Source organism: Tachyglossus aculeatus, chromosome 2, assembly GCF_015852505.1.
Source record: "Tachyglossus aculeatus isolate mTacAcu1 chromosome 2, mTacAcu1.pri, whole genome shotgun sequence".
Classification (NCBI taxonomy): Eukaryota; Metazoa; Chordata; class Mammalia; order Monotremata; family Tachyglossidae; genus Tachyglossus; species Tachyglossus aculeatus.
The window spans coordinates 34,752,623-35,794,072 of record NC_052067.1 but is presented as its reverse complement, the minus strand read 5'-3'; the positions used below and the strand labels follow the sequence as shown (position 1 = coordinate 35,794,072).

General features: G+C 43.6%; 6 protein-coding genes, 2 long non-coding RNA genes and 4 other non-coding genes across 18 annotated transcripts; 6 read left to right on the top strand and 6 right to left on the bottom strand.

Moving 5' to 3' along the window:
* Window positions 1-4,774: 4,774 nt before the first annotated feature.
* DNAJC13 (DnaJ heat shock protein family (Hsp40) member C13) lies at window positions 4,775-107,382 on the bottom strand. The gene is made up of 57 exons (XM_038769647.1): window positions 107,306-107,382; window positions 104,160-104,240; window positions 86,790-86,865; window positions 86,051-86,200; window positions 85,617-85,658; window positions 81,897-82,097; window positions 80,554-80,760; window positions 80,368-80,463; window positions 79,917-80,008; window positions 73,703-73,869; window positions 73,532-73,611; window positions 73,283-73,452; window positions 72,109-72,208; window positions 70,279-70,386; window positions 68,225-68,380; window positions 67,217-67,273; window positions 65,955-66,076; window positions 60,247-60,322; window positions 59,937-60,032; window positions 58,397-58,540; window positions 55,380-55,394; window positions 54,716-54,798; window positions 53,135-53,288; window positions 51,526-51,629; window positions 51,286-51,445; window positions 50,015-50,077; window positions 47,124-47,225; window positions 46,082-46,186; window positions 44,421-44,623; window positions 41,992-42,076; window positions 41,458-41,612; window positions 41,121-41,166; window positions 38,293-38,447; window positions 37,330-37,531; window positions 36,324-36,439; window positions 34,996-35,074; window positions 33,700-33,835; window positions 32,344-32,528; window positions 31,729-31,803; window positions 30,396-30,515; window positions 29,231-29,410; window positions 28,957-29,124; window positions 28,292-28,405; window positions 26,509-26,625; window positions 26,253-26,430; window positions 23,820-23,911; window positions 22,459-22,558; window positions 20,148-20,222; window positions 19,727-19,839; window positions 18,990-19,159; window positions 18,769-18,811; window positions 17,418-17,591; window positions 15,621-15,800; window positions 14,886-15,026; window positions 13,935-14,078; window positions 12,923-13,022; window positions 4,775-5,661 (listed from the first exon to the last, which is right to left on the bottom strand). Exons 1-57 carry the CDS (start codon window positions 107,314-107,316, stop codon window positions 5,564-5,566), a joined length of 6,762 nt encoding a protein of 2,253 aa, XP_038625575.1. The 5' UTR covers window positions 107,317-107,382; the 3' UTR covers window positions 4,775-5,563.
* Window positions 107,383-142,355: 34,973 nt separating this feature from the next.
* Window positions 142,356-197,362, bottom strand: ACP3 (acid phosphatase 3). Its single transcript, XM_038762629.1, has 12 exons — window positions 196,985-197,362; window positions 196,670-196,857; window positions 175,503-175,598; window positions 174,535-174,621; window positions 173,253-173,405; window positions 171,915-172,013; window positions 165,111-165,203; window positions 162,717-162,849; window positions 155,577-155,659; window positions 153,286-153,389; window positions 152,081-152,250; window positions 142,356-143,574 (listed from the first exon to the last, which is right to left on the bottom strand). Exons 2-12 carry the CDS (start codon window positions 196,778-196,780, stop codon window positions 143,504-143,506), a joined length of 1,200 nt encoding a protein of 399 aa, XP_038618557.1. The 5' UTR covers window positions 196,781-196,857; window positions 196,985-197,362; the 3' UTR covers window positions 142,356-143,503.
* On the top strand, window positions 155,213-681,511 carry CPNE4 (copine 4). 3 transcript variants are annotated; one of them, XM_038762604.1, is made up of 18 exons: window positions 155,213-155,286; window positions 223,578-223,709; window positions 270,148-270,245; window positions 442,098-442,278; window positions 576,331-576,510; window positions 586,925-586,996; window positions 588,021-588,095; window positions 592,276-592,359; window positions 594,205-594,294; window positions 639,421-639,519; window positions 650,939-651,025; window positions 653,877-653,936; window positions 659,679-659,812; window positions 671,737-671,791; window positions 673,502-673,553; window positions 674,535-674,668; window positions 677,119-677,355; window positions 680,932-681,511. In XM_038762604.1, exons 3-18 carry the CDS (start codon window positions 270,193-270,195, stop codon window positions 681,064-681,066), a joined length of 1,728 nt encoding a protein of 575 aa, XP_038618532.1. In that variant the 5' UTR covers window positions 155,213-155,286; window positions 223,578-223,709; window positions 270,148-270,192; the 3' UTR covers window positions 681,067-681,511. The 3 variants fall into 3 exon arrangements, with proteins under 3 accessions (XP_038618532.1, XP_038618522.1, XP_038618543.1); XM_038762594.1 differs by having other exon boundaries at window positions 155,254-155,286; window positions 223,587-223,709; XM_038762615.1 differs by lacking the exons at window positions 155,213-155,286; window positions 223,578-223,709; window positions 270,148-270,245 and adding an exon at window positions 342,831-343,018.
* On the bottom strand, window positions 264,399-264,536 carry LOC119924508. The gene has a single exon (XR_005449219.1). It is a non-coding gene; the product is annotated as a small nucleolar RNA SNORA7 (small nucleolar RNA).
* TRNAN-GUU lies at window positions 326,942-327,014 on the bottom strand. The gene has a single exon. It is a non-coding gene; the product is annotated as a tRNA-Asn (tRNA).
* A 6,783-nt stretch (window positions 681,512-688,294) lies between the features above and the next one.
* LOC119922679 lies at window positions 688,295-689,161 on the bottom strand. Its single transcript, XR_005448687.1, has 2 exons — window positions 689,020-689,161; window positions 688,295-688,590 (listed from the first exon to the last, which is right to left on the bottom strand). It is a non-coding gene; the product is annotated as an uncharacterized LOC119922679 (long non-coding RNA).
* On the top strand, window positions 689,102-691,001 carry LOC119922687. The gene is made up of 3 exons (XR_005448691.1): window positions 689,102-689,182; window positions 690,116-690,176; window positions 690,920-691,001. It is a non-coding gene; the product is annotated as an uncharacterized LOC119922687 (long non-coding RNA).
* Window positions 691,002-695,753: 4,752 nt separating this feature from the next.
* On the top strand, window positions 695,754-749,913 carry MRPL3 (mitochondrial ribosomal protein L3). Its single transcript, XM_038741041.1, has 10 exons — window positions 695,754-695,824; window positions 699,883-700,067; window positions 701,021-701,112; window positions 702,333-702,428; window positions 715,423-715,522; window positions 717,713-717,773; window positions 740,231-740,339; window positions 743,199-743,276; window positions 744,009-744,086; window positions 749,376-749,913. The coding sequence occupies exons 1-10, from the start codon at window positions 695,766-695,768 to the stop codon at window positions 749,526-749,528; spliced, it is 1,011 nt and encodes a 336-aa protein (XP_038596969.1). The 5' UTR covers window positions 695,754-695,765; the 3' UTR covers window positions 749,529-749,913.
* A 57,376-nt stretch (window positions 749,914-807,289) lies between these two features.
* Window positions 807,290-807,371, top strand: TRNAS-GCU. The gene has a single exon. It is a non-coding gene; the product is annotated as a tRNA-Ser (tRNA).
* Window positions 807,372-833,557: 26,186 nt separating this feature from the next.
* NEK11 (NIMA related kinase 11) lies at window positions 833,558-1,024,818 on the bottom strand. 5 transcript variants are annotated; one of them, XM_038769668.1, is made up of 16 exons: window positions 1,024,781-1,024,818; window positions 1,018,836-1,019,116; window positions 986,925-987,090; window positions 975,731-975,849; window positions 967,417-967,481; window positions 966,406-966,532; window positions 954,522-954,671; window positions 954,340-954,418; window positions 952,656-952,741; window positions 945,471-945,590; window positions 943,569-943,662; window positions 939,937-940,075; window positions 897,980-898,128; window positions 888,001-888,061; window positions 869,112-869,208; window positions 833,558-833,880 (listed from the first exon to the last, which is right to left on the bottom strand). In XM_038769668.1, the coding sequence occupies exons 2-16, from the start codon at window positions 1,019,003-1,019,005 to the stop codon at window positions 833,664-833,666; spliced, it is 1,839 nt and encodes a 612-aa protein (XP_038625596.1). In that variant the 5' UTR covers window positions 1,019,006-1,019,116; window positions 1,024,781-1,024,818; the 3' UTR covers window positions 833,558-833,663. The 5 variants fall into 5 exon arrangements, with proteins under 5 accessions (XP_038625596.1, XP_038625616.1, XP_038625607.1 ...); XM_038769688.1 differs by having other exon boundaries at window positions 1,018,836-1,018,939; window positions 1,024,781-1,024,789; XM_038769679.1 differs by lacking the exon at window positions 869,112-869,208 and having other exon boundaries at window positions 833,676-833,880.
* Window positions 1,024,819-1,025,098: 280 nt separating this feature from the next.
* On the top strand, window positions 1,025,099-1,039,525 carry ASTE1 (asteroid homolog 1). The gene is made up of 5 exons (XM_038742708.1): window positions 1,025,099-1,025,293; window positions 1,029,452-1,030,757; window positions 1,034,717-1,034,927; window positions 1,037,581-1,037,776; window positions 1,038,860-1,039,525. Exons 2-5 carry the CDS (start codon window positions 1,029,474-1,029,476, stop codon window positions 1,039,158-1,039,160), a joined length of 1,992 nt encoding a protein of 663 aa, XP_038598636.1. The 5' UTR covers window positions 1,025,099-1,025,293; window positions 1,029,452-1,029,473; the 3' UTR covers window positions 1,039,161-1,039,525.
* LOC119924915 lies at window positions 1,030,978-1,031,115 on the top strand. Its single transcript, XR_005449593.1, has one exon. It is a non-coding gene; the product is annotated as a small nucleolar RNA SNORA7 (small nucleolar RNA).
* Window positions 1,039,526-1,041,450: the final 1,925 nt, after the last annotated feature.

Genomic DNA, 1,041,450 nt, shown 5'->3' with positions numbered 1-1,041,450 from the left:
CGCCCAATAAATACGATTGATTGATTGATTGATTGATTGATTGATTCCAGGGGCCCAGCCCGGTGATGTCACCGTCCACGGGCCAACAGCAGCAGCAGCCCCAGCCCTCCAAAGGGCTCCCAGGTGCCCTGCCTCGCCCCGGCTCTCTCCCTGCTGGGCTTTCCGGCATTCCTTCAGCTTCCCGAGGCGGCCAAGGAATGCTTTGAAGCAGCAGCTGGGGAGGACACCTCGCCTCCTAGTTGACCCTGTGGGCGAGCTACCAACTGATGAGATGATGAGCCCCGGGCAGGAACGTGGCCTGGCCCTGACATTCCTCTTCCTTATTCCTTTCCTCGCCTCCCCAGCCTGCGTACTGTTGGGGAAGGACACCGCCTGTCCCCCCCGACAGCCACTACGGACTCTAGGGGGGAGGAGGGGGTGAAGGGGAGAGAGAGGAGAGAGAGGAGAGAGAGGAGAGAGAGAGAGAGAGAGAGAGAGAGAGAGAGAGAGGGAGGGAGAGAGGGAGAGAGAGAGAGGGAGAGAGAGAGAGAGAGAGAGACAGAGAGAGAGAGAGAGGGAGAGGGAGAGGGAGAGGGAGAGGGAGAGGGAGAGAGAGAGAGAGAGAGAGAGAGAGAGAGAGAGCGCGCGCGCCCGGGCTTGGGAGCCGGAGGTCATGGGTTCAAATCCCAGCTCCACCACTCGTCAGCTGTGTGACTTTAGGCAAGTCACTTCACTTCTCTGGGCCTCAGTTACCTCATCTTTAAAATGGGGATTAAGATTGTGAGCCCCATATGGGACAGCCCGATCACCTTGTATCCTCCCCAGCGCTTAGAACAGTGCTTTGCACATAGTTAGTGCTTAACAAATACCAAAATTATTATTATTAGTCTCTGGGCCTCAGTTACCTCATCTGTAAAATGGGGATTAAGATTGTGAGCCCTATATGGGACAACCCGATCACCTTGTATCCCCCGCCAGCGCTTAGAACAGTGCTTTGCACATAGTAAGCACTTAATACCAAAATTATTATTATTATCCTCTGGGCCTCAGTTACCTCATCTGTAAAATGGGGATTAAGATTGTGAGCCCCATATGGGACAACCCGATCACCCTGTATCCCGCCCCCCCCCAGCGCTTAAGAACAGTGCTTTGCACATAGTAAGCACTTAATACCAAAATTATTATTATTAGTCTCTGGGCCTCAGTTACCTCATCTGCAAAATGGGGATGAAGACTGTGAGCCCCACGTGGGACAACCTGATCACCTTGCATCCCCCCCCCCAGCACTTAGAACAGTGCTTTGCACATAGTAATGCCATTATTATTATTATTATTATTATTATTATTATTATTATAAGCCATGGCTGGCAGAGAGGGCTCTGATGCCTCCACACCGGGGCAGTTAACAAGGAAGGCCCGGAGGAATCATCAGTAAACTCAATTTTCTTGTCGGGAACAGTTGGTATTCACGGATTCACCTGACAGAGGTTTTCAATGACCAGTCGCCAAGGAGCCGGCCTACTAAAGAATGAAACCGCTTCATTTACAAAGCGGTCACTCACTTCCCCCCGATCGACCATTGGTTTTACCGCCCGCACTTCCGTTCTGGTTCTCCTCCTTTCTGGCATTTTCTGCCTCAGGGCTGCATTCTGGATCCCATAATAACAAGATAACAATGGCATTTGTTAGGCGCTTACTATGTGCAAAGCACCGTTCTAAGCGCTGGGGAGGATACAAGGTGATGAGGTCATCCCACGTGGGGCTCACAGTCTTAATCCCCATTTTCCAGATGAGGTAACAAGCCCAGAGAAGTGAAGTGACTTGCCCAAAGTCACCCAGCTAACAAGTGGTGGAGCCCGGGGTTTGAACCCACGACCTCTGACTCCAAAGACTGGGCTCTTTCCACTGAGCCACGCTGCTTCCTGCATCCCCTCTGTTGGGTAGGGACCGTCTCTATGTGTTGCCAACTTGTACTTCCCAAGCGCTTAGTACAGTGCTCTGCACACAGTAAGCGCTCAATAAATACGATTGATGATGATGATGATCCCATCCTCCCCATCCTTTTTACCCTCCCTTGAGGAGCTCATCTGCTCCCACTTTGGTGCAGGTGATCCCCAAATCTAACTTGCTAACCCTGGCTTCTCTCCCTCTCTGCAATCTGGCATTCCTTCTTGACTCTGAGATATTTACCCTTTTTTTTTAAAAAAAAAAAAATGGTATTTAAGTGCTCAGTATGTACCAGGCACTCTGCTAAGCACCGGGGAAGACACAAGCTAATCAGATTGGACACAGCCCATGCCCCACATGGGGCTCACAGTCAATCAATCATATTTATTGAGCGCTTACTATGTGCAGAGCACTGGACTAAGCGCTTGGGAAGCACAAGTTGGCAACATAGAGAGACGGTCCCTACCCAACAGTAGGCTCACAGTCTAGAAGGGGGGAGACAGACAACAAGACAAAACATATTACCAAAATAAAATAAATAGAATAGATATGTACAAGTAAAATAGAGTAATAAATCCGTACAAACATATATCCATATATACAGGTGCTGTGGGGAGGGGAAGGAGGTAAGGCGGAGGGGATGGAGAGCGGGAGGAGGTAGAGAGGAAGGAGGGGGCTCAGCCTGGGGAAGGCCTAAATGTATTAACAAAATAAAATAAGTAGAATAAATATGTACAAGTAAAATAAATAGAGTAATAAATCTGTACAAACATATATACAGGTGCTGTGGGGGAGGGAAGGAGGGGGGGTGGAGAGGGGATGGAGGGGGCTGAGTGTGGGAAGGCCTCCTGGAGGAGGTGAGCTCTCCGTAGGGCCTTGAAGGGAGGAAGAGAGCTAGCTTGGCAGATGTGGGGAGGGAGGGAATAATGGTATTTATTAAGCGCTTACTATGTGCAAAGCACTGTTCTAAGCGCTAGGGGGGTTACAAGGTGATCAGGTTGTCCCACGGGGGGCTCACAGTCTTAATCCCCATTTTCCAGATGAGGGAACTGAGGCCCAGAGAAGTGAAGTGACTTGCCAAAAGTCACCCAGCTGACAACTGGCGGAGCGGGGATCCGAACCCACGACCTCTGACTCCAAAGCCCGGGCTCTTTCCACTGAGCCACGAGCTTACTGTCAATCTCCATTTTACAGACGAGGTCACACGGGAGACAAGTGGAGGGGCCAGGATTAGTCCGTCTTATGCTCAGGCCCACGCTCTCACGTGGATGCCCCTCGGCACCTTAAGCTCAGTATATCTCCACCTGAACTTATCTTCATACGATTGATTGATTAATTGATCTCCCCTCCCAAATCCACTCTGCCACCTAACCTTGCCGTCGCCGTTTAACACCACGATCCTCCCCGCCTCCAAAGCCTACAATCTTAGCCTCGCTGTCATTCATTCATTCGATCGTATTTACTGAGCGCTTACTGGGTGCAGAGCACTGGACTAAGCGCTTGGGAAGTCCAAGTTGGCAACATCTAGAGACGGTCCCTACCCAACAGCGGGCACACAGTCTAGAAGGGGGAGGCGGAGAACAAAGCAAAACGTATTAACAAAATAAAATAGAATAAATATGTACAAATAAAATAGAGTGATAAATCCATACAAACATATATCCATCTATACAGGTGCTGTGGGGAGGGGAAGGAGGTTAAGGCAGGGGAGGAGGGGGAGAGGAAGGAGGGGGCTCAGTCTGGGGCTCACTGTCATCTCTCAATCAATCAATCGTATTTATTGAGCGCTTACTGTGTGCACAGCACTGGACTAAGCGCTTGGGAAGTCCAAGTTGGCAACATCTAGAGACGGTCCCCACCCAACAGCGGGCTCACAGGCTAGAAGGGGGAGACAGAGAACAAAACAAAACATATTAACAAAATAAAATCAATAGAATAGATATGGATATAGAGAAGCAGCGTGGCTCAGTGGAAAGAGCCCGGGCTTTGGAGTCAGAGGTCATGGGTTCAAATCCCGGCTCCGCCAACTGTCAGCTGTGTGACTTTGGGCAAGTCATTTCACTTCTCTGTGCCTCAGCTCCCTCATCTGCAAAATGGGGATTAAAACTGTGAGCCCCACTGTGGGACAACCTGATCACCTTGTAACCTCCCCAGCGCTTAGAACAGTGCGCTTTGCACATAGTAAGCGCTTAATAAATGCCATCATTATTATTATTCTGGACTAGTAAAATAAGGGGCTCCTACCCCCCAGCCCTTGCTTGCACCCCATTCCCCTCCCTCTTCAAAGCCCCCTGAAAATCCCACCTCCTCCCGGAGGCATTCCCTGATCATTTTTCCCTAACCCCCCCCATCCACCGAGTCCTAACTTTCCACCCGAGCCCTCAACAACCAGCCGAAGTCCTTCTACAACTGTGGATTTACATGCGCTGTTGAACCCCGTTCACATCCACATACCGATCTTCCCGTTCTTTATCCGTAATTTATCTTGTGCCTCGCCTTCTCCCGCTGGTTTGCGGGCTCCTTAACGGCCGGGGTCACGGCTGCTAAATCCAGCAGCGAACTCGCCCAAGCGCTCAGTTGAGCCCTCTGCACACAGCAGACATTCAAATTCAGGTAATTGATTGAATTTGACTTGCCCCAGCAGTGTTCGGTCTGGTTAACATTAATTAACCTTTAGGGCCCTCTAACACCTCACCTGTCTGCCGATCTATTTCCCCTTGCTTTTGGGATTTCTGGCTCACGCGTCGTCACTAAACTCACGATATCCCAAACCGACCCCTCAGGCCCTTCTCAGCCTCTTCCTCTGCTTTAAGTAGCGGCCACGCTGCCAGAGGGAAAGATGACACCGGAACGCGCCTCTCATTATCAAGGCAGTCGGATTCCCTTTATTTTTTAAAATTTTTATGTACACGTATGAATGATCTGTATAATGTACATTCCATATAGAAAGCTTTATATACCGGATAATGTATAGAACATTTCACAATTACACTAATCTCTTACGTTAACGCGTCGACTTTTTTTTTTTTTTTTTCTTCTTTTTGCAGCAGCGCCTCTCTTATGAATTTGGTAAAGCCAGTTAGACGTACACATGTCTACCGTGACACTTGAGGAAGGTAACGGGAAGGAGGTTAACCGGAGCGGGGACCGAACTTCGTGTTTCGGGGGGCGGGTGGGGGGCAGCGGGGGGGATCGGGCCACACCTGGAGTGGAGCAAGAACGGGCCCTCGACTGATCTTACCCAATCCCACCGGACTGCGGGTCAACTCCACAGTCACGCTCAGTCAAAAAAAAAACCAATATAAAAACCAGGAAAAAAGCTTCGCCTTTGATTCACAGTCTTGTAAACAGATACCAGGGAACAAAATGTGCTTACGTACAGCAAGAAGAAACAAAATATTCTTGCGTACCCACTTGGGCTGATCCGCAGAGCGCTTCCTCAGGTCGCAACCTGACGCAGCTCGAATCACCCGCTTTTTCCCCCCCCAAATAAAAACAGATTCATAGAAAAGGAATAACACTGAAACGAGCAGAAGGACGGGCAGGAAGAGTTGGCGTCAACGTATTAGGTGGAGGAATGTGGGACTCGTCACCGGCCTTCCCGCGCCCCCGTCGCTCCGTTTTAGCTGCGGGCCGGCTAGCCGAGGTCTCCCGCTTCGTGGTCCACCGGAGGAGGCACGCTGGGCAGGAGCGACGAGGAGGTCCCTGCCGTCAGGTAGCCAGCAACTCCGGGGCCTGGATGAAGAAGGGCAAAAAAAACAAAAAACAAAGCCAACACACATTTATTTTCTCCACCGGCCTCTCCCGCCAAAGGGCGATCGCTTCCGGGCGGTTTAAAAAGCTTAGGAACCCGGTCAAGTTTCCCCGTTTACAAAAAGCGGAGGGAATCATTGTGGGTAGCTCCGTTTTCCGCTGCGCCTTAATTCTGATGAGGTTGGGAATGATTTCCGGCCTAAAGGGCACTTAAAAAAAAAAAAAACGCCGAACCACCGCAGTTGAGCCTCCAAAGACCCACGATCTCTTCTGAAAGAGGCTCCTCTCGATTTGGGGGCCGGAGATCCTTTAGAAGAGAACGTCGGTGTTCGTTCCCAAATGCGCCCTGTGGAATAACACTGAGGAGGAAATTTTTCGGAGCGATCCCACCCTCCTCGGGGGCGTCAAGGTGGGGAAGCAGCCCGGCCTAATGGAATGGGGTTGGAACAGAGCCCGGGGACCTGGAGTTTGAATCCCGGTTCCGTCTCGGGTCTGCTGGCTATGTTGCCGACTTGTACTCTCCCAAGCGCTTAGTACAGTGCTCTGCACACAGTAAGCGCTCAATAAATACGATTGAATGAATGAATGAATGACCTCGGGCCTCCTTAAAGATGAGGAAACTGGGGCACGGGGGAGTTAAGTGTGTCCAAACCGATAATGTCGCATCGGCTTCGGTGCCTAGTGCATAAGCAATTAATAATAAACTATCATCATTTAGATTGGCATTGGTAAGAAATTTAGCAGAGAAGAAAAAAACGAGAGACGGGGGGAAAAAAGAACTAGCCTCGGCAATTGTCCTAGTATTTTAGATTCCAACCCCAAGTTCTTGACCGGATTTCTAATTTCTTCAACAATCATAAAGTCAGTGAAATGCTCAAAGGCAGATTCCCAACTAAACGATAATGATGATCTGATTGGAAAAAGGAGAAGGAGGGAGGGAGGACGGGCCACTACCAAAAATATATTCAATTTACTCAAGAGGTTCACATTGTGCTATGGGAACTACGGTTTGGGGGGAGGAACCAATAGGTCTTGAGAATCTCCCAGAATTGAGTACGAGGGTGATCTGTGCCCACATTTCACCTCGTCAAGCTTGTCTGCAAGGAAGACACTGCCGACGTTAGAAGGCAATCCGAAATCCAGCCAAGGGCGGTACAGAAAGACGTTTGCCAATGTTTCCCAACGTCTACTGTGTTTTCATTCCTTCTCATTTAAACTTTACACTTCCATTTAAAATTTACATTTACTTCACATTCCTTCTCATTTACTTTACATTAAAATACATTGATATTTTCAGATCGCCAGCTTTTCATCAGCATGGTAAAAAAAAAAAACACCACTGTAGAACCCATAGAGAGTCCTGCAGAAGATGACTTTTTTTCTTTCCCCCAGCACAATATATTTCAGTGGGAGTCAGAGGGGCCCATAGCAGATAGCTCAGGAGCATCTAAAGGGTCAAGGCTAGAAATGCAGGGGGAAGAAGGGGTGGCACATGCATTTAGCAAAATGGTATCTACCTGCTTTAGAGAGCTACACAGAAGTTAGGAAGCTGCCTGGCAGAACAGATCTAAAGCCCACTTCTGAGGCGAAGGGGGCTGCTGCCAGTTAGGAGGGAAGGAGAGACACCTGAAGGGGAAAAAAGAAATATAAGCAGCAAGGGAAGTGCTAACAGCAGAGCAGTTCAATGAAGCCTAAGGACAAACGAAGAATCAACACTGGACAAAAGGACCGCAGTCAAGCCTGCGCGCTGAGCTCAGGGATACAGCTCTTGGTGTTCAAGAACAGCTACGGGAGAGAGAGCCGGTAGGAGTACAGCGAGGAAGCCAATATTTTAAGTTTCCCTGGCAGGAAAGAGAGCTCTTTGGACGTTTGAGCGGAAATATTTATCCAGTGACACAACACTATGGGGCTTTGGTGAGGACACGATCAGCAGGATGCTGCAACGTACCCAGTGGCCTCATTTTTCCAGCTCCCTAAAGGCACCTGAGTAGAGAGCCCAGGCTTCCCCTTTTCTTCCCCCAGGCCATGAAGTCAATCAATCAATCAATCATATTTATTGAGCGCTTACTGTGTGCAGAGCACCGTACCAAGCGCTTGGGAAGTACAAGCTGAAATGAAAATGAAGCCGAGGCGTCACCTCCATTCATTCCCAACAAATAAACGCCCTGGACCTTTGAGAAAAGACTCCATCTAAATTGAAGATTTTAAAAACTGCCACAAAGTGATTTCTCTTTTGCCAGTCACGCAGTCCCACCCTCCCCAGACAAAAAAAATCCGCAAAAAGCCGAATTTTATGGATAGAAGAGGGGGCCTCGGAGCCAATTCATCCATTCAATCGTATTTACTGAGCGCTTACTGTGTGCAGAGCACTGTACTGAGGGCTTGGGAAGGACAATGAGACCACGCGGATCTGTAACCTCTTAAATGACGGCTTCAGAGGTGTAAGCATTAGGAAGATTATTCACTGCAGTCACAGAATCCCTGCAGGGTTCACGGCGCGGTGGTGGGATAAGTGTGACCGCTGCCACTTTTTGGACCCAGATTCCGGTGCTCTTTCACCAGCCGGGCTGCACTTCATCCTGGCTCAGCCGCTTGCCTGCTGTGTGGCCAAGGGCAAGTCACTTGACTCCTCTGTGCTTCAGTTTCCTCATCTTTACAACAGGGATTCAATACCCGCGCTCCCTCCCGCTCAGCCTGGGAGCTCCACGGAAGACAGGGACCGTGCCCGACCCGATTATCACATCTCTACCCCCATGGCTAGTACAGCGCTTGGCACGGAGTGAGCGCTTAAACCAGTCCCCTAACGATGATAATTATCGTTAACGTTAGTCAACCACCCCAGAATGCGTGGGAGGGGATCCTCGGGGCCGGAAGGTGAAGTGACACGAGGGACTGGAGAGAATAACCTGAGAAGAAGAGCTCCACGGTGCATAAATGCCGTGAGGCTTCGTGTCAGGAGAAAATGTATACGGCAAAAACCCTTTGGCCATTTCAAGTTAGAGTGGGGATCGAGGGACCAGAGGAGTGAATGTTCTCCGGCTAAGAATTCAGAGCCTCGGTTCCTTAGGGGAAGCAGCACGGCTCAGTGGAAAGAGCCCGGGCTTTGGAGTCAGGGGTCATCGGTTCAAATCCCAGCTCCGCCACTTGTCAGCTGGGTGACTTTGGGCATGTCACTTCACTTCTCCGTGCCTCAGTTCCCTCATCTGTAAAATGGGGATGAAGACTGTGAGCCCCCCGTGGGACAACCTGATCACTCTGTAAACTCCCCAGCGCTTAGAACAGTGCTTTGCACATAGTAAGCGCTTAATAAATGCCATTATTATTATTATTATTATTATTATTATTAGGGAGCAAGGCTCCCTCCCTACCATCAGGGAAAGTCACCGCGTGGCTGGGCAGCGGCTTCCCGCTGAGAGAAGGATTCGGAGATATTGGCCTATCCCACCACTGGGCTTCCCTGAGACAGGCTGAGGGGACGGGACCGCAAGAGCATGTGCAGAGAGGATCCTGGGGGTGGGCGACTGAAGGCCAACCTTAGACGAAGGGGAAAAGCAGCTCGGCTCCCTCGTCTTTTATCGGGGTTGCCTAATTCATTCAGATGATTTCCATTTTTCTATTAAAAGTCAGTTAACCCGCCGGAATGGGGAATGGGTGGTCCCTGTCTTCTGCAGAGATTCATTCATTCATTCAATCGTATTTACTGAGCGCTTACTGTGGGCAGAGCACTGTACTAAGCGCTTGGGAAGTACAAGTTGGCAACATATAAGAGAAGCATAAGAGAACACACAGAGAAGCAGCGTGGCTCAGTGGAAAGATCACAGGCTTGGGAGTCACAGGTCATGGGTTCAAACCCCGGCTCCACCAATTATCAGCTGTGTGACTTGCATTTATCACCCTGTAACCTTCCCAGCGCTTAGAACAGTGCTTTGCACATAGTAAGCGCTTAATAAATGCCATCATTATTATTAAATGGGGGCGGTCAGACTCCTGGTTGGTCCTGGTAGCCTTCCTCCACAGGCAGGAGCTAGTTGTTCTGTTGGTGCTCAGGGCTGCCCAACTGAGTGGTGGAGAATTGAGGTTGACTTGACTGAGGGCCCCAATCCTCATCATGGACGGGGTGAGTTGGTGGGCTCTGGAGCCCTGCAGACGGGGTGGGCGGCAGACAGCCCTCCCACAGCACCTCAGGGAGCTAGTTCAGCGGTGGGACAGTGCGGGACGGGGCGGGGTGGGGAGAGGAGGGAGGAGGAGGCGCCAAGAGCCCCTTCTCCTCCCCCCAGCACATTCCGGTGGGCAGCCACCCATTCCTTCCACCTGAAAATTTGGCTTCCACACATTAATCCAATCCCTTATCCTATCAAGCCTTGACCACTGTATCAACCGCCTCGCTGAGCTCCCTTCCTCCTGTCTCTCCCCACTCTAGATCCATACCTCGCTCTGCTGGCCGGTTCACTTTTCTACAAAAACGCCAGGTTTCCCCCCTCCTCAAGAACCTCCAGTGGTTGCTCATCCACCTTCACATCAAACAGAAACTCCTCAGCATTGGCTTTAAAACACTCGAACCACCTTTCTTCCTCCTGCCTCACCATGCTACTCTCCTACAACCCAGCCCACACACTTACCTTCTCACTGTACCTTGCCGCCAATCTCTCGCCTACGTCCTGCCTCTGGCCTGGAATACCCTTCCTCCTCGTTTCTGACAGATAGTTACTCTCCCCGGGATTCAAAGCCTCATCGAAGGCCTTCAAGAGGCCTTCCTTGACTAAACCCTTCTCTTTTCTAACTCCTTTCTGCATTGCCCTGACTTGCTCCCTTTATTCGTTCCCCCTCTCCCAAACCCACAGCACTCTTGTACTGTGTAATGCTTAGGTAATTGACTTAATGATATTAATGTCCATCTCCCCCTCTAGACTGTAACTCACTGTGGACAGGGAATGTGTCTGTTATACTGTTATGCTATACTCTCCCAAGCGCTTAGTACAGTGCTCTGCACACAGTAAGTGCTCAATAGATACAATCGATTGTCACTGCCTCAGCCCCTATTGGTTTCATTTTTCTCCCATCTGCACCACCATCCTCTTTCTCCCCATTTCACCTTCTGTATTCATTTTTACTGTCAGGACATACAGACACTGCAAGTTATTCAGACAGCGCCTTGAGCTCTTTAGAGCGGAAAGCACTAAAGAATCTGTCTGAATAATTCACAAAGGATGCCTGATGACATTAACATCACAGCCAAAGACAGACTGCACTGCTGCCTGGAACTCCACAAAGAAAATGCTAACTGAAACAGTCTTAAGACGGCCCCCTTATGACAGATGGCCAGCTAATGAGGAAGCTCAAACAAAAAGGATAGAAAGAATCTGGCAAGATAGCTTAGCGCTCATAGGAGAACCATTGCAAACTTAAAAAGCTCATTAACTCAGTCAGCAAGACAAAGGCTCCTTAACTCGCAGAGGGGCAAGTTTTTCGAATGAAAAGACTCTCAATATTGCTTCCATTGTCACACCAGTCTCCAGCCCCCAAAGCAGCCAGCTTAAGTCCACCAGGGCACACCTGTGTGCATCCTAAATCCACCATTTCCCAAACTGGAGGCCGCCCTCCCTCCATCCCACCTCTCAGGGAATTGCAGTGGGGATCAGAGATCCAAGCTGCAGAACTCCAGAGGGGTATTCCCAATGCGCGGCCCTCCCAGGTGACCTGCCGCTGGATTTTTCCAGCTGTCGGCTGATGGTAAGTGGGAGCTGGGTGTCATCACACTTCCCCTTTTAGACTGTGAGCCCACTGCTGGGTAGGGACTGTCTCTATATGTTGCCAATTTGTACTTCCCAAGCGCTTAGTACAGTGCTCTGCACACAGTAAGCGCTCAATAAATACGATTGATGATGATGATGATGATCACACACCGGGAAGACACAGCTAACGTCCCTGTCTAAATCAACCTAAAAGGGGAGAAACTGATCCTTTCTCAAAAGTTCGACGGTGTTTTCAGTTAACTGGCATTTCAGTTTTTCACTGAAATTCAGTGCCTGGAGGGAAATCCAAGTAGAACCGATCATTGCTGATTTACTCGACTGACAAAATCGAAGACACAGCGAAAAAAGTAGCAACGTCTCAATGAAGTCAGACGCTTACTTAAGTCTTCCAAAACTCCCTTCAAGCCATAACTTGTGTATTGACTGAGTCGGTTACAGGCTACTATATTTTTATTAATTATTATTTGTAGTATCCAAATAGCAAAGTAGGCTGAGTGTGAGACACCCAGTGGCAAACTTAGTCTAGTCCAGCGCTTAGAACAGTGCTTGGCACATAGTAAGCACATAATGCCATTATTATTATTATTATTATTATTATAGTACATGCACAGTGCTTGGCACATAGTAAGCGCATAATACCATTATTATTATTATTATTATTATAGTACATGCCACAACACGCCGTTTTTCCTCGATCGCTGGCTAACTTGGCTGTGTTAATTGTGGTACAGATGCCTCCTGGTCAAAGTTTTAACTCAGAATTTATCATTTTCCTTGATCCCTGTCTTTGTACAAAAACAGCTTCCAACTCGGTACTCAGATGGAAATAAATTATATTTTATGCTGAGAACTGCTGTATGCCGACCACAGTTCAGAGACAATAAATTTAAGCAACAGAAATAACCCATTCTTGGAAAAAAAAAAAATCAAGAACTTAAATCAAGTAGCCTAAAGATGGCAAGCCAATGCTCTCAGCTACTATAATTAGCACACACTTGGTTATTCCCAGTGTTTTATAAGCATTTTATGGAGATGCTTCAATTGAACAGTGGTGTGACATGTAATTGGAAGCTTTTACTTTTCAGTTAAAAAGCCAACTGAGATCATTCTTTTATGTGTCTAGAACAGTATTTCTTTTTACCAATAAAACAAGCAGTAACTTACTACGAGACATTTTATATGCTCAAAAAAAAAAAAGAAATGATCTACATTCTAGTACCATTTTCTACAACCGGATCTACTATGAACACAAGATAATTAGAAATTCAAATGAGGTTTGATCTTTCTAGACAGACCTTAATTTTCCAGAATTTATCGTTCCCCTCATTAACGATGGACAAAGAAACAAGTCACATTTGCTACGATTCGGAGCTTCCCTAATGCTTATGAAAACTGCGATCTTGAAACCGTGCAACTGACACAGACTTGTAAATTGAGGTTAACTGTTTCCCGAAAAGAAAGAGGAGAAGTGCATTCACAAAGCTGCTGACCTGTGAGGTATCCTGCTGTTTGGGTCTCAGAAATGAACAGGTCATGTTTCTGATCTTTGAAGGCACTCCAGATCGAAGAACGGGACAAGATTTCATTTACCTGTGAAATAAAACCCACTGCTGTCACCACCGCCGACGTGAAACTTCAGTCGGCCGTTCTTCCCAACACTCAATTCATAGTTTAGCCACTTCATATTAACCCCGGGGAAAGACCGGTAAAAGCGCGTTACATCAAAGCCTCTTCATTTGGGAAAAACAAAACCTAAAGGCAATTTTAACAACGAGACTGTCTTTACAGCACCCACTTGAAACAGTACACACAGCTGGAACATCCAAACAAGCATTTCACGTCATAAGGAAACTGGAGAGGGGACCAATTGACCCAGAAGTGCATCCTTGTGGAGGACAAGCACCATTTTGACACCCAGCAGGGAAGTCAAGCTCCAGTTTAGCACCCCCCAGGGCCCTTCCAGATTCAAATTTCATCCACCACCTCTCAAAGTGGGTCCGAGGATGGTTGGATAAATCATTTGGGTGGGTGGGACAAGGCAGTTGCAGGAACTCCCTACGGCCTACTAAATGGACAGAGATTGAAGTGAATCAGAAGCATCTCGTCACCAAGCCAAGCGATCTCGTCACCAAGATCATTGGGCATGGAGGAGTCGGGGAGAGGGCAAAGGGAGGAGGAAGGTAAGTAGATACTGAAGAGTGAGAAAGTGCTGGGGGAGAGGGAGAGAACGAGACAGGGGAAAGAGAAAGTAGAGGGATGCGGGGGGAAGGGACGCTAAGGAGAACAGGAAAGCGGGTCAGAGGGTTGAGAGGAGAAACACTTATTCCCAACTAGTCAGCTGGGAACCCGCCCTCCTACATCAACTGTCGGGGTTTGCACGACGTCCTTAAAGGCACACCGATGGTTATTTAAAAGTACTGACCAAAGGGGAAGGAAGGACTGTCAAAAGACAGGTCTCTCTTTTCATCTGGAGGCCCGGTAGGTTTCAGCACACCCGCTTACCTGCTCGCCGTACTGTAGGCTCCGCGTCATAGACTTCAGCGCTTTCACAATTTGTGCCTTTGTCGCTGCTGGGCTTTCCAGAGACTCTAGACCAATGCCTTCTAGCAGTTTTAAGAGATACGGAACCAAATCTGCTTTCAGAGCCTGAGAGAGAGAAAACGGGTTAGGGATATTAAATGTGCTTGTTCGATAATTACAATTAGACCACCCATGTTCTCACTGCAGGAGAAACTGTGTTTTACTCAATTTTACTTCTGAGAGAGAACAGCAATTATACTAGCTGTGCGTTTTCCCCATTATGAACTATGGTTATCATTTTAATCAATGGTATCTGAGTGCTTACTTCGAACAGAGCTCTGTTTGAAGCACTTGGGAGAGTACAATACAGTCGATAACACCCGATCCAAGCCCTAAGGAGTTTATGGGTCTGAAGCGCATGCGTCTGAAAATAAACCATGTGGAGAAATTATCTCCTTTGGGTGCCAACATTTGTTTTGGGTAAACAAAATACCAAGCTGAGTGTCCCTTCAAATACTGAATACTTACTGATGTATTTGAGCACAACCTTAATACAGGCATTGCTAAAATGAATCAGCTGCATTTTAAAATCAGCCTTAGTCCGCTTGCTGGTATAGTATTACGCACACCATCAGGCCACAAAAAAACCCTGGCAACTTTGAAAAGATATTTAGAAAAGTTGGTACTGAGTGGCAGGTGTAAATTCTTCCAACATAAAAGAAGGACGGCTTTTCAACAAGTGGAAGGCGTTTACAGGATCTGAGACTACTTCGAGACCCTGACAGCAAGGCACATCAGATAGGAATTGCAATTCTGGAGATTGGATGGTTGCTACTCGAAGGACAGGACGACAGACAGCTACTGCTTTCTAACATCAAGCCTAGGTCTGAAGAATCACCACATCATGGATAAATCCCAGAGAAAGCTACTTACCTGGGCTACTAAATCGCTCTGCTCCTTTTGAAACATTCGATTAATCGCTTCACAAGCCAGGCCGACTGTATCCGTTCGTTTTTTCATTCCATTCATCAGCGGGCCAATGGTCTCGAGGGATGCCATGGCTCGCACACACAGCTACACACAAAAAAGTCAGGGTCACAAGTGGGATGGTGGGAGGTGCCAGGGCTGTCAGCGCTTCTGTTGGAAATATTCCAAATCTACAGACTATAATTTCTTCAGGTAGCTGGGAAAATTCCATTTCTTGGACTAGGGACTGAACTGCATTTTTAGACAAACTAAGTGAACCCTTTTCTGGAAATTAAGTCCCAGATTTATCCTCCACATGACCCGATCTTTATCTCTGATGAAAGGATTAAGGCACACGCTCTCCGACGTGGGGAATCGACAGCACCTCTAGCAAGAAGTTAATAATCCTTCTAATCGATCAGTAATTGTCACTGCACGCCTTCATTCATTTAATCGTATTCATTGAGCGCTTACTGTGTGCAGAGCACTGTACTAAGCGCTTGGGAAGTACAAGTTGGCAACATCTAGAGACGGTCCCTACCCAACAACGGGCTCACAGTCTAGAAGGGGGAGATCTGCGTGCAAATCACTGAATACATAAATTCCCAGGCCCAGGGAGAGTTGGTCCCGTTAGGTTGTGACAGGGAAAGGAGCGCGTTGCTGGGACAGAGTTCGCACTTCTGGCAAACGCCGCTACCGTACCTCATTATCAGAGAGCGAGTGTATGACTCGGATGGCACTTTTCGGAATGGCGTTGTTCTTGTGGTTCAGGGCCTGGATAACTTTAGGGAGGTGGCCCAGGGGTGGCACTTGGTCTGCTAGCTGAGGCTGAGCAGTGAAGAGGCAAACCGTGGCCATGGTCAAAGTTTCCAAGGTTTCTCCCTGTGCGGCGAACACAAATGACAAGTTTATCTAGTCATCGGATACATTTCCAGAGTGCTAACAGAAGACCTCCTAAGTTGAAGAATGATGTTGCTATTAAGGGATGTGAAGGTCCACACCAGCTGCATTCTAAAACAAAAGCGGCCATTAAATCTACCACCTCCGCCCGGTTTCCCACCCATTTCTTTTACCATACATCTGAATTCAAAGACACAATTAATGCCCACTTAGCGCTCAGAAGCTCACCGACTGGATTAGATCAGAGGACCGCGTGAATCTGGCAGTTACGCTTTTAACAACTATCTTCAGCCAACAATTTTTAGTAAGCAACACCTGCTAGCAAGGAGCAGGAGACACCACAGCAGTGCTCGAGGGTCGGGGGGGCTGGGGGGCGGCGTGTGTCAGGTTTTCAATTTGTTTAGGCGTGAGGGAATTACATCCCGTGATCCTTCATCTTCATAAACTGCCTATCTGAATTACTGAGAAAGATTTACCGAGAATTACCCATCTGGCAAGTAAACGTTTAAAGATGCTAGCACGGGATACCTGCGGTGTGCGTATTATATTCCTACAATACCACATTTGCATGAAAATGAAAACGAAAAAGGTAATGACAAAGGTTAAAAGCTCCATTTCCCCTTTCTAGTATTTATGGTAGACTTCAGGGGAACTATTTTTTGCACTTTTTATAAAGTATATGCAGGTATGGCTAGCGATTCATAAACCAAGGGAAGGTAGCATTGAGGTGGTGTGCATGGGTGGGGGCGGGAGGGTGGTATAAATCATACAGCCACGTGCCCAGATTTTTCACAATTTTCTTCCAGGCTAAATTTCAGTAGTAAGCACTCCTATAAATCTCATAGCATTCAGGCTGTGTCCAACACGGCACACCTGGGAAAAACTTGTTTCTCGATACCACACTGGGCTGTAACCAGGCAGATGGGCATTGTGAGAAGAAAGTTCTCTAATTCTACAATAGCACTGTAGCCAAAATTTGTAGAGGCAGCATACTATGGCAGACCTATCTGACAAACAAAATGGAGCTATCTGATGCAGGGAAACACTTGCATATTATTTCTGGGCACTGGGTATTGAGAAAAATCAATTACACAGAGTTTAAGATCCAACTTAACCAGGGTCAAACTGAATCCTCTCAGGACAAAGACTGCAAGTGTCATCTCCTCAGTGTTAGGGCCATAAGGGAGGGCCATAGGCTCTAAATCCCCCTCATCCCGCTTCCTGCCTTCTCCCTTGCCCTTTTCCCAAAAGCAACACCACAAATCCCCAGACGGATGCATTTTCTGAAACAATACTGAAAAAGAAAATTGCTTAACCCAACTGAACAGCCAACCTCTGTTCAATGGACTTTTACCAGCCACAGATACAGTTGCGGTAAAAAAAAAAAAAAAAATGAAGACAAATGCTGATTAATGACTACCTTGAAGAGTACCACAGATGGTCATTTCAAATCAGTCATTTTAACTCCTAAAGTGAGTCGTTTTAATATGACACCTGATTATTTGTAGCTTAACAAAATCAATAAGCCACTATAAACTTTTAAAAATCATGGTGTTTTTAGCACCCTTTCTTTCTCTGTCTCAGAAAAGAGACACTCACATGAGGATTATTCTTTTCCAGTAGCTCAGTGAATTTTTCTAATAGTGCAATGAGGAATTCTCTGGGTTTCCGAAGAACCCAGGCTGGCTGGGCAATGAAGATCCTCAGGAAAACTCCTCCTACGGCAAGTTCGCCCTCTGCTTCCCCATATACCACTGTAAAGTCTTCAGGCAGCTGCATAAATTAGAAAAGACATGAAAATGGAAATGAATAAGAGAAATCACCCCTCGCTACTTTAGGATGAAGGAAGTACAAGCTACTGAATAGATTTTCAGGGAATGCAACTGGTCAGTAGATTAAGTTCCCTTCGAGACTGTAAACTCCTTGTGGGCAGTGAACATGGTTACCAACTCTGTTGTACTGTACTCCTACAAGTGATGAGTACACTGCTCTCAACTTGTACTTCCCAAGCGCTTAGTACAGTGCTCTGTACACAGTAAGCGCTCAATAAATACGATTGATTGATTGCTCTGCGCCCAGTAAGCACTCAAATACCACTAACTGATTGATAAGCTCCAAGAAGCCAGGGAACATATCTACCAACTCTGTTTTACTACACTCCCCCAATCACTTTCACCGCTCTGCACACATTAAGCATTCCTTAAGTACCACTGAGTGATGATAAGTTTCTCAAAAGGCCGTGTTTGTGTCTTCCAACTTCAGTGAATTCTCCCACGTAATTAGTACGGTGGTCTGTAGACATGAAGTGCTCAAATGCCATCGACTGAAGCAATACGGACAGTTTACGACAGTTTCAGGGGTCACTTTTCTCCCGTTTCAATAAGGAGGTTTGGACATTTTGCTGGGGAACACAACATGATCCTGCAAGTGGTGGTTTTGCTCAACTGCTTTGGCAAAAGATTCTTAATACGTAACAGCCAATCCCAATACGCGTGGCCTTGTGCAAAGAGCACAGGCTGGGGGTCAGAAGTCCTGGGTCCTAATCTCAGCTTCACCGTTTCCCTGCTGAGTTACTTTGGAAAAGTCTCGACTTCTCTGCAACTCAGTCTCCTCATCTGTAAAATGGAAGTTTAAGTACTGTTCTCCCACCTAGTCTGTGAGCCCCGTGGTGGATAGGGACTATAACTGATCTATCTGCATTATATCTGCCCCAGCGACTAGTGCAATGCTTGTCACATAATAAGCACTTGAATAGAACTATTATTATTACTACTCCGTCTTTCAGGGCCAAGAACCAACTTGACTGGCTCCAGAAAAATGCAAGACACTGACTAAAATTACATATTAACACGTGCTATATAGTTCCAGTCATCCAGCAAGGAGAGAATACAGATCAAGCAGTGAAAAGCAGATGTTTTTCTCCCCGCCACTGATGAGAATGGCTCTTTACCTTCCAGTTTATATCAGGGTTGTCTCTTTGATTTTTAAAATGCCTTAAAAAGAGAGAGAGAGGAAACGAGTCAACTTGAGATTTAATCATAACATGTTAACTTCAACCGACTATTTAAAATTCAAGAAACTGCTGCATTTAATATAGGTGGGAAATATATAGCCCTGTTCCACACTATAAGACTATAAGAATTGTCTCTGTTCTCATAAATCTTTACTCACTCTAACATCATCTCCCGAACTGTGGTTGATACTTTGTCTCTAGAGTTATCATTCCAAATTAACTCTGGATTTTCATGAGTTCCTTCAAAAATATGCACAGCAGCTTCAGGATTGTCTCTCATAGCATCCATGAAAACACCAGGAAGGAACTTCATCAGTGTAATTCTAACCTACAAATGGAGGGACGTAGAAGGAAAAAGGTGTGAGAAAAGAGATAGGGTGAGGAGGGACCCAACTCTCAAACATGAGCCCAGAAATATGCTAGTTTCCTGGAGGGCCATCATTTTGAGCGGCGGCAGGGATGCCTCTTCTCTGCTAGAAGATGTTACCTATGAGAATTTCAGCAATACGTTTGACCCCACTCTCTCCCGTGTCAACTGAATCCCATCTGCTCTTATTCTGTCCTCAGAAATGCAGAATAGCTACAGGGCAGCTTTTCACCTGAAAAAGCCATTCTCTTTTCAGGCTCGCTCGTTCTTAGAAAACTGTCAGTGTGAGATCGATTTGCGTGCAAATTTCCCCAAGATGATTTCACAACAAAGCATCCGGCATAAATGATAGGGACAATTTCAGATGAAAATTTAATAGTCACCTTGCCCACACTAATGGCTCTCTTTTCAATGCCCCCTCCTTCTCCAAAGACTTTGGAACAACTAAATTACCCCAAGTGAATGAAACCACGTTACTGGATGTGGCCTTAGACGTTCAGTTACCGAGAGACTCATTTTCTGGCTCACCTTCGGACCTATTAGCTTGTCTGTAGTCATCTTGGCAAAAAGCTCTGCTGTTTGGGCTCGGACTTGTGGATGAGTTGAATTGCAGAACATATCCAGCAGATAAATTAAAGCACCTGTGGAAGAGCTCAACTGTTAGTTGCTTGAACTGTACTCGGGAAGAACACAAAATGCCAAATAGCAAAATTACATTTTAACTTTAGCTCAAAAGAATAGTTATATTTCAACAGTGAGGTGGTGTCTGCTCTTCATCTATTATACGCCTCAGGAACGTAATGGCTCTTTGTTATATCGGACTCTCCCAAGTGCTTAGTACAGTGCTCTGCTCACAGTAAGCGCTCAATAAATACCACTGAGTGAGTGCGGTCACGCCAACCACCACCTGGAGGTTTAAAGCTTCCACAAAAGCCTGGAGTCCCGATACCTTTCGCCATGGCCTCTTTGATGATTTTTGTACTTGACGTCAAGGCATATAGAGTTTCAAGAACCAGTTGACGGCCTGTCGGTGAAGAGAAATGAGAAACTGCGATTAGCATCATCTCACGTCATCACACTCTAAGTCACAGTGATGTTCGACTGCCCCAGTTGCTGCTTAGGATTTGGTCAGAAGCTCTAGGAGGGGGAAGGAGGGTGATGCAGTAGGGTTCAAAGGAATAATAATAATAATAATGATGATGGCATTTATTAAGCGCTTACTGTATGCAAAGCACTGTTCTAAGCACTGGGGGGATACAAGGTGATCAGGTTGTCCCACGTGGGGCTCCCAGTCTTAGTCCCCATTTTACCGATGAGGTAACTGTGGCACAGAGAAGTGAAGTGACTTGCCCAAAGTCACACAGCTGACAGTTGGCGGAGCCGGGATTTGAACCCATGGCTACTGACTCCAAAGCCCGGGCTCTTTCACGAGAGGGGGAGGAGGTAGGGAGAGCAAGGGTGCTGAGGGGGCTGGACGTGGGGCCTGACCTGAGTTGGGGATCTCCAGCCCAAGCCTAGGGGAAATTTGGGAGTGAGTCTTCCAGAATTCTCTATCTAATCTATCATCCATCTATCTAGCTATCTACCTATCTATTAAGAATAAAATGACACCAACCATTAGGATGGCATGGCTGATTTCTCCCAGAGGCCATGGCCACCTTGAATAGTTGCGGGTGTAGTTGTAAGGTGGCCCAAATTATATTACATCCAGTCCTATGAGCCTTCCACTACTACTTGAGCTTGTTCAAAGCTCTAATGAGAAGCGGCTGGCCACTCATTGTGCCCTTGGTCACATCTTCTGAAAACGGCATGAGGGGGGGCCTCTGGTCCCAACCGCTGACAACGCTATGCGGCACTGTGAAAATATTGCAACGCAACTGCTGCCGACGAGGCAAGACCCAGGCAGAGGGAGGAAGGGAGGGCAGACAGGCCAGGAGCACCGCTGCTACTACTACTGCTAAGTACATAGTATGGGCATCTGGAAGGCTGGAGTGGAGGATGCGCAGCAGCAAGGTGGTGGAGTGACATTTGCCAGAGAGGGTAGCCCTTCAGAAAAAGAAGCTCAACTGCTAACGATCCCAGGGGCACCCTGACCTTCCAGTGGAATGCCAGTCAGCCATACTCTGGCAAAGCTGTAGGAGCAGGAAGGCTGGGAATCTGACAGCCAAGGTGTAGTCTCCATGGGGGCTGCCAGCAAAGATGACTCCCGCCCTGTGGGCTGGCAAAAGACCAGAATGGGCCGGACCACAGCCACCATCCAATCCACAGTACAGGCCAGTTCCACGGGCCTCGAAAGGGGTAAGGCCGATGTCCTGGTTCCCTTTGGTCTTTTCCAGGAATAGACCTGTATATATGCTTGTACATATTTACTACTCTATTTATTTATTTTACTTGTACATATTTATTCTATTTATTTTATTTTGTTAATGTGTTTCGTTTTGTTGTCTGTCTCCCCCTTCTGGACTGTGAGCCCGCTGTTGGGTAGGGACCGTCTCTAGATGTTGCCAACTTGTACTTCCCAATAATAATAATAATAATGATGGCATTTGTTAAGCGCTTACTATGTGCAAAGCACTGTTCTAAGCGCTTGGGGGATACAAGGTGATCAGGTGGTCCCACATGGGGCTCACAGTCTTAATCCCCATTTTACAGATGAGGGAACTGAGGCCCAGAGAAGTTAGGTGGCTTGCCCAAAGTCACACAGCTGACAATTGGCAGAGCCGGGATTTGAACCCATGATGTCTGACTCCAAAGCCCAGGCTCTTTCCACTGAGCCACAAGCGCTTAGTACAGTGCTCTGAATGAATGAATATGTTGCCAACTTGTATTTCCCAAGCGCTTAGTACAGTGCTCTGCACACAGTAAGCGCTCAATAAATACGACTGAATGAATGAATCCCGGGGAGATGTAGATGGAAAGTCACTGCAAGTCTCGTGAACCTACAGGGAGTGGATCTGCAGAGGTAGGTAACAGATTATACAAATCAAGCATCAGGGCCACGGAGTCTTGGATTAATTCTCTGTAACAAAAGGTTTGGGGCAGGACTTCAAAACTGGGCTGTAACTGGCAAACTGCTGTTTATTTTTTTTTTTAATTATACTTTTTATCCACCTTGCAGAACTGCCCTCAACCCTTAGAGGTTACAAAGAATATGGCTTATATCTAGCAAGTCTGAGTCGCACAGAAACCTGCTTTCATTTCTTATTAATGTTCACATGGACATTTTGCAAAGACGTACTCTATCCTACGCTCTTACTTACTGGACGGCAATGAATGCAGAAGGGCCAATAAATTGGACAAAACCATTGACTCCGCAATATTATTGACACATTCTTGATTGGATGTCACTATGTTCACGACCTGAAAAAGAAATCACGAACCAGGCATAAAGAAAATGGCACAGTATTTCCCGGTGGCACCCTGGTTTTGATTCTGGACCTACATGAAATCCGTTCCCAGTGCAGGTTTTACAAAGGGCATACTGAAGTAACTGATCATTACATAAACATTTACACGGCAGTAATGATTTTATTCACTACTGTATTTTAATTTGCTTTGAAGGGAAAAGAAATGAAAGCATTCATTTTAAAAGCCGGACTTGCAAGAGGACAAGGGAAACAAACCCTCTTATTTCCAATTATAAACTAAAATTCCGCAAGCGTACATCTCGTTAACAGCACTGACACCTTCACATTTGTTATGAAACACCGAAAAAAGATCAGGATTGGGAATGAAATATGCTAATTATCAACACAATAGTACTATAGTAAAAGTACCACTGTTCCTTTAAGTCTAACTCACAGTTAACAGTCCTTTATTGGGATTTGGCAAACAGCTCTAACACCCAACGCTAATACTACGTCAGACTGTACCTCTAGACTGTAAACTCCCTGTGGGCACATGTCTACCAACTGTGTTGTAATGAACTCTTCCAGGCGCTCAGTATAGTGCTCTGCACATACTAAGCACTCAGCACCACTGATTGATTAATATGTCAGCAAAAGAATGAGGAAATAGTCTGATGTAAAGGAGCGAGATTTGTCAAGTGGCAGCACTTGCTTTCCGAGGACACCTATTCAATGTCTTGGCTAGCCAAGGCATGTCAAGGTAGGTCAACCCTTTTTTAAGAAAGCCGTTCAATTTAAAAAACCATGAAATGTATTTCCAATCAGGCACCCGAAGGAACTACAGAAACAGAAAACTGGCGTAAGTTTCATTCCACTGTTCTCTGGGGAAGCAAAAATTACCACATTATATTCTGATAAATCTGAATCAATAATAATAATAATAAATACTACTAATAATAGTTATCTGTCACGTGCTTACTTTGTATTAAGCACTGTACTAAGAGCTGGGTTAGATATAAGATAATCTGGTCAGATTCAGTCAGATATGTTCCTAGAGTTGCAGGGATGCAGTCAGACCTTTTTTTTCCTGAGAAACTATTCAGTATCCATTCTTATTTCAAGAGGATCGGTTCAATTTCAAAGCCACGTCCACTGTGGTTTTTAAAAAGGTATATAAAAAGGACAGACCCGAACACTCCATAAGCCCCTCTATTCAGGAGAATCAGATGTTTGACACCATCTACTACAACGCTTTGCTACAAAAAGGTTGTTACCTCTAAAGCCAACTGTTGTACTTGACCAGCTCCATGGACACGGAGAAGAGAGAAGATCAACTTAAAGTGACCGATGCATTCGCTCTCAGACCCTGGGGGAACGAAACAATGCTTAGTTTTCTGGTAGAATTGTTTGCTTTCATTTCTGCAGTTTAAAGCTTCAGAAACGCAAACTCCACTGGGATGATAAGACAAGTAGACCAACACTGAGAAGGTTTTAAATCTGGAGTCAGCAGCCCGGAGGGAAATTTTTTAGTTTTAAAAGTGGAAGACGCAGCAAACTACAAATGTTTGGGGTTTTTTTGTTCATTTCTTCTGCTTATCCACTAACTCCAAGTACACTATTAGATAATGGGGCTTTAGGACTACATAATTAATAAGTATCTTCTGTTAATTCTTTCACCTTGCTACATAATATTTTGCTCCTTCACTAGTTTCGTATAAACGCTGCACTTACTGATTCAAAGTCGAAGTTTGAGTACGCTATTTCTGGGCAGTTAGGTTAGGAATTCTGATACATTTCAATGATGCTTTTAAAGGAAATGCACCGATTTGAAAACAATAAGGCACTTGTGCGAAATGCAAAGGAACCATATTTTAAGGTGCAGCAAGGCCTCTGGGCATACTTTTCAGGGCTTCCATAGATTTAAGCTTGCTAAGTGTCTGCTAAATATCATTTCGGAGACACATCTCTAGGAAAGGCGCCCACACCATGCCAATACCTTTCACCCCACAAAGCTCTGAATTTTGCTTATTGTTCACCAGCTGTAATCAAATGGTGTGGCTCAGTGGAAAGAGCACAGGCTTTGGAGTCAGGTCATGGGTTCAAATCCCGGCTCCGCCGCTTGTCAGCTGTGTGACTTTGGGCAAGTCACAACTTCTCTGTGCCTCGGCTACCTCATCTGTAAAATGGGGATTAAGACCGTGAGCCCCACGAGGGACAACCTGATCACCTTGTAACCTCCCCAGCGCTTAGAACAGTGCTTTGCACATAGTAAGTGCTTAATAAACGCCATTACTACTATTATTACTATAATCAATCACTGGTATTTATGGAGTACAGAGCACTGTATTAGGATCTTAGAGAGTACAAAAGAGCTGGAAGATTTGATCTTTGCCCCCAAGGAGCTTACAGTCTAGTGGGGGAGACACTGAAATAAGCCACAGAAAGGGGAAGGGAGAGAGTATAAGAATCTGTACCGAGATGACGTGGGGCTGGGGTGAGTATCAAAGTGCTTACGGAGGGACCTAAGTAATAACAATAATAATAATAATAATAATGGCATTTATTAAGCGCTTACTATGTGCAAAGCACTGTTCTAAGTACACAGGTGATGCAAAGTGAGGAAGAATAAGGTGGGGAGACAGACTCAAGGTAGGCTTCCTGGAGCAGATATGATTTGAGTAGTGCTTTGAAGATGGAGAGACTGGTGCTCTGTGATAGGTGGAGGAGGGCGTTCTAGGTAAGTGCGAGGACATGAGCAAGGAGTCGATAATAATAATGATGGCATTTGTTAAGCACTTACTATGTGCCAAGCGCTGGGGGGATACAAGGTAATCAGGTTGTCCCACAAGGGACTCAGAGTCTTAATCCCTATTTTACAGATGAGGTAACTGAGGCACAGAGAAGTGAAGTGGCTTGCCCAAGGTCACACAGCAGACAAGCGGCAGAGCCGGGATTAGAAGCCGGTCCTCTGACTCCCAAGCCCGGGCTCTTTCGACTAAACCAGGCTGCTTCTCAGATTCTCCAATCTGCAGGCTAACATTTTGGATGGGTTTTAGAGATGATGCAAAGCTAGAACTGACAGAATCGGGTGACTGAATATGCAGGTTAAAGAAGAGCGGGATCAAGGATAATGCTTGGGATGCACGCTTGTGAGACATGGAGGATGGTGGTATTGTCAATGCTAATGGAAAAAAAATCAAGGGGGAAGGAGAGGGTTTGGGTGGGAAGAGAAGGAATTCTGTTTTGGACACGGTAAATTTGTGGTGTCAGCTAGATATCCAGGTAGAGATAGCCTGGGGGAATAAAGACAACTTGAAATTTGTGGGGGGCGGGGAGTGAAGAAAGAGAAGAGAGGAGAGAAAAGAGAAAGAGAAGAGAAAGGGATAGAGGAATGGTAGTTGAAGCCATGGGAGTGAATGATTTCTCTAAGGGAGTGGGTGTAAAAGCTATAGCTTTTGTTGTTCCTAAGTTCCCTTAAGCACATTCAGTCCTTATTTTCACTCTATCCAAACCACTTGAAGACATATAAACTCTCCCATCCACTTCATAATTCATCTGAACGGAAGTGACTGGACATGAAGAGACTGTAAAAAATAATCTTTAAGGACCAGTTGCTAATATGAATCCTCTTTCCCAGAACACCCGTAACGGACTGTCCCTGTCAAAACTTATTATTTGCTTCACGTGACGAACACAAGCCTACGCACCTGGGTTGTGTTTTATGACATTTCTCAGAGCCTCCAAAGACATTTCAACCCTCGGCAGCCGATCTCCGTGCTGGTCTGACTCCACTTTGGCAGAGTGTGTTATGGCCATGAATGTGTGGAGATACTGCGCTTGGGAGCCTACGTAATCCAAAAGGCTTGCGGCAAATGCTTTGGGAAGCTAAGTCAAAACACAGTTAGACGTTTAACTTGTAAAGATTCACGGTAATAACTCGGACACAGAAACACGGACACTCACCTCTAGCTGGAAGGTGGGCACTTCATTGTACACCCTAACAAAAATCTCTCCGACAATAAGTTCCTTTGCATGGTCGCTGTAGACAAATTCTGATCCGTAACTTTTGTCACAATCACCCTTTGAAAAAGAAAATGTTTATTGGCTATACCTTAAAAATTATTCATCCTGTTTTGGTAAACAGAATCACTGTAACTGTAGTACCATATTTCAAACCCTTGCAGGGTTGGAAGCAGCTCATCAAAATGCATTTTATTCTGTCTATAGAAAAATATTAGGAGAACAAATCATAAAACGTTTGTAGTTGCAAACGATTTAACTCTGGCCAGTCTTAGCTATATATTCCTTTAAGATAAGCTAGAAAAATTGCACCATTTTTAATCCACATTCCCCCTCTCTTATTCTTTAAATTATCTGGGGTTAAAGTGTACTACAAACTAAGTATTAGACGGCAATTGTTCAAGAACAAACTAAAATGCATAATGGCATTACAAGATTCCCCTATTCCATGAATTTAATAACAATAATTATAATGATGGTATTTGTTAAGCCCTTACTTTGTGCCGAGCACTGTTCTAAATGCTGGGGGAGCTACTAGGTTAAGAGGTTGTCCCACGTGGGGCTCAGAGTCTTCATCCCCATTTTACAGATGAGGGAACTGAGGCCCAGAGAAGTGAAGTAACTTGCCCAAAGTCACACAGTTTGACTAGGGCTTTATCAAGGAGATCTGTAATTTAATGTCCATCCAACCCACCAGATCGTTAACTCCTTGAGGGCAGGAATGGTGTCCACCACTGCTGTATTGTACTCTCCCAAGCACTTAGTATAGTGGCCTGCACACAGAAAGCACTCAAATACCATTAACTGATTAAGACTGCTTCATGTTTGGGAAATTACAGAGCTGTATAAGCAAGAACAACTACTCAATAGTTACAAGATTTTGAAGAAGGACTAAGTTATTAGGTTCAATCAGTCTGGAGACCTAAAGACCAAAAGGGAATATGAAGGAATTTGGTACACTTGTTTTCCACCTGCTAGACCGGGAATTCCTTTACCTTGAGAGCAGGGATTTTGTCCACTTACTCTATTGTATGCTCCAAGCACTAGTAAAGTGCTCAATAAATACATTTCTACCTTGGAAAAAGTTGAAGGATGGGACAAGAGAAATGCAATTAAATTGCAGAAAGAGAAATTTAAATGTGACAGTAGGAAGAATATATCCTTTAAATTTGATACTAGGAAGAATATATACATATAAAAGATCAAGCACATCCTTATAAAGAAAACTGCAGTTGACTATTTCCATTATCTTAAATTTTAAGGAGAACAAGGGTTTGCAAGGAGCTTAGGATGATCAGCGCAGTTCAATAATCAAAACTAGATTCTGAGGAAACCACTGTAGACAACAACCCTTTCAATGGTATTACCTAAAATTTCAATAACATAATCAAGCTTAGCTTATTCCACACAATTACCCAGTCAACTTTTGACTAAAACAAAGGGCCTGGATAATAAATCCAATGAACACCTGTACCTCCCTCCTGTGGCCTACCTTTAGAATATTTACAATAATTGCTTACAGTGAAATACACTCATTTCTAAACTCATTTTTAATGTTTTCTAAAACCCATTAAAAATCACTTAAAATCAAAGCTCAAGCAACTGCAACATACCACTAATGATATATCCCATTAACCTAAACAGCATTAACTTTGTTACTATCCTATCTGGTTAGAGACGCTCAACTAACCAAACTTGTCTGTTCATTTAATTTCTAAGGGCTTACTTTTTTAATCATACTTTCTTGTTGCGATTCAAGAAATTCCAGCAGTTCTGCTCTCGTTCCATTATTCCATATCAAATAAGGGGACTCCGTGTTGCTGTTGAGCATCTTCAGAATCTAGGGAAGATCACAACTTAATACAATTTTTGAGATGAGACTTAGAAAGCATTTTAGATCCTAAAATCCAAATCTTATTGGAGCAGTTTCCTCTGAGGTGAAATGTAATGTGCTACATTTGTGTAGTGCTAATGAAGAGGGGAATGGGAAGAAAGCGGGGAACGATGGGAAAGGTTCTCTTTCCAAAGATTTTATATTCATGTCATACAAAGATCACACACCCTTCTGGGTAGGCCATAGATGTGAGGACACACTAAATTGGTGCGCAAAACTGTTAAAGTCTTTGCTTGGAAGAAGTAGGTGGATATCACTAAACACTACAATAGGAAGTATTAGCATTTCCTCTGCTCTCCACCACCATATTATGCTTTACGGGTAAAAATGACAACTACCTTTTCACATTCCCTTAGGTTTACTAAAAATTCAGTGGGAGCGGTCTGATTCCTTCCCCGTGGTATCGTGAATTCTCTTACTCTCCAACAACATCCTAAACTCAGAAGTTATTTTCAAAAATCAAATGAAAAACCTGGATTGACACAATCCGAGCATACCTCAGTAGGGCCAACAACGGCAAGTTTTCTAGCGACATAGGGTGTCAGCATACCAGCCAAACTTTTCCTTATCGTTGGATTTTCCGGAGTAGTTTGATCATCAGGTAAATACCCTCCAAGACGGCTCAGAGCAAGAAGACTCAGTTTGGCAAGACTATTGGCTACTTCCTGTTACGAAAGAGGTATCGCTACTTAAGGGCACATTACGAAGGTGTCACAAAAGAATAGAGCATTCAGTCTGTGGAAACAAAAGGGCATTCCCAATTTAATTTACCTGCTGATTAGTCTCCTTGCTTTTTTGGATGCCACTCTCTTCTAGTGTGTAATCATAGTTAAAAAGGTAACCAAGTAAATGCCATAAAATTCCGGCTTGAAACAAGTGGGTCTGTAGCCAGAAATCCACAGCAAAGGAGCTGACACATTCCACGCCGAGAGAAGCCACCAGTGGGATACTCTGAGAGGTTAAAAACAAGAGGACTAAATTAAATGTACTAAATCAAAGCAGTTGCCACAAGTCAGCAATGCTCTGCGTTTATTCTAGATTAACTAGCCCTTTGCAGAACCAGCCTATAGTTTCTGTTCTCTCTAGCACTTGCGAGCATATTTGTTTTTCTAGAGAAATTCATATTAAAGTCCTACACGTTTGAGAAAAGTCTAACCCTGAATGACAAGTTCACCTATAATTTAAATTCATTCATTCATTCAATCGTATTTATTGAGTGCTTACTGTGTGCACAGCACTGTACTAAGCGCTTGGGAAGTATAAGTTGGCAACATATAGAGATGGTCCCTACCCAACAGTGGGCTCACAGTCTAGAAGGTGGAGACAGAGAACAAAACAAAACATATTAACAAAATAAAATAAATAGGATAAATATGCACAAATAAAACAGGAGCAGCGTGGCTCAATGGAAAGAGCTCGGGCTTGGGAGTCAGAGCTCAGGGGTTCTAATTCCGGCTCTGCCGCTTGTCAGCTGTGTGACTTTGGGCAAGTCACTTCACTTCTCTGCGCCTCAGTTACCTCATCTGTAAAATGGGGATTAAGACTATAAGCCCCATGTGGGACAACCTGATCACCTTGTATCCCCCCGGCACTTAGAACAGTGTTTTGCACATAGTAAGTGCTTAACAAATACCATAATCATTATTATTATTATGTCATGACACAATAATATTAGTAAAACCTGAACAATAAAATAAATTGCAAAACTACTGGCTGCTTTCTATTACGAAAAAGAGGTTTTTTATTCGCCTATTTAAGGGGTCCACTAGACTAGAAGAACTGAGAAATTGTCATATCACTATGCAGAATGTACCTATAGGAGTAAAATAAAAATCCCAAACCCCTTTAAATGCTTTTCCCTCAGAGCATTTCTAGTTCTGGGCACCTGTTCCTTCATAATTGATCCTGCTTGGGTAGCAACTCTGATAGGTCTTACCTTGCCATAATACAACACCCGACAGAGATCTTTGATGATATTAGGCATTTCTGTGATCTTCTCTCTGCATTCCTCAAATTGTGCTGCCACACTATAGCACTTGCTGATATGCCCACACACCTGCAATTAGACCCGATATTTAGACAATATTTAGTCTTGTGCATTTACTTCTGTAGGAGGCACACCAGAGAGCAATACAAATCCATTTTGAAATGTATTGATGAAGAGTACTATAGTAATTTCTTGGGAGGATAGAACAGAGTTTAAGTAGACATAATCCCTTCCCTTGAAGGAGTTTATATTCTAGAGGGGGAGACAGACACTAAAATAATTTACAAAAAGGAAGTAGATGGAATGTGGATGTCAGTGGTATTTAATGAGCATTTATGTTGTGCAGCACCCTAGACTGAGGACTTGGGAAAGTACAATACAGTTGGTAGTCACAACCCCTGCCCTAAAGCAACTTACAGTCTTGTGAGTGAGTGCTTCAACGATACGGTATACTTAAAGTGCTACATTTGATTTTCACTTCATAAGTGCGTGGTTGGCTGAAAGTACTGGGGTGGTAGTTGGAAGGAATAAAACTGGGGAGTGATGAGAAATCTAATCAGGGAAGGCCTCCCCCAAGAGATGAGATCAGAGGAGAGCTTTGAAGATGGGGAGAACGCTTGTCTGAAAGATGAGAAGGAGGGAGTGCTAGGCTGGAGAAAGGGAGAGATGAGAACACGTAAGCTTCAGAGGAACAAAGAGGACAAGCTGGGGTACAGTGGCAGATGAGCATAGTTATGAAGGAGGGAAGTTGATTGAGTGCCTTAAAGTCAATGGTCAGGAATTTCTCTGATGTGGAGAAGAATCGAAGCTTCTGGAGAAGTGTGCAGAATGATGTTTTAGTAGATGCTTGGTTAATGCCTTAAATTCTCGGGTAAAATGTTTAATAACAACCTCATTAGTGCTCCTTATACAGTGAACTGACTCATTTTTAGCTCTTGCTGTCACCATCTTCAATTAGAGTCTGGCTCTGCTCTTTAGCATTCACAAGGTCACCTTAGAGCTTCCAAATACTCTATCTAATTTTATCCAAATTTCATTCGGTGGAAAAGCGCTAAAACTCAAGTATCACTGCTAAAAACATGCCTCACGCCTTTGAGTTTACTAAGAGTTGTTGAAAAAAATTAAACCCCACCAGAAGCAATACCAAAAAGATGTTCCAAAGTTCATTTCTTCTTACTGATTCCAAAGGAAATCATTAAAGAAAAAAATTGAATGAAAAACAAGCAGTAAGTTAAACAGGACACATAAGGAGGGGATGGTCTTTTTTTTTTTTAACCCTTACCTGGACTGACATATCACTTGGCTTACTTGAACGATTCAAGACTGACACACAGCGGCTGAATGCTTCCTGCAGCACCTTTTGAAAAATAAAAGCTCGTGAGTATTTGGCAGCTCTCAGATGAGAGTTTTTCCATCTTCATGTATGAACTCAAGTCCTTTAAATCTTATCACGGCTTCCTAAATACCCTCTAGTTTCCCTGAGTGAACCTCCTTAAATTTTCTCCTCAGGAGTCATCTCCCTGGGTAGCAACAGAAAATGCAGGACGAGGGCACCGGGGGATGGCACAAGGCCCCCGTCGTAGAATGGCTGTGACCAGTGGGACGTTTTCTGGCATCCTTTCTGGCTTGACCACTCTCTGAATTAGCTATCGGAGTACGGCAAGACTTCAAATACATTAAACTTTGGTGCAGATCCAAAGCCTGGCTCTTGGCCACACAAACCCATGGCATTCCTCTCCTCTCCAGATTCTGCTTACCATACACGAGGCCTAAATATGGAGAATGCAGAGGTGCAATAGGGTGCCAACTACTCACACCTCAAGATGAAGTTTCTGACCCCATATTAATTATCCCCATTTGCTTTTCTTCAGCACGTGATCAAGTTGTCCGGGGTTACCTCTATTCCATTCTCCCTCCGAAGTTCTTCGGCATTGAGGGCCGAACAGTTGACAGTATGGAAAGCCAACTCGGCGGCAGCGGGTAACAGAGGCGATTCTTTAGAAAAAAGCAGGTCGTCTGACGTTTCCATGGTGATGGTCCTGATTAGCATGGGGTATCCGGCGTACTTGTACGGTTGTAAGTCTAGGCGACCAGAAGCAACTTTTTAATCTAATGGCTAGAGGGTTTTGGCAAAAACTCAATCGCAGTCAAGTATAGACACTGGCAATAGTTCTCATTCACCTAAATTTCTACAGATTTGTACGGAAATGAAAGAAAACGTTCCTTCAACTCCCCCTCCCCACTCATAACTTTTCTAGAGTATTAATTTTGTTGCCAGAAGCATCTAGCTGCCTTTAAAAATCTAAACCATTTGATAGGGTAGTTTATCAAGTGGTAGGTTTATCAAACGGTTTGGGGCCGTTGATGGGTCTAAGTAATTTGGGACTGGTATATAGGATTATGCACCTAAAGACAATTTTGAGGTCAGAGCAAGGTTGGTTGGTTGTTGGTGAAGAGCGGGATTTTTTTTTCAGCTACACTCACTTCACTGGGTCTCCTGGAGAGAATTTGGTTCTCATTAATTTTCCATTTTAACTGAATTGTGTTTACTTGTTACTCAGAGGCTGCTTCAATTACTTTTAATTATGTTTTTAGCCTGTTCAGTAGCTCTGCTCATTAGTACCGCATTACCTTACCTGCATATGGCATAGGTATAGAATGTGACATTTCCATTTCGGCAGTTTTCCTTAAGTTTAGGTTTAACCATACTCAAAAAAAATAACATCCAACCAAGTAGCAACACAATACAGCTTTGTCTCACTTGACTTGGCAACTGTAGCCCTTTTTGGAAGGAAAGAAGTTGACTTCCCTTGAAAGGCGCATTAGTTGTGAGAATTAAACAACGCAAGTTAGAAAACATGGGAGAGATTGCCAAGGGAAACTGTTTAGAACTTTGGTTCATCTTATTTTTTGACGTTTTATTTGACCCTGAAGTTGCTTCCAAAATCCCATGCGCTAGTAGCTCAAAAATAATGTAAGAATTACCAGACTAGGTGAATCTTCACATCTCATCAGCCCAGTATTCTGTCTGACAGAGGCAGTGAGAAATACTTGGGGAAGAGTGTGATAGTTGCCTTCCTCGACACCCTATTTAGAGATTATTCTTCCACATCTGCAATTTTTCCCTTAACATTCCACCCCACCGTATCACTCTTTATGGGCCACTTGTATCGCACTCTTGACAAAAGAAAGTTGAGCTAATTACTAAGAAAAGGCAGATTTGAAGATAGGAGGGGTGGAAAGGCGTACTTACCTTCTTTATGTCGGTTGAACAGAATGCTTTGTGCTTTCAGGATTAGAATTATATTCTCTGGATCTGGACCATCCACTATTTTTGCTGATTTTGTGCACAAGAATTCATATGCTTTGTTCACTTGCTCAAACATATCCTGCAAGTAACCAAATTATAACTATCAAGTTCATTTGAAGGGCGTTGTGTTCTCCAGAGTCAAACTATTAGCTTCAATATGATCTAGTGATTGAGAGCTTTAGCTATTACTTCATTTAAACTAGTCAATTGGGAATTTAATGCTAAAATGACAAATCACCTTCTGTAAAGTTTTTGGTAAATCTGTTTAAGATTTCCTGGCGGAGGACCTAATTTAACTCGATCCTACTAAAGTGCTATCTTGCACTGTACTAAGCCCTGGGGTAGAGACAAAATAATGGAGTTGGACACAGTCCCTGTGTCAAAGTAGGAAGGAGTAGGATTTAATCCCCATTTTGTCAGGGAGGAAACCGAGTCACAAAGAAGTTAAGTCATTTGCCCAAGGTTGCGCAGCAGACAAATGGTGGAACCGAGATAAGAACCCAGGTCCTCTGTCACCCAGGCCCGTGCTCATTCCTCTTAGATATATTTTCTCTAGAAAACTGAATCTAATTACATTAGCTCTGCTATGGTCATATATGTATGCATGCCAATATAAATGTGCTTATGTATTTCAGTAGTTAGCCTTGTTACAAACTACCATAAAAGGGGACTATTCCCACGGCTATCCATTTTGGGAGTACAAGGATACTTTGCACTGACGTTATTTAGGAAGCTGCTATCCCAAACCCTAAAATACTCATTTCTCTTTCAGTGACTTTAACTCCACCTAGTTGGAGGCTGTCACCGAATTAAAAACTTTACAAAATAAAACCAGCGGGTGGCTTTGAAGATCTGACTGGCGCTGAGCCAACGCGTCTCCCACCTGAATGGTCTCCAACTCCACTACAGTTCAGACTTAGATGTGGATGGGGAAAAAAGAAAGAAATAAAGAGGTGCTGGGCAGAATGAATCTTAGTGGCATGCTCTATGTAAAGCCACACAGGAGCTCAAAGGTGAATTTCACCATCAGTGGTATCTACCTCAAATACAAAAGACAACTATATAGAGAAGCATGAGCAGCTTTTTGCACAAAGTAAGGGAAGAGGGACTTAAAGGGATAAAGGGACAATGGGAAAAGGTTACATTGGGGGTTGGGAAAAGAGAAAGGTTAGCAAGCTTCCTAAATGACGGTGGAGAAAGGTGAACCCACAGAACTTTATTTCCTATCACGGTACATACCCTCCCTTCAGGGTTCTTGTCAGGGTGATACTTCTGTGCCAGTCTGAAGTAGGCTTTTCTGATTTTGCTCTCATCATGCCTGTCAGATATAAGAAATCACATTTCACATTAACAGGAAGCTTTGAGGGGGTAGGGAAGGGTATGACTTTAGGCATTCATCTCCCGAGAAATGGCTTTGTGGAAATCCACTATTATCATCTTTGCATATGATAATCAACAGGGTAGCATATCAAACTAAAAAAAACTCCATGTTCTTTACAATTTTTACCCCCCAATCACAGCATTAAGGAGGCAGATGGTGGTTATGGAGGTGCTCACTGAGGATTAGAAATGATTACTCACGTTGTTTCTCTCCTCCCATCCCCATTACAAAGGCATTTATCAACTCTGAGGATTCTCCAGTTCAGGAGCTGATAAATGAGGGTAAAATGCCAAATGCCGAAACGGCCAGCATTAGTATTTCATTTACCCAAAGCAGTTATAGACTTCATGTCAGTCTTGCAGGAAAGATGATGATGATAATAATAATAATAATAATAACAACAACAACAATAAATCAAATTCTTGCTGTGAGTTTGCTAAGCATCAGGAGGGGTACAAAGTTATGAGACTGGACAGTGTCTCACAATAGGTCAAGCGACGGCACTTATTGAAGACTTTTTCTGTGCGGAGCATTACATTAGGTGCTTCTTACCCCCATTCTACAGATGAGGAAACTGAGTCCCAGAGAGGTTAAGTGATCTGTCCATTTAACGGGTCACAAAACACACCGTCGGCAAGTCAGGGACTAGAACTCGGGTCTTCTGACACCTAGTTTTGTGCTCTTTCTCTAGCTCATGCTGCCTCTCCAAAACACTTCAACATACCAAATGTCTCTCAGTTTCAGATTATTCACCATTTCACTCTTCCTTCCAGGTGTACATTGGCTACACTAGCTTACTACTGTACTAAACCAATATTTAAACAAATCAGCTTTTTTTTTTTCTTATCACCCATCTCACCTACCATAAACTGAATCCACGTACGCAGCCATGGACAAGGCTGCTTTAGATGTAAATTACTCTAAAGATCACGAATTTAGGAGAGAAATTTGAATATAAAAAGTTTTAAGTCACAACTTAAACACAAAAAAATTAACATACATTTTCAGGGGACTGAAGAATTTCTGCTACTAACTATGGTGTGGGAATATGATCAGAATTACCTTGTCATCTTTAGCTTCACGCATACGTGATTATGAAAGAAAATCTGGTATTTATGTTGAGAAATCACCTGGTTCAAATGTTAAGGCCCATTTCCCAAAAACGTGAAATGAGATGAGAACTTACTGTCCCTGTCCTTTAGGGAGGTTAAGCACTTCATAAGCATCATCTATTGACATCGTTGGAGGTTTCTTTTCTACTTCCTTTTTCCAAGCATCCAGGGTGTCTTTCAACAATTTAATCTAAAAAAGGTTCAGTATTTTCAAGTTATTAAAATGCTCAAACGAAGCTAGGTTGAAAATGTCGGTTTTACTTAAGCTTAGTTTTGATTTTAGTACGGGTAACTTTTCAAATATTGTTTAGCAACAATGTCAAGTGGAGAGTTGAGCAACTTAAACACCTGCTGGGAGGCTGCACTCCTTTCCCCTTCCAAAAGTCACCTTACTCAGCGCCTGGATCTACTCGGTGTTTAACGTGTTACTAACAAAATGACACAAAAAAGAACTCACTAGTTACAGCTTTCAAATTTAGTCCCTGCATACTAAGAAAGGTTTCAAAAACGCTGATGAGTATCATGATTTTTAAAAAAGAGGAAAGTGATTTCTACAAGCAGAAATGTTTCTATACCAACAGCATTATACAAGCCCACTTCGCTGAAAACAAGTCAACTAGCAGATGTCTTTTTTCACTTTCTCCCAGTTAAATGGAATGTAGATAAATCAGTGGTCTCTATAGGTTCACAGTTCAATGTGTTAGTGGAAAATGGGGCAATAATTTCATATGTACAGATGTACTGCTAAGATGCCTTCAAAATTTCACATAAAATAATGGCATTTACTGAATGTCTGTGCAGAGCATTTCAAATACTAACATACAACTTCGACAACATACTTTGTATACCCGCTCTATCTGCATAACTTGTGCTTTAGTCTTTCCAGAGTGTGATTTTACAGGATTTCAAGGTTCCTAAAAACGCAATCTCCTTTAGACCTGTAAAATATGCCTATTATCAGTGTACCAAATCCAAAATAATACTCCTGACCTATGTACTCTCCGTTATCCGGAACTATTTCATTAACTGACACGGCCATTTTTCAAGTGATGGTAGGCACAAACTGGTTCGTGAACTTACAGGATCTTTAATTGGCCAGTCTGGAAATCGGAGTGTGTCACAGAGATGTTTGAGATAATAAATGTTACAGAACAGTTCATTCTCCAGTTGTGGATAGTTGATCACTGGGATGGGACAGTACTGATAAAGTGCTCTTGTGTTGCTCTGAAGGCGGGGAGTGAAGTCAGCCAGATGTGCAGCAATCTTCTCTATCATGAGACGTCTACAAATTACAAAAAAAAAACATTCAAGCATTATACAAGAACTATTTGGCTAGATAATGAAAGCAGTTTAAAGTGAAGTGTTTCATTACCACCAAGTCTTTGTATTATATCGGTATATTTTGAATCCCATTACATTGCCAGCTGTATGTACTTTCAAACACTATCAGGTGATCAGCCTCTTTCACCTGAGTTTATTTTGCATCTTGGGCACATTTCACTGACTGCGTACCACTCAACATTTTGTGATGGGGGGTGTGACTACTACGCACTTGAGGGTATTTAATGATAACAACAGCAGATACGGAGTATTTATCACTCAGTGGTATTTTAGCACTGACTGTGTGCTGAGGAGAGTACAATATAACAAAGTTGATAGCCACATTCCTTACCCACAACGAACTCACAGTCTAGAGACGAGCTTATTTATATTTAAATTACCATCCTAACCCCCCTCCCAGGAAAAAAAACAATCCTGGGGAGTTATCAGGTTTAACGGGCTAAAGACTTACCACTTCATTCAAACTAGGAATGCATGGGTGTCTGCTGAAACAAGATAGCATAAAGTTTACACTTTTCCAAGAAATGAGAACGTATGAAAGTGAGTAGGAAAAAAATGTTTGTGGCACTAACCAAAACCCATAATTTGGCTTTCATTTAACAACCTTACTAAGCAAACATAGCCTACTGTTATGTCAAACTAGGTATTGAGTGGATGAGAGAGACAGAGATACACTGCATGGAACATGAGCAGTTAACTTACCTCATCTCACTACTCCAGATTGCTTCTGGAGTGTCAAATTCTCCTAGGAAAATCTCCGAAAATTTATCAGGTTCATAATTTTCCAAATAACAAACCATTGCTTCAGGAAGAATGTGTCCCAGTATACTTCTTTGAAAGATATCTTGCCCTTTTGTCTAAAAGAATATGAACAAATTAGCCATATAAACGAATTGCCCTGCTGGTTCTGTAATTTAAGTTGTCTCAGAAAACGACGATGCTGAGAACTTCCATGAGTTCGGAGAAAATAAGGGGAGACAGGGAATGAAAATGGTTCAGACTTTGAAGTGTCCCCCAATACTGAGCACTGTTATGGTCTAGAGTAAATACTATGGTTCTGCAGGTTCCCTGGGGCTCCCAAGAGTTCATTCTTCTAGACTGTTAGCCCGCTGTTGGGTAGGGACTGTCTCTATGTGTTGCCGACTTGTACTTCCCAAGCGCTTAGTACAGTGCTCTGCACACAGTAAGTGCCCAATAAATACGATTGATAGATTAAGTCCAGGGTGGTTTAGGAAGCCCTGAAATTCTCTGGTGTTCAGTGGGTCACCTCGCCCTGTCAGCTTTCATTCTGGGTCACAGTCCGTGGAACCATTCAGTGCTAAACCAAATGGCAACAGGGCACAATTTCGCCCCTAAATCCTCCAAAAACAGCATCATATAAGGACTGCCCAATCTGGAGGTAGCCTAATGCAGCGTTGCTCAGTGGAAAAGAGCCCGGGCTTTGGAGTCAGAGGTCATGGGTTCAAATCCCGGCTCCGCCATTTGTCAGCTGTGTGACTTTGGGCAAGTCGCTTCACTTCTCTGTGACTCAGTTCCCTCATCTGTAAAATGGGGATGACGACAGTGAGCCCCCAGTGGGACAACCTGATCACCTTGTAACCCCCCCAGCTCTTAGAACAGTGCTTGGCGCATAGTAAGCACTTAATAAATGCCATAATTATTATTATTATTATTATCAGACTGATAAAAGGAAAAAGCCACCAGGAGCACTATTTCTTTCTCTAAGTTTGAAGGGAAATCTTAATAGGTTAAGCACTACTATTTGCCAAGTACTGAACTAAGTGCCGAGGTAGATATAAGAGAAGCAGTCAGATCCGGTCCCTTTCCCGCACTCATTCATTCAGTCATTCAATCATATTTATTAAGCGCTTACTGTGTGCACAGCACTGTACTAAGCGCTTGGGAAGTACAAGTTGGCAACATATAGAGACGGTCCCTACCCAACAGCGGGCTCACAGTCTAGAAGGGGGAGACAGACAACAAAACAAAACATATTAACAAAATAAAATAAATAGAATAAATATGTACAAATAAAATAGAGTAATAAATACATACAAACATATATACAGGTGCTGTGGGGAGGGGAAGGAGGTAAGGCTGGGGGGATGGGGAGGGGGAGGAGGGGTTCACAGTCTGAGAAAGAAAAGGTCCCTCATCGGGCACAGAGTCTAAATAGGAGAGAGAACTGGTAGTGACTCCCCATTTTACAGATGATGAAACTGAGACACGGAGAAGTTAAGTGACTGCCCAAGGTCACACGTCAGGGACGTGGCAGAGTCGGGATTGGAACTCGGGTCCTCAGACTCCTAGGTCTGTGCTCTTTCCCCAAGACCATAACGCTTCTCAAATAGACAAGAAAAGCAGATACAAAGCTACACGAAGCCAAATGAGACATTTCTGTCATTACCGCATCGGAATCAGTAAATCGAGCGTGCTCAACGATCAGATAAAATACTGCTTTGTCAGTTATTATACTGGTGACCGTCAGTTTGGCCAGTTGCTATCAGAGGTTCAGAAAAATGAACTGATAAAGGATTCAGTAAGGCAGTTTTCAGTTAAATGTCCAAAGGACAGCCTTGATGTCAAAAGAAACTATCACCGCTACTAACTGGGGACTGGATCGGCTTTTCAGTTGGGACTGAAGAGAGAAGTTTAAATTTTGATTTTACACTGCTGGGCGTGAACGCTGAGGGTTCTTTTGGATCTGGGCAGTTCAAACACACTCCTCAGATGCTTAGTGATGGAATGCTCCCCCTGAATGGAAAATGTGCCAGCAAAGAGGTGCTACTTTTTCTCCTTATGGGAAGAGTAAAGGAAAGAGTCTGTCAAGGACACATATGATGGACTCAGAATCAAAGGTATTTACGCCGCACTTTCTGTGTGGAGAGCACCGTGCTAATCATTTGGGAGCTGGCGGTCGTGTTCTCTGTCCGCAAGGAACTCACAGTCTAGAAGGGGAGACAGACACTAAAAAAAATAAATTTCAGATATGTATATAAGTGCTGTGGGGCGAATACCGTACATAGGTGACACAGAGCGAGTAGGCGACAAAAGACTGATAAACACAACCAATAGGAAACTATAAAGTAATGGACATCTAACAGTGAGTTTCTTCTTATCTGGGGCTCAAATTTGCAGTTTCAATAATAAGGATGTGTGTTAAGAGCTTACTATGTACCGAGCACTGTACTAACCACTGGGACTGATAAAATATAATCAGGTTGGATACAGTCTCTGTCCCACATGGCGCTCATGGTCTCAGTATAATGAGGAAAAAGAAAAAAGTGTATTTATTCTCCATTTTACTTCTGAAGAAACTGAGGCACAGAGAAATGAAGTGGCTTGCCCAAGGTCAAACTGTAGGCAAGTGGCAATCCGAGATTAGAGCCCAGGTCCTGTGATTCCTGGGCCCGTGCTCTACTAGGCAATACTGTTTATTGAGGTCTAATTTTGTTTGAAGTTCAAAGTTTTCCCAATAAGGTAAAAATCCAAGTTTCAGATTTTGAAACTAACCAAGTATTAATACTCACCTCTTCAGATTTGAAGGCTTGCTTGGTATGTGTGTACTTCAAAAACCTTGAGAAGAATAAAATCGCCAGTCAGTCTTGGGAATTGAGCCATAAATTTTGATAATCTGTTTTTTGAAAACTATTTCCAGTCAACCATTCGAATTTTAGCCCCAATTTACAAAATTCTGGAATTCCTTATGATTTATCTGAAAATCTCCCGTACTGGAATTACCTCAGGAAACACATACAAATACCTTGAAGTTATTTAGTACTTTAGCACAGAAATTTAAAAAGGAAAAATTCCAGATATGCACAGCTCCAGTATTTAGCTCAAGTTATCACACTAAACTGTACTTACCTTGCAATAGGAAGAACGTTGGAACCAGTATACATCATGATAAAAAAGAACACTCCACTCAGATAAAAACGAGGTAATTGTGGATTATCTTGCATGATGTGATAAAGCAAAATGGCAACTTTCTCAACAAGAATAGGGTCAAAGGTCAGCAGCAGCTGAAAAATCATAAATGGCATGTTTTTCTTTGATGTTCAAATATTTAAATAGCAATTTGTCCAACTTAAAAAGTTAAACCGATGTACATGTATATGGGAATCCTTTAAAGAAACGGCAGCAGTGATAGTGAATGAGGGACTCTAAACACTTCTTGGTTAATAAGAAATCTTGGGCAAAGCCAGGCCTTAATCCCGTTTCTTTAATTAGCCCCCTCAGTCATCCTGCAGCATATATTAAAAAAACCCCACACAAAATAATATGATGTACAACCAAACAACTTTGATATGTAGATATCATCAACGTGAATTACAATGGCTAATGACTCAAGCGGTTCAGAGACTTTATAGCAGTTTTAAGGAAAAGCTGAAGCAAACTCACCTGAATGATGTGGGGAAGGCAAGTGCTGTCTGAAAGAAGCCTTTTCACTCTGGGCAGGGGCCTGATTATGGCATTATCTTGGTCCCTGAAAAAAGAGATACATTATATTCAACTTCTTGAATTCCCAAAGAATACTCCCTATACAGTATTATGCATACTAACCTGCCTTTTTTAAAAGAAGACACAGACGTTGTGCAGTTGAAAACAATTAGATGCTTTTGTTTCAATATATTTAGCGGCTTACTATGACGTCACTTCCTTGAAACACTGCTTTTATTAAGTTAGGTGTGGCTAAGATCCCAATTTTATAACACTTTAATGGGGACATTAATATACTTTAGGGCTAAACAGGGTTAAGCCCTAACTCTTCCCATATTTTTTCCAACTGTTCGTTTAGTCACTGTTCCCAAATAATAATTCATCGACGCTGTAGTTTGGGAAAGGTAGTAATGTTCTTGAAGACTGCACGGATTTTCAAGTAAACTGGAGTTTCCACAGTTTTCCCCATTAAACTGAATGAGTTTATTCAGTACACAAATGATTACTTTTCTACCTAATACGAATCAAGTTGTGTATTCTGTATATTTATGAACTATTTAAAGGTTTCTCCTGTCTAGCTCGGCAAGTGTTTTGGGAAATGTTTTGGGTGGAAAATTTCATTTCTGGTCAAAATCTACCTGGGGCAAAGTTAAAGTTAGGGGCCTATTTAATATTAATATTGGTAGGAATTCCAACATACATATAGATGAAGAATAAGCAGAATGAGCAATTAGAGAAGTAGCGTGGCTCAGTAGAAAGAGCCCAGGCTTAGGATTCAGAGGTCACGGATTCCAAGCCCGCCTCCGCTACTTATCAGCTGTGTGACTTTACGCGAGTCACTTGACTTCTCTGTGCCTCAGTTCCCTCATCTGTAAAATGGGGATGAAGACTGTGAGCCCCCCGTGGGACAACCTGATCACCTTGTATCCTCCTCAGCGCTTAGAACAGTGCTTTGCACATAGTAAGCGCTTAACAAATGCCATCATTATCGTTCTCCCCCTTCTAGACTGTGAGCCCACTGTTGGGTAGGGACCGTCTCTATATGTTGCCAACTTGTACTTCCCAAGCGCTTAGTCAGTGCTCTGCACACAGTAAGCGCTCAATAAATATGATTGAATGAATATTATATAGATCCAAGATCCCTGGGGCCCCGCACCCTTAGTCCTATTTCTGTATATATGTACATATGTTTGTACATATTTATTACTCTATTCATTTTACCTATACATATCTATTCTATTTATTTTATTTTGTTAATATGTTTGGTTTTGTTCTCTGTCTCCCCCTTCTAGACTGTGAGCCCACTGTTTGGGTAGGGACCATTTCTATATGTTTTCAACTTGTACTTCCCAAGCACTTAGTACAGTGTTCTGCAAACAGTAAGCGCTCAATAAATATGATTAATTGATAATTTCAGACCCCTTATATAAGCCCAACTACCTCTGAAACGTTGAGATGCTGAACATGAACATTTCCCCTCCAGTACAATCTTGAGGTGCTTAAGGTGGACTAACTGGTGAGGGGAGAAGGGCAGGAAGCTGCCTGAGTAGCTCACAGGATAAGTTGCCTAATAATAAAAATGGCATTTCTTAAGCGCTTACTATGTGCAGAGCACTGTTCTAGTTACCTGGTCTGCTCTACCTCAACTTTTAAGTCTTTCAGTGCTGATGACTGATAACAATAATAATAATTGTGGTATCTGTTACATGCTTACTGTGTGCCAGTGCTAGGGTGGATACAAGTAAATAGGGTTGGACACAGTCCCTGTCCCACGGGGCACTCACAGTCTCAATCCCCATTTTACAGATGAGGTAACTGAGGCACAAAAAAGCAAAGTGATTTGTCCAAAGTCACCCAGCTGTCGAGTGGCGGAGCCAGGATTAGAACCCATGGCCTTCTGACTCCTAGTCTCGTGCTCGATCCACTAAGTCAAGCTGGAGAGTAAAAGTGCTTTCCTAACATTAACTAAAGAGTGGCGGACCATTAAATATGCATATCGATCCCATTAATGTTTCTTCAAACGACTATTTGAGAGTACTATTATTATTAGAGGAGCAGCGTGGCTCAGTGGAAAAGAGCCCGGGCTTTGGAGTCAGAGGTCATGGGTTCAAACCCCGGCTCCGCCACTTGTCAGCTGTGTGACTTTGGGCAAGTCACTTCACTTCTCTGGGCCTCGGTTACCTCATCTGGAAAATAGGGATTAAGACTGTGAGCCCCACATGGGACATCCTGATCACCATGTAACCTCCCCAGCGCTTAGAAAAGCGCTTTGCACACAGTAAGCGCTTAATAAATGCCATCATTGTTATAATTATTATTATCATTATTTAGAAACAACGGCGTTGGTTATATAATTTGAAGAACGTTTCCATTTTTTGCAAACAAAATACCTGCTTGGAAAATATCCACACATTGTGATGAGCATGTTAAGTATGAGTGTAGCTAGATCAGTCTCATTCAGCACAGCTTGTCCAGTGGCTAGCAGACACCATTTAAGCTGGGGGATAACTTGCAGGGGTCGCCACCCATCCATGCCCTGGGCCCAGCATCGCGTTTTGGGAATCAGCACCCCTTTGGTCCACAATTCTTGCATCTGAAAGAAAGAAGCTTTTGGTGACTTCAAGGAGTAGTGGGTTTTTTTTAAAGGTAACATAAAAATTATGAGATGGGTTTTACTCCACATAGTTCGATTTCTACCAACATCTTCCTACCATGGGACATTTCTGAAAAATTAAGAAAACACACACAAAAAAAGAACCAGCAAAAAAGTATTATGGGCAGTTTCTTAAGATATCTACTGTTTATCTAGATGTATAAACACTGGCATGAATTTTTTAATTTTGTGGGGTTGGAACGCAGGGCATTCTTGAAAGATCTAACAAGCCAGAGAGTTATTATTGGGAGTCTTGTCATTTCTGGTTGGAAATTCCCAGGTTTCATCAGAGGCTGGGATACACGAGGCAGAGAATCCAGCTCAAATCTGGGGCTGATCATGCCCAAGAAAATCACCAATGCTTAGGAATATATCTTATTCTTCCAAGATAATGAAATTGATTTAGCCCATTTATGTTAGTATATCCCCTGCTGTCACATTGATTCCAATGACATCCGAAAGGTTTGCTCATTTTATCAGCATATTATTTTCCTGAAGGGACTGTCTTTCTACTCTGAAGCAATTTGGCACCTATTGACATTTTTTACTCATCTCATTTTTTACTCTCTCACTCCAATAAGCAGTCTGCCCCTAAAACTTAAGATCTGGATATTGTTAAATTCTGGACTGACACAAATCCAGTCCCCTAAATTAAACAAGGTCACCTTAGCACTGCTCCGTAAATCTTACTGAGGAAACTTGTGCCATGAATATGTTGCCTAATGTGAAACATTAAAACCCCAAATTCAGAATTTTTAAAGGCCAAATTTTTCATGAATTTAAAAATCCTGATAACACTGAATGCACCTATGTTTGGGGTTAATTTTTAAAACATAACAGATATAGACAGAGATAGATCTACACTACATAAATATATTAGGTTATATATAACCTTTGAAGCTAAAATAGATAATTCCAAAAATATAGCTATATTTTAAGTCTGAAAATTCCATAGCTAACTAAGAAACAGAGTCAAAATTCCACTATCATGGTTCAGGCCAATGGTTCACTCGGTCAAGTATAGAGAAACAACGTGAAAGTACCAATACTGTGGAAAAGCTCAAGCTCTTTTGCTCAGAGCTGCTGATCGCTCATCCTACATGGCAATGTTGAATGCTAACCAGAAGCCGGTCCATTTTTTGTAGCTTTCTGAAGCACACTTGATGGGGCGCAGCTATTTCTATTCCCTCCTTTTCAGCTTGATCTGTGAACCCGTATGATGCTGTGAATGCTGAGGTTCCTCCTAATTCCATGACAGACATTTGCTCTACTGCACAGCAGCTCCGTTTCCCCCAGAAAATGCATTTCTCCACAACAGAGAACAAGCCAGCTGCCCTGAAGACACAAAAATCTCATAATCAAAAACAATTTTAGGACAACGTTAAAAATTTTAGGTACCTCATGAAATCCGTAGGGACCACTTCTTTCTTTGTCCGCGTTGCCGTAGTACCATTCTTTCTCACTTTCCCTCTTCATATCAGGGGCAGCTTCAATCACATTGCTCTAAATTAAGGGAAAGTTTGCACACATTCAAGAGATAAAATCTGGAAGGGGTTCATTGGTTTTATCCTGCTCTGAATGATCAAACAATACTTTTTACCTCAAGATGCCTACATCAATGTTAAGGTTCATTTCACAACCTAATGTTCAGCTAATTCAGGATTTTCTCAGTCCGTTCAGGTCCCTTACATTTTATGTTCTACTTCCCCTCATTTTAAGGCAAGGGCTGCTTTCCTCAAACCTGTGAACTGACACTAGCAACCGATTTCGGTTGCTAATTCCTAAGTTATGTTGACTGGACTAACAGCCTTACAACGGTTAGGTCTCCAAAACAGAACTCAGTTTCTGGAAAGAATAATTCACAAATAATATTAAGCTAAAAGTTCAAAGGGATGGCACCCAGTTGCCCCAACTTCAAGCCTCTTGTGAAATCAGGTGATTTTAACGAACCCCAATAGATAATGACTGCCCTATGACTCCCTAGAAATGGGAGTGAGGAGCTTTACAGCATTCTTTGTCTCTGGCCTTAGCCAAAATAAATTTATTATGATGGAGATTGAAAGAACTGAGGGGCTGACTAATTTCCTGAAAACTCTTCCTTTACTTCTCAGTGACAGAAAACCTTTTTTCCCCTCCCTGGGGCTAACACTCTGTTGAACCAAAACGGACTGCCCTTTGAGAATGTTACTGTCACAACAAGTTAGGTGCACCTTGCAATATTGACATTCACCCTGTATTCGTTCTTTGTATGAGGATTTCACTTTCTACAGCCTTCTTCAACATTTAGCAATTCTGGTTCTGACATCACTATTATTGGAGAAGCAGTTCACTCAGTCATCTTTTTTTCTGTTTTTTTTACATAAAATGGGACACACTTTCCTCCCTCGAATCTCCAAAAATCAAGGGCTCTTAGCAATAACGATACCAGAAGCCCAGGTACCTGCAATGGTACAGTTGCTCTGCTTGTATGTAGATGGGCCAGAGTCAGCAGATCCACGAGGATTTTGACTCCATTTGAATCCATGAGATCTTTGACATTTTTCTGTAAAACAACATTTACGCAAAACAGCTTTAATAATAATAATATTAATTTTGGCATTTGTTAAGCGCTTACTATATGCCAAGCACTATTCTAAGCACTGGGTAGATACAAAGTAATCAGGTGGGGCTCACAGTCTTAATCCCCATTTTCAGATGTGGTAACTGAGGCACAGAGAAGTGAAGTGACTTGCCCAAAGTCACACAGCTGATAAGTGGGATTAGAACCCACGACCTCTGACTCCCAAGCCCGGGCTCTTTCCACTGAGCCACGCTGCTTCTCTAAAGCAGCTTTGAAAGTCCTAAAGCAAACGATACCATGTGACATATCACAAGAGAGCATCGGTGGGACCAACGGTGCAGAACAAGTCCACAGATCCTGGATTGCAACTTGGGATCATCGGCCTGAATTTCTCAAGAGAGAGGGAATTTGAATTTAGAGTAAAACAAGGTTAGTCTGCTGAATTCTTGAAGTTACATTATGAAGAAAACCAAAATTTGCCCAATAATCATCTGTTCGTACAGATAAGAGTAGATTTGGGGGTATTTTAAACCAAGGAAATTGCCATTTCCTCTGATGTTAGGGAGATTAAAAGCATCCAGCAACTCTTATCAACCCAGCACTAATGTGCACGCATTGGGAGAGTTCCATACTGCCAAAGGGCTGTACACAGAATAGGGCTGCAGAAGTTCGGCAGAAGGGATGGCAGAGGCGTGTGTCCCTCCGGACGAAAGACCTGGGAGTGAATCAGAGTTGGTCGTCTCCTCTCTCCAGCCACATTCTGCCAACAACCACCCCTCAAATATTGCTGCCGCTGCCCCCAAAGCTTCTGCCATCACCCCTCCCCATTTCACGGCACCACTTATCTAGGAAACATTTTCCTGGAGATTATTACTAAGATAGTAATAGTATTGATTAAACACTCCCCCATCTTACCTCCTTCCCTTCCCCACAGCACCTGTATATATGTATATATGTTTGTACATATTTATTACTCTATTTATTTATTTTACTTGTACATATCTATTCTATTTATTTTATTTTGTTAGTATGTTTGGTTTTGTTCTCTGTCTCCCCCTTTTAGACTGTGAGCCTACTGTTGGGTAGGGACTGTCCCTATATGTTGCCAACTTGTACTTCCCAAGCGCTTAGTACAGTGCTCTGCACACAGTAAGCGCTCAATACGATTGATTGATTGATTGTGCTAAGCACTGTACTTATTTTACGTAAGGGGAAACGGAGGTTTAGATTTTCTAAACCTCCGTTTCCCCTTACGTAAAATAAGGATTATATGACTCTTCTTCCTCGTACTTAGACTGTGAGTCCCATGTGGGCCAGGGACGGACATGGTTTTCTCGTACCTAATATGTGCTTGGCACAGATTAATAAATATCACAATTATTGTTAAGAGGGAGGGAAAAGAGGCGTTTCACCCCCATTTTACAGAGGAAGAAGTCACGGCACAGAGGTTCAGTGACTTTCCCCAGGTCTCGTAACTGGCAAGTGGTAGAACCAGGACAAGAACCTATGCTCTTTTCCCCCAGACCAAGCTGCCTCCCTAACAAGTCTCTCTCCAAGACCATATTCTCGCCCGTCCCGCCGTCGACCCCCGGCCCACGTCCTCCCCCTGGCCCGGAATGCCCTCCCTCCATCCATCCGCCAAGCTAGCTCTCTTCCTCCCTTCAAAGCCCTACTGAGAGCTCACCTCCTCCAGGAGGCCTTCCCACACTGAGCACCCTCCTTCCTCTCCCCCATCCCCACCGCCCTACCTCCTTCCCCTCCCCACAGCACCTGTACATATTTTTGCACATATTTATTACTCTATGTACATATTTACTATCCTATATATTTTATTTTGTTAATATGTTTTGTTTTGTTGTCTGTCTCCCCCTTCTAGACTGTGAGCCCGCTATTGGGTAGGGACCGCCTCTAGATGTTGCCAACTTGTACTTCCCAAGCGCTTAGTACAGTGCTCTGCACACAGTAAGCGCTCAATAAATACGACTGAATGAAAAGGTAACTGAGGCATAGAGAGGTTAAGTGACTTGCCCAGGGTCACACAGGAGACCAGTGGCCAGGCGGGGATTAGAAGCCAGATCCTTCGGATTCCCACATCCATGCTCTATCCACTAGGCCAGGCTGCTTCTCACGGCACTGCAGCAAGTGGAATAATTTCAGGTTCAGGGGGGAGGTGGTAAAGTGGGGGTTGGGGCTCTGCAATTACATCTCCCTCGGAGTGGGTGCCAAACCATTTGCTAGTTTCAGCAGCAAAATGGACAGCCCTTCCTACCCCCACCAAATCCAGACCTGCTATGGCTAAACCAGGAGGCACAATATGTCTCCATGCGAGTTCACTAGACCTTTGCCTGGGGCCTAAATTGTGTAATCTTCTGGTTCCTCCAAGTTTCAGGGCCATCATAGTCTGGGACACTACACTGGCAAATAGCCCCCAAGAACCTCACCACTTTAAACTTGCATCTCACTTCACTGGATTAACAACATGGGGCAAAGAGACTCCCAGTTTCTTTTCATTTACTCCCAGTCATAGGGGCAGCAACTTCAGAACTCCGTTTCTGCCTTCAGAGACCTAGCATCCCCTAAATGTGAACCAATAATGTATAACTGATTACGTGAGGTTTGAGAAAGGGCACTGAGCTGAAAACAGGGAATTAGGCTGTGTTTTTCCTGGGAGAGAGGGGAAAACTGTCCAGACTGCCTGGACTGGAAAACTCACTGCCTCAACGGTTAGATTACATCTGATGTTATGCGCTCAGGTGACATTTTTGCTGTACCTTATTAAGGATGAGCTTGTTAAGGAAGAGGATCAACCGGTCTCTTTCGAGTCTGTCGGTACACTATTCGCATAAAAGACAATTATAAAGATTTAATACAATATCACACGTTCAAGTAGCAAGGGAGCTTAACAAAATAAGCCTGCCAGTTAACTTGCATTTAAAAAGTATTTCCCTTAAACATCTTGAGAATAAAACGTATACCAACTTTGCTACCACTGCTGAAATATGTATTTTTCATAGATTTTGCTCTAAACGTGAAGATCGATCTTTCATTAACAAAAGAACAATAACTGGCTTTATAGGAATATGATGCATTAGAGAGCTATGTCCAAAAAAACATTTCAAACAAGGACTGGGTGAAAGAAAGTTAACCCAATAGCATGTCTCTCTAAACACCCAGAACTTTGGGGAAAATTGGATTAACAACGATATTGTACGACACTCCTATTTTAGAGGACAAATTTACAGTCACAGAAACATTTACTGTTCCAACATCCCTAGGACATCTGGTACTATGGTACCCATGGTGATATTTATTACTAAACTAAATATACTAATGCGAAGCCACACCCTTTTTTAATGGTATTTGTTAAGGGCTTACTATGTGCCAACCACTGTTTCAGTGATGGGTAGATATAAGTTAATCAGGTTGGACACAGTCCCTTGTCCCACATGAGGCTCACAATCTATGTAGGAGGGAGAATGGGTACTGAATCCCCATTTTGCAGTTGAGGAAACTGAGGCACAGAGACATAAAGTGAGCCAGGTTCTCTCGCTCCCAGGACCATGATTTATCCTCTAGGCCCTACTGCTTCCCTAACAAGCCTTTTCCCTGACACTCAAGTCTTTGCCCCCTTGTCTCGCTAACGCTTTGACATCACAAAACCCTATGCTTTAATTGACCTCCACCAGTCCTGCACTTGGGTTGCTGTGCTTTGTCAGGTAGAAATTAAAACCAGTCTGATCTCGGCTATGTCAAATTTAACTTCTCTTGCGTATATCATGCTGCTCTTTCTTCTGCTCAACAATGCTGTTTATATCCTCCTCACGACACCCATGTCCACGGCCCACGCCACCTATTCCAGATTTTCAACCTTCTCTCGGGGCATTCATCTCCTCCCTCCAATCCCTGAAGCCCTGCCCAACTACTCTGACATCAATAGAAGGGATTTTAACTGTAACTCAATTGCAGATTTTAAAAATGCACATGTAATTGATTACTAGAAGACCCACTGAATGGTTCCGTAGTTGAAGAATGAAATTCTTACCCTTTCTAACATTCCGACAATATATCTAGTGTCCCCAAATGGTCCTATTTCTTCATAACATCTCCCATAAACAATGGCCAGCGCTTGTAAACATAAACACTTCATGTTGATTTTGGGGGTGAGTAGAAAACGATGGTAGAGCTCATTGAAAAATTCATACCTACAACGACAAGTTTCTCCATAAAAACAGGCGCCAAGAGTTGAGTACAAAAGTTATAAAAGCCCAGGGGAGTAGCTTACGATTTTTTGATTCCTCCACTACCTTCGTTTTCATCCTCTTCCAACAGCAGTCTCAGATAATAGTCTCCTATTTTTATTTCTTCCGCTAGGCATTCATACTTCACCTATATGGATAAAGTCAGAGTACATGAATCCGGGTGCAAAAGTGAGCTCATTTTACATTTGAGCTTTTCCCTGTTCCGTATCTGTTTGAGGAGCATTTTCTCTTTGGGAGTTGAAGAATGCCATTCAAAAAAGAGGGAAAGTAAATGAAACAGACAAGCTTAAGCAACTAGAATTCCTAATGCTGTCTTTTTGTCACTGGATGTCACTGGATAAATATGGTTAGTGAACGTACAGTAAGGGGAGGGAAAGGCTATTCCCACAGCTTAAATATAGACTTTAAAATTTAAGATGACTTTTTCATGAGCTCTCCATGCCAGCTTTGTTTTTATTTATTTAGCCAAATCTTATGTAAGAGACCCTTGTTTCAATGCCGAAGTATTCATTCTAAAGGTGGCCAGACTGATATCAGAAACCTGAAGTCCTCAGAAAATGGGACCTTTACAATTGAAGCTCAGTTCTATAGGAAAGGCAAAAAAGAATTTCTGGGTTGGTCATGAAGCTGAGCATTTATTTAGATGAATGCCAGAAAAAAGGCTTTTCACTTACAGGAAACAGTACATGAATACACATAATTATTTGTAGATCTTTTTCCAATAATACTTGGATGAAACACATTTAAAAAGGCAGTATTTTATACGCCACTTGCAGATAGAATTTTTAGTCTTTTAAAAAAATAGTTTCTTTGAAAGAATGAGGCAGATAATAGGAAGTTATCCAAGCCACATATCAGTAAGAATATAGTTTAGAAGTTATTGATTTTTTAAAATCAGAGATATAAAAACACCAAAAAAAAAAGGTAATCGCAACAACTCTCAATTTCCCTAATGAGTCCTGGTAACTATAAGCTAGGCATCCCTCCTCCCCTCAAAGAAATCGATAGGTCCACAAAGGAAAAAAGAGTTTCCCCAACTGTGTTCATGATCACAAATCACACACCCAGGCCAAATACAACCACAATTTATTCATAAATAAGATGGCTAGGAAACTGAAATGTGACATTAGGATGAGAAAGAAAGAAGGTGAGGGGAAGGGGAGAGAAAACATTGAGGGAACAAAAAGGGACAGAGGAGGCATGAAAGAACTGGGGAAAGAAGAAAGAAAAGGAGAGAAAAGGAAGCTGATTTTTAGTGGTGATTCAGGAACGGATGGCTGTAAGCATGGTTCAAAGTTCTCAATTGAGATGGCTGCAAGAATGGTTCTAAGAATACATTATACATTACTGATTAACAGAGCCCTAACTTTCCTACCATATGGGGATTGATTTTTACCAAACTACACGTCAGTGAAAAATGTCAATCATGGTATTCACCCGGAATTCACCTGGGTTTATGTGTTTTAGCCAGACAGACATTTCTCAAAAGAACGTTACTTCTGTTGTCACGTTCTATCCAAATCACCGCAAGTGAAAATGTCTATTCCAGCTAGAACCGAGTACAACATTTTTATCTTAACCGTTGAGAATTCGCTTTGAAGAAGTCACACACACAAAAGAGGGCATATTTACCTCAAACTCATGGTGGTTCCACGAGATCACACTTGCACTGCCAAGTTCTCTGTCAATGTTAAATGCTCTCATTTCAGATTCAAGAGTATCTCGCAGTTCTTCCCGCGTTTTGAAATTCCAAATCAAGTTTGATCGAGCATGATCTTGAAGAAACCTAGACAAAAGCATGATTAGAAAACAGGTGAAACACTAGTAAATATTCTGCATCAAGTAAGCATTCTATATTCTGTTGATGAACTATATTGTAAAAATATTTAAATAAATATTCCTCACTTCATTCATTCAATCGTATTTATTGAGCGCTTACTGTGTGCAGAGCACTGTACTAAGCGCTTGGGAAGTACAAGTTGGCAACATATAGAGACGGTCCCGACCCAACAGCGGGCTCACAGTCTGGAAGAATGGGGATTAAGACTGTGAGCCCCCCGAATTACTACATTACTACATCTTGCAAGAAGGTAAAAAGCAGAAGAGAATATATGTCCTTTGTAATTTGAGTCTCAAATTAAAGAATGTACTAAAGATAATGAGATATTTCTACTCCACCGGTTAGGGAGTAACTACTTTAAAGTGACCACAATAGCATTCAGGAACTGAAATTTCAATCACCAAATTTAAGATTTCAGGTCAAAGATAACACGTTTAAATCAGCTCCTGTGAGGCGGCTGAAATATTACAGAATTTGTCACAATGAAATACACCAAACAGAGGGGCCAATGTCTGGTTTGGGCTTCATGCCCAGAGCCCACAGTGGTGCAGGCCCCTGCTCCAGACTGAGCCTATGCTGTGTGACCTTGGGCAAGTCACAACTTCTCTGGGCCTCTGTTCTCCTACCTGCAAAATGGGGATTAAGACTGTGAGCCTTATTTGGGGCAGGGACCGTGTCCAATCCGAGTATCTTGTAGCTACCCCAGTGCTTAAAGCAGTGCCAGACACAAAGTAAGCACTTAACAAATACCATTATTATTATTATTATTTTTCTGGAAGGCTCCCAAGGTTGGGTAGCCCTAGTAAGGACTCAAGATGCACCTTTGCAGGAAGGTGCCCTCTAAATAATGCCATATCTTGAGTAATGTCTGGTAGCCAGCTTTCGACAGACACCCTTTCAGTTCAGTTTCCACCTTCTCTTTAAAATTGCAGTTCAAATATTTCCCATTACACAGCCTTCCTTTTTTTTCTAAGACAAAAAACCCGTCTGATGAATAGCACCCACCTAATTTGGATCTTGTCCTTTCTCCCACTGTCTGAATATGTGAATTCTGATAATCACTCCATTTGTTCATGAGATGGAGATGCCTCTCACCTCAGAACTATATTGCGAGGGTTAATGAAAGAGAGCTTTGACTACATAATGTCAAACTCCTTTTAGATCATAGCACTATACCTGTATTTTATAAAGGCTCCATTAGGATTTCCAATTTTAATAGGTTTTTAAGTTTGTTTCACACTTACTCTAGAAAAAATACATCTCCACCTCAACGAATGTACTATATGGAAGAGAATGGAAGCTCCAATAAGATGAACCACTAGGCAAAACCACTCATAATAGCTGGGATGAATTTAATAAAACCCAGATTTTACCTGTAATAGAAGAGATCCCAATTTGCTTCTATTTTAATCCGTTGCCTTCTCTTCCTAAGTATGACTGGCTTTTGATTAAGATTCTGAAGAGGGGCAAAGAAAAAAAAAGAACACTGCCAAATCTGGGGTTACCATGAATTTAAAATCTTCCAATATTATTTGACCATATTTACAGAATTCCATTTCCCAAAATCAAGTTCAGTCTGTAAATGATTAGCAAAATTCCAAAGAAATCAATATTTTGATGAAAGGCACACGGGATTAAATAGAGAATTTTATCCAGGATGACCATATTACTAACGTAAGCCATTCAATCTTACCACAGTTAGAAACCAACATTGTATTTTTCAATGAAGAATCAATAAGCTGTAAGTTTGTCTAAGTATTATGAATCAGTTAAAAGAGGTGTGTTATTGCACACATTTACATGCAGTTAATAGGAAACTACGGTCAAATTGAAAAATGCAAAGGTGTCTTAGTTGTCAGCACCAAGAATATCTTAAAGTCTGAAGGAAGCAGGTAATACAAAAACGCACTAACGACTTGGACTGGAAACAACTACAGTCAGACGCTACTACAGTCTTAGCTACTGCTTATCAAACAAGACTTTACATGCCAGACAGTTTAACACAACTGACACACACAGCAAGGACTTTAAACTCACCATATTGTTTCTGTCCTGAATATGATCAATAGAAAGAAAAAAAGGAATATTTTTTAACAAAAAAAAATCACGTAATCTCTGCAAAGTATCACCTTGCATATTATCTTAAGGATGACGTCAATATGACTAGAATAAAGACTTCCACTAGACTGTGAGCCTGCTGTTAGGTACGGACCGTCTCTATATGTTGCCAACTTGTACTTCCCAAGCGCTTAGTACAGTGCTCTGCACATAGTAAGCGCTCAATAAATACGATTGAATGAATGAACGAATGAATTCAGAATAAACCCTTGGGGTATGAGGATTTTTTTTCATGGAACTGGGTAGGCATTTTCAGTACCACTCTGTTGTATGTTTCCAATAATAATAATAATAAGGTAAATGCTTATTACATGCCAGGCACTGTACTAAGCGCTGAGGTGGATACAAGCTAATCAGGTTGGATACAGTCCCTGTCCCATGTGGGGCTCACGATCTCAATCCCCATTTTACAGATGAGGTAACGAGGCACAGAGAAGTTAAGTGACTTGCCCAAGGTCACACAGCAGACAAGCGGCAGAGTCAGAATTAGAACCCATGACCTTCTGATTCCCAGGCCTGTGATCTATCCACTAAGCCACGCTGCTTCTCAACACTAAGGACATTGTCCTGGACCCAAAAGACCCTCAGTCGTGCCGCCAAAGATGATTACGGATTCATATGATAACAGGTGGCAATAACAGGGTAACTAAAACAAAATCCATGGACTTGTTTCAACCAATCATCTTAGTTTTGCCCCCTTACCTTTCAAAACTTTTACTACAGCTACTACTCACAGCCTTTCATTTCTCCTGCTCATCTAAATAATTAAATAGCTAATGAGCCAGAAAATAATCACGCTGGCAAGTGAGAGAAGCAAAGATAACCCAAAGAATGAGTAATAATCGAAAAAGATTAAACTGACTTAAGAGAAGATGTACACTCAGTAGTTTTAAGAGAATGTTTTTTTAAAACATTTCTAGAATTCACTGTTCGCTATATTACGCCATTTTCACATTTACTAGGGTATGTCTATTAACTAAATTTTCCATGGCCTACCTAAATAGTTGGCAACCATCAGGCTAATACTGTCCTGCTTTATTGGACCCTGTATCACTTAAACAATATATATAACTATGCTATATATAACAACAACAATATAACTATGCTATTTCTTCCTTATAAGGCAAAATCTGAAGAGCCCTGCCTAGCCGGCAACGAAAGCAGCAATACATATTTAACAAGGGTTTTCCAGATAGAGAATTTCACATTTGGAAGCTGGCAATGAAAATTTTATCCACACAGAAACCAAAAGTACATTTTGAAATATAACTGACTTTTTTTTTTTTTACAGAAAAAGATTGTTCACGAGAAGGCAGAAATTAAGGACTGCATTAGAGTAGAAAAATCGAAAAAACTACAACCCCCAATTTGGGGAGAAGTTTTAGCAGTAACCTACTGCTTTGATGAAATTTGAATAGCTAGTCCAAATGTTTTTAATGCTTTAAGAATAAATATCACCAAGGCTAACAAGTCAAGGCAAACCTAAAATAAATTAGATCTGCCTAATGAAAAATCAGGCATTGGGGTGAAAATGAATTTCAAACACTTCATTATACAATAATTTGGTTCTCGTCTGAATCTTTTTGTGGAGTAATTACTGAAAAAGAAAAAAAAAATCAAAGTTTTTAATCTCAAACTAGTTGGGGGGGATGCACCTAACCTCCCTTCCTTCAAAGCCTTATTGAAGGCACAGCTCCTCCATGAAGCCTTCCCTGATTAAGTCCTCCTTTCCTTTTTCACCAGTCCCCTCCGCATCGCCAACTTGTTCCCTTTGTTCAGCCCTTCTCCCAGCCCCAAAGCATTTATGTGCGTCTGTAATTTATTTATTTATATTATTGTCTGTCTCGCCTCCTCTAGACTGTAAGTTCATTGTGGGCACGGAATGTGTCTGTTTTTGGTCTGTTTTGCTACATCGTACTCTCCCAAGCATTTAGTACAGTGTTCCGCACCCAATGAGCACTCAATAAATATGACTACATTAATGAATGAATAGAAGTGCAGAAAAGGTGATTTAGTAATTTTGCAATGGACCACTGAAAAAGTATCTGAAGTAAATAAAAGTTTGGTAGTCTTTTAAAAATCACTTCGCCATTTGACAGAAGGCATCAAAGTTGGTGATAATTCAGACTCGACAACATTCTATGATCCGCAATGTTTTCATTTAAATGAATAACCTAATTTGGACTCGAGGCACGAAGAGGAAGAAAAGAGAAGAAAAAGAAGTTGGAATAAAAGTTTCAGTTGGTAAATCCATGTTAAGTTCTGATGTCAGCCTCCTGCCCAAATCAGAAAACCCAATGGGGATGTGGGGAAGGACTTTGGAGAGGAATGGCATCATCGCCTTAACAACAACTGGTTGGGCCACAACAAATCCACAGATGTGAACAAGGAAAGGAGGATACCAGATGGCAAATGGATGACGGGGAGTCTCCGCATTATATCTTTGTCTCCTCACTGAGGAAAACTAAGTGGATTTAAGTCACTAGAACCTTCTATAAAATTACTAGTACAAAAGCTACATGACATTTTTGTAATTTTAGAAATAAGGAGTTGGGGAACAACTTTAGGATTTAACATTTCAGGCAGCTTTTCATTCAGAATGAATCAGGGTAGAGGATTGGGAGAAGGAGGGCATGAACAACCCCAGCCCCACGGGGGACAACCTGATCACCTTGTATCCCCCCAGCGCTTAGAACAGTGCTTTGCACATAGTAAGCGCTTAACAAATACCACCATTATTATTATTCTTATTAATAGTGAATAAAATTATGTTAAAATCTGAGACCCCTGTTAATACGAGCGACCGCACCACCATCTTTACTAACAGCAACCAGTAGGGACACACAGGTAACCTTTCCTAACACCATCCCGCCATAAGGCATGAAATGAAGAAACAATGTGAGCGCGGGAGTTGGGGGAAGAGGGGGGATGCTTACCTCTTTTTGAGCAATACCCATTCTATCCCTCCAGTGCATTAACACGAGATCCACTTTTTCTTTGGCAAACTTTTCGACTTCTTTAGCAGCTTTTCCAGCCAGCCTCTGCCACTCTGGAACTTTATTAAACTTGCCATACTGATCCTGAAAAAGAACAACTTGTGAAACAATGCCGAGGAGTCGTCTTCGGGGGAAGCACGCGGGAGGAAATGCAAAACAGAGCTTTTCAGAGCACGCTGCTTTCAAGTTGCGGTCAAGTTGCGGTGTGTTGGATCTAATAGTTTTACGAATACTAGTCTAGAGGTCCTTCGTACCTCTCCTTAGCATTTGCAATAGTTACTCAATGGTACGTACTGAGCACTTACTGTATACAGAGCACTGTACTAACTGCTTGTGAAAATACAACAGAATTGGTAGACACGATCCCTGTCCACAAGGAGACTGCATCATAAATACTTGTCACTTCTAGACTGTGAGCCCACTCTTCTAGACTGTGAGCCCACTGTTCGGTAGGGACCGTCTCTATATGTTGCTAACTTGTACTTCCCAAGTGCTTCGTACAGTGCTCTGCACACAGTAAGCGCTCAATAAATACGACTGAATGGATGAATGAACTTCATCCACCTGACACTTCAGTCTGCTGCTTATGTTCGCCTAAATTCCAGTTGCTTACATAAAACTTCTGTTTTGAGCCAATAAAAACCATCACCAATCATGATTAATGACCTGTTTCACATGCCTCGTTTCCCAGTTGGCGTCGAGGGCGCCCAATAAGTGTGACAGGAGCAAAGAAATGGACAAAAGGTCCAGATGTACGCTTGTTACGGGCTGGGAGACGTGTCTGCTGATTCTGTTGTGTTCTACTTTCCCAAGTCCTTAGCACAGTACTCTGCATACAGTGAATGCTCAATACTATTGATTGATTGCTTATTCAATGTAGTGAGGGCTCATTTGTGCCTAGTCCCATGCTTTGGGTATGCTTCCTGATGTTTCTCCAAATGGTAGGAACAGAGTGGGATAATTTTCCCCCAGCTCCAGCCCTCCCTTTCCACGCTTTGCGTTGGTTTTGTCCCACACTATTTCCAGGCAAATCTCAGTCCTGGCCATGATCTTGGGGCTCTAACTCTATCTTTCACACCCTAGGGGTAGTCCTCGTCCCCAAAAACGTGCCCTACTACCCCACCACCTCTGCTTTACCTCTCCTCAGCCCCGGCTCTGCTCCCCAATTACTGTCCTCAAAAGGAGGAACCTGGGAAAATATTTTCCTGGAATAAGGAAGCCAAGTCTACCTAATCCGCTCCTGCTCAAATATGAGGCTCAAAGCCCATTTTTGCAGCCAGAGGCAACCTGGTCATGGTTCAACTGCAGTCTATTAGCAGAACAAAGTAGTCTCTAAGGAAGCTATAAATCTAATCTAACCTGAAAGAAGTACTAGTATCTACAGCAGTACCCTGACACTAGTGAACAAGAAAGTCAAGCAAGACCAAGATCAACATTTATTTGGTGGCCTCACGTTTTAAACTATTTTTTTTTTACTCACGGTTGCTATTTTCACATTATCTCGAACGTGCATTCGGTCAGCATCCTTCTCAGGAACCGGGTCAGTGCTGTCCAGGTATGCCAGCAAACCTGGTGGCTAAACCACAAACAAAAGCTGTTGCGTTTCAAAATAAATTGAAAAGTCAAAAGTCAATCAACAGACAGTTAAATTACAAAGAAGAGTTTCAATTTACAAACTAGACACATACTCGAGTGCTTACTTTAGGATTTCTTCCAACACGCTTAACTGCTTACGTGATTTTTTTTTTTTGCATTTTACAGGAATCTTCAATTTTTGGGATGTAACTTACCAAAATACGTTTCAATAAATTTGAAGCAGTTGCATTTTCAGCTGTCCAGAGGCCGACTAAATGTCTACTGAGCTGTCTGAAAAAAGCAGACGTTGAGAAAGGTTTGCTGCTTTATCTCAGCTAGAACAGAAAGGAATTTTTAAAAACAAAATTTCATGTAAGCTTGAAAAAAGATGGGCTATGTTTTTAAATCATTCGTTTGTGGTTAAATACCTACAGCTTGGGTTTTACCTTCCTAAAGGTAAAAAAAAGTTATGTTAAGAGGGCAGCTTGCGTTTTTATGCTAAATGGAAAAAAAAATGCTTCATTAATCCACAACATTCCCACAAAGTGGGAATCGGAATTTACCAAATCGTAAAGCTTTGAAGGAGAGGAAACTGGAGTGCCAGAGAACTAAGCATTGGCTCAACCTGCCAATTGACTCTCAATTGGGAGAAACAGCATTTCACGCCATTTAAAAATAATTTGTACCAAAACTTACAATAGTAAAATATTTCCTGATGGGCAGGGTAGACAGAGGAAGAAAATGAACTCAGCTGGCATTAAAGGCGTGACTGATGTTTGGACGGTGGTCTAGAAACTTTCTTCGCAAGAAACACGGCAGATATGAAGCAGGGTCAGAAACAGAACTCCAATTTCTTGTCTCTCAGTTCTGAATTAGATCATTCATTCAATCGTACTTATTGAGCACTTACTGTGGGCAGAGCACTGTGCTAAGCGCTTAATTGGAAGTGTAATGGTTTCATTGAAAGTCTAGGCCAACGCAAGCCGTCATACTGTAACCATTGAATTTAAGGCTACATGTCCCACAGTTAACTAAAGTCAATGCTGAGAAGACAGCTTCCCAATACTAAATGATCACACAGATATGGGTGCAATTGGCTAATGATCCAAAGAGACAAAAATTAACTTGAAGCATTTGATTGGGGTGTCTTAATGGGGTAAAACATAATCCCAGGATCCAATTCCCTGTTTCTCTCTACTTCATAAGGACGTCCAAAGGATAAAATGAGATCTTTGATGGGAAAGCACTTTAAGCACTAAACAAAACAAGGCATTATTAATACGCTACAAATAAGCGTCTACATTTATGCTTCTAAGGCATTAAATATGACGATGACGAATGGAATCTTCCATTGGGAGTGATGGAGGAGCCTGGGTCCTGAAATCCCAGGATCAAGAGCCTGTGTAGAGAAATCGATTTTAGTGATTTGCACGGCACCATTCACACCTCCTCTCTCCCCCAGGGTCAGTCAAATTCCCACTGGATCACGGAGTGCAGTAAGCGACCAAGCAGGGGGCCAGCAGATTGCAAGATGCATATGAGGGCTTTTTATACCCAGGGACTATTGAGGGCCTAAACAACCCTACCCTCGTAATAAATAAATAATAATAATGACATTTATTAAGCACCTACTATATGCAAAGAACTGTTCTAAGCGCTGGGGAGGTTACAAGGTGATCAGGTTGTCCCACAGCGGGGGGCTCACAGTCTTAATTACCACTTAGATGAGGGAACTGAGGCCCAGAGAAGCGAAGTGACTTGCCCAAAGTCACACGGCTGACAATTGGCGGAGCCGGGATTTGAACCCATGACCTCTGACTCCAAAGCCCAGGCTCTTTCCACTGAGCCACGCTGCTTCATAACCTGACAGACGGCTGCCTTGAGAGCTGTTGAGGTCTTTGTAGCCAGTTATTTCTCAGGATTCCTGCTGGGCTTGTCTGCCTCTCAGCCAGAAACCTTCACCACGGGTGGCCTAGCCCCGGAAGGTGGAAAAAGGATCAGAACCTTGGTCTGACTCCAAAAGTAGCCCTCTTTCCACTGGACCGACAGCAAGGCTAACTCAATAAAAGACCCATCCTTCAGGTGTCTTCTCGTCTTTAAAAATACAGGGGGGTCTTTGTTGAATTTCCAGTGGTGATGGATTTATTTAAATAAGCGGTTCAGCCTTAAATATTACAAGGAGAAATTGGGAAAAGAGTATTAACAAAGGAGTTATTCAGTTGGGACATACGTAGGGCAGTGCATACAGGGAGGCAAAACTAACTACGAAGAGCTGGGGAATGACCAACGAGGAACAAAGCCCAGCAAAAAAACACACAAAAAAACAAAAAAACGGTGGGTGGGGAAACAGGGGAAAACCACACAAGACAGTGAACTAAATGTCAGTCAGCAATGCATGCTGTAGTATTTAAAAAGCCAACCTGTTACTAGGGAGTGTTATATACTACCTGAAGAGAAACATGAAAAGTGTCATCTCCTCACTATAATAGCACTGGCAGTAACCTTATTAAAATACTAAATACAACTGGGGAATTCACATTTAGCCCTTCTAGACTGTGAGGCCACTGTTGGGTAGGGACCGTCTCTATATGTTGCCAACTTGGACTTCCCAAACGCTTAGTACAGTGCTCTGCACGCAGTAAGCGCTCAAATACGACTGAATGAATGAATTTAAAAAGGGACAATAAAAAAACAAAAAAAGGGACTCCAAGAGGAGCGATAGGGGAGCTGGGTTTTTATTATGACAGGAAAAAGTCGAAATCCAGCTAATGTTTTTCTGGGTTACAAAAGGCAATTTTGTATGAAGATGATTAGCCATCACCTTTAACCAATGATAGAATGAAGAAAGCTGGTTTAAATTACCAGGAAGGGGACAATTAGGACATTATCCTGGAATGAGAAGTGGAGAGAGCACTAGCTTGGGAATCAGAGGATATGGGTTCTAATCCCAGCTCTGCCACTTGTCCATTCTGTGACCTCGGACAAGTCACTTAACTTCTCTGTGCCTCAGTTACCTCATCTGTAAAATGGGGATAAAGACTGAAAATGGGACAGAAACTGTATCCAACCTGATTATCTTCTATCTACCTCAGTGCCTAGTACAGGGCGTGGCACAAAGTAAGTACCTAAATACTATCAGGGGAAGAAAAACAGAGTGGGTCCCATAAGAGTCCTGAAGACAGCCGTTCTGTGGTGACAGTGGCCCTTTCAGATGGTGGGGCGGTATTTATTAAGCATTGGCATTTATTAAGCGCTTACTATGTGCAAAGCACGGCTCTAAGCGCTGGGGAGGTTACAAGGTGATCAGGTTGTCCCATGGGGGGGGCTCACAGTCTTAATCCCCATTTTACAGATGAGGGAACTGAGGCACAGAGAAGTTAAGTGACTTGCCCAAAGTCACACAGCTGGCAATTGGTAGTCCCTGTGCCCAGGTGGATCTGACCAAGCTGCACCCCCTGCCCTCCGCGCTCCAACCGACCACCGACCCTCCCGTTTTCCTCTGACCCGAAACCTGGGGTTGTGAGCTCAGGGTGTCTACCGGGCTAGAAAGGGTAGCTTCTACAGGCAGAATCTGTGGGGTCATCCAAGGCTGAATCCTTGCCCACCTCTCCCCTCCCAACCCCACAAAATGCCCCCTTCACCACTGCTGATGATGCCTATAAATTTAATTCGCGTTCATCCTAAACTAGGACTGAGGAACGATAAGAGCTGGGTTGGACAGTACAAGTTGCTGGACAATATAAAGGGTCATCAAAATAATCTGAGGTATCCCGCCTCCACGTAGACATATATGAAAGGAAAATAAATTGTGCTGGATTGTGATAGATTGCAAGCCACAGCTTGCATTTGGCCACGCAAAGAGCTCTCTTCTGGCTCTCTCTCTCTCTCCAGCCATTCTGTCCTTCTTCAAAGGATCTGGGCCCAGGCCCTGTGGTTCCAGTTTCCCACAGCTTCTGGCCTTTGTTCTCCATGTCTCCCTAGCCTCACTTCTTTTGGGGTTTTTATGGGGCTAGTGAAAACAAAACAAAACAGAAAAACACACAAAAACACACACACACACACAAAAAACCCCAAGGGCCAAGTAGTGAGACATTCCAACTAATGGGGATGGTTTAGCACAGATTCGTAAGGATTTCAGCACAGAAGTGCAGAGGGATGGGTGGCGGGAGTAGAATTTAAGAGGAGGCAGGGGGTTCTCTTGAGATACCGCTGGGAAGGTCAAAGAGGGACAGGAGGAGGGTGGGCCAGGAGAAGTGAAGCAGAGAAGCAGCGTGGCTCAGTGGAAAGAGCACGGGCTTTGGAGTCAGAGGTCATGGGTTCAAATCCCAGCTCTGCCAATTGTCAGCTTTGTGACTTTGGGCAAGTCACTTCACTTCTCTGCGCCTCAGTTACCTCATCTGTAAAATGGGGATGAAGACTGTGAGCCCCCCATGGGACAACCTGATGACCTTGTACCTCCCCAGCGCTTAGAACAGTGCTTGGCACATAGTAAGCGCTTAATAAATGCCATTGAAAAAAAAAGTGCAAGGGAGATTAAGGGAATCACTCATTCATTCAATCATATTTACTGAACACTTACTGTGTGCAAAACACTGTACTAAGCACTTGGGAGAGTACAACAACCAACACATTCCCTGCCCACAACAAGCTCACACTCTAGAGAGGGAGAAAGACATTAATGTACATAAATAAATTACAGACGTATGGATTATGTACATATGTGCTCTGGGGAAGGGAGGGAGGATGAAGGAAGGAAGCAAGTCAGGGCGACACAGAAAGGAGTGGGAGAAGAGGGCTTAATCATCATCATCATCAATCGTATTTATTGAGCGCTTACTGTGTGCAGAGCACTGTACTAAGCACTTGGGAAGTACAAGTTGGCAACATATAGAGACAGTCCCTACCCAACAGTGGGCTCACAGTCTAAAAGGGGGAGACAGAGAACAAAACCAAACATAATCAGGGTAGGCATCTTCAAGATGTGCCTTCAACAAGGCTTTGAAGTGGGGGAGAGTAATTATCTGTCTGATATGAGGGGGGGAGGATGATCCAGGCCAGAGGTAGGATGTGGGTGAGAGGTCGGTGGCGAGACAGACAAGATCAAGCTACAGTGAGAAGGTTAGTACTAGGGGAACCAAATGTGTGGGCTGGGTTATATTAGGAGTAGCGAGGTGAGGTAGGAGGGGGCAAGGTGATTAAATGCTTAAAAGCCAGTGTCCAAGAATTTTTGTCTGACACAGAGATGATGTATGATTATGTCTGATTTCAATTTTTCGATAACATAGCTGGCAAGGCCTGGGGAGGGGGAATTAAAAGTCTTAAACAACATGTGCAGGTAAAGGGCATGGGGGTTGACAAAGGGGGAGAAGAATTTTTGCTGGTGGCGCAGATGAGGGTGAGTTGGAGATGGATGAGGTCGGCCTGATATCTGAATTTCTGCCAGCCATGCTCCACAGCACAAACCCAGGAGCGTAAGAATATACTCAGAGCCGTGTAAGACAGCAACCAACTTTAAAAGGGACTTCCCACGCTGCATTAAAAATCTGGAAGCCACCCAGCTCCCAACCTGCACCAGGGATAATGATGTCGGCAGGTCTGCCTAAGCAGGAGTGGGGTGTCAAGCAGGTGGAGAGCTGAGCCAAATCATGTGGCACCTAAAAGACTCCATCCCAGTGGGAAAAAGGTCACGTTTGCACAGGGCTTTTGGATTCCTCTATGCCCAACGCCTATCGAAAAAGACCACTATCCCCTTAATGTGAGCTGGCTAATGAATCACATATTATTAGCATCATTAAATTGTCTAACAACTTTCAAATGCTTTTAGGGCAACCCTATGCTGACACCACGGCAATTCAGTTTTAAACCCGAGCCTTCAACACACCTGCAGGTTTATTCGCCGTCTCATTAATTAAATTCAGCTTACCTATTCGTGAGCATCCGCTGATCCGAGCTTATTGTAAACATCGCCGTATGCAAGTGCCTAGGTAAGGCACCTTCACTTAGGGCAAGCTCTTGCATTTTTGTGGCAATTTCTTTATCACCTTCCTTTGAAAAGATGGCAAAATGACAAGAGTCTCAAAGTATTCTCTCATACAGAAACACTTTTTGCCTACCTATAGTAAATGTGCACTAAACCACAACATGAGAATCCAGTTTAGCCAAATTTTCATTATTACAAGAGCCTTATTTTGAAAATATGGAATGCTTTATTAAACAACAATTTGAATTTTAAGTAAGGTTCTCATCCTAAGTTGACTAATAGCTGACAAAGACATTTTTGGCACACGGCTGCTGCTTTTGTAGCCTTGGCCAGGGAATGCTTTGTGTGGGAACTTTCCCCTCACATTTGGAACACTGCTGGATGTATTTTAGTCTCATACAGCTATTGCTACAAAGTGTGTCTATTTTCCCTTTACTCACAAATGCACAAGATTGCATTTTTGGGAACTAACTTCTGAAGAATCCCATCAAATACACGGCTTGTGGAATAAACTTTCATTAAAAAAAAGTATGGGAATAATTCTGTGCTGGCTTTCAATGTATGCTTAGCTACTAAAAGGTACCAACTATACTTGTTAATAAATACTCCCCCACAAAACAGATTAAAAATCAGTCTTCTTCACTGTAAAGATCAAATGGCAACTCTAACTCCTATGTGCAATTTGAGGATTACAAAGTTATTTAAAAACCCAAGATCATTAATAGATCTTTCTCATCCACATTCAGACTTATTTCGGAGAAGTGTCTGATACTTCCAAGTCAAATCCAAATGTCCTCTTTGAGAAGACAAGAAAAACAATGGCCTGGTAAATGGAGGGGCAGGGCAGATATATTTGTCTTCCTAAAATGCTGCATGATTTCTGCATATAAATTCTACATTTCTCATTACCCTAACTTCTAGATATTCCAAAATGCACACAAAAAGAAATTAAGAAGGAACTATTTGTTACTTCCAGTAACTGAAGAAGCTGGGGGAAGGAGATCAATTCAATCGTGCCACTGACGGACTGCAATATTGTCAAGCTACTAAAAAGTTCACCTAAGTTACAACTATCAACAATTAGAAGGAAATTGGCATTACCTAAGTAAGCAATACATGGAGCCTCTATTAGTCCATCACTTTCAATAACTAAACTCTAGTTAATACATAATAGCTGATTCATGAACAAGTCAAAATATTCTCACCTCTATTATGGCCTTCATAACCAAACCAGCTCCCTTAATAATTGCCATTGAAGGGTGCTTTAAAAATAAGACAAAACACGAGGTAAGCGACAGTGTCAATCACCTCTTTTTCAGAGGAAGTTTCACATTAGAAGTATGGGGTCTATGTAATCGGCCATGAGAATAGGAAGTTTTACAACTGTTACCACTCAACTTTTTATTAAAGTTATACCAGGGTCCAAAATGTGTTGCTATTTTAAGGATATAAATAGCTCAGAAATAAACTTATGTTTTGGGGGCCAATTCAGAATGGAAAGTCACATATTAATGGAAAAACTCTCACCAGCTGTGCAACATTACCGGTGATTTCATACATCCCATCAGTATACTCAATTCTGCCATTAAATAGGCTTTAATTATGCTTTTTTGGCTATCACTCTGCTAGGGAATGGCTTTCTAACACTACAAACCTGTTTGGAAACAACGTGACATGTCAGGAGAAGTGTTGGACGCATATCTGTGCAATGTCTGACATGGGTGAGTATAACATGGTAAGCTTTTCTTAACCTGGGGTAAGAAAATGGAGAACTGGGTGCTAATCGTACAGTGCTCTGCACACAGTAAGCGCTCAATAAATACGATTGAATGAAATACGATTGAATGAATAATCAAACTGAAATCGAAATTTGCTGATAAAATCAACAGGAAATAATTTTGTTGCCTCTAATGCTTCACCTTTAGAATACATGAAATTGTGGGGAGAGACACAACTGAGAACAAAGTGATAATTTGCCTCCATGTAACAGAAAACAATTTCTCAACACCTTCGGGTGGAGTTGAAAGACAGAACAGTGTGTCACAACAGCAGTCATGGCCTAGCATCATGTGAGATAGTGCTTGCTAGCTTTCCTTACATCTTTACGTAGAAAGAATGCAAGGCAGTTGAATTCAGCAAGAATACACTTTTGCACGATGTTGCAAGGGGTTTTTTTAGGGTAAACAAAAAAAAAATTGAGACAAAAATCTCACCTGAAAGAGCTTAAAGAGGGTTCTTCCATTGGAGGCTACCATCTCTAAGAGCATATCAAACTGCTGCCCTTCAGTCGTCTCACTATACGGAGCACAGAGGGCAAAGGTAAGGAAGTCCAAAAGTGAACTAATTACTAGGGCGCCTGTCCCATGATCCTGAAACAAAAGTTAGCACACTACCTTGTGAAGTTTGCAAAGACCAAAAAGTAGTAAAATAATGTCGAGGTGATTTTCGGGAAGTAGAAAAAAAATCTTTTCAACTTCAGGTACACAAGTTTTAAGGTAATGAAAACACAGGACCATCACAGAGCCAAGAGTAAAACTTATCCACATCAATTCTTAAGCATCGCAATCACATAAAAGTCCCCAAGCGTTTTGGTCGCTTGAACCTGGAAAGTGCCTTTTTTCTACCAATAATGGAAAATAGTGAACTACCAACTCAGCTTACTTTTTCTTGTGGACAGAGCTAGTCATTTTTATTTTTGCTAGAATCAATCAATGGCATGGAGTGCTTACTGTGGGCAAAGCATTGTGCTAAGCACTTGGGAGACTATAACATAGTTGGCAGACTTGATGCTTGCCCCCAAGAAGCTTGGAACTAAGATTTAGTAACAAGATTGTGCACCATGAGAATACTGAAAAAAACACTACATTTTAGAAGGGTTAATAGCAGAACTCACTCTAAACGAAATGCCTGACATTACTCAGAAATCTTTTTCATCCCAAACTTGAACTCCTGAAGTCTGCTAATCAATAACAAAGAAATGAATCAGTTTGAAGAGGAAGAGAAGGGAGAAACAGAAAATCTTTCTGCCCTAGTTTGTAAAGATTATTCTATCAACATTTCAGCCAGTCTATTTTAGCGCTTCTGAAGTCAGCGGATAAACCAAAACCAAGTATCTACAAAATACTGATTAACACTATTCAAATGATGTGAGTTGGATTTCCTCCCTCTTCATTTTCCTGCCCTCAACTGTGGAGCTAATGAACAATAAAGTGGCCGAAAGCCATGAAGCAGAAGAAATAGCACAGGGGCTGGGAAACACAAAGCTCGGTTGATTAGCCCGAGATAAGTCAAGTTGATTGTCAACTGAACATAAACAATTTCTACCCAAATCATATTAAAAAGAGATCTTAAGATCCTAAGAAAGTTAGAACAGGACTGATTCTACCACACAGTCCTGCTTCCCTCCAAAAGTGTTCAGTACAGGAACAGACCTTCAAACTCTGACGGCACCAATATCATGCTTTTGATTGATTTCAGTACATTTGGCTATTTTTACAAGTAGTCATTTATGTCAAATGCTTTTGTAAGGTCACTGAACGCGGTCTTGATACTGCATTCTGTACTTTCCCTGCATTTGTCGTTTGACAAAGATCATTCCTGCTGTGGTGCACTTTTGGTCTGAAACTCCTCTATTCAGGTTTAGTATTTTTTTTTTTTTAGTATAGAATCTTGCCCGCAATGGAAAGCAGGGAGATTTCCCTAAGGTTTCCACAGTTAGTGCTGTCCCCTTCCTTAATGAACGGAAGTTATAATGGTGCCTTCAAAGTCCCGAGGCATCCTGTGTTCCGTACTTGGAGGCAAAGCTCATGCTAACATCTGAGAGCTAGTTTCCCTCCATTCCCGTAGAGTTCTGCAGGAATGCTCCCGGATCGAGATGCTTTTCCATATCTCACGGCTGACTGCAAAGATAATGTCCTCAAAATTTGAAGTGAAGAGCACGTCTCCATAGAGACGGTGGAAGACGTATTCAGGAGCTCGTTACCGCATTTTTGTCATCTGTGAAAGGTTTGCCCTTTTTCTATGATAAGATTTGACTGGAACCACCCTCAAGAGTTGCCATAGTGGTGCGTACGTGATCAAAGAGCTTCTTTAGTGACAAATTAAGGTCTGGGGTTTGGGGTCAGCTTGCATATTCCTTGGCTCTCTTCAGATTGGGTGTCCCACCACTAGTCACACAAGCTCACACCAACCACCTGGAGGAGGTTTAACCTCAATTTCCCCCCAAATCAACCCCTTTTCTCAGAAAAAGAGCTGAATTGTGACTTACCACATGGGAATTAAATTTCTCTAATAAGTTTTCCAGAAACTTCTTTGAAGAAAGAAGAGATGCTTTATTCAGCTGTTCTTGCCTCAAGTCATAATCATCATGCATAGGCTGCGTGATAAGGACATTGGGTTAGAGCATTCACAAGTTGGCTTTGGGCCTGCCGTCCAATTAGTGGAAACTCAAAAGTATTTTTGACCTCTGGACTGAGAGGGGGCACAATTCGGGTCCTCAAAACTTAGAATAATGACTCGTAACATCTGAAGGATTGGAAGCACTTCAGTCTATTGATCTGTGTAAGGTACACCTGGGATCGAACTGAATAGCTTCAAACCAAAAAACATAGTATGGCCAAGAACCACAGATTGACAGAATTCCTGTAACTGGACGCCAGGTGTTTTTGGGATGGGTTTGTGGGGGTAGGGAGAAGATGGCAGCAGGGGGTGGGGCTGGGTCTATATGGAAGCAAAGGAGTGCAACCACAACCGACAAAGCTTAAGAAATGGGACACTGCAGCCTGCAGTGTGGGCAAAGTAATAAAGCATAAGGAAGCGAGCCACATTTGGGCACTAAGTATGATGGATAAATAATAATAATAATAATGGCATTTATTAAGCGCTTACTATATGCAAAGCACTGTTCTAAGCGCTGGGGGGGATACAAAGTGATCAGGTTGTCCCACAGGGGGCTCACAGTCAATCCCCATTTTACAGATGAGGTAACTGAGGCCCAGAGAAGTGAAGTGACTTGCCCAAAGTCACACAGCTGACAGTTGGCAGAGCCGGGATTTGAACCCATGACCACTGACTCCAAAGCCCGGGCTCTTTCCACTGAGCCATGCTGCTTCTCTGATCAAAGCTGAAGTTGTGGACTTCTGTGCTATTTTGTGCAGTACTTGACCTGAGTCTTCTCTGGCAAGATACATGTCCTTGTCCACGGAGAAAGTCATAAAACCTTGTGAGAAGCCAAAGTCGGGCCTAATCTCATTCTTCGAGGGTGAAATAAACACTCTATAGGACAGTGAGAATTATCCGCCATCCATAGGTTAACTTTTAGAGGGCTGGGTTGCCCAATAGGAACTTAATCCTTGTGCTTTCTCAAGCACATTCATTCATTCAATCGCATTTATTGAGCGCTTACTGTGTGCAGAGCCCTGTACTACGCGCTTGGGAAGAAGAAGTCGGCAACATATAGAGACGGTCCCTACCCAACAACGGGCTCACAGTCTACAGCGTCCTATACACAGGTTTAATCAGTACACTGCTCGTAATTGATTAGCAAGGAAAAAAAATTGTGTTGAAAATACAGCCACATGCTTTGGCTAAAGCAACTTGATGCAGGGAGGTCATGAGAGAAAACACAAAGATGCAGAACGTCTGGCCAATGCTATGCTTAACTGGCAAAATTATGAGACGACCCCTTTTTCACGTGCTACCATTCCCCTCTTAAGTCAACCTGAGAAGCAGCGTGGCTCAGTGGAAAGAGCCCGGGCTTTGGAGTCAGAGGTCGTGGGTTCAAATCCCGGCTCCGCCACTTGTCAGCTGTGTGACTTTAGGCAAGTCACTTCACTTCTCTGTGCCTCAGTTACCTCATTTGTAAAATGGGGATTAAGACTGTGAGCTCCCCGTGGGACAACCAACCTGATCACCTTGTAACCTCCCCAGTGCTTAGAACAGTGCTTTGCACATAGTAAGCGCTTAATAAATGCTATTATTATTATTATTATTATTATTATTACAGGCAGTGAAACATTTTGCCTTGGTTTTACATCTTAAAGTTTATCAACCAGCTGAATTTAAAAAGAAAACCAAAACGAAAGAGTGAAAGACTTACACACATGAGGGCGCAAAGCATATCAATAGATGCGTGGGTTACTCCATCATTATTTCTCTTGAGAGCTTTCACCACCTTGACTCCTAAACGTTCCCGAAACCTTGCGGAAGACAAACACCACGCTACCATAATGGTGCCACCTCAAAAGTCTGATGTATTTCAGAAATTAAAATCTTACAGCACTAACGGCGACGTCGTCAACGGAGCCTCCTTACTGCTAGTCGTACGGACTACTTACGAAGAGTGGCGGACAGACTGAGTAGGGAAATGTGCTTTAAAATCAAGCAGGATCTTAAGAAACTGCTTTAAGATTAGCTGCTAGAAGACCTAATGATCTGTCACCTAATTTCACTTACTGCAAGGGGTCAAAAAGATGACAATAAAAATAATTTCCCTTTAATCATGCCTAATTTGGGTTTTTGTGACGAAACAAGCCAACAGAATTAAGAATAACAGTCATTCGCCCACGATCCTTCAATGGACATAAATTTTCTCACATGCAAAAGTGAGGCTATGTACTGCTACTGGAGAATGGTAAGTAAAAAAGATGACAAAGCAATAAATGAGGAAAAAAATATGGTTGCTTCAGTTTTGGTGGGGGGTTCTTTTTTTACTACTGTAAGGGAGATGTTTGCTTCCTAAAGTAATGTCTCAACAAAGTTTCTGTAGAATAAGACCTCAATCAATGGTATTTAGTACATGCTTACTCTCTGCAAAGAACTTTATTAAGTGCTTAATACAGTGCTCTGCACACAGTAAGCGCTCAATAAATACGATTGATTGATTGGTTGAGACAGTCCAACACAGATAATAATAATAATAATAAAAATTATGGTACTTGTTAAGCACTTGCTGCATGTCAGGCACTCTAAGTGCAGGAGTACATACAAGATAATCGGGCTGGACACAGTCTCGGCCCCACGGGGGGCTCACGGTCTTAATCCCCATTTTACAAACGAGGGAACCGAGGCCCAGAGAAGTGAAGCGACTTGCCCAAGGTGACACAGCGGAGAAGCGGCGGAGCCAGGATTAGAACTCAGGACCTTCTCACTCCCAGGCCCTTGCTCTATCCACTAGGCCATGCTGCTTCTCAGACACAATATCCCTGCCCTCAAGGACCTTACAGTCTGGTGAGAGTTCAGTGCCTATGTAGTTGTCATGAGAAGTTACTTACTTTGGAAGTTGAGTAAAGGCTAGGAAACCAGCTTTGGAGGCAACAAGGCGCCTCACGGCTTGGAATTGACTCTCGAGCTCTGCATTGGACGCTGCAACATCCCCCTCTTGGGACAGTAATGCCGTGATTGCGTTATTGATCAATTTCTCCTTGTTTTCTGAGAAAAGACCCTAGTTGAAGAAAAAAAGCATTAGACGTTTGCTCCCGAACAGCAGCTGAATCACTAAAAAGGCTGAAGTGTATCCTTACATCCTGCGTCACGGCATGCAGGACTCCACTGTAGGAAATATTAGCATTGAACCGGAATACAGCATCTGCAAAGTTACCGTCTGCAACAAGATGGAAAAAGGAAGCATTAGGACCTCATGTTCGCTAAGTGGGGGTTTGGGAACGGAATATAATTTTTAAACTGGCACTTACTTGGGGGTGCAGCCAAGAACCTCAGATGGAGACTTTCTACCTCCTCATCAACAGGCATGCTGAGTAATCCCCAACGTTGACCTTTATGTGTAGATGTCATCTTCACACAAACATCCCGATTACCAGAGGCTCTCACTCCATCCAGCAAGCTTGCTAACAGGGAATCCCTAAGGAAAAAATGATAATAATAACAATAATGGTATTCGTTAAGCGCTTAAAGGGAAGCAGTGTGGCTCAGTGGAAAGAGCCCGGGCTTTGGAGTCAGAGGTCATGAGTTCCAATCCCGGCTCTGCCAACTGTCAGCCGTGTGACTTTGGGCAAGTCACTTCACTTCTCTGGGCCTCAGTTACCTCATCTGCAAAATGGGGATTAAGACTGTGAGCCCCCTGTGGGACAACCTGACTGCCTTGTAACTTCCCCAGAGCTTAGAACAGTGCTTTGCACATAGTAAGCGCTTAAGCAGCGTGGCTCGGTGGAAAGAGCCCAGGCTTTGGAGTCAGAGGTCATGGGTTCAAATCCTGGCTCCGCCAACTGTCAGCTGTGTGACTTTGGGCAAGTCACTTCACTTCTCTGGGCCTCAGTTACCTCAACTGTAAAATGGGGATTAAGACTGTGAGCCCCCTTTGGAACAACCTGATCACTTTGTATCCCCCCCAGCGCTTAGAACAGTGCTTTGCACATAGTAAGTGCTTAATAAATGCCATTATTATTATTTATCCATCATACTTAGTGCCCAAATGTGGCTCGCTTCCTTATGTTTTATTACTTTGCCCACATTGCAGGCTGCAGTGTCCCATTTCTTAAGCTTTGTCAGTTGTGGTTGCACTCCTTTGCTTCCGTAAAGACCCAGCCCCACCCCCTGCTGCCATCTTCTCCCTACCCCCACAAACCCATCCCGAAAACACCTGGCGTCCAGTTACAGGAATTCTGTTGTTCTTGGTCATACTATGTTTTTTGGTTTGAAGCTATTAAGTTCGAGGCCTAATAATAATGATAATGGCTTTTATTAAGCACTTACTATGTGCAAAGCGCTGTTCTAAGCGCTGGGGAGGTTACAAGGTGATCAGGTTGTCCCACGGGGGGCTCACAGTCTTCATCCCCCATTTTACAGATGAGGTAACAGGCCCAGAGAAGTGAAGTGACTTGCCCAAAGTCACACAGCTGACAATTGGCGGAGCCAGGATTCGAACCCATGACCTCTGACTCCAAAGCCCGTGCTCTTTCCACTGAGCCATGATGCTTCTCCACTAATAAATGCCATTAAAAAAATAAATAAATAAATGCCATCATTATTATCATCATTATTATTATTATTAACTACGTGCCAGACACTGTGTTATGCGCTGGGGTTGATACAAGCAAATCTGGTTGGACACAGTCCCTGCTCCCCGGGGGGCTCACAGTCTCAATCCCCTTTTACAGACGAGGTAACTGAGGCCCAGAGAAGTGAAGCGACTTGCCCAAGGTCACACCAGCAGACAAGTGGCGGAGCAGGGACTAGAACCCATGACCTTCTGATTCCCAGGCCTGTGCTCTATCCACTGTGCCATGCTGCTTCTCATGATGTCAATATGATGTCAACAGCACCTACTCAATATTAGAAGGCAAAAGACTGGCTTCATTAGATTGGGAGGGAGGGATGAAGTATCCTTCGCAGACTCCTTTGACAACTGGCGAGCTACCTTCCTCTCTATGCCAACTGATTCTTCCTTTACATTCCCTCGCCCTTGAATTCAGAGATGACAGGCGAGAGACCTTTTTCTTGGCTGCAGTGTGGCCAAAAAAGGGCCGCATTACCTTCTTTTTTAAAAGGCACGTTCCCCAAACTGTAAGCTCGTTGTGGGCAGGCAACGTGCCTGTTAACTGTTGTATTGTAGTCTCTCCAACAATTAATACAGTGCTCTGCCCACAGTAAGGGCTCAATAAATAAATGAAGATTTGAACAGTGACTCCCAGCTACAACTCTTCTTCTAGACTGTGAGCCCACTGTTGGGTAGGGACCGTCTCCATATGTTGCCAACTTGTACTTCCCAAGCGCTTAGTACAGTGCCCTGCACACAGTAAGCGCTCAGTAAATACGATTGATTGATTTGTATTACAAAAAGAGGGAGCTTAAAATGTGTTTCTCTGATGCTTAGAACAGTGCCCAGCGCTTAGAACGGTGCTTTGCATATAGTAAGTGCTTCATAAATGCCATTATTATTATTATTATTACACAATGCCTACTTAAGTCAGGCATTAAGAAGGAAACGGGAAGGAGCCAGCTAGCAGCCACTGAAAGTATACAAGTTCTAAGGAGAGTGGAGGCAGAATAGGACACAAATAGAAGAAGCACTAGAAAAATAGTACTTTGAGTACATCAACGATGACAACAACGTTGAAGTTCACCATGAGTGTGTGTGTAGCTCACTATGAGTGTGTGTGTAGCTAAAAAGGCCAGTGGAGGATCCACAGTTTCAGAAGCTTTGGGCATACCAAAGAGTTGTCCTTTGTTGGGTTATGTTAAATGTTTGTAGTGCCTGGCACTGTTCTGGTGCAACAGTAGCAAGATCAAAAGAACACTGGTTGAATTAAGGAGGACCAAATAAGTGTAAAATGCAAGGCATTCAGCAAAGTAGGGGGTGAAACTATCATTGGGATAGCTATTTCAAGTGTTTCAGTGCCCCTGTGCTCTGCACAGAATTCTGCACGGTCAGAGGTGCTGCTTACCGTGACAAAGATGTTCAGTGGTCCTAGGATGTCTTCAGTAATAATAATAATGGTAGCATTTATTAAGCGCTTACCATGTGCAAAGCACTGTTCTAAGCGCTGGGGAGGTTACAAGGTAATGAGGTTGTCCCATGGAGGGCTCACAGTCTTCATCCCCATTTTACAGATGAGGGAACTGAGGCCCACAGAAGTGACTTGCCCAAAAGTCACACAGCTGACTAGTGGCGGAGCTGGGATCTGAACCCATGACCTCTGACTCCAAAGCCCGGGCTCTTTCCACTGAGCCACGCAGCTTCTTCATGTGGTAACCCAGCATGTTTCTACTAGAGATGCAACTCACCTAGAAGCAGTTTTGGCATTTGACAACTGACAAAACTACTTCTTCATTCCTCATTACTGAGATTTAAATATTTTCTATTCTGTTAAACTCTCCAAATTCACCCGCTGGCTGGAATTATGGCAATATTGAGACTCCAACAGTAGGCTCCAAGCAAGACCCAATATACCCTGTTCTCCAAGGAGGGAGAAGCAGTGTAGCCTGGTGGATAGAACACAGGCGTAAGAGTCAGAAGGACTTTGGCTCTGCCACTTGGCTGTTGCATGACCTTGGGAGAGTCACTTCACATCTCTGAGCCTCAGTTACTTCATCTGTAAATTGTGAATGAAGATGGTGAGCCCCATGTGGGACATGGACTGTATCCACCCTGATTAGCTTGTATCTACCCCAGTGTGTAGAACAGTGCTTGGCACAGAGTAAGTGCTTAACAGATACCATTAAAAAAATAATAATAATAATGGCATTTATTAAGCGCTTACTATGTGCAAGGCACCGTTCTAAGCGCTGGGGGTATGCAAGGCGATCAGGCTGTCCCACAGGGGGCTCACAGTCTTCGTCCCCATTTTACAGGTGAGGTAACTGAGGCCCAGAGAAGTTAAGTGACTTACCCAAAGTCACACAGCTGACAAGTGGCAGAGCCGGGATTCAAACCCATGACCTGACTCCAAAGTCTGTGCTCTTTCCACTGTGCCACGCTGCTTCTCAATTTGGGCTAGAGTTCCCATATCTAAACTATCACCGAGGAACCCTTCTGTCATCCTCTACAAGAAAGGACACTCCAACGACGACTACGATCACCAGCTAACAATAACGGCTCACCGGCACTCCTTCCTCTGTACCTTACTCCCAAGCATCCCAAAGGTAGTGAGTTAAAACATGGAAGTGGGAATGGGACGCAAGAGGCCGAGCAGAAAATAATGGGCAGCTTAAAAAAAACTAACCCACACTCCTCTCACCCATTATGCCAATTAAAGATGCTACGGCAGTTTTCAAGTTGCTCCGAGATTCAAGCGAACAATGTTTGGAAACGCCTGGCTTACAGAAGGGGCCAGATGAAAATAGGGGCTTTAAGGGTTGCTGCCTCTCCCCCTCCATTCTCCCACTTGCCTGTCGCTCTTTCTCTTCCAGGGACGAGGCAGAACAGCTCGGGGAAGACAAAGGAATGGGCAGCCCAAGAGAGGAGCCTGTATGACCCCCAAAGCACGTGCTGCTCCTCCCCTACCTGACAAGGGTCCTAGAAAAAGTCAAACGAGTCCGGGAGTTGGTCCCAGATGGGTGAGGAATGGGGGACAGGCACTGCAATAGCCATGGGGCCCAGACCTGAGCCTGGCCCCAATTCCACCACCTCTTGGCAACCTAAAGTCCCCATAATGGCTCATAGTTTGCCTGCTGCTATGGCAGTTCAACAGAGATGAAATCAGGGATGGGCACAGCAAGCAGGGTGGCCTGGCAGCCTTGACTTTTTGTATCGACCTCAGCGATTAGAAGAGTGCCTGGCACATAGTAAGCGCTGAACAGATACCAGTATTTTTATTACTATTTGCATAGAGAAGTTTGGAAGTGCGGTAGAACACAAGGGCAGGCAGGAGGACACAAGCCAGTCTCCTCCCGGGACCCGGCCGGAGTTGAGCTGGCCCTGCTAACCGATCTGACTCCAATTAGGGAGTAAAGAGAAAGAAAATTTGGGAAAAAGTCCTCTTCTACAAGGATTCCAACTTACGGTATTACCCCAGCAAAGGAACAGCAGGGCCTAGAGGACAATGCATAGGGCCTGGGACTCAGAGGACTGGGGTTCTAATTTTGTTAATATATTTTGTTTTATTGTCTGTCTCCCCCTTCTAGACTTTGAGCCCGCAGTTGGGTAGGAACCGTCTCTATACGTTGCCAACTTGTACTTCCCAAGCGCTTAGTACAGTGCTCTGCACACAGTAAGTGCTCAATAAATACGACTGAATGAATAAATAAGAATGATGGCACTTGTTCAGTGCTTACTATGGGCCAGGTACTGTGCTAAGTGCTGGGATATATACTGTAGGGGCACAATTCTGATATACTGGCCTCTCCCAAGTGCTTAGTACAGTGCTCCGAACACAGTAAGTGCTCAATAAATACGATTGACTGACAAAGGAGGGGGGGTATAGGTCTATGCATTAAAAAACAAGGGATGCCAAAAGACATAAGGCGGAATGCCAAGAACTCAAATAAGGATGTAAGGCAGAGGCCAAGTATAAGATGAAAAGTTATCCTTGCCAAATGTTGACCACCAGAGAAAGCGATGATGCCACAGGGGGAACTATAGTAAGAGCCCTCCGCCAGCTCTAGCCGAAACCAGCTGAGACCAGGAGCTGGGAACCCAGGCAGGGAAGCAGATGACAGCATAATCAAGAATCACCGAAGGACACGGATGGAGAAGAGGACCAATAGTTCAAGAAAGGACCTGCAGGAGGGTATACATAAGTGGGCAGACCATGACGCTCAGGGTTGACACGGTCCGACAGAGCTCACCCATCAGTCACAACCGAAGTGCCGTCCCTCCTTGACAGACTGTGGAGAAAGCTAAAGATGACTGCTTCTGACCACCTCCCTGCGGCACTGTCCCATCCCAAAACCACGACAACGACCACCACCGCCGCTACAGAATGAAGTTGCTTCTCGCCACTCCCAAGCCTCTTCTCGGTGTGGTTTTGCAATCATATTTATTGAGCGCTTACTGTGTGCAGAGCACTGTACTAAGCGCTTGCAGCATCAGCCCTCTGCGGATAGCGTCTTCTGGGGCTAACGTATACAATTTTCATCAGCCACACTCCCTGTTCACATGGGCTCAGAGGCTAAGGTGAAGAGAGGGCACGTATTTAATCCCAATTTGGCAGATAAGACTGAGGTAGGGGGCAGCTGAATCGCATAGCAAACAAGGCGGGGAGGTGGTATCAGAAACTAGGTCTTCCGATTCCCAGTCCTGTGCTCTTTCCACTAGTCCACGTAGCTCACTAGACATAAAAATCACTGCAACTGAACAGTCCCACAATGATGTCCACAATATGAAAATATATGCTCCTTTGCCAGCTTCTCAGGCTTAACACTGTCATTCTTACATATAACGAGTTTTGATCATTTTCAACTGATTCCATACTGAAAAGCCTTTGAATGCTTTAAAAAGTCTTACCATACCTTTCTGTTGATGAATATTTCCGTATTTGCCCCTTTATAAATTCAATGGTGAAAAGCTGTGGATTATCAAAGTCACAAACCAACGCAAATACCTAGAGAGGATAGGGGTAGAGGGGGGGGAAAAAAGCCCAAATCTTTCATTTTTATTAAAATAAGATTTTCTTTATAATGAAAGCTTAATAAATAATGTTTATGTAACCACTTTAACATTTTAACAGCAAAACTTCACGTACTTTTCGACCATTTCACAGTTCTTAAAGTAGCATTTTCTTAATTGCTTTCTGTAAATAAGATTTTAAACTCTTTCCCAAACATGCAACTCTTTCGCATGAGACCTCTGAAGACCAAGAAATCTTCAACTATAGTACTGATGTGTGAAATGTAAAATAAAAATAGTTATTCTACTTATTTATAGGAAGAGATCATCTCATCTGGAAAAGCCATTGCTTACCTCTCCTAAAGGCTTCAGTGTTGCAATATTATAGGTAGCTGGGTCTCTTTCAACTAAACAAGTTTCTGTAAGTGCTAGAACTCTTTTCACAGGCTCCTTGAAAAATAGATCAATATTGAAAAGTTGAGGCAACGAATGGCTTGGAACTGAAAGGTCAAAATCATGTTTCTCCTTTTCATTTCTTACCGGATGCCTAGATGTTATTTTCTGAACAACGAACTCCGCTAAAGACGTAATGGACTCATCATTGCTGTACTTCCCAAAGCGAAGACTCAAATATTGCTCAAATTCTAATGGTTCTTTCCTGACCCGCAGTGAAATACCTACATAGTTGCCAGCATGTTCTATTGCACTTTTGATGATCTCTTCTCTTTGCTCAGATGCAAACAGGTGCTGCAGTGTTGTTAGATTTAAAAAAAAAAAAGGATTTAGGTGTAATATTTGGTGAATAAACTAAATACCTGAGTCCACTTTTTAGTAACTAGGCGGTAAAGTACAAAAAATCCAAGTTACCAATGAACACTGGCCCCATAAGTAAAGAGGCTTCTGTGTATTTGTGGGCTAGGAAAGCACTGACCCACTCCATTATATTGTGATTTCCCAAGGACTCACTACAGTGTTCTGCATTCAGCAGGCATTTAATAAACACATAAAGTTAAGAGTAGATGAGCATGGGGTGAATTTAATTTTAAATATTTTGGTCAAGATGTTTAGAGACAATCCTTAAGGGAGAAACTCCATTTTAATAGATTCCCACTACATACTGGCATCGACTAGAGGTTTTTCCCTAAGGGTCTTTCTTTTCTCTTGGTAACCTTCAAGTACATAGGTTAAGAGTAGATAAGTATGGGGTGAATTTAATTTTAAATATTTTGGTCAAGATGTTTAAAGAGACAATCCTTAAGGGAGAAACTCCATTTTAATAGATTCCCACTACATACTGGCATCGACTAGAGGTTTTTCCCTAAGGGTCTTTCTTTCCTCTTGGGAACCTTCAGGTACATAGGTTATTTACATAGTACACTACTGATTATAAAGTCATGTTGCTAGAAAATGCTTGTTCTGTTAGGAATGGAGTCAAAAACAAAAAGAGTATCGTAAATTCACATTTATGCTAATCTGAATCTCTATATTCACTCACACTCTAGACTGTAAGGTTGATGTGGGCAGGAACTGTGTCGACCAACTCTGTTATATTGTAGTCTCCCAAGCACTTGGTACAGTGCTCGGTGATTGACTCACCTAAATATAGGCATCCCTTTGAAACAGAAGGGACCTTTAGTAATACCGACATTTTTCTTATGCATTAGTTTCCGAAAAGCATTTTCAGATATTAAGGGATACGTAACATATTCACATGTTTTCATAAGCTACATTTCATACAATATGTGCAGAAGTGCATGAATTACATGACAAAGTAAGCGTGCAAATAAAAAGATATTAGGGGGAATAGATGAATCCCACACCCTTTACATTATCAATCTACAGAGATTCTAGTTTTTGCGATAGCCTTGCTTTACAACACTTACCAATCTACTGAATCCTCCATAGAGTATACAGAACCCTCCCTGGTAATCAGAAAGGTCTGCAAAGCCCTCAATATTTCGGTAGTCATAGGAACAGAGTACTCTGTTGGTTGCAGGATTAATTTGGTCAAAACCTCCAGGAGTTACTTCCAAAATAACAGGCTTCCTTGTATCACTCCAGTGATGTTTATAGCAGTTATATCTCTAAAAAGAAAGCAGGACTACTTTCACATTCAGTTTTTCAAATTAGTCAGAAATCATATATGCACATCCTAATGTTTAATCTATGAAATCAACCACAAAAAGAAAAACTATTTCAAATATCGATATTACAAGTCAAATCATTTTCACTATGCCTCAATGAATACGTTAAAGCTTCTTTATGTTCATATCAGGCTTGGCTTTCTGTCAACTCAGTTCCAAGGTAACTTATTTTTCTCTAAGAAAAAATGGAGAATTAGATTATTTCCATAAGACAAAACAGCCTAAATTTTAAAATACTTTAATGTCAAGCAACAAAAGGAGGGTGGAGAAGAGTGGCTTAGGAAATAAAATCAAAATTGGTTTTAAAGTAGGAAGAGCATTTAACTATTGGGTTATGCTTTCATATGTCCCTTTAAATGGTCTACTGAGCCCACTTACGTTGGGTAGGGACCGTCTCTATATGTTACCAACTTGTACTTCCCAAGCGCTTAGTCCAGTGCTCTGCACACAGTAAGCGCTCAATAAATACGATTGAATGAATAAATGAACTTACGAAGGGTTAATGAATGGGAAAAATTCCAAGAGGACCAAAGTATATCAGGCAACCAAATTAAACACAAAACTAGTAAACACCAGTACTGCTCAGGATGTACTTTCTGGTGCCTCATTTTCAATAAGACTTTTGCAGAGAAAGCATTCACCCCAAAGGCATCATGAAAAGACCTCTTGGGGAGAAAGGAAATTTATCACAACAGACAGTCAAAGGATACGCTAAAGAATCCAAAGACCTTCACAAGTTTGCCACAAAACTCAGAAGTGGAACTCACTAGGAGTGAAGACCTGTGGCTCCTAATCTAATGGCTTCAGAGTGGAAAGGGAGGCAAGGAGGAAGGCACACCAAAGACTTGGGCGTTCAAAAACATTAATATACTTGTACTCATCAGGAAGCAGAGCAGCTGTGGAAAAAAGCTGTCACCATAAAATACGAAAAACTAGCCCCAGAGTGAATGGGCAAGTAACCACAGTGAGTCCAGAGTAAAAGAAATAGAGCTGCCCACTGGCAATGAGGATGGCTCTTTTGAGCGTCTCCCATACTGCTTTGGAATGGCCCAAGGAAGAAGCAATCTTCGTGGATGCTGAACCCCTGATCACACCTCGCCCAGGCAACTAACATATGAGACTCATAACCCGCGATACACTGCTGAGGTCAAGTCAGTGAGCGGTAACTCCAATACCTAGTTATCACCCCGAATCCAGACTGGCCCAGATCATCTGGCCAGAGGAGTCTATCAGGATGGAAATAAACTCTCTACTGCCTAAACCCACTTTAATTTTTCCCTCCCAATCCCTCGGGCTAGGAACCTTGATGCTCTGACTCCTCTTTCAGCCTTGAATCATTCTGATGCTTAAGCCCGCCGATTCTTTCTCCATAAAATTTCTCAGGTCTGCCCTTTCCTTTGCAATTACACAGCCACCACCCTGGTTCAAGTTCTCTTCTTCTTTATGGTTAGATACCTGACTCTTATCTCCAACCTCTCCCCTCTTCAGTCTAGACTCCACAGCCTGAATTACCCCTCTAAATTGCTCTTCTGATCACATTCCTCTCCACCTCCAAAACTCCTACGGGCTGACCAAGTTCCTCCTCATCCGGCAAAATCTCCTCATCATTGGCCTTAGGGAACTCCACCAGTTGTCTTCTCCTAGACTGTGAGCCCATTGTTGGGTAGGGACAGTCTCTATATGTTGGCGACTTGTACTTCCCAAGCGCTTAGTACAGTGCTCTGCACACAGTAAGCGCTCAATACATACGATTTTATTAATATATACCCCCTTCCCTACTATCAGTGGTATTTACTGAGTGCTTATTATGTGCAAAGCACTGTACTAAGCACTAAGAAGAGTAAAATCCAACACTTCCTCCTCACAAGGAGCTTATATTCAGGAGTGGGAGGCAGACATTAAAATATATTACCGAGACATACAACAGCGCGGGCGGGCTGAGGGTGGGTAGAATGTCAAGTGCTTAAAGGTGCATAGGTGACAGAAGGGAGAAGAAGATAGGGAAACCAAGGCTTACTCACTACTCCCAAGTCTACTTTCTAAGCTTCTCCCAAGTGAACATTTTCACTGATCCTCGCTCTCCCTTCTCTCACCTCTGGCTCCTTGCCCACACCATACCCTTTTCCTGGAACTCACTTTCCCTTCAAATCTGCCAGCCCACAGCTGTCTGCATCTGGAAAGTTCTTCTGAAATCCCACCTCCTCCATGAAGCAACTCTAGACTCATTTTCTTCCTTCCCAGTTCGTATCTTCCAAACACCACCTCAGATTTTGTGCAGTCTCCTGGAGCCCTCAATTTATGTACTCTACTATTTAGACACTTATTTATTCACTTGTCCATTCTCTTTTTCCTTATAACCCGATGTCTATCACCGCTGTTTGTGTAAACTCCTTGAGGCAGGAATTTTGTTTTATTTCACTTGACTTTCAAGTGACTAGTTCAGTGCTTTGCATGTTTTGTTTTGTTGTCTGTCTCCCCCTTCTAGACTGTGAGCCCGCTGTTGGGTAGGAACCGTCTCTATATGTTGCCAACTTGTACTTCCCAAGAGCTTGGTACAGTGCTCTGCACACAGTAAGCGCTCAATAAATACGACTGAATGAATGAATTAATATAGTAACTAATTCATCTATATGGATGTAGCAGGGGGACTACATCTTTTCTCAAAGTCTTTCCCAGCTTTCTAATTCTACGATAACCCAAAAAGATCCACCTCATACCATAATGATAGGCCTAAACTAAGGTGGATTTATTGAAAATGGTATTTAATCCCACATCACTGGGCAGTGAGGTTCCACATTTTTCAGGGTTTTTTTCTTGTACAGTAAACCAAAGAAATTATATTTGCTAAATATGAGAGGGAGAGAGGGAGAGAGGGAGAGAGGGAGAGAGGGAGAGAGGGAGAGCGCACACACAAAGCAAAGAATTTGACCAAAGCAAGTACACCTGGATAACCTTGAGTAAGTCACTTAGCCAGTTTTTCAACTGAAAAAGTGTGGGGGGACACAGGGAGAAGAGGAGAGATCTGTCTATCTCACAACTAAGTAAACAATATAAACTACATCTATCCAAATGTTTAAAACACAAGTTCCTTGAAAGAAAGGAATACCAGTCATGACATGAATATTATTCAACTGTTCCAAACATGCAGAAATCTAGGATGCCCTCAAAAAATTAAACATTTTTTCAATGCATACTATCGAGTCTCCTGTTGAGAATGAAGTCTAAGCCTTGGTCTCCATGCTCCATATGCTAAGCCAATGGCAGGGCAGACTACAAAATATTTATCATATAGCTCACCCTACTTAAAATACAATACTATAAGTTGAGGGTTCTGTTCTCACGTTTTGTTTCCAAGACTACTAAATCATTGGTTCTACCAAGAAACTTTCACATTTATTTAGGGCTGCGTTTACAAAAGTAAAAATAAACCACTCTAAGCCAACATGATCCGATACTTGCCCGGCCTGTAATCTTTCCTTCTGAAAAGTCAGTCCTGAACCTCTGTAAGAGAAAATAATCGACAGAATTTGTAACAAGAGAACCAGCACAGTGCCCTTCACTTCTGTTCCAGCCCATTCCACTCAACTGAAAAGAAAAAAGAAAATCCTGACTCGCAACCCAAAATGAATATAACCAACGAAATGTAGAATTCAGGATTTTTAGATGTACAAATTGACCATGAACAGAAATGTTACACAACTGGAAAAAATACTGTTTACCATATAAGCACAATAAGACTGAGTTAGTCCATTACTTCTATTTCATCTTAACTGCCTATTTTGATATGCTCCAATTTAGAGAAACAGTGATTCTTCCAAATGTTTAATCCAGGATAAATCGAGGTTCCCGTGAGAAAACTTTGCGTTGGCAAGTTAATCATCACTACTTCTTACCAGTGCTTCTGTAAGAAGTTCCGTTCTGTGCTCTGTGGAGAACTTCAAAGTTTCAGACTTTTTTCCACTGCCTTTACGAAATGTGAGATTGAATTCCGTGCCTTGTCCTTTTCCAACGGGGCTGATGCTACAAATATCTCCATAAGGCCACTAAAATAAACACATTTACTACATTCAGTATAAACCACAACAATTCACATGATTCATTTTGAGGACTCTGACAAAGCTGAGAACTGGACAGTGCGTGTGATAAGTAAAAGAGGGATCCCAAACTGTATCACCTTTAAAGGAATTACTGAAAAAGATGTGACTAGCCAGCAACCCCCAAAGAGAACAGAAAGTCATTGTTGCAAACTTTCCAAATAATTTTTACATTTGCTGCTCTAATGTTCATCTTTAAGAACCAGCCCTGGCCAGTTCTCACCTAACCCCTAGCTTCTCCCCCAAACACTCAATTATCTATTTTGCTCTTATGTGACCATGGATAATTGTGAGATTATTATATTTTTTAAAAGATATAAATGGAAAAAGTAGACGAATAACTATTCAAGAACTATTGAGAATAACTATTCTGCTAGATCTTCCATTTAGAGAAATGACTCTGTCCAATCAATATTTTATCTAGCCCCTTTTGGGACCCTGAGAAAAGAAAGGTATTAGGAAGGATAAAAGAAAAAAAAAACCCAGTAAAAACATAGCTTGTATTAACAGGCCAAAGATCAGCTTTTCGTAGTATTACCTGATTTGTCACTTCTAGTGTGTTGGGATTATATGTAGTGATAGCATGAGTTCCAACTGAAAAGACCCGTTTATACCTAAAAGCAGAACAACAAGTTTTGAGTTTTATTCTTCTCCACAAAAAACAAATGGTCTTTAAATATTTAGTATCACATCAAATTTTAAATGTAAGATTACAAGTGTATTTTAAAATACTGAAACTGTTAATCAGTTAATGAAGCTTTAACTCTCTTGATTAAAAGTCATAGCAAGTGAGTATCTCCACATTATGGTTATCAGCACTTCTAATTAGCAGAACCATTACAAAATTAAACAAAACCTACAAACGTTACAAAATATTGGCCAATATGAAAAGTTTGCAGAAGAACCAATAGTAAGCTATAAATTTGTTTCAACTTAGTTGGAATGGGGTCAGAATCCTAACATCAGAGGTTTCTACAAGGGTACAGATGAAACAGACAATTACACAGTGCCAATTATTCTAAAATGTCTTGAGAAAAAGATGGAAAGGCAGAGAGATCTGAGACATTTCTCAGACAAAATATGACCTTGGAATAAAAGGTGTTCATTAAAGTTTTTATAGATAGCAGATAATGGGAGGGAAAATGTGTGGGGAAAAAACACACTAAATAACATTTCATGCACCTCTTCACACAAATTTTCAGCACTGAAATAAAGACTTCTCTCCGACAAAGATACAAACACTCATTGATAGAAGTAGGAATCCTGGGTTTTATTTTCAGCTAAACCTCAAATTCATGCAATCACCATGTCTTTTCTGGACCTTTCCCACTCTTAAAAGCAAATAGAGCTTTCCGCATCTTGAGATGTTTTCATACCCCGAAATAAAAGCTTAAACTGAAGCCTTCCAACAACAATCTACTAAAAGGACCCAAAAAGAAAAATTGTATTCAAACCAATCAAGTGGCAAAATGCCATTATTGTTATTTACTGAGAGGCCATGGGCAGAACATTTCTATGGGGTCCTTGTGAGAATTTAAGCAAAAATACTGTACAGTCTTGTAAACTATGTCACACTCCAAGAGGTATTTAAACATTGGCCACAGTTTTTTTTAATTAAAAGCTGTAGGCTGGGGATGTCTCTGTAGCCAGAAGATCACACACGTGAAGTAATTTAAAAAAACATAAAGGGCAATATATATTAGATTCTCTATTTTGGTAGGCACAACTTAAAGCCACACCATGATTGGAATATTATTCCCCAAATTCTTAATTTAATGATGCCTTATAAAATGTCCTGCTGGACACAGTCTGTGCAAAACCTAAAAGACTCGGACAAGTACAGGTAGTTTTAAACTTAAGAAGCTTCAAGCAGTGTGGCTCAGTGGAAAGACCCTGGGCTTTGGAGCCCGAGGTCATGGGTTCAAATCCCAGCTCTGCCAGTTGTCAGCTGTGTGACTTTGGGGAAGTCACTTAACTTCTCTGTGCCTCAGTTACCTCATCTATAAAATGGGGATTAAAACTGAGTCCCCCGTGGGACAACCTGATCACCCTGTATCTACCCCAGTGCTTAGAACAGTGCTCTGCACATAGTAAGCACTTACTAAATGCCACCATTATTATTATTATTCAATGAATCATATCAACTGAGTGCGTACTGTGTGCCGAGCACTGTACTAAGCGCTTGGGAAAGTACAATGCAACAGTAAACGGTGACATTCCCTGCCCACAACAGGCTCACAGTCCAGAGTGGGGGAGACAGACATCGAAACAAGTAAATGAAATTACAGATATGTACATAAGTCCTTTGGGGCTGGGAGAGGGGGAAGGGCAAAGGGATAAATAAAATTACAGATATAAATGTAAGTGCTTTGGGGCTGGGAGTGGGGGAGTATAGGGAGCAAGTCAGGGTGACGCAGAAGGGAGTGGGAGAAGAGGAAAAGTGGGGCTTAGTCAGGGAAGGCCTCTTGGAGGAGATGGGCCTTCAATAAGGCTTTGAACGGGGGGGGAATAATTGTCAGATCTGAGAAGGCAGGACGTAGGCGAAGGATCAGCGGTGAGGTGGGAGAGACTGAGGCACAGTGAGAAGGTGAGCACTAGAGGGGTAAAGCGTGCGGGCTGAGTTGCAGAAGGAGAGAAGCAAGGTGAGGTTATGACGAATGGCATGTTCATTTCTAGATATACACCACCATATCTTTACAATACACAGGTTTTGAACTGACAACACTGGCCTCCTTTACAGCTCGAGCATCGGGGACACGGTGATGAGCGCCCAAGTGCCATGGGGAGAATTTTTTAAGGCCCAGATGGGGGGCACGGGGAAGAAAAATAAGGAGAGGAGGAGGCACTGGAGCAGTTAACAGAACCATTTTATTTCCAAAGAAATTCAAATTGACTACTCTATCGTGGTGCTTCTCTGACCATGTAATTTCACTAATAAAGCCACATTATTACTCTGTAATTAACTGGTAAAACAACTCAATGATCTGAGTTAGATTAACTGTAACATAACAGCCAGTAATGTGTCTACTGACTGTTGTCTTGTATCCTCCCAGGGGTTTAGTATGGTGCTCTGCATACAGTAAGTGCTCAATAAATACCATTAATTAAATAAGATCTCCAACCATGGGTCAAGGATCGATCCTCCATTTATAACATTGTTCTTAAGAGGCCCATGCGGGACAGGAGCTGTGTCTAACCTAAATAACTTGCATTGTCAACAGCCCTTAGAGCAGCGTTGGACACACAGTAAGTGCTTAACAAACACTATTTAAAAAAAAAATGTATCCAACAACATTGCCTTAAGGGACACAGTGTTCAAGAAACCAGTTTTAGTGTAAGTCCAGAGACTGCCTGAATATGGTATTCAGAAGAGGGAGAAATCAAAGAAATATATTTCTATAACCCTTTGTATGTAGTATTTCCCAATCTCTTTTGCTTATCATACTTGCTTTCCTACAAGACTAGTACTGTAATCTTTTCTGAAACAATTGCATCGGTAGTTATGAGAACTGCTGCTACAGAAGGACCTCTCATTTCTCTACCTCTCATTTGACATCTAATCACTCTCGGCTTCGAGGCTGTCCATCCCCTCGCCCCCTCCTACCTCACCTCCCTTCTGTCCTTCTCCAGCCCAGCCCGCACCCTCCGCTCCTCTGCCGCTAACCTCCTCACAGGGCCTCGTTCTCGCCTGTCCCGCCATCGACCCCCAGCCCACATCCTCCGCCCATCCGCCAAGCTAGTTCTCTTCCTCCCTTCAAAGCCCTACTGAGAGCTCACCTCCTCCAGGAGGCCTTCCCACACTGAGCCCCCTTTTTCCTCTCCCCCTCCCCATCCCCCCGCCGGCCCTACCTCCTTCCCCTCCCCACGGCACCTGTATATATGTTTGTACAGATTTATTACTCTACTTATTTTACTTGTACATATTTACTATTCTATTTTGTTAATAATGTGCATTTAGCTTTAATTCTTTAATTCTCCCCCTTTTAGACTGTGAGCCCATTGTTGGGTAGGGACCGTCTCCATATGTTGCCAACTTGTACTTCTCAAGCACTTAGTACAGTACTCTGCACACAGTAAGCGCTCAATAAACACAATTGATGATGATGATGAATTCTATTTGTTCTGACGACTTGACACCTGTCCACGTTTCATTTCGTTGTCTGTCTCCCCCTTCTAGACTGTGAGCCCGTTGTTGGGTAGGGACCGTCTCTATGTGTTGCCAACTTGTACTTCCTAAGCGCTTAGTACAGTGCTCTGCACACAGTAAGTGCTCAATAAATACGACTGAATGAATGAATGAATAATTGCTTGTTCTTCAGCAACGAAATGAAAGATGCCCTATAAACCTTTCAACATTTAATTCATACATTTTAAGTTCACTTTACCATCTGTAAAAACAAATTTTTTTGGTTCCACCCCCCTCCTCACTCCCTCAGGGTTGAGAGGAGAGATGTGCCACTTGCTAATTGCAAGAGATTCCAGAGAAGAGATAGGTCTTAACCAGGAGTACAGGGATCATCATGTGCCAGAGGCTCGGCCCTCTTATCTTGGAAAAGTCAGCACTTCCTTATCTCAATTTCCAAAAATTAAGGAGAATGACCGAGTAAGCTTCGGTCCTTTTGCTTTGAAACCTTTGGATTAAGGGCAATGTTAACATTTTACCGTTTCTCAAAGTCACGTGAATTTGCCAACATAATCCTTTCTGGGGAATGTAACGGCGAAAGGAGAGAAAGACAATTAAGACATAAATGCAGTTCCACAACTGTTCCAGTACTTCTGACAACTAATGAAGGAAAATAGCAAATTATCACTGAAAGGAGATAGAGCTGCTCCTAGAGTGGTAAGGACCCAGGGCAAATTAGCCACTGCAGCCCCAGAATAAGCATTCAGGGAGGTAGGCAGCATTCAAGTCTTTCCCTCTGAGGTCGGAGAAAGGTTTGGGGGCGTGCATGAGGAAGGAGAAAAGAAAGAGAGGTCACAGAGTAACGATCTCTTGTGGGCAAAAAGTAGGGGGCACATTTTAGGGACGGTTTGTGGGGAGACGGTCGGGGCGAGGAGAGGGTCCATAGTCACTTCACTTTGTCACATCCTAAGGACAGCATTGCATGCCAGAATCCTGTGCTAGACAGACTACTGATCTGACCCAGGAATGGCACTGTTTGGGTTACTATTAAGTTCAAAGACCCCTCCGACTTATTTTATTGTCATCCCTTTGAACAGCCAAGGTTATTTATCTTGCTTTCAATACTTGCCAACTCAGATACAATTATTTCAGGTGGAATGTGAAAAAACAAACCAAAAACAAAAAAGAACTCTAGCTTCAAAAGAGACCGTATAAATGATCATGCCTAGAAACTGTTTCGGCCACGTACGCTCACCTTCCAATAATAGTCTTTCTATGTTACAGAGGAAGATGCATTAAGTCAATCGGACTATTTTTAAAGGGGCAAGCTTATTAAGTTTTGGGTACGAAACGGGCCGCAACATTGTAACTTTGCACAAAATGGGAAACCAGCTCTGGGAGACTAGAAGCCAGGCTTTCTACTTTCCTTACGTCCTACTGGGTACCTCATAAAGTGCTCTGCGCGCACCGGATGCTCGAAACATACTGCTAATGTTGATGAGAAGCAGCGTGGCTCAGTGGAAAGGGCCCGGGCTTTGGAGTCAGAGGTCATGGGTTCAAATCCCGGCTCCGCCAACTGTCAGCTGTGTGACTTTGGGAAAGTCACTTCACTTCTCTGGGCCTCAGTTCCCTCATCTGGAAAATGGAGATTAAGACTGTGAGCCCCCCGTGGGACAACCTGATCACCTTGTATCTACCCCAGTGTTTACAACACTGTTTTGCACATAGTAAGCGCTTAATAAATGCCATCATTATTATTATGTTGACCAATTCAGATAAGGTTGAACACAATTTTGGTGCTAAATGCTAGCCTTACTAGTTTTACATTTCATCTGTATCGAGAGGTAGTAGTAATAATAATAATAGTATTTGTTAAGCGCTTACTATGTGCCAAGCACTGTTCTAAGCACTGAGGGAGAATACAAGGTAATCAGGTTGTCCCACGTCGGGCTCACAGTCTTAATCCCCTCATTTTACAGATGAGGGAACTGAGGCCTAAAGAATAATAATAATAGTATTTGTTAAGCACTTACTATGTGACAAGCACTGCTCTAAGCGCTGAGGGAGATACAAGGTAATCAGGTTGCCCCACGTCAGGCTCACAGTCTTAATCCCCTCATTTTACAGATGAGGGAACTGAGACCTAGAGAATAATAATAAAAATAATAGTATTTGTTAAGCGCTTACTATGTGCCAAGCACTGTTCTAAGCGCTGAGGGAGATACAAGGTAATCAGGTTGTCCCACGTCGGGCTCACAGTCTTAATCCCCTCATTTTACAGATGAGGGAACTGAGGCCCAGAGAATAATAATAATAATAGTATTTGTTAAGCGCTTACTATGTGCCAAGCACTGTTCTAAGCGCTGAGGGAGATACAAGGTAATCAGGTTGTCCCACGTCGGGCTCACAGTCTTAATCCCCTCATTTTACAGATGAGGGAACTGAGGCCTAGAGATGATAATAATAATAATAATAACAGTATTTGTTAAGCGCTTACTATGTGCCAAGCACTGTTCTAAGCACCGAGGGAGATAAAAGGTAATCAGGTTGTCCCATGTCGGGCTCACAGTCTTAATCCCCTCATTTTACAGATGAGGGAACTGAAGCCTAGAGAATAATAATAATAATAGTATTTGTTAAGCCCTTACTATGTGCCAAGCCCTGCTCTAAGCGCTGAGGGAGATACAAGGTAATCAGGTTGTCCCACGTCGGGCTCACAGTCTTAATCCCCTCATTTTACAGATGAGGGAACTGAGGCCTAAAGATAATAATAATAATAATAATAATAATAATAATAACAGTATTTGTTAAGCGCTTACTATGTGCCGAGCACTGAGGGAACTGAGGCCCAGAGAAGTAAAGCGACTTGCCCAAAGTCACCCAGCTGACAAGCGGCAGAGCCGGGATTTGAACCCATGACCTCTGACTCCCAAGCCCGGGTTCTTTCCACTGAGCCACCCTGCTTCTCCAGCTGAGGCGGAGAAGTGAAGTGACTTGCCCAAGGTCACACAGCAAGCATTTGGCAGACCCGGGGCGAGAACCCGGGTCCTCTAACCCCCAGGACCATGTTCTTTCCACTAGGCCATGCTTCTTCTCAACACAAACTCCCCCTGTCCGGTGAGGCACAGAATATTACCTTGCCTATCCTTTTCTGATCACAAGGACGGAGCAGTCCGACGGCTTCCTGCCCAGCTTCTTTTTTGTAATGCTATTTGATAAGTGCTAAGCACTAGACTAAGCGCTGGGGTAAACATAAGCTAATCAGATTGGACACAGCCCAAGTCCCACGTGGGGTTCACAGTCCAACTCCGTTTTACAGACGAGGTAACTGAGGCCCAGAGAAGTGTCTTGCCTGGCGTCACACGGCAAGAAAAGAGGCCCTCCTACTTCCAGGCCTGTGCTGTTTCCACTAAACCACGCTGCCTCTCCGAAAGTTCCTGCATAGGTTTTTTTCCTGTGGAGTTGAGATTAATGGCATTGCTTTCACGGTGCCAAGGCCACGGACGGATTGAAGAGCCACATTTGATTCCAAGAAGAGTCACGCGCAGCTCATGAGCCACAGGTTCCTTAGCCCTGTTTACGGAAAAGTCTCCGGCCACCGAATCTGAACTCGCTGTCTGCGATCTTTAACATTGATTTGAGTCTTACCTAAACAACACGACTGCTCCCGTAAATTTCAATTCAAGTGAACGTTCTCCAGGAGTTAAGCTCCCAAAGGGTCACTTCTTCTAACATCTTTCGCAACTTCAACAGACCCAATCAACGATGAAATCCATAAAGGAAGTTGCTCAAACACGCAGCCTTAGCAGAAATCCAATCTTAGCTAAAACACACTATGAACTACACTCACTCTAATTAGCCAGGCTGCTGGAAGAGAAATAAGCTGATGTGCTAAATGTGACCAACTCATTCTTGTAGGGAAGGTATGGCAGGACATTATTTTCCATAGTCCCTGTCTTTGAAGGGGGTTGGAGTAGCGATAGTAAGAAATCCCTTTAGAGAGAACGTCCTGAATAGTGTAGCAACCATTCTACAACCATACAAGATCCAAAAGAATAAAGTCGGTCACTTGAAGAGACGCAATCCCAGTTTTAAGAGGAAAGTAGCGTTTAGCTGTTTGTTGATTTAAAAATATACAGTGCTAATGGTGAAAAAGGAACCTATCGCTTCCTTCCTGGAGAAGAAATTCCCCCATTGCAGCACATTTTGCTTGCACCACCCTTCTCTATTCAGAGTTTCCTAATCTATGACTAAAGTCCTTCGGATAGATCAGTCCATTCGAGTTAGAAGGCGATAGCACATTTTAAAACACTCACTGCCCAAGGGCCACACAGGAGGAGAGACGGGAGCTTAATGGCAAACCAAATTGTCACGCTAAATCCTATTATTTTAAATGGTCACATCTCAAAGTTCAAACTTCAAAAAAAAATCTGACATTGAAAAGGTGCACAGCAATGAAAAAAACCTATATAATGAGAATTTCATTCATTCTATCGTATTTATTAAGCGCTTACTGTGTGCAGAGCACTGTACTAAGCGATTGCTGATATGACTGACAACCTAAACTATGTAGGAAGCAATTGCCAGAGTGGGTAGAGCAGAATTCAAAACATTCTCAAAGCAAATATTGGTTGCATATTTTGAGAAACTAATATTTATGTGCCTTCATCATAGGACTACAGTATGCCACTGGCAACTCTTTGCAAATGCATCCCACCTTTCCTAAGAAGGTAAGCGATTTCTGCAGTCCAGAACCAGAGCGATTCGATAACTGGAAAGCAGGAAGAGGACTTACGGATTGTGGTCTAGGATTTTTTGGTTGCTGTTCCTCATACTTTTCAGTCAGTACGCGCAAAAGGTGTACCCACCCTCTGCCTTTTTTTAATCAATCCTCTTATTGAAGGTAATTAATATTTTTTATTCCACTAGCTTACCCTGAATAGGAATAAATACGGTTCCTCCGACATCAACACAGGACTAGAGCGAGTCTCTCGGTGACAAGAAAAGTGTTCTAGTTCTACATATAATGAAATACGTCTAGCTGCTTTAAAATTAAGAGCGAGGAGAGGCTTCAAGGGGTCATTTAGGCCATCCCTTTGCTTTCAAACAAGACCGTGCTCTTTCCCAATCCCCCTCAGGATATAATAAACCACTCAGCTGCAGCAGGTTGACTGTGGCCAAGATGGGAGGCATCTAAACACTCTCCTGCCAATATGCCCAGAAAGGACTGGGAAGACGCCACAGTTGGCAAGTGTCCCAAGGAAGCTAATTACTGCATTGGCATAAGACCCCTATTACTGCTGAATAAAGACATGATAGGAGAAAGTTGCGCACTTAATTATCAGCATCAGCAGCATTTATCGAACAGCTTCTGTGTGTCAAGTACAGTCCCATGAACTTGGGAATATACTATAAAGAAGTCCAGGCTCTGCTCTCATAGGGGAGGCAGACCGACACAAATGGCAAGCATACCAAAGATAAGAAAAGGAGTGTAGTTAAAAATAGGCAATGTAATGAACAGATATCTCTGAGACAATGAAGGAAGGTAGCTGAGGGCATAACAAAGTGGGGATAAGTAGAAAATGTCTCTTTAGAGGAGAAGGCTTATTAAGAGGGCTTTAAAAGTGCAGGGATATGGTTTGACAGCCTTAAGACAGGAAGAAGTTTCAAACAAGAAGAAAGGCATATTTATTTCCTCTTATTTTTCAGGATATATGCAATTTCACTGGTGCATCAGTTTTCTTTGAAGCGTGCTTTTTTTTTTTTACTGCGCAGTGCTGAACTGAAAACACAGTAGGGAGACAGGTAAGCTGACATCATCTATCACCTGAGGCATATATACCAGAAAGGAAAACCGACCATCAAAAATAAGGAGAAAACCGATGTGGGCACTCTGGTATTTAGATAAGCATACATAGGTATTTCTCTCCGAAAACCCAAAATGTACAAAGTGGGTACAGACAGACCATTCTTTCTGATGGAAACAAAATCTCCCTCAACTCAAAGGAAGTTATTTCAAAGAGGAAGGAAAGGGATAGGTGTTCCTGTTTCAGTGCAAAGCCGCTATGGAAGCTTTGCTATATTTTTGAATATCCCGGCTTCACTGCCTAATAGACTTTGTTAAAAATATACACTCAATATTTTCAGTATATGATAAAAACATGATCAACGCATCAGATAGTAAAGAATTTAAAAGCATCATTTTAATATCGGAACAAAATACCAAGAACGTGATGAAAACTGCTATAAATGGTTAGTACTCTTAATTGGGTCCATGAAAACCCTGTTAAGCAAGAGCACACTAAACGAAGTGTAGTTTTTCAGAGGAGTAACTCACCGTGCATTAATGCATTCTAAGATTAAAATTAACCCAAACAATATAAATACACTGAAACAGAAATAGCAAGAATATTTAAGCAGTGCACCAAGCTAGGCTTTTGTGAAATATAAAGCCAAAAAATGGCACTTCCTGCCCACACGGAGCAAACACGCTAAAGGAGACTTTTTTTTTATTAACAACTGCAATAGTAATAGTATTTGTTAAATGCTTACTATGTGCCAAGCATTGTGCCGAGCACTGGGGCAGATACAAGATAATTAGGTACCACATGGGGCTCACGTTCTAAGCAGGAGGGGGCACGGGTATTGAATCCCTATTTTTCAGACGAGGGATCTGAGAAAAGTTGAGTGGCTTGCCCAAGGTCACACAGCAGACGAGCGGCAGAGCCAGGATAAGAACCCAGATCTCCGACTCCTGGGCTCATGCTCTTCCCACTGGGCCACAGTGCCTCCCTGCTTAAAAAAATTGAATGTACAATTGAATAGCATATACACAAAGGTGTGCAGGATGAACACCATTAGAGAGACTGACTGAACTGATTGCTGGAGATTGTTAGTGGACTTGGAAGGCTCGCATTAGGGACTAATCAATGAAGGCTTATTGGAGGGGGTGGGATTAAAAGACGGTACTGAATGTGGGGAGCATTGTGATCTGCTGGACTTGGAGAACCAAAGCAGCAGATGCACAATGTGACGAGGCCTGCTGCTGTAAGAGCAAAGTGTACCTCAAAATACAAGACTAGGAATGAATGCTCAGAAACGGATAGCTCGGGCAACTTGTCTCACCATAACCTACAACGGGAAGCTGTTCTGTAGAAGCTGAGAGGATCGTGAGGCTATTAAGGCAAAAATTAAAACAACTTTTGGGGCTGCACAGGGCAAACATTTGCCCGGTAAGCCCCTTGAGGGCAGGAATCTGATCTACTAACTCCATTGTATTCTCCTAAGCACTCTAATACTATCAATCAATCAATCGTATTATGATTGATGCACCCATAAATCAGTTCAATTGTACTGATTGAGCGCTTACTATGTGCAGAGCACTGTACAAAGGCTTGGGAGAGTACGATACAACAATGACCAGACATTCCCTGACCACAACGAGCTTACATAAACCAGTGGTGTATACTTGAAACACTAAGGACATCTATATTGGGCAGCCAAGCTCGGTTTTAAGGAGTTTTAAGCTGGAAGCAAAAACTGGGCCTCCACAAAAGTGGCCAAATGGCATTACTGCTACATTCTTCTCTACGGCAAAAGTAACAGTAGAGGAATGTCTACATGGAGAAGCAGTATGACTCGGTGGAGAGAGCACAGAGCTGGGAGTCAGAGGACCCAAATGCCATCATCATCATCATCATTAATCCTGCCTCTGCCACTTTCCTGCTGTATGACCTTGGCAAGTCTGCCTCAGTTTCCTCACCTGTTAAATGAGGAGTAAATCCTACTCCCTTCTACTTAGACTGTGAGCTCCACGTGGGATCTGATTATCTGATTAAATGGCATCTACCCCAACACTTGAACAGTATCATGATTACCGTAAGTATATAATAATAATAATAATGGCATTTGTTAAGCGCTTACTATGTGCCAAGCACTGTCCTAAGTCAGTTCAGTCACCTCTGCCCGACTACCATGGTAACACCGCTTGAGGATTTTGGGTGTGTGGGCGGGGGAGGGAACACTACCCTTAGAGACAAAACACAGACCCAAGCAATCAATACGTTCTATATCAGCTCCCCATGGATTGGAGTTTCATATAAATATAATTTCAAAGTCACATGACTGGAAAGATGAAAAACACAGCATACATATTTAGCACCATCTTCATAAACTCCATAAAAATTCCCTTCAATCATCAATTGTATTTATTGAGCGCTTACTATGTGCAGAGCACTGTACTAAGCGCTTGGGAAGTACAAATTGGCAACATATAGAGACAGTCCCTACCCAACATTGGGCTCACAGTCTAAAAGGGGGAGACAGAGAACAAAACCAAACATACTAACAAAATAAAATAAATAGAATAGATAAGTACAAGTAAAATAAAGAAATAGAGTAATAAATATGTACAAACATATACATATATACAGGTGATATACATATATACAGGTGATATACATATACACAGGTGCTTCAATCTAAGCCCTCTTTTGCCCAATGGTTAATTAATCGATCACTGGTACTGACTGAACATTTACCATGTGCAAAGCACTCAACTAAGTGCTTGGGAGAGTACAACAGAAGGCTAGCTCACTCTCTCTCTATACATAGATGTATATATATATGTATATATATATATATATATATATAAAATGGCATTTATTAAGCGCTATGTGCAAAGCACTGTTCTAAGCACTGGGGAGGTTACAAGGTGATCAGGTTGTCCCACGGGGGGCTCACAGTCTTCATCCCCATTTTACAGATGAGGGAACTGAGGCACACCAAAGTGAAGTGACCTGCCCAAAGTCACGCAGCTGACAATTGGCAGGGCCGGGATTTGAACCCATGACCTCTGACTCCAAAGCCCGGGCTCTTTCCACTGAGCCATGCTGCTTCTCAGTTCTGAACTTCAGACAGTGTACTCTTGAACCGTTTTAAAAAGCTCATTAGTAATTTTTGCTCTGCAAGCTTTCTTACGGTAACCTTTGCTCTTGAAGTCACTGCATCATATATTACACTCCGAAAGAGATATACAGTAAACTCAACACTTTATACACTGCCTTTACCACTTGACAAGATAAGTCAGGAACTGGGAAAGTCTAATTGCTAAGCATTCTCATGTGTAGAAGAGTGTGTGCCCATATATTTGTAGGAGGCTGTGCCTATCCTGAGGCACAGACTGAAATGTGCTTGATTGTAAAAGGGCCCCGAGGTCATTACTTAAATTGGTTGCCCAGAAATTAGCAGCCAAGGGCGGTGACCTCATTTCATTCATTCAGTAGTGCTTATTGAGCGCTCATTTCTGTCACGTCTGGTCACGATGTGGCTACTTACAGAGTTTGAAATCCACTGCATCAATGCGGAACACTGAAGTGTTCATCTCGTTTCAAACTTAATCGGATTAAAACCTCACTGGATTTCAAAGGATTTTCTTGCCCTTTCATTAGACATTACATAGACAGGTTTTTTGGTTTGTTGGGTTTTTTTTCCCCCCCAGAATCTAGGACCTGTGCAACATGAGCAGAATGACCTGAGACAACTAGGAGCTTCCTCTTCGTAATACACCAAAGATTGACCGAATACCACTCCACCGACCCTGAAGCTTTATCAGTTAACTTCACAGCTTTAGAACAGATGAATTTAACTCTGAACTAGTCTCATTTCTAGAAGAGGACCAAAATATTTAACAGAGCTAAACAGAATCCAGGATCTTGCCAACCACTGACTGTTGCTGATAATTTGGACACTCTAACCACTATGCACATGACAGAATAATAATAATAATAATAATAATAATAATAATGATAATGGCATTTATTAAGCGTTTACTGTGTGTAAAGCACTGTTCTAAGCACTGGGGAGGTTACAAGGTGATCAGGTTGTCCCACGGGGGGCTCACAGTCTTAATTCCCATTTTACAGATGAGGTAACAGGCACAGAGAAGGGACTTCATTCATTCATTCATTCAATTGTATTTATTGCTTACTGTGTGCAGAGCACTGTACTAAGCACTTGGGAAGTACAAGTTGGCAACATGTAGGGACAGTCCCTATCCAACAGCGGGCTCACAGTCTAGAAGGGGGAGAAAGAGAACAAAACAAAACATATTAACAAAATAAAATAAATAGAATAAACATGTACAAATAAAATAGAGTAATAAATCCGTACAAACATATATACATATCAATTAATTGTATTTATTGAGCGCTGTGTGCAAAGCACTGTATTAAGCACTTGAGAAGTACAAGTTGGCAACATATAGAGACGGTCCCTACCCAACAGTGGGCTCACATATATACAGGTGCTGTGGGGAGGGGAAGGATGTAAGGCAGGGGGGAGGGGGACTTGCCCAAAGTCACACAGCTGACAATTGGCAGAGCTGGGATTTGAACCCATGACCTCTGACTCCAAAGCCCGGGCTCTTTCCACTGAGCCACGCTGCTTCTCAGAACCTGCATGGACTAGAAATCTGGTAGCAAGCCACGGCAGCAGGCGTGCCACCAACCTGGAAGTGGGCTGGGACAAACCTCAAGGGGCCCAATATGCCCCGACAGGGATTTCGTAGGCATCAATAGTTGCCCTACGGGCCCAGAAGGCCATGGGTAGCTCCTGGGCATCTGCCAAAGTGAATTTCCAGCCACTTCTGGCTTGGTTCGACTCCCTTGCAGTCGTCGGCCCTGGGCCCTCCAGGTATACTGGGAGCTGACTGGGCTACTTAAACCTGGCCTCGGTGGCCAGGCTGGATTTCTGGAATGCTCCCAGTAGGAGCCTGCTCTTTCACTCTGTGGCTAATAACCACCACTTTGCTTCCAAATACAATTTAGAGTGCCGACTGCAGTCTACAAAATCCTATGTGTTTTGGGCCCTGGCTTCCTGAACGAAATAATAGTCTTTCTATACCTCTTCACGATGATTAAGATTGCTCTCCTGTGCTCTCCTGTCACCTCAAGGTTTCCATTTTGGAAAACTGAAGGTAGGATAAACTATTTCCAAGTAAGGCAAGTGCTGACTGCAGTCTACAAAATCCAATGTGTTTCGGGCCCTGGCTTCCTGAACGAAAAAATAGTCTTTCTATACCGCTTCACGATGACTAAGATTGCTCTCCTGTGCTCTCCTGTCACCTCAAGGTTTCCATTTTGGAAAACTGAAGGTAGGATAAACTATTTCCAAGTAAGGCAAGTGCTGACGGCAGTCTACAAAATCCTATGTGCTTTGGGCCCTGGCTTCCTGAACGAAAAAATAGTCTTTCTATACCTCTTCACGATGACTAAGATTGCTCTCCTGTCACCTCAAGGTTTCCATTTCGGAAAACTGAAGGTAGGATAAACTGTTTCCAAGTAAGGCAAGCGCTGACTGCAGTCTACAAAATCCTATGTGTTTTGGGCCCTGGCTTCCTGAACGAAATAATAGTCTTTCTATACCTCTTCACGATGACTAAGATTGCTCTCCTGTGCTCTCCTGTCACCTCAAGGTTTCCATTTTGGAAAACTGAAGGTAGGATAAACTATTTCCAAGTAAGGCATTCAGCTCTGGATTTTTCTGACCTACCATGGATTAACAGAACCTAAGGCTTTTCTCAATGAGCTGGCCTCCTTCAAACGGACAATATACAATGACCTATATGCTTACTTTAGACCATTTATCATTACTGATGCTAATCAGGAATTTAAATATTTTTATATATGCTCCTACAGATGCTTTCGAGCAAAGTAGGATTTATAAGATAACTTATACAAAAGCTTATTGGAAGGGGAACGGTGGCAAATGCTCTGAGGTTCTACACATGATCATACCTCCCTTTTCCCAACAAAAGGCAGAAGTACTACTCAAACTTCTCCAAATGTCTTGTCAGCTGAGAAATGCTAAAACACTGCTCCAGAAATTCCAACTATCTCAACAGGAGTAATTAATCATGAAATCAACAGCAGTATATGATTAGCAAATGGGTGTGTTTCTTGCCTCACTCAGCAAACTCCATTGGCAGAATAAAGTCAATGAACACATCTATGTTGGGATAGGGAGATAATTAGAGCAATACACAACCAAAGAATATATTCAAAACACATCTACTCAAACTTCGGGCACTAAGTGAGCTGACATAATATGAAACTCTGGAAAGGTACGTTTAAATGGAAAAGGAAAAAAATTCAGAGGCGGTGGGGAGGAAAAGATGTGGAACAAGTTGATAAGGAATGCAGTGTCAAGATTGCGATAAGTAAGACTCGACTGCAGTTCTTTCACTTGAATATATGCTGGGAAGGTCCCCTTTTTTTAAAAAAAAAAAAAGACAACTATCTGCTTCTTCCCACTTAATATGCCTTCACATAAAATACCATGGAGAAGGTGGAAAGTTTGAGGAGAAGGTATACTACTCCAGCTTTTTTCAAACAGATTTACTGAAGATACCATGTTAAATATTTTCTCTAACATATTATGTTGCCAACTTGTACTTCCCAAGCGCTTAGTACAGTGCTCTCCACACAGTAAGCACTCAGAAGCCTCTATCATATCAGTGTGCGTAGACACCGATCATTCAGTATTCAGATATGAATACATTTTCTAGTTACAGCACATGTGTCTAAGGTGGCATTAATGACAGGCTTCTAAGACTTCAATGGGCATGAATTCATTCATTCAATCGTATTTATTGAGCGCTTACTGTGTACAGAGCACTGTACTAAGCGCTTGGGAAGTACAAGTTGGCAACATATAGAGACGGTCCCAACCCAACAACGGGCTCCCAGTATAGAAGGGGGAGACAGAGAACAAAACAAAACATGTGGACAGGTGTCAAGTCATCAGAATAAACAAAAATAAAGCTAGAGGCACATCATTAACAAAATAAATAGTAAATATGTATAAGTAAAATAAATATAGTAATAAATCTGTACAAACATATATACAGGTGCTGTGGGAAGGGGAAGGAGGTAGGAAGGAGATGGGGAGGAGGAGAGGAAAAAGGGGGCTCAGTCTCATCACGACTCTATAGGGTGGTAGCCAAGAAGGATCAAGGGCAAAATGCAGACTTGCCCAGAATTGCCGAACATCCACACTCCCTGGGTCACTGAGGTGAAGAAAAAGAGGAAGAGAGATGGGGACAGAGCCTCAGGGGCAGGGCGGCTGTGGATGGTTATGTGGTTTGTCCACCTCTGTAACTGGTGTGCGGTTCTGGGAATGTTAATTAATTAATGATGGCATTTATTAAGCGCTTCCTATGTACAAAGCACTGTTCTAAATGCTGGGGAGGTTACAAGGTGATCAGGTTGTCCCATGGGGAGCTCACAGTCTTAATCCCCATTTTACAGATAACTGAGACCAGAGAAGTTATGTGACTTGCCCAAAGTCACACAGCTGACAATTGGCGGAGCCAGGATTTGAACTCATGACCTCTGACTCCAAAGCCCAGGCTCTTTTCATTGAGCCACGCTGCTTCTCTAATGTTCAAGCACCTGGGTACACTGCTTCACATACCGGCAGCTCAATAAATACCACTGACTGAATGTTAGCCTTTTCTTTTAACCACTTACATTAGAGACAGTGTGACACTTGTTAATGGTTGTGTTTTTTTTTTAATTTCCTCCTCCCCACCAAAAACCTCATGAGCCCAAAGTCAGAGCAACATGTGGCATGTTTCATGTAGGTTTCTGGTAAAGGAAAAAGGCTAAAAGAAGTTTCCTACACCATGTTACTACAGTCTATTTCACACCATTGATTGAGCAGTACCAGAATAACAATTTAAGTTATCCCTTTATGGGAATCAAAGAGAGAAGACAGTATACTCACTTTCCCCTCCACGAATGTTTCGTTGTGTAGAAACAAGCCAAGTCTTTATTTTCCCTAATTATGTTCATTTTGTGCTGAGACCTGAAACAGAAGATGTGCTGTTAAATTCAGGTCACACAAAGGAACAAACACGTCAGCCCCATTCCGTAACCATGACAGTTATTTATGATTTATCAATCTAAAATCCTCAATCCGATCAGCCTAACACGTGTTTCTGTTCTTAAGGAGATATGGTTTCCCTAATGCTCCTCAAAAACAAAATACTTCTCCTCTAGATAGTCTATAAATGGACTCCTTTACATTGTTCCTCCCTGCTGGCAACAGGTTTCACAGGAGCAAACAGGGAGCAGTCGGATGGGCAACATTTCCATTCTCCATCGGCATCCGACTGGACACTTCCCACAGCTCCATCCCCTCCTCACTTCCACTCCAGCCGAAACCAGAACTGCATGGGAGGAAAACATTTGAGGTCCCGGTTCCTTTCTCTCAGCAAAATGGTGAAGCACTTGCATTTAGCCCTCAACTACGGCACGCAAGCACGCTAATTATTCAAAAGGTAAAAAAGATTTAAGCCAAGAACATTTTCCATTAAAAGGTACCGTATCTTGAAAGAACAATTCCCGCTCTTTCTTCTGAGGGTCGCTGAACACTTAGATGGCAATCCTGGCCAGCTGAAACTTTCTGCACATTAATCGAAACCTTGCTTCCTCACCAGTTTAAGTCCCAAGTGGCTGAATGGTTTGCATTCTACAATGATGATAATTCTGTGTGTCAAAATACCCAAAACGTCCTCTACAATGTCTGCATCCTACAATGATGATAATTCTATGTGTCAAAATACCCAAAATGTCCTCAGATAAACGCTAAAATAAACGCTAAAAGAATTATCACCAAATTTTTTAAATTGCGTCTGTTAGGTGCTTTCTATGTGCCAGGCACTGTTCTAAACACTGCGGTAGATACAAGCTAGTCGGGTTGGACAAAGTCCACGTCCCACACGGGGTTCACAGTATTAAGCCCCATTTTCCAGATGAGGTAACGGGCCCAGAGAAGTGAAGTGACTTGCCCAAGGTCACACAGCCGAGCTGGGATTAGATCCCCTGATCACCTTGTATCCCCCCCCGCCAGTGCTTAGAACAGTGCTTTGCACATAGTAAGTGCTTAACAAATGCCGTTATTATTATTACTATTATCCCAGGGTCCTCTGACTCCTGGCCTGCAGTCTTCCCACAAAGCCACGCTGCTTTTCAACCCTCTGTGAGGACACATTTTGGTTTCTTTTTTTCCTTTAAATTAAATCTCATCTCTGGCCTAAAAGGGCCTTGGGCCAACCAGTTCCAAGAGACTACGGTTTTGCAAGTCCTTCTCAACATCAATTTCTCCTCAAAAACCCTCCAATGGCTACCCATTTCCATTTATATCACGCCACGACTCAGTTGACTTCTGGGCCCTGCACCAGGACTCTCCTTTAACTGCCCTCTGAACCCACAACTTGCCAAACTATTTTCTAACCAAGAAAACCTTATCGCTGTCCCTCGCTCTCACCTTTCCCACCTCCTGGCTCTTGCTTATATAATCCACTGTATCTAGAACTCCTTCCCTCTGTCGGCCCCACCACTTTTCCACCTTTAAGGCTCTCCTGAAATCCCACATTCTCCTGGTCACATTCTCCCAACTACCACTTCCACACAAATTGATTCAAGTCCACTTAAACACATATTTATTCACTTATCCATCTTTCTCTTGTTAAACCCTACTATATCTCATTATCTCCCAAATGTAAATAAATTTTTGTCGGACTGTCTGGCCAATAGACAGTAAGATCCTTGAGGACAGGGAAGGTGACCTCTACTTCTATTGGGCTCTCCCAAGGCAGTGCTCTGCACACAGTGACCGCTCAATAAATACGATTGAAGGAATGAATGAATGACCGTCTCTCTCTCTCTCTCCGTTGCCGACTTGTGCTTTGTACTCCCCAAGCACTTAGTACAGTGCTCTGCACACAGTAAGCGCTCAATACGATTGAAGGAATGAATGAATGACCGTCTCTCTCTCTCTCTCCGTTGCCGACTTGTGTTTTGTACTCCCCAAGCACTTAGTACAGTGCTCTGCACACAGTAAGTGCTCAATACGGTTGAAGGAATGAATGAATGACCATCTCTCTCCATTGCCGACTTGTACTTTGTCCTTCCCAAGCTCTTAGTACAGTGCTCTGCACACAGTAAGCGCTCAATAAATACGATTGAAGGAATGAATGAATGGCCCTCTCTCTCTCTCCGTTGCCGACTTGTGCTTTGTACCTCCCAAGCGCTTAGTACAGTGCTCTGCACACAGTAAGCGCTCAATAAATACGATTGAAGGAAGGAAGGAAGGGTTTGGTACAGTGCACTGTACCAAACAGACATACTACCGAGTTTTGGTTTTCCTCACAACCATGGATTTTCCAACACCAGTTGGAAATCTGTGGTCTTACTACTATATAATATATACTACTTACTATTATACAGTCCTATATAGTCCGTTTTCCCCTAGATTGTAAGCTCCTTATCGGCAGAGATCAGGTCAACCGAGTCTACTGTCCTTGCCAAGCACTTAATCCAGTGCTCGGTAAATACTATCGATTTTCTACGGCCGCACATAGAGGCATCTTGTCCTTTTAAGCAGGCTAGAATGTCGGTCATTATCCACAGCCCTTGCATTGTTTTACAGCATTTTATATACTCTTTCAAGCCCTTAGTACAGTGCTCTGCACACAGTAAATGCTCCATAAATGATTGACTGAATGGTACTACAGCAGTAGTCTGTGTTGCAAGCGCTGTCCAATAACAGTCCAGTTATTGTTAGTTACAACGCTTTTCAAATTACACAGAAACTGACCAAAGAATAAATGAGTTTCACATACTGTAGCTGCCTTTAGGTGCCCATTAATGTGCCGTCACAAACATTCTTGAATTTTCCCACAAAGTGGATGGCGTTGTGAAGTTCCTTAACCCTCCTTATTCTACCAATCTTTGGTTTTAACCAAGCGTGGATTCGCCAACCTGAGTACCTTACGGAATCAAAGCCCCGCAGTTGGGTAGGGGAAGCTTTACTGTTTCTGAAATAGCTACATTAAAAGAATTATTTTTTTTGAAAAGGAAAAGTACCTCACATCCATCTTTTAGATCAAAAGGGAAGTTCTTCAGTTACTATCAAAATGAAGGCTTGGTATGAACATCTCACGTTGCAGCTACTGCTCTGATTTTCTGAATGGGAAGAAGAAAAAGTGAGTCTACAAACATTCTGAAAATAATAATATTAATAATGGCATTTATTAAGCGCTTACTATGTGCAAAGCTTTGTTCCAAGCACTGGGGAGGTTACAAGGTGATCAGGTTGTCCCACGGGGGGCTCACAGTCTTAATCCCCATTTTACAGATGAGATAACTGAGGCTCAGAGAAGTTAAGTGACTTAACAATAATAATAATAATAATAATAATGGCATTTATTAAGTGCTTACTATGTGCAAAGCGCTGTTCTAAGCGCTGGGGGGGTTACAAGGTGATCAGGTTGTCTCATGGGGGGCTCACAGTCTTAATTCCCATTTTACAGATGAGGTAACTGAGGCCCAGAGAAGTGAAGCGACTTGCCCAAAGTCACACAGCTGACAATTGGCAGAGCCGGAATTTGAACCCATGACCTCTGACTCCAAAGCCCGGGCTCTTTCCACTGAGCCACGCTGCTTCTCCCTTGTATACTTGTACTCAAAATAGAGAAAGGCAGAGTTGTCCTTAAAGAGAAACCTCTGTTCACTTACCCATTCAAAATTCCTAGTTTGTTTGCATTTAGATGTTTAAAAAGACAAAACACTATCACTGGTTTGTGATGCGTTTGGGATCTTTAAAATAAATAGGGTTTCACTGAACCTAAGAGTGAAGGCAACGTTTTGATTTTAGTACAGACACTCTGAAAAAATCTTAGAGAAGTCCTTTCCACCTGAGTGTTTTTAAATAATCAATTTTTCCTTTTAACAGCAAGACTTCAGGTGGGTTCAAAGAATTCAGTGGAACATACATTTTATCCAAGTCACTGAAGTTTACATCTGCTGCCCGATCACCATTAATTCCCAAGAATGCCTCTGCCCCAAGATGCAGAATTCACACCCCATGTGTAACTGGTTTCCTTGAATTTATTCAAAAGATATTATGATTTTTTTCACTTGACACGATCCTCTTTGATCAAGTGGGATTAGTTCTAAATACTGAAACTACCTGGCATTAGTAACACCCACCTGGTAAACTGACATCAGATGTTACTAAGTGGAGTGTAATTGCGGCTTCTTACTTCTTATAAGTATGTTAAGAGCTTTCTTGTTGTAACTGAAGCATTTTGAGAACCTGGGTGGCTGACCCCTTCCAATATTTTCATTACGCTAAAAAGCGCTGTCATTACTTACGGACATCAGGAGGAAGGGTACGGAAATAAGACCAAAGGCCTCGCTTTACCACTTTATCAAAACTAAGATAACACCTACTCCTGGAACACTGAGTGACGTCCTGGTTGTCACCTCTTAAGAAGAAGGTAAAGATGGAGACGGTACAGAAAAGGCCAAAAAAACATGATTGGGGTGGGGAAGGGAGTACGTGTGCGTAAATTCCACATAAGACTACATAAACCAAGCCTACAACCAAGACTACATAAAAAGACATAATTGTATTTATTGAGCGCTTGGTTTCCCCATGTAAAATGGAGAAAATAATACCTACCTTTCCTTGCCTCCCAGGCATGTTTAAGGGGACAAAATCATAGCACTGATGTGAAAATACTCTAGGGAAAAAAAGGAATACAAAAAAAATACCCCTCCAAGGTATCCTTTTGATTAGGAAATAAACACGATTTACTCTTTGATTGACAATTTATTTCCAGGACATACTAGGATCCTGTTTTCACTGTCTTCATTAGCGATAGCACCTCCCAGTGTAGTCACTTATTAGGCCTGAACGGCATTCTCCACAATTTCCTTTTTGTAGAAAAAGATAACAGGATCACACATTAAATTGGGTTTATATCTTGATTTAGTCTCCCTAAATTATACTATACTATATTTATCCCTTCTCTGTCATGGCTTCTAAAATTACCTATGTACTCTCGAGACTGAAATCAGAACTTTAATCACAGCTACTTGTCCTTTTTAAGCACACATTCTGGATGACTGGCTATTTCACCTAATCAAAGGAATTGTATTCTAATAGTATTTGCAATGGATACCTTTTTTGGAGATTCAAATAAATGTCTAGTAACATGACAACGTGTGACCTGATTTTTCTTAAGTAACAGATCTAGTTCTATCAGAGGGAAGTTGCATTCTTACAAAATCTTTCATTACAGAAAATTAATGCTGTAGTACAACTCACCTGCTCAATACTAAGTGCATGGATACTAAAACAGTTTCTATGAACACCCTGACACACTGCAGCCAGCAGGCTCACGTTGTTGGAAAACAATTCCCAAATTATTTCTAAAGAGCCTTCTAGCCCTAATGTTATAGCAGATTTGAGGGTGTAAAGTTTAAGCTCTTAAAAGAGAGTCACACTCTGAAAAATCACCAACTGAAGCATAAAAATGACTCACGGCAACAAACATAAAACGCTTGAGGGGAAAGCACTAATGAAAAATGTTAAAAAACTAAAAGTACATGGAGAAAGGAATATTTTTAAAATTATGTGCAATGAACCACGGTGGGAACTTGAAGCGGCAACATACTGTTCTTGGTTAGTATTTGTTTAGTTTTATCTACACTCAAATAGTCTATTGTTAAATATATTCATTCATCCATTCAATTGTATTTATTGAGCGCTTACTGAGTGCAGAGCACTGTACTAAGCGCTTGGGAAGTACAAGTCGGCAACATATAGAGACGGTCCCTACCCAACAATGGGCTCATAGTCTAGAAGGGGGAGACAGACAACAAAACTAAACATGTAGACAGGTGTCAAAATCATCAGAACAAATAGAATTAAAGCTCTAGCACATCACTGTGAGCCCACTGTTGGGTAGGGACTGTCTCTATATGTTGCCAATTTGTACTTCCCAAGCGCTTAGTACAGTGCTCTGCACATAGTAAGCGCTCAATAAATACGATTGATGATGATGATGATTAACAAAATAAATAGAATAGTAAATATGTACAAGTAAAATAGAGTAATAAATCTGTACAAATATATATACAAGTACTGTGGGGAGGGGAAGGAGGTAGGATGGGGGATGGGGAGGAGGAGAAGAAAAAGGGGGGTCAGTGTGGGAAGCCCTCCTGGAGGAGGTGAGCTCTCAGTAGGGCTTTGAAGGGAGGAAGAGAGATAGCTTGGCGGATGGGCAGAGGGATTGGGGGCATTCCAGGCCAGGGGGAGGACGTGGGCCGGGGGTCGACGGTGGGATGGGCGAGAACGAGGCACAGTGAGGAAATTAGAGGCAGAGGAGCAGAGGGTGCAGGCTGGGCTGGAGAAGGAAAGAAGGGAGGTGAGGTAGGAGGGGGCGAGGGGATGGACAGCCTTGAAGCCCAGGGTGAGGAGTTTTTGCCTGATGCGCAGATTGATTGGTAGCCACCAGAGATTTTTGAGGAGGGGAGTAACATGCCCAGAGCGTTTCTGAACAAAGATGATCTGGGCAGCAGGGTGAAGTATGGATTGAAGCGGGGAGAGACAGGAGGATGGGAGATCAGAAAGGAGGCAGACATAGTAATCCAGTCGGGATAGGATGAGAGATTAAGCCACCAAGGTAGTGGTTTGGATGGATACGAAAGGGCGGATCTTGGCGATGTTGCGGGGATGAGACTGGCAGGTTTTGGTGACGGATTGGATGTGAGGGGTGAACGAGACAGTGGAGTCGAGGATGACACCAAGGTTGCGGGCTTGGGAGACGGGAAGGATGGTAGTGCCGCCTACAGTGACGGGAAAGTCAGGGAGAGGGCAGGGTTTGGCAGGGAAGATAAGGAGTTCAGTCTTGGACATATTGAGTTTTAGATGGCGAGTAGACATCCAGATGGAGATGTCCTGAAGGCAGGAGGAGATACGAGCCTGAAGGGAGGGAGGGAGAGCAGGTCCAGTGATGTAGATTTGGGTGTCAATATATACATATGTTGATATAGGGTTTAACTTGGGTGGCATATAAAAAGCTAAATATGGAAAATAATTCTAAAACACATTAATTTAAATTTAAACCCTTTGTAGCATATTCTCTGTGGAAAACACATTGCCATGTGAACTTTCACCCTGCTTCGTTTTTCATTTGCCACCTTCTTTTAATATATAACTCAAGTCCACAATTTCTTTAAGAATTTACCTCAACAGAAACAATGAATTTGAATGATGAAGTATTTCAAGTACTTCCATCCGAAGAGCGTTTCATAAAACCCTAGGTGATTTTGTACTTCCTATTTATTTTACTAGGAAATGTAAATACTTTTTTTCCTAATCAGATGGGTCAAATAGGGAATCATCATCATCTACCATCTTGGCCCAAAAATCTCGACGCCTCCTCCCCCAGTTCCCCGCTTGAACCTTGAGTTTGCCTCCTTAGTTTTCTATTAGCCAAATCATTTCTCCCCTAATTATTGCAAATTATTAGGATGGGTTGCTTTGTTTGGCTTTAGGAAAAACTTCCACTGTGATTTGCCAACTGCTACAAGCCACCATAAAGGCATGCTACACAATCTTAAGCTACTCATTTTATCAATTCTATTCCAAATAAAAAACTGAGTACCAATTTGTGGAGCAAAACAGCATCAGGAAGGACTCCACAGTCTGTTGTTTAAGTAATAAAATGAACAGTATCCAAGATGGAAAATAAAATAAAGATGACAAACTGATGAATGGAAAGAGAACAAGAGAAGGAAGTCAAATAAGAGAATGCTAAGTACAATCTCATGATTTACACTATTTCTTCCAAAGATGACAACTATTCTCTGCAGTTTTTTTCCCCCCTAAAAGATCTTAAGAGTTTTTAATTTACAAGAACCACTTGCCATTTCACGGCTTCTCAGCTATTCGATCGTGCACAATCATTGAGATGTTCTCCTGAAAGTCTCACGGTGAATTTAGATTAAATTTAAAGTTGGATATAAAATCCCAGCTCCAGATATGATGGTGTTTATACGTTAGTGGAGCGTTCTGAAATAAGCCATTAAACCTTATGAACATGACATGGTTCAAGATCAAATCGGAACTGAAAGAGCTCTAGTACAAGCTCTAGTGGAAGCAGTGTGGCTCAGTCTCTGGAGTCGGTGGTCAGGGGTTCAAATCCCGGCTCCGCCAATTGTCAGCTGTGTGACTTTGGGCAAGTCACCTCACTTCTCTGGGCCTCAGTTACCTCATCTGTAAAATGGGGACGAAGACGGTGAGCCCCCCGAGGGACAACCTGATCACCTTGTAGCCTCCCCGGCGCTTAGAACAGTGCTTTGCACGTAGTAAGCGCTCAACAAATGCCATCATTTCTAGACTGTGAGCCCGCTGTTGGGTAGGGACCGTCTCCATATGTTGCCAACTTGTACTTCCCAAGCGCTTACTACAGTGCTCTGCACACAGTAAGCACTCAATACGATTGAATGAATGAATGAGTTATTATTATTATTACAAGAGGACTGTGTGATGGGTCCTGGATGTGTAATCAATAATAATAATAATTGTGGTATTCCTTAAGCATTTATTATTTGTCAAGCACCGTTCTAAACACTAGAAAAGACCATCCTATCCCACACAGGACTAACAATCTAAGAAGGAACTCACAATCTCTGAGAAGCAGTGTGGCTCAGTGGAAAAGAGTACGGGCTTTGGAGTCAGAGGTCATGGGTTCAAATCCCAGTTCCACCAATTATAATAATGATAGCATTTATTAAGCGCTTACTATGTGCAAAGCACTGTTCTAAGCGCTGGGGGGATACAAGGTGATCAGGTTGTCCCACGTGGGGCTCACAGTCTTAATCCCCATTTTACAGATGAGGGAACTGAGGCTCAGGGAAGGTAAGTGACTTGCCCAAGGTGTGGAGCCAGGATTCGAACCCATGACCCCTGACTCCAAAGCCCGTGCTCTTTCCACTGAGCCACGCTGCTTCTCTTGTCACAATTGTCTTCTCACAATTCTTGTCTTCTCACAATTCTTGTCTTCTCACAATTGTCAGCTGTGTGACTTTGGGCAAGTCACTTCACTTCTCTGTGACTCAGTTCCCTCATCTGGAAAATGGGGGTGAAGACTGTGAGCCCCCCGTGGGACAACCTGATCACCTCGCAACCTCCCCAGCTCTTAGAACAGTGCTTGGCACATAGTAAGCGCTTAATAAATGCCATCAAAAAAAAAAAAAGGGCAAGATTCCCAACAATGAGGTCTGGAACCCCCGTCAACTCAGCGGCATTGAAGCAAGGCTCAATCCTACATAGTTTTAAGATGGGACGTGATTAAAATGGGCCACAGCAGGCTCGCCAAGCAGCTGCAGCCTGGTGAAGTTACAGGGCCTCCAGGCAAGCCAGGAGGACAAAAAAATATAAAATAAAAGCATTTTAAGGGCAGAGTGACACTCAGACTCAGCGTGGCATAGCCGTGAATTGTGGAAAGACCACTGCAATCCAATATCGGGAAATAAGAAGGCCAGAAGGCCATCTCAAAACACACTGACCCATCCTAAGAAAATGAAGGAAACCACTAAGCCCTTCTCTAACTGTCAAATGGCAACAGAACACCTGCAACGTGCGTTTCTGTTAAAAGAAAAAATAACTTTGTGCTTTGTCTTCGATGCCATTAATTTTCCCAAAATCCCGTTTAGCCCACTAGGTAAATTTTTCTCAAGCAATTCAACGCTTGTCGTTAAAGAAATCAAAAATATTTCCCAATTGATGTTGAGTTGTTGGATGAGCAAACCAGCTTCTAAAATAATATCGTTCGTTTCACCCCTTGCTAAAAAACTTCAAAAAAACCTGCTCATGGATAAGGGTAAACAATGACTAAAATATACCACTTCTAGTCTTCAAAAGGCTTTTTTAAAATTTTGTCGAAACGTACTTCCACATAAATGCACAAAATTCAACATTTCAAATTAAATTTAGAGATAAAAGTCTTCTTGAAAAAACAGGGTCCGAAGATCCTGTTCGAGAATGCCAAAAATGAAGTAGGTCTTCCATTAAGAAGCAGCGTGGCTCAGTGGAAAGAGTACAGGCTTTGGAGTCCGAGGTCATGGGTTCAAATCCCGGCTCCGCCAACTGTCAGCTGTGTGATTTTGGGCAAGTCACTTCACTTCTCTAGGCCTCTGTTCCCTCATCTGGAAAATGGGGATTAAAGACTGTGAGCCCCACGTGGGACAACCTGATCACCTGCTAACCTCCCCAGCGCTTAGAACAGTGCTTTGCACGTAGTAAGCGACTAATAAATGCCATTATTATTATTATTAACCCTAAAAATGTATTTTAAATAGGACTTTAATGAATTAGGAGTCTTCACTGAGGCCCAACAATAACGATTTGACTTTGAGACTCTGACTGTCCTATTCTTAATTACCAGCCCAAACTATGTTAAGTTTTAGGAAGCAGCGTGGCTTAGTGGAAAGAGCACCGAGTCGGGAGTCAGAGGATGTGGGTTCTAATCCTGGCTCCGCCACTTGTCTGCTGTGTGTCCTAGGGCAAGCCATCTAACTTCTCTGTGCCTCAGTGACCTCATCTGTACAATGGGGATGAAAACTGTGAGCCCCATGTGGAATAATCTCATTACCTTGTATCTCCCCCAGTGCTTAGAAGAGTGCTTGGCACATAGTAAGCACTTACCACATACCATCATCATCATCATCACCATGCTTGGAAGGTAAAATTCATGCTTTATGAAGTTTACAATTTGTGACAGGCAAATAAAAAAAAAAACTCATGACAACCATGGGAACATGTAGCAAAGTAGCTTATGTACTGAGCACTCAAATACGACTGAATGAATATTGACTGATTCATTGCTAATCTCTAATATGCTCAGCTTTAAATTAAACACTATTTATTGAGCAGCCACAGTGTCCAGAATATTGTACTAATTGCAAAATGATACTTTCCCCCTTCCCTTATACTCTGAGTCCTGATGTGGTTGAGAGACTGTGCCTGATTTGATTATATTCTACTTACCTCAGGGCTTAGCACACAGTGCTTAAGAATTATCGGGGGGGAGTATTTAAAAATAATCCAAATGCCCAAAAGATTTCACTGTTGTCCGGAAGTTACAAAAGCAAAGAACAGTGCTCTGCACATAGTAAGTGCTTAATAAATACCATCAATCAATCAATCGTATCTATTGAGCGCTTACTGTGTGCAGAGCACTGTACTAAGCGCTTGGGAAGTACAAGTTGGCAACATATAAAGACCGCCCCTACCCAACAGTGGGCTCACAGTCTAAAAATCATAATATATGGGGAAAAAAGGCACTGACTCCTAAACTGTGAATGCACATATACTACAAAGGGGTGAGTCACTTTACAAGTTAATTTCCCTGTAAAAAGGTTTCAAAACACTTGCACTATTTTCATTTCCAAAGCATTACATTCTTGATTATTCATGAGCTGCTAACATATTATATGGATTCTATCCTACTTCTGTTGTACTGTATTTTCCCAATCACTTAGTATAGTGTTCTGCACGTAGTAAGTGCTCAATACTATTGACTGATTTTTTTTGAGAAGCTACACCTCAAAAGCATAATAGTACCACTGAAACCCCCTTTTCATAGTTGTCACATATATGAGATGTTGCTATTTTAAATGTCTACACTCACCCACCACCGAGAGGTTTAATACAGGTGCTAATATCCACATCCGAAGTTTCCAGCACAAAAAAAACTTGCCAACTTGTACTTCCCAAGCGCTTAGTACAGTGCTCTGCACACAGTAAGCGCTCAATAAATATGATTGATGATGATGAAAAAAAAACCCGACAGAAAACACTACTTAAAAAGAAAAAGAAATACCTGTCATTTATAAACAGTTCCCTTTACCTTCAATCGTAAATAGTAGTAAATAGTGAAGCAGCATGGCTCCGTGGAAAGAGCCCGGATTTGGGAGTCAGAGGTCATGGGTTCTAATTCCGGCTCCACCACTTGTCTGCTGTGTGACTTTGGACAAGTCACTAAACTTCTCTGAGCCTGTTACCTCTTCTGTAAAATGGGGATTAAGACTGTGAGCCCCATGTGGGACAACCTGATTACCTTGTAACCCCCCCCCCCCCCCAGCGCTTAGAACAGTGCTTGGCACCTAGTAAGCGCTTAACAAATGCCATTATTATTATTATTATTAAAGAGTCCGTGCAAAACACTGTACCATGCACTCTTGGGAAGGGAGAAAAGTATGAAAACAAACCTCGTTTTGGTAAAGATTAAACTTGAAAAACTTAGTATAGTTAGGGTCAAATACGGCAACTTCACCCAAAGTTAGACTCACTGAAGGTGAAGAAATACTTTCTGCACACTACGTTGTTCCCAATAAAAAGATCGGGATTAGAACAAAAGACTATTTCCCCAAGATGTGATTTTACACGCTCACTCTTTGCTACTCACCCACCCTCCAGTTTTGTGTCCTCCTACATTCATTCATTCAATCGTATTTATTGAGCACTTACTGTGTGCAGAGCACCGTACTAAACGCTTGGGAAGCACAAGTTGGCAACATATAGAGATGGTCCCTACCCAACAGTGGGCTCACAGTCTAGAAGGGGGAGACATAGAACAAAACACATTAACAAAATAAAATAAACAGAATAAATATGTACAAATAAAATTAGTAGAGTAATAAATACGTACAAACATATATACAAGTGTATATATGTATACACCTACCTACATAATGAAGGTTGAAAAGATACTTTAAGATAGAATGCACTCGTTCAAAATGAGAGAGAGTGGAGCTAGTAGGGAGAAACTAATTCTCTTAATCGCATCTTTAACTCGCTGAAGTAAGGGTGCTATGTAAATCTACCTAAACACATCAGAAGAATGAGGAAACTCTGTTTATGGGTAACCCCTAAAGTGTTTTATTGTCTTGAATTGTACTCTTATTTTAGTTTAACATCCCTTCCTCAAATATCTGAAGTCCAAAAGCTGAAGGACACTGGAAAATGTACTTCCTAGCTATACACTACTAAATCAAGTCTCATGGAATTTAACAGCCATTGTTTTTACAAATGTCTCCTCTTAAAAACCTGAATTTATCATCATCATCATCAATCGTATTTATTGAGCGCTTACTATGTGCAGAGCACTGTACTAAGCGCTTGGGAAGTACAAATTGGCAACATATAGAGACAGTCCCTACCCAACAGTGGGCTCACAGTCTAAAAGGGGGAGACAGAGAACAAAACCAAACATACTAACAAAATAAAATAAATAGGATAGATATGTACAAGTAAAATAAATAAATAAATGAATAGAGTAATAAATATGTATGCATGTACATATTTGTACGAATAATAAATATGTATTTGTATGTATAATAAATACATATGTATGTATTTATCCTATAAAAGCACGCTTTCGGAAAACGTCCTTATGCACGAGGCATGTTTTGCTAATGCTAGGAACAGATACTACAGACCACCCGACCACCACAGAACGAATCCTCCGAACGGTCACTGGTTTCCAACCTGGAAACAAAGTGTGTAAGGAAACCATGACATGCATTTCGAGGGAAGAATTAAATTACATGCCGCTTTTTCCAGAGCAATAGCTGCAAATACAATCTTTCCGTTTGCCAAGGGATGGGGAAAAGGTAGGACGTGGGAAACCTTGTACCTACCCCATCATTTAGAACAGTGCTTGGCACACAGTAAGCGCTTAACAAGTACCGTTGTTATTATTATTATTATTAATAATAAAAGAAGTTGTCCCTCAGAGGACAAGCCCGGCTATCCTGGCCGGATCCAGGGATATTCCCGGGGTCACCCAGGACTTATTCCAGGAATAATAACGATAATGATGGTATTTGTTAAGCGCTTACTATATGCCACACGTTCTTCTAAGCGCTGGGGGAGATACAAGGTGATCAGGTTGTCCCACGTGGGGCTCCCAGTCTTTATACCCACTTTACAGATGAGTCACTGAGGCCTAGAGAAGCGAAGTGGCTTGCCCAAAGTCACACAGCAGACAGGTGGCGGAGCCGGGATTCGAACCCACGACCTCTGACTCCCAAGCCCGGGCTCTTTCCACTGAGCCACGCTGCTCCCCCACTGCACCCCATCTTGCTCCCGGCCCCGACAATAATTATACGACTAATAATTGCAGTTCTTGTTAAGCGTTTATCATGTGCCAAGAACTGTACTAAGCGCTGGGATGGAGACAAGCAAATTGGGTGGGAGACAGTCCCTGTCCCACCTGGGGTTCCCAATCTCAACCCCTATTTTAATAATAATAATGATGGCATTTATTAAGCGCTTACTATGCGCAAAGCACTGTTCTAAGATGAGGTCACTGAGGCCCGGAGAAGTTCATTCATTCATTCAATCGTATTTATTGAGCGCTTACTGTGTGCGGGGCGCTGGACACTAGACTGTGAGCCCACTGTTGGGTAGGGACTGTCTCTATATGTTGCCAACCTGTATTTCCCAAGCGCTTAGTACAGTGCTCTGCACACAGTAAGCGCTCAATAAATATGATTGATTGATTGACTAAGAAGTTGTGACTTGCCCAAAGTTGCACGGCAGACAAGTAACGGAGTCGGGATTTGAACTCACAAATCCCTCCCTCCCCACAGCACCTGTATATATGTTTGTACGTATTTATTACTCTATTTTATTTGTACATGTTTATTCTATTTATTTTATTTTGTTAATCTGTTTTGTTTTGTTCTCTCCCCCTTCTAGACTGTAAGCCCGCTGTTGGGTAGGGACCGTCTCTATATGTTGCCAACTTGGACTTCCCAAGCGCTTAGTCCAGTGCTCTGCACACAGTAAGCGCTCAATAAATACGACTGAATGAATGAACAAACTCACAATCTTCTGACTCCCAGGCTCATTTTGCAGAATTACCGAGCCACCGGCAGCTTGCTGAGAAAGACAAGAGCTCCATGGCAGCGGAGTATTTTGATTCTCTAAAACACTATGAGAAAAACTGTGACACGAAAGAAAGTCTAATTAGAGAAGCAGCGTGGCTCAGTGGAAAGAGCCCGGGCTTTGGGGTCACAGGTCATGGGTTCAAATCCCAGCTCCGCCAATCGTCAGCTGTGTGACTTTGGGCAAGTCAACTTCTCTGGGCCTCCATTCCCTCATCTGTAAAATGGGGGTGAAGACTGTGAGTCCCCCGTGGAACAACCTGATCACCTTGTAACCTCCCCAGCGCTTAGAACAGTGCTTTGCACATAGTAAGCGCTTAATAAATGCTATTATTATTATTATTATTTGCTTGGCTGATCTTTATGAGACCTTAGGACGCTTTCTCAAAGGCCTAGTCAGTCAGGCAAAGGAACTTGAAATTTAATACAACCACTCTGACTTTTTTCTCCCCCTTCTAAGTCCGGTCCGGTCCAGGCTTGTTAATGATGTGCATTTAGGCTTTAATTCTATTTGTTCTGATGACTTGTCACCCGTCCACAAGTTTTGTTTTGTTGTCTGTCTCCCCCTTCTAGAGTGTGAGCCCGTTGTCGGGTAGGGACCGTCTCTATATGTTGCCAACTTGGACTTCCCAAGCGCTTAGTACAGTGCTCTGCACACAGTAGGCGCTCAATAAATACGATTGAATGAATGAATGAATGAAAGAGCCCGGGCTTGGGAGTCAGGTCGTGGGTTCCAATCCCGGCTCCGCCACTTATCTGCTGTGTGACTTTGGGCAAGTCGCTTCATTTCTCATCTGTAAAATGTAGAAGTTCCTTTCTAGACTGTGAGCCCGTTGTGGGGTAGGAACTGTTTCTCTCTGTTGCTGAACTGTACTTTCCAAGCGCTTAGTACAGTGCTGTGCACACAGTCGGTGCTCAATATGACTACTTTCCAAGCATTTAGTACAGTGCTCTGCACAAAGTCGGCGTTCAATAAATACGACGGAATGAATGAACAAAACGGGGGTTGAAACTATAAGCCCGACGTGGGACGGGGCCTCCGTCCAACCCCATTTGCTTGTCTCCATCCCAGCGCTTAGTACAGTGCCCGGTACATAGTAAATGCTTAACCAAGACCCATTATTGTTATTAGTTGCTATGCCAGGCTGCTTCTCAAGCCCAGCCTGGACCCGAACTGGGGAGGCACCGCCAACAGGTCGAGGGACAGGGAGAGACGGAGAGAGATGACAGAGACACAGAAAGAGACAGGGAGAGATGGAGGCACAGAGAGGGACAGAGACAAGGAGACAGAGAGAGATGGAGAGAGAGAAAGAGACAGAGACAAACGGAGAGACAGAGAGACAGCGAGACAAAGAGAGGGATGGAGAGACGGACAGAGGCACAGAGAGACGAAAAGACATGGAGACAAAGGTAGAGACAGAGACACAGAAACAGAAATAGAGAGATGGAGAGAGACAGAAAGACACAGAGACAAAGGGAGAGACAGAGACACAGAAAAAGAGATGGAGAAAGAGACAGAGAGACAAAGAGTGATGGGCAGAAACAGAGAGATGGAAAGACAAAGAGAGAGATGGAGAGACAAAGGTAGAAACGGAGAGAGAGACGGAGACTAAAAGAGACATAAAGAAAGACAGGGAGTTGGAGAGAGATGGAGAGACAGAGACAAATAGAGATACAGAGAGAGAAAGGGAGACAGAGAGACACAGAGAGTGGAGAGACGGAGAGAGACAGGGAGATGGAGAGATGGAGAGCGACACAAACACAGAGATGGGGAGACGGAGACAGAGAGACATAGAGAGTGGAGAGATGGAGAGAGACAGAGAGAGAGAGACAGGGAGATGGAGAGATGAAGAGAGACAGAGAGACACAGAGAAACACAGAGACAGGAAGAGGGAGAAAGACACAGAGACATGGAGAGAGACAGGGAGACGGAGAGAGACACACAGAAGGAGACAGAGAAATGGAGACAGAGACAGACACAGAGACATAGAGAGAGACAGGGAGATGGAGAGAGAGAACCACGGAGATGAAGACAGACACAAATAGAGATACAGAGACAGAGAGATGGAGAGACAGAGAGACAAACGGGGAGATGGAGAGACACAGAGGGAGACGGAGAGACACAGAGGGAGACAGGGAGATGGAGAGACACAGAGACAAATAGTTAGAGACAGAGACAGGGAGACTGAGAGAAAGAGACACAGAGGGAGAGAGGGAGATGGAGAGAGACAGAGACAAATAGAGTTAGAGACAGAGACAGGGAGATGGAGAGAGACTGAGACAGAGACACAGAGAGAGACAGAGAGAGAGACACAGAGGGAGACAGGGAGATGGAAAGAGTTAGAGACAAACAGAGATTCAGAGAGAGAGACAGGGAGATGGAGACAGAGACACGGAGAGAGACAGAGAGAGCGAGATACAGAGGGAGACAGGGAGATGGAGAGAGAGACAAATAGAGTTAGAGACAGGGAGATGGAGACAGAGACAAACAGAGACACGGAGACAGAGAGAGAAACAGGGAGACGGAGAAAGACAGGGAGATGAAGAGTCAGAGACAAATAGAGATACAGAGAGAGAGACAGAGAGATGGAGAGAGACAGAGGCAAACAGAGACACAGAGGAGAGAGACACAGAGGGAGACAGGGAGATGGAGTCAGAGACAGAGACAGAGAGAGAGAGACAGGGAGATGGAGAGAGACAGAGACAAACAGAGATACAGAGACAGAGGCAGGGAGACGGAGAGAGGGAGAAAGGGAGATGAACAGAGTCAGAGACAAACAGAGGTACAGAGGGAGAGACAGGGAGATGGAGAGAGACAGATAGAGATACAGAGAGAGACAGGGAGATGGAGAGAGACAGAGGCAAACAGAGACACAGAGGGAGATAGGGAGATGGAGACAGAGACAAATAGAGTTGGAGATGGAGAGAGACAGAGACAAACAGAGACACAGAGACAGAGAGAGACAGGGAGATGGAGAGAGAGAGACACAGAGGGAAACAGGGAGATGGAAAGAGTCAGAGACAAATAGAGACACAGAGAGAGACGGAGATGGAGAGAGTCAGAGACAAATAGAGATACAGAGAGAGACAGAGACAAAAAGAGAGACAGAGACAGAGAGAAAGACAGGGAGATGAAAAGAGTCAAACAGAGATACAGAGAGAGACAGGGGGATGGAGAGAGACCGAGACAAACAGAGACACAGAGACAGAGAGAGAGACACAGAGGGAGACAGGGAGATGGAGACAGAGACAAATAGAGTTAGAGACGGGGAGATGGAGAGAGACAGAGACAAACAGAGACACAGAGAGAGACAGACACAGAGGGAGACAGTCAGAGACAAATAGAGGCACAGAGAGAGACCGGGAGATGGAGAGAGTCAGAGACGGGGACACAGAGACAGGGAGATGGAGAGAGACAGAGACACAGACAGAGAGTCACAGAGGGAGACAGGGAGATGGAGACAAAGACAAACAGAGTTAGAGACGGGGAGATGGAGAGAGACTGAGACAGACAGAGAGAGAGACACGGGGGAGACAGAAAGATGGAAAGAATCAGAGACAAACAGAGACACAGAGAGAGACAGAGAGAGACACACAGAGGGAGACAGGGAGATGGAGACAGAGACAAATAGAGTTAGAGATGGGGAGATGGAGAGAGACAGAGACAAACAGAGATAAAGAGACACAGGGAGACAGAGAGAGGAAGACAGGGAGATGAAAAGAGTCAGAGACAAATAGAGATACAGAGAGAGAGACAGGGAGATGGAGAGACAGAGACAAACAGAGATACAGAGAGAGACAGGGAGATGGAGAGAGGGAGACAGGGAGATGAAAAGAGTCAGAGACAAATAGAGATAGAGGGGGAGAGAGAGAGAGAGGGAGATGAAGAGACAGAGACAAACAGAGATACAGAGAGAGACAGGGAGATGGAGCGAGACAGAGGCAAACAGAGACACAGAGAGAGACAGAGAGAGAGAGACAGAGGGAGACAGGGAGATGGAGACAGAGACAAACAGAGTTAGAGACGGGGAGATGGAGAGAGACAGAGAGAGACAGGGAGATGGAGAGACACAGAAGGAGACAGTCAGAGACAAATAGAGGTACAGAGAGACAGGGCGATGGAAAGAGTCAGAGACAAAGATACGGAGAGAGAGACAGGGAGATGGAGAGACACAAAGGGAGACAGGGAGATGGAGACAAAGTTAGAGACAGGAAGATGCAGAGAGACAGAGACAAACAGAGACACAGAGACAGAGACAGAGTTAGAGGCAGGGAGATGGACAGAGACAGGGAGAGACCCAGAGACAGGGAGACGGGGTTGGACGGGCGGACGTCGGGCGGGGTCTCCGGGGTCCGGGAAGGGGAAAAATAGGGAAAAATAGGGAAAAATAGGGAAAGGGAAAAATAGGGGGGAAAAAAGGGAAGGGCCATATGCCGGGGGCGGGCGCCGCCTCCTCCCGCCTCCTCCTGCCGCCTCCTCCTCCGCGCTGTCCTCCGGCCGCTTACCTCAGCGGGCCGCCGGCGGGCGGCAACACGCGCGTGCGCACGCGCGCGCGCCCCCGATCCCGGCGCGCGCCCCGTGCTCGTCCCCGTCCCCGTCGGCCGGCGCCGCTCAGGCCCGCGCCCTGGACGCCGCCATCTTGCCCCCGCCGCTCGGGGGACGGCACTGCGCCTGCGCCACGACCGCCGCCGCCGCCGCCGCCGCCGCCGCGCCTGCGCCCAGGCCGCCCCGTCACGAGGGCCGGGCCCCGCCCCCCGTGACCTTTGACCCCCCACCCTGCCCTCCTCTTATTATTAATAATAATAATAACAACGGGGCTATTGGCTAGGCCCTGACTATGTGCTGAGCGCTCTTCTAAGCACTGGGAACATGGTAATAATAATAATAATGATAATAATGGTATTTGTTAAGCGCTTACTATGTGCCAAACACTGTTGTCCCTGACCTCCTTTCAATAATAATAACGGGGCTATTTGTTAGGCCCGGACTATGTACTGAGCACTGCTCCAATCTCTGGGGACATGATAATAATGATGATAATAATGGTATTTGTTAAGCGCTTACTATGTGCCAAGCACTTTTCTCCCTGGCCTCCTTTTAATAATGATAATGGGGCCATTTGTTAGGCCCTGACTATGTGCTGAGCACTCTTCTAAGCACTGGGGGAGATGATGATGATGATGATGATGATAATAATAATAATAATAATGGTATTTGTTAAGCACTTACCATGTTCCAAGCACTGTTCTCCCTGGCCTCCTTTTAATAATAATAACAGTGCTATTTGTTAGGCCCTGACTATGTACTGAGCACTCTTCTAAGCACTGGGAACATGGTAATGATAATAATAATAAAGGTATTTGTTAAGCGCTTACTATGTGCCAAACACTGTTCTCCCTAGCCTCCTTTCAATAATGATAATGGGGCCATTTGTTAGGCCCTGACTATGTGCTGAGCACTGCTCCAATCTCTGGGGACATGATAATAATGATGATAATAATGGTATTTGTTAAGCGCTTACTATGTGCCAAGCACTTTTCTCCCTGGCCTCCTTTTAATAATGATAATGGGGCCATTTGTTAGGCCCTGACTATGTGCTGAGCACTCTTCTAAGCACTGGGGGAGATAATAATAATGATGGTATTTGTTAAGCACTTATTATGTGCCAAGCACTGTTCTCCCTAGCCTCCTTTTAATAATAATAATGGTGCTATTTGTTAGGCCCTGACTATGTGCTGAGCTCTCTTCTAAGCGCTGGGGCAGATGATTATAATAATAATAATAATAATAAAATAATAATAATAATGTATTTGTTAAGCACTTAGTATGTGCAAAGCACTGTTCTCCCTGGTCTCCATTTAATAATAATAAGGATGCTATTTCTTAGGCCCTGACTATGTGCAGAGCACTGTTCTAACTGCTGGGGAGATAATAATAATAATAATAATAATAATAATAATAATAATAATAATATTTCTTAAGCGCTTACTATGTGCCAAGCACTGTTCTCTCTTGCCTCCTTTTAATAATAATAATGGGGCTATTTGTTAGGCCCTGACTATGTGCTGAGCACTCTTCTAAACACTGGGAACATGATAATAATAATAATAATAAAGGTATTTGTTAAGCGCTTACTATGTGCCAAGCACTGTTCTCCCTGGCCTCCTTTTAATAATAATAATGGGGCTATTTGTTAGGCCCGGACTATGTGCTGAGCACTCTTCTAAGCACTGGGGGAGATAATAATAATAATAACAATAACAACAACAATAATAATAATAATAATAATAATTCTGCTCAAATATTCTATTGAATTTGGCCACTCACATCTTCAAAGAGTCACTTTCAAGAACTGAATCTCCCCTTCATATATGAAATTCCCACTGGCATTCAATCGGCCATGAATGTTTATAAGGAATATATGAAAAGAGGAGTGCGTGGATTATAAAATATCTTATAAAACTTTAACTACTTCCCTGAGAGAAAAAAAAGAATTGCAGTGTTCTTTTTTACTCTGAGAGCAGCAATGAAAAAAACAGACTGCAATCAGCTGCTCCACATGGAAGAAAATTAATTAATACAGGAAGAAGTAATCTAAGTAGGCGTGGTAACAAGTGTTACCTAAACTCAGGGCAAAATTCCACATCATTATTCTCTGCCCTCCCTGTCACTGGAAAACATGAAGCAGGAGGGTGGGGGTGGTTAGGAAGAGACTTAAATTTCATATAATCTGTGTCTCAGAATGTTTTCCTAAATTATTATTTTTCTCCTTTTATTATTCTGTATTCGTTAAGCTTTTACTATGTGTCGAGCACTGTTCTAAGCACTGAGGTAGATGCCGTTTAGGTGGGACACAGTCCCTGCTCCATATAATAATAATGATGGCATTTATTAAGCGCTTACTATGTGCAGAGCACTGTTCTAAGCGCCGGGGGGGATACAAGGTGATCAAGTTGTCCCACATGGGGCTCACAGTCTTTATCCCCATTTTACAGATGAGGTAACTGAGGCCCAGAGAAGTCAAGTGACTTGCCCAAGGTCACACAGCAGACACGTGGCGGAGCCGGGATTCAAACTCATGACCTCTGACTCCAAACCCCAGGCTTTTTCCACTGAGCCACGGCTGCCCTTTGATGGGGCTCCTAGTCTTAGTAGGAGGCAATAAGATTTAATCCCCATTTTACAGTTGAGGATACTGAAGCACAGAGAAGTTGTGACTTGCCCAAGGTCACACAGCAGACACGTGGCGGAGCCGGGATTCAAACTCATGACCTCTGACTCCAAAGGCCAGGCTTTTTCCACTGAGCCACGGCTGCCCTTTGATGGGGCTCCTAGTCTTAGTAGGAGGCAATAAGATTTAATCCCCATTTTACAGTTGAGGATACTGAAGCACAGAGAAGTTGTGACTTGCCCAAGGTCGCAGAGCAAGCAATTGGCAGAGGTAGGATTAGAACCCAGGTCCTTTGACTCTTTCCACTAGCCCACGCGGCTTCTGTTCCAAGCCTTAAATTTGCTAACCTGAAAATTTTCATGGTTAAATGATTCTCCATAAATGCGGGGCGATGGGGTTTGGGCTTCCCTCAACCGAAGGAAGGGAGGCCTGGGATATCTGTTCTTGTTGCTCAATGAAAGTTGCTCGCATGACTTTGGTTCTGATCATTTTCCCCCTTCTCAGTCAGCTGAAGACCCCGTTTTTTTGTTTCTTTTGGCATTCTTTCCCTCCTCTGAGAGTGAACCTGGCCCAGACAGGAAACTATGTCTCTCATCATCATCATCATCATCATCAATTGTATTTATTGAGCGCTTACTATGTGCAGAGCACTGTACTAACTGCTTGGGAAGTACAAATTGGCAACGTATAGAGACAGTCCCTACCCAACAGCGGGCTCACGGTCTAAAAGGGGGAGACGGAGAACAAAACCAAACATACTAACAAAATAAAATAAATAGAATAGATAGGTACAAATAAATGAAATAAATAAATAGAGTAAAAAAATATGTACAAACATATATACATATATACAGGTGCTGTGGGGAAGGGAGGGAGGTAAGATGGGGGGATGGAGAGGGGGACGAGGGGGAGAGGAAGGAAGGGGCTCAGTCTGGGAAGGCCTCCTGGAGGAGGTGAGCTCTCAGAAGGGCCTCAGCAGCCTGGCATGGTGAACTCCTGTTTTTGGTCACCATAGGAGAAAGAAGAGGGATGGGAATATTTAAATAGCGGAAGGCCAGGGCTTCTGAAAAAATTGTTTCTGAAAGGCGGTGCAGACTGTGACCATCATCACTATTTGGGGCTATAACAGTAAAATATTCTGCTCTTTTTCATTGCCTTGTCTTCCTACAAATAAATCCATCCCTGGTTCCATGCTTGATTAACTGGTTTGATCCCTGATGACTTTATTCATTCTCACAGGCTTTTCCAGCCTGAATTTCTTATGAAGATAACGACAGCCGGCTATTAGCCAAAAGAAATAAAAAGAGAGAAGAAAAAAGGTAATGTGATCAATCAATCATTTGTATTTACTGAGCGCTTACTGTGCAAAGCTTTTATACTACAATAATGAGCTAGATTTTCCCCGGTACCTAAGCTATTGGGGTAAATTAGATGCTTAGAGAAGTTTTCAGGCCACAAGATTCCCTCTTAGTGGATTACTACTGTTAGTAATTTCTTCTCAACTATCATGTATTATGAAATGGGTTACTAACCTGTATTCTTGCTTCAGGGCACTAGAAGAACCCCAGTTTTATGAAAGACTTAACAGTCTAACTTACTTTCAAGGAGCGTCTTAGGCATTGTGAGGAGCAGAGCCCAAATTACTAAAATGATGAGCAACTGTGTTTTGCTTATCATCATCATCATCCTAACAAACTCAAATCTGTTGAACCATCCCTTGGGTACAACAGGACATTGCACTAAATGTTTCATCCGAGGGATGTTATAATCAGGCAAACTCAAAAATAAACTACTTAATTGAGTTTTTTTAAAAAAAATTTACATTATATTATTCCAGAGTTCATTAATGCAGGACATTAATGCAGTTTCAGTTGTTTCCGCATCAGTAGGTGACAGACTTCTAGTACTCTAGTGGGCCTTAAACATCTCTGCTAAGCCCAGTCTCTGTGAGGTAAAATTACTCCTTAAATCCAAAAGTGTTATTTCATTGCCTCATACATCAGGAATTTGGAATTTTCAGCAAATTCCCTGTTAGCCACTTACCACTTTGCCGCTACATGCTTTCAATAAAATAGAATGTTTTCCATATTTAAGTTTAATATGTGTGAGTTCTCAGTTTTTTATGATGCTCCTGAGGTAGAAAATTATTCAAGTGACAAATCTGTAGCAGATTTAAAGGGCTTTTGCTGAATTCACTACATTTCATTTTTATTTCCCTCCTCTGTTTTTCTCTCCTAAAATCTTAGAAGAGGTCGGTGAGATTTTCTTTCAAGCAGATTTCATTAACCTTATTCTAAAAGCGTGAATCTTGCCTAAATATAATTAGCAAATGTATTGCTCACATATCTGTTGGGAATGTATTCAGATAGTGGAAACCTGCTGACATAAGAGCTTTTACTTGCTGTCAGAAATGTTTGCACTAATTGAAGAGCTCCTCAGAAATCCTAGATTACTGCAACACACAGTAAGTTAAATATTTTCATGACTTGAAACCCTTAGGGTCACAAATAATATCTTTACTTTTATTTTTCAGAAAAGAGCCCCCTTTTTCCTCTCCTCCTCCCCTCCCCATCGCCCCCCGGCCCTACCTCTTTCCCCTCCCCACAGCACTTGTATATATTTGTACATATTTATAACTGTATTTATTTTACTTGTACATATTTACTACTCTATTTTATTAATGATGTGCATTTATCTATAATTCTATTGATTCTGACGGTTTTGACACCTGTCTACATGTTTTGTTTTGTTCATTCATTCATTCAATCGTATTTATTGAGCGCTTACTGTATGCAGATCACTGTTTTGTTGTCCGTCTCCCCCTCCTATCAATCAATCAATCAATCAGTTGTATTTATTGAGCGCTTACTGTGTGCAGAGCACTGTACTAAGTGCTTGGGAAGTACAAGTTGGCAACTGTGAGCCCATTTTTGGGTAGGGGCTGTCTCTGTATGTTGCCGACTTGTACTTCCCAAGTGCTTAGTATAGTGCTCTGCACACAGTAAGCGCTCAATAAATAAGACTGAATGAATGAAAAGAATACACTAGAAAAGGTTTTGCAGGTGGGGGTAAATGTTTGCAGGGGTGCCAATTTCAGGGAACCGATGGGGGTTATTTCCCCTTGGGATTGGGTTTTTGGGGGCAAAGTGACTCGCTATGGTCCTAAGCAATCGCCACTTCACCTGCCTCTGAAACCAACTCTTTGTGCAACTATGAAGAGAGGAAACACACCTCGACCAAAAGCCTTGCCCAGTTTCTCGTTTGCCAGGCTTGACACGAAAGGCTGGCACTGGAAACTAGAAATATTAAGCAAAGAGTTGTAAGGGCAGAGGACTCCACAGTCAGTTGAATTTCTGCCATTTGGGTGAAACCCACTGGATTAAGGATGTCAGGAATAGTTGTTAGTGTGCTATTTCTCCATCTCCTAAAAATCTATGTATTTTAATTATGATTTCTTTTCCGTAAAATTCTCAAATGAAACAGTTCTGTTTCTCCGGTCTGTACTAGGGAGCGTGGAGAATTTTCAGAGGTGGGCACGTCAGAAGGACAGTCAACGTTCAATCTCATCTCTCAGCCCTTCTATGTCTTCTCAGCCAAGAGCTTCCTTTTAAGATGATTTGGATCAGGAAGGAAGGAAACAGAGCTGGGGAGGGTTAGGACGAGGGGTAGTAAAAAGGGAGGAAAAAGGTCAGAGCCATTTGTAGAGGTCATTATTGGAGCTAACAACAGGAACAAGGGTGAGGTGAAGTGGGATGAGGGTTGGGCCACTGGCAGTTGTTTTGGGGGCTTTTCCTTGCCATTGATTCCGTAAAAGGCTTGTGTCGAAAATTTCATTCAACTGAGAATGTGCTGAATGTAATAGACTAAATGAAGTCAATTTAAAAGCTTTTAGGGACCAACAGTAAACAATATCCAAAGGAAAATGTAGACTAATTGGACGGTCCTCGAAAATAAAGTGGTTGAAATTGAAACTGCTCATGGAGATCTCACTCAGAATTTCATCTCACCGGTCTGGGATTCATTTGCTTGGTTATCCATGTTTTACTCCTCCATGTGAACTAGGGCATGATAATTCTGTGTCCAGGACTTGCCCAGAAACTATGCAAAGTGTTAGAGAAGCCGGGCCTGCTGACTCAGGATTTGGCAGAGGGATACCAGTTTGTTCATTTGCAGCACTGATTCACTTCCATTTCTTCCAGTAAACAGTGGCAGCATGCACACAGCCAGAAAAGAACAAAATGAAAACAAACTAAAGCCTGCTTTTTTTGCTGATGTTTTGGTTTCTGACTACATGAGTGAGTGCGCTTCATTGTTGGCCTTACTGTCCATTTCTGGCATTAAGTGCCTGCTGGCATTCATCCCTGGGATGTTGTCCATCTTTCTGATTTCAAAGGGGTTTCTGAATATATGTGTAAGGACTCAGGGAGAGATGCAGAGAAAAAAAAAATCCCTGTCTTTGTCCTCTTCTGATTGATCAACCCAGTTTCAAGCTGGAAGAGAATTATCCAGTTTATAGTTTGCAGGCGGCTGTGAGGTGCATTCTACTGCCTAAATGACAAAGTTAATATTAGATGAGAGCAGTAATATTTTCCTCCCTAGTCAGGCTCAGTTCACTCATGCAGTAGAGTGTGTCATCATTTTCCTGCTTTGTCAAAATGGCCATGCCACGTAACTCTATAGTCTGATTTTCCACAGAAGAGAAAGTGTGGTTTGATTAATACAGAACCTAAGACAAAGAGTCAGGAGTGTCATCTCCCCCCTCTCTCCCCCACACCACTGGTCCTGTTTCTGCCAGTTTGTCTCCTAATGTGATAGGTCCTATTGGACAAATCACTCCACGTCTCTGGGCTCACGATGCCTTGTCTTTAAAACAATAGTAAAATAAATCACCTGGGGGCCATGCCATAATAACATTTTCTTAGCTTGTGAGAGCCCATTGTGTGCCAGGGGTCATGTATGAATGATCATTCTTGTACTTCCCCCCCTGCACCCCACATGTAGTGCTAGAATCACAGTAAGTTTGCAGTAAATTCAATAAATACTACTGGATTACTATTATTTCCAAATAAGTTTTCCCAACTTGCTGTTGTATGGATGACTAGAACTGGGCTTACTGGGTTCTAATCCTAGTTCACAGCATATTTAAGAGCTTGCATGACTTTGGTTCTGATCATTAATCTCCCCAGCACTTAGAATAGTGCTTTGCACATAGTAAGCACTTAATAAATGCCATCATTATTATTATTATTTTCCCCTTCTCAGTCAGCTGAAGACCCCATTTGTTTTGTTTCTTTTGGCATTCTTTCCCTCCTCTTTTCTTTTGTTTCTTATCAGAACTTTGTTATCCTTTCTGATGATCCCTCTCCAGGCCACCTAACTTCTTACTAATACACCTTCCCCACAGGCATGTAAGAGAAGGTAAACCAGTAGCTTAATGTTTCTAAGATTTTCAGCCACCTAAATGAAAACTCCACATAATCCAATGAAGTGTTGAACCATTCTCCTTGGAGCTGGAGTTGAACAGGCTAGCACGGACTTTACTGATTTTGAACATCATCAGTACCCTGACTTTGATCGAAAAACACAAATCAACATAATAAAGCTATTAGCTTGCTTTTGTAACCGCCTTTCTCAAAAATTCCCCTCGCAAACTTTCACATCTCATTTGTCGTCCCCATGTGTGGTTATTCCCATTTTATAGACAGGGATGATCAATCAATGGTATTTATTGAGTGCTTACTGTACTAAGCATTTGGAAGAGTATGATCGAGTGTGTAAACAAGATCCCTGCCCTCGAGAAGCATACATGAAGAGACAGGAAGTAGGGAAGTGACTGATCACAATCATGCAGTTGTAGACTGTGAGCCCACTGTTGGGTAGGGACTGTCTCTATATGTTGCCAACTTGTACTTCCCAAGCACTTAGTACAATGTTCTGCACACAGTAAGCACTCAATAAATACGACTGAATAAATGAATGCAGTTAATAAGGAGCAGAGACCTGAGTGGATCCTGAAATGTTAAAAAAGATACTGGACATCTTTATCTCAGCCTAGTTAAAAACATCTTTTCAGTTTCTGTTTTTCATGGCTACCAAGAAAGCAACCAGTTTGGCTTCTCTGAACTCCCGCTCTAATTCTGGATCTTCTACTATTACAACTACTACTACTACTACTACTACTACTACTACTACTACTACTACTACTAATAATAATAATAATAATAATAATGATAATGGTATTTGTTTAGCGCTTATTATGTGGCAAGCACTGTTCTAACTGCTGGGATAGATACAAGGTAATCAGGTTGTCCCACACAGTCTTAATCCCCATTTGAGGGGGATTAAGATGAGGTCACTGAGGCGCAGAGAAGTTAAGTAACTTGCCCAAAGTCACACGGCTGATAAACGGCAGAGCCAGGATTAGAACCCACAACCTCTGACTCCCAAGTCCGTACTCTTTCCACTAAGCCACGCTGCTTCTCTTCTGTTGGTCCAGGGCTATTTAGAACTAGCTGATATCTCTTCCCTATTCCAGGGTAGAATTTTGAATGGCTTCCAATTCCTTCATTTCTCACTGCATGATAAGTTGTTATCTCACCCGGCTTAACATGCTCCTGGGCATTTGGAGGAAACAAACAGACATAGAGAAACCAGTCAGAGTTCCTTCTCCATTTTTTCCAAACACTCTGAAAGGGTTATAATTTTCATTTTGAACTAGTCAAGATCGGAGGGGAGTTGACCAGTCAATTATTGCTCTAAGTGTTGCAGCAGATTGCTGGATTTCTTTAAATCCTTTCTTTGCCACCAGCACTGATCTGGTTAGTTGAAGTACCAGTGGAGAAAGGTCATCTCCAAGGAGGCAAGTTTTGACTGAGAATCTGACAGATTACCTGCACATCAACAGATGCTCTTCTTCTTGGACTTGGGTTGGGAACAGTAAATTCACCAAATGCATATAACCTTTATACCATAATCCCTGGTCCTAGGCTCCCCTTTTGGCTCTGATTTTTTCCCGCACGTCATATCCTCTTTAAAAGTTGACACATGGCAAACGCCCAGACAGGATCTTCTCGTACATAAGTGTTTCATAGCCTCTGGATTATTAGATCAGCTATTCAAGCTTTCTCCTATATCTCTTTTTCTGTTCAGGTTTTGATTCAGCCCATCCTCTTGAACCTCTGTCTTCTGGGACAATGAATCATAGTTTCAACTATATTATCGAGGTATTTGGGGCAAGGGTCCCCAGGTCTTGAAGAGCCTTATTTTTATCTTGGAGTGCCCACCCACATTCCAGCTTTCCCAAAATATTCTCAAAGTACCATGTGCTGTTCTGAAAGTGCCCCATCTTTTGAGAAGCAGTGTGGCTCAGTGGCAAGAGCCCAGGCTTTGGAGTCAGAGGTCATGGGTTCAAATCCCAGCTCTGCCAATTGTCAGCTGTGTGACTTTGGGCAAATCACTTCACTTCTCTGGGCCTCAGTTACCTCACCTGTAAAATGGGGATTAAGACTGTGAGCCGCCTGTGGGACAACCTGATCACCTCGTAACGTCCCCAGTGCTTAGAACAGTGCTTTGCACATAATAAGCGCTTAATAAATGCCATTATTATTATTATTTTGGAGCTTGCAATAATCATTGTGCACTTCGATGTGGAACACAGCCCTGGAGCTGGTTGCGACTTTTTTTGCTTCAGCTCTGAGCCTCCACCTCTTCCCAGATGAATCTGTAGTTGTGCTGTTTAAGAATTTAAGAATCTTCATTTTATATTATTTATTTAATAGTTTGGGTTCCTGGAATAAAGATGAAATGTAGAACTAATAGACAAAATCAGTAATTGAGAGATGGGAACAAAAATGTGGAGTCTCTCTGAGATGTTGGCCAGGAGAGCTGTGGCTCAGAAACCAGGACTGTGACTGCCCTTATCTCTATTTTCTTAAAGCATCTGACCACGGGAAGGATAGCTGAAACTTGCTGGCCCTTAGAAAGTAGGACTTTGGAAAGGAAAACAAAACCTGGGCGTGAGATGTTAATATTTGAGAGGTGTAATAAGAGGTAAAAGTTTGAAGAAGCATTATGGGATATACATTTTAGTACAGTAAAACAGATATCTGAGCGAATACATACCAATAGTTTATTTATTTGTAGTAATGTCTGTCTCCCCCTGTAGACTGTAAGTCTGTTGTAATAATAATAATAATGATGGTATTTGTTAAACGCTTACTATGTGCAAAGCATTGTTCTAAGCGCTGAGGGGATATAAGGTGATCAGGTTGTCCCACGTGGGGCTCACAGTCCTAATTATCATTTTACAGATGAGGTCACTGAGGCACAGAGAAGTTAAGTGACCTGCCCAAAGTCACACAGCTGATAAGTGGCGGGGCCGGGATTAGAACCCATGACCTCTGACTCCCAAGCCCGGGCTCTTTCCTCTGAGCTACGCTGCTTCTCTTGTAAACGGGGAATGTGTCAACCAACCGTTATATTGTCTTCTCCCAAGCACTTAGTAGAGTGCTCTGCACACAGTAAGTGCTCAATAAATAAATACAATTGATTAAGTGAAGTGAAATGAATATGTGCTGCCTCTGAGAATCAGATGTTTCAAGAGGAAGCTCTCTGTGATAGTGAGTGTTGTTAGGTAAATCTTCAGAAATGGAGGTTCTCCTCAGCAGTTTCTCAGAAATCCCCAGAAGGCCAAAGGCCTGGAGCCAAAGTGAAAATTTGGCTTTTAAAAATGAAAAAAAAAGTCTGTTCTTAAGGGTCAGTTTAGAAGATTCTGAGCTCATTCATGCATTCATTCAATCATATTTATTGAGCGCTTACTGTGTGCAGAGCACTGTACTAAGCGCTTGGGAAGTGCAGGTTTGCAGCTCCCCCTTCTAGACTGTGAGCCCACTGTTGGGTAGGGACCGTCACTATATGTTGCCAACTTGTACTTCCCAAGCGCTTAGTACAGTGCTCTGCACACAGTAAGCACTCAATAAATATGATTGAATGAATGAACATATAGAGATGGTCCCTACCCAACAGCGGGCTCACAGTCTAGAAGGGGGAGACAGACAACCAAAGGGAGACAGACAACAAAACAAAACATATAAACCAAATAAAATAAATAGAATAAATATGTACAAGTAAAATAAATAAATAGAGTAATAAATCTTTACAAACATATATACATATATACAGGTGCCATGGGGAGGGGAAGGAGGTAAGGCAGTGGGGGAAGTTATGTTTAGGGGCAGGAAACATGTGTGCTAATTAAGTAATATTGTACAGTGTTCTGCACATAGTAAGCTCTCAGTAAATACCACTGGTTGATTGATTTCCCAAACATCTCTGCTATTTTAAATGTCCCCAAAATAGAAATGAAACCCATCCTTCGGATTAGGAGAGGCTATAAGCAGAGGCTATTTATGAGCAGCAGAGGGAGGACTCTACCCAGGAAATGGCAGTGGAGTCCTTTGAAGCATGGCCAGCAAATGAAGATTTTGGGAAACGGCCATGTTGCTTTGCACAATAAAGCAGTAGTTGATCATTATTTTCTAATTGTAGCTGCAGTTAAAGGGTTGGAATTCCCTTCTCTGCAGAGATTCACAAGGGGTTGGTGGAGGATTCTGAACCTCGCACCCTTTTCTCCCCCAACCCTCACTCCACCCAGCTTCTACCTATTCTCCCCCAGCTCAACAGCTCATTATTCATTCAATCGTACTTATTGAGCATTTACTGTGTGCAGAGCACTGTACTAAGCGCTTGGGAAGTACAAGTTGGCAACATATAGAGACGGTCCCTACCCAACAGCGGGCTCACAGTCTAGAAGGGGGAGACAGACAACAAAACAAAATATATAAACCAAATAAAATAAATAGAATAAATATGAATAAGTAAAATAAATAGAGTAATAAATATGTACAAACATATATACATATATACAGGTATAAATAAAATATTATAAATTCCCTCTTTATTTATATTCATTTCTTAATCCCCCTCTAGACTCTAAGATCGTTTTTGGCTGGGAAACTGTCCGCTAATTCTGTCATACTTTACTCTCCCAAGCACTTGGCAACAGTACTCTGCACATAGTATGAGCTTGGGAAATGCCATTGGTTGACTGAAAATATGGAGAAATATAAGGCATGTGTCCAATATTCACATTTTGATGATTAAACACAAAAGAGTGAAAAAAGCCAAAATTTTAATCTTTTAAAATTTCACCAGATGCCTAGCATCCTGAGGTTAGGTATTTATTTTGTACTGTGTGCAGAGCACTGTGCTAAGCACTTGGGAAGTACAAGTTGGCAACAGATAGAGACAGTCCCTATCCAACAGCGGGCTCACAATCTAGAAGACACAGTCTATTATGTGATGCCAATTTGTACTTCCCAAGCGCTTAGTACAGTGCTCTACACATAGTAAGCGCTCAATAAATACGATTGATTGATTGATTGATTGATTATGTGTCTATCTCTCCAACTCCAAGAGTTCCCATCTCCGTCTGCCCCTCGACCCCTGCCACACTGTCCCGTACTGTCTCAACTACTGCTGTGTCCACCCAGCCCCGGTTCATCCTTCTCGTTCCTGGTCCACCTTCCCATCCCCACCACAGATGGTCCAAAACCCCACTCCACATATTCTGCCCATTGTGGAAGACTCTATCATCTTCATCATTCTCATCCTCTCCATCCTCCTGAGCATCATCATCATTATCTTCATCATCACCCAAATCCCCCTATCCTGCCCATTCTTCTCCCTCCCCAATTTCCTGATCCGGACTGTCCCCTCTATCGTCCCTGTAGCCATCCCTCTAACCCCCCGACCCTGCTTCCCTTGTGGCTGTCCCTAGGTAGGATGTCTTTGTCTAGGCAGATCACTCAGTATTGCATTTTACCATGTTTGCCTGGAATTCATCGGTAATGGCATTTGGTAAAATCCATGAAGCCTGTACCTTGATTTAATTTGGAAAGGGAGTTGTCTCCCATACCCTGAAGTCATTAGTTGGATGGATTTCACTGGCCCTGGCTTTGTTTCCTTAGAGGCCTCAACATAAAAATAATGCCATGCACTTAGTTCTTCCCCTTGTTCTCAAATGTACTCTTAAATGAAGAAATCAGAGGCTTTCAAAACCATACATAGGTAGTCATTATGAGAATAAAAAGAAACTTGAAAAGTGCCCAACCAGGCTCGTTATTTGGAAGACCTCGTAAGTTCGTTGGTGCCTCTGAGGAGCTATGGAGACGCAAGTGTTTTCAGTGTCCTGGGAGAGATTATGCTCCCTAGGTTATTCTTTTTGACTAGCTACTTAGTATCAGTATCTGATGGTATCTGATAGCTCCCTAGCTACTTAGGTTAGAGGGTCAGGGGAAGGTGGGAAGGCAGAATGACCGGGGACAAACTATTTTGTAAGTAACCATGAAAGTAAAAAGTCTGGCTTCTTTAGCTTTAGCCCCCAGCCTCCACTCTATCGTATTGACTAGTTAATAGTACAGTCAGTGTGAGTGCACTGCCAGTCATCTTTGGAGGTCCCAGCACTGTCTCCTATTGTTGAGGGCTGATGGAGATTTTCTATTCATTCCTGCCAGACATGTAGCAGGGCAGACCATTAGCTGCGAGGAACAGGGTGAGAGATTGTAGTGTAGGTGGGTCAGCTTAAATCACCACCACTATTGGGAAAATAAATCTGTGTGCTGCCCAAAGGATATTGCTTCTTCTACCCTCCTCCCCCTACCATGGCTTCCTCCAAGAAGCCTTCTCTGATTAATCCCTCCTCTCCTCTTCTTCCACTCCCTTCTGTGCCACTTTTACTTCCTCCTTCATTCATCCTTCCTCCAATCTGCACAGCACATATATATCTGTATCTCTCTCTCTATATATATATGTACAGATGTTTGTACATATCTATTTATTCATTTATTTTACTTGTACATATTTATTTTATTTTGTTAATATGTTTTGTTTTCTTTGTTCTCCCCCTTCTAGACTGTGAGCCCTCTGTTGGGTAGGGACCGTCTCTAGATGTTGCCAACTTGGACTTCCCAAGCGCTTAGTACAGTGCTCTGCACACAGTAAGCGCTCAATAGATACGGTGGAACGAATGATTGAAAGAGCTTCACCCTCCGCTCAATAAATACAATTGAATGAATGAATATAGCTTTAATTCTGTTGGCTCTGACGATTTGGACACCTGTCTCCTTGTTGTTGTTTTTTTTGTCTGTCTCCCCCTTCTAGCTGGTGAGTCCATCGTTGGGTAGGGATCGTCTCTGTTGCCGACTTTTACTTCCCAAGCGCTTAGTACGGTGCTCTGCACACAGTAAGCACTCAATAAATACGAAGGAATGAATGAATGAAAGACCTTCGCCCTCCCCTCCTTCAAAGCCTTATTTAAATTCCATCTCCTCCAACAGCCCTTCCCTGCCTAAGCCCTCATTTCTACAGCTCTGTCTCCTTTCTGTGTCACCCTTGTGCCTGGATTTTTTTACCCTTCACTCACCCCACCTTCAGCCCCAGAGCACTTAGGGAGATATCCCTAATTGATTTACTTCAATTCTTTTTGTTCTGACAACTTGACACCTGTCCACGTTTTGTTTTGTTGTCTGTTCTCCCCCTTCTAGACTGGGAACCTGCTGTTGGGTAGGGACCGTCTCTATATGTTACCAACTTGTACATCCCAAGCGCTTAGTACAGTGCTCTGCACACAGTAAGCACTCAATAAATATGATGGAATGAATGAATGAATATATAATATATATGTAGGTATCTGTATATATCCGTAATTTATATCTGTTTATTTATTTATATTAATGTCTGTCTACCCCTCTAGACTGTGAGCTTGTTGTGGGTAGGAATGTGTCCGTTTGTTGTTATACTGTACTCTCCCAAGTGCTTAGAACAGTGCTTTGCAAACAGTAAGAGCTCAATGAATACAACTGAATGAATGAATGAATGAATGTAGTGGATTAGAGCACAGGCCTGGAGTCAGAAGGTCATGGGTTCTTATCCAGTATCTGCCACTAGTCTGCTGTGTGATCTTGGGCAAGTGACTTCACTTCTCTGTGCCTCAGTTAACTCATCTGTAAAATGGGGATTGAGACTATGAGCCCCATGGGAGACAGGGACTGTGTCCAACTCATTTTGCTGGTATCCACCCCAGTGCTTAGTACAGTGCCTGGCATACCTTAAGTGCTTAACAAATACCATCATTATTATTACCCCAAGAAAAGAGCTAAATACTGAGCTCTCTATTGACCTTTTGGCAGCACCTATTTATGAACACACTGGTGCATTGCTGATCCCTAGAGAAAATTATCTACTGTTTTTCTGTGTGTAGTATGGCAGAGATTTTCCTTGTTTTCTCCCCTTTCTTTCTTGGCCACAGCCCACACAGAGATAAAACCTCCCCATCGGCAACATCATTTTTAGACTTGAGCATTGTCTGTACTTCCAAGGCGAGGTGATGGTTCTCTTTTCATTCATAGTTGAGAAACGGGTGGCCATAAACACACTGTTGGCACTAATATGTTTATATTGGAGAAGAGTGTACTGCCTAGTGTGTAGCACCACAAGATCCATCAGTGAATATCAAGATCTGTTCCTCAGCAGGGACTGATTTGGAGCCTGTTGCCAATTCTGATAGCCCCATGCCACCCTACTGGGGTGCTCACAGCTACAGTACCACTTTACTAACTGCCAGTTGGTTTCTGACTGATAGAAAACAACTCTCTAAAATCAGGCTGAAGAGAGGGCAACTTTTCCCCGCTTGTGGCTTGGAAGAACGGGGGTGAAGAATTCCGAAGAAGGACCAGGACTTGACAACATTCTCCAAATTGAGAATTAAAGGAGACGAAAACAATTCACTTTACAATTCTACCCACCCCCACCTCCCTGCTTCCCTTCATTACAGCAAGCACTTGAAAAAGGAAAACTTCATCACTAAAGGAGTGTAAAAATCTTTATTAAAGTTTTTCTTATAATGTATCCGCCCTCATATGAAATATTAGGATGTCTTACAGTAACTTCATCCAAGAATCCCTCTTTACACTTTTAATGAATTGCCATTTTACAGCATCGCATTTATTATTGCAATTGGTATTAAGCTCACAGTCTCAAACGTTATTCTGAAATGTACTCATTTCAACACGGTATTCTTGACTACATTGTTTAAGCCCCCCGAAAACAATTTTCCATCAAAGTTACAGTCTGATAAGACTTCAAGTCTCTGTATTGCATGGCTAAATGAAACAATAGTATAGATGGAGATGAAAGGATGTAAAAAAAATCTTTCAGATAATGGTTACAGAGCTAATTGAATCTGCTCAGTTCTCTCACTGAAGAAACTTCAAAATATTAAGATGCATAATTGGGATGTGTTGTGTTTTGTTTAATCTTGAATCCTTGAGGATAATTAGCATAACTTCTACATAAACTTTCGGAAGTGAAATTCACACCCCTTGGTTCCTAGGAGTGTATAATGATCTACAGGCTGAAGCAAAAATGACACTGACCTTGAGCAAGTTTTAGAAAGTTCTATGCCTCAGTTTACCTAGCTGAGAACGTTTCCTCCAAAGCATCCAAACCTTCTATGAAATGATAGTGATTCTTTACTCTTTCCCTGTGAGCTAGAACTGCTTAACAGGTGAGGAAACTCACTGGTGAGACAGAGGTTAAATCACTTGCTTGAGGAGTTAAATAGCAACTATAAAGTACGTTCAAACAATCAGTAGCTCTAGAAGGACTTTTTGGTGAATATCTCACTTTTTGTTTTTAACTCACTGAGTCCTTCCCTTTATTCTTGCTTTTTATTCCTTATCCTTTTCCTGTGTTCCTTGACCAACCTGTGGCATCCACTGGCATGGCATAATAATAATAATAATGGCATTTGTTAAGCACTTACCATGTGTGAAGCACTGTTCTAAGTGCTGGGGATACAAGGTGATCAGTGTGTTCCACATGGGGCTCACAGTCTTCATCCCCATTTTATAGATGAGGTAACTGAGGCTCAGAGAAGTTAAATGATTTGCCCAAAGTCACACAGCTGACAAGTGGCGGGGCCGGGATTAGAACCCAAGATCTCTGACTCCCAAGCCCGGGCTCTTTCCACAGAGCCACGCTGCTTCTCTACTTAAAGCTAAAATGATTGCTCACTTTTGGTCTAGGTCTGCAGTTACAAGTTTTCGATTTTCGGTCCCTACCTCTAGCCACTACAATTATTTTATCTCTAGCTTATTTAAAACGTTTCCAGCTTGTTTCTGTGAAGGCTGTGAAGGCCAATAAACCCAGTTGGTGTTTGTTTTGAGAAAGAGCTTTCTCTAAGTGAAGGAACACCTGTTTGGGGCCAAGACTTGTCAGATCAGATGGTGTGGCTGCATAGGGAATCCTGGATTTTAGGGAGCCCGGGATGTTCTTGGGGTAGGCATCCTTTATCCCTTCTTGGAATGGCAGCCCCTATCAAAACTTGTTCCAATCCTGGCGCCTTTATATCCATTCCACCAAAAAGATACACAGTGAAAGATACTATTTTATTTCTACAACTCTCTAGCTACATGTGGTACTTTACACTCAGAAACGAATAACGGAGAGGTAATCAACCAGTGACATCAAGATAGAATATAGCCAACAGTCAAAATGTAATGTAAACACATTAATGCTGATCAATAACCTCAGAGAGGATTTGGCAGAAAGAATTTGAAAGAAGAGAGATTGAGGCCATTAGGCTTACATTAATCACGAAACCTTATCCACATGAAGGTAGACACAAAGCTGGGAATAGGGGAGGATGCAAAAGAATAATAATAATAATAATAATCATGGTATTTGTTAAGTGCTTACTATGTGCAAAGCACTGTTCTAAGCATTGGGTGGGACACAAGGTAATCAGGTGGTCCCACGTGGGGCTCACGGTCTAAATCCCCATTTTACAGGCGAGGTAACTGAGGCACGGAGAAGTGAGGTGACTTGCCCAAAGTCACACAGCTGACAAGTGGCCGAGCCGGGATTAGAACCCACGACCTCTGACTCCCAAGCCCGGGCTCTTTTCACTGAGCCTTGCTGCCTCTAGACTTACTTGGAGGGAAAATGAGAATAAAGAATTGGTGTTTGAAGAAAGCGAAAGCAATGATGTAGTTCAAATTTCTCAGGTCAACTTACTCCAATGAAATGACTTCCTAGAAAACTCAAACTTTCCAAAGGCACCATGGCGGTATACAGTTCATCACACAATGTCGCTTTCCATCAAGATAGATTCATGCACTTGTTCTTTTGCTATACATGATAACTAATATTTTTATTTTAGATAGCCTATCCACATATTAAATCTATCTATCTCTGTGTACTGACCTGGTGACTGCCACTGTAGTATTTCGTCTCATCCAGGCCCGTGTCAAGTAGTTGTCCAAAAGCCGATCCGAACGACTCTTAGTAAAGGTTACTTAAATATTTGAACTATCTTCCAAGAATTGATCATTCTGACAACTGGATTTATCATTTTCGCCATATCTGAAAAGAGTCACTTATCAGGAGAGAGAATTCACATTTAGAGAGATCGGCCCTTCTTTTTTGAAGCTGTGTGATTGTTTATACATGGATAAATTTTTTAGTATGTATGTGTGCTCTCAGCTCTATTACTATACATCATTTGTCACTGGTAGTTTTTCATTCGGCTTTGAGCCTTGAAATATAATTACCGAATTTGTCAACAGAGTAGCTCCATGAACTTTGAAGGAAACAACTCATGACAGGTCCAATTTTTAGCTTTGGGAGTCTAAATTGGTTTCGGAGGGCTTTCTTTTTTCTAGAGTTAGATCAGAAGATTGAAGGAAGAGGAATGGAAAATGGGACCAAGAAAACCCGCATCTATAAATTATGGGGAATAGAGTTCCTTCACTCTTCTCTTCAGTGAAAAAGAGATAAAAATGTAAACTTTTGCGGCTGACCATCTCTAAGTATTGTACATAATTAAGACAAAAACTCTAGAAGCAAACACAGCTAATGCTTCAAGTTTGTTGGGGTTATAAGAAACGTCTAGGTCAGAAGCGAAATATGGTTGCTGAAACTCAAAGTTGGGATTCTTCTCGGTATGTTAGAACTCCAGCTTGGTCAGAAGAAAATCTTCCACCTATTTCTTGCTCCCTGTATTGATGGCTTGATCTTATTTCTTTCAATCTACTGCAGAAGCAATCCTCTGGCTCTCTAAAGTTTTCTCTTTGTCCATCCTCACATCTTCATATTCTTTACAGAAAAAAATAAGGATGTAAAGGTTAGCTTCCTTTCTTACTCTTCCCTAACCTAGGTGAAGTATGGTAGCAGAGGCCCGTCCCCGAGACCCAAGCATCCATTTGCTAAACTGCTGAAGATTCTGGAAGAAATCAGCCTCTGACTAGCCAAAATTAATTTACCAGCATAAGTGCTCTAATATGAGTTTGTTTCTAAAATGGCCTGTGTATCGTAAGTGTGCCTAGTTGCGACTGATGTAATTGCTCTGATTCACTACTACAGCAGGTTCAAGGATGGATTTGAACAGGACAGTGACATAGGATGAAAGCCATTTGAGGGTCGTAACACAGACATTCACATCATCGCATCAAGTCTTTTCGCTCCTTTCTTGAACCTCCATTTAAATGTTTTGATAGCGGTCCCTCTGCCTGCAAGGTCCAAATCGGAACAGGAGAAACAGCAACACCATCAAGAGGCCGGACAATAAGCAAAAGGTAACCGCAAGGGCTAGCCTTAGATCTTTGAAAAATAGAAAAAGTATATCAAATCTCCGAGTTAGGAAAATCCGACCAGATAATCTCTCAAGGTCAGAGAACACTTTTATTTCCCAAGGAAGCTTCACATCAGGGAGCCTGTTTTTCCTCACAACAACCCCATGAGGTAGGTAGGTTACTATTCTTCTCATTTTGCAGATGAGAAAACAGAGGCACAGAAAGATTGAGTAATTTGTTCAGGTCGCCCAGCAAGTTGGGACAGAGCTGAAAGTCAAACCCACGTTTCTTGGCTTCCAGCCCACCATGCCACACAGCTTCTGTGTTATTTCTTGCAGTAATGATAATTCGCTTATACTTTAGGGGGGTAGGAAAATAAGTATATGTCTAGTACCAGGGCCTAAAATAAATGCAATCCACTCTGCCCCTCCTTTCTATTAACCCAGTTCACTCTAGTGCTGACCTGCTCACTCTACTTCAGTTTCATCTATCTCTCCACCAACCACTCACCACAGTCTCCATCTGGCCTGGAAATCCCTCCCCTTCATATCCTACGGACCACAACTCTCCCCACCCTCATCTCCAAGAGGCCTTCTCTGACTAAGCTCTCATTTCCCCTTCTGTCTTCTGTATCACCCTTGCACCCGGACTTGTTCTCTTTAAGCACTAGATATTCACCCATCTGAGCCCCAAAACATATGTTTTGGGGCTCAGATGGGTGAATATCAAGTGCTTAAAGAGAACAAGTCCGATACAAGTCCAAACAACAAGTCCGAACAAGTCCCAAAAGAACAGATATATATATCTGTATTCTATTTTAAATGTCTCCTCTTCTAGATTGCAAACTCCTTGGGAAAGGGGAACATATCTACCGGCTGTGATTGTAAGACAAAGGATTCTGAGTCCATGGATCCTTAAGTTTTTGCTTTGTTTCTTGTTATTTTTTGTGGCAGTGGAATTAAAGCTTCCATATAACGTTATCTTTCTGATTTCCTCCACTGTGGATATCCCCATAATGATTTTACTTCTCATGCAATGTTTTCCTTCATGTAAAATTCAGAACGCTTAGTCCCTTGACATCTCTTCTGAAGGAGTTTTAGAAGCGGCAGTTTCAGGTATATTGAATTTGGGACACGGAATACTTTTTTCTTCCTTCATAATATTTATTTATATGGTGTGAAAGAAGGTGAAAAAGCTAGGGAGAATGCTGCTGTCTTAAACCTGACTTGGCCTCACTCGATCTTGGCCATGTCGGAAATTGGCATTTTATGAGATTTCATTTTTCCAGGCAAATTCTATTTTAACTTTGATTTTATATTGCCAGACTTGATTCCCGGTGCTATACGATCATCAATCAGTCGAACTTCCTAAGCGCTGAACTGAAGTCTTTGTGATTGGAACAAGGTTCAACCCTCATTTATGACAGGAGACTCCAAGTATTCACTGATCCTAAACTTAATGATTAATTTTAATTTGTAAGGTTTAGAAATGAGGCTCACTTGTTGACAGTTGGCCGGCCTTCTGGGAGAGTGACTCTTTGTAAAACTAGGTTATACAATCTCCCCAGAGTTTGGTAACTTCTCCTTTGAGCTCCTTTAGAACTCTTGGGTGGATATGCCACTATGGTCCGGGCGATTGTTTGATCTGAAATTGATCGTTTTGATCTAAAACACCCTGTAGAGTCATCACAATTTGATTCAGAACCTTTGTCCTTTCTGCTCTAAAAATAACTCAAGTTGTTGGAATCACTTGAATAGCTTCCTCAGTAAAAACCCAACCAATTTTTTCACCCTTCAACTGAGTGTAAAGGTGCACTCTCCCTGAGTGTAGCTTTGATCTCACTGTTGTCAAGTGTCTCCCTTCTTCCTTGTTTTTGATTTATTGAAATAATTTTTGCTACCGTATGACACTCCTTTCAAGGTGCCCTTGGACTCCTTTGCATCCCATGTCATATTCTGTTTGGAACTGACTTCCTGCTCCTTATGAACTTTCCATTTATTCTCACTCAGATAAGCATTTTTTTTTGACAGCTTTTTCTCTCTGGAAACCGCTTTTGCCCTTCCAGTTAGCCATTTGTTAGCCTGCTTTAGTTGCCTGTGCTCTTTGTCTGGAGGTGTGAGATTTAATGAACAACATTCGGTGTTTACCCTTCAGTACTGTTTATGATTCTGTAGTTTTCAGTCATATTCCTTCTTAACCGCTGCAGTCTATCGTGACCAGAAACTGCTCTGTCTCCCGATCACTGTTGCCCTTATCGAACGAAAATGCTAGAGGTTTTTTTCCATCCCCATCTCTGCCATCCCACTCTGCTGCCATCTCAAGTACCCTAAGGACAGAAAGCAAGCGGGCCAGAGTAGGGATGAGGGGGCGAGGGGTTACCAGCCCCCTCATTTGACAATCCTCTGGCCTCCCAGCTATCCCTTACCAGGCCAGTTTCTTTGTCTTCATTTGACTAACTAGTATTCTCAGTGCAAACTCTTTTGGTCACTACCAAAAATGAAAATAACTGCTTCACTGGGTTGTAAAGGAGGCTGGGGTCAAAATAGCATCAGGAGCAGGCAACTATCTGCTTAGATGATGTTTATTTTTTTCCAGTTGCTGAGCAGTTCGCTCGTTGTATATGCAATAATTGACACAATCAGAAAACGTTTGTCTGGAAAACTCACAATAAAGTAGAAATACACAGGAGAGATAAAGTTTGGGGAAAACAAGGTGGGGAGGGGGAGAGAATAGGTTTGCATTAAGTACTGCTGCCCATAATGGTGAACACTGATTTATGCCACCAAAATAGATGTTTGTTATCACATAGATATAGTCTCAAAACACACGTTTAAATACAGCGTAACAGTAATTTTTTTGAACTTCCTAAGGGCTCTAGGCACTTTCGTAAAGCTCATTAGAGGTAGTTAGGAAAAATGGAATATCAGTGAAAAATAATACTTAGGCTACTCCTGCAATCCAAGCTTTAGGTATTATAAAACATACATCAATCATTGTCATAAGGTTTTGGTATTCTTTTTCAACTTGGTTGACAAAATGCGCTTTTAATGTGGTTGACCAGTTCTCTGTGCATCAAGCGAACTTGATGAGCTGGGAGAAGCTTTGCCTGCAATTTGACCTCCAGGCAGTGATGTTTGTGTAAGAGGTGGTCACACCTAAGAATTCTCCCTTCCTTCAGTTGATCTCTGCAGAAATGGCTATTTTCTAGTGTGCTCTATTGCTTCCGCGTCGGACCTCTTACTATTCTAGGTTTAGGGTATCGTGGCGTATGCATTTTCTGCGATTTTATCTCTTGTGTGAGGCTTTTAGTTCTAAGCATTACCTATGTTCTCTGTTCTGGTTTTCACCCAGAAATTTCCAAGAAAATTAAAGGCACCCATTCCCCCAACCCTTACTAAGTTAGTCAGAGGGCACAGTGCTGTCTGTTGTAATAATAACATTTGTTAAGTGCTTAATATGTGCAAAGCACTGTTCTAAGTGCTGAGGGGATACAAGGTGATCAGGTTGTCCCCGTGGGGCTCACAGTCTTCATCTCCATTTTACAGATGAGGTAACAGGCTCAGAGAAGTTAAGTGACTTGCCGAAGGTCACACAGCAATCATGTGGCGGAGCTAGGATTCAAACCCATGACCTCTGACTCCAAAGCCCAGGCTCTTTCCATTGAGCCACGCTGCTTCTTTATAAGATAATAATAATAATAATGGTATTTATTAAGCGCTTACTATGTGCAAAGCACTGTTCTAAGGTACCCTGTCCTCTGCCCATAGCTGGCACCCATGATGCCTACTAGCAGTCTCACAATGTCTGCTACTGGGCCCAGAGATCAGACGAGAGAGTGTGAGTGATTCAACACAAACACACTAACATCGCCTACTGTTGGGAATCAGAGGACCTGGGTTCTGTGCTGTGTAGTGCCGAGAAAGTCACCTAACTTCTCAGTGCCTCAGTTTCCTCATCTGTAAAATAATGATTCAGTATCTGTTTTCTACTTCTATGGGATTCTGAGCCCCATAATAATAATAATAATAATGGCATTTATTAAGCACTTACTATGTGCAAAGCACTGTTCTAAGCACTGAGAAGATTACAAGGTGATCAGGTTGTCCCACGGGGGGGCTCACAGTCTTAATCCCCATTTTTACAGATGAGGGAATTGAGGCACAGAGACGTTAAGTGACCTGCACAAAGTTACACAGCTGACAATTGGCGGAGCCGGGATTTGAATCCATGACCTCTGACTCCCAAACCCGGGCTCTTTCCACTGAGCCACACTGCTTCTCATAAGTATGTGGCACAGGGACTGTGTCTACCCTAATCATCTTGTGCTAAGCATTACCTTAGTGCTTAGTACAGTCCTTACAAATATATACTTACAAATACTACAATTACTACAATTATTATTATTGTATTGTATTGTATTAACAAATACTACAATTATTATTATTACTACTATCCAATCAACTGAAGCACATGTCCTGCTGGTGGGAGGACAAACCTCTCCCTTGTTAACCATGAAATTTTGGGAATGGCAAAGGCTAGAAAAAGTATATTACTGTATTTTCAAGTTGCAAGTGTGCAAGAGATTCTCAGTGAGCCCTCTCAGTGACACACTAATGGAAGCAATCTCATCAGCAACATTACCTTCAAATTAAAGAACAACTTAATAATTGTTCATTATAATAATACTACTACTAATAATAATTATGGTATTTGTTAAACGCTTACTATGTGCCAAGCACTGTTCTGAGTGCTGGGGTAGATACAAGGTAAGCAGGTTGTCCCACATGGGGCTCAGTCTTAATCCCCTGTTTACAGATGAGGTAACTGAGGCACAGAGAAGCTAAGTGACTTGCCCAAGGTCACACAGCAGACAAGTGGCGGAGCAAGGACTAGAATCCACAACCTCTGACTCCCAAGCCTGTGCTGTTTCCACTGTCACACTGCTTCTCAATTGTTCTCTGGGGACAACTAAATCGAAAGCCTCATTTACTCCCTTTGCTACCATAAGTCTGTGTCTATATTTCATATTCATCTGAGATTTTCACTTCTATTCTAAAATGTTCCTTTTTCTTATTTTTGGAACATTTCCTAGTCTTAGATTTTGTAACAAGTGGTAAGCATCGAGGACATTTCTACTACTAGTTTTTGCTGCAGATTTGACACTCCTCATGTTGGGGGCTCTAGGAATGAGTCATCCTTCTAAGTTTTTCATCACCAAATACTCTTTTTGTACAGTTTATCTGCTTACTTTTAATGCTGTGATGTAAGTCACATTGCTTCTCAGTTGTTCTCTGGGGACAACTAAATCGAAAGCCTCACTTACTCCCTTTGCTACCATAAGTCTGTGTCTATATTTCATATTCATCTGAGATTTCACTTCTATTCTAAAATGTTCCTTTTTCTTATATTTGGAACATTTCTTAGTCTTAGGTTTCGTAACAAGTGGTAAGCATCGAGGCCATTTCTACTACTAGTTTTCGCTGCAGATTTGACACTCCTCATGTTGGAGGCTCTAGGAATGAGTCATCCTTCTAAGTTTTTCATCACCAAAATACTCTTTTTGTACAGTCTATCTGCTTACTTTTAATGCTGTGATGTAAGTCACACTGCTTCTCAATTGTTCTCTGGGGACAACTAAATCGAAAGCCTCACTTCCTTTGCTACCTTAATTCTGTGTCTATATTTCATATTCATCTGAGATTTCACTTCTATTCTAAAATGTTCCTTTTTCTTATATTTGGAACATTTCTTAGTCTTAGGTTTCGTAACAAGTGGTAAGCATCGAGGCCATTTCTACTACTAGTTTTCGCTGCAGATTTGACACTCCTCATGTTGGAGGCTCTAGGAATGAGTCATCCTTCTAAGTTTTTCATCACCAAAATACTCTTTTTGTACAGTCTATCTGCTTACTTTTAATGCTGTGATGTAAGTCACATTGCTTCTCAATTGTTCTCTGTGGACAACTAAATCGAAAGCCTCACTTACTCCCTTTGCTACCTTAAGTCTGTGTCTATATTTCATATTCATCTGAGATTTCACTTCTATTCTAAAATGTTCCTTTTTCTTATATTTGGAACATTTCTTAGTCTTAGGTTTTGTAACAAGTGGTAAGCATCGAGGACATTTCTACTACTAGTTTTCGCTGCAGATTTGACACTCCTCATGTTGGGGGCTCTAGGAATGAGTCATCCTTCTAAGTTTTTCATCACCAACATACTCTTTTTGTACAGTCTATCTGCTTACTTTTAATGCTGTGATGTAAGTCACATTGCTTCTCAATTGTTCTCTGGGGACAACTAAATCGAAAGCCTCACTTACTCCCTTTGCTACCATAAGTCTGTGTCTATAGCTCATTTTCATCTGAGATTTCACTTCTATTAAAAATGTTCCTTTTTCTTATATTTGGAACATTTCTTAGTCTTAGATTTTGTAACAACTGGTAAGCATCGAGGACATTTCTACTACTAGTTTTCGTTGCAGATTTGACAGTCCTCATGTTGGGGGCTCTAGGAATGAGTCATCCTTCTAAGTTTTTCATCACCAACATACTCTTTTTGTACAGTCTATCTGCTTACTTTTAATGCTGTGATGCAAATCACACTGATGCAGTACTGTTGTCAAGTCCATAGAGATGTGATGCACACAGATTCTTTCTAGGGGCTGACTTCAATGTTTTCCCAAAAATGACAGAAAGAAAAACGTCATCTTCATTGTTATAGAGCCAGATGGTTTAAGAAGGAATTTCTCTTCAGCATCATTTTTTTTTATAAGTCCCAAGGAAGAGTTTACTCATTCTTCAGTATAGGGTGATTCAAGATAAAGGTAAACATTACTTCCTTGATTTCATGTGCTGCAGCTGCACAATTCTGCATCATCTTCCTGCTGCTTTTATCTACTGCACCACGATGAACACTTCCCACTTACCAATTCCCTGGCTCTCGTAAAATCCCATCCCTTTATACTTCACATCCTGGCTTCTTCTAGAAGGAAGATGAGGAAATCCTACAGAGGTTATTGGTGCTCTGCCCACTGGTACCTATGCACATTGATTGGATCTCCACCTCATTCCCAGAGACTCCACTTCTTCAGAATTGTAGAGGGTAGGTTTTGAACTGGGTTTTGTTCTACCTCTAGAGAACTCAGTAGAAGGGTGAACAAATACTTTGGCCGGGGGCTATCAATAAGAAGTTGAGGGTTGCCTATAATAATAATAATTTAGGTATTTGTTAAGTGTTTACTATGTGCCAAGCACTGTTCTAAGCGCTGGGGTAGATACAAGGTAATCAGGTTGTCCCACCTGGGGATCACAGTCTTAATCCCCATTTTACAGATGAGGGAACTGAGGCACAGAGAAGTTAAGTGACTTGCCCAAGGTCACACAGCTGACAAGTGGCGGAGGCGGGATATGAACCCACGACCTCTGACCCCCAAGCCCTGGCTCTTTCCCCTGAGCCACGCTGCTTCTCTGTATAAAAATTTAGTGTTCAAAATGCCTATAATTAAAATTGCCATGACATTTATTGCATAAAGGACTCGGCACGGATTCACCCAGCACTAATAAACATGTCAGGAGACCGAACAGACTTTTTTTCTCATGGCAATGATGACATGACATGTTTTTCTGATAAAATCCACGGACCCCTCGACTGTATTTTGCCCACCACTGGCATAGTTTTTCAGAGTGGGCTTCTGCTGTGGCTGCCAAGAGGCCTCAAAATCGTAAAGACTCGTACTACCATAGAGAGCTCACGCTGATCCCTTAGCACAGTTCCGTCAGATCATTTTCCGGCTATTTTTATTCCAAATTCTGAACTGGTCACTTTCTCAAATTTTCTTGGTCTAAACGCTGATCCAGACTTGTTGCAAATGAATGAGGGTAGAGTAGGATAAAAAAAAAAAAAAGCTGAGGTGCAGGAGGTTGGGCGTCCCCAAAACCCAACAGATGGGAGATGGGTTAAAGCTTCCCAGATGTTCCCGTTGTTGCTGCTGAGGTACTTTGTTAAGGAATTAGCCCCTAAATTTCTTGGTACCTTTGTTAGCCCTTGTGGTCATACACTCCTCTGACCAATGTTGTGTTATCACAGGGGAGACCAGCTCGGCAAACTTCGTCAGCGGGCAGCTATGGGTGCAGCCTGGCAGGGTGAGCGGGAAAGGGTCATTCCAAGAGCTGTTCCGATAATACATTTCAATGTTGTACTCCCTGGGTGGTGGAACACAAAAGATAAAAATTAGTTTCTGTATCATCCAAGTGCCTCTGAATTCTTGGAAGAGACTCCAGCCCGCTGCAGATTTCATATTGGGTTAATAGCGATGATACAGGAATAGCTTTGTCGCTTGGGAATGCTGCGTCTAATCAGCACAACTTGAGATTTAGGAGGATTCAACACTAGGTGACAAGACAAAGGAGAAAGAGGGCTACAGTCTGATAACAGGGCTACTGGCCAGTTGGGGGAGGGAGCAGGATCCAGCAGGAAGCAGCGTGGCTCAGTGGAAAGAGCCAGGGCTTTGGAGTCAGAGGTCATGGGTTCAAATCCCGGTTCTGCCAACTGTCAGCCGGGTGACTTTGAGCAAGTCACTTAACTTCTCTGGGCCTCAGTTACCTCATCTGTAACTGAGTCTTCTAGACTGTGAACCCACTGTTGGGTAGGGACCGTCTCTATATGTTGCCAACTTGTACTTCCCAAGCACTTAGTATAGTGCTCTGCACACAGTAAGCGCTCAATAAATACGATTGACTGATTGATAAATGGGGATTAAGACTGTGAGCCCCCCGTGGGACAACCTGATCACCTTGTAACCTCCCCCCGTGCTTAGAACAGTGCTTTGCACATAGTAAGCGCCTAATAAATGCCATCATTATTATTATCCAAATGAGAATGTGAGGTCCAGATAGAATAAACAGTTCGTCCACAATTGTGTAGCAAGCCAGGGCTGAGCTGAGACTTAAATCCAGACTTTCTGACTACCTATTTAACCATACTGTCTTTTTTGTCCTTCTTTGGTCTCAGTGGAATTGCACAGCTTCAGAGGAGGCCATGCCCGTCTTCAATTCTCCCTTTCATTCCCTTTATTCATTTTTATTACCTGTCAAGGAATTGGTGGAATTAATCTTACACCTTAGATGTAATGCACTTTGATTACACATCATGGAAGTGTCATGATTGAGACTTTGTAAACAAAAATTCTTAGGCCCTCATGACATGGACTTTGGAAACAAACAGCGGAAGGTACTTACCCGTTTTCGAGATATACTTCAAAGAGGTGGCAGGCGGCATAGGGAGGGAGGTTTCCATTAAAAACGTCAAGTGCAAACTGGAGGCCAGCAATGGTCGTGTCATGCTGAAAAATCCAAAATCGAGTTTTTCACTCTTCAAATTCATCACTGACCATTATGAAAGCCCACTGATGAAAGAGTTTATGTGATATTCTTTTTTTTTTCCTGAGGAAAAATGTCTAGAACTTCCCTCACACCGGCATGGCCTAGTGGCAAGACCCCGGGCTTGGCAGTCAGAGGTCGTGGGTTCTAATTCCGGTTCTGCCACTTGTCTGCTGTGTGACCTTGGGCAAGTCACTACACTTCTCGGGCCTCAGTTACCTCATCCGTAAAATGGGGATTGAAACTGTGAGCCCCCCCGTGGGACAACCTGATTAACTTGTATTTACCCCGGCGCTTAGAACAGTGCTTGTCACATAGTAAGTGCTTAACAAATACCATAGTCATTATTATTATTATTATTATCCAGGTTCATATTACATCCTCCAAATAGGCCAGCAAATTTTCATTAAACATGCCACTGGGCAAAACTTCAAAATGAGGTTATTTCCAAAATAGAAATATTATAAATTTTAATGAATGATTCTCAAATTCAGAAAAACCCACCTATGCAATCTACCGCTAGCCAAACTGGACAATCCCCAATTTACCCTTCAAGTCTGTGACCTACCTGAACATCCATTCTTTCACCTATCTGCCCCTTCATTAATAATAATAATAATAATAATAATAATGGTATCTATTAAGTGCTTACTATGTGCTAAGCACTGTTCTAAGCCCTGGGGTAGATACAAGGTAATCAGGTTGTTCCACGTGGGGCCCACAGTCTTAATCCCCATTTTACAGGTGAGGTAACTGAGGCCCAGAGAAGTGAAGTGACTTGCCCAAAGTCACACAGCTGACAAGTGGCAGAGACAGGATTCTAACCCACAACCTCTGACCCTCAAGCCCGTGCTCTTTCCAATCGTATTTATTGAGCACTTACTGTGTGCAGAGCACTGTACTAAGCGCTTGGGAAGTACAAGTTGGCAACATATAGAGACGGTCCCTACCCAACAGTGGGCTCACAGTCTAGAAGTCAGAGAGAGGAGGAAAGAGCACCCAAATCTGCAGGAAGAGAAGAGATGGAGGAGGATTCATTCATTCAATGATTTATTGAGCACTTACTGTGTGCAGAGCACTGTACTAAGCGCTTGGGAAGTACAAGTAGGCAACATATAGAGACGGTCCCTACCCAACAGTGGGCTCACAGTCTAGAAGAGGATCTCCTCTTGTTCCTAAAATTCATTCCTGGGAGAGAGCTGACTAGGCTGAGCTTCATCAGCTTAGAGAAGCACTGTGGCTCAGTGGAAAGAGTCCGGGGTTGGGAGTCAGAGGTCTTGGGTTCAAATCAATCAATCAATCATATTTATTGAGCACTTACAGTGTGCAAAGCACTGTACTAAGCACTTGGGAAGTATAAGTTGGCAACGTATAGAGACGGTCCCTACCCAACAGTGGGCTAAATTCCAACTCTGCCGCTTGCCAGCTGTGTGACTTAACTTCTTAAGACTGTGAGCCCCACGTGGGACAACCTGATGACCTCGTATCCTCCCCAGCACTTAGAACAGGGCTTTGCATATAATAATTGCTTAACAAATGCCACGATTATTATTATCAGCTGTGGCCTGACACAGAAAGCCCTTCCTCTCTCCCGCTCAGACTCTTAGCCCCATTAGCTTATTGATGAAGGATTGGTAATGGGAGGGTGGGGCCTACATTCCCCGTGTTTGTGCCTGATTTAATTAATCTCAGCTGGCTGGAAGAGGCCAGGGAGAGCCATTTTGTGGATGGTGATTGCAAGGCGTGGTTTCATTCTGGAAAGTTCAGGGACTTTTTCTTCTATTGGAACCAGTTCTGGCCCTTTCCGACTTCCGTTCATCACTGTTTAGAACTACTGTTTTCCTTTGGAGTGCAGAGTGGGTAAGTGCCCCGTGTCCTGGGATAGGGAAGTTCACAGGCCCCTTGAATGGACTGGTTTCTTAGGAGATTGGGGCAGGTTGAGGAGGTGAAGGGAGTGGGAAATAGGAACAATAGGGAAAACCAGTAGAAATTGAAAAAGAAATGCAGAAGAGACTGACAGAATTTCCTTGCCCCTCCCCAAAATGTTCATGAATGCTTCAGTGGTTTCACCTAGTGAGTTATAAAACCTGGTGTCTTTTGTTTCTGGTGATCAGATTTACCCAACTCCCGAGGAAAGCAAAATTACTCACTGCAGAATAGATGACAAGTTTTCTCTGGTTGGAGGGTTCTGTGGTACTCTTGATATGTGTGAGGATGTCATTCACCAGGACGCCTTAATGAAAATGTGAAAAATGAGGGAGATTAATCAAAAAAATTAACCGAGGGTTCGGACTCAAAGGAGTCCGAGAACAAATAGATTCAGAGATATGACCAGTCGTTAGCTGAATATTTTTCTGTGAATTCACAATTAAGGGACCATCTATGCTTCAGCAGGCATTGTTCTGTTAGGGTAAGGTTTTAGTATACAGCTCAAGAGATTTATGAACATCAGGAGCCCTATTAATTGTTTCCCTTTTGCACTTCTAAACACTGACCATCAAGAAGCCGTGGCAAATACCTGAGAAAAATAATAAAATGATACTTGTTAGATTCCTGCTTGTATTTGCCCTTGTCTCCTCTCCTGCTTTATTTTGGGTGTTTTTCAGGACAATCTGTTTTCTGAACAATAATGGCAGTATGTGTGTATTTTTTGCCAAGACACTATTGCTAACTAAGCACAGGGTTACAAGATAATCTGGTTGGATATAATACTTGATCTACATACAGGTCGCAGTCCAGGAGGTAGAAAGAACAGGTATTAATTAATTCAGTCGCATTTATTGAGTGCTTACTGTGTGCAGAGCACTGTACTAAGTGCCTGGGAAGTATAAGTTGGCAACATCTAGAGGTACTGAATTCTTGTTTTTCAGATGCAGAAACTGAGACAGAGGTTGTGACTTGTATAAGATCAGTAAGCAGGCCTGTGGCAGGATTGGGACTGGAGAGTGGCTTTCCTAGCCCTCAGGTCCCTGCTCTTTCGTTTAGACCAAAGAATTGCTCTGTTCTGATCTCTCTGCCCATTCATTCAATCGTATTTATTGAGCACTTACTGTGTGCAGAGCACTGTACTAAGCGCTTGGGAAGTACAAGTTGTCAACATATACTTCCATATATACAAGTTGAGACACATCCTTCCCCAAAACAAAGCAAACCCTTTGGTCAGATCAGTCAGGCATTACCATTGATGAAAAATTTAGAGAAAATTGAAGCAACATATCAACCAGTATCAGGGAGGCCGTACAAACAACCAAATAATAATAATGGCATTTATTAAGTGCTTACTATGTGCAAAGCACTGTTCTAAGTGCTGGGGAGGTAACAAGTTGATCAGGTTGTCCCACGGGGGGCCCACAGTTTTAATCCCCATTTTACAGATGAGGTAACTGAGGCACAGAGAAGTAAGTGACTTGCCCAAAGTAACACAGCTGACAATTGGCAGAGCTGGGATTTCAACTCATGACCTTTGACTCCAAAGCCCAGGCTTTTTCCACTGAGCCATGCTGCTTCCTATCTATATTGGCAATACAGAATTAATTAGTCATAATTCTGTAATGCAAGACAGCATACTGACTGATGCAACAGTAGGCAAGGTATTAGAAAATCCAATCCAACAGGCCGTGACATCCTTTGGGAAGCTGTTAGACTGCGGCAGCATTGTGGTATTCAACTCAATACCAAACTAAAATTCTCCAGAGCTGTGGTACTGTCCAATCTACCCTATGACTGTGAGACCTGATTTCTCTGCACACATCCACTGAAGCAGTTCCATTGCATCATATAATAATAATAATGGCATTTGTTAGGCATTTTACTATTTGCTAAGCGCTGGGGGGTACAAGGTAATCAGGTTGTCCCACATGGGACTCAGTCTTAATCCCTATTTTACAGCTGAGGTAACTGAGGCCCAGAGAGTTTAAGTGATTTGCCCAAAGTCTCTAAACTGACAAGTGGCGGAGTCAGGATTAGAACCCATGACCTCTGATTCCCAAGCCGTGCTCTTTCCACTGAGCTATGCTGCTTCTCTGTATATGAGCTATACTCCAGGTCAGTTGGCTCTGCTCTGCACATAGTAAGCGCTCAATAAATACGATTGATGATGGCAAGAGAGGACCACAAACAATGAAGTTAGTCTATTAATGTTGAAGCCGATCTCCTGATATTGAAGCTATGCTTAAAGCAACACGCCTGCAGTGTGAGTGGGAATAGGAGAGTGGCCATTTGTAGGATACCATTGCAACCGCCCTAGCGAAAGTGTCTACCAACTCTGTTGCGTTGTACTCTCCGAAGCGCTTAGTACAGTTCTCTGCACACAGTAAGTGATCAATAAATACCATTGATTGGAGAACTGAAATTGAGCTATAAATAGCAAACAGGACAGGGGGAATATTTTTAGGACGCAGTAAAGGAATGTCTCAGACACTGCTCCAGTTTTCAGCTGGGAGTCACTTTTTTTAAGAAAATGACATAAGTTTTTACTATAGAGCACAGTAAAGGAATGCCTCAGACACTGCTCCAGTTTTCAGCTGGGAGTCACTTTAAAAAAAATTGACAAGTGTTTACTATAGGACACAGTAAAGGAATGCCTCAGACACTGCTCCAGTTTTCAGCTGGGAGTCACTTTTTTTTAAAAAAAATGACATAAGTGTTTACTATAGGACACAGAAAAGGAGTGCCTCAGACACTGCTCCAGTTTTCAGCTGGGAGTCACTTTTTTAAGAAAATGACATAAATTTTTACTATAGGGCCCAGTAAAGGAATGCCTCAGACACTGCTCCAGTTTTCAGCTGGGAGTCACTTTAAAAAAAATTGACAGGTGTTTACTATAGGACACAGTAAAGGAATGACTCAGACACTGCTCCAGTTTTTAGCTGGGAGTCACTTTAAAAAAAAAAATGACATAAGTGTTTACTATAGGACACAGAAAAGGAGTGCCTCAGACACTGCTCCAGTTTTCAGCTGGGAGTCACTTTTTTTTTTAAAAAAAAAAGACAAGTGTTTACTATAGGACACAGTAAAGGAACACCTCAGACACTGCTCCAGTTTTCAGCAGGGAGTCACTTTTTAAAAAAATGACATAAGTGTTTGCTATGTGCCAGGCACTGAACTACATGTTGGGGAAGATACAAGCTAATCGGGTTAGTTACAGTCCATATCCAACGTGGGGCTCGCAATCTTAATCCCCATTAAAAATGAAGTAACTGAGGCACAGAGAAGTCAAATGAGTTGCCCAAGGTCACACAGCAGAGAAATTGTGGAGTCACAATTAGAACTCAGGTCTGTGACTCCCAAGCCTGTGTTCTAGCCACTAGGCCATGCTGCGTCTCATCAATTAATAATTATGGTATTTAAGTGCTTAGCATGTTCCAGGCACTATAATAATAATAATGGCATTTATTAAGCGCTTACTATGTGCAAAGCACTGTTCTAAGCGCTGGGGAGCTTACAAGGTGATCAGGTTGTCCCTTGGGGGGCTCACAATCTTAATCCCCATTTTACAGATGAGGTAACTGAGGCCCAGAGAAGTTAAGTGACTTGCCCAGAGCCACACAGCTGACAGTTGGTGGAGCTGGGATTTGAACCCATGACCTCTGACTCCAAAGCCCGGGCTCTTTCCACTGAGCCACGCTGCTTCTCAACTAAGCGCTGGGTTGGATACAAGCAAATCAGGTTGGACACAGTCCCTGTCCCTTGTGGAGCTCACAGTTTCAATCCTCATTTTACAGATGAGGTAATTGAGGCTCAGTGAAGTGAGTGGCCCAAGGACACACAGCAGGCAAGTGGCAGAGATGGGATTATTAGAACCCATGACCTGTGCTCTAGCCACTACACTGCCAGATGGGCCAGCATGGGACATTTAAATCAAGAACAGAGTAGGGAAGCAGCATGGTTCAATGGAAAGAGCACGGACTTTGGTGGTCTTGGGTTCAAATTCCTGCTCTGCCACTTGTCAGCTGTGTGACTGTGGGCAAGTCACTTCACTTCATCTGTTACCTCATCTGTAAAATGGGGTTTGAGACTGTGAGCCCCCTTGGGACAACCTGATCACCTTTGTAACCTCCCCAGCTCCTAGAACAGTGCTTTGCACATAGTAAGTGCTTAATAAATGCCATTATTATTATTATTTTTTTTTAAATAAAGCAGAAACTTTCTAATGATTTTGGGAAAAGGTAAAAGTGAAAATAGCATCAGGTACTACAAACAAGGAACAAGACAGATTAAGAAGGGGCAGGGTGGTTCGTGGCTCAGTGGAAAGAGCACAGGCTTTGGAGTCAGAGGTCATGGGTTCAAGTCCCGGCTCCACCTCATGTCTGCTGTGTGACCTTGGGCAAATCACTTAACTTCTCTGAGCCTGTTACCTCATCTGTAAAATGGGGATTGACTGTGAGCCCCACGTGGGACAACCTGATCATCTTGTATCCCCTCCAGCACTTAGAACAGTGCTTTGCACACAGTAAGTGCTTAACAAATGCCATCATCATTATTATTATTATTTGGGCTCTGTATTGATTTCTTCTGTCACATATGCACCCAAAGTGGGTTTCACCATCACTGGTGTTTTCCCTGAATATTCATTCATTCAATCATATTTATTGAGCGCTTACTGTGTGCAGAGCACTGTACTAAGCGCTTGGGAAGTACAAGTCGGCAGCATCTAGAGACGGTCCCTACTCAACAACGGCTCACAGGCTAGAAGGGGGAGACGGACAACAAAACAAAACATGTAGACAGGTGTCAAGTCGTCAGAACAAATAGACTGTGAGCCCACTGTTGGGTAGGGACCGTCTCTATATGTTGCCAACTTGTACTTCCCATGCGCTTAGTACAGTGCTCTGCACACAGTAAGCGCTCAATAAATACGATTGAGTGAAATAGAATTAAAGCTAAATGCACATCATTAACAAAATAAATAGAATGGTAAATATGTACAAGTAAAAGTGATAAATCTGTACAAACGTATATACAGGTGCTGTGGGGAGGGGAAGGAGGTAGGGTGGGGGGATGGGGAGGAGGAGAGGAAAAAGGGGGCTCAGGGAAGGATCACTATAGAAAACAAGATATGTATATATATCTATATATAGATATATATATATTTCCTGTGGTTGCACTGAAGTTACTACTTTAGACTTGAATGTGTCCTTTAGGAAAGCAGGTTTAACAGTATACTGTCATTATTGAGACTGATAAATGATTATTAAGGCCTCACAGTATTACTGCCTGCTATATAAAGGAATCATTGTCCTTTTGTGTGCAAAGTAACTGTTTGGTGGAGCTGTCTTCTCCTTGGGTGACCTTTTTCCTTTTAACACTAGCCATTGTTTTAATGCTCTGTTGCTGGTTGTTCCACCTCTTTACCTTGTAGGCTGCTAAACGTTTCCATATAAACTGAGCCATATCTTTCTACTTGGAGAAGCAGCATGGCTCAGTGGAAAGAGCCCGGGCTTGGGAGTCAGAGGTCATGGGTTCAAATTCCAGCCCCACCATTTGTCAGCTGTGAGACTTTGGGCAAGTCACTTAGCTTCTCTGTGCCTGTTACCTCATCTGAAAAATGGGGATTAAGACTGTGAGCCCCACGTGGGACAACCTGATCACCTTGCATCCTTCCCAGCGCTTAGAACAGTACTTGGCACGTAGTAAGCGCTTAACAAATGTCATCATCATTACCCGATTCCATATCGGGTCCCTGTCCGCCTTTTCCCTAGTATTCCACTGTCACATCACTGACTACTAAAGTTGTGCTTCAGAACATCCTGTTGGCCTTTCTTTAGCCTCTACTCCTTGTCGTGGGCTTTACGGCGTTTAAGTATTCTGTTCTCATCCACGTCCAGCACAGCCGAGTTGTAGAAAGCATTATTTCAGTGCTGAGAGGCTGTTTGCCAGGCATCTGGTGTTCATTTTACCTTGCCATTTAGGGTTGCCCGTTTGGTTCTTAGGTAACACTGATGAGCCCACTGTTTTTTAGACTGTGAGCCCACTGTTGGGTAGGGACCGTCTCTATATGTTGCCAATTTGTACTTCCCAAGCGCTTAGTACAGTGCTCTGCACATAGTAAGCGCTCAATAAATGCGATTGATGATGATGATGATGATGAAGTTTCTCAAGGGTGTAGGTGGGACACCTGAGAGGATCACATTTCACAGGTGCAAGGAAGTTATTGACCATTGTAAACACCTTCATTCTCATCTGGAAAATGGGGATGAAGACTGTGAGCCCCACCTGGGACAACCTGATAACCTTGTATCTCTCCCAGAGCTTAGAACAGTGCTTGGCACATAGTAAGCACTTAAAAAATACTATCATTGTTATTATTATTGATGCCTCGTAGTCACCACCTCCTGGCTGCTAGCTCCTTGAAGGATATGTTGCTCTTTCTGAAATCAGTTCATTACTGGACAGCCTCGGTAGAAGCATTTGGTTATGTGAGCCCGTTGTTGGGTAGGGACTGTCTCTATATGTTGCCAACTTGTACTACCCAAGCGCTTAGTACAGTGTTCTGCACACAGTAAGCACTCAATCAATCAATCAATCTTATTTATTGTAAATATGTAAATTGTAAATCAATAAATATGATTAAGAGCCGGTTTTGTGTAGCACGACCCCGGGGCAGGCTACACAATTTTCTTTCAATTTCTTGTCAATGCCTAAGGCTCTTCCTCAGCAAACTGGTCCACAACCTAACGCAAATCTTCTCCTACTTGCCTTTTTGAGGGCCTCCGCATCACCCTACAGCCCAGCCCATTTTCAACATCTTGCATATTGAGCTGTGTTTTCCAGAAGTCTGGAAGCACAATCTCAAACCAGCTTTCAGATTTTTTGTAGTAGACTTGCATATGGCTTGAAAAAAAAACTATACCGGTTACGCACTTCATTCCGTTGTTGATGGTCAAGGGGCCATCAACTCTGGTATGATCGACGAGGACCTTCTAGCAGTTTTGCTTTGGTAAGGCTAGTAAATACAGAGTGGGGATCCTGCTGCAGTTTACTTGAATTCCTTTTGTATCGATTGCTAAAAGGACCATGTCTTCTCAGCCAGCTTGTAAAGTCATGTTACAGTTTCAGAAGCTATGGCAGACAAACCTGACCTATCTTGTTTAGCCAGATCAAACTTTCAGCTTATGAACAGCCCACGGGGAGAAAAATTAGATTTTTCATTAGAGCCACTAGTTCACTCTTCTACTGTTTTGCCAAATTCACCCTGCAGGATTCTGAAAAAGCTGGATAAATACTGTTGCATAAAATGCTGTAATTAACACCGGTGCCTTCCTTTTCTGCACCACCTCTTTTTAACTTACCTCCCTGAAGTCGAGATTTTTCTTTTTGCTTGTGAATTCCAAAGGTTGACATTAGGGACAACTCTGACAGTTCTCTCAACTTAGTCATAGTGTCCTCAGTGGCCCAGGTGGGTAAAGTAAAGTTGTGAGTACTCTATAGCAAAAGAGAAGCAGAAAGCATGTTGATTGCCCTTCCTTTATAAATTTTCCTTTTCTTTTCTCTCATTTCTGTTATCTCCATTTATCTTGCCTCATTGCGAAAGGAAACTCTCTTGGACTCAAATCTCCGTGACCTTAAAAGTAGAAAACATATGCTGAGCCTTTTACATTTTAGTGAGAAGATTTTTAGTTGAGAAATGCGCTCACACTAGTTTTTCTGTTCCTGCAGCGCATTTGACTTCGCTAAAGTCATGGAATTTATGTTGCATATTTCAATGATAAATAGGTTGTGCATGCAAAGGGAAAATCAGACTAGTAATCAACCTCACTTTTTGCTGGAAGACTTGAAAATGTTCTAGGAAAGAGTCAAAGCTGAGTAACTGTGGATTCAGAATTTGGAAGTAAATCAGCTGTTTCAAATTGGGACTGAGTGGTGTTAAAAAAAAATGTTTTAGTCCAAATGAAGAGCCTGCCTGACTCTCTTATCTCCCTTGGTTGGAACTCCCCTCTGCCATCCCTGCCAATCCTCCAGATCAGAGGCGCTCAATAAATACCGCTGATGGATTGGATGGCCAAGGACAGGAGCCTCTACGGAGCCCTTGGGAACCTGTCTTAAAAGGTATTTCCCTGTTGCCTGGAATGTGGTATTCCACATTTCAACGAAGAGCAGTGATTCCCCCAGACTTTAATAACAATAACAACAACAACAATGATGGCATTTATTAAGCGTTTTCTATGTGCAAAGCACTGTTCTAAGTGCTGGGGAGGTTACAAGGTGATCAGGTTGTCCCACGGGGGGGCTCAGTCTTCATCCCCATTTCACAGATGAGGTAACTGAGGCCCAGAGAAGTGAAGTGACTTGCCCAAAGTCACACAGTTGACAAGCGATGGAACTGGGATTTGAATCCATGACCTCTGACTCCAAAGCCCAGGCTCTTTCCACTGAGCCACGCAAGAGCCCAATGGAAAGAGTCAGTGTAATAATACTATCTTTTTTCTAAATAGCACTTTTATTTTTCTAACGTGTTTTCACATCAGTTATTTAATTTAACCTCACAAGAACACTGTGAGGAAGGAGAAGGCAAAGATTATTATCCCCATTCTTCAGATGAGGAAACTGAGGCCCATAGATTAAGTGACTTGCCCAAGGTCACACAGCAAGGCAGGTGCAAACAGGCCCATGCTCATATCCCTAGACCCTGAAGACCAAATTGATAATCACAGTTCCATGATCTTCAGAGCAATCAAATCAAAGGGGGTCAATAACTTGTACTTCCCAAGCGTTTAGTACAGTGCTCTGCACACAGTAAGCACTCAATAAATACGATTGATTGATTGATTGATTTCCCGTAACATAACCATGCTGTTTAACTGCTCAATCAGTGAGAAGGAAGCAAGACAAAAACCCGGTGGGGGAAATCTGAGGAAATTTATGGTAAGGAAAACCATAGTCTCCTGTTCCTATGGGCATACAATCATTATAAACTGATGATGATGACAGTGGCAATACAGTATTAGAAAATTAGTTTACCCGAGGGACTAGGTACTTTACTGAGCATCTCCAACTCTGCTGTCTGTTTCTGAGAAACTGCTGTAAAGCTAAATTATTTCCATAGCAATTTTTAAAGCATTTTAAAAGAAAGGAGGTGAGGGTAGAAACTTCATTAAATTGTCAAACTTAACATATTGATTGAGAGGGTAATGTAGTATCCTTCCTGTCCATAACGTAGAGCACCATGAATGAGGAAAAAAAAATGCAGAGAGGAAAATGGCTGGGAACTCTACATAAAGTGAAGAAAATGCAATCTAAACAAAATAACAGTATTTCATCCCATGTAAATGGATATTTTTATATTCACAACATAAAACTGGGGAGAGTCTCTGCTGATAAGCCAATGCAGATGGATTCCTATATTTGGTTTGTTTACTTACGTTCGCAAAATTCAAATATTTTTTTTTAATTTCTGAAGAGAGGAATCTATTTTTTAAATTAAAATCGTGGCCAGGAGCACACAGGGACTGTAGAAGAAAAGCAATTTCACTTGCAATTTTCTAAAGGTTGAGAATATTAATAACAGAAAAGGATTTCCAAAGTTGAACAAAAAATGATTCCATAGCAAAGAAAGATGTAACAATATAAGAAGAAACACACTCCCCCCCATACATATGCACATACACACACACTTGTGAATTCTTTAAGCATATTTCACAAAATCAGATTACGGGATATTATTCTCCTTTTGTTTGTTTTCATACCTCACAAAATAAAGGATCGTAGATTTTACTCCAGATTTCAAAAAGGTCATCACTTGTGAATCCTGAATGCTTTGGTATCTCTTTCAGGAACTCCTGAAAGACACATATGAAAATACAGGAACCAGCAAGTGGATTAATGCACAGAGATTTATTCATTCCTTCAGTTGTATTTCTTGAACGCTTACTGTGTGCAGAGTACTGTACTAAGCACTTGGGAGAGTACCATTCAACAATAGAAAGACACATTCCCTGCCCACAGTGAGCTTACGGTCTAGAGGTGGGGAGACAGACTTTAATATAAATAAATTACAGATATGTACATAAGTGCTGTGGGGCTGGGATGGGGGAAGAACAAAGGGAGCAAGTCACGGAGATGCGGAAGGGAATGAGAGAAGAGGAAAGGGGTGGCTTTGGGAAGGCCTCCTGGAGAAGATAATAATAATAATAATGATGGCATTTGTTAAGCATTTACTATGTGCAAAGCACTGTTCTAAGCACTGGGGAGGTTACAATCAATCAATCAATCAATCGTATTTATTGAGCACTTACTGTGTGCAGAGCACTGTACTAAGCGCTTGGGAAGTACAAGTTGGCAACATATAGAGACAATCAATCAATCAATCGTATTTATTGAGCGCTTACTTTGTGCAGAGCACTATACTAAGCGCTTGGGAAGTACAAGTTGGCAACATATAGAGACAGTCCCTACCCAACAGTGGGCTCACAGTCTAGAAGTCTACAAGGTGATCACGTTGTCCCACGGGGGGCTCACAGTCTTAATCCCCATCTTACAGATGAGGGAACTGAGGCCCAGAGAAGTAAAGTGACTTGCCCAAAGTCACACAGCCGATAATTGGCAGAGTTTGGATTTGAACCCATGACCTCTGACTCCAAAGCCCGGGCTCTTTCCACTGAGCCACGCTGCTTCTCAAGATGTGCCTTCAATAAGGCTTTGAAGAAGGGGAGAGTAATAGTCTGTCAGACTTGAGGACAGAGGGTGTTTCAGGCCAGAGGCAGGATGTGGTGGAGAGGCTGGTGGCGAGGTAGGTGAGATCTCGCTTATTTATTGAGATTTATTGAGATTTAGCTTTAATTCTGTTTGTTCTGACGACTTGACACCTGTCCACATGTTTTGTTGTCTGTCTCCCCCTTCTAGACTGTGAGTCCGTTGTTGGGTAGGGACCGTCTCTAGATGTTGCCGATTTGTACTTCCCAAGCGCTTAGTACAGTGCTCTGACCACAGTAAGCGCTCAATAAATGCAATTGAATGAGTGAATCAAGGCACAGTGAGGTTACCATTAGGGGAGCAAAGTGGGCGGGCTGGGTTGTAGTAGAATAGCGAGGTGAAGTAGGAGGGAGCAAAGTGATGGAGTGCTTTAAAGCCAATGGTGAGGAGTTTTTATTTGATATATGCAACCAATAGCTTTTCTAATAGTATTTAATGTTTGTTCTGAATTTGATTCATTCATTCAATCGTATTTATTGAGCGCTTACTGTGTGCAGAGCACTGTACTAAGCACTTGTGCGAAGTACAAGTCGGCAACGTATAGAGACGGTCCCTACCCAACAACAGGCTCACAGTCTAGAAGGGGGAGACAGACAAAAAACAAAACATGTGGACAGGTGTCAAGTCATCAGAATAAACAGAAATAAAGCTAGATGCACACCATTAACAGAATAAATAGAATAGTAGATATGTACAACAGAGAAGCAGCGTGGCTCAGTGGAAAGAGCCCAGGCTTTGAAGTCAGAGGTCACGGGTTCAAATCCCGGCTCCGCCAATTGTCAGCTGTGTGACTTTGGGCAAGTCACTTCACTTCTCTGTGCCTCCGTTGCCTCATCTGGAAAATGGGGATTAAGACTGTGAGCCCCCCGTGGGACAACCTTGTAATCTCCCCAGCGCTTAGAACAGTGCTTTGCACATAGTAAGCGCTTAGCAAATACCATCATTATTATTATTATTATCACCTCATCAGCATCCCTGAAGACAGGTAATAATAATGAAGACAGAGCTCTTTGGACACATAAATAATCTAAGATAAAATGAATGTATATGTTAAATAAATGAGATTCAAGTGATTGCACCACTTTTTCACACTCCTAGTAGGGGTTACAGTTTGAAACTCCACCCCCCCCCCAGGTCCTCCCTGGAGTTCTGATCAATTCCAATCAAACTCTGGGGAAGGCAAATCTAGACCGAGGAGGATTCGGAACTGGAGAAACTTAGGGGACCAGGATCAGTTTGGTTTAGCATTAGCATCCCCAGGATATCTCAGATCTGCCTTTGGGCGCGGGGTAGGGTGAAAAAGACATTTCTCTAGGTTTTCAGCTTGGCTTAGTGGGAATCAATCAATCAATCAATCAATCGTATTTATTGAGTGCTTTCTGTGTGCAGAGCACTGTACTAAGTGCTTGGGAAGTACAAGTTGGCAACATATAGAGACGGTCCCTACCCAACAGTGGGCTCACAGTCTAAAAGGAAGAGCATGGGCTTTGGAGTCAGAGGACCTGGGTTTTAATTTCAGTTCCGCCTCTTGCCTGGTGCATGACCTTGGAGAAGTCTCTTCAACTCCCTGAGCCTCAGTTTCCTCAACTGTAAAATGGGGATTCAGTAGCTGTTCGCCCTCCTACTTAAACTGTGAGTCCTATGTAGGACAGGGACTGTGTACGAACTGATCATCTGGTATCTACTGTGGTGCCTGGTATAGTTAATAAATACATTTATACTGCTTAATAAATAATAATAATAATGATGGTATTTATTAAGCGCTTACTATGTGCAAAGCACTGTTCTAAGAGCTGGGGAGGTTACAAGGTGATCAGGTTGTCCCACGTGGGGCTCACAGTTTTAATCCCCATTAAACGAGGTAATAATAATAATAATGATAATAATAATAATGATGGTATTTGCTAAGATGAGGTAACTGAGGCACAGACTATTATTATGTGGGTGCAGGTGAGTCCTGATTAAAAACAATAACAATAATAATCAAGTACTTAAGTGTCAGGCACTGTTCTAAGTGCTGGGGTCGATACAAGTTAATTAAGGATACAGTCCCTGTCCCGTGGAGCAAATGAGGAGACAGACGGTGAAATGACTTGCTCAAGGTCACACAGGCAAATAGAGGCAAATCCTCAGGCTGGGATTAGACACCAGGTCCTCTATGTCCCAGACCCATACTCTTTTCATTAGGCCATGCTGCTGCTTTGATCTCCATGCACACTGAAGGAGGGTCATTCAGTCAATCGTATTTATTGAGCGCCTACTGTGTGCAGAGCACTGTACAAAGCGCTTGGAAATGACAGTTCAGCAACAAATCAGTGAAGCTTTAGTGTGTGCTAAATTACCAAGGCAGATTGTTACGAGCGGTACACATTAGTGGATTCCTCTTGTCAAATTAGGCAGGGGGAGCCTAATTTGTGTAAAGTATGCCAATCTTCTTTGAAAGGCCATATATTACTATCATTACCAGACAACAGATAGTGAATGAGTTGTGTTGCCTGAATGCATTTTGCTATATGAGGTGCACTAGCATATTCAAACTATTTATTTTGTTAATATGTTTGGTTTTGTTGTCTGTCTCCCCCTTCTAGACTGTGAGCCCACTGTTGGGTAGGGACCGTCTCTGTATGTTGCCAACTTGTGCTTCCCAAGCGCTTAGTACAGTGCTCTGCACACAGTAAGCGCTCAATAAATATGATTGATTAGTACAGTGCTCCGCACACAGTAAGCACTCAATAAATACGATTGAATGAATGAATAGCATATGAGGTTAAGAGGAATTCAAGCTTGGACAACTAAGTCACCTAGTGTATTTTAAAAAAGGGTCCTGGCTTGGTAGTGGAAATTATTTTAATTTCAAGGAAGAAAGTTGGCTCAGATATGGTGCTCTCCCCAGTTGGCTTAGAGTAGTATATTAATTTTTATTCCATTCGTCCTTAGGAATCAATCCATCAATCGTATTTATTGAGCGCTTACTGTGTGCAGAGCACTGTACTAAGCACTTGGGAAGTACAAGTTGGTAACATATAGAGACGGTCCCTACCCAACAGTGGGCTCACAGTCTAGAAGGGGGAGACAGAGAACAAAACAGAACATATTAACAAAATAAATAGAATAGATATGTACAAGTAAAATAAATAGAGTAATAAATACATACAAACATATATACAGGTGCTGTGGGGAAGGGAAGAAGGTAAGGTGGGGGGGATGGAGAGGGGGAGGAGGGAGGAATGGGATGCAATTACCTATATAGGGAGCCAACTTGTTTAATAAGTTCCATATTCTTCTTAAATTGAGTCCTACACAGCCTAAGATGATGATGATGATGATGATAATTATGGTACTTGTTAAGCACTTACTATGTGCCAAGCACTGTTCTAAATGCTGGCTCAGTGGAAAGAGCGCGGGCTTGGGAGCCAGAGGTCATAAGTTTTAATCCTGGCTCTGCCACTTGTCAGCTGTGTGACTTTGGGCAAGTCACTTCACTTCTCTGGGCCTGTTACCTCATCTGTAAAATGGGGATTAAAACTGTGAGCCCCACGTGGGACAACCTGATCACCTTGTATCCACCCCCAGCGCTTAGAACAGTGCTCGGCATATAGTAAGTGTTTTTAACAAATGCCATCATTATTATTATTGTTATTAAGTGCTGAGCACTGTTCTTAGCGCTGATCAGATGCATACATAAGGCATAAGAAGTGCCTGAGTCAGAGCAGTGGTCCAATCAGTCCAGTTTTCCATTTGAGGCAAACCCTTTTGGAGATAATGGAACTTCCAGATGTTGAGTGGAGCAAAGTGATAATCACCTATCCTATCAATCAAGAGTATTTATTGGGCACTTACTGTGTGTAGAATGCAGTCCTATGCTCTTGGGAAAGTTTGATACAACAGAGTTGGTAGACATGATCCCTGCCCACAAGGAGCTTAAAGTTTAGAAGTGGAGACAGGGGAAATGGCAGAATGTAAGGATATGTACAAAAGTACTCTAGGCTGAGAGTGTGGTGAATATCAAATGCTTAAGGGATAAAACAAATATGCTGATCCCCATCCTCGTGGCTAGAGATGGACAGAGTAACATTTTTCCTCCAATAAACCCAAAGAGCCTTTTGAGAATGAATGTATCCAAATTCTACTCGAATGTACTGTTATTTTCTTCTTGTAAAACTTCTGTAGTGATGAATTCTATATGGACATATATTACCACTGTGTGAGAAGTGTTCTCTTTTGTTTTGAATCTAGCACCTCCATGCTCCGGTGTTTCGGGATTTGGTAATAACAGTTGGGTGGTTCCCCTAGCCAACAATTTTCATGATTGAGAAGCAGCGTGGCTCAGTGGAAAGAGCACGGGCTTGGGAGTCAGAGGTCGTGGGTTCGAATCCCAGCTCTGCCACATGTCTGCTGTGTGACCTTGGGCAAGTCACTTAACTTCTGAGCCTTAGTTACCTAATCTGGAAATGGGGATTAAGACTGTGAGCCCCATATGGGACAACCTAAGTGGGGGTCTGGGCAGCATCCCATGGGGTGTTTGGGGCATCCACCCTGCCTTCCCTTTGTCACTGTAGAGAAGCAGCATGGCTCGGTGGAAAGAGCCCGGGCTTTGGAGTCAGAGATTAAGGGTTCAAATCCTGGCTCCACCAATTTCCAGCTGTGTGACTCTGGGCAAGTCACTTCACTTCTCTGTGCCTCAGTTACCTCATCTGTAAAATGGGGATTAAGACTGTGAGCCCCCCATGGGGCAACCTGATCACCTTGTAACCTCCCCGGTGCTTAGAGCAGTGCTTCCCTACCCCAAAACACCTGTATATATGTATATATGTTTGTACATATTTAGTACTCTATTTATTTATTTATTTATTTTACTTGTACATATCTATTCTATTTTATTTTGTTAGTATGTTTGGTTTTGTTCTCTGTCTCCCTTTTAGACTGTGAGCCCACTGTTGGGTAGGGACTGTCTCTATATATTGCCAATTTGTACTTCCCAAGCGCTTAGTACAGTGCTCTGCACATAGTAAGTGCTCAATAAATGATTGATGATGATGATGATAGTAAGCACTTAATAAATGCTATCATCATTATTATTATTATAACCTGATCACCTTGGATCCCCCCCAGCGCTTAGAACAGTGCTTCACACATAGTAAGCACTTAACAAATGCCATCATCATTATTATGATTTGGTTTAATTGTGCCCCCTTCAGTCTCCTTTTCTTCAACATGGTGTCCTAATCGCTCCAGTCTCATTATACTAATGCTCCACCTCCCCGTGGTGTATAGCCCTTCCTCCTAAACTGTGTAGCTTTACAAGGGAAAATGACGACAGACTAATGATAAACAGTCTAAAGGCCAATGGGAGGAGGTGCCATTTGGTGATAGGAAAAAAAATGGTTCACTGAGAGTGTTTTCCAAAACTCAATCACTAAATCTCTGGTGAATACGAGAGAATGGGGCTTGGTCAGGTTCAGAAATAATCCCAGGCTTTAGGGCCCCTGGGGAGGGAGGTGTATGGGATTGGAGAAGTTTACACCAGCTCATGACAAGGGAAGGGCAGAGAAGGGGACAGTAGGTATTTATAGTGTAGAGTTGGATATTGATATATTTCAAGGACATTGAAATTTCTCTAAGTACTGTTTTTCTGATTGGTTTGGCATAAAACCTTCGACATGTTGGGTTCTGAACTTACCTGCATTCTGTGATTTTTAAGCAGCAACCATTAGCAAGCCTTGGGAAATGCCTCTTAAAAAGTGCTATAGGTGACAGTGATGAAAACATGAACAAATCAAGTGATTTTTTTTTTTCACCTTGTAGGGTTTGAGCCTCTTCTGGAAATCCTCTGTCTCCAAAGTTTCCTTCAGAAGTTCTTTAAAACGAGGGCATTTTAGAAAAGGAAGGTACAGCAACTGGTTGAAGAGAATAAAACATTCATTAGGCAGGAAGAGATGCTAAACTGTATGATGGTAAGAAAAAGCTAGGAAGGATAGAGTCACATGCCCAGCCTCAGCTGGGAAAACTGATTGGTACAAATAATGAATAGACTTACACTTTCATCCGAACTGATTGAAACATTTACTTTTGGAAAAGTAGTTTAGTAGATGAATATGTTTTCACACGTCTGCATTTAGCATGTATTTAGCTAATCAAATTATAAGGCTGGAAGCATTATTTAATCCATTGCTCGCTGTTGGACAAAACTGCCCAAAGCCACCCCCTGGATAATCTAACCCGAATAACTGAGAGTTGTAGGGTGCGTCAGTGATCGAAAATTATGCAATGGTATTTACGTTCCGGTCCTGTCATTGTGACGGGATAAAAGATGACAGTCAGTCCTGAGTGTTACAACACTAACAGCCAAAGAGTTGTATTATTGCAGTAATTTGTAGCTTTTCAAAAAGTGCAGTTTAGTAATCAAATGCTTTGTAATATGGAAACCATAAAGTGACAAAAATGACTTGCATTATATAGTTACTGCTACTTCGGCCCAAGGATATGCTGCTGTTAGAAACGAAAAGTTTCTGTTTAAGCATTCAGAAAAAAGAATCACTTCTAAAAACTCCTAGAGTGAAAGAGGAGTAACCAAATGGACCAGCTTCTTATTTCTTTCAAACTGCCGATGGAGAAAACTCAAGATAATTGGTTAAGGTGGGTTTATTCCTGTGCCTCCACAGGTGGCTTGTGTTTTGTGGAGGTCAGGCAATGGATTTTCATTCATTCAATCATATTTATTGAGCGCTTACTGTGTGCAGAGCACTGTACTAAGCGCTTGGGAAGTACAAGTGGGCAACATATAGAGATGGTCCCTACCCGACAACAGGCTCACGGTCTAGAAGATTTGACCTCTGTTGGCAGAAAAATCACTCTTCCTTTGGATAGTCCACCAGCAAGTTCCCTGCATGGCTTAGTGGAAAGAGCCCGGGCTTTGGAGTCAGTGGTTATGGGTTCAAATCCTGGCTCCGCCAATTGTCAGCTGTGTAACTCTGTGCTTCAGTTAGCTCATTTGTAAAGTGGGGATTGACTGTGAGCCCCCGTGGGACAACCTGATCACTTTGTAGCCTCCCCAGCACTTAGAACAGTGCTTTGCACATAGTAAACGCTTAATAAATGCCATTATTATTATTATTATTATTATTATTATTACTGACCTGATCTTCAGACACTGGCACTGTGTGGACTGGAATGGGTTGCCAGGGGATTTGGGGATTCCAAACACTGGTTCCCTTGGGTGGAAAGAGACCAGCAAGATTGGCCATGGCACTCATCAAGGTCCGGTCAATATCTGTGCTGCGAACATAAACCTGGAGAATAAAAACCCACAGAGATTGTTAGAAGGCGTCTTCATGGCAAGTACCACTGAGACAACTCTGGCCTCAGAGGAAAATAAAAACCAGTTGCCAATTCAGTGGGCTCACGTTCTTCTGAGAAATTGAGGGTGTAGCACAGAGTGCACTAGGGGTTCCTATAGTGATTTTATTCAGTGAGCTCATACGAAGGGAGAAGTCAAAATACCTGGAATTTATCGAAAGCTTCTTAGGAATTCAGAATGATCTCACATATATGGTGCGAGAGTCACCCAGTGTGTGTAAGTTATACAAGTTAAGCCCTTGTGGAAGGGGCCTTGGCAATTTCAGATACTAGAGAAACAATGTTATTCTTTCATAGTTAGCTACCATATTAAGAATTTTCTATGTCTTTAGCACTGTGCTAACCCAAGGAGTAATTATGAGGTAAATTGTAATTGACACTGTCCCAATCCCACATGGGGCTCCCAATCTAAGGAGGGGCATACAGGCACCTAGAAGAACAACAGTGAAATACAAAGCAACTGCTAAACTACAAATTCAACGTTCAACAAAATAAAGAGGAAAAAATGCAGTCTTCAGATCTTTTACAAATTCACTACCAGAGGTTCACTACACAGCAATTGTCCTGAGTCCTAAACTCACGCTCTTTCCACTAGCCCGTGCTGCTTCTCTTGGGCATGCTGCTTTTCACAACTCACAGGCTCTTCTCCTCCATCAACACAATGTTGTCCTCTTAACCTGAGTTCATTTATAAGTTAATTGTGCATTCTTAAATTTTGCTACTTAACTATGTGAGAAACATACAGTTAGCAATCTACAAGGAAAGTGGAGTTCTTTTACATTCCCAATTAAACTTCTTTTCCTGGGTATCCGGCATTAGTGTCCCCACTTCTAGATGGTGAACCCACTGTTCACCACTTTCCCCCAGCTCTTAGTAGAGTGCTCTGTACATTATAAGTGCCTATCAGCATAAAAAAAATGTAAGGTGTTTTTCACCATTTATAATCTCTTGCTGCAGTGGGAAAAGGAGTAACAAATTGATGACTCAGTGCAAAGCAAAGTCTGAAAGGAAAAACTCTCCCCTCTCCTTACCTCCCCAAAATCACCCTGCTCCAACTCTTACCTGATTCCGGTAATAAGAATCATTCAGGAAGTGTGAGTATGTTTTATGTAAAAACTGTCCAAGCTCATACTGCTGTTCCATGCCAACCTGGGAAAACATCAGTAAGAGTGAATGTCAGAAAACCATTGGTATAGAGTGGAATATTACCTTCAAAATTCTCTCTCTTGCTGTCTTTTTCCCCTCCTCATCTACTTTTCTTCACCCTCTTCTCTCTCCTTATCCTCCCGTACTTCCTATTCATTTCTCTAGGAATTCCTGAGAGCCAATTATGATAGTCCCAAGGGATTCCAAACAAGATGTGATGGAACATAAAGAAAACAAGGAAAATAGAAGAAAAATTAAAAAAATAGAAGAGTTTTTTTGCTATGGACTGTGTGAGGTCACAACTTTCAGTGTGCTGAACTATTTGTGAATAACGACTAAGAAAAAGGCATTGGTTTCTTTTTGGAAAGAGAAGAACTCTAGCATGCCCATCAAAGAGCTTGATTATCTTCGTCAGAACTAACTTCCCCCTTCTATCATCATCATCAATCATATTTATTGAGCGCTTACTGTGTGCAGAGCACTGTACTAAGCGCTTGGGAAGTACAAGTTGGCAACATATAGAGACAGTCCCTACCCAACAGTGGGCTCACAGTCTAAAAGACCGTGAATGAATGAATGCCTCATTGAATGAATGAGGCAACACACAAACTCAGCAAGATCAAATATATTCTTCTTTTCTACCTTAGTTGATCCATTTTAGAAATTTGAAGACTAGGTCTTAGTTGTTTAACACAAATCTACTAGTCAGTACTTGCTTTGGGGGTTTTATTAAACTACAGTGATTACTTGCTTTAATTTGAGCGTTCACACTGAGGGTTGTTCAATATTACCCAAAGAATCTGGAGCTCTTATACTTTAATATAGCAAAGAGAAGAAAATGAATAGATGGGGAGCAGTCTTAGAAAACACTCAGTTCCACTGACCGGAGTAAGCTGTCCAAATCCCTGTGGCCAAGCAGACTCCTTGTGAGGATCCATAGGAAATGTTTCGATGGGACTTCTATCACCATGTCGAAATACCTAAAAAAAAGGAATGGGAAATTGACTCTGAAAGTTGTTTTTGTCATTTTTCTCACCTGTTCCAGTAGGAGATTTTATTGAAAATCTAGCAGCATTTTTTTTCCAGAAATTGAAGAAACTCAGTTGTATATATCAATTAGGACAGGAGCTTATGCTCGTCTATTGTGAGTGAAAGCTTGATGCCTCTGATCCTTGAAAAGGCCCAACAATTGATTTTGTTAAAGTTATACTCATTAATTCTCACATTGCTTCTTGATTACACATACACTCAAAATCCTTTTCAGTATGGATTTAATAAGAGAAAGCATTAGAGAGGCTTCATATTACTGCGTTGGAACATTAGATGAATGCCTCATAAATACAAATCATTATTAATGAAATTTCATTGATTGTTTTCTAAATTGTACCTCAGGAAGCTACACCTTGCGCATTTGAAATGTATTACATTAGGTTTCCTTCTGGATTCTGAGTCACACAACCAATTAAAATGAACCAATTTTCAATCTATGAGAAGGAATGGAAGAACAATTTGAAATGAGCTGTGGTTGCCTTAATTTCTTTAAAGAAACTATTATCCTCTCTGAACTACAGTACTTGGAATAGATTTTACATTAGTAAAACTTATCCAGGTTCTCCATATTTCTGGAAACTGATTTTAAAGCATTTATTCTAACTTCCCTGTTTTTATTTGTCCCCTTTTAGTTCACTATCCAGCAGCTACTTAGGACTCCTCCTTTTCTCAATCAATGGTATTTGAGCACTTACTGTGTGCAAAACATTGTATTAAGCATTTGGGAGAATACAATACAGTAATAATAATAATAATAATGGCATGTATTAAGCACTTACTATGCACAAAGCACTGTTCTAAGCACTGGGGAGGTTACAAGGTGATCAGGTTATTCCATGGGGGGCTCACAGTTTTAATTCCCATTTTACGGATGAGGGAACTGAGGCACAGAGAAGTTGTGACTTGCCCAGAGTCACACAGCTGACAAGCGGCGGAGCAGGGATTTGAACCCATGACCTCTGACTCCAAAGCCCGGGCTCGTTCCACTGAGCCACGCTGCTTCTCAGTAGCAAAAATGTACTATTTCTGTAATAGTACTATTAATATAGTACATTTCTACTGTACTTCTGAGTACAGTAGAGATCAGACATGATCCCTGCCCTCAAGGAGCTTACAATCTACTGGGGAAGGCAGACTTTAAATTACAGTTAGGGAAGTGCGATATTATTAGTATATGTTCCTAAATGCTGATGAATCTTAGTGTGTAAGGGGTACAAACCCAAATGCATAGGTGATGCAGAAGGGAGGGCGAATAAGGTGGCGACCTTAGGCAAGTCACTTAACTTCTCTGGGCCTGTTACCTCATAGTACTTAACTTGCCCTATCTGAGATTTAGTACTCTAGTTCATTGTAAAAATCTCCTTTATTTAATATATACATTCATTTCATCTTAAATTATTTATGTGTCCAAAGAGCTGTGTCTTCATTATTATTATCTCTCTTCAGGGATGCTTCTAGACTGTGAGCCCACTGTAGGGTAGGGACTGTCTCTATATGTTGCCAACTTGTACTTCCCAAGCGCTTAGTACAGTGCTCTGCACACAGTAAGCGCTCAATAAATATGATTGATTGATTGATGAGATGGATCTTGTACATATCTACTATTCTATTTATTCTGTTAATGATGTGCATCTGGCTTTATTTCTATTTATTCTGATGACTTGACACTCGTCCACATGTTTTGTTTTGTTGTCTGTCTCCCCCTTCTAGACTGTGAGCCCGTTGTTGGGTAGGGACCATCTCTATATGTTGCCAGCTTGTACTTCCCAAGCGCTTAGTACAGTGCTGTGCACACAGTGAGCGTTCAATAAATACGATTGAATGAATGAATTAAATCTGGAAAATGGGGATTGACTGTGAGCCCCATGCTGGACAGGGACTGTGTTCAACCTGATAAGCTTGTATCTACCCCAACATTTAGTATAGTGCCTGGCATATAGTAAGCGCTTAACAAATTCCATTAAAAAAAAAAGTTCGAGAAGGTTTCTTGGGGGAGATATAATTTTAGTAGAGCTTTGAAGTTGTGGGGAGTGATGGGCTGTTGAATATGGAGGGATAGGGAGTTCCAGAACAGAGGGAACATGTGAGCAAGGTGTCAGGGTTGAAAGAGACAAGACTGAGGCCCAGTGCATAGGTTTGGTGTTAGAAGCGCCAAGTGTGCAAACTGAGTTGTAGTGGGGGACAAACAAGGTTAGGTAGAAAAGGGAGAGCTTTCTGAGTACCTAAAATCTAATGATAAGGAATTTGATGTACTGCCAATGAAGTTGTCATGCAATAATAATAATAATAATAATGTCATTTATTAAGCACTTACTAATTGCAAAGCACTGTTCTAAGCGCTGGGGAGCTTACAATAATAATAATAATGATAATGGCATTTATTAAGCTCTTACTATGTGCAAAGCACTGTTCTAAGTGCTGTGGAGGTTCCAAGGTGATGATGATGGTATTTGTTAAGCACTTACTACAAAGCGCTGTTCTAAGCGCTGGGCAATGAGTATTGTTCCAATGCTAACCAGCTGACTATGGGTCAAAACCTTTTATTTTTGGTGATTATCTCTTGTCAATTGATATTAAATAGAGCTCCTAGATAACACTGATTGAAAAAAACAAGAGAAATGTAATTACTGAGTCTTGACTGTAACAAGCAAATATGCTTGGAGATTGTGATCAGGAATGCACCATCTAATCTACCTTTCTCTGCTCCTCTACACTCCAAACTTTCTTCTAGTAATTCATTATGGACTGCTCATTCACACATTTATCCCAACTTTTCTCAAACCTAGTTATATTTTCATTCTACCCAACTAATTGGTGCTTAGTATAGTGCTCTGCACAGAGTAAGCACTCAAATACAGTTGAATGAATAAAGCATTCCCCATGCTTTTCACACTTTGTGTAAAGAAGAGTTTTGCTTGCTTAGAATCTATCTCCTTAGAGCTTATTTGGGTATCTCCTCATCCAGGTGTTATGGGGATTTGTGTGTAATTATCCATATTTGTCCTATCCACACCCAACAGGATTTTGTAGATTTCAATCACATCCTCTCTCAGCCTGCATCTTCCCATGCTAAGAAGCCCTAACCCTTGCCATCTATCCACATAAGGAAGCTTCTCGATTCCTCTGAGCATGTGTAGTTATCCTGTCTCTGTTTCCTTTTCAGAAGCTCTATTATATTTTTCATTCATTCAGTCGTACTTATTGAGCGCTTACTGTGTGCAGAGCACTGTACTAATGTAGAAATGGTCCCTACCCAACAACGGGCTCACAGTCTAGAAGGGGGAGACAGACAACAAAACAAAACAAGTAGACAGGTGTCGATACCATCTAAATAGAATCATAGATATATGCACCTCATTAATAAAATAGAGTAATTTGTGCAAATATACACAAGTGCTGTGTATATTTTCCTCAGTCTGTCACCCACAACTGCCCGCAGTATGTCCACCGTATTCCCAGGTGTGGGCGTGCATAGTTTTATGTAGTGGCAAAACTCTGTCTCTTATTTTCTGTACCTTTCCTGATAATGCCCAGCATTCAGCTGCTCTCTTTGGCTCCTGCTGGCCAGGGGGTCAAGTGATTTGGCAGAACTATTAACAGTGACCCTGATATACTTATTTTTTTTAATCATAACAGAGTTTGGAGTTTGTCATCATGTAATAATAATGTGGATCACTTCTCACTGTGTCTGTTATCCTGCACTGGTTCAAAATGAACAATAATGATAATGATGGCATATATTAAGCGCTTACTAAGCACTGTTCTAAGCACTGGGGAGGTTACAAGGTGATCAGGTGGTCCCATGTGGGGCTCACAGTCTTCATCCCCATTTTACAGATGAGGTAACTGAGGCCCAGAGAAGTGAAGTAACTAGCCCAGAGTCACACAGCTGACAAGTGGCGGAGCTGGGATTTGAACCCATGACCTCTGACTCCAAAGCCCGGGCTCTTTCCACTGAACCACGCTGCTTCTCTATGAATCTTATCCCCCTCCTTCCTCTCCCCCTCCACCCCCTCCATCCCCCCAGCCTTATCTCCTTCCCTTCCCCACAGCACCTGTATATATGTATATATGTTTGTACGTATTTATTACTCTATTTTACTTGTACATATCTATTCTATTTATTTTATTTTGTCAATATGTTTTGTTTTGTTCTCTGTCTCCCCCTTCTAGACTGTGAGCCCACTGTTGGGTAGGGACCGTCTCTATATGTTGCCAACTTGTACTTCCCAAGCACTTAGTACAGTGCTCTGCACACAGTAAGCGCTCAATAAATACGATTGATTGATTATCTGCCATTTTTTTCTAGCCAAATAATTTACCTTAAGGTCTTTCTGCAGTTTATTCCCATTTCTCCGGGCTGATTTTTTTTCAAAACATTGGTTGCACTGCTAACTCATTTGAACCATATTGCATAATCGTCGATCCAGTACTCAGGACCTCTTATGACTCTAGTAATTCAAAAACCATTCAGTTCTGATAACAGAAGATGATATAACTTTGGAGGTAGCATTATTTGGATGCATCAAACATGTCTTCCTCATATTCAGTTCATGAAAGTTAGGGCCGGTAGATGTGAACAAATATATTTAGAACTCAATTTTTTTTAGGGTGGTATTTATTAAGCACTTACTATGTCGCAAGCACTAGGGTAGATACAAGATAATTAGGTTGGATTTAGTCCCTTGTACCCTCATTGGGCTCACAGTCTAAGTAGGGTGAAGAACAACTGAGGCATGGAGAAGTTAAGTGACTTGTCTAAGGCCACCTGCCATTGAAAATCAATCAATCGTATTTATTGAGAGCTTACTGTGTGCAGAGCACACAGAGAAAATGATGATTAGAACCTAGGTCTTTTAGCTCCCAGGCCTGTGGTCTTTCCTCTAGGCCATCTCATCAAGCAGAAGGCTATTACTATTTGGCTGCACAATCCCTAGAGTCCAGAGATTTTTTTTTTTCCATTTTCCACATCACTGCCTATTTAAGGGATTTGAGAGATCAGTCAATTGATCGTATTTACTGAGTGCTTACTGTGTGCAGAGCACTGTACTAAGTACTTGGGGGAGTACAATATAACAGTATTAGAGAGTTGGTAGGCATGTCCCTGCCCACAACAAGCTGATATTCTAGAGGTAATTTGGTCCAACTCTGCCTCCAAACAGGGTGAAGACTGCGTCATATCACATAGTTGTCTATTATTTTCTTGCAGATCTTCTGCATTGGGGAGACTACATCTTCTCTTGGTCGCCCATTCCAATATTTCTCAACCTGATAGTCAAGACATTCCCCTTATAGCTAATTAAAATATCTCTTCATTTAATTTAAGCCTGTTCCTTTTATTTGGTCCTAAAACTGATCAGGATTCTCCCCATAAAAGCTTTTCATATATTTTTAAATAGTAATTGAGTCATTTTTTTGCCAGACTTAACTCGGATTCCTTCTGAGAATCCGTTTTATATTGATTTTTCTGAATCTTCTCCAGATTTTTTGCATTCTGTTTAGAGGTGATGACCAAAACTAAACCCAGTATGCTAATAGGGGTTTAACCAATTTAGAATGCAGTATACCTCCCTACACTTATATGTACTGCTCAAACAGGGGGTGGCTATAAGGGTCCTATGATAGAAGTAAAAATACTACCCTTGCCATCAAGGAGTTGACAGTCTAACAGGGGAGATAAACACAGTATTATTGACAGTTTGGGGAAAGAAAGACAGAGCCTGTAAAGAAAATGAAAAGGTAGATACAGGAATAAAAAGTAGTAAAGTCCATGAATTGACCTGTTCATAAGTGCTATAAGGTAGATATAATAATAATGATGGCATTTATTAAGTGCTTACTATGTGCAAAGCACTGTTCTAAGTGCTGAAATGTGAACAACACAATGTAGATATATTCTAAGTGCGTAGATGATAATTGGGAGGATATGACCTAGTGAGAAGAAAAGTCATCTGAAGGAAGTGGTATTTTAAAAGGGCTTTAATAATCATACTATTTGTTAGGTGCTTATTTTGTGCCAGGCACTCTACCAGCGCTTAGAACAGTGCTTTGCACATAGTAAGTGCTTAAGAAATACCATCATCATTATTATTACTAAACCCTTGGGGTTAGATACAACATTATTGTTATTATTAACAATTCTTGTTATTATTAACACAGTCTTCTACACTGTGAGCTCTTCTAGACTGTGAGCCCACTGTTGGGTAGGGACCATCTCTATATGTTGCCAACTTGTACTTCCCAAGCGCTTAGTACAGTGCTCTGCACACAGTAAGCGCTCAATAAATACAAGGACGTGGGCCGGGGGTCGACGGCGGGACAGGAGAGAAGGAGGCCCAGTGAGGAGGTTAGCGGCGGCAGAGGAGCGGAGGGTGCGGGATGGGCTGGAGAAGGAGAAAAGGGAGGTGAGGTAGGAGGGGGCGAGGGGATGAACAGCCTTGAAGCCGAGAGTGAGGAGTTTTTGCTTGATGTGTAGGTTGACAGGCAGCCACTGGAGATTTTTGAGGAGGGCGGTGACATGCCCAGAGCGTTTCTTTACAAAGGTAATCCGGGCAGCAGAGTGAAGTATAGACTGAAGCGGGGAGAGACAGGAGGAAGGGAGTTCAAAAAGAAGGCTGATGCAGTAATCCAGTAGGGAAAGGATGAGAGATTGCACCAGCATGGTAGTGGTTTGGATGGAGAGGAAAGGGCAGATCTTGGCGATGTTGTGGAGGTGAGACCGGCAGGTTTTGGTGACCCTTCATTCGCACTCAGTTGACAGTAGTAAAATCATAAATAATAAATAAATAACGTTGGTATTTAAGCGCTTACTATATGCCAAGCTCTGTTCTAAGCGCTGGGGTAGATACAAGGTCATCAGGCTGTCCCACATGGGGCTCCCAGTCTTAATCCCCATTTTCCAGGTGAGGTAACTGAGGCCCAGAGAAGTGAAGTGACTTGCCCAAAGTCACACAGCTGACAAGTGGCAGAGCTGGGATTAGGACCTACGACCTCTAACTCTCAAGCCCATGCTCTTTCCACTAAGCCACACTGCTTCTCTATGAACTTCTATGAGCTTCTCATGCTTCTAGTATGACAAGGCCATACTTTAGTCAGCTGGGACAGATTCAGATTCTTTACTGAACTCTTAGGAGAGTGTATCTGTTTCTTCCCTCATCTATGTAGTCTGTTGATTTTTACTGTGGAAAGAAATTTATTTTGGTATCATTTGTTCTTGACACAAAAGCTCACCCAGAGAAGATGATCTATTTATGCCAGATGCCCAATTAATCGCTTGTCCTCATGGCTTTTTGCTGTTGGGCAAGGCTTCAATAATTAGCTGTTCAAGCCTAAAACAAAATGTTCCATCCATTCTTTGGCTTCTATACTCCATCGGCTGCTTGCCCCTCACTTTGTCTCTCTTTTTCTCCTCCTGGACTCCTATTTGCACTTAGCTCCTCCTAAGCGAACCACCTAACTGTATGGAATTCATCTGTGAAAATCCCATCTTTGGCCCATTGCTTATATCTTTCCTCTGCATAAAATGAAACCTCTCCACCACTCGGCCAAACCATAACCCTCTCTTTCTTCCTTCAGAGTCCTCCCAAAAGGCCACCTCCTTCAAGAAGCATTCCCTAATTAATCCCCTACCTTCCTGATTATGCCCTCCCTCCACACATCCGCCAAGCTAGCTCTCTTCCTCCCTTCAAAGCCCTACTGAGAGCTCACCTCCTCCAAGAGGCCTTCCCAGATGAGCCCCCTTTTTCCTCTCCTCCTCCCTGCCAGACCCCTGCCCTACCTCCTTCCTCTCCCCACAGCACCTATATACATGTTTGTACAGATTTATTACTCTACTTGTACATACTTAATATTCTATTTATTTTGTTAATGATGTGCATTTAGCTTTAATTCTATTTGTTCTGACGACTTGACACCTGTCCACATGTTTTATTTTGTTGTCTGTCTCCCCCTTCTAGACTGTGAGCCCGTTGTTGGGTAGGTACTGTCTCTACATGTTGCCAACTTGTACTTCCCAAGTGCTTAGTACAGTGCTCTGCACACAGTAAGCGCTCAATAAATACGATTGAATGAATTAATGAATCATGCCACTCCACCACCCACCTCAGCAGTCATTTATATGTTTATTTGCTTATTTATGTTTTTTTCTCATTTGACTTTATTATCAGATAAATTATCTTCCAAACTTACTGAATGTTTGGAAATTTTTGTCTCATATGATGTGCATTTAGCTACAATTCTATTTGTTCTGACGACTTGACACCTGTCCACATGTTTTGTTGTCTGTCTCCCCCTTCTAGATGTGAGCCCGTTGTTGGGCAGGGACCGTCTCTGTATGTTGCCAACTTGTACTTCCCAAGCGCTTAGGACAGTGCTCTGCACACAGTAAACACTCAATAAATATGATTGAATGAATGAATTATGCCACTCGACTACTCACCTCCGCATTCATTTATGTTTATCTGCTTACTTGTGTTTTTTTCTCATTTGACTCTATTATCAGAGAAATTATCTTCCAAACTTACTGAACGGTTGGACATTTTTGTCTCTCATATTAGATCAAAAGCTCCCACATCTTCCTCGAGTGTATGTAATCCAAGCACTCAGTAGGTGTTCAATAAAAGCTATTTATGACAATAATAATAATGATGGCATTTGTTAAGCGCTTACTATGTGCAAAGCACTGTTCTAAGCTCTGGGGAGGATATGAAGTGATCAGGTTGTCCCACGTGGGGCTCACAATCTTAATCCCCATTTTACAGATGAGGGAACTGAGGCCCAGAGAAGTGAAGTGACTTGCACAAGGTCACACAGCTGATAATTGGCAGAGATGGGGTTTGAACCCATGACTTCCTCCCTCTTCCTCCCTTCAAGGCCCTATTGAGAGCTCACCTCCTCCGGGAGGCCTCCCCAGACTGAGCCCCTTCCTTCCTCTCCCCCTCGTCCCCCTCTCCATCCCCTCCTTCTTACCTCCTTCCTTTCCCCACAGCACCTGTATATATGTATATATGTTTGTACATATTTATTACTCTATTTATTTTACTTGTACATATCTACTCTATTTTATTTTGTTAGTATGTTTGGTTTTGTTCTCTGTCTCCCCCTTTTAGACTGTGAGCCCACTGCTGGGTAGGGACTGTCTCTGTATGTTGCCAATTTGTACTTCCCAAGCGCTTAGTACAGTGCTCTGCACATAGTAAGCGCTCAATAAATACGATTGATGATGATGATAATGATGATGATGACTTCTGACTCCCAAGCCTGGGCTCTTCCCATTGAGACATGCTGCTTCCTGGTGACCTGCCTCCTGTCCCCCACTCCCTTCTGCCTGAAACGGGGTTATTCAATCATATTCCTTGAGCGCTTACTGCATGCAGAGCACTGTACTTAGCGCTTGAGATATGAGATATAAGCAGCAAGGAATGAGGAGGGGAAGCTGGGCAAGTACACACCTTTAGATAAACATTATCACTATCTCGAAAGAGGCTGACTCTGGCGTAAGGGGTGAGGTGTAAGGGCTGGGTAAATCATGAGTGGAAAGAAAGAAGGCTGACTCTTGGGGTGTGGTTTAGATTCTGGAGGCCCAGTCTGCCCTGGTTTTGGGCCAGCAATGGGTACTTGGGGCCCCTCCTAGCCCTGACCTGGGCCTAGAAATGGCCTCTTCGTGTCCTACCCACCACCAATCTCGGCAGGGAGTGGGCACGGAAAACAGGCTCCCTGCCAACCCCTGATTTTTTGCCCAGAGAAGCTCTTCCTTGCTCATTCATTCATTCATTCATTCATTCATTCATTCAATCGTATTTATTGAGTGCTTACTGTGTGCAGAGCACTAAGCCCTTGGGAAGTCCAATTTGGCAACATCTAGAGACGGTCCCTACCCAACAGCGGGCTCACAGTCTCGAAGGGGGAGACAGACAACAAAGCAAAACATATTAACAAAATACAATAAATAGAATAAATATGTACAAATAAAATAGAGTAATAAATCCATACAAACATATGTACATATATACAGGTGCTGTGGGGAAGGGAAGGAGGTAAAGGGGGCGGGGAGGGGGAGGAGGAGGAGGGGGTGTGCCTGTGTTTCCCCATTCCCACACCACGGAGAAGCAGCGTGGCTCAGAGGATAGAGCCCAGGCTTTGGTGTCAGAGGTCATGGGTTCAAATCCCGGCTCCGCCAGTTGTCAGCTGTGTGACTTTGGGCAAGTCAGTGAACTTCTCTGGGCCCCAGTTACCTCATCTGTAAAATGGGGATGAAGACTGGGAGCCCCCCGTGGGACAACCTGATCACCTTGTAACATTCTCAGCGCTTAGAACAGTGGCTTTGCACATAGTAAGCACTTAATAAATGCCATCATCAGTGTTATTATTAAATGTACCCAACACTTACACCTCCCAGTTTCCATTTGTCTATGTGCCTGCGTGTGGCGGGGGGTTACAGAGGGGTGGCCTTTACTGTGTCTATGTGTTTCAGCCCTGCCTCATACCCAAAATGAAATATTGGCACCCCAGGTTAAAGGAAGCTTTGCACCTTCTTTTCTCAGTGTAAAAATCTCATCTCTTATTAGCAGCAGTGCCCAGATGGCAATAATTCTTTCTTTTTTTCTTTTTTTCTTTTTTTTTTTTTTTTTACTAAGGCTTCCCTGTTCCCTGGGTTCCACTCTAGGTAACAGAGACACTGGGGCTTTTGGGGGGGTTAGGCTGAGGGGATGAAGTAGTTGTTTTGAAGATCTTTAGTTTATTTCTACTTGACCACCGCGTCATTTCCGCAAGGATATTTCCATTCTTTCTCCAGTGTTTCGCCTGTCTGTCTAATTTAGATTGTGATCTTCCAACATGTTGACCACATCTAATTCTACTGTCAGTTCAGAGCCCAGTATGGTATAAGGATTCAGAAACTGGAGCTGGTGATGTGTTTAAAATCAGGAGAATTTCAAGTTTGTTGTGGTTTAAATTTGTTTCATCTCAAAAATAGCGGGAAATATTCAGCTCATTGCATGGCCTAGTGGGAAAGAACATGGACCTTGGCATCAGGGGACCTGGATTCTGACCCTGACTCTGCCTCTTCCCTGATGTGTGACCTTGGGCAAGTCACTCCATTTCTCTGCCTCACTTTGCTCATCTATAAAATGGGGATTAAATAGCTTTTCTCCCTCCTACTTAGACTGTGAGCCCCACACACCACAGGGACTGTGTCCAATCCTTTTTCAATCTTGTATCTTCCCCAGGGCTTAGTACAGTGCTCATCATATAGTAAGCCCCTTAACAAATACCACTATTTTTTTTCTTCAAATTCATTCATTCATTCAATCATATTTATTAAGCGCTTACTGTGTGCAGAGCACTGTACTAAGCACTTGGGAAGTACAAGTTGGCAACATAGAGACAGTCCCTACCCAACAACGGGCTCACAGTCTAGAGGGGGGAGACGGACAACAAAACTAAATATGTGGACAGGTGTCAAGTCATCAGAATAAACAGAAGTAAAGCTAGATGCACATCATTAACAAAATAAATAGAATAGTAAATATGTACAAGTAAAATAGAGTAATAAATCTGTACAAACATATACAGGTGCTGTGGGGAGGGGAAGGAGGTAGGGCGAATCTCTATAAAACATCAGTGATTTCCTTCGTAAATGTTTATGCTGTTTTCCATTACCAGAACGTGCATATTAAACTCCGAGAACTTGGTAACAGAGTTGGTTATGGCCTGGGAATAAACTGGGCACTTTCTGAAGCATTTAATGAACACTTACGTTGTGAAAAGCACACATTTGTGAGATCAGACGCAGTCCCTCTCCCACTCAGGGTTCACAGGCTATTTTATCCCCATTTTATTGATGAGGAAACCGAGGCCCAGATGGGTGTTGATCTGCCCAAGGCAACAAAGTAGGCAATTGAGAGAACTTGGGCTCGAACTTGATGGTCCTGATTCCGAGCCCCAAGATCTTTCCACTAGGCCACACTGTTTATTCAAAAACCTTGTTACTGGTTTGTATATTACTAATGTCACTTCTTTTCCTCCTTGTTGCCCAGCATTTGACTATCTCTCTGCCCATTGGTACTTTTCATCAGAGAAAATGAGCTGCCACATCACCCATTCCCCTTCTCCCTCCCTGTACTGTCCAAAGCGGGATGTGTTCTGTGGGCAAGAATTTCTTGTCCTCAAGTGCACCGGGCTGTCCAGCTACTACCTATTAAATCAAGCTCTCTGTTTTGAAATCAGTTTCTTCATTGTGCCAGTGGCAGGCCTGGCTTCATTTTTGTTGCTGCCCACGTTTTGCTTGGGAGTTAGCCAGTGGTAGATTTCCTAATAGGCCAAGTAGGCCCTGACTAGAAGCAAATCAGCTGCGGGGAGGGGGGCGATCCTTTGAAAAGAAAACTTTTATGTTCATAATTTGTGCTTTCCCAGTAATTGTTTTTCATGGTAGTTTGTTCCCTACGGTCTAAGCACACTGCGACATAGATACCTTGCAAGGAATTCTGTGTTTGATTATGGGAGTCCAGAAGTGAGCTTGTCACATGAGTGAGAGAGAATTAAAAAAAAAAACAAACCTTAAGGGTGGCAATAAAGCCAAGGAGAGGCACTAAACTACACGTGTACAGGTGGCCCAGCAACAAATCTTCCCTGTTAACAGCTGTGCCTAGCCTATGTCGGAAGCGTAATAATATAATAATGGTGGCATTTATTAAGCACTTAGTATGTGCAAAGCACTGTTCTAAGCACTGGGGAGGTTACAAGGTGATCAGGTTGTCCCACGGGGGGCTCACTGTCTCAATCCCCATTTTACAGATGAGGTAACTGAGGCCCAGAGAAGTTAAGTGACTTAACTGAGGCCCAGAGAAGTGAAGTGACTTGCCCAAAGTCACACAGCTGACAACTGGCAGAGCTGGGATTTGAACCCATGACCTCTGACTCCAAAGCCCAGGCTCTTTCCACTGAGCCACGCTGCTTCTCGTGTAGTTATGTGTAGTAATTATGTAGTAGTTATGTGTAGTCTCGTGTAGTTATGGCAGAGAAGCAGCATGGCTCAGTGGAAAGAGTACGGGCTTTGGCGTCAGAAGTCATGGGTTCAAATTCCGCTCTGTCAATTAGCTGTGTGACTTTGGGCAAGTCACTTAACTTCTCTGGGCCTCAGTTCCCTCATCTATAAAATGGGGATTAAGACTGTGAGCCCCACAGGGGACAACCTGATCATCTTGTATTCCCCCCACAACAGTGCTTTGCACATAGTAAGCTCTTAACGAATGCTATCATTATTACTATGGCACTGGAGTGGCCATTCATCTACCTTTTTACCAATTTGGCTTTCACCTATTCTGTTCCCTGTCTCATATGAATATGGCATCGGGTGCTTTATGATTGTATTTTTTATCATGAGCCCCCCTAATCTTCCCTCCACTGGGTTATTTACCGAGTTCGATGGCTAGGAAGTGGTGCCCGGGTTAAGAGGAACCTGAGAAGGGAATACAATGACTCTGGAACAAATGACCTAAAAGGCATAGACAGATTTTAAACAGACCTGGAGTTTGTACAAGTGACTGCCTATTCCTTGTGAATTAACCCTCTATTATACCTGCTGAAAACTGCCGAGCTTTTGTTTGTCTAAGGCAGACAGACTAGCAAGCAGGTAAAAGGATGAGACACCTGATGAGTGATTTTCTTTTCAGGCTGAAATCCCTTCCAATCCAGGCCGGCTGAGCCAGGAGTAGAACATGGGAGAAAGCCCGGAAAATCATCAAGAAGGAATATGGAGCGAGAGGGAGGGAGGGAGACTGGCTTATCTTGGCAGTTACTCTGTGAACTTACTCTGGGCAAAGCCATGTACTCAGAATTGGGGTAGATGCGAGATAATCAGATTAGACACAGTCCTGGTCCCACATGGGATTCAAAATCTAACACCAACGATTCTCAATCTAATCTGTATTTACATATTATTTCAATCAATCAATCAATCAATCGTATTTATTGAGCACTTACTGTGTGCAGAGCACTGTACTAAGCGCTTGGGAAGTACAAGTTGGCAACATATAGAGACGGCCCCTACCCAACAGTGAGCTCACAGTCTAGAAGGGGGAGAGGTTTATTTTTTTATTTTTTATTTTTATTTTTATTTAATTTTTGTTTTTTATTATTATTATTCATTATTATTCATTATTTTGATTGTTTATTTAATTTCAGGTTTATGACATCAGAGCTCACTGTACAATCCCAGGCTCCTAAAGTATTACATAACCCCACCTCCATAACACCTGCTGGAGTTTCCTGTGAGGGCAACACAAGTGTGTGTTTGTGTGTGTGTGACACATCCATATCAATATATGTATGTATCTATCTTTTCGGTTTAAAAGATGAAATTTACTGATGGTGAGATTTTATCGGTATGCGTGTGGCTGTTAAGACCAATGCATGACCATCATTCTCTTCTGGAATACGTGCGTGAACAACTGAACTCCGACAAATTGGTTCTCCGGAGTGCCTGATGCCAATCACGTTCCTCCCTGCTGGATGCCACAATCTTTCTGAAATTTCTGTTTCTTGTGGCTAGGTATGCCTTGGTTTTTTTGTCTTCTGCTGCTCTCTCCCAGCTTTCCGCTGGTATGCCGCATCGCTTAAGCTTTGGCTTCATTGTCTTTTCCGAGTCTGGGCAACATATAGGGCACGGTCCAGGCAAAGAGAGAGCTGGGTGTTATTTTTACCTATGGATGGGACTTTGGGCAAGTCACTATGTGTGCCTTAGTTTCTCCACATAGGGCAGAAATAGTTATTCTCATTTATGTCCTGAAAGTTCTGAGGGTTCAAGAGGTAATACCTGGAATGTGGGGTGAATTCCATGGAGAGAAAGTGCTTAATAGGTGCAGAAATAATCCTTCCTACACTGGCAGATTTCCTTGTCTGAGTCCTCGGCTGAATTGACTCAGATCAATCCATCAATTTGTCTCTAAGCAAATTTCCCAGGGCTCCCGGTGCTTCCTTTTCTTCCTCGTCTTTCATCTTCTCTCATGTTCCCAGTCACACCTTTCTCTTAGCTCAGCAAAGGAGGGTGTTTCATTTATAATTAGCCTAGCTGGTTTTTCTACTCTGGAATTAATTTGCCTCTATGAAACTCGAAAACTCCAGGACTTCCTGGAAAGGGTTTCCCTCCCTCGTGCAAGCGTCTCCCTACATTTAAATTCCATCCCACATTTATTTGCAAGTGCTATTATATATCCAAATCTGGTCTCACTGGACAGTACCTTATGGGAGCTTTTTTGCCTTGATAAATAGACGAAGACGATGGTCTTTTCCATTGCAAACTTTAAATAAAATAACCAGGCAAAATTAACACAAGTTAAAAAGGTTGGGGCTTGAAAGAAATTAGGCTGGATGAAAACAAAATTAGGCAGTGGAATTGTATCTATTTAAAACTATGATTCCCTGTAATAGAATAAAGTTTCTTCAGGATTCAGGTACATGCTGTGATCAAATGCAAAGGCACTGTAATGTTGGGTGTATTTTACAAGTTTACAATATCTGAAGGCCTTAGTTGCTGACCTGTTTTCAAGGTTAAATAATTGGAATTCATTTAAACTAAGATTTTAAGGTTCACTGAAACCCAGAACATTGACTTTAGTAATTAAATACATCAAGCCAAACAATGGGACAGCAAAAAAAAAAAAAAAAAAAATCAACAGTTGAGTCTTGTTTTTGATATTTTTTTTTAAATCCTAAATTTGGCCAAAACAGAGATTCATAATTCCTGAAGTTTCATGCTTATTTCGCGTGTTTAAAATCATCTTTTTATTCAGCGAAAACAGTTGATTAAGAATTGTTTCATAATGGGCAAAAGAAGTGCTAAAATGGTAGATTCGCTAGTTGCAACTCTACTTTGCGAGAAGTGCTTGGGGTAAGTACTTCTATTTTGTAAAAAGGACCACCACTTTGATTTACATTTCAGTTTGATGTAACTACGAAAGCAAGATGACTAGTGGAAAAAAACATACAGTTTGGATGGCTTTTTTGGCATATGCAATTTTGGGGTGAGTTTCATGGAGACAGATGAATATGGGTGGCCAATCAGTAGACCGTGATTAGGTCTCATTCTGCTGCCAAATGTCAGCAAAGAATAGCATTTGTTCTAGTTGTGATATAACAAATTTTTGCAACATGTTTTGATAATAATAATAATGATGGTATTTGTTAAGAGCTTACTACATGCCAAGCACTGTTCTAAGCGCTGGGATAGATACAAAGTGATCAGGTTGTTCCATGTGGGGCTCCCAGTCTTAACTCCCAGTTAACAGATGGAGGTAACTGAGGGACAGAGAAGTTGTTAGAGAAGCAGTGTGGCTTAGTGGAAAGAGCCCGGGCTTCGAAGTCAGAGGTCATAATAATAATAATAATAATAATATAATAATAATAATAATAATGGTATTAAGCGCTTACTATGTGCAAAGCACTGTTCTAAGCGCTGGGGGAGATACAAAGTGATCAGGTTGTCCCACGGGAAGACTCAGTCTTAATCCTCATTTTACAGATGAGGTAACTGAGGCACAGAGAAGTGAAGTGACTTGCCCAAAGTCACACAGCTGACAATTGGTGGAGTTGGGATTTGAACCCATGACCACTGACTCCAAAACCCGGGCTCTTTCCACTGAGCCACGCTGCTTCTCATGAGTTCTAATCCCAGCAATGCCACTTGTCAGCTGTGGGACTTTGGGCAAGTCACTTCTCTGGGCCTCAGTTCCCTCATCTGTAAAATGGGGATTAAAAGTGTGAGCCCCATGTGGGACAACCCAATTACCTTGTACCCCCTCAGCGCTTAGAACAGTGCTTGGCACATAGTAAGCGCATAACAAATGCCATCATTATTATTTTTTTAGAGGAGCAGAGTGGCTCAGTGGAAAGAGCCCGGGCTTTGGAGTCAGAGGTCATGGGTTCTAATCCCGACTCCGCCACTTGTCAGCTGTGTGACTTTGGGCAAGTCACTTCACTTCTCTGGGCCTCAGTTACCTCATTTGTAAAATGGGGATGAAGACTGTGAGCCCCCTTTGGGACATCCTGATCACCTTGTAACATCTCTAGCATTTAGAACAGTGCCCAATCAATCAATCGTATTTATTGAGCGCTTACTGTGTGCACAGCACTGTACTAAGCGCTTGGGAAGTACAAGTTGGCAACATATAGAAACGGTCTCTACCCAACAGTGGGCTCACAGTCTGCCCAGGTCACCCAGTAGTGGAGATGGTACTAGAACCCAGACCTTCCGACGCCTAACCCGGGCTCTTTCCCCTAAGCCATGCTGCTTCTCAGCAGTCAGGAAATTTTCATCACCTTTTGAGACACTGATGGAGAAGTGTTTATAGCCACCTCTTAGATTTGTATCTGTGCTCTGGGATGGCCAGTCTTTGGAGTATATGAGATGTTTCACATCAGATTCTTGAAAGGGCCACTGTTCCGCTTTGCACCTATAGATCATCTTCCAGTAGGGAAAATCAAAGCGTTTTATCATGAGATCATTATTGCTGCCTTCAATTTTTTTGGGGGGGAGCTCAGAAGAAAATCCAATTTATAGGTGGGGAAACTGAAGTATTGGGAAATGAACTGGTTGGCCTCAGATTTCTGCTCAAGGACCTTTTTCTATTCTCTTGCATCTTCCATGATCTTGCAAGAGTATTGCAATTAATTGTTCATGCATTCATTGTCATATTTATTGGGCGCTTAATGTGTGCAGAGCATTGTACTAAGCACTTGGGAGAGTACAATACAAAAATAAACATAACAATAACAATAAGCAATAACAATACAATAAGAGAAGCAGCGTGGCTCAGTGGAAAGAGCCCGGGCTTTGGAGTCAGAGGTCATGGGTTCAAACCCTGGCTCCGCCAATTGTCAGTGTGTGACTTTGGGCAAGTCACTTCACTTCTCTGGGCCTCAGTGACCTCATCTGTAAAATGGGGATGAAGATTGTGAGCCCCCCCATAGAACAACCTGATCACCTTGTAACCTCCCCAGCGCTGAGAACAGTGCTTTGCACATAGTAAGTGCTTAATAAATCCCATTATTATTGTTATTATTAAACAGACACATTCCCTGTCCACAACAAGGTTGCAGTCCAGACGGACTGTTAAAACGCCTCAGAATAACTGTATGCCAAAACAATATAAATTTTATCTGAAAGTGGGGGAAATTTCCCTGTAGTCTTGTATTGTTTAACCCTTAAATGAAGAAGGTAGAAAGTGAGCTAGATCACCTAGAGTGTTTGCTTTATCTGTCTATTCCTAAATCCAAACTCTCAAGGAAATCCCAGAAACTAAAGTGGGAATTCTGCGCGCTGCGGTCATGAAGCACTGTTGCCTAGTGGATAGAGCACAAGCCTTTCAGTCAGAAGGACCTGGGTTCTAATCCAGGCTCCGCCACCTGCCTTGCTGGGTGGCCTTGGACAGTCACTTAACTTCTTTGTGCCTCATTTACCTCATCTGTATAATTAATAACGGTATTTGTTAAGCGCTTACTATATGCAAAGCACTGTTCTAAGCGCTGGGAGGGGATACAAGGTGATGAGGTTGTCCCATGTCAGGTTCACAGTCTTAATCCCCATTTTACAGATGAGGTAACTGAGGCTCAGAGAAGTTAAGTGACTTGCCCAAGGTCACACAGCAGACATGTGGTGGAGCCGGAATTCGAACCCATGACCTCTGACTCTAAAGACCAGGTTCTTTCCACTTAGCCACTTTGCTTCCCCTAAATGGGGATTGATTGAGCACCCCATGTGAGACATGGACTGTGTCCATCCTGCTCAGCACCTACTAGAGTACCTGGCATGTAGTAATAATAATGATGGTATTTGTTAAGCACTTACTATGTGCCAAGCACTGTTCTAAGCGCTGGGGTAGATACAGGGTAATCAGGTTGTCCCACGTGGGATGCACAGTCTTAATCCCCATTTTCCAGATGAGGTAACTGAGGCCCAGAGAAGTTAAGTGACTTGCCCAAAGTCACACAGGTGGCAGAGCCGGGATTAGAACCCACGACCTCTGACTCCCATGCTCGGGCTCTTTCCCCTAAGCCACGCTGCTTCTCTAGTAAGCACTTAACAAACACCATTAAAAGTAGTTAAGGGGGGCGGAAGTTACTGAATAAATCTTTCAGCAGATCTATTTCCCCTCGGCCGTGGAATGAGATGGGATGGGATACTGCTATCTGTCTGAGATCGATCAATCAAATCAATAAATCGTATTTATTGAGCGCTTACTGTTTGCAGAGCACTGTACTAAGCGCTTTGACGATGGCCTTCTCTTGTCCTTCCTGCTCAGAGAACTTTAGAAGTGGCAGAGACTTGTTTGCACTGGCTCCCAGAGATGACATAGTGTGTTTGCTCTCTGGAGTTCTGGCACATTTTGCATTCCCGTTTTCTGCAAGAACTCTAACTGATTTAGCAATTCCTCAAATCTGGATGAAGTAAAACATCCCATCATTAAAAGCGTTGAGCTTTAGGGAGTCAGTGAGCTGAAGCCAGGAGAAGTGATTTCAGGCTGGGCCTGGATGGTGGGTTCAATTTATGCGTCTTCAATCAATGGTATTTGAGTATTAAGGCTTTAGCACTCCAATGCCATTGATTGATTGCAAAGTGCTTGGAGAATACAGCACTACGGAGTCGGTAGAGACATTCCCTGTCCACAGGAAGCCTACAGTCTAGAGGGGACGGCCTGTGACCTGACATTCCCAGACTATAAAATGGAGAGAATGACATTTACTAGCTTGAGATCTCTTGATGAAAGGGGCTCATAAGTTTGTCTGCTAGTCTGTCCGTCTTCCTCTTCCTCTTCTGCTGCTCTAGTAAACATTTGGAGTGTGGCAAGTCTACCACCATTGCTGGTATAGTGAATCCTTGATCCCAAGCCATTCTCTAAATCTAAGTGCAAAAACAGCTAATATTTTTGAGAGTGTGTAAATGCCAGATTTCTAATGTACTGTAATTAAAAGCTTAAAGGCTTTCAATAAAAAGTCCAAGCCGCAGGCACTGTACCCAAAATGTACACAGTGTTGGAGCGTTTTATAACATAGGAGTCTCACAGTTGAATCAAGCTACAAATAAACTCAGTTCTTTGTCATTTATTATTGGACTCAGTGGTCTAAGACTCACTGGTCGACTACTATGTTAGAAGATTCTTAAAGGTTGGGGACGAGGGGATCTAGATTTAATTTAAAATGGAGCCTCAAAAGGAAGACCCAATGCAAATTAGAAAAAGCTGCACCTATGGATAAAATAAATGAAGTGTCACATGTCAGACGTGTTTGTGTAAGCATGCTGACATGTTAACACAGATACCTAGGAGGTGATTTCATCTTTTTTAAGCCTTTCTTTCAAACTAGTTCAAATGGTGAGCATAAACACTGTGACTCCAGTATTCTTTTTCCGTAGAGCATGCCCTTAACGTTTCTTTTAGTAACTTTGGTTCTTTTCAACCGTCTGAATTTAATTCCTATCAAAGTAAAGTAGTTCTGTCCTTTAGGAAGTATTCCTCTAAATCGTTGGTTTAGTTTCATTTCCACATTTTAGAGGTTCTTTTGCAATATAAGCATTTTGAAGTAATCTGTTAACTAAAAAAGGGAAACACTTCTCAGTCTAAAGAACTGTTTCTATGAGTTTGGAATGTGATTTAACTACTTTGAATCCTAGAAGTAAATAATGCAGGTTGCAGAGAGCTCTTTCCACGGCTGCTGCTAGTCTTCTAATGCTGTCACCAGTGATCTATAAGGAGGTTTCCTTACCTGATGCAGAGCAAAAAAAAAAAAAAGTGGGGGGGGATTAAATGAGAGGAAGAAAAAAAGGACTTTCATCTGTCAGGACTTGTTCGATCTTCATTAAGGGAAACTTGATTATCACCTCCTTCTTAAAATGTTTGTCGAAATGAGGCTATAAACCAGAACATCTAGGGCAAAATGAAGCCTTATAGGGTTTCCAGAGCACACTGATAACATAGTCTTGGGGGGGAAAAATATGAGAAAATGTACTTACTAGTATCACAAACTTCAGTTCCTTGACTGCTGCGGCTTGGTGGAACCAGACGGAAAAAAGAAACAAAGAGCCCAGGCTGGCAGTCCAGGGCACCGGTGGGGAGACTCTCATCTTGGGGCCAGCTAAATGAAGCTGCTTGAAACGCGATAGTGGAGCTTTCCAACTTGAAAAGCACTGGACTGGAAGCTCTTTAATCAAACAAATGAAGGGGCGGAACCAGAAATCATGAATATTAAACACCCAAAGAGGCTTTGGGTGGAGTTTTTTTTTTATGGGTTCTTTAAGGTGATTTACTTTTAGCTTGTTCTCACCCACCTTTGATTTATTTGATCTTTTCTGGGTTTATGTTTTGCCAAAGGCCTTAAGCAAAGAATCCAGCTGTGACTTTGGGGAACCAGATCTGGACTGGGCTGACATGGTCTCTTTAGTCGTTGCACTTGAAAAACGTCAGCATGGTGATGTTCAAAGTCCCACACTCAGGGTGTTTGAGGTCCTTGTTTCTCTAGCCATGATCTCATACGGGAAGTTTAGAAAAGGAATTATCAGGAACCATGTGAGTCGTATGGTTCAAATGAGCTAAAACCCTCTTCGAGCTCAGGACGTCAAGCAGGGAATTAGCAAGACTCTTTCAGACCTTCCTGACGTTGATGTGCCAAGAAGGCTGAAGTCTTAAATCCATCTGAGCCAGTAGAGCCAGCGTCTAGGTTCGCTTGGCAACCTGTCCCTCCCATTCTTTACGCTTGCTTAAGTCAGAGAGTTTTTCTGCTTTATGAGGTCACAGAATGCAGTGGAATGGGAGTAGGGTGCCCACTGATGCCCAGTAGCAAACATCAGTAGCTTCTGATGTCACTCCGGTGCTAGCACGGTGATGTTACATGTACTATTTTGCCCAAATAGATGGATTTTTGCATAATTCTTGTGCCTTTCTTCAGGGGTAGGGGAAGACCCCTGAAGCGCCCACTTGTTCCCAAGCTTTTGAGTTCCATATGAACTCTGTCACCTTGTCCCATCTGCCGAACATGGGAGCAAGATATATGGCCCAGGCTGAAAGCTGGAAAAAAACCACCAGAAACACATAATAAAAGCATCAGAGGACAGAAAACTTTACCCTCTGTTGTGAAATTCATTCAATCGTATTTATTGAGCGTTTGCTGTGTTCAGAACACTGTATTTAACCACCCTATTTGTGACGGGGGATGTTTGTTTGGAGGGGGGAAGGGCAGCCCAACACCAATTCCTTGTTTCTCAACCACACAAACTGGAAGCAACCTCATTTCAACTATTTGAAAAGGGGGTTTGCAACTGTGTGTGTTGATTTTGTTTACTGATTTGGTTTTATCCGAAACATTAGGTCCAGGTTTGAGTTTTCTATGAGACTGCATCCTTGGGGAAGGTTCCTGATTGGAGTCTCGTCTGATTGATAGGTGTCTGCCCCTGTGACCTTACCTAGTCTTGTTTCAGATATGTTAGTGACTGTTTCTTATAATAATAATAATAATAATAATAATAATAATAATAATAATGGCATTTGTTAAGCGCTTACTATGTGCCAAGCATTGTTCTAAGTGCTGGTGGGATATAAGGTAATCAGGTTGGTCCCACGTGGGGCTCACAGTCTTAATCCCCATTTTCCAGATGAGGGAACTGAGGCCCAGAGAAGTGAAGTGACTTACCCAAAGTCACACAGCTGACAGTTGGCAGAGCTGGGACTAGAACCCATGACCTCTGACTCCCAAGCCCATGCTCTGTCCTGTGAGCCATGCTGCTTCTCTGCTTATCTGATGCTTTTATTCTTTTTCTGCTAAGTAGAGAATAGATAAGGAGAGAAATTGTGGTCTTCTCTTTTTTTTTTCCCTGAATGGACTTTTCAATCAATCAATCATTCGCTCCCTCCCATGTTTTAATAGGCACTCTTGAATATAAGGTGGTAAAAAAAAATTGGCTCTCCCCATAACTGCACTGTCAATTTAATGGGGTTTTGGTTTCTCACAGCTTCGCAAGGTAGCAGTGGGGCAAAGAGAAAGGTCTGAGGGTGGAGAGCATGCAGTGTGTCAATGGCACTTCTGCCCGAGGCAAAGCCACCATCTGTTTGAAAATTTCAAAAATCACACCCACAAGTTTAACACAGATGTAGGAGTCTCATTTTCAGTCTAATGAAAGGGGACTTACGGTCTGGCACAGAGACTACATCTATCCTTTGCAGTTTCAGAGCAAAACCAGATATAACCAGAGAGAAAAAAATCCTTAAAAAAAATCCCTTCCACATACAGCTTCTGAAACAGGGTGCAGAACATGCACCATGAGATTTGTTTTGGGGTTTGAGGGGAGAAAGAACTAAGAAAACCCGGAGCGTCTAGGGATGAGAGAGACGGAAGCGAAGTTGGTTCAGCCTCCTTTTTCCCCTCTACTTCAATCACTCAATCAATCGTATTTATTGAGCGCTTACTGTGTGCAGAGCACTGTACTAAGCGCTTGGGAAGGACAAGGTGGCAACATATAGAGACGGTCCCTACCCAACAGTGGGCTCACAGTCTAGAAGTCTACGTCAGTTATCCTCCCAACCCTGTTTTTCATCTCACCAGAGAAGTGTCCCCTCTATTGCTACTGGGAGATGGCTCATCTGGCACCTTCTTTTTTTAGTATCTAATAATAATAATGATAATAATAATAATAATAACCCGATCACCTTGTATCCCCCTAGCACTTAGAACAGTGCTTCGCACATAGTAAGTGCTTAACAAATGTCATTATTATTATTATTATTATTATTATTATTATTACTATGTGCCAAGCACTGTTCTAATCGCTGGGGAGGTTACAAGATGATCAGGTTGTCCCACATGGGGCTCACAGTCTTCATCCCCATTTTACAGATGAGGGAACTGAGGCCCAGAGAAGTGAAGTGACTTGCCCAAAGTCACACAGCTGACAGTTGGCAGAGCTGGGATTCGAACCCATGACCTCTGACTCTAAAGCCACTTTCCACTGAGCCACGCTGCTTCTCATGATGTGAAATTCTGCTTGCAAGCGTACTTACCCAGCTTTCAATGGTTTTTGGGTCTTACGTTGTCATGTTTTCTAAATTTTCAGACTCTCTGAGGAGACCTCAAAATGAGTGAAGGTAACTAGCTCGACTGGGGTCACAGTACTAAAAATAGGATGGGGCATTTTGATGCTTTTTCAAAAGAGGCCTCTAGTGATGCAATGGCATCTACCAAAACTACCAAACACACTTTCTTCTTCACTCACACACTACACGCCTGATTTTTTTTTTTCCCCATGCGTCATCTGCTCTTAAATTGTATGAACCTGTTAGCCGCTGTGGAAATATTTTAGTGCCAGGGAGTAGTTATTTATTAGTTGATGTTCTGGTAAACTGAAAGTAAATCTGGATTTTAATAGTACTTAACTTGCCCTATCTGAGATTTAGTACTCTAGTTCATTGCAAAAATCTCATTTATTTAATATATACATTCATTTTATCTTAAATTATTTGTGTCCAAAGAGCTCTGTCTTCATTATTATTATCTCTCTTCAAGGATGCTGATGAGATGGATCTTGTACATATCTACTATTCTATTTATTCTGTTAATGATGTGCATCTAGCTTTATTTCTATTTATTCTGATGACTTGACACCCGTCCACATGTTTTGTTTTGTTGTCCGTCTCCCCCTTCTAGACTGTGAGCCCGTTGTTGGGTAGGGACCATCTCTATATGTTGCCAACTTGTACTGCCCAAGTGCTTAGTACAGTGCTCTGCACACAGTAAGCGCTCAATAAATATGATTGAATGAATGAATGAATGGTGCACTTTAGCTATCACACTTCATGCCTCTATTTTCTTCCTGCATTTGTCAAGTGTTTGCTATCTGCAGGGTGTTATAGGGCTGACCAAGGAGTAGCCTGTGAGAAGACCAGTGTGAGTCTTAAGGTGCTATCAGAGATTGTGTTCTAATTTCAGTGGTTGAAGGCACAGCTTGGAAAATCAAGTAGTCCTTGGGTTAATTCATCCTTTAGCGTTGGAACTTCACCCCTTACATAACTTGCATGACTCTTCTGTACTTATGCAAATCTATACGAAACATGATAATTTAAAAGTTATTTGAGTTCTTGAGTGAAAATGTCATCATGGGGAATATTATTTCAAAGGGAGTCAAAAAGCACTTTGTTATAATGCTATGTTGGGCAAGAGGACCCATGGTTCGTGTGTGTGTGTGTGCGTGTGTGTGTGTGTGTGTGTGTGTGTTTGTGATTTTTTTTAAAAACAGATTGTGGGACAAGGAAGGAGCTCAGATCTCATGTAGTTCATTGCCCTTGGCAAAATGAAAGCCAAACCATCCAGCAGGTAGTCATTCTTAAATATGTTCCACCACCTTCCTAACGCATTTCAGTATCAGTTACTGACAGGAATATATTTTTATGTTTTCTTGGTTAATGATCATTTCCATCAATATTGTCTGCCACATTTAAGTTCTAAACTAACCTCTCTGTTAGCGAAGGTTACGTCAAGAGCATCCACCTTAATCATAATATTCATTTAGCTATAGGATTTGTGGAGGACTATACTAAGTACTGGGAAGACATTAATCCGGTCATGAATCTTGGCTCTCAGGAGTTTTACAGTCTAAAGGATGGAGGATAAACATACAGGGAAAAAAAAAACAAAACAGCAGGCTAAATTGAACAGTTAAAAGACAAAGCACTAAAAATAATGGTGAGTTATTGTTTGGAGGGGATAGCCCCTGTTTTAATAATAATAATGTTGGTATTTGTTAAGCACTTTTCTAAGTGCTGGGGTAGATACATGTAATCAGGTTGTCCCACGGGGGACACACATTCTTCATCCCTATTTTGCAGAAGAGGTAACTGAGGCCCAGAGAAGTTAATTGACTTGCCCAAGGTCACACAGCTGACAAGTGGCAGAGGCGGGATTAGAACCCATGACTTGTGTTTTCTCATGCGCCTCACTGTTTCAGGCAGGAGCACTTGGGTCCAAACTGCCGCAATCTTCCCAGAATTCCAAATGTGGTGAGGGGTAGGTGTGAGTGGGGAGGGGCTCCTCTTCCAAAGTGGAGAATTGGGATGGTCCAGGCCAACAAGATGCTTCCCACCCTAACTCGAGACATATGATGGGGATGGAGTTCCCAGACTGAGCCCCCTCCTTCCTCTCCCCCTCCTCCCCCTCCCCATCCCCCCCCCCCGCCTTACCTCCTTCCCCTCCCCACAGCACCTGTATATACGTTTGTACATATTTATTACTCTATTTTATTTGTACGTATTTATTCTATTTATTTTGTTAATATGTTTTGTTCTCTATCTCCCCCTTCTAGACTGTGAACCCGCTGTTGGGTAGGGACCGGCTCTAGATGTTGCCAACTTGTACTTCCCAACTGCTTGGTACAGTGCTCTGCACACAGTAAGTGCTCAATAAATACGATTGAATGAATGAATGGAGTTTGGGGCCACCTGGCTCTAGGCTTCGGCCTACCCTCTAGTCAGATGAGAAGGCTTTTCTGCCATTGTGCCCAATTGCCTTGGCCAACAGCAACCAAAGGGTCCAAAACAGTCCTCTTCTACCCTCTCCTTTTCCAGTTTCAGCAATTTCAGAAAACAGATTGAGCCAAGCTGTAATGCGATGCGGGGATGCAAAGATGATGCTTATGATAGCAGGGTTAAGTACTACTACTTAGCCCTGGAAATTCAGACTTTCTTTAACTTCAAACACAGTAATTCTCCACGAAATGATGAGAATCCCACCACTCCATGAAGGGCCCCAAAAGAGACACTTTCTAAGAGTTCACTTCCAAGGCAGCACTAATGCAAAATTCACTCTACATACTGAAGACCACCCACAGCAGCACGTTTACTTTCTATTACAATATAAATGGTTAGAAAGAACTATTTCCATTTATCCAAGGGAACAAAATAAAAAAGGCATTTTGGAAGGTAAACTTGCAACCATTTCTTCAATTTCCAGACTAATTTAAAAAATTGAGTAATCTGCGTTGGAACTTTTCCTTTTATGAACCAGGTCAACAGTGTTATTTGTATTTCAGTTTTTAACTATTACATCATTTCAGTGTGCTCTTTCTGTAGTGGAAGGAATGTCCTTTTATGCTAAAGGACACTTAAGACCTCTTTTCTCAGGATCTGGCAACACCCTTGAACTGAATGTTTCTGTGCAGTTACTGCAGCTAAATAGAGATAATGTTTAAAACAAGGTATTTCTCAAAATTTGTTTATTTTTCTGATGGAACAGATACGTCCATTCATTCATTCAATCGTATCCATTGAGCGCTTGCTGTGTGCAGAGCACTGTACTAAGCGCTTGGAAAGAACAATTTCGCAGCAGAGACAATCCCTACCCAACAATGGGCTCACAGTCTAGAAGGGGGGAACAGACAACAAAACAAGTAGACAGGCATCAATATATCTATATACATCATTAATAAAATAAATAGAATAATAAATATATATATATAATTATATATCTATATACATCATTAATAAAATAAATAGAATAATAAATAAAATAAATAAAATTTTTCCTCTCCTCCTCCCCATCCCCCCCACCCTACCTCCTTCCCCTCCCCACAGCACCTGTATATATGTTTGTACAGATTTATTACTCTATTTGACTCGTACATATTTACTATTCTATTTATTTTATTTTGTTAATATAATAATAATAATGATAGCATTTATTAAGCACTTACTATGTGCAAAGCACTGTTCTAAGCGCTGGGGAGGTTATAAGATGATCAGGTTGTCCCACGGTGGGGGGCTCACAGTCTTAATCCCCATTTTACAGATGAGGGAACTGAGGCACAGAGGAGTTGTGACTTGCCCAAAGCCACACCGCTGACAAGTGGCGGAGCTGGGATTGTTTTGTTGTCTGTCTCCCCCTTTTCGACTGTGAGCCCGCTGTTGGGTAGGGACCGTCTCTAGATGTTGCCGACTTGGACTTCCCAAGCGCTTAGTACAGTGCTCTGCACACAGTCAGCGCTCAATAAATACGATTGAATGAATGAATGAATGAATACCCTTGAGCTGCCCAATTCTTGGGCCATTTCTGGGTTCTTAGTGGCAATATAGTCGGCCTTTTGCTCAAAAGAAGATAAATTAGTATAAACAAGAGCTGATTAGTCGTTGAGGAGTTGGTAAACAGATTTCTCTTACTGGCAAGATGGGGTTTCTTATGCACTTCTCTTGGCCGAGGCTTAGTGGACAAATAATGCTTCTGGGAGTCACTGAGGCACAGAGGAAGTGAAGTGACTTGCTCAAGGTCACACAGCAGACAGGTGGTGGAACTGGGATTAATAATAATGATCGCATTTAACTATGCTTACTATGTTCAAAGCACTGTTATAATGATGATGATGGCATTTGTTAAGCGCTTACTATGTGCCAAGCACTGTTCTAAGCGCTGGGGGGGGGGGGGGATACAAGGTGATCAGGTTGGCCCACTGGGGGCTCACAGTCTTAATCTCCATTTTATAGATGAGCTAACTGAGGCTTAACAGAGCAGTTAAATGACTTGCCTAAAGTCACACAGTTGACAGTTGGCGGAGCAGGGATTTGAACCCATGACCTCGGACTCCCAAGCCCTAAGCGCCGGAATGGTGCTATTTGTGACGGGTGGTGGAACCGGGATTAATAATAATGATGGCATTTGTTAACTATGCTTACTGTGTGCAAAGCGCTGTTACAATGATGATGATGCTGGCATTTGTTAAGTGCTTACTATATGCTAAGCACTGTTCTAAGCACTGGGGGAGATACAAGGTCAGCAGGTTGTCCCACTTGGGGCTCACGGTCTTAATATCCATTTTCCTGATGAGGAAACTGAGGCACAGAAGAAGTGAAGTGGCTTGCGCAAGGTCACACAGCAGACAGGTGGTGGAACCGGGATTAATAGTAATGATGGCATTTGTTAACTATGCTTACTATGTGCAAAGCACTGTTATAAGCACTGGAATGGTGGTATTTAAGCACTTACTATGTGCCAAGCACTGTTCTAAGCGTTGGGGTAGATACAATAATAATAATAATGATGATGGTATTTGTTAAGCGCTTACTATGTGCAAAGCACTGTTCTAAGCGCTGGGGAGGTTACAGAGTGATCAGGTTGTCCCACGGGGGGCTCACACTTTTAATCCCCATTTTACAGATGGGGTAACTGAGACACAGGGAAGTGAAGTGACTTGCCCAGAGTCACACAGCTGACAGTTGGCGGAGCTGGGATTTGAACCCATGACCTCTGACTCCAATGCCCGGGCTCTTTCCACTGAGCCACGCTGCTTCTCATCAAGGTGATCAGGTTGTCCCACTTGGGGCTCACGGTCTTAATCCCCATTTTCCTGATGAGGAAACTGAGGCACAGAAGAAGTGAAGTGACTTGCCCAAGGTCACACAGCAGACAGGTGGTGGAACCGGGATTAATAATAATGATGGCATTTGTTAACTATGCTTACTGTGTGCAAAGCACTGTTCTAAGCGCTGGAATGGTGGTCTTTGTTAAGCACTTACTATGTGCCAAGCACTGTTCTAAGCGCTGGGGGAGATACAAGGTAAGCAGGTTGTCCCACATGATGATGATGATGATGATGATGATGATGATGGCATTCTACACTCACTCCCTTGGTGACCTCATTCGCTCCCACGGCTTCAACTATCATCTCTACGCTGATGACACCCAGATCTACATCTCTGCCCCTGCTCTCTCCCCCTCCCTCCAGGCTCGCATCTCCTCCTGCCTTCAGGACATCTCCATCTGGATGTCCGCCCGCCACCTAAAGCTCAACATGTCGAAGACTGAGCTCCTTGTCTTCCCTCCCAAACCTTGTCCTCTCCCTAACTTTCCCATCTCTGTTGACGGCACTACCATCCTTCCCGTCTCACAAGCCCGCAACCTCGGTGTCATCCTCGACTCCGCTCTCTCATTCACCCCTCACATCCAAGCCGTCACCAAAACCTGCCGGTCTCAGCTCCGCAACATTGCCAAGATCCGCCCTTTCCTCTCCATCCAAACTGCTACCCTGCTCATTCAAGCTCTCATCCTATCCCGTCTGGACTACTGCACTAGCCTTCTCTCTGATCTCCCATCCTCGTGTCTCTCTCCACTTCAATCCATACTTCATGCTGCTGCCCGGATTATCTTTGTCCAGAAACGCTCTGGACATATTACTCCCCTCCTCAAAAACCTCCAATGGCTACCGATCAATCTGCGCATCAAGCAGAAACTCCTCACCCTGGGCTTCAAGGCTGTCCATCCCCTCGCCCCCTCCTACCTCACCTCCCTTCTCTCCTTCTCCAGCCCAGCCCGCACCCTCTGCTCCTCCACCGCTAATCTCCTCACCGTACCTCGTTCTCGCCTGTCCCGCCATCGACCCCCGGCCCACGTCCTCCCCCGGGCCTGGAATTCCCTCCCTCTGCCCCTCCGCCAAGCTAGCTCTCTTCCTCCCTTCAAGGCCCTGCTGAGAGCTCACCTCCTCCAGGAGGCCTTCCCAGACTGAGCCCCTTCTTTCCTCTCCCCTCGTCCCCCTCTCCATCCCCCCGTCTTACCTCCTTCCCTTCCCCACAGCACCTGTATATATGTATATATGGTTGTACATATTTATTACTCTATTTATTTATTTATTTTACTTGTACATTTCTATCCTACTTATTTTATTTTGTTGGTATGTTTGGTTCTGTTCTCTGTCTCCCCCTTTTAGACTGTGAGCCCACTGTTGGGTAGGGACTGTCTCTATGTGATGCCAATTTGTACTTCCCAAGCGCTTAGTACAGTGCTCTGCACATAGTAAGCGCTCAATAAATACGATTGATTGATTGATTGATTCGTTAAGCACTTAGAGAAGCAGCGTGGCTCAGTGGGAAGAGCCCAGGCTTGGGAGTCAGAGGTCATGGGTTCGAATTCCAGCTCTGCCACATGTCTGCTGTGTGACCTTGGGAAAGTCACTTCACTTCTCTGAGCCTCAGTTACCGCATCTGTAAAATGGGGATGAAGATTGTGAACCCCACATGGGACAACCTGATCACCTTGTATCTCCCCAGCGCTTAGAACAGTGTTTTGCACATAGTAAGTGCTTAACAAATGCCATCATCATCATCATCATCATCATGTGGGACACCCTGATTACCTTGTATCTACCTCAGTGCTTAGAACAGTGCTTGGTACATAATAATGATGGTATTTATTAAGCACTTACTATGTGCCAAGCACTGTTCTAAGCACTGGGGAGGTTACAAGGTGATCAGGTTGTCCCATGGAGGCTCACAGTCTTAATCCCCATTTTACAGATGAGGGAACTGTGGCCCAGAGAAGTGAAGTGACTTGCCCAAAGTCACACAGCAGAGAATTGGCGGAGCTAGGATTTGAACCTATGACCTCTGATTTCAAAGCCCGGGCTCTTTCCACTGAGCCACGCTGCTTCTCTTAGTGCTTAACAGATGCCACCATCATCATCATCATGTGGGGCAACCTGATTACCTTGTATCCACCCCAGCGCTTAGAACAGTGCTTGGCACATAGTAAGCGCTTACCAAATACCACCATTCCAGCGCTTAGAACAGTGCTTGGCACATAGTAAGCACTTAACAATTACCACCATTCCAGTGCTTAGAACAGTACTTTGCACACGGTAAGCATAGTTAACAAATGCCATCATTATTATTAATCCCGGTTCCACCACCTGTCTGCTGTGTGACCTTGGGCAAGTCACTTCACTTCCTCTGTGCCTCAGTTCCCTCATCAGGAAAATGGGGATTAAGAATGTGAGCCCGATGTGGGACAGGGACTGTATCAACCCAATCTGCTTTATTTCCCCCCAGCACTTAGCACAGTGCCTGGGACATAGTAAGCGCTTAAGTACCACAATTATAATTATTATAATTTAGTTGTCTGGGTGTCCAAAGAGTGCTATCTCCCTAGGGAGCTAATTGCCGTAGTTGTGAGCTTCAATTAATGGAGTTGCAGCCAAGGTGTCTCTTGAAAGGGCCTTCCTACCAGCACGGACCCAGCCGCAGACAAACAGACTATTGCACTTGGGAGAGTTATTTCAACAATCATGTGCAGGTGACAGATTTCCATGTCCAGAACAGAACTTCTTACCTTCCCACCCAAACCCTGTCCTCTCCCTGACTTTCCCATCACTGTGAGCCCACTGTTGGGTAGGGACTGTCTCTATATGTTGCCAATTTGTACTTCCCAAGCGCTTAGTACAGTGCTCTGCACATAGTAAGCGCTCAATAAATACGATTGATGATGATGATGATGATGATGTAGACGGCACCCCCACCGTCCTTCCCGTCTCACAAGCCCCTAACCTTGGCATCATCCTTGGTTCCGCTCTCTCGTTCGACCCACGTATTCAGTCTGTCACCAAATCCTGCCAGTCCCACCTTCACAACATTGCTAAAATCCACCCTTTCCTCCCATCCATAGTGCTACCAGGTTATTGCAATGGCTCATCCCGTCTAGCTTACTGCATCAGCCCTTCTAGTCTGTGAGCCCGCTGTTGGGTAGGTACCGTCTCTATATGTTGCCAACTTGTACTTCCCAAGCGCTTAGTACAGTGCTCTGCACACAGTAAGCGCTCAATAAATACGATTGAATGAATGAATCAGCCTCCTTATCTTCCTCCCTTCAAAGCCCTACTGAGAGCTCACCTCCTCCAGGTGGCCTTCCCAGACTGAGCCCCCTTTTTCCTCTCCTCCTCCCCATGCCCCCACCCTACCTCCTTCCCCTCCCCACAGCACCTGTATATATGTTTGTACAGATTTATTACTCTATTTATTTGACTTGTACATATTAGCTATTCTATTTTGTTAATGATGTGCATCTAGCTTTATTTCTATTTATTCTGACGACTCGACACCTGTCCACATGTTTTGTTTTGTTGTCTGTCTCCCCCTTCTAGACTGGGAGCCTGTTGTTGGGTAGGGACCGTCTCTGTATGTTGCCAACTTGTACTTCCCAAGTGCTTAGTACAGTGCTCTGCACACAGTAAGTGCTCAATAAATACGATTGAATGAATGAATCAGCCTCCTTATCTTCCTCCCTTCAAAGCCCTGCTGAGAGCTCACCTCCTCCAGGTGCCCTTCCCAGACTGAGCCCCCTTTTTCCTCTCCTCCTCCCCATGCCCCCCACCCTACCTCCTTCCCCTCCCCACAGCACCTGTACATATGTTTGTACAGATTTATTACTCTATTTATTTTACTTGTACATATTAGCTATTCTATTTTGTTAATGATGTGCATCTAGCTTTATTTCTATTTTTTTGATGACTTGGCACCTGTCTACATGTTTTGTTTTGTTCTCTGTCTCCCCCTTCTAGACTGTGAGCCCTTTGTTGAGTAGGGACCATCTCTATATGTTGCCGACTTGTACTTCCCAAGTGCTTTGCACAGTGCTCAGCACACAGTAAGCGCTCAATAAATACGATTGAATGAATGAATGAATGAGCCTCCTTGCTGACCTCCCAACCTCCTGTCTCTCTCCAATCCAGTCCATGCTTCACTACACTGCCCAGATCATCTTTCTGCAAAAACGTTCAGGACACTTCACTATCCTCCTCAAAAAAACCTCCAGTGGTTGCCCATCCACTTCGGTAGCAAACAAAAACTCCTCACCATTGGCTTTAAAGCACTCCATCACCTCACTTCTCTCCTTCTACAACCCAGCCTTCCGACTTCACTCCTCTAGTGCTAACCTTCTCACTATGCCCCGATCTCGCCTGTATCGCCCCCGACCCCGGCCCGTATCCTGCCTCGCTTCCTCAAATCCAACAATTACTCTCCCCCGCTTCAAAGCCTTATTGAAGGCACTGAAGATACTAAACCCCACTTTTCCTTATCTCCCATTCCCTTCTGCGCCACCCTGACTTTGCTCTTCGCCCCTTCCCAGGCTCACAGCACTTATATATTTAGCTGTAGTTTTATTTATTTGTATTGGTGCCTGTCTCCCCTCACCCCTCTAGACTGTGAGCGGGGCATGTCACTGTTTATTGTTGTACTTTCCCAAGCACTTAGTACAGTGCTGTGCACACAGAAAGCACTTAATAAATGTGAATGAATGAATGTAACAAAGTGACCTGATTTTATCTGGCCTTGGGTTTGTTCAACAACCTCCAGAGGAAAATTCATTGCCACAGAATACATTCATTCATTCAATCATATTTATTGAGCGCTTACTGTGTGCACAGCACCATACTAAGTGCTTGGGAAGTACAAGTTGGTAACATATAGAGACGGTCCCTACCCAACAACGGGCTCACAGTCTAGAAATACCTATTTATTACCTCGTCTCCCTCCTACTTGGATTTTGAACCCATGTGGACAGGGATTGTGTCTGACTTGATTATTTTGTATCTATCCCAACACCTAGTACATGCTTCGTACATAGTAAATACTTGTGACATTATTATTATTAGAAGAAAAATATTCCTTTGTGAGTTAGCGAGCACAAGACTGAGGTGATGATGATTCAGCTTACCGTCATTTGGGTTAAGGGGATGCTCAGAGTGTAAAATGGATTACCTGGCAGCTAATGAAATATATTGCCCAACTCATTACTAGTAATAAACACTGTGATGGTATCAAATATCCATGTGGGAAGTTATAAAGGCGTGATCCCCTTGGGAGTCAACCTTTCAACAAAGAATCTCTGAGCACTTTACCACACGATCTGCCACCTGGAATCATTAAATCCATTTGATAGATGGATTGATGGATTGGCTGATTTACAAAGCACCAAGGTCCCAGTTCATCCTGGAAGGAAGTTGTAGAGCCAGGGACCCAGTCCAAGTTTTTGATCCCTATTGTAGAAATCTTTCCAGCAAACCACTTTGGTCTTATTCCTAAAACTCTCTGCTTCCTTTAAACCCTATTTGCAAATTGAACAATTCTTTTTTGAATTGCCGTTGTGCAAATCTCAAGCAATAAAATGGGCTTGTTACAAAAAAAAATGCACTAGAGTTTTCCCTGAGCAAATCCCAAAGGTATTGGCATGGGTCCATTTGGAACCACCTTGGATAAACATCATATCTCTAAACAGGCAAGCTCCACAACAGTTTGGAAAAGAAAGAAAAAGAAACTAAAAGGATATACTATGGGTGTTCAGTGGTTGGGTGCTCCCAACCCCTGTTTTCAAGTCAGCTGTAAAGGAGTTGGTAGACATAATTTTTTGCTGCTGTTCAGCATGGCTTGCTTTGAGATCACCAGGTATATGGTGACATAGGAAGCCAGTCTCAGGTGCTGCTTCCTGAAATGCACCTTCTGATTCATTCATTCAGTCATATCTATTGAGCGCTTACTGTGTGCAGAACACAAGAGTAAGCCTGATTGACAGCGGATAATAATAATAATGATGGCATTTATTAAGCACTTACTATGTGCAAAGCACTGTTCTAAGCACTGGGGAGATTACAAGGTGACCAGGTTGTCCCACCGGGGGCTCACAGTCTTAATCCCCATTTTACAGATGAGGTCACTGAGGCCCAAAGAAGTGAAGTGACTTGCCCAAAGTCACACAGCTGACAATTGGCAGAGCCGGGATTTGATCATCTGCCTGCAACTAATAGATAGCACACAGATTTCACCCGCCTTGCCTGATTTAGCTGCGAGGGACATTATCTAAATGGGCTATCAGATTCTTTTAGTGGGGCCGGTAGTCAACCAATCTCAATTTCAGTGAGGTCAGAGCAAGAGAAAACGAACTGGCACCCAGAAAGGTGCAATAAATGTTGTTGATTAACTTAGCTTGAAGGTTCTAGATCAATAGAAGAAATAATATCCAGGTAATAAGTATTTAAAAACCATTGGAATCTCCTTTTCTGTAGTTCTTTAAGAATAGAACTGAAAACTGGGGGTAGGCGAGAGGTGATCTTGTCTGAAGATGACTTCCCATGACCCTTCTCATTGAACAGGAATCTGTCCACTTGTTTTGTTGTCTGTGTCCCCTTCTAGACTGTGAGCCCGTTGTTGGGTAGGGGCCGTCTCTAGATGTTGCCAACTTGTACTTCCCAAGCGCTTAGTACAGTGCTCTGCACACAGTCAGTGCTCAATAAATACGATTGAATGAATGAATGAACCCGTGACCTCCGACTCCAAAGCCCGTGCTCTTTCCACTGAGCCACGCTGCTTCTCTGAGCCACGCTACTTGTCCTGCCTGGACTCTGAAGACTGTCACTTAGGGTGGCAGTGATGGGGGTGGGAAATGAATGAAAAAGCCCAAGATAGGCTCTTGTCTCCCAAACAGATCCGCAGGGTTATGTCTGGGTTTCTAAATTGGGGCTTGGAAGTGGTGCTGTTATTTTGTGCCTCCTGCAAGGAATTGGTTATCTATAATAATAATAATAATAATAATAATAATTATTATTATTATTATTATTATTATTATGGCATTTATTAAGCGCTTACTATGTGCAAAGCACTGTTCTAAGCGCTGGGGAGGTTACAAGGTGATGAGGTTGTCCCACGGGGGGCTCACAGTCTTAATCCCCATTTTACAGATGAGGTAACTGAGGCCCAGAGAAGTGAAGTGACTTGCCCAAAGTCACACAGCTGACAATTGGTGGAGCCGGGATCATCCGGCTCCAAGTGTGGCCTAGTGGATAGAGTCAGAAGGACCTGGATTCTAATCCCGACTCCTCCACTTGTCTGCTGTGTGACTTTGGGAAAGTCACTTCTCAGCGCCTCAGCTGACAATTGGCAGAGCTGGGATTTGAACCCAGGATCTCTGACTCCAAAGCCTGGGCTCTTTCCACTGAGCCACGCTGCAAACTATGTATTTGAGTCAGGTATAGAGAGTAGATAGTGCCTAATACTAAGATTGCAAGAATTTGCATACTTTGTTATTTTGAAATTGCTTTATTGACTTCAAATTGAAGGGTGAAGAGAACCAACCCAGAAAAAGAAAAAAAACCCACTTATCTGGAATGTTCTGAAGGGTTTATGTCCATTAAGGATTTAGAAATTCTTGTAGAAAAAGGACTTTGAGAGATTTTGTTTTTACTTCCGCATTATGCCATTGAGGACTTTGCTGAATCCAGCCATGTGACACAATCACGACGTGGTTGAGAGTTACAGTCTGTGGTAATTTGGGAGTCTCCAGTCGGCTACATGTAAATCCCATGTTCCAATAGCTCATATTTCTACCAAACATTCATAACTTATGGTCTTTCCATCTTCAGTTTGCCTACGTTCCCTACATCTAGATGAGAAAGCTCTGAGGCACATTTTCATTTTCTTCCATTTTTCTGGACCGGACCCGATTCTTGTGGGCTTCTAAGCTAAATAGGTCATTAAGATAGGTGGAATTGTTCATGTGATAACCCGGAAAATGTCTTCCAAAGTCTCTCCTCGTGAAACAGGGGAGTTGGCAAAAGAAAGCTAAAACTTATCCAAATTCTTTTCATCAAATCTGTTCCTTCACATGAAATCTAATTGACTTGTATCTACCCCAGTGCTTAGAGCAGTGCCTGGCACAAAGTAAGCTCTTAATAATAATAATAATAATAATAATGGCATTTGTTAAGCGCTTACTATGTGCAAAGCACTGTTCTATGCGCTGTACCATAATAATAATAGGATTGAAACCCCTGTGTAATTTACTGATAACTTTGTACTTTCGAAGCAACTGAGCCATAGAGATGACATCACATCATCATCAATCGTATTTATTGAGCGCTTACTATGTGCAGAGCACTGTACTAAGCGCTTGGGAAGTACAAATTGGCAACATATAGAGACAGTCCCTACCCAACAGTGGGCTCACATGTGAGGCGGAGGGCCTACAACAAATCTGAGTAAGCTGTGGATCAGAACTCAAGGACTCAACCTGTTAGATTTTACTGCAAAGTACCATTGAACAACAACAAAAAATCTGGCTTTCATTTATTTACTTGGTACCAGGTTATATAGAGAAGCAGCGTGGCTCAGTGGAAAGAGCCCGGGCTTTGAAGTCAGAGGTCATGGATTCAAATTCCGGCTCCGCCACTTGTCAGCTGTGTGACTTTGGGTAAGTCACTTCACTTCTCTGGGCCTCAGTGACCTCATCTGTAAAATGGGGCTGAAGACTGTGAGCCCCCCGTGGGACAACCCGATCACCTTGTAACCTCCCCAGCGCTTAGAACAGTGCTTTGCACATAGTAAGTGCTTAATAAATGCCATCATTATTATTATAAGTACACTGAACTGAAATTTGAATTACCTTTTGAAGCCCCTTCTTTGACTCTATTCGTTGCTTCTGTTTTCTACAGCTATCTTTCATTCATTCATTCAATCGTATTTGAGTGCTTACTGTGTGCAGAGCACTGTACTAAGCGCTTGGGAAGTACAAGTTGGCAACATATAGAGACGGTCCCTACCCAACAGTGGGCTCACAGGCTAGAAGACTATCTGTGCATCGTTGGATGGTGCATTGCCTCTAGACTTCAGCGCTTAGAACTGTGCCAGCACTTAGAACAGTGCTTTGCACATAGTAAGCGCTTAATAAATGCCATCATTATAAGTGCATTTCTACACTGTAAGCTCCTTGTCTACCAATTCTGCTGTATTGTATTCTTCCAAGTGTTTAGTAGAGTGCTCTGCACCCAGCAATCGCAGTTGGTATTTACTGAGCACTTATTATGTGCAGAGCACTGTATGATGTGCCTGGGAGAGTACAATACGACAGAATTAATAGACACTTTCCCCGAATGTAAATGCTCAATAAATACCGTTGGTGATTATGATGATACCTTGGTAGCAAAATTCAGTGAAAGCGTTCTGTGCTGTTGATGAAGATCTTGGTTTTGAGTAGGATGGCCTGAGTGTGTTGATACATAACTTGAATTTTTTTTCAGGTTTACTTAATCGTAGCACTGTGCTGAATCTGCAAAGCGGTTAATAACCATCCGCCTGCCTTCCTGTACATGTACCTCATTAACAGATACCTGTTAATGAGAAGTGCGAAGCTGCGTGGCTTCATTCATTCATTCATTCAATAGTATTTATTGAGCGCTTACTGTGTGCAGAGCACTGTACTAAGCGCTTGGGAAGTGCAAGTTGGCAACAAGTTGGCTTAATGGAAAGAGCACAGGCTTGGGAGTCAGAGGTTGTGGGTCCTAATCCCCGCTCTGCCACCTAACTGCTGTGTGACTTCGGGGAAGTCACTTAACTTCTTTGTGCCTGTTACCTCATCTGAAAAATGGGGATTGACTGGGAGCCCCACTTGGGACAACCTGATTACCTTGTATCTACCCCAGCACTTAGAACAGTGCTTGGCACATAGTAAGTGTGCAACAAATATCATCCTCATTACCTGCATGTAGCAGTTCCTGTCATATAGCAGATAATAATAATATTAATATTAATAATAATATTATCCTCACTGTACCTCATTCTCGCCTGGTTCCACCATCGACCCCCAGCCCACGTCCTTCCCCTGGCCTGGAATGCCCTCCCTCTACACATCCGCCAAGCTAGCTCTCTTCCTCCCTTCAAAGCCCTACTGAGAGCTCACCTCCTCCAAGAGGCCTTCCCAGACCGAGCCCCCTTTTTCTTCTCCTTCTCCCCATCCCCCCACCCTACTTCCTTCCCCTCCCCACAGCACTTGTATATACATTTGTACAGATTTATTACTCTATTTATTTTACTTGTACATATTCACTATTCTATTTTGTTTAATGATGTGCATATAGCTTTAATTCTATTTGTTCTGACGACTTTGACACCTGTCTACATCATCATCATCATCAATTGTATTTATTGAGCGCTTACTATGTGCAGAGCACTGTACTAAGCGCTTGGGAAGTACAAATTGGCAACATATAGAGACAGTCCCTACCCAACAGTGGGCTCACAGTCTAATGTTTTGTTTTGTTGTCTGTCTTCCCTTTCTAGACTGTGAGCCCGTTGTTGGGTAGGGACCGTCTCTATACGTTGCTGATTTGTACTTCCCAAGCGCTTTGTACAGTGCTCTGCACACAATAAGCGCTCAATAAATATGATTGAATGAATAATAATAATAATGACATTGGTTAAGCGCTTACTATGTGCAAAGCACGGTTCTAAGCACTGGGGTGGATACAAGGTGACCAGGTTGTCCCATGTGCGGCTCACAATCTTAATCCCCATTTTGCAGATGAAGTAACTTGGACTGTATTGAGCTTGGCTGTTCAATTTGAGTCAGTCAACCCATCAGGCACACCCAAAGTGGTCAAGCGGGCCTTAGGCAGAGGAAAAGCCAGAGAGAAAGGTGGTCAAAAGCAGGATCTTGACCTTTGTGCTTCCACAAATGTCATTCAGATGGAACCCAATTAAGCTATAAGGCTGGACCTGTATCTAACTCACGCGTCATGCCTGAAGCATCACGGGCACTCGACAAAACTGCATACTGAGCCAGATTCTACGGATGCCTAAGCTATTCCCTGAGAACAGATTACTCACCTTTTAGAAGCTGCATTAACTCATGAGTACCCTGAAGCATGGTGGTGTCTCATTCATTCATTCATTCATTCAGTCGTATTCATGATGGTGCCTCCCATCATACACAAAGAATCAGCTTCAAAGACTAAAGGACCAAGAACCTGCGTGAAGGAATTGATTATAGTGCTAGTAGTTTGGCAGCATCATTTGCAGTCCATCATCCCTACTAGTCTTATTCCCAGTGGGGAGGTTAACACCATAAGAAGCAGCGTGGCTCAGTGGAAAGAGCCCGGGCTTGGGAGCCAGAGGTCAAGGGTTCTAATCCCAGCTCTGCCACATGTCAGCTGTGTGACTTTGGGTAAGTCACTTCACTTCTCTGGGCCTCGGTGACCTCATCTGTAAAATGGGGATGAAGACTGTGAGCCCCACTTGGGACAACCTGATCACCTTGTATCCCCCCCCCACCAGGGCTTAGAACAGTGCTTTGCACATAGTAAGCCCTTAATAAATGCCATCATTATTATTATTATTATTCTCTGGGCCTCAGTGACCTCATCTGTAAAATGGGGATGAAGACTGTGAGCCCCACTTGGGACAACCTGATCACCTTGTATCCCCCCCAGTGCTTAGAACAGTGCTTTGCACATAATAAGCACTTAATAAATGCCATTATTATTATTATTATTATTATTATTATTATTATTCTCTGGGCCCCAGTGACCTCATCTGTAAAATGGAGATGAAGACTGTGAGCCCCACGTGGGACAACCTGATCACCTTGTATCCCCCCCAGTGCTTAGAACAGTGCTTTGCACATAGTAAGTGCTTAACAAGTGCCATCATTATTACTATTATTTATGGCCAAAGTGACTGCCTCATAGTGCTGATGCTGGGCCAGTAAAGGCATAGAACAGCGGACAGTTGCCAGGGGAGTAGCCTTGGTAGCCACTGTGGTCTCTACCCTCCTAATTAGCCAGTTATTTGGGGGACTTCTGCTCAATATGTCCACCACTTGAAAAGCAATGTGTTTTTTCTATTAGAAATCTGCAGCAATGATGACATAGCCCCAGTAGGCTGTTTCATCTCCCCATCACATTATAAGGTGTAGGTCAGAGTTTGGGTGGCCAGTCAAGTTCTTAAAAAATCAAATACTATCCTATTGGGAATTCAGTGATGCTCAGAATATAGAGAGGCACTGGGAGATGCCAAGTGTACTAAATGCTTAGTATCAATCAATCAGTCATATTTATTGAGCACTTACTGTGTGCAGAGCACTGTACTAAGCGCTTGGGAATTACAAGTTGGCAACATATAGAGACAGTCCCTACCCGACAGTGGGCTCACAGTCTAGAAGGGGGAGACAGAGAACAAAACCAAACATATTAACAAAATAAAATAAGTAGAATAGATATGTGCAAGTAAAATAAATAAATAGAGTAATAAATATGTACAAACATATATACAGGTGCTGTGGGGAAGGGAAGGAGGTAAGATGGGGGGATGGAGAGAGGGGCAAGGGGGAGAGGAAGGAGAGGGCTCCGTCTGGGAAGACCTCCTGGAGGAGGTGAGCTCTCAGTAGGGCCTTGAAGGGAGGACACTTAGTACAGTGCCTTGCCCAGAGTAAGCACTCAGTAAGTGCCACTGATTGAGATCTGGATGAAGAATAAAAATTGGTGCTATTTTTCTAATAATAATAATAATGATGGCATTTATTAAGCGCTTTCTATGTGCAAAGCACTTTTCTAAGTGCTGGGGAGGTTACAAGGTGATCAGGTTGTCCCACGGGGGGGCTCACAGTTTTAATCCCTATTTTTACAGATGAGGTAACTGAGGCCCAGAGAAGTTAAGTAACTTGCCTAAAGTCACACAGCTGACAGTTGGCGGAGCTGGGATTTGAACCCATTACCTCTGACTCCAAAGCCCGGGCTCTTTCCACTGAGCCACGCCTTAAGCCCACAACCACATAGTTTTCTGGGTTAATTTCTCGAAATGTAGTGCAGAGTAGGTATGAGAAATGTAGTCTGTGCCATCTTCTGAATAATGCTTTCTTTCCCCCCTCTTATACAGCCTTTTAAAATATGATTTAAGCTTCACAGCATCCCTACCCAAATGATGGCCTGAGACATGATAGTACTTAGATTATATGCCTCTATAATGATACACTTTGGAGCAGAACCAGCCAGGCCTGAAACTCAAGATAAGTAGTTGTACTTACAGGTGTGGTGATTCCCGTCTCTTTTCCTTGCATCACCAGAGTTCAGCTATGACAGTGAGCTTTGTTTGTTTTCTGGTGGAGTAGACTGGGGAAAAGAAGGAAGTGTTCAGACATCTGTTCAGAAATGTTTGTGGTATCTGAAGAACTCTTACACTAGAACGAAGTCAGTTGTTTGAAAAATCAATTTGCTCTGTGGTATTTTCCAAATCCTATGGCCAATCACCTCCTTTATATTAACCTGAAAGAAAAGATTCAGAGAAGGTGGTCATTTGGACAATAAATTGGAAATGTATTCTTCCCCATTTGTGCAATTGTCCTCATCTCTGTGAGGTAAAAATAATACTGGCTTCCAAAATAGAAATCACCTGTCTAGATGTTTTGTTGTCTGTCTCCCCCTTCTAGACAGTGAACCCACTGTTGGGTAGGGACCGTTTCTATATTTCGCTAACTTGTACTTCCCAAGCGCTTAGTACAGTACTCTGCACACAGTAAGCGCTCAATAAATATGATTGAATGAATGATGGTCATTTGGGCAATAAATTGGAAATGTATTCTTTTCCATTTGTGTAATTGTCCTCATTTCTGTGAGGGAAAAATAATACTGGTTTCCAAAATAGAAATCACCTGTCTAGATGTTTTGTTGTCTGTCTCCCCCTTCTAGACAGTGAGCCCATTGTTGGGTAGGGACCGTTTATATATTTCGCTAACTTGTACTTCCCAAGCGCTTAGTACAGTGCTCTGCACACAGTAAGCGCTCAATAAATACGATTGAATGAATGAATAAAGCATACATTTATCTTAATAGGGCACACATTCCCTGCCTCTGGTTCATTCAGAACAAAAAGTCTTTGGAAATGACACATGTCGCTGTAATAATTTGGGATCAGACTGATAAGATTAATTTTGGTTCTCTTATGGGCCTCCAGATTGTCTGGGAGAATACATTATTGGCGATTTCTAGTCCCCTTTAGGAAAGGAAAATGTAGCATAATCTGAAACTTGCTTTTTTGGCATTCAGGATATAAGAGTTTTGTTATACGCTGCATACAAAAGGCAGAACTTCTCGAACTTCAGGCACCAAGTTAGACAAGAATCCTAATGTAGAGAATAGCATTCTTAATGAGTGCTTAACACTAAAAACCAATTATTTAACCAGAACAGTTACTTTTCTTGATTGTAGCCTTTGTCTTCATGCTTTCTTGCTTCTGGGAAGTTTCATGCTAATAATTTGACCCATTACACTGATAGCTTCCTTCATCAGAAGACTCACACTCATTCCATCCAGGGAATCATCACTATGACAGTTGGTAGGCCAGATTGGCAAAATATTTCCATAGGCTATGCTGCTTCCCCTGGGACATAAGTAAAATGAGTGAACAGGGGTACAACGGAGGATTTTTTTTTTAATGTGGAAGACCAGTTTACTACTACTACTACTACTACTACTACTACTACTACTACTACTAATGGCATTTGTTAAGCACTTACCATGCGCCAAGCACTGTTTTAAGTGTTGGGGAGGATACAAGGTGATCAGGTTGTCCCATGTGGGGAGCGCAGTCTTAATTCCCATTTTACAGATGAGGGAACTGAGGCACAGAGAAGTTAAGTGACTTGCCCAAGGTCACACAGCAGACAAGTGGTGGAATTTGGATTAGAACTCACAACCTCTGACTCCCAAGCTCAGTCTCTTTTCACTGAGCCATGCTGCTTCACCACCCCCTCCTTCTCCCTCCTCCCTCCTCTCTCTTCCTCCTCCTCCTCCCCCTCACCCCAACATGGTGCTGAAAAGTCACCTTCTTGAAGCATTGTCCATCTATGTCCATCTAGTCCAACTATTTCTGTGTCCATCTATTTCTGTGTCCATCTATAGTCCATCTATTTCTCGGTGGATTTGTGTTTTTACTTGGGCCCTCCTCAGCACTTGGACCACCGCTTTTATTCCATACAATCAACTGTATGACCTGTAAAAGGTTTTCCCTGCCCTCCTTGCTTTTGGTTTCCCAATTTTAGCTCAACATTGAGCAGCTGTATGGGCATCCTAATGTTATCCATTTTCCTCATGTGTCCCACAGCAAAGCCGACATGAGAGTATCACTTTGGATGTTGCTCTGTCTGAGCTATTTTCACCTGCTCGAAGCTGTGTATATTCTTACAGAATATTTCTCCACCCTTGCAATTTGAGAAAACGTGAAAGCCGGGACTAACCCTTATTTTCTCCCTTTGTCGTTGTCCATAATCCAGGGACTATTTTTGTCTTTTCTACTGGCTTCCTGTTGTTATTCAGTTGGAATGTATGCAGTCTAGGTACCAGAGGTTGACTCCAATATGCACGGGAGACCTGTCCCTGTGGATAGAATAAGGGTAAAGCTCTTTGGGTTTGCGTGTGGATCATGGGGGGTCAGGACACCCTCCCCATACTGTTCCCATTTGTGCACTCACCTCTGCCTTCCATCTGCCACTGGATGTTTTTGGATTGGAGCAGAGGCCCAACAGAATTGATTAAGGGAAAGAATGAAAGGTACACAGTTCAATGGGCTTTGGCAAGCCTCTTGACCGGGACTGTGAGCTCTGGGAAAATGCCCACCTTTCCCAGTAGTTAAAACAGTTCTGCCACTGGATTTTTTTTCATATCTGAGTAAGGATACTGATTCTGAACTACAAGAACACTTGTGTGGACAGTTGCGGCATTTCCTCCGGTTAACACCAAGAAACGTACGAACTCTGGATGATTCAGGAAAGAGGCATTTGTTTTTGTTGGAGACCTTTCTGAGCATGACATATGGCTGGCCATGAACAAAGGGCCATGCTATTTGCTTGGTAACTGTTTTAGTGCCAAGTAAACCCTGCAATAACTGTGAAGGAAAAACATTTCTGCCTTGCAGTAAACCGTTCCTAAAGATAGATTGCCATCTAGTGATCACTTCCCCCTCTCTTCATTTCTACCCTTTTCATGCAACTGGATGCTTGCATTCATTCACTCAATCAATCAATGATATTTACTGAATGCCGTCTGTGTGCAGAGCACTGTACTATTCAAATGAAAAGACGCATTTGGATCTTCATGCTTTCCTTGGTCATCACTTCCACCAACTTCTTGGAAGTTACTATTAACTGGCAGTGAGTCAGAGACTGGAATTATTAGGCAGTCTTCACCCAGTAGGTCCACAAAGGCAATTAAATAAACCCAGAGAAAGGCAATAAATGCGATTGAATGAATGACGGGAATGTGTGCAGGGGAGAAAAATGGAAAAGTTGTGGTTTGATAAGAAAGGGCGAATAAAGATGTGTCTTCTGATAACACCCATTAGTGTGCTTTCAGTCATTGAAGATACCATTGTCCTCATCATCAGTGGTATTTATTGAGCTGTGTGCGGAGCACTGTACTGAAATCAAAGGCCTATTGGAGCCCATGCAGTATTTAAAGTAAATTGATGGATTGCAAGGTTTCATTTGACAGACTATCAGATCTCTCTTTTTCTCTCCCCAGATTCTTTGGATCGTTTTATTTCTTGCTTAATTTTTAAAAATCATGGGTTTATTATTCTTTTTCAGACCATATTAATATTTATAGGTGAAACGGCAGTATAATTCTGTTCACCCTATTCACAGCATTCATGAGTTTGCAAACTTCAGTTTTATCCCTTATGAGGCTTCATTTTTCCAGGCTGAAGATTCCTAATATTGACGGTCCAGCCTCAGCTGGAAGCTTCTCCATCTTTCTGAGTATCTTGATTGCTCTTCTCCATTCCTTCTCCAGCTCTGTTATGTTTAGAGCTACCTGCTGTATTCTAGGTGCAGGCATGGCATGGTTTTCCACAGAGCAAAACTGTGTTTATTTATTTTACTTGTACATATCTATTCTATTTATTTTATTTTGTTAGTATGTTTGGTTTTGTTCTCTGTCTTCCCCTTTTAGACTGTGAGCCCACTGTTGGGTAGGGACTGTCTCTATATGTTGCCAATTTGTACTTCCCAAGCACTTAGTACAGTGCTCTGCACATAGTAAGCACTCAATAAATACGATTGATGATGATGATGATGATGTGTTTGTTTTTCAGTCCCTTCTTGATGGTGGCTAGAAACGAGTTGGTCTTTTGGAGGTGCTGCAGTCCATTGGACAGATAATTTAATAGAATAGTCAAGATGACTTTCTTTTCTCAGTAGTGATTATAATCCCGGATGCCATCATCGTGTAAATTATTTGGATGATTTTTTTTTCTATGCGTTACCTTATACCTACTCACAATGAAGCCCATCTGCTATTTTTCCACCCAGTCACTCAGCAAGCTTTTCCAAACTGCACGGCATTTCACTACCCAGAAGAGCTTAGTGTCATCCAAAATGGTGGGGATACCCACCACAATCCATCTTTTGACATGGAAGTTTTCATTTTGGGACATGTGTATAATGCCGAGGTGCTCCTGAAGGAACATTTGTTAATACAACAAGAATTGATCTCTACCTTGCCTTCTGGAGAATCCATGCTCCTGGAGGCTCCTCAGCATCTCTTTGGAGAGGAAACTGTTGGAGCGCCTTTCCATTTTCATGGGAGGCACTGAATAGGATTCAGTTGATCACATGGCGTGACTGGTCTACTTATTGAAACGTTCAGAAACAATCCCAGAAGTTACAGAGGGCAAAGCGGTCCCAATTATTTCTCCAAGCTACAGAGGGTGTTGGTTTCCCCACTCATACACATCCTCAGTTGATTTTTTTTAAAAAAATCCCCGTACAGGTACAGTGATGGAGCATTCCTTCACTACTGCCTCCCTCTTGGGGATCTTCCCAATTAATAAATTACTCAGGCCTCTTTGACAAGTTGTCAAATTCAAACAACAAGCCCTTCAAAAAATACATTCCCCATCCACTCTGATGAAAAGTAGAAACGTGTTCCTTTGCCCGCATTTCAATGCCTAGTATGGCTAGTATGTCTGCTTTTATTAAACCAGACATATAAAAACCAAACCTATTCACCTTTTTTTTTTTTACCCCAAGGGAACGAAGCCATAAAAGAGGTGGACATTGGAAAGGAGATGAACTAGTAATGGATCATCTTCCTTCCCTTCCCCCAGGGAAGGGAACAGGTCCACTAATTCTTTTGTGTTATACTCTCAGAGGCAGATAGTACATTGCTCTGTATAAATGCCACTGATGGAAAAGTTTAGCAGCAACCAGAGGAAAGGGACAAATCAGGTGAGGGGAAGGCGATAAAAGCAGCTCAATAATAGAATTTTCTTCAAAATTGTTGGCTGTACTCATGGTTGCTCTTTTTTTTTCAGGTTGGGCAGTATTTGAGGAGCCCTGCCCCACACGTGGGCTAGCTGAAACCACTACTTCTACTCACTCTATCCGTCTCCATCCAAGGCTCCTGTGGAAGAAAACTTCACGGACTCTGCGTTGTGTTCAAAAGGGTATGTCAGAGACAAGTTTATTACTTCTAGCCCTTCTTCTAGCACTAATAGGGAGTGGTGGTTGACAGGCAGAGTTTCCTCTACAAGTCAAGGCCAGCTCAACTTCTAGCAATACAGAGTTGCTTTATTATAATAATAGTAATAATGGTATTTATGTACAGTTGGTACAGCATCCTAGCTACACACATGATTGAAGAGCACAAATCACTGTATCTACCTTAAGGAAGCAGCGTGGCTCAGTGGAAAGAGCCCGGGCTTTGGAGTCAGAGGTCATGGGTTCAAATCCCTGCTCCACCACTTAGCTGTGTGACTTTGGGCAAGTCACTTAACTTCTCTGGACCTCAATTACCTCATCTATAAAATGGGGATAGGACTGTGAGCCCCATGCGGGACAACCTGATCACCTTGTAACCTCCCCAGCGCTTAGAACAGTGCTTTGTGCATAGTAAGTGCTTAATAAATGCCATTATTATTACTACTATTTAATACAAATAGCAGTAAATTCTACTTGGGGTGATAATTAGGTCCTGCCCGGTTCTCTCCATTATAAGGCTCTGGTGGGCAAACGCTTTTGATAGGCAGGTTAGGAATCCTGACCTGGCTTCTTCCTGTCTCAAGACCTTGTCAAACCAAATTTCCTGATAAGACGGACACCTGAATAGGACAAAACAGGAGAGAGGAGGATATGTGATGTGCCCACTTCGAATAAGTGGCAGCTTGGCCAGAAAAAATGAAGTCCAGGCCTGAAGGCCCGTCTCATTCCGTCTCTTGGTATTCTACCATTCTTAGGGATTCTAGTCACTGGAGGTATTATTGTTCATTTAAACGAGGTGTTTAGAAGAGGATCAAACAAGTCTAAAAGCAAAACAGCTCAGAAGGAATGGTTGGATGAGAAGGGGCTAATTTCATTCATTCATTCAATCAATAGTATTTATCGAGCACTTACTATTCATTCATTCAATTGTATTTATTGAGCACTTACTGTGTGCAGAGCACTGTATTAAGCGCTTGGGAAGTACAAGTTGACAACATATAGAGACGGTCCCTACCCAACAACAGGCGTCCAGTCTAGAAGGGGGAGACAGACAACAAAACAAAACATGTGGATAGGTGTCAAGTCATCAGAATAAATAGAAATAAAGCTTGATGCACATCATTAACAAAATAAATAGAATAGTAAATATGTACAAGTAAAATAGAGTAATAAATCTGTAGACCACTATGCTTCTGCATTCTCCCGCTTTGTGCTTGACTCCAAGGAGGAGTCAAGGAGCCATGTTTCCAGGACTCATATTGCTCCAGACCCAGCCTCTGCTCCCCAGGGGAGTCTTTTTGCAGTCAGATCTTGAGGTTTGGGCAACTGGCAGCAAAAGACCATTTCGAGGTTGGGGTTGGAAGTCTTATGGTCTGATCCCCAGCATACCCTGAGCATCCCTATCCAGCCTCTCTTCCTCCTCATGCTCCTTGGCATAGGCCAGTTTGAGCCTCCTCATTGTTTCAATTCATTGTCTGTGCAACTGTTGGCAGCAGTTTAAGATCACATAAGACGGAGGGCAGGAAAGGTAATCAATATCATCAACAAGCAGTCAAATTCTGACCCCAAAGTTTTCAAACAATCCAGTAAACCATCCCCAAAAGTCATCACTGTTAGCGTCACGGAGGCCGCTTACTGCGTTGTGTGTCTGTCAGGGTGGTGCTCACGTCACCCTCACGATCAGGAGGTAAGTGCGATATTCTTTTTCCGATAAGCTTATGTATCCCCCCGCTTTGGCTAGCTATGGTTTAATCCAAAGCCAGTCTGGTTTGCGATACCAGAGTCCGAACGGCAGCCTGCTCATCCTTCAGCATTCCCAAATCATTTGCCGTTTCCTCCAGGATTTTTGAGAGGACTCCAGCTGCTCTAATAGTTCAGGCGATCCTGTAGACGGGAGTCAAGTTCGAAAAGAATTTGCTTTGTTTTCTGATATCGCCCGGCGATTCCTTAGTTTTCCTGAAGGAAGTGCTTACGGGTGACGTTCAATTTCCTGGCAATTGCAGATAGGCCTTATCTCCACAAACGAGTCCCATTTCCACAGAAGGACATATGGCAGAAGGACATATAGGCAGACTGGACTGTACAGTCCAGTGTGGTTGTGCAGGTATTGTTACCTACAGAAATGGAAGTGTTTGAGGAGGTTCCAGTGTCGTGATAGCATATATCCACGTCTGGAACCCAGTTACCTAGAAGATAGATTCTGCTTGGTGGAGATTTGATGGCGATTTTCTCCTACCCTCCACATCTGCTTAGACCAGCTGTATTCAGCCATTGTACTGCTGATCATTCATTCATTCATTCAATCATATTTATTGAGTGCTTACTGTGTGCAGAGCACCGTACTAAGAGCTTGGGAAGTACAAGTTGGCAACATATAGAGACGGTCCCTACCCAACAGTGGGCTCACAGTCTAGAAGGGGGAGACAGACAACAAAACATATTAACAAAATAAAATAAATAGAATAGTAAATGTGTACAAGTAAAATAGAGTAATAAATCTGTACAAACATATATATAGGTGCTGTGGGGAGGGGAAGGAGGTAAGGTGGGGGAATGGGGCGGGGAGAGTCTGGGAAGGCCTCCTGGAGGAGGTGAGCTCTCAGTAGGGCTTTGAAGGGAGGAAGAAATAATAATAATGATGGCATTTATTAAGCACTCACTATGTGCAAAACACTGTTCTAAGCTCTGGGAAGTTTACAAGGTTGAAGGGAGGAAGAAATAATAATGATGGCATTTATTAAGCGCTTACTATGTGCAAAACACTGTTCTAAGCTCTGGGGAGTTTACAAGGTGATCAGGTTGTCCCACGTGGGGCTCACAGTCTTAATCCCCATTTTTCAGATGAGGGAACTGAGGCATAGAGAAGTGACTTGCCCAAAGTCGCACAGCTGACAAGTGGCAGAGCCGGGATTTGAATCGATGACCTCTGACTCCAAAGCCCGGGCTCTTTCCACTGAGCCACGTAATAGTGTAAACAGTCAGGTTCCAAGAGACTGGAAGCGTGGGTATTCCCCCTGGGCTACGGTGAGGTACTCGGGCACATTCGCAACGATTACTTATATTAAGGTCACCAGCATACTGAATCAAAGTAGAGAGGAACGTGTTGGCCTAACAAGGGGGTGGGGGCAAACTACATAGTCTGAAACCAAAGATTAATCGTTTCATTTTCTAGCCAAAATACAAAGGAAAAATGAGGATTAGACAAATAAATCCAATTATTCCGGCAGTCTTTTCAGGTCCCAGTAGGCGTTTGGGTCCTTCCACAGTACGGTCACTCGAGCTGCTGCTGTTAGCCGTGTGGGATCCCCGTCTCAGGAGGAGTGGCAGTTTTCTTGCAGTGAGAGGCGTGGATCCGGGAGTTCAGGTTCCGGCACTTGACGATGAAATGGTCCACTCCACCGAGGTGCCAGGGGGTCCTTTTGTTTTGTGGACCTTTGTTTGAGAAGCAGCACCATTTCTTCATCTTCCCCCTTTCCCTGGCGTTTGGCCTTATTCCTCAGTGGAGAACACAGATCAGGGTGTGGCTGTCTAACCCCCAGACTGTAAGCTTGTTTTCGGCAGGGAATCTGTCTCTTTATTCTTCTATTGTGTTCTCCCAAGCGCTTAGTATAGTGTTCTGCACACAGTAAGTGCTCAATAAATAAGATTGACTGACCTTGACTTGTACGCAATCCCCTGGTTATAAAGAATGCTAGGGTGAGTTGGGCTCCTCTGGGAGGACCTCCTGGACCTGGGTACTATAACTCTGAATTCACTTATTAATGATCTACAATAATCGGACAGCAAACCATCTGCTCCTTAATAATAATAGTAATGATAATAATAATGATGATGGCATTTGTTAAGTGCTTACTATGTGCCAAGCACTGTTCTAAGCGCTGGAAAGATACAAGGTAATCAGGTTGTCCCACGTGGGGCTCACCGTCTTAATCCCCATTTTACAGATGAGGGAACTGAGGCCCAGTGAAGTGACCACACAGCAGACAAGTGGCGGAGCTGGGATTTGAACCCACGACCTCTGACTCCAAAGCCCGTGCTCTTTCCACTGAGCCACGCTGCTTGTGTTTACCTGTGGATTTAGTATTCACCTGTGCGCATCGGTATGCCTCGATCTATTTGGAAAAATATCGGTGTGTAGTGCCTAATGACAGCATTTGAGCATTTGAATGATGTCAACTTGGATATTTACAAAGGATCCCTGGGGTGGCAGAGGAGCAGCTTTTAGTCTGACAGATCAAGCTGCTATATTGTCTCTCAATCTTGCGAAACGAGGGAGCAAACCAAAGCTTTTTCGAGGATGCAGTTATTCCTCTTGGCTTGCACGGCTCAATGCGTGGGTCAGATGAGCAATCTATGGTTGCGGGGGCATCAGGGGCAACCCAAAACCTGAAGGGACGTGGGTGTAGCATGCTGATGTCCAGGTAGACTGCTCTGGGGCAGAGGCAGCGTCCTGAAAAGAAATCATCACCCATAGTTCCCAAAGAGGGTTCACAAATGGCAGAGAAAACTCCAGCAACAGGAGCAGAGAGAGGAAAGGGGGGCCTCTCTGGAGGCAATTTCTGCCAGAGCACTTCCTCGGGAAACGTCATCAGTAACCTGCTGATGTGCCCAGAATTTAAGCCTCGAGAGTGGGTATTAAGGACTCTGGGTTCAGCTTAGAGCACTAGGTCACTAGGTGATGTGATGGATGATGTGATGTAGGTGATGTGGAGCTGAGCCCAAAAGTAACCTCTCACACTTGGTTAATCAGGACAGTAACAAGAGTTGGGTGCGTGGCTCAGTGGGCTTTGGAGTCAAAGGTCAGGGGTTCAAATCCCAGCTCCACCAATTGTCAGCTGTGTGACTTTGAGCAAGTCACTTCTCTGGGCCTCAGTTACCTCATCTGGAAAATGGGGATTAAGACTGTGAGCCCCCCCGTGGGACAACCTGATCACCTTGTAACCTCCCCAGTGCTTAGAACAGTGCTTTGCACATAGTAAGCACTTAACAAATGCCATCATTATTATTAAAAGGGTCACAACTGCCCTGGAGGATGGCAACAGAAAGTAAAGAGCCTAAAATGAGGGTGGTGGAAGTTTCCACTGCATAGGCAGCGGCGGCTGTGACTATTGCACGCAAGCGAGGGTGGAGGCCTGCCACCACAAGAGCAGGAGCTGGGCTAAAATAAGCAAGGGAGTGAAAGTTGCTCCCCCTCCTCCCCCTCTTCATCCCTCCAACCTTACCTCCTTCCCTTCCCCACAGCACCTGTATATATGTATATATGTTTGTACGTATTTATTACTCTATTTATTTTACTTGTACATATCTATTCTATTTATTTTATTTTGTTAATAAGTTCTGTTCTCTGTCTCCCCCTTCTAGACTATGAGCCCAATGTTGGGTAGGGACCGTCTCTATATGTTGCCAACTTGGACTTCCCAAGAGCTTAGTACAGTGCTCTGCACACAGTAAGCGCTTAATAAATACGATTGATTGATTGATTGATTGAAAGTTGACCCCATGTCTCTGGACCAACACAGCTTGAACAAACCCATGGGAGGGCCTCCCTGGGCTGCTCACTGGGACCCAAAGATAAGGGTTTCTTTGTCAGGGCTTTCATTGTTTTAACCTTTAACACAGTGGACATTTTCTATTAATAATCATTTGAATCAAAAGATAAGCAAAGAACAGATCAAACCCATTCTTAATACACTTAATTTCCACTGCTCAGCAACTACATTTTTCCTTGTGTGCAGCTACCCCCCTTATCCCAGACTCTTTAAGATTCTCGGACAAAGTTTCTCAGCCTAATCCTATTCCAGGTAACCCTTAATGACCATTTGAAAGCTGGGGTTTCTAAAATCCCTAGTCATATAAGGAGATGTCCCACTCTCGTGTCCTTTCCCCAATCAAATCAATCAATCGTATTTATTGAGCGCTTACTGTGTGCAGAGCATTGTACTAAGCGCTTGGGAAGTACAAGTTGGCAACATATAGAGACAGTCCCTACCCAACAGTGGGCTCACAGTCTAGAAGATGTTTGTGTAACCCTGTAGGCTTCCTGGCATCCAACACAGATTCCTTAGGTTCTCTTTTTAATTCCCATTCATGAAAAAAATCCAGATTTAATTATCACTTCAAAGTTTCCCTTTCCAATTCCTGGTATCACCTTCTCACTCAGAACAACATCTCTTTACCCAATTTCCATATTTCAGTTCATCCAACATTATATAGGAAAGGTACACATGTTTTTCTTATATTTTTTCTTTTACCACACATTGTTAGTTCCACAGTAAACATAAACATAATAATAATGATGGCATTTATTAAGCGCTTACTATGTGCAATCACTGTTCTAAGCGCTGGGGAGGTTACAAGGTTGTCCCACGTGGGGCTCACAGTCTTCATCCCCATTTTACAGATGAGGGAACTGAGGCACAGAGAAGTTAAGTGACTTGCCCAAAGCCACACAGCTAATTGGTGGAGCTGGAATTTGAGCCCATGACCATTGACTCCAAATAATAATAATAATAATGGCATTTATTAAGCGCTTACTATTTGCAAAGCACTGTTCTAAGTGCGGGGCTCTTTTCACTCAGCCATGCTATTTCGGTTTCATTGTTCAAACTATCATGTTTATACCGGCCAGGCACGAAGATGACAGAAGGTATTTGACTTACTTATGTACCTCTTACCAAATAAGCAAATCTGCAGTTGAATTCGTGACAGAGTAATTAGATCAGGACTCCTACAAGCAGGCTTAGCCTGAAAGAGCAGTTGCAAACTCTCCCCTCTCAATTACCTCCTTTGCAGTTTCACACTTAACCAGTTGAGAACTAGTTTTCCCAACAGTGTTTATCCACACTTCATAATAAAGCAAGTTAATCATTTGCTTAAGGGAGGCAAGACCTTGCTTTTGATTGAAGGAGGTGCCTGCCCTCAAATATCTGTAGACCTTCTAAATTGATAGCCCCAGCCCCGTAGGGGTTTTCTTATTCCAAATAAGAAAGGAAAGTTGGTTAGGTTTCCTACCCCTATGCCTCAGTCGCAGATTACCTCCAACTAACTAGGTGATTTCAAGACTTGCTGAGAGAAGGAAACAGATTAAAACAGCAAATCAATCAGTGGTATTTATTGAGGGTTTACTATGTGCAGAGCACTGTATTAAGCACTTGGGAGAGTCCCATACAGCAGAATTAGCAGATATGTTCCCTGCCCATAATGAGCTTTCGGTCAAGAGAGGGAGAGTTACTGTATAGAAGAGTTGGTGCTGAAGTAATAAGGTACATAAGATACTTTGGGAAGCATTTTGGATGAGAAACTGTGAGGACACAGCCTGACATTTTAAATCAATCAATCAATCAATCGTATTTATTGAGCGCTTACTATGTGCAGAGCACTGTACTAAGCGCTTGGGAAGTACAAATTGGCAACACATAGAGACAGTTCCTACCCAACAGTGGGCTCACAGTCTAAAAGGGGGAGACAGAGAACAGAACCAAACATACCAACAAAATAAAATAGGATAGAAATGTACAAGTAAAATAAATAAATAAATAAATAAATAGAGTAAACCCAGTGAGAATGTGACATAGGGTCATGGAGTCATATGGGTTGCTCTGATTTTTTAAGAATTTTTAAGAATAATGTTCAGAGCTTCCAGAGGTCTCCACTTAGTAAGCGCTTAATAAATGCCATTATTATTATTATTATTGTATCCCCCCAGGGCTTAGAACAGTGCTTTGCACATAGCACTTAATAAATGCCATCATTTATTTATTTCTTTACAAGCAGATCAGGTTGTCCTACGGGGGGCTCACAGTCTTAATCCCCATTTTCCAGGTGAGGTAACTGAGGCCCAGAGAAGTGAAGTGACTTGCCCAAAGTCACGCAGCTGACAACTGGCGGAGCTGGGATTTGAACCCGTGACCTCCGACTCCAAAGCCCGGGCTCTTTCCACTGAGCCACGCTGCTTCTCTCATATAAACACTGATCTTTCACGAGAGGCTGGTTTGGTGCCTGCAATTTAAACTTGTTTAGTGCTGATCTAAACATATACTTTAATCCCAGAAGCACCCCAGATGTGATCCCATTTTGCAGCTCTCATTACTTGGACTCTGGGAGGACAGGAGTCCAGGTCGGGTAAATACAAATGAAGATTTCCCCAGTGAGTTTGGTCATTATTTGCTCAAAAGTCTCACTGGATCCCTTTCTTTTGATGATGGGGTACTGTGAATTGGCTTGCCACTCTGAGATGTATAGGGGTCCCAGAGATGGCAGCTCTGGGCCTGGCAGAAATTTAAAAGGATCCTCCTCATAGTCACCCTCCCCACACAACCCGCCCATCATAATTCGTCTGGTCTTTTGCTCATTTACTGGGGATTTCCTTTTCTAGGTGTGTGAACACTCTGTTGGGGTCATTCTGTCCTGAGGATCCCACTGCCAAATCTGTCACCGGTCAATAAGATCTGGATTTCAAGATCATACTTACACCTGGCAGCAGGAGCCTGGAGCTAGACAGAACGAGTCAAAATGAGCTGGAATTCAGAACATTGATTTTTTTTTTTCTCATTTTCTCCCGGGAGTCCTTAAGACTCCTCACTCGAGATTGCAGGCGCCTTTTAAAATTTTCGTCATACCAATCAAAATATAAATCCCCCTGACCTCGGTCAATTTCACTTCTTTTTGACTCTAATACCTTGGTCAATTTCACTTCTTTCGGGCTTTGGAGCCAGAGGTCATGGGTTCGAATCCCTGCTCCGCCACGTCTGCTGTGTGACCTTGGGCAAGTCACTTAACTTCTCTGAGCCTCAGTTACCTCATCTGTAAAATGGGGATTGACTGTGAGCCCCACGTGGGGCAACCTGATCGTGTTGTATCCCCCTGCGCTTAGAACAGGGCTTTGCAGATAGTAAGCACTTAACAAATGCCATTATTATTATTATTCTTTTTGACTCTAATACTCCGTGAAGGTGAACTATTTTTTAAATCTAAATCAGTGGTTCCATCTGGGGGGAACTGTTTAGGAGGGTTATTCCGGGTATTAAGTTCTGTTTATCTAAGACCTTGCAAGTTTTAGGTTCATAATGAATTTACATCTAATAAACCAGAGTTCCCTCTGGTGGGAGAGGTACCTCTTTGGACCTTCCCTTTTCCATTTCCTGAGGATTAAAGCAGTTTGGATGCCCTCTGATACCCTGAAGCTATTCAGCTGAAGGGTTATCTACAACTTGCAGTTTTGACACCCTGCAAAGTGACTCTGGACTCTGACCGAAGGCTTGTGTGTGCCTCGGTGGGGAGGACACAGAACAGGTATCAGGCGAGAGGCAGTCTCGGCAGACAGGCTGGATGAAAAAGTAACAACCTCTGTTGTGTCTGTCTCCCCGTTTTAGACTGTGAGCCCACTGTTGGGTAGGGACTGTCTCTATATGTTGCCAACTTGGACTTCCCAAGCGCTTAGTACAGTGCTCTGCACACAGTAAGCGCTCAATAAATACGATTGATTGATTGATTGTTGTGTTCATGAGGTTCCACCAAACCCACTTGGCCCAACCAGTCACACATTAACCTGGCGCCCTGTGCCTTGCTGTAGTTGGGCACCCCGTGCCACTCCCTGGCATTCAGTCATCTGAAAATTCCAAATCCCGTCTGTGTTATTAAAAGGACCAAATTCCTCACTTGTGTCTAACCTACCTTCTGCCAAGCGGTTGGATGACGTAAGCTCATTTGGTCAGATGGCCGCAGTCCTCCTCTCTAGGAACCCTGCTAGAGATTTCAAAAGGTCTCTTACCTTTTTGGTTGCATTCATTCATTCAGTCACTGAGCGCTTACTGTGTGCAGAGCACTGTACTTGGGAAGTACAAGTTGGCAACATATGGAGACGGCCCCTATCCAACATTGGGCTCACGTGCCTGGGGGTCACTGATAGACGGATTGGCCAGACTGCCGTTGTCATCCGAGTCACATCACCACACTGCTGTGGAAGAAAGCTTCATGAACTCTGTGTTGTGTTCAAAAGGGTATATCAAGGATAAGTTTATTACCACTAGCACTTCCTCTAGCATTAGTAGGGAGAGATGGTTGACGGGCAGAGTTTCCTCTGCTAGTCAAGGCCAGCTCAACTTCAAACAATACAGAATTTCTTTTCTATACAGTTTGTTCAGCATCCTAGCGTCATGTGATCGAAGAGCATTAATGACTGCATCTACCTTAATACAAACAGCAGTGAATTCCACTTGGGGTGATTATTAGGCCCTGCCTGGTTCTCTTCATTATAAGGATCTGGTGGGCAAACGTTCTTGATAAGCAGGTTAGGAATCCTGAACTGGCTTCTTCCTGTCTCAACACCTTAACAAACCAAATTTCCCGATTAACAGATAGACGGGTACTTAGGATGAAACAGGAGAGAGGAGGATACGTGATGTGCCCACTTTGAGTAAATGGCCTCTTGGCCAGACAAAAAGAAGTCCAGGCCTGAAAGCCCATTATGTTCCTTCTGTTCGTATTCTGCCACTCCTAGGGATTCTAGTGTCAGAGTTAGTGTTGTTCGCTTAAGCAAGGTGGTTTGGAGATAGTCCAATCAATCAATCAATCAATCGTATTTATTGAGCGCTTACCGTGTGAAGAGCACTGTACTAAGCGCTTGGGAAGTACAAGTTGGCAACATATAGAGACAGTCCCTACCCAACAGTGGGCTCACAACAGGCCTAGAAACAAAACAGCACAGAGGGAATGGTTGGATTTGAAGGGGCTAATGCAGAGAAGCGTGGCTCAGTGGAAAAGCATGGGCTTTGGAGTCAGAGGTCATGGGTTCAAATCCCAGCTCCACCGCTTTGGGCAAGTCATTTAACTTCTCTGGGCCTCAGTTCCCTCATCTGTAAAATGGGGATGAAGACTGTGAGCCTCCCGTGGGACAACCTCATCACCTTGTAACCTCCCCAGCGCTTAGAACAGTGCTTTGCACATAGTGAGGGCTTAATAAATGCCATTATTATTATTATAAGGCCTAGATCACTGTGCTTCTACATGCACCGTAAAAACTAGATACGTCAAAGCCAGATCTCTGACCCCGTTAATTCACGTATAGTATATGATGTAGATTTTCATTCTTCCTCTCCTCACCCTGAGACTCCCATTTTAGGCAAGTTGACCTCTGTGGACTTCCATTCCTGCTTTGGGGGCTTGGACTGGGTTACCTGGGGTAGATAGCTGCTGAGACACTGAAACCGAGTTAATGATAATACTAAGGGTATTGGCTAAATGTTTATTTGCACCAAGCACTGGGGTAGATACAAGTGAATCAGGTTGGAAACAGTCCCTGCGTGCTATTTGGACTGGTTGATTTTGTGGCATGAACATGCATATCTTAGGATTGGGACCAAAGTTAGGACCCAGGGCAGAGGGGAAGATAGCCAGGCACCCAGAAATTTGCTCTGGTATCACTTTGAGAGTGGAAGTGGATATTAGAGAAGCAGCGTGGCTCCATGGAAAGAGCCCAGGCTTTGGAGTCAGAGGTCATGGGTTCAAATCCTGGCTCCGCCACTTGTCAGCTGTGTGACTTTGGGGAAGTCACTTCACTTCTCTGGGCCTCAGTTACCTCATCTGTAAAATGGGGATGAAGACTGTGAGCCCCACGTGGGACAACCTGATCACCTTGTAACCTCCCCAGTGCTTAGAACAGTGCTTTGCACATAGTAAGTGCTTAATAAATGCCATTATTATTATTATTATTACCATATGTGTAATTTGGTAGCAAAGAGACAGGGGACTGTCCAAATACATCCGGCTCTCCTATATGACTGGTTGCATTTCTGAGAAATCCCACGTTAAAGAAAACTTGTTCCGTAGTAGTCACAGTGACATACGCTTGTTAGCCTATGCACAAACTGTTTTTTCTGATACCACACACCCTGTGTCTAAGCCAGCTCGTGTTTCTGGGCATACATTCTCTAATCTCCTAACAGCGCTGTAGCCGAAATGCTCTGTGAAAACACATATTTATAGGCAGAGCTAGGGGAACTACTGAGGTAGGAGGATCGTCTCTATATGTCACCAACTTGTACTTCCCAAGCGTTTAGTACAGCGCTTTGCACACAGTAAGCGCTCAATAAATATGATTGAGTGAATGAATGAATGAAAGGGGGAAAGTATTTGTGTTAACTTTAGGCAGTGCACTGCACTAGACATATGGAGAACACAAGATGTGATCCTGGATTCTGGGCAGTGCAGGCTGGGTAGAGAGGATGACCACAAGTTCGAATGGGTGGCATCAATCAATCAATCAATCGTATTTATTGAGCACTTACTGTGTGCAGAGCACTGTACTAAGCGCTTGGGAAGTACAAGTTGGCAACATATAGAGACAGTCCCTACCCAACAGTGGGCTCACAGTCTAAAAGGGGGAGACAGAGAACAAAACCAAACATACTAACAAAATAAAATAAATAGAATAGATATGTACAAGTAAAATAAATAAATAGAGTAATGGCATGGCACGTGAAGATACAAAAAGCAGCATGATGTAGTGGAAGGGTCAGGAAAGTAGGGCCAGTCAGCCGGGTATGGCTCGTCTTTTCCTGGGAAAGGGACTACCCTGGTTTAAAGGAGTGGAGGTTCACTGGTTCCTTTCTGCCTCCCACGGTTCTCTTCCCTTCCTTCCTCTCTGCTCCCTCCCCATCCCCTTTTCCATCCCATCCGGCATCACAGGCCTGTGAATTGGAAGGACTTGGGTTCTAAGCCTGATTCCACCACTTGTCTGCTGTGTCGCCTTGAGCAAGTCACTTAACTTTTGTGTTCCTCAGATACCTCATCTGTAAAATAGGGATTAAGACTGTGACCCCCCATAAGGGACATGGATTGAGTACAACTTGACTTGCTTGTGTTTAGTGCAATGCCTGGCACATGTTAAATGCTCAATACTTAAAAAAAAATGTTCCACCAACACCTTAACCTCAATATGTCAGAAATTGAACTAATCTTCCCTCCCAAATCCTCTGTTTGACCTAAATTTTCCATCACAGTTGACAACGCTACCGTCCTCCCCGTCTCTAGACTGTGAGCCCGCTATCGGGTAGGGACCGTCTCTATATGTTACCAACTTGTCCTTCCCAAGTGCTTAGTACAGTGCTCTGCACACAGTAAGTGCTCAATAAATACGATTGAATGAATGAACAGCTGCTGCTATGAAATCATCACACGATGTGATGATGGCATCGCATTGCACCACGCTCAGTGTGATGTAGTGAAGTCCTGTGACAGATTGCGGAGAGAGGCCTTATACTGAATAGCTCTTTGCACACCGACTGCTTGAAGTTTTCATTTCGTTTGGCTCCTCCGCACAAAAGATAGCTGACCTTGGATATAGCGGAAAGTGTGTGATCCTAGGAGTCATAGGGTGTACGTTCTAGATCCCCCTCTGTCAGTGACCTGTGGTGTGACCTGAGACCTCAGTTTCTCCGCAGAAAATGGGAGAAATAATCCCCGCCTCTCCCTGCCTCACAGGGAGCTTTTGCAGATAACAGATTCAATCGTATTTATTGAGCGCTTACTGTGTGCAGAGCACTGTACTAAGCGCTTGGGAAGTACAAGATGTAAACGTGCTATGTACCCTGAAGGTTTTATGTAGACAGCAAAAAGCAAACCAGGCCCAGCTATATGGAAGTGTACGTAGCTTGGGAACTAGCAGTAATTCGCCGTAGGTAGGGAATGTATCTGCTATATTGTACTCTCCCGAGCACTTAGCATGGTGCTCTGCACAAAGTGAGCACTCAATAAATGCGATTGATTGATCCATGGCAGGTGGAAATGCTGGTTGGGATTCCAGAGCAGTGTTTAAGGAGGGCCCGGACAGTCATATGGGGATGAAGACTGTGAGCCCCCCGTGGGACAACCTGATCACCTTGTAACCTCCCCAGTGCTTAGAACAGTGCTTTGCACATAGTAAGCGCTTAATAAATGCCATTATTATTATTATTCATTCAGTCTTACGTATTGAGCGTTTACTGTCTGCAGAGCGCTGTACGAAGCACTTGGTGCTTCGTACCAAGTGACATTCCCTTGTCACCAAGTGACGGTGACATTCCCTGCCCCCAGTGAGCTTCCAGTCTAGAGCGAGGGAGACAGACATCGGTAGAAATAAATAAAATTACAGATAAGAACATAAGGGCTGCAGCCTGGGTAGTGTAGGAAATGATAAGGTTGGGGTAAGTTCAGTTCATTTCCTTTGCTTCCCTGTTCATTTGGCTGCTCCGGGAACTTTGGCCAGCTCGATTCTGCTTACAGGATTTCATCTGGGTAAGCAAAGAAAAATAATGAAAAAGGACTCTCTGGGCTTAGGTCTTCAGGCACCAGGAAGGTCACATTAACTCATTCTGATCAGCGCTTTTTTGTTGCTTTGGCTGCCAAAATATTTGCTCAATCAGTTACGCATCCCCTTGGTGTGCCGCGGGGGCTGGACTGATGAATCGTGGAAATGGAAGTTATTAAATCACAGATCTCTCCACTTCAGGTCCAGGTTCCAAGCACACAACCGGGTAATCACTGCCGAGAGAATAGAGGGCAATCCGTGACAACCGCGCTCATAGAGACGTTTATTTATAAAAGGCCTTTTCTTCCCTCTAGGATTTTTTTGGTAGGGGTCTTCATTTCAGAAGCTTGGACTGTTTGTTCTTGCCGAAGTTTATCTTCTTCAAAAGTGTGATTGCCTCATTTATAACCTTCTTGCTGCCTGTGGGAAACCCTACTTGGTACTGGAGGCCCCAGGGTAGCTTGATGGACAAAAAGCTAAAAATGTTACCGGCAGCAATTTGAATGATCCAGGGAGTAGAGCAGTTTCCCTTCAATGTCGGAAGGTAACCTTTACCTTCCCAGCTTCTTTTCCACAGTTCACTCCTCTAAGCAAACTTGGCCTCTCCTACCTCCGGCTCACTGCTCCGGCCTTCCCCCTCTGCCTCCCCCTTCACCAGTCCCATCTCAAATAATTAAATATGAATATATTGAAGGTTTTAAATAACTGCATGGATGAAAAGTCCATAAAGGGCGACCATAATTACTCCCATAACTGCCTCACTTTTTTGCATAATTTTTGCAACACAAAAACGTGGAGTCATAAGTGGAAAGAGCCCGGGCTTTGGAGCCAGAGGTCATGGGTTCAAATCCCGACTCCTCCACTTGTCAGCTCTGTGACTTTGGGCAAGTCACTTCACTTCTCTGGGCCTCAGTTCCCTCATCTGGAAAATGGGGATTAAGACTGTGAGCCCCCCGTGGGACAACCTGATCACCTTGTAACCTCCCCAGCGCTTAGAACAGTGCTTTGCACATAGTAAGCGCTTAATAAATGCCATCAAAAAAATTGTAGCAATAAGGGGAATGGGTGGAAAAAGAGAAGGAAAGGAGAGAAAAATAAGAGGGCATTTGGTCTTTTAGTGCATCCTTCCAAGAGCTACTTACAGTAGGCACTCAGTAAATTAACCCCACCACCTAGGACAGTTGCTACTCTGGAATTCACTAATATCAGTGAATAAACTCCCTCTCTGACCTTTATCTGCCTGCATTTGCTTTCTGAACTTCATTCATTCAGTCATTTTTATTGAGCACTTACTGTGTGCAAAGTACTGTGCTAAGCACTTGGGAGAGTAGAATATAACAACAAACAGGCTCATTCCTGCCCACAGTGAGCTCACAGCTTGGGGGGGAGGGCAGGGAACAGACATTAATATAAATAAATAGATAAATACCTTACTTTTCTTCCTACACAGGCTTGTGAACCGTCACAGTTTACAAAAATAATAATCTTTTATTTCATTCTCAAAATTGGAAGGTGGTGTGGGTTGGGATGGAAAATTATGCAGGCAATTGTGCAAGTAGAGAATTAGAAGGAAAGAAGGAAAATGATAATGTAATTTTGGTACTTGTTGAGCGCTTATTATGTGTCAAACACTGTTCTAAGTGCTGGGGTAGATACGAATTAAGCAGATTGGACACAGTCCCGGTCCCACATGGGTGTCTCACTCTTAATCCCCATTTTACAGACGAGGTAACTGAGGCTCAGAGAAGTTAAGTGGCTTGCCCAAGGTCACACAGCAGATGTGGCAGAGCTGGGATTAGAATCCAGGCCCTTCTCACTCCCAGCCCATGCTCTATCCACTAGGCCATGCTAGAGAGAAAACAGGTGTATTATGGCCAAGTCACTTAAATTCTCCTTGCCTTAGTTTCCTCTTTAGTGAAATAGGGATGAAATACCTGTTCTCTCTCCCTCTTATACTGAGAGCCCCATAGGGGACAGGGACTGTGTCTGACCCTGATTATCTTGTAAGCTACTCCAGCGCTTTGTACAGTGCTTGCTTATTAATAAATACCGTTATTATTAGTGTTATTATTACTAAAATTCTAATTATAAGTTCAAGAATGATTCCAATGAATTTATTGACCATAGGTGCATGATAGGTTAATTGAAGGAAAATCCCTGGAAGATGAGGGTAATATAAAAGAAAGCCAATAATCACACTGTTGCTTCTGTGAGTCTGAGTGGAAATCCATCCTTTGCTTGGGATGTGGGGGCCAGTAGTTCTCGGGTGTCAGCGCTGCCCCACCTCACCCCCTCCTACCTCACTTCCCTTCTCTCCTTCTCCAGCCCAGCCCGCACCCTCCGCTCCTCTGTTACTATCCTCCTCACCGTACCTCATTCTCGCCTGTCCTGCCATCAACCCCCGGCCCACGTCCTCCCCCTGGTCTGGAATGCCCTCCCTCACACATCATTCATTTTGATATTTCTTAAGCGCTTACTATGTGCAAAGCACTGTTCTAAGCACTGGGCACATCCGCCAAGCTAGCTCTCTTCCTCCCTTCAAAGCCCTACTGAGAGCTCACCTCCTCCAGCAGGCCTTTCCGGACTGAGCCCCCTTTTCCCCCTCCTCCTCCCCATCCCCCCCGCCCTACCTCCTTCCTCTCCCCACAGCACTTGTATATATTTGTACAGATTTATTACTCTATTTTACTTGTACATATTTACTATTCTATTTATTTTGTTAATGACATGCATATAGCTTTAATTCCATTTGTTCTGATGATTTTGACACCTGTCTACATATTTTGTTTTGTTGTCTGTCTCCCCCTTCTAGACTGTGAGCCTGTTGTTGGGTAGAGACCGTCTCTATATGTTGCTGACTTGTACTTCCCAAGCGCTTAGTACAGTGCTCAGCACACAGTAAGTGCTCAATAAATATGATTGAATGAAATGAATGAATGCCCCTTGGGGCCTTGGAGTTCTACCTCCAAGCCAGCTAGCATGGAAACTAGAGCTGGGCCCAAGTGGCCACGGAGACTTTGCCTCTCTAATCCAATCTGGGGCTGGATCTTTCTCCTTTCCATCGAGTCCACGAGGTGGTCCTGGGCCTGAAGGCATTTGCCTTCTCCCCCACATCCCATTCAAATGAGGGAACACACACTCTCTAAACGCTTTCTTTCTCTCTCTCCCCCTATTTCCGTGGATTTACATGTCATCCTTGGGAGCTCCATGTCTGAGCCAGAGCCCTCAAGAGAGAGAATGTCACGTACCACAATCTTCTTTCGAATGTCACCTCCTCTCTGCTCTGCCCCAAGTGCGTGATTTGATCCATCCCCCTCCCTGCGGCTCCTTTCAGGCTCTCTACCCATCTTGGGGTAAAATTCTCCATCTGTCACTGACTGGCTTTTTCACTTCTGCCAGACTTCCGCTTTCCCCAACTTCAAAGCGCTCTTGAAATCCCATCTCCTCCAGGAGGCCTCCCCTGATTCATTTCTCATCTTTCCGGGGTCTCGCACCTCCCGCCCCACCACTTCAGCCCTCCTGCATCAGTTGAGCACCTGTGAACTCACAGTTTCCTATTAAAAATGAGCCAGTCCTGGGTATTTATTGAACACTTGCTTGGGGACGCTATGCAATAGCTTATATTCTTAGCCTTATTTATCCTTGGAGAACCTATTCACTGTACCTCGATTTCGTCTGTCTTACAGTCAGCCCTTTGTCCTTGTCCTCTCTCTGGCCTGAAACTTCTTCCCCCTTCATATCTGATAGACCATCACTCTCCCCACCTTCAAAACCTTATTAAAGCGACATTTCCTTCGAGGTCTTTCCCAACTAAGGATTTCTCCTAAACCCTCTCCCTTCTATTTTCACCTATGCACTTGGATGTGTGCCTTTAAACATTTAATATTCACCCCACCCTCAGCCCCAAAACACACACATTCATATCCATAACTTATTTTAAGGAGGTCTTTCCCAACTAAGGATTTCTCCTAAACCCTCTCCCTTCTGTTTTCACCTATGCACTTGGATGTGTGCCTTTAAACACTTAATATTCACCCCACCCTTAGCCCCAAAGCACACACATTCATATCCATAACTTATTTTAACGAGGTCTTTCCCAACTAAGAATTTCTCCTACACCCCCTCCCTTCTATTTTCACCTATGCACTTGGATGTGTGCCTTTAAACACTTAATACTCACCACACCTTTAGCCCCAAAGCACACACATTCATATCCATAACTTATTTTAATGAAGTCTTTCCCGACAAAGGATTTCTCCTACACCATCTCCCTTCTATTTTCACCTATGCACTTGGATGTGTGCCTTTAAACACTTAATATTCACCTCACCCTCAGCCCCAAAGCACACAAATTCATATCCATAACATTTTTCGAGGTCTTTCCCGACTAAGGATTTCTCCTACACCCTCTCCCTTCTATTTTCGCCTATGCACTTGGATGTGTGCCTTTAAGCACTTAATATTGACCCCACCCTCGGTCCCAAAGCACACAAATTCATATCCATAACTGATTTTAACATCTGTCTCCCCAACTAGACTGTAGGCTGTGGGTGGACAGGGAACATGTCTGTCATCTGTACTGTATTGTACTCTCCCAAGCGCTTAGTACAGTGCTCTGCCCCCAGGAAGTTCTCAATAATGCCATTGATTGATTTATTGTTTGATTCAAATGTCCTTCTGTGCCTCTGTCAGAGAAAGTAAATTGGACTGCATTGACCACTATTCTGACCCATATGGAATTTCCTATGTTACGTTGTTAGGGGTTTTTATGGTGTATTTAAGTGCTTACTATGTGCCAGGCACTGTACTAATCACTGGGGTTGATACACACATGGGCCCTGTCCCGCACAGGGCTCATAAACTTAATCCCCATTTTGCAGATGAGGTGACTGAGGCACAGAAAAGTTAAGTGACTTGCCCGAGGTCACACAGCAGACAAGTGGTGGGTCCCCAGGCCCATGGTCTTTCCCCTAGACCACCCTGCTTCTCACTGTTGTTCTATTGAACATGGCCCAAAATACTACTACTACTAATAATAATAATAATGGCATTTATTGAGCGCTTACTATGTGCAAAGCACTGTTCTAAGCGCTGGGAAGGTTACAAGGTGATCAGGTTGTCCCACGTGGAGCTCACAGTCTTAATCCCCATTTTACAGATGAGGTAACTGAGGCCCAGAGAAGTTAAGTGACTTTCCCAAAGTCACACAGCTAAGTGGGGAGCTGGGATTTGAACCCGTGACCTCTGACTCCAAAGCCCATGCTCTTTCCACTGAGCCACGCTGCTTCTATACTAGCTTTATTATTATTATTATTATCATTACTATTTCTCATTCAATAGTATCTATTATTATTACTATTTTAGGGTATTTGTGAGTGCTTACTATGTGTCCAGCACTGTTCCAAGTCCTGGGACAGATACAACTTAATCAGGTTGGACACAGCCCTTGTCCCATGTGGGGATCCCAGCCTGAGTAGGGGGGATAACAGGTATTTAATCCCCACTTTACAGTTGAGGAAACTGAGTCTCAGAGAAGTTAGGTGACTTGCCCAAGGTCATCCAGTAAGCAATTTGTCGATGTGGGATTAGAACCCAGGTGAACCCTAGTGCACAGAGCACTGTAACAAATGCTGGGGGAGAGTAGAGTGACGTGACCCCTGCCTCATATAGGGGCTCAGAATTTAAGAATAGGGGGAAGGCAACAGTCACACAAGTAAACCCTGAAATGAATTTAACAAATTTAAGAATAGGGGGAAGGCAACAGTCACACAAGTAAACCCTGAAATGAATTTAACAAATTTAAGAATAGGGGGAAGGCAACAGTCACACAAGTAAACCCTGAAATGAATTTAACAAATTTAAGAATAGGGGGAAGGCAACAGTCACACAAGTAAACCCTGAAATGAATTTAACAAATTTAAGAATAGGGGGAAGGCAACAGTCACACAAGTAAACCCTGAAATGAATTTAACAAATTTAAGAATAGGGGATAGGCAACAGTACACAAGTAAACCCTGAAATGAATTTAACAAATTTAAGAATAGGGGGAAGGCAACAGTCACACAAGTAAACCCTGAAATGAATTTAACAAATTTAAGAATAGGGGGAAGGCAACAGTCACACAAGTAAACCCTGAAATGAATTTAACAAATTTAAGAATAGGGGGAAGGCAACAGTCACACAAGTAAACCCTGAAATGAATTTAACAAATTTAAGAATAGGGGGAAGGCAACAGTCACACAAGTAAACCCTGAAATGAATTTAACAAATTTAAGAATAGGGGGAAGGCAACAGTCACACAAGTAAACCCTGAAATGAATTTAACAAATTTAAGAATAAGGGGAAGGCAACAGTCACACAAGTAAACCCTGAAATGAATTTAACAAATTTAAGAATAGGGGATAGGCAACAGTACACAAGTAAACCCTGAAATGAATTTAACAAATTTAAGAATAGGTGGAAGGCAACAGTCACACAAGTAAACCCTGAAATGAATTTAACAAATTTAAGAATAGGGGGAAGGCAACAGTCACACAAGTAAACCCTGAAATGAATTTAACAAAATTACTTGAGACAGTGACAAAAATGAAGCAATAAGAGTTAATGTAAGTTATGATGATTAAGTCATTTCACGTTTCTCCCTTGTGCAACAACCCAGAGTTCAGGATTCACTACAAACAGAGCCTCTCCAACGCTCCAAAGGTATTAGTAATTATAATAATGATATTTAAGTATTTATTATGAGCACTAAGCACTAGGGTAGATTTAAGATAATCAGGTCAGATGCTGTCCCTGTCCCACATACAGCTCACAGTCTAAATAGAAGGGAGAGTATCGTATGGAATGCAGCAATTTCTAATAATAATAATACTAATAAAATAATGATACTTGTTAAGCACTTAGTATGTGTCAAGCACTGAGGTAGCTACAAGGTGATGAGGTCAGACACAGACCCTGACTCACATGGGACTTACAGTGGGTGGGTGAGTGATCAGTTATTAAATCTCCATTTTACTGATGAGGAATCCGAGGCCCAGAGAAGTTAAGTGGCTTGCCCAGAGTCACACAGCAGACAAGTGGTGGCGTCAGGATTAGAACACAGATCCTGCTGGGTTAGAACATTCATTCATTCATTCAATCGTATTTATTGAGCGCTTACTGTGTGCAGAGCACTGTACCAAGAACAGATCTCCCTTGGTAGTGGGGAGGTAGACGGTTTCCATGGGCTCCTTGGGCTTTACTACTACTGGAGAAGCAGCGTGGCTTAGTAGAAAGAGTACGTGCTTGGCAGTCAGAGGTCATGGGTTCTAATTCTGACTCCGCTTGTCAGCTGGGTGACCTTGGGCAAGTCACTTGACTTCTCTGTGCCTCAGTTACCTCATCTGTAAAATGGGGATTAAGACTGTGAGCCCCACGTGGTACAACCTGGTAACTTTGTATCTCCCCCAGCATTTAGAACAGTGCTTGGCACATAGTAAGTGCTCAACGAATACCATCATTATTATTATTATTACCATTATGAGCAACCCCAATATTTGTACCATTTATCCATTAACTATACACATATATTTTCATATCATGATATTGTATGTTATATAATATATTAATTATAATAAAGGGAAGATGTTTATATATATATATATATATACACACAGACACACACTGTTATATTGTACTCTTCCAAGTGCTTAGAGCACTGAGTGCTCTGTATAAACACTCAATAAATACAATTGATTGATATATATCTATCATTCTCAAAGAAGACACCATTAATGGTGAAATTCAGCTGTGGATGTGTGTGTGGAACTGAAAAAGATTTAATGTTTATGAAGAGGGTAGCCTGCATATTTAACAAGTACATGTGGTAGCAGAGTGAGCTGTAATGCCAACACTCTGCTAATAAAATACACACCAGCTGTAAAATATCCCTATTGTAGTTCTCATCGCATTTTACAGTTGGTCCATTTGAATCTTTCATGATGATGGTTCAATGCCTGGTCTCGATTTCTTCCTTTTTATCATATCTTATGGGTCTTTGTGCTGCCATCTTTTCATTTGGGAAAGTGACGCGAGGTTGAAAAAAAGAGATGAGAGAAATATTTCCGATTGTTCATGATCAATTTAATTGCGGGCATGGTCACGCCATCGAGTGATACGGCACAGCTAGCCGTAACCTTGAAACTTTTCAAAATGAATAGGAAATTTGATTCCTGTCAGTATCTTACTGAATTCTTTTGCTTGCCTTCAAAATGGCCTGATTTTCTCCCAACACATCATAGGCAGGAGAGGTGCTTTATCCAATGCTAGACTGTTACAGCGATCTTAATCCCTGAGTCTTACAATTAGCAATTTCCCACAGAGTTCAGAGGAGAATGAGAGATGCCATAAAATAATTCTTGCAGCTAATTAAAAACAGATTCCCTCCTGGAGTCACTACAGAGTGGTGTCCAATTAGACTATTTCTCCTCACTTTCTCCCTGGTTCTTAGGTGACTGGGTTTTTTGATTTGGGATGATTGGTGAATGGTTCTGCCTGATGATTTATTCCTCCCTCAAAAAGCCACGGCACTGTCTTCATCCGGTCTAAGCCGGTTGTCGGGTTGCGATGATTGAAATTCCTCAATAATGCGGCTTCCTAGAGGTTGGACCGGGGAGCTCTGAACATTGGTTTAGAGGTAGAAGGGAGTTATTGGCTCCTTAAGGCTCCCTCTCTTCACCATTTACTTTTTCCAGCATCCCAAATTCCTCCAAATCAGAGCTAGGGGTCTTGAAGGTGGGAAACTAAGAAAAGCAAAAATCTATATACTATGTAAATATACAGTGAGAAGCAGGGCTGGCTGGTGAGTCAGAGGATTTGGATTTTATTCCCAGGTCTGCCACTCGCCTGCTATGCGATATTGGGCAAGTCACTTAACTTCTCTGTGGCTCAGTTTTCTCATGTGTCCCTCTCCTACGGTGAGCCCCATGTGGATCTAAGCGCTTAGTACAGTGCTCTGCCCATAGTAAGCGCTCAATAAATACTATTGATGATGATGATCTCATCTATCTCACTGCTGACCCCCTGCTCCCTCTGGCCTGGAATTCCCTCCCCCTTTTCATACCTCAGTCCACCACTTTTCTCCACCTTCAGAGCCTTATTAAAATCACATCTCCTCCAAGCAGCCTTCTCCAATTAAGCCTTCTTTTCCCCTACTCTCTCTCACTTCTGCATCACCTATGCACTTAATAATAATAAGGGCATTTATAAAGCACTTACTATGTGCAAAGCACTGTTCTAAGCGCTGGGGAGGTTACAAGGTGATCAGGTTGTCCCACGGGGGGGCTCACAGTCTTAATCCCCATTTTCCAGATGAGGTAACTGAGGCCCAGAGAAGTGAAGTGACTTGCCCAAAGTCGCACAGCTGGCAGTTGGCAGAGCTGAGATTTGAACCCATAATCTCTGACTCCAAAGCCCGGGCTCTTTCTACTGAGCCACGCTGCTTCACTTGGATCTTTACCATATGAGCTCTTGATATAATAATAATAATGATGGTATTTGTTAAGCGCTTATTCACTCCACCCTCAGCCCCACAGCACTTATGACATATTCATTCATTCATTCAATCACATTTATTGAGTGCTTACTCTATGCAGAGCCTATCTATAATTAATTTTAATGTCCATCTCCCACTTTAGACTGTAAACGTCTTGTGGGCAGGGAACCTGTCCGCCACCTATCTTGCATCGTACTCTCCCAAGCACTTAGTACACTACTCTGCACATGGTAAGCACTCAGTAAATACCATTGATTGATGACTGCCCAGCAGAGTGAAAGAAACCAAACGAGACTAGTTCTTATTTGGAAATCACTATGGTCAGAGACAGCTTAGAGCTACAGCAAAAGTGTCAAACACATTAAGGACAGATGAGACATCTCAAATTTTGGTATGGTTAGAATAGAGTTAGTTTAAACTGGGTTTCTTTTTGGCAATTCAGTTAATATCAGTCATTTCATTATTCATTCATTCATTCAATCGTATTTATTGAGCGCTTATTGTGTGCAGAGCACTGTACTAAGCGCTTGGGAAGTACAAGTTGGCAACATATCGAGACGGTCCCTACCCAACAACGGGCTCACAGTCTAGAAGGGGGAACCTTCTAGACATCTTAAGACCATCCGGACTTAAGGATGCCTGCTCAATTCTTCGTTCAAACAAAAAATCAATGTTTAAAAGGTTTCATCCTGTTTGGCAAATCGGTTGAAATACTCTGAAAGAGATATTCTGACTCAGAGCATCGTAGGGGGCTAAGTCACATTACTAAATAGTCTCTTCTTCAGTCGCAAGTTACTATTTCAGGACAGGAATGGGTCACCCGCTGGGGCCAGGAAGACCTTTCCTTCTTTGAAATAGTACAATTAAGTGCACTCGAGCGTCCTGTTAAGTGCTGTCTGAGATACGGCTGAGATATGGCCAGAGGACACTGGATGCTTTGGGGGAAGAGGGGAATGGTTAGATTGGGTAAAGACCGTCCTGAACCCACTCACGATCCTGCTTTACGCAGGTTCTGACAGATCATGAAGGCTACAGATTGTGGAGCCTCCAGTGCTGAGCAGTGGCAGGGAATCGAGAGGCAGAGGTTGCAAGTTCAGGCCAGGCGACTCAGAAGCACGGCATGGCAGAATAATAATAATAATAATAATAATAGCATTTATTAAGCGCTTACTATGTGCAAAGCTCTGTTCTAAGCACTGAGCACTGTTCTAAGTGCTAAAGGTTAAGGGGCAAGCTTTCTATATGTATGCTGTACAGAGGGTCAGCTCCTCTCAAGAGAAATAATTACAATCCTTGGAAGGGATCATACTTTATGAGAATGCCGTATCTATCATATTCCACCTTGCAGATATAGTCCAAAGCCATTTCTGAAATCCCGTCTCCTACACGAGGGCTCCCTTGATTAATTTCTGTTCATCCCAAACTATATCCCCCTCTACTACCACTTTGGTACTTCCCTGCCCACTACTACCTTGGGTGCCCACAGTCACCCATAGCTCTTTGGAGAAGCAGCATGGCTCAGTGGAAAGAGCCCGGGCTTTGGAGTCAGAGGTCATGGGTTCAAATCCTGGCTCCGCCAATTGACAGCTGTGTGACTTTGGGCAAGTCACTTAGCTTCTCTGGGCCTCAGTTCCGTCATCTGTAAGATGGGGATTAAGACTGTGAGCCCCACATGGGACAACCTGATCACCTTGTAACCTTCTCAGCACTTAGAGCAGTGCTTTGCACATAGTAAGCACTTAATAAATGCCATTATTATTCTTATTATTTTGTACATATCTTAGGTACTCTATAACTTAAGCACTAACTTATACCGTTTTCTCCCTCCCTCTTAGATTGTGAACCCTAAGTGTCTGTGTCTGCTCTGGTGATCTTGTTTCTACCCCAGCATTTAATACAGTGCTCAGCATGGCTTTATAAATATCGTTATTGCACATATCCATTTTCCTGTAAGGTGAGTTGGGCTCACCTTACAGACTTCTTGGAGACCATCTGGAAGCAGAGTGAGAAGACTGCAGTAGAAAGCAGGAATTGTTAGAAGAGGAGGAGCTCTCCCTTCTCCAGGAGGTAACTCCCAGAGAGCCTGGCTTCAGATCTTTCTAAGGAGAAAGGTCAGGGAGCTTGGATAGTCATTCCGGATCCAGGAGAACACCAGGAATGGCCTGAGGGAACGGATTGTTGGTCACTGGGGCATGGATTTGGAGTTAAGCAACTGCTTCTGTAAATAATGCATCTGATCTTATTGAAACTCAGTAGAAAATCCTAATCAATCAGGTGTATTCAATGAGTGCTTATTGTATGCAGAACACTTTACTAAAAGCTTGGGCGAGTACAACCCAACAATATAACGGACACCTTACCTGCTGACAATGAGCTTACAGTCTAAAGGAACTTACCTACATGATGATGATGGCATTTGTTAAGTGCTTACTATGTGCAAAGCACTGTTCTAAGCACTGGGGAGGATACAAGGTGATCAGGTTGTCCCACGTGGGGCTCATCGTCTTAATCCCCATTTTACAGATGAGGGAAATGAGGGCACAGAGAAGTTAAGTGACTTGCCCAAAGTCACACAGCTGACAATTGGCAGAGCTGGAATTTGAACCCATGACCTCTGACTCCCAAGCCCCTGCTCTTTTCACTGAGCCATTTGGGGGCAAATATGTGATTCACCTGGGTTCCACAGCAAACATCTAGGTACTGATTCTATTGCTGAGGATCTTGATGTCTGGGAAAAGTAAAACTTGCTTTTCCTTCATTCTGTCACTTTGCTAACAGAGTTTCTTTTACTGGAGGAACAAAACTGGTAGCTAGGCTATGCAACATCAGTGAACCCCATTAAAAGATGGGTTTTGAATATCAAGAGATCCTTCTCCCTATAACAGCCCACCATTAACATTCTGCATATGGCTTTTGTGAGAATTACAAATTAATTACAGAATGCATAATTAAGTGCTTCATTTTTCAACTGCCGAAAAGCAAGCATTTTTCCCCTTTAGCTTGATTTCCCTCCTGATGATTAGCAACTGCAGTTTTCTCCAAAAAGGGACTTTTAAATTTCTTTCGAACATAACATACTGTTAGAAGCAGGGACATTTGTCTTTCTTAGAAAAGCAGAGCCGATTGGAAAACTTTATTTTCGCTGGTTTGATAGTGAAGTTTCACGCTTTGCACATAGTAAGCGCTTAATAAGTGTCATTATTATTATTTGTAGCCATTTGGCAGACTTTGCTTGGTGTGTCTGTTTTCATTTAGGTCTTCATGGCTTTCTCTTCCTAGTATGGAGGATACTCACTGTCACAAATGCTACATTTTCTACTTCCTCCTAAAACTGTGAACCCCATGTGAGATGAAGACTGTGTCTGACCCAATTATTTTATATCTACCCCAGCGTTTAGGATATTGCTTGGCAAAAACTAAGCACTTAGCAATACTACAAATTGTTGTTGTTATTATTCACAACTGGTTTAGTGGTTCCAAAATGTTTATCATGTCAACAGAGAGCAATCACCACTAATGTAAGGGTAGCCTTTAATGTTCCAAGAGTTACTGAGCACTTATTGTGTGCAGAGCACAGTAAGTGCTCAATAAATATGATTGAATGAATTAATTAATGATGTTTATATTTCCATAGTTCTATTTATTCTGATGGTATTGATGCCTGCCTACTTAATAATAAATAATAATAATAGTGGCATTTATTAAGCGCTTACTATGTGCAAAGCACTGTTCTAAGCGCTGGGGGGGGGGAATACAATGTGATCAGGTTGCCTCGCCTGGGGCTCACAGTCAATCCCCATTTTACAGATGAGGTAACTGAGGCTCAGAGAAGTTAAGTGACTTGCCCAAGGTCACACAGCAGACATGTGGCAGAGCCGGGATTCGAACCCCTGACCTCTGACTCCAAAGCCCGGGCTCTTTCCACTGAGCCACACTGCTTCTCTATTATTCTCTATTCTCTATTTGTTTTGTTTTGTTGTCTGTCTCCCCCTTCTAGACTGTGAGCCCGCTGTTGGGAAGGGATTGTCTCTATCTGTTGCCGAATTGTACTTTCCAAGCGCTTAGTACAGTGCTGTGCACACAGTAAGTGCTCAATAAATATGATTGAATGAATGAATGAATGAATGAAAGAGCAGAGGAAGGATCGTGGGCCTGGAGGCCCTGGGTTCTAATCCCAGCTCTGCCATTGGCATGCAGTCTTGGGCAAGTTACTGAACTTTTCCGGGCCTCAGTTCCCTTGTCTGTAAAATGGGGATTCAGAGCCTGTTCTCTCTGCTACTTGGATGGTGGGACAAGGGACAGTGTCTGTCCTGATTAACCGGATCTACCGCAGTGCTTGGTACAGTGCCTGGCACTTTGTAACTCTCTCCTTCCAGAAGATTATTGGAGTTCCATCGCTGATTGGTTCGTGATGCCGGTGTGTGCCCCAGGTACCGATTCACTTCAGTCACCTCATGTGTTCTAGGGCCTTGCAATATCCTCCTCTCAGGAAAGTACCTCCATACTGCTATCGCGCCAGTCCACCTTGACTTCGGCATCCATCTCCTCACTCGCCTCCCTGCTTCTTGCCTCTCCCGACTCCAGTCTTTACTCAGTGCCCAGAATATTTTCCTAAAAACTATGTTCAGTCCATGGCTCCCCCGACTCATTCATTCATTCAGTTGTATTTATTGAGCACTTACTGTGTGCAGAGCACTGTACTAAGCGCTTGGGAAGTACAAGTTGGCAACATATAGAGATGGTCCCTACCCAACAGTGGGCTCACAGTCTAGAAGGCCCTCCTCAAGGCCCTCCGGCGGTTGCCCATCCTCATCAAACAGAAAATCCTTGCCTTCTGTTTTAACCACTGTCAGTTCTCCCCACCACTAATCTTACCTCACTGCTTTCCTACAATCACTCAGCCTGCACATTGCACTCCTCTAATAATAATACTGGCGGCATTTGTTAAGCGCTTACTATGTGCGAAGCACTGTTCTAAGCACTGGGGGGATACAAGGTAATCAGGTTGTCCCACGAGGGGCTCACAGTCTTCATCCCCATTTTACAGATGAGGTAACTGAGGCACAGAGAAGTTAAGTGACTTGCCCAAAGTCACACAGCTGACATTTGGCAGAGCCGGGATTTGAACCCATGACTTCTGACTCCAAAGCCCGTGCTCTTTCCACTGAGCCAAGCTGCTTTAATGTTAACTTACTGTACCTCGATTCATTCATTCATTCAATTGTATTTATTGAGCACTTACTGTGTGCAGAGCACTGTACTATGCGCTTGGAAAGTACAAGTTGGCAACATATAGAGATGGTCCCTTCTCAACAACGGGCTCACAGTCTAGAAGGGGGAGACAGACAACAAAACAAAACATGTGGACAGGTGTCAAGTCGTCAGAATAAATAGAAATAAAGCTAGATGCACATCATTAACAAAATAAATAGAATAGTAAATATGTACAAGTAAAATAGTAATATATCTGTACAAACATATATGCAGATATATATGTATATATATATATAGAGAGAGATTTATTACTCTATATAGAGTAATATATATCATTTACAAAATAGAATAGTAAATATGTACAAGTAAAATAGAGTAATAAATCTACAAACATATATGCAGATATATATGTGTAGAGAGAGAGAGAGAGAGAGAGATTACTCTCTCTCCCTCTCTCTCTCTCTCTATATATACATACACAGATATATACTTGATCTCATCTATCTCACCACCAATCCCTGCCCACATTCTCCCTCTGTCCTGGAACTCTCTCCTCCTTCAAATCTAACAGATGACCCCTCTCCCCACTTTTAAAGCCACACTAAAATCACATCTCCTCTCAGAGGACTTCCCCTATTAAGGCCTTTTTTTCCCCCAATTCCCTCTCCCAAGTGCCTATGTACTTGAATCTGTTTCCTTAGAGCACTTGATATTCACCATACCTTCAGCCACACAACACTTGTGTCCACGTCCACAGTTTATTCATAATAATGTCCATCTCCCCCTCTAGACTGTAAGCTCCTCATGGGCATGTGTCTACCAACTCTGTTGTATCACACTCTCCCAAGTGTTTAGTGTAATGCCCTGCGCTCAGTTGGTATTCAATTAATAACACTGAATGACTCTTCTGAACAAATTTTATTCTCCCAATTTTTTTTTTGGTAAAAAAAAATAGATGTGTCTTCAAAAAATGCTTTCCTCTTGCAGTCTTGAACCCAAGAAATGCACTATATGAGAATCTGGGTGCCTGAACCATAATTGCCATTTTATCCAAGGCTGAAGATCCAGTGGCAGAAATTCAGTAATCATGACTGAAGTGTTAACCAGGGCTACTTGTGTTTCCTCTCCTGATTGTTCAGTAGGCAGTGAGGAATTTGAATTTAATGATGTGGTTGAGAGACCTGGCGTGAGCAGGTGTCCAGCACTCTGTTAGAGCTTACAGAAAATGTAGGGACCTAAATGATGAGGAGTCCCTGTGAAATCAACAGAGATGGCTGCTCCATGCCATACCCATCAATCAATCAGTGATATATTATTGAGCATGTAATATGTGCTAAATACTGTACTAAGTGTGTGAGAGAATACAATACAACAGAATTGGCAAACATGCTCCTGGCCATAGCAAACTTGCAGTCTCTCCTCACTCCAGCACATATTTCACTCTGCTGCCCTGATTATTTTTCTGCAGAAACATTCAGTCCATGTTTCTCCACTCCTCATGAACCTCCAGTAGTAGTCCATCTGCGAAGCAGCGTGGCTCACTGGAAAGAGCATGGGCTTTGGAGTCAGAGGTCAGGGGTTCAAATCCCGGCTCGGCCACTTGTCAGCTGTGTGACTTCAGGCAAGTCACTTAACTTCTCTGTGCCTCAGTTACCTCATCTGTAAAATGGGGATTAAGACTGTGAGCCCCCCGTGGGACAACCTGATCACCTTGTAACCTCCCCAGAGCTTAGAACAGTGCTTTGCACATAGTAAGCGCTTAATAAATGCCAATATTATTATTATTATTATCTACCTCTTCATCAGAGAGAAACCCCTTACCATTGGCTTTAAAACATTCTCCTACCTCACCTCGCTGCTGCTCTCCTCCTGCACACTTGCGTCCTGTAATGCCAACCTACTCACTGTACCTCCATCTCATCTATTAATCTGACTTCTGACCTCTCGCCTATGTCCTGCCTCTGGCCTGGACCACCCTCCCTCTTCCTATTCAATAGACAATTACTCTCCCCACCATCAAAGTCTTATTGCTCAGCACTTAAAACAGTGCTTTGCACATAATAAGCACTTAATAAATGCCATTATTATTATTATTATTATTATTGAAGGCACATCTCCAAGAAGCCTTCCCTGACCAAGCCCTCATTTCCTTTTCCCCCACTCTCTTCTGCATTAGCCTTGCGTCTGCTCCCTTTTCATCCTCCTCCCTCAACCCAATGGCACGTGTACATATCTGCAGTTTATTTATATTAATATCTGTCTCCCCCTCTAGGCTGAGCTCACAGTGGGCAGGGAACTCTCTTATATTGTACTCTCCCAAACGCTTAGTATAGTGCTCTGTACACAGTAAGAGCTCAATAAATATGATTAATTCTAGAAGGGCCAGCCATCCCATTACCATAGTGGCCTGCCTTTAGAGCATTCAGAGCACTGGAGGGGCAGTAATAGTTTTTTTAATGGCATTTATTAAGCGCTTACTATTTGCAAAGCACTGTTCTAAGCTCTAGGGAGATTACAAGGTGATCAGGGTGCCCCATAGGGGGCTCACAGTCTCAATCCCCATTTTACAGATGAGGCAACTGAGGCACAGAGAAGTGAAGTGCCTTGCCCAAAGTCAGCTGATAATTGGCGGAGCCGGGATTTGAACCCATGACCTCTGACTCCCAAGCCCATGCTCTTTCCACTGAGCCACACTGCTTCTCAAGGACTTCTTGAGTTGTAACTGAGGACTGCTACCTGGTTGGGAGATTTGAGGATCCTTTCGAGGAACTGTGATTTACTTAATTGTGACACTGTCATCTTGGTTTGTGTAATTATCAAATTCTCCCAAAGGGTTAGTTCAGCTCTCAGCACACAACAGGTATCTAGTAAATAGTATTAGTTGATTGACTGTAATGTTTATCCTCACTCTCCTTGTTCTCTGGCTCTGTCTTCCCCCCACCTAGATTGTGACTCCCTTAGGGAACTCTCTCCTGGGACAAGGATGCATCTAATCTAAATATCTTGTATTTACCCTAGAGCTTAGCACCCAATTAGCAGTCAAGATCATAACTACAGGCTCCCTGGAATATTTACATTTTAAAATGTAATTATTTTCCAAGTGGTTTACAATCCCAGACTTGCTGTTCGTCTCAGCCCCTTATTAAATAGAATCGTGATCTCATTTTAAAAGTGGGGAAAAACAGACACGTGGGGAAAAACGGACACGCGGAAACTTCTCTCTTGTGGAAGCGTCACTGTCAGGGAGAACTGGTGTTAGAATGCATTTTGGAATTCCCAGTATGGTGTTTACTTTTCCAGACATATTGCCCAATACGCTCTTTAATTTTCTTGAGGTCCGATACCAATCTCCCAACTCGCTTAGCAGAAGCAGTGATGTAAAAACCAAGATATGTATCAATTCGAGTCACTTTATTGCTGCTCAGAATCTTTAGCTGTTTAGTTTCACCTCTAGTTTAGATGATGTATTAATCGGTCATATTTTTATCTCCACAGCCAACCCAATCCTATATTATTTGGCTATCACCGAGGCCATCAAGAGACAGGCAGGATTTAGTGAAACTTTTTTCTGTCATCAGATTTGTCCTGTGCTTGGATATAACATGTTGGAGACAAAGCATAAAAAACAAACATGGTTTATTTTTGTGCTTTTCAACCTAGCCGTGTTATTGCTTTACCTACATTTCCTATCCCATAAACGGCCTGTCTCTGTAACCCCTTTTCAACCCTTCATTTATTTTGCTTCATTGATGTGGAATTAGGTCATCTTAACACTTAACTGTACAAAGATCAATTCCACGAGTGTTCTAGTCAGATATGAAGTGGTCATTTAGGAAAATGTTCCCTTGTCTTAGCGTAAGGCGATGCTAATCGGTGTCCTCCAGTTTCTGAAAATCATCCAGGAAAGGATGTCTGACGGTATAAAGCAGAAACAAACAGTAACAGTAAAGACAGAAAGAATATTAATTATTTAAGTGTGACATTTGTGCTTTTTTAATTAGTGGGGAATTTGAAAAACTCAGCCCCATATTCATCCTGGTCAAGCTGTAACTAATTTAGGACACAAAGGAAATGTTGAGCGTGCATTTGGACTTTTAGGCATTTTTTTTATGAAGTGTTAGACAAGATCAATAAAGTTCTGCAGCTCCTGTGTGTACTTTGGTTTAGGGCCCTGTGTAGTTTTAGGTTTTATTATAGTCAAATGTAAACGTGGGAAAAGGTCCTGAAACTACCCTTTAAGAACTGGAGAGATGGAAGAACCCAGAGTTTAACTGATGCTTTTCTTGACAGTCTTTGAAACTTCCCAAGACTCTATCACAAGGTATGGCTCATGAGACACTTTCTAGCTGCTTTCGCTGTAGTGATAATTCTTTATCTGCAACCAACCTACTGAGGAGGTACCAAGATCAATCAGAAGTCCTCCGCCAAGGTTTCTGGCCTCCTAGGAAATAGTGGAGAACCCATATGTGGGTTACTGCGAGTTGGGAGTATCGGGATCAATTGTTCTTCACTAGAAGGATTCCCAGAACCACGAGGAATAGTACAAAGTAAATAACCACCCATAACCTTTCACTCAGAGCCGGAACACGCTGAGCAATACCCCTAATTAGCGTGTGTCTCTTAATGTTCCTAAGACAAACCCACAGATGGAGCGAAGGTCACAATACATTTCATCTGTTCTGTAGTCACCCTCCGCCCCTCAGGAGCTAGCAGGATGGAGATTGTGTTCCTCTGATCCCCTCCTGCGATTGTTCTCCATTTGGATGCCACAGACACTTGAACTTGATGTTTCATTTGAATATCTATGGTATGAAATTGCTAGTGCTCTTATTCCTAGCGTTTGCCTGACAAATTAATTGGCGGTATAATGTTCGGCAGCATGTACTGGTGGAGAGTTGTGGGGTTGAGGGTTTGGTTTATGCAAATTAATTATAGGTGCCCTTGGCCGGGAATGAAAGTAGTGTAGCAGCACAGATAAGATTAAGAAGCACTGTATTTGTTAAAAAGCATAAGGTACATTTTTGCCTGCCCTGTGGGCGAGGGGTTTGAAGAGTTATAATTTGGGGGGGTTTAGTGAATACCTTTGGTAGACACAGTTTAATCTCTTAAATATCATGCTTAGAGGCTGCTGGGCGCTTTCTGGAAACACAGTGTGTATCACAATTATCTGGTTTCTTGATCTCTGCTTTTTCATGCAGTGCTTTAAGCCATCACGGAATCGATGTGAACAAAGTAAGCCGGAATCTCTCAATCAATCAGCGAGTGGTGTTTCTTGAGCACTTACCTTGTGCAGAACACTGTGTTAGGTGCTTGGGAGAGTACAATAATGATAATAATAATGATAGCATTTATTAAGCACTTACTATGTGCAAAGCACTAAGTGCTGGGGAGGTTAACAAGCTGATCAGGTTGTCCCATGGGGGGCTCACAGTCTTCATCCCCATTTTACAGATGCGGGAACTGAGCCCCAGAGAAGTTAAGTAACTTGCCCAAAGTCACACGGCTGTTAAGTGAGTGGTGGAGCCGGGATTTGAACCCATGACCTCTGACTCAAAAGCCCGGGCTCTTTCCACTGAGCCACAGCTGGTAGAAATGTTCTCTGCCCCGTGGAGAAGCAGTGTGGTCCAGTGGAAAGCACACAGGCCTGGGAGTTAGAGGACCTGGGTTCTAATCCTGGTTCCGCCACTTGTCCCCTGTGCGACCTAGAGCAAGTCATCGTCTCTGTGCCTCAGTTACCTCATCTGTAAAATGGGGATTAAGACCGTGAGCCCCACATGGGACATGGACTGTGCCCAGGCTTATTAGTTTATATTTACCCTATCTGCCTGGCACGGAGTAAGTGCTTAACAAATACCATTAAAAAATAAAAAGGAGCTTACAGTCTAGAGGGGAAGACATATTAAAATACATTACAGATGTGTACAGAAGTGCAAAGCCTTTCCCAAACTAGTTCGAGAGATCCTTAGTTGGGTTGGGTTTGAGGACTAGCGTGTTTTAAATGGTCTCTTCTGGAAAAAGTTTCATCCAAAGGAAACCATTTAGTTCATTTGGATTCTTGCCATTCCTCCTCTTTTCTGACTCAATTTAACTATGAGCTTTTGATTGGACTTAGCTCACACTGACAACTCACACATTTCCACTGCTCCTTTCTCTCCTTGAAGCTGTAGTCCTCTGGCATTCTAGCCAATTGCTGCTGAAGTGATTTTTATCTTTTATGTGTTAATTGCCCAAAGGAGGATGAGGATTTCTGGCTGGTGGGCAAAGAAGAGCTGAAATGATGCAAACTCACAGAGGGGCTATTTTCATTCCGAGCACTTTGAAAGCTTTTTAAAACTTCTTCCACCTTCAGGCACTTTGTGGAGATTAATGATCATATCAGTCCCGTGTTAGATAAATAAATGATTGGCGAAGACAACTACAAAGATTTTAAGGAAATGCATGCAGAATCGATTCTGTCAGGAAAGGTTTTCAAAGCATTTCATGGTTATCAGCTGTTCTTGAAATATATGACAATTAAATGATGTTAGATGTAATTTCGGTACTCTGTATCCCAGAATAATTTAGTCATAGACTGGAAACTCTTGATATTTAGAGTTAATTCAGGACTGTGCCTTCAAACCCCCCCTTCAGAGTTAGGCCCAGCTCAGTGTTAAGCAGCTGGGTAGTGAGCCCCTTGTTGGGTAAGGACCGTCTCTATATGTTGCCGACTTGTACTTCCCAAACGCTTAGTACAGTGCTCTGCACACAGTAAGCGCTCAATAAATAAATTGAATGAATGAATGAGGCATCTCATCGTTTTTTCCCCAAAGGGCTCTATCCTGGACTGAGCAGGGAGAGTGTCTGGAAGAAATGTGTTCACCCATATGAGGACACTGAACCCGAGTCACTGTGTTGGGCCAAGGAGCCCAATTTTCAGTTTTCAGGTTTCATGTTGCTTGTGATATACCCCCTATCCGTAATGTATTTTAATATTTCTTTCCCCCTGTTGATTAAGCTCCTTGTGGGTAGCTTATAATACATTATGCTTCCCCAAGCAATTAGCACAGTGCTCTGCACACAGTTAGTGCTCAGTAAATGCCACTGGATAATTGATTGATTGGTAACAATTATGGTATTTGATTCCTGTGGTGTTTTCTCTGGATATACTTGAACCCTTTTGGGGGGTTTCATCAGGAGACTCCTGTGTGCCCCCCAAAACCCTCATCTTGATACTGATTTCCTCTGGGGCCACACTCTCACTGCACCTATTTTCCTCACTGTGAACTGCAGTTCCTCCATGCCACTGGAACTGCTCTCTCCAAGGTCACCAATGACCTCCTTCTTGCTAAATCCAACGGTCTTTATTCCGTCCTAATCCTCCTTCACCTTTCAGCTTCCTTCAACACTGTGTACCACCCCCTTCTCTTGGAAATACTGTCTAACCTTGGTTTCATTGACACTGTCCTCTCCTGGTCCTCCTCCTTTGTCTTTGGCTGCTCTTTCTTTCCAGTTCCTCCTCTGCCTTCAGTCCTTAACTGTAGGGGTCCCTTAAAGTTCAGCTCTGGGTCTCCTTCTATTCTCCATTTACTCCCAGTCTGCTGGAGGACCTCATTCACTCTTACGAACTTCGTTACCTTTCTTCACGGATGACTCTCATACTATCTCCCCTTCTTTACAATCTTGCATTTCCTTCCGCCTTCAGAAATCTTACTTGGTTGCCTTGCTAAAATCCTCAAACTTAACATGGCCAAAACTCATTTTCCTACCTAAATCTATCCTCCATCCAACTTTGCCATGACTGGGTTTTTTTGTAGTTGTTGTTTATATGACATTTATTAAGTACTTACTGTGTTCCAGGCACTAAACCAAGCACTGGGGTAACTGAGGCACAGAAAAATTGTGACTTGCCCAAGGTTACACCACAATCAAGTAGCAGAGTCAAGATTAGAACCCAGGTCATTTGACTTCCAAGCCTCTGCTCTTTCTACTAGGCCACGCTGCTGCTTCTTGACAACAAAACCATATTCCCTGGCTCACAAACCCATAATCTTGGCATTTTCCTCAACTCATCTCTGTCATTCAACCTACATATTTAGACTGTCGCCAGATTTTGTCCGTTCTACCTTCACAACATCGATAGAGTCTGTCCCTTCCTCTACGTCTAAATTGCTACCACGCCGGGCCAGGCACTTGTCATATCCCACTTCAGTTACTGCATCAGCCTCTCCCATCTGCAGTCCTTACTTCATTATATTGTCTGGATCATTTTTCTAAAATATCCAGCGTGTCTCCCCACTCCTCTAAAACCTCCAGTGGTTGCCCTCCTGTCTCCACATCAGACAGAAACTCCTTCTCACTGGTTTTCGGGCACACGTTCAGCTCTCCCCCGCACTTAACCGCGTTCTTCTCCAACTACGACCCAGCCTGTACGCTTCACTCCTCTGACACCAGCCTGCTTACTGTGCCTTGATTTCATCTCTTGATTTGCAGCGTGGCATAGCGGAAAGAACCCGGGCTTGGGAGTCAGAGGTCGTGGGTTCTAATCCCGCCTCCGCCACTAATCAGCTGTGTGACTTTGGGCAAGTCACTTGACTTCTCTGGGCCTCAATGACCTTATCTGGGAAATGGGGATTAAGACTGTCAGCCCCACGTGGGACAGCCCCCTCCTTCCTCTCCCCCTCCTCCCCCTCCCCCCTGCCTTACCTCCTTCCCCTCCCCACAGCACCTGTATATATGTTTGTACAGATTTATTACCCTATTTATTTTACTTGTACATATTTACTAATCTATTTATTTTATTTTGTTAATATGTATTGTTTTGTTGTCTGTCTCCCCCACTTCTAGCCTGTGAGCCCGCTGTTGGGTAGGGACCATCTCTATATGTTGCCAATTTGTACTTCCCAAGTGCTTAGTACAGTGCTCTGCACAAAGTAAGTGCTCAATAAATACAATTGAATGAATAAATGAGCCTTATCACCTTGTAATAAATAATAATAATGGCATTTGTTAAGCTTACTATGTGCAAAGCACTGCTCTAAGCACAGGGGTGGTTTACAAGGTGATCAGGTTGTCCCATGTGGGGCTCACAATCCTAATCCCCATTTTCCAGATGAGGTCATTGAGGCCCAGAGAAGTTAAGTGACTTGCCCAAAGTCACACAGCTGACAATTGGCAAAGCCGGGATTTGAACCCATGACCTCTGACTCCAAAGCCCGGGCTCTTTCCACTGAGCCACGCTGCTTGTACCTACCCCAGCGCTTAGAACCATGATCGACACATAGTAAGTGCTTAACAAATGCCATTATTATTATTATTATTATTATTATTATTATTATTATTATTATTATTGTTATTATCATCTCTCACCATCAACAGCCTGCTCATGTCCTCGCTCCTTACTGGAATGGCTTAGTGGCAAGGGCACAGACTTGAGAGTCCAAGGACCTGGGTTCTAATCCCGGCTCCGCCACTTGTCTACTGTGTGACCTTGGGGAAGTCACTTAACTCCAGTGCTTAGAACAGTGCTTTGCACATAGTAAGCGCTTAATAAATGCCATCATCATCATTATTATTATTCTCTGTGCCTGTTCCCTCATCTGTAAAATGGGGATTAAGACTGTGAGCCCCACATGGGACAGGGACTGTGTCCAACCTGATTACCTTGTATCTACCTCAGTGTTTGAAACAGCGTTTGGTGCCTAACAAATACCATTATTATTATTTTCATTGTTATTATATCCAGTAGACCCCCACTCGTCTCATCTTCGAAGCATAAAGTATAAAGCGTAAAGTATAAGTTTGATACTTATCTCCTCCAGGAAGACTTCTCTGACAAACGTCTCATCTTCCCACCCTATCCTCCCTCTCTTCCTGCATCACCTATGCACTTGGATTTGTACCTAAGCATGGTAATAATAATAATAATAATAATAATGGCATTTATTAAGTGCTTACTATGTGCAAAGCACTGTTCTAAGCGCTGGGGAGGTTACAAGGTGATCAGTTCATCCCACAGGGGGCTCATAGTCTTAATCTCCATTTTACAGATGAGGTAACTGAGGCACAGAGAAGTTAAGTAGGGTAATACTCACCCTCCCCATACAGCATTTAGGTACATATGTTTATACTCTGTTAGGTCCCTAATCTGTAATTTATTTTAATGTCTGTCTCCCACACTAGATTGTAAACTCCCAGGGGGCAGGGGTTGAGTCTACTAACGCTTTTGTACTCCCCCAAGCACTTAGTACAATGCTTTGCACAAAGTAAAAGCTCATTAAGTTCCATTGATAGATAACTAGAGATACATTTTTTTTTTTGCAGGACTGCAATAAAGATAGGTTGTTGTTTAAGCACAGGTTCAAATTAAAAGCCACATCAGGTTGCTAGTGCTTAAAAATGAGAGCATAATCTGGGCTGAAATTGTAGCAAGTACTATTTTCTAACAAATACAGAAATTGATATTATGCAGCTCATATTTATGCTTTGTTTTGTGTTTAAACTTCTAATTCATTGATTTAAGACTTAAGGAAAGAATGCTAGGCAGAACAATAAGCTGCTTTTTGTGTGGATGTTTAACATGAACTAATATTACTAGGTACATGGATCATCTGTATATGATGTATTTTTGCTTTATTCATTTTATGCCATATACTGTCAGAAAAATATTGATTTTTGCATAATAATATTTAGAATTTTTACGTTGTATTTTTCTTTTTCTGAATCACTTTCACATCAATTATCTTGTTTTTATCTTCACCTTATCCCCATGAGCTAAGGAGAAACAGGTATTACACTCCCTATTCTACACGTGAGGAAAGCCTGGCCCAGAGAGGTGAAGTTTACTTTCCCAGTGTCACACAGCAGGCTAGTGGCAGAACTGGGTCTAGGCCTCGGGTCTCTGGACTCATGATTTTTCCACTAGCGCCTACTTCACCTCATGACCTGTATATCTGTATATATGTTTGTACATATTACTCTATTTATTTTACTTGTACATATCTATTCTATTTTATTTTGTTAGTATGTTTGGTTTTGTTCTCTGTCTCCCCCTTTTAGACTGTGAGCCCAATGTTGGGTAGGGACTGTCTCTATATGTTGCCAATTTGTACTTCCCAAGCGCATAGTACAGTGCTCTGCACACAGTAAGCGCTCAATAAATATGATTGATTGATGACTGCAGAGAGGAAATTGAAAAACTTTTCTTTCTATTGTGATTTGGACTTTAGAGGGAGTTCCCATGTGTTAAAATCGTTTTGTTCCAAATCCTGTAGTCCTTTGTCTTATGTGGTCGAGTCATTCCGACCCATAGCGACGCCATGGACGCATATCTCCCAGAGTGTCCCTCTCTCCACCTGCAATCGTTCTGGTGGTGTATCCATGGAGTTTCTTGGTCGAAATATGGAAGTGGTTTACCATCGCCGCCTTCCGCGCAGTCAACTCGAGTCTCCGCCCTCGACTCTCTTCCCTGCCTCTACTGCCCAACATGGGTGAGTTTTGACTCGTCTTCCACTCACTAGCCATTCCCCAAGCTAGGAATGGAGTTTCTTGGTCGAAATATGGAAGTGGTTTACCATCGCCGCCTTCCGCGCGGTAAACTCGAGTCTCCGCCCTCGACTCTCTTCCCTGCCTCTGCTGCCCAGCATGGGTGAGTTTTGACTCATCTTCCACTCACTAGCCATTGCCCAAGCTAGGAATGGAATGGATTCCATTCCCTGCTTGACTCTCCCTCCTGTAGCCGAGACTGGTAGAGTACTAGAAACTCTCCAGGTGTGACCCTGAGAGGAGACTGCAGTCCTCATCGAAGCTCAAAAGCCAAAGTTTGGAAGTTTCAGCCAATATCTTTCTCTCATATACCTTTTGGTACTAAGCTTTCTTCAATCTTAGAGACAACTGCTTAGAGGCTAACTGTAATAGAGAGATTTTAAGAAGAAATAAAGAAATATGGCTTAAGGCTTGCAATACTCATTTGACGACGGGAGGAGAAACTCTAGTTCTAAGGTGAATGAGTTTGAAAAGTAAAGTTCGTTCGTTTGCCAATTTACCGCAGCATTTTGCAGCAGAGAATCCAGCCAGAAACTGATTTCATTTAGAATTTTAAATACACATCCATCATGGCTGCAGATACACAATTTTTCCCTGCTGCATCGGGCATAGCCAGTTGGAAGCGGCCGGCAGGGTTGTACTATCTCACAGACGACTGGAACAGATGCCCGTTCATTTTGAGAGGTGGGGGGATGCAAGAGGACGAAACACTGACTAGCACTGAGGTCCCTGCCCCTGAGGAGGTTCCACAGAGAATCAGAATATTTAGGGAGAGGGTGTGGGAAGGAACCCAGGAACTGGGAGCTTCCGTCAAAGCACATTTCGATCATAGAGGGTGAAAAGGGCCACTCTGAAGCCCTATCATCAGGTACCCTGCCCAGGGGCCTGTTTTGTGGGGACTATGGACTACTTGTTTATTCGGCTCCAAAAAAGATAGCTGAATCCTAGCTGATGTACACATTAAGATATACTCTAAGAACTTAAACAAACATACAAGCACTTAGTACAGTGCTCTGCACACAGTAAGCACTCAATATATATGATTGAATGAATGAACGAATACACAAAATGCCACCCTTGGCACTTATATGTATTTTCTTGGTTCAGGTTTTCTCCTCCACATACCTTGACTATTAGCAGGAACGTCTCAGTCTTTTCTTGATCCTCTATTCATAAATAATTTTATATCTAACCCCCCCATTTCAATTACATTCTCCTTGAAGGCTGGGAAAGTGTCTTTTGCATCTATTGTATGCATAAAGAAGGCACTCAGTAAATACTGTTTGAATAATGATAAGTATGAGTGTCAGGATAAGTGGCCTTGATAGCCAACACTTTCTAACCATTAGTTCCAATCCTAAAAGTACACTCTACATTCTTTTCTGGGGCAAAATTCTGCACTGAAGCATTAAGCTGGATTCGCAGCACACATAATGCAGTGTATGTCAAAAACGCACCCAAGGAACTCTCAAAAGACTGACCTTTCATTCATTCTTTCATTTAATTGTATTTATTGAGCACTTACTGTGTGCAGAGCACTGTACTAAGCGATTGGGAAGTCCAGGTTGGCAACATATAGAGATGGTCCCTACCCAACAGCGGGCTCACAGTCTAGAAGGGGGAGACAGACAACAGAACATATTAACAAAATAAAATAAATAGAATAAATATGTGCAAATAAAATACATAAATAGAGTAATAAATACGTACAAACATATATACATATATACAGGTGCTGTGGGGAGGGGAAGGAGGTAAGGTGGGGGGATGGGGAGGGGGAGGAGGGGGAGCGGAAGGAGGGGGCTCAGTGTGGGCCTAAACTAACCTTTAATTAGTTTCCCCTTAAATCATAACTGAGTGAACTTTTCTTCCAAATGTACCTCCAAGTTCGAGGCTAAACGCTCTATGAAGATTGTTTCTAAAAGATAGAAGTTGATAGCCAGCAGGTGGCAGCCTGTAAGCTATTTCCTAGAAACATAAGGAAAAATATATAAATATACTTTTATAAACATGTATATAAATATATTTTATCAATATATTTTATATTAAATTTTATAGATATTGTGATGCATAAAGCTTGCTTTAACACTTATCTTCCACCTGGAAGGAGAAAGCCCCTGTGAGGGAAATCAGAAAGAGCATTTTCTTAAGTAGGAGAAAAGCAATCAATCTATTTGAACTAAACTAAAAGGCTATTTTAGAAATAAGATCCGTTTAGTATCTTTCAGTGCTCAGAAAAAAAGAAAATTTAAAGTTATTTTTCCAGCTTATTTCTACTGACTAACTCCCAAAGCCCTGTTTTCAGGCATATATATCTAAGCACCAACAAGAAAGCAGCTCTCTTCTCCTGCCTCCCCTTCTCCCCCTGCTCTCCACCCCCCAGTTTTATCTTAATTTGACTCCAAGTTTTGCTTCATCTCAAAACTATACCAATCAATAGTATCTTATGAGCACCAATTGTGGGGAGGGCACTGTATTAAGTGTTTGAGAATATAGCGTAGTTGACACGATCCCGGGTAATATTAAAGAGATCATGCTGGACATGAGATTCTTAGATTGATGTACTTACTTTGTGGCCTGTCTTTTCCTCTTGTATTGTTTCAGGGGATTAACAGGTTTCTGGTATATTTCCTCCCAAATGACTGCAAACACCCCCCCACGGCACCTGTATATATGTATATATGTTTGTACATATTTATTACTCTATTTATTTTACTTGTACATATCTATTCCATTTATTTTATTTTGTTAGTATGTTTGGTTTTGTTCTCTGTCTCCCCATTTTAGACTGTGAGCCCACCGTTGGGTAGGGACTGTCTCTATATGTTGCCAACTTGTACTTCCCAAGCGCTTAAATACAGTGCTCTGCACACAGTAAGCGCTCAATAAATACGATTGATTGATTGATTGTGGCAGCAGAAAGGGTCTAGCTCCAATGTCCGTGAGTTGGAGGGAAATTTTTATGGTAGCAATGGTTCAGGCATATCTGGAACTTTCCAGGAAGGAGCTGGCTGTAGTAGACGTACACTCCTTTTTCCTTAGGCTCTGTGGGAACTGTATACCTGCACTCATTTTAATAATAATAATAATAATAATAATAATTTTGGTATTTGTTAAGGGCTTACTATGTGCGGAGCACTGTTCTAAGCGCTGGGGAGGATAGAAGGTGATCAGGCTGTCCCATGTGGGGCTGACAGTCTTAATCCCCATTTTACAGAGGAGCTAACTGAGGCCCAGAGAAGGGAAGTGACTTGCCCAAAGTCACCCAGCTGACAAGCGGCGGAGCCGGGATTAGAACCCATGACCTCTGACTCTCCGTGCTCTTTCCACTGAGCCACGCTGCTTGGCTTGTCTGTGCTCTGGCTGCAGGAGCTTGGTTTGGGGAAATGCAGGCTACTGTGGCTTCTGTTTCATCTCCCCCCAAGCCAGAATTGGGGCAGCGGCAAGATTTGGTGATGTGAAGGCCACAAGGAGCCTCATTTCTGCTCCAGCCTCTAGAATGGAAGCAGTTGTGGGCAGGGAATATGTCTATCTGTTCTGTTAGATTGCACTCTCCCTAGCACTTGGTACAGTGATCTGTACACAGTGAGCACTTAATAACTATGATTGATTGAGAGCACAATCAGCTGACAATATTGTTGAGCCACACTTTGCATAGCCTTGCATCCTAGGTAATTTGAGAGTTACAAAAGGAGAACAAGATTAGATCCCTGCCCTAGAATAATTTACAATTTCCATGAGGCCACTTGAGATTTAGGAGAAACTGAGGATGAAAATCTCCAATACATTGTAGAGTCTTCAAGATATAGGGTTGACTGCGGTTTTGGATGAACTTAACGTACAACCTAACAGTTGTTAGGTCTATTTACAGTCTATTTATTTATCTTACTTGTACAGATTTATTCTATTTATTTTATTCTGTTAATATGTTTTGTTGTCTGTCTCCCCCTTCTAGACTGTGAGCCCGCTGTTGGGTAGGGACCCTCTCTATATGTTGCCAACTTGTACTTCCCAAGTGCTTAGTACAGTGCTCTGCACACAGTAAGCGCTCAATAAATATGATTGAATGAATGAATTAACAGTAACATAGACTGCTGGATGAAAAAAATTAAGATCTTTTTTTTCCAAAGGCTCTTTTGGTGGGGGGAAAGAAAGAAAGAAAAATAAAATATCTGGCAAATGATTCACTCTGCACTGGCTGTAGGTGACCTTGACATTGTTTTTAAATGTTAAAGATATTCTCAAACCTGAACCCATCTTCATACCTATGATCCTTTAATTTCCTTTTTTATGGTAATTAGGGGTTAAACAGTTCTATAACAGCCAACACCACCCACAGTGGATGTAGTAACTCCATTTTACAGGTGAAGAAATTGAGACTTAGAGGAGAAACATCTTGCTTGAATTTTAGTAATGATGATAGTCACAGTGGTATTTAAGTGCTTACTATGTGCCATACACTGTACAAAGCGCTGGAGTGGCAGATTGGGTTGGACACAGTCCCGGTGCCATTTCTCCATTTTACAGATGAGTGAATTGGGGCAAAGAAAAGTGAAGGGACTTGCCCGAGGTCACACAGCAGACAAGTGGCAGAGCCAAGACTTCCAGGCTCCTGCTGTATCCACTAGGCCATACGGCTTATTTAAACTAAAGCATTATGTAGGGTGATGAGCTCTCTGGACTGTAATTAAACCAATAAAACCTGTATTTTCTTGTTGTGTAGGATCATTGAGGGCAGGTAATGTGTTTGCTTATTGGTGTATTGTACAGTGCTCTCCACACAGTAAACACTCAATAAGTATGATTGAACAAATCAGAATCCTAAGAGATTGAAGTCTGAGGAACTAGAAAATGAGTGCTCCTGGGCAGTTAATCATGCAGGGGGCCTTTAGAGTCAGGGTTTCTGCTGGCTTCTCTTGCTCCCATTTCAACTATTTTGAAAACTGTCCTTATGAGGAGAGAAGCAAAGGTTTGGCAGCAAATTCACTTCCAACCATTGATCACAATTAGCAAGCTTCATGATGGAGGAAATCAGCAAAACCAGTCGGTAAAAATCCTCTGTTCTGAAGTGGACATTCAAAGAAACATTTTAGATAAATTAGTGAAGTCTCGCTATAGGGGTGAGGGAAATAGAAATCGGTTCAGGAAGAGAAAGAGGCAAGTCAAGAAAAAAAGACACTAGGGTCTGGAATCTGAATTCTGATTTCATTCTAATGAAAGGGAAGTCTAAAAATGGCCTTTATAGGCCTTCCAGACTGAGCCCCCTCCTTCCTCTCCCCGTCATCCCCCTCCCCATCCCCCCACCTTACCTCCTTCCCCTCCCCACAGCACTTGTATATATGTATATATGTTTGCATGTATTTATTACTCTATTTTATTTGTACATATTAATTCTATTTATTTTATTTTGTTGATATGTTTTGTTTTGTTGTCTGTCTCCCCCTTCTAGATTGTGCACCCACTGTTGGGTAGGGACCATCTCTATATGTTGCCAAGTTGTACTTCCCAAGCGCTTAGTTCAGTGCTCTGCACACAGTAAGCACTCAATAAATACGATTGAATGAATGAATAAAAAGGAAGTGTCTTTGGGATCACCGTTTCTGTAGTTCACTGAGAAGCCGAGTAGTCGGGATTCAGGATTTAATGTAGAGATTGTAACTTCGTTTAAAGTGTAAGAACCAATCTAATTAGACAAGGGTTGGGGGTCTTTAGACAGAGTTTTGTGTGTGCGAGTGAGAGAGAGAGTGTGTGTATTTGTGTCGGGGGTTGGAAGCAGCGTGGTCCTGTAACAGAGAGAGCCATTCATTTAAATTTAACGGTTTGAGACAAAAATTTCTTTTCCATTTTTTCAAAGGTAAACAAAACAAGGCCCCCGTGGTATTCAGCATTCAGTAGCAACATGGGCACCGTAACATCAGCAGAGCTCGTCCTTGGATCCTTCAGACACCAAAGGTAAGGGGAGGGCATAGGGGAGAAAACTAGAACGTGCTATTTATGAGTAGTGGTTGAAATGAAGGGGAGCTGGGCTGCACCGAGTTGTGTCCCCTCTTCTTGGGTATCCACCAGCCTAGAGGAAATGAATGTTCAGCAGTGACAACAATACAGCCATTACCCTGCACCTCTCCTTTCCTGTCCAACACCTTGCCCAACTTTAAAACCCAGGGAAACTTTTGACTATTTTTAATTGTAGATGACCCTGACTGGAGAGGTGAGAAGCCTGAGAAATATTTCTTCTCCATTATATTGTACAGCTTTTCTTGTCATTATTGTGATTGCCAAGGTGTGGGGTTATTTTTTCTGTTTGTTTTTTGGGCTTTTTTAACTGAATTTGCATGGTTATTTCTTTCTTCGTGTGTCTAACCTCACCACATCTGGGCCGAGGACCTCCACGTATTAACAATCATATTTACTAAGCACTTATTATGTGTTAACCACTGGGTATATACAATGCAGTGAGATTGAACATAGTCCTTGTCCCATGTTGGGCTCTTGATCGATTTTATTCCCATTTTACATATATGGGAACTGAGACCTAGGGAGGTTAAATGACTTGTCCAAGATCACTTGTGGATCTGGGACTTGAACCTAGGTCTTCTGACCCCCCGAGTCCCATGATCTTTCTACCAGGCCGTACCGTTGGCCAGGGATTGCTTCTGATTCAGTGTCTTTTTACTTTTCCCCAGAGCTCATCACAAAGTAGGCCCTTTACAAAAATATAAATCATCATCATCATGAACAACTTGCCCGTCCTTTTTTCTGCAGAGCTGCCTGGCAGTGTAGCTGCTGGCTAGCAGAGTTACATGACTAATGTTCGGCACATAGTAAGCGCTTAACAAATACCATCATTATTATGCCCAAATTCCCAACTTTACTGACTTAGGCTGTATCAAAAAATGATATCGCTCAGTCAGTGGTATTCTTGAGTGTTTACTAGGCATTTGGGGGAACACAACAGAGTTGGTAGAAAGGGGCTTAGAGTCTGGAAGGGGGAGGAAGACTTTAAAGTAAACTGGGGATATGTTCATAAGTGCTGTGGGGTTGAGGGTGGAGTGAATATCAAGTGCTCAAAGGGTACAAGTCCACGGGCAACTCTGTGATAAAAGTGAGCTAGAGGGGAAAACAAGTTCATCATAGAAAAGTAGTTGATCCTATAAGGTTCAATGTAGATAAATTCATACCTACCTACTTCTCTTTTTAGAATTTACAAGGAGTGGATCTACTAGACATAATCAGCAGAGTACTCAGTCCAGTCTGTGTATGTGGGAGGGCTTAATAGTTTTTGGTAATGATCATGATGATGTGATATTACATTGTAAAAATATTTGTTTTCCAAAAGCATGTCCTTGCGAAGGAGTGCAGATTTAAACTTTGCTTTTGACAATCATTTCTATCCAGATCAAATATTAAGTGGTACCTTTTAACATCACCCTCATTTTAACATTCAGATATCTTTAGTGGTAATGGTAATAGTTTTTATTAAGCGCTTTCTCTGGCTGAGCACTGTACTAAGTGCTGGGAAAGAATACCTAGTCCCTGCCCCTAAAGGAGCTCAAAATCTGAGAGTATAAATGGAGAGAAAGGAGTAGAGACAGATTAATTGAGTGATGAAATAATAAAACGCAGCACCAAGACAAATGCACAAAATTAAAACAAAATCAGTAAGGTGTGGTGGCTGAAGGAGAATTTCAGACTCCTGTTGGCTCAGGATATAATGCACATCCACACCTCCATGGCTACATCAACCATTACAGCAACAACCAGATTTTGTGGCATCTTCATGCTTTGGCTACTTTTCTCCTTCTCTCCATCAGGAAACAGGAGGGAGTCTCCTCGATGACATGGGAGAGAGAGCCATCGCATTGATGAACTATGCATTCTTCTTGTATTCTGAATTTGTTTGAATTTACTTTGAATAAATTCCAGGGCAGATTTGTTCACACTGCTTGGTTGATTGCTGAGTGTGTGATTGCTATGATGTGGAAATCATTTCTTTGTCCATGAAATTTGAATTTGACGTCAGGGGAAAAAATATCAGATGGAAGGTTGTTTTTTTTTTTTTTTCCTGAAACGCAGCCAAATGATATAATTTGGTGGCGATGAGTGTTTCCTTCATGTGGTCTTGGAGTTCATTAGCTCTGTTACATTTGGTTAGGCATTCCTGTATTTTTGTGGTGTTCTTTTTTGGTTTGTTGCATTTTCAAAATAAAAGTGTTTTGTGAAGACGTTCCTCCAGAAGCTAATGAGAAAAGTTGCTAGGCAGGGGAGTTATGCCAGTTTCCAGTTTGTCTTCAGCGACAATAAGACCAAGATGACAGTTTTTCTATGGGCTGATGAGCATCTTGCCTTGCCAGAAGTTTCCAAATCCCCCGTTACATGGAGCGATAAATGATCCAGTAAGGACAAAGAAAATTACAAAGAGCGTGCCTTTCTCTGAGGAACTCAATACATTATCCCCACTGAACAGATGGTAATATAAAGGCCAAGCGAGGTAAAAATAAGTGGCTCGTTTTGCTGCTGAGGGGGAGGAGGAGGAAGAGAAGGCAGAGGAAAAGGTTTGATACAACTGCACATGCAGAGTGGCCTGGGGATGCGATAAATAACCCAAACCCGTGCTAGAGTCTAAAGCAGAACGATGTGATAGAGAGAGAAGCTCTTTTGCTGTCCCTGGCTCTGTCCCCTTGCTGCAGGACCGTATTAGTTCCAGTTCTTCCACCATCTCCTCTCTGCTCAGCCCCTTTAGCTACCACAAACAGGCAGTTAAATTCAAATGAATTGATACACACTGCCAACTTCAATGAGCCCAGAACTATAAACTCTTGTCTATGACTTTTGAAACACTGGGACATTTAAATGAATATCCAGTTTTGCCGCATATAGCCTCAACCTTACAAAGTTAGCAGAAACATATCTTGATTATTCACGGGTTTATTATCCAGGTTCCACGCTTCTTCTCCTTCTTCCTCCTTGGCTGAATTTGGTCATTTCATTGATGATGCGCATTTTTGCTTGAGAGTGAACTGGGGGAGGGAGAAGAGATGAAGAGAGGGACCAAATTGACCTATTTCGCTGCTTGCTAAAAGATTTGGTCGGGGAGGAGATTAGCAGTCATTGCTAAAGTGGATTTGTGGGACTAATTGTAGACTTCTTTTATTATTAATAATAATAATAATTAATCAATCAATCGTATTGAGCGCTTACTGTGTGCAGAGCACTGTACTGCACACAGTAATAGTAGTAATACTAATACTAGTAATAGTAATAATAGATTTAAGTACTTACTATGTGCCAAGCACTGTTCTCACAGACTTTCTCACCCCCTCACCATTAACATGAATAATTGAGAAAGTGGTTTTTAATTAAGCAGTTGTGATTTGTGTCTGCACAACAATTGAATGAAGAAACTATCAGGTGGGAAGAAGGGACATCTTATTAAAAAGAAACCTTTTTTTTTTTTGGATTTGGATGGTCCATGCCTGTGTCTTGGCTTCACCAAACAGAACTGATTCTAAATAGAAGCAGTTAGCAAGTAGGAAGGGTTTTGGGTTGTTGGTTTTTTTGTGTGTGTTTGTGTGGTTTTTTTTTCTTTTTCAAAAAAACTCCAATGCCCGTGGGTTGATTCATTTGGGGAAGTATCTCGGATCACTCAGCTAGTTGGCTTAGTGGATTCTGGCTGTGATCTGAGATATCACTTTCGCAAAGCCTTAATGGATGAGGGAGGTGAGATGGGGAGAATACTTTCCACAGGAGCATGTTGGTGTCTCCTCAAGTAGAGGCCTTCTTTGCTCCAGTGTTCTCCAGTTATTTAAAGGGCCATCACCTGAGACCTTGAATTTTGAACCGTTGAAAGTGTTGAAGAGTACTTTATTTTTTCAAGTTATTGATTTCTTTCATTTTTTTCCTCAGTCATAGACCACAGGGAACTTTGGTAGCTGTGGTATCAGTTAACCATTTGCACATTACTAAAGGACTTGCATTTTATATAAATATAAAAAATTAAAATCTCTCAAGACTTGGCCCATTTTTATTCATTTTGGATTATCTGCAGACCTCACTGTTTGGTCTTTTCGTAAAATAATTTTGTTTTCTCCAGTGACTTTCACATATGGCATTTCTAAATCATCTAATCTAGGCAATTACAGTTTACTCTGGAGACCTTGTGGCTTTAAATACTAACTAAATGAATTATTTAGGTCTTGCTTATTTTTGAATTAAACTTTGCTATTGGCAATTACATTAACCACTAAAGTTCCTGCTAAAAAAACTTCAGTATGTTTTTTCTCCTTTAAAGGTTTCTTTTTTCAACTTGGCATTCTCTTTACAGTCTGTTTATTTAGTGGTAGCAAGCTAGTTCTTAATTTGGGTAAACTGTCTTCTGAAAAAATGTCATTTTGTCCCTTGAGTCGTTCCTTATTTTTATTCCTCTGTTTCTTTCCGGTATTGTGGTTGTCATTTTTCTTAAGGCAGGGGAAGCTTTTGATATAGGTGGATATACAGAAAGATCATTATTAAAGCCTAGCTCTCTTTCTGGTTTGCTACTTTCTGGGATTTTTGAAGTGCCTCTCTGAGAATTGCAAGAGCTTCAAAGTGCGAGTGAACAATTTTTAGCATCAATGAAAGACAGAGACACTATTATACATGAGAACCTAAGTAATGTCATTACTGGCTCAGACTGATGGGATCCAGTCAGCCAGGATCCTTTATGTGCAGAGGCAGCGTTACATTTGCGGGAACTTTGTGATGGTTATCCTCCTTGAATGAACAATCTAACACACCCAACTTTCCCTCTACCTCCCTAACTTTTCAGAAACTCATTATGCACTCCTTATCAGTGATATGTCTAAATCTTGCTTGGAGTTCAGTTAGAATTACTGAAAAATTTCAGCTTTAACAACGCTCAAAAATTGTAGTTGCAGCGGTAGGGCCCCACGGATCCACCTTTCGTAATTTGGATGAGCGAGAGAGGATGCTCCTTGGGCCGATTGGATTTTATCTTTAGGTAGATCAATCAATCAGTCAATAAATCAATTTATTGGGCACTCATTGTGCGCAGAGCACTGTACGAAGCACTTTGGAGAGTACAATAGATCCCTGTTTGGAAAGTTCTCATGGATCTCAGTGTAACCATCTCTCCCACCTGAAGCTCAGCACAGTGCAGACTGCCAACTTACTCCCATCCTCCCTCCCCTTTTAATCAATCAATCAATCAATCAATCAATCGTATTTATTGAGCGCTTAGTACCATGCAGAGCACTGTACTAAGCGCTTGGGAAGTACAAGTTGGCAACATATAGAGACAGTCCCTACCCAACAGTGGGCTCACAGTCTAAAAGGGGGAGACAGAGAACAAAACCAAACATACTAACAAAATAAAATAAATAGAATAGATATGTACAAGTAAAATAAATATAGAGTAATAATAAATAGAGTAATAAATAAATAGAGTAATTCTCTATTATTTTATTCTCACAGACTGACTTCATTTCTTTATCTTAATTGACTTGGGCAATTTTCTATGCCTCTACACATTTTTTGGGAAGGTCCCAAGAATTCTAGCATTGGGAGCTTGTATTTTTATGAAATCCAGAAATTAAGTGTCTCGTCACTGGAGGGTAGGGGAATTTGGAAGTTGACTTGAAACTGGACCGTGGGCCGGGCAAGGATGTTGTTGGTCTGAGTCCTCCAGAAAGTATTTGAGTGGTGAATTGTTGGCCTCCTAGGGTAGCTTACAGTTTTCTAGTGATGACGGCAGGACTTCACCTCCACTTCACCCTAATCTCTGGGTGACAGACAGGGGAAGTGTAGTACCAACATAGACATCAAGATACAGACCAAACTAATGGTATTTACAGAGATTATTGCAACTACAGTTCTCTGTGGTTGTGATCTCAAACAAAGGGATGGAAGAAGGGATGAGAAGGGGGAGGAGAAAGGAGAAGATGGAGAGAGAGGTGCTGATTTGAGTAAAGAAATATACATTCTAAGAGATATTGTAGCGTATATTGTAGCATCCTGCTAAATAGGGTCCAGGAGAGAAGGGGGAGAATATATTGCCAACTCTTCAGTTGAGAGGGTTGAACCTAGATTGAGAGGCCTCTCTCTGCGATGCCGGATGAAGTCTCTCATGGGCCGCTGAGCCAATTAGGGGTTTTTGTTGTTGTTGTTGGGTTTTTTTTTAATGGAAATTAAGCGCTTACTATGTACAAGGCACTGTACTAAGCGCTGGAGTAGATACAAGCTAATCAAGTTGAAAGCAGTTCCTGTCCCATGTGGGGCTTACAGTCTTCATCCCCATTTTACAGATGAGGTAACTGAGGCCTAGAGAAGTTGTGACCTGCCCAAGGTCACACAGCGGACAAGTGGCGGAGCCAGGATTAGAACACAGGCCCTCTGACTGCTTCTCAACATGATGGGTCACTGGGTACGATTGCGGGACTCTGAGTTATATACTTGGCGAGGAGTCTTCCCTATTCCCTTGCCAGCTTCTCTGCAGCTCAGTGGGGGCTAATTAAATCTGAGAGCTGCTGTATCCATTGCCATGGGGCTTATGTCTTTTAGACTGTGAGCCCACTGTTGGGTAGGGACTGTCTCTATATGTTGCCAACTTGTACTTCCCAAGCGCTTAGTACAGTGCTCTGCACACAGTAAGTGCTCAATAAATATGATTGATTGATTATGTCCCCTACTCTGGAGGTGAGTCCATTATTTAGTGTATTTGATGGCTCAGATGCAATGTGTCTGTGTCTCCCCACCAACCCTACCATTCCAACTCTTTGCACTAGCTAAATCATCATCATCATCATCATCAATCGTATTTATTGAGCACTTACTATATGCAGAGCACTGTACTAAGCGCTTGGGAAGTACAAATTGGCAACATATAGAGACAGTCCCTACCCAACAGTGGGCTCACAGTCTAAAAGGGGGAGACAGAGAACAAAACCAAACGTACTAACAAAATAAAATAAATAGGATAGATATGTACAAGTAAAATAAATAAATAAATAAATAAATAGAGTAATAAATATGTACAACCATATATGCATATATACAGGCGCTGTGGGGAAGGGAAGGAGGTAAGATGGGGGGGCTGGAGAGGGGGACGAGGGGGAGAGGAAGGAAGGGGCTCAGTCTGGGAAGGCCTCCTGGAGGAGGTGAGCTCTCAGAAGGGCCCTACATATCAGGGTGTTCATTAGCCGGCTTCTGCCACTGGAGTGGGCCAAGGAATAGGCTCAGCCTGGGCAGCAGCTCAGTGAACCGCACTTGAGCCATGGCTGTGCAATCGTGCTCCCTCACCGACAGAGAAAATCCAGGCCTCCCCACTTCCTGCCCACAACCCATTTGCCAGAAACTCCAGTCCCACTTGCCGCCCACTCACTGCTGGCTGCCTACTCCCAGAGGGAAACTGAGTCAGGAGGGGGCTTGGCCTCTGTCATCTCCTCCTGTCTCTGACATCTTTTAGGGTAGTCAGAGAAGTAGAGAGAAAGGGACACAAGCCTACGGGAGCCTTTTCTCTGACCACAAACTTGGATGAACCCAACTTTGAGCTGGGGCTGGGTCTAGGGGGAGATTAAAGACTGTGAGCCCACTGTTGGGTAGGGACTGTCTCTATATGTTGCCAACTTGTACTTCCCAAGCGCTTAGTACAGTGCTCTGCACACAGTAAGCGCTCTGTCAGAGGTCATGGGTTCGGATCCCGCCTCTGCCACATGTCCGCTGTGTGACCTTGGGCAAGTCACTTAACTTCTCTGAGCCTCAGTTACCTCATCTGTAAAAGGGGGATTAAGACTGTGAGCCCCACGTGGGACAACCTGATCACTTTGTATCCCCCCAAGTGTTTAGAACAGTGCTTTGCACGTAGTAAGCGCTTAACAAATGCCAACATTATTATTATTATTAAGCGCTTAGTACAGTGCTCTGCACACAGTAAGCGCTCAATAAATACGATTGAATGAATGAATAAATACGATTGATTGATTAAAGGCCATAAGGCCATTGTTGGATAGAGGACGGGGAGGGCCAGTAGTTCTCCCTGGATTTCCAGTCCAAGGCTGCTCCTGCTTCACATGAATCTGTTTCCAATAGCCACCAAATCGTTTTCCCCATTTGAGTTACTAAATCCTGAATTTGTGAGCCCGTTGTTGGGTAGGGACCCTTTCTATATGTTGCCGACTTGTACTTCCCAAGCGCTTAGTACAGTGCTCTGCACACAGTAAGCACTCAAGAAATACGATTGAATGAATGAATGAATGAATGAAACTCAGTTCGTTTATGGCCACTGTTCCAAATTAGTAGCCCGAAATTCACGATGGCTGATTTTGAGCCTCATTTTTGGTTATAGAGCAGAGTGACCCCAATTCTAATCACTGAAAGAAAAACCCTCACTAGAATCTAATAGTACTCTTAGACTGTCACTTCTGTGAAGGGGCACATTTGAGAGGCCCAATATTTGTGATCGAATGATTGGAATGATATACCTGTATATATGTTTGTACGTATTTATTACTCTATTTGTACATAGTTATTCTATTTATTTTGTTCTGTTAATACATTTTGTTTTGTTCTCTGTCTCCCCCTTCTAGACTGTGAGCCCACGGTTGGGTAGGGACCGTCTCTATATGTTGCCAACTTGTCCTTCCCAAGCGCTTAGTACAGTGCTCTGCACACAGTAAGCGCTCAATAAACACGATTGAATGAATGAATGAATTGGAAATCCAACCCTTGATAGCCATTGCTTTGAAGAGGAAAAGCCTTTCCAAAAGAAGATGTATTCAGCATCTATCTCTCTGATCTTTCCTTGCTTTCTTAATCCAGACGCAGTGGCTGTGATACTGACTCCATACCTGGCCTGTTGGTTGGGTAGGGACTGTCTCTATGTGTTGCCAACTTGTACTTCCCAAGCGCTTAGTACAGTGCTCTGCACACAGTAAGCGCTCAATAAATACGATGAATGATGATGATATGCTCTTGAAGCCGGCCTTCTGCTTGACTTCGTTCATCGTGACGTAGCATCCGATGTCCTTTGCCCAATGTTTATTTTCTTAGTATAAGTATTTTTTCTATTATTTTGGGGGTAACTGAAGCGAACCCAGTTCCATTTGGGTGAGGCAGGCGATTTTCGTGCTTTTCTAGGACATTTTGCCCATTTTGAAGTAACCAGTGCATCCCTAATTAGGTGAGCTCAGGCATCCAAAGTGCTGCTGAATGATGCGGTTGCCACTTCAGAGAAAGAGGTGACCAGTATTTTGAATCACGTACGTACTTGTATTGTTGCTCAGTGATAGTGATGAATCATGCTGAGCCATCCGCACTCACATGCCAAGGACACTTGGAAGCCAAGGCACACATTGTGAGATGGTTCATCAGGATATGGGTGTCACATAGGTCAGCGGAACAGCCCATCTCTGCGCGTCCTCTTAGCAACAGACCTTGCTGGGGTGTCATCCAGCTAGTGTGCCATTGTTGAGACGCTCACGTCTGCTTCACTACTCTGTCGTATTTATTGAGCGCTTACTGTGTGCAGAACACTGGACTAAGCGGAGTACAAGTTGGGCACCAGATAGAGACGGTCCCTACCCACCAACGGGCTCACACCAAACTGTCTGCTTATTCCCTTGTGTTCTCCAGAGCATTTAAAGCAGTTCTCTGCACATAATGAGTGCTCAGTAAATGCCATTGATTACTGATTGATTGATTGACTGAACTTTCATTCATTCAATCGTATTTATTGAGCGCTTACTGTGTGCAGAGCACTGGACTAAGCGCTTGGAAAGTACAAATCGACAACATAAAGAGACAATCCTTACCCAACAACGTGCTCACAGGCTAGAAGGGGGGGAGACATGCGTTCATTCAATCGCATTTATTGAGCACTTGCTGTGTACAGAGCACTGTACTAAGCGCTTGGAAAGTACAATTCGGCAACAAATAGAGACCATCCCTGCCCGCAACGGGCTCACGGGCTAGAAGGGGCAGACAGACAACAGAACAAGTAGACAGGTGTCAATACCATCAAAATAAACAGAATTGTAGCTATATACACATCATGAATACATATATTACATACATACATGTACAGTAAATACATAATACATACACATCCCAGCTCTGCCAATTGTCAGCTGTGTGACTTTGGGCAAGTCACTTAACTTCTCTGTGCCTCAGTTACCTCATCTGTAAAATGGGGATGAAGACTGTGAGCCCCCCGTGGGACAACCTGATCACCTTGTAACCTCCTCAGCACTTAGAACAGTGCTTTGCACATAGTAAGCGCTTAATAAATGCCATTATTATTATTATTATTATTATTATTGCTCATTGGGGAAACTACCTGTGGTTTGTGGCTATGGAATAGAATATCCTTACGCATCCCCTAAACAAGAGACCCTGCCATGCCCTCAATGTACATGTCTGTGCTTCGTACCCAGATAACTTAAATACCTCTGAGGGCAGAGTCAGGAGACTGAGGTTCTACTCGCATTCCTACCATTGACTGAGTGCGTTTTGCCAAGTTATTTTGTCTCAATCTTCCCATCTCTAAAATGATGAATTACCACTTGACAGCAAAAAAAAGTGTAAAACCTCCAGCAATCTCTAAAAGAAATGCCAATATGTAAATGCAAAGTAGTGGTGTCACTGTAAACAGAATGATCAGTGCTGCCAATGAACCACAGCTGTAATTTCAGCCCATAGCATTTTACTAGCTTTTTCCCTCACTTGCTAATGTCATAACAATGATGCAGCTGATGAATGTCAGTGACTCTGGGTTATACTTTCAATTTCCGAATTTTTACTTGCCAGTAGCCTTATTTCTGTGGATTTGCATTCGCTTGCTGGGGTGATACTTCCTAACGCACATCAAACGGGTCTGCTCCTGTTCGTTTGCAGCGTGCCCATCTCTGATGAAGTTGTGCAAAGGGACACATTTTATTTATGAAGGTCTCCTCCTGGCAGTTTACTCCTGGGCAGTGTTCCAGACTTTTTTTTTTCTAACATGATCTTGTGAGAAGGCAGGAATACTTGGTGATTCTGGCAGTTGCTATCTAACAGAGATGACTGCATCACAGCAGAAGAGGGAACAAAAACTAAGACCCTGATAGCTCAACAGAATTCATCAGCTTGCTCTTCCTCATTTTCCTAAATTATAAAGCCTAGCTATACTGAGCAGAGTTGGATGCCAGGGAGCATCTTGCACTTGGATTTGCTCCCTTTTTTCTGCTCCCCCCCCCAGCACTTTTGTACATATCGGTAATTTTTTAATTAATATTAATATCTGTCTCCCCCTTTAGACTGTATGCTCGTGGGCAGGGAACATGTCTACCAATTCTGTTGGATTGTATTCTCCCAAGTGCTTAGCACTGTGCTCTGGACACAGTAAGCTCTCAACAAATAAGACTGATTGATTGATGAGCCAAAACCTCTGGCTCAGTATTACACTTTTTTTTTCCTGATCTGTGGTTGTTAGAAAAGCACCAAGATAAGGCTGAACAGGAAATCCAAGGCCTGGAATTTTTGACTTTTGTGGCATCTTAGGCCAATCATTTAAGTCCTCTAAAACTATTTCCTGGTTTATAAAATGGAGGTAATGGCCCCCTGATTTCTTTGGAGGGAGGAAAACAGCATAAGACTATGCAGAATAACCCACTTTGTCAAGCAGCGGTCCATTAGACCTTCTAGACTGTGAGCCCGTTGTTGGGTAGGGACCATCTCTATCTGTTGCCGATTTGTACATCCCAAGCGCTTAGTACAGTGCTCTGCACACAGTAAGTGCTCAATAAATACGATTGAATGTGAGCCCGTTGTTGGGTAGGGACCGTCTCTATATGTTGCCAACTTGTACTTCCCAAGTGCTTAGTACGGTGCTCTGCACACAGTGAGCACTCAATAAATACGATTGAATGTGAGCCTGTTGTTGGGTAGGGACCGTCTCTCTATGTTGCCAACTTGTACTTCCCAAGCGCTTAGTACAGTGCTCTGCACACAGTAAGCACCCAATAAATACGATTGAATGAATGAATGAATGAATGAATTCAGTCTTAGTATTCTGGTTCTGTCAGTGTTACCAAAGGAAGGACTCTTGGAGAAGAAAAATCAAGCACTCGGTAATAACCCAGTCATCCATTTAAAGACCCTTGGATTATATACACTGAGGATTTTGAGGATATATTAACCTGCCCAAGGTTTCCTATTCTTTTGCTTAGCCCTTCATTCATAAAACTTCTCAAATGCCAGTGGAGTACGTGACTTGAAATTAGATGGGAAACACAAGAATTGTCTGATGGCAGAAAAAATGCTGTGGGTCTCAGTACTTGTTGATATGTTTTGTTTGTTAATATGTTTTGCTGTCTGTCTCCCCCTTCTAGACTGTGAGCCTGCTGTTGGGTAGGGACCGTCTCTATATGTTGCCAACTTGTACTTCCCAAGCGCTTAGTACAGTGCTCTGCACACAGTAAGCACTCAATAAATACGATTGAATGAATGAATGAATTTATAACACCTCCTCTGGCCAGCTGTTCCAGCGCTCTCCCGGTAGCAACATCCATTTGTACTGAGCAAGGGTTCTGAACTAGGTTATTGCTGATTCTCTTGTCTGCGTTAGCCTCCAGCTGTTGACCTCAGACTCGAAATACCCCGATCCCCTTATCGTCTTGTCTTATGCTGTTGAGTCTTCTCCGACCCATAGGGATATCATGGACACATCTCTCTCAGAGCACCCCACCTCCATCCGCAGTCATTCTGGTAGTGTATCCGTAGAATTTTCTTGGTAAAAAAAATATGGAATTAATTGATCATCGCCTTCTCCTGTGCAGCAAACTTGAGTCTCCACCCTTGACTCTTTACCATGCCACTGCTTCCCAGTGCAGATGATTTTTGATTCATAGCAGATTGCCTTCCACTCGTTAACCACTGGCCAAGTGAGGAATGGAATGGGTGGGCCTCTGCTTGACTCTCCCTCCTATAGCCAAGGCTAGTAGAGGACTGGAAATTCTCCTGAGAGGGGGATCCCCTTATGCGAATAGGTCAGTGCATTTTTCTAGGGGACAGCCCAAGATGGAAATATTATAATAGCGGAGCATAACAAAAAGGGCCACAGTAATGCAGGAACTTTTGAAGCTGTTACCCAGGGTCCTGGGATAAGAGGCAATGGGGAGAGAGACCCAGCCTCACAGGAGCTTCTTGGAAGACCCCAGGCTCAGTTCTGGGAAACCTGGAAGGAAAGAGAGATCCCCCAAAAGAGAACCTGCAGGGAGAGAAGCAGAGGATCACTTCTACCTGTCCTCTCCTCCCATCAGTCCACTCCAGCAGCCCTTGGCTGTGAGGGAAGGCTTGGCCAGTGGGGTATGCCAGGAGTTGAACTCACCAGAGCCCCCCAAAAGGCCCTAGAGACTGTGAAAAATAGACTAAATGGAGAGTGGAGGTTATCTCAGATCAGGGGACCCAACCACCCTACGCTTGCCAGTGATGAGTCCCCATCCCTGAAGCAATGTGCCTCTAACCTCCCTCCAGCCTCAGACCAACATCAAACCTTGATGCAGCCTGGTTTGCTGTCAGAGGAAAGACTCCCACAAGCTTAGAGCAAGCGCCCATGCAGCTTGCTCCCTGCCTCTCTACCTACTCTGATCCGGGATGGAAACAGAGACACAGAAAGAGAGAGGTAGAGTCAGTGTCACCTCCCTGGCTTTGCTTCCCTCCTTGCAGGCACGGGAGAGATGACAAGGCATAGGGAAAGTTTTTCATGTGTAATTTGGAGCCCCATAACCTCACCCAGTGGCCTGGCCTACACTACAGGGCAGGAATTGACTCTAGGGAAGGGGCAGGATCAGAGTGAAGACAAGGAGGTGGCTCCAGTGATGCAGTGTGATGTAATCTATTAGCCCAGTGGCCTACAGGAAGTTTGATCCGGCCTTGGTAACGAGTGAGTGGGGTAGGAAAGGCATTAGACTTAGTAATGAATTTTTTTTCCCTAGTACAAATATTGAAAGAATATTTTCAGACCCAAGAATATATTTTCTGGAAGAACATATGGAGAATGGTATTTATGGATAATCTCTCTGGATAGAGCAGTCCTTCGTATCTGGAGATGACGCTGCTAGTGGTGAGATCCCATTCATTCAATCATATTTATTGAGCGCTTACTGGGTGCAGAGCACTGTATTTAGCGCTTGAGAAGTACAAGTTGGCAACATATAGAGATGGTCCCTACCCAACAACGGGCTCACAGTCTAGAAGGGGGAGACAGACAACAAAACAAAACATGTGTTTTGTCCCCCTCTCCATCCCCTCCATCTTACCTCCTTCCCTTCCCCACAGCACCTGTATATATGTATATATGTTTGTACATATTTATTACTCTATTTATTTATTTATTTTACTTGTACATATCTATTCTATTTATTTTATTTTGTTAGTATGTTTGGTTTTGTTCTCTGTCTCCCCCTTTTAGACTGTGAGCCCACTGTTGGGTAGGGACTGTCTCTATATGTTGCCAACTTGTACTTCCCAAGCGCTTAGTACAGTGCTCTGTACACAGTAAGCGCTCAATAAATACGATTGATTGATTGATGTGGACAGGTGGACATCCTATCCATCCCATGTGCCCACCTGTGTTTGAAATGATTGACTGACCGACTATCTTCTGTTCCATGCTGCATGCACATAAAGATTGTCCTTTGCCACGCTACACCATCTGCCACTTGTTGCAATCGAAATACATAAACTGTTTGGTGACATAGACCATATCTTATAAAAATTACATTTAAGAATGGAATTATCCTTTAGTGCTTTTGTTCCGATCCTGATTGAATCATTTCAACTGGTCCTTCCTCTGTAGATCTTCAAGCAGAGTGACTGTAATGTGAATGAACATAGAGGTGCAGACAAGGATCTCTACGGGTCAGTTTTAAGAAGTGAACTATTCTGAGAGCTCCTTGGAAGTTTGTCAATTTCATCAAAGCCCCAAACTGGACCTCCAAACGTTTGCATAAATCGCGGGTATTTATTGAGTTTCTACTGAGTGCAGGGCACTGCACTACGAGTTTAGGAGAGAGTAATAGAAATAAGACACACAATTCCTGACCTCAAAGCGTATACAATCTATTTGGGGGGTTGGCAGAGAGACGAGAATTAAGTACAAAGGAGGAAACAGGAAGAAAAACTAGGACATTCTAGGTAGTAGTGCAAGTAGGTATTAAATCACTTGTGTGTGTGCATATATTTATATATATATATATATAAATTCATTAATTCAATCATATTTATTAAGCGCTTACTGTGTGCTGAGCACTATACTAAGCACTTGGGAAGTACAAGTCGGCAGCATATAGAGATGGAAATGCTGGGGATGGGTACAAGTTCATAAGTCCTAAGGTTGTCTGTTAGATTGTTGGAACGTGAGGTGGTGATGGGTGTCAGAAATCAATCAGGGAAAGCTTCTTGGAGGCAGTGGCTTTTCAGAGGTCTTTGAAGATGGGCAGGGTTGTGGCCTGACCACTTTGTCGGGAGAGGGAGTTTCAGGCTTGGGGAATAGTGTGGAGCAGGGGGTCAGAGGGGAAGTCGAGAGGCAGGTGCAGTTATATAAGGTGAGTTTGGGAGGAGTGAAGACTTGAGGATGAATAGGGCCAATATGTGAGATTAATCAATCAATCAGTCGTATTTATTGAGCGCTTACTGTGTGCAGAGCACTGTACTAAGCACTTGGGAAGTACAAGTTGGCAACATATAGAGATGGTCCCTACCCAACAGTGGGCTCACGGGGGAGAGTTGGGAGGCAGCCATAATCGTTTAACCCCGCTGGTGTTTGCAAGAAGCCAGAACAGATGACAAAGTTGTGGTCTCTCCACCACCAGCCAATTCGGCTGAATCTATTTGAATCTGAAGAAAGAATATTAATATATAAAAACACTAAAGATGACCCTGCTGGAGCGAATTGAAAGGTATAAAGCAGAGTGGCTTAGCTGAAAGAGCCTGGGAGTCATAGGGCCTGGATTCTAATCCTGGCTGCTGGGGGACCTCCAGAAGGGCACTTAACTTCTCTGTGCCTCAGTATACTTGTTCTCCCTCCATCTTAGACTGTCCATGTGGGACAGGGACTGTATATATCCTGATTATCTTGTAGAAATCTACCCTTGTGCTTAGTGTAGTGCTTGGCTCATAGTAACTGTTTAACAAATACCATGATGATGATGATGATGATGATTAGTTTCAGAGGAAGTTTGTTGCAAGGCACTTTAGAAGTCAAGAAAAAGGCTGTTCGATCTAAACTGGACAAATTCTTCACGTAAGTTTAAAAATCCCTTCCACAGTCAGCAGAACAAACTTTCTAGTTTTTACAGTTTCCTGCAAAAATTCATACTCATAATGCCATCCATCATTTAATTAATGTTGTGATGTGATGCTTTGAATTACTTTAACAAAGATTAAGTAATAGTTTAGTCATGTTTGCTGTAGCGGAATAGAACACATAAAGAATTTCATATTGTTTTTCCAGGGGTTTTGGAATGCATTCCAATTTCTAACATGTAGGTTTATGGGGAAAAATATACCCCTGCAATGCAGCTGTTCATGGTATATCCATGGTATAGAGAAATGCATCAAGAATTATGGAAGGGGCTAAATTTGGTAAGAGTTGGGACACTGAATAGACATGGGCACTGTATGGGATAAACTCACTAGCACAGCAAGACTCCATCCTTTCATGCAACAGCGCGGAAGGGAATGTCAGTCATACACCAGATTTTTCATCGACATACACAACTGAATCTCACTCTCAGTAGTGTCATCTTCTAAAACAAAGGACAATGATATTTATGTATTTAGCATGTTCCCAAGTCCAATGCAGTAGATACTAGACAACTGAGAAGCAGAATGGCCTAGTGGATAAAGCCCGGGCCTGGAGGCAGAGGACTTGGGTTCCAGTGCCAGCTCCACCACTTAGCTGCTGTGTGATCTTGGGCAAGCCGCTTAACTTCTCTGTGCCTCGGTTTTCTCAACTGCAGAATGGGGATTCCTTACCTGTTCTCCCTCTCGCTTAGACTGTGAGCCCCATGTGGGACATGGACTGTTATCCAGCCTGATTAACTTTTATCAGTAGAAGCAGCACAGGCCTGGGAATCAGAAGGTCATGGGTTCTAATTCCGGCTCCTCCGCTTGTCTGCTGTGTGCCCTTAAGTCACTTCACTTCTCTGGGCCTCAGTTCCCTCTTGTAAAATAGGGATTAAGACTTTGAGCTCCACGTGGGACAGAGACTTTGTCCAACCCAATCTGCTTGTATCCACCCCAGATTTTAGTACAGTGCCTGGCACATAGTTAAAGCACTTAACAAATACCATCATTATTATTATTACCCCAAAGCTTGGAACAGGGTTTGACATATAGCAAGTGCTCAACAAATGCCACAAAACAAACAAGATCCAGACAAATTCAGAATCAGCAGCTGCCACACTAGTCTGCTAGTCTCCCCTTAGTTCCAACTTGCCTTCTAGATGATTTGCCTCAAGACTTACCCTACTGACATCTGATTTTTAGCATTTGTCTACTGCTATAGCCCCCAACTAGGTCCCAGGCAAGAAGGCAAGAAAAAAATCATATTGGATCTGTTTGAGGAGCTTGGTTCACTTGCACTCAGAGGCCACAGCTATCATTACACTATCAATCAATCGTATTTATTGAGCGCTTACTGTCTGCAGAGCACTGTACTAAGCGCTTGGGAAGTACAAGTTGGCAGCATATAGAGACAGTCCCTACCCAACAGTGGGCTCACTATCACAACTCAGAGCTTCTCACAACTGTAAAATGACCATTATAATGTAAGCTCCATCTTTCTTTATTCTGTACTTCCCAAGAGCCTAGCTGGGTATCAAGTGAGTGCTCAATAAATGCCACTCCACCGCCTCCTTCCTACAAGCCCAGTAAGAAAACCCAGTCGCCCCCTGATATATTGCCGTATACCAACTAAACGTCCCATCTCTCCTTCTGGAGAGGAGAAGGGGCTGAGAGGAGGAGTGGAAACTTGCAGCATCACCCTGGGTTGTAGTTTAAATGCTTGAGAAATACAAAACATCTATCTTCACGGATAATCAGCCAGGTACAGAGGCAGAAGGAGGGCTGTATGGCTAAGTAGTGAGAAACTGCGGGTAGCATGAATACCTCTCCATTCCATGGGAGAAGATGATGAAGGAGCAAATTCAATCCTATGGCCCCTGCCCCATCCTAAGTAACATTATTCTGTGCATGGAGCTTGTCTAATAAAAGCACGTATCATGCCTGGTTTTCAAGAAAATATTAGCTTGTTACAAACTAAGTCACAACGGGATATGTGTTCATCTGGTACTCTTAAGCATGCAAGCCCATTCCAAGGCAGCCCTGTTGGACGTTTAGGAGGTTTGGGAAGGGGGAGAGGCAGTTATTTCACCTGAAGAGTAACAACTTTACTATCAAGCCTAATTTTTTCTTAATTTGTTTCATTTCAAAATTATCCAAAGACATCATGCTTTGTACATAATTGGAAAGACTAAGTTTTTTTACTGCAGATATTTTTTTTTTCTTCTCCAAGCCCAAAATGAAGCCACTGTGTCTGGAAGCTTAGTTCTCGTTACACGGAGTACCTTGTTTTTTTCCTGTACCTAAGTGACCTTTGCTGGTCCCTTCTTATTGGGGTGGAAGAAAACAAAGAATTTAGATTCTTCTCAGAAATCCCTGTGCCCATTGCTGAAAACACCAGGAAACCCTGACTAAAAGTTGTGTGGGAGTTGCGTTGGGTTAGGTGTGGCCTCCTCCAGGAGGCCTTCTCAGACTGAGCCCCCTTTTTCCTCTCCTCTTCCCCATCACCCCCTGCCCTATCTCCTTCCCCTCCCCACAGCACCTGTATATATGTTTGTACAGATTTATTACTCAATTTGTTTTACTTGTACATATTTACTATTCTATTTATTTTGTCAATGATGTGCATCTAGCTTTACTTCTGTTTATTCTGATGACTTGACACCTGATGGCATGTTTTGTTGTCTGTCTCCCCCTTCTAGACTGTGAGCTCGTTGTTGGGTAGGGACCATCTCTATATGTTGCCAACTTGGACTCCCCAAGCATTTAGTACAGTGCTCTGCACATAGTAAGCGCTCAATAAATGCGATCGAATGAATGAATGAAGGAGAGATCAAGGGGGAAGTTTGGAGTCTTAAACTTTTGATTTGCAGACTGTCTTGTGACTAAAGGACTAGGGAGAGAGCCCAGAGGCTCAGAGCCTGACTCACTATGTGAACTTGGATAAGTTGCTGGGGTGTATTTTCTCATCTGGACAGTGGAAGTAATAAAACCTTTTATTTACCCTCTCAGGAGGTTGTTGCTAGCATTAATGAGAGAAGGTCAGTGAAACATCCTGGGCACCCTAGGAATAAGTAAGTCCCTCACAAGAATTGAAAATGGTGTTCACAGCAGCATTATCGGCGGTGGGTTGAACAATCGTCGGGACCCTGTTTTTGTAAGTGATTCTCACAGGAAGCTGTGGTGATTAGTTCTCCGTGCAATGCCACCCCATCTGGTGCGCTCAACATTCTTCCCCCAGAGAGACCCAAGATGGAAATAGCAAGAGTTGACAGATTGAAATGGAAGCAAACTCTCACGGCACTTTTCCTAGTCCAGCCTTGATTCAAATCAGGGATGTGAATCTCCTAGCAGTAATAATAATAATGATATTTGTTAAGCACTTACTATGTGCCAAGCACTGTTCTAAGCGCTGGAGGTGGGGGGGATACAAGGTGATCAGGTTGTCCCACGGGGGGCTCACAGTCTTCATCCCCATTTTACAGATGAGGGAACTGAGGCACAGAGAAGTGAAGTGACTTGCCCAAAGTCACACAGCTGACAATTGGCAGAGCCGGGATTTGAATCCATGACCGTAGTAGTAATAGTAGTGGTGGTGATGGTAATTTCTTGCAGCGGTATTTATTGAGTGCTCACTGGATACAGTGCACCATACTACATGCTTGGAAAAGTACAACAGAACCATAGGGCACTTTGCCTGCTCAGAGGGAGCTTGCAATTTAGTCTGGTAGCCAGACATACAAATATTTACAACTAGTGAACAATTGATTGTACGTATTTATGGAAATCAGCATTGCCCAGTGGAAAAACACAGACCTGGGAATCAGAAGACCCGGGCTCTAACCCCCGCGACACTATTTGCTTGGGCAAGTTACTTAACTTTTCTGTACCTCAGTTTCCTCGACTGTAAAATACAAATTGAGTGCTTGTTCTCCCTCCTACTTAGACTGTGAGCCCCATTTGGCACAGAGACTGTATCCATACTGCTCAACCCAGGGCTTAGAACAGGGCTGGACACTTAGGAAATGCTTAACAACTACTGTAGCAATAATAATAATTGCTATTATTATTATACAAGTGCCAAGGAAGGGCAAAAGTGAAAACATAGTGCTAGAGTTATAACCAGGTGGTTATAACCTGGGGAGTTGGGATCTTATTGGGAAAGGCTTCTTGGGATTTTAGGAAGGTCTTGAACATGGGGAGAGCGGGGGTCTTTCAGGGAGTTCAAGACTAGTGCAGCTGAAGGGGAATGGAGTCAGAAGCCAGGTAGAGTTAGAAGATTTGCTTGGGAGGAACAAGGAGAGTGATCTGGGAAGTAGTGAGTGAAGAGAGCCAGTATATGAGGTGGAGGAGAATTGGGAGGGCTTCTGACTTGATGCAGAAGGAATTGGGAAACCAGTGGAGGTGTTTGAGGAGCCGTGAGTTGCGTGCTGAGCCACTCTTGAAGAAGCTGATCTGGACAGCAGAGGTGGGAGGCAAGAGGCGGGGAGGTGAGGGAAGCAACCCATTCAATAGCCTGTTGCCACAAAATGACCACAGGTGGGGATCCGCTTATCTGTTGCATTAATATAGCAAGGATGTTGGATTTTAGCAATTCCAGTGCGTGCACCAACAGTTTCTGATGTCAGCATCTGTCCTGCAGCTCTTCTGATGGTGGGAAATAGAGTTGCCCCGTGGATACTTCGGGGTGGAGTAACGGAAGGGTCAGGGAGAGAGCCTGCCATAAGTGGTTATGATGGCCAGAGTGACACCGTTAGTTGGTCTTTGTACCTGCTCCTGCTGCTCTGGGGCATTCAGCAAAAGGGGAGCAGGAGAGGGAGGTATAGGAAAGAATAGAAACAACTGCTGCCATGGTTTCCACCACTACCAAGCTCCTCCAGCTTTCTGCAGCCATTTCCATTTTTAGCTGTTCCCGCTGCTCACGTCAAGGACATCTGCTTTGGGAGAGCCCGTCCCTCGCTGTTTGTTTCTAGCTCCTGTATCTTCCTTATCCCCCTTTGTCTGCCCCTAAAGTCCACCAACAGTGGATAATAGGATATCAGCACTATTCTAGATTCTCTACTGAGTACAGCATTCAACTTTACTCTCTCCAGTAAGTAAACCTATATTCTAAATGTAGCTAACTCAAGGGGCTGATTTTCTAATTTGTAGATTATTTGGACTCTTTGCTTCTCTTCTATCTCCCGGTCACCAACTTCATCCATTTCCCTGTTATTTTAGCATCTCTTTCAAATGGAGGTTAGGGGTGAGGAGAGGCGGGTAAACTTGAGAGTTCATTTTTGTCCTTATCGGCTCAAGTGTTAGGTTTTGGTGAATTAGAATGATGACACTATCAGGTAGTGATATTTATTAATAGCTTATCAATCAGTGGCATTTACCGAGCATCTACTACATGTAGAACACTGTACTCGGTGCTTGGGAGAGTGTGATAGCACTAAGACAAAGTCCCTGCCCTCAAAGAGCTTACAGTATATTAGAGTTTAAAAAAAAAATTTTTGTTATCTCTGGATGGCATTTATTCTCATCTTTCCTGTCCTCAGTTTTCCAAGGTGATTGAAACTGGACAGCAGTATCTTTTTATTTCAGAATTTTCAAGGCCTGAGAATTTCCAGGAACCTTCAAGAAGAATGGTTCTTTACCCCAACTTCTGAATGGAATCTCAGTGACAAGCAGGCCACTATTTCAGATTTGCCAGGTCAGGAATGTTCCACCGAGGCTTCAGTATAAAGGAGACTATCCCTGTCTGGCTTAGTTCTGGAGTCCATGGCCATGAAAATGGTATGGAGTCCTGCTTACTGGGAACAGCTATGGAATTTGTTTAGAAAGTTGCTTATTCTCTGGGGTGGAAAACCCGAGATTACTTCCAAGTTGGCTGGCAGGAATCACAGGTGACACCTGTCTGCCCTTTAAATGTTTTCTTCTAAAATAGAAGGGATTTAGTGTGCTGGAAGGGTGAAGATACATTATTCATCGCTGTGTGCTTGCCGTAAAACAGTCTTCTGGTGAGGTGGATGAAGTTTTTTTCCCCGAAGGCCTTGACATGCCAAGTCCTCCAGGAGAGAAGGGTGCCACATGTTTCTGTGGAGGACGTATCACCGATTGACTCTGGCTGAGCACGGAGAGAAGCCCCTTTACTGATGCCTGGCAAATACCCAGTGGGAGATAATGTCAAGGGAGAATCTGATGCTGGCTCTGCCACTTGTCTACTGTGTGACTTTGGGCAAGTCAACTTCTCTGTGCCTTAGTTCCTTCATTGGCAAAATGGAGATTTAACATCTATCCTCCTTCCTACTTAGACTGTGAGTCCCATGTGTACCTGATTATCTTGCATCTACCCCAGTGCTTAGTACAGTGCTCTACATCTAGTAAATACTCAATGAATATCACAATTACTGTTATTTCAGCACAAAAAAATCAATCAGTGGTGTTTGTTGTGTGCTTACTCTGAGCAGAGCACTGTCGTTCCCTGTCCACAAGAAGCTTACACGCTAATGGGCAGAGACCATCATAAAAATATTTACAAATAGAGCAGTCAAAATAAATAATTGAAGGTACTACTATATAAATATATATACAAAAGTCCTGAAAGTGGATATAGCTAAATATCTAAGTGTGAGAAAAGGCCAATGGGTTTATACAGCTTGAAGTGCTGGGAATTAAATCATGGAGGGGTTATTGGAAGAAGTGAAATTTCAGGAGGGCTTTGATTATGGAGAGGGCTTGATCTGTTAGATTAATGGAAAGGAGGAATTTGTAAACCAAGGATGCAGGAGCGAGGGGGAAGAGGAGAGAAAGTCAAGAAAGAGGCACATTAGAGGGTTGTCATGGGAGGAATGAAGAGAACGAATTGGCAAGTAGCACTGGAGAGAGCCAACATATAAGTGGGGTTAGTTGGTGAATCTTTAAGCCATGTCATGGGTAGCCAGTAGAGAGGTAAAGGAAAAGAACAGTAAATAGAGGAGATGAAAGAGTTATAAGTGGGGAGAGGACATAATTAGGAATACAGAATTAGAGGCACAAGAAAGAAGCCAATTGATATGTTGCCACCTTGTACTATATGTTGCCACCTTGTACTTCCCAAGCACTTAGTACAGTGCTCTGCACACAGTAAGCGCTCAATAAATATGACTGATTGATTGATTGATAGACTGAGGTAATATGAATCTAGGTGAAGAGAGAGGGGTGAGGACAGAGTACCGTCAAGTGAAGGACATAGAAAGAGTCAGCAAAGAGGAAAAGGACAAAGAAAAATGGAAGAACAGGACATGGAGAGAATTGAAAGAAATAAAAGGAGAAAAGCAAAAAGGGGGAAAAAAGCAGTAAAAATGAGGTCTGGTAGTACGTCATCTGTCTAACTTGGGTGAAGAACAGGTATTTCTTCTAGTAAGTAACGTTTCGCTTTAGCAGAGTTGAAAATAGCCTGGGGCCCACCTGATCAGTGTAGTCCTTGTGTTTAGTCTTGGAAAGATTTCCTTCCCTAAGTAACAATAATAGTAACAGCTGAACAACGTGTTTGTCCCCAGCACATCTATGTTGCCGACTTATATTTCCCAAGCGCTTAGTACAGTGCTGTACACACAGTAAGCGCTCAGTAAATACAATTCAATGAATGAATGAATCTCACCACCATTTCAAGGACAGCAGCTTGCTGACCTGACCTTTGGTCATATGATCTTTTAGACTGTGAGCCCACTGTTGGGTAGGGACTGTCTCTATATGTTGCCAACTTGTACTTCCCAAGCGCTTAGTACAGTGCTCTGCACACAGTAAGCGCTCAATAAATACGACTGATGATGATGATGATCTTCTCAGGTCCCTGCTACCGTTCTGTCACCTCGATTGATGGGTTGGCCTGAGCAGGTCAGAGGTCACTGTCATCTTCTGTTTCTACTCATGGCTTGCTGGAACAGGATTGGCATTCCTTCATTAGAAATTACTTTTCAGAATTACTCCTGTTGAAAAATATAATGAGACACGTTCCTGTTTTTCTTGTGGACAGCAGCTTTAAGCCTGTGTGGAGAAGACAGCCGAATCGACTAATCAGTCTGTTCACTTTGCCAAATGGGCACAGAAATCCCTTTCAACATGCCACAGCCAGGTAATTAAGCAACTGCTCTGCTGCTGTGTAGTATGTGAAGCAACACATACTAGACTGTGAGCCCACTGTTGGGTAGGGACCGTCTCTATATGTTGCCAACTTGTACTTCCCAAGCGCTTAGTACGGTGCTCTGCACACAGTAAGCACTCAGTAAATACGATTGAATGAATGAATGAATGAACACATAGGCTGCTGAGCTTGATTAATTGCTGGAACAAAGCCAGATCCTTTATTTGGGTAAATAATGAATTGCAGGATGGCCTTGAATATTAACACTTTGGATTCATATTACTCCTTTCTGCCCAAGAGTTCCAAGTACTTTCACATTTTTTTATGGTATTCAAGTGCTTACTATGTGTCAGACACTGTATTAAGTACTAGAGTAGATACAGGATAATCAGCTTGGACACAGTCCAACGTGGGGCTCACAATCTTAATCCCCATTTTTACATATGAGATAACTGAGGCACAGAGAAGTGAAGTGACTTGCCCGAGGTCACACAGCAAACAGGTGGTGGAGCCGGGATTAAAACCCAGGTCTTTTTTTAGGGTATTGGTTAAGCGCTTACTATGTGCCAGACACTATAGTAACTGCTGGGGTAGATACAATTAGTCAAGTTGGACACGGTCTATGTCCCACATGGAGCTCATGGTCTTAATCTCCATTTTACATATTAGGTAACTGAGGCACAGAGGAAGTGAAGTGACGTGCCCAAGGTTACACAACAGACAAGTGGTAGAGCCAGGATTAGGCCCCAGGTCCTTCTGACTCACAGGCTGGTGCTTTTCCCACTAGGCCACACTGCTTCCCATTTACAATCATCCTTCCAATTCATAATATCCCTATTAGAAGAGGCAGTTATTACTATCCTCATTTTTCAGATGGGGAAGCAAATAGTTAAGGTCATTTAGTAGGTTAGCAACAGTCTCCTGGCCAGCAATCTGGGGATCTTCCCACTAGGCCACGTTGTTATCCCTGAAACCACAAAATTCATCTGATGGGAAAAGGAGAGAAAGAAGAAATCAATCCATCTTTCCCATTCCTGCCGAGGGAAGACTGTCTTTATATGTTGCCAACTTGTACTTCCCAAGCGCTTAGTACAGTGCTCTGCCCACAGTAAGCACTCAATAAATACCATTGAATGAATGAATGAATGAAGACCAAGTGAATAGCAAGGAAACATCACATTTTATTGTGCCATATGCCTTGGAATTTTATGCAGAAGGGTATTTGTTACTCTCACAGCTCTCTAGAGAGTGGCTTTGGATATGTCGCTTCAGTAGTTTTCCGTGTTTAGTCCAGTTGACTGGTGTTTAGTTGAGTCCACGGGTTGGTTAAGTGATTCAGTTGCTGGAATTTTCCACCCGCTCCTTGGGAAACCAGTCCACCATCCTTCAGTCCTCCCATTAGGTATGTGATTTTTCACAAAAAGAAGGTTCAATTTTTCTTTCCTTGCTTTTTGGCCTCTTTAAACAAAGACAAGATATCAACTGGGTGGCACAGTGTGTTCCTTTCAGGCTAACTCACTTTCATCATCTGTGCCCAAAAGCCAACAAGCACCACCTGCTAAAGGAGACTGTCTTTTGTCTTAATTATGGTATCAATACCATATTCTTATGGTATTAAAATTATGTTATTGTCTTAATTATGGTATTGACATGCTAAGTTTTAGGATGGAGGCATGATAATCGGGTTGGATTGTGTCTACTGGGGCTCACAATCTAAGAAGGAAAGAGAGTAGGTATGTTACCCCCATTTTACAAGTGAGGAAAGTGAGACCCAGGTAGGTTAAGAGATTTGCTCAAGGTCCAACCACGCCTCTTGGTTCTCACACCTGTGTTCTTTTCCCAAGGCCACGCTGCCTCCCAGCCTTCCGACTTCCCTGGGTCTTACCGTAAGGAAACCACCAATGTCTCACACTTAATAAAAATGGCTTTGTAGAGAGAGCATGGAGTAAGCCTCACACATTCATGAAAAAGAGAAAAATCTAGAAATAGCTGCCATGGTTATGCATTAAGTGAATAGACCAGCCAATTAAAGGTGCCTAAAAGTTTTCCAGATTCATTGAAATTAACTTGAGGCACGATATGTAAACTGGTTATGACTAGAAGCAAAAGTTGTCATTCCTCAGGGCTACCTTCCCTTCCCAACTCTTTGAATTTCTGCTTTCTTCTCCCTAGACCTCACTTCCTCTTTCAGTGTTTCTCCCTCCATTTGTCTTCTCGCTTTGTCCTTTCCCCTCCCTTTGCCAGTCCTTACCTCTCTCCCTTTGTCCTTTCCTTATGTCCTTATATCTCTCTTCATTTCCCCTTCCCTTTTCACTTTTCCTTTGCAGCTTCGTTTCCTACTTCCTTTTCCCAGTGCTTCAATTCCTGTATTCTATACCTCTGCTTTCATTGTCCTCAGACCTGTACTCATATATTCTCCTCCACCCTCACACTCCTCTTTTATAATAATAATAATAATGACCGTATTTGTTAAGCGCTAACCACGTGTGAAGCACTGTTCTAAGCGCTGCAGAGGATACAAGGTTATCAGGTTGTCCCACGTGGGGCTCACAGTCTTAATCCCCATTTTACGGATGAGGTAACTGAGGCACAGATAAATGAAATAACTTGCCCAAAGTCACACAGCTGACAAGTGGCAGAGTTGTGATTAGAACCCATGACCTCTGACTCCCAAGCCCTTGCTCTTTCCACTGAGACACGCTGCTTCTCTTTTCTCATTCCCTTTTCCTATGACCTCCCATGCTTTGTTTCCCTCTTTCTTTCTCTGTGTCTCTACTCATTTGTCCCTCTCTTTTATCTCTAATGTTCTTTCCACTTCTTTCTGCTTCTGTGCCTGTATCCCTCTACCTTTTCTTCTTCTCACTTTGTTGTGGCTTTCTTCCTGTCCAACTGCAGTGGTCCCATCCCTCCTCCCCAAGTGGTTCCTGTCAGGGAGCAGTGAGCAGGTTTTGAGAAAAGGAGGATTGCTGCGCAGATTAAACATAGAAAGACACCACCGGAAAGATAGAACCAGGTGGAACACTAATTGTATTATACCTCCTCAGCAGAATGCCACTATTATGTGAGAGAAAACAGCTCTGCCCTCTCTGCTCCCTGCTCTCTCTCAGGAGCCACAGGTATCCACCTTGCAAATATGTAATTGCCAGAACCCCAACAGTCATCTAGCAAATTTGCCACTAGCCTGCCAGCCTGTGGTTTGATATGTTATCATTTTCCCGATATAATGAAGCACAAATATCCCAGCTGACGTTTCCACCCTGGCACTCTGAATGGCACACACAGCCTGATAACCCCATTCCTACCCTGCACTTGGATTTTCCAAGGGCAGAGGGAAGTGGAGGTGGGTGGCAGATGGAGCTCAGACATTTCAGAGGGAGTTGGGGATTGACTCAGTACAATCCTATCCAGCCCCTGGCCCCCCTGCTTACCTGGTGCATCCGTAGAGGTAGACGGGGAGAGATGGAAGGCTCTCCCACCCACAGAAGTGATCCTGAACCCTCTGATTTGGTGGAATGTTGGTCTCAGATGGGTTATGGTAAGATTTATTTGGCAACTAGTGGACCTCGTGGTTAGGGAACCATTTGACCTGCCCCCCTCGTATGGAAAACTAGCAGCAGGAGCAGAGAGAGAGCACAGTAAAAAAAAAAAAGGGAGAGAGGTCATCTTAGCTTCCTTCCTACTGCCTTTATGATGCACACAAATTTTACAATCTCTCATGCCCCTGGCCCTAGATCAGGCAGGTTCTCAGTAGGCTTCAGGCTTTTACTTCCCATTATCCCCTGTTGATTCCCTGTACCCCAATCTTTCACACCCTGTCTTCCTGCTCCTGGAGATGACTAGTCCTGGGCCTGTCCTCAGACCAGAGGTCACATAGAGGGGCTCCACACCCCACTGGAGAGATGGCTGGGCGTCATCATCTGCGACATCAGCTCCCCGATGACTCTGCTCTCGGGTGGTCGGCACTCTTCCCAGCCTTCAGAACTGGCCTGTGAAGGCTTCTTCAAGGGATAACCAGGGCTTTTCTGATGGTTCCTGTCCAGTTTTAGGGTCTTCATGGGTTCCATCTTAAGTCCAGGATTCCCTTTGCTGGTGAGACCGTGAGCAGTCCGCATACACACAGGAACTCACACGTCCATACTCCCTGAGGACAGTTTATAAGGAGAAAGGAAATGCCCTGCCTTTACAGTCTGCTCCACCTCTAGGGTGAGTAGCAGCTTGGCTTAGTGGAAAGAGCCTGGGCTTTGGAGTCAGAGTTCATGGGATCAAATCCCGGCTCCGCCAATTGTCAGCTGTGTGACTTTGGGCAAGTCACTTCTTCTCTGTGCCTCAGTTACTTCATCTGTAAAATGGGGAATAAGACTGTGAGCCCCCCGTGGGACAACCTGATCACCTTGTAATCTCCCCAGAGCTTAGAACAGTGCTTTGCATATAGTAACTGCTTAATAAATGTCATTATTATTATTATTAGTGTTAGGGGAAAAACTCCTGGGGATATCATGATAGCAGAGCCCTGATCTCTGACCCCATGTCAAGCCTTTTAAGCATAAAGCAACTACTGAGGTGGCTCACATCAACCATAATGGCTGGGGATCCTGGTGTGGCCCATACCACTCTCCATGCTAGAAGAAGCCCCCAGGGCACTATTTGTAGAACTGGTGGTCATTCCCTTCTCCCTTCTTCACTTCTACAGTTGTCCTAGGGAGGGGAAAGGAGAGTCAGGTGGGGCCAGGGGCACTTCCAGAGCAAGAGGCAGGGTGGAGAAGCAGCATTGCCTAGTGTATAGAGCATTGGCCTGGGAAGACCTGAGTTCTAATTCTGGCCCTGCCACTTGTCTGCCGTGTGATGTCGGGTAAGTCACTCAACTTCTCTGTACCACAGTTACCTCATCTGTAAAGTGGGGTTTAAGACTGTGAGCCCCATGAGGAAAGGGACTGTGTCCAACCTGATTAGCTTGTATCTATCCCCAGTGGTTAGTATAATGCCTGACACATAGTTTGCACTTAACAAATACCATTTAAAAAAAAAAATGAGGTAGAGGTGGCACATTGCAGGCCAAAAAAAGTTTCACTTCAGGCCCCTATCTTGGCCCCCTGTTCAGCTACACCTAGAACACTTCCCTGTCTGGTATAAATGATTGACTAAGGTTATCTCACCAAAGGTATTTGAGGAGCAGCTTACAGTAGCCTGAATGCTGACTTTCATAAATCGAGAGCAGTACAGTCATGATAATAATAATAATGATGGGATTTATTAAGTGCTTACTATGTGCAAAGCACTGTTCTAAGCGCTGGGGAGGTTACAAGGTGATCAGGTTGTCCCATGAGGGCTCACAGTCTTAATCCCCATTTTACAGATGAGTCATGGGACATAGTGTGTTTCAGTCCATATTTTTTCAGTTGCTATTTGGCAGTGAACAACAGCAACAAGTGAAAAGATTCAAAAATGTCAATGCCTTCTGGTCTAGCACTCACATGAATGATATGGGAACACATAAGGTTCCTTACAAACACCTGATTAATCTTTTACTCAGAAGCTTTCCTTCACATCATTGAGTGCTTTCAGGTGTCTTGGAAGTACTCAGAGTAAAGTTCCAGTAACCCATATTCATGGTTCATCATGATGTCTATCTCTGACTCATCTACCCTACCCTTCCTGATTTTCTCCAGCTTTTTTAAAAATTCAACAAATGCAAATCATATTGTGCCATTTAGAAAAATCATAGTCCCAGGGCATAGGTAATACAGAAGGGAGAGCAAGAAGGGAAAATGAGGGCTTAGTCAGGGAAGGCCTCTTAGAGGGGATGTGATTTCAGGATGGCTCTGAGGGTGCGGAGAGCGGTGGTCCATCGGGTAGGAATGGGGAGGGAATTCTAGGCCAGAGGAAATATGTGGGCAAGGGGTCAGAGGTGAAATGGATGAAATAAAGATACAGTGAGGAGATTGTCATTAGAAGAGCAAAGTGTGTGGGCTGCGTTGAAATCAGTTGGAGGGAGGATGCTAATTTGGTGCTTTAAAGGCTATAGTAAGGAGTTTATTTCTTGTGGAGGTGGATGGGCAATCATTAGAGATTCTTGAGGAGAGGGAAGACGTGGGCTGAACTTTTTTTTATGAAAATGATCCGGGCAACCGAGTGAAGTATAGACCGGAGTGGAGAGAGACAGGAGGCAGGGAGGTCAGTGAGGCCGGGCTGAGTCAAGGTGGGATATGATAAGTGCTTGGATGAGCATGTTAGCCATGTGGATGGAGGGGAAAGGGCAGATTCTAGAGATGGTGTGAAGGTAGAACCGAGAGGATTTGGTGACCGATTGAATTTGTGAGTTGAATGAGAGAGATGAATTGAAGATAATGCCAGTGATGCAGACTTGTGAGACAGGGAGGAGAATAATAATAATAATATTAATGATGGCATTTGTTAAGCACTTACCATTTGCCACACACTGTTCTAAGCGCTGGGGTAGATACAGGGTAATCAGGTTGTCCCTCGTAGGGCTCACAGTCTTAATCCCCATTTTACAGATGAGGCAACTGAGGCACAGAGAGGTTGTGACTTTTCATTCATTCATTCAATCGTATTTATTGAGCGCTTACTGTGTGCAGAGCACTGTACTAAGCACTTGGGAAGTACAAGTAAGCAACATATAGAGACAGTCCCTACCCAACAATGGGCTCACAGTCTAGACTTGCCCAAAGTCACACAGCTGATAAGTGGCGGAGCCAGGATTAGAACCCATTACCTGTGACTCCCAAGCTCGGGCTCTTTCCACTAAGCCACGAGGATGGTGGTGTCATCTAAAGTGATGGGAAAGTCTAGGGGAGGGCAGGGTTTGCGTGGGAAGATGAGGCGTCCTGCTTTGGACACGTTTAGTTTTTAATGTCATTGGGACGTTCAGAAGTAATGATGTCCTGAAGGCAGGTGGAAATATGAGACTGCAGAGAAGGAGAGAGGTCGGGGCTGAGGAGGTGGGTTTGGGAATCATCCACATAGAGGTGGTAGTTGAAGCCATGGGGATGAATGAGTTCTCCAAGCATGTGGGTAAAAATGGAGAGTAGAAGGAGATCCAGACCTGAGACTTGAGAGACTCCCCCAGTTAAAGGATGGGAGACAGATGAGTTCAGGAGCCTGTCTTTAAGAAGTGTGGCCCTGAGACAGTTGGGCCTGAGATACTGTGAAGAGGACAAGGATTTTCTCGGGGAGCCACAGCTCCTTTAGACATCCTGTGGAATCTGAATGCTTGATAGAGAACATCACGAACATTTTAGAGCAGGGAAAATGGAGCAGGAAAAAGGGTGAAATTGATGCCTGATGAAAAGAGATGTTGATGCTCGGAGGAGGGAGCCTAATCATCAGCCTTGAGATTGCCTGTTGCCTAGGTGCTCAGTGCATTGAAATTTTTGGTCCTTTCCTTCATGTTAAATGCTAAGGGATGCTGGAATTGACAAGCAGGCCCCTCTGGTCCTCAGACTGATGAAATGCTGAGTTTTTCCTTTACCACCCTGGCAGCAGTAATGTACGCAGAGCTTGATGCAGCTTATGACTACTGATTGAGATTTAGAGAGTAAACGGATATTGAGGTGTTCTTAACTACTTAGCATTTTGCTTCTGACATTTGTGAGTACTTAGAGTAGAGGGCATTTACCGTCATCTACTGCCCTCTGGGCCCCACTTCCAACTTCTTTAACGACTTTGACCCCTTCCTCACATTCCTTCTCTCCTTCTCCATGCCCACTCTGATCCTCGGAGACTTCAATATCCACGTGGATATCCCTAACGACTCCTCTGCCGCCCGCCTTCTATCTCTCCTTGACGCTGCCAACCTCTTCCTCCACCCCACCTCGCCCACTCACCAACTTGGTCATACCCTCGACCTCATCCTCTCCTACCGCTGCACTGTGTCCACCCTCACCAACTCTGTGATCCCTCTCTCTGACCATAATCTTCTCACCTGCCTCCTCACTCACACTCCTTTCCCCTGTAAATCCGTATTACTCCCTCACAGAGATCTCCGCTCTCTGGACCCCACCCATCTTTCGGAGCGCCTCACACCCCACCTCGCCGCCCTCTCCTCTCTACCCAGTCTTGATGATCAGATTACTGCTCTCAACTCTACCCTTTCTACTCAGCTAGACTCGCTCGCTCCCCTTTCCCTTTGCCGCTCTCGCACCACTAACCCACAGCCCTGGATCACTGCCACTGTCCGCCTCCTTCGCTCTTATGCTCGAGCTGCCGAACGCTGCTGGCGAAAGTCTAAACACCATGCCAACCTCGTTCACTTCAAGTTTATCCTTTCCTGCCTTAACTCAGCCCTCTCTTCTGCCAGACAAAACTATTTCTCCTCCCTTATTGACACCCATGCCCATCACCCCCGCCAGCTCTTCCGTACATTCAACTCCCTTCTCAGGCCCCCGGTTCCTCCCCCTCCACCTTCCCTCACCCCCAACGATCTGGCCTCCTACTTCATTAACAAAATTCAATCCATCAGGTCCGACCTCCCCAAAGTCTCTTCCCCCCTTTCTCCAACCCCCCGGCTCTCAACACTCTCTGCTACTCTCCCATCCTTCCCAGAGGTATCCTCAGAGGAACTCTCCTCCCTCCTCTCAAGTGCTACTCCGGCCACCTGTGCTTCTGACCCCATTCCCTCTCATCTTATGAAATCTCTCGCTCCATCCCTTCTCCCCTCCTTAACTTCCATCTTCAACTGCTCACTCTCCACTGGTTCCTTCCCCTCTGCCTTCAAACATGCCCATGTCTCTCCCATCCTAAAAAAACCCTCTCTTGACCCCACCTCACCTTCTAGTTATCGTCCCATATCCCTCCTACCATTCCTTTCCAAACTCCTTGAACGAGTTGTCTACACGCGCTGCCTAGAATTCCTCAACAACAACTCTCTCCTCGACCCCCTCCAGTCTGGCTTCCATCCCCTTCATTCCACGGAAACTGTGCTCTGAAAGGTCACCAATGACCTCCTGCTTGCCAAATCCAACGGCTCCTACTCTGTCCTAATCCTCCTCGACCTCTCAGCTGCCTTTGACACTGTGGACCACCCCCCTCTCCTCAACACGTTATCTGACCTTGGCTTCACAGACTCCGTCCTCTCGTGGTTCTCCTCTTATCTCTCCGGTCGTTCTTTCTCAGTCTCTTTTGCAGGCTCCTCCTCCCCCTCCCATCCTCTTACTGTGGGGGTTCCCCAAGGTTCAGTGCTTGGTCCCCTTCTGTTCTCAATCTACACTCACTCCCTTGGTGACCTCATTCGCTCCCACGGCTTCAACTATCATCTCTACGCTGATGACACCCAGATCTACATCTCTGCCCCTGCTCTCTCCCCCTCCCTCCAGGCTCGCATCTCCTCCTGCCTTCAGGACATCTCCATCTGGATGTCCACCCGCCACCTAAAGCTCAACATGTCGAAGACTGAGCTCCTTGTCTTCCCTCCCAAACCTTGTCCTCTCCCTGACTTTCCCATCTCTGTTGACGGCACTACCATCCTTCCCGTCTCACAAGCCCGCAACCTTGGTGTCATCCTCGACTCCGCTCTCTCATTCACCCCTCACATCCAAGCCGTCACCAAAACCTGCCGGTCTCAGCTCCGCAACATTGCCAAGATCCGCCCTTTCCTCTCCATCCAAACTGCTACCCTGCTAATTCAAGCTCTCATCCTATCCCGTCTGGACTACTGCACTAGCCTTCTCTCTGATCTCCCATCCTCGTGTCTCTCTCCACTTCAATCCATACTTCATGCTGCTGCCCGGATTATCTTTGTCCAGAAACGCTCTGGACATATTACTCCCCTCCTCAAAAACCTCCAATGGCTACCGATCAATCTGCGCATCAAGCAGAAACTCCTCACCCTGGGCTTCAAGGCTGTCCATCACCTCGCCCCCTCCTACCTCACCTCCCTTCTCTCCTTCTACTGCCCAGCCCGCACCCTCCGCTCCTCCACCACTAATCTCCTCACTGTACCTCGCTCCCGCCTGTCCCGCCATCGACCCCCGGCCCAAGTCATCCCCCGGGCCTGGAATGCCCTCCCTCTGCCTATCCGCCAAGCTAGCTCTCTTCCTCCCTTCAAGGCCCTGCTGAGAGCTCACCTCCTCCAGGAGGCCTTCCCAGACTGAGCCCCTTCTTTCCTCTCCCCCTCATCCCCCTCTCCATCCCCCCGTCTTACCTCCTTCCCTTCCCCACAGCACCTGTATATATGTATATATGGTTGTACATATTTATTACTCTATTTATTTATTTATTTATTTTACTTGTACATTTCTATCCTACTTATTTTATTTTGTTGGTATGTTTGGTTCTGTTCTCTGTCTCCCCCTTTTAGACTGTGAGCCCACTGTTGGGTAGGGACTGTCTCTATGTGATGCCAATTTGTACTTCCCAAGCGCTTAGTACAGTGCTCTGCACATAGTAAGCGCTCAATAAATACGATTGATTGATTGATTGATTTGCTTGAGCTGAGCCCCAGGGACCAAACTCCATGCGCAAAAATATTTATAATACCTGTGTCCAGAACAAAAGTGCAGAATTTGTAACATGAGGCCAATGTGACATCAGTCTTGTGCCTCTTTTTCTCTAATGAAGATGCAGTATGGTAAATGGAAAGAAGATCCCACAAAGATATCAGGAGAATGAGACTTGCTCTTCCTGTGTATCTCCCATTAGTCTTCCTCCACCACCATCCTCCTCTCTAATGTGATTTATAGTATTGGACCCATTTTCCATCATTTCCCACCAAATGTCATGCCAAGTCCCTGATAAAAAAGTTAGAAAAGTTGGCAAGGAAATGAGTCAAAAGGGAAAGCAGAGCTAGTTGCTGGTTGGTTTCCTTTCTCCTTGTGAGATGGCCTATTTTGAGATGCACCTGGCAGCTCTCTTCTTCCAGTACACCCATTAATCTTTTTGTTTGATCCACATGATTGGGAGCTTGAGATACCTATCAATCCCTCTCTCATCCACCTTCGTGAAATATATTTTTTAAAATCATGAGCTCTTACGCCTTCTCTGCCACCATTACTTGCAAACACTGGAGGTAACTCGTGAATTGGCAGTTGATTTTTCTTTTGAATTCCCCATCAATAGGAGTTCCTATGTTTAATTTCCTGCTGCCTTTTGATGGGTATGCATCAGTTTAAGCTTTTGCTATCTCCATTTGATTCCTCGGAATTTTTTATAAAGAAGACCTGGGTTTTTTTTTTAAATCAAGTATGAAAACACTCTCGGCAAGGCTGGGTTGGATTAACCTGCTAAGGGAAAACAACGATCAGGCTGTCTTTAGTTGGAAACAGAGTTGTCATACGAAAGGACATAAGCTCATGTGGGGTCCCAGGAGTCTGAGACCAGTCTTGGCCCTTACAGCCTGAGAAATTCAGGGTGGAAGAGAAGGGGATAAGGGGATACTTTTAAGGGAAAAAGGTAGCGTTTGGTAACCCTGCTCTTTACCGTCTATATTTCCAGACTTCCATGGGAGGAGATGACACCTTTGAAGAGTGAGGGGAGGGAAAATTTATGGCAGAAGCTCAAAGGATATCTGTGAAAGCAAGTTCTTTATCTTAGAGTTTTGTGTTCAGAGACTCTTCTTCATTTGCCACCACAAACTGTATTTCTAGTAGTCGATCGATCCATTTATCGAGTACTTACTGAGTGTTAGGCACTGAACTAAACCCCTGGGGGTGGACAACAGTAGCAAGACAGTTGAGCCTTCTCTGTTGGAACTTACGATCTCCTGGGGAGACTGACAAATCAGTGACAGATCGTGAAAACCAGAAGGACAACAAGCGTAGAGCTGGAAATATCTTATTTGCATCCATGGATTTTCTGTTGGCATATACTCGTTCCAGGATGGGAACAGAGCTTTGTCTTCTAAGTTCAACACCTCTCCCCCCTGGCAACTTGCTGATGAATATGGGGGCATTTTAAATATCAGCTTCCCTCTTAGAGCCTTCCCTTCCCCTTTCCCTTCCAACCAAAGGAAACCAGGGACCAGTCCTAGCATCCACAGAGCACTGAGGAGAATTACCCATTCCCTTGGTTTCAGATGTGAGACCAGAGGCAGGAAGAGGCAAGACCCATTCACCCTATTCGTAAGTCTCACGTAAGTTGGAAGCGCCTCAAGAGAAAGGGTTGAGTCTTTCATTTCTGTCATATGCTCCCCCAAGAGCCTGATTAGGTGCTCTGTTGATATTAATAAAGGTATCCAGGAAGGGAGCAAGATCATAATGGTAAGCAGGTGGTTGTTGCTTTGTGGTTCTGTTTTTCTCCCTCCTCCACCCCAACAGTGCCCACCTCCCACCCTTTCTTCTCCGCATCTTCCCCTTCCACCTCTTTTCCTTTCATCCCCTCCCATCCCCTATGCCTGCAGCCTTTTTCTCCCTCTATTTCTACAGTCCTCTTCCCTCCTGTTCCTTACCTTCATCACCTCTTCTCCCACCTTGTCATGTGTATTGTAATGGTGGAAACAAAAGTAATAAGGTGAAAACTGAACTGTAGTGAAAGAAAGACTCATCTGTGTCTGCTCACCCAACTGAGTTTTGGAAGTTGCAAGTCATGTAAATGTGAAGGGGCCTTTTTTAAGTTCCCTTCCTCCTTGATCCTGAAGTCTGCAGCCTTCCTATTTTCCAATCTCTTTCCTCAATCTCAACACTGCTAGAGAAGTGGCCACGGAAGGGAAGTTAACTTAGCGAGACCACAGGAAGAGCTGAAACGGGCCGCTCCTGGCCAGGCTCCCAAATGGGAATCAGTGACCACATGAGCCTCAGGATGCGCTATTGAATTTTATATTTATCTCATGGGGCAGTGACTCCCCATCTGTGAAAGTCAGAGTGCAGCTTTCTACCAATCTGATCTCTGTTATTATTATTATTTTATTTGTTAAGCACTTCCTATGTGCCAAACACTGTTCTAAGCACTGTTATTCAAGGTGGACACAGTCCCTGCCCCAGATGGGACTCACAGTCTAAGTAACAGGGAGAATAATAATAATACTAATTGTGGTATTTGTTAAGCACTTATTACGTACCAGGTGCTGTACTAAGAGCTAGGATGGATATAAGCAAGTAGGGCTGGACACGATCCCTGTCCATCATGGGGTTCACAGTCTTAATCCCCATTTTACAGATGAGGGAACTGAGGCACAGAGAAGTGAAGTGACTTGCCTACAGTCACGCCGAAGACAAGTGGCAGAGCAGGTATTAGAAACCAGTCCTTCTGAGTCCCAGGCCCAGGCTCTATCCACTAGACCACGCTGCTGAATTCCCATTTTGCAGATGAGGAAACTGAGGCACAGAGAAGGTAAGTAGCTTGCCCAAGGTCTCAGAGCAGGCAGCTGGCAGAGCTGGGATTAGGACCCAGGTTCTCTGACTCTCAAGCCCTGGCTCTTTCCTCTAGGCCACACTGCTCCTTTTTCTATGGTGAGGGGAGAGAATTGGACTTACTAAATATTATGCAGTGAAGTTAGGGGAGTGAAGTCTCAGAGGGCTCGGAAAGTAGAGTTCAGGCCTATTAGCATCCATTCTCGGCTGCTGTGCAGTGAACCGGCATCCAGTCATCAGTTTGCATTAAAGCGCCCCACCTTTCATCTGCAGCTGTCAAATATGTGTGAGTATAATAATGATGGTATTTGTTAAGCGCTTACTATGTGCGAAGCACTGTTCTAAGTGCTGGGGTGGTGGAATACAAGGTGATCAGGTTGTCCCACGTGGGGCTCACAGTCTTAGTCCCCATTTTACAGATGAGGTCACTGAGGCTCAGAGAAGTGAAGTGACTTGCCCAAAGTCACCCAGCAGATGAGTGGCGGAGCCGGGATTAGAACCCATGACCTCTGACTCCCAAGCCCGGGCTCTTTCCACTAAGCCACGCTGCTTCTCTATGAGTATCTATGACTATGCAGGAGAGAAACAACGGGAAGATGGTATAGGTTAGAATTGCTCTCCCCCATCCCTTTCTTGCTTCCTACTTCTCCTGCTTCGATTCCTCATGCCCACTTCGCAGTGAGAGGTAGACTATTTTTTCCTTGGGGTTTCCTTCTTCCTGGTGTGTCACCATTTTCTCCTTTCTCAGTTATCAACTCCACCCCACCCCGCAACCCCTAACACCCTCCCCAAGTCTCTGGGGCAGCGTGGCTCAGTGGAAAGAGCCTGGGCTTTGGAGTCAAAGGTTATGGGTTCAAATCCCACCCCTGCCACTTGTCAGCTGTGTGACTCTGGGCAAGTCCCTTCACTTCTCTGGGCCTCAGTTACCTCATCTGTAAAATGGGGATTGACTGTGAGCCCCCCGTGGGACAACCTGATCACACTGTAAACTCCCCAGTGCTTAGAACAGTGCTTTGCACATACTAAGCGCTTAATAAATGCTATTATTATTATTATTATATCCCTGGCTCCCATGAGGGGTCCACATCTCCTCCCCACCCTCAGGCTCCTTCTGGAGGAGCAAAGCTCCCCCTGGCCTGAACCTGGACTGTGTACATTCCTTGCTCTGGATTTTTGTGGGGTTTTGTTGTTTTGTTTTATGGTATTTGTTAAGCATTTACTATGTACCAGGCACTCTACTAAGCACTGGGGTAGAGACAAGATAATCAGATCGGATGTAGTCCGTGCCTCACATGGGGCTCACATTCTTAATCCCCATTTTACAAATGAGGTACTGAGGCACGGAGAAGTGAAGTGACTTGCCTAGGGTCACACAGCAAAGTGGCAGAGTTGGGATTAGCACCCAGGTCTTTCTGACTCCCAGGACACGATGCTGCTCCTCTGGTTCCAGCTATAGCAAGACTTTGGTTTATAATGAGTCTAAATCTTACATATCTATTCTATTTATTTTATTTTGTTAGTATGTTTGGTTTTGTTCTCCGTCTAACCCTTTTAGACTGTGAGCCCACTGTTGGGTAGGGACTGTCTCTATATGTTGCCAACTTGTACTTCCCAAGCGCTTAGTACAGTGCTCTGCCACAGTAAGTGCTCAATAAATACGATTGATAAAAGGCTGCACCATCTAGTCTCATCATAACAGCGTGGCTCCATGGAAAGAGCCCGGGCTTGGGAGTCAGAGGTCATGGGTTCAAATCCCGGCTCCTCCACTTGTCAGCTCTGTGACCTTGGACAAGCCACTTATCTTCTCTGGGCCTCAGTTACCTCAGCTGTAAAATGAAGATTAAGACTGTGGAGCCCCACGTGGGACAACCTGATCACCTTGTATCCCCCCCCCCCCCAGTGCTTAGAACAGTGCTTCGCACATAGTAAGCGCTTAACAAATACCATCATCATCATTATTATTATTATTAGCTGGGTCCCACTATTCGATGTATTTAACTTCTCCAAATAATGCCTGTTTTCAGTTAGAGCAATGATTTAGTCAAGGCTAGAGACATTCGTAAATATGGTCTGAGATTATCCAAATTTAGTAGGCAAATGGAGGCATACAAATACATTCAACATTCATAAATATAAATATTGCATATTTTTTTCATTATTTTTAAGCTGTCCATGTTCAAAGATGGTGAACTCTATCCACGTTTATGGGTGAGGCTTAAATGGTCAATACACATCGAACAGTTCCTTCCTCACTGACTTTTCATGAGCCGCTTTATCTACTAATTGCATCCTCGATTGCACTTTCTCATTCTTTCTCTTAGTTTCACAATCTGGGAAAAACCATCTTTCCAAAACGTGCGCTCCAGCTGGATGAGAATTGGGAGATGTAGATTTGGGAATCATCTGCAAAGAGATAAAATAATTTACAAATAGGAAGAAGTGTTCAAATAATGCATACAGCGATATATGCAAAATGCAGTGAGAAGTAGTGTGAATGGGAAGTTCCAAGGTGCTGAAAAGATTGTAGAGAGAAGAAAAATGAATCAGGGAAGGACTTCTGTAGGAGATGGGATTTCGGATGCATTTTGAATATAGTGAGCTGAGCTCTGGTGGGTAAGAAGTGGGAGGGAATGCCAGGCAGGAAGAAAGGTGAGATTGGGATGGCTGGAGGATGGAAACCGGGATATCACAAATACAAAAACTCCACATGCATAAATTGATGCCTTTTTACAATTTGGTTTTGTTTCTTTCTCTATTTTCTGTTTTTTTTTCTCCTTAAGCTAGATGCCGTGGATATCTCAGGGCAGAGTAATTGTTCGAAAGAGGGTTGAGGAAGTTGTGAACCCTCTTCGAGGCTGCTTAGTCAGGGGGACTTCCTGCATGGGATGATAATTTAGGGGAGCTTTGAATAGGGGTGACATAGGGGATGAAAAGTGGGATGCAAGATTGTAGGCCAAAAAGACTGGGAGGAGGAATTGAGAGCAGTGATGTTGATGGAGACTGGATTTAAGGTAAAGGGTTACAAGGATCCAGTGGAATATTCTGAGCAAGAGCATGTCATGGTTGTAGTACCTGACAAAGAAAACATTTTTTACCGAGACATTTGGAATCATTAGAAGGGAATTATCAGATTCATGACATCAAATTCACCCCACCGACCATATTTCCTGTTTTAATGAATGCCTTGCTTACTGGAGTCATCATGCTATCTGGTTCCATCAAATTCTGAAGGAAGTCCTCCAAGCATGAGAACTCTGGCATTATTCAGAGTTGATTACTGTACAAGTGATGACCCTCGATCTTTCCCATACTGATTCGCCAATTACCTGACTGAAAGAACTAAATGGACACTCAGATTACATGACATCCATTTGAGCATCTTTATGAGGCTCTGAATTATTTAGCAACTTAAAATTTGATTTCCTCATGTGACTTTCACTGTGGATAATAGGCCTTGAATTATGATAGACCTTTCCTCAGGTCCAGCTCTTGCGTTATCCTTGGGACAAATACTTGCGCCAAATTCAGTTTGCTGGAATGGCACCAGAACTGTATCCAAGGGGAGGGAAAACAAAGGATGATGTTTGGCTATCAGTGAAGGAACAGATACAGGAAAAAATCTGATATATTCAGGAGCTCAAGACTCTCTAAAATGTAAAGAATGAGGATTTCTTTTTCTGAAACTTTTTGGGCAACTGGCGAAGCGGTGAATTAGTCTTGTCTTCTCTTATGCTGTCGAGTTGTCTCCGACCCATAGCGATGCCATGGATACGTCTCTCCCAGAACTCCCCGCCTCCATCTGCAATCGTTCTGGTAGCGTATCCATACAGTTTTCTTGGTAAAAATGCAGAAGTGGTTTGCCATTGCCTCCTTCCACGTCGTAAACTTGAGTCTCCATCCTCGACTGTCTTCCATGCCACTGCTGCCCAGCATGCGTGAGTTTTGACACGTAGCGTATTGCCTTCCACTCGCTTGCCACTGCCCAAGCTAGGAATGAAATGGATATTCATTCCATTGGAGAAGCAGCGTGGCTCAGTGGAAAGAGCCCGGGCTTTGGAGTCAGAGTTGGTGGGTTCAAATCCCGGCTCTGCCAATTGTCAGCTGTGTGACTTTGGGCCAGTCACTTCACTTCTCTGTGCCTCAGGTACCTCATCTGTAAAATGAGGATGAAGACTGTGAGCCCCCCATGGGACAACCTGATCACCTTGTAACCTCCCCAGCGCTTAGAACAGTGCTTTGCACCTAGTAAGCACTTAATAAATGCCATTATTATTATTATTATTCAGTCATATTTATTGAGCATTTACTGTCTGTTGAGCACTGTTGAGAAGCAGCGTGGCTCACTGGAAGGAGCACGGGCTTGGGAGTCAGAGGTCATGGGTTCAAATCCTGGCTCTCCCAATTGTCGGCTGCGTGACCTTGGGCAAGTCACTTAACTTTTCTGTGCCTCAGTTACCTCATCTGTAAAATGGGGATTAAGACTGTGAGCCCCCCGTGGGACAACCTGATCACCTTGTATCCTCCCCAGCGCTTAGAACAGTGCTTTGCACATAGTAAGCGCTTAACAAATGCTATTATTATTATTATTATTATTACTACATGCTTGGAAAGTACAATTCAGCAATAGAGACAACCCCTGCCCACACCGGGCTTACAGTCTAGAAGGGGGAAGACAGACATCAAAACAAGTAAAGAGGCATCAACAGAAAGAAATAGAATTATAGATATATACACATCAAGACAAGTAAGCAGGAATCAATATAAATAAATAGATTTATAGATATATAAATGAGTGCTGTGGGGCGGGGAGGGGAGGAGGAACAAAGGGAGTGAGTCGAGGTGACGCAGAAGACAGAGGTAGCCGAGGAAAAGTGGGGCTTAATCTGGAAAGGCCTCTTGAAGGAGGTGAGCCTTCATTAGGGCTTTAAATCAATCAATCAATCAATCGTATTTATTGAGCGCTTACTATGTGCAGAGCACTGTACTAAGCGCTTGGGAAGTACAAATTGGCATCACATAAAGAAGGGGAAGAGTGATTGTTTAGCGACTGTGCCTCCGCTTGACTCTCCCTCCCGTAGTCGGGACTGGTAAAGTACTGGCAACTCTCCCGGTACAACTCTGAGCGGGGAGTGAATTAGCAGTTTTAAAAAATTCCTACTGAGGGAATAAGGTTTAGGCAAGCTCATAGCAGGACACCTGCCCTGCGGATAGATATCAGGATGTTGTTGAGGGTCATAGAATCTGTACTCACCCACAAAGCAGCGTGGCTCCGTGGAAAGAGCCCGGGCTTGGGAGTCAGAGGTCATGGGTTCAAATCCCGGCTCCGCCACTTGTCAGCTGTGTGACTTTGGGCAAGTCACTTCACTTCTCTGGGCCTCAGTTACCTCACCTGCAAAATGGGGATGAAGACTGTGAGCCCTACGTGGGACAACCTGATCACATTGTATCTCCCCCAGCGCTTAGAACAGTGCTTTGCACATAGTAAGCACTTAACAAATGCCATCATCATTATTATTACTATTATTATTAAGCTACCTATGCCCATATCCCTTCTCTCTCTCTCTCTCTCTCTCTCTCTCTCTCTCTCTCTCACACACACACACACACACACGCACACCAGTACTTCAGAAATATTATTTTTTAAAGATGGTGTTAAAAATAAAAAATCCATACTAGCTTTCTTTGCTGTGTATATCAGTCCCCCTTCCTCCATGAGCCAACCTAGCCAGTCCTGGCACTTCTGGAATCTGTCCTGGATGGAGTAACAAGTTAAGACTCAGGCTGGCTAGAATCTGTTCCAAATCTTGGCATTGATTTTTCACTGCACTGCTCAGTTAACCCTGAATAATGGGGACAGTAATGCTTACTCCCTCCCTGGGACGGTTGTGAAAATAATTGAGAGCCTGTCTGTGATGTGCTTTGAGACCCACACTCTGTAAAAATAAGGCAAGATCTAAATTATTTGTAAATGGGAACTTCCAATAGATCATATTTATTGAGCGCTTACTGTGTGCAGAGCACTGTACAACGCAACAATATAACAGACACATTCCCTGCCCACAATGAGCGTACATCTAGAGCGGGAGACAGACATTATTATAATAAGTAAATTAAGAATATATTCATAAGTGCTGTGGGGCTGGTTGGGGGTGATGAATAAAGGGAAGAAAGTCAGGGTGATTCAGAAGGGAATGGGAGAAGAGGAAATGAGTGCTTATCAGGGAAGACCTTTTGGAGGAGATATGCCTTCAATGAGATTTTGAAAGTGGGGAGCGTAATTGTTTCTCAGACGTGAAAAGAGAGGTCATTCCAGGCCAGAGGCTGGATGTGGGCAAGAGGTCCATGGTGAGGTAGATGAGATCAAGGTACAGTGAATAGGTTGGCAGTTATCCTTGACCTCTCTCATTCTACCCACAAATTCAACCTATCACTAAATCCAGTTGGTTCAACTTTCACAACATTGCTAAAATCTTCCCGTTCTTCTCCATCCAAACTGCTACCATGTTAATCCAAGCACTTATCCTATCCCTCCTTGATTACTATATCAGCCTCCTGGCTGACCTCCCTGTCTCTCCCCACTCCAGTCCATTATTTCACTCTGCTGCCCAGATCATTTGTCTACAGAAATGTTCCGTCTGTTGTTTCCCCACTACTCCAGAACATCTTCTAGACAGTGAGCCCGTTGTTGGGTAGGAACCGTGTCTATATGTTGCCGACTTGTACTTCCCAGGTGCTTAGTACAGTGCCCTGCACACAGTAAGTGCTCAATAAATACGATTGAATGAATGAATGAATCCAGCGGTTGCCCATTCAATTCTGCATCAAACAGAAACTCCTTACCGTTGGCTTTAAAGCACTCAATCACTTTGCCCCATCTTATCTCACCTCACTTCTCTCCTACTACAATGCAGCCTGCACACTTTGCTCCTCAAAAATCTGGGTTTCTTGTCACTTGGGTGTCAGATGCCATGCCTGTTCTACGTTCTCCATTATGGATTCAGGCCAGGCTGCAGGGAAAAGGGGAAGATCAATCAATCAATCATATTGAGCTCTTACTGTATGCAGAGCACTGTACTAAGCACTTGGGAAGTACAAGTTGGCAACATATAGAGACGGTCCCTACCCAATAGTGGGCTAACAGTCTAGAAGATGAAAGAAATGGCTACTTCAGGCAGTTCAGGAATGAAATGTCAGTCCTGGCGGGCATATGGTAGGCATTGGTTCTGATGGTTGATGGTCCGCGTTATTTTGTGGCCTCTCGGTGGAAAGATTTCCAGGCATTAATTCAACCCATCTATAGGTCATGCTCTTATCTCATAAGGTCTCCAATCATACTCATGTTTTTCAACAGTTTCAATTACATATGCCTTCTTTCCACAGTCTTAGAATCAAAAAAGTGGACGGGATCTTGAGATGTCATCAACTATTTCAATCAGTAGTATTTATTGAGTGCCTGCTGTGTGCAGAGCACTGTACTACGTACTTGGGAGAGAAGCAGTGTGGCTCAGTGGAAAGACCCCGGGCTTGGCAGTCAGAGGTCATGGGTTCTAATCCTGGCTGCTGTGTGACCTTGGGCAAGTCACTTCATTTCTCTGCACCTCAGTTACCTCATCTGAAAAATGGGGATTAAAACTGTGAGCCCCATATGGGACAACTTGATCACCTTGTATTTCCCCCCAGCGCTTAGAACAGAGCTTCGCACATAAGTGCTTAACAAATACCATTATTATTATTATTACAATAGAGTTAGTGGAAAAGGTTCCCACCCATAGGGATCTTCCATTCTAGCAAGGGCGACTGACACTGAAATAATTTAGTTAGGAAGAAAGATAAAAAGGATATATATATAATAGATAGATATAGATATATATCTATATCTATCTATATCATATATATATAATAGATAGGTAGATAGATATAGATATATATCTATATCTATCTATATCATATATATATGATAGGTAGATAGATATAGATATATATATCTATATCTATCTATCTATCTATCTTATATATATCTATATATATCTATATATATATCTATATGTATTTCCAGTCTCAAACCTCTATTCCAGGCAAGGCAATGCATAGAGCATCCAGGACAAATCAGTGTGTTTTGTTGTTTTTTTTTAAAAAAAGAGCTCATGAATGGAAATTCCTGTGTCCTTCAGTGAGGAATATTTCCATGTTCCCTTTCCCCTCAACCCTGCCAATAGTCAAGAAATTCTTTAAATCTGAGTTTTGCTGAAATTTCAGTCCAACCCCTCTTGCTCAGTCCTTTAAGAAAGGCCATAGGCCCCAGATTCTGGATGCTTTGGGCTACCTCATTAGCTGTTTTCTGCAGCTTGTCCAGGGGCTGTATCTGTGGCGTGCTGTCCCGGGGGCACCTCAGTGCCTCTATTTTTAAAAAGAGGAAACACTTCATAATTTTGTTTTCTTTCCTCATCTTTATAAAGATCCATAATGTGAAGCACAATAGTGTTGTGTTCCTGTATCATCCTCCCACACTGCTACCCCTACGGCTATCTAATGAAAACACTAGATCACAAATTACAGCTTCTGGTTGCCACTTCACAGCACTCCGCTATCTTTAGATACTGATATTAAGGAGACAATTTATCAAGACTCGGTTCTTTCTAATCGCCTGAAAGCTGGAAAAGTACAAGGATGATAAAGAAACATGGGACTTCGTTGCTTCTAATGTGTAAATTAATGGCATCATGCAGCATTCATCTCCCATTGTTTTCCGATAAGCATGACAGCTGTGTCATGGGTTATTAAACTGTGTGGTTCCTTTGTACCTTCTCACTTCTCCTCCCACTGAGCCCAACAGAATCTCAGCATTGGGGCATGGAGGGAGGAGAATAGAAGTCACCCATCCTATAATCGTTTTCTTTCTACTCATCTGGGCTACATGCCCAAATAATACTTCTCTCTTTGCTCTTGCCCCCCTCTCCCAGCCCCACAGCACTTATGTATCTGCAATTTTATTTATTTGTATTGATGTCTGTTTATTTGCCTTGATGTCTGTCTCCCCACCTCTAGACTGTGAGCTCGTTGTGGGCAGGGATTATCACCCTGTATTGTTGTATTGTAATAATAATAATGGCATTTGTTAAGTGCTTACTATGTGCAAAGCACTGTTCTAAGCGCTGGGAGGATACAAGGTGATTAAGTTGTCCCATGTGGGGCTCACAGTCTTAATCCCCATTTTACAGATGAGGTAACTGAGGCTCAGAGAAGTGAAGTGACTTGCCTAAGGTCACACAGCAGACATGTGGCGGAGCTGGGATTCGAACCCATGACCTCTGACTCCAAAGCCCGGGCTCTTTCCATTGAGCCACGCTGCTTCTCCCTTGTACTTCCCCAAGCATTCAATATAGTGCTCTGCACACAGTAAGTGCTTAAAAAATACGATTGAATGAATGAATACTAATGAAATCTATGGGTGCATGCTCATGGACATCCACATGTAGAGATAAAATACAGAAAGAAGAAAATGAGTATGTTTTGGGAGAAGAACAGGCAGATCCCAGCAACACTATGGCATTAAAATTTAGACCAAACTGAAGATACCTAGAGTGAGTGGTCAACCTTTTTGTGACCTATGACTCCTTCATTCATTCAGTCATATTTCATTCATTCAGTCTTATTCATCGAATGCTTACTGTGTGCAGAGCACTGTACTAAGCACTTGGGAGAGTACAATACAAAAATAGACACATTCCCTGTGCACAGTGAGTTTACAGTCTAGAGTCGGGGGAGATAGACATTAATAAAAATAAATAAATTACAGAATTCTAGAGAAGTTCCATCAATGCCATCTAGATGCTAGCACCCTATTTGATTGTAAAGCTCATCAGGAGGAGGGACCATGTCTTTGACTTTTAGTATGTACCCAAGCACTTAGTACAGTGTTCTGTAATAATAATAATAATATTAATAACGATGATGCTATTTGTTAAGTTCTTACTATGCAGCGTGGCTCAGTGGAAAGAGCGTGGGCTTGGGAGTCAGAGGTCATGGGTTCGAATCCCAGCTCCGCCACTTAGCTGTGTGACCCTGAGCAAGCCACTTAACTTCTCTGTGCCAGTTACCTCATCTGTAAAATGGGGATTAAGACTGTGAGCCTCAAGTAGGACAACCTGATCACCTTGTATTCCCCGCCAGGGCTTAGAGCCGTGCTTTGCACATAGTAAGCGCATAACAAATACCACCATTATTATTATTATTATTATGTGCCAAGCACTGCTCTAAGCGCTGTGGTAGATACAAGGTGATCAGATTGTCCAACATGGGACTCACAGTCTTAGTCCCCATTTTCCAGATGAGGTCACTGAGGCACAGAGAAGCTAAGTGACTTGCCCAAAGTCACACAGCTGACAAGTGGTAGAGACTGGATTCGAACCCATGACCTCTGACTCCCAAGCCCGCGCTCTGTCCGCTAAGCCATGCTATACACATTAGGGGATCAATAAATACTGACGATGAAGACTGCATCACAGTGGGGTCCTGCTGGGTATTTAGTCCATCCCCATCTAAGTAGGGCTTTCCTCATTCATTCATTCAATCGCATTTATTGAGCGCTTACTGTGTGCAGAGCACTGTACTAAGCGCTTGGGAAGTACAAGTCGGCAACATCTAGAGACGGTCCCTACCCAACAACGGGCTCACAGTCTAGAAGGGGGAGACGGACAACAAAACAAAACACGGAGACAGGTGTCGAGTCGCCAGAACAGATAGAATTAAAGCTAAATAATAATAATAATGATGTTGGCGTTTATTAAGCGCTTACTATGTGCCAAGCACCGCTCTAAGCGCTGGGGTAGATACAAGGCAATCAGGTTAATTGGTTGCTAATTCTTCAGGTGCCGGCGGTCGGCACTCAGCCCATCCGGCCTCGGCCTTGCCAGCTTGGTTGTCCCTGTCCTTCTTGCTCCCGGGCTTGCTGACCTTGGCAACGGGCAACGTCGTCTTCTTCTTCCGAGCCTGGGCGGCGACCATGCGGGTGGCCACCTTCTCCTACAGCCCGCCCACGTACTGGATCGCACCTTTAATGGGTGGGCTGAGTGAGGAAAGTGGACAACAGTTGCCGTATGATGGACTGAAACGGTTAAGCCACAAACAGGGGAAAGGAGAACGATTTTGGAGACAGAGGAAGCAAAAACCTCGAACCGTATGACTTAACCTTGGGTAGTGGGCGAATCAACAGAAGGTGGGACAGCAATTAGAAAAGATATTTGAAGAAGACCGTGACACAAGCGAAGGGAAAGAAAAAACAAACAAAAGGACAGCGCCAAGCAGTAAGGGGAGCAAATGCAACAGCCCTTCAGAGAGCAATCTATACCTAAACATTCATTCATTCAGTCGTATTTATTGAGCGCTTACTGTGTGCAGAGCACTGTACTAAGCGCTTGGGAAGGACAAGTTGGCAACATATAGGGACGGTCCCTACCCAACAGTGGGCTCACATGATGTAAGTCACACATTTGTCCAGTCACACTGGCATCCACTGATAAAATCTTACCTTCAGAATCCTCATCTTTGAACCGGACAACAGCTACACATACACACATCCCTACCTCTACACGTGTAGATATGTTTTGCCCGTTCTCTTTGTATCACTTGATCTGTTGTATTTATTTAGCACTTTAACATGTGCAGAGTACTTTAGCTTGGGAGAGTACAATACTAGAGAGTCGGTAGACACACTCCGTGCCCAAAAGGAGCTTACAGTCCAGTGGCCTGGGCCTGCCCTTTTGGGATCTCCAATTCCAGGGGGACTTTAGGAGCTCTGAAACCATTCATTCAGTCATATTTATTGAGCTCTTACTGTGTACAGAGCACTGTACTAAGCGGTTGGGAGAGTACAATATAACAATAAACAGACACATTCACTTTACCTGCCCATAGTGAGCTTAGAGTTTAGAGGGAATAATTGTGGTATTTGTTAAGCACTTACTATGTGCCAGGCACTATACTAAGCTCTGGGGTATAATAGGATACAATAGGATACTAAGCTCTGGGATACAATAATAATTATTCATTATATTTATATTATTTATTTATTATAAATTTAGAAATAATAAATAAATAAAAATAAAATAAACAAATGAATATACATGAAATTTATTTATTGTTATTATTTATATTATTATTATATTTATTATTTAATAATGACGGCATTTATTAAGCGCTTACTATGTGCAAAGCACTGTTCTAAGCACTGGGGAGGTTACAGGGTGATCAGGTTGTCCCACGGGGGGCTCACAGTCTTCATCCCCATTTTACAGATGAGGTAACTGAGGCCCAGAGAAGTGAAGTGACTTGCCCAAACTCACACAGCTGACAGCTGGTGGAGCCGGGATTTGAACCCATGACTTCTGACTCCAAAGCCCATGCTCTTTCCGCAGAGCCATGCTGCTTCTCTAAGCAAATCAGTCGGACACAGCCCCTGTCCTACATGGGGCTCACGGTCTTACTCCCCATTTTACAGATGAGGTAACTGAGGCACGGAGAAGTGACGTGACCTGCCCAGGGTCACACAGGAGACAAGGGGTGAAGCTGGGATTAGAACTCATGACTTTCTGACTCCCAAGCCCAGTGACTTGGCATTCACCAGAAGGCATACGAAGGAGAGCTATGGTTGGCCCAGGGCAATTTTTCCCCTTTCAAGTTCTCATGATAGCTACATTCTGGTACTTTCATCAATGGGGAAGGGGATAAGGAATGAAGGGAAGGGGGCTTAGAATAAGCCCCTAAGCTAAAAAAAAAGATAAGTGGAGGGATAGTTTTGTTTTTATTTTTGTTTTTTTAATAAAGAGCCCCCTGCTCCTATCCAACAAATTCCAGTCCTTTTCTCTGGTACAAATATCCTCCATGTGATAATAATGATGGCATTTGTTAAGCGCTTATTATGTGCAAAGCACTGTCCTAAGTGCTGGGGAGGCTACAAGGGGAAGCAGCGTGGCTCAGTGGAAAGAGCAGGGGCTTTGGAGTCAGAGGTCATGGGTTCAAATCCCAGCTCCACCACTTGTCAGCTGTGTGACTTTGGGAAAGTCACTTAACTTCTCTGGGCCTCAGTTCCCTCATCTGGAAAATGGGGAGGAAGACCGTGAGCCTCATGTGGGACAACCCGATTACCTTGTATCTACCCCAGTGCTTAGAACAGTGCTTGGCACATAGTGAGCACTCAACAAATACCAACATTATTATTATTACAGGGTGATCAGGTTGTCCCACGTGGGGCTCACAGTCTTCATCCCTATTTTACAGATGAGGTAACTGAGACACAGAGAAGTTAAGTGACTTGCCCAAAGTCACACAGCTGACAAGCAGCGGAGCCGGGATTTGAACCCATATCTTCCCACCTATCTCCACTCTCACAGTAAAATTGGACCCCCTAGACCATTGATTCACTGGCATATTCAGGCTTTCTCTGGGAGGTGGTGGGGATAGGGAGAAGAATATTATGGGCAGCTGAACAGAATTTTAACAGATTGATTTGAGCCCGATTAATAACAGATTGTCCCATATTAGCAAGATGGTTCATAAAACGTAAAGGTTTCTTCTCTTCTTTAGATCTCTAAAGGACTAATCAGACAGGGATGTTGAGTTGCTTAACTTTGCATTTCCGATGCCTAAATTTGATGCTGGCCTAATATCATAGTCTATAAGGAATTGGGATGCTTTTCTGCAAGATACTCCTTTCTTTCCAAACCATAATGAGGCCCCAGGTTTTAAAATGTTACAGTTTAAAAACGTTATTTTTAGCTTTAAACTGTTATTTTAAAATGTTATGGTCATCGTCTACTCTTGGAACCGCATTTTCTAAAGGACAGTTAGGATGAGTTGATGTTTGATCTTTACCTCCAGTAGTGAGATGAATGTTTCATATGTAAAGTTGAGAATCTGGGAAGCAGAGAGATTCATCGTAACTGTGATTGTCGGGGTTGAACCTCTGGTTTTGGATGGACTTGGATTTTATGGTAAATAGGGGCAGAGTTGGGGGATATTCATTTTTGTAGCAGAAAAAATGATTATGGGAAGCAGAGCAGGAAACAATGTGGCCTAGTAGATAAAGCACGGCCTGGGAGATAAAGGGCCTGGCTTCTAATCCTGGCTTCGTCACATGTCTGCTGCATGACTTGGGCAGATCACTTCTCTGTGCCTCAGTTTGCTCAGCTGCAAAATGGAGATTCACTACTTGTTCTCCCTCGTACTTAGATTGTGAGCCCCATGTGGGAAAGGGGCTGTATCTGACCTGATTAAATTGCATCTATTCCAGTGCTTGGCACGTAGTAAGCACTTAACAAATCCTTTAAAGAAGAAAAAAAATGTGGGGAACTCCTTGAAGGAGGATTTTGGCCATATTTTGACCATTCCAAAGTAGTAATTATTCTTCAGATGATTATGAAATTAATCTACCAAATTGCTTCTTTATTCATTCATTCAGTTGTATTTATTGAGCACTTACTGTGTGCAGAGCACTGTACTAAGCGCTTGGGAAGTACAAGTTGGCAACATATAGAGACGGTCCCTACCCAACAACGGGCTCACAGTCTAGAAGGGGGAGACAGAGAACAAAACATATTAACAGAATAAAATAAATACAATAAATACGTACAAGTGAAATACATAAATAAATAGAGTAATAAATACTTACAAACATATATAAATATATACAGGTGCTGTGGGGAAGGGAAGGAGGTAAGGCGGGGGGGATAGAGAGGGGGAGGAGGGTGAGAGGAAGGAGGGACATAGACTGTAAGCTCCTTGTAGACAGGGATCACATTGTACTGTATTGTACTTACCCAAGTGTTTAGAACAGTGTTCTGCACGCAGTCAACATTCAATAAATACGATTGATTGCTTGATTTCTTAGTGGCAAGAACTGAAATATGCCTTTGCTTGACTCAAATGAAAACTAACGTAAAGAATTTAGAATTAAGAAGCATAGGTTTTCCCAAATGCACCCTGAACCGGCAGGTTGTAATTACATAATGCCATGACAATCGGACTTCTATGGGATTCTTCCACTGGGATCCTTTCAAGCTAAACTAATTACAATACTAAAATACTCCCGTTGTTTGCATAAACCAAATCAGTGTATGATACTGTGAGATCCTCCTGCACCCTGCATTTTTTTGAGAAAAGCAATATTGCAGATTGGTAATCCTGCTATATTTTTCTGAGATTAACACCCTCTCCCTCTCCCTTTCCCTCTCCCTCTCCCTCTCCTTTTCCCTCTCCCTCTCCCTCTCCCCTCCCCTCATTTATTTTAAAAACCTCCTATTCACCCGGACTAGAGTGCCCCTTGCTATTTTTGCAATGGCAGTTACTCCCTCTGCTATACCCTCAGCATGGTTGTTGCCTTATCTGTAAACAAGTTGAGGGGAGATAAAGGGAGGAAGGAAACACAAAGTAAATGAAAGTGGGGATTTTTGGTGAGGGGAGAGGAACAGAAAAATCTAGGTATTTAAGCCAAAGCAGGCCAAATAATTAGTTAGTGTAAAAGCAGCCATAAATAGGAAGTTGCCTGGGAAATCGGCTTCTGCATTCAGGGAACTTTCTGTCCCCAAACAAGGCTGTGAGCATATGAGCTAATGATTGCACCCTGCTGTCTCCCATTTCCTCAGAGTCACTATGGCTCATATAATAGTGCCTCATTTTCCACAGCCATCTCCCTCGAATTGAACACGAAGGCTTTAAGAGGGCAGACTATCTTAATATGATATGTGTGAGAGTCCTGAATAGGAGTTGAATGATCTGATTTGAGAACCATTCCTGGATAATGAATTATACTTTCCCTTAATATTCAATTGTTTGATATCCAGGAAGATAAAACTAGAGATTGGGTGTCAGTTAATTGTTTTACCGTTCTCCAAAGAGAAGCCTTGACAAGGCATCGGCCGGGATTAATGAACGATAATATATCGTGAGAGCTGCTAGTGGAGGCATCTGATTCGTGGCAATGTAGAATAGGCCCTGGCCCCTCTATTTGACCCCAGTGCATGGTGAATGAAAAAGAAGGATCCCGAGGTGAGGTGTAAATAGACAGAAGCATTTGGCGACATCACTAGCTACTCTGCTTTGTAAAGTGGGGTAGGAGTGAGACCCGGAAGCAAATGACCTCAGCCAGGGGCGAGGACACGGTTTGAAATGCCCAAGAGGACTGAGTCAGTAACGGCTACTGCTGTTGAAAGTGTCATAAAAAAGTATCAAAGATGGGAAATGTAAGCTTGGTCCCATTAAGGGATTTGAGTTTTGGTACTGAGGAGATGAATGGGATCTTGAAAAGATAGTCTCGTCTTCATTGTTCTGAACTTCGAAGATGCCTAGAGATAAGATCCCTGGAATTTCTTCATAGAAAAGAACCATTCTGAAAATCTGGGGAGCCCTATGGTTAGATTGCTGTGAAATAAATACAAAACAGATGAGTTGTCACTGAACTGAAACTAGACAGGCATTTTTAAGGGGAAAAGAAAAGCATTAATAGATGTATTAGAGTCAGTCATATTTATTGAATGCTTACTGTGGGCAGAGTACTGTACTAAGTGCTTGGGAGAGTACAATATCGTCATTCCTTTTTAATCCTAAATCCCCGACAGAGGTCTGTTCTTTGTGTCCTGTACCACTCTTCTTATCCCACCCTGCTCTTCCCCACATTAGTTTTTAAAGCCTCCTCACTTAAACCATATCTCCCCTGGACACCTCCCTTGGGACAACTGTCCTTACTACCCATGGCCATGCCCAGTGCTTAGAACAGTGCTTTGCACATAGTAAGTGCTTAATAAGTGCCATTATTATTATTAGTTTACAGACAAACCTCAAGGTAGAGAGGGGTTAGGTTCCTTGAAAATGCAGTTATATCATGAGTGGCTTTATTGTGGGGCATGCCTCCCCATAAACTTACAGGTTTTAAATTAAGATCCCTTCCAGAACCTCTGGGAAACTAATATCAACGTCCTAGGCATGCCATATAGTGGTGTTTTAATCCTTATTAGAGTAATTCAAAGCATAACTTACAACATAAACTAAACAAGGAACTGGAATGTGATTAAGTCTCTTTGGGGGTGGGCTACTTCTGTGGCCCTTGTTCTGACTGTCATAGTGGTTTTTCAATTTTTGAAGAATTTGTCCAATCTAAGTTGAACAGCAGTTTTCTTTCTTCATTATTGTTATTATTATTTATTAATGGCACTTATTAAGCACTTACTATGTGCAAAGCACTGTTCTAAGCGCTGGGGAGGTTACAAGGTGATCAGGTTGTCCCACGGGGAGCTCACAGTCTTAATCCTCATTTTACAGTTGAGGTAACTGAGGCACAGAGAAGTGAAGTGACTTGCCCAAAGTCACACAGCTGACAATTGGCAGAACAGAAATTTGAACCCACAACCTCTGACTCCAAAGCCCATGGTCTTTCCGTTGAGCCACGCTGCTTCTCTTCATGAAGTACCTTCAGGAAAACTTACTCTTTCTGAACATCTTTGCATTCTTTAATCCCTCTCTCCAATAGGATCTCCTTCAATCATTTATATAAATTCATCATCCATTTATTCATCCATTCTACTGTTTCCCCTATCTGCAGTTTTCTTTAATGTCTGTAGACTGTAAGCAACTTGTGGGCAGGGATTGTGTCTACCAATTCTACTAAATTGTACTTCCCCAAGTCTGTAGTACAGTGCTCCATGCAGAGTAAGTTCTCAATAAGCTCAATTCTCAATAATTCTCAATAAGTTCTCAGAGAAGCAGCGTGGCTCAGTGGAAAGAGCCCGGGCTTTGGAGTCAGAGGTCATGGATTCGAATCCTGGCTCCGCCACTTGTCAGCTGTGTGACTTTGGGCAAGTCACTTCACTTCTCTGGGCCTCAGTTCCCTCATCTGGAAAATGGGGATTAAGTCTGTGAGCCCCACGTGGGACAACTTGATTACCTTGTATCTACCCCAGCACTTAGAACAGTGCTTTGTGCATAGTAAGGGCTTAATAAATGCCAATAAAAAAAATAAGCAGCTTGAGAAGCAGCGTAGCCTAGTAGAAAGAGTAATAATAATCATAATAGTAGTAATAATAATAATAATAACAATGATGATGGTATTTGTTAAGCACTTACTATGTGCAAAGCACTGTCCTAAGCGCTGGGGGGGATGCAAGGTGAACAGGTTGTCCCACCTGGGGCTCACAATCTTAATCCCCATTTTGCCGATGAGGTAACTGAAGCAGAAACTCCTCACCCTGGGCTTCAAGGCTGTCCATCCCCTCGCCCCCTCCTACCTCACCTCCCTTCTCTCCTTGTCCAGCCCAGCCCGCACCCTCCGCTCCTCCACCGCTAATCTCCTCACCGTACCTCGCTCTCGCCTGTCCCGCCATCGACCCCCGGCCCACGTCCTCCCCCGGGCCCGGAATGCCCTCCCTCTGCCCATCCGCCGAGCTAGCTCTCTTCCTCCCTTCAAGGCCCTGCTGAGAGCTCACCTCCTCCAGGAGGCTTTCCCAGACTGAGCCCCTTCCTTCCTCTCCCCCTCATCCCCCTCTCCATCCCCCCCATCTTACCTCCTTCCCTTCCCCACAGCACCTGTATATATGTATATATGTTTGTACATATTTATTACTCTATTTATTTTATTTGTACGTATCTATTCTATTTATTTTATTTTGTTAGTATGTTTGGTTTTGTTCTCTGTCTCCCCCTTTTAGACTGTGAGCCCACTGTTGGGTAGGGACTGTCTCTATATGTTGCCAATTTGTACTTCCCAAGCACTTAGTACAGTGCTCTGCACATAGTAAGTGCTCAATAAATACGATTGATGATGATGATGAAGCACAAAGTCACACAGCCAATAAGTGGTGGACCAGAATTAGAACCCATGACCTCTGACTCCCAAGCCTCAGCTCTTTCCACTGAGCCATGCTGCTTCTCTAAACCTAGAGTGCCCAACGTGGGGCACAAACCCACGACCCTGAGATTAACAGTCTCATGCTCTACCGACTGAGCTAGCCGGGCACCAGCCGAGTACCAGCCTGGGCATCGGGGGACCTGGGTTCTAATCCTGGCTTTGCCAATTGCTTGCTCTGTGACCCTTGGCAAGTCAGTTAGCTGCTCTGTGCCTCAGTTTCCTCAACTGTAAAATGGGAATTAAATCCTACTCTCTCCTGCTTAGGCCATGAGCACCATGTGGGACAGGGACTGTGTCCAACTTGATGAACTCGTATCTGCTCCAGCGCTGAGATTGTTGCTTGACACACAGTAAACACTTAACAAATACCATAAAAAATAAATAAATGTCAGAATAATAATAATAATGTTGGTATTTGTTAAGCGCTTACTATGTGCCAAGCACTGTTCTAAGCGCTTCGGGGATACGAGGTGATCAGGTTGTCCCACGTGGGGCTCACAGTCTTAATCCCCATTTGACAGATGGGGTAACTGAGGCTCAGAGAAGTTAAGTGATTAGCCCAAGGTCACACAGCAGACGTGGCAGCGCCGGAATTAGAACCCATGACCTCTGACTCCCAAGCCTGGGCTCTTTCGACTGAGCCACACTGCTTCTCAGAAGGAACTGGGTTCTGATTCTGACTCCTCCACTTGTCTGCTGTATGACCTTGGGCAAGTCACTTAACTTCTCTGTGCCTCAGTCACTTCATCTGTAAAATGGGAATTGACTCTGAGCCCCATGTGGGACATGGACTGTGTCCAACCAGATTAACTCGTATCTTCCCCATTGCTTAGTACAATGCCTGCTCATAGTAAGCACTTAACAAATGCCATTAAAATGAATACCATTGATTGGTATTTTACTAAACTCGGGGTCAATACGGTGTAGATTAGAACACTATCTGTCCCACGTGGGGTTCACATTCCAAGATGAGGGGAGAACAAGCATTTAAGCCCCATTTTAAAGATGAGGAAACTGAGGACAGAGAATTTGTTTCTTCGGGTATTTTCTTATTTAACTAACCCAACATTGAAAAAGAGCAGCTTTTACTATTTTAGAAGTGAGCTTGAACTCAACAACCTTTTAGCACTTCTTTTTCCATTTAATTCCCTCTAGCCAGAATGACCGTACGGCCATGGCCATGGAGTGGATGTCTAGGACCACAAAGAAATGTTCTGGTTTTTTCTTTCCTATATTCAACTCCAGTGTTTCTTTGACTATTACCTAATGAAACTAAAAAAAAAAATAAATCAGAAGAACATGCACGAAAGGCCCCGCTTTTAGAAACATGGCCAATGAGGCCAACCCTTCGCAATGTTAGGACACAGAACACATCGGTATCATCTCCTCTGGAGGGGAACAATGCTTTATTTTGGTAGGCTTAGAAACTCTAGTGATTCATTAAAAGAACAGAGCTGCTGAGTAGCACTGAAAGCCAAATTGCAATCAGGAGATGACTATGTAAAATCGCCTTTCCGTCCTCCACGTAACCGCTCCCTGGGTGTCTTTGAGTCACCCGACCTGCCCACTCTTTTATACTGCCAGGCCAAGGCGATGGTGGTAGGACCGTGCCGGATGCTGATTCTTCCTCTGGCCCCCATCGCTACGGTGATTGGGATGACTCTCGTCTGACTGAGGAAGGGATCTGTTTCCCAGGGTGACATCAGGAAAAAAAATAAATAAAAGGAAAACTTGGCTCATAGATACCTAGGAAATTTAGTTCCAGTTGAAAGGTGTGAAGAGTGAGTTTGCTACAGTTGGTAATAGTAGCACATCAGGGTTGTCTCAGTCCCCAAATAGCCCCCAGAGTCACTGGAGAAGGGCTCAGAAGGTCTCTCTCTCTTTTAGGTGTCTCCCCCACTGCAACAGAAACAAGTTGCAGAGAAGCAGCTTGGCTAAGTGGAAAGAGCCCGGACTTTGGAGTCAGAGGTCATGGGTTCAAATCCCTGCTCCGCCAATTGTCAGCTGTGTGACTTTGGGCAAGTCACTTCACTTCTCTGGCCCTCAGTTACCTCATCTGTCAAATGGGGATTAAGACTGTGAGCCCCCCGTGGGACAACCTCATCACGTTGTAACCTCCCCAGCACTTAGAATAGTGCTTTGCACATAGTAAGCACTTAATAAATGCCATCATTATTAATATTATTATTATTTGCACAAAGTAAGTGCTTAGTAAATGCCATTAAAAAAAAAGTAAGAATCGGAGACCTCAGACCAGAAAATCCCCAAACCCCACTCCTCAAGCCGCTCAAACCACCCCTTGACACTTAGACAAGCACCGTAAGCAACAGTGTGAACTTTGGAGGACCAACCAGCCACCTTACATCCTGAAGGGAGCTGCAGAAAACTTGAGGAGGCCTTACGTCTCTCCCCACCCCTCAGCTTCCCAATCAATCAATTGTATTTATTGAGTGCTTACTGTGTGCAGAGCACTGTACTAAGTGCTTGGGAAGTACAAGTTGGCAACATATAGAGACAGTCCCTATCCAGCAGTGGGCTCATTCCTCTGGCAACCAGGAGCTGCCCACACCCCCTACCAAATTTACTCATGGAACTAAGAGCTTTAACTAATTTCTTAAAGAAAAATAGGTATAATCTTCACCGATACGATTTGGTAACAAATCAAATCCAAATTCCCTCTCCCTCATACTCTTAAGGATTACTTTTCATCTCCCACCATCCCCAGGGCTCTTTCTACTCTCCTGCAAGCACTTGCAGTATGTGTTCTTTTAGTCCATTTCCTTTAGCTTTTGGGGGTGATCCCACCATCGGGATTTTCAGCTTCCAGGGTGAAATTACAGGGTGCAAAATTAATCATGTTTTCTCCCACTTTGGGGAAGGTGCCCCTCTCTTGTCAGGGATCTTAGCGTCTGGCTTCCAGCATGATGATTTCTTCTTCAGCATCCTGTCCCAAGGGTTGCTTCATCACAACTCCGGTTAAATGGCCGAGAAGTTTCTTTCCCACAATTAAGCACCCCCCCCAACACACACACACACACACACACACACACACACACACACACACACACACACACACACACTTCCCAATCTTTCCCTGTGATTAGCTGAGTTCCAGGTGAGGCTACCAGTCAAGTACCTGTTACTTAAAGTATGCAAGGTGAATCCAAAAGATTGGAGGAGGGAGAAGAAAGGGCAAGCGAGTGTGTCAAGATTTTTTTTTCTTTAAATTATAGTTTCTTCCATGGGATTTTCCCCATGGAACTGTTAACTTGTTGGGTACTATCCCAAAGAAACTGTCAATTTACAAAAATCTGCTTCAATAACCAAAGTCTCTCCTCCCTCCTCCCCTCATATGAAGAGTCTGGAATGAGAACAAAAGTTGTGGGACTCCTGGACAAAGAAGTGTCTAGAAAGTAGAATGGTTTGTGAACGAACTACTGGACAAGAAACCTAAAGACAAAAAGAGAATGGGCTAGTTAAGGGAGAAGGGCAATGAGAACACCAACTCCTTCACCAGCGTGAACCCTACCTGACTCCTTGGGAGTCCGACTCCTCTTTCCTCTTCTGAATCAGCAGTGTTTCCTCTGCAGAGGAAGGCAAAGAGACGTGCCACTGGTCACAGGGTTTAAAGTGTTGATGCTGGAGGTGAATTTACTGACGCTCCTCCAAAATTCACTGCTGGCAAGAGCTGCTGCTGCCCTAGCAGTTCCAGAGAAAGGCTTTCTCAGCTATACACGGTTCTGAAAACAGTCCTGGTGATTGTTTCTCACTCCCTCACCTTTCATTTCCTCTTGGAATATATCGTTTGTCCTTCGTTCTGTATGCATCATCTTCTTCAGGACCTGCTCTGGGGAGCCAAAAGACCTTAACAAAGGAATCTCTTTTTCCTGATGGGAGAGGAGTCTGGGAACTTTAACTCCCTTCTGAATAAAAATAATAATAATAATGACATTTATTAAGCGCTTACTATGTGTAAAGCACTGTTTTAAGTGCTGGGAGGGTTACAGGGTGATCAGCTTGTCCCACGGGGGGCTCACAGTCTTGATCCCCATTTTACAGATGAGGTCACTGAGGCACAGAGAAGTTAAGTGGCTTGCCCAAAGTCACTGAATGCCCCCCAGAGCCCTCATCTCCTCAATCTATAAACCTGATGACCTTGTGAACTAATTTGTTGGCTAGAGAGAGGCCATTAGTTGAGGACATCCCCAAGGATCACCCTTCTTTCCTCAGTACTTTCTTGCTCTCACTTGCACATTTTCCTCCTTACCAACTGTGTTTCCATTCCTCTTACAATCTCATGCCTCTACTTAGGCCGTGGATCCCTTTCTATCTTAAAAACACTCTCCCCACCTTCCCTCCCTTATTGTGCAATAAAAATGATCTTCTTTGGGAATTCTTTGGGATGAAATCGGAGGACATTCAGATTGGGGGAAGTGCTGGAATAAGAACTTGCTCATGGGAAAACTGAGAGTAAGGCACAATGACTACGTTAGCTTAAGAGCAATGAAGAGTGCAAGTTAGAGTGCAGTGGGATTTGAGAGGAAAATGAAGAATTCAGTCTGAGCTTTAGGTGCTCACCTCCTCCAGGAGGCCTTCCCAGACTGAGCCCTCTTCATCCTCCCCTCCTCCCCATTCCCTCCCCACCCTACCTCCTTCCCCTCCCCACAGCACTTTATTTGTACAGATTTATTACTCTATTTTACTTGCACATATTTACTATTCCATTTATTTTGTTAGTGATGTGCATATAGCCATAATTCTGTTTGTTCTGACGATTTTGACACCTGTCTCCATGTTTTGTTTTGTTGTCTGTCTCCCCCTTCTAGACTGTGAGCCCATTTTTGGGAAGGGACAGTCTCTATATGTTGCCGACTTGTACTTCCCAAGTGCTTAGTACAGTGCTCTGCACACAGTAAGCAATAAATCAATAAATATGATGGAATGAATGAATGATGGCAACACATCCATGTGGAGTTGTCTTGGAGGCTGTGAGCCCGTTGTTGGGTAGGGACCGTCTCTATATGTTGTCGATTTGTACTTCCCAAGCGCTTAGTACAGTGCTCTGCACACAGTAAGCACTCAATAAATATGATTGAATGAATGGAGGCAAGAAGAAATGCAAGATGGCAGAGGAGGTGAGAAGTCAGGATTAGTGAGATAGTCTCTCACCTGTGGTCACTATGGGTTCCTTCTCCAAAAGGGGAAAAAAGAGTTATTAGAGGCAGGATAATAATAATGATGGCATTTGTTAAGCACTTACTATGTGCCAAGCACTGGGTAGATACAAAGTAATCAGGTTGTCCCACATGGGCTTCACAGTCTTAATCCCCATTTTACAGATGAGATAACTGAGGCACAGAGCAATTGTGACTTGCCCAAAGCCACACAGCTGGTAGGCAACGGAGGCAGGATTAGAACCCATGACCTCTGACTCCCAAGCCTGTACTCTCTCCACTAAGTTACCGCTGCTTCTCTAAGATAGAGAGTGAGGCAGAAACAGAAACTGGAGGATGCCAACAGACTGAAGACAGAACAGCGCTTTGCACATAGTAAGCGCTTAATAAATGCCATAAAAAAAAAGACAGAAAGAGAGTGTGAGGAACATTAGGTGGCTGAGAGAATTAGTGAATGGGGTAAGATAAAAAGGAGGAGCTGGACAGGAGAGAGTAGGTAGCGTGGCTCAGTGGAAAGAGCCCGGGCTTGGGAGTCAGAGGTCATGGGTTCTAATCCCGCTCTGCCACTTGTCAGCTGTGTGACTTTGGGCAAGTCACTTCACTTCTCTATGCCTCAGTTACCTCATCTGTAAAATGGGGATTAAGACTGTGAGCCCCACATGGGACAACCTGATTACCTTGTATTCCCCCAGTGCTTAGAACAGCGCTTGGCACATAGTAAGCGCTTAACAAATACCATCATCATTATTATTACTATAGGTGGATGAAGGAGAGGAAGGTAGGGGAAATGGTGAGTAGTCTATGATGTAGCTATCCCCTCTAGACTGTAAACTCCTTGTGGGCAGGGAACGTGTCCACCAACTCTGTTATATTGTACTCCCCCAAGCATTTAATCCAGTGCTCTGCACACAGTAAGTGCACGGTAAATACGGTTGATTGATTGATAAATTGCCAGTTTAGAACGTAGTTCTGTGTACGCAGGAAGAGTCAGACAAGATGAATGAAGGCAGAAGAAATCAGGGAACTAACTGCGGTAGTCTGTCACCAGTCGGTTTGCATATTGCATCTTCTAGACTGTGAGCCCGCTGTTGGGTAGGGACCATCTCTATATGTTGCCAACTTGTACTTCCCAAGCGCTTAGTACAGTGCTCTGTACACAGTAGGTGCTCAATAAATACGATTGAATGAATATTACCTCATGTATTGCTGGGAATAGGGTGGACAAAAAGCAACATTTTATTTAGCGGAAAACAGACAGAGCCTCGTAGGTGCTAAGGAGAACTCCCAGCAACGGTAGATCCTGTAAAGACCGAAGCCTTGTGATTTGGCCTGAGAAGCAGCCAAATGAGTATCACTTTAGCTCCTAGATTCTTGTCGCTTCATTGGAATATAAAGGAATTTGATCAAGTGGTCTTTTATGAACCTAATGACCAGAGCCACGTGCTAGTATAGGAAAAAAGTATTATTCCAAAAAGATCGACCAAAAGTTCTTTATTTTCCGAGGGATGAGAGCCAAAGCCAATGTGTTTAACTTGAAGTAGAGGAAATTTACCGGGAAATTTCATGACTAGACCCAGCGTCATAGTTTCAATTAGTCAACCAAACCGTAACCACTATTACATACAACTCAAGTCTTAATACTGGTGGAAAGGTGGATGCTGAAAATAGCATTATCAGTAACGTTAGCTTCGCTGATTTTATGTTTTTTTCTGTTTAAAGGCAACAAGCTTTCAAAATGTCTTCTGAATTTTGATACTTGAGACCTGTGGTACCCAAATATTTTTGAGGAGAGAAAGCTTCTGCTCACAATGTAATTGGTTAGCTCTATTAAACCAAATATATATTCAGTGAGTCAGAGTTTTGACGAATATTGCTTTAGAATCAAATTGCTTTTAAATAAACATGCCCATTTCACTCAGGACAAAACAGATTTTGCTGAATTCTTTGGAACATCATTTTCCAAATGACATAGGAGTGAGACGATTTACGGATGTTCTTTAGCCAAAGACATTTCCGTAATCTTCTACGATCTTTCCTTCTCTCACGGGTGGAGATGTTGTCTCACTAGGTCAATTTAGCTGCTTTGGTTGATTTTTAAGAAGTGTCCTAAATCCCTGGCTGCAGTTTAAATGGAAAGAAATTGCTGTGAATATTGACAACTGATAAGAGATCAGCCGGGCAGAAGGACTATAATAAAATAAAGTATTTTGGAAGGTAGAGAAAGCCCAGAATACTGCTGTAGCCCTATTAGAGCTTCAGTTGGTTCCAAGAAAACAGTGTCTAATTTAATTTCTAGTAGAAAATAAAGTGCACTAATGATTTTCCAAGTTCCAAAAAATGGACCAAAACAATATAGTAAAGAAGTGATAGTTACATGAACAAATAGAAATAAAAGTATGTACCAAAACTAAAATATTTTGAATTAGATTATATGATTTAAACTAAAGAGCAACATAAAAAATTCTAGTATTAAATTCAGGAAAGAACCCTAAAAGAAGAAAATTATAGCAGGAATGACTTATATGTACAGTGTCTAAAGTAAGCTTTTTTTTTGGTGGTATTTGTTAAGCACATACTGTGTGCCAGGGACTGTACTAAGCGCTGGGGTAGATACAGGATAAGCAGGTCGGATATAGTTTCTGTCCCACACAGGGCTCACGGTCTGAATCCCCATTTTACAGATGAGATAACTGAGGCACGAAGAAGTTACGTGACTTGTCCAAGGTTACACAGCAGACAAGTGGCAGAGCTGAATTAAAACCCAGGTCCTCTCCTTCTAGTCTCTTACTCTTTACATTAGGCCACTGCTTCCCCTTTACTCTTGATCAACTGTAATTTTTTTATGTTCTTCAGTTTATTCAAGACCACTTTACCAATCAATCAACGGCAGTTATTGAGCACTTACTGTGTGCAGAAGACTGTACTGTTTGGGAGAGTACAACAGAATTGTACAATGAGTTTGCAGTCTAGAGGCCGAGACAGACATTAATACATAAAAAATTCTAGATTCATTCATTCATTCGTATTTATTGAGCGCTTACTGTGTGCAGAGCACTGTACTAAGCGCTTGGGAAGTACAAGTTGGCAACATATAGAGACGGTCCCTACCCAACAGCGGGCTCACAGTCTAGAAGGAGGAGACAGACAACAAAACAAAACATATTAAAAAAATAAAATAAATGGAATAAATATGTGCAAGTAAAATAAATAGAGTAATAAATATGTACAAACATATACAGGTGCTGTGGGGAGGGGAAGGAGGTAAGGCAGGGGGGATAGGCGAGAGAGAGAGAGAGAGAGAGAGGCCGGGGATAGAAAGCCTGAGTTTTGTATAAAATTTATTCCGCCAGGTGAATTGAATTTATGTAATTGTTTAGGCACAATGGATTAAACTTCCCTTTCAGAGGAATATAATCAATTAGCAATATTAGAGCTTCCCTACATGGGAGGAACACAATCATACGTTAATCGCGCGTGGGTGAGGTGGCTAGCTCTCACCCATGTGCACTTCCCACTCGGGAAGAATCCACTTACTTTCCCACATGGGAAGAATTCATTCCATTCCCTGCGCACGTGGTGGGCAGCTAACTCTCACCATGTGCTCTCCCTACATGGGAAGAATCCACTCATGATTGTGTGGATATGCACTTAAGTGCCATGGGACTGAGGGTGGGATTAATACCAAATGTCCAGAGGCACAGATCCAAGTACAGAGATGACAGAGAAGGGAGAGGGAGCCGGGGAAAAGAGGGCTTCATCTGGGAAGACCTCTTGGAGATGTGATCGTAATAAGGCTTTGAAGGTGAGGAGAGTGCTGCTCTGGCGTATATGGAGAGGGAAAGGAGTTCCAGGCCAGAGGGAGAACATGGGAAAGGGTACAGCAGTGAGACTGCATGGCAAGCAAGCTGGCAAAAGAGGAGAGAAATGTGTGGATTGGGCAGGAGTGGATCAGTCGAGGTAGGAGGGAGCAAGCCGATGGAGTTTCTGTCTGAGGCGGTGGTGGTTGGGCAACCACTGGAGGTTCTTGAGGAATAGGGAGGGAAGAACTGAATAGTATTTTTTTTTTAGAAAAATGATCCGGGCATCAGAGTGAAGTAAGGACTGGAGAGAGGAGAGACAGGAGGCAAGGAGACAGATAATAATAATAATAATAATAATGATAATAATAATAATAATAATGGTATTTGTTAGCACTTACTATGTGCCTTGCACTTTTCTAAGCACTGGGGTAGATACAAGGTAATCAGGTTGTCCCACGTGGGGCTCATAGTTTTAATCCCCATTTTACGAATGAGGGAACTGAGGCCCAGAGAAGTTAAGTGGCTTGCCTAAGGTCACATAACAGACAAATGGTGGAGCTGGAATTAGACCCCAGGTCCTCGGGCTCCCAAGCCAACGCTCTTGCCACTAAGCCATGCTGACAGATGCCTTAGTGAAGGCGGAATAGCATAGTGCTTAGGTCAGCACAGTAGCAGTTTGGATGGAGAAGAATTTAGTGATGTTGTGAAGGTAGAACTGACAGGATTTGGTGAAAGACCGAGTATGTAGAATGAATGAGAGAGATGAGTTGAGGATAATGCTCAGGTTATGGGCTTGGGAGATAGGGAGGATAGTTGGTACTGTGTATAGTGATGGGACTGACAGGGGGCGGACAGGATTTGGGTGGGAAGACAAGCAGTTCTCTTTTCAACATGTCTAGTTTGAAGTGTCAGTGGGACAGAAATGCAAGACTGCAGAGAACGAGAAAGGTCAGAGCCGGAGAGTTAAATTTGGCAATCATCTGGGGAAAGATGCTAGTTGAAATCATGGAAACAAATGAGTTCTCTGGGAGAATGGGTGTAGTTGAAGAATAGAAGGGGACCCAGCACTGAGCCCTGAGGGACACCCATTGTCAGAGGGTGAGGGGCAGAGGAGAAGTCTGCAAAAGAGACTGAGAAGGAGCAATCAGATAGGAAGAGGACCAGGAGAGGACAGGGTCAGTGAAGCCAAGGTTGATGGTCTGTCAAGGAAAAGGGGGTGGCCCATACTGTCGAAGGCAGATAAAAGATCTAGAAGGATTAGATTGGAGTAGAGGCCATCGGATTTGGCAAGAAGGTGGTCATGGGTGACTTTAGAGGGGACAGTTTCTGTGGAGTGAAGGGGTGGAAACCAGATTGGAAGGGATTAGGGAGAGAATTGGAGGAGAGACAGTGGGTGTAGATAAGTCTCTCAAGGAGTTTGGAGAGGAATGGTAGGTGGGAGTTGGGCCAATAACTGGAGGGAGTTGTGGGATGTTGTTTGTTTTTTAGAATAGGGGTTGCAATGAGCATGTTTGAAATCAGTGGGCAAGAAACCATTAGAAAGTGAATGGTCAAATATGTCTGGGAGGGGGCAAAGAGGTACAGGTGGAGGAAGAAGATTTTGAGAGAAAGCAAGATATCTCCTCTTGAGATACTGCCTCTGGTTTACAGTATTTTAAAAAAAAATCCTTCATTGGTCTTAGCTTCAACTCATGTACAATATTATTGTAAGTTTTTAACCAAGTTAAGAAGCAGCATGATCTATTGGATTGAACATGGGCCTGAGAGTAAGAACAACCTAGATTCTAATCTCAGTTCCACCACTGGTCTGCTGTGTGACTTGGGTAAGTCACTTAACTACTCCATGCCTCAGTTACTTTATTAGTAAAATATTAATTAAAATGTGAGCCCCATGTAGGACATGGACAGTGTTCAACCTGATTAGCTTGCATCTACCCCAGTGCTTAGTGCAGTCCCTGGCATGTAGTAAGTGCTTAATATTATAAAAAAAAAAAAACCACACAGGGAAAGGCACAGAAAGGTTGAGCAGTCCAACCTGATTCTTATTTATCTCTTTCAGTATTCTGTCTCAGATAATCAGTGTTGATGATGATGGTATTTGTTAAGCGCTTATCTATGTGCCAGGCACTGTATTAAGCGCCGAGGTTGATGCAAGCAAATCGGGTTGGACACAGTCCCTGTCCCAGGTGGGGCTCACAATCTCAATCCTCAGTTTACAGATGAGGTAACTGAGGCCCAGAGAAGTGAAGTGACTTGCCCAAGCTCACACAGCAGACAAGCGGCCAAGGCGGGATTAGAACCCATGACCTTCTGACTCCGAGGTGCGTGCGCTATCCACTACGCCATGCTGCTTCTCAGTGTTGTCTGTACTGAGCTTCCAATTCATTGTAAATCCACCCCCCCATCACTCTCTCTCACACACATACGCGCGCACTAACTTTTACCAGCCAGCTTCTATTAATAGATTTAAAACTCCCAGGGAGATTTATCTGTCAGTGAGATTTTAAATAGTTTGAAGAAACGTTGGGGGAGAGGGACTCTGGATGCCACCCATTGGTAGATGCAGGTAATCCTGGCCATCCCACTTTCTTTGCTTTCCAGCAATTTAGCCCATCTTGGATATCTGCAGGAACGCTAGAGGAATTCTAGAAGTCAGTTCTAGAAAGCCTGTGAATTAGAAAAGGAACATATCAATCAGATAAAAATAAACCCAGGGTGAGATTTGAGGTTCTTATTATAAGCATCTTCTTGAGAATAAATTCTGCCATGTACAGCATTCCCATTGCTTAGTTGAGAATGCTATCATCTCACAGCATGAGATGAAAACAATAGAAAATAGAAATCAAATTTAAAAACAAAATGCTGACCCTGACTCACTCAGGGTCCCTAATAGGACATTTGTCCTCTCACTGTTCTCTGTCCTTCTCATCCGTGTTTCATCATCTGTTAGCATTTCTCTGAAGTGGTAGAGATTGCATTTGTAAAAAATCCCCATTTCTTTCCTTTCTTTTCTTGGCTGAATTCCAGCATTTCACTTGTCAGTGATGCGTGAGTTGCTTTTCAAGCTGGCATGGGACACTGCGCAGGTGCCCACCTTTATACTATTGTACCAAAACCCAAATGAGTAGGGCAGGAACATTTTAGCCTGCTTGGGAACTCAAGCAGTTTCATGGCTTTGTGGTTGGGCATTTGATTACTTAAATGATGGCTAAGAAAGACAGAGGCTTGGAGACCACAGAAATTAAGGCCGGAGGAAGGTAAGTGAAAAAAATGAAAGGGAAAACAAGTATTGATTATGACACGGGATTACTTGGGGGGGCCGGGGAGGGGGGGGAGGTGTGTGGTTTATGCAGATCCCCCTGTGGGCTCTGGCTTTTCTTTGGCAAATTATCAATCTGCATTAATTACTGCATTATCAAGCTGGGAGGAATTAGGAAAGGGTAAATTTAGCCTGATAGCAAAAAGCTCGGGTGTTCTGCATTGGGAAGGATCAAGGTTTGCTTTCTAATTACGCAAGGGATTCAGATTCGTTACAAGTTGCAACTTTTTTCCCCCCTCCCGCAAAGGGTCAGTGATGACTGACCTGGAGTTTTGCCTGTAGAATGATACAGAAATGTACTCTGCCTCTTTCTTATGCTTTGCTCCTCTTGCCGCTCGGAGATGGCACTGTTGGGAGCATCAACTCTTGCCTTCTCACCTATTGGGAGGGCTAGGGAAAAGCCCGCTATGACAAAGTAGCAAAATAAATTGGCCTTTTTAGTTCCCATTGCAAACAGGAGGACTGACATGGGGGTTAGAGTAGCAACAGTAAAGTACTTTAAAGACCTGCTGATTATCCCGATAGAGCATTTGTGGTACAGATGCTTCAGGATCCCATTGGAGACTTTGAGATTGGAAAGCAGTGGTTGTTCAAAGGGCCTTGGCGGTATTTTGTAATAGGTCGTTCGGGACAGGGGAGGGGAGACTCTGAAAGGAACCCCTCATTTTATCCCCAACTAAAGGGCTGTGGGTGTGAAGCTGCCCGGATTATCTTTGTCCAGAAACGCTCTGGGCATATCACTCCCCTCCTCAAAAATCTCCAGTGGCTACCAATCAATTTGCGCATCAGGCAGAAACTCCTCACCCTGGGCTTCAAGGCTGTCCATCACCTCGCCCCCTCCTACCTCCCCTCCCTTCTCTCCTTCTCCAGCCCAGCCCGCACCCTCCGCTTCTCCACCGCTGATCTCCTCACCGTACCTCGCTCTCGCCTGTCCTGCCATCGACCCCCGGCCCACATCATCCCCCGGGCCTGGAATGCCCTCCCTCTGCCCATCCGCCAAGCTAGCTCTCTTCCTCCCTTCAAGGCCCTGCTGAGAGCTCACCTCCTCCAGGAGGCCTTCCCAGACTGAGCCCCTTCCTTCCTCTCCCCCTCGTCCCCCTCTCCATCCCCCCATCTTACCTCCTTCCCTTCCCCACAGCACCTGTATATATGTATATATGTTTGTACATATTTTTTACTCTATTTATTTATTTTATTTGTACATATCTATTCTATTTTGTTAGTATGTTTGGTTTTGTTCTCTGTCTCCCTCTTTTAGACTGTGAGCCCACTGTCGGGTAGGGACTGTCTCTATTTGTTGCCAATTTGTACTTCCCAAGCGCTTAGTACAGTGCTCTGCACATAGCAAGTGCTCAATAAATACGATTGATGATGATGATGATGATGATGAAGCAGTAGAAGTAGTGAGCAGCAAGAAGTGCTTGCCCCCTGCTCTCCTTCACAGATCCTCGATTCACCGTCTCTGAGTGGGTGTGAGGCTCTGTTGTAACTCGGCTGCCGTTGCCGGGAGAAACGGTGAGGACTCAGCTGCTGGTCTAGGCGCTGTGTCCGGGAGAGCACCTCTCCGAGCACCTGGAGTCGGGGTGAGAGTGGGGATGCGTTTAAGCAGTGGAGTTGTTGAGGCAAAAGAGCCCAGTTGCCTTTTTCACGGAAATCATGGGCTGGGGGATAGGAATTCAGCCAGGCCCAGCAGTGGCCTTCCAGGAGAGATTGCGGACTCTCTACCAAGTCTGGCTCCATTGGTTTGTCCTCCTAGGGGGTGCTCAAGGGGAGCGCTTGGTGGGCCCAGATAATAATAATAATAATGATAATAATAATAATAATAATAATGGTATTTGTTAAGCACCTACTTTAGGGCAGGCACTGCACTAAGCGCTGGGTGGATACAAGCACAAATCAGGTTGGACACAGTCCCTGTCCCACGTGGGGCTCCCCCTCTGAATCCCCATTTGACAGATGATGATGATGGCATTTGTTAAGCGCTTACTATGTGCCAAGCACTGTTCTGAGCGCTGGGGGGGGGGGGGGGGGAATACAAGGTAATCAGGTTGTCCCACAGGGGGCTCACAGTCTTCATCCCCATTTTACAGCTGAGGGAACTGAGGCACAGAGAAATGAAGTGACTTACCCAAGGTCTCACAGCATACTAGTGGCAGGGTCGGGATTGGAACCCATGACCTTACGACTCCCAGGCCCCTGGTCTATCCACTAAGCGCTTACTATGTGCCAAGCACTGTTCTAAGCGCTGGGGTAGGTTCAGGTTGGACACAGTCCCTGTCCCACATGGGGTTCACAGTCTTAACCCCCATTTTGCAGAGGAGGGAACTGAGGCCCAGAGAAGTCAAGCGACTTGCCCAAAGTCCCACAGCAGATGGGCGGCGGAGCCGGGATTAGAACCCAAGTCTTTCGACCCCCAGGTCCGGGCTGTAGCCACTACACCATGCTGCTTCTAGTGCCTGGCCTCTGAGCGGGCATCATCACGGGGTGGAAGGAAATCTCCCGGGCACACAGCTTCCACTTTCCACTCATTCCCTAGCGCATCCTCTTCGCTTCCTCCTCCAGCGCGGACGCCTCACCCTCACTCTCCCTCGTCTCTCCGTCTCTCTCTCTCTCTCTCCCGCTCCCTCCCTCAGTGCCTCTCTTTCTCTCTGCCTCTCTCTCCTTCTCTCTGCCTCTCTTTTTCTTTTTCTTTACCTCTCTTTCTTTTTTCTTTCTTTCTTTCTTTCTTTCTTTCTTTCTTTCTTTCTTTCTTTCTTTCTTTCTTTCTCCTTTCTCTCTCTCTTTCTTTCATTTGTTCGTTCGTTCTTTCTTGCATTCTTTCTTCCTTTCTCTGTTTTTCTCTTTCTCTCTCTGCTTCTCTGTCTCTCTGCCTCTCTCAGCCTCTCTTTCTGCCTCTGTCTCTCTCTTTCTCTGCCTCTCTCTTCTCTTTCTCTGTCTCTCTTTCTCTGTCTTTGCCTCTCTCTCTCTCTCTCTCTCTGCATCTCTCTTTCTGTCTCTGCCTCGCTTTCTGTCTTTCTCTCTTCCCTTTGTCTCTTTCTCTCTGCCTCTCTCTCTCAGCCTCTCTCTGCCTCTGTCTCCTTCTCTGCCTCTCTCTATCTCTCTTTATCTCTTATCTTTCTCTGTCTCTCCCCAGCTCTGTCTCTGCCTCTAACTCTTTCTCTCACTGCATCTCTTTCTCTCTCTTCCTCTCTCTCTCTGCCTCGCTCTCTGTCTTTCTCTCTTCCCTTTCTCTGTCTCTTTCTCTCTGCCTCTCTCTCTCAGCCTCTCTCTGCCTCTGTCTCTCTGCCTCTCTCTATCTCGCTTTCTCTCTTATCTTTCTCTGTCTCTCTCCAGCTCTGTCTCTGCCTCCCACTCTTTCTGTCTCTCTCTGCATCTCTTTCTCTGCCTCTCTCTTTCTCTCTGCCTCGCTCTCTGTCTTTCTTCCCTTTCTCTGCCTCTTTCTCTCTGCCTCTCTCTGCCTCCTTCTTTCTCTCTCTGCCTCTCTCTCTCTCTCTGCCTCTCTCCTTCCCTTCCTCTCTCCCTCCCACCCTCCGTCCCCGCACCGCCCCCCCCCCCATCCAATCCCCCTCCATCAGATGCAGTGAGGATGGAGACAGGATTGCCGGAGCGATCCAACTCTCCTCCCAGCACCTTCTCCATTGGCTCGCTCTAAACTGCCCCACAGACGAAGCCAGACCCAATACATCCCAAACCTCCCTCCAACGACAACGAGGCCTCTAAAAAACCCCCAATCCCGCCCACCGGGAGTCTTGTTGATCGGGGAGGGGATAAGAAGGACACGCCGGAGCTGGGCATCTCTCTGCCGTTGGCACACCCAGGTAGGTGATGGCAACTCTGAATCCCTCTCATCGTGTTCAGGTCTGGGTCCGTCCTGCCGCCGGGGCCCTAACTTTGGCTGGGCTTTGCCCTGGTTTCTTTTCTTTTTCTGGTGTGCGTGGGTGTGATGAAGAAGACGACTAAATCCAAAAGAAGTTGCATTCTAGACTGTGAGCCCACTGTTGGGTGGGGACCGTCTCTATATGTTGCCAACTTGTACTTCCCAAGCGCTTAGTACAGTGCTCTGCGCACAGTAAGCGCTCAATAAATACGATAGATGATTGATTGATTGATCCCTCCTCCTTTCCCTCGCTCCCTCCAACTCGGGAAACTCAAATCTCATAGTAATAATGATTATTATGAGGCGGTGGGGTGTGGGCGAGGGGTTGGGGGGACCCAAGCCCTGTCTGGAGAGCCTGGCAAGAGAGGTACTCCCTGGGGACGGAGAGGAGGGTCTGGTTGCTGTGGGAACTTGCCAAGCCCTCGGACAGCTGGCCAAAGTGGCAATCCCGCCGGCTGGGGCCCCGGCCCTGCTCTAAGCGGGCACAGAGGGATGTGGGGGTGCCCTTCTCCCCTGCCCGGCTTTGCCTCGTGTCCACTCTGGCTTCTTCCCTCTTCTCTTTCCCCGCTCACCCCTCCTTCCACTCCCTTGTCCCTTAGGTGATGCCCAGATGGCTGTTTCAGGGCTGTTGGGTAGGGACTGTCTCTATATGTTGCCAACTTGTACTTCCCAAGCGCTTAGTACAGTGCTCTGCACAGAGTAAGCGCTCAATAAATACGATTGATTGATTTCGGGGCTCCCGGCCTTGAAGCCAATCCATAGGCTGGCAGGTCAGGGCTGCCCTCTTCCTCCTCCTCCTCTGCCCACTGCCAGCCGGCCTGCTAAAATCTGGGAGATGGAGCCTGGGTGGGAGGTTAACTCTTTAATCAATCAATCAATCAATCATATTTATTGAGCGCTTACTATGTGCAGAGCACTGTACTAAGCGCTTGGGAAGTACGAATTAAGCCTCCAGCAACCCAGGCCTCAGGGCTCTTAGATCCCGGAGGTTCTGTCCATCTGTCCAGCGCTGTGGACGGATGATGCTGTGAGCCCACTGTTGGGTAGGGACTGTCTCTATATGTTGCCAATTTGTACTTCCCAAGCGCTGAGTACAGTGCTTTGCACATAGTAAGCACTCAATAAATACGATTGATGATGATGATGATGTCTGATGGGGGAATGAGGGGATCCCCGAAGCTGAAGGACCCGGTAGAAATGGACTTCTCGTCCCACCCTCTTGGAAAAGGGATGGCACTGGAGAACTGGGGGAGGTTCCCAACGCCATAGCCTCCGTCTTGGCCTTTTTCTTGGAGTGGGGTTCCCCCTGTCTCTCTCTCTCTCCCCCCCTCCCCTCCAGCTTCTTCCCTGGCCATGGAAACGGGGAGCGAGAGGATGCCAGCCCCAAACAAGCCAGCGGTGCACAAAAGCGGTCCAGGGACCGACTGGGATTGTCCTGCCGGGAAAGAGGCTGGAGCTGTTGGTTGGCATTTGGGCAGCACTCCCCAGCTGCCAGTGGGGCCCCAGACCGTTGCTCTTGTTGGTGCCTTTTAAAAAGGCCCTTTACTGAACTTTCTGCTTCGCTGTTGCCTGGCTTGGAAAGATCCTGGGTTTGGGAGTCGGAGGTCGTGGGTTCTAATCCGAGATTAGATTACAGCCAGAGATTAAGACTGTAAGCCCCATGTACTGCCCTCAGCGCTTAGAACAGTGCTTGGCACATAGGAAGCGCTTAATGAATGCTGTTATTATTATTATTATTAGTAGTAGTAGTAGTATTAGTATTATTAGTATTATTCTAATCCCGGCTCCGCCACTTGTCAGCTGTGTGACTCGGGGCAAGTCACTTCACTTCTCTGGGCCTCAGTGACCTCATCTGGAAAATGGGGATTAAGACTGAGCCTCATGTGGGACAACCTGATTACCTTGTACCCACCCCCCCTCAACCACCCCCAGTTCTTAGAATAGAGCTTGGCACATAGTAAGTGCTTAACAAATGTTGTTATTATTATTATTACTATTATTATTATTCTAATCCCAGCTCCACCACTTGTCAGCTGTGTGACTCGGGGCAAGTCATTTCACTTCTCTGGGCCTCAGTGACCTCATCTGGAAAATGGAGATTAAGACTGTGAGCCTCATGTAGGGCAACCTGATTACCTTGTATCCCCCCCCCCCCACCCCCCTGCCGTGGTTAGAATAGTGCTTGGCACATAGTAAGTGCTTAACAAATGTTGTTATTATTATTATTACTATTATTATTATTTTAATCCCGGCTCTGCCACGTCAGCTATGTGAACTTGGGGCAAGTCACTTCACTTCTCTGGGCCTCAGTGACCTCATCTGGAAAATGGGGATTAAGACTGTAAGACTCATGTGGGACAACCTGATTACCTTGTACCCCCCGCCCCCAGCCCCTCTAGTGCTTAGAATAGTGCTTGGCACATAGTAAGTGCTTAACAAATATTGTTATTATTATTATTACTATTATTATTATTTTCATTGAAGCTCTGCCACTTGTCAACTATGTGACTTGGGGGCAAGTCACTTCACTTCTCTGGGCCTCAGTGACCTCATCTGGAAAATGGGGATTAAGACTGGGAGCCCCATGTGGGGCAACCTGATTACCTTGTATCTCCCCCTGCCCTCAGCGGTTAGAATAGTGCTTGGCACATAGTAAGTTCTCAACAAATGTTGTTATTATTATTATTATTATTATTATTATTATTACTATTATTATTATTATTCTAATCCCAGCTCTGCCACTTGTCAGCTATGTGACTTGGGGCAAGTCACTTCACTTCTCCAGCACTTAGAACAGTGCTTTGCACATAGTAAGCGCTTAATAAATGCCATCATTATTATTATTATTCTCTGGGCCTCAGTGACCTCATCTGGAAAATGGGAATTAAGACTGTTAGCCCCATATGGGGCAACCTGATTAACTTGTATCTCCCCCCACCCTCAGCAGTTAGAATAGTACTTGGCACATAGTAAGTGCTTAACAAATGTTATTGTTATTATTATTATTATTATTATTATTATGACTATTATTATTATCCTAATATCCCGGCTCTGCCACTTGTCAGCTATGTGACTTGGGGCAAGTCACTTCACTTCTCTGGGCCTCAGTGACCTCATCTGGAAAATGGGGATTAAGACTGGGAGCCCCATGTGGGATGACCTGATTCCCTTGTATCCCCCCCAGCGCTTGGCGCATAGTAAGCACTTAACAAATGCCACTATAATAATAAGCGCTTAGTACAGTGCTCTGCACACAGTAAGCACTCAATAAATACGATTGAATGAATGAATAATCATAATAATAAATCTTATCATTATCTTCTCTTCTTATAATATCTTCTCTTATATTATTATTAAGAGAAGCAGTGTGGCTCATTGGAAAGAGCACGGGCTTTGGAGTCAGAGGTCATGGGCTTGAATCCCAGCTCCGCCACATGTCTGCTGTGTGACTTTGGGCGTCATTTCACTTCTCTGGGCCTCAGTTCCCTCATCTGTAAAATAGGGATTAAGACTGTGAGCCCCACGTGGGACAACGTGATCACCTTGTATATCCCCCAGCGCTTAGAACAGTGCTCTGCACATAGTAAGCGCTTAACAAATGACATTATTATTATTATTATTATTATTATTATTATCTTGCTTGGGTCCTCATCCCACTTGGGGGACTGGCTGGGTGGGAAGGTTCAGCCCATTCGACCAGTCGTTGCTGACAAGGCGTGAGCTGTCCTCAGTCCCGTAGGCCTGAAGACGTTTGATACGGCACTTGGGAGCACCTCTACAAAGCGTGCCCTTTCTCTGATTCAACGATAATGTCATATTTGCAATTTGAGGCTAAAATGATTTTCAGAATTGGCATTTCTGGCGATGCCAAATTTGTGCATAAATTGGAATAGGATCGCAGAGCTAGATGGAGTTCCAGCACTAGACAATCCCCCTCTAGACTGTAAGTTCGCGGTGGGCAGGGAACGTGTCTACCAACTCTGAATATCATTGATTGATTGATTGGGAGCTGGAGAGATCAGCTGCTTGGTTCTGGCCTCTGCCTCCAGGAAGGACAGTAGGCTGTCTATTTTCCTAAAGATCTTCACACAGATTCCACAATCTCCCTTGGTATCCTACTGCAGTGTGTGTGTGTATATGTGTGTGTATATGCATGTGCACATGCATGATAAATTATGTGCATCAACCCCATAGTAAATCTCAGCTTTGAGATTTAGGAAGGTTTCACCTCTTTTTTTAATGACTGGGAAATAAGGTATGAGATTTGTAGTGTAGTGATCAAATAATGTACTATTTGAGGTTTTCATTTTTTCTAGTTGTATCCATGTCTCTCTTGAACTGATTTTTAGGGGTCTGCCTTCTTTGAAACACATGCACATTGCACGTTTGTTTTTTTTTCTTTAAGCAAGGAGGGAAAGTTTCCACATTAAAAGAGATTTGTAAAGAGAGGGGTGACAACACAAATGGGACATGGCAAATCCTTAGAAGATCTCTGGAATCCCATATCAACGTGCCTAGAGAAAAATGACGTCGATGCTGCTAAAAAGGGATTCTTCCAGAGTCTCATGGGCTGCAAATCTAGCACTTTGTTTCCCGTAATATTGAACGGAACATGAGAATTTTCAATCACTTCACCTGTCTGGTTTGTACGACACTTTTCACACTGAAAGTGGTTTATGGCTTTAACCATACCAATAGATTTAATCCCATGGCACTCTAGGCTGGGATTTGACAGAAGGCTGGGCACCGTGAAACCTGTAGCTAGTCTATAAGTAATCTAGCTGTTTTCTAGTTTTATCCTTCCAAGCACACTCCTTGACTATCTGATAGAAAATAGGCACAGAAGAATTCTAGTAAGTTTCACAACATGTGGTAGCTACCTAACTAAAGCTTTTAAATATTCCTGCGCAAAAAGGGTGAGCGTTTTTGTTGTTTGGTTCTTTTATTTTCTACTTGAAAGAAGCAGCACAAGCTACTCCTATTTATAGGTCTCCAATAACCATTTTATGTTGGGTATTAAGCCGTCGACTTGTCTCGAGGAAATGTATCTTCATAGTTTTTAACTAATCTACTCTTTCACCAAAGAAACTCTCACTCCACAGTTAAACTGCATTTGAAAATTCAATAAAAAAAACGATTGTTCCTCTCTTGGAGTTACCCTAGGGTTTTGTTTGCTGTCAGAATTATCGAGTACTTTTTTTTCCCCTCACTTTCAGGTTGTCAGGGATTCATCCTCCGTTTAAAAGGGAGAATTTGTCTATAAGAATGCATAGGGAGGATTAGTTTTAGCAGTTATAAAGGCAGTGAGGGTTGGACATTATCGACGCCTGTATCCTACTGTTTGAATGAGGTTTGCACCGTGACTTCTTCATTAACTTTGGCATGATACTTCCAGCTACTAGCTCCATCCAACAGAGGTAAATAAAGGGAGTCACATCTCAGACAGGTGTGAGTTGACAGCTGAGAATGATCAGTGATCTCTGCTGCTATTACAGGAGTATAGCAAAGCCATCTGACCTTGATAGGGAGTCAGAAATTGCCCCTAAATCCATTCCAAGGTCTGATGTAAATCTTGGAAAGTCACTCGCCCAATTTCACTGTGAAATGGAGAGAATCATCCGTAGTTGTGCCGAACAAAGAAGCTGCAAGACTTCATCTGTAATGTCACAGAAACATTTAAAGTCCGTTTAAGTGTACTGGCCAAGTGTGTTACTTCTGAGTTTTCTGATTTTTCCGATTTAACATTTAAAAATGTGCAACTTCCTCTTCATGGAACTTAATTATTGCATAGTTCCAAGTTATATTTCACACACCAAAACATAATGTTATACAAACAAGCTAGTAGGCATGCCTTTTAAAATGAATGCAGGCAAAAAAAAAAAAAGTACTACATGAGTTCAGGATCCTATTATCACTTGAAGAAGGGTCATTCTTCACGAATCATTATATTCCGATGTGTATTTTTTCTTTGCTAAATAATAAAAAACTCGAGCCAAGAGTAGGTTAATTTCACTGCTCTTGGCTGACCTAAAATACAATGAGTTATTGCCCAAAGTAATCTCACAATTGGGGAAACGAGTGAGCCTTAGTTCGCTCACCAGAGGCTCCAGGGGTATAACGTCACACTCACAGAGCCATTAAAGGAGAGCTGGTCGTTTGTGCCTCTTCCGCATTTTCTTTGAGAATCGCTGCCTGGAGTGGGCAGCACTCTCTGCCCCTGTCCGGTTATGGATCTTCGAAATGCATCAGGATTTATTTTATTTATTTTATTTTGTTAGTATGTTTGGTTTTTTTTTTTTTTTCTCTGTCTCCCCCTTTTAGACTGTGAGCCCAGTGTTGGGTAGGGACTGTCTCTATATGTTGCCAATTTGTACTTCCCAAGTGCTTAGTACAGTGCTCTGCACATAGTAAGGGCTCAATAAATATGATTGATTGATTGGTCAGGATGGAGAATCAGCGGGCCCACATCTCTCCTCCCCTAAAACCCGTCCGCCGGCTTTCAGTGTCTCTCTGCCTCCAACTCCTCTCAGTTGGCTTCAAGGCTGTCCACCACCTGGCCCCACCTGCATTATTCTCCAAGGTGCCATCTTCATTCCTCCCAAGCCAACCTTCTAGCTGCACCTCACTCTTGACTCAACTGCCTCCAACCCTTCACTCGTGCTATTCTTCCCACTTGGAACTCCCTCCCTCCCACGTCAGACAGGTCGGCACTATCCTCGCATTCAAATATCTCCTAAAATCCCACCTCTTCCAACAAGCCTTTCCTAATTAATCTCCTATTACCCCGATCCAGTTCTCCCTGTAGCCAACTCTAGCACTTGGGAGCTTATAACGTCCTCATCACTCGTGAATATATGTGTAATAGATAACAGTAATAATAATGATAGCATTTATTAAGTGCTTACTATGTGCAAAGCACTGTTCTAAGCGCTGGGGAGGTTACAAGGTGATGAGGTTGTCTCACGGGGGGCTCACAGTCTTCATCCCCATTTTCCAGATGAGGGAACTGAGGCCCAGAGAAGTGAAGTAACTTGCCCAAAGTCACACAGCTGGCAAGTGGCGGAGCCAGGATTTGAACCCATGACCTCTGACTCCAAAGTCTGGGCTCTTTCCACTGAGCCATGCTGCTTCTCTATTAGATGAGAAACAGAATGGCTTAGGGGAGAGACCATGGGCCTAGATGTCAGAAGACGTGGGTTCTAATTCCAGCTCTGCCACTTGTCTGCTTTGTGGCCTTGGAAAATGGGGATTCGTTATCTGTTCTCCCTCCTACGTCAACTGTGAACCCCACATGGGATGGGAGAAGCAGCGTGGCTCAGTGGAAAGAGCCCGGGCTTTGGAGTCAGAGGTCATGAGTTCAAATCCCAGCTCCGCCAATTGTCAGCTGTGTGACTTTGGGCAAGTCACTTCACTTCTCTGTGCCTCAGTTCCCTTGTCTGTAAAATGAGGATGAAGACTGTGATCCCCCAGTGGGACAACCTGATCACATTGTAACCTCTCTAGTGCTTAGAACAGTGCTTTGCACATAGTAAGCGCTTAATAAATGCCATTATTATTATTATTATTACCCAGAGCTTAGTCAAATACATGGCACACTGTAAGTGTTTAAAAATATTATGATTATTATTTTAATAATAATCACTTATTTTGTCCACTGTAGTTATAATTTTTTGTGTTTATCACTCCTTGTGGGTAGAGAGCTTGTTACTTTATTTCGTACTTTCCAAGTGTCTAGTACAGTCCGTTGTGTCATTGTGGATCTCCCCAGCTCAAGGATAGTGAACCGAATGTGAGGGGAAGAAGAGAAACAACAATCCTACCTGATGAAGGACCGGCTCAATTGCAACTAAACACAAATCTAGTCTTTAATGGTACGTTTTGGTAGATCCAAGCTCAGATATAAGAAGTCTAAAATTTGGGATGAGATTGGTCAGAGGTCCCGAGCTGAACAGTGAAATGCCCTTGATAAGAAAGGGGTTCAGTAGAATAACCTCGAGTATCTTGGAGGGAAAGAGCAACTGGTACTTTGCATTTCTTCAGTAAAATCCTCAATTCTGGGGCTGGACGGAGGAAGTATATTTTGATACATTTAATTAGAGTTTCAGGGTGATTCTAGTAGAAATAAGGTAGTAAGTGGTCCATTAGATTTACAAGAAAATAAAAAAAGCAGCATGGCCTGCTGGAAAGAGCATGGAGCTGGGAATAAGAGGACCTGGGTTCTTATCTTGGCTTTGCCAGTTCCTCGCTGTGTAATTTGGGCAAGTCACTAACTTCTCTATGTCTCTGTTTCCTCAGCTGTAAAATGGGGATTAAATCCTACTCCTTACTTCTTAGACTTCTTCCATGTGGGACAGGAATTTGATCCAACTTGATAAACTTGTGTCTATTCTAGGCACATAGTAAGTGCTTAACAAATACCGTAGTGGAAAACAAGTTACCAAATCCCAATCTCCCAAACCTTATCTGCCCAAGAAATCCCTGTAGTTGTACTTTTTAAAAACTAGATCTTGGGAAGTCTATCAAATGAGCGAGTATCTGTTGAGTTGTTAGTAAGGATATTTCTTGAATACCTACCGAGACCTTGGCTCTTGGTACAAATGTAAAAAATAAAAAATAGGGCTCCCATCATTTAAGCCTTATTTGAGTTCATTTCTTTGTGGAGACTTCTGAGATGGCTTTGAGTGGAGTGTAATCCTGCATCGGTGTCGGAGTTTGGACTGGTTTTCTTTCAGCCTTATGTTTCTAACTGTGAATTGGTCTGTGTGTCTTTGTGTAGAGACACAGAGACAGCGATAACACTGATATATTTCATTTCACATTTGGATCCGAGCTAAATAATAAACTAATTTTAACTTTACAATGTAAAATCTGCCATTATGATCTATCTGCTACATTGTGTTGTTTCAGAGTGCTGTTCCTCTGTGGGGTCTAGTACAGCACTATGGCGACCAAGGGCTTTTTTCAGGTACCCTTTAGCGAGGATGAATTGCCCCTACTAACTGTGGAGGATTTGGGCTTATTACATTGCTTTCCCTCGGAGCCAGTGAGATATTTACCCAACAGATTTTATTAAATTTGTACGCATTTATTGTCTGGGCTTTCGCTGTTAATGTTCATGTTCTGTAAAGAAAAATCGCTCATTCAGTTATTACTTTCAGTTTTCCATGTCCTGGTGGCTAAACTAAGAATGCATTCCCAGTTAGTGTTTCAGATAATAGAGAGCTGCCTTTCTAGGGGAAAAAAAAATAACACCATCATAAACTTTTGGAGTTCTCTAGCTTTGAACAGAATATTTGCCCACTGTTGGGTAGGGACCGTTTCTATATGTTGCCAGCTTGTGCTTCCCAAGCGCGCAGTACAGTGCTCTGCACACAGTAAGCGCTCAGTAAATACGATTGAATGAATGAATATTTGGCCAACTTGTACTTCCCAAGCACGTAGTACAGTGCTCTGCACACCGTAAGCGCTCAATAAATGCGATTGAATGAATTTGGGTCTGCAAATTCTCAAGATAAAAGTGTCCCAAGTTTCCACTGGGAAGTAGTGCAGAAGGGTCTATATCTTCGGGTCCTCGTTGGGCCTCGGGGGGTGGGAGTGGGAGGAGGGATGCTCCCAGAAGGAGCATCATGGTCCAGCGCTTAGAACAGTGCCCAGTTCTTAGAACAGTGCTTGGCACATAGTAAGCAGTTTATAACAAATGCCATCATCGTTATTATTACCAACTGTCTGTAGGGATGACTTGGGGGAGAAGAAGGAAAGCAGAGGAGGGCTCGGGAGATGCGGACAGAGAGTGTTGGCGGCGGTGGCCCCTGAGCAGGGTATGGGGGGGGAGTAGGAGGGGAGAAGGGAGAGAGGGAAACAGGGGGAAAAGGATGATGGAGGTGGAAGGGCAGAGATGGGAGAGAGAAGCAGCAGGCCAGAGGGAACCGGTTGTTGGAGCGGATGGACGCTAGGGGGCGCCGAAGCCCTGGAGGAGGAGGAGGAGAATAATAATAATAATAATAATAATAATAATAATAATAGCATTTATTAAACACTATGTTCAAAGCACTGTTCTAAGCGCTGGGGAGGTTACAGGGTGATCAGGTTGCCCCACGGGGGGCTCACAGTCTTAATCTCCACTTTACAGATAAGGGAACTGAGGCCCAGTGAAGTGACTTGAAGTCACACAGCTGATAAGTGGCGGAGCCAGGATTTGAACCCGTGACCTCTGACTCCAAAGCCCGGGCTCTTTCCACTGAGCCACGCTGCTCGGTGGGCTGCAGCGGGAGGGGACAGAGGCCTAGAGAAACTCTTGTGTTGTGTGTGCTTGGGTGTGTTTGTGTGTCTGTGTCTGTCTGTCCCCATCCCCAGAGGTGGTAGGTGCAGGGACTTCCTTGGGGCAGCGAAGGGGATGGGTTTTTAAGCTGTTGGTCCTGGGGTCTGCCTGTGAGCTTCACCTGATGGGAGCTCGCCCCCTCCTCCCTCACCTCCCTTCTCTCCATCTCCAGCCCAGCCCACACCCTCCACTCCTCTGCCACCGCTAACCTCCTCACTGTGCCTCGTTCTCGCCTGTCCCGCCATCGACCCCCGGCCCACGTCCTCCCCCTGGCCTGGAATGCCCTCCCTCCACACATCCGCCAATCTAGCTCTCTTCCCCCCCTTTAAAGCCCTACTGAGAGCTCACCTCCTCCAAGAGGCCTTCCCAGATTGAGCCCCCTTTTTCCTCTCCTCCTCCCCATCCCCCCGCCCTACCTCCTTCCCCTCCCCACAGCACCTGTATATATATTTGTACAGATTTATTACTCTATTTTACTTGTACATATTTACTATTCTATTTATTTTGGTAATGATGTGCATATAGCTTTAATTCTATTTGTTCTGATGACTTTGACACATGTCTGCATGTTTTGTTTTGTTGTCTATCTTCCCCTTCTAGACTGTGAGCCCGTTGTTGGGTAGGGATCGTCTCTATATGTTGCTGACTTGTACTTCCCAAGTGCTTAGGGCAGTGCTCTGCACACAGTAAATGCTTAATAAATATGATTGAATGAATGAATGATGGTCCCTGGCCCTGGATGTGACCCAAAGTCCTCTCCCAGCTCCTCTCTCAGGCGTCTGCCGGTGGTCTTCTAATAATAATAATAATGATGGCATTTGTTAAGCGCTTACTATGTGCAGAGCACTGTTCTAAGCGCTGGGGGGGATACAAGGTGATCAAGTTGCCCCATGTGGGGCTCACAATCTTAATCCCCATTTTACAGATGAGGTAACTGAGGCTCAGAGAAGTGAAGTGACTTGCCCAAGGTCACACAGCAGACATGTGGCGGAGTCGGGATTCGAACCCATGACCTCTGACTCCAGAGGCCGTGCTCTTCCCACTGAGCCACACTGCTGCGGCCAGGCTGGCCCACTTGCTCCTCGGGATGGTGACTTGTCCCTCTCTTCCCCCACCTCCCCCTCGCCCTCCTGTTTTCTTCCTCTTGGGCCCTTCAGTTCTTTGCTCCATTCCTCAACCTCATTTCTCCTGCCTTCCCTGCTTCATCTCTTATTCCTCTCTGCCCTGCCCACTGCCTCTCACACCGCTTCCATGGCCCAGCCCTCGTTAACCTCTTTTTCTCTCGAACTCCTGATCCAGCCTGCCCCTCCTCTGGGTTCCGATGACTTATCCTGTCCATGGGAAGAACCGTCTGCAACCTCGGGAAGCTCCCTGGCATCTGGGGTTGGTTGAGGAGACGAGGCTGAAGTCCCCTGGGATAATGCCATACTTTGTCGACTTGTTTCTCTGGTATAGGATCGGCATAGGTACTGAATACTTCCCGAAGACAAAGTTGAAAGTGAAATTTATTTGATGTAAAATGGTGTTGATTAATTTCCTCCATGAGCCAACTACAGTGCCAACCATGAGAGCAGACCTTCCCGATTCCCTTCTGCTAACCCCAACACAAATGCGCGAAAGGAGCACCTCTTAAAGAGTTCATTCTCTCAGGGACTAGTGCATTTTCCTACATGCCTTAATATCCCAGATCCAGAGATGTACAAAATCAGAAAATCTTTCCTGGGTTCTAAATCCTGACTGACTTCATTCTGCATTAATTCCTTCAATCGTATTTATTGAGCGCTTACTGTGTGCAGAGCATTGTACGAAGCACTTGGGAAGTACAAGTTGGCAACATATAGAGAAGGTCCCTACCCAGCAACTGGCTCACAGTCTAGAAGGGGGAGACAGACAACAAAACAAAACTTGTGGACAGGTGTCAAGTCGTCAGAACCAATAGAATTAAAGCTAAATGCACATCATTAATAAAATAAATAGAATAGTAAATATGTACAAGTAAAATAGAGTAATAAATCTGTACAAACATATATACAGTTGCTGCGGGGAGGGGAAGGAGGTAGGGTGGAGGGGAGGAGGAGAGGAAAAAGGGGGCTCAGTTTGGGAAGGCCTCTTGGAAGAGGTGAGCTCAGTAGGGCTTTGAAGGGAGGAAGAGAGCTATCTTGGCAGATGTGTGGAGGGAGGGCATTCCAGGCTAGAGGGAGGACGTGGGCCGGGGGTCGATGGTGGGACAGGCGAGAATGAGGTACAGTGAGGAGGTTAGTGGCAATGGAGCGGAGGGTGCGGGCTGGGCTGGAGAAGGAGAGAAGGGAGGTGGGGTAGGAGGGGGCGAGGGGATGGACAGCCTCGAAGCCGAGAGTGAGGAGTTTTTGCTTGATGCGTAGGTTGACAGGCAGTCACTGGAGATTTTTGAGGAGGGGAGTAACATGCCCAGAGGGTTTCTACACAAAAATGATCCGGGCAGCAGCGTGAAGTACAGACTGAAGTAGGGAGAGACAGGAGGATGGGAAATCGGAGAGGAGACTGATGCAGTAATCCAGTTGGGATAAGATGAGCATTATGATCACTATTCATGGACTGCTTACTAATTGTAGAGCACCATTCTGGGCACTTAGGAGAGGATAATAAAGACAAAAACCACTATTCCTCACCCCAAGGAATTGGCAGTCTAATGGATGAGCTTCACACCCCCTTCCCCCACCCTCAGCCCTGCTTGTGCTCTACATCTTTTGAAGCTGGCTCCCTGCCTCACCCCCTGCCCTTCTAAGATTAAAAAATATCTGAAAGATACTTTATCTTTTAGAAATTTTGTCTTCAAGGGCAGGGATGGTATCTTCTCCCACTATTGTTCTCTCCCTCTGTCTAGTACAGTGTTATTCACAGAGTGGGAACTCAAATCCTTTTTTTTTTTGGCTTGGGCAATGTTTTTTCACCCCTTTTCCCATTCACTGTTCCCTCATCTTTGCCTGAGAGTAAGGAGAGGATAAAATAATTTTTCAAAAGTGAGATGTATTTAAAATCCAACTCCTACAATAAGCAATTAAATGCCAATCATTATTAGAGACATGTTAACAATGGCAGTTTCGTTATTCAGTCTAGATCTCAGACTACAGGATATTTTTAAACAGAAGAGGGGTATCAATCAGTCATTTTTAAAAAAATCAGTCGTATTTATTGAGAAGCATAGTAGTACGGGAAGCAGCGTGACCCAGTGAATAGAGCACGGGCCTGGGAGTTGGAAGGTTATGGTTTCTAATATCAGCTCCGCCACTTATCTGCTGTGTGGCCTTGGGAAGATCACTTCACTTCTCTGTTACCTCATCTGTAAAATGAGGATTGAGACTGTGAGCCCCACATGGGACGGGGACTGTGTCCAGCTCGATTTGCTTGTATCCACCCCAGTGCGTAGTACAGTGCCTGGCACATAGTAAGCGCTTAACAAATACCATCATCATCATTATTATTACTTACTGTGTATTAAGCACCAGGGAGGGTAGAACACAACAATATAATAGACTCATTCCCTGCCCACGAGAGCAAAACCTCCAGCTCTGACCTATTTAATTAAACACATTGCAAGAAGAATCAAACCGTTTTGCAGTCTCACTGGAATAGAAATAGCTTAAACCTGAAAATAAGAAACTGTTCAATAACATAGGTAGCTGCATCTTGTTAGGGTCTTGTGCTAAACCCTGAAATACTGCCCTTTCTGATGATTTTATGTTCATTACTTAATGGGAATACAAGCCAGCAACGAAGTCCGGGTATTCATTTTCGCTGCGTGTTTGCGGGTGCTATAACTGTTATGCGGACACTATTTTGTGCTTGCTAATTGAACTATGCAAGCTTTATGAGATCATTAAGTTTCAGTGAGCAAACCCAAAATGATCTTAACTTGGGCTGAGATTCATGCGATGATAAACAACTTTAAAAAAATCCCTCTTTTAGAGGCAACAAATGAACTTCTTGAGAATGCCCCAGTGGGTATCCTTGAATAATGTAGGGTCGGTTGACTCGATGTTTCCTTTGCAATTAGGTCCAGTTAAATGTGATTCTTGAGAGAAGCATTAAATACAGCAAGGAGAGCCTCTGTTTACTTAGCTTCAAGGTTCATACATTTCGATTCGCGCTGCGTCTGGATTACGTATTTTGTAAAACATAGAAATAGCTGTAAGAAATGAGAAATTACCCTGGCTGGGCTAATTAAGGATGCTGAGTGGGCTTATCCCTGTACAGAGTAGTTAAACAGCAACTCTGCTTCAAGTCTGTCAGATTTGGTGGGCTACTCTGGTCAGCATTTCTGACTTTTCACTTCAGGCATCAGAGGTTCTCCACAGATTTTGAGGAGCCTATATGCATCCGATTGGGAGCCTCTTCTATAGAGGGCTTTGCTCTTCGCTCTGACATTTGGATGAGGTAGAAAGCAATAGGTTTGCTTATGGGTTTCAAGTGGGCAGTAACCGTGACGACTCCCGATAAACACCCCTGTTTTCAGAATCTGTTGGATGAAACGCGGACATGCCCTTTAGAGTTATTTTTTCCTTTACTTTTGTCCGTAACTGATCGTTCAGACTCAGAACTCCAAGTGGGGTTGGTAGGCAACAGCACGCGGCTCTGTCCCATTTTTCTCAGCTACCCCAGATTGCTCTTAAGATGCCGAGTTTGGAGAAACCTATACCAGCGCTTTTCTTTCCACATCTCACACTGGATACAGTTCACTTCTTTTAGAAGGGACCAAACAAAGCAACCACAAAACAACCCTCACCGCCGCAGCAAGCAAATGAGAGGGGACATCACAAATGGTGCCAAACACCGGTAATGGAACCCTCTCTGCATCTCTGGTTTCCTCCAAAGTGAGCGAGTCAATATAGCATTAAGAATCAAGGCCATTTCGATTGTTTGCCCGTTGTGGCATCAAGGGCAAGTGATGCCATTATTTATTGATTTTCATTTGTCTCGCTTCTCTTCTGCACCTCTACTTTAAATGGTCAGTTAGAGCTCTCACCACTGCAGACTGAAAGCCTCACCATCCCCGCGTTCCCTTCAGATTCTGATTTGTGTGTGATGGTATGATCTAATACAAGACAAATGCCCTTCATCAGGGCCTTTGCCACTGCTGTACATATTCAGACCATTTCCAAACAACTGACAGCACTCATGGGTGTTTCCGTTTAGCCTATCATTAGGGAGAAGATTTTAGTCTTCTGTTGACTGATTGACAAGATGTAATTATGCCTCTAATATGGATGAGATCCTACCTAGAGGACCAGAGATAAGAGGTGCACAGAAAAGCCCTGATTCCACAAATACCATCGAGTCTGGTGAGCCTTAAACCCAGAGAATGTAGACGATATTTCTCTGCTGAACTCATTACCTACCAAACAGCAATCAGTTTGATTAGCTTTATGTACCCATGGTGTCAGTTGATGGCATAAATAATTATGGTCCACTGTCCCATGTTACAGAGTAGGGTGTTACTTGGAAAGAAACGAAAGCCCACGCTCATCAGGTTTGCATTTTATTTCTATCCCAAATGTATTTATGAAGAATAAGTTTAAAAATCAGTTTGGGATAATGCCAACGTGTACTTCCCAAGCGCTTAGTACAGTGCTCTGCACACAGTAAGCGCTCAATAAATATGATTGAATGAATGAATGATAATACTAAGTGTGTTATCTATCCCTCATAAATTCCTTTTCAGGATATGGTTCGGTTGCTTTGAGTAAACTCCGGATGTTCAGGTAGGGCCATGCCCAGGTCTTAGGGGGAGCACCTCAGTGCCAGGCCCGCCAGGACCCTCATAGGTTTGAAGCATAAAGAGAAACCACTGCTTGGATCCTAAAATGATTAGGTGTTAAGATGTAGGACCATAGAGAAAGGGGATGGTTGGGAAGAGGATAAAAAAGGAGAATCAATAGGACAGCCTTTTTAAAAAAGAGGGTAGAGATACTCGGTTTTGGTGGGTGGATTAGACCCAAGGACTTTTTGGCCAGAATTGGATCCAGACCCTTCCACTTCACAGAGTACCCTCCGCTGCAGCCCGCTGAATTTCCATATGCCGCAAAGTCCCGGTTCTGGGCAGGGGGTTATCATCTATTAATTCATTCATTTGGGAGGGTGGGACGCCCCCGCTGAGATGTGAAGCATAGGCTCAGCCTCTGTCGCCAAATCGGGAGCTGAGATTGAGGCACTCCAGAATTGGGAGAGCTGAGCTGCTCAGAGGAGCTGCGCCTTGTTGGTGAGTGGCCAGTCGTATTCTAACCGATCCCTCACAACAGCTAGGGGGGAACTCGGCATCTTCTCAGTTCACTTCATTTTCTTCTCATTTCACTTTTTGTTTCCATCTGTATGCCCCTTACCCTCTCCTCCATTGATTGAAGAAAGGCTGCGTGCATTTTAAATCTTAGCATTTTTTATTCCTGGGGACAAATTCTAATAACTTCACTTTGCTTTGGGGTTCCTTTCCAAAATGTTCCTTTTCTTAGTATGCTTGGTGTAAGTTTCATTCAAGGGAAGAGTTTTTTGAATTTTTCAGAGCTCCTAATTCTTTGTACAGTTTTCTGAAATCCACCAACAATGTAATATTGATGTTGGATTCATTTTTTTTAATTATCACCTCTGGGGAATATTGCTGTACCAGCAAGATGGTAGATTTTTCTTGGGTTAAGTTGGAATTCATAATGACAAGTTTTCTCAAAATGAGAAGAAACCTATCTATTTCATCTCTGCTAATCTTTTGCATTCTACATTTGAAAATAGATTTGCATGTGTGATTTAGGAAAGGGTCTGTTTTTAAGTGATTACCCATTCTTTTTTGAGTGTATTTTTGTAAACAAAACTCACTCCTCAGATTTGCTCAGCAGATCCGTGATGCAACTCTTGATTTCCGAAATGGATTCCTTTCAATTATCAATATAAAATGATAACAATTAAATCGGTATCTTTGCCTTTTGTTGCAGGAAGAAGGTGGGGAATTACCCTTCCCAGCCATTGGAAGGCTATTAGTGGAAGCTTCTTTTTATTGCGATACTTGGTCATTTAAAAGATTTGAGACTCAGAATGCTACTATTCTAGTTTAGGCTGTTAGACCTTTTGTCAGGGTGTGATTTGAGTAGGCTAATGTTGTTGTCTTTTGGGGGAGTCTATCAATACCTTTTCTGTTTTTTTAGTTGTTAAGTCCTTTATGAACTCTGAAAGAAAATATGGGTGATAGTCATAGCATATGTAGACAGCGATTCACATCTCCGTAGACTGCAAGCTGCCATTTTCAAAATAAAGTGACAAGGCAAATATCTCCATTATTTAGGGGTTTATTGTTCCTTAAATATAAATCACTTTTCATTTTTGGCGTTTCCAGTCAATTTTAATCTTGCAATTAGGCTATATTTTGGTAGTATTTTGAGGGGAGGAAGCAATATTCCTAACAAACAACTCCAATTACGCTTTTAAAATGTAAAGGAAACACTGTGCGGTATCAAATATGTAACTCTTCTCAAGTCACACCTCTTCAGTGAAAAGATCAATCAATCAATCAATCATATTTATTGAGTGCTTACTATGTGCAGAGCACTGTACTAAGCGCTTGGGAAGTACAAATTGGCAACATATAGAGACAGTCCCTACCTAACATTGGGCTCACAGTCTAAAAGATGCAAGGAGAGAAGATCTAGATAATGAATGAGTTGCGTGGTGGGAGTAGAATCTAAATCGAATCCTAGTTCCTCTTCAGAGGATATTGGCTGAAGGAGAAATGTACCCCCCACCCCATCTCCCCAAACAACAATCCAGGGTTGTTGTGAATGGATGTATTAATAGCAGCAGCCCGGACAGGTTGAGGAATGGACTGCTCTAGGACCATTCCCGAGGAAGTCACCAGAGAAAAGTTGGTTTAAAAGAACTGTTTTATCAGTTGTCATTTTGGGAACTAGTTCAGTGAATTCAGTGTTCAGTTTAGATAACCAGATTCTGCTTCTGATACGGTCTCCTTTTGAGATGAAGAGGCTCTTTTTCTAATTGACAATATATCATTCGAGCTCTAGCAGTGTGCTTTGGAGAAGAGAGAGGCTCGGGGTCTGCCTGGTGGTGATAACATTCCCTGATAGGGTTTGTGTCTTCAAGTGTAGCGTGGCTCAGTGGAAAGAGCCCGGGCTTTGGAGTCAGAGGTCATGGGTTCAAATCCCGGCTCTGCCAACTGTCAGCTGTGTGACTTTGGGCAAGTCACTTAACTTCTTTATGCCTCAGTTACCTCAACTGTAACATGGGGATGAAGACTGTGAGCCCCCCGTGGGACAACCTGATCACCTTGTAACCTCCCCAGTGCTTAGAACAGTGCTTTGCACATAGTAAGTGCTTAATAAATGCCATTATTATTATTATTATTAAGTGTACTCAATCAAGAAGAATACAATGGCCCAGTACTCTTTAACAGGTCGGCAACTCAGTCAGGAAAAAGGGGGTCAAGAGAAAGATGTGTGTACTCAAGGAAGAGGTAATTGGGACTATTTATATTCTGTATCAGGGCATTAACAGAACCCTATTTGCCTTCTTGGGGATGTGGGATGGGAAACTATTAGGAATCTGTGCTATTCAGTGCTACCTTGCCTAAGAGAGCGTTCTGAAGTAGCACAGAAGCTTTTGTGAAGCGAGGGGCTTTTCCAATCTGAAAGAACCAGCCGTCTTCACAATTGGAAATACATGAATTGACGCATGGTAGAATATGCACTGAAGTCATTCATAGTGGATTTCCTGAAGCTATTTATGAAATATGTCATAACCCACCATTGTATGTGAAAAGAAGGCAACCAACTGAGGAGTAATGCTAGGGGACAGATCTTTGTGTATCTATCAATAGGGCTTTGCCCACTCAGAAAGCTAGTGCTGCATGCTACATAGTAAAGAACTTTGAAGCCTCGCGCTAGGAAACTTAGTACTTTATGCGTCTGCTTCTCAGGCACCTTGAAACTGTGCCATTGAGGAATGTTCTCTGCCTGTCAGAAATCTTCACATTTCCGGCTTAGGAATCAAGGAAAACACAGGAGCAAGATTCTATTCATCAGTGCCCTCCGATCAGGTTCGTAGGTTCAGCGGAGAGAGAGAGTACTGGGGAATGGGAAGTGGGTAAGAAGACTTTAAACGGGTTCACTTATGTCCCGAGCAAAGGGAAGTTTGTACTGAAAATTCAGCAATTAAGCCTCATTGGAATTTGGGGTACCTCAGCCGGAATCTTTGGCTAATAGTCTCAATTCCTGAAAATTGGGGGGATGCAGAGTCCAAGTTGTATGCATTGCCAGACATGCTAAGTTTGCCACCGCATCTGATCAGAGAATTCTCTGGAGCCTGGAGGAAAAAAAAAATCGTTGTTGTATGCATTGCCAGACATGCTAAGTTTGCCACCGCATCTGATCAGAGAATTCTCTGGAGCCTGGAGGAAAAAAAAAATCGTTTTTCCTGCTTGTTAATACTTGGATTTGGTTTGTGTGCTCAGAGACCTTCGAGATAGATAGTTTTATAAACATAAACAAAAGAGCCGTTATTTGGTTTTAAGATCCAGAGATGCCTGAGGAATGACTTAATCACTGTCCTCTTCTTGACAATTGAGGATAGTAGACTCATAGTTGGCTAACTCTTTTGAAGGGCAAATGTATGGAATTACATGTATCTAGCCAACTCAGTAGTTGAAGTTGAAGCAGTAGTAATAATGCTGTTGAGTGCCCACTGCATACAATGAATTGTACTAAGCTTTCCAGAAAAGTACAACATAAGGTGCAAGCTATTTCCAGTGAGATTGACACTGATATTTCCTCCTTACTCCCTCGTTCTCTGATGCTACTACATTTTAAATGCCCCCGTGCTACGTGAGTTGGAGAAGACTGCCCTTCATTCCCCGTCTTTCATTCGTTCATTCATTCAATCGTATTTACTGAGCGCTTACTGTGTGCAGAGCACTGTACTAAGCGCTTGGGAAGTACAAGTTGGCAACATATAGAGACAGTCCCTACCCAACAGTGGGCTCATAGTCTAGAAGGGGGAGACAGAGAACAAAACATATTAATAAAATAAATAGAATGAATATGTACAAATAAAATAGAGTAATAAATACGTACAGACATATATACATATGTACAGGTGCTGTGGGGAGGGGAAGGAGGTAAAGCGGAGGGGATGGGGGGGGGGAGGGGGAGAGGAAGGAGGGGGTTTCAGAACTGTGCAAAATGATCATCATTCACCAGGACTGTCTAAGGTTCCAGCCTCCCTGGAGATATCTGGAGCCAAAGGTTTCCACACACAAGACAGTCACTGGTGCGGCTAAACGTCTGCATATCATGGCTGCAGAAAGGTCCTTTGCATTGGCTCCTGCTGCTCCAGGGAACCTTCAGAATAACCTCCAAGCTCTAGACATCACCTTGAAAAGTTCCCCTAAGATGGCCTCATGTTTCTTCCTGTCCCCTCAGCCACTGGTGACATAGGTTGATTTGATATAACTAAAAATTGGAACAGCTGTCTCCTTGGTTGAATATTGTGAGATGTCAGGACCTAGAGATGTGTGGAAGGCAGGTCTACCAACTTCTATATCTATTGACTGGAGTCCAAAATGCTTAAAAGATGAGTGAGAGTGTGTGTGTTTTTGTAAGAGAGACAGAGAGAGAGAGAGGAGGCAAAAATCACTTAGATTTAAAGTGATATTAGGAACGTGTAGTCGAAAGGATTACTGAAATAGTAGCTGTGGGAAAAATGAGTGGTGAGACTTTTTGAGGGAATTCTGTGAAAATTTCAGCCCCACTGATTCCAAATTATCAAATATATGGGGAAGTACCCCCATCTCAAAAAATGCAATCTGTCTCTAGAATGTTGGGCAGGAAATCTTCAGCTGAGTCTGCGCTAACTAGATTCCTTGCCAGATTCTACGTCCTTTTTAAAATTAGCAAGGTTAAAGACCTTCTAAGTTTTTCTAAGTTGCCAACTTGTACTTCCCAAGCGCTTAGTACAGTGCTCTGCACACAGTAAGCGCTCAATAAATACGATTGAATGAATGAATGAAGACAGGCTACCAAAGTTTTCTAGTGTCTCAAAGACAGCAATACACAGATTCATGGAGCTTCTTTTTCCATAATTTGAAAATTTCCAAGTCTAGTTTTTCTAGAAGTTAGTTTGGAGAACACTTCTGGAAATAAAACAAAAGGGTTTAAAGGGATGGAGGGGAGAGAATACTTTCCAGAGTGAATGTTCGGGATGTTATGTGTTGTTCGCGCACTGTCCCCGGATCATGGCCTGAATAGAGCTAAGAGTTTTCCCCAAGGTAAAGTGTTTGAGTTTCCTCCAATCTATAAGGATTTATTTTTGTCCCTATTAATGTAGTTCTTGTCTCTCTTTTCGTTGTTGGCTATGCTATTGGAAGAAATCTCAAATTCTCTTGGTTCAAACTTGTTTTGTCTTAGAAGAGGTGCCCAATGGTCACTTCCAGCCACTCTCCCCTGACCACCTTTGTCCAGTCTCCTCCCAGAATCAATTCTTTCCAAGCCAAAATTCCCCAATGGGTTGAGGGAAGGGAGGGAAGGATTTGAAGAGTGGAAGCTCCTCTGCTTCAAAGATGGAGTGCTTCAGTCAGCCCTGGTCCCACAGCCCGGGTTCTCCTCTAATCTGGTTAAGCGGACAGCTGTTTATCGGTGCACACTGGAATTGCTGGACTGTAGCCAACGGGGCTGAAGCACCAACAAGCCTTAGCACAAATTAAACCCTGTGCTGCTTATTCATTGAAAGGTCAGAATTTTGGGCAAACTGCTGTTGGTAAGGTCACCCTCAATAGTGGGGCCCTGTCCACATTTGTCAGATTGGGAAAAAAACATATTTCTGGTTAGAGGAGGTCTCCATATTTCTAAGTAATAAAGGACTGTAATGCTTTCCGTTGTTTTGGGGATGGGATGGCAGCAGTGGACTGGCAGCTATAGGAACAGACCGAGGCAGCTCCTTCCTTTCTGCCTTTTTGCCACCTCCTCCCGCTAACCCCACACTGAGCCCCCTCCTTCCTCTCCCCCTCCTCCCCCTCCCCCCGCCTTACCTCCTTCCCCTCCCCGCAGCACCTGTATATATGTATATATGTTTGTACGGATTTATTACTCTATTTATTTATGTATTTATTTTACTTGTACATATTTATTCTATTTATTTTATTTTGTTAATATGTTTTGTTTTGTTGTCTGTCTCCCCATTCTAGACTGTGAGCCCACTGTTGGGTAGGGACCGTCTCTATATGTTGCCAACTTGTCCTTCCCAAGCACTTAGTACAGTGCTCTGCATACAGTAAGCGCTCAGTAAATACGATTGAATGAATGAATGAATGAATGAATAACCCCTAGCCTCTAAGATTTCCACTGATGCTTGGAGGGAGTCCATATTAGGTCCCTTTTAAATTTTGTTGGTCCACATGTTTTGTTTTGTTGTCTTTCTCCCCCTTCTAGACTGTGAGCCTGTTGTTGGGTAGGGACCGTCTCTATATGTTGCCAACTTGTTCTTCCCAAGCGCTTAGTACAGTGCTCTGCACACAGTAAGTGCTCAATAAATACGATTGAATGAATGAATGAATGAATGAATGAATGATGTGGGGCAGTGGAAGCTGTGGGAAGCCTAGCGGTTATGGGTGGGGAAAAGGGAGACGACAGAAGGAAGAAACCTAAGAAGTCAGTTCAATCATTACCGAATCCTTTAAGCAGGCTCTCAGTTATGCCTCTAGTTGATACCACCTATGGCTGCAAGTGAAGGAGGCAACACCATTTGGTTCACCCCCACCATAAAAAGCTGGGCAGAAAGAAGCTGGCTGATGCTATCCCTTTGACCCAGAAATGAACCAGAGGGGAGCTAGGATGGCAGCTCTGCTCCTTGTCTTCTGCAGGCAGGATGCAGCCCCTCCCAACCAGGAACTGGTGGGGTCTCCCATCATTCCCGTGCCTCGTTCTTGCCTGTCCCACCGTCGACCCCTGGCCTGGAATGCCCTCCCTCCGCACATCCTCCAAGCTAGCTCTCTTCCTCCCGTCAAAGCCCTACGGAGAGCTCACCTCCTCCAGGAGGCTTTCCCAGACTGAGCCCCCCTTTATCCTCTCCTCCTCTCCTCCCCATCACCCCCCTCCCTCCCTCTGCCTTACCCCCTTCCATTTCCCCACAGCACTTGTATGTATTTGTTACTCTATTTGTACATATTTAGTACTCTATTTTATTAATGATGTGTATATAGCTATAATTCTATTTATTCTGATGGTATTGACGCCTGTCTACTTGTTTTGTTCTGTTGCCTGTCTCCCCCTTCTAGACTGTGAGCCTGTTGTTGGGTAGGGACCGTCTCTATATGTTGACGAATTGTACTTCCCAAGCGCTTAGCACAGTGCTCTGCACACAGTAAGCATTCCAAAAATATGATTGAGTGAATGAATGAAATCAAACCTGTCTCTTGATTTGAGGAGTCTAATTTACCCCTCCCTTTGCTCACCTCTTCTAGTCCCTCCTACCCACCACCATCTATCCATTTTCCTTCCCTCTTATTCCAAGAACAACAAAAAAATAGATTATCCAAATCTCCTTCTTAGTAACAGCATGCTGCTGATGTTTAATATTTGAGTGCTTCCAATGCACAATGTAATGAAACATGCACACAACATGACCCTCAAGGGCGAATTCTCCCTTATCTAGCTTTCCACCTCTACTAACGAATGTGCCACGTTGGAAACAAAAGCCCTGACCCGAGAGTCAGTGAAATCATGCCTGTTAAAGGTCTTGTTTCAAAATATTGTTGTTTTGATTCTTGTTTCTTTGCATGTGGTATTAGCTCTACTTATATTATTCACATCCGAGTCTGATGGGAAGGTTGTTTAAGCAATTTGTCAGGGTCCGAGGTGGGCTATCATAAGATCTTGGGCCAAGGTGGTAGCAGTTTGGGTGGAGAGGAATGGGAGGCTGTGGGAGACAATGTGAAGGAAGAACTGGGAAGATTTGGCAGTAGAAAGCTATATTTTAAGAATAGGAAAGTTGAAAGACAGTGAGGAGTTGAGGATGACACTAAGGTCGCGGGCTTTGGGGATAGAATTGCTGTAAGACTGAAGTAGTACTTCATTCAATTGTATTTATTGAGCGCTTACTGTGTGCAGAGCACTGGACTAAGCAGTTGGGAAGTAGAAGTTAGCAACATATAGAGACGGTCCCTACCCAACAGCGGGCTCACAGTTCCTAGGGGAATTCCCAGTTTAGGGACCACCCAGTGAAGACCCTGTAGGAGGTGCAGGACACTGCTGTTTTTTCATTGACTGCCGATTGGCTCAGTGGAAAGAGCCCGGGCTTTGGAGTCAGAGATCACAGGTTCAAATCCCGGCTCCGCCAATTGTCAGCTGTGTGACTTTGGACAAGTCACTTCACTTCTCTGTGCCTCAGTTATCTCATCTGTAAAATGGGGATGAAGACTGTGAGCCCCCCGTGGGACAACCTGATCACCTTGTAACCTCCCCAGTGCATAGAACAGTGCTTTGCACATAGTAAGTGCTTAATAAATGCCATTATTATTATTATCCTTCCAACCCGCTCAGAAGAAAGCATCTGACCCAAAATCCTATCTTATCCAATTTAGTTCTTGATTTATCTATCTCCTTCCCCTCTCCAAATCCTTAAGTATTTTCCTTTCTTCAGTGGAATGCAACTCTGAGCCCTTTTACCTCCAGGGCTCACAGAATCAACTGGAAACTTCACATGCTGCTTTAAAAAATACAATATGTAATGGGCTTCCATCTCTTCTCCCCTTTCAGATCTAAACTCACAGCTTCTAAGTTCACAACTTAGTTAAGTTCACAACTTCCGACTTTCCCTGTTAAGCATTGGGATCGCCCTTAAATCACACACTTCCTCCTAGGCTGCCTTCAGTCTGCATCCAGGAAGGGTGAATGCATGTCTGTAAATGTCGAAGCACTGACCTAGCGGAGAACATCAAAAGTCAGCCAGCCAGGTAGAAATCTGCTTATTCTTTTTTTAGGAACGCTGCTTCACGGGTGTAAGCATATGGCATTGCTGCCACTTCTAAAGAGCATGCTGTATTTTTTATGAGACTGATGGGAAGGGAGCTAAATGCTCCAGATGTTTACGGAAAAAAAAAAACCTCCTTCAATAAGAATCAGAGCCTGCTTTATAGGTAGGGTGAGGATTTTTAAGGTCTTATTTGAAAAAGCGGACTTTTTTTAAAAAAAGTGCAATTCGGTGTCATTGGATTTTAAAAAATTGGAGTAAAAATGAAGTTTGCACTTCCAAAAATTTGTGTTTGATTTTTATGATTAATTTTAATAATAAAATTCAATAGCAACTGAATGACAAGTGGAATATTGATTGTTCGGTCACATGTGCCATTACAGCTACTGTTGTCAAACACGGCAATATTAAAGCAACCTTGCTCGATTTCGGATATCGGGCTCTGGCGTGAACCTAAAACTTTACAATATCCAAATCTTGCTTTGAGGTGGCACTTTATATTGAAAGAAGAAGAATAAAATTAATATATGGGATAGAAAAAATGGTCAGAGTTGCTAATTACTCATGAAAACTCCAGACTCTTTACAGTCTTGTCCATCCTCCCCCAATGGCACCGCCACCCGCTAACCACACCCCCCCCCCAAATTATAATGCATTCAAAAAAATTATCCCTGCTATCTATCTTGTAATAGGTGTCACTTGGTACTCAGAGACTGAGAGTGGGATTGATTCAGCAGAAACCATTACCACTACAGCAAAAATAATTCAAGTTTATTCCCTGCTGGTGGTAGGACATATCTTCTCCTCTTTAACCCATGCTATGTGAGCAATGTTTGGCAAAGGCTCAGAAGAGGTACACAATTAGGAGATGTGGATTGAGTGGCTTTTCAGAAAAATGATCCAGGCAGTAGAGTGAAGTGTGGACTAGAGAGAAAGAAGTCAGTGAGGAGGAAGGTGGCAGCAACTCTGTATATCCCCAGTGATGAAGTGTTTGGAAGACTAAAAAAGATAAAATATCCACAAGTTGATAATAAAAAATGGATCATTTGATAGATGTGCAAACACTGTGAATGGCTAAAAGACATGGAAGAGGCTAGGAATGGATGAAAAGACCAAATTTAGGTGATATTTTTGCTAACGGCTAACATAACCAAATTCTGTTTGCGTATTATGATAACCCCCGATGCTCTGACTATTAGATCAATCGATCAATGGTATCTTCTAGACTGTGAGCCCACTGTTGGGTAGGGACCATCTCTATATGTTGCCAACTTGTACTTCCCAAGTGCTTAGTACAGTGCTCTGCACACAGTAAGCGCTCAATAAATACGATTGAATGAATGAATTTATGAATCAATTGAGTGCTTACTATGTGCAGAGCAGTGTACTAAACCCTTGGGAGAGTACCGTTCCCAGAATCCTCCCAATTTATAGTAGTGGTATGAGAGAACAGGTATTAGATGTCAAACTGAAGGAGGCAGGAGAGGCTTCAGAATTAGAGTTTGTTTTGAGATTCCCCTTCTGCCTTTGTTATTTCAAAAAGGGATTTGGTTGGCTTGTTATAAGGGGTTTATTCATTCATTCATTTAATCATACTTATTGAGTGCTTACTGTGTGCAGAGCACTGTACTAAGCGCTTGGGAAGTCCAAGTTGGCAACATATAGAGACGGTCCCTACCCAACATTGGGCTCACAGTCTAGAAGGGGGAGACAGACAACAAAACAAAACATATTAACAAAATAAAGTAAATAGAATAAATATGTACAAATAAAATAAATAAATAGAGTAATAAATACGTACAAACATATACATATATACAGGTGCTGTGGGGAGGGGAAGGAGGTAAGGCGGGGCGATGGGGAGGGGGTTTAGGGAATGTTCATTCCTTCATTCATTCAATCGTATTTATTGAGCGCTTACTGTGTGCAGAGCACTGTACTAAGCGCTTGGGAAGTACAAGTCGGCAACATATAGAGACGGTCCCTACCCAACAGCGGGCTCACAGTCTAGAAGGGGGAGACAGACAACAAAACATATTAACAAAATAAAATAAATAGAATAGTAATGAGCCCCAGAGACGCTAAGTGACTTGCCCAGGGTCGCATAGCGGACAGGTGGTGGAGTTGGGAGTAGAATCAAGGTCATTTGATGACCAGGCCCGCGCTCTGTCTACTAGGCCACACTACTTCCCAGTTATTATTATTATTAGTCCTAATTATTATTATCATTATTTTACTGGATGATGTGCAGAATCATTTCCTAAAATGGGGGTTCAGAAGAATGGAAGGGTCATTTCAGCTGACCTCCTGCCTCATCTTCCCGCACATATGATTTTCCATTCTCTGTCTGGTCTTCCTAGGGATTACACATGGGGCTGATAGTCTAAGGAAGGTGGAGGGTGGGTATTCAGTCCCCATTTCACAGATGAAAAAAATCAGCCCCAGAGAAGTTTAGTGACTTGCCCCAGGTCACACAGCCAGCAAGTGGCGGAGTCAGGAATAATAATAATAATAATTGTGGTGTTTAAATGCTTACTATGTGCTATGTACTAATTGCTGGGGTAGATACAGCAAATCAGGTTGGACACAGGAGTCCCATGTGGGGGCTCACAATCTCAATCCCCATTTTACAGAGGAGGTAACTGAGGTACAGAGAAGTGAAGTGATTTGCCCAAGGTCACACAGCAGACCAGTGACAGAGTCGGGATTAGAACTCATGACCTTCTAACTCACAGGTCCATGCTATGCCATGGCACTGTATTAAAACCCAGGCCCTCTGATTCCCACATCCGTGCTCTTTCCGCTATGCCGCGCCGCTGCTTATCTATCTGATATTCATCCTTGCCCTCCCCACAGCACCTGTATAGATGTATAAATGTTTGTACGTATTTATTACTCTATTTTATTTGTACATATTCTATTTATTTTATTTTGTTAATATGTTTGGTTTTGTCATCTGTCTCCCCCTTCTAGACTGTGAGCCCGCTGTCGGGTAGGGACCGTCTCTATATGTTGCCGACTTGTACTTCCCAAGCACTTAGTACAGTGCTCTGCACACAGTAAGCGCTCAATAAATGCGATTGAATGAAGTATGTACAAGAATGTTCCTACAACACTGCTTTTGAAGGTGCCCACAGAAACTGGAGCGGGTTGAGTACAGTGGTACAAGTATTCCTTAAATGAGCTTAACAACTGTAAGCTTTTTGTGTGCAGGAAACATGACTTGAGAGAGCTTCTGTTGTATGTTCCCAAGTGCTTTGAACAGTAAATTATACTCAGTAAATAACATTACTGCCACAGCAAGCTGAGGGCTTGGGGCACTGTCTTGGTAAATAGGTGTCAGCATGGCTTGTTGGGTTTTGCCTAGAAGGAGGCAGAGTGTTTTGATCTGATAAGTCTATTTAAGATTGGTGAATTCCTCACCTAGGAGGTAGCATTTCTCCAATCTACTGCGTATTTCGTAAGGAAAATATCGTTTTACTTAGGTGGCCCAGGGAAATGTTCCCTAGCTTAGAATCATGCGAGGGGCCAGAATTGGACCCATTTATTTTCCCACATTCTCTTACGGTGTTGAGTGGAGGACTATAGGCTGGCTTCTAAATCTGTTTCAGAAATTCTGGGATTATTGTACTCTCCCAGCCCACAGTATTTTTGATTCACGAATGCTACGTCTGACTAATTTTGGGGAAACAGACTCATTATGACCAGAGTGCCGGCAGGAGGGAGAGTGAGGAAGGCCCATTAGAAAGGGTTTAAAACCATATCCACCTTTCAAGTGACTGATATCCACTTAACAGCAAAACAAGGCTGTAACGATGAGGTTAATTAGCATCGTTTGAATCTTTATGCAAACATCAGGGATGTTTATGTCTTTGTGCCTAGGCTGCAATAATAAGAGGCTGTAAGGGCATGGTGGGGGTCAGTGTCACTGTCAGAATTTCCTTTCTATAGTCAGTGACTTTGCAGAGGAGGCCGATGGAGTCAGCGCACCACGTTGTTTTAGTACCATTTCTGCAGAAAAGGATCATTCATGAGGGGAATGTCTCTGGCTGGGGAGGTAAACATTGCCACTTTCCTATATTGTCTGTGGCAATTAAATGGATGAGAAATATTTCCATAACTGATGTTCCCAACTTTCATCAGCATAGGGCACTTCCTTCTCCCCTGTTCATCCAAGAAGAGTAGGGGGTCTTGCTGAAAGTTCCCGGCTTGCCATTTCTGAAAACAATACCACATGAAAGTACTTCTGTCAGGGGCAGTTTATCCTACCCTGATCTTAGCCTCAGCATTTCTTTATGCCGTATTTCTAATACCTACCTGTAATGATATCAGCAATAAAATCAGAAAAGAAAACATTAAAATTGGTACCCACTAAGGCTGACGGATGGAAAAGCAATACCTTCATCTCCCATTCCTTGCCCTAATACTTTATGACACAGTTAAGGTTTTGATGATCCAAAGGAGCAGGGCTGGGCCGATTGCTCCGTAAATTTAATATATTTCTCAGTCAACAATTTAGCACAACTGTTTACAGTGGAATGCCGTAAGTGATGAAGGAAAGATGAAAGCCTTTAAAGGATCTGTGTGAGTAGCTTGAGAATTCTTTAGAAGTTTTAGGAAATGAAGAATCATGAGGCCATCTAGGAGGGTGAGGGGAGGAAGCTGTGCCTTGGATTCTTCTAAGTCATTTTATAAGCTGAAAAAATGTTGATTGATTCATTCATTCATTCAATCGTATTTATTGAGCTCTTACTGTGTGCAGAGCACTGTACTAAGCACTTGGGAAGTACAAGTTGGCGACATAAAGAGACGGTCCCTACCCAACAACGGGCTCACAGTAAGCACTCAGTCAATATGATTGAATGAACTCTGTCATATTGTTCTCTCCCAAGTGCTCTCTCCCAAGTGCTCTGTTCACAGAAAGTGCTCAATAAATATCACTGATGATTTAGGGTGGAAGGCGCCGGGTGGCAGTTTAGCATATGTGAGCTCCTTGTTGGCAGGGAGCGCATCTACCAACTCTGTTGTGTTGTACTCTCCCAAGCGCTTAGTACAATGCTCAGCACACTGAGCACTCCATAAATACCCTTGATTGCAGAGGCTATCAAAACACATTTTTTCCAACTGGGTCAGGGTGCAAAGGGATGCCACGTAGTTCAGGAAGCAGCTGGAATTCATGCCTCTTCATTCTACAAAACGTGCAGGTAACAACAAGAAACATCTTGCTCTGTTTTATTCTCCTGTGGTTTCAACCCTTGTGTTGTTTTGGGAGCGTATCTACCAACTCTGTTGTGTTGTACTCTCCCAAGCGCTTAGTACAGTGCTCAGCACACTGAGCACTCAATCAAATACCCTTGATTGCAGAGGCTATCAAAAACACATTTTTTCCAACTGGGTCAGTTTGCAAAGGGTTGCCATGTAGTTCAGGAAGCAGCTGGAATTCATGCCCCTTCATTCTACAAAATGGGCAGGTAACGACAAGAAACATCTTGCTCTGTTTTATTCTCCTGTGGTTTCAACCCTTGTGTTGTTTTCAGTGGGACTGAATCACATTAGAAAAGATTTAGAAGTGTTTATTTTCTGCATCATAACATAGTTAAACGGGATAACAGTGAATAATTATCAAGAATAATGCCACCTCTACAAGGACCCGCCGTGCCCAGGGATCCAACCAGATGTAAGGCAGGATCCCAAACCTCTAGCCTACTGAAAGAGAGGGTGGTGTCAACCTGTGCTGTCTCTTCAGCACAGATTTGAACAATCTGTTCAGCAGTTGTTGAATTGTTGAACAAACAATTGTTTCAGCAATTCCTCGCTGTAATTTCTGCAGCTCCTCCCAAAGTGAAGAATCCAGCTTCCCGCTTCGGACGAAGTCAGTTCCCTAGGAATTTAGGGAAGAGTGCTGAGGAGCGAAGGCTCCCACAGAACGACAGGACGCTGTCTGTTCTCCTCTCCTGCCCTCTGCCATGGCTTTGGGGTGGGAAGGAAGCTGTGGGGCCCCTTGCTGTGTCTCCCACTTTTTAGACCTCTTTGGGGCTGCCACAAACCTGTCCCCGAGCCCACTAATACTGTCACAGTGACCTCGCAAAGTTCACCAAAGAAGCAGCGTGGCTCAATGGAAAGAGCCCGGGCTTGGGAGTCAGAGGTCATGGGTTCGATTCTCGGCTCCACAACTTAGCTGTGTGACCTTGGGCAAGTCACTTAATTTCTCTGGGCTTCAGTTATCTCATCTGTAAAAATGGGGATTGAGACTGTGAGCCCCACGTGGGACAACCTAATTACCTTCTATCTCCCCCAGCGCTTAGAACAGTGCTTGGCACATAGTAAGTGCTTAACAAATACCATTATTATTATTATTATTATTAACTCCTTGACAACAACAACAGCCTCTACTCCATCCTAATCCAGCCCAATCTCTCAGATGCCTTGGACCACCCTCTTCTCCTGGAAACATCATCTAACTTTAACTTCACTGGACCTCAGACAACTCATCTGTAAAATGGGGATTGAGACTGTGAGCCCCACGTGGGACAACCTAATTACCTTCTATCTCCCCCAGCGCTTAGAACAGTGCTCGGCACATAATAAGTGCTTAACAAGTATTATTATTATTATTATTATTATTATTATTATCTCCTTGCCAACAACAACAGCCTCTACTCCATCCTAATCCAGCCCAATTTCTCAGCTGCCTTAGACCACCCTCTTCTCCTGGAAACATCATCTAACTTTAACTTCACTGGACCTCAGACAACTCATCTGTAAAATGGGGATTGAGACTGTGAGCCCCACATGGGACCGGGACTGTGTCCAACCTGATTTGCTTGTATCCTCCCCAGTGCTTAGTACAGTGCCTGGCACACAGTAAGTGCTTAACAAATGCCACAATTACTATTATTATTATTTCTGATACTGTCCTCTTCTCTTCCTATCTCTCTGGTGGCCCATTCTCAGTCTCATCTGAGGGTTCCTCCTCTGTCTCCCACCCTCTAACTGTGAGAGTCCCTCAGGGCTCAGTTTCGGGTCCCCTTCTCTTCTCCATCTACACATCCACTTCCGTGGAAAACTCATTCACTGTCATGGCTTCATCTACCATCTCTAGTCAGATGGTTCCCAAATCGACATCTCCAGCCCTGATCTCTCTTCTGTTCTGTGGGGTCGTGGCTCAGTGGAAAGAGCCCGGGCTTTGGAGTCAGAAGTCATGGGTTCAAATCCCGGCTCCACCAATTGTCAGCTGTGTGACTTTGGGCAAGTCACTTAACTTCTCTGTGCCTCAGTTACTTCATCTGTAAAATGGGGATTAAGACGGTGAGCCCCCCATGGGACAACCTGATCACCTTGTAACCTCCCCAGCGCTTAGAACAGTGCTTTGCACATAGTAAGCGCTTAATAAATGCCATCATTATTATTATTATTTCCTCCTGCCTTCAGGATACTTCTTCTTGGATGTGCTGCTGACCCCTCAGGCTTAGCATGTCCAAAACAGAGCTCCTCATCTTAATGGTAATTATAATAATTATGGTATTTGAGTGCTTACTATGTGCCAAGGAGAGTGCTAAGTGCTGGGTTGGAAACAAGGTCCACCATGGGACTTAGTCTTAAGTAGGAGGTAAAACTGGCATTGAATCTCCATTTTGCGGATGAGGGAAATGAGGCACAGAGAAGCAAAGTGACTTGCCCAAGGTCACACAGCAGGCAAGTGTCAGAGCCAGGGTTAAAGCCCAAGTCCTCTGATTCCTAGGCCCGGGCTCTTTCCACTAGGCCATGCTGTCTCTCCACTCAAAACCTGTCCTCCCCCGACTAGCCCATCACTCTAGACCCCTTATCGCCATCCTTACACACACTCTCTCTCTCCCTCCCCCATAATCTTGACATTATTCATGATTCATCTCTTTCATTCAACCCTCATATTCAATCTGTCACCAAATTCTGTCGATTCTTCCTTCACAACGTTACTAAAATCTGTCCTTTCCTCTCCATCCAAACGGCTTCTCTGTTGATCCAAGCATTTGTTATATCCCATCTTTCCTACTGCATCAGCCTCCTTGCTGAACTTCTTGCCTCCTCCTCATTCCAGTATATACTTAATTCTGTTGGCCGGCTTATTTTTTCTAAAAGAAACCCCATAGAGTCCATGTTCCCCAGTCCTTTAGATACTCAGGATGGTTGCCCACTCACCTCCACGTCCAACAGAAACTCTTTACCTTTGGCTTTACATCATTTAATCACAACCCAGTACGTTCACTTTGCTTCTCTAACACCAACCTAATGACTGTACCTCAATCTCATCTATCTATCACTTTTTTATGGGATTTAAGTGCCTACTATGTGCCAGGCACTGTACTAAGAGCTGGAGCAGATTTGAGGTAGTCAGGCTGAACACAGTCCATGTTCCACTTGGGGCTTACTGTCTTAACCCCCATTTCATAGATGAGGGAACTGAGGCATAGAGAAGTGACTTTCCCAAGGTTACGTAACAGACAAGTGGTGGAGCCAGGACTGGAACTAATAATAATAGAGAAGCAGCGTGGCTCAGTGGAAAAGAGCCCGGGCTTTGGAGTCAGAGGTCACGGGTTCAAATCCCGGCTCCACCAATTGTCAGCTGGGTGATAATAATAGAGAAGCAGCATGGCTCAGTGGAAAGAGCACGGGCTTTGGAGTCAGAGGTCATGGGTTCGAATTTCGGCTCCACCAATTGTCAGCTGGGTGATAATAATAGAGAAGCAGCATGGCTCAGTGGAAAGAGCACGGGCTTTGTAGTCAGAGGTCATGGGTTTGAATCCTGGCTCCGCCACTAATCAGCTGGGTGATAATAATAATAACAATGGCATTTATTAAGTACTTACTATGTTACTCTATTACTCTCTTTATTAATTACTCTATTTTATTTGTACATATTTATTCTATCTATTTTATTTTGTTAATATGTTTTGTCTTGTCTCCCCCTTCTAGACTGTGAGTCCACTGTTGGGTAGGGACCGTCTCTATATGTTGCCAACTAGTACTTCCCACGCGCTTAGTACAGTGCTCTGCACACAGTAAGCACTCAATAAATATGATTGAATGAATAAATGAATGAACCCAGGTCTTTCTGTCTCCCAGACCTGTGCTCTTTCCACTAGGCCACACTGCTTCCCACTCACTCACATCCTGCCTCTTCCCTGGAACTCCCTCCCCCTTCAATAGCCAAGAGACCATCACTTTCCCCACCTTCAAAGCCTTATTAAAATCACATTTCCAAGAGGCTTTCCCCAACTAAACCCTCATTTTTCTTACTCTCTTTCCCTTTTGCACCACTTCTGCACTTGGATTTGTGCCCTTTAAGCACTTGGTATTCATGCCTGCCTCAGCCCCGCGGTACATATGTAAATAGCTGTAATTTATTTTAATTTTGTCTGTCTCCTCCTCTCGACTGTAAGTTCATTAATAATAATGATGGCATTTATTAAGCGCTTACTATGTGCAAAGCACTGTTCTAAGTGCTGGGGAGGTTACCGTTGTTGGGTAGGGACCGTCTCTATGTGTTGCCAACTTGTACTTCCCAAGTGCTTAGTAAAGTGCTCCGCACACAGTAAGCGCTTAACAAATACGATTGAATGAAAGGTGATCAGGTTATCCCACCGGGGGCTTACAGTCTTCATCCCCATTTTACAGATGAGGTAACTGAGGCCCAGAGAAGTGAAGTGACTTGCCCAAAGTCACACAGCTGACAATTGATGGAGCCGGGATTTGAATCCATGACCTCTGACTCCAAAGCCCGGGCTCTTTCCACTGAGCCACGCTGCTTCTCTGTGGGCAGAGAACATGTCTACCGATTCTGTTGTATCATACTCTCCTAAGTGCTTAGGACAGTGCTCTGCACACAGAAAGAGCTCAGTAAATATGACTGAATTTCTACACCTGGGATTTTCCAGGCACCTGGTTGTCTCTCGGTCAGGAAAATACCTGTGGATGTGATGACCATGATTATGTACCCATCTCCATTCTGCGATGAGTTGTGTATTGCCCTCCTTTTCAGAGACTAGCTCTTCAGAAAGGAGGAGCCAAGTGAGGGTCCTAGTTTTCTAACTAGCTTCCTTCACACCCCCACTCTTCTGTTATAATGATGGCATTTAGTAAGTGCTTACTATATGCAAAGCACTGTTCTAAGCGCTGGGGAGGTTACAAGGTGATCAGGTTGTCCCACGGGAGGTTCACCGTCTTAATCCCCATTTTACAGATGAGGGAACTGAGGCCCAGAGAAGTGAAGTGACTTGCCCAAAGTCACACAGCTGACAATTGGCGGAGCCGGGATTTGAACCCACGACCTCTGACTCCAAAGCCCGGCCTCTCTCCACTGAGCCACACTGCTTATGTGCTGCTTCATCTTGCTAGCTTGTGTCTGTATTTAGAGATTGGAAGATCAGGTGGGGACAGGGAGAAAGTGGCCAGAAGATTGTTTTTCTCTGCTTACTAGGTGCGTATATTAGAAAAAATAAGTGGTGGTATTGATGAGACGTATATTATGTGAGTCTGGCAACAAATTATAACTCATGTTCTCCATTCCTCTTAACCTGAGCCCCATCTGGGGAAAGGATGGAGCCCAGTCTACCCTGGAGCTTAACCTAGTGCTTGGCACAAAAGAAAGGCTTAAAAATGCCGTAATTAACATTATATTAACTAGAGTTAAATTATCGAAATATCTTTAGAGTCTCCAGAAATTGAATCCAGCCTGATTTTAAACAGATGGTTATTGTGGAAAAAAAAATGGAGGGCATATAACTGGCATTTGAAGGAGCGTGGCTCAGTGAGAAGAGCCCAGGCTTTGGAGTAAGAGGTCATGTGTTCAAATCCCAGCTCTGCCCATTGTCAGCTGTGTGATTTTGGGCAAGTCACTTAACTCCCCTGTGCCTCAGTTACCTCATCTGGAAAATGGGGATTAAGGCTGTGAGCCCCCTGTGGGACAACCTGATGACCTTGTTACCTCCCCAGGGCTTAGAACAGTGCTTTGCACATAGTAAGCACTTAATAAATGCCATTATTATTATTATTACTATTATCATTTGGCCTTCTTTTAAGTGTTTTCAAGAACACTGGTTGGCTGATTTTATTTGTTTTTTTTTTTATTTTTCCTTTTTTAAAAAAATAACTGCTTTATTTTAGGTGACCTGTCATGAAACCTTTCTGAGGTTCGGCAAAATTTCACCTGCGTACTTTAATGAAATTATAGTTCCACTAGCAGGCATATACTGTCTCCGTGCGAATGAGAGAGATGGTTTGGGCCGTATGGCTGGGTTGTCCCCCCTCTTCAGCTGTTTTTCTCCTGAAGAGTCCCCAGGGCTGAGTCACTCAAAGAGTGCTAGTGACAGCGCAGAGGAAGAGATAGGCTGGGGTTCCAGCTCTACCATGTCCTTGGCCCCTCTCCCCTAAATCAGTGATATTTGGCTTTAGGGCATAGGGAAGCCTGCTGGAAGTATCCCCTGCCCTTTCCACGCACCCTCCCCCCATACCTCCTACTCATCATCATCAATCGTATTTATTGAGCACTTACTGTGTGCAGAGCACTGTACTAAGCCCTTGGGAAGTACAAGTTGGCAACATATAGAGACAGTCCCTACCCAACAGTGGGCTCACAGTCTAAAAGGGGGAGACAGAGAACAAAACCAAACACACTAACAAAATAAAATAAAAAGAATAGATATGTACAAGTAAAATAAATAGAGTAATAAATATGTACAAACATATATACATATATACAGGTGCTGTGGGGAAGGGAAGGAGGTAAGATGGGGGGGGATGGAGAGGGAGACGAGGGGGAGAGGAAGGAAGGGGCTCAGTTACTCCCCTCTCCGTCTCCATGCTTTAAGCCTTATCATCCAATTGTTCTGTTTTATTTTTGCCAGATGTCTTTGAGAGAAGCAGTATGGCGTAGTGGATAGAACATGATAGAAAGTCATGGGTTCTAATCCCAACTGCACCATTTGCCTGCTGTGTGACCTTGGGCAAGTCACTTTACTTCTCTGTGCCTCAGTTACCTCATCTTCATTCATTAATGATGATGATGATGGCATTTGTTAAGCGCTTACTATGTGCAAAGCACTGTTCTAAGCGCTGGGGAGGTTACGAGGTGATTAGGTTGTCCCACAGGGGGCTTACAGTTTTAATCCCCATTTTACAGATGAGGTAACTGAGGCCCAGAGAAGTGAAGTGACTTGCCCAAAGTCCCACAGCTGACAGTTGGCGGAGCCAGGATTTGAACCCATGACCTCTGACTCCAAAGCCCAGGCTCTTTCCACTGAGCTACGCTGCTTCTAGAAGGACTCATCTGTAAAATGGGGATTGGGACTGAGAGCCCCATGCAGAAAAAATGCTGTGGGTCTCAGTACTTGTTAGTACGTTTTGTTTGTTAATATGTTTTGTTTTGTTGTCAGTCCCCCCCTTCTAGACTGTGAGCCCACTGTTGGGTAGGGACTGTCTCTATATGTTGCCAACTTGTACTTCCCAAGCGCTTAGCACAGTGCTCTGCACACAGTAAGCGCTCAATAAATATGATTGAATGAATGAATGAATGTGAGACTGGGACTGTGTCCAATACAATTTGCTTGTATACACCCCCATGCTTAATACTTGGGACATAGTAAGTGCTTAACAAATACCGCAATTATTATTCAGTGCTTGGAAAGGTGCTTGGCACATAGTAAGCACTTAACAAATACCGTCTTTTTAAAAATATAAATCCACCAGAGTGCTTGGAAGTGAAGACCCTGATGACTACCATTAAACCTATCCCCATCCCCTCACCACCTCTCTTTCTGTCTCGGAGGGGTTGCTAGCCATCAGAGTCTCCAACACCAAGTACTCTCCAAAGAGAGAGGGCAAAAAACGAATAATATATTCAGATATTTAATATATAAATTTAGAGAAATGAGATGTATTTGAATGTGTAAGGTAATGTCAATATATTCACCTGTTTGGCTAAGACTCGAGACTGTACGCTTGTTGTGGGCGGGGAATGTGTCTACCAAGTCTGCACCGTTATAGTGAACTCTCCCAAGCACTTAATATGGTGCTCTGCACACAGTAAGTGCTCAATAAATACGACTGATTGATGGAGACTCTTTAGTCACTGATTAAATTCCACAGTCATTTTTACAATCTTCGGGAAATCATGACTGTGTGATTTCCTTTTAAAAACAAGATGTGCTTCAAGATTTCATAGGGTATTTATTTTAGGGAAGGAATTGACTTTATTGTCTCTCTCAGGGAAGCGATAGCATGGATCCATCAATGAGCAGAGAAGCCCTTTGTTCCTTTCACAAGCCGACATTCTGACCCTGCTCATGGCAGGAAGGAGACAGTTCCTTAGCGCTAAACCTTCAGATTACTTTCTTTCCTTTTGAAGACTTCAAACAAGTGGAAGAAAAGTGACTGACAGGAAGGAAAGAGGCAGGGTACAAGCCAAGGGGGAGGGAGAATTTATCGGGGAGGGATAGAGGGGAGTAAAGTTGACGATCATTTTGGCAATAAACCCCCATTTAATTAGGGTCAGCAGGCCCACTCCTTTGGATTAGTTAATTCAATATCTCCTATCGAATGCCATTTTGAGCTTAAATGCCACTGTGTGAAAGTTTCTAAATTCATCCGCGGTCCCTTAGCTGTCAGCATCTTCTTTTTAATGAGGCCCTCAATTACTACCGTCCATCAAGCAAATTTCAGCTTTCTGAAGATCTCAGGGAAAATAAATGTTAATTACATTTTAATTTAATAATCCACTCCTTGGAAAAACGGACACCGTTTCTGGCAGGGAACGCAGAGGCTGGAGATGGAACTATTATTGAAAGGATTTTGCAGACAGGGTGATGTTGATTACTGAGTGAGCTATCTGGCAGACTCCAATCTCCTGTGGACTGCTTTATCCCAGGCCTCTGAACCCAATAAGGAAGCCATCCTGGGGCGGAAAGCCAGGCTGAGGCATAGTATGGGACTGTTTCCTTGAGAGACTGATGACTCCATCTCTTGACTTTCACTCGGTTGGATTATTTCATCAGCCTACTACTACCAAGAGCTATTGAGAACTCACCTCCTCCAGGAGGCCTTCCCAGACTGAGCCCTCTCCTTCCTCTTCCCCCTCTCCATCCTCCCACCTTACCTCCTTCCCCTCCCCACAGCACCTGTATATATGTTTGTACATATTTATTACTCTATTTTACTTGTACATATTTATTCTATTTATTTTATTTTGTTAATATGTTTTGTTTTGCTGTCTGTCTCCCCCTTCTAGACTGTGAGCCCGCTGTTGGGTAGGGACCGTCTCTATATGTTGCCAACTTGTACTTCCCAAGCGCCTAGTACAGTGCTCTGCACACAGTAAGTGCTCAATAAATATGATTGAATGAATAAATACTATTAATCAATCAATCAATTGTATTTATTGAGCACTTACTGTGTGCAGAGCACTGTACTAAGTGCTTGGGAAGCACAAGTTGGCAACATATAGAGACAGTCGCTACCCAACAGTGGGCTCACAGTCTAAAGTCACAGTCTATTATTACTAGTAATAATAATTGAAATATTGGTTAAGCACTTACTACGTGCCCGGCGTAAGTTATTCTTCTGTTCTAGGTGTTGGGGCAGATACAAGATAACCTTGTATAGATAATACAAGATAACCTTTTATAGATAATACAAGATAATCATGTGGGTTGGATAAGAGACAACCCACAAGGGGTTGACATTTTAAGTAGGTGGGAACCCAGGTATGGAATCCCCATTTTGCGGATGAGGACCAGAGGAGTTAAATGATTTGCCCAAGGTCACACAGCAGCTACGTGGCGGAGCCGGGATTAGAACCCAGGTCTTCTGACTCTGAAGCTTTTGCTCTTCCCACAAAGCCACAGTCTTGTCTCCAGCCTCTCCCCATTTGTCTGTGCACCATGCTGCTGTACGCATCCTCTCGGCATAAATCACGTCTCTCCTCAGTAGTTACCCACCCACTCCATAGCAAGCAGAAATCCCTTACTGTCGGCTTCAAGGCTCTCTACCAACTTTTTCTGTCTGACATAGTAGCATCTCTCTTCACCTTCTCTCCAGCTTATCTTCTTTGTTCCTTCCCAAGATTGCCTTCTAACCGAACGTCTCTCTTGACCCTCCTGCCTCCGACCGTACACTCGCACTGTTTCTGGAACTCTCTTCCCAGCCCATTCCATCAGTCTCCAACTCTCCCCATCTTCAGAGCCCTTCCAAAATCCCACCTCCTACAAAAACTCGGCCCTGATTGATTCAACAGCCCACTGTGGGGTAGGGACTGTCTCTATATGTTGCCAACTTGTACTTCCCAAGCGCTTAGTACAGTGCTCTGCACACAGTAAGCGCTCAATAAATACGATTGATGATGATGATGATGATGATTCACAACACCAGTCACATCCCCATCCCCCCCGCCTTACCTCCTTCCCCTCCCCATAGCACCTGTGTATATGTTTGTACGTATTTATTACTCTATTTTATTTGTACATATTTATTCTATTTTGTTGATATGTTTTGTTCTCTGTCTCCCCCTTCTAGACTGTGAGCCCACTGTTGGGTAGGGACCGTCTCTATATGTTGCCAACTTGTACTTCCCAAGCACTTAGTACAGTGCTCTGCACACAGTAAGTGCTCAATAAATATGATTGAATGAATGAATCAACCCCCACTCCTTAGCACTTACGCATTCCATTCCTTCCTTCAACACTTAGATACCTTTGGATGTTTTAATTTGCATTTTTATTTGCTTATTCAATAATTTGAACTATTCATTCTGATACATTTATACTGCTTTCTGTGCTCTTGCTATTTGTAAGGAGCTTTTATCCATCTCTCCACCCCATAAAATCGTGGAGGGCGATGATCATATATCTTGCTTCTGCTGTAATTTCCCAAATGCTTAGCAGTGCTACACACTCAGTAGGCGTTCAATACACTTCACTGGTTATGATGATGCCTCTTGGCCTTGCTCTCTGAGAAACAGAGCACGGGAGCAGGAGGGGAAACACTGAGATAAGGCTCTGGAGTCAGGTGAAATGTGAGTCAGTGCTATGCTGAAGGTAGAATTCCTTAAGTTATACCATCATGCTATAGGAGAAGCAGCGTGGCTCAGTAAAAAGAGCCCGGGCTTGGGAGTCGGAGGTCATGGGTTCCAATCCCGGCTCTGCCATTTGTCAGCTGTGTGACTTTGGGCAAGTCATTTAACTTCTCTGTGCCTCAGTTACCTCATCTGTAAAATGGGGATTAAGACTGTGAGCCCCACATGGGACAACCTGATCACCCAACTTAGAACAGTCCTTGGCATATAGTAAGTGCTTAACAAATACCATTATTATTATTCTGTGAGCCCACTGTTGGGTAGGGACTGTCTCTATATGTTGCCAATTTGTACTTCCCAAGCGCTTAGTACAGTGCTCTGCACATAGTAAGCGCTCAATAAATACGATTGATGATGATGATGATTATTCTGCTCACATGCCATGAGTGGTTTCTGAAGTATTTTTGCCAGAAGGCACCTGGGCTTGGACCTTCTTGTGATGGGACAGATTGGAGAGCTTTACGTTATTCCTGCTGGCATATAGATTTCTTTTACCCTCTCTCCTCATGTCTTTGTCTCTTGAAGTTATAGTTTCATAAAGGCTAGAACTTGGTCTTTTCTATGTCCATAATGAGCTCTAGGATTCAGTCATTCATTCAATTGTCTTTATTGAGCGCTTACTGTGTGCAGAGCTAGGATCTTACAGTGTGATGAATAAATGATGAATGTTAATCCCGAGAGAAGACACGATAGAATCTATAGGAGAAGTGAGTAATTAAGACAGCTATGTGACAAGATTCTTTGCTCTGAAAGATTGTCACGCTCTTAATCTTCTGAATTGACTTGCTTATAATCATTACAAAGAAAGAACCCAGGCCAAAATGATAGCGTCTTGTCTCGATGCTCAGGAGACTGGTTGGAATGGTGCCATTCCAGAAGTCAGGAGAAGAAGGTCCTAGCATCACCATGGACTGCTCTGTGGTTTTGAACAAGTCGCTTCTCAAACCATTAATCAATCAATCAATATTAGAGCGTTTTGCATCTGCCACCACAAAACTCAAGCTCCTTGTGGGCAAGGACTGTGTCTCTTCTTTTGTTTTACTTTCCCAAGTGCTCAGTGCAGTGCATTACGCCTAGCAGGCATTCGGTACTATATTACTGCCATTAAAACCATCTGTCAGTCAATCAGTAGTATTTATTGAGCCCTTACTGTGTGCAGAGCACTGTCCTAAGGGCTTGGGAGAGTACAATATGACAATAAAACAGGCACATTCCCTGCCCACAATGAGCCTACAGTCTAGAGGGGTGGCGTCATTTATGCCAAAGCGTGTCCAGCAAAAAGGCAAGGAATAACAAATTCCAGGGGCATCAACCTTTGCTTCCAAACACTTAGTATCATGTATGTTAGGATCCAGATGAAAATACTTTCGTTTTCTGATCAAAATGATTGCTGTTTATATTGTTCATTGTTTATTGTTCATTGTTTATATTCACAATAATCTTCCGAGTTTTTTTCATTTGTAGTGTATTGTTTAAAATCAACCGCACTGCTGTCATTATCTATAGGAGGAGGAATTCTTCATGTTTGAGAGCTCTGCTGAGATTTCCTATTTCTAATGGTTATAAATTAATATACATGGCATTTCCAGATACTCTAATCACATAATCACATATTACCTGTATATATGTATATATGTTTTTGCGTATTTATTACTCTATTTATTTTACTTGTACATATTCTATTTATTTTATTTTGTTAATATGTTTTGTTTTGTTCTCTGTCTCCCCCTTCTAGACTGTGAGCCCACTGTTGGGTAGGGACCGTCTCTATATGTTGCCAACTTGTACTTCCCAAGTGCTTAATACAGTGCTCTGCACACAGTAAGCGCTCAGTAAATACGATTGAATGAATGAATGAATGAATAATCCTGGGGTTAACCTTGTTGCCCTTATTTGTGCTTTATCCAATGTGAAGCAGAATTGGAGTTAGCAATATGGTAATCAGGGTTTAAAATTTTTCTAACTCAAGAAAGAATCAAACTACAGGCACAAGAAGGCAGTACAATTTTTAGTGAATAATGGTCGTGACACACATTCATGTAAAGCATCTGATTTTGCAAGCCATCAAGTCACTTTTGCCAGATAATACCTTAAGGTAGAGTCAGTTAATTTCTTCTTCATTTCTTAATCCTGACTCTCCTGAGTAGTGGTTTACACAATCCCTTCTTAATGGGCAGCAAACTACTTCCCGGGATGAAAGATTATTTACAAAATACACGTCCTCCAATAAATGATTTGTGGTGACGCTACTCCTCAAATAGGCAACTGTGTTAGGAAGTCTTACCTTGCCTTCATTCATAATTATCAGTCAACTATATTTATTGAACACCTACTGTGTGCAGAGCACTTTACTAAGAGAAGCAGCAGGCTGTAGTGAATAGAGCGCGGGCCGCGGAGGCGGACGGTCATGGGTTCTAATCCCGGCTTGTCTGCTGTGCAACCTTGGGCAAATCACTTCACTTCTCTGGGCCTCGGTTACCTCATGTATAAAATGGGGATTGAGACTGTGAGCTCCACATGGGACAGGGACTGCTTCCAACGCCATTTGCTTGCATTCACCCAATTGTCTAGTACATTGCCTGGCAAATAGGAAGCGCTTAACAAATGCCACAGTTACCATTATTATTAGAGAGGGAGACAGCCTTTAATATAAATAAATAATTACGGATATGCGCACAAGTGCTGTGGTGCTGAGGGAGGGGTGAACAAAGGGAGCAAATTAGAGTGATGCAGAAGGGAATGGGAAAGAGGAAATGAGGGCTTAGTTAGGGAATTCCTCTTGGAGAAGATGTGCCTTCGTTATGGCTTAGAAAGTGAAGAGAGAAATTAGTCAGATATGAAGAGGAAGGGTGTTCTGGGCCAGAAGCAGGATGTGGGTCAGAATTGCCGCATATATGGCCATAATATATCCAATCATATTTATTGAGCGCTTACTGTGTGCAGAGCACTGTACTAAGCGCTTGGGAAGTACAAGTTGGCAACATATAGAGACGGACCCTACCCAACAACGGGCTCACAGTCTAGAAGGGGGAATATATGGGATCATTCATATATTGAGAAGCAGCATGGCATCGTGGATAGAACACAGGCCTGGGTGTTAGAAGGTCATGGGTTCTAATCTTGGCTCCATCACTTGTCTGCTGTGTGACCTTGGGCAAGTCACTTTACTTCTCTGTGCCTTAGTCACCTCATCTGTAAAATGGGAATTGAGACTGTGAGCCCCATGTGGGACAGGGACTGTGTCAAACCTGATTTGCTTGTGCCCACCCCAGTGCTTAGTTCAGTGTCTGGCACATAGTAAGCACTTAACAAATACCATAATTATTATTAATTATTATGGGGCTCTGTCTTAATCCCTTTTGTACAGATGAGGTAGCTAAGGCACAGAGAAGTTAAATGACTTCCCCAAGATCATACAGCAATCGAGCGGTGGAGCCACGATTAGAGCTAGGTCTTCTGACTCTCAGGCACATGCTCTTTCCACTAGGCCATGCTGCTTCTTAAAGGGATTTTATTCAAATACTTAATATTTTATATTCAATATGAACATTAAATAAACATCGCACTGCTGATTGGGGTGATTAGTCTTGTGTGAGGTGGGGTTGTAATGCCGATGTGCGATTATTCAAATTCCAGCTCCACAAATTGTCAGCTGCGTGACTTTGGGCAAGTCACTTCACTTCTCTGAGCCTCAGTTCTCTCATCTGTAAAATGGGATATTAAGACTGGGAGCACCCCGTGGGACAACTTGATCACTTTGTAACCTCCCCAGCCCTTAGAACAGTGCTTTGCACATAGTAGGTGCTCAATAAATGCCATTATTATCTTCTAGACTGTGAGCCCGCTGTTGGGTAGGGATGGTCTCTATATGTCGCCAACTTGTACTTCCCAAGCGCTTAGCACACAGTAAGCGCTCAATAAATATGATTGAAGGAATGAATGAGTGATTTGCCATTTTGCCCAGTACTAGTAACAATTGGCAAAAGACACACGGACCCAGCTCTCAAACCTAAATGAGAGGTATTTGAGGGTAGGTTCATATTTGTTAAGCACTTACTATGTGCCAAGCCCTGTTCTAAGCGCTGTGGTAGATACAAGGTAATCAGGTTGTCCCGTGTGGGGCTAACAGTCTTCATCCCCGTTTTACAGACGAGGGAACTGAGGCCCAGAGAAGTTAAGTGGCTTGCCCAAGGTCGCACAGCTGACAAGTGGCAGAGGTGGGATCTCCTACAGGTGGTCAGGACCGAGGCTCCCGTCTCCCTCAGGACTCCCCACCTCTGTCCCCGCCTTTCAGCAGTGAAGGTTGGTCTTTGGCTTTTGCTGTAACTGATGCTCATAAAGCCTCTCACTGTTTTCACCCCTGTCTCTTCACCTACTGGAGTTGGCGGCAACTCCAACTCCATGTTGGTTTGGTTGTTTGTTGTTTGTCCATGTATGTTTGGTTTTGTTCTCTGTCTCCCCCTTTTAGACTGTGAGCCCACTGTTGGGTAGGGACTGTCTCTATATGTTGCCAATTTGTACTTCCCAAGCGCTTAGTACAGTGCTCTGCACATAGTAAGCGCTCAATAAATACGATTGATGATGATGATGATGAACTATGCTCAGGAAGAGCTACTTTACCATCGATCGTGCCAAACCCATTGAACTCTTTGCTACTATTAAACGGCATCCCTCCCCTCACGACGTAGATTGTAGGAAACAGCTAGGGCAGGAAGACCAGTGTACTGTAAACAATGTGTTTTGTTAATAAGTACTCTTCTATTAATTTAAAAACCACGACTAACCCCCAAATTTCACATTTTTTTATCACCTGAATACGGAAGTCAACATTAAATGGTACTGGGTTTTCTGCTGTTGGGCAGGAGTTGTCCAGTGAGAGTACAGTATGACAAACTGAAAAATGCACCTTCAAATCAGCAGTTAAGTGGACATCTACTTTATTTATATATACTAATATTTGTCTACCCCTCTAGACTGTGAGCTCATGGGCAGGAGATGTGTCTTGCCAACTCTGTTGTATTGTCCTCTCCCAAGCACTTAGTGCAGTGCGCTGCACACAGTAAGCGCTCAATAACTATTATTGATAATTATGGCTGAAATCCAAGTCCCTTTGGGGAGAGGCTTCCAGTCAAAGGCTCCTTCCCCCACTGAGAAAGTAACATCAGTAGAGCTAGAGAAGCAGCGTGGCTCAGTGGAAAGAGCCCGGGTTTGGGAGTCAGAGGTCATGGGTTCTAATCGCAGCTCTGCCAGTTGTTTGGGCAAGTCACTTCACTTCTCTGGGCCTCCGTTACCTCATCTGTAAAATGGGGATGAAGACTGTGAGCCCCACGGGGGACAACCTGATCACCTTGTATCTGCCACAGTGCTTGGCACATAGCGCTTAACAAATACCATCATTATTATTATTACAGAGGGAAAACTGGGAGAGATACTTATTGCAAGATGGCACATTGAGCCTGAGGCGGGACGATCTTTGCCATTTCTTTGCCATCTTCTGCTCTCCCGGTTTTCAACACTGGTAGAGCCAACGGATGGAATTGAGTGTTCTCCAAACAGTAGATCTTGAACTCGGATGGGAAGGAGTTACACCGGAGATGAGAGAAGTGTGGAGAAGTGCAGCTATTTCTCAGAGGTTATTTTTTGAACATCCAGGAAACCTTGGGAAACGAGCCGGGGAGTCGTGTGTGAAACAAGTCTTCTCGAGAACCTCTTGTTCTTTGTGTTTTGTTGGAATCGTACACTGAGTCATTGGAACAGCTGGGACTAGAAATGGTGTATCCAGGGTTATAATCATGGCTCTAGAACACTAACCCATAAGAACTAGTTCCTGAGCCCATTTAATCCCTCCACCACACCCACCACTTTGCTGGCCTGGGCTATTTAAGTAGAGCTTTAAGCCCCCAGGTAGGGACTCTATAATATTTATAGGATTTTTTAAGAAGCCAAACATCCTTTCAGTTTACACTAGTTCATCTTCAGTAGTTCAAAATCAGGCTGAGAAGGAGGAAAAAAGGAACAAAGACTCTGAGCCCACTGTTGGGTAGGGACCATCTCTATATGTTGCCAACTTGTACTTCCCAAGCGCTTAGTACAGTGCTCTGCACACAGTAAGTGCTCAATAAATACGATTGATTGATTGATTGAACAAGTGGAAAAGGCATTGTTTTTCCCTTTGTGTTAGGAATCCTGAAATTATTCACTTTACCACTCCTCAAAGTGGAAACACCCGGTATATAGTAATAATAATAATAATGATAGTATTTGTTAAGCGCTTACAATATGCCAAACACTGTTCTAAGCGCTGGGGTACATACAAGGTAATCAGGTTGTCCGATGTGGGGCTCACAGTCTTAATCCCCATTGTAAAGATGAGGGAACTGAAGCACAGAGAAGTCAAGTGACTTGCCCAGAGTCACAGAGCTGATAAGTTGTGGAGCTGTGATTAGAACCCATAACCTCTGACTCCCAACACCATGCTCCTTCCACTAAGCCATGCTGCTTCTATTCAGTAAATAATTACATTTTACAACCCAATTGCTAATTAGACCCAAATTTAATTAAAAATTAACAATAGAGGGAAAACAGATATGATACCTCTGGTTTATGAAGAAGCAGCATGGCCTAGTGGAAAGAGCCCAGGCCTAGGAGTGGCTCCACCACTTGTCTGCTGTGTGACCTTAGGCAAGTCACTTCATTTCTCTGTGCCTCAGTTTCTTCACTTACAAAAGGATTAAACCCCACTTTCTCCTATCTAGACTGTGAGCCCCATGTGGGACAGGGACTGTGTCCAAAGTGTTAACCTTGTATTTACCCCAGTTAGCACTTAATGAATACTCTTATTGGTGTTAATATCATTATTATTATTATTATTTCTGACCACCCTCTTCCCATGGTAGAGAATTTCTTCAAGGTGTGAGGCTGTGTGTGATAGGTGAGAGAGATGACAGCTCTAAGAGAAGTAGTGTAGCCTAGTGGAAAGAGCTTGGGCCTGGGAGCCCAAAGGACCTTTGTTCTAAGCCCAGCTTTCCCACTTGTGTGCTGTGCGACTTTGGGCAAGTCGCTTCACTTCTCTGGGCTTCCGTTACCTCATCTGTAAAATGGGGATTAAGACTGTGACCCTATGTGGGACAGGGATTGTGTCCAACCTGATTATCTTGTATCTACCCCAGTGCTTAGTACAGTAGTGCTTAACAAATACCACTATTATTATTATGATATTAATTAATTATAATTATATATTCTATATAATAATATAATTAATAATAATAATAAACAACACCCCAAAGTTAGGGATGGAGCAGGAGGAGAGCTCAATGGCTAGTCACTGCTATCCATCTCCCGCCTTCCAGAAAAATGGGAGCTACCCAGTGTATCATTGGGCGATACCCAAATATTAATTGGGGTTCATCCAGTCTTGCTCCAGCCTTGATCCAATTCTCAGATTCCATCACTAAGACATTGCCCGACTATTCTAGTCTCCATTTGTTTCTGTTTCTATCCCTCTCCCCTCTCAGTCAATAATTAGTTGATGGACATTTATTGAAAACCCACTATGTACAGAAAACTGAACTAATAGTACCCAGCCCTTCATATTGGAATTTCCAGGAACAAGGAATTGCTTCAGAGAGCCTAATTGGTGATCATTATTTTGTGTCTGCTGTCTTTTTTAAAAAATGGTATTTTGTTAAGCGTTTACTACTTACTAAGCCATTGAGGTAGATGCAAGGTGATCAGATTGGACAAAGCCCCTGTCCGACATTGGGCTCACGGTCTTAATCCCTATTTTACAGATGAGGTAACTGAGGTGCAGAGAAGTGAAGTGATTTGCCCAAGGTCACACAGCAGGCAAAAGATGGAGACAGAATTAGAACCCAGGTCCTTCTGACTCCCCGTCCCATCCTCTATCCACTAGGCCACGTTACTTCGCTTGTTAGGCTTTCTTAGGTGACCATGGTCTGACTGCCTGGAAATCAGAGAGTAAGAACAAACTTCAGTCAAGATCAGATCAATTTGGGATGTCTTGCTCCCTCCGGGGCTGTTGTTCCTCTAAAACCCTTTTTCTATAATAAGAATAATAATAATAATAATAATAGCATTTATTAAGCGCTTACTATGTGCAAAGCACTCTTCTAAGCACTGGGGAAGTTACAAGGTGATGAGGTTGTCCCACTGGGGGCTCACAGTCCTAATCCCCATTTTGCAGATGAGGTAACTGAGGTGCAGAGAGGTGAAGTGACTTGCCCAAAGTCACACAGCTGACAAGCGGCAGAGCTGGGATTTGAACCCATGTCCTCCAGCTCCAAAGCCCGGGCTCTTTCCACTGAGCCATGCTTCTATAAAATGGGGTGTTGGAAAGAATGATGAATGAAAATAATTTTGAAAATATAAATCATTTGTCTCCAAATTCTGGGACTCTTCTCCCCCTTAATAATAATAATAATAATGCTGATGGCATTTATTAAGCACTTACTCTGTGCAAAGCTCTGTTCTAAGCGCTGGGGAGGCTACAGAGTGATCCAGTTGACCCACTGGGGGCTCACAGTCCTAATCCCCATTTTACAGATGAGGTAACTGAGGCGCAGAGAGGTGAAGTGACTTGCCCAAAGTCACACAGCTGACAAGTGGTGGAGCTGGGATTTGAACCCATGACCTCTGGCTCCAAAGCCCGTGCTCCTTCCACTGAACCACTCTGCTTCTCCCCCTTCTCTTCCAGATTGACCCCAACCCAACAACTTCAGTGGGCAAAGCATTTTGCCTGTTGCCAGTCCCCACCCTTAACAGCAGAGAATCACTGGAAATGACTTTCTGGAAACCCCGAGTACATTTCTGTAAAAGAAATGCATTTATATTCCATTAAATGATAAGGCATATACTAGCATCCTGGCACTGTTTGCCCCACTGTAGCTTATCACTGCACACGCAGCGGGCCGTGAAAATCCCCATGCGGGTTTCTCAAGCAGCTGTTCACGTAAGTCAGCGAGCCGGGTGGGTGCGTGTGTCCTGCCAAACGGAGAGCAGCTGCTCTTCTGAATTGGGATAGATCAAAACTGAGAAGAGAATGTTAAACCACGTAAAGTGATGGAACTGAAAAGGAAAATGCTATTTCTTTACTGTCATTGTAATTAAGGCCAAATGGAGCCACTTACCCTATGGTTCATCCTCATTGAATCCTCTATATGTTTTTTATATATATAGTGGAAAGAGCCTGGGCTTGGGAGTCAGAGGTCATGGGTTCAAATCCCGGCTCTGCCACTTGTCACCTGTGTGACTTTAGGCAAGTCACTGCACTTCTCTGGGCCTCATTGACCTCATCTGTAAAATGGGGATGAAGACTGTGAGCCCCCGTGGGACAACCTGATCACCTTGTGACCTCCCCAGTGCTTAGAACGGTACTTTGCACATAGTAAGCCCTTAATAAATGCCATCATTATTATTATTATTCTCTGAGCCTCATTTACCTCATCTGTAAAATGGGGATGAAGACTGTGAGCCTCCCGTGGGACAACCTGATCACCTTGTGACATCCCCAGTGCTTAGAACAGTGCTTTACACATAGTAAACTCTTAATAAATGCCATCATTATTATCATTATTCTCTGGGCCTCATTTACCTCATCTGTAAAATGGGGATGAAGACTGTGAGCCCCCCGTGGGACAGCCTCATCAACTTGTATCCTCCCCAGTGCTTAGAATAGTGCTTGGCACAAAGTAAGCACTTAACAAATGCCATCATTATTATTATTATTACATATGTGTGTGTGTTATATAGCCGGGAAGCAGCATGGCCTGAGGACAAGAATACGGGCTTGGAAGTCAGAGGACGTAGGTTCTAATCCTGGCTCTGCCACTTTTCAGCTGTGTGATCTTGGGCTAGTCATTTCACTTCTCTATGCCTCAGTTACCTCAGCTGTAAAATGGGGATTAAGACTATGAGACCCATGTGGGACATGGACTGTGTCCAACCTGATTACCTTGTATCTTCCCCAGCGCTTAGAACGGTGCCTGGCACATAGTAAGTGCTTAACAATTATTATTATTATTCTCATATGGACCTCCATGACATCACTGATAACAAAGTATCTCTGGTAATAACCCATTTTTATCTGCATTACCTACAGAGAGGAAACCAAGGTTCGTTAAGCAGATGCACACACCTTTCAAACTCTTCAGAAATACCGGTGAAAGTTTCACAAGTGTCCATACAAAAACATTTCGGTTGGAGGGAACAGTTTTTCAGAAGATGCTGAATTTCCCTTTGTAAAACAGCATGACTGCTGAATCGCTTTAATTGTGTGCATGTGTGTATAAAGATATATCTTTGTAGAATTCTGCTGACATGGTTTTGCAAAGTTGCTGGTTTATTAGCGAGTCTTCCATTATATTGAAGTCAGCTGACATATGCGACCTCTCTGAAAATTTCATTATACTAAATTGCGCCCATTCCCAAGTATGATAACTGGGCTGAAGAGTGATGATTAAGCTGCCAAATTTCATTAACGGCACCCAAGCCTCTAGCTGTATTGGTGCGTGAGAACATTCCTATTTGCTTATCCAGTTCGATTTCCACCTCCTACATTTGTTACATTAATCTTTTCCACATTTCTGACTGATGTTCTTGTATTCTTTAAAGAAAGCAATAATTCCCACTTTCATTGTCTTTATCTCCGTCCTCACCCTGCATCTATAAATAACTTCAGACCAGTAACCTTTTCCCGTCACGGATAAATGAATAATTAAAAACCCCAAAGGAGGACCCGTGGATTAAATTAGGCACTTAATTTCTTCAAAAATACAGAGAGCATTTTATGGTGTCTTACGCAAATGAGTCACAATTACTTCATGGTAGAAATGGAGAGCTTTTTGTTTGATCGGTGCTGAAAAATGCTCAATCATTGCAATTTCGAATCAACTCTATTCCTGAATATCAGGTGTTTAAATGCGGTTTACTATTCATCTCTGATAAGTCTAGGAACCGTGTCTGCCAGACACTTCAATCAATCAATCAATCATATTTATTGAGCGCTTACTATGTGCAGAGCACTGTACTAAGCGCTTGGGAAGTACAAATTGGCAACATATAGAGACAGTCCCTACCCAACATTGGGCTCAAAGTCTAAAAGGGGAAAAATTCTGCATTTGTATTTTACTTTTGATAGCTTGCATTTGTATTTTAGTTTTGATAGTTTAACATTTATATTATTGTTTAATCAGTCAATTGTATTTACTGATTGCTTACTGTGTGCAGGGCACTGTACTAAGCAAAAAAAGAAACTTGTTCCTGAAGGCACTAATACCTCTAACCTTGTTTTGGACAGGGAATGTGCCTGTTAATAATGATGGCATTTATTATACACTTGCTATGTGCAAAGCACTGTTCTAAGTGCTGGGGAGGTTATAAGGTGATCAGATTGTCCCACGGGGGGCTCACAGTCTTAATCCCCATTTTACAGATGAGGTAACCGAGGCACAGAGAAGTGAAGTGACTTGCCCCAAGTCACACAGCTGACAACTGGTGGAGCTGGGACTTCATATGCTTAGGTAATTTAGTAACCGGTGTTGCACCTCCGCCCTCCTCCTCCTCTACTCCAAGAGGCCTTCCCCTCTTTTCCCTGGCTCGCTCTCCCTTCTGTGTTGTCTATACACTTCGATCTCTGACCTTCGGACGCTTGATAGCCTCCCCAACCCCACAGCACTTACCTACATATCGATAAATTATATATTATAATCTGCTCATTCATGTTAATGTCTGTCTCTCCCTCTAGACTGTAAGCTCCTTGTGGGCAGGGAAATGTTGTGCTCTCTGAAGTGCTCAGTACAGTGTTTTGCATATATTAGGCACTTAGTGTGTATAGAATTAATTCCAAGAGGCCTTCCCAAACTGAGCCCCCTTTTTCCCCTCCTCCTCCCCATCCCGCTTGCCCTACCTTTTTCCCCTCCCCACAGCACTTGTATATATGTTTGTACAGATTTATTACTCTATTTTACTTGTACATATTTACTATTCTATTTATTTTATTAATGATGTGCATTTAGCTTTAATTCTGTTTGTTCGGAGGACTTGACACCTGTCCACCTGTTTTGTTGTCTGTCTCCCCCTTCTAGACTGTGAGCCTGTTCATTCATTCATTCAGTCGTATTTATTGAGCGCTTACTATGTGCAGAGCACTGTACTAAGCGCTTGGGAAGTACAAGTCGGCAACATCTAGAGACGGTCCCTACCCAAGAACGGGCTCACAGTCTAGAAGGGGGAGACAGACAACAAAACAAAACATGTGGTCAAGTGTCAAGTCATCGGAATAAATAGAAGTAAAGCTAGATGCACATCATTGATAAAATAAATAGAATAGTAAATATGTACAAGTAAAATAGAGTAATAAATCTGTACAAACAGATATACAGGTGCTGTGGGAAGGGGAAGGAGGTAGGGCTGGGGGGATGGGGAGGGGGTGAAGAAACAAGGGGCTCAGTGTGGGAAGGCCTCCTGGAAGAGGTGAGCTCCCAGTAGGACTTTGAAGGGAGGAAGATTCCTTGTACCCCGGACTCCCGCTGCCCGTTGTTGGGTCGGGACCATCTCTATATGTTGCCAACTTGTACTTCCCAAGCGCTTAGTACAGTGCTCTGCACACAGTAAGTGCTCAATAAATACGATAGATTGATTGAATGAATGAATGAATTGATTGCTGCACAAACTGCCCCTAAGAGAACATGGAATAAGATAATATAAGGTGATCTGAACAAACAACTAGCATTGAATTCATTCCCTTTGTTCTGAATGGACCACGCCTTGTCCATCATTTACAATAGGAAACTTCATCACCCAGATACATGGTTTTGAAATTGAAAATAGTAGTTATTGTAAAAAAAGAAAAAGTCCTTGTTTGCCATGCTTTCCCTGCTGATGGACACTTCATGCCTGGGGGGCATGAAACCTTGCCCCTAAAAGCTGAGTTTTCTTTGAGCATGGATCCATTTTTCCATATGGAAGTGTATCTTATTGAAAACCTTTGCAAATTAATTTGTTTAAAGATCTGCGAAGGGTAGAGTTCATATTTCCTCACTGGAACTTGAATGCAGCAGGAACATTCATTTGTTGATGTAGGATAGGAGCCTGGCCTATCCTGGCTTTGCCACTTGTCTGCTGTGTGACCTTGGGCAAGTCGCTTAGCTTCTCTGTGCCTCAGTTACCTCATCTGTAAAATGGGGATTAAGACCGTGAGCTCTACGTGGGACAGGGACTGTGTCCAACCTAATTATCTTGTATCTACCCCAGCGCTTAAAACAGTGCCTGGCACATAATAAGCACTTAACAAATACTGCAATTATTATTACTGTTATTACTATTGTTATTTATGGACGGGCCATATGGGTGAATCATTTTTTAGTTCTTTCTGTTCATGTTTTTCTTTTTGACAAGCACTCTGCAAAATACTTTAGAAACAACCAACTCCTCAATCAGTAAATAAATGGTGTTTCTTGAGTGCCTTCTGTGTGCACAGCATTGTTCTAAGCATTTGGACAAGAACAACAAGAACCTGTATATATGTATATATGTTTGTACGTATTTATTACTCTATTTATTTTACTTGTACATATCCATTCTATTTATTTTATTTTGTTAGTATGTTTGGTTTTGTTCTCTGTCTCCCCCTTTCAGAGTGTGAGCCCACTATTGGGTAGGGACTGTCTCTATATTTTGCCAACTTGTACTTCCCAAGTGCTTAGTACAGTGCTTTACACACAGTAAGCGCTCAATAAATACGATTGATGATGATGAACAACAACAGAAAGAAGAAAAAAATCCATGCCCTCAAGGAGTTTATAGTCTTTATAATCATGGTCTAGAACAGTTTTAGAAACAATAATTTCTGAAATACTGAGAGAATAAAGTCACCCCTTGGTTTCTTTTTAAAAAGATGGATTTGTACAGCTTTTATTTCCTCCTAAAAAGATTTGGATAAGTCCATATACGGTAGGTCCTTGATGTGTTGTTAGAGGAAAAGATATATATCAAAGATAAAGGTCAAAGAAGTCCAACGGCCACACTGTTCCTACAGATAACTTTTGCTGCTCTTGCTGGAGATGAATATTTTAGACTGTGAGCCCACTGTTGGGTAGGGACTGTCTCTATATGTTGCCAATTTGTACTTCCCAAGCGCTTAGTACAGTGCTCTGCACACAGTAAGCGCTCAATAAATACAATTGATGATGATGAATATTGGACTGGATGGCTCCTTGTCTGCTCCAGTAAGATACTGTGTTTGTTCATCTGTCATTCAGTAGCATTTAATGGACTTCTCTTAAAAGGGAATTTTAAAAAATCCTATCTCCAAGAGGCCTTCTGAGGATAAGCCCTTTATTTCCCTTGTCTGCCTCCCCTTTGCACCGACTATGAACTTGGCTGTATATCCCTAATAACTTTGATACATATATATGTAAATATTCTTATACTCTACTATTTCCAGTATCCCTAATCTATTTTAACGTCCAAGTCCCCCTGTTCCTTGTGGACAAGGATCACATCTACCCACTCTGATGTACTCTTCCAAGAACTTAATTCAGTGCTCTCTCCACACAGCGTGGCTCAGTGGAAAGAGCACGGGCTTTGGAGTCCAAGGTCACGGGTTCAAATCCCGGTTCCACCAACTGTCAGCTGTGTGACTTTGGGCAAGTCACTTCACTTCTCTGGGCCTCAGGTACCTCATCTGTAAAAGGGGGATGAAGACTGTGAGCCCCCCGTGGAACAAACTGATCACCTTGTAACCTCCCTGGTGCTTAAAGAACAGTACTTTGCACATAGTAAGTGCTTAACAAATACCATTATTATCATTATTATTATTATAAGGGCTCAATAAATGCATTTGATTGATTGATCAATAGAATACCCACATTTCCTGTTCCTATTTGTAGCCCAGAGCTATGATGTGTGTAATTCATGATATTCTCCTGCAGCTGGTCCAGAAGAATCTTGGGTAGCATGTTGCTGTCAGTGGAAGATCTAGATGCAAGTTACGGTCAATTTTCTCATGTTTCTTTTTGAGAATGATGCTAGAAGTGTTCTCATGTAGAGCTCAAATTTCTTAATAGTCCCTTCCCTTCTTGCTTGTAATTCTTTTGGGGTACATTGTCAGATGCGGGAGCTCTACCTCTCTACAATAAGTTGTATTTAGAATTACCAAACTTTTTTTTTTGTCTTACCGGTCTTCTGAAGACTGCTGAACTCCGTCAGCTTTCTACCAAGGACAAGATTTCCATGCTATTGAGAAAGGAAGAACAATTGTATCATCTTCTCTTGGGTGGAAATTTTAGTAAGGTGATAAAGGGGAAGGGGTTTCTGGAGCAAATGTGGTGACTGGTAAAATGAGAGCAGTGATGAGAGTTTGAGGGGTGGGGACAGAGCAGGTGAGGTTGCTGCTCTGACTTGCAACTCACTTGGTCAGACCCCTAACCTGTGCTTAGCACAGTGCTCTGCACACAGTAAGCACTTATTAAATACGACAATGAAATACTGAGCTTATTGGATTTTAGATGGAATTATTCTGTTAGTGTTCTTTGTGAGAAGACCCAGTTTGGGCCTCCAAAGTATTTACTGAATCTTTAATTTTTCAAAGCATTCTTTTTTTATACTTGGGGTTTATTAGCTTCACTTAGCAATAACATTTTTTGAAGTCCCACTTGTAGCTCAGTGTCAATCTCATGCTTTACAAAACCACCAACATAACTTATTCCAGAAATGAAATCACATCACTATACTGTGCTTTAAAAGGTGAATCAGTGTTTCAGTGCAACCGAGAGTTGAATATTGTAGTTATTTCAAAGTTTAGTAATGGTTAGAAAGCTTAGAATGGACAGTTTAAAATACAAAAACTACCCTGAATACATTCTTTACTTATGAAGCAAGACACATGCTATTATCTTGGATGTAGCTTCTGATATCCTTTTGTGTAGTTAACAGACCAAATGCAAGTATCAGGGTTTCCTTTGAAAAGTATCCCCAGATTTGCGCCACACAAAAATAGGAACAGAAATATTCATTTGTTCTCTTTTTGTTCCTGAACTTGGAAAGGTAACTGATACAGAGCCTTAGTTAAAAATAATAGGAATCCTCTTATTTCATGTCAACATAATTCCATTTTTAAGTGCAGGACCCCAAAGTGTGCCAATTTGAATCTTATTTTTTTATGGTATTACTATGTGTCAAGCACTGTCCTAAGGGCTGGGAAAGAGACAAATTAGCAGATCAGTTATAGTCCCTGTCCTATGTGGGGCTCACAGTCTAAGTAGGAGGGAGATCAGGGATTGAATGCCTATTTTACAGATGAGGAAAATAGGGCCCAGAGAAGTTGTGACTTGCCCAAGACCACACAGCAGCTAAGTGGAAGGGCTGGGGTTAGAATCCATTGACTCCCAAACATGTGCTCTTTCCACTAGGCCATGCCACCCCTGGGAATTGTTCTGTCAGGGAACTCTAATAGAATCGATCCGTTGAAGATCCAAGAAGGCTATTGTTACTCAAGCTGAAGGTCTGACCCTCTTTACAGTTCCAAGGGGATAGTGGGGAGTTGAGGACTGCTAAGCAGCTGTTCTACACCTCTTTTATGTAGTTCTGCATGGTGAAACTAGAATTGAGGTCCAACTTTTCCATCCTATTAGAGTCCTTTTGTTTCCAGGTCAGTGTTTGCTGTAGCACCATGCTCCTCCATTCATTCATTCATTCATTCAATTGTATTTATTGAGTGCTTATTGTGTGCAGAGCACTGTACTACGCACTTGGGAAGTACAAGTTGGCAACATATAGAGACAGTCCCTACCCAACAGTGGGCTCACAGTCTAGAAGGCTCCATTAAGATTAGTCAACTCTTCTTGTAACCACTGAAAGCCCAAATCTGTGCAAATTGGCCCAGTGTCAAATTCAAATATTCAGTGGTTTGGGCAGAAGGTTTTAGCCCACTGTTGGGTAGGGACTGTCTCTATATGTTGCCAACTTGTACTTCCCAAGCACTTAGTACAGTGCTCTGCACACAGTAAGTGCTCAATAAATGCGACTGATTGATTTTTCAAGTTCTCTTGTGAAACACTAGAGGAAGTTTATGGGATGTGATAAGGCAATTTGTAAAAAAAAAATGGAAATGAGGTATAATGATGACTATAATGGAAATGATTCCCTGTTCTTTTGTTTCTTTTGAGCTATTGGTGATGATCTAACTTCAAAGGAAACCAGATTTACTGATTTCAGTGAGACAATTAAAAAAGCTAACGTTGCATTGGAAATGCCATTAAAAAGTCTTGTTCCTGCAAGAAAGTTATTCCCCAGTTCTTGGAGTAGGCCATAATTACGGGGCTATCATTCCCATCCTGGGTGTTGCTAAAATGCCAGGGTATATTTTTTCCCTCTTTTTCTTATGGTCTTTATTCTAGATATGTTTATTATTAGCCCAACTCCACAAGCCTTTGGCTCCTCCTCATCGACTGTACACAAGCTTAATTTCATCATCATTCGTCTTTCATCGTACCCTTTCTAACCTCACCAACTCTGAAATCCCACTCTTTCGCCACAACTTTCTAACTTGCTTTCTTTGCCGACATCCCTCCCTGCAAAACTGTCCTCTGGCTCCACAGAAATCTCTGTTCACTCGACCCCACCCCTCTTCACTTATCCCGACCATCATCCCCGACTTGGACTCCCTCCTGTCTCTTGTTGCACAAATCCACACCTCACGAATTCCCTCTCACCCACATTTTCCTCCCTTTCCTACCTTGCTGTCCATCAGTCTCACACCACTAACCCTGGCCCTGATCACCTTATAATAATAATAATTATGGTACTTGTTAAGCACTTACTATGCACCAAGCACTGTTCTAAGCGCTGGTGTAGATACAAGTTAACCAGATTGGACACAGTCCATGTCGCACATTGGGCTCCCAGTCTTAATCCCCATTTTTTACAGATGAGGTAACTGAGACACAGAGAAGTGAAGTGACTTGCCTAAAGTCATACAGCAGGCAAGCGGCAGAGCCAGGATTAGAACCCATGACCTTCTGATTCCCAGTCCCGTGCTCTATCCATTACAACACGCTTGGATTCTCTCAAGCGCTTACTATTGTGCTTTATACACACTAGATGCTCAACAAATACTACTGATTGAATTTGCTTATGACAATTCGTGCAGAATAATCATTACCAATTCTTTTATTCGTACCTGCAAGTACCAAAGTAGTAAAATAAATGAAATCAGTTTTCTGAACTATGTATCTATACAGATTAAATAATCTCATAAACCACTGGAAAGTAGGTGAATGATTTTTGTGTGTGTGTGTGCCTGAATATATTTTTGTGTGCTAAATTGGACCTGACTTCCTTGGGCTCAATACTATTGGATTCTTTTTGGCACTGTTGATGTGGAGAACTAGAGTGGAGAGCAGAGAAGCAGCGTGGCTCAGTGGAAAGAGCCCGGACTTTGGAGTCAGAGGTCACGGGTTCAAATCCCGGCTCCGCCAATTCTCAGCTGTGTGACCTTGGGCAAGTCACTTCACTTCTCTGGGCCTCAGTTTCCTCATCTGGAAAATGGGGATTAAGACTGTGAGCCCCCCGTGGGACAACCTGATCACCTTGTCACCTCCCCAGCGCTTAGAACAGTGCTTTGCACATAGTAAGCGCTTAATAAACGCCGTCATCATTATTATTATTAGAGTGAGTTAACCGTATAATGTAGGTTGGATCACCATAATAATGATGATTGTGGTTATTAAGTACTTTGTGCCAAGCACTGTACTAAGCACTGGGGGAGATACAGATCATCAGGTCCCACATCGGGTCCACAGAGTAAGTAGGAGGGAGAATAGATATTGAATCCCCATTTTGCAGATGAGTGAACTGAGTCACAGAGAAGTTAAGTGACTTGCCCAAGGTCAGAAGGGTTAGAACCCGAGTCTTCTAATTCCCGGGCCTGTGCTCTTCCTACTAGGCCATGTTGCTACTCTGTAGCTGAGAACGTGAAGGCAGAGAAAGCTGCACTAAATTTCTCATGTCTGAGAAGAATCATAAAGCTCACATTATCAACCACCAGGTAAGGGAGGAAATTGAATATGACTCTTTGAAGGGAAGCCCCAGGGAGAGTTTATTTTGGTGGTGATTAGTTATCCTCTAGTTGAATATTGATTTTTATGGGATTGTATAAAGCTCTCTGGGAAAAAGAACCATTCCTCATTAACAGTGGCAGACTTAATTAATCTCCTGGTTGAGGCGTGTACTCTCCGCTCTAATGCTGGCTTTCACGGCCCCTGAGTGAGGGGAACTGTGTGACAGAGGTGAGCTGTTGTGATTGCTAATTGTTACTGTAGCCTGTTCTCCGGTTTGTTAATTTTAAATGAGAATAGGTTATATGCTGAATGCATCAGTATTTGTTCCTTTTAGTAGATCCATTGATTAAAATAAAATGAAATTCAGGAAACATGTATATGTAATATTTTTATTCCAAGCAAGCTCTTGACGCAGAGTTTATAAAATTATAGAAATAAATTACCAGGTGCCTCAACAGAATGGGGGCTTTTGGAGATAGGTGACCTCTACTGTGATGTCATTAAGGGGTGAGACCAGGCGCAGTGTTTTTAGCAGAAAAAGCTCAGACTATCCCCTAGATAACTTTACCGCCTCCTCTTTGGTGTATGTATTTGAAGATCACTCACTAATCTCTCAGGATGCTGAGCCAGGATGGTTTAACCAATTCTAGTGTTTATGAATTTATTCGCAACCTATTTAGCACTCATGTTTTTATGTCCACTTTATTTTTGACCTCTCCAGTTGTGGATATATTTATATTCATTCCCCCCTCCTCTTAATGTGCAAGCTTTCTATAGGCAGGGAGCACGTCACTTGCTTATTCCATACCTCCAAAGTGCCTCACGCAGGGCACTGCCCCAAATATATGGAGAAGCAGCGTGGCTCAATGGAAAGAGCCCGGACTTTGGAATCAGAGGTCATGGGTTCAAATCCCAGCTCCGCCAATTGTCAGCGGTGTGACTTTGGGCAAGTCACTTCACTTCTCTGTGCCTCAGTTACCTCATCTGTAAAATGGGGATTAAGACTGTGAGCCCCCCGTGGGACAACCAGATCACCTTGTAACCTCCCCAGTGCTTAGAACAGTGCCTTGCACATAGTAAGCATTTAATAAATGCCATTATTATTATTATTATTATTGCACATAGTAAGCGCTTAAAAAATGCCATTATTATTATTATTATTGAATAGGTGATCAATGAGTAATGAGTAATCTCTCACTAACCATGGCTTCGCCAACCTCCCCTCATAAATTTTCTCTAAATCATTCCTACCGTTTCTCCTCTATGCCCCTCCTATGGTTGCTTCTTTCTCTTTTACGTTGTATCCAACTGGAAATGACCTTCCAGCCTCCATCTAAGTGGAAGCCTTCAATTTTGGGGCCTCGGGAATTTAAATGTATTTACTTTTAGCTTAGCATTTTCCATAGAGCAAAGAAAATCTTGCAAGTGGAGGAACTTCTTAAGTAGGGAATATCTCCAGTAGACTTTAGATTAGGCCGCTATAAGCTGTCCTGAGTGGAGACAGTGAAAGCTGATTGAAAGGACCAGGTCACAGAAAGTTTGCTTGCTCCCAATTCTCTGTTTCTTACTAATTTTCTTGGTCGATGGCCCCCCCAAATTCTCCTTCAGAGCTTGAAGAGGTCCTAATAACGTTTTAGCATATGGGTGTGACTTTTCCCCAGCTGACAGTGGCCCAATTACCATATTATGGTATTTACAAACACATGCCTGACTTATTTTGTTTTTTTTTGTTTTGTTTTTTTTCAAAATCCGTGGTCTTCACACTCTATTTGGAGCAGGTTTCAGGAGGAGAAATGGAAAGGTCCAAGGTACAAATTCATCAGTGGAGTGTGAGGGAGAACCTGTATTTCTTTTTCAGGTGGTCATATTGAATCACATCACAGCCAGGCTGGCACCCTTTCTTGTTAAAGAAGGGAAACAGCAGTTCCATTTGGTGCCCCTCCCTGAAGCATGATGCTCCTCTCAACTGAATCTAATTCCACAGCAGCGCTCATCTGTCAGAACCACTTGAGCTGTAAGCACCACTGCGAGAAGAGGTTGGGAAACCAGCCAGTATATACGTAGCAGAATGAAAGGAAAAGGAAATCCCTGCAAACAAAATTCCTATTCTAAGAAAAATTGTGAACAGAAAGGCCTGTAAAATATTGGATCACTGATAACCCAGAAATAGTTGGAGAAATCTCCTGCTGGACTGACTTTCCTTTTAAAGGGAACTCTTTGAAAGCAGGGTTTTAATGACAGCCCCTCTCCTGTGTATTTTACACTGCCTGGATCCTTACGGGCTGTGGTTGCCATGGTGATTCAAAGCGACGGTGAGCCCTGTTATTTGGGATAACATATTTTGAACAGTTTGGACAAAGGGGATTTGTTCATAATGATTTCAGAATATTGGGAGGGAATCAACAGTTTGTCTGAAAAATAGTTTATTTTGAAGAGAACCTTTAATCAACACGTTCTCTCCACTGGGCTGGCAAACAGAGAAAATCCCTATACCAATGCCTTCCCTTCCCCACAGCACCTGTATATATGTATATATGTTTGTACATATTTATTACTCTATTTATTTTACTCGTACATATCTATTCTATTTATTTTATTTTGTTAGTATGTTTGGTTTTGTTCTCTGTCTTCCCCTTTTAGACTGCGAGCCCACTGTTGGGTAGGGACTGTTTCTATATGTTGCCAACTTGGACTTCCCAAGCACTTAGTACAGTGCTCTGCACACAGTAAGCGCTCAATAAATGCGATTGATTGATTGATTGATCTACAGGGCATTTAATCAGTTAGTCATTCAGTGGTATTTATTGAGCCCTTATTGTGTGTGGACCCCAGTACTAAGCACCTGTACAAGTACAGTAGAATAGGTAGACATGATTTCTGCCCTCAAGTAGCTTAAACTCTAGTAGAGGAGACTGGCATTAAAATAAATTGCAGATAGGGGAAGCAAGGACATATATAGCCCGGCACATAAATGCTGGGGAAGGGGGATGTGTGTGTAGCAAAGTGCTGAGTGGATAATAATAATGATGGCATATATTAAGCGCTTACTATGCACAAAGCACTGTTCTAAGCGCTGGGGAGGTTACAAGGTGATCTGGTTGTCCCACGGGGGGCTCACAGTCTTAATCCCCATTTTACAGATGAGGTCACTGAGGCACAGCAAAGTGACTTGCCCAAAGTCACACAGCTGACAAGTGGTGGAGCCGGGATTTGAACCCATGACCTCTGACTCCAGGGCCCAGGCTCTTTCCACTGAGCCACGCTGCTTCTCTGTGGTTATGGACTTAAGTGCACTGGCTCCACAGAACAGAGGGAGAAGAGGGTGGGGAGATGAGAGGGGGAGTCATGGAAGACTTCCTGGAAGAGGTGTGATTTTGGTAGGGCTTTGGAGGTGGATAGTCTGTCAGTTTGGAAGGAGAAGAAAATTCCAGGTTGGAGGGAGGGCACTTGTAGTGGTTGAGGGGCAAGGATAGATAGGAGGGAGGGAGCTGATAGAGTGCCTTAAAGTCAATAGTGAGAGGAGTTCAGAGAAGCAGCCTGGCTCAGTGGAAAGAGCCCAGGCTTTGGAGGCACAGGTCACGGGTTCAAATCCCAATTGTCAGCTGTGTGACTTTGGGCAAGTCCCTTCACTTCTCTGGGCCTCAGTTCCCTCATCTGTAAAATGGGGATGAAGACTGTGAGCCCCCCGTGGGACAACCTGATCACCTTGTAGCCACCCTAGCGCTTAGAACAGTGCTTGGCACATAGTGAGCGCTTAATAAATGCCATCATTATTATCATTTCTGTTTGCAGAGATATTCATTCAAGCATATCTATTGAGCGCCTAGCACTGTACGAAGATAGACGGGCAACCAGTGGAGGTTTCGGAGTAGGGGGGACAAATGCTCTAGGAAGTGGAGTGAAGTATGGATTGGCGAGGGGAGCTTCTGGATCTGTCTGGTTCCATTTGGTTGAATATTTGCAAGCTCTTCGTCCCCTCTTCCTTCTATTGGGTGTCTCGGTGTTTGTTTCTGTGTCATCTAAGACACAGACTGAGCCCCTTCCTTCCTCTCCCCCTCGTCCCCCTCTCCATCCCCCCCATCTTACTTCCTTCCCTTCCCCACAGCACCTGTATATATGTATATATGTTTGTACATATTTGTTACTCTATTTATTTTACTTGTACATATCTATTCTATTTATTTTATTTTGTTAGTATGTTTGGTTTTGTTCTCTGTCTCCCCCTTTTAGACTGTGAGCCCACTGTTGGGTAGGGACCGTCTCTATATGTTGCCAATTTGTACTTCCCAAACGCTTAGTACAGTGCTCTGCACATAGTAAGCGCTCAATAAATACGATTGATGATGATGATGATGATCTAATCTTCTTGCTCTACACTCTACACTGAGAAGCAGCGTGTCAGTGGAAAGAGCGCGGCCTTGGGAGTCAGAGGTCGTGGGTTCTAATCCCGGCTCCACCACTCATCAGCTGGGTGACTTTGGGCAAGTCGCTTAACTTCTCTGGGCCTCAGTGACCTCATCTGAAAAATGGGGCTGAAGACTGTGAGCCCTATGTGGGACAACCTGATTACCTTGTACGTCCCCCAGCTCTTAGAACAGTGCTTGGCACATAGTAAGCACTTAACAAATACCAAACTTATTATTATTACACTCAATCTTTCAGTTTACTCATCTCTCACGTGTTTCAGCTACCACCACTTTGTAACCGACTCCCAAATGTACCTCTTCAACTCTGAATTTTCCGTAGCTTTACAGCCTCCACCTTCTCCTTCCTACTACTAGTTTCTATAATAATAATAATGGTTTTTGCTAAGTGCTTACTATGTGCCAGGTACCGTACTAAGCACTAGGGTGAATGCAAGCAAATCAAGTTGGTCACCATCCCTGTCCCATGTGGGGCTCACAGTCTCAATCCCCGTTTTACAGATGAGGTCACTGAGGCACAGAAAAGTGAAGTGACTTGCCCAGGGTCACACAGCAGACAAGTGGCAGTGCCAGGATTAGAACCCATGACCGCTGACCCCCAGGCCCATGCTCTATCTACTATGCCATGCCACCTTACTTCAGAAAGCAGTGAAGATGGGGTCAAACTTACTTGTGGCTTAGTCCAGGATGGGAATAAAGGTAACCCTGGGCAACTCACTTAAATCCTTTGTGCCTCAGTTCCCGCATCTGTAAAATGGGGATTAAGACTGTAAACCCCATGTGGGATATGGACTGGAGGCAACCTGATAAGCCTGTATCTACTCCAGCAGTTAGTACGGTACCTGCCACATAGTAAGCACTTAACAAATGCCATATTTTTTTTAAAAAAAAGGGTGGAGAGGAGTCTCCATGAAAACCCTTGAAGTCAATATTCATAAAGTGTAGTTGTAGCCCCGCTAACAACTCCCTAATAATAATAGTAATGGCATTTATTAAGCACTTACTACGTGCAAAGCACTGTTCCAAGCTCTGGGGAGGATACAAGTTGAGCAGGTTGTCCCACGAGGCTCTCTGTGCCTCAGTGACCTCATCTGTAAAATGGGGATTTAGACTGAGCTCTACGTGGGACAACCTGATCACCTTGTATCCCCCCCAGTGCTTAGTACAGTGCTTCACCATAGTACAGAGAAGAGAAGCACAGAGAAGCACGTGGGACAACCTGATCAACTTGTATCCTCCCCAGTGCTTGGAACAGTGCTTTGCAAATAGTAAGTGCTTAATAAATGCCATTATTATAATTATTATTAGGGAGTTGCAAGCAGGGCTGCAACTAGGCTTTATGAATATTGACTTCATGGAGCTCACATGGAGCTTGAGGAGCTCACAGTCTTAATCCCCATTTTACCGATGAGGTAACTGAGGCACAGAGAAGTTAAGTGACTTGCCCAGAGTCACACAGCTGACAAGCGGCGGAGCAGGGACGTGAACCCATGACTTTTGACTCCAAAGCCCGGGCTCTTTCCACTGAGCCACGCTGCTCCCCTATACTTTCTCATTTTGTGACAGAGTTCCACATCACAAGGGAAGAATTAAAATACGAAGTAAGTCTTGTCCTGCTTTCCGGTATTTTTTGAGTGTCCACTGAGCACTTCACAAAGTGTGAAGCCCAAGACGTATTCCCTGACTGTTCATTCATTCATTCAATCGTATTTATTGAGCGCTTACTGTGTGCAGAGCACTGGACTAAGCGCTTGGGAAGTACAAGTTGGCAACATATAGAGACGGTCCCTACCCCACAGTCTAGAAGGGGGAGACAGAGAACAAAACAAAACATAGTAACAAAATAAAATAAATAGAATAAATATGTACCAATGAAATAGAGTAATAAATACATACAAACATATATACATATATACAGGTGCTGTGGGGAGGGGAAGGAGGTAAGGCGGGGGGGATAGGAAGGGGGAGGGACTGTTAGGAGTTTTCACTCTTAACTGAGAAATTGAAATGTTTCTCTTCTTAGAGCCCCCAGAGATTATTCAGATAAATTATCACCACCATCCCTGTGGAGGTCTTCATTCATAGACTTCACCACTGAAGCCAGCTATTCATTTCCACTTCACCTTCCCCCACCAAGGACCCGTATTTGAGAGGAAGGAAGGTTCTTTCACATCAAATCGCAAGATTGCAATAGTACAAATGGGCATAAAATACGATGCAGTCAATACTGCAAATCTTTCTCTTGTCCTGTTCTCCTCCTTGAGATAGGATCCAGTTTCTTCAGTGTGTTCCAAGGAACCAGGTGCCAGCTTGCCTATTTAGAAAGCCCCTTTAACAGCTTCCAAGTTGCTGCCTGATTTAATATGTAAATGACATTTGATTGTCCTTGTACAGACTGGCCCCAGGGTTCCTGTGCTTTTCTAAAATTCAGATTTTACCGTGTATATATATCCTAGAGATAGCTATTCAAAAATAAACAGATTATTAGCCCCCAAAGGCACGGTCAGGCTGCTGCGATGGGGAATTGGCATTTTCCCTGTTATGTATGTGTTTCATTTCCATTAGAGTCTGCTTTAACATGGTGTTTGGCTCCAGCAAATAGTATTGGCATCAGCCAACTCATCATGAGGTATTTGTGGATGTTCTGAGAGTTTTCGGAGCCTCACATCACACTTGAGCGGAAACAAGCTTGCCTGCAGTGAGAAGCAATTTATCATATTAATATCACAGTATTGGTTCCTCACGATCACTGCTAGTGAACCCCATGTGGGACAGGGGCTGTGTCCAGTCTGATTATCTTGGATCTATCTCATTGCTTAGCACAACTCTTGGCACAAAGTTCTCAATAAATCCCGTAATGTAAATCAACTTGAAAGCCACTGAAGAGGTGGGTTTCAGCATGATCCCATTTGCTTCCCAGAGCTGACGGCTGAGAAATAAATAAATAATAATAATAATAATGGCATTTGTTAAACGCTTACTATGTGCAAAGCACTGTTCTAAGCGCTGGGGAGGATACAAGGTGATTGAGTTGTCCCATGTGGGGCTCACAGTCAATCCCCATTTTACAGGTAAAATGGTAACTGAGTCTCAGAGAAGTTAAGTGACTTGCCTAAGGTCACACAGCAGACATTTGGCAGAGTCGGGATTCGAACCCCTGACCTCTGACTCCAAAGCCCGTGCTCTTTCCACTGAGCCACGCTGCTTCTCCATACCTAGGAACATCATTTTTATCATTTTTAATCTTAACTCTAATTTCTGGTCCCACTGTTGGGTAGGGACTGTCTCTATGTGTTGCCAACTTGTACTTCCCAAGCACTTAGTACAGTGCTCTGCACACAGTAAGCGCTCAATAAATACGATTGATTGATTGATTGATTGGTCATGCTATAGACCCCTGTTCCTTGAACCTTGAATAACAGGATAGTCCTAGTAACTACTAATACTTATAATACTTGTTAATACTTGTATATAATACTTGTTATAATACTTCTTCTAGACTGTGAGCCCACTGTTGGGTACGGACCGTCTCTATATGTTGCCAACTTGTACTTCCCAAGCGCTTAGTCCAGTGCTCTGCACACAGTAAGCGCTCAATAAATACGATTGAATGAATGAATGAATGAATGGTAAGCACTTATGATGTGCCAAACACTGTTCCAAGCCCTGGGGAAGATAAAAGTTAATCAGTTTTTAAACAGTCCCTGTCCCATATGGGGGTCAGACTCTAAACAGGAGAGAATAGGATTTAATCCCCACTTTGCATATGAGGTAACTGAGGCATAGAGAATAATAATGATGGCATTTGTTAAGCGCTTACTATGTGTGAATCAATCGATCTTATCTATTGAGCGCTTACTGTGTACAGAGCACTGTACTAAGCGCTTGGGAAGTACAAGTTGGCAACACATAGAGACAGTCGTTACCCAACAGTGGGTTCACAGTCTAAAAGGGGGAGACAGAGAACAAAACCAAACATACTAACAAAACAAAATAAATAGAATAGATAGGTACAAGTAAAATAAATAAATAAATAGAGTGTGACCTTGGGCAAGTCACTTAACTTCTCTGAGCCTCAGTTACCTCATCTGTAAAATGGGGACCAAGACTGTGAGCCCCACGTGGGACAACCTGATCACCTTGTATCCCTGCCCAGTGCTTAGAACAGTGCCTTGCATGTAGTAAGCGCTTAACAAATGCCATCATTATTATTATTAATAATAAATATGTACAAACATATCTACATATATACAGGTGCTGTGGGGAAGGGAGGGAGTGTGAAGCACTGTACTAAGCGCTGGGGGGGATACAAGGTGATCAGGTTGTCCCACGTGGAGCTCAGTCTTAATCCCCATTTTACTGATGAGGTCACTGAGGCACAGAGAAGTTAAGTGACTTGCCCAAAGTCACACAGCTGAAAAGCAGCAGAGCCAGGATTAGAACCCATGACCTCCGACTCCCAAACCCGTGCTCTTTCCACTGAGCCACTCTGCTTCTCGAAGTTAAGTGACTTCTCACAAGAGAAGTTAAGTGACTTGCCCAAGGTCACACAGCAGACACGTGGCAGAGCCACGGTCAATCATTACTCTATTACTCTATTTTATTGATGATGTGTATATATCTATCATTCTATTTATTTTGATGGTACTGACACCTATCTACTAGTTCTGTTTTCCCGTCTGTCTCCCTCTTCTAGACTGTGAGACCGTTGTTGGGTGGGGACCGTCTCTATATGTTGCCGAATTGTACTTCCCAAGCGCTTAGTACAGTGCTCTGCACACAGCAAGTGCTCAATAAACACGATTGAATGAATCATATTTATTGAGCGCTTACTGTCTGCAGAGCACTGTACTAAGAGTTTGGCAGAGTACATTAGGAGAATAGACACATTCCCTGCCCCCAAGGAGCAGACAGTCTAGAGGGGGATCACCTTGTAACCTCCCCAGCACTTAGAACAGTGCTTTGCACATAGTAAGCGCTTAATAAATGCCATTAAAAAAAAAGGGGGGAGGCAGACATGAATATAAGTGAATCCGTCATGCACGGCACCTGTGTAGCTGTGATGGTGATGATGATGACGACGGCGGTTGCCCCTCCGTTGGGTACCCTGACCCCTGACAACAGAGGGGAAAAGGAGTAGGAGCCGTGGAGACTGTGTCATTGACACCACTGCTGAAGCCTGGCTGAAAGCAGGATCCTAATCAGCACCCTCGTAGACCTTTTGGGATAATAATAATAATGATGGCATTTATTAAGCGCTTACTATGTGCAAAGCACTGTTCTAAGTGCTGGGGAAGTTACTAGGTGATCAGGTGGTCCCATGGGTGGCTCACAGTCTTCATCCCCATTTCACAGATGAGGCCCAGAGAAGTGAAGTGACTCGCCCAAAGTCACACATCTAAGTGGCAGAGCTGGGATTTGAACCCATGACCCCTGACTCCAAAGCCCGGGCTCTTTCCACTGAGCCACGCTGCTTCTCAGCGGATACAATATAGACCTGAGAAAAGAAAGGTCAGTCCACTTAATGCGAGCCACCTGGTCAACTTATCGTCCGCTAATGGAGAAGCAGCACGGCTCATTGGAAGGAGCTTTGGAGTCAGAGGTCATGGGTTCAAATCCCGGCTCCGCCAATTGTCAGCTGTGTGACTTTGGGCAAGTCACTTAACGTCTCTGGGCCTCAGTTACCTCATCTGTAAAATGGGGATGAAGACTGTGAGCCCCCCGTGGGACCATCTGATTACCTTGTAACCTCCCTAGCTCTTAGAACAGTGCTTTGCACATAGCAAGTGCTTAATAAATGCCATTATTATTATTATTAAGGCTTCCTCCTCCTAATTTACTCAATGTTTTGAGATAACCTAAAGCACAGGGAGTAGCTGAAAGACTCTGAAGCTGACCCTTCCCTCATCCTATCTCATCATTCTTGCCATCTCATAAATTTGTCTCCCCTGAAGGAATGCGAGGCAGCATCTCCGTACTTTTTTTGACCAATTATAGGGCCGATGTTATGTTCTGGTAGTAGGGAGTTTGGGCTGATGGGAAATACCATTTTCCTACGATTGTAAAATGTCTCAGTTTTGTTTTCAGTCTGCTTGTGGCTTTTTGGTTATTTTGAACAACCTGGAATAGCATTAAAATAGGAATGATGCTCCCAAGAATTTAGGTACCATTGCAATTTTGGCCAGGGAGTTGCACAGTGAGTCATTTTCCCTAGAACTCCCTCTAGACTAAAAAAGGAGACAGACAAACGCACACAGCCCCCATCCCCATCCATCCACTTCCTCCTCACTCCCCACTGTTTTTAGTCCCATATGGATGATAATAATTGTGGTATTAAGCGTATATTATGTGCTGTGCGCTTTACTAAGCACTGGGATCGACGGAAAACAATCAGGTCGACACAGTCTAAGTTGGAAGGAGGAGGATGTAATCCTTATTTTACAGATGAGGTAATGGAGGTGCAGAGAAATTAAGTGACTACCCGAGGTCACGCAGCAGACAAGTGGTGGAGGTAGGATTAGAACCCAGATCCTTTGACTCCAGGCCCGGGCTCTTTCCACTAGGCCATGCTGTTCCCCATGCTGGCAAGCCAACAGAGACTAGAAATTGCTGAATCCCGAGTGTATTCCGTTCATGGCAGCAGAGACTATCAATTGTGTAGGACAGCAGGGCTTGGCAGCTGAGAAGATGCAGCGATGCAGAAGATGATAACTTTGACCCCCTTTATTTTTAATTAGAATTGTAAAGTATCGTAGAGTTAAATTAGACTCATCCCGAATGCTTTGTCAGGAAAGCAAACTTCTACATTTCACTTTTGTCAGAGTGATCTTTGAGTCTGAAAGACTTTCCAGAAAAGCATTATCCAGAGGTAATTCACCTGATGAGATTAAATATACTGAAACGGGACAGGGCAAATCAATGTAAGAAAGATAGTTTTTTAGTGTACTTTTTTGTCGTTTTCATCATAATGAGAGCTCTTTTTCTCCATCTCCGGGGGCATCCACAAGCTGCACGTGGATGGAATAATGCATTTGGGATTTCTGAGTCAGGACACTGAGTTGGAGGTGGTTCCCCATCATCAGTTTCCCCACCATGACTAGTTAACTCCCTGAAATGTCCACCACTTGCTCACTCAGTCAGTCAATTGTATTTATTGAGCACTTACTGGGTGCAGAGCTCACCGTACTCAGCACTTGGGAGAATAATTTATTTATCCACCTTAATGCCTGTCTTCCCCTCTAGACTTGTAAGCTCCTTGCGGGCAGGGAATGTGTCCGTTGTAGTGTACGCTCTGAAGGGCTTAGTACAGTGCATTGCACACAGTAAGTATTCAATAAATATGCTGGCATGAATACAGTATAATGCTATATCAGACACATAAGCAGCGTGGCTCAGTGGAAAGAGCCCGGGCTTTGGAGTCAGAGGTCATGGGTTTGAATCCTGGCTCTACCACATGTCTGCTCTGTGACCCTGGGCAAGTCACTTAACTTCTCTGAGCCTCAGTTCCCTCATCTGTAAAATGGGGATTAAGACCGTGAGCCCCCCGAGGGACAACCTGATCACCATGTATCCCCCCAGCGCTTAGAACAGTGCTTTGCACACAGTAAGCGCTTAATAAATGCCATAAAAAAAAGAGCCTGGGCTTTGGAGTCAGAGGTCATGGGTTCGAATCCCGCCTCTACCACATGTCTGCTCTGTGACCTTGGGCAAGTCACTTAACTTCTCTGAGCCTCAGTTCCCTCATCTGTAAAATGGGGATTAAGACCGTGAGCCCCACGTGGGACAACCTGATCACCATGTATCCCCCCGGCGCTTAGAGCAGTGCTTTGCACATAGTAAGCGCTTAACAAATGCCAACATTATTATTATTATTCCCTGCCGACAAGGAGCTTACAGCCCTGAGGTCATTGACTTGCGAATGTGTAAAATGTTTAAAGAATCCCCCAATTTACCTCTCCCTCCCCACACATCCCTGGCCCGTGGCTGCAGGGAAGCCTCTGCTGAGATGCAGCGTTGCGGGTCTCTCTCCCACAGCAGCTCATGTGGCTCAGTGAGGCAGAGGGGTTAATTCCTTCCCCGCGCTCTACTTCTGGTACATGGAGAGAAGTTTTCTGTGGACATTGGCTGTCTCTCTGTGTGTCCACCTAATAATCACCACCTTGCTTTTATGGAGGGCACTTCAAGCTACATACTGAGTGAGCTTGTATGTTCGGATTAGTGCAGCGCTTAGAACATAGTAAGCACTTAACAAATGCCATAATAATAATATTATGCCATAATATGCCATAATAATAATCCTTTTAGACTGTGAGCCCACTGTTGGGTAGGGACTGTCTCTATATGTTGCCAACTTGTACTTCCCAAGCGCTTAGTACAGTGCTCTGCACACAGTAAGCACTCAATAAATATGATTGATTGATTGATTAATAGCAATAATTAGTCTCTAGACTGTAAGCTCATCTCCAGACTCTAAACCCGTTGTGGGCAGGGAACATGTCTACCAACTCTGTTAAATTGTGTTCCTCCAAAGGCTTAATACAGTGCTCTGCATACAGTGAGCACTCAGTAAATATGATTGATTTAAGCTCTTGCTGTAAGTAAGTGGTCAGGAATGTGTGCCTGGAGAATCATTCCCTTATTATTCATACAGATTCATTACTCTATTTTACTTGTACATATTTACTATTCTATTTATTTTATTTTGTTAATGTGTTTTGTGGTCTGTCTCCCCCTTCTAGATTGTGAGCCCGCTGTTGGGTAGGGACTGTCTCTAGATCATCATCATCATCAATCGTATTTATTGAGCGCTCACTATGTGCAGAGCACTGTACTAAGCACTTGGGAAGTACAAATTGGCAACATATAGAGACAGTCCCTACCCAACAGTGGGCTCACAGTCTAAAAGGGGAAGACAGAGAACAAAACCAAACATACTAACAAAATAAAATAAATAGAATAGATATGTACAAGTAAAATAAATAAATAAATAAATAGAGTAATAAATATGTACATACATATATACAGGTGCTGTGGGGAAGGGAAGGAGGTAAGATGGGGGGGAGGAAAATAGATGTTGCCAACTTGGACTTCCCAAGTGCTTAGTACAGTGCTCAATAAATACGATTGAATGAATGAATGGTCGTACAGCAACAACATACGGGCCGCTTTGCAACTGTCCTCTACCCGTAGATTGTTATAGTTCCATTGCTGATTGGTTTGTGATGCTGGTCTGTGCCATGGGGACCTCTGCCCTTCAAGCAGCACATGTGTTCTCGGCCTTGCAGTATCCTTTTCTCAGAGAAGTACCTCCAAGCTGCTACCATGATGATCCAAGCACTTACTATGAGCTCACTGTTGGGTAGGGACCGTCTCTATATGTTCCCAACTTGTACTTCCCAAGCACTTAGTACAGTGCTCTGCACACAGGAAGCACTCAATAAATAAGATTGTTTGATTTGTGTATACCACCTTGACTACTGCGACCATCTCCTCACTCCTCTCCGCATTTCTCCTCCCCACTCTAGTCCGTACTTCACTCTGATACCTAATACGATTGAATGAATAGCTCATTTTTCTAAAAAAAAAAAATCATTCATTCAGTCGTATTTACCGAGCGCTTACTGAGTGCAGAGCACTGAACTAAGTGCTTGGGAAGTCCAAGTCGGCAACATATAGCGACGGTCCCTCCCCAACAACGGGCTCACAGTCTAAAGGGGGGAGACAGACAACAAAACAAAACACGTGGACAGGTGTCAAGTCGTCAGGATAAATAGAAGTAAAGCTAGATGCACATCATTGACAAAATAAATAGAATAGTAAATATGTACAAGTAAAATAAATAGAGTAATAACTCTGTACAAACATATATAAAGGTGCTGTGGGGAGGGGAAGGAGGTAGGGCCGGGGGGATGGGAAAGGGGAGAGGAAAGAGGGTGGCAGCCCAGGTCTCCCCACTCTTCAAGAATCTCCAGTGGTTGCCCATCCACCTCTGCATCGAACAGAAACTGCTTACCATCGACTTTAAGACACTCAATCTCCTATCCCCCTCCTACCTTGCTTCTCTGATTTTCTACAACAGCTCAGCCCAAATGTACTGTACCTCAGTCCCATTTAGCTTGTCACTGGCCCCCTGCCCATGTCCTCCTTCTGGCCCGGGGCTCTCCCGTCCTTCATATCTGGCAGGCCGTCACTCTCCCCACCTTTAAAGCCTTATTTTCATTCATTCATTCAGTCAGTCAATCAATCGTATTTATTGACCACTTACCATGCACAGAGCACTGTACTAAACGCTTGGAAAGTACAATTCGGCAACAGATAGAGACCCAACGATAGGCTCACAGTCTAGAAGGGGGGGACAGATAACAAAACAAAGCAAGGAGACAGGTATCAATAACATCAAAATAGATAAATAGAATTATAGATATATGCACATCATTAATAAAATAGAGTAATAAATATGTACAAATATACACAAGTGCTGCGGGGCAGGGAAGGGGTTAGAGCACAGGGAGGGAGTAGGGTTGATGGGGAGGTACATTTCCACCAAGAGACCTTCCTCAACTAATCCCTCATTTCCCCTACTCCCTCTCCCTTCTCTGTCACTTATGCACTTGGGTCTGTACCCTTTAAGATCCTGACATTCATTCCACCAGTAGCCTCACAGTACTTACATAGACATCTGTAATTTATTTTAATTAATTTATTTTAATGTCTTTTCTTCTCCCTCGTGTAAACCGTAAGCCTCTTGTGGACAGAGAATGTGTGGACCAACTCTAAATGTTGTATTTTACTCTCCCAGCACTTAGTATAGTACTCTGCTCCCAGGAAGCACTCAATAAATACCACCGATTGACATATGTAGAGTTCTTGGGGAGAGGATCTTTAAATGGAAATAATTTCCATTGAAATTGCTTCAGGTACTTACGAAGAGACTGCATTTCTGGGTTGTAATGGACTCTAATGTTGTATGTATTACTAGATGTGTTATCAGCAAATAGGTGCAGGGACCATTTTTTCCCTAATATTAGGTAACTGTCTTTTAACAGCAAAGGCATTTTGTGTAAATTGACATTTCCCTCACTGGACAGAAATAATCCTTTGCCCTACTTTTCATGAACGTACCACTGGTTTAATATATCACACAATACATTGTTAAGATGACAGCTCTTCCCAGGAATGGATGGATGGATATATATATATATGTCACTTTATCTTCATAACCACAACTTAGTTTGATACATTAGTGCAACATAATAGTAGAATGTGGCCTTTTGGAGATGTATGTACTGCAATGGTGTGGCTGTTCATTAAAGAAAGAACGACTAGTCATATATTCCTATTTTGAGAGCAAATGGTACTATATTTTCAGGAGCTCAATAGCATCCTGTTTGGGCGGGAAGGGAAAGGGAAAATAGAAATTACATCCTCGTACAGAAAAGGTGTTTCTGAGTCTCCATTTATCAGCATTGAGCACTGGATCACTCCAAATGGCAGGCAATATTTATGGTGAACCCAAACCAGGTGGGCTGGTTGTAAAGGGCAGATATTTCCAAAAATGACTTTGGAATTTTTTCAGTACTCATAATGCTTTCCTATCAAGTCTTAAAGGTGTGTTCGGTGGCTCATAATACTTGTGGGATGAAAGCATTCTGAAAGAGACAATCTGGGGGAAGAAAATGAGCTGCTGCGATTGGAGACACATCTTTAAAGTGGCATATAATTGCTGTTCATTTGGTCTAGAAATTGGTAATATCTTTCAACAGCACAAAGTTTGAGTTCACTTCTCTATAGATCCGATAGTTACCATTTTTCTCATTTTTTGATGTAGAAGTCATCTGTCCCTCCCTTCCAAGGCTTTTTCATATTTCATTGGCTCATTTCCATATGGCTGTTTCATTTTTTGTGGTTTCAGAGGTCATTTCTTCTGGACTTCTGGATCCATATATCAAGTCCTCTTTATCCTGTTCAATCAATCAGGGGTATTTATTGAGTGTTTAGTGTGTGCAGAGCACTGGTCCAAGCACCTGGAAGAGTACGAAACAATGGAGTTGTCCCCTGCTCACAAAGTTGATCTTCATGGTAAGAATGAAGGATTTTGACTCATTTCAGTGGAGATGTGATTGGAAATGGTGTTTCGAAGAAAATGTGGCAGCGGAGGGGCCAGTTGGTGAAACTACTACAAGCCAATGTCGTACAGTTTAGGTCCAGGGATTAGTTTCCTTGTGGCTCTTCTGGTTGGACCAGATTACTTAGAGAAGCAGCATGGCTCAGGGGAAAGAGCATGGGCTTTGGAGGCAGAGGTAATGGGTTCAAATCCCGCTCTGCCAATTGTCAGCTGTGTGACCCTGGGCAAGTCACTTAACTTCTCTGGGCCTCAGTTACCTCAACTGTAAAATGGAGATGAAGACTGTGAGCCCCCCGGGGGACAACCTGATCACCTTTTAACCTCCCCAACACTTAGAACAGTGCTTTGCACATAGTAGGCGCTTAATAAATGCCATTATTATTATTATAAGGGAAGGCTCTGTATACAAGATTCCCCCCCGCCCTACCTCCTTCCCCTCCCCGCAGCACCTGTATATATGTTTGTACAGATTTATTACTCTATTTGTTTTACTTGTACATATTTACTATTCTATTTATTTTATTTTGTTAATATGTTTTGTTTTGTTGTCTGTCTCCCCCTTCTAGACTGTGAGCCCGTTGTTGGGTAGGGACCGTCTCTATATGTTGCCAACTTGTACTTCCCAAGTGCTTAGTACAGTGCTCTGCACACAGTAAGCGCTCAATAAATATGACTGAATGAAAGAATGAATGATAACTTTCTGTATTGCCATGATAACCTTCTGGAGTTCTCCAGTTTGCCCTGCATGTGCTATACTACAGTCCCTAAATTCTTATATAACCAAAATAGTATTATTAGTTTTATGGCATCTGTTCAGCACTTACTATGTTCCAGACATTGTACCAAGCCACTAGGCGGGGACCCAGGGGGGAAGTGCGGGCATGAGTGGAGCGGGCAATGACTCGGTTTCCCCCCTTCTCCCTAAAAAGGCAGAAAAGCTTTCCGTTTTGCTCCCCCATACCAGAGAAGCGGCGTGGCTCAGTGGAAAGAGCCCGGGCTTTGGAGTCAGAGGTCGTGGGTTCGAATCCCGGCTCCCCCACCAATCTGCTGTGCGACCTTGGGCAAGTCACTTAACCTCTCTGAGCCTCAGTTACCTCATCTGTAAAAATGGGGATTAAGGCTGTGAGCCCCACGTGGGACAACTTGATCACATTGTATCCCCCCCAGCACTTAGAACAGTGCTTTGCACATAGTAAGCGCTTAATAAATGCCATTATTATTATTATTATTATTAAGTACTGGGGTAGATACAAACTAATCAGGTTGGACAGAGTCCGTGGCCACATTGGGCTCATAGTCGTAATCCCCATTTTACAGATGAGGTAACAGAGGCACAGAGAAGTTAAGTGACTTGCTCAGTGTCACACAACAGACAAATGGCAGAGCCGGGATCAGAACCCAGCTCCTTATGACTCTCAGTCCCATGCTCTGCCCACTAGACAACACTGCTTCTTGTTAATAATTATTTGTCAAGCACTTACTGCATGTCAAGCACCATTCTAAGCCCTGGGATAGATACCAGTTAATCAGATCGGACACCTCCCTGTCCCACATGTGATTCACACTCTAAGTAGGAGGGAGAACAAGTATTGAACCCCCATTTTACCGGTGAGGAGATGGAGACACAGAGATGTTAAGTGACTTGCCCAGAGTCTCACAGGAGGCAAATGGCAGATCTGGGATTTGAACCCAGGTCCTCTGACTCCCAGACTGTGCTCTTCCCCCTAGGCCATGCTGCTTGTCTAGTAGAGACATTCTTGATCCCCATTCCAACCCAAATCACTTCCTGCCCTAAAAAGCCAGTGTTAGATTTAGGATTTCTTCTTTCTCCCTTCCCCAACCACTCCAAATTACTTTAATTGACTTTAGAGTCCAAACCACCACATATTTGGGATGGATTTGAAAACAGTTGCCCCTTGCTTTGTCCCTATGACTGTAACACTTTTCATTCACTCAATTGTATTTATTGAGCGCTTACTGTGTGCAGAGCACCGTACTAAGAGCTTGGGAAGTACAAGTTGGCAGCATATAGAGACGGTCCCTACCCAACAGCGGGCTCACCGTCTAGAAGGTGGGCTCACTAAATTGAGCTCAGTATACATTTTCTTTTTCCCCTTAACAGCTGAATATGTGTTTTTCTTATTGGTCACAATCACCCTGTGAAGACGCTAACATCCACTGTCCAAGCCCTGGTTCCAGAACCATGTATACTAGTTGTGTTGGGCTCAGAGAAGTGCTGCAGCCTCAGAGGTGGATGTTTCTAGATCCAAAATAGGGTTGGGCAACTTTCCTTTATAAAAGAGAGGACAGAGAAGCAGCGTGGCCCAGTGGAAAGAGCACAGGCTTTGGAGTCAGAGGTCATGGGTTTGAACCCAGCTCCGCAACGTATCTGCTGTGTGACCTTGGGCGAGTCATTTAACTTCTGTGAGCCTCAGTTACCTCATCTGTAAAATGGGGATTAAGACTGTGAGACCCACGTGACCCTCCCAGCACTTAGAACAGTGCTTTGCACATAGTAAGTGCTTAGCAAATGCCATCATTATTATTATTCCGCACCCGATGGTCAGAAACAGGTGAAGCCTGTTTCAAAGGGTGGGTTTACTGGGCCTGGATGGTAGATAAGACCTGCTTCTGCAGCCCCTGGCTCTGAAGAGCCACTGAGGCTGCAGGAGCCTTCAGAGTGGGCGATAATTCCCTTCCGCATAAGGGTGGGAACAATCTCCCGGGGCAAAAAGGGGCAAGCTTTCTCCAGTCTAAACCATGCAGGATGGTTGGTCTGAGCAGCTTGGGTCTAGCCCCATGGGGACAATCCACCCTCCCCAAATCCCCCAGAGGTCTGGGCCCTTGGCCACCCTGGGGTCATCACCGTGAACCCGATACGTTTGACCAAGTCATTCCTGCCCCTCAGAAGTATCCAGAAGGCCACACTAATCCCCCAGATCGACTGACAAGAATGATGGCATTATTGTTTCGGGAACGACCCGTCTATGCTGGATCTGATTGTTCTTTTTAAATCTGAGCAGAGCAGATTTTTAATCTGAGGAGGCAAATGTAAGTATCCCCAAAGCTTCTCCCATCACTGTCCCCATGTGTGTTTTTTCCATGCTGCTTCCTGTCCCCAAAGACCACTGGCTACATTCCTGAAGCCCCTTTCTAAGCCGTGTTTTGTGAATTTTTCGACCGTGGAACAGCTGCCGATTCCAGGGTTTATCTCCTGATTATATTACATTATTTTCATGAGCATTGCTTAGCATCTGGACCATGGAGAGATGCCAAATGTTTTACCCTTTTGTCTCTAGCCTACACTAACTCGGATGGTAGCATTTGGATTTCCTAGGAAGAGTCTAACAAGTTTTTGTTAAATTAGAAAAGATCCAGATTGGTTAGCAAGAAGTTGAAACCCACAGGCTGGAAATGGCCTCTTTTCTCTGGCAGGGTCTTCTGTAAATCACAGCGATAGCACCGCAGTTTGGATCTTTAGGATAATGGGATTCTGGAATACATCCAGCGGAGATATAGAGGAATGAACACCAATCAGCCATTAAAGTCACATTGTTCTTGTTGTTGTAATTACAATACCAATAATACTGACATCATGGGTAACAGATATTCAGAGCGAATGTAGAGCCCCACGCAATCCTTCCTTCAGGCCCTTTCAACTTCCTTAACTTACTTCTCATCACAGAATCACTGAGCTCGAAGGGACCCAACTGACCTCCAGGTTGGTGAGTGTGAAAATCAACTCAGGAAATTGATATCGGAAAGCAGCATGGCTCAGTGGAAAGAGCCCGGGCTTGGGAGTCAGAGGTAATGGGGTCTAATCCCGGTTCCGCCGCTTGTCAGCTGTGTGACTTTGGGCAAGTCACTTCACTTCTCTGTGCCTCAGTTGCCTCGTCTGTAAAAAATGGGGGTTAAGACTGTGAGCCCCACGTGGGACAACCTGATCACCTTATAATCTCCCCAGTGCTTAGAACAGTCTTTGCACATAGTAAGCATTTAACAAATGCCATTATTATATCAAATTATTTTTAAATATTTACAGGAAATGAAATACTAGTTTCCATGGTACCCGATTTGTTGTTGGATCCCCTGACGGCAGGATCGGGTGTGTGGCTCTTTTTAATCAGAGGGAGGATTACAGCATCAAGCATTGAACATGAAAATACATTTTGGGTGAAAGAATACCCTAGGCTTTTTTCTGAATGATCCCTGAGTTTCCTGGCCATGCGATGTGGGTGACGCCTCTCCGTGAAAACAACAAAACTTCCATAACTTGTCCTGTCATATAGCAGATACCTTCGTTGCTTTCCAGCGGCTTTCATGTGTCACCTTGTAACTAAACCAGCTGGTTCTATGGTAATGAGGGCTTTGGATTTGTCAGCGTGTGTATCTTTTCGTTTTCCATTGTTGTCATTTAGTTCCGAGACCCGCGCCTCCTCCATCCCACAGCATTAGCTATAAAGTGAAGCCTTTCTGATGTTTCTGAAAATACAATCGGGGTGCTCCTGAAATTCATCATTTCCTAAACGTTATGTAGTTGCTTACTTCTTTTGGTGCTTCACCTTTAGCCTTTCCATGGTAGTTCATCTTCGACAACTCTGACCGACTTAGCCCTGAGCACAAAGAATCAAAACTTCCGTGAAAGCAGTGGTCAACTGAGTGGCGGCAATCCTCGGCATGCCCGAAAACTGGTTTAGTGGATTTTCTCTTTGTCTATTGTATAAGTACTTTCAACTTGCCTTTAGGACTTGTTACCGTGATCTTATCTTTCATAATTATTTCTGAGAGGTAAGAAGGTTATAAGTGAGGGAAAGGGAGGAAAGTGCACTTGGATTTGCTCCCTCTATTCACCTTTCCCTCAGCCCCACAGCACTTACGTACAGATCTGTAATTTATTTATATTAATATCTGTCTTCCCTTCTAGGCTATAACTCTGTTGTATTGTACTCTCCTGAGTGCTTAGTAAAACATTAAGGCACTGTTCAAAGGAACAGACCGACTTCTTAGAGGCACACTAGATCTCCCGGGCTTCTTTGGCAAGAGCTAATCCTGGATTCATGGTGGATCAGTGAAATTTCAGCTTGGAAGTTCAGTTTAAAACCACTTTCTCCCTGTGGTTTCAAGCACATTCTATATTTACTTTTTCAACAAAACCGTCCTTCCTTTCCTGGATTGCTTCGTGTTCATGTTAGGTCATGATTGCATTCAATTCACAGATGATTTGGTTTCAAGAATAGTTGACAAACTGTCCCTCCACATCGTTTAGTATATCAGGTTATGCACTGAAAGCCCTTTTCCTGGTGTCCAAAGAATAGTTGAGGCTGACTGAAGTGAAAGTGTTAAAACTCGGGAGAGAACAATACAACAGAGTTGTAGTCTAGAAGGGGAGACAGCTATTAATATAAATAAATTACAGATCTGTACATCAGTGCTGTGGGGCTGAGGGAAAGGTGAATAAAGGGAGCAAATCCAAGTGCTTGTGATAAAATTTTCAGCTGGCAGTATTTCTGGTATGGAATATTGGCTCAGTGGATCGGAAACATTTCTATTGAACACCCTTTGCATTCTGTAATCTCATTTTTTTTTCTCACCATGCAGCAATTCATTTGCATCAGCTCACCTTGTGATTGTCAAGGTACAAGAAGAAGCATAGAGATTACCGAGTAGCACAAGTGTTTCTGCCTCTGAACTCTTAATGAATCAGACATTTGAATGCTTACTGTGTGCAGCGTACTGTACAGAGGACTTGGGGGACTACAATACAGTAGAATTGGTAGAACCTGATCCCGACGTCATGGAGTTTACAGTCTAGTGGCATCAGCAATTTGAATTTTCTGCAGTTCAGAGTGATATTCAATAGGGAAGGGATGTGAACAGGCTGCTGTGGGCAGGCTGTTGACTGTTGAAATTTAGTTGTATTATGACCCAAATATTTAGAAAAATAGCCAGCGAAAGTTGCTAGATATGAATAATGAAGATTGCTAATTTCCTTTCTTATATTATACCTGGAGAGGGAGTGCCAATTAATTTGTGAGCTGATATGTTTTGAGCTCATTTTCCAGGCTGCCATAATTCACAGTGAGTACTGTTAGAAGGCAGTCTCTTTCTGGGGCAATAGAGATATCTAATATTAGACTGTTTCCTCCAAGCGGACTGAGTAACCTCACAAAGCACCAGGCTCCTCAGTAAAAGTTCTGGGATTGGGCTTCTGGTAAAAATAATTGTGGTGTTTGTAAAGCGTATACTCTATGCCAAGCACTGTTCTGAACATTGGGGTAGATACAGATTCACCAGGTCACACAGCCCCTGTCTCACCTGGGGCTCACAGTCTTAGTTGGAGGGAGAACAGGTATTGAATCTGCTTTTATATGAGAGGAAACTGAGGGGTGTGGCCTAGTGGAAAAAGCAGGGCCTAAGAGTTGTAACAGTCAGTGCTCCACCATTTGTCTGCTGTGTGACCTTGGGCAAGTCACTTAACTTCTCTGTACCTCAGTTACCTCATCTGTAAAGTGGGGATTAAGACTGGGAGCCCCATGTGGAACCCAGACTATGTCCAACCTGATTAGCTGGTGTCTACCCCAGTGCTTAGTACCTGGCACATAGTAGTCATTCATTCAGTTGTATTTATGGAGCACTTACTGTGTGTAGAGCACTGTACTAAGCACTTGGAGAGTACAGTATAACAATAAGTGCTTAACAAATACATATATATATATAAATATATTCCCACACACACATATTCATTGAGCACTGTACTAAGTGCTTAGGCAAGTATAATCCAAGAGAATTGCCTGTATTCAATCCTAAAGTGGAGTGGGAGCTGGGAAATCAGTTACTGTTGTTCTCCCTCTCTCTCTCTCTCTCTCTTTCTCTCTCCCCCCCAACTTTGGAAAAGTATGGCTGATCACGTTGGCCGGCAGACAAATGCCTTCTGAGATGTCTCCCACCTTAGATAGGCCCATCTGCCATAGCTTTGAACCGTAACACTTAATCATCAATGAAAGACATATTGATTTTGACTCTGCTACATTTAACGGAAGGTGGAGAGTGGAAGACCTCCTGGTGAAGTGCCATCTTGTTATTGGGCTGGAATTTCAGGTGCTACATTGGTGTGATTTTAGGCAGTTACATTCATTCATGCATTCATTCGTATTTATTAAGCGCTTACTGTGTGCAGAGTAGGTTCATAAGCATCTGTAGACCTTTTGTACATATCCTCTTGAGCAATCGCCTTTCTACCCACTGTCCTCCTTCCTGTTCTCTGTAAATTATTGTAGGGTCTGTCTTGCTAGATTGTAAGCCCCTCCAAGATGTAGACTGCATCTACTAAACTCTCCTACACTCTCCCAAGTTCTCAGTGCGGTGCTGTGGGCCCAGAAACCACTTGTCTGAAGGATTGATTGAGAATTTTCAAGCAGAGAGAGCCATAGTTGGATGCTGCTAGAGTGAAGCTTCATTCATGCGATTTGATTTTTGAGGATTGCCTGTTTTAGCCTTTATTTCTATTAGTCCCAGGAATAACTTCACTGGAGTGTGTCCAGGACATTACTCACTGTCATCGGCTGGAAGCCAGACTTTTCTGCAGCATCAGGCAATGGCCACCGGCTCATTTGACTTTCCCCACATGGGGATAGAGGTGCCAGGGAAACAAAAGGGTTCAGAATAACAGGTTCCCAAGGCTGGGGATTCTGAAGCCCTAAAGCCATCTGTTTAAATTTGGTCATGTTCTGTAGCATCTAATCCAATCTGTGTGAACAGTCTCAATGAAGAAACCCTCTGCATTCATTGTGACTTCGTCTCACCCCGTTATTGTCTCACTTCTTGCCATGTTCCACCTGGAGATCAACTGGAGGCTTTTCAGGTGGCGGTCTACTTAGTTCAACTGTGTCAAATTGCCGGGGAGAACTTGGCTTTGTTCACTCTGCACAAATAGCAGCAGATGGCTTCTTCCCATTATTTAAATGTCAGAGAGGACTGGGAGGGGAGGAGGAAGCGGGGGGTTGCAAAGACTGGCTGCAGGTAGTAGACATGACTCTGTTTAATTGTCAACCTTTAATGCCTTAGCATTTTGGAGCCAAGTGCTTTTGAGGCTTAAGTTAAAATGACAGATTCTTTAATACCGATTTGAATTGTCCTTGTAAACTACATTTTTGTGGAAAGCTAGGGGCTGTCATTTCAAGTTGTTTACTGTTTGGTTCACTGCAACAGAAAAAACTCACACTAAAAAATGTAAGTGTCTGAATAGTATGTACACCTTCATTGATTACTGAGAATGTCACATCTGTTTCCAAAACGACAAAAGGCCTCTAGAAAGTGACTGCATTTTGATTCTACTTCCATGATGTAATCATTAACAGTGTCATCTTGCTCTTATTGCCTCCATCTCCCTAGTGGAAGATGGAGACAGCCGAAGCTTATACCAGATGAGGACCCTGAATTTAAGCTAGCAACTAGAAAGAAGACTCCTCACCATTGTCTTTAAAGCACTATTACAACCCAGCCCACACACTTCATTCCTTTAAAGCTAACCTTCTCACTGTACCTCGATCTCGTCTGTCTCACCGCTGACCTCTCGCCCACCTCTGGCCTGGAACGCCCTCCGTCCTCATATCCGACAGATAATTGCTCTTCAAAAACTTATTGAAGGCACATCTCCAAGAAGTCTTCCCTGACTAAGCTTTCCTCTTCTCCCACTCCCTTCCGCGCCACTCTTCCTTGCTGCTTCATTCGTCCTCCTTCCTGTCCCCAAAGAACATATGTATATATCTGTAATTGATTTATTTATCTATTGATTGATTTATATTTATGTCTGTCTCCCTCTAGACTGTGAGCTTGTTGTGGGCAGGAATGTGTCTGTCTGTTGTTATTTTGTACTCTCCCAAGAGCTTCGTTCAATGCTCTGCACACAGTAACTGCTCAACAAATGCGACTGAATGAATGAATGAGTGAATAATAATAATAATGATGGTATTTGTTAAGTGCTTACTATGTGCAAAGCACTGTGCTAAGCGCTGGGGGATACAAGGTGATCAGGTTGTCCCACGTGGGGCTCACAGTCTTAATCCCCATTTTACAGATGAGGGAACTGAAGCCCACAGAATAATAATAATAATAATAATAATAATATTAATGGCATTTATTAAGCGCTTACTATGTGCAAAGCACTGTTCTAAGCGCTGGAGAGGTTACAAGGTGACCAGGTTGTCCCACGTGGGGCTCACAGTCTTAATCCCCATTTTACAGATGAGGTAACTGAGGCCCAGAGAAGTGAAGTGACTTGCCCAAAGTCACACAGCTGACAATTCGCAGAGCCGGGATTTGAACCACGACCTCTGACTCCCAAGCCCGGGCTCTTCCCACTGAGCCACGCTGCTTCTCAATGAGTGAATGAATGAATAATCAACCAGATGTGGGTTGTGACCAGTGCTGAAAGTTTTATAAGTTTGTTCTGGAATGCTTCTGGATCCCCAACTCCTGTGCAAGTGGGCAAAGCGGGCTGAGTGGATAGTAATAATAATAATAATAATAATAATGGTGGTGTTTGTTAAGCGCTTACTATGTGCAAAGCACTGTTCTAAGCGCTGGAGGGGATACAAGGTGATCAGGTTGTCCCATGTGGGGCTCACAGTCTTAATCCCCATTTTCCAGATGAGGTAACCGAAGCACAGAGAAGTTAAGTGACTTGCCCAAGGTCACATAGCTGACAAGTGGCAGAGTTGGGATTCGAACTCATGACCTCTGACTCCCAAGCCCGGACTCTTTCCACTGAGCCACGCCTCTTCTCTATGTCAGGGCTGTCAGGGATGTCAGGGTTGGGGGAGATGGTGGGGAGAGTAAGAGAGGAGGTGGCCAGTCAGCCAGCCAAAGAAGGAGATGGGAGCCCAGGGCCTATCAGTGGAGCAAAGTGGAAGAGCTGGAGCTGCAGCTGTTGGCAACCAAAAAGACAGCAGGGGTGGAATAAATCAAGGCCCTACTGAGAGCTCACCTCCTCCAGGAGGCCTTCCCAGATTGAGCCCCCTCCTTCCTCTCCCCCTCATCCCCTTCCCCATCCCCCCCGCCTCACCTCCTTCCCCTCCTCACAGCACCTGTATATATGTACATAAGTTTGTATTTATTTATCGTACGTATTTGTACTGTGAGCCCCCCGTGGGACAACCTGATCATCTTGTAACCTCCCCAATCAATCAATCAATCAATCAATCGTATTTATTGAGCACTTACTGTGTGCAGAGCACTGTACTAAGCACTTGGGAAGTACAAGTTGGCAACATATAGAGACGGTCCCTACCCAACAGTGGGCTCACAGTCTAGAAGGGGGAGACAGAGAACAAAACCAAACATATTAACAAAATAAAATGAATAGAATAGATATGTACAAGTAAAATAAATAGAGTAAAAAATATGTACAAACATATATACATATATACAGCGCTTAGAACAGTGCTTTGCACTTAAGCACTTATTGAATGCCATCATTACTATTATTATTATTAGTATCCATCCACCCATTTGGGACAGTGCTTCATACCAGGCTCTAGGGAAGTGTAGACTAAAGAAGCGACACTTTCCTTGCCTGTGAGGAGACAGTCGGAACGATTGAATAAGCGCGTCAATATGCAAGAAGAGCTACAGATAAGTTCATAATGCCACTGAGTTTTAAGCCAAGCCTGTCTTAAGTTTGGTTAACAGGAAGCTTTTGAAAACATTTAATACGTCTCACATCATAGATAAGAAATTGGCTTAGTAGAAAGAGCACTGGCCTGGGTGTCAGAGGTCGTGGGTTCTAATCCTGGTTCCTCCACCTGTCATCTGTGTGACTTTGGGCAAGTCAACTTCTCTGGGCCTCAGTTACCTCATCTGTAAAATGGGGATTATCACTGTGACCCCCACGTGGGATAACCTCATTACCTTCTATCTACCCCAGCGCTTAGAACAGCGCTTGGCACATAGTACGCGCTTAACAAATACCATCACTATTAGAAGAACAGAAATACCATGAAGGTAATACAAGGTAAAGCCAGTACATTGACTTCAAAAACTATGAAAAAGATGTTTTTCTCCCTTCCCACATCATAATTTCATCTCCCTTAGCCTGTAGACCCATAAATGCTCTGATAAGGAGAGTCTTTTCAAGTAATCAGAAACGTTCATTCTTGTTTGCTCTCAGAAGTATTATTTAATGCAATGCTGAAGAAACTCATCATGTGCCTCGGGGGTGCACACTTCAACCGACTTGAATGTTGTAATGAAACAGTATGCGAGATTGGCCACCTGGATCTCTGAAGTCACTGGATGCAGTATTTCCTTTTTAAATATTGATGAGGAGAGTGGGGGAGATATTGGTGAACTAAAAATGCCAAGGTTCCTGGAACCTAAATCTGTTACACCTCAGATCAGCTGAAGAGACATATTTCTGCCAGAGAGACTGCTTATTGTATAAGGAAGGTCCTCCAATTTCGAGAAGCAGAATGGAAAGAGCAGGGGCCTGGCAGACCCTATGTGTTGCCGAATTGTACTTTCTAAGTGCTTTGTACAGTGCTGTGCAGACATTAAGCGCTCAATAAATGATTTAATGAATGAATGACAGGGGGCCTGATTTATAATCCCTGCTCTGCCAGGTGCCAGCTGTGTGACCTTGGGCTAGTTGCTTAACTTCTCTGTACCTCAGCTTCTTCATCTGTAAAATAGGGATTCAACACGTGTTCATTCATTCAATCGTATTTATTGAGCGCTTACCGTGTGCAGAGCACTGTACTAAGCGCTTGGGAAGTACAAGTTGGCGACATGTAGAGACGGTCCCTACCCAACAACGGGCTCACGGTCTAGAAGGGGGAGACAGACAACAAAACAAAACACGTGGACAGGTGTCAAGTCATCAGAATAAGTAGAAGTAAAGCTAGATGCACATCATTACCAAAATAAATAGAATAGTAAATATGTACATGTAAAATAAATAGAGTAATAAGACTGTACAAACATATATACTGGTGCTGTGGGGAGGGGAAGGAGGTAGGGGGAGAGGAAGGAGGGAGCTCAGCTTGTTCCCTGTGAGGGATATTGTGTCAGACCTGTTTATCTTTTATCTACCCCAGTGCTTAGAATAGTGCTCGACACATAGTAAGTCCTTAACAAATACATTTTAATCCCCCTCCCCATCCCCCCTTACCTCTTTTCCCTCCCCAAAGCACCTGTATATATGTTTGTACATATTTATTACTCTATTTTAGTTGTACATATTTACTATTCTACTTATTTTATTTTGTTAATATGTTTTGTTTTGTTGTCTGTCTCCCCCTTCTAGACTGTGAGCCCGCTGTTGGGTAGGGACCATCTCTATATGTTGCCAACTTGTACTTCCCAAGTGATTAGTACAGTGCTCTGCACACAGTAAGCACTCAATAAATATGACTGACTGAATGAATGAATAATATATTACTATTATCATTGTTATTAGAACCTCTGCAAATTGTACGAGGTATTTGAATTGCATCCTTAGCTGGAAGGGATTTTAAAAGATCATCTAGTCCAGCCCTCTATTTCCTTGCAGGGCTTTATTGAAATATACTGGATAGATGGTAATGTAATCTTTTCTTGGTTGCCATTTGCAGTTTTTTAAATCACTTTTTAATTGAGGAGTTCTTCCTCATGTCCTTTGTGGAAATGTAAATCCATTTTCCCTAGTTTGGTTCTCCAGTCAGTATGTTCTTTATTCTAACCTTGCACGTACTTTGAAGGCAATTATTAAGTTTTCTTTCAGTCTTTTATGGACTAAATAAGACCAGTTATCAATCTTCTTCAAGGGCACTATTTTCATTCCTTTAATCACTTTGTATTGCTCTTCTCAAAACTCTTGGCACATGTATACAATATCTTTGTGTAAGTGGGATGCCCATCTATATGTAGATATAGGGAGAAATATATATCTGTAGAGGTAAATCTATATCTATATATCACATTCCATGGGATTCAATTTTCAGCAAATGGTGTTTCTCAATTCTAAACCTATTTAGAGGACTGGTATAATTTATGGAATGGATACTGTATGATTCCATGAAGCTGTTAGAAAGGGTGAGTGATCTTTGGAGAGTGTTATATTCACACAATTTATATAAAATGTGTAAATTGAAACATAAGTAATGGATTTCCTAAAATATTCCCACGAGATACCTCTGGAAAAATTTCAACAGAAGGCAATGATAAACAGGTTGATATATCAAATAGAAATGGATCACTGAAGCAACTATCCAGATAGCTGAAGTTAAAGGGTCTCTTTCCTGAGTTAACTAGATAATTGCCTCAATTCTCCACTTCACTTTGATGATTGATTGAAGCTACATCTACATTACCCGAGTCAGATTTCTGAAGCAAAAAAAAAAGGCTTCTTGAGAATCGGGGGCAGGTTCTAGGAGTTAATCCTTTCAATCCTTTCAAGAGTGCCTTAGTCCCCTTAGGTAGATAGATTATATTAGTTTTGTTTAAAACCGGAACATTTATTGGGGTGTTTTTCCACTTCCCTCGGGTGACTGTGAAAGCTGGGATTGGAGTATCAATGAGGGGTGAGATACAACCAATATTATGATTCACCTGAACCTCAAGGTCCAAAATGCCACAGAACATAAACTAAGTTCCTGTTAAGCATGTTCCAGCCCAGTTTTGGAAGTCCAAGTATAAGCAAGAGCCTTTGAAGAGTAATCAACTGTATTTATTGGGTGCCAATAAGTACAAAAATGCAGAGCACTGTACTGAGCATTTGGGAGACTACAGTAGAACAGATATGGTAGACATGTTCCCTACCTACAAGAAGCTTACAGTCTAGAGGTTTAGCAGTCTAGAAAGCCGGGAATTCCAAATTCTGGGACACGTATTTATTTTTCTCAAATTATCTGGGATCTCCTACACAACTTCAGGATTGCCCCAACTAAAGCAGGAAGTTGGTTCAATACTGCACCTAAAGGCAAAGAGGCATTTTGATAGTTGTGTTCCTGCAAAACCCCTTGTTAACCAAGCATTGTGTTGTATCAATTGTTTGGGAGAATTATGAGATTAGGTAGGAAGGTAGTCTGAAGACAGTGCTCTCTCACTGGGTATAATTCAATTGTTTCAAGCTTGATTCAACATTATAAGGCCAGAACTTGAAGTGTACTATTGTACTTTCACTCTGAGCTCACCCTGATGCTTATCTGTCACATATCCATGGTCATCAGCAACACGTGGGGAACCAATTTGCACCCCTTCAAATCAGTTTCAAGTAAATAATGAATTTTAAACAGTTGTAACTTGTACTCTTTGCACTGCCAATGAAAAACTGATAAGTGTTACTGTCATCTGTTGGAAATACCATCCCTGGCAGAGCCTCTTGATTTATAAGCGATTTACAGCCATGCTATGGTAAATATATTCCTCTGTTCTTCCTTTGTTCCTCATCAAAATCGTGCTCTAAAAAGTCAGATCCTAGCTGGCACATAGGCTATCCTTATGTCACGGAAAAATGTGTGTAGGAATGTGGCCATTTGCTCCTTACAATCACCACCTTATGTTCGTCCCTTCATGCTCTGGCAATTTGCAGTAATACTTTGACTTCAGACTGGGCCTCTGTCCAAGGAGCTGAATGTTCCGTTGATGTTACCTCATCGATCCTCACACCAGTTTAGGGAAGAATGAAGAGATTAGGTGTCCTTCTGACTCCTGAAAAAGCAAGAGTTTAAGAAATAAACTCACTTGGCCGATTAGTGGTGAAAGTTGCTGCTAGGTGCTGGGACAGGTGAAACAGGTGCTGGTTTAGGGTACTGAAGTTACCGCTTTGGAAGTTTCCCCTGTTCTCCCCAGCTATTTTAGCAATTTTGCTAACTCCTTGCCTGGTTCGTGCTACCACTACTGCCTGGGGCAGTTGTCGGGAACTCCAGTTTGTAGAAAAGTAAGGCCCAATCAAAAACCCGACCCCCACTCTAATTCCACTCTCGCTCACCCCATTTGGCTCCGTGGTGATCTGGGGAGCAGGTATGGAGAGTGGGGCCACAATTATTTGCTTCCTGCTTTCCACTAGGATCCAGAGCCAGCACTGGTGGGCAGGGAGAACTAGATTTGAGGTCTCCTGGTTGCGGGATTCTCTGATCAGGTGTAGCTGCCTTTCCTCTCCTCGAGGAATTTGTCAGCTGGGAAGAGGCAAGTGTGTCATTTATAAAGTCATAATATTTTATCCTTTGCCAAACAATTCATCTGAGAATCAGTTGGGTAGGAAGAGATAATGGTAGCACATCTGATGTGCGTATTAAAGGCTTGTTCTTCTGTTCTCTGGGTTAACCCCTGTCTACCCAGGAGGACTTAGAGGGCACCATTAAATTACAATTGCATGCCTCCATTCTACACTTCGATCATCATCATCAATCGTATTTGTTGAGCGCTTACTATGTGCAGAGCACTGTACTAAGCGCTTGGGAAGTACAAATTGGCAACATATAGAGACAGTCCCTACCCAACAGTGGGCTCACAGTCTAAAAAATGTAATTCGATGTAATGTAAATTCGATGTAAATCCTAGTAAGATTGAAGGGCCATAAAAATGTCTGCCGCTTTAAGTCATTTAGCATGAACATGTCAACTTCTCAGGCAGCAGAGATTTAACAAGGCCAATGAAGTGTCACAAACAGAAAGAAGAGAACCAGGATAATGTACTTGAAGTTGCAGGCTTAATTTAGGTTTGAGCCTAAACTTGGTTCCAAATGTAAGTTGTCATCTTACATTTCTCTTCCTCTTCATTTGACTTGAGATGGGGATGTGACTGAATCTTTTTTTTTTTTTTTGAGATCCCAGGGGTCAGGCAGGAAGTGATTCTCGTCAGACTAGTTTCTGAGGACTGTAGAAGGTGGCCAGAGCAGGAACTATAATAGCAGGTTGGAAGCAAAGGAACTGGAGAGTATCTTATGCTTCTAGTCCTGGAGAGAAGACCCATATCTAAACAGAAATCATAGAGCAAGATCTAGTCCAAAATGGTGATAGTAAGACCAGTCTTACATGGTCTTTCATGGAGTAAGGGAAGACCCATAATACTGGAACCTAAGCTGAGTTGGTAAAGATTCTCTCTAACAACCCAGTTTGACTTCTCTCTTCCTAGAAGATGAAGAAGAAATTCAAAAATAATAGAGTGCCTGTCATCTTACGTTTCTTCTGGATCTGTTCACCTCAAGGCTGCCTCTGTCCCTCCCAGATCTTCATCTCTTAGGCCACTTAATAATAATGATAGCATTTATTAAGCGCTTACTATGTGCAAAGCACTGTTCTAAGCACTGGGGAGGTTACAAGGTGATGAGGTTGACATCATCATCATCACCAATCGTATTTATTGAGCGCTTACTGTGTGCAGAGCACTGTACTAAGCGCTTGGGAAGTACAAGTTGGCAACATATAGAGACAGGCCCTACCCAGCAGTGGGCTCACAGTCTAAAAGGAGGAGACAGAGCACAAAACCAAACACTAACAAAATAAAATAAATAGAATAGATAATAAAATAAATAGAATAGATGTCCCACTGGGGGCTCACAGTCTTAATCCCCATTTTCCATATGAGGGAACTGAGGCCCAGAGAAGTGAAGTGACTTGCCCAAAGTCACACAGCTGACAAGCAGCGGAGCCGGGATTTGAACCCATAGACCTCTGACTCCAAAGCCCGTGCTCTTTCCACTGAGCCACGCTGCTTCTCTAAAAATTATGCAAACATTTAGAAATGATAAAGTATGAATGAAGTGAGGAACCTAAGCAGTGCTTTGCCGAACAAAAATTAATCCCTTAATTTGATCAGTTATCTATGATAGTACAGGAAAATTGGCTGTTTCATACATAATCTCCATTTTCTCCCAGAGAACATCAAAATAATGTTCTGAGGTATTTTTAAGCTCCAAATACTGTACCAGAAGTTCAAAGTCTGTTATAAGCCCCCTGCTTCCTGTTAACATGACATCAGTGGAGGAACCTAAGCTAGTGATTATTATTCACAAAAGAAAATAACAGAACAAAAGAAAGCGAAGATTTGATCATTCTATTTTGGTAAGTTTAGTTTCTAGTGAAACATTGAGAAATGTGGGCAGTGTAAAAAGGGGAAAAATAGGAAAAAAAATCTGTCAGCTGAATATGGTTGTTTTTTTTCCATTCAGGAAACACTGGTGTATTTTGTGCAGGATAGGAGGCTGGGAGGCCCTGGGGAGGAGGTGGCTGATGAAGCCAATCAATCCACACTTTAACTATCACCTCTCTCTATATAACTCTCAAATTCACCTTGTTAACCCTGACCTCTCTCCTCTGCAGTCTTTCAGGACGTCACCACATGGATGTTATACCAGTTACTCAAGCTTAATGTATCCCAAACTGATTGCTTTACTTTCCCCGCAAATCTCCTCCAACAACATTCCCATCACTGATGACATCACCACCACCCTCACGGTCTCTGAAGCTCATAACCTTGGCTTTATTCTTGACTCCTTTTTCTCCCCCCGAACTCCACTCTTCAGGCTGTTGTGTTGATTCTTCCTCCAAAACATTTCCAGGATTTGTTCTTTCCTTTCCAACCCCCTCCTTCCTCTCCCCCTCCCCATCCCCCCTGCCCTACCTCCTTCCCCTCCCCACAGCACCTGTATATTTGTTTGTACAGATTTATTACTCTATTTTACTTGTACATATTTACTATTCTATTTATTTTATTTTGTTAATATGTTTTGTTTTGTTGTCTGTCTCCCCCCTTCTAGACAGTGAGCCTGTTGTTGGGTAGGGACCATCCCAATATGTTGCCAACTTGTACTTCCCAGGAGCTGAGTACAGTGCTCTGCACACAGTAAGTGCTCAATAAATACGATTGAATGAATGAATGAATCCAAGTAGCCACCACCATGGCCAAGTACTTATAATATCCTAACTTGACTATTGCATTGATTGGTTAATAGCCTTAGGGTTCAAAAATCAAAAACAATTATGAATGAGAAAGAACATTAATTTTCTAGTTGAGCCAGCATGGATAGATACACTGTATCTACCTTTTAAAGGGAGAGCTGAGCTTTCTCTTTCATTATGGATGTCTCTCAATTCCCATTTAGCTAATACAGCCCCACATAAGGGAGTATCGCTAAAAGAATAACTATCATCTTAATCATAGTAGGAGAACTCAAAAGCAATTTGGACTGGAAACCAATGAATCTAGGAATCCCACCCTTCATCACCTACCCCTATACATTTTTTTGGAGATTTATACTCTAACACAGAAACCATAAATGGGGAACAAAGACCGCTACAAGTTAACTCCTCCAACCTCCTGCCTCTAAACAGGTCTGCTCCTGAAAGATAGTGGTGTACTTGGATTTTTAAATCTCCGTGGGGCAGGAGACTCTTTGGTGTCATATGATGGTTTACTGAAACCTGAAATGAAAATTGAACCTCACTCTACATTGGCTCCATGTCAGCATCATTAGCAACGTGAAATCATCATTAGGAGGGCAGCGTGGCCCAGTGGAAAGAGCGCGGGCTTGGGAATCAGATGTCATGGGTTTGAATCCCGGCTCAGCCACTTGTCAGCTGTGTGACCTTGGGCAAGCCACTCAACTTCTCTGAGCCTCAGTTACCTCATCTGTAAAATGGGGATTAAGACTGTGATCCCCACGTGGGACAACCTGATCACCTTGTATACCCCCCCAGTGCTTAGAACAGTGCTTTGCACATAGTAAGTGCTCAACACATACCATTATTATTATTATTATTATTATTATTATTATTAAATGAAACACCCATGAATACAAATTGCATTTGAAACGGAAAAAGCTGGTAGTGCCCCTGACCTCAATGAGATGACAATCCAAAGCCAACGATGTAGATATAAATTGCTATTTTTCCAACCTTTAGTTAAAGAATAATCAGATTGCTCCACCCATGGGGGAGAAAAGCAGGACAGAAAAGTCTTGTTTTCTCCCCATGTTATAGAATCACCACCATCACTCTTAAACCAGTATGAAACACTGGTAGAATTTGGTTTCTCAGACTTGACAAGCTCTCAAGTTGAAACGGTCCCCCAAATACAATTCTGAAGATTGGTTACTGGCAACCTTCGGCTCTATATAAGAGCAATGTACAAGTAATTTCACACTCTGTTAGAGAGCAGGATTAGTATAACCAGATTATTGATACATTTTACAGATGCCTTTTAAATCCTCCTCACAGGCTTTCACATATTATCCTTCTTTTAAGGAGACTGACATCTGTAGAGAATTGTTTCATTAAAAACTGACTAGGCCAATATGGGAAGTGAATTTAAAATATGGTCATCGCTCAGAATATTCATCTAATAAAAAAAACCCTGCGCCTAGTCACTCTATCTCTATTCCTCTAGCAAAACAAATTCTTAAACTTAATTATTTTCCAAATGAGTGGAAGGCAGTGATGAGACCACAAAGAATTTCAAAGGAAATCAATCAGTGGCATTTATTGAGTTGCTACTGCGTGCAGAGTACCACCCCTTAGTCTGTAAGTTCCTTGTGGGCAGAGATTGTCTGTGCATATTCTACTGTAGTGTACTCTCCAAAGCACTTAGTACAGTGGTCTGCACACTAAAAGCATGCAATAAATCCCATTGACTAAGTGCCTAGGGCACTGTGCTAAGCACTTGGGAGAGTACACCACAACAGGGTTGGTAGGTGTGTTCCCTTCTCACAAGGAGCTTAGAGTGCAGTAGAATTAGTAGACATGATTCCTGCCCTCAAGGTGGTTCATTCATTTATTCATTCATTCAATCGTATTTATTGAGCGCTTACAGTGTGCAAAGCACTGTACTAAGCGCTTGGGAAGTACAAGTTGGCAACAAGTAGAGACAGTCCCTACCCAACAACGGGTTCACAGTCTAGAAGGGGAAGAAAGACAACAAAACAAAGCATGTGGACAGGTGTCAAGTCATCAGAATAGAAATAAAGCTAGATGCACATCCTTAAGAAAATAACTAGAATAGTAAATATGTACAAGTAAAATAAATAGAGTGATAAATCTGTACAAACATATATACAGGTGCTGTGCGGCCAGATGGTAACACAGGTCTGCTGCTTCCACAGTCTAGGGCTGAGGCATCTATGGGCCAGGAGATGTGGTGGTCGGGCCTCCCAGAATACAGAGCAGCAGCCAAAGCCATCAACCTGACTGCATGAGGGGCCGCTGCGGTTTCCTCTGGGGCCCTCGTCCTTTCTCTGCCATTTCTTCAAGCTGGCTCTTCTTTTTTCTGTGTCGATCTCTCGCCTGGGTATTTTTTCCCAGTGCTTAAAAGAATGATGGTACTTGTTAAGTGCCTAATATGTGAAAACCACTGTTCGGAGCGCTGGGGTAGATTCAAGGTAATCAGACTGGACGTGGTCCTTGTTCCGCATAGGGTTCACAATCCTAATCCCCATTTTACAGATGAGGTAACTGAGACCCAGAGAAGTGAAGTGGTTCCAACCTAATGGAGTCACAAACGCTAAAATAAATTATAGGAGGAATAAAAGATGATAAAGGCAGGTGCGTAAGTGCTCTGGCGGTTTTGCAAGTGTTTAAGTGATGTGGGAGTCCTCGAGTGTCTGTTGGGGGATATTGGGTGGGGAGGTGATAAACTGATCGGGGAAGGCCCCAGAGGAGATGTGGGTTCAGGAGGGCTTATGAGAAAGGGAGAGCAGAGTGGCCTGCAAGATGTGAAGGGAAAGGGAGTTGCAGGTGAAATGGAGGGTTTGAGCAAGAGATCGGCAGCAGGAGAGGTGAGAATGATGTACAGAGAGTAGGTTGTTTTGAGAGGAATGAAGAGTGTGAGGTGCACTGTAGTGGGAGGAGAGTGGATACGTAAAAGGGAGAGAGACATCGGAGTGTTTTAAAGAAATCGGTCAGGAGTTTCTGCTTAGTGCAGAGAGAAATGGGTGACCGTCGAAGGTTCTGAGGAGTGGGGAGATGTGCAGAAAAACACTTGGAAAAATGGATCCGCCCAGCTGAGCCAAGTATGGATTCCCCCCTCTAGACTGTGAGCCCATTATTGGGTAGGGACCGTTGCCAACTTGTACTTACCAAGCGCTTAGTACAGTACTCTGCACACAGTAAGTACTCAATAAATACGATTGAGCAAATGAATTGGAGTGACTAGAGGCAGAGAAGTCAGTGAGATGACCTGGTCATCGGCAAAGCTCCGTACCTCTCCATCGGCAAAGCAGGAACTTTTTTCTCCATACCTTTTGGTGAACTGGTAGGTCAGTGCCTTAATGGGGCATGGTGTGGGATGGGAGAGACACAACAAAGAAAGTGCTTCTCTGCCTCCCTTCATCAAGGCGCTGAGTAGTCATCTCCTGTGTCCTCCTCTCTCTCCTAACGTGAGATGGAATTAAATCTTAGAACAGTGCCTTGCACATAGTAAGCACTTAACAAATGCCATCATTAGTAAATGTTAGATATTGCCTATGGGCCATATTCCTGATTTGGCATTGGCATACAATTACAGTCAGTTGGAATAACGGATTTATCTGTTTTGGTTTACATCCTTTGAAGTTATGGATTAATGAATTTGATGTGCAAAATGTGCATACTTGATGCAAAGAATAAGTGCTGTGTTAAGCGCTTGCAATAAGCCAACCACTGTGCTAAGCGGTAGAGTAAGCACAAGATAATCAGGAAGGAGAACAGGTGTTGAATTCATATTTTCCAGGGGTGTAAACCAAGGCATAGAGAAGTTTAGTGACTTGGCCAAGGTCCCACAGTTGGCAAGTGGTGGAGCCAGCCTCTTGACTCCTATGCTGTTTCCAACTAGGCCATCCTGCTTCTCCAGTAGTATTTCAAGGCCAAAGTCGTGGCACTTTTTTAATAGGATGGTGTCACTCTGTTGGGAGACAAGAACAAAGGCCCACTGGGTATTTGGCTGAACCTATTGCAAGAGGAAATGCAAGAGTCGTTCCTTAAGCAAATGATGCCGTGGACTGACCCTTCTTTTCCTTTCTTTGTCTTTCCTAAAACAGAATGAAGAAGATGAGCAACATCTATGAATCCGCTGCCAATACGCTGGGAATCTTTAACAGTCCCTGCCTGACAAAAGTGGAGCTGCGTGTGGCATGCAAAGGCATTTCTGACAGAGATGCCCTTTCCAAACCAGACCCCTGTGTCATCCTTAAAATGCAGTCCCACGGGCAGTGGTTTGAGGTAGGTGACCAAGAAAATGGAAAAGAATATTGCCTGATAATTTAATCCATATGATTTTATTGGACTTTTCTCTGTTTTCAAGCCATAAAGAAGCCAAGGTAGAGTTTTTCAGAAAATATAACCAATTTACATATTTGTTTTGTTTATGGTTCATCTTTGCATGTGCATTACGATCCACTGTGTTTTTCTATATCTATTTTATAGAATATAGTTTATGAACGATGCAATTAACCTCTTCAACCTTTTGGATTCCAAGTGCTAACATTCTGGCATTTAGCAGAGAGAAAGAAAGGAAGAAAGGGAAGAATAGTTTTGGTTGTGCTTGCCTAGTTGAATAAGAGCAGCAGACCACATCTGCTATTTTAACTAATAATCACTGGCAATTCTGGGAAATTGCTCGAGATGTACTAGGGAGGTTGTGGTTTCCTTTGCTACAGTTATGGCACTAATGATTTTAGGATGGGAAAAGTTTAAAATGGATTCGGTCAGCATTCTCTGTCGGTGTGAGTGACAGGATTGAGAGTTGGATGCTGCCTTCAGGATAATATTTTCTTAAATGAGGAGAGGGTATGGTACAAAAGAGGTAAGAAGTGTCGGTTATACATGGTAAACAAAATGGACAATAATGCAGTAACTTTAAAGAGAGCTCTGATGAGCCCACGGACCAAGAAAAAAATGGAGAAAACAATGCAGTGATTTCCAGTCAGTCAGTCGTATTTATTGAGCGCTTACTATGCGCAGAGTACTGTACTAAGAACTTGGGAGAGTACAATATAACAGACATACTCCCAGCCCACAACAGGCTTACAGTCTAGAGCAGGAGACAGACAATAATATAAATGAATAGAATTAAGAACTTGCGTTCATATGCTTAGACTGTGGCATATATCGTCTCTCCCCATCTCCAACTTATGCTGCATGGTGAAAGAGTCTGAAGAAATAGTCTGTGTAATTGAATTATTTAGCTTTTCGGGTTTTGAATGGCAACCACTAGAGTCTTCATGTTCTAAAATTAGTGCACTGATATTGTGCTGTTGTATAGGGGTGAGCCTGGGTTATTTTGATTTACTGTAGCTTGTTAGAGTTTCGAGTGGGCCTCTAATAATAAAGGAGTTTATAAAAAAGAAAGAATGACTAAATGAATCTGTAGATCTGAACTCTAACCTTCTTCATTGCAGAAGGATGAAGGGTCAGAGATATGTCATTAAGTCATCGTGAGTTTAGAAATCAGTTGTTCTGAATTGTACAGCGGCAAGTTGCAATTTGAAACCTAGAGAGGGTAGAATTTTATCTTGATGAAGAGGGGCATAACGTCAGGTTGACAGTGCAGAGGATTGCTTTTATCCATTCCTTGAATTGTCACTACGCTCCCTTCCGGCCCTGGCTTCTAATTAAGGTCCAAAGAGAAGTGAGCACCTATCCAGGAGCAGCCACCATTTCATTTTCCATGGGTAGGAAAAAGAAAATTTAGGTTGCCAGAATATAGAGGAAAGTTCAGAAGTTTCAGAAGCATCTTTGACTCCAAGCAGTAAAACTTGGAGCACTGGAAGGGGGATCAAGGAGTGAAGAAGCAGGGACAATTCCTCACCGCTGGCATTCCCCATTAGTGCTCCCAACTGAATGGACTGTGTGGATCTGGAGAGCTTCTGGGATTATGAATTCCAGCATTAGGTGGATTATACAAGCCCTGTCCAGTGTTTGTAGAAAGCCCAAAGTGCTAGGGTCAGTCATACCCTATCAGGTTGGATGTCAGTCCAAATGAGAGTGACCATACACATCCGTGGGCCGGAGCACATTTCACCTTTAACGCAGAAATGCATTTCACTTCATCTGAGGCTTTTGGATTCTAGGTGTATTCACTCTTTTCTGGAAGTGAATTGCTAATCTGGGTGAGCTGCTTCAAGGTCACTCACAGACAGCTTGTTCAATTCACCAGAATGTGTGTGTTGGCCCTGTTTACTAAGAGGCATCTCATGGCCTTATATCTTTGTTGCGCTAAACAGCGTGGCTTAGTGGAAAGAGCCCAGGCTTGGGAGTCAGAGGACGTGTGTTCTAATCCCGGCTCTGCCACTTCCCTGCTGTGAGCCCACTGTTGGGTGGGGACTGTCTCTATATGTTGCCAACTTGTACTTCCCAAGCGCTTAGTACAGTGCTCTGCACACAGTAAGCGCTCAATAAATACGATTGATGATGATGATGATGACCATGGACAAGCCACTTAACTTCTCTGTGCCTGAGTGACCTCATCTGTAAAATGGGGATTGAGACCGTGAGCCCCATGTGGGACAATCTGATTACCTTGTATCTACCCCAACGCTTAGAACAGTGCATGGCATGTAGTAAGTGCTTAACAAATATCATAAGTATTATTATTAATGAAGTAGCAGCGTGGCTCGGTAGAAAGAGCACGGGCTTTGGAGTCAGAGGTCATGGGTTCAAATCCCAGCTCCACTGCTTGTCAGCTGTGTGACTTTGGGCAAGTCACTTCTCTGTGTCTCAGTTACCTCATCTGTAAAATGGGGATTAAGACTGTGAGCACCCCCCATGGGACAACCTGATCACCTTGGACCTCCCCAGCACTTAGAACAGTGCTTTGCAAATAGTAAGCGCTTAACAAATGTCATCGTTATTATTATTGCTAATGAGCTATGAGCCCCATTCTTCTATTGGATCACAGCGGGGTAGTCCACTTAAGGAAATAGGGAAGAGAAAAGATCTCTTCTCCAACACTACCTTTCAGCTGCATGTAGGTCAAATGGTTGTTTCTTAATTTAGCACATTTCCTTCTACAGTGGAACCCCCAAAGTGGCTTGACTCGGGGGCTGGGGGATGACTGAGACGGCGCTACAGGAGATCCTACAGCCAGCTGTCACACTCCACCATCTTCTCAGGGAGGGGGAAATACGCATTCTGTCAAGATGGGCTTATTCTTTTTCCTCCTCCAGAAGCTACGCAGTCAGGGAGGAGGCTGCCCAACCACAGTGCTCCACTGGTTGAAAGGAAGAACTGTGAGGTAGCGGGGAAAACTTGTCCCAATTCTATTCCATCCCTGGGAACAGGTAGCTGGTCCACCACTTAATGTGAAGGAGAAAAGAGAATCCAAGAGCACCCAGTCTACCACATGAAAAAATAATTGTAGTCGGTTCCTCTATTGAAGTGAGAAATGGAAATGATGTAAAATATAAATAGGAGATTAAAAAACCAAAGTGAGGGTTCACCATCTGAACTTTTGTTCTTTGATCAATCGCAAGAATTGGCAGAACGGGGAAAGAATGTTCACGCTAGCTATTACAAATGAGTTCCCTCTTTAAAAGATTTTCTTTTCACACTTTTCTAGCTTGCAATGTTTCAGCTGCTAACACCCAGCGTGACAGATGATTCAAAATGACGGTTTTCTTCGCTATTAAAGTTTGCACAGTTGCTTTGCATCAAATCCCCATTTGGGAAAAGCTTAATGTCAGTTTCAGCCGCTCCCTTAACACATACTTAATAAGAATAATTTATTTTCCTCTTTTCCTTTAATGAAAGTTTGTGGTTTATTTTTATATTAGCAATCCAACCTGGGCATCTAACAAAAAATAAAATATCATTAACTGAAAATATTTCTTCTATCCCGCCTAAGATGACATTGTGCTTCTAGAAACAGATATTCCATCTTGTTCAATTGGTAATAAAAGCCGTGGACACAGAGTACGGGAATTGCTTCACTACTGTATAGAGTACAACTGACTTATTTGGAAATTGAGATGTCTAGATTGCCAATGCCAAGAAGAGTTTAGTGCCGGAATTGAAGGCGAGATTTATTGCTTGCGAATGAGAAAAAGCAAAATGAAGCGAAAAACTCATGTTTTATAATTCCACCTCTCATATTCCCCTGATGTTTATTTGTTGCCTGTTGTATTATGAATATTTCTGCCAGCAATCCTGTTGAGAAGTGGTTTTCCAAAATGTTTAGTTCTTAATGTGTTTAGTGCATTTGGTTTTTAAGCCATTTTTTTCTGTAGTGAAGTCTAAGTATAGCATACAAGTACTTTCATTTTACAACTTGACTCATGCACATGGGCAAGAGGCAAACATGATTAACTAAGGGCCTGACTTGTACAGAGAAGCGCATGTAGGATTTGGAATCCTGGGAGAATAAATTGGGAGTTAGGTGGTGGGTTTTACTGAATTATTTTTATCTGGTTGCCTTGCAAATCATCCAGGTGTCTCTTTGATCAGGTCCTTTATAAAACATCACTGGATGTTCATTCAGAGAGCAAAGACCCTAGAGAAGAAGAAATGGAGTAGCTTCCATGCTTTAGGGACAATGAATGTAAAACATTGCTCAAAATTTAAAAAGTCATATCGCGAGTCTACTATCAATCAGTCAATCAATCAATCGTATTTATTGAGCACTTACTATGTGCAGAGCACTGTACTAAGCGCTTGGGAAGTACAAATTGGCAACACATAGAGACAGTCCCTACCCAACAGTGGGCTCACAGTCTAAAAGGGGGAGACAGAGAACAAAACCAAACATACCAACAAACTAAAATAAATGGGATAGAAATGTACAAGTAAAATAAATAAATAGAGTAATAAATATGTACAACCATATATACATATATACAGGTGCTGTGGGGAAGGGAAGGAGGTAAGATGGGGGGATGGAGAGGGGGACGAGGGGGAGAGGAAGGAAGGGGCTCAGTCTGGGAAGGCCTCCTGGAGGAGGTGAGCTCTCAGCAGGGCCTTGAAGGGAAAACCATTCAGTCTATGTTTCTCCACTCCTCAAGTACCATCAGTGGTTGCCCAGTCACCTCTGCATCGAACGGAAACTCCTTCCCTTAAACTTTGAAGCACTCAATCACCTTGCCCCCTCCTACTTGTTACTACTACTACTAATAATAATGTTGGTATTTGTTAAGCGCTTACTATGTGCCAAGCACTGTTCTAAGCACTGGGGTAGATACAAGGTAATCAGATTGTCCCACGTGGGGCTCACAGTCTTCATCCCCATTTTACAGATGAGGGAACTGAGGCCCAGAGAAGTTGAGTGACTTGCCCAAGGTCACACAGCTGACTAGTGGTGGAGCCGGGATTTGAACCCATGACCTCTGACTCCAAAGCCCGTGCTCTTTCCAGTGAGCCATGCTGCTACTATCAATCAGTCAATCAATCATATTTATTGAGCACTTGCTAAGTGCAGAACACTGTACTAACCACTTAGAAGAGTACAGTACAATGGAATTACTGTACTAGGAGAAGCAGCGTGGCTCAGTGGAAAGAGCATGGGCTTTGGAGTCAGAGGTCATGGGTTCAAATCCTGACTTTGTGGCTTTGGGCAAGTCACTTAACTTCCCTGTGCCTCAGTTACCTCATCTGTAAAATGGGGATTAAAACTATGAGCTCCCCGTGGGGCAACCTGATCACATTGTAACCTCCCCAGCGCTTAGAACAAACAGTGCTTTGCACATAGTAAGCGCTTAACAAATACCATCATCATTATTATTATTAGCAGCCACATTCCCCACCCCTAATGAGCTGATTAGTCCAGAGGGGGAGACTAGGCCTTAAATGACTTGTTGCCCGAAGCCCAGCACGTTTATGGCCACTTCTAGTTCAGGTTTGATGTCCTGTTGATTGGGAACTCCTCTGTTGCTTTTTTGATCCAAGAGTTTAGAAGGAGAATTTGACAGCAGGCTAGTGAATGTCTGTGATCGATTGCCTTACTCCGCCTAGGGAGAACCCTAAAGGTCGATAAGAAGACGGCTCAGATGTCTAGGAAAATCCCAGATTCTTAACAATCAGGGTTTTTCCCTTACTAGGGGTGGGGCAACCTGTAGGGAACCTCCCAAAGAGCTTCCCTAAAGGTTTGCACCCCCTCCCCACCCCACCCCCCCATAACTACCACCACCATTTGACTTTGTTATATTTGACATATTTATTACTCTATTTATTTATTTATTTATTTATTTATTTATTTATTTATTTTACTTGTACATTTCTATCCTATTTATTTTATTTTGTTGGTATGTTTGGTTCTGTTCTCTGTCTCCCCCTTTTAGATTGTGAGCCCACTGTTGGGTAGGAACTGTCTCTATGTGTTGCCAATTTGTACTTCCCAAGCGCTTAGTACAGTGCTCTGCACATAGTAAGCGCTCAATAAATACGATTGATTGATTGATTGATTGATTGTTAGGTTGGTCCCTCCCGGCAAGTAGAACAAGACGGGTGCCGTCACCCACCCTGTTCCTTGGATACTCAGGTGCCGCATCCAGCCATACCTCCTCTTGTGTCAGAGATAGAGCTAGATCTGGTTCTGGTCATTCGTTCATTCAATTCAGTCATATTTATTGAGCGCTTACAGTGTGCAGAGCACTGTACAAAATGCTGGGGAGGTTACAAGGTGATCAGGTTGTCCCACGGGGGGCTCACAGTCTTCATCCCCATTTTCCAGATGAGGTAAGCGAAGTGACTCGCCCAAAGTCACAAAGCTGACAACTGGCGGAGCCGGGATTTGAACCCATGACCTCTGACTCCAAAGCCCGGGCGCTTTCCACTGAGCCATGCTGCTTCTCTACTTGATATTATAAAATCAACTGATAGATTTGTCCAATGTTTATGTGGACTGACCAGAGTGATTCTGGTTGTTTCATCAGCTGATGGTGAAATAATAGTCATTCGGTAATGCTTGAGGATGATTCTGCTTTCCCGCTTCATAAGCAAAACATCAGCTTGTTTGGAACGTGTTTTATCTAACAAAGTTCAATTATGTTAACTAGACTGTGAGCCCACTGTTGGGTAGGGACTGTCTCTATATGTTGCCAATTTGTACTTCCCAAGCGCTTAGTACAGTGCTCTGCACATAGTAAGCGCTCAATAAATATGATTGATGATGATTAAAAAACAAACCTGTTGCGCTGTAGCAGCTGGTTTCTCTCGGATGGTGCCTGCTTGGGGTGTCAGAGCAGGGCCCTGTCATCGGGTCAGGATCACTGCTGTAGGAACTCTTTTCCTGCTGCCTTTGGCTCAATACTGGGAGACTACCGGAGCTCTTCCTGGGTGATGTACATATCTATTCTATTCTATTTTATTTTGTTAGTATGTTTGGTTTTGTTCTCTGTCTCCCCCTTTTAGACTGTGAGCCCACTGTTGGGTAGGGACTGTCTCTATATGTTGCCAATTTGTACTTCCCAAGCGCTTAGTACAGTGCTCTGCACATAGTAAGCGCTCAATAAATACGATTGATTGATTGATTGATTGATGTGATTCCTAGAGACCCAAGCCAGACCAATGGCATGACTCTCTGGCAAGGCTGAATATTGCCCCTTACCCATGGGTCCCACACATCGGAGAAAGCAGCGTTCAAAGTCAGTAGGAACTCGAACAAGGGACCCTTCAAGGGAGTCCCTTCCAACCAGTTCCAATTCAGTGGGGGTAATTTCCTATTTTCCCCCTTATAGAGTTCTCTTAGCCAGGTTCTTCCAGGGATGCCTCTGGATATTGGCATTGGCCCCACATTGAAGTCTGTTGGCCCCTGCTCTGTTATCCAGAAATCATAGCAAGAAGGTGGTGCCCTAAGTAGCGAGTGTGTTTTAAAGCTAGGTCAAACATGCAGTCCAGGGGAGGATGCAATTAATAATAATAATATTAATAATGATGGCATTTATTAAGCGCTTACTATGTACAAAGCACTGTTCTAAGCGCTGGGGAGCTTACAAGGTGATCAGGTTGTCCCAAAGCGGGGGGCTCACGGTCTTAATCCCCATTTTCCGGATGAGGGAACTGAGGCACAGAGAAGTGAAGTGACTTGCTCAAAGTCACACAGCTGACAATTGGCAGAGCTGGGATTTGAACATGACCTCTGACTCCAAAGCCCATGTTTTTTCCACTGAGCCATGCTGCTTCTCTAACCCATGAGCCTGCTCCCTCAACCCCAGGATTCAAACCCATGACCATGCTCCCTCATCCCCGGGAGCCCTGCACTGAGGCAGAAGAAAACCCCTTCTAAGCCCATCTGTTACACCAGTGACAACCTGGGACGTCTGTTCCAGGTTGTACTTGATGAACTAAGACAGAAAAGAGGCTTAGAGAAGGCTGAGTTTTGATCTGCAAATCGTTTTCAGGTATGTTCAGCAAGTGGTGGGACAATGCTAAAGCTGAAGAAATCAGGCTCCTCACAGAACTCTCTGACTCCAGCCTCTCCCCTCTCCAATCCAGCTCACTGGTACATTATTGGCTCAGTGGAAAGAGCCCGGGCTTTGGAGTCAGAGGTCATGGGTTCAAATCCGGGCTCTGCCGCTTGTCAGCTGTGTGACATAATAATAATGGTGGTATTTGTTAAGCACTTACTATGTGCAAAGCACTGTTCTAAGCGCTGGGGGGATACAAGGTGATCAGGTTGTCCCACTTGGGGCTCACAGTCTTCATCCCCATTTTACAGATGAGGTCACTGAGGCACAGAGAAGTTAAGTGACTTGCCCAAGGTCACACAGCTGACAAGTGGCGGAGTCGGGACTCAAACCCATGACCTCTGACTTTCCACTGAGCCATGCTGCTTTGGGCAAGTTACTTCTCTGGGCTTCATTTCCCTCATCTGGAAAATGGAGATGAAGACCGTGAGCCCCCCTTGGGACAACCTGATCACCTTGTAACCTCCCCAGTGCTTAGAACAGTGCTTTGCACATAGTCAGTGCTTAATAAATGCCATTATTATTATTATTATTGTTGTACACTTCTCCTCTCAAGCCAACCTATTCACTGTGCTTTGCTGTTGTCTCTGTTGCTGATGAATCCTTCCTCATGCCCTCCCTTTTGCCTGGAACTTATCCTCCTTTCCCATCTGACAGACTGCTAAGAAACATTGTGGCCTAGTAAATAGAGCATAGACCCGGGAGTTAGAAGGACCTGGGTTCTAATCCCGCCTTTGCCACATCTGCTGTGTGACCTTGGGCAAGTCACTTGACTTCTTTGTGCCTCAGTTACCTCATCTGTAAAATGAGGATTAAAACTATGAGCCTATGTGGGACAGGAACTACGTCCAACCTGATTACCTTGTATCTACCCCAGTGCTTAGTACAGTGCTTGGCACACGGTAAGCACTTAACAAATACCATTATTATCATTATTAGCATTATCACTACACCCCCTCCCCCCCATCTTCAAAGCCCTTGTAATATCACATCTCAAGTGCTTAGTACAGTGCTCTGCACGAAGTAAGCGCTCAATAAATATCGCTCAATAAATATCGCTCAATAAATATGATTGAATGAATGAATCTCCTCCATAGGCCTTCCCTGATTAATCTTTCCCTTCCTGCTGCCTCTTCATCACCTAGGCACTTAAGTTCCCACACGCTCTGCTCCCCTCTCCCTATAGCATTTATGTAGGCTGTGGTGCTTCCTTGTACCTGTACATTATTTTAGTGTCTGCCTCCATTTCTAGAGCATTAGCTCCTGGAAGGTAGGGAATTATGACTCTGAACTCTATTTTACTCTCCCACGTCCTTAGAACATTGTTGTGCACAAAGTAAGTGCCCAATAGATGCTATTGATTGATCCAAGAACTTCTTCATTAAGCCGCTGTATGGCCCCCGCGTTATACAAACTAGGGGAAGGAAATTCCAGGTTGGAGGAAGGCTTAAGTAACATATTGATGTGTGAGAGACAAAAATGAGGTAGGGTTGGCTTGAGAGGCGCAAAGATGGGAGCTGTGTTGTAGTGGGATAGGAGCAAGGATTAAGAGGCGGGAGAGAACTGATTTTGTGGCTTAAAGCCAGTGGTGAGATGTTTCTGCTTAAGGCAGAGGGGAACAGACAACTACTGAAGGATTTTGAGAAGTGGAGAGACGTGTGCAAAACGATGTTTTAGAAAAATGATCTGCACGAAAATGATCTGAAGTGTGGATTGGAGAGCTGAAAGGCTGGAGGCAGGAAGGTCAGAGAGGTGGCTGATGCAGAAGTTGAGTTGGGATATGACAAATGTGTTTTGACTAGTGTGGTGGTAGTTTGGATGGATAAGAAGGGGTGGATTCTGGAGATGTGAAGAAATCCATAGGATTTGGGATTGAATGTGCAAATTGAAGAGTGAAGCTGGGCTCAGTCTCATCACAGTCAAGGAGGGAATCGAATAGAGATGGGAACAATACTTCAATGTTTTCGTGAACGCACCTTCCAGTATCAAAACCTATGAACCCGAAACCCGATAGTCGGCTATTTAAGAAGTCACCGTGGCAAAGCTTGGCTTCCCTGTGGATGGGGAACATGCTTTGTGTTTTAGTGGTGCTTCCCAAGCTGTTTACAGGCCCTCAAGAAACATCAAAAGTGAAGACCAGTTGGCTTCAGAATTCAATCCAAATTCAAGGCCAACAGAGCTACAGAGCAGCCCTAACCATTATATGGTAGTGAGACTCTAGCCCTCCACAAAGAGCACATTTGGATCCTGAGCAGATACCCCAGGTGCATTTACAATCCAGGCTCACCTTTAAGTTGCAAAACAGGACCGCAAACTGTGAAGCCCTGGAATAAAGTCACTCTCCTAACATTAAAACTATGTTCACTTAAACACGTGGCTTGGAAAGGGGAGGAGGGGGTGGGGGCAGAGGGAGAATATCTGGAGAGAGCGGATGATGGTAAAATATGCTAAGAGCTGCTACATGGTGAGCTGAAAATTAACGACCAGAAGCAAGAGCTGTAGAGGAAGTGCTTCATGGTTGCATTAACACACAATATTGTACTCTCCCAAGTACTTAGTGCAGTGCTCTGCACATGGTAAGTGCTCTCTAGACTATGCTTGTTGTGGACAGGGAATGTCACTGTTTATTGTGTTGCACTTTCCCAAAGCGCTTAGTACAGTGTTCTGCACGTAGTAAGCGTTCAATAAATACGAGTGAATGAATCAATGATTGATTGGATAATAATAATGGCATTTAATTAAGCACTTACTATGTGCAAAGCACTGTTCTAAGCGCTGGGGAGGTGACAGGGTGATCAGGTTGTCCCCCGGGGGGCTCACAGTTTTCATCCCCATTTTACAGATGAGGTAACTGAGGCCCAGAGAAGTTAAGTGATTTGCCCAAAGTCACACAGCTGACAATTGGCGGAGCCGGGATTTGAACCCATGACCTCTGACTCCAAAGCCTGGGCTCCTGTCCACTGAGCCACGCTGAACCTCAGCCAACTAGATGCATTATACTCAAGAAAGGAGCATCTCTATTCAAGTACAAGTTTCAAGAGAATTGTGAACCGGGTAAAAGCAAACAAAGCACAAAGCCTTGCAAACAGCACAATTAAAAAAAACAATATCTCTCTATGATATAGTAGATAATGTTAGCCCTAAATTGGCTTTCTTGGCCAAACTCTTGTACCCATAGGTGAACTTGTTGAATCAGGGCTTCATTTTCCAATATGAGACCACTATAAATATCTGGAACTCTTAGTTGCTACTGGAGTTGCATCCTTATTCTAAATAGTGTCACATGGCACAAAAACAAGCAGTGATGTCTTCAGATTAGCTTTATCATTGCACATGTCCCAGCTGGGGTTTGGTCTTCAGATCCCAGCTGGGGTTTGTTGTCATTTTCTGTACTTGTTCATTCCTATGCCTCTGGACCAAAGATAATTTTCAGCCCCAAATTAGATGGGTCTTTTAGTTCCTGCATTCATCCAGGGATCAATCCAACCTGAATTTTCTGCCTATTCCTCAAGAGTGGAATATTATTTTAGATTATTTTTCTCCCTGGCTGCTGCAATTGGAATCAGGCGGCTAGCCTGGAAGTTTCCCTACCTTTTCCTTTTTCCTCTAATCTATAAACTTGGGTCTCTGAAAGGCAATTCCAATCACTTGTCTCCAACACTTTCTTTTCCATTTATGTGTTCCCTACCAATCAGTGCCCCAAAGGTTTGGCTGAATTTGAACAGAAGTGACAAGAAAGACCTTCCTTTCTAGAAACTCAGCAAGTCTTTTGTGGTTGGGTGGGAGGTGGCAGGGAGGCGTAGGCAGGAGGGTCAGACTAAAGGCTAATTAAATATTTTATCTTGGTTCATGCTCAGAAGTGTTTAACTTCCTATCTCTGTTGCTATCCTTTCAAACACTTGATATTTCATGGGGCATTCTCTCATCTATTCTATATTCTTCCTGATTTGAAAGCCACTTCTCTCTAAGAGGCTAGCATTTTGTACAGGTGTGCATCAAAAGAAGAAACCCTTGCATAAAAAGTATTGTTTCTGTAGAATATCTGCCCTTTTTGAACAACTTCTTAGAGCCGAAGATTGGTAGTGAGGGAAACTTCGCCTCGAGTTTTCTCATTTAAACGCTGTCTGTATCCAGTGTATCAGGGCTAACTTTAAGAATCAGTGTGTCTGAAAATGTTTAAGCTTGTGAAACATTGGTAGTAGCAATATTCTCCAATTTATAGGTGTTTCTTAAGGAATTTCAATGTTAAAACTGTGGATTTGTGTTCTTCATCGACTCCAGTGCCGCCTTTTAAATGCTTCACAAAAACCGTGTAAGTGTTGCTGAGAGCAGAGGAATGAATACAAGTATCCCCAAAATGTCACCTTTTAATTCTGAGTGATTGTCACAATGATACTGCTCCTTATTTTAATAAAGGAAGACAAACTGGTTTGATAACTCACATTACAGAATGTAAGAAAAATCAGGGGAAAGAAAACACGCAGGTATTCTTGGTGTAATAAAAATATTGGGACAGTCCTTAAACTGTATTAGTGTAATAGTGAAAAGAATGGAAGAAGTTAGGTGATCAGGGGATTCACAAAATATGTCTTATTGACATGGGGATAAAAACTGTCCAGGAATTACTTCTGAGGAAACCTTTAGAGAAAGAAGCCTGCCTTAGGATAAAAATGTTGCCCAGGTCTTAATTTCTCTCTCCAGATTTTAATTTTTCCATTTGAAAAAAGCAAAAATGTTCTCGTATTGACTTTGGTAGATCTGATCATTTGCACCATGGGCAGTTATCATCCCTCCCTCCAAGTGTCCTTGGATGCCATCACTGCAGATAGAATATTGGGTTGGATGGACTATTTGGGCTCACCTAATACGGGATTGTTTAGCTTCTTATGTTCACCACTACCTGAAATGAGAGACTTCCTCAGCAAAGAGGAGGGTTATGGAATCTTCTCCTGTTAGGAATATGAGGATAAGGAGAATGCCATTTTTTCCCCTCTCTTGGTGCATTCAGGATGAATCAAGATGTTTCTTAAAGGTTATTTCTCTGTGTTGTCTTTGGAGACTTTCTTAAATGCCCCTGGGGCAGGAGTCAGAGAATCAGACCCCTTGGTGTACTTTTCTCAAAAATTTTCCCAAAAACATACACAGCCTGTACAGTGTATGCATAGTATAGTAGTTCCATTGGGTGAAAGTCAGGTGAAGTAAAGAATACTTTGAGAGTAATGTCAGAAATGCAGTTCCCCTGTTAGGATACTATTCAAATTCTGAAATACCGACATCTGGAGAATCCTGAGACATGGGCAGGAAGAAGAAATCTGTGTCTAAAGAGGCTGCTAGAGCTCCCAGAAGCTTTAGTTTGGGCCTTCTCCCCTCATCCTTTTTCCTTAGTTTTCTTTATCCAGAAAAGCAAACTTTAAATCCAGTTGTTTTTCCCTGCCTTCTTTATATTCCCTCTCCCCATATGACCTGAGAGAGAGGTGAAAAAAAACCCAAAAAACCAAAAACCTGAACTTGATCCTGTTTAGGTTTTTGTGAAAACTGTGCCACTCTATTCCAATCAGAAGGCTCACTGAGACACCCGATGGGGATGACATACTTGTCACAGTCTTGAAGGGGCCTTGCTGTGTCATCTGATTTAGTGGTTTTCAGGTGGGACAACTTTGTATTTACCCTGGTGCTTAAAACAGTGCTTGGCACAGAGTAAGCACTTAAATACCATCATTATAATAAAAAAATCAATTATATTAATATTGATATTATTATTATTCTTATCTCCCATCCCAGTCCCACAGCACTTATGAACATATCTGTAATTTATTGAGTTTAATATCTGTCACCCCCTCTAAACTGTAAACTTATGGACAGGGAATGTGTCTGCTGTTATATTGTACTCTCCCAATTGCTTAGTACAGTCTTCTGTACAGAGCAATTGCTCAATAAATACAATTGACTAATTACGTTAATATAAATAAATTACAATGTGCTCCAGAAATTCTGGGCACTGCCAGTTTAATTTTATTATGCATGTGTGAATCACTCCCAAGTGTGTTGGACCCATTATTCCCTAATGCCAACAGTTTTTACTTTGCCCGACTTTCATTTTTCTTTGCCGTTCCTCCCGGGCCTTATTCCGAACTTCACCTGCTGGGTAATTTGTTGCAAAGGCAGCATGATTTGTCGTGAGATGTCTCCGTCAATTTGATTTTTTTGTTTGAAGCCAGATGATCCCTGAATATGAGATAAAGTGGAAATCCCTATTTCTCCACAAAGACATACGTGCCTTTCCATTCTGGCTGATAATAACAGTATTCCTCATCTTTCTTTTTTGTCAGTTTTCAATACAACTGCTGCAGACTCAAGGGCAGGTTAAATTAAAAAAAACCCACTGAATCTGATAGTGACAGATTTCTCAACCAATAAAAACTAATAAAACAGGAATTAAGTACTAAAGAGACTACTAGATAGGTGGGTTTAAAATATACAGTCCTATATTATGCAACATGACAGTACCTGGTCATTTTATATTTTATTAAGTATTGTAATTATTAAATGTAGGACATTTACTATATTTTTCTGTTTGCTTGCTGCTTGTCACAATAGTAAGTGCTTAACTTGCCATCATTATTACTAACTTGAAACTCGAGCCACATTTTATTCCAAGAAAAGCCAGATATGACTCATGAGTCATTGGCTACCAACCCCTGTCTCATTCAAAAATCAGTGGCATTTTAGTGCTTACTGTGTGCAGAGCACTGTACTAAATGCTTGGGAGAGTACAATTCAGCAGAGTTGGTAGACATGTTCCCTGCACACAAGGAGTTTACAGCATAGCAGGGAAGACAGACAAATACACTCCCCACCTTCAAAGCCTTATTGAAGGCACATCTCCAATTTGTACTTCCCAAACTCTTAGTACAGTGCTCTGCACACAGTAAGCGCTCAATAAATACTATTGATGATGATGATCTCCAAGAGGCCTTCCCTGCCTAAATCTTCCTTTTCTTTTTTCCCCTCTCCCTTCTGCATCTCCCTGACTTGCTCCCTTCATTCAAAAGCACGGGTTTGGGAGTCAGAGGTCATGGGTTCTAATTCTGGCTCCGCCACTTGTCAGCTGTGTGACTTTGGGCCAGTCACTTCACTTCCCTGTGCCTCAGTTACCTCATCTGTAAAATAGGGATTAAGTCCCTGAGTCCCAAGTGGGACAACTTTGTATCTACCCTGGTGCTTAAAACACTGCTACGCACAGAGTAAGCACTTAACAAATACCATCGTAATAATAATAATAATAATAATAATAATAATAATAATAATAATTAGCTCCCATCCCAGTCCCACAACACTTATGCACATATTTGTAATTTATTTAGATTAGTATCTGTCACACCCTCTAGACTGTAAACCCGTGGGCAGGGAATGTGTCTGTTGTTATATTGTACTCTCCCAAGTGCTTAGGACAGTGTTCTGTACACAGCAAGTGCTCAATAAATGCAATTGACTAATTATTATTAATATAAATAAATTACCGATATGAACACAAGCATTTAACATGAATGCTTTTTGGAAGGTGTAAAAATCAAATGGAGGAGTGTGATACTGGCTTTCAGTTTTGGGTTGGTTGTAGATCAAGGTAGAGAATTTTTTTTTGTGGTTAAAGGTGATACTATGTATTATAGCTCCATCAAGCTGTCCATTCATCTCCAGTTAGAAGTTACAAACAAATCTGAGATTTCAGTAGTGTAAGTTTAGTGGGTGTACTTTGGGTTTTGGAGTTGGGGTAAATCCGGAAAGCTGATGTAACTCTCTCGGACACATTTTAAGAAAATATACAGTCTGTTCAAAGATGAAACTGAGAAGCGGCATCTGAAGGTTTCCAGTGCTGGACATCAGTTATAGTGAAGGATTATGTGCTAGTGAGGGTTTGGAAGTCCATTTCCTAGTATTACATTGCCTCTTTCCATAAACAGATATTTCCAAACCGAGCTTTAGAAGGTGTTCAGGTGACTGTTCCAGTAGAAATAACTGGGGTTGGGGGTAGTGGGTCTTGCCGTTATATGGATATAGGGGTAGAGTCATTAGGACCTGCACAACTTGAGTTTCTAGAGCTGGGTTGGTTAGCACTAGGCCAAAGCCATTCAGTCCCAGATTTGGACATGGGAACTGTTTCAAGAGACTGGCTCTCCTGGCTCCTGTCTACTAGTACTCACCACTAAGAATAATGATTGTGGTATTTGAGAAGTGCTTACTTGGGCCAAACACGTACTGAGTGCTGCGGTAGATGCAAGATAATCAGGTTGGACATGAGGCTTACAGTCCGAGGAAGGAGAACCTTATTTTATGGATGAGGAAACTGAATTCCAGAGACATTAAGTGAAGCAGCTACTGAATTAGAAGTTTTGGAAGCTCACTTGGGGGATCCTGTGAGGTTACCCCCACAGGTTAGCAGACCATGGGGTAGACTAACAAACGCAGGGCCCCGTACTGGGCTAAATATGATGTTGGATTCCTGGCCTGGACAAGGCTCTAACTTCCTCTGCTTCTTTCTGATGGCTCAGCCAGATGCTACCCCACAGCTGGAAGAACTTACTGCACAGAACTATGACCAGTGTTATTTGCAAGGGAGACCAAACCCAGGACACGTCCCACTTTGGATTTGTTCAGTGGCCCAAAGAATGAGGAAGAGACTCTTAGTATCCCAACCCCATTGTTTTTCCTTCCCCTGTCTCTACTGTCTTAGAGCCTTTATTCCTTCTCCTGCCTTCACCCTGCAGGCTCCAAGCGCCACTCTTGTTACAATTCCACTTTTCTGTAAGTGTCTCTGCTGCTGTTGTTACTGAAACTGTATCCCAACAGCCTTCATAACTCCAGCCCTCCCAATCCAACCAGAACAGGAGAGAAGAGGGCTTCCTTTACTGAGAGATGCATCTTGTTACCCTCCTGGAGTGGAGGCATTGTAGCCTCTCTGTTCTCCTAGAAAATCAAGATTAGACCCACTGTCATTCAGGATTGCCCCTGCTACACATGAAACAGCTCTTCGCATACCCAGGCCTATACATCCCCTCTTGCTTGGAATTTATGGGGTGGGTATGAGACAGGAATGATGACCATCAAATGTGAAAAACCTGAGGGAGTCCTGGCCAGCAAAGTCCTGATCTGATCCTTTTTAGGGGTCTCATTGGGTGGATAAAAGTGAAAATAGATGAAGGCAGACAGAATGGGGCAGAAAAGGGAAGAGATGAAGGAATTGGGAGAGTGCATAGGAAGCGCTGGGAATAGGGAGAGGGGAAGAGAAGATCCACTTTAAGAGATGAGTAAGTGTTTGAGGAATGTGTTTATGGATGATGTGTGGGAAAGACATAGGAATGGCAAAGAAGTAGCATGATCAGGCAGAAAGAGCACAGGATTGGGAACCAGGAGATGTGGGTTCTAATCCAATTCCACCATTTTAGACTGTGAGCCCACTGTTGGGTAGGGACTGTCTCTATATGTTGCCAATTTGTACTTCCCAAGCGCTTAGTACAGTGCTCTGCACATAGTAAGCGCTCAATAAATACGATTGATGATGATGATGATTTGCCTGCTGTGTGACCTTGGGGAAGTCAGGTCAAGTTTCTATTGTTTGAATAATAATAATAATGGCATTTATTAAGCGCTTACTATGTGTAAAGCACTGTTCTAATCGCTGGGGAGGTTACAAGGTGATCAGGTTGTCCCATGGGGGGCTCACAGTCTTAATCCCCATTTTACAGATGAGGTAACTGAGGCACAGAGAAGTTAAGTGACTTGCCCAAAGTCACACAGCTGACAATTGGCGGAGCTGGGGTTTGAACCCGTGACCTCTGACTCCAAAGCCCATGCTCTTTCCACTGAGCCACGCTAGACTGAATACAAGCAGGAGGGAAGAAGATGTGGTGTACATGGTAAATGAGAGTTAAAGATATGAAAGTTGGGAGACACACGAAGTCTCAACTGAGGCAAAACTGCAAAGGGACAGGAATCTAAGAACACCATTTATCAGGATCATGTGGCAAATTTTTCTGGATGGTCAAGGAATCTGGGGACCCAGATATGTGGGTTTTTTTCCCTCTAAGAAAATAATAATGCAGTTTTAAAGATTAAAAACGGGAGTTAGATCTTATTCTGGGGATCAACATATGGTGGGATGCAAAATTATGAAAATAGTGGCATTTCAAAAAAATTAGGAAAAATAGGGAACACTTTTTTAATGAGTTTTCAATGTAACTTTATGTCAGCAGGTTATTGGAAGATTTCATTAGTATTAAACAAAGAAAAACTGATATTTTCTGGGAGAAATTAGCCCAGTTCCTTTAATCTTTCCTCTTGGGTCTTCTTTTCCAGGGCATAGAACACAAATGAAAATTGAATTAGAAAGAAATATGCATGTTAAGACCCAGAAATCAATTCAGAAACCCAAAACACCTTTTAATCAATCAATCAATCAATCGTATTTATTGAGTGCTTACTGTGTGCAGAGAACTGTACTAAGCGCTTGGGAAGTACAAGTTGGCAACATATAGAGACAGTCCCTACCCAACAGTGGGCTCACAGTCTAAAAGGGGGAGACAGAGAACAAAACCAAACAAACCAAACATATAGAGTAATAAATATGTACAAACATATATACATATATACAGGTGCTATGGGGAAGGAAAGGAGGTAAGATGGGGGGATGGAGAGGGGGACGAGGGGGAGAGGAAGGAAGGGGCTCAGTGTGGGAAGGCCTCCTGGAGGAGGTGAGCTCTCAGTAGGGCCTTGAAGGGAGGAAGAGAGCTAGCTTGGCGGATGGGCAGAGGGAGGGCATTCCAGGCCCGGGGGAGGACGTGGGCCGGGGGTCGATGGCGGGACAGGCGAGAACGAGGTACGGTGAGGAGATTAGCGGCGGAGGAGTGGAGGGTGCGGGCTGGGCAGTAGAAGGAGAGAAGGGAGGTGAGGTAGGAGGGGGCGAGGGGATGGACAGCCTTGAAGCCCAGGGTGAGGAGTTTCTGCCTGATGCGCAGATTGGTAGCCACTGGAGATTTTTGAGGAGGGGAGTAACATGCCCAGAGTGTTTCTGGACAAAGACAATCCGGGCAGCAGCATGAAGTATGGATTGAAGTGGGGAGAGACACGAGGATGGGAGATCAGAGAGAAGGCTGATGCAGTAGTCCAGATGGGATAGGATGAGAGCTTGAATGAGACTTTTTAAAGAGGAAGGAGTTTGGAGAATTCATAGTGACACCAAACAGAAGCTGCCCTGCCTTTTTAACACTTCACTTGCTGTATAAAGAGCTCTATCACATATTAACTGGTTGCTTTCAGTGCCTCTGCTCTGCCTAATCAAACGGCCTCTAAATAAGTCTGCTAATTCAGCCTTTATACAGACTGAACTTCCTCAGCGTGACTCTGTGGGGCTGCTTCTAAGAACCACATGCTCGCTCCACGGCGAGCTGCTTTTTTTAATAGAAATCGCATCTGTCTGGGCATCAGGTTGTCTTCCCACCCCCCTTCCTCTTTAACTAATTCCGGAAGCCCTGGAAACCCGTGGAGGGCTCTTGTGGTGGAGATGCTTAGTTCCACCATATGGCCAGATTTCTGTAGGTCAGCCTGGGCTGATGTCCCAAGGTGGGACTCCACAGCATATAGGGGGAAGAGAGCCACGCACAAAACAGGCGGGTTTTTAGAATTTCAGAAGCATTGTAGCCTTTCCTTGTAGCCTAGAGTATCTTTTTTCTCTTCCCTCCCCTATAAAAAATCCTGGCTATCCCAATGTACTCTTAATCCATAAAAGCTTGGAAAAGGAAATCATACGATGAATGGCTGGGGATCTGCTATATAATGTATTTATAACCGCATCTAAAAATACTGTCTTTTGTAAAATATAAAAGAGCTGGGCGTCCTTGGTGGAGAAATGATCTTGAAAGTATGAAAGGAGGACTTAACAAATTGGGTTTGAGAGTTTATACCATTCACTAGGTATGGTATATGTCAACTCTTAGTATTTGACACGCTCTGTGTCTACTGCTTTGAAAGGGAAGGAAAAAGACCAGTGCAAGAGTTTGGGGGTTTTCATCTCTGAAGTGCCAGGAGAAATGAAAAGGCTTAATATTCCTGCTCCACTACACTATTTCATGCCATTTAAACAACATTATTTCAGTGTCCAGTATGAAACCTGTTGTACCATTGATCAAAGGAAAAAGAAAACAGTTTCCTCAAGGGGAAAATTCGAACAGTGTCAAAGATTTGGGTTTCTTATCTTAAATGCCAATATTATAAGTCTGACCTTTTATGTAAAGGAGACATGGGGAGATAACAGGCCTTCCTTGCACTGATGCATTTCCTCACTGTGACAATAATGAGATGAAAACGAATGTATAGCCCAGAGATCTACGCGGTAATTTTCCTGGATAGGGCAGGGCAAGCAGCATAATCATTTGGTGATAAACTGGAGTGGAGGGGGGAACTTGGGGCAATGATATTCCAGGATTCTCCAGCCCCACCAAGTATAAATTTAGGACCCCTTGAAGCAAATGCAGAGGAGAGCATCAGAGATGGCTCACAAAGGAGAAAGATCCCCCTTTTAGACTGTGAGCCCACTGTTGGGTAGGGACTGTCTCTATATGTTGCCAATTTGTACTTCCCAAGCGCTTAGTACAGTGCTCTGCACATAGTAAGCACTCAATAAATACGATTGATGATGATGATGATGATAAAGATGTTGGGAAGTATAGGAAGATGGATGGGGGACTGCATGCCTACTAATACGTTCCAGGACAAGATGGAATAGCATGTGAGAAATCAATGGCACCCAGGAGAAAAGAACTTGGGTGACCGAGGAGGGAGGAGAGTGGAAAAAAGCAACCAGTGGGCTAGCAGTACCGAGGCAGAAGAAGCACGGCCTAGTGGAAAGAGCACAGACTTGGGAGTCAGAGGACCTGGGTTCCAATCCTGCCTCTTCCACTGGCCTCTATGTGACCTTAGGCAAGTCACTTCTCTCAGTGCCTCAGTTACCTCACCTGAAAAATAGGGATTGACTCCTCCTTCCTCGGACTTAGACCCAACCTGATTCTTCTTTATCTACCCCAGTGCTTAGCACAGTGCCCAGCACATAGTAAACACTGAACAAGAACTATAAAAAAAAATCAAATCAGGCAATGGTGTTTACTGAGAGCTAACTGGGCCAGACCCTCTAATAAGCTTTTGGAAAAATATAATACAATAGGGTTGGGAGACATGATCCCTGACCAAAAGGAATTTATAGCCTAAAGGGATAGAGAGTCATCAAAATAAATTACAGGTAAGGAAAATAGTAGATATAAGGAAGAGCACTTAAGTGCTGTGGAGCTGGGGTGAGGGATCCACAACTAAGTGCAAAGGCATTGCAGAGGTGAGGACAGATAGGGAAACTGAGGGCTCAGGGAAGGTATCTTGGAAGAGATGAGATTTTAGGATGGTTTTGGAGGTGTGGAGACCGCTGGACTGTAGGATATGAAGAGGGAGGGAATTCCAGGCCACAGAGAGGTCCTGAGCAAGATAGACAAGATTGAGGTACAGTGAGTAGGTGGTGTTAGAAGAGCAAAGTGTGCAGATTGGGTTGCAGTAAATCAAAGAGGTAAGGAAGGAGGGAGAGAGCTGAGTACCTTAGAGGTGGTGGTAAGGAGTTTTTATTGGATGCAGTGGTAATAATAACAATGGCATTTATTCAGTGCTTACTATGTGCAAAGCACTGTTCTAAGCACTGGGGAGGTTACAAGGTGATCAGGTTGTCCCATGGGGGGCTCACAGTCTTAATCCCCATTTTACAGATGAGGGAACCGAGGCCCGGAGAAGTGATTTGCCCAAAGTCACACAGCTAAGTGGCGGAGCCGGGATTTGAACCCATGACCTCTGACTTCAAAGCCCGGGCTCTTTCCGCTGAGCCACGCTGCTTCTCTGTAGATGGGCGGTAGATGGGCAACCCTGGAGGTTCTTGAGCAGTGGGGAGATGTGGGCTGAATAGCTTATCAGAAAAATGATCCAGGAAGCAGAGGGAAGTACGACCTGGAGAGGAGAGAGACAGGAGGTGGGAAGGTCGGTGAGGAGAAGCTGATTCAGTAGTCAAAGCAGGAAATAAGTGCTTGGATCAGTGTGGGAGCACTTTGGGTGGAGAGGAATGGGTGAATTCCAGAGATGTGTGAAGGTAGAACTGACAAGATTTCATGACAGATTGAATGTGCAGTTTGAATGAGAGATGAGTTGAGGATAATGCCAAGGTTATGGACTTGTGAGACTGGATAGTGGTGTTCATTCATTCAGTCCTATTTATTGAGCGCTTACAGTGTGCAGAGCACTGTACTAAGCGCTTGAGAAGTACAAGTTGGCAACATATAGAGACGGTCCCTACCCAACAGTGGGCTCACAGTCTAGAAGGGGGAGACAGAGAACAAAACCAAACATACTAACAAAATAAAATAAATAGAATATGTACAAGTAAAATAAATAAAGAGTAATAAATACATAAAAACATATATACATATATACAGGTGCTGCGGGGAAGGGAAGGAGGTAAGGCGGGGGGATGGAGAGGGGAAGGAGGGGGAGAGGAAGGAGGGGGCTCAGTGTGGGAAGGCCTCCTGGAGGAGGTGAGCTCTCAATAGGGCCTTGAAGGGAGGAAGAGAGCTAGCTTGGCGGATGTGCGGTGGTGTTATAATAATAATAATAATGATGGCATTTATTAAGCGCTTATTATGTGCAAAGCACTGTTCTAAGCACTGGGTTATCTACAGTAATACTGTCAAGGGGAGGACAGAATTCGGGTGGCAAGATGAGAGGTTCTGTTTTGGATACGTTAAGTCTGAGGCATCGATGGGCCATCCAAGTAGAGATGTTCTGAAGGCAGGAGGAAATGTGAGGCTGCAGAGGAGGAGAAAGATCAGGGTGGAGAGTTAGGCTTGAGAATTATCTGCGTAAAGCTATTTTTTGAACATCTGCTGTGTACAGAGAACTGTGGTAAGCACTTGGGAGAGTACAATGCAACTGAGTTGGTAGACACATTCCCTGCCCACAGTGAGCTTCCAGTTTAGAGGGAGCTTCCAATCTAGAGGGCATAGAGATAGTGTTTCAACTGAGTGAATGTGTTCTCCAAGGGAGTGGGTATAGATGGAGAGGAGAGGAGGGGACCCTGAAGGGAGCCAAAACTGAGACTTGACTGATCCCCACCCCCAACCCCCCGTAGAAGGTGCAAGGCAGATGAGGAGCCAGCAAAACAGACCGAGAAGACCAGTCAGAGAGGAGGAGAGTCAGGAAAAAACGATGGCAGTGAAGCCAAGGTTAGATAAAGGTTCCAGGAGAAGAGGGTGGACCACAGTGTTGAAGACAGCAGAATGGTCGAGGAAGATTAGGATGGAGTAGTGGCTGTTGGATTTGGCAAGAAGGAGGTCATTGAGGACCTCCAATTTCATCGTCTGAATACTCTGTACATGGTTTTTTTTTTTTCCCTCACAGATTAGGCTCATTGATCCCTTGTTAGATTTGATTTTCCGCTGGTTAACTCCGTGATCTTTCAAGTCCCATTTGCAGTGGTTTTTCCATTCTCTCGCATGTCTTACATGCCAACTCTTAATTTGGGGCATAAGAACTCCCAAGAGGGCAAAAAAACCAGGAGCAGGAACCAAAGGGACTCAGAGAGTATCAGAGAGAGAATCAGAGAGTAGAGAAACTGCAGAGATAGTATAGCTGGGGGGCAGGGAGTCCTCAATCCCAGCAAAGGTGTAAAAATCCCTTGGCGGAGGCCTTGGAGATCTCTAAGGTGTGAACCCTTTACCCCATTCCCAGAGTCCAGAAGGGACACAGGCAACCGCCCCTCTGGCCTGGAATCTCAGTGGGAAAGAAAGGAAAGTGATATGCCCCCTCCAAGCAGGCCTGGGGGAGACCTCGCTCTCGGTTGTGGGTGAGTCCAGGTTAGAGCCTGTTCAGAGCCGTGGCTGAGGGCCAGGAGAGATCTTGGCTTTGGAGCTTTGGAGCCCAGGCTTTGCAGTCAGAGATCATGGAGATCAAATCCCGGCTCTGCCAATTGCCAGCTGTGTGACCTTGGGCAAGACACTTAACTTCTCTGTGCCTCAGTTACCTCATCTGTGAAATGGGGATAAAGACTGTGAGCCCCCCGTGGGACAACCTGATCACCTTGTAATCTCCCCACCGCTTCGAATAGTGCTTTGTACATAGTAAGCACTTAATAAATGCTATCGTTATTATTATTATTATTATCTTGCCTTCCATGGCCCTAGATCAAGAAAGGGGAAAGCCAAAAGGGTCACAGCACTGTTTCTTTCTGCCTACTAACTAGCTCTGAGGTTAGGGTTGGGGGGTTAGGTATTGTATCCTCTCCCCTTCCCCCTTTCCTCCTCACAAGAAAGGTTTGGGAAGATGAGGAGTAATTGCCCCCTATTTTCTCTTCTACATTCTGGAGTTGGCCTCTATTCTCCAGAGGTTTTCAGGTCTAGCATAGATTTGATAAGGGGAATTTAGGAAAGAGCTATGGTCCCCACAAATCCCTAGAGAGCTTGGAAGGGCAGACCTGAAAGTTTGATGCAGAGGCCAGTGGCGGGCTCACCATGTTTTCAGTGTCCCTGGGTGAATTGCGATCCTTTCCTTCCCTAAGTAGTTTGACAGGATTCAGTTCTGGCTTCCATTTTAAAACCTATTGAAACTCAATGCTTTGTAGTCTTTACAAGCTGTGCCTTTGTCAGTTTACCCAATCTCCTCTGAACATGTGCTATCTTTTCAGTAGCTTTCTCCTTAGCCTTGCTTATTTACTTTAAAGATAACAAGGCTTATTCAGAGAAACCATATGAAATGCCTTTTCTATAATTCTGAAGCAGAGGCGGGTGAAATTCTGCAAAAAAATAACCAAAGCAGGGGCTCCTTAATGGGAAGAAAGCTTTCAGTCAAGCAGGGAGGAAATCAGACAAAAGGACCTCTGTGCTGTTTTATTCTTTGGGGAATTTCGTTTCAGTGATTTGGATTTTATTTCATCCGCCTTAACCACTGCTACCCTTCCTCCCGCTGAGGGAGTCCCGCACTTCAAGAGTATCTATCTGTATTGCACGGGCTTTGGAGTCAGAGTTCATGGGTTCAAATCCCGGCTCTGCCAGTTGTCAGCTGTGTGACTCTGGGCAAGTCACTTCACTTCTCTGTGCCTTGGTTACCGCATCTGTAAAATGGGGATTAGGACTGTGAGCCCCCCGTGGGACAACCTGATCACTTTGTAACCTCCCCAGCACTTAGAACAGTGCTTTGCACATAGTAAGTGCTTAATAATTGCTATTATTATTATTATTATTATCACTTTGTTCTTTGAGTAATCTGGATGTGTGCTTTGTCTTCTAATCAATCAATAGTATTTATTGAGCACTTACTATGTGTATAGCACTGTAATAATAATGTTGGTATTTGTTAAGCCCTTACTATGTGCCGAGCACTGTTCTATGCTTGAGAGAGCACAATACAAACAACAGAGTTGGCAGACACATTCCCCGCCCACAACAAGCTTACAGTTTAGCAGGGGAGAGAGGCATTAATACAAAGAAATCATATATAATTTTAAAGTATATAATTTGCTCTGGGGTTGAGCAAAACCTATTGTTCTCCCTGCTCAGTTTCTTCCTAACCTTTCAGTTTGGGAGGCTCTCTTTGGCTGTGTTCATTTTGGGTATCCAACAAGACCGGCCTGGGTGGGGTAAAGGTGTTAAAATGTCCTTGTCTGAAGTGTTTAACATTAGCAGGTGTTTGGTTTAGACAGGTCAGCCCTGGATTTTTGAAGGCTGGCCTGGGTAATTTTAGGAAAATGAACCAAATGTCCTGGAATTGGAACATCTCTGGTAAACTTGCCTTCCTAAAGTGAGAAGTTTTCTCTCACTTTATAATAATAATAATAATAATGGTATTTATTAAGTTCTTACTATGTGCAAAGCACTGTTCTAAGCACTGGGGTAGATACAAGGTAATCAAGTTGTCCCACATGGGGCTCCCAGTCTTCATCCCCATTTTGCAGATGAGGGAACTGAGGCTAAGAGAAGTTAAGTGACTTGCCCAAAGTCACACAGCTGACAAGTGGCAGAGCTGGGATTAGAACCCATGACCTCTGACTCCTAACCCCGGGCTCTTTCCACCAAGCCATCCTGCTTCTCCCATATATGCTTGTACTTCCGTGACTGGGTGGCAGCATGCTGAGCATATCCTCAGGTTAGGTTTCCCAGCTATGTAGGACTTGTAATTCAGATGTCCTAGAAGCCCAGGGGATTTCTGCTTATCCCCATATTTGTACCAGTTGCTGGGGGAGATGAGAAAGGCAGGCAAGCCAGATGTCCTGGTTCTCAACAAAAATAATATGATCGGTCTGTGACTGGGGTAGCTGATAACGGCTGGGGATACCCCATGCTTCTCAATTTAGGATTTAGAGTCCATGAATTAGGTTTAAGGAATTGGTTTTATTCAAGGCAGTTGAGCGTTGACCTTCTAGACTGTGAAAGGGGATGTCTGCCTTGCCCTGTACCTCAGTTTCTGCAGTTTTGCCCACAACTTAAAAGGACCAGCCGGGTAACGTAGTGCAGTTGATTGCTTTAAATATACTTTGTCATGTGAAGGATTACTATGTGAAATGCTGACCAGTTTCTCCTCATTTTCCTTAGAGGATAGAGAGAACTATCTATCTGTTTATTTATCTATTTATTTTATTTGTACATATTTATTCTATTTATTTTATTTTGTTAATATGTTTTGTTTTGTTCTCTGTCTCCCCCTTCTAGACTGTGAGCCCACTGTTGGGTAGGGACCATCTCTATATGTTGCCAACTTGTACTTCCCAAGCACTTAGTACAGTGCTCTGCACACAGTAAGCGCTCAATAAATACGATTGAATGAATGAATTTATTTTATTTGTACATATTTATTCTATTTATTTTATTTTGTTAATATATTTTGTTTTGTTCTCTGTCCCCCCCTTCTAGACTGTGAGCCCACTGTTGGGTAGGGACCGTCTCTATATGTTGTCAACTTGTACTTCCCAAGCGCTTAGTACAGTGCTCTGCACACAGTAAGCAGTCAATAAATACGATTGAATGAATGAATGAATGAAAGAACAGGCTTCAAAGCGTAGATTTGGAAATGTAGGTTAAACATACGGGAGAAGCTATCGAGAGGCAGCATTCTTAAGCGTTCAAATAGACAACCAATAGAGGGTGGGGAAACCTCCCTTCCCGGAGTTGTTAAAAGTGATGAGAAGGCCATCTTTATTGGCTGATTGAGGTGAAGTACTTCCTAAGGAAAGGGGACTGGATTCCGTGACCCCTTGGAGTTCCTCTAAACTCTTTGGTTCTAAGGATAGACATATAGGATAGACATTTATTATTATTGTCCTTTCTAAATTATAAGGGTTAGCCACCCTGCAGATAGTGCTCTTCTCCTTATCACATTCATCTCAAATCTGTCAGAAGCTTTTTGGTTTGTCCTTTTACCGCTGTGTTCAGAACCCAGGGATTTGGTTTATCTGCTCCTGGTGCTTTTCACATCTTTGCTTTTGTTACCTAGCTTTTCTGACAGCTGTGGCCTTATAGTAAAATAGTTTCTCCCTGGTTTCACACCCTTCCCAGCTATTCCCCTACACCAGGAAAACATATTCCTATCTCTGATATGTGACCTTTATCTTCTTTTGTGAACAGAGGTTCACATGTTCTTGGCATCAACAGCTGTGTTCTTTGCTTCTCCTTCAGAGTTTCTTAAGGGTGTTGCTGACTAGCTGCTGAATTAATTTGAATTGTAGTTCAGTGCTCAGCAGCATCTCTCTCTCTCTTTCTCTCTCTCTCTCTCTCTCTCTCTCTGTATTTTATTTATTTACTCCTTTGCCCTCTTTGCTTGAAAGGCAGTGACATTTTTCCAGGATTCTGTTCTCTTCCAGGTTATATGCAGTTCTCATTTCTTAATTACCAACATAATGCCTCCTTAATTCATAAAAGTATGTTGTTCCAACTAGCAAACAGCCTTTCATAAGACAGTAATTACCCTGTGACCTCTCTCTCTTTCCTTCTTTTGCCAAGTGGAATTCGATAAGATTATTAATTTTTTTACACACTCCCAAACTGTATTAGTTAACAGTTTGACATTTTTTACTAGCATTCATTATTATTAAATCCTGAGATTCCTCCTTCTCAAAGCCTACTCCTGACTGGAAGATATGTATACATCCTGGCTCTCCAATTCAGTCTCATACAAATCAGTCCAAAACACAAAGTCACATCTAGGAAACCTTTACAAATGGTAAATGTGGCGGCATTGATTCACTTGGATTCCTTCCAGAGGGTCCTGCCCCTCTCCATTTTCTCTTGTAAATGTGTAGATACACACTCCACTCTGCCGTCTGTCAGTGAGGACTGTTTATCCACTAAGAGTCACACCCTACCCAAGTAATTTCCTGTTAAGTGGGGCAGGACTTCGTAAAGGAAAAAATCCTAATGTAATTTTCAATCGCTATGATCAGTCAGCGGTATTTATTGAGCACTTGCTTTGTGCAGAACGCTGCACTAAGCACTTGAGAATCTGTGCCTCACCCCTCCCCTCCCCTCTCATTTATTCCCTTGTCCTCCCTGTTAGAGGCACCCTGACACCCCTCCCCTCACCTCTCATTTATTCCCTTGTCCTCCCTGTTACAGGCACCCTGACAGAGGGACGCACTAAATTTGTGGTTTGCTAATCTGTGACTCCCATGACAAATGAAAGTCTTCCGGGGAACCTTTGTTGTTAGTATTCTGTCAGTTAAAACACTGATTTATGATCTGCCCCTCTCACCCCCTCCTCTAATTGATTCCCTCAAGCTGGGTGTGATTGGTGAGGATCTGCCTGTTGAGTCCCCTGTGCCAAGGATGCAGTCACCTCTAATTTTGAATCTGAGAGAGCAAGTATGGTGGACACTCAGAATCCACTGCATCTTGCTCGTCATGGCAGCAAGGCACTCTCTTGTCAAAATCACATTCCTTGTTCCCTGATCACCCAGTGAAACTGGTCCTGTAGATAAGCCTGTTGTGGGCAGGAAATGTACCTGTTATATTGTGCTCTCCCAAGCACCTAGTACAGAGCTCTGCACATGGTAAGCATTCAATAAATACAATTGATTGGTGGATTGGTGCCTCTCTCCTGAAAGCCCAAAAGCCGGGGCAGTTGTGAGGGGTCCGGGTGGTCTAGAGTTTCATGGCCCTTCTTGCGCCTTTCTTAGTTCTCATCTTTCTGGGTGGGGTCAGATAGGGGCAGGACCAAGATCATCCAACTCGGTTGTGGTGAATTAAGCAAGGAAAGATTACTGGAGCAAGTGGAGAGCTTGGAAGGAATGAATAGTGTGAGTTGGGGACCAAACGTAGAAAGAACCGGCATGGAAGGTAGACAGAATTGGTGGATAGCTGCGAAGCCAATATGCGTGTCATTTTGTATAGTGAGGCTTATGACAGTCCTTAGCCTGGCCCATACAGTCTCTTTATCAGCAAGTGATCTGTTGATCGTTTCTTCATCCATATGTGTTTTGTTTTTTTTACAAAACCTAATACAAATGAACTGTTCTTGTGGTTTAATTAAACATTAAAGAGAACAAATGGTGACAGGAAGCTGCCTGGAAAGTAAGAACAGGGTGGTCATTCTGCTGCTCTGGCATTGGTACAAATGAGGAAATCAGAAGCATCTGGAGGCTCTAAAACACAGGACTAAACCCGAAGAACTTGACATGCTTTGTCCATCGACTTTGTTTATCTTAACCCATGAGAATAGGTAATGAAGTTATCTCAAGGCAAAACATAAAACTGACTGGGCTAATTGGATTGCCCAAATTTACTATAAGGTGCATTAATGTTAAGTAGAGTCACTTACCATGAACTTTAAAGTACTCAATCAGCTCACGCCCCTCCTTTCTTACCTCACTAATCTCCTACTACAGCCCAGCCCACACATCGTGCTCCTCTACAGCCAGCTTTCTTACTGTTCTGTGATCTCATTTATCTCATCGCTCACCCCTTCCCCCCAACATCCCTCTGGCACAGAACTCTCTCCCATCCCTCCATATACACCAGCCCCCCACTCTCATAATCATCATTAATGGTGTTATTGAGTTCTTACTACTAATAATAATTATGGTATTTGTTAAGCGCTTACTCTGTGCCAGGCACTGTACTAAGTGCTGGGGTGAATCCAAGCTAATCGGGTTAGGTGGTTCCCTATCCCCCATGAGGCTCCCAGTCTTAATCCCCATTTGACAGATGGGGGAACTGAGGCCCAGAAAAGTGGGCCCAAGGTCACAAAACAGACAAGCGGCAGTCTGGATTAGAACCCATGACCTCATTCATTCATTTTTATTGAGCGCTTACTGTGTGCCAGGCCAGTGCTCTGCATCCACTATGCCACACTGCAGAACACTGTACTAAACACTTAACATAGTAGAGTACAACAGAATTGGTAGTCATGTTCCCTGCCCACAACGAGCTTTTAGTCTAGAGGGGAAGATGGCTATTAATGCAAGTTATTTATATTCAAAGCCTTAAATTCACATCTCCTCCGAGTGGCCTTCCCCAATTAAGCCCTCTTTCCCCTGACTCCCTCTCCTGTCTGTGTTGTCTAGGTCTTTGGATCTACATCCTTTGGGCACTTGGTATTTTTATTTAATGGCATTTATTAAGTGCTTACAATGTGCAAAGCACTGTTCTAAATGCTGGGGGGTTACAAGGCGATCAGGTTGTCCCACGGGGGGCTCACAGTCTTCATCCCCATTTTTACAGATGAGGTAACTGAGGCCCAGAGAAGTTAAGTGACTTGCCCAAAGTCACACAGCTGACAATTGGTGGAGCCAGGATTTGAACCCATGACCTCTGACTCCAAAGCCAAGGCTCTTTCCACTGAGCCATGCTGCTTCTCACCCCACAGCATTTATGTACATATCTATAAGTTATTTTTATTAATATTTGTCTCGCCCTCTAGACTGTAAGCTCATTATGGGCAGGGAACTTGTCTACCAAATCTGTTGTAATCTCCCAAGCACTTTATACAGTGCCCTGCACAATAAATACCATTGATTGATTCATTTTAAAATTTCATTTACATACATCTATGATCAAATATAGGGACAGGACTTTTTGATGATTGCTGTGCTTCTTTTGGGAGTAAATCCTGCCTCTAAATATTTTGCCTTGGGCTTGATCATTGAAATATGCACTTGGGTTTTTTGTGTATGTGCATTCTTTATGTGCCTATCCTGCCTCCTTGGGCGTTTAACTATTCCTAACGTTGAGTTAACGTGGGAAATGTTGCTCAGACTAATCCATAATATTTCAGGGAAATTTCCACTCACATGGACTCCTAGGTTTAATGACCACTAAATCTAACCTGAGAGTGTTCTTATTAGGTATGTCTTATTCTCCTTACCATATTCCCGGAGGCACATGCTATTTTCCTTCCATTTTGTGATTAACCTCCCAAAATATAAAGGCACAGGAGTATTCATTTATGAGATCTAGTTTTTTTAAAAAAATCAAATATCTCTACTTGTCTCAATGATGGCTTCAGGAGCTGGGGCTGGGGAAAACCAGAGATTTTGTAAATGTATGTAAGGCATAAATGGATAGAAATGAAAAGAGGTGTTGTTTGTTAGGAATGGAGAAAACTAAGAAAAAAAGGAACATTTTTTAATTAGACTAAAGAGTAGCTTTATAAAAATGTTTGAAACACCAGTCCTTATCAATGTAAATTGACAGGCATATAGGTATAGAAAAAGACATAAATATACTTATACATTTTCACACCTAACACAGTTAAGAGTATCATCGTTTTGATGCTGAAAGTAGTTCATCAGTGCTTTCGTTAATTTCTCTTAATATTTATTCCATTTACCGTGGGAGTGATTCTTAAGCATTGGGTCCCTCATTTCAGTTTTGCTGGATGTTTGGTTTTGCTATGGGTTAAATACCCGGGCCTTGTTTTCACCGGGTTGAGTTATTGGTCACTACTATTATGTTAACGTTCTGTAAATTATTTTTATTAATGTCTGCCTCCCTTTCTCGTCTGTGAGCTTGTTATAGGCAGGGAGCATTTCTGCTCCTTCTGTTGCACTGTACCCTTCCAAGCGCTTAGTACATTGCTCTGCACATAGTAAGCACTCAATAAATGCCACTGATTGATTGGGAATTGCCTGATGAATATAATTATGTTGATTGGTAGGTGGTGATACATGCAAGTTGTTCCAGTGATTTCTGGAATATTCAGGGGAATCATGTTGAAGGTTATTGGGTTGGTTTGAGTTCAGGTGTGATTGGTCTGTTTCTAGCTGTGAGTTCAGGAAGAGGTTTCCAGGTTTGACCAACTTTGACAATTATCTTTCTTCATCTACTTGTTTTTTTTCTTTTTCTGCCTTTGAGTAAGGTGGTATTACTGATAAGCTTTTATCTATTTATATGTGGCTGAAACTCTTATACACATAAAGATTAATTGACCTTGATAGATTAGTTGATTTTAAAACAATTTGTATACCCATATACTAATAATAATAGATAGCATTTATTAAGCACTTACTTTGTGCAAAGCACTGTTCTAAGTGCTGGGGAGGTTACAAGGTGATCAGGTTGTCCCATGTGGGGCTCACAATCTTAATCCCTATTTTACAGATGAGGTAACTGAGGCACAGAGAAGTGAAGTGACTTGCCCAAAGTCACATAGTTGACAAGTGGTGGAGCTGGGATTAGAACCCACGACCTCTGACTCCCAAGCCCGGGCTCTTTCCACTGAGCCACACTGCTTCCCTTAAAGATATAATAATAATGATGGCATTTATTAAGTGCTTACTATGTGCAAAGCACTATTCTAAGCGCTGGGGAGGTTACAAGGTGACCACATGTTTTGTTTTGTTGCCTGTCTCCCCCTTCTAGACTGTAAGCCCGTTGTTGGGTAGGGACCATCTATATATGTTGCCAACTTTTACTTCCTAAATGCTTAGTACAGTGCTCTGCTCACAGTAAGCGCTCAATAAATACGATTGAATGAAATGAATGAATGAAGGTAATACGGTTGTCCCACGTGGGGCTCACAGTCTTAATCCCCATTTTACAGATGAGGTAACTGAGGCACAGAGAAGTGAAGTGACTTGACCAAAGTCACATAGCTGACAAGTGGTGGAGCTGGGATTAGAACCCACGACCACTGATTCCCAAGCCCGGGCTCTTTCCACTGAGCCACGCTGCTTCCCTTAAAGATATAATAATAATGATGGCATTTATTAAGCGCTTATTATGTGCAAAGCACTGTTCTAAGCACTGGGGAGGTTACAAAGTGATCAGGTTGTCCCATGGGGCTCACAGTCTTAATCCCCATTTTACAGATGAGGTCACTGAGGCCCAGAGAAGTGAAGTGACTTCCCCAAAGTCACACAGCTGACAGTTGGTGGAGCCGGGATTTGAACCCATGACCTCTGACTCTAAAGCCCAGGCTCTTTCCACTGAGCCATACTGCTTATCTATTATCAGATACAGGTACAGAACATGATTGTGGTGCATATTTTGAGAGTAAGCCCTTCCTCTCAATACTGTTCCTTGGGCTTGGTCATTGAAATATGCACCTGAGCATTTGTACGTACCTTCATTCCTTCGATCTGTTATTCTAATTGCTCCTGCCTTTTTGAATGCTTAACCGTGGCTAGTGCTGAGTTAATATTGAAACTGTTGCCCAAATTCATCCACAATATTTAAGGACATTTCCACTTTTTATTTGCAGTATCTGGTGCTGTTTCTCTTTGGCCTTTTGGATCTTGCTGGAACCGTCCTTTTATCGATTGCTGCATCCCAGGCTGATCTGTCTGGGCAAAATCCCACATCATACCCTTGTATTTATGCAGAGCAGCACATACGATCGAACAATCATATGATAATGTATTTACTGATAAGAGGGAGTGAAGTCATTTCGGTTAGGTTAGAAAAGTGTTTGCATTCAAACCCGTTCTGTTTCGTAGCTTCCGTCCTAACTTTAGATGTGAGTCCCGAGTTGAAGTCAGCAAGACCATCAAGAGAGGACTGGTCCACTTCTCTTGTAGATTAGTAAACACCCAATACAACTCTATGCATTCAATACACACTACAAAACTGCTAAGCGCTTAGTACAGTGCTCTGCACACAGTAAGCGCTCAATAAATATGATTGAATGAATGAATGAATATTACAAAATAGAAGCAACATAGCCTAGTGGAAAGAGCATAGCCCAGGAGTCAAAGGATTTACTTTCTAATCCGGCCTCTGTCTGCTCTCTGGCCCTGGGCAAATCACGTAACTTCTCTCTCTCAGTTATCTCATCTGTAAAATGGGGACTAAATCCTTCTCCCTCTAACTTAGACTGTAGCCCCACGTGGTACAGCAACTCCACAGAGTAAGTGCTTAACAAAGACCATTTCAATCAATCAATCGTATTTATTGAGCGCTTACTATGTGCAGAGCACTGTACTAAGCGCTTGGGAAGTACAAATTGGCAACACATAGAGACAGTCCCTACCCAACAGTGGGCTCACAGTCTAAAAGGGGGAGACAGAGAACAAAACCAAACATACCAACAAAATAAAATAAATAGGATGGAAATATACAAGTAAAATAAGTAAATAAATAAATAAATAAATAGAGTAATAAATATGTACAACCATATATACATATACATATATACATACATATACCATTTGGGAAAAAAACAAAACATTGTCGATAAGCATTGACTTAGCACAAGCTCACTGCCCGGAATCTGAATCAAAATCTCTGTTTACCCATATCTAAGTCTTGGCCACCAGTGTTTATGGTTTGCAACATGAGACTCAAGATGGGTTTGGTTGTTCCATGCTTGAAGGGCATTTAAGGCTTTGGGGCCTGGGCTAGAGCTCTGTCTAAGCTGGAATTTTAGACTCCAACTTGGCTCTGAGTTTAATCTGAGTTTGACAGGCACAGGCATTTTGAGGTCCAGCCCTGTGTAACTTCTGTAATCGAAAGCTATCTGCCTCTGGTCCCCTTAAACGCTGCTCTTCAAGCCTGGTTGGCACAGTAGTTGGGTGAGTTCTGCCCTGCGGCTAAGAGAGAAAGTCATTTAAAATGTCCTTGCTTGGGTCCACTTGCTGAATTCTCAGTGGAAAGTGGAACCAAAATTATGAAAACATTTCCGTGTGTATTTGTTCCATTCCCTCTCCTTCCCCTTTACTTTGTGGAACAGCAGACAGGCAGAAAAAGGAGCCCAGATGGGTGTGGTGGGGAGGACGGGGAAAGCCAGGAGCAGCCTGAGCTCAGCATAAACTGACTGGGTTAAAATCTAAACCTTCAGTCTGACATCATCATCATCATCATCAATCGTATTTATTGAGCATTTTCTATGTGCAGAGCACTGTACTAAGCGCTTGGGAAGTACAAATTGGCAACCTATAGAGACAGTCCCTGCCCAACAGTGGGCTCACAGTCTAAAAGGGGGAGACAGAGAACAAAACCAAACATACTAACAAAATAAAATAAATAGAATAGATATGTACAAGTAAAATAAATAAATAAATAGAGTATTAAATATGTACAAACATATATACATATATACAGGTGCTGTGGGGAAGGGAAGGAGGTAAGATGGGGGGGATGGAGAGGGGGATGAGGGGGAGAGGAAGGAAGGGACATCCTAATCAATCACTCAGTTCTTATGGGGCTCCCACGCCAGGTCACGCAAGGCCCAAATATGAATTTCCATGGGGAAAAAAAGGAATATTTACAACATCTTTGTCCTTGGCAATCCTATAGAGCTGAATTTACACATTCATCAAAACTGGAGAAAATATTGCATGAGGTAAAATGTCAATCAAGGTTGAAGATATGCCCGGACTTCCCGTGAATAAATAGGAAGTGAGTTTAGTGCTTTTAAAAGCTGCACTGAGTCTTTTACTACATGTGTGTTCTAATGGCATAAAGAAGAAAATGCAGCTTCTGAGGCCAAGAGACTTTCAGGCCCAAAGATGCTGGCTCAGTCGGTCAGTCTCTTTTCTCATTTGGGTTGAGAAAGACCATAATTGGGCAGCAGTCTTCAAGGTAAAGAGACTTTTCGGAGTTCAACCCCACTGCTTTCTCCCAGCCTATCATGGCATAGGTGTGTTCTGGTTTATGAGCTCAAAGTAGTAATCAGTGTGGCTCCATGGAAAGAGCCTGGGCTTGGGAGTCAGAGGTCATGGGTTCTAATCCTGAGTCTGCCACTTGTCAGCTGTATGACTTTGGCCAAGTCACTTAATTTCTCTGAGCCTCAGTTGTCTCATCTGTAAAATGGGGGTGAAGACTGTGAGCCCCACGTGAGACAACCTGATCATCTTGTATTCCCCCCCAGCACTTAGAACCGTGCTTTGCACATAGTAAGCTCTTAACAAATGCCAACATTATTAATAACCATATTTATTAAGCACTTACGTTGTGTTAAGCCCTGGGAGAAAATCTCTAAGTGGGAGCTCACAATGTAAGAATTTAAGTGCAGAGAAGGGATTGGGGATAGACCTAATTCCAACAGCCTAATTCCAAGCCAGGGGAAACTGGCTTACCAGGGATTGATTTGGACTTTTCATACACCAGCAAAAGCCAATTATTGATATGTCAGTTATCCACACAAATCAGTTACTGAAGGAGAGAAAGCTCAGAAACCTGGGGACAAAAAGTTTGCCAAACAGAATTGGGCATGTCCCTCTCAGAGAAAGCCAAATCCAGCTCCATCCAGTTTTCTGAACTTTAATCATCTGCATTAACCTTGATCCCAATTAGGATAATTGACTTTCTACAGTGATAGTACTAGTGATTAGGTTGACAATGTAATTGTGTTTTAACCTTCAATTATATCTTTACCATTTCTCATTTCGGTGTTGGTTTTGAGGTGAGGGAGTGGGGGCGGATTTGCAATCCAGATATCCAAATTCACTTTCAAGGGAGTGGGAGGTAAATGCCCATTGTTTCCTTCTCCCAAATTTGTAGCCAAGGTAGGTGATCGGCTGATTTGGGGTTCTTAAGGGGGCCTCTCCAACATACTTGCACCATTGCAATGTCAAAAGTGTATATGCAGAATTCAGCTGTGCGATTGGGTAATTACAGGCATAATTTGCCACCTCTGTTTCCCAGATGGAGAAGAAATGGTTACAATTGCAATTGATTTTCTGTGGCACCCAGTGGCCAGTTGCAGAGGTATCTATTTTAGCTTTAGACACACCCCTTCTTCCTGCCCAGCTCTAAACAGATAGTTTTTATGCTGCAGATCTGAGGAGAGCTCTGGTGTCAGAATCCAGTAAATGAATACATAAATCCAGTAAATGACTTGCAAAAGAAGCAAGTCAACAGATGTGAATGAGATGATCTATATGACTCTGGCTAGGAAGAATTCAAGGAAGTTTTCTGGACAATGTACTGAGCATTTATTTTTAAAATTGAATCTGTTTACTCTTGGAAGAGTGTATAGGGAGACATATTCAGTAGATACCGTATTTATAATATATACAGAAAAACAGTGAGTGGATAGAGCCTAGGAGTCTAAAGGACCTGGGTTCTAATCCTGACTCTGCCTCTTGTCTGCTGTGTGACTTTGGGGAAGTCACTTCACTTCTCTGCCTCAGCTAGCTCATCTGTAAATTGGGGGTTAATACCATGAGCCCCAAAAGGGTCATGGACTGTGTCCAACCTGATTAGCTTGTATCCACCCCAGCACTTAGTACAGTGCTGGATACTTAGTAAGTATTTAACAAATACCATAAAAAAGTCAAAAGCTATTGTTAGTAAAAACTGCCTAGATGTGACAAAAAACACTTGAAACGCAAAAGTTTAATAGCAATTATGTCTTCTGGCTTTATTCTAGTTGATAATTGTTTATAAAGGGGAAATAGTTAATATTTTCCACCTACTTTATCTACTGTTTTGAGAATTAATTATATGCCTACCTATTGCTCTGAACTGTTTTAGCATTTGACATTCTGACAAGTGGCAGTAATTGTAAAATACCTAAATGCATTTGTATATTCCACTTGTATTATGCTAGTCAAGAAAATGTAACAATTATGTGACATCTGTATGACACATGGTCATTAAGTCAGATGACCTGGACACTACATTTGGAAACTACCATGTGTAAATGTTTAAATGATGTGAAGCCGCTTTGTGGGAAACTTTCCATTCCTCATCTGTGCAGGTCACTAGAAAAGCATTCAAAATAGGAAGCGTTTCTTCAAGATGCCTCATACAGCAAAAACAAAATGGTTAATAGTTTCCCCAATTGTGGTTTTAACAAATGTCAAACATTCTTGCTGCACTGTAAACAATAATAATATTAAAAGTGCTTGCTGTGTGCAAAGCACTGTACTAAGCGCTGGGGTAGATACAAGATAATCAGGTCAGACACAGTCCCTGTCCCACATGGGACTCGCTAAGTAGGATGGAGAACAGATATTGAATCACCACTTTGAATTTGAGAAAACTAAGGCCCAGAGATGTGAAATGATTTGCCCAAGTTCACACAGTAGAGAAGTGGCAGAGTTAGGATTAGAATCCAAGTCTTCTGACTTCGAGGCCCATGTTCTTTCCTCTAGGCCATGTTGCTTCTCAGTTCCTGAATGCTGCCCGTTATTCACAAATTTATCTAGTCTGTGGCTTTCTCATGCCCTATAGTCTCATTATCCATTCTGCAACCCTCCATTTTCACTATTCACTGCTTCTCAGCGCTTCCCCTTTCCTTCCAAAGCGGGTGACAAAAAGGAAAAGGGGAAATTCCCACTTCACAATCTCACTACTACAATCAGTCAGTAATATTTATGGAGCATTTCTCACGTGCAGAGTACTGTATTAAGTTCTTGGGAGAGTTCAGTGGAACTAGAAGAGCTCTCGAAATGCTTATACTTTAGCGGGGAAGCAGAAAATAAATGCCGATACAGAGAAGGGAAATAGGGATAAGTGCTTAAATTGGAGAGTATGCGAATCTGTGCGCACAGAGGTGCTTCTGGTGGTTATGAGCGTGTAAGTGCAGAGATGGTGCACCTGTGTTGAAGGGTAGTTGGGAGGATAGGGCTTGGGGAGAAGAAAAATGAATACAGGAAGTCCTCCCAGAGGAGTTAGGATTTCAGTAGGGCTTTGAAGATGAGGAGAACTAAAGTTCATTCATTCAATCGTATTTATTGAGCGCTTACAGTGTGCAGAGCACTGTATTAAGCGCTTGGGAAGTACAAGTTGGCAACCTATAGAGACGGTCCCTACCCAACAGTGGGCTCACAGTCTAGAAAGGGGAGACAGAGAACAAAACAAAACATATTAACAAAATAAAATAAATAGAATAAATATGCGCAAATAAAATAAATACATAGAGTAATAAATTCATACAAAAGTCTGGTGGTTTTAAGAGGAAGGAGTTTCAGACAGGAGGAAAGTCATCAACAAGGGGTCCAGAATGAACCACAGTGAGAGGGTGATAATAATTAGTGATCATTATGGGATTTGTTAAGGACTTAGTATGAATCAAGCACTGTACTAAGTGATGTGATAGATACAAGATTGCCAGGTCTCACACATAGTCTAATTAGGTAGGAGAACAGGTATTGAATCCCCATGTTACAGATGGGAAAACTGACGCACAGACTTGCCCAAGGTCACACAGCAGACAAGTCACGGAGCTGGGATTAGAACCCAGATCCTATGACTCCCATAGACCATGCTGCTTTTCTAGACTGTGAGCTCACTGTTGGGGGACCGTCTCTATATGTTGCCAGCTTGTACTTCCCAAGCGCTTAGTACAGTGCTCTGCACACAGTAAGTGCTCAATAAATACGACTGAATGAATTGAATGAATGAATGAATGAAAGAGATAAACAATGCATCTGGGGTATAGTGGGAGAGAGGGTGGATGGCAGAGAGGGAGAGATGTTGGAGTGCTTCGAAGTCAAAGGTCAAGAGTGGAGAGGAATAGGTAACCACTGAAGGCTTTTCGGGGAGATGCGTATAATGAGGCTTTAGAAAAATGGCCTGGGCCACAGCGTGAAGCAGTAAGACCAGTGAGGAAGCTGATATAGTTGTCAACAGCTCTGGTAAAAGGCTCGGTCCGGATGAACGTAGAAATTGTTTGCCATCGTGGTACTTTTGGATTAACTGTGCATTTCAAATATCCTATTAAAGGGCATAATCAAAAGTTGGCAGAACTTGCAAGATCACTTCATCTGCGTTCTGAACCCCCCCCGCCTCCAAAAACCTTGGGAAATTATTTGTGGAATCTGTAACTGAAAGAGTTTGGGAGTATAACTTTGTGTGAGTAAAAATCACTTCCCTGGGTAACAGATAATATTTAAACTAGTGAGTCGCTTTTGCAAAATGTTGGTTGTCAAGAATAGAGAAGCTGATTTGGAGACTTTTGAGAGCATAGTCCCCTGTGAGCACCTGTACGCTTTTATTTATATGGGTTACAGCTGGTGTGAATTGTTTTTGATCTTTCTTTAATTTCTTTTTTCCCCTAACACCTGCTAAAGTCATTAAGAAGCGTGTGTTGTTGATCTGATCAGTGAATTATAATGTTTGATTGGACCGTAAGCAACTTAATTGATGGAAAGAGAGCAGCAGAAGAGGAGTTAAGCAAAGCATCTTCCTCCCACCATCACCAGGTGGATAAGACACCTTCCTCTTTGGGGAGGGAGATGATTCAGTTGGGCCAGGACTCCTTCAATCATTGAAAGAAATGGTAGCCTTTAGAATGGAGCTAAAAAATACCCCCTATTTGTCACATTTTGCCCTGGTTCCTGCTTGCCTTTCTCCTGGCTCCTACTTTCCTCAGCCCATTTCTAACTTTCTTTTCCTCTTGGATTTTTTAAATGGTATTTAAGTGCTTGCTATGTGTCAAGCACTGTTCTTAGTGCTAGGTTAGCTAGATACAGGTTGGGCATAGTCCCTATCCCACACAGGGCTCTAAGTCTAAATTGAAGGGAGAAGGATTTAATCGCCATTTTACAGATGAGGTAACTGAGGCACAGAAAGGTCACACAGCAAGCGACTGGCAAAGCAGGGATTGGCTTTCTCTGTTCTCTTCGGTTTCTTCCTCTCATTTTAAGTTGTTATCTATTTGAAAACAAACATAAATTCTGCTCTTTATAAATACAAAAAAAATTGAATAAAGGTAATATTGTAGAGTGAATGAAGGTTGTTGGTTAAATCTGATTACTTTGCATGACCTTTTCCAAATATCCAGATTACCATAGAGATTATAAATAATTTCTATCTGTTGCCAGGACAACAGGTTATGTTGGCCTTTAACAGAAGCAAGATCATCCCATAGAACACCAGCAATTTTTTGGCCAAAATTTAAGGTATAAAATTAGAAAGGAAAAAAAAAATCATTTATAGAGATGGTTCGATTTGCTGACCCTGGGAGCAATTTGAATTAATTTTCAGAAGTTCAAATGCCGAGAACACAATCAGAGATCTGTTAGAGCTTGTCAGGAATGTGGTGAGGAACTACTAATGTATTAATGCTTTTGTTAAGCTTGTTGATTTGTTTCTTGGGCTGTTGTCACCACACAATTTCTTTCCTTGCGTGTCTATTTTCAATTATCCCCTCTTTTAGATTGTGGGTTCTCTGCCACTAATCATCATGCTTGCAGTATTTTCCTTGACTTCGGCCTGTCTGATTCTCTTGTTTCTCCCTCAGGGCTTAACATAGCACTTGGCACATAAATGCCAACAAATACCATCATTATTATTGCTGTTCCTCTCCCCAGCATTCGTAACAGTGCTTCATCCAAAATACGTGCTTGACAAATGTCATAACTAATAATAATAGTATTAGTAATTTGGCAGAGAGGCTGATTAGTATTCGGTTTGAGGAAGGTGGTGAATGTTGTGTAGAGCTCAGAAAGAAGTCCACAAAGAATGATGGCTAAAATAAATAGATGGGTAAAAATAGGGAGAAAATCAAGTCGGGCAGGAAGCCAAACATTTGAAGAGTGGGGTCAAAACACACACATTTCTCAAGGGAAACCTGGGATTGTGTTTAAGAGTAGTTAAGTCAAGCTGGGCTTTAGGAAATAATGAGGTTGATTCTCCAATCCACCTGTTCACGTGTTTTGTTTTGTTGTCTGTCTCTCCCTTCTAGACAGTGAGCCTGTTATTGGGTAGGGACCGTCTCTATATGTCGCCAACTTGTACTTCCCAAGCGCTTAGTACAGTGCTGTGAACACAGTAAGCGCTCAATAAATACGACTGAATGAATGACTGCATAGGAGAACAGGCTACAGGAAATCTGCAGTGGGAAATCCTCCTAGAATTTATCAGAGTTGGGAGAGGGAGAAGGGGGAGGAGAAATGCATGTCTCTTCACAGCTACCTCTGCCTCGGGCTAGTTTAAGCATGTCCCCAAAATGGAAGTTTACACCCATCCTGAGACAGGCACAGGCTGCAGCGCCATGTGAGCCCTTGCTTTTCTGGCCTTTATGGACCTCTTTTGAGTCAGGACCACCAACCTTGTTGCCAGTATGGATGAGTGCCCTGAAGACTGTAAGCCCACTGTGGGCAGGGAACCAGTCTGCCAACTTTGTTGTACTCTCCTAAGTGCTTGGTATAGTGCTCTACATGCAGTATACATTCAGTTAACACCTCTGATTGATTGTGTGTGTGGATATGGGAAGAACTGCCGATTATCCACAGGGCACTTTTAAAGACAGTGGATCTATACTTCCTGAGGACAAACTCTGGCAGGTATTCATATTTCAAGCTGCTTATGGGTGGGCTAGAGGCTGGGACTGGGTAAGGCAGATAGACATTTGCTGCTGCTGCTGCTGATGGCATTTATTAAGCGCTTACTATGTGCAAAGCACTGTTCTAAGCGCTTGGGAGGATACAAGGTGATCAGGTTGTCCCACGGGGGGCTCACAGTTTTTATCCCCGTTTTACAGATGAGGTAACTGAGGCCCAGAGTAGTTAAGTGACTTGCCCAAAGTCACCCAGCTGACAAGTGGCGGAGCCGGGATTTAAACCCATGACCTCTGACTCCAAAGCCTGTGCTCTTTCCACTGAGCCACGCTGCTGATAGTTTTCTTGGGAGCAGATCAACAACCCCCATGTTTCTGCTGTGATATTTCCCCTGCACGTTTTTTTGGTATTGTGTTTAGAAGTTGTATTGCAAGTAGCCCCCAGAGGACTGCCTCTCCTGGGCATAGATTCTGTGCTCTTCCTTGAGAGTATGCTAATGGCCAAAGTGACCGGGGGGGGGGGGGGGGGGGGGGGGGGGGGGGAGGCACCTTGTTGCTAAAAAGGGAAACTGGGCACCTGAAGGTATGCTTGTGGAAATGAAATTGACACTTGGATGCTGCGCAAGGATACAGGTGAAGAAATGGACCCCAACCCCTTTCTTTCAACCATTCCTGAAACCTGGGAATGGCTTACTCAGGACTGACCTTTGCAGCCAAAGATAAGTGGAGGATGGGGCAGCTTTTCATTTAATCAATCAAGCTGTCAGAAGCATGGGAACCAGAAAACACCAAGCTACAGTTGTGTAGCCCAGCTAATAATAATAAGAGGAACTGTGCTATTTGTTTAGGTCTTATCATGTGCCAAGGACCGTACTAAGTGCTGGAGTAGCTATGAGATAATCTGGTAGGACACAGTCTGGTATTAGGGTTGGTGTCAGGGAAGGTCTCCTGGAGGAGATGTGATTTTAAGAGGTATCTTATTCCCACGGCACAGGTGGAGAATGGAGGGTCCAGAGGGTTTGCCAAAGTCAGATGGCCAATTTGGAGCAGAGCCAGAAACAGAAATCAGGTCTGCCAAATCCCAGTCTGAAGATTTTTCCAACCAAGCCTTCAGTCCATCCAAACCATTTCAAACTGCGTGTTAATGTCTAGAAAGCTCCCATTCAGCAGATAGCGAGCGTGCTTATCACTAGCTCCCCTCCCCACCTAACTCACACGCTATGACTTTATTAAGCCTGTGGCACTTGCTCCCTATTCAGCCGAGGCTAGAAGCTAAACATTTATTACTGGCGCATTAAAGACTGTACCTCAGCTCTATCGTGTTAGTGTTTAATGTTCCCATTCATGCTTAATGTCCGGGTCTGATTTTTATTACTTCTCATGCTATCTGTGCCAAACAGTGGCCCAGATGTCTGCGAGCTGGTAGAATATGCTCTCAATCAGCCCCTTCGCCCAGCAGTTTCCCTCTTTGGCCAATATTGACCTCTACATTTTGACCTGCTTCGGATTTCGGGTCGAGTGCTTAGACCAGAGCGTGTGCCTCGGGACTTGAGAATGAGGTCAGTAAACCAAAGAATGAGTCACAAGGTCCCAAAGCTAATACCTTCCACACAGACACATTGACCTGAGATATAGCCAGCCCCTTGGTGCCTCTAGATTGTAGGCTTGTTGCGGGCAGGGAACGTGTCTGCTGATCCTGTTGTACTGTTACACGAGTTTAGTAAAGTGCTCTGCACAAAGTAAGCACTCAATAAATGCCATTGAGAGGACAAGGAGTTTGCTAGAAAGAAACCATCTTGGGCTTATTACCTTCAAAGAAAATTGGTCCAATGTAAGACCGCTTGGCTCTTCACTACTATAGACTAAAGGCATTTAGGAAGAACAGATCAACTCTGGTTATGAGTGGGTAGAAGAAGAGAATGTGTTTTAGGAATAGGGTATTCCATGTGGTTCCCCTTCCCCTCTTTTTGACCCCCTCCTCTGCTACTTCCAGAGGCAGACTGACCTGTTGATTAAGTAGAACTCGCTCAGGGTGTGAGAAGACTTTATAGGGTTCAGGTTTTTTCAAGGGTCCACTCTTCCTCTAGACCAGGGGTCAACAGCCCATGGCTCATGGGCCAGATCTTCTCTTTATGCTGCCATTAACCACACAGCTCTCTGAGCAGGAAAGAGTTGGCCCATTCCACCTCTTCGACCAGCAAGAGGCTGAATTGGAGTCAAGATGATGGCTCAGCTCTTTGTCCTCGGGTGGCAGGAAATGACCTTACCTGGTCCCGGTGGGATTCCCACCGTCCTCACCAAGTGGGGAGGACGGGCTTTGACTGTCCTCACTTCTCCACCCACTCCACTGGCACCCATGCGAGCAGCTGCAGCATCCAGCTGGGTCACAGCTGAATGAGGCAGCGAAGGGGATCACTCTTGCCCCGCAGATGTCGAGGGCTCTTGTCGTGGGCACCGGTATGGCAGCAGGAAGTCCATGCTTGGTAGGGAAGGGCCAGGGCAGGGGGCTAGAACAGTGCCTGTGGGCACTAGAAGGAAAATGGCACCCCTCACGTGTGCCCGGTCTGGGACTGCTGTACCAGGAAGACGGGGTAAAGAGGAGGGAGGGGTGTGGTATACATATCTGTAATTTATTTATTTATATCAATGTCTGTCTCCCCCTCTAGACTGTAAGCTCAAGGTGGGCGGGGAAATGTGTCTATTATTTTGCACTCTCCCTAATAGTAATGATGGCATTTATTAAGCACTTGCTATGTGCAAAGCACTGTTCTAAGCGCTGTGGAAGTTACAAGGGGATCAGTTTGTCCCACGGGGGGCTCACAGTCTTAATCCCCATTTTACAGATGAGGGAACTGAGGCCCAGAGAAGTGAAGTGACTCGTCCAAAGTCACACAGCTGACAAGTGGTGGAGTGGGATTTGAACCCGTGACCTCTGACTCCAGAGCCCGGGCTCTTTCCACTGAGCCATGCTGCTTCTCTCCCTAGAGCTCTGTACAGTGCACTGCACTCAGCAAGTGCTCAATGAATGTGATTGGTGAGTGAGATGTGACAAGGGCAGTCATGCTACTTTGCAACTTTGCCACCCACCCTTCCCTTTTCTAAATGAAAGGAATCAGAAATTAGCTTTTTCTCCCACTCTCTTCTTCTGTCTTCTCCTCTCTCTCCTCTCCCCACTTCCCCCACCCCCCCCCACCTGATCTGTTAAAATGGTACGGTTGGCCCATTACCCACCAGCTGCACAGAGGTGTCACTTTGGTATGGCTCTTGCACAAATGTTGCAAGCCCCTGGGCTAGACTGACCCTTCCTGTTCCAGCTCCAGCTTGGGGAGAAGCCCTACGGCTCTCACCCATCTGTCTGGGTACCAACCTTCCAGGAGTGTATGTCCCACAGTGTGTGACCGGTCTTGCTAAAAACCCCTTTCCTTTGAGCCGTCCTTCCCCCTGACTCAGGTGAGAAGTGACCAACCAAGATGTGGTGTTGTCTGGATTGCTTGGACTATAGTATGTGTGGCTTTGAGTGGATCCTGAGCAGCGGCCGATAGGTGTTCTGAATCCCGGGTGGCCTATTGGTTGGGAATCTTCGGCTCATCAGAGGACCGTCGGCATCCCTGAACCCCAGAGCTCCCTTATCCTTCCAACCTCTTGACTGAATGAGAGAGAAATACCCAAAATAGCAGGATGGCCCGAAGTTCAACTGTTTGGAATTACCCTGGGCCTTCGCTCATTCTTCAATTAAATATGCCATAAAAACAGGATTCATTCATTCACTCATTCAATCAATCATTTTTACCGAGCGCTAACTGCGTGCAGAGCACTGTACTAAGCGCTTGGAAAGTACAATTCGGCATGCCAAAAGAAGGGTAATTTGAAACCAACAGGCTGCTTTAGAACTTCCAACTAGCATTTTGGAACAATCGGTTCTCAGCCTGCCCAGGATAGAATAAGTTTAAATGATTGGGGTTTCGTATTTACATTTGCATTCCAGAGGCAGCAGTGAGGCAATGAGTCCAGTAGAAGCTGGGTGCTGCTTTTCAGATTTACGAAGCATTTTATATTAACAATCATATTCCACAGCATTAGAAAGTAACTCAGACATTATGTTTCTAATATCTCAGGACTTATAGGCGGGATTAAAACTTAGAAACTTCTCCTATACACATCAACTCTTAATCTTCACAAAATTATGTCCACTGACTGTGGGGCATCTTTCCTCTTTCAGGGCAGAGAGGACTGGAATTTCCAGATTGGAAAAGAAGTGCTGAGCTTCATAATTTCCTGGGAGGGGGCTAGTACCATTCTGAGATGAAGAAGAGACAGCAAGGAGGAAAAGGGGGTGGCAGTGTTTAGCTCCATATTTTCAGGGAATTATAGCATATCACAGTCAGTTCTTTGAACACCTCATTGCCCCTAAGGTACGTTTACCCCAGTGCACATACCATAGCCTGATATCCATGTCGCCCTTCAAGCAGGAGAAGCTGGAAATGTGGAGTGGACAGAGGTGAGAGAAACCTCAAGTCACACTAGCTATGGCCTCCAGGAGCCCTTCAAAAGGCTTTATAGTTGAGAATAAAGTTTTGTTCAACAGTAGATAGATGATCCTTGGAAGACTGGCATTCCTTTGAATTCACTGCCTCATCCAGTGAGCTATTTCTATGAAGTTGTGACAGAATGGGGCCTCCTCCCTGCCTGTCAGTCCCCTTGATTATTTTGTTTTGTGCCCCAGTCTTCATTTGTCTCATTTCTCCTGGCCATCCTGGTGGCCCTGTTCACCCTTGATTTTTTTATTCCTTTTCTCCCTTCTCCATCTGCTTCTCTTCAGTCACTTCCTCTTCTCTTTTCCCACCCAAGCTATCCAACGCTTGTCTTGACTCCGATTATGCCATCCTCAGATGTCTCAAACTATTACAAGAGAGGTTTTAGAGTTCAAGACACCTGCTAAGTGAGTTTGAAGAATGGCTTGGCAAGCAACTCTTCCTGGCATTTAGACCCAAGGGAACTCTTGAGAGTAATACGTCCTATTTAAGCAAGAAGAATGGCTGTTGAAGACATTGCTTTTGGGGTGCCCCCTTGTATTAGGGAATAATAACCTTTGTAATGCTTGACATTTTGGAACAGGAGTACAGTGCAGGTGGTGTCGTCTGAATCCCTTTCGCACGACCGTTGCCATTTTTCAATCAGCAGAATCTTGCCCGCTGGCCATTGCTGTCATAAAGAAATGGGAAGAGAACTTCGTCCCCATTGTGTTTCCACCTTGTCCCCAACCCCTAAGCAATAGTAAAAGCAGATTCCGGAAAATATAGTATAAATAATACATCATTTGTTCATCGCCCTCATTTATTATTTGTTAGGCACCTAAGGAGTGCTCAGAGCTGAGAGATGTGAGGAGGTTGCAATTTCAGTTATTCCCCCTTTACTGCCCCCCCACCCCAGCCCCCCAACTTCTTTCAGCAGGAATCTAGGCTTTGAAAGTTGGCTATTTCAAAATTGAAAGTTTGGTTTTTTAAAAAATATATTATCAGGGAATGTAATAACTTATACTTAGGGAAACATTATGAACAGTTAGCAGTCACACAGCAATGGCCGTTCAAATGTTCAAGTTGGTGTCCTCTATTCTGGAACCAAAAGCAGTTGTATGCAAAATGTGCTTACTGTATTCATTCAATTGTATTTATTGAGTGCTTACTGCATGCAGAGCACTGTACTAAGCGCTTGGGAAAGTACACTACAGTAGTAAAGAGAGATCATCCTGGACATGTATGTGTTTATAATAAAATCTGCAGTGATTTATTACTATTTCATTGGAAAACTTGAGGCAAGAAGTGTTTTGTCATTTTGAAAAATCCCTTGTGATTTGTTGCAGGTGTTACCTGCATACTTTCTACCCCATTTATACTCCCCACCGCTGTCCTTTCTTTTCTTTCTATCCACCAAACAATACTGAAAGTCTGAGTGTTCTGACATACATGTGATTATGATTAATCCACCTGCAGCCCAGCTAGCCATTTTAGCATTCTTATGAATATTTATCATGTTATTAATCAGTTGATTGCATTTATTGAGCACTTACTGTGTGCAGAGCACTGTACTAAGCACTTGGGAGAATATGGTGGAACACAGTTTGTAGACATGTTCTCTGCCCGTGTGGAGCTTACAGTCTAGGTGGGGAGACGGACTTTAAAATGATTTAGGGCTATGTATCTGAGTCCTGTGGGGCTGAGGAGGGGTGAATAAAGGGTACAAATCCAAGTGCAAGGACAACACAGAAGGGGGAAGGAGTAGGGGAAATGAGGATTTAGTTGGGGAAGGCCTCTTGGAGGTGTGACTTTCATAAGGTTTTGAAAACCGGGAAAGTGATTATCCGGGATGTGAGGAGGGAGGGAGATCCAGGCGAGAGGCAAGGTGTGGGTGAGGAGTTGGTGGCGGAGTAGATTCATTCATTCAGTCATATTTATTGAGTGCTTACTATGTGCAGAGCACTGTACTAAGCACTTGGGAAGTACAAGCTGGCAACATACAGAGACAATCCCTACCCAACAGCGGGCTCACAGTCTAGAAGATGAGATCGAGGAACAGTGAATATCTCAGATCTTATTCAGTAACTATTTTATTTGGCAGTTTGCTTCTTTTGATCACCCACATTAGATTGTAAACCTTTCCAGGGGTTGATTGGGCAGGGGAGTGTCGGCCAACTCTACCAGTACACACAGTAAGCACTCAATAAATACCATTGATTGATTAGGGCATTTATTAACTGCCTGCTGTGAGCTGAGCACTATGCTAAGTACTGTGACGGGATCACATTTTTAATTTCTATTTTGTATTCCCAAACCTCTGGGCTAACTTCCTGCACACAGCAGGCATTCAGTAAATGTGGCCGACAAAGATGAAGAACCACATTGCAGAGCACAGAAAATCATCATGAATTAAAAATTAATCAGGAGATTGATATTAAATACCAGCCTGCACCTATCAACACACAACCACATAATTTTAGTCTGCTACAGAGGGGAATATTGTCCCCAAGTTCTGTATCTATCTAACTCACGGATGAACGGAGAAAGTGAAACTGAATGTAAAAAAACCCCAAAAACCCTAAATCATGAAGGTCAGTGTATCCTGTGGGAGATACTTTGTGTGGATGCCAAAAAGACAGCCAACTTCAGGCAGCCCTGAAGGTATTTAGAGCCTTTTTCCACCACTGATTATCTTGTATCTACCGTGTTGCTTGGCACTTTTGAGTATCTTCTATCTACTGAGGTGTGTGGCACATAGTAAGAATTTACATCTCAGAAACATCATCTTCAAACCAGAGGAACAGCAGCGTGCATTTCATCAGATCTATCTGAATATGGATTTTTCTGATCCTATGGGAGATGGGCGTGTGGTCTAGGACTCCAGTTGTCTCTTGGGATGCACAGGCTTGGGATTCCCGAGCTCCCCTTTGCTTAGTCTGAGGTTAGTCTGAACCCCTTAGGTTCAGCTGAGGACATAAGGGAATGTATGCTGCCACAGACTCACCTTTACTTGAAGCTAGGTGTCTCACAGCATCCACACAGCTGGGGGAGAGAATGTGGATGGCTTGAACCAACTTGTCACCCCTGTTGGGTAAAAATAAATCAAAATGAAGTAGGAGAACAGGTATTGAATACCCATTTTGTAGGTGAGGAAACTGAGGCACAGAGAAGTTGTCAATCATCAATCATACTGAGCGTTTGCTGTCTGCAGAGAACTGTACTAAGCACTTGGGAGAGCACAATATAACGGAGTTGATAGACACATTCCGTGCCCTCAATGAGCTTACAGTCTAGAGAGGGAGACAGGCATTAATATAAGTAAATACGTTCTGCATGTGTGCTATGAAGCTGATGTGGGGGTGAATAAAGGGAACAAATAAGGCCGGCATAGAGGGAGTGGGAGAAAAGGAAAATAAGGGTTTAGTCAGGGAAGGGCTCTTGGAGGAATTGTGCCTTCCATGAGGCTTTGAAAGTGGGAAGAGTAATTGCCTGTGGATATGAAGAAGGAGGGCATTTCAGGCCAGAGGCAGAATGTAAGCGAAAGGTGGGGGTTGAGATAGTGAGATTGAGGTACAGTGAATAGGTTGGCTTAAAGGTGTAAAGTTTGTGGGCTGGGTTGTAGTAGGAGAGGGAAAGGTGATTGAGTGCTTTAAAGCCGACGGTAAGGAGTTTCTGTTTGATGCAGAGGGTGGATGGGAAACCGCTGGAGTTTCTTGAAGAGTGGGGAAACATGCCCTAAACATTTTTGTGGAAAAATAATCTGGACAGCAGAGTGAAGTGTGGATTTGCCTAAGGTCACACAGCGGACGAGTGGCACATCCAGAATTAGACCTAGGTCATCTGAGTCACGGGCCCGTGCTCTTTTCACTAAGCCACACTGCTTTTCTAAAGATGGTATTTGTTATAAGCTGGAAAGGGCACAAATGGATCTGGGAGTTTGGAAGTCAAATTCCATTTATACCATATGCGTACCGGGTGACTTCGGACAGGTTATTCAATCTCTCTGTCCCTCAGTTTCTTCATCTATATTCCTATTATAAAATAAGGATAAGCCACCTGCTCTCCCTACCTTTTAGACTGTGAACCCCACGTGGGACAGGAATACTGTATGATCTGATTATCTTGTAAGTATCCCATCACTTAGCCCCGTGCATGGCATGCAGTAAGGTCAGCGCGGCTCAGTGGAAAGAGCCCGGGCTTGGGAGTCAGAGGTCATGGGTTCTAATCCTCACTCCATCACATGTCAGCTGTGTGACTTTGGGCAAGTCACTTAACTTCTCTGTGCCTCAGTTCCCTAATCTGTAAAATGGGGATTAAGACTGTGAGCCCCACATGGGACAACCTGATCACGTTGTATCCCCCCCAGTGCTTAGAACAGTGCTTTGCACATAGTAAGCGCTTAACAAATGCAATCATTATTATTATTATTATTATTCTTAATAAATACCACAGTAACAATTATTTTATCTAGGTGAGGCAGTCATTTTAAACTTTCCTAGTGAGCAAAGTACTCTGTTTTCTGAGAGTGTGGTTAGGAATTCAGGTGATGTTTTCTATCTTGAACTGGGAGAGGACCTCAGGGCCACTGCCCTTTCTGCCTTATCCTTTGTGGTGGAATTTCCTGGCAGGTAGAAAAAAATAGTTTAGAAACCAGGGAGAATATTGCAAGGAGTCTGTCTGTCCAAATGCTTTGGGAAATCTGAGCCTAGTGCTGGAAATTGTTGCCTGCATCTTAAAATCCTCAGTTCTTAATAAGGGGGGTGGCAATCGGGAACACACACTCTTGTAACTATGTTGGCGATCACCTTTCCATCTAGGCGGCCTTTAACTAATTTGAATGTGTAGGAAGTAGGCCGATTCCTTTTGGAGAGTCAATAGCCCACTTGAGATAACATCTTTGACCTTGCTATATTTGGCCCTTCTCCGAATTAGCCTGAGCTAGGAATAGTCAAATCTCAAATCTGTGACTCTAGAAACCTTATGTCTCTGGCAATTTCACTGTTTCCCTAAACTACTTTGTTGCAGAGATGGCGTCTCCCTGTACCAGAGCTATTCTTCGAAGGAAAATTTGTATCATAAGTCATATTTGCTCTTTTAAGCCACTAGAGTACCATTTAGCTCCCTGAAGCATTGTCAAGTGGCAGATGTGAATATTTACTATTTGTACCAGAAGAGGAACAAGCCATTTCTTAGAAATTAACAGGATGTATTATCGTGACAATTATTCAGTGAATGGCTTTTCAATGAGGTGCGGTTTTTGGTTTTTTGGTGGTTTTTTTTGGAACATGGAAATCTTAGGGGAGGCCTATGGCATAGTAGATTATATGCCTGTACAGTATATTCTTCTACAGCATATACTTATACTGAAAAGCTTCAATGTGATAATTATGACGATGGTGTTTGTTAGCCACTTACTATGTCTCAAGCACTGTTCTAAACACTAATTTGGTTGGACACAGTCGCTGTCTCACATGGAGCTCACAGCCTTCATCCCCATTTTACAGAAGAGGATACTGAGGCACAGAGAAGTTGAGTTGCCCAAGGTTACACAGCAGACACAAGTGGTGGAGCTGAGATTAGAACCCAGATCCTTCTGAAACCCAGGCCTGTGCTGTATACAGCAGGCCATGCTGTTCCCAAATAATTGTGGTATTTGTTAATCATTCATTCATTCAATCATATTTATTGAGCACTTACTGTGTGCAGAGCACTGTATTAAGTGCTTGGGAAGTACAAGTTGGCAACATATAGAGATGGTCCCTACCCAACAGCGGGCTCACAGTCTAGAAGGGGGAGACAGACAACAAAAGAAAACATATTAACAAAATAAAATAAATAGAATAGTAAATATGTACAAGTAAAATCTGTGCCAGGCACTGTACTAAGTGCTGGGATGGATGCAAGGAAATCCCACTGGACACATCATCTCCATGTGGGACTCGTAGTCTCAATCCCCATTTTACAGGTGAGGTAACTGAGGTACAGAGAAGTGAAGTGGCTTGCCCGAGGTCACACAGCAGACAAGTGGCAGAGCCGGGATTAGAACCCATGACCTTCTAACTCCCAGGCCTGTGCTCTGTCCTCTGTGCCATGCTGCTTCCCGTGCAAAGAAGCATGCGAACATGCTTCTTATTTGTGCTTCTGAATAATAATAATAATGATGGCATTTGTTAAGCGCTTACTATGTGCAAAGCACTGTTCTAAGCACTGGGGAGATACAAGGTGATCAGGTTGTCCCACGTGGGGCTCACAGTCTTCATCCCCATTTTACAGATGAGGTAACTGAGGCTCAGAGAAGTGAAGTGACTTGCCCAAGGTCACACAGCAGACACATGGCAGATCTGGGATTTGAACCCATGACCTCTGACTCCAAAGCCCGTCCTCTTTCCACTGAGCCACGCTGCTTCTGAATCTTCCACATAAACTGTCTCTACAGGACAACTTGTACTTCCCAAGCGCTTAGTACAGTGCTCTGCACACAATAAGCGCTCAATAAATACGATTGATTGATTGATTGATTGGCAACAGAAGGCAGTGACCAAAATATGCTATCATAGGAAGTCCATCTGCCTTCTAGACTGTGAGCCCACTGTTGGGTAGGGACCGTATCTATATGTTGCCAACTTGTTCTTCCCAAGTGCTTAGTACAGTGCTCTGCACACAATAAGCGCTCAATAAATACGATTGATTGATTGATTGATTGGCAACAGAAGGCAGTGACCAAAATATGCTATCATAGGAAGTCCATCTGCCTTCTAGACTGTGAGCCCACTGTTGGGTAGGGACCGTCTCTATATGTTGCCAACTTGTACTTCCCAAGCGCTTAGTACAGTGCTCTGCACACAGTAAGCGCTCAATAAATACGATTGAATGAATGAATGAATGTTATCTTGAGTCTCAAATCTTGGAAACCAGAGTGCTTTAAACACTAAGTGAACCTAGCATTTATGCACTGCCCTCAGTTACACCCCCCTACCACTCTCATCAGAGGTGCCCATCAGGGTGGACAGAAGTAGATCTTTTGTTCTGATCTCTTCCAAGTCTGCTGCCGCTTCAAAATGCAAGTAGCACTTTGGTCTGGAGGGTCTTCTAAAGCCTTAAACGGGCTCCCAATATTAGCCCAAGAGTCTGGAAAGTTTAATTCAACTTAAAAGGGGCATAATTTGCAAGCAGCTAGGCCCTAGGAAGGTCTTGAACAGTAATGAGATGTCTCCCAAAGCCCTGCTGCTCATAGATTTATGCAGCTCAGCCAAAAAAAGGATAACTTCAAATAAGATTTCCAATATTGAAATGCAATTTGTCTTTCTTGGGAATAGAAAATGTGATAGAGGGGGAAGCATCTTTGGGGCTAACTCCCAACTTATGAGGAACTATTGAGGATGAAAATAAGTTTTTTTAATCATGGCACATATAAAATAAGTTAGCTGCCGGATCAGCCTGTGTTCTTAAAGCTGACAAGATTATTCTAAAACAATTAGAGGCTTATCATTCTCTGATGCTTAACCATATGATATCTGCTGGGATATCAGATTTAAACATACTAGGCCATCCTATTATGCTGAGAGAGCAATATGGCTCTGAAGACTGAGAGTTTATCTCTACAATGTAAATGTGAAATACAGCGTAGCATCCCTTTAGCTGGAAATCTATCTTTTTTCTAGAGGTCTTAACCTTAAATGAGGTGCTAGTTCCCAAGCAAGCTGTGGAGGGCACCATGGACCTTGGCATCTTCTAAGTAAAGCGTGTTTTACTCTTTAATAATAATAATAATAATTATGGCATTTATTAAGCACTTACTATGTGCAAAGCACTGTCCTAAGCACTGGGGAGGATACACGGTGATCAGGTTGTCCCACGTGGGGCTCACATCTTCATCCCCATTTTACAGATGAGGGAACTGAGGCACAGAGAAGTTGTGACTCACCCAAAGTCACACAGCTGACAATTGGTGGAGCTGGGACTTGAACCCATGACCTCCGATTCCAAAGCTCTTTCCATTGAGCCATGCTGCTTCTCTTTGAGAGCCCTGGAATGGAAAGATGCTCCCCAAGGTGATTGATTACTCAAGTCCTTTTCATCTGGTTGTTATCCTTCCACTAATCAAGTCAGATCGAATGATTTTCTCCAACATGGGAAGCACATGAAGAATAGAGCAGGAAATTCTACCAACTGTTGTAGATCCTCCATCATGTCTTAACAACTCTTAGATTTCTAAAATTACAGTCAGAGCAGACGCAAAAGATCGGAAGATGGGTCCCCTCCTTGCATTTCTCATTATTAATGCTGATTTCTAGGTCTCTGGTCCTGAGTTTTGTCAGGTAATAGGAATATAATCGACTGTCCGTGGCTCAGTGGAAAGAGCCCGGGCTTGGGAGTCAGAGGTCATGGGTTCTAATCCTCGCTCCGTCACATGTCAGCTGTGTGACCTTGGGCAAGTCACTTAACTTCTCTGAGCCTCAGTTACCTCATCTGTAAAATGGGGATGAAGACTGTGAGCCCCACGTGGGACAACCTGATCACCTTGTATCCCCCCAGCGCTTAGAACAGGGCTTTGCACATAGTAAGCTTTTAACAAATGCCATTTAAAAAAATTGAGGAATTAGGGTTGAAGGGGGAAAAACAAAGAAGGCCCCCCACTCCCTTCCTGACCCCCACAGTTCCCAGTGCCCCTTAACCAGTTTCCGTTGCCTTTGGAAATGAGGAAGTAATGAAATCGTGTCACAGACTCAGTTGCTCCAATTAATTATCTTTCCCTGCTTTGACAGTGATATGCAATGTCTCCTAAGAGAAGTACAGGGTTCAGCAGAGACTATTCTGTGATTCTGGCTGCCATCAGATATAGTGGGGTGAGGTACTGAATCAATCAATCAATCAATCGTATTTATTGAGTGCTTACTGTGTGCAGAGCACTATACTAAGCGCTTGGGAAGTACAAGTTGGCAACACATAGAGACAGTCCCTACCCAACAGTGGGCTCACAGTCTAAAAGGGGGAGACAGAGAACAACACCAAACATACTAACAAAATAAAATAAATAGAATAGATATGTACAAGTAAAATAAATAAATAAATAGAGTAACAAATATGTACAAACATATATACATGTATACAGGTGCTGTGGGGAAGGGAAGGAGGTAAGATGGGGGGATTGAGAGGGGGACGAGGGGGAGAGGAAGGATGGCATTGATTTACTGAGCAGTGCAATGAGATAACAGGAAAGGTGTGGTTAATCTGTAGGCTAGCTGCTACCTCTAGAGGATTCATGACTCATGAGGTCTCAAATAGTTTAAAAAATTGTACCACATAGATTTGAAATTTAAGCTAACCCCAATATTCTCCTTTACCTTGTTCATCAACTTATATGTTTTCAGAAAAAAAATGGAAAAAACACGTCAGAAGCATGTACACTAAATTTATCAGAAAGAACTTTTGTACCGCTCGTTTCCCTTGAATATCTTTTAATGAAAGTGACATTTTAAATAGTAAATCATCATAAAACATTTGGTTGATTTCACGTAAATGATGCGTGCCTCTTCTGGCAAACAGTCAATATTCCTACTGCTCTGAGTCACGAATAGCTAGGAACAATTACATTTACCAATAATTTTATTCCTACTTAAAATAGCTCACTGACAGTGAAATGATATGACTTTATTTAACTCTGAATCCGTTACCCATCCTAATTATCTCAAAACTGCCGTAACCCTGCTTGGAAAGAAATGCCAAAGTCTGATGAATACAGTGGAAGTCCAAACAGCAAAGAAGGGTGAGAGAAGAGAGAGAAAATGAGCGAGAGAGTGTGTTGATGGGTAATAATGCTTATAGGCATGCTCACAAATGGATTTCCCTGCCTGCAAAATAAAAAATCAGGGGATAGGACAGGACTGACATGCGACTGTACACATCTGGCAGGTAGCGAGGCAGAAACAGTCACTTACAAGGGCTGTACTGCAGATAAAGCTTTGCCTGCGTGACACTAATGCATCTCCCTGAAAGGCTGATTGCCTACCCCAGAAACATTGCTGGCATCATTTTCTTAGATTTGAGGGCATTAATATGTTCTCCAATATCCCAGCCACGCCTGTTTAGGAATGTCTTTGTCACAAGCTTTTAGCTTTCAAAGCTCCAAGTGGTTGAAAGAAGCCTAGAGGGTTTGTTGCTCTATATCAGGGTTTTTTTTTTCACTCAGAGATACTTCAGGGAAAGGCTGAAGTATCAAATGCTGTCAAGTCATTTCTGATTCATAGCAACTTTATGGACTTTATCCATAGAGTTTTCTTTGTAAAAAATAAGGAAATGGTTTACCATTGCCTTCTTCCGTGGAAGGGCTAGGAAGCGGAGGAGGTAGTGCAATTTGGTGATTTACAAGTGCTCGATATATTCCACGGCAGAAGCCAAATCACAGGGGGTCGAGGCGAGAGTTTGAGGAGAGGAAGTGGAAGCAGTGGGTGTGGACAGCTTGCTTAGGGAGTTGGGGGAGGAATAGCAGGAAGGATGTGGGATAACAACGGGAGGGATCCGTGGGATGAAGGAAGGGTTTTTTTAGAATGGAGATAAGTGAGCCTGCCTGAGAGCAGTGGAGAAAAAGTTATCGGAAGGTGAACGGTGGAAGTTAGTAGTCAGGGAGGGAAGAAGATAGGGGCAATTTCTTTGACAAGGTGAGACGGGATGGGGTCAGAAGCACAGGTCGAGGGGATAGAATTTGAGAGGAGGCAGTTGCTCTTCACTTGAGATATTGCTGGGAAGAACGGGATGCTGAGAAGGGGTATGGATGAGGAAGTGATTGGAGAAGAGCAGAGGAGATTTTAAGGAAGGCTTGATTAAGATTTCAATTTTACTGAACATGTGTCAGGTCACTGGAACAAGAGATGGGAAGAAGAGAGCAGGAGGTTCGGGGAGAGAGTTAAAAGTCTGAGACAGTTGGCCAAGACAGGGAGTATGGGAGTCAGTAATGCTGGAGAAATATTATTGCCCTTTGCGTGAGAGGGCAGAATGAAAGCAGGTGCGAACGAACTTGCGTTGTCCGAGGTCGGCTTGGGATCTAGATTTCCAACTGCAGCATTCCGCGGCTCACGTGCAAGAGTGTACGAAGAGTACCATGGAGGTGATCTATGGCTGCAGGTTGGTCGTTGGAGCTTGGCTGGAGAGACAAGGGGAGTGAGGGAACTGAGTTCAGTTGAGAGAGCGGTATTGAGGTTGTGGGTTTGCGTGTCGGGAGAAGGCAGGTTAGTTATAAAAACCTGATGGGTAGGAAAAGAGCAAAAGCTGAGGAATGAATGATGAAAGTAGTCCGAGTGCTAATATAGCTTATAAAATGACATTACTAGGAAGGTGGGAGTGGTCTGCACAGAGTAAATGCTCTCAAATGATTCTTGGAGGAGAAGGCTTTTTAAGATGACTTTGAAGGTGGCAAACTAGAGAGGGGAAGGAGTTCCATTTGGGAGAGAAGCAGAGTAGCTCAGTGGAAAGAGCACGGGCTTTGGAGTCAGAGGTTATGGGTTCAAACCCCAGCTCTGCCAATTGTCAGCTGTGTGACTTTGGGCAAGTCACTTAACTTCTCTGGGCCTCAGTTACCTCATCTGTAAAATGCGGATTAAGCCTGTAAGCCCCCCCGTCGGACAACCTGTCACCTTGTAACCTCCCCAGTGCTTAGAACAGTGCTTTGCACATAGTAAGTGCTTAATAAATGCCATTATTATCATTATTATTATTAGGGGAAAGGCATGAGCAATCCTTGGACTTGAGAAAGTGGCCAATGAGGTGAATTTAGAAAGTTAGCAGAGAGGAGGGTTTCCTTGAGAGCAGATAGTGAGTAGCTGAGTGTAGCACGAGAAGAGAGTGATGGATGGAAGCAATCCCCATCAAATGCAATGTAAAGGTTGTCCCTTGCTGTACTGTTCTCCTCATTGGGTGGAAAAATGGTGTGGCATAGCTGAGGATGTTTGGGAGGTAGTCACAGAAGAGAGATCAACTCGTCGTACTATAATTAAAAATGGTACGACTGCCCTGAAGCAGAAGCTTTGGCAACAACTGTGGCATTGTTTTCATTTCTTCTTCTGAGTGCCACGGTTTTGCCAAAGCTTCTGCTTCAAGGCAGTCGTATCATTTTTAATTGTAGTACGGGTTGATCTCTCTTCTGTGACTACCTTCCAGATGTCCCCCGCTATGCCACACCATTTTTCCACCCACCCATTCATCTCACTACTGACCACCCCTATCTTCCTTTTGTCCATTCGGCTCACACGTTCCTCCCGAAAAAGGTGCGATTTGACCAGAATTATTTCTATGTTGGTGTTTTGCTTCTTTGGTCCTCTCCTCAACGGCACCCAATAAATACCACTGCTCGATCGGTCGATTGGCTGTTGGACTGTGTACCAGGAGCTTAGTGTTTGTGATTCTGTCTTGATGCTTTATATCACCTATTTCACCTAGGTGAAATATTTATTAATCAATACTCATGTCAGTCTCCCCTTCTAGACCGTGAGCTCATCGTGGGCAGAAATGTGTCTGTTGTTATATTGTACTCTTCCAAGTGCTTAGTACAGTGCTATACATATAGTGAGCTCTCAATGAATATGATTGAATGATTGAATGAATGAAGGTGGCATTAGTGAAACTGCTATATAGGTCGAATAGTATAGAAGCAGTGTGGCTCAGTGGAAAGAGCCCGGGCTTTGGAGTCAAAGGGCATGGGTTCAAATCCCGGCTCTGCCAATTGCCAGCTGTGTGACTTCGGGCAAGTCGCTTAACTTCTCTGTGCCTCAGCTACCTCATCTGTAAAAATGGGGATTAAGACTGTGAGCCCCCCGTGGGATGACCTGATCACCTTGTAACCTCCCCAGCGCTTTGAACAGTGCATTGCCCATAGTAAGCGCTTAATAAATGCTATCATTATTATTAGAAGGTTGGACAGTACTGAATTCCCACCAGGTGCTAAGTGCTGTGGAAATATATGACCTCTCTGGGTGCTTAAATTTTAATTTTGCATTTGCATTTGAATGCCAGGCCATGGTCAGTTTTGGCATACTTCCTCTAAGTGTAGGCATGGAGGGGTGCCCTGAGATTAGAACACAAGAAAATTCCAACCCATCGTTCATCTTGAATTTAGCATCACGGGTCTCATTCTTTGCTGTTGAGTACGTGATACCTAGTGGACTACCAGGTGGAGGTAGTCCACTTGGTGGATCAGATACTATAATAATAATAATAATGGCATTTATTAAGTCCTTACTATGTGCAAAGCACTGTTCTAAGCACTGGGGAGGTTACAAGGTGATCAGGTCCCACGGGGGGCTCACAGTTTCAATCCCCATTTTGCAGATGAGGTAACTGAGGCCCAGAGAAGTGAAGTGACTTGCCCAAAGTCACACAGCTGACCGTTGGCGGAGCCGGGATTTGAACCCATCCCCTCTGACTCCAAAGCCCGGGCTCTTTTCACTGAGCCACACTGCTTCTCACGGGTTCAGGGACCTTCAAGACCTCCTCCAGTTCAGGACTGGTCTAGTCTCTAGACTTGTGGTCAGGGAACATGGAAAGCACTCAGTAAATACCATCGATCGATTAACTTCCTACTCTGGAATTCATGTCACCTCAGGGCCAGAAAAGGTTCTTGAAGGGACACTTCGTCCATCCACCCATCTTAAGACAGGGCCGCTTGTGACTTATTCCAGGCAGCAGGGTTTTTTGAGGGCCCCCACTTGGCACTATACACTGTACTAGACATTTGGTAAATATAGAATAAAGACGTGGCACATTTTCTCCCATCAAGGAACAGGCGCTCTAACTGGGGAGACAGACATGTACGTTGTTACAGCTAAAGTGACCAAAATAAATGAGTGATACGTACACATATATAGATAGATACACACACACACATACATATACATATGTATGTATATACACACATTTACATGAATGCGAAGAAGTGTGTCTGCTGGTTTTGAAAGACAGGAGTTTCCACATTCTCCCTTAGTAACCTCTTCCAAAGCTGGGGAAGCCACCACAGATGGCTACAGTAATGACACAGGAATAAATGAGCCTGATGCCAGACTCCATTCAGTACAGTACCTTGGAAATCGCAAACATGCTGCCACTGCTAGTGCGTGTTGTCTTCTAGAATAGATGAGACCTCAAACACGCCCACAAAGGAAATGATCAACGTAAATTTAACCCAGCTTTTGAAAGGATATATATTGAAACGGGGCAGTAACCATTAAATGCTAATATCGCAAATGTAAATACCATCCTTTCCTCTCTCCACTAGATCACTTTGCCCTCTTTCTTTGAGCTGTGTCCCCTGTGGTGTGTAAGAGATGACAACTCCTATAATATGGGTGGAGGGGGAAAAAGGATTTGGTGAATCAGAAGCATGCATAATTTATTGAGAAAACTATTCTTTTCTGTATCTGCTTAAATAATTTATAGCGCCACTGGAATTTTGCCAGTCTTTAAAGAAAAGAAAAGAAAGAAGTCACACTACCGAGTATTTGCCTGGGTTAAATTTCTCCTCTCACCCTGCCTCTCTCATTCTTCCCTTTGGGAAAAAAAAAAAATCTTCCTTTCTTCCTGCTCACATACAGTCATGTAACAGATATGCTCACATATTTACAAATACATACTCATGTACACCTGTAACCATGCTTGTATTCATGCACATTCGATTTTTTTATGATCTCTGTTAAGTGCTTACTATGTGCTAGGCACTGTACTAAGCAGCATGGCTCAGTGGAAAAGAGCTTGGGTTCTGGACTCAGAGGTCGTGGGTTCAAACCCTGGCTCCGCCAATTGTCAGCTGTGTGACGTTGGGCGAGTCACTTTACTTCTCTGTGCCTCAGTTACCTCATCTGTAAAATGGGGATTAAAGACTGTGAGCCCCACGTGGGACAACCTGACCACCTTGTAACCTCCCCAGCGCTTAGAACAGTGCTTTGCACATAGTAAGCGCTTAATAAATGCCATTATTATTATTATTACTAAGTGCTGGAGCAGATACAAGCTGAGGTGAACCCAGTCCACCTCCCACATGAGCTCATAGTTTTAATCCCCATTTTACAGATGAGGTAATTGAGGCCCAGAAAAGGTAAGTGACTTGTCCAAGGTCACACACAGCAGTCAGTCAATCAGTCAGTCAACGCAGAAGGTAAGTGGCAAGGCTGGGATTGGAACCCAGGTCCTCTGTCTTCCAGACTGGTGGTCTTTCCTCTAGGCCTTGCTGTTTCCTCTACCACACTCAACTACCACAAGATCCTGGGTGCTACGGCTGAGGGTCCTAAAAGCAAAAAAGTCTGAGGAGAGATGGTGTCGAAGAGGTTGCGTTGTTTGAGGGAGAGGGTTCTTGAGAAGAGGGGGCTTGGAGAAAAGATGGCATCTAGAGGAGGGGAGTTAAGTAATGGAACAACTCTCTCAAGCTCTTAATTCAGGGCTCTGTATCCAGTAAACACTCAATATGGGACAGGGATTGTATTTGACCTGATTATCTTGCGTCTACCCCAGTGCTTCGTACACGTGTCTGCTGTGTGGCCTTGGGCGAGTCACTTAACTTCTCTGTGCCTCAGTTACCTCTTTTGTAAAATGGGGATTAAGACTGTGAGCCCTTGTAAGGCATGGACTGTGTCCAACCTGACTAGCTCGTATCTACCCCAGCGCTATTAGTACAGTGGCTGGCACGTAATAAGCACCTAACAAATACAAATATTAGTATTGTAATAATTAATTGAATTAGAATGGAGGGTTCTGGGGGGAGAGGGATTTTGTATCAAAGGACACCCTCCCCTGGGCGATTGGTGCTCCAGATCACTGTCTATGATAAGACTAAAGCAGCGTGAGAAGCAGCGTGGCTCAGTGGAAAGAGCCCGGGCTTTGGAGTCAGAGGTCATGGGTTCAAATCCCGGCTCCGCCACTTGTCAGCTCTGTGACTTTGGGTAAGTCACTTCACTTCTCTGGGCCTCAATTACCTCTTTTGTAAAATGGGGATTAAGACTGTGAGCCCTTGTAGGGCATGGACTGTATCCAACCTGACTAGCTTGTATCTACCTCAGTGCTATTAGTACAGTGGCTGGCACGTAATAAGCACCTAACAAATACAAATATTAGTATTGTAATGATAATTACTTGAATTAGAATGGAGGGTTCTCGGGGGAGAGGGATTTTGTAACACAGGACACCCTCCCCTGGGCGATTGGTGCTCCAGATCACTGTCTATGATAAGACTAAAGCAGCGTGAGAAGCAGCGTGGCTCAGTGGAAAGAGCCCGGGCTTTGGAGTCATAGGTCATGGGTTCAAATCCCGGCTCCGCCACTTGTCAGCTCTGTGACTTTGGGTAAGTCACTTCACTTCTCTGGGCCTCAGTTACCTCATCTGGAAAATGAGGATTAAGACTGTGAGCACCCCGTGATCACCTTGTAACCTCCCCAGCACTTAAAACCGTGCTTTGCACATAGTAAGCGCTTAATAAATGCCATTAAAAAAAACTAAAATGGTAGCTGCCATCTTGATCTCATTGGAGGCAGCAAGAGCAGGTGTGAGGGAGTAGCGAAGTAGTCTTTGCACTGAAACCTCTCCCCAAGACACCTGGTTTTCCTAGATAGGGTCCTTCATGGTTTCCTCCAAGGCTGCACCACCTTCTTAAAGGGCCTCAGACTTCTCCATGTTCCACAGAACCCCGGTGTCCAGGACTGGAAACTATTAATAAGTTCCCACCACCCCAGAGTTCAGGACTGCCAAAGAGCGAGGAAATATCCTACTTTAGACTTCGGTGCAGGCTGACACGGCAGTTTCCTCAAGTCCCTCAGAGGGTCCTCACGCAAGCGATGTGTGCAGTTCGGCAGGCTGACGGGGAAACTGAGAATCACGATCCCCGACTGAGGGATGCCGGAAAGCTAATACATTTGGATTAGGCAGGATTTCCGAGACCTGGCTTACCCCCTTGGGTTTAATTATCATTGTTATTTCTCATTTCCAGAGCACGTTGTTTATTAACTGCATTGTGAGCCATGTTATTGGGCATGCTTCAATTTACTGAGGAGAGAACTAACACCCAGAGAAATTAATTAGCTAGCTCAAGGTAGCACGGCCTACTGGGAGAAGTCAATGTTAATCCATAGGAGTATTTGGCTCCATCCCAGGAATTTGCAGGTAAGTTCATTATGTGGCTCTGTCCTTTCCTCAAATGGCCACCCAGCTCAGAGTTTTCTAAGGAGCCCCTTTTGGATTAATAGCTGTGAAATTCAAACCTAGAAATCTGGAGTTAGCTGTCTGCTGGCTCTGTCACCCCTCTGCAGTTACCTTGCTCTGAACTTCAGAATCATCCATGTTAGCTGGATCAGCCACAGACACCATCGAGCATACATTTTAATCAAGCCTTAAGATTGAAATCCTGTTGATAAATATTTTGGCTATCTCCTTCCAAAGCAGGCGTTTCGCCAAAATATTTGCTAACTGTGATGAGATTTGTTCTTTTTGATTCTGGTTTGCTAGCTTTGTGTCAGTTTTCCTAACACAGACCAAACTTACTGTAGAATTGCCCAGGCTCTCTTTGCAAGCAAAACCTCACGCCTAAGGAAATCATAAGAAGCTGAGATAAATGGGGGGAGGGGAAAACAATTTAAGAAAATGCGAAGTACAAAATCAGCCTGGGGTACTGGGGGAAAGAGGGGATAAGCAGTCAGATCCCTAGTGGAGGGTCTTTGTCCTTTTCATTCATTCATTCATTCAATTGTATTTATCGAGTGTTTACTGTGCGCAGTGCGCTGTACTACACTCTTGGGAAAGTATAAAACAACAATAAAGAGTGACATTCCCTGCCCACAACAAGCTCACAATCTAGAGTGGGGGAGACAGACATCAATACAAATAGATAAAATTACAGATATATACATAAGTGCTTTGGGGTTGGGAGGGGAAGAGCAGAGGGAGCAAGTCAGGGCAATACAGAAGGGAGTGGGAAATGAGGAAAAGTTGGGCTTAATCTGGGAAGGCCTTTTGGAGAAGATGTGCCTTCAATAAAGCTTTGAAGCTGGGGAGAGTAATTCTGTCAGCTTAGAGGAGGGTGGCCATTCCAGGCTAGAGGCAGCACAGGGACTAGTCGTTGGCAGTGAGACAGGCAAGAGCGAGGCACGGTAAGAAGTTTAGCACCAGAAGAGCAAAGCGTGTGGGCTGGGTTGTAGAAGGAGAGAAGCGAGGTGAGGTAGGAGGGGACAAGGTGATAGAGTGCTTTTAAAGCCAATAGAGAGGAATTTTTGTTTGATACGGAGGTGGATGGACAACCATTGGAGTTTTTTGAGGAGTGGAGTGATGTGTCTGGAACGTTTTTGTAGAAAAATGATCCGGGCAGCTGAATGAAGTATGGACTGGAGTAGGGAAAGACAGAAAGCTGGGAGGTCAGCAAGGAGGCTGATGGAGTAATCCAGGCAGGATAGGATGAGTGAGCGTATTAACACTGTAGCAATATGGATGGAGAGGAAAGGATGGCGATGTTGTGAAAGTGGAACTGACAGGATTTGGTGATGGATTAAATATGTGGGTTGAATGAGAGAGAGGAGTCAAAGATGACACCAAGGTTATGGGCTCACGGGACAGGAAAGAGAGTGGTGCCGTCTACAGTGAGGGGGAAGTTAGGGAGGACAGGGTTTAGGTGGGAAGAAAAGAGCACTGTTTGGGACATGTTAAGTTTGAGGTGACGGGAGGGCATCCAAGTAGAGATGTCTTGCAGGCAGGAGGAATGCAAGACTGGAGAGAGAGAGGGAGATCAGGGCTGGAGATGTAGATTTGGGTGTCATCTGCATAGACATGGTAGTTGAAGCCATGGGAGCGAATGAGCTCTTCAAGGAAGAGGGTGTAGATGGAGAATAAAAGGGAACCCAGAACTGAACCTTGAGGGACCCCCACAGTTAGGGGGTGGGAGGCAGAGGAGTAGCCTGTGAAGAAGACTGAGAATGAATGGCCAGAGAGATAAGATTTTATTAAAATTTTAAGATAATATTTTATTTTGTGAATGATGTGCATCTAGCTTTACTTCTATTTATTCTGATGACTTGACACCTGTCCACATGTTTTGTTTTGTCGTCTGCCTACCCCTTCTAGACTGTGAGCCCGTTGTTGGGTAGGAACCGTCTCTATATGTTGCCAACTTGTACTTCCCAAGCACTTAGTCCAGTGCTCTGCACACAGTAAGTGCTCAATAAATACGATTGAATGAATGAATGAATGAATAAGAGGAGAACCAGGAGAGGACAGAGTCAGGGAAGCCAAGGTTAGATAACATTTTCAGAAGCCAGTGGTCCATAGTGTTGAAGGCAGCTGAGAGGTCAAGGAGGATTAGGATGGAGTAGAGGCTGTTGGATTTGGCAAGAAGAAGATCTTTGGTGACCTTTGAGAAGGCGGTTTCCTCCTTTTCCCTGAAGGAAGACGTCTCCTGAGCCCCAGGAGGAGCCAACCCTCCTTTCTTTGTAGGGGTGAGGCAGCATCGACAGCCACAACTCTCCATTTGCCTTCCTTGCCTTTTCCAAGCAGGAAGCAAAGGAAGCAAACCAGAGAAGCAAGCGACACAATTGAAAGGGAGACCGTTAAGTCTGGGCACCCCATGATACAAATAAATGGAGGAATTGCTCAAGATAAAGTTGATTATAAAATCTAAAAGGGAATTGTAAGCGGTTAGTCACTAAGCCCTTCTAGGCCTTTGACTATAAGATGTGAAATGGATGAATATTTATGGGATTCTTAGCTTCTCAAAATGCAGAATTAAAATTGGAGCTTTACGAGCAAGAAATAATTGTGTCCTTATCAGTTTGCAGACTTTTCTTGTTTCCCCATTTAGTTCTTTGTATTATTCAAGGGCCCTTAATCAGCTACTTGAATAGATATATGAATGTATTTGGTGCAGTAGGAGTACATTAGCTTTTTAGACCCCCAGCGCTCTTGACGACTGAGGAAAAGTAATCACATGCTGATTTCCTCTTGCTAGAATTTACAGTGCTTTCCCAGTGGAAGCTGATCTTCTTTGGGGAAACATTTAAAATGTTGCTAGAGTGGTTGATGAGTCAGTGGTGACCTTTGTAAAATTCCCCTGCTTGCCATCTTGTCTTCAAGCACACCAGCAAGTGCCAGTAAAATGGCACGGCATGCAGGAAGTATGCATGATGATTGCTTGCACATACTGAAAAAGTCGGGGATTGTGCTTCGGTTGTGACTGAGTTGTTATCCGGCTTTTCCTGAGTGTGTTTTTACTTGCTCTGTGTTTCACTGTATAGAAAAATCAGAATATTTGCTCCATGAAACATATGGTAGTCTGGCCTTGGAAGGATAGTTCACATGGCATTTAAGCACGGCATTTTAGGAAATATCAGTCAACGGTGAAATGAAGGATGTTCAGTTGTCATTTAAACCCGTCGTGATAAAACCCGGGAATGGGGGCCAAATGAGCTAGGAATCTCCTCCCCTACAGATCTTTAAACATAGGATTGTTTCCCTTCTCTCAAGGAGGATTCAGCTATTCCTCCCTGGAAACAGAGGGATGGAGTAGATGAACCTTAGGTCCTAAAACATTAGCAATACCACTACCGTGTCAAGCCAGTGATCCATTCGGCTTAGTATTCCATCTTCCATGAGTCCGCAGGATGTTTGGAGGAATCATATGATGGTTGTCCTTTTTGACATCCACCCTCATGTTGCCAACTTGTACTTCCCAAGCGCTTAGTACAGTGCTCTGCACACAGTAAGTGCTCAATAAATACGATTGATTGATTAGGATGCACCATCTAACATCTATAACTTTTCTCACTTTTAATCTCTAATGTTTACTTGAGTAACCCATTATGTACCTCTTGCCCATTAATTTATCCAACCCCCTTTTGAACCTGATGATATTTTCTTCCTACACAACTTTGAGTGGTAACAAATTCCATGTGCTTCCCTCTTTCGGTGTGAAGTGTCTCCTTTTGTTGGTTTTGGACCTACTACTTTCAAGCCTCAGTGCGGTGTATCTTGTGTTGCTGTGAATTTAGTAAATAGCAATTCTGTGTTTGCCCTGACCACATCCTTCATTACTGTATAAACTTCAATCACATTCCTCATCAGCCTTCAGTTTTTGTGATCAAGAAATCTTACACTTTTCTTGCGGAGCATTGTGGCATAGTGGAAAGAGCACAGATATGAGAGCCAGAGGACCTGGGTTCTAATTCCTGCTCTGCCGCTTGTTGGCTGTGTGACCCAGGGCGAGTCACTTAATTTATCTGTGCCTCAGTTCCCTCATCTGTACAATGGGGATTAAGACTGTGAGTCCCACATGGGCAGGGACTGTGACCAACATGATTTGCTTGCATTTATCCCAGTGCTTAGTACACTGCTTGGTGCATATAAGTGCTTAACAAATACTATTTTTATTATTATTCTCTGTGCCTCAGTGTCCTCACTCTAAAATATGAATAAAACACCTGTTTGCAGTTCCACTTAAATCGAGCCCCATGTGGGACAGGGACTATGTTCCGACGTGATTATCTTCTTCTTCTCTTTGCTCCTTCCTAAAATGTGTCAACTAGAACTACACACAGTACTCCAGGGGCAGGGTAACCATGGCTTTATGTAGTAGAAGCAGCGTGGCTCAGTGGAAAGAGCCCGGGCTTTGGAGTCAGAGGTCATGGGTTCAAATCCCGGCTCCGCCAATTGCCGGCTGTGTGACATTGGGTAAGTTACTTAACTTTTCGGTGCCTCAGTTACCTCATCTATAAAATAGGGATTAAGATTGTGAGCCCCCCGTGGGACAACCTGATCACCTTGTAACCTCCCCAGCGTTTAGAACAGTGCTTTGCACATAGTAAGCACTTAGTAAATGCCATCATTATCATTTATTAGAAGATTGATGTCTTTTGTTTTGTTTTCTGTCCCCTTTCTGATTCTGGTAGTTGGCCTCCATGAGGAACCAGTCAAACAGAGAGAGAGACAGGGATTATGATGTACTAGAATACAACAGAAAGAGAAGCAATGTGGCTCAGTGGAAAGAGCCCGGGCTTGGGAGTCAGAGGTCATGGGTTCAAATCCCGGCTCTGCCAATTGTCAGCTGTGTGACTTTGGGCAAATCACTTAACTTCTCTATGCCTCAGTGACCTCATCTGTAAAATGGGGATTAAGGCTGTGAACCCCACGTGGGACAACCTGATCACCTTGTATCCCCCCCCCAGCTCTTAGAACAGTGCTTTGCATGTAGTAAGCACTTAACAAATGTCATTATTATTATTATTAGCAGAAGGAAGGCCCTAGAGAGAAACATAAAGTTTCATGATCTAGTCAAAATAATTTGAGGTTGCCCATGTACAATTTCCCTGCCTGGTATAGTGGAAAGAGTGTGTCTCCCAGAGTCATGGGTTGAGTCCTGGCATTGCCACTTGCCTCCTGTATGGTTTTAAACAAGTCACTTAGCCTTTTCGTGCCTTGGTTTCCCCATTTGTAAAACAGGGATAATGATACCTGCCTTTCCCTACGGCACTGAGATGTTGAGGATAAAAATGACCTAAGTAACTTGAAAATGCTGAGGAAATGAAAGTGCTAAATGGTCTTCAACTTTGTTTTTAACGTGGTCTTCACCCACATTTCCCAAATTCAGACCAAAGCCTCAGTTTTCTGCTTGAAGATTCTGTTGGCAGTGACTTACACCAATGTGTAGTGATTCCGTCATTAGTCACACTTTCCTGTTTGACCTTCACATGTAATTGGGATTTTAAACTTCATTTACTCCTGCATTTGATGATATGTTTTGGTTTTTGGGGATGTTCATTTGTAAATCACTGCAAAAGCACTGCCAGGCTCCTGGCCCCCTCTCTAAGATGCCAGTGTCCACCCTGGACACTATCTTTCCATTTATTCTGTGCGTGCCTCCCTCATTAGACTGTACACTCCTAGAGGGCAGAGATCAGGTCTCTTGTCTTGTCTTATGCCTGAAAGTCGTTTCCAACCCATAGTGACACCACAGACACTTCTCTCCCAGAAGGTCCCGCTCTCCATCTGCAATCGCTCTGGTAGTGTATCCATAGAGTTTTCTTGGTAAAAATACGGAAGTTGTTTACCACTGTCGCCTTTCATGCAGTAAACTTGAGTTTCCGCCTTCGTCTTTCTCCCATGTCACTGCTTTCTTTCTTTCTTTCAATCGTATTTATTGAGCGCTTAACATGTGCAGAGCACTGTACTAAGCGCTTGGGAAGTACAAGTCGGTAACTGAAATGAGACCACTCTCACTGCAAAAGTTCCTGCAGAATTTTTCAGTACTGGAAAGTTTAAGTAACAATAATAATAATGATGATGGTATTTGTTGAGCGCTTATGCAAGTATTGTGCTCTGGTCTTTTCAGTTTTCCCAGCAGAATCAGAAAATGCATCAAGGCTAGTATACACTGTATGCTACATAATAGCATACAATGTATGCTAGCCTTTTCTCCTCGCAACCCATGTATTTTTTGTAAACCAGACTGCTCAATAGGGGGACAAGTTATTTTGGATTGATTTGTTTTTTCTTAAACTATTTCATAAAAATAATTGAGGTGATATTTTTCTAGATGGGGGGATGTATATGCTAAGAATCCAGATGGAAGGTTATGGAGAACTTCCTGACTAGAGAGAAAACACTAGAAGATGCTACCAAAGAAGGGTTCTTTTTTTTTAATGCTGCTCATTAAGCACTTATGTGCCAAAAACTGCACCAAGTGCTGAGGTAAATAGATAATCAGTGTGGACACAATCCCGGTCCCACATAGGGCTCACACTCCATGTAGGTTGTGGAGATCCCTTCAGGTCTTGAAGGAAGGAACAGACACCTACCTGACTTTAAGGGCTTATTTTTTATCTGCCTAAAACTGAGGGTGCTGGATCTCAGTCATCACTTTCAGCTCTGAAATTGTTTCTCCCATCTTCTTGCCAGGCAGAGGGAAGTTCCTTTGAAATTAGATAGGGATATTAAACCTCTGTGGCTGGGCCTTGAGGCACATTAAGTCTTGATCACATTAGATCTTTGGGAATGCAGAACACTCTCTGATCCCAGGGTACTTTTATTAAAGGCGAGTCTAATTCCAGGAGAATGAACTGTGTATTCACGAGGAGGCTCCTTTACACTCTTAAGTATGAGAGGCTGGGAAGTGTATCTGCTCTCTCATATCAAGTGCAAGGCTGTTAATGCAGTTATGCTTTTTGTGAGTGTCCCTCTGATAGCAAACAGTACCTTTCTGTGGGGCCCAGGAACTGGAGATGGGTGGGAACTACTTACAATCTTAGCATCACTGTTTCCCCCCCAACCAACCCCCTACTGCTCTGCTCCCCATGACAACATCCGTCCATTATTATTGATGCCATTTATTGAGTGCTTACTATATGCAGAGCACTCTATTAAGTGTTTGGGAGAGCACAATACAACAGAGTTGGCAGACACGTTCCCTGCTCCAAAAAAAGCGTGCCATCTAAATGACATGCTTCATGCATTAATTCATTCCATAATATTTACTGAGTGCTCACTGTGTGCAGATCACTGTACTAAGCACTTGAAAGTACAATTCGGCAACAGATAGAGAAAATCCCTACCCAACAACGGGCTCACAGTCTTGAAGGGTGAGACAGACAACAAAACAAAACACTGTGGACAGGTGTCATCAGAATAAACAGCAATAAAGCTAGATGCACATCATTAACAAAATAAATAGAATAGTAAATATGTACAAATAAAATAGAGTTATCTTTCCCACTTCCTCCTCCTTTTCTGGTCTCTTCCCCCTCTTTATTTTGAAGGGTGAGACAGACAACAAAACAAGTAGATAGGTGTCAATACCATCGGAATAGGTAAATAGAATTATAGCTATATGCACATCATTAATAAAATAAATAGAGTAATAAATATGTACAAATATACACAAGTGCTGTGGGGAGAGGAAGGGGGTAGGGCAGAGGGAGAGAGTGGGGGGGTGAGGAGGGGAGGAGATGCAGAGGAAAAAGGGGGCTCAGTCTGGGAAGGCCTCCTGGAGGAGGTGAGTACTCAGTAGGGCTTTGAAGGGAGGAAGAGAGCTAGTTTTGTGGATGCGTGGAGGGAGGGAATTCCAGGCCAGGGTTAGGACGTGGGCCGGGGGTCGACGGCGGGACAGGCGAGAATGATGCACAGTGAGGAGGTTAGCGGCAGAGGAGCGGAGGGTGCTTGCAGTCCTTTCGTAACTCAAAAAGCTGCTCCGCAAGAGGCAGCGGTGGCCCGGATGGAGTTTTTTCTGTTTGAGGCAGACACATCCCTATTTCAAATGGGGAATGATATCGGGGTCTGAGGATGATTGGTTTTCTCCCTGTTGCCCTTGAAGTTCAGACCAAACCTCTGGTGCCTCAGACGGGACAACTGGGCTCAACAAGAGCACAGAGAGGGTCCAGGCCAAGGGCTAGTCTCGTTCTGCTGTCATCCTGAAGCCAAGGGCTCCCCAGGTTGGGTAACGCGAGGGAAAATTTACCACTGAATAAACCCTGTAAGGGCTGGCCCTGGGACTCTCCTCCAGGAAAAATGTCTATTTGAAACAAATAGACCCGAACAAAGGGAGCGGACGCGAATCCAGAAATTGCTCAGTAATTGCTCAGGCTTCGGTGGCCAGTGCTTGGAACTCCGGGAGAAAAAGAGTGAGCAATTGTCTGATGCTAACAATGAGGTTTTATATGCATCTTTAGCTTTTGTCCAACCACTTGGCCAATAGCTTCTAACATATCCTGGCAGCACTCTCTAGGGACAGTTTATTGCAAAGTACCGTTACTCACATGTTGCAAAAGGGGGCATTTAGGCCTAGAGAGATTAGTCGATGACAGGAATGGAAACTCAGGTCTTCCAAGAGCAAGTCACGAGTCATGATGTTATGTATATGAGGTGATGTCAACAATTGCATGAAAATGACAGTTGTATTCCAGCTTTGCAGTCTTTACCAAATTCCAAATTCCAGGAAAGAAATATGTCAATGACAAGCCTACTTTCCGAACACTGAGAAATGTTTTCTGATTTGAAAGCCCAGAGCAGGCATTCGTATGTCTAATGTACACTTTTCCTTACCCTCTGGGGATTGTGCTGCCCCTCCACGAACACCCTTTGACACAGGGACAATAATCGGGATCTATTTTACTCTTCTTAAATAGTCTCGTACAACCTTTTTTGAGTGTGAAGAAGGACACTAAATTTGACACTCTCCCTCTACCAAAAGAAATGTGCCTTCAGGAACTATAACTACATAATGTGGAATGGGTTGTCAGTCACACATTGGTTTTTTCAGCCACACTTGCATACAGGGTTATCTTGTAGGCTAGCATGTGTATGTATTTTTTCTCTCTTCCTCTTTCTGTCTGTCCTTCCTCTTGTTCTTTCTCACCTGCACCCCACCACACCCCTAGTGAGACTATTGCTCACTTTTTAGCCATTAATACACCCAGTTAGTTCTCCTAAAACATGGGTGTTAAATTCTGGCCGTAGCCCACAACAAATAAAACTTGCACTAGACTACTTCCAGCATCCAACTCTGATGTGTGCACCTGCAAAGCTTGTTTCTTCTGGTACCACAGCATCCTGCATCCAAACATGCTTATGTTGGAAGAATAGTGTTCCATAATTTCCTAACATCATTCCAGCCAAAAAGCGTAGTGAAAACATGTGCTTCAGCGGAACTAGGTATGCAGCCAAGGGACTTTCTTTAGTTAAGTGCTCCCACAGCACACTGACAAGCAGTCGGTGGTATTTATTGAGTGCTTTCTGTGCAGCGTACTGTACTAAATGCTTGGGAAAGTACAGCACAATCGTTGGTAGTCCTAATCCCTCCCCACAAGGAGATTACTGACTGGAGACAGTAAATGCATCTCCGAAGAAGACCGTTCATTTCTTTTCGCCTCGACAGTCCAAGACCAAAATGCTAAGGAATTCTGATCATTTTCAGCTAAATGTCCTTTCCTTCCTCACTTAATTAGCATATTCCCTAGCTCTCGGAGAAGGTAGAGTCTATTGTCTTAGCCTAAAAATAGTAAGAGCTATGTTTTACACATTTTCCAAAATTTCAGTGTAATAACTTAAAGATGGGCTTTGAAATTTCATTTTCTCTCTATTGGCAACATCGGTTGCCATGGAGTTCAAGTAATAGGTTGTGATGTTTAACACTGAATTAATTACTACTTCTCACTCACAGGGAACATCTAATTATACATATTCATGCAGAGCAGTGTTGGCAATCGAGAAAAAAAAAACCTTTCTTGTACTGTATGAGTGTACGCTGGGGAGTGGATTTGGCTGGATGCATGTGTGTGTGGTTTTTACTGTGCTTATTTTCTCCCTGTGTAAAGTGTTACATTGTTGTTGGGTTTTTTTTTTTTAAATCTACAGCTACAGTTTTAATTATTGGTTTCCGTAATTGGGCTACCCTTTATCCAGGGCACCTTCTCTTCACATGTCCAATTAGGTAATCACGAGTGGTAACGGCTATCATTTGGGTTTTATTAACAAATGCTGTCAGGAGGTATGGTTACAAAAATTTTAGCAAATGCCAAGCAAGCCTGACTTGGGGCTGCGTTGGAAGCAGAGGAGGCTCCCGCCTCCCTCGCTGTCACTGTGCAGAAGGCTTCAGCTCGGGCTGGGGTTTGGCTGGGAAGGAACGCTGCCCTTGGACCGGGGGATACCCAGCTTTGGGGGTGCATCTTGGCGAGCTAAACTCCCCTGGCCCCAGGGCAAAGCTGCCACTCGGGGAACTCCTGGACTCAGATCGGTGCAATCACCGAGGAGGACAATCTCAAGATAAGAACAAATTTCATCCCATTGTGGAACACCCAGAATGTCCTGATGGAGCAAAATCCCACAGCTACCATCCTGGGGCCTTCAGGCTCCAGTCGCTTTTCATTCATTCATTCAATCGTATTTATTGAGCGCTTACTGTGTGCAGAGCGCTTCCTTCCTTCAATCGTATTTATTGAGTGCTTACTGTGTGCAGAGCACTGAACTAAGCGCTTGGGAAGGACAAAGCACAAGTTGGCAACAGAGATGGCCATTCATTCATTCATTCAATCGTATTTATTGACTGCTTACAGTGTGCAGAGCACTGTACTAAGCACTTGGGAAGGACAAAGCACAAGTCGGCAATGGAGAAAGACAGTCATTCATTCATTCCTTCAATCGTATTTATTGAGCGCTTACTGTGTGCAGAGCACTGTACTAAGCGCTTGGGAAGGACAAAGCACAAGTCGGCAACGGAGTGAGAGACGGTCATTCATTCATTCCTTCAATCGTATTTATTGAGCGCTCACTGTGTGCAGAGCACTGTACTAAGCGCTTGGGAAGGACAAAGCACTAGTCGGCAATGGAGAGATGGCCATTCATTCATTCAATCATATTGAGCACTTACTGTGTGCAGAGCACTGTACTAAGAGCTTGGGAAGGACAAAGCACAAGTCGGCAACGGAGAGAGAGACGGTCATTCATTCATTCCTTCAATTGTATTTATTGAGAGCTTACTGTGTGCAGAGCACTGTACTAAGCGCTTGGGAAGGACAAAGCACAAGTTGGCAACGGAGAGAGAGATGGTCATTCATTCGTTCCTTCAATCGTATTTATTGAGTGCTTCCTGTGTGCAGAGAACTGTACTAAGTACTTAGGAAGGACAAAGCACAAGTCGGCAACAGAGATGGCCATTCATTCATTCAATCGTATTTATTGAGCGCTTACTGTGTGCAGAGCACTGTACTAAGTGCTTGGGAAGGTCAAGTTGGCAACATATAGAGATGATCCCTACCCAACAACGGGCTCACAGTCTAGAAGGGGGAGACAGACAACAAAACAAAATGTGAACAGGTGTCAAGTCGTCAGAACAAATAGAATTAAAGCTAACTGCACATCATTAACAAAATAAATAGAAGAGTAAATATTCACAAGTAAAATAAAATAAAATAGAGTAATAAATCTGCACAAACATATATCTAGGTGCTGTGGGAGACGGGAAGGAGATAGGGCAGGGGGGATGGGGAGGAGGAGAGGAGAGGAGGAGAGGTGACTTCTCTGTCAAGCACAGAGAAATCATCCCATTCTCTACTGGAGAGTTTCAATGCATCTCCAAACCTTTTTACTATAATCCATACTATACAGCTCCCAAGAGTGGGAACATTCTTCCTTCACGTTTCTCAGATGGAGAAACTGGAGCACAGCAACTTGCCCCACATCTCAGTCGATGGAAGACAGAGATGGAAGTAAAATTTGGAAGTGGATGCTTTCTTTTTCCCCACTTCAGCCCTGAACTCACCCTACTCAGGAAAGGGGCCAACATTGGGTTCAGTAAATCACTACTCTTAGTGCTCCATTGGTTCAGTGCTGGACCATTTTGCTTCCTGATCTGCCATCCTCCTGTCTCTCCCCACTTCTGTCTATACTTCACACTGCTGCCTGGATCATCTTTGTGCAGAAACACGCTGGGCATGTTACTCCCCTCCTCAAAAATCTCCAGTGGCTGCCAGTCAACCTATGCATCAAGCAAAAACTCTTGACTCTCGGCTTCAGGGCTGTCCATCCCCTCGCCCCCTCCTCCCTCACCTCCCTTCTCTCCTTCTCCAGCCCAGCCCGCACCCTCCGCTCCTATGCCTCTAATTTCCTCACTGTGCCTTGTTCTCACCCGTCCCGCCATCAGCCCCCGGCCCACGTCCTCCCCCTGGCCTGGAATGCCCTCCCTCTGCCCGTCCACCAAGTTAGCTCTCTTCCTCCCTTCAAAGCCCTACAGAGAGCTCACCTCCTCCAGGAGGCCTTCCCAGACTGAGCCCCCTTTTTCCTCTCCACCTCCCCATCCCCCCTGCCCTACCTCCTTCCCCTCCCCACAGCACCTGTATATATGTTTGTACAGATTTATTACCCTATTTATTTTACTCGTACATATTTACTATTCTATTTATTTTGTTAATGATGTGCATCGAGCTTTAATTCTATTTGTTCTGATGACTTGACACCTGTCCACATGGTTTGTTTTGTTGTCTATCTCCTCCTTCTAGACTGTGAGCCCGTTGTTGGGTAGGGACCGTCTCTATATGTTGCCGACTTGTACTTCCCAAGGGCTTAGTACAGTGCTCTGCACGCAGTAAGTGCTCAATAAATACAATTGAATGAATGAATGAATGAAAACATCAACCCTGAAAGGCTTTTATGTACACAACGGACAAAACAGTTAAGTGTTTACTGAAAAGCTATTTTCTCACCACCAGCCTCTTTCCCCTTCCAATTAATGCTACATTCCGGTGGCCAGAAAATCTTCTCAAAGCATCACTTGGCACACATCTCTCCACTTCTCAAAAACCTCCTTTGGTTTCCCACTTCCCTCCACATCAGGAAAAATCGCCTCACAATCGGCTTTAAGACTCTCTACCAATTCTCCCCATCTTACCTATAGAGTCTGTTCATTCTTCCCAAGCAAACCATCTAAATGTACTTTGCTCCCAACTCTCCTGTCTCTGTCCCCTCACCACTCGGGAGGTGGTAAACAGATGTGGGGCATGAGTAAGGAAAGGAATTAGAGGAGAGCTGCTTCACACTCTGACACTATTATATGCTCCTAAGTGCTCAATTCGGTTCTTTCCCATGCTGCGGCAGGGTTAGGTTCCATGAAAATGTCACTGCATTATGAATGACTGTACCCATTTAGTCTGTGAGCTCTTTGCAGGTAGAGATTGCAAACTACCTACTCTATTGTACGGTACTTTAACAAACGCTTAGAACAGTTATTAGACGTAATAAATATCACTGGTTGACTCACCCAGGGCCCCACAAGCCTCAGGGCCAGGCTGGGAGTCACGATCTAAGGGCTGAAAGGGCTAGAGAAGCAGGAGCCCCGGCCAGATTTTGCCCCCATCCCTGGCCAGACTTGCTGTAGGATCAGAAAGTAGGCTGGTAGCCAATTTTCTGCCTGGACCCTGCAGCCTAGGCTTGCGGGTAAGGACCAATATTGCATTGGGCTAAGTCCACTCTTAAATACACACCCGTACACAAACACACACTCTGTCTCTCTCTCTCACCAGTGAGGGGCAACTCAGTCCCTGGTCCAGAGTCCTCAATCAGACAATGCTGGCCCCTTTCCTGAGTAGGAGGGGTTCAGGGCTGATGTGAGGAAAAAGAAAGCTTCCACTTCCAAATAATTCATTCTGGAGTGATTGCTATTTTTCTGGTGTGGTGTTCCAGATAGTGCCAACTTGCTTTCATCTCTGTCCTTGTTCATGCAATTCTCCGGGCTTGAAATTCCCTCCCTCACAAAGCCAATAGACAACAATTCTCTGCCTGTTCGAAGGTCTCCTATGATCCCATTTTCTCCAACCCAGCTTCCCTGGTTTTTTCCCAACACCTTATATCTCATCTCACAACAACCAGCCCTAATATTTAGGTGCTTATTTTATTCCCAGCAGGAATATGTGTGCGTGTGTGTGTGTAATATATATGCATTCTGTTGAGTGTTCAATTCTTTATTCTGACTATTCTATCTCTAAATACTTTTTTATGTCTCCCCCTTTTCTTTGTACCATCCCAAACAGGACAGTGCAGTACACCTAGTAGGTGCTCATTAGCACCTTGATTTTCCTTGGCACTTTTATTTCCAAAGTCTTTTCACATTTCTGTAGGTAGCTTTTGTCCTCACAGCATCAATCAAAGATAATAATTTGAGCCCTAACTGTGTGCATAGCACTACACTATCTGACTTGGTCTCTCAACCTCCTCTCGACCTCCCTTGGGCCAGATGGAGCAAGTGTGCTCTTCCAGACTTCTAAAATGTCCCAGTTGGGTGCATGGTGACTTGAGAAACTAGTGACGGTTGCCCGTTCACACAGGGGCCTTAGGGGCTGCAGCCCCGGGAGCCCCCCAGAAATGTACGCCTCAGGTGGCAAGCACATAACCTCCTAACCCTCCCAATGTGGGCACCACCTGTGAAGTGATGAAAGGGTTCTCAAGGTGGCCTCTCCACACGCATAGCGGTGGTGAGAGTCGTGGGAAGGGTTGGGTGATAGGGACTGCAACTCATCCCCTAATGTGTGTAATGACCACTTAAGATTCTTCTTCTCTGAAGGGAGAGGGCAGCGGATGGAGGAATAAGAGGGTGGGTAGACTGCGGAGGAGCCGCACAATAATAATGGTACTTGTTAAGCGGTTACTATGTGCCAAGCGCTGGGGTAAATACAAGGTAATCAGGTTGGATACAGTCCCTGTCCCACATGGGGCTCACAGTCTTACTCCCCATTTTGCAGATGAGATAACTGAGGCATAGAGAAGTTAAATGGGCATGTTACTCCCCTCCTCAAAAATCTCCAGTGGCTGCCTGTCAACCTATGCATCAAGCAAAAACTCCTCACTCTCGGCTTCAAGGCTGTCCATCCCCTCGCCCCCTCCTACCTCACCTCCCTTCTCTCCTCCTCCAGCCCAGCCCACACCCTCCGCTTCTCTGCCGCTCACCTCCTCACCGGGCCTCGTTCTCACCTGTCCCGCCATCGACTACCGAACCACGTCCTCCCCCTGGCCTGGAATGCCTCCCTCTACACATCCACCAAGCTAGCTCTCTTCCTCCCTTCAAAGCCCTACTGAGAGCTCACCTCCTCCAGGAGGCCTTCCCACACTGAGCCCCCTTTCCCCTCTCCTCCTCCCCATCCCCCCGCCATACCTCCTTCCCCTCCCCCCAGCACTTGTATATATTTGTACAGATTTATTACTCTATTTTACTTGTACATATTTGCTATTCTATTGATTTTGTTAATGATGTGCATAAAGCTTTCATTCTATTTGTTCTGACGATTTTGACACCCGTCTACATGCTTTGTTTCATTGTCTGTCTCCCCCTTCTAGACTGTGAGCCCGTTGTTGAGTAGGCCCGTTTCTGTATGTTGCCGACTTGTACTTCCCAAGCACTTAATACAGGGCTCTGCGCATAGTAAGCGCTCAATAAATTTGAATGAATGAATGAATGAAAGAGATTTGCCCAGGGCCACAAAGCAGACAAGTGGCAGAGCCGGAATTTTGCTTGTAGCTCAGCTCCAGCCCCCAAGCTCTACCCTGGTGTGGCTCTGTCTTTGCCCTTTAAGTGGATCATCCCTGACTTAGGGGCAGGCAAGAGATGGTCCATTTGAGAGAAGAACCTGCATGTCCCTGAGTCAACAGGTGAGAGATAATTGTGGGATTCCCTCTACCTCCCGTCCCGTCCCCAGGTCCGGGGGCAGAGAAGGCCCTGAATGGGTGTGTAATGGGGACAGTCATGCCAATCTTGGGCTTTGCCGGGGCAGGGTGGGGGAATCACCAGCCGGTCTCCCTCTGTCACCCCGGCACACTCGCCGACTCCTGTCCCTTCTCTGGGGTCAGGGTTGATTGGAACAGGATTTCTGTGACGTGTGTATGGTGATGGTATTTGTTAAGCGCTTACTATGTGCTATGCACTGTTCTAAGCGCTGGGGTAGATACACGGTAATCAGGTTGTCCCACATGGGGCTCACAGTCTTAATCCCCATTTTACAGAAGAGGTAACTGAGGCACAGAGAAGTGAAGTGTATTTCTTTTATTTTGTTAGTATGTTTGGTTTTGTTCTCTGTCTCCCCCTTTTAGACTGTGAGCCCACTGTTGGGTAGGGACTGTCTCTATATGTTGCCAACTTGTACTTCCTAAGCGCTTAGTACAGTGCTCTGCACACAGTAAGTGCTCAATAAATACGATTGATTGATTGATTGATTGACTTGCCCAAAGTCACACAGCCGATAAGTGGCGAAGCCGGGATTAGAACTCTCGACCTCTGACTCCCAAGCCCGGGCTCTTTCCACCAAGCCACGCTGCTTTTCTGCAATAATTTGGCATTTGTTAAGCGCTTACTGTGTGCCGAGCACTGTTCTAAGTGCTGGGGGAGGGGATACAAGGTAATCGGGTTGTCCCACATGGGGTTCACAGTCTTCATCCCCATTTTACAGATGAGGTCACCGAGGCCCAGAGAAGTGAAGTGACTTGCCTAAAGTCACGCAGCTAACAAGTGGCAGAGCCGGAATTAGAACCCATGACCTCTGACTCCCAAGTCCAGGCTCTTTCCACTGAAACACGCTGCTTCTCCAATACATCACATATTATGTATGTGATGCACGTGGATTGTGCTCTCAAGCATTTGATATCTGCCCCACTCTCATCCCCACAACACGTCCATATCCCTAATTTATTTATTTTAATGTCTGTCTCCCTCTCCATTGTAAGCTCCTTGTCAATCAATCAATCGTATTTATTGAGCACTTACTGTGTGCAGAGCACTGTACTAAGCGCTTGGGAAGTACAGGTTGGCAACATATAGAGACAGTCCCTACCCAACAGTGGGCTCACAGTCTAAAAGGGGGAGACAGAGAACAAAACCAAACATACTAACAAATAGATATGTACAAGTAAAATAGAGTAATAAATATGTACAAACATATATACATATATACAGGTGCCGTGGGGAAGGGAAGGAGGTAAGATGAGGGGGATGGAGAGGGGCACGAGGGGGAGAGGAAGGAAGGGGCTCAGTCTGGGAAGGCCTCCTGGAGGAGGTGAGCTCTCATGTCGGCATGGAGCCCATTGTTGGGTAGGGACCGTCTCTATATGTTGCCAACTTGTACTTCCCAAGCGCTTAGTACAATGCTCTGCACACAGTAAGCGCTCAATAAATACGATTGAATGAATGAATGAATGAACATGTCTACCACTTCTGTTGAACTGTACTCTCCCAAACACTTCGTATAGTGCTCTGCCCAAACTAAGCATTCAATAAATGCCATTGATGGATGATTGGGGCTTTTTGCCAAGAGTTTGATTTGGATTCTTGCTGTCTTAATCCTGGGGGCTCTTATTCACTTTTCCTGGAACATCTCCGTGTCCAGAATCAGAGTGGGGTTTTTGGCCTTCGCACAGCAGAAGACAAAATATCTCCTCCATTTTCGGACCCACCAAATTTTGTGTGATTTGGGATTATTCTAAGGAATAGAAGCAGCAGATGGCATTTAGGAAGCGAAATCTCTTGTTTAGAAATTGTGGGCAGAGATGAGGTAGGTTGTAGTTAATTTGAGCAACTAAATTGCTCCTTTGAATTTGAATAAACAAAGAAAATGCCTCAACATTTATTTATGACTGTTCTTAGGGTTTGAAGACGATGCCACCGATGGTGAGATTTTAATCATGTGCGAGTGTGGCTGAAAAAGCCAACACGTGACAAGCAACCCCTTCCAATCTGTGTCCTTGTAAGAAGTGTCCTTGCTGCATTTTAACATTTTCCGTGTGCCAAGCTTGTCACTATTTTTGATATGGCCTTTTGGTGTAATAATTTTCCAACAAAGCCTCTTTTAAAGAGTCGCTCCGGTCTTAATTGCCGTAGGTCAAGATGATCAGCTTGCTGATGAAGTCTCCCAGCTAGCCACTGCTCCGCCACGTCATCCGAGACTTGCTCTGGGAGGCATTCGGGTGTTTCTGAGGCTGATTACGCTCTTATCCCCGTTTTACAGGTGAGGTAACTGAGGCACAGAGAAGTTAAGCGACTTGCCCAAGGTCACACAGCAGATATGTGGTGAAGCTGGGATTAGAACCCAGGCCCTTCCAACTCCCAGGCTTGTGCTCTAGCCACTAAGCCACGCTCTTCCAAATAGTCGGATTCACCTCCAAAAACCCTTAGCAGACCCTGAGGCCCTCTTCTTTCTGTAATCGTCCTATAAGACGTTTTGCTGTATGTCTTAGAGAAGCAGCGTGGCTCAGTGGAAAGAGCATGGGCTCTTTCAGTCAGAGTCAGAGGTCATGGGTTCGGATCCCAGCTCCGCCCCATATCTGCTGTGTGACCTTGGGCAAGTCACTTAACTTCTCGGAGCCTCAGTTACCTCATCTGTAAAATGGGGATAAATCAATTAATCAATCGTATTTATTGAGCGCTTACTGTGTGCAGACCACTGTACTAAGCACTTGGGAAGTACAAGTTGGCAACATATAGAGACAGTCCCTACCCAACAGTGGGCTCACAGTCTAGAAGGGGGAGACAGAGAACAAAACCAAACATACTAACAAAATAAAATAAATAGATGATGACTGTGAGCCCCATGCGGGACAACCTGATCACCTTGTATCTCCCCCAGCGCTTAGAACAGTGCTTTGCACATAGTAAGTGCTTAACAAATGCCATCATCATCATCTAAACTTTCTAGTGTCGTTGACCCATTTTGGTTTTAAGAGCTTACACCTCAGCTCCCTCGCTCTGCTCTTTAGAGAGTAAATGGCAACCTTTGCCACTAATGCAAAGGCAGATGTCTCACTTCCCTGTATATATGTTTGTACAGATTTATCACCCTATTTTACTTGTACATATTTACTATTCTATTTATTTTGTTAATGATGTGCATCTAGCTTTACTTCTATTTATTCTGATGACTTGACACCTGTCCACATTCATTCATTCAATCAATCGTATTTATTGAGCGCTGACTGTGTGCAGAGCACTGTTCTAAGCGCTTGGGAAGGACAAGTTGATGTTTTGTTTTGTTGTCTGTCTCCCCCTTCTACACTGTGCGCCCCGCTGTTGGGTAGGGACCGTCTCTATATCATCATCATCAATCGTATTTATTGAGCGCTTACTATGTGCAGAGCACTGTACTAAGCGCTTGGGAAGTACAAATTGGCAACATATAGAGACAGTCCCTACCCAACAGTGGGCTCACAGTCTAAAAGATATGTTGGCAACTTGTTCTTCCCAAGCACTTAGTACAGTGCTCAGCACACAGTAAGTACTCAATAAATACGATTGAATGAATGAATGAATGAACTTCCCCTCGGCTGAATTCAGTCCTTGCCCCAAGTGATTTTAGAAAGGGTGTGCACCCTTTAATTTCTTCCATTCATTCCCTTCCCTGGGAATATAATGCTTTTCAAAAAAGCTTTCTTGATCACTCAGCCTCAAATTTCCCATCCTCCTTTTTTATTACATCTGGCCTGCGCCTCCCCATTGTCATGCTAAATCATTCCTCTCCCTCCTGAGTATTTATATCCTTTAGATATTTTCAGAGGGCTCCCGTGTCCCCCTCCATAACCCACTGCTCTTCCCTGCTGTTTCTGCTTAGCTAAGTTATACATATTTAATCCTCCTCATCTTCCCTGATCTGTCAATCCTCCTGGCCCCATAATAGTATGCTATCCTTCACTGAGCTCCTTCCTGGAGACTAGATCCTCTTGGCACCAAATTACTGAGATTGCAGTGTGACCCAGGGATTCTCGGGGACGAATGGGGGAGTACGTAGGAAAGCCCCAATAATTCACCCTCCAGGGCAGCCTTCCTTTCCAATAATTTCACTTCAAGGTCAGTCAGTCAATCATATTCATTGAGTGCTTACTATGTGCAGACAGACACATTCCTTGCCCACTACGAACTTACTATCTAGAAGGACCCTTATGTTTCTGCGCAATATCTGGGACTCCTACCCAGAGCTTAAATCAGGTGAGAGCTCCCAGGATCTCAATTTCTGAATCTGGGAGAAGAATTTTAGACCCTGTTTCTGCCCTTGATTTGAGAAGGTTGGGAGCAAAAACAGGATCCACTCAAACGCTCCTGCTCTCCACCCTGGACGTCACAGCTCTCTGTGTTCCCTCGCTCTTATAATATGTACTTGTGAAAATGTTTCCTCCTGGACACTAGCCAGAATTTCTTTCCAAGTTGAACCTCTTGCTTTTCCCATTAATTTTCTTGTTTCACTTCCTGAACTCCCTTAAAAAAAAATAAATGTCACCCTAGTCTTCTGGATTAGTATCCTATGTAGGTTTTGTTTACGTCTCCTTTGTTTCTCCTTCAGAATGAGAACAACTGGTTTTGAAATATGTTACTGCCCATAAATCTGTTCAGCAGGGACTGTGTGCTGTGTGTCTTCTGGGAGCCAAGGGCATATAGACCCCTTTATTCAATATATAAGAATTATTGATGAAGATTCAGTGGGCGTCGATTGATGATGATGGTGGTGGTGGTGGTGATTGATCTCTCAGACTCGCACCTCTCACTAGTCAAATTATTTTTCAGTAATCGGTGCTCTTGGGCTTCTACCTGCTAGAAAGTTTTTGATCCATGTCACCCATGTTCAAACTTAGTTATTATTTAAGTCCTCATTTAGAGGATTTTCTGTAATGCTCTTCCTCTGTAGATCTCAAGGCACTGCCCAGAAAATTTTGGAGACAATTTAGCACTGAGAAACAGAGGGGCTTTTGGAACAGTAAGGTAGGAATGGGGTGGTGGGGTAGGGGGGAGTGGGGAACAGAGGAGGAAGCGGGACCCCGAAGGGAATAATAAATAGAAATTACTCCAATTGGTAATGATATTGAATATTCATTCCCCATTCCTACTTTGTGAAAACAGTTTAGGTACTACAACCTCTTGGCCTGCCATTCTTGGAGCTCCTGATATTTCCCTTGAAGGAAACAGGACAGAACAGCCAAACCCTATGACATCTTTTCTTTAACCTTTTCTACAGCCTGTGGCCAGAGCTGATTTTAGTGACTAATGTAGTGAAGATAATTTTGAGGCACGATGTATAGGTTTCTTAATTAAAGGCAAGTAATGTTTATTGACTATGTTTCTTTCATCTACTTATTATTCAGCATTGCAAATTATCAAGTGTTCCTTCGATTTTTTGCTCTATAAATGCCAGTTTTATTGCTTGCCATTCTATTATCCTAGCTGCCCTGAGATTGCTCTCCTTTAATGAATTGGGCTCATGCTTGATTTTATAATGTGTATTCACCGCACAAGCTCTACTCCAGTTCTGAAATTCCACAACCTCCTCACCTGCTCTCTCTCCCATACACCCACCCCCTGTCAATCTGTCCTGTACCCCCACAGAGACCTCCGCTCTTCGGACCCCCTCCAAAATTCAACAGCCATCCTATCCCATTTGGTCCCCATACCCAAGCTACCTTCCCCTGACACACACATCAAGGCACTCAACACCACCCTCTCCACCGAACTCAACTCCCTTGCTCCCTTGTCCTTCCGCCCATCTCGTACCACTAACCCGCAACGCTGGATCACCTCCCCAGTAAGCTTCTTCCACTGCTGTGCCCAAGTTGCAGAGCGCTTTTGGTGGAAATCCAGACAGCTCTCTGCCCTTGTCCACCTAAATTCATTCTTATCTTCTTCAATTCGGCCCTCTCCTCTGCCCAACAGTAATTCTCCTTCTTAATTCACTCTCATCCTCTGCCCAACAGTAATTCTCCTTCTTAATTCACCCCCATATTTACTGCCCCCACCAGCTGTTCCAAACATTTTAGGTCCTTCCTCAAACCTCTTGTCCCTTCCCACCCTCACCATCTTTTTCCCCAAATGACCCGACCATATAATGTCATCAACAAAATTGAAACCATCAGGTGTAATCTCCCTAAAATCTCCACTGCTCCTCTCCATTCCTTCACCCTCTGCCCTCTTTAATTCTCCCTTAATTCCCTGCAACAACTCAAGAAGAGATCTTTCACCTTCTATCTAAATCTACCCCCCACACCTATGCTTCTGACCCCTTCCCTTCATACCTTTTAAAACACTCTCCTCTCTTTTTCTCTCCTTGACTGTTATCTTCAACCGTTCACTTTCCAACAGCTTTTTCCCCACTTGTTTCAAACATGCCCAATCGATTCTTCCCAATTTTTCACCCCAAAGATGAGTACTGCAGTATAGTTTGGCAGTTCCTGTAATACCTCAGGAAACAGGTGAACTGTGGCTTCTGTTCAATCCCATTTCTCCACCTACAGTGTAATAATAACAATAATGATGGTATTTGTTAAGCGCTTACTTTGTGCCAGTCACTGTACTAAGCCCTGGGGGGGTTACAAGCAAATCGAGTTGGATACAGTGCCTGTCCCCAATGGGGCTCACAGTCTCAATCCCCATTTTACAGAAGAGATAACAGAGGCACAGAGAAGTGACTTGCCCATGGTCACACTGCAGATAAACAGAGGAGCCAGGATTAGAACCCATGCCCTTCTGATGCCCAGGCCTGTGCTCTATCCACTGTGCCATGCCACTTCTCTACTCAGAGGGTAGTTCCCTCAGCTCAAAATCAAGCAATCCGTCCTACTTATTGAGCACTTACTGTTTGCAGGGCACTGTAGTAAACCCTGGGAGAGTACAATGTAACATACAAAAAATAATATGATGATGAGGAGGAAGCAAATCCAAAAAAGATAGGGTAAGTGGGGAAAGAATTGGTGAGCTGTGGACTTTGTGTACTGGGGAGTAATTTTGTAGGTTGGTTATGCATTTTGTGGGTTGTTAGATTTTTGCAGCTTTGAAATTGAAACTGGAGTCACTTTCTTCGTCAGCCGTGGTGCACAAGCAGCTATCCTTGTTCAGCTGGGCTTCCTTTCCATAGTCAGATGTGAGCGAACTGTAAAAAAATTGCATCCTGATGAATATTTTAAAAAGTGATGTCAAATTTCAAATTAAACATCACTTAGTTTGTATTTGGGAAGATGGAATCTAGCCAAGGGAGAGATTGTCATTTGCTTCCCAGATGTTTTTAGGAGGACACAGCCTTGTGGAGAATGGCTATGTTCAATATCTAAGTCATTAAGAGGGTTCCTGAACATGAGGCTGAAACAGGATTTTGATTGCATGTTAATGATATTGAAACTGGAAATTTATGAAATACCCTCTTTCCATTCATTTTGTTCTAGGAATAGAGGCAATATCTCAGTGTAGATGTTCATGGTTTTAGAATGATTTGTATATGGTTTTTTGTCCTTTTTCTTTAACTTTCCCCACTACAAATGCTTTGACAACTTGAGACCTTTGCTCACCTGTTTACATGTTTTGTTTTGTTGTTCGTCTCCCCCTTCTAGACTGTGAGCCCGATGTTGGGTAGGAACCGTCCCTATTTGTTGCTGACTTTGTACTTCCCAAGTGCTTAATACAGTGCTCTGCACCCAGTAAGCGCTCAATAAATGTGATTCAATGAATGAATTCCTCCCTGTAAAACAGGACTCTAGAGGACCAGAAGAAAATGCCTCCCAGAGGCAGCTAAAGAAGAGAAAATAAAGAAAAGGGAAAGCCTTTCATCCTTTCAGTGTTTGTTTTTCTCACTGGGTTATTGCTTTAATATCTAGCTTTAGTATCCTTAAGTGAATGAACTGGAGGTTCAGTAGCATTTGCTTCAGGGGTCTATGTTGGGGAGTTGCTCAAGATCCTACTAATTTTGGATCCTATCCTTTATTATACTTTGATAACCGTGGGCTGCAAGGGAGGTGTTTACTGTTTGCCTCTTTGCTGTTTCTCCTTAGGTCAAAATCGGTTTCTCTCTCTCTCTCTCTGTCCATCCTCGTCCCCCACACCTGCCTTTAGGAAACCTCAAATCAGTTCTTCAGCTACCATTATCTGGTTATTACAGGACTTGCACAAAGTAATAAAATATTTCCTTTACTAAATAACTCGTTTACCAGCCTGTCTTCCCTTAGAATCAATCAATCAATCAATTGTATTTATTGAGTGCTTTCTGTGTGCAGAACACTGTACTAAGCGCTTGGGAAGTACAAGTTGGGAACATATAGAGACAGTCCCTACCCAACAGTGGGCTCACAGTCTAGAAGGGAGTGACTGCCTAGAAGTTTTCTAGGCAGTAAAATCAAGAAATTCAGATTGATTACTCACTATCACACATTATTACTTGTCTTAGTTGAATGGCTATCAGCTAGAGTAGAGGTTGTATCCTTCGGGCCAGCCATAGGACAGCAGTCATTTGAGTCCAGCCAACTCCCTGCCTTAATAATAATAATAATGATAGCATTCATTAAGCACTTACTGTGTGCAAAACACTGTTCTAAGCGCTGGGGAGGTTACAGGTTGATCAGGTTGTCCCACGGGGGGCTCACAGTCTTAATCCCCACTTTACAGATGAGGTAACTGAGGCACAGAGAAGTTAAGTGACTTGCCCAAAGTCACACAGCTGACAGTTGGCGGAGCCGGGATTTGAATTTGTTTCCTTCCATGAACTCTTAAATTAACTCACACTGTTTGAAGATGCTGTGTTTTCTTTGGTTTGGAGATGGTTTTCAGCACAAAATGCTTCACCCAGCAGCATCCTGTACCCTGCTTCTTTGGAAGAACTATGGTTTAGAGAAGTAAGCAGCTGATTGGAAATAAATCTCATCCTGCCTTTACCACCATGCTGACATGCTGCACATGGTCACTGCAAAGATTATGGGACGTTATTATTGATAAGAAGAGGCCTTATGGATGGCCGCACACTTGAGGGCAGTATTATTTATAGGTGGAGAAGTATCATTATTAAAAATAATTATTATTATTATGGCATTTGTTAAGAGCTTACTATGTGCCAGGTGCTGTACTTAGGCACTGGGGTGGATACAAGCAAATTGAGTTGGACACAGTCCCTGTCTCACATGGGGCTCACAGTCTCAATCTCCATTTTCATATGAGGTAATTGAGGCACAGAAAAGTGAAGTGACTTGCCCAAGGTTACAAAGCAGACAAGTGGGGAAGCTGGGATTAGGACCCATGACCTTCTCACTCCCAAGTCTGTGCTGTATCCACTACACTGTGTTGCTTCAGGCTGCTTCAGTAAGAGAAAGTCTGATTTTTATGTATTCTGTTGCCTTAGTGCAATTTACGTTGGGCCAGCAAATGAAAAATGAGGATTATTTCTACTTATCTTCAAGGTATTTACAAAGCAATTTGGAAGATACCATCAATCTCCAAGTTGTTTCCCCAAATTACTAAACTGGAAAAGTTATGTGTTCCACAAGGAGAACTCCCTTCTCTTTAGATCCCGTAGACCTCAAACCTTCCCACCTTCAGAGACCTACTACAATCCCATTTCCTCCAACTAGCTTTGCCCAACTAATTCTCAGTACCTTATATTTATCAACCCTTTAGGCGCCTCTTATGCGTGTATAGTTATTCATTTATTCACATCCCCTCCAGCACTTGGGTGTTATATGAGACTGTGGGATCTAAGGAGAAGGGAGTTCCAGGCCCTAGGAGAGGCTTCAGTAAAGCAAATATTGCGGAACACATAACTTCTCCAGTTTAGTAATTTGGGGAAACAATTTGGAGATTGATGGTATCTTCCAAATTGCTTTGTAAATACCTTGAAGATAAGTAAAAAATAATCCTCATTTTTCATTTGGCTGGCCCCACATAAATTGCACTAAGGCAACAGAATACATAAAAATCAGATTTTCTATTACTGAAGCAGCCTGAAGTAACATAGTGTAGTGGACAGTGCACAGATGTGGGAGTGAGAAAGTCATGAGTCCTAATCCCAGCTCCCCCACTTGTCTGCTGTGTGACCTTGGGCAAGTCACTTCACTTTTCTGTGCCTCAGTTACCTCATATGAAAATGGAGATTGAGACTGTGAGCCCCATGTGAGACAGGGACTGTGTGCAACCCGATTTGCTTGTATTCACCCCAGCACTTACTACAGTGCCTGACACATAATAAGCACTTAAGAAATACTGTTATTGTTATTATTATTATCTTTATTATTATATGTACAGTCAACACTTTTTTAAAACTGTCTCCCCAGTTAGTCTAAACTCTTTGTAGGCAGGGGCTTGTGCTGTCTTTGTATCTTGCGAAAACTTGGTACAGTGCATGGGACTTTAGGTGCTCAATAAATAATACCATTAATACAAAAGCCATTCCCACCCCTAATTCACTAACCCAAGAGAAATCCAATATCTGACTGCAGCAAGACTGCTCAGTGTTCCCCCACCAACAGGGGTTCCCATGAAAAACACACTCCCATCAATCAATCTTTTGTATTTATTGAACACTTACTATGTGCAGAGTACTATAATAAGTGCTTGGGAGAGTACAACAGAATTAGCAGACACGTTCCTTGCCCATACGAGCTTGCAGTCTAGAGGGGAGGATAGACATTGACATGGATAAATAAGTAATTTATAATACATAACTTAAAGCTCTGTACATAAGTGCTGTGGGGTTCAGGATGGGACAGATATCAGTCATCCAAAGGTCACTGATTGAAGTGCATAGATGATGCAGAAGGGAGAGAGAGCCGTGGAAAAGAGAGCTTAATCGGTGAAGGGCTCTTGGAGGAGACGTGATCTTAGTACACTCTATTCCACTCAAATGGAATAGAAAGGAGGGATAGCATGTATGGCATTTCCTGTTGGACTTATTTCCCACTGTCATTTATCCCACCATTTGAGGCCCTGGACTCAGGTACTGGGGCTTCTTTTCGTAGCTAAAGTGCCGAGTCGATAGCCAGGCCTGGTCATTTCCAGCGTGGAACTCAAATCAAATTTGGCCAGAGTCTGAAGGTCTTTGCAACCATTCTTAGAACTTCAGATTTAGTTCAGTGCTTCCTTACACCTGGGGCACCCCCTCTCTGTTTCCTTTTTTTCCGCTTTGATCTTCTGAGTGTGTTCCACCAGTCACCAGAAGCCGCTCAGTGCCTTTCCTGGACTCTCTAATCCCTCGATTACCCCTGCTGGGATTTTTTTTTTTTTTTTTGAGCTTCATTTGCTCTTTTCCTCTCTTCTCTGAACGGCTTCTCTGGCTCTGAGCATCTGTGTTTGACCCGGACCCTCAAAGACCTTATAATCCATGAAACCCCTTCCGATACTCCAAGGACTCTTGCAGTCACTGGCTCCCGACTTGGCTTTTTCATTTGTTCCCCTAAAAGAATGAAGAAGAAAAGTGAACAGAAATAGCCAACTGTCCAAAAAAAGACAGAGCTCCCCCCGGACTGGACTGGGTGGTTTAGACATTCACCTGCTCGGAAGCAGGGGCTGGGCTCTTTCCAGCTCTTTGTAGTTTCTCTCTTTCTAAGACCGTAAGCCCCACCAAAATCTTTCTCCTTTTTGATCAACCAATCTGATGGCTGGTAGGATGGATTTTCAATTGTCTGTTCCATTGCATGTTCTGATGCTTCGTCCTGCCATATTCGAACCCCTTCCCGTTTCGTCCTCGTATGCACGATAGCTATACTTTCTGTCTGTTTTCCCCTTTGGATTGTGCGTTCCCTGAAGGTAGGGGACATGTGTCTCACTCCTGTTATATTCTCCTTGATTGTAAGGTCTTTGTGGTCAGGGATTTCACCTACCAACTCTATTGTAGGTTCCCAAGTGTTTAGTACAGTGCTGTACACACAATAAATGCTCAGTAGATGCCACTGATTGATATTAAGCAGCCACACAATTGATCAAAGCGTCAGTGGTGGTCACCAGGCCACTAGCCTCTGGGGTAAAGATGAGTCCAGAATTAATTGGGATTTCAGAATTAGCTGAATCCAGAATTAATTGGGATTTGGTTGTACAACACACCTGACAAATAACAGCTATTTAGAAACAGCCCAGAAAGAGGTATATTTGTTAGAGTTGTCCCCTTACCTAAAACCCCAAGTGTAGTTCTCAGGATAAATCCAGGGGAATGAACCTGGATTTTTAAAGTGTCTTATCCATAGTCATAAGCATCCCTCTTTCCAAATGTCATTAAAAGGAGCTTTTCAGATTAGCTGCAGTTTGCTTTCAGCACTCCCTTCATTCTAGAAACCCCTTGTCCAATACAATAAATTGTGGTTTTGTTTCCCTTACCTCTGAGGAAAAGGTACAAGGACATACTGAATGTCGACTTCAAAAGTTGCTTCCATTGACCCTAGTGCTTTGGAAAGGGCAGCTAAAGATAGGGCCTCTTGACATCACATCTGCCATTTTGCTATTCAAGCTTTTGAGGGCAAAGGAGAAGCGGGCTAGGTGAAGGATGGCTTTAAGTGTTGCAGAACAGCCAGCGTGGGGTCTGTGGTCTGCTACGTGCCTAACCGCTTGTCGCCAACCTTATCTCGGAACACACCAGAAATGACTAAACCAAGGCTGGTCCACCATTTTCAACTGGAGACGCCATCATCCACATCACTGTGTCTTCTTGCATGTGGGTTTATACCTCTGCGTTTGTTTTTCAATTAGATTATCAGCACTTCAAGGCCAAGATCCCTGCTTTTTCTTCATTTTTCATTTCCCAAGTCGTCTCATATTGTAGTCCCTACACAGGAGGCTCGCACTAAATACAGACTGGGGAAGTGAGGTTTCTAGCTCTGCAGCATTATGCACCATCACTGGGTGGCCCAGCGATCTATTAAGATGCTGAACATGAGTTTAATTGCTGACAATGGGTAACAGCCTGGCATTTTGTCTTAATTAGATCACACAAAATTCAGCTTTCGACCTTGTCAGCTGTTTCTGTGACTCTCAGATACACTGAGAAGTGTCCTGTGCAGAAGGGACTCAGGACTAACTATTCGTGGGCTCTCTAAGCAACCCTGGGCTATATGACACATATGATTTTTTTTCAACCGTATTTATTGAGCGCTTACTGTGTGCAGAGCACAGTACTAAGCTCTTGGGAAGTACAAGTTGGCAACATATAGAGATGGTCCCTGCCCAACAGCGGGCTCACAGTCTAGAAGGGGTAGACAGGCAACAAAAGAAAACATATTTACAAAATAAAATAAATAGAATAAATATGTACAAGTAAAATAGAGTAATAAATATGTACAAACATAAATGCATATATACAGGTGCTGTGGGGAGGGGAAGGAGGTAAGGCGGGGGGGATGAGGAAGGGGGGCTTGTACTTCCCAAATGCTTAGTACAGTGCTTTGCGCTCAATAAATACAATTGAATGAATGAATTTAGTCCCTTCAATGGATGAGTGATAGGGTTTCCTGCACATTCAATTCTGGGAAGTTTCCAAATAAATATTTCATCCTATTTATTCAAACAGAATGTGCTATGTAACACTGTTCATGGAAGAATCCAACTCAGGCAACTGAGTTAAATCTATGGTAGGATGTAGTCCCCTAGACTGTAAACTCGTTGTGGGAAGAGAACATATCTACCAGCTCAGTTCTCTGTACGCAATAAGTGCTCAATAAATGCAATTGATAAATGGCAGATAGATGTCTGCTCTCTCTCCCAGAAATAACTGATGATTCAGACACAGGGCCCAAGCATCTGTTTGGCACATCTGGTTTTCATTCCAGCTCAAACACTGGGCAGTATTTCCCAAGTTCTTCAATCGATCAGAGCCATCTTTCCGTTTTAGCTGTTTTCTGTGTCTCCAACATTCATCTCTCGGACAGCAATGTAGGATTGTGGGATGATTTGACAGGAAGGGGCTCAAAGTGCAGCAAAAAGCAAAAATAAAACCTGACCCTTCTTTAATCAGAATAGCAGCAGGAGATCTTTTGGAAAATTCCAAGTGCTGTCTGAACATTAATTAATTTCCCCACTGCGGACAATATTAATAGAAGCTACTTCTGTGCCTGCTGTACACTCAATGTGGGGGGCAGCCTGAGAATGACATATGGGAAAAAAATAAGTTCCTGTAAAAATTAGAGACAATTTTATTGGACTATTAAGACTCCTTAGTAATATGACTCCCTGCTGCTGTTTTAAGCTCTGGCTTTCTTCTTTCATGTCTTTTCTTGTCCTGTTCATGCAGGTCCTGCCATCGAGTTATTTTTAGGCACTGCTCCTGCTGGCAGTAGCATGGATGGTGTGTTCTCTCAGGGAAATTCATTTCTTCTTTAATGGGACTTTGGCTGTCTCCTGAGAAGCAGTGGAGCAGTCAGGCAATGTCCGTAGTCTCTTCTCCCGGTCTTTGTGAACTAAGGCTGGAAGTTCTGGAAGCCAAGCTTCTATAGGAATTAACAGCATTTCACAAATCCTCCCTTCTCCATGCCCATTGTCCTGGGGCTGACCAGATAAAGGGGTGGGCCCTAGCTTGTATCGATGTTCTTGTTGGAATTTACTGCCTTGCTTGCTCCCTTAAGGATTTAGGGTATTTTAGATAGAGTAAATGCTGCAGTACTTTCTCCTTCTACGCCTCAGTTTGCGTGCCTCATTCCTCTCGAGCTAACCTCTTCTCCGTGCCATGCTCTTGGCTCTCCCACCACTGGTCATGCCCTAGTTTCTGCCTGGAATTCCCTCCCTTTTCACATCTGGCAAAAAGACATCTCCCTCAGGTGGTCTTCCCTGATTAATCTCTCATTTCCCCATTTTTTAAAATGGTATGGGTTAAGTGCTTACTACATGCTAGCCACAGTATTAACCACTAACTAATCAGGTTGGACATAGTCCATGTCCCACGTGGGATTTACAGTCTTTATCCCCAGTTTATAGGTGAGGTAACTGAGGGACAGAGAAGAAAAGTGACTTGCCCAAGGTCACAGTGCAGACAGGTGGTGGATCCGGGATTAGAACCAGTTCCTTCTGAGTCCCGGGTCCTTCGTGGCTCAGTGGAAAGAGCACGGGCTTTGGAGTCAGAGGTCATGGGTTTGAATCCCAACTCCGCCACATGTCTGCTGTGTGACCTTGGGCAAGTCACTTAACTTCTCTGAGCCTCAGTTACCTCATCTGTAAAATGGGGATTAAGACTGTGAACCCCACATGGGACAACCTGATCACTTTGTATCCCCCCCAGCACTTAGAACAGTGCTTTGCAGATAGTAAGCGCTTAACAAATGCCAACATTATTATTATTATTATTATTCTGAATCCCAGGCCCAGCCTCTGTCTGCTAGGCTGCAGTGCTTTAGATCATCCCTAATGGTGCTTCAGCCTTCCCATATCACCATATCACTGGGTACCTGCATTCTACCAGCACAGTCCTGGGACTCAGTGGACCTGGGTTTTAATCGCAACTCTGCTACTTAACCTTGAGCAAATCACTTCTCTGTGCCTCAGTTCCCACATCTGCAAAATGGGGACTCAGTACCTGTTCTCTTTCTTACTTAGACTGTGAGCCCCATGTGGGACCGGATTATCTTGTATCTACCCCAGCACTTACAGTGCTTGGCACATAGTAAGCACTTAACATATACCACAGTTATGATTATCACTATCAGTACCTCTCTACAATTTTAAGATAAATATGCTCATACTCTATTGCTTCCTCCTATTTATAATCTATTATAGCGTCTCTCCTGCTAGATTGTAAACTCCTATCTAACGTTCTGCACGCGGTAAGTGTTCGGTAAATCCTATTAATCACTTGTACTTCCCAAGCGCTTAGTACGGTGCTCTGCACACAGTAAGTGCTCACTAAATATGATTGAATTGAATGAATGGATGCACCCTCTGCAGCCTCAAGACACCCTTGTGGCCTCGTTTATTTTTTTACACTCTTGTTGAGAGTGACATTCACCTCTGCAGTGAAAACCTTTTTAGTCCTTTCTACTTACCAAAGTGATGCCTAAATAAAGACTATTAGGTGAACATATACGGGCTTACATGCCAATTAACCTGTAGGAGGCTGAAAGGTGGTGATTGAAATGGCAAAGGAAGTTTTGGAAGAGTAATAGGGGATGGAAGAAGGAGAAGGGTAACGAAAACGGATGTAAGCTAAATAGTTCAGTGGTCCTCAAACCTTTTCTTGAAAATTTTGTCCTTCAACTCCTGCATTCCCTGCCTCAAAAGTCCATATGCGGAGGTAGCAGGGAGGTAGAGGGATGAATCCCCATCAGGCAGTAGTAGTAGTAGGACTAATAGTAGAATTTTTTACCCTTCTACGTGATTCATTGTGGGTCTGTACCCCTTAAACACTTTGACACTCACCCCACCCCTAGCGCCTCAGCGCTTAAGCACATATCCTTATGCTTTGCCTGCAATTTATTTTCTTGTCCGTCTCTTCCGTTAGATTGTAAGCTCCTTGAAAGCAGAAGCTACTTACACTCTATTGTATTATGTTCTCCCAAGTGCTTAGCACAGTGCTCTGCACACAGTAAGCACTCAATAGACAGTATTTGTTGATTTGATACGAGGTGATTAGGAAGTACAAAAAAAGAAAGTCGCATTCCCTGCCAACAAGGAGAAAAAGTGCTCAATAAATATGATTGATTGGCCAATGGCAGATAGGTATCTACCCTGTCACTCTCTTCAGAAAGTAACTGATGATTCAGACACAGGGCTCAAGCATCTGTTCTGCACATCTGGTTTTAATTCCAGCTCAAACACTGAGCAATATTTCCTAATTTCTTAAATCAGTCACAGCCATCATTCTCTTACTATGCTCTGTAGTCTAACTGGGCAGGCGGATATGAAAATAGTTGCTTGCAGAGTTGGCAGGATAAGTAATTAAAGGTAAAATCGAATAAACATATATACAAAAGCTCTGAGGATTTATATAATTATGATCAGAAGTGCAGGGGTAGGTGATGGATTTATGTAAATTAAGGTGCTGGGACTTAGGGAAGACTTGTTGGAAGAGGTGGGATGTTAGGGTTTTCAGTTGGGAGAGCTGGGATCTGTTGGATTTGGGGAGACAGGGAGTTCCAAGATGTTGGGGAACAGTATGAATGAGGGGGTAGAGGTGGGAGGGTCTAGAGTGAGGTGTAGAAAGAAGTTTAGCTTGGGAGGAATGAAAACCATGAGTTGGGGAATGGCAGGTGAAGAAAGTGGAAAGGTAAGGTGGGAAGAGTTGGTGGAGAGCCTTGAAGTCAATTGTGAGAAGTTTTTGTTTGATAGGGAGGGGCTCAGGAAGCTAGTGGGGGGGGTTTGAGGAACCAAGAGATGTGAGCTGAGTGATATTTATTGAGCACTCACTCTTCACATAGTACTGTATTAAGTGTTTGGGCGAGTACAATAGAAGACATGGTACCTGCCGCCCTCAGGAAGTTCACAATGCAACGTGGGAGAGAAGCAGACCCAGACTGTATATATAGGATGGGAAAAAAGGGGAAAAAAAGCAGAGATGAAACTGGTAGCAGCAGAATAAACCAACACTGAATAAATACGTGAATAATTTAGAGGGATGACCTGCTATCCCCCTAAGTGCTAAGGGTGGCTGATGGGATGGCATGACCAGAGGCTGGAGGAAGGAGAGCCAGCAAAGAAGGTTGAGAAAGAGTGGTCTGGGTTAAGTTTTGTGTTGAGAAACCGAGGCCAGAGAGAAGAAGTGGCCAAATATATCAAAGGCAACCAAGAAGTCAAGGAGGATTAGAATAGAAGATGGAGTAGACAAGCTACTTCGGCTGGGATCCCTTTTTTAAGAATTTAGACCATCTTCACATCCAAAGAGACAAAAGAGGGTTTTGGCAGTGTGGTGGGAGGTGTCAGAGAATATCCCAGAGAATCACTGGAGGGGCAATTAAATGCGGAATAGGGCCATATTCAATAAAATGGACTTTCCCATCCATTTGTTGTAGCATTATTACTATTAATAGCACAACCCCAAAATAGTGATTCCGGGTTTCCCTTGCCCATCGTGCTTTTGCTTAATGGCCTTATTTGATACCCTGGTATCTTCCTCACAGATCTTCTGAAGAGTGGGGAGAAGGAGCCAAAGTTCTCTCTCCCTCCCTCCTCAAGTTCTCTCTCGCTCCCTCCTCTCCCCTCCACCTCCTGCTCTCAAACGGGGAATGAGGGATTGGAGGAGTGTGTACTAAAAGTTGAAAGCCAGTAAGGCCTCTCAGGGACAAGGGAAGCTGATCGGCAGTGGCAGGCAATGCTCCCTACCACAGGAGGAATGATTCCGGGAGACTTTTTTGCCACCCACTTCCTCCTCTCATCCTCAAAATTAGCCATTTTTCCTCCTCTCACCTTTCAAGTCCAAAAACAGCAAATCCCCAACATTGGAAATATTTATGTAAGCAACATTCCTTGCCGCAGTGAAAGTAAACCTGCTTGCACTTGATCGCAATAAACCTGGTTGCATAGGTGGACTATGCTCTATTACTCCTCTATCTATACTTTACTTGTCTTCTCCATTGCTTGTGAGGTCCTTGAGGATAGAGATTGTTTGCTCTAAGCTATTGTATTCTCCCAAACATCAGTAAAGTGATCAGATCACAGTAGGTGCTAAACAGTTGCTGCTGATGGATTGGCAGAAGTGCTGTAAGGGTGAGATGGTCCTGGGAGAGGGGCCTGAGATCAAGAGCCTTGGATGATAATAATAATAATAATAATGTTGGTATTTGTTAAGCACTTACTGTGTGCCAAGCACTGTTCTAAGCACTGGGGTAGATACAAGGTAATCAGGTTGTCCCACATGGGGCTCACAGTCTTCATGCCCATTTTACAGATGAGGGAACTGAGGCACAGAGAAGTTAAGTGACTTGCCCAAAGTCACACAGCTGGCAAGTGGTGGAGCCGGGATTTGAACCCACGACCTCTGACTCCAAAGCCCGGGCTCTTTCCACTGAACCACGCTGCTTCCCCTCTCCCTAATGGTGGGAGGTATAAGCCATGCTCCCCGCTTCACCCCCACCCACCCCCAGTTTGCTCCTCTTCCCAACAAGAAGTTCCATCGTCCTCCTTTTCAAAAGCTGATTGCATGATCTCCCCATCTCCCCCGCCTTACCTCCTTCCCCTCCCCACAGCACCTTTTTATATGTATATATGTTTGTACGTATTTAGTACTCTATTTATTTTACTTGTACATATTTATTCTATTTATTTTATTTTGTTAATATGTTTTGTTTTGTTGTCTGTCTCCCCCTTCTAGACTGTGAGCCCACTGTTGGGTAGGGACTGTCTCTATATGTTGCCAACTTGTACTTCCCAAGTGCTTAGTACAGTGCCCTGCACACAGTAAGCGCTCAATAAATACAATTAAATGAATGAATGAATATATGTTTGTACATATTTATTACTCTATTTTACTTGTACATATTTATTCTATTTATTTTATTTTGTTAATATGTTTTGTTTTGTTTTGTTGTCTTTCTCCCCCTTCTAGACTGTGAGTCTGCTGTTGGGTAGGGACTGTCTCCATATATGGCCAACTTGTACTTCCCAAGTGCTTAGTACAGTGCCCTGCACACAGTAAGCGCTCAATAAGTACAACTGAATGAATGAATAAATGAATATATGTTTGTACATACTTTTTACTCCATTTTACTTGTACATATTTATTCTACTTATTTTTATTTTGTTAATATGTTTTGTTTTGTTGTCTGTCTCCCCCTTCTAGACTGTGAGCCCACTGTTGGGTAGGGACCGTCTCTATGCATTGCCAACTTGTACTTCCCAAGTGCTTAGTACAGTGCCCTGCACACAGTAAGCGCTCAATAAATACGATTGAATGACTGAACGAATGAATGATCAGTTCTTAATGGGATTCCTCATTTCTCCCCGGTAATTCGGGGACACCGCTCATCTCTGCTCGCCCGAATTTTCAGTCGGTATTGGGTTTGCTGTCAGTGTCCTGGGCCAAGTTAGTTTTGGCAGAGGAAGATGGACTTAAGATGCACCATCTGCACTGTGAGTGTCCAGAGCAGCCCCCAGAAGGACTTCTCCTGGCAAGACAAGAGTGACAGGCTGAACCTCTGCTGAGAGAAGCCAGTGTGCATCCCAAGAAGGGCAACATGCCAGAGGCCTGGGATGCCAACACTGCACCAGCAGGAGTGGGCGTGGGAGTGGGGAATGATTGAGCAGGGACTGAGGAGCAAAAGATGAAATGTTGCTTAGGGGATTTTCTTCACGACAAATTTCTGAGAGAAACGTCGTCAAGGTAAAGGTATTGATCAGCGTGCGTTCTCCTCTGACTTAGACTGTGAGCCATATGTGGGACAGAGATTTGGGGGCCTGATTATCTTATATCTACCCCAACACTTAGGGCTTGTCACACAGTAACTGCTTAATAAATACTGTAATAACCAAGGGTGGCGTCATATATTTCCCCTATATCTTCCCAAAATGCTTAGTAAAATGCTCATCATATGGAACACACTCAATGAGTATTTGTGATGACAGTGATGGTGTTGAGAATCCTGAAGAAGGTTCCCTTGGGGTCCTGTCTTCTGGTCAGCCCAAGAAACAAAAGGAATGCCTAATCCCACTTAGACATTGACCTGTCTGGCAGAGCAAAAGGGCTTGCCCGCTCACTAGTCGATCTATCAATCAGTCAATCGTATTTATTGAGCGCTTACTGTGTGCAGAGCACTGTACTAAGCGCTTGGGAAGTACAAGCTGGCAACATATAGAGACAGTCCCTACCCAACAGTGGGCTCACAGTCTAGAAGGGGGAGACAGAGAACAAAACCAAACATATTAACAAAATAAAATAAGTAGAATAGATATGTACAAGTAAAATAAATAAATAAATAGAGTCAAGGATGACTTTGTGGTAGAGAAAGCTGCCCTTGGAGATTGCCCCAAGATTAAAAACCGGGGCGTAGCTGAATATGGAAAATGCTCAGGCACCTATATATTTCATCATTATCATCATCAATGGTCTTTATTGTGTACTTACTGTGTGCAGAGCACTGTATGAAGTGCTTGGAAGAGTACAATACAACAGAGTTGATAGACACATTCCCTGCCCGCAACGAGCTTAGTCTAGAGGGGGAGACAGGCATTAATATAAATAGAAATGTATAATTTGTAGATATGTATATAAGTGCTGAGGGGCGAATATCAAATGCCCAAAGGTCACAGATCCAAATGTATAAACAACGCAGAAGGGAGAGGCAGCCAGGGAAAAGCAGGCTTAATCAGGAAAGGTCTCATGGAGGAGATGTGACCTAAATGAGGCTTTGAAAGTGTGGAGAGTGGTGGTCTGGTGTATATGGAGGGGAAGGGAGCTCCAGGCCAGAGGGATCATCATCAATCATCAATCATACTTATTGAGCGCTTACTGTGTGCAGAGCACTGTACTAAGCGCTTGGGAAGTACAAATTGGCAACATATAGAGACAGTCCCTACCCAACAGTGGGCTCACAGTCTAAAAGACATGGGAAAGGGGTCGGCGGTGAGATAGATGAAATTGGGGTACAGTGAGGAAGTCAGCTGGCTGTAGCAGGAGATGAGGAGGCAAAATAAGAAGGGGTGAGCCTGCTGAGAGCTTTACAGTCAATAGTAAGGAATTTCTGCTTGATGTAGAGGTGGATGGGCAGCCTTTGGAGGTTCTTGAGGCGTGAGGAGACGTATATTGAATACTTTTTTCGGAAAAATGACCCGGGCAGCAGAGTGAAATAGGGACTGGAGTGGGGAGAGGCAGACAGCAAGGATTTCAGCAAGTAGTAGTCAAGGTGGGATAGGTCAAGCGCTTGGATCAGGATGGCGGCAGTTTGGAGGGAAAGGCAGATTTTAGCTATGTACTGAGGGTAGGGCCCACAGGATTCAGTGACCGATTGAATATGTGGGCTGAATGAGAGAGATGGGTCAAGGACGGCAGCAAGGTTGTGAGATAGGGAGGATAGTGGTGTCGTCTACAGTGATGGGGGAGGATAGGGTTTGGGTGGGGAGATAAGGAGGTCTGTTTTTGACATGTTTTGCTTGAGGTGTCAGCCGGACATCCAGGTAGACCTTCCCAGACTGAGCCTCTTCCTTCCTCTCCCCCTCGTGCCCCTCTCCACCCCCCCCCCCATCATACCTCCTTCCCTTCCCCACGGCACCTGTATATATGTATATATGTTTGTACATATTTGTTACTCTATTTATTTTACTTGTACATATCTATTCTATTTATTTTATTTTGTAAGTATGTTTGGTTTTGTTCTCTGTCTCCCCCTTTTAGACTGTGAGCCCACTGTTGTGTAGGGACTGTCTCCATATGTTGCCAACTTGTACTTCCCAAGCACTTAGTACAGTGCTCTGCACACAGTAAGCGCTCAGTAAATATGATTGATGATGTCCTGAAGGCAGAAGGGAATGCAAGACTGCAGAGAAGGAGAGAGGTCAGGGCTGGAGATGTAGACTTGGGGATCATCCACACAGAGGTAGTAATTGAAGCCCTGGAAGCAAATGAGTTCTCCAAGGGAGTGGGTGTGAATGGAGAATAAAAGGGGACCTAGAAAGGAGCCTTGAGGGACCCTCACTCTCAGAAGGTGGGAGGCAAAGGAGAAACCTGCAAAAGAGACTGAGAAGGATTATCTGAGAGTGATTATCAGTCCATCAACCAATTGAATTTATTGAGCACTTACTGTGTGCGGAGCACATTTGGGATTGTACAATTGTACAATATAACAGAATTGTATCTTTCTAACTATGTATTTGGGTATACCTATTCAATTAAATCATATTTATTGAGTGCTTACTACCTAAATCTACCTTTTATTCAAAAATGATCCTACTGATGAGAAACAGCAGAGCTTAGTGGAAAGACCATGGGTCAGATAATAACAATATTATTATTAATATTAATTAATATTTCCATCATTATTCACCTGTCTACCTGTTTTGTTGTCTGTCTCCCCCTTTTAGACTATGAGCCCATTGTTGGGTAGGGATTGTCTCTATCTGTTGCTGAATTGTACTCTCCTAGCGCCTAGTACAGTGCTCTGCACACAGTTACCGCTCAATAAATATGATTGAATGAATGAATTAATGAATAATAATAATAATCGTATTTGTTAAGCACTTACTAAGTGCCAAGCACTTTTCTAAACTCTGGGGTAGATACAAGATAATCAATCAATCAATCAATCAATTGTATTTATTCAGCGCTTACTGTGTGCAGAGCACTGTACTAAGCGCTTGGGCAGTACAAGCTGGCAACATATAGAGACAGTCTCTACCCAACAGTGGGCTCAGTTTGGACACAGTCCCTGTCCCACATGGGGTTTACAGTCTTAATCCCCATTTTACAGTTGAGGTAACTGAGGCACAGAGAAGTTAAGTGACTTGCCCCAGGTCACATAGCAGACAAGTGGTGGAGTCAGGATTAGAACCCATGTCCTCTGACTCCCAAGCTCGGGCTCTTTCCACTGGGCAACACTGCTTCTGCAACATTTCTTCTGCTTCTGTAGATGACCTGGATTCTAATCCCGGCTCTGCTATTTGCCTGCTGTTTGACATTGGTCAACTTTTCTGTGCCTTAAATTCCCTCTTCTGCAAAATGTGGATTCATTACCTGTTCTCCCTCCTACTTAGACTGTGAACCCATAGGGACCTGATGATCTTGTATCTACCTCAACAGTTAGTACAGTGCTTGCCACGTAGTAAGCACTTAATAAAAACTACAGTTATTGTAATCATCATCATCATTATTATTATTATCATTATTACTGATGACGAAGTTTCATTCTTTGTAGTTTGTGGCTGAAAGAATCCCTTTTCACTCTGTATACTTTCTATATAGTTCCTTACACTGTCAGCTCACTGTGGGCAGGAAATGTGTCTGTTATATTGTGTTGAACTCTCCCACCGTTTAGTACAGTACCGTGTGTCCGGTGAGCACTCGATAAATATGATCGATCGATTTGTGGGCAGGGATTGTATCTACCGACTCTGTTGTATCGTGCTTTCCCAAGTGTTTATACAGTGCTGGGCCCACAGTAAGGTCTCAATAAATACCATTGATTGATTGGTCATTTGTGCCAACTCCCTCCTTTCACGATGGTTTTAGAGAAGCAGCGTGGCTCAGTGGCAAGAGCCCGGGCTTGAGAGTCAGAGGTCATGGGTTCTAATCCTGGCTCCGCCACTTATCGGCTGTGTGATTTTGGGCGAGTCACTTCACTTCTCTGTGCCTCAGTTACCTCATCTGTAAAATGGGGATGAAGACTGTGGGCCCCACGTGGGACAATCTGATCACCTTGTATCCCCCCCAGCGCTTAGAACAGTGCTTGGCACATAATAAGCTCTTAACAAATACCATCATTATTATTATTATGATTATGCAGTCGAGTCTTTTCCGACACATCTTTCCTAGAGCACCCCACCTCCATCTGCAAACGGGCCGGTAGTGTATCCACAGAGTTTTCTTGGTAAAAATGTGGAAGTGGTTTTCCTTGCCACTTGATATTATTGTAAATGGAACCAGAACGTGCTGTCCCAAACTTCTTGATTGTTATAGACTTGCATCATGGTGAAACTCCACAGAGGGAATTGTTTGAGTGTTTGGTGAAAGCACCGGGACAAAACACTGGGGTAGGAGACGTTTTGTGGATGTGGTAGTTCCCTGACTGGTGAATGGATGTTAAGGAATTAACAACAGGAAGAGCTCCAGGGACGGTGTGAAGGACTTTAATACTTTTGCTCTTCCCTGCCTTCGTCCCTGCTTAGTCCCTCCTGTGGCTGGAGTGGTTTTGGGGTCCGCAGACTGTTAAAGAAGTTCATTGTGGTCTTGATAAAGCAAAGTTTTAAACACAAGGGGTCATGGGGAGAACAGATTCAGGGATGGAAAGGTAGGAATCGTGTATGGGAGCTGTGGGGAAATTGAGGAAAATGTGAAAGCAGGGGAGGGAGACATAGTTTAAATTTGATGGGGGGAGAGGGTGGGAGTGGGCTTACCTGGTTACCAACTGGGGCTGCCAGGATGAGGCAGTGCAATAGTTGTACTTCTGATAGCAGTAAAAGTCAGTCACGGTGTTGGAGAATCTTCTCAGGAAGAGGCAGATAGGCAGACTCTGACTCAACAACTCTTAGCCAATTCGGACATATCCAAGAGGACACACACAGTGATCAGTCCAGGACTCGGATTGCTTAGAATAGAAATCCCCCTAAGTCTTCCGTTTGCCTCTAACTTGAGCTGACCTGTTGGGAAATTCCCCCGGCATTAATTCATTCATTAAATAGGGAAGCCAGGGAAGTGTTTCTTTATGGTACGCTTCCTTATGGAATGTTCCTTTAGAGAAGCAGTGTGGCTCAGTGGAAAGAGCACGGGCTTTGGAGTCAGAGGTCATGGGTTCAAATCCCAGCTCTGCCAATTGTCAGCTGTGTGACTTTGAGCAAGTCACTTCACTTCTCTGGGCCTCAGTTCCCTCATCTGTAAAATGGGGATTAAGACTGTGAGCCCCCCATGGGACAACCTGATCACCTTGTAACCTCCCCAGTGCTTAGAACAGTGCTTTGCACATAGTAAGCGCTTAATAAATGCCATCATTATTATTATTATTATGGCATAACTAATAAGAGACTGCTTCATAAATATTTGCAGTTATTGGTGATGTGCTCTGAACCTTTGCATAAAAACCAGTACACAGGCCCAACTTTGGTTACAGAATTGATATCAAAAGGCCTGATGTTCAATACTCTGGGCAGTGATGCTTCAATATAATTGTTTTGGGATTAATTTCATAATGAGACTTCTGGCATCCTATGAATAAGGTGATAATAGTAATAATAACAATAGCATTTGTTAAGCGCTTACTATGTGCAAAGCATCATTCTAAGCACTGGGGAGGATACAAGGTGATCAGGTTGTCCCACAAGGGGCTCACAGTCTTCATCCCCATTTTCCAGGTGAGGTCGCTGAGGCACAGAGAAGTGTAGTGACTTGCCCAAAGTCACACAGCTGACAAGTGACAGAGCTGAGATTTGAACCCATGACCTCTGACTCCAAAGCCCGTGCTTTTTCCACTGAGCCATGCTGCTTCTCTTATGTGTGCTGGTGGCCCTTTGCTGTAAGACCTTGGCCAAAATGCTTCACTTATCTGAGCCTCCATGCCCTCATCTGTAAAATGGGGATTGACACTGGGAATCCCGTGTGGGACAGGGACCATGTCCAACCTGATTTGCTTGTATCCACCCCAGCACTTAGTACAATGCCTGGCACATAGTAAACACTTAACAAATACCACAATTATTGTTATTGTTATGAGAGAAAAATAAGTGAAATTTGAGTTTAAAAGTTATAAAAAGCAGTTTAAAGATGTGCTCTGTCTGCCAAGGATGGAGAATATGCCCGCTGTTGGGTAGGGACCGTCTCTATATGTTGCAAACTTGTACTTCCCAAGTGCTTAGTACAGGGCTCTGCACACAGTAAACGCTCAATAAATACGATTGAATGAATGAATGAATGCTCAGAGGAGCCAGGGGTCACAGGGAAGAAGGAATTCAAAAATTTGAAATTTGTATAGTCTCTCAGAAATGCTACAAATTTAGGGTCAACACAGTTAGTCTCCAATTACAATTCTGAATTCAGGCTTCCTCAGCTTGGTGAATAGAAGAACGTGTGTGTGTGTGTCTGTCTGTGTATTCGTTCTTTCAAAATGGTGGGGTGATAACCAAGCAGGAACTGAATGCCAGAAAAGAGTGAGACCCTAAGAGGAAAAGTTTCTAAGTAGGAACAATATCTCCCCCTTACCAGGGAAGAAAGGCAAGATGGGGGTGAGAATTTGCTCCTCTCAGGTTTGACTTTGCCCAACATCATTAGATGAAAAATAGCTTTTATTCCAGCAACAAAGCTATGGCGGTGGGGAGAGGAAGGCTCCTGCAGTCCACTGCTGGACTGCTGGGAGCGACAGTGGCATTGCAGCTCTTTGAGTAGGAGTCTTCTGTTCATTTGCAAATGCAATGACATTTTCAACTCTTTGTACCCTGAAAGGAAGCTCTTGGGAAGCTGGTGGCTGACTGAATTCTCCCTAGAGAGCATTCAATGAAGTTAAATACATGGATTGATGGAAAGGAACCGTAGAAATAAGTTCCAATTATCTGAGTTGACCCGAAGAAAATATATTTTATTTGCACTGCCCCCGACTTCTGCTCCCTTCACCGTTTCCCAGAAAATGGAAAGCCCATCCCCTGCGTGGACTGCAATTGCCCCATTAAATATGGTCACCCAGGTGAGGCTGGCCTGGAATTTAACTGGTCCATAGTTAAATCGCCGTGATGGAGACTGGGCTCCCTCTGACTTGAGGCTTCATTTCCACAGCAGGTTCTTGTTTTTAACGGTAGGAAGTTCAGTCACTGGTGAGCCAACTAGCCATATAAGCAGTCAATGAGGCTGAAGATTACTCTGAAATGGGCTAATGGGGCAGAAGAGTTTACATAACATGAATTGGATTTACACAGTCCTGAAAAACAACCACCATCAAGAGACAGCCTTTAACTTGAAAAATCTCCCGAAACCTCAATTATTTTTGACTACAGAAGGTGAAGGTTTTCTTTACATAGACACAATAATAATAATAATATTTGTTATGCACCTACTATGTGCCAAGCACTGTACTAACCACCAGGGTAGACACAAGATAGGTCAGACGCTCCCACATGGGGAGCACAGTCTAAGTAAGAGGGAGAACAAGTATTGAATCCCCGTTTCACAGATGAGGAATTGAGGCACCAAGAAGTTGTGACTCTCCTGAGGCCACACAGCAGTCAAGTGGCAGCAGGATTAAAATCTAGGTCTTCTAACTACCAATCCGATGCTCTTTCCACTAAGCAGGACTCATAGAGTTAGAAGGAGTTTCAAAAGGTCATCTGGTCCAGGCTCCCATCTCCAGATTGATGAATACCTGTCACCCCGGATACAGAGGAGTCTTTCTCCATTTGAAGGTTTCCAAAGATGAAAAGTCCGTAACCTTACTCAAGAGGCTATTCGAGGAATTAATTGCAGTCAAGAAATCTTCTTTTCAGCTACCAAAATGCTCTCTCTTGTCAGTTGCTATTGTTTAGGCCTCAGTGGATTGGAGACTAGCTTGTCAGTGTCCTCATAAAAATCTTAGGTAGTTATTAAGATGGGGATTAATTAACACCAGGAGGCATGGTAAATGGGGCATTCTCCCAAGTCCATATCCTCTTCTTTTGTTTGAAGATTGCACTGTCCTTCCCAGAGTAGGAGTTTGGGCCCATCTGACTCCATGGTGTCACCAATGGAAATGGAATTTCATTTCTTGGTGGATGCCATCTCCCCCCCACCCGCCACCTCCCACCCGGGGTAGTTATGAACTGTTAAAAGAGTCAGCCTTCCCGTAGCCTCTCAGAGCATGGGCATCTATCAAAACTTGGGAAACAGCATGTGACAAACATAGCAACTTGCCCATTTTTACATGCCACTTAAAATCCCAGGTTCATGCAGCTGTCCTAAAAATAATGTTACTCCTAGTCCTGTGGTGGCATGTCTTTTTCATGACAAGATTTGGATAAAACACAATAGAAGATTTAGAGAAAATTCTTCCCACAACATAAAACTGTGGGATCCCCGAGTTGCTGAAAGTAGATTTGCTGACGGCGAGGAGTTAGTGTTTGATGTATAGGTGGTTGGGCAACCGCCGGAGATTTTTGAGGAGGGGGGAAATGTGGCCTGAACGTTTTTGTAGGGAAAACGATCCGGGCAGTGGAGTGAAGTATGGATTGAAGAGGGGAGAGACAGGACGTTGAGAGGTGTCTGGGTGAGAGAACCTGATTACCTTGTATCTACAACAGGGCCTTAATCCCACTTTACAGATGAGGTGACTGAGACACAGAGAAGTTAAGTGGCTTTCCCAAGGTGACACAGCAGATAGGTGGGGGAGGCGGAATTAGAACCCATGTCTGACTCCCAAGCCCGTGCTCTTTCCACTAAGCCCCGACCCTTGGGACACAAGCAGGAATTTCTGATAACAAATCAACAACCTTACTGCTTGAATATAGTATTGTAGATTAGATTTCAGCACAGAACATTTTTATCTGTTCCATTCTCAGTGAGGTAAAGGGACCTTCGCTGAGCAGTGTAGCAAAGGGAACACATTCTTTGGATTGAAGTGCAAATGTGGGTTCCTTGGGGGAATTACTGATGTGAAAGGCTGGGCTCAAATGGCCTGTTGCAGAGATTAGAATCCTTTTAAGAAGAAAAAGAAGAAAAGAAGAATTTGAATCTGGAGGACACAGGAAGTTCTCTAGAGGAAAGGAATTAGTAGCCCCTCCTTGAATCTCCCCTTTCAGAAAGAAGAGTTACAAAATCAAACTTTCAAGTTTTTGAGAGGAGCAAAATCTAGACAGAGCAGATGGGGAATCATTTTGAAAGCACTGCAGCCAAAACCACCCTTTAATTGAGGATGATAGCAGAAACTAGCTACTTTGAGGTAAATAATCATAACTCACCATGCCAGGAAAGTCCCCGACAGGATTAGTTCCTCTGGTTTTTTTCCCAGTTTTGTTGTGATGATTTCCCAGAATTGCTGCCTTTATAAGTGCATAATTAGGATCTATTAGGATTTAATTTTTTAAACAGCTTAATGTTGTCTTCTGACAACGTTACTACCTGCTTGATGGCAAAACAGTCCCTTGTTTCAGCTTTAATGTCTGAAGCAGTATCAGCAGCCCCCAAAGACTGGACAAGTTGAATTGTACTGTACCTTACATGCTAGCCTGCTGACTAAGCCCTCCTTTCCTCTTCTCCCACTCCCTCCTGGGCCACTTTGACTTGCTCCCTTAATTCATCCCCCCTCCCAGCCCCACAGCACTTACGTATATATCTATAATTTTATTTATCTATATTAATGTCTGTCTCCCCCTCTGGACTCTAAGCTCGTTGTGGGCAGGGAATGTGTCTGTTGTACTTTACTCTCCCAAGCGCTTAGTAGAGTGTTATGCACAAAATAAGCACTCAATAAATCTTGATTGACAGCCTAACTGGGGTTAACAAAAAATCCCAACAAAATCCTAACAATATGTTAACTCTGCTTTACAAATAACTACTAGAATTTTACAGTCCTCTTAACCTTCTCAAGTCCACTCTCCTTCTCTCATCACACTTCCTCTCTCCAAGAAGAAAGGCAGGGAATGAGGTCAATGAACAACTTTGTTGTGTTATTTTTCTGTTTTCTTTTACAGGGTGTAAATTGGGTTGGATTTCTTGTGCAATATGGCATTTTCATAATGGGACAAAAAGCAGTTCTCTTTTCATAATAGCTGGGGTCAAACAAATCGATCACTAATGTGAATTCCCAATAAACCAACTTTTGGCAATAGCAATGATTCTCTAACCCAGATTTGAACCCCTAGCTACATGCGCCCTTGTGACATTGGGACTCAGTCTGTAGGACCTAGAACAGACACCAAGAATACCAAAGCATAGGTGCCTGCTTTTCATTTTGAGAATGTGGACAGAAACTGGGCAGGTATTTTAGGGCAGAAAGAGAACTGGGAGGGCACATGTTTCAAAAAACTAGGTGGCCAGAGAGAAACAATTATGAGTCTTATTAGTGCTTTTGAAGTGTCAGACTATGTCAGGAAACCTGGGATGAGCAAGGTGAGGAGTCAGTCTCACACATCTGTAAGGGCAGTTGCCCTCCATCACCCACTCGTTCTCTATCATGGTCATAAAATAAAGGTATAATGGTGAAAGCTTAGAGAAGGTAATAGACTTACTCTACTGTCCTTCCATGGAGCGGGCCTAGCTATCTTTTAAGCTCCTTGAGGGCAGGAATCATGGCTACTAACACTACTGTACTCTCCCAAGTATTTAATACAGTACTCTACACAGAGTAAGTACTCAGTAAGTACTGTTGATTGATTGATCCCCCTCCTCAAAAACCTCAAGTGGTTGCCCATCCACCTCTGCATCAAACAGAAACTCCTCACCATCAGCTTTAAAGCACTCAATCGGCTTTCCCCCTCCTATCTTCAGTTGCTGATTTCCGACTATAACCCACCCAGCACATTTCACTCCTCCAACGCCAACCTCGATCTCATCTATCTTGCTGCCAGCCCCTCTCGGGCTTGAAACTCTGTTCTCTTTTGTACATGACAGACCACCATTCTCCCCACCTTCAAAACCTTAATAAAATCCATCTCTTCCATGTGGCCTTCCCCAGCTAATTCCTCATTTCCCCTAGTCTGTCTCTCTTCTTCATCACCTATGAACTTGGATCCATACCCTTTAAGCACTTGATATTCACCCCACCCTCAGCCCCACAGCACTTAGGTATATATCCATAATTTCTTTTAATTGTCTATTTCCACCTATAGACAGTAAGCTCCTTGTGGGCAGGAAACGGGCCTACCAACTCTGTTGTATCATACACTGCAGACAGGAAAGACTCAGGCAGCCACTCCCAAACATGTTTAGCAGTCCCAGATACCTCTTTGCAACTTGTTTCGTCTCTGGACTCCAGCAGATAGACTTTTATCATGTTGTTACATTTAATGAGATATTGGAAGGGAAGAGCTGAGTGTGCACGTTACTTAGAAAATAACCTGGATTAAAAATGTGTCAAGTTGCAAATAGAGGTGCTGAAGTTAAAGTTGGCAACAAGTGACATGTTCACAGAAGGGTTGCGCAGAACTGCTTACAGTTACGAGAAGGGTGCTGCCGCCCAACTTCTCAGGAAAACATGAGAGGAAACAGTCAACACCCAACTTTCTTGTGTTAATAAGCATTTCTCTTGAAATAAAAACGATTGCTGAGGATGAAACAAAAATAAGTTTGACCGACTGTGGAGGAGTGGCTATGTCCACCATGATGAAAGGACATCCGATTTAGTGCGTTCTCCAGCTCATTTTTGTAGTCCATCGCATTTAATTTCAAGTACATAATGGAGATGTATAATGTACTAATTTATATATCTGAGAGATGTCATGCTTCCTCAGAATGTAAACTCCTAAGGGATGAGGACTGGGTTGTGCTTATGTGTTGTGCGTAGGACATGATGGGTATACATTGTTCAGCCACAATAACAAAAGTGAGTATAATCTTCAGTTTTCCAAAAATCCAAGAATCAAAACCATCTCTAAAATATATTTTCTTTCAATCCTCAACCCACCAGTCTAGAGCCACCCAGTAAATAGCCAGTGTTGAAGCCAGCAGTGGAAACTAGTTTTCTTGCTCCCCATTCTAATCCTCCATGCAGTGGGGTGAACATTAAGATCCCTGATTCAAACCAACAGATGTCAGGGGGAAATTTTTCTCCAGTCTTTGACAGTCAGCCAAACTCAGTTCCAAAGTTTACCTCAGTGGCCTCTAGGGCATGTGAAAAATTAAACTCCTAAAAATCTCCTTTTGAGCCTTGAAGGATGGCGTTGGTCATTTTTAAAAATATAAGCATTTAGGATCTAAAAGATCTTGAAGGATTTTTTTTTCTCCCTAATCCTGGTCTGTGACCCAGGAAATAAACTATCCTTGATTTAACCGTAAGTCACATTTCTTCCTTAGCGGTTTTTGACCCATTTTGTCCCACTGCCTGCTGTATGTTGGTGACTCTCTCCAAATGGTGGTTTCAGCAGAACTACTTACCACTAGGTCATCCTTGCACCTTAAAAATAGTCAGAGTTGGCCATCAGGGTCAATGTTTATTGTAACCTCTTGATTTTGAGATCAAGACCATAGTGACCACTGTAGAGCTAGGCTTCTTGCAGCCACAGGAGTTAGAAGTTAGACACCATATTTCCAAAAATCTGAGACAACTATTTCACTGAAGAGAAATGAAATTCACCTTATCCTTTATTTAAAAAAAAAAATCAGAAACGCACAAGGAACTATCACCGGGAAAAAGACCTTCACAAAAGGACTCTGGAGGAAATTCACAGTACCATTTATTATTTTCCAACATGGGAACTTGATGAATTCACTAAAGACCAATGCTGTCTAGCTGTCACCACCTGCAGGATTGATTTTTCTCCTCCGGAATACGATGATTGTAACTATCTCTTGCGAGAAGCTGTGGTTTTGTTCTATAGATTAAGATTTAATCTTTCTAAAACAGCTCTGAACTAATGAAACCAACTTGTTTTTTTTAAGGCTACAACACTGGAGTAATAGAAGAAAATTTGCTATTGTTAAATTGATTCGAAAATTCAGATCAGTGGCTTTTGTTCCAAAATGTGCACTAAATATTGGCCTTTTATGGAATAAATGACTAAAAGGATCTGGGAGATTGTAAAGTATTTGCGGCAAATTGCTAGAGAACATTAAATCTATTGGAATAGTAATACAAAAGCATAATGTAAAAATCCTTTCTGATTGATGTTTTCGAGATTTGGAAATGCTGTTCTCCCATCAAAATCAGAGCCTAGGGTTTAATGTGCTGTGATGTTCTGTTTCTCGTTAAGAATATTATCAACATCCAATTTGTGGGATCAAGCAAGTGAACAGCCCTTAATAAATGCCTCTCAAACCTTCAACGCACATATGGGCTAAGAGTGAGCATATCCCACAGAAAACCGGCCCTCATTCCTAGGTAGGAATCCTTTTGGTAGGAATCTCCTGAGAGCGGAGCCTTCACTTTCTGTAGCTCCTTTTTGATTCAGCCTCTCTTATTTGATGTATTGATTGGCCTGAGATTTTTAATTACATGGCCTGATTGTAATGGAGAATAAATTGGGGCATAGAGAACCCACTATTCAAAGAGCTTCTTGGCTACAGAAAAGTTCCTTCCGAAGAGAGGCCCATAGATTAAATGTTCCTTTGCCTTATGGAACCACCTGACCTTCAGTGCACAAGGTAATTTGGAAAATCCATTGGCAGCCCAGTTGGATGTATTTGTTCTAAGTTTTATTGCGCATGCGTGCACAAGAGTTCAGATGCATAGTCCGTGTTCTGCAAAATAAAGAAAAAATTCCCCACTAAATAGGCATTCTCAAGATAGCATTTTCACTCTGGGGAATGTGTCCATATTTCAGACCAGCACTGAAGTGGAAAAATGAAAAGTGGAAAATCAAGTTTACTCAGATTTTTTGGACCTCAAATGACTGGTTTTGAACTCACTGTAAAGGATCAGGCAAGAGAGATCCTACTGTCCATTCACTCTCAGAGAAAATGCATGAGAAACACATTCCCGGTCAGTCAGTTCAGCCATGCCGTTAGCAACAGTACAATTCTTGTATCGACAAATGAAAGCAGCAGCAAGGAGAATAAGCTAAAAGGCTTTTCTGGGTATAAGACTCTGTAAATTACCCTGTCACTGCTTAATTTAATTGATGTAGTCACTTCTATTTATTTCTTGATGTTTAACTGGTCTCTGTAAATGTATTTTTCCTTTAGAAGCAAATCCTTATGAACAAACACCATTGCCTGAACAAAAGGTAACAGATGGGAGGTATTAGAAGAGGCAACTTCATTTTCAATAGCTCCGTGAAAAAGTAACTTGGTTTTTGATGATGTTGATGGCCTTAAGTACAACTGTTGTGTCGGCTCTTTCCAAATTGGCATCTGTTTTTTTTATCTTTGGGGGCATCTGTTTCATTCGGTTCCATCAATCTTAAGCTGACTAGAGTGGGTTTTGTCTGTGGTAATGCTCCTGTCATCCTGAAATCTTCTTATCCTGGGCGGATGGCAGGAAGACATAGAATTGAAGAATGTTTGGCTACTGACTCTGTCATTGGTCTCCTCCTCCTGGTCTACCGCTTCCCCAGCTTTGATTAGCTTCGAGCCATGGAAAAAGTCTTTCTTTCCCCTTTTTGCCATGCCATCTTTGATGGGGAAAATAGGATCAGTTCTCCCTGTTGATAGATTGACAGATAGTGGTGGACCTCAAAGGCAGACTGACCTCACTTGCTTTGCCTCCTTGGTACAAGAAACTTGTAGATTTGTGAGTTGTTGTTGTCTAAAAGATCATGGCATATGAATTGCACGCCCCATTAATTCATCGGGAAAGGAGGACTGTCGATGTAAAATTTGGTAAAACTCTAAGCAGCGTGGCCTAGTGGATACATTATGAGCCTGGGAGCCAGAAGGACCTGGGTTCTAGTCCCTGCTCTGCCACTTCTTTTCTGTGTGACCTTGGGCAAGTCACTTCACTTCTCTATTCCTCAGTTCTGTCATCTGTAAAATGGGGATTAAGACTGTGAGCCCCATGTGGGACAGAGACTGTGTCCAGCCCAATTTATTCGTATCCACCCCAGCACTTAATACAGTGCCTGGCACATAGTAAGCACTTAAGAAATACCACAAATATTATTATTATTATTATTAAAAGAAAGATTGTGGTCTACACTTTCTTCTGCATGGTATGCCCTGGTGGATTTGGGCACAACTCTGGGGCTCTGAGTTCTCTGAAGTCCCCCCGGATAAGGCTTTTTAGGCCAGAAGTAGCCTCTGCCAGTACAAGCAATGTGGCTTAGTGGAAAGAGCCCGGGCTTTGGAGTCAGAGGTCATAGGTTCAAATCCCGGCTCCACCAATTGTCAACTGTGGGACTTTGGAAAAGTCACTTCACTTCCCTGGGCCTCAGTTACCTCATCTGAAAAATGGGGATGAAGACTGTGAGCCCCCCGTGGGCCAACCTGATCACCTTGTAACCTTCCCAGCGCTTAGAACAGTGCTTTGCACATAGTAAGTGCTTAACAAATGCCATCATTATTATTATTATTATTAGAGTGGTACTACACATGCCTCAGTGGTCTCCATGCCTGCTGGGACTGTAACTTCCAGCAGCCACAGGGATCACTGAACGTCACTGACGGAGTTGATCCTTGGACGTGCTACAGACCTGTTCACCCCTAATCAAGTTTCAGTAACCACAGTCCTCGGGCTCTGCTTGGGCTGAGTTCCTCTAACATGAGAGCCCCAGCAGTAATCTGTTTTAGGCCAGTAGTGGCTAAATAAAAATTTAAAAAAAGAATTTTCTAGGCAGAGAAGGAGAACAGTGAAAAGAGAGAGGCACCAGTAGTGAGCAGGGATACAGGAACTGGATGCAAGTTGGATTCAGATTGGTAATTTTTTTTCCCATAGCCCCTCTCTGTCTCTGTTTTGGATCTTTTCCATTTTGATCAATTTTGTAAAATTCCTCTCTCCTCCCTTGCTCTCTTTCTCTTCTCTACTGCTGATCCTCAGAAAAAATTAAAACTATCTGGGCCTGCTAAGAACCCTACAGCCTTGATCTTCTGGTGAGAAGCTTCATTAGCCAAAAGTGCAAAACTCTAATTTTCTAAAAGACACTGCTAGGAAAATCCAGTTTGTTAAACAAAAAAAAAAGTGGTACTCACGCCTATGTGAACCAGCCTATTTCACCCCCATAATATCCATTTCATTTTCACGCTGATTCATATTTGTACATTTTCTTTGTAGAAGGCTGACCCCAGAGGTGTGATTAGGTGATTAACAATGTCACCCAATTCATTTTAGAATCTCCAAGTCTGAACCAGGTCATAGGTCCCGGATAAATAAAGGCATGGACAGGAAACAGCAAGCCTGTAGCGGCAATTTGCTTTCAAGCTGGAGCATTTCTGAAAACATTTCAAGTTGCTGCCAAGTTTTTGGCAGATTTCCAGCAGGGAAAGTGACCCACAGTAAAGAAGACCTAAAGATTAGTTTTCTTCCTGCATTGTTCTCATTTCTCATTTTCACTTGCATCTCAGTTCACAAATGGAACGTACCCTGGCCCTCATTACAGACTACACCAAAGAATCCATATGAGGAAGGATTGAAGGGAATAATAATAATAATGGTATTTATTAAGCACTTACTATGTGCAAAGCACTGTTCTAAGCGCTGGGGAGGTTACAAGGTGATCAGGTTGTCCCATGGGGGGCTCACAGTCTTAATCCCCATTTTACAGATGAGGTAGAGAAGCCAAGTAATAATAATAATAACGACATTTATTAAGCGCTTACTATGTGCAAAGCACTGTTCTAAGTGCTGGGGAGGTTACAAGGTGATCAGGTTGTCCCACGGGGTGCTCACAGTCTTAATCCCCATTTTACAGATGAGGTAACTGAGGCCCAGAGAAGTGAAGTGACTTGCCCAAAGTCACACAGCTGACAAGTGGCCGAGCCGGGATTTGAACCCATGACCTCTGCCTCCAAAGCCCGGGCTCTTTCCACCGAGCCACGCTGCTTCTCTAGGAAGCTTTACTGAACTGAAGATTTAGCCGCTGCAGTTTCAGAGGACAATTTTCCCCAACCTCTGCTAACGGGAATTTTGGAGGCAAAAAGTCTTCTAGTGATTCACTATTTTGAAGTAATTAAGTTTAAGATTCTAAGCTATAACAGCTCTGGCTGGCTATCGCCTGCCAGCACAAAAGAACTCTTCCTGTTGCTGCTAACCATCCCCCAGGAAAGCCATTATTATTTTTTCCCCTTATTAGCTCATCCTCTGCCCACCCTTCTCACCTTCCTTTGAACTTGTGTCCCTATCATAGCAGCCATATTTTCACCTTCCCTGATATCACTGATCCCTCAAAGTACCAAATCCACCCCCAATTCTGCCTCCCCAGTACTCTGTACCAGCAGGAGGAGGAGGAAGAGGATGGCAGCTGCCTTCTCAATCCCCAAATAGCCCTCCCCTCCTGCTTCTTCCTTCCCACATTTTTCCCATCCCCACCCTCCTGTGGCTCTGGGGGATCTGGGAGGTGTGGGCTGAAATGGAACCAGTGTAGCACAGAAGGATGGAATAAATACAGGAAAAAAAATAGTTAAAGGGTTATGTGGAGGACAGCTGGCAGTGACAGGAAAATTCCCACTGTGCTGGCCAGTGATAGCTAACGAATGCGTCCAGCTGGCATGGTACGGTACTTAAATATAAGGGGATAATTTTAGAACCAGTGGGCTGGAAAGGATCTCCAGAGATCACGCAAGACCCACCTCTTAGCTCTACCGTCAAAGCATCCAAAGTGATCGGCAGTTGAATTTTCTGTGGACAAGGCTCACCTTTGACCACGGACACTTCTGTTTCTCCTGATTGATTAAAAGAATAGAAGAAAGCAAGGACTGGTTAAGGACTTTCTAGCATTTCCCAACTCATTTCACCATTTCCTTTTTTGGAGTGCCCACTTCTGAATGCCACTAAGATTGCAAAGAAATACACAAAAATCCTTTTGAAGAAGGCTTTCTTAGAGCAAAATCACAGTGCTATTGTACATCAGTGCATACTTATGAAAACAAAAAGGACTTTGAGCTTCTTATGCATGGCCTGTAATAGACCATGGCCTGTCTGTTGTAAAAGTAAGAAGGTAAAGTAAGTGTTGAAACCTTCCCCAGCACCAGTTTGTGAGGCATTTCTTTAAGGTCTGCTACCTGTCTGGAAAATGTAAACTCCTCCAGCAGAGCATTTGCAGAACTGAAAGCTGCAGACACACATTCATAGACCCACTTTGTTCACTAGTGTGGATTTAATTAGCCACACAAGACTATCTCCATCATCGAATACTGGACATTTAGACTTTATGAGAAACTAGGAAGTGATCGCTATCACTGGTGATTTTACATTTTGTTGACGTGAGCTAGATTACAATGAAATTCCTTTGGCAAGAATTCATTCATTCATTCATTCAGTCATACTTATTGAGTGCTTACTGTGTGCAGAGCACTGTACTAAGCACCTGGGAAGTATCAGAAGACTCACAGCAATAAAAAGCTAAATGCATTATCAGAAACGAGTGCTTGTAGTTGTAGGAAAGTTTATCACATTGGGTATTTAGCCAAAGTAAATGGGTATCAGATTAAAGCTAAAGAAGGCTTCTTCCTGCTTGAAGCAATTTGCAGTAAATTCTGAACTGAATTTCCTGAACAAATCGTTAGATCCCTTCCCCTCCAGCCCAAAGCTATTAATTCATTTTCTAAAGCACATTCATCGTGACTCCTTATTACTAGTCCTTTTAAAAAAAAATTCTCATACAAGAAGGCTAGACCCTGGATTTCTGAGTCAAACCTAATCAAATCTTCCCTCTTCTTTTCCCTCTCACCCACCCCCAACATCCCCTAGCTTCCCATTAGAAGGTCCCATGAAGGACCTTCTTCAGAGATGCATGGTGCTCCTTTAGGCTTCTACTCTTTCCTCACTCCAATTTTTTTCTCTTTTGAGGAAATATTTAGTGGTTATATAAAAGTCTGACATCCTCAGCCAAGTTAAAGCAACATTATACTCTCCCGAGTTTTTAGTGCATGTGCTATGCATACAGTAAGCTCTCAATAAGTACACCTGATTTTCTGATTGCTTGGGGCTTTTCATGCTCTGATATTAAATCATATTGGGTTGAATTATCCCAGAGTGTAATTTTTTTCCCTGGTAGCAAGTTGACCCATGGAGGGTTTAGGCTGATGATGAAGTCAATCACTACACTTTTATTTCTAAAACCTTTATATTTTAAAAAATTAAAGGTAAGACAATGTTTTAGAAAAGTGATCTGGGCAGCAGGGTGAAATATGGACTGGAGAGGAGAAAGTCTAGAAACAGGAGGTCAGTGATGCATAGTCGAGCCAGGATGCAAAATGGGCATCAGAGTTTCCTTAAAGAGTCAGAAGTTTTGGAGACATTGTGTTTGTGTGAGTGCCCGCATACTCATAGGCATAGTTTCCTTATTAATTACATGAGTTGTGTTCTTCCAATACCCATGTTAAGGAAAACTCATATTTTAGTCCTCATCCTGTGTCTGACACCGCACAGGTGCATGGCTTAGTGGATAGAGCACTTGTCTGGGAGTCAGAAGGACCTGGGTTCTAATTCCAGCTCTGCTGTTTGTCTGCTTTGTGACCTTGGGTGAGTCACTTAACTTCTCTGTGCCTCAATTACCTCATCTGTAAAATGGGGATTAAGACTATGACCCCCATGTGCATAAACTGGGTCCAACCCAGTTACTTTGTGTCTACCCCAGTGCTTTATACAGTGCCTGGCCCATAGTAAGTGCTTAACAAATGCCACAATTATTATCATTATTATTATGCCCCCAGTCCCTTCATTTCTGCTCCCGTGTGAATGACTATTTCTTCTGATATCTTACCACACTGTATCCAGGTGGAGACACGTTTTTGGAGGGGGGTTCCATGATTCTGTCAATGCATTCTCTCCAAAACATGATGAAAACATTCATTCTGGCAGAACTAACTACAAATGTATGCGTCCACTGAAACAGTGCCTCAGGAGCAGAAGTGAAAATTATCCTTTACAACCAATTTACTCCCTAGGGGAAGAGCAAAGTTGAAAATATTGATAGCCTGATAGATTGGTTGTCTTTTTTCCCCCCTACAATTTGCCATCATTCTGATTAAGCCATTTAAAATCCTGACTCCTTTTCTTTTGGCTCAGAGTTGCTAAGTGCTTGGCCGCAGTTTCGACCCCACTCCGACTCTCTTTTCCCTCCACTTCTAGTACGATCTGATACCAGGTGACAGTTAGAAACAAGATGTGTTTCCAACGTGATGTCAGGAAAGGCAGGCATTGACTCAGCAGAGTTTGGCTTTCCTTAGAGCTCTGCTCAAGGGCATCAGATCTTCCTTGACAGAGTCAGAAGTTTTAGAGACAACGACTGCTGAGGCCCTGCCTTGTAAATAGTACTCAATCATCCTGCTCCAAAAGTGAGGCGTGTTTATGGGAAAGACTGTAAGGCAGGTTAACTGATAGGAGACTTCCAACTTTGCCCAGGGCCCCAAAGAACCCCCTGTTTTATCACCCCCAATTCTTTCCATACCCCTGTAGCAGCCAACTTCTTATTGGAAAGATCCTTCCTATGCATATATGAACCTGTGGCTGTCAAACTCTCTAGGGAACTTTTCCAATCCTGTACAACATCTTTATTCTCCCTCTGTATATTCCAGAATAAAGAGAACATCATGATTTAAATTCCCTTTCACAACCAAGACAACACAGTTCTCCAACAAGTTCACAGGGATCAAAAGAATTGATCCTAGTGACATAGCGTGAGATAAGTAGGTGGAAAATATCTCATTTTACAAATATGGATTTGATTGTAAACCAGAGGGTAATCTATTTGAGGGTTGAGCTTATGTTTTCAAGTCTATTGTACTCTCCCGATTACTTAGTATGGTGTTTGTATACAGTAAATGCTCAATAAATGTTACTGTTTGATTGATATTGACCTTGGCCAAGGTTACAACACAAAATGATAACAAAACTATTTACATGAATTCAAATATGGCCTGTTTCCAGAGAGCTTGTTACAGTGATTGGAGTTGTAGATTTGGGGCTCATTTTGGATCATTTATAGTAGGAAGCCGGTCACTAAAACTATGCGGATATATAAAATGGATGAGTGTATATTTCTGTGTGTTTATGTGTGTGTATAAACCCAAGAACCCTAATTTCCAGTCCTACAAACCTAAAGGAATAAAGGTATGCATATGAATGCTAAATAAGCCATAAACCTTCTAGATGAAATAGCAACGCTAAGCCCTTTTTGCTCATTTCAGTGTGCTGTCATATATCCCCAGTCTGACCAAGAACTTAGGCCATTTCTTCTTTGATGTCTAATTACCGTCCCACAAAAGGTATTGAACGTTTTCAGAGAGGTGAGCTGTCTTTTAAGAAATCGAGCTATAACATCAAACATCTCCTCCATTTCACCTGGGGTATTTACTTTCAATCTTAGCTAACAATTTACAAAAATGCTCGGAAAATTACATCAGCATGGATCCACTCTGATATCCATGGCTCCCTTGAAGAATGTTAGATGGGATGGGAAATGTAGGGAATGTGGCCAACAGATGCTCTGTTTTAGTCTATGTGACTTTTACAATGAGATTTGATGGAGAGGCATGATTAAATGGCTTTACTCTTGATTAGAAAGATCAAAATTATTAGACAAATCCAAGGTAGGGACCTCAGGATGTCTATTTATATTGTATTACACTGAGTTGAGTAATTTACTCCACAATTCATTGGCTATTTATAGCAAGTTAGTGATTTATTTTCACTTATAAAGGCCTCCAAATTCATGTGTTGGAGTATTTGAAGCACTGCCAAATCAAATTCTCATCCAGCCAGCATCAGCTGGTGTTTCATTTTGCTAGAGGACAGTCTAGGCTGCCAGTTGTTTCAATATGATATTCCTTTCTCAACAGAAGTCAAGATACTCTCTTACCCAGCTTTTGCCTCCCAGTGTTCCTTCTGAAGAGCTAGTTTCCCTCTCCATGTACCAGAGAAAGATCCTGAAACACAGAGAGATTCTGGCTTGCCTGTAGAGACCATAGTCTAGATGAAGCAAGCGATCTAGAGCTAATACCTGATTTTGTCACTGATACGTTGGGCTACTCAAAAAATTTCCCCAGGAACTCCTTTGTGCTCTCTCCACAAAAGTACACTTGTGACAGTTTTCTTAGGGAACAATTTGGCTTTATAATGTTCACAACCTTTATTCATAAATGACTGAATCTGGGTTTCCTAAAGCATTGGTCCAGAGAGCCTTGCAGGTAGAGTGTGTGGAGGTGAGAGGGAGACAACCTAAGAGTATGTCAAAGAAGATGGGAGGAGAGGGAAGAGTAATCACTGGAGAGGAGATTCAGGAAAAGAGCACAGAGTGTTATTTTAGGATGGCAGGGGGAAATATGGAGGTTGTGAATGGAAATTACTGACTATAGGACATGGGAGGAAAGGAAACCTAAATGCCAAAAGTATTTCCCAAAGTTTAATCAAAGCTCACAAGAGATTTTGGGTAGGAAACAAAAAAAAAACTGTATAGTGAGTCATTGAGTCCACTATGAGAATTGGGCTACTGTCATGCACAGAGTCTTAAGGAACAGAGAGCCACCAGTTCCTCATATCAATTTAAGGAAAAGACTTGCCCTAAAAATCATGTAAAATGCCTTTTCTTTTAATATTGCTCTGTTTTCCCTTTTCTTTCCTTTTCTCCAGTCATTTCTTCCTTTCCTTCCCCTCATCTCCAAACTAGATCCTGATTTTAGCTTTTCCTAGTGAAGCATTTGCCTCTCACTAGTTATTTCATGGTGCACAGTGGGGATTTCACTCTGTATGGCCTTAAAAGAGTGGACACTTTTTCTCTCATCCTATCAAATCAACTTGCTTAGTGATGTTGATGTGTACACCTTGTGGTGTGGAAATACAGAACATCAAGGGAGAATTTAACAGTTTTAAATAGTGTTCACATATTCAGGAAACTTGGATTAGCATTAAGTACCTCAGGGGGAGTTCTGGAGTTGTCATCACCTATATTAGTAGACTGTTTTTTTCTCACAAGTTTGGAACCTGTGCAGTCTTTTTGGAAAAATGAATGTTTTCTTCCCTTTGTTTCAGAGGTAACTTAAGGAATGAATGTAGTGTTTTAAACTAACACCATGGAATGGAGATTTATAGAGCCCCAAATCATGATACATGTCATTATTTTAGTAATGAGGCATCAGAGGACAGTAAATATTGATCCCCGAAAAAGGCAAGTTCCAGAACTGGGGGTTCTATTTTCTGTTTCATGTAAAGTTCTTGCTTGCCTACTTGCTGGATTCTTTTAGACCTGGCATAATTGCTAATCTTCCCAATTTTCAAGGCTGCTCAAAGGTAGATTGAGTTTGGCTCAAAGTAATGGGAAGAAGTTATCATCACCTTGTCGAGATAAGGAACTGAGGCACAGACGGTAAAGTGATGGTGGAACCAAGGCTAGAACCCAGTGCTCTCATGGCACCATGTCCTGCATGCTCTCTCTGCTCTACCGCTCTTTCCAGGAGGGCTTTCTCTCCCATGTGTGTGAAGGGGGAAGGAGGGGTCTTCTCCGCAAGAAACTGCAAGACTCTCTGCCCACAGATGGAATAGAACAATCAATCAATCAATCAATCAATCAGTGGTATTTATTGAGTGCTTACTGTGTGCAGAGTACTGAACTGACCTCTTGGGAGAGTACAGTACAGCAGAGTTGGTTGACATGTTCTCTGCCCACAATGTGTTTACAGTCTAGAGCAGGAGACAGACATTAATATAGAGAAATAAATACACACCTGTGCCTTTTTCCAAGGACCCAGACAGATTCTGTTTTTCTGACTGCATCGTTTTTCTCTGCTAGCATCTTTCAGTGAGATCTGGTTGGTCACAAGAGGGCCAGGCTCTGGCTTCCATTAGAAAACCAACCCAAATCCGTGACTCTTTCTCCTCCTCATCAGTTTGGGGTGGGGAGTGTTGAGAAGCTTTGCTCAGCAGTAGCTCCATGTGGGCCTGCTCTGGGAAGCAAGGATGTCAACCAGGTAGCTTCTATGCACCCTCGTGGGCTCATACTTGATTCTGAAGCAGTTGGAAAAACTGCTGGACGTAACCAATGCATTGGAAGACAGTCCCATTGTGCCCCAAGGAACGTTCCCCAAGAAACATGACTTTAGCCAACTCACTGAATTTCTTTGAACTTCGGTTTCCTCATCTGTAAAATGGGGATTTACTATCTCTTCTCCCTCCTACCTAGACTGTGAGCCACATGTGGGAAAGGGACTTTTTCCGACCTGATTATCTTGAATCTATCTACTCCAGTGCTTAATACAGTACTTGGTACACAGTAAGCGTTTAACAAATACAATTATTATCATTATTATCGTTATTATTATTCAATGCAGCCCCACAATACTAATTTAATATTCCAGTACTCTACTATCCCTACCCCTAATCTATTATACTGTCTCTCCCGTAGACTGTATCCTCCTTCTGGGCAGGGAATGAGCCTACTAACTCTGTTATATGGTACTTTCCCAAGCACTTACTACAGTGCTCTCTACACAGGAAACACTTGATGAATACTACTGGTTTTTATTGTTACTATTTTTATCTTGCTACTGCTATGAGAAGTCTGCTTAAAAAAAAAAAGACATCCTGGAGACTTGCTTCATTGCTCTAATGAAGGTCTTTTGGCCCAGTTACACAAACTCTTCAGCACCTCAAAATGTCTTGGCAACAAGGAAAAGCCACCCCACTCCATCACCCCTCATACTAATTCATAAAACCCCATCCCAGTATTATGAAGCAATATAAGCCACTAACTGCCTGCCCAGAATTGCAGTGAAGCAGCATTAATAACAAGGAATTTTGGGTTTCTCCCAGAGAAGGAGTGGAGAACCTTTGTAAGTCAGAGAGCTGGGAAACGTCCTAGGATATGCTTAAGATATTTTGCACTTCTTCTTGGAATGCATTTGGGTGATTGTTCAGAATGAGACCAACTCGTATTCCAAAAAAACACTGCCTAATGTAGACAGATATACCTAAATGTGATACATTTAATGATAATAAAATAGGCATGATGCTTTTTTATTTAACCAAATCACAGAAAGGAAGCAATCAACACTGTAACATCAAAAGAAGCCTGAATAGATCTGACTCCTGGCTTCTGAACATTAAGAAACATGTCAAAATTATGGCATCTCACAACAGGGCATTTTTCGGATTTATGACTCATGAAAACACATGATCGATTTGTAATTGTTTTGCATCCTTTCAACACCCGAAGTATGAAAATGATTTAATGGATGAAGTGGATAGAATATCAATTAACTCAGTAGGATGAATATCAATAAATCCTCTGTCAAACCTTTCAGATAGTTTTCTTTGGGGCTTCTTAGAAATCTGCACCAGGCGTGTGTAGTTCAGCTCGATTTTTTTTGTAGAAAAACCAGCAATGCTCTAGAATCATTTTAAACTTGTCTTTGCTGTCAAAGCAGCTATTCTCGGGGTAGTTTCCCCTCAACAGTGCAGATCCATTTTTTATAGGCAGAATAGCTTGTGAGGGATCATAAACACTCTCCTCCATCCGCTCCCACAAAACTCCAAGCTCAGGAGCAAATAAAAATGAAAAGGCAGGTATGGGTAAGGGCATACTCTCTGCGTCACTCATAGATTTCTCTCTTTGCTTTCTCGAGTGATTGTTGCCTCACAGGAGCTTAGGACCAAAGAACCAGCAACTTCCAAGGTTCTGCCTTTGATTTGGGATCCAGTGTAGTTCCTCCTGAACTTCTTGGTTTCATCCTAGTTCTTTTCCCCAGTACTTTGGTGAGGAAGTGCATGGATCATGAGACAACTGACGGGGGGTAATGGGTGCAGACTGTGTCCTCGAGTAGAAAACAATATTGAATTCAAAATAACTAATGAACAAAGTCAACAATTCAAGTAAACAGTATTAAAAGAAGTAAATAAACTGTACTCGGAGGACTCTATTGACAGCCATTCTATATCCTTGCCCACCACTCTATGAAAAAGTGTTTCTTTTTGTCCAATTCATTCATTCATTCAATCGTATTTATTGAGCGCTTCCTGTGTGCATTTTGCCCCTAAGTGCCAAGTAGGTGACAAGAGGGAAGGTCTACTTACACAATGTAAATATACATCTCATGATCAGAGCACTGTTACCTCTGTCAATAGTAATATAACTGGCCCAGGCACAAACAGTCTTTGTGTCCCGCCTCTCTAAGTGATATTGCATCCTCTGCTTTTCCAATTGTGAAAATTGGAGGTTGTGGAACTACATGCCATTTAAGAAGTATGATGGGCAGCAATGCTTCCAACAAAAATTTAATGCCCAGAGAAAATTGCTTTTAAGCAGTGTGAAGAAGAAGCAGTGTGGTCTAAAGGAAAGAGCATGGGCTTGGCAGTTAGAGTATCAGGGATTCACTACTTGTCTGTTGTATGACTTTGGGCAAGCCACTTAACTTCTCTGTGCCAAAGTAACCTCATCTGTAAAATGGAGATTAAATGGGAGCCTCATGTGAGACATGAACTGTATCCAACCTCATAAGCTTATATCTACCCCAGTGCTTAGTGCAGGGCCTAGCACATAGTAAGCACTTAACAAGCAAAATTAATTAAAACAAACCACCAGCCCCACCGTCTGGACCTTCAGATCTCTAGGGCTTAATGAGAATCACATTTCTTCCAGAATGAACCTAGCTTTTTGATTGGTCAGAAAGGCATAGTCACAAGATGATTAGTTGTTCTCATGCTAGAAATGAATAACAAATGCATTTCTTTTGACTGTTTTCCAACACCAATTAACATGAAACAAGAGTTCTCCACTCCTGGTGACCTTTTCAGATGACTCTTCACTTGCAACCTGGGTACAAAATGGTACAGAAGTCCTGTTAATAAAAACTTCTTTGTGAGGTACCAAGTGAAGTGTAAATTGCTTTACATTTGTCTAGTATCATCTTGCAAGTTCATGAGCTCCCAAGTGATGACAAGCCCACTGGTTGTGTTAAAATGCCAAATGACTTGAAAAAGAACCTTCTCCCTTCCTTGTCCCTAATGCACTTTACTGGCTTAGCAGGCAGTTTTGAATTTCATGTGGTTTTTCTTGATTGCACAAATTTACGGTGGGGTTAGCGGAGGGGAGCAGAGGGTGGTGGTAAACAGCTGCTGAAAATATCTAGCTTTTCATGTGATTCATCTTCAGGAGGTGCTTGAGTGTTAAACAGGTACTGCGACCCAAGGAAAACACATCTTTATCCGACCAGGCTTTGCCATTTGGCTGAGACATTTTAGAGCACTGGACAAGTTTGGCAGGGCCCTAAACAGGTCGAATTGATTGGTAATAGCAGCAGGTAGTTTGGGAGTCAGGAGGGGGAATCAATCAATCAATCAGTCATATTTATTGAGCGCTTACTGTGTGCAGAGCACTGTACTAAGCGCTTGGGAGGCCTAGCTCATCTGGAAGCCAGGTTTCGCATGCCTCAATCTTGGTGAGGGGAGGTGGGTGTCTGGGCCTGCCTTTCTTCAAGGCATTGAATGCTTAGAAAGACACATAAGCCCACCTGACTCCCTCTTAGCATCCAAATTGGACCGTCTTCTCAAACAGCACTTGAGGGGTTTCGTGATACACTTCTTGACGATGACCTTCCAAGGTTCCTGCCAGGATTAGGAGACTATCACTCGAAGAAAAGAAATTTCATGAGGTCACGTAGACCATCCCCCTGCAATTAAAGAGAATGGCCCTCAAACTACCCCAGAAAAAGGTGTCTACCCTTGTCTTAAAAATCCCCAATGCTTTTTTGGCCAGTGTTTCGTAGTCATTAAAATTAGGAAGTATAAAACCTGTTGCCTCTTGTCCTTTCTCTAGTGGAAATGGAGAAGAGCTCCTCATCACCATCCCTAGAATTTACTACTTGTACTTCATAAATTGTTAAATCCTCCCTTAATCTTTGGTTCCCCTTTGGCTTTTCTTCATATGGTCTGTTTCCCAAGGAGTTGGCTTTTGTTCTCTTCTAGGCCCTCTCCAGGTCCTCCTTACCTTGCTTAAGTTGTCAGTCCAGAAGACACAAAAGATTTATTTATGAATTTGGCTAACATTTCGAGTTGGAAAAGTTTACTGGTAGATCTGAAGTGCATTCTCACTCCAGATTTATGACCCATCAATGGACCCTCAAGCGTGGTAGCATAGAATAAGTTCAACAGGACTGGCTTTACCATACAGCTCTGCTTTACTCTGGTGGTGAGGGGGAAAGAATCAGGGAGGAGATCATCAATCTGAATTTCCTCACCTGTACCACACCCCAAGAATTTGGTGGATTTAGGACTACTAGATTTGCTTTGCATTTGCTGGAACCCTGGCCCCATTGATTGGTCAAATTGTTCTGAAGATCTATGAAAATAGTAAAGAGATTTTATAATTGTTCTTTGCTCTGCTGTATTTTAATCTTTGGCCCATTGCAGTTCATATAGTGCACAGTTATCTATGTTCTCCAGTGTGCTTTTCCGTTCATTTTCCTTACAGATTTTTGCCCCAGTCTGAACTGCAACCCTACTATTAATTATAATATTGAACAACTAATGTAATATTAAGGAATTTAATTTTGTGGCAGAATGTGTAATGAACCTCATGAGTGCTTAGAAAAAAAAACCTTTACAAGTGTGATTTTTAAAGCACAAAACCTTTTATGTGTAAAACAAGCTCTTTTATCTGTAAGCTCCCTGTGGGCATGTCTCCCTACTTTATTGTATTGTACTTTCCCAAGCATACACAGTAAGCTCTTGGTAAATGCAGTAGATTGATTGATTGATTGAGAATTTCTGGCTAGAATGCTGCTAGTAATCGAACAATAGCTTCCTGGTAGTTTGCATAATTGGCTTCTCTCTCCTTCTTGACAGTGATGATTGTTGGCATCAGTGAAGTGCTTGTAGCATCTTTATTGTTCCATATGTTTAGGAAGTGTTCCAGTAGATAGAGCTCAATAATTACTGAGGTTCAACTTACCTAAGAGAGTTGGCTTCTAGGTCCTCTGGATGGGTAATAATAATAACAAAAATTGTGGTATTTGTTAAATGCTTACTATGTGCCAAACACTGTTCTTTGCTCTGGGAAGATACAAGATAATCAGATAACACAGTCCCTGAGCCATTTAGGGCTTACAGTCTTAATCTAAGGAAGCAGCATGGCTTAGTGGAAAAAACGAAGGTTTGGGAGTCAGAGGTTGTGGGTTCTAATCCCGCCTCCACCACTCATCTACTGTGTGACCTTTGGCAAGCCACTTAACTTCTCTGTGCCTCAGTTCCCTCATCTTTAAAATAGAGATTAAGACTGTGAGGCCCACGTGGGGCAACCTGATTACCTTGTATCCATCCCAGCGCTAAGAACAGTGCTTGGCACATAGTAAGCGCTTAACAAATACCACTAACATTATCATCATTAATCTCCATTTTACAGATGAGGAAACAGAGGCCCATTCATTCAGTCAGTCATATTGAGCGCTTACTGTGTGCAGAGCACTCTACTAGCACTTGAGAAGTACAAATCGGCAACATATAGAGACGGTCCCTACCCAACAAGGGGCTCACAGTCTAGAAGGGAAGTGACTTGCCCAATCAAGCAGCAGAAGAGTGGTGGAGCCGAGATTAGAACCCAGATCCTCTGACCTCCGAGGCCCAAGCTCCATCTTCTAGGCCACTCTTCTTCTCAAGTGTACATGTGTATGTGTGAGAGTCCATAGGTGGGCAGCAGTGACTTGGAGGAGGGGGTCAGTGGCCAGGACTGAGGTAGCCACCCACAAGCTCCCTGAGTCCAGTGGAGTTTGAGGTCAGGGGTCAAGGTCAGGAAAGGTCACGGGGGGGGAGGGGGCGGGTTGTGTGTTTGAGAACAGGGAAGATGGTAGTAGAAAGATACGGGAGTTTGGAACAGTGTAACTATGGTCATTCATTCATATTTATTGACGATTTATGCAGAGCACAGTAATAAGTGCTTGGGGGAGTACAATAGAACAATAAACACACACATTCCCTATCTACATCAAGATTATGGTCCTGGCTCCTGTTCCTTCCGGGCAACCAGTCAATCAATGATATTTATTGAGCACTTACTGTGTGCCCAGCATTGGGAAAGTGCAATGGAGTTGGTAGAGATGATGCCTACCCACAAGGAGCTTACCATCTACAGTGGGGACAGACATTAAAATAAATTGCAGGTAAGCAAAATAGGAGAGTAGAAGGATATGTACATGAGTGTTGTGGGGCTCAAGTGAGCATCACGGTCCTTAAGAGATACACAGCCAAGTGCGTAGTCGACACAGAGGAGAGGGCAAATGGGGGAAAGGAAAGCTTAGTCAGGGAATATCTCCTGAAGGAGATGTGATTTCTAGAGGGTTTTGAAGGTGAGAAGAGCGGTGAAACGTTGGATATGATGGTGGAGGAGGCTCTAGGCCTGTGAATGAGGGATTAGCAGAGGGATATCACAATCGAGGTACAGAGAGTAGTTTGGTTTCTGAGGAGCATCAAGTGCAGTTTGGTTTGTAATAGATCACTGAGGTAGGGTAGAAAGGACCGAGCTGAAAATGTCTCTGTGGGCGGTTACTGTGTCTGGGGTTCTTTCAAACGGTGAGCGAGCAGCCACCTTCTGCAACCAGCTATGCTGCCGAATTCACTTCTCACAGAATTAAGGGCAGCGTGGTACAGCTTGGGACCATCCCACTGTGCTTTAGATGAAGTGACCTGCGAATTCAGCGCTAACAGTTAACAGTTGGAAAGAACCAGCTAGAGGATTCTGGTCTTGTGGGCAGAGAGAGGCGGGGGGGGGCTCACAGTCTTAATCCCCATTTTTACGGATGAGGTAACTGAGGCTCAGATAAGTGAAGTGACTTGCCCAAAGTCACAGAGCTGACAATTGGCGGCCAGGATTCGAACCCATGACCTCTGACTCCCAAGCCTGTGCCCTTTCCACTGAGCTGCTTCTCTCATAGACATTAGTAGACATGATGATCCCTGCCCTCAAGTAGCCACAGTCCACGGACATTACAATATATTACGGCTAGGGAAAGCAGCAGAGTATCCAGCACTTGGAACAGTGCTTTGCACATAGTAAGCACTTAACAAATGCCATCATCATCATCATTATTATTATTATTATTATTATAAGGATAGCTGTGGGGGCAGGGGTGTGGTGTGTTTTAAACTACTCAGACCTAAGTACATAGGTAATGCAGAAGGGAGAGAGAGAATAAGGTGGGGAGATAGGGAAGGCTTCTTGGAGGAGATATGATTTTCTAAGACTTTGAAGATGGGGAAAGTAGAGGTCTGCTGGATATGAAGAGGGAAGGAGTTCTATTCATTCATTCAATCATATTTATTGAGCACTTACTGTGTGCAGAGCACTGTACTAAGCACTTGGGAAGTACAAGTTGGCAACATATAGCGATGGTCCCTACCCAACAGTGGGCTCACAGTCTAGAAGCAGGAGGAGGACTTGAGCGAGGGGTTGACAGTGAGAGAGATGAGATCGAGGCTCTGTAAGTATTTAATTCTAATGGGAACCAAGTGTGCGTGCTGGACTGTAGTGGGAGAAGAGTGAGATTAGGTAGCTGAAGCTCTGTGCTGTTACCAGAGTCACTGTAGATGAATTCCCGCAGCAGCCCTGGCCAACCCAACTCTGGGGACCCCAGGCTCAGCTTCAGCATGTCAGGCATGGAGGGAGCCCCGGACGTGGAGGGGGAAAAATGGAGGAAGAGGGCATTCCCTCACCTGCCCTCTCCTCCCGTACCAAACCAGCTGTGGCCCTGAGAGCCCCAGTGGCTGAACATGTTAACAAACAGTCCCACTAACATTAGTTTAGGAAACAGTTCCATTAAGTAGCAACTGTTAACTTATGTGGAATTAGTGATTTCTAATTGGAGCAACAGCTGAGGCATATACATTGCTCTTAAGTGCTCTGTCTCCTCTGGACCGGGATAGTGAGGTGAGGGAACCACCGGGGCCATGTGTCTTGGAGATCTGTCATCCTGAATAGTTCCTTGCATGCTCAGACATGCGCGTGCACACATACAGAGTCATACTGCCCCAGATCCTCAAGTGAGGGAGGGGGTGCGATTTCACCCACTGGTTAGGGGAGTGATTTCATAAGGGGCGGAAGGGGCCAAGATCAGAGTGAAGCTGAGGAGGCGGCTCCAATATTGCCACATGCAGCCCCGTGTAGTGATGTCACGCCCCGCAGGAGGAGCCCCATAAAATCGACTAGCTCTAAGGCCAATGGGGGATGTTTAATGCGGCCCTAACCCTTGCATTTATTATGCCGAGCAATTCTGGGGACTGCAAGTTGGGAATGCTGCCGAGTCCAGCAGCAGCAGGTTCAGTGCCAGTGAGGAGCTATCACAGGCAAAAGGACAAAATACTAATAATTTGGCCAACCAAATGTGGCCTGCAAATCAGGGTGAAGCACTGAGCAGGCTGCATCCATCCTCTCCATCATGCTCCTTCTCAAATCTGAGTGCGCTCTTGAGCAAGGTAGACCCAATCATAAATAGAGCAACAGGAATATTAACTTGCTCATTCGCACCGTTCGTGGAAGTATAACCCCTCTTTTACTTGGGTGAGTAGAACAGAGGAATAGAAATCTGCAATCTGACATTTTTGTTTTCCCTGATCATTGTTTTGTTTGTTGTTGTTTTCCAAATTCAACATTCCCATGCCTCAGATTTTCCATCTGAAAAATGTTGACTGTAATGTTTACTTCATACCACTCTCAGGAAAAATTGTGTGCACTGCTCTTGGATGATGAGCAGGAAAAAATCTTGTAATGTATTCATTAGTGAGTAGGTAGTATTCTCTCAATTTGCAGTCTGCCCAAACACCAGGTGTCCAATCATGAAAGGAGCAGTTCCCTACATTTAGTCCAGATAAAATTTAAGTTTTTATATTTATGTCCGGCTCCCTCTCTAGACAGTAAGCTCTTTGTGGGCGGGGAACGTCTCTGTTTATTGCTATATTGTACTCTCCCATGCACTTAGTAAAGTGCTGTGCCCACAATAAATGCTCAGTAAGTACGATTGACTGACTTTTCATTGCTTCTGGTTGGAGGGGGATTATCTGGGAGGTGTCGAAGGTGGTGGTATTGGTTTTTATTTGGTTAACATTGAGGTGTGTTACAGGTAAAAATGGCTCTGCCGACATATAGCCTCTCTCTATCTCAACAGGTCGACAGGACAGAGGTGATTCGTACCTGCATAAACCCCATCTACTCCAAGTTGTTCACAGTGGACTTCTACTTTGAAGAGGTGCAGCGTCTGCGCTTTGAGGTCCACGACATTAGTAGCAATCACAATGGGCTGAAGGAAGCAGACTTTCTCGGGGGCATGGAGTGCACTCTCGGCCAGGTAGGTCTGTCGCCTTCCTTCCCTCTCCCCGTCTATCTGCGTGATCCCGATGGAAGACCAGAAATTCTGAGGGGCTCCTGCCTTCCCAGACTTGAGATTGAGTCAACCCACCCTCAAGTAGGCTTAGTCCCGGGAAAAGAGAAAACCCTCAGAACTTGGCAATACTAGTGGCAAGTTAAATCAATCAGCTAACTTCCATAGGGTTTGCTGCATGGTACTAAAGTGAGGAGAGGTGGAAAGAAAGAATTGATGATGGGGCATCTCTTAACCAATCGCTTTCAATCTATTGAAAATTAATCGCTGAGTTTTGCTTCTCCATAAGTTTTGTTCACCTCATTTGCTGTCAACATCCGGAAGCGAAATAAGGCATCACCCCAGGTTGAGATTGAAAACGTTATTGCAGATAATATTTTTTGTCTTGCTGAGAGCTCAGTGGAAGGGAAGTGACTTGACCAAAGGACGTACAGCAGGGACAGCTCTGTGATTAAAGTCCAAGTCTCCTGACTCTTAACCTTCTCTAAATTAAACCCTCCATTGCCATGAACAGGAACCAGAGGCTTAGTGTTGAATACTAACACTAATACAGCCTTTTAGACTGGGTAGGGTAGGGACTGTCTCTATATGTTGCCAACTTGTACTTCCCAAGCGCTTAGTACAGTGCTCTGCACACAGTAAGCGCTCAATAAATATGATTGATTGAATAGGCAGGAGGCCAGTGATAAGCATGGGGCGGCCAGGGCAGGAGCAGATTGGACACAACTTTGGCTCAGATACAGCAGGTACCTGTGTAGACTGAGAAAAGATACCAAATTTAGGAAAGTTTCCTCCTTGGTGTATATAAAGTTGTCCATCTTATTTCAAGAAGACACTACTGATGGTGAAGTTCGTCTATGAGTGATTGTGTGACTGAAAAGGCCAGAGCAGGTTCTACAGTCCCGGCCATATTGGGTTCACAAAACAGTTGGCTTCTCACTGATGACCCACTTAGAGCTCTGTGGTTTTGATTCCATGAAACTGTTGTATGGGAACACTGGAACACAGGACGTTTCTGTAGCTATGTGCTCTTTTTATCTGACCTCTGGAATATTGGATAACTCTTGATAGAAATAGAGTGCGGAGCACGTGATCATAAGCACTATATCTCTCTTCCCTTGAAAAAGAAGCATCCAAAATGCCCTTCTTTCCAGTTATAATAATAATAATGGCATTTGTTAAGCGCTTACTATGTGCAAAGCACTGTTCTAAGTGCTGGGGAGGATACAAGGTGATCAAGTTGTCCCACGTGGGGCTCACAGTCTTCATCCCCATTTTACAGATGAGGTAACTGAGGCACAGAGAAGTTAAGTGACTAGCCCGTCTGGCATTGCATTGAAAACAAGCCCTCAACAACACACCACAGCTATGAATACTGCAGCACCAGCTTGGAGTTGAAGTACAATTTCACTTTTTCATGGTAACTCAGAGAACAACAAGAAATCTGCAGAAATGTAACATTGAGGTCTTTGATACGTAGCTCAGTTCTCTTCCCCCATAGTGTTGCTAATAAAATGACTTCAAATAGGGCTAGGGTCAGTGGGTTTCAATGGTGACAGAAGCATGAATGTCCAGTAAGAACTGGGAATCTGGACATCCCAGAGGGTCCTGACAGACTGCCCTTTGACTCACCCTGCAGTGTTAGGCAGACCCTTCCGTGTCTGTTCGAAGTTGTTTAACCTCACTTTTCTATAGGACCTTGTGCTTTTGAGGCCAGTTAAGGATTTTTTAAAAATTATTTTCCAGATGTCCGTTTCCCTCTGACACATTTCTAACCTGGTCTCCTCTTTGGTTCTTAAAGAATCATGCCTTAGAGGGGATCCAGAATACAGATACCATGCAAGATGTCCTGCCCTATTCCATTGGAAGGTGGAGTGTAGTTAAAGGAAGTGGTAGCAGTGCTGGGGAAATTACCAAAAAATAAAGAGATTTCCCAGGATTTTCTGATTACCCTCCCTCTGACCCAGGGACCACATGAAGCAGCATGGCTCAGTGGAAAGAGCCTGGGCTTGGGAGTCAGAGGTCATGCGTTCTAATCCCGGCTCCGCCACTTGTCTGCTGTGTGACCTTGGGCAAGTCACTTAATTTCTCCGAGCCTCAGTTACCTCTTCTGTAAAATGGGGATTAAGCCTGTGAGCCCCACGTGGGGCAACCTAATCACCTTGTATCCTCCCCCACAGCACTTAGAACAGTGCTTTGCACATAGTAAGCGTTTAACAAATGCCATCATTAATTAATTAATGAAATGATTCTGGTTTTCTTTTTATCTTTTTTATGAAAATGCAGAGAACTACTTTATCTGCTTTGGGCAGTGGTAGCCACCCCTCCCTCATAGCTGTCTCCCAGTTTTGATGGGGGGAGATATGGGGGCATGCAAACATTCATTCAGTCATTCATTCAATTGTATTTATTGAGCGCTTACTGTGTGCAGAGCACTGTACTAGGCGCTTGGGAAATACAATTTGGCAACATATAGAGATGGTCCCTAAACACCAACCGATTACACTACAACCATCTTGGCAATCTAGCATCTACTGCCTTAGCGATGGCAGAATGATACCCGGATAGAGTTGAATTTACTAGTTACAGTGAGCCATTGATTTGGCCTCCTTCTGTTCCTCACAAAGAAGCTCTTCCTCAACTTCATGGAGTCACTGAAAGCAACGATGGTAAGCCGTAAGTGATAAATGATGTAGTTAATAAAAACCGCATCCCTGGGCTCAGAAGAAAGAGGGGACTGTGCTGATAAATTCGAGTTAAGATCTGTTGCTTCCTGTCACCATATACTGGGATACCGAAATGAATACTTTGCTTAGAGGTTCCTAGGAAAAATCCCAACACTCAGAAGAAAATAGGTGGAAAGACAAGTAATCCTTTATCTACTTAACACACTTTCTCTGCCTCATTCTCTCCGGTCCTTGGTGTCTCCCTGTCTCACTCGCTTTTTCCCTTTCTCCCCACTCCTCTGTCCCATCCCCACTTCCTCCCTTGCCGCCATTATCCCCAACCCAAGGGAATATAATCTCTCCCACAGAGAAACTTTCCCTTCTTTGCGCACAACCCTTCCATCTTCTTTGGAAAGCACATTCTCCACCTCTCTTCCCTGTAGGGACTGTTTAATCCCTTGGCCTTTGGGAGGGTGAGTTAATTTCCAAGTAGTGGGATCTCCTTTGCCCTAGATGATCTCTTACCTACATGAAGTGTCTCCCTCAGTGTTTGTATTTCCAGGGTGGGGGTTTTCTCAGGTCTTTCCATTCCGATGGTAATCAAACCTGTGGCACTGGGTTCCATATATGCTCTGGAGAAGCAGCGTGGCTCAGTGGAAGGAGCACGGGCTTTGGAGTCAAATCCCGGCTCCGCCAACTGTCAGTTGTGTGACTTTGGTTAAGTCACTTAACTTCTCTGTGCCTCAGTTACCTCATCTGTAAAACAGGGATTAAAACTGTGAGCCCCCCTTGGGACACCTTGATCACGTTGTAACCTCCCCAGCACTTAGAACAGTGCTTTGCACATGGTGAGCACTTAACAAATACCATCATTATTATTATTATTATTTGGGAGCCAAGTGAGTCACTCCCATAGTTCCTAGAACCAATTTTATTGTAACTCCCCAGTAAGCTCAGACAATGGAAAAGATGACTTCCTTTGGAAACCTTTATCATCTTTTAAATATTGGGAACTGCTTGCACCCAAAGTGGTGAAACATCTTCCTCTCTTTGCAGTATGCACTGTCCTGGTTCATTTACCCTGTTAGCTGTGCTCAGTTCCCTGGGGGCAAAGAGGATTTTTTCCCCCCTGAGGCAAGTCTTTGTGCTTTAAATTAAACAAATTCCACAAACACCAATTATTCCTACCTTCAATACTCAGTGGTTAGCTCCCCCCTACAGTCTCCTGTTGACAGAAGGCAGATGGTTGAAAAGTGGACACATCCCATTGAGGCAGGGATCTGATAAAATATTAATTTATGGCAGCGGGGCAGGTTCGGGGGAGAGGGCAGGAGGTGGAATCTATCTTTATCCTGTCTCCTACATTGTATTGGAGATCTTGGCCTCTGGATGATTATCTCCGTTTCACCTATCCTGTTAATACTGTATGCTATTTAAGGGATTACACAAGGTAAGAGATAATTATGCATAATGAATTCCCATCCAGCCTTTGCACCCCGACTTCCCCTCCCCTCTTTCCAGTCCCATTTTATACTAATGAAACTGGAGAAAGGGTAAGCGCTGTAATTACACCTGAAGTAATTGGAATTCTGCCTAATGGAAAACTCAGTGCAACGAAACCAGACCTCTAGGTTGCAGATTGCTTCTACAGTGCAGAAGTCATTTTCATCTCCCAAGTTCAGCCTTTCTAAAGTGGTTGAATAATTCACTTGATACAAATGAATGAATCCAGAGCCGCTCTGATTGGCTGAGGATGCAGCTGTCTTGTCACTTTCACCCATTAATGGCCCTAGAGATCACAGTGGCATCAGTGTTAATCATTTGAGATCTCTTAGGTTAGTACTTAATCTTTCCCTTGTGACCAAAGTTATGCATCATACCATGACTGTAGACCAGGATTCTCCCAGAACCCCGCTTGGCTCTGTAGAACAGTCTGTTGTGCTTGTCACGTCAAAGCGGCAAGTCAAAGCCAAGACTGCAGCATTCGTATTAGTAGATAATTTTGCATTTGCGTAAGACCTTATGACAGTGATGATGGTAGTTATTAACCACTCACTATGTGCCAGGACAGGGCTAAGCACTGGGCAAAGCCCTATTTCCTCCCTTCAAAGCCCTACTGAGAGCTCACCTCCTCCAGGAGGCCTTCTCAGACTGAGCCCCCCTTTTTCCTCTCCCCTTCCTCATCTCCCCCGCCCTACCTCCTTCCCCTCCCCACAGCACCTATATATATGTTTGTACAGATTTATTACCCTATTTATTTTACTTGAACATATTTACTATTCTATTTTTTTGTTAATGATGTGCATCTAGCTTTACTTCTATTTATTCTGATGACTTGACACCTGTCCACATGTTTGTTTTGTTGTCTGTCTCCCCCTTCTAGACTGTGGCAACTATATGTTGCCAACTTGTACTTCCCAAGTGCTTAGTACAGTGCTCTGCACACAGTAAACACTCAATAAATACAATTGAACGAATGAATGAATGAATGGGCAGGGTACAAGATAAAGATAAGCTTCTCTAGGAGTTTATTCTAGTCTTCCAGTTTTGCCTCCCCTCAATCTCTCTCTCAACTCTCAAACTCCACTCCAGAAGCAGATGCTCCATTCAGAACTCACTTATTCTTTAAAAGAAGATAAATGAGAAGCAGCTTAGCCTAGTGGAGAGAGCACGGGCCCGGGGGTCAGATGGACCTGGGTTCTAATCCCAGCTCCGTCACCTGTCTGCTCTGTGACCTTAGTCAAGTCACTTCACTTCTCTGTGCCCCAGTTACCTCATCTATAAAATGGGGATTGAGACTGTGTGCCCCATGTGGGACATGGACTGTGTCCAACCCGATTAGCTTGTATCTTCTCCGGTTCTTAGAACAGTGCCTGGAACAAAGTCAGTAGCTAAGAAATTCCATAAAAAAATGAGGGGTGGGAGCATATGGAACCAATCCTATTTTAATCCTACCAGCACCTCCCACCACCGTTACCCAGAGCTTCTAAAGTAGGGCTGGGTGGAATGGACAAAGATGGAATGAAGTAGTTTCCCCGAGAAATATCATGAGGAAAAACTGAGAGTGAAGAAGTCAGTCCCCCAAACCCCCTCCCTTTTAGACATGGCAGAGATTCTTTCAAAACTATCCCCCCACCATAGGGCATGAAGCTTCACCTCAAAGTTGATTAAACTATCGTTTCTCAGCATCTTACATATGGGTTGTCAGGGGTAAATTGGTGTCCTAGAGAGGCAGCTTGACTCTGAGGTAATTGCAGAAAAAAAAAAACCAGACCAGAGATGGTCTGGATTCATGGCTGTTCTGAGTGTAGGTCAAAAACAGACCAGAGATGGTCTGAATTCATGGGTGTTCTGAATGTAGGTCACACTTCTTGACTCACCTGGAAATTAGATGCCAAACCAAGATAAAAGGCTGAAAGGAATGTGAACACTTATTTGAAGTTAATAGTATGAATGGCACCTCTTTTCTTTTCAGGGACCTCTGCCAGTTTTTATTAAGTACCATATCCTACTTCATCTTCTCATTTTAGCTAGCATCATTGAGTGTTCAGAATCTAGTACTGACTTACTTTCTGCATGGGTATCTACCCATGTAGAGAACCAAAACCGGTCAAAATCCAGGTCACCCAGCCTGGATACCCCTGAAAAGTGTGGATTGCTGGAGTTTTTTCTGATTCCATTGAAGCTAGTTAGATTTTTAGAAGCAGCGTGGCTCAGTGGAAAGAGCCCGGGCTTGGGAGTTGGAGTTCATGGGTTCAAATCCCGGCTCCACCAATTGTCGGCTGTGTGACTTTGGGCAAGTCACTTCACTTCTCTGGGCCTCAGTTCCCTCATCTGTAAAATGGGGATTAAGACTGAGAGCCTCCAGTGGGACAACATGAGCATCTTGTAACCTCCCCAGTTCTTAGAGCAGTGCTTTGCACATAGTAAGCACCTAATAAATGCCATTATTAGTATTATTAGTATTATTTTTCCTTGTACTCAGTAAAGCTGGGCAAGTCAGCTTTATCTTAATAGGCTTCATGATCAAAGCGTTTGTGAAACACCAACCTATTCAAGGCACTTTTCTGGTTTGTGGTAGAGCAGGATAAATGGGCTTACCTTATGGGGACTGCCAATATAAGACAAACACCTCTGACATGAATGCATACAACCAAGTTATACTCAGACATTCAGATAACGCCTCCATTTCCATTCTTGAATAATGTGCATATCAACACTTAACCCCTCCCCACAGGCTAAATATTTGTTGTGATATGAGGCTGAGGTTTTCTTGCTTAGAGAAAAGGATTCACTGAAAATTTTAACTCTGCATTTTTCCTACACCCCATTGCTAGCAAAACAATGATTTTTCTCTAAGATTTGTAGAAGTGACTCAAAGTGGGATTTAAAGAATCAAATTAAAGGATTTTTGAGCTCATCCCCGGTCAGAGGCTAGTCGGACTGTTATTTATAGCTTTTAACTGTGTCCTTTTAATCTTAACATTTCTTTTTCCTTTTTCAGAATCCACAGGTATCTTAAGTCCCTTTTATAGCTGAGCAATGGCTGCAGTAGGCAATATAAACAATAAATGTAATTTGCAATAAAAGATAGGTTGTTCTCCAGTTGCACTTGGCTATTATTTTAAGCCATAAATCTAAAGGAAAAGTTGCTGCTAAAAAATTGCTCTTTTCTTTTTGTTAATGATTTAAATTTAGGACTTTGAATCCTAATTGTCAATTACTTTTTGGGGACAGAAGTGCAGGCCAGTAGCTTCCCAATGGGTCTGCTTCATTAGTCACTTGATCATAGAGTACAAATATACAGGCATTCATTCAATCGTATTTATTGAGTGCTTACTGTGTACAGAGCACTGTACTTAGTACTTGGGAAGTACAAGTTGGCAACAGAGAGAGATGGTCCCTACCCAACAATGGGCTCACAGTCTAGAAGCGGGAGACAGACAACAAAACAAAACAAAACATGTAGACAGGTGTCAAAACTGTCAGAATAAATAGAATTATAGCATATAGAATTATATGCACATCGTTAATAAAATAGAGTAGTAAATATGTACAAGTAAAATAAATAGAGTAATAAATACGTACAAATATATACAAGTGCTGTGGGGAGGGGGTGTTTTTCCCTTCAGCGGCTCTTTCCTGCCAAACCCCTCAAAACACAGAGAGTTTGTCCCCTTAATTTGGCAAGGAAATGGCTCTGTTTCCTTTAGGACATGAAAACAGCCTCACAAATGGGGAATTTTGGGGAGGTTGACCCTCTGGGGCAAGGGCAAGTCAGTTTGGCCTTATTTAAGAACTGCCTGGGAAGAGTGGCAAGTTGTTGTTCAACCTCCACTGCATTTTCTGGGTGATTTTAGTGTAGGGTCCTTACCTTCTCTGGCTTCTATTTTACTAGCTCCAAAGTGTTGGTTCTGCCTGTCATATATTTACATTAAATGATGACAAATGTACTTCCCGTTAGATTACTGTGCTGATGGAGGGAAGGTATGCCAGAGATGATAACCCAGATAAAGCAAAATAAGAGAGAGGTGTCTGGGTAGCATGGGTAGAGGTGAGTTGAGGGCACCAGAGCCCGGAGAGCCATGGGCTGCACCCACTGGGGATAATAATAGTAATAATAATGATGGCATTTATTAAGCACTTACTATGTGCAGAGCACTGTTCTAAGCGCTGGGAAGGTTACAAGGTGATCAGGTTGTCCCACAGGGGGCTCACAGTCTTAATCCCCATTTTACAGATGAGGGAACTGAGGCACAGGGAAGTTAAGTGACTTGCCCAAAGTCACACAGCTGACAATTGGAGGAGCCGCGATTTGAACCCATGACCTCTGACTCCAAAGCCCGTACTCTTTCCACTGAGCCACGCTTCTTCTTGAAGCTGGGCAAAACTTTAAGGTTTTCTGTGGATAAGTACAGAAAACAAGAGAGTTGACCAATTACTAAGTAATTGCAGTTTGATTTTCTTCAACTGAACAGTGATGATAGCAACTGCCCCTGACGGTAACTCCCACCCAACTCTATTGCTGCCATGGCTGAGCTTAAAATAGCCCCAACCGTGTCAGCCAGTAGGGAAGAAGGGTAAATAAGTGTGCACCTGAAAGCAGAGACACACATACGAGCTCAAGGGAGAACTAGTGGGGACAGATTTTGGGAGGGGGCTTCCTCTGCCCTATCAGGACCTTAATCTGGCCCCGTCTACCCAAGAATTTAAACTGGATTACGGTACGTTTGTTATTACTAATTGCCACAGGCTTCACTTGTTTCTTTTGCTCATCAGACACCTCTCCCGTCTGGGATTGTCTGAAGCAGAAAAAAATGTAACCTCCAAGAACACAGTACACACTCAAACATTTCCCAGTGAAGACAGCTGAGGCAGACGGTTTTTCTTCTGTTCCTTACACATCCTGTTGGTATTTGCTCTTTCCTACCATGGAATCAAAATCAGGAGGTGATCTGAGGGTATCCATGTGCTCCCACTTAAAGTGGAGCTTTGAGTGCCTCACTCTTTCTCCTTTCTGACCTGCCTTTTATGTTTTTTTATGACTGAGGGGGTTTTGTGCCTCAAACTTTATTAATCAGAATCCCATCAAGACCATAATGGCTGATTAATCTTTTGGTACAAGAATAAGGAAGGAAAAAGGTTTCTGTTGTTAACAGCATTATAAATGGGACTAATTTGTTTTATTGTTGTTTACCCTGTTTCATGATTTGATACTGAATCTCATAGGAAAACCTCGATTACCGGTGCTCAACTTGTCTTGTGCTAGGCTTTTAATAATTTGCTTTCTAGTGAAATCCTTTTTTTATACAATCACGTATGTTTCAGCTATTTATAGGCCCCAGGCTTCATTCCCCTGCCAGGATAGGTAAAAAAAAAATAATAAAAAAAAAATGAAGGGTTATTTGGAGATGTACTCATGCTTGTTTTCCCTGTCATCTCAACTTAATTTAATTTGTGTATCTCTGTAAAGGTGGTTTCACTTATTAATTAACAAGGGCAGATGGAAAACAAGAGGGGAGGGCAGTAAGGAAGGAAACAGGTAACTATTACTTGTGAAATGTCTGTGAGCCAAATTTGAACCGGTTAAGGGTATTAGAGACCAAAAATTGTTACTTTGGATCCTTGTGCAGGGAACATGTTTACCAAGTCTGTTATATTGTACTCTCCCCCAAGTGCTTAGTACAGTGTTTTGCAGAGAGTAAATGCTAAATAAATACTATTGATTAGTTTGGATGGGTGGAAGTTGAAGAATCCTTACAGGTAAAAATGCCCCACAGCACTTACGTACATATCTGTAGTTTATATTAATGTCTGCCTCCCCCTCTAGGCTGTAAGCTCATTGTGGGCAGGGAATGTGTCTGTTTATTGTAATATCATACTCTACCAAGTGTTTACTACAGTGCTGTGCTCACAGTACGCACTCAATAATTACGATTGACTGAACTGTACTGCAGCAGAAGAAGCAGAGCAGTTCAGAGCCTCAGGTTTTATGTGGACCTGGGAGCAGATTAGATGGTGGCTGAAAGGTAGGAAGGCTGTCTAACTGGGGTCCAACCAGGCAAAAGTGCCATTTCCCACTCCCCTAACTGTGGCAACACCTGGAAGCCGGGCCCCCTCTGAGCTGCTGCTGCGTGTGGCCGTCCTTTGGTGAGGAGAGCCACAAACACTGGGTTAATATTCTCCCTCCTTCTTTTTCTCCTTGTTTTCTGAAGATCGTTTCTCAGAGGAAGCTGTCCAAGTCCCTACTGAAGCACGGAAATACAGCAGGGAAATCCTCCATAACGGTAAGCCTCATTTAAGCGGTCATCTGGACAGGCGTAAGGCCAGGATTCTCTTGCTTGACTCAATTAGGGAAGGGGGCAGGAGTACTGATAGTTAACTATCCGCCTTCAGGAGCTGATTATCCAGTTTGTAGATTAACAGGGCCCTTGGCAACATCAGTCTCTTTTTGGAGCAAGAGAAGTCTTTCAATATTAAGAAAACAGCACGTAGTCACTGAATTCCTAGCTCCAAAATCTAACCTTTAAGTGAGTTGGAGAGCAACCCGCAGTAATCCTAACTATAAAATGAGTCTTCTCCAGAACTGCTTTGAACGCTCACTTGAAATCTTAAGTCATTGATTGACGGGAGCGGAAATTGTACCATATTAAAAAATAAAGAGGTCAGAACTGTTCCGACAATGGGAATGAGCATCCTGGGTATTCATTGAGTATCACAGTGGTTTAAACATGTAAGGAGGCTTCAAAACCCCATTCCCTGGTCATGCCAAACCTTCATAAAGTAGCTGCGCAACACCCTTGAGGTCTGTCAGGAAAACCCAAAACTAGTGGGCAGGTGGTGAGGAGATAATCCGGTGTGCATACTGAGGGAAGTTCTGACTGAGACTTCAGCCTCTCTCGATGGACTCACTTTGACAACTAGATAAAAAAAACAACCTCCCTCAGGAGAACGCTTTGTGCTATTATCTGGGTTGAGGACTGGGGAAAGAGAGATTCAGGGTCATTACCAAATCTTCCAGAGCCTTATCCTGGCCTTGCCCCTTAAGAGCAAATTTCAGTAAGTCAGAACTCAGGCAAGAAGTTCTTTGCGAAGTCTATTTTAAAATTCTGGTCTTGCATTCTTAGTCTGTTTCCTCTTGCCATCCGTGCAATACCCAGTCAAATACTTGTCATTTGTTAAAACCTAAGGGAACTGCTTGAGATGGCATCCTGGCTATTCTGTTAGCAGACGAAACATCAGCTAAGGTCAAGATTATTGATTCTGGCCCCACCTTGTCTGTTTTGGCCTTAAATGTAGCTTTTCATTTAGGTGATTGCTGAAGAATTATCCGGCAATGATGACTACGTTGAACTTTCTTTCAACGCCCGGAAATTAGATGACAAGGTAAAGTGTCTAACATTAACTTTGTTGAAAGATGCTATTTCGCAACCTCAAGCATTTTAATAACATTTTCCCCCATGGCTATTTTATTCCTTTCACCAATATGATTAAACAGATTGGAGATTCTAGGCCAATGTGGAAAATGAGGCTTCTGTCAAGCTGTAGTACAATTACAAAAGGAGGAAGGGATTGTAATTAAAACCGAGACAATTTAATTACACGGAGACCTCAATTATTTTAAAAATGTCACCGATTAAAAGTGCTGAGATATGTGAGCTTTACCAGTCATGGCATCAGATGAGCAACATTCCAAAGAAGCAAAAAGGAGGAAGAAAGCTCTGACTCTTCTTTGTCCAAAATCCTCCCTTCCAGCCCAAACTGTTTCTGATACTTGTGAAGAAGTTGGAATCTCTGGGCTGGCTGACCCAAACACAGTTCAGGCCAATTTTGGAAACCCCAGTTATCCGGGTAATATTTCATGTAGACCCAATCTTAGAGTTAGGGATGAGTGGACAGGTCATTTTTTGTGTCCTCTTTAGATTAGGGTGGCCACTGTGGGGGTTTTGTTACCCACTCGAGGCTAGCGGAACCTGAGAGCTAAAGAACCTCCGGTTTGTAGTCAAAAGAACCGGATTCTCATCCATGTCTTCCCTGGTATGCTGTGTGCCCTTGGCCAAGTCACTTTGCCTCTCTGTGCTTGTTTCCTTTTCTGTAAAATGGGAAGAGGATGCCTACCATCCCTGCATCTTAGTTTGTAAGCCCCATGTGGAATTCCAATTTAATTCTCTTGGGTCTTCCCCAGCAGTTAGAAGCACAGTACACCTGACCAAAAGAAACTCATGTTGTGAGATACCTTGAGAAGGATCTTTTCTCTTCTTTATCTGCTTGCCTTGGGCAGTATAAAACTATGTTGTACTCAAGTCGATAGATGTTGGATAGCTCCTGAATGTTTTAGGTAGATTTTGGAAGCTACAATCTTCTTGCAAACCACGAGGTTTGCAATTCATTCAATTCATTCAATTGTATTTATTGGGTGCTTACTGTGTGCAGAGCACTGTACTAAGTGCTTGGGAAGTACAAGTTGGCAACATATAGAGATGGTCCCTACCCAACAGTGGGCTTACAGTCTGAGAAAAGTTATCATCCTCGTTGTGGGCAGGGAGCATGTCTACTAACTCTATTGTATTGTAGTCTCCCGAGCACTTAGTACAGTCCTCTACACACAGTAAGCACTTAGTAAATTGACTGAGTGATTGATTCTGTCCTAAAATGTGCCTTCCCCACTACTAGAAAATCAGAGAGTCAGATTATCCTTGGGGCTAAATTCCTCTCTCAGTAATAAATGCGGGGGGTCGTAATGAGAGGCATCACTGCCGCAAGGCACTAAACAACTCCCTGCCATGTCCGTGTCCTCTGAGGGACTATGCTTCCCTAGGCACTTCACGTGATACTGGAAAGGAGGCCATCACTGAGAGATTCTGCCTATACAGCACAAAGTGAAATGGGGATTTGCCAATTATCTGGTTAATTTGACTGCTAAGTACGATTCCTTGGAACCTGAAATTTTCCAGTTTGGCTTCCTCCATTAATTAAATTAGCAAGGTAATGAATGGCTCAGTCTTTCCACTTTGTGACTTGTAGACATATCTTGCATAGTCCCTGTTTATTATCTTGTTGGGAGCCACCTACATCTATTTGGCCCACTCTCCCTGGGAGTTTCACTAGATGGCCTCAGATGATATTTATGTGATTGTGCCCTGAAGTGACTCTCTCAATGCCAACATCAACTGCCCTGGTGATATGTGGCATTTACTTGATGGCATGTAATTACTTCAATTAGAGAAGCAGCGTGGCTCAGTGGGAAGAGCACGGGCTTTGGAGTCAGAAGTCATGGGTTCAAATCCCAGCTCCGCCATTTGTCAGCTGTGTGACTTTGGGCAAGTCACTTAACTTCTCTGTGCTTCAGTTACCTCATCTGTAAAATGGGGATTAAGATTGTGAGCCCCATAGGGGTCAACCTGATCACCTTGTATCCTCCCCAGTGCTTAGAACAGTGCTTTGCTCATAGTAAGCGCTTAAGAAATACCAAAATTATTATTATTATTATTATTATATTTTAGAAGCAAGGAGAAACTACGTTTTCACCTTTTAATGTAACCCATTGAGCTCAGAGAGGCTCTTTGTGCTTAAAGATTTCTGCTGAGAATGCTTCACTGCAGCATACTGACTTCCAAAAGGGTTATTGTTGCATTAGCAGCAAGCTGGCAATTACCATAGCAAGTAGCTGTACTTATTGAATACAGTCATCAGTTTTGAACTCTCATTTTCTCTCTCTTGGGGAATGGTTTATGTCACTGTCAGGGAGGGAACATCCCTTAACCTGGTTCACGCCCATGAAATACAGGAAAGGGGCTCATTTTGGTTATCATCATCAGCCCCTAACTTATTAAGAACTTTTATCTGCATGGAGGTGGGTTGGAAGCAAGTGCAGCAGACATGAAGCAGTGTGGCTCAATGGAAAGAGCACGGCTTTGGAGTCAGAGGTCATGGGTTCAAATCCCAGCTCCGCCAACTGTCAGCTGTGTGACTTTGGGCAAGTCACTTCTCTGTGCCTCAGTTACCTCATCTGTAGAATGGGGATTAAAACTGTGAGCCCCGCCTGGAACAACCTGATCACCTTGTAACCTCCCCAGCGCTTAGAACAGCACTTAACAAATACCATTATTATTTTTATTACATGTTCAAGCATTCCCATCAATTTCTAAGTTCTCCAAGTTCCCAAGAATTGCATTTTGCCTCCTGTGTTCTTCTAAACTCAAAGCCAACCCTGTATGAGGCTAACTTAAATACTGGCAAAAAAAAAGATGGTGAATTAGTCTTTGTTCCCTCATTTTACATAAAACATTTTTACTGAGGTTGAACATAATTAAACTGTCTATCTAATTCATTCCTTCTTGACTGCCTTGAACTGCCACGACAATGCTGACAGCCTAACCAACGAAAGTAAAAAATTCCGTTCAACTCAATGTAGCCATTGAATTGGTGACTCTAAAATTAGATTGAAAAAATCCTAAACCCAGCCAACTATTTTTCCTGCCCATGATCCCTTTGTGTTAAACCATTTTTGTTTAAGGAGAATGCTCACCCCCATAACTATTTTAATTCTGACCCAAGATTAATGAGACACTAAAATAGCTTCTCTTTTTCACGAGAGCACTTTTATCTTACATTTCTACTTTAAATTCACCCATTCCCTTTGACTTTAAATCTGCGTTAGAGGCATTTGATCACTGCATTCATATATTTCCATTGGGAGTTTGCTTCCAGATGGACTGAATTTGTTGAATTTCGAAGTCTTAATTTTGTCCTGCCAGAGCAGACTAAGAAAAAGAACAAAGGTCCATTCCTAGGGTCTTGGAAGGAGGGATGAGGGCCAATCAGTAGTATTTATTGAGTACCTACTGTGCGCAAAGCACTATACTAGGCACTTGGGAGAGTACAATTCAACAGAGTTGGTAGACACATTGCCTGCCCACCATGAGTTTACAGACTAGAGGATGAATTTACAGTGCAAGGTGTTATTCAGAGCGATTATCATTTCTCACCATTAGCTTCTGGCCTGGGAATCAATATCTATTCCTAATATCTTCTGCAGAAATACCTCTGCTTCACTTTGGGCAAATAGGTGGGGTCCCAATGGGAAATATTCTCTCTGGCATTGTGGAGGCTTCTCATAGCTTTAAGCTTTTCCCCAGAGTGATGGAGGATGAAAGGCTAGGTCCATTTTTTGGATTGCTATTCCTCTGAAACACAGCCAGACAGATGAGAGCTCAGTATATACCTTAGTCATGAAGGGAAGCAGCATAACCTAGTAGAAAGATCATGGCCCTTTGAGCTAAGGGACCAGAGTTCTAATCTTACCCCCCTACTTGACCATATGTAATCTTGGGCAAATCACTAAACTTTTCTGTGCCTCAGTTTCCTTATCTGCAAAATGGGGATTAAATACCTTTTCACCCTCCCCCTTAGACTGTGAGTCCCGCATAGGACAAGGACTGTGTCTGACATGATTATCCTCTGCGCTCAGTACATACCACTGATTTTCTGTTGGGTAATTTAGGGGATTAGCTGGGGTGAAATTAATTGGAACTCAAGAATTCATTCTCTCCTTTCCCCACTTTAGGATTTCTTCAGTAAATCTGATCCATTTCTGGAAATCTTCCGTATGAACGATGATGCAACTCAACAGCTTGTTCACCGAACTGAGGTGAGAAAAATGACCCTGGGGTCAGTGGTGTGATTTCATTTCTAGACTGTGAGCCCATTGTTGTGTAGGGACCGTCTCGATATGTTGCCAACTTGTACTTCCCAAGTGCTTAGTACAGGGCTCTGCACACAGTAAGTGCTCAATAAATACGATTGAGTTAATGAATGTATGGGCAGTCAGTAAAGGGCTGCACTAATGTGCATCTTGCTTCAGTGCCAAAATATATTCCCCACAGTGTTCCAGAGCCTGGGATTTATGGGGCAGGTCTTCAGTCCCTGATGGGCCACAAGACCATAATAGAAGAGGGGAGGCAAGGGAGGGAGGGAGAGAGAGGGAGAGAGATGTTTAAAGTGAAGGTTAAGGTGCTTTCATGAGAATTTTCTAGGTCATTTGAACTGAATTTTAGTGTACCATTTTACTGCTTCCTAACTCGAATAAGTGTCTTTAAATTCATTCTCATAAGTGCAAGCTTTAATTTCAAGGAAAAAATCATATCTGCATTTTCCTGAGAACTTGTTCAACCACCAAAACTTATATCCTTCCAAAAAGTGATGATTATCCAGCTATTTACAGTGAAACTCACGATGATTAAATTTCACTGGCCTTAGGGGAAAAAAAGGAGAAATTCAGTCTGAGTGGAGATTTGATAGGGGCAGGAAAGCACTTATGCAGCCTTGATTTCCTTAGTTGTCCTTCAGACCTCTGAAGATGGTGGTTGGGGGTGGGGTGGAGAGGTGGAGTCACACCTGAGCTTTGATTTCTTGTTCAAATTCAAACGTAGAGGGGAAAATCTACCCATGGGTGTTGGGTAGAGGGCAATATAACACCCACAATGAGCTTACAGATGTGGGTGACCCCCAAATCTAAATCTTCACCCCCAGTCTCTTACCTCTTTCACACTCATATCTTCTTCTGGCTCTGGGCCATCTCCACCTAGTTGTCCCTCCAGCACCTCTAACTCAAGGTATCCATAACTGAACTCCTCATCTTCCCTACTTAGACTGTGAGCCCCATGTGGGACCAGATGATCTCGTATCTCCCCCAGCACTTAGTACAGTGTCGGACACAAAATAAAGCGCTTAGCAAATACCATTATTATTAATAACAGAATGCATATGGAAATTCATAAAATGTACCTGCCAAGTCAATCATTTTGCTCAGCTACTTTGTGGTCCCTCCCCTCTCCCTTTCATGGCCCTGGCACTCAAAAGGTAGAATCTGGCTTTTGCCACAGTAGAGGTGGTAGATAACTAGTTTGCTTGTTGAGTGAATCCTAGACCATCATGATTTGGGTGATTGTTTTTAAATTTTTTTTGACAATCTAAAAGGGAGATTGTTTTTATAAATTTACCATTTGTCCATTTTTGGTCTCCTGAAGCACATTCTTTCACCTTGCACCCCAAAAACATCTAATGAGGTTATCGAGTGAAGCTTCTTGGGGCCACTAATCTCCCCGCTCTGCCCCATGCCAAATAAAAGATCTTGCTGACCCAGTTTTGGAAAATGCTGATCTAGCGCCGGCCATGGATCTTTCATTCCAGTCCTCTTTTGTAGCACGCCTAACCATCCATCACCCCGAGGTGATGCACATTAATATTGTTCTTCATTAAACAGACCGGGCCATGTATGCAAGCCAAGCAGATTGCCGCAAGAATCTTGCCCATAATAATCCCCCGTTGCACAGGCTGTGGAAAAGATTTACCTCTCTGGCTTTTCTTCATTAAGGAGCCTCCTTCTGATGAATGTCCTTCTGGGAGAGTCGCAATAATTTTTCCAGCAGTTTTTATTTTGAAATGTGCAAATGTCAAAGCATTTTCTCTTTTCCTCTCCATTCCCTTTTCTCAGGTTGTGATGAATAACTTGAGCCCAGCCTGGAAAGCGTTCAAAGTATCTGTAAATTCTCTGTGCAGTGGAGACCAGGACCGTCGATTAAAGGTCAGAGATCTGTCTGAGCTGGATAAATATTCTTTCCCCGGCTCTCCCCTCCACTATTCGGTTTTCAGATGAGATGACTACCCATAATTTTCTGCTCTTATGGCTGGGTTGGTGGGCTATTAGTAATGGAATGAGAGTTTGGGGACCCCTGGGATGAAAAACCAGAATTCACTTCAGCATTCTGCATTAGCCATTGGGGAAGGGCTGTGATCTCTCCCTGTTAATCCAACTGTAAAGTCAGAGAAATAATTTTCTTGGGCCTGCTGAGACTAAACTGTATGATGTGTTCTTGACTGAGAAATTTGGGTCTGGAACTAGCAGGCATTTCATTCAGAAAAGGGTATCTTGCAGACCCCCCCCCCCAAAATACCCTTCTGACGACAGTGTTTTTGCTTAAATTATCTGGAAAACTGAAGCTAAAGTCTGTCTTTAGAACACACAGTAGCAAAGTGAATGGAAGCTCGTTTCATCGAGGTTACGTGGGATGGCAGACGCTTGAGATGTCAGATAAATGATTATAGTTTGTGTCTCTGAGTTGCCTTTAAATGTTGAATGAGTCTTGTAGAATAAATAATCATGAGTACAAATGTAGGTGTCTTTTGGCATAAACAACTTTTTTGTGTGTTATTGAAGTGCTACAAATTAGTCTAAGGAGACTGTAATAGATCTTCACTTTCCTCTCTCCCCTGCCTCCCCCTTCCATCATCAACCTAGCCTTGAGACTTTCAGGAAGGGAAATACATTGATCAGTGGTATTTTTTGAGTGCTTACCATGTGTAGAGCACTGTGCTCAGCACTTGGGAGAGTCGGTAGACACAGTGAGCTTCTATCCTGGCCTCCCCCCAATTTTCAGCCCTATCCACCCATAACTTCCAGGGCCAGCTTTGATTTCTGGAGAGGGTTGGTGTTGGATAACGTTGGAGAGAATGATAGGTAACTCCGGGTACCTCTCGGGTTAGCCCCCCACATCTGTTTTCTCCCCATGTCCATTTTCACAGCCAGGGCCCCATGAGACCATCTCACCTCAGGTACCCTTGCTGGAAAAATCTTCTTCTGAGCACAACATCAGGAAATTTAAAAGAAAAACATTTGATGTATCCTGATGGGATGGGTGGGTAGGAAGGGCAAATTGGGTTTTCATCAAAGAATGTGTAGTGATTCCATAACATTCCCACCTTGTGTTGGGAACTCAGAGGGTTAGAAGGGTTAGATAGAATGCATCCCATAAGAGGAGCAAGAAGACAAAGCAGGAAGAAATGATATTGGGGAGAAGATAGAAGGATGGAGAAGCTATGATTGCCATGAAACCAAGTACAGTTGCTTCTCAAAGGAACACTAGGAAACAGAAGGAGTCTGTGATCTAGAGATGCACCCTGGCAATCAATCAATCGTATTTATTGAGTGCTTACTGTGTGCAGAGCACTGTACTAAGCACTTGGGAAGTACAAGTTAGTGCTTCCTTGCCCAAGCCCCTAGCTGGTCTGGAGGAGGGACTGAGGCACCAGTTTGAAGAGAGCCTCCACTCATGAGGTGGAGAGAAAGGAAGGGTCGGAGGGTCAAAAGGGACACAAATTCCTGCAGTGAAATGAGATGAAAAGGGAAATGTGCAAACAGATGGTGCAAATTTGTTTTAAAAGAATTCCGATTCCTTTGGGGAATACCAGCCACCTGAAAGAGTGGGGGGGAATGTAGGAAAGGTTGAGGAAACAAGACATCAAGCATTGTTTGCAGGCAAAGTGTCTCCAGGGACGGGTAAGGGAACAGCTTGGGCTTAGTTGTCAGGCAGGCTTTTGTTTTGTTCTGGGACTGATGTTTTAATCCAGCGGGTCATATGGACAAATGCAGCCAACCTGGAAGGCTGATGGTGCTTTATTGATTTTGTGTGCACTATCAATTTAAAACTCTAAATAAGGCCATCCCCATCACTTTGCTTAAGAGCAGCACAAAATCAAATGTGCACACAGCAACATAATCTCTCCCATCTAAATAGTGTCACTGTGTCCTGACTTGTGGAGGTGGAAACAAGAGACCCCTCTGTTACCCTGGCCTGAAAGAAATGAGCATGATCTTTCCATTTTGGACTCAGTACAGGTGATCAATCAATCAATCAACCAATCGTATTTATTGAGCACTTACGGTGTGCAGAGCACTGTACTAAGCACTTGGGAAGTAGAAGTTGGCAACATATAGAGACGGTCCCTACCCAATAGTGGGCTCACAGTCTGGAAACATTCCTTTATTATTCTCAAGGGAATTAGTTAACAAGTAGTCATCACTCAGTAAATACAATTTGGCCACAGCGCTAGGCTTTGAAGTCAGGTAGCCTTCAAATGAAGTCAAGAGCACCGGTGCTTTTTGGTAGTCTAAGGGAGCCAGGACAAGGACATACATTCTTAATTAGAGTTTGAGGAAGTGAATAATAATAAAAATAACAATAATAATATTTGTGGTATTTGTTAAACACTCACTATGGTACCAAGCACTGTACTAAGCACTAGAGTAGATACAAGATAATCAGGTCAGCCCCTTTCCCACATGGGGCTTACAATCTAAGTAGGAAGAACAGGTATTGAATCCCCATTTTAGAAAAGAAGAAACTGAGGCACAGAGAAACAAAGTGACTTGCCCAACCCAGGTGTTCTGATTCCCAGGCTTCCAAGGGCAACTGGAATCTCTTTCTCTGCAAAAGACAGAAGAGACAAGCCAAGGGCTCTGAATTTCCTAAGACGCCCCATAGGTGGTTAGTTAGGCTACAGGGCGGCATCCAACTCCCTTGTTCTCACCTACGAGGGCCTCCACACTCAGTCTGGTACCCTCATGGATACCCTTCCCTCTGTTCCCTTCCAGAATAGTGCTTCATTCAGACTCTTTAGGCATCCAGCATCATTCTGTGCTTCTGAAATAACAGAAATTTTTGCAGTGCATTAACTACTTTAATCATTATTTCCTCGAGCCTGGGGATATATTTCTTTTCTCTCTTTGCATCAAGGCAATCAGCCAAATATACATATTACTCACTTGCACCATTGCTACAGTTTCATTAAGAAAAGATTTCTTCACCTAGAAGCAAAAGATAGGATTATTAATCACTTTCCTACACTGTTATTGGAGCTTGATTCATAAATTATAAAACCACTGTTACACCTTAATAAAAATCTAATCATGTTTGTCAATTACTATCCCCTTTTGGGCTGGCGATTACTGGAATTACCCTTTGGCCAAATTCCTCCAAACAAAAACTGGCCAACACCCAGAATAGAAATACTAAGAACACTAGCAATGAAATACTAAAACTGTAACACTGGAAATAGGAAACCCAATTGTTCCATTATTCTCTAGACAGAACTGTCTTAACCTGGCATTGTGTCGAATAAAGAGGTTAAAAAACTACGGCAGAGTGGAAATCTGTACGTTGGCAATGCTTTTGTTCCAAACAGCCCACCAAGCTGAATTTTTCTTCCCTTCAAAGCCAGCGAAATCAAGTTCAGCAAATATACATGAAACACCAACAGTATTCTCCATGTACTTCCTATAATTCCAGCCAAACTGCCTATTGATCTTTGATTTCCCCACCGAAGTCCCTACAGCAGTTGAAAGGTAAAATGCTGTTCCAGCATGTGGTAGCGATGGGAGTTAGAGAAGCAGCATGGCCTTTTCATTCATTCATTCATTCAATCGTATTTATTGAGCGCTTACTGTGTGCAGAGCACTGTACTAAGCGCTTGGGAAGTACAATTTGGCAACATGTAGAGACGGTCCCTACCCAACAGTGGGCTCACAGTCTAGAAGGGGAAGACAGAGAACAAAACATATTAACAGAATAAAATAGATAGAATAAATATGTACAAGTGGGGCTGGGAGTCAAGGGACCTGAGTTCTAATCCCAGCTCCACCATTTGTCTCCTTTGTGATCATGGGCAAGTCACTTAACTTCTCTGTGCCTCAGTTCCCTCATCTGCAAAAGGGGGATTCAAGATGCAGCATGGCTGAGTGGATACAGCTCCGGCCTGGGAGTCAGAAGGTCATGGGTTCTAATCCTGAACATGGCACTTCTCTGCTGTGTGACCTGGGAAAGTCACTTCACTTCTCCAAGCCTCAGTTACCTCATCTGTAAAATGGGGATTGAGACTGTGAGCCCAACTTGGGACAGGGACTGTATCCACCCTGATTTGCTTGTATCCACCCCAGCGCTTAGAACAGTACCTGGTACATAGTAAGCACATAACAAATGCCATAATTATTAATACCTCTTCTCCCTCCTCGTTAGGCCGTAAATATTCATTTAATCATATTTATTGAACACTTACTATGTGCAGAGCACTGTACTAAGCGCTTGGGAAGTACAAGTTGGCAACATATAGAGACATATTGGTCCCTACCCAACAGCGGGCTCACAGTATCATGTAGGACCTGATTATCTTGCATCTACCCCAGTGCTTAGTTCAGTGGTTGGCACACAGTATGCACTAAACAAATACCACAATAATAATTATTATTAGTGTCCATCCTAATTAACAAACGCATTCTAGTTGGAAAAAAAACCTTAAAGGGATCGTTAGTATTACATAGCTAATAGCCCAATCTCAACTTCGTGAAACCTAAGCTTCCTCAATAGAAAGTCCTAATGATAATAATAATAATGATAGCATTTATTAAGCACTTACTATGTGCAAAGCACTGTTCTAAGTGCTGGGGAGGTTACAAGGTGATCAGCTTGTCCCATGGGGGGCTCACAGTCTTAATCCCCATTTTACAGATGAGGTCACTGAGGCACAGAGAAGTGAAGTGACTTGCCCAAAGTCACACAGCTCGCAATTGGTGGAGCCGGGATTTGAACCCATGACCTCTGACTCCAAAGCCCGAGCTCTTTCCACTGAGCCACGCTGCTTCCTAGGACAAAGGCCTGCAACCTGTTCTTGCCCAAGTCATGTAAAATGAAACCTTTGAGAACTTAGAGGGCAAAGAGTCAATCATACAATTTAAAAAGAAGAGGGATTGCCTAGGCCGGGATGTGTGGGAGTCAGAAGTCTTGGGTTCTAATGTCAGCTCCGCCATTTATCAGCTGTGTGACTTTGGGCAAGTCACTTAACTTCTCTGTGCCTCAGTTACCTCATCTGTAAAATGGGGATTAAGATTGTGAGCCCCACGTGGGACAACCTGATCACCTTGTATCTCCTGCAGTGCTTAGAACAGTGCTTGGCACATAGTAAGCGCTTAACAAATACCATCATTAATATTATTATTAGAACTAAGACTACTGATCACCCCATGTTTAGAGTCCAGCCAGGATCCAGTTGCTAGATCTATAAAGTCCTAGCAATCATGACTGAATCAGATTTCTGAACCGAATGATGGACAAAGTCAAGATTTTATCCGTGTGAGTAATTGGAAGAGTAGCAACAGAGAATAGAAAAGCCAAGGTTTACAGAAAGCTATTTAAAGATACTGAGGGGGAAATCTGCAAATGCAAAGGTTGAGTGCCTGATTACCAGAAACAACTCACCATATGCTTGGCCACGTGGCCACCCTAAGGCTTTACTTGGGGGAAGTACATGGAAAAGGATTTTGACTAAAATAACCCAAATTTAGCTCGCTCTAGCTCTCTTTTTATCCCAAGTGTAGTGTAAACAGGGAGAGATACAGGAGTTATTGGAAGAATAGATCAGAGCTTAAACAGGGAGAGATACAGGACTTTTGGGAAGAGTAGATCAGAATACCTGGGTTCTAATCCCATCCCTGCCACTTGTCTGTTTTGTAACCTTGGACTAGTCACTTATTTTCTCTGTAGCTCAGGTACTTCATCTGTAAAATGAGGGGTTAAGAGAGTGAGCCCCATAAGGGATGGACTGGGCCCAATGTGATTACCTTGTATCTGCCCCAGCACTTAGTTCAGTGCCTGTCATGTAGTAAGCGCTTAGAAAAAAGTACCAAGAGTAGGTCAGAAACACTAAACTCAGCAGAGGAATCTAACCTGAGATGACGTCTTCAAACTCCTGATAGAGAAACCAAGCTCCCCCCAGCAGTGTCCCACTAGCTTCTTGAAAGTGTAGACAGTCGGTCAGTCCCGTGCCACTAAGGGCTTTGTAATTTGTGCTTCCTTTCTTGCGATTCTCCTGGCCAACTTTTTTTTTGTGTGTGTTTTTTTTTTTAATGGTAGTTGTTAAGCACTTACTGTGTGCCAGGCACTGTTCTAAGTTTACTTGAAAGGGTTTGAAAGTAGCCGCTTTGGCGGTGATCTCTTATAGCTTTAACTCTGTACCTCTTAATCCAGGAAGCGGAGGTGGCCACAGTGATTGGAGAGCTTGGGAAGAAAAGCTAACAGAACCCCTCAGACAATCAAAATTGGGATGATGACTAAATGTTAACAAAGGAGGTGGATTGTGATGGTTGAAGAGAGTGAAAATATTGTACTGCATTCGGGTGGCATAATTTAAAGCGCTGGAGCATTCCCCTTGGTTGAAATTATTACTATTGCTTGTGCTTTTCTGTTAACAGAACCATTAGCTTTTGCTGGTTTCCATTAGTTTTTTTGCACGTCAGCGGCTTCATAGTACATTGCACTGACTTGTTAGCATCAGCAGTTGGAAAGGTGTTTTGAATTCTTTATTTTATTTCCTGGGTTTGGGAAAACATTTCTTTCAAAAATTGCCTTGTCATCAGGAATGATTTTGTCAAACAAGGCAAGAATTTAAAGTGACTTCTCTGTAGTTGGTATCTCAAAGCCTCTCCAGTTGAGCACACCCCACTCCTGGGTTTCTTCGGCGAATTAGACCTGCTCAGTAAATGACATTACCAAAAGCCCTTCAGTCTGTATTTTCTCTTCTTTCACAAGAAGAAGGTCCCTTTGGAGAGAATTGCCACCTGAAACTGAGGGGAAACGGATGTGTTATTTATTTATTTATTTACTTATTTATTTATACATATTTATTCTATTTATTCTATTTTGTTAATATGTTTTGTTTTGTTCTCTGTCTCCCCCTTCTAGACTGTGAGCCCACTGTTGGGTCTCTATATGTTGGCAACTTGTACTTCCCAAGTGCTTAGTACAGTGCCCTGCACACAGTAAGCGCTCAATAAATACGATTGAATGAATGAATGTGTTAGAGAATAAACCTCCTGTGAGCTTAGTAAACGCAGAAGGTTTCTTAATGCTGAAACAAGCCACCCTGATGGCCTGGTGCGATGGTTTTGATTCCTGAAGTCAGGAGTGTGGGAAGAGGACCCTTGGCTTGAGAAGATTCATGCTGCCCCTGTTTGGGCACCAACCTTACAGAGCCACTTTTGTTCCCAACATGGGAGCTCCGGGGGAGGCCCTCAGAGAGCCCTGAGGATATGGCAGCCTCAGCCTCAGCCTCTCTGCCTCTTCCACTGAGATCTCACCTGTTTGGAGCTCAGCTGTACGTCTTAGGCTCCTGAGTACCAGAAGGAGGATGGAGGACAAAGCCCCTCTAAGACATAACGACCGTGGTTCAGAGGGTTGCTTTTAATCAGGTCTCGGGTACAAGTCTATCTTTAATAAGAATGATTATTATTACGAATTATGGTATTTGATAAGCGCTTACTATGTGCTGAGCACTGTTCTAAGTCCTGGAGTAGATACAGGGTAATCAGGTTGTCCCATGGGGGGCTCACAGTTTTAATGACCATTTGACAGATGAGATACTCTCCCCCTTTTAGACTGTGAGCCCACTGTTGGGTAGGGACTGTCTCTATATGTTGCCAACTTGTACTTCCCAAGCGCTTAGTACAGTGCTCTGCACACAGTAAGTGCTCAATAAATACGATTGATTGATTAAGTGGCTTGCACAAGGTCACACAGCGGACAAGTGGTGGAGCCTGGATTAGAACTCACGTCCTCTGATTCCAAAGTCTCTTTCCACTAAGCCAAGCTGCTTTACCCGTCCTGCACCTAGGAAACTCTTCAGATGGGTGTCCTGCAATACTGGGCAAGGTAGATGAATTTGGAATCTGGAAATGGTTGGGCCTCTTCCATTGATCCCATAATGCTGAGCTCTTATGATTGAATCAGGGTGGTGTCTAGACAGTCTGCTCAGGTCTGGGCTGGGTTTAGGTGGTCCCATCAACCCTCTCTTCTTCTTCCGCCTTCCTGTCTTCTTGGGGCCTGGGGTGCAATAGTTGGGGTCCCACTAAATCAGAAATGAGTCCCCATAGCCAATATTGCCAGTAGGCTCATTTGGAATCCATGGACTTGGGTTTTTGTTCACTATTTAGATGATAATAATAATAATAATGGCATTTGTTAAGTGCTTTCTATGTGCAAAACACTGTTCTAAGCGCTGGCGGGGATACAAGGGGATCAGGTTGTCCCATGTGGGGCTCACAGTCTTAATCCCCATTTTTACAGATGAGGTAACTGAGGCTCAGAGAAGTTAAGTGACTTGCCCAAGGTCACACAGCAGACATGTGGCGGAGCCGGGATCAGAACCCATGACCTCTGACTCCCAAGCCCGGGCTCTTTCCGCTGAGCCACGCTGCTTCGTGCTTAACTTAGATGAGTTAAGCATTGTTGCCGACTTGTACTTCCCAAGCGCTTAGTACAGTGTTCTGCACACAGTAAGCGCTCAATAAATATTATTGATTGATTGACTGGAGGATGTCTAGTCCTTCAGTTCATTGTACTTAAACCAGTTCTGCTATTCCCCAACCCCATCTGCGACTAGATTTTATGGATGAAACCCTCGCACCTGTTCACTGAGATCCTCATGGTCGACTTTCCCTTGAGAGAGGGACTGTCAGCTGAGTTGTGGTTTCAAGGACAAAACTGCCCTTTGGGTAAAGGCTTGAATGTTTGACCTCTAATCATTACAGTGGCAGGATTCACTGTTGGAGGTCTAAAGGATGATTGGTTGTGTGACATCCTTGACTGATATAGTTTAAATTCCCCATCAGTCTCCCATCTAGACGCCCGCTCGGGATGTCATCAGGCAGTCCCCAAGCGCTTATTTCATATCCTGGCATTGGTGTGGTCAGACTGTGGATTCCGATTGTGGGAATTTCCTCTCAGGACTAGATTTCTAAGTGACACACTGTTGCAAGACTAGCTCCTTTCTAATAGTAGCAACATCTACTGTATCCCCATTTTGTTCAGTTCACTGCACTACTTGCTCGGGAAATACAGAATAACAAAGTAACTCATTCCCCGGGCACAAGGGGCTTACATTATGATTAAGGAGAGGAACATAAACATATCTACAACTATTGAACAAAATAAATTGAGCAAATCTATACACTTGAGACCTAAGGTGGTAAGAAATTCATTCATTCATTTAATCGTATTTATTGAGCGCTTACTGTGTGCAGAACACTGTACTAAGCATTTGGGAAGTACAATTTGGCAACATATAGAGACGGTTTCTACCCAACAGGGGGCTCATAGTCTAGAAGGGGGAGACAGAGAACAAAACAAAACATATTAACAGAATAAAATAGATAGAATAAATATGTACAAGTAAATGTGTTCATAAGTGCTAAAGTTGGCTGAAGGAATATGGCGCGTAGTGATGGGAAATTATTTCTAAATCATTATTGCTCTCCTTATATAGCTATCTATACAGATGGGAGGATAGATACCTCCCTGATGCCCTTCATACGAATCTTTGCTCTAGCATTCTGGTGTATTCCTACTTCCTGCTAATTAAACCCCTACATAACTGTTATTGCTCCTGACCACACACTGTGCATGGAAGCATTGGCACTTGGAACTCCTTGTGACAGCTAACCCGTGACAGAATAAAAGCACTAATGGATTTGTCGGAAAGCATTACCTTCAGTTCATCAACTAAGCATTCCTTCTGGCCTCCTTCACGGATTCTCCTCCGCTAAGAGATTCTCCTCTCAAGGAGGGAGCAGCTATTGAGAAGCTACGGTTTCCTAAACAATAGCACTGATAGGCCAAAGGCTATTTTCAGCTCCTGGCCTAAAAGAAATAGGCCAAGATAAATCTTTGGTGACAGTCTTCAGACCCTCTCACTTGATTGCCTTTATTTCAGGGTCTTGGTTCCGGTCCCCTCCGTAGGCTTCATTTGGTATTTCTAGACTGTGAGCCCACTGATGGGTAGGGACCGTCTCTATATGTTGCCAACTTGTACTTCCCCAGCACTTAGTACAGTGCTATGCACACAGTAAGCTCTCAATAAATACGACTGAATGAATGAATGAATCTCAGACCTCGGGGTGAGGAGAAAAGAGGATTCTATAGACACCAGACCTTAAACCAGGTCTGGTGAGGCAGTAAGCCAAATGCCCTTTGCAAGTTGGCTGCTACTCCTCCAGCTGGAGAATTTGAACTCTTCCAAGACTCCGGATAGCATTTAATGCCCCGAAAAAGTGAGTTTACTAGACTGGCTCCCAAGTATGTCAGAGGGACAGAAGCAGCGTGGCTCAGTGGAAAAGAGCCCGGGCTTTGGAGTCAGAGGTCATGGGGTTCAAATCCCGGCCCTGCCAATTGTCAGCTGTGTGACTTTGGGCAAGTCACTTCACTTCTCTGGGCCTCAGTTCCCTCATCTGTAAAATGGGGATTAAGACTGTAAACACCCTGTAGGACAACCTGATCACCTTGTAACCTCCCCAGCGCTTAGAACAGTGCTTTGCACATAGTAAGAGCTTAATAAATGCCATCATTATTATTATTATAGGGTGAATTCCCACCCAGAAGGTAGGCAGTTGGCATCCTGGGGGTAATAATAATAATGGCATTTATTAAGCACTTACTATGTGCAAAGCACTGTTCTAAGCGCTGGGGAGGTTACAAGGTGATCAGGTTGTCCCACAGGGAGATCACAGTCTTTCTCCCCATTTTACAGATGAGGGAACTGAGGCCCAGAGAAGTGAAGTGACTTGCCCAGAGTCACACAGCTGACAAGTGGCGGAGCCGGTACTTGAACCCATGACCTCTGACTCCAAAGCCCGGGCTCTTTCCACTGAGCCACACTGCTTCTCATCAGTTCACTCTTGGATTAGGCTGAGACCCTGAGCCCCGTGTGGGCTCACATGTGGGCAGTGTCTGACTTGATTCTCTTGTATCTACCTCAGTGCTCAGTACAGTCCTTGGCAGATAGTAAACACTCAACAAATATTACAGTTACTGTTATTAATATTATTCTAATATTATTTTCACCAGGATCAATGAATTTACAGGTTCACCATGAGGGGACCTGAGAACATGTAACTTCCCTGTGCCCGCCCTTCATGGGAAGAATACAGAACTGGGAGTCAGGAGACCTGGATTCTGATCCCTGCCCTTCCCCTTGCCTGCTGTATGGCCTTGGGCAAGTCACTTACCTTTTCTGTTCCCTCATCTGTAAAGTGGAGGTTAAATTCCTGTTCTCCCTCCTCCTCAGTTCATGGGCTCCATTTGGACAGGGATGGTGTGTGACCTGATTATCTCCTATCTACCCCAGGGTTTAAAGTTTAACACAGACCACAGTCACTGTTATTGTATTAATAATGATGGCATTTGTTAAGCGCTTACTATGTGCAAAGCACCGTTTTACCTTTGTGAAGGCCCGAGAGAGTCAGTCTGTCAATCTGGCAGGGGGCAAGGTGCTTCAGTGACATAGAATGGCCTGGAGATCTCTCACATTCTCATGAGGAAACAAAGGTGGTTGCAAGTAGCAGCTACGGAGTACTGTCTTTGCTTCCTGACTCTTAGTTCATTCATTCATTCAATCGTATTTATTGAGCGCTTACTGTGTGCAGAGCACTGTACTAAGCTCTTGGGAAGTACAAGTTTGCAACATATAGAGATGGTCCTTACCCAACAGCGGGCTCACCGTCTAGAAAGGGGAGACAGACAACAAAACAAAACATGTTAACAAAATAAAATAAATAGAATAAATATGTACAAGTAAACTAAATAGAGTAATAAATACGTACAAATGTGTACTTAGTAAGTTCTGCCATAGTCTTCTACCAGAGGACAAAAAGAGGCAGAGGATTAAGCACATGAATGGAAAGGAAATATAAGGCAGAAGGAAAGGCACTGTAGTCCCCGTTTTTTCCACCTCCTTGAAATGCTCTCCAACTTTGGGTTTACTCAGCTAGCTCTCCCCTACCTCTCTGGTCACTACTTTTAATTCACCGGCTATTTTTCCACCTCTCATTCCTTACCTGCGGGAGTCCTGGAAGCCTTTGAACCTCTAATATTAATCAGTGGTAATAACAATAATAATAATTGTGGTTTTTGTTACGCGCTTGCTATGCGCCAGGCACCGTACTAAGCGCTGGGGTGGACTCAAGCCAATCGGGTTGGACACGGTCCCTGTCCCTCCTGGGGCTCACAGTCTCAATCCCCATTTTGCAGCTGGGGCAACTGAGGGACATAGAAGTGAAGCGACTTGCATAAAGTCACAAGCAGACAAGCGGCAGATCTACGAGTAGAACCCATGACCGTCTGGCACACAGGCCTATGTTGTATCCACTAGGCCAAGTTTCTGAGCACTTACTGTGTGCACAGCACTGTACTCAGCGCTTAGTAAAATACAACACAAAAAGGCTAAGCACGTAGTACAGTGCTCTGCACACAGTAAGCGCTCAATAAATATGATTGAATGAATGGTAGACATGTTCCCTGCCCACGGAGAGCTTTCCCAGCTAATGCAAGAGAGACATTAATACAAGTGTTAGAACACTTATATATCCCATGAAATTCTTTCAGTCCACTACTGGGCTTTACCTGAACAGATATGGGATGTGACCCACCCGGGGAAATATGAGCTGGAAACCTACTATCTCAAGAATTGGAATGAGAGAGGAAAAGAATGTCTTTAGCAGTAGGGATGCAGCTCCTGACATTAATCATAGAGAGCACATCTTAAATTTGAAATGTCCTAGATCCCCACATTGTAATGAGGATTAATGTGACAATTGGGAGAGATGGGTTGGTAAATAAGAGTCTGTGTTTGTTGCCTCATTTCCTGCTGAGTAATGCAGTTTTGGGGACAACTCAAAAGGGATGCTACTAAATATTCTGGGTGATGATAAGGACCCATTACCTGTTTAGTTTTAAAACTACACATCAAGCAAAAACTTCTCACTCTCGGCTTCAAGGCTGTCCATTACCTCGCCCCCTCCTACTTCACCTCCTTTCTGTCCTTCTCCAGCCCAGCCCGCACCCTCCGCTCCACTGCCACTGCTAACCTCCTCACTGTACCTCGTTCTCGCCTGTCCCGCCATCGACCCCTGGCCCACGTCCTCCCCCTGGCCCGGAATGCCCTCCCTCTGCACATCCGCCAAGCTAGCTCTCCTGCTCCCTTCAAAGCCCTTCTGAGAGCTCACCTCCTCCAAGAGGCCTTCCCTGACTGAGCCCCCTTTTTCCTCTCCTCCTCCCCATCCCCCCCGCCCTACCTCCTTCCCCTCCCCACAGCACCTGTATATATGTTTGTACAGATTTATTACTCTATTTTACTTGTACATATTTACTATTCTATTGACTTTGTTAATGATGTGCATTTAGCTTTAATTCTATTTGTTCTGATGACCTGACACCCGTCCACATGTTTTGTTTTGTTGTCCGTCTCCCCCTTCTAGACTGTGAGCCCGTTGTTGGGTAGGGACCGTGCCTATATGTTGCCAACTTTGTACTTCCCAAGCGCTTAGTACAGTGCTCTGCACACAGTAAAAGCTCAATAAATACCATTGAATGAATGAATGAAACGGACCAGGAGTGGCCAAACTGCAGCTTGGGAGCCACATGTGGCTCTTCTTCACTTGCTGTGTGTCTCACCATAAGGAAATGATTTTGCCCTGGGAGTGAGTTGCAGGAATTTGCCTCTCCAGTCCTGTTTGCAGCTGCTGTGGCATCCCACCCCAGCCAGGAACAGGAAGAATGTTTTGTTCACTGCCCTCGCTTACCATCACCTCTTAGCCACCCAGAAATGTAGCACAGCTGTTTCTTGAGCTGCGGCTCTATGTTCTTCAGTTCGTGAGGCTTGACCACTCCTAGCCAAGGCCAGTGCTCCTTAACCTTTGTCTGACTGCGCCATACTCTCTGCACACCTGCCCTATTTATATCCATTAGGGGCCGGGGGCAGATGATAATATGAATGGAAACCAGCAGGACTAGCCGGGCATATGGAACCTCTGTGTTCCTCTCAGTCCCAGACTGAGTCCCCTTTTTTCTCTCCTCCTCTCCATCCCCCTGCCCTACCTCCTTCCCTCCTTCTAAACTGTGAGCCCACTGTTGGGTAGGGACTGTCTCCATATGTTGCCAGCTTGTACTTCCCAAACACTTAGTACAGTGCTCTGCACACAGTAAGCGCTCAATAAATACGATTGATTGATTCCCCTCCCCACAGCACCTGTACAGATTTATTACTCTATTTATTTTACTTGTACATATTTACTATTCTATTTGTTTTGTTAATGATGTGCATTTAGCTTCAATTCTATTTATTCTGACGACTTAACACCTGTTAGCATGTTTTGTTTTGTTGCCTGTCTCCCCCTTCTAGACTGTGAGCCCGTTGTTGGGTAGGGACCATCTCTATATCAATCAATCAATCATATTTATTGAGCGCTTACTGTGTGCAGAGCACTGTACTAAGCGCTTGGGAAGTACAAGTTGACAGCATATAGAAACGGTCCCTACCCAACAGTGGGCTGACAGTCTAGAAGGGGGAGACAGAGAACAAAACCAAACATATTAACAAAATAAAATAAATAGAATAGATACGTACAAGTAAAATAAATAAGTAAATAGAGTAATAAATATGTACAAACATACTATATGTTGCCAACTTGTACTTTCCAAGCACTTAGTACAGTGCTCTGCACACAGTAAGCACTCAATAAATACAATTGAATGAATGAATGAATGAGTGTTCATGGGAACACTCTCACTGGGGAAGATACTTGTGCTTTTCCAAGGAAGTCTGATCCAAAGTGCCTGAGATGCCCTGGAACCAACCATGCCTGATTTACCAGTTAGGTGCTTACTATGTTCCAAGCACTGAACTAAGCACTGGAGTAGAGACAAAACAATCTGGTCGGATACAGTACCTGTCCCGCATGGGGTTCCCAGTCTAATGGGGAGGAAAAAATGGTATATTCCCCATTTTACAGGTAAGGAAACTGAGACACCTAGTCGTGAAATGACTCTCCCAATTTGTTACGCAGCAGGCAGGTGGCAGAGCTGGGATTAGAACTCAGATCCTCCGACTCCTGTGCTAGCCACAGTGCTTCTAGAACAGTCCCAGGCTGTGGTAGGGGAAATTGAGATACTAAGGAGAGATGATGATATGTAGATAAACAGGGGAGTAGGGAATAAAACCAAAATTGGCTTTCATTCATTCATTCATTCAATCATATTTATTGAGCGCTTACTGTGTGCAGAGCACTGTACTAAGCGCTTGGGAAGTACAAGTTGGCAACATATAGAGACGGTCCCTACCCAACAGTGGGCTCACAGTCTAGAAGGGGGAGATAGAGAACAAAACAAAACATATTAACAAAATAAAATAAATGGAATAGATATGTACAAATAAAATAAATAGAGTAATAAATATGTACAAACATATATACAGGTGCTGTGGGGAGGGGAAGGAGGTAAGGCGAGGGGGAGGAAGGGGAGAGGAAGGAAGGGGATAAGTAAAATAAATAGAGTAATAAATTCGTACAAACATATCTGGGACAAGATAAGGCTGCAGACCTTTGTTGCCTCTCAGCAAGCTGATGAGAAGGATGTAAAGAGGTGGTAGAGCAGGGAGTAGAAATCTCCGTCACCTAAGCTTCTGACATCCTCAACAGGATACTTGCTTACACTTTTCACAAATAGTAGAAGGTCGATCGGCTATATTGGTTATATTTCAGCATCCCAGGGCTCACGCTGAACATTTTGGTAATCCTTAAGTCATCTGTTCACCGGAAGATGTACTGAATGTGTTGTAACATGTTCTTTCTCTGCCTCTAGGCTGTTCCTTCAGCCTTAGTGTACTGCAACTCTTCTATCTCTTAAGTAACACAGTTGTAGTCTGTTGCCGTTGTTGTTACTTACATGTGAGATAACCAGCCATCCGTCAGCAGCCATAAAGATATTGGATTGGAAAGCTCAAGTAGGTGGTTGATTTGAAATTAATGGAGCTTGGGGTTCTGGAAAGTAATTTGATACGGCCCGCCAGTGCTTCCGCTGATTTGCTAAAAGCTGAACAAGCCGCCTAAAGCTTTGCCTCCTTGCAAATCAATTTTTCATGTGGCAGTGGTACCCTCGGACTCCATTCTTGGTGCCATTTCCTCTTTCCAGACCTCAGTGATTTGATCATTAAATAGACCCCAGGAAGGATAGTGGATGGAGAGAGCGCAATGATTCAGAGCTAACTGCTTCTACATCCTTTTTTTATCCTGTGATGACAATGCAGCCTGAAGTTCTGCATCCAATTTTCTTTCCTCTTTTCCTTATTTTTTTTCCTGCCTTCTAAGTGATATTTAGATTTCCACCCGCGTGAAGTGGTTCAATAAAGCAAATATATGAGGGCGCGCTGAGAGAGAATTTTTTGTTTGTATTTTATGGTAGTTGTTCAGCACTGTGTCAGGCACTCTACTAAATTCTGGTTTCACTTTTTTAATTTACTTGCTGGATATCTCAAATCCCAGCTCCTTGCGTTGTAGAATGCGGATGAAGGACTTTGAATGAGTCCTTATTCTTGTGAAGAAGTCCTCAGTGGGAGAGCTGATGCCCATTTAGTGAGCTTGTAGTCTAAATAAAGGGGACAGTAGGATTGGCAAGAATTTTAGGGGAAAGAGAGAGTTACTGCCCTTTATTTTCAAAGCTTATTTTTGCAGCCTTTAGCAGGATTAGGCTAACCCATGTGATCAGAATGTATTTGCTTGAAGGAACTCTCTGGGATAGTGGGGCAGATCTTTTTGTCATCTGAGAGTCCTTCCGGCAAGATTCTAGGCCTTGGAAAGGACCTCAAGAATCTGGTTTTCACTTTCCCTCTCTCTGCAGGTTCTACTCATTTAGGATATCAAGCTCACAGAAATTTAGTAGTTCTAGGTAAAGAAAAATGAGCAGTCATGTGAAAAAAAACAAATTCACAGACCAATACAAGCGAATCAGCAGCAGGGATTTGGGATGGAAATAAGGCAGAATTTCCCTGCTGCCAATGTTGTGAAATGAGTTGCCAAATGAATTTAGGGAATTCTTCTTCCTCAAGATCTTTTTTGAGCATGGGAGAAATTCTCCTTTGCTTCTCTTGGCTGTAAACTCATTATGGGCAGGGAACGTGTCTGCTAATTCCGTTGTATTGAACTCTCCCAAGAGCTTAGTACAGTACTCCGCGTACAGTAAGCACTCAATATAAGAGCTAACTGCTTCTACATCTTTTTTTTCCTGTGATGACAATGCAGCCTGAAGTTCTGCCTCCAATTATCCTTCCTCTCTTCCTTATTTTTTCCTGCCTTCTAATTTGGAATTTAGGTTTCATTTGTGCAGGAGGGCTTTCTAGAGAGGTGATTCTTAACAGTCCTTGCCCTGCAGCTGCTTCATGCTTTTATGACACTGTTCGGTTGTAGCTAGTGTAAGGTGCTGGTGGTGCCCAGCAATGGAAATCTGGAAGGGACTTCACACCAGAGATCACCCCATGTCCATCTGCCAGGGATTAAGGAGGCCCTCACTTAGGATTTCTGGGTGGCACTTGCAGCATTTAGGGGGCCAGAAGTTAGGGGAGTGGAGCGATAAGGCCGTTTATTTGTTGCAGGTGCCTCTTTTGATTCCTGTGGGGCATCTCTGAACGGGAAGTCTTGGGAAATGGCCTTTTTCACCCAACAGCTGAAGTGGCCCTGGTCTGAGGCATTCGAGCCCTTTACCGCTATTGTCATTGGCTTCACCCCTGCCATTGACTAGCAGACTGTCATCCTCCTTAGGGGGAGAAAGAAACCAAGACCCTGAGCTGTTAAATACTCCAGCCAAGGTCAAAAACTCCATCAGGGACTAAAAGTCACCTTGCTTTCGGTTACAATCTCTAGTCCCCAGACTGGAGTTAATTTCAGAACTGAGCTTGTCGGCGCTGTCGGCCTCTGACTATGAATACATTTGAATTCATACAGAGTTCACTTCACTCGGAGGTGAGACAGAAGCAAGTTGGTTTCCTGAATAATTTTATTTAGTTCATCAAAATGGACATACTTCGGGCCAAATGAAGTAATTTATAACTTCATCTGATTACTTGGAGACCCTTGGTTCAGCCTCCCGGAGAGAATTTGCAGCTGTACTCCACAGGGCTTGGATGGCTGAGATTGTCCTGGAGAAGCCATTTAAGCAAAACGGCTTAAGGTACCGGAAAGCCAACCTTTAAGGAGATTATCTCATTAATTCTGACCTCTGAAGCGCTCTGATGTTGCGTGAAAGTCACAGGGAGGGCAGTAACAAGGCCATAAGGACTTGATCTCTCTACCTCCCACCCACCACCAAGCAGGACATCCTTGCTTCTTCCAGGAGAGTGGGCCGGAGTCTGGAAAGATGCAAAATGTTCCTGAGGCCCTAAAGCTGTGTGAAAGTTACAGGCTAGCTCTGTTCCTTAATCCCATGTTCCCTGCCTCTGCTAGCTGTTCGGTTTCTTTCTCTTGCCGGTATGATCCTTGAACAAGATGTTTCTGAGAGTACTGTAAAGTAGTTTTAATTTCTGCTACTAGAATTTAATTTCTCTAGGTGTGTTGTCTTCTCTGCTAAATGTTAAATTCCGTGAGGTCAGGGATTGCATTTTTGCAAACCCTGCTGCTAGATTGTAAGGTTCTTGGTGGTAGATATTGTGTCTACCAGATCTGTTGTACTTTGCATGTAGTAAGCGCTCAGTAAATACCATTGATTGAACTTTAGCGTTCTCTGTAGTGCCCCACAACTCCTAAAGTGGTATTCTCCACATCCTAGGCACACAATTAATACTTGATGATGAAAGAGCACAGGCCTTGGGAGTCAGAGCTCCTGGGTTCAAATGCTGGCTCTGCCAATTGCTTGCTGTGTGACCTTAGGCAAGTCACTTAACTTCTCTGTGCCTCAGTTTCCTCAACTGTAAAGTGGGGATTCGATGCCTGCTCTCCCCCTTATTTTGTAAGATCGTTGTGGGCAGGAAATGTATCTGTTTTTTGTAGTATTGTACTCTCCCAAACACTTAATTCAATGTTCTGCACACACTAAGCTCTCAATAAATATGATTGACTAACTGACTGACTTTGAGCCCCCAGGCAGGACAGGGACTGTGTCCGATCTAATTAAAGTGCACCTACCCCAGGGCTTAGAACAGTGTTTGGTACATAGCAAGCACTTAACCAGTACCATAAAACAAATAATGATGATGATGAGGGAGAAAAGTAATCACATCCCCCACCTGGAATGTGGTGTACAAAAGACATGTCTAAAAGGTAGCCCTGGAATTTGTGTATAGGGCCTCTTTCCTTGATGTAACCATCCTTCTCCAACTCTGTGCATGTGGATGGGTAACACAAGCACATAATTCTGAAAACCACAAAACCACCACTCTGTCTGATCTTTTTTGCCCGTCCCTTGGAGTGCTGACTTGATTTCCTAAATTAGAGTTCACAATCTCTGAGCCAGCTCCTGCAGGAGAAGAAATTATTTCCCCACACCCTTCTAAAACTAGAATTTCTTTAAGCAAGCACTCACGAACACAGTATCTGTGTTCTAATCCCGGCTCTGCCATATATCCGCTGTGTGACCATGGGCATGTCACTTCACTTCTCTGTGCCTCAGTTACTACATCTGCAAAATGGAGATTCATTCATTCATTCAATCGTATTTATTGAGCGCTTACTGTGTGCAGAACACTGTACTAAGTGCTTGGGAAAGTACAATAAAGTAATAATGAGAGACAATCCCTGCCCACAGCGAGCTCACAGTCTAGAGAAGCAGCGTGGCTCAGTGGAAAGAGCCCGGGCTTTGGAGTCAGAGGCCATGTGTTCGAATCCCGACTCTGCCACATGTCTGATGTGTGACCTTGGGCAAGTCACTTAACTTCTCTGAGCATCAGTTACCTCATCTGTAAAATGGAGATTAAGACTGTGAGCCCCAAGTGGGACAACTTGATCACCTTGTATCCCCCCAGCACTTAGAACAATGCTCTGCACATAGTAAGCGCTTAATAAATGCCATTATTATTATTATTATTATTATTATTAGAGAAGATTGACTATGAGCCCTATTTGGGACAGGGACTGTGTCCAACCTGATTTTCTTGTAACTACCCCAGTGCTTAGTACAGTGCCTGACACATAGTAAGCGCTCTACAAATATCATTAGAAAAACAAACCAATATGGATTGTTGCAGCGAGGGAGAGCATCAGTTGGAGCAAATTAAAAAAAAATGTGAGCCGCATCCCCAGTGATCACATCAACATACTCTGGTGGGAATTTCTGGCCTTCCTCCCAAGGGAACTGGCTCTTCACATAGCTTTAGGGAGACTCATTTATTTATGGGTTCATTTGATTGAGTAGTCAAAATAGGAGTTCTTAAGTTATTAAACGCTGTTAATAATTCAGTAACGGTAGTTCCTACCAAAGCCCTCCTGCATGTATTATTTAGTCCTTGTGAAACATGGAGGTGCAAGTTTTGTCCTTCCCATTTTGAAAGGGGAAAAACTGAAGCACAGAAAGACTAGGTCACATAGTTATGTCCGTGGCTAGCCCTAGCCAGGGCTAGGCTACCCAGTAGTGGCTCTAGAGCCAGTCAACAATCCTGACACACACTTCTTGTCCACTCTCCCACCTACAAGTGCTCTTCGTAATGGGCCATGCCCTACCCTGCCCTCTAATAACACAGTAAGCGCTCAATAAATACAACTGAATAATAACTCCTTGTAGTAGGACTAAGTACTCTAAGGGCCCCCTAAATGGCAGAGGTGCAGAGAGGGGAGCTGTAGTGGAAGAAACCATATTATCCGATGGCAGGCATGGGAGGCTGTTGGAAAAAGCTGGCCCAGGGGAACTCTGAGGAGGAGAGTCACAGGAGGGTAGGCGACAGATGCATTCATTCATTCATTCAATCGTATTTATTGAGCGCTTACTGTGTGCAGAGCACTGTACTAAGTGCTTGGGAAGTACAAGTTGCCAAAATACAGAGACGGTCCCAGCTTTAGAGAGCCAACTCTGCTCCCTAAAGCTGCGTCTGTCTCCCTGGCCCTTCTGTCAGTCCTTTCTGAAACTCCTCGGCCAGCCGGCTACTCAACTCTTTTCCTGTTCCCTGGGGAAAGTGGCAGAATGGGTTTGGACTAGCCAAGGCTTTTAATAATGACATTTTTAATAATTAAGTGCTTACTACGTGCAATGTTCTAAGCACCGGGGAGGCTACAGAGGTGATCAGGTTGTCCCACAGTCAATCCCCATTTTACAGATGAGGTAACTGAGGCCCAGAGAAGTGAAGTGACTTGCCCAAAGTCACACAGCTGGCAATTGGCGGAGCCGGGATTTGAACCCATGACCACTGACTCCAAAGCCCTTGCGCTTTCCACTGAGTCACGCTGCTTCTCACCCTTGTCACCCTTGCTGCTTTTAATATTGCAGAGATCACTCAATTAGTAGGCAGCCATGAAAATTAGCCCTGGCCCACATGCAAGATGGACCAGTCATCTGGTTTTACCCCAGACGGTCTGGTATTGAGGCAGTCTTACTTAGTATGGGTATAGCACGGGATGCGTTTATCTGTGGTAATTTTGTTTTAAGGCCCCAGCCTCCCTCCTCTGCAGCTCAGAAGACCAACCTACGTTCAAAGGGATTTGGGAAGGGAAAACAAAGACTTTGGAGAGTATGCATTGAGGGTGCAATTTACACAAGAGGCTTTGGGTCGAATTAAGGCTGTGCCCGGGCACCCTTAGCTCTTCGTGGCTCAGTGGAAAGAGCCCGGGCTTTGGAGTCAGAGGTCACGGGTTCAAATCCCAGCTCTGCCAACTGTCAGCTGTGTGACTTTAGGCAAGTCACTTCACTTCTCTGTGTCTCAGTTACCTCATCTGGAAAATGGGGATTAAAACTGTGAGCACCCCCCCCCCCCCCCCGGACAACCTGATCACCTTGTAACCTCCCCAGCGCTTAGAACAGTGCTTTGCACATAGTAAGCGCTTAACAAATACCATCCTTATTATCTACCTCCACCTAGCCGGAGGTTGATTTATGACTTGCTAATGAGCCACATCCCCAATGATTGACAGCCAACATAAAGCAGTGTAACATGGGCATTTAGCCTAGCTTTCCTGGAATCTATTTGTTTATGCAAAATGGTGGTTATGACGTTGTACTATGCAGTGTGCACAGTGAAGTGCAAGTGGTATTGACCTAAAAAACCGTTAATCTCTGCTGGCTCTCTTTCTGGTACGCTTTTGTTTGAGATTTCACGGGAATCTGTGTTTGTGGGAAATTTGGGGGCTTTTAGCTGCAAACAGTGTCCTCTTGGGGAACAGAAGGAGAAAGGGGTAGGTCCGGAGGGAAGAGAGGGATGTGGTAAGTGCAGGAAGGCCAACGAGAATTTTGTAATCAAAACAAGGAGAGGCAGAACCAAAAAAAGACTCCCAAGAAACACAGTGAAAGGATAGGGATAATAGCCTGTTGTTGGGTAGGGACCGTCTCTATATGTTGCCAATTTGTAATAATAATAATAATAATAATGGTATTTGTTAAGCGCTTACTATGTGCAAAGCACTGTTCTAAGCACTGGGGGGATACAAGGTGATCAGGTTGTCCCACATGGGGCTCACAATCTTAATCCCCATTTTACAGATGAGGTAACTGAGGCACAGAGAAGTTAAGTGACTTGCCCAAAGTCACACAGCTGGCTATTGGCAGAGCCGGGATTTGAACCCGTGACCTCAGACTCCAAAGCCCATGCTCTTTCCACTGAGCCACGCTGCTTAGTACAGTGCTCTGCATATAGGAAGCTCTCAACAAATACGATTGAATGAATGAATGAATTATATTTGATGCTCTTCCACCTAGGACGTGATCCACCCAGATGCCAGGTTTCTGACCTGGAAACTCCTGTTAGGTATTTTCCAAACTCTCACAAATACTTTCCCATTGCTGTCAATTTTAGCAGTTTTTTTTTTTTATTACTAGCAATCCTTACTAGTAATATAATTTATTAAGCACTTACTTTATGCAGTGCACTGTACTAAGCCCTGGAGATGACTGAGTTCTATGCGGGCTGGGTATTCAGAGACTGATAAGAAAAGCATAAATTAAATTCTCATTTGCCAGCTTGTTTTTCACAGAACATTTCACCTCGTTTCAGTAGATGCTCTGCTGTCTGTCGGTAACATTCAAAGAGCTCGTTGCCTTGCCAGAGCGGTATCATTCCAAATTCCATTTCATGCATTGGGATTGCATGTGATATTGCATGAACACAGATTTGCAGTTAGTAGGACACTCCTTTAGGCACATTCATTGTGGGGGGGCATCTTAGGGCGGCCGAGGAATCCAACAAGGATGTGGCCAGTTTTCATTATGACATAGACGGGGCCACCCGCAGACCGAAGCTTCGCACCATCACAACTGGTGTCAGATCCCCCGGGAAGCAGTCAGAAATCTGGGAACTCTCCTGCAGGTCAAGGAAAGGCCCAACCAAAGGCCGCAAAATGTTCCTACGTGCCCTGACAGATTTTGTTTCCTCAGTGTCGTTAACCCCCTCAAAGATCCACCGGCTCTGTGTTATTGCTGCTAATTACAAAGTGAAAAGAACCTCGGAGAAAGTAAAGCCAGTCGGAAGACTTGTGACCAATGTAGACACTTTTTTATGGTATTTGTTAAACGCTTACTATGTGCTGGGGTACGGTACCAAGTGCTGGGGTAGATGCAAGGTAATCAGGTTGGACCCTAGTCCCTGTCCCGCATGGGGCTCACGGCCTTAAGCCCCATTTTACAGATGAGGTAACTGAGGCACAGAGAAGTGAAGTGGCTTGTCCAAGGTCACACAGTAGACAAGTGGCAGAAGCAGGATTAGAACCCATACCCTGACTCTTGGGCCCATGCTCTATCCATTGGACCCCACTGCTACATTCTAAGCCCACTGTTGGGTAGGGACTGTCTCTAAATGTTGCCAACTTGTACTTCCCAAGCGCTTAGTACAGTGCTCTGCACACAGTAAGCGCTCAATAAATGCGATTGATGATTGCTGAACTAAATCCAGGAGCCAACATCCTCAGGCTTCAGGAAGTAGTGGTGGTTCTTGCTTTATTAAGGATAGCCTTTGACCCCATGTATCTCCAATATTCCCGCCGAGGCAGCAGACTCGGTCCCAGTGCAACAGACTGGAAGAGGAAAACTGAGCTAATCCAGTCTGGCAGGCTCCAGAGAGGGCCTCGTCATCTATCCGGGCGCTTTTGCCATGGAGGCTTCCTCGGTTTTGTTCCCCACGGTGCCATAAATGAATGCATCAGCTGACCAATTCAGTCCGTTTCCCCAACTATAAAATGGAAAATGGCCTACCCTTGCTGCCCTCATGGTTGATGTGAGAGTTCATGTTGGAAGAGCCCTAAGAAACTGTTAGGAGAAAAGTTTTGTGCTTACCCGCAGGGTCTTTTTGATGGCCTCCCCATAAAGAGGATGGAGAATAATCTTCCCTCCTCTCATCATCATCATCATCATCAGTCGTATTTATTGAGCGCTTACTGTGTGCAGAGCACTGTACTAAGCGCTTGGGAAGTACAAGTTGGCACTCTCTTCAGTTCTCCCAGCCACCCACAGCCTATGTAGCCACCACCCTCGAAAGGTACAGTGTCTCCTCACTTCCTTGACTAGCTAGGAACCCAATTTGGCCCTGATCCCAGGGAAATCGCTCCCTTCATTAATAATAATAATAGCATTTATTAAGCACTTACTATGTGCAAAGGACTGTTCTAAGCTCTGGGGAGGATACAAGGCGATCAGGTTGTCCCATGTGGGGCTCACAGTCTTAATCCCCATTTTACAGATGAAGTAACTGAGGCCCAGAAAAGTTAAGTGACTTGCCCAAGGCCACACAGCTGACAATTGTCAGATCCGGGATCTGAACCCATGACCTTTGACTCCAAAGCCCGTGCTCTTTCCACTGAGCCACGCTGCTTCTCTTTTAATAATAATAATAATAACAATAGCATTTATTAAGCACTTACTATGTGCAAAGCACTGTTCTAAGCACTGGGGAGGTTACAAGGTGATCAGGTTGTCCCATGGGGGGGCTCACAATTTTAACCCCCGTTTTATAGATGAGGTAACTGAGGCACAGAGAAGTTAAGTGACTTGCCCAGAGTCACGCAGCTGACAGCAGAGCTGGGATTTGAACCCATGACCTCTGACTCCAAAGCCCGGGCTCTTTCCACTGAGCCACGCTGCTTCTCCCTATCCTCCCATCCTGCTGCCATCCTATTGCCTGACAGTACAACTGTATGGCAACAAAGTTAGTGGGCAGAGCCCTGGACCCTGAGAGCAGGTTCTGTTCTTCCTCGGCTCCGTGACTTCAGGCCAATCACTTATCCTCACTGCGCTTTCAGTGTCGTTTCTACCAAATGAGGTGAGTAGCAGGGTGGTTCAGTGGAAAGTGCACTGAATTAAGTGTTTGAGAGAGTACAATACTACAAAAAAACAGACACATTTCCTGCCCACAACGATCTTACAAAACAAGGGGGAGAGCAGGTATCAAATCCCCACTTTACAGTTGAGGAAACTGAGGCACGGAGAAGTTAAGTGACTTGCCTAAGGTCACACAGCAGTGGGAGCCAGAGATCATGGGTTCTAATCCCAGCTCCGCCGCATGTCTGCTGTGTGACCTTAGGCAAGTCACAACTTCTCTGAGCCTCAGTTACCTCATCTGTAAAATGGAGATTAAGACTGTAAGCCCCACGTGGGACAACCTGATCATCTTGTATCCCCCAGTGTTTAGAACAGTGCTTTGCACATAGTAAGTGCTTAACAAATGCCAAAAAAAAAAAGTAATGCACACCCCTCCCTGGACCGTACAGACAGATTCTCTATCTGGAAAGAAGAGAATCTGGAAAGTATTTGCAATTTTCCAAGATGCGTGTTGAAGAAATGGAGTGAAAGGCTTGAATCCTTCTTATTAATGGTAAAAGCCAGTCAAACTATGCCTACTAGTTTAATGAAGGTAGTTCTTTGCTTCAAAACACAGCGGTTTTTTTAATGAATTCTTTTGTTTGGCATTTCCTGATTGTAGCTGGAGAATACAGCTTCCTAGAGCCAAGAGACTAATATTACACAGTACATTAAATCCCTACCCTTAGGAGCTTTCCAGATGAATCATTTGTAATTCTAGTTTTTATAATGTTGTGGCAGATGAAGCTTGTTAAGATGTTTTATTGGCTGGGCCCTTGAGTTCCACAAAGAGTCTATGTGTCCTGCCTGGATTCCTTTCCTACCCTTGACCCCCTCACCCCCATTCTTTTTTGTTTTTTTACTGGTATTTGTTAAGTACTTACTATGTACCAGGCACTGTACTACGGGTAAATACAGGATAATCAATTGGCTTGGATACAGTCCCTTTCTCACATAGGGCTCACAAGCTTAATTCCCATTTTACAGATGAGGTATCTGAGGCACAGAGAAGTTAAGAGACTTGCCCAAGGTCACACCCCAGACAGGCATCAGAGGTGGAATTAGAACCCACAACTTCCAGGCTTGTGCTCTTTCTCCCCCCCACCCCCCCTTTTAGACTGTGAGCCCACTGTTGGGTAGGGACTGTCTCTATGTGTTGCCAATTTGTACTTCCCAAGTGCTTAGTACAGTGCTCTGCACATAGTAAGCGCTCAATAAATACGATTGATGATGATGATGATTAGGCCATGCTACTTCTTACTCAAGGTTTTCATAGTAATAATAATAATGATGATGATGATGATGATGATGGTATTCATTAAGCACTTACTCCATGCCAAGCACTGTTCTAAGAACTGGGGTAGATACAAGGTAATCAAGTTGTCCCCCGTGGGGCTCACAGTCTTAATCCCCATTTTACAGATGAGGTCACTGAGAGACAAAGAAGTCAAGTGACTTGCCCAAAGTCACACAACAGACAAGTGGCGGAGCCGGTATTGGAACCCAGGTTCTTCTGCCTCTCGGGCCCATGCTCTATCATCTAGCCCACACTGCTTCTATTATTATTTTATTATTATAACTCTCCATTCTGAAGTCCAAGATGCATACTCCATTCGAAGGCAGAGCCAAGTTGGGTTGGGAGAGACTCATCTTGCAGGGAAGGAAATACCTTGGGGGGCAGTTTGACAAAATGTAAAGCATCTGAAGCAGCAGATAAAATATAAAGCATTTTACCTACCTGTTGATCTAGCGGGTGAGAGACTGAAATGCCATCAGGGCAAGTTCTTGGGTCAGGTTCCGAGGCAGGACCAGTGTTGGGGACTTGCTGCTGAACAACCTGGCGACAGCAAGAATTAGGTTGGTGCTGGGTAACGTAGATTCTCTACATAGAATAATGGTTAAAAATAGAAGTTTCTGCTGGGAAATTCAGTTGGATCTATACCTCTTCCTAGCCTAGACATGCAATCAGATTTATTGATCTCAGGGTAGTAAATGTGCAGGAAAATGTTCTCTATTTGCAATATCTTCTGAGTTCTTTTATCTGCAGTGAGGGATTTCTTGGGAAAGTCGGTCTTCTTTCCAGCGTCTCTCAGTTTGTTCGTTCACGCAACACTGCATTCCACGCTATACTTTCAGAGCTGTGGATTATGACTCATTTGGAGGTCTGGAAGGATTGCTCCCCAGTTAATTTCCAACACCCCAAGTCATATCAATACTTTCAGAGCTGTGGATTATGACTCATTTGGAGGTTTGGAAGGATTGCTCCCCAGTTAGTTTCCACCACCCCAAGTCATATCAATCCACCATCTCTAAGTCTTGTGAATGTATATATAATAACAATTCTATTGGTATTTGTTAAGGGCTTACTATGTGCCAAGCACTGTTCTAAAAGTTGGGGTAGATACAAGGTAATCAGGTTGGTCCCCCGTGGGGCTCACAGTCTTCATCCCCATTTTACAGATGAAGTAACTGAGGCACAGAGAAGTGAAGTGACTTGCCCAAAATCACACAGCAGACAAGTGGCAGGGCCAGGATTAGAACCCATGACCTCTGACTCCCAAACCCAGGCTCTTTCCACTAGCCACGCTGCTTCTTCAGCGGGTGTGTGTGTATTTCATCGTACTTTCAATTATTTATTCCGATCACTCTGTAAATATTTCAGTGTTTGTCTCCCTCAGAGTGTAAAGTCCTTGGGGGCAAAGAATGTTCTAAGCACTGGGGTAGATACGAGGTAATCAGGTTGTCCCACGTCGGGCTCACAGTCTTCATCCCCATTTTCCAGATGAGGTAACTGAGGCACAGGGAAGTGAAGTGACTTGCCCAAAGTCACACAGCTAAGTGGCGAGGTCAGGATTAGAACCCTTGACCTCTGACTCCCAACCCTGGGCTCTTTCCACTAAGCCACGCTGCTTTCTCTCTCTCTCTCCTCTGCTATTTGGGGAAGAAGAGCTAGGATGGGATTCATTCATTCATTCAATCGTATTTATGGAGCGCTTACAGTGTGCAGAGCACTGTACTAAGCGCTTGGGAAGTACAAATCGGCAACATATAGAGACGATTCCTACCCAACAACGGGCTCACAGGGGTAAGCCTATGGGGTGACAGCGTCCAGGGGGTCAGAGATTGGGGGCTGCAGTCAGAGGGGACTGGGCAAGGGTCAGAGGGCAGGAGCTGAGGCCATAGGGGGATGAGGAACGCTGAAGGAAGTCCTCACCATTAATAGGGCCCCGGCTGCCTCGGTGGCTCAGCCTGTGGCTTGGAGGAGGCCGTGCTGCTCCCTGAACCTCCCGCTCGGATCCCAGGGATCTGCCCAAGACTGGTTTCTGGGCCTGGACCATAATTGAAGGCACCTCGAGGGATGATGAAATTTCAGAGTCACTTGTAATCAGTTCATGAGCAGATTCTCCCTGCGCTTGGGCCGGCTCCAGTTGCTCTTCAGTGAGCAATAGCTTTAGTCAAGTAACAGTGCCAGAGTTGCAGCCTGAAGGAGTTTATGCACCTTCCGTGTGTAAATAATTACCAACTCAGCATAGTTTAAGCACAGGGAGACTCTGGCTCTCTATGAACTGACCGCCCCTGGTGACCAAGTGCTAAACACGGAGCGGACTGTATGGATGACAAGCTGGCAGAGCTCAGCAGAGAACCCTTGCCAGAACCAGCAACTCTCTGACGAATTCATACAGCTGCTTCCAAGGACAGTTAATTTTCCTAGGCCTTTCCAGTTTTGCCATCCCTCAGCTTCCTCAGCCTCTTAGGCATTCATTCCTTTATTTTTTGTAAAGCTTTGCCAAAGTCAGAATACTATGAGGTGACCTTGAAAACAGAAACAGGCCCTGTCTGGGGCAAACGCATCAGCACTTCAAGAAACCACCTTTCACATGAACACAAGAGTTCCGCACGTTGATTGTAAGGCAGTCCCTTTCATTCAGGCCATTGTTTTTAATTTGGGTGTTTTTTTTAAAAAATAATATTGGTAAAATACTTACTAAGTGCCAGGCATTGTACTAAGCGCTAAGGAGTACTAAGCAGTCAGAGGTCGTGGGTTCTAATCCAACCTCTTCCACTTGTCAGCAGTGTGACTTTGGGCAAATCATTTAACTTCTCTGTGCCTCAGTTACCTCATCTGTAAAATTGGGATGAAGACTGTGAGCCCCCTGTGGGACAACCTGATTACCTTGTATCTGCCACAGCGCTTAGAATACTGCTTGGCACATAGTAAAGGCTTAACAAATACCGTCATTATTATTATTATTGTTATTATTATTACTAAGCATTGGGGTAAATACAAGCTAATCAGGTTGGACATAGTTCACTGGTTCCAAAGCAGCAACTTATTAGTGGTAGCTTTTGGTGTCCCCCATCAGATCATAAATCCTGGACTTTGCTGACGTTAAGCACTCAATAAATAAAGAATATGATGAGAAGGAGGATGATGCGGATTCCCCCCATTACACCCCCTTAAAGATAGCTCTGATGATGCCAACACTCTTCTGATGCATTGGGTGGCTTCTTGGTCTTGACTGGACTGAATTTTTGGCCTGGTGAAGGACAGCCCACTGTTGGGTAGGGACTGTCTCTATATGTTGCCAACTTGTACTTCCCAAGCGCTTAGTACAGTGCTCTGCACACAGTAAGTGCTCAATAAATACAATTGATTGATTGATTGACAGGGGGTGGACTCTAGTCTCCTCAAACCCAGGGCTGATTGGCTCCACTAAATTAGGGGAATTTCTAAGAACTCTCCAAATGAATGGTTTGCAGCATGGTCAAAAGACAAAGGGGAATGTGAAAGATAGTCTGTTTAGCAGCGATTTTTATAACTGAATTAAATAGCACCCTAGTTAACAGTTTTCAAAAGCTGCTGCCGAAATGGCCCCGGCAAAGCCCTGATTCACAGATCTCCTAAGCAGCACTTAGGCCTGCCCAGTAGATATCCAGGTGCCAAAGTGCCTGTTTGCAAGTGCAGATAATCATTCTCTGTATGGTCACTATTTGTTGGGTCAACTTTTTATAGCCAAGAGCCTTAAGCAGGAAGAAGCAGTTTGGCCAGAACATCTTAGGCTGATGTGAGGTGGTGCCTGGTAGGAGGGGATTTCTACTTTGAGAGAGAGTGAGGACCACAGAATCCTGAAGCCAAAAGTGGAGCCACACCCCTGCTCAGTTCGGACTATCTCCTGCCTCCTGACATCGTCTCAGGTCCCGTCATCTTTGTCCCTTTCACTTCACCGGGGTAGGGACCCTCAATCACCCCTCAACATGGTGCTAATCTAAAGGGATTTTACTGAACAGGACGATGATGCGACTCCTGCTCCCAAGGAGTCTGCAACTCAGGGAAAGGGGGGAGCGAGAGAAGCAGCGTGGCTCAATGGAAAGAGCATGGCTTGGGAATCAGAGGTCACGACTTCAAATCCCGGCTCTGCCAATTGTCAGCTGTGTGACTCCCTTCAAGGCCCTGCTGAGAGCTCACCTCCTCCAGGAGGCCTTCCCAGACTGAGCCCCTTCCTTCGTCTCCCCCTCGTCCCCCTCTCCATCCCCCCATCTTACCTCCTTCCCTTCCCCACAGCACCTGTATATATGTATATATGGTTGTACATATTTATTACTCTATTTATTTATTTATTTATTTATTTCACTTGTACATTTCTATCCTATTTATTTTATTTTGTTGGTATGTTTGGTTCTGTTCTCTGTCTCCCCCTTTTAGACTGTGAGCCCACTGTTGGGTAGGGACTGTCTCTATGTGTTGCCAATTTGTACTTCCCAAGCGCTTAGTACAGTGCTCTGCACATAGTAAGCGCTCAATAAATACGATTGATTGATTGATTGACTTTGGGCAAGTCACTTCACTTCTCTGTGCCTCAGTTCCCTATTTTACTTGTACATATCTATTCTATTTATTTTATTTTGTTAATATGTTTGGTTTTGTTCTCTGTCTCCCCCTTCTAGACTGTGAGCCCACTGTTGGGTAGGGACTGTCTCTATATGTTGCCAACTTGTAATTCCCAAGCGCTTAGTACAGTGCTGTGCACACAGTAAGCACTCAATAAATATGATTGATTGATTGATTGACTGTGAACCCCACATGGGACAACCTGATCACCTTGCATCCTCCCCAGCGCTTGGAACAGTGCATTGCACATAGTAAGCGCTTAACAAATGCCATCATCATCCTTATTATTATTATCCAGACAGAACAGCCATAGTCTGGCACATAGTAAGCGCTTAACACATACCATAAAAAAAAATAAAATGTGAAACTTGGTGGGACTCCACCCCTCATTCTGCTTTTTTGTGGTGGAGGTTTTTTTTTCACTAGCATCTTCCCTTTTGTCTTAATTCGGAGATAGAAAACCAGGCTCCTCAGAATCTTAATGATAGGCACTGATGTAGGGGATTTCTTTGGGATTATGAAAAATCACATTTGCGCAGCGTTGTTTGAGGAATTCATTATCTATATCATTATGAATAATGTTATGGCAAAAATAGGACCAATGTAGTGCATTACTCTTAGTGATATAAATTACCCTTAATGGAGGAGGGCCCCGCTCTCATCAATACTGATGCAGTGGTGTCATCAATTTAATAGTGGAGTGTTAAGGACCATTAAACCGAGCACTGTTTGCTATACCATTATTTATAATAGTGCCCAAGAGTAACATGTAATTAACTCCATGACTGATTGACGAAGTAAATTGCAGGGTAATCAATCATATTGTATAAACACTTGTCACCATGACAAGCAGGGTGTAGAGTCTGGCATGACACACTTCTTCTTATTAATTCTGATGGTTGGGGCTGGTTGTAGAATGAAAACAGGCATCACCTACATCTTCGGTTCACTTTATGCTTTTCTCCTTCCATCCCCTGTGTACAACTTTGTACGCACTCCTCGCTTTCCTTTTTGTGTTGGCCTTTGTAGGGAAAATAATCCCTCTTCCCTTTCACTCTTTCATTCATTCAATTGTATTTATTGAGCGCTTACTGTGTGCAGAGCACAGTACTAAGCGCTTGGGAAGTACAAGTCGGCAACACGTAGAGACGGTCCCTTCCCAACAACGGGCTCACAGTCAAGAAGGTCACAGTCACACTCTTCCAACATGGACATCTCTACAGGTAACAGTTCCACACATCACAGTCTTTTTTTTTTCCTAAGGGGTGGAGAGTTCCTCATTCACTTTTTTCTTCCTTGTTGGCTCCTTTCTTCTTTGGCTAGTCTTTTTCACATAACCCAGAAGTTTCTATTGTCTAATGGAATAGTATTCTATTGTGACAAGTGTTTCTCTTTCTCAAACCTACTTTGTTATTCATGGATGGATTTTTTTTTCTGCCCAGAGAGGAGGACCCTCTCTGTGAAGCCTATCTGTGGAACAGCCATGCTTTTCTCCACTTCTCTAGACGCTTTAAACCCCTGATGGGTCAGTCCAGGATACCAGGTTATGTGGGAGTAAATGTAGCTAGCTCTAGGAAGGTCTTTTTGAGTTGCCACTAGTGTTAGCTTGTTATGTGATGGGCAGCTGTTATGGCCTTACCCAATCTGGATAAGCATGGTTTAGCGGAAAGAGCACGGGCTTGAGAGTCCGAGGTCGTGAGTTCTAATCCCCTCTCTGCCACTTATCAGCTGGGTGACTTTGGGCTAGTCATTTACCTTCTCCATGCCTCAGTTACCGCCTACCTACCCCAGAGCTTAGAACAGTGCTTGGCACATAGTAAGCACTTAATAATAATAATGATGATGATATTTGTTAAGCACTTACTATGTGCCAAGCACTGTTCTAAACACTGGAGTCATTCCAAGGTTATCAGGTTGTCCCATGGGGGCTCGTAGTCTTAATCCCCATTTTACAGATGAGGTAACTGAGACACAGAGAAGTAAAGTGACTCTTGCAAAGTCACACAGACAAGTGGCAGAGCTGGGATTAGAACCCACGACTTGACAAATACCATCAGTATTATTATTATAGCCACTTTTCCAATTGCCTAAGGCAAGTAAGAATTATTGCCGACAAACCGAAAAGAAGGCTGACTTCATCTCATTACTGCTATGCCCCTCTCCACAGGAGGGTGGTCTAGTGACCAATGGGGTTGTGTCAGTAAATTTTGGATTCTTTCTTCCAAGACTGTCTAATGTTGGGCTCACCTGGGATGGAGAGAATAGGAACTGAACATTGGCATGTGTCGACTGGTCAGGTCCTTGAGTTCACCTGAGTCCGTTCACCAAGAGGGCCTGATCTCTTTAACTTGCAAGACATAGGTGATGTTTGTCTGACCTCTAGAATTAGCTACGGATGAGGCCTTCTTTGGGAGGATTTTTTTTTAATGGTATTTGTTAAAATGCCTACTTTGTGTCAGGCACTGTACTAAATCCTCGGGTAGATACAAGCTAGTTAGGTTGGATACAGTCTTAAAGCCCATTTTGCTGATGAGGTAACTGAGGCCCAGAGAAGTGAAGTGACTTACCCAAAGTCACGCAGCAGACAAGGGACAGAGCCAGGATTAGAACCCAGGTCCTTCGACTCCCAGGCCCGTGCTCTTTTCACTAGGCCATACTGCTTCTCAATTAGATAGGGTCAGAGGAAGCGCTGGAAATAGAGTGGAGGGCAGAGGAAGTCATTTGTCAAAGGTGTGCCATCTCACTAAGGATGATGAAAGAAGGGGATTTGTGCAATAAACCAGATGAGATAGCTTGGCCATCTGGCTCATCACAGTGACATCCAAATGGACAGACACTTATCTACTTAGGAGAACTGATTTATTCACCTGGTGTTGGGGGACTCCTATCCTCCAGATCCCTCGACACAGGGTTCTGGTCACTCACACTAATCCCCACCCCCAAGCACTGCCAGCTACCAAGATGCTCTGGCTGCTGGCATTTATGGCTGGCAAATTCCCAGGGCCCAGAGGGAGTGTTACATTTTCTGACCAACCCTAACTGTACTAACTTTCCCCAAATCATATATATATATATATTTAGTAGAGTATATATCTTTAGATATGTAGAGGAGGAGCGTGGCTTAGTCGAAAGAGCCCGGGTTTGGGAGTCAGAGGTTGTAAGTTCCGATACTTTGGGCAAGTCGCTTAACTTATGTGTGCCTGTTACCTCATCTGTAAAACAGAGATTATGGTTGTGAGCCCCACATGGGACAACCTGATTAACTTGTATCTACCCCAGTGCTTAGAACAGTGCTTGGCACATAGTAAGGGCTTAACACATACTATTATTATTATTATTATTGTGCTCTACTATTTCTCCTATCTGTAATTGTTTAATGTCTCTGCCTCCCTCTACGGACTCTAAGCTCCTTATAGTCAGGGAATATGCCTACCGACTCATTCATTCATTCATTCAATCATATTTATTGAGCGCTTACTGTGTGCCGAGCACTGTACTAAGCATTTGACTCAGTTGTATTGTAGTATCCCACACGCTTAGTACAGTGTTCCGCACACAGTAAGCACTCAATACCACTGATTGATTGAAAGGGGCTGAAAGGAATCCCAATAAGCAAATGACATTTTATTCCCTACTACCTACTGCTTAGGGCCTAAAGGTTACTACTTCATTCATGCAAAACCTCCGTAACAGTTCCCCAACATTAATCCAACATCACAGCCTTGCCAGTCAGGAATTGCCACAGCTCCCAGAAGCCAATGGAAAGGTTAACTAACTTGCAGCCACAAAGCAAATCAATTACCTAGTTAATGTGGGATTCTCTTGCCCCATAATCTAAGATGCTTTCAAAAGGGAAGACGTCACCGGATTTTCTGAAACACAGCCCTAAAACTCATTCCCCCCAAATGGGCTTAAATTGTAAAACTCTTCGTGGCCTGGCCCATCTCGTTTGGTTCAGACCAAAGAGGTACTGTTTTCTTGTCCATAGAGTGTGTTGGTTTGATCATTGCCTAGACCCAAGTCCCAAACGCTCCGGTGGCTCTTCTGGAAAGCAATTAATCAAGGGAAACATGCAAATCAGTCTGTTTTTCCTTATTTTGAACTACTTTAGCTGCTAGATGGGGGCCTAAATGGAGAGGGCATTTTGGCAGTGATATCCTCTCTGTCGGTAGTCTCCACATTTAAACATGTGGGGCCAAGGCTCAGGCTCTGCTCTGTGCGAATCCGCCGCTCTTTCTGTGCTTCGAGGCCTCAGCAGCTGTAGATTGTTTCTTGGGATCATTTTCACAGCAATCAATAAACCACTAACTGCACACCTCATTTGGAAGTCAAGGGACTGTCATCTTGACAGCGACAACACCTTAGTTGAAATTTTGCCTCGTGACCCAGGATTATTCACAGGCCAATCAGCCGTTCTTTCGGGTTGCATTCTGTGGCTTTGTTGAGGCTGTATTTTGTCATTCCTGACTCATTGTCCCCCCTCCGCCCCCTGACCCTAGCCTGGCCAGCCCCATCAGCCACAATGCTCAGTGTTCTAGGAGCAGCCCTTCAGCCCTGCCGCGATGCCCTGCCAGGAGTAGAACAGGGTTGGTAAGAAGAACAGCTTTGAGAGTATTGATTATACCCAGGCTGACTCAAAAATTGTGCCACATGGACCACAAATCCTTAGAAATTCGAAAGCCCATGTGTTGCATGCTACAGTCTTCGGTGTTCCTCTGGAGGAGGCTGAATCCCTGAGGAAAGGAAACCCAAGTTGGTCTCTCTTACACGTTCACCTTTCACTGAACAGAAAGGCCTTTCAAAGCCCAATCTAGTGAAAGACACTAGCGTAGCATGCGCTGTTGGCTTTGGGAGGAGGAAAAGGGGAGCAAGGCACCACTGCAGCTCTGAATTGATCTGGAAGCTGAACCATTTGGAAAGCTTGAGTCCTAAGCCACTGTCTTTGGTCCGCCTTTCTCACTGGGTTCGCACAATCACGGGAACTTTGATTCTGCTAAAGACTATTCATCAGTGAAGTTTAAAAGGTTTGGAAGCAGACTGGATGGTTTGAGCCCTGCTCAAGTACTAATTCAATACCTCTCTCCATCCTGCCTAGAATCTACTAGTAGTAATAATAATTATGGTATTTGTTAAGTGCTTGCTATGTGCCGAACACTGTTCTAAGCGCTGGGGGAGATACAAGGTAATCAGGTTGTCCCACTTGGGACTCACAGTCTTCATCCCCATTTTACAGATGAGGCAGCTGAGGCACAGAGAAGTTAAGTGGCTTGCCCTAGGTCACACAGCAGACAAGTGGGGTAGCCAGGATGAGAACCCAAGTCCTCTAACTCCCAAGCCCGTGCTCTTTCCATCGGAATCGAAATAGATAGGCAAGGGGAAACAAACAGTACAGCAATTCAAAAGAAAAGTTTGTTTCCATTTCAGTTTGAGGCAACTGTTCAATGTGGTTGGCCTTATTTATTCAGAGTGATGAACACCAGTCTGCCCAAAGGCAGCATGCTGGGCCTTTTAATTCAACACTCCTATCTGGTTGTGAATACCAACCAGATTGATGAAAGATATTCATCTTTCATTGCCCTTTTCCCCCTGCAAATCCCTTGTTAGAGCTGGTTTGAAGGGACCCATTGTGGAATATATTTTCCTGTGCTGAAGAAAGAATGGAAAGAATCATTCAGAGGAAATTTTGACCCTTTCTACAGCCACCAATGTAACCTGGGCTAGATTTGGAGGATACCAAATTTAGTATTTGGTTCCCCCCTCTGAATGGGCTGAGGTGGTCTTCTTAAACATAATCCTTCTCCATGGGGAATAGCCACTGGGGATGAGGGAAGAATAGGATATGAGTGAAAAGAACTCTATTCAAATGCTTATGCTCCCATTCACATAATAGGAAGCAAATTGGTCCCACTGGCATAGAGACAAAATAGAAATAACACACCTGATGCTTAGAAAAATTAAGTTGGGAGGGAAGGAAGGAAGGTCCTAAAGCCCATTGCAGACAGCTGTTGTAACTGGGCTCTTTGGGACACCAGAGCTTGGTTTCCCTAATCTGGTTGTTCCTCTGTGGGATCCCTGGGGTGAGCTTTTTCCAGCATCCAGCTCAAGAACCTTTTTATACAGGGCTGGCGATGCAGGATTGGAGAACTTTCCCAGCTCAATCAGGGAGTACATACTTGGAGTAGAGCACGGCAACTCGCCCACCGCTTACCTTTTCATTCATTCATTCAATCGTATTTATTGAGCGCTTACTGTGTGCAGAGCATTGCACAAAGCACTTGGGAAGTACAAGTTGACAACACATAGAGACGGTTACTACCCAACAGTGGGCTCACAGTCTAGAAATACCATCATTGTTGTTGTTATTATTATTACAGTGCTCTGCACACAGTAAGCGTTCAATAAGTACAATTGAATGAATGAATGTGGACAGGGACTATATCCTATCCAGTTAACTTGATCTACCCCCCCTTTTAGACTCCCCCCCGCCCTTTTAGACTGTGAGCCCACTATTGGGTAGGGACTGTCTGTATATGTTGCCAATTTGTACTTCCCAAGCGCTTAGTACAGTGCTCTGCACATAGTAAGCGCTCAATAAATACGATTGATGATGATGATACCCCAGCGCTTTGAGCATTTAATGTGTGCAGCACTGTACTAAATGCTTGGGAGAGTACAATGTAGCAGACACATTCCCTGCCCCCCGTGGGACAACCTGATCACCTTGTATCCTCCCCAGCGCTTAGAATAGTACTTTGCACATAGTAAGCGCTTAATAAATGCCATCATTATCATTATTATAAACCCTCAGTGAATATGATTCATTCATTCATTTAATCATATTTACTCCTAGGCTCATGCTTTATCCACGAGGCCAGGCATTAATTCCCACCCAATTGATAGCTGTTATAACGCGATTTTTCCATAGCATGATGCTGTTCAAAAACATAATCACCCTGTTACAGAGAAATTACTCTCTGTCATGGTAAACCAGCAAAACCTTATGTAAAAAAAATGTAGTAGGGCTGATAACAGTATTTTTGGATATACTTACTTGGTGTAGACACAGTCAAAGAATATGCCAAAAGTATATTAAAAATAAATCAAATTATTTTTCATTAGCCAATCAATCATATTGAGTGCATACTGTGCGCAGAGCACTGTACTAAGCGTTTGGGAAGTACAAGTTGGCAACATATAGAGACAGTCCCTACCCAACAGTGGGCTCACAGTCTTTTTTTTCTTGTAAATTACCAATTTCGGGCCAGGAATTTTCATAACCAATAATAATAATGGTAGAACAGTGCTTTACACATAGTAAGCACTTAACAAATACCATCATTATTATTATTATTTGTTAAGTGCTTACTATGTTCCAGGCACCATACTGAGTGGAGGAAGAACTAATAACTCCTTAAAAAAATAAGATATTATCACAGAAATGCTAACAAACGCCCAATTACATTTGTGCTGAAATCCAAATTATTTCCATTGGCCATTTTGTCCAGCAAAAGATAAAACACCATCTGGTTCCTCCAAGCTACAGCTAGAAGGCTTCTGGAATGGAACAAATAAGCACTTGTTTCATGCTTTTCTGACCTTGTTCAAAATCATTTGACTCTGATTGTCTCTCATAAAACTCAGCTGGGGAGGTCGATTCAAGAGACAGGATGTTTTTGTTTTTCTAAAAATATCCAGGACTGCCTACCAGATATGCAGGATAATTCTAACTCTGCCAGGACGTATAGTTAGGGCCAACTGGAATCATCCCTGGAGTTTTAACTATCCATGGCGCAAAATCACGGTGGGTGGGTGGTTGACTGAAAAGGTATGACTGCTCCCTAGGATACTTACTGCAATATTGTGCGTAGGAATAATACTACTCTGTTAATTTTATAAGGCCCCACGGTCCTAAACAAAAGAGTGGTAAGTGGTTACAGGACAGCCTATAACTCAAATCATTAACATTTATTTTTGTTTTGTGGGTACTATGAGCTAAGCGAAGTATGGTGATACATAGTAGTTGTGTGCAATGCACTGTACAAAGTGCTTGGAGTACAAAATAAGCAAGAGAAACACCCCCTGCTCAAAAGGTGCTTTGTACTCTAGGGGGGAAACTCACCCAAGTGTGTTTGCAGAGTAATTCAAATGTTGCCAGCTTGTACTTCCCAAGCGCTTAGTACAGTAAACGCTCAATAAATACGATTGATTGATTGATTGAGAATATACAATTCTCCTCCTCCCCATCTCCTCCTCTTCTTCTCCCCATCCCCCCCACCTCCTTCCCCTCCCCACAGCACCTGTATATGTTTGTACAGATTTATTACTCTATTTATTTAACTTGTACATATTTACTATTCTATTTATTTTGTTAATTATGTGCATTTTGCTTTAATTCTGTTTGTTCTGAAGACTTGACACCCGTCCACATGTTTTGTTTTGTTGTCTGCCTCCCCCTTCTAGACTGTGAGCCCGTTGTTAGGTAGGGACCGTCTCTATATGTTGCCAACTTGGACTTCCCAAGCGTTTAGTCCAGTGCTCTGCACACAGTAAGCGCTCAATAAATACGATTGAATGAATGGAGTAAATATATAAGCATATGTGCTGAGGATGGGTATAAGTAAGTACATAGTGCTGGAGGTGGTTAATGGGTCTGTATGACTTGGGAGGCTGGGAATTAATCAGCGACAGCAGTTTGGAGGAGGAGGAGGAGGTGGATTTTGAATTTGGGGAGACCTGAGGGGGTGGAGGCGGGACAGTCGAGAGCAAGGTGTTACAGTTAGAAGTTTGGCTTAGGAGGAATGGAGAGAATGGATAGGAAAGTAGCAGATGAAGGCACTGAGCCCCCTTTTTCCTCTCCTCCTCCCCATCCCCCCCGCCCTACCTCCTTCCCCTCCCCACGGCACCTGTATATATGTTTGTACAGATTTATTACTCTATTTATTTTACTCATACGTATTTACTATTCTATTTATTTTGTTAATGATGTGCATCTAGCTTTATTTCTATTTATTCTGAAGACTTGACACCTGTCCACCTGTTGTGTTTGGTTGTCTGTCTCCCCCCTCTAGACTGTGAGCCCGTTGTTGGGGAGGGACCGTCTCTATATGTTGCAGACTTGTACTTCCCAAGCGCTTAGTGACAGTGCTCTGCACACAGTAAGCACTCAATAAATACGATTGAATGAATGAATGAAAGGGAGCAGATAATAATAATAATGGCATTTATTAAGCGCTTACTATGTGCAAAGCACTGTTCTAAGCGTTGGGGAGGTTACAAGGTGATCAGGTTGTCCCACGGGGGGCTCACAGTCTTCATCCCCATTTTCCAGATGAGGGAACTGAGGCCCAGAGAAGTGAAGTGACTTGCCCAAAGTCACACAGCTGACAATTGGCGGAGCTGGGATTTGAACCCATGACCTCTGACTCCAAAGCCCCTGATCTTTCCACTGAGCCACGCCGCTTCTCAGATATGTGGAGTGAGTTGGCAGAGGACCTAGAAGCCAAATGTGAAGGTTTTTTGTTGGATGTGGAGGGACACAGGGAGCTAGAGAAGGGTTTCGAGGAGCAGGAAGCTATGTGCCAAGTGACATTTCAAGAAGATGCTCTGTGCCCAGAGCATCTGTCTTGGGAGTCAGAGGTTGTGGGTTCTAATTCCAGCTCTGCCACTTGTCTGCTGGGTGACCTTGGGCAAGTCACTTCACTTCTCTGTGCTTCGGTTACCTCATCTGTAAAATGGGGATTAAGACTGTGAGCCCCACGTGGCACAACCTAATCACGCTGTAACCTCCCCAGTGCTTAAAACAGTGCTTTGCACATAGTAAGTGCTTAATGTATGCCATTATTATTATTATTACCCCAGCACTTAGAACAGTGCTTGTCACATAGTAAGTGCTTAACAAATACCATAATTACTATTATTGAAGAAGTAGCATGGCATAGTGGATAGAACGTGGGCGTGGGAGTCTGAAGGTCATGGGTTCTAATCCCAGCTCCGCCACTTTTCTGGTTGTGTGACCTTGGGCAAGTCACTTCCCTTCTCTGTGCCTCACTTACCTCATCTGTAAAATGAGGATTGAGACTGTGAGCCCCTCAGGGTACAGAGACTGTGTCCAACCTGATTTGCTTCCATCCACCCCAGTGCTTAGTACAGTGTCTTGCACATAGTAAGCACTTAACAAATGCCATTATTATTACTGGCATTATTATTATTGTTAATATAGATTTGAGAAGGGAGAGGCTGGAGGCACGTAAACTAGCGAGAAGGCTGATACAGTAGTCTAACTGTGATGTGACCAGAGCTTGTTAACAGTGTGGTAACCATTTTGGTGGATCCAGGAGATGTTAGAGAAGCAGTGTGGCTCAGTGGAAAGAGCCCAGGCTTTGGAGTCAGAGGTCATGGGTTCGAATCCCAGCTCCGCCACTTGTCAGCTATGTGACTTTGAGCAAATCACTTAACTTCTCTGGGCCTCAGTTCCCTCATCTGGAAAATGGGGATTATGACTGTGAGCCCCCTGTGGGACAACCTGATCACCCCGTAACCTCCCCAGCGCATAGAACAGTGCTTTGCACATAGTATGTGCTTAATAAATGCCATCATTACTATTATTATTATTATGTTGTGCAGGAAGAGTTTTCAGGATATTTATTCTCAGAGCAAATTTGGGCAGATGAAAGGAGCGGACTCAGGTAACCTGGCACCTGCTCTTATATTTATCCTCTTGGGAAGTTTAACTTCACGGTCCATAGACAAAGGCAATACTGTCTAAGCACAAAAAACCCCAAAGCCATTTGAGGATCCCAATGCCTCGCATTGATTCCACGTCTCCTCAGATAATTGAGCCACCTCCACCCCACTGTTCTCCGTGAAAAAGAAATAAATCAACCTGCTCACAAAGGAGCTTGTCTCCGCCGGTCTGGCCAGAACTGTCATACACCCGCTACAAGCCTACAAAAAAGCAAACCATTTTTTCTTGTTTGTCTCTGAGTGGTTCCTTCCTTTGGGATCCCTTTGCAGAAAGGTTAAAACAGTCTGCAGTTGCTAAGGTGAAGAATTCTAAAATGTTCAAAATCAAGGCCTGCTACCTAATCAGTAACCAGTCCCCAGAAAACAGGTGTAGAAATGCACACGGACAGTTGATACCCACTATTTCTAGGTGATTCTGCTTGAATTCATTCATTCAATCGTATTTATTGAGCACTTACCGTGTCCTGAGCATTGCACTAAGCGCTTGGGAAGCACAAGTCGGCAACATATAGAGACGGTCCCTACCCAACAATGGGCTCACAGTCTAGAAGGGGGAGACAGACAACAACAAAAAACATGTAGACGGGTGTCAAAATCATCAGAATAAATAGAATTATAGCTATGTGCACATCATTAACAAAATAAATGAGAAGCAGCATGACTCAGTGGAAAGAGCACGGGCCTGGAAATCAGAGGTCATGGGTTCCAATCTCGGCTCCGTCACTTATCGGCTGTGTGACTATGGGCAAGTCACTCAACTTCCCTGTACCTCAGTTACCACATATTTTAGTAACAAAAGCAGAGCCTAGCGAGCATTCATCCCTTTTGTGTAATCATGGATTTGGGGAGGCAGAATCTATTCCCTCCCTCCTTCCCCTCCGCACAAAAATGGCGCAGAAATCAGTTAGTAGGTTTGCACTGGAAAACTGACTTTTGCAGGGAGTGATTGCTAAGGTGAAGCCATTTGGTGGGAAAGGGAAAGACGGCAGGAAAAACCTGCATTCTTAATCCGGCAGGAGATTTATAGAATTCTCCACATTCGGCAGTTAACTTTCCAAGTGACTCATTTTGGTGCCTGGCGCCAGTGGGACCAAATGATTGCTCATTCTTAGAGGAAGAAAGGGCACGGCCCAATGCCCGGCCAGGTGCCATTCGTTCAACCGATGGTGGCCTGGACAGGCGACCCGCTTGAATGTCATTTTCCCTCTTCTGAATCAAGAAGGACTTACCCATTGGAAGAGTATGGCAACGTGAAAAGTCCTGAGCATATCTAGGAGTGAGCAAAAGCTGTCCTAGTGTAGAAAAGAGCATCAGTGAATTTGTTGCATTTGGAAGATTATTGTTTTTAGCCTTGAGGACTTCACTTCTCCCCAGTACTTTTCTCCCACTGGTATTCTCCATTATGAGCCAAGGATGGTTGATTTGAACACCTTTGGAGCAAAGCTCTAAAGACAGAAAATACCACCATGTATCCGCCTGCCAAGCCACGGCATGGAAGCAGGGGTTAGATGTCCTTTGGAAGGGAATGTTGATGTTTCAGTTTACTAGGCGAAAGTGTCATAATGATTTGAAAGAACTCTTGATTGAGACTGTGCTCTTGAATAGCCACTGAATAAATCCTGACAGAATGAATTGGCAAGAGCAATAGTGTATGGAGTCTGAGGACGGAGACTAAATATGGATGTTGGAAACCTGATCAGAATCGTTTAAACCCCCGAACACTCTCTCCCATCCAATCTCCTCTCCAAATTTCAATCTCCTCTCCTCGACTTCAGGATTGTTCTGGGATGGTGGGAGAGCCAGGTGGATCCAGAAACAGCAACAAATCAATTCAGAGTAATCTGCATTTCAATTCTCACTCAGGCACATTAACTGATTTTTCCAAATGGCCTGATCATTGTTTTGTTTCACTGTCCACGACGGAGGTTTGGGTTGATCCACTGATGATCCCAAATGGGAAGGTTCTCTTCCCTCACACATGAACCCCTGTCAAGATGTCTAATTTGCCTAGATTGTCTCACAAAAATGCACCAGGCGTGGAACCACAATCCATTTTATCGTGAGGATGTGCTATTTACTCTCTTGATTACTAGTAATATGGGATTGTAGAAAATTTTCCTCCTCTGGACTTCCTCTTGACTTTGAAGAAACAGGTTTTTCTGGCCATTCCTTCCTTCTGAGTCTTTATGTCCTTGATGCCTTTCAGCAAGCTAAGTTCATATTGTCTCTGTTCTCCTTTTGGGAAACCTATCTCCACTAGATCAAATTCAGAGTGGTCCCCTAGGGTGAGAGTTGTCGGCTCACACTGAGGCCAGTGAGAATGTTAATGAAGGATTGGACTGCCTCTGAGACCACGATTCCCTGGACACAGGGGTTGAGTTTCTCCATCCTAGGAGCCTTTCTTGGTCTGATTTCAGGTCATTTCATTGCTAAAGGGGTTATGTTCCTGGATATAGAAAGTATTTTAGAGAGAGATGGCCACCTTGTGTTGTTGGCAGTTTTTGGTGATTTGGGGCAGGTATTAAAATGCCAGCTATAACCGTTATCACTTGATTCACTGAACAGTCTCACTGTGTGCCTTAAATGCTAGCAAAGAGCTACCGTTGGTTTCATCCTCATCCAGTGGATGAAAGCAATCTGCAGCCTGATTCATACCCTTAATAACCAAGCAGAGTCTATTGTTATAGGATCCACGGACTCACATTATTCCATTTACTCTATCTGTAAAGCTGGGCACTCATACCACTAGCAATCCTGGGCCTGTCCAACCTTTTACCTGATCTGAGTTGACATCCTGTAACATTATTTCATTCCAGGCCTGACATAGCTTGTTGACTGTTCCTTGAATTTGTTTCAGCGAATGACAGTTCACAAAGTAAATGTGTCACAGCATGCTTTGCAATTACCTTTATTTCGACTGCCTCGTAATAAAAAAAAATTTCCTCTCTTGTAGTGCATAGTTTGGGATTGGGACTCCAATGGCAAACATGACTTCATTGGAGAATTTACCTCGACTTTTAAAGAAATGAGAGGAGCAATGGAAGGGAGACAGGTAAGTGCAAACAGTTTCAGAAACAGTTCTGTTTTGTCCATTTTAAAAATTGTGTTTGGATGTGACTTAAAAGTATTGCTCCCATAGAGCTGTTGGATCAGGATGATTTTATAAATACAGTCTTCCTGGTCTGGCTGGCCAATAATAATAGTAATAACAATAGTAGTTGTAGTATGTGTTAAGTATAGTATGTGTTAAGTACTTACTATATGCCAGCCACAATATTAATCATTGGGGTAGATATAAGATAATCAGGTCAGACAGTCCCTGGCCCACATGGGGTTCACAGCCTAAGGGCGAGAGGGAACAGGTGGTGAATTCACATTTTACATAATGGGGATTAAGCCTGTGAGCCCCACGAGGGACAAACTGATCACCTTGTATCCCCCCAGTGCTTAGAACAGTGCTTCACATATAGTAAGTGCTTAAATACCATTATTATATGAGGAAACTGAAGCACAGAGAAGTTAAGTGACTTGCCCATGGTAACTCAGCAGGCAAGTAGCAGAAATGGGATTAGACCCCAGTTTCCTCATGTCCCACAGAAACACTGAGAGAAACCTGAAGATATTAATGGCTAGGGTCTACTCAACTGGGCATAGTAGACACTGTTTCCCTCAGGAAAGTCTCTTGTTCCTCCCCTAGCTGTTTTGACCTGCTTCCACAAATTTTCCTCTGCCCTTGACTTCAAACCCTGTCCCCTCTTCCCATCACAGCAGTGGATCCCCTTCACTCCCTCTCCCATTAATCCCATTCACTCTCCAGGATGGGGCCTTTCCTAGTTCTCTCCCTCCAAAGATGGAAACTGGGCCTAAACTTCATCAAAATCTAGAGCTATGAACGCTGGATCTGGTATTAAGGTTCTTTCTCAGGTAAAAGGTTAATCCTTTCAACCTCTGAAAAAGTTGTCCCCTGGGGCACTGTCACAGAGCAGGCCATTAATTGCAGAAGACACAATCTTATTGGATGTGCAAGTAAATAAGGCTCCAGACAAACAGTCAAAAGGAAAGGAAGCTGGAATTTGCCATTGTGTTCCCTTGAAAGTCTTTTTGAGAACCTGGTTGGTAAAGTCAGACCCTAAGTATAAGGGACCAGGTTAGACTTTCTGAAGCCCAGGTAGTCCAGAAGCCTAGAAAAGAGAAGCACCTAGGGGTTCAGAGGATCTGGGTTCTAATTCCAACTCTAACCCTTGCCTGTTGAGTGACCTTGGGCAAGTCACTTAACTTCTTCGTGTCTCAGTTTCCTCATCTGTAAAATGGGGGGTTAAATACCTCAAGATGAGTATTGCAGAGGGAGAGCTCTAGTTGTGAGAGTTGACAATTAACCCATTAGGTTAGGATCAAAGATCAGTCAAGCAGAAAATTGATTATTGCCATTGCAATCTCTGGCATAATTAAGCTTACAGTTTTTTTAAAGCTCAGTGGTTACTGCCTTAGACTGCACTTACCCTGTTCCCCCAGCACTCTTAACACTGATGGGAGGGAGCCTGCAGTGGGAGGTTTTTGAGGAAGGAAGGGGAGAGAGGTACAAGCATCCTGCTTCCCAGGCCTTAGTTCTGCTCCTTCTTACCGTGGGACCTGACATCCTGTAAGCGGCCTAACCTGTTTGAGGAGATGGACCCATCCTGTCATCTCTCCAGTTGTTTCTGTCAGGATGTAGCTGGATCTGAGGTTTCATTAGGGTCACGGTAGTTCATATTTTGCTATGAACACATCCAAACCTCTTTGCTCCAGAAAGCCGAGTGTTCAGGCTCGCCGACAGTTCCCACGAGACTTCTCATGGCTTATAATTTACCCGGAACTGTAAGAAACATATCAGAAAGTTGAGAAACTCCCCGAAGAGTTTGCAGTCCATCACTGTGGCACATGGTACCCAGGACTCCTCTTCAACTGCAGGAAGGCAAGAAGAAGATAGCAGGTAGGGGTAGGGAGAGTGAGAAGGAAAAAAACCCCAGTAGGTAAGATACAAATAATTTCATTCCTAGAACACTGTAGGGACAGTTGGAAAAAAATTATGGTTCAACTGAAAACACCAAACTAGGCCACATTGTGCTAATAAATGAATGATGGTTGCTAGTAACCTTTAGATTTGCAAACATTTGTACAGATGTTGCCTTTGCTCATTTCAAAAGAAAAAGAAACAGAAAATGACCAAATCGGTACAGATGTAGCTAAATTTTATCTTTCGATTCCGAAGAGGATATTGAAAATAATAGCTTGTCAAAATCTACAGTTAAGAATCACTGACATCCCTGTCACCATTTCTCTAGCTGACCAGAATATAAAGATTCTCTCCAAATCCTGCTTCATATATATATATATACACACATATTTAGAATGCATTTTGTTGCATCTTTTGAATAGCTGGATACATTTTTTATCCATCGAAAAGCCCTACAAGCATTCTGGGAATTTAAATAGTGGGGAAGATTTATTGATTTCCCTTTATACTATTTAATTTTAACGCTTGGATTTGATGAAGCATTAGATTTATAAAAAGATCTCTTTCCTAATGGTGAAAGTGGAGGCTGAGGCTGATTTCATTGGAATTTCTCAAAGGCTTTCCTCACCCCACAGAGGGAAGTTGGTCTCTCCGTTCAGAGGGCAAGAAGGCGAAAACTGTCACTTTTCATCTTGCAGTTATGTTTGAACTGCTGATCTGCCCACCAGTGTCTTTCATGCATGCTAATGTTTCACAACCCAACCGAGACATCCTTTCAGAGCAGGAGAAAAGTGGAATTGGTGTGGGGCTTTAGGTGCCAGCACTGGCTATAATCGTACACATTAAACAATCTTTCTTCTGAAGGACAAACAGAAGTATGTCTCTGAGTCACAGTTTTTCTCTCCAGGAGGTAGAGATAAGACTATTCGTGAAGGATCTTGAATTACCTGGGACGGAAAGAAGTGTTCAGAAAGGCAGAAAGAGGATGAGCGAGGATTGGGGTTTTCTGTTGCTATTCAGTCTTGGAAAAACCACTTGTCCTCTCTGAACCACTCTCTTTCCCAACTACAACACAATGGGAATGAAAACGTAGATTCACCTCAAAAGTTTCTCTTGAGAAATAGTTCAAAAGTGATTGAAGAGCCTTGTACAAATTTGAAATGTCATAGACCTGTATTTATTGAGCTTTTACTATATGCAGAGCACTGTATTAAGCACTTGGGAGAGTAAGCTATAACAATAAAAAGAATTATTCCCTGACTACAACGAGCTTAAAGACGGGCTGGGGCTGAAGCTTGCGTTTCCATTAGTCTGAAAGCTCTTTAGGGACGGGATCAGATCTGTTTGCTCTGTTGTACTCGCCCACACACTTAATGAAGGGTTCTGCACACAGTAAGGTGCTCATCGATACTGTGGGCTGATTATTGGATTCCATCAGTTGGGAAATGCAGTTTGCAAATGACACACAACATCCTAGAAGAGAACCAGTAGGAAAATGAATTCTTTACCTCAGTGAGTTGGGAGTAGGGACTGTCTCTATATGTTGCCAACTTGTACTTCCCAAGCGCTTAATACAGTGCTCTGCACACAGTAAGCGCTCAATAAATATGATTGATTGATTGATTGAGTAGCTTCCTCTTAGTAGGTTTAGTTCAGAGCATTTCACTTTCCCTTCCCCAACCTACAACCTGGACAACTGGGTTTGAGCCCATAGATCCTCTGTGCGACCTGAAGAAGAGGGAATAACCCCAAATGGGGAAAGCTGTTCTGTGTTCCTCTGGTCTCATCCTAGATAGCTGTGGACAAAGGAAAGTCTTCAGCTCTTCTAACTCAGTCCAGTTTGAGGGCAGGGAACATGTCTGTTAATTCTGTTGTACTCTCCCAAGTGCTTAATACAGTGCTCTACACATAGTAAACACTTAGGAAATACCATTGATTGGTTGGTTGATTGATTAATTAACCACTTCTAAAAATTCAGAATTTCTCCAAAAGCAAGAACAAATGTGATTTTAAAAGTGGGGTTTTTGTTATTTTTAGCACGATCCTTATCCTCAAATTGCAATGTAAAAAATAGTGTCCAAAAACTCTCTGGTAACTATGTACTAGGAAATAAGTTACCTCCAATCATTTTATCTCCAATTTCATGCCCTAAGAGTGGGCAGAGCTTCACACCAGGAGAGGAAATTCTTGAGAGAGCCAGATTAAAAGAGAGCAGAGCCTAGCACAGAAGGTTTTCAGGGCAGGGAAAAAAAAGGCAAGAACAGTTTTATTTTGCTCTCCTTCCTGTGTGTATGTGTTTCTTTCTCCATCATTCCCTCTCCTTTTCTTTCTCCTTACCTTCTTAGGTCTTCTTGTCTTGGGTGATTTCTGCTAGTAATGCAGAAAATTAATACAAAATTAATGCAAAAATGCAAAATCCCCTCAATTCTCAAAATTTGGACTTACACTTTTTTCCTCCAGATACAAATCATGTAAAGCATTTTAGCATCCCCGAAATGCTATGCCTTGCCCACAAGCAGCATGGGAAGGAGGATGCTATACACCTGCCCACAGTTTTGTACCATTATCCTTTCTCTCTGTTTTTTCTGTTACCCTCTAACTTTGTCTCCATTTCTGCCCGAGTGTCTCATGTGAAGCTACGACCTCTCCTGTTGCCTTCTCAAGCGTCCTCCTTATCCTGATGGCTGAAAACAAATAAAAATAAAAGCGTTGTAAGGTATTAGTTAAAGGAAGGAGGAAAAGGATGCCCAATGGCTGACTTTCATAGACAGAAGATAAATGACAGAAAGCCAGAAATGTGGAGAAAGATGAATGGGGAGTTTAACTATCTCTCTGTTCTACAGTATCAGACTTTAGGGAGTCATCTTGAATCCAAAGCTGTCTTGGTTTGGGAGCCCCAGAGTATTCCAGCTTCCAACTGGGAATGCTCTGACCAGCTGGGGCCCGGTATTCTGTCAGACGTGCTCCTGCCTGTCACTCTCAGACAGCAACTGTCGAAATGAAACAAATCAATCTCTTCCATGAATGATTATTATCCCTAATAGAAGTAGGAATTATTATCATTAATAATTGCATTCTTTATGTTTGTCTGGGCCACGCAAATCGAGGCTGATCACAATTATTGGAAATGACAAATGATTTGGCATATCTAATACTAGGAGTTGTCATCTCCCATTGTTATTTAATCTCTGAGTGATTCGTTTTTAGAAAACCTCAGAAGAAGATTGAAGAAAGACTCTTGGATTATTGGCAATGCTATGGAAACCAGTAGTGATGAGGTTTGAGATTCTGTGAGGCTGAGGTAGCTGCATTTGTCCTGGGGGAGTTTGGGAAGAAGACTTGCTTAGAAAACCCTATTCTTCTGGAGTTCCTTAGAAACCAACCATATAATGAGTGCAGAAAATCTACAGAACTTCCTTGAAGTCAGTTATACTAAGATGGCTGCCCTATGTTGTGGCAAAATGGAGACATATTGATATCCTACAGACTTTCACCTCTTCTCAGCCATTTGGGGTTTGTTGTTTTATGGGGGTTTTTTTTTGATCCAGTAAATGCTCTTTGAGGAGCATAGAGAAACAAGATTGGAAATGGACCCCTTGCCTTTTTATAGAGAAAACTAGGAAAAGATTTAAAATTGTGAGTATGTGTACATTTATGGGTGATACTAGTATGGGGAGAAGGGACGATGTTGTTGATACTTTGGAATTTAGGAAGAGAATTCCCATCTAACTTCTCAAATCGATGAAATGTTCCCTTCAGAACAGACTAAAATTCAGTAAGAACGAATTGAAGTTAGGGTGCTTGTCAGTGAATTATCACAGATCTTTAGGGAGGAGTCACGTGTTGGAAAAAAAATGTGGGGTTGAAAGCTAATGCTTCAACAATGCAATGCTGTTAGTAGAAAAATCAACATGACATCTGTACAGGCGAATGGGAGTCTGACGTCCAAGATGCAGGCAGTTATCTGCTATTTTATTCATTGTTTTTCAAGCTTTTACTAGAGCTCTGCATCCCAGTTCTGGTCTCCAAACACCAAGAAGGATGTGGAAATATTGTAGAGGATCTAGAAAGACTAGCTGAAACTCCATGAAGGATGAAAACATGGATCTTTTGGAAAGAGGAAAGGAATTAGAATTATTTAATCAAGGGAAGACTTAATTGAAAAAAGGAAACACTAATTACACTCAACTTGGTCATTACAAGGAAGGAAGTGACAACTGTTCTCAAGAGAACACAGAGCTGGAAGACGTGTTCTTATGATTAGAGCTTTTTGATAGAGTAGGTTGCTAAGCACTGAGACGGGCTCTCAGGAGAAATTGAAGATAGAGTTTCTAGCTTAACAAAACCCACCAGCCTGTCCATCAAAACTTCCCTCAGTTATCACGTTCTAGCTGCAAGATCCCTCCTCCCTTTCACCTCTCATCCTGTGCCCCAAGCCTCTGGAAATATTCAGTATGTGCTCCCAGGCAGCCATCGGAAATGGCTGCCGAATTGTCTCTTGATCAAAATGGTTGCAAGGCTGCACAGTTGGTTTCCTCAGTACCTCAGTGAAATTTACACATATCCATTTGGAGCCTGGACCTTCGGCGCTTAGAACAGTGCTTTGCACATAGTAAGTGCTTAATAAATGCCATCATTATTATTATTATCAACCCACCCCACTGATAAATCAATCAATCAATCAAATTTATCGAGCCGCTACCGTGAGCAGACCACTGACCTAAGCACTCGGGAGAGTTCAGTAGAATTAGTATTCATAACCCCTGCACTCAAGGATTTTACAATCTAGAGTGCAGTTTACACTTAAATTGCAGGTAGGAGGAACTAATGGAGTACATAAGTAACGTACATAAGTGCTCTGGGTGTTGGGTAAGCGGTTAGGTGACAGAAGAACTGAAGTAGTTGGAAAATTAAAAATAAGGTGTTTAGATATTAATCTGGGAGGTTGCTGGGAAGAAATATGATTTCATTCATTCATTCAATCTTATTGAGTGCCTACTGGGTGCAGAGCACTGTACTAAGTGCTTGGAAAGCATAATTCGGCAACAGATAGAGACAATCCCTACCCAACAATGGGCTCACAGTCTAGAAGGGCTTTGAAGATAGGAAGAGGTGAGGACTCCCAGATATGAAAGGAGAAGGAATTCCAGCAGATTGGAGGGTGTCAGCAAGAAGTTGGTGGTTGGAGAGATGGAAACAAGACAGTGAGCAAACTGTCTTGAGAAGAATGAAGAGTACAAGCTGAGATATAGTGGGAGATGACAGTGGAGAAATAGGAGATAGAAAGTTGATTGAGTGCTTTAAAACCACTGGTCAGGAGCAGAGAGGACTAGGCAACCACTGGAGGTTTTTGAGGAGTGGGGAGATTAGAAAAATAACCTGGTCAGTAGAGTTATGTGAACTAAGGAAGAGAGAAACTGGAGGCTGGATGATTAGGGAGAAGGCTAATCTTTTGAAGTCCTTCCCATCCGTAATAGGAATTGAAAAGGTGGTATCAGCCAAGGAAAGACATTTTTTGACCTTGGACAGTGGCATATTTAACCTTATAACAGCATGATTAGAGCACCCATTTCCCACTCAGCCACCAGCCTTTCAAGTGACTGTGAGCAAATCAATTAACCTCTCTGAATCTAGGTGCCACATCAGTAAAATAGTGTGATATGTTATATAAATTTCATTTAAGTATTTTTTTCAACTTACATTAACTTACCTTTATTTACCTTTCTTTCTCTTGTTGTTTCTTTCTCTCCCACTATTTATGAATATCTTGGGTCTGTCAGTCTCCTCAGTCAAACTGTAAGGTCTTTGAGGGCAGAGGTTATGTCATTTATTCAGTTGCATTCCTCCATGTGTTCAACTCAGTGCTCAGTACATAATAGTGTTCAATAAATATTCTTGAAAGGTTGATTAATGTGTTCCTACTTCACAGGAATGTTATAAAATCAACCTATGTGGAAATGATGTGAGTTCTTAGTAAGGTGATTTCAGTCAATTGAGCAATCATATTTCTTGAGTGCTTACTACTGTGTGCAGGATACTGTACTAAGCATTTGGGAGAGTACACTGTAACAGAATTGGTAGACACATTCCCTGCCCAAATGGTATCTAAATTCAAGGACTTAGTTCAGAGGCAAAATTAGATTTTTCTGGAATCTCAAGTTTCACCTTTTGCAAAACTTGACTTGTCCTATTTGAATTGTTTGGTGCCCATTTGTAATAATAATAATAATAATAGCATTTATTAAGCACTTACTATGTGCAAAGCACTGTTATAAGCACTGGGGAGGTTACAAGTTTCATTCATTCATTCAATCACATTTATTGAGTGCTTACCGTGTGCAGAGCACTGTACTAAGCGCTTGGGAAGTACAAGTTGGCAATATATAGAGATGGTCCCTACCCACCAGTGGGCTCACAGATCACATTGTCCCACGGGGGGCTCACAGTCTTAATCCCCATTCTACAGATGAGGTAACTGAGGCCCAGAGAAGTGAAGTGACTTGCCCAAAGTCACACAGCTGACAATTGGCAGAGCCGGGATTTGAACCCATGACCTCTAACTCCAAAGCCTGTGCTCTCTCCACTGAGCCAGTTTGTAGCACCATTTCAACATTTTGATCCATACAAAAGGGGATTTGTTCATTCATTCAACCGTATTTATTGAGTGCTTACTGAGTGCAGAGCATTGTACTAAGCGCTTGGGAAGTACAAGTCAGCAACATATAGAGACGGTCCCTACCCAAAAACGGGCTCACAGTCTAGAAGCCCATAATTCCACCCTTCACCCCATTCTTTGGCCTCTTCCTCTCCCTTAGATTGAGAACCCCATAGGGACCTGATGATCTTGTAGCCACCCCAGTGGCTAGCACGGTGCTCGCCACATAGAAAGCACTTAAATGCCACAATTATAATTATTATCATTATTTTATTGTAGCTCTAGAGAAGTACTCTTTCTGGTTTTTTGGATGTGTTCATATTTTACTGTCAATAATCTCACAGTATTTTGCTCGTTGTATTGCTGATGTCATCGATTATTTAGGACTGTGGGTTGGAATGTACTTTCTCAGCACCATCCCCCCCCCACCCTACCTCCTTCTCCTCCCCACAGCACCTGTATATATGTTTGTACAGATTTACTGCTCTATTTATTTTACTTGTACATATTTACTATTCCATTTATTTTATTTTGTTAATGTTTTGTTTTGTCGTCTGTCTCCCTCTTCTAGACTGTGAGCCCATTGTTGGGTAGGGACCATCTCTATATGTTGCCAACTTGTGCTTCCCAAGCGCTTAGTACAGTGTAGCTTAGCACACAGTAAGCGCTCAATAAATATGATTGAATGAATGAATAAAGTCCTAAAGGGTGAATCAGGGAGTTGAGTAAGGGCAGTCCTGAGGAATATGGATCTCCTCTTCTTGCCCACTGCATCTTCACACTTTTTAACCACTATCACCAGGCTTTCCTTGACCCTCCAGCCCACCCACAAACCTTCTCATCCCTTGAGTCAGTTTATCCTGAAGCAGTTCATTCATTCAATCATATTTATTAAGCGCTTACTGTGGGCAGAGCACTGTACTGAGCTCTTGGGAAGTACAGGTCGGCAACAAATTTATCTTTTGTCCCATCACTTCCCTTTGTGTCTCCAAGTTTACCCTGGGTTGCAATCAATCAATCAATCAATCAATCATATTTATTGAGCACTTACTGTGTGCAGAGCACTGTACTAAGTGCTTGGGAAGTACAAGTTGGCAACATATAGAGATGGTCCCTATCCAACAGTGGGCTCACAGTCTAGATATCTCATTTAGAGAAGCAGTGTGGCTCAGTGGAAAAGAGCATGGGCTTTGGAGGCAGAGGTCATGGGTTCAAATCCTGGCTCTGCCAATTGACAGCTGTTTGACTTTGGACAAGTCACTTCACTTCTCTGGGCCTCAGTTACCTCATCTCTAAAATGGGGATTAAGACTGTGAGCCCCCCGTGGGACAACCCGATCACCTTGTAACCTCCCCAGCACTTAGAACAGTGTTTTCCACTAAATAAATGCCATTATTATTATTACAATCCAGCATGTTCACTTCACTCCTCTAACACCCACCTACACAATGTACCTCAGTCTTGTCTATCTTATCATCAGCAATCGTACTTATCGTCATCAATCATATTTATTGAGCACTTACTGTGTGCAGAGCACTGTACTAAGTGCTTGGGAAGTACAAGTTGGCAACATATAGAGACAGTCCCTACCCAACAGTGGGCTCACAGTCTAAAAGGGGGAGACAGAGAACAAAACCAAACATACCAACAAAACAAAATAAATAGAATAGATATGTATAAGTAAAATAAAATAAATAAATAGAGTAATAAATATGTACAAGCATATATACATATATACTGGTGCTGTGGGGAAGGGAAGGAGGTAAGATGGGGGGATGGAGAGGGGGTCGAGGGGGAGAGGAAGGAAGGGGCTCAGTCTGGGAAGGCCTCCTGGAGGAGGTGAGCTCTCAGTAGGGCCTTGAAGGGAGGAAAGGGCCTTGAAGGAGGAAGGTCTATCTCACTATTAGTCCCTCACCCACATCCTACCTCTGGCCTGGAACCCTCTCCCCCTCCATATCCGCCAGACCACTACTCTCCCCACGTTCAGAGCCTTATAAAAAATCACATCTCCAAGAAACCTTCCTTGAGTAAGCCCTCATTTTCCCTACTCCTCCTCCCTTCTGCATTGCCCTTGTACTTGGATTTGTACCTTTTATTCACCCCATCTTCAGCCCCACAGCACTTACGTATACATATCCATAATTTATTTAAATGTCTGCTTCCCCACCAGACTGTAAACTCTTCATGGGCAGGGAATGTGTCTACCAACTCCCAAGGGCATAGTACAGTGCTCTGCACATAGTAAATGCTATTGATTGATTCTTACTCTGCAGTCCTGCTTGTGTTCTGTGGCCCCACTACCCTCCCTGCCTGCAGAGTGACTGAGAATCATTGAGAAATACTATTCAGCTCCAATATGACCCTGATCATCACATGTCCATATTCAAAAGTGTTCTGACGGGATGCTGTGGGGGTCTCACATAAACTAATACTGAGGAGGAGTCTGAAACTTTCTTAAAACCTTTGCTCTTCAGCTTTTGCTTGGCCTTTTATTTTATTTTCAGCCAGATTCAACTTGGAACACCATGTTCTGCCATTATTGATGAGTCTGCTTCCATGGTGGATTCTCTCTCTCTCTTTCTTTCTCTCTCTCACTCACACACACACACAAACACATACATATATAATCACTTCCCCCCAACCCACCCTATTTCCATGGTCATTTTGTCCACCATGAAGCCAGGAAACAGGCTACACTGACAGACTGGACTGCCCAGTCGCTTTTCTGGCTTTCAATTTTTAGCCCATTTGTTGGGCTTTTCATTAGTGCAGTCTTAATGAATGGTTCCATTTCTTTTAATCCTGTGACTGGTGTTGTTACAGGTACAGTGGGAGTGCATAAACCCCAAATACAAAGCAAAGAAGAAGAATTACAAGAACTCGGGCATGGTCATTCTGAACCTGTGCAAGGTATGTCAGGAAGCCTGCTGAAGCACCTGTTAGTTCTTTCTTCCGTCTCCTGTACTCTTCTAATGTCTGGGGGAAAGGAGCAGAAAGGAGGCAGTAAGAAAGCCCAAGGATGGGACGGTGGGGTGGAATCAAGACGATCCCTTGGGTAGGGTGGGTCATAGCAATTGTCCAAAGCCCCTCACCTTAGTGAGCCAGCACAGTCCAGTGAGTAGCAGAGTCTAAGGGACCCAAAGCCCTTGGGAACTGATATCTTTAGGAATTTGTGAAAAGGGTGAGAGAGCTTGAGGAGCTACTGCATTGGTATGTAGTCCTTTTTTAAAAAAAAAAAAAAATTATTTAGCGCTTACTGTGTCCCAGGCACTGTATTAAGCACTGGAGTAGATACAAGTTTGAACCCAGTCCATGTCCCACCTGGGGCTCACAGTTTTAATCCCCATTTTCCAGATGAGGTAACTGAGGCCCAGAGAAGTTAAATGACTTGCTCAGGATCACATAGCAGACAAGTGGTGGAGCTGGGATTAGAACCCAGATCTTCTGACTCCCAAGCTGGTGCTCTTTCCACTAGGCCATGCTGCCTCTCTGTATTTCTCCCACGCTGAGCCCTCTACCCTCTAGGGATTACCTGGGGTAGGATTTAGTGAGAAGAGTCCTACCTGGATACAGACTGTTTCTGTATTCTGCATTCCTCCACGCTGAAAATTTACCATGAAACCAAAGGAATAAAATAAGGTAAACTCGGTGTGAAGTCCTCCTTGGAGGAGCAGAAGGACCTGGAAATTAAAAATAAGCGTTCTCCTGGGTCTTCCTTTCTGCTGAGTTCTGCCAGTAACACAAGCCTGAATCCCTACTTTAGCCTTCATCAGGGCAACAACATCCCTGCTTCCATCTCTCTCATGTCCGTATTTGACCAGAAGGCAGGTCCACTGAGGACATATATGACATAGAACCTCAAACTGTGTTTTATCAGGATTGTTGACTCTGAGCTACTGAGCCAACTTCCCCAAAAAGTGGAGCCCTTTGGTGTCTTGGGGGACTCTGGATGTGAGGACTAGCCCGGGGGTGTTGAGGAGGGACCTCAACTCCATGCCTAGATTCCTGATCTTCTGTACCCTCCATTCTCAGATTAACTCCACTGCAGCATCACCTTAGAGAAGCAGTGTGGCTCAGTGGAAAGAGCAAAGGCTTTGGAGTCAGAGGCTATGGGTTCAACTCCAGGCTCTGCCAATTGTCAGCTGTGTGACTTCGGGCAAGTCACTTAACTTCTCTGGGCCTCAGTTACCTCATCTGTAAAATGGGGATTAAGACTGTGAGCCCCCCGTGGGACAACTTGATCACCTTGTAACCTCCCCGGCGCTTAGAACAGTGCTTTGCACATAGTAAGCGCTTAAAAAAAACCATCATTATTATTATTATTTTCACCTGGTGGTAAAATTAAAAGAAAAAACAGCTGTATGTTCCTTACCATTGTTTTGGAAGTATCCAGAAAAAAGGAATCAATTGTATTTATTGAGCGCTTACTGTGTGCAGAGCACTGTACTAAGCGCTTGGGAAGTACAAGTTGGCAACATATTGAGACGGTCCCTACCCAACAGTGGGCTCACAGTCTAGAAAGTGGGCTCACAGTCTAGAAGGAAGCATCTACAGGGCAGCACTGGGGAGTGGTTTCCAAGAATGGGGTTCTTCCTGCTCCCTAAGGGTATGGCCCTGAGAGTCACCTGAGTTGGGCTGAACCCTGATTCCTATCATCCATACAGTGGGAGCCCCAGGTTGCTGGAGACACGGACACAAATGTTCTGGCTGCTGGCAGATTTAAGAGCACCTAGCAGCAGCACTAATCCAGTCCACTGCCAACTAAACATCGGTCGGGGAGGGGAAGGAGTAGAGAGGGAATTTATAAAGAAAATGGATGCGACAGTCCCTGCCCCCCAAGATACTCACAGTCTCATGGGAGAGACAGGACCCAGCCCCCCAAAAAGGCCTATCCACAAAGTGACACAAACACGCAGGCGTCAGAAACCTGACAGCTTTCATGTAGTGAGCTACAATTCTGCAGGGATGTGCACAGGAAGGTTCATTCAATCGTCTTTATTGAGTGCTTACTGTGTGCAGAGCACTGGACTAAGCACTTGGAAAGTACAATTTGGCAACAGACAGAGGCGGTTCCTAACAAACAACGGGCTGGAAGTGGCAGAGATATAAAAGGCATGAAGGATAGGAAGGAAATGTGGGGGAAGAGAGGTGCTGGAGTGTCGCGGGGAAAATGTTTGGTTGCAGAGTTGTGCCAGGAACTTAAGTTCCTGGCTTGGCTCTGAAGGGAAGTGGACATGCACATACCAAGACAGATGTTGAAGGAGGATGCGGTGCTGTTCCCTGTAGATGCTTCCTTTTTTCTAGATACTTCCAAAGCAATGGTAAGGAACATAGAATTGTTTTTTCTTTTAATTTTACCATCGGGTGATGCTGTAGTGGAGTTATTCTGAGAATGGATAGTACAGAAGATTAGGGACAGAAGTGATGGTTGTGGAAGTGATCCCGGGCCAGTTCTAGTGCAGAACACACAGAAGGAAAGCTATGTGTTTTCAGTTGTTCCAGACCAACCTCTTCCTGATAGTTTTTGCTGCTTGCTGTGGGCATGGAACGTGTCTGTTTTTTGTTTATTTGGTACAGTGCTCTGTACACAGTGAGGGCCCAATAAATACGATTGAATGAGTGAAATGAAAGGAAAATTGCAGAGTCCATTTCCCTCTACAGGGCCCTCTTGTCTGCAATCTCCAGTGTTTTAGCAGCCTGTCCCCAAAACTAAGAGGAAATCGAATGCTATTACTTATTTGAATTTCTAACTCCTTTTCAGATCCACAAGATGCATTCCTTCTTGGATTACATCATGGGTGGATGCCAAATACAGTTTACAGTAAGTCATTTTCTAATGTACTCTACTGTCGTATTGGGAATGGAGAGGGGGGAATAATCTGAAAATCAAGCCTACTATTTTCCCTTAGTAATGTGGTACCCTCTTATATGGAATTGATTTTAGAGCGGTGCATTATTAACATAATTCACAGTTCTCGTTGATAACATTTACATCCTCTGATCCTGGAACTAGAAACTATGCTTTCCTCCCTCCTGCTAAACTGGAAGGGGAAGCAACTCCAACCCTTTCCAGTCTGTGCTTTATGAAAGCATTGGCTGCATGTGTGGGAGGGGAATACGTCTGTTTATTGTTGTATTGGACTCTCCCAAGCACTTAGAACAGTGCTCTTCACACCATAAGCTCTCAATAAATACAATTGACTGTGTGGGTTAAGGTGGGTTAAGGAGGTTTACTTATATTAAAGGATAGAGGGACAGAGCTGTTCCAGACTCGTTTTCAGGAATCAGTTACTGGTGCATGGAAACTTCATTTGGGCTGGAACTAAACTGGTTGATAATGTACTTACCCATTTGCCTGACAATGCCAATATAAGATGGACATTACAAACTGCTGGACAAATGGACTATCTGTTGCCAGGAAATGCACTTGAGAGATGACGTGTGCCTTTCCCTTCTCTGATCGCAACGATCCTCCAGGCTGGATTCTTGTGTCTCTCCACCCACAGCTGAATTATTTAGGCATAAAGGGAAGAAATAAGAACTGGGCTCATCATTTTAGAAATAATCTTCAAAGAAAGTCCATCATTTCCACCCTCAGAACGCAAGTATCTTCAATATATAGAATCAGTGCTGCAGTGCCAAACAAAAGGGGAAAGCCACAGCAACTTCAGATCATCTTAGCTTGCCACAAATAACCAACAAGTGAATCAATGGTATTAAGCGCTCACTATGTGTAGAACACCCTACTAAGAACTTGGGACAGTACAGCAGAGATTGGTTCATTTCTCCATCCCTTAGAAATCTTACCAGGAGATTCATAAACAGTTTATTTGCACAAGAGCGGATGGGAGATGAGAAACAAAATTTTTCTGTGTTAAAAACTAAACACAGACCACAACTAGAAAGCTCCTCTCTGACTTCTGGGATCCTCAGGGAAGTGCTGGGTTATGCTTGGGCCCTCTTTGCTTTGCCATATATACATATATACATACCTGTATATATGTATATATGTTTGTATGTATTACTCTATTTCTGTATATATGTATATATGTTTGTATATATTTATTACTCTATTTATTTATTTATCTTGTACGTATCTATTCTATTTTATTTTGTTAGTATGTTTGGTTTTGTTCTCTATCTCCCCCTTCTAGACTGTAAGCCCGCTGTTGGGTAGGGACTGTCTCTATGTGTTGCCGACTTGTACTTCCTAAGCACTTAGTACAGTGCTCTGCACACAGTAAGTGCTCAATAAATAGGATTGATTGATTGATTGATTGCCAGGAGGGACAGTTTGTGTGCTAACCTTCCAAGTTCCTGTAAAGCAGCTTTAGAACTGCACATAAGGGTGAGAGGGGCCTCCCGGATTGTAGTGGAAAGGACGGGTGCCTCTCTTCCTGCTGCCTGCTGAGCCAGCTGCTTCACACATAGTAAGTGCTTAACAAATGCGTCATCATTATTATTAGTATTACAACTGAAGCACATAACAGAACCACAAGTTTCATAAAATCACCATGACAGGAACTGAAGTTTAAGTGCTCTGCAAACACTTGGCTGGGCACAAAGGAAATCAGAACAACAATAGTCATTTCCAGTGAAGTGTCATGTCTCTGGATCCTGTCTATCCACCACACAGTCCTAAAACTCAGCGTACTTTCCTCTTCTCTTCCCTTCTCCCTCTGATATTGTTTCCACTTAAAGAGCACCACGCAATCTTGGCAAACGGCCATGGCCGGAAGATAGGCCCGTCCAATTCCCTCTGGCGCATTTTTCCTCAAACCTCATTAAGACAGTCTGTTTGGGAGATGTCAGGCGGAAAAAGAGCTGCCAGCTGACATCTACTTTATCGCCCCGGTTGGCTGTCCAAGCCGTGTGATAAAACGTTCGTCTGTTATCAGCTATAGGAACTGCACGGGGGCTTTGGGTTGAGTTGTCAGTTTATTTTTTAAATACTTCATTTCCTTCCCTTCTGGCGGTAATATCTCCCCTGGCTATCACAAGTCCAGACAGCACATACACTGACCGAGCAGGGAGGACACTGGCTAAATACTCCATTAAGCACATTTCTTTTTTCCTCTTGGTCCAGTAGAAAAACTGCAAATCTGGGAGAGATCAGCAGAAAGCTGAAATGCAGTCTATTAGACTCTGTTGCTGGGCTAGAGATTGTACGCCCCTTGAGAGCAAGGATCTCTGTAACTCCTCACTGCACCAGGAGTCTCAAAACACTGTCGAATCACTATCCTGTTGAAGCAGCACAGACAAGTAGAAAGAACATGGAGCTAGGAGTCAGAAGACCTGAGTTCTAATTCTGACTTTGCCACTTGCCTGCTGTGTGACCTTGGTCAAGTCACTTAACTTCTCGGTTTCTTAGTTTCCTCATCTCTAAAATGGGGACTCAATACCTGCTCTTCCTCCTCTTCAGATTGTGAACCGGGTGTGAGATAGGGACTGTGTCTGATCTGATCCACCGCAGGGCCAAGTACAGTGCTTGGCACACAGTAAGTGCTTAACAATTACCGCAATTATCATTATTGCTGATTTATTGGAGAAATCACCAAAAGGAGCCCTGCGTGGAGGAATGAAGGCTAAAATTGTCACTTTTTCATTGTCTTCTACCCCAGCAAACACTCTTTCACATTACTCCTGCTCATGGTAATCTCCTTGAAGTCAAAGAAAGTTTTATTCCAGGAAAGCAGGGTTTGAAATGTAAAGGGGAAAGAATATCTGAGCTAGAGGGTCATAGCCTGCTTCAAGTTTCAGAACGTAGCATAGTTAAAAGGAGGGTTAATAGGAGTTAACAGCATAGTTAATAATAATAATAATAGTAATTATGGTATTTGTTAAGCGCTTACTATGTGTGAGGCTCTGTACTAAGCACTGGGGTAGATACAAGTAAATCGGTTTGGACACAGTCCCTGTCCCTTGTGGGGTGTACAGTCTCAATCCCCATTTTACAGATGAGGGAACTGAGACATAGAGTAGTTAAGTGACTTGCCTAAGGTCACACAGCAGATAAGTGGCGGTGCCGGGATTAACATGGAGCCAGTGGAAATTGCATGCAGCTTTGGGTGAAGAAATATCTGGTTATAACAGAGGAAAGAGTGGTAGGTTGGGCTGCAGGGGAGATCCCAGCATGGAGAAAAAAAGGAATGAAACTTCTGATGATAAATTCATGTGTAACGTCGTCCTTTTTGCATCAAGCTCATGGGAGAGGGTAGTCTAATGGTCCTCACTTTCCTCCAGACATTCCCAAAGAGCAGCGTCTGAAATAAATTTTCATCTTCTGCCTGTGATAGCATGGACATATTTTCCTTCAGGATACCCATTCCCAAATCAATCACGTTTGTTGAGCGCTTACCGTGTGCAGAGCACTGTATTATTTTGGGAGAATACATTATAACAGAGTTGGTAGACATGTTCCCTGCCCACAGCAAGTTTCCAGTCTAGAGGGGAAGACAGACATTAATCAATCAATCAATGGTATTTATTGAGCGCCTACTATGTGCAGAGCACTGGCGGGAACATGGGCTTGGGAATCAGAGGACATGGGTTCTAATCCCAGCTCTGCCACTTGTCTGCTGTGTGACCTTGGGCAAGTTGCTTAACTTCTCTGTGCCTCAGTTACCTCACCTGTAAAATGGGAATTAAGACTGTGAAGCCCATGTGGGACAACCTGGTTACCTTGTATCTCTAGCGCTTAAAACAGTGCTTTGCACATAGTAAGTGCTTAATAAATGCCATTATTATTATTATTATTACCCCAATGCTTAGAACAGTGCTTAGCACATAAGAAGTGCTAAACAAATACCATAATTATAATTATCACACACAACAGAGCTGGTAGGCACATTTCCTGCCCACGACTAGTTGAGAGTCTAGAGGTGGAGACAGACATCAATATTGATCGATACCAAAGAGCATCCACTCTAGCGCAATGTTTGTGTCTTTGCTCCTTACTAACCTCCTTCTCCAGATCTGCCCTGATCAATGAAAGTGGAAAAACTTTGTCTTAGTACCTTCATGCAGGTTAATCTATATGTATAAAAAATCAAGTGGAAAGAACCTGGGTTTAGGAGGTTTAGGGTTTAGGAGTGTTCTAATCCCACCTCTGGTTTTATGTATTTATAAGAAACCAGATCTCAACACAGATAAAAGTGAGACACTCAGCTAAAAGTAAGTTGTGACCCCAAGGGAGTTTAACCAATTAAAGAAGTTTCATATTTTCCTCTCATTTTTAGGTTGTTTTCATGGGAATTTCTGCATAAGAAAGAAATCTGGGAGTATTTGATGCCCAGGTTCCTATAATCTCACTCTCAGGCTCTGATATGGGATGTGTAGGAAGGGTTGGATGGATCTGTTGAAGATGGGGAAGGAGATAGTAGGGTGTGTGCCTGGGGAAAATGTGTGCCCAGCAACATTTTGAAACTATCTGCCAGCTGTTTTATTTGCTTCATTTCTGAGTTTCTCCTTTGTTTACTTGGACTGTGCCCCCAGACCTTCTTCTCAATAATAAAAATTTCATCACTCAGACTTCCAAACTTAAAACAGTTTTACAGGTGTGAATTCCTTATTAAACCACTGTCCTATAAAGAGCTGAAGGGAAAGAGAACGCCAACAGAATAATGACCTGGAAAGAATGACAGGGTATAGTGGAACAGTCAGTGCTGCTTAATCCCAGGTTTTCTCTTCTCATAACTTGGATGGTGAATTCCTTATGAAACCACTGTCCTATAAAGAGCTGAGGGAAAGAGAACGCCAACAGAATAATGATCTGGAAAGAATGACGGGGTATAGTGGAACAGTCAGTGCTGCTTAATCCCAGGTTTTCTCTTCTCATAACTTGGATGGTGTCATAACTCAGCGGTTCAAAAGATGGGGGAGTTCATTTGAGTCAACTTTTAAAAGACAGGACAACCTATTTTCTCTTTTCTGCCAATCAGCAGCCCCTTCTCCCCTACCTGATACGTGGACTGTGTCCTCCCCGTTGTACTGAAGTCTGGGGCCTCTTGTTTTTTCAAGAACAGACCATCATTAGGGACCTGGGAATTGCCAAGCTCCCGATTCCTCGTGGACGCCAAAATAAGATCTGCCCCAGAAGCTCCGCCCCGGACTAATCAGGAATGGGTCCTTCTGAGAGCCAAGTCCTGAAGGGCCAGGGTGTCTCCTCCCACCACATCTCTGACTCCCCTCAAATCCTTTTGCATTCCTCTGACTGTTGCCAGTCTGGGTTTCTGTCACTGAGTCTTCAGTGTCTTTTTTGCCCTTTGCTTTGGACAAACTCTCTGTATATAGGTGTTTATCCCATATGCCCCATGACTCCATTATCAAGGCCAGACTGGTCTGCAGCTTCTAGCCAGCTCCCCATCCCTGGAACCTAGTACTGTGATGAAGGTACAGAGCACAAAACAAACCTGTTATTTATCGACCTAATTCATTTTTCTCTTAAAGTATCTGAGGGTTTGGTCTCTCTTCAGCCAGGTAGCATATAGTTTTTGACTATTCAAGTTTTCTGTGCGTGCGTTGCTATAGCTACTGATGTCAGCCATTCTGTTTTCTCTTCCAGGTAGCTATAGATTTCACCGCTTCAAACGGTGACCCCCGGAACAGCTGTTCCCTGCATTACATCCACCCTTATCAGCCCAATGAGTACCTGAAGGCCTTGGTAGCCGTCGGGGAAATATGCCAAGACTATGACAGGTAAGTCTTCCAGTTTGCTAGTCCCTAATAATAAAAATAATAATAATGATGGCATTTATTAAGCTCTTACTATGTGCAAAGCACTGTTCTAAGCACTGGGGAGGTTACAAGGTGATCAGGTTGTCCCACGGGGGGGCTCACAGTCCTAATCCCCATTTTACAGATGAGGGAACTGAGGCACAGAGAAGTGAAGTGACTTGCCCAAAGTCACACAGCTGACACGTGGCGGAGCTGGGATTTGAACCCATGACCTCTGACTCCAAAGCCCGGGCTTTTTCCACTGAGCCACGCTGCTTCTCGTAGTAGGCTATAAAGTAGGTAGGCTATAAAACATAGCCAAACAGGGCCCTGTAGGATCTTGGGGTTCCCTGAAGAGCAATTTCTCAGGGCCTCCCCGGACACTTTAGGACAATCCAGTTGAATGTACAGACATGTTGATTCGCCTTACTTCTATCATACGACCCATGTGATATATCCCAGATTGGGAATCCGGGGCGATGTGTGCACTTTAATCACACTGCCTTCATCCCAAAGTAACTCGATTCTTAGCTTTGGAATTTTGTCTTCTCCTTTGATGATGATGATGGCAGCATTTGTTAAGCGCTTACTATGTGCAAAGCACGGTTCTAAGTGCTGGAGGATACAAGATGATCAGATTGTCCCATGTGGGGCTCACAGTCTTCATCCCCATTTTACAGATGAGGTAACTGAGAAGTTAAGTGACTTGCCCAAAGTCACGCAGCTGACAATCGGCAGAGGCGGGATTTGAACCCATGACCTCTGACTCTCAAGCCCGTGCTCTTTCCATTGAGCCACGCTGCTTCTCTCTGAAGGACGTCATCAGTAACAGCACTTGAAAATCTTGGCTAGAGTGTATAAAAAGGGCCATGTAGGTTTTAAGGTTTTGATCATTGTTGTATTTATGTCACTGATTTTACATCTTCATTCTTATTAGAATTCCCTGAATTCATGAGCTTTGCATAAATTGTATTATGCTAATGGATGCTGCTTTCCGTTAGTTCAGAGTGTGTATTATGTTCAGGTGTTTATTCAAGAAAGACTTATTATACTAATATGTAGTTAAATATTTGTATTGAAGGTCTCTCTTGATTCCTAGTAATTTGACCCTAATTAGATTACTTAGCGGAAGAACTGCAAGAGGAAGGTGGGGGAAGGAGCAAACGGGAGTAATTCTGCCTTCCAGATTTTACTTGGATTTGGACCTAGTAACATTATTTACTCTAGGGCTCACCTTTACTCCTCACGGCCACTGTCATCTCAGGCTTAGTGATGATATTTTAGAAAGTCCATTGTGATATGCACAGCAGGAAATCAGAAAATGTTGACAGGGAATGACAGAGGTCATAGTGCTCTTCCTCCCCTCAGATTCTGCTTTATCCCCTCCAGCTGCTCATATAATAATAATAATAACAATAATAATAATAATAATGGCATTTATTAAGTGCTTGCTAGGTGCAAAGCACTGTTTTAAGCGCTGGGGAGGTTACAAGGTGATGAGGTTGCCCCACGGGGGGCTCACAGTCTTAATCCCCATTTTACAGATGAGGTAACTGAGACCCAGAGAAGTTAAGTGACTTAACCAAAGTCACACAGCTGACAACTGGCAGAGCTGGGTTTTGAACCAATGACCTCCAACTCCAAAGCTCGGGCTCTTTCCACTGAGCCACACTGCTTGTCTGTGGGTGGGGATTGGCTAGGTTTTTAAAAAGCAGCATGGCATAGTGGATAAGGCACAGGCGTGGGTTCATTCATTCATTCAATTGTATTTATTGAGCACTTACTGTGTGCGGAGCACTGTACTAAGCACTTGGGAAGTACAAATTGGCAACATAAAGAGACGGTCCCTACCCAACAACGGGCTCAGAGTCTAGAAGGGGGAGACACAACAAAACAAAGCAAGTAGACAGGTGTCAATACCATCAGAATAAAAGGAGTTATAGCTCCTCATTAATAAAATAAATATAGTAAATATGTACAAATAAAATAGAGTAATTAATATGTACAAATATATACAAGTGCTGTGGGGAGGGGAAGGGGGTAGGGCAGAGGGAGGGAGTGGGGCGATGGGGAGGAGGAGGAGGAGAGGAAAAAGGGGGCCTCAGTCTGGGAAGACCTCCTGGAGGAGGTGAGCTCCCAGCAGGGCCCTGAAGGGAGGAAGGGTTCTAAGTCCAGCTCTGCCATTTACCTGCTGTGTGACCCTGGACAAGTCACCTGACTGTTCTGTACCTCAATTTCTGTTGGGAAAGGCATCTAGCAAATTTTTCTCCATTACGACATTTGTATTAATTTTTGGTCTGCCGTGTATTCGCCCCTCCCAAATTTCATCCTGTTTTGTTAGGATCATTTTCCTAGATTGTCTAGGTTACTTTGAAATTGTATTCATGTTTTCTAAAGTGTTATCAAACTTACACAGCTTAGCATCCCCGCCCAGGTGCAGAACTTTGCATCTGCAAAAAGCATTATAATTCACTTTAATTTTCCATCCCCCAAACTGTCCTGTGTAGTAGGCCAGAATTACCAGCCCCGGTTTACAAATTGAATGTCTCCTAGACACAATTTTCTGAATGAATAATATTCTCTGATTGCGTTCTGGACTGTAAAAGGAGGCAAATATCTTGATTCACTGTCAATGTAGAGACGGACCTGCCTACTATTTGGAGGGAACTTTTAGGGAGTAAGTGTCTGATTGAGCAACGTGATTTATCCATGAGCCAGTGGAAATGGAGGATGGAGGGAAGGATAATGGCTAAAATAGGACTGGTGAAGGGGAAAAGAAAAATATGCAAGATGATAGGCATTGCTCCTTTCAGTTGGCAGGTGAAGAAAGTGGGTTATTTAGGTAGGGAACTATGGGAGAGCCTGGTGGAACTGAGAAGAGAATCCAGGCTTTCTGGCTGGCTTCCGTGTCAAGTCTTTTGAGTCATTCCAGTTTGCACTGAAGGGCCATCCCCTAGAATAGGACAGGTACACTTGTCAGGATCCTGTCATTTTGTCCATTGAAATGACTGCAGTGAACGTGAAAAGATCTGGTGTTGGGTGTCTCTCAGAAGAGAGGCAGACAGTATCTGGGGGGAAAGAATCCAGGTGCGTTTTTAATGGTATTTATTAAGCACTTACTATGTGCCGGGCACTGTACTAAGAAGCACAGAGAACAGAGTACAGAAGTATAGAGAAGCAGCGTGGCTCAGTGGAAAGAGCCCGGGCTTTGGAGTCAGAGGTCAAGGGTTCAAATCCTGGCTCCGCCACTTGTCAGCTGTGTGACTTTGGGCAAGTCACTTAACTTCTCTGGGCCTCAGTTACCTCATCTGGAAAATGAGGATTAAGGCTGTGGGACAACCTGATCACCTTGTAACCTCCCCAGCGCCTAGAACAGTGCTTTGCATATAGTAAGCGCTTAATAAATGCCATCATCATATTATTATTATTATTACTAAGCACTGGGGTAGACACAAGATAATCAGATTGGAGACAGTCCCTGTCCTTCAAAGTGCTCACAGTCTTAATCCCCATTTTACAGATGAGGTAACTGAGGCCCGGAGAAGTGAAGTGACTTGCCCAAGACCAAACAGCAGATACGTGGCTGAGTCAGGATTGGAACCTAGGTCCTTCTGGCTCCCAGATCTGTGCTCTATCTATTAGGCCATGCTGCTTCTCAACTCTCTGTGCTTGGTCCCACACTGCAGCTGAGTTACCCAATGACCTTGGTCAAGTTGCTTACCTTTCCATTTGTCAACTTCCTAATGTGTAACAGGAGAAGCACCGTGGCTCAGTGGAAAGAGCCCGGGCTTTGGAGTTAGAGGTCATGGGTTCAAATCCCGGCTCTGCCACTTGTCAGGTCTGTGACTTTGGGCAAGTCACCTCACTTCCCTGTGCCTCAGTTCCCTCATCTGTAAAATGGGGATAAATCAATCAATCATATTTATTGAGCACTTACTGTGTGCAGAGCACTGTACTAAGCACTTGGGAAGTACAAGTTGGCAACATATAGAGACAGTCCCTACCCAACAGTGGGCTCACAGTCTAGAAGGGGGAGACAGAGAACAAAACCAAACATATTAACAAAATAAAATAAATACAATAGACATGTACAAGTAAAATAAATAAATAGAGTAATAAATACGTACAAACATATATACATATATACAGGTGCTGTGGGGAAGGGAAGGAGGTAAGGCGGGGGGATGGAGAGGGGATTAAGGCCGGGGGGGGGGGGAATGAAGACTGCGAGCCCCCCGTGGGACAGCTTGATCACCTTGTAACCTCTCCAGTGCTTAGAACAGTGCTTTGCACATAGTAAGCGCTTAATAAATGTCATTATTATCATTCATTATTATTAACATGGTGCCTTCCTTATGCGGATGCTGGGAAGGTCAATCAAACGTCACCACTTTAAAATCCCTACCAAAAATTTACCATATAAAATAAAAGGTACAGTAAGGTACAGTACAGCTTGGGAACCAAAAGGCAGTGAGAGAATTATTGCCTGGAAGGCTTTTAAAAATGAAAAGAGTAAAAATGCAAATTCCAGGCACCACAGCCTGCATCCCAAACAGATCAATGACTTAATTTTTAGTAAACTCTGGAAAATTGGGAAGTCAGATTCAAATCCAGTAAACTATAGCTATTTGAACAAATTCAGTAAGTCATTTATCCTACAGAGAAGAGTAATCCAATCAGCTCAGTTTAAAAATTGTTCAAGCCCAAAGGCTTTCTCCCCAGTGTGGGCATATAGTAGAAAGAAACTGTTGAAGACAAGAAATCTCATTGTTTGGGTGTGGTATAATTTGTTTGAAAGTCAAAGTTACTAGGGACTTGTGGTCAGAATGAGATTATTTGGCAAAAGGATACCTTGATTTTATACAACACTTTTATTCCCAAACCACATTCACGTTTTTTGGAGTTGTTTTTGTCCTCACAGCTTCCCTCTGTGGTAGGGAAAGATAGGTATTTTTATCTCCCGTTTGCTGTTGGAAAAGCTGAGGCATAAGAGGTCAAATGACTTGTCCAAAGCCACACAGCAGAAAAGTAGCAGAACTGGGCTAAAATACAGGTCCTGACTCTAGATGTAGACTTCCTCCAGCACACCATGCTGTATTTCTATTATTCTTCAGTTGCAATAAGGACTGCTTTACTATCAACCAAGCAAAACTTTGCATGTCTAAGGCAGGTGAGGCCTCTCTGCCTTGTACAATAATCTCCTAATCTCCACTTGGCTATGAGGAAGCATTGCCTGAAGCAAACCAAACTGAATGTTACATGTTGGAGAAACCCACCCTAGTAGCTAGCACTCATCTCAATCTCTGCCAGCTTTCCTATGGCATTCTTCCAACTCTAGTTCTTCCTCTCCCCCCACATCTTCCACACTCACTCACTCTCCTGATTCCCAAACCCACATGTCTGATTCCCTTCTGCCCACTTTGTTATTACACATATACACATATTCTGTCTGGTTGGTGCAATTTCTATTTGATTTATCTTATACCCAGTCCAGGACAGCATTGCATTCAGGCCCTGGAGAGACCGACCTACTAAAAAGGAGGAGGGCAAGGAGAAGTCTTGGTCCCGTTCCAAACTCTGAGTCAGCCCAGAGTCAGACATTGGACCTAGGGCATTCCCTTTCTCCCATTCAGCCTCTGGAATGGAGAGGGAGAGCAGAGAAGGAAGGAGGAAGAAAGGGACAGAAAGGGGAGTTGAGGAAAGGATGGATGAAAGCGAGGGACAGAGAAAGAAATGAAAGGGATGGGGAGAGGGGAGGTGATTAGTAATCAAGAGAGGAGAAATGAGACAGGGAAAGAAGAGTAGATGAGAAACTGGAAAAGGGGAAGAGATAAAAAAAAGGAGAGGGAGCAGAAAAAAAGGAGCGAAGCAAGGAGAAGCTAATAGAACAGAATTGGAAAGGAAGGAGCAATATGGTCTAGTGGAAAGAGCATGGGCCCAGAAGTCAGAGAACCTTGGTCTGATCCTGGCTCTACCAGTTGCCTGATGTGTGACCTTGGGCAAGTCACTTCTCTGTGCCTCAGTTATCTGTAAAATGGGAATTCACTGCCTGGTCTCCCCCATCCTTACACTGTCAACTCCATGTGGGACATTGACTGTATCCGACCTGATTAACTTGCAGCTCAGAACAAGGCTTGACACATAGTAAACCTTTAATAAATGCCACAATAATATAAGATAGAAGGACAGGGAGAGAGACCAAGGGGACAGAAGAGTGCCAAGTGGCAAGAGGCAATATGGTGGGAATATTGAGAATATTCCAATCCCATGAATGTGTTCATGAGTGCCATTAAATTTAGCAAATTAGACTGCTTGGATTATTATACACAAACCTATTCAGTACCTACAAACTCTAGTCGATTTGTTTAACTCACATTTCTCACCAGGGCAACAAGCTCAGCAGCCTAGTGCTGTTGTGATGTTCTGGAATTGTGTGCCTAAAAAAAATAATCTCCCTGGAGGGTTTTTAACCCCTGACTGTGCTGTGTGGGAGAAGTCAGAATTTTCAAACTATTTAGAAAACCTGTAGGCAGAGCAAACTCCTATCATGAGCACAATCCAGTCACGGTAATAATAATAATAATGGCATTTATTAAGTGCTTACTATGTGCAAGGCACTGTTCTAAGCGCTGGGGGTATACAAGGTGATCAGGTTGTCCCACAGGGGGCTCACAGTCTTCATCCCCATTTTACAGATGAGGTAACTGAGGCCCAGAGAAGTTAAGTGACTTGCCCAAAGTCACACAGCTAACAAGTGGCAGAGCCAGGATTCGAATCCATGACCTCTGACTCCAAAGTCCGTGCCCTTTCCACTGAGCCACGCTGCTTCTCTACCAGTGACGGATGCAGGGGGATACCTGGGCAGGGGCTGATCTGTCAGATCTGTCCAGAGACACAAGCTTACCACCTTCCTCTAGCTTTTAGAGGAGCAGCGTGGCTCAGTGGAAAGAACACGGGCTTTGGAGTCTGAGGTCATGGGTTCAAATGCCGGCTCTGCCAATTGTCAGCTGTGTGACTTTGGGCAAGTCACTTAACTTCTCTATGCCTCAGTGACCTCATCTGCAAAATGGGGATTAAGACTGTGAGCCCCCAGTGGGACAACCTGATCACCTTGTAACTTCCTCAGTGCTTAGAACAGTGCTTTGCACATAGTAAGTGCTTAATAAATGCCTTTATTATTATTATTATTTACAAAATGTGTTTTCTCCCAAACCTGACTGTGTAATTCCTGGGCAAGCTTTCTTCCAAACCACCATGGGGGCCATCTAAACCATCCTTAGGGGTGGGGGTCATGTCTGTTAACTCTCTTGTACCCTCCTAAGAACTTAATCCAGTGCTGTGTGTGGAGATAAGCTCATTGAATACTATTGATTAATTAATAAATTGATTGTTGTCCAACAGGGAATTTCAGTGCATTGCCTTTTAGCGATGTGGTTAAATAGTCGGTGCAGGCTGCAAGGAACAGAAATGCACTCAGGAACTTGTATTGCTCTTACGCCTTCTCATATGGGAGCTGTACAGGAGACAGGAGGGATGCTGTTGTACTTCTTGGAATACCATCCCACCCCGAGGGATAACATCATTGGGGCGGCGGAGGTGGAGGGAAGTGGGGGGCAGCGGGAAGCAAGGAAGGGAGAACACAGTTTGTGGAACTTCTAATCCTAGAAATACCGGGTTAACCCACAGCCAGTAAAAGCAAGAAGACAAGCTCTGGAGAAATGAAGGAAACAGCTGCAGGAATATTTTTAGGAAGTGGCACCAAACTGACCCACCGGAATAGGAAACATATGTCCTTCGGCATCTTCTTGGCACAGAGTAGATGAGTGGCTTCCTCAACTGAGGATTCTGGAAGGGTTTTCTCTGATTATATATTCCCGCTTTAATTTCTCCGTATGCATAGAAACGGAGACAGAATGGAATTTCCGTATTAGGTCTTACGATTCTGGTACAGAGCTTGGCTAATAAATAAATAAAAAGCTGGAAAAAGGGAGAAGGCTGCGAGCTTTACGTTAAACGTCATTTTAATGATAAAGGCCTTTTATTAAAAGTGTAGGAATAGTGAAATTTCACACTGCTTCTGGTTATTCAATTAAAAAAGGATTAATCTCCAACTACTCAGAGTGATGAGGGTAACACATTGCTTAGCAGCAAGTCATTCTGAGAGTGTTATGTGAAGCAGTTAGAATGAAGAGAGTCACCATAAAATTTTCATAAAGCTGTGGGAGGCCCTGAAGAGTTGTGGTACCCAAGATATCATGAGCAATATGGACTCTAGAGCGGGGGTTGGCGGTCTGTTTTTAACCGGCTCTCTGGGCTATATCCCACGTAGTAGGGGGGAGATTCTGGAGTCTCCTTTTTGAACTGGAGCTGGAGCGGAGTCCTCATTCCTGGATCGAAAAGGAGGGGTGTCCCAATGGGAGCCCTCACTCATCAGCATTGCAGGATCCGAATGGAGCGCCAGGTAAATAACCGGCATCCCACGCCAATCCCTGCAGCTCCCGGGTAAGGTTTTGCAGGTAGATAGCAGCATCTGGGCTGGACCACCAGAAAAGCCTCTAAATCAGGACTTTCTTAGCTGAGCCAGGGTCAGGAGTGGCACAATTAGAGAGAGTTCATTGAAGTTTTTTGAGAGCAGAGACAGGTGCAGGAGAGTTTGACCATTACCTTTGAAGGCTGTGGATCCAGATAAAATCTGTGCAGGGCATGATCGTTCAGAAATTCAAAAAAAATGTGTCAATAACACCAGACAGTAATAATGTCCATTAATTATCTTTATTTTCTTGGGACTGAGGCAGTTCATGTCTGCTGTACAAGCTCATGTCACGCTCTGTGAGGCAGCATACTTTTCTGATGCTCCCAACAGTTTTTAATTGTGGGATGTTAAAGCAACACTTTAGCTCAACTATAGCTCATCCTGCTGTATTATTCATTCATTCATTCATTTAATCGTATTTATTGAGTGCTTACTGTGCGCAGAGCACTGTACTAAGCGCTTGGGAAGTACAGGTCGGCAACATATAGAGACAGTCCCTAGCCCACGACAGGCTCACAGTCTAGAAGGGTATTAGCACAGCTATGTGTCTAAAACCCTGGTTTAGCCCTGATTCTGGTTTTTTTGAGGTACCACAATTCAGCACATAACGTGAAAATCCAGTATGGGCACACTGCTATGAATTGTCGGCAGTTCATTTCCGGATGGTTAGGACCAAACAAACTCAATGTACATATTCGCCAGTGAACTTTCCTTCTTACATGGGCCCATTTCTGCAGCCATAAACCCATTCAGTGGAGACATCTGCCCCAGCCACAGGGCACAGCTTGAGTGTTTTTACAATCAATTAAGGAGGGGCCCTGCCATTGGACACTTGACCCCACTTCATTCATTCATTCATTCAATCAATCGTATTTATTGAGCGTTTACTGTGTGCAGAACACTGTACTAAGCACTTGGGAAGTACAAGTTGGCAACATATAGAGACGGTCCCTACCCAACTTCTTGACATGTGCCAATTTCCTACAGTACCTGTGGCAAAATTGTCCTGAATACCTGTTATCACCTATTTCCAAGCACGCTGCTCTCTCTCCCTCACTGTTTCCCATGGTTTCAGAGTTATTTAATGATAGGCTCTATTCAGCCTAACTTAACTTTCTGGTGGGTCCTCAGAGCACCTTTATATTTTGATCAGGGAATGAGAATATGTTCAGCTTTTGTTCCTAGATGAGGCTTTTGTTAGATATTCCATTAGTTGGATACTCCTGAGAGTTAACTCCAGGGAATTTGTGCTTTTTTGGTTTGTTAATTATTCCCCTGGAAGGAAAGAAGGTTGAATTATCTTCCTAGTCTTGTAACCCAACTGAACCAACTTCCTCGTCTTGAAACCCAATTGTGTATATAGAGTGCTTTGCACTCAGCAAGCTTCAATTCCCAAAAGAGAGCTAGTAAGATTTTTTTTCAATCCTTTCTTATGTTCAATACCAACAACAGTAATTAAAGCTGATGCCCAGTATTACTGTTTGATTGTATAACTCTTATCTAAGTTTGTTCATGAATTCAAAGTGCAGGGATTGCTGTGTTTTTCCAGTGTAAATTTGTATTCGGGTTGGGGCAGGCCTGCATAAATTCAGGTTTAGCGCAATAGGGACCCCGGGTTCTCCACACCTTCAAAGACTTGGGGCTTGTGGGTTCTTCGTTTGGTTTTAAATGGTATTTGTTAAGCGCTTACTATGTGCCAGGCACTGTACTAAGCACTAGGGTAGATAGTAATAATAATAATAATAATAATAATGGCATTTGTTCAGCGCTTACTATGTGCCAGGCACTGTACTAAGTTCTGGGGTGGATACAAGCAAATCGGGTCGGACACAGTCCCTGTTCCACATGGGACTCATCGTCTTAATCCCCATTTTACAGATGGGGGAATTGAGGCCCAGTGAAGTGACTTGTCCAAGGTCACACAGCAGACAAGTGGTGGAGACAGGATTAGAACTCATGACCTTCTGACTCAGAGGCCCATGCTGTAACCACTAGGCCACGTTGCTTCCTGATGACTTGCTGTGTCATTCAAATGTGGGACAATTACACATCCCCACTTAGTAGTCCTTCTGGAAAAGTAGGATGTGGTGATGGATTAAATAAAGGACAACATCAGGACATCTGGCAACCCAATTATAGCAGTCTCTGTCTTCTACAAAGTTGAGGACAGTTTTAGCCCATCAGATTCTGCACCTTATTTTTTACTGGGCAGTTTAGGATCAATCCATCCTCAGAAACAGTTTTCCTACCTTTCAAGGGAAAATTGCTGATATAAAGGACTTAAATATTGCAAATGATCTGCCATGCTTTCTTTAGTGCTGTAGTTAATCTTTATAAACTGTGATGATTCTTTATTTACCAACACCAATAATTGCTCAGCTAAGTGATAATATGCTCAGAATCCAGAAAAAATTCAGAGATAGAGAATAAAACTCACTTATTCAGTTCATTTTCTCCTTTTGCAGTCTCTTCATGGGACGATCACATTTTTCATAACATTTAGGCAGCTGAGGGTAAAAAAAGTCAGACTTTGATTTTAATTTTGTCATATACCTGGTCGTACTGCATCCCCCAATCACTTTGTACAAATGTGATTTGAAATTCATAAAATACCTAGTTGTTAAGTAAGATAGAAGTTAACCTGTCTACCCAATCCAGTGCCATAAACAGAAAACATTTAACAGTGTGAATTCTCTTAACCACCTATCCATTTCTGCAAACTGAGGATGCCAGGAGGGAAACTCCAAAGAACATCCCCGTGATATGGTTTAAGGGACCATCTTGGAGATTATGAAAAACAAGTGTTATATAAATTTAGGGAATCATTTCTCAGTGCAGGTAACAGAAAACAGAACAAGCGTTCTGGTCATCACAGGTGACCCAAGCTGAGATAGAGTGCCATGTTTGAAGTCCCATATGTTTCCACATAGTCTTCCTCTTGATTGGCTTTTCTGCGTCCAGTGAGGCCAACCAGGGCAGATAATCCATTATAGAAGGAGTTTCTTGCAGGTGACCACCTTCTCTCTCTCTTGTTGCTGGCCTTTAGATACTTCACTGCTCATTAGCACTTCCTTCAGGGGGGCCTAGAGAGAGAAAGTGAAACAAAAAGAGTTTGGCTGACTGTAAGAGTGGCTCAGGTAAGAGAATCGATGGCAGAGGAAGCTGAAACCACGACTGAAGCGAATTTGGGGGATTACTTGTAAATTTCAATGTTCTGTGCTAATTTTGTCATCTAGTGCCATCTTAAATGATCAAGAAGGGTTTACAGTGACTGAATATTTGCTTCAAAAATACGACCTGTCCTACCTGTCCTGTGTTTTCCTCCTTCACTAAAAAGCCAAAGAGCAATTTTTTTGTCTCGTTTTGATTTCAGTGATAAAATGTTCCCAGCCTTTGGTTTTGGAGCCAGGATACCTCCCGAGTACACGGTGAGTGAGTGAATTTGGTCCGTATTTTGCAGAGTTTGGGCCTGAAGCTGCTCAGGTTTTAGTAGCAGTGACCTAATCTTTTAGGGAGGAGTGAGGGGAATATTCATGAGGGGGCTCAGAACATGAAGATTCAAGCCTTCCAGAAACCCTAGGCTTTGAGAGCCTTGCTTATGAATCCAGGCCCCTGGCTTATGATTCAGTCAGAGGTGGCACCTAGGGGAATTCTGGAAATCTTGGTCCGGTGACCCGGACAGAACCAATATCAGTTGAGGGAGTTGATGTTAAAGGCCAAAGCCGCAGAAAAGTGCCCATGAGGTTGAAATTTATTTTCACTGACATTTATTTCTTTTTCCATGAAAAGGGAAAGCAAACCACAGCCCCAGGGGATTTCCCAGGTAGTGGAGCAGGGTGGAGTTACATGGATGGGCCCTGGGAAGGCACTGATTCATTCATCCAGTTGTATTTACTGAGCACCTACTGTGTGCAGGGCACTGTACTAAGTGCTTGGGAAAGTACAATACAGCAGTAGAGACAGTCCCTGCCCACAGTGAGCTCCCATTCTGGGGAGGAGGGGTGGTGGGACAGATGGACATCAGTGCAAGTAAACAGGCATCAGTATAAATAAATAAATTGACAGATATATACATGTGCTGTGGGGTGGAGAGACGGTGATGAGGAACGGGATGGGAGATGAGGAAAAGTGGGTCTTGATCTGGAAAGGCCTCTTGGAAGAGGGCAGAAAGTCTCTGCATGGCAGATGGTCCCAACTCTGGGAAGCAGCTTTGAAGGTTCTCCTATCCCCAAGTCAACTGTCAGCGAAATGGTTTTCTGCAGATTTTGAAGCAAAGAAAAGCATAAAAATGCATATGGGGGGAGACCCTAAAGTATTTCTAGACTTGTGCCTTGAGGTTAACAGAAATAAAAGGATAAATGTATGGTTTTGGTTTTTGACTTTGTACCTATGTCCCTTGCTTTATAGGAGTCTGTGTGTGGAAAGATAATATAAAAAACAAGGTCTATTGCTTTTAATACTTTTCAAAATCAATGTGTTGTGTTCAGCTGTATCTTTTTGAAGGGTTTTCTATATTTGAACGCTTTTCTACCCTTTATTTATTCTCCATTTTATTTTATTTTGGCCTAAAAGCACTCCAATTATCGATTTCCCCAGCTGGAACTTCCGTAACCCCTCAACATAATGAGCTATTGTGCTCTAACCAGATTTAGGCCACCAGTTTACAGCTGGCGTTAGTGGCATTGCCCTGAGGATGTTTGAAGTTGGAGTCCCATTTTTCTTAAATATTTTTGTGTATTTTTTGCTTTTTAATCTTTGTGTGTGACATTTATCTGATTCTGCCAAATTTTTCTAAGACCTCAAGAGCTTAGAACTGACTCCCTACCTCTGACTGATTGGCACAAAGCTTGAAGTGCTTCCAAATTTTTAACATATAATGAGTATAATGGATATTTGTGACTGTTAAACCCTAATGTCTTTCCCTGATCAAAATGTAAAGGAGCTCCGAGGACCCACCAGAAAGTTGTTAGGCTGAATAGAGCCTATCATTAAATAATTCTGCAACCATGGGAAACTGGGGGAGAGAGAGCAGCGTGCTGGGAAATAGGTGATAACGGGTATTCAGGACAATTTTGCCACAGGTACAGCAGGAAATGGCACAAAGTTATAATTCTTTTTTTTTTCTAATTGATGTTTAGGTCTCTCATGACTTTGCAATCAACTTTAATGAAGATAATCCTGAATGCGCAGGTAAATCATTCTGAGAAAGGTGACTTTTTTTTATATGCGTCATTCTGATTGTCATCTTTTTCCCCTAAAACAAAATAGCCCAAATCCAGTTAGTGCCCAATCGGCCTCTGAAAACACTTCTGCAGACCCAAAATCTCACATTGCCTTTGGATGCCAACGGCTTGGAGCATTAAGGACACACAGTGGTCCATCCTCCTATTCCCATCTGCTTGGTGATTTTTTCAATCCATCTGTTCCAAGCTTTTGAAAAGGAAATCAAACTGATGACTCAGGAACCTCAAATGAATAAGAAGCCTCAATTCAGCATGACCCAAACCAAAGAGGCAGAACAATTGAGCATCCTTCCATCTCCAGAACCGCAGATCTAGGGAAGGGCGAAGTAGTCGTAACCATTCTCTCCGAGTTTCTGTACAGCTCGTGTGAGGGAAGCAAACAGAAGAGAAATCTGTCATCCCCCATCCAAGATCTGCTCTCCAGCATGTGGTGGAATGAAGTATGGGATGAAAAGCCAGATGGGACTTAGACTAATCCCCTGTCCATCAGTCAATACCTCTCCCAGAGAGCCATTTGGGGATTTGTTAAAGAAGGGAGGTCAGATAGGAGAAGAAAAGAGGCAAGTATAGAAGCAGACTCCAAAACGAGGAACCTGTCAATGCTGAGAATGAAAATGATTCCCGGTGAGAACCCCAATGGTGTTATTTTTATCACTTTTTTAAGACTCGAGTGAAGGTGGGACGGTGTCTCTAGGCATCTCCCCTCCTCCACCCATTCCCATCACCACCTGGGTAGGGGTTAGATTAGCAGTTTTTCCAGTCAGGGTCATGGAGTGACTGACCATCTTTTCCTCTTTCTAAGACTGACCCAACCAGTAAACGTGGTATCTTGTTCTTTCTCTGCCGTTAGGAATACGGTCTCCATGGAGATAGTCCTGTCTGCCTTTTTTCTTTAGTGTCTTTTGGCCTATGCTTCTTTCTCCCTAAGGAATACAAGGAGTTGTTGAAGCATATCAGAACTGCCTTCCTAAACTCCAGCTCTACGGGCCAACTAACATTGCCCCGATCATCCAGAAGGTAGCCAAGTCAGCATCAGAGGAGACCAACACCCAGGAAGCCTCGGTAAGCAAGGTTCAGGGCACATATACTCCCTTGGCATCAGCCCCTGGCTCTCAGGAGTCCCTGACTTGGTGAATGAGCTCTTCCATGAAGGTTTTTCTGGGAAAGGAGCAGGGTCATGAAATAAGCACCAGTCACTCATGTCACCCTGGAAGAGGGGGCTGTTGCCTCCTCCTCACCCCCATCAGCCTCCCAACCTGCTGCTGCCCAGGAGAAGCAGCATGGCCTAGAGGAAAGAGCACGGGCTGGGAGTCAGAGGACTTGGGTTCTAATCCTGGCTCTGCCACTTGCCTGCTGGGCAAGTCATTTAACTTATCTGTGCCTCAGTCACCTCATCTTTAAAGTGGGGGTTGAGACTGTGAGTTCTCTGCGGAACAGAGTCTGTGTCCAACCTGATTAGTGTGCACCTACCCCCAGTGTTTAGTACGGCTATTTCCGTCTAAACACTGGAGTAGGTACAAGATAATTAGGTCAGACACAGTCCTGGGCCTTTATTGAGCTCACAATCTAAGTAGGATGGAGGACAGGTATTGAATCTCCATTTTGCAGTTGAAGAAACAGATAATAATGATAATTTTGGTATTTGTTAAGCACTTACTATGTGCCAGCATAGCACTTACTATGTGCTACTAAGTGCTGGGGTGGTACAAGATAATCAGGTTGGACAGAGTCCCTGTCATTCATTCATTCATTCATTCAATCGCATATTTATTGAGCACTTACTGTGTGGAGAGCACTGTGCTAGGCACTTGAGAAAATACAATACAGTAAAAGAGAGAATCCCTGCCCACAACGAGCTCACACCTATATGGGGCTCAGTCTAAATCCCCATTTTACATATGAGGGAACTGAGGCACAGAGAAGTTAAGTGACTCACCCAAGGTCGCACAGCGGACAAGTGGCAGAGCTGGGATTAGAACCCATGACCTTCTGACTCCCACTAGGCCAGGCAGCTGTGCTTCCTGCACCGTCACGTGATGTTTGCCTGACATAAGTTTCTGGCCGATCAGTCCTATCTTCTTTTTAAGCCCACAGCAGGACATGACAGGTCATCTTTGCCACACTTCTCCTAGAGTTTAAAGCCCTCCTTCTTACAATGACCCTGTCTCCGTTTTTGAAAACTAGGATGCTCTTTCCTCCACAAAGTCATCAAGTGGTGTTTCTGTGCTGGGGCAGCAGGGGTCTGTCCTGGCACTTTGGACTCTTTACAGTGATCATGAGAGCTGGGGGCATAATGAAGTTCAGAGGAAAAGAGATAGTGATGCCCAGAGCTCAGACACAGAAGAATGGAAGCCATGCCATTTCTGGATCAGGCCAATGGACCAATCCTCCCGGTCTCTCAAAACGGCATTAGGATGCCTGAGGTGTTCCTCTCCTTGACATCAATCTCAGTGGTTAGACATTCACCCCTTATTATCCCTAACTTTCCCTCTAGTAATTTATTTATCTCTCTTCCCTGAATTGTCTAAACCCTACTTGAACCCAATGATATTTTCCATAGCACAACTTCCTGAGACAGTGAATTCCATTTGTTTACCACCCAGCCTGTGGGAATGTATTTTCTTTCTTTGTTTTGAGCCAGCCATTGTTAAGCTTCAGTGGGTCTCCCCACGCATCCTCCAGTTGGGGGAATTGATGAACAACAGTTCCAGTTTTGTCCTCTCCAAACTATTCCCTATTTTGTAACCTTCCATTCTGTCCCCGCTCAGTCTTCCTCTTTCCAGAGTGAAGAGTCTTAATCTTTTCGGTCTGTCCTCATAAAGAAGCTTCTCCACCCCGTTGATCATCTTGGTTGTCCTTCACGTACCTTCCTAAGACCCAGCAATCAGAACCTTATGCGGTATTCCAAATGTGGATGTCAGTTGTATTTTAGAGTGGCCAAATGGCACCTGTGGTTTTGTTTACCCTTTCAAGTAAGCCCAGGATCAACTCCTCTTGGTGAAGGAAACTAAGGTGGGAAACTAAGACTATGCACAGTGAGTCAATTTATCAATGGTATTTATTGAGTACATATTGTGTGCAGAGCACTGCAGAGCCTAGGAGAAAACAATAGAGCAAGAAGACATAATCCCTGCCCTCACGGAGTTTACAATCTAGGGGGGAAGACAGACATGAAAATAAATTAAAGGTAAGAGAAGCAGGCAAGTATAAAGATAGGTATGTGCGTGCTGTGTGGAGTGAGTATCTAAGTGCTTGGGTTCCCCGGCTATACAGCCACAGTAGAACCAGGATTAGAACCCCTTATTCCCACATTTTGCCCCCTTCAACACCTAGCCCACTGTTTTTCATTACCTGTTTCCACCTAACTCCTCCTTGGCTTTTTGGAGGGTCCTGAATATGAACTCCTTCTACGGTTTGTATGGTATAGAACTGACTAACCTCTGCTGCTCTTTTCATCGCTTTCCCCAACCCCTCCCTCCCCCCAACCCCTGCTACTCCCTTCTGTAACCCAGCAATATTTCATCCTGCTGATCTTGACGGACGGCGTGATCACAGACATGGCTGACACCCGCGAGGCCATCGTCCACGCCTCCCACCTCCCCATGTCGGTCATCATCGTTGGCGTCGGGAACGCCGACTTCAGCGACATGCAGATGCTGGATGGGGATGACGGGATCCTGAGGTCTCCAAAGGGCGAGCCTGTCCTCCGAGACATCGTCCAATTCGTGCCGTTCAGGAACTTCAAGCATGTAAGCAAGTGCGAGGTTCTGGGCCCGGGCAGGGGATGACCATCTGTGTGGAGCTCTCAAACGGAGGGAGTTCACGTTAGAGGCAGGGACACTGTGGTCCACGTTGGCCTGTGAAACCATCTTTGACACTAGCTGGCTTGGATTAGCTTCCTGGAATCATCCAGAAGACTGCGCCAAGCCTCTTCCTAGTCAAGGCCTGGTGCGACTTTGCTCTTGAGGAAGAAAGAGTGGATGATGATAGATTAACTAGGTCCCCAGCCATCATTCAAAGAGCTGACCCTAAATTTGCAGCAAACCAGAGAAGCCAGTTCTGTTGTAGATGGGGTGGTACAGAGCAGGAGACGCTGGCCTTGACACTGGGCCAGTGTGTATGTCTCTTCAAAAAAAGCGATGAATAATGATAACAGTGATGCTAGCCAAACCCGGGCTTTGTTTCCTGCAGGAAACTCACAGGCAGTCAGTGAAAACCCCAGGTCTGGGTGAATGATGAGGTACTCCTCATAATTACATTGCCTTTCAATTACGTTTCTATTTTCCAAGAAAGCCATTCCCCTGAGACGTAATTGAGCTCATTAAAAGAGGATAAAGTTGATTTTTTTACTGCAGGGTTGAGTGGTGGAAGTTACCCAGAGTCCAGAAAGCCAGCCAAGAGGAAAAAAAAAAAAAGAAACACACACCCACACTTGATTCTCCAGCATTGGGCAATGGAATAGGTACCAAATCATTCTCTGCAACATAGGGAGGCCTCCTTAATGAATCAAGAGTGTACCATCAACTCTGTTACATTGTATTCTCCCAAGTACTTAGTCAAGGGCTCTGCACACAGTAAGTATTCAATAAATAAGATTGAATGATTGCTTGATCAGTGGTATTTATTGAGCACTTACTGTGTGCACAACACTGAACTAAGCACTTGGGAGAGTCCATACGACAGAGTTGGTAGACATGTTCCCTGCCCACAAAGAGGGAGACAGACATTAATATAAATAAATAAATTATGGATAGGTACTTAGGTGCCGTGAGCGTGGGGTGACTATCAAGTGCAATGCAGAAGGAAGAGAGGACTTAATCAAAAACGCCCTCTTGGAGGAAATGTGACCTTAACAGGCTTTGAAAGTGGGGAGAGTGATGATCTGTCGTATAGGGGGAGGGAATTCCAGGCCAGGAAAAGGCAGGGGTCATGGGAAAGGAGTCAGTTTGGAAATAACAATAATAATGTTGGTATTGGTTAAATGCTCATTATGTGCCATGCACTGTTCTAAGCACTGGGGTAGATAGAAGTTAATCAAGTTGTCCCACGTGGGGCTCACAGTCATTCATTCAATCATATTTATTGAGCACTTACTGTGTGCAGAGCACTGTACTAAGCGCTTGGGAAGTACAAGTTGGCAACATATAGAGACAGTCCCTACCCAACGGTGGGCTTAGTCTTGATCCCCATTTTACAGAGAAGCACAGAGAAGTTAAGTGACTTGCCCAAGGTCACACAGCTGACAAGTGGCCGAGCCGGGATTAGAATCCACGACCTCTGACTCCCAAACCCGGGCTCTTTCCACTAAGCCATGCTGCTTCTCATGGAAAGATAGATGAGATCCAAGTACAATGAGTAAGTTGGCTTTGGAGGGATACAGTGCAGACTTGATTCTAATGAGAAATCAGTGAGGTAAAATAGGATGGGGTGAGCTGACTGAGTGCTTTAAAGATGATGGCAGGGAGTTTCTGTTAGATGTGGAAGTTGATGGGCAACCACTGGAGGTTCTTGAGGAGTGGGGAGACATGGACTGAACAGTTTTTTAAGAAAAATGATCCAGGCAGCAGAGTGAAGTATGGACTGGAGTCTGAGGAGAAAGAAGGCAGCGAGGAGGCAGATGCAGTAATCAAAGCAGGTTAAAATAAGTGCTTAGATCAGCATGATATCAATTTGGATGGAGAGAAAAGGGCAGACTAGTGAGGTTGTGAAAGTAGAACTGACAAGATTTGGCGACAGTGAAAACGTGGGTTGAGTGAGAGAGGAGTTGAGAATATTGCCAGGGTTACAGGTTCATGAGATAGGGAAGATAGTAAGTAGTGCTATCTACAGTGACGGAAAAGACATAGGGAGGACAGGGTTTGGGTGGGAAAATATAAGGAGTTCTGTTTTGGACATGCCTAGTTTGTGTCGTCAGTGCAACATCCCAGTGGAGGTGTCCTGAAGGCAGAAGGAAATGCGAGATTGCAGAAAAGAAGAGAGGGTAGGGCCGGAGAGGTAAATTTGTGAATCATCTGTGTAAAGATGGTAGCTGAAGCCATGGGAGCAAATGAGTTCTCCAAGAGAGTGGCCATGAAGGGAACTCAGAACCGAGACTTGAGAGACTCCTGCAGTTCAGGGATTGGGAGGCAGAGGAGAAGCCTGCAAAAGAGACTCGCTCACCTTGTTCCCTCCTGTCTCACCTCCCTACTCTCCCACGACAACCCAGCCCACTCACTTGGCTTTTCTAATGCTGACCTTCTCACTGGGCCTCAATCTCGCCCACCTCACCGCTGATCCTTCGCCTACATCCTGCCTCTGTCCCGGAACCTTCTCAAATCTGACAATTATTCTCCCCCCGTTCAAAGCCTTATTGAAGGCACTTCTCCTCCAAGAGGCCTTCCCTGACTAAGTCCCCCTTTCCTCTTCTCCCACTCCCTTCTGCATTGCCCTGACTTGCTCCCTTTGTTCTTCCCCTTCCCAGCCCCACAGCACATACATACATATCGGTAATTAATTTATATTAATGTCTGTCTCCCCCCGCCCCTATACTATAAGCTGTTTGTGGGCAGGGAATGTGTCATTTATTGTTGTGTTATTTCACTGGGGGAGAAAAAAAAAACACAAGAGAAACTCAACATCCAGCCTATAGGGAAACTGAAAGAGATGTGTGTTGTAGCTCCGTGAGGAGCTAGGCAGAAAGATTAAAGCCCAACAGGCGCTCTCTGGATAAGAGATAATCTCTTATCCAGAATGTGAGCCCGTTTTTGGGTAGGGACCGTCTTCATATGTGGCCAACTTGTACTTCCCAAGTGCTTAGTACAGTGCTCTGCACACAGTAAGTGCTCAATAAATACAATTGAATGAATCTCTGGAAGGACTCAGAGCTAGTGAATGGGAGAGGACCCAACAAGATTTTGTCTTATTTTCCTTAGGACTTCATAAGGCAAACTGTCAGGATTTACCTTACCCAACACCTTCACAGCAAGCGCTAGGTCACAATGAGCTGTATCATTCTTTTAGACTGTGAGCCCACTGTTGGGTAGGGACTGTCTCTATATGTTGCCAATTTGTACTTCCCAAGCGCTTAGTACAGTGCTCTGCACATAGTAAACGCTCAATAAATAAGATTGATGATGATGATGATGATTCCCAGCATCCACACGTCAGTGTGCCAAGGACAAGCTTCCCCTCCCAGGATGCCCATCCCACGCAATGCATATCCAGGCTTAAGTGCGCTGGACGTGGCCGGGATCCATTCGGCTCCTTTCTTGGTCATCTTATTGGGCCACCCCTCCGTTCCTCCGCCTCTCCCTGCACAGAGTAACTGCTTTCTGTCTCCCCCACAGGCATCTCCGGCTGCACTAGCGAAGAGCGTTTTGGCCGAAGTTCCCAACCAAGTCGTGGACTATTACAACGGTAAAGGGATTAAACCCAAATGTATGTCTGAAATGTACGAGTCTTCCAGGACACTAGCACCGTGACCCTCTCCACATACTTTTATGGCGTTCAGAAATATTACTGCTAATACTACTTAATAATCCTCCTATTCCAGTACTTTAAAAACATTTTAAAAACATAGCACGTTTCGGTGATTTTTAACTGACAGTTTTTTTGCATGTGTAGCCCCCCGGGCTAGGATCTATTAAACCGTTGTATCGTTGAAGACTTTTTATGAAGAAAAACAGAATTAACACTTTACAGCATGTCGCCTTGAAATAAAATGGTCTCTGTATCTGTTTTTTATACAGGTTTGTTGAAATTTTGCTAAATTTCTTATCTTTACACTGTAAAGCATTTTGAAACATTTATTGAGCGTCGATAGGCAAAACGTATTTGGTTTTATCTGCTACCGGGTACGAGAATTTTTCAAAACGGCAGATGCATGGCCTGTAATTTGCATGTTTAAAATAAAACCACCCAGTTTTATAGTCGTGGTCGTCATTTCTTCCCAGCCAGGGATGAACTCCTCCAAACAGACCCTGTTTGGAGAACGTGATCCCCAAGAGGCTATTTTCTCGATTCCGACCTCAGCGTTCTGGAAGAACTCAGCTCCCGGCTTTCGGGGTGGAGTGGGTTTTTTAGCCGGAAACCCGGACGCTACTCAGCTGGGGTCAAGCGCTTAGTACAGTGCTCTGCACACAGTAAGCGCTCAATAAATACGATTGAATGAACGAATGGAGTATGAGAAGGTCCAGAAGGGCTAAACCTAATTAACAAGAATGAGAGAAGGTAGCAGAACCACCACCCGACCCGCCATCCCTGGCTGTCTTGAATACGGCTTTCTATCGTAGCGAGGATGGCTTCCGCCCAATCTCAGGCCCAAAAATCGAGATGGGAGAGCCCCTTTTGGCTCTTTCCTGCTCCGTGTCTTATGAAAGAGGAATCGGGTTATGGGCCATTCAGTAGAACACGCTCATAGATCACATCTTGGCCTCCTGCTTGGTATAGAAATGATTTCAGTGGGATTTGGGGGTTGGTTTTGTGCTTGCATTCATATACCGAGTCTGAAGCATATTTTTCAACCTGTCTCATCTTGGACCAAAAGTTTGAGCCTTTCAACTTGTATACACTTCTTGGGGCCTGCTTAAGGGAACCGGGAAATAAACCCTAAGTCACTTTCGACCTTTTCATTGTTTACAGTTCTGTTGTTTTTTAATGAGCAAATCAGATGACTCATCTGTGTTGGAACAGTAGCTCCCAACTTTGCAAACACGTTAACCGAAAGCACAGTATTTGGGAAATGATGGTGAAACCTTAGACCTAAATTATGACATAAATATTTAAACTGTATTGTTTTATGAATAAATTGGGTACTTAAACAATTTTTTCTAAGAGTTGTGTTCTTGTTTCTCTTTTCAAGGCAATTTTCACAATGTCACTTAAAGGCCGGAGGTGATTTGGCCAGGGCCTAGGCCGGAGCCATTGGTCACGGCATCCATCTCAGTTTAGACACCAGCTGCTGCCTGAGGTGTATGCCTGCTGTAATCTCCAATTCCTGGTGGATGCACATTTGGATTTGAGGTGATCTGGCCTGGGCAACCGGCCGTTTGCAAGGATAAGGAGCTCTGGCCCGCTTGGCAACTGTCCGCTCTTTCTAGATAGGGCCCCGGTGATCGGGGGGACCCTGCTCTGACCCCAAGGCTCTCGGCCGAACCCACTCAGGTCAAGGTATCCCCAGCCCCAGAGCAGCTCAGACTGTGACTGTAGAAGGAGACCAGAAGAAGTGGGGCCCGAGATTGCCTTCTGACCCTGAAGGTCGTGGTACATTGATTTGAAGCCCAGACTCTAGTCCCCAAAATAAACCTCGGGCCCGGGAACAATCTTCCCCTAGTGTCTGACAGAATTAAGGGCCAGTGAAACTTCTGAGCCAAGCCCCATTTGTGACTCAAAAATGCAGTGACAAACATGAGCACTTTTTTCAATCAATTAATCGATGGTATTTATTGAGCACTATATTAGGGGCTCCGGAGGGTACAATGAAACAGAGTTAGGAGAGGCAAGGAGCTTGCAGTCTACGGGGCGGGGGGGGGACAGGCATTAACATGCACTTAGTACAGTGCTCTGCACACAGTAAGCGCTCAATAAATACGATTGATTGATTGATTGATTAGAGATTGGGAGAAGAATAGAGCGTAAGAATATTTACATAGGTTTTGTGAGGCTGTGATGAGTATCTGCGCTTAAATAGCTACACAACCAAGTGCCCTGATGATAATAATAATAATAATGGCATTTATTAAGCGCTTACTATGTGCAAAGCACTGTTCTAAGCTCTGGGAGGTTGCAAGGTGATCAGGTTGTCCCAAGGGGGCTCACAGTCTTAATCCCCATTTTACAGATGAGGTAACTGAGGCACAGAGAAGTGAAGTGACTTGCCCCAAGTCACACAGTTGACAATCGGCGGAGCCGGGATTTGAACCCATGACCTCTGACTCCCAAGCCCGTGCTCTTTCCACTGCGCCATGCTGCTTCTCATAAATTAATGGTATTTATTGAGCACTTACTGTGTGCAGAGCATTGTAGAAGCACTTGGGAAAGTGCAATATAACAGAGTTGGTAGATATGTGCCCTGTCCACAGTGACACAAAGGGGAGGGTGGATAGGAGCAATAAAGTCCTAGCCTGTAAATGAAGGTTTCTAGTCCTAATTAAGGACCCAAAGCAGGATGCCAATCGAGCCGAGAGTCGGTCCCTCAACATGGCTGATGGTCGACATGCTTGCTGTGTGACCTTGGGCAAGTCACTTAACTTCTCTGTGCCTCAGTTACCTCATCTGTAAAATGGGGAATAAGACTGTGAGCCCCACATGGGATAACCTGTTTACCTTGTATCTGAGAAGCAGCGTGGCTCAGCGGAAAGAGCCCGGGCTTGGGAGTCAGAGGTCATGGGGTCTAAATCCCGGCTCCACCACTTGTCAACTGTGTGACTTTGGGCAAGTCACTTCACTTCTCTGTGCCTCAGTTACCTCATCTGTAAAATGGGGATTAAAAGTGTGAGCCCCACGTGGGACAACCTGATCACCTTATACCCCCCCACCCAGTGCTTAGAACAGAGCGTGGCATGTAGTAAGCGCTTAACAAATGCCATCATCATTATTATTACTATTGTATCTACAGTACGTAGAACAGTGCCTAGAACATAGTAAGCGCTTAAGAAATATAATGATAATAATAATAATAATGCTTTCAGAGTATTGTAAATAAATCGATCAAAGCCCTTGATTTGCCACCCATGCACTGCATGATATTTTAATGATAATAATGATAGTAATAATGGTATTTGTTAAGGGCTTACTATATACCAGGCACTGTGCTGAGGAAGATACATTACAGTAAAATCTGATCAGACTCAGTCCCTGTCCAACATGGTGCTTACACCCTAAGGGGGTGTGGGAATAGGTATTTAATCGCCATTTGACAGGAAAGAAAAGTGAGGCACAGAGAAGTTAAGTGACTTGCCCAAGGTCACACAGCAGGTAAATGGCAGAGTTGGTACTAGAATGCAGGTCCCCCGACTCCCAGCCCTACACTCTTTCCTCTAGGCTACACTGAAATTGTCAGGAAAGGCTAAGGGGCTTCAAGAGACCCTCTTAAGGTGAGCAGCCTTTGTGCCTGCCCTTTTTCTCCCCTATCAGCCTCTGACACTCCGATTGCTAATGGAGAAAGGAAGGACTTTCTATTAGTGGCAATTAAACTGTCCAACACCTTCAAATAGAAAATATTTTCAATTCCACACATTGAATAATACTGTATGTAACATGGAAATCCTGAATCCACTGATCCACCAGAAACACTGTCTCACTGTGCTGGCTTGGACACGATGGCCTGCTGAAAGCATACTCACCCACGTGGTCGGAGGAAATTGAATTAGACTTTGAAAATCATTTCATTATCCACACTAGTCCATTTCAAATTCAGTACGAATGAAGCAAATGAATCGGAGGTGAATAACCATTACCGTGAAGCCTATAGCAACGATGGACAGGTTGCTTCCACCTTCTGATCAGAGATTAGCTCTGTTGCTTCCCTGGAGTTCAGGTGTAGGTTCTGGGGCCCTAATCCAGCCTTGAGGAGAATTGCAAGTGAAAGGTCGGGAAGAGTTTCTGGTTGGCTGGCTCCTGGGATGGGATCATTAATTCCAAGGACTGTCTTCCCCCTGACTTTCCCGTCACGTGGACAGCACCACTATCCTTCCTGTCTCACAAGCCCGTAACCTTGGTGTTATCTTCGACTCATCTCTCTCTCCCAACCCACATATTCAATCTGTCACTAAACTCTGTCAGATCAACCTTCACAACGTGGATAAAATCTTCGCTTTCCTCTCCAGCCCAACTGCTACCACGTTAATCCATGAATTTATCCTGTTCCACCTTGATTACTGTATCAACCTCCTTGTCCCCTCCCTACCTCCTATCTCTTTCCGCTCCAGTCCGTGCTTCATTCCGCTGCCCAGATCATTTTTCTCCAAAACCGTTCGGTCTGTTTCCCCTTTCCTCAAGAACCTCCAGTGGTTGCCCATCCACCTCTGCATCAAACAGAAACTTCGTACCGTCAGTTTTAAAGCACTCAATCATCTTGCTCTCTCCTACCCTACCACCCTGGTTTTCTACTAAAACCCAGCCCACATAATTCACTGTTCTGTCGTTAACCTACTTACTGTATCTCGAGCTCATTCATCTTGCTGTCAACCTCTCCTATCATCATCCCGGAACACCCTTCCTCTTTATATCCGACAATTACTCTCCCCACCTTCAAAGCCTTATTGAAGGCATGGACGAGAGGGTTCTTGAGTCCCCGGTTTACCAAGACTCGTTCAAATGAGGATGGGCTGGGCACAGGGGGAGGGAAGGCTGGAAAGAAAGAGCATGGGCTTGGTACCCAAAGGACCTGAGTTCTAATCCCTGCTCCTCCATTCTCCTGCTCTGTGACCCCGAGCAAGTCACTTACTTTCTCTATGCCTCCGTTTCCTCATCTATAAAATGGAGATTAAATCCTACTCCCCCATACTTAGACTGTAAGCCCTATAAACCCGGTGAGGGGTAAGGACCGTGTCTTACCTTCATTCATTCATTCATTCAATCGTATTTATTGAGCACTTACTGAGTGCAGAGGACTCTACTAAGCGCTTGGGAAGTGCAAGTCGGCAACATATAGAGACAGTCCCCACCCAACAACGGGCTCACAGTCTAGAAGGGGGAGACAGACAACAAAACAAAACATATTAACAAAATAAAATGGAATAGTAAATATGTACAAGTAAAATAGAGTAATAAATCTGTACAAACATATATACAGGTGCTGTGGGGCGGGGAAGGAGGTAGGGCAGGGGGGGTTGGCATATATCTACCCTAGTGCTTAGTAGAGTATTTGGCACATAGTATAGTGTTTAACAAATACCTCAGTTATTATTGTTATTATTATTATTTCAGTGGGAAAGGAGCTACTGTAGTTTCTTGGAACAGCACAACCCCAGGAAGCCCAGATCCTCACCCCGGCAACCTCCAGGTGCATTTTGGCCATTTTACACCATTCCAGCCGTCTCTTCTGGGCTTGAGCCCCGTGGTGAGATGGTGGGAGGGGCAGCAATGATTTCTCAATAATCTTGGCCTCTGAGCCAAGAGCAGAGGGGCCCTGGATGACTAACGTGGACTCGTCCAGGACAGGCTGCTCTAAAGTCCCCCTCGCAACTTGTTTTTCCCAGGCTGGGAAAGGCTTGTTATTCCCTGGATGGCAGGGCATCGAGATGGCACAGGGCCCGGGCCAGTGGCGACAGAGGTAGAGAGGAGAGCTGGGCAGGCATCCAAAGTGGCTAGTCAGGTCCTTGGAGCTGAGGGAAAAGGGCAAGCTTCCAAACTATAGTGGAGAGGGGTACGCGACCCTGGCGGTCCAGGGTGCAGGGACCCCACTCCTTCCCCTACTGACCTCCCAGAAACAGCCCAACAAAGGAAACACTTGTCTGGTGCAGCTGGGAACCCTGGGCTTGACTAAATTTGGTTTTGTGTATGAAATTCAATCATAGTTATTGAGCACTTACTGTGTAGAGCACTGAACTGTGCTCTACTGTTCCCCCTCCTCCAGGAGGCCTTCCCAGACTGAGCCCCTTCCTTCCTCTCCCCCTCGTCCCCCTCTCCATCCCCCCATCTTACCTCCTTCCCTTCCCCACAGCACCTGTATATATGTATATATGTTTGTACATATTTATTACTCTATTTATTTATTTATTTATTCTACTTGTACATATCTATTCTATTTATTTTATTTTGTTAGTATGTTTGGTTTTGTTCTCTGTCTCCCCCTTTTAGACTGTGAGCCCACTGTTGGGTAGGGACTGTCTCTATATGTTGCCAATTTGTACTTCCCAAGCGCTTAGTACAGTGCTCTGCACATAGTAAGTGCTCAATAAATACGATTGATGATGATGAACTAAGCATTAGGGAGAATTCAAAATAACAACACATACATTCCCTGCCCACAAGCTGACAGTCTAGAGGGGGAGACAGACTTTAATATAAATAAATGACAGATACGTACATAAGTGCTGTGGGGCTGAAAGGGGGGGACGAATGAAAGGAGCAAATCAGGGCGACGCAGAAGGGAGTGGGAGAAGAGGTAATGTGTGAAATACCTAGGAGGGAACTCAAGGAAGTCTGCCCTTTCTCCAGACCTGACTGGCCTCTCAGAGCTTCCCCCGGTCCCATGGCCCACCGCCCAATCTGGGCCAGTGTGGATTTTCCAGTGAGGCTCTTGAGGCCCCGGCCTAGAGTTGCAAATCTGGGGAGTGTTGATTTCTCAGGAGAAAAAAACAAACAAAAAAAACCCCTAATCAACAAAAGAAGGTTCCATGACCAAGACGAGATTCCTGTCTGTATTTTGTCATTTGAAATTTACACCTTCATATTACCTGAGCCCGTCGCAGCCCAGTAACCCCAGTGGCAAAATTCCGTATGACCCCAGCAGCTCCTTCCCTGAGTGCAGTGCAATCATTTGCCCAAGATAGAGCTCTGGGGTTTTTTTTAATGTTTGTTTGTTTTTCAAATGATGAAAAGTGGAAGAAAAAGCCTGAGCGAAGCTCAGTATAAAAACTAACAAAACCGAAACAAGAGAGAAGAATGGGTTGTCATGGAATTGCTGTCATCCATCTCCTACTGCTGAAAGGAAGGCGGGGTGTTGGGCTGGGCGCATTTCTAAGTAAATTCACATCAGAGCAAACATTTTTAGACTGGATAACAATTTAATCATTTCAGGTTTCATAATTAATGATCAAGGAGCAGCAATTAGGTTAGCGTCTAGGAGAAGCAAAATGATCAATCCTTTCCTGACCCGTCTCCGAATCCCTGCTCATCCCATTTGCAGTGCCAGGGACTCTACCTCAACTTTTTCTTCTTGTCCAGGGAGATTTCACTGTCACCCTTTCTGCCGCTGCCGCCTGCCCACTGAGGTGTAGAGTGCCCAGGCTGGGACATCAGGCTGTCACTGCTCAGGGCCCTAGCTCGTTCGGGAATCTGACCTACGTGTGATAGTGGAAATGGGGGAACAGGTCATTCCAATAGGAGAGACAGATAACCCAAGAGAAGGAACGGCTCCAGCCAACCGAGACCAAACTGAAGGAACACGTGGACCGTCGGACAGGAAAGGAGGTTGCCCCAGACACAGTACAACCTAGAGGGCCCACTTTGGCTTGCCCAAAAGTGCAGTTTTCCCCATTCCACCCCAGCTGTTGCAATGGCCAGACTGAAAATAGCCCCACTGAAGAACAATGGGAAATTAGCAAAAATAGTAGAAAACTGGAGATCTGGCTTCCGCCCCAGCTTCAACCAGACCCACCATCATCACTCCAGATTCCAAAAACTTGTCCTTTTCTCCCCGTTTCTTCCCTTCCCATCCCTGCCCTCCCCATTCACTGGGAAAAATCTGCTCACGCGGCATAAGAACGCACTTCTCCAGTTAATTGTCTTCTCCAGGGAGCTACTGATGGTCTGCCTCCAGTTTACATCTTGGCTTGTCTTCCACAGCATCACCAGGTGGGAATGGGATCTCCATGGCAATGGAACGATGACTTTTCCTGCCTCCTAAGACACGATGGCTGTGGACCATACAGGGTGATTACTACCACTCCTCAAGGGTCATATTTCTTAAGCGCCTTCAGGCAGGGGCCTCTGTGCTAGGAACTATACACAGACGGTCCGGTACAGTCCTAGCCCTCAGGGAATCGCTTTCAAAGGAGAGGATATGTAAATGTGTAGGTTTAAGTACATATACCCATTCTGATGGCAATCAGAGAGAGCGAGAGAGAAACTGATTCAGGGACAGAACAGCTGTCTCTTTCATCCATTCAATCATATTTACTGAGCGCTTACTCTGTGCAGAGCACTGTACTAAGCGTTCTCTTTGAGCTGAGTGCGCCGGCCCTTCTCCCAGTAGATTCCCAGCGAGGTAAGTTTTGACTATAAAATTTGAGTAATCTATCACTAGATTTTGAGGTGTCGCTGAAACATTTTGCATTTGACGGGGTATAACACTTGTGATATCTGTTCAGAGAACCTGTCCTGTAGTTTATTGCCTTTCACATAGTGCTTAATAAATTCATTCATTTGATCGTATTTATTGAGCGCTTACTGTGTGCAGAGCACTGTACTAAGCGCTTGCCACTCTTCTTATTATTATTTATATTGCTGGGTCTCTATCCCCTTTAGTTATTAAGTTTCACGATCACTAGTGATTACGGCACCCACACAGACACACACAAACACAGTCTCTCTCCCTTTCTTCCTCCCTTCCCCTCCCCTTCTGGGATTTTGGAGCTCCTGGCCAAGGTCACGCTCCTGGATAGCGGCGACAGCAGCACCTGAAATTTAATGAAATCGGTCGCTGCGTCCTGAGGGGGAGCGTGCAGGAGTCGAGCTGCCTGTGATCTGGCCCGGCCAACGTTTCCCTCCGAGCCGAGGAAACTAATAATACTGCAGGGGATGGTAATGCCTTCTCTGGAGGCATCCTAAAGCATCCCTCACCCCGCCTCTCATTTATCCGCACAGGCAGTCCTGGAAAGGAAAAGGAGCTACTCGGGGAGCCAGGATGGCGGCGTCTGGTATCTAAGTAAGCGACTTGCTCATGGACAGGACTGAGGGGGCCCCAAAACATTCACGGACATTATCCTTCTCCTTAAACCCCACCTCCTGTCCTGCTGCCGAGACTCCCAGCTCTCCAACTGGATAGGCGTTAGTAGTTAGGATACTCCACTCGACAGATTAACGCTAGCAGGAACAAATGGCTCTCTCAGGTAGAGACTGTGTCTAATTCCCAACCGAGTATTCTTTCCCAGCGCTCAGTCAGGGACTCTGCCTCATTAAGCACTTAATAAATATCATAACGTCCGACGCAGATCATCTGATGCTTTAAAAAGGAGCTGTGAAGGGGCAAATGGAGATGCATTTCTTATTAATTCTCCTAATCCTTCAACATCCACGTCCATCGCGTAGTGAGTGCTCACTCGATGAAGAGCGCTTTACTGAGCGCTTGGGAGTCCTGCAGTTTCAGAGTGGGATCTCAAAGAGTCACGGAAGGATTTCCGAGCAGACCCTGGAGGCTCCCAAATCTACGCCCTCCTGGAGCCTGCTCGTGAGACAGTCCCAAGTTTTCTTCATTTTAGGCCACAACTTCTTCTCTCCTTAGGAGGCAGTCATATCAGTAGTAGTTTTCATTCGAGGATTTGGGGGCTGGGGGGGATCATTTGGTATTATATGTATTAGCCGCTGGACCGACTAAGATCAAATCTACCTGGCATCCCTAGGCCTGCGAAGGGAAGAAGTAATGAAAGTGCCCTCTAATTCCCTTTCAAGGTTTGAAAGGAGAGTTTGCAGAGGAAAGTCTCTTTTTCTGCCATGAGGGCTCCCTTTGCTCTCTTCTGCAACATCCCGTGCGGCCGTTGGATCGCAAGGTAAGCCGACCTCCCTTTCAACTGCCAAAACTAAGGTCACTGCTGGGCACCCACCCCGCTGCGGTGTTGGGGAGAGGACGTGCTGCAGAAAAGGGGGTTAAACCCTCTTCTCAATTCCCTCCATCACCTGGGACCAGGTTTCCCTCCACCCCGGCTTCCCCTCGCTCCACTCGTCGGCTTGGGGATGATGATGATGATGATGATGACATTTATGAAGCGCTTACTATGTGCAAAGCACCGTTCTAATCAATCAATCAATCGTATTTATTGAGCGCTTACTGTGTGCAGAGCACTGTACTAAGCACTTGGGAAGTACAAATTGGCAACATATAGAGACAGTCCCTACCCAACAGTGGGCTCACAGTCTAAAAGGGGGAGACAAAACCAAACATACTAACAAAATAAAATAAATAGAAGCGCTGGGGAGGTTACAAGGTGGTCGGGATCTCCCACTGCCTTTTCGTTCCTGAGCTGTACTGTACCTTACTATACCTTTTACTTTAATACGGTAAATTTTTGGTAGGGATTTTAAAGTGGTGACGTCTGATTGACCTTCCCAGCATCCTCATAAGGAAGGCAACATGTTAATAATAATAAATGATAATAAGGACATTTATTAAGCACTTACCATGTGCCAAGCACTGTTCTAAGCGCTGGGGAGGTTACAAGGTGATCGGGTTGTCCCCCGGGGGGCTCACGGTCTTAAATCCCCATTTTACAGAGGAGGCCCAGAGAAGTGAAGTGATTTGCCCAAAGTCACACAGCTGAAAAGTGGCGGAGCGGAATTTGAACCCATGACCTCGGACTCCAAAGCCCGGGCTCTTTCCACTGAGCCACGCTGCTTCTCATAAGCAGGGGATGTCACTTTCCAGTCCAATCATTTCCGAGGCAACTGATTTTAAGAAAGAACTGCTCTCTACCGATGAGATCCCTCCCCCGCCCCACCTTCCATGCCTTGAGGAATAATAATGATGGCATTTATTAAGCGCTTACTATGTGCCAAGCACTGTTCTAAGCGCTGGGGAGGTTACATGGTGATCAGGTTGCCCCACGGGGGGGTCACAGTCTTCATCCCCATTTTCCAGATGAGGGCACTGAGGCCCAGAGAAGTGACTCGCCCAAAGTCACACAGCTGACAGTTGGCGGAGCGGGGATTTGAACCCATGACCTCGGACTCCAAAGCCTGGGCTCTTTCCACTGAGCCACGCTGCTTCTCTGAAGTGAGCAGACAGCTTGCAAGCGGCCTCCCCAGCAGCAGGTGAGCAAGGGAAACATCAGCTTGAGGTTGAAACTGGATTCGTGGAAACAAAATGTTTGGAAATCTCGACCTTGGGTCGAAGACAACTATGTCTGAAGATAACTACCGTTCAGTAGATAAAAAAAAGTGGAGACGGGTTCTGTAGGCCCTAGGTCTGCTTTCAGAATGTAGTATTTGTTAATTATTGAGGTAGTTGTTCGGCAGCGTGGCTCAGGGGAAAGAGCCCGGGCTTGGGAGTCCGAGGTCATGGGTTCTAATCCCGCCTCCGCCACCTATCAGCTGTGTGACCTTGGTCACTTGACTTGTCTGGGCCTCAGTTCCCTCATCTGGAAAATGGGGATGAAGCCTGTGAGCCCCACATGGGACAACCTCATTATCTTGTATCTATCCCAGTGCTTAGAACAGTGCTTGGCACATAGTAAGCGCTTAAGAAATTCATTCAATCGTATTGAGCACTTACTGTGTGCAGAGCACTGTACTAAGCACTTGGGAAGTACAAGTTGGCAACATCTAGAGACGGCACCTACCCAACAACGGGCTCAATCAATCAATCGTATTTATTGAGCGCTTACTGTGTGCAGAGCACTGTACTAAGCGCTTGGGAAGTACAAGTTGGCAACATAGAGAGACAGTCCCTACCCAACAGTGGGCTCACAGTGTAGAAGGGGGAGACAGAGAAGCAGCGTGGCTCAGTGGAAAGATCACAGGCTGTGGAGTCCGAGGTCACGGGTTCGAATCCTGGCTCCGCCACTTGTCTGCTGTGTGACCTTGGGCAAGTCACTTCACTTCTCTGAGCCTCAGTTCCCTCATCAGTAAAATGGGGATGAGGACTGTGAGCCCCACGGGGGACAACCTGATCACCTTGTAATCTCCCCAGCGCTTAGAACAGTGATTTGCACATAGTAAGCACTTAACAAATGCCATCATTATTATTATTATTAAAACAAAACATGTGGACAGGTGTCGTCATCAGAATAGAAATAAAGCTAGATCAATCCATCAATCAATCGTATTTATTGAGCGCTTACTGTGTGCAGAGCACTGTCGTAGATGCACATCATTAACAAAATAAAGAGAATAGTAAATATGTACAAGTACAATAAATAGAGGACGAATAAAAGGAGAGATGCAGAGGGGAGTGGGAGAGGAGGAAATGAGGGTTTAGTCAGGGAAGGCCTCTTGGAGAAGACGGGCTTTGGAAGGTGGAGAGGGGGATTGTCTGTCGGATATGAAGAGGGAGGGGATTAGACTGTGAGCCCACTGTTGGGTAGGGACTGTCTCTCTATGTTGCCAACTTGTACTTCCCAAGCGCTTAGTACAGTGCTCTGCACAGAGTAAGCGCTCAATAAATATGATTGATTGATGGATTGATTGATTGGGGTTCCTTCCCCCTCCATGACTGGGTCTGTGGTCAGGCCCCCCCCAGTATAATGAGGGTGGGAGGCTGGTTGGGAATTGGTGGGCCTGAGAGCCCCCCAAAATGAGCTCCCTGGCACAGGACGATGGCAGACAGGGGGGTCACTAAGTGCCATCATTATTGTTTAAACACCCCAATCCCCTCCCTTTCAGGTAGGGAGCCTGCATGGCGCCCCCCCACCACCACGGAGGGCGCCCCCTTCAGGTAGGGAGCCTGCATGGCGCTCCCCCCACGGAGGGCGCCCCCTTCAGGTAGGGAGCCTGCATGGCGCTCCCCCCATGGAGGGCGCCCCCTTCAGGTAGGGAGCCTGCATGGCGCTCCCCCCACGGAGGGCGCCCCCTTCAGGTGGGGAGCCTGCATTGCGTCCCGCACGGAGGGCGCCCCCTTCAGGTAGGGAGCCTGAATTGAGCCCCCCTCAGGAAGGGAGCTGAAGCGCTTAGTACAGTGCTCTGCACACAGTAAGCGCTCAATAAATACAATTGATTGATTGATTGATTGATTGAAGGGAGCCTGCATGGCGCTCCTTTCAGGTAGGGAGCCTGCATGGCGCCCCCTTCAGGTAGGGAGCCTGCATTGCACCCCCTCTCCTTCCCCCCCACCTTACCTCCTTCCCTTCCCCACAGCACCTGTATATATGTTTGTACATACTTATTACTCTATTTATTTATTTAACTTGTACCTATCTATTCCATTTATTTTATTTGGTTAGTATGTTTGGTGTTGTTGTCTGTCTCCCCCTTTTAGACCGCGAGCCCACCGTTGGGTAGGGACCGTCTCTAGATGTCGCCGACTTGTCCTTCCCAAGCGCCCAGTCCAGTGCTCCGCACACAGTGAGCGCTCAATACGATTGAACGAATGAATGAAAGGGGCACAACGAAGGCCCCCTTCCTGAAGGGGGCGCCCTCCGTGGGGGGGGGGGCGCAATGCAGGCTCCCCACCTGAAGGGGGCGCCCTCCGTGGGGGGGGGGCGCCATGCAGGCTCCCTACCTGAAGGGGGCGCCCTCCGTGGGGGGGGGCGCCATGCAGGCTCCCTACCTGAAGGGGGCGCCCTCCGTGGGGGGGCGCAATGCAGGCTCCCTACCTCAAGGGGGCGCCCTCCGTGGGGGGGGGCGCCATGCAGGCTCCCTACCTGAAGGGGGCGCCCTCCGTGGGGGGGGCGCCATGCAGGCTCCCTACCTGAAGGGGGCGCCCTCCGTGGGGGGGCGCAATGCAGGCTCCCTACCTCAAGGGGGCGCCCTCCGTGGGGGGGGGCGCCATGCAGGCTCCCTACCTGAAGGGGGCGCCCTCCGTGGGGGGGCGTAATGCAGGCTCCCTACCTCAAGGGGGCGCCCTCCGTGGGGGGGGGCGCGCCATGCAGGCTCCCTACCTGAAGGGGGCGCCCTCCGTGGGGGGGGCGCAATGCAGGCTCCCTACCTGAAGGGGGCGCCCTCCGTGGGGGGGGCGCCATGCAGGCTCCCTACCTGAAGGGGGCGCCCTCCGTGGGGGGGCGCAATGCAGGCTCCCTACCTCAAGGGGGCGCCCTCCGTGGGGGGGCGCAATGCAGGCTCCCTACCTCAAGGGGGCGCCCTCCGTGGGGGGGGGCGCCATGCAGGCTCCCTACCTGAAGGGGGCGCCCTCCGTGGGGGGGCGTAATGCAGGCTCCCTACCTCAAGGGGGCGCCCTCCGTGGGGGGGCGCGCCATGCAGGCTCCCTACCTGAAGGGGGCGCCCTCCGTGGGGGGGGCGCAATGCAGGCTCCCTACCTGAAGCGCTCAATAAATACGATTGATGAGGATGATGATGCGCCCCCCCCCCCCACGGAGGGCGCCCCCTTCAGGAGGGGAGCCTGCATTGTGCCCCTTTCGTTCATTCATTCCTTCAATCGTATTTATTGAGTGCTTACTGCGTGCAGAGCACTGCACGAAGCGCTTGGGAAGGACAAATCGGCAACAAATCGGACGACTTCGGTCCCCAGCAGGCGGAACGACGGCGGCGGGGGGCGGGCGGCGGGGCGGAGGGGCTTCCGGGCGGGACCGGAAGTGGGGAGGCGGGGCTTCCGGCGCGGACCGGAAGTGCGTCCCGGGCGCTTCCGGCCATGGCGGGCTGGAGGCTGCTGGGCCGGGCGGCCTGGGCCCGGAGCGGAGGCCCCCGCAGGTGGGTGACAGGCACAGAGAAATAATCGTAACCGTCATGGCCCCGGACGGGGACACAGGCGGGGGTCCTGGGTTCGAATCCCGACCCCGCCACTCCTCAGCCGGGTGACCTTGAGCGAGTCACTTCGCTCCTCTGGGCCTCAGTTCCCTCATCTGGAAAATGGGGGTGAAGACTGGGAGCCCCACGGGGGACAACCTCATCACCTTGTTTCCCCCCCAGCGCTTAGGACAGGGCTTGGCACGTAGTAAGCGCCTAATAAGCGCCGCCATTACTGTTATTATTATTCCCTGGGCCTCAGTTCCCTCATCTGGAAAATGGGGGTGAAGACTGGGAGCCCCCCGTGGGACAACCTCCTCACCTTGTATCCTCCCCCACCCAGCGCTTAGAACAGGGCTTGGCACATAGTAAGCGCTTAACAAATACCATTGCTATTATAATTATTCTCTGGGCCTCAGTTTCCTCATCTGGAAAATGGGGATGAAGACTGGGAGCCCCACGTGGGACAACCTCATCACCTTGTATCCCCCCCCAGCGCTTAGAACAGTGCTTGGCACGTAGTAAGCGCCTAATAAGCGCCGCCATTACTGTTATTATTATTCTCTGGGCCTCAGTTCCCTCATCTGGGAAATGGGGATGAAGACTGGGAGCCCCCCGTGGGACAACCTCGTCACCTTGTATCCTCCCCCACCCAGCGCTTAGAACAGGGCTTGGCACATAGTAAGCGCTTAACAAATACCATTGCTATTATAATTATTCTCTGGGCCTCAGTTTCCTCATCTGGAAAATGGGGATGAAGACTGGGAGCCCCACGTGGAACAACCTCATCACCTTGTATCCCCCCCAGCGCTTAGAACAGTGCTTGGCACGTAGTAAGCGCCTAATAAGCGCCGCCATTACTGTTATTATTATTCCCTGGGCCTCAGTTCCCTCATCTGGGAAATGGGGATGAAGACTGGGAGCCCCCCGTGGGACAACCTCCTCACCTTGTATCCTCCCCCACCCAGCGCTTAGAACAGGGCTTGGCACATAGTAAGCGCTTAACAAATACCATTGCTATTATAATTATTCTCTGGGCCTCAGTTTCCTCATCTGGAAAATGGGGGTGAAGACTGGGAGCCCCACGGGGGACAACCTCGTCACCTTGTATCCCCCCCAGCGCTTAGAAGAGGGCTTGGCACGTAGTAAGCGCCTAATAAGCGCCGCCATTACTGTTATTATCATTCCCTGGGCCTCAGTTCCCTCATCTGTAAAATGGGGATGAAGACTGGGAGCCCCCCGTGGGACAACCTCGTCACCTTGTATCCTCCCCCACCCAGCGCTTAGAACAGGGCTTGGCACATAGTAAGCGCTTAACAAATACCATTGCTATTATAATTATTCTCTGGGCCTCAGTTTCCTCATCTGGAAAATGGGGGTGAAGACTGGGAGCCCCACGTGGGACAACCTCATCACCTTGTATCCCCCCCAGCGCTTAGAACAGTGCTTGGCACGTAGTAAGCGCCTAATAAGCGCCGCCATTACTGTTATTATTATTCCCTGGGCCTCAGTTCCCTCATCTGTAAAATGGGGGTGAAGACTGGGAGCCCCACGTGGGACAACCCCATCACCTTGTATCCCCCCCGCCCAGCGCTCAGAACAGTGCTTGGCTCATAAAACGATAAATACGATTGAATGGATGAATGAATAATAAACGCATAACAAATACCATCCAATAATAGCTGAACAAATCATCATCATCATCATCTAATCGTATTTATTGAGCGCCTACTGCGTGCAGGGCACTGGACTAAGCGCTTGGGAAGTACAAGTTGGCAACATATAGAGACGGTCCCGACCCAACGGTGGGCTCACAGTCTAAAAGGGGGAGACAGAGAACAAAACCAAACATACTAACAAAGTAAAATAAATAGAATAGATAGGTGCAAGTAGAATAAATAGAGTAATAAGTATGTACAAACATATATCCATATATACAGGTGCTGTGGGGAAGGGAAGGAGGTAAGATGGGAAGGATGGAGAGGGGGACGAGGGCGAGAGGAAGGAAGGGGTTCAGTCTGGGAAGGCCTCCTGGAGGAGGTGAGCTCTCAGCAGGGCCTTGAAGGGAGGAAGAGAGCGAGCTTGGCGGAGGGGCAGAGGGAGGGCATTCCAGGCCCGGGGGTCGATGGCGGGACAGGCGAATAACAAACAATACCGTTATTATTATTGTTCCCCCCTTCTAGACTGTGAGCCCACTGTTGGGTAGGGACTGTCTCTATATGTTGCCAACTTGTACTTCCCGAGCGCTTAGTACAGTGCTCTGCACACAGTAAGCGCGCAATAAATATGATCGATTGATTGATTGATATTATTAGGCCTGCGTGCCTGGAAGGACTGGTTCCCGCTGGCGCCTGCCTCCTCTGTCTGTCTCTGTCTCTCTCCCTCTCCGTCCTGGTAGTAGTACTGAAGGCATTCACATTGGGCACCTACCAACTGCGACACGCTGTGCTGAGCACTTGGGAAAGTTCGACGGAAGCCCGGTACTAGTTTCCCGGCCCCAAAGCAGTGTGGCTTAGTGGATAGAGCACGGGCCTCGAAGTCAGAATCAATCAATTAGTCATATTTATTAATCAATCAATTCTATTTATTGAGCGTGTACTGTGTGCAGAGCACTGGACTAAGCGCTTGGGAAGGACAAGTGGGCAACATATAGAGATGGTCCCTACCCAACATCACAGTCTAGAACAGTCTATGGCTGTATTATAGTCTGTGACTATAACTGTTCGGACTAACAGTCTATGTTAGACTGTTATCTGTTAGACTGTTAGATTAAACAATCTGTGTTTGTACAGATTTATTGCTCTATTTTACTTGTACCTACTTACTATTCCATTTATTTTGTTAATGATGTGCATTTAAGTGCTTAGTACAGTGCTCTGCACACAGTAAGCGCTCAATAAATAATACGATTGATTTAGCTTTAATTCTATTTGTTCTGATGACTTGGCACCTGTCCACATGTTTTGTTTTGTTGTCTGTCTCCCCCTTCTAGGTTGTGAGCCCATTATTGCGTAGGGACCGTCTCTATATGCTGCCGACTTGTACTTCCCAAGCGCTTAGTACAGTGCTCTGCGCACAGTAAGCGCTCAGTAAATACGATTGAATGAATGAATGAATTATTGTCAATAGAAGGGGTGTGCAGCCTAATTGTTGGTCCTTGCTCATGAATCCGTCTGTTGTATTTATTGGGTGCATGCCGTGTGCAGAGCACTGTACTAAGCACTTGGGATTGTGCAGTGTAATAGAACTGGTAGATATGTTCCCTGTTGACGACGAGCTTAGAGGCTAGAGGACTCAAGAAAGGGCATGCGATTCCCTTCAGGGAGCTCGTACCCCGTCCTTTGAGCCATCCTTACAGAGAATACCGCAGTGAGCTACTGATCACCTTGTAACCTCCCCAGCGCTTAGAACAGTGCTTTGCACATAGTAAGCGCTTAACAAATGCCGTCATCATTATTATTATTATTACTGGCCAGAATCGAGTAGACCGACACCTCCAATGCCCCCCCCCCCAGCCCCCCATCTCTTTTCTATTTCTGGTCCCTCTCTCCACATTTCCTTACCTCCTTCCCTTCCCCACAGCACCTGTATATATGTTTATACATATTTATTATTCTATTTATTTATTTATTTATTTTACTTGTACATATCTATTCTATTTATTTTATTTTGTGTTAGTATGTTTGGTTTTGTTCTCCGTCTCCCCCTTTTAGACTGTGAGCCCACTGTCGGGTAGGGACTGTCTCTATATGTTGCCAATTTGTACTTCCCAAGCGCTTACTACAGTGCTCTGCACATAGTAAGCGCTCAATAAATACGATTGATGATGATGATTACTTTTGCTCCTTATAAAATTTTCTGTGCTTTGTTTTTCCTCGACAGGTTACCGCCGTGGTTCGGCGTGAGATGCACCCCCCCCAACCCCCCCATCTCTTTGCTATTTCTGGTCCCTCTCTCCCCATTTCCTTTACTTTCTCTCTCGCTTCTTACACACTTTTCTCTGCCATGTTTTTCCTCGATAGGTTACCGCTGTGGTTCGGCGTGAGATGCACCCACAACCTGGACCGCACCTGGTGGAGTGAACATCTCTCTGAAGAAAACGTCCAGTTTATAAAAAAATTAACCCACGAAGAATACAGAGTCCAGACAGCTAATAAACTGTGCCCTCTGAAAGATGAACCGTGGCCCATACAACCTTGGGAACCAGGTGCTTAGTTTATATTGGGTTATTTTTTTTTTTTTGCTCTGAAAAGTGATTGCGGGGGTTTGTCATTAGGCATGTGATTCAAAAAAACAGTGTTTGGGACCTTATCGTTGCAGTCTTTCTGCCATATCAGTACTATTTTGAGGTGAATGCGGCAGCAGCAATTACTGACTGCCCAACTGGTGCAGTGAGCAGTAATAGGTGGTTGGGAAGTACGGAATAACAAAATGATATGTTCCTTATCCACAAAGAGCAGGGGATGACAGACAATTAGTCAAGCTGGACACAGGGACCGTCCCATATGGGATTTACTGCGTAGGTAGGAGGAAGAATAGATACTGGATTCCCATTTTACAGTTGAGGAAACAGGCACAGAGAAGTTGTGACTCGTCCAAGTTCACCCAGCAAGCAATTGGCGGAGCCAGAATTAGAACCCGGGTCCCAGGTCCGGGCGATTCCTGCAAGGCCGTGCTGCTTCGTATATACATGAAATCCAAGGAGGGCGACAGATTCATCACTGACTAAAGGAATGATATAATTCAGGGTCCAGGGAAATGAATTAGAGGGGATAAAATTTTAGGAGGGACTTAAATGAGGGAAAAGCCGTGGTCTGGTGACAGGAGGGAAGGTGTTCCAAGGTTGGGGGCGGAGGAAGTGTGTCAGGGTGAGCAAGGAATCAGATGGGTATTCCATTATATTTGAAATTTATAGTTTCAAACCCCGATTTCATCTGCCTTTGATAAATCACTTTTCAACGACAACCCTTATTCTAGAACTGGCTTGCAGGAAGCCTGTGAATCTCATTCTTTGGGAATGATTAAAAATAGTCGGGGGAATTATTTCAGAGAAGGCCATACCCATTGTGTAATGCCATCCTTTATGAATTAGATGCTTTCCTGAAATGTCCTGCAGTAATACTCTTAGTCTCATTAGCTTTCTCTTGTTTTAATCCCCAGGTTCCGCCAGGGTTGGCCTTATTGCTCTGAAGTTGGGAATGATGCCGTTGTGGACTAAGAATGGTGAAAAGCATGCCGTCACGTTGCTTCAAGTAAGAAAAGTAAAATGTTGCAGCAGAAAATTTCCAGAGCCAATAGAAAGGCGTAATGTGGAACTCTTAGCTACTGTAAATCATAGCCAATATGTAGTACGGCTAGTATGTGCCATGGTGTCTGTTAACGTTTTAAACTTTAAAATGATGTCTCTCCCCTCCCCCTGAATTGGGGTTGGCACATGGCAAACAGAATAAATCCAGTCTGTTGCCCTTGTCTCTAGGTTGGAATAGTGGCTTGTGATCCGGGGTGGACAGGGAGGCCATCGTGGTTCCCACTGTTTTGGAGCCTCTCAGCTCCATGATGGCCTAACTTCTTCCCTTCATGCGTTGAGGGGGTAATAACTGTCACTGAGCCGAGGGCAAGGCGCACAGTACATTGAATCGCATGCCTGGGTCCTACCTCCGTCAGGAATACCGGGTGCAATTAGACGGGACATAAATGTTTCCGGAGCAAGATATGGAAAATGATAAAAGTACAATAGAGTGATTCCCAAACTGGGAAAAAATAGTTTCGCCGTCATCAACTGGCCGGTGAAGGAAAAGTGTCACTTTGAGCAGGTGGCGTCGATGCCGACAGAGTCTCGTGTCCGGAACGGGGTGGTTGAGGCGTCAGGAGCCTGGGTTGGGGAATTGCATATTGTGCTAGCCCAGTTCCCGTGGGCTCTGGGACACAGAGGGTAATCAATGGGCGAGACGAGGCAAGTGAGGGCCCAGCACAGTGTGAAGAATAATAATAATAATGGCATTTATTAAGCGCTTACTATATGCAAAGCGCTGTTCTAAGCACTGGGGAGGTTACAGAGTGATCAGGTTATCCCACGGGGGGCTCACAGTCTTAATCCCCATTTTACAGATGAGGTAACTGAGGCCCAGAGAAGTGAAATGACTCGCCCAAAGTCACACACCTGACACTTGGCAGAGCCGGGATTCAAACCCATGACCTCTGACTTCAAAGCCCGGGCTCTTCCCACTCAGCCACAAAGCGCAGGTGCCGTCTTTGCCCACTGTAGCCGAATGCAGGTGGAATCGGGCTGTAAAACCCAGGTCTTCTGGTTCCCAGAGGGGTTCAACTGGACCCCCGCCAGGCCTAGCCGACTTGACTAAACGCTGTATGTAGGGAGCATTTTTAAAATCTGCGGCTCCTCATTTTTGAATTCTGGATTATCATTTGTTTTTCTTTGATTTTTCTGTTTTGTTTTTTTTTTTTTCACTTTAAGGTACAAGATTGTCATGTTGTCAAATACACTCCGAGTGAAGGTGCTGGAAAGCTGGGAGCCCTAACTGTAGGAGGCAAAAATGCATCACCTTTCTATGTAAGTGCACTTTTTTCACACGTGGAACACTAGATCCATGTCAGAAATGGCAACTTTATATCTTTCAGCTCTCCGCTACCGTCACCTTCAGCTGACTCTAGGCAAGTTCCTGAACCTAGCTGAATCCTAGCTTCTGAGAGAAGGCATGGGCCTTGGTTAATTTAAGCCCTTAGTGTACAGCACTGCACATAGGAAGCGCCAATAAATGCCATTGATTGATTGATTGTGAGCCTCTCTAAGCATCCAAGGCAGGGTGATGTTAGGATCTGGTAATGCAGTGCCATTGATTTTCTTTATACACACTTAAAACCTCCCTTAAAAGTCAAGCTATCTTAGGAAGAGTGATTTGTCTGTATTTGAAAATGTATTACCCATCAGTGGACAAAACGTAGGCTTAAATGAATGCGTAGCCCATACCGCTTGGCTCATAATGATGAACAGGTGGCTAGGAGCTCTTTTCGTATGCAGTGTCCTCAAAGAAGCTGTTGGGCACAGCGAGTCGACCTAGCTGGGACCGCCGCCACCACTTTTCAGTTCCCACCTGAGCCTTCACTGCTCTATTCCAGCTTCTTTTTCCCCTCCTCCCCCGGCCAAGCTCACATCTATGTTTAGGGGAACCATGGCTCCGACCTCAAGACCTCAATCTGGAAATTTCAATAGCTCGAGCCCCAGCCTCTCTCTCGTTTCACCTTGTCCCCCGCACGTACTGGGAAATACACACGCCGGGTGGCAAATTGCAAAGTCCATCCCTTGCCTCTCCCCTTTTTCTTCCACTCCCCCAGCCTCGGAGAGGTGAAAGAGGGAGGGGGTGTAGGGGCCCTCCGTGACCTGATGTTTAACACTCAGCGAGCAGTGGCACTGAGGTTTTTCCCTAGTCACTGTCTGCCCTTCAGGGTGGAATGAGTGTGCTCCTCAGGGTAGAGCTGGGCCAAAGTCAAATTAGTCTGATTTGTCCGTTCATTGTATAACATTACCTAGAAATAGAGGGAAACAGTACCTATTCAAGACATTTTGCCAGCATGAAGGGAATTAAAGTTCTATATAGAAAGGGTATTAAGGGAAGTTGGTAGGTTGTGCACTCCAGACCCATAGGCCTTTTTTCTCTACTAGTTCTCCTCATCCCTCCCTAACCTACTCTGTGTCCTAGAGATCTTACCAAAGGTTGTTAGGGGAATTTTAGGTACTTAGCTCCCCAGGGTTGCTCTTCTCTGGGCTAAGAGGTATTTCCTGTTACCTCCAGTGCACAAAACTGGGAGTCAAGAGATCTGGCTCAGTGGAAAGAGCCCAGGCTTTGGAGTCAGAGGTCATGGGTTCAGATCCAGGCTCTGCCCCTGGCCAGCTGTGTGTCTTTGGGCAAGTCACTTCACTTCTCTGTGCCTCAGTTACTTCATCTGTAAAATGGGGATTAAGACTGTGAGCCCCCCCCACCGTGGGACAACCTGATCACCTTGTAACCTCCCCAGCGCTTTGAACAGTGCTTTGCACAAAGTAAGCGCTTAATAAATGCCATTATTATTATTATTATCATCTAGGTCTCATTCTGACTCCACCACTGGCCTACTTGTGGTCTTGGCCAAGTCACCTAACCTCCCTGGGCCTCCGTTTCCACATCTGTAAAATGGAGATAGATTGATTGAGAGCCCTGTATGGAATAGGGACTGTGTCCTCTCTCGTATCCTTGTATCCACCGCGACTCTGGCTGCGTACATAGTAAGCACGTAACACGTACCAGCATTATTGTTACGTCCTTGTTCATAGCCTTCAGAGTTTGCTTGATTTGTATGAAAAGGCCAAAATTTTTGCTTTGAACTCAAAGGGGTCTTTTTGGCTGCCCGGGACAAATTTCCAACCAACAAACGTGCCCACCCCCACCTTCTCTAGGGAAGTGTTTCCCTGCCTCTGCCCCTTGAAGAGCCGGAGTGACTTTTGTAGGGCTTTTCCAAGCTAGAAAATGTTGCATGGGGATAGGGAAAGGAAGTTTAGTTGGGGAGGAGTTCTTGTCCTGCCCCAGCTGGAAAGATCTTCATCCCACCCTTCCAGGAATGCGCTTCCAGCCTCTGGGGAAGGGGCTTTTGAGGCATCTGGATCAGAGGAGGGAGGGAGCTCCTGGAGGGACGCGGGGAGTCTTGCTTATAGTTTAGAGTCCTGCTTGTTGCAAACCCGAACTCCAACCCTGTGGCTCCAAGCCAACAGGAAGCCGAGCAAGTGGGCCCTCTCTTATGGCCCTTTTTGGGCCGGGGCGGCCGGGGATGGGAGCGCTGTCTCGTGTATGCAAGAACATGGTACGTATGGAGTATCGCTGCGAGAAGCCGCGTGGCTCAGTGGAAAGAGCCCGGGCTTTGGAGTCAGAGGTCCGGGATTTCAAGTCCCGGCTCTGCCAATTGTCCGCCAATTGTGTGACTTGGGGCAAGTCACTTAACTTCTCTGGGCCTCAGTTCCCTCATCTGTAAAATGGGGATTAAGGTCGTGAGCACCCCGTGGGACAACCTGATCACCTTGTTACCTCCCCAGAGCTTAGAACAGTGCTTTGCACATAGTAAGCGCTTAATAAATGCCATTATTATTATTATTATTAGAACCAATTCTGGAGGGTCCCAGGCCCATTTTTGACTCTGTATCGGGGGCTGTAGAATAACTAACTGTCTGGAGCCATCCAGCAGCCCTGTACCGTTTGAGCAGTGCTTAGTAAGCGCTTCATAAATGCCATCATTATTATTATTAAGAGCCCAGGCTATGGAGTCAGAGGTCATGGGTTCAAATCCCGGCTCTGCCAACTGTCAGCTGTGTGACCTCGGGCAAGTCACTTAACTTCCCTGAGCCTCAGTTACCTCATCTGTAAAATGGGGATTAAGAGTGTGAGCCCCCCGTGGGACAACCTGATCACTTTGTAACCTCCCCAGCGCTTAGAACAGTGCTTTGCACATAGTAAGCGCTTAATAAATGCCATTATCATTATTATTATTAGAACCAATTCTGGAGGTTCCCAGGGCCATTTTTGACTCTGTTTCGGAGGCTGTAGAATAACTAACTGTCTGGAGCCATCCAGAAGCCCTTTACCATTTGAGCTGTGGGAGGTCCTTGGGACAATCAGTCAATCATTCAGTACTGAGCATATACTGTGTGCAGAGTACTCTACTAAGCGCCTGGAAAAGTGCAGTAAACAGAGTTGGTAGATATGTTTCCTGCCCACAATGAGCTTACAGTCTAGATCAGTCAATCAGTCGTATTTATTGAGGGTTTACTGGTTGCAGAGCACTGTACTAAGCCTTCAGGAGGGTACAACACAACAATTTAACAGACACATTACTCGCCCACAGTGAGCTTACCGTCTGGGCGAGAGACAGGTATTAATACAAATCAATAAATTACGGACATGTGCATAAGTTCTGTGGGGTTGGGATGGGGATGGTGAATAAAGGGAGCAAGTCAGGGCGACACAGAAGGGAGTGGGAAAAGAGGAAATGAGGCCTTAGTCAGGGAAGGCCTCTTGGAGGAGATGTGCCCTCAATAAGGCTTTGAAGGTGGGGAGAGTTAATTGTCTGCCGGCTTTGAGGAGAGAGGGCATTCCAAGCCAGAAGCAAGATGTGGGCGAGAGGTCAGCAGGGAGATAGAAGAGATTGAGGTACCGTGAGTAGTAAGTGTAACAAGTGAGGTAGGCGCGGGCAGGGTGATTGAGTGCTTTAAAGCCAACGGTAAGGAGTTGACGCGGAGGTGGATGGGCAACCACTAGAGATTCTTGAGGAGTGAGGAAACCTGGACTGAACATTTTTGTCGAAACACGATCAGGGCAGCAGAGTGAAATTTGGATTGGAATGGAAAGACGTGGGAGCAGGGAGGTCAGCAAAGAGGCTGATGCAGTAATCAAGCCAGGATAGGATAAAGCTTTGGCTTAATGTGGCAGGAGTTTGGATGGAGAGGAAAGGGAGGATTTTATCAATGCTGTGAAGGTTGAACGGACAGGATTTTTCAGTCAATCAATCAATCGTATTTATTGAGCGCTTACTGTGTGCAGAGCACTGTACTAAGCGCTTGGGAAGTGCTTGGGAAGGATTTGGTGACCAAATGAATTTGTGGGTTGAATGAGAGAGATGAGTCAAGAAGAATAATAATAAATAATAATAATGGCATTTATTAAGCGCTTACTATTTGCAAAGCACCAAGGTTACAGGCTTGTGAGACAGGGAGAATGGTGTTGCTGTCTACAGTGGTGGGAAAGTCAAGGGGCGCAGCGTGGCCCAGTGGAAAGAGCACAGGCCCGGGAGCCACAAGAACCTACGTTCTAATCCCGGCTCCGTCACTTGTCTCCTGTGTGACCTTGGGCAAGTCATTTAACTTCTCTGTTCCTCATTTACCTCATCTGTAAAATGGGGGGTTAAGACTGTGAGCCCGAGGAGCCCCATGTGGGACCATGGACTGTGTCCAACCTTGTTATCTGACACAGGGTAAGTGCTTAACCAATACCACTGAAAAACAAAAAAAAACTGTAAGTTGGTCGTGGGCAGGGGACGTATCTGCCAACTCTGTTGTACTCTCGGGTGCTTAGTGCTATGCTCTGCACAGCATGGCTCATTGGAAAGAGCACGGGCTTTGGAGAAAGAGGTCATGGGTTCGAATCCCAGCTCCACCAATTGTCAGCTGTGTGACTTTGGGCAAGTCACATAACTTCTCTGTGCCTCAGTTACCTCATTTGTAAAATGGGGATTAAGACTGTGAGCGCCCCGTGGGACAACCTGATCACCTTGTAACCTCCCCAGCGCTTAGAACAGTGCTTTGCACATAGTAAGCGCTTAATAAATGCCATCATTATTATTACTATTAAATGCCATTGATTGTCATTTTAAGTCCAAGAACAGGCAACAGGAAGCTTTCTTGTTTGAAGGAGGAACAAAGCCCATTGTTGGGTAGGGACTGTATCTGTTGATGAATTGTACTTTCCAAGCGCTTAGTACAGTGCTCTGCACACAGTAAGCGCTCAATTAATACGATTGAATGAATGAACGAAAGGCATTAACCCAGACATTTCCTCCAGGAAGTGATGGCTCAGCCGTGGGGCCGAAACAGATGGGTGAGACCTTCTTGAGGAGCGTGGCGGTTCGCCTCCAAGCTCCAACCAAAAGAGAAATTGGCTGTTGTGCCCCCCACCATGACTCAGTGGCAGCGAGAGGGGCACCTGATCCTTGGCCCTACATTTCTTGCAGGCTGTTTATAATAATAATAATAATAATGGCATTTATTAAGCGCTTACTATGTAAAAAGCACTGTACTAAGCGCTGGGGAATTTACAAGGTGATCAGGTTGCCCCCCGCGGGGCTCGCAGTCTTCATCCCCATTTTACAGATGGAACTGAGGAGGGGGAGGCAATGCACTCACCACCCCTCACGCCCATCACACAGCTGGGATTTTCGAACCCTCCGGTCCTCATTATAGCGGGGCCCCAGTATGCCTTCAGCGTGACAGATACAAGGTATTCAGGGCATCTGTTGTAAGGAAAGAGAAAGGAAAAAAAATTGCAGCATCCACTTTTTTGCTTGTGAGACCCCGGTGAAATTTGCTTCAGCCCTCCCTCAGCCTCCCAGCACTTATGTACATATCTGTAACTTTCTTATTTATATACATGTCTGTCTCCCCCTCGAAACTGTAAGCTCCCTTTGGGCAGGGAACATCTCTGTCGAATCTGTTATAGTACACTCTTTCCAAGTGCTTAGTATAGTGCTCTGCACACGGTTAGCACTCCATAAATACCATTCATTCATTCCATCTTATTTATTGAGCGCTTACGGTGTGCAGAGCACTGAACTAAGCGCTTGGGAAGTACAGGTTGGCAACATAATCAATCGTATTGAGCGCTTACTGTGTGCAGAGCACTGAACTAAGCGCTTGGGAAGTACAGGTTGGCAACATATCAATCAATCGTATTGAGCGCTTACTGTGTTCAGAGCACTGTACTAAGCGCTTGGGAAGTACAGGTTGGCAACATATCGAGACGGTCCCTACCCAACAACAGGCTCACAGTCTAGAAGGGGGAGACAGACAGTAAAACAAATCACGTCACTGATTGATAGCCAGCGTTAGGAGAATTTGCCGCTAATACCCATAGCAGTTTGATGCCGGAGGACTGAAAAGCATCAGGAGGTTTATTCAGGCAGGTTATTTTCCTGTGGGATTCCCTCCTTCCCTTGTGTCCCTCAAGCAGCCTGGGAGCCTACCAGATGGAAATTTGCGGTTGTGACAGCTACTGCCCTCAATCCGCCAGCGGTGTCCCCAGATTCCGAATATTGGTCGTGGCGTAAGAGAGGAGGGCCGGGAGAAGCCTGAAATGCTAACAGTCAAGGTTCCTGCTGTAGGCGGGGTCCCTGGGGTAGCAGGATCTTCCCCACTGTCTCATTCTCCCCCTCTCTCCCTGCAAAATGAGGCTTCCAGATTACCAGCCAAACCCGCCTGCCCTCATACCAAGGCCCTACTGAGAGCTCACCTCCTCCAGGAGGCCTTCCCAGAGTGAGTCCCTTCCTTCCTCTCCCCCTCGTCCCCCTCTCCATCCCCCCATCTTACCTCCTTCCCTTCCCTACAGCACCTGTATATATGTTTGTACATATTTATTACTCTATTTTACTTGTACATGTCTGTTCCATTTATTTTATTTTGCTAGTATGTTTGGTTTTGTTCTCTGTCTCCCCCTTTTAGACTGTGAGCCCACTGTTGGGTCGGGACTGTCTCTATATGTTGCCAGTTTGTACTTCCCAAGCGCTTAGTACAGTGCTCTGCACACAGTAAGCGCTCAATGAATACGATTGATAATAATGATACCAAAAGCATAAACTTGGGCCCCGAAACTTGGTTTTGCTCTCCGCGAGCTCTGGGCAAAGGGAAGCTCTCCACTAGAAAAATCCTTTCAAAAAGCACGTCCATGCAGATTGGATCCCTAGCAAACTCTCCTGAAGTTTTCCGCTAACATTACCAGGGTAGCTTTCATTAATGTCACCTCAGAGTGGCTTTCCGGGCCTGGTTCTCGGCAGCTACTGACATTAATGAATTCAGAATTTGGAGGCCCTTAAAGTAATTAAAAGAACAATGAAGGTGCGTGCGATCTTTTAAAAATGTCAGATGCTTACATTTTTCAAGTTTGGGTGCCAGCTGTCGTGGGAATTCTTTAGTTTGACAGGAGCTAGAGTGTTTTCCAAATGGCTGCATTTTGCAAATCATATTTTACGGGACACTTAGTCCCTCCTCTTTAATTTCAGTACCAGGCATGCTATTTTTAAGCCTCATTTTGCAGATAGCACTGTCTTGGGGAGCGTCTCATAATCGTTTCAGTAGACCGATGAAAATTGATTTGTCAAAAGTGTGTTTTCATAGTATTTTACCATTTTAGTATACTTATTACTTTTTAAAGCTACAGATATTAAAAAAAGTGTAGACACAAACCCCCAAACTCAAAAATATGCACGTATAAATGTACTAATCTCTAATAGCCTATTTTCAATTGTTAAAATGACCCAATAGGAACATTTGCTATCTTAAATTGACATTCAGCGGATAACAGAAAGGGCTTTATTCTTTCATTTCTCTAGCGTTTGGTTCTTGGCATGATTCTGAGAAGCTAACCTGGGAAATATTCTAAATCAACTTGGCAACTCAAAAAATAGTTTTATTAGCACAGAGTTTATTAAAAGTTAGCCTAATGGCCCCAAATACTACTAATAATGGTATTTGGAAATAGGACTTTTGGGCTGACTCTTTGCCCATTTTTAAAAAAAGGTAATTTGGGTTTTTGTCTTCAGGGAAAATACAGATAGGTTTATGATGCAGTTTTGAATCTTAAGTAAATTGGACCTAGAAAAAGAAAAATATTTGGATTAAGCATTCTGAAACTAAATTGAAATTGGTCTTATTTTCCTTATGTTTCTGATCCTTATTTTCCCAAATATAATGAAAGTGTACCTATGATGAATGCAACTACTTTGCTTGTAAAATTGATTATGCATTTATTAAAAATGAAAACTTATGAAGTACACCGAGTTTTCCAATAAGGAAGTTCAGTGGTATTAAAAAAAGGTCCTTATCAATTCATCTTTCGAGAAGAGAAGTGTTTTCATTGTGAAAAGGATAATTGCAGAAAACTTTGAGAAGGGGAGAAAAAGCAACCTCCTGTGCTAGATGGGCTCATCCAACTGTGACACCGCTGCCAGTCCTGTAAATTGCCTTTTGAGAGTATTCATATGGAATTAAAATATAGTAATACACAAAACCAAAAAAAAAAAGGTAGATGAACTGCTGCTGTTTTCAGCTTCATGTTTTTTGTAGTTTTCATTTTAGAGGAACCCTTTTAGTTTTCTTGATGATTTGCTCCTAAAAGATTATTTACTAAAACCTGGAAATGTATTGCTAGGACTTTTTTCTGGGCCTTTGCCATGGTAATCGCTTATGTCATTTATTAAAAACCATGGCATCCGCTCAGGTGCCTTAGTCTTACAGATCAAGCCCTTGAAACCACGAAGTCAATGAAAATAACCTCATTATTTTAATCAGGCTGTAAAAACCTCAGAATAGGAGTTTGTGCTGGGTTCTGGAGGTTTACCTAGCAGTGACAGATAAGGGCCAGAACAGAATTTCAAAAGATGGTAGCTGTCCCTCACCACATTTTAAAAATGTAAATATGGAAATGAATCCAGGGAATGGGAAGGCAGGTTTTCCAGTTTATCTCAGCCTGAAGCAGTGGTTGCCAATCCAGCCCTAGCAGCAGTAATTTATTGAGTCCCCATCGGTTGCTATGTACTGTACCGTAGTGCAGCGGGAAAGTATAAGACATAAAAATATATTCAGGTAGAGTAATCAAAAGAAATAATTGGATAGACATATTCACGGGTCCTCAGATTGGATCGAGAAATGGCCGGTGGGTTGTTTATTCAGTTTGGCGTGTTGGAAGAAGTGTTGTTTTAGCAGGACTGTGAATGTTGGGAGAGCTATGATCCGATGGATTTGGTAGAACTTGGGATATCCAGGATGGGAATAGTATGGCCTTCTGGACTTGGCCATAAGGGAGCTATAAGGAGAAGCTAGACTGTGAGCCCACTGTTGGGTAGGGACTGTCTCTGTATGTTGCCAACTTGTACTTCCCAAGGGCTTAGTACAGTGCTCTGCACACAGTAAGTGCTCAATAAATACGATTGATTGAGAAGCATTGTGGCCTCCTAGAAAGAGCGCAGGCCTTCGGGTTCAGGTTCTAATCCCGTCTCTGCCAACTTGTGTGCTGTGAGACCTTGGGCAAGTCACTTAACTTCTGTGCCTTAGTTTCCCCAGCTGTAAAATGGAGATACCAGAGCTGTCCTCCCTCCCCTTAGACTGTAAGCCCCATGTGGAACAGGGATCGCATCTGACCTGATTGTCTTGTACCTCCCCCAGCGTTTAGTACTTTGTGTGGCACACTGTAAATATTTAAATCCCACTGCTAAAGGTGGTTGTGTATCACCATAGAAAATGCATTTCTGCTGGAATGGAGGGGTCAAAATCCTGGTCGTAATGGATTGCAAAGAGAAGTCAAGGGACTAATAATAATTGTGGTATTTATTAAGTGTGCCAGGCACTGTACTAAGCTAAAAGCAGTAGACGCTTATACCGCCTGGGAGTGGGCAACAGCTGGAGGGGGATGTGGGATTGGGAGAGCTCTGGGAGCATCAGTAACTCCCTTAACCACTGAGTTGGCTCTCTGTTTACCCCTCCCATGTGAGGAAGTGAGGTTTGGGGCAGGGGCCTTTTACAAATGCAGTCTCCCTCCTAACTGTTCCATCCTAGAAGCTAAATACCCTTTTAATTTTTTTGTGATACTTATTAAGCACTGTTCTAAACGCTGGAGTAGGTTGACGCTAATTAGTTTGGACATAATCCTTGTCCCACATGGGGCTCACAGTCTAAATCAGAGGGATGAGGATAGAATCCCTGTTTTACAGATACGGCAACTGAAGCTCAGAGAAGTTGAGTGACACAGCAGACAATTAGCGGAGCCCTTATTAGAGTCCACGTCTGTGTTGTTTCCACTTGGCCACACTGCTTCCTCCAAAATTGTTACGGTTATTGAACATTTTGAAAACCAGGTATTCCTCCAGTTCCAGATGACCACAGTCTCCAAGACAGTGAGCCCGTTGTTGGATAGGGACTGTCTATATATGTTGCTGATTTGTACTTGCCAAGCACTTAGTACAGTGCTCTGCACACAGTAAGCGCTCAGTAAATGCGACGATGAATGAATGACCACAATATGTGAAACAGGGAGTGTGTCACGCAGCAATAGCTTGACATAGGCCACAGCCCGTAATTCCTCCCCACCCGGCTTCTCCCGCCCTTCCCTGAACGTGTACTGAAAAGCCCCTCCCCTGCTGTACGTGATCATGACCCAGTAGAAGAGGCTCCTAAATCCGGCTAACATCTCTGTCCTGCCTCATCCCAAATCTGCTTTAGATTACCCGGAAAGAGAAGCTTCCGTTTGGGAGCTCCCCTGCCAGGGAGCAGGGCGTCCTGGCTGCCGCCAAGGCCGGACTCTTAGCTCTGCCCCCAGCCAGGCCTTCTGCATCAAAAAGGCTTGCGTCACTTTTCAAGAGACCGAATGTACTTTTAAACATGATTGCAGAAGGCTGTGAGCCCACTGTTGGGTAGGGACTGTCTGTATATGTTGCCAACTTGTACTTCCCAAGCACTTAGTACAGTGCTCTGCTCACAGTAAGCGCTCAATAAATACGATTGATTGATTGATTGAGTTCAAAAATGTGCAGAGATGCTCCTAAGGACTTTGCTTGTTGTAAGATGTGGGATGAAGGAAGCTGTTTTTCAACCTAAATTGGATGTGTTTCTTCCTAAAAGTTGCAAAGCCACTAGAGCTCACCTCCTCCAGGAGACCTTCCCAGACTGAGCCCCCTTTTTCCTCTCTTCCTCCCTATCCCCCCCACCCTACCTCCTTCCCCTCCCCACAGCCCCTGTATATATGTTTGTACAGATTTATTTACTCTATTTTACTTGTACATATTTACTATTCTAGACTGTGAGCCCGCTGTTGGGTAGGGACCGTCTCTATATGTTGCCAACTTGTACTTCCCAAGCGCTTAGTACAGTGCTCTGCACACAGTGAGCGCTTAATACAATTGAATTAATTCTATTCATTTTCTTAATGATCAGTCAATCAATCATATTTACTGAGCGCTTACTGTGTGCAGAGCACTGTACTAAGCGCTTGGGAAGTACAAGCTGGCAACATATAGAGACGGTCCCTACCCAACAGTGGGCTCGCAGTCTACTAGCTTTATTTCTATTTATTCTGATGACTTGACACCTGTCCACATGTTTTGTTTTGTCTGTCTCCCCCTTCTAGACTGTGAGCCCATTGTTGGATAGGGACCATCTCTATATGTTACCAACTTGTACTTCCCAAGCACTTAATACAGTGCTCTGCACACAGTAAGCGCTCAATAAACATGATTGAGTGAATGAATGAAGCAAACTGCTACTTCCACAGCCACTTGCAAAGACTAAATAATCATTATTTCAGTCCTTTATGTAGTTAATGTGATGCTGTGCATTAAAGTAATGGAGGAGAAATAGGTTTAATGGTGTAATAGAATATCGCATGTCAAGAAATCCCATATTTATCCAGAGGTTCTGGAATGGATTCTGACTTATGAAAATCAATGGGAAAACATGCTCTGTGATATGTCCACGTTGTGGAGGAGCGTATCACGGTTGTATCGTAGGGTGTGCCCGCGTGTGTAAACGAGGATTAAGTTTTCTCGTTGGATGACACATCAGCAATTTTCTGTACATTTTTGGATTCAATTTTCTGCCCGGTTCTTTTATCCTGACATATTTGTACTGCTTTCCGATCTGTCCCTGTACTTCCTGTTGCTCCCACTGTGTGTAACTAATGTTTGTCTGCCTACTCTATTAAAATTACAGCTCCTCGAGGGCAGAGTCTTGCTTCAGTGGTATTTTCCCGGGTGGTTAATATAATGCTTCATAAACTTAGTAGGTACTCAGTTAATGCTGTTGATGAGCTGAATTAGAGCCCGAATCTCAAGGCCCAGCGGTTTCCACGCCGTTTCTCCTTATAGCTCCCTTATTGTCAAGTCCGGAGGGCTGTACTACCCCCATCGTGGAATTCCCTTCTGTGCCCGACCAGATCAGAGCTGTCCCCCTATTCACAGCCCTGCCAAAATGCCACCTCCTCCAACACTTCATTTAGTCCAGCACACCAAACTATTCACTATAAGGTGCATTTTGGCACCTTATTCAAGAAACCCATCGGCTATTTCTACACCCAGATAAAGCACCTGTGAATCTATAGGCATTTAATTGTTTTTTCTGTTTGCTCTACTTGTAAATATTTCCGTCTGTCTCCCCCGTTAAGAATTAATTAAAATCAGCAGAGTTAGAAAAGATTGGTTTAGGTTGATGTAGAAAAGTCTCCTAGGGTGTAGACTTTGAATAAATCCCAAATCCCGTTTTCTCTGCCTACCTCCCCTCTATGGAGAGTTGTGACTCCTAAAAACTAGAGATGTTTGCCTGATCTATGTTAGAGATGTCGAGGATGACCGTGTTCATCTGTATGTTGCCAACTTGTACTTCCCAAGTGCTTAGTACAGTGCTCTGCACACAGTAAGCGCTCAATAAATACGATTGATGATGATGATATAACAAAAAGGTGGGCAGTAAATTTATCGATATTTTCAGGGAATGCATGTGATTTACTTTGCATTGCAAAGTGCTGTGGCATCTTTTTCTAATCTCCTAAATCTGGATTTTTTTTTTTCCTGAATTCTCCTAAAGCATAAGTGGTTTCCTGAAACATGAATGTAGTGAGTTTCATATATAAACTAAACTTTCCCTTCAGTAGGGTGTAATGTGGTGTGTTTTGGTTTTAATTTCAATTTTATATAGACAGTTACATTGTAAACATGCCTTTTTGGTGTTTAAGAGTATTCTTAATGGACATTTTTCTTTTTGTTTATTTCAGAAATCTGAAGAGACATTGGAGATGTTCAGAGAAGCTGGAGTACCGCCAAAGCAGAGAATTAAAATATTTCGTGTAACCGAAAATGCTAAAATTAAACCAGGTAATCTCAAGAAGTGGATATGTTTTTTATGGCAAAACCTAAAGGGTTCTCTGTTTTTATTAGATGGAGAGGAGCACATTAAGGAGAGGCCGTTGTTAGGGTTGGGAAGCCCATTCCATAATGAACCAGTTAGCTTATAAACTTAAGGTACACACAGCTCTCCTAAAATATGGGAGGCTACCGTCCTTGCAAAATGGGCACTAAAAGCAAACTGGCACCGTGCAGGATGGCCGTTCCAGTACTAAGCAGATGTGCACAGACAGTTTCTTCTACATCGTCGTGTGCTGAATCCCAACATGCTCACGTGGTAGGGAGAGCGGGCTGTAATCCTCCAGCAGCATTCCAGGAAAAATGGGGAGGGAATGGATGTGATAAGTGGAACTGAGCATGTGGGGCTTACCTCCTTAAAAAGGACATCTGGAAGAAGGGGTGAAGCCTTGTTAACCTTGCAGAGCCAAATGAAATGGAGGCCAAGCCACAGAAGAGTGGCTGCCCACTAATTTAGCCTCCAAGGGATTTGCCAATTTCGGTATTGAGACTGGAAGCTCGTTGAGGGCAGGGAACGTGCCTACCAACTCTCTTTTATTGTTCTCTCCCTAGCACTTAGTACGGTGCTCTCCTTGCACACGGTAAGTGCTCAGTAAATACGATTAAGACCTGGAATACAGTGTTTTGCTTTCCCTGGTGTTCAGAGCCATGCTGGCCACTCGGTATTGTAAACTTGCACTCTAGAATGTAAGGTCAAAACGAGAGGATTTGATGTGATTAAATCAAGTTCTGATGGATGTGCAGGCATGAATTTCTACGTTTGGGACCCTGAAAAGACAAGGTCAATCATGTGAGCTGGCGACGAGGGTAGGGTGGCCCCGGCCAGCCCCCGCGGAGCCCGGACATGTGTTACACAGAGCATCTGGAGTAGTGTGATGATGTACTACACACTCTTGCAGAACTCCGTTTATTTTGTGCAATCCTAGGGAAGTGGTGTTCTGGGGGCAAACCTGAACATCCCACTTGCTTCCAGAACCTTTATGTTCCCTTCCCAGTTCCACGTGAACCATGGCCCTGCATCAGAGCTGAGGAAACTAGTGGCAGAAACCGTGGCCGAGGGAGGTTCGGTGCTGAAATCAAAAATAATATTTGTGGCGTGTTTTAGGCGCTTGCCATGTGCCAGGCAAGCACCAAACTGAGCACAGGGGTAGAAGCTCCGTAAACTGATCAGAAACGGCCCCTGACCCTCATGGGGCTCGTAATCTTAAAGGGAAGGAAGAACAGAGATCTTATCCCCATTTTACAGATGAGGAAACTGAGACACCAAGTTAAAAATGACTTGCCCACCGTCACACAGCAAACAAGAGAAGCAGTATGGAAAGAGCCCAGGAGTCAGAAAACCTGGGTTCTAATCCCAGCTCCCCCATTGTCCTGCCAAGTGACCTTGGGCAAGTCACTTCACTTCTCGCCTCAGTTTCCTTGTCTGTAAAATTGTGATCCAATCCATATTCTCCCTCCTTCTTGGACTGTGAGCCCCCTGAGGGGCAGGGATTGTGTCCAACCCGATTACCTTTTGTCTACCCTGTGCTTATCCATTCATTCAGTCATATTTATTGAGCGTTTATTGTGTGCAGAGCACTGTACTAAGCGCTTGGGAAGTACAAATTCTTAGTACAAGTGCTTAGAGCAGGGCTTGACACAAAGTGCTTAAAAATACCACATGTATTATTATTATTTTATTATTATCATTATTATTAGTATTATTATTAGGCAGAGCTGGGATTAGAATGTGGGTCTCCCGACTCCCAGGTGTACTGTCTTTCCACTCGGCCTCCAGACCTTTGAAAAACGAACTCCAAAGTATCTGTTACTGAACAGGCATCCGCTGATCCACTGAAAATCAGAGTTCCTGGTATAAAATCAGACAGATGCCCTCCCTAAGTCATATCTGCCAAGTAAAAATCAGGCAGAACATGTCACCATTTGGGTGTGACTGAGCTGAGTTTCTTAGAGTAAATTACTAATGCAGAATAAAACTTTTTGATCAAAGAGCTTTGGGTAGCCTGAGCTCAGGAAATGTTCAGTTCCTTCACCGCACGTGTTTCTGCATTTCAGACCCTTCTTCCAGAAGACTTATATAAACTTGGTATGCATTGTGTCTCAGCTTTCACAACTTCACAAAATGTTTTTCTCCTTGTAAAGGTACTCCTTTGTATGCTGCTCACTTTCGCCCTGGGCAATATGTGGATGTCACCGCAAAAACGTAAGTTCATGCACTGGGGGTTTCTCTTTGTTAGCTCATGTAAATGAAAATAATATTGTAGCTGGGGAAAAGACTTGGTCAGGATTGACTTGCTAGAGAATGTTTTCCTCTGCCGTCCTTTAATTAAGCGAATGCAGGCTTGGTGATCCCTGCCTTTATTTGGAACCCAGTGTATCAGAACATCAAGCTGGCCTTCCCACGGCAGATTTAAAACCAGACAGGGGCTGAAGGGTCTATAAAAAGTGGTTGCGAGATTTGTTTTCAAAATGCTGTGCTTTTATCGTGCTATTGCCTGACATGTTTGTTTATGTACATTTATGATTTTCAATATTATAGATGGAAAAGACCGTGTTTAGATCGAACCTTAAGTATTCAGGGCCTTCTCTAAATGCACTTCTGAAGTTTCTTAGATTAAGGTGTGAGTAGTAGTACTCATCGTGAAAAAAGTCGGGTTTTATGAGTAGATTGTATAGATTGAGTAAACCAAGAGGAAGAAGCTATTATCTGCTTACTGTGTAGTGTTAGTAAATATTTGTGGTTAGCTGAGTGTGGTATATTTTCTTGCAAAATATCTCTGCCTAGAAATCAGAATTGAAATTGGGCGTCTAATCAGTATTTGGTTATTTGTTTTGTTCCTGGAGTATCTAGATTTTTCATATTGCTTCCTTGAAAGACAGAATCAGTGGCATGTTTGACGTTCCCTCACTTCTTTACACTAGAATTGCTGTTTACTAGTTTTTATTTCCTGAGAAGGAGCCAGTCAGGTTGCATGAGCAATTGTAAATGGGCCAAACAGTAAGCATCCCTAGAGGCCATTGAATGTGAAGTCTCCTCTTTACCTGTCATTGTTTGGAAAATATGATTGCTTTGTAGATGGACTGGTATTAGCACTGTGTGGTGAGATGAAGAAAGACCAAAATTTCTGTTAACCACGTTCAATTTCCCTATGTTCTTCAAAACAAAAATAATAAGATTTTGGTACTAGTTGGAATAGAAATTTATGCTTCTCATGTCTGGCGGGAAATATATACAGCTTGATGTAGTCTTGTTAGAGGTTTTTAGCATATTGACCCCACGTATTTGAAGACCAACTGTATTGACGTATTGCCTTGTTTTGACAGCATTGTGTGTTTTCATTTGTAACCTAATGAAGGTGAAATTTAGAAATATAAAATGAGGACGTAGTTCCATGGAGATCTGGCTGGGCGTTTTTCATTTTCCCTAAAGTAGATTGAAAATAGTTTCTCGGATTGAGACTAGCTGCAATGCATGTAGTGTGGATGCATTTCGATAAGCAGCACTTGAATGCATTTATATTTCAGAATCTCCTATGTAAGTAGCATCACTTACCAACCAGTACTTCTGGTTTTTACAGTGGAAAAGTTGTTAGCAAAAGTTAGCCATACGGGAAACCTCGCCCAGATATGGAAAGGATTGACAGATTGAGCGCTCTCTCTCCATTCTGTAGGTGGTGGTGCGTGGCTGTTCTTAGTAAATGAAGCAATTTGTCGGTTAATTTTGTTATCGGATAATGAGCAAGACTCTGGCATACTAAATAGTTATGTGACCCCATCAAGCGGCTTTATTAAAATCCCATCTCCTCCAAGAATCCTTCTCTGGCTAAGCCCTCATCTCCCCGACTCTCTCTCTCCCTTCTGCATCACATATGTACTTGGGTCTGTACCCTTTAAGTCCCATTTCTGTAGTTTTTAAATCTCTAAATATTTTGTTTACTGCCTTGTTCTGAAGCAGGGAACATGTCCACTAATTCTGTTGTCCTCTCCTAAGCATTTAGTACAGTGTTTTGCACACAGTAAACGTTACCACCGAGTGACTGAAGGCCACTTCTGCCTTTTGAAAATCATTTTTAACTTTGGCCGAATACTAGATGCCGAGTCATCCCTGCGCATCATTGACTAAGGATCCCTTAACCCAATTTACGTGAAACAACAATATGTATTCATTGCCCTTACTAATTTTGTAAAAACAGCAGTGTTTTCTAATCAGTTTAAGATATTGGCTTCTTTTATACAAATGAATTAAATGTAATCCTCTTATGAGGTTATGGATTAGTCTCACATAAAATTTGAATTTTTTCAGCTACTAATTGCTTCCTTTCCCTGAAAAAAATTTGAATGATCCTAAAATAATATTTATTCTAAGAGGAAATCTCTTGAAAGTTAAAAGTTAGGACCTAGCCTTTTCTCTTCCCATCCCCCGTTAAATACAATAAATTACATAAAGCTTTCCACTGTACAGTTTTTGTGTGGAAAAGAATCACTCTTTTTCAAAATGCATGTTCTTAAAATTTGAGATGCTATTTATGTGTTATATTTTATAAACCAGAATAATGTTATCTTGAAAAATCTAATTTCAAAGTTACCAACCAACTCTACTCCAGTGGGTGATTATTTAAGCAGAAGTGTTTTGGGTTTTGTTTTCCAAAAAGTCTGAACATTTGGTGAGAGGAAAAAGAAAAATACATTCATTCATTCAGTCGTATTTATTGTGCGCTTACTGTGTGCAGAGCACTGCACTAAGCTCTTGGGAAGTACAAGTTGGCAACATATAGAGATGGTCCTTACCCCACAACGGGCTCACAGTCTAGAAGGGGGAAACAGACAACAAAACAAAACATGTGGACAGGTGTCAAGTCATCAGAACAAATAGAAATAAAGCTAGATGCACATCATTGACAAAATAAATAGAATAGTAAATATGTACAAGTAAAATAGAGTAATAAATAAATCTGTAAGAGAAGCAGCGTGGCTCAGTGGAAAGAGCACGGACTTGGGAGCCAGGGGTCATGGGTTCTAATCCCAGCTCCGCCACTTGACAGCTGTGTGACTTTGGGCGAGTCACTTCACTTTTCTGGGCCTCAGTTCCCTCATCTGCAAAATGGGGATTAACACTGTGAGCCCCATGTGGGACAACCTGATCACCTTGTATTCCCCCCCAGCACTTAGAACAGTGCTTTGCACATTGTAAGCGCTTAATAAATGCCATTAATATTATTATTGTTATTGCAAACATACATTTCTCTCTCTCTCTCTCTCTCTCTCTTTTTATATATATATATATATATATATATATTTACAGAGGCTTTATTAAGCATTTACTGAATGCAGAGCACTGAGGTAAGTGCTTGGGAGAGACTCTAGGCAGTCTGAATGTCCCCTTTTGGTCCATGCCTCTAACATGTGTGCAGTGTTATAAGACTTAATTTAATGCACATAGAAACTGAATTTCTACGCCAGGAGAGTACGTAGGTGACACACAAGTGAAGAGTTGTCTGTTGGGTCTGGGAATAGGGTGGGGAGATAGTTTAATCAGGGAAGGCCTCTTGGAGGAGATGTGATTTGAACAAGGGAATAGCAGTGATCTGCCAGAGGTTTGGGGTTGTGGGGGGTGAGAGGAGCAAAGATGAGTAGTGGGGGGCTGATTGAGGGCATTAAGGGCCAATGCTAGGAGTTTTACTTGATGTAGAGAGGAATGAGCAACTCTGGGAGGTCCTTGAGGGGTGGGGAGATTGAGCTTTGTTTTCAAGAGGTGATCTGGGCAGCAGAGTGAAGCATGGACTGGAGAGGGAGGTGCGCGAGGAGGCCGATGCAGTAGTTGAGCTGGAATTTGACAAGTGTTTGAACCAGCATGGTGGCAGTTTGGACAGAGAGGAAGGCGCAGGTTCTTGAGGTGTTGCAGAGGAAGATGTTGGAAAGCACCGTGGCCTGGTGGAAAGAGCGTTGGCCTGGGCATCAAAAGATCTGCCACTTGTCTGCTCTGTTACCTTATACAAGTCATTTAACTTCTCGGTTCCTCGGTTACCTCATCTCTAAAATGGGGATTAAAACTGCGTAGCAATGTAGCACAGACCTGATTGTCGTGTATCTATCTGCCCCAGAGCTTAGAAAGGTGTCTGACACATAGTAAGAGCATAACAAATGCCATCAAAAAAAAAGAATCAGTAGGATATGGTGACAAAGGCGGGGATCATGTCTACCTGTCCCGTCGTACTCTCCCAAACGCTTAGAACAATGCCCTACGCAGCAAAAACACTCAACAAATACCATTTGATCGATGGAGAGATTTACTGAAAATGTCAGTTGAAAGAGTGCCAAGTTTTCAGTGGTGTTGCCAACAGCGAAAGGAAGGTTTGTTGGAGGAGCAGATTTGAGAGGGAGGATGAGTTCACATATTGAGTGCAAGAGTGTCATGGTAGAGACTCTTGGAGGCAGAAGGAGATGCAAGATTGTGGGGAGCTCTCATGAGATGGATTTGGGAGTCATTGTGTAAAAGTGGGCATTGAAGTTGTGAGAATGGATGAACTCCCCAGGGGAGTGGGTTTCAATGGAAAATAGAAGGGAACTGGGAACGAGGCCTTGAAGAGAGTAGGAGGCAGAGTAAAGGGGTAGTGAAAGAGACTGAGAAGGAGTGACAAGGGGTAATAATAATAATAATAATGTTGGTATATGTTAAGCACTTACTATGTGCCAAGCACTGTTCTAAGCGCTGGGGGGGATACAAGGTCATCGGGTTGTCCCACATGGGGCTCACAGTCTTCATCCCCATTTTACAGATGAGGGAACTGAGGCCCAGAGAAGTGAAGTGACTTGCCCAAAGTCACACAGCTGACAACTGGCAGAGCCGGGATTAGAACCCACGGCCTCTGACTCCCAAGCCCGCTGCTTCTGTAGTTGTAGAGCCAAGGGGGGACTTTTTCAGAGATAGTTTTCTGAGAAGGAAGAAATAATAATAATAATAATGGCATTTAGTAAGTGCTTACTATGTGCAAAGCACTGTTCTAAGCGCTGGGGAGGTTACAAGGTGATCGGGTTGTCCCACTGGGGGCAGTCTTAATCCCCATTTTACAGATGAGGTATCTGAGGCACAGAGAAGTGAAGTGACTTGCCCAAAGTCACACAGCTGGCAATTGACAGCGCCGGGATTGGAACCCCTGACCTCTGACTCCAAAGCCCGGGCTCTTTCCACTGAGCCACGCTGCAAATGATCCACGGTGTTAAATGCCACCAAGAAAGAAGCAGCCTGGTCTAATGCATACTTCATACTTCATGCATACTCCATACTTCATGCTGCTTCCCGGATTATCTTTGTCCAGAAACGCTCTGGACATATTACTCCCCTCCTCAAAAACCTCCAATGGCTACCGATCAATCTGCGCATCAGGCAGAAACTCCTCACCCTGGGCTTCAAGGCTGTCCATCCCCTCGCCCCCTCCTACCTCACCTCCCTTCTCTCCTTCTACTGCCCAGCCCGCACCCTCCGCTCCTCCACCACTAATCTCCTCACTGTACCTCGCTCTTGCCTGTCCCGCCATCGACCCCCGGCCCACGTCATCCCCCGGGCCTGGAATGCCCTCCCTCTGCCCCTCTGCCAAGCTAGCTCTCTTCCTCCCTTCAAGGCCCTGCTGAGAGCTCACCTCCTCCAAGAGGCCTTCCCAGACTGAGCCCCTTCTTTCCTCTCCCCCTCGTCCCCCTCTCCATCCCCCCGTCTTACCTCCTTCCCTTCCCCACAGCACCTGTATATATGTATATATGGTTGTACATATTTATTACTCTATTTATTTATTTTACTTGTACATTTCTATCCTACTTATTTTATTTTGTTGGTATGTTTGGTTCTGTTCTCTGTCTCCCCCTTTTAGACTGTGAGCCCACTGTTGGGTAGGGACTGTCTCTATGTGATGCCAATTTGTACTTCCCAAGCGCTTAGTACAGTGCTCTGCACATAGTAAGCGCTCAATAAATACGATTGATTGATTGATTGATTGATTAATGCAGAGAACCAAAGACTGGGACTCAGAGGACTTGGGGTCTAATCCCAGCTCTGCCACTTGCTTGTTGAGTGACCTTGGGCAAGTCATTACATTTCTCTGTGCCTCAGTTTTCTCATCTGTAAAATGGGGGCTCAATACCTGAACCACCTGATCTCCCCCCCTATTTAGACTGTGAGCCCCGTGTTGGACAGGGACAGTGCCCGACCTGATTAACTTCCGTCTACCCCAGCGCTTAGAAGAGTGCTTGACACATAGTAAGCACTTAAATACCAAAATCATCATCATAGAGTAAAAGTCCATCAGCTGTACTTCCCAAGCGCGTAGTACAGAGCTCTGCACACAGTAAGCACTCAATAAATACGATTGAATGAATTAATGATGTTGAGGGTGTTGATGTCCTTGGTGAGAGTGGTTTCAATGGAGTGGGTGGGGCCAAGAGCCGGATTTTAGAGGTAAAGGAGGGAGTTGGCAGAGAGGAAATGGAGACCAGTTGAAGAATTTGGTTAGAAATTGAGGAGGGAGATGAGGGTGATAGCTGTATTACACAGTGGCGTTGAGAGGGGATTTATTTAAGCGCTTAGTACAGTGCTCTGCACATAGTAAGCGCTCAATAAATACGATTGATTGATTTAAGAGGAGACACGTTGGAGTTTTTGAAGTCAGAGGGATGGAGCGAATGGGGCAGGGAAGTGGTGCCCAAGTGGGGCAGTACATAGGAAGCCGTGCGGTCTGTTGGTTAGAACACAGTCCTGGACCTCGGGAGGACCTGGGTTCTAATTCCGCTTTCACCACTTGTCTGATGTGTGACATTGGGCAGGTCACTTAACTTCTCTGTGCCTCAGTTACCTCATCTGGAAAAGGGGGATAAAGGCTGTGAGCCCCTTGTCCAACCAGATCACCTCATATCTACCTCAGGACTTAGGACAGTGCCCATAGTGAGAGCTTAACAAAGACTATAAACCAAAAAATAATTTGTTAGTCATTGAACTTTCAAAGATGGTTTTTAGAAACTTCCCCGGTTCCATGAGTGTTGGAGAGCTCCCGTGCAGTGGGCCCATTGTGGGCCACAGACCTTCTCCCTGCCCTGCCCGCCCTTTGCGGCCCAGGCAGAGGAATTCTGTACACTTTTGTTCTGGGCTTCTTGGAATAACTGGGCTGACCACCGCCTATTTTCTCTCCCAATCTGAGTCATTTGCTCGGTGTAAATATCTCCGGCTTTGCCATTACTGGTTAAGGGCCCGCTTTGCTCCCGGGTGTGGACTTTGGTTTCTGCACGCTGAGCAGCCGCTGGGACCGGAGAGCAGAGGCCCGGTCAGGAAGGGTTTTGCCGTGGTGGAATTTGGGCCGGTTGGGCATTCATTCATCCATTCAATCGTATTTATTGAGCGCTTACTGTGAGCAGAGCACACAGTGGAAGTGGAGAGCTGCAGTGCGTGGCTGAATCTGGGGGTTAGTGTGGAGTTGGCTGGACGGGCATGGGAAGGAAGCTGCCTGAACCTGGGCTCTCGGGGAAGCTGGGCTGACCCAAATGGGGGCCGGGGCAATTTCTCTGGGCCCTGCAGGACCAACTTTCGGACCAAGAATTGCCCCCGTCTTTGCTCCAAATCTGGGGGCCCTTCTCCCCGCCGAATCCTGCAGGGGCAGCTGGGCCTTCCTCTGCTACTTTACAGGAACCAGGAGAACTGGCAGCAAGAACTGCCATGGGATAGATACAGCGAAGAAACAACAAATGGAATGTGTGTGTGTGTGTGTGTGTGTGTGTGTGTGTGTGTGATTTTTTATGTCGTCAATCAGTGGTATTTACTGAACTCTTACTGTGTGCCGAGCATTCTAGCTCACCTCCTCCAGGAGGCCTTCCCAGACTGAGCCCCTTCCTTCCTCTCCCCCTCGTCCCCCTCTCCATCCCCCCATCTTACCTCCTTCCCTTCCCCACAGCACCTGTATATATGTTTGTACATATTTATTACGCTATTTATTTTACTTGTACATATCTATTCTATTTATTTTATTTTGTTAGTATGTTTGGTTTTGTTCTCTGTCTCCCCCTTTTAGACTGTGAGCCCACTATTGGGTAGGGACTGTCTCTATATGTTGCCAACTTGTACTTCCCGAGCACTTAGTACAGTGCTCTGCACACAGTAAGCGCTCAATAAATACAACTGATGATGATGATTCTGTGAGCGCTTGGGAGAGAGTACAGTAGAGTTGGTAGTCACGATCCCTGCCCATAACAATCTTACCGCCTGTATTAATTCCTCTGTTAATGTCCCCCAAATATTTTTCTGGGTAATTACAATTTTACTACCAGTTGCGATTTGAGCTCAAAGTCCCTCCTTCCCCCGCCCATCCTTTGCTTGCAACAGTGTGGGTATTCCAGAAAATAAACAGGAGCTCCTCGCTAAGATTTTAAGCTTCTTGTGGGAAGGGATCACACCCAATAATTCTGTCGTACTCAAGTCCTTAAAAACGTGCTCTCTGCTCAAAATAAGTATTCAGATGTTGTTGACTGACCAAGAGGGAAAGAAGATGTAAAAGAATGGGATGATAAACACCCACATAATCTAGAATCGGCAATGTATCTAAGTTTGATTTCTTAAATTTGACCCCAGATCCATTCCCCATCATCAAATGCTAATAGGAAAGCTTTTTATAACCTTTAATTTTGCTCAGATTGCTAATATCAGTCTGCGATGCCAGTCATCAAGCATGGAGGTCATTTTAATTGGGAGTTTCGAACGACCTTATGAACAAAATTGTACATGTTTCTTACTGACATTTTGGTTAACTTGCCACTGAAAATTAAGCTCTCAAAATTGGATTCTCTGACTCTTTCCCTTGAGGCAAAATAAAGAAGATGTCACTTAATTAAACCCTAATTTTAATTCTCTTTTTTTTTTGGATGCCTCTCTTGTTTTGATGCTGAATGTGTTAAATGTGACATTTCACCTGAAAAGAAAATTGAGTCTGAGAAGCTCTGAGTGCTCTCAATGGTGGCTGGCATCTACCATCAGATTTATTTGCTGGAAAAGGGCCAGAGGCTACGTACATTTTAGAAGTAAACAGCTTTCTTCTTTTATTTAAGAAAATGTACGTGATGCCGATAGCCTGTATTTTATTTCTGCAGGCCTTTTTTAAAAAGTGAATTCCAGCAGCAGCCCTGTTTATTTAACTTTTGTAATGATGGCCAGAGACCAGCCCCGTGGGGAAACAGGGCTTTTTACTGTGTTGGTTTTCTTATAATGTCCACATAAAATGAATTTAAGTGGATTTGAGATATCTAGGCACTTGACCTCCTTTTTCTGGTTCCCGCATATCAAAATTTTCGGTTTAACTGGATTCTTTCGTGAAGTAGACTGAGGAGGGGAAAAAAAGTCCATTCAAAAATGGACCACCGGAAGTCTGAATTCCCATATCACCACCACCTTTTTAAAAAAAATTTATGGTATTAGGTAAGCGATTACTATATGTCAAATACTGTGCTGAGCGCTGAGGTAGGAGCAGTGTGGTTTAGAGGGAAGAGCCTGGGCTTGGGAATCAGAGGGCGTGTGTTCAAATCCAGGCTCTGCCACTTCTCTGCTGTGTGACCTTGGGTAAATCACTTCACTTCTGCCTCAGTTACCTCATCAAGAAAAGGGGGGTTAAGACTGAGCTCCATGTGGGACTGCGATTGAGTTCAACCCGAGTGCCTCACCTCTGCCCCAGTGTTTGGCATATAGAAAGCATTTAACAAATGTCATAGTTATTATTATCATTACAAGTTAATGAGGTTGGAGACAGTGCCTGCCCTGCATGCGGCTCGCAGTCTTAAGGAGGAGGGAGAACAGGGATTGGATCCCCATTTTCCAGTTGAGGGCTCAGAGATGTTAAGTGACTTGCCCAAGGTCACACAGCAAGCAGTTGGCAGAGCCGGGATTAGGATCCAGGCCTGTGTTCTTAACACTAGGCCGTGCTGCTTCTTCAAAAAGATCTCCTATCTTTCCATTTTAATTCCCCCTCTCCTAGGTGGTTGGTCCCTGGTTCTGGAAACCTAACCCCTTCCTTGGGACCGCAGAACAATTCCCTCAGTCGCTCGTATTCCCCGAGGACTTCCTGTGTGCGTAGCACTGTGCTGTTGCAGGAGAGCTTGTAGTTGAAGTAAGCGGCACAGTCCTCCTCCTCCTTGAGTGTGCAATCTATAGGGCGACGAGGAGGCTCGGGTTATTTACAAGTAGAAAGAGTAGGAGGAGAAGCAGCTGGTGCTATATAGCAAGAATATGGAAGGCTGAGTAACAGAATGAATAAGAAGGATATGGGGATAAATAAATGCTGAGAATAGTTGTAGAGTCCTAAGTCCCACGGGGGCAAGGAAGGCATCCCTGGCAGGGCAGCTATAACCAGGTAGCCTGTTCCACCCCCTGGAGCCGGAAAGGGATCAGAGGTAGCTCCGGCCCCCAGCATCTTCCCTCTCCTCTGCTTTCATCGCCCCATGTTCTCCCCCGGGATCCGCCCTCTGCTCTGCCTCCGTGCCCCCCATCCTCCCGCCCCCCAGGATCTGCCCTCTGCTGCAGCAGTCACCCCAAATCCTCCCCCAGGATCCGTCTTCACCTCTGCCTCCAACTCCCCATATCTTTACCTGGGATCTCCCCTCTGCCCCGCCTCCATCCCCCCACATCCTCTCTGCTCTCTGCCTCTCCGTGGCCAGAATTCAAGCTGGGGACTGTTGATTCCAAGCTTGCTCCTTTCCCCTCTGTGTTTCCCTCACTGCACCCACCCTCCTTGCAGGTCACCCAACTAGGCGGCAGCGGAGACCACAGCTCTCCTCTGCCCCAGGCCTGGAGCTGGGGGACCCCAAGGAATCAGCCAAGTACTCACAGGCGCGGGATGGGAGCCAGATTTCTGGGGCCTCACAGTTGCCGTCCAGCTGTCCGGTCAGGGTGTGCTGACCACAGCCAGGAATCCAGGGTGGCCTTGCCCCCGCCAGCTGATACTGGCCAGAAAGTGGTGAAGTGGCCCCAGAGCCCCCACCCCCAGCACAGCGGCTCCACAGCTTCGACCCCCATTTAACCTTCAGGGCCTAGGGACCCCAGGCTACCTAGGTGGATGGGGCAGAGAGGGTCATGGGGGAGGAGAAGCAGAGTAGCCAGCACAGGCTTGGGACATCTGGGTTCCACCACTTATCTGCTGTGTGGCCTTGGGAAAATCCCTTCACTGCCCCGTGCCTGTGACCTCCTCTGCAAAGTGGGGATTAAGATTGTGAGCCCCATGTGGGACGTGGACTTTGTCCATACTGACTAGCTTGTTGTATTCATTCAGTCATTCATTCACTTGTATTTATTGAGCGCTTACTGTGTGCAGAGCACTGTACTAAGGGAAGTACAAGTTGGCAACATCTAGAGACGGTCCCTACCCAACAACGGGCTCACAGTCTAGAAGGGGGAGACGGACAACAATCAAAACACGTGGACAAGTGTCACGTCATCAGAATAAATAGAAGTAAAGCTAGATGCACATCATCCCCCCTCTCCATCCCCCTCATCTTACCTCCTTCCCTTCCCCACAGCACCTGTATATATATATATATATATATATATACACATATATATATATATGTTTGTGCATATTTATTACTCTATTCATTTTACTTGTACATATCTATTCTACTTATTTTATTTTGTTAGTATGTTTGGTTTTGTTCTCTGTCTCCCCCTTTTAGACTGTGAGCCTACTGTTGGGTAGGGACTGTCTCTATATGTTGCCAACTTGTACTTCCCAAGCACTTAGTACAGCGCTCTGCACACAGTAAGCGCTCAATAAATAGGATTTGATTGATTGATTGATTGATCATTAACACATCATCGTTGTATCTACTCCAGTGCTGAGCACAGTGCCTGGCACCCAGTAGGCACTTAACAAATAACATACAACAAAAACAAAAAGGAGAGCGGGACCCTGGAGATGAGTACCCCTTTCCTTCTGCTTTCTCTGTCCTTTCCTTCCTCCTCTTTCCCTCTCCTGCCCTCCCCATGGTCCAGTACCTCACTCCCAAGTCCTTTCCACTCTCAGAAGTTGGCCCCCCTGCCAAGAGTGATTGTTTGGCAACACAACCTGGATCGATGAAAGTTAATCAGGGGATGCTTTCTGGAGGAGGTGAGATTTCAGGAGGGCTTTGGACTGATGGGAGCCAAAGGTGGGGGCGTTCATGGAAAGCTTGGAAGCCAGTGGTCAGGAAGTTCTACCTGCTGGGTTGGGAAATAGGTTGCCACGGGGGGCTTGAGAGGATTGGTAGACATGTGCCAAACCGTTCTTCACTTAGTCAACGACGTGGGCAGTTCCAAAATTAGGTCGATGGCAAGCACACAATCTCATTTCATCCATGCCAGGGAGAGCAGGTGGCGGGAATCCAGGGGCCAAGGAAGCAGCATTCACAGATGACTTACTGGTCCGTGGATAGACCATCTCCAGGATAGAGGAATCCTAACTCTGTGCAAAGAACAGTTTCTAATCACAATGCTTTGAGGAAAATCTAAATATAGTTTAACAGCAGGGGTGAGATTTTATGACGGGTACAGCAAACACATTTTACTGGGAGGATTTTTAATAGCAGCAATAGAATTAGTAGGGTATCAGCCTGATCTTGTCCAGTTTACCCTAAATTTAGTTTGAAAACGAACACATGGAATGTTGAAAGGAGTTCAGTTTTCATCGAGCATGGCCTCTGATCAGTCATACCGTTGAAGAGCTTATTAGTTCAAGTATATCAGCTTCTGGCCAAACACTGGGTTTTTCCAGACAGGGAATCAATTTTGCCCTGGTTCTGAAATCTGTTTCCAGTTTTTGAAATTCTGCTGCTCTTGTAAACCTTGACAGCATCCTATTCACAAATAATTTTCATTTGAGATCCCATATCAGTCTTGTCTACATGCAGCACATGTTCACTTGGAAGAAAATGTTGTCTTTGAAGTAGCATTTCTTTGAAATGATTTGCCTAGTCGCCCCTTTCTTTTGGGCTTCATTTTTGCCACCCTCAACAAGGGGGTGCTCAACAAGGCCACTGCGAGCCCTATGTGGGACAGGGATTGTGTTCAACCTGATTATCTTGTATCTACAGGCACTTAGTACAGTGCCTGGCACATAGTAAGGCTTAACAAATACCATTATTATTATTATTGTTATTATTTTTATTAAGTGATTTGCCCAAGGTCACACAGCATGTAATTGGGAGATCCAGGATTAGAACCCAAGTCCTCTGACTCTCAGGTCTGTGCTCATTCCACTAGGTACTCAGGGGATTAGTGGAGGCGGGAGAAAAAAAGAGAGGAGAAGGAAGGTAATGGTTACAGGGCACTTAGAGACTGTTATTGTATTGCACTCTCCCAAGTGCTGCTGACAATAGCATCATAATTCAGTGCTGGATTCTCTGGCCATCCTCCTCCTCTTCCCTGGACCTTGGTTGTCGCTGCTTACAAAGTGAAGTGGTGCAAAAAGCAATCTTTTATTTTCTCCTCAAAAATTGGGGTGGGGCATTTGTATGAGTAAATATGGAATGATTTTGATGAATTTTTTCATAGGGCAGGGCTAACCCTTAAGTGCCTGCTTAATCTTAGCAAGGCCTGAGCTGTTTGGGCAAAATCCACAGTATGGATGTCAGCAGCACCCCCTGATCCACAGAGCATTTCAGATTTTTTCTCGCATTTTGTTCACTCCACTGTGGTCCTGGGCACCTCCGTGATCAATCCAGTGTAATTACTGAGTGCTTATTGTGTGCAGACCACCGAGGATAGTATGACAGATTTGGTAGGCACGTTCCCTAACCAGAATGAGTTTACTGGCCGGGCGTAGGATGCTGGCAAGGGAGAATGGGGCCATGTGCATCACGTATACAGTCTGTCTTGCCTGTCAGGAGGCCCGTGGCGGGAAGCTCAGCGGTTGGAACTGCATGAGTGCAGTGTCTCCCTATATAGAAACAGAATGGGCTTCTGAGGAGGTGACTCTGGAATTGTCTTCCGCTTCATTTGTCACATTGGCTGTTTATGACTGAAGCTAGAGCCATTTCTTGAGGAAATGTTGAGCCCAACTCCTCTGTTCAGAACTCCAAGAATCAGAAGTGCAGGGGGCAAGCAACTTCTCTGTGCTTGCGATGAAGCGGAAGGGGGTGGGAGGGGGTGGCATATGCCTTCCCTCAACTGGAGATCCCTCCCCAGCAGCGGCCTGCTTTGCACCCCTGGAGATGGTTTTCAGGCTGTTGTCCTGCTCATCCCAGATTTGCCGGGAGCATACTCAACCCAGGCACACAACCCAAACCAGGCCACATACCTCCCGACTGCTTCCCCTCCCCAAAGACCACAAAATATCCTAGTCCTGTGAGAAATCAGGGGAAAGAAAAATCCTCCTGCTGGTCTCAACTTTTTATAGGTTTCCCTTGGGGTGAATTTGAGACAGCTCTTGCGCTCTTTCAGAGCCTGCCCGAATAGGGCTACGTATCTGCATTGGACTCACTGGCAATCGGAAAGCACCTTAGCTCAAAAAGCAACTGGATTTAGTCTACAGTCTCTTTCTGCAATCTACAAACGGTTTTAATAAACACAGACTCCGAAATGTCATGGTATCTTCATGCTCGCTGAAAACTAATCTCGGGGAAGATGGTGGAATGAATTGTTCTTTCCAAACCCAGAGATTCTTTAGACATGCAGTTTGGCCTTGGTGAAATTGCCTGTCTCTTTCACGTTCTGAAAAGTGTCACTTAGAGGCGTATAGCCTATTTAAGTTTGAGAACTGGGCCACTGAATCAAAAAATGGAAGTGAATGCTCAGTCACATCATACATAATGGTGCTTGATTAAAGTTGACATACCCATTGTTCCTGGTGACGATCCTTTAGGTAGTATGCTATTGGCACACTTACCCAGCTTTGCATATCCGCGAGCCCGTCTTTGGAGTTTGGTGGTAGGTGAGTTCTGAGTTCTCGGAAAAGAGTTTGGCCCCTCTTCCCTACTTTTTCTCCAGACGCGCTGTCCCCTGGCTGCTGTATTTGGCTTATGTAGAGCGAGCACAAGACACTCCTGGGTTCGGAGGGCCAGCAGGCACAAGTGAGCCGGAACTGAAATTAGAACCGCTGGGTTGTGTGCACGGTGGGACAACCGTAGCATCAAAATGGGGCATTTCAAATGTGCATGTGCCCCGTGCTATGACTCTGTGGCTTCTGAGTCATTGTACTTGGAGACAGATGGCAAAGAATGGAACTGTTCTTGCTGAAACGGTGGAGTTGGGACATCTAGGTTACCTTTACTCAACAGGAGGTTGTCTTTGGAGGCGTCTCTTGATGTTCGAATGTGAATGATGAACGTGCTCATGTTGTCCTGCCACCCAACCAGGGAGGTTCAGAAAGTGCTTAATCACTTAAACACATGAAGTCACATATCAGTCACTTAATCGTATTTATTCAGTGCTTACTGTGTGCAGAGTGCTAAGCTCTTGGGAGAGCACACTGTAACAATAAACAGACACATTCCCGGCCTACAGCATGGCTCAGTGGAAAGACCCCGGGCTTTGGAGTCAGAGATCATGGGTTCAAATCCCGGCTCCACCAGTTGTCAGCTGTGTGACTTTGGGCAAGTCACTTAACTTCTCTGGGCCTCAGTTACCTCGGCTGTAAAATGGGGGTGAGGACTGTGAGCCCCCCATGGGATGATGATGATGATGGCATTTGTTAAGCGCTTACTATGTGCAAAGCACTGTTCTAAGCGCCGGGGGAGGTTACAGGGTGATCAAGTTGTCCCACAGGGGGCTCACAGTTTTAATCCCCATTTCACAGATGAGGTAACTGAGGCACAGAGAAGTGAAGTGACTTGCCCAAAGTCACACAGCTGACAGTTGGCAGAGCCGGGATTTGAACACATGATCTCTGACTCCAAAGCCCGTGCTCTTTCCACTGAGCCACACTGATCACCTTGTAACCTCCCCAGCGCTTAGAACAGTGCTTTGCACATAGTAAGCGCTTAATAAATGCCATCATTATTATTACAGGGTAGAGACTTGGAGCTCCTGGCTCTTCCTGCACTGGCTGTCATTAGTGGGCAGGTTGGCAGAGCTTTGGTCTGAGGTGAAAAGTGTTTATTGCTGGACTCGAGGATGAAAATTTATTCAGTTAAAATTGCAAGAGTAAATAAATCTGAGATTCAAGGGTTGTATTGTAGTAGTAATACCATTCGTTAAGCTCCGTTAAGCCCCTGCCTTGTGCAGAGCCCTGTCGTAAGCGTTGGGAAAAAGTATACAGGAGGGAATTAGACATGGATCCTAACTCTGGAAGAGCTCCCAATCCCCAAGTGCTTTGTACAGTGCTGGGCACACAGTAAGCAACTGATAAATACCGTTGATCGATTGGTTGAAGTGTTGCCATGGGCTAAAAGATAATACCTAGATGATTAGGAAATTGATCATGATGGAGTCTCCTATCCTAAATGACCGATGAGTCCCATTCCATTCAGGAGGAAGATTCTGGGATCGAGACCCTGTACAGAGGGATTGATGGTAGTGCCACTTGCACTTTCTCATTCCTGCTAGGTGATATGAGCGGGGGGACTGCATATTGCCAAGGACACTCATGGCATTAATGAGTGGGGCCTCGTTATGGCCAGGATGGCTGCCACGGGGTGCCAGTGCTGTGCCACGGTGCCCTAGACAAGCAGTCGGTTGTCAGGACAAAAGCCTGAAGCCCTTGGGATCTTGGCTGCCTGTGTTGGCCAGCGGGTTTCGGGATCCTTCCCCCTCCCCTTCCCCATAATGGTGAGGTATGGGGTGGACTGTGTCGGGGCAAGTCTACGCAAGGTAACAGTCGCCGAGTTACCACAAATTAGCAAAGTGTATTCCATTTGGAATTGGTATGCGTTAACAGATGAATTAAGCATCCAGTACTTGAATGCTTGAGAGACAGTCTGTCCAGGGAAAATATTTTTCTTTTGAATAACAGCATAAAGTAAATGTAGACTTTGCCGGGGGAGAATCGCCACTCTTTCCTGCTGCATTGTACTTTCCCGAGCACTTAGTTCAGCTCTCTGCATACAGTAAGTTTTTAATAAATGTGATCGAATGAATGAATGGATCACTCCAGTTATCTTTGGCGGGGGTGGGTGGAATTTCCCAAGGGCTTAGTACAGTGCTCTGCACACACTGAGCACGTAATAAATTCAAATGAACGAATGAATGAACTCCTACGGCCCGTCGAAGGGAGCACCAAATCCTATTCCTGAGATGTAACAGATGAATTAAGCATCTAATACTTGAATGCTTGAAAGACAGTCTGTCCAGGGAAAATATTTTTCTTTTGAATAACAGCATAAAGTAAATGTAGACTTTGCCGGGTGAGAATCGCCACTCTTTACTTCTGTATTGTACTTTCCCGAGTGCTTAGTTCAGCTCTCTGCGTGCAGTAAGCTTTTAATAAATGTGATGGAATGACTGAATCATTCCAGTTATCTTTGGTGGGGGTGGGTAGAATTTCCCAAGGGCTTAGTACAGTGCTCTGCACACACTGAGCACTTAATAAATTCAAATGAACGAATGAGTGAACTCCTACAGCCCGTCGAAGGGAGCACCAAATCCTATTCCTGAGATGGGCTTCTTGTTGGGTGTGTGGAAGTAATTGGAAATCGTATCAAGACAGTGTATTTTGTACTCTAAGGCAATTGTAAGTAATCAGGGTGTGAGGCTATGTGGGATTTGGGACATATTCACCCAAAATCTCCCTTTTTTATCGGGGTAGGTGCACTGATAGACTGCTAGCTGTGTGTGGGTAGGGACTGTACCTGGTTCTTGTCTCGGTCTTTCTCAAGTGCTTAGTACATTTTATTGCCCTCAGGTACTTAATAAATACCATTATTGTCACTACGGCCATTCCTACCACCACCCCCATTTATGACTTTTGCCAAAGCCCGGGGAGGTTGTTTGGCGGGAGCATAAAGCCCCACATGTGGTGGTTTTCCTGATGATGATTATGGTATTTGTTCAGCACTTACTATGTGTCAAGCACTGTTCTAAGCATTGGGGTAGATACACGTTAACTGAATGACTTCAGGCTGAGCCAGGGTGGGCTTTTAAAAACCGATCAGGCCTGAAACCTGTCATTTAGAATCTCCTGAAGTGCTACTTTAAAAATCTTAGCTGTTGAGTTCGGTCCAGCGTAAGAATCTGTAGGCGCCAGTGGCCTAAGGGTTTCAGCTGTGGAGATGGAGGGACCCTTGGTTTTGGATCCCCACCAATGTTGGTCTGTGCTCCCACATGCCCTCTTCCTGGCCTCTCTGAAGTAGGAGCTTCCCAACAGGGCTGTAAAGAATCTAGTGTCTTCTTGGGTCCTTTGGATCCAGCTGCCACTTCCAAAGACCATCATCCCACTTGCTCCACGCCACCCCTTCTTCATCCCTGTGCTCGAGATCCAAGGGTGGCATCTGTGTTTGTCCCCGATTACAAAAATGGGCTGCGACCAGGGCATTCCACGCAGCTTTTCGGATGAGGTCAGTGTGCTGTGCTTACTTTCATTAAACGGTTTTGAACTGTTTGGAAACCCAGTAGATTTAGGTAAGACCGTTTTTTCCTCATTGGAAATTTAGGAAGCAGTGAACAGGAGTCGTGTGTCCATTGTCTCTAAGCCATTCAACAGAGCATCTGTATTGGGACCTCCATTCTCTCGGATTTACTAACTCTTTCCTGCTAACCACGCGGCCTCTGGGGTTTGGGATGCCACTCATCTGCTTGTGCTCATCCTTTCTTATTTTATTTTGTTAGTATGTTTGGTTTTGTTCTCTGTCTCCCCCTTTTAGACTGTGAGCCCACTGTTGGGTAGGGACTGTCTCTATATGTTGCCAACTTGTACTTCCCAAGTGCTTAGTACAGTGCTCTGCACACAGTAAGCGCTCAATAAATATGATTGATGATGATGATGGAGAGAGAACTTCCATAGTGAACGTTTTTTCCCATTCTGTCATTTTTCAGATGCTAGCTATTGTAAATACCCCTTATTCCAAATCGTTCCCTTCTTTATTCCATCAACTGGAGCAACAGAGTGACCTAGTGGAAAGAGTACGGTTCTGGGAGTTAGAGGACCTGGGTTCTAATCCCAGATCTGCCATTTGCCCGTCGTGTGGACTTGGGCAAGTCACCTCATTTCACCAGGCCTCGGTTTCCTCATCCATAAAATGGTGATTCAGTACCTACTCTCCTTCCTACGTAGGCCGTGAGCCCCACATGGATTGATTAGCTTGTATCTACCCCAGTGCTTAGAACAGGGCTTGGCACGTAGTGAGCGCTTAACGAATACCACAGTCATCAGAGCTCCGGCGTCAAGTCTGAGACACATTCCTCCTCCGCCCCATTACCCTGAGTTACCAAGGGTTAGGGATGCCAACTGCACATGAGCTCAATTTTGCATACAGTTCTGCTTTTATCATCATCAGTCTGGTTGCCAGCTGTTACTAGCAGTGAAGTACCTGGCCAGTGCATAGATCAGCAAGGACTCTATTTCTCCATTGCCTGAATTAAGATGGCAATTTGGCGTGGCATTTGAGTTTAATCCTTCTGTTTCGAGTTATTTATCGGCTAGACCTCCATTGTTCCCAGCATAAACGTGGTATAACGTAGAGCTAGATTGAAAGGCAACCTGTAATTAGTCTGCAGATTAATTAGTACCATCAGTACAGTTCTTTCGTCATATAATCATTTATTCTTAAAATGAGCTAGGTTATCTTAAGTAATTTACCTGGCATGTGTTTTGTTGGGTTGTGTTGGAGATGGGTAAACTGAATGTCTAAAATTACCCTAACAGCCATCTGTAGACTGTTTCCCAGTATTTCTTTATCAGAAATTGTCAAGCTAGGCAATTACGAATAACGTATTTGCTTAAAACAAAAATTACTTTTACAGGCAGAATTCATTTATTGTAAGAAGCCCATTTTTTTTGGTCTAATATTGTGAGCTAAATCTTTTTGGGGGGTTTTATTGTAAAGGTATTGAGCAGGCTTATTCCAGCCTACTGAAAGAAAAATAATGTTTGGCTTTATCGGCCTCAGTGTTCATGTTTCCAAACTCCAAAACTTGTTACATTTCAGAGAATGCAACAAAGACAAATCAAAAGGAAGAAAAGCCAAATTAGAAAAGAAACTCTCCCTTAGGTATCTGACATACATTAAGTGAATATTAGGTTTGATTCTTAGGTTTCACATAAGCCGTTTGATTTGATATAGAAGATTAAGCTTATAATTAATAACTAAGTACTTTGCCCTTTGGTCAGAAAGAAGTATTTCTTTTAATTATGATTCTTATGATTTAAAAATTGACATTAGCAAAAGTGTGCATTCAGTAATGCCTATTGAGTTGGTGGGTGGGTTTTTGTAATTCATCCATCTAAATGACAGAAGAAGTTTGGCGTATGGTCCTGTAATGTTGGATTTCCACCTGGAACATTAATTATTAAGTGCTAAAGACAAAAATAACTATTTCCCTTAAAATACCGTAAGAATCCCAACCTGATTTTGCAAATACGTGGATCGTCTCAATGTTCAGTGGTAATAGTTTGCCATCGTTATTCTTTGGAACCACCCTTCTACACCATGGTGAGTGAAGACTTTAGAGTAAACTGTACAGACCCCTAGACTGTAAGCTTGTTGTGGGCAAGGAATATATTCTTTTGTTATATCATACTCTCTCCAGAGCTTAGTATGGTGTTCTGTTCGCCATAAGTGCTCACTGAATACAACTGACTGGCTGACTGGAGCCCATAGAAGACGGTTCCGACTGGTCCACATGAGGCTCGGCGTAAAAGAGGACAGCTGTACAGAAAGCTGTCAGAGTTAAAATTCTCTTCAGAATTTAACATTCCAAAATTAAACGTTAAAGTTTAATAGGAGAAAATGTGGTGGCGTATTGCCGCCTGGATAACGGCGGCTGGTCCCCGGAGAATCCAGGTCTTCGGGCTCTCCGCCATGCCAGGCTGAACAGGCGGTCCCTGGTCGTCTGCATATTGCAAAGTTTCCTTTTTCATGTGGCTTAATAGCATTTTAAATGACTTCCGTTAGGCAAGTATTGGAAGAAAACTAATTTCCTTTCAGTAGATACCAGGGGTAATTGTGAAACATCCAAGTCTCTTGTTCCTTTGCTGAAGAATCTAGTTGTGTTAGGTGGTTGAGCTCAGTTCTCTCATCTTTTTCTTTAGGAGCACCAAATTCTGGGATACTGAGTTCAGTGGGATAAAGGAGTCTTTAAATGAGTAAACAGTAGTATTTGGGTAGGTTTGCAGCTTTTGCAGCTGAATTTTCCTGTGCATCAAAACATGGAATAATAATAATTGTAGCATTATGAAGCACTAATTTTGTGCCAAGCACTGTACTAAGTGCTGGGCTGTATATGAGATAATCAGGTCTAAAGCAGAGTCTAGACTTTTTTCAGCCTCAGCCTCATAGATACGATTAATATAAATACGATTGAATGAACAAATGAATGAATAAATGGAGAAAATGCAGCAAAGTGCCCTCTTGGTACACAAAGGACTCTACATTGCACATGAATCCTCTCTCACCTTTTGGGCTAGTGTACCTTAGGAAAATCATGTACAGCAGCAAATGTGTAAATATAAGGAGGAAGGGAATACTCTTTATTTTTGATGGTGAAGGTCTCTGAGTCTTGGGCTAATTTTGTTAGGTGCTGTATATTGTTCATGGTTTTATGCCCACTTGGGTCCTGTTTCTGATTTAGTGTACTTTGCCAACTCCAGCTTCTTGCTTGCCTGTTGGGTAAAGGAAGGGTAAATCGGGTTATCTTGCTTTCCATAAGCCAAGGAAATGACTGAGCCGGGGGGTTTAGGATCCTCACACTCTCAGCGCGCCCGTCACCCTCCGCGAAAAGTTGCCTGGTGCCCTCAGTCGCAGCCTTTTATGTTTTTTTATTTTTCCCAAGTCTGATTCATCTGTTAATCCTGTCCCAAAACCTATTACAATTAATTGGCTTTGTGTTCTGGCCTCAGTAGGCTTCCACGGAATGATTTTTCTGCTAAATGAATTTCAGAGCTTCAGTTGCACCGTACCCTTATTAGTTAAAAGTACATTTAGTTTCAATATGATTTGAATGGTATTTTTACATATTAGCTCTGTGGTGATTTGTGAAGCGGGATTTCCCCTCCATGTCAGCATAGCATAAACATCTCTATAAAGTTATTCACTGCAGAAATTGTCGCTAATGCACTGTAATATGATGGGAATTATTTTGCTGCCCTTAAAGACCTGGAGAGTTCCTCTATCCCAACTCTGAGTGTTGTTTATAACATTTAAATTATAATTTTTGGCCCCTTCTGTCCTAAACAGCGTAGATGGAGTGAAAATGATATTTCCCTTATTTATATGCATGTAGGGACATGAATTTTATTACTCCTCCAAGCAAATTGGATGCTTTAAGAACATAATTATGGCAGGCTGAGCAGTAAAGGAAGAGATTTTACTTGCTCCAGGTAACTTTTTCTATGATCTCTAACGTCGCCCAAAGTAGCAGCAGAAGAAGGGTTGGTAAAGCTTGGGAATAATCAGCATTTTAGGTAGATAATGTTGGCAGAAGGCAGTGGCTGTGAGTGAGCCCTATTAAAACTCAGTTGCTATGAAATGACAATTTTTTTTGATCCCTACCTCAGATTCTCTTTATATTCTTTGTTCCAGAATTGGTAAAGGTTTTCAAGGAGTCATGAAGAGATGGGGATTTAAAGGGCAGCCAGCCACTCATGGTCAGACCAAAACCCACAGGAGACCAGGGGCAATATCAACTGGGGTGAGGACATTTGCTGGATTGTTTTCTTTGTTTGTTTTTAATGTAGCCTGAGCCATTTTTCAGTCCCGCAGGGAGAACAATACATATTTCCATGAGATCTTACACATTGTCATAGCAGGAAAGAGACAAATAGCAGGCTTTGCATCAACTAATCTTTGCGATAGTCAATCATATTTATTGAGTGTTTATTGTGTGCAGAGCACTGTATTAAGAACTAGGGAGAGTACAATATACCAGACACATTCCCTGCCCTCAACAAACTTACAGTCTAGAGGACTGTAAGGATAATAAAGATTATGGTACTTATTAAGCACTTGCTTTGTGCCAAGCACTGTTCCAAGCCCTGGTGTACATACAAGTTAATCAAGTGGGACTCACCGTCTTCATCCCTGTTTTTCAGCTGAGGTAACGCCCAGAAAAGTGAAGTGACTTGCCCGAGGTCACACCGCAGACGAGTGGTGGAACTGGGATTAGAACCCAGGTCCTTCTGACCCCTAGGCCCATCCGTGCTCTATCCGCTAAGCCAGACTGCTTCACGCTGCTTCACGCCGCACGGCATAGAAGCAGCGTGGCTCAGTGGAAAGAGCCGGGGCTTGGGAGTCAGAGGTGATGGGTTCTAATCCTGGCTCCGCCGCTTGCCAGCTGTGTGACTTTGGGCAAGTCACCACTTCTCTGTGCCTCGGTTACCTCTTCTGTAAAATGGGGATTAAGCCTGAGCCCCACGTGGGACAACCTGATCACCTTGTGCGCCCACCCCCGACGCTTAGAACAGTGCTTTGCACATAGTAAGCGCTTAACAAATACCATCATTATTATTAGTAGTAAGATGACCTTTTCCGGCCTGCTCCCTTTCAGGCCCTGGAGCCTGTGTGATTGACAGCTGTTGCCCAGAGCAGCTGGTTGAGCTGGTTCTCTCACCCCAGGACTGGTCAGCAGCCATGAAGCCTCCATGAGGCTGAATTGTTTTTTTTAATGTGGCCCTGTGCAGTTCCCAGTCAAAAATGAAAATTTTCATGTGAAAATTCCAAGTGAATTTGGCCCCAAAGGAGGTGGAGAAGAAGGGAGAGAAGATTAAAATAGGCTGAGAGGAAGGGAGAAGGAAAGTATTTCCCCCATAGATTCAACCTCTCTGGTCCGTCCCTTCTTACAAGTACAGATCAGACCTTTTGGCATGTGAGGCTCTCAAGGTAGAGAGGGGGACAGAGAGAAATATAGCACAAGGGTAAATTAGGTTCTTAATGAACCCTTGCGTTAAAGAAAACTCACGGTATCTTGTATATGCATCTTGATAGGCTCTCTGGGGATGTAAATATAGCCCCTAGATTGTAAACTTAATCATTGGTATTTATTGAGGGCTTACTCTGTGCAGAACACTCTACTAAGCCCTTAAAAAAGTAGAGTTGGTAGACAGGATCCCTGAATGCACAGAGCTTACAGTGCACAGGGGAGATGGGCGTTCAAACGAATGAATACGATACGGGAAGTAGTCGAGAAGTAGTCGAGTCTCAGGATAGATGCATAAGTGCCTTGGGGCTTGGTGAGGGTCAGAGTGCTTAAGAATACAGAGCCAATTGCCCCTTGGTTGCAGAGGGGAGGGGAAATGAGGGCTTAGCCAAGAAATACCGTTACAGAGTTAGATCCGCGGTCCAGCCCTCCCGGGATTTTTGTGTCCAACCGTGGCAAACGGATCCGTGGGGAAACTGGGTCGGGGCTGCCCTCCTTGGCATTGTCCCTCTAGATGGTAAGCTAGTTGTTAGCCGGGATTGTGTCTACCAACTTCGTGGCATTGTACTCCCCCAAGCGCTTAGTACAGTGCTCTTCTGCACACAGCAAACATTCAATCAATGCCATTGATCGTCCCTAATGTGTAAGGGACTGCTACTTAGCTAGTATCAATAGCTTTTCCACCAGTTATCCACTCCGAACTGGTTTTACCCAATTAAAAACTGCCATTTGCCATCTTTATCCAGAATGCTTTCTCTTCTGAAGTTGTGAACACATGATGAAGCAGTTGGATTCACCAAGAATCTGTGGTCCTTGGAAAGAAAGCGTTGTCATTTATGTGCTCCCCTTTTTATATGGCGTTAAAAAATTTGCAGTTTTAGATGTCATTGCTGTCATTAGAAACCAAATTGGGCAGAACCCTTTGAAGTTGTCATTTATGGGAAACAGAGCCAACCAGGGCGCTGGGCAAACGAGCTTGTTCTGACAACTGAATCCGTCCTTTAATCGCCTTGGCCTAAAGAAAAAATCAGTAGCATCAACAGAACAGAAGCACATCCAAAGAGTAGGCATTCACTTAGATTATGTTGCCCTACTATTTGATAGATTACTTACAAGCCCCTTGTGGGACAACCTGATCACCTTGTAATCTCCCGAGCACTTAGAACAGTGCTTTGCACATAGTATGCACTTAACAAATGTCATTATTATTATAACAATTAGATTAAAAAAAACGACCTCTGCAGAATTGCAGGAGAGAGGCCACACAGTTTTGTTTCATGCCCAGTGGTGACTTTGTCCACTGTTGTCCTTTTTTATTTCATTCCTTTGGCCTGAGGGCCACTTTGTTATACAACAAATCCTTTGGTATTGCCTAGCCCTCTGGTCTGTTTTTCTCATCTCAGTTTCCTTTCCTCATCCCATGTTTGTATCCCATCTACTTAAATCTAATTTAGAACATAAGTCCTCTAGGCAGAAATTGTTTTTAATTCTAGTTTCTCTTACCCAACTCATTGTTGCTGCTTAACAAATGCAAACAAATAGATGTTTTTTAGTTTGAGATGCTATTTGCCTGTCTAGGGGCATTTCGTCCGTATATATTTTGCTTTACTTACTGCTGATTCTGATTTAACTTAGGATATTGCTAGAGTTTGGCCTGGGAAAAAAATGCCCGGGCAAATGGGGAACATATACCGAACAGCATTTGGATTAAAGGTGAGTTTTGAAAGCCGGAGGCGTAGCTATCCTGATAGCATGCTGAAATTGTTCATTTTTCTTGTTCAGGGACTCATATTTTCCACAGTTGATATAACTTTGAGAGAAGGCAAAGAAAGGACTGTCTTTATTTGAGGTAGAAGTAGCATTAGAGGCAGTTCCTAGCTATTGGCCAGTTGCTTCTCGATACCATCCTGAGGTAGAGTAATGGAGAGTCTTGGGGTCATAGTGGACACATAGGTATTTGGGGCAGGGCTGCTGGGATTTGGGGGGGTGGGTGTGAAATGTTCTGTTGTCCTGCCTATTATCTTTGAATAAACCACTAAATTCAAGTCCATCTGTTGCTTGGGTTTGAGTTCTGCAGCCCAATCTCAATCTATAGTCGGGGAGCAAAGGGAGGGACAAGGGGGCAGACACCTGAACACACTCGAGGCAGTGAGGGTTTTCAGTTCCCCATGAGGTTCCCGCTTCCTATTTTTATGTATGGCCCTTCAGAAATGTATTCCGGTCTCTGCATTGAAGAGAAGCTACCTTTTTTTACGAAGAGAGTCCGATAGGGTTTTGGTTGATGAGGAAGACGACCCGAGATGAAGCAGAGAACCATTGCCAACTAATTCCTCCGATTTAAAGGCATCCTCTTAAACCAGTGAGTCTACCCTGAGTAAGATGAGACAGACAGATGAATTGAGCGCTGTAAAGATCTCTCTTCTTACATGTACATTTTTGCCTTAGGTGTGGAGAATAAACACAAAGCATAACATCATTTACGTCAACGGTTCTGTGCCTGGACATAAAAGTTGCTTCGTAAAGGTATGTGCAGTTTTTATTCATTGTTGCCTGTCATCTCGCTGATTTCAGAGGGTGGAACACCTGGATAAAGTCTTTCTCTACAAATATGAAGGCTTAGTTAATGGTGTGATCAAGTCCCTTTTGTCATGCAGAGATGACTTAAATTCTCTTCCGTGCTTTGCTTCACATTTTAATTATGGCAGAGTGGAGAAAGGGGAAGAACAGAAATTACGGAAGGCACACTCTGCCCCGTCCTCTGGCCAAAACGGCCCCCTTTCCTCACATAAAGGAGCAGGTGTCCACAGCAGCAGTAGCGGCCAGAGATCCAACACCCCTTGCCCAGGGAGAACTTTGGGGATTATCCAGTCAATATATTTAGCCTGATGATTAAGTGAGGTACTCGGGGAGGAATATTGACTCTCAAACCACTTGGGGACTGATTAGAACTGCCTTCCAAAACAGCAAATGGTCCCCTAGACTTAATTTTCCCTGCTAAGACCCTTACTATTAAGAAGTAATTTTAGGCCCTGGAAGAGTTGGACTCATTTTTTTAAATGGTATTTATTAAGTACTAACAGAGGGCCAGGCACTATACTAAGTGCTGGGGTAGATACAAAGTTACACGTGGGGCTCCCAGCTGTAGTCCCTATTTTACAGATGAGGTCACTGAGGCACAGAGAAATTAAGTGGCAGAGCCAGTATTAGGACCCAGGCCTGTGTTCTTTCCACTAGGCCATGCTGCTTCTCTAATAATAAAAATATAGTGTGGGCAGGGGACCTGCCTACCAACTCTTTATATAGAGCTGAGTGCTCTCCACTTAGTAAGTGCTCAATAAACACCACGGATTGATTTTTATCTACATATCTACATATAAATACACATGAAGCAATCTAGTATTTATTGAGTGCTTACTATGGGTAGAGAACTGAACTAAGCATATGGGAGAACTCATTACAGTGGAGTTTTGTTAGACATGATCCCTGTCTTCAGGGAGCTTACAACCTTGTGTACACAACCTGTTCACAGCTTACAACCTTGTGGAACGCTCCCCAGTACTCAGTCCCATGGATCAAGCTCTATTTTCCTGTTGACCTCCACTGTATAAAGTGGAGATGTAGTCGTAAGGAGTTTATTTTTTGTTCTAGGTCCCTTCTGCAGCACCTTTGATTTCTGAGCCCTTCCAACCATCACATCCTCTGCATTCTTTGCATTTATTACATTGCAAACCAATGAAAAGCATGCAGATGAGCCTCTTCATGCTTTTCTTTATGGTTGCAATCAGGCTTTTTTTTTTAAAGAAGATTTCAACATTTAAATCCAGTTTCTTTTGCCTAGAAATGCAGATAAAGGGGGGGGAAAAACCCCAGGGGGCTGGTGCCTAGGGCTCAGAAGGTTGCGGCATACATCGAATTTGGGAGGAAGCATATGTTACATATATCCACCTAGACACGTGAAGGAAAATGCATTTACATTAGGTGAGTTTTATCGATAAATGTGGCATATTTGCTGTGGCCTTTGAAATGTCCTCCTCAACTATGCCCTCTCCTAGCTTATGTTTGATACAGTGAAGAGAAAGTAAATTAGTGCAATGAGCGCTATTTGATTGAAGGTGCTTGCTTTCATTGCTACTGCCTGAACTCCCTGATAAGGTAAAACCTCTGGGAACGACAGCCAGAAACCCGGCTCTACCGCTGCCATCTGCTCCCTCAGCCTCAGTGGCATCATTTCTGTGTCCTCAGATGGTTTGGGAACCCAAAATGAGACTGTAAGAAGCGCTTAGGAGAGTACAGTACGATAGAGTTTGTACTTTGTACAATTTGTACTTCCCAAGCGCTTAGTACAGTGCTGTGCACATAGTAAGCGCTCAATAAATACGATTGATGATGATGATGATGATGATGAGAGTTGGTGGGCACGTTCCCTGCCCAGAAGGAGCGTGCAGTCGCTAGATAATAGTAATAGTGGTATTAAAGTGCTTTCTGTGAGCCAAGCACTGACTAGTGCTGGGGCACATACAAATTCATGAGGGCTTACATGTTAAGTCGGAGAGAGAGCAGAAATTGATTTAAAATGTCTTCTTGGAATCTCATTTCCACTCTACTCTTGTGGGACAGCGATCAGGTTTTAGAGTTAACAGAATACGAGACCTCAGTGTGATTGCTATTTTGCTAACAAGAACACTGATTTTTAAATTTGTTTTCTGTCAGCCAAGAGCGTGGTAATTAGTCATTAAGAAAAAAAAATCATACCTTAAAGTCCACTATCGTAGTACCAAGCGCAACTGTGTGGAGAAGGCCAGGGGATTGAACATCCTTAGCCCAAGTCCGCAACATGAGATGCCTTTAATTCAGCTTGAGAAATAGGGGTGGGGAGAAGGAGGAGAAATAAGTTAGTATTTTGGCAAGAAGCAAAGCACAGAATTTTATTTACGGCTCAGATAGGAATCATTGGTGGAAAATTGCATCAAGTTATTCTGCCCACGCAGGATTTTTTAAATCTTCTACATTGTTTCCTCAGCTGTCTCGCTGAAGCTTCCTTCCCCTTTATTGGTTGGTTTTCTTTTCTGGGTCAGTAGCAGTATCAGGAGACTGCCTGAATACCAGTGTGTCCATCATTAACTCTGAGCAGAAAAGCAGAGGAGGCCATCAGGCAGATAATTGTTACAAAGTAGACGGCTCCCTTCTCATCACCACACGTAATTTTTGAATCCTTCATCTTAAAACACAACAGTGACGGTGCCCCATTGGCAGAGTACAAGGAGGGGATAGCCCGAACTAACCTGCACGTTCCTTATGTCACTTTGACTCTAATATTGGTCAAGTGATCCACTGCCTGGGCTGTTAATAAGAACTTGCATCCGCAGTGGTCCCCAAAGCAAGCCTAAGAGTAGAAATATATAACTTTTAGGAGAGTGTCGAGAAACGGATGATAAATACAGAAAAGTCCCTTTCGGGAAGGAGGTGTTTTTCCACTTTGGTTACCCCTTCATCTGGTAAAGGTGTCGGTCATGGTTCCGTTCATTTTTGTAGTTCTGTGAAGAACTGAACACTTAAGTGTTCGTGGGTGAGGGTCAACTTGCTTTGGTTCGGGAATATTCTCGATCCAGTTGCACCCATGCCTCAAATGCCATGTTTTAGCTTTGTTGAAAGAGTTTTGCCCAACTTGATAAGCACTGATGGGAGCAAGATTGGCAGTGTTTTCTCCCAGGGGCACACAGTGAATGCCAGGTGGGCAAAAGAGAACAGCAAAACAACTTGGGAGGGGGCGAGGGGAGATATAGAGCACTGATTGCCCAATCTGAAATCCAGCACAGTAGCAATTCCTTCTGCTAAAAAAAACACACCTGTTTTAATGAAAATTTAATGAAAATACCTGCTGGCATTTTCTTTCCAGATTTGACTGGCTTTCATCTTATTCTTTAGCTTCCGAGGAGAGTTGTGTTTAGGAACCAGACATCTGGAAAAAAAAGTTTTACAAGCATCAAGGGATAATCGCTTCGAGCCCCAAAACATCCCAGATACCCCACAAAGCGTGAAGCTTCGCTTGAAGGAAATTGAGTTTATCCCCTTAGTATTTTTGTGGATGGAATACAGTTAATACAGTTTATTTTCTCCAGTGTTGCTAACTTTGTAATTTCACGAACAGTTTTAATGAGTGTAAGTATAGATCTGTTTTGCTGTCATTCCCAGCAGCTGTGCACTTATTTCAACTAAATTATTCATTTTCTTATTGCCAAAATGACTGTGCCTTATTTTGCTGTGTGTGTCTAATTACATGTAATTTTAAAAAAAATTCCTCTGAATGAGTTAGGGAATGAGTCAGATGCTGAAGAGGAATGGGGAGTTTTCCCCCAAATAAGGCAAACCAATTTGGGGTCACACCAGTAATTTGCTAAACCTTCATTCTGTAAATTATCAAATAGCTTGGATAGTTCTTGAATGTGCTAAGGCTACTCAAAGGTCCAATATGACAACATTTATATTCATGATACCGGAAGAGCTCGTCTACCTTCTGATTCAAAATCAAATCCAAATCATAGGAAACAAATTTGAGAGAGGAAAACGTGGTTTTCAAATGTAGGATCAAATGAATCTATTTTTAACCTGGGGATAGGTGTAACAGGCTTGTTTCTTGAAGATGGAATCTCAGACCAGCCTTTCAGTTGGGTTCTGAGGAAAAAGGAGTCACTCTGTGTAACGAAAGAACAGCAAAACCTTTGCCTTGGGAAGTAGCTCATAGGGCCGGGGGGACCAGAGGAGCTTTATATGGGTAGAGAAGTGTTGAAACAACAGATAGATAAGGAGAGCAACCATAATGTCTAATGTCTGCTGTGCAGCCTTGGGCAAGTCACTTAAATTCTCTGTGCCTCAGTTACCTCATCTGTAAAAAATGGGAATAACAGTGTGAGCCACAGTGCTTGGCACATATAAGAGCTTAATAAGTACCATAATGATTATTCTGGGAAAGATGATGAAAAATTCTAAGATGGAAAGGCCGTGCAGAAGCGGTAAAGTACCAGCATGGCCTAGTGGATAGAGCACCGACCTGGGTTCTAATCCCGGTTCCACCACTTGTCTGCTACGTAACCTTAATGCACTTAACTTCCCTGGGCCTCAGTTACCTCATCAGTAAAGCACTTAAACTTCCCTGGGCCTCAGTTACCTCATCGGTAAAAAATGAGGATTAAGATTGTGAGTCTCACATGGGACACGGACTGTGTCTTAACCTATCTTGTATCTGCCCCAGCGCTTAGTACAATACCTAGCAAGTGGTAAGCACTTAACAAATGCCATTTAAAAAATATATATATACCGTAGCCCGTCACGGAGTCTGTTTTTAGGAGACTGTACCCAAGATCTAAGGATGAGAGCCAGAGGACGGTACTTTTTCAATGATGGACTCAAGGTTGGAGGTGGGGAAGAAAGAGGGCATTGGCCAATCACCACCTCTTACTCCATTCGGAGTTCAGCTTTTGTTATAATAATAATAATAATAATGATAACAATAATAATAATAATAATGTTGGTATTTGTTAAGCACTTACTAAGCACTCTTCTAAGCGCTGGGATAGATACAAGGTTATTAGGTTGTCCCACTTGGGGCTCACAGTCTTGATCCCCATTTTACAGATGCGGTAACTGAGGCACAGAGAAGTTAAGTGACTTGCCCAAAGTCACACCGCTGACAAGTGGCGGAGTCAGGATTTGAACCCATGACCTCAGACTCCCAAGCCCGTGCTCTTTCCACCGAGCGACGCTGCTTCCCTACAAATCCAGGCCAGTAATTGTATTTATTTCTTTCCTTCCTAGATCAGGGATACCAGGCTACCGACATACAAAGACAAGCTTAAACACCTGCCGTTCCCTACCTATTTTCCTGACGGCGATGAAGAGGAGCTTCCAGACAACCTGTTTGATGATGATGTATTCGAGCCCGGAGATCAATCGCTCATATTTGCCTAATGGCTTGCGCTCGGTTATTTCCAAGGACTCTAGAAAAAAGGAAGAAGGATAAGCCCGGAGCTCCACATTCTCCTTTAGTGGTGATCTAAGCTGTGCACCAGGACTGCCTTCATCAGAGATCCAGATTTTCAGTTTTAGATCATCGGACTAAGCGGGGCTGTTTTCTCCAGGTTAAATGAAAAAGATTTGCAGGCTTAACTGTACATTTTTTCCAGCTTCAGCTGTCTCAGTCCTGAAGATTGAGTTAATTTAAAGTGTTTTTTGTAAGTAAATGCCATTTGAGTAATTTGAATTCTTTCCTACATTTTTCTCCTCCCCTAAATGAGAGATTAGGCCAAAATAGAGTTTCAAAAATAAAGGATTTTCGTGCTAAAATTTCCTAAAACATTTACTTACTTTGTCTTCCATGTGATCTCCTTCACATATTCTTACGGGCCCAAAGGAGACAAACGACAGCTCTTTCTCTGCACGCGACAGGTAGGCTAGCCGGGGGAAAGATCAAAGTATGTCCCGTGTTCTACTCTGCTCAGACATAAGGAGACGGTCCGGAGAGGTAAGAGTAGTAAGAGTATTTATTATTTATTTTTCTATGATGCACAAAGTAGTGTACTAACCTCTGGGAGAAAGTCCACGGATGAAAATAAGACACTGCATCTGGCCTTCAGCGGACTCACAATCTAAGAATAAGAGGGAAGTTGGAGAAACCCACAAGGAAAGGTACAACGAAACCTTGCAGCAGTGTGGCTCAGTGGGAAAGAGCACGAACTTTGGAGTCAGAGGTCATGGGTTCAAATCCCAGCTCCGCCAATTGTCAGCTGTGTGGCTGTGGGCAAGTCACTTAACTTCTCTGTGCCTCAGTTACCTCATCTGTAAAATGGGGATTAAGACTGTGAGCCCACTGTGGGACAACCTGAGCACCTTGTAACCTCCCCAGTGCTTAGAACAGTGTTTTGCACATAGTAAGTGCTTAATAAATGCTACTATTATTATTATTATTATTATTATTTTATTACAACCCAACCCAAAAAAAACAACAGGGATGAGCGTAAATACCATGAGGACTGTAAGACCACTTTCATGGGAGGAAGGCAAGTTAAGTTTGGCCTTCTGGACCCCCACACACAGAAGCAGAAAGACAGAAGGGTACTTGTGTATTATTCATTCATTCAATTGTATTTGTTGAGCGCTTACTGTGTGCAGAGCACTGTCCTAAGCGCTTGGGAAGTACAAGTTGGCAACATATAGAGACAGTCCCTACTATAAATGATTGTTAACATCCATTTATAAATATCCTATGTACTGCTCTTGTTTATGTGTCGAAATGATGGAAAGGATCCAGACTTACGCCAGGCACTAAACGCTCTGGTGCCATGTGTTCCTGTTCCTGTTTTGTGATCTTTTCTAAGAATGCAGCCTCCGTGTTCAGATGTTTTACGACACCCTCCGTTTCCGTCTTCCTCCTCTCCAGCTCCTTATTTAATCCACAACAGGAAAGTTGTGTAACCCTGCCGTCGATTCTGTGGGGATGGGGTAAAACCGGGTTCTAGTCCTGGCTCTGCAAGTAGGGGAATGCGTGGTAAAGGCAGTAGGTAGCATGGTGGCAAAGATGACAGTGGCCAGCTGGGATCCTGTGCTGCACTGTCACCCGCATACTCACCCAACACCTCCCGTGCCCCACCAGGGACGAGAGAGTCCGAGTGACACAGCTGCACAGACCACCGATGCCCTAATCGGTTCCTTCAGCCAAGGTCTCGGACCAGAAGTTTCAGTCTGGGGCTCTCGGCGGGGACCACCCCCATCACCATGTCGGGTGTTCGTTTAAAAACGAGTTCTTCCTTCTTCATCAGGTGCAGACTATTACGGAATCTGTCCATAAGGCGTGCTGTGGTAAGGAAATTAATACTTTGTCACTTCTAAGCAAGCGGTACACATCTTAAGTATGTAAGGCCCTACTCAAGGCCCTGCTGAGAGCTCACCTCCTCCAGGAGGCCTTCCCAGACTGAGCCCCTTCCTTCCTCTCCCCCTCATCCCCCCTCCATCCCCGCATCTTACCTCCCTCCCTTCCCCACAGCACCTGTATATATGTTTGTACATATTTATTACTCTATTTTACTTGTACATATCTATTCTATTCATTTTATTTTGTTAGTATGTTTGGTTTTGTTCTCCGTCTCCCCCTTCTAGACTGTGAGCCCACTGTTGGGTAGGGACTGTCTCTATATGTTGCCAACTTGGACTTCCCAAGCGCTTAGTACAGTGCTCTGCACACAGTAAGCACTCAATAAATACGATCGATTGATTGATCTTAAGTATGTACCAATCTAATACCAGCTTCTGCCAATTCATGCACATGCTTACAACATGCCACACCCTGCACCGAGCACTGTGGTAAATACAAGATTGCCAGATCACGGGCAGTCTTTGTTCCTTGTGGGGGCTCAGAGTCTAAGGGAAAAGGAGAACAGATATCCGGGTCCGAATTTAAGATGAGGAAACTGTGGTGCAAAGAGACTTGCCAAAGGTCACACGACAGGCAGCTGTTCTCCGGATTCCCAGCCCCAGACGTGTTCTCTTTCTACTAGACAACACTGCTTCTCAGTACTAGCTGATTTCAAGTTAAATATTGCACGGGCATAAAGATCACTCTACTTTTACACCTGCGGCTTTGAGTGTCATCTCTCGAGTGCCCCTATTTGTGCAAAACCAGTCTTTGAATACAGAATATTTTACTTGGTTATTGCAGCATATTCACTTTTGCAGGCTTGAGGAGAAGAGAGCTTTAATTGTCCCACAAACTCCATATCCTCCTAGGTTTCTTCCCCTTATCTCCTTGCTCGGGTGTCTCTAATTTGGGAGGAAGAGAATGTATATGCGTATAAGGGCAGCCCGCTGACTTTAGGGGTTAGAAACCTTCTTGGCAATTAAGTGAACTTAGAAGATGGGAGGGAATTCTAGGCAGGGAGAGTAGCGTGAGTCCAGAGGTGGGAAAGTTCACAGCAGAGCCCAGTACCAAGAGGGTGAGCTTTGGAGCAGCTGTGAATGTCAGCTGAAGCGTAATAGGTCAAGAGAGTTGACATGGGAGATGGAGAAAGCTGATCCCCTCGTTCTCGCCTGTCCCGCCATCGACCCCCGGCCCATGTCATCCCCCGGGCCTGGAATGCCCTCCCTCTGCCCATCCGCCAAGCTAGCTCTCTTCCTCCCTTCAAGGCCCTACTGAGAGCTCACCTCCTCCAGGAGGCCTTCCCAGACTGAGCCCCTTCCTTCCTCTCCCCCTCGTCCCCCTCTCCATCCCCTCCATCTTACCTCCTTCCCTTCCCTGCAGCACCTGTATATATGTATATATGTTTGTACATATTTATTACTCTATTTATTTTACTTGTACATATCTAGTCTATTTTATTTTGTTAGTATGTTTGGTTTTGTTCTCTGTCTCCCCCTTTTAGACTGTGAGCCCACTGTTGGGTAGGGACTGTCTCTATATGTTGCCAATTTGTACTTCCCAAGCGCTTAGTACAGTGCTCTGCACATAGTAAGCGCTCAATAAATACGATCGATGATGATGATGATGATGGGCCGCCTTGAAGCCGGTGGTCAGGGTCGCTGCTTGATGCTTGGCTGTGTCTATCACCATTGTTTCTTATCTGTCCACTAGAATCAAAATACTCCGGATACTCTGAGCCTGCTTTGCCATTTTTAAAGTACTCATTCTAGGTCTTTTCCTAGGACTGCTCCTCCTACATGTTTGCTTTTTCTGAATCCGATGTATCTCCCTTCTCTAGATTTTCTCTTTTCTCCTCATTGGGCCAATTTTCTCCATAAGGATAAGTGTTTTTAATAAATGCTATCATTATTATCATTATTATTATTATTATTATTATTATTATTATTATTATTATTATTATTACAACCCAACAAAAAAAAAACGACAGGGATGAGCGTAAATACCATGAGAACTGTAGGACCAGTTTCATGGGAGGAAGGCAAGCTAAGTTTGGCATTCTGGACCCCCACACGCAGAAGCAGAAAGACAGGGGGGTACTTGTGTATTATAAATGATAGTTAACATCCATTTATAAATATCCTATGTACTGCTCTTGTTTATCATCATCATCATCAATCGTATTTATTGAGCGCTTACTATGTGCAGAGCACTGTACTAAGCACTTGGGAAGTACAAATTGGCAACATATAGAGACAGTCCCTGCCCAACAACGGGCTCACAGTCTATGTGTCGAAATGATGGAAAGGATCATTTTACCAAGGAATAAAACCAAAACGCTATATGCAATATATGGGTCACTGGACAATGAAGGACAGGTCTGAGTATCCCTTTGTTAAGGTTACTGGGTCCATGCAAACCCATCCTATTTAAGGGAGGTGCCCGGACATAAGGTACAGGTCCTTGTTTTCCAGGAGGTGATGTACTTTTCGTTATCTTGGGACACTCCAAATATTTGCTAAATCGCTTATATGGCTAATCTGTTTAAGTCAAGATACTATTCCCTACCAACTCATTGGCAGGTTTCGAAAAGAACTGGAGATTTTAGTGACTCGCGGAGAATCCTCAAAGCTCACCGCTGCTGCTCCTCAGCAAAATAAAAGACAGGGCAGGACTGGCTAAAATCAGGGAATCGCTTTTGCCAGGAGAGGTGAAGGAAAAGGCTCGTCCCATAGTCCATCTACGGTTCTTTTTCCTAGAGACAGTGTTAAAGGGCAGTAGCTACCATGACATCAATGGTGGCTATCAACTACAGGGAAATATAAACTGCTATCCAGGCTGCCCTCAACTGAGCTGTACGTGTTTCCACACACTGATCTCCGTTTTAATGGCACTAGGTCCATTTGCCACCTATAATTCAGTACTTCAGCAGCCAATACGTAAGACAGATGGCTCAAACCCTCCCTGGTGACTCCATCTCCACGGCAGGCACAGGGAAGAGGGAGTGAAGTAGAGGATTTTTTTTAAAATGGTATTTGTTAAGTGGAGTTTAGTGAAAAAAGCACAGGCCTGAGAATCCGGAGACCTGAGGTCTAATCCCAGCTCTGCCACTTACCTGCTTTGTGACCTTGGGCAAGACACTTCACTTCTTTGTGTCTCAGTTCCACTGCAAAACGGGGATTAAATTCCTGCTCTCCCTCCCCCTTAGACTGTGTCCGATCTGACTGCACTGCACTGCTTTGCACCCATTGCTTTGCCCGGTGACTGGAACAGAGTATATGCTAAACAAATACCACATATAGTTTTGTTAAGAGTTACACCTGCTGGATCACCAACAAAAAGATTTTAAATACCTTCATCACGCAGAGCTTTCACTGAGGATTGCAAAAAGAGGCGCTCCCTTTTTCCATCAAGCTGTAGAGCCAGTAAACTTGGTCTTTTATCTGAAATAACCAGAGAAAATATCACTGGCTAGATGCCTTTTGTATTGGTTCCAAAGCAAACCGAGTGGTAGATACAATTTTTCCAGTTACTGATGCTAAATACGCTCTATAATTCTGTAGTTCATACAAAGAAACTGCAAACTAAAACGTGGGATAAGTGAAATAGTGACTTTTATCGTACATGCTGCCGCCTTAGGAGAATTTTAGACTTTGGATCCTTTCAGTTCAGCTTTCTGGACTGTTGGCTCCAAAAAAATAACTCAGAGCTCCCGTTCAGGTCATTCAAAAGCAATTTCGCCCCAGTGGAGAGAGTGACATCTCCCTGAACGGGAATTTCTTCTAAGCTGTAGAGCAGCAGAGGGAATGACACATCCCAAGGACAGGAAGGAAGCAGAAAGCCTGGAGCGAGGGGTCTCGGGGAACTGTGAGGAAGTTTGGGATGTTCAGAGGAAGACAAATGGACCTGGACTAAACAAATACATTTTCATTCTTCTGGGATGTGAGCCATCCGCAGTCACAAACAAGGAGGTGAGAGAGCCGAGCCCTGCCCTTGCTTCCCTTCGGCCTCTTTGATCCCCACCCAAGAAGAGAAAACTTCCTGAGAGAGTAAAGTGATTTTGTCAGTGAAAGAGAGCTTGTGAGAGTGTGAGTGAGGGAGAGAGAGAAATAGGGCATACGAAAGAATCCAGAAGCGTTTTTTTAAAATTAGAGCTGTCCAGGCCCCCAGATTTCTGGATTCTTCAGCATTCACTGCAACCAAGTCTCCTTATCCATTTTCAATGTTTTCTTCATAATAATGATTGATGCCAGAAGTTGTTTAACCTGGAGAAAAGAAAGCTTAGGGGTGAATTGCTGTCTTTAAGCATATGATGGGAGTCCAGAGGAAGGATGTTACTCATGTCCACCGAGGACCGATTGAGGGAACCGAGCTTCGAGTAAAGCAGGAGAGGTTGCAGGTGGTTTAAGGAAGAGACATCCCTCATTTCGGAATGCAGATAAGCTCTTGTCAACACTAGGATGCTATTTTAAGTTTGATGTTTTAGACTCACTAATTAGGCCACTTGCCGCTCACTCGTTAACCACCAATTCAAGGGTCCTGGGAAAGATGTAGAGAGGCTATCCGTGTGCTCCAGCTGCCACCAAGAGGAAAAAGAGAAAAATAGGAGGAAGGGGGAAAAGTCCCGCAGTGGCCAGGGACCCTGAGAGGCAAGTGGTGTTTTTGACTTGAGGTCAGCTGTTAGGCCCTGAAAATGACTGGTAACCTCTCCAAACCACTGCATTTTGTTTCTCTTCTAGCCAACGTTCACTACATACGAATCTCAATGATGCAGCGTGGCTCAGTGGAAAGAGCCCGGGCTTTGGAGTCAGAGAGGTCAGGGGTTCAAACCCCAGCTCCGCCAGTTGCCAGCTGTGTGACTTCGGGCAAGTCACTTAACATCTCTGGGCCTCAGTTCCCTCATCTGTAAAATGGGGATTAAGACTGTGAGCCCCACGTGGGACAACCTGATCACCTTGTATCCCCCCAGAGCTTAGAACAGTGCACATAGTAAGCACTTAAATACCATTATTATTATTAATGATGGGGCGGGATGGATTGAGATGGGAATGGCAATAACTGGAGAAGATTTCTGATCCTAATTTGAGGAGAGGGGACTGATAAAAACCAGTTTCCTCTGTAAAAAGGCTCTGACTTTTCACTGCACCTAAATACAGAAATGTCTTATTTTCTATCTAATGTAGGGAAGCAACTCAATTTCCCCTTCAAAGTCATCCTGCTCTAACATTTTGGCATTGTTTCTCTCACTTTTTAGCACCACTAGAGTCCGGACCGCTTGAATTTTTCATCCTACTCATTAAAATGTAAGACGTCTAAATGCCAAAATGCTGCTCTGACTTCACCAATTAGGGGAGGAACTGTGAATACTCTTCTTTGTGGCCCCACTCAAAAGAAATAACAGGGTGGGATTAAAGGGTGCCATCTCTTTCTGGCGGTGGCTCCCCTATCATTTCATTGTCCTGCTCTCAGGCATACCTTCAGACCCTGGCAATACACTCGTCACTCAGGGGTTTCCTCCCTTTATGAATACTGAGAAGTCTGGTCCCAGACAGACGGGGTAGATTAATCCAAACAAATGCAATCCTTAGCCTAAAAGCAAATGATTTAAATTTGGCTACCGGGAAAGGAAAGGCAGCTTTATTGGCATGGGTTTAGGCTGGACTGCCTGTGGGATGGGCGGGGAGGAAGTCCTTCAGCATTCTGGGGAAGTCCATACTTTTGAATCCCAGATTTCTGTGGGACCAAAACTCAACCTGCCGTGGACTTGCGCCAACCTGAAAAGCAGGGTACACGTCTAGTGTGACCAACAATAACCGAGGATAGGAAACAGGAGGGTGACCAGCTTACCGGGGACAATTCTGAGTCTGGGACAGCGCTCCGCTCTTCCCAAATCGTCCAAGTCCATCCAAGATTGTCCCAGCTGGACCATGACAACCGGTCGCCGTACAGACGGATGGATGGTTCCTCCTGGAAACACGAGCTATGGAAATAAGACAAGACCCTGACTACAACTGAACCCACATGGACCCTGCTCCTTTCTTTTTCGCCTTGGGCTACCACTGTGTGTTTTGGATAGAATGCTCTAAAGGAATTAAGCCATTCAGTAGCATTTATTGAACGTCTACTGTGTGTGTGAAACATTGAAGCACCTGGGAGAATACTAAAGAATTAGTATACCGGATTCCTGCTCTTGAATTTGCAATCTAGAGGGGTATTAGCTCTGCACACAGTAAGCGCTTAACAAATACGATCGAGTGGATGAACATGAGTTTTCTTTCACATGGGGTTGACTGGGAATGTAATCCCCATGTTACGTGCGAAGTAAAAATAAATTGAAAAAAGGAAAATGGAAAGGGAACAAACACTCTTTATAGAGTAATCCCCTGCTTCATTTGACTGCAACCTTTCTGTTCCTTTCCAGCCCTTCTAGACTGTGAGCCCACTGTTGGGTAGGGACTGTCTCTATGTGTTGCCAACTTGTACTTCCCAAGCGCTTAGTACAGTGCTCTGCACACAGTAAGCGCTCAATAAATACGATTGATTGATTGATCCTCTGCCCGCCTTGTTTTAGGCCCATCACACAGTCCTCTAGTGATGAAACTAGTAAGGAACACAGACTCAGTAATACCTTAAATCGGATGAGTTAAGCGACACCTAATTCCAGGCCAAAGGTCCGGAAAGTCTCCATTTTCACGACCACAACTAGGCCAAGCAGGTAGAGAAGTACCGAGGTGATGGACACAGTAGGGGTGAAAGGTAGAATCAGCAATGACATTTAGAAGCCAGATTTGTGAACACTGGTGCTTCCCAAACACTTTCAGCCCCTTTAAGTTTCACTAGCTACTGGTTAAGGGGTTCTATACCTAGAATAGTCTTTGTAATAGTATTTTTAAGCATTTAATGACATGTCGGGTACTTACTGGGTGCACAGCGCTATACTAAGCACGGGAAAAGAATGCAGAGATGGGAATCGGACACGGCTCTTTCCAGCAGATGTGGACAACTCACTGCTTAATCTCAGGCAACACTCTCGGTGATTCAGGTTCATCTGGGGGGAAGGAGAGATGGAAGGTAACAGAGATAGTGAGACAGAGAGACAACCTCAGGAAAATGACTTGAGTACATCCAGGAAAAGTACAGGAGCCCCTGCCCTTTTCCACACATTTCTGCCATCAGCTTACTCTTCTCTTTTGCTGTCTTAAGATTTCATGACCCACTTCCCAGGCAAGCAACTAACAGGGAAACCAGTGCCTAGGATAGTGCTCAGAGAATCAATCAATCATATTTATTGAGTGCTTACTGTGTGCTAAGCTTACACTGTACACTGTGTGCAGAGCACTGTACTAAGCACTTGGGAAGTACAAGTTGGCAACATATAGAGACGGTCCCTACGCAACAGTGGGCTCACAGTCTAAAAGGGGGAGACAGAACAAAACAAACATACTAACAAAATAAAATAAATACAATAGATATGTACGTATAATATGTATATGAATGATATGTGTATGATATGTATATGATATGTATATGATTTGAATAGATATGTATGCTGAGTGTAAGCGTATGTATACGCTTACACTGTACTAAGCGCTTGGGAAGTCCAAGTTGGCAACATATAGAGACAGTCCCTACCCAACAGTGGGCTCACAGTCTAAAAGAAAAGCAGCGTGGCTTAGTGCCAAGAGCCCGGGCTTGAGAGTCAGAGGTCATGGGTTCTAATCCCCGCGCTGCCACTTATCAGCTGTGTGACTTTGGGCAAGTCACTTCACTGGGCCACAGTTCCCTTGTCTGTAAAATGGGGATGAAGACTGTGATGATGATGATGGTATTTGTTAAGCGCTTACTATGTGCAAAGCACTGTTCTAAGCACTGCGGGGGATACAGTGTGATCAGGTTGTCCCATGTGGGGCTCACCATCTTAATCCCCATTTTACAGATGAGGTAACTGAGGCACAGAGAAGTTAAGTGACTTGCCCAAAGTCACACAGCCAACAAGTGGCAGAGCCGGGATTAGAACCCATGACCTCTGACTCCCAAGCCCGGGCTCTTTCCACTGAGCCATACTCCTTCCTACTGTGAGCCCCACGTGGGACAATCTGATCACCTTGTATCTAACCCAGCGCTTAGAACAGTGCTCGACACATAGTAAGCGCTTAACAAAAACCATCATTATTATTATTATCATTATTAATAGTACCTGGCACATAGCACTTAATAATGATTAATAATGATGGCACTTAACAAATAACCATTAAAAAGAAACAAAAAGAAACAAAAGAAACAAAAAAAAACCCCTTGTAGACATGTTCCCTGCCTACGAGCTTACTAAAATCCCACTCCTTCCAACAAACCTTCCCAGACTAATTCCAAGAACCCTGAATCATCATCAATCGTATTTATTGAGCGTTTACTGTGTGCAGAGCACTGTACTAAGCGCTTGGGAAGTACAAACTGGCAACATATACAGTCCCTACTCAACAGTGGGCAACCAACACAGCCTCCTATAGCACTTGTGACTCGACAGAGTCATCAGTGTATTTAGTCTGATTCCACTGCCTATAAGTCTCCCCATTACAATATAGTGATGCCAATGCACTGAACTTGGGAGCTGCTTAAATGGTACTACTACCGGGAGAGAACAGAGAGCATTCCCTTCAAGGCCCTACTGAGAGCTCACCTCCTCCAGGAGGCCTTCCCAGACTGAGCCCCTTCCTTCCTCTCCCCCTCGTCCCCCTCTCCATCTCCCCATCTTACCTCCTTCCCTTCCCCACAGCACCTGTATATATGTTTGTACATATTTATTACTCTATTTATTTTACTTGTACATATCTATTCTATTTATTTTATTTTGTTAGTATGTTTGTTTTGTTCTCTGTCTCCCCCTTTTAGACTGTGAGCCCACTGTTGGGAAGGGACTGTCTCTATATGTTGCCAACTTGTACTTCCCAAGTGTGCTCTGCACACAGTAAGCACTCAATAAATATGATAGATTGATTGATCCGCAGGAAAACATTACAGTCTGAGCAGTAATGTTTAAGGGGCCTCCCTCCTCCTCAGCCTCACTAGCTAACCTTATTCAGGGCCTGCTGGGAAGCACAAAACATCCAACTGCGGGGGGGAGATGGGGTTGGGAAGAGGCCACAGTGAGGGCTGCAGTGGAGACTCCAGGCACCCCAAGGGATGAATACAAAAAAAAAGATCTAACCTCCCCCTCGGGGGCACAGGTCAGCAGCACAGCGTGCACAGAAGCATCCTCAGCCCCTACAAACTGGCCGAGTATAGAGTTGGTTTGACTTCCCTTTTTGTGTTGCTGCCTGGAAAACGTATCAATTTCACAAAAGCCAGTTTCACAATCAATCAAAAATCAATGTCACAAAATGTCTAAAAGCCCTCCCTGCCCCGACGAGTCCCAGACTGTGAAGCTGAGCTCCGGGAATCGCCTTCCTGCCCCCAGGAGCAGCCTCCACCTGGTCTCAGCCTTTTCCAGGCCATACCCTTCACCCATCCAATGAGCACTGCTGAACGCTGGGCAGAATCAATCAATCAATCGTATTTATTGAGCGCTTACTGTGTGCAGAGCACTGTACTGAGCGCTTGGGAAGTACAAGTTGGCAACATATAGAGACAGTCCCTACCCAACAGTGGGCTCACAGTCTAGAAGAAGAGGGGGGATGCAGAATGCACGCCTTGCCCCCTCCTCACCAGGCCTCTGGGCACTTTCTCCAACTTATTTATTTTATTTTGTTCGTATGTTTGGTTTTGTTCTCTGTCTCCCCTTTCTAGACTGTGAGCCCACTGTTGGGTAGGGACTGTCTCTATATGTTGCCAACTTGTACTTCCCAAGCGCTTAGTCCAGTGCTCTGCACACAGTAAGCGCTCAATAAATACAATTGATGGATTGATTCTCCACGTGGCAAAGGCTCACGATGATAAGCTCAGTTCAATCTGTCGGCTGCTGGCAACACACAAAGGTAAATGTACGGAAACTTCAGTCCGTTCCCCCTAATTCTCCCTCCTGACTCTCCCTCTGCGCCCCTTTCGACAGCCCTGCCTGCATGTGAGAAGGAATTTAAGGGAAGATCGATTTCCCAGCCTACGGACTGAATGACAAGGTCAAAGCGAAGCCGCTCGGGTGTGTGTTTGTGGGTGTGAGACTGGAGAGAATGACCTGCAGAGCCAAGAACACTTCTCGCTGGTCCCGGACCGGGAGATGATATGACAAGCTTTCAAGCATCTTCTTTTTACAGTTCAGTGAAATCGCTCCACTTGGCAAAGCTGTCTGTCTCCCTGAAAGGGAAAGAAAGGAAAACAAGGACAGCACTTTCACTTCAGGATCGAATTCGGCGGTGCTGGGCAGCAGCAACTTGTGTATCCTCGAGCGTCAAGCCCATCGTGGGAAGTGAAGCCCGGACGGCTTGTTTTGACACGAACACGGGTCCTGTTCCCCTCCCAAATGACCACATGCTGATAACCTCGGTAAGAAGAGAGCTGCTTCGAAACCTCAGTCCTTGAGAAAGGGCCCGGCCCTATCAACCCATCGATGGTATTTATTGAGCACTGACTGTGTGTGCAGTACTGCAATAATAATAATAATGGCATTTATTAAGCGCTTACTATGTGCAAAGCACTGTTCTAAGTACTGGGGAGGTTACAAGGTGATCAGGTTGTCCCCCGGGGGGCTCACAGTCTTCATCCCCCTTTTACAGATGAGGTCACTGAGGCACAGAGAAGTTAAGGGGGCTCACAGTCTTCATCCCCATTTTACAGATGCACAGAGAAGTGAAGTGACTTGCCCAAGGTCACACACCTGACAATTGGCGGGGCAGAGATTCGAACCCATGACCTCGGACTCCACAGCCCGGGCTCTTTCCATTTGGCCACGCTGCTTCTCTGTAGTAAGCATTTGGGAAATTACACTTCAAAGCTAACACAATCCCTGTCTCCAAGGAGCTTACAGACTAGAGGCCTCTTATTCATTCAATCGTATTTATTAAGCGCTTACTATGTGCCAAGCACTGTTCTAAGCACTGGGGAGGTTACATGGTGATCAGGTTGTCCCATGGGGGGCTTACAGTCTTAATCCCCATTTTCCAGATGAGGGAACTGAGGCACAGAGAAGTTAAGTCACTTGCCCAAAGTCACACAGCTGACAATTGGCGGAGCCGGGATTTGAACCCATGACCTCTGACTCCGAAGCCCGGGCTCTTTCCATTGAGCCACGCTGCTTTTCTGTAGTAAGCATTTGGGAAATTACACTTCAAAGCTAACACAATCCCTGTCTACAAGGAGCTTGCAGACTAGAGGCCTCATGTCCATGCTGAGCACTTTTCTAGACTGTGAGCCCACTGTTGGGTAGGGACCGTCTCTATAGGTTGCCAACTTGTACTTCCCAAGCGCTTAGTACAGTGCTCTGCACACAGTAAGCGCTCAATAAATACGATTGATTGATTGATTATACATGCTATCCAACTGAACACTCAAAATCTTCCTTTAAGTATTTTCAAGCCTCTCTCTCCCTTGTTAGACTGTAAACTGGTGAGCAGGGAATGTGTCATGGGCTTGTTTTGTTTATTGCAGTGCATTGCACCCTGTCAGTGCTCAATAAATAGTATTGCTACGACTAATAATCAATCAATCATATTTATTGAGCGCTTACTGTGTGCACAGCACTGTACTAAGCAGTTGGGAAGTACAAGTTGGCAACATACAGAAACAGTGGGCTCACAGTCTAGAAGGGGGAGACAGAGAACAAAACCAAACATACTAACAAAATAAAATAAATAGAATAGATATGTACAAGTAAAATAAATAAATACATAAAGAAATAGAGTAATAAATATGTACAAACATATATACATATATACAGGTGCTGTGGGAAAGGGAAGGAGGTAAGATAAAGGACTACTCTGATCGAGCCCCTAAATTGCTCCGCTACTGTTCAAGAGAAGCATCCAGGGCTCCATGGCCCTGCTCCCTGAAGCAGATCCCGATTCTAGACTCTTGGGAAGGGGCGCTTTTTTTTTCTTAAAAAACTGGCATTTATTAAGTGCTTACTATGTGCCACGCGCTACACTAAGTGCAGGGGCAGATCCAACCTCATAGGTCCACGTCCCACGTGGGGCTCACAGCATTAACCCCCATTTTACAGATGAGGTAACTGAGGCACAGAGAAGTCAGGTGACTTGCCCAAGGTCACACAACTTGCCCAGACTTCCAGGCCTGTGTTCTCCCCACTGGGCCTCGCGGCTGCTCTACAGACTTAAAGAACCGGTTCCAGAAAGTCAGGAAAAAAAAATAGAAAACAGGATTTGGGGGCCCGAATCGGTCCTTGCAAGTAGGACTGAATGTCCTTTCAAAATGTCCTTAAGGTTACACCACAAGGGAAAATGTCGTCTTGTATCAGCAAGACCTGATGAACCCTGAGGCCTCATGCCCTGGGGCTGGAGCCTCTCAATCAGTCAAATCAATCACGTTTATTGAGCACTTACTCTGTGCTCAAGTTGCTAAGCGCTTGGGAAAGTCCAAGAGAGTTAGCAGGCATGATTCCTGCCTTCATTGCCCTCCCTCTGGTCCAGGATCCTGATGAACTTTTCTCCCAGACACCCCACTTATCCCGGCCTCCTCACTCAATTTCACCGTGGGAGACCGATTTCTCATCAATCGCATTCATTGAGAGCTTACTGTGTGCAGAGCACTGTACTAAGCACTTGGGAAGTACAAGTTGGCTTCTGTTCCCTACTCCCCTAATTCTCACAGGTTCCGATGAGGAAAGTTAGGTTTCCCGTTCCATTTAACACATCTAGAGAGGGGCCTAGAAGGGAAACATTTTTCACAAGGCTAATCAAATAATTTAGAACGCGGAAGCTCTTATTTATGGAAGTGGAGAGGAGAGTTTAGCGATATTTTAGCGGGGAAAAAACCCCAGTGTCATTTGGGTGAGCGGGCTTCACGTGAAACAGCGGGGCCAGCCTGCCACCCCCAAAGGAAAGAATGTGGGTCCCGTAAGGCTCAGAAGATCCATTTTACTTGGATCCCAGACTGTTTTCACCCAGAGACAGGTGGGCCGTTCTCCCTCGTGCCCTGCTGATGAGGGGAAGCGTGGAGGAGCCGGGGCTTTCGGCGCTTTTTAATAAAACAAAGAACCACAGCTCTTCTGAAATAGCCCGAGGGGAAATCGCTAAAGCAACTTTCATTTTTCTAAAAAATAGGGCCCAAGTTACCGGAGGGCAGTCCGGCACCCGCTGAGTGACAAATTGTTTTGGCCCCACCATATATGCATTTCCACTGGTGCCAACTTGTACTTCCCAAGCGCTCAGTACAGTGCTCTGCACACAGTAAGCGCTCCACAAATACGACTGAATGAATGAATGAATTGGTAGAAATGGCTGGGAGTGGAAGACGGAGAAGGGAGGCCGTTCCCAAAAGATCTGGAATTAACCTGTATATATGTATATCACCTGTATATATGTATATATGTTTGTACATATTTATTACTCTATTTATTTTACTTGTACATATCTATTCTATTTATTTTATTTTGCTAGTATGTTTGGTTTTGTCTCCCCCTTTTAGACTGTGAGCCCACTGTTGGGTAGGGACTGTCTCTATATGTTGCCAATTTGTACTTCCCAAGCGCTTAGTACAGTGCTCTGCACATAGTAAGCGCTCAATAAATACGATTGATGATTGATGATGGATGATGGAAGGGCTGGTGTCCATCTCATCAGAGGAAGTGGTGGATGCCGCTTTGCCAAGGACTCTCGAAGAGGAGAAAAATCACCCCCAAATCACTTTCTGGGCAGAGAGAGGGACGGGCTAACCCTGCTGGTGATGGTGTGATATTTGTATCGGGAAGATTAAGGTTTCTAGGAGAGCGATGACAGGCAGAGCCTAAAATGTGTGGAGAAGCTGATAATGGCTTAAAGAAAAGAAGCTAAGCTGCTTCCTGGGAACTGTCATTGTAATTGCCAGTTGTGTCTACAGATCTTAATTACTTGTCACAAAGTACAGAAAGCACATCAGCATCCCTGTTCCGCCGGCATTCTAAGGAGAGCTTGGGAATCTGGTTTCCTGAACACGTGGCTCCCTTGCCAAGATGGGCTCCGGGGTTGGCGCTGCCAGGAGAGAGCCACATATTTACTTTATCATCTTCATCATCAATCGTATTTATTGAGCGCTTACTGTGTGCAGAGCACTGTACTAAGCGCTTGGGAAGAACAAATTGGCCACATATAGAGACAGTCCCTACCCAACAGTGGGCTCACAGTCTTATTCCATTTATTTTATTTGGTTAATATATTTTGTTTTGTTGTCTGTCTCCCCCTTCTAGACTGTGAGCCCGTTGGGTAGGGACCGTTTCTATATGTTGCCAACTTGCACTTCTCAAGCGCTTAGTACAGTGCTCCGCACACAGTAAGCGCTCAATAAATACGATTGATTGAATGAATGAATCCACCTGAAGGGAATCGAGCGAAGGCTGAACGCCAACCTACTCACCGTACCTTGATCTCACCCATCGCCCCGCTGACCCCCCTGCCCACATCCTCCCTCTGGTCTGAAAGTACCTCTTTATATAATGACAGACCACCACTCTCCCCATCTTCAATCAATCAATCAATCGTATTTATTGAGCGCTTACTGTGTGCAGAGCACTGTACTAAGCGCTTGGGAAGTACAAGTTGGCAACATATAGAGACAGTCCCTACCCAACAGTGGGCTCACGCCCTACACCTCCTCCAAGAGGCCTTCCCCCACTAAACCCTCATTTTCCCTACTCCCTTGCCCATCTGCATCAGTCCATATTCACTTTGCACACAGTAAGCGCTTAACAAATGCCGTCATTATTATGATTTATTTTAATGCCTGTATCTCCTTCTACACTGTAAACTCCTGGTGGACGGGGAGCCGGTCTAGCAGCTCTGTTGTCCCGTACTCTCCCAAGTGCTTAGCTCAATGTTTTGCACACATTAAGTGCTCCATAAACATAATTGATTGATTAATTGAAAGGGGAACTTCTACAAACTTTCTCCTTCTTCTGCAACAAAGCCACCCGACTAAAACCCAAGCAATTTCATATTCAAAGTCGACACGGAGGCTGTCCTCTCTACAGACTCTTAGAAAATCAAGGGGCTAGAAGCCCCTTCCGTAGCTCATTTTGTCCATCCCTTCCAGACGTAGTGGGGACAATCATGGCTCAGTGGAAACAGCACGGGCTTTGGAGTCATGGGTTCGAATCCCGACTCCGCCACATGTCTGCTGTGTGATCTTGGGCAAGTCACTTAACTTCTCTGGGCCTCAGTTACCTCATCAGTAAAACGGGGATTAAGATTGTGAGCCCCACGTGGGACAACCTGATCACCCTGTATCCTCCCCAGCGCTTAGAACAGTGCTTTGCACATAGTAAGCACTTAACAAATGCTTAAAAAAAAAATCCTGGACACAACCTTTCTGCCCGCCAAGACCCTCGTGGACAGGGATTGTGTCTACCCACTTTGTTGCACTGTACTCTCCCAAGCATTTAGTACAGTGCTCTGCACACGGTCAGCGCTTAATGAATACAACTGATTGATTACCTCTGACTTTCTGAATCCTCCCAGAGACATGTCACTGACAGAAGACTTTATGTCTGCTTCAAAAGTGTTTTGCCCCCATTATTAGTGCCTATGCCACAGCTATGTAGGTAGCATCTAAGAGAAAGAAAAATTCCACAAAAAAGGCTCATTATAAGGAACTCCCAAATCTGACAAGCGTGCAGGTGATTTTCTCTCTCTCTCTCTCTCACACTCCCGGATGCAATCTCACCGACAATACCAAAGGATACCTTCTACCAAAGGATAGCTCCATCTGATACAATGCTCCGCCCCTATACACACTCAATCGATAACTACTGTTATTGATATGTATTTTGGCCTTAACTTATCATCGGGTCCATGGTCTCCTTGCCCCTTACGAACCAGAAATCGAATACTGCTGCTAGTAACAGAAAGGAGGCTGAAACAGGAACGACACAAAAAAACCAAAGACTTACTAGTTCGGCATAACAAGATTCAACATCATCATCATCATCAATCGTATTTATTGAGCGCTTACTATGTGCACAGCACTGTACTAAGCGCTTGGGAAGTACAAATTGGCAACACATAGAGACAGTCCCTACCCAACAGTGGGCTCACAGTCTAAAAGAGGGAGACAGAAAACAAAACCAAACATACTAACAAAATAAAATAAATAGAATAGATATGTACAAATAAAATAAATAAATAAATATAGAGTAATAAATATGTACAAACATATATACAGGTGATTCACACTTAATGCCTAGTTCATTCATTTTAAAGAGCCATCAAAATTACTAAATGACTCCTCAAAATTTGGCGATCCTCTTGAGACTTAAGCAAATTCAAGCTAGCATTATGAAATCAAATAAAAGCCATCGGAATTCAAGGGATTAGGAAGTTAAATAACAAGGTCAACTTCTGCCTAGTGAATGCGTCGAGCTTATGTTGTGCTCAGTCACTCTCCTCCCCCCCGCTAAGAGAAAGGCATTTTGGATTCAACCGAAGTCTGAACAAAGGCATTCTGAAGGTTATAGCAGTGGGATTTGAAGAAAGTTTAGACCAGTGCAGTCAGGAGAGTTAAATACAGTCAGCTCACAGGTCCCAAACGAGTTATTAGCACAATCAATGCATCAAAAAATGGCAGCCATACCATCAAGCTAGCCGACTATCAATCTCCTTGAGATAAAAGGAACCCGAGAGGTCCTCTGTAACATCACCGCAGCGGTCTGTTGGAACAAGGAATCCCAACTTCAAACAGCGATTTGTACTGCAAAAGAACGTCGTTCCAAAACAAGGCATCCCACAGACACTCAAAAATGAGCTGGGATTGTAGCACAGAGAACTTTCTTGGACATGATCTTAAAACCTCAACACTAAAGGTGATTGAACCCTGGATGATACTTCCAAAAGATCAATCAATCAAAGGTATTTATTGAGCACTTACAGTGTTCAAAGCACTGTTCTAAGGGCTTATAAATGTGGACTCTCCATTTGGTGAGATTACAAACTCCTTATGGGCAGAGATCGTCTTCAACCAACTCTGTTGCAGTGTACTCTCCCGAGCACTTAGGGCAGGGCCCTGGCATACGGTAAGCATTCAATAAATTGACCGACGGAGATCTTTAAAAAGAGATAACCATCTGACATGGGTTGGTTATAGTACTCCCTCCCTAGAGGTGACGGGTGGGCCCGATGTCTTATGTTGTCACAATTCCCAGGCAGGTGTTTCCGTGACAGGCTGGGAATCAGGCTTCTGGCTCCCATTGCCACATGCTCTGCCACCTTGGGAAAGCCGTTTAAACCTTTTCTTTGGTTCACAGCCCCTCCCAGTACTCTCCTCAGTAAAAATAGTTAATAATCCTTACAGTTTCCATCTCGAGGCAATGTCAGGAAGAGAAATTAAAGAATGCCTCTGGAGGATAGTGAACGTTGGAGGGGAAAGCCCCTATATTTGATAAGCGACCAATCCATTATATAATCCCTTTGCTAGACAGTAAGACCTAAATATTGCATGCGGGAAATAAGGAAACCAAAGACCGCAATTCCCTGGGATAGCTTTCTTAGAAAACCTAGCTCCATTCCTTTCACCTGCTACCAAACCAGCCATCCTTCCTTTCCCCCGAGGGAACCCAGGAACTGAGAAAATGAGATATTTCTGCGACAGGGTCTCATCAATAGAATCAGAATGCCAGGAGCGAAAGTCTATCAATTAGTTAATTGTGTTTGCCTGTTTTCCTCCCCAAACCACCCTCCCTGAGCATTGAAGTGGGGCAAGAGTCTGAGTTTTTCCTGCAGCCACATTAAGGCATACACAATCAATCAATCAATCAGTCAATCACTCCATTATTGATGTAGGTGCAGAGCGCTGTTCTGAGCCCTGGAGAAATGATCCAGGCTGGATTGAATGTGCTCTTTGGCAACCTTCTGTCTAAGAAAGCCAGGTCTGCTGGATCCACCAGATGGTAAAAATCCTCCATTAGATTGTAAATTCCCTGAGGGCAGAGATTGTGTCTGCCAACTACTTTTCCGGGTCTGTCACGTTGTTATATTGTACTCCTATGTGCTTAGTACAGTGCTCTGCAGCCAGTAAGCGTTCAATAAATACCACTGATTGACTCCAACCTGCCTTTGAACCCTCACTCTGTGTGACTCTGAAGACTAAACGAAAGGAGCATTTATGAGGATTTTTCAATTCCATCAAATTCGCAAAACCAAGTTACACTAGTGGTGGAGTTGGATACTTGTTGACCAGAATATTTTGATGTTCTTAAAACACTGATTTCATCTTAATCCTCCCTCTTCCCACCAACTGATCTTTCCATCTTTTCCTTCTCATTGTTTTCCCATCTCCCTCACTCTCAATCCCTTAACCCCACTGAGCACTATATTGATAAGACTGAGCACAGTGGTGCTCCTGATTTGGAAATAATCATAATTATTATAGTATTTGTTAAACGCTTACTATGTGCCAGGCACTGTACTAAGCGCTGGGGTGGATACAAGCAAATCAGGCTGGACACAGTCCCTGTCTCACATCGTGTTCCCTGTCCCAATCCCCATTTTACAGATGACGTAACTGAGGCACAGAGAAGTGAAGTGCCCAAGGGCACCCAACAAACAAGTGGCAGAGCCGGGATTAGCACCCACGACCTTCTGAATCCCAGGCCCGTGTTCAATCCACTATGCTATGCTGCTTCTCCAATCAATCCTTGGGTTTGGTTGTTGTTATAATAATAATAATAATAATAATAATAATAGCATTTATTAAGCGCTTACCTTGTGCAAAGCACTGTTCTAAGCGCTGGGGAGGTTACAAGGCCATCAGGTTGTCCCACAGGGGGCTCACAGTCTTAATCCCCATTTTACAGATGAGGTAACTGAGGCCCAGAGAAGTGAAGTGACTTGCCCAAAGTCCCACAGCTGGCAATTGGCGGAGCCGGCATTTGAACCCGTGACCTCTGACTCCAAAGCCCGGGCTCTTTCCACTGAGCCACGCTGCTTCTCGGTTTGGTTTTAGAGGTGGATAAGCATGAAGTACATAATCTAATCTAGGAAGCTTCACCCAACTCTGAATATGGAGTATCAGCTTCACCTTCAAGTCCAAAATGTACAGCTGATACTCAAGGTCCCTCTGTGGCCCTTCTTTCTTAAAGTCCAGCCTGCAAGAAGCAAAATTCATCTGTCTGTACTGACGTGGAGGGTCTTCATTTATACTCCACACATTTAGGAGAGCCATAACGTGCCATTAATTCATAACAACCTAACTTCCCTTCCTTTAGCTCCTCCTTCCCCCTAGCACACAGGAAAAAAAAGCAGATAGACATTTGGTATTTGCTCAACCCCACGACCCGTGTGCATCTTTAAATTATATATTATAAATTATTTATATTACTGTCTGTCTCCCCCTTGAGACTGTAAACTCCTTGTGGGCAAGGAACCTATCTGCCAACTCCGCTGCACTGTACTCTCCAAAGCATTTAGTTCAGTGCTCTGCTCATAGCTCAGTACCGCTGATTGATTGATACAATGTCAAAGATCCAAACGGGTCTTTACCCACATTTAGGAAACCACTGACTGGAATAAAACCACTACCAAACCGACAGCTAGGATGGGAAAGCCCAAACTCAGTTCCAATGGCAGAAGAAAACACCACCGGCTATTGCTGAGAGAGATGGGGAGTTGATGCTTTTAGACTGTGAGCCCACTGTTGGGTAGGGACTGTCTCTATATGTTGCCAACTTGTACTCCCCAAGCGCTTAGTACAGTGCTCTGCACACAGTAAGCGCTCAATAAATACGATTGGTGATGATGATGATGCCCCTTCCAACAGAGAGAAGTGTGCAGGGTGGAAGATCAGAGCGGTTTCTTGCACTGTTTAGTGACACTTGGATCCCTCTTCCATCCTCGCTCTCACTGTAATGGCCGTATTCATTTCAGTGGGAGTACTCCAGGAATTAAGTTGGAGAGATGCAAACCCAAAGTTGTGAAAGTAATTGGTAGGTTGGAGAGCTGGAGGTGGTGTTTCTATTCAGGCTCAGCCCTGGGTTTTTTGTCACTTATTCAGAGGTAAAAATCAACCAGCAAGAAAGAGTTGATTATATCGGCGGAAGGCACGTGACCTCATTATGCAACAACTAAGAAGAAACGCGGCATTGTTCACATGGACAAGAAAACCGACTGAAGAAAGTGAAAGCCAGACCTCCCTTTCCCATTGTGAAACTGTTTACTTGTCTCCTGTGGGGTTGGTGCTTTATTCTCGGAAGAAAAAGAACAAAATATATACTGCAGATGGAGCACAACACACAGACCGAACACACATCTAGTCTCTTGCTGAATTCTGTGGGGGTTTTCTTCCACAACACTTTCCTGATTCTCCCTTTGCCCTCCACCCAATGGCTACGACTTGTCCTTGTGGGGGCCGGGGGGTCTTAGGTAAGCAGAACCATGACAGTGTCAAGCAATCCTTAGCAAAGAGGATGGTAGAAAATTATCTCAGACAGTCCAATGCCAGGCCCTGGTTGCCATGGGCTTTGGCCACTGGTATCTTCGTGTCTTTCTTTGCCGGCACAGGTCCTGGTGCCTGAGGAAAGGGAGGGCCAGGGGAGGTCGGGGGGAAGGTCGTGGACCGTCCCAGTTACTGCAACTTCCCACGTCTTTGCCCCCCTGGGGTTGGGGGGGCACCCACTATGACACTTGGGGACCAAGGGAAAACCTCCTTCTTCCCACCCCTCAGGAAAAAAATCCATCTTTTCCCCTCCAAGCCGCCCCCCAGCCATCCCATCCAGCCGGGGTTGGCTGCGTCCCCCGACCACCTGCCCAGGTGCCACTGAGGAAAAATCAGGGGCCCGGCGGGGGAAAAAAGCCATCTTCCTCTCTGCAACTGAGAGAAACATTTCTTTGGATGCGACCAGAAAGAGATTAATGATAATAATGGCATTCAAGGCCCTACTGAGAGCTCACCTCCTCCAGGAGGCCTTCCCAGACTAAGCCCCTTCTTTCCTCTCCATCCCCCCCATCTTACCTCCTTTGCTTCCCCACAGCACCTGCATATATGTATATATGTTTGTACATATTTATTACTCTATTTATTTATTTTACTTGTACATATCTGTTCTATTTATTTTATTTTGTTAGTATGTTTGGTTTTGTTCTCTGTCTCCCACTTCTAGACTGTGAGCCCACTGTTGGGTAGGGACTGTCTCTCTATGTTGCCAACTTGTACTTCCCAAGCGCTTAGTACAGTGCTCTGCACACAGTAAGTGCTCAATAAATACGATTGATTGAGTCCTTCATCTTCTGAAATAATAATAAATAATAATAACGTTGGTATTTGTCAAGCGCTTACTATGGGCCAAGCACCAGTTCTAAGTGCTGGGGGAGATCCAAGGTAATCAGGTTGTCCCACATGGGGCTCACAGTCTTAATCCCCATTTTACAGATGAGGCAACTGAGGTACAGAGATGTTAATAATAATAATGATGATGGCATTTATTAAGCGCTTACTATGTTCCAAGCACTGTTCTGAGCGCTGGGGAGGTCACAAGGTGATCAGGTTGTCCCACGGGGGGCTCACAGCCTTAATCCCCATTTTACAGATGAGGCAACTGAGGCACAGATGTTAATAATAATAATGATGATGGCATTTATTAAGCACTTACTGTGTGCAAAGCCCTGTTCTAAGCGCTGGGGAGGTCACAAGGTGATCAGGTGGTCCCACGGGGGGCTCACAGCCTTAATCCCCATTTTACAGATGAGGCAACTGAGGCACAGAGATGTTGACTTCATCAATCGTATTTATTGAGCGCTTACTATGTGCAGAGCACTGTACGAAGCGCTTAATGGTGGAGCCGGGATTTGAACCCCTGACCTCTGACTCCCAAGCCCGGGCTCTTTCCACTGAGCCACGCTGCTTCTCTGAGTGTGCGGCCAGCAGTCACTAATGAGCCCTCTTCGCTCTTCTCCCAGCGCTTAGAACAGTGCTTGGCACATAGTAAGCACTTGAATACCGTCGTTATTAAGCCGGTAAGGGGCAAGATGATTACCCATCACCTGTCAGGAAGGACAACAACCCAGGCACCGGGAATCCTAAGATTCCACAAGAAGTCCGTTGCAGAGTTTGGACTGGGACTCAAAGACCTGGGCTGAACCCCTGAATATTCTCAGGGGAGAAACAAGAGCAGATGGCTTTCGGACGCCAATTCTGCCCCTCAGCCCAATAATCTCCTACCGGCACCACTCCCTCCCTCCCTCCCTCCGCCGCACGTCAGCAATGACTGAAGCCCCCCTTCTGGAGGGTGGCTTCCTGGAAGCCCACTCCTATGACCAGAGCCCAGAAATGTGCCGGGTGAGCCATTGAGGATAATCCACCCCTGCCCCGTGGGGACCTGAGGAGTTGAGGGAAATCTCTGGACAAGCACTGGAGTCCCTGGATCCCAGCTAGATGCCTAGAATGGTGCAGAACAGCAGAACAGGGAGGTCAGGTCTGGCTTCTCCTGATGTGAAGACACCATCCTCAAGAGGCACAAAGCTGAGCAACGAGGCTGGACGGAAACCAGGCTAATGAATCAAAGGCCCCCAAACCCCCAGTGTCAGTCAACTGCAGCATTTATTAATATTAATAATAATAATTACGCACTTAGCTATGGGCTAAGGCACTATACTATGCACTGGGTCAGACGTAAGATAATCAGATGGGCCCCAGAGTCCGTCTCCTGTGGGACTAGCCCACCCGGGGAGGGAGAATGACAGAATCTTCCCCAAAGCTTAAATAATAATAATAATTCTGGCATTTTGTTAAGCTCTTACTATGTTCTAAGCGCTGGGGAGGATACAAGGTGATCAGGTTGTCCCACGTGGGGCTCACAGTCTTCATCCCCATTTTACAGATGAGGTAACTGAGGCTCGGAGAAGTGGCTTGCCCAAGGTCACACAGCAGACGTGGCGGAGGGGGATTCGAACCCATGACCTCTGACTCCAAAGCCCGGGCTCTTTCCGCTGAGCCACGCTGCTTCTCACACCTTACGCACAAATCACAGCTGCTCGCTCCAACTGCACTGCTCTTTCATACTCGGGATGAAAAGGACAATCTCTGTGGGAGCCTAGAAGCTGGTAAGGAGCCACTGGACTAAGGGTTGGAAAATCATCATCAATCGTATTTATTGAGCGCTTACTGTGTGCAGAGCACTGTACTAAGTGCTTGGGAAGTACAAATTGGCAACATATAGAGACAGTCCCTACCCGGGGCCTGAACGTGCCACAGACTCATGTCAACATAACTTCCCTTTCTTTAGCTCCTCCTTCCCCCGGCACATGGGAAAACAGCCAACAGAATCTAAAATGTCAAAGATCTAGGAGCTAAGATCCTGCCATTCCAAGCCCTCGTTCCGACCCACTCCACTCTTTCCCTTGGACAGACCCTCCTGACCGCAATAAGGTGGCCTGAATCTGAAATGCGGAAAGTCACTTTAGGCCACCCTCTAAATGCATAATAATAATTTGTATTAGCCAAGCACGGTTCTAAGCGCCGGGGGGAGATACCGGGTAATCAGGTTGTCCCACATGGGGCTCACAGTCTTAATCCCCATTTTACGGATGAGTAAACTGAGGCCCAGAGAAGTGAAGTGACTTGCCCAAAGTCACACAGCTGATAAGTGGCGGAGCTGGGATTAGAACCCATGACCTCTGACTCCCAAGCCACTGAGGCACGCTGCTTCTCTGAATAGATGTAGAAAAAATACTGCAGTGTGTCCCCTCTCAAGAACCATGTGTCCCCACTCAATAATCTCCAAGGGCTGTCCATTCACTTCCTCCTCAACCCGAAACTCCTTACCATCGGTTTTAAAGCACCCAATTAACTCGCTCCCTCCTAACTTACTTCACTGACGTACGACAGTCCAGCCCAAACGCTTTGCTCCTCTAGAGTCGGCTTATTCGCCGTGCCCCGATCTCATCTATATCACCTCTGACCTCTTTCATCCAACTGCCTTTCATCCTTCCTCTCCCCCTCATCCCTCTCTCCATGCCCCCATCTTACCTCCTTCCCTTCCCCACAGCACCTGTATATATGTTTGTACATATTTATTACTCTATTTATTTATTTATTTTACTTGTACATATCTATTCTATTTATTTTATTTTGTTAGTATGTTTGGTTTTGTTCTCTGTCTCCCCCTTTTAGACTGTGAGCCCACTGGTGGGTAGGGACTGTATATGTTGCCAACTTGTACTTCCCTAGTGCTTAGTACAGTGCTCTGAACATAGTAAGCGCTCAATAAATACGATTGATGACGATGATGAACAGCCCCCAGCCTTTCCATCAGTTTCCCTCTCCTTCCGTATATGCCAGACCACCACTCTCAAAGCCCTTACCAATTTGATAATTGATTAATCATTCATTCGTTCAATCGTATTGAGTGCTTACCGTGTGCAGAGCACCGTACTAAGCGCTTAGCACTTAACTGATTAATCAATCATATTTAAGCATTTACGGTGTACAATATAAGCGAGTTGGTAGACACATTCCCTGACTACAGTGAGTTTACAGTCTAAAGGAGGAGATAATAACAATAATAATAATAATGTTGGTATTTGTTAAGCGCTTACTATGTGCCAAGCACCATTCTAAGCGCTGGGGTGGATACAAGGTGATCAGGTTGTCCCACGGGGGGCTCCCAGTCTTCATCCCCATTTCACAGATGAGGGAACTGAGGCCCAGAGAAGTGAAGTGACTTGCCCAAAGTCACACAGCTGACAGGTGGTGGAGCCCGAATTTGAACCCACGACCTCCTGTGAGCCCACTGTTGGGTAGGGACTGTCTCTATATTTTACCAACTTGTACTTCCCAAGTGCTTAGTACAGTGCTCTGCACACAGTAGGCGCTCAATAAATACGATTGATTGATTGATTGACTCCAAAGCCCGGGATCTTCCCACTGAGCCACGCTGCTTCTCTGTGGACATTAATATGTAAAAGATATGTAGAGAGACATTAATATAAATAAATTACAGATATGTAACTCAGTGCTGTGGGGCTGCAGGGGTGTGAATAAGAAGGGAGTGGGGGAAAAAAGGATATGAAGGCTTAATCGGGGAAGGCCTCTTAGAGGAGATGCGATTGTCATAAGGCTTGGAAGGTGAGGAAGATGATCGTCTCTGGGATTTGAAGAGGGAGGGCATTCCAGGCCAGAGGCAGGATGTGGGTGAGGGGTTGGCGGCGAGATAGAGGAGATCATCATCAATCGTATTTATTGAGCGCTTACTATCATCATCATCATCATCAATCGTATTTATTGAGCACTTACTATGTGCAGAGCACTGTACTAAGCGCTTGGGAAGTACAAATTGGCAACATATAGAGACAGTCCCTACCCAACAGTGGGCTCACAGTCCAAAAGGTCAAGGTTCAGTGACGAGGCTGGCATTAGAGAGGAGTGAAGTGGATGGGCTGGACTGTAGTAAGAAATTACGAGGCAAGGGGATTGAGTGCTTTAACCGACGGTAAGGAGTTTCTGTTTGATGCAGGGGTGGACGGGCAACCACTGGGTTCTCAAGGACAGCGGAAACGTGGACTGAATGGCTCCGAAGAAAAATGATCCATGGAACAGAGTGAGGTGTGGACTAGGGTGGGGAGAGACGGGAGGCAGGGAGGTCAGCAAGGAGGCTGTTGCAGTAAGTAGGAGAGGATAAGCGCTCGGATTAGCACAGTAGCAGATGGATAGAGAGGAAAGGGAGGATTTTAGCAGCGTCGCGATGGTTGAACCGACAAGATCTGACGGCAGGTTGAATGAGAGTGCAGGTTGAATGAGAGTGGGTGCAGAGCGCTGGGGTAAGCGCTTGGAAAGTACCATTATTACTCGATTCATTTATTTATTTTACTTGTACATATCTATTTTATTTTGTTAATATGTTTTGTTTTGTTGTCTGTCTTCCCCTTCTAGACTGTGAGCCCACTGTTGGGTTGGGACCGTCTCTATGTGTTGCCAACTTGTACTTCGCAAGGGCTTAGGACAGTGCTCTGCACACAGTAAGCGCTCAATAAATATGAATGAATGAGAGAATGAATCGAGAAGAACACCGAGGTAGTTATGGGCTTGTGAAACGTGGAGGATGGTGGTGTTGTCTACAGTGACGGGAAAGTCACGGGGAGGACACTGAGTGGGAATATGAGGAGCTCTGTTTTGAATAGGTGGAGTTTGAAGTGTTGGAGGGACATCCAAGTAGGCAGGAATACAGGACTGAAGAGGAGGAGAGAGATCAGGGCTGAATATGGAGATTTGGGAATCATCCCCACAGACATGGTAGTTGAAGCCATGGGAGCAAATGAGTTTTCCAAGGGAGTGAGTGTAGACGGAGAATAAATAGCAGGGCACCCAGAAACTGAGCCTTAAGGGACTCCCACAGCTAGGGGGTGAGAGGTAGACCAGGAGAACATTTAAAAGACTAAGAATGAGCGGTCAGAGAGAAGGAGGAGAACCACGGGAGGAAAGGGGCAGTGAAGTTAAGGCTGGATCATGTTTCCAGGAAAAAAAACGTTATCTCTAGACTGCAAGCTCATTACGAGCAGGGAACATGTCTACTAATTCTGTTGTTCTGTACTCCCCCAAGCGCTTAGTACAGTGCTTTGTACATAGTAAGTGCTCAATAAATGCCACTGATTGATTGAGAAGGCAATGGTCAACAGTGTGGAAGGCAGCTAAGAAATCGACTCCCATGGCTTAAACTACCAACTCTTGTAATAATAATAATAATAATGGCATTTATTAAGCGCTTACTATGTGCAAAGCACTGTTCTAAGCACTGGGTACATATTTACTATTCTATTTATTTTCTTAATGACGTGCATCTAGCTTTACTTCTGTTTATTTCTGATGACTTGACACCTGTCCACATGTTTTGTTTTGTTGTCTGTCTCCCCCTTCTAGACTGTGAGCCCGTTGTTGGGTAGGGACCGTCTCTATATATTGCTGACTTGTACTTCCCAAGCGCTTAGTACGGTGCTCTGCACACAGTAAGCACTCAATAAACACGATTGAATGAATGAATAAACTCTTTGCAGTTGATTCTCATTCTACATCTCTAGCCCTGCTATATTTCTCTGTCTCTCTCTCTTCCCCCTCAACACACACAAAGACACACACACTTCCTCCTGCCATCACCTCAAACCTAACATGTCCAAAACACAACTCCTTATCTTCCCACCCCGTGACTTTCCCATCATCGTAGACAGCACCTCCATCCTTTCTGTCTCGCGAGCCTGTAACCTTGGTGTTATCCAGCATGGCTCAGTGGAAAGAGCCCGGGCTTTGGAGTCGGGGGTCATGGGTTCAAATCCCAGCTCCACCAATTGTCAGCTGTGTGACTTTGGGGAAGTCACTTAACTTCTCTGGGCCTCATTTACCTCATCTGTAAAATGGGGATTAAGACTGTGAAACACCCCCGCCCCCCCCCCCCCGGCCCCCATGGGACAACCTGATCACCTTGTAACCTCCCCAGAGCTTAGAACAGTGCTTTGCACATAGTAAGCGCTTAATAAATGCCATTATTATTATTATTATTATTATTATTATTATTATTATTATTATTATCCTTGACTCCCCTCTCTCATTCAACCACATATTCACTCTTTCACTGAATCCTGTCGGTCCAATTTTCACATCATCACTAAAATCCATCCTTTCCACTCCAGCCAAACTGCTACCACATTCATTCAAGCACTTATCCTACCCCATTTTGATTACTGTATCAGTCTCCTTGCTGACCTCCCTGCCACCTGTCTCTCCCTCTCTAACCCCCATTACACTTTGCTGCCCAGATCATTTTTCTTTGAAAACAGTCAGTCCATGTTTCCCCACTCTTCAGGAACCTCCAGTGGTTGCCTGTCCACCTCTGAATCAAACTGAAACTCCTTTCCATCCGTTTTAAAGCACTCGATCACCTTGTCCCTTCCTAACTCACCTCGCTACTCTTCTACTACAACCCCAGCCCAAATACTTCACTCTAATGCCAAGCTACTCACTGGACTTCGATCTCATCTATGTCACTGCTGTAGTCTTGCCTACTCTCTTCATATCTGACAGGTGACTACTTTCCCCACCTTCAAAGCCTGACTGAAGGAACATCTCCAAGAGGACTTCCTCACTAAGCCCTCTTTTCTTCTGCTCCCACTGCCTTCTGTGTTTCCCTTGCTCTTGGGTTTGTTCCCTTTATTCACTCCTCCCTCAGCCCTACAGCACTTATGTATATATCCATATTTTTATATTATATTATATTACATTATTATATTATATTATATTATATTATTGTATTGCCTAGACAGTAAATTCACTGTGGGAGGGAACACGTCAATCAACTGTATTGTACTGTACTCTTCCAAGCATCACGTACAGTGCTCGGCACACAGTAAGCACTTAATAAATGCGACCTACTGATTGTTAAGTACTTATTACGGGCCAAGCACTGTACACTGTACTGTACATGAGAAGCAGCGTGGCTCAGTGGAAAGAGCACGGGCTTTGGAGTCAGAGGTCATGGGTTCGAATCCTGGCTCCGCCACACGTCTGCTGTGTGACCTTGGGCAAGTCATTTAACTTCTCTGAGCCTCAGTTACCTCATCTGTAAAATGGGGATTAACACTGTGAGCCCCACGTGGGACAATCTGATCACCTTGTATCCCCCCCAGCGCTTAGAACAGTGCTTTGAACATAGTAAGTGCTTAACAAATGCCATTATTATTATTATTACTAAGTGAAAGAGCAGGTGTAATGCAATCAGGTCAGACACAATCCCTGTCCCGTACAAGGCTCACAGTCTAAGAGGGAGGGACAGCAGGTGTTTCATCCCCATTTTATAGATGAGGAAACTGAGGTGCAGAACAGCTGGTCACAGAGCAAGCAGGTGGCCGAGTCAGGATTAGAACCTGATTTCCAGGCCTGTGCTCTTTCCACTTGGCCATGCTGGTTCAAAAGGTAAGAGCTTGAACTAGGTGTCGAGAAAGCTTAATACCATTCCAGGCTTAACAGCTGGTTTGCTGATGTGCCCAGAGGTTAGTCAAAAGACCTCTCTGTGGAGATGTCCTCACCTCTGTAAAACTCAGTAGGCAGATTATGTGCTCATCTTTCTCCCCTCTCTCTCAAGTGAGCCAGATAATAACTAGAACAGCGGGGAAACACAATTCTATCTACGGCTTCTGGGTGCATGAGATGCTACGTTAAATATGCTCCCGGAAATGTCTGAACGGCTTTAGCTGCCTCTAAAAGCCGTGTGGGCTCTCGTAGCCCGTCCCATCCCAGTTGTGAGCCTGAAATCCAGCTCATGGCCCAGCTCCACAAGATCCCCTCCAGGTTATGAAGAGACTGAGCAAGGTGTTGGTAGGGGCCACGAGAGGAGAAAAGAGAAATCACCCTCAACATTTTAGCCTTACTTTCCTTCCTCCATGCCCAGTCCCTTCTATTCTGAGCCCAAACCACGGTGGCATTTACAGGATTTGCTTTGTTTTCCGTCACAATCAATGCAGCAAAGCATAGCGCCAAAGAATTGTATATTTATGGCAAGTGTGTTTGTTCCCTGGCAGCGACGGTTATTTCTGCAGGAGCAGAAAAGTAAAAAAAAAACCCATTCAAGGTCATGATGACAGAGCCAAGTCCCAGCAACGGTGATGGAATTTAGAAATAAATTATTTAACGACCAAGAGATAATCCCCCAGAAGATTAACACAGTTTGGAAGTAGGTCAGATGCTGGGTCTGCGCTTCTTTACTGTCCCTACCAATAGGAAAACTGAATAATTTTCATGGCCAGCACACCAACATGGTTCCAGGGTGAGAGTCTTCCCCAAGCTGGGCTCTGCTGCTGCACTATAACAGTAGTAATAATAATAATAATAATGGCATTTGTTAAGCGCTTATTATGTGCCTAGCTCTGTTCCAAGAGCTGGAGTAGATACGAGGTAATCAGGTTGGACACAGTCCCTGTCCCACAACAATAATAATAATAATGGCATTTATTAAGCACTTACTATGTGCAAAGCACTGTTCTAAACGCTGGGGAGGTTACAGGGTGATCAGGTTGTCCCACGGGGGGCTCACAGTCTTAAATCCCCATTTTACAGATGAGGTAACAGACACAGAGAAGTGACTTGCCCAAAGTCGCACAGCTGACAATTGGCGGAGCCGGGATTTGAACCCATGACCTCTGACTCCAAAGCCCGGCTCTTTCCACTGAGCCACGCTGCTTCTCTAGGGGTTCTCACTCTTAATCCCCATTTTTCAGGTGAGGGAACTGAGGCCCGGAGAAGTGAAATGATTTGCCCAAGGTCACAGGGAAGTTATGCGGCGGAGCCGGGATTAGAACCCAAGTCCTTCTGACTCCCAGGAGGAGAGTCTGTCCACCAAGCCACTCTGCTTCTGCATCAAAGACGACATCATCATCAATCGTATTTATTGAGCGCTTACTATGTGAGGAGCACTGTACTAAGCGCTTGATTTTCAGGCTTTTGAGGAGGAGCAGGATGATGGGAATTGGGTTGGTGGGGGACGGACAAAAACTTCTGTCATCGTTAAGTGTCTTCTTCTAGACTGTGAGCCTACTGTTGGGTAGGGACTGTCTCTATATGTTGCCAACTTCAAGCGCTTAGTACAGTGCTCTGCACACAGTAAGTGCTCAATAAATACGATTGAATGAATGAATGAATGAAAGTGGAGCTTGGAGGGGTGTCTGGATGTATAATCAGAGGTGAGGCTGGAGAACAGGCTCTTTTGTCCCAAGATAAGCAACAAAGCCTCCCAGCAGTGTCAGGATAGAACAACACACCTTCTCCTCCTGGGGGGAGAAATCCTGCAGGCAAACTCATCCCGTTTTAGGCTACGGCTATGTTGCCAACTTGTACTTCCCAAGCGCTTAGTACAGTGCTCCGCACACAGTAAGCGCTCAATAAATACGATTGATTGATTGATTGATATCCCAGCCCCTCCAACCCACAAACACCACCTGGGAGCCGGCAAGTGGTAACAAGAGAAGCAGCGCGGCTTAGTAGACAGAGCGGGGTCTTGGGAGTCAGAAGGACCTGGGTTCTAATTCTGGCTCCACCACCTCTCCGCTGCGTGACCTTGGGCAGGTCATTTCACTTCTCTGGCCCTCAGTTACCTCAGCTGTAAAATGGGGATGGAGAACGTGAGCCCCACGTGGGACGGGGACTATATGTCCAGACCTTTCGCGCTGCAAGGAGGCCACTGGATCAAGAGCACTGAAGGTCCTAAGGTGACTAGTGGCTAAGAGAGACTATTTTTAAAAGAGGAGGAGGGGAAGAGGTTATTTCTGCATCATCATCATCATCATCAATCGTATTTATTGAGCGCTTACTGTGTGCAGAGCACTGTACTAAGCACTTGGGAAGTCCAAGTTGGCAACATATAGAGACAGTCCCCACCCAACAGTGGGCTCACAGTCTAAAAGGGGGAGACAGAGAACAAAACCAAACGTACTAACAAAATAAAATAAATAGAATAGATATGTACAAGTAAAATAAATAAATAGAGTAATAAATATGTACAAACAGCATGAAAACCCACCGGAAGGGCTTGGAGGTGGGCTGTTTCCTGGCAAAGGGATGAATAACCCTTCCTGAAATGTCACCACAGGCCCAGACTTGTAAGATTGAGGCAGGCAAACAATTTGCTGGCCAGAAGGGAAATGGATGGGGGAAAAGAAGGGATTGGATCTTGAGCACAATTGGCAAATTGTAAATTTGCCCTTCTAATTGCTGTTTGCTCTGTAATGGCCGGAGCCATCCTCTGCAGAAGATAATTTGGGCCTCTTCAAAGTTCTTCTCTGAAAAAAAGCTAGGGGCAAACCACAGTTTGTTCACGCTAGCCGATCCCAGTCTCTGGAGGGAATGAGAGGAGAATAAAACTTTCCATCAAGGCAAATGCTATCAGGGAGGTGCCAACTAGTGGGAAGAGCATTCATTCACTCATTCAATCGTATTTATTGAGCGCTGACTGTGTGCAGAGCACTGTACTAAGCGCTTGGGATGTCCAAGTCGGCAACATATAGAGACGGTCCCTACCGAACAGCGGGCTCACGTCTAGAAGGGGGAGGCAGACAACAAAACAAAACATATTAACCAAAGAAAATAAATAGAATAGCAAATATGTACAAGTAAAATAGAGTAATAAATGTATATACACAGGTGCTGTGGGGACGGGAAGGAGGTAGGGCCAGGGGGATGGGGCGGGGGAGGAGGGGGAAAGGGAGGAGGGGGAGAGCAGCAACTGAGCACCAAAACTCGCACCGATAATAATAATAATGGCATTTGTTAAGCGCTTACTATGTGCGAAGCACTGTTCTAAGCGCTGGGGGTGAAACAAGGTGATCAGGTTGTCCCACCTGGGGCTCACAATCTTCATCCCAATTTTACAGATGAGGTAACTGAGGCCCAGAGAAGTGAAGTGACTTGCCCAAAGTCACACAGCTGACAATTGGCGGAGCCGGAATTCGAACCCATGACCTTTGACTCCCAAGCCCGTGCTCTTATGATGGTATTTGTTAAGCGCTCACTATGTGCAAAGCACTGTTCTAAGTGCTGGGGGGAATACAAGATGATCAGGTTGTTCCATGTGGGGCTCACAGTCTTCATCCCCATTTTACAGATGAGGTCACTGAGGCACAGAAAGTTAAGTGACTTGCCCAAAGTCACACAGCTGACAAGTGGCGGAGCCAGGATTAGAACCTACGACCTCTGGCTCCCAAGCCCCTGCTCTTTCCACTGAGCCATGCTGCTTCTCTGATGTCATTCATGCATTCAATCGTATTTATTGAGCGCTGACTGTGTGCAGAGCACTGTACTAAGCGCTTGGGAAGGACAAGTAGGTAACAAATAGAGACGGTCCCTACCCAACAACGGGCTCCCAGTTTAGAAGGGGGAGACAGACAACAAAACAAAACATGGAGATAGATGTCAATCCCGTCAGAATAAATAGAATTATAGCTATATACACATCATTGACCTAGCGGATGAACGCGGTCAAGCCTCTGGACTGCTCCCTGCCTCAGTTTCCTCAGCTATAAAGTAGGAGAAAACAACACCTGCCCCAAACCAACATTTGGGAGTTCAGTAGACATAGTCTATAATAATTAATAATGATTGAGGTTTGTTAAGCACTTAAACATATATACAGCACCTGTATATATGTATATATGTTTGTACATATTTATTACTCTATTTATTTATTTATTTTACTTGTACATATCTATTCTATTTATTTTATTTTGTTAGTATGTTTGGTTTTGTTCTCTGTCTCCCCCTTTTAGACTGTGAGCCCACTGTTGGGTAGGGACTGTCTCTATATGTTGCCAATTTGTACTTCCCAAGCGCTTAGTACAGTGCTCTGCACACAGTAAGCGCTCAATAAATACGACTGATGATGAAACTATGTGCCATGAACTGTACTACGAGTTGGGCTGCATAAAAGATAATCAGGTTGGACACAGGCCCTGTCCCACGTGAGGCTCAAGGTCTACAGTGGAGGGAGAACAGGTATTTAATCCTCATTTTACAGAAAAGGGCATAGTGTGTGTGCACAGAGTGGTTAAGTGACTTACCCAAAGTCACACAGCAGGAAAGTGGCAGGGCTGGATTAGAACCCCCCCCCGCCCTCCCTCCTTCCCCTCCCCACAGAACCTGTATATATGTTTATACAGATTTATTACTCTATTTTACCTGCACACATTTACTATTCTATTTTGTTAATATGTTTTGTTGTCTGTCTCCGTCTTCTAGACCGTGAGCCCCCTGTTGGGTAGGGACCCTCTCTATATGTTGCCAACTTGGACTTCCCAAGCGCTTAGTACAGTGCTCTGCACACAGTAAGCGCTCAATAAATACGACAATGAATGAATGAACCCAGGTCTCCGCCACCCAAGCCAGTGCACTTTCCATTAGACCGCGCCCGGAGGAAGAGACCGTTGAAAACTTCACAACGTTGGCTTTAGGAAAGGGGGAGAAACATTCCTTGGGGAAGGCCTTAAAAGGAACAGAAAGGATTCACCTTGGCTCTGGCTATTTTTTTTTTTAATAAATAGTATTTGTTAAGCACTTACTATGTGCCAGGCACTGTGCCAAGCTCTGGGATAGATAAAAGCTAATCAGGTTGGACGCAATCTATGCACTACGTGGGGCTCACAGTATTAAACCTCATATTATAAGTGAGATAACTAAGGCACAGAGAAGCTAAGTGATTTGCCCAAGGTCACACAGCAGACAAATGGCAAATCCGGGATTAGAAGCCAGGTCCTCACAGCCCCAGGCCTGTGCTCTTTCCACTAGGCTTGGCTGCTTCTCCTGCTCCTGGTATCTTTGGTAATTTCAAACAGAGAGTACAATTACCTTTGGGGCAGGGATAACTGAAATCCAGACTTAATCTCATTTTATCCCCAGTCCACTTCCCATGCCAAAGGCAGCAATGCTGGCTAAACTGAGTCTCATCTTCATTCTCTTCTCCTCCCCTACTCCCTGGTAAAGTTGCCCAAGAGCGGTAAAACGGGTGAAAAACCAGCTTTTGGGAGGAGGAGAAGCAAACAGCCTAGAAAACCCACAAGCCAGAAATCTCTCCCCTCCCCAAATAGTCCAGTGCTGATTGAGCCCAGCCCTGTGAAGAGTTCCCAGTATAGACCAGTTCAGGGATCAGTAATTAAAAGTGATGGCCATGTCAGCAGCATGAGAGTCTGGGAATGTGGGCACCGTATCTGAAGTTTCAGAGTCCTGCACTCTACCCCGGAGTCCCTCCTGCCTGTAGAGGAGAGGGTGGACGTGAGAGCGGAGAATGGGGTGCCATTCTCCCCAGCCAACACACAAATAACTACCCTGAAAATAGATTCCACAGGGGTTGTTTCCAGGACGCAATTAACAGCATTGTTAATCCTGTACTGAAGCAACCAAGACAATTCTCTCTTGGAGGACTACTCTTGTGTGAGGAACCCTTTACCACAGCGACCCCCATTCCTCGTGAAGATTCCCTTTTTCACCCAGGTGACTAATGAAGTTCCCATTCTCATCTCCAACTTGTACTTCCCAAGCGCTTAGTACAGTGCTCTGCACACAGTAAGCGCTCAATAAATACGATTGATGATGATCTCAGTATTCTGGTGGCAGGCCCATCATATGGGCAGGTCACTTAACTTTCCTGGGCCTCAGTTCCCTCATCTGTAAAATGGGGATTAAGACTGTGAGCCCCCATGGCACAATCTGATCACCTTGTCACCTCCCCAGCAGCTTAGAACAGTGCTTTGCACATAGTAAGCGCTTAATAAATGCCATCACTATTATTATTATTATGGACCCTGCCCATTTACGCCTGGCAGGGAGAAAAAGTGGGACAGAAAGGGCGGATAAAGAGACCGACCAGTGGTGGTGGCACAGAGCTATTCCAGCAAATCTCTGGCCAGAGCAGAGCCTCACATTGCCTGGGCTGCTCTTCTGGGGCTGGCCGGACACCTCCTTGACCTTGACGTCAGGGAAACTGAGGCACTGAATTGGCCAAAATCACGGAACGGGTCAACATTTCACTGGAGGCATCCCAGAGATGCTTTAGCCCAGTGAGAAAAAGTCCCCAGACTGGGGAGGGATGAACAACAGGTGTCAGCGGGTTCTAATTTGCTCAGCTTACTTTCCAAACATCCAACCTAGCTTGGTTCCTCTCCCGTGCATTTCGGGCCCTGCTCCTTTCCCTCCTGGTTTCCTCCAGGCTGGAAAACATCTGCTACGTGCAGCTTCTCTCTGGATCCATTGATGGTCCAGAGGAAAGAGCACTGACCACTCTGGGAGTCAGGAGATCGGGGTTCTAGTCCCAGTTCTACCAGTACGCAGCTGGCTAAACTGAGTGAAAACCATCCATGTACTGGGCGACACGCTGTACCCCCAAGACGAGAGAGTGTGAGTGGGGCTAATCCTGCAATGACTAGCCCGGCTCCTCCACTTGTCTGCTGTGTGACCTTGGGCAAGTCACTTCACTCCTCTGGGCCTCATTTACCTCATCTGTAAAATGGTGATTGAGACTGTGAGCCCCACCTAGGACAAGGACCATGTCCAACCTGATTTGCTTGTATCCACCCCAATCAATCAATCGTATTTATTGAGCACTTACTGTGTGCAGAGCACTGTACTAAGCGCTTGGGAAGTACAAGTTGGCAACATATAGAGACAGTCCCTACCCAACAGTGGGCTCACAGTCTAGAAGGGGGAGACAGAGAACAAAACCAAACATACTAACAAAATAAAATAAATAGAATAGATATGTACAAGTAAAATAGAGTAATAAATATGTACAAGGTACAGTGCCTGGCACATAGTAAGTGCTTAAATATCACAATTATTACTACTATTAGCCCTGACATCAATTCCTCTGCCCGGGTTCTCGGTCCGGACTTCAGGACTGAGGCTCATCCATCGCTCCCGACGGGAGGCTCCATCTCTGGACTCGCCCTCCAAGCGTGCTACCTGGAGACCCGGTTTGGGCGACTAGAGACTGTGCTTTTCCTGTGCAGCTTTTCCTGGGTGTATCCAAACAGAAACCAAGTCAAACCCATGGGCAGTAGTTGGACCAGGCATTCCCTAGCAGGCGCGAAGCGGAAACCACAGCCATCCTTTTAAGGGACTCGGTTGTAGGAGGGGGCCAGCTCGAGAAGCTCGCCGCAGGTCCTGAGCCATCGTAGAGAGGGTGCAAAGCAACCCGGATGGCCTTTCTCTCCCCACAGGCTGATGCTCGGCGAGATTCTCCATTTCCTTTTGAGGTTGCAGGGGGGAATCAAAGGGAAAGCTGCAGCGCGCAGGCAGGATTCGTGCCTATGAATGTGCTCACGCAAGGACCCTAACCTTTTCCTCCTCCCACTACTGGAAAGAGAAATGCTCATGACATCAATACTTAATGAGAACCAGCCCTGCATGATCTTGGAAATAGAACTAAAGAGTTACAGAAACAGAGAAAGGCCAGGGAGAAAGTGAGTCGGCTAGCTGGCATTTGCAAATTGCTTTTGAGTTCTGCAAAGAGCTTCACACAATCACTTTGGGGACTTGAGCCATATTAATACTTGGCTGTGGTCCTGATTACCTTTGGAGCTTCACTTGATAGGCATCTCATTTATCCTCTCGGCCAAGGCTCATGACCCCTGTTTTACATGGCCCAGAGAGAACAAATGACATCCTCAAGTCACGCAGCAAATTGACCCCACAGTTGAGTTTCAATTCAGGGTTCCTGACTCCCAGAGCAGAAACAAACCATCGGGCCCTGCTACGGTTTTAACTGGTGACCTACCTTTGGCTCCATTAAATGGCAAAACGACTAGAAAGCGATGATGGTCTTTTCTTTTCCACCAAGAAAATGGCTTTATTTCTTACCAGCTGTGAAGCCCCTCTCTGAACCCCGTAGACTGAGCCCCTTCCTTCCTCTCCCCCTCGTCCCCCTCTCCATCCCCCTCGTCTTACCTCCTTCCCTTCCCCACAGCACCTGTATATATGTATATATGGTTCTACATATTTATTACTCTATTTATTTATTTGTTTTACTTGTACATATCTATCCTATTTATTTTATTTTGTTAGTATGTTTGGTTTTGTTCTCTGTCTCCCCCTTTTAGACTGTGAGCCCACTGTTGGGTAGGGACTGTTTCTATATGTTGCCAATTTGTACTTCCCAAGCGCTTAGTAAAGTGTTCTGCACATAGTAAGCGCTCAATAAATACGATTGATGATGATGATGATGATGATGATGAACGGCCTAGAAAGGTCATTTCTGGGGTCCCAAAGTCAAAGCTGGAACTGGGCCATCGTCTCTCCTATACTTCCTTCCAGCCTGGCAGTTCATTCATTCATTCAATCGTATTTAGTGAGCACTTACTGTGTGCAGAGCACTGTACTAAGCGCTTGGGAAGTACAAGTCGGTAACATATAGAGACGGTTCCTACCCAACAACGGGCTCGCAGTCTGGAAACGGGCTCACAGTCTAGAAATTTGGATGTCTTTTACTTACCTCCTAACCTACCCCTACCCCCAGGGGACACGCTTGGCTTTTCCTTGTCCTGCCAAAGTGCTGCGTTCGCAGGGGCAAAGAGGGTAGACCCTCAGGAACAATCTTTACTTCCAAGAGTAGAGTCAACTGAGAGAAGCCACTCCTGAACACCTCCATTGGAAAGGAGGAGACCAGCTCAGAAATAGGTGAAAAGCAGCCCTCCGCTGCACCAACAAGCCAGAGGCAAGCAGCCTGAAGCCCACCAAAAGGGAACTTTTTAGGTCTGAGTTATAACCCACTGGGACGTCACTGAGCTTCTAAAAAGTGGAGTATCGCTACAAGCTTGGAGACATAAAGACTGGGTCAGTTTGAACTAAGACTGCTGTGAGCCTGCTGTTGGGTAGGGCCCGTCTCTATATGTTGCCAACTTGTACTTCCCAAGCACTTAGTACAGTGTTCTGCACACAGTAAGCGCTCAATAAATACGATTGGATGAATGAATGCAAAGAATGGCAGAGAGAGATTGAGAGAGAGAGAGAGAGAGAAAGTGTGTGTGTGAGAGAGTGTGTGTGTGAGTATGCACACACATACAAGGGGCAGTGGCTACAAACATAAGGCTAAAGGTGGGTGATTTAAGAGGAAACAAATAAAAGCACTGTTCTAAGTGCTGGGGAGGTTACAAGGTGATCAGGTTGTCCCACGGGGGGCTCACAGTCTTAATCCCCATCTTCCAGATGAGGGAACTGAGGCCCAGAGAAGTGACTTGCCCAAAGTCACCCAGCTGACAATTGGTGGAGCCAGGATTTGAACCCATGACCTCTGACTCCAAAGCCCATGCTCTTTCCACTGAGCCACACCGCATCCCCTACGAACTTAAGTATTCACCCCTTTCATTCATTCATTCAATCGTATTTATTTACTCTATTTTAAAGCTCTATTTCCACAGCGCTTTATGTACGTATCTATAAACTCAGCAACTTCCTCCTACCTGTAAGGTATTTTAATATTGGCCTCCCCAGCTATACTCTGTTGTACACTCTCAAGTGCTTACTAGTGCCCTGTACCCAATAAGTACTTGATGCATGCAATTGACTGATTGACTCAGAGCACAGTAAATCAAAAAAGCCTGTGAAGGGCATACCATCACTCCACTAAGCTTATGCAGAAGCCCTGAACTGTCTGTCGTTTTGTCACACACTGAATCTCACTCCACCAGGATAAAAAGAAGCTGAAAGCTTCAGGCAAGATTTCACACTCTCCAAACTGGAATGAGGCCAATATTACAAGTGGATTATCTGTAACAAAGTTTTTATGGAATCGCCCTCTGGAAATCTGTGCTTTTCCTCCCTATTTTGAGGCTCTGCTGCCTTCCAGAATTACTGAGAGGATTCAGGACTCTCTCCCTTGGTCACCCCTTTAGAGCTCAAACCGCTTTCCTGTTTGGTATCACCTGTTGGGAAAATGGAAATTATGTACAAACCCCCACTCAGGAACCCTTCACACAACTGGAGATTTTCATCAGTGAAATTAAGATGAATGCCTTCACTAAAGCACGGTGTTCAAAGATGGATGGACTATGCAAAGATAGACTGAAGCAGTAGAAAAAGTCGAAGAGCTCAACAAAACCCTTCAAAGACTGCCATGGGGTGTCACTGGGGCATCAATCTTCAGGACGAGAAGATCTACAAAACTGTTGCAGTGTCCAACTTATTTTCTGGCTATCAGAACTGGACTGCCACAGATGGAAACATTCATCTTCTCCAACAGGTTTGCTGAAATCACCTTCATGTTTATCAATTCAGGCTCGATTACCGGGAAAGGTGGGAGGCGGCCAGGACAAAATCCACCCTCTTCCACCGGCCCATCAGAGATTCTCTTTAGATTCATTCAATTGTATTTATTGAGTGCTTACTGTATGCAGAGCACTGTACTAAGCGCTTAAGAAGTATAAGTTGGCGACATACAGAGACGGTCCCTACCCAACAACTGGCTCACAGTCTAGAAGGGGGAGACAGACAACAAAGCAAAACACGTGGACAGGTGTCAAGTCGTCAGAATAAATAGAAATAAAGCTAGATGCACATCATTAACAAAATAAATAGAATAGTAAATATGTACAAGTAAAATAGAGTAATAAATCTGTACAAACAGATATACAGGTGCTGTGGGGAGGGGAAGGAGGTAGGGCGGGGGGGATGGGGAGGAGGAGAGGAAAAAGGGGGCTCAGTGTGGGAAGGCCTCCTGGAGGAGGTGAGCTCTCAGTAGGGCTTTGAAGGGAGGAAGAGAGCTAGCTTGGCGGATGTGCGGAGGGAGGGCATTCCAGGCCAGTGGGAGGACGTGGGCCAGGGGTCGATGGCGGGACGGGCGAGAATGAGGTACACTTTAGATGAAACAGATGGTGTAGTTTAGTAAATCAGGGGTTAGGGAAGAGGGTTCTGACAAATCTTGGCTTTGTGATGGCCATGACAGGTCCCCTAAGAAAACGAGAGGGGTGGAGATTGTCCACATGGGTCACTTGGAAGTTTGTCCTCCCTATGTGCCATATTTAGCGTAAACCTGCAAAACAGAATCACAACCAACGAGATTCTGGTACCCAATCTGCCAGTCAGTACCGAAACAAAACTCACAGAAATCCAGCTTCGCTGGGCAGGATGGGTGAGAAGAATGGACAACAGGATGCAAAAGGATTTGCTAGATGGGGAAGCACACAAGGAGCCAGGTACCCTATGTAAGATAGAGTGTAGCGAATGTCACACAATACGACCAAACTGCGGATTGCTGGGAGACAACAGTGGGGGATAGATCAGGCTGACCCGTGACAATCAGGCTGACCCACGACAATCAGAATTGGGATGGCACTTGAAGATCAGGGGGTCCAAGAAAATCACACAGTAAGAGGCAGAATCGAAATCAGCCAAGGCACCCAATCACTCCTGCATTCATGAGCAACATTTCTTCAACAGCATCATCGAACCTGAGGAATACTTAACAACTGGGTCACTTTCCTCCTCTAATCCACTGCCATTCGAAAGTTTATCATGCTCCCTTCTTAGACTGTGAGCCCATTGTTGGGTAGGGATTGTCTTTGTTGCTGAACTGTACTTTTCAATCACTTAGTACAGTGCTCTGCACACAGTAAGCATCAATAAATACGACTGAATGAATGAATAAAGCTATAGCCAGGCAGAAAATAAAAACCTCAAATCCCTAAGGCTGCCAGTGCCAAGAAAGTCAGGGGCTCAAGAAACACAAAAAGAGGCCTGGAAAAGGAAAGCCAGGCCTGCAGCGGTCTTAAATGGGATGACAGAACGGGGGTAGGAGGGGCCAAATCAGTTTTGGTGATTAAAAGTTAGAAATAAAACAACTGTAAGGGATTTAGGGGAGGAGGAGGAGGAAAATGGCAAATGACAAAATCAATAAAGTGCACATTTCATATACGTCACAGTTGCATCTCTAAGAATCAATGACAATTACTGAGCACTCACTGTGTGCAGAGCACTGTACTAAGAGCTGGGAGAGTACAATACAACCGAGTTGGTAGATGCATCCCTGCCCACATGGAGCTTACAGGCTAGTCTGCCAAACAAAATGATAATACCAAGCCACTGAGAGGTTTTCAAATTGAGATTAAATACGTTCATTCATTCAATCGTATTTATTGAGTGCTTAGGTTTTAAGCCTGCCTTTAGTCACAGAGTTCAGGCTCAATGAACGGGGATCCCTGGTCCCCTGTCTCCTATCCAGAAAACAGGGAAAATGGGCATTCAGAAGCACTTATAGGGCAAGGATTTGTAGGCCTCTGTTTCAGAAACATATTACAAACCAGTTTAAAGCTAATCAAAACCATTTACTGAGAACTTGCTGCCCAAAAGTGGCAATTTCCAGGAGTCGAATCAGTGATTTAAAACAAATAACCAACGAGATGAAACTAGAGGCCGTCAAGCAAAACCCAGTTCTGAAAAGTGCCTCCAGGAAAACAAAAAAAAAATGCTTTTCAGACTGAATTTCTGAAAGAAAACAAGCTGATAATCTGCTGCAAATGATGAACTTCCTTTGCAACTCAGCTGCTAATTATGCCACTTCCCAGCAAGGTTGGCACACCTGGGATGGGATAAAAGAAAGGATACACAAGCAAAGAGAATGCGTGTGACAACCCTTTTGATAGTATATTACTCAGGATGGGTTTTTTGTTTACCGGCAGAATTGTAAATGTTACATTGTCTTCAGAAGGTACTGAAAAATTGCTAGGCATTGCTGGAAAATCTCTGAAGGCCTTTCCTCTCTCAGCCAATGACCTAGATCTGTCTTTTCAGCTTTCCCTTTGTGCTACTTCCTTATATTCCTAATGGTACACACGAGGGCTGCACCTTAGAAATCTCAGGGCAAATCTCTGGCTTCCTGATTCTCTATTAAAACTGTGTTAATTCAACAGCAATTTTCTGAGCAGGCCATCTGTTTTTTGTTTTTTTTAAAAAAAAAATGGTATTTGTTAAGTGCCTACTATAAGCCAGGCGTTGTACTAAGTGCTGGGGCAGATACAACATAATTGGGTTGGACACAGTCCCTGTCCCACATAGAGCTCACAACCTGATCCCCATTTTACATATGAGGTGACGGAGGCACAGAGAAGTTACGTGACTTGCCCAAGGTCACACAGCAGACGTGTGGTGGATCCAGATTAGAACCCTTCTAACTCTTCTAGACTGTATGCCCGGGGTGGGCAGGGACTGTCTCGCTTTGTTGCTGAACTGTACTTTCCAAGCACTTAGTACAGTGCTTTGCACATAGTAAGCGCTCCATAAATACGACTGAATGAATGAATGAACCCAGGTCCTCTGACACTCAGGCCCGTACTGCTTTTCACTTGCTTCTCAGAGGGCACCGCCAGTTCTCTCTCTGGTAAGTGTCATTAACTGAAGTTAAACTCTCCTTACTCCATCATTCCTCCTTCCTTCCCCCTTCCTGATAAAAGGGGTATCATCATCAATCGTATTTATTGAGCACTTACTGTGTGCAGAGCACTGTACTAAGCGCTTGGGAAGTACAAATTGGCAACATATAGAGACAGTCCCTGCCCAACAGTGGGCTCACAGTCTAAAAGCGGGAGACAGAGAACAAAACCAAACATACTAACAAAGTAAAATAAATAGAATAGATATGTACAAGTAAAATAAATAGAGTAATAAATATGTACAAACATATATACATATATACAGGTGCTGTGGGGAAGGGAAGGAGGTACGATGGGGAGGATGGAGAAGGGGACGAGGGGGAGAGGAGGGAAGGGGCTCAGTGTGGGAAGGCCTCCTGGAGGAGGTGAGCTCTCAGTAGGGCCTTGAAGGGAGGAAGAGAGCTAGCTTGGCGGATGGGCAGAGGGAGGGCATTCCAGGCCTGGAAAAAAGCCACACAGCTGACAAGTGGCGGTGGCAGGATTTGAACCCATGACCTCTGGCTCCACAGTCCGTGCTCATTCCACTGAGCCACGGGTATCTCTGTAAAGCAGACATGAGTTGCCCCCCACCACCATACTGACCCCTGACCCTTCTCACTTCAGTGTCCCCCAGAGCACCTGCCCCTGGGTGGCCTTTATGCCCACCTTCCTGGCACGAACTCCCCATACAATCCAAACTCAATCTTCCCCAAGGACTGAAGTGGTCATTTCCCTTCTCTGTGAAATCCAATCTACTCCAGAAAAATCTGGGGAAGACTCATTGGGCGGAAAGGCGGTCAAGAAAGTGAGCAGGAACCCCCCAACCCGCCGGTTCAAAGCACTCAGCAGTTGGTACTTTAAACCCAAACAACAATCCAATCCAAATCCAAACAACAACAGAGAAGCAGCGTGGCTCAGTGGAAAGAGCCCGGGCTTTGGAGTCACAGGTCATGGGTTCAAATCCCGGCTCTGCCAATTGTCAGCTGTGTGCCTTTGGGGAAGTCACTTCACTTCTCTGGGCCTCAGTTCCCTCATCTGTAAAATGGGGATTAAAAACTGTGAGCCCCCCGTGGGACAGCCTGATCACCTTGTATCCCTCCCCCAGCGCTTAGAACAGTGCTTTGCACATAGTAAGCGCTTAAGAAATACCATCATTATCATTATTATTACCCCCCAACTCCCAGCGACACATGGCTGCATTAGAGGACCGTGCGGCAAGCACTGTACAAGTAACCACCTTAGTTCCCCGCTCTGACCAAAACAGACCAGAAATTAATAAATCTCCATTTAGTCCATTGAGTGCAACCTCATCAAGTCCATAGTGAGTCCTGGAGAGAAGCAGCGTGGCTTAGTGGAAAGAGCATGGGCTTGGGAGACAGAAGTCGTGGGTTCAAATCCCGGCTCCGCCACTTATCTGCTGTGTGACCTTGGACAAGCCACTTAACTTCTGGCTCAGTGGAAACAGCACAGGCTTTGGAGTCAGCTGTGTGACTTTGGGCAAGTCACTTAACTTCTCTGTGCCCCAGTTCCCTCATCTGTAAAATGGGGATTAAGACTGTGAGCCCCCCGTGGGACAACCTGATCTCCTTGTAACCTCCCCAGCGCTTAGAACAGTGCTTTGCACATAGTAAGCGCTTAATAAATGTCATTATTATTATTATTATTATTATTATTATTATTATTCTCCGTGCCTCCGTGACCTCATCTGTAAAATGGGGATTAAGACTATGAGCCCCACGTGGGACAACCTGATTACCTTGTATATACCGCAGTGTTTAGAACAGTGCTTGGCAGATAGTAAGCACTTAACAAATACCATTATTATTATTATTATTATTAATAAAAGTGAAACGATTCAAAGCTTTGGAGTGGAAACCACATTCCCCCATCTCTTGGCCTTCGCACATGTATTTTTCTTGAATCTAGAAGTATTATTGTATACTGAAAAGAAACTGGGGTGGGTGGAGGAGGATGAGAAGTAAGAGGGCCCCTTTCCAACTTCACCTCACAGGGATCCTTAGGGTGTTTTAGGAAGAACGGAAAACATGAAAACAACACAATTAGATTTCAAGAGAAGTCGACTAGCCTCCTGAATGGATTAGTTTCTATTAAGGATGAGCGCAGCTGTTCTTCACTTTCAGCTTGGAAACTGGAAGCTTGAGTTTGTTTACCCACTGCTAAGGTTTTAAACAGAGATGAATGAAAATCCATGGGCCTTTCTGCTCGTGAGGAACTCATCATTATTACTGGGAAGCAGCGTGGCTCAGTGGAAAAGAGCCCGGGCTTTGGAGTCAGAGGTCATGGGTTCAAATCCCAGCTCCGCCACTTGTCAGCTGGGTGACTTTGGGCAAGTCACTTCACTTCTCTGGGCCTCAGTTCCCTCATCTGGAGAATGGGGGTGAAGACTGTGAGTCCCACATGGGACAACCTGATCACCTTGTATCCCCCCCAGTGCGTAGAACAGTGCTTGGCACTTAGTAAGTGCTTAATAAATGCCATTATTATTATTATCAAGAGAGGCGCATCACAATCAGGATGGGGTGGAGGGGAGAGAGAGAAGGAACAGAAATCAGAAACAAGATGAGAACCCAAGCCTGGAGCATTCCTCAGAGCAATTCAGTCAATACAATCCCCTTAAACTGATTTAAAACTCATTTGTATCTAGGCCAGGTTTGGCACTTAAGGGGAACAGTTTTGAGTGCTGAGGGAAGGGGATTATTATTTATTTTATATTATATTATATTATATTATATTATATTATATTATATTATATTATATTATATATTATATAATATCTTTGGTTTTGTTCTCTGTCTCCCCCTTTTAGACTGTGAGCCCACTGTTGGGTAGGGACTGTCTATATGTTGCCAATTTGTACTTCCCAAGCGCTTAGTACAGTGCTCTGCACATAGTAAGTGCTCAATAAATACGATTGATTAATTGATTGATTGATTGATTAGATGAACTAATAGGTCTTTCTTACCCCCTTCTCACTGCCTCCCCGGTATATCCACTCCAACTATGCTTATCAGTTTTGAAAGTAAATCCTGGAATCCAGATGGGTATTTTCCAAACAAATTGCTCATTAAATTTTGGCTCCTCGGAATCAGCGGGATAGCAGTCTTGCGCTTGGCCAATAAGACGCAGTTGGGCATTTCACCTTCCGAGCTCTGCAATGTTTCTGAAGCAGGTTTTATAATCAAACATGTTTGGCGCACATAATGTTAGCTCTCCTTCCCAATATGTGGAAGTTTAAATTTCTATCTGGGCTTGGAAAACATTTTACAAGGATTTGTCAATCACTAGTAGTTCCTGAGTGGTCTGTAAAGTACCTGCAGAGCACTGTACTAAGAGCCTGTGAGAGTATACTCAAAATGGTAGACATGAAACCTAGTGGAATTTAGTCTGGGGGACGGGCAAGAGAGTGAATCGTTTAGCGCAAACCACCACTAAGGATGGTGGGTGACTTCCTACCTTTTCACAGCACGCTTAACAAATACGATTTATGAGAGTATTACTATGTACCAGTCACTGTATGCGGGTAGACACAAAATAACCAGGTTGGACTCAGTCTCAGTCCCACTGTCTTAATCCCCAATTTACAGATGAGGTAACAGACACAAAGTGACTTACCCAAGGTGACACAGCAGACACATACTGGAGCCGAGATCTGAACACAGGTCCTCTGATACCCAGGTCCATGCTCTTTCATCGTCAACCGTATTTATTGAGCGCTTACTATGTGCAGAGCACTGTACTAAGCACTTGGGAAGTACAAATTGGCAACATATAGAGACAGTCCCTACCCAACAGGGGCTCACACTAGGCACACCGCTTCTTTACTTCTACTATTATTATTATTTCTAGTATTTTCACTACTATTACTACTACTAAGGCATAGGTTTGTTTTTTTTTTCCAAAATCCTTGTTTTAGTTTCCCTGTCCCTTCCCTTCTCTCATTTTCCCATGCCACCAGCTTATCTTCTAGTATAAATGATGGATTCCTGCTTTTCTGGTTATGTCACTTCAGCCACCTTAGCACATTCACTTATTTTATTGTCTTACTTTTTAAATCATTTGTATCTGTTTTCAGATACGATCAATCAGTGGTATTTATTGATTGATTTTTTTTTTTCCTATCCATTCCCTGGGGTGAGTGGTAATGAGCAGCAAAATGGCCCAAAGGCAGCACTAAGAGGGAGAAGAGGGCAAACAAACTGACTTAGATTGCCTAGAAACTGGATAAGCAGCTCCAACATAATCAATAATTTTCAAGTTTTTTTTTTCTTCTAGCCTCTCAACCTACTGCCCCTTCATTCACATTCAGGGTTTCAGAAAGCATTTTCCTCCTTCCTTGTAATCCATTTTCTCAGCTACCTGCAAAACCTCATACGTAGGTTTCTCTGTAGTTAACATTTAAGCAATGGCAACTCAACGTCCCAGTTGAATTCAATGTCCTCTCCCACTTTCCTCAATAAATCTCTCTTTCCTGGATGGGCTAGACTTTCCTCTGGGCATTTGTTTCCTATTATTTTCTCCAAGCATTTGAGACCATTCTTATTAGGTACTATTTTGCATGAAAGCTATTGGCCTGGTAAATAAGGAAAATGATGTATCCTTATTATTATTATTATTATTAGTATTATTAATCTCCTCCAAGAGGCCTTGCCTGACTAAACCCTCATTTCCTTTATTGCATTTCCTTCCCCAAATCAACATAACAATTTATTGAGGAAATCTAGATTCTACATGCAAATAAAATGAGGTGCCAGGATTTTAAATTGAATAGTTTGCTTGTAATACTCGGAAAATCATCTGATTGCTTTAGCAAAGGAGAAGCAGGGTGCACCTCAATGGAACTGCAATAATTTGTTCATCAATTGTGATGCTGATTTGGGGAAGGAAATGCAATAAAGGAAATGAGGGTTTAGTCAGGCAAGGCCTCTTGGAGGAGATAATAATAATAATAATAGCATTTGTTAAGCGCTTACGATGTGCTAAGCACTGTTCTAAACAATGGGGGGTGATGAGGTTGTCCCATGTGGGGCTCACAGTCTTAATCCCCATTTTACAGATGAGGTAACAGGCTCAGAGAAGTTAAGTGACTTGCCCAAGGTCACACAGCAGACATGTGGAGTATCCAGGATTTGAACTCATGACCTCTGATTCCAAAGCTCGTGCTCTTTCCACTGAACCATACTGCTTCCTGAGATGTGATTTGGGGAGGGCTTTGAAGGTGGGGAGAGCAGTGGTGCATCATATATAGAGGGAGAGACCAGGGGGAGGATGTGGGCAAGGGGACAGTGGTGTGATAGGTGATAATAATGATAATAATAATAATAATGATAATGGTATTTGTTAAACTCTTACCATGTGCCAAGCACCGTTCTAAGCATTAGGGTAGATACAAGGCAAGGTAATCGGTTTGTCCCACGTGGGGCTCACAGTCTTAATCCCCATTTTACAGATGAGGTAACTGAGGCACAGAGAAGTTAAGTGGGTTGCCCACGGTCACACAGCAGACGTGACGGAGCCAGGATTAGAACCCATATCCTCTGACTCCCAATCCCGTGCTCTTTCCACTGTGCCACACTGCTTCTCCGATAGATGAGATGGAGGTACAATTCATTCAATCGTATTTGAATCGTACAATAAATAGGTTGACATTAGAGACGCCAAATGTGCGGGCTGGATTATAATGGGACATCAGTGAGATAAGGTTTGGAGGTTCTGCCACTTATCTGCTGTGTGACCTTGGGCAAGTCACTTAACTTCTCTGTACTTCAGTTACCTCATGTGCAAAATGGGGATTGAGACTGGGAGACCCAACTGGGACAGGGACTGTGTACAACCCGATTTGCTTGCATCCACCCAGTGCTTAGTACAGTACCTGGCACAGAGTAAGCACTTACCAAATACCATAATTATTACTACTATTATTAGGAGGAAGAGAGCCGACTGAGTGGCCTGGCCCTGGTGAAACAATGCTATATGAATTGTCTTTAAATAATAAGGGATATTTTTGCCACCCCCTGCCCTTTCCCCACCACCCAGATCCAGTAAAGAGTGAGGCTCTTTCTACACTTTGGAAATCAAATACTAGGGCAGATGCCAAAGTCCAAATGGATCTCAACGCCCGTGTTTCCATTTTGAAAACCCTTATGCAGTAAGTCCAAACAAGAAGCTTCATTTCTAGGTCCTCAGCTCCTAATGGAATTGGACTTGACTGTGGGTGCAGTGAAAATTCCACTTATTATTATTCTTTTCTTCCTCACCCTTCTCCCTCTACCAGACTATTTGGGTCTGTAATAAAAAGATTTCACTGATTACAGTGATTTAGCATTTAGATATCACTCTGCACTTGCAAAGTGCTTTCCAGTGGAGAGACAGGCCTCTCTATATCCCAGCAAGGGAGCTGAGGTCCACGACTTCTGGAACGGTGGAAGGAGATTAGTCCGTCACTGCCAGTGTGACTGCAAATACTGTCTTGAACTGCATAATCAATCAATCAATCAATCGTATTTATTGAGCGCTTACTGTGTGCAGAGCACTGTACTAAGCGCTTGGGAAGTACAAGATGGCAACATATATGTTGCATAAATGGCAGTCATAGCGCCTGGCACATAGTTAAGCGCTTAACAAATGCCATTATTATTGTTATTGGGACTCCACTGAAACAGAACTCCATGGAATAATGCAACTTGGAATTATTTGAAGATTTAGATTAGTAAGGGTTTGTGAAGGGCAGGACAAATTACATCTGTAAAATTAAACAACTGATCAGGTATTTTTCTAGACTGGGGCTTTAAAGCATTACAAAAAGAAAGCTTTCCCTCTTTCAGATGAGGAGATCCAAAGGGATGTGAATGGGATGAGGAGGAGGAAAGGCAGCTGCCTGAACAATGTCAATTGCTGAGGTCACCAGCATCTAAGACTGTGAGCCCCACATGGGACGTGATCACCTTGTCCAGTGCTTAGCACATAGTAAGCATTTAACAAATACCAAAATTATTATTATCTAAAAGGGGACCCTTTTAGAGAAGGGTCTCGATCAGCTGTGCAAAATAGGGAGATTCAGCAGGGCAGGATTTCTGTCATTCAAGAGACCTGCTGCCCTCCCTGGATAATGCCATCGGATCTATAGCCAACAATCATGCAGGGACCCAGGCCCCAACCAGGGCAGGAGCAAGGGATAGAGAGTGCACACAGATAGGTAACTCATCTGTGGGCAGGGAACATGACCACCAACTTTCCCGACCACTTAGTACAGTGCTCTGCACTCAGCACTCCATTCATTCATTCAATCGTATTTATTGAGCGCTTACTGTGTGCAGAGCACTTAAGCACTTGGGAAGTCCAAGTCGGCAACATATAGAGATGGTCCCTACCCAACAGCAGGCTCAGAGTCTAGAAGGGGGGAGACGGACAACAAAACAAAAACATGTGGACAGGTGTCATCAGAATAAATAGAAATAAAGCTAGATGCACATCATTAACAAAATAAATAGAATAGTAAATATGCACAAGAGAATAGTAAATGTAGCATCTGCCTCCTCGCTGAGCTTCCTGCTTTCTCTCCCCTCTCCAGTTAATTTTTCACTCTACTGCCCAGATAATTTTTCAGAAAAACTGTTCTGTCCCTATAGCATGGAGAAGCAGCGTGGCTCAGAGGAAAGAGCCCGGGCTTGGGAGTCAGAGGTCGTGGGTTCTAATCCCAGCTCCGCCAATTGTCAGCTGTGTGACTTTGGGCAAGTCACTTCACTTCTCTGGGCCTCAGTTACCTCATCTGTAAAAGTGTAAGACTGTGAGCCCCCCATGGGACAACCTGATCACCTTGTAACTTCCCCAGTGCTTAGGACTGCTTTGCACATAGTAAGCACTTAATAAAATGCCATCATTATTAAATAGAAATAAAGCTTTATGCACATTATTAACAAAATAAATAGAATAGTAAATATGTACAAGTAAAATAGAGTAATAAATCTGTACAAACAGATACACAGGTGCTGTGAGGAGGGTAAGGAGGTAGGGTGGAGGGGATGGGGAAGAGGAGAGGAAAAGGGGGGCTCAGTGTGGGAAGGCCTCCTGGAGGAGGTGAGCTCTCAGTAGGGATTTGAAGGGAGGAAGAGAGCTAGTTTGGCGGATGTGAGGAGGGAGGGCATTCCAGGCCAGGGGGAGGATGTGGGCCGGGGGTCGACGGCGGGACAGGTGAGAACGAGGTACAGTGAGAAGGTTAGCAGCAGAGGAGCGGAGGGTGCGGGCTGGGCTGGAGAAGGAGAGAAGGGAGGTGAGGTAGGAGGGGGCGAGGGGATGGACAGCCTTGAAGCCTAGAGTGAGGAGTTTTTGCTTGATGCGTAGGTTGACTGGTAGCCACTGGAGATTTTTGAGGATAAATATCCCTGTTGATGATGACAATGATGATGATGACTTAGAGCAGAGACCCCAGAGACAGAAATATGTAGAAGACAAATGGCTGAGGACATGGTATGAGAAACAATTGGAAAAAAAGCTACAGCAGAGTTAGATGGAGGTGAATAAACTTTCCTGGTGGGCGGGGGGGGGGGACTATGAAACTTCAATTAGGATTATGTCTGGAGATGGGGAAGATTAAATTGATAACTGGATCTTCTTTTATGGCCTTTTGTTCTGATACCAGTGTTCAGTGGAATTATTTACATGCTGAATCTAGATTATTTCTTAACCCCCTGTCTTTAGTCCTCATTAGAATATTTCATTCACTTATTTAAAGAAAAATAGTTGCATGTGTTGTGCTGGGTTAGTCACATCCCACTTTGTAGTCTCTCTATTGAGGGGGGGTGGGGGACAATAGAAAGTTCCAAAGGCAAAACTGTATTTCAGTGTCTGTACTAAACAAAGTGAGCCAGCTTTTTCCACTATGCATTCTAGAGTATCTTTTTATCTGAAGAGAAAATTCCGATATACTGTTCACTGGGGAAGCTTTATTTAGCACCCTCAACCCAAACACTGGGCACGGTTACCAACTGTCGAACGGAATAATTTTTTTTGTATTTTTCATTGGTTTCTACTTGCCCTGTTCTTGATATTTTAGAAGTGTTTAAATGCACCATGCTTCTTAAACCCACCAGCCTTAGTTTAACTTTTAGCTCAAAAAAGCTATGGTAACCATATAGGATGTATTGCCCAATGTGTGAGAAGATAGAAGTTGATTTCTTCCGACAAAATATTATTCCTCCTCTCACATAAAGAATCTGTGAGGAAAGGCTAAATGAATTGTGGTTTTTAGCTTAGGGAGAAGGTTGCAGGGCAGTGAGGGTGGGAGGGGAAGAGTGTGGCTATAACCAGCCAGTCTCCAGCTCCACTGAAAGCCAAACAAGAAGAAACAGCTACAGTTGCACCGGGAAGGAGTATGGCTAGACAAAGATTTTTTGCTTTTAAGGTTTAGTGACCTTCACCTTGGTTTCAAATTTCAAATACTATTGCTCCTACCTGATTTGCATGTATCCACTCCAGCACTTCAATTCCACAATTATTAATGGTCCTTTGCAATGAGACCAGTCCCCTGGCTGAAGATTTTCCTGGTTCCCACTGAAACCAACACACATCCCTTTCCCAGCTCCATCCCCCCCTCCACAGCAGCCTGGTCATTCCCAGAGAATCTGGTTTGGAAGTGAGGGGACTTGCTTCTCCTTAAGCACCTGAAATGGAAATGGCCTGTGAGTAGCACCGTCACTGGGATTCAAGGGGAAGTTAAATGCGTTAAAAACCGTGTCATCATTTGTTTCCTGCATTGGTGGTTTACTGAGACACACTGAAGTATCCACCTCTATGCTATCAGCCCCACTCTCTCCTTTGGTGCTTTCATGATTCTGGACTTGCAAAAATGTATGCAAAATTAACCAGCCAATGTACCATTTCCCTACATTATCCTTGGTCTGTCTCTCTCCCCCGACCTCCCAAACTCCACTTTGCTTTTCTTCTGCCCTTTCTTAGCCCTTTTCCTCTGTGTGAGGCCCAATGTCCAGGCATGGAATCACTGAAGAAGGATGGCAGCATGGTTGTTGTAATAGGGCCATCTTCCATCTCCCCCCATGCCATTGAAATAAAGAGAGTGTCTGATTTCTCCCTATTGGGGCCCTCCACTTTCTATTCTTTGTCAAACCTCTACCTCTCACCTCTTTCTCAAGATCTACCACCTCTGACCTTAAGCAATAGCTACCTTTTTCACAGTGCCTGCTAAAACTCTTAATGCATAATGAGAAACAGTGTATTCAGAATTGATCTTTCCTTTGGGGTCTCTCTCCACCTTCTAGCTTCACTAAAATGTGGCTTCTGCTGCTGAGAAGCTTCTTCAAATTCCACAACCTAATAACTAGTAAAGTGGTGCTGGCCTCCTTGCTTGCTTTTGCTAGGCTCAGGTTAATTTTCAGACCAGAGCACTTTGTTGATTCTGAAAAACAGTTCATAATAACCCGCAGTATTCTTTTGGGGGCACTTATAGCACACAAATTGTCAGGTATAGGAGCTACAGATAGTTCTGAATCTGCTTGATTCAAGGACTTAAGATGCTCTTAGATGATTGAGCTTGCAGACTGAGAATGGGAATCATATTTGGACTCCAGAGTCTCTATTCTTTATTGGGGTTCTAATCTAATTCCTGATAGACTCCCCTGGTGATGTGGAAAATTTTGATGGCCCAGTTATCTTTGCTAGGAGTGTCATGGTTTGCTTTGGATTTTATCATTTGAACAGCAGCCAATTTGTCACCCACCCACAGACACTAAGCTTATTGCTACTGCAGTCCAAAAGAAAAACAAAGTCGACTGTCCCACTCTGGGGGCAATTTCACTTCGAAGCCACCAGATTTACAAGAAATATTGCTGCATTTCATTCTGCAGACTCTCTGTCAGGAAACCTTGTCAAGAGCAAATTGTAATAAAAAATATGTACGAATACCTTGCATTCTTATTATAAAAGTATGTACGATGCCCCTCTGCCCTTCCCCATCACTCCAAAATAACCAATTTGCCACTTTAGGCTGGGGGGACCACTGGGAAATCCTTTACTGAATGTCAACATGTTTTATTCTTTTAATAATAATGTTGGTATTTGTTAAGCACTTACTATGTGTCAAGCACTGTTCCAAGCACTGGTAGATACAAGCTAATCAGGTTGGATACAGTCCTTTGTCCTACATGGGGCTCACAATCTTAATCCCCATTTTACTACTGAGGTAATTGAGGCTTAGAGAAATTAAGTGACTTGCCCAAGGTCACACAGCAGACAAGTGGGATAAGAACCCAGGTCCTTCTGAATCCCAGGCCCGTCCTCTATCTACTAGACCACAATTGGCAATTCATGCCTGCTTTTCTCCCTCAGTAGACTACAAGCTACTGTAAGAGGCCGGGTCTCTTATTTTGCTGAATCAATCACTCAGTGATATTTAATTTGAGTGCTTACTTTGTGCAGAGCACTGTTCTAAGCACTTGGGAGGGTGCAATACGACAGAATTAGCAGACAAGTTCCGTTCCCATAATAGGTTAGACCTAATACAGTGCTCTCACACTCACTAAATTCTGTTGACAATGAAATCCTACATTTACAGAACAGAGCTCTGACTCAATGAATGATAAATCAGAAATCAAATACAAGAACACCTAAAACAAATGCACTACAAAACTCATTTTTTTTTCTTAGCATCACACTGCGGCCTCAAAATGCCTTCTTTGATTAAAACTGCTGAAAAGTCCAACACAAACATATTATTTTCACGATTTGACTTCAGTAGGAATCATTTAAAAGCATACGAAGAGAGTAGGGAAAATTAATACTGCAAAGTACTAGGATGCCTGGAATCAAGGAAAAGCACCGAAAATAATTCCAGCAGCCTTAGTGAACCTGTGGAGTTTGAACTAGAAAAGAAGGAGATGTTCTTGTTTTTAGGAACTGTATCTAGTTACAGCCTTCCTCTGGGGACCTTGAGTCTTAGGTTCCCTAGAATTGTTTATATTTCAGGATTCAGATGGCTAGAAAAGACCTAAAATTCATGAACGAACCAATATATCTGTACTAACTGGAAGGCATGTTTTTTTTATCCCCAAATACAGAGAAGCAGAATGGTCTAGTGGCTAGAGCATGGGCTTGGGAGACAGAGGGTCATGGGTTCTAATCCTGGGTCTGCCACATGCCTGCTGTGTGACCTCAGGCAAGTCACTTCACTTCTCTGCACCTCAGTTACCTCATCTGTAAAATGGGGCCTGAGACTCTGAGCCCCATGTGGGGCAGGGACTGTGTCCAATCTGAGAACTCATATCTACCCCTGCGCTTAGTACAATGCACATAGTAAGTGCTTAACAAATACCCTTAATAATGATGTTGGTATTTGTTAAGCACTTACTATGTGCCAAGCACTGTTCTAAGCGGTGGGGAGGTTACAAGGTGATCAGGTTGTCCCACGTGGGGCTCACAGTCTTCATCCCCATTTTACAGATGAGGGAACTGAGGCCCAGAGAAGTGAAGTGACTTGCCCAAAGTCACACAGCTGACAAGTGGTGGAGCTGGGATATGAACCCATGACCTTTGACTCCAAAGCCATGCTCTTTCCACTGAACCACGCTGCTTCTCTTATTTCTACTGTTATTATTACATTCTTAAAATCATTCCCACCCTTTATATGCAAATAAAGCTGGAAAGATTTTCTCAAGCACTAATTATTGAAAATTAGGTCGGCTGGTTGGGATTAAGATGATGAACATTCCACTCCTCTCCCTTACCCCACCCCCAGGGTTCCCTCTCATTAATGAAACAAGGGCAGGCATGGATGCTGCCTCACTGTTGACAATGTCGTCTTCCAATCCACATTAGACGAGGTGGCCCAATGGTTAAGGCGATGGACTGCTAATCCATTGTGCTCTGCACGTGTGGGTTCGAATCCCAGCCCCGTCGCTACGATTTTCAACTTTTTCTTTTAGACTGTGAGCCCACTCTTTTAGACTGCGAGCCCACTGTTGGGTAGGGACTGTCTCTATATGTTGCCAACTTGTACTTCCCAAGCGCTTAGTACAGTGCTCTGCACACAGTAAGCACTCAAATATGATTGATTGATTGATTGATAATTCGAAGGACAACTCGACAATCTCTCGCTGTTGGGTAGGGACTGTCTCTATATGTTGCCAACTTGTACTTCCCAAGCGCTTAGTACAGTGCTCTGCACACAGTAAGCGCTCAATACGATTGTTGTTGTTGTTGTTGTTGTTGTTGCTGATGGTGAGATCACCTTCGGGGCTATCCCCATCCAAACAGTGACACCACGGAACACCGCGCTTCCACAAGGACCACGAGAGCCACGAACCCGAATGCCAGGAATGCCCTGGAATTCGCCTGTTGCCACAGTGAGGAACAGCCATCCACTGTTCCCGCCCCACAGCAAGCTCGGAAACCTGGCACTATGGTGACGTTGTTAGCCCAAACACTGCTGAAATAAAACACCCACCAAACTCTCACGTGACTCTCTTACAAACTCAGACAAAATGACATTTTCTTACTGTTCTCAATTTTGATCACGTACTTGGAAGTCAAAATATTGGCCAGTTACCTTTAGGATGGGTGAAGAAATGCTTTAACAAGGCTGCAAAGGTGCATCGCTGGCTCCAGGAACAGAATGCATTTTTCTTTGGGTTGAGCTGAGAGAAGAAAAAGAAATAGACCTTCAGCTTAATATAGGCATCATAGATAATAGATAATACAGAAACCAAAGGCAGGTCCTTCTCCTGGCAAACCCCTCTGTGCTCTAAGGGAGCTAATTCCATTCAGGGGCTTCTGCAAAGTCTTCGGGATATTCCTGCAGAGTGCATGCTGGACTGCATACGGTGGGGAATCAATCAATCAATCGCATTTATTGAGCGCTTACTGTGTGCACAGCACTGTACTAAGTGCTTGGGAAGTACAAGTTGGCAACATATAGAGACGGTCCCTACCCAACAGTGGGCTCACAGTCTAGAAGGGGGAGACAGACAACAAAACAAACATATTAACAAAATAAAATAAATACAAGGAGCCCTACTGAGAGCTCACCTGTTCCAGGAGGCCTTCCCAGACTGAGCCCCCTTTTTCCTCTCCTCCTCCCCATCCCCCCGCCCTACCTCCTTCCCCTCTCCACAGCACCTGCATATATATATTTGGACAGATTTACTACTCTATTTATTACTTGTACATTTTTACTATTTTGTTAATGATGTGAACATAGCTTTAATTCTATTGGTTCTGACGATTTTGACACCTGTCTACATGTTTTGTTTTGTTGTCTGTCTCCCCCTTCTAGACTGTGAGCCCGTTGTTGGGTAGGGACCGTCTATATATGTTACCGACTTCTACATCCCAAGCGCTTAGTACAGTGCTCTGCACACAGTAAGTCCTCAATAAATATGAATGAATGAATGAGGGCTTTACACAGCAGCCATGGGGCATCGTGGTGCCAAACGCCCAGACCCTAAAATTGATTCATTCATTCAATCGTATTTATTGAGCACTTACTGTGCACAGAGCACTGTACTAAGCGCTTGGGAAGAACAAGTTGGCAACATATAGAGACGGTCCCTACCCAAAATGACTCCAGACCCATTGGGACTGTGGTGACATGATCCCTACCTAGCACAAAGCTGGGCAAGGAGAATTGCCATGTGCGCTAAAGGGTACAAGCCATGAGAAACCCCAAAGAACTTTAGGTGAGAAAGGGAAAAAAAACTGGAAGTTTTTGACTTGAGAACTTTTTTCCATTTTTTTTTTAATGATATTTGTTAAAGCACGTACTTTGTGCCAGGCATTGTACACAGTGCTGGGTTAGATAAAAGCTAATCAGGTTGGACACAGTCCATGTCCCACAAGGGGCTCACAATCTTAATCCCCATTTTAAAGATGAGGTAACTGAGGCACAGAGAAGTGAAATGACTTCCCCTATGTCATACAGTAGGAAAGTGGCAAAGCTGGGACTAGAACCCAGATCCTTCTGACTCTCAGGCCTGTGGTCTATCCAATAAGCCAAGCTGCTTCCTACACACACAGAGATACACACACACAAACACACTTTCAAGGAAGTCATAAGGACAGGATATAGCGTAGAAAGACGAAGAAGGTTGCAAGTTAAGGCAGTTCTGAGAATTTTTTGGTAGATGGAAAGAACAGAATCTTTGACACAGAGAGAAAAAGTTAAAGTCAACTAGTTGAGAAAACACTCACAAATCCCACATGACCTATAATAAACAAGACCCTTGCCAGGATTGTAGCAATATGTGCCATTAATGCAAAATATTTGTCCAATATACCAGGGCAAGGGGCACACAAATCTCAATCTGTGATAATAAATACTCCATGAACAACCTGAACAATATTTCTAAGGATAAGAATTGGGCCATGGCAACCAAACCTTTGGAATAAAAATACAGGGAGATCTTCAGCGAGATTGGTTAGCTGGGGCCAAAGCTGTAAGAGCTATGTTTCTATTGTCGTGATACTTGAACATCAAAATTTCAGTGACATAGTGCTTTACAATTGGCAATATGTTAGCCAGAGAACATACACCGAATGTGGCCTTGCTGACACACAAAAAAAACCTTTTATATTCTTTCTGCTCACTATCTATTCTACAATAATAGGCAGACTGCATCAGAATGGAAGTGGCCTTGTCAGGTCTTTTCGCTGGCCCCCGTGGAGCAAGGCAGGGTCAAATACCAGACCCAATCCTGTTCAATCTCTTCTGTGCAACCGTGAGCAAGAACCCAACCAGGACACTGGAAACTCATGTAAAAGTATAATTCCAGTCCTCTGGGAAACAACTGAACAGGCTGAGAGCATCATCAGAAGTCCCTGAATCACGTATATAAGAACTCCTTATGCTTATACGCAAGAAGACATGCAGGTGATTATAAACAGCTTTTCAGAATGCACAAATCTCTATGGATTGACAATTAATCTAAAAACTGACGTTATGTACACAACTTCACCTGGCAAAGCCTACACATAACCAAAAACGAACATTGTGGCCCAGCCATACTTTAAGGCACTCTATTAATTCAATCCCTGGACTGCTTCTACTAATTACAATCTAGCTCCTAGCCCATTCCCCCCAAGGCTGCCTTTTCATTGTGCCTCATTCTCGATTCCCTGGCCTCTGACACATGGTTTACCTCCTTCCTGTAGGAAAGAATTCCCCCCACTTCAAATCTACCAGGCCACAACTCCCCCCTTCTGAAATTCCACCTCCTCAGGGAGGTTTTCCCCAATTAATTTTCCTTTTCCTCAGGTCACACCTTCCCCACTATCAGCTCAGCATTTGTGTACCATATTTTAGCATTTTCAAATTCCTAACTTCTCTTAACACTTCAGTAAAAAGTGATTTACATACTTTACTAATTGAGCACTTCTTCCTCTTCGTAATTTATACCTGTCTTCACACTAGCTTCTACACTTTTGGGCAAGGTTTGTGTTGATTCAAGCACCTTTAGTAGAGTGCTCTGCAGTAAAATAGGTGCTTAATAAACACAATTGATTGGTGAGAACAAAGTACAACAGTATCAGAGAAGTGTTTATTGAGAGTCTGAGTGCAAGATACTGCCCTAAGTTTTAAAGAAGGTACAGTGGAAGCAAAATAAAAGCTCCCTTCCCACAAGGAGGATTACATCTAATGGCACAGCAGTTATGAGGTGAGGTTAGTGACTAGATGAAGCTAAGGAGTAGCAGGTAAAGAGTGCTGGGGTGATGATGAAGAAAACCACTTGATAACCCTAAAACCAATGGTAAGAACTTGTGCTTGATGTGGTGGGAAATGGGGACCCATCAGAGGTTTTTTGAGGAATGGAGACATTTTTATGAAGATGATTCATGCAACAAGTATACACTTTTAGGAAATGTGTCTACCAACTCTGTTATATCGTACTTTCCTAAGGACTTAGGGCAGTGCTCTGCACACAGTAAGTGCTCAATAAATACAACTGACTGAGTTTGTAGGCTAAGCGATCTAATACAGTAATTTTAACCAGGAGATGGGATGCTTGAATGAGGGCTGTGGATTATTTAGGTGGAAGAGAATGGGTGAATTCAGGAAATGCAAGAGTTAGTGAGGAGTCAGGATTACACTGAAGTTGAAGGCTTCTAGGTCGGGGAGGGGAGTGGTGTGTCACCAGAGACGGGGAAGTTTGGAGGTGGAGTGGTTTTGGAGGGAAGATGTGAAGTCCAGTTTTAAGTCCATTGAGGAGGCACCAGTACACGGGCTTCTGATTCAGCACTCCCTACACCACACAATTGTCAAGCACAGCTGGGTAGGAAAACTCTTTCAGGGTTCGACAACCCTGTCAGGGGATCAGGGTAGCCATCCCAAATAGCAGGTTGGCTTGAGCTGCCCTATCTCCCACTTTTTTTCGAGCCCTCTAATTTTATGGGCTCAAAAGTCATGATACTCAGGCATGGAACAGCATGGCTCAGTGGAAAGAGCACTGGCTTTGGAGTCAGAGGTCACGGGTTCAAATCCCGGCTCCGCAAATTGTCAGCCGTGTGACTTAGGGCAAGTCACTTTGCTTCTCTGTGCCTCAGTTACCTCATCTGAAAAATGGGGATTAAGACTGTGAGCCCCCCCTAGGACAACCTGATCACCTTGTAACTTCCCCAGTGCTAAGAACAGTGCTTTGCACATAGTGTTTAATAAATGCCATGATTATTATTATTAGCATGTGAATATTATGTCCCAGTAGACAGCCCCAGGGAAGACAGAACAGCCTCCCCACCCTCTATGAGAAGGTCAGCTAACCTGAATTCAGTCACCGTTTCAACTACTGTTCATAGTAATGAATTTCAAAAGGCACCTGTGTGGTTGGGGGCAGAAGTGAGGATTTCTGACTTCCAGCTTACAAGTAAAAACATCTATTAACCCATTCAGCACATCACCTAGCCGGGGCAGCCCAGTGCCAACACCTAACTTTTCCCAGCCACTAATAACGGAGCAGCACAGGGTGACTTGGGTCGGTGGAAACACGGGATTGTCACCAACTTCATCAATCAGCAATGATGAAATGTACACAGAGGAGAGATGACCTCAAGAAATGTAAGAGCAAAGCATCCAGGGTTCATCAGAAGATTAATGGGAACATGGATTTTTAAAGGTGAGAGATTCAAGGCTACGTGTTTATGAGACAAATGAGGATAGAACAACCTTCCGATCGAGAGGAAATATGGGGGAAAAGTAGCTTATTGAAATATGTCTCAATGCAGGGCAGACAGGCGAAGGAGGGGGTTGTTTAAGATTGATATAGGACAGGTGCACCTCGGGAGAAGCTTCTAAATGTGCCTGTGAAGCAGAAATAATGTGGACTCAGGAGATGAAGGCTTAATTACTGATTCTTTCATTTATCACATTCTGCATAAATGTTCCTCCAAGTGTCTCTTTGTCACTGTCAGAGAAAGAATACTGCGCTGGCCTAGTGGAATTGCTTGTTTTCACAGATGCCCTTGAGACAGGAGTGCCCAACCACATTTGGGGGTAAACCCGAGAGTGGCAGGGGGCAGGGGAATGGCACAGCGACCTGAATTACAACCGAAATACTAGCTGTGAACAGTCTTGGAGAGAAACTTTCTATTTCTTTTAAACTGGAAATTCATTTGTTCATTCAATCATATTTATAGAGCGCTTACTGTGTGCAGAGCACTGTACTAAGTGCTTGGGAGGGTACAATACAACAATAAACAGACTAAGGAATGTGGCTAAAAGATGATTTGGCTTTGCACTCATATAAAGGTAATATAGCACCTTTTCTTGCCCCTTACCCTATCACAGGTGTCTGCTTATGTAGGACTTGAGTGTATGCTTCCTACAAGACATTTTCTGGATCCACCCCTTCCACCTCACCCAAACAGCCATCGCCCTGGAACAAGCTCAAATCAAATTGTGGCTACTTAGATTCATAGAGTGCTTACAGTGTGCAGAGCACTGTATTAAGTGCTTGGGAGAGTACAATACAACAATAAACAGACTGAATCAGTAAGGAATGTGGCTAAAAGATGACTTGGATTTGCACTCATATAAAGGTGATATAGCACCTTTTCTTGCCCTATCACAGGTGTCTGCTTATATAGGACTTGAGTGTATGGTTCCTACAAGACATTTCCTGGATCCACCCCTTCCACCTCACCCAAACAGCCATCACTCTGGAACAAGCTCAAATCAAATTGTGGCTACTTAGATTCCTGCATCAACCTTATCACAGGTCTCCCCACCATCTCCTGCCTCTCCCAGCTCCAATCAGTCGAGTTTACTGAGTGCTTTACGAAGTGCTTGGGAGAGTACGATATAACAGAGTTGGTAGTCATATTCCCTGCCCACAAGGAGCTCAGAGTCTACATTTCACGCAGCTGCATGAATTATTTTAAAGCGTCACTCAGCACACAGCTCTTCACTCTCCGATGGCTTCCCATGTTACATGGCATCAAGCAAAAGCTCTTCAAAATTGGCTCCAGGGCCCTCCATTACCTCACTCCACCTTACAAATTAGTCACCTTCTGCTCCCCAATCCACTGTCTTCATTCCCCACAAGCTACTGTTTTAATTGTACCTCACTCGCCTCTCCCACACTCATCCCCTTGTTCACGCTATAACTCCCGATTGGAGTCTCCTCCCTCCCCAAATCTGACAGCCCTCCCAAAATTCAAAGCCCTCAGGAGAGAAGCAGTGTGGCTTAATGGAAAGAGCCCGGGTTTGGGAGTCAGAGGATGTGGGTTCTAATCCTGGCTCCGCTACTTGTCTGCTGTGTGACCTTGGGCAAGCCACTTAACTTCTCTGTGCCTCAGTTACCTCATCTGTAAAATGGCGATGAAGACTGTGAGCCCCACGTGGGACAAACTGATTACCCTGAATCTACCCCAGTGCTTAGAACAGTGCCTGGCACATAGTTAGCGCTTAACAAATACCATAATTATGATTAAATCCCACCTTCTCCAATTCATTTTCAGGACCCTAAGCCTTACAGAACCACCAGTTATTCCTAGTACTTACATGTTTATTTAGACTCAACCTGATTATCTTGTATCTTCCCCAGCACTTACTGCATATATTAAGCACTTAACAAATACCATTAAAGCAATTCCCCGGTACTTATGCTTACATGTTAATTCAATTGTATTATTTATTTTGATTACTCTTTGTAAGTATTTTTGGTTCTCTCCTTTTGGAGTGTAAGCTAAGGGAATGGGCCTCTTTGCTTTGTACTGTTCAAGCACTCAGTTCACTGCACCCAGAGGGTGTTCAATATTACTACTATTGCCAAAGAAGTAAGCATCACGACACACACTTGATTTCTGTTTCCAGGAAAGGCCTGGCCCAAGTCATTCACATCATCTCACCCAGGATGATGACGGTGGTATTTGTTAAGCGCTTACTATGTGCCAGGCACTGTACTAAGTGCTGGGGTTGGTACAAACAAATCAGGTTGGACAGAGTCCCTGTCCCACATGGAGCTCACAGTCTTAGTCCCCATTTTACAGATGACGTAACTGAGGCCCAGAGACATTAACTGACTTGCCCAGGGTCACACAGCAGGCAAGTGGCAGAGCCAGGATGCACTGCTGAGGTGGCCAGCGGGAATAAAAGATGCAGCATCGTGGCTCAGTGGAAAGATCACGGGCTTGGGAGTCAGAGGTCATGGGTTCTAATCCTGATCTGCCACTTAGCTGTGTGACTTTGGGCGAGTCACTTAACTTCCCTAGCCTCAGTTACCTCATCTGTATAATGGGGATTAAGGCTGTGAGCCCCACGTGGGACAACCTGATCACCTTGTATCCCCCGCAGAGCTTAGAACAGTGCTTCACATATAGTAAGCACTTAACAAATGCCATCATTTTTAGAAAGAGGAGTATTCTGAAGTCATGGAACAAGAATTTCCATGACAATTCACTATGAGGCCACTCAAGCCCTCGCTTGCTTCAAGTTAGTTGCAAGGAGGAATAAATGGTGTTTAATCATTCCAGGGTGGCCCCGGGAATCAGAAGGGTCTATTTTAAGTTTCGGGCCATTCCATACTTCAATTCTTTTGTCTGTGAAATGGGAACTATCATTAAAACATTTCTGGAGTACCTAAAGCATTTGGGTACTGAACTGAATGTTCAATTAGATTCAGTTTCTGCCCAGTTCATGAGATAAAGCATTAACGAGCCTGTTAGTAAAGCACCTTGATCTGCAAAATGAAAGGTTTCACAGAAGCAAAGAATTGTTACCAACACATCACAAATCTGACCTCACTGGCCCTAGCTTCTCCCTCCTATCTTCAAGCTAAGATGAAGGCTTTGAGATCACCAAGGATTCATTTATATGGATTAGGTGAATCAACAGTTACTACATCAATTTTTCATGCTTTTTTCCCCCCCCCCTCACATCATTAGGAAACCTTTTAAATTGCCACCGAGGGCAAGATTTAAGCGCACTACCCTCCCATAGTAAACAGGGGACTGGAAAAAAACAAAGCACTAAGACAAGGTTTGAAAGTCTCAGTCATGCAACTTCCTGCGGCCACTTGAAACTCAGGCCAGGGCAGAGATGGCTACTTTCAACATTTGTTTTTACAAGCGGTTCTAAGCAGCTCAGGATCCTGACTGAGAGACATTCAATCGATCAATCATATTTATTGAGCGTTCCCTGTACGCAGAGCACTGTACTAAGTGCTTGGGAGAGTACAATATAACAGAGTTGGCAGACACATTTCCTGCCCACAACGAGTTTACAGTCAGGAGGGGGAGATAGATTAATATACATAAATTATGGATATGTACATAAGTGCTGTGGGGCTGAGGAAGGAGTGAATAAAGGGCGTGAATCCAAGTGCAAAGGTGACACAGTTGGGAGAAGAGGAAATGAGGACTAAGACTAAGTAAACTAAGTAAACTAAGTTTCCTCATCTGTAAAATGGGAATTAAAACTGTGAGCCCCAAGTGGGAAGCAGCGTGGCTCAGTGGAAAGAGCCCGGGCTTTGGAGTCAGAGGTCATGGGTTCAAATCCCAGCTCAGCCAACTGTCAGCTGTGTGACTTTGGGCAAGTCACTTCACTTCTCTGGGCCTCAGTTACCTCATCTGTCAAATGGGGATTAAGACTGTGAGCTCCCTGTGGGACAACCTGATCACCTTGTAACCTCCCCAGCGCTTAGAACAGTGCTTTGCCCATAGTAAGCGCTAAATAAATGCTATTAAAAAAAAAAGTGGAACAAGGACTGTGACCAACCTGGTTTGCTTGTATCCACCCCGGCGCTTAAGCAAGGTGCCCGGCACACAGTAAGTGCTTAACTAATACCAGAATCATTATTATTTGGGTCAGGTGTTTCAGTGACCAAAGTATCCCAGTTTGGTCTAGAACCACTTGAAGTACTGGAAAACAATGTTCTAAAGACACGCAATCTGATAATAATAATGATAATAATAATAATAATAATAATGGCATTTATTAAGCATGTACTATGTGCAAAGCACTGTTCTAAGCACTGGGGAGGTTACAAGGTGATCAGGTTGTCCCACAGGGGGCTCACAGTCTTAATCCCCATTTTCCAGATGAGGTAACTGAGGCACAGAGAAGTTAAGTGACTTGCCCAAAGTCACACAGCTGGCAATTGGCAGAGCCTGGATTCGAACCCATGACCTCTGATTCCAAAGCCCGGGCTCTTTCCAATGAGCCACGCTGCTTCTCTTGTAACCGTAGGTCCTCTTTACCGCAAATTGAACAGCCCCGTAACCACTTCCTCTCCCCCGACAAGTGTGAGAGGCTACACAAAGAATCAATCCTATTCACTGAATGCTTACTGTGTGCAGAGCACTGTACTAAGCGCTTAGTACAAAGAATAGGGGCTCAGGAGTCCTGAGTTTGAACCCTGACCCTGAATCCAGAATTGGCCTGCTGAAAAGCTGCAAACAAAGCATCACTGCCCTCTGCCTCCCAGCTATAATCCAGAGATAACACTACTGAGGCTTGTTGCCTGAACAACCAAGATGTGGCCTGAGATATCCTTAAAAACAAAATACAGCTAAACGGAAGCTTAAGAATAACAAGCTTGGAGGAATAACAAGCTTGGAAAAGTCCCCGAGTAGCAGGCTCTGCCTTCTAAAAGAAAAATGTTCCCCAAATTCTATCAGTCTGAGAACAAAGAATAGCAGCAGCATATTAGGTCCTCCGTTCCCAGGCAGGGGGACTTTTGATTAGGACCAGCAAATATATCTCTGCCTTAGAGTGAGTACATGCAATCTGCTGCAGAGGGAACTGCTCTTCATTGAACCCAGCCCACAGTCAGCCCTAGAGCTGGGAAGATAAGGATTCTGTGCTTCAGGGAAAGATAGAGATGTCTGCGGTAATGGAGCCACCCCGATTCAGCTCCCACTTCTCGGGTTCAGGATGAAACTACTGTAAGAAAATTGTACATATTTATTCTATTTATTTTATTTTGTTAATATGTTTTGTTTTGTTCTCTGTCTCCCCCTTCTAGACTGTGAGCCCACTGTTGGGTAGGGACCGTCTCTATATGCTGCCAACATGTACTTCCCAAGCGCTTAGTACAGTGCTCTGCACACAGTAAGCGCTCAATAAATACGATTGAATGAATGAATGAATGAGTGGGGTTGCCTTGTCCCCCTACCTCTTATCCTCTACAATATGTATTTAGTGTAATCAAGCCATCTACACCCACTCCCTTGGAGAGCTCACTTGCTCCCATGGCTTCAACTACCATTTCTATGCAGATGACACCCAAATCTGTAGCTCCAACCCTGATCTCTCTCCCTCTCTCCAGTCTCGCATCTCCTCCTGCCTTCAAGACATCTCTACTTGGATATCCACCAGTCACCTCAAACTTACCAAATCCAAAACAGAGCTCCTTATCTTCCCACCCAAACCCTGTCCTCCCCCTGACTTTCCCATCACTGCAGATGGCACCACCATCCTTCCGGTCTCACAAGCCCCTACACTTGGCATTATCCTTGACCTCTCTCTCATTCAGTTGGGTAGGGACCGTCTCTATATGTTGCCAACTTGTACTTCCCAAGTGCTTAGTACAGTGCTCTGCACACAGTAAATGCTCAATAAATACGATTGAATGAATGAATGAATTCAACCGGTCAGGAAATCCTGTCAGTCTCACCTTCACAACACTGCTAAAATCCTCCCTTTCCTCTCCAACCATACTGCTACCACATTAATGCAATCACTCATCCTATCCTGCCTGGATTACTGCATCAGCCTCCGTGCTGACCTCCCAGCCTCCTGTCTTTCCCCACTCTGCTGCCCAGATCATTTTTCTACAAAAACATTTTGGACACGTCACCCCACTCCTCAAAAAACTCCAATGGTTGCCTATCCACCTCCATATCATACTAAAACTCCTCTCCATTGGCTTTAAAGCACCCCATCACCTTGCTGTCTCCTATCTCACCTTGCTTCTCTCCTTCTACAACCCAGCCCACACACTTTGCTCCTCTAGTACTAACCTTCTTACTGTGCCTTCATCTCATCTGGCTTGCCACCAACCCCTAGTCCACATCCTGCCTCTAGTTTGGAACGCTCTCTCTCCTTTAATCCAACAGACAACCACTCTCCCCCACTTTAAAGCCTTACTGAAGGCACATCTCCTCCAAGAGGCCTTCCCTAAGCCCTACTTTTTCTCATTTCCCACTCCCTTCTGTGTTGCCCTGACTTGCTCCCTTCGTTCTTCCTCCCTTCCAGCCCCAAACCACTTATGTACTTAGCTGTAATTTTATTTATCCCTTTGCTCTTCCCCCTTCCAGCCCCAGAGCCTTTATGTACATATCTGTAATTTTATTTATTTATATTTCCGCACAGCACCTGTATATATGTATACATGTTTGTACGTATTTATTACTCTATTAATTTTACTTGTACATATCTATTCTATTTATTTTATTTTGTTAATATGTTTTGTTCTCTGTCTCCCCCTTCTACACTGTGAGCCCACTGTTGGGTAGAGACCGTCTCTATATGTTGCCAACTTGGACTTCCCAAGCGCTTAGTACAGTGCCCTGCACACAGTAAGCGCTCAATAAATACGATTGATTGATTGATGTGCCTCCCCAACTCTACACTGTGAACTCATTGTGGGCAAGGAATGTCACTGTTTATTGTTGCATTGTACTTTCCCAAGAGCTTAGTGCCTTGCTCTGCTCAGCAAATACGACTGAATAAATGAATGAGGTAAATTTCAAGGGAAGCCCAAAGGTCTTGGGAGAGAAAAGTGTAAAACATGCATATAAAGGACAAAAGCACGAGGAACACAAATGTATAACTAATTTTGCAGTTAATCAATGGGGTTTAGTAAGGGTGAGGTGCACGGCACCGTACTAAGAGCTCGGGAGAGTACACCGTGAGTTAGCAGACATGTGCCCTGCTCATAACGAGCTTACAGTTTAAATTCTGATGCTTCTCCCTACCTGTAATTTCTTTTGGTGGCTGTAACTCCCCCAACAGATTGTGACTTGAGGGCAGGCATGGTGACTAACTATCCTACTCACCCAAGCCCTTAATACAATGCTTGCGCACAGTAAGTGCTCCATAAATAGGATTGATTTGATTAGTACATGAGGGCAGAGGAGGAAGAGGAGTGGGGCTAGTCAGAGAAAACTTCCTGAAGGAGGTAATGGTAATAGCATGTATTAAGCACTTACTGTGTGCAAAACACTGTACTAGGCACTGGGGGAGAACACACAGGTGGTAATTAGAAACCCTTGAGGTTGTGGGGGTTGGGGAGTGTCTCACAATCTAAGACTTTAAGAAGGGATTGGAGACAGACACATTGAAGAAGAGGAAGAAAGGTCATGGTTTGATAAAGCAGGGAGGAAGGGCATCGTTATTTATTATTTTTCTCGTACCTATTATTTTTAATCAGACTGACCTTTCCAAACCCATCCTGAGCCTGGCCTGACCCACTTTCTGCAGGGCTCACCAGAGATTCCACAGAGATTGGGCCTTCTGCTCCTAGATGTCAAGATCCTAGAGAAGCCGTGTGGCCTAGTGGAAAAGAGCCCTGGCCTGGGAGTTGGAGGACCTGGGTTCTAATCCCAGCTCCGCCACTTGTGTGACCTTGGGCAAGTCACTCGCTTCACCTCAGTTTCCTCATCTACAAAATACGGATTCAATACCTGTTCTCCCTCCTACTATGACTGTGAGCCCTATGTGGAACCTGTTGATTTTGTATCCACCCTAGTGCTTAGCACACAGTAAGTGCTTAATAAATACCATAATCACTATTATTATTAATACTATTGTCCCACCCCAAAACAAGCACAATGGAGGCTTTTATGAAGGCTCCCCAGGTCTGTGGCGTTAAGCTAAGCTTTGATGGGCCCTACATGCCACTGACTCAAACATTATTAATGACTGGCTCTCTTGGTCCTAGAAACGGGTTACGGACGATGCATTTTAAATGTTTAGTAGGGGAATAGGGTCAGGAAACTAATTCAAATCTGGTCTAGATATTGGAAGGGAACAGAGCCAGCCTGCCTGAGCCTTGGATTTCTCCATCAGGAATACAGGGAGAATAGTGCCAGATAATGTTAAAAGGCCAGGGAGTTCTAGACAAAATGCAAATTTAAAAATAAAGTATGTACAAAGGTAGAGTCCCCACTAAAGTGAATTGGGGAGCCGGCAAGGAGGTATGCACGAGGACTTTAAAGGCTTCAGAAACAAGGCATGACCAACGAGGACCTTAAAATCCCCTTCTGCACTTAATATTAGGCTATTAGTACATATGGCTTCAGCGTGCTCTGTAGTGTAATTAGAACTGCTGTGTCTATCCCCTTCCTCATTAATCAGATTTGTACAAAATATAACTGTCTGGTTCCAACCTCTTCTCTAGCCCATAATTAGTGATTTGTGTGTGGGTAGTGGTGTTGGTTAACTGTTTCAACTATTCAACATCAACATTCCACTGAACCTAATATCTATCAGAAGGCGGCTCTGGGGAGAAGCCAACGTGGGGGAGAAGCAATAAACTGCAAGAGGGACTTTCGGAAAGAAGGCAGTTTTGATTCTTGATTCAAGATTCTTCTCAGAGGACTGCAAAGCTCCATTCACATATAAAGTCCATGAATTTTCATTATTATTATTAGATTTGTTAAGTGCCTATTATGGGTCAAACACTGTTCTAAGTGCTGGGGCAGACACAAATTAATCAGGTTGGACATGGTCACTTCCATATGGGGCTCACAGTCTAAGCAACAGGGAGGGAGTAGGACGTTATCCCCATTTTACAGATGAGGCAACTGTGGCACAGAGAAGTTAAGTGACTTACCCAAGGTCACCCAGCAGACATGTGGCAGAGCCGGGTTAGAACCCAGGTCTATGCTGTTTCCACTAGGCCATGCTGCTTCTCAATTGCTCAGTTGGTTGGCCCAGGTAGTTAGGGGCAGGTTTTTATCATCATCAATCGTATTTATTGAGCGCTTACTATGTGCAGAGCACTGTACTAAGTGCTTGGGAAGTACAAATTGGCAACATATAGAGACAGTCCCTACCCAACAGTGGGCTCACAGTCTATAAGGTGGGCTCACAGTCTAAAAGAGGGAAGAGTTTTAGAGGGTTTCACTCTCTCCCAGCAGGGCAGAAGTGACAAAGCTAGCAGGCCATTGGCTTCCCAAGCACGAGGCCTCGATGGCACTTTTCACTCATCACTGCCTTCCCTCTACACATCCAATCTGTTGCCCAATCCACACATCATCCCTCCCTCCCTATTTCTTAACCACAGCTTCCCTTCTGGACTTAGGCATTTCTTCCCAATAGTCACCACAACCCAAACTCAATGCCACCATCAATCAATATTTATCCATTCATTCATTCAATCATATTTATTGAGCGCTTACCGTGTGCAGAGTACTGTACTACGTGCTTGGAAAGTACAATTCAGTAATAGAGGCAGTCCCTGCCACACCGGGCTTACAGTCTAGAAGGGGGGAGACAGACATCAAAACAAGTAAACGGGCATCAATATAAATAAATGGAATTATAGATATGTACACATCCAAACAAGTAAACAGGCAGCAATATAAATAAAGAGAATTATAGATTTGTACATTTATACACAAGGGCTGTGGGGCAGGGAGAGGGGTAGAGCAAAGGGAGTGAGTCGGGGGGGAGCGGGAGCTAAGGAAAGGGGGCTTAAGTGTAAGCGCTTAAATACCACAAACATCATTATTCTCATCATCATTATCTTAAAATCCCATGCCCATGAATCTTTCCATCTCTTAGATTATGGGGAACAATTTGCCCTGCTGCCCTACCCTGAATACCACAGCTATTCTTCATCACATTCCCCACAAAACACAACTGAACGCAGGCTTATAGACTAAGCCTAAGAGAAGCAGCGTGGCTCAGTGGAAAAGAGCCCGGGCTTTGGAGTCAGAGGTCATGGATTCAAAACCCTGCTCCGCCACTTGTCAGCTGTGTGACCTTGGGCAAGTCACTTCACTTCTCTGTGCCTCAGTTCCCTCATCTGTAAAATGGGGATTAAGACTGTGAGCCCCCCGTGGGACAACCTGTTCACCTTGTAACCTCCCCAGAGCTTAGAACAGTGCTTGGCACATAGTAAACACTTAATAAATGCCATTATTATTATTAATGTATTTCTTCTTTTCTACTACACCCCAGTCCACACACTTAGCTCCTCTTAATGCCAATTTACTTACTGTATTTTGATGTCATCTGTCTCACCACTGACCCCTTGCCCACATCCTTCCTCTGATTTGGAACTCCCTCCTCCACCTTCAAAGCCTTATTAAATAAAAATAATAATTGTGGTATTTGTTAAGTGCTATGTGCCAAACACTGTACTAGGTGCAGGGGTAGATACAAGATAATCGGGCTGGACAAAGTCCCTGTCTCACACAGGGCTCAGAGCCTTAATCCCCATTTTGCAGATGAGGGAACTGTTGCCCACAGAGGTTAAGTGACTTGCTCAAGGTCACACAGCCAAGTGTGAGCAGGAAATGTGTCTGCTATACTGCCGTACTGTACTCTCCCAAGTGCTTAGTAAAATGCTCTGCACACAGTAAGAGCTCAAATATTATTATTATAATGGTATTTAAGCACTTCCTATGTGCCAGGCGCTGTACTAAGCACTGGGGTGGAGACAAGCAAATTGGGTTGGACACAGTCTCTGTCCCACGTGAGGTTCACAGTCTCGATCCCCATTTTAAAGATGAGGTTACTGAGGCACAGAGAAATGAAGTGACTTGCCTGAGGCCACGGAGCAGACAAGTGGCGGAGCCAGGATTGGAACCCGAACCCAAACTCCTCACCCTGGGCTTCAAGGCTGTCCATCCCCTCGCCCCCTCCTACCTCACCTCCCTTCTCTCCTTCTACAGCCCAGCCCGCACTCTCTGCTCCTCCACCGCTAATCTCCTCACCGTTAGGCCTCGTTCTCGCCTGTCCCGCCATCGACCCCCAGCCCACGTCATCCCCCGGGCCTGGAATGCCCTCCCTCTGCCCATCCGCCAAGCTAGCTCTCTTCCTCCCTTTAAGGCCCTGCTGAGAGCTCACCTCCTCCAGGAGGCCTTCCCAGACTGAGCCCCTTCCTTCCTCTCCCCCTCGTCCCCCCTCCATCCCCCCTTCTTACCTCCTTCCCTTCCCCACAGCACCTGTATATATGTATATATGTTTGTACATATTTATTACTCTATTTATTTATTTATTTTACTTGTACATATCTATTCTATTTATTTTATTTTGTTAGTATGTTTGGTTTTGTTCTCTGTCTTCCCCTTTTAGACTGTGAGCCCACTGTTGGGTAGGGACTGTCTCTATATGTTGCCAACTTGTACTTCCCAAGCAATTAGTACAGTGCTCTGCACATAGTAAGCGCTCAATAAATACAATTGATGATGATGACCTTCTGAGTCCCAGGCCCATGCTCTATCCATTAGGCCATGCCGCTTCTCAATAAATACAATTGACTGACAAGTGGCGGAGCTGGGATCAGAATCCTGGTCCTCTGACTCTCAGGAGAGCGCTTTTTCCATTAGTCTACACTGGCCTTCCCCAAACTAAGCCTTCTTTTCCATTACTCCCTCTCCCACTTGGTTCTGTACCCTTTAAATACTTGATATTCACCCCTCCCTCAGCCCCACAGGATTTCTGTACATATCCATATTTTATATTATTGCCTGTCTACCCCCTAGAGTGTAGGGAACGCGCCTACCAATTCTGTTATATTGTACTCTCCCAAAAGCTTAGTTCATTGCTCTGCACACAGTAAGTGCTCAATACCAGTGATTGAATAATTTAATTATACATCTGTTGGATATTAGTAGAACTGTCTGGATGGTTTTTTATAGATTTGTCTGCATCTGTGAATTCTTGTTTCAAATTGTAAACACCTAAAAGACCCAGATTGTGTTTAACTTGCTTCATATATACCCAGTACAGCACTACACCAATGGTTCCATAATACATATTGCAGATAGTCAATCAATGGCATTTACTGAGCACTTACAATGTGCAGATCCATCAATCAATCGTATTTATTGAGCGCTTACTGTGTGCAGAGCACTGTACTAAGCACTTGGGAAGTACAAGTTGTCAACATATAGAGATGGTCCCTACCCAACAGTGGGCTCACAGTCTAGAAGGGGGAGACAGAGAACAAAACAAAACATATTAACAAAATAAAATAAATAGAATATATACAAGTAAAATAAATAAATAAATAGAGAATAAATAAATAAGCGCTGTACTAAGCGCTTCAGAGAGTACAACAGTTAGCAGGCATGTTCCCTGGCTACAAAGAGCCTACGGTCTAGAGGGGGAGAAAACAATATAAATAAATACATTGTAATACATAAATTAAAGATAAGTACATAAGTGCTGAGGGGTTGTGCAAATATCAAATCCCCAAAGGTTATAGATCCAAATGCACAGATGACACAGAAGGGAGAGGGAGCCGGGGAAAAGGCAGCTTACTGGGGAGGGCCTCTTGGAGGGATGTAACCTTAATAAGGTTTTAAGGTGGGGAGAGTGGTAGTCTAGAGTATATGGAGGGAGAGTGGTAGTCTAGGGTATATGGAGGGAGAGGAAGCTCCAGGCTAGAGGGAGGACACGGGAAAGGAGTCGGTGGTGAGATGGATGAGATCGGAGCACAGGGAGTAACTGGGCGCTAGGGTGAAGTTTCTGAATTGCATCTGGACCAAAAAGGCTGGATTTCTGAAACATATTAATGTCAGAACCATTTGGGAGAGAAGTTGTTTGCTCATCAATAGCACTATTTCACAAAATGCTAAGTTCCCCACACTGTACGAAGGCACAGAAAGATGGGAAGCTTCAAGCTGAGAGGCCTCAAGTTCCAGAGAATCCTCCTGATCCGAAACAGCCTGAAATGTATACATGTGCCTTGCCCTGTGACATGAGGACTCCTGCCCTATTAGGCATGGAAGGAGCCCTTCAGTGTCCAAGAATTCAGAGATGAGGATCACTAGCAGCAGAGGATCGCTTGAGGCTAAAGATGAAAGATCCATCTCCCATCGAGCAGATCATGTAGAATTTTATACATTTGGACTACACATTTTGGGATTTCTCCCTTTCGCAAAAACATAATATGGAACAGCTTCAAAATCCTCCAGAAATTTCAAAAGCCTTCAAGAGGCATCTGTTCATTAGCTCACTGTAACTTGATCTTGTCCATCTTGCCACGGATCTCTTGGCCACAGCTGGTCTCTGGTCTGGAACTCCCTCCCTCTTCTTCATGTCTGACAGACAATCACTCCCCCCACCTTGAAGACCTTATTAAAAGCACACCACCTCCAAGAGGGCCTTCCCCATCTGAGCCCTGAATCGTCTTCTCCCACTCCCTTTTGCATTAAAATAAACCATAAAATACATACTATTGATATAGAGGTGTAAGTGGGAGGTTGAGGGCAAAGAACAATGGATTTGAGAGCTAAATTAAGCCTACTGCGTCACACTGAGAAGAAATACTAATGAAGGAGGGGCTGAAGGGGATCAGAGTGATAGTGTGAAGAAGGTAGTTGCTGTGTATAAAAATCCTGCTCAAAGTGAGATAAAATGTGTGGAGGAGTTCTGGGGATGATGCAGGGTGGTTGAGTGAGTTGAAGGGGAAAGGTGAAAAAAACAAGGAAAATGGAGAAAACTTAAGCTACAGGGCAACACTTCCTTTGTCATGGCTTCAGAGGGGCAGACTAGAGTGTGCTGGAAGTAGTAAAGTGACAGACATAAACATAATGCCTAGCAGCATTACAAGGAACTTGTTAACTGTGTGGCTCCGGCTTGACAGAATGTGTAATCAAATACCCTACATATAGTACAAACAACTAACAAGAGAAATGAGGAAACCGTAGACAGGCCAAACAAATGTGAATAGTTTATGCTAGGATAGACTGAAGGGGATTAGCAAGGTGATAGGACATTTAGGCACTGAAAAATAAAGTCTTTTAGCCAGCTGGAAATAAGCATCAGCCTTGAACCAAATAGGGATGGCACACAAAATAATTCAAAGCAAACCCCATGTCTCCCACTCTGTCAGGTCTTCAGAGAAGGAAAGAGCCATCAACATGACTGCACGGAGGGAGAAGAACCAAACTGTCCCTTTTGAACCAAGTTATTTTAAGTGCTCCCATTGTCTGTGGCTTGTTTATAATTTATTTTTCTTTCCTGTGTGTCTGCCTTCCCCAAGTTATATAGTGAGCTCCAATTCACGTATTTATTTTAGACAATCTCCCCACGGTCAAAGCCTTATTGAAGGCACATCTCCGAGAAGCCGTCCCCAGTTAAAGCCCTCATTTCCTTTTCTCCAACTCCTTTCTTCATCACCCTGATTTGATTTGGTCCCTTTATTTGCACCCCACCCCCAGCCCCACAGCACTTAATTATATATCTATAATTTATTGATTTATATTAATGTCTGTTTCCCCCTCTAGACTGTACACTCGTGGTCAGGGGATGTGTCTGTCAACTCTGTTATACTCTTAAGCACTTACTACAGTGCTCTGCATAAAGTACGCACTCAATAAATGCAACTGATTGACCCCAGACGTAGTACAGTACTCAAGCAAAAGCAAGTATTTACTAAAGACCACTACCAAGCCACCATTACCAGAGCAAGCCACATATTGCAGCCCCATTCCATTCAGAACCAAAGGCAATGGAGTCCTTTTCACTTAAAAATAATGGGATGAACAAGCAAGGGAAGGATGAAATAAATAAGGTACTTTCTGGCCCCGTCTCAGTGCTTAATATAATTTTCTGTAAACAGGAAGAGCTCAATAAATATCATTTACAAACTGGAGAGGGAGACCACTAGTTCTCCATATCAAGCAAAGGCAGACAAGAGAAACAGACTTATGGATTTGGGTCAAACACAAATAAATATGTCCTATTAGTATCTGTCTCCCTAGCTACACGGTAAGCTCTTTGTGGACAGAGAACATGACTACCAACTTTGCTGTAGTGTAGTCTCCCAAGAGCTTAGAACAATGCTCTGTAAATGGTAAGTTCTCAATAAATACCACTGATTGACTAATTCCTGATATAAAAAGCTGTGGGGCAATGGAAAACATTAGGAGCGAAGTTGGGTAAAGCCTTTAAAATAGGATAGAGCAAAGGATGGGTTAGATGTTAGCGGAGGGTGGGACTAAATATCCTCTCCCAATCCCTTTCAGCACTATCACCCTTTGAACTTCATTCAATCGTATATATTGAGCTCTTACTGTGTGCAGAGCACTGTACTAAGCGCTTGGGAAGTACAAGTTGGCAACATATAGAGACGGTCCCTACCCAACAGTGGGGTAGAGCATTTATTGTGTGCAGATCACTATACTAAGCACTTCAAAGAGTACAACGGAGTTAGACACATTCCCTGCCCACGATGAGACTGTAAGTTCAGAGGGAGAAACAAGCATTAATATACAGATTTTATTATATTATAGCTTATAATAACTTATAGATACGAACACACATGCTGTTATCCAAGCACCTCTTGGATCATGTCTGGGCAGAAAAGTTCAAGGCCTGAAGCAGCATGGCTCAGTGGAAAGAGTATGGGCTTTGGAGTCAGAGGTCATGGGTTCAAATAATAATAATAATGGCATTTATTAAGCACTTACTATGTGCAAAGCACTGTTCTAAGTGCTGGGGAGCTTACAAGGTGATCAGGTTGTCCCCCGGGGGGCTCACAGTCTTCCTTTCCATTTTACAGATGAGGTAACTGAGGCACAGAGAAGTTAAGTAACTTGCCCAAAGTCACACAGCTGACAAGTGGCCGAGCTGGGATTAGAACCCATGACCTCTGACTCCAAAGCCTGTGCTCTTTCCACTGAGCCACACTGCTTCAAATTCCAGCTGGGCCACTTGTCAGCTGTGTGACTTTGGGCAAGTCACTTAACTTCCCTGGGCCTCAGTTCCCTCATCTGTAAAACGGGGATTAGGACTGTGAGCCCCCCATGGGACAACCTCATCACCTTTGTAACCTCCCCAGCACTTAGAACAGTGCTTTGCACATAGTATGCACTTAATAAATGCTATCATTATGAGGCCATTTTAAACTATGACTTCTTCCAGCTGGCTTGGTTTTGCTCCCTCTTTGCCCCCTTTAAAATCATTTGGGAACTATTTTTCCTGCTCAACTTCACCCACTGAGACCCCAGGTTTTCCCCCTAGAGCTTCCCGGAACGTGGACTAGTAAAGTGAGTTGGGGGAAAGAACCTGGAAGGAGGTCAGCCAGCGGGAGAATTAGGAGAAGTCACAACAGTGTAAATATCTCACTTCTGCAGACAGCATACCGTGATCTACCTTTGCTCCCTAATCCCCACTCAAAACAAACAGCTTCCCAGACAAAGTGAAAGTGAAAAGTTTTGCATTCTACCTTGCTCCGGGAGCTGCTGCTGCTGCTTCTAAACTGGGGGCGATTTTCAAGCCGTGGAGTGGCGTTGCTCACACAGCTGCACGTAATGAGAAACTCCCTTGCAGGTGTGTCACTGCCTCGGCCAGTCGGAGGAACCAAGAGGTGACTGCAGATGAAAGAGCACGAGGATCTTGATTACTCTTTTTGCCCCAGAGTTGTCATGCATACCATGGCTCAACACTTTTAAACCTGACCTTATCGCCCTGAGCTTTTGGGTCTCCTCTTTCCCCCCCAACGTGAACCTCTCCAGAAAAAACAATAGAGACACATTTCTCTGTAATGGGGGAGGAAGGGAAAAATCAAGGCAGGGCTCGAAGTCAATGAATGCAACAGGGTTAGGGGAGCCACAACCCTGTAAAAAAAATTAACTTTTTCTTGGTGGTAGGCGTTCCTCTGCCGGTATGTGGGAAGAGGAAAGTCTGAATGAGAGGTAGGGGCTCCTCTGCTGGTATGTGGGAAGAGGAAAGTCTGCTGAATGAGAGGTAGGGGCTTGAGTTGCTGATTTTCAAAGGGGCTGCTTGACAAAGGAGAAAAAACAAACCAAAACACGGGCTTCCCTCCTCCCCCGCAAATACTCCAACTGAGGAAAATGAAACCCCACAGTGGTTGAAGGGATTCAAAGCCTAAAATGTGAATGTCACTAGGTTTAAGGATAGGGAGGACAGCTTAGAATGCCAGGCTGTAAAAGGAAGTGAACTAGTTGTAAGTAATAATAAATATAATTTCCAGGTAAAGGGACCAGTCATCAGAACTTGCCTCCCCACTCTTGGGGCCAGGGGTCTGCCCAATTGCTCTGTTTTGCTTTCTGGAGATGGGGATGGAATAGCAACTGAATGCTATTCATATTTCAGTAGTTTGATTTCATAGCAATCACCTTTCTCAGTTAAAGGGACGTATCAAGGGTTAATTGCAAAGAGTAGGAAGCATTTTGAAGGAAGAAGGGAAAAACAAACTGGACTATTTCAGGACCATAGCTCTCAAGGCCAAAGCCTCCTATTATAATGGTGGTTCTAATTCCAAATCTACCACTCGTCTGCTGTGTGACCTTAGGCAAACCACCTAATTTCTCTGTGCCTCAGGTACCTCATCTGTAAAATGGGGATTGAGACTATGGGCCCCATGTGGAGCATGGATTATGTCCAACTTCATTAGCTTGTACTTACCCCAGTGTTTAGTACAATGCCTGGCATATTTGTAAGTGCTTAGCAAGTACCATAAAAATAAAATTCACCTGCAACAGCAGAGAGGTGGGGGTATTTTACTTGATCATTTTACCAAGATACAATTGACTACAAAAGGAAAGATATTAAAGGGAATCTCAAATTCCAGACTGACAGGGAGTGGAAAAAGAGTGGAAGATGGACTGAGGATAAACTGAGGACTGAGGGAAGGCAATCTTAAGGCACTCCCAGCTTGGGATCAATTTCTATAAAATGTTTTTTGAAAACTAAGAAAAAAGTTTGTGATACTACCTGCTACTTTGTAACGATGAGTGTCGTTATTTCTTCTCTAGAACAGTAATCCTTTTGCCCAGCATTTGGCCTGAAGATGCAATTTTTCCATATTCAATTATCACTACAAGATAGCACACCAAGGGATTGTTAGAATGGTCATTTAGTGGCACGGAAAGCAGTATCACAGGGAAAGGAAGGGCAAGGTAAGGAATCATCTCCATTCCCTGTAGAATGTTTAGAGGATGTGTTTAGAGCAGCACTTCCGAGCCTCCACATATACAGCTGCCTCAAAAATCATCGTGAAGAGGGTTATTAAAATACCATGCTTATCTCTTCAGTTGGACTGAACACTTGAACCGGTGGCTAGCTTTCTACTGAAAAAGGACTAGCCAATTTATTGGTTCTGTTGAGGCCTCTGGTACAGATGTTCCTACTAGGGAGTGAGTTTAGGTCTTACACAATATATCGCATAGACCCACCCATATAAAAATGGACACACACACGCCCACACAAATATCATTTACCCCCAGTTCACCTCCCACTTTCTGGGCTGGAACCCGACTCGATTTCCTTCTGTCAGGTGAGTTGGCAGTCCAATCTTTCCTGAAAAAGAATGTATTTCTTGCTGGGATGCCCAGGCTTACATTTGTCTGCCTTCTTTATCCATCTCGTCAAGACATTGATAGCCAGGCTCCTTTTCAATGGTTCATTTAGAGTTTGTAATAGAGGAAGAGCCCTGTTGCCAAAGTCCCAACTCCAAAGACATTAAATAATTAACTCCCAGCCCTTCTTTTGTGGGCCATATCTCTTCATCACCTAAAAATAGCTAGAGGCATTTTAGAAGTGTAACTAGGAAGCAGAAAGGTCAATTGTTGTATGTATGTATGTGCGTGTACTTTCTTTTTTAAAAAAAAAAATAAAGTTGCAGGGCAGTGGAACCCCTTTATATCTGTAACACTTTCCCATCTAGCTGTTTCTCAGTTCTTGAGCTGAACAGCGGCCATGTAAACAATCTACGTTGTTTAACTAGTCATAAATACCCACACCAGAGCCTCTCTGGAAATAAGACCATGTATGACTTGGGAAGAAAATACTTTTTCAATGGCAGCAATAAAAGGTAATTTTCTTTGAGTTACCTTAAACCCTTATTTCCCTAGCACTTAAAATGAAGCTGTAAACTGGAGTAACTTTTGTTTGCCAAGCAGGATGTGGAGGTTGGAATTAGTGTTTCTTTTCTCTTCTTTCCTTTAAGCTTGATGTGGGATGCATCACTAATCCCAGGAAGATGTTTTCAGGTCTAGCACGGCCCTCTTGTAAACATGTTAAAAACCAATGAAGAATGATGCATCGTTCTTCTGGGACATATTTATCTACTGAAAGGAATTAAGAGTCCACCTAACTACCCAGCTATTCCAGAGACTTGCTCAATATCTCTTGTCTTTTGTTCCTTCGAACCTCTCTGACTTAAAACTCTTCAGTATGGCAAGTCCAAAACTTTTTCAGCAATCCAGATATTATGCTCTTCCCTTTTTCAATTGTAGCCCACTGGGGAGTCATGGGATAGGAAGCTAGTGCCAGGCTTTTAAAGCACTGTAAGATTCAACTTGGAAACCGGAAGGCAACTTGTTCATCAGTGTAGAAACATCTGAGGTAATGGGAAACTCTAATTCTCACTCTTAACCTGCAGAGTCCTTGGAGGACTCCTCAAGAACGAGGAGCAAAGTGGAAATGGTACTCCCCGCACTTGTGAAGGGGCTTGGAGTTCTTCTCATCTCCCATGAAGTAGGGAAGAGTTTTGCTCTGCTCCACGGCCTGCACCGGAGTCCAGGGACAGGGACTCTGGGGCAGAGTCAAGAGTCTCTCACCTTCAGGGGGTTCAGGCAAGTATTACCCTAGCACCTTCAGTGAGGCAGTATTATTCTAAATTGGCAGAAGGTGATATTTCTGTAAACTGGGGGCTGGACTGGATGACCTCTTGAAGTCCCTTCCAGTTCTGATTCTTCTATCATTTCCAAAGTTGTCTAGCCCTATGGGACAACAGTAGGGTTGTTAATAGTGGGGTGGAGAAGCCTGAGCTCTGTCTGAAAGCCAGAAGCCCTGGGTGCCAGCCTCAGTTGGCACCAGAATTTCAGAAGACACCTAACCTTTCTGTACCTTAGTTTCTCCAACAGGAAAAAAAAAACCCCAAAACAACCAACCAACAAAAAGCAGTGCTTGCACCCACTGATGTCACAGGAATGTTTTCAGGAGGAAAGGACATCGTTTCTAATGGAGAAAGAAAAGTAGAAAGGATTATTTTTCTAGCAACACTAGTGAGGCACATTTATTTAGCTGGAGCCCTAGAATTTAAACGCTGATTGGATTTCTTCTCTCCCCCACCTCCCCCTCTCCATCCCCCTTAGCCTTACCTCCTTCCCTTCCCCGCAGCACCTGTATATATATATGTTTGTACGTATTTATTACTGTATTTATTTATTTATTTTACTTGTACATATTTATTCTACTTATTTTATTTTGTTAATATGTTTTGTTTTGTTCTCTGTCTCCCCCTTCTAGACTGTGAGCCCACTGTTGGGTAGGGACCGTCTCTATATGTTGCCAACTTGTACTTCTCAAGCGCTTAGTACAGTGCTCTGCACACGGTAAGCGCTCAATAAATATGATTGAATGAATGAATGAATGAGTTTCTCTCATTTAAGACACAGTAAGGTACGTGGTGAAAACTCAAACCAAGGCATACTGTTCCTATTGAAGTGAGAAGGCAAATGGGTACTTCAGCAATATCTTCCTTTCCCGTAACACAGTAAAAACATATGTTTATTAGTATCACACCCCTGATTACATGTCAGTTCTGCTAATTAAAGAAGGTTCTGCATCACTGGGTCCTCTCCTCTGGCAAGCAGCAGCTCCTCAAAGTAAAGGAGCTGGTCCACCTCAAAACAGTCACTGGCCCGTGGCACTAGTTTCTCCAGACAGGCTCGGATCTCATCTTCACTGGTGCTTTGTTGCCTTGCCCCCTTGAGATAACCATAGACCTTCTCAAATACTTCCGCTCCCAGCTTCTGGATGGCTGTTCTATAAATTAAAAAAAAAAAAAGAAGAAATTCTGCTCAGTCAATGAACAAGTGAGTTCAGTCGAATTAGTAGTAGTATACTGGTATGTATTGAGTACCTACTGAGTGCAGTACCCTGTATCAATCGATCAATCAATCAATCGTATTTATTGAGTGCTTACTGTGTGCAGAGCACTGGACTAAGCGCTTGGGAAGTACAAGTTGGCAACATATAGAGACAGTCCCTACCCAACAGTGGGCTCACAGTCTACAAGGGGGAGACAGAAAACAACACCAAACATACTAACAAAATAAAATAGAATAGATATGTACAAGTAAAATAAATAGAGTAATAAATAGAGTAATAAATATGTACAAATATATATACCAATATACCCTGTACTGAGTACTTGGGAAGTACAGAAGCAATCTTATTTACTTAACCCCACTTTTCCCAATTTTCCCAAATTGCACAATTTTCTCCTCTAAAGCCAATCTACTCACTGTGGCCCAGTATCATCTTTCTCACTGTCAACCATCCGCTCACCCCCTCTCCTGCCTTAGAACTCACTCTCCCTTTTTATCTGACAGACCATCATGTTCCCTACCTTCAAAGCCCTACTAAAATCACATCCTCAACCGGAAGCCTTCCCTAACTCTCCACTCCATTTTCCCTTCCTCTGTGTCACCTTTGCACACACGCATATATACAAACATACATGCAGATGAATATATACATATAGAGAAGCAGCGTGGCTCAGTGGAAAGAGCCTGGGCTTGGGACTCAGAGGTCATGGGTTCTAATTCCGACTTCACCACTTGTCTGCTGTGTGACTTTGGGCAAGTCACTTCACTTCTCTGTGCCTCAGTTACCTCATCTGTAAAATGGGGCTTAAGACAGTGAGCCCTACGTGGGACAACCTAATCACCTTGTATCCCCCCCAGCGCTTAGAACAGCGCTTAGCACATAGTAAGTACTTAACAAATGCCATTATTATTATTATATATACATATCTTTAAACTCAGTTGCTTCCCCCTACCTATAATTTATTTTGGGGGGATCTCTTGTTATATTGTAAATGCCTTGAGGGCAAGAATTATGTATACTTAACTACTGAACTCTCCCAACTGTTTAGTACTGTGCTCGCCACACAGTAAAGCACTCAAATACAATTGACTGAACAGAAGTACAAGACATACCCTGCCCACAAGGAGTTTACACTCTAACAGGGCACAGAATTACCCAATATTTATATATTTATATACACACACATATTCATTCATTCATTCAATTGTATTTACTGAGCGCTTACTGTGTGCAGAGCACTGTACTAAGCGCTTGGGATGTACAAGTTGGCAACATATAGAGACGGTCCCTACCCAACAGTGGGCTCACAGTCTAGAAGGGGGGAGATGAATATATATGTGTATACATGTACATATGCTGTGTGACTCTAGGCAAGTCACTTAACTTCTCTGTGCTTCAGTTACCTCATCTGTAAAATGGGAATTAAGATTGTGAGCCTCACATGGGACAACCTGATCAGCTTGTATCATCCCCAGTGCTTAGAACAGTGCTTTGCACATAGTAAGCACTTAACAAATACCAAAATTATCATTAAATATACTGCCAAAGGGTTAATATCAACAGAAGTGAAAATTGGTCAGGAAAAGCTTGTTGAGAAAGGTGGAGTTTCAGAAGAGCTTTGAAGGTAAGCAGGGCTGAGGTTTATGGTTAAAGTCCTTGAAGGGAAAGAGAAGAGAGGCCCCACGTAGTTCATTTTTACCAGAAATTGTGATGGGTCGTACAAAGCACCCAGTCCCAAGTAGCCATTATATATGGCTGCACCAGTCTGGAAAAGAACTACCGATGATACACTACACCAAAATAGTGTATGAAAGTGGAGAGGGACCCCAATGGGTAGCAGTGACCAATCAAGTGGTGTGGAAAGTTCCCATGGCTTAGCTCTACAGTATCCAAAATGAAGAAAATATTGCTTTCTTCTAGGTAACAGGCACACTCAAGATACAATTCAGTTGTCTGGCATGACCAAGGCTCATCTCTGTTTTAGGGGTTCAAACTACTCCTGACAGAACTAAGACGGAGAAAGGTATATTAAAGGAAGGCCAATTATGAACAGCTTGTGATGGGTCGTACTAAGCACCCAGTCCCAAGTAGCCATTATATATGGCTGCACCAGTCTGGAAAAGAACTACTGATGATACACTACACCAAAATAATGTATGAAAGTGGAGAGGGAGCCCAATGGGTAGCAGTGACCAATCAAATGGTGTGGAAAGTTCCCATGGCTTAGCTCTACAGTACCCAAAATGAAGAAAATATCGCTTTCTTCTAGGTAACAGGCACACTCAAGATACCATTCAGTTGTCTGGCATGACTAAGGCTCATCTCTGTTTTAGGGGTTCAAACTACTCCTGATAGAACTAAGACAGAGAAGGCCAATTATGAACAGCTAAAGAAGGGCACAATTAGTTACCTCATTAATATTAATAGCGGTATTTGTTAAGTGCTTCCTATGTGCTGCCATGCTCTTCCCCTTACATACCCCTGCAAAATTCCTGAGACTTTCTCCCCCTGTAGCTGAGAATGGTTCAGCAATTGAGGAGCAGCATGGCCTAGGAATCAGAGCACCTGTATTCTAATTCCTGCTCTGCTATTTGCCTGCTGTGTGACTTTGGATAAATCATCATCATCATCATCAATCGTATTTATTGAGCGCTTACTATGTGCAGAGCACTGTACTAAGCACTTGGGAAGTACAAATTGGCAACATATACAGTCCCTACCCAACAGTGGGCTTACCTTCTCTGTGCCTTAGTTTCCTCATCTGTAAACTGAGGATTAAGACTATGAGCCCCATGTGGGACATGGATTGTGTCCAACCTGATTAGCTTATATCTATCCCAGTGCTTGACACATAGTAAACACTTAACATAATAATGATAACAATAATAATAATAATGTAAGGGGGAAGATGTGAGACTGCTGGGGGAAAGAGGGAAGAAATTCGGCAGAGAAGTTAGAAAGGTTGGAGATACTCTGAGGATTTATCAGGTAAGAACTTGGTGTGAGGGAGCTTGAAATGCCTTTTTTTTTCATTTTTGGATGTTTTACATACATGTAACAACTGTCTCAAGAAGGAGCTTCAGGAAAATACACTTCAAACTACTTTTTTCTTCTTCACTACATACAGAGAATGAGACTTAAAAATGGAGTGTCTGCTTTTTTATGTAACTGTATTTACAAGTATGAGATACACTGTGAAAACAAAGACAAGCTAGACATACTTTTAAAGAGTCTAAATAATTACATATATATGTATATATGTTTATATATATACATATATATATATAAATGATGATGATAACGGTATTTATTAAGTGCTACGTGCCAGGCACTGTATTAAGCACGGGGGTGGATACAAGTCAATCAGTCTCACAGTCTTGATCCCCATTTTCCAGATAAGGTAGCTGAGGCTCAGAGAAGTTACTTGCCCAAGTTTACACAGTAGACATAGCTCTCCTTCTTATGAAGTCTAAATCATTTCCCGTATATACAGCTGTCCTTCATATGAGCCTCACATTACACAGAGACTGTCCAAGCAGATGATCTTGGATCTACTCTAGCACTTAGCAGTGAATAAGTGCTTAATAAATACCACCGAAATAGTTATTACTATTGTTACACCACTAGTGGTGAAACTCACCCATAAGTGTGTGTGTGACTTGAAAAGCCAATAAAGAACCATAGTTCCAGCCAAATTGCACAAACAAAAAGGCTTAAAACCCAAAATGTGTTGTCAGGTTTGATGGTTGCAGTGCTTAGCACCGTTTTCACTTTTGCCTCCTGGTTTCTTGTTCCATAAAATGACTTTTCTCACAAAAGTCACTCCCTTTCTTGCCAGCACTTCACCACACAGGTTTATTTATCCTCAGCAACCGACTGCCAGTTTTCAGCTCAGATGCAGCCTGGTCTGAGGCTTTGTTTTGCTGAGTCCTTAAAATGTTTCCTCTGTCCTTATCACTTTTAAAAAAGCTAAAATATGACAGATTCATGGCTGAGGGCAAACTATTACGTTGTTTTGTACCTCTAGAGAAACTAAACAGCATTTAACTTTTAACTCTTCCAAAGTTGAACTGTTAGTATTAAAGGGAAGAGAACCCCAAATTTACCACTCACAGCAACATCTAGGTAAATACAAAGGTGACTGGATCTCTGGATGAAGTCCTCTACCATCCCCTGACAGACACATAAGAAACACCTCAACTATTTTTTAAGCTATTTAACACAAATCACAATTATGTTCTCTCCTAAGTCACTGTTGTATTGTACTCTGCCAAATAATACAGTACTCTGCACAAAATAAGGGATCAATAAATACCACTGATTGACTTAGTAAGGTATTGTTGAATATGTTCACGGAGGGGAAGTTGCCATTGCTATTTTTCAGTCCTGTACTATTGAGGTTCTTTTTATCACTTTTTTCCATTGATTGACTTAGTAAGGAACTGTTGAATATGTTGAATAGATAAGTAGCATGGCCTAGTGGAAAGAGCATGGACTTGGGAGTAAGAGGACTTGGGTTCTAATTCCAGCTATGCCAATTGTTTGCAGTGTGACCTTAGGCAAGTCATTTTCCTTTCCTGTGCCTCAGATTCCTCAACTGTAAAATTAGGGTTCCCCCTGTTCCCCCTCCTACTTATCTTTTGAGTCCTGTGTGGGAAAGGGACTGTGTCTAACCTGATTAACTTGCATCTTCCTCAGCACTTAGAACAGTACTTGGCACATAGTAAGTGTTTAACACAATGATAATAATAATAATAATAATGTGTGGCTAAGGAGGTAGGGATAAGTCTTTTCCACTTCGTTTTAAAAATCAGGTGAAAGCCGAAAAACAAAACAAAGAACACATACAGTTGTCCTTCATACAGCTAGACAGGCCAGAGCTGGAAAACAGAAGTAGCATCTGAACAGAGTGTTTTCAACCATTTGATCCAGGAGCTGGCTTGTCTACGAAGGAATTTTATGTGGGAATTTTCTCAGCATATATCAATCATACTTGAAATAAATCGTATTTATTGAGCACTTACTGGGTGCAGAGTGCAACTGTCTCTTCCTTAGTAAAAGTTAAAGTACTTGCTGAGCCTCTTTGCTCTCTCCTTTTTTATTCCCAAGTACACCTTGAAGAACTTTTCAATAACAATGAAATTTGCAAGGTGCTTTTTAAATTCCCTTTTGGTCCATCTAATTTCCTATATGAACTTTAACCTGCCATTTTTTCAATTCTCATTCAGATGAGCTTGCCATCCAGTGCTTAGAACAGTGCTTTGCACATAGTAAGCGCTAAATAAATGCCATTATTATTATTTTAAAAGACTGCCATTTTCATTTTAATGACCTCTTTAACTTGGCCATTTAGGAATGCTTGATTTATGTTTGATTGCCTATTTTTTTTTTCATTTGGGACAAAGTCCCTGAACCTCTAAAGGGACGTTTAAAGAACCTCCAGTCTTCTTGTAGGCTTTTTGTTTTTATAGCTAATTTCTTTCTAATTTTCCTCCATGTTTGAAATCTGTCAGAATTTCCCCCTTCTAAAATAATAATCGAGCAGCAATTGTTTTTACCTTTCATTCCTAAAAATGAAGTTAAATTTAGTTGTGTTTTTACTATTTCAAAGTGGTTCTCCCTCACACTTCATTGCATCAGGAAGGATCCTCAACTCAGAATTCAATCTAGTTTATTCTCTTTCCCTATGGATTCTAGGACTAATTTTTCCAGAAAATCATCTTCTATCCAGTCCCCAAACCTTACCTTTCACACTGTCCTGATGAGTTATTCAGTCAGTCTATTTCAGGATAATAGACTGATAATAATACTGACTCCACTTGTGAAGCTTCCCCAATCTCATCTAACATTTCTTGTTCATTCTCCTAGTTCTAGTCAGGTGGTTTATAATCCTCCTACAATATTTTTGTTGTTTAAATCATGGTTTTTAATCACAAAAAGTTCATGGTACTCCTGATATCTGCCAAGACTTTTTTGGTTTCAACTGCTCATATTCCCTACACTTCCAACTGCCTCCCACCCCCACATAGAGCGTATAATTAATAACTGTGCTATTTGTTAAGCACTTACTATGTGCCAAGCACTGTTCTAAGCTTGGGAGTAGAAAAAGTTAATCAGGTTGGATACTGTCTTTGTCCCACATGGTGGCTCACAGTCTAAGTAAGAGGGAGTAGGATTTAGTCCCCATTTTACAATAAATATGACAATGAATGAATGAGGTAACTGAGGCAGAGAAAAGTTAAGTGACTTGTCCAAGGTCATACAGCAGACATGTGGCAGAGCTGGGATTAGATCCCAGGTCTTCTAACTCCCAGGGCCTTGCTCTTTCCACCAGGCCAAGCTGCTTCTCATATAGTCCAGTATAGTCTGCCAGCCCTTCTTTTCAATTTACTAATCTTATATTTTAGGTTTCTGTACCTTCGGTTCACAATTACAGGCAATGTTTCTGATAGACTAGTGGTAGAAAATGATTTAGGGCTATCCCTTGGGAAACTTTTCCAACTCAACAAACTAGAAACATCACCTAAAATCATCAAATCAAAAAGGCTGAAAGTTGAAGTCTTTGATGAGGAGGTTGACAGTAGTCCAGTTGTAATATGAACACTTGAACCAGGATGGTGGTTATTTGGATGGAGAGGCAGGGGTGTATCTGGGAATGTTTCTGAGGAAGAGTCGGCAGGACTTAGCGGTTGACTGCATATAAATTCTGAAGGATGGGGAGGAGTTGAGGGTGACACAAAGGTTGCAGGCTTCTGGAACACGGTCCTTTTTATTGTCAGAGATGGGAAAGTTGGATGGAGGAGAAGGTTGAAGAGTGAAGATCAGAATTGCAGTTTCGGTCACGTTGGGTTTGAAACCCTGGCGCGACACACATCTGAGATTTCCTGGAAGTATGAAGAAATGCAGGATAGGATAATTAGGGACAGGTCAGGGCTCGAATGGTAGACTTGGGAGTCATCTACATAGAGATGGTAGCTGAAAAGAAGTCAGTGGATAAGTCTAGAGCAATAAGAGTAAGAGCTTTATAGATACCCACCGTTAGGATGTGCGAGGTGGAATAGGAACCAGTAGAAGAACCGGAGAAGAAGAACAGTGTGTATAAGCATTAGCTACACAAACTACTTAGGAAACCCACACTGGGCAGGTTAGCAATTGGACCTGAGCTTTGCAGCTATCTTTTATTTCTGCTATTCTGCATAAAAAATAGGTCAACCCTTCCATAAACCCATACACCCATACAACCATTCACTTTACGAAGAGAGAGAAATGATGGATGCCAAGAAGCTGTCTTAAAAATACCACAGTGTGAATTTATTCTGACACATGGAAAGTAAACTGTAATATTCTGCCAATGATATCTTCTGGAGTTTATGGAATTTGCAAATAGAAAACTCTATTTAAAGGAAATACATTGGTGCTACCCAACAGCCTACGCATGTTCTTAGTGATGCCTGGTTTCAGCACTTCTCTCTGCTTTTTGATAAAACAAGATAAGATGAAAGAGATATTATGAAAATATTGTTAGCTGGAAAAGAATCACAGTGAGGACTTGACATCTTAGTATTTTTTTTTTCTTTCATTTCCTCTTCTGATCCATCCCTTTCCTTCCAGTTAGCTACTGGACTCAAGGGGCTCACTTCTAGTGGTAGAAAAATCTGTGAAGGACCTCCAGTAGGGAGAAGATGGATCTTTCTTAACTAGCTTAGATGTCTCAGGCTAGCTTTCTGACCACACAAAGTCAATCAAATTACAAGATCATCTGATCTTCTAAATCCTAATTCCTAAGTTAAAACACTTCTCGAAACATCAAGCCATTTTCGGAACCAGAGCCACAAAGGTATCATTTAGGTCACTTTGGCACCTCTGGGGGGCTGAAAACATTAGCTTGGCTTCTTGAGTGTGTAATTCACTCATGATGAAGGCCATTATATTATCCAGCCAACTCTTGTGTATCAAATACCAAATACACACAATTTTAGATTAAAATTGTCTAAATTTTAATTAATTTAATTTAATTTTAATTTAGACAATTAAAATTGTCTAAAATTGCCCCATTAGACTAAAAACTGCTTGGGGGTAGAGTCCATGTTGTCTTCTTTTATTGCATGTTTCCAAACACCTAGTACACTAGAGAAGAAGCGTGATCTAGCCGAAGACGTCCGGAACTGGGAGTCAGAAGGACCTGGATTCTAATCCTGACACTAACACTTGTCTGCTGTGTGTGACCTTGGGCAAGTCACTTCATTTCTCTGTGCCTCAGTTACCTCGTCTGTAAAATGGGAATTAAGGCTCTGAGCCCAGTGTGGGACATGGACCGTGTCCAACCTGATTAGCTCGATCTACCCCAGCATTTAATACAGTCCCTGGCATATAGTAAACACTTAACAAATACCATAAAAAACCCACTGTGCTATAAATCACTTTTGCACACATTTGAGGTTTTAATATATGCATTCAAGTGTTCACTGCTCCCTTTGTGACCCCTAAATCTGGTGGTGGGAGGCACATAGAAAATAACTTGCCTTCCAAGGAAATATGGAAATGAAAGTGGGGAGGGAAAGCCTGGATCCCATTTTGGAGGAATGGAAGGGATAGAAGCCAGATTGGAGGGGGTCCAGGAGAAAGTTGAAGTTGAGGAATTTGAGGCAGCGAATGTAGACAACTCACTCTAGGTGTCTAGAAAGGAAGGGTAGGAGGGAGGAAGGGTGCTAACTGGAGGAGGCAGTGGGGTCAAGAGAGGGTTTTTTACGTTGGGGGAGACGTGGGCATGTTTGAAGGCAGAGGGGAAAAAGCCGTTGGTGAGTCCAGGGTGATATCTAGGTTTCTCTGAAAATCACCTCTGGGTCAGAAATGGGATTCAGTTAGCCCTTGCTTTACAGGAGACCCCAAAAATTGGCTTGAAAATTGCTTGCTATATAGTGATCAGATTCCAGGATTTCTTTGATAGAAGCTAAAAAGTTTGAGACCCGTGTAACTATAAACATATATACTTGTCCATAGTTGAAGGTGACACCAATATGTTGAAGTTTATCTGCAAAAGTGAAGCCGAAAAGGCGAACCTAGGACCCAGAGTTCCAGGCTCCATAAGGCTCAAACAAAGATTAGCTCTTTTTGTACTGTTGTGTTTATTGTTTGTAATCTCTTCTGCTGCCATTACCTCTTGGTCTTATAATTCTCTCGAGTCTTCTGCTCGAAAACAGCCACTACTTTCTTGATTAGAACCGGTCTGGTCTGGTCTGCCAGCCATAGTTATATCCCTTAGTTACAGGTGTGAAATTGTTTGAGTGTGCTTTATTGTGTTCTTTAAAAACTTTTCTTCTACTCCCCTAGGCTTGGGGTGTCCCCTTGTAGCTCACCATTCAACAGCTGTTTGGGTGTCCTAAGGTCATTCTATTTCCCCAGGCCCACCCTCTTTCCTTTTCTGCAATCTCGCATTTTCTCCTGCCTTTAGGACATCTCTACCTGGATGTCCCACAAGCAACTCAAACTAAACATGTCCAAAACTGAACTCCTTATCTTCCCACCCAAAGCTTGTCCTCCCCCTGTCTTTCCCATCACCGTAGTCGATACAAGCCCATAACCTTGGCGTTGTCCTTTATTCATCTCTCTCATTCCTCCCACATATTCAACCTGTCACCAAATCCTGTTGGTTCTATCTTCACAACACTGATAAAATCTGCTCTTTCGTCTCCATTAAAACTGCAACCACACTGATCCAGGCACCTATATGATCCCACCTTGATTATATTTGCCTCCTCGCCTACTTTCCTACCTCCTCTCCTCTCGACTCCAGTCTACACTTCACTCTGCTGCAAGGATCATTTTTCTTAAAAAAAGTTCAGTCCATGCCTCCCCACTCCTTAAGAACTTCCCAACCACCTCCACATTTTTTATGGTATTTGTTAGGCACTTATAATATGCCAGGCATGGCAACCACTGGAGTAGATACAAGTAATTCAGGTTGGGCACGATCCCTGTCCCACATGGGGCTCATAGTCTATTAGGAGGGGGAACAGATGCTAAATCCCCACTTTACAGTTGAGGAAACCGAGGTACAGATGAACTAAGTGCCCTGCCCAAGGTCACATAGCAGGAAAGTGGTAGAGTCAGGATTAGACCTCCCTTCTCTCCTTCTACTGCCCAGCCCGCACCCTCCGCTCCTCCACCACTAATCTCCTCACTGTACCTCGCTCTCGCCTGTCCCGCCATCGACCCCCGGCCCACGTCATCCCCCGGGCCTGGAATGCCCTCCCTCTGCCCATCCGCCAAGCCAGCTCTCTTCCTCCCTTCAAGGCCCTGCTGAGAGCTCACCTCCTCCAGGAGGCCTTTCCAGACTGAGCCCCTTCTTTCCTCTCCCCCTCGTCCCCCTCTCCATCCCCCCATCTTGCCTCCTTCCCTTCCCCACAGCACCTGTATATATGTATATATGGTTGTACATATTTATGACTCTATTTATTTATTTATTTATTTATTTTACTTGTACATTTCTATCCTACTTGTTTTGTTTTGTTGGTATGTTTGGTTCTGTTCTCTGTCTCCCCCTTTTAGACTGTGAGCCCACTGTTGGGTAGGGACTGTCTCTATGTGATGCCAATTTGTACTTCCCAAGCGCTTAGTACAGTGCTCTGCACATAGTAAGCGCTCAATAAATACGATTGATTGATTGATTGATTGATTAGAACCCAGGTCCTCTGATTCCCAGGCCTGTGATCCAGTGCTTAAAACAATGCTTTGCACATAGTAAGTGCTTAACAAATACCATCATCATTATTATTATTATCTTTCCCCTGGGACACACTGCTTCTCATCTGAGTAATAACTGTCTAAGAGAACATTCCTGTGACTCAGACAGTTGAAATATGACCCGTTTTTGGCCTACTGATAGCTTTGCTCTGTGTCCCAGTGGATGGCAACTACTACAGTGACACTACTCAGATAGTTGCATGTATGCTAAATATGGCAGAAATCAGCACCTGTGGAAATTTTTAGTGGCATGTCCATTTTCTCCCCTCACCCAAAAACAAGCAACAACATCTTTTGAGACACACACACACACACACACACACACACACACAGAGATAAACACACACATGAAAGAAAGAGGTGTTTTCAACAATCTTTTTGAAATACGGTATAATGTTTCCCTCAGCAAAGTGAAACTCAATAAAGGTCCAATGCACACGTGTGAAGTGCCAAGGCTTAAGAAAATGAAATAAAATGGAAGTGCACATGTAGTTCTGGCCAGTACCAAGATTTTCATCAGGGTGTTTGGTAAGAGCAGTAACTGATACCTAATATGGAAGGAAAATCAGAATAGAAAATCAGGATGTTGGGTAACTAAAATAAATAAATATATATATATATGTATATATATATATATTTCTTGCTTTGTATTATTTTTCTTTTGTTTTTACAGATTCAGAGTTCAGAACTTGGGAATATTTGCCTATTGGATATGAGCTCTCAAGATTGTGAGCTTCTTGTGGGCAGGGGATATGTCTACCAACTCTACTGTATTGAATTTGCCCAAGTGCTTAGGACAGTGCTGCACACAGTAAGCACTCACCAAATACCCGTGATAGATTGATGTGCTATGAGAAACCAAATCTGACTGAAGGAATAAAAGGGGAAAACACAATAAGTGAAATGAATGATCAAGTGCTGAAATTCCTCTCCCTAACTGGGACAAAGAATTCAAGATTTCACTACAATTTTGAAAAAAGAAAAATGCAAAGGAGTAAACTGGCAAAATTGGTAAAAAGTGCTGACCAGAAAAACATATTTGTAAAAGAGGCATTTAACAGTTCTCCAGAGAAAATACTGCAAAAACATGGACGGATGCTCTGAAGCTATCACTGAATAACTTTTGTTCTATATTAGGGTGGCTAATATAGAACAAGAATTGTCATGCCAGCAATCCAAACTCTAGTTAAATACTGTACCAATCTAGTTTCTCCAACTTCAGATGCTGGTGTGTTGGATCCAGACATTGTGCTGCTTCCCAAAAAGCTTCCAAAGCTTATCCCTGTGCAGGTTTATGTCTCTGCTATATCACCTGAGTGACAATCTGCAAACCTGTATTCCCTTATTGTCTAACCTATGTCAGCAACTGGCTGGCCAAAACTTGGGGATGATTTGAGCTGTGGGGAAAAAGGGAAATTATTAATATTAGCATTTTCTCAGTACCATCCTGTGTAGTTGAAAGGCTATTGGACTGGAGGGGAGAAGAAGACTGTTTATTTCTGGTTCTGTCACTGATTCCCTTGGTGACACTGGGTAAATCACTAAAGATAGCTAAGGCTCATTTTCCTCAAATACAAAATGAGATGATAATATCACCCCTATCATCTAGCATGGCCTGTTGTGAGAAGGTGGGAGCACATATTTATATATGAAAATACATTCACCAGTTTTTCCTGCAGGAAGAGAGACAGAGAGAGAGAGTTTTCAAACTCAAAGGAGGAGACAGAAAAAGGGCACAAACAGAGAGGACAGAAAAAATACTTTAACAGAGCAGCCTAGTTGGCAGAAATGAGAAGAGAGATCACTCTATGAAGACAGGCATACCAAGAGGAATTTTTGAAAACAGGGCAAATACATCAAGGGAGCATCTTTATATGCAAATCATCATCATCATCATCATCAATCGTATTTATTGAGCGCTGACTATGTGCAGAGCACTGTACTAAGCGCTTGGGAAGTACAAATTGGCAACATATAGAGACAGTCCCTACCCAACAGTGGGCTCACAGTCTAAAAGGGGGAGACAGAGAACAAAACCAAACATACTAACAAGATAAAATAGAATAGATATGTACAAACAAAATAAATAAATAAATAAATAGAGTAAAAAATATGTACAAACATATATCCATATATACAGGTGCTGTGGGGAAGGGAAGGAGGTAAGATGGGGGGGATGGAGAGGGGGACGAGGGGGGGAGGAAGGAAGGGGCTCAGTCTGGGAAGGCCTCCTGGAGGAGGTGAGCTCTCAGCAGGGCCTTGAAGGGAGGAAGAGAGCTAGCTTGGCGGATGGGCAGAGGGAGGGCATTCCAGGCCCGGGGGATGACGTGGGCCGGGGGTCGATGGCGGGACAGGCGAGAGCGAGGTACGGTGAGGAGGTCAGCGGTGGAGGAGCGGAGGGTGCGGACTGGGCTGTAGAAGGAGAGAAGGGAGGTGAGGTAGGAGGGGGCGAGGTGATGGACGGCCTTGGAGCCCAGGGTGAGGAGTTTCTGCCTGATAAGATATTCTGCAAATAAGGTGAAAGTGTCAGCCTTGCATCTGTCTTTTCAGCCACATCCATCTTAACGACTAGGATTTCAGATCAATAGTATCCTCTCTGAAAATGAAGACACAATGTGCATAAATAAATGTGTGTGTAGATTACAACATCAACTAATCAGTGGTAATCACAGTCTTCTAGCCTGTGAGCCCCTTCTAGACTGTGAGCCCACTGCTGGGTAGGGACCATCTCTATATGTTGCCGACTTGTACTTCCCAAGCGCTTAGTACAGTGCTCTGCACACAGTAAGCGCCCAATAAATACGATTGATTGATTGATTGGTATTACCTGAGTGCTTAACAGCATTAGCAGAACTGTTCCCTGCTCACACAATATTTCATTACCTGCAGCAAAAATATATAAGGAGATTTGTGAGTACTCAAAGTCGGATGCTATGTATATGTTGGTCAAGATTTATATTTATATATGTATTTATAGAATAGTTTTTGTTAAAACGTGTTTATAATTTCTCTTAAAGACCTCCTGATATATACTTGGTAAGTGAGAAGTCAGTGAGGTCAGAGTTTGGGGTCAGACTTGGGGAGCACTAGCATTATCTGGGACTCTCTTCTCCACCCCCATGAGAAAGGGGAACCAGATCAAAGATCCTGGGAGATTACATTTGATTTACATTCTGGGAAGAACAGGAATTGGACCTTGAGACTTTCTGTTGAATCACAAAGAACATTCATGCTGCTTTCATGAGAAGTTCACTGCCTTTTCAATTTATGAATCGTAAAAATAAATGATTATGATTTCCTTCTGGTTCTCTCCCATTAAACACGGTATCATAAAATATGGCTGCCCCAAAGATTTCCTTGCTAAATTTAATTTTTCAGAAGCCAATCTCATTGTAGCTTGGATGAAGCAGGACAGAAGCAGAAATGTAATTCATAATCAAACAAAATGAGAAAAATTAAATTCACAGAGGAAATCATCAAAGGTTCTTCAAGAAAAAAAATTCTGAATAATTTATAATGGGAAGGAGGGTTTTTTTAATTTTGAAACAACAGGGTTTGTTTGGCTCATAATGCATGGAGATAAAGAGAAGGCTGTTAATTATCGAGCTGAGATCACCGGGAAAATCCATGAATTTCAGACAGAACAACACCAGGAAGCTTGTAACACAGAAAGCTGCATTGCAAAGAAATGTAAAATTGGTGGTTTACAGAACAGAGGACCTGGATGGGATTTACTGAGTTCTAAAAGAAACATGCAAAAACCTAGAGGAACAGAATCTTAAGGCTGTATCTGCCTTGGCTTCTGGGTTCAGTCGAATTTAATTTTCATTACATTACAGTTAAATTAAAACTTTTCCATGTAAATTCAGAATGCTTATTTTTCACCATGCCTCTTAAATAAATCCACAATTCCATTAGTACAGCAACTCCTTTGACGACCACAGACAATTCACTAATAGAAAGCCTCGGGAAGTCTTAAGTTTAGCTGAGAAATGTATTCCCTGCGAGAGGAGGCAAATGTTTTATAAGCCTTAGGAGAGAGAGAGACAGCTGAGGAAAAAAAAATCAATATCATTATTCTCCAGTGAATTTCATTAACTGGCTAAAATGAATTTGCAAAACGATAATTGAAGCTGACACCTGCTCTTGAAAAGAGGTTTATGAGTCAAGGGCTAGCTGTACTTCTGCACCTGCTGTAGGGGTAGGACTTGATCTGAAAGTGATAAAACTCTCAAGTTGAAAGGATGTAGCTGTCTGCTGTGCACTAGAGCTTGCGGAGGAAAATCACTCATTTAAACTGTTCCTGCCATATGATTATAGATCTCTGGATTGGTATGTACAGGAATCAACAACTATTTTAGCTTCCTCTCAACGACACTCCCCAGGCTGATACTTTGCATAAAGCTGTCTTTTCTTACCACCATGAGTGATCAAAGTCCCATAGATGTTAGTGAAAACAGTGATATTCATTCATTCATTCGTTCAATTGTATTTATTGAGCGCTTACTGTGTGCAAAGCACTGTACTAAGCGCTTGGAAAGTATAAGTTGGCAACAGATAGAGACGGTCCCTACCCAACAGCGGGCTGTGATGAAGCACAAAAGCCCCTGACTAGAAATAATCTTGGCCTCGGGAAGAAACTTGGAAAGCTTTGTATGGTGGATGTGAACTCTTTAGCTTCTATTACCCCTTGGAAGAAGCTGGGGTAGGTAAGTTGTTATTCTTATTTTAATAGATGGGAAAACTGAGGCCCAGAGAGGTCAATTGACTAACTCAAGGTCCCAGAGGGAATCTGTTGTACAAAAATGTGGGGCTAGAATCCAGATTTGCTGGTTTCTACATACTACTACTAATAATAACGGTAGCATTTATTAAGCATTTACTGTGTACAAAGCACTGTTCTAAGCGCTGGGGCGGTTACAAGGTGATCAGGTTGTCCCACGGGGGGCTCACAGTCTTCATCCCCATTTTACAGACGAGGGAACTGAGGCCCAGAGATGTGAAGTGAGTTGCCCAAAGTCACACAGCTGGCAATTGGCAGAGCTGGGATTTGAACCCCTGACCTCAGACTCCAAAGCCCGTACTCTTTCCACTGAGCCACGCTGCTTCTCTAAAGTAAGCTTTCATTCCCTGATTCACACTGTGTCTAGGTAGAAGGGTGAATTGAAAAGCTATCACAACAATGCCAGGACAAGTGGTCAGAACTGTTGGATTTTCTCAGGTCCAAGACTGCATCCAACAATTCTGGCCGGTATTAATCAATACAGCCAATCTGATAACTTTCCTTGGGCCTAGAAGTCTTTACCTTAGTAAAGTGCATTCCCCTACTCATCTTTTCCAATCTGCATTTACCCAGAATAACTTGATAAACATAGTTTATTAGCTCAACTCTACAAACATTGCAATGCTCCAAAGCTAATGAGATGGTAAGAGCTAACCAAATCTGCTCTGCCCAGGGAAGAAGGAGGACTGGGGGCTGATGGCTGGAGCAGGACAGGAGAGGGAGTTTTAAGTTTCTAAAATGTGGATGCTCAACTTGCTTTTCATTAGAAATGGTTAATTTGCCCAAATGCAAAATTCCAATACCTCTAACCCCCTCCCCGCCAGCTCCCAGCTCCAGAATCTTCCCTCCTCATCCACCTGAATTTTCAAATTCATAAGGATGAGTGAGGCGGTGATTGTGAAAAATCATTTTTTGAACCAGCTGAGGACGGAACAAGGATTGAGGCTTAAACTACAGTAGGAGGAATTTCTTGGTGGTCCTTACTGTGAGACAAGGCAATATTTTTCTAAGGTAAGTTCTCTCCATTCTAAAACGGGTAGTTGACTACCTTCCCGAGACAGTGATCAAGCTACTCCTGTCAACAGGCTGGAGGCTGGACGGGATCACTGGTTCCCTCCTGGAGGTGCTGAGAGCACTGCAGTGTGGTTTGGTAATCTCCCCGGTGTGCCCCAATAATCCGGGGACTCCATCATATATGATTTCAGGGCACTCTGGCAGGTGCACTTCCACTCTTGAGAACATGCCCCTATGTAAGCACTCGATTACATCCAAGGTGGTGGCTCCTGCCAAAGGGAACCTTGGTATACTGGACGAGTGATGAAATGGCATAAATCGTGCTCAGCCACAAAAAGCTGAGCTAATATTGTTTTTTAGTTCTCTGGAGGGGAGTGGGAGACAATCACATTACTTTTAACCTTATGATAATGTAGTAGAGAATAGAACAGTGTCCGCCCCACCACTCCCACGAAAGGGAAACAAAGCTTCTTCCTTTGTTGGAGTGGGGCAGAACGATTCCCTTTCCTGATTCATCATCCCTATTTGGATTGTATAATAACCCAGGACATTAAAAACATGTCTCTGAATTGGAATCTATTAACTTAAATCAAAGACTTTGTGGATCATGAGCTTATGAGAATAATACAAATCAAAAACCCTCTAAAGTAGCCCTTGGAGAACAAAACAAGGGCAAAAAATAGCATTCATCTCACACAGGAACAGTTCTCGCCAACTAACTATTCATTTCCATGACACCTATCACCATAGAGAAGTGGGGAGAAAAACCCAACTGGGGAATTTGTTTCTTTGTTTTTTACAATGAACGATGAGCAGGATGCTAGATTTGAAAGCATTCAGGAAGCCTGACCTCTAACTGGAGGAAGGCTTATATTAACCAAGTTCCAATATAAAGATCATGAGAGTAGTTATAAATGAAACAAAGTGGACAAATCAAACAATAGTAAATAAATAGGTAAGGGCCTAAGGTACAGAGGTGGGTGTTGGGTGGGCACAACCAGAGTGGGTTAATTAATCAGAGTCTGTTGCTCCTTATCGGTTAATGACATGGGTTTTCTTCATCCCTCGTTTGCTTCGAGAGTGGACTTTCTGAAGAGCTTCCTAGAAAAAGCCTGAGAGGTGGATTTATATATGACCCCGGGAAACCATTACTTATAAAATTTAACTTTCTTCAAGAAGTTGGAAATGTATTTTTAAAACTTCTCTTTTTTCCCCCTCCATGAATAATTTGGAAGAATACTCCAGCTGGGGAGATGTTCATCAATGGAAACAGGGTAGACAGCATAACAAATAGAAGCACTGTCAGTTAAGAGGTGAGAGAAGAACCATCTTTCACTTCAACTTTAAATGACAATGTTGATACATCTGTCAGATGCTTTATCTTCCTCAGTGGATCAAAGGTTAGGCAAGTGCTCTCGAAAGAAAACATTTTAATAGGGTCAAAACATTATGAAACAATTTAAGTTTTGGAAATAATCCAGCAATAATGCCTCGTTCATAATAGAGCAAACCATTACCACCATTTCATATTAAATGCAGCAGTTGTAGGAGGGAAAAAAAAGGAGATGGATATTCATGTTTCAGGCACAAAATTAGACATTAACTGAAAAAGCTTCAGCTGTTGCCCTGAATATAAGACTGCAGCTTGCATCCTTCTGCAGTTGCTTTTTAGTTTCCTTTTCATTATTCCTATTTCATTTCCTTCTTTACAGAAGTAGTGATCATTCCTGCAAAAGTCAGGGCCTTGAGGTCACCGGGACTCCTAGCTAGTGTAGAAGCACGTCCACCCAACCCTCTAGAAGTGAGGATGCAGTCCAGGGCCAGTCAAGGTGGAGGGCTCCTAGTTCCAAGATGAGAAAAGGGAGGTGGTGTTTACAGAATAGTGAAGTATGTCCATCCTTAATCCAGTTCCCCAAGTTGAGCCCTGAAAACACTGAGCTCACCTCCTCCAGGAGGCCTTCCCAGACTGAGCCCCTTCCTTCCTCTTCCCCTCGTCCCCCTCTCCAACCCCCCATCTTACCTCCTTCCCTTCCCCACAGCACCTGTATATATGAATAGATGTTTGTACATATTTATTACTCTATTTATTTATTTATTTATTTTACTTGTACATATCTATTCTATTTATTTTATTCTGTTAGTATGTTTGGTTTTGTTCTCTGTCTCCCCCTTTTAGACTGAGAGCCCACTGTTGGGTAGGGACTGTCTCTATACGTTGCCAACTTGTACTTCCCAAGCGCTTATTACAGTGCTCTGCACACAGTAAGCGCTCAATAAATACGATTGATGATGATGATGATGGTGCCAAGGCAGACTTGATTACATGTTGGGTGATTGTGCTTTTCACTATGAGTTGGTGGGGGCTTCCGAGGGCACGTGTTCTGAGACAATTGCCTTAATTACCATAGCCTAAGTCCATCCTTGTCGATCTATATATTTCATTGCCTGAAGTTCGGCACATACAAAGTCTTACCAGATAGTGCTCTGAACGGGCTCTCCTATATAAACTGTGCTCTGACCTAAAAATGATTCATTCATTCATTCAATCATATTTATTGAGCGCTTACTGTGTGCAGAGCACTGTACTAAGCGCTTGGGGAGTCCAAGTTGGCAACATATAGGGACGGTCCCTACCCAACAGTGGGCTCACAGTCTAGAAGGGGGAGACAGAGAACAAAACAAAACATATTAACAAAATAAAATAAATAGAATAAATATGTACAAGTAAAATAAATAGAGTAATAAATACGTACAAACATACATACATATATACAGGTGCTGTGGAGAAGGGAAGGAAGTAAGGCGGGGGGGATGGAGAGGGAGAGGAGGGGGAGAGGAAGGAGGGGGCTCAGTGAGGGAAGGCCTCCTGGAGGAGGTGAGCTCTCAGTAGGGCTTTGAAGGGAGGAAGAGAGCTAGCTTGGTGGATGTGGGGAGGGAGGGCTTTCCAGGCCAGGGGGAGGACGTGGGCCGGGGGTCAATGGTGGGACAGGCGAGAACGAGGCCCAGTGAGGAGATTAGAGGCAGAGGAGTGGAGGGTGCGGGCTGGGCTGGAGAAGGAGAGAAGGGAGGTGAGGTAGGAGGGGGCAAGGGGATGGAGAGCCAGAATGATCTCTCTGGAGGGATATTTTAGATCAGACAGGTATACTCTCGACTCTCTGCGCTGCTATTCAACTAAACCACAGCCCTAAACTGGAGCACAACTCCAGTCCCTGCCTTATTTCCTGGTTTATCCTTGAACCCACCTCCACCTTAGTAGGCTGTGGGGTGGACGTGGGGTCAAGGATATAAGCCAGGAAACTCACTACACCTGTTCTCTCCTAAGGAGTAATATTAGTAGTAGTAGAGAAGCAGCATGGCTCAGTGGAAAGAGCCCGGGCTTTGGAGTCAGAGGTCATGGGTTCAAAACCGGGCTTCGGGCAAGTCACTTCACTTCTCCGTGCCTCAGTTCCCTCATCTGTAAAATGGGGATTAAGACTGTGAGCCCCCCGTGGGACAACCTGATCACCTTGTAACCTTCCCAGTGCTTAGAACAGTGCTTTGAACATAGCAGCACTTAATAAATGCCATTATTATTATTCTTATTAGTAGCATCTTTTGAGTGCCCACTTGGTGCAGTGTACCACCCTAGATGCTTGGGAAGTGCCAATAAAAGAAGTTGCATGTTTCCTGCCCACAGGAGCTGCTTCATTGAACACCCCATGCACAGCTCTTCCCTCACACAATCTGGGAGCCTACTAGGGGCTAGGGAGCCATTTGGCCTGCTGGGTGGCACCTCAAATCAATCAATCAATCAATCAATCGTATTTATTGAGCGCTTACTGTGTGCAGGGCGCTGTATTAAGCGCTTGGAAAGTACAAGTCGGCAACACAGTACATTTTAAATATTCAACTTGCTCACTTCCCAGCCCAGCTTGCAAAGTACAAAATATCTGATGAGTCTCATGCTATTATAAACTAAAGTCTGTCTGTGTCATCGGTGCCTCCGAATGGAGCACTCTGGATTCTTTTACCTTGATTCTTAGGAACAACCACGTAACACATTCCTCCACAACTAGAGCTAAAGCAAGCCAAAACATGCAAATGCCAAATTTCTTGATATCTTTTTCCAGCTTTTGATCCGCACGTTGGTTTGTCATTTACCATGAAGAAAAATGGGGAATAAAATTTGCTGCTTTGGTTTCCCAGTAGGGAACCTGCTCTCCTCCCCTAGCCAACTCACACTTGATTTTTCTGATAACTTGGGAAAGCAGCCCAGCAGATAATGATAATATTGTTCCTCTTCTTAGGCCTCTTTTCAACCTTCCCCCACTGAAGTGCTGCACAGAAATCCACAGTACTCAAGAGAGATTGCTCAGGAGGGTAGAATCATGACAACTCTGCCAGTCGCTCACAAAAGCCCAGCTCTAGGGTCGCACTGCCATCACACGAAAGCCTAAGGGCAGCCCCTTTGTGAGCTCTGAACACCCTCTAAAAAAGCTGGCTTTGGTAACTTTGGTTGGGGAGAGAGAGGAAGGCCGAATGAGAGGAAGGAGAATGGATTTATACTACCATTGGCAAGTCTTGTACAAGGAATTCCGGAGAGACGCTGTTGTTAATCTGTCCATCAAGAGAGGTGAACTTTTCTTAAAAATCAAATGTCATTTCTGAGTCACCTCTGTAGCTTATTTCCATTGTCAAAGAACAACAGATGAGATTGTTTTTCATTATCAATTTAACTTATCTACTTTGAATGCTTTTGCTTTGATGTTTGGAAAATTAAGTGACAAAATAGAAGAGAGGTTATAGAAAAGGTACAAAATGACATTTGGAATATGAATAATCTATGTATGCTTCCTAGGGCTATGAAATGTCAACATTTTCTTTGTAATGTAAACTGCAGGTGAAATCCATTTCAGCTCCCAAGAGGTTTACCCATTTTTAGGTTTTTTTTGGTCGTAATAGTGTCACTTCTACTGTAAACAATTCTTGATTAAGAATGGCAGAGAAATAAAGAATGCCACAACAGTTAACAGGCTTGGTAGGGAAAAAAGCTGCTAATTAAATGATTCAGGCAAATCTAAATCATTTAGCCACAGATAATTGATCAGGATTCAATTCTGACCTCGGTTTTGTCCTGTGCTTCCTGAATGAAAATTTATCTTCAAAGGAAAGTCTATCATCACAAAAGCATTGGGCACGGTTATTATTTATCTCTTACTGTATGTGGACCACTTTACAAAGCTCTTGGAAGAGTGCAGTACAATAGGGTTGGAAGACATGATCCCTGCCCTACAATCTCTGCAGGGCTCGGCATGCATAATAATGATAATATTAATAGTGGTATTTGTTAAGCTCTTACTAAGTGCCAAGCACTGTTCTAAGTGCTGGCATCTCCAAACTTTCAGTCCTTAGAAATTCAATATTCAAAAACAGCGAGACCAAAACAATTATTTCGAGAATCAGAAGGAACAGATATAAAGGAGAGAACGTTTCTGATCTCAGAATGTTTGCCTCTATTGGGGAAGCCTGCTCTGTAATTGTAAATTGCTAGAGCTGTTAGATGACACAGGCCTTTAGGTCCCAGGGACAGTGGCAGCAATGTAGACAACTGAGGAAACTCCATAGATTGTCTTGTGCTAATGAGCTGGTTTTTGAGCAGTGGCAGCAACAGCAGGAGTCTCTGCATTAGTAGTCTTTTTTCTATCACTTCTCTTGAATCTATGCAACATCTATGCATTTCCCCAAGCAACTTGACCTTCAAGGATCAGATATCGTGTCAGTGACTGTGAACATCACAAAGTGAAGACTTCTTTTCCCATGCGGGATGATGTGAAAAGAAAACCTCCTCAATCTCTCTAGACTGTAAGCTCTTTGTGGGCAGGGAACTTGTCTACCAATTCTGTTATATTGGACTCTCCCAAGCACTTAGAACCGTGCTCTGCACACAGTAAGCGGTGAATTAATACTATTAACTGGTCAGCTCTCACCCATTTTTAGGGTTTTTTTTGGTCAAGTTATAGTGTCACTTCTACTGTAAACAATCCCTGATTAAGAATTGCAGAGAAATAAAGAATGCCACAACAGTTAGCAGGCTTGGTAGGGAAAAAAGCTGCTAATTAAATGATTCAGGCAAATCTGAATCATTTAGCCACAGATAATTGATCAGAATTCAATTCTGACCTTGGTTTTGTCCTGTGCTTCCTGAATGAAAATTTATCTTCAAAGGAAAGTCTATCATCATGAAAGCATTGGGCACAACTACAACCCAGCCCACACACCTACCTCATCTAACGCCAATTTATGTGTTTCGCTCTGGTCTATCTCGCTGCTGACCCCTTGCTCATCTCCTCCCTGTGGCCTGGAACTCTCTGCTGCTTCACAACTAACAGAAATAATAATAATAATAATAATAATGATGGTATTTGTTAAGCGCTTACTGTGTGCCAAGCACTGTTCTAATCCCACCCCTCTTTCCATCTTCAAAGCCTACTAATATCACATCTCCTCCAAGAAGCTCTCATTTCCCCCACCCTATTCTCCCTCTCTTCTGCATCACCTAAGCAGTTGCGACTGTACCCCTTAAGCATTTCTGTTACTCACTCCTCCATTTCTGTTACTCCACCCCCAGCACTTATGGACATATTCTTCTGCTCTGCTGATCCTCCTAACTGTAGTTTATTTTGATTGATTGATGGTGGCATTTATTAAGAGCTTACTATGTGCAAAGCACTGTTTTAAGCACTGAGGAGGTTACAAGGTGATCAGGTTGTCCCACGGGGGGCTCACAGTCTTAATCCCCATTTACAGATGAGGGAACTGAGGCACAGAGAAGTGTAGTGACTTGCCCAAAGTCACACAGCTGACAATTGGTGGAGCCGGGATTTGAACCCATGACCTCTGACTCCAAAGCCCGGGCTCTTTCCACTGAGCCATGCTGCTTCTCTCCCCCGCTATAATAATAATAATAATAATAATAATAATAATAATAATAATAATGGCATTTGTTAAGCACTTACTATGTGCAAAGCACTGTTCTAAGCGCTGGGGAGGACACAAGGTGATTAAGTTGTCCCACGTGGGGCTCACAGTCAATCCCCATTTTACAGATGAGGTAACTGAGGCTCAGAGAAGTTAAGTGACTTGCCCAAGGTCACACAGCAGACATTTGGCGGAGCCGGGATTCGAACCCCTGACCTCTGACTCCAAAGCCCGTGCTCTTTCCACTGAGCCACGCTGCTTCTTAATAATAATGGCATTTGTTAAGCGCTTACTATGTGCAAAGCACTGTTCTAAGCACTGGAGGAATACAAGGTGATCAGGTTGTCCCACATGGGGCACACAGTCAACATCCCCATTATACAGACGAGGTAACTGAGGCTCTGAGAAGTTAAGTGACCTGCCCAAGGTCACACAGCAGGCATGTGGCGGAGCCGGGATTCGAACCCACGATCTCCGACTCCAAAGCCCGTGCTCTTTCCACTGAGCCACGCTGCTTCTGAGTAAGCTAGACTGTAAGCTCCTTGAGGGCAGGAAGCAGCATGGCCTAGTGGCAGGAGCCCGGGCTTGCGAGTGAGAGGATGTGGGTTCTAATCCCGGCTCCGCCTCTTGTCTCCTGTGTGACTCTGGGCAAGTCACTTAACTTCTCTTTGCCTCAGTTACCTCACCTGTAAAATGGGGATTAAGACTGTGAGTCCTATGTGGGGCAAGGACTGTGTCCAACCTGATTAGCTTGTATAATAAATATGGTGTTTGTTAAGCACTTACTATGTGCCCAGCACTGTTCTAGGCACTGTGATAGATGCAAGGTTATCAGGTTGTCCTACGTGCATGGCACATAATAAGCACTTAAATAGCATAATTATTTTTATTATTACCACTCTAAGGCATGGTATTTTCCCAAGGGCTTACTACAGAGCTCTGCACACAGTAAGTGCTCAATAAATACCATTGATTGAATGACTGACTTAGCCCTGATTGAAATGCTTCTCCTCTTTCCTGCCAAAACTCTAACCTGACTTCAGAGGATTCACCAGGTTTGAATGTGAAAAAAGCAGAGCGTTAGACAGATTCAACTCCAATGATGATTCGTAGTGATATATAAAAGATACTTGTGACTTACAAAAGATTAGAACCAGGTCCCAAGGTAACGGCAAGACAAACTTGATAAAATAAAAGTGTCGAGTGAGGTTTACTCTGTTAAAGAAAATAAATTTCTGTACCTAACATTTCTGCAGGGAGCTGGATAATGAGTTAATTATCTTCATGCCTTATTAGAAAATTCTCTCAGCTGACTGCTTTGAACCCAGAGCTGGCTCTTCCAATGTTGAATTTGGACTTTAAGTCAGGGGTGGCCATTGGGAAGGGAATTAGGAACCCCCAGATCTGCCAATGACTCATGGGGCACACGTACTGAGAGACAGTCTGACCTCTTCATTTTCGGTTTCCGTATACGCAACAGAAAAATAATGACCCTGACCTACCTAATCAGGCTAGGGGGATGAATAACAAATCAATGAATGCAAAGAGCTGTACAAATGCTGCAGATTATTAATGCATTCAGAAATGAACTCTATGCAAGACAGCAAATCCACAGAATTTGGAGGGGAAGGGTGAAGAGACAGAGGAACAAGGCACTTTAATCATACCTATTTCTTTGATGCACATTACTATCAATCAATCGTATGTATTGAGTGCTTACTGTATGCAGAACACTGTACTAAGGACTTGGGATATTATAACAGAACAGTATAACAGACACATTGCCTGCCCACAATGAGCCTACAGACTAGAGAAGGAGACAGACGTTAATATAAATAAAGAAATTATGTATGTATTAATTCCTGTCTACATGTTTCATTTTGTTGTCCGTCTCCCTCTTCTAGACTGTGAGCCCGTTGTTGGGTAGGGACCATCTCTATATGTTGCTGACCTGTACAGTGCTCTGCACACAGTAAGCGCTCAATAAATACGATTGAATAAATGAATGAAAGTGCTGTGGGGCTGGGGAGGAGCGGTAAAAAAGGGAGCAAGTCAGGGTAATAGAGAAGGGAGTGGTAAAAAAAGGAAATAAAGGCTTAGTCTAGAAAGGCTTTTTGGAGGAGATGAACCTTTAATAAGTCTTTGAAGGTGGGAAGAATAATTGTCTGTCAGATATGAAAAGGGAGGGCATTCCAGGCCAGATGCAGAACTAACCTATGAAGTGCATATTTATTAGAAACCAAGAACCCAGGAAAAATAGGGCAGACTTTGAATATTATGTGAATATGGTTGAAGCAATGTGGCCTAGTGGAAAGAGCACAGGACTGGGAGTCAGAGGACCTGGGTTGAATCCCCACTCCACCACTTTTCTGCTGTGTGACTTTGGGCAAGCCACTTACCTTCTCTGTGCCTCACTTACCCCATCTGTAAAAGGGGGATTACATCCTCCTCTCCCGGCTTAGACTGTAAACTCAGTGAAGGACAGGGACTACGTCCAACCTGATTATATTGTAACTACTCCAGTGCTTGGGACACTGCTCTACACATAGTAAGTGCTTAATAAATACTGTTATAAAAATAGCTAATCGATATTTTGATCCTAAGGATAGAGGCACATTCCAAGATACTACACAATCGGAACGGTTCACCCAGGGTGTATCATGACGTTTTTTTTATCAGGGAATTTCCTGCATTGAATTATGAGGCTATTTTGCAGATCCCGCTGTTTGCATAAACACCAGAAGACCACAGCAATCAGTCAATTTGAGGCCTTACTGTGTGCAGAGCACTGTACTGTACACTTGGGAAAGAACATTACATTACATTACATTACACCCAGGGTGTATCAAGCCGTTTTTTTCATCAGGGAATTTCCTGCATTGAATTATGAGGCTATTTTGCAGGTCCCGCTGTTTGCATAAACACCAGAAGACCACAGCAATCAGTCAATTTGAGGCCTTACTGTGTGCAGAGCACTGTACTGTACACTTGGGAAAGAACATTACATTACATTACATTACACCCAGGGTGTATCAAGCCGTTTTTTTCATCAGGGAATTTCCTGCATTGAATTATGAGGCTATTTTGCAGGTCCCGCTGTTTGCATAAACACCAGAAGACCACAGCAATCAGTCAATTTGAGGCCTTACTGTGTGCAGAGCACTGTACTGTACACTTGGGAAAGAACATTACATTACATTACATTACACCCAGGGTGTATCATGCCGTTTTTTTCATGAGGGAATTTCCTGCATTGAATTATGAGGCCATTTTGCAGGTCCCGCTGTTTGCATAAACACCAGAAGACCACAGCAATCAGTCAATTTGAGGCCTTACTGTGTGCAGAGCACTGTACTGTACACTTGGGAAAGAACATTACAACACAATAGCCAGACACAATCCCTGCCCGTGAGGATTTTACAGTCTACGATCTGCAGCCTCAACCCTGCTGCCTGGCTGCTTTCGGTGCTTTCCCTGGGTCACAGAGTCCCAGACAGGTTGAGTATCTGTTCGCTTGGATGATGATGATAACAGTAATAATGATAATAATAATAATGATATTTGTGGTGTTTATTATGAACCAAGCAATGTACTAGGCACTGGGGTAGATGCAAGATAAACAGGTTGGACAAAGTCCCTGTCCCTCATGGGGCTCACAGTCTAAGCAGGAGGGAGAACTTAATCCCTATTTTCCAGATGAGGAAGTGGAGGCACAGAGAAGTTGAGTGACTTGGCCAAGGTTACCTAGAAGGCAAGCGGCAGAGCTGGGATTAGAATCTAGGAACCTAGAATCTAAGAACCCGGTCTTTCTGATTGTAATGGTGAGCTTCCTGTTTTAACCCAACGGACCACTCGGGAGTACTTTGGTGACCTTTTAGTGGGTAACATGGTCTGGCCTTGCCAAAAGATATTCAGAAACATTCTTCATATTTTTCTTGGCAAGTTAGTTGCTTGCTCCTTGCCACCCTGAAGCCTTGACTCTGGGGTTTTTAGAAGTTTAGAGATGGGATCAGATTGCCTATAGGTATTTTCAGCCAATGTTTAACTTTCCCAAGGTAATGTTAGCTTAGGGAATATGAACCCAAGGTGCTTTATGACTATGTCTTCATTGCCTTCTATGCAGAAAAATTGAAGGAGAGTCAGATAGATAAGAGAGAGAGAGAGAGGAGAAAGGGTGACAGGAGAGATAGAGGGGAGAGAGAAAGAGAGAACACACCTCTGCTTCTGGGAAAAAGGAGCAGTCCCAGGTTACCTTGAGAAAATTGGATTTAATCAAGCATTTTGATGCATTTGGCACAGAGCAGCTAATCAAACACTGACTGAACACAATCAGGATTTGCTCCCAGTTTCCCGCCTCCTCTGCAACTCACATAGAAATTCTGTTATTACCTTCAAACTGGCAGGTGTAATTGGATTTAGCTGGATGGATGGGAAGCAAGGCTACTGGGACACAGAAATGAAGATGCTCTGGCTACAGGGAGTTTCACTGGAGGGGGGGAAAAGGAGGACAAAAGTCTTCCGTTTCTTACTCAACTTGTAAGACCATTAGTCAAGAGCCAAAAGAACAGTTCCCAAAGGAAAGTGAATGCAGACCAGAGGCTGGGAAGAAAAAAAAAAACAACGGAAGAAAGGAAGTAATCTATGCTATTTTTTCCCCTATTCTTATTTCAGAGATTTTGAACTATTTTTCAGATTCAATGAAATATTTAGTTAGCTACTAGTGAAATAGCCAATATTAGACTACAATGAGGTTTTTTCCCTTGGAAGGTTGAATTTGGGGCTGCACAGCTGTATAACCCCAAACCAGACCGACATCAGCCATCTTGAAATCAGGGCCATCAAAGGAAGATAGGAGATAGAAAAACTTCTACAATGACCCTATTGAGAGTTCTGAAAAGGCCGCGGTGAACTGGCTGAACCAGATTCTTTAACAAGAAAAGATCAAAGTCGGAACTTAATTAGTACCACAAGCTAGAAGAGAGTACAACAGAAAATGCTAAGGTCAAAGTTTGCAAGGGATTTTTTTTTAAGCCACCAAGATTCAAGGCTGCTAGAACCACGCGGGTGATCTGGCTACCGGAAATCAATCAATGGCATTTATTGAGTGCTTACGGTTTGCAGAGCGCTGGAAGAAGCACTTGGAAGAGTACAATCCGACAGGGTTCGTAGACACATTCCCTGCCCACAGTGAGCTCAAGCACATTTGCTTGGACCTGGTGGCTGATGACCTCGGAACTTCCTTGGGAAATGGTTGGAAAAAAGTGCAGGTGACAGTCACTCCGAATTAACCCATTCTAGCTTCATTTTTACCCCGGAATAGTTTAAGCCAACAGAAACGTTACCACCACGAGAAGTTTTTCTTCTGGAGGGTTTTGGGAGAGCAGGCTGGAATCACAGCCAGCAGCAAGCCCCTACTGTCTGACTTGGGCTGCCCTTAGGAGAACTTGGCAAAGTAGCCAACTTATTAATTCATTCAATCGTATTTACTGAGCACTTACTGTGTGCAGAGCACTGTACTAAGTGCTTGAATGATAGCATTTATTAAATGCTTACTATGTGCAAAGGACTGTTCTAAGCGCTGGGGCGGTTACAAGGTGATCAGGTTGTCCCACGGGGGGCTCACAGTCTTAATCTCCATTTTACAGATGAGGGAACTGAGGCACAGAGAAGTAGAGAAGCAGCGTGGCTCAGTGGAAAGAGCATGGGCTTTGGAGTCAGACGTTATGGGTCCGAATCCCGCTCCACCACAAGTCTGCTGTGTGACCTTGGGCAAGTCACTTAACTTCTCTGAGCCTCAGTTCCCTCATCTGTAAAAATGGGGATTAAGACTGTGAGCCCCACGTGGGACAACTTGATCACATTGTATCCCCCCCAGCGCTTAGAACAGTGCTTTGCACATAGTAAGCGCTTAACAAATGCCATCATTATTATTATTAAGTGACTTGCCCAAAGTCACACAGCTGACAATTGGCAGAGCCGGGATTTGAACCCATGACCTCTGACTCCAAAGCCCGGGCTCTTTCCACTGAGCCACGCTGCTTCTCCCAGAACCAACTTCCTCCCAGAAAGTTCAAAATAATAATAATAATGATGGCATTTATTAAGCACTTACTATGTGCAAAGCACTGTTCTAGCACTAGAGAGGTTACAAAGTGATCAGGTTGTCCCACGGGGGGCTCAGAGTCTTCATCCCCATTTTACAGATGAGGTAACTGAGGTACAGGGAAGTTAAGTGACTTGCCCAGAGTCACACAGCTGACAATTGGTGGAGCCAGGATTTGAACCCATGACCTCTGTCTCCAAAGCCCGAGCTCTTTCCACTGAGCCATGCTGCTTCTCTGGGAGAGAGGTGAGGGGAAAGAGATTGCCTTTATGCCAGCTCTGTGAACTTGTTGTCTATGATAACTGATAACTGGTTGGTACAATAGTTGAAGATTTCTCTCATATTTCCTAAACCTCTAACAACTGCCCTTTCCCAGTGTATCTTCTGCATATTTGCTAGTCTAGAGGGAAAAAAAGAAAACTAAAGTTAATCACAAAAAATAATTAATATTCTATAGGTTGTAATTCTTGTATGTTCATTCATTTAATCTTATTTATTGGGTGCTTACTGTGTGCTGAACACTGTACTAAGCGCTTGGGAGAGTACAAGTAGAGAAGCAGCATGGCTCAGTGGAAAGAGCATGGGCTTTGGAGTCAGAGGTCATGGGTTCAAATTCCAGCTCCGCCAACTGTGAGCTGTGTGACTTTGGGCAAGTCACTTAACTTCTCTGGGCCTCAGTTACCTCATCTGTAAAATGGAGATGAAGACTGTGAGCCCGCCATGGGACAACCTGAGCACCTTGTAACCACTCCAGCACTTAAAACAGTGCTTTGCACACAGTAAGCGCTTAATAAATGTCATCATTACTATTACAATAAAGCAATAAAAAGTGACAATCCCTGCCCACAATGACCGTATTTATATGTTTATCTATGTGGTTGTGTGCCATTTTGCCTTAGAACATAACCATATAACTGAAGAGTGCTTAGCACGCACTGAATACTCAATACTGAACAATAACAGTATGAGTTCAAGAGTGATCCTGAATGGGACAACTGAACATGATTCTTTTTAGTTGCAAGGTCTTTGTGAGAAGAGATTGTAACTTTTACCTGCCCTGTGTAGAGGGCATTGAACAGACTGGTCCTGGATCTTGGATTCTGCAGGAATCAACTCAGAGGGACAAGGTGGGCCTGTTGGGTCAGACCAGGTTTGAATAGTCTTTGCTTGATCATCCAACTAAAAAAAAAAAAATTGACGAGTCTTGGGTGATGATTTTTTTACTATTTAAATCGAGTGCTCTGTTTGTCAGCACCAGCACAAAGGCAGTGGTCAGGACTGGGATCTTACCAAACAGTTTCTGGTGAAAGCACCAAGCTTAAGGTTAAATAACAGAATGTCTTTGAAAGCTTCAAGGTTCTGCCTGACAGGAGCTTGTTCAAAGTAAATGGAAACTCTTCAGCTTGGAATGAAGTTTTTGTTTCACTTCATTCGACCGTAGCTCTGATGTCTGTGAGTAGCACCTTCTGACTGCAGTTGACCTCAAAACAACAGTATTTTCTATGAGAAGGCAAGTTTCCCAAGAAGAGGTCTCAAGGCAGGAACAGAAAGACTTCATTTTAAGAGGGAAAATGTTGTAGCATGGAAAATGCTTCATCATAATCAATAATTTCGACACCATTTTTTTTTTGAGTTAACTGGATTTCTCCAAATACCCAAACACTCAAGGGACGCTCCTATGCAAACTGACTAGGAGCAGCCTGTTTGGCTAGATAATCTCAGGTGCAAAACTTAGCATCTTGCTGACTACTCCAAATGGCCCTCACGCCTTTTAGGGATTTAAGAGAATAATGAGGTTAAATATTAACTCCTCAACTTTCATTCATTCATTCATTCAATCGTATTTATTGAGCTCTTACTGTGTGCAGAGCACTGTACTAAGTGCATTCAACAAGGCCACATAACCCCCCAACACTGCAACCTCATCCTCTTGGCCCTCAGATGTCTTCTTGAGTACTCCTTGACAAAGTACAGAGTAATCGCCAGATGTTTTTCTCTGCAGCTTCTGTGAGACCGTTTCACATATATTCTACCAAGCACAGAAGATTATTGTACTCTTTCCAAAAGAAATTTTAAAAGAAACACCCCCTTCCCTGACAACCAAATGCACAAATGTTTTTCATAAAATGTCCACCCGTCAGAGTAGTTGCAGATATATTCCTGCATTTGTTTTGGTGAGGAAGAAGAGATTGTAGTCTGGGTTTAGGAAGACTGTGACTTCCGAGGCTATTTTCATTCAGTACATTTTTTGCTTTCACTAAGGCCCAAGTTGTCCTCCACAGAAACTGCCAGCTCCCCCCTCTTTTTCCAGTGTGTGGTTGTCTTATTCTTCTGATCAGTGGTTTTCCTTTTCATTCCTATCAAAGACCTCTGTGTGTTGTAGTTATGTCTCCCAAGTAGTCTTCAAATATTACTCAATATTACAATAATAATATTGTAATAATAATAATAATATTACAAATATTCAAATAGTCTTCACGGCCTTCAAATATTACTCTATTTTATTTGTACATATTTATTATATTTATTTTATTTTGTTAATATACTTTGTTCTCTGTCTCCCCCTTCTAGACTGTGAGCCCACTGTTGGGTAGGGACCGTCTCTATATGTTGCCAACTTGTACTTCCCAAGCGCTTAGTACAGTGCTCTGCACACAGTAAGCGCTCAATAAATACGATTGAATGAATGAATGAATAGCAGGAATTGATGAAGCCTCTCACCTGCTCCTGGGACACCCCAATGGGTAAAATGTTAGGCTGAGGGAGGATTTCTGATTACTGTAATGGAGGATTTCAATAGATTAAAATCTGGAGGGCCATTAATTTCATTGTCCTTCCCCCAAACAAAAAATTTTTAAATGCGAGATGTTCACAGACTGCAATTAGACTACTCATAGTAATCAGGAGAGAAGTTAAATCATTTTTTTCAAATGCTGCTCTCTTCCTTGCGGGCCTGCTTCAGATTGGGGTGGGGAGGTGAGGCAGGGCAATCGCCCAAGGCCCAGATGCAGGAAAGCCCCCTGGTTCAACCAACCAAGGTTACCAATTTTGGGGGTTGCCGTGGGGATCCCCAGAAGAGGCCAGGGCAGTTCAAAGAATGAAACTACTGTGTTGACAAGTAGTTCTGTTTCCTAAGCAATGTGTTCTCTCTGTCCCAGTAGAAGTGCTCTGCCCAGAGCTGCCATTTGCATGCTATTTGCTCGCATCTCCTCCTGCCTTCAGGACATCTCCATCTGGATGTCCGCCCGCCACCTAAAGCTCAACATGTCGAAGACTGAGCTCCTTGTCTTCCCTCCCAAACCTTGTCCTCTCCCTGACTTTCCCATCTCTGTTGATGGCACTACCATCCTTCCCGTCTCACAAGCCCGCAACCTTGGTGTCATCCTCGACTCCGCTCTCTCATTCACCCCTCACATCCAAGCCGTCACCAAAACCTGCCGGTCTCAGCTCCGCAACATTGCCAAGATCCGCCCTTTCCTCTCCATCCAAACTGCTACCCTGCTCATTCAAGCTCTCATCCTATCCCGTCTGGACTACTGCACCAGCCTTCTCTCTGATCTCCCATCCTCGTGTCTCTCTCCACTTCAATCCATACTTCATGCTGCTGCCCGGATTATCTTTGTCCAGAAACGCTCTGGGCATATTACTCCCCTCCTCAAAAATCTCCAGTGGCTACCAATCAATTTGCGCATCAGGCAGAAACTCCTCACCCTGGGCTTCAAGGCTCTCCATCACCTCGCCCCCTCCTACCTCACCTCCCTTCTCTCCTTCTACTGCCCAGCCCGCAACCTCCGCTTCTCCACCGCTAATCTCCTCACTGTACCTCGTTCTCGCCTGTCCCACCGTCGACCCCCGGCCCACGTCATCCCCCGGGCCTGGAATGCCCTCCCTCTGCCCCTCCGCCAAGCTAGCTCTCTTCCTCCCTTCAAGGCCCTGCTGAGAGCTCACCTCCTCCAGGAGGCCTTCCCAGACTGAGCCCCTTCCCTCCTCTCCCCCTCGTCCCCCTCTCCATCTCCCCCATCTTACCTCCTTCCCTTCCCCACAGCACCTGTATATATGTATATATGGTTGTACATATTTATTACTCTATTTATTTATTTATTTATTTATTTATTTTACTTGTACATTTCTATCCTATTTATTTTATTTTGTTGGTATGTTTGGTTCTGTTCTCTGTCTCCCCCTTTTAGACTGTGAGCCCACTGTTGGGTAGGGACTGTCTCTATGTGTTGCCAATTTGTACTTCCCAAGCGCTTAGTACAGTGCTCTGCACATAGTAAGCGCTCAATAAATACGATTGATTGATTGATTAATTGATTTGCCCAAACCCAGTCCAAACTTCACTCTGCTGCCTGGATCATTTGGCTAAAAAACCATTCAGTCCGTGTCTCCCCTCACCTTAAAACCCTCCAATCATTGCCCATTGCTCGCTTCATCCAACAGAAATTCTTTACTGTCGGCTTTAAGGTACTCGATCGGCTCCCCAATTCCTACTTTACCTCACTGATTTCCTAATACATCCTAGTCCACACACTTTGCTCTTATAACACCAACCTGCTCAGTGTACCTCGATCACTTTTGTTGGCTGTCTCCCCCATTCCAGACTGAGAGCCCATTCTTGGCTAGGGACCGTCTCTATATGTTGCTGACTTGTGACTTCCCAAGCACTTAGTACGGTGCTCTGCACACAGTAAGCGCTCAATAAATACAATTGAATGAATGAATGAATCCCCCAATAGACAATAAGACCCCTGAAGACAAGAATCATGTCTACCATCTCCCAAGCACTACGTATAATGCTCTGCACATAGTAAGTGCTCAGTAAATTTCATTGACTGATTGGCTAATGAACTGTTTAGTAGCCAAAACCTTGCTTACTACCCTACTTCTGGCCCGGAACTCTCTCCCCCTTCATATCAGATGGACACCCCACACTATCTTCAAAGCCCCATTAAAATCATATCTCCTCCAAGAAGTCTTCCCTAACTAACCCCTCATTTCTCCATCCTATTTGCCCTCCCCTCTGTGTTGCCTAAGTACTTAGGTCTGATCCCAGTCCCACAGAACTTATGCTCATATCACTATAGTCTGTGCTCCACTTATCAGAAATTTATTTTAACGTCTGTCTCCCCGGCAAGGGGTCATAACTACCAACTCCATTTTATTATACTCTCCCAAGCTCTCAGTACAGTGATCTGTACAGAGTAAGCATTCGATAAATACTACTGATTGAAGGCTGGCAGGAGACTAAGTGATGGAAACAATTTTGATTACAAAAAGTCACAAATCCAACTGCTACTTGGGTGACGTTTGATAGTGAATAAGGTGGCTTTGTCACCTTGACAGTACCCACCCACAACCCACAAGTCTGGTGATACAACCGGACTTCAGATTTCACCAGGAATACTCTGGCCTCCCCAAGTCACCTTTAAATCGAGACGACACAGCTTCTCTTTCTCCTCCATCCTCAACAATGGCACTGCAGGAATGACTAGACATCATCAAGTGCCAAGTAGACCTTCCTTCCGGATTGTTATAGTGGGCCAATCAATATCTGCTACTTACTCCTTCATGCGCTTCATCTTGGTCTCAGCCATGGTGCTGTTAAGAGGTCTTGGTCCCTCGGGCCCGCCTGTAGCCACATTGCTGACAGTCCTCATGTCTAGAAATCAATGTGCAGACACACAATCTTATTTCCACCCTCAGGCACTTTTCAAGGACAATTTGAAACCTGGGAGAAATTCACTTGTGGGCCTAAGAAATATTGCTTTAATTAAAGATTTGTTAGATTACTACATGCACACTGAATAGCTTTCTTCTAAAGGAAACGGTTTGCGGGTTTTAAATTTGCAAGAAATTTGCAGACCAATCCTCTCAAGAACATTTTGTCAAATTTGTTTATTAAAAGGGGTGTTACTCCAGTAGTAAACTGGAACAAAGGAAAAAAACCTGCCAAAAAGGAGATGTGCTTGGATAATATCGCTATTATCTATTCTCTGTTGCTTCCCCTGTTGTGATGGCTATCTATTTGTGTTGGAAGCCTCCCCTCTTACAGGACATGAATAATTCTCAGGCTTTGCCCTGCTGTTGGTTGAGAGGAAAGAACACTGCTCTGAGAATTAGGAGGCCTGAATTTTAGTTCTAGTCCTGCCAGTAACTGACTCATGTGGGAGCAGACTACATACAAACTTCATCTTGGGCTGCCCTCCTGCCTGCCTACTTGCTTGCCATCGTCCTTGCCCCTGCAGAAACACAATAATAATAATGATGTAATGATGGCATTTGTTAAGTGCTTACTATGTGCGAAGCACTGTTCTAAGCGCTGGGGAGGTCATCAGGTTGTCCCACGTAGGGCTCACAGTCTTAATCCCCATTTTACAGATGAGGTAACTGAGGCACAGAGAAGTTAAGTGGCTGGCCCAAGGTCACACAGCTGACATGTGGCAGAGCTGGGATTCGAACCCATGACCTCTGACTACCAAGCCCATGCTCTTTCCACTGAGCTATGCTGCTTCTCTTAAACATGAAAAACAAGGAAGGTGTGAGGGGATGTGAATGCTGTCAGGCAAGCTGTCATCACTACCATCAACTCCTCTGAGTAGGTTCTCGGTCCTGAAATCTCAAAAATTATTTGAGTCCTGGCTGAAGTTACATTAAACCCGCTTGGTGATTGCCAACCAGGGTCAGAAAAAAAATTCTCAACAGCCTCTGCACTGATCACCATTAACCATTTCAGAGGATGGTTATCTGCTTAAGTTGACTGACCACAGCAGTTAACACTGGGACCTAGTTCTAGACCCTAACTTCAAGCCTGAGTAGGACATATGTCCAAGACTGAACTCCTTATCTTCCCTCCCAAACCCTGCCCTCTCCCTGACTTTCCCATCACTGCAGACAGCACTACCATCCTTCCCGTCTCACAAGCCCACAACCTTGGTGTCATCCTCGACTCCGCTCTCTCGTTCACCCCTCACATCCAATCCGTCACCAAAACCTGCCGGTCTCACCTCCGCAACATCGCCGAGATCCACCCTTTCCTCTCCATCCAAACCGCTACCCTGCTGGTTCAATCTCTCATCCTATCCCGACCGGATTACTGCATCAGCCTCCTCTCTGATCTCCCATCCTCCTGTCTCTCCCCACTTCAGTCTATACTTCACACTGCTGCCCGGATCATCTTTGTGCAGAAACGCTCTGGGCATGTTACTCCCCTCCTCAAAAATCTCCAGTGGCTACCAATCTGCGCATCAGGCAGAAACTCCTCACCCTGGGCTTCAAGGCTGTCCATCCCCTCGCCCCCTCCTACCTCACCTCCCTTCTCTCCTTCTCCAGCCCAGCCCGCACCCTCTGCTCCTCCGCCGCTAATCTCCTCACCGTACCTCGTTCTCGCCTGTCCCGCCGTCGACCCCCGGCCCACGTCATCCCCCGGGCCTGGAATGCCCTCCCTCTGCCCATCTGCCAAGCTAGCTCTCTCCCTCCCTTCAAGGCCCTGCTGAGAGCTCATCTCCTCCAGGAGGCCTTCCCAGACTGAGTCCCTTCCTTCCTCTCCCCCTCGTCCCCCCGCCACCCCTCCATCTTACCTCCTTCCCTTCCCCACAGCACCTGTATATATGTATATATGTTTGTACATATTTATCACTCTATTTATTTATTTATTTATTTATTTTACTTGTACATATCTATTCTATTTATTTTATTTTGTTAGTATGTTTGGTTTTGTTCTCTGTATCCCCCTTTTAGACTGTGAGCCCACTGTTGGGTAGGGACTGTCTCTATATGTTGCCAATTTGTACTTCCCAAGCACTTAGTACAGTGCTCTGCACACAGTAAGCGCTCAATAAATACGATTGATGATGATGACCCCCAGCCCACGTCCTCCCCCTGGCCCGGAATGCCCTCCCTCCCCACATCCACCAAGCTAGCTCTCTTCCTCCCTTCAAAGCCCTACAGAGAGCTCACCTCCTCCAGGAGGCCTTCCCAGACTGAGCCCCCTCCTTCCTCTTCCCCTCCCCATTCCCCCCAGCCCTATCTCCTTCCCCTCCCCACAGCACCTGTATATATGTGTATATATATATATGTATATACATGTTTGTACAGATTTTTTACTCTATTTTACTTGTACATATTTACTATTCTATTTATTTTATTTTGTTAATATGTTTTGTTTTGTTGTTCATCTCCCCCTTCTAGACTGTGAGCCCGTTGTTGGGTAGGGACCGTCTCTATATGTTGCCAACTTGTACTTCCCAAGCGCTGAGTACAGTGCTCTACACACAGTAAGCGCTCAATAAATACGATTGAATGAATGAATGACTAAGGTGCCTTCCCTCTCAGGGCTACAGCTGGAGAGTTTCTTGCACCCTACCAGACTCGGCTATGGGAGGCAAAGTCAAGCAGAGGACTAGCCATTCCATTCCAACTTGGCCAGTGGCTAGCGAGTGGAAGGCAACCTGCTACAAGTCAAAACTCACCCATGCTGGGCAGCAGCAGCATAGGACAGAGTCAAGGGCGGAGACTCAAGTTAACTGCGCGGGAGGAGGCAGTGGTAAACGACTTCCGTATTTTGATGAAGAAAACTCTATGGATCCACTACCAGAGCGATTGCAGATGGAGAGCGCGGCGTTCTGGGGGAGATATGTCCGTCTAGACAGCATAAGACAAGACTAGGACTAGGGATTGGGTTGCTTTTAAAAGGCTTCTCACCTTGGTCATGAAGACACCAACCACAACTAATAATGCCACTCGGGCTTCTATGAAGCTGGCATGTGTTTCAGAGTATATTCATGTGAAATGGCAGCATGCCTTCACAAGCTAGAATAATAATAATAATAATGGCATTTATTGAGCGCTTACTATGTGCAAAGCACTGTTCTAAGCGCTGGGGAAGTTACAAGGTGACCAGGTTGTCCCACGGGGGGCTCACAGTCTTAATCCTCATTTTACAGATGAGGTAACTGAGGCCCAGAGAAGTTACCCAAAGTCACACAGCTGACAATTGCGGATTTTGGGAAGCCTGTGGCTACTGCTGCAGCATCTGTGACTGCAGCTCTAACTACTGTGATGGTTGGGCTCTGAAAAGTTCTGACCCACAAGGAGCCAGAAACTTTGCTCTCTGGCAACAAGACAAGCAGCGTGGCCTCGTGGAAAGAGCACAGGCCTGGCAGAGGACATGAATTGCACTGTACTCTTCCCAGTGCTTAGTACAGTGCTCTGCACACAGTAAGCGCTCCATAAATATGATTGACTGACATGAGTTCCAATCCCAGCTCTGTCACATGTCTGCTGTGTGACCTTGGGCAACTCGCTTAGCATCTCTGGGCCTCAGCGCATCTGTATAATGGGGATTAAGACTGTGAGCTTTAGGTAGGACATGGACTTTTAGACTGTGAGCCCACTGTTGGGTAGGGACTGTCTCTATATGTTGCCAACTTGTACTTCCCAAGCACTTAGTACAGTGCTCTGCACACAGTAAGCGCTCAATAAATACGATTGATTGATTGATTGATTGATTGACTGTGTCCAACCTTAGTTTGTATCTTCCCCAGCACTTAGTACAGTGGCTGGCACATAGTAAACGCTTAGAAAATACCTTAAAAAAGGGCTCCTATTGGATTTATAACTACCTTTGTCTTTAATGTCTTTTTTGTGTTTTAACTGTTTCCATTTCCTTTATGCGTCTGCAACCCCATTTTCTTTTTAGACTATGAGTGCCTTGGAGAAATGCTTTGTTCACAGAAGGCACTGGTTAACAACTACTGACTGACTGAATAAAGGAATGCATATCAATTATTTCATTTTATCCTTATGACCTGACTAAAAGTTTAGGGGAGGCAGGAATTATTTACCTGCAGATACCGAGTCACAGTATTTTGTTGCGATTCTGAGGTTGAAAGATATCAATCAATTGAGAGCACTGTACTAAGCACTTGGGAAGTACAAGTTGGCAACATATAGAGACAGTCCCTACCCAACAGTGGGCTCACAGTCTAAAAGAGGGAGACAGAGAACAAAACCAAACATACTAACAAAATAAAATAAATATAATAGATATGTACAAGTAAAATAAATAAATAAATAAATAGAGTAATAAATATGTACAAACATATATACATATATACAGGTATACATATATACAGGTAATATACAGGTACAATATCCCAGAGCTATTGCAGAAGGCTATCATCATCAATCGTATTTATTGAGCGCTTACTATGTGTAAAGCAATGTACTAAGCGCTTGGGAAGTACAAATTGGCAACATATAGAGACAGTCCCTACCCAACAGTGGGCTCAATGGTACGTACTGGGTGCTTACTGAGAATACAATACCAAGCTTAGAGGCAGAGCAGGGACTTTCATTGAGACTCCAGAACCTTTATGCTTCTTCCACTCAGTGGCAATGACAGTCTAATAATAATAATAACGTTAATAATTATTGCATTTTTTAAGCACTTCCAATGTGCCAGGCACTGTTCTATGCGCTGAAGTAGATACAAGATAGTTCGGTTGGACACAGTCCTTGTCACAGATAGGGCTCACGGTCTTAATCCCCATTTTACAGATGAGGGAACTGAGGCACAGAAAAGTTAAGTGACTTGCCCGAGGTCACAGAGCAGACAAGTGGTGGAGTCAGGATTAGAACCCATGACCTTCAGACTCCCCGGCCGATGCTCTGCTCACTAGGCCATGCTGCTTCCCATCCCATCCAATCTACCTTTCCAATTTTTCTAATCAGCCCCCAGCACTTTGGTACATAGTCAAAATTTATTTATTTATACAAACGTCTGTCTCCCCTACTACACTGTAAGTTTCTTGTGAGCAGGGAACGTGGCCACCAACTGTTATACTGTACTCTCCCAAGCCTCTACACAGTAAGTGCTCAATAAATGATTGAACTTCTCACCTAGGATTACTTTAATGCCTGATTCCTGCCTCCCACAAAGGGCTACAGGCAAGCTACAATGAGCTCATTTCCAGCAATGTCAGCTAAATCTTGTGACTGACTGTTCAGTAATCATCTCCTTTAGCAAATTGAGTTATTGGTCAGTCTCCATTATCTGCAGTTCCTCAGGCAGCTTCCAGAATAATACACTGGAGTTGATGGTTTCTGAGATGGCTTCTGCCTTGCTTCTCATTTCTCTTGGGCCAAGGTGGTTGGCTCCTCATATTGAAAGGTGATAGAGAGAGAGAAAAATTCTACTGATGGAGAAGGAAACCTTGAAACCGAAATCCCTGTGGGAACCACATTTCACCAGCACTGAAGTTTACTATTAAATTTGATTTTTAGGCAACTCACTGATCCCTTATTCCCCAACCCCTCTGAGTCAAACTGTGGGGAGCAGTGACCAAATTAGCATTAGTTACACCCTTGTGGAAATTGCTTTGACCTTTATTTGCATGATTTGTGACTAATTGCCAACTGTCTTTGGAAATGTAGGGTGGGTTCACCTTCCTTTTATTTCAAGCAAAACCAATTTTTAAAAGGGAGCATTAGAGTGGTACAATTTAGAAAGAAATGGGAGGTGGAGGCTTAGATTTTTGGTAATATCGTTGTAGCCTGCAAAATGCTAGGAAAGCTTCAAATGGCAGTCATTTTGAAATGTAAAAACTCCCACCCCCTTACAAACCCCAGAGTTCTTTCTCCCTTAGTAGCCCCTAAAAATTGCAGGGAACTCCCAAGCCCATAGTACAGTGTTCTACACACAGTAAGTACTCAATAAATAAGATTGATAATTATGGGCAAAGGTTCAAAAAGAGTCGTGAAGGATGTTTAGCAGGATACAAGAAGGTGTATCAAGGGTTGAGATGGAGAGAATTTAAGGTTTAGAAGAACTTGCACATTTGGTATTTGTTGCAATTTGATTCATTCATTCATTCAATTGTATTTATTGAGCGCTTACTGTGTGCAGAGCACTGTACTAAGCGCTTGGGAAGGACAAGTTGGCAACATATAGAGACGGTCCCTACCTGACAACGGGCTCACAGTCTAGAAGGGGGAGACAGACAAGACAAAACATGTGGACAGGTGTCAAGTCAAAAGAACAAATAGAATTAAAGCTAAATGCACATCATTAACAAAATAAATAGAATAGTAAATATGTGCAAGTAAAATAGAGTAATAAATCTGTACAAACATATAAACAGGTGCTGTGGGTAGGGGAAGGAGGTAGGGCAGGGGGGATGGGGAGGAGGAGAGGAAAAAGGGGGCTCAGTCTTGCCTAATCAGAAGCCAAAAATAATTTTTTAAATGACAGTCCATATGGTGAGGAAGAAATCCCATACTCAAATTTTCCTTTGAGTCCAAGTGAGACAATGATTTTTCATGTTTTTTTGTAATGGACTCAAATTTAACGGATGGCTCCTGAGATTTCTATGGAATATTCTCCCAGGGGGTGGAGGCTCTGTAAGCAACACAAGGGCAGGTTCTGGGGAAGCTCTTCTGTCAAGTGCAAGCCAAGGTGCTACCCATCTAACTGATAAAAAGTGAAAGGCTCAGGGAAACCAAGAGCTGAAATGTTCTGTGATTTAGCTTAGGGCATACGCAGAAGCAAAGGGATAGAAGGTCTTTCTTTCAATCGCACTTATTGAGCGCTTACTGTGTGCAGAGCACTGTACTAAGCGCTTGGGAAGTACAAGTTGGTAACATATAGAGACGGTCCCTACCCAATAGCGGGCTCACAGTCTGGAAGAAATCTAGAATCAGAAGGTCAGGGGTTCTCATCCTGGCTCTGCCACTTGTCTGCTGTGTGACCTTGGGAAAGTCACTTCACTTCTCTGTGTCTCAGTTACCTCACCTATAAAATGGGGATTAAGACTGTAAACCTGACTACCTTGTATAATAATAATAATAATTGTGGTATTTGCTAAGCACTTACTACATGCAAAGCACTGTTCTAAGCGCTGGGGAGGATACAAGGTGATCAGGTTGTCCCATGGGGGGCTCACAATCTTAATCCCCATTTTACAGATAAGGTAACTGAGGCACAGAGGAGTGAAGTGACTTGCCCAAAGACACACAGCTGACAAGCAGTGGAGCAGGGATTTGAACCCATGACCTCTGATTCCCAAGCCCATGCTCTTTCCACTGAGCCACACTTCTTGTATCTACCCCAGCGCTTAGAACAGCGCCTGGCACATAGTAAGCGCTTAACAAATACTGTTATTATTATTATTATCAACACACTGGCTGGTCAAGCCCCAGAAAACTACAACCTTGGTTGCGGTTCTGAAATACTCTACTCTTTGTTACGAAGAGACATGCGAAGAGGGGTTTTTCCTCCAGATATTATTGTACTTCTCTAGGGTAACTAGCAACATTGTGCTCACCCTCTCATTTCACCCTGCTAAGCATCTAAGAACACCTTTAGTTTCTCCAAGGAAAGAGCCCATGAGGGAACACATTCAGGATTGGGGGTAAGCGGGCTGGACCCTTCCAGACAGTTGGGCTGATATTAGGGCTCTCGGGGGGAGTACAGAGCCGGAATTGGGAGAGCAGGAATCCACACACACACACACATCTCAGTCTTGGGTTGCCAACTTGTACTTCCCAAGCGCTTAGTACAGTGCTCTGCACACAGTAAGTGCTCAATAAATATGATTGATTGATTGAAGGGTGTCGCTTCATGTTTGACTTAGGAGTGCAGAGCCCTGTAGGAAGTGCTGGGAGAGAATAAAGAGTTGGGAAATAGACACAGATTTGTCCCGCTTCATTCATTGACTCCTTTTCCATCTCTCACTCCCCCCACCCTGCAACTGTGGATCTTACAAGGCTGCTCCCGTTACTCTACTCCTCTTGATGAACATTAATTCGCTCAAGGAGGTCATCCCATCCACTTGCACGGATTCAGCTACCACCTCTCGCAAATGTCTACCACTCCAGCCCTGCCCTTTCCCTTGCCAGTCACGAGAATCTCTTAAACTATGGCTTTAAATCAGCTCTCTCCTACTTATCATTGCTTCTCTCTCACTACATCCCAGCTCACTCCTCTCAAGCCATCTCCAGAAGATTCAAGAAATCCGTAAGAACTTGAATATCCTCTCCTTCGATTCATTTGATGACTCTAGACTGCAAGCACACTGGGGCCAGGGAACAGATCTACCAACTCTGCTGTATTGCACTCTGCCAAGTGCTTAGTACAGTGCCTGCACACAGTAAGGGCTCAATAAATACCAGTGATTGATTGATTACGGCAGGAGTCACCTTATGCAAACATTTTAAAGCAGCATACCCCTTAGGATATTGGTCTGTGTACTGGGGATAAATGAAACAGTTAATGAATCAGAACTCAGTTCTCTTTTCAAGGGATGTAAGATTTAGGGGCACCGTGCCACACGCAAAGCCTTGCTACATCAAAATGTAGTTGTGATGGAACATTTTCCCCCTTGCAATGTCACAGAACGGAATTTTCATGCCCTTCAAAATAGAGAATTGAGTTGGTTTTCCTGCCCACATTTCATACGACAAATACCCGAGATCCGTGTGAAATAATAAAGCCAAGTAGAGGTTTGAAAACTTCAAGTTGACTTTGAATTTATTTAGAGCTTTAAAAAGTGTTTCTAGATGGATGTGATCTGGCAATAAAGATGTTTTGTAGCAACAATGAGATTTTGATTGGGGACAGGTTGAAAAGAAGGATCCTGCCCCTTTGACAGTGTGCCTACCCAGGCAAAGTAAAGAAGAAAGTTGAGTTCAATAAGTGTTTATCACCATCTGGAGTATTCAAGTCAAAAAAAAAAAGCCCTCTTCCTTCATAACACTTTTTTTTTTTGTGGGGGAGAGGGGATCTAAATGATTAGCATATCTGACATACTAGATGCTGTTGGGATAGATAAATTATTTCTTCAACTAATAAATTTACTAAGTTGTGGCCATTTCTGTCATGCATTTGCTGCTCTACCTCAGTGGAAATAATAAAAATACTGGTGATCCCTACATTGTGGCCGGTGCTGGCAAACATTTTTTTTTTTTTTTGCAGAAAAGTCAACAAAAATCAAACCTATGACCAGTCAGTATTCTTTAAAGCACAATGCATACATTGCAATGTGATGTCACTGTACTATGTGGCTGCTTCTCAGCAGTAGCTGTTCATGGCAACAGTTGCTGCTGCAGCAAGGGTAGGAAACAAAATAATAATAATAATAACTGTGGTATTTGTTAGGCGCTTACTATGTGCCAGGCACTGTACTAAGCGCTGGGGTGGACATCAGGTTGGAAACAGTTCCAGTCCCATATAATAATAATAATAATGATGATATTTGTTAAGCGCTTACTATGTGCAAAGCACCGTTCTAAGTGCTGGGGAGGTTACAAGGTGAGCAGGTTGTCCCATGGGGGGCTCACAGTTTTAATCCCCATTTTACAGATGAGGTAACTGAGGCACAGAGAAGTTAAGTGATTTGCCTAAAGTCACAAAGCTGACAGTTGGCTGAGCTCTACCCCTCCTCCCCCTCCCCCCCGCCTTACCTCCTTCCCCTCCCCACAGCACCTGTATATATGTATATATGTTTGTACGGATTAATTACTCTATTTATTTATTTATTTTATTTGTACATATGTATTCTATTTATTTTATTTTGTTAATATGTTTTGTTCTGTTCTCTGTCTCCCCCTTCTAGACTGTGAGCCCACTGTTGGGTGGGGACCGTCTCTATATGTTGCCCACTTGTACTCCCCAAGCACTTAGTACAGTGCTCTGCACACAGTAAGTGCTCAATAAATACGATTGAATGAATGAATGAATGAATCTGAACCCATGACCTCTGACCCTAAGGGGCTCAAGGTCTCGATTCCCATTTTACAGAGGAGGCAACTGAGGCCCAGAGAAACGAAGTGACTTACCCAAGGTCACACAGCAAACAAGCGGCTGATCCAGGATTAGAACCCATGACCTTCTGGCTCCCAGGGCCATGCTCTATCCATTACGCCATGCTGCTTCCCAAAGGGAAGGGCAAACAATAGGAAAAGGAGGACGAGGGGAGGGAAAGGGGGAAAAGAAGGGGAAGGAATGATAGGGAATTTCTGTCCCTTGGATCAGCTAAAGGGAAGAAAAACTTCACTGACCCAGGACATTCCCACTGCTGCTCACTTCGGCGGTTTTTCAATCAGCTCTTGCCCCTGCCCCCTGACACCACCCTCCCACCCAGAAAGGTTGCAGAACCAGGAGAGAAGGCAGCGGGCAGAGGGATTCATTCATTTATTCATTCATTCATTCAATTGTATTTATTGAGTGCTTACCGTGTGCAGGGCACTGTACTAAGCACTTGACTTCCACCCCCGTCAATTCAGAAGAAACCCCCAGCCCACATCACTGCCAACAGGACACACTGGGGGAGGAAAGGACATGGGGATTTGGTAAGACTGGCATTTGTTGGAGAACAAGGGAGAGAGAATGAGAGAGAAAGAGAGAGAGGGAGAGAGAATGAGAGAAAAAGAGAGAACAAGAACCGAATTTACACTGAGTTGTTTCCTTCCTCCTACTTAATAATAATCATAATGATGGTATTTGTTAAGCGCTTACTATGTGCAAAGCACTGTTCTAAGCGCTGGGGGGGATACAAGGTGATCAGGTTGTCCCTCGTGGGGCTTACAGTCTTAATCCCCATTTTCCAGATGAGGGAACTGAGGCCCAGAGAAGTGGAGTGACTTGCGCAAAGTCACCCAGCTGACAATTGGAGGAGCCGGGATTTGAACCCGTGACCTCTGACTCCAAAGCCCGGGTTCTCTCCACTGAGCCACACTGCTACTTCTCCTCCGCCACTGCCGCTGCTTAGCTCAACTGCTCCCATACCCGGTGTGCCTGGGGTCCGTGACAGCGTTTGGCTTGCGGCACGGCGGCTGAACTTGCCCCCTGCCTGTACCTTAGCTGAGCCCACCCGTGGCATCTATCAGTGAGTGCGGTGCCAGTGGCCCAGCACGGGGGCTGCTCTTGGCTCTGTGCCCGTAGGGGGTGAGCAGTCATCTTCCCAGCTGGGCTCGGCTGGTGCCTGGGGCAGGGCAGGCGGGTGAGCGGGCAACAGACACAGAGTTTGAGTGCGGGGCAGTGAATGGAAACCGCTTAAGTCTCCCCTGTTGCCCAGGGAGGCACTGAACCACTCATCTTGCCCCCCTCCTCCCCTCCAGCCCTTTTCTGGCTCAGAGGGGAAGCCACCTCAGCCACTTCTTACCCAAATTTCTGCAGCTATTTTTGATATGTACGCAAACCTAGTGGCATCGCCCTCACCGTGCCAAGTCCCCGGGTGGGTACCGAGGCTCAAGAGCCACGCTGGATTCCAAGAAGGCTCGAATGTAGCTCGTGAGCCATAGGTTCCTAACCTCCAAATTACAGGATTCAATTTTAACGCCATTCTATTTGGCGAGTGGTAATGTAGATAATAAATGAGGCCACCATATGTTCCAGTTTACGGGTAAGATAGTGCTTGTTTACATGATGCTTCAACAGCATGGCCCAGTGGATGGATCTCAGGCTTGGAAGTCGGAAGAACATGGATCCTATTCCCAGCTCCACTACTTCCCTGTGTGACCTTGAGCAAGCCATTTTGAACTTCTCTGTGCCTCACCTGTAAAATGGGGATTAAGATTATGTCTCCCACAAGGGACATAACTGTGTCCAACCTGATTAGCTTGTATCTACCCCAGTGCTTAGTACAGTTGCCTGGAACATAGTAAGCGCTTAGCAAACACCATAAGAACCACCCCCCTGCATCCCCTCCCCGCCAAAATCACCAGACCCTTCAGACTTGCATTTTCCTATATAGTAATAACTGAGTGTTCACTGCATGCAGTGCTCTGTACTAAGCATTTGGAAACTAAGAAAAAAAGAAGTAGTCTGTTCCCAACCTATCAGGACCTTACCAGGAGAGACAGACATGAAAACATGTAAAAGCAAAGTACTCAAAATAAATACCTGAATGTACAATTGAATAAGCATTTGCATTAAAGTGCTAAGGATGGATATAAATTAAACATCCTCTTTATCCTAAGTCCTGAGAATACCAAAATTTCAATTAGTTGCTTAATGCAAGTTGCAAATAAGGTAGAAGTGTTTATACTCTAGTTTTTAAAATCCTAATTAATGCAAGTTGCAAATAAGGTAGAAGTGTTTATACTGTAGTTTTTAAAATCCTAATTAATGCAAGTTGCAAATAAGGTAGAAGTGTTCATACTCTAGTTTTTAAAATCCTAATTAACATTGGTCAGGTACTTCAGTGGTGTCCTGCAATAGCTTTGAGGAGTTTAAAATTTAAGGAAATGGTATTCTCATCCACTGTCGGTGCAATTCCTTATGTCAATAAATGGAACGTGGGAATGGTTTTATTCTGGGATTAATTTAAAAATTCAGGCCCACAAGTATGCGCCTTGTGAGCGAAATACACGTCTGCCTGAGGATCTCAGGTAGGGATGGGGAGAGGGGTGAAGTGTCGTGGAGTCTCAACCCTTGCTCCTACCATAAAATAAAAAGGGATAACACCATATTCTGTCTTCCCCCTCTAGACTGTAAGCTCACTGTGGGCAGGAAATACGTCTCTTATATTGTGCTTTCCCAAGCACTTAGTACGGTGCTCCGCACAGAGTAAGTGCTCAATAAATACAGTTGGTTGATTGATATTTTGGCACAGTCTCTCATCTCGTTAAAGAATAATGCTGTGGGAAAACAGCAGGTGTATGTCTAAGCTAGGGCGGCTGGAAAACGGCCAGGGTTAGTCAGGGAAAGTTTACTGGAGGAGGCCCACTGGAAACATTGAAAAAGAAAGGACAGAAGCATGGCCTTAACGTGGCCTAATCTATTTAGGATATACAGCACTTCTATTCTGGTTTCAAATCTTGAAAGGTCTAGCTTTTCCAGCTCATGAGGAAACAACTTGATGAAATGGAATCATTGAGCAACATTTTCACTTCAAGATGAAAGGCACAGTATCTTGAAGTTAAATGACTCACTCGCCTCTTCACTTGGTGACTTTGTGTTGAAGAGTTTAACAGAAGGAAGCCTTTTTAAGGGGCTCTGGACTTGGAAACAACCAGTGATAAAGAAAAACCCTAACATCTTCTCTGATCTTTATAAGCCTTATTTGTTCAGAAGACATTACAGGAAGTCAATTATTACCAGAGCTCCAATGGGGTTGTCAAGGGTAAATTTTCCAAAGTCAAATCGTCAGACATATTAAAGGAGTCTTCATGGGCGATAAGACTTTAGGGCTTCACTAAGGTTCTAATCACTGCCTTAGAGACAGCCACTGCATAGCTAAAAAGCAAACTTGAAATGTTCCAAAGAGCATTTATTGCCGTGCTGCTGCTAATACAAACCGGTGCAAATATCTTCAGTGTCCAAAACGTAAAGGATGACCCTACTGAGATTGCTATCATGATTTATACTTTGAATCAAGGCCTAACTAGGTTACTACGATGTGGACAATACAGACAAAAGCAAAACTAGGACGGATCCCAAGGAGGGAAACAAAATGGATTGGGGTGGAGAGTGGAGATGATAACTAATGGAGGGGTGGGAAAGGGAGTTAGTTCCAGGTAGTGGACAACAGGAACCCTTTGCGGGGTGGGTTTTTTTTTTTTTTGTGTGTGTGTGTATGCATTATACATTATACATTTCCATTATTGTCCACACAACTAGCCCAATAAGTTACCCTCCCTCTGCTCCAGGTTTTCCTCCTCTTGCTCAGGAATCCCCAGATTTTCTAACTCTTGAGACTTCCAAGTATGAGAACTGGTATCACTTTATGATAGTGTGTCACTCACATAAACTACAATGTTAACTAGTTTCACAGATGAGAAGAGCCCTAATGATGATATTGGGCTGGGGATAGAAATTGCACTTCAAAGGCAGGATCTTGCAAGCTAATGCTTCACAAGTATTAAGCTCAATCCTCTCATTTTGGAAAGAATTTCGGCTCTTCTTGGCAGGACTGTAATAGAAAAAGTGTCCAACTCACAATTTATTACAGAGAAATGCAGTTTTCTACTTTCCCCCAGATAATTTTGAGTAGCTGAAATTACACACCCTTCAAAATAAGGGAGAATTAAGTTTCATTAATCAATTAATTCTCTCACTATTTCTACAAGATTTAGAAGCCTTACATATTGCTTTTCCTACTTACATGTACAGATATCAGAGCCTGAGGTGAAATTGGTTTTCCCTAGATGCTTATTAGAATTACCCTGTAAGAGAGAGACTCGGACCAGTTACTACTTTTTCAAATTTTTTTCTTTTTGCATGTCTAATTTTTTTGCTTTAAAGTTGAAGAAAGTCTACATCAAGGGAATCTTTGTGAAAAGCACGTATGGCAAATAAAGAATATGATGATGATAAAAAAAATTAAAACCATGTTTAATTGTGAAAGGCATAAACCCATTTGCTGTGGTTTCATTTTAAAGCGTAGTTCGCTTTCTTATGTAAGACTAAATCTGCTCTTGAATCCTATTAACGTTTTGGCATAAAACAGCAACTATAATTATCAATAAATGGTAACTATAATTGTATAATTGCTGAATCATAGTAATTCACTATAAGTGTAATTATAACAATGCTGGGTAACAGCCTCTGCACACCTGAGTAATTTCACAGGCACGGCTCTCAAGATTAATGAAATGAGATTGTCTTTATACAGTCTCTTTTTAACAGTATCCTCCATCTGGCAATTGGAGAAAGTTTTGGCCTATCTGCTGGTGTATAACTTGCTCCCATTTTCCTTTTAGGATGAAGGTTGGAATACATTCTCTCCTCATTGGTCTTCACATTCACGATTCATTATTTTCGACCCTTAGTTATCCTATGCCTCAGTGGGTATAAAAAGGAACAAGGAGAATTAAAGGAGGGGATTTTGGGTCCTAAAAGGGTATTTTAAGAAACAGATGTGGTAAATGAATCACCGAATGAAAAGGTTGGGGATGGGGAATCATGTGGGGTGGGGTGAAGTGGGGTGGAAGAGTGAAGAGAGGAGGGAGCTCAGTTAGGCCCATGTGCTCAGCTGGAGTGGAATTTTCCTTCCAAGGCAGACAGAATGATAAAGAGAAACCTTTTGTTAAATAAATAAATAATAAATAATAATGGCATTTATTAAGCGCTTACTATGTGCAAAGCACTGTTCTAAGCGCTGGGGAGTTTACAAGGTAATCAGGTTGGCCCATGGGGGGCTCACAGTCTTAATCCCCATTTTCCAGATGAGGGAACTGAGGCCCAGAGAAGTGAAGTGACTTGCCCAAAGTCACACAGCTGACAATTGGCAGAGCCGGGATTTGAACCCATGAACTCTGACTCCAAAGCCCGGGCTCTTTCCAGTGAGCCACGCTGCTTCTCTTTTGTTGGGTTGTTGGGTAAGTCTATTAGGTAACAATACTATGAAATACTAGGAAGTAACAATAGTAAGTTCTGTAACAAGAATAATGTGCTGTTGCAACATTCACCTTTGATGTTTATATTTCATTCAATGTAAATCGTCTTTGGGAATCAGGAAAAAATGTATTAGACCCTTTCCATTTGAAATGTATCTGATAGAAAATGATTTCTTGCAGGAACTTTGTTCATATTATTTTTGAGAGCTGCTCTTACTTGCTCCTTCATTCATCCCCCGCCATCCCCACAGCACATATGTATATATCTGTAATTTCTTTATTCATCTATTTATTTATATTAATGCCTGCCTCCCCCTTTTGACTGTGATCTCATGTGGGCCGGGAATGTGCCTGGCTGTTGTTACATTGTACTCTCTCAAATGCTTATTACAGTTCTTTGCACAGAGTAAGTGCTCAATAAATATGATTGAATGAGTAAGATTTTTATAAAGTGTTATTGTCTTCAGGCCAACACATTTATCATGGTGGGAATAAAAAAAATGGAATCATTACATTCATATATAGAACAATGGGCCTTGTTTGGTTAATCAGAACAGTGAGTCTCCTTAGCTATTTTCAGTTAGGTTACAGAGAACAGTCCTTGGACTATATCATTAAATTTAGAGAATAATAGAAATAGTCATGGGTGCCCATTGGCTTTAAGGCACACGACCTGCTCCTTCCCCATAATTATTCACTTATTCACCCTCTTCTCCCACTATACATCAGCCCCCTCTGTTCACTCCTCTCCAGTTAATCAATACACCGTGCCTCGCTCTTGTCTCACTTTCCACTAACCTCTTTCTAACGCCCTCCCCCACATTACCTGGAACTCTTTCCCACTTCACATCTGCCACACTATGGCTCTCTCCATTTTAAAAACCCTTCTGAAATTATATCTCCTCCATTCCCTGATTAACTCATCTTCTTCCCAGGTTTCAGCCACCCCCCCCAAAATATGCACTTGTGAACTCACAATCAACTGTGGCATTTCTCAACAAATTGATTAATATGCTCTATTAGTTAAGCACCCACCCTCATCTATAAACCCATTTTTCATTTTTCCTATCTATATTTTAGTGTCTATCTCCTCCACTATATTACAAACTCCTTGAAGTTAAGGATCATGTCTTCTAACTCTATTGCACTCTCCCAAACAGTTAGTACAGTGCTTTGCCCACACTCAAGAAATACTTTTGACTAGCTCCTCCTAGTAGTTCCTACTGCTGAGTAGGAGCTCAGTAAATACTTTTGACCAACTGTCAGCAGAAAGGTGTACTCCCAGAAATAGCCCGTGGGATAGTAAATGTGCACACAAACTACTGTTTGTCCAGCCAAGTGTTTACGTTAAAGTCTAATTAATTTATCCAACTCTAGATCACTTGGATGATGATTATCCAGTGTACGGCCAAGTCGGTCCCTCACTTCCATTCTTTCCTGCCTTTTTACCATGACATTTTTTAATAGCAGAAGCAGGGACAGGAGATGAAACTCGAATCACTCAAAGTTTTTTAAATTGATTGCAGTTTGGGAGGAAGGTCTATTGTCTAAATTTTTTTTGTATGTCTACATATTTAGATTCTCCATATTGTGCCTTGTTCTCACCTGTCCCACTGTCGACCCTGGCCCACGTCGTTCCCCTGGCCTGGAATGTCCTCCCTCCGCAGATCCGCCAAGCTAGCTCTCTTCCTCCCTTCAAAACCCTACTGAGAGCTCACCTCCTCCAGGAGGCCTTCCCAGACTGAGCCCCCTTTTTCCTCTCCTCCTCCCCAACCCCCACGCCCTACCTCCTTCCCCTCTCCACACTTGTATATATTTGTACAGATTTATTACTCTATTTATTTTACTTGTACATATTTACTATTCTACTTATTTTGTTAATGATGTGCATATAGTTATAACTCTATTTGTTCCGGCGATTCTGACACCTGTCTACATGTTTTGTTTCATTGTCTGTCTCCCCTTTCTAGACTGTGAGCCCGCTGTTGGGTAGGGACCGTCTCTATATGTTGCCAACTTGTACTTTCCAAGTGCTTAGTACAGTGCTCTGCACACAGTAAGTGCTCAATAAATACGACTGAATGAATGAATCAGGTTGTCCCACATGGGGCTCACAGTCTTCATCCCCATTTGACAGATAAGGGAACTGAGGCACAGAGAAGTTAAGTGACTTGCCCAAAGTCACACAGCTGACAACAGGCAGAGCCTAAAGAGATATAGTCAACTTTCAAAGAACAATTTTAGCATTTTTTAACTAGGCCATATACGAATATTCACCCTCACTTAATCTTACGTCTCCGTGACAATTTATTATCTGGAGTTAGCAAGATCACAGTTGAGCTATTTGAAAAGAAAATTTAGCAGCACGGTTTTATCCTTGAAGCAATGCAATCTGGGCTTTATCCCATTTCTTGAGAATGACAACATTAAAGAAACTCGCGCTTCCTTTTGCAGACCTAATATCTTTCAATAACTGGCTGACCTTCATGGTCACAACCCTCTCAGCTTGAATGAAAGCAATATGCTTCTTCATAATATGGAAGGTGGGCAGATTTCTCTTCCCAGGAATTCCTGTAAAATCCATTATGCAGTGCTAGGCTGGATAATAATTACGACTGCTTCCAGATTTCAATTTTGCCTCAGACTTGGTCGGGTTCACACTGAATAACTTCAAACTACTTTTCAGAGGCATTAGCTTGTGTTGCTGTCTGGTTTTCAGAGGTTTTAGCTTGTGTTGCTGTCTGGAAAAAAAAACCCAACTAATTTTAAGAGTAACTTTTATAAGTATTATTAAAATGGCAAGACTGGCAAAAGAATGGAAGGATCTAAATTGACTGTGTTCCAAGGGAAGGCACACGAGATTCTTCAAATAGTATGTCGTTACAGTGTGAAGTGGCATCCCAGCCCTGCTAATTGTCAGCTGTGTGACTTTGCGCAAGTCACTTAACTTCTCTGGGCCTCAGTTCCCTCATCTGTAAAATGGGGATTAAGACTGTGAGCCCCACGTGGGACAACCTGATCACCATGTAACCTCCCCAGCGCTTAGAACAGTGCTTTGCACATAGTAAGCGCTTAATAAATGCCATCATCATCATCATTATCATCATCAACTCACCTAGAGAGCTGCACTCCAGGATATTCTCCAAATACCTGACCATTGCTTCAACATCACTGTCCTAGAGAGAAAGACAATCATTGTGATTGTTAGCGTTTCTCATCCTGCTCACTGAATGGATACAGCAGGGCAGAAAACTGGGAATTTGTTTGTTCTGAGCTGTTTTCCACATTTTCTTCTTTAGCAATATGAAGATTTATTTGCAATCAAACATTAGACTCTTACTTGCCCCAGTGCGTGCTGACAGATCAGAGTTCCTCAGTATGCAGGATGAACAGAAATCAGCGTGGTCTAGGGGAAAGATCATGGGCTTCGGAGGCAGAGGACCTGGGTTCTAATCTCAGCTCTGCCACTTGTCTACTGTGTGACCTTGGGCAAGTCACTTCACTTCTCTGTGCCTCAGTTCTCCGGTTCTCCCTCCTACTTAATAATAAAAATAATAATAATGGCATTTATTAAGCGCTTACTATGTACAAAGCACTGTTCTAAGCGCTGGGGAGATTACAAGGTGATCAGGTTGTACCACGGCGGGCTCACAATCTTAATCCCCGTTTTACTGATGAGGTAACTGAGGCACAGAGAAGTGAAGTGACTTGCCCAAAGTCACACAGCTGACAACTGGCGGAGCCAGGATTTGAACCCATGAACTCTAACTCCAAAACACATGCTCTTTCCACTGAGCCACGCTGCTTGGACTGTGAGCCCCACGTGGGACAGAGACTGTGCCCAACCCAATTAACTTGTATCTACTGTAGCTCTTAGAACAGTGTTTGACACATAGTAAGCACTAAACAAATAACATAAAAAAATACAAACTCCAATTAGTTCCAACCATCCGATACAGGGCTAACGCGATCTGGAGAAATTGACACTTCATAATTAGACCACCATTTTAATGTTTGTGGTTATGTCCATTAGGAATTAACACTATACATTTCACCTCTCAATTTTAAATCATCGAGGCAAGGTAGGAGGGGGGAAGGTGATCGAGTGCTTTAAGGCATTTCCATTTGATGGGGAGGTGAATGGGGAAGCACTGGAGGTTCTTGAAGAGTGGGGAAAACTTGGACTGAAAGGTTTTTAGAAAAATAATCCAGGCAGCAGAGTGACGTAAGGATGGAGTGGGGAAAGAGAGGAGGCAGGGAGGTCAATGAAGAGGCTGATGCAGAGAAGCAGTGTGGCTCAGTGGGAAAGGGCAAGGGCTTTGAAGTCAGAGGTCATAGGTTCAAATCCTGACCCCGCCAATTGTCAGCTGTGTGACTGTGGGCAAGTCACTTCACTTCTCTGTGCCTCAGTTACCTCATCTGTAAAATGGGGATTAAGACTGTGAGCCCCCCGTGGGACAACCTGATCACCTTGTAACCTCTGCAGAGCTTAGAACAGTGCTTTGCACATAGTAAGCGCTTAATAAATGCCATTATTATTATTATTAAGGTAGGCTAGAGTAATTGCTTGGCTAATCATTGTAGTAGTTTGGATGGAGAGGAAAGGGTGAATTTTAGAGAGGCTGTAAAGATAGAATCAACAGGATTTGATGAAAGTCTGAATATGTGGACTGAGTGGGAGAGACGTCCTGGTTCTCATCTGGCTGCACTTGGGGTGAAACACAAAAGACATCGGGAATGGGCAACTCTTGCTCATGGGGCCCTAACACTTAAAATGCTTGAAACTCAAACCTCTGACCTCCATATGTTTGACCCGGGATAAACAATAAAGAAGTGCACACATGAAGGAGCACAGAAAAATTGGAGTTCTTATGGCATTCTCCTCAACCTAGAACTTAGTGATTAAAGATGCTCTGGGAAGAAGGAAAGTAGTTTGGCACTTTCATTACCATCACTAGAGGGGCATGTATGCTAAATACCAGCTCTGAGTATCACAGTCAATCACATTGGGAAGGATAGCCAATGTCAGAGACTGGGTTAATTTAGCTATTAAAATTCAAAACGATCTCCGGATTTTTCTAGCATCCTATTTGTAACTTACCTCATTGAAAGATGGCTACTGTCTCGCTTCTGATGGAGGTTAATAGGAAAGGGAGAGATTTCGCACTCAAATTACAACTGCCTGAGCTCTTTTCTTATCTTGCTTCATGTTCTATGGACATCTGGATGTTAGGATGGCATTTCCAAGGGTCTCATTCTTGATCATTCTGAACCGCAGAACACTAATTTATGGCACCAGAGCAACAATGTACTAAGCGATATATTAAAAGTCTGAAAGAGTGACTATGCCATCCTCGGCACCTTACTCACAGGAAATAACGGGCATTGGGAAGAGGCTGGTTCAGTAGATGTACACATATGTTCGACTGGTGACATGAGCGGATAGGAATCGCTGCATTTCACCTTTCTGCTAACGCTGAATATTGATATCCATTCACCTTGAGTATTCTTGTACAGAGAACCTTAATTGATACAATGTGTGCAATGATACAAATGGATGTGATAGCCAAATGAAACTGTGTACACTTGAATGCTAAATCAATCTCTGAAAAAGGCTGTACAAGACCCAGAATTTTGGTATTTTAGCTCACTTCCCATATAAGCCTGAGGAAGTGAGCTTTTCCCTTGATTACTGAACTGCATTATTTAAAGATCTCAAATTATATGCCAGACCACTGCAACTTTACTATTTAAGCATTTCCTTTTCCAGGTATTCTTCTTCCCAGTGTCTTCTTCCCTTTACCTATAAGTGATTGTGTGTCTGCCTCCCACTTTACACTGTAAAATCCTCCAAGGCAAGTATTTTATCTCCTTTCTCTATTGTACTATCCCAAATGCTTAGTACCATGCTCTGCACACAATATTTGCTCAGTGAATACTATTTATCGACTGACTGATAACTAGCTATTAACATCTGTAAAGCTACAGAATTAGGAATGGCCAATTTGCAAATGATATTATTTATGTTCTTCGCAGATTAAAACATTTTGACCTGATTAAACACAGAGATTACCCCAAATCTTCCATTTGATTGTTCAAATCAACAACAACAACATCAAAAAACCACCAGAAGGCTCGGTTAATATGGAGAGAGTCCCTTGGGCTTTGAGACTCATTAAAACAGTTTTGCAACCTGCCTTGCCAAATATACGTTTGCTGTGATCATCCTCAAAAACACAGCGTTTTGAATGCACAGCACATCCCACTGTTGTTTTCCTAGTCAACTTAATGCTGAGGCAATTAGCAAATCAGTATTTCTTGTGAAATGATGATGGATGCTCCACTGGGGACTCAGCAACTTGGAAAAGCAATTGTCCAACTGGTGAACAATGTTTTCTGCAAGCATCATTTAGTTGTACTAACAAACTGACAGACATTTGGGCCAAACTGGCAAAACCACCTCTTTGACTGTGTACTTGAAAACAGGATATACTTGCAAAAGCAGCAATTGTACAAAGTGTTCAGTGGTACAACGGGGTTACACCAATTCCAATTAGCACTCCATTCTAGCATTTACATTTGTTCCTGTAATTTCCCGAACTTTCCCCTCACAGATGGCACTATTAAATTAACCTTCCTGTCCCTAAAGCTTGCAAACTTGACATCACCTTCAACTCCTTTGTCGTCTAATTCTCTCATTCAGTCTTCTGCTAGATTCTGTTGGTTTTTCCTTCACAACATTTCCCGAATCCATCCCTTCCTCCCCTCCCACACAGCCACTACCTCAGTCCTAGCTCCAGACGAGACGATTCTATCAGCCTCCTCACTGGTATCCTTGCCTCTAACCTCTCCTTTCTCCGGACCCTTTTACGTAGCCCAGATCATTTTTCTAAAATATTACTCAGCACATATCTCTTCACCCCGAAACATCTCTTATGGCTACTCATTTCTCTCTGCACCAAGTCGAAACTCCTGCTTGAAACTGGTTTCAAGGCTCTCCACTGGGTTACTCTTTCTTACATTTCTGATCTCTTCACTGCCCCTTGAATAGTCTGAAATCTTACCCCCATCAGGAATCACTCAGTCCCTCCCTGAACTCATTTCAAGTGCTGTCACCCCAACAGCCATTTTAGCACTTAGGTAGCATTCACATATATGATTCACAAACTCTACCTACTTATTTATTCTCTTATCCATTTTTCCTGTTTCTTCCTTTCATTCATTCATTCAGTCATATTTATTGAGTGCTTACTGTGTGCAGAGCACTGTACTAAGCGCTTGGGAGAGTAAAATACAACAGTAAACTAAAACATTCTCTGCCCACAAGGAGCTTACAATCTAGACAGGGAGAGACAGACCTTAATACATTAATTACAGATATATACGTAAGTGCTGTGGGCTGGGATGGGGGAAGAACAAAGGGAGCCAGTCCTTTCACACTTGCTTATCCTCCCTCCATCTCCTACTAGCTATAAATAATTTGTGTATCTTCTCCATTAGATTGTAAGCTCCTTGAGGGCAAGGACCACTTGTCAGCTGTGTGACTTTAGGCAAGTCACTTAACTTCTCTGTGCCTCAGTTCCCTCATCTGTAAAATGGGGATTAAGACTGTGAGCCCCCCGTGGGACAACCTGATCAGCTTGTAACCTCCCCAGCGCTTAGAACAGTGCTTTGCACATAGTAAGCGCTTAATAAAATCCATTAAAAAAAAAAAAGGACAATGTCTTTCACCTCTCGGTACTTAAATACAGTGCTTGGCATCGTAGACACACAAATACTAATGCTTGATTAATGACAGAGATGTTTCGAAAAGAGCTAGAAGCGACTGACATACACCCTGTGTGTATGTAAACCTTGTCATTGCTAATTCATTTGCTACACAGCGTGGCTCAGTGGAAAGAGCACGGGCTTGGGAGTCAAAGGTCATGGGTTCTAATCCCAACTATGCCACTTGTCAGCTGTGTGACTTTGGGCAAGTCCCTTCACTTCTCTGTGCCTCGGTTCCCTCATCTGTAAAATGGGGATGAAGACTGTGAGCCCCATGTGGGACAACCTGATGACCTTGTATCCCCCCAGCGCTTAGAACAGTGCTTGGCACATAGTAAGCGCTTAACAAATACCAACATTATTATTATTACACCTATGTCTTTGAGAATCTGCCCACTATTGCAGTAGCAATGGTATTTACTAAGCACCTGAATTCAGTGCGCTGTTATGAGCACTTGAGAGAGACAAGAGGAGTATAATACACAGTCCCGACAAGGAGCTTACACTCTAACAGGGGACAGATTAGAACAGTGCTCAGCACTTAGAACAGTGCTTTGCACATAGTAAGCGCTTAACAAATACCATTATCATCATTTATATTTATACAACTGTACACACAGGTGTTCAGGATGGAGATATGTATGTACGTGTGTGTGTGTTTGTACACACATGAAAGAGTTGAAGGGCCGATTAGAATCAAGGAACTGATAATTAGTCGGGGAAGGCTTGTTTGAAGGCCGTGGGATTTCTGAAGGCTTTGAAGTTGAGGAGGACGGAGGTTGAGATGAGCTAGTGGAGAAACTGTGAGCAATGAGTTGGTGGTGGAAAAGATGAGAGTGGCATACAAGCAGGAGGTGGGCTTAGGAAGAATGAAGAATGTGAGCAGGGAAATAGGGAATGAAGAGAGCTAAAAGTAAAGTGGAGTGAGCTGCTAGTCTTAAAGCTAGTGGTATCCATTGCTTGATACAGTGAGCGATGGGCAGCCATTGGAAAATTTTGAGAAGCAGGAAGCTGTGTACCAAGTGACATGTGAGGAAGATGGTTCAAGCAGCAATAGGGAGTGTGGACTGAGAGGTGGAAAGGTTGGAGGCAGGGAGTTGGTGAGGAGGCCAAATCAATAGTTCCATGGTGATATAACCAGTGCATGAATGAGAGGATTGGCTGCATGAGTGGAGAGGATGGGACAGACTGGTGACATATTTCTGAGGAGAACAAATCAACAATATTTGGAGGTAGGCTGAATGTGAAAGCAGGAGAAGGGTGAGGCGTCAAAGATGATACCAAGATGTGACCTTGGGCAAGTCACTTAACTTCTCTGAGCCTCAGTTACCTCATCTGTAAAATGGGGATTAAGACTGTGAGCCCCACGTGGGACAACCTGATCAATTTGTATCCCCCCAGCACTTAGAACAGTGCTTTGCACATAGTAAGCGCTTAATAAATGCCACCACTGTTATCATTATTACTATTATTATTACCAAGGCTGAATTCTATTCAAGGAGAGCAAATGCACACCAGTCCCGTCTCCCTATTGCAGTTGTTTCTCAGAAGTTTTCTGCCCTTCCACATTAAGACTGTTTTTTTCCATTCCTTTGAGACATACGCTCGGTGCTCCCAACTTGTGAACCCCATTTTATTTCACCGTATAGTGGATACTGCTACCATCCATTTTCCTCATATATCCCACCCAGAAAAGCTATAATGCTATGATACTGCCTCAGAGCTGATAAGCTAAGAGTGATTCTCAGCCTTATTATCTGATCTTTCCAGGCATTCATCATCAGTACTATTTACTGAACACTTAATTAGGTGCAGAGCATTGTACTATGCAGAGCATTGTACTGTGTGCTTTGAAGAGTTCACTAATGGCAGACAACCCTCAAGGATCTTACAACCTAGAGCAAGAGAGGCAGACACTTTGATAATTTACAGTTAGGAGGAGGAAGGAAAAGGGAATAAAGGATTAATGAAATAAGGTATAAGTTGCTTAGGTTATCAGGGCAAAAATTTCTAAGTGGTTATGAGTACTCAGGGTGGAGGTGACATTGGAAGTGCTAAAGTGGTTGGAGAGGGGATTTTACCTGGGGGGATTAAAAAATAACCAGGGAAGACCTCCTGGAAGAGATGTCATTTCGGAAGGGGTCTGAGGATGGGGAGAGCTATGGTCTTGGATTTGAGGTAGGGAAGGAGTTCAAGACATGGGGAAGGACGTGAGCAAGAGGCTGAAGGCAAGAGAAATGAGAATGAGGCAGAGTAAGTTAACTTCAGAATCTTGGTTTTCTTCCACTTTCTGTCAATCTGTTGTGCTGCAGTGACTTCTGTGAAGTAGTTTATAATCCATTCATGTCTTCTGGAATGCATGTATTGAGAGTACAGCCATCAGCACACAGTGGCTTGTAATTAACGGTTTCAGGAACCTTCAATGATACCAGTAGTTCATTCAATCGGAAGAGTTTCCTAGTAGATTGGAAACAATCGCTACACTAGCTTCCTAGTCCCTTACTATGACTCTGCTGTATATGCTTTACTCATTTGTAACTTCTAAATATTTGTAGACAGAAAGGGAGAATTTACTTCATCACAGGGGAAAGCTTTCTGTGTGGACTTTTACTAATGATGGTATTTGTTACGCACTTACGATGTGCAAAGCACTGTTCTAAGCGCTGGGGGGATTCAAGGTGATCAGGTTGTCCCACAGGGGGCTCCCAGTCTTAATCCCCATTTTACAGATGAGGGAACTGAGGCCCAGAGAAGTTAAGTGACTTGCCCAAAGTCACACAGCTGACAATTGGTGGTGCCGGGATTTAAACCCCTGACCTATGACTCCAAAGCCCGTGCTCTTTCCACTGAGCCACGCTGCTTCTCTATTAGACCTGCAGCCTCAAATTTTTTTTAAAAAAATGAGTTCCCCAAATAGGCATAATCCCCTCCTCATTTTTTTTAATCAATTCCAAATCTTCCTCTTCCTGCCACTCCTTCTATTGTGCCTTTTCTCTCTAGCTTCTGGTAACAAAGTAACTTGCTTGCAGCAAATAGCGTCCCTCTCAGCATGTGGGCCAGGGCTGATTTTCACGGCTGCACTAATGAGGAGCATTTTGAAACTATTCCAGACACTGAAAACTGCAGATAAACTATGATTCTTTATCAGTGATGATACTTTCCTATTAGCTATCTTCCCCTTGGAACAACATGCCTCCTGCTGAGCAATACTGGTCAGATCCATGACAGACAAAGTTCCAGAGCTAAGGCAGCCACCCCAGAAAATGCATACTGTCATACTGTTCTGACCATTATGCCTAGCTTCAGAGATTTCTTCAAGCCAAACGATCTCTTCTTGACAGCCTATAGTGGGAGTGGGATGGGGGGCAGTGAGAAGGGAGGCAGAGCGCAGCATTTAACTTCTCTGCCATCACCTCTCTCATTACTGCTTTCTAGGTTTCCCACAGCCATAGACAAGCCACAAAGTGACCTCATCGCATACAGCCTGCTCAAAAGTATGGCCCTCATTCTGAATCCTAAAGCTCGATCTCATTAGCTCCCAAGACCAATGCTGATTTACATCCATTAACCACAGGGAGCTAGAAGCCATTATTCAGCAGCCGACCGGACAAGTGAGCAGAGCTGATTTATCCTGAACAGATTTGTCCTGAAACCAGTCATTTATTTGGGTCTTCTCACCTCCCTCGGGGGTCCTAAAAACCTCCTGAAGAAAGGGTTTCAAAGGGTGGGTAGTGTGGGGAGAACAGAACCTCATCTTTGTAAAATGAGACTCGCAATAAGCCTCTCTGTCACCTATAACATTACAACATCTCAAACTGTCACAAACTTGTGAATTTCTCAGGCGTGCCTGTCAATCTGTCTAAATCTCACTTTCGGCCTCATTTACTCCGCTTTATTAAAAATTCTCTTTATATCTCCTGCTGTCTTCAGTTAATAACCAGGTAACAGGCCAATGATTCCAAAAAAAAATCTACTGATTGATGCTTAATGACAGAAGTTGGGGATAACTTGGACCGGGGTCAGATGAAAACTTGAGAGGCAGAGAAGACAAAACAAATAGAGGATACAGGAAACCAAGCAAACACGTAAACACGGAAGTGCAACCCAAAGGATTGTCTTTCCAACAGAGTGGCCTGGGCACTTCCAGCTGTCTTAATCCATAGGATCCCAGCAGGTCAGCGATCCTGTCCAAGTAAAATCAATCACTTGCCCTACAACATTTCTCTGATTCTTGATGAACAGATAGTTACTTCATAGAATCCTTGCTCAACAGTCAGAGTCAAGAAAGCATAGTGAAATTGGAGAGCCTATCAGGTTAACTTGAATAGGAGATTCATGCTCTAGAAGCTCAAAGCACAATTTCAACTCCTAAAAGTCCTTTTTTATTTGTCTTTCATCACAAAAAGTGCAATCACCTTTAGCTGCTAGAAGCCTACCGTGTCTTTTAAAATGAACAGTCCACATTTGGGAAACATAAGACATTGCCAACAGAACATTTTGGGACCTGAGACTCGAAAGGGAGAAAGACTGTGGGGGAATAGCCAGATAGGAATGCTATTCATTTCAGTACATGCATTTGGCACCAGAGTATAAGCATTACGCTTACTGTACGTTCCCAAGCATCTGGTCCGCTTCTCTACGGACTAAGTTGTAAGGGGAAGTTATTTCCTTTCCAAGTACAAGTTTGTCATATTTTAGATTTATCGGTGTGGGCGTTAAGTTTGATAAGTGAGTTATAAACTAGTATAGACAAAACATTTGGTGCAACACACTTTCCGTAACTCGGAAGTTCTGCTGATCGCTTCTTTATACTTTGCTTATAATAGTCTCTCAGTTTCTCCTTAAACCAGATCTATCCTACATCAATAATTCTTTTCACAGTACCCCTGAAGGTACATGCTTAGTCTTGCTGTCTGTAGAGTGACTCATTCACTGTCAAATGGAAAAAAAACTTGAGTAACCTCACTAGCAGAGGTCAAATCAATCCATACAGTGTATGATGGGTATAGCGGAGTTAGCGGAATATGGCTCATGATGAGAAGGGTGCAAGGCTCAACCCTAGGGAGGAAGGGGGTTGTAGGAGCCTGGAGAAAAAAGGACAATCCACTGTATGTTCTTACACCACCAACTTGTCTCCTTCCTCACCAGATAAGTGGTTATTGGGACATGTGGCCTGAACAGATAGGGTCAACTGTTGTCTGGTCTTTGTTAGAATATAAATCCACTAGCTGTAAATTTTTGGATCTCCACTCACACAGTCTTTGTGGGTTCACCTGGAAAAATTAGGGTTTAAGATTTATTCCAACATTTCTGAAGACTGCACTCACCTGTTGATTTGCTATAACTGTCTGGGATGTTTCATAGTCCACCATTTCTTCCTGAATTTTCTCTTCCACTTCCTCCTCACTCTCTTCAGAACAGGAATCAAACACGTCATCATAATATTCTTCCGCTACAAGGGGATCTTCAGGAATTTCTGGAATGAAACCATAACTTAATGATTAGGAACTGGGAAGGTGAATGCCATTTTCATGGAGTTAAGGAAACAGAAGTATAAACAAGACAGTCTACTGTTGGTGCTTAGAAATGAGTTGGAGCTCAGTCTTAGCTTTCTAAGAAAATCCAGAGCAATGTAATTTTTCATTAAAGTGAATGATTAGTGAAAAGGAGGAAACTACTTTTGTGTTTGAAAGTTCAGGGAAAGCAAGAGCATAAAACAATTTTGAAAATTCTACTGGAAAATACTTCCATTTAAAAAAGAAAGCTTATTTCAAGGGAAGGGACCAAGGAAGCAAAGGTGTTCCAGCATTGCAATAACTACTGTTATATAATGTCTACGTGTTCTCAGGCCAAACAGTCCAAGTGGAGTTGGGTCAAGGTTCTAGCTAAGAATCAAATCAAAAATGTTAAAGGTGAGCACACATAAATAGGTCAAAATGCTAGAGGTGACATTTTAGAAGTGAAAAATTATTTGGTTTCATAAATCTAGAGCAGATTCTATGAAGTTTTCTGAGGCACAAAAGTTAGCTAGCTCTTAAACATAGTAGGTTCAATCCTTATCCATTCAGCAGAATGCTTATAAAAAATTAATGATAAAAAGTACGTGTTTGTTTATATCAGGTAAGAGTTACATAACTTGTTTGATGTTTTAATATTAATAATTTTAAAAAGTTGACACTTAAAATAACACTTTTATCTAAGGCTGTCCAAAGTGCATTGCCATCAAGTACAGTGACAGCATCCACACTTTGCTACTGGAAGAGAAAGGTAGATGGATGGAGGGAAGTTGAAGAAGAGAGATTATCAGCGGTTTAAAAAAAAACACTCTGCAAATCGTCGAGGCAGAACTCAAGACCAAGCTTAGTTAACCATCTTAACCAATTAACCACCTCCCTTCCTTAATTTCTAATCTCAGCTCTGCAGCTAACTCATTATGTGACGTGCAAATCTCTTCACCTGTCACTGCGTTACCCAATTTTTCCAAAGGGTTGCTCATGAAAACCTCATGGGGTTCCTTTAGAATAACTGTGGAGCCCTGGGAGAATATAAATCTGGAAAGGCTGCTAAACACGATCTCAACTCAAGTAAGAAATTGTCTAGAAAAATGCACTGTGCAGAAAGAAGATGCAAAATCCCTTCTTTGTGTCTGATTATCTTTCCCTAGCCCCCTCAATGTCACCACCATATGTTGGCATGGCCAGTCAAATTAAACAGCCCTGCCTTACAGAGGGGATTTCTGTCTACAAGAAAAGTTCAAAGAAGTGTAAAGCTCCTGGGATTGTGCTTGTCAAATGGGCAGGAGTGTGTTTTTTATGGGCAGCAAGTGATCACTTGTTTGCACTAACAGTCAATTTGGCCTGTGAGGGAAAATGCTCTTTGATAAATAGCTTTAATTTCCTCTTACCCTGGAGTCAGACGAATAACCGATGCCTCAGTGTGGCATTCTGGAATTCCCATACTCTGAGTAGGCAATGACTGAATATGTTTACCAAGAAAACCAACGATAACTGCCCAGGGCATGCACTACAACTGATCCAGCTCACCACAGAACAAAAAGAGAAAAGATCAACCATCGCACTGTCCGAAAGATTCTCTTTTCAGATACTCTCCGGTTAAAAAGATAATGAAGCTCATCCATGGCTTGCCGGATGAAAAGGCTTGCTCTTTATTATAGGCTCTATTACTCTGACAGAAATAATATCTCACCTGCATATCTTTCTCCTGAAAAGCTCTGATCACTTTCCACTTTCAAACAATCTGCTAAAACCTTACTCAATCATATCATCAGGTATTATTTTTGACAGGTATTATGATCCCCATTTTGATGGCAGTAACAAAGAGACAGAAAGAATCAGTGACGGGCCCAAATTCATCCAAGCTGGGGGAACTGGGACAAAAAAAGTCCAAGTCTCCTGACTCTCCAGTCCAGGACTCTTCCCACTGTGGTCATAGTATTTTATGGACACCTTTGAAGTTCATAGCAATTTACCCATAAACACATTCATCTACTCATCTGATCTGGGCAGCAATGCAAAGCATGGGCTGGAGAGGGAAAAAGACTGAGGAGGGAAAGCTTGAAGTCATGCTAGGATATGACAGGCCCCTGGACAAGCTTGGTAACCACTTGGATGGAAAGGAATGGGCTGATTATGGTAACACTGGGGAGGAAGAACCAGAAAGATTTGGGGACCGACTGAAAATCGGGGTTGAAAGAGAGGAAGGCATAAAAGAAATGCCAAGGTTGAGGGCTTTAGAAACTAGTAGGATGGTGTTGATAACTGTGAAAGGAAGGTTAGGTAGGTGGAGGAGAGGATTTAGGAGGGCAGATGTGGAATTCAGTTTTGGTCTTAATGACTTTAAGTTGCCAGTGGTACATAAAGACATCCTGGAGGTAGAAGGAAATGCAAGATTACCAAGGAGAGAAGTAGATTTGGGAGACAGTTGAAGCCATGGGCATAGATGACCTCCCCAGACAGGTGAGAGCAGAACTTAGAAGAGAAGGGGATCCAGAACTGAGCCACGAAGGAAACTCATTTTTAGGGAGTGGAAGAGGGAGGAAGAGCTGGGAAAAGAGACTGAGAAGGACGACAAAGAGGTAAAAGGAGAAGTAGGAGAGGACTCTGTCAGAAAAACCAAGTGCTTCCAGAAGAAGGGAATGATCCACAGTGATCCAGGCAGCCAAGAGGTTGGGGAGGATTATGATGGAGTGAAGACCATCAGATTGGGCAAAGAGAAGGTCACTGATGACCTAGGAGAGAGTGGTCTCAGTGGAGTGAAAGAGGTAGAAACTGGATTGTTATGGGTCACGAAGAGAGTTGGAGGACAGGATTTGGAAGAAGTGGGTGAATACAACCCATTGGAGAAGTTTGGACAGGGATAGAAGAAGAGATGTATTGCCTACGTGGACTTAAGTGGGTCAGGTTTGGCACCATTCCACGTTCCAAAAGATGTACAGTGACTAACAACACAGTCAAAGTTACTGCTTACTGGAACATGGTTGCAGTAAAAGCGAATTCAAAGTACTGACTTGTTTCCAGTTGTTAAATGATCATAGAGTATGTTTCTTCTGATTCCAACAATTCCACCATATTAATATTTCACCACCTTCCAAGAGCTTCATAGAGCAGAAGAGCCATGCAGTTATTAGCATAATGGGAAATTAAATTGCACTTTGCATATTAAGACACCTGCTCCTCCAGTGCAGAGTATGATGGAAACTTGGTTGTGGGGGAAGAAAATTCCAGTTTTCCCCACAGTGTGGGTTTATCAGGAAAGTGTGAATTTGACGGAGAAAAGTGTCAGGGTGTCTGTCAGCAGATCCTTTTTTGTTAGAACAAGCAGAGAAGCATGTCATTACCCAAGGCAGGAAATTATAAAGTTTAAAACGGAAAAGAGGAAGCATTTGTGGAAGTCAATCTTAATGCTGACACCTTACTTTATGTACACGCCAGTTTTGAAATTAGCACCAAGGATCCTGACAATCAACCTTTCCTGCCAAAACTTACTTTCTTTCAGAATCCACTGAAGTGACCCCTTGTAATAATTGAAGGAAAAAAAACTCATCATCCTTCCCTCAGAGCAGTGCCATGTTAACCAGCCCTGTTGGCCTGGTGATAAGAAATTTTTGGGACCTACAAATGGTGTGTGATATCATTAGATATCCCTGCATATGATGACATTGAAGCTGTCATCCTGGCTTCACTTTTTCTCATCCTGAGAGGATCGGTGGTGTCTTCTTTTCATTCATTCATTCAATCGTATTTATTGAGTGCTTACTGCATGCAGAACACTGTACTAAGCGCTTGGAAAGTACAATTCAGCAATAAAGAGAGACAATCCCTGCCCACAATGGGCGTACAGTCCTGAGGGGGGAGAATCTGAGGGACAAATCAATCAATCAATCAATCAATCGTATTTATTGAGCGCTTACTATGTGCAGAGCACTGTACTAAGTGCTTGGGAAGTACAAATTGGCATCACATAGAGACAGTCCCTACCCAACAGTGGGCTCACAGTCTAAAAGGGGGAGACAGAGAACAGAACCAAACATACCAACAAAATAAAATAAGTAGGATAGAAATGTACAAGTAAAATAAATAAATAAATAAATAAATAAATAAATAGAGTAATAAATATGTACAACCATATATACATATATACAGGTGCTGTGGGGAAGGGAAGGAAGTAAGACGGGGGGATGGAGAGGGGGACGAGGGGGAGAGGAAAGAAGGGGCTCAGTCTGGGAAGGCCTCCTGGAGGAGGTGAGCTCTCAGCAGGGCCTTGAAGGGAGGAAGAGAGCTAGCTTGGCGGATGGGCAGAGGGAGGGCATTCCAGGCCCGGGGGATGACGTGGGCCGGGGGTCGATGGCGGGACAGGCGAGAGCAAGGTACAGTGAGGAGATTAGTGGTGGAGGAGCGGAGGGTGCGGGCTGGGCAGTAGAAGGAGAGAAGGGAGGTGAGGTAGGAGGGGGCGAGGTGATGGACAGCCTTGAAGCCCAGGGTGAGGAGTTTCTGCCTGATGCGCAGATTGATCGGTAGCAATTGGAGGTTTTTGAGGAGGGGAGTAATATGTCCAGAGCGTTTCTGGACAAAGATAATCCGGGCAGCAGCATGAAGTATGGATTGAAGTGGAGAGAGACACGAGGATGGGAGATCAGAGAGAAGGCTAGTGCAGTAGTCCAGACGGGATAGGATGAGAGCTTGAATTAGCAGGGTAGCAGTTTGGATGGAGAGGAAAGGGCGGATCTTGGCAATGTTGCGGAGCTGAGACCGGCAGGTTTTGGTGACGGCTTGGATGTGAGGGGTGAATGAGAGAGCAGAGTCGAGGATGACACCAAGGTTGCGGGCTTGTGAGACGGGAAGGATGGTAGTGCCGTCAACAGAGATGGGAAAGTCAGGGAGAGGACAAGGTTTGGGAGGGAAGACAAGGAGCTCAGTCTTCGACATGTTGAGCTTTAGGTGGCGGGCAGACATCCAGATGGAGATGTCCTGAAGGCAGGAGGAGATGCGAGCCTGGAGGGAGGGGGAGAGAGCAGGGGCAGAGATGTAGATCTGGGTGTCATCAGCGTAGAGATGATAGTTGAAGCCGTGGGAGCGAATGAGGTCACCAAGGGAGTGAGTGTAGATTGAGAACAGAATGTCTATGTATATGTATATCTATCTTTATTTATACACATTCATTCATTCAACTGTATTTATTGGGTGCTTGCTGTGTGCACAGCACTGTACTAAGCACTTGGGAGAGTATGATACAACAATGAACAGACACATCCCCTGCTCACAATGAGCTTCTATCTTGCTAATTAATGGAACTATTAACTAATACTAATGGGACTATTAGCATTTTGATCACAGGCACGTATTCAGCCCAGTTCTGCCTTTATCTGGTTAACACTGACCAAAAACACATACGTACCTAGCCATGTGAAGCATCCCTGCCCATCTACTCATTCACGGCAGTCTGTGCCCCACAAGAATATGATGAAAGAGTATGGGTGGTACTATACAGGCTATTATTACTATAATCAATTCTTCTACACAGGTTCTCAATCCTGTCTTCTCAAACCACCATTTCTGAAGTAAGATAATGATCTCCCATCATTATCATCTTGGATCTGAAAGTCGCAGCAAAGCCACACTTCTGGCTTTGCCAGAGAGGCCCTCTCAGCTCTATTCACTTCAGCAAAAAGGTCAAGTGATGGGGCATGGTGAAAAGGTGTCTGGGACAGCACAACAGAGTTGCCCTGGCTCTCTACATTTTGCTGTAACCATGATATTGGGCTGCCTCTTTCCATATATCTAATATTATAACAGAACTCATTAATAAATATTGAATTTAGAAGCGAAATGACAAGCGACTTGAGAAAACCAAAGGACTAATCTGAGGCATTCCTTTCTCCCCTGGGAAGTACCTATTTCTACACTAATATTTTTGAAAATTGGGGTTTTTTTTAGCTTAAAATTCTCTTGTTCTTTGAGGGAAATGATATGATTATGCTGAAAGAGAGTTGAAACAAAAAAGAAAACAAAAATCAAACTTTGATTTCTGACTTCCAGTTTTTGTTTTTGGAGTCTTTGGAGTTTTAGCCTCTCTTAGGGACCATTTCATGCATCAATCAATCAATCATATTTATTGAGCACTTACTGGATGCAGAGCACTGTACTAAGTGCTCGGGAAGTACAAGTTGGCAACATGTAGAGAGCCCAACAGTGAGCTCACAGTCTAGAAGGGGGAGACAGAGAACAAAACCAAACATATTAACAAAATAAAATAGAATAGATATGTACAAGCATCAGTGGGATGGGATGAGAGGATATGACAGAAGAGAATATTAGGATTAATTTAACAAGAATGGTTGCACAGAACTTCCCATGGTCCTTGAAAAGGAACAATTTGACAACTGTTGAGCTAATCATGAGGGAAGCTGGCTAAACTGGAGACCTGAATGTAACTCCTTCAAATGAGATTTCCCAAATCAACAGCATGAGAGGAATCTACTTCATTAGAACTTATTTACTTCCTCAGAACTCACTTACTTCCTCATTTTGTTAGGAAGCCAACAATTAAAGCTAAAGCAAATCACAGAGAATAGCTACCTAAAATCAGTTCTGGAAGATGCCTCTCCTTCTACACCTTCCACCATGTTGTACCCACTATGTGTTGGATCGACCATCTACCCCACGTCACTCTCTTCAGTGTCCAGGGAGGCAAGAGATGTTGGAAAGCTGCATCCCTTACAGATGGGATCTCCCCCCTTCTCCCTTGCCCCCTTCCCCCCCAGCTCCTCCCCATCCCCCCCCCCCCCCCCCCCTACCAGTAGTAACGGGGGCAGTATCCATCTCTGCAGGGAGAAGCCTTGTCCCACATTCACAATATCACTAATACCTGTCCACATGTTTTGTTTTGTTGTCTGTCTCCCCCTTCTAGACAGTGAGCCCGTTGTTGGGTAGGGACCGTCTCTATATGTTGCCAACTTGTACTTCCCAAGTGTTTAGTACAGTGCTCTGTGCACAGTAAGCGCTCAATAAATACAATTGAATGAATGAATGAATGAATCAGCCCTTTCCTGGCCATCCAAACTGCTACCACATTAATTCAAGCATTTATCCTACCCTATCTTGATTACTCTATCAGCCTCCTTGCTGACCTTCCTGCCTCTCCACTCCAGTCCATATTTCACTCTGCTGCCCAGATCATTTTTCTAAAAAAACATTCGGTCCATGGTTCCCCACTCCTCATGACCCTCCAGTGGCTGCTCATTCACCTCCATGTCAAACGGAGACTCCTTACCATTGGCTTTAAAGCCCTCAATCACCTTGTCCCCTTTTACCTCATCTTGCTACTCTCCTACTACAACCCCAGCCTGCAGATTTCGTTCCTCTAATGCCAAACTATTCACTGGACCTCCATCTCATCTATCTTGTTGCCCATAGCCTGACTCTTACCTGGTACTCCCTCCCTCTTCATACCTGAAAGATGATCACTCTATCCACCTTCAAAACGTCAAAACGTTACTAAAGCATATCTCCGAAGCCTTCCCCCAACTAAGACTCTTCTCCCACTCTTTTCTGTCACCCTTCCACTTGATTTGCACCCCTTTATTGCACCCCTCCCTCAGCCCTACAGCCTCATGTACCTATCTGTAATTTATTTATATCAATAAATACATTATTTATTTATCTGTCCTCTCTATATTTTAAGCTAGTTGTAAACAGGGAACATGTCTACCAACTCTGTTATATTGCACTCTCTCAAGCACTTTGTACAGTGCTCTGCAAGTATAAGTGCTCAATAAATACAACTGATTGATTGATTGATCAACAGGGGAAGGTATTGCAGCAGCTTGCCAACACAACTTTTGGTTCTTTGGAAAAGCTATGACTGTTAGACTAAGATCTGAGGAGCCTAAAACACTATCCCATTTAAAGTGACGTGCTGTCATTTTTGTCATGGTTAATTTATCAGTTTTTGCTCTGTTATTCTACCCTTATGTCCCAAATCCCTCCCTCCAGTTTTTAGACTGTTAGTTCCCTTTGGACCACCAAGGGTGCCTGAATCAATGTTACTCTAATTTCCCCAGCTCTAAGTGGGCAGCAGTGTGGCTCAGTGGAAAGAGCCTGGGTTTATGAGTTCAAATTCTGGCTCTGCCAATTGTCAGCTGTATGACTTTGGGCAAGTCACAACTTCTCTGTGCCTCAGTTACCTCATCTGTAAAATGGGGATTAAGACTGTGAGCGCCCCCCCCCCCCCCGCCCCGTGGGACAACTTGATCACTTTGTTACCTCCCCAGCGCTTAGAACAGTGCTTTGGACATAGTAAGTGCTTAATAAATGCCATCATTATTATTATTATTAAGTACGGTGGTTGACACAAAGTAAATATTTAACATAGGAAATAAACAGTAACCATCATCATCATCATACTGTAGAATTCTGGATCAGTGTAATTGTTCCTCCTTTACCAGTAGCTAAGAGGTAGTGTCACTTTCTGTGGGACGGAGACTGGGTTCGACCTGGTTAGCTTGTACCTACCCCAGTGCTTAGAACAATGCTAGACATATAATGAGTGCAGAACAAATACCATAATCATGATCACTTTCTTTCGGAATTGAACAGAAAGCACAGTCAGGGAAATATTTCTAAATATCAATTCTGCAAATATTGATTTGTTAATCTTGAATAAGAGTACTATCCCCACCCTCTCTTTGTGATGATGAAACTGAGCCAGAAAAGATGAAGCAAATAGGTTTAGAAGTCAGTCAGCAGTAGCGCCAGAAACGAAGCACCAGCTGTTTAAAAACCTCACTACCTGCTACATTACACTTCCTAATAATTACTACAGATTATTATTACAAACTACAGATTATTCACTGAAACTCAAAAGAAGGCAATGGGTAGTCAAAGTAATGATGATGTTGGTTAGGCGCTTACTATGTGCCAGGCACTGTACTAAGCGCTGGAATGGATACAAGCATATGGGGTTGGACACAGTCCCTGTCCCACATGGGGCTCACAGTCTCAATCCCCATTTTACAGATGAGGGAACTGAGGCCCAGAGAAGTAAAGTCACTTGCCCAAGGTCCCACAGCAGACAAGTCGGGATTAGAACCCATGACCTTCTGGTTCCCGGGCCTGGGCTGTAGCCACTACACCATGCTGCTTCTCAGCATCATCATCATCATCATCAATCATATTCATTGAGCGCTTACTATGTGCAGAGCACTGTACTAAGCGCTTGGGAAGTACAAATTGGCAATATATAGAGACAGTCCCTACCCAACAGTGGGCTCACAGTCTAAAAGGGGGAGACAGAGAACAAAACCAAACATACTAACAAAATAAAATAAATAGAATAGATATGTACAAGTAAAATAAATAAATAAATAAATAAATAGAGTAATAAATATGTACAAACATATATACATATATACAGGTGTTGTGGGGAAGGGAAGGAGGTAAGATGGGGGGGATGGAGAGGGGGACGAGGGGGAGAGGAAGGAAGGGGCTCAGTCTGGGAAGGCCTCCTGGAGGAGGTGAGCTCTCAGCAGGGCCTTGAAGGGAGGAAGAGAGCTAGCTTGGCGGATGGGCAGATGGAGGGCATTCCAGGCCCGGGGGATGACATGGGCCGGGGGTCGATGGCAGGACAGGCGAGAACGAGGTACGGTGAGGAGATTAGCGGCGGAGGAGCGGAGGGTGAGGGCTGGGCTGGAGAAGGAGAGAAGGGAGGTGAGGTAGGAGGGGGTGAGGTGATGGATAGCCTTGAAGCCCAGGGTGAGGAGTTTCTGCCTGATGCGCAGATTGATTGGTAGCCACTGGAGATTTTTGAGGAGGGGAGTAATATGCCCAGAGCGTTTCTGGACAAAGATAATGTCAGCATGGTCGCAACAGTGGGTAGCACAGCATTCTGCAAGGCATGATATCAATTCTACCCACCTTTCACACAACTCAACTCCTCCCACCTCACTGTGCGCACACACATACACACTCATAAATTTAGTTTGCTTCTTTCCCTCTGGAAAAGCATTATTCCAAATGGCCCTATGTTCACAGCTCCTTACGAAGAGTTGCCCTCCAAGGCTGTTGGGATAAACTCTAGTTTTCAACCACCACATCATTTGCAGGCACTCAAAGCTCTCACTAACACATTTGCCAAGTGAGACCTCGGGGCCAGATTCAGCACTGTGATGTACACGCACATCTATCACTGAAGTAAACAGGAACAGTTTGCAAACCCCAGAGCTGACTTTTGAACAAAACATTTTCAAACGGTTTTCTGGGGATTTTAAGTCGCACTTCTCACTGTCTGGAATGGAACTTGTAATTGGAAACCCACAACTATGAGTCAGAGATCTTTTTTTTAATCCTTAATCTATGCTTAATCAATAAGGAAAAAACAGATAGGCCTGGACATAAAGATTTCTTACTGTTTGGAGCCGCTATGGCTTTGGCCCAAGGTCAATTGAACAGTTCACCAATAATCATCCCGATTCCAGGATCTTTGCAAACGTTTTTTAAATTGCCTGGGATAGTCAGGTCTGCCCCTGCTAAACTGGGATATATGGTAAGACTTTGGTGACTATAATGTAAATTAGCACCTCAAAGCATTTTCCATTTGCAAAGTATGGGTGATGACTTTTAGAATGGTATTGGCAGGGATCTGGAGAGATCATAAGAACCCAATCTCATGGCTCCCCTACAAGTTCTCGTCAAGCCTGAAACCACTTTAGCTTTTAAGTCCAGGCAAAACAGATCCATACCGGGCAGTGGGGCTCTTTGACCACAGTTATCTACATTTTACAGCAGAGAAAACAGAGATACAAAGATGTTGAAAGCCTTTTGTCCTAACAGCTTGGCAAAATCTGATCAATATACACAATCAACGCATAAATGAATAATGAAATATTTTACAAATGACAATATAATAGGTGCTAGTTATGACTCAATTCTGACCACAAAAAGGGTTGTTTTCCTGAATGGAAGACTCTGAATCGAGTTCCTAGCCCAATAATGAAGGAGAGCTAATTGCTGCTCTGAACCTGTAAATCTAAATTTAAACCACAAGCATATCAAATTATTTTCAGTTGTGTGATCTGCCTACTTTTCCCACAGATATTTGCTGAGCTTTCTGATTTATGTAGATGGTTAGTCTTAGCTGAAACGGTATTCAGTGAGCAGCTACTGAATGCTGTACACTATACTCAGTACTTGAGGAGTACAACAGAAGCACAAGAAACGTTCGCTACCCACAAGGAGTTGATAGTCAATCAGAGGAGGCAGATAACATAAACCCAACTGTGTGTACACTATAATCTATGATGGAATAAACTCAGGTGATACCTAACACACTGCTGGGTCTTATTAAATGCTTTGCAATTGGAAAAGGATATGAGTCAAGAGATGATGACTATTTTAGAAGCAATTTGGTGAGGATGACATTTGTTTCAATCCCGTTAGATTGAAGCTATTTAAGATCATTATTCTGCTATAGTCATCCTGTGGGAACTCCAGAGTTTATGCCCTCCCAAAAAGGGAAATTGAATGGCAGTAAATCTTAGAAGGTCAAAGGTGAAAGTAAGAACAAATTATAAATCTGCTAGATGAGCCCTTGTGTCCTTTTTCTACATCAAACCAAACCCATAGCCAACTTGTATTTCCCAAGCACTTAGTACAGTGCTCTGCGCACAGTTAAGTGCTCAAAAAATACAACTGAATGAATGAATGAATTTAAGTGTGGGATGCCATTCCATTCACTTAATACCCAGGGATTACAAGCATGAATGACTAAGACATTGTGTTCTAGGACCTCAAAGACACAACGCAAACCCTTAAAATGCATTTGATAAAAGGGAGCAGCATGGCCTAATGGAAAGAACCCGGGCCTGGGAATCAGAGGACCTGGGTTCTAATTCTCGCTCTGCTATTTTCCTGCCATGTGACCTTGAGCAAGTTACTTAAGAAAATGAGGTGCTTTCATTCCCAACAAAACCTTTAACTGCTGTCATGGATCTCTTCGACTCTGATACAGGTAATACTGGCTAACTCCAGAAAGAAATGTATTTCAGTGGAAGCATCAAAAGGACTCTTACATAGCAACAAATATTGGCATCTTGACTTCAAGATACCATATTTTTATCAAAACATAATCAGTACCATTGACCTTTCCCAAAATAAACCTTCTGAACTCAGACTAAAATTAACCACACTGATTAGTTGGCCTGAAGCAGTCACACATAGAGACGTTAAGTGAAATAATTTTCTCAATCAAAATGCATATTCATGAGCCTTTCAGTTTCATGTACTAAATTAAATATGGTGCTTTCCAAGCACTTAGTACAATGCTCTGCACGCAGTAAGCGCTCAATAAATACCACCGAATGAATGAATGAATGAAATATACACAGCATTTTTTACATTCGGCCAATATAATCTACCGTGAGAGACAGGTCTGTATTTAATCAAACACATACAAAGCTTTCTACTTTTTATTCTCCCTTTCTCTTCCTTCCTTCTTAGCTTCCTTCCCCAACACACAGAATTGAGTTCCGAAAGTGGGTCTCTCTCACGCTGAAATCTGTACCTTCATTTTATGTGTCAAGATGATTTCCCCTTAGGCAAGCCCGTAATATACTTTTCTACTTTGTCCTTCTAGAATGATGATTTAGGATCACAACCACAGAGGAAAATTTGTCTTCTCTCTAAGCTTCATGGGAGTAAAGACAAGCCTGGAAATAAATTCCTTCCAGCAGTAAACTGGCTGAGGAGAAATGGAGTTTGAGAGACTACAGTAGCACTTTGCCTGGCTTGAAACCCTCAAGCAAAACAGCAATGAATGAGTTTCAGAAGTTGTTTTCATATTGCCGGGAAATGTAAATTACTATCAAAGCAACATAAGAGGAGGACTTGTCTCTCCTCTGGCTGCATTTTCTAATTAACAGAGTTTTGTGAATTAACTAGGACATATTTAGCAATTTGTTTGCTTTCTGGCAGGGAGATCACCTTGTTAGTCAAACGGGATTTCCTTTTCTGTTATGGCCTGGTGTCGTGATTTCCCTTTTCTGTTCCCCAACCCATGACAAACGTTTGTTTACCATTGGCAGCACCACTCCATAAGCCAGCCAGCTGGAGCAGTTACCCGACAGCTAAAAGGCACTTCTCTAGCACTAGGTTAAGCTGTCTCCTGAATTTTTATGTGCCTGACAGTCAGCTGTATGGAGGCAGAAGCCTGTGTACTAAGAGATGCAAAATATACTTCTGAGAAGACTCCGTCGTAGATATTTGCACATTGTGACTAGATTACAGACATGCACACAGTTTACAATCACAGCTTAGATAAGTGGAGTTGAAGTGCACTCTTTTCACTCAGACAAAGCTTTGAATGAAGTCCGTAAGAGTTTCTGAGGGGAAGTACGGAAGTGTACATTAGACATCTGTCTGAGGAGACCAGATGCATTTGATCATGCACTGACAAAACTTGGGGAGTTTTTCATGTAAATCAACCTGTTTGGATAGCCCGATGAGGCCACACACAATGTTCCTGCAGCCACCAAAATAAGCATTTGCAAATCACCATTTTGTAGTACACTTACCCGAAGCAGACTATCTGAAAACTTTTGAGGAATGAAGGATATATTCACCCCAAAGTCAGTTTTCTTCCTTCTTTTTATGCTTACGATTTACTGTAGAATCATATTTATTGTAGAATCATGAGTAAAAGGAACAACAGAGCCTGAATGTTAAGCTTCTCTTTCAGTTAAGCCGGTGTGGAAAAATATGCGTACTTGCAGCTGACGTATAACTACTGGCCCTGTTGAAATAAAGCTGCAAAGTGATATCACTTTATCAATGTTGACATAAAAGAATCAATCTAAAAAGATGTTTGAAAACTCATGCCAACAAGGGAAGAACATATTTTGCTGTCACCAAACTTTTCAAATAGTTGATGTTTTTATTTAAAGATGACAAAAGCTTAAAATCATTCTACTATCAATTTAAGGGTTGCTTTGGCTGCTGATAATGCTCTTGGGAGGTTATATTGTGAAAAGTTTGGCAATAACACAAAAACATTCCATCCAACTATGTGCATCTCATTTGGTCCGCTAGCATGATGAAAAATGGCTGTGTCTTGCAGATTCTGAAGCTATGGCATTTTGCTACTTGATTTTCAGCCTCAAGAGCTTTTCGGTGGAAATGAGTACATGAATAAATTCTAAATGTAATTCCTACATCTTTTAATCTACTTAGCATATATAGTTTAAATAATAAAGTGTACATTCTTGGTAGTATTGCACATGTTTACAAATACCATCATTATTATTATGGCAAATCACTGGCTCCACTATTTTCACTGATTTGTGGTTATGCTTTTGGGTAACCCACAGGAAGGACATACCTTCGCGCATCTTCCACATGGAAGAAGCTACCCCTTTTTATTTTACCTGTGACAGCCTGTTAAAATTTGGTTAATTGGGAAGTGTGAAGGGGAAAAAAATGTGTGATGCTCTGACATCGCTAAAGCAGGATATTTGAGTGCCTCTTAGATATGCAGGTCTCAGGAATAGGAGGCTAGGTAGGAAAATTAATGATGAGCTGAGCATCTTCTCCTTCTGTAAACTTCTTTGGTAAACAGAGAAAATCAGTCCTGCACCCAGAACCACCCAGAGAATGCAGTGAACTGGGGAAATGGCCCCAGAGCCTGTGATTTTCTAAGCCCCACACCTCTTTCAGACCTGATGGCAGGGATAATAATAATAATAATAGTAATAATGATGGCATTTGTTAAGTGCTTACTATGTGCAAAGCACTGTTCTAAGTGCTGGGGGGGAAACAAGGTGATCAGGTAGTCCCACATGGGGCTCACAGTCTTAATCCCCATTTCACAGATGAGGTAACTGAGGCTCAGAGAAGTTAACTTGCCCAAGGTCACACGGCAGACATGTGGCAGAGCCAGGATTAGAACCCATGACCTCTGACTCCCTAGCCTGTGCTCTTTCCACTGAGCCATGCTGCTTCTCTCAAACCCGTCCCTGGAACCAACGCTTTCAAGGTGTAACCTGGGGCAGAGGGTGCAGCTTAAATAGAAGAATTGAAAAGTCCCTTCACATCTTAATAAAAAAACTACAACATACTTTATCCCTCCATGGCATACATTTTATCCCTAATTCTCCAATGATCTCCTTTCCCTCTACTTTCAACCACCCCTATGTATCTCCTTGCCTGAAAAAATCCTCCCTTGACCCCACTGCACTTTTTCCAGCTATTGGCCCCAACTCCCTCCTCTTCCTCTCCTGTCCAAACTCCATGAATGAGTTGCCTCCAGTTCCTCTCCTGCAAATCCCTTCTCATAATAATAATAATAATGATGATGATGATGGCATTTGTTAAGCGCTTACTATGTGCAAAGCACTGTTCTAAGCGCTGGGGAGGTTACAAGGTGAGCAGGTTGTCCCACGTGGGGCTCACAGTCTTAATCCCCATTTTACAGATGAGGGAACTGAGGCCCAGAGAAGTGAAGTGACTTGCCCAAAGTCACACAGCTGACAAGTGGCGGGGCCGGGATTAGAACCCATGACCTCTGACTTCCAAGCCCATGCTGTTTCCACTGAGCCACACTGCTTCACTTGCTCTAACCTATGCATTGGGCCTCACTTCCATCTCTCCCGCCTTTGACCTCTTTCTCACCCCCTCCCTCCTGCCTGGAGCTCCACTGCTCTCCCCATCTTTAAAATCCCACTAAATTCTTATCTCCTCCAGAAAGCCTTCCTGGACTAAGCTTCCTCCTCCCATTATTGCATCATCTATGCACTCAGTCCCATCCCTAAGCGCTCAGGTACTCGCCCCATCCCCAACAGCAGTTTCATCCATACCGGTTGCTTCCCTTCCTACTAATTTATTATAATGTCTGTCCTCACTACGCTGAAAGCCCCTGGAGAGCAGGGACTGTGTCCACTTACTCTACTGTACTCTCCAAAGTGCTTAGCACAGTGGTTTGCATAGAGTAAGCACTCAAATACCGCTGATGGAATGATTGAAGTTCCACACTGGCCCATCTGTCCCGGGCTCCACTAGCAAAGGGGCGCTGGGGCCCCCAGCTTCGACAAGAATTTGTTTTCCTTTGGTTTCATTTGAGCAAGATGAAAATTAGGAGCCATGGCTAAGGAACTTAATCTTCTAGTGGTTTATAAATGATAGACAATGGCTCTGCCCTGAAGCATGTTAACTGCTGAAAGGATTTTAGGATATTAGGGGCCGAGGAAGGTCCAGGGGGGCAAACTGATGCCTAAGAAAATTGAGGAGATTGTAGTGTACATTTAGATGAAAATAACCTCTCATAGTTTTTACATGATCACTATAAATAAGCATGAAACTTCAATCACACAGATGCTAAAAATGACATCATTCATGTACGAGGAATAGACTCCATGAACATACCATTTTATAGCTTATTTGAATGCAAAAATGTCTCCTTTTATATTATTATTTTAATACCTTCCCAAACAGAATAAGTTACATTTTAGAAGATGAACTACATGGCCAGTTAAGTGAAGTGGCTTGCCCAAGGTCACACAGCAGACGTGTGGCAGAGACGGGATTAGAACCCACGTCCTCTGACTCCCAAGCCTGGGTTCTTTCCACTAAGCCACGCTGCTTCTCTAGCAGCGCTGAGCACCCTGATGCTCTCTGAGTCACCCTGGGATCTCTTTGGAGTATCGCTGAGTTCAAAGAGAGTCCCAAGGATGCTACAGGTCAAGAAAAATGTCACAAAAAGCCCTGGATCTTTAGGAAATGCAGCCAATAGTCAGAAGAGTAGTGGAGCATTGGGCTTAGATTAGGAAGTCTCAGGTGAAACCAGGGAAATCCTTGGGGTTTGGGGGTTCGGAGGTTCGGATGGACTGGAACCGACTTCCTACCCTTTTATGTTCAATATTTTCATTTTAGGTTCTGAGCTTGCCACTGCCTCAGCTCCTGCCACTGAGTTTTTTGGCTCAAAAGTGGTGCCTGGTGTTCACAGGAATTAGAGGGGGCTATAAAGACGCTGAAGGCAGTCAGAGGGGAGAGGGCCATGAGAAATCCTTTGCATCAATCAATCAATCAATCATATTTATTTAGCACTTACTGTGTGTAGGGCACTGTACTACGCACTTGGGAAGGCAACACACAACACTATAACAGACACGTTTCCTGCCCACAGTGAGGAGAGCTCTCTAAATTTGAGTGGGCCTGGACAGACTGACTTTTGGACTTATTCAAACACTGTGCGCCTGGCCTATTAAATGGGATCTCCCATGATGTCAGAGGCCCTTAGGTGATCATATATGTATATATGTTTGTACATATTTATTACTCTATTTATTTATTTATTTATTTTACTTGTACATATCTATTCTATTTATTTTATTTTGTTAGTATGTTTGGTTTTGTTCTCTGTCACCCCCTTTTAGACTGTGAGCCCACTGTTGGGTAGGGACTGTCTCTATATGTTGCCAATTTGTACTTCCCAAGTGCTTAGTACAGTGCTCTGTACACAGTAAGCGCTCAATAAATACGATTGATGATTGATGATGATCAGTCTCTAGGAGGGCCTTCAACGACAATCTGGGCAGAGGAGCCTTTCATTAAGGCTGACACTTCTGTAATAGTGAATTAACTGCCCCACACCCTGCTTCACCCTACACATGGGTGCTGTGCTACTAATGCAGTGTGTGCTGGATCCCGTATATTGCTAGACTCTTCATCTCTGAAAGGAAACGGCACAGATCTACCCCAGCCCGGTTGCCCTGATTCTTCTATTTTCAGATGTGCTGCAGTCCCACTAAAAGGGAAAGATATTTCCCATTTGAAGGATGACTTCGCCCTGATCATAGGTGGCCTGGACTGTATTTGTCCCAGGACTCTCCTCAGCAGCCCAAAACCGATGAGAGGGAAGGCTAGCAGGGCTGAGGAATTGGAAACGGCACAAAGCAGTTTGACTTCCCCGACTGCTAAGGAATTTCTGAAGTGAGAAGGAGAAAAGTGAGTCTTAAAATTTAGAGGTGGCAAAATCCTGATTCACTGCAATTCAAAAATAGCAAGACACAATACTATAATTACATGTATTTACATTTTTCTATTTTAAATAGCTATGGCTGCCTGACTTTTCATTTCAAAATTGAAAGTTTGGTTCTTATTTCATATAAGACATAGAAACAGAGCTAATATTTACTCTCATTTTTATGATCTGTAGAGTGTAATAGTGAGACATGATCCCTCAAGCATGTATATCAATCGAGCAATCGGATTTGTTGAGCACTTCCTGAGTGCAGAGTACTGTACTGAGCTCTTAGATTACAATGCAAGAGTTAGTAGACATGTTCGCTGCCCACAAAGAGCTTACAGTCTAGAGTGGGAGACGGAAAATTGAAATAAATACAGCTAGGGCAAATGGCAGAGTATACAGATATTTACATAAAGTGCTGTGGGGGGTGAGGGTGGGTTGCATATCAAGTGTTTAAAAGGTACAATTCTAAATGGATAGGGGAAATGAGGGCTAAGGAAGAGAATGTTGCCAATTTGTACTTCCCAAGCGCTTAGTACAGTGCTCTGCACATAGTAAGCGCTCAATAAATACGATTGATGATGATGATGAAGACCTTTTGGAGGAGATGTGATTTTTTTTTGGATGGCTTTGAAAGTGAAGAGAGTGGTGGTCTATCTAATGTGAAGCTGGGGTGGGGGGATATTTTAGGCCAGGAGGAGGACGTGGACATTTACAGTTGAGGTAACTGAATCCCAGAGAAGTGAAGTGACTTGCCCAAGGTGACACAGCAGGCAAGTGGCGGAGCTACGATTAGAACCCACGACTTCTGACTCCCAAGCCTGTGTTCTCGCTGCTAGGCCACGCCGCTTCTCGGCTCCGGCTCCGCCACTTGGCTGCTGTGTGTGACCCTGGGCAAGTCACTTCACTTCTCTCTGTTGCCTCATCTGGTGATCTAGAACCTCATGAGTCTAGAACCTCGATGATCTAGGCACTAAAATTAGGCAGGGGAGGAACCTAGAGCCCTGGGGCGCCGAAGCCCCCGGATGCCGGAGCCGCCTTGGGAACCTAGAGCCTCGGGGCGCTGGAGCCGCCCTGGGAATCTCAGAGCCACCGGGAGCTGCGGCCTAGAACCTCAGACACTCAGAACCTCGATGCCCTAGAACCTCGGTGGCCTAGAACCTCAGTGATCTAGAACCACAATGACCTAGAGACTCACGAGTCTAGAACCTCAGCGACCCAGCACCGGATTGACCTAGAACCCAGATGATCCAGAGCCTCGTGAGCCCAGAACCTCAATGATCTAGAGTCCCAGCAACCTAGAACCTCAATGATCTAGAACCTCCTGAGTCTAAAATCTCAGTGATCTAGGCACTAGGACTGGCATGGGAGGAACTTACAGCCTCGGGGCACCAGAGCCTCTGTGCACTGGAGCCACCTTGGAAACCTAGAGCCCCTGGATGCTGGAGCAGCCCTGGGAACCTAGAGCCTTGGGAACCTAGAGCTTCCAGGCTCCAGGGCCCCCGGATGCCAGAGCTATCTCGGAAACCTACAGCCCCTGGATATTGGAGCTGCCTTGGGAACCTAGAGCCTCAGGGCACTGGAGCTGCCTTGGGAACCTAGAGCCTCAGGACCCTAAATCCTCCGGGAGCTGGAGTGGGGACCTCAGGCACCTAAAACCCCGCAAGTCTAGACTGTGACCCTGTTGTTGGGTAGGGATTGTCTCTGTCGCCGAACTGTACTTTGCAAGCACTTAGTGCAGTGTTCTGCACACAGTAAGCGCTCAATAAATACAACTGAATGAATGATCCTCCTCAAAAATAGATTTTGGAGTAGACAGATTGGAAGCTAAGTGACCAAAGGCTTAATATTCCTCATAAATGCAAGTATCACAGGGCATAAGGGTGCATTTTTCAGGAATAGGCTGATGCGCTCTGAGTCACCCTGGGATCTCTTTGGAGTATCTCTGAGTTCAAAGAGAATCCCAAGGATGCTAAACCTAGAGCCTCCAGGCGCCGGGGCCCCCGGGTGCCAGAGCCATCTCGGAAACCTACAGCCCCTGGATGTTGGAGCCGCCTTGGGAACCTAGAGCCTCGGGGCGCTGGAGCCACCTCGGGAACCTAGCCTCAGGAACCTAGAGCCTCCGGGAGCTGGATTGAGGACCTCAGGCACCTAGAACCTTGGGAGTCTAGACTGTGACCCTGTTGTTGGGTAGGGATTGTCTCTGTTGCCAAACTGTACTTTGCAAGCACTTAGTGCAGTGTTCTGCACACAGTAAGCGCTCAATAAATACAACTGAATGAATGAATGATCCTTCTCAAAAATAGATTTTGGAGTAGACTGATTGGAAGCTAAGTGACCAAAGGCTTAATATTCCTCTTAAATGCAAATATCACAGGGCATAAGGGTGCATTTTGCAGGAATACGCTGATGCGCTCTGAGTCACCCTGGGATCTCTTTGGAGTATCTCTGAGTTCAAAGAGAATCCCAAGGATGCTACAGATCACGGAAAATGTCACAAAAAAAAAAACCCTGACTGGTTCTTTAGGAAATGCAGCCAATAGTCAGAAGATGGGTTTACCATCTCAATGTGCCTATACACTTGTTTTTATTTTTTAAAGCTAATTAACTCCTAATTTAATTCAAGAATCATCAGCCATCAATAAAGTGAATCACTGATTCATCCGCACCCTGCTGCTCTAAAGTGGGGACAAAGGCACAAACAACTCGGGACTTTGATAAATGCTCTGTCTACCCAAGCTAAGAGAATCGAAAAGTTAAAGCAATTATTCAGATGTACCCAGGAAAATAAATTCCACTACTCTTCTATTGGCTGCATTTCTTAAAAGAACCAGGGTTTTTCTGTGACATTTTTCTTGACCTATAGCACCCTTGGAACTCTCTTGGAACTCTGAGATACTCCAAAGAGATCCCAGGATGACTCAGAGAGCATCAGCCTATTCCTGCAAAGTGCATTTTTAGGTGACCTAACAAGTCAGGATTGTTATCCATTCTTTCATTCATTCATTCAATCGTGTTTATTGAGCGCTTGCTGTGTGCAGAGCACTGTACTAAGCGCTTGGGAAGTATGTGGATGGACTGATAGTGAGCAGGATCCATTTCAGATATTTGGCTACCTTGAATGTAGATGCCCTCACTCCCATTCCTTGTGGCTTCACTGAGTTATGCTGGGCACATTATACTGGGCAGCCACGTAACATAATATGGAATAACGTTATATATGACGTTGCATGGAAGTCTGCTCCAGTCCATCCAAATCTCTGAACCCCAAGCGCTTCCCTGGGTGAAGCAGCGTGGCTCAGTGGAAAAGAGCATGGGCTTTGGAGTCAGAGGTCATGGGTTCAAATCCCGGCTCCACCAATTGTCAGCTGTGTGACTTTGGGCAAGTCACTTAACTTCTCTGTGCCTCAGTTACCTCATCTGTAAAATGGGGATGAAGACTGTGAGCCCCCATGGGACAACCTGATCACCTTGTAACTTCCCCAGCACTTAGAACAGTGCCTTGCACATAGTAAGCGCTTAATAAATGCCATTATTATTATTATTATTATTATTGTTATTATTATTATTATTATTATTATTATTACCCAATGCTCTTGAACTCTGCATTCCCCTCTCAGGTCCCTAATGACCCAGGCACCATTTCCAACTCACGTGGAGGGAGGTTGGGCGTTTTTAAACTGTCAATCATGGCCACCCTTTCTGATAGCGGCTGCCTTACCCACATTCTTAAGCCAGCACCTTTACTTAACATTCTCAACATTTACGGGGTGGAGGGTTTTACACACCATTTTCAAAAATATCAATGTTGCCTTATCAAAGCTTTTATTGACGGTTGCAGTTTAGGAGGGAGCTATGCTATATCCCAGAAGCAGCATGGCCTAGTGGAAATCAATCAATCAATTGCATTTATTGAGTGCTTACTCTGTGCAGAACACTGTACTAAGCACTTGGGAGAATACAACAGAATTAACAGACGCATTCCCCTGCCCATGAGTTCACAGTCTGGAGGAAACGGACATTAATGTGAATAAATAATTTATAATATATAATTTAAAGATAGGTACATAAGTGCAGTGGGGTTAGGAGTGGGGCGAATATCAAATGTCCAAAAGTCACAGATATAAGTGAATAGATGACTCAGAAGGGAGACCAACCGGGGAAAAGACGCTTAATCGGCGAAGGCCTCTTGGAGAAGATGTGACTTTAATAATTCTTTGAAAGTGGAGAGAGTGGTGGTCTGGCATATATGGAGGGGGAAGGAATTCCAGGATGGTGAGGAGGATGAGGGAAAGTGCACAAATCTGGGAGCCAGAGGCTCTGGATTCCAATCCCAGTTCCTCCATTTGCCTGCTGTGTCACCATGGGCAAGTCGCTTAACTTCTCTGTGCCTCAGTTTCCTAAACTGTAAAATGGGGATTCACTAACTGTCCTCCCTCCTATTTAGACTGACTCTACCCGAACTGATTAACTACCCCAACACTTAGAAAAGTGCTTGACACATAGTACGATTTTAACAAACAGAATAACAATAATTACGGAACATATTTTCCAAACTGTACACATATAAATTCTCCTGGAGTATTTAGGCTAAATGGAGGAAACGGAAGATTGTAGGAGCTAAGAATATTCCATGGCCCTGTTGTTGCTAACCCAGTTGCATTATTCGAAAAAAGTCGTTGTTTTGTGGTTGCCTGGGAGATTGCAGTGTGATGATTCACAAACCTTTTCCATGTCTGCTAAAATGACAACACACTGTGAAGTGTTTCTGCAAATCTGCCACTTTCCATGCCTATGTTGGCCCAAGCAAATGTCTGACTTTTAAATTTCCTAACAGTACTTGTTTGTACCACTTCTCGGAGTTATCTAGTCCACACTGTGATGCCTGTTCAAATTCACCTCTAACATCCTAAATCTTCTTTACTGAGGTTCGGGGGCACGCAAATCCATCAGAGAATGATATTGGATCTTTCAGTCCTTGTTAGTAAAATAGATATAATTTCCTGTTGATTTCTCACTCTTTTAGATGTTCATGCAGAAGGTAAAAAATACTCGGTCTCAATCATTCCAATAGCATTTGAGATTTTAATGACCTATTCAAATCCTTTTAACAATTACAGTACCTGAACTTACAATAATGGCTCACTCCCTTTAACAAATAAAACATTTCACCCAAGTTCAGCAACGTTTTTTAGATACATACCTTACTCAAGTAAATAAGCACGAACACGATCAGGAAAACAGACCTAAGCTATCCAGTAGTGGTACAATTCTTTCACTAATTTACATGCTAGCTGCATTTTCTAATTTAGGGCAAGTCTTTGTCTGGTACTGGGTACTCCATCACCTTGCTCATTTCTACTTCATCTTGCTACTCTCCTACTATTCATTCAATCGTATTTATTGAGCGCTTACTGTGTGAAGAGCACTGTACTAAGCGCTTAGGAAGAACAAGTTGGCAACATATAGAGACGGTCCCTACCCACCTGCGGGCTCCTACTGCAACCCAGATGGTACGCTTTGCTTCAATCTACTATTGCCAACCTTACTCAATCCCATCTACCTCGCCAATGACCTCTCGCCCACAACCTGCCCCTGGCCTGGAATCAATCAATCAATCAATCGTATTTATTGAGCGCTTACTATGTGCAGAGCACTGTACTAAGCGCTTGGGAAGTACAAATTGGCAACATATAGAGACAGTCCCTACCCAACAGTGGGCTCACAGTCTAAAAGGGGGAGACGGAGAACAAAACCAAACATACTAACAAAATAAAATAAATAGGATAGATATGTACAAGTAAAACAAATAAATAAGTAGAGTAATAAATATGTACAAACATATATACATATAAACAGGTGCTGTGGGGAAGGGAAGGAGGTAAGATGGGGGGGAGTGGATGGGGCGGTAAGATGGGGGGGATGGAATGCCCTCCCCTCTTCATATCTGACAATTACTCCCCCCAAAATGCACATCTCCTCCAAGAAGCCTTCCCTGACTAAGCCCTCATTTCCTCTTCTCCCATTCCCTTCTCCATCACCCTGATTTGCTCCCTTTATTCACCCCTTCTTCAGCCCACAGCACTGAATATATATGTCCATAATTTATTTATATTAATGTCTGTCTCCCCCTCTTGATTGTAAGCTCGTTGTGGGCAGGGAACGTGTTTACCAACATTGTTATACTCTCCCAAGTGCTTAGTAAAAGTGCTCCGCACACAGTAAGTGCTCAATAATAAAATTGATTGATTGACTGGTGGGACCGTCTCTATATGTTGCCAACTTGTCCTTCCCAAGCGCTTAGTACAGTGCTCTGCACACAGTAAGGGCTCAATAAATACGATTGAATGAATGAATGAATGAATGGTGACCTGCCATGTTTAGAGGGTGCAAAATTGTCTTCCATGGGTTTTTTGCTAAATATAGTTTTTCCTTAGAAATTTTCCCTGAAGACAGTGATTCTAGGGGAAAAATCCCAGAGACGAAACCTTTTCTGGACTTCCTCTGATTTTGCCATATGGTCTTTTTAAAAACACAGCCAGGTATACTGACTTCAGTAGTCTAATTACCACTGAACCAGTGCCAAGAATAATCTAACTACAATCCCGTGTAGAGTAGCAAATGTAGCAACTGTCATGTGTGCCTTACCCTTGGCATGGCTGTGCCCTCCTGAAGTGTTTTTTAATTTTGCTTGTGGGGTTGTTCCTTTTGAGTTCACTTGAGAATTATACAAAGATATAGAGCAGTGTGAATATGGAATGCTGTTAGCAGCATGGCTCAGTGGAAAGAGCATGGGCTTTGGAGTCAGAGGTCATGGGTTCTAATCCTGGCTCCGCCAATTGTCAGCTGTGTGACTTTGGGCAAGTCACTTAACTTCTCTGTGCCTCAGTTACCTCATCTGGAAAATGGGGTTTAAGACTGTGAGCCCCCTGTGGGACAACCTGATCACCTTGTAAACTCCCAGCGCTAGTGTTTAGTGCACTAGTGTACAGAGAAGCAGCATGGCTCAATGGAAAGAGCATGGGCTTTGGAGTCAGAGGTCATGGGTTCAAATCCCGGCTCCGCCAATTGTCAGCTGTGTGACTTTGGGCAAGTCACTTAACTTCTCTGTGCCTCAGTTACCTCATCTGGAAAATGGGGTTTAAGACTGTGAGCCCCCTGTGGGACAACCTGATCACCTTGTAAACTCCCAGTGCTAGTGTTTAGTGTACTAGTGTACAGAGAAGCAGCGTGGCTCAATGGAAAGAACACGGGCTTTGGAGTCAGAGGTCATGGGTTCAAATCCCGGCTCTGCCAATTGTCAGCTGTGTGACTTTGGGCAAGTCACTTAACTTCTCTGGGCCTCAGTTCCCTCAACTGTCAAAAGGGGATGAAGACCGTGAGCCCCCCCATGGGACAACCCGATCACCTTGTAACCTCCCCTGTGCTTAGAACAGTGCTTTGCACATAGTAAGCACTTAATAAATGCCATTATTATTATTATTATTAGTGTACTAGTTTTGCACATAGTAAGTGCTTAATAAATGCCATTATTATTATTATTATTAAATTTTGGATTAATCATTCAATCCGTGGTATTCTATTGAATGCTTTACTATGAGCAGACCATTGTACTAAGTGCTGGGTAGAGTACAATCCATCAGACTTGGCAGACACACTCTCTGCGCACAAGGAGTTTACAGTCTAGAGGTGAAGACAGACATTAAAATAAATTATAGCTGTGTACACAACTTTTGTGAAGTTGATGGTAGGGTGAATATCAAGCCCTTAAAGGGTACAGTCACAAATGCATGGGCAATGCAGAAGAGAGACAGAGTAGAGGAAATGTGGATTTAGTCGGGGAAGGCCTCTTGGAAGAGTGGTGATTTTAGGAAGGCTTTGAAGGCAGGGAGAGTGACTGTCACAAATGAAGGCAAAAGGAGTTCCAGGCCAGAGGGAGGAGAAGGGCAAGGGGTCATTGGAGAAACAGATGAGATCACAGTACTGTGAGTAGGGAAGCAACATGGCAAGTAAGAAGCAATAATAATCATTCATAATTATGGTATTTGTTAAGCGCTTACTATGTGCCAAGCACTGTTGTCAGTGCTGGCACTGTGGACACAGAGAAAAAAACACGGCTTGAGAGTTACAGAACCTGAGTTTTAATCCTAGCTCTGCCACCTACCTTTTGGGTGACCTGGCTCCCCCACTTGTCTGCTGTGTGATCTTTGGCAAGGCACTTTCATTCATTCATTCATTCAATCATATTCATTGAGTGCTTACTGTGTGCAGAGCACTGTACTAAGCGCTTGGGAAGTACAAATTGGCAACATATAGAGACAGTCCCTACCCAACAGTGGGCTCAAAGTCTAGAAGGGGGAGACAGACACAGATACTTCTCTTCTCTGTGCCTCAGTTACCTCATCTGTAAAATGGGGATTAAGACTGTGAGCCCACATGCGTCCTACTCAATTTAGTACAATGCCTGATCCAAAGTAAGCCCTTAAAATACCATCCATTCATTCATTTATTCAATCATATTTATTGAGCGCTTACTGTGTGCAGAGCACTGTACTAAGCGCTGGGGAAGTACAAGTCGGCAACATATAGAGACGGTCCCTACCCAACAGCGGGCTCACAGTCTAGAAGGGGGAGACAGACAACAAAACAAATATCATCATCATTATCATCAACATCATCACCTTGGTCAAGTCATTTTACCTTATTGTGCCTCAGTTTCCTCATGTGTAAAATCAATCAATCAATCAATAGTATTTATTGAGCGCTTACTATGTGCAGAGCACTGTACTAAGCGCTTGGGAAGTACAAATTGGCAACACATAGAGACAGTCCCTACCCAACAGTGGGCTCACAGTCTAAAAGAAAAATAGGGATTCAATACCTGTTCTCCCTCCTATTTAGGCTGTAAGCCCCATGTGGGACCTGATTATCTTGTATCTACCCCAGTCCTTAGTACAGTGCTTGGCACCTCGTTGGCATTTAACAAATACCACAATTTTATTATTATTATTAGGTTGGCATTAGAGGAGCGAAGTTTGCAGGCTGGTTGTAATAGGAAATTTGTGAGGTAAGGTAGGAGGGGGAGAGCTTGTTAACTTGATGAATTCTTTATACTCGATGGAAAAGAATTTCTGTTTGACATGGAGATGGATGAGCATCCACTGGAGGTTCTTGAGGAGTGGGGAAATCAAGGGCCTGGGAACCAGAGGACCTGGGTTTTAATCTTCGCTCCATCACTTTCCTGCTGTGTGACCTTGGGCAAATTACTTTACTTCTCTGTGCCTCAGTTTCTTCAACAGCAAAATGGGGATTCAATACGTGTTCTCTCTCCTACTTAGACTGTAAGCCCCATGTTGGGCAGGGACTGTATCCAACCTGGTTAACCTGAATCTGCTCCAGCACTTAGAACTGTACTTGGCACACAGTAAACGCTTAACAAATGCTATTAAAAGAAAAGAGCGGGGAGACATGGACTGAACATATTTTTAGAATAATGATTCGAGAATAAGAGTGAAATAAGGACTGGAGTGGGGAATAATAATAATGACTATTAATGATAATAATGGTATTTGTTAAGGGCTTACTATGTGCTAGCCGCTGTACTAAGCGCTGGGATGGATACCAGCAAATCAGGTTGGAAGAGATAGGAGGTAGGGCTTCCGGTGAGACGAATGCAGTAGAGAAAGTTCGATTTAAATTCCTGAAATATGCAATGATAGCAGTTTGGATGGAGAGGAAAGGGTGGATTCTAGAGATGTTGCGACAATAGAACCGACAGGATTTGGTGACAGATTGAATATGTGGGTCGGATGAGAGAGAGATGAGTCGAGCAAAGATAATGCCAAGGTTATGGGCTTGTGAGACTGGGAGGATAGTGGAGTATAACATAAACTCATGCTTAATCTGGGTTGGCTTCCCAGAAAAATCTCAATTTGAACCCTGAGAGCATTTATTCGAAGTGAGAGCATGGGTCTGGCAGATAAAAGAGGACATCAAAAACAGCTGCCTTGGGCTCCCCTGAAATGAGGCCATTGGAAATGAACATGCTAGACAATAATTTCAGGAAGAACAGGAGGAAACCTCTCCAACTAAAACTCCAGGCGGAACTGAGGAATGCTTAACATAATTACCCAAATTGAAAACCTGCCAAAGCACCAACGTGCTACATGAGAATTGCCTCAAAAAAGACCCGGTATAAATAAAGAGGGTAATACTTGTTCATTTGTTGGAGTTGGAAGAATGAGAAGCAATTTAGCTAAATTTTCCTTGTCTATCAAACAATAAACAGGATTAGGGTATAATTTATTCTTTTGAAAAATGTTGCACTGTTCAGTAGCAATGACAGTTTTTAATCTGGATGGCAGAAAAAGAGATGAAAACAAGTGTAACAGTGTGGCTTGCAAGGAAGTTTTTTTCTGTTACCTATGGTTGGACTGAGAACTGACCTGAATTGTATGTTTGACCTGGCTCTCCAACTTCTCCATTGCTTTGCATAAAGCTTCCAATTGACAGAGCTGGGAATTTTCCTGAGGGACCAAGTGGAGGTGGCAGGATTTGGTGACGGATTGGATGTGAGGGGTGAAAGAGAGAGCGGAGTCGAGGATGACACCAAGGTTGCGGGCTTATGAGACGGGAAGGATGGAATTGCCGTCAACAGTGATGGGAAAGTCAGGGAGAGGGCAGGGTTTGGGAGGGAAGATAAGGAGTTCAGTCTTCGACATGTTGAGTTTTAGATGGTGGGCAGACATCCAGATGGAGATGTCCTGAAGGCAGGAGGAGATACGAGCCTGGAGGGAGGGAGAGAGAGCAAGGGCAGAGATGGAGATTTGGGTGATATCAGCGTAGATATGATAGTTGAAGCCGTGGGAGTGAATGAGGTCACCAAGGGAATGAGTGTAGATACAGAACAGAAGGGGACCGGTAACTGACCCTTGAGGAACCCCTACGGTAAGGGGATGGGAGGGGGAGGAGGAGCCCACAAAAGAGACTGAGAATGAATGGCCGGAGAAATAAGAGGAGAACCAGGAGAGGACGGAGTCTGTGAAGCCAAGGTTGGATAGCATGTTGAGGAGAAGGGGGTGGTCCACAGTGTCAAAGGCAGCTGAGACGTTGAGGAGGATTAGGATTAGGATAGGGTAGTAAGCACACAGTAAGCGCTCAATAAATACGACTGAATGAATGAATGAAAAAGGTGGCAGGAATCTTACCCTCAGGGAATCTGCCTTAGGAAATGGGGAGATGGGAGAACCCTAAAGTTGGGAGGAGAAAGGAGACATCCCAAGAGACAGGGGGTTGGCTGAAGGGGAATCACTCGAGCGGATCCCATTGATTGAATAAATACCCTGATCGACTGGTTGGTAATACCGATCGATGAGACCCCCATGAGGAGTGCAAACACTCTGCCTCTCCACAAGCATGAGGTTATAGATGCTTCCAGATCAGTAACCCTTTATCAGAATGGATCCCTTATTTCACGTTGGGTAGGGGCTTGAGCCAAGGGTCAGGAGGATTTTCTACAGCAGGGGAACCAGATTTTCTTGCGAGAGAGAGAAAGATGACACCTGGATTACATGACAAAATGAAGCATTAATCTCTGTATGGTTTGTAGACAGCCCTCGTGAAAACTCACCTAGAAGTTGGATGTGCCCTGGGCCGCAAGTTCAGATCTCATAGCCATTTAGGTGGTTGGACACCACCATGACCTTACAGACTTCTGACCATTTTTCTGTCCAGGAACCTATTTCAGCCACTGTTAGCAGGGCATGGGTAGAGAGATTCCTCTCGGATCTTGGCCAGACATCCTACCCATTTTATTCCTTTTGACTGCCTAGGTGCGGCAAAGTTAATAATGTTATTAACCTAATATTGTTAGTCCTTATCCAGTGTAGGTCAGCAAGACAGTTCCACTCTCACAGATCATGGGAGTCCAACAGCATATGCGGCTGGCCATTTTTCTCACATGTGCTGCCCAGTGGAACTACGCAGCCGTGCACCTTTCTTCAACATTTTGCCAGAACGACCGACTGACTGGTTATCTTGTTCTGCCATTAACTGATCTAGAAGCTGGATGTGTTTTCTGAAGAAGGACCGGGTCTCATAGCCATATAAGAGGTTGGACACCACAACAATCCGGCAGACATTCAAACTGGTAAGGAGTTTGATACCCAGTTGTCACCATCCTCAATCTTATCAACAGCTGACGGTCATGCTTCCACCTTTATTCTGCTTTCAATCTCTTTATCCATGCACCATTAGACAGCATACTGACTAGGTAACATAATGCAGTGACAGGGTTAAGTTCTGTTTTGTTGATGACAACTCTTGTTTCTCCAAGTGTGGGCCAGTATGTGACTTCCACTTTCCTCACACTTCTTGTCAGTCCCTAGAGTAACTGATAGAAATTCAACATATTTGCCTGCTTTCTTGAGGGTGTCCCTCTAGGGCACAGTCATCTTAATAAAGCAATTTGTGGGCTGCTGTCTCAAAGACATTTTAAGATGCTCATATCCTGCTGAGCTGGAAGAGTTTCCTAGAATGGTATCACATATGGCTCCCTTTCCACCAGGGACACTGCCTCTCTTGGGTCTTCTCTGAGCATAAGGCCTCATAATTTGATGGTGAGCCATTTTCAGATTCAATTTACTACAAAGAACCCAGTTAATTTACCAGATGGAATGACACTGTAATTGGAGCATCAGTATCTTTCTTCTAATTGTTCAGCAGCAGTGTGGCTCAATGGAAAGAGCACGGGTTTGGGAGTCAGAGGTCATGGGTTCAGATCCCAGCTCCGCCAACTGTCAGCCGTGTGACTTTGGGCAAGTCACTTTACTTCTCTGGGCCTCAGTTACCTCATCTGTAAAATGGGGATGAAGACTGTGAGCCCCACGTGGCACAATCTGATACCTTGTATCCTCCCCAGCGCTTAGAAAAGTGCTTTGCACACAGTAAGCGCTTAACAAATGCCATCATTATTAATTGTTATAATAAACCCTCTTACCCTTTTGATTTTTGTGATTTGGGGAATAGGTGAAAATCCCTAATTTCTTCAACATGTAAATGTTTTTTTCTGCCCCTCTGACCTGAAAAAAATTTGCATCTGTTCATCATGGGATATAGTTGGGTGTAATAGAGTAAATGGCGTTGCTACCATTGATTTCCCCCCTCAACATTTGTTTTTAAAATCCATTTAAAATTTCACATCTCCAGATACAAACACTTAAATAATAAGCTTGCACTTTTCAAGTATCAGTGGAATTCTACAAATACACAAAAATCCAGTTTGTATCCTTAAATCCCTCAAAACTCAATAAAATCCTTGAAAAGAACAGCCCTAGGGTAAGTAATTACTGGCATTTATTATGATTACACAACCACACTTTCATTTCTCTAGCAGACCTTGGGAGTTTTCTATGTCTGGCCCTGCCAATTATTAGTTGTCCAGCTGTACGCAAATTATTTCACCTCACACTTTCTTATTTGTAAAACAGAAAAATAAGACTGTCCTGCCCCACAGGATTTTAGTAAGAAACAAAACTACTCGACTTGATCATGAGCATTTAGGAGGGAAAAAAAACCCAACTGCTTTTTCATTTTTGAAATTACAGTTTAGGTGGGCCTAAGGCATAACTGACATTCAATTAAATTTCCATTATTCAGGAGTTGATTACCCAAGCACCCTGTTCCCCAGTGCTTAGCACAACACTCTGCACACAGTAAGTGCAGCATAAATGCTATAGATTGATTGATTCACCACCTCCCTTCTGGACCCTCCACTCCAGAGTGAACGGGGAAAGGAAATCAGAGGAAACTCCAATCAGGCTTTTTTTTTCCATTTGTTTTCAGCTCTGGTAAAAGGTTTGAATAAAGACTGGCTAAAATGAGAGTTCCGGGATTATCTGTGGGTTTCATTTAGCCAGGAGATCTTTATCCTCCATTATCACTGCTAACCAAAAGTTGGGCATGCAATGAGCTCCCTTTCTTTCTACAATAAAACCACAGTTTTTCCTGTCAAGTACACATAATGTAAAGTTGCTGCAAGCATCTCTATAACAAGAAAGGACAAGAAAAAGAGAGGGACTAGCGCCAGACCGTGAAAGAAAAGGGCAAAGCAAATCTTCTTGTTTCTTGATGAGAAATCATTGTGACGGCATGGTGGGAAAGATAGGTGAAATTGGAGACCATGTGAGGAGCTATAAAGTTTCTCCCTTTTTTTAAACTGTTTCATTTTTAGTCCACTCTATTCTATTCGGCTAACAGCCAAACCCATGAAAATAACCTCCAGGCAAGTAACATTAACAACAAATAAGAGGAAATTAGGACTAATTAAGGGCCCTAGATAAATTCACTTCTAGTTTAGGAGGAGTAAAGCTGCTAATCCCCGAGTCTCTGGGCACTAGTTATAAGAAGAGATGGTTTTTGTAGCCCACAAGCAATGAGCCTATTGAAAAAGGTTCAGACATGAAAGTTTATTGCCCAGATACTCTGTCCTAATACAATTTGGAGATGTTTTGAGAATAACAAATTCTACCATTCTTCTTCACCGTATCATCACATGGCCCTTTCACAGTCAGACTCCATCCTCTCAAACACTCATCTGCCCTGCTTGGCCAAATGCACTGATTGGCCTTTTTGGCCACATATGCGCACTCAAATAGATTTCCAAATCAGTCGTATTGTCTAACAGGAATGACAAAACTATAAAAAGCATTGTCATTCGCATTTGAAGGTGATCCTACTGACCAAAAATATACATACACATAAAAAGATACAGAGTGTTGGACTCAGAGAAAGAGAGAGAGAAAAAGGGAAAAAGAGAGAGGGCTTCGAGCCTGGAGACACTCTGTGAATCTTGTGGACTCAAACTGTGGTGGATAAAACAGTGCTTCTTTGTGTGATGAAGCAGGAGTAAAACATCAACCTCTCATCACTCCAAAAAGAGTCGATCTCTTTTAAGAAGTTCTAAAAACTCTTCTCTCTTGATTCTAAAATGAATTCCATGACAGTGCCACACATGGAATTTTTATCCTCCTCCTTTGCTACCTAACCTCAATCTCCTGTGGCAGAACAGAAGCAAGAAAGATGAGTCATTAACGAAGTTTCTCCTTCTGGCTTTCTGGCATTATCCTATTCTCATCCCAAGAAGCAACAAGAAGTCTTTAGAGGCCATTATAAGGAAAAGTCCTCTTGGATTTTAATAGAACATATTTCTCTGTCTAAAAAAAAAAAGTGATGGCAGCAGTAGTAAAGATTTCTGCAAACGATGACACTTTTTCTAGTCTCATTTATTATATTTGAGATTTTAAAAGAAAAATGTGAGTAGAGGGACCAACTTATTTTTTTAACTGCAAAATGAAAAGTAGAGTCATATTATACTACAATCAATCAATGGTGTTTATTGAGTCCCAGCTGCAATTGACACACAATTAACACAATTTGTAGGCCTGAGATCTCACCAGGACTAAAAAAAAAGTTAGGCTGTCCTGAAAACTTTATCAAGGTATGATCAAAATCTCTGATGGAATGACTTGTTCAATCATTTCCCTAATCCTTTCAGCCTGTTTGAGGATGCCACAAAGAACCTGCAGATTTCCAATGAACTTTCCCTGGGAAACCCAACAAACGATGGGCATCATCCTAAAGTCCTTGAATCTCTCCAACAGGTGCTCCTGCATGTTGATTACTGTGATCTAAAAGCACCCACCCAGAAAGATATGCAGATAATTATGAACTAATTTTCAGAATCAACAAAGCATGAAGTACTGAAAATTACCTTCTAAAAGAGTGAGGTTTGAGCCAGCCTGCACCTGGAAAACCCTATACACAGACAAGGAACTCCATCCCAACAGCTGCAAAGCACACTGTCAAATGATGCAAGAATTTTAATATCGGTCAACCCCCCTAGACTGTAAGCTCCTTGTGGGCAGGGAACATGTCTCTCAACTCTGTTATACTGTATTCTCCCAAGCGCTTAGTACAGTCCTCTGCACACAGTAAGCATTCAATAAATATGACTGATTGACTAACTTTGGATCTGTCCTACCAGTAACTTTGAAAAGTAAGTCAACACAAGAATAAACGCTGAATTATTGTATTGCTTTTACAGCCACTCACTAGGCCATAATTTTACACTACCTCCTGATAGGAGTTTAATAGTAGCAAAACACAGAAAAGAAATCAAAAAAGGTTAACAGTCAATCCAAATGCCTTGAACCAGAAAAACTACCTAAATGAGTGATAAGAATGAAGGTGGCCTAATTCGTAACGACGTTGAGAGGGATTTTAGGTAGCCGAATGGAGGCTGAGTGAGCTGTCAAGACATGCTTTACTCCAGCAAAACCAGCAATGGTAAAAAATCTAAAGGCAATTGAGCTGGAGTTCTCCATCGCTGCTGCCAATATTATTCAGGAGAGTTGCTCACTAGAGTGTGATCAATCTCCAAGCACACAGCAGAAGATCGCTCCCCGGGGGCCTCCTGAAAGAGCCAGAGCAGCTTGTCAATGCAGACAGCTGACTCCAGTAAACTGGGGCTGCCAGGTGAAATCGGCATCTGCTCCAACTGAATGCTCTGGAGATTTGGGTGACCTCAGGGACCTAAAGAAATCTGGAACAGCCATAAGGACGGCCCACGTTTTGGAGGGATTTTCCACTCCAGATGGGCTGCAGATATTTCCTGAGGGAGAGCACTGGTTGAGTTTGTATTAAAAAAAGGATCCAACTTTAAAAATGAACTTTTCTTATTTGTAAAGAATACATCAAATCACTTCACCAAAGGTCACCATGTATTGGCTTCATCAGCTCCTACGCTGGTTTCCTTGTAATTATCTTTCTCCACAATACCACTCCCGAGATACATCCCTAACAACCTCTTGAGGGCATTTTGCCCAACTAACTTTTTAAAAAATAATTAGAAGCTACTTTAGAAATACAGATACATAGGTGCTACCTCCATGGGAATAACGAGGGTGAACATGACAGTGGCAGAGTTTTCCCTAAGGAGGCCAGAGACAAACAAACCTCACTCTTGGCAATGAGGGGATTCCAAATCAGCAAGGAGGAGAGGTGTGGAGAGTGTCTGAGGTGAACCTTGGTGTGCAGAGAGAGAGGGATAGTGGGGGCAACGAGATATTGTGAGGAAACCACAGATTTCCCCTTCCTTCCTATCTTCTCCTGCCACAGAGTGCTAAGTGGTAGCCCCTTGGCCCTACTAACTCAGGCAAAATGATCAGAGGACAGAAGGAAAGATATTAAGAAAGGGAATCTCTAGAATCCACCCCCTTCCTCTCCATCCAGCCTACTACCATACTGATCCACCTTTACTACTTAATAATAATAATAATAATAATAATGATGGCACTTGTTAAGCTCTTACTATGTGCGAAGCACTGTTCAAAGCACTGGGGGGGATACAAGGTGATCAGGTTGTCCCACGTGGGGCTCACAGTCTTAATCCCCATTTTACAGATGAGGTAACTGAGGCTCAGAGAAGTTAAGTGACTTGCCCAAAGTCACACAGCTGACGAGTGGTGGGGCCAGGATTAGAACCCATGACCTCTGACTCCCAAGCCCGTGCTCTTTCCACGGAGCCACGCTGTTTCGCTATTAGCCTCCTTCCTGATCTCCCTGCCTCTTGACTCTCCCTACTCGCTTTTCTAAAGAAAATAAATAAATAAATAAAATTCAGTCCATGTCTTCCCACTCCTCAAAAACCTCCAATGGTTACCCATGCTCTTCCACATCAAACCAAAACTCTTTACTATCAGCTTTACACCACTCAATCGGTTCTCTTCCTTTTACCTTAATAATAATGATGATAGCATTTATTAAGCGCTTACTATGTGCAAAGCACTGTTCTAAGCGCTGGGGAGGTTACAAGGTGATCAGGTTGTCCCCAGGGCGGGGGGTCACAGTCTTCATCCCTATTTTACAGATGAGGGAACTGAGGCACGGAGAAGTGAAGTGACTTGCCCAAAGTCACACAGCTGACAATTGGAGGAGCCGGGATTTGAACCCATGACCTCTGACTCCAAAGCCCGGGCTCTTTCCACTGAGCTACCTCACTGCTCCTATTACAAACCAACCTTCAAAGTTCATTCCCCTAAAGCGAATCTACTCACTGTACCCTGACCTTGTTTCTCTCGTCATCAATCCCCTACCCGCAGCCTCCCTCTGGCCTCAAACTCCCTCCTCCTTCATATCATCACCATCAGTGGTATTTGAGCTCTTACTATGTGCAGAGCACTGCACTAGGAGCTTTAAGAGAGTACAAAACAAGAGAATGGCTAAACCTATTCCCTGCATAACCACCAGAACCCAAGTAATAATAACAATAATGATGGCATTTGTTAAGTGCTTACTATGTGCCAAACACTGATCTAAGCGCTGGAGTCCTTCTGGCTTCCAGGCCTGTGCTCTATCCACTAGGCAACACTGCTTCTCAGCTGGCCTGTCACTCCCTCCCCACGTCGTGGCCTAGACTAAACAAATACCATTTAAAAAATGGTTAAATCTACCATCCTGCTGCTTAAGGAGAATAGGGGCAAACGACCTTGTTTACAGTGTCTTCAATGGGTCGACACACGAAGGGACGCGGAAGATCTATCTGTTCTCTTCCTCCACACTCTGCACAGGAACATTAAGTTGCATCTATGCAGCATTTCTGCTCTAGGTGCATTTCATGTCCCCTAATAGTGCCTTAGCACAACGGCCCCATCTTTGGTTTCAGAGTCTGTCCTTTCCATCTCCTAGTCATAGAGAAGCAGCATGGCTTAGTGGATAAAGCACAGTTATAATCCCAGCTCCGCCACTTGTCTACTGTGGGACCTTGGGCAAGTCACTTCACTTCTCTGTGCCTCAGTTACCTCATCTGCAAAATAGGAATCTGTAAGAAATGAGCCCCACGTAGAACAGGGTCTGTGTTCATCCCAATTTGCTCATATCCAACTCCAGTGTTTTTAGTACATTGCCTGCACATAGTAAGCCCTTAACAAATACCATAATTATAATTATTATTGCAATTTTACACACAACTTTACTCCACCTTCATTCTCACTTCTTTTTTCAAGTATTCTTGCCACCCAGTGTATATTGGTGGCTCTTGGGAGCCCAGCATCAGGGCAAACCCTATGACTTTTCCCCAAAACTTCCTGGCCATTATGGCAGAAGGCTGGACGTCCTGGAGAAAATATGTCCATAGAGTTGCTATGAATAGGAAAAGACTCGACGAATAATAACAATATTCCTCCTCCCCTACCTGTTCATTCACTCACCTGCCACTGTCCTTTAGTTTTTCCTGCAGCTTCACTTTACCTTATCATCTAATAATTACCTCATCATCTAATACCTTATTGAATACCAATTAACCTTATCATCTAATAAGACCACACAGATGTCTTTTCCCTAAGGCAATCAGGATCCTTGACATCTTAGTGGGGGTGGTGACAGAGACTAAAATGGGATGGAGACATAAAGGGACAAATAGAAGGAAGAGGGAGAAAGGAAAGTGGGGAAGGGGTAGAAATAAGGAGGAGGAGGAGGAAGAGAAGGAAGATGAAGGGGTTAGTCTGAGAATATTCAATAAATGCCAAGGGGGATCAAGGGCTAAGTCTCCAGATCTGCCTTTAATGTGGAGATACTCAGATTATTTGCCTCCTAACTACTGTCCAAACCCACTTGATTCATGCTGAGGAGTTTCTGATGACTCTTCATTATCAACCTGCCTTCCAGACTGTAAGCTTGTTGTGGGCAGGGAATGTGTCTACCAACTCTGTTGCACTGCACTCTACCAACTGCTTAGTCCAGTACTCTGCACACAGTAAGTGCTCATTAAAGACTATTGATGATGATGTCCTTACTTTTCACTTTTCAGACTGCTCTTTCAGATACTCCACACTTCACCCTCTTTCTTGTAACAGTGACTTCTCCCCAGGAGTTCAAGGCAACTATCTATTAATGCAACTTAGATCTTTGCTACCTTTCCAATTTGTATTCCATCAAGAAAAGGGCCACCAGATAATTTCATTTTGAAAAACGGTATGAACAGCATGTTAAATTAAAGAACCTAGAGCAACCACTGGAAAACACTTTAAAGAGTTGTAAAATATGAATAAATTTGATCACATATTTTTTCTGAATAATGTATGTCACAGGATTGTTATTCCAATACCACCTTAGAGGGCAATGAGCTTATTGCATCAACTTAATATCTACGGTCTACAGCTAAAGGAGACAGCACAACTTCTGAAACTTTTAGAAAAAACTCCAGAGGCTGAGGCAAAGGATGAGCTGCTCAGCCAGCCAGTGAATCTGAACAAGGGAGACAGACAAACCAGATTATTCTAGCCAAGTGATCGGCCTGTTATAAAGGCAGAGCTTCCATTCAGCTGTTCAGATCACTTTTCTAAAATATCATTTTGCACATCCCTCTCCATGCCTCAAAATCTTCCAGTGGTTGCCCATTCCCCCTACATAGAGCAGAGACTACTGGCCATTGGTGTTAAGGCAATCAATCACCTTCCTCCCCAACTCATTCCTCTCCCACTACAACCCAGCTCACAGGCTTCACTCCTCTCAAGCCAATTTCTTCATTATGCCTTGTTCTCAGCCCTCTCACCATCAGTTTCTTGCTCCAGTGTTCCCTCCTGCCTGGAATTCCCTCCCCGTTCACATCTGGCAGACCACTGCTCTTCCTACCTTCTGGGAGGCATTTCCTGATTAATATCTCATCTCCCCACCCTATTTTCATCAGTCCTACCACTCCAGCACTTTCAAGTCACCTAAGTATCTAAACACATATTCATCTCACCCCCCGTAGCCCTAACACATAGAAATTTAATGCTGTTGCTTCCACCCTTCCTGGAATTTATTTTACCACCTGTCTTCCCTGCTAGAGTGTAAGCTCCTTGAGGACAGGGATCATGTTAACTAATTCTCTTGTACTCTCCTAAGTGCTTGGTATAGTGCTCTGCACAGAGCAAGTGATCAAGTACTACTGACTAATCTCCTGCAGAGACCTGCAGAGACCTGCATCTCCCAAAGTCGAACTGCTGCCAACTAACCCTATATGGTTGTCGACCTTCTCGTTTAGAATCTAAAACTCTGAATCTCCAAGTTTGGATTTTTTAAATGCTAAAACTGTGTATGATGTGCATTTGCAAGACACACAAGAGCAACGTGCAATGCCTTGAAAATATTTCAAATTTTTGGCTGTCTGATCCATTCTGCATTACCAATGGAATAAAGGAGGGATGCGTATTGGGCCCCTTCCTGTTAATCTTATCCTAGACCGCCATGCTGGAGGGTACAACAAGGGGCCACAGATGTAGGTGTTGGAATACACTTTCACACCTCTGAGAAACTCTTTCATCTTAACAGGTTTCAAGCATCCAAAGTCCTAGAAAAAAGCATTCAAGCTTTCCTACATGTACATGACTACAAATTAGAGGCACGTCCCCAAGAAGATAAGCAAACGATTGTAAACCACCTTATGGAATTCATTCATTCATTCATTCAATCGCATTTATTGAGCACTTACTGTGTGCAGAGCACTGTACTAAGCGCTTGGGAAGTACAGGTTGGCAACATATAGAGACGGTCCCTACCCAACAGTGGGCTCACAGTCTGGAAGGGGGAGACAGAGAACAAAACAAAACATATTAACAAAATAAAATAAATAGAATATTTACAAGTAAAATAAATAAATAAATAAATAGAGTAATAAATATGTACAAACATATATACATATATACAGGTGCTGTGGGGAAGGGAAGGAGGTAAGGCGGGAATGAGCCAGCCACTTTAGGCTGATTGTATTTCTAAAAAAAACTGAGGCGATGCACCAAGAAAGCCAAACGTGCAACCAAAGATTCGTATTAGCAACAAAGAGCTAAAAGCTGTGAAGGAGTCCTGTCACCTAGGCAAGCACACTGACTAATGATGCACCGATAGACAAGGAAGTTACAAACCAAATGAAGAAGGCCAGCACATCCTTTGGGAGAATGTCAAATAGAGTGTGGCGGCAGAGGGGTATCAGGCTCCAGACCAAATTAAGGTCTGCAGAGTTGCAGTGTTACAAAACTCTCTCTATGACTGTGAGACCTGGACTCCGCCAAACTACCATATCCACCACCTCGAGTGGTTCCAACAGCATCCTTGTTTTGTCATTTGACATTGAATATGTCAAATTAGTGACATATTTAGTGGCCATATTCAATGTCAAATGACAAAACAAGATCGCAAACCATCAAGTCCCATGACACAGGCAGTCCCCTAGCATCGAAACTATGCTGGGTGAGATATAGCTCTCTTCCTCCCTTCAAAGCCCTACTGAGAGCTCACCTCCTCCAGGAGGCCTTCCCAGACTGAGCTCCCTCCTTCCTCTCCCCACCTCCCCCTTCCCCTCCCCACAGCACCTGTATATATGTATATATGCTTGTACGTATTTGTTACTCTATTTATTTATTTTACTTGTACATATTTATTCTATTTATTTCATTTTGTTAATATGTTTTGTTTTGTTGTCTGTCTCCCCCTTCTAGACCGTGAGCCCGCTGTCGGGTAGGGACCGTCTCTATATGTTGCCAACTTGTACTTCCCAAGCGCTTAGTACAGTGCTCTGCACACAGTAAGCGCTCAATAAATACGATTGGACGAATGAATGACTAAGAAGAGACTGAGCAGAGGCAGCAAGACATCAAAACTCTTGCTTTAGGAAGAGCTGAAATTGAGAAACAGGAAGCAAGAAGGGGAGAGGAAGCATTTTAAGGACCTGGTGAAACAAAGTTTCAGAAAATGCCGCATCCCAGCCGAAAACTGAGAACATTGCAGCATGGTATGCGGCTATCAAGAAGGGAGTGGCTTTCTTCAAGCAAAAGCTTCATAAGTAATGAAAGACATGGAGGCAAAACCAAAAAGAGTTCCAGGTGCTGCAAGCATTAAGGAAAACAACAAAGGACAGCCTTTTTCTGTGCCCAGTGAACCTGGGACTGGGGTGCAGTCTTTGCTTTTTCAGCCACACAGGACAGGTAAACCGCAACGTCAGTGGCATCTCTGTTGAATATGAAGGACAACTATATACTTACGTATTTCAGGCTTACGGGCTACTGCATTCACTAATGTGGGAGAACTTCTAGCTTAAAAAAACCTTCTGTTCCTATATTCGATATCAAAACTTTGCATTTTATCTTGTCTGTTCCACGGAAATCCTTGAAATTGGATCATTATTCTGCTATTTCTCTTTTAACTGCTAATCTTCGCGACTGACCAAGTGAGTTCACCATATGACTCAGGAATCGGGGCATCTTGAGGATGTGGCCATGCTTAACAATCAATCAATTGTATTTATTGAACGCTTATTAGGCACAGCGCACCGTACTAAGTGCTTGGGAAGGGCCCGTCTCTGCCACTTGCCTGCTCTGTGAATTGAGATAAGTCCATTCATTTCTCTGTAAAAATTTCTTCATCTGTAAAAGGGAGATAAAATACCAAGCCTTTTCCCTTTCTGACTGTGAGCCCTGTGTGGGACAGGGACTGTGCCCAACCTAATCATTCTGCATCTACCATAGCACTTGGTTCACTGCAATCAATCAATCGCATTTATTGAGCGCTTACTTTGTGCAGAGCACTGTACTAAGGGGCTTGGGAAGTACAAGTTGGCAACATATAGAGATGGTCCCTACCCAACAGTGGGCTCACAGTCTAGAAGACTGCAAGCACAGCAAGCACTTAATAAATGCCATCATTATTCTGAACAAATCCTTACCGTGCTCCTCTGATTTAAATTCAAGTAGTCTGCCTGGTATTTCCTTTCCACTCGTCTTATCATATCTTATGGCTCTGGAGTCCCAAGAAGTGCCTGGCTGAGACGCAATTAAGTGCTCTGAAGTCTGTTCATGGGATTCCTTGTTCAGAAGTTTTTTGAGAGGAAGTTAAAAAGAAATAAGACCACTGATTGATTTCCTGATGTTGGAAATTTTTCACAAATCAATAAAACGTTCACTCGCCCCACTTTAAAAACCATAATAGCATCTTTAATTACAGCACTTCTCATTCCCTAAAAACACTTAGACTAGGCGAATTCACCGATGCCAGTGGGAAATCTAAACATATTGGCCCAGCTAGGAAAGAACCCTTCAGCGTCAGCCCTTCCCTTTCTCACTGCCATAGTTCATTGATTGGTATTTCAAACAATTTTTGCTGTTTCTGCAAAGAGCTTTAGAGCTTACACTGAATTGACCTATTTTCTCTGGCAAATGGATGAGAGACCAAATAAAAGCCTTCATGGGGAGACACTCCAAGAGTCCTTTCTTACTAAGAGCTGGATGGAAAGTTCAAAGCAATCATCTTAAGTTAATGAATAAAATAAAGCAACACCACAGAAGAAAAGACATTTGTGAGATTAGAGGCATAAAGCCTTTTTAAAAGTAAATTTACTCTACCCAGTAATTATTTCTGGGGGGCAAGAGAGACTAGCAGCTCGCAACTTTAGTGATTCAGTGTTGCCATGGGAGGAGAGCTTTAAAAACAGTGTAAGACATGAAAGATGTTGAAATGTATCCTTTGGGAATCATTTTCAATCCTCTGGATGCAGACGAGAGGTTCAGAAATTGTTTGATCTCACTAATGACTGAGATTGTTTTGTTTTTCAGTAGGAAGAGAACAGATCAGATTACTCTAATTGCTTGTTGATTTATCTCTATTTAACACATATAGTCACAACACAAACTCCAATATGGTTTATGGAGAAGTCATCAATTTTATAGAAACATCTATTTAAGGTAGTGCACTGAGAAGTTTCACATATACCGCATCAAGTCATCAATATTTTCATGACTGTGCCTCAAGAAAAAGAAATGTTTCTGATTTGTGTCTAGTTATGTATCTACATTTTTATGATTTCCATAATTCCTTAAGAAAATGCTTTCTAATATGACAATGTGTTGGATTCAGCTTTCAAGAACCAAAGCTAAATATAAGCCCAATGGAAAATGTCTGAAAAGTAAAAACTGTCACATGTTTCTCAATCTTCCCAAGGAAATTTAAGTTCCTCCCTTGAAATCTCAAAAAACTGCATGAAAGACAGAATTTCTTTCATTTGATTTAGTAGAACCGGTTTCTCCATTTACCCAGGATACATGTGGACAACTCTGAATCACATCTTACCTTTTTATTCTCTTTTTCTCTTGCGTTTACCTCTAATGTTATTTACTTTTATTCATGTAATTACTTTCTCTTCCCCTGTAACCCCCCCACCCCCCTCGCCTTTCCACTGAGTTGTTACTATTGTTTACATGTTTATCTCCCTTTTGAAGACACAAAGTAACTTCAAACACTGCTTCTATTCACTAGAAATTAAAAGATGATGAAGTGAAGAAATGTGATTAGAAAAAAAAAAGAAGATTTAATTGGGAAAAAACATGAAAAGGAAATATTTCTTAACTTCCCATCCTTATCATTGCAGTTTGCAAAATCTTCCTCAGCCCACTAAACCATTTTTTCCCATTAGTTATTTTTAAATATGCTTTTTCAATAGAGGCCTAAATCCTTGTATACGATGCACTCTGCTTTCCTGTCTCCTCCTCTCGTAATCTAAATGTTATTAGACTCGTCTTAAGTGATTAGTCTTCTCCCATTCATGTATTAAAGTTACCTTTTTCCTGACTGGTTCTTTCCCTCAAAGTTTTTATGTAAAGGATAGGCTCAGAAAAAGAAGGCTTTGCTGACCTTCTTTCTTTTCTCCTGTTCTTGTTTACTTCCTGCTCTCTAAAAAGAAGTACTAACTTAGAGGCATAAGTACTGAGGATGAATATAAGTACACATAAAAATACTACTGGGAGAGAAAGCTAGATTCTGGCCGAATAATTCTCCATGTCTCTCCTGAATTAGGTTTAAGCTTCCCAGCTCTAGGGAAATAGCAGAGACCCTCCTCTTAAGGTTTGGAGCTCTTGCAATCATGAATATGAAATCCAGCAAACAAGACTCATTTCATTTTATCCCCTTAACCTCTTGCATCAAAGCCTCCTTCGCGTTTGCTTTGATATAGGCCTATATCAGGTCCCTAAACTCTCTTAATTATTTCCATAAAGTGGAATTACCTGAGTGTGATATCCCTCTCTTCCTCACCCATTCCCCTAGCTGAGTACTCAGAGTGCTGCTGAACCCCAGCTTGTTTTGAAAACCATCTTGGAACAATAAATCAATGGTATTTATTGAGTGCTTATGTGCAGAGCACTCTACTAAGTGTTTGGGACAGTACAATACAAGAGAGTTGGCAGATACATTGCCTGCCCATAACAAGCTTATAGTCTAGAAGGGAAAGCCCTTGGAATCACAAGAAATGACTTCTGTCATCAGGATAAGTAAGGACTGTGGTATTTGTCAAGTGCTTACTATGTATCAAGCACTGCAGTAAGTACTAGGGTAGATACAAGATAATCAGGTGTGATATGGAGCTCACAGTCTAAGTAGTAGGGAGAATAGAAATTCCCATTTTGCAGATGAGGGAACTGAGGCACAGAGAAGTTAAGTGACTTACTCAAGGTCACACGGCAGACATGTGGCAGAGCTGGATTTAGAATCAGGTCCTGCTGATTCCCAGGCCCAAGTTCTTTCACTAGGCTACACTGCTTCATTATTTGAAGCATGTGTAAATGTAAATATATACGTGCTTCAGACAATGTAGCTCTGGCAGAGATGAGTCTCTTTGAATCTGGATTCCATTTCATGCAAGTATATATAGTCATTCATTCATTCATTCAATCGTATTTATTGAGCACTTACTGTGTGCAGAGCACTGTACTAAGCGCTTGAGATATATGAATTTTTCACTGTCTGTGCACATAATAGTAGCAACAGTACTTTCCAAGTGCTTAGCATAGTGCTCTGCATACAGTAAGCACTCAATAAATATGACTGAATGAATGAAGAGGCAAGATACAGGGGAGAAGAGCAAGTGAGAGTAAAATGGAAGTACAAAAATGATGGACTATAAAAGTATAAAAGACAAGTAAGAGGAAAAAAAAGGTTAAGATGAGGTCCTTCACTTGATTCGCCTAGCCCCCAAATCATAGAAAAAATCCCATTAAATTATCATACATTTAGCTACAACAGTGTAATCCATCCCTTGAATTTGGGCCCAAACCCTGAACGATCCCCCTCTTACAGTTAATTTTGAACCACCAAATCCAGTGCAGTAATTAGGTATATAGCAATCTGAGAACTTTCCCCCTACCCTAACTCTATTGATATATAGATCTCCATAAGTGAGTATGATTTGACCAAGAAAGGTTTTCTTATTCATTCATTCAATCGTCCATATTGAGTGCTTGTTGTGTGCCAAGCGCTACACAACTAAGGAGGATAAACGGCAGAGTAAAACAAAAGAAGAATTCTTACATGGAGCACATCAAGACTCGGCTGCTTGAAGTGGCGAGATCTTAATTCTTGCATTCGGGTACTATTTTCTTGATATTTTTCTTCTGCCAGCTTTCTAAAACAGATAGATAGAATGTGCAACTATAGGAATACAAATGCAATTATACAACTATCGTATCACCGCTATGGATGCTGACGTTAGTTCTCCCCTAAGATATCCAAGACTGTGCTAGCTGAAGGCACTCGGAGGTAGGAAAGTTATATGTCCACTTTCCTTCCATCCTTCGCATTGTGGAGATTTCCCCCTTAGGGACGGGGCTAGGCTTGACGGGAGGTGAGGATTTGGGGTCCTTAATGGCTGCTGAAAGGTGGAGGAAGAGATTGCTGCCCCAAAGAAACAGATGAGAAACATCTGGACAGGAGACTGCTACTGTTATACTGCCCCAAACTCATCCTGTTGGGCCTAGACCACATCTGTTTGGTAGACCTCACTATGCCCTGGTTCCACTGGATGATATACAGCAGGCTGTGTGCTCCCTAAAGAGGACCATAATCAATCAATTCATGGCATTTATTGGACACTTAGAGCAGAGCACTATAGTAAATGTTTGGGAGAGTACAATATAACAGAGGCGGTAGTCATGTTCCCCCGCCCACAAGGAAATTACAGTCTAGAGAGGGAAACATGCATTAATATAAATTATGAATATGTACATCGGTGCCGTGGGGTTGAAGGTAGGGTGAATGTCAAGTATTTAAAGAGTACAGATCCAAGTTCAAAGCTGACACAGACATTCATTCATTCAATTCATTCAATCGTATTTATTGAGCGCTTACTGTGTGCAGAGCACTGTACTAAGCGCTTGGGAAATACAAGTTGGCAACATACAGAGACGGTCCCTACCCAACAACGGGCTCGCAGTCTAGAAGGGGGAGACAGACAACAAAACAAAACATGTAGGGAGATGAGGAAATGGGGGCTTAGAAAGGGAAGGCCTCTTGAAGAGCAGATGCTTTAGGAATCTTAATTTACCTTTTCAATAGCTCAATCTCTGATAGAGGTAAGAATGGATATTTGCAGGCCTTTAAAAAGGGCAAGATTCACGGGAAGCAGCATGGCCTAGGGGCAAGAGCCTGGGCTTTGGAGTCAGAGGACATGGGTTCCTGACCTCTCTCCTTCTCTGCAGTCTCGCATTATAGATTATAAGTTAGATGTAGGGGAAGTAGAAGAGTAAGAATATTTGCGTAATAATAATGATGGTATTTATTAAGCGCTTACTATGTGCAAAGCACTGTTCTAAGCGCTGAGCACTGTTCTAAGCGCGTAAGTGCTGTGGAGCTGTGTTGAGTAACAAAGTAATTAAGGGGTACAGAGCTAAGTAACAGCTGCATAAAGTAGCTATGTTCACCTATTATACCCTGATCTATCCCAATCCTTTAATAAAAATGCACATTTAGCAGAAATGACTGCATGCAGTTTTATAAGCTTATCTGGCTAAAGCACAGCCATTAAATTCCCTTTGGTCAATTATTATCTTGTCACTAAGTAATCCTTGGGCAAGTCACTTCCCCATCATTCATTCATTGGTATTTATTGAGTGCTTACTGTGTGCAGAGCACTGTACTAAGCGCTTGGAAAGTACAATTCGGCAACAGATAGTTTCCTCATCTGTAAAATGGGGATAAGATGTCTATTTTCCTACCCACTTAGATTGTAAGCACCAAAGGCAGGGACTCTGTCTATTTTGATTATCTTTTATTGTGCTTGGCAGTGCTTGGCGCACAGTAAATGCTTAATAAATACCACCGTTACTAAAGGAGGCCAGGCTTTCTAACAATATGTCAACAATTTTAGTTTTGAATTTCTTTTCTTGGTAAATTGCTGCAAGAAGTGAGCACAAAACAAAGAACACAGAGACTTACTGGAGCTTCTTTATTTTCTCATCAGCGGCCTGTAGCTTTCTCAGCCTCATCCTCTCACGTGGAGTCATTTTCTGCACTTCAGAGAAGTCTCGCAGAGTTTGAAGATGGACCTTTTTCTGCCTACAAATAATAAATATTTCAACCCCCCCAAAATCCCAACATATTTAGAAAAATTGAACCAATATTCTTCAACGGTATCATTATAATACTGAGGGAGAGTTGAACCATATCAGAGCAATAACAGCTAAAACTAATGGACTGCTGGTAGATTAATGAGTCAAGGAGGACTGTTTTTCATTTACAATAAATTTTAAATTCGATTTTTCTTTAAAGCCAAATTAAACAAATTTCAAGTTTCAGCTTGATTGACTAGGCCATTTTAAGAATGAAAGGAAATTTAAAAAAGCGGCAGTGGGAAAATAAATGGAGCCATTAATAAACGATTTATTTTCAGTTGCCACTGCAATTCCTCTGCCACAAAATGTCACGAATGGGAAAGTTTATATTTATTACATTAACGCAGCAAAGAAGAGTGGTTGATCATTTGTAAATTTTGGTGGATCAACATATATTCTGCTGCTCCCCTGGAGTCTTGGGAGAGACTCTATCAAGGAGAGCTTCGGAGAAGGCTGAGAGGCCAGTAAGGACAGGCCAAAACTCTAAGCCTCCAAGAATTTCAGCCACTTCTCCCCAAACTCGTGCCACAATCTTCCTTCCCCTCCCCAATCTCACTGTTACCACCCCACCCCCACCCACAAGTTTGGAGGGCCCTTCATATCAACTCTGTAACATATTTAAATTGAAAAGGGGGGTCACAGTTTCCCCGCGGCCACCCTAATGGGCCAAGCAATACATCAACACATACATCCAAATCCATATATATATTCGTGAAGTGTGGAAGGGAGTACAGAGTACTGCCTATGCTAACCCATCCATTGAGCAAACAAGGAAACAAAGCAGTCATAGCAGGAACACATAAAAATAGAAAATTCAGCCACTGTGGTTCTTAGAGCACTGATTAAGCCCTCTGGGTGTTCTCCTTCCCATTCAAAGCCCAGCAAGAAGCGCTGCAGTAGCAGCAGCAACAAGTAAGAATACAAACTGCTGCTCTCACCACCCCCACTGCCACCACACTCATTGAAATTACATTTTTATCCATTCCTGTCAGTGCCGGTCTACACCACAGTGAAAACTTCACCCCCGCTGTGCACGCATTTGTATGTGTCCATGGGCATAGGTGGCTAAAACACTGCATGTAGGGGGGATGTGAGTAGTACAATATGTGCAGCTCAATTAACGGCTGCATGGCTCCCACTGCTTCTTTGTTCCCAACCCCAGATGAAGCACAGAGAATTCCACAATTATATTTTCAGAGCTAAATAATACCGGGAATTTTGTTAGGCAGAATACACCCAATTATTTCAGAGATTTGCCTCAATCTGTAAAATAACTGGATCCTTCCTTCATCATCAATCGTATTGAGCGCTTACTATGTGCAGAGCACTGTACTAAGCGCTTGGGAAGTACAAATTGGCAACATATAGAGACAGTCCCTACCCAACAGTGGGCTCACAGTCTAAAAATCACTCAGGGTTTTGTACAACACCACACAAGTTTTTCCCTATGTGCTACTCATCTGGGAACCACTACAGGGTGTGATGTAGTTTTTCTTGCATTCTGATGGCATCCAGACTGCAGTCCACAAAGTATTTTGCGGTTTACTGGGATAAACACTTTTACATGACTAACTTTATATACTCCTAGACAAAGCTTCAAATCTTTATAACAACTAGCTAATTATTAAACTAATACTTTCTTACCATGTGATTCCCCAAACAATTAGATTTCAGCATGCTTCCATTTGTAAACCAAGACTGTCAAACTGTTACACAATTCCAGTTGAGCTTTACGAACTTAGTAGGTTGCATAACAGTAAATGGAATTAGTATAGTATTTTAGAATAAGACAGTAACTGCTCTCATGTCTCTAGGGAAAGCAGAGAAAACGGAATAGGAATGCCAATACAGGCTTAGTTTCCGTGAATAGTCTTTGAAGTACATTTGGTCACAAGGGTAAAACTTTGAGATTATTAACGTCTCTGCTGTTAAAGAATCAAAGTCAAGAAGATGAAGCTAAGGGGGTAAAGTCCTGGAAGCTGACCAACTGAAATGGTCACACCAAAGTCCCCGAAGAGATGTACCGCTATGTGTTTCCGTCAAATCTCTCTAAGGCAGATGGCTTGTCAGAATAACCTTTACAACCAAACTACACTGTCTTTATTAGTTTTATTTGCATTTGCATTGCCAATTCTGTTTGAGTCGATGGTGGAATTAAACCCTAAATTGTACTTTTGTAACTGGCATTAGTTCATTTTCATACATATTCATGGAACAATAAATGAATCCTAATATTGTAGAGTCTCAAGAGAAGGTGTACTTAACAGACCGTTCAAAGACAAAGCACTTTTAAAACTGTTCCTCTCGATTAAAAAATCAGCTCAAGATGGGTAATGTCCAGCTCTGGTCAAAAATAGATGTGTTGTGATATGAATTTCTAATCTAAACTTGTTTGCTCTTGAAGAAAGAAGAGTTTGACATTTTTAAATGAATTTGTTATGTGCTTATTATGTGCCAGGGACTATACTAAGCACTGGGGTGGGTACGAGCTAATCAAGTCGAACACAGACTCCATGTCCCACCTGAGGCTTGCAGTCTTTTAATCCCCCTTTTACAGATGAGGTAACTGAGGCACAGAGGAGTTAAGTGACTGTAGGCCTTCCACATGGACGTAATTCCTTCAGTAGAATCGGTCTAGCCAATTTTCAATTATTCAGAGGGTTCTTTATCCAATTTGTGGATTCCTTTGGCCTCCTGTTCTTCCTCCTCCTTTCTGCTACCAGTCTTTTGCCCAATTTTACTAGTAAATCACATCTTTGCTAGGAGCTGTAAAGGGAAAGGGAAAATGCCATAAACAGGCGGGTACTAAAAATCTGATGCTCAAAGAGAGTGAGCCAGCCAGGGGAATGAGTCCAGGGTAGAATGATCCCAAGGGGATAGATGGGCCATCGCTATTTTTATTGCCCCAGGACAGCAGGTGCATACTAGGATCTCTCTGAGGTTTTGTGATCATTCAGATCTGCTCTGCCATGGACTCTTCTTTCTAGCCCCTTGCTCTGCACCAATGTATCGCCGTCTTTTTGAGCTAGGAGCACTTCAAATCAAAGGATAAATTGCCTGTGGGCGTACTGCCAAATACAGCCCTCTTCCCTGCCGACCTCACTCCACCAGATGCCTAGAAGAAGAGTGCTCTCAACCCGTTGGGGTCCTGCATTGTTCATCTCCCCACAAATGAGTAGGTTTGCTTCTGCGAGCTTGTCTGTACACACGCAGTACAACAAAATTACTGGCTCACACCATCACTGACTCAATTATTCACGTGACTCAAACCAAAAAACATCATCTTGAGAAGCAGAGTGGCCTAGCGGAAAGAACACAGGCCTGGGAGACAGGGAGCCTAGGTTTTAATCCCAGTTTTGTCACTTGCCTAATGTGTGACTGGGAAAAATCACTCCTCAATGTTCTAGTTTCCTCACCTGTAAAATGGGGATTAAATACCTGTTCTCCTTCCGAATTAGACTGTGAGCCCTGTGTGGAACAATGACTGCAACTGATCTGACTGTACTGTAGCAATCCCAGCAGTAGTACAGTGTGTGGTACATAATAAGTGCTTAATAAATACCACACTTATTAGTAGCATCTGTCAGGAGGTTTTCTGAAGAAAGAGATGGATTTAATCTTTATTCTCCTCCTCCCTGCTACTGAGGGAACCTGACAATGTTTTCCCCTAAAATTTTCTTCCTTCCTCTTCTTTCTTCAAAGATAATACTCAAACCCTTACAGAGTTTAAAAAAACAAACACAAGAGCATTAGACCTACAGCAGCAAGTGGTCATAAATAGGAGACTCACTTTGAATACAAAACTTCTAGTCTTCTCTTTGTGATAATACTCTAAATACTGAAGGCATGCCTTTCAAGTAAAAGCAGCTACTCTATTTGCATAGAGATTTAAACTTATTAGTTATTTAGTGTTCTTTGGAAGCAGCGTAGCTCAGTGGAAATAGCATGGGCTTGGGAGTCAGAGGTCATGGGTTCTAATCTCGGCTCCCCCACGTCTGCTGTGTGACCTAGGGCAAGTCACTTCACTCTCTGAGCCTCGGTTACCTCATCTGTAAAATGGGGATTAAGACTGTGAGCCCCACGTGCGACAACGTGATCATCTTGTATTCCCCCCAGCTCTTAGAACAGTGCTTTGCATGTAGTAAGTGCTTAACAAATGCCATCATTATTATTATTATCTTACAATTGCAGGACTCTGTTCTAAAATATGTCATATTCTAGAGATGATACATTTGGGCTTTTGACCAAAGAGTTCTATAATCCTCATCTCATAGATCTTCAGTGGTCTCCGAATTCAAAAAGGAAACAAGGATGGTCCTTGAGAATCATATTTTGAAATCTGTTCCTTTGACTGATGCTGTGGCTTTGGCCTAGAGGAAAGAGTATAGGCCTGAGAATCAGAGGACCTGGGTGCTGTGGCCGGCTCTGCCAAGTGTCGACAGGGTGACCTTGGGCAAGTCACTTAACTTCTCTGTGCCTCAGTTACCACATCTGCAAAATGGGGGTTCAATATCTGTTCTCCCTCCTACTTACACAGTGAGCCTCATGTAGGATCTGATTATCTTGCATCTAGCCCAGATCTTAGTCTAGTGCTTGGCACGTAGTAAGTTCTTAAATATCACAATTATTATTGTTATTACAAATAATAAAAAATAAAATCAGTAGATTAAATTTCTGAAGTAGGGGATGGTATTTACGCTACATCTAAAGACCAAATTAGTAAATTTGCAAAGCATTCCATGTTTTTATTTTCCTTCTCCTCAGATCATACCTTCACCACTACCAGTTTGTCACTTCTGTGCCACTTTGGCAATTACACACACACACACACACACACAGCCCCTTGTAACACTTTTGAAACTAATGACTTACCTATGCTATTATTTAAGGCACTTATTCATCTACATATCTTTTTTTTAAAAAAGGTATTTATCCTTCTTTCTATTCCCCTCTTCTCTTCTGTTTGTGTAAGCGCCTTGAGGGTAGGGATCACGTCTAACTATTGTACTCTCCCAAATGCTTAGTACAGTGCTCTGCACAGACTGTACACTTCTTGAGGGCAGGAATCATGCCTACCAAATCTATCACACTGTACTCTCCCAAGGGCTTAGTACAGTGCTCTGCAAACCGTAAGGCCTCAAAACTGATTGACTGATCTCAATTATACTGCTTGGGCTTAGTTTAGGCTTAGCTTCGGCTCAGGTTTAAAGATTTAAGAACATATCAAATTCCAATCCATTATCATATGAATTATAAACTGAATGGGATGGGAACTGCATTTTTGTTGCCAAAAATTAGTGATTATTCATTCTGGGGCTTCACAGTAAGACCTTGAGGGGTTCTTGAATAGAACTGGAAACTCAGGGTCCTCCTAACCAGGCCCATCACACTGCTAAACATGGTCTGCCTTACCAAACTCAAAACAAGTTCACCAGAGAACCATGCCCAATGAACATTCATTTGTTCACTCAATGGTATTCATGTAGCGCTTGCTGTGTGCAGAGCACTGTACTAAGCGCTTGGAAACTGAGAGCTCACCTCCTCCAAGAGGCCTTCCCAGACTGAGCCCCCCTTCTTTCCTCTCCTCCTCCCCATCCCCCCAGCCCTGCCTCCTTCCCCTCCCCCCAGCACTTGTATATGTATTTGTACAGATTTATTACTCTCTTTATTTTACTTGTACATATTTACTATTCTATTTATTTTGTTAATGATGAGCATTTAACTTTAATTCTATTTGTTCTGATGACTTGACACCTGTCCACATGTTTTGTTTCGCTGTCTGTCTCCCCTTTCTAGACTGTGAGCCCGTTGCTGGGTAGGGACTGTCTCTATATGTTGCCGACTTGTACTTCCCAAGCACTTAGTACAGTGCTCTGCACACAGTAAGCGCTCAATAAATACGATTGAATGAATGAATGAATGAATGAAGGCAAACAGCCTCTGCTTCACTGTGACACTCTTGGCTAAAGACGTAAAACTTCAAACCAGTTCAAATTTCAGGTTCTGGAGAATGGGGACAGGAAAGGGAGGCGGTGAATGAAGAACTAGGGAATAAGCAGATTAACATCAAATTAAACAGCAGGAGTAATCTGAGGTAGAAGGGGAACGTTGGATCAGAACCAAAGCAATAAGATCATGGTTTGAGCCAGGGAAATCTGGCCATTTCATACTGAATCTAGAAGGCTCAGGCCCTTATCACCTACTTAATCTATCAATAATTTACTCAAGATCTTCAAAACACCAAAGATTAACTTCTTCCTTAGGCCCTTATCACCCTAAGGAAGAAGTTAATCTTTGTAGTTCTGAAGATCTTGATTAAATTATTGATGGATTAAGCAGAAATTTGTCAGGGAAGGAGGATGGGAAATTTCAATTTGTAATCAGTTAAGTAGCCTGTGACAGAGTCAGGAGAATAGCAAAATAGCCTCTTCACAGCAGTCTGAAGTTGTAAAACTCCTCAGAGTGAAGGAGCGTGTTTATGGGGTATGATAAAGGAGATGAGGTGAGCCAGGGCATGACTAAAAACACTTTTTGAAGCATGCATTAAACTCATGATCTCCAGTTCCTATTCCAGAGGGCAGAAATCGTAAAAAAATATAGATTTAGTTTTGTTTTAATTATCACAGACATCAAAAGACCAGACTTATAATTAATATGATGACAATCTATATTAAACAAACAATTTATGAAAAGTCAGTTACCCTTAATATGAGAGGCACATTAGTGTAAATGCCATGAAATGCTTGGGGTACTTACTAATTTCTCAGTGTACTTAAAAGACAACTCTTGTGATATGCAGCAGGTGCACTGGTTTAAACTTTTATGACTTCAATCTACTACAGCCTGGAGGAAAGGGCTCTGGAACACAAAGTTACTGAGACTTCTCAGCTTTCTTAGCAAAGCATACGTGGATTTCAGAAGACTTCCTACAATAAGCTTACTGCTAATAGATTTTTTATTCTATTTGACAATGCTAACTCCTTAAAAAAACATGAAAATAATTACTTACACAGCACTAACAATACGATCAGCTTCCTTCTCACAATTCAGTCTCTTGTCTTCTAGTACCATGTTTGAATATTTACACTTCATGTGCTGAAAAAGAAGAAAAAACGAAATTCTGGCAAGGCTACATGATATCTATTTGAATCGGCATGGTAAAAACATGGCAATAAAATACCTATTCAAAACCGACTCTTCTCACTTTCAACCCCAAAACCAACACAAAATTGTTTTATATTTTTTTTTTTTGTAAAATCCAGAACCTGAAAAAAAGCATTTTTACATCAGAAGCTATTATGACCTGCATGTACAATTCCATCTTAAAAGATGGTGGTGTAGCTGTTTACTCACTGTTATTTCATATATTTATATTCTTTTGGTCAATTTTTTTGGATTTGGGGAACAAATTATGCATTTTACACTATTTCTTCTGGGAAACTATACTTCATTTAGCACTTTCACTAAACACTGCTTTCTTGGAAACAATTAAAAGCACTAAGTGGAGTATAAACTTCAATACTTCACAGCCATATCCTCCTAAAACGCAAGTGTGGGATAATAAACACGTTAGAATATGATCCTTTATTACAATATTAAATTTCCAAACATGGTTATTAGATTCCTCATGTTTCTTATTTTAGCTGCTGGGATATAAAATAATATCATGGGTTCTAATCCCGGCTCCGCCACTTATCAGCTGTGTGACTTTGGGCAAGTCACTTGACTTCTCTGTGCCTCAGTTACCTCATCTGGAAAATGGGGATTAAGACTGTGAGCCCCATGTGGGACAACCTGATTACCTTCTATCTCCCCCGGCGCTTAGAACAGTGTGTGGCACATAGTAAGCGCTTAACGAATACCAAAATTACTATATATATATAGCGACAATAAAAGCCTATTCAGCTAAAAGGCACCCTGGGCTAGCAAACTAGAGAGCTGCACTGCTCTGCACACAGTAAGCGCTCAATAAATACGATTGATGATGAAGAGAAGGAACGCTAAGAGTGGTTAGAGTTTTAAAAATACCTGCCACTGATGCATGGATAATTGATATTTGATTGCAGCCACTTGTGACCCGTAGGCCTATGAATGGTAGTCTGTGATTTTTTTTTTACTGCCAGTTTTTTCATGTATCAAATTCTGGAAGACAGTTAATGTTTTCTTACTAAAGAATAGTCAAATCTGCATTCCAGGTAAGTGCGTGCAGCTTCAATCATATTTGACCAAAGAATAGCCTATCTAGTATGCTGATAAAGGGAAATCTGGGAAAAGGATATTACAGTCATATTTTGCAGGAATCCAGCTACAGTAGATTTGGCTTCTTTTCTCAATGATTCCCAGGTCTCCACCAGAAAGCAGGGCAGGAAAGGAGAAACTTCAACTAAACACATAATTTCTAGATTCTCAATACATAGGTCTCAGGGCCAGGTCAAATGAGGGGAGTTTACATGCAAAGTTACACAGCCTTAAACTTCTTATTTTATTCATGCATATTATTATTATTATTATCTCACATATCTTCTTCTGCAAAAAACAACAGTCATGACTAAAGTTTCCTAGACCTAATTTTTAATCAAATGTCTCCTACTCCAAATGAATTCTAAAGCCTCTTGCTCCTGCAGCGTAGCTTCAAAACATCTAATGCTCATTGAAATGCTTATAAGTATATGCACATAAATTTTTCACTTTACCTGTACTTGTTCATCGATGTAAGGGCTTTTTAATATTTCTATTGCTGAGGGCCTCAATGATGGATTCTTGCTCAACATGCTGTAATATTCAAAAGGAAACATTTTTTTCCAAAGTCCAGTAATTGAAAAAAAAATACATGCCGGGTAAAAATTAAACATGTTAAAATGTAAACTTTGCATACCTCTGCATGATTTCATTAAGTTCTCTTGGATATCTACCAGGAAGGGAGGGCGTCTCACCTTCGACAATTTTATAAACAATAGATAAGAAGTTGTGACCAGTGAAAGCATGATTGACGCAGCACATCTCATACAAAATGCATGCCAGTGACCTGCAAGAACGAAGCAAAAGAATGTCAAGGATCCACATGGACAATATTCTTCGCTTGCTTCCCATACACAGGTCCGTTGTAACGCTACGGTAATGAGGCCACCCATTTTTAAGTCTCGATATTATTTTTTCCAATTGATACAGAACTCCAGCTCCTCACCTTGTCCCCTCCTGCCTCGCCTCACTACTCTCCTACTACAACCCAGCCCACAAACTTCACTCCACTGTACCTTGTTCTCATCTACCTGTACCTCATCTCACTCACCTCATCTCACTGTACCTCAGCCGCTAATCTCCTCACCGGGCCTCGTTCTCGCCTGTCCCGCCGTCGATCCCCGGCCCCCGTCCTCCCACTGGCCTGGAATGCCCTCCCTCTGCCCATCCGCCAAGCTAGCTCGCTTCCTCCCTTCAAGGCCCTACTGAGAGCTCACCTCCTCCAGGAGGCCTTCCCAGACTGAGCCCCTTCCTTCCTCTCCCCCTCATCCCCCTCTCCATCCCCCCCATCTTACCTCCTTCCCTTCCCCACAGCACCTGCATGTATGTATATATGTTTGTACATATTTTTTACTCTATTTATTTATTTATTTATTTTATTTGTACATATCTGTTCTATTTTATCTTGTTAGTATGTTTGGTTTTGTTCTCTGTCTCCCCCTTTTAGACTGTGAGCCCACTGTTGGGTAGGGACTGTCTCTATATGTTGCCAATTTGTACTTCCCAAGCGCTTAGTACAGTGCTCTGCACATAGTAAGCGCTCAATAAATACGATTGATGATTGATGATGATGATGATGATCCCCCTCTCCATCCCCCCCATCTTACCTCCTTCCCTTCCCCACAGCACCTGCATATATGTACATATGTTTGTACATATTTATTACTCTATTTTACTTGAACTTATCTATTGTATTTATTTTATTTTGTTAATATGTTTGGTTTTGTTCTCTGTCTCCCCCTTCTAGACTGTGAGCCCACTGTTGGGTAGGGACTGTCTCTATATGTTGCCAACTTGGACTTCCCAAGCGCTTAGTACAGTGCTCTGCACACAGTAAGCGCTCAATAAATACGATTGATTGATTGATTGATTGATCTATCTCACCACCAACTTCTCGTTTCTGTCCTGGAATGCTCTCTCTCCTCATATCTGACAGATCATTACTCTCCCCCCCTTCAAAGCCTTACTGAAGGCACACCTCCTCCAAGAGGCCTTCCCCGACTAAGCCCTCCTTTCCTCTCCTCCCACTCCCTTCTGTGTCGCTTTGACTTGCTCCCTTTATCCAATCTCCCAGCGCCACAGCAGCGGGGCTCAGTGGAAAGAGCACGGGCTTGGGAGTCGTAGTGCAGATGGAGGTGGGGCGTTTTGGGAGAGATGTGACCGTGAGAAGGACAACTATACAATTATCAGTTGGAGGTTATGGCTAGAGGAGTAGAATCTCAGGTTCCTCGTGGCTCAGTCAAAGGCACACTGCTAGCCACAGCAGCTGTGGGCCCGTTGTTGGGTAGGGACCGTCTCTATATGTTGCCAACTTGTCCTTCCCAAGCGCTTAGTACGGTGCTCTGCACACAGTAAGCGCTCAGTAAATACAGTTGAATGAATAGGATGTGGGTTCTAATCCCGGCTCTGCCACTTGTCTGTTGTGTGACCTTGGGCAAGTCACTAAACTTCTCTGTGCCTCGGTTACCTCATCTATAAAATGGGAGTTGAAAGTGTGAGCCCCACGTGGGACAGCCTGATTACCTTGTAATAATAATAATAGCATTTATTAAGTGCTTACTATGTGCAAAGCACTGTCTTAAGCGCTGGGGAGGTTACAAGGTGATGAGGTTGTCCCACGGGGGCTCACAGTCTTCATCCCCATTTTACAGATGAGGTAACTGAGGCCCAGAGAAGTTAAGTGACTTGCCCAAAATCACACAGCTGACAAGTGGCAGAGCTGGGATTTGAACCCATGACCTCTGACTCCAAAGCCCGGGCTCTTTCCACTGAGCCACGTTGCTTCTCCTTCTATCTACCCTAGTGCTTAGAACAGTGCTTGGCACATAGTAAGTGCTTAACAAATATCATAACTATTATCTGTAATTGTATTCATTTATATTAATGTCTGTCTCCCCCTCTAGACTACAAGCTCATTGTGAGAAGGGAATGTGTCTGTTATATTGTACTCTCTCAAGTGCTTAGTAAAGTGCTCTGCATTCATTTATTCAATCGTATTTATTGAGCGTTTATTGTGTGCAGAGCACTGTACTAAGCACTTAGTAAGTGCTCAACAAATACAACTGGCTTACTGACTTAGTAAATTTCTAGCAAAGTTAATGAGGTAAATGAAGCCTCACTGGGAACACTATTCTGAGAAAGAAAAATACATTTAGGCTTTTTAAATGTTATTTGTTAAGCACCTCCTATGTGCCAGGCACTGTACAAGTTAATCAGGTTGGACAAGGTCCTTGCCTCGTGCAGGTTCGCAGTCTTAAACCCCATTTTACAGATGAGGTGACTGAGGCATGGAGAAGTTAGGCGACTTGACCAAGGTCACACAGCAGACAAGTAGCAAGCCCATGCTCTACCCACTAGGCCAAGCTGCTGCTAACACATCATACTAGACTTATCATGCTAGGACCCATATGAAGATACGTAAAACACAAATGGCAGAAACATGTAAATCAATAATAAACTGATCAATCAATCAACTGTATTTACTGAGTGCTTACGGTGTGTTGAGCACTGTACTAAGCACTTGGGAGAGTACAATGTAAAAAGAGTTGGTAGACATGTTTCCTGCCCACGATGAGCCCATGTAAAAATACAAACAAAGCATAGAGATAGAGTTCAATCCACTCAGTGCTAAAATTTACCCCATGGTAGCAAATGAGGAACTATGGGAGGAACAACATAACTTTTGAGGAACAACAGGGGACCACTGAGAAGCAGCGTGGCTCAGTGGAAAGAGCCCGGGCTTTGGAGTCGGAGCTCATGGGTTCAAATCCCGGCTCTGCCATTTGTCAGCAGTGTGACTTTGGGCAAGTCACCTAACTTCTCTGTGCCTCAGTTACCTCATCTGTAAAATGGGGATTAAGACTGTGAGCCCCCCGTGGGGCAACCTGATCACCTTGTAACCTCCCCAGCGCTTAGAATAGTGCTTTGCACATAGTAAGCGCTTAATAAATGCCATTATTATTATTATTATTATTATCACTGAATTCTGACTCTCCCAAATGTCTGCTATGTGACCTTGGGCAAGTCACTTAACTTCTCTGTGTCTCAGTTACCTCATCTTCAAATGAGAATTAAACCTTACTCTCTCTGACTTAGACGGTGGGACAGGGCCCGTGTCCAAACTGAATAACTACAGCTTCCTCAGCTCTTAGAACAGTGCCTGGCATCTAGTAAGTGCTTAAAAAGTATCAGTTCATGCATTGTTGTCTACAACTTTTTTCAGTGGTATTTATTGAGTGTTTACTATGTGTCAAAGCAGTGTTCAAGTGCTGGGATCGATACAGTCCTTATCCCACACGGGGCTCACAGTCTAAGTGGGAGTGAGAACAGGTGTTGAATCCCCATTTTGCAGTTGGGGAAACTGAGGCACGGAGAAGTGAAGCAACCTGCCCAAGGTCACACCACAGGCAAGTGGGATTAGAACTCAGGCCCGTGCTCTTTCCACTAGGCCAAGCTGCTGCCCACAGGCCACTCTGCTTCTCACATCTAATGCGCTCAATGCTTACACCAAGGTATTTTTGGTAACCCCACGTGTTTAGTCTAAGGGATTCACAAAGCTCAGGGAGGATCAGATTTTAAGAGCAGTTTAAATTATTTTTACCCGTATGCATTAACTTTAATTTGTCTCCCCCCAATTGCATCTGCTCCTGCATTCTAAGTGAATTTAAATCCATCTGGGGCCTTTTATGATCCTACGTGGTGCATAATGTGTTGGCAACATATTACATTTAGGAAATAGGAAGTCTTTTGGACATAAGAGGAAAATTCTGCAGCAAAATGCTTTGAACATTTCCATTTGTTGTGTAAAATGGCCCTCTTGGAAATGCCTCCTACCCAAGAATCCAACCCGGGGATTTTGTTACGTTCTTTATGGGACTGTTACCATTTTCCTGGAAGTAGGCAGATTTGGAATTAATTTGGACTCAATAATGAGGCTTCCTTTTCCAAACCTCTAAGCTGCCTTATCAGTGAATTAATCAGTGGTATCAACTGAGTGCTTACTGTGTGCAGAGCACTGTACTAAGCGCTTATCGAAATGAGTAGAAGCCACTTTATTTTGTTAGTATGTCTGGTTTTGTTCTCTGTCTCCCCCTTTTAGACTGTGAGCCCACTGTTGGGTAGGGACTGTCTCTATATGTTGCCAATTTGTACTTCCCAAGCGCTTAGTACAGTGCTCTGCACATAGTAAGCGCTCAATAAATATGATTGATCGATTGATTGATGAGGCTGTACACTCCTAGAGGTCTACATTTCTATCGTACTCTTCCAAGTGCTTAGTTCAATGTTCTACATTCTGTGGGTGTTCAATAAATCACTTACTGATAGACTGATGAGGCACCTGTCTGTTTGAGCAAGAATAAGCGAAAAGGATCGGAAACTTGAAAAATCTACAATAAATGAATAAACCATTCCCTTCTGGCAGTGCAGTCGCTCAAGAATACCTTGGCTAGACTCCTTTGGGGCATTAATGCTCAAGGGAAGCGTCCCTATTTGCCTACAGAACTAGGGAACCTAATGAAATCTGATAATATCTCCTTTCTCAGTTTATCTTTCCTGCAATGTGTGTACACATTCTGGATGTTATGAAGGAAAGGTATACTGGGGATGAGGTCATTTCAGAAAGTGAGGCAGCACTGACTATGCAGGGGCCACCACTGCGAGGAGTTCTGAGAAAGGGAAGCCTTCCCGAAAAGGGTAGAAGTTCGACTCTGGAAGAAAGAAAACGGCTCCAGATGCTCCTCTAAAGAGAATCAAATAAAAAAAAGTTATATCTGGGTGCTCTTATTGCAACTGATCCTATTTATGGTCAGGAGAATAGATTCTCCAAATGTACTTATTTGCTGAAAACATGAATCTATTTGACTCACCTTGGGCTATACAGGCCCCTGTTGTTTACTTTCTCAGATTTTACCTTTTTGGGATTTTAGGTGGCAAAGATTGCTTTGAGCCAGATTCAAATTTAATATGTACAACAGGAAAGCAAGTGATGGTAGAACAACATTAAAACTAACTGTAACCTTAGATCAACCTGGCAATTCTTTTGAACCCAAACGGCTGCCAGTCTGGGTGAAGGAGTTGGGGTAAGGCAACTTTTGAAAGATTCCCTTTTCAATTTGATGTTTCAAATGCAAATATTAGCAAATTTGAAATCAGTGAAAATAGGCAATTGAGAAAAACAAGATGGAAAGGATGTACTGTGAAAAGAAATGAGAAAGTGAACTACATTAATATTTCTTCTCCAACACCACTGTCACTATGATAGGTGACTAACTAAATACCAGAGGGAACAAAATCGAGAGAAACAAGCAAAAAAATCCCTAGCTCAGGTGCTGTTGAGCACGTTACACCTAAATTCCATAGGCAGACCATCTGTCTGAGTCAACCAGAACCACCCAGAGGAATACTGAAGCAAAGTCTGATAATGAATTGCAAATGTAGTGGGGCATCAACTTGTCTCAACCTCACTCGATTCACTTGTGAAGACTCTGAAAAGAAAATCCAGGTTAAACAGCACCACAATAGCATTTTTTGAGAACTTGGAGAAAGTCCTATCAAGTCAGATGTTTTTCTGACATAGGGGTAATTTTTCTTCCCTACAGTAAGTTATCCCCACTCTTTTCACTTTTCCTCATCTTTACTTCAGTCTACCAAAGGTTTCACAGGCTGCATTAACATTTTTTTTTTACCGACCTGTGAGGTATAGATACTAAAATAAGTTGTATAACCCTTCAATTCAGCTGGCAAATATCTGTTCCTTTGCAAGAGAGCTGTAGGCATTTCTTTAATCATTTTTGTTGTTCTTTTCTCAAATCTCTCCAATTTTTCCAAATCTCTCTAAACATATGGCAGCCAAAATGTTTTCATAGTACTCTAATGGGGACTGTCCAGACCCAAATCTATTGAAAGGGTCAATTTCTGGTTGCCTATGTGATGTTACTCTCAATATACCCTCAAGAGCATATTTATCTTCTTCAGTAGCAGCACTAAAGCTACGTCTATGATGTCGCCCATCAGATTTGTATCTCTAGACTGTAGTTCGCTGTGGACAGGGAACATATCTATCAACTCTGTTGTATTGCACTCCCCCAAATGCTTAGTACAATGCTCTGCCCACTGTAAGTGCTCAATAAATACCACTAATTGACTGATGTGCCTTAACCTAGATTCTTATTCCCCATCATGAATCTGTGTGTTCTATTTTGGTACTATTGATCTATATTTTGATTTTGAAAGCTCCTTTTCAAAACTGGTATGTTTACTTTATATGTTTCCTACAAAATGTTCCTAATTTGTTATCTGCAAATATGACAAGAAAGCTTTCTGTTCTCTTTTAGACTGTGAGCCCACTGTTGGGTAGGGACTGTCCCTATATGTTGCCAACTTGTACTTCCCAAGCGCTTAGTACAGTGCTCTGCACACAGTAAGTGCTCAATAAATACGATTGATTGATTGATTGCTCCATCATCTTAATTGGATAAAAATGTTCAATAAATCTAAACCAAAGATTAACCTCTCTGGGCCACAGTGGCCATTAATTTCCTATATCATATTCCCATTTCTATACCCACTTAACAGTAGGATGGTCCTGATCATATTTTCCTAGCTTGCCGATGAGGAGATCTAATGGGATAAAATTAAAGTCATATTGGGATATTAGGATTTTAAGGCACTTATTATTTCTCCTTGTCTCTTTTACCATAAAAGTGGTAGTTTTAATTTAAAAAAAATGCTGGCTTTTCACAGTCTAATTAATCACCGAAAAACCTCTGGAACTTCTAAGACATTTCGATCCCAGCAACAATTGGTCTTTCTCTAAGATTTATAACCGAATCCTTATTACTAGTTTTATTCCCACTAAATACAAATGATTGGGTGTAGGTTCTTTTCAGTATGAAGGATCTTTCTACAGAGTTAGGGCTAACGAGCCTCACAGCACAATGCTTCTTAAGACTAAGTTCATTTTGGGCAGGGATGATGTCTACCAACTCTAGAGTATTGTATTTTTCCAGGAGTTAGTGCTGTGCTCTGCACCCAATAAGCGCTCAGTAAATATTATTAAGATCATGAATCGGTCCCATTGTTTTTGGCTCAAATGCCATGATCTATGATGCCTCATCCAACGGGAAACCTATCATTCACTCCACTTGGTTACACTCAGTTCTGTCAAAATTTGTGTTTTTGCTAAGTACTTTGGCTAGAACATTATTAGAGAATTAGGGAATGTTCATCTGACAATTCAATCACACCATGCCATAATGTCAGAAGAAACAGTTGTGTGCTTACATGTGGCATTACAGCCGGTGAATATTACTGCAATCAAATGCGAGTGTTCCTAAAATTAGGTATGTGTGCGCTTTAAATAAACAAATTTGAATATGCCTTGGAAAACTGGGGTTAACAGGATTATAATAAGAGGAGATGGATATAAAGCATCCGTGGCTCAGTGGAAAGAGCACAGACTTTGGAGTCAGAGATCATGGGTTCAAATCCTGCCTCTGCCAATGGTCAGCTGTGTGACTTCGAGCAAGTCACTTAACTTCTCTGTGCCTCAGTTCCCTCATCTGTACAATGGGGATGAAGACTGAGCTGCCCGTAGGACAACCTGATCACCCTGTATCCTCCCCAGCGCTTAGAACAGTGCTTTGCACATAGTAAGCACTCAATAAAAACGATTGATCATGATGATTAAGACTGTGAGCCTCCTGTGGGACAACCTGATCACCTTGTAATCTCCCCAGCACTTAGAACAGTGCTTTGCACATAGTAAGAGCTTAATAAATGCCATTATTATTATTATATAGAATATCATTATTAAGCTGAGATTTTTAAAGTGCTATTTTAGCCGTTAATGATAACGCAAAACAAGTGTTAATTGTTCTTGAATATTTCCAATGATCATACTACTGCCCTGCCAGAAACAGAATATTGCATATTAAAATGAAGGGCTCTTGATTTTATTCCATTTAAATTTGCAGAGGGTACCTCCCAGGGATTATTAATTAGAGCTGTCACCATTATAAATCATTTGCCATTATTCTTACCATTTAAAATCTGATATAAGACCTTCCAACAATCCTACCTCTAATCTAGTTATAATCAAGGCAATTAGTGCCTTACCATTAAATCTGTAGCTTGAGGTCAAAACCCTTAAAGCACATGGTGGACAACTTCTCAGGTACCACCCTAGAGAAGACACGGCTGACAAGCAGATTGTATCCATGAGTGTGAGCGTCACTGAGAGAGAATTACTGGCGTACTGTTTCCATGAAAATGCAGTAATGCACCTTTTCTGACTCCTGGTCGGCAGGACTAAGGCACTAACGTTTATACCAGCAGGCAGGACATAATTATATCCACCCCAGTAAACGGGAATGATCTCTGGAAGAAGGGAAACTGTGGTCACAATGCTAAGGAGAATATGCTGAAACTTCTCTGCATGTGGATTTTAGTGCCTGGGGTATTTTCATTTTGGACGCGATTATTACTTTTGAGGGCACAATTTGATGTGGCCATATTACAGTGCCTTCTTCTGTAAAATTACATACTACTATAGTCACTGTCATAAGAGTTACACATGCAGTTGGAGATGAGAAGCAGCGTGGCTCAGTGGAAAGAGCCCAGGATTGGGAGTCACAAGTCATGGGTTCAAATCCTGGCTCCACCACTTGTCAGCTGTGTGACTTTGGGCAAAACACTTCACTTCTCTGTGCCTCAGTTACCTCATCTGTAAAATGGGGATTAAGACTGTGAGCCCCCCGTGGGACAACCTGATTACCTTGTAACCTCCCCAGCGCTTGGAACAGTGCCTTGCACATAGTAAGTGCTTAATAAATGCTATCATTATTATTATTATTATTATTATAAGAGTTTCTTGATTGTTTGCAGTATCCTGAATGGCTTTCCAATCACTGCTTTGAACTGTTTATTTTGTCTGATATACAGATGATAATATTTGCCAAATGAAAATTGCTTTTATTTGCCAAATGAAACCTGTTTTTTCCTCTGCTGCGTGGGTAATAAATAGAAATAGGTTCAATGACTTATCACAGTTTCATGTTCCCATGAGGCAATATTCTGCAAGTTACATTGCTATTTCCCTAAGCTCCTAAAATAGGTACATTCTAAAACTGGGTGAAATAGTACCACAGGGCATTGATACTACATCTAACTCCTTTGGTATTAAATTTTCCCTTTTCTTGTTTCACCTTGCCCATTATGGCCAAGATATACATGTCCTGAATTGACAATCCTAACTCCTTCGAATCCCTTGCTCTTTCATTAGTCTGTTCTCTTCTCCCACCTTCTGAGAGGGAAGAGATGGTCCAGCTAGAAAGCTAAGAATCATTACTTGAAATCATGTTACAGTTAAAAATTTTTATCTACATAGCAGTTGAAGCGAAAAGAAATCAAGAGGGAAATAAAAATTCATCTGCTCTACTAATTGTTCTTCAATTCAGCTGTAGCTAAAATAGCCCTCACAGCAAATGCTTAAAATGGTTTCTTTCACATTTTAAATTTTGAGATAAAATAATCAATTACACTTCAATTATCCCCTTTCGGTGAGTATTATTAGCTGCTGACCCAAGTGATGAATTATTTGAATTCCTAAACAAAAGTCACAGATAAAATAAATTATATGAGAAAACACTCCTGATTGTCATCAATTATTTTGTTCTAGTGGAGGCTGAGTAAAACTTATACAGTGAAACCTATATCCTATTGGCTTCCGTGACAATATCAAGCATTCAATAGAAGTGAAAAGGACAACGACTCTTACATAAAAACCAGTGCTTCGGTTACTTCAGACCCAAACAGAATTGCTGTACCCCTTTGGAATGAACTCAACTGTACTACAAATGTGTGGCGACAAGTAGGACAATTTGTTCTTTTGTACTGTTCTTGAAGAAATTCAGCAAACGATATCATATCCCACTGTGGCTCATGGAACTAGCTCTCCCAATTTAGGGTTCCTCAGCTCACAGCTGCTGGAACAGTAATTGGCCAGAAAAATTCATTTACCCTGCTGGGTCCCTTTCTCCAAGTCTTTTTCCAAGCTCATAAAACAATTCATGTAAAGCTAAGCTTAGCTTAACATTGCCACCAAGACTTACTGTTGTCAGGGCAGAGGCTAGCACCCAATCTCCTTAACCACTACATTTTTCAAATGCTCTACCACTAGGAAACCAAAGCAGTGATTTCTAAATGCTGACTGCCTTTGGGTTCTCCCAGGACTTGGATACCCCAAACAATTACTTACCCTTGGCCATAAATAGGACCTGAACTGATGGGAATGCATGCCAATAGACTAAGCCTTTCTGAGGGAGAAAAATGTCCCCTAAAAATTGCAGTTGGAGTCAACCACCTCTGTCTCAGTACATTATCAAGGGAAATTACTTGAATAGAAGGGAAAGGGTGAACAAAAAGCAAAGACTATTGCATTTCTTCTGTACATGATAGATAGGGTCCACATTTGATCCCCTGCCTGCTAGGCTTCATGGTTGGTAAATTGCAATCCTCTGGAGAGGGAAGGCCATCAATCTTCCTCATCATTATCCTGACCCTTCCCCTGCAGTAAAAATAAAAAAAGATGACTCCAATCCTTGGAAGCACAATCCTAAGAAGTCCTCCTCCCCAGGAGGTTTGCCCAGGGGCCTGTTATCCAGCCCTTATGCCGCTGGCGACAGATACCTATCTATTCTATTCTATTTATTTTATTTTGTTAGTATGTTTGGTTTTGTTCTCTGTCTCCCCCTTCTAGACTGTGAGCCCACCGCTGGGTAGGGACTGTCTCTATATGTTGTCAGCTTGTACTTCCCAAGCACTTAGTACAGTGCTCTGCACACAGTAAGCACTCAATAAATACGATTGATTGATTGATTGATACAGCTCAACCCAAGTAATATCTTCGCCAAATAAAGGGCGGCAAAGTCCTAACATGAAAAATGCAAAGCAGGAGAACCCATCAAAATGTCTTTGTCACACCCTGGTAACAACATCAGTCACCAAGAAGGAAACTTCAAGTGGACAATTAGGATTAGAATCGCTTCACCCACAGGCTTCGCAAATGTGCACTGTTCATTCAATTTTCCAGGGCCCAAACTTCCACTCTGTGGAATTGTTGCTACTACTAGGAGGCAGAGTTAGAGGTGGGCAGAAAGGGAATATGAAGGCAGAACTCAGTGACTACTAGATTGTCTTTTGTCCAACCTCCCGCAGAAAAAAAGGGATAGGCTGCATTAAAGACTAGTAGGCATCCATTCAATTTCCAAGTTGGATAGCTGTGCTATAATAGAGCTACACATGAAGCTTCTAACATGGTTCGATAGAATAGACCATACTTTCAACTCAAAGGGTCACAAATTCTCTTTTTTCCCTCATCAAATACCTATTCGTTAAGATACAAAAGTGAGTGCACAGTCTAACCAAATGGATGGTGACCTAAAAACAGATACAATGCATTATTTTCTCTTTATCTCATTAAAATCAGACAACACAGCTGAAATAACACTCCGCCTACTTACCAAATGTCAGATTTGGTGTCATAACCTTGATGTTTCAGTGCCTCTGGGCTCATGTAGTAAGGAGTCCCAGTAAATGTGGTTGCTAGATCACAGGACCCCATTAAAAGACGGGAAACTCCAAAATCCCCTAAAAGATAAGCAAATAAACACACAAAAACCTATCCTAAATATTGGCAAGTTGATTAAAGTCAAAATGGCTTTAAAACATTATCATTTTTACTATTTTAAAGGAAACAATTAAAAAAGAAATACTGAAAGGAGGACAAGAGCGATGACTAACATTCTGAAAGTAATTAAGTCCGGGCATTAATCCTTTTCCAGAAACAATTTCTGGGGAAATAGACATATGCTGTGGATATGAACTAATACAAACTAATACAAACCCTTTTGTAGGAGCTGGATTTGATTCTTTGTAATTACAAAGCTTTACAAAGAAGGAAATTCTTTTTTTTAAAGCAAAACCTGTGAATTTTCCAAACAATACTGTCAACTGTATAACTCAAAATCGTGAAATCTCTCTGTTCTAGTCTAATGACTCTATTACAAGCTCTTTTACTTGTTCACTCTATAAAAAAAAAATCAGAACTTTTTTATTTAATAAATTTAGTGCCTAATAATTAAGAGAAGGTACAGAGATCTGAATAATTACCAGGAAGGGCAAAAGTTTAATATAATAATTAAATATACAATTTAATAATCTGGAATAAAAGATGGAGGCCATAATACAGTAAGCAGAGAACACGGTAGGAATAAATTTAAGCAGAAGACAATTTCAATCCAACAGACATCTCTTAAACAAATAACATAATTTTTGTTTTACAACATTTACCTTTTAAAATAAAAAACTCAATTTATGCGTCAAAGAGTTCATTTGGTATTCAATCTTATAAGTCACGGTAAAAGATAAAGCAAAATTATTAGAAAAGCGTACACCACAAATTTTCATAAACAAGCCACTTTATGACACTATTACAGCATTTAGCAGAGGTGCTAAAAGTAAGAAGATCTTACCAATTTTAAGAAGGTTGTTTTTCAAAAATATATTCTTTGCTTTTAAGTCTCTATGAAGTATTCTCCTGGAAAATAAAGAGGAAATCAACTTCATTCCCAACCACAAAGTGAAAAATGGAAAAATGCAGTAACATGAACATAGGCAGGTACCAAGATGTACATAAAGGCATATATTTGATAAACACATGAAAAATGTGTATTATATAAACTTTAGCAGACATATCATGTGTCATATTTACATAACTATACAGCCTGATATTACATTTTTCTACCCACTGACATGTATGAATTTCCCAGATATGATAACACATTTTACATAGGCTTTCTTCCAAAGATTCTTAAGAACTTGAGCAAGTATTTTCCCACTTTCCCATATAATATCCTTCTGAGGTAGGGACAGATGAACATTTTCATTACTATTTTATAGGGGGAAAGAAACCCAAAGTTTGATCAGCGGTATTTATTGAAAACTTACTTGTGGGCAGGACACTTAACTAAGTACTTGAGGGATACAGTAGATTCAGTAGACCTATTCCCTGCCCTCAAGAAGTCTACAAGTCTACAAGTACCTCAGAATAAGCCCCAGACATGGGTGCTAAAGTAAAAATGACCTTGTACTTTGCAGGTCATTCTTTGCCCATTTGCTAAGACTTTGCTGCTAGGTGCGTGGGTTTACCAGGTTGGACACAGTTCCTGTCCCACATGGGGCTCACCGTCTTAATCCCCATTTTATAGATGGGGTAACTGAGGCACAGAGAAGTGAAATGACTTGCCCAGGTTCACACAACAGACAAGTGGTGGACCAGAATTAGAACTCAGGCCCATCTACTAGGCTAGGCGGCTTCTCAGAACAGATGTCACAGACATAAAAATAATAACACTGACAAAATTAAAAATCGTGGCCCTAATACAGATGATTAACTTAGAAACAGTCTACAACAGGAATAAACTTGCCATGTCTGCTAGAAACGGATCTGGCTGTAGCTCAGACAGACATTCAATCACAAATTGAAGCTCACCTTTTAGTCAAAATGCACTTCACCATCTCCCTCTGAAAGGGAAAAATTTGCAGATTGCCCCATGCTGAATTCAGCACCTTCACAAAGCTGCCTGGATTGCCAGAGCAGTTGCACTATTGCAGAATATTACCCCAGGACTGGTAAATTTATATCAAGCTGGAGGCTACATGGGCGATGGGCTGATGATTCCTGAGAGGTTCTGAGGACTGAATATAGCAGTCTAAGCAGCTAGTTCCAGGAAGAACGATATGGCATAGTCATTATGGAGCTTTGCCCTGAGATCAACAAGTTTAAATTAAAATTGGGGAATTCGAGAGACCCGCACTATGCCCGGTCCACATTATAAGCAAGGATTCCATAACGGCATACCACTTTAGTTATCTATAAATATTTCCTCAAAACATTTGTGTCTTAGGGTTTGTCACATGGCATGGAATCAGGCTCTTAAATCTTCAAAATAACAAGTTTTAAAATAAGTTACTGGGAAATTCCTAGCTGGAGGATGATAAAAATCATAAATCATCAGTTTAATCCTTAAATCTGATTTCTTACACTAGCGAGGCTTTCCTTGATCTTTATTTCATTTCCTAGATTGATGTGCTGAAATTGCTTGCATCAAGCACCAAAATACTCCTGGTGCATCACTTTCCAACAATTTATTCTGCTATTTATGTGAAAGCAATCTGTGCCCATGGCTGATTTCAAGACATACTATTCATTATTTGAAAAAAAAAACCTGGCATAAGCTGTATGTACCTAACAGACAACCACATTTTTATAGACTAGCTCGAAAGATGACATACAGTGTTCAGTGAAATGTATTTTTGTATTTTAATTTTCTTTGAGCTGCGTACCCACAAAGAGAAAATCCCCTCTTTACAAAGAAAGCTTTCCCTAAAAATACACTAAATCAGGAACTAAAAAAGGAATATTGTCAGTAAAATAACACAATGCTGTTTGGGGCTTCATCAGAGAATGTCCATTAAAATCCTGAAATACAGAACTTCTAATATATAGATTAATAGTTATGAAATATAGTTTTATTTTTGGACTCATTTTAAAAAGGAAGTCTGATGAAGAGATTTCCAATTATTTCATTTACCTATTAGTCACATCTGCACTTCTCATTTAAGAGGAGCAAGGAAAAACAATCCAGATACAGATTTATTTCACAGTGACACTTCACCGTTGCCATTTTTGCAACCGGGTGAGGTACTGCCAGTACCCAACTGCCACCCGCCCTTGTCCTCCCTTCCTCTATCTTGGTGTTTTAGGAGCCTTTGCAGAACAAGGGACTCACGAGGCAATGGTCAAGAGACAGGAAAAATGGTAGGCTGCAATACAAGCGCCTGGAGCCTTGCAGTCATGGAGAAGAGGCAGCGTCTTTGTGGCATCCCATGTCCCAGGTCCCTCTTGGATGTCTACGCCTTGAGCAATAGGAAAGCAGACCAAAAGTGTGGAGCTGCCTGTGGACTTTATTCCCCTCAAAAGTTCCCTTTCAAAGTTTCCAGAGACCACATTTTTCCCTATAGACCTAACAACACTTGAAACATCTGCTGGATACTTTGGTTTTGGATGCAGGCAGATGGCTGGCAGAGTTCCTCCCTTTCCTCTCATCCAAACTGCCACCAAGCTGATCCAAGCACTCCTCTTCTGCCTTGACTGCTATATCAGCCTCCTCACTGACCTCCCTGCCTCCTGCCTCTCCCTGCTCCAGCCCACACCTCACTCTGCTGCCCAGATCATTTTTCTAAAAAACAGTTCAGCCCCACTCCTCAAAAACTTCCAATGGTTGCCCATCCATCTTTGCATTAAGCAGAAACTCCTTAATTGGCACTCAAACAACTCTCCCCCATCCTACCTTACCTAACTAGTCTCCTACTGCAAACGAGCCCACATACTTCGCTCTTCTAACACCAATGCACTCACTGGACCTCGATCTCATCTATTTCACTGCTGACCACGTCCATGTCCTCCCTCTGGCCTGGAACTTCCTTCCCCTTCCTATCCTGACAGACCACCATTCTCCCCACTTTCTAAGCCCTACTTCAATCACAACACCTCTAAGAGGCTTTCCCTAACAAAGCCCTCATTTCCCCTTCTGGCCCCTTTCTGCCCTGTCTATGTACTTGCATCTGTATCCCCCGCTCTGCCCCACAAGCACCTATGAATGTACATGCAAGTGTATTTTTATCTCTTTTTCTAAAAAGAGAAGTGTCTGTGAAGTCTCTTTCTTGAGAAACCATTACCCCAGAAAGACCATGCTACTATTCTGGAGAATTGGCTTTCTTACCCTACTGGCTACTGAACCAGCTTGGTTTGGGACTAACAGTTTGGCCCTTCATCATCAACAACAATGGTATGTACTGAGCACTTTCCGTGTGCAGAGCACTGTACTAAGCATTCGGGAGAGTACAACAGAGTTAGTAGACACCTTCCCTGCCCGCATTCACCTGATAGTCCACATATATCAGAATCTGGGATGGTTCAGCAAATTGCCTGAGAATTACTGGGGTGCCATAACTCTGGACAGGCTAGTAAAGGGGAAGGATTTATCCAGGACGGTTCCAGTTAGGGAAGGCTGGCTGTGCAGATAGTTGCAGCCGGGCACAGGGGGCTGGGAGTTGAAGATTCAGATTATGCCTAATCAACCCCATCGCTGTAATAGTTGTCTGTATAATCTCCCTCTCTCTCCCATCCCCTTCTATATTCTGTTCCCTCTCACACCCTTCCCTCCTTTTCCTTTCTTCCTTCCATTCTCCTCTCTCTATTTCTAGCTGGTTCCCTATCACCTGTCTCTACTGATGAATGCTCTCTTTCTCTCCATCCCTCTCCATTTACTACCATTCCCAGATGCTGTGCTCCTTGCCCAGGGAGCTCCCTATCATGCCAACTCAGTGCCTAAATGCTCTAAAACTCACAAAGACTTCTACCCTGACCATGCTTATAGTAATAATGCTCAGAATTCCAGAATGCCGAAATAATATTTAGAGTCACAAGGACAAATATGGGATACAGTAAGGACCTGGGAGTTAGAGGACCTGGGTTCTAATCCCAGCTTCGCTCCTTGTCCGCTGTGTGACCTTGGGCAAGTCACTTAACTTCCCTGAGCCTCAATTCCTTCATCTGTAAAATTAAGCTTAAGACTGTGAGCCCTATGTGGGACTGTCTCTATATGTTGCCAATTTGTACTTCCCAAGCGCTTAGTACAGTGCTCTGCACATAGTAAGCGCTCAATAAATACGATTGATGATGATGATGACAAGGTCTGTGTCCAACCCGATTACTTGGTTGTATCTACCCCAGTACTTAGTACAGTGCCTAACACACAGTAAGCACTTAACAAATGCCATGAAAAAAAATCAAAAGTCCATTTTCAAGTCCAAGCCTTTGTCTATTAGTTCATGTGAACAGACCAAAACAGACAGAAATCATTTGCTAAATGATAGATTAGAAGCAGTCCCTGCAAGTTGTTGAACTAACATGGATCATGCTTACTAAATCCTTTGTATTCTCCAGAACACTTAGTATAATGCTCTGCATGCAGTAAGTGCTCAGTAAATACTACTTATTTGATACAGCAATAAAAATGTGTAGCATGGAAATCTCATGAAAGCACAATTCTATTTTGACATGCTATCTGACACTCCAAGTGATTAAAAAATACTGAATTATCACTCCCTGAAGTACATGCTTAAGAAGAAAAAGTTGAGATTTGAAGGTTGATTTTGAAGGTTATAAAATACAAAGGAAAGATCATTTAAGTACAAAGATGTAGAACATGGAGAACTTTATTCAGGAAACTATCAAGTTTATGAGACAGGAAAGAACAAGTATTGAATGTGCTGACATCTCAAACACTCACAGAAAATAAGAAAAGTTGCTGGGAATATCAATTGGCTCCATCTCAAGATACAATCAGATCTTTCAAGCAGATCATAAGCCGAATAGGCTATATCTGCTTAGGGAGATTACTGGTAAGGAAGCAAAAGAACAAACTAGGAACAAGCGAAGCACAGAGGAGGGAAAGTTACAAGAGGAAGAGGGAAGATTAAAAGCATTTGGCGGGCAGCGACTGAATTTGTTGACCTTGCTTAGTATCACACTCAAACAAGGATATTTTTAGTCATGTGTCATGTCACAAAAAGTTGTACTATTCCCTGGACCTCTCTGGATTTCATTTAATGGAAATGGACCATCAGAGAATAACCTTAACAATGAGATGGTTCCCACTGAATTTTCAACACCTCTCAGCCCCAATCTTCCACCTTCCCATTTTATTTAGGCTATGCTTGGAAGAACATGTCCAAAGGAATCACATTTCTTGAAGAAATCTCTAGGTACCATAATTGCCACGAGTTATGATTGAGAAAAGAGTAAGGCAGACATTACTCATCCACGGGGAATGATTAAGTTTAAATATTGGCCTTAAATTTCTGTCCAGCCTGAAAAAGAAAACCCCCAAAAACTGGAAGTGGCATTAAAACCTTCTTTATAAACCTGATGAAGGAGATCTATTCCTCCAGCTTTTAGACATATACCATGCATAATTAACATTCTTAAGACCTTTGATTCTCTTAATTTGAATGCAAATAATGAATTAGCCACTCCTGCTCAAATAATGGGGTTGAATCCAAATATGAAATTAAAATTTTTATAACAGAACAAAGATACAACACACGATATCAACTATTTAAATGATTGGTTTGATGAAAATTTACTTCTTTCATCCCACTAAACACAAAGACCTCAATTTTTAAAACATACTATAGCCTGTCATTATCTTTCAATTCTTGCTGCCCTGAACTGGGACAGAAACCACCGAATAATATTTTATTAAATTCATCTTAGATTCAGTTTATAACATAAATTACTTGATGATAAAGAGTATTCTGCCAGATTATTTTAGGTTTTAGAAGTATACTTAATTAATTTAAGGCAATTCTTTTTCCACATTGTGGTCCATTAAGTCATCCAATGTGCATGATATATTTGGAATTTCGAAAGTTTGCTTATTGAACTAAGAGATCAAGTGGTAGTACTTTTACCATGTACTAACTGAAGGGCTTGCCTTGGTTTGTTTAACTGAATAACTGCAAGTTCTCAGTGTGGCGCAAAATATAGGTAAATAGTTACAGTACAAAATGGAAAAAGTGATAGATTTGCGAGATCAGTGTACACTCTAATTCTACCAGGAACCAGCTAAGAACAAAATATTAAAATATTACTTGACCTACTTTTCGACAATCTCTTAAGATAGTTTGAAAACCTTCAAAAGACTTCTGGGCTCTCAATAAAACATAGCTTCATTTTCTATTTGTGCTTGAGAAGAAAGCTGGAGAAGCATAGGATACTTTAACTTTATTCTAATTCTAGCATATAGCCTAGTCGACATATTTGTGTGGATTTTAGCGATGTTGTAAAGGTTGAACCAACAGGATTTAGTGATAGAATGAATATATGGGCTAGATGAGTCAAAGGTAACACCAAGGTTATGGGCTTATGAGACAAGAAAAATGGTAGTGCTGTTCTACAGTGAAGGGAAAATCAGGAGGACGACAGGGTTTGGGTGGGAAGATAAGGAGTTCTGTTTTGGACATTTTAAGTTTGAGGTGTCTGCAGGGCATCCAAGTTGGAGATGTCTTGAAAGCAGGAGGAAATGTGAGGCTGCAGAGATGAAGAGAGATCAGGGCTGGAGATGTAGATTTGGGAATCATCCGCATGGAGGTAGTTGAAGCCATGGGAAAGAATGAGTTTTCCAAGGGAATGGATGCAGACAGAGAACAGAAGGGGACCCAGAACTGAACCTTCCACAGTTAAGGAGAGGAAGGCATAGGAGGAGCCTGTGAAAGAGACTGAGAATGAGCAGCCAGAGAGATAGGAGGACAACCAGGAGAGGACAGTGTCAGTAAAGCCGACTTTGGCCTGTTTTGTTGTCTGTCTTCTGTCCCCTTCTAGACTGTGAGCCTGTAGTTGGGTAGGGACCGTCTCTATATGTGGCCAACTTGTACTTCCCAAGCGCTTAGTACAGTGCTCTGCACACAGTAAGCGCTCAATAAATACGACTGAATGAATGAATTATGTCTCCAGTAAAGGGGATGGTGGACAGTGTCGAAGGCAGTTGAGAAGTTGAGGAGGATTAGGATGAAGTAGATGCCATTGGATTTGGCAAGAACAAGATCGTTTGTGACCTTTTCAGAGGGCAATTTCTGTGGAGTGAAGGAGACAGAAGCCAGATCAGAGGGGGTCAAGGAGAAAACTGGAGAAGAGGAACTTGAGAAAGCTGGTGTAGATAACTCACTCAAGGAGTTTGGAGGGGAATGGCAGGAGGGAGATGGGGGATAACTGAAGGTAGCCTACTTATATTCTTAGACTGTGAACTGTGATTTCCCCTGAGGGACAGAGACCGTTTCTAAACTCCCACCTGTTTATATTCTTTCCTGGCATTCAGTAGAGTGCTCTGCACACACAGGAAGTGCTTAATAAATACCATATATATATATATATATAGGGAAGCAGTGTGGCTCAGTGGAAAGAGCCCGGGCTTGGGAGTCAGAGGTCATGGGTTCTAATCCCGGCTCCGCCGCTTGTCAGCTGTGTGACTTTGGGCAAGTCACTTCACTTCTCTGTTACCTCATCTGTAAAATGGGGATTAAGACTGTGAGCCCCACGTGGGACAACCTGATCACCTTGTATCTCCCCAGCTCTTAGAACAGTGCTTTGCACATAGTAAGCACTTAACAAATGCCATCATTATCATTATTATTTAATGGGCTGGTGTCAGAGCCTCTCTTAGATCTCACCTGCTACATAGAGTCAATGAGGTGATCTATTCTGTGGCTTTAGGATGTCATCAGTCACAGCACTTTGCCCTTGGAATCAAGTCCTTGAAGAAAATCATTTCCTTGTAAACTGTACAGTTACTGCTCCTTTGTGAACAAGGGTTCAACAAAGCTAAACAAAGCTAGTAATATTTATGAAGCATTTATTATACAGCAGGGACTGTGCTAAACCCTGTCCCACAAGGGATTTATAATCAAAGTGGGTGCAGACAATGGAATGTTTACAGCGGAACCAACCAGCCAAGATGACAATGTCAACACAGTGAAAGAATGGATCTTAGAGGTCTGAGGACTCCCCCACCACTCCAAGTAAACAGTTTTCTTTTTTATCATTTCATTTAGCACTCACCACTATTTTCTTTTGGAATATGCTAGCATTTGATTCTATTTTTCAAGCTTAGAACTTTTAAACATTTCCAAAAGGAGCTTCCAATATTAGCAAACGATTTTTACCTTTTGTGCATGTAGTTAACGCCAAGTAACAGTTGTATGAACCATTCTAATATTTGGCCTTCAGGAAAGGTCTTCCCAGCTTCACGGTATTCTTGAATTTTACAGTCGAGATCTCGACCCTAAAAGGGAAAAGCATATTCATCCCCATGTTTTTTCAATTAAAACAGATACATCAAATCATTTTTAATCCCAGTGAACACATACGGATGTTATACCTGACAAGATTTACAAAGAAGCATGAATGCCAAAGGAGACAATCACCAACACAGCTTTCTGAATTCGTCTACCAGTCTCACTCATCCCAGACGTCAGAAATGACCTGAGGGCTTCCGATATGCTGAAGAGACCTTGCTCCCTTGCTTTCATTCAGGCTCCCTCTATATCTGTACGAAACTGTTCTTTGAGTTTGATATGTTTGTACGTATTTATTACTTTATTTTATTTGTACATATTTATACTATTTATTTTATTTTGTTAATATGTTTTGTTTTGTTGTCTGTCTCCCCCTTCTAGACTGTGAGCCCACTGTTGGGTACGGACCGTCTCTATGTGTTGCCAACTTGTACTTCCCAAGTGCTTAGTACAGTGCTCTGCACACAGTAAGTGCTCAATAAATACAATTGAATGAATGAATGAATGAATATGATGCTTTTGACAATGAGATTGCTATCAGTGCATGTAGGATGGCATTATCAACCATCCCTAACACACTATGTACGCATGGGAAGATTGCCCCTTGTTGCAGTGATTCCTTCGTTACAGTGCCTAATCCTGCTTTATTTCTCTCTTTTAGTGTCACATTAGAAGGCAGTGACTCTACTTCTGATTGTTAAAAACTACGATCGCCTGTCTTTTACTGCCCCTTCTCAACTGTCCATTTCTATACCATATTGTTTGAGGTTTTGCTTCACTGGATTCTATACATAATTTTTTTCTCCATCTCGCCTCGTTATCCCAGTTCAATTTAACAAATAGTAGCTTGTTGGGGAACCTGCTCCGATCCATTAGCCTAACATGCCCACCCAATGAAATTATATGGGATGATGAGAATTGCTTCTATGCTGGTAGTCTGACCTCATTCTAGGATCCCATCCTGTCTTACCATTTGATACTTCAAATCGGTGGAAGTGCCTAGCAATTGAATGCAGTGCTTGTAATAGGTCCATGTCTCACAGTCACAGAAAAGATGGGGAATTACAAATGCTCTATATAACTCCAGTTATATAGAATGGGTTGGGGGCACATTCTGTCAGTCTCCCACCCAGTGAAATTATATGGGATGATGAGAATTGCTTCTGTGCTGGTAGTCTGACCTCATTCTAGGATCCCATCCTGTTTCACCACTTGATATTGCATATCGGTGGAAGTGCCTAGCAATTGAATGCAGTGCTTGTAATCGGTCCATGTCTCAAAGTCATATAAAAGATTGGGAATTACAAATGCTCTATATAACTGCAGTTACATAGAATGGGTTGGTGGCACATTCTGTAAGTCTTCAAAACAACACAGTTTTTTTGTGATTCAGTAATAATAATAATAATGGTATTTGTTAAGCGCTGACTATGTGCAAAGCACTGTTCTAAGCACTGGGGGGATACAAGGTGATCAGGCTGTCCCACGTGGGGCTCTTAGTCTTAATCCCCATTTTCCAGATGAGGGAACTGAGGCACAGAGTAGTTAAGTGACTTGCCCAAAGTCATACTGCTGACAATTGGCAGGGCCAGGATTTGAACCCATGACCTCTGACTCCAAAGCCCATGCTCTTTCCCCTGAGCCACGCTGCTTCTCTATGCTTGCAGCTTGGTTTAGTGAAAAGAGCAGGAGTCTGTAAGTAAGAGGAGCTGGGTTCTAATCCAGCTCTGCCACTTAACTACTTGGGTAAGTCACTTAACTACTGAGAATCTCAGTTTCCTTATCTGTAAAATGAGGACTCAATGCCTATTCTCCCTCCTATTTAGACTGTGAGGCCAATATGGGACAGGGATGTATCTGACATGCTTGGCACAGACTACACACGTAGCAATTACAATGCTTATTATTATTGTTGTACAGACTGCTGCCTAGTTAGTAGAATTCAGTGACTGCCTTCAGCTTTCTATCCCCACTTATGAACTTAGCTATGCATAAGGCTCTTCCATTACAGGCATATACAACCTCAGAGCAGAAGACAAGACATTCTGGAGAAAATATATCCATAGAGTCACTATGAATCGGAAATGACACGATGACATTTGATAATAACAACCTCAGATTTCTTCAGGCTAATTTCCAATTACTTCACCAATTCTGAGAAATGGTTCCTAATCATGTGCATGTCTTTTGGGGGAAAGCTTCCAAAGCAATCAACTATTTAAATACAAACACAAGCCTACACACTTGCTATTTCTGGCGAAAAGAGGCCATAAATTCCCTTGCGCCCTTGCAATTCCAAATTTTACTGCATCACATAGGGGTCACCTATGAAATGTTCACAGCTAGAACAGGGCCCTTTTTTTTGTACTGAGGCTGTAGACCTGAGGAGTAGTCTCCGAATATAACCAAACTTCCATGAATCACAAAACAATATTCAAAGACTACTCCTCAAGTCTTCAGTGGATCAAACAAAAGTTGGAAAGAACTGGAATACATTACCCTGGGTCAAAAGTAACTATTATTTCTCATTTTTACCTCTAAGAAAAATGTAACAAAGTTAATACCCTTGCCCTGATGCCACATGTTCCACTAATTAAGAAGTTTGAAGTGGTATTGATTTCATGTTCCAAAGTTGGAGCAATTTTTTATAGCTCTCATTTTAAAGGTGACCTTTATTTTATCTCTCTCATCTAAAGGTGACCTTTATTTAGAAAATGACATGAAAAGTGTATTTACTTTATATTAAATATGAAATTAGTATTGACTTAAGTCTATATTACTAGTGAAAAACACTTGCTGTAACATGACCATCAGTAAAATATACCTCATTTAAAAGCTTTTATGTTAACTTTTTCAGTTTCGAAAATGCTTATTTCTAGGTGTGCCACCTGACATTTTCTTCTCCCTAATTAGTTAATATCCTATGACTATTGAATGTTAAGAATCTGGTGAGATGACAATGACATGTTAATGCACTCATACACCATTTAAAATCCTTCCTAGATTGCTTTTAAATTTAAAATCCTAACTGGATCAGTTTAAAGATAAATTAACATTCAGGAGTGAAAATTCACCGGTAGAAGCTGGCAAATCCAAATCCAATAAAGTAAAAAATATGCTTACAATTAACATTCAAGGAAGAGAACTGAAAGTCCAAGAATGTGAATAACGGAGAGTAGAAGTCAGTTCTGAATTGCAAAACTTCCTCTGGGGTCAATATTTATGAATGCTCTTTTAGTATTAAACATCGAAAAGTAATTCTAACAAATGTTCAGCCACAGACACAAATTGACAGACGTATACTTAACATTCAACTTATTACTGAAGTCATGATCTGCATGGAATTAGCCTTGTCTTTTGATGGTTTTGACTGAAAAAGGCCCTGACCTAAGGTCTATTCCATCCTAGAAGTAATGTTTCTTCTAAAATTACCTGTATATTCCTTCCCTGCGGGTGATATTCCTTCCCTGCGGGTCTTTCCTTTCTCCCGCTCCATTCCTGCCCTTTGGAGGATGGAGCACTGTGGAACAGGGATGGTGTCTGAATCAATATTCTTGAACCTTTCGGCCTCCTGCCTACCAAACTGTGGCCCACAGTTCACATCAGGGAATAGCTGGTGGGGCTAAGTTATGGGGCAACTTGGGCGGTGCACAAGCAGGCTCAGCACAAATCCTGAACATAGCTGGCTAACATAATCATCATCATAATAATAATGGTATTTGTTAAGCGCTTACTATATGCAAAGCACTGTTCTAAGCGCTGGGGAGGTTACAAGGTGATCAGGTGGTTCCACGGGGGGCTCAAAGTTTTCATCTCCGTTTTACAGATGAGGCCCAGAGAAGTGACTTACTCAAAGTCACACAGCTGACACTTGGCCGAGCCGGGATTTGAACCCATGACCTCTGACTCCAAAGCCCGGGCTCTTTCCACTGAGCCATGCTGCTTCTCCATGGGTGGTAAAGACCTTAGCATCTAATGAGGTGACACTACACAAACCACTACAACTACAATCACTTCCTTTGCACTGGTTCTTGGTCCCCAAGTCTTCGTGACTGGATTGAGGTTTGGCCGATACTTCGGACTGGAGCTTCTCGTATTTTATGAGCTCAATATGTGACATTACAACCCCGCTTCTTCAGCTCAACCGGGATATCAATCAATCAATCAATCAATCAATCATATTTATTGAGCGCTTACTATGTGCAGGGCACTGTACTAAGCGCTTGGGAAGTACAAATTGGCAACATATAGAGACAGTCCCTACCCAACATTGGGCTCACAGTCTAAAAGGGGGAGACAGAGAAAAAAAAAAAAAAAACCAAACATACTAACAAAATAAAATAAATAGAATAGATATGTACAAGTAAAATAAATAAATAAATAGAGTAATAAATATGTACAACATATATACATATATACATGTGCTGTGGGGAAGGGAAGAATAAGGAGGTAAGAATAAAACTTTCTTCCTCCTGTTAAGAGCTCCCAGCACATTTTTTTTTTTAACAGAATGACCCAAAACCTCAGTTCCCAAACTGTGAACTCCACGTTCCTGGATTTCCTGATCTTGCCAATAGGAGGGAAAAAGAAGTCAGACAGGACATGGAAATTTCCGGGAGGGAAATGGAATTTCTGGATTTAGCCCTGGCTCTCGATTTCCCTTTATTGGAAAAACAACCATGACACCTTTAATAATCTGGCTGGGGTGGTGAAGACTAGGGCAAGAGAGGGAGACTCGTGAAAAGCGGAGGATTTGGAGGAAACCAATGCACTTCTAAGAAGGTTTGTCCTTTTGGATGTGAACTCGGGGGATTAAAAAGAAAGCACTAGGCCGGGAGGCCAGATAATTTAAAAATGTTTGGGAGCTTTGGAGTGGCAGCTATTTGATTTTGCTTTCTGTTGGGTCAGGGCCTCTCAGAGCCTGGTAAAGGCAAACTGAACCTTTACTGAACCATCAGAGATGTGGCTTACAAGAAGACTAGAGAAGCAGTGTGGTCCAGTGGATAGAACACGGGTCTGGGGGTCAGAAGGACCTGGGTTCTAAATCCCCCCTCTGACATCCCCCCTGGGTTCTAAATCCCCCCTTCCCAATCCCAATATCAATTGGGATTTAGCACATTCTCAATAATCTAAAGACATTAAGTCTAAATAGGTTCCTACCCTGGAAAATGATATTCTGAAAATAAAATGTGACACCATCTAGGGTCTCAGTTTTTGCTTTTCTTTTCTTTTTTTTAATGGTACTTGTTAAGTGCTTACTATGTGCCAGGCATTGTACTAAGCGCTGTTAGGTACAACATAATCAGGTGGACACAGTCCCTGTTCCATGTAGGGCTTACACTCTTAATGCCCACTTTACAGATGAGAAGCAGTGTGGCTCAGTGGAAAGAGCCTGGGCTTTGGAGTCAGAGGTCATGGGTTCAAATCCCAGCTCTGCCAATTGTCAGCTGTGTGACTTTGGGCAACTCACTTCACTTCTCTGTGCCGCAGTTACCTCATCTGTAAAATGGGGATTAAGCCTGTGAGGCCCCTGTGGGACAACCTGATCACTTTGTAATCTCCCCAGTGCTTAGAACAGTGCTTTGCACATAGTAAGCGCTTAATAAATGCCATTACTATTATTAATTATTATTATTATTATTACTACGAGGTAATGCCCAGAGTTGCACAGCAGACAAGTGGCAGAGCTAGGATTAGAACCCAGGTCCTCTGACTTCCCAGGCCAGTGCTCTTTCCACTAGGCCATGCTGCTTCTTTTTATTGGTTTCACGTGAATTTTGGGAATCAGACACTTGTGACCTAATTACACACACACAAAACAACTCCAAATGGTGCAAACGCAAGTAGAGAACACAAAAATAGTCTAGATCAATTGGAAATCGTATTAAATGGAGGCTGGATAAGTGGTGTTGCATTGAACGTACTAAAGCCAATGCAAAAAAATGTACTAGACATCCCTTAACAAAAAAAAAAAAAAGCCTGCAGAACTTTTCTTACCAAAAAATCAGGAAATGAAATAAAAGGTTAGGAGCTCAGTAACCCTAAATTGGTTCCTCTTAATATTCTGAAGTTCAATACGGTGAGGTAAAGGCAGGTAAAGTATCAATCCACAGTATTATTTTAGAATGTAAAGCAGAAAATCCAATTCCTAAATAGTGAGTCATGCAATAGTCACAAAATTTATGATGGATAACACAAATGGGCATTCATTATTTTAATTGCTAATCTTATTCAGATTTCCATGGAGTAAGGATTCTTCCCACTGAGCTGAATCTGTATGAGCATGAAAAAATGGAGGTGTTATTTTTAATTTGAGAAATAGGAAGAAATAATGTTTCAAACATGTAATTTTTTTTAGAAGCTAGGCCCTTAGGCAATTAAATTCTGTTCTACTTTTAGAAGTGTACTTTATGACTTTCCTGTTTTCAAAAACTTTCGAAGAGAGATTTTATACCCTCCACTTCAATCCACTTCAATGTTTAACAATCCTTTCCATCAGGAAATTCTTCTTTACATCCACATAGTTAAGTTGGGATGAAAGACCTGGAAAATTGTAAGATTTGGCTGTATAATTAAAAAGTCCGACATAAAAAAACGTTTGTTTTCAAACCGCCCAGATAAAATTCCTAAGATAATGCTGTCTGTAGAGAATGATGTGAAGTTTCTTTCTTTGTTTATGAGAAAATACCTGTACATCTATATTTTTAAAAAAAAATGAGAAAGAGGCCATCATTTCCATGCCCTAAAACAATAACTCGGGTCAACCAGCTGTGCCACCTGTTAGCTACACAGTGGGACTCAGCTGAGCCTGGACTGTTTGGTGCCATAGATTAGGACCACGGTGGTCTCCAGAAGCCCCTTCTATGTTGTAGCCTCCTTGGAATAGCTAGCGATCCTGGGTCTGGCCAGGCGATAGTTTACGTGGCTCTTGGAAGGTATGGTGCTTAATCTGGATTCGTACTTCTGAAAGCCCGAGGAGGGGAAAGGAGTACAGCTGAGGTAGTACGGTGATCCCCGTGATCACCGGGGATCGCCTCTGTTGACGGCACTACCATCCTTCCCGTCTCACAAGCCTGCAACCTTGGTGTCATCCTCGACTCCACTCTCTCGTTCACCCCTCACATCCAAGCCGTCACCAAAACCTGCCGGACTCAGTTCCGCAACATTGCCAAGATCCGCCCTTTCCTCTCCATCCACACCGCTACCCTTCTCGTTCAAGCTCTCATCCTATCCCGTCTGGACTACTGCATCAGCCTTCTCTCTGATCTCCCATCCTTGTGTCTCTTCCCACTTCAATCCATACTTCATGCTGCTGCCCGGATTGTCTTTGTCCAGAAACACTCTGGGCATGTTACTCCCCTCCTCAAAAATCTCCAGTGGCTACCAATTAATCTGCGCATCAGGCAGAAACTCCTCACCCTGGGCTTCCAGGCTGTCCATCCCCTCGCCCCCTCCTACCTCACCTCCCTTCTCTCCTTCTACAGCCCAGCCCGCACCCTCCACTCCTCTGCCACTAATCTCCTCACTGTACCTCGTTCTCGCCTGTCCCGCCATCGACCCCCGGCCCACGTCATCCCCCGGGCCTGGAATGCCCTCCCTCTGCCCATCCGCCAAGCTAGCTCTCTACCTCCCTTCAAGGCCCTACTGAGAGCTCACCTCCTCCAGGAGGCCTTCCCAGACTGAGCCCCTTCCTTCCTCTCCCCCTCGTCCCCCTCTCCATCCCCCCGCATCTTACCTCCTTCCCTTCCCTACAGCACCTGTAGATATGTGTATATGTTTGTACATATTTGTTACTCTATTTATTTATTTATTTTACTTGTACATATCTATTCTATGTATTTTATTTTGTTAGTATGTTTGGTTTTGTTCTCTGTTTCCCCCTTTTAGACTGTGAGCCCACTGTTGGGTAGGGACTGTCTCTATATGTTGCCAACTTGTACTTCCCAAGCACTTAGTACAGTGCTCTGCACACAGTAAGCGCTCAATAAATATGATTGATGATGATGATGATGATGATGATCAGGAGGTTACAGACAGTTCTGCTAGAACGTGGATTTTCATGACACATTTTGGCTAGAGTGCAATTGCAGTATTAAGGGACATTCTTCTTATAAAGCAAGCCTATCCGGATTAAGTGTGTGGCAGTAGCTGAAGAAGTTGCATCGGACACGGGATGAAATCAACAATATGAGCTTTTCATACTGTACAGTCCTGCAAGAATGCAAGCCTGACATTGAGGGGAATCTCTCCAAACATTCATGACAGAAAATGAAGCATTCGGGCACTCCTTCTGACATAGCAATCATCCCCAATTAATCCCTCAATAATATTTGAGTGTGTGTTTGTACACATGCATGCGCGTGTATACGGGTCAAATTCAATTAGTGGACAGGGAAAGAGCTCCACAGATTCGTACAATAGGTCTATTACCAGTAATCGTCCTCCAAGGTAACGAATTAAATTACCAAAGAGGAAGTTTAAAGAAATGTAAGGGATCAAGCCCCTTGATGGTAATAGCATATTTCTATGCGCTGTGATTTCGCATTCTGTCATTTCTAATATATTTTACCATAATAAAAAAGGGATAATAACAGGTTTATGTGAGTTGAAAGTGAATTTGGGCCTGAAGATAGGGAACATCTCTGTTAACAATAAGCAACTCAAAAGCCTGCACATAGCATTTATTTTCTACAGGATAAAGTGGTGGCTCAAGCAGCTTAGGCCCTCTGCAGAGCTTTGGAAATCTACAGATGTTCCGTCTGCCCTTCCAGCCACTGCTGCCATAGCAACAAACTTCCTATCACCAAGAACAGGCCATGCTGTTTTTAAGCCACCCATCATTTTAAAATGAAGACAGACGGGAAAGATAGGGGTTTTCTGAATCTAGGCAGTTGACTTTAAGAAAAAGTTTTAAGATAGCAAATGCCTTCTACAAACCTCAGTCAGGTCTAAAAGTTAAAGGTAAATCTCCTAGTAAAAACAGTGCTCAACTGCTTCAAACAGGCAGTGACGGTAGGAAGGTAGGGGAAAGATGGGGGTGAAAGGAAGGAAAATAATACATTTATGACCAATTATTGACGTGTGACACTCTGTATACATGCTTTTCTTTTGTGATACTACTATTATTATAATGCCTTGGATTGACTCTCCAGAGAACTACAAAATATTTTCATATAAATATTTCACTTATTTTCCTACATCCCCATACACTTGACAGAAGTAAGAATTATTACTTCCATTTTACAGTCAGTAAATCAATAGTATTTACTGAATACCTGCAGAATATGGCACTAAATGCCTGAGTACAACAGAATCATTAGTAATAATAATAATTGTGGTATTTGTTATGTGGTTACTATGTGTCAGACACTGTATTAAGTGCTGGGATGGATACAAGCAAATCGGTTTGGGCACTTCCCTGTCCCACATGGGGCTCACAGTCTTAATCAGTGGAAAGAGCCTGGGCTTTGGAGTCAGAGGTCATGGGTTCAAATCCCGGCTCCCCCAACTGTCAGCTGTGTGACTTTGGGCAAATCACTTCACTTCTCTGTGCTTCAGTTACCTCATCTGTAAAATGGGGATTAAGACTGTGAGCCCCGAGTGGGACAACCTGATCACCTTGTAATCTCACCAGCGCTTAGAACAGTGCTTTGCACATAGTAAGCGCTTAATAAATGCCATCATTATTATTATTATTATTAATCCCCATTGTACAGTTGAGGAAACTGAGGTACAAAGAAGTTGAGTGACTTTCCCAAACCCACACTGCAGACAAGTGGTGGAACCGAGATTAGAACCCAGGTCTTTCTGATTCCTGGGCTCGTGCACTAACCACTGGACCACGTTGCTTCCTGACATGGTCCCGTGGTGGATGGGACAATAATATAATAATAATAATAATAATAATGATGATGATGATGGTAATAATAACTGTGGTATTTGTTAAGTACTTACTATACGCCAAGCACTTAACACAGCACAGGGGTAGAGCTAATATATGCAGAACAAACTCAGTCCCTGCCCTACACTGAGTTCACAGACTAAGGCAGAGGGAGAATGGGTAGTTAATCCCCATTTAACTGATGAGGAAACTGAGGCATAGAGTAGTTAAGTGCCTTGCCCACAGTCTTACCACATGAAAGTAGCAGAGTTGAGACTAGAATTCAAGTCTCCGGACTCCGAGGCCCATGCTCTTGCCAGCAGACTATGCAGATAGAGACACGACAATACATTACAGAGGGATGAAAGTAATAAAAGTATGCACCTAGACATATGTACATTTGTGTAGAGGTGGTTGTTGGTGCATAAGTGCTTCTACCATTTTACAAAGTAGATACTAAGGTTCCGAATGCTTAAATGTCTTCCCGAGACTACAAAGTACCAGTATAGAACCCAAGATTTTATACTTTGCAACTTAATATTCATTCAGTGACTGAGGAAGGATTAACTGACTTTAAAATAAAATCTTCCCAAAATATTTTCTGAACATTCAGTTTCAGATATTCATGAGTTCATATGAATTCATAACATATGAATTCATATATTCAGATGAGAAGCAGCGTGGCTATGAGAAGCAGTGTGGCTTAGTGGAAAGAGCAAGGGCTTGGGAGTCAGAAGATGTGGGTTCTAATCCCGGCTCCGCCACTTGTCTGCTGTGTGACCTTGGGCAAGCCACTTAACTTCTCTGTGCCTCAGTTACCTCATCTGCAAAATGGGGATTAAGAATGTGAGCCCCACATGGCCAACCTGATTACTTTGTATCGACTCTAGTGCACAGAACACGCTTAACAAAACGCTTAACGCTTAAGCGCTTAACAAATACTATAATTATTATTATTATTATCGTTATATTCTTCGTACGAATAAGTATTTGCTTCATTGATCTATTTGATTCACTTTTGGACCAGATCAGCTGCCTGAGGAATATTACTGTTAGTTACCAGCCAGAAGGTAGCAGAGTTCCCAAAGCCAACCTAGGGTACTTGTGAGTGCTGGAACTCCACACGGCAGATTTCCAAAAGTATCACCTTTATTATTACCAATTAAACTGCTGGAGTCTCACCTCGCAGTATTCGGTGATGATGCAGAAGTTATCTTGCTCCACAAAGCTTGTGTAAAACCTGACTATAGAAGGGTGGTCAAGCTTGGAGAGGAGCAGGGCTTCCATGTTTGCCTGCACTGTTTCATTGGGCTTTAGCTCTCCAATGGAGATCTCCTTCAAAACCTTTCTGCAGCAAGGAAGAAAAAAAGACCATTAAAAATTGTTAAGGGCAGTAAAGGACACAAACAAATGATGCCACATCACTTTACTTTCAGTTAACTTACTCACTGTCATGAAACTGGACAATCATTTACACTACAGTGTTATGCTATTCACTCATTCAATCATATTTATTGAGTGATTACTGTGTTCCTTAAAAGTTGGCAGGTGGGTAGGACAAACTACAAGGCCAAAGTGGAAAGACTTGTCTGTCACCATAGATAAACACACCCTTGGGGCCTTGGTTTGGCATTTTTAGCATGGTTTCAGTTATTCATGTCTAAATAATTGAGATCCTTTATTTCTGTAAACTGAATGCCATCACTTTTACACAGTGTACTGAACATGTGCAACTACATCGAAAATCATCCAGTCGTTTCCACCCCTGCCTCCCCACCAATTCCTCCCCTCCAACAGCGTTGAGCTCAGTGGGCGATCAGATACTGCCTTGTAAACATCATGTTCCACGCCGGCCTTTACCCGCAAGGGAAGGTGAGAGGAAAAGAGAGAAGTGGAGTGGAAGAGAAGAGAGAGGGCGGGAAGGGAGTGGAGAGGAAAGGAAGGAAGGGGAGAGGAGGAAAAGCATGAGGTGTGAGAAGCCCAGCCCGCACCCTCCGCTCCTCCGCCGCTAATCTCCTCACCGTACCTCGTTCTCGCCTGTCCCGCCATCGACCCCCGGCCCACGTCATCCCCCGGGCCTGGAATGCCCTCCCTCTGCCCATCCGCCAAGCTAGCTCTCTTCCTCCCTTCAAGGCCCTGCTGAGAGCTCACCTCCTCCAGGAGGCCTTCCCAGACAGAGCCCCTTCCTTCCTCTCCCCCTCGTCCCCGTCTCCATCCTCCCATCTTACCTCCTTCCCTTCCCCACAGCACCTGTATATATGTATATATGTTTGTACATATTTATTACTCTATTTATTTATTTATTTTACTTGTACATATCTATTCTATTTATTTTATTTTGTTAGTATGTTTGGTTTTGTTCTCTGTCTCCCCCTTTTAGACTGTGAGCCCACTGTTGGGTAGGGACTGTCTCTATATGTTGCCATTTTTTACTTCCCAAGCTCTTAGTACAGTGCTCTGCACATAGTAAGCGCTCAATAAATACGATTGATGATGATGATGATGAAGGGAGGTGAGAGGGTGGGAAAGGAGGGGTGGTGCAGCACGCTGGCAGTGGCAGAGGTTAATCGCTTTCCTCTTCTACCCCAGACCCATCAGCAGAGGACAGAGACCCATCCCCTTCCCCACGGGTGTTATAACTGAATCTCCAGGGACAGGTGTAGACCCCACTCGCCCCAGTTTGAAGCAGGACACTGTCTCTCCTTACTCCATGGCCGGTGAGAAGTTTGACTGTGCTGCTCCGGGGTGGGGGCTGGGGAATGAACGGTCTTTCTGGGCTGCTTAGTGGCTGTCTAAATCCGGCTCCTGCCCCTAATCCTTCTCCTACTCCTGGCCACAGACCTCCACCTCTGGCTCAGAGGCTGGGACCTTCCTCCTGTCCATTCAGGTCCAAAAGAGCCGCCATGCCCATGTGAGCCGCCTCGGTGGAGGGGCAGGAACTCCCTATCTGGAAGGAACAGGGTGAGGATTCCCCGATCTGAATGGTGCGGGGTGGGTCAGAGTGGAATGGGTCTCAGAGATCCATAGGTTCCCTGTCTTCTGGAGGTTGGCACCCACATACCCCATCAAGTAAAGTGTCTTGCTTGGGCTGCCTGATGCTGCCAAGTACTTAGGAGCCTTACCCTCCGTCCCCCACCTCTGGCAGGAAAGGACCAGATGGAGCTAAGTAGCCCACGTTGGTAATCAATCAATGGTCTTTATTTATAGCTTATTATGTGCAAAGCACTGTACTAAGCGATTGGGAGAATACATTGCAACAGAGCTGGTAACTTACCCTCTGCCCACCAGGAGTATATAGTCTAGCAGGGGAGAAACACATGAGCATATGTGCAGTGGTGCTGAGGGTGGGTAATATCAAGTGCTTACAGGGCACAGATCCAGTCTTAAAGGGCTTTACATTCATGATATTATTTTCACAATATTTCTGTAAGGCAGGGAGGGGCAAATATTATTAGCTCCATTTTACAAAGAGAAAAATGAGACCCAGAGAGGTTAAGACTACTGCATCAGCCTCCTCGCTGGTCTCCCTGCCCCTCCCACCTCCAGTCCATACTTCGCTCTGCTGCCTGGATCATTTTTCTAACAAAAAAAATTGAGTCCACACCTCCCCATTTCTCAAGAACCTCCAATGGTTGCTAATCCACCTCAGCATCAAACTCCTTACCATACGCATTAAGGCACTCAATTAGCTCTCTCCCTCCTACGTTACCTAGCTTATCTACCGTAGCTTAGTTTACCTAGCTACCCCAGCGCTTAGTACAGTGTCCGGCACAGAGTAAGCACTTAAATACCATAATTATTATCATTATCTCCTACCTCCACCCAATCAACCCCCCACCCCGGCTGCTTCTCCATTGCTAACCTATTCACCGTACCTCCATCTCATCTATCCCACCACCAACATCTTTCCCACACCGTTCCTCAGGAATTCCCTTCCCCTTCTCATCAGACAGTCCACCACTCTGCTCATTTTTGGAACCCTCCGAAAATCACATCTCCTCTAAGAAGCCTTCCCTAAGTCCTCATTTCCCCTACCTCCACCCTCCCCTCTGTGTCAACTACGCACTTGGCTGTGTACCTTTCAAGCACTTGTGTACGCATCCTTATATTCTCCATTTCCCCAAACTGTAATGTATTTTAATGTCTGTCTCCCCCTCTAGACTATAAACTCCTTGCAGACAGGGACCAAACCTACCAACTCTATCGTATTGTACTTTCCCAAGAGCTTAGTATAGTGCTCTGCACACAGGTGCTCAATAAATATCGCTGAATGAATGGTCGATTTGCCCAAGGTCACACGGCAGAGCTGGGACTAGAACCCACGTCTTTCACTCACAGTCCAATGTTTGTTTGTTTTTCCCACCAGATAACTTGCCTTCCAGAAAACCTGGATGCTCCCGGAAGGATTGGAAACTGGCTAAGGAACCATGTCATCTGCAAGTGAGTTACTGCCACTACAGAAGACCACAACCAGTACGTTCAGAACTGTTAGTCAACACTGACTAGTCCTAGAGAGACCATAAGGGCAACTGGGAAATGACATTATCTCCTCTGGGATGTCGTCTGGGGAATAAAAGGGTTCTCCCTAGCGATCTGGTTAGTAAGCGCTCAATAAATACTATTGATGATGATTTTATAAGTCAGCTTTATCTCAAATTTGCAGATATACTTGGCCACTGAGGCCTCCCGATCTCAGAGCAAGGAGGAGATCCCTGCCATGCCCTGGGTGGCGGACTCAGCCCTTCCAACCGAAACAGGTGAAGGGGCTGGGCTGAGAAGCAGTAGGGCATAGTGGATAAAGCATGAGACTGAGAATCAGAAGGTCATGGGTTCTAATCCCGGCTCCGCCACCTGTCGGCTGTGAGACCTTGGACAAGTCACTTGACTTCTCTGTGCCTCAGTTACCTCATCTGTAAAACAGGGATTGAGGCTGTGAGCCCCACAAGAGACAGGGACCGCGTCCAACTCAATTTGTCAACGGACAAACAAATAAAGTTGGTAAATAAGTAGCCTGAGGATTTTATTCATTTCATAATGTTCACTTTCTCTTTGCCTTTGCAGTTTTCATCTGTCCTCTACATTGACAGAAACCAGTTTTAATAGTATGCACCTGCCCCTGCCACCTCACCTCTTTAATTTTCCATTGCTTCACACTTGCCTTCTTCCCTTTTCCCAATTCACACATGGTCATTCTCACCAAACTGACTAGTGCCGGTGGGAGTGCGTCTACTTCGCTCTCTCCTTCTACCTCGGCGATGCATGGAGGGTGGTGGGAAACAGAGAGACTAGCACAGATCTGTTTTGCCCTCCCTCCATTCTCCTTGCTGCATGTGGTATTTCTATTTATTTATACACTTATATATATAATATTTATATATAATGTATATTATATGTAATATATAAATATGTATTTATTTCTGTTTATTCTGATGACTTGACACCTGTCCATATTTTTTGTTTTGTTGTCTGTCTCCCCCTTCTAGACTGTAAGCCCGTGTTGGGCAGGGACCATCTCTATATGTTCCCAACTTGTACTTCCCAAGTGTAGTACAGTGCTATGCACACAGTAAGCGCTCAATAAATACGATTGAATGAATGAATGAATGAATTTGCTTCTTTCCACCCCAGTGCTTAGTACAGCCACTTGTAAGCTGTGTGACCTTGGGCAAGTCACTTAACTTCTCTAGGCCTCAGTTCCCTCATCTCTCAAATGGGGATGAAGACTGTGAGCCCCACGTGGGACAACCTGATTACCTTGTATCTACCCCAGTGCTTACAACAGTGCACATAGTAAGCACTTAACAAATACCATCATTTCATTCATTCAATCGTATTTATTGAGTGCTTACTGTGTGCAGAGCACTGTACTAAGCGCTTGGGAAGTACAAGTCCATCATTATCATTATTATTATTATTACAGTGCCTGGCACATAGTAAGCACTTAGCAAATACTATTTTTATTATCATGTAATATTGGATGAGAAAATAAAATACATTTTCCATTTCATGTATTACAGAATAAAAATGATACTTTGGGAACATTTTCAGTCAATTAATTAACTTGTAATCTTACAATTCTAGGTATTTCCCAAATCCTCCACTTAACCAGATGCTGCTTCTCTGGGCTAAAGGAGAGGAATTTTTCTCTCATATTTTATCTAGGCCCCAAGGATAAACACCTTGGAGTACATTGCTGTCTAGACAAAATTAAATACAATGTTTTCAATCCTGAGTTCTGAAGTTATGAATCAGCTATGGCCAGTTGGATGGCCCATTTCATATACACGGCAAAATTATTATACAAGTAGACTAGAGATATTATAGGAAGTTGTGTACACGCAATAGGCAGAGGATTCGGAAAACAAGAAGTATGATTTACTTGAGAATGTCTTACTGAAGAAATAAATGTTAGCTACTGGTTCTTATTTGAACTAAATTTTGATTTGGGGTGACAAAACTCACTGTAGTTTCTGAATGTCCCCAGTAGAAGTGATTATGTAAATGAATTCACTTTTTTTTTAAACAGCCACAGAGCACAGCATCCAGGAAATGTTCATTGCACAGACTGGGAGGTGAGTTTTATCCTTAATGAATCAAAGGCTTCTAACACTTGTGTTAATTCAATAATTGTGATTTACTATAAAAATGAAAAATTAGATTGGCCCAGTACTGCATGGCCCCTGGCTGTATGACGAGAGCCTTGCAGAATAAAACACGGATCTGTGCTGCTTTCAAGTGCCCTTTTGGCCAATGCAGGAGCATTGCTAATGGACTTCAAAACTGACCTCATCCAGTTTTTCTCATTCATTCATTCATTCAGTCGTATTTATTGAGCGCTTACTGTGTGCAGAACACTGGACTAAGCGCTTAGGAAGTACAAGTTGGCAACATATAGAGACAGTCCCTACCCAACAGTGGGCTCTCTCCCCACAGGAGGAAAGACTGAACCGATGCAGGAAGCCACAGAAAAGACCAAAGGTAAAAATGAGAACCAAGAGGAAAGTTGTTGCCTATTGGTCTCCCAGAAAATGTAAAACGTGGTATATTTACTTGGACTTCCTGCCGCTCTTTACAATGCATTTATGGACTTATAAGCAGATTCACTCAGTCGTATTCATTAAGTGCTTACTCTGTGCAGAGAACTGTACTAAGCGCTTGGGAAAGAACAACAGAATGATAAATGGTGACATTCCCTTTCCACAGTGAGCAAGATAATTGCTTAGGAAGCATAGGGATGGGCTAAATGGCCCACGGTTCAGAGCCCAAAATTTTAGTGGGAGGGCAGAGGTTGCTCAAATTGGTCATGTTAGCTTTGATAGCACAGGGCCTTATGTCACGGCCACCATCAAGAGGATGGAGTACCAGAAATAGAGAATGTGCCTCCCTTTATTGTACAGAGGGGCAGGGAAGAGGACACCCTCCTCACTGCTCCAACCACATCTGGGGCTTTTAGTAGGCGGAGGGACTCCTTGGCTTTGGGCGTGTGTGGACAACAGTACAGTTCTTCCCAAGGACAGACTGTGCCAAGGCAGACATGTATCCGTGGACTGATGCCCTTCCCAAAGGATGTTTTCTAAAGACCCTTTTGGGAATCCTCCATTCAGGCACAGAAGGGGAAAGGGCTCTCAGGTTCTGAACATATTTCTTCTGGTAAGAGAAGCACAAAGTCCCCACCAAACAAAGGAAAGAAATAGATGGAAAAAAGGATTTTCCTCATTTTTAATGGGAAAAGTAGTTGGCTTTAGCTCCCTCAAAATGACTTAAAATATTATGAAAATATTTTACACAGGACACTCAGTCACTTTGCCCCCTCCAACCTCACCTTGCTACTCTCCTACTAGACTGTGAGCCCGCTGTTGGGTAGGGACCGTCTCTATATGTTGCCAACTTGTACTTCCCAAGCGCTTAGTACAGTGCTCTGCACACAGTACGCGCTCAATAAATACGACTGAATGAATGAATGAACCCACACTTCGCTCCTCTAATGCCAATCTACTCACTGTACCTCCATCTCTTCCATCTCGCCGCTGACTCCTCTAGCCTGGAATGCCCTCCCTCCTCATATCCGACAGACAATTACTCTCCCCACCTTTAAAGCCTATTGAAAGCACATCTCCTTCAAGAGGCCTTCCCTGACTAAACCTTCATTTCCTCTTTTCCCACTCCCTTCTTTGTCACTCTGACTTGCTCCCTCTATTCACCACAATCCCCTCACCCCATAGCACTTATGTAAATGTCTGTAATTTATTTACTTATATTAATGTCTATGTCCCCCTCTAAACTGTAAGCTCATTGTGGGCTGGGAATATGTCTGTTATATTTTGTTGCACTCTCCCAAGCACTTAGTATAGTGTTCTGCACACGATAAGTGCTCAATAAATACGACTGATTGAGTATATGATCAACTGAATTCTTGGGTACAGACTGCTGCAGGCAAATACAGTACAACACAAGATGTGTTTCTGCTCTCGGAGAATTCTGTCATCTTCAGATGAAGACCCCTTGCTCATGGTCTTCCTCCTATTTGGAACACCCTCCTCTTCACACCTGGCAAAAATACTACTCTCCCCATCTTCGAAGCCCTACTAATATCAACTCTCCTCCAGGAAGCCTTCCCTGACTAATAATCCTATTTCTCCTCCCCTAATGCATCAACTACGCACTCACCCTCCCTGCATCCCAAGCACTTATGCACATATCATTGTATTTGGTTGCTTCCCCTACAATAATTTAAACTTATCAATAATAATAATTATTATTATGGTACTTGTTAAGCACTTACTATGTGTCAAGCACTAAGTGCTGAGGTGGACACAAGTTAATCAAGTTGAACACAGTCCCTGTCCCACACAGGGCTCAGTCTTAATCCCCATTTTACAGATGAGGCAACTGAGGTACAGAGAAGTTAAGTGACTTGCTCATGGTCACACAGCAGACATATGCCAGAGCCAGGATTAGAACCCAGGTTCTCTGACCTCCAAGCCCGTGCTTCTTCCACTGGGTCAGGCTGCTTCTCAATGACTTCCTCCCCCAACTCCCCATTAGATTATAAAACCCTTAAGGGCAGGGATCATGTCTACTCACTCTAACTTACTCCCCCAGTGTTTAGTGAAATGCTCTGGACAGAGAAAGTACTCAATAAATACTACTGATTGAATGGGAGCTCTTCCCTGGACAAGAGTATAGTAGTCTCTTGCAAAAAAACAGGACCTATGCCACTGGTTTCACACTTGAATGATTTACTTCTTAGATCTGCCCATTATTATTATTTTTTTTTTTTGGTAGGGGGAATCAGGATAATAAAACAAAACACAAAGAATTGTGAAATCGTGGACATTTGCACTGTGCATTGTGGCTGTATTAAAGAGAACCAACTATGTAATTTTCCATACTGTCTCTAGTGCCAAAAACACCCTTTTAAATGTATGTGGGTTAAATAAAAACTCAACCATAAACGCATGGCATTTGCTGTGTGTACATATGCGACCGCTTTCCAGGAGACGATTACATTTGCTTTCCCTGCAGTGCCTCTAAAAGCAGCACTATGGCATCCAAAAAGAGTTTCTTAACTCTGCAAATACATAAATGCATGGGGGAAACATGGACTTTGGCAGAGGAGATTGGAATGCATCTCCTCACTTCCTGTTAAAACAATGGCCCACAAATGCAGATTTCACTAAAAGCATGCTTTCACAAGACCACATGAGTAGGCATTAAAGATGAAGTTTTTCCAGGATTATTTTGTGTTTTTACAAAATAATCCTGGACATCATTTCACTGATATGATTGGATGTTCTGAAATGAGAAGATCTGGTTTCAAATCTTATACAAGAGGCAACGTAAATTGATCGCCTTGCAAAATAAAACAAACTGAAACCTATTTAGAGTAAAAAGTACCTATATTTAATGAATCACAAACATTGACGATACTTGAAAAACATTATGACAAAATAATCTAAGGTTTTAATAAAACTGCAGTGTCAAAAACTTGTATGCAGCCGGTGTGTTTCCACATACTCTAACATTAAGACAGTCAAACTAGCAGATAATCATAGTCTGTGACCTGAATTCCAGTTTCAACTAATACTTTAGATTTCATTTTGTTCTTAAGCTCATAATAGAATTCAGAAAGCACGGCCCTAAACCTGGAGATGATTTCATTTCCTACTAAAATGAGAACTAAAATTAGATTATTAACTACCCTTAACATGTTTCCCATGAAGAATTTACGCAACAAATGAATAGTTTTTTTAAAAAAAAGAAACAATTTCTGACATTTCATGAATTGATTTCTGCACGCTAACTTCAAAAGGCAAAACCAATCCATATCATTCTAATTAGTATCTGCTGCAGAAAGGATCTCATTTCTCTGCAGAACCACCTATGGATTTTGCTATTGATCTGTAACACGAAATTGTTACTGCTGACTTGAAGTGAGAAGAGCAATGGAGTCAGAGAAGACATTACCATCCCTTCTTAAATTAAACCCGTTCCCTGAATCTTTAGGAGATGGCTTTCTAAATGAAGTGCTTTGGAACACAGTTCTTCCTGCATGAAGGTTACATGGTTTTGCTGAATGTGACCCAACTTACCTAAAACATTAAAAGTAGTAAGTTTAACAATATTAAAAGTCTCAATGCGGGGCAATGCAGAACTCTTGAGCAGTTTGGAAACACGGGGCCAGTTTCAACACTTCATGTGCCCAGCCTGGCCTTCACAAAATTCTGGGAAAACTAGAGTTTGCTTATAGCGGCTGCTTGACTAGTAGTGTGCCTTTGACTGAGCCACGAGGAACCTGAGATTCTTCTCCTCTAGCCACAGCCCCCAATTGATATTTATATACTTGTCCTTGTCATGGTCACATCTCTCTTAAAATGCCCCACCTCCATCTGCAATCGTTCTGGTAGTGGATCCATAGAATTTTCTTGGTAAAAATACAGAAGTGGCTTACTGCTGCCTTCTTCCACACAGTAAACTTGAGTCTCCACCTTCGACTTTCTCCCGTGACGCTGCTGTCCAGCGCAGGTGAGTTTTGACTTGTGGCAATCAATCAATTGTATTTATTGAGCGCTTACTGTGTGCAGAGCACTGTACTAAGCGCTTGGGAAGTACAAGTTGGCAACATATAGAGACGGTCCCTACCCAACAGTGGGCTCACAGTCTAGAGGGGGGGAGACAGACAACAAAACAAAACATATTAACAAAATAAAATAAATAGAATAGATATGTACAAGTAAAATAAATCAATAAATAGAGTAAGAAATATGTACAAACATATATACATATATACAGGTGCTGTGGGGAGGGGAAGGATGATAACTCCAGAAGGGGAATTTAGGGAAGGAAGGAAGAAGCATTAAGGTGTGATGGAAAATGAAACTCATTATTTCAAAGGAAAAACATTCCCCGACCGAATACACTCATTCATTCATTCATTCAATGGTATTCATTGAGTGGCCACTGCGTGCAGAGCACTGTACTAAGCGCTTTGGAAGTACAAGTCGGCGACACATAGAAACGGTCCCTACCCAACACTCCCCTCTATCCCCTCCCTGAGTAGAGAAGTCTTCCCTAATTCCCTGGGCCTTTGAGTCACTTTGGCAAGTCCCATCTACGCGTCGTGGATACATTAGGGAAGCAGCATGGCTCAGTGGAAAGAGCCCGGGCTTTGGAGTCAGAGGTCATGGGTTCAAATCCCGGCTCCGCCACTTGTCGGCTGTGTGACTTTGGGCAAGTCACTTAACTTCTCTGGGCCTCAGTAGCAGATTGCCTTCCACTCGCTAGGCACTGCCCAAGCTAGGAATGGAATGGGAATGCCTCCGCTTGACTCTCCCTCCCATAGTCGAGATTGGTAGAGGACTGGAAACCCTCCAGGTATGATCCCGAGAGGGGCACTGTCTTGTAGGCTGTTAAAATATTTTACCGTTTCAACTCTCCTTATGTGTAGGTTGCCAGGCCCTTCTCCCTCTCTTACATTCTTAAAGTGTGAGCTCCTTGAAGACTGGGAACCACCTCTAATTGACACCTCTGGCTACTTTCTTAGTGCTTAGTCCACTGTTTTGCACATGGTAACCACTTAACTACCACTACTACTATTACCATCACCAGATGGTAATAAGAGAAGCAGCCTGGCTCAGTGGAAAGAGCACGGGCTTTAGAGTCAGAGGTCATAGGTTCAAAGCCCAGCTCCACCACTTGTCAGCTGTGTGACTTTGGGCAAGTCACTTAACTTCTCTGTGACTCAGTTACCTCAACTGTAAAGTGGGGATTAAGACTGTGAGCCCCCCGTGGGGCAACCTGATCACCTTGTAACCTCCCCAGTGTTTAGAACAGTGCTTTGCATATAGTAAGCACTTAATAAATGCCATTATTATTATTATTATTATTATTATTATCACCACCATCAGGCCCTAATCACAGTATCAAGTACAAAGCCAAACGAGAGTCCTGGCCAAACTAGAAATGAGCCCAGACCCATTTTGCGGAGGCATGATACTTCCACACGTGTGATAGTTTCAGTGAACTGTTGGGATTGTATAGGGTGGCATGTACATAAAGCTGCTCATCGAATGGTAGCAGCCTACAGCCCTGCAGACTCCTCTTCCCTGAAGTCCCTGAACGGAGGAGGCTGCAATGTTCTGGGGGCTCCGAGCCCTTGACCATCCGACATGACCAGCTTCAGTTTAGTGCTTGCTCAACTTCATCTACACTCATCCTAACCTGACTGGATTACTGCATCAGCCTCCTTTCTGACCTCCCAACCTCCTGCCGCTCTCCACTTCAGTCCATACTTCACTCTGCTGCCCGGATTCCACTTTGTGCTTTAGAATTACTCCCAAATTTAAAATATTCAAACAGAAAAAAGAATGATCCTACATTAACTGTAAACTCATTATAGGCAGGGACCGAGTCTGCTGATTCTGTTCTATTGTACTCTTCCAAGCACTTAGAACAGGGCTCTGCAAAGAGTAAGCATTCAATAAATACCACTGGGTTGTTATGTAGTCATGTTATTTGACTTTAATTATTTTAGGGTGAAGTTATCCTACCGGAGTGTTATCCTACCGGGATCCAGGGCCAGGAATGAGAGAGTGACCAGGGCCTGGAGGTAGAGGGAGAACAGGGCCGAGAGCCAGCGGGCGACCGGGGCCGGGACGCAGAGGGGGACCAGTGCGGGGAGGCAGAGGTGGACCAGGGCCAAGATGTAAAGGGGTACCTGGGTCCGGAGACAGGGGGGCCAGGGCCTGGATTCATTCAACTGCTTTTATTGAGCGCTTACTGTGTGCAGAGCACTGTACTAAGCGCCTGGGAAATACAAATCAGCAACATATAGAGACGTTCCCTACCCAACAGTGGGCTCACCGTCTAGAAGGGGGAGACAGACAACAAAACAAAACAAGCAGACAGGTGAAATCAATGACTTCTGACTCCCAAGCTCTTTCCACTAAGCCACAGTGCTTCCTGAAGAGCCAACCCGAGAACCGGGTCAAACTCCAGAGCAGGCTCCGAGCTGGGGTCCGGAGGGACCCTCTGCCTAGTCGATGAACTCACCCCTCGGTTCCGAGTCGCTCCATACTGGATGTATAGGGGACCCAGGGCTGGGACGGAGAGAAGGGTCAGGGCCACGTGGTAGAAGGTGACGAGGGCTGGCAGGCACAGGGGAACCAGGAAACAAAAGACAGTTCTACGATGCCCAACCAAATCATACAACATATATTTACCCAATCTCAACATGAACTGAGTAGTACAAATAACAATATAAAAATCCTGCTTAAGTGAGGCCCGGCATCAGTGTTGCAAAGCAATGGAGAATTGAATGGAGAGACCTGGCAGGAAAAATTAGTTCAGCTACTGATGAAGACCCAGTCAGTCCCTCTCTTCCACAATCGGTCAGACAGACTCAAAAACAGAAAAACAAAACTTAAGACTAATTAAAGAAAAATGCTGTTCCTCAATAGCTTTTTTTATTTGTAATGGATTCCGTAATGGATTTCCTAACTTTTCCTAGCTTTTATTACTATTTCCTCATTGCCAAATCCCCTTTCAGGGTCACACCTGGAGAGTTTCTAGGACTCTACGAGTCTCGACTACAGGACGGAGAGTCAAGCATTGGAATACCCATTCCGTTCTTGGCTTGGGCAGGGGTTAGTGAATGGAAGGCAATCTGCTACAAGTCAAAATTCTCCTGTGCTGGGCAGCAGCGGCACGGGAAAGATTTGAGGGTGGAGACTTAAGTTTACTGCGTGGAAGGAGGCAGCGGTAAACCACTCCCGTATTTTTACCAAGAAAACTCCACGGATACACTACTGGAACAACTGTAGATGGAGGTGGGGTGTTCCGGGAGAGAGTGTCCATGACGTCGCTATGAGTCGGAGACGACTCGGCAAGACAAGACATAAAACGAGACAGTTGCCAAATACTCAAAGCACCATGACACCTAAGAAAACATGAGAAAAAAGCTAGATTCCATCCCATCCAAGTCTCTAAAACATATTTTGCCTATTCTCTGTGGTTGGCTTCTGCATTTGCATTTTCACTGCCTGAAATTAGTTCTTTCATGGGAATTTAACGTGTTTATGGACTGTCAATTTTTACTTTACAAATAAAACTCAGGTTTAAACTCAGATTTAGTTTTCAAGACACCACAACTGAAGACCACAAAAAAAAAATTACTAAGGCATCAAGAAACAAGAGATAAATAAATCAACGGATTGCCAGTGCCTAGCCTGGAGTTTTAACTACCAAGCTTACTTAACTGCAATCCCTCCTTACTACCTAATCATTACACTTCTACAATACTGCATCAACCAATTTTTGAGCAAAAGGGAGACAGCTTTTCAGTCAACAAGAAAAAGGATAACCCAACCTGATTTTCAGGATCTTTTCTTCAAATACTTTCTCTTTGGTCAGGTTTAGGCCCCATTGCTCCTGGAAATCACATGCATTTTTCCAATTAGACCGAATGTCTGCTGTCATTTAACATTCAGAACTCCAGCTGTTCAAGTGAGTTGGCTCCTGAGTCTTAGAACTATTCAAGGAACTGGTCCCTTTGGGATTTTGACAATGGTTGCAGATGCATCTGGTTTCATAAAATGAGGTTTTAATTCCTTGAAGGCCAAGGGAAGTGTGTGTCTTACTCCAGAGGCTTCCTCTATACTATTAATCACTGGACAAACTCGAAAGATGTACAACTAAACTTCAAGCATATCTTGCAAAGGCATTTGTGAACAGTGATTATCCTCCCCCGCAACCCTCGTAGGAGTTAAAGCAGAAGATGGAAATCCTACTAAATCTCAACTACGAATAGTAGGAGCTTGGCAAAAGATCTCTTGCCCCAACCAAATGCATTCCCCAATTACAGCAATGTCACAGACTACCTTATAGAATATAAAGAGCATCGGAAGAGGTTCAAAAGAAATATGAATTCAAGTTAATCTGTCTTTTACTCTTGTGAACACCATACCAGACCAAATTGTGTTCAGGAAGCTGCTGGAAGATGGAAAAATGTATGGATAAGAAATACCGTGAAAGCCAGCTAAGAGTGACACCAGTCTAAGGTATATTTTCCACATGCTAGATAATGGCCTGAAACTCCTATTACTCAGTGCCACTTGTGAGGATCTGAAGAGAATTTCAAACAAGATGACATCTTGCTTTTAATTCTAGACTGTGAGCCCATTGTTAGGTAGGGACCATCTCTATATGTTGCCAACTTGTACTTTCCAAGCACTTAATACAGTGCTCTGCACACAGTAAGCGCTCAATAAATACGATTGAATGAATGAATGAATGAATAATTATTTATCTTCTCTGCTACCTTGAGTGTCCAGTTAACGGTCCATTTTTCTAACAAGGTATTCAGACCATAATTGTAAATGCCATTTTTTCAATCGCTAGCCTATGCTATCTATGGCCACCTCTCTCAAACAACTATCAAACAATAATATTCATTGATTGATACCAGTGCTTAGTACAAGCACTATACTAAGTGCTTGGGAGAATACAACAGAGTTGGTAGACATGTTCCCTGCCCACAATAAGCTTATAGTCCAGAGATGAGCTTACACGAAAGCCTTCAGGCAACCCACACTTTCATCCCTTTTGATAGCTTTGAGTATACTCACCTGAATGCAGAGAAAAATTATTCTTTTTAAAATGAAACTTATAAGTCCTTTCCTCTATCCCTTTAATTAAAGCTTTCTTTTGTTCTACGTCAAAAACACTATTATTTTACCTGAAAGGCTTTTGATCTTCAATTTGAAGGTAACACAGATATTCTGAGAGTACATGCAATAATATTTATAAAACACTTTGAAATCTTCAAAAGGAAAAAAACATCACTATTGCTAAGGCACTGAAAATTATGAAATGTGCTTTTAAAATATATTTACTGAAATTTAGGAAACTGGAAGTTTTTGTTATTAATGCTATATTGTTTATTCTAGCCTCTTGGTATGCATGGACTCCCTTTTCAGTTTACCTTACAATAGCCGCTTTGGCCTCCTGTTAATAATTATATGCATTTACTGGTGTTTATAATAACCTTACTGAGAAGGTTAAACACTTCTTAGAAGAGTGAATCCATGTCATAACATTTCACATTAATAATAAAAAATCAACACAGAAAAGACCTTAAAGATAATCTAGTCCATCTATACAGGATGGCAAATAGTTCTCTCATTTCCTGGGGTCACAATGAAGGTCAATGGTGAGAGCCCTGAAATGAGAGTTAAAATAATCAGAGTTCTGTCCTCTGTTCTCTTCACAGAATTGTGGTCAGAGGCAAATCACATAATCATTCTAGTCGTCGATTTTATCAATAAGTGGAGGATAACAACGCTTGCAATCTGGTGCAAAAATATATTGTGAGAATCAGTGAGGTAATGAGTCAGATTCTGCTAGAAAATGTTTTTAGCATTTTGGATAGGGCAATGCTTCTTTCAGGTAACAGTACTGTTTAGGACCCTAGTTCAGCATTTCTAATATTAAACACTGTACAGTAATAATGTATGTGTAAGGACATAATGTTATGCATGTATAAGAGATGAAAATAATCTGGTGGATATTTGGGAATTGATTAATATATCCTTATTATGATTTGCTAAAACAAAAATAATTCTCCACACAGTACTCATTTGTACTCCTCCTTGGAGATAATTATAAGTACCTTAATTACCTGTTTTTAGCCTTTTATTCATTTAAACAATGAATTTAAAATCTTAAAAGACTGTAATTAAGTGAAAAAATGCAGTGCTCTGAGATATTACCATTGAAATATTACTGTTTTCAGTGCGCACATCCCACTTTTTAGGAACCACTCCTGATGTAACATTACCACCATCTACTGTTCATATCTACTGGTAAAACACAAACAGACTTCTTCCATCCTTCTTCAACTGTGTCAAGTCTGGTGGAAAAATGCACTGAATGCTGCCTATAACAATCACTGCTCATTTCAATGGTAATCAGTATTATAAGGAAAATAACAGTAACGTAGATCAAAGCCTCTGTAAAAGGAACCTCTGAGGACCAGCTTCTCTCAAATGTTGCTGGGAAGAGACTATTATTTTTTTTCCCATTATAGTTGGACAACTATGGATATATCACCTTCAAGAGCCAGATACATTTCACATGCCTTCTTATAATACTGCCTCCAGGTAATAGCGACTGGTAAAAAATGTTTCAATTACTGCCTTGCTCTATTTAAATCTTTCCCTAGATTGTACGCTCCCTGTATATACCAGCCTTGTACTGTACTCTTCCTAAGCATTAGAACAGGGTTCTGTACAAAGTAAATGCTCAATAAATATGATTGATTCCAGGCAAAAAAGATTTCACAGGTTGAAAGAATTTCCCAAATGGATAATTAGTATAGATCACTTGGCTTTGCATAAACTTTCTTAGATGTGTACCACTTAATGAACCATCAAGCAAATATTCAAAAAATAATGAACTTCTGTGTGTTCTGAAAAATATCTTAACTTTAGAAATCAACAGTTAAATTTTAACCCATGGATTTTAAAGGCATGGCAACAGCATATTGAAACAGTGAGGTGCATAGTCAGAGCTGAGTCTCTCCTGGAAGGAACTCATCAGAACCCAGAACAATACTAAAATGAAAGCATAACTGCAGTCCTGGTGGCCACCTGAATATCCCATTTCAAATTTCTACTCGCATTAGAAATGTACTGAAGATTCCCTCGTCAATACCAACCAGCCAGAGTCACCACCGTGACCATAACCCATTGAATAAGTGAAAATGACTGCTCAAACTAGAGTTTTTCAGGAGAAATATTATTCTGAATCTCACTTGTTCTACGATAATTAGAAAACAAAACATTAAGATTTTTAGAATCATTCTTGAACTGCCTTAGACATTTAAGAGAATTTCCTTTAAAAAAATGATTATTTCAGAATCGCCAAATGGGTTTGTTTTCATTAACTTTAAGTATTTCTCAACAGTAGCAATCGGGGATATTGCTGTACACTCATTTTCAAGGCCCGAAATAAGAGTTTTTGAATCTGAAAATGACAGGCCTCTGCCTGGATGAAATTTGACGAAAGTCGTCTCTCTCACCCCGCGATCCTACAAGAGTGAGAGGCAGGCCGGCAGCACGGGACAAGGACCTTAACTTGACCCCGTGATGAGCCTTCTGAGGGTGAGTGTGGTCTACTCATCTACGTCCCAACAAGGTTGAAATGAAACAAACGGCCCAGTGAGAAGAGCAAGTGCCGCGGGAGGTCATTTGATACCGTTAATCGATTCGGTTTCAGATCACTGTTCTCTTCAGAATACCTTGAGAGAAACCAACGGGCCCTGACTGCAAGGGCTTAAAACTGTAGAGCAATCTACCGATATTAGAGGCAGGGCTATTCCACCTTTAGGCTTTACTTCAGTTGTAATAACGAGGTATAAATAATTGAGAGTCACGTACTAAATTATTCAGGTAAGTGCACGGTTTCCAAGGAATCATAGCATGAGTCTGGGTTAATGGCATAACGCGAGTCAGAGGCAGCCGTTGAGCTGACACCCCACAATCACCCCATGCGGCAACAATGCTGGCTGTTCAGTGCTTCTCAGCATGTGCCTTCCACCAAGGGCACATATTAATACCTGCTCAATATTTATAAGGCAGAAGTCCCTACTGTGTACTTCTGTTGCTTGTCCAAGCGCGGTTATGAAATACTAAGACCTGACCTAAAGGTTTCCTTTAGCCAACTGATTGGGACACTGGGGCATTCATTATCCACTGAGGACAGCGATGACTTCACTGACTTTTCTATTCAATGGTAGACCCGGGGTTGTCACAGGACCCAACTGTAACGGTGACTTTCACTATTATGGGTGGATGATAAATAATGCATGTAGAAGTTATTTGGGGAGTTAGAGCTCCTCCTGTTTTTATCATTTATCATGTTTTCAGAACCTTCTTAGTGTGTGCAATGCATCCTTTTATGAGACCAAATTGTGATAGATGGTTTTTTGAAGATTTTATAGCCCACTTCCCAGTAAAGCATTTTGACATTCATAAAGCAGTTTTGATAAAGTCCAATTTAAAAGTTAATATCTCTCTCTTACCCAATCAATGCTTTGCCACCCAACCGATCTTACAGTGTTTTGCTAATCACTTTGCCACCATAGGTCTCTGAATAAAGATCCTATGTATAGTTTTAAAACACCACAATTCAGGTTAACCTAATTATCTAGCAAAGCAGAGAATCTCAAAGTTCACTGCCCTGGGACCCCACCCAACTACCGAAATTCATTTTATTTGCCCCAGTTAGTTATCTCGAAGGCCTATATGACAAACCCTGTCACTTTAAAGAGGAACTTGCCCTGTTTTGTACTCCAAGGCACCTACGGCCAGCATTTCATTAATTCAATCAATCAATGGATTGTATTTATTGAGCGCTTACTGTGTGCAGAGCACTGTACTAAGCGCTTGACGGCCAGTTGGGGCTCTGTCGAAGGCAAAGCCCCTCCCAGACCCCCAGCTGCACAGGGTTCAGTCAGGGCAGATCGAGGGGCTGGAACCACAAGTCTCCCCATCCTAGATTACGTGCCCGGAGGCAGGACTGGAAAACATTGGCAGAGAGAGCAACCTTTCCTGATCAGGTCTGGAGAATCTTGGGGTTGCTGCTCCTTCCTTTACTCCCCAATCCCAAGTGTCTCCAGCTACAGCAGCCTGAGGCTCCCCAAGCCACCAGTCCACAGATGAATGGACCTGAATCCTCAAGAGGCACGGACGACATTTGGGGACGGTTGGTTGCTGACTTGCGTTCCTGTGGGGTTAGCAACCAGACGGAGAAGAAAGCCAATAGCCTGAATACTACGATGTTGGCAAATACACACCCCGTCTACTACAAAAGGTATGCAGATATTAGCTCTGGGTACAGAAAATACAAAAGGTACAATCTTCTGTCTCCCTTAACTGGGAGAAAGTAAACAAAACGGGAAGCAGCATGGCCTAGTGGTAAAAGCATGGGCCTGAGACTCTTATTAGGTTAAATCAGGTTAACCTAATTTTCTAGCGAAGCAGAGAATCTCAAAGTTCATTGCCTGGGGACCCCACACAACTACTGAAATTTATTTTATTTGCCCCAATTAGTTGCCTTGAAGTAACTAATCTAGTTAGTAACTAGTAACTAGTTCTAATCCCAGCTCCACTATTTGTCTACTGTGTGACCTTGTAACCCCCCAGCGCTTCGAACAGTGCTTTGTGCACGTAGTAAGTGCTTAACAAATACCAACATTATTATTATTATTATCCGGTTCAGCCCTCTCCCTCTAAGCAAGTAAAAGACTAATTCATCATGGATATATACTTGTCTATTATGTACTTAAGCATTTAAAAGGAGTCCACAATCATCTTGGGTAACCCTTTCCAACCACCCTTCATGTCTAAAATGATGCTGACAGTGAGCTCCTTTCCAGACTTGCCAAGACAAAGGCACAACCCACCCATCCTACTTTAATGTGTATCGGGCATGCTCCCTAAGTGCCTAGTATAGTCTCCTGCAGATATTGCATACTCCTCGATACTACTGATCTGTATGCAAGGGCCTGGGAGAGTTCCCTACGAGGTTTTAATGAAACTATCAGAAAAAAACCCTGTTGTTGCTTTCCAGTTTCTGGCTTTTAAAGCATTGGCAACACCGCTCTGGTGAATTTTTCAGGGAAATTCTTATCCTTTTCTTTTTGGTTGGGACAGTCTATAATTAAGCACTGACATGATGCCACCCTTCCATCTTTCACTTTAACTCTACCTGTTGGCCTCCATTCCATTTTGGGAGAGTGACGTTCAATCAGAAAAGATATATCCTAAGAGGGAATAAATAAAGAGTAAGGAACTCCTAAGGATAGGAGTACAGGTAGTTTAAGAAAGAGAAAAAATGTTCCAGAGATAATAGAGTGAACTAAGGGAAGAGAGAAGGTGTATTTAGAGAAACTCTATGCATTGCAGTTGTCTAATCCTAATTTGGGACTAGCTATCTAAGAATGTGAGCCCTAGGCTTACTGATGGAGGACATGCTATAGCCAAGGGAGTTTTCTCTCAATATGAAATCTTTTTGGGGTTGTAAGATTCCTTGTGGGCAAGGAACTCCCACAAAGGAGTTTTAGGTACTGGGAAAGAAGGCATGGATAGGGAAAGATAAGCCCTTTCTTTCCCTTCTCTTCCATCGAAGATTGGTTCTTCCATCCTCTCCACTTTAATAATCTAACCTTTTGCCCATAGTTTGACTTTCCCCCTCCTCATCTTGCCCCTTCAACACTCACGCTGCCACCCATGCTCCGGCCTCCTCCTCCAAACCATAGCTTCCTAAGGAAAAAAAAGGTGGCCCAGTCATAGCTCAGTCTGGGAACTATGGAAGTCAACTGCACTTTCCCCCGAGTGCAACTGGCTGGTGCCCAAGGAGGAGAATGCATGTTTAAATGTGTGCAAAAATGCAAAAAGGTATTGCCCTTTTCATCCAATTGTCCCTAACTCTCCCTTACACTTTAAGAAAGTATCTTCCTTTAGTTTCATTATTGGATCAAAAGCAGTGCCATTACTGGATCAGATCCATGGCCCATCCAATTTACTATTCTGTCTCCAATAGTGGCAATAAGATGCTTATAGAGGAAATTTGCAATGGTTTCTAACCCAAAATAAATTCACTGATGAAATATACTGCAACTCTTACCAACAGGGGTAAAAAGTAAATGAAGCCTTGTTAAGCTTTGGAACAAAATTGTAATGCAAATAAAGGAGCTGCAATGTGGATTGCTTATTTTCAATGTTTGGGGAAATTATAAATTCCATGCACAATTACTCAAGTTGCACCAACCACCTCTGGAGCCTTCCAACAGGTAGGCAGGGTCTATTTGTATGCACAAAGATAAATCGTTCTTTACAAAAATTGCTGAGCTGCAGCCTAGAGACAACCGACCCAGAAACTAAATGTCAACATCAGCGTTTTGCTCTTCGTTTAGAGTCTGAATTACAATATTAAAACCTTGAAGATTTGCAAATCTGTAAGATGCTTCTGGTGACTCTAATAACAGATGAAAACTGAAAGATGGTAAGCCCAAACCAACAGACAGGCAACCCCCCACAGAGGGAAAGGGGATGAGAAGGGGCTGTTAAATGAGGAACTGGATGGAGGGGTTTAAGGAAAGAACCAAAACAGCTTCCCAATGAGTGTCTAAGAAATGGGTTTGGAATGTCTGCGATAAGGAAAATGGCCATGGTGGCTAATATTAGCAACTCCTTGTTTTTCCATCTCACCCCAGGCCTGTGACTCTGTCCAAACTATAATCTTGATGCTAGGTGTGAACACTACAGCGATAGTCTGGACCCGCAGGGAATACAGTTTAGGGCCATATTATGGATCAGTAGAGAGAAATCTATCCAGTGGGGGAAGATCTTTAGACTGATTCCCATCAGACACAAATAAAGTTACCGGAAGAAGTACTGAATTGCATTAACTGCTCATAACTTGGCTAATTTGAGATTAGGTAGAAATGCTAATACATAGAACTTTAGTTTAGTATAGAGTTTAGATCAGGGTTACCCTACTACTACTGTTCTCCTTGAACAGGGCATATGTTCTTTGGTCTTTCCGATCACTTAGTACAGTCTCCTGCACAATGTAAGCGTTCAGTACCACTGATTGATTGATCCAGATGAAGGTCTGTCAATCAAGTGCTTGCCAAGATAACTAGGTCCCATTTATCATAATAATAAAAACAATATTATTAATATTTGTTAAGTACTCATTATTTGCCAAGCACTATGCTAAGGCCTGGGGCAGATGCATTAAGATTGGGCACAGCACCTGTCCCCCATGGGCCTCACAGTCTAACAGGGAGGGAGAACAGCTATTTAATCCCCATTTTGCGGATGAAGAAACTACAGCACAGAGAAATTAAATGACTCATCCAAGGTCACATACTCTATTTATTTATTTATTATTACTCTATTTATTTATTTTACTTGTACATATCTATTCTATTTATTTTATTTTGTTAGTATGTTTGGTTTTGTTCTCTGTCTCCCCCTTTTAGACTGTGAGCCCACTGTTGGGTAGGGACTGTCTCTATATGTTGCCAACTTGTACTTCCCAAGCGCTTAGTACAGTGGTCTGCACACAGTAAGCGCTCAATAAATACGATTGATTGATTGATTGATTGACTGATTGATTGGTGGAGCCAGATTAGATCTTTCCCCTACACCATGTTGTCTCTCTAAAAAATTAAAATCCAGTACCTGAGAGTTTGGAAGATTTAATTGATATACACAGAGCAAATGTAATGGGGAAGATGCTTTATAAACACTATACTATAATACTACAGTATTGGTTATTCTTTACCAAATACTATACCATGCTATTTGCCAGAATAGCATGATTCCCCTTTAAAAATTGGCAAATGAAATCTAGGAAACATGTTCAATTCTTTGCTTATATTATAAAAAAAGTACATTACACGATAATAAAGAAACATTGTAAAAATGCAGCCAACTATTATAATTAATGAGTAATACGCTAAAGTGAAAATGTGATCCCTTTATCTGCTATTTAGCTTTAATTATATATTCTTTTGTGAGCATTGATTGAAGACCGTGACAAAATGAAATCTCTATCTAACCTAAACGTCTGCACAGAATGATAGCACTAATGCAGTTCACCGAACCTAAAGTTCATTATGCCATGAAAAGTTCTAACTTTCTCCTCAAATGTTTTGTCAGGATCAGATAAAAATTTAAAAGGTTCCTGGGAGAACTCACACACAAATAATTCAAATACAGTTGAGAAAACTTCAAAAGCAGAACAAACATTATTCAATACTAGGGAAATAGTCTAAACTTTTTGCCTATAATTAGGAGCAGCCTGAGCAAACCAAATATATGAATATATATGGAGAGAGAAAGAGAGAGAGAGATAGGGAGAGGGAGGGAGAGCTATCCATCATTTTAGACAATGACTCTGACAGCTCCAAATGTGGCTGAAAAGACTGACATACGGCCAACTCACCCTGTCACATTGTTTACATTTAAATCTAATCACCTTTTTTCTTTTCTTTTGTACCAGTAGGGACATGTTCCCGAATTGTGTTTTCATTCATTCAGTCGTATTTATTGAGCGCTTACTGTGTGCACAGCACTGTACTAAGCACTTGGGAAGTACAAGTCGGCAACATATAGAGACGGTCCCTACCCAACAACGGGCTCACAGTCTAGAAGGGGGAGACAAACAATGAAACAAAACATGTGGACAGGTGTGAAGTCGTCACAACAAACAGAATTAAAGTTAAGTGCACATCACTAACAAAATAAATAGAATAGTAAATATGTACGTACAAGTAAAATAAATAGAGTAATAAATCTGTACAAATATATATGTATGTATATATATATATATATATATATATTTTAGACTGTGAGCCCACTGCTGGGTAGGGACTGTCTCTATATGTTGCCAACTTGTGCTTCCCAAGCGCTTAGTACAGTGCTCTGCACACAGTAAGCGCTCAATAAATACGATTGATGATGATGATGATATACAAGTGCTGTGGGAAGGGGAAGGAGGTAGGGCGCGGGGGTAGGGAGGAGGAGAGGAAAAAGGAGGGCTCAGTCTGGGAAGGCCTCCTGGAGGAGGTGAGCTCTCAGTTTTCCAAGCGCTTAGTACAGTGCTCTGCACACAGTAAGTGCTCCACTGAATGAACGAATGAATGTTCATTGGGTACGGTTCTCTGGTGAACTTGTTTTGAGTTTGGTAAGGCAGGCAATGTTCAGCGCGCCTTTTCTAGTGCCTTGGGGATGGTAGCAGCACTCGGGGCTGATTTCCGGCATTGGGCTATCCTGAAGAGGGGGGGAAATTTTTTAAAAGTGGCCATGCCTTCCTCTGTTCTGTATATCAATTTATCAAGCACGCACATGATGATGTCATATGGAACCTACTGCGGAAGAGGGTTTCTCCTCTGGCGCGCTTCCCCCTGCCACTCCAGTAACAGTGAGTGACTCACCCTTAACCAAGCACTCTGGGCAGTTCAACTCCAAGGCCCCAACCTATGTCCTACTAACACTTTGGTACTTTTTTTAGTGGTATTTGTGAAGTGTCTAAATAATAATAATAATAATAATAATAATAATGGCATTTGTTAAGTGCTTACTATGTGCAAAGCACTGTTCTAAGTGCTGGGGGGATACAAGGTGATCAGGCTGTCCCACGTGGGGCTCACAGTCTTAATCCCCATTTTACAGATGAGGTAACTGAGGCCCAGAGAAGTGAAGTGACTTACCCAAAGTCACACAGTTGACAATTGGCGTAGCCGGGATATGAACCCATGAACTCTGACTCCAAAGCCTGGGCTCTTTCCACTGAGCCACGCTGCTTCCCCATGTTTTGTTTTGTTGTCTGTCTCCCCCTTCTAGACTGTGAGCCTGTTGTTCTGTAGGGCCTATCTCTATATGTTGCTGACTTGTACTTCCCTTGCGCTTAGTACAGTGCTCTGCACACAGTAAGTGCTCAGTAAATACGACAATGAATGAATGAATGTATAAATGAAAGTGCTTACAATGTGCCAGGCACTGTACTAAGCACTGGGGTAGATACAAGCTAACCAGGACTCAGATTATTCATCCCCATTTTCCAGATGAGGTACCTGAGGCCCAGAGAAGTGAAGTGACTTGCCCAAGGTCACACAGCAGACAAGTGGTAGAGCTGGGATTAGATCCCACCTCCTCTGACTGCCAAACCCATGCCGTTTCCACTAAGCCACGCTAGTACTCCAGGAACGGGGTACATGAACATATGTGAGCCCACTGTTGGGTAGGGACTGTCTCTATATGTTGCCAACTTGTACTTCCCAAGCACTTAGTACAGTGCTCGGCACACAGTAAGCGCTCAATAAATATGATTGATTGATTGATTGATGGGAAATTGTGAGTGTTGAGTGATTAGGTGGCAGGCAATGAAAAAGCAGAAAAGTGAAGAGGGAGGAAACTGGATTGAAGCAGCCATGAAAAAGAGTTGGAAAAAAGGAAGATGAGGTAGCAGGTTTGTACAACCTACTCGAAGAATATGGATATGAGTACCAGGCAAGGAGATGGTATGAATATTTAGATGGTGTAATGGGATCCACAGGAGGGGGGAGATGCTTGAAGGCAGAAGGGAAAGAGCTATCAGAGAGCAAGCAGTTGATGATGAAATCAGGGCAGGAAGAAGAGTGGATGCAAATGATTTTAGAAGATATGAAGGGATGGGGTCCGAAGCTCAGATGGAGGACTGAGATTTTAAAAGCAGGCAGGAGTTTTCCACTTGATTAGACGAAGGGAAGCAACGTGGCCTAGCGGAGAGAGATCACGGGCCTGGAGGTCAGAAATAGCTGGGTTCTAATCCCAGCTCTGCCACTTGCTTCTTGCGGGAACTTGGGCAAATCACTTAACCTCTCTGTGCCTCAACTGTAAAATGGGGTTACTTGTTCTCCTTCCTTTGACTGTGAGCCCCATGAGGGACAGGGGCTGTGATCAACCTAATTAACTTGTTAACTACTCCAGCGCTTAGAACAGTGCTTGACACAAAGTAAGCACTAACAACTGTCATAAAAAAATTTAAAAAGGGGAAAGATAGCATAGGAGGGAGTTGAGGAAGTGACAGGGAGAATTATACATGATGGGTTTAATTTTTGTCAAAAAGTACCTGGCAAAGTCATTGGGCAGTTTGGCTGAGCAGAAAGAGCCTGGGCTTTCGAGTCAGAGGTAATGTGTTCAAATCCCGGCTCCGCCAATTGTCAGCTGTGTGACTTTGGGCAAGTCACTTAACTTCTCTGGGCCTCAGTTACCTCATCTGTAAAATGAGGACTAAGACTATGAGCCCCCCCGTGGGACAACCTGATCACCTTGTCGCCTCCCCAGTGCTTAGAACAGTGCTTTGCACATAGCATGTGCTTAATAAATGCCCTCATCATCATCATCATCATCATCATTAGGACAAGCGATGAGTGAGGTGGAGATACTAGAGGTTTTGGGAGGGCGATAAGGTCTATCAATGAGCAATGGGCATCGGAGTTGATAAGGGAGAAGTAGTTTTGCTGAATGGAAAAGAGCAGTTATATAGCATGTACGGGTAAACTTGAAGTGGGCGAAGTCAGCCTGGTGACTGGATATCCATAAAGAACATTCTGTGGGAGGAGTGCAGAAATTGAAGTAGCATATACTGTGGAGGTGATCCAGGGTCATGAGATCAGTGGAAGGGCAAGGGGCCGAGGGAGCTGAGTTACGCTGAGAGGGCGGGATTGAACGTAGGGATTTGTGCCTTAAGAAAAGGGAGGTTGAGTAAAGCGGCCCAGTGGGACATGGTACCCTGGGATAGGGTACCCTTCTCCCACTCCCCCAGACTCACCGGAAAAGGAGGAGGTGTCGGTTTCCTTCTCGCCCCCCAATGTCGCTTTCGCACTATCCCTCCTCCCCCTTCCCTTTCCTTCCCTTCCTTTGAAGCCCACATTATTCGCCTCTACCACCCCCTCCAGATTCTTGTAGCCGTCATCTACCGCCCTCCGGGCCCCACTTCCAACTTCTTTAACGACTTTGACCCCTTCCTCACATTCCTTCTCTCCTTCTCCATGCCCACTCTGATCCTCGGAGACTTCAATATCCACATGGATATCCCTAACGACTCCTCTGCCTCCCGCCTTCTATCTCTACTTGACGCTGCCAACCTCTTCCTCCACCCCACCTCACCCACTCACCAACTTGGTCATACCCTCGACCTCATCATCTCCTACCGCTGCACTGTGTCCACCCTCACCAACTCTGTGATCCCTCTCTCTGATCATAATCTTCTCACCTGCCTCCTCACTCACACACCTTTCCCCCGTAAATCGGTATTACTCCCTCACAGAGATCTCCGCTCTCTGGACCCCACCCATCTTTCGGAGCGCCTCACACCCCACCTCGCCGCCCTCTCCTCTCTACCCAGTCTTGATGATCAGATTACTGCTCTCAACTCTACCCTTTCTACTCAGCTAGACTCGCTCGCTCCCCTTTCCCTTCGCCGCTCTCGCACCACTAACCCACAGCCCTGGATCACTGCCACTGTCCGCCTCCTTCGCTCTTATGCTCGAGCTGCCTAACGCCGCTGGCGAAAGTCTAAGCACCATGCCAACCTCGTTCACTTCAAGTTTATCCTTTCCTGCCTTAACTCAGCCCTCTCTTCTGCCAGACAAAACTATTTCTCCTCCCTTATTGACACCCATGCCCATCACCCCCGCCAGCTCTTCCGTACATTCAACTCCCTTCTCAGGCCCCCGGTTCCTCCCCCTCCTCCTTCCCTCACCCCCAACGATCTGGCCTCCTACTTCATTAACAAAATTAAATCCATCAGGTCCGACCTCCCCAAAGTCTCTTCCCCCCCTTTCTCCAACACCCCGGCTCTCAACACTCTCTGCTACTCTCCCATCCTTCCCAGCGGTATCCTCAGAGGAACTCTCCTCCCTCCTCTCAAGTGCTACTCCGGCCACCTGTGCTTCTGACCCCATTCCCTCTCATCTTATGAAATCTCTCGCTCCATCCCTTCTCCCCTCCTTAACTTCCATCTTCAACCGCTCACTCTCCACTGGCTCCTTCCCCTCTGCCTTCAAACATGCCCATGTCTCTCCCATCCTAAAAAAACCCTCTCTTGACCCCACCTCACCTTCTAGTTATCGTCCCATATCCCTCCTACCATTCCTTTCCAAACTCCTTGAACGAGTTGTCTACACGCGCTGCCTAGAATTCCTCAACAACAACTCTCTCCTCGACCCCCTCCAGTCTGGCTTCCGTCCCCTTCATTCCACAGAAACTGCGCTCTCAAAGGTCGCCAATGACCTCCTGCTTGCCAAATCCAACGGCTCATACTCTGTCCTAATCCTCCTCGACCTCTCAGCTGCCTTTGACACTGTGGACCACCCCCTTCTCCTCCACACGTTATCTGACCTTGGCTTCACAGACTCCGTCCTCTCCTGGTTCTCCTCTTATCTCTCCGGTCATTCTTTCTCAGTCTCTTTTGCAGGCTCCTCCTCCCCCTCCCATCCTCTTACGGTGGGGGTTCCCCAAGGTTCAGTGCTTGGTCCCCTTCTGTTCTCAATATACACTCACTCCCTTGGTGACCTCATTCGCTCCCACGGCTTCAACTATCATCTCTACGCTGATGACACCCAGATCTACATCTCTGCCCCTGCTCTCTCCCCCTCCCTCCAGGCTCGCATCTCCTCCTGCCTTCAGGACATCTCCATCTGGATGTCCGCCCGCCACCTAAAGCTCAACATGTCGAAGACTGAGCTCCTTGTCTTCCCTCCCAAACTTTGTCCTCTCCCTGACTTTCCCATCTCTGTTGACGGCACTACCATCCTTCCCGTCTCACAAGCCCGCAACCTTGGTGTCATCCTCGACTCTGCTCTCTCATTCACACCCTCACATCCAAGCCGTCACCAAAACCTGCTGGTCTCAGCTCCGCAACATTGCCAAGATCCGCCCTTTCCTCTCCATCCAAACTGCTACCCTGCTCATTCAAGCTCTCATCCTATCCCGTCTGGACTACTGCACTAGCCTTCTCTCTGATCTCCCATCCTCGTGTCTCTCTCCACTTCAATCCATACTTCATGCTGCTGCCCGGATTATCTTTGTCCAGAAACGCTCTGGACATATTACTCCCCTCCTCAAAAACCTCCAATGGCTACCGATCAATCTGCGCATCAGGCAGAAACTCCTCACCCTGGGCTTCAAGGCTGTCCATCACCTCGCCCCCTCCTACCTCACCTCCCTTCTCTCCTTCTACAGCCCAGTCCGCACCCTCTGCTCCTCCACCGCTGATCTCCTCACCGTACCTTGTTCTCGCCTGTCCCGCCATCGACCCCCGGCCCACGTCATCCCCCGGGCCTGGAATGCCCTCCCTCTGCCCATCCGCCAAGCTAGCTCTCTTCCTCCCTTCAAGGCCCTGCTGAGAGCTCACCTCCTCCAGGAGGCCTTCCCAGACTGAGCCCCTTCTTTCCTCTCCCCCTCGTCCCCTTCTCCATCCCCCCGTCTTACCTCCTTCCCTTCCCCACAGCACCTGTATATATGTATATATGGTTGTACATATTTATTACTCTATTTATTTATTTATTTATTTATTTTGCTTGTACATTTCTATCCTACTTATTTTATTTTGTTGGTATGTTTGGTTCTGTTCTCTGTCTCCCCCTTTTAGACTGTGAGCCCACTGTTGGGTAGGGACTGTCTCTATGTGATGCCAATTTGTACTTCCCAAGCGCTTAGTACAGTGCTCTGCACATAGTAAGCGCTCAATAAATACGATTGATTGATTGATTGATTGATTGATAGATGGATTAGATCAGATACTATCTCTAAGCCCAAACATTTAACTGTTGACTACAAAAGAGGCTTTCCTGAAAGCCTGGACTCTCACCTATGAGCCATCTCAGAGACAATGTGCTTCATAAAATACAATGTTACCGAAAGGAATTTTGTGTGACCCCCTGAGTTGACAAACAAGTTGAACTGTTCTGGCCCTTCTTTTGGGGAAAGCAGGTGGAACATAGTGGTTGCAGCAACCCTGGCCCAGAAGTGGTGGGGAATGTCAGGAGCTATAAAATAGGGAGGGTTTCATTCAGTTCTTTTTACCTCTATACAAGCTCCCTGGAAACTGCTATTGTCTATAATGTGGGAGGCTTCCACGTTCCCTTCTTATCAATCAGTGGTAGTTATTAAGGACTTACTGTGTGCAGAGCACTTTACTAAGAGCTTGGGAGTGTACAATATAACAGAGTTGGTAAGACATGTTCCCTGCCCATGTGGGGTTTTCCCTCTACTTCGTGCATCACATTAAGGGTAATACAGCTATGCTTCATCTAAATAATTTTTTGAATTTCTAGAAATCTTCCTAAAAATTAAAGTCACGTTTTTTGCCTTTAATTTTTCTTTTAAAACTTTCTGGTACCGTATGAGGTGTTACCTGTGCGTATGAGGTCCGCATTTAATAGTGAAAAAGGCTTCTTTCTGTATTCTCGAACTGCAAATGTTGCAAGCCAAACCCCATTCCATTGAGAGGAAGAACTGCACAACAATTAAATCATTTTCTTAAATGGTAACTTAAAAGAATGCCAGAGGGAGAAAATCAAACCCCATTAAGCGTCAATTATCCTAAGTGCTATGTTTGCCACTGAACATGTCCCACGGAGAAGAGATAAAAGGTTCAAATAGTGCTGAAATTGTCACTGCTGTAGTTGATATCAAAATATCTGCAGTGTGGTGGGGCCTCCAAGTGGCGAGATGATAAGTTGCCAGCTTTGTAACAAAGCCGGATTTTACAAAATCTTGTTCATGTTTCAATCCCAAATTAGATGAAAAGAAATAAAAACCACACAATTACCGATGAGGTAAATTACGGTTTTCCTTTGCAATCCTGGTAAATCAAGATCACGTTATAAGCAATAGAGAAGCAGCGTGGCTCAGTGGAAAGAGCCCGGGCTTTGGAGTCGGAGGTCATGGGTTCAAACCCCGGCTCCGCCACTTGTCAGATGTGTGACTTTGGGCAAGTCATTTCACTTCTCTGGGCCCCAGTTACCTCATCTGTAAAATGGGGATTAAGACTGTGAGCCCCCCGTGGGACAACCTGATCACCTTGTAATCTAACCAGTGCTTAGAACATTGCTTTGCAAATAGTAAGCACTTAATAAATACCATTATTATTATTATTAAGCAATAGTTGTAAAAACAAAGAATTAGAAGAATGATCCCTTCTGCAGAGAAGCAGCGTGGCTCATCGGAAACAGCCCGGGCTTTGGAGTCAAAGGTCATGGGTTCAAACCCCGGCTCCTGCAATTGTCAGCTGTGTGACTTTGGGCAAGTCACTTAACTTCTCTGGGCCTCAGATACCTCACCTGTACGATGGGGATTAAGCTGTGAACCCCCAGTGGGACAACCTCAACACCTTGGAACCTCCCCAGCGCTTAGAACAGTGCTTTGCACATAGCAAGTGCTTAATAAATGCCATTATTATTATTATTATTATTCATTCATTCATTCAATCGTAATTATTGAGCGCTTACTGTGTGCAGAGCACTGTACCAAGCACTTGGGAAGTACAACTTGGTAACATATAGAGACGGTCCCTACCCAACAACGGGCTCACAGTCTAGAAGGGGAGACGGACAACAAAACAAAACATGTGGACAGGTTCCTGTTCAATGAGAAGGGTCATGGGGAGTCATCTTCAGCCAAGATCACCTCTCACCTACCCCCAGTTTTCTGTTCTATTCTTAAAGAACTACAGAAAAGGAGATTCCAACGGGTTTTAAACACTCATTACCAGGATATTCTTTCTTCTATAGATCCAGAACCTTCAAGCTAAGTTAATCAATGACATTCATTGCACCTTTCTGGATGCTAGTTTGTCTTCTCTTGCTCTGACCTCACTGAAATTGAGATGGGTTGACTACCAACTCCCCTAAAAGAATCTGATAGCCCATTTAGATAATGTCCCTTGCAGCTAAATCAGGTAAGGGGGGTGAAATCTGTGAGCTATCTATTAGTTGCAGGCAGATGAAGATGTTCACTTAGAATATTTACTTACAATTCTTCTCCTTGCTTTGCCTTCTTATCTGAAACCAGATAGACAGTCCCAAAGCTTCCACTGCCGAGCTTCTGCTGAAGAACATATCTTCTTGCAATCAAGGTCTTTGAATAAGTAGAAATAGATTTTGATACATTCATACATCTGGAGGTCTCTTGGAACTTAAGCATTGCTCCAGTAACAGAGACCAGGTTTATTCAGTGATTCATTCATAGAGACTTAAAATTCAAGTTTCCCATTAAATGTTTGTTTTCAGCCAAGCAGTGATCACAGGAAAACACCTTAAAGATAAAAAAAAAAATACCATGGATCAGAAATCTGCTGGGCCAAAAAGGCAAGTAATGGGTCATGGATCTTTGGGCTGGGATTTGGGTCGCACAGTTTTAGCTATATGAATCAGTGCTGGGAGAGAAGTTCTTTGAGAAAACCCCAAGGAGAAATGCTTGTATATTGTATTTTTTTCCAGAGGCTGATATTCAAAATTGAGTTCTAGCAAATTTTTTTCAGGATTTTGGAATCTCCATCATCTCCCGCACTTACACACTTTTCCACTAGCCTTGAGCTCCAAGCTCACAAATGTTCTTCATGACAATATTAAATCCACAACTGGGCAAGCTGCTATACCCTAAAATATGGGTTATTACATGGTATGTATCTGTGAATTCTAATGATTACTAACTCAGTATTCTCCTTGGCTTGGAATAGGAAATACATTGTACTCTCTGGCTAATGCATTCCAATCCAAAAGCTGTATTTCAAAAAAGAGAGACTGAAGAGATTTTTATAATAGGTGCTAGCCTGTAAAAAACGATCCGGAGTCGCTTGAGATGAAAGGCATTATAAAATGCAAAACAGGACTATCAATATTAATAGAGAAAGGCCACCATCTATTCCTTTAATATTTAAAAACATTTTGATAAATGACCATGAAAAGAATTGGTTCTGTTTCTAAATGCAACAAAATATGCTTATCTTAAATAATGTACAATGCCTGGATTGTGGGAAGTTGCTTCCCACAGCTAACCCTTCCAAGCTATTATAAACCACAAGAATCTGTAATTTCTAATGCGAAGTGTGAAAGTATTAGAAGAGCCAGCTGTTTTATGCCTGGCACAATGCCAACAGGTTTTACTTGGCAATGGCAATTAATAATGGAAAATACTCAAATCTCACATTAATTTTCAAAAAGCAATAAAAATATATGTTGGAAAGAAACTATTTATGGCATCTTTCATCTTCAAAGAAATGTAATTGGATAAAGCCCTGTGAGGATACTTCTCACTATTTCCATTTTATAGAATCTGAAATTCTGACACCCAGGGAAACAATGAATAATGTTAATTCTGGGATTGGAGCTCAAGTACTCCAAGATTTCTATCCACTGCTCAAACCATACGCCCTTATAAAAATGAGGAAAGAACTGAACATGTCCAATACAAAACTACAAAATTTAGCTCTTGGAACACCTAAATGAAGGAGAATGTACTGTTTTGATAACTTTTTAAATGGTATTTAAGCACTTACTATGTGCCAGGCACTGTACTAAGTGCTGGGGTACAGGCCTCTAGACTGTAAGCTCTTTGTGGGCAGGGAACATGCCTACCAGCTCTGTTTTATTGTACGCTCCCAAGCATTTAGTACAGTGCTTTCCAAACAGTTAGTGTTCAATAAATACAATCGATTGGTACAAAATAGCCGGGTTAGTCATAGTCCCCATTCCACACAGGGCTCACAGATTTAGTCCCCATTATATCAATCAATCAATTGTATTTATTGAGCACTTACTATGTGCAGAGCACTTTTCTAAGCATTCAGGAGAGTACAACAGAATTAGGAGACACATTCCCTGCCCAAAACAAGTTCACAGTCTACGGGGAGGCAGACATTAATATACAAAAGCTTGTATGATGATGATGACGAGGTAATTTTCTTGTCCAAGATCAACCAAGTAGGGGAACCCAGAACCAGAACTAATTAGTCTGTCCAAATGCTGAGTTGGAATTTCAAAGTCAGCAGGTCTCCAGCATTCAATTTCCTTAGTTGCTTCTCTTGAGAAGCAGTGTGGCTCAGTGGAAAGAGCACGGGCTTGGGAGTCGGAGGTCGTGGGTTCTAATTCCGGCTCTGCCACTTCTGAGCTGTGTGATTTTGAGCAAGTCACTTAATTTCTCTGGGCCTCAGTTACCTCATTTGTAAAATGGGATTAAGACTGTGAGCCCCATGAGGAACAACCTGATTACCTTGTATCTACCCTAGTGCTTAGAACAGTGCTTGGCACATAGTAAGCACTTAACAAATACCATTATTATTATTATTATTTAGGAATATGGAATTCCTGCTGGATATCCTGGGGAAAATCACTTAACCTCTCTAGCACTCATTTTTCTTAGTAAAATGGGATTTAATGATGCCCCAATCCCCTCACTCTCTTTCTCCTGAAGACAGCTATTGCTAAGCCATGTGAAGCACACTGGAAAATTAAGTGTTATATGAAACCCAACCCATGGCCATTTATCAAAGCATTTCATCAATTTAACACCGGGATCATTCATTGCTTCTTGCGTAATTTTAAAATAGAGATGCGCTATTCTTCAGCTCCCCTAAAAAAGGAATGAAATAACGCATCACTAAGTTGGTGGTAGAGATGTCCTCCTCCGAGGTTGAAGTTAAAGGCGTGGAGGAACTGCTCAGGAACCTGTACCAAAAAGCGGGGGACTTGCCAATTTGGGGAAGTGGCACTTTTGCTAGAAGTCCTGGAATTAGAGGGTGAGGTCCTGGAAAGTTTAGGACTATCAATGTCTCCTCTGTTGTTGTGGCAGAACGTTTTGGGGCACAAAGGGCCCCTCGTCCTCTCTCTCCCCAGGCCTGGCCCGGGCACTGCGCCAACTCCAATTCCAACTCAACATTTTGACAGACTAATTAGGAACCTGGGTTCTGGTTCTGGGTTCCCCTACTTCATCATCATCAATCGTATTTATTGAGCGCTTACTATGTGCAGAGCACTGTACTAAGCGCTTGGGAAGTACAAATTGGCAACATATAGAGACAGTCCCTACCCAACAGTGGGCTCACAGTCTAAAAGGGGGAGACAGAGAACAAAACCAAACGTACTAACAAAATAAAATAGGATAGATATGTACAAGTAAAATAGAGTAATAAATATAATAATAAAAATAAATAAATATCAACCAACCCTACTTGGTTGATCTTGGACAAGAAAATTACCAGGGGCTCGGTAGGCCCCAGCCTGCCCTCTCTCCGATGACAAAATGGGAGATTGGGTTTCAGAGGCCCGGGAACTCCGGGTGGACGGGACCTGCAGAAGGACTGCAATTTCACAGGAAATAAACTCAGCGTTTAAACTGAACGGGAGGATGGGGAAGAGCCCGGGCTTGGGAGTCAGAGGTCGTGGGTTCTAATCCCGTGTCGCCACTTGGCTGCTGTGTGACCTTGGGCAAGTCGCTTCACTTCTCTGGGCCTCGGTTCCCTCATCTGTAAAAGGAGGATTAAGGCTGTGAGCCCCACTTGGGACAACCTGAAGACCCTGAATTTACCCCAGCGCTTAGAACAGTGCTTGGCACAGAGTAAGCGCTTAACAAATACCATTATTGTTATTATTACCGCTGCTGTTCCAAGCAGGGTCGGGGAAGATGGGGAGAGCGAGGGATGCAGAGCCAGGGAGGGAGACTGAGACACAGGAGGGCGAGGGAGACAGACAGGGAAGGAGACAGAGACAAGGGGAGGGAGAGGGAGACAGCGACAGGGAGGGAGACATAGACACGGGGAGAGAGAGACAGGGAGGGAGACAGAGACACGGGGAGAAAGAGACAGGGAGGGAGAGAGAGACAGGGAGGGAGACAGAAACACGTGGACACAGATAGGGAGGGAGACAGAGACACGGGGAGACATAGGGAGGGAGTCAGACACGGGGAGGGAGACAGAGACATGGAGGAAGACATTCATTCATTCAATCGTATTTACTGAGCGCTTACTGTGTGCAGAGCACTGTACTAACCGCTTGGGAAGTACAACTTGGCAACATATAGAGACGGTCCCTACCCAACAGCGGGCTCACAGTCTAGAAGACAGAGACACGGGGAGACAGAGATAGGGAGGGAGACAGAGACAGGGAGGAAGACAGAGACACGGGGAGACAGAGACAGGAGAAAGACAGAGACACGGTGGAAGACAGAGACACGGGGAGACAGAGTCACGGAGGAAGACAGAGACACGGAGAGACAGGGAGGAAGGCAGAGACACAGGGGGCAGAGACACAGGGAGACAGAGACACGGAGGAAGACAGAGACACAGGAAAACGAAGACAGGGAGGAAGACAGAGACACAGGGAGACAGAAACAGAGAGGAAGACAGAGACACAGGGAGACAGAGAAACGGGGAGACAGAGACACGGAGGAAGACAGAGACACGGAGGAAGGCAGAGACACAGGGAGACAGAGATAGGGAGGGAGACAGAGACACGGGGAGACAGAGACACGAAAAAAGTCAGAGACACAGGGAGACAGAAACAGGGAGGAAGACATAGACACAGGGGGACAGAGACACGGGGAGACAGAGACACGGAGAGACAGGGAGGAAGACAGAGACATGGGGGCAGAGACACAGGGAGACAGAGACACGGGGAGACAGAGACACGGAGGAAGACAAGAGACACAGGAAAACGAAGACAGGGAGGAAGACAGAGACACAGGGAGACAGAAACAGGGAGGAAGACAGAGACACAGGGAGACAGAGTCACGGGGAGACAGAGACACGGAGGAAGATAGAGACACAGGGAGACAGAGACACGGAGGAAGACAGAGACACAGGGAGACAGAGATAGGGAGGGAGACAGAGACACGAAAAAAGTCAGAGACACAGGGAGACAGAAACAGGGAGGAAGACATAGACACAGGGAGACAGAGACACGGGGAGACAGAGACACGGAGGAAGACAGAGACACATGGAAACGAAGATAGGGAGACAGAGACATGGGGGCAGAGACACAGGGAGACAGAGACACGGGGAGACAGAGACACGGAGGAAGACAGAGACACAGGAAAACGAAGACAGGGAGGAAGACAGAGACACAGGGAGACAGAAACAGGGAGGAAGACAGAGACACAGGGAGACAGAGACACGGGGAGACAGAGACACGGAGGAAGACAGAGACACAGGGAGACAGAGACACGGAGGAAGACAGAGACACAGGGAGACAAAGACACGAAAAAAGTCAGAGACACAGGGCGACAGAAACAGGGAGGAAGACAGAGACAGAGGGAGACAGAGACACGGGGAGACAGAAACACGGAGGAAGACAGAGACACAGGGAGACAGAGACACGGAGGAAGACAGAGACACAGAGAGACAGAGATAGGGAGGGAGACAGAGACACGGGAAGACAGAGACACGAAAAAAGTCAGAGACACAGGGAGACAGAAACAGGGAGGAAGACATAGACACAGGGGGACAGAGACACGGGGAGACAGAGACACGGAGGAAGACAGAGACACATGGAAACGAATATAGGGAGGAAGACAGAGACACGGGGAGACAGAGACACGGGGAGACAGAGACAGGGAGGGAGACAGAGACACGGGGAGACAGAAACACGGAGGAAGACAGAGACACAGGGAAACAGAGACAGGGAGGGAGACAGAGACACGAAAAATGTCAGAGACACAGGGAGACAGAAACAGGGAGGAAGACAGAGACACGGGGAGACAGAGACACGGGGAGACAGAGACGCGTAGGAAGACAGAGACAGGGAGGGAGACAGAGAGAGGGAGGGAGACAGAGACACGGGGAGACAGAGACAGGGAGGTTGACAGAAACACGGGGAGGCCGAGGGAGAGACAGAGACGTGGGTGGGCGAATGAGAAGGGGCTGCAGGGCGAGAGTGTGGAGGGGGCGGTGGTTCGGCGGGCCGAGGCGGCCACCCTGGCATTTACCTTTCCCCTTTCTCTTTCCCGAAGAGGAGGAGGAGGAAGGGGACGGGCGGGCGAGAGGCCACCAGCGGCCCGACCCGGCTCAGGGGGGGAGAGGGATGGAGGGAGGGAGGGAGGGATGGATGGATGCCCTTGCCAGTCACGTGGCCCCAGCATCGCGTCCTCGTTGCCCGGTAACGCCGCGGGGGCTTCTGGGAAACTCCGCCCTTCCCGGCCGCCATGACAGGGCCTGAGGCGACAGGCCCAGCCGGGGCCCCAGGCCGTGGGCGGGGAAAACGGGCTCTCCTTTCCCAACTCCCACTCCGGGACGCAATTCCCGTTCCTACTCTTATCGCCGTTCCCAGTTTGGGACGGCGGCCGCCTAAGAGGGATCGTCCTAGGGACGACAACAACTAGGCCGAAAAAAATGGGCCTCCTCGTGACGTCACTTCCGGGGTTGCCCTTCACTTCCGCCTTCCCCATCCTCCCCTCCCCTCAACTGGGCCTGCCAATTCCCCGCGCCCACGGCAGGACCAGGTAGATAAATGCGTTCCTTCAGTCCTCTTTCTGAATGATGATGGCATTGGGGAAGCGCTTACTAGGTGCCCAGCACTGTTCTAGACGATGGGGGCATTTGTTCATTCATTCAGTCGTATTTATTGAGCGCTTACTGTGTGCAGAGCACTGGACTAAGCGCTTGGGAAGTCCAAGGTGACAACATCTAGAGACGGGCCCTACCCAACAGTGGGCTCACAGTCGAGAAGGGGGAGACAGACAACGAAACAGAACGTATTAGCAGGAAAATAAATAGAATAAATATGTACAAGATAGAGTAATAAATCTGCGCAAACATATATCCAGGTGCTGTGGGGAGGGGAAGGAAGGAGAGGGCTCAGTGTGGGAAGGCCTCCTGGAGGAGGTGAGCCCTCAGTAGGGTTTTGAAGGGAGGAAGAGAGCTAGCTTGGCGGATAATAATAATAATGATGGTATTTATTAAGCGCTTACTATGTACAAAGCACTGTTCTAAGCGCTGGGGCGGTTACAAGGTGATCAGGTTGTCCCATGGGGGGCTCGCAGTTTTAATCCCCATTTTACAGATGAGGGAACTGAGGCCCAGAGAAGTGAAGTGACTTGCCCAGGGACACCTCATCCATGCCGCTGCTGCCCAGCACACTGTAGTTATTCTAATTCTTATTTTTAAACTTTGATGGCACCGCCCCAAGGCCTCTTCCTCAGCAGCTTTGAGGTAGCCAGGTTTGGCAGGGCGCCTGGATCGTGGCTCGGCCTGTGGCTGGATAATCGACAGCCAGGACCTGGAGGGTGACAGATAAGCAAATTGAGGCCTGGACAAGTCCAGTGTCTTGCCCAGGGTCACTAGACTGTGAGCCCACTGTTGGGTAGGGACCGTCTCTATATGCTGCCAACTTGTACTTCCCAAGCGCTCAGTACAGTGCTCTGCACACAGTAAGCGCTCAATAAATACGATTGAATGAATGAAGTGGGAGAGCCAGAATTAGAGTCTGCATAGAGAAGCGGCGTGGCTTGGTGGAAAGAGCCGGGGCTTGGGTGTCAGAGGTCGTCGGTTCTAAACCCGGCTCCGCCACTTGTCAGCTGTGTGACTTTGGGCAAGTCACTTAACTTCTCTGGGCCTCAGCTGTAAAATGGGGATTATTAAGACTGTGAGCCCCACGTGGGACAACCTGATAACCTTGTGTCTATCTCAGTGCTTGGCACATAATAAGCGCTTAGCAAATACCACCTCTGACCCTCAGGCCTGTGCACTTTCCATCAAGCCATGCTGCTTTCCTCCTCGTGCCTACTAACTCTGTTCTTACCCGAGTGCTTAGGACAGTGTTCTGCGCATGTAAAGCATTCACGAAATATAATTCATTGATATATGTTGCCAACTTGTACTTCCCAAGCGCTTAGTACAGTGCTCTGCACATAGTAAGCGCTCAGTAAATACGATTGATTGATTGATTGGTGTATAAAGGCTTACTATGTGCCAAGCACTTTGCTAAGCGCCAAGGCAGATGAAAGACATCGTGGTGTAGCGGATAAAACACGGGTTTGGGAGTCAGAAGATCATGGGTTCTAATCCTGATTCTGCCACTTGTCTGCTGTGGGATCTTGGGCAACTCACTTCACTTCTCTCTGCCTCAGTTACCTCATCTGTAGAGTGGAGATTGAGACCGTGAGCCCCACCTGGGACAGTGACTGCATCCAACTCGATTTGCTTGTATTCACCCCAGCGCTTAGTACAGAGCCCGACACACAATAAGTGCTTAGCAAATACCACAATTATTATTATTGTACAGTCCCTAAACCGCATGGAGCTTACAGGTATTTTATCTCTATCTTACAAATGAGAAAAATGAAATATGTAAGTGGGTAAGCTCTTTGAGGTTAGAAAACACATCTACAGGCTCATATTGTACTCTCCCAAATGCTCAATACAATGCTCTGCACACAGTAAGTGCTCAAGAAATACCATTGATGGATTGATTAGAAAACAGTTCCACTGATTCCGTGGCCTGTGCTCTTTCCATTAGACCACACTGCTTCTCTTCCCTTCCAGCCAACATAAACCAACCCTTTGACTACTTTAGCATAGTTACAGTATTATTATGATCAAATTCACCCATCCGTCAATCAGTGGAATTTATTGTACACTTAAGTGCTTAGTACCATGCTGTGCACATAGTAAGTGCTCAGTAAATACCATTGATTCATGGACTGAATGAGCAAATACAGTACAGTAGAGTTGGTGGACACAATCTCTGCCCTCAATGACTTTATAATCTACTGGAGGAATATACGCATTTGTATATACCTTTGTATATGCACTTACGTATATATCTTTATTCTCCATTGCTTCCACTGTCTGTAATTTAGTGTTTCATTCCCCTACCAAGTTGAGATCTTTGAGGGGAGGAGTGTGTCTTCTGACTCTAGCGCTCTGCATGCAGTAAGCGCTCAATAAATACGATTGATGATGATGATGATACCTGGCTCTGGCATAGGATAGAATTTGCCTTTTAAAAATTAGGGATGGCAAATTTAAAATATTCCTCTACTAACAATGTATGTCAAACTAATCAATCTATCGTATTTATTGAGCACTTACTGTGTGCAGAGCACTGTACTAAGCGCTTGGAAAGTACAAGTTGGCAACATATAGAGACAGTCCCTACCCAACAGTGGGCTCACAGTCTAAAAGGGGGAGACGGAGAACAAAACCAAACATACTAACAAAATAAAATAGAGTAGATATGTACAAGTAAAATAGAGTAATAAATATGTACAAACATATATACATATCTACAGGTGCTGTGGGGAAGGGAAGGAGGTAAGATGGGGGGATGGAGAGGGGGACGAGGGGGAGAGGAAGGAAGGGGCTCAGTCTGGGAAGGCCTCCTATTCATGAAACTACAAATTCATGCTACCTTGCTGGTTCAGTCTCTCATCCAATCCCGACTGGATTACTGCATCAGCCTCCTCTCTGATCTCCCATCCTCCTGTCTCTCCCCACTTCAGTCTATACTTCACGCTGCTGCCCGGATCATCTTTGTGCAGAAACGCTCTGGGCGTGTTACTCCCCTCCTCAAAAATCTCCAGTAGCTACTAGTCAACCTACGCATCAAGCAAAAACTCCTCACTCTCGGCTTCAAGGCTGTCCATTCCCTCGCACCCTCCTCCCTCACCTTCCTTCTCTCCTTCTCCAGCCCAGGCCGCACCCTCCGCTCCTCTGCCATCGCTAACTTCCTCACTGGGCCTCGTTCTCACCTGTCCCGCCGTCGACCCCCGGCCCAGTGAAAGGCGGGGAAAAAGTGGGGGCAAGTGCTTTTGGAGGTTTAGAGGGCTTAGGGTCAGTGGTGCAGGTGGGCAGAGGGCCTTTTAGGAAACAGCAAGAAAAAGGAGAGGACAGTAAAGGGATAAGGAGCTGATGGGGAGACTTTGAGAAGTTCTCTCTTGAATTATCAGGGACTAGTTACCAAAAAGCTGTAATCTTGATGGTTCATTAAATCATTTGCTAATGCTACAAAGGAGCAAGACCACTGAAGAAACGCTCTGCGGGTGATGTGAAACATAGTAATAAAAACTAAAATGAACCTGAAAGGTATATCCAGTTTTACCTAAATTTTTTCAAAGTGGAAAGACACCTTCCAGTTTTCATAGTCTCCATATAGCTTAGAAAGTAGTATTTCCCTTCTATTTGGCAGTTAGCTTGACGATGTTCCTGGAGCGTTATTGGAAGGACTGAGACTTGAAGTTTGAGCCGTTGATTTACAATCCAGTGCTCAGGCCATAGGACTGATTTTATAGCGACTCCATGACAGTCACTATTGATGGTCAGGCCCAGGGAACCTTTAATCGTGGTGTTCAATAAAAAAAATGATGGCATTTATTAAGTGCTTACTATGTGCAAAGCACTGGTCTAAGCGCTGAGGAGGTTACAAGGTGATCAGGTTGTCCCACGTGCGGCTCACAGCCTTAATCCCCATTTTACAGATGAGGTATCTGAGGCACACAGAAGTTAAGTGACTTGCCTGAAGTCACACAGCTGACAGTTGGCGGAGCCGGGATTTGAACCCATGACCTCTGATTCCAAAACCCGGGCTCTTTCCACTGAGCCAAGAAGTATGTGTCTTGTGCAGTGCCTTTAATCGGGATTAATTTTTTTTTATCTTCCAGGAGGCTCTCTTAATGCATCGATATGGGTGTCCGTGGATTGATGAGTTTTGTGGAAGAGAATAATCAGTTCTTTATCGATTTGAAGTTGAGGGACACAAAAATCATCATCGACGGCTTTGCTCTCTTTCATCGGCTTTGCTTCAATTCAAATTTGGACCTGCGGCACGGAGGGGACTATGACGCTTTTACGGATGTCGTCGAGGCGTTTTTCGAATCGCTGTCTGTCTGCAACATACGTCCTTATGTTTTGTTAGATGGCGGGTGTGACTTTTCAGATAAGAAGTTTGTGACTTTGAAAGAGCGAGCCAAGGACAAGATCCAGGTGGCCCACTCACTCTCCATGGGGGGAGGTGGGAGCCTGTGTCCCCTGCTCATCAGAGAAGTCTTCATTCAGGTCTTGATAAAGCTTCAGGTGAGCTTCGTCCAGTGCTTTTCAGAGGCAGACAGAGACATCATGACCCTGGCTAATCACTGGGATTGCCCCGTATTAACCATGGATAGCGATTTTTGCATCTTCGACCTGAAATCGGGTTTTTGCCCCCTGAGTTGTTTTCAGTGGAGAAACCCGAGCCGTCTTCAAGGTTCACTGGGCTTCTATATCCCAGCCAGATGCTTCTCCCTAGAGAAGTTCTGCGGTCACTTCGGTCACATGAACAAGGCCCTGCTTCCCCTCTTTGCTGTGCTGAACGGGAACGACCACATCAACCTGCCCGCGCTTGAGACGTTCTTCAGCAGAGTCGACCTCCATGCCAGAACCTCGCGCTTCAAGGGGAGGAGACATCACCGCATTCTGGGACTTCTGAATTGGCTGTCTCATTTCGCTGACCCCACCGAAGCCCTGGATAAGGTTCTGAAGCACCTGAAAAACCACGAGCGAGATGAAGCCAAAGCTCTGCTCTGTTCGTCTATGGAGGAATACCAGCCGTCTCAGGTGAAGCTTCAGGACTTCTTTGACCGGGGCACTTACGTTTCTCCAGATGCCTTGAGACAGGGTTTACCCGAATGGGTCCGAACGGCCTTGGCCAGAGCTCAACTGTCTCCGTTCATCAGTGACGCCATGGTGTTGAGAAGAACTATCCTCCACACGCAGGTGGAAAACGTGCAACAACCCAGCGCTCACATCATCTCCTTGCCCATCCGCCAGATCATTTACGGGCTTCTTCTGAACTCTTCAAATCCAAGAACCGTGGCCCGTCAACCACTGGCTGTCAGCGAGCTGGCCAGGCTTAATAAAAATATCAAAAAGACAGTAATCCATGCAACAAAGCTACCCAGGGATTCTTTTGATTTGGATGAATTGCCGGAGGTAAATCTACGTATTGTACTTTTAAAGGGCATAGGCACGGTGATGATCCCAGTAATCCTAGCCGAACCAGATTCCCAGATAGAATCACGGTGAAGTCAAGATTGAATCAATATTACAGATAGGAAAGAGTAACGTACAGAAGGTGCTTTGCTTGGGGAAGTTCATAGGAAAGGTTTTAGATGGAAATAACCCCAAATTAGCTCACTCTACCATCCTCTTTCCCCTCTCAGGGTCGCACCTGGAGAGTTTCCAGTACTCTTCCGGTCTCGGCTATGGGAGGGAGATTCAAGCAGAGACCTATCGATTCCGTTCCTAGCTTGGGCAGTGGCTAGCGAGTGGAAGGCCATCTGCTACAAGTCAAAACTCACCCATGCTGGGCAGCGGTGGCATGGGAGAGAGTTGAGAATGGAGACTGGCTTTTACTACGCGGAAGGTGGCAGTGGTAAATCACTTCAGTATTTTTACCAAGAAAACTATAGATACACTACCAGAACCATTGGAGGTGGAGAGCGGGGCGTTCTGGGGGAGATGTGTCTGTGGTGTTGCTATGGGTCGCAAACGACTTGACGGAATAAGACAAGACCATCCTCTTTACCCCAGATTTTGCTTAAGCAGAAAAAAATCTCACCTTGTGGAATTCCTGGCTGGGTTTCAGTAGCACAGCAGGAAAATGTGGGACCCTTTCTTATGGTGTCCCTTAAATGCTTACTACGTCCCAGGCACCATACTAAGCACTGGGGTAGATTCAAGCTAATCAGATGGGACACAGCCCCTGTCCTACATGGGGCTCACAGTTTTAATCTCCATTTCACAGAGGAGGTAACCGAGAGACGTCAAGTGATTTGCCCAAGGTCACACAGCAGATGAGCGGCAGAGCTGGGATTAGAACTCAGTCTTATTATGACCCAGACTTTAAAAAAGGACCTGGAGTACCTCTGGAGGAGGAGCAACAAAAACCATTACAGTGAGGGCAAGTGGATCTTCTGAGAAAAGGGTAAAGGAAGTGGGATGGCTTTAGCCTGGAAAAGTCTAAGGGGTACACAGAGTTTTTACAAAAAGGGTGCAGACCAGCTCTCTGTTCCCAGAGGAGTCTAACTCAGTAGGAGTCCTGGAGGAACACAAGAAGACCTCGACCAGTGGAATGGGCTACTGAAAGAGGATTAGGATTTTCCATGCCTGGAGGGCTGCAGCAAAATAACATACAGTTGTCTGCCCTACCTAAATTGAGTTATTCCTGGAGACTGGAGTTCAACCAGATGCTTTCTTGCATTTTCCCATATTGATCTGTTCATTTTCAAGATCAATTCAATTTTTATTCCTCTTTACCGAAGTAAATTATGATAAGGAGTGTGCTTATCATAATTTATCAGGCCCTCAATAAAATATTGAAAAAGACGGGTCCCAGGACTGATCTCTGGATCCCGGCCTGGCTGACACTGAGCCACTGAAATCCATCCTGTGCTGTGCCCCCACCCCGTAACTCCGGCCTGTCAATGAGATGTGTCAAGTGTAGTTAGATGACATCTATTCCTTCTCCGCTGCCCACACAGTCTGTCACTGCAACAGAAAGAAATTCACTTTATCTGGCAAGTGTTTACTCTTATTAAAACCATTTTGGAGCCTTGCTCATTCTACTCCACCAGATAGTTGCAAATTGATGTATTAAAATAGCAGCCTACCAAATTAGATCGATCCTTTCCAACCACAGCAGTTTGTAATAGGAATGTAACTAGTTGGCTGAAGAAGTGTAGTCCCAAGGCTGGGGTCCATATTTTAAGTTCTAAACTTATTTTTTAACATGGCTTAGTTTCTTCCAGAGAAACATGGCTTAGTTTCTTCCAGAGAGAGATCAACTTCTTTCAGGCTTTTTATATATATAAATCTGAATTGACTCGAATGGCTACGTTATGAAGAAGTGATTGTCTTATTCAGATGTAGTTTTTTTTATCATTCACGTTTGCTGCAAGTAGCTTAAATGATAAGACTAGATTTGGGTTCAGTATTATCGGTTTCCTTTTATTCATTCATTCAGTCATGTTTATTGAGCGCTTACTGTGTGCAGAGCCCTGTACTAAGCGCTTGGGAAGTACAAGTTGGCAACATAGAGACGGTCCCTACCCAACAACAGGCTCACAGTCTAGAAGGGGGAGACAGACAACAAAAAAAAGCATGTAGACAGGTGTCAAAGTCGTCAGAACAAATAGAGTTACAGCTATATGCACATCATTAACAAAATAAATGGAATAGTAAATATGTACAAGTAAAATAGAGTAATAAGGAGCAGATGAGCGGAGGGTGCGGACTGGGCAAGGAGAGAAGGGAGGTGAGGGAGGAGGGGGCGAGGGGATGGAGAGCCTTGAAGCCGAGAGTGAGGAGTTTTTGCTTGATGCGTAGGTTGACAGGCAGCCACTGGAGATTTTTGAGGAGGGGAGTAGCATGCATAGAGCATTTCTGCACAAAGATGATCGGGCAGCAAAGTGAAGTTTAGACGGAAGTGGGGAGAGACAGGAGGATGGGAAATCAGAGAGGAGGCTGATGCAGTAATCCAGTCGGGATAGGATGAGAGATTGAACCAGCAAGGTAGTAGTTTGGATGGAGAGGAAAGGGCGGATCTTGGCGATGTTGTGGAGGTGAGACCGGCAGGTTTTGGTGACGGATTGGATGTGTGGGGTGAACGAGAGGGCGGAGTCGAGGACGACACCAAGGTTGCGGGCTTGTGAGACGGGAAGGATGGTAGTGCCGTCTACAGTGACGGGAAAGTCAGGGAGAGGGCAGGGTTTGGGAGGGAAGATAAGGAGTTCAGTCTTGGACATATTGAGTTTTAGATGGCGGGCAGACATCCAGATGGAGATGTCCTGAAGGCAGGAGGAGACACGAGCCTGAAGGGAGGGAGAGAGAGCAGGGGCAGAGATGGAGATATGGGTATTTTCAGTGTAGAGATGATAGTTGAAGCCGTGGGAGCGAATGAGTTCACTGAGGGAGCCAGTGTAAATAGAGAACAGAAGGGGACCATGAACTGACCCTTGAGGAACCCCTACGGTAAGGGGATGGGAGGGGGAGGTACTCATTGATATCTCTTGACACAAAGCAGAACAGTGCTCAGCGCTTAGAACAGTGCTTTGCACATAGTAAACGCTTAATAAATGCCATTATTAAAAAAAAAAAGTAGTATGATTGCCTGAAATCTGGAGAGTATTTTTTAGGAAAATTTGTCCTTGCAATTTAACCCTCCAATTTAAGCCACATTTTTATTTTGTTCTCAGTCAACAATATTTATGCATCACCTGTTAGCTGTACAGCGCTGTACTTAAGAGTTTCACCTTCCACATAAGATGAAAGGAATGCTAGAAAATGTACTCCTTCCTCCGCTCTCAATGGGAACCCATCAGGGAGCTGATTTATATTTTCTTAAATTAAAATGTGACACTGAATTTCTTGTCACTGTTCTTTCACCAGTTCTGGCAGTATGAACACTAGCCGAGAGGAAATATTTCCAAGGCAACAAGGAATCTTAGCACTTTGTTCTTAGTTATTTCTTTTATAGCATTTTTTTATAAATGCAATCATAAAGACACTTCAGGCCAGTAAAACTGTAATTTAAAGATACATTTATGAAGAAAAGGTAATTTTCTGGTGTAAAACTTTTCTACCAACACATTAACCCTTTTCTTCCACCACATACAAGTATTTCATGCCAAACAAATTGACAAACAAGATTTTACGGAATGTTCAAGAAGCCTTCAGAAAAATAGCAGAATTAGTGTTTTTTTGATTCCTCCATTTAATCTCACATTCATTCTGAGATCTCACATCAGAAGTATATTTTTAAAATAAACCGAGTGGAGACTGTTCAGTTAAACTTGGTCAGAACCAATGAAATTTTAGTGTAAAATTTTAAACATTTTGCATGCCCCATAGAAAGCCACATTTGATACACATGCCATCTTTTCTCTTTCCAGGTCTCCTTTTCTAGTCGTTTGATGCTTCTGTTAGAGACTTTGAATGTGAAACATAGAATCCTCGAGCCTGTTCCTAGTTCTTTGCAGTTGCCTATTGCCGTCACCTGCTATTGGTTGCAAAATTCAGAACCCAGAGCAAACTTGCATCATTTACAAGCTTTACTACTCGGGATGCTTTGTGGACAGCTGCATGAGATAATCAGTAACCCAGGTAGGTGTGTGATGACTTAAAATATTTTCCTTGCAGGGACAGTTTTATATTTGCATCTCCAAAAGCCCAAAGTAGCCCTTTTTACTGTTTATCTATCCTCCAGCAGTTTCTAGCATATAATTTGGAGAGAGTGAAAATATGCAAACTTGTCAAGTGGCCCATCCACTTTCACAAGCTAGAGTAGCACAGGGGTGGGAGGACTTTGCCTTGAGAAAAGTCATTTGCCCATTTTATTTCCTGTTCCACATTCACGGACATCCCATCTGCCAAGAGGTGTTATTTCAGTATTTGGATTTTTTTTTTCCTTTTAAACGGTGAGTAGTGTCATTCCTGAGCAATACTGGAAGCTGTTCTTCCTTAGTTATAGGAAACACATCATTTATGTCTACACTTTTACACTTCCTGACATCTGTCTCTTATTTTTGAGTTTCAGTCAGTTCCTTGGCGAGACTGACAATATCAGCATCTTCCTATTTCTGCTGGAACCCATGTCCTCAGGAAATATCTTTGTGTAAATATTATATAATAGAAATGTTTGGGCAGTGGAGTTCCATTATCTCCAATAATCACTCTTCAGTGCTACCTATCATATAGCTTTTAATCCTAATGAGTAGTCCCAAATGAGTGACTGCTATCTAGACAGTCAGATTCCCTTTATTTAGGAAAACAGAGAAACAGAGAGGCATAGTGCCTGGAGTCAGAGAACCTGGGTTTGTCACTTGTCTGCTGGGTGACCTTGGGCAAGTCACTTCACTTCTTCAGTGCCTTAGTTACCTCATCTGTAAGACTGTAAGCCCACTGTGGGACAGGGACCGCGGCCAACCTGATTAGCTTGTGTCTACCCCAGTGCTTAGTACAGTGCCTGGCACATAATAAGTGCTTAACAAATGCCTTTTTTAAAGAAAAAAAAAAGAATCCACCAAGCTAGCTCTCTTCCTCCCTTCAAAGCCCTACTGAGAGCTCACATCCTCCAGGAGGCCTTCCCACACTGAGCCCCCTTTTTCCTCTTCCCCTCCCCACAGCACCTGTATATATATATTTGTACAGATTTATTACTCTATTGTACATATTTACTATTTATTTTGTTAATGATGTGCATATAGCTTCAATTCTATTTGTTCTGACGATTTTGACACCTGTCTACATGTTTTGTTTTGTTGTCTGTCTCCCCCTTCTAGACTGTGAGCCTGTGGTTGGGTATGTACCGTCTCTATATGTTACCGACTTGTACTTCCCAAGCGCTTAGTACAGTGCTCTGCACACAGTAAGCGCTCAATAAATACGATTGAATGAAATGTTCTGCAGGATGGCCCAAATGTTAAAGGAAAGTTCTCACTCTGAGGCGGCTTGAGGTTGCCTAGAGATTCTTTGGGCAAGGTGTCCATGTTAGTATCCTTCTGTGACTTTTACCCCAGGTTTGGAGGTATGAGGGTGGCTTTCTCCCCCCAACCCCATATTAATTGAAAAAAAAATATGAAATATGTAAGGACAAAGTTAATCATTTTGCTATATAGCCAGTACCAACCAAAGGGTGCAAGTCAAGGGTCTGTGTGATTTCTTTTAGGGTTTATGGATACAGAACAAGGGCAGGCTCAGTTTCCTGCTGCTTGTTAATCTGGTACAAGGTGGGACCTTCTTTTTACTACTCCAAAGGTGGTCCATATCTAATTTTGTGCACTGATGTGTAGACACAAAAAAGTACATAATCTTATACGTAGGAGTGTGACTGCATTCTGTTTATTCCATGGAAATGCCACTACCCGTTGCCTACATTGTATCCCCTCTGTACCCACAGACTTCCTCCAGCCCCCTTGGAACTAGATTATTCTGTTTAAACTCATTTCACACATTATGCCGTACTTTTGCTTAGGTGTCAAGTATTTTTAGAATCCAGAAAATTAAATCCCAAGCTTTAGGTACGCAGAGAAGCAGCGTGGCTCAGCGGAAAGAGCCCAGGCTTTGGAGTCAGAGTTCATGGGTTCGAATCCCGGCTCTGCCACTTGTCAGCTGTGTGGCTTTGGGCAAGTCACTTAACTTCTCTGTGCCTCAGTTACCTCATCTGTAAAATGGGGATGAAGACTGTGAGCCCCACGTGGGACAACCTTATCACCTTGTAAACTCCCCAGCGCTTAGAACAGTGCTTTGCACATAGTAAGCGCTTAACAAATGCCATTATTATTATTATTATTATTAGGTACAATTTGCTTTCACTGTTTCCTTAAAAGGACATATATTTTCCATAGGAAACCCAAAAGGCAGAACATTAAGTATTGAAACTTTCACAAACCAAAGCATTTAGAATTTGGGGAATTGAGAGAGTCATATACAATAGGATCTGGTGCTTGAAGTTGGTACCAATATGTGAAAAACCATAAAACATCTCGGGTTGTTCAGTCCTCAGCAAAATTGTTTGTGCATGTTTAGCAAGATTAAGCTATTGTTATAAAAAAGATATTTAGCTATAAGATTAACATTAGTAAACTCAACTTCTTCCTGTACCATAGGAGAGAGACATTTTAAAACAGTGTGCACAGTTTTATAGTTATTTAAATATTTATTGACATTGTAGAGTGTTTCTGCATATAGAAAACGCAAAACTTAATTTGGGGAATCTTTGAAAATTCTGTCACTTATTAATTCCTTTATAACCTAGATCTGGATGACTTGCATTTGAAGAATGCTAAAATGGTATATGACCAGTTTCTCAATATAAAGCAACAGAAACTCTGGGATAGAAGATTGGATTTAGAAACAGCCCACATATTCTGTCAATGGCAGTGTTGCCTCCAAATGGGATTATATCTGAACCAGTTGCTGTCTGCGCCTCTCCCTGAGCCAGACCTAACTCGGTAAGAACAATTCAGATTTTTTATTTTAAAGAAAAGGACCATAAAACTCTGACCATAGAGAAGCAGCATGGCTTAGTGGAAAGAGCACAGGCTTGGGAGTCGGAGGTCGTGGGTTCTAATCCATCACTTGTCAGCTGTGTGACTTTGAGCAAGTCACTTAGCTTCTCTGTGCCTCAGTTATGTCATCTGTAAATTGGGGATTAAGACTGTGAGCCTCGCATGGGACAATCTGATCACTTTGTATCTATCCCAGTGCCTAGAACAGTGCTTGGCACATAGTAAGTGCTTAACAAATATCATTATTATTATTAATATTGTCCAGGGTATTGAGACACAGTAATGGAAAGTGTTGTGAATTACTGCCTCATTAAAAAAAACTGACTAGAATACAAATAAGCCATTTTTATCCAGTGATAGAAATACTAATCGTTATAAAATGAATTTAGCTGAGGTAAACTTTATTCATTCGTTCAATCGTATTTATTGAGCTCTTACTGTGTGCAGAGCACTGTACTAAGTGCTTTAAAATAGAGAGAGATAATAATTGTGGTATCAAGTGCTTACCATGTGTCAAGCACCGTTCTCAGCGCTGGGGATGATACAACATAATCAAGTCAGACACAGTCACACAGGTCTCTCAGTCTAAGTAGGAAGGAGAACAGATATTGAATCCCCATTTTACAGATGAGGTAACAGGCACAGAGAAGTGAAGTAACTGGCTCAGGGTCACACAGCAGACACCTGGCAAAGCCAGAATTAGAACCCAGATCTTCTGCTTCCCAGGCCTGTGTTCTTATCACTAGGCCATGCTGCTCCCGTAATAGGGATATGGAAAAGGGACTAGTGTCAAGTAGAAGACACCTGTAGCCAGATTTCCCACGCCTCCCTCCACCTAGAATGCACTGACTTCCAATTCTGAAAAAAAATTTTGCAAGTACCTAACTGATCATCAAGGAAGTTGTAAGTTTCGGGGATAACATTTAGGATGCCTAAAGGAATGACTCTAAACGTGGTGATTATTTTGCTCACAATATTGACAAAAGTTATGCTAAAATTTCCATGCCTCTTTCTTTTATTGAACAGGCTTTATAGTGGGACCCTTGCTCACGGACTGTACCAAGAGCTCCGGTCATCAGCTTCAGCAGAAAATCTATTGAGTGCATGTCCAGAGACAAATCATCTTTATAACCAGCTGTTGCTGGTAGTGAAGTCATCTGTTCCTGCGGAACACTTCCTACCGACTAGGAAATCAAAACCCAGCAAAATGAAACGGAAAAAGCGAGCCACTAGTGGGGAGAAGAGAATGGGTGCTACCTTAGAAACCAGAGCTAGCAACAGGTTTGCACTGCTAACGTTAAATGACTTAGAGGAACCTTTTCTTTAGGGTGTCATCAGGGTTCGGATAAGCCGTGACCGTATCAGAGTGGTACACGTCCATCTTGCTAATACGATTGATCTGTAGCTTTCCTTAAATTGGATCACTCAGGGGCCAATGTGGCTACTTATCCCTGTTCCAGAGAATGTTATATTGCACATTATAGAGTACTTAAAAGTTCAGAGTGGACCTGAAATTACCAAACTTTTAGCCTCAATTATCTACCTCAGGCACTTCTTTAACTGGCTAAAAAGCCTTTATGTCATAAACCCCTAGAATCACACATGCTTAAGCCAAATAAGCTTAAAAAAGATGACATTGCCCAAACACCCTTCCACACGGCAAGCAAAACCCCCCAAATTGTTCTGTATGTATGTGTGTGTGTGTGTGTGTGTGTATATATATATATACATATATATATATACATATATATATATATATATTTATTATATAGAAATAGAGAGAGATACATCTTTATATTTAAGAGACAGATGTGATATTGCTGGGGTTTCACAAATTTAACAAGTCTATCAGGTAGCTGGGTAACACATTTCTAAAACATTTTACTTCCTTTTACATGCCTATAGCAATGGAAAATACTGCATTTGTTAAAACTTAAGGGACGTGCTTTTCTAAACTCCATTAGATGGAATAAGCTGCTTGTGGAACTCTGTTTAACCACTGTACTTTCCCAAGTGCTTACTTATTACAGTTGTCTAACCCCCAGGGGTACTCAAATATTGATTGGGAGCTCAAGAGGCACAGATCAATCAATCATATTTATTGAGCACTTACTGTGGGCAGAGCACTGTACTAAGCGCTTGGGAGAGTTCAGTACAAAGTTTGTGGATGCATTCCCTGCCCACAAGCTCACAGTCTAGAAGGACGTCAAAAACATAAGATAGCCGAGAGCCACAGATGAAAAAAAAATGTATTTTAACTGCAATGGCAAGCAGGTTTTTTGTGGGAGGAGAGGGGAGAGCGCAACAAAATCATAATCGAAGCGGAAGGGTCCGAGCCACGGAGCAAGCGGAGAAGAGCTGCGTGTGGGTCGTGAGTGGCATTTGGCCCACTCCCCGCATCCCGCATTGTCAACTCCATTGCGATTCCCCTCATTGTTGCACCCCCAGAAAATGGAGAAGACAACGGGTCCTGTGGTTTGCAAAAGCAACTCTTCAGGTGACATTTTTCAGCCCTAGAATTTCCATAACCTCTGTTCCAAACATAACCTGCATTTCTATCAACCACAGGCCAATACCCATCTATTTTCTCCGGCATCTCCCTGAGGCTTTTGTGTGGGGTTTTTTTGGTCTGTTTTGTTTTTCATTGGTTCTGGATAGATAGATGTCTGCTGGCATAGGATTAAATGTAAATTAATGTCACAACTGGTAGTCAGTCGATAATAGATTAACTTTTTTTGAATATGAAAACTGACCCTGAGGTAATGGGATATTTTTGAAAATGGAAAAGAAACTGACAAGACAAGCTTTGCTGCAGCCATTCATGTTACAGTTATCTTTTCATTTCATTGTTTACTGACGAATTAAGTGTTATCAAAATACTGTTCCTAAATTGTGGGATTACTTTTTCCAGTCTTCATTTTTAATGCTTTTTACCTATGTAAAGCTATTCATTGGTATTTTGTACAATTAAATACTTTATTAATCGTACAGTGAAGTGATTTGGAATGTGGGAGCAGAATTAAGCGCTTAGTACAGTGCTCTGCAGTAAGTGCTCAATAAATACGACTGAATGAATGAAAGAAGGGTAGTAAAGCCAACAGGCCGGATTGGCTCGTATCCCTGCCCTTCACAGCCCAACGAAGAGCCAGAAAGTGGCAGCGCCATACTAGGGAGAGCGGAAAAGATGAAACAGCGCTACACAAAGCGGAGCCAGGGTGAGTCCTATTCAACTGGCCGAGAGTTTGACAGAGTCTGCAGGCCACCCTTCCTGAAGTAATAATAATGGCATTTATTAAGCGCTTACTATATGCAAAGCACTGTTCTAAGCGCCGGGGAGGTTACAAGGTGACCAGGTTGTCCCACGGGGGGCTCACAGTCTTAATCCCCATTTTACAGATGAGGGAACTGAGGCACAGAGAAGTTAAGTGACTTGCCCAAAGTCTGAAGTGGAGTCAGTAGAGCCAGCCTGAGGAAATACCCTGCAAACCGACAGCAGGGAGGAGAAGGGTCATGGAATCTGCTTGTGGCTAACAATTTAAGATCTCAGATTCATTAATCGGGTAACATCAGGAGTTTTCCTACCAATACTTTTTATGGCAATTCAGCCAAATGGCACT

Bases quoted from the DNA above. Each gene is read 5' to 3' on its own strand.
- DNAJC13 (XM_038769647.1), bottom strand. The intron at 53,289-54,715 runs GTAAAATCTGGG...GCTTTTGTCTAG, and splicing joins TGGGATCTCTTCTATTACAG to GTTTCTTCAAGATCATGCTC. The intron at 15,027-15,620 runs GTACGGTAGCGG...TTTTGTGTGTAG, and splicing joins ACTCGCTCTCTGATAATGAG to CTGTGTGTGCGAGCCATGGC.
- ACP3 (XM_038762629.1), bottom strand. From the start codon at position 196,780: ATGAGAGTCTCCCCACCGGTGCCCTGGACTGCCAGCCTGGGCTCTTTG. The intron at 174,622-175,502 runs GTCAGTGGAACT...ATGTTTTCCCAG, and splicing joins GATTTGGACAGCTTACTCCG to GTTGGCATGGAACAGCAGTA. The intron at 152,251-153,285 runs GTAAGTACCTTC...TCCACCACCCAG, and splicing joins GAAGTATATCTCGAAAACGG to GGAGTACAACATTGAAATGT.
- CPNE4 (XM_038762604.1), top strand. From the start codon at position 270,193: ATGGGCACCGTAACATCAGCAGAGCTCGTCCTTGGATCCTTCAGACAC. The intron at 653,937-659,678 runs GTAAGTCATTTT...TTTCTCTTCCAG, and splicing joins GATGCCAAATACAGTTTACA to GTAGCTATAGATTTCACCGC. The intron at 674,669-677,118 runs GTAAGCAAGGTT...TCTGTAACCCAG, and splicing joins CCAACACCCAGGAAGCCTCG to CAATATTTCATCCTGCTGAT.
- MRPL3 (XM_038741041.1), top strand. From the start codon at position 695,766: ATGGCGGGCTGGAGGCTGCTGGGCCGGGCGGCCTGGGCCCGGAGCGGA. The intron at 715,523-717,712 runs GTAATCTCAAGA...CTCCTTGTAAAG, and splicing joins AAATGCTAAAATTAAACCAG to GTACTCCTTTGTATGCTGCT. The intron at 717,774-740,230 runs GTAAGTTCATGC...TCTTTGTTCCAG, and splicing joins GTGGATGTCACCGCAAAAAC to AATTGGTAAAGGTTTTCAAG.
- NEK11 (XM_038769668.1), bottom strand. From the start codon at position 1,019,005: ATGCTTAAGTTCCAAGAGACCTCCAGATGTATGAATGTATCAAAATCT. The intron at 954,419-954,521 runs GTATGCAAAGTT...TGAATATTACAG, and splicing joins CTTAATGAAATCATGCAGAG to CATGTTGAGCAAGAATCCAT. The intron at 888,062-897,979 runs GTGAGTGCAGTC...CTTTCTCTCTAG, and splicing joins CAGTTATAGCAAATCAACAG to GACAGTGATGTTGAAGCAAT.
- ASTE1 (XM_038742708.1), top strand. From the start codon at position 1,029,474: ATGGGTGTCCGTGGATTGATGAGTTTTGTGGAAGAGAATAATCAGTTC. The intron at 1,030,758-1,034,716 runs GTAAATCTACGT...TTCTCTTTCCAG, and splicing joins ATTTGGATGAATTGCCGGAG to GTCTCCTTTTCTAGTCGTTT. The intron at 1,034,928-1,037,580 runs GTAGGTGTGTGA...TTTATAACCTAG, and splicing joins TGAGATAATCAGTAACCCAG to ATCTGGATGACTTGCATTTG.